Raw genomic sequence first — 1058540 nt, 5'->3', positions numbered from 1 at the left:
AATGGGATGAGTCCCCAGCAGACGACGACCACTTCTTAAGTTCAGGGGATTCCCCAGTGGTTCAGTGGTAAAGAATCCACCTGCAATGCAGGAGACGCAGGTTTGATCCCTGGGTCGGGAAGATCCCCTGGAAAAGGGGATGATAACCTTCTTCAGAATTCTCGTCTGGGAAATCCCACAGACAGAGGAGCTGGTGGGCTACTGTCCATGGGGTTGCAAAGAGGCAGACATGACTGAAGTGACTGAGCACACATTTAAAGTTCAAAAGGAGAAAGGATGCTTGGATCAGAAACTAATAGCTATAGTCTGTTGCTACAAAGCTTGCCCCCCTGCCAGGGGCCACTCCAGCTGAGGACGTCTATGGCCTGGCATTCAAGACAACGTCCAGCCTCCTCCTACCACTAACCTTTCCAAATCTCTAGACAGACTAGTTACCTATTAACCTCCGGTCACATCTGTATTTCCCCCCCTTTCTCCTTCTCCTCTTTGCCCAACCAAGATGAAATCTCATTTTCTAAAACATTCCCAGAATACCCTGGGTGTAAAAATATATATTAAAATTATAGCCACAATCTATACAATTAATGACAAGCATATAATGCTTTGTGACACTGCTACAACAATTTTTACCTATTACCTACGATTCTATTATTTAACTTTTCACACTTTTATGCTTGTCCTGTAACTAAACTGAAAACTCCTTGTCTTTCTCTTATTTTTTCAGCAAAGTACTTTGTAAACAGCAAGATTTTAATTACTGTTAATATTTAAAACAGAATAGAGCCTGGGCAAACATTCTAAACCATCTATTGAAACCTAAGAAAACAAGTTGGCATAGTATAAAATAATGATGATTAAAAGTTGACCTGGCATGAATACTGTAACCCTTTTACATTATTTACAGTATTCAGAGCAGCTTAGTGACTAGCCATGGTGGGTCCTATCAATTATGTCCACTTGAAAAGCTGTGGAAGAAGTTATAAGCAAAAGAAACATTCTACAGAGAACTCCTTCCATCCAAAGTTGGAATAAAAGGTGAAATTATTATAAGCTCTTATTATACAAAGAAAATGATGTCCCAATTATAGATGCAATATTCACTATATGCCATTTAGTTCAAATTCTCAGCAGTATGGAATTACAACATTTATCTGTTTAGTTCTTACAAAAATAAGGCATTCTCATCTATACATTTTTAACATACATAAGGAAAAGAGCAAAAAACATAGGGAATTCTCTGGCAGTCCAGTGGTTATGAGTGTGTACTTTCACTGCTGTGACTCGGGTTCAATCCCTGGTCGGGGAACTAAGATCTCACAAGTCACAAGGCATGGCCAAGAACAAACAAAAAACCCCCCAGAAAACCAGAAAGGAAAAACACAAAGAAATAAGTAGAGAGCAGTGCCAGGGAACGTAAGTTAGATCTCTTATTTTCAGACACTCCGAGCTTCGGTGACTACTCACCGTGGAGCGGCATCCACGGAGGACGACGACGGGACCTTGGAAACTTGACAGTTCGCTGCAGCAGCCAGCTTTAAGGCAGACGATGGGACAGCACTTAAAGTCCTAGGTATGTGTCGTGCATTTATGGGGGTGATAGAGTTTACAGTGGCAACTGATGAAGGTACAGTCAATCGAATGTTGTTCCCAATCAGAACCTGAGTTGTGGCGGAGTTGGCAGCGGTCGCCGGGTGACCCGGCGCACTGTGGGAACCCGCAGTCTGGGTCACGCTTGCAGGCTGCAGCAAAGCCGGCCCTGCCGTCGACGGACTCGTGTGGACAAGTGCTGTGGGTGTAGTACTACTGAGGTGTAAGCCCTTGTATACTCCTAGGGAAAAGGAAAGACGCAGCTGAACAACCGCAACTTTGCTTTTGGTTTATTACTGACGTACGTCACAAAAACAATCTCAACTGCTGACATGTCTCTCTCCCTACCTGAGGCTGGAAGGACGCCGTTCACCCCAATTCCAAGCACCACATCCTCCTTCATCTTGAATCCCATCAGTTGTTCCGATGTCACCAAAGCAGAAGCAGCAAATTGAGCACTAGCAGAATCCAAAGTCTTGGACACAAAACCCTACAAAGGAAAACAAGAGCAGAGCTAATCAGCACCACTTAGTTTCCAACGATTATTAAAGCTACACAGCTATATGCCAAAATCAGTCTGCACACAAACCAAAGTGGCAAACCACTGAAATATCTCCATTTCTTCTCGACAGTCATAACTTTGATTAATGTTCAGCAACAGCATCTTGTAACCCGAGGATTATAAATTTAAAAAATAAATTCTTTTTTGCTGTACATCGCATTTTGGACCTTAGTTCCCAGGGACTGAACCAACACTCCCTGCATTGGAAGGTGGAGTCTTAACCACTGGACTGTCAGGGAAGTCCCAAGGATTATGGATTTTGATCTTATGTGACAATATATAACATGGAATTACCAAAATAAACCTTTAAAATGTGGAAATGGTAAACCTCCAACACAAAGTGTTAGACAAGAAACACACTAGTAAAACATTTCAGTGATTTGCAATCAATCAATGCATGAATAAATTCATATAATGAGTAAGTGCATAGGCAAAATTTCCTTCACCAAACTTACATACATACATACACAACCAAAGGCAGCCAAGGGACAGTAACAGAACTACCCCTTTAGAACAGAAGGAACAAAACATCGATCACATCCTAACTCAGCCTAGAGATTAAGAAGCCCCTTGAATTTTTTAAATGACATTTTCCTCTCAGATGTCTAGAGACACAAATCTCAGCCTTCCGTTAAGTTCTATAAATGTGCTTAAATGGCCAATATTTATCATGCTTTAGGTTCAAAAGTGATTTCTTTTAATAGTAAAATAAGTTATTTTAATGTAATTTTTAATACATTGTAAGAAGAATTAAAAGTTCTCCAGATAATGAGCTGGGTGGGGCTGTAAGTTAAAGAGGTACATTCACAGACTACAAGATCAGGCTTGAAGACAGGGTCTCCATCTCATTTGACTGCGCTTTTAGGTTTTACTTTTTTACAGTAGGAAGCAGAGGGTGACAGCTTCTATACTCACCTGTAATGTTCTTTCTAAACCCTGTATAGAGTGGCTATGATGTGGATTCAGGCGAAAGCCACTTTTCTGCTGGTTAGATGCAAGGTTCTATGACAACAGTTGGTAATTAGAGATGAACTCTGGTGGGAAACAATGAGGGATAATCATAAGACAGACAAATCCCTCACCTGTGGCATGGTGGTGGAGGAATTACTAGTTGCTTGCTGTTGCTGAATTTGTGCAAGCTGCTGTTTCTGCATGAGTGCCAGCTGCTGTTGATGTTGCTGGTATTGTTCGGCTGTAAATGCTGAACATAAAACGAGACAACACTTTATAGAAAGGCACAGCTATCACACGCAACTTACAATATATGAAAACAAATTTAAGCATTTAAAAAAATTTGCGCAAAATCAAAGCATTTGAGCATCCTGTTAAAGATCACTTCTGAATGAGAATTTCAGCATTTTTATAACCACGCTTGACAAGAGTGGCTTGAGTTTAAAGAGAAATAAAGTGAAACTTTGAGTTGCACATACCAAAGAGAAGTGCTCACTTCCCAAGCTTTGAAACCATTATTTTTTTGGTAAGCTGCGACACTTGTGCTAGACAGTGTAAAAGGTAATACCAGCTTTTCTCAACCACATGTTGGAAATTCAGCTTTGCACTGAGCTTAAGAAGAGATCCAATAATTACCATCTGGTGTCTTTATTTATTCATACTACTGTCCTAATCCATTCAGATGATCTCCAGCAGTTCTGTGCAGAAATACTAGCTGATCTACATAGTTCTGAATTTTAGTCATTACAAACATTTCCTCCATATGAAATATAAGGTTGTTGGTTTATTACCTTTTTTTTTTTTTTTTTAAAGAACCCATCCTTTAAGTTTAACAGGAAGAAAAGAGGCTCCAAAGGTTAATTAATTTTCCCCACCCAATTAACCCACCTGGAAAAAATCCAGTCAATAAGAACGGAGTTGTTTATGTTGGCTTACTGTACAGAATGATGTCTGAGGAAAGACACTGTGTTATGCTACTTATGTTTGTCTATGGAGAGCTCAGTTCTAAAAAAAACAAACAAAAAAATGTTCATTTATTACCCCCCCAAAAAGTGTGTGCAGTTTTTAAAAAGGAAAACCTTTTTCTTTTTTTTTTTTGCCAATTAAAAAAAAAAAAAGAAAAAAAATGTACATACAATCACAACATCTGACTTTAAGGCTTCTTTAAGAAGCCTGTGGTGTTTGGGTAAGAATTATTTCAGAACAGAAAAAAAAGGGTTAGCATGCATCCTCAGTCACTAGGGAATCTATAAACCATGCACATTCCCTCAATCTAAGGTTTAATGTCTTCAAAATGCTGTCAACTAATTTGTCATCTTTAAAGATGTCTTGATAATTTATTTAGAATATTACATCATCAAATTTTGCAATTTTCACTTATAACTCATGAGAATCTTTATCCTCTGGGGCAGAGTTTCTGCCTAGGACAACTAGAAAATACTTAGCTAGAAGTTAGGTAGAAATTCTACCATATTTTAAACAAATCAGAAAATTGTGACATAATATTTCAGAAAACCTCTGAAGTTGCTAGTACTTACACAGACTTTTTTTATACTTGAGCTGAACTAATTTCCTGGGTTACAAAGGCAAAAAATCATTTGTTGGAAAAACTCTACCATTCATTTTCCTATTTTTGGTGTTACAAATCTGTTTAGTTGATATACGTCCTTTGATGAGTTTCTTCTCCTTGTTATTTAGTCAGTCATACTCGATTCTTTTGCGACCCCATGGACTGTGTCCCCAGGCTCCTGTGTCCACAGGATTTCCCAGGCAAGAATACTGGAGTGGGTTGCCATTTCCTTATCTAGGGGATCTTCCCGGCCCAGACACTGAATCCATTATCTCCTGATTGGCAGGTGGATTCTTCACAACTGAGCCACTACGGAAGCCCTGTTTTTCTTCCTACTATGTTGGTAATCCTCACATCTGAACTCTGCAGGAAAAATTCTTTTTTTATTGACAAATACATTTTTTAATTGATAAAAGGATAATCCATAAATAGTGACATAAAAGCAAGTTTCTGTCAAAATGACCATTTCCATATAACAGAAGTTAAATCAGAACTTAAAAAAAATTTTTTTTAAATAAGGCTGCCTTGAAACAGATTATAATTAACATAATATTTATCTTTATGCTTAAAAAATTTCATAAAAAGAAACTGCTTAATGCCAAAAAGACAATTTAAGTATTGCTAATATGTTTTTGCAACTTCTACTTTAATTTCCTAAGCTTGAGTGAGTTGCCTAAATCTTGAATTTCCTGGTAGGAGATGCTTAATAAACTTGCAAAAAAAAAAAAAAGACCATAACTGGAAGGTCACGTCATTACACACCTAAAAAACAATAATTTAGCATTCACTGTAGAATAGATCTGTGTTTAGAACTCCATTTATATGAATGAAAATATTCTTTTGCAGAACTTTACTGGTGTTTGTGACTTAAAATTAGCAATATTGAGTTAAAATCAGCAATACTGAGTTAAAATCAATTTCAATAAAGGTTCCAAATATTTTACCCTATTTAAATCAACGTTTTAGTCCTCAGTCTCTGAGGGTTTTGTGAATTTCATTTTTTAAACAACTGTTAACTTCCTAATACAGATCTAGAAATTAAAAAAAATGCAACCAACACTTTAGATCACTAACACTCACTGTGATTTTAGATCCCTATGTTAGCTATTTCTTACATATCTCTATACTCCAGAGTGTAGTTATAAAAATTTCCCTGGACAGTCTGATACATTCTAGAAGAAATGCAGAGTAACATATACGCCAGAAGTGATGGTAGTAAAAAACATGGGTCTAGGGGCCAAGAGATCCTGATTTTTCTTTCATTCTCAGCTCTATCATAATTAGCTGAGTACACCTAAGGAAATTACTTAATCTTCTGGAGCTCAGTATGTTTATCTAAAATATACAAGTACTAAATTAGGTGATCATTAAAGTCCTTTTCAAGACATAACATGCTAAAGGGTTTTAGATTTCTTCTGAAAAATAACAATTCCAATCCAAAAGGCTGTATGAATGAGTAAGGAAAGCTTGGACAAAGGTCAGGTAATAACTGGGCAAATAAAAGCTGAACTGGGTTTCACACTGTTCCTTACACAGGAAACTAAGATGACCTTGGATGCCATTATAATTCAAAGCCTAACCAAATTCTAAGTGAAAATAAACCAAAATGACCATATTTCCCTAAATCTCTATCGAAAGGTTTTAGGTTGTATGTCTACCTCTAGATATGGTGTGGTAGTCAAGTTTACAATTCACATGAAGAGGGACAAGCTGGTCTGGTGAACAGATCACCAAACCTAGAATCAGAATCATTTCACAGAACCAAAGAATGTTAGATCAGGAGGGTTTCTTGGTGATTTCCTCTATAACCTCATAATAAAGATGAAGAAACTTTCATCTGAGATCACAAGGATTTTAGTAGTGGAAACTGCTAAACTACCCCGAAACCAATGAGATTTTAAATATAGAAAGAAATAGACAAAAGTTTGTTTTGGATTTAATATCATTTACAAAAAACAATCAGACGTTTTATGTAGCAACAGTGTGCATCATGCTTGCAGAGCCCAGAAACCACCACTGTTTGGGTAGGTTCTAACAATTTTCTCAGGGTAGGAATTTAGATAAAATAATCTAAAACTTCATGAATCCACTTCTTATGCAAAGAACTATCATGTGCCAGGTATACCAGCCCTGGAACAGTCTGGTGTTCAGGCTGCTGGTCTTTAAGTCACATTCCTATAGCTAGAGCAGATCAATGGAATAATCGGGGGAGGTATGGGGAGAGTGACAATTTCAAAAATGAAACAATTTCAAAATTTGAAAATTCAGTCTGAGGTGATGGGATTCTAGGTTACCAGAATATACACTGTGTTTTAAAAACAAACAAATAAACCCAAACATCTATTTTAAAAGATACTCATCAATTAGAAATTTCTTTGAGCAATATAAAGCAGAAAATTATTTTAATGCAAAAAAGAGAGGTCACTTTAAAGAAATAAACATCTGAAATGACTCCACACAGTATTACAATATGACTGACCCCTTAATCAGTAAGCTTGAATTGATAGTATGGAGGTCACAGGCACTTATCAGTTATCTAAAATACCCAATCTGAAAACAAAAATTTGTTGTAATTCATTTGATAACAAACTACAACCAAACCTGAATTCATCTGGCTGCAAACATCTTGAACACGGGATTCTTTGTGGTCAAACCTGCCACTGAGTGTGACTATTCTCGCACTTCACTACACAACTGTAGGACTACTAATGTATTTTACTATGGGCACCACCCTAGACTCTGCTGAGCAAGTAATTCTGAGTTTTGAAACATATTTGGATAAGGATAAGGTTCTACAAACTTAAAAAATCTAGCAATGAAAACATTCAGTGTTCAAATCTAGTTACTGTCCTACAATAAGATTAAAATTTTATGCTAACTAATAAGGCCTACTACTGCACAGCACAGAAAACTCTCCTCAACACTCCATAATGACCTATATGGGAAAAGAATCTAAAAAAGAGTGGATAACTGTATTAATATATGTATAACATTCAGTTTGCTGTACAGCAGAAACTAACCAACACTGTAAATCAACTATACTCCAATGGAAATCTAAAAAAATTTTTTTAATGCTACAAATAGAAGTAAACTGTGCTGCTGAGTAAGCTACAGATATGGAGACTTAGAAACTATCAATCTAGCTACAAATTTCCCATTGACTTACGAAAATAAATCTATCCTGCAGATACGGGAGTTTAGAAAAATGACTTAAAATGCTGATAAAATTTCACTGAGAAATAGGAATTCAAATCATGAATATATAATGGTGGTTTAAAAATCACTTTTCTATTTTCAGTCTTTCTGAATTAGAGTCCTTCCTAATTATGAAGAAAGGTATTAATCTGAATCCGTTATACCTTCAAACACATGCAAATGAACAGTCATGCAACCAACAGTAAGTTTTCAAAGACTTTTTTTTTTCTTTTGTCTGCACCTCATGGCTTGTGGGATCTTAGTGCTCTGGCCAGGGACTGAACCTTGGCAGTGAGAAAGTGTGAAGTCCTAATCACTGGACTGCCAGCAAATTCCTCAAAGACATTTTTGTAGATGAAAATATTAGAAAAATATTCTTGAAAATTGTCTAAATCACATTTTTTACTAAAGATTATTTAAAATACACCATTTATCCTTAAGTACTAAAATCTAGTCCTAGAAGTTCTAACATGGTGTCACCCTGCTGTACCGTATTCAGAAGACCAAGCACTCTAGCACCTGACTACCCATCTGGCTGCACAGCTATGCAAAGTGGTGAGGACCGGGAAGCAAGCAAAAGACTCTGACGCTTGCCTACAGAAGCTGTGTGCTGGAGCGCACGCCCTGTGCTGAGAACGATGGGCTTCAGATGCCATCATGCAGTTCCTATTTGCAAGTGAGAAGAGGCACTTCTAGAGGATTATTTAGAAAAGGGGTAATCAGTCCAGAGGGCATTACTCTGTCACAGCACACATATAAATATTAATATTTAAAACAATGATAGAATAATAAAAAGTGGCTAAATTGATACCCACGTATTTGGCTTAAAATAGCAGGCAAGTGTATCAGATGACTCGTATGTCACATAATGACTGGGTAAGGTCTAAAGTCAGTGTGGTAAATATTAAGCCTAAAAAAATTCCTTTAGCAAGTAACATGATGAGTCCATCTCCTTCTTTCAGTAAGTCCAACACAGCCAGTTTTTCCTCTGGCATCAGACTAGATCAGAGTTTCTGTGGCTGAATTCCAGACAGAGTAGTTATGTTTGCATTTAGGGGCTATGACAAATGAAAAAAAAAAACTACTTTAAAACTACATCAAACGAGATGAGATCTTAACAGAGGGTGAGGTAGCAATGCAGGCACTGACGCTGCAGAAGGAGCCGTAACAGACTCACTTCCCTCACTGCCAGAGTGGCTCACGCTTCTAGTTCAACTGTACTTAGAATCCTCTGTAACAGCTGAACTGCTAAATAAAGGTTTTTTTTCTCCAGGGGAATTCAATGAAGTTAAAGGTACACATGACATGAGTTCACTGTTATATACTTAACAGCGAAAAGCTTTAGGTTTCTGGAATATTCACAAACATGAAAGAATAAAGTGTTACCCTAAAGCAATTCTGTAAGTATACAGAAAGATCTAGGAAATTTATGGGAAAACTGAGAATTAAGTGCAAGAGAAAACAAATGATAAACCCACCCATTTAATCTGATCACATATATAGGGGGAAGGAAATAATGGAAAAGAAAATTACACACTTATTAAAGATTTTTTCAGCTAAATTTTCAGTAATACTACTGGTCCATGTTCATCTTTTAACATTCATTGGCAAACATAAATCAAGTAAGTGTTACACTATCAATGCTCATTTAAGTAGTATAGCAAAACAATTTATGTGAAAAGATCATATAAGATCCTTAGGATAGTTATACAACTTAAAGAAGTGGAGAAGATAAGAAATTGGTCCAACAAGCCAGTTTTCTACATCTAGTCCCAAAGAATTTTAAGCAACTTAATCTTTATCAGGGAAGCATAAGTTTATACTATTAAAATCTCTACACTCACACCATATAAGACCTTCATGCTGAAAAATCCTTTTGACTTTTAAGACTATAAAAGCAGAGAGAAACTGAATCTTCATGATATAGACTCCAAAATTAATGGGATTGTAAGTAATCTGTTAGGTAGGCCTCAGAATTATTTAGATTATCTTCTACTTGATTTCTGAAATGGGTTTATATTTCTTATGAGCTGAAAGACTTCCCTTTCATAGAAGTATTTTATTTCTAATCACAAAGAATATTAATTTATGGAACCTTTTCTGAAGGTAATGAGGCACATTTTCATGTTTCTTAGGTTTAACTGTAGCCTTACCAGATAATTAGGGGGACAGATTAAATTATCTTTATAGCCCTTTCAAAATCTATATTTAAATTATCTTTATAAATATCTGCAATAACAACTTTAACAGTGAATTCTATCATCTACATGCCTCAAACAACTGGCATTCGCTTTAAAATAGAAAACTAAAATTTGGGGAATATTTTAAGTAGATGACATTTATATTAGACCCATTTCACAGTGTAGGCATAATGCTAAAGTACATATTACCTGAAATGTTTCCAAATTATTAGAATAATCCTTAAACTTAGATGTCCTAAGTCCTTAAATGTCCTTAAAGTTAGTGTCCCTCTTATAAATTATTCTGAATTACTGTGTCAACAGAGAAAGAGTGCCTATCTATCAAGTTGCTGGCTTACTTCAAAGCAGTCTAGTAAAAGCCCAGAGAAGTATCCACTATCAATTTACGGTCCATTTTCTTTCCATATTATTTGAAAATTTAATAGCTGACTCTTGGTGGTTCACAAAGTGCAACAGGAAACAAATGCCATACATTATAAACAGCACTAAAATTCTTGGGTGTGCAGAAATGTTTAAATGAAGACACATGCACAATCGGGATTCAAATAAATTCTTAAACCTAGATTTTAAAAAAATATATTTTAAGAGAAGGGGACTTTTAGCTGTAAGAATAACAGACCACATATTCCCAAAACTGATGAACCCGAGGCTTCTACAGAAACGCACATCAAAACGAATAAACGTACCAAAGTGTGCTGAACCACTGCTGCTTTTGCTTTGCGTAGAGGTACTGCATGTCTGGGTCCCGGGTTGTGCTGTGCCTGTTCGATTTATACTCCTATACAGTTTTCGACAGGAGAGCTCATCATTGTCACTGTCATGTAGGGATGGTGTCCGAGGCCTAAAATGCCGCCATCTACATGATTTGATATTGACGAGTATCTGACTGAGGTCTTTAGAGAAAGATTTGTCCGAGGTATTTGTTTCTGAGGTATTGGCAGACTGATTGACTGGAGAATGTTGTGGTGAGGAAAGCATGTCCAGATCCAGATGGCGAAACACGCTGTCGTAGTCTGAGTGCGCTCTGTCCAGTAAGACCCTGATAAAAATCAGTCAGAAAATGTATGTAGAACAGCTATTCAGAATTTACACAAGAGTTTTTTTCTCTTCCCTCCCCAAGTCCCCCAAAGCCATCTCCTACTGAATATTTAAAAGCTATAAATTTGATTATTTCAGTATTTGGCTCCGTAGGCTAAACTCTCAATTTCTGTTAAGGTTCTTTCACTTTTTAATGGTTCGAATAGAGAAGAAAGTACTCCACCTTGAAGAATAAAGTAAGCTGTCCAACTTACAACAGAAAGCCTTCTAACAATATGTTACTGTCACCATACAAGAGAATTTGATCTTTCACTTCCATTACAAAGCACCAAAACATTTATGAAGCATTGCTAATGTATCTGTTTCTTAAGCAAAAAAAAATTTTTTTGAGGGAAGAGGTAGGAGAAAAACAAAAAAAGTATGTGATCTTTGGATATTTTACACTATTAAAATTTCTTACACACAAAATATTTGAAGTCACCACTCGAGAGGATTTATTTTTACTTTATTTATATAAACTTTATAAATGAATCCATCTGCTAACACTAACTAATGCTAGTATAGAATAAAATATAGCCAACATAGAGAACTTTCACTACTAATGATGAGGTTGAAAAAGCACTCAATAAAATGTGTCTTAACTGGATAATTCTAAACTAACATGAAGTGATAACAACTGCAATTAAGATAAAAAATGAAAGAAATGTGTATAAGTCATTAATTTACTGTAAATTAGACCCTTAGGTTTCTTCCTGAAGGCAGCTTGATCTGTTTTGCCTTTTAATTTTTTTTCACTAATACAACACGAGTCTTTCTTTTCCTTTGCTTTCATGTGTTTGGCAATCCCTCCCCTCGCCACACAACTTCTCACCTAAAGACCTCCAGAGCATCAAGGGCTCCATCAGGTCTAGACAAAGGCAGGTGTCCTGACAAGCTGAGGTCAAGATCAGGTCCTGCATGGAGCCAGGAGCCTTTCCTCTGATGAGTTAACCCAGTGTACTAGTTATATGACATTTCTTAGCCTATTTAATCCTTTTTCTCAGTATCTCCCAGAATGCCTAAAATAATTTTGGGTAATTTCTTTAATGTCATATGGGATTCCCTGATAGCTCAGTTGGTAAAGAATCCACCTGCAATGCAGGAGACCCCGATTCGATCCCTGGGTTGGGAAGACCTGCTGGAGAAGGGATAGGCTACCCACTCCACTATTCTTGGGCTTCCCTTGTGGCTCAGCTGGTAAAGAATCCGCCTGTAATGCGGGAGACCAGGGTTTGATCCCTGGGTTGAGAAGATCCCCTAGAGAAGGGAAAGGTTACCCACTCCAGTTTTTCTGGCCTGGAGAATTCCATGGACTGTATAGTCCATGGGGTCACAAAGAGTCAGACATGACATTTTTTAATGTCATAGAATTTATGTAATCATGATGTACACTTGTTTTCATCTACCTCTGAGGACAGATATCTGAGGTTTTCAATTTTGAGAAGAAAAACAGATCCATTAGGGAACCACTAGTTATGCATTAAAAGCTACTGTTATGTAACAGGTAACAAAGTGGCAAAGTATCTTAGTCAAAAAAACACAAAAAACCAGTTAAGAAGAGCAGGTGGGAAGAAATGAGCTCTTTGGAAGGATCACCTCATTCTAAACTTTCCATCACCCACATCTAAGACATCCCTCTGCTAGGAGCAGAGATGCCTCACCTTCCACCGCGCCCAACCCGTCTTCGTGCAAATCCGATGCACCGCTGGGGCACAGTCAGGGTGGTCAGGCAGTATCGGTATCGCACATCCCCTATTCCTCCGTCGCTAGGACTAGTCCAAGGCCAGTTGCCAGTTTGGTCTAAGTGAGGCTTAAAAAGAAGAATCCAAATTGTTATTTTTTGTCAACTAAAGGTAAACCGTTTGTTATTTACAAAGACAATCCACACTTACAGCGTAGTACTGACAGCCTGCCTTCCTTCGGAAAGCAAAAGGGCCATCGGGATCATTCTCTTCCTCAGCTTCTGAAGAGCCAGACAGAACCTTTAAATAAAAGGTAAGTGCATCAGATTGTGTGCCTTCCTATGTTCCTCATCTCGTTTACAGAAAATCCTTGCACTCACCTGGGAGAGAGGCTCTTCATCTGAGCTGGGGAAGTCATACTGGTTCAGGTCTTTAGCGTTGAAGACCGGCAGCGTGGTGGGGCTGGCCTGTTGAGGAGCAGCAGCAGCAGACGAAGGTAAGACTTTGGGCTTCTTTTCATATTTACGTTTAGGTCGGATAAGATCGGCCTTATCTTGCTGCAATAGTCATGAATTAAACACCAGAAATCATGGTCAACAAACTCAAAGTTTGGGGGAAGTTTTAAAATAAGTTTACTGCTAACATGGACTCATAGGAGATACAAGACTCTTACGTTTTGTCATTTTCTAATGTAAGTCTTAGAGGTCGTTCTCTGTGAAAACATGAATATGTTCCTACAACCTAAACATGATCATAAAATACTTTGTTTCTATTAAAGTAAAAGAAGAGAAGTTCTCCTGAAATCCTTTAACTACAATTAGTATTTACTGCTGGCTTCTATATCTTTTTCTTAACTTTCTACAAAAATTCTAGGAATTTTTTAAAAGGAACTTTTAGTTAGTCTTCATCCTAAAGAATTAACAAATCAATACTGGGGGAAGTAATAATGAAAACATATACACAAAGCAAACTTCAGATAACTGTTAACATAGTGAAAACAAATCCATAGTACTGAGGTATTAAAAAAATAAAGAGTAGTAAAGACTTGCTAGCTCTACAATGAAAGCAAATGGTGAGCAGTTTTAGAGGATAAAGATATGAAAGCACTAAAGCGGGAAACAACTCAGGGATAAAATACATAGGCAAGAGTGATGAATACAGTTACACATTAGAAATACACATGGCAGGTGAGGGCAGAGGTGAGGAGAGATATGAATTTGAGGTGGAGGCAACAGGCAAGGAAGATCAGAGGCAAAAGTGGTATTTGGTAGGAAGAAACAGATCATGGCGAGTATGTTTGTGTAAATATGCTAAGTATTTATATCAAGCTTTATGAAGTTTATGGCATTATGGTTTTTAAAGAAAAGTTAATGAAACTATAAGGTATCTCTCTTTACAATTTCTACTGCTATAGGCCAGTCTTAAATCAAAAGCTGGCTTTCATGGTAGGGTTTATAAACAAATTTCTTTTTACTCTGATTCTAATGATAAAAATCACAAACATTCTGATCACCTTATTAACTTTAAATTCCTTCACGTCCATCGCCTCCTGGTGTTTGAACTGACTGCTGTTGGCGATGGGGATGAGGGGGATGGTGTATGTGGGCTTCACTGGCTGCCTCTGAGCCATGACCTCAGACATGATCTCCCCACTGTAGTCACCCAAATTATACCTGAAATGGTATGAAAAGGTTTATAGAGTTAGTTCTTGTAAGCACTTACCGTCATGACAACTAATAACTAACTCAGATATTAACTATAAACCCTGATGAAACTTAAGGTAAGATTACAGGTAAACTACCTGATGAATGTTTATTAAAAGTAAAGATTACATAATTCCTATTGCTTCTTTTACTTTTTGGCTTATGGCTTTATCATGCCACCATTAATAGATAACCATGGTGGGGGAGAGGGGGATTTAATTTTAACATAGCAATTTTGGTGGCAGATTTGGTGGAGATGTTGAAATTCATGCCTGAAATGGTACTGAGGAACTTTCTGCTAATTTGAGTTGCCTGTGCCATAAAACTAATTTTTCTGAAATGAATCATAAGAAATTGAATAGTTATTTCCTTTGGGAATAGGGACCTGGAAACAGGGGAGTGTAGCCTGAAGTTTTCACCATGCTTCTGCTGAAGGATTGTGTGTGTGTATTTCGTCGCTTAGTCGTGTCTAACTCTTTTGCAACTCCATGAACTGTAGCCTGCCAGGCTCCTCTGTCCATGGGATTTTTCAGGCAACAATTCTGGAGTAGAATGCCATGCCCTCCTTCACATGATCTTCCCAACCCAGGGGTCAAACCCGCGTCTCCTGCACTGCAGGTGGATTCTTTACTGCTGAGCCACCGGGGAAGCCACACTGAAGGATTATCTAGGTATTAAGAATACGGGCCTTTCCCCCATCCCTGTTTTATACTTTCCTGTTAAAAAATCTCAGCATGTGTTAAAAAAAAATTCAGTATCATTTAGTAAACAAAATAAAAACTTTAGAAGTGACAAATGTTCTCTTCCTCATGGCTCTGCACTAACTCAAGTCTAAAAGAAAATGATTTTGAAATGGAAGTATCCTGCATAACAGTTTTACTGAACCCAGTCACTTTAAAAGTGAAACTAGAGAGAGGAAGGCATGTAAAATTACAGAAAGTACATCAACACCACATATTTCAGCAGTCTCTAACTATTATTAAAAGAATGTATTTCTGGAGTTACAGAAAACTTCTTAGGAAATAAATGACCTCTACACAAAATTCTAATGGTGCTGTGCTTCTCATGCTATTAAAACATACTTTACCTCTTTTCCATAATTTCCAGTGTTAAGTGCAATAGCTCTCTTTTACTCTTTTCTCTTCTTTTTATCATCTCTAGAATAGTAACAGCCCGGCTTAGGTCTCGACGCAGCTTAAGCATTTTTTCATAAGAGGCTTCATCATTTTTGCGATTCTGCAAGTATGAATTTGCTTGTTTAATGTCAGTAAGCATTTCTGAGTATAGCTGGTGACATATAAGAGTATATATATATTTGAAAGGTGAGATTAGAATTTAAAGACACTGAAAGGGAACATGGATCACCGGGAAATCAATTTTGAATATGGTTTTTAATGAAACAACATAAAGATATATCATTAATAACTCAGTAATGAATTTAAAGGCAGATTCATTTTAAATTAATATTTTTCATTATAAAATGTAGAAAGTCTATCTAAATACAAAACAGGTTTCTGATGCTGAGGCATTTATAACTATAAATAAATTTTCTTACATCAAAAAAATTACAAAAAAATCTCCCCAGGTTTCCTTACTTTCCGCGTCTGCATTTTTTCAGTACGTCTTCTAAAAGCCACGTAAGGATCATTTGTGCTCGAACCATCTCGCTTCTCTTGTTTTACTGATGGGATAAGAGACGGACCTCGACAGTTTTTTCTCTTTTTAATCCAGTACTCATAAACTTCTCTAATTAATTCATCGTCTTCTTTTAGCAGTAGTTTGGCTTCCTGCAGACTGACTGGCTAAATGTAAAATCATTATGTCATTTTCATATAATACAAAGAAAAGGTTCAAAAGTACTTCTAATTTAAATGACAATCATCAGAATAATAGTATTAACAATAGCAAATATGCTGAGTACCTTGTACATGTCAGATAACAAGCTAGACGCTTTATGTAAATTATTGTATTTAATTTTCACAACAATCCTGTAATGTTTTTCATCTTTATTTTACACACTGGGAAACAGGCACACATAGAAATTTAGACCTTCTGCTGAAGGTTATATAGGCTAGAAATGGACAGAGATATGAATACAAGCTTGTCCAGAGCCTGCTCACTTACCCTCTTTCCAACTTTACACTGTTTTCACACAAAGAGATACTTTTATATGTATATATGTATATATATATATATATATATATATATATACACTCATTCATTATATATACAATGAAGCTGTACCTGCTGACCACTGCCTTTTTCTAGACGGTCAATCATCTCCTCAAACTGCAATGGGCAGATGTCCATTTTCTTCTTCAGTTTATTCACAAATACTTCATCTTCAGAATCCAAATCATAATCGGGCTGCTCAGCATCCAAACTAAAAGCTGACAGAAGAAACCACACGCGATCATTTACCGCGTGGAAACACAGACAGAAACCTCTCACTGATATCTGGGTTATCTCTAGGGAAACAGGGAAGATTTTTAAAAAGATTTTGTTTTCAGACTAGAAAACAATCTAAGCTTCCTGCATTTAAAGTTTAAGAAAGAAGACCATCTTTATTGTTATAAGTGATAAAAGACTGGCTGTGACCTGTGACCCCATCCCACACAAAGCAAACTAGAAGCCCACTAGTAAAAACAGAAAGAGATTGTTAAATGCGCTGGGTTGAACTGAACAAAAATTCTGTAGCTTAAAAATGATAAAATATCAGCAATTTCATGGGATTTAATACCATAATAGAAGGATAAGGTTTTTAAGTAAGATTGTTTCTAGAATGCTTAAGTCCTATTTTGTAAATTATTGAACCGCTTCACTGACAGCTCGGGGGTGGTATTTGAAGCTGAAGTGTTAGCCACGGCCAATAAGGGTAACAGCTGTCACTCAGTGAGCTCATTCCTGTCGAGGTTTGTTCCCTCATGAGAATCACTGTCATAGTGAGAGAAATGGGAAGTTTTCCTTTCAAGGAAAATTTCCCTTTCAAAATTTGTCAAGATTTGGGGAAAAAAAAAAAAAAGGCAAGAACCACTGCTTTACACAATACTGTCAAATGTTGTTCAATTACTTTGCAAAATTAAACTAGTTTGATAATAATGTAAGTAAAATATTAAGAAGCTTGATACCAAAATCTGTCTCATACCTTTTCCTTCATTCAACAGTTCCTCCTAAGTTCCCACCACCTTCAAACCCACAACCATGCAATTGTATGAGGCCCTTTCTGGCGGGCCTTGCTAGTTGCATCTGCACATTATGACCCAGCAACATCAAATTCCGTTTGTTTCAAACAGCAGGCTCCTCCTTCCCTGTCTTCAGGCCTTTACATTGGCTCTTTCCTGCCTGGTCCACCAGGCAAACGACTCATCTTTACAAAACCCAACCTGACATCAACTCCTGTGGAATCCTTTCTGGACTGCCCCCTACCCAATAAGTGGTTCCTAACTATTTTATCTTTTTTAGAAGTTATGAACCCTCTCTCTCCAAAAAAACATGGTGTAAACATATAGTATTTTACATAAGTTACAAGCAGAAAATTCAAATGTCCTTAAAACAGCTTGTGGCACTAAGGTTAAACAATTCCTGTCCTAGATCACTCCCCTTCTTTTGTACTACTGTTACACATACTTAACAATCTTATTTGCTAAACATTCAAATATGCTCAATTTTCTTGAGCACAGGGATTGTATCTCATTTATTTCTGTCACACTGAACACTCAACTCCTCAGTCCTTACCAGGGTCTCACATCTAGAGGCACACAATGTTCATCTGTTTCTCATAAGTGGTGATAATTTTGGTCACCAGTCAAGAAACTGCCCAATATTCCACTGTGTTATCTCTGGCCCATGCCCCCCTCCACCATCTCGTAACTAATAAGCAGTTTGTGGGGAGAGCTTAAGACCATGCAAATACCCTGCTCCTCATCAAAATTTCCTCTTAGGTACACACATTGGTGATTCTTATGTGAGTCAGTCTTGATCATGTAATTGCAAAAATGATTTTCTGGGTTTCTTTGAATTATTTTTTTAAAAAACTTTTATTTTGTATTGGGATATACAGCCGATGTTGTGATAGTTTCAAGTGGACAGCAAAAGGACTCAGCCACACATATACATGTAACCATTCTCCCCCGAACTCCCCTCCCATCCACGCCACCATAAAACACTGAGCAGAGCTCTTTGTGCTATACAGCAGGATCTTGTTGGTTATCCATTTTAAATATAGCAGTGTGTACATGTCCATTCCAAACTTCCTAACATCCTTTACTCCACCATTCTCTTCGACACAGCACCATTCTGCTCTTGGCTGGCATTCTCTACTGTAAAACCGTGAGACTGATCTTCTCCACCACTTAGCACTCTGTTTATTACCAGTATGGAACTCAGGAATTTTTACTTTTACAATGGTTCACAATTCATTACTGTACTCAACTATTCCATTGCTTAAAACGTCCCCAAACTAGCCAGCGGAAACTCCGATGTCCTCCTGTGATATGCCTCTGCCATTTTTGTGAATTCTTAATTTCTGGCATAACAAGATGTTCAGGTTTATCTTGACTTACCCTCCCCCAGCCCTGGGATCAGCCATCGTTCCACATATTCTTGGTCCTATTTAGTGATTACGGACCAGGGACTAGGTGTTAGATGTGCTTATTGCTACTGAATATTTTTGCTTCTTGGCTTTACCAGTGGACAGAACCAGAAATGCACAGATCTGTATCTTTACACACACACACACACATTCAAATACACAACAAGACTGCCTTTTAAAAGAGATTTCCTTTGAGGATTAGCAAGAGAATCTTGAGACTCAAATTTGAGGGGAAGGGAGGAGAGATTTGTTCCTGCCTATTCAGGTCAGAACTGTTTTGTCCTTTCTTACAGTATGAATAGGAAATGAGAAGTCCTAGTTGTACAATCTCAGTTCAGTTCAGTTCAGTCGCTCAGTCGTGTCTGACTCTTTGCAACCCCATGGACTGCAGCATGCCAGGCCTCCCTCTCTATTACCAACTCCCGGAGTTCACCCAAACTCATGTCCATTGAGTCGGTGATGCCATCTAACCATTTCATCCTCTGTCGTCCCCTTCTCCTCCTGCCCTCAATCTTCCCCAGCATCAGGGTCTTTTGCAAGGAGTCAGTTCTTCACATCAGGTGGCCAAATTATCAGAGTTTCAGCTTTAGCATCAGTCCTTCCAATGGAATATTCAGGACTGATCTCCTTTAGGATAGACTGGCTGGATCTCCTTGCAGTCCAAGGGACTCTCAAGAGTCTTCTCCAACACCACAGTTCAAAAGCATCAATTCTTTGGCACTCAGCTTTTTTTATAGTCCAACTCTCACATCCATACATGACCACTGGAAAAACCATAGCCTTGACTAGATGGACCTTTGTTGGCAAAGTAATGTCTCTGCTTTTTAATATGCTGTCTAGGTTGGTCATAACTTTCCTTCCAAGGAATAAGCGTCTTTTCATTTCATGGCTGCAGTCACCATCTGCAGTGATTTTGGACATCTAGAAGCTTCCAGATCACCAATTAAAAGAGAAACAACATTAAGACCCCTTGGACCAGGAGATGTTGAACAACACTCTCAAACAGCTGAGGAATTATTAACAGTTTGGAACTAAAGCAGGGGATAATGGTTTTAAAACAGGTTTCTTCCTTCACTGCTCTGATAGGATAAAAGGGAGAAAAGTATGATCTCTTTCCTAAACCTATTAAAGACAAGAATAACATTGAGATTTTCCAAATAAATGTTCAATGAAATGTTAACACAATACATGTAAAGAATACATCTGAAAAATGCTGAGTTAAAATAAACTTTCCTTTTTAATTGCAAGGTTCCCAGAGCCTACAGAGTAATATGTATTGTAACTCTGGGGTAGAGAGGGAAATATAACATGTAATCATTCTCAAATGTTTCTAATCACTACTTTTTAAGGCAATACTATCATCTTGAAAACTCCAAGGAATAGTCTGTGTAAACATTAGCTTAAGAGTTTTATAAAACAGAAATTATAAGAATTGAAATGAACCAGTCTATATACATAATTTGATACAATGTACCCTTCATAAGCAATGTATTAGACTACCTGGCATTCAATGTTCAATTGCAACTTTGCAGAAATTTGTAATATAACTAGCCTTTTTTTGTGTATTGTAATATAAAAGTCAATACCAATTTTTAAAAAATTAACATCACTTTTATACAATCTCTTCCAGAAAATAAGAGGAAACACTACCTAACTTGTTTTATGAGGCCAATATTACTCTGATACCAAAACCTGACAAGACAGAGCACACATTCACAAAAAGATTAACAATATCTTTCACGAATTTAGACGGAAAACTTCTCAATAAAATCCCACCCAACAATGTATGGAAAACACACACACACACACACACCCCACAGCCAAATGTGATTTATTCTAGGTATGCAAGGCTGGTTCAATATTTGACAACCAACCAAGGAAACCCATCACATCAGAGAATAAAGAAGGAGGGAAAAATCACATGACCTTATTAACTGATGCAGAAAAAGCAGCTGACAAATTCAATAGTCAGGATAAAAACTCCCAATACACTAGGAACAGAGAACTTTCTCAAACTCTTACAAGCAACTACAAAAAACCCCCTTCAGGTGACATAATGCTTAACGGTGAAAGACTACATTTTTTCCCTTAAGATCAGGAACAAGGCAAGAATGTCTGCTCTCAACACTGTATTCAAGTTCTAACCATTATACTAAGGCAAGAAAGAGAAATTAATAACATACAGGTTGGAAAGGGAAAGCAAAACCATTTCTATTTGCAGACTACGACATGATTTTTCTCCATTTAGAAAATCCCAAAGAACCTGCAAACATCTTCTAGAACTAACATGCAATTTCAGTTAAGGCCACAGGACACATGCTCAGCATACAACTGAACTGCATTTCTGCATACTGACAATAAACAGATGGAAACAAAAATCAAAAGTACAATACCATTTTCAATTGTGTCAAAGAAAACAGGTATAAAAAAAAAAAGTACTAAAACACCATGGATCTTCATGATGAAAATTATAAAGTGTCAACTAAAGAAATCAAAGGCCTAAATACCTGGAGAGTCATATTGTGGTCATGGACTAGAAGACTCAACACAGAAAGAAAAGATGTCAGTTCTCCCTACAATGATCTAAAGATTTAAATGCAATTCCTATCAAAATCACAGCAAGTTTCTTCGCAGACACACTTATTCTAGTGGCATTTTTAGGGAAATATTTACAGGGAAAAGCCTTAGAATACCCAACACAATCTTGAAAAAAAAAAAAAAAAAAGGAGGAAGCATTTCCCCAATGTTAAGGATGATCATATAGCTGCAGTAATCGAGACAGTGGTACTATCTTGGGATAAACACAGGGATCAGTGGAGTAGAATACAGAACCCACAAATAGAGTCACATCAATATGCATAGTTGATTTTTGTTGAAGAAACAAAAACAATCAATAGAGGAGGAATCACTTTTTCAATGAACAGTGTTGGAGCAGCGGGGGCCTAAACCTCACAGTCAAAATAGATCACACACTTAAATGCAGAACTATGAAACTCCTAGAACAGGTCATAGGAAACCATCTTTGGACCCTGGGCAAAACAAAGACTATTCTTGGAGTTGATACTAAATGGATCTAACCAAAATTAAAAACTTCTACTCTGTGGAAAACTGTTAAGAGAATGAAAAGACAATTTATATACCGGGAAAAAATATTTCCAAATCACATATGACAAGGACTTGTGTCTACAATATATAAACAAAATACTCAAAACTTAACATTAAAATACTCTAATTAGAAAGTAAGTAAGACACGCACAATCTTCACCAAAAAGGATATGTAGATGGCATAAAACACATGAAAAGATGTTTAACATATTAGTCATTTAGAGAAACACAAATTTAAAGTACAGTGAGACATCACTGTATACCTACTAGAATGGCTAAAATTAAAAAGTGATAACCTCAAATGCTGACAAGGATAAAGGAGAAACTGGATCCCACATACACAGCTGATGATACTGCAAACAGGTACAGCCTTCTGAGATAGAGGATACACTCTTGTCAAACTAAAACTGGATGACCCAGGAACTACACTTACAGGCATTTAACCCAGATAAGTAAAGATTTATGTTCACTCAAAAATTTGTACATGAACGTTCACAGCAGCTTTATTTGAAGTAGTCAAAATCTGGAAACGACTCACTCTCTCAGTGAGTGAGCAATGCAACCTGCTGCAGTGCATGTTATGGAAGACTGCTCAGGAAGAGAAAGGAACGAACTACTGATACATGCAACAGCCTGAATGAACGTCAAGGAGGCTATGCTAAGAGGATAGAGTCAGTCTCAAAAGGATATACATTCGTAATTCCATTCACGTTACCTTCATCAACAAACAGAATTACAAAGATGGACAACAGATGAGTGGTTGCCAGAGGTGCATTTAAAGGAGCAATAAGGTAGAGTCTTGTGGTGATGGTATAACTGAGTATAATTGTGGTGGTGAATATACAAGGCTTTACATATTCTGTGAATCTATAGTCATGTAAGAATGTTAAAAGAAACTCAAAGTCAGCTAACACTCATTTGGCTGACAGTGTTCATAAACTTTCCAATGTAATATGTCTTTCTAAGTTTGTACTGATGAAAAACATTTTTTTCCCAAATAATTTACAATTCTGCTTCCATTTTATTACTGTTATTTGATTACAATGTCAGCAGAGTCAATGCCTTGTTAAATATAGTACCCTGACTTTACTGACCACAATTTAACCCACAAGCTACCAATAAAATGAAATTTGTGAATTCTGGTCATCAGTAGAAAAGCACCTATTTGTAAAACAAGCATTCGAAGCTTTTTTTCTGATAGTAATGATAATGTAAATTGAATAATGTAATTTTATCTTGCTCCACCCTGCTTTAACCTGATAGCATATATTCATGAAATAATACAGCCAGTGGCTGTGGAATGCAGTGTGGTCCTGGTTAACATATACAGCAAGGATCCATTCTGGAATTTCACACTGACATGACTTTCCAGAGAATTAAAGTTTTAGGTCCTATTACTGGTAAACTTTGTTTAGAATGTCTGTGTTTCATATGTAATTAAACACGAGTAGGCAAGAAAAACACACGCCAGTTTTTTGGTTTACTTCAAAGTAATCTTTAATAAACTGGAAAAAATTTTTTTTCTAAAGAAAAAATTTTTTTCCTAACAAGTACAAGCTGTAGGTAAAGGTGAAAAAACATCACAAGTTAAAAACATCAAATGCTAACACAGAACTGTTAAGAGTCAATATGGGCATGTTTACTTGTGGTTTTCATTATGTAAGAAATAATTTTTAAAAAATGCTTAGAACCCAGGACAAAGATTAGACCATATGGAGAAAATGATAAATGAGTTAGAAAAGTAGTCAATAAGCAAGAAACTAGGTAAAGCTGGCTGCTCTATGTCCACAGAGAGAACAATAAAAACAAAACAGATTTATACTGTTCTGAAAAAAATTTAGACAGGCCCCTGGAAAAAGCTCTTGATCATAAAGACAAGACAAAAATGAAAGCTGTTAACACATTTTCCTTAGCAACCCTGCAATTACACATTTAGTGGTCCACAACATGGGGACCAAATGAACAAAATAAATTCACCTAAGTTTACAAGCTCTCAGCAGTTCATCATCAAATGTGATTAAGCTATCAAAGGGTCATTTCCACTGAAGACCTCTATCAGTACCAAGTGACACAAGTTACCAACTGAAACACTAAATTTAAAAAAAAAAAAAAAAAAAAAAAATCATGAGAATTCCCTGGGGGCCCAGTGGACTCCATGCTTTCACTGCCAAGGGCTCAGGTTTGGTCCCTGGTCAGGGAACTAATATCTCATCAACTTGTGGGGCTTGGCCAAGAAAGAAAAAAACAGAAACACAGATGGGGCTGGCAAGCTATGGCCTGTGGGCCAATACTGGACTGACACATGTTTTTGTCAAGAGAGTTTTACTGGAACACAGCCATGCCCATTTGTTTATGTACTGTCTATTGTTGCTTTTGTCTGTAACTGCAGAGTAAAATAGTTGTGACGGAGACTGAATGACCCACAAAGTTTAAAACACAATCTGACCCTTTACAGAAAAGGTTTGTTGACTTCTGACTTCTACTAAGAAATTCTTTAAGGCAATTAGTATTACTATTTCTGAACAGTAAGAAAATGATTTCTACATCTAAAGGTATATTCTTTATCCTACTCATCTACAGTAGCAGAAGATGCCATGTTGAGATGAAGCTAAAATAAAAATCTAGGCTGAAATTGTGTTCTTTCTTATCAGGCGGGAATCTCAAGCACAAGTGTAAAAGGTGAAAATGGCTCTGATAACTCTCAAGCTGATGCTGGTCAATGAAGGGGCCCCCAACAGATAAACATAAAAATCTGTTGAGATACGTAAGAACACAGTACAAGATACAGTCATCAAGAGAGTAATCACTTACGCTGTATGTGAATGAGCTGCTTTGGCATCTTGAATTCCCCAGGATATATAGACTCATAGTAAGCGATGTTACTTTCTGCTTCTGGGACTGGTATAACCATGTTATCCCTCTTCTCGCCATACACCTGCTGTGCTGAAATAGCCCGCTGAAGATGGTGTTCCTAGAAAGAGGGAGAAACAGGTACATTTACACATTAAAAAACGAGCAATCAGAACATACAGCCTTATGAAGAAGTTTCTTGTTCATTTATTTTTAAAGTAGAGGGATTTTTAGTAGCCTTGTAAGGATGCTAACAATATAGCTGTGGTGAAAAGATTTTGAGTATAAACAAGAAGATCTGGTTAGATACACTGTGTATTTCAATTTAAGAAAAGGCACTACACTGAAACTGAGGATTAAATTATATAAGATTAAAAAACAGGCTGACCAAAGCTGTTACTTAAAGTTTGCGTTTGCAGATAAATTTTTTTTTTAAAAGGGGTAAAACATTTGAACTTACTGTATGAAGAAAGCAGGCTATGTATAAAAAATATTTTATGGATTATAATCACTTATTCATACAGTGCTTCAGAAGAAGGGTACAGATTATTTTCCCCATTTTTAGTTGATGAAACTGACACAGATTCAAACCTGGTCTTCTGTCCCAAGGAATACCCTTTCTTATGAATTTCCAGAGCCCTTTCTGGACAGTAGAAAAGTACAGGGACTGAAAGCACAGGCTGCAGGGTCTGTGACTCCTGGCAAGACACTTCATTCCTCTAAATCTGTTTCCTCCAGTAAAAGAAAAATCAAATCTTACAGGGTTGGTTGGGAAGATTTAAGTAATATAAATGTGCATTAGATGTTCAGTATAATGCCTGGCGCCTGACAGGTGCTCAAAATGAGCTTCGGTTGAGTTGCCACACAGGAAGATTTTTTTACCAGCTGCTATAAAAGTACCTGTTCTCACCCACCCCTATCATCACTGAATTTTGGTAAACATTTCATTAAATTAAAACTAGTTTTAAAAATACTAGTTTTTAAAATATTTATATACCAGTTCAGGGATGAAAAACATTCCAACAGTATGAAGACAAAAAATGTCCGTCTCCATCAGTAGCCTCTGGTAATTTTATGTATACGTAGATTTCAATTCACAGCTAGGAGTTTTCTGAGTGACCTGACATCCCCTGACATATCCCCTTGACATATCCTGGAGATTTTTCCATACTGATACTTTTACTACAATTTGTGCAACAGCAGAAGTGCATTTCACTCTGTGGATGTGGAATACACACTCCAGTAGTTACTTAACCAGACACTAATAGATAGAGAAAAAAACAAAACCAAACCTGGAAACCACCTAAATGCCTATCCTTCTCCCTGAATGCTGCAAAACCCAACCCTGTACTATGATATATAGGAGATACCTATGTGGGCCCATGAGAGCCTCTGTAGGACAAGGAGAGATGCAAGTGCTCAGAGGGTACATGAGGTGACACCACCTATTCTGACCACTCTGTGTAGGAATCCTTAACATCTCTCTTCAATTTTAAAATCACCCATCTTGTTATTTTAGGTTAATTTCTTTACAGTGAGTTTTTCTTCCCTTAAGTGTTGCCATTTGCTCTTTCAAAAGGCCTGCTTTCCCTTTTCTCATTGATGTTTAAATAGGTGGATTATTTTCCTTTTCAATATTAAGGAAATTAGCCCCTGCATAATAAAATTGACAAATATTTACCTGAAGTTTGACTGGTCGTTATAATTTTTTTCCTTGTAAGAAAGTTTCACTAGTCAAATTTATTAACCTTTTCCTTGATGACTCTGTTATCCTTAATAACAGGTATAAATCGTACAGTTGCAAACACTGGTATGTAAACAAAACCTTTCCTTTTTATAATGCATTTGATCTCTGATTCTTGTGGCTCTTGGGAGCTGGTGGAAGCAGTGTGCAGGGGGCAAGAGGGGGGACTGGGAACAGGCTATGGTCCCAGTGCACTGGCCCTGGAAGCCTGAGACGCAGGTGGGGAGCTGGCCACAGGCGTGCCCTTTCCCTCTCAGATACCCTCTCAAGGCAAGAACAATTTTGTGACCTGTGCCCCCTCTACTTACACCAAACTCAAGGAGGGAGTGAGGGAGCAAGGCGCGTTACTCTTAATTTGCACTTTGTTCTTAATCAGTTAGCACGTCTCTGTGTAGGTGAACATGTGAGAGATAGTTGACCTATTTTTTGTGTGTAAGGAGAGAGAGCAAGCCACTATCCTAATGTCTAGCATAAAATCATCTATTTCCCTTAATGACTAAAAATGTCCCTTTATAACTTCCTCTTGCATTTGAGAGTATTTCCAAGCTCTTCCTCCTTATTCTATTCAAATGCCTCCTATGTCACTATTAAAGTGTTTTTTAAAAGCGCAGCCTCAGACTATTTATTAACTAGTGCTTTTTAAACACTAAATTCACTCCTCGCAATTCTTTTTCAAAAATTTCCAGGCTATTTATTTTTCTAGATGAACCACCATGAAATTTACTTTCTCAGCATGAGATGGGACCACTAAGGCCTTCAGATGTTTTGCAGTGTGGTGGTGAAGAACAGGATTTGTATCAGGAGTGCTCTGGACTTGTATGTCGGCTCCACGGTCTACCAGTTCTAGGATGTTGGGGCTTGGGACAAGATAGTTATACCAGCAAGTTTTATTACCTCTAAGTGTACACGGTGTATCTATCATAGGGGACTGTGGTCAAGATAAATGCCTGAGACACACTAATGTACCTTTCACTACTAGAGAAGTTGAAGAGTTTCCCATATGCTTGTTAATATTTATATTCTCCCTAGTGTTAACAGCTTTCTGTAGAAAGACTTCTCCTGATGTTCATATCCATTTTTCTAAATTGTGAAATCAAATTTTTGTTTCTCAATATTATAGTAAATACTTACTGCTTTTAAAAAAACTTACACATGGTTTTTGTTTTATAAAATATTTGACACAATTTCCTCATGCTTCCCTGGTGGCTCAAGTGGTAAAGAATCCACCTGCAATGCGGAAGACCTGGGTCTGATCTCTGGGATGTGAAGATCCCCTGGAGATCTTCCTCATAAGGAACTTCATAAGGACTCAAGGTATGTGTAATATACAACAAATAGATTATGGTTTTCTAAGCCTGAAAAACCTCAATAACTGGGATGTAACTATAACTTTAAACTTTCCTATTTACTGTCACCCTGTGTATGTACAAGGACTTGAGGATTGAAGGGGGCCACACACAGGTGCCAGTGTGGCCAGAGTGTGGTGAGGGGCACACAGGGTGGTCAGCATCAAATCATGCAGAGTCATGGGCATGTTAAGAATTTATCCTTGTACTAAGAGCAATAGTGTCTGAAGGGTTTTCAGTTCAGTTCAGTTCAGTCGCTCAGTCGTGTCCAACTCTGAGACCCCATGGATTGCAGCACGCCAGGCCTCCCTGTCCATCACCAACTCCTAGAGTTCACTCAGACTCATGTCCATCAAGTCAGTGATGTCTTCCAGCCATCTCATCCTCTGTTGTCCCCTTCTCCTCCTGCCCCCAATCCCTCCCAGCATCAGAGTCTTTTCCAATGAGTCAACTCTTCGCATGAGGTGGCCAAAGTACTGGAGTTTCAGCTTTAGCATCATTCCTTCCAAAGAAATCCCAGGGCTGATCTCCTTCAGAATGGACTGGTTGGATCTCCTTGCAGTCCAAGGGACTCTCAAGAGTCTTCTTCAACACCACAGTCCAAAAGCATCAATTCTTCGGCGCTCAGCTTTCTTCACAGTCCAACTCTCGCATCCATACATGACCACTGGAAAAACCATAGTCTTGACTAAATGGACCTTTGTTGGCAAAGTAATGTCTCTGCTTTTCAATATGCTATCTAGGTTGGTCATAACTTTTCTTCCAAGGAGTAAGCGTCTTTTAATTTCATGGCTGCAGTCACCATCTGAAGGGTTTTAGCTCTTATCTAAAAAAATAGATCAATTTCTATAAAGCAGAATATGTGCAGCCTTTAAGTGGTTTAGAGTTAATAGTTCAGTCGTTCAGTTGTGTCTGACTCTTTGCAACCCCATGAACTGTAGCACACCAGGTCTCCCTGTCCATCACCAACTCCAGGAGTTTACTCAAACGCATGTCCATTGAGTCAGTGATGCCATTCAACCATCTCATCCTCTGTCGTCCCCTTCTCCTCCTGCCTTCAATCTTTCCCAGCATCAGGGTCTTTTCCCATGAGGGCAGGTCTTTGCATCAGGTGGCCAAAGTATTGGAGTTTCAGCTTCAGCATCAGTCCTTCCAATGAATATTCAGGATTGATTCCTTTAGGATGGGCTGGTTGGACCTCCTTGCAGTCCAAGAGACTCTCAAAAGTCTTCTCCAACACCACAGTTCAAAAGCTTCAATTCTTTGGTGCTCAGCTTTCTCTATAGTCCAACTCTCACATCCATACATGACCACTGGAAAAACCATAGCCTTGACTAGACAGACCTTTGTTGGCAAAGTAATGTCTCTGCTTTTTAATGTGCTGTCTAGGTTGGTCATAACTTTTCTTCCAAGGAGTAAGCGTCTTTTAATTTCATGGCTGCAGTCACCACCTGCAGTGATTTTGGAGCCCCCCAAAAATAAAGTCTGACACTGTTTCCACTGTTTTCCCATCTATTTGCCATGAAGTGATGGGACTGGATACCATGATCTTGGTTTTCTGAATGTTGAGTTTTAAGCCAACTTTTTCACGCTCCTCTTTCACTTTCATCAGGAGGCTCTTTAGTTCTTAGCTTTCTGCCATAAGGATGGTGTCATCTGCATATCTGAGGTTATTGATATTTCTCCCGGCAATCTTGATTCCAGCTTGTGCTTCATTAAGCTCAGCGTGTCTCATGATGTGCTCTGCATGTAAGATAAATAAGCAGGGTGACAATATTCCTTTTCCTATTTGGAACCAGTCTGTTGTTCCATGTCCAGTTCTAACTGTTGCTTCCTGACCTGCGTACAGATTTCTCAAGAGGCAGGTCAGGTGGTCTGGTATTCCCATCTCTTTAAGTATTTTCCACAGTTTATTGTGATCCACACAGTCAAAGGCTTCGGCATAGTCAATAAAGCAGAAATAGATGTTTTTCTGGAACTCTCTTGCTTTTTTGATGATCCAGTGGATTTGATCTCTGGTTCCTCTGCCTTTTCTAAATCCAGCTTGAACAACTGGAAGTTCAGGGTTCATGTACTGTTGAAGCCTGGTTTTAAGAATTTTGAGCATTACTGTACTAGCGTGTGAGATGAGTACAATTGTGCTATCGTTTGAGCATTCTTTGGCATTGCCTTTCTTTGGGATTGGAATGAAAACTGACCTTTTCCAGTCCTGTGGCCACTGCTGAATTTCCCAAATTTGCTAGCATATTGAGTCCAGCACTTTCACAGCATCATCTTTTAGGAATTTAAAGAGCTCAACTGGAATTCCATCACCTCCACTAGCTTTGAGAGTAATATTTAATGAGATGGAAAAATCCATCAACTTATTAAGTAAAAAGAGATCTGAAAATTGTATGTTCAGGATATTTGTCTTTAATCTTTTTTAAAAGAAAAAGACATAATTGAATGTACACAACTATAGTAAAAAGTTTCCAAGTAGCTGAGCACAATCCTCTCTACACTCTTTTATCCGTCTACCTGCTGTGTCTTCCGCGGCCTTTACTGTCCTCTGATGTCACATATTTGGCTTGTTTGCTGGTGTCACCACTTACTTCCCATCCCAAACTAATCATCATGAGGGCAGGGATTTTTGTCTATTTTGTTCACTGCTGAACAGCCACCCCAAAATAGTGCCAGGCACAATGCACGGCGCTTAAATATGTACTGGATAAATGAATATGTATGTAGGTATCTGTGAATATACATAAACACAAAGAGCACAAAGGTGCAAGCATGCACACATTCCCGTCAAATTTCAAAGTATGTACACCAGTTAACAGATCACCTCCAGCTGATACAATTTTGAAACACTTCTATAATTTTATTTTCCTTATTTTCTAAAATTCTGTTTTAGTTCTTTTTGACACACACAAAAAAATTGAGTACATCTCACTACATGGTTTTCTAAAACAAACGTAATTTCTAAAAGATACAATTTATTTAGTTCAGCAAAACCCTTCCCATTTAAGTCATGTTTAGTTCAAGAGTAAAAATTATACTTGCAGGCAAAGAAAGTTATTCTTAAAACCCCAAACTATATATACTTATTTCTAAGGGGAAAAAAAACACTAAATTATATTAAAGTAACACTTCAATTTTAAGTTAAAATGAAATTTTTGCTTTGAGTAGGAAGATGTATTAAAATAGTGAAGTCAAGCAGCACACGAGATAAATTTAGAATAAGATGAGCTGTGAATCCAATAATTACAAATTGAATGCTCTTACTAAATATCTAAGATGATCCTATCCTAAATTACAATTATATAAAAAGTCAGATGTTCCCAGAAGATAGTATCTATCAAATGAAACTTTTAAATACATCTACCTGCAGCACTGAGTAAGCCAGCCTGTCCCAACTGTGTTCACTGGAATACTTAATTTCAGATTATCAACAGGTAGTCTAATAAAGAGTCTGACAGTTTAAAAAAGAGAGAGAGACAGAACACTGTTTTTTTAAACTCTAGGAATGAAAGTTTTAAACACGCTAACATAAACTGGTTGCTCATCAGGGAGGGTTCAGTCATACCAAATTTACGACCACAGAATCATTGTTTTAGAATCTATTAATAGTTCATGAAGAGCTTCTATAGTACAGAGTGGGAAATGCTGGTTCAGGACAACAACTAGAAATGCAGAGCAGAACAGCAGGGCTGGAGTCTGCTCATTAATTTAGTGTGTACTTACTAAGTGCCAACTGTGTGCTTGGCCTGAGAACACAGTGGTAAATAAAACAGACATGGTTCCCGACATTGTAGTAGGGATGACAGACAGTCATAAAACAGTCCTAGGAAAAACTGCAAAGTGTTATAAGTGCTATGAAGGAAAAGTACAGTGAGTTATGGGAAATATAAATAAGAAAGGGATTTCAAGGAGAGTATCATTTTCACTAGCGAAAAGTGACATGTAAGCCAAAATCTGTAAGAACAGGAGTTAAGAGATCATTTTAAGAAAAGGAAATAGCTGTGTTTGAAGACCATTTACTAGTCTGGCACCTTAGGAGGTGCCTGAAACTTTAATATAAAGTTTTATTTTACATATTAGGCTCAGTTTCAGAGTTAATCACCAAAGCACCAAGAACAATTGCAATTTTTCATGAAATAACAGAGGCACGCCTCTCAAATCTGATCTTACAGGGAAAAAAGTAAATACAATTAAATAATCTAAAGAACTTTTTAATATTCAATCTTATATAAAATGGAATCAGATGAATTGTAACTTATGATTAAGCGCGCTACTTTAAAAGTTTCTCACACTGCAAGTAATTATAGATAACATTTTCTATCTATAGCAATGTGAACAATGAAAAGGAGGATCAGAAACGACTGAAAAATAATCTTTGTGTCTCCATGAACCCTGCAATCGTGGGCTCCAAATATCCACTTCTGTTACCTCTGCTCACCGAGGGCATTGGAAGAGTGTGGGACTTCCTCCCAAGTCCAGCAGGTCACTCTGCTACTTATTTTTTATTTATTTGTAATATGTAATATATATATTTTTTCTTATCCATCTTTCCCCTCTAACAATTCATGTTTTTTTCTTTTACTTCCTTTGTTATTTTTGCTTACCCCTAGAAGATTTTTGCCTTTTCAGGTGGCTTTTAATAGTCTTTTGATAAATGCATTGGCAGTACAAGCATATCACATATTTGAGGCATCAGAAATACCATTTTCATTGAGTCAGCTGAGAGTGACAGTGGCTATCGCAGATAAGATCCACCGGAAGGGAAGCACTATAGTGTGTCTGCAACATCCGTTCTGTGCTTTGTTCACCGGGATGGACCACCATTCACCAGGTTTCACCCCATGCCCCTCAAATTTCCTCTTGTTCTTCAAAACCTGGTTTAAAAGGACCTTTCTTCTGCCTCCTGGAGTACTACACTCTCTACCTAAGAAATTGTGCTGTAATCATTTATTCATTTACACACTGATGTCCAAAACGTGAGCTGCTTAGATAGATGCTAGTCTAACAATCTTTACATTTTTTCCTTTAAAAGATGTATTCTCTTGTAGTATTGGGGGCCTCAATTCTTTAAAGAATGAGAACTAAATTATCTTTGTAATTTACTTAGCATCTAGAACTATATTTTGCTTTACTGCAGGCACTCATATTTTATAAAATATTACAGAAAAATGAAGATAAGTCTAAATTGGAAAAGGTGTTTCTATCTGCTCTATAGGAAGTTCTAATAAATATTACCAAGCCAGAAACAATTATTCAAGGTTATACTGTGCAAATTCCTATGCAAAGATTTAATTATATTCATTATTTATTTAAGCAAATAATGGCTTTAACAGTTAGCCGTAACAATTAAGACCACATTTATACCTTTTAGATTACTGAATTAAAAACAGCTTATTAAAAACAACAGTATTGTGTAAGACTCCTTATGGGGAAATAAGTGATGACTCATTTTTAAGAAGCCACTTAAGAAGTTTAAACCCCTGATTATTTATGCATGGAGAGCCAGGCCTTTTTGCTACCGGAGAGCTGAATCACTTTCTCTCCTGTCTCCTAGTGACATTTGGAAGAACCAGCCAGCAATGCCTAGGGCTCCAGCAGGGGCTCCCAGGTCCTGCATCCAAACACCCAGTTCCTGCCTGGCTCATTACAGCCTCCTGACTGATTTCTCTTCTACTTTCGTCTGTCTTCATGGGAATAAACAAACTAATAGTTAAAAATAGGTAAGTCAGGCCATGCCATACTTACATCAAAATAGTCCAATTATTCCCCACCCTCACTCAGAAAAAGAGTCAAAGTTCTTAAAACTGCTTACAAGGTCCAGTAGGACTGGCATTCCCCTTTCCTTGCTGCTCTCGGGCATTATGCTCCTCTTCACTCACTCTGCTCTCGTCAAACTGGATTCCTTACTCTTTGTCAAACTTATAAGAAATTGGCTTGCTTCCTCAATTTCAACTCCTGATTCAAAAGTCCCCTTTGTAGACAATTCTTTACCAGCTCTCCCACTCTGCACCCTCCAGAATGGCTATAACCGAAAAGGCTGACAACATAGTACAATCATAAGGATGAGGAACAACTTCAACTGCACACATGATCAGTGAGAAAAAGGGGCACCAGATCTCATGAAACAAAACACACACATTCCACATGGCTCAGCCATCCCACTCCGAGGTATTCACCCAGGAGAAATGAAAACAAGACCACAAAAAGACCTGAATCAGAATTTCATGGGTTTTATTCACAATAGCCTCAAAATGGAAACAGCCCAAGTATATCCATCCTCAGGAGGACTGGTGCACAAACTGTGGTTTAGTAACACAACAGAGGACCACCCAGCAACAAAGAGGAATAAACCACATACCCACAACTCGAGTAAGTTTCAAAAACACTAGGGTGAAGGGAAATAGCTTTGCACAAGACTCCATACTCTTAGTCCATTTATGTGATGTTTAAAAACAAGCAAAATTAATCTTTGGTACGAAGAAAACAAAAACAAAAAACCTAGTAACTGCTTCTGACGCGTGGAGGCAAGGATTGAATGGGGAAGGGAATGAAAGAGCTTTCTGTGATGATGGTAAGGCTCCATGTCTTCATGGGGGTTGGGTTATACAACCATGAGAATTTGTTACAATCCAGCTAACATACACTAAGTATTTGTAAATTTCTTTTCATGTAAATTTTACCTCAAAAGAAAAAAAAAGTCAATAAATACTGAACTCTAATGAATGATATGTATGCTGAAATATTTAGGGACACGTGCACTGATGCCTGTAATTGACTTCAAAATGCCTTAAAAGATAAGAAGGACTGACAGACGGAGAGATAGCGAGTAGAGTAAAATGTTAATGGTGGAATCCAGCTACTGGGAATATGGGTGGTCACTATAAAATTCTTGAAACCTCACTGTATGTTTGAAATTTTTCATAATAAAATGTTACAAAAGTATGGAATCTCTTCCCTCTCCCCTCAATCCTACTGTATTCCCCGGCTCTGCTGTATTTTCCTGGATAGCACCTGCTTCCTCATAGACTACTGAATTTACTTATTGTTTTATTCATTATCTGTCTCTTCTTCCCAGAATATAAGACCCACAAAGGTAGGAATTTTTTGCTTTGTTTACCCCAAATCCAGAATTGTGCCTAACACATACAAGTAAACAGTAAATATTTGTTGAATAAATGAGCCAGTGAAATTACACCAGTTATTTAATGTCCACAAACTGTTCTGGTTTGAGACAGGTTATTTCATTAAAAAAAAAATTAAATTTCATGAAAGCAAAAACATAAAAAACACAAATGCACTTTGCTTTTGTACTTAGAATACTCAGGATAAACAGTTAAAATAGCTGAAGACAGATTAGACTATTTAGCTGAAGACAGATTAGACTATTTGGCAAGAAAAAGAGCAGTTCGATACTTACATTTTCTACAAGAAATGAATGGTAAAAGATTCTCAGTCTATATTACTCTCCGCTTCTCCCAACTACTGTACTCTGAAATTAGTTTTACTTCTAGATAATGAAACAGTAAAAGAAGACCTTTGCTGAGGTACAAGTGAAACACTCCAGTCTTGTTATTTCTCTTCAGTGTGAAGTATCTGTCAATTTAGTACTTCCCTTATCCCTTATTTGTACCCCTGATATCCCTTTATGGACGCAGGCTGTCAGTAGTGTCCTTGTTACAAGCAGGCCTACCTGATGCAGTGTTTGGTCATGTGAAAGGGAAGGGACTGAAATTAGTCTCTTTCTACTCTCATAAAGGTTACAATCTCATCAGAATGTTCCCCTAAATACTAAATTTTAAAAAGCTCAAAAGGCTCTGGGTTTTGTGTCAAACTTTATGCTGAGGATTTCTATACCTCCAATGCACCCCCAGAGAACCAGTAATCTGCTGTTATTTAATATCTTTTTATCACACATTCAAGTAAAATACAAAGATTAGCACCCTAAAACAACAGTACTGAATAAACTGAACATCCAGTTTAAACTGATCTAAAACGAAACATGCTTATATAACCTAATACAAGCAGACGCCATACCAAGGCTTGGTCCTTAGCCCTTTACATACTCACTCCTGCAACTTCATCCACAATTACGGCTTTAACTACCATTTTTATGCTGATGACAAATTCAGAATCTTCCTCTTTAGCCCATATTTCTGTTGAACATTAGGCACATGTATAAAGACCTCTTATTACAAGTTCACTGATATATCCCATGTAACATCAGCTCCTCACCTGCCAACTCTCCAAATCTGTCCCTCCTCATGTACTATCAATTTCTGTGAATCACACCATCATACATCCAGTCACCCAGGAAGTCTTTATTTTTCCAGCTCCATTTTGCTACCTATGTCCCTGTTTTCAAATCAGGCACCAGATCCTATCAATTTCTTCTTCATCTTATGTCTAGAAGTCTTTTTTTTTTTTTTTTGACCTTGGAGGCTCTTATCTCCCAGGAGCCCTGGGTGGGAGGGGCAGTGATTATTATTATTTTTTTAATTTTATTTTTAAACTTTACAAAATTGTATTAGTTTTGCCAAATATCGAAATGAATCCTCCACAGGTATACATGTGTTCCCCATCCTGAACCCTCCTCCCTCCTCATACCATCCCTCTGGGTCGTCCTAGTGCACCAGCCCCAAGCATCCAGTATCGTGCATCGAACCTGGACTGGCAACTTGTTTCATACATGATATTATACATGTTTCAATGCCATTCTCCCAAATCTTCCCACCCTCTCCCTCTCCAACAGAGTCCATAAGACTGTTCTATACATCAGTGTCTCTTTTGCTGTCTCATACACAGGGTTACTGTTACCATCTTTCTAAATTCCATATATATGCGTTAGTATACTGTATTGGTGTTTTTCTTTCTGGCTTACTTCACTCTGTATAATAGGCTCGTTTCATCCACCTCATTAGAACGGATTCAAATGTATTCTTTTTAATGGCTGAGTAATACTCCATTGTGTTTATGTACCACAGCTTTCTTATCCATTCATCTGCTGATGGACATCTAGGTTGCTTCCATGTCCTGGCTATTATAAACAGTGCTGCGATGAACATTGGGGTACACGTATCTCTTTCAGTTCTGGTTTCCTCAGTGTGTATGCCCAGCAGTGGGATTGCTGGATCATAAGGCAGTTCTATTTCCAGTTTTTTAAGGAATCTCCACACTGTTCTCCATAGTGGCTGTACTAGTTTGCATTCCCACCAACAGTGTAAGAGGGTTCCCTTTTCTCCACACCCTCTCCAGCATTTATTGCTTGTAGACTTTTGGATCGCAGCCATTCTGACTGGTGTGAAATGGTACCTCATAGTGGTTTTGATTTGCATTTCTCTGATAATGAGTGATGTTGAGCATCTTTTCATGTGTTTGTTAGCCATCTGTATGTCTTCTTTGGAGAAATGTCCATTTAGTTCTTTGGCCCATTTTTTAGTGCTTTCTCATCCCACTGTCACAGCCAGGCTGCAGTCAGCCTTTTTACTCCAGCAACTTACTACTGTCCACTTCCCTCTGTGGCTATTGCCAGTGGTCTTTCTAAAAGAGGAACAGGGCTTCCCTGGCTGTCCACACTTTCACACTTAATCATTGGCTTTCTGTTGCCTTTACGATCTTGGCAAGGCAAATGGAGTCCTTTATGACTGAGCTCTAGCTAATTTTGCCAGTCTAACACCTTACCACGTTCTACCCTGAATGTCCACATTCCAGCCACAGGGAGTGTCTAACAGAACTTTCCAATTACACCTATATGGGACACCCCGCACCCCATCTTTCAGTTCAGTTCAGGTGCTCAGTTGTGTCCGACTCTGTGACCCCATGGACTGCAGCAAGCTGGGCTTCCCTGTCCATCATCACCCCTGTCTTTAAGTCCACCCAAATCTATCATTTCTTCATAATTCTACTAGGATATCTCTCTTTTAGAGAGTCTTTGAAAACAGGTATATGACACTATCACGACGGTAACATACAAAAGAGGTACAGGTGATTTTCTAAATATCTATTCAATTAAGATGTTTATTGGAAACCAAACAACTCTGAATCCAGAAAAAAATTTCCTGACAGGAGTTTCAGCCCTAAGCTACCTGCCTCACATATACCAGAAAGCAAGGGCATAGCAGGCAGGAAAGCACACCAAGACCAAGACCAAGACCAAGGTCAGGAAGAAGATACTCCACTCTCAAAAGGACGTAGGTTCCCCAAATTGCTTATTAGCTGCAAGGGAAAAGTAGCAACCACACAGTGGGGAAACCAGGCCACACCCTGACTGGACAACCAGAATGAACAGCACCAACGAGAGGCAAACAGTATTACACGCCTCCAGAGGTGATACGTGAGAATACAGCATCCCTTATACAATGTGCTAGCAACACCTGAATCTAATGGAGAACACAACACCTATCTAATAGAGAAAATATCAGACAAACCCAAAATGGGATCACCCTATTAAAAAAAAAATCAAAGGGACTCTAATCTTCAAAAATGTCTACATCACAAAAGGTGAAACACTTGTTAAAATATTTAAGGGTAAAGAGCCATGATATAAGCAACTAACCTCAAAAAAATCTGCGTGTGTGTGTTTGGGGAAAAAATTTTGTGTGTCGGAGTGGGTGGGTGTGTGGGTGTGGGTGTGTATGTGTGTGTGTGTGTGTGTATGTAAGACAGAAAGGGTGTGTGGAAAAACAAAGCAAATGAGACACAATGTTAACAATAAGTGTACATGGATGTACTCCTCTTTTTCTTGCAACTTTGCTCTAACTTTGAACTCCTTTCCAAATACAGCTGATCCCTGAACAATTTGGGGGTCAGGAGCATCAATCCAATTCTCCATCAACTGAAAATCCAGATATAACTTTGAGAAAAAAAAAATCATTGAAAAAAAATTTTTTTAATTAAAAAGAAAAGAAAATTAGAGTATAACTTTACAGTGGGCCCCCTGCATCCAGGGTTCTGCATCCATGGATTCAACTAACCACTGATCTATAGTGGTGTCATATTTATAGAAAAAAAATTCACATATGAGTAGACTCGTACAGTTCAAACCTAAGCTGTTCCCGGGTCAACTATAATAACTGCTTCCTTTAAACTAAGAGCAAAAGGAAATTGGGTAGGGGGGCTGGGAAGTAGACTCTATAAGCAAGAGTAAGAGATGTTAAGTTCTTCCAGAATTGCTGCCAAGTAACTGCATGAACTCCTAAGTCAGTGACAACGGGACAAGCCTCAGAGTACGATCTTCTGAATAATGGTTCTACGGACATAACTAGGTGTTACATGATTAAACAGTTTGCTAATAGACAGTGATAGACAAGGCTAACAGTTTCTTCACTGTTAGAGAAGAATCCGAGAAGGATTCTCGGTGGTTTCACATTTGCCAAAATGCACCATGATTTTCCAAATGAATAAATCCAGCAGTCAACATTTCCTAACTATGCACTGACTGTTGTTAGTGTGATTTATATAAATGCTTGGTGGGACCAAGTTTTTACTTTTCAGTAATAAAAAGGTAAATATTAAAATAATGTTCCAAGGTTTAACTGGGGTATACAAAAAACAATGTCTTCTACAATGGATTTCATCAGTTTGGGGAAATATAGCCTCCTGGTTCCAGTGTTCAACTCATAGTGAGATGGTTTTTTACTAAGTTTATTTTTAAAAAGGAGGGCTGTGTTAAGACTACGAAATCTCTGGCAACAGAGCTCCCTTTTACAGACAGTAATACAGATGAGGGATTGGCACATTGTTCCCTGAGGGGCAAATCTGGCTCACCACCTGTTTTTGTAAATGGTTTATTAGAACACAGTCGAACTGGGTCATTTACGTATCACCCGTGGCTGCTTTTGTTCAACAATAGCAGAGTGGGTGTGACAGAGATTGTAAGGCCTGAGAAGCCTAAAATATTTACTATCTGACTGGTTATGAAAAGTTTGCAGATTCTTGATGTGTGCTGTTTAATTTTTGAGATGCAGCAGTCTGGTGGATCACTGGCACACACAAAGCTTACTCTACCATTTACATGGTGAAAATGACAGAAGAGGGAAGTTCATTAAAAATTAGACCCCAAATCAGATACTTAATCTTCATTCTGAAAGCATATTATTTTCCTTTTCTATGTAATTGCTTTATAGTGTTGTGTTAGTTTCTGCTGGACTATAACATGCTCTAAGTATGCATATATCCCTGCCCTCTTAAGCTCCCCCACCTTCCCATCTCACCGCTCTAGGTCCGAGCTCCATGTGCTGCACAGCAGCGCCCCACTGGCAGTCTGTTTTATGCCTGGTGAAAGGCGCATGTTAACGCTACTCTCAATTCATCCCGACCCCTCACCCTCACCCTCACCGCCACCCCACCATGCCCACACATCTTCTCTGCTTCTGTGCTTCTACTGCCCTGTACACAGGCTCATCCGTACCATTTTTCCAGATTTCATATAATGTTAATACACAATATTTGTTCTTCTCTGACTTATGAAGGCATATTATTATATCAATTAACACCTATTTCATAGGTAAAGTGAGGCTCAGTAAGGAAAATCACTTGCTCAAAATAGTGGAAGTAGGATTTGGACTGAGGTCTGACTCCAGAACCCCATGGTCTTTCTACTGTAGTTTAATTCCTCCTTGTTGTCTTGCCTTTCCCATGAATGACTGAGTTCTGGCTGGTACTCAGGGGAGGACTCAGAATACTAACAGAGAAGCAGAAAGGACTTTAATCAGCTGAAGAAATGAGTGACAGCATCGTGGGGGCCAGGATTATTCGGAAGCTACAACTGGGTAAGTCAAGGAAGGGGAAGGTGAAGTCGCTCAGTCGTGTCCGACTCTCTGCGACCCCGTGGACTGTAGCCTACCAGGCTTCTCCGTCCATGGGATTCTCTAGGCAAGAATACTGGAGTGGTTTACCATTTCCTTCTCCAGGGGATATTCCCAACCCAGGGATCGAACCCAGGTCTCCCGCATTGGAGGCAGACACTTTAACCTCTGAGCCAAGTCAAGGAAGGAAGGGCACATTTCCTCACTTCTCTTACTCTTCCAAGTCCTGTGCTAGATGAAAGCTCATCTAGTGACTTAACTACTGACAACACCCAGGCACCTGAATATGCAGGATGGAGCCTCTGCCTCCTTGCGCAGCTCACTACTCTTCATCATGCGCAGGTGCAGAGGCTCACAGCAAAGGGGAAAGTGTACTCTTCTCTAAGAAGTACTGCATTATCTTGTTGAATGGGCAATAGAAAAACATTACAATCTGTTACTTCTTCCCCTGGACTTTCAACACTTTGTTTACCTCTGACACTCCATTTACCAAATGTGGAGCCAAAATAATCTTCCTATAGAAATGATTAGTATTATGAGTTTCCCTCAAAGAAAGCAATCGACTTTCAATTAAAAGCAAATTATAAAGGGACCCATTTGGCTTTAGAAGTACTGCATTTAGGTACTATCATTTAATCTACTATAAAATAGAGAACAGATATCAAATGACTTACCACTCCAAGGGGGCTAAGGACTCTGTGTGATAAACTAATAAGGCTGAAAAAGAGCCACAAACTCAGATTACATTTGACCATCCCCTGTTCTATCAAAAACAACAGGTTTATCTATTGTACTTTCCTACCAGTAAATATTGCAACCAAGACTTGGCTGTTGATACATTGCTTTTATTAATACTTTTATCCCATCAAAAATTTTAAATTTTAAATAGCCTCAGACATAGAAGACAAACTTATGGTTACCAAACGGGACAGTGGGGAGAGGAGAGGCAAATTAGGACTTTGGGACTAACATATACACACTACTATGTATACACAGTAGGGTCCTACTGTATACAAGAGGGAATTATATACAATATCTTACATAATCTGTAATGGAAAAGAACCTGAAAAAGAATGAGCGTGTGTGTGTGTGTGTGTGTGTATAAACAATCACTTTGCAATATACCTGAAACTAATATAAATGTAAATTAACTATACTTCAATTTTTTTAAATGGTTAAAAAAATACATATATATAAAACTTTAGGGCTTGTATGAATGCATTTTTAAGGTAACAGGAAAATACTATAACACGGTTAGTTTGGGAAGAAGTGATAGTACATACATTGTACTTATTCACTTATGACCAAACCTAAAAATAATCTTAAAAAATTTTCTTCCTTTTCTTAAATAAAATCAAGTCTCTTGGTTTTACTAAAGCCATAAAACTCCCATGTAATTTCTGCAGTTATGCCTTCTGGAGTGGCTAAAAAAAGAAGGATCTCTGATAATCTTAAAACGTTCTTATTTATGTTTGTTTAAAAAAACACATTGTTTATTTCCCTCACTTACACTCACTCTTTATTTAAGAAACAAACACACTGATAGAGAAAAATAAACATTTCATAATTTCAAATCATTCTAATTAATCTGTTATTTGATGCCATAAAGTATCAATATTTTCTTATATGAAATGTACTGTACAGAAAAATAAACTCTGACTTTATTGGAATAGCCTGTTGGGCTCCCCTGGCAGTTCAGTTCCCTGGACTCAGTACTTTCACTGCCTGGCGTGGGGAGGTGGGGTGAGGTGGGGTGCGGTGGGGTGGCACTCTAGCTCAGCCCCTGGTCGGGGAACTGTGATCCTATAAGCCAAGCAGCGTGGCCAAAAAAAGAAAGATACTCCATCAGATAAAAAGACATACTATTTAACAGCACACATTTTTATATGTCAGAAGCTGGATTAGGATTCCAATTCTCAGTTCAGTTGCTCAGTCATATCCCACTCTTTGCGACCCTGTGGACAAATACAGCATGCCAAGCTTCCCTGTCCATCACCAACTCCCAAAGCTTGCTCAAACTCATGTCCATTGAGTCGGTGATGCCATCCAACCAGCTCATCCTCTGTCGTCCCCTTCTCCTCCTGCCTTCAATCTTTCTCAGCATCAGGGTCTTTTCCAGTGAGTCAGTTCTTCGCATCAGGTAGCCAAAATATTGCAGTTTCAGCATCAGATGTTCCAATGAATATTCAGGACTGATTTTCTTTAGGATGGACTGGTTTGATCTGCTTGTGGCTTAACATCTCTAAATCCTAATTTCCTTACTAGTGAAATGAGGTAACTGCCATTACAAGCATAAAATAAGAAATGCAGGTAAATCTCTTAGTACAATACCCAGCACACTTACTATATTAGCTCACTGTAATACAAATAATGAAACAAATTTAACCCTTTTTCCTACTAATAAAGGGCAGAAGAAGCTACCTAATTTACCAGATTGCACTGAGGATTAAATGAAGTTATAACCATAAAGCTCTGGGGCATTATTACTATATCAGGCTAATTATAATAATTTAAATTACTAAATTTCCTTCGCAGGAAAGTTATGACCAACCTAGACAGCATATTAAAAAGCAGAGACATTACTTTGTCAACAAGGGTCCGTCTAGTCAAGGCTATGTTTTTTCCAGTAGTCATGTATGGATGTGAGAGTTGGACTATAAAGAAAGCTGAGTGTCAAAGAACTGAAGCTTTTGAACTCCAACTGGGGTTGGAGAAGACTCTTGAGAGTCCCTTGGACTGCAAGGAGATCCAACCAGTCCATCCTAAAGGAAATCAGTCCTGAATATTTATTGGAAGGACTGATGCTGAAGCTGAAATTCCAATTCTCTGGCCACCTGATGTGAAGAACCAACTCATTGGAAAAGACCCTGGTGCTGGGAAAGATTGAAGGTGGGAGAAGAAGGGGACGACAGAGGATGAGATGGTTGGATGGCATCACAGACTCAATGGACATGAGTTTGGGTAAACTCCGGAGTTGGTGATGGACAGGGAGGCCTGGCGTGCTGCAGTCCATGGGGTTGCAAAGAGTTGGACACGACTGAGCGACTGAACTGAACTGAAATTATTAATAGAAATTGTTTATTGTAGCTATATATATGAATCAGTAACTTAATAGGACTAACTCAAAAATTTACTCTGTGTTTTCTTAAAAGAAATCCTTTCTCCCACTAATCCTACAAAAAAAAAACATTTCAAACCTCCAGTTAATTTTTTTTTGGGGGGCCACACCAAGAGGTTTGTGAGATATCTTAGTTCCCTGACCATGGATGGAACCCAGGTCCCCTGCTGTGGAAGCTCGGAATCTTAACTACTGGACCACCAGGGAAGTCCCATCCATTTTTCCTGGTAGACTGTCACTGTTGACAAAACAATCCTAACCTCTGAAGATAATTAAATCTCACCTGAGGACTTAAGGACTTTATACAACAAATTTAGGTACCACACTACAGTAACCATAGGCAGTCACTTTTTCAGCTTTTACAAAACAATGAGATCTCTCCACACACAAAAGAAAAAATGCATTGTAGTCTATAAGGAAGCCTCATTCTCACAAGTAAAATCAATGTAATTCATTTCAAAGATTACCTATACTACCCACTTTGTCCCACAATGGATATGAGATAAACTCCCTGGACACTTAAAATCTTTTAATGCTACCTGAAACAAATCTCTTTCTTTTTCCTACTGAAATGCAAGAAAAATACTTAACCACTTTTATTCAAGGAGGAAGGATACATGGTTGCAAATCTTGAACATACTTAACAGCACTTTCAGGTCTAATCTTAACACAATTATTATCGCTTTCATTGGTAAGTAAGAGAAAGTATATTCCTTCTTGGCAGAGGTCTTTAGGTATTACACAAGTTCTCATTATTTCATAGCAGAAAGAAATGAACTAACTAAATACAGCTTCCAGATAATAGTTAAGACAAATTCCTACAAAAATAAGTAAACCATGCTAAAAAAGTTTGTATCACTTCAGGAGTTATATTAAAATTGGTCAGAATGAAAGGTTGATTCCTCTGCACATAAACAAGAATAAGCAATGTACTTTCATGACCTCAACTTCAAAGAAGCAAACTGTGGCAGACACATAGGTAGTCATTTTTTTTTTTTTTTTTAACTTTATAAAAGGCAAAAAGTTGGCTTAAAACTCAAAATTCAGAAAACTAAGATCATGGCATCTGGTCCCATCACTTCATGGCAAACAGATGGGGAAACAGTGAAAGACTATTTTTTTGGGCTCCAAAATCACTGCAGATGGTGACTGCAGCCATGAAATTAAAAGACACTTGCTCCTTGGAAGAAAAGCTATGACAAACCTAGACAGCATATTCAAAAGCAGAGACATTACTTTGCCAACAAAGGTCCGTCTAGTCAAAGCTATGGTTTGTCCAGTAGTCATGTATGGATGTGAGAGATCGACTGTAAAGAAGGTGGAGTGCTGAATAATTGAAGCTTCTGAACTGTGGTGTTGGAGAAGACTCTTGAGAGTCCCTTGGACTGCAAAGAGACCAAACCAGTCAATCCTAAAGGAAATCAATCCTGAATATTCATTGGAAAGACTGATGCTGAAGCTAAAACTCCAATACTTTGGCCACCTGATGCAAAGAACCAACTGGTTGGAAAAGACCCTGATGCTGGGAAAGACTGAAGGCGGGAGGAGAAGGGGACGGCAGAGGATGAGATGGTTGGATGGTATCACCAACAAGTTAGACAAGAGTTCGAGTAGGCTCCAGCAGTTGGTGATAGAGAGGTAAGCCTGGTGTGCTGCAGTCCAAAGAGTCGGACACGACTGAGCAACTGAACTGAAAAAAGGCAAATTAACTTGCCAGTAGTAAATGGCACCAAAGGACCGGTGTGCACCTGAAATTAATTAGGAATTTATTTCAATCAGAGCATGACAAGCAAAACATGTCTTCTAGTGAGATATTTGTATTATAATTTGATGAATATGGTCAGAATGCAAAACTTCCTTTTTAAAAGAGTGAAGGACAGACTAGACCTTACGCTCAGAAAAGATACAACAGGGCCAGCTGGAGTTACAGCTTTGTCTTCACAAATGTCTTCTAAACATGGAGCCAGCGCGCTGCCAAAAATGCAGGGAGTTATAGGACGTAATCTGTAATACATATCCTTTTATTTTCAAAGATGACCACCGAACGTGTAACAGCCTTTAGTTTTGGACATCAAGTCGTTTCTGGCTGCCTTCCGAGGTACACAGTATGATCATGCTTTCTGGCCCTCCTGTACGTGCTGGGGCTAGGTGACTAATTCTGGCTATTGAGTTGTGAGTCAAAGTGACTTACGCTACTTCTGGTCCAGAGTATTTAACTACTGGTGGAGGATGCAAATTTTTCACAGCACTCCTCCCACTTGTCACCCTGTTTAAGATGTCTGTGCACCAGCCTGGTTCCCCAGCTGACCCGTGATAAAATGGGACGCAAAAAAGAACTAAACTTTGAAGCTGTTTGTATACCCATCATAACCTGGGTATCCTGACTGGTACACTGGTCTCAAAAGCGGGGTACTGTTATAACATAAAGACTAAAATATGTGCCATTAGCTTGGGAGTCAGGAAGCAGGGAAACTTCTCAGACGCTGGAAAGGTGGTGCTCCTTAGTAAACAGTACAAATATTTGGTAAAAGTCAAGTTATCATAGCTTGCAAAGCAGATCATTTAATTAATAAGCCTGTCTAGGCTTTCCTGATGGCTCAGTGGTTATGAATCTGCCTGCCAATGAAGAAGATGGGGTTTTTTTCCCCCTGGGCCAGGAAGATCCCCTGGAGAAGGAAATGGCAATCCACTTCAGTATTCCTGCCTGGGAAATCCCATGGACAGAAGAGCCTGGTGGGCCACAATCCATGGGGTGACAAAAGAGTTGGACTTGACTTAGCAGTTAAACAACAACTCTAGGGAAAGAGGTTAAAAAACCTGGACGTTAAAATGGTGAGTTGGTTACTCTGGGTTTGGTATTACACTAAACAAATAAATTAAAAAACCTGACCAGTTTGTAAGGAGGAATCAGAGAGAAGAGACCAAAATTTTGAGAAATTGCAGTGTTTGAAGACTGCTTCTCAACTTAAACAGTAAATCAAAAAATCAAGAGAAGGCCTTTGATTAACAAAAAGAGGGTAAGGTTCAAAGCAAGGTATGGCCCTGACGTGTGAAAAAAGTGTTAGTCGCTCAGCTGTGTCCAACTGTTTGCAACCCCACGGACTGTAGCCTGCCAGACTCCTCTGTCCAGGGAATTCTCTAGATACCCACAGTTAAAACATGAATGGATTAAAGTCTCAGAGCAGAGACCTAGTTAAAACTGGAAACACAGGCAGTGCTTTCAGTTGAACAAAATGCTCAGAGGAGAAAGACAGAGACAGACACTAAGGATGTGGCTCTTCCAGCAAAAGCAACAGGTTTCTGGGATTGACATTCAAGGGACAGAGACACCAGTAAAGACCCGAGAGGACAGGCCATCTTGCACACTGAGCTAAACGAAACATTACAAGCCTACAAGCTGCGCTGCCAACAAGCAAGCAAAAATCACGAGCCCAGATTAATAATCAACGATTCAAAAGTACAATCGGGTCTCCTACCGTCCATGGGCAGGAAGCAGGCTTTGAAGCACTTTGGCCCCCAAAGGGCTTACTTTCCAGTATTTACTTCAGAGGAGGCTGAAGTAGATCTACTTCAGGGAAGATGATGGAAAGAAAGGAAGTCTCCCCAGATGTCAATGCCAAGAGCCACACAAGCCAACGGACTGGAAGCCACTCTAGGAGCTGCACTTGGCACCTAAACAAGCACATTCCCCACATACAGCAGAAGAAGAGGCTTATAAAGCCAGCTAGGTGGGACTCTAGGGATCAGGAACTGCTGTGTTTCCATTATCCAAAGTGGGGCGTTACTGTTATTCCCACGTACACTGGATGTGTGTGTGTGTGGCGGGGGGAGGAGGTGCAGACCATCTTTTCACTCACAGACCGCCAGGCCAAGGGGAAGCACATCTAAGCCTGATCTACAGAACTGTAGGACACCTGGAAATCCTACTACTATGAGCTTTTTTTGCTGTCTAGCCGGGACTTTCCAGCTGGGCTCACGGAGGAAGAGATGAGTATATCTTGTCTGTGGGAAGGACAGTGATCCAAATATTTGGTTGGCCAGAAGGGCAGATCTGTCATGACTGTTGTTTGCCAAATCATTTTGTTCTTTGCCATCTGGTCATATGGTAGGACTGCATTTCCTGGCCAACCATATGGTTAGAAGGAGCCATGTAACTTGTTCTGGCCAACGAGTTGTAAGTTGAGGTGACGCAGAACCTCACGTCTGGCTTCCGACCAGAGCATATGAATAACTGATACAAGATATGAGACCTCCCAGAGCTCTTTCCTCCAGCATGGTGTCCAGCAATATTGGGAATGGAGGCTGTCTTGTCAGCTGGATCCTGGAAAGAAGGCCCACAGAACAGGACCCCTAAATCAACCTAGGAGGCAGTGCAGAGTTACAGTCCATCTCTGTAATAATGCCACTGAGACTTCACGGCGCTGTCTGATAAATGGAGGCAACCCCTACCATCACTGAACATGAGTCAGAGGCAAGCTTACCGATCAACTAGTTCAAGTTCCTTCTACAAATGATAAACAGGACATCTACAGTTAAGTCACAGATTTTAAGTGCCTTGCCTGGTCATACAGTAATTACACGGCAGAAGAATTTGATGGAACCATTATTTATTGTTGTTCAGTCACTAAGTTGTATCCAAATCTTTCATGACCCCATGGACTATAGCCCTCCAAGCTCCTTTGTCCATGGGATTTCCTAGGCAGAAACACTGGAGTGGGTTGCCAATTCCTGACCCAGGGATCAAACCAATGTCTCCTGCATTGCAGGTAGATTCTTTACCACTGAGCCACCAGGGAAGCCAGAACCATCATGATCCTCAAGTAATTCTAAATTACAATGTGAGTTATATTCCTATCTCTAAACACAGCTCTGGACAGACTCCACTAGAAACATATGAATAAGTTAGTAACATGTCAATCCATTCATTCACTCAACAAATAATGGCAGCATTAAGCTCCAATACTGAAGGTATCCTGAGCTCAGAGTCAGGAGCTACAGACTAATCAAGGATCTCCATAAGTGGCCTCCAAGTTTACAAAAGGGAATTGCTGTGAATGATACTATGTAACACATAACATGTAGCATGTAACAGAACTACCCTAATGGGTAGACAGCTAAGGAAGTGACCTTGAATTTAGATCTGAGGGATCAGTGGGATTACTAAACCCATTATAGAGGAATAATGTTTCAGTACTTGGGAATAAATGAGAAGTGATCCTATGGCTGGAGTGAACTTGAAGGCTCTGGAAGGACAAAACGGAGGCAAGGACCACATTTCACAAGGCCTCAAAGATAAGCCACTTTCAGAGCAATGAAAACCCCTCATAGGGTATTAGCAGGAAGTGACACAGGAAGATTCCAGTTTACAAAGGACCACTGGCTCAGTTAAGAATATTGGGAAGGGAGAACTGTGGTCTTGGGAAAACTTTTTAGGGAGTTACTGAAATCTAGGCAAGAGATGTTAGCACCCTGAATTAGAAAGCAGCATTGAAGATGATGGGCTTCTCTGGTGGCTCAGCTGGTAAAGAATCCACCTGCAATGCAGGAGACCCTAGTTAGATTCCTGGGTTGTGAAGATCCCCTGGAGAAGGGATAGGCTATCCACTCCAGTATTCTTGGGCTTCCCTTGAGCTCAGTTGGTAACGAATACACCTCTGATACGAGAGACCTGGGTTCGATCCCTGAGTTGAGAAGATCCCCTGGAGAACAGGAACAGCTACCCACTCCAGTATTCTGGCCTGGAGAATTCCACGGACTGTACAGTCCATGGGGTCGCAGAGTCAGAAACGACTGAACGACTTTCACTCACTTCACATTGATGATGATAACGTCAGCTATTTAGGAAATTAAATACCACTACTACAACTGGAATTTTTATTCAAAATAATTTAAACTCTTGCTAACCTATCTGACTTTTCATCCTAGTTCTCTAATTTCTCCACTCTGATTCACAATAAATTCAAACACATTAAACTTAGTCAAATAATACCAATATAAGGCTAGCATAACATACTTATATCACCAACAGGCCCCAGAAACACTTTTAAAAGATACACACATTCCATTATTTCCCAAATAAGGCAGGCTAATTAGTGAAAACTTTCTAGACCAGAATCTTAGAAGTCACAGATTTTAAAAATTCAAATGTAAGATTTAATCCAGGAAGGATTTTAAATGGCTGGGTGCAGAAAAAGGGACATTATAGTTCTAAAATCGGCTTCTTGCTAGTAATAAAATGTGTAAGGCATCCTCAAGAAATAAGAGCTTTAGATATGAGAAAGAATTAATAAGGTTCAACTGAGAAATTTTATAGGGGGAAAAACCTAGTCCTAAAAATAGTAAGATTAGGGAAAAAATATTAACCCTATCATTCAGACAATAATCCTATATTCTGTTCGTCTTCAAGAAAAACAGAACAGGAGACTTCCCTGGCAGCGCAGTGGACAGGAGCCCACCTGCCAATGCAGGGGACACAAGTGTGACCCCCGGTCCAGGAAGACTCCATACGACACAGAGCAACGAAGCCCGTGCACCACCACCACCACCACTGAGCCTGTGCTCTAGCGCCCACACTGTAACTACTGAAGCCTGAAGGCTCCAGGGCCCGCAAGCCACAGTCAAGGAGCTCCTGTGCTGCAACTACTGAACCCCACGGGCCTGGAGCCCGTGCTCTGCAATGAGAGAAGCCACTGCAGTGAAAAGCCCATGCAGCACAACGGGAGAGGAGCCTCTGCCCACCGCTACCAGAGGCAGCTCACACGCGGCAACCAAGACCCAGTGCAGCCAAAATAAACAAACAAAAACTTAACAAAAATGTTTCATCACTACAAAAAGACAGGAGGAATTTCTGAAGTATATTCCACAAAATCACAGTATAAAAGTTCAGACAAGAAAGTAGAACTCACAGATGTTTTAAACTGATATACAGAAAAACACAAGACAAAGGAATCAAGGAATACATTTTTATGGAATTGATTCTATGATATTTCCTGGTATACAGAAAAAAAAAGCTTTTCTACTTTATTGGAATTGCATTACAAAGGAAAAATTCACCGAGGCAAAAAAATTCATACAGAATTTTCACATCTAACAAGATATCACTATGATAGATGACAAAGGAAATTCAGAGAAGGTAATAAGGTAATTGCTACCAAAATTTTGGTTCTCAAGACACTTTCAGATCTGAAAGAATTGTAATTTAAAATACTTTACATTTAGAGTAAAATACTTTTGATTTTTGCAAGATTCTACCTATCTTTACTTCAAATAGAGGGAAGAAAAAAAGATGACTTTTCAGGAACTCAATGTTAGAAGTTGGCTCACATGGTTTTATTAGACTCTGAGTGATAACACACAAAATATCCAAAGTAAAAATAGATACAGAGACTTAAAAAGATTGCCTCAGATTATGGTTTATTTACCATATGAACTATAAGTTCCTTAAACAAAAAGACACGTCTGTGGACCCCATAATATTTAGCATTATACTTCATAAGCGTAAGTTTACAAATATTTGATACATCAACACAATATAAAATGAGTACTTTTAGCAGACATTTCACAAAATTTACTTTGGAAAGGCCATGACAATTTCTCTGGCTTAAAATTTTGGATCATTAGAATGTCTCATTGGAGAAGGAAATGGCAACCCACTCCAGTATTCTTGCCTAGACAATCTCAGGGACGGAGGAGCCTGGTGGGCTGCCGTCTAAGGGGTTGCACAGAGTTGGACATGACTGAAGCAACTTAGCAGCAGCAGAATGTCTCGTGTCCTCTTGATCTTAAGAGAAAAACACCAAAACCATAACTTAAATCCTACTTTTATTAGCCTACTCCAAAAGCTCAAAGGCAGTTAAGGCGGGTATCTATCATTTTAGAATGTAAATGATCATAAAGTACCTGGATTTTTTCCAGAACTATATAAACATAAATTAAGGGAACATTTGTGCCACAGGATATTAAGTTTTTGAGATACAATACTGTTTCTTCTTTCCAGGGGCTTCAAGTGCAGTAAAAGAAACATATAAGTGAATTTGCTTTCTAAAATTCCAGGTGACGTCACCTAGGAAGGGTGAGTCAAGAGGGCTTCATAAAGCTGAATAAATATGGGGCCAGGAAAGGTATGTGGGGGTCAAGCGGCGCAGTGTGAGCAAAGGCAGGAGTGCAGACCTCAGAGAACGTGGAGCACAGTATCCTGAGCAGCAGTCTCCAAGTTGCCCCGATGCACATCCCCCTGACCCCACACGGGGCCAGCGCTGGTCTGTGTGACCCACAGCGTGTGGCACAGTGCTGGCAGTCACCTCCAGGACAGGGTGATAAGATGGCAGATTCTTTCTGGGGCTCTGCTACCCACCTTGGCACACTTTCTTTTGGATCATCGGCTCTGGGAGGAGCTAGGTATCAGGGCCTGGGTCATGACTGCAACCTCTACTAGGTTCTGCAGAGGATGAGCCAGAGCCACCTGGTAAAGTTGCTCCTAGATTCCAGACCCTCAGAAACCGAGATTAGTGTTTGCTTTTGTAAATGGCTAAATTCCAGATCAGCAGTTATGCAGCAACAGACAGCGAACACATGTGTTGGTACGCAGTGTCCTCACTGAGTAACACAAATCTAAATTGTTGAAATGGTCTGGCATCAGACCACGGTCTTCGAGGACAGTGTTAGTGAAGCTGCTGCTAATAAAAGGCCCACGGGGTTTCACAAGGTGAGGTGAACGTTACTAGAAACCAGGTGATTTAGCTGAGGTTTCCACCAGAGAGCTCCAAGTGCTGCCTTGTTCTCCTGCTACATACAGCTGAAAAGGAGAGAGAGAAGAGATAAACTAAATGAAGAACAGTTAAGAACGAGCCAGGATTGGATGGTTTGGACTGGGTGCAGTCTCCCCAGACTGCAAACAGTGCTCCTATTCAGAAATGGATCCTGAGTCAAGATCAAATGCAGGGCACTTACAGAAAAACATGCTCTAAAAACTACGATGAGGGAGCGACTATACAATATTTTGTTAAGGCCTCAGAAAGATCAAAGATGGTGTCTTAGAGTACCATTTGGGCCAGACAAAACACTGCTAAACGGAACTGTGCGCTTCAAAGATTCTCTCAATCAAACAACAAGGCTTTTAGGAAGCTTAAGGGTGTTTTCTAGCAGCAGGAGCTCAAGGCAGAAAAAGGCTTATCACATACAAGTTCATGGGTGCGGCCTTCAATCAATGGAACAGACTCCAATGAAATTCATATAAGATCCACAAGTTTTTAAAATAATTATAAACACAGAAACATTACCAGCTTGACTTAATGGAAACAAGAGACAATACAAAATGAAAAAAGGCCGTTAAGAGTCCTAAAATTTTGGTAGGAAGCAGGTTAAGAAAACTCAGTAGCAAACAAACATGTTTTATCTTCAGGATAAACAAAGGGTGAACCAAATGCCCCAAGGGCAAAACTGAGAGCATGAATGACACCCAGGAGCTGGCATTCAAGCAAGGAATTACCATCACCTGCCTGACTGGATTGCAGCAATGCTGAGGACCAGAGACTCCTGGTGCCTACCAGCCCCACCCTCTGCCTCCCCTTGAATAGGGACATTCTGTACCCCAAGTCTGACCCAATACTGTATACTGGTGGTGGCAGAGGGCGGGGAGCAGATGACTCTTTAGCAGTACAGGTTGAGAGGGATTTGTACTTGAGACACTGAAAAAATTACATTTGAGAAGCTCAACTGTACCTGAAACCAATCTGGATGAGATCCTTATGCTATAATGGGACGAGACTTTGGGGACATTGGGAGCAATAATATTCTGCATGTGGTCAGCTGTGGCAGCCGGCCTCCAATGACCGCCCCCTACACTCTCCAGGGTTGGTCTGTGACCAACAGCATGAGACACAAGTGATGGTGTGTAACTTCCAAAATTAGGTCACAGAGGACTGTGTTCTCTCTCGGGTCCCCTCGCTCCGTGGGAAGCCTGCTACAGCCCTGATCAACAGCTTTATTGGGACTCTATGAAAGACCCCAGGCCAGCATCACCTACATGAGCTGCTCCTAAGATTCCCAGTCCTCAGACACTGTGAAACAGTTTGGAAGTAATCTGTTATGCAGCAGTAACTACTCCAGGGCTGAAGGAAGGGAAAGAAGACTGGAAATGTAGAGAGTGGTCAGAACACGCAGGGCCCAGGGAACTCCACTAAAAGGTTTCTGCATCTTATTCTATCAGAAAAAGGAGCAATATAAGAATTTTGGACAGTGAAATGACAACCAGACTCACATTTAAAAACACCACCTTGACAACTTTCAGGGGGTGTCAATTTGAAAACTAGAGTAGGGAGACCAGTTAAAGAGCAATTACAAACCCTTCAGAATTAAAAGATATCCTAATCTTTTAAAAGATTTTCTTAGATTCAAATGCATGGATGTACGTAAAGAAGCCTCAATAACTGAAAATCTGTGGAGTAAAGACAACTACATGCAGTATCCTATGAAAAACCATGATGGAAAAGAATATATAAAAAAAGAATGTGTGTGTATATACACAAAACCGAGTCACTTTGCTGTACAGCAGAAATGAACACAACACTGTACATCAATGATGCTTCAATAAAAAACTGGTAAAAAGTAAAATGTCTAAACATTTTTAAAAATGAACCACAAGCATCCCCATGACTTTCCAGAATGTTCTGAGGGTGAGCAAATGGCAATGTTGAGAAGCACTGCAGAGGAGGGAGAGTTCTCAGACGTTCAGTAACAACAGTTAAGGCCCATCTCCCGGGTCCTGAAACAAGCGTGCTGAACAGAAGAACTGTTTTTCAGCTATTTTTACACAACCATGCAGCAAGAGTGACAGGCCTCGAAGCTCATCCAGCACCGGCGTCTACCCAGAGGGCCAACCCCTCCTTGGGCTCTAACCCCATCTCTAGTTGCAGAAGGGCATTTTCAAAACAATATTTATTTGACTGCACTGGGTCTTAGTTGCAGCACGTGAGACTGTTGTGGCACGCAGGATCTATTCATAGTTCCCTGACTGGGGCTGGAACCTGGGCCCCCTGCCTTGGGAGTGCAGTCTCAGCCACTGGACCAGCAGGGAAGTCCCTGCAGGAAGGTATTTTGTGCATCTGATGTTGGCTGGATAAAGCCCATCATTGTTCACATCCATTACCAACCGAGTTCAAGACTCAGCAGCATCACTCTAGCTTTTACCACCATTTTCAGCTAATGTCCCCTCATCTAACCCAATCTTCCCCACACTCCCAAACTTCGAATCTGTTCTCTAGAATTAAGATTTATTGGTAGGTAAACACTTTACAGTCTCAAGTTCTTTCAACTTTCCCCCTTCTTCTCGCCCTATTTTTAGGCTGAAGCCCTTCCAAGCAGAAGCTGCTTATCTCCCTATGTCCCACACATGCATAGATGGGTAAAGGTCCTCCTTGCCTCCCATTGCCTCTCCGCTGTCCTTCCAGAAACCGTAACCCCTCAGATGTTCACATCATCACTCCTTCTTCCCGGAATAGCCGCATCCACCCTGTGCTGTCACAGAGCTCAGGGTCGTCTTCTCAACCACCCCCACCTCGGGGGCATCATCCTTAGGGATGGGTGATACACCTATCATGACCCTCTCACCCTCAGTGACTTACTTTTCCTCTATGCCCTCTCAGTCCCCCCTCCTGTGGCTGTTACCTCCAGACCTGCCTTAACCAGTAACTGTGACACCTGTGAAATCTAAGTTCAAGCATCTTACTCTAACTGCCACCATCCTGACTTAAGTCTCACTCATTCCAGAATGCCTCCTCCCAACAACGCTGTTCCAGGGCATCCTGCACTTCCCCAGCCTGCACCAGCTCCCGGAGGTCTTCTTCCCTCATCCCCAGTTCAGAGCCCAGGTCTATCGTGCTACCTATCTCACACACACGGGTAACCTCCTCACCCCTCTTTCCCCTCCTTTGTGCTTGTGGGGCAAACCTCAACTGTAGAGGAACCTTATTATATACCTACTTTAGTCTTGAACTCGAGTTGAATATCTGAACTATATGCCCAAGTGAGTGGACGGATCTCAATTTAAATGATCACAAATACTGAGCCCCCAGCTGATTCATCAGTCTTGTTACATTTCTCTAGTAAGTGAGCATCTCACACTCACCTTTGTCTCACAGGCTCCCTCACTCTGAGGTGATGAGCTCACCTCATACATCATAAAGAAAAAAGAATCATAGGAAAAACACCCCCATCCTCCACTGCCAATGCTCAAACCGGTGTACCACATCCTTTCTTACTTCTAAAAAGGAAAAAGTACTTCTGCTCTAATCAGTGACCAATCCCTCCAAGAAATTAATCTAGGGAAAGACAGTAAACAGTTTTTATGAACAAAGCCCTTGAGCAGAAGAGGAAATAGGATTATCTTATTCTTTTTAAAGACATCAGTCCAACTATTGTATTAGTTCTAATAACTTATTTATAATAGCTGTTAAAACATTTTTGTTCACTAATTCTATTATCTGGGTTACTTCTATATCTCTTTTTGTTGACTAACTCCTCCTTAGTTATTAGCTTTTCCAGCTTCTTTGCATATCTGGTGGTTTTCTTTTCAATGGACATCAAACATTTATTTTATGCTGTAGGATCTTCTAGTATTCCTTTAAGCACTGTGGGGCTTTCTTCTGGGACACAGTTATCTGAAATTAGTTGACTCTTTTTGAGGATAGTGTTTGGTCTTTATTAGGGTGAGTGCAGAACAGTTTAGTCAAGAGCTCACTTGGCCCTGCTACTAAGGGAACAGCCCTCTGGGAACTTGTATCAGACACCCTCTGCATTAGATCTTTTCCACTCTGGTCAGTGAGGAACCAACTCCCTGCCCCACATGGGGTCCCAGGAACATCCCTCCTCCCTTCCAGCTGCTTCCCCGCAGACAGGCTCAGATCACCTTTCAGCTAGAGAGCCCAGGGACCTCTCTGTAGACCTTCTCCTGTGGCCTGGGAACTCTTGAGGGAGTGGCCGGTGCAATGGAGGACTCAGCTTTGCTTCCCTGGTTTCTGTCCACTGGAACTTTGGAACTCATTTTTTAAAAAATCATTTGTTGATTTCCCCATCCCCTCCCCAGCCACTTTTTCAGCTACTCTCATAGCAGAACTATTCCAAGGAGTCATCCAAACTTGCACTGACCCTTTATCTTACAGTATTTCTTCTGTCCCAATCACGATTTCCTTCTGACCACACTATCAAGATAGGCCAATGGCATGTATCAGGTTAAATGGTCACTTTCCCCTCACTCATCTTCTCAGTGGCCATAGTTGACAAATGTCCTGCCTTCTTGACACAGCTTTAGACTCACTTTCTTCCTAATTCTCTAAGAGCTTCTCCTCTGAGCCTCAACGCAGTTTTAAGAAACACCCACATCCCAAAGGCTTTCAGATTGATAGTACAGCCCATGATATCTGAATTGTACCTGCAGTGCAGACTGCTCTACAGTGTTACATTCTTGCACAGGCAACTAAATATGAATAAGAGGCACTGCAAACTGAGTAACTCCATCCTTCACATACCCTCCCTCTTGCATTTTTCCCTCCCTCAGTAAGCCACCTAATCACCCATCCACCCAGCTGCTTAAGGTAAAAATCAGGGATTACGACAGAGAATGAGATGGTTGGATGGCATCATAGACTCAATGGACAGGAGTCTGAGTAAACTCCGGGAGTTGGCGATGGACAGGGAGGCCTGGCGTGCTGCAGTCCATGGGGCTGCAAAGAGTCGGACACGACTGAGTGACTGAACTGAACTGAATCCTTGATTCTCTTTCTCCATATAGTATATTCTCATCTGTCAGCCAAGCTCTGCTGGTTCTACCTTCAAAATGTGCCTCTAGTCCATCCATGTCTCTTCTTCCCTACCACCACCTAGGTCAGAGCCACTCTTGTCCAGAACGACTCATTCTGCACACGGAAGTGACAATAACCTTGAAAAACAGAATTCAGATCATGTCCTCCCTTGTCTGAAACTCTCTAGAGGCTTATTACTTCATTTCAAAACAATCCAAACTCCGTGTGAAGTGAAGTGAAGTCACACAGTCGTGTCTGACTCTTTGTGACCCATGGACTGCAGCACGGGTTCCTCTGTCCATGGGATTTTCCAAGCAAGAGTACTGGAGTGGGTTGCCATTTCCTTCTCCAGAGGATCTTCCTCACCCAGGGATTGAACCCAGGTCTCCTGCCTTGTAGGCAGACGCTTTACCGTCTGAGCCACCAGGGAAGTATAGTCGCCTGTAATAACTCACCAGAAATGGGCCCGACTGCCTCTGGGCCCTTGGCTCACACTCCTCGACCCTCTCCACATTGCCCTCACTGAACTGGCCGTGTGTGCCCTGCGCCTCAGGTCTGTCTGGAATGTTCTCCTTCAGATCTTCAGAGGGCTGGCTCCTCCCTCGTGAAGTTTCAGGGCCCATTCTTTGACCCTCTCAAGCACAGAATTCTCCTTCCATCAGAAACTCTGTACTGTCTTGATCCACTGCCACTTTTACTCATTTGCTTTTTGTCTATGTCTTCCTATTAGAATTCAGTCATTCAATTAAACGAAGACTAGACACTTACTATGCGCCAGGCACGATTTCAGGTGCTGAAAATACATCCATGAATAAAGCAGACACAAAGTTCCACCCTCAAAGAGCCTGCACGCTAGAACACAAGATCCATGAGAAAGAGAACTGTTTGTTCACTGTTGGATCCACAGGACCTGTCACAGTCCTGGGCTCACTGTAAGCGCACAATAAATATTTGCACTCTGAAAAGTAAATGAAAATGGATTTATCTATATTTTCTTAAGTCTTTGTATACTTCAAAAAAGCCATATTTATATTTTCTTTCCCTTTCAGACTCTATTACTCTATAGTAATTACTTTTACAGTAAAAGCATGAATTTGAAACCATCAATACAAAATTCTGCCTCTAATTTCAAATTCTCGTAACAGTAAGTGTTCTGCACTCACTTATATTAGGTCCTTTAAAACACAAGCTTTCTAAACTAAACTGGAACTAATTACCCATGTATGCAGACTACTTTTACTTCTGTGTAAACTGTTTATGTGTGCAAATGAAGCCATCAACTAATTTCAAAAATTAATGATTACTATAAAATGCATATGGAAACGGATCTAGTGCAGGGATAGTGTAATATACCCATTATCACAGGAAACTATCAGAGCCCTACTTCATCTTGCAGTTAAGAAAACCCAGGTGCACGAGAGCATACAAACTCGAGTACATATACACACACATGTGCACACAGCGGGAAGTGGGATGAGGCCTTAGGGCTAATAACTCCCAGTCTGATGCTTTCTCCAATTAATAATTACCTAAACTTAAAGACACAGCTTTCTATATCATACAATTCTCTAGGGACAGGCGACACTTATACACTAGACAGTTCTAAAAACAAAGACTGTACAAATGTAAGTAGTTCTGAACAGCAACGGAAAGCAAGGCCACACTGAGTACTCAGTCAATATTTGGTAGCAATGCAGCGTGTGTTTATAGCATCCTCACATACACCATCCGACTCTCCTGAGAGCCACCTCCCTCAGGAAGTAGGTCAGGAGAGGTTGGCGCATGAAGAGACGGAAATTTATCCTGGAAGATTAAGCAACTTGTCAAAGGCCACAAATGTCAAAGTGCATCCTTCTCAGAGGATGTACAACTGGTACTTGTGATTCTCTGATAATCAATTCATCCCAGTATAGAAAAAGATCTGAACCTATATTAAATCGTCCACAGAACATTTTCAACCTCAGCTTATCTTTCCCCTGGACTTATTCTTAAGGCTGAGTCATATTTCTTCAGCTAGTACTTGCTATACTGAAGGAAATTCAACCAAAATGATTTGCTTTAATAATCTGTTGCAAAATTCCCAAACTCTCACCAGGAATATTCAAAGTTGAATCAACTGTTTAAAGATAATCTCTATAACAACACATAAATGAAGGGCTTTATCTTTTAAAGAAATGATTATATCTCTATTAATTAAAGAGAAAACAGATTATGGGTCACAGTAGATTTATTAACTATGAATTTTATTTTTGGTTTTCATATACCTACAGTGAGGCTGGTGGATGAAATACAGTTCACATATTTAAAGGTGCAAAATTGGGTATCTGCTGTTTAAAATGCTGCAATTTCTCAAAATCATTACCTATAGTCAGAGTCCTTAATAAACTTGATCAAGGTAACTCCAAGTAATTCACTGAAAGTAGTTCAAATAAGTTGTCTAAAGCATCTGAATCACTTTGTTTTCCTGGTGCTGTCCCCCCAAATTGACTTATCCAGTTGTTGCAATATATTAATTTAAGTCACACCTTAAGGGTTCAAAAGCTTACTTTAAAAGACACAATCTAGTTCAGCCTGCATATTTCATCCTTTCAATACTGCTTCTGCACTTAGAGACTCAGAATTCATTTCATTCCCAAGTTACAATACAAAATTCTCATTTCCTTGTGGGTTGTCTTCTTTTAAGAAACAGAATCACAAACCACACTATCATTCCATGACATAAAACATTATCCTCTGCTTTAAAATTATGTTTTAACCAACTACTGATAACGAATACCCTTTTCAGAAAAACTGAATCACAAAGTCAAGAATCCACACCTTCATATATATCAAATAGAACTCTTGCCATTACATACATACACATCCTCTAATACTTTACCATTACTACTACTACAGACTATGATGTAGTAAAACCTAATCTGTTTTAGATAAAATATTAGGAATGGCTAGTTTAATATCTAATCTTGGCCACAAATTTATGAACCTGATTATTATTCCTTATTTAAAAGATTTAAGCTCTCCTTTGGTTAGCTGGTACTTTAAGTGCTGCTGATTAACAGAAAGGGTAATAGTTCTGTACAAACTTCATTACAGGTCACAAGCACCCACCAAACAGCATTAGATGCGCAAGCCCATTAGTTTTCAGTCTTGTTTTGTGAGAAAATGAAGTCTGATTACAAATGATACTAATCCAAAATCCTAAATATCAAACCACACACTGAAACAAGAGCTAATATTAAGACTTTAGGCACCAGGCCTGACAGTTTTCAAGAGGCTCCTTTTGAAGGTAGGAGTCCTCAATCCTCCTACGTTGCTGATTCAAAAATATCTTGGGCAGGACAGAAAGTTGAAACTAGACTTTATTACTGCTTCTCAGTTACCTTTGATTTTAACTGATTATTTGCTACTTAATGGAAAAACCCCAAATATTCCCAATTCCTTTCTAATTCAAACTAGCTGTAAAAATTAAGCTTTGCTTCTAGTGCAATTGAGATTTCAAATATTTCTTTTCACTTACAATGCAGTGCACAGAATAAAGGAATCTAGATTCAGGACTAAGAAATTTTGGTTTTCAAAATTTTAAAGGAAAATAGGATTCTTAGTTTCTTTTAAAAAATGAGAAATCGAACTTTTAAACTTATCGCAGTGATTTGTTTTTATAAAACAGAAAAACTATAGATTTTTAAATAAAGTTTTGAAAATGTAGTGCTTGACTACTTTTCCTCTTAAGAAAGATATGTACCTACGCCCAATTTAACGCCTAATTAAAAACAAAAAATACCTACCTGGCTACTTCATAAACTTGATTTTAATAACATTGTATACTGGGCCAGTAAGAACAGTTTAAAGAAAGACAAGTGTCTGAGACTATTTTGTCTGGTGAGAACCCTACTAAATCTAAGTGTTGGCCTGTGATGGCTGGATCCTACTTCTAACAGTCCCAAAGGTGGCTGTGTAGGACAATAACAAGGCTAGATCACTATTAACATCTTAATTACATCACACATCTTACCAGAACCAGTCTTGGTGACAGAAGAGTTTAAGCCTCCACCCTTACAGTAAGAGTCACAGAATCTGGCATCCCAGTGGGGGAAAAAAAAAACCTACTAGAGGAACCAAGCAGTTCCACTGTGCTGAGCATCACTTTAAAACCTTTTTCAGAATGTCCTTTGTGAAATGAGAAGTATCCATAAAGGAGAATTTTAACAATGGAAAGCTCCAATTTGAACCAAAAAAGGTCAACTTTTTAATAAAAACATTCGATAGTACTGATACCTTGGAAAAACTATCCTTTCGTTTAAAGGTAAAGCCATAACACTAAGTAGTATACAACATTTCTTACTTGGAAGATGATAAACTTAAAATGTTAAAAAATTACAGTCGTGCAACCTCTGGCCCTGCTATTTAAATTCTGTCCCTTTTAACCCCAAAGAGACTTATTTCATATTTAGAGCTGACAGTCTATTGATTTCCTATGGTTTGAAAATTGTTATTCATTAAACCAAAGCCCTTACCAACTGTTAATTTTTTGATGTAACAAGTTACAAGGTATCACATTATACCAATTCAGACAATAAATCTCCAGCATCTATGATTCAGTCAAGTCCATTAATTCACTGCTGCTGCTGCTAAGTCGCTTCAGTCGTGTCTAACCCTGTGCAACCCCATAATTATTTCTCAATCTTCATCAAAAAAAAAAAAGGACTAAACAACTAAGTTCTAACGTTGAGTAAAATTCATGTTTGGAGGGGACCTTCTACTTAAAAGTTGTTTTTTAAAAACTAAGAGATATGCCTTAAGGCAGTGCATTCAGCTTATAATATAAAAATTAAATGAAAATATGTGTTATTTTCTGTGTTTAGACCTAGCATTTCTGTCACATTTACCACAGAAACAAAATACGTTCACAATTACCACGTATGGTCCACACGACAATTTTCATAAGGTGACACACACACAAAACTATTCTCATCTAATTCTGTCCCATCTTTCATGATCAACTCCTGACCCTAACTAACATGTCAATCACAGGCAGACGTTTGTTTTAATCTTTTGTCTTTATAAGAAGCATATCCTTCTTTAGCGAATTATCAAAAGGACTGTTTTTCCAAGGCTAACTCAATATTCAGTTACCTTTATTTGTGCGTAGTATACGTTTTCAATATCAACATTCTACTTTTAATACTGTGATTTGAGCTATACAGCCTCCTCTGGCCGGTATGAACCGCAGGACTGGAGAGCAGCTGTTCCACCTGGGACTGTTTACATTCTTCTATTCAGTATTTATTCCTGAGGTCTCCGTTTCACTGGTCATAGTTTTGGTTGGATGTGAAGTGAAACAAATTGTAAACGGATGATAGGAGAAGGTAGTCTGAGGGGGAAAAAAAACCCCTAAAAAATATGGACTCTACATGTTAGAAAATAATAAACGTCAAAATTCTTTCAGTGAATGAAAATTATCTGTAAAAATTTAATAAGCCTTGGTACTTCAGCTGGGCTCAGCTCTGATTTCAGGCTGTGGCTCTTGAGACAGTCCAAAGTGTTCAAAGAAGCCAGACCAGTATGTTTCTAAAGTGTACTGTGTAGTGCTGTTTTTAATCAAAGCTCTGCAGTTCCTTGGGGGCAAAACAATAGCCACAACTTAATTTCCAGGTCAGTCTTAACACTGACACCCCCATCTTGAAAGCATTATTTGTAAAACTTAAGAAACAAAAATAAAACCAAAAGACAAGATTCTGCAGTCACAAGTACTTTAATTTTTAAAAACAAATCACTTATTTAAAAATAAACAAACGGCACCATTCTACTCTCAAAGTTGGTAACAAGTAAAAGAAATTAGAAGATTCTGTCTCACAGGTAACGTGCTCCGAGTCAGGTCTTGACAATCTCAACTACTACACACGCTAAGGACACTACTCTCCGAAGGAAGAGTCAACTGTCACAACTCTTTGACTTTAAAAGGTTGAACAACCCAAACAGTTTCAACAGCTTTATTTTCAAAATCAACAGTACAGAGCAAAATTTCTACATTAAAAAAATTCCGTACAGCACCAAATAGAGGTATTACAGTATAGTTTTCCACCACAAAATTGTAGTACCAATCCAGCGACTCCTCGACTTCTTGAACTGTCAACACACTGCCCCCTGTTTAAGTGGCTGTACCTGAAAACCAAGGTATGCAATTCCTTAGAAGGCATCGAATGACACCGACAAGGATCTGGGGGAAACAGACGAAGTCTTGTGTCTGAGCCCAACTTCCACGACCAAGGACAGCCACACTACGACACAGTGTCTGTGAGCTGTCAACATTTAAACACTGAAGCCCACCCATGGAAAACATCTCCCGGGTAAGGTTTCACTCCACTTGAGTTCGGTGATGGATAAGAAAGAACCCTTTTTCTAAACGGAGATCTGTTAACATCTACTTAGACTGGGTCTTGTCTCCCGTAGGTTGAGAAACCAGCAATCAGGCGAACTTAGAGTTTTATTAGGAAAAAAAATAATAAAGTTACACAGGCTTTAGAAGAGCCACGGAGTTCCCTTCAAAATCTGCAACATGTTCTCAAGGATCAAAGAAAAAGTCAAGAGGAGCAGGAGTTGACAACCCTCTGATTAAGTAGGACTCGGAGGAATGGATGCAAAAGTCCCAGAAAGAGGACGAAGGACGCAGGTCGGCTCTGGGCTGGCTCGCCGGCCCGGACCTTCCGCTGCAGGACGCCTGCCGCCCCCGCCCGGCCTCTCGGCGGGTCCACGTGGGCCGCGCAGCCCTGCCAGCCTGCGGGCCGCCGAGAGAGCACGGCCACCCGAGCGCCCGGAACCTGCGCTCCCGGCGCCGGCGGCGCGCGAAGGCCGAGCCGGCCCCAGAGCGCCACCCAGCGGCCCGCCGAGAGGCCTGCAGGCAGGGCCTCCGCGGCCCGGCCGCCGCACCCCTCGCCGCCCGCCCGCTCCCTCTCCGGATGCACAAGGCCCAGCCCAAGCGCTCCGACCACAAAATGGCTGCCGGCAGCCTCGTCACGTGACCCCTTTGTGCCTTTCGGGCGCCCGAACTCCGCGGGCCCCGGGTCCGAGGGGCCAGGGTCGGCGGGTGCCCCGACAGGAGGCCTCGCCGGGCCGCGGCGGCCGGGGGGCGAGGCCGGGGGCCCCAGGGTAAAGGCCCGGCCGGCGACGGGAGTCGGCGGCGGAGAGAAGATGGCGGCCATTTTGTGTGGGTCTGCGCTCCGCCGCCGCCGCAGGCAGCGGAGGGAGCGGGGCCCGGCGGCGGGTCGGACAGGGGAGTTAACACGTACCGACTCCTCTTCCTTCTCCATTCCGGTGGGCATCTGCGGCACGGCCCGGTTTATCGAGGCGTATTCGTGCAGGTCGGGCAGATCCTCACAGCGGAAAACCGGCAGCGGCTTCGAGGCGTCTAGCGCCCGCGCCCGAAACGACAGTTTACTCATCTCAGGCGCAGCAGATACCTCTCCGCTCTGGGGAAACGGCCCCGGCCAGCGGGATCATGGAGAACCGGGGGTTCGGTCCCCACTCGCCCACCGCTGCCGGGGACTGGAGGGGCGGAGCGCGGAGCCCGCCGTCCGGGCACTCAGAGCCGCCTGGAGGTGGGAGGCCGAGACGCTCCGCTCCTCTCTCGCTCGCTCTCCTCAATACGCCATGGCCAACATGGCGGACATTAAAACTCCACTGTGCGCTCTTCAGCCAACCCCAGCCATTCCCCACACTGCATCGCGCAGCGGCGCGGGCACGCGGGGGGGGGGGGGCGCCGCGGGCTCGAGGCCGGGCGCCGGCACGGAGCGCGCGTCCCGCCAACCCCCGGCGCCCGGCCCCGCTCCCCCGCGCCCGGCAGCTCGGCCCCCGCCCCCGCGGTCGCGGGCGGACCGGCCGGGTCTGGGCGGCGCGCGGGGCACTCGGACGCCGGGGACCACGGCCGGCCTCCCGCCCTGCGCGCCCGCCGTCCCGCGCTCGCTCCCGCCGGCGCCGTTGGCTGACAGGCGAGGGTGCAGCGAAGCTACAGCCCCCACCGCGCGCCGACTCTCGGCGCGGCGGCGGCCCCGGCACCTGTCAGCGCTGGCGGCCGGGCCCTGGGTGAGGGAGGGAGCGCCCCCAGCCCCTGCCGGCGCGGCGTCTCAAGTTTTATAACGAAACTACAGACGCCATTCGGGCCGGAATGCTACTTTGAGTGAACTTTTTAACCGGCCATTATCTTTACGTGTAAGGAAACTCTGGACGGTATTTGATCGTCTCCGCTTGGATCCTGGGTCAGTTCCCATCATTGCGCTCAGTGTAAACAGGAGGCGTCCTACGTTTGCGCCAACTAGGGTTTTGGTGGTTTTATTTTTTCACCGTGCATTTTTATCGACCAACAGTCAAGTTTATTGTCATCGAAGCAAAGGGAATAATAATTATCGGGCACCGTAACCCTTAGGGAAAAAACATAAAAGCAAGACCTAGTTCACATTTTGAGAGCTGGATGATTTTTCTGCACTGGGAGAAAATGTTGCTTCAACGTAACCATGGGTTGACACTTATTTTTACCTTTACCTTATTTAACCATAGGTTGACACTTGTCCTCTGAAAAACTTTTTACAATTATTGAAGACTTACAGCACTCCTGCCAACCCCCCCCAAAAAAAATTTTAGAAAAACTATTAGAAGAGTATTTAGATGGATGTGATGACTACCATGTGGTTTATATTACACACGAAAATGAGTATCCAGAGAGCCCTCTCCAGCAGAATATTTTAAAAACCCGAAAGACTGTTGCGGTGGGTTTAATAGGTTTGGCAGCAAAATTTCAAATATTCACCGAGATCCAAAAATGCTCTGTACCTCCGCTTTTCTCCCCCAGGGGACACATAATAAAAATAATCACTTCTTAAATACTGGGTTGGATGGGAACTGTTATTAGCTTAAGGCACAGAAGCAAGGTGCTATCTTTCAGTCTGGTTTAGCTACCACCTGGATGGGGTGGGGAGAAGGAAAGGAGAAAACGGGGTTGCAGTTCTCCAAAATTATCATCAAACTCAAGTACTGACAGCTCACTTCTGTGTAGCAGACATTCACCTACAAGTCCTGTACTAAGAGGATGCATTTACTGACTCAAACATTTGAGACCTCAGGGGTCCTCTGAGTACCTGCTTATTATTCAGTGGGGCGTCCCTGATGGCTCAGTGGTAAAGAACCGGAGTGCCAATGTACGGGACTTGGGTTGGATCCCTGGGTGGGGAAGATCCCCCTAAGAAGGAAATGTCAACCCATTCCAGTATTCTTGCCTCAGAAAGCCCATGGACAGAGGAGCCTGGCAGGCTACAGTCCACTGGGGTCTCAAAAAAACTGGACAAGACTTCGTGACTAAACAACAAAAACAAAGGACAATTACTCAGCACCCACAGGACTCCCAGAGGAGCTTACGTGGTTGGAGCAGGACTCATAGATGGAAGTGCCACACCTGAAGTAAGTGTGAGGATGAAAGCTCAGGCTGTTTGGGACCAGGCAGCAGTGGCACCCAATCCATGGGGAGCGGCTCTAATGAAAACATTCGGGAAGGATTTTTGGAGGAGGTAATATCAAGGTAAAAACTAGGTAGGTTAAGTATGGGTCAAGGGTTGCAAAAAAGAAGAGAAGAAAGGTATCTTGGACCAGGAGAGCAGTTCATGGGAAGACCCAGAGCCCTGGGAGGGTGTGTCACACTCTGGGATCCTCACCACACCATGGACCATGACAGCTACTTAGCCACGTTTAACAATTCTGAAAATACTGGCTGAATATTTATTTGTATGGTAGGTCTCTCCAGGCTACATACTGTATTTCTGAAAATCCTTGCAGAATTCAGTTGATTTAGGAACCTAGAACTAAAATAGTCTTGTCATGACTGAAGCACTAAGAAAATGAATAAAACAACAGTCTATAGGGACTCCCTGGTGGTCCAGAGGCTAAGACTCCATGCTCCCAATGCAGGGGGCCGGGGTTCGATCCCTGACCAGGGAACTAGATCCTGAATGCTGCTACTAAGAGTTTGCAGGCTGCAACTAAAGATCCCGTGTACCACAACTATGGCCCAGTAGAGCCAAATAGATAGATAGATATTAGAAATAATAACAGCCCATAGATAACATTTTCTATATCCTACAATAAGCCCATAGATAACATTTTCTATATCCTACAATAGATCCCGCAACTCACTCCAGTATTCTTGCCTGGGAAATTTGTGAACAGAGGAGCCTGACGGGCATATAGGGTCACAAAGAGTTGGACACAACTTAGCAACTAAACAACAACACAAACAATAATGGGCACTATACAACTAAGTTCCTTGTTCAATAGAAATTCTAGACTCACACTTCATGGAGGGTTCAGAGAGATCCTTGCAAATTAAGCTTGCCTTTTGCAGGTGGTCTGCCTGCCAGGAGACATTTTCTTTCTGCCACTGATCCCCATTCAGCTCAATGCCCTGGATTTCTGACTTGCAGATCTTACTTGGTTCCCAAAGACCCACAGATTGCAGTCCCAAACCTCTTAGATTCAGTTCACTACCCTCCCTCCTATGGGGCAGGGAGTGTGGCAGTAAAGGCTACAGTTTAATTTTCCTCAGCATCCTTTATCCAACCAAAAAGTCACCTGTAAGAATGACTAATCCTGCCCTGCCTTTCACTTTTTCTACTCCCAGCCAAAACTTTCTATTTTCCCCTTCAAGTATCCCCAACAACAGTGATACGAAATTCTCCATCTTGCAAAAGATACATACTACTAACATGAAGCTGTATATATGAACCTTTACCCACAGGGAAACTTTGGGTTGGGAAGGAATTTGCAGTATTTAATACAGTTTTGGATTGATGCCACAAATATTTATTACATAACTAGGCAACACACAGTACCATCATCGCAGAGGCTATAAATACAGTACTGATAAAGGGATGTCCACTTAACAAAACGACCAGGACCAGGCTGATTGTGACATGTAGTGCCCTGGGAGTTCAGAAGGAAAGCAGTCTAGGTGTGTTGATCAGACATTATGGGGCAAACAGCACATTATTTGGTTCTGAAGGGTGACTACTATTCCAACTGGTAATGGGAACGAAATGGTAGAAGAAAAGGTCTTCATAGAAGAGGGCAACTCTATGGGACAGAAAATGGGGAGGAGGCAACCAGCAGGCATGTGTGAAGATGGGAAGGTTGCCCTGGCCAGGGTTCAGTAGGAGATGACAACAGCCCAGGTGTAAGATAAAACTGTCAAGAACCTGGGCAGAAGGAGTAGGAGTAGAAAGGACAGAGACGTATTTTAATGGCAATAATAATCACATACTATCATCACCTTGAAACTTGATTAATTTCGATTGGTTTCAAATATAGAACGTCTGGGACTTCCCTGGTGGTCCAGTGGCTAAGTCTCCATGCTCCCAAAGCAGGGGCCCTGCGTTTCATCCCTGGTTGGGGAACTAGATCCCACATGTTGCAACTAAAGAGCCTGTGCACCGTAACTAAGACCCAGAGCAGCCAAGTAAATAAATGAAAGAATATTAAAAAAAAAAAAACAGGATATCTGCTTAAACAACAATCGAGAATGTGTCAAATGCTATAGCTCTGACGCTGTACTTTGCTGTATACAATAAACCTGAAATACAGCTCCTTTTATTAGTTTACACCCAATATGAGCCCAAGTCTTAGTATTTCTTTGAAACTGCATCTAGGATTTGCATCCTTATTTCCATTCCCATTGTTTTCACCATTATCTCAGCTCTCATCACTTCCCACCTAGAAACAACCACCAGTCCAAGTCCTCCTTCAGTCACTCATTCCTTCAATAAGCCTTGGTGAAGCTTCTACTTCATAGGAATCTGCGCTGTGCTCTCCTACCATTGCCTGGTGGGGATCAGCAGTGGCTGGTGGAGGCTGTGGGTCCCTGGGGCTGTGTAGATACAGTACACAGCTTACTGTGTAGATACAGTACTGACTGCCCTTCAGGGATTCGCAGTACCCTGCATGCATGCGTGCTCAGCCATTTCAGTCATGTCCAACTCTTTGCAACCTATGGACTGTAGCCTGCCAGGCTCCTCTGTCCATGGGATTCTCCAGGCAAGAATACTGGAGTGGGTTGCTGTGCCCTCCTCCAGTGGATCTTCCCGACCCAGGAACTGAACCCATATCTCCTGCATCTTCTGCACTGTAGGCAGGTTCTTTACTCACTGAGCTACCTGGGAAGCATGCCCCCAAATCAAGGTGGCTAAAACCCCACTTCCGCCTGTGTCCTCCCTTCCCCAAGTCATTTATTCGTCTTGCTCATTAGAGCCATTTGTGGGGGGGCATGGTTGCCGAGGCCTCATAATTTTGCCTCACTCTCCAACATTGTTTCTCCTTAGCGCTTAAGACCAACAAGCTCTTCACTCTGGCTGGTCCGTCTCATCACCGTCTTTAGAAATCAGCCAAGTCTTTCCTGCCTCCAGATTTTTCTTTATTCCTTTCTCTCTGTTCTCCCCGTCCAGCTTCAGACCATCTGCTTCTAGCTACTGAAATGCTACTTCACAGGAATGTTTTGAAGATGAAATAAAACAACCCATGTCAAGCATTTATATGGTCTCTGGCCCAGAGTAAACATTCAGTAGATGTTATCATCCTTTAAAATCTGACTCAAAGATCACCTCCTTCATGATACTTTGACAACATCACTTCTCTGGGTTCTAATTTCCTAATCTGAAGAATGAGTAAGTAGTTAGGTGAATTCAAAATCATTCTTGAGTCTACATCAATCTTTCTCATCTCTGAACTTGTAACGTTCAATCAGTAAGAACAGTAACTACCATTTATTGAACATTTACTATGTGTCAGGCCGTGCAAAAGTACATTTTAAATGCGTCATCTCCCTTAATTCTCAGTATCTATGAAGTGCATCCTGTTAGAAAGGTTGCACGTTCTGCCTGTGATTACAAAGCTGGTGAGAGGTAATGCTGAGTCCACAATCTCTGGGTTCTGCTTCCACATTGGAGCCTCAGAAACCAGATTAACTGAAGTGAAGAGTGAACTGAGAGTGAGCTTGGGTCAGGAGAAAGAAAGAAAGGGTGTGTGTGTGTGTGTGTGTGTGTGGCTTTTCAGGTCATCACTTTTGTTGTTCTTGAAGATGGGAAAGATGTAAAGCAAAGAATCATGTAAATAGATTAACAGCAAAGACTCATGTAAATAGATTAACTTTAGCATGGTCTTCCTCTCAGAAAGGAGGGAAGGAAGGCAAGAATGGATAGTAATTCAATGAAGTTAAATTCTCATTGATGGGACAGTAAGATTAAAAAAAAAATCATGATTTCAGTTTGCAAGCTGGAGTCCAGATTCTTCTTCCTTTCAAGCATTCAACAAATCTTTTCTGGATGTTTACTGAGAGCTAGACAAAGCTGAGAGCTAAGAATAAAGTAAGATACTGTGTATTTACTTTGGGAAATGTGAAATTAATTTCTTTTAAGATGTGTAATGCACAATGCTCTCAACAGTAAAAATGATACAGTGCTTCAATTGAGAGCACTGTGCCAAAGGACTAAAAACATTTTCACCTGCAATAATAATTTTCCTTCCCTTTCTTTTTATTTCATAATAAGCTATATAAAGAAATGGCATCAAGTAATTCTTCCAACATAACATTTAGGAAAATAAAAAAGAGAAGCATTTTATGATGTGCTGTATGTTGGAAAGCAAATGTTGCAATTAAACAGCAGCATTTTTAATAGGTTGTCACAGGAACAATATCTGAATGGCTGATTTCTCTACAGAATTGATTTATGCATGAAATTCTCTATATAATATTTAAGAACAATATCTTGTAGAAAATAGGATAGTTCAGAATACATCCAGAAACAGTCTAAGGCAAATTATTAACCCTAGCAAACTACAGCAGAACAGACTCAAAATTATTTCAGTTTAACTGTGTCTCCAATATATATGACTAAAACCAAACAAGTCTGTCTGAGAATGAATTAGAATTTTACAAAATCCACAGAATGGTTTCAGCATTTCTACTGGGGTTAGAAAAAAAAAGAAGACAATGAAATATGATACATCTTATTGTGTAACATAAAATCCTAAATTTATAGAAAACCTATTCCTAGCACAGCATGGATTTTGCCAAAATTTAGACCACCATCCCAGGTCCCCTGAATCCAATCTTTGCTTCACCACCCTAGGTGCGCAGCTAAGGCGTCCTCTATGGCAGCATTTTAACGAGGACACCACTAGATGAAGCTGGGGAAGTGGCCATTGTGTGTGTTAGCTGCTTAAGTCGTGTCCAACTCTTTGCAACCCCACGGACTGTAGCCTGCCAGACTCCTATGTCCATGGAATTCTCCAGGCAAGAATACTGGAGTGGGTTGCCATTTTCTTCTCCAGGGAAATTTCCCAATCCTGCATTGTAGGCAGATTCTTTACTGTTTGAGCCACCAGTGGCAGGAGGTATAAATAGGAAATCATCTGGAACTTAATAATTTAGTACTTGAGAAGAATGTCATATATATTAACTTTCTAGAAGAATAAAAGTCCATCTTAGAAAATTAGAAATTTTGAAAAAATTAAACCACATATACTGAAAATTTTTGGTAGTATTTCTCTAAACTGGATTTTGATAAATTATTGTTATGTTATTGAATCCAATGACTGGCACTTACTGATAGACACTGTCTATAGCCTGGGTGTGGGTCCAAGTTTGTAAAGGGCAGAAGGATAAAAATGAGAGAGAGAGGGGACAGGGAAACATAGGAACCTCTGTGTCTTACAGCCTTGAGCCTGTAAAACATACTAGTTGAGTGTGATCAGTAATAGTATAAATGGTACATGAGGGGTGAAGGGGTGAAACTTAAGAGAAATAAGAGAAAAAACTGCTCATGAAGTAGAAATTTGTGCTGAAGCATTAAGTGAAAGTTACCAGTGGGTGGTAGACAAAGAAAGATGGACAGGGATGAGGACATTTAAGAGACAGACTGTGTGAATTCTCATTGTTCCCATGACCCAAGAAAGGAAATTACTTCTATTAATATAGTCCCCTGAAACATTAGTGAAATAAACATTTTACTTTCACTGGATGTGTTCTTCTTTCCCATACATTGAGTGACACTGTGTCAATTGCTTAGATAAGCACCCTGGTGCATCCAGAGAATAGAAGGGAAAGTGAGTGATTACAAAGCTGAGGAGTGAGGTAACAGGTGTGAAGAATGATTCATGGAGTAAGGAGAAGGGGCTGGGGATGGGAGCCCCAGGGAACACTGACAACTGGGAGACATCGGAGGAAGAAGAGCAAAGGAGGTGGGAAGAAGCCAGGTGGCCATTCAAGGAGGGGATCAATGAGGAGAAACCAAAAGAATGAGGATGTCCTTGGAGACAGAGCAACCCTGATTTCTATCAGACAGCGTGGGCAGGAAATTCACTCCGGTGAGCTGAGACAACTGTAGGAGTCACAGGCTGAGCCGTGCCTGAAACATGTTAATCATTTACCAGGCAAGTCAAGCCAGGTCAAGTTTTGAAGTGCCTTCTTGTGAGACTTTTCTACGTACTTGCTCACAGGAGAGACAGCGCCTGGAGGGCAAAAAAAAAATCAGGTTCTGGGACACATCATCAGCACCTCCCATGTTATACATTAGCAGAAAATTAATTGCATTATGTCTCCAGTCTTCACAAAATCCTGGTATCAAGAGGAAGTAAACCATATCTTCCATCTTTAAAATTGCAGAAACTAAGAAACAAAAGCCCAATTGGACTTAAGTGAGTTACTGAACAAGGTATACACACCACATCTAGATCTTAATATTTCTTCCGAATTAGGCTTGCCAAACACTAGACTCATCAGCCATAAACAACTCAAGGACACTGTGGTAGCACATATATTTGGACACATATTTTGACTTGAATAGATTTATTAATAAAGCCTGTTAACTTTTTTGGTGTTTTTATTCCTTCCAGTCTTTCATGGCTTTGTCTTTCACTTTCTTGTTTTATAACATTGGACTAATATTGTCTATTATCTTGTAATCCTCACTTCTCAATATAATTTGAGATAGTCCCACTTCATTCAATATTCTTCTCAGATGTTAGCTTAGTGTTTTTCAGAAGTATGTTTCAAAAATCACTAATCTGAGAAATTATGTTCTGAGATGAGAGTTCCATAAAGAGTTCCATATAAAACCAGTAAGTGAGGGAAATAACTGCCTCTTTAAAATACATAGAGGCTCACAATGTACAGGCTCAAAGAAGTCTTGCAGAAATACTGATGCTTAGAACAGTATTTTCCAAAGTTATCTCACCTTGCAACCGTTTACCATGTACTATCAATTACTACCTTTCGTTTTATAAAAGTACACCTTGGGACTTCCCTGGTGGCTCAATGGATAAGAATCCGCCTGCCAGTGAAGAGGACATGGGTGTGATCCCTGGTCTGGGAAGATCCTACATACCACGGAGCAACTAGGTCTGCACACCACACTCTAGAGCCCATGCGCCCCAAAGCCCATGCTCCACGACAACAGAAGCCGCCACGATGAGAAGCCTGCGCACCACAACTAGAGAGCAGCCCCTGCTCAATGCAACTAGAGAAAACCCGTGCGCAGTAGCAAAGACTCAGCGCAGCCAAAGTTAAAAGAAAACTTCGAAAACAGTATTAAAAGAAAACGCACACCGTGGGAAATTCTAACCTAGGCAATTCAAGGAAATAGAAGATTTTTCTGATCAAGCTATTTAATTACTTAGGAAGTCTAACATGAACTTTGAAAAAGCATAAAGTTCTTATAAATGTAAAAATGTATCTGTATTACCACTTCTTAAGATTTTTATCCTGCTAAAAACAGTGCAAGTAAGACAGGCACTAGAATTGTGCTCAGAGAAGGCAATGGCACCCCACTCCAGTATTCTTGCCTGGAGAATCCCTCGGACCGAGGAGCCTGGTGGGCCGCAGTCCATGGGGTCACTAAGAGTCGGACACGACATAGCAACTTCACTTTCACTTTTCACTTTCATGCATTGGAGAAGGAAATGGCAACCCACTCCAGTGTTCTTGCCTGGAGAATCCCAGGGACCGGGGAGCCTGGTGGGCTGCCGTCTATGGGGTCACAACAGAGTCAGACACGACTGAAGTGACTTAGAATTGTGCAGGTTGCTATACTTTAGCAATACACTTGGTGTTTGATACTAAATTAACTGAAATGCTTAGCTACATTTCTTTCTAAAAGTTTCTCTACTAAAAAGGACATAGGGAACTTTGATTCAGAGATTTTTTTTTACTCTAACTTAAGGAGAAGGAAATGGCAACCCACTCCAGTGTTCTTGCCTGAGAATCCCAGGGACGGGGGAGCCTGGTGGCTGCCGTCTATGGGGTCACACAGAGCCGGACACGACTGAAGTGACTTAGCAGCAGCAGCAAGCTCTTGGAACTGCAGTTTCTTCATCCATAAAATGGGACTCCTAACACAATGTATCACCTAGGTTGTTACACTGATTCAATGAAATCATTAGCAAAGAATTTAGCATGAACCTGACACAAAAGTCATGCTCATTACACATGAGCTATTTTTTTAAAGGATATTTTTTATTTTCTTCCTGTTAATAGGTCATTTTACTTTTCTGAGCTTTATTTTTGTACACTTAGTATAAAACATAACAGTGATTGTAAAGGTTTCAACACTCTTGGCTAAAGAAACAAAACTAAGAAATCCTCAAATGAAACCAGAAACCAAGATACATATATAAAATAATCTATGTAAACTATTATACCCATCTTCTAGAATCTTTCTGTTTTGTTTCTATGTAGGAGTTTTGTTTTTTATGTTGAAATCTACAAGGAGCTCTGCAGTACCCCACCCCACCCCCACCCACTGACAACTGATTCACCAGGCTGTTGCCCAGTGATGGCTTAATCTCCAAATCTGGTCAAGCAAGCTCTCCAGGGGGTCAGGGCCTCTCTGTACAGGTTGCTACTGTTTCTCTCAGGGTGAGTGCTTTGTGTAAAAAGAGAGTCCAATGATAAACAACATTTTGCATTCAAAGTAGCAACATAGCAGAGTGAGATACAGCATTAACTACTGGAGGGAACATTGGCTTCCACATTGAAAGATCCAGATGCTAATCTCAGGCCTACCCTTTACCAGCAGCATGCTAAGTCACTTCAGTCGTGTCCAACTCTGTGCGATCCCATAGACGGCAGCCCACCAGGCTCCCCTGTCCCTGGGATTCTCCAGGCAAGAACACTGGAGTGGGTTGCCATTTCCTTCTCCAATGCATGGAAGTGAAAAGTGAAAGTGAAGTTGCTCAGTTGCTTAGCGACCCCATGGAGTACAGCCTACCAGGCTCCTCCATCCATGGGGTTTTCCAGGCAAGAGTACTGGAGTGGGGTGCCCCACCAGCAGCATAAGCCTACAGAAATGAATTCATCATGGGGCCTTAAGCATCTCTTATGCTTGGTCTGGCTTCCCAGGTGGGACAGTAGTAAAGAATCTGCCTGCCAGTGCAGGAGATGCAAGAGACTTGGGTTCGTTCTGTGGGTCAGGAACATTCCCTGGAGGAGGAAATGGCAACCCACTCCAGTATTCTCACCTGGAGAATTAATGGACAGAGCCACAAACAGTCAGACATGACTGAGTGATATGACATACTTGGTCTAAAGAATACTTTTTCTCCTCCTTCTTAGGCCAATATGAAGAACAAACATATGGTTTTAAAAAAAAACTTTGATAATTGCAAAGTATTTTTTTTAATTTCCCACACAAATATACTAGGGAAGCCTATATTATTTTATTTCAATTTCACCCTAGTGGTCAGGAAGGGCATTACATACACTTGCTCCCAAGAAATACACTGGAACAGAAGATCCCTCAGCTGTTCAGATCATGCAGTTGGTCACAGAAGATTTCATTCCTAGTCTAAGGCCCTTTAAGCACTTCCTTAAAAAGGAGATATTTAAGGCAACACCAAAATTCACCCATTTTACCTATTTTCAGTAGTCCTTTTCTTTCACCCCCTTTAATTTATCTTGCCATATTTCTTCAACTATTTAGAGAGTGTGTCTAGTACAATATAAAATTTTAAGAAACGTACGGTAAGTTTGAATTATTTTGAGATAAGCAGGAGCTTTAAGAAAAATTGTTAAAAGAGTGTAATACAGTGGTTAGAAGTGCTGGCTCCAGAGTCAGACATGATTTGGGTTTGAATCTCAACTCTGATCTTTTCTAGCTCTGTGAACCTGAATAAAAATTCTAATTTCTACCTCTAATACTGAGATAATACATACTTCCAAGTATTGTTGTGAATAGATAAATAAGCCACATAACTAAAGTTACTGACTTCTTACCTTGGCCCGGGTGCTTTACATGTATGATCTCCCTTGTTCTTGTTCTTAGTCCCTAAGTCATGTTCCACTCTTTTGCGACCCCATGTACTATAGCCCACCAGACCACTCTGTCCATGGATTTCCCACTCAAGATCTCCGGGGGATCTTCCTGACCCGGGGATCAAACCTATATCTCCTGCTTGACATGCAGATTCATTACCACTGAGCCACCAGGGAAGCACGATCTCACTGAATCCCTATAAAATCTTACAAGATGGCTCCAATGCCTCCCTTGTGGTGAGATTTCAAAAAGTGTTAGATATTATTTCATCAAAAAGTCTGAATATTCTTCTTAAAGATTAAGAAACAGTTTCCAGTTGAGTGTGGAAAACGGGTTACCCAAGTAGGGTGACCAAGGTCCTGATTACCTTCATTTTAACATAAACACTACACCGGGTTTATCCTATCTGTTCAGTCCTCCTTTCTGTTGAACAAAAACATACAAAACCCAAATCTTAAAAAGAAAGAAATACTATCTGAATAAAAGAGTGTTCCCTCTTGAATATTTTTTCTCACACGCTTCTTCACATCAGGCTTTTATGGGACACTTTTGCATGTTTCTCCAGCATCTACCTACCCTTCTTCCATCTTTACAGAATTCTCTTTGCCTTTATTTTCTTGGGTTGTTTCATAATCTGTGCTCCCCCGACCCACCCCACCCCCGCCCCCCGCCTCAAATAACTAAACTCTCATGTTGTCCTTGAAAAACAATGGTTCCTCAGCATTATTTTTTTTAACAATATTCTGTATAGTGGTCTTTCTTAACTCTTCATGGGAATAACAAAACAATTGTAAATATAGAGAAAATAGTCTAATTTTATGATAATATTGCTTCTATTATGTGAGTTTTTAAGGTTACTTTTAAAAGCAAAGAAGTTTTTAAGCTGTTACAGTTTTATAATCATCATCAATGAATTACAAAAATAATTCATGCTAAGCTATCTCATCTGTATTACATAGTTACTTATGAGCATTTTAATTTAGAAGCTGGAGGTTCTAATCCTGGCTTTGCCACCAACTAGCTGTGTGATCTTGATTTTAATCTCCCTGGACTTCAGTATCTTCAACTTTGAAAAGGAGGACTAAGACTTAATGATCCCTTCCAAAACTTACAACTCTCAAATTGGATGATTATCTCATTTCTATTGTTGGTTGGAAAAAATGAGGATACATGAAATTTTCTAAATGGAAAAAACTAACAAAAGAAAATTAGAGACACGAGATTTTTCGGAAACTATGTCTTCAGTGTTTCCTGACTATATATTTACACAGTCTAGAAGGCCCTTGAGAAGACTGAGAGCAAATAAAGTCCTAGAAGATATGCCTTACGGAGAGTAATTTCAGTGAGTGGGTCAAGATGCTATACTGTGGGATTTCCCTGGTGGTCCATTGGCTAAGACTCCACATTCCCAATGCAGGGTGCCTGGGTTCAGTTCCTAGTTGGGGAACTAGATCCCACATGCCATAGAAAAGAGTTTGTATGCTAACTAAAGATCCCGCATGCCGCAATTAAGACCCAGTTATATTATGTTATACTATATATGTTATACTATAATTAGTAATAACTGATAATCAAGCAAAAAGTTTTTAAAAGATGCTTAGTATAAGTAGTCTTGCCTTTGTTTTTAGTATAGTTGCTAAGTTGTAACCGACTCTTTGCCACCCCATGGACTGTAGCCCGCCAGACTCCTCTGTCCATGGGATTTCCCAAGCAAGAATACTGGAGTGGGTTGCTATTTCCTTTTCCAGGGGATCTCCCAACCCAGGAATGAAACCCACGTCTTCTACGTTGACAGGCAGGTTCTTTAGCAATGAGCCACCTGGGAAGCCCTAGTCTTGCACTGTATGTTCAAATGTGAGCTGAGAAATCCACGTAGCATACAAATAAAAAAAACTGAAATATAAAAACCATTAAAACTGAAAAATAAAGATTCATAATTAATATGAAAAAAAGATAACAAACTGAAACAAAAGCTAAAGCAGAAATGGTCAAAATAATTAAGTCTGGTAATGAAAGACTGTGTGGATCACAACAAACTTCTTAAAGAGATGGGAATACCAGACCACCTGACCTGCTTCTCAGAAACCTGTACGTAGGTCAAGAAGCAACAGTTAGAACAGGGCATGGAACAACAGACTGGTTCCAAATCAGGAAAGGAGTACGTTGAGACTGGAAATTATCATCCTGCTTATTTAACTTCTATGCAGAGTATATCATGCAAAATGCTGGGCTGGATGAAGCTCAAGCTGGAATCAAGATTGCAGGGAGAAATATCAATAACCTCAGATATGTAGATGACACCATTCTAATGGCAGAATGTGAAGAGGAACTAAAGAGCCTCTTGATGAAGGTGAAAGAGGAAAGTGAAAAAGCTGACTTAAAATGCAACATTCATAAAAGTAAGACCATGGTACTCAGGTTCCATCACTTCATGGCAAATAGATGGGGGTGGGGAAATGGAAAAAGTGATAGACTTTATTTTCTTGGGCTCCAAAATCCCTGCGGACAATGACTGCAGCCATGAAATTAAGACACTTGCTCCTTGGAAGAACTATGTCCAATCTAGACAGGATATTAAAAAGCAGAGACATCACTTTGCCTACAAAGATCCATATAGTGAAAGCTATAGTTTTTCCATTAGTCATGTACAGATGTGAGAGTTGGACCATGATGTGAGAGTTGGACCATAAAAAAGGCTGAGTGCAAAAGAATTGATGCTTTTGAACTCTGGTGCTAGAGAAGAATATTGAGAGTCCCTTGAACAGCGAGGTCAAACCAGTTCAATCCTAAATGAAATCATCCCTGACTATTCACTGGAAAGACATGCTGCAGCTGAAGCTCCAATACTTTGGCCACCTGATGCGAAGAGCTGACTCACTGGCAAAGACCCTGATGCTAGGAAAGATTGAGGGCCGGAGGAGAAGGGGGCAACAGAGTATGAGATGGTTGGATGGCATCACCAACTCAATGGACCTGAATTCGAGCAAACTCAAGGAGAAAGTGAAGGACAGGGAAGCCTGGTGTCCTGCAGTCCATGAGGTCGCAAAGAGTTGGACACCACAGAGCAACTGAACAACAAAATAAAAAATCTGCAACTAGGCTAATATTCTCACTGGAAAAGTGCAGACAATTTCTATGTAATAAACTAAAAAAACAACACAGTATTATTATCCAAGCACTGACAGAAAATACCAAATAGCAACAAGAAGAACAACAATAGTAACAATTTAACCAATTTAACAATTTGAAAAGTATGATGAAAGTACGAAGAGTACCTTTAAATCTTACATCAAAAAACTAGGTTATGTGTGAGGACCTCCCTGGTGGTTCCTTGACTAAGACGCTACGCTCCCAATGCAGGGGGTCCGGGTTTTCAATCCCTGGTCAGGGAACTAGATCCCATATGCTGCAGCTAAAGACCCAGTGTAGCCAAATGAATAAATAATTTTTTAAAAGATTAAAAAAAAAAGGTTATGTATGAGATGAATTGGGAAATTGGAATTGACATATCACACTCTGTATAAAACAGATAACTAATGAGAACCTGCTGTATATCACAGGGACCTCTACTCAGTGCTCTGTGGTGACCTAAATGGGAAGGCAATCCAAAAAAGAGGGATATTAAAAAAAAAAAAGAGGGGCAGAAGGAGAAGAGGGCATCAGAGGATGAGATGGCTGGACGGCATCACTGATGCAATGAACATGAACTTGGGCAAACTCCAGGAGATGGTGAGGGACAGGGAATTTGGCGTGCTGCGTTCCTGGGGTTGCAAAGAATTGGAACCAACTGGGTGACCGAACACCAACATGTGTATGTATAAGTGATTCACTTTGCTGTATAGCAGAAACTAATACAACACTGTAAAGCAACTATAATCAAAATGAAAAAAACAGGCTTTACATAGTATAAGTTTTTCTGACATTGTTTCATTTATTGGGCCCTATCTCCGTGCAAGCATTGTATTATGAACCATGGGAGACACAAAAGAAAAAAATGTTATTGCCCTTAATGAACTTAATTCCTATAAAAGCAAATAGGGTGGCATGTCTTGTGTGTGTATTCTGGAATATCCTGTTTTGAAAGGAACATTTAAAATAATTTTATATCATTTTATTTTCAGATTTACAAATGATTTGAATAAAATATACAGGAAATGTGTCATAAATTTACTTCACAAAGTAGTTTATTTTCATCTGTTTTCATGATACTTAACTAATTTTCAGGTTAACTATCTTAAACCAAAAGTTTATTCATCATTTCAGATTTTCCATAATAAAGTTGGAAATCAGTATTTAACAATCATGGAATAGTCAGCCATCAATTTATGTGGCTATTCATTTAAAAACTCTATAAATAACACATGCTGAAGAGGATGTAGAGAAAAGGGAACCCTCCTACACTGTTGGTGGGAAGGTAAGTTGGTGTAGCCACTGTTTGAGAACACTATGGAGGTTTCTCAAACACCTAAAAATAGGATTACCATATGATCCTGCAATCCCATTCCTGGGCATATATCCAGACAAAACTCTCATTCAAAAGAACACATGTAACCCTATGTTCATAGCAGCACTATCTACAATAGCCAGGATGTGGAAGCAACCTAAATGTCCATCAACAGAGGAATGGATAAAGAAGATGTGGTGAATATATGTACAATGGAATATTACTCAGCCATAAAAAAGAACAAAATGCCACGTGCAATGACATGGATGCAACTAGAGTTTCTCATACTAAGTCAGAAAGACAAATACCATATGCTATCACTTATATGTGGAATCTAAAATATGACAAATGAACCTATTTTTGCAATAGAAACATACGTAGAGAACAGAGTTGTGATTGCCAAGGGGGAGCAGATTGGCAGAAGGACGAAAGGAGAGTTTGGGTTTAGCAGATGTAGACTGTTTTATATAGAATGGATAAACAACAATACAATAGAATGGATAAACAACAATATAAAACAAATACACACTGTATAGCAGAGAACTATATTCAATATCCAATGATAAACCATAATGGAAAAGAATATTTGAAAAAGAATATATATATATATATATATATGGAATCACTTTGCTTTACAACATAAATTACCATTGTAAATCAACTATATTGTACTTCAATAAAAAATTTTGTTAAGTAATTTCTGTGGCTATTAAGATGACAAGTAAAAGGTGTTATGGCTGTATATGGAAAGAAGCATACATGACAAGGTGAACTGAGGGAGCGAAGAGCAGCACATGAAGGACCTACCCAGGGATCATGACCTAAATGCGTTCGATGGACAATGAGAGGATCGTGAAGGAACAGAGAGGGAGTGTTCCTCCCGCAGCGTGTGAAGCAGTGTGATGCCATCTTCCTCACACTCCTGAGAGAGAGAGGGATTCTCTGTTGAGTGCAATGGAGCATTTGCACTGGTAAATTCCAGAGCTGAAAAAGAATGTACCTGGAAATTCCAATTTTCCATTTTCTGGGGGGCCACGCCACATGGCATGTGGGATCATAGTTCCCTGACCAGGGATGGAACCCAAGCCCCCTGCACTGGTAGCACGGAATTTTAACCCCTGGCCCACTGGGGAAGTCCTTCCGATTTTCCATTCTTAATATCACCAACCATCAGAATTTTAAGAAAGGTTAGTATGAGGGAATTATGCCAGGAAAATCTTATGAAATTTAGTGTGGTTATTCTTGAATTTAAGATATACTAGAAAAAATAGTTTTTTAAATAAAATTTGTATAATCATGAAAATCCGAAATTTGAAATTCCACATATTTGGCATGTAAAATAGAATGTACATTAAAATTTCTATTCCTTATTTAACTCATTTTATTCACTAGTTCCTTTAATGTAGTATAGCTGAACAAGTACGCTTCCAAAAAAATGCAAAGCCTTAAAGAGTCTTATAAAGGCATGTTTCCAATTGAAATGTATACTTAAAAAAAATTATATATTTGGCTGTACCACATCTTACTTGCAGCACGTGGGATCTAGTTCCCTGACCAGGGATTCTTCAAACCCAGGCCTCCTGCATTGGGAGCACAGATCAATGCCCCTGGACCACCAGGGAAGTCCCCAAATGTATACTTTTACATTTTATACAAAATTCTGAGTTCTTACGCATTTGAAAGGAAATAATAATACAGAGATTCTTTACCAGCTGAGCTACAAAGGAAGCCCAAATAATATATAAACTGTCTATGTTTATGCTTTCAAATGAACAGCAATGTCATTCTGCCACTAGCCAGCCTGTTATTTTTCTTTTCTCTTTAAATTTCTATTCATTTGGGGGAAATGAACACTTATTATCAATAGAAGTAGCCTTATAAACTCACAGTTGTCAAGAAATAGTAAACAAGCAAATAAATCCCTTATGCGCTCTTTCAGCTCTTCAGTGCTCTTATGCTGCCCCCTGCCGCCCAGTGTCCACACTTCACTGAAAACTGTCCCAAACTTTCAACCTTTTTCACTCTTCCCATCAAAACTTAATCTGGTTAGAGATCTATACCACTGGAGTTTTCCTCTACCAGGCTAATGGGTAAACAGATGTCTATTAACAAAGAGGTAGTTCCTTCCTATTTATCCCATCACCATTTCCAGGGCACTTACGTTTTTGAACTGATGTCTGATGGGTAATGACCGACATCCTGATTCCCAAGTCCCTTCCCGCACCCCCCAGCCTCTAGCTCCCCCACATCACAGCTTACTCTCTGCCCACACTGGACTTCCAGCTGGTATTCCCAGTGCCACGGTGTTTTGTCTCCTCTTTGCTTGTGTTCTCACGACTTTCTTTACTTGAAAGTCTCCTCTCAATTTCTACCTGTTGAAAGCCCACCCACCTTCCAAGCTCTGGTCAAAAGTACTTGCTCCATGAAGTTTCCTCCAATTCCCAAATGCTTCTCTTCCGTTTTCCCTTTAATCGTTTCAGACTCTGTCCAATATAGTTGTTGTTTTAATGTAGTAGAATCTCAATAAGGATTTATTTAACGAGTGAAGAGCAGTTAACAGAGGAACCTTAATTCTTGGAGCAACTGACTTATCAACTTCATAAAGGACATGGGGAGGATGATGAGAGCCTCTCGAATACTGCAACAACTTTATACACCAGAGTGAGGTGAACGTTTTAATTTCCATCACAGAATGTAAGGGCAGTTCTGATCCCTGAAATCAGAGGTACCTGTGAAAAAATGAACTTAGTGCCTTTGTCATGTCAGGCATTACTCTAGGTGCTTTAAATGCAAATCTCATAGCAGTCAGGTGGGTAGGCAAGATCACTTTGATTCACAGAAGAGGAAACTGGGGGTCTGGACAATTAAGTAACTGTCTGAAGGTTATAGGCATAATAAAGAGCTGATGGAGGAATTCAGATCTGTCAAAGCTGGGTATTTAGGGACTTCCCCAGTGGGGAAGTGGTGATCCCGTGCGTGGTTAAGACTCTGTGCTTCCACTGCAGGGGGCATGGGTTCAATCCCTATTTGGGGAACTAAGATCCTGCATGCCCAGTGAAAACATAAGAAATGTGTATTTAAAATGTTCCTGTGATGTCTTCAACAGAAATGTGTATGGAGAGGCTTCTAGGGAGCTATCTGGAAGTTAAAAAAAAAAAACAAAAACAAAAAACTGTTAAAAGAATTGCCTTAGAAATTGTGACCACATAGACAAAAGCCAAGAGAAAGATTCAGTGTCAATTAATTATCTGTTAATATCTGCAAGAGCTGATTGTCTTACAAGGCATAACCTGAAGGACTGTAGTAGTCTGCCAAGTTCAAAGGTCTCTCGAGGACAGTTATATATATTCTAAAAGATTAAGAAATGCAGAATCCAAATACTTGTCAGTTGATGTAGCCACTTGTGTGGGGACCAACAATTCTAACTTGACTGAAAAAAAGGTAAAGATATGACAATATCTCAGGAAAATAGGCTTTGAGAATACTTTTTTTTTTTTTTTGATACAGTGAACATAAATAGGTTCATTATGTCACAGCGTCTCAGACAGGGATCTAATTGTGTTGTAATCAAAACCTGTGCTCATCAAGAAACTTCAGTAGACAAAAAAAATAAACTGGAGAAGGCAACACTCTAATTTTTTGGTAGGATATAACTCTTTTCTTAGTAGGTAAGAATCTTTTAACTTCATAAAGAATATTAGAATAAGAAAAGAAATGTTTTTAAATCGATGTAATTGTTGTTTCACAACATTTGGAGTAAGAGGTCAGCTTAGTACACTTTCAAATAGAATTCCTTTTTATATGCAGCATTGAAACATTAAAGAGAACTTAAGAATCACCATATTTAAAAGTTAAATGTATGAGGGGCTCCCCTAGTGATCCAGCAGTTAAGAATCTGCCTTCCAATGCAGGGGAGTTGGGTTCGATCCCTGGTTGGGGAACTAGGATCCCGCATGCTACAGGCAACTAAGCCCATGTGCTGCAACCAAGACACAGTGTAGCCAAATTTTTAAAAATAAATAAATAAACTTAAAAGTTAAATTTGTGAGATGGATAAGACCTTCTTAACTTCTTGAAAATGCCTGCTAAAGTACCAAAGTAAGCAATCGGATGTAGTAAAGGTAAAATGTATATAAAAAGTTGGGAGGTTTTTAATTAAATAATGCCATAAATGAGACCAAGTTTTAAAGGACCATGATATCTAAAATTTGCAAGATTTGTAAGGTAAATTTAAAAACATAAGGAAGAACTACCTTTGGGTATGTAACTTCAATACATTTCATATTATTTTTAAATAACTTGATTTCAGAATAGTCTTTCAATATACAAGACTTACTCTTGAGGGCATCAGGTAATTTATAATTGAAGAGTGGCAGCTGGACTGCTTTTCTTCCAGCTGAAGTTGGTATTCATTAAGCAGTCAGCGCATGTGGACAGAACTGGTTTAACTGTCCAATTATTCTTTCAATCTGAAATCTCCCTCTCTTCCTAGATGACTGTAGCTTTTGAAAGACTGAAATGAGAAGTAGCAACACTATCTACTGGTAGCCCCAATATCTGGTTTAGAGGCTTTGTTCCATAGGGTCACTCAACAATCCTCAACTCCAGCAGCATGTTAGAACCCCACGGAGAGTTTTTAGAAAATACTTATGCTCAGATTCCACCGAGATCAGCTAGAACTTCTGAGGATAGGGCACAGACATTTAATTTATAAGTTTTTGGGTGATTCTAAGTGCAGCCTCTTGATGAAAGTGACAGAGGAGAGTGAAAAAGTTGGCTTAAAGCTCAACATTCAGAAAACTAAGATCATGGCATCTGGTCCCATCGCTTCACGGGAAATAGATGGGGAAACAGTGGAAACAGTGTCAGACTTTATTTTTCTGGGCTCCAAAATCACTGCAGATGGTGACTACAGCCATGAAATTAAAAGACGCTTACTCCTTGGAAGGAAAGTTATGACCAACCTAGATAGCATATTCAAAAGCAGAGATATTACTTTGCCAACAAAGGTCTGTCTAGTCAAGGCTATGGTTTTTCCAGCAGTCGTGTATGGATGTGAGAGTTGGACTGCGAAGAAAGCTGAGCGCCGAAGAATTGATGCTTTTGAACTGTGGTGTTGGAGAAGACTCTTGAGAGTCCCTTGAACTGCAAGGAGATCCAACCCGTCCATCCTAAAGGAGACCAGTCCTGGGTGTTCATTGGAAGGAATGATGCTGAGGCTGAAACTCCAATACTTTGGCCACGTCATGCAAAGAGTTGACTCATTGGAAAAGACCCTGATGCTGGGAGGGATTGGGGGCAGGAGGAGAAGGGGACGACAGAGGATGAGATGGCTGGATGGCATCACTGACTCGATGCATGTGAGTTTGGGTGAACTCTGGGAGTTGGTGATGGACAGGGAGGCCTGCCACTGCTGAGTCGCTGCAATTCATGGGGTCGCAAAGAGTCGGACACGACTGAGTGACTGAACTGAAGTGCAGACAGTGTTAAGAAGCACTGGTCCACAGTGTGAGCCTACTGTGGTGTGAAGTTCCAATAGAATTTTCTGCAATTGTGGACACTGCTATAGACTGAATGTTTATATCCCCCAGCCTGCAAATGCATACACTGAAATCCTAGTCCCAGATGTGATGGTATTTGGAGGTGGGTTTTTTTGGGGGTGATTAGGTCATGAGGGTGGAGCCCTCATGAAAGGGATTAGCACCCTTGCCTGCCGTCTATGGGGTCGCACAGAGTCAGACATGACTGAAGCGACTTAGCAGCAGCAGCAGTAAGAGATCCTAGAGAGCTCCCTTACGCCATCCACTGTGTGAAGACACAGCTACAAACCAAGAAGTGGACCTTCACTAGACACAGAATTTGCTGGTATCTTGATCTTGGTGAAGAATCCACCTACAATGCAGGAGATCTGTGTTTGATCCCTGAGTCAGGAAGATTCCCTGGAGAAGGGAATGGCTACATACTCCAGTATTTTTGCCTGGAGAATTCCATGGACAGAGGAGCCTGGTGGGCTGCAGTCCATGGGGTTGCAAAGAGTCAGACACGACTGAGCAACTAACACTTTTTATTTTCACTTGATCTTAGATTTCCTAGCTTCTAGAACTGTGAGAAATAAATTTCTGTTGTGTATAAGCCACCCAGTTTATGGTATTCTGTTACAGCAACCTGAACAACTAAGAAGCCTTCCACAAATTAGTTGTCCAATATGGTAACCAACAGCCAGGTGTAGCTACTGAATGTTTCATTTTAATTAATTCCAATTTAAACTTACATAGCCACAAATGGCTAGTGACTGCCATCCTGGACAGCACAGTTCTGGCAGATTTAGACCATTTTAAATGACCTGAGTCTATTATTACCTAGGTGCCGAGTGATGTTTTATGATATGGCTGAAAACAGCCCAGACCTGCCTCTTCGAGTACTTCATTCCAGCTTCTTGATGGGGTTTCCACTGGATGAAAGGATAACTCAATGCTTATTCAGGCTTCTGAGAATGCTAAGGACATTGAATTCACTGATTTTTTTTTTTTTTACTGATTTATGTTGGAGGTTTGTTTCTTGGACTTTATACTTTAGTGAAAAATGAGCAAAAGCTTTCAGACTTAAATTTTTTAAGTCTCAAAGCAGTGAAGCAATTAAACTCTTGGCTCCTTGGCACTTGAGAGTGTTTTTCAGTTGGAGGTTGTGACCTGTCTTAGGAGGATGGAGAGTTTCCAGTGGATTGGGGCAGTAGCCTGAGTTTCAGAGCTAAATATAGGTCACTGGCATGATGGCCTCTTTTTCCTAGTCTCATCAAAACCATGTCATTTTAATGAACATGGGGCTTTAGTGGGTGGTGGGATAAAATCTTGAGAAAACCCAGCAAGATGATGAGATACAGAAGTCTTTTTCATATGTAACTTGCTACTGAGCACAACTCAGTTCTATTTTTACTTGCTTTTAAAAATAATTTGTAAATTATAGATTACTATTTAAAAAAAAACACAAATATGAGTTGCTGGAAAAATAATCTCAAATGTGATGCTCATGCTGAAACATAAGATGTAGTCATTGCTCTACTCTCAAGGAGGCTATCCTGACCACCTATTCAATCCTGCACATGTATTTACTCATATATTGCCAATTATTAATTTATATCCTTTAAAGTTTGGCATATTTCAAATCCAAAACATTTTCCATGGCAGGTACCCTCTGATTCTCTAGAGCAAAGTCTCAAAGGGTGATCCTCTGACCAGCAGCATCTAGCAGCTTCAACTTCTTAGGCCCCACCCCAGACCCACTGATCCAGGAACTTGAGGTGTGGGCCCAGCCACCTGTATGTTAGGTGGTACACACTCAAGTTTGAGGTCCACTGATCTAGGCTACATTGAATCCCCCAAAAATGTCCCAGAGGGGTAAACTTCCCTATATCCCAAGGATGGAAAAGGTGGAAACATCTTGTACGTAAATGTACCTTGTAAGTTATGAAACAGAAGCCAATATTCTGTTTTGACCTAGTGTTATGAATCATGAATTTACTCACTTCAACAAAGCTTTCCTGCATCTTTACTCTCTGATCTTTTTTTTTTCTTTTCCTGATAGAATTGCAACTTCTTTTTTTTTTTATTTTAGAAATGTAACTTCTAAAAGAATTTCGGGGCTGCTCCTGAAGAGATGATATATGGTGCATGTATCTTCAGCAAATCTGACATACAAAAATTCAGATGTGTACAACTGATAATGTAGGTAAGCATTGCTCATGTCAAGAAAAGATTATTAGACTTATAAATTATTCACCAGAGGACTCATTTAAATAGGAATATCATACAGTTTATTTAAAATATGCCAATCTGGGGACTTCCCTGCTGTTCCACGGGCTGAAACTCTGTGCTCCCAATGCAGGAGGTCCAGGTTGAGTCCCTGGTCAGGGAGTTAAATCCTATATGCCACAACTAGGACCTGGCACAACCAGATAATAAATAAATATTTACTATATGCCAATCTACAGAAGATAAATTTAGAAATATCCAATGTGACGGTTAGAAGTCCGGTTCTGATTTCAGACTTCCCGGGTTCAAACTCCGGCTTTTTCATTAACTGTAACCTGGGCCAAACCTCTCTAAGCTTAGTTTGCTCATTTATAAAATGGGTATAATAATTATTCTATCTCCAAAGTTTGAGGATTTAAGGAGCTATTTAATACAGGTAGCATTTATCCTAAAGGCTGGAACATAGAAAGCTCTCATTAAATGCTTATTTTTCTAAATTAGCAGCATCCATGACCAGTCTGGTTTCTATGAAAACAGGTTTTATCACTGAAGAATGTTTTTACAAAGCAGTTAAAGTTTACACAAAGCAAATGGGAGCTAGCCACACTGAGTACTGGAAACTAGGCAGGTATTCACCTTTTTAAGAGCTCCTCCCCAGCTAAACCAATTAGGGTAACTTCAATCTCCCAGAGACAGGGTTTAGGCATGAGCATTTCCTACAAACCTGGTCAAAGAAATGTAAGAAGCAGTTTGCTGTGGGCCTCTGGGAAAGAATTTTTTCCCTTCTAAGAAGATGCTTAAGAGAAACTCTGGAAATTGTAGTATCAGGATATGATGCTTGGAGATGCAGCAGCCATCTTGTGACTATGAGGAAAGACACTGCTGACATTATGGCAATGTAAAAGAATGGAAACCAGCAAGGAACTTGATAACATTGTTGAGTTATGGAACCAGACTAGAAATGGCCTGACTCTTCATTATTAATTTAGTTGAAATAAAGGGTCCTCATTTTTTTTACACAGGATCCTATGTTAGTACAAAAGCAAACTATATGATATAATACATTTAGATAGTATTTTAATTGGCTGTATGATAAAATAATTTGCTGACTTCATTCTGGAGGTCATCTTAAAGCACACACAGAGAATTCTTAACGAATAGTTCCTTCCCTTCCAATTCATCTGTATATAACTGCAGTCTTACTTTCCTGGCTCCATATCTGATGTGCTTCACTAATTAACCATTAACTACATGTTTAATTATATTACCTTCCTAAATTAAAATACAAATGGTTATTATAAAAATGTTTGTCATGTAAATACCCTTAGAACTATTTCAGACAATTAAAAAAAATGTTTTTATTCTAATGTAATCCTTTAACACTGAAATTGTATTTCCCTGCTTCATTTCATAATTGTTATAGACATTGACATTTATTTCATGAGAATGAGAGCAAAATGTACAAAATGAGGCTTTACACATTAAAGAAAAAAAAGTTTTCATTAAATGGACCTGACAAGGACACACCCAAAATTCCTACTACCAGAATGATCCTCTCCTCTTCTCAAGCAAATTACTTAATGTTTTATTTTTCACTTTGCAGTAGTAATTTGCATTAGCTAACCATCTATGTATACAGCATCTATTAGGGCTATATCTAAAATCTGAGGGCTATTTTCCCTTCAATGTCCCAAATAATGGTCCTTCAATAGAAGAACAGAAGGACACTTGTTAAACCCTATATAGATTTCTTTTTTTAAAAAAGCTTTACCCCAGAAATATTATTTCGCCCTTATTCTCAGATGGGGACCTCCCACATCTAAGATCTTAGATTTAAGAATTTTTAAAATGTTGAACCATACTGGACTGTAAACTCCCTGAGGGCAGGAATCCTTGCCTCTTTGTCTTAATACTATATCCCAGCATTTTAGCATAGTAGCATGTAATAGGAGGAAAATATAAAACAAACCCCTAAATAGAAATAAATGTTGAATAAATCAAGTATAAAGGCCATTCCTTTCATCTTTTTCTTAAAGAAATCATTATCTTTGTTTTCCTTCCCTTTAGAGTTTCCATTTGAGAATCTTTTCGGAAAGATAAAAAACAAAGTCATAACACAAACACCCATTTGATCTCTTGTCTTCCCCTGTCTTTTCCTTTGCAAAACATGTAATGATATGTCTAAGAAAAAGAAGAGGTAAGCACACACAAAAAGAGGGTGGAATTAGAAATAGATACAATTTCAAGTCTGTCTTCCACTTGGTTTCCAGAGAGCAAAATTTTTAGCTAATTTTCCTTCTCCTAAAAAAGTTTATTCCATGTTATATTAGATTGGTTCTGGCTAATGTTTTCAGCATTTTATGATGTCATCTTTATATCACTGTAAATGTTTCTTCTCTTTGTTACTGCATTTTTCCTAATAGGTTTGCTGACCTGAAAATTTTCCCAATCTTTAGCAACACTAATGAATACAAATGAATAAATTAGGAAATCATGTGGGTTCACTAAATTAAGTCTTAATAAAATGTTCAGTTTATTTCCATTATTGACCAAACTCATAGTTTCAAGTTCATATTTAGGAGGTTTATTGTTTAGAATTTGATTTACACATCTTCTGTTTCTTTGGCATCATTTATTTCTTTTTTCTGCAAACTGGTTTTTGGCCATTTCGCTACTCATTGACCCCTCCCCTCCATCAGAGGGATGAAGCAGGGTGAGAAAAAATGATAACGATATTTTAACATAGTCAATGTTGCTCCTTACTACTGTCTCTGATAAAAAGGTGTGCCAGAAAAAAATAAGTGTGTAATTGTTGACTGAAATAACATTTCAAGATTAAAAAAAAATTCTTTATTGTTCATGATCTAGCAACTGTTACTATGAAAAACTGAGTTAGTTCCCTACATACTACATTTAATAAATAAGATTTTTCAGGATAAAACATAGTTTATTATAATCATTCTAATCATAATCTCACCAAACTCATAAACTAAATGCCTACAAAATGTTGTCAATAAAAAAATGTCTGAAGAATCAAGAGTGAAAATGAAGCACAAGGTGGATTTAAAAATGGAGAATAATATAAAACAATGAATTGTTTTGGCCTCACAGATTTAAACCTTATTTAGTGATGTAAGAGTCATAGATAGAAGAATATCTTTAACATAAATATCTATGGAAGATTTTAAAAAGTGAAGATGCAACTATAATGGTTATTCATAATCAATGATGTAATAGTCGATGATATAGGAGAACAAAGAACATTGCATAGCTACATATGGACTTCACAGAATCAGTTTGTTTTTAAAAGGGGGGCTTCATTAGACAAATATTTTTAGTTTTCACAAATTCAATGAACAAAGTCACCAGCTGAATAACAGAATATTTTAGCAATAAACATATTGGGAAGTATATTTTATTCAGTAGATTAACTTCAGAGAACTAAACTCTCCAGCACAATCAGAGGGTTAGAGAATATATTTACACCTGCAGTATTTCACTCTATAAATAATCTATAATGTCAAAACCAATCTTGATGGGAAGATTGAAATTTTATGATGAGATAAAATGTTACAGTGAATGTTTTCAAATTTTTATAGCAGAGTATAAACAAAATATAGGCAAAATTTATAATTATTTTTTAAGTTCAAGGAAAGGATTCAACACTGATAAGTAAATATGAGACAAAAAAATCAGAAATACTATTCCTAGTCATTTTCACACATTCTTTTACTTGAAAATTTTAATGATTAGTGAAATGAGCACTTACATATTTCAAAGTGAAAAAAAGATACTTTATAACTTCAAAAATGTTTACTCTCTAAAGAAATCATCTATTCAATCATATGAAAAGGTGGTCTAGGATACTATCTCATTTGTTTTTGTTTTACTTAGCAAAATAATTTGTTTTACGGTACAATTGCTGATTTTTTTCCTATGTTCTTTTTCAACTAAGGACATACTTACTATCTTCATAAATATCTAAAAATTTCACAGAGAACAGTAAAAACTATGTCATATCATAATACACATTTTTGTTCTTAGGAGGCTTTGGGCCTAAAATCTTATATTCTCTAATCAGATAACTCTTAACAAGAACAAAGATGGAAAAGATTTACCCTGCACTTAGATATATGAATACCAATATTTTAAAAGTTAAAAGCAGTTGTATCCATATTCTTAAAAAATTATCTCAATCTAAAATATTTGCTCAAGGATATACATAAATTCAACTGAAGTATCACTTCAAAATAAAACAAACAACAATGTAAGCATTATTATACGTCAAACTCCTAGAAAATCCCCAGGAGAAACTTAGAATAGTTATTTAAGAAATCCCTAGGTTCAAAATGAAATTCAACTTTTACAACATTCAGTGAACTAAAACTCAAAACATTTTGTTAAATTAAAGACGTTGGATGGATGATATTGTAATAGAAGAAAAATACAAAATGTTCCTGAGGAAAGAAAAGATAAACAGACAGCTTATTACTGAAAAAAATTGTGATCTAGAGATGATCAGATCAGATAATACACAACTGCAAACTGCACACTTGGCCTGCTGCTCCCTGACGGGTTATGACGACGTGTCTCTTCTCACCCATAGTTCACAGTTCACAGAAAACAGTAAAACAATACAACTGAATAATTCCCTTCGACCAAATCAAACTTTCTTTAAGGAAATAAAGAGAGAAGATAATAGATCAAATGTTGCCCCACCTCTTTTTTTTTTTTTCCTCCTTTTTTCTTTTAGTGAAACTGACATAAATTGTTGAGGAGAGCTACAGCGCCACCAACACAGATCAATGCAAAACAAAAAAGATCTCCCACCGTGTGCAAATAGAAAAAAAAAAAAAAAAAACTAGAAAAATGCCAAAAATTACAAAATGTCTCCCAAATGTTACCTTTCTGGAGAAAAACAAGCTAGATCTGCAAAGATTATCTAATGAGGAGCCTCAGGGAACTACTAACATGGAATACAAGTTTAGATCTGATCAGCAAATAAAAGATCCACTATTTAGTAACAGCCATAACTTAATATAAACCCGGTTATGTCAATCTCCACCTTCATTATACCAAGGGCAGCTTTTCTGTAGTTTGTATCTAAGCAATCCATCAAGAAAACTACAATAGGCCCATTTCACACCAAACCAAACTACATCTATAGTTTGCCTGCTGATCATTTAGTCCTGGACAAATTAGGTAATACATAATTTTTATAAAGAGGATATGCACATATTTGGCATTACCAACATTGCTGGCACAAAACAAGTCCATCTTGAGATAGCTGAGTTCCCTTTAGCTCATTGTAATTAAAGTATAATTTATAAATATTTTGCTTTAATCATGAGGTTAAAAAAAATTTTTTTTTCTTTTGGTAAAAATTAACCAGATAAGATTAGGTGGAAATGTGCAGAGATCAAAGCTAAAGAAAAACACCAAGACTGGTTTTGTGAGAAGAAACACAATGAAAATCCTTTTTTAGCTGGCGGCTCAGTCAAAGATGTAATGGCATAAATGTTGTAAAATGACAAACTTACCATTAGTGGAGGCAAAGAAGAAGCCAGTTCTGGAAAAAGAATTGTAACAATATAGGCTGGATACTTGTGTCCCTAGAAACAACAGCCTCCAGGCAGCGTATGGATCTTCCAACATCTTTAAAATATCTGGTAAAGAAAAAGTCAGACTTTCTTCCATTATCGGTGGCTGCATGGGGTGGCTTCCCCAGGATCTGTGGGCGTTTGGGAAAAAAATCGGAGAAATATCCACGAAGATTAAAAGCAGAGGAGGCAGCGGCAGCCAGAAGACTCTGGGGTTAACAACTTTGCGATGGCAAGCAGGCGGGCTCTGATTGGCTGGGCGGCCAGCGTCCCTACAGTCTGCACTATCCCCCGCTCCCCCCGCCTCCTGCAGCTCGGAAAAAAATGCAGTGTGAGTGCCATTTTACACTGGGCTTTTAAAAACACAGCCACCCAAACGACAAAGTCTGAAGCTCGCTACCAAGTGACACTGCAAAACAATAGCGCCCACGACTGCCCGCGCTAGCTCGAGAAAATGCCCCCTTTGATGTCTCCAGCCACATTCTTTATTTCTTGCAATTTTTTTTTTAAGGACGAGCACGCTTTTCTTAAGCAGCTTGTCATTCACCAACGTCGTGGTCTCCTTTGGATACCAGCGTGGCCAGTGAAAAATGATCCCCATCAAAACATTTTTTTAAATTGAACATCCCAAAGGTACCTAGAGAAGCCTTGCACCGAATTCACGTCGTCTCCAGGTCAGGGAGCGTTCACTCCTTGAAAAAAAAAAAATTAGAATGGGTTAGCACTACTACTTCCTCTTGTGCAGAAAATACAAATAAAATAATGATTTTAGCGGCTACGTTACAAGCAGTAGGCATGAGTACTTTTTTCTCCTTCTTAAAAAATTGTTTCAGAAACCTTTGCTGACTGATAGAATCCTACCAGCCTGCCTTACAAACAAAATGGCTGTGGTACTGAGTTTTTTTGGATCCTCCCACTGTGGCTCCTCCAGGCCTCCAGGAAGTGGTAAAAATCCAAAATAAATACAGTACTAAAAGTACATTGTCCAGGCTGAACTCGGGTGAAGCCTTGGATGGGGGGATATCTTTAAAATGTGCTGCTTTTTATTAGTTTTTTTTTTTTTAATTGTTTTGAAAAGAACATCAATCTCTAGAGATTTACTTGACTGTAATTTGAACTTCCTGTTTTACATATTTATAAGGTCTTTCACCTATCTTGGCAGGCTTTCAAATTAAGTGGGCTGGGAAATTTGATGCTCTGTGTCTAGTTGTGAGCTGAGTCAGGTATTTGGTGGTTGCAACTGGGCTTTTAAATAAAAGTGAAGTCGAAAACTTAAAAAAAAAGGATGAAGGTTAAATGAACGCTACAGTATGATTGATTGCAAATGTAAAGCCACAAATGTCAGCAAATATGGAAATATGTCAAATACCGCATACATGTGTTAATTGAACACATTCAGTATAAAATTCTTTGCCAGAGAAATTTCTGGTGAGCCAAGGGTAGTACAGGGTTTAAAGAAATCGAGTGAAGAAAGCAGCGAGCAAGTGCCTGTGTTCGATAAACCCTCCCCAACAGCCGCCCTCCGCCCCACCCCCCGCCTCTCCCCACGGTCTGGTATTTCTTCCCGTTTGGCGTTTTATAGGAAACATTCTTAGAAGAACACCCTATAGCTAGGGTGACCATATAATTTATTGTTTAAATCGGGACATTTTTTGAGAGTGAATGTTTTATTTTGTAATCTCATCAGTAGTTACCTGATGAGAGCACATTTCAATGACGTGATTATAATTAGGAAAACATCCTTAAGAAGTCATCTAATGAAGAGAGTAGACTAAAATTCTTGATACATTTTTAAGCAGTTTTCCTTGCAACAGAAAAAAATTCCTAGGGATCATTTTCATTATCTACTATCTTATCTTACCACCTCCCCAGCCCTGAGTTTTTCTCACCCAACACTTCCCCCATCCTTATATATACACGAAGATTCATATATGTATAAATACATATAGTTATGTATCCATATATGCATATATGGATGGGCATATACATATATACTTTATTATCTATAGATTAGAATATTCTGTGTGTTTTCCATAATATGCATATTTTAAGTTATATACTTCCCTACCACAGAATTTTCTTCAGAATTTTCGAGACCATATTCATGATATGCATGATTTGAACAACTTTTGTTTTGGTAAAGGTAAAATGTAGAGTGAGATGTTTTGGAAAAATTATCACTGAAAGACATTGGGTAAATAATTCTCACATTGTTTATTCAAATAGCTCTTGAGATCCTGGGATTCCCTGGTGGCTCATATGGTAAAGCATCTGCCGACAATGCCGGAGACGCGGGTTCGATCGCTGGGTCGGGAAAACCCCCTGGAGAAGGAAATGGCAACCCACTCCAGTACTCTTGCCTAGGAAATCCCATGGACAGAGGAACCTGGTGGGCTATAGTCCATGGGGTCGCAAAGAGTCGGATACGACTGAGCGACTTCACTTTCACTTGAGATCTTAGGGTGTACTAGGCATGATGCTCCTTGCTACATACACATTAATCGACAAGAGCAAAGTTTCTCTTCTTCATGAAGCTCACAGTCTTGTGGGAAGACAGAGAAACAAGCAAGTAATAGCAAATTATATAAAAATAAATTTTTTATAATTTTCAAATATATTTTTTTATAATTTAAAAACCTATACTTGGAAATTAATAATTGCCACCAAGAAATAAAGTGCAGTCTTCCAGAATAACAGGGAGGGAAAGACATAGAGAAGGGGGTAAGAAAAGTTATTTCTAAGCACATGGCATTGGTGCTAGAGTTGGATGAGAAGGGGCCAAAGTTGAAAAATAGGAGAGTAAGAGCAGACTAGGAAGTGGTTGTAGCAAATGCAAAGGCCCTGAGGCAGAATGAGACTTGGAGTATTCTAGGAAGTAAAATGAAGCCAATAGCCCTGCAGCATTTTGAGAGAAAGGGAAAATGACATCAAAAGCCAGAAATGTAGTGACATGCTACTGAAGTTTGAAAGTTACAGAAGGAGTGAATTTTATTCAGAGAGTAAAATGCTGGAATTTGAGTTTGGAGGTTTCAGTGATGATAAAATTCAAAGAAGTTGTGGTGAAATGGAGAAAAAACTCCATGCTAGTAATAATTTTGAACTTCAGTTCAGTTCAGTTCAGTCACTCAGTCATGTCCGACTCTTTGCAACCCCATGAACTGCAGCACGCAAGGCTTCCCTGTCCATCACCAACTCCCGGAGTTCACTCAAACTCACGTCCATCGAGTCAGTGATGCCATCCAGCCATCTCATCCTCTGTCGTCCCCTTCTCCTCCTGCCCCCAATCCCTCCCAGCATCAGAGTCTTTTCCAATGAGTCAACTCTTCGCATGACGTGGCCAAAGTACTGGAGTTTCAGCTTTAGCATCATTCCTTCCAATGAACACCCAGGACTGATCTCCTTTAGAATGGACTGGTTGGATCTCCTTGCAGTCCAAGGGACTCTCAAGAGTCTTCTCCAACACCACAGTTCAAAAGCATCAATTCTTCGGCGCTCAGCTTTGTTCACAGTCCAACTCTCACATCCATACACGACTGCTGGAAAAACCATAGCCTTGACTAGATGAACCTTTGTTGGCAAAGTAATGTCTCTGCTTTTTAATATGCTATCTAGGTTGGTCATAACTTTCCTTCCAAGCAGTAAGCAGCTTTTAATTTCATGGTTGCAATCACCATCTGCAGTGATTTTGGAGCCCCCAAAATAAAGTCTGACACTGTTTCCACTGTTTCCCCATCTATTTCCCATGAAGTGATGGGACCAGATGCCATGATCTTAGTTTTCTGAATGTTGAGCTTTAAGCCAACTTTTTGACTCTCCTCTTTCACTTTCATCAAGAGGCTTTTTAGTTCCTCTTCACTTTCTACCATAAGAGTGGTGTCATCTGCATATCTGAGGTTATTGATACTTACATAGCTGCAAAAACAAATGAACAAGTAACAACAAAACAGAGAATTCCCTGGTGGTTCAGTGGTTAGGACTCCACACTTCCACTGCAGGGGACCTGGATTCGATCCCTGGTTGGGGAGCTAAGATTCCACAAGACATGTGACCCGGCCCAGAAAAAAAAATCCCCCGAAACCATAGCTGCATCACAGTGTTTCGGTATTGTATTTTAAAAAATTATATTTCATCTGCATTGGGACAGCATTGATTATGGCTCAGTGCATACATAAATATGAGTGACAAACAAATATCTAAGACCATACACATTACTAACAAAATCAAAAGGAAGAATTCAGGCAACTGTTTGTTTTAGTTTTGTGCTTCTCCAGTAGTGTCAATTCTGGTATTTTTTATTCAAAGATCTTCACATCATATCAGTTGAACAAAGCTCAATTAACACTTTTTTTTTTAAGCAAATGAGGCAAAGCATTATTAAAGCTAGAATTTAAATCATATAACTGGAATATAAATAGTGTTTTTTTTTTTAATTTACTAACTGATTGTTAGCAAACCAAATCCTATGTACACATGAGCAGAAATAGTATGTTCAATTTCTTAGATTCTAAGACTTAGAAAAAGCAAGTCAAATCAATGATACGTAATCCTTTAAATGAGCTTCCATAGTTTGGGAAACTCTAAACAAATCGAATTGTGAACCAATTAGGTAATGCAAATTTTAAGATCTTTACCACTCAGAACTGTATGGGGAAGAAAAATATGTTTTGGAATTCAGATTTTTTACAATAATTTAAAAATAATAATATGATGCATTATCATAATCACCCCATAATCAAGTATAATAATACATTGTACTGAAATACATGATCAGTTATACTAAATGGAGTAAAGACAGACCGTAAGTATCCCCATATCATTTTGGGTCAGCTTTTGTCACCAAACTGACTGCAACTTTTGAGGAAGCCTTCAGTTTTCAAACATTTGGAGAATTCATAATTGTGAATGAGGGATTGTGCCACCATGGGCTTTAATCCCATTTCAGTTCTTTCATTTTTTAAATTTATCTATTTATTTGTTTAACTCAGGGCTCTTGCAGGGAAAGCGTGGAGTCCTAACTGCTGGACTACCAGGGAATTCCTTTTTATGTTTTATTGTTGTTTGCTTGTTTTTCTAGCTATGAAAACTCAAAATTAGCGTGGAGTTTTTTCTCCACTTCACCACAGCTTCTCTTGATCTTACCATCACTGAAACCTCCAGGCTCTCAAGTCTCCTCGTTACAGTGCGTGGAGGCTACTCCTAGTTGCGGTGCTCGGGCTTCTCATTGCAGTGGCTTCTCTTGTTGCAGAGCATGGACTCTGGAAGGCAGTCTTCAATAGTTGTGGTGCATGGGCTTAGGTGTGTAATATTCCTGGACCAGGGATTGAACTCGTGTCCTCTGCATTGGCAGGCAAATTCTTAACCACTGGACCATGAGGGAAGTCCTCCAGTTGTTTCTTAAAAATATATTCTTAGCTTAAAACAAAGCTTATAATCCTAATGACTATAAACAGAGTTACAAAACAATAAAGTCCTACTGTATAGCACATGAAACTATATTCAATAAAAATAAAGGAATAAACAAAGTTACAATTTGGAAATGGCCAGATTTCCATGTGTGGGCCCTAATAAATGAATATACATGGTGCTAAGAAATTTTTTTCACAGCATCATCTTTCAGGATTTGAAATAGCTCCACTGGAATTCCATCACCTCCACTAGCTTTGTTCATAGTGATGCTTTCTAAGGCCCACTTGACTTCACATTCCAGGATGTCTGGCTCTAGGTGAGTGATCATACCATAGTAATTATCTTGGTCATGAAGATCTTTTTTGTACAGTTCTTCTGTGTATTCTTGCCACCTCTTCTTAATATCTTCTGCTTCTGTTAGGTCCATACCATTTCTGTCCTTTATCGAGCCCATCTTTGCATGAAATGTTCCCTTGGTATCTCTAATTTTCTTGAAGAGACCTCTGGTCTTTCCCATTCTGTTGTTTTCCTCTATATCTTTGCATTGATCGCTGAGGAAGGCTTTCTTATCTCTTCTTGCTATTCTTTGGAACTCTGCATTTAGATGCTTACATCTTTCCTTTTCTCCTTTGCTTTTCACTTCTCTTCTTTTCACAGCTATTTGTAAAGCCTCCCCAGACAGCCATTTTGCTTTTTTGCATTTCTTTTCCATGGTCCGTCTAGTCAAGGCTATGGTTTTTCCAGTGGTCACGTATGGATGTGAGAGTTGGACTGTGAAGAAAGCTGAGTGCCGAAGAATTGACGCTTTTAAACTGTGGTGTTGGAGAAGACTCCTGAGAGTCCCTTGGACTGCAAGGAGATCCAACCAGTCCATTCTAAAGATCAGTCCTGGGTGTTCTTTGGAAGGAATGATGCTAAAGCTGAAACTCCAGTACTTTGGCCACCTCATGCGAAGAGTTGACTCATTGGAAAAGACTCTGATGCTGGGAGGGATTGGGGGCAGGAGGAGAAGGGGACGACAGAGGATGAGATGGCTGGATGGCATCACTGACTCGATGGACGTGAGTTTGAATGAACTCCAGGAGTTGGTGATGGACAGGGAGGCCTGGCATGCTGCAATTCATGGGGTCGCAAAGAGTCAAACACGACTGTGTGACTGAATTGAATTGAACTGAACTGAACAAATTTTTTTAGTTATTTGTGTGGTCTTGGGTAAACCCTTTAAATTTTATCCTTACGACTTTCCCCATAATTTTCTTCTTAAGAATAGTGAAGTTTACCATTAATTACATTTTTGGGGGCAAAATATTTTCAAGCACCAACTCACCAGATTTTTTTCTTTCCCAAATGCTCGACTATTTGGCAGAAACGCTAAGAGTGTTTACTTCAGATCTCTTTACCCGTTGTGGGATGTCTTTAGATTACTTTCATCTACTGCAAGCCAAGTGGCATTTTCAAGAAGGATCATTCCCAGGAGCAGCTTGTGACCTTCAGTGTGGCTGAGACTGCTTGCTGACTATCCAGTTTCCATCTTTCCTTAGTCCACTTAAAAAAAAAGGCACAACTTGAGAGGTGTGAGTTAAGTTTTATTTGGGGCAAAATGAGGACTGCAGCCTGGGAGACAGCACCTAAGATAGCTCTGAGAAACTGTTCCAAAGAGGCAGGAGGGGGAAAGTCATTATAAATGTGATTTTGGTGAGGGGGGAATACTTACAATCAGGCACATATTTTTGCAGAAGGTTTCTGCTAGTATTGTGAAGTTTTCTGCTAGTCATGAGGAATAGCCATGAAGGATTTTTAGTGGTTTTCTAGATACGAGGAGATATAGGAATTGGGCTCATAAAATCAGCTCCTGAAAATATCTAACTATCCGAAGACCTGTCCTGCCAGTTCCTCCCCTCCCTCTCTTCCTCCCCCTACCCGCTCAAGCACAGAGTGCCTCATTTCTGATCTTTACCCCTAACTCCTTTCAGGAGTTGTTGAAGGTCAGCAGCTGTAGCAGCACATGATTTAATCCTTGTAGAGGTAGATGGCAAGTGCCCATGGCAAGTGCCAATTTGGCACTTCCTAATAAAATTGGATTTTATACTGGGTTTGCCCCCTAGATGATCTAAGTTTCCCACATAGGTTTAAACAACGAGGTTTAATCAGAGGTCCTTTGGTCAAGGAAGCTTGTGAAGGGGGCTGACTCAGCGGGAGGTGCCTTTTGCTCCTCACCTTCGCCCTCTTTTGCTGGGAGTGTGGTCGCCACACCTGGGTGGAGTCAGGAGCTCTGTTTTGACAACAGGGAGGAGAGCTCAAGGCCATGAGTAGCTGAACAGAAAGAAAAAGCTAGGCTCTGTAGAGCCACCCTACCATGTGGATCTTTTTCTACATGGGAGAAAAAAAATTAGAAAACCACTAATTTGTTTTGAAGTACCGTTTTGTGGGGTCTCTTCCTCATAACTAAATGCAGTTCCTGGTACAAGAGTAATCTTCATTTTCTCTGTTAAATTCAGCTATTTTTCTTTTTTTCATTTTTGGCCTTCCAGCATGTGGGATCTTATTTCCCCAACCAGGCTTGATACCCGTGCCCAAGCAGAGGAAGCATGGAGCTTTAACTACTGAACCACCAGAGAAGTCTCTAAATTCACTTTTTAAAAAAATGGTATTTATTTATTAATTTTTGGCTCTCCTGGGTCCTGCCAACAAAGGTCCGTCTAGTCAAAGCTATGATTTTTCCGGTAGTCATGTATGGATGTGAGGGTTGGACTATAAAGAAAGCTGAGTGCCAAAGAATTGATGCTTTTGAACTGTGGTGTTGGAGAAGACTCTTGAGAGTCCCTTGGACTGCAAGGAGATCCAACCAGTCCATCCCAAAGGGTATCAGTCCTGAACATTCATTGGAAGGACTGATGCTGAAGCTGAAACTCCAATACTTTGGCCACCTGGTGCAAATAACTGACTCACTGGAAAAGACCCTGATGCTGGGAAAGATTGAAGGTGGGTTGAGAAGGGGACAACAGAGGATGAGATGGCTGGATGGCATCACTGACTCGATGGACATGAGTTTGAGTGAACTCCAGGAGTTGGTGATGGACAGGGAGGCCTGGTGTGCTGCAGTCCATGGGGTCACAGAGTCAGACATGACTGAGTGACTGAACTGAACTGAACTGTCCTGGGTCTTCGTTGCTGCTCACAAGTTTTTTCTAGGTATGGTGAGCAAGTGCTATTCTTCACTGTGGTGCTCGAGTTTCTCACTGCAGTGACTTCTCACTGTAGTGACTTCTTGGGGTGGGGGGCTGGGTGCGGGGTGCGGAGCTCCAGTAGTTGTGGCTCCCAGGGTTAGTTGCTCCATGGGACGTGGAATTTTCCTGACCCAGGGATCGAATGCTTATCCCCTGCATTGGCAGGTGGATTCTTAACCACTGGTCCATCAGGGAAGTCCTATCTACTTTTTAATTGCTTTGTAATACTAGGCTGAGAAGAGGAATGAGGGGCTTTATGGAAGGCAAGAAATTTGACTTAGTCTAGGCTGTGATTACCGGAGAAGGCAATGGCACCCCACTCGCTTGGTACCACTTTTCTAGGCAAGTGGTACCCTTGCCTAGAAAATCCCATGGACGGAAGAGCCTGGTGGGCTGCAGTCCATGGGGTCGCTAAGAGTCGGACCCGACTGAGCGACTTCACTTTCACTTTTCACTTTCATGCATTGGAGAAGGAAATGGCAACCCACTCCAGTGTTCTTGCCTGGAGAATCCCAGAGACGGGGGAGCCTGGTGGGCTGCCATCTAAGGGGTTGCACAGAGTTGGACATGACTGAAGCAACTTAGCAGCAGCAGCAGCAGGCTATGATTACATAGATATGAGATATGAACTTATACAAACGTAGTGAAGGTGATGTAATTTCAGCTGAGCTATTTCAAATCCTAAAAGATGATGCTGTTAAAGTGTTGCACCCAATATGCTAGTCAATTTGGAAAACTCAGCAGTGGCCACAGGACTGGAAAACTTCAGTTTTCATTCCAATCCCAAGAAGGGCAATGCCAAAGAATGTTGAAACTACTGCACAATTGCACTCATCTCACATGCTAGCAAGATAATGCTCAAAATCCTTCAAGCCTGGCTTCAACATTACATGAACTGAGAACTTCCAGATGTACAAGCTGGATTTAGAAAAGGCAGAGGAACCAGAGATCAAATTGCCAACATCCATTGGATCATAGAAAAACCAAGGGAATTCCAGAAAAATATCTACTTCTGCTTCATTGATAATACTAAAGCCTTTGACTGTGTGGATCACAACAAACTGTGGAAAATTCTTAAGGTGATAGGAATGCCAGACCACCTTACCTTCTTCCTGAGAAACCTGTATACAGGTCAAGAAGCAGCAGTTAGAACTGGACATGAAACAACAGGTTCAAAATTGGGAAAGGAGTATGTCAAGGCTGTATATTGTCACACTGCTTATTTAACTTCTAGGCAGAATACATCATGCAAAATTGATGGAGCACAAGATGGAATCAAGATTGCCAGGAGAAATATCAATAACCTCAGATACGCAGATGATACCACCCTTATGGCAGAAAGTGAAGAGGAACTAAAGAACCTCTTGATAACGGTGAAAGAGGAGAGTGAAAAAGCTGACTTAAAGCTCAACATTAAAAAAACTAAGACCATGGCATGCAGTCCCATCACTTCATGGCAAATAGGTTGGGAAACAATGGAAACAGTGACAGACTTAATTTTCTTGGACTCCAAAATCATTGAGAACAGTTACTGCAGCCATGAAATTAAACGATGCTTGCTCCTTGGAAGAAAAACTATGACAAACCTAGACAGCATAGACATTACTTTGCTGACAAAGGTCCATATAGTCAAAGCTATGGTTTTCCCAGTAGTCATGTACAGATGTGAGAGTTGAACCATAAAGAAAGCTGAGCACTGAAGAATTGATGCTTTTGAACTGTGGTGTTGGAAGAAGACTCTTGACAATCCCTTGGACAGCAAAGAGATCAAACCAGTCAATCCTAAAGAAAATCAACCCTGAATATTCACTGGTGCTGAAGCTGAAAACTTTGGCCTCCTGATGTGAAGAACTGACTCATTAGAAAAGAACCTGATGGTGGGAAAGATTGAGGGCAGGAGGAGAAGAGGATGTGATGGTTAGATGGCATCACTGACTCAATGAACATGAGTTTGAGCAAATTCCAGGAGCTGGTGAAGGACAGGGAAGCCTGATGTGCTGCAGTCCGTGGGGCCACAGAGTCAGACATGACTGAGCTACTGAATAGCAACAAATGTATTAGAGTGAGCATATCAGGAGGCTGAAGTTCCACTGGAAGTTGAACATTCTGCCCTCCTGGGCCTAATCGATTCTAATCAGGTTTTGTTGTATCCAGCTTTTCTGAATGGCTATGTCATTCTTTAAGGGTTGTACCATGCCCTCTTCCCTTCTGTCTCAATGGGATCTCATCATCTGAATATAGACAATGTTAAAGAGTTGCACAGATATAATTCTTTTAAAAAATATTCAATAATCTCCTTGATCTATATCCTAAGACAACTACTCATTTCTCTCATTTAAAAATGGTTCTCTTAATGTCTCTACATGTTTCCCCATGATCATGTTGCTGACACGGTATTCTAGAACCACATATACCATCAGTATTCACTCTCTGAATATTCTGTTTGAGAGCAATATGCATGCGTCCATCAGCAGCAGCCATCTTCATTTTATGAACCCTTAGTCTTGGCTCACTCAACTTTCTTATTCCTATATGACTTATCAGAATTCTGGCCTATTGTGAACCTAGCGAAATGATTAAACAGCAAAACCTTAGGTTGGAGATGTTTTGTAGTATGATATTGGAAATATCAGCAAAAATACAACAAAGGAATTTTTCATCTAGTATTCAATATGAAAGTTATTCTTTTTGCTATTAAAAAGTTGGACTATATAGAACTCCTTCCCTTCCAAGACCACCTCAGCAACCTCAGACTGCAGGGTAGTGATGAAAAAAATTACACATTGACACAGACCATACTGCTTAAAATCTTAGCATTGCTTATCATCAGAGAAATGCAAATCAAAAACGCAATGAAATATCACTTCACATCTGTCAGACTTGTTATCATCAAGTAATCTACAAATAACAAATATTGGCGAGGATATGGAGAAAAGAGAACCTTCGTATACTGTTGATGGGAATGTAAATTGGTGCAGACACCATGGAGAACAGTATGGAGGTTTTTTCAAAAAATTTAAAATAGAACTACCATATGAATGGTATACTATGCATACCCAGCAATTCCACTCCTAATTATATATCCCTCCACAAATGAAAACACCACTTCAAAAATAAACATGCACCCTGATGTTCATAGCAGCACTATTTACAGTAGCCAACATACAGAAACAACCTGTGTCCATGGATAGTGAATGGATAAAGATGTGATGTACATAAAATAGAATATAGCTGTGCAATGCTCAGTCACTCAGTCATGTCTGATTCTTTGCGACCCCGTGGCCTATAGCCCACCATGCTCCTCTGTCCATGGATTTTTCAGGCAAGAGTACTAGAGTGTGTTGCCATTTCCTCCTCTAGGGGATCTTCCCAACTGAGGGATTGAACCCAAGTCTATGCGTCTCCTACATTAGGAGGCAATTTCTTTAGTACTGAACCACTTGGGAAGCCCAGAGTGGAATATTCAGTCCACTTCAGTCGCTCAGTCACGTCCAGCTCTTTGCGACCCCGTGAATTGCAGCACGCCAGGCCTCCCTGTCCATCACTAACTCCCTGAGTTCACCCAAACTCATGTGCATTGAGTTGGTGATGCCATCCAACCATCTCATCCTCTGTTGTCCCCTTCTCGTCCTGCCCCCAATCCCTCCCAGCATCAGAGTCTTTTCCAATGAGTCAACTCTTCGCATGAGGTGGCCAGAGTATTGGAGTTTCAGCTTTAGCATCATTCCTTCCAAAGAACACCCAGGACTGATCTCCTTTAGAATGGACTGGTTGGGTCTCCTTGCAGTCCAAGGGACTCTCAAGAGTCTTCTCCAACACCACAGTTCAAAAGCATCAATTCTTCGGCACTCAGCTTTGTTCACAGTCCAACTCTCACATCCATACGTGACCACTGGAAAAACCATAGCCTTGAGTAGTGGAATATTACTTAGCTATAAAAAAGGAAATTCTGTCATTTGCAGCAACATGGATGGACCTAGAGAATATAATGCTTAATGAAATAAGTCAGACAGAATGTATGAAATCACTTATATGTGGAATCTAAAATTTTTTTTTAATGAATGAATATAACTAAACAGAAATGGACTCACAGATATAGAGAACACACTAGTGGTTATTGTGGAGAGAGGGAAGGAGGAGGGGTAAGATAGAGGTAAGGGATTAGGAGACACAACTGCTATGTATAAAGTAGATAAGCAACAAGGATATGTTGTACAGCACAGGGAAATACAGCTATTATTTTTTAATAACTTTAAATTGAGTGTAATCTATAAAAGTGTTGAATCACCGTGTTGTACACCTGAAACTAAAATAATATTGTAAATCAACTATAGTTTAAAAAAATGAGTATTACTAGAAGTATTTCCAAAAAGCAAGAGCGTTCCAGAAAAAAACGTACTTCTGCTTTATTGATTACACCAAAGCCTCTGACTGTGTGGATCACAACAAACTGCAGTAAATTCTTAAAGAGATGGGAATACCAGACCACCTGAAAACTGCCTTCTGAGAAATATTTATGCAGGTCAAGAAGCAACAGTTAGAACTGGACATGGAACAACAGACTGGTTCCAAATAGGGAAAGGAATACGTCAAGGCTGCATATTGTCACCCTGCTTATTTAACTTCTAGGCAGAGTACATCATGTAAAATGCCAGGCTGGATGGAGCACAAGCTGGAATCAAGATTGCTGGGAGAAATATCAATAACCTCAGATATGCAGATGACACCACCCTTATGGCAGAAAGTGAAGAAAAGAGCCTCTTGATGCAAATGAAAGAGGAAAGTGAAAAAGTTGGCTTAAACTTAACATTCAGAAAATTAAGATCATGGCATCCTGTCCCATCACTTCATGGCAAATAGATGGGGAAACAATGGAAACAGTGAGAGACTTTATATTTTGGGGCTCCAAAATAACTGCAGATGGTGACTGCAGCCATGAAATTAAAAGATGCTTGCTCCTTGGAAGAAAAGCTATGACCAACCTAGACAGCATATTGAAAAGCAGAGACATTACTTTGCCAACAAAGGTCTGTCTATTCAAAGCTATGGTTTTTCCAGTAGTCATTTATGGATGTGAGAATTGGACTATAAAGAAAGCTGACCTCCGAAGAATTGATGCTTTTGAACTGTGGTGTTGGAGAAGACTCTTGAGAGTCCCTTGGATTGCAAGGAGACCCAAGCAGTCTATCCTAAAGGAAATCAGTCCTGAATATTCATTGGAAGGACTGATGCTGAAGCTGAAACTCCAATACTTTGGCCACCTGATGCGAAGAACTGACTCACTGGAAAAGACCCTGATGCTGGGAAAGATTGAAGGCAGGAGAAGGGGACAACAGAGGATGAAATGGTTGGATGGCATCACTGACTCAATGGACGTGAGTTTGGGTAAACTGCAGGAGTTGGTGATGGACAGGGAAGCCTGGTGTGCTTGGGGGTTGCAAAGAGTCGGACACGACTGTGTGACCGAACTAAATTGAACTGGCAAGAATTTCTGCATCGTATAGATTTGTGAGGTCCAAAAGGAACTGGAATAGCTATAGGGATAGAAACACAATTGATAAAGACTTAATTAAATTATGAACCTGAACAATCATACAAAGAGAGGCCAGAATTTTCTGTGTAAGAGATCATTAAAGTTTCCATACAAGGAAGACTATGTACCGCTATGGAACATGAATTATTATTTATTATATTAATAATAATAATATAATATAATAATAATAATTATTATTATTTAAATAAAAAGAGTCAGCAAATAATTCAGGCCTAGGATGGCAAAGGAAGAGGAATTTAATAGGATCAAATTATAAATTATTTCCCTAGCTACATCTAGCTTAGAATTCTTATAATTCCTTAGTGTGGAGGGAGTTGGGTTGATGTTAATGACAGAATCTACACAGGTGGTTTATTGTATTTTAATATTTAGCCACTTATGCTTAATGCATTCTATTGTCTATATTGTATTGCATTAAAAGAACATGATAGGAATTGTTGTAATTTAGATTTGGGGACTGAAGAGCTCTCAACTGACAATTGCATTCAAAATTCTGGTGTTCAGTGTAGGTGGTGAAGAGAAGCAGTACCTCTTATAGAAAATGTGTTTTATAAGGCTTATTGCTATCTGGTTGGGTTAACATCTTCAGGGGCTTCACCCTGGGAAGCAGGGGGCCTTGATTTTGCTAATTAAGTATAAGTAGCAAAAGAGAAACAGTCCTTGCAAAGCTGGATTGCTAGTGTGATAACTGATTTCTACCTTTTGACCATTGAAAGAATCATTATTTGACATATATGTGTGATGAATATTTATATGTATACATTTACACTCTACACACTATTATCCAATGTCAAATCTAGCTTTCAGATTTTCTTAGGATAAAAATAATTTTCTAAGTGACCTTAACTCCTGCATATTATTCTCTTCTATTAATATTACATTTATTTTCTTGTGGCACCCTGAAGGAGTGTGGATGGTAAAAGTAACATAAACTCAATACCAGCCATTTGGAAAAGATGGAAATTTGTCATGAAGATCACAGTAACCACTGTAGTCCCACTTCTTTGGAACTCTTTCCAATGTCTTTCCTTGTACTTCATTTTGTGTTGGCAAACTTTCAGAATCAAGAGTGCCAACTCAGAGATCCCTATTATGTAACTGAACAAGTATATATAATAGCAGTCACAAAAATAACTCAGATGGAAATGATTACATAATTAACACAATCGCACCCTCCTTTGATAAAGGGCAGAGATTTTGCAAGAGGCTTAGGAAAACTGTCCCTTCTATAGTTCTAAATCATTTGTCAAATCACAAGTACAGACTACTTTAAATGAAATCATCAGCTTGATTTTTTGCTTCCTAATCATTTCTTAGATTATCTGAGCTGAATGAATGGGGTTACATGGGAATGAATACTGAATAGTGTGGTAACTTTGGGGCATGAAAGACTTGGAAAATGGGAAAATAGCCAATGGGCAAAAACGGCAATGGGATACTCCAAGGGGATGAGGGAGAAGAAATGTCAGGAGAGGGAACTGGAGCATAAAATAATATGGAATGGTGCCAAATAGGGTGATCAGATAATTTAGATTAAAACCCAGAACATTTCAAGAGTGAAAATGTCACTGTTAATTGCACTAGGACAACAGGTTGGATTCAGAGAAGGCAATGGCACCCCACTCTAGTACTCTTGCCTGGAAAAGCCCATGGACGGAGGAGCCTGGTAGGCTGCAGTCCATGGGGTTGTGAAGAGTTGGACACGACTGAGTGACTTCACTTTCACTTTTCACTTTCCTGCATTGGAGAAGGAAATGGCAACCCACTCGTGTTCTTGCCTGAAGAATCCCAGGGACGGGGGAGCCTGGTGGGCTGCCGTCTATGGGGTCACACAGAGTCGGACATGACTGAAGCGACTTAGCAACAGCAGCAGCAACAGGTTGGATTATACAGGATAAAAAAGGAAATATGGTCATTTTATGCAAACTGGAAAAAAAAGAAACAAACCTACAGCCCTGTTGGCAGCCAACAGTTTGCTTTTTACCAAATACATGACAAGTTTGATATTAGTATCCTTAAATTTTTGATCCCTCATCATTGACTGCTTTTCTCTTTTCACAAGCAAAAGGAAAGGCCAGGTGGATCCTCCCTGAGGGTTCTTTAAAGAGATTGATTACCTAGGAGTCAGTGTAAAAGGTTGCTGAACCCAAGATCAGGTTTCCATCGTCATAAGAGTGAGTTAAAGTCACTCTCTTTTAGGATCCAGGCTTCACTCTCAGAACTGCTAGTGAAGATCTATGCTATTGGCTCTTTGTTTTATGGTAATTCTAACCTAGAAGCTAGTGTGGTGGATTCCGTCTTGTCCTATCTGTAGTGACTGTTGCATTATATTCAGTGTCGTGCTACAAGTCTTAAAATGTAAGGTCCACTGAAAGATACCTTAAGCTGCTTGTATTTTCAAATCGGTTTGCTGGGTTCATTGTGCACATTTGGAAACCAATCCATCAAACCTCAGTCTGCAAACTGTTAACTTAAGGGATACACACACCAGGAAATAAGACTAAATTCATTTCTACTTTGAACCAGCCCTCAAGCAGTGCTTCTGGACCAGCTTTCATCTTGGGAAGGTGAATAATAAGGGCTGAACCCTTGTGGCTCAGCTAGTAAAGAATCCGCCTGCAATAAGGGAGACCTGGATTCGATCCCTTGGTTGGGAAGATCCCTGGAGAAGGGAAAGGCTACCCATTCCAGTATTCTGGCCGGGACAATTGCATGGATTGTATAGTCCATGGGGTCACAAAGAGTTGGACATGACTGAGCGATTTGCACTTCACTTGCACTTTAACAGGAAGTAGGATTTTCAATCTTTACAGAGAGGTCCTCAGGTCACTTGCCGTTTTAGGAACACTCTGTGGTAGGATATCTCATCGAGAGCTGCAATCCTTCAGGCTTGGTACTCTGAGCAGAGTACGATGCTGGCAATTTGCTGTTGCCAAAAGAACCCCAAGAGCCCTAGGTCACTCCGTGTTCCTCGGGCCACCATGCAGCATTCGGTACTATTGTGCGTGTGTGCTTAGTCACTTAGTTGTGTCTGGCTCCTTGAGACTCCGTGGACTGTAGTCCACCAGGCTCCTTTGTCCCTGGGATTCTCCAGGTGAGAATATTAAACTGGGTTGCTATTCCCTTCTCCAGGGGATCTTCCTGACCCAGGGATCGAACCTGGGTCTTCTGCATTGCAGGTGGATTCTTTACCATCTGAGCCACCAGGGAAGCCCCAGTTGGTATCATTAGAAGAGACTTTTTTTTTGTAATCATATCTCTTCCTGCTGTTCCTCTCTTTCCACAGTGGTCTGTATCAAAACAGGGCTCACTTGGGACTTCCCTGGTGGTCCAGTGGCTAAGATTCCACACTCCCCAATGCAGGGGGCCCGGGTTTCATCCCTGGTCAGGGAACTAGATCCCACTTGTTGTAACTAAGAGTTCGAATGTGCAACTAAAGATCCTGCATGCCACAATTGAGACCCAGTGCAACCTGCTAAATAAATTTAATTTAATTTAAAAAATATTAAAAAAAATAGGACTCAGTCTAGCTGGACTTGCTACTCTAGATGCCCCTAAGAGCCATGGGAGAAAGGGCTGGAACCCTAAAGAAGTGTGGATGGTACTGGGAGACTTCCTACTCTGAGAAGCAGGAGGGATGCTCCGGTACTGTGTGTCTGTCAACAGACTGAGATAGGATTGAACCTCAGATTACAGATAACTCATCTGCTCAACTGCTTTGTAAAGAATATTCCAAAGTGCAATTTCTTGAAGTAGAGATTCTGATGCCTGTGAGCTCTCTGTGAGGATTTCTAAATTTTGCACTTTCATTTCAATAATAATTTAAAAGATAATATAAGCACAGATTGGATCATCTAAACAATTTCTCTGTATCCAAGCCTGGAGGACGACAATCCATGGGGGTGGCAAGAGTTGGACATGACTTAGCGACTAAACCACCACCCTGCAAGTTTAGTCTTGGGTTTGTGTTTATAATTGAGTTGGCACCGAGCAGTTCTGTTCTAATCAGGGAGCTAATGAGAAAGAAGCAAAGCTGACTTAATATGCAAATGATGCATTTATGCCAAGCGAAGGCCATATAATATCACAACAAGCTGTAGGAACAAGTGGTTTACAGTGATTTGAATGAAAAAAAAATGATGGGGAATTGTCATTTCACAGTACCTGGCTGTCACCTGTCATTCAAGTTACAACCAGTGATGACTGTAACAGTAACATCTGTCACAGGAAATTAAACTTTTATTTTATTTACTTTTACATTTTAAAAATACTTATTTATTTATTTTTGGATGTGGTGGGTCTTAGTTGCGGCATGTGGGTTCTTTCATTGTGGTGTGTGGGCTCCAGAGTGCCTGGGCTCTGTAGTTTGTGGCAGGAGCTAAGTTGCTCCATGTGGGGGAATCTTAGTTCCCCGACCAGAGATTGAACCCCCTACATTGGAAGGTGGATTCTTAATCCCTAGACCACCAGGGAAGTCCCCTTAAACTTTCATTTTAAAACTTCCTGGTTTTATTGCTTGGCTTATATTCATTTTACGAATTGGTATTTTTTGCAGTCACATAGTTCTGTAAGCAGGAGTTGCTATCTAGTTGTATGTGAGGACCAGGATCTTTATTTTTTTAATATAAATTAATTTATTTTAACTGGAGGCTAATTACTTTACAATATTGTATTGGTTTTGCCATACATCAACATGAATCTGCCACAGGTGTACACATGTTCCCCATCCTGAGCCCCCCTCCCACCTCCCTCCCCATCTCATCCCTCTGGGTCATCCCAGTGCACCAGCCCCGAGCCTCCTGGACTGGCAATTCATTTCACATATGATATTATACATGTTTCAATGCCATTCTCCCAAATCATCCCACCCTCACCCTCTCCCACAGACTGTTCTATACATCTATGTCTCTTTTGCTGTCTCACATATAGGGTTATCATTACCATCTTTCTAAATTCCATATATATGCGTTAGTATACTGTATTGGTGTTTTTCTTTCTGGCTTACTTCACTCTGTATAATAGGCTCCAGTTTCATCCACCTCATTAGAACTGATTCAAATGTATTCTTTTTAATGGCTGAGTAATACTCCATTGTGTATATATGCCACTGCTTTCTTATCCATTCGTCTGCTGATAGGCATCTAGGTTGCTTCCATGTCCTGGCTATTATAAACAGTGCTGCGATGAACATTGGGGTACACGTATCTCTTTCAATTCTGGTTTCCTCGGTGTGTATGCCCAGCAGGGGGATTGCTGGGTCATAAAGCAGTCCTATTTCCAGTTTTTTAAGTAATCTCCACACTGTTCTCCATAGTGGCTGTACTAGTTTGCATTCCCACCAGCAGTGTAAGAGGGTTCCCTTTTCTCTACACCCTCTCCAGCATTGATTGCTTGTAGACTTTTGGATCGCAGCCATTCTGACTGGCGTGAAATGGTACCTCATTGTGGTTTTGATTTGCATTTCTCTGGTAATGAGTGATGTTGAGCATCTTTTCATGTGTTTGTTAGCCATCTGTATGTCTTCTTTGGAGAAATGTCTGTTTAGTTCTTTGGCCCATTATTTAATTGGGTCATTTATTTTTCTGGAATTGAGCTGCAGGAGTTGCTGGTATATTTTTGAGATTAATTCTTTGTCAGTTGCTTCATTTGCTATTAGTTTCTCGCATTCTCAAGGCTGTCTTTTCACCTTGCTTATATTTTTTCCCTTCATGGTGAATAAAGGAATATTTGTTGTGCAGAAGCTTTTAATTTTAATTAGAAGACCAGGATCTTTAAAGAGCATGAACTTGGGGACCAAATTTCCAGATATCAGTCATAGCTCTGAGTAACTTTGGAAATGTTCCTCCTTTTTGTGCCCAGTTTCATCTCCAGTTCTCTTGCCTGGAGAATCCCATGGACGGAGGAACCTGGTAGGCTACAGTCCATGGGGTTGCAAAGAGTCGGATGTGACTGAGTGACTTCACTTTCTTCATCTGAATAGGCATAATGATAACATCTACTATTATCTTGAGGAGTAATTGAATACATGTAAATTATTAGTATAGTGCCTGGGCCTGCTAGGTATTCCTGTGGTAAAATAATTTAGCTCATTAGCTAAATTAGCATACTAAGTGATGTAGGTCAGAAAGAGAAAGACAAATAACAGATGATATCACTCATCTGTGGAATCTAAAATATGAAGTTGTCTATGAAACAGAAACAGACTTACGGACATAAAGAACAGACTTGTGATTGCCAAAGGGGAGGGGTAGAGGAGGAATGGACTGGGAGTTCGGGATTAGCAGATGCAAGCTCTTATATATAGGATGGATAAACAACAAGGTCCTACTGTATAGCACAGGGAACTGTATTCAGTGTCTTGTGATAAATCATAATGGAAAAGAATATTTGAAAAATGTATATATAACTGAATCACTTTGCTGTGCAGCCAAAATTAAGACAACATTGAATATCAACTATATTTCAGCAAAATAAATTAAAAAATGATTTAGCTCAGAAATAAGTAAAGATATAACTGTGTGAGAAATCTCCTCTGTTGGATAAATTAAGGTATATCAAATAATAAGTAACATTTACATAGTTTATCATGTTTATAAGAAAAAACTTTTTCAAATCCTGGGTTGAGAGGATTCCCCAGAGAAGGCAATGGTGGCCTACTCCAGTATTCTTGCCTGGGAAATCCCAAGCACAGAGGAGCCTGGCAGGCTTCAGGCCATGAGGTTGCAGAGTAGGACATGATTGAACACACATGCACATTCTATTTAGGCTTCAACATCTACCCTGGAAACTAGATATTTTGTTTCTGTTATTATAAAGATGAGGAAACTAAAGCTTGAACAGTTGAAGTGATATACCCTGGAAAACATTTGCTATGAGCATTTGATATTTTTTCCCCTCATGGTGAATAAAGGAATATCTTATAACTGAACATTTTTCCCATTTTCTTTCGGGTTGCTAGGAGGCCCAGAGCTAATTTTGTGGCTCATACATGTTAGTACTTGTATAGTACTTATTAGTCAGGACAGCTATGTTAGATTTTCTGTCCTGTTCTTGATTTTTCTATTCTAATTTGCATTTTCTCTGATTCTGAAAATTTATGCCTCGTTTTATTGTTTGGAATTCTGTCTAATCTGCTCATATACATTTTGGAAAACTTTGAGCCATAAACAAATAAATTGATTCGTGATTGCATAACTAGTAACATTTAGATCTTGACATGTGCTCTTTTGACTTTGTGGGAAGTCACATTTATTTAGCATCTAGTATGTCCTGGTACTTTAAATGCAGGATCGTATGCAGTCCCCACATTAGCTGGTATGAAGTAGCTCAGTTGCTGCTGTCTTTATTTTCAGAGGAAGATACTGAAGCTTATAAAAGTATTAAGACTTTCCCAAGGTTAATAAATGTTCTACTTTCTGATTCTGTAAATTGTTAACAATTTAAACACAAGCATGTCCTTCCTCTTCTAAAGCCAGATCTTTGTAGCCATCTCCCCACCCCTTCCTCTCCCCACAGCACCCCTTGCCCTTCCCACCTCCCCGCCCCCCACCATGTGGCTTTTCCTATTATAGCTTTGCCAAGAACAAAATGGCCATTCCAACTATCTGCCACTTAAGCTATTTATCATTTTTTAGTTAAAATAATACTTAGTATTACAGCAGGAACACAAATATTTGGCAAAGATGGTCCCCAGCTTACAGTATCCTTAGTAGACTTTCCGGGCTTCTTTGTGCCATTGTTGTGCTCTTGCCCAGGACGCCTTCTAGAAAGAGACTGAATAAAGGGAAACTCAGAGACTGGTGTTCCAAGGGTGAGCTGGCACGCAAATCTATGTATGCTTCCTGATCCTGGCCAACTTGCCTGTTTCTTTTTTTTTCTTTAAGATTTATTTATTGGCGCTGGTGGGTCTTTGCGGCTGCGCTCAGACTTCCTCTAGTTGCAGTGAGTGGGGACTGCTCTTCTTCCGGTGCGTAGGCTTCCCATTGCGGTGGCTTCTCTTGTGGAGCTTGGTCTCTAAGGCACTCGGGCTCAGTAGCTGTGGTGCATGGGCTTAGTTGCTCTGAGGCATGTAGGATCTCCCTGGACCAAGGATTGAACCCATGTCCCCTGCATTGGTAGGTGGATTCTTAACCACTGGACCACCAGGGAAGATCTTCCTGTTTCTTTAGTTAGGGTTAGTCGCTCTGTCGTTTCCGACTCTTTGCGACTCCATGGACTGCAGCCCGCCAGGCTCCTCTGTCCGTGAGGTTTTCCAGCAAGGATACTGGAGTGGGTTGCCATTTCCTTCTCTAGGGGATCTTCCCAACCCAGGGATAGAACCCGGGTTTCCTGTACTGCAGGCAGATTCTTTACCAACTGAGCTACGAGGGAAGCAGGGCTTGAAGACTGTCACGCAGATTGGCTCCTGTAATATATCCTCTGGCGATTCAAAAGTGCTTCTCTTAATCGCCAGCCAGCAACAAGTGTGGTGAAGTCCTATGTTGACGGGATTAAGGTCGAACAGAAAGTTTCTTGCCATTGTGACCTAGATCTATGTCACAGGAAGTGCTGGAAACATCATTAGGTGTTGGTCGTCCAGAGACTAGAGTGAATGACAGTAGAATCTCAATATCTCAGCCAAAATTTTACACCAGTCTGTATGGTGTTTCCCAGATAGTGGGGTTTCACAGACTTCAGTCATTGGATTACCACGATTTTTGCTTATCCTCATGTCATCTTTACTTTGTATGCTGTGCTGTGCTTAGTCGCTCAGTCATGTCCGGCTCTTTTCGACCTCATGGACTGTAACCCGCCAGGCTCCTCTGTCCTTGGGGATTCCAGGCACTAATACTGGAGTAGGTTGCCATTTCCTTCTCCAGGGGATCTTCCCAACCCAGGGATCGAACTCAGGTCTCCCTCATTGCAGGTGGATTCTTTACTGTCTGAGCCACAGGGAAACCCAAGAATACAGGAGTGGGTGGCCTATCCCTTCTCCAGGGGAACTTCCTGACCCAGGAATTACACAGGGGCCTCCTGCATTGCATGCAGATTATTTACCAGCTGAGCCACCAGGGAAGCCCCATCTTTATTATACATACATACACACATCACTCATTCGTGTCCAGCTTTTTGTGATCCCATGGACTGTAGCCCACCATGCTCCTCTATCCATGGAATTCTCCAGGCAGGAATACTGGAGTGGGTTGCCATTCCCTTCTCCAGAGTGTCTTTCCAACCCAGGGATTGAACCCAGTTCTCCTGCATTGCAGGTGGACTCTTTACTGTCTGAGCCACCAGGGATGTATATCTTTACTGTAATTTATTTCAGTGTTCTTCAATGACAGTTTTACTTATATACATTATTTTAAAAGGAAACTTTTAGTTGCTGCCATTAATGAGAAAACAGTTTCACTTACTATAATAGAAGATCATCTTAGAACTAATACAATAACAACCAGACTATACTATCAAATTCTTTGCAGACACAGGGATTGGGAATTAGGAGGTCTGTCATTTATTTATTTTTTTTAAATTATTCTTTTGCTTTTGTTTTTATTTTTTATTGGAGTACAGTTGCTTTAAAATGTTGTGTTAGTTTCTGTTGTCATTTATTTCTAAGAGTCACATAAACTACTATGTAAACTATTGAACAGCATGCAAGAGCTCTAACTTCTTGTGCCATCCCTTTCCCCATTTGAAAAAGCTTCAAAGCCATTTACCTTTTTCATCATAGGCCATTATCCATGAGGAAAAGCAGAGAGTTCCCTTTGCCAATTGCAAGATGTAACTGGAGACTGTAGGGCATTAGGCTGTGGAGGGAAGGGACTAATAGAGGTCTGAAACTACAAGGAAGGAATCAGTAGCTGACACAGTGCTGAGACAAGAGGGTACCACGTGAACCCTACTTGCAGATTTTGTGTAGTAGGACCTGTAAAGAAAAGCAAAAACAGTGTCAGTTTAGAACAAAGGGCTTAGAAGCTGTTCAAAGGAGGAGAAATATCACAGCAGGAGAGAAATTTAAAATGGAAGAAGAAAAGATGATAAGTGTTCTCAGCGGTAAACATGAAAAGCCCTGATTCCTAAGCAAAATTCTGCTTCCAATGATCATTCCAGATTAATTTCTTGATTTTGGAAGTATACACATATCCTGAAGGGTTTCTTTATGTTTTTATGGGCTTATAAAATACCACATGAGTTGCTTAGATGGTAGCTACACTTGTGGATGTTATTTGTCACTGGAAATGTGTGAGATCATATTCTAAATATAATTTGTTCTTCAATAAAATTCAAATAAATTGTCTATTGCCCAAATATAGGGATTATTTTATGAGAGCCCTGATTAAAATGCCATTGGGAATGAGTTTCAGGCATATTCATTCAATGATTCAGCTGCCAAGAATGAAAGCACATAACTCGGTTAAACCTTGGATAACTTGCCATGGAAGAGGAAAACTGTGATTGATTTTGGAAGAAATATATGGATAAAAAATGAAAACTGCTAGTTAGATATTATAACAATTCTATGAACAGGGTTGAGAATAAGGAATATTTGCAAATTATTGTAAAAGAGAAAAAGCTGCAAAGATGACACAACAGCGACGGAAAGCATTAGAAAAACGTTTAACCAATTGAGCAAGATTTGAGTGTGATGATAATAATGTTGAGAATAAGTGGAATAAGCCATCACCCGTGAGTACTTTATTACAGAGCAGTGCTGCTGTGAGTATTTCAGCAGCTGCATACCTCCATTAAGTGTGAATCTTGGGAACAGTTAAGTACATGTTACCTTAAGATTAAATTGCTTTCCTAGAAAGCCAAATGACAGTTCAAAAACTTTCCTGTGATTAGCGTTTTTTGAATCCTGCGGCAAAGAAAGAGATGAAGAAGTAAATCCTATTTCTCTCTTTTATTTTATTTCATCTTACTTTTGGCTGTGCTGGGTCTTCTTGGCCGTTCTGAGCCTTCACTGCTGTGCACAGGCTTTCTCTAGTTGCAGCGAGCGAGGGCTACACTCTAGTTGTGGAGGGTGGGCTTCTCATTGCAGTGGCTTCTTTTGTTGCGGAGCATAAGCTCTAGGGCACGTGGGCTCAGTAGTTATGGCTCCTGGGCTTAGTTGCCTGCAGCAAGGGGAATTTTCCCAGATCAGGGACTGGGATGTGCCCTGCATTGGCAGGCGGATTCTTAACCACTGGACCACCAGGGAAGTCCCCATTTTTCTTTTTCCTTCTCTCCAGAGCAACAAAAATCCAGTGTTTCCCCTTCAATTTACATCCCATAGCTATAAATGTGATCATAGACTCACATCATTTTGAAGGGGCAGAGAATCTCTTGGGGAATGTGGGGGCTTTCAAAAACGTCTGCCTCTTCAGACTAAAAGATGGAATATGAGCTCAGGATCTCAGTATGATTGAATTTAGTCTTAAATTCAACATTTTCAAGATGATAGTTGACTTTTCCTGCCTTCTGGAGGTGTCCACCTGTCATGATTCGTTGTCACCACCTGCTCAGGATGAGTAGCCTTGATGTTGAGTAGATTCTCCATCACATATTAACAGTTTTGACTTGGGAAAGTTTTCTCAAAAATATGGGTATAAGCTTGGAGGCTCCTCACTTCCAAAAGTTCTCTAACAGAATCGTATGCACTTGGTGTTAGAGATATCTAAGTCAAATATATAAAGCTAAGTCTTGTCAAAGCAAACTGGCATCAGGACAGATGAGAAGACTTCTACCATAGCCATGGTCACAAAAAATTCTGACTTTTCCTGGATATGTTAGCAAGTGGCCTATGAATGGCCTTTTGTCTCTAAAAACTTGTGGATCTAAAACTTGTGATCCTTAAGGATCATTGGTGTTTCACTCAAGGAGATTTTTGGGTCATACTTATTTTATTGAATTTGACATATATTCTAAAAAGTATACAAATTTAAGAGTATATCTTGATGATATTTTACAAAATGAATAGGACCCAGATCAAGAAATAGGATACTGTTAGAATTTTAGAAATTCCCATTATGCCCACTTTCAGTTACTCCCCAACAAGTAACAACTATCCTTATTTCTAACACCAAAGACTGGTTTTGCCTATGTTAGAACCTTTATATAAACCAAATTATACAGTATATACTTTCATGTTCAATTATGTTTGTGAGATTCATTCATGTTGTTGCATATTACTCATTGCTGAATAATATTCCATTCTGGAATAGATCACAATTTATTTATCAGTTCTACTGTTGGGGGACAGATGGACACCATTTTGATCACTTGCTGAACAGACTTGGCCCAGAAATTTGACTTCTGAACTTAAAGGAAAGATGTCTAAAGTTGTCTTAGATGTGATATTGTTGAGGAAGGCTTAGATGAAAGATAAGTTGTTAGCTAAGGAGGGATCCAGATTATCATCAGGGTTTTCTAGGTCTTCTTTAAGAAGTGAGGAATATTATTCATATATTGGAATTGAGGTCTTCCAAGCATAATCAAATATTCATACTCACACAAGTTTATAAGGTAATTTCCTATCTTTCCTCAAATGAAATTATGCATGCTTTAGAATTCTGTAAATTGCAGAGTCTGTTATCCATCATCATTACCCTGAAAAAGCCAGAAACCATCACTATTTGTGCCTAAAAAGAATACCAAGATCTCTTCTAGGGAGGATGAAGGCCTGATAACCTTTTTTTTTCACTTAAAATTTTTTTTATTATTTATTTATTTTTATTGAAGTATAGTTGATGTGCAGTATTATATAAGTTACAGGTATATGATATAGTGATTCACAGTTTTTAAAGGTTACACTCTTTTGATAACTAATCCCATCATCATTTCTTTCCCTGTGAAAGGTCCAACTCTTATCATTCTTTTGCAGAAAAACTGAATAAATCAATGTATTTTTCTTATTTGGTTACACTGTTGACCCATTTTCTCTCATGGTATAAACTCAAGATGTTGAGTGATTTTCTACCATTTTGCCCTCCTTTTATTCTACCTGGGTTTCTAGTTTTGAAATTTAAATTTCAAAGTTCTGTTTTCCATACATGGCCCTGATACTTTGATTAAGTTTGAGTCTGAAATTTTGCTCCATGCTGATCTCCTCTGGGTCTTTATTTTTTAATTTTTTCTTTCAATGCTCATAGCAACTGTATTTACCTTGGTTCTAAGCCCTGATAACTCTAATTTATAAAGGTATTGTTGTCTTTATATTTAGTCTCCAAAAGCCTGGGCTTTCATTATAAAAGCTTTCATGGGGGAAGGATGGTCTCCAGCATCATGTATAGGCTTCTTTTAATACAGCTATGGGGCTTCCCTGGTGGTTCAGTGGTTAAAAAAAAAAAAATCTGCCTGCCAATGCAGGAGACACAAGTTCGATGCCTGCTCTGGGAAGATCCCACATGCCGAGGAGCAACTAAGCCCCTGTGCCACAACCACTGAACCTGTGCTCTATATCTGGGAGCCACAACTACTGAAGCCTGTGCTCTTCGGGAAAAGAAGCCACTGCAATGAGAAGCACGAGCCCCGCAACAAACAGTACCCTCCACTTGCCACAACCAGAGACAAGCCCATGCAACAACAAAGCCCCAACACAGCCATAAAAAATAAATAAATAAAAACACAGCTCTAGTGACAGGGTGATTGATCACGGATGAGCACGTGAGTCTGAATTAGGAGAAATGTAACTGTGGAGGATTCATTATGGCTGAGCCACCAGGGAAGCCCAGTTAACACCCTCAACCATAATATCAGTGTTTACAGAAAAGCCTCCGTAGTTCCCCTTGACACGGTTAGTGAACAGAAGCTTTGTGTGGCTTTGAGAAGCACAGACAGTTGACTACTCATCAGACTTCATTTCTCTTCCTATTAGGCACTGGGAAACAGTACTGAACACTTCCCTTTAAGTAAGCCTTTGGTTTTTATTTTTATTTTTTGAACAATCTGTAAGTGTGAAGACTTTATGTAGAATTAGTGCCTCCTTTCCTCCCTTCCTCCCTGCCCTCCGATTAGATCACCCTTTCTACCCATTCTTCTCCCTTATGGAGTCCCTGGAGGGCCAGGAGGCAGCTGGTATGGCAGACAGATCAATTACACACAGGGACATCGAGCCAACAAATACATACAATTTCTTACTGTTGGAGAAGGGATTTACAAGTACGGAAGGAGAGAGGCTGAAGAGAACCCCAAGGCACTGGATCGGAACTGGAAGTATTGGATGTTTGAAATAATAAGTTCAAAAGTTGATACCCTGAAAGGTAGAGAAATACAGTTGTTTGTGGAGTCTATATGTTCGTGTGTCTATGGGTACACATGCATTTATTTTGTGGCTTGAGTCTCTGTTGTAGAAACAACAGCCCAGTAGAAATAAATGTTCTGAGTGCCCAGATCTTGGTTTTCAAATATCAACATCCACTGAAAGGAACCAAAACTCGTTGTAAACGGTTGGCTCCAGGGTTGAAGTGGAGGAAGTACAAGATGATAGTAGGTCACCTGTTGCTCGAGAAAGTAAGGAAATATGCAAGGAATTGTGGACACTTGTCAAAGGACAGAGAAGCCAGCTTGAAGGGGGTCTCTACTGGCCAAATCTGGGTCATTTTGAGAATCAAAGTAAGTAGTGATAGTAACACATTGTTGTTGTTTGTTGTTTAGTCACTAAGTCATATCCGATTCTTTACAACTCCGTGGACTCTAGCTCGCCAGTCTCCTCTGTCCATGGGATTTCCCAGGCAATAATACTGGAGTGGGTTGCCATTTCCTTCTCCAAGGGATCTTCCCAACCCAGGGTTTGAACCCTCATCTCTTGTGTCTTCTGTATTGACAGGCAGATTCATTACTGCTGCACCACCAGGGAAGCCCAGTAATAGATGACAAAACATTAAATAAAATAGGAATTAACAGGACTTCCCTGGTGGTCCAGTGGCTAAGACTCCATGCTCCCAATGCAGGGGACCTGGGTTCAATCCCTGGTCAGGGAACTAGATCCCACATGCCCCAACTAAAGATCCTGCACCCAGTAACAAAGATCCCATGTGCTGCAGCCAAGACTCAGCACAGCCAAAGAAATTAAAATAAAAAAGAAAGGAATCAGTTGTCCATAGACAGGTGAATAAGTATTCAGGGAGAAGGGAAAGCTTTTCCTTAAGGCAGAATGTTAAATTTTCTATAAATCTGAAATTATTTCCAAAAAGGTAACTATGCAGTGTAAGCAAACAATGTTTCTAACACAGAGTTCCAAAATTGTACAGTTTAAAAAAGACAACAAAGTGAGCATCAGTAGGATTCCAAGAAACACAGTTGCAGAAAAATAACTCCTGGATGAGATAAAGGGGCATATTTTATTTTTTCAGAAGTGGGAGTCTTTATTCCCTTTGGATTGAGAGGTCCCAGAAAAGACTCTTCCCATGCAGCCTCCCAACGAACACCACTCATAGCAAGAAAAAAAAATTTTTTTTTCGGTTGGTGTTGTTTAGTTGCTAAGTTGTGTCTCACTCTTTGCAACTCCATGAACTGTAACCTCGCCTGGCTTCTCTGTCCATGGGATTTCCCAGGCAAGAGTACTGGAGTGGATTGCCATTTCCTTCTCTGGGAGATCGTCCCAAACCAGGGATCGAACTTGTATCTCCTGTATTGGCAGGCAGAGTTTTTTTTACCATTGAGCCTCTGGGAAGGGCTATATTATCATTTCCTTTAGACAAATGAAGGAAAAGGCAAAATAAACATTGAGCTACTTATTTCTTAGGAAAGGAGAAGTTGTTGAGCTCCAAGTTGAAAAAAGCAGAAGAGAGAGAAAAAGAGACAGACAGAAAGAGGAGTTGCTGCTGCTGCTGCTGCTGCTAAGTTGCTTCAGTCGTGTCCAACTCTGTGCGACCCCATAGACGGCAGCCCACCAGGCTTCCCCGTCCCTGGGATTCTCCAGGCAAGAACACTGGAGTGGGTTGCCATTTCCTTCTCCAATGCAGGAAAGTGAAAAGTGAAAGTGAAGTCGCTCAGTCGTGTCCGACTCTAGTGACCCCATGGACTGCAGCCTACCAGGCTCCTCCATCCATGGGATTTTCCAGGCAAAATACTGGAATGGGGTGCCATTGCCTTTTCCTAGGGGAAACCTATTTCTTGTTTGTGCCCTGAGGTATAAATATGAAGTCCGTATTAGTTACAAGTCCTTCTGAGTATGGGTTTGGACCACTGGGGTTAAGGTGGTAGCTAGAAGAAGCCTTCTGTCTCACCACTGGCAGGTGGCTCAGTTTGGTGCTATGAGTTGCTGGAAAGAGGAAGACAAGCATGAGCTTCAAGCTGGTGGTGGCCCAGTGCCTGTGGACTGCACACTGTCAGGCAGAGGTCCACTGCCTGGTGTGTAAACGCATGCAAACTCTCGTCCCTGTTTATCACCCCAGCCCCACTCTCTCCATGTTAGGCGCCAGCTGCCCTGGATGACTTGCATTCTAGAATATGACTGGAGGAATCAGGCTCCCTGACTTCAGACTATCCTACAAAGTTACAGTAATCAAGACAGTATGGTACTGGCACAAAAACCAAAATACAGATCAATGGAACAGGATAGGAAGCTCAGAGATAAACCTATGCACCTGTAGTCACCTAATCCATGACAAAGGAGGCAAGAATATACAGTGGAGAAAAGACGGCCTCTTCAATAAGTGTTGCTGGGAAAACAGGACAGCCATATGTGAAAGAATGAGATCAGAATACTCCCTAACATCATACACAAAAATAAGCTCAAAATGGATAAAGACCTAAATGTAAGGCCAGACACTATGAAACTCTTACATGGAAACAAAAGGAGAACATTCTTTGACATAAATGGCAGCTAGATCTCTTTTGATCCACTTCCTAAAGTAATGAAAAAAAGAATATGATATATCGTCGTCACTTCTTCAGAAGGTAGCATTCTTGTCTTATCCTTCTCAGTATCTAAAATCCTCTCCTTGAAACTTCCTGCTGGCCAGGACTTCCAGAATAAAGAGTTACTGCATGCCTCAGTGTGTTTTTGAATAATATTTATTCTGTCTTGTTTATTGCCAAGGGCCACCATCCATCTGCGCTCGTTCTATTGACCGTGACCATAGCACTGAGATACTCACTTGCCAGGCTGTGAGCTCACGTGGAACCCCGCACCTCTTATGGTACTTCTCACACCTTCGATTATTTAATGTGCATCTTTTCCTTGAGCTCTACGAAAGCAATGACTGTCTTGTTTACTACTCTGTGTTTAGGCTCAGCACAATGCCTGGGAATGATAGGTTTTCAGTAAATCCAGTTTTGACCAAATTTTATAGACCCAAGTAGGAGTCTGTTTTTACACTGTCCCACATTGTTGGTGGTTTAGCTCCACATGCCAACCTTTTCCAGTCTGCTCTGCCACCTGGAGAAACTGTGACTTACTTGGCTATGTTCTGTGGTTGGATAGTGACAAAGATGGCATCAGAGATCAGATTTTGATTACCTGAACCATTACTCTATTTTCAAAACAAGACTTCTGGAAAGTAACCCTGTGATTCTTTTTAAGGTTGCAAAGGATGTTTGCCAAGAGATTCAATCTGATCAAAAGGAGTTTAAGCTCCTCGATGGCTCAGCAGGTAAAGAACCCGCCTGCATTGCAGGAGACACAGGAGACGTGGGTTCAATCGCTGGGTTGGGAAGATCCCTTGGAGAAGGAAATGGCAACCCCCTCTGGTATTCTTGCCTGGAAAAATCGCATGAACAAAGGAGCCTGGCAGGCTACAGTCCATGGGATCGCAAAGAGTCAGACATTACTGAGCAACTAAGCGTAGCACAGCACTGTGTTCGTCGTTAATAAGACTGTATTATATACTTGAAGTTTTCCAAGAGAATAATCTTAAATGTTTTTACCACAAAAAAGAAATGGCAATTATGTGACCTGATGGACGTGTTAGTTAAAGCTGTGGTAGTAATTACAGTGGAGTGTATAAGGATATCAATTCAATAGATTGTGCATCTTAAAGTTACACAATGTTATACGTCAATTACATCTCAAGAAACCTGGGAAAAAATGCTGTACCTGTTGCTGTGCAGCAAGGAAACATTAAACATAAAAATCTATAAAAATCATCGTCAATATATTTTAAAAATGTATCTATTCTGCTGATGATTTAGAAAAGGTTATGCGATGGCTTTGAAATAATGAATAAGTTACTAGGCTGTGATGTATGAACGTTCACTGCTTTCATCTTCACTAGATGCTTTTGGCAGAGATTGATACTTACATGAGAAGGGACATATAATATGCTTTCAGGCTGGTGTTTCGGTTAATAGTGTTTATAGTTCCTTTTAGTACTGTAGAAGGTAAATGTGATTGGCAGGGAAAGTATAATCACAGCCAGAGGATACTTTAAATAAGAAAAAAAAATATATACATAAAAACAGTTAATGGAGGACTTCCCTGGCAATCCAGTGGTTAAGACTCCTCCTTCCTAATGCAGGGGTTGAGGGTTCAATCTCCGGACAGGGAACTAAGATCCCACATGCTGGAATGGCCAAAATAAAATAAAATTAAAGTTAAACAGTTAGTGGAGTAAAATCTGTTTGTAGTTACACTGCCTGGAAGACTTCTATGTAAAGCATATTTTCAGAGCCAGTTTTACAAAGTATTATAGATTAATTATTATTCATAAAATATTTACTCTACCCCTCTCCATCCATTGACTTTACTCTCTTCCCATTGGACTTGGTCAAAAGTCTTCCACTGGCTGATTCAATATGGTGAAGGTCATAGCCTGCCAGTTCCGAGTACAAGTCAAGAAATGCTATGGTTATTGTTCTTCCATTTGGGCTTCTACCATCTGCCACGCTCTAGGTAATCATTGGTCATTTAGCCTGAGTTCTAGAATAAGAGAGGCACTGCTGCTGCTAAGTTGCTTCAGTCGTGTCCGACTCTGTGTGACCCCATAGACGGCAGCCCACCAGGCTCCCCCGTCCCTGGGATTCTCCAGGCAAGAACACTGGAGTGGGTTGCCATTTCCTTCTCCAATGCATGGAAGTGAAAAGTGAAAGTGAAGTTGCTCAGTCGTGTCCAACTCTTCACGACCCCATGGACTGCAGCCTGCCAGGCTCCTCCGTCCATGGGCACAACTGATCCCAACCTTCAGCCTGGAGCTAAGTCTGGATAACTTAGTCAAATGTATCTGAACCAGAACTGACTTGTGGACCTGAGAGTGAGAAATGAGTGTTTGTGATTGTAAGCCACTGAGACTTGGGGGTTGATGGGATGCAGCATTATCACAGCAAAACTTGAGGAATACATTTCCCCAAACTTAACAGTATCTTTCCTTTCTTTTTAGTTTTGGCTGTGCTGGGTCTTCATTGCAGGCTTTCTCTAGTTGCAGCTGGCGGGGGCTACTCTCAAATTGCAGTACTTGGGCTTCTCATTGCAGTGACCTCTCTTGTTGCGAAGCATGGGCTGTAGGGCCTGTGGGCTCAGGAGCTGGGCTCCACCTGCCTAGTTGCCCTGCAGCACGTGAGATCTTCCCAGACCAGGGATTGAATCTGTGTCCCCTGCACCAGCAGGTGGATTCTTAACCACTGGATTACCAGGGAAGTCCCCAGAGTATCTTTTCTATTTTTACTAAAAACAAAAAAGAAAACCAACCAACCAACCAACAAAAAAACCCCAGAGGACTTGTTCCCTTTGTTAGTTCTTCTTTAAATTCACACATGACCTATAAAATATTAGTCAGTCTTCATGCGGGATACTGTTGGCCCCTCCAAAAGCACGCTCCGTTCTCTCCCACCCTTACAGGCTCTGTGCTTTAAGAGGCTTAAGGTCAGGTTTGGCCAACAGGGAGCTTTGACAGAAGAGCAGAAGGAGGGGCTTCCCTGGTGGTTCAGTAGTTAAGACTTCACCTTCCAATGCAAGGGGTGTGGGTTCAAACCCTGGTCTGAGAGCTAAGATCCTACATGCCTCGTAGACGAAAAAACCAAAACATTAAAAAAAAAAAAAAGAAGGGATAGTGTAACAAATTCAATAAAGACTTTAAAAATGGTCCACATCAAAAAAAAAAAAAGGGGAGGGGGGTGCAGAAGGAACAGAGAGTGGGAGTGGAAATGTTTAATTCCTGAACGTCCTCCCTGTTGGGCCACTGCAGACTGGCTGCATCCAGGGGTCAAAGGTCATAGCCTCTGCATCTCAGTCATAGGTCACTCCTTTTGTCCATGCGGGCCTTTGGGTGGTGAGATTCTGGTCACTAGCCCCAAGGTCCCGCACCGCCCCTGTGGTTTCCCTGTAGCCTGCCTGACCTCCACACGTAGCCCCTTCAACCTCCGTCAAACGGCTCAGTCTGAGACTGCCATCTGTTTCCTGCTGTGATCTGGACCATACCCATTCCTTGGTTAAATGTTATAAAACGTATTTACTAAGTGGCAGAAGTTCAGTTTAATTTGGCATTCTGACTGGCATGCTTTGTACCAAAAAGAAAAATGACGCCTGCCTATGTGAGAACTGTGCGTGGGTTCCCAGCCTTATTTTATTCTCCCCTGGAGACACATTTTGTACTTGCTTAGGCTCATTTCCAGGGCACTCTTTTCTGTCAGGCACCTTGATTTTTACTCCCAGCTTCAAAGTTTTATGCTAATTAAGGAAATCATAGATTTTTCCCTGTAATTCTCTCCGTAAATGCTAGACTAACTTGACTTTTCAACTTCTTCTCAGGATTCAGTACATGAGAAAGAGAAGTGAAAAGAGAGTGGAAAAGGGAGAATAATTCTTCTCTTAACTCTCTAAGGGAATTAGTTTCATTGTAATGACTTTTTTTCCCCCAGTAATAGAGAACTCCTAGGCTGCTGATCAGCTGTGAGAACTTAGGGAGCATATTCATTCTTTCTATACCCCAATTTTTTCAGGACAGTATGTCCAAGTGAGGATTTTAGAGTATCTATTTTCAGGTTTACTGTGTGAATTTAATACAATGGATGTAGAAGGACTTGGCAGTAATGAGCCTGTGTTGGGACCCAAGAAATGTCCATATACTTTTTCTTCCAACTGCATACTTAAAAGTAATGCTTTCCACGTGCTTTTCAGGTTTACTCAGTCCTTCTGCAATTGGTTTTCAGGAAGTCTGGGTACTTGGTGAACTTCCTTTTCTTTTTTTCCTTACTTAAAATTTTTTTTTAATTGTGGAAAAATACACAACATTAACAGTTACCCTCTTAAACATTTTTAAGAAAAAAGGTTCAGTACTGTAAAGTATATTCATTGTTTTACAACCAATCTCCAGAACCATTTCATCTCACAAGCCTGAAATTCTATACCAATTAAATAACAATTGCCCATATGCCTCTTCCCCAGCTCCTGGCAACTATGACTATACTTCCCTCCTGCCAAGTCATAGTTTTGTTTTTTTTTTTCTCATCATAGTTTTTTTTTAAATTGAACTATAGTTGATTTAGAATGTTGTATTAGTTTCAGGTGTACAGCATAGTGATTCAGTTATAGTATATAACTGAATATATATCTTTTTACATACATACACACACATATACATATGGTTACTTTGGTAACCATAAATTTGCTTTCTTTTTTTAAATTTTTAAAAATTAAAAAGATTTTGTCCACACCCCCCCTCCCCCATCCAACATGTGAAATATTAGTTCCTGGACCAGGAATTGAACCCATACCCCCTGCAGTGGAAGCATGGAGTCTTGACCACTGGACTTCCAGGAAGTCCAAAGTTTGTTTTCTACGTCTGTGGGTCTATTCCTGTTTTGTAAATAAATTCATTTGTATCTTTTTTTTTTTGTTTTTCGATTCTACATACAAGCAATATCCTGTGATATTTACACTCTACTTTCTGTTTCTGTAAATGTGACTATTCTAGATATCTTAGATAAGTGAAATCATGGAGTTTTTCTTTTTCTTCCTCTGGCTTATTTCACTTACAATAATGTCATCAAGTCTCATCCATGTTGTAGCCTGTGTTGGAATTTCCTTTGGTGAGCTTCCGCTTAAAAATGAATTTTCTAAGAAATACCAAAATCCCTGGGTGTCATTTAATGTTACATTTCTCTATGTGTCGAAGTTACCCCAGCACTGCATATTACCATGGTGAAACTGCAAGAGTTGTAATCTATTCTTAGAAAGTATCCTCTAGTCACTAGTATTCTCCTTATGAATATCCCCCTTTGTTTGATCAGTGTCCACATGGGGATATTTATTACCTTGAATCAGCCAGCATTCTCTCCTCTGTCAGCCCCCTTGTTCAGAATTGTTTTATGAAGTTTAATGAGCAAAAAGGAATGCTGTACAAAAGCATATTTCACACCTTAACCATGTAGACCCTCCATTGATTGGGGAATTCCTGAGCAATTTTAATTTAAAATGTGCCTTTTCCACACCCATTCCTCCTGCGACTAGATTCCTTTCCAGGCTCCACTTCAAGCCTGGCTTTCCACGTTCTTTCTTCCCGTTTGGAATGCACAGCTTCCCAGAGTTCCTGGAACTCTTCTGAACGTAGTGATTAGGGTCTCCTCTAAGACCTTTGCTGAATGTAGATGCCACTGCTCACTGCCCCAGAGAATCAGGCACAAGGCAGGCTTGGTGGTTAGCAGAAAATATTCTCTGAGTCAACCTACAGCAACTATTATTCAATCTTTTAGCTGTTGGAGTGATTTCTTTTCTCCCTCTGTTCCATGAGGTAGAGGAGATGGGGTGTGGGGGAGGGGGGTAACCCAGCTATGAAGAACACCCCAAATAGGGTCAACATTGGCCCCCTCTCCCAGTTTTACTGGGATATATGCATTGAATATAACCTTGTATTAGTTTAGGATGTTGAACATAATGATTTGAAAAATATACATATAGTGAAATGATTACCACAGTAAATTTAGTTAGCATCCATCACCTCACATGATCACAATTTTTCCCCTTTTAAGATGAGAACTTTGAGGATTTACTCTCTTAGCAATTTTCAAATATAAAACAGTGTCATTAACTTTACTCACCATGCTGTACATTACATCCCCAGAACGTATCTTATGACTAGAAGTTTGTACCATTTGATCACCTTCTCCTATGCCCCACCTCCACCTCACGCCTCTAAACCACCTGTTTCTACGAGTTGGGCTTTTTAAGGTTCTACATATAGATGAGATTGTACAGTATTTGTCTTTCTCCATCCTCCAAAATCACTGCAGATGGTGACCGCAGCCATGAAATTAAAAGACACTTACTCCTTGGAAGGAAAGTTATGACCACCCTAGACAGCATATTAAAAAGCAGAGACATTACTTTGCCAACAAAGGTCTGTCTAGTCAAGGCTATGGTTTTTCCAATAGTCATGTATGGATGTGAGAGTTGGACTATAAAGAAAGCTGAGCGCCAAAGAATTGATGCTTTTGAACTGTGGTGTTGGAGAAGACTTTTGAGTCCCTTGGACTGCAAGGAGATTCAACTAGTCCATCCTAAAGGAGATCAGTCCTGGGTGTTCATTGGAAGGACTGATATTGAAGCTGAAACTCCAATACTGTGGCCACCTGATGTGAAGAGCTGACTCATTTGAAAAGAACCTGATGCTGGGAAAGATAGAGGGCAGGAGGAGAAGGGGATGACAGAGGATGAGATGGTTAGATGGCATCACCGACTCAATGGACATGAGTTTGAGTAAACTCCTGGAGTTGGTGATGGACAAGAAGGCCTGGCGTGCTGCAGTCCATGGGGTCACAAAGAGTCAGACATGACTGAGCGACTGAACTGAATTGAACTGAACTCATTTTAAGGTCCGTCTAGTCAAAGCTTTGGTTTTTCCAGTAGTCATGTATGGATATGAGAGATGGAAGCTGACGCCAAAGAATTGATGCTTTTGAACTGCAGTGTTGGAAAAGACTCTTGAGAGTCCCTTGGACAGCAAGGATATCCAACCAGTCCATCCTAAGGAAAATCAGTCCTGAATATTCATTGGAAGGACTGATGCTTAAACTGGAACGCCGATACTTTGGCCACCTGATGTGAAGAACTGACTCATTTGAAAAGACCCTGATGCTGGGAAAGATTGAAGGCAAGGGGAGAAGGGGACGACAGAGAATGAGATGGTTGGGTGGTATCACCGACTCAATGGACATGAGTTTGAGTAAGCTCCAGGAGTTTCTGATGGACAGGGAAGGCTGGCGTGCTGCAGTCCATGGGGTCACAAAGAGTTGGATACGACTGAGCAACTGAACTGAACTGAATGCCCTTAAGATTTGTTAATGTTGTCACAAATGGCAGGATTTCCCCTTTTTTTTTTTAAATAGCTGAAACTGCTACTGCTAAGTCACTACAGTCGTGTCCGACTCTGTATGACCCCATAGACGGCAGCCCACCAGGCTCCCCTGTCCTTGGGATTCTTCAGGCAAGAACACTGGAGTGGGTTGCCATTTCCTTCTCCAATGCATGGAAGTGAAAAGTGAAAGTGAAGTTGCTCAGTCGTGTCCAACCCTTAGCGACCCCATGGACTGCAGCCTTCCAGGCTCCTCCATCCATGGGATTTTCCAGGCAAGAGTACTGGAGTGCGGTGCCGTTGCCTTCTCCAAAATAGCTGAAAAAGAATCGATATATATATCTCTCGCATTTCGCTTATCTATTCATCTGCTGATGGACACTTTGGTTGTTTCCAATGTCTTGGCTGTTGTGAACAGTGCTGCTATGAACATAGGGGTGCATATATAATGTCTCTTCGAGATAATGATTTCGTTTCCTTAAGACATATACCTAGAAGTAGGATTGCTGGATCATATGGTACTTCTATTTTTAACTTTTTCAGGAACCTTCAAGCTGTCTTCCACAGTGACTATATCAGTTTACATTCCCACCAGTAACACACAAATTTTCCTTTTCTCCACATCCTTACCAATACTTGTTATCATTTATCTTTTTGATGACAGTTGTTCTAACCAGCTGTGAGGTCATATCTCATTGGTTTTTGTTTCCTGATTATTAGTCATGCTGAGCATTTTTCTTGTACCTTTTGGCCATTTGTATATCTTTGTTGGAAAAATGTCTATTCAGTTTTTGATCAGATTTTTCTTCTTATATGTTGGAGTTGTATGAATTCCTTATATATATTTGGATATTAACTCCTTATCAGATATGTGATTTGCAAATATTTTCTCCGTTTATATCTTTTCATTTTGTGGATTGTTTGCTATAATCCCATTTCTTTTTTTTTTTAAAGATTTTTTTGACATGGACCCTTTTTAAAAAGTCTTTATTGAATTTGTTACAATAGCGTTTCTGTTTTATGTTTTGGCTTTTTGGCTGTGAGGTATGAGGGATCTTAGTTCCCCAACTAGGGGTTGAACCCAAACCCCTTGCACTGGAAGGTCAAGTCTCAACCACTGGACTGCCGGGAAAGTCCTCCCACTTTTCAATTTTCATTTTTATTGCCTTTGCTTTTGGTGTCATATCCAAAACCATCACCAAGACAGGTGTCACAGGAGTTCCATGGTTTCAGGTCTTACATTTAAGTCTTTCACCCATTTTGAATTTAGGGGGAATGATGATCCAGCTGTAGAGAATTTTCCAAGTGGGGCCAACATTGCTTGTTGAAATATATCCAATCTCTTATCATAGCTTTTCTTTGAAAACATTTGACAGTTTTAAAAGTTCATGTATTTATAAAAAACATTCATGTTAGTGACCTTCAACCCTGGCTCTCTACCATATCCCCACTCTTTTTTTTACTTTTAGTCATACCACAGAAGGTATTTTCCTCCTCCAGAAATATTTACCCAATTTCCATTCTATAGCTTTCACATCTGTTAAAATTTATCTAAAACTCATCTACTTTAAGGATCTTTCCCCGATTAAAAGGTACTGCTCCCTATAGTAATCTATTTACAAGGAGGTGCCTTACAGTTTATACAAGAGAATGATTCCTGAGACACTTGCAAATTACTTTCTTTATAGATACAGTATTTTAATGCACAGGCAAGTTCTGTGCTTACAAGAACTCTAGTATATTGCTCTATAATGAAAATAAATGCCCTTTCAATTTCTCTGTTGTGTAAGAATGTATACATATGTATGTGTGTGTATGTATGTATATATCTTAAATACAAGTGTTTGTATGCATATATAGTCTTGAAGTTAATTATGCGTGTGTGTGTGTGTTCAGTTGTGTCTGACTCTTTGTGACCCCATGGACAGAGGAGCCTGAAGGGCGTTTGCCTCTTGCGTCTCCTGCATTGGTAGGTTCTTTACTACTGAGCCACCAGGGAAGCCTGAAGTTAATTATGTGTGTGTGTGCTTAATCGCTCAGTCACTTCCAGCTCTTTGCAACCCCACGGACTGCAGCACACCAGGCTTCCCTGTCCTTCACTATCTCCTGGAATTTGCTCAAGCTTATGTTCATTGAGTCAGTGATGCCATCCAACCTTGTATTTAATGCTGTTGAGATAGACTACCTGCCTTGTGACTATTTTGGTTGTGATGGGTGGTTAAGTGCAAGGACTCTACTACTTAAAAAAAAATTATTTATATATTTGTCTGCGTTGGGTCTTAGCTGCAGCCACCCTGGCTCTCTAGTTGTAGCACAAGGGCTTAGTCGCCCTGCAGCCTATAGGATCTTATTAATAGTTCCTGAACCAGGGATTGAACCTGAGTTCCCTGCTTTGGAAGGTGGATTCCTAACCACTGGACCACCGAGGAAGTCCCTCTACTACCTTTTTGTGTTCCTCAGAAGCAGTTGGCATACTGCTCAGGCTACAGCGGACAGCTAATTCCACAAATTTATTGTGAACAATTGATTTTAATTTGGATTTCGAATTATGACTGGGGACCAGAGACTTATTTTCTACTTGTTTTTAAAGTATCTTTATTGAAATATAATCGACATAGAGTAAGTTGCTATAAAGTACATACTTTAATGTTTTCATACACACATATATATACACACACCAATTATATCACAGTTAAGACAAGCAATATAAGCATTACTCAAAAAGTTTTCTGTGCCTCTTTGATTTTTTAAAATTAACTTTATTGGAATCACTTTTATAAAAAAAAAAAAATATATATATATATATATTTGACTGCACCAGGTCGTAGTTGCTGCTTGCAGGATCTAGTTCTCTGACCAAGAATCAAACCTTGGCCCCCTGCACTGAAAGTGCAGAGTCTTAGCCATTCGACCACCAGAGAAGTCCCCTGTGCCTCTTTTGAGTAGCCCTTTCCTCTCCTTCCTGCCCTTTATCCCACCCCCAGGGAAGTACTTATCTGTCTTCTGAAATTGCAGAGTTTTCTAGAATTTTCTATAAATGTATCACACAGTATGTGATGTTTTTGTCTAGCTTTTTTCCCCACAAGACATTCAGAAGTAAAGTTACCCTCCGCCCCCAAAAAAAGAAGTAAAATTACTATAATTATTCATGTACAAATTTTCATTTCTCTTAAGTGTATACCAACATGTAGAATGGCCAGGTTGTATGGTACATATGTTTAACTTTTTAAGAAACTGTCAAAAGCTGGGTCTACTTCCCTATGGGCATCATATGAATATTTGTTATTCTACATCCATACTCACACTTGGTATCAGCAATCTTTTTAGTTTTAGATATTTTAAATGTACGGGTCTTGATTTGCATTTTCTTTTTTTAAAAATCAAATCCCTTTCTTTTTCTTTTTAAATATTTATTTATTTGGTTCCACCAGGTCTTAGTTGCAGTATGTGGGATCTCGTTCCCTGACCGAGGATCGAATTCAGGCTTCCTGCATTGGGAGCATGGGGTCTTAGCCATTGGATCACCAGGACATCCCTTGATTTACATTTTTTAATGACTGATAACTTCAAGTGCTTGGCAGCCATCCATGTATCTTTGCTGAAGTGTCTGTTCAAATCTTTTGCTGATTTTTTTAGTGGATTATGTGTTTATTATCAAGCTATGAGAGTTTTTGTATATTCTGGGTACAGATTCTTTATCAGGCATGTATGTTTTCTTGCTCTGTGGCTAATCTTCTTATTTTTCTTGACTTTTTCAGGAGCAGAGCAGAAGATCTAAATTTTGATGAAGTTCAATTTGCTAATTTTTTGTTTTATGGTTATGCTTTTAAGGCAGTGTCTGAGAAATCTTTGTTTAACCCAAGCTTACATAGATTTTTATTCCATATTTTGTTCTAGAAATTTTATAGTTTTAAGTTCTTATGAACTAAATTTAGCTAAATTTAGCTCTATGACCCATTTTAATTTTATATGGTGGGGGTATGGATCAAAGTGGGGCTTTACGAGGTGGCTTGGTGGTAAAGAATCCGCCTGCCAATTCAAGAGACACAGGAGACAAGGATTTGATCTGTGGGTCAGGAAGATTCCCTGGAGGAGGAAATGGCAACCCACTCCAGTATTCTTGCTTGGAAAATTCCATGGACAGAGGAGCCTAGTGGGCTACAGTCGATGGGGTCACAAAGAGTCAGATATGACTGACACACTCACACAGACACACACATAGACACAGGCGCGCGTGCGTGCACACACACACACACACATCTCTGTAATAGGAAGACAAAACATTTTTTTTAATGTTTATTTTTCCCTAGACTAAATCTTTTACTTTAATTGAGAGTGTGCCATTTTAGAGTAACATTCTTAAGAATTCATAATGTCTCTGGATTAATTTGCTTCTCCATAAGTTGACACTTTAATGTTTTGAAATGACCTCATAGATATTTTTACCATTAAATTTGAAGGCTATTGGGTTACATATTCTGAATTTATTTTTACACAATATCATCTCAGAAAAGATGTTGCTATAGATATATAGATATAATATTTCCATTTTCCCATTTGTAGTTTCACTTACACTATATAAAAACAAATTATCATGTAGCACATTTGAACATATTCATCTGAGTGTCTATATATAAATAAATGTTAAAGGTATTAACTCATATAACTTCTTGGCAGACATGCTGAAAGCATGTGATTACTTCAAAATATTTAAGCAAGGAAAATTAAGGGATACCCAGCTAGTTTGCTGGTATACCTGTTTGCTGATTAAAATTTATATTTGTATTTTGAGATCTACATGTTTTTATTTTCTGAATTTTTTTTTCCTTCCAGTTTTATTGGGATATAATTGACTCACAGCACTGGATAAGCTTAAAGTGTACAGAATAATGGTTTGGTTTACATGCATCATGAAATGATTACCCCAATCAGTTTAGTGAACATTGCTCGGATCTTCCCACCAGTGAGCAGGACTAGCCCCTGAGCCCCCTCAGCCCTGCCCACCAGCAGGCCAGCACCAACACTGAGACATCTTGGACCCCTCAGCCAGTCACCTCAGGATACAGCCCCATTCACTAGCTTTGAGACACCCCAGAACTTGCAGTGAGCTGTGTCAGGAATTAGCCCCACCCATCAGCAGGCTGAAGCTAGATTTGGGAATCCTGGCCCCACAGCTCCACTCCCCAGAACCTATCGGGTAAGAATGATTTTACATTTTATTTTTACTTATTGGGCTGCACCAGGTCCTAGTTGCGGCATGTGGGATCTTTAGTTATAGTATGTGAACTCTTAGCTTATGGGATGTGGGATCTGGTTCCCTGAGCAGGGGTTGAAACCCAGGCCCCCTGCTTCGGGAGTGTAGGGTCTTAGCCACTGGATCACCAAGGAAGTCCTAGAGAATGTTTTTAAACAGGGAAAGTAATATGATCTTATTTGAATTTTAGAAAAAGTGCCCCAAAGGAAGTAAGGATTTAGGATGGATGGAGAGTATGTATGTAGAGACAAGTTAGAAGTATTTTTAAGGTAACAGATGTCAGACAGGTGCTAGTCTGAGCTAAGCTGAATTAGCAATCCCAGTGGGGTTAAAGAAGAGGGAATAAAATGTAGACTGAGAAGATCTTGGTAAAGATCAGATGTAGGATATGAGAAAACAGGAAGATTTAAGTATTGTTCCTACACTTTGGCTTGTTTGCCTAGATAGATTAGAAGCAAGAGCAGATTTAGATTTAAATTTAGATTTAGAACTGCAAAATTGGAAGTAGGGTATCTAGATGAAGATGTCCAGTAGGTAATTGTATTTATAGACTTTTTTATGTCTTACAATCATTTTTGTATTATGTGGTAGATCTGTATAAACAAATATAGCCATATTTAGTGCTAGTAATTAAAAAAATTTTTTAATTGGAGTATAGTTTCTTTAGAGTGTTGTGTTAGTTTTTGCTGTACAACAAAGTGAATCAGTTCTATGTATACATATATCCCCTCTTATTTGGATATCCTTCCCATTTAGGTTACCACAGAGCACTGAGTAGAGTTCTCTATGCTATACACTAGATTATCATTAGTTTTCTATTTTATACATAGCATCAAGAGTGTATATATGTCAATCCCAATCTCCCAATCCATTCCAGCCTCCCTTCCCTACCTTGGTGTCCATATTGTTATTCTCTACATGTGTGTCTCTATTTCTGCTTTGTAAATAGGTTCATCTGTACTGAATAGATTCTACATATATGCATTAATATATGGTATTTGTTTTTCTCTTTCTGACTTACTTCATTCTTATGACAGCCTCTAGGTTCATTCACGTCTCTGCAAATAACACAGTTTCATTCCTTTTTATGACTGAGTGAAAAGGTTTGTAATTCATGATACATGGCTAAGATGTGCTCAGTATCTCAGTCGTGTCTGACTCTTAGTGAACTCATGGACTGTAGCCCGCCTGGCTCCTCTGTCCATGGGATTCTCCAGGCAAGAATACTGGAGTGGGTGGCCATGCCCTCCTCCAGAGGATCTTCCCGACCCAGGGATTGAACTGGCGTTTCTGGCATCTCCTGCATTGGCAGGTGGATTCTTTACCACTGAGATATCTGGGATTCCCACATGGCTGAGATAGAAATATAAACTTGTGACTATTAGGGTCTATGTAAAGTTTTAGGAAATCTGAGAATGAAATAACTCTAAGGAAATGAGCTGAGTGAGAAGAGGGAGAATAAAGAATCCCAGACATTTTTTTGGTATTTAAAAAGTTGGATGAGGAAGTGGGAAAAAAAAAAAAAAAGAAATACAAATAAAAGAAGAAGTCTTAGAGGAAGGAGGAGACAGAGGAAAGCATGTTTTAGTAACTAAAGAAAGAAAGCTTTAGCAGAGAGGGAATGATTTAAGTATGGTTCAGTTAGCTCAAGTATGGTGAATAAAAAAATGTTCATTTTGTGAACTAGAGGTTATTGAAGACTCTGGTAAGAGTTGTAGTGGAATAGTGGGGACAGAAACTAGATTATAGTGAGTTGAAAGTAAATGTCAGGGAAGGAAATCAAGATGGTAAATATAGATTATTCTTTGGGTTATAAAATAAAAAAGATAGGTGAAGTATGAACTGGAGGAAAACTGAAGTTGGAAAGGAAGGGGTGTGCTAAGTCGAGAAATTTCCTGAAGGGAAAGAATGAGTAAATTATCACTCTTTAGACTCTAGAGTCAGAAATAATTATGTTGAAATATTCCTCTGTCATTTGCTGTTTATATAATACTGAGCAAATTATAAATCAGCAAGTTATCACGATTTCACAGTTTCCTTATTTGTAATATGGGGTTAACAATAATAGACAGGCATAAATCCTGGTTTTGTGAAACCCTGAAGTTCATACAATTTAGGGGGGTCTTTTAAAGCAAAGGTATACAAAATAAAACATCAGATACTGCTTTGAATGACTTGTGCCATTGAATGCTTTGAAGATTAAGGTTCATTAGCCTTACAGTAAATATGCCACTGTTCATAAAGGTTAATCTCAGAGGATTAAAGGCTATAATGAAGCAGACCATAGTCTAATGCTTGGTACACAGAAAAGACTCAATAAATGTTGCTTTGACTATTATTTGAACCTGTTTATAGACTGATGGGTAGAACCTCTTGAAAGAGAGAGTGTGAAGATACAGGAGGAAGAGAGAGGCAGGAAGGAAGAAAGAGCGAGGAGTGAGTGAGCAAGAGATCATTGATGAAGTCAGATCCGGGTGGAAATGAAATGTTAGAAAATAGAGACAGGGGAAGAGAATAAAGTTTCAAACAGCATAAGTTCTTAGTTTGATGAAAAGGAGGTTACAGGTATGCACAAATAAAGCTTTTGGGTGTATAGGTATTCTTAATTCAAGCAACATGATTAATTACCTTTGTTTTACCAATAGGTTAGAGGCAAAATCACCTGTTGTACATAGAAGAATCTAGGTTGATGACCTGTTGCTTTTAAGAGCACCTGGATTAGTTTCTTGTTGCTGCCACAATGAATTGCCACAAATGTAGTGGCTTAAGACAACACAAATATATTTTGTGGTCTGCAGGTCAGAAGTCTGAAATGGGTTTGCAGGACTGTGTTCCTTCTGGGGGCTCAGGGGAGAATCTGTTCATTGTCTTTTCCAGCTTCTAGAGGCCACCTGCATCCCTTGGTTTGTGGCCACATCACTCTGATCTCTGCTTCCATCATCATATCACCTTGTCTGATTCTGACCCTACAGCATACTCTTATGATTACACTGTGGGCCTCCTCTTAATCCAGGATAATTTCCCCATTTTAAGGGTCCTTAACTTAATCTCACCTGAAAAATCCCTTTGCCATTCACAGATTCCAGAGATGAGGACATTGACATCTTTGTGAGGGGGAGAGGGGGCTATTATCCAACCTACCACATCATCTCACCATTTCCTGGTGGCTCAGATGGTAAAGAATCTGCCTGCAATGCAGGAGACCCGGTTTCAACCCCTGGGTTTGGAAGATCCCCTGAAGAAGGGAATGGCAACCCACTCCAGTATTCTTGCCTGGGAAATCACATGGACAGAGGAGCCTGGCTATCTACAGTCCATGGGGTCTCAAAGAGTTGGACATGACTGAAGCGACTACCACACACACAGGCTAGAACTGCATTTTCAGAACAAACAAGCACCACAAGTATAAACTTTTGGAAGATAACAATTAATGCATAAGGCTCCCCAAGGAAGGAAGTAGTTCCAGACAACTCTAGAAAAGAGCCAAATTCAAACAGTAATGAATTGCATCTATGATTTATCTAAGTTAATAGGTAAAGAGGCAGAAATATGGGTGGAGATACTGGTGGGTCCATAGAAAGTTGGAATTTATTCTTGATTCTTCTCCCTGCCCTCACACATCTGCCTAGTCACTAGTTCCTGCTAAATTCCACATCTGAATATCTTTCACATCTACCCAGCTCTCTCTGACCTCATTCCCTGGATTATTGGAACTGCATTCAGATAGATTTTTCTGCCTCCATTCTTGTACCAGTTTTAGTCCTTTTTCCACAATCACTTGACATGATCTTTTAAAGATGTGATATGAATCTGAGCCTGTTACTCTCCTGCTTTGAATCTCTTTAATGACTTGCCATTGGCCTTAGGATAAAGTTCTTCCCTGCTTATCAGAGCTAATAGGAATCTTCAAAAGTAGGGTCTGGACCCTCTCTCCAAACTATACTCTTGCAGGACTTTCCTAACAGTCCAGTGGTTAACACTCTGTCCTTCCAGTGCAGGGGGTGTGAGTTTGATTCCTGGTTGTGGAACTAAGATCCCAATGTCACAGGGTGTGACTCCCCTTACAAAAAAAAGCAAAACCAGAAACAACTTTACTCTTGCCACTCAACCCCTCATATACTACATACCAAGTCTGCACGAGACAGTTCCTTCTGGCTGGAACATTCTGATTTTAGTTCCTTTTCCTCTCCTTCCCCAGTGCTCCCCGCCTCTTCTGCCTGGCTAACTCCAAGACAACCTTCTGGTTTTAACGTAACCATCTCTTCTGGGAGCCTACTTCTCCTTCCTGAAAGGCTTTTATGTTCTTTGATTCCATTTTAGATTAGATTAAGTGAGATTTTCTTGCCATTTCCTCTTCCATGCACCCCATGTTTCCCTAGTTTTAACATTCATCATATTTGTAACTGCTTATTAATTTTCTCTACTTCCAAAATAGATTGAACATTACGGAGGGGTTTGACTGTCTATTCTCTAGCTGCTATACCTACATACCTAATGCAAGATTTGTTGCTTATATTTATTTGTTTTATATATTGCTAAATAAATATTTGCTGGATATGAACTGTAAATTATACTTAGTCATCCAATTATTTACCTATCAATATAGGGCCTAATGGGCTTCCCATCTGGCACTAGTTTGTAAAGAATCCTCTTGGCAATGCAGGATACGTAAGAGACTTGGGGTTTGATCCCTGGGTCGGGAAGATTCCCTGGAGGGGAGCATGGCAACCCACTCTAGTATTCTTGCCCAGAGAATCCCATGGACAGAGGAGCCTGGCGGGTACAGTCCATGGGCTTGCAAAGAGTTGGACATGACTGGAGCGACTTAGCACACATGCGTGCATAAGGCCTAATACGTGCTAGGCACTGCCTTGAGGACGGGGCTACAAAGGTAAAACTGACGTGGAACTTGATGTCAGTATTCATCATAGTTCAGCTTGTATTTTGGGTAGTTATTTAAATGCCTCTGTCTGCCACTGTGACCACTTATCTCACGTGCCCCCAAATATTATTATTATTATTATTATACTTCCAGGCCTAGGGTGGCTGAAGACAAAATTTGGCTAACATCTGTCCACTAAGTTGTTCAGGGCATCCAGGCTGTGATTGATGTAAGCTGTACTGCTGCTTGGGCAATACTGTCAAACTTTATTGTCTTGGAATTATCAACGATGCCAAGCCCAGGGGGACCATCACAAATCTAAGGAAGTGCTCTCAGGACTCATACCTGAGATGGAGGGCCTCCTGGAGGCATGCACACTGGCATCCCACTAGGGGCCTCCCTTGCCTGGTCTGAATCCTGTTCCTGGGGGTCAAGATCTCTTGAGTACCACTCTGACCTTGTTGGCTACAAGGTGATTCTGGTTATTTCTATGTTTTGTTCTGTGTGTGAGTGTGTGCTCAGTCATGTCTGACTTTTTGCAACGCCATGGCCTGCCAGGCTCCTCTGTCTGTGGAGTTTTTCAGACAAGAATACTGGAGTGGGTTGCCATTTCCTTCTCCAGGGAATCTTCCTGACCCAAGGATCAAACCCAAGTCTCCTGTATCTCCTGCATTGGCAGGTGGGTTCTTTACCCCTAGGGCCACCTGGGAAGCCTTTGTTATAGAAACTTGATGAATTCAGATTCTACGTGTAGGGTGGTCTAAGGATCCATTTTAATACGTGTTTATAGAGGTTAGTCTCCTGATAGGGCTTCCCTGGTAGCTCAACTGGTAAAGAATCTGGCTGCAATGCAGGAGACCCAGATAAGTTGAGACTGATAGATTCCCAGCCTTCTCTAGACCTTTTCCCCACTAATCCTCTCATGCCTTCTTTAACAAATTAAATATTGGGAAATAGGGTTTTTATGAGTTTTTTCTGGGGGGGTAATTAAAGGCAAGCCTCAGAGCATCACAAACTGAGATTAAGATCATAAGGTTATATCTAAGATTTTTTTTTCTGCTCTCCCCACAGTAAGGGCCATATCACCCCATAGAACACAGAGTCCAAATGACCCTTTTATGGGTATATTCCTATAGGGGTCTTCTTTTGCTTAGACAATATGTATTTATTATTTCAACTCCAGATTTGTAATATGGACCAGTTTTAGAGCACCAAGAGGCCTCTTCATCAACATAACTGTCACTTCAATAATGTCTAGCCTACAGAAAGACAAAATATCACATGTGAAATCTAAAAAAATAGCACAAATGAATTTATTTACAAAAGAGAAGCAGATTCACAGACAAACTTATGGTTACCAAAATGGAAATGTGTTGGTTGCTCAGTCATGTCAGACTCTTGCGACCCCATGGACTGTAGCCTGCCAGGCTCCTCTGTCCATGGAATTCTCCAGGCAAAAATCCTGGAGTGGGTTGCCATGCCCTTCTCCAGGGGATCTTCCTGACCCAGGGATCGAATCTGGGTCTCCTGCATTGCAGACAGATTCTTTGTCGTCTGAGCCACTAGCAGAATGGGGGAGGGATACATTTGGAGTATGAGATGCACACTACCATATATAAAATAAACAGTAAGTATTCACTGCTTAACACAGAAAACTATATTCAATTTTTTGTAGTAAACTATATAAAAAAATAATGTCCAGCCAAGGACTGTCTAAATGTCCTCAGCACTGTTGATGTGTGCTGAACTAGTGAACTAATATCCAGCAAATGTATGCTGATAAGCACTTTCTTTCTCTAGTTTACAGAGCTATCCATCCATTTATTCATTTACCCCTTCAATATTCGAGTGTTTCTTATGTGTTAGGCACTCAGTATGCAACAGTGAGGTAAAAGTCTGCACCTTCTCAGAGTTTACAATCTAGTTCGACTTGTTCCTTCCTTTTTCTTATCTCCTAGATACTGATACCAAAGGTAACTGGTGCTGTGGTCACCATCTGAGGCTGCAAAAATTCTTTTGGAAAGGCCTAGTCTAGACATTTTCCTGATCACTTTCAGATGATTTAGCCACAGAAGAAGTCCATAAATTTATGGAAGAAATATGCCAGGGTGGGAAGAATAGGTATTGGCTTTAGAAGCCAGGTGGTGATGGTCTTTATCCTGATGTTCTCAATCATCGTTAGAGTGTGTATTATACTTCTAAAAACATCTCTGTCTAAGATTTCAAGAGAAAAAGATTTAGGAAATAATTTCCCTACAGTTCGGTGTTAATGACCACTGGATGTGTTTCAAAGAACACTGTCTCCAGACAGAAGAATTATTTCTAGTTTCCTATTTAAGGATAGGAAACTATGTCTTTCGTTAGGTCCCTTGTCCCTTTGAATTTTTTCACCTCTAACACAAAGATTACACCAAAGGTCTCATAGGCTTTAAAGGAGAAATCAACTTCCATACCGGGAACTGTTAGCCTTCCTTATTCAACTAACTGTAGAAACTATCTGTGTGTTTTGAAGTTTCACCTGAGGATATAAAGATATTAAAACACCATGAACCCAGCTTTAAAAAATTTGAATAATGTTGTTTATCTACAACTGAGATTAGGCCAGCAATCCTAAGAGAGGGAAGGACATTTCATAAAACTCAAAGGGTGCCTGAAGGGTTCAAGCAAACTTTGGTTTAATTCTTTCTTTGGAGGTTCAGTATCAGTTCAGTCGCTGAGTCATGTCTGACTCTTTGCGATCCCATGAACTGCAGCACGCCAGGCCTTCCTGTCCATCACCAACTCCTGGAGTCCACCCAAACCCATGTCCATTGAGTTGGTGATGCCATCCAACCATCTTATCCTCTGTCATCCCCTTCTCCTCCTGCCCTCTATCTTTCCCAGCATCAGGGTCTTTTAAAATGAGTCAGCTCTTTGCATCAGGTGGCCAAAGTACTGGAGTTTCTGCTTCAACATCAGTCCTTCCAATGAACACCCAGGACTGATCTCCTTCAGGATGGACTGGTTGGATCTCCTTGCAGTCCAAGGGACTCTCAAGAGTCCTCTCCAACACCACAGTTCAAAAGCATCAATTCTTTGGGGGCTCAGCTTTCTTTATAGTCCACTCTCACACCCATGCATGACTACTGGAAAAACCACAGCCTTGACTAGACGGACCTTTATTGACAAAGTAATGTCTTTGCTTTTCAATATGCTGTCTAGGTTGGTCATAACTTTCCTTCCAAGGAGTGTCTTTTCATTTCATGGCTGCAATCACCATCTGCAGTGATTTTGGAGCCCAGAAAAATAAAGTCAGCCACTGTTTTCCCATTTATTTGCCATGAAATGATGGGACCGGATGCCATGATCTTAGTTTTCTGAATGTTGAGCTTTAAGCCAACTTTTTCACTCTCTTCTTTCACTTTCATCAAGAGGCTCTTTAGTTCTCCACTTTCTGCCATAAGGGTGGTGTCACCTACATATCTGAGGTTATTAATATTTCTCCCGGTAATCTTGATTCCAGCTGTGCTTCTTCCAGCCCAGTGTTTCTCATGATGTACTCTGCATATAAGTTAAATAAGCAGGGTGACAATATACAGCCTTGACGTACTCCTTTAGTTGGTCGTTAACTAATTGAAAAAGTGGAAGTGTCAGTCGCTCAGTCGTGTCCGACTCCCTGGGACTCCATGGATCGTACCCTACCAGGCTCCTCATTCCATGGAATTCTCCAGGCAAGAATACTGGAGTGGTTGCCATTTCCTTCTCCAGGGAATCTTACCATGTGGATTCAACCCAGGTGTACCTGCATGCCCAACCCCCCCCCCCCCCCCCCCCCCCCGCGGCCCTCGCCTTTTTAAATCAGGTCAGTACGACTCAACCCTTTCCAATTGGCACCCAGCTTTCTCCTGCCAGGTCTACAGAGAGCTCCACCAGTTTGAGGGCCGGAGGCAGCGCCTCCTCCAACCTCTTAAGGGGTGCCCGCCCAGGCCTGCCGCACCTGGACGCATCGCGGGTGGAACTGGGACACTCCGGAGGCGTGACGTAGCGGCCATTTACGGCTGCGGATTGGTGGGCGGGGGAAGGAGGGGCGGGCCACGTCGCCGGAACTGACGCATTCCGGAACCCGCTCTCTGCAGAGCAACCTGGACTGCGCGTTTCGAAGTTGATGCCCCCGTGGTTTTGCACATCTCTGTGCAGTTGACAGCGGATTCACTCCTCACGATTCCCCCGTCACCTCCCGCCACGTGAGTGGCATTGCCTTGTAGTGGTGTCCGTGAGCGTCGCTAAAGAAGTCCCGGGACGGGTTCGGTGGAGGTGAAGCCGCTCCAAGCTGGTCCAGCTCCAGAAGGCGTGGAAGTTCCTCCGCGTTTATTTTAACTGGGCGTGAGCCTTTCTCTTTTCTTTGGCATCGGATGGTCCTGGCACGTCGTGGGTGGTGTTCATTGCCCAGACGTTTATTGCAATTTGGACAGAGAAAAACCACCGTTTTCTGTCATTTCTCCTAGAGTAGGAGAATTCAAGCAGTAGGAAAATGTCTGTTTTCCCTAAAATATCTTTGAGACTTGAAGTTGAAAACTATCTTAAAGCGGGCTTTATGAATAAGGAGGTAGGTCAGATAAATATATTAAATGCTGTTTGCAGACATTCAAATATTTACACACTAGAGGGATAGGAAAAAAAACCCTAAAAGGCAATTAAATGTTTACAGCTGTTGTTTCTTATTACTAGCCTTTCCCAATGCATTAATATAGTATGCTGATGTCTTTCTGCAGGTATGTAATGAATCCTTCCTGAGCTAAGAGATGTATGGAGTGTATTTTTTTTTTTTTTAACATTTCAGAATGGGAAAGGAAGGAGGAGGAAAAAAGCTGCTGTGTGCTTGGAGACAGGTGTCGGGGACTGAAGGGGTTACAGGGGTGAGCAAGCAAAGATCTGTGTCCTCTGAGAATTATACGTCCTGTAGGGAAGAAACACCTGTGTTCTTACAGCACCTGCTCCGTACTCAGGTGGAAGGTACACTGTTATTCAGCGAGTGCTTGTTAAATGCCACTGATTGTGCTAGGTGGTTTGCAGACCTTTCTTGTGTGTGTGCTCAGTCGTGTCCAACTCTTTGGGACCTCATTGACTGCAGCCTACCGGTCTCCTCTGTCCAGGCAAAAATACTGAAATGGATTGCCGTTTCCTACTCCAGAGGATCTTCCCAACCCAGGGGTTGAACCCACATCTTCTGCAGCTCTTTGCGTTGGCAGGTGGATTCTTTACCGCTGAGCCACCTGGGAAACTCCACATCCTGATCTTAGCAATCTTTTTTTGGTATATATTTCATCCCCATTTTTACAGGTGAGAGAGCTGAGGATCCAAAGAGTTATGTTCCTGAATCAAATCTACATTGCTGTCATGGTCCTAATGTTGAAATCTGAAGGGAAAGAGCTTAGGTGTTAGTACAGTGGGAAAAGGAATCGATTTGGAACCCCAAGTCCCGTGGTTTGCATCTCAGTGCTTTTTTACATCTCTGAAACTTGCTTTCCTCGTTTGTGAAGTTGGAGGATATTTAACAGCACTAAATTTTCAGGGTTAAGGTATTAGTCATAAGGGTGAGCACCTGGCACTGTAGGTCCTCAACAAGTGTTCCTTCTGCGTGCTGCTGGCAGCCTTGAGCACAGAAGTCCTCAGTGAATGTTGATTGATTGCCAGGCTCGTGCTCTCTGCCTTACCATCCTGCTTGTAGGCAACTTTGTATTTTCCAAATCTTTGGTATTGTATTCAAAGTAAAGCTGCACAGATGTTAATCATTTTCAAAGATGTTGGTGAAGCCATGACTTCCAGGTTAGATTTCTATGTTTTTATTCCCAAAGATTATGTTAAAGAGCATCACAGTATGGAAAGATAAAATAGTCTCCTTTTTCCCTAAATATTTTATTTATTTGGCTGCTTTGGGTCTTAGCTGCAGCATTTGGGTCTTTAGTTGGCAGCATGTGGAATCTAGTTTCCAGACTAGGTATTGAACCCAGGCCCCCTGCATTGGGAGCTCAAACTCTTACCTATTGGACCACCAGGGAAGTCCCTGAGGAAATATCTTCTTGATTCCAAAGAACTTTAGGGAGGGTGTTAAGAGAAAAAGAGGCAGTTTTCTTCCCCCAGAATTTTTGAAATGATTAACATTGTTTTATAAAAGAAATTCAAATGTCTTTGACACACCAGTTCTTTTTCAAACATACTAACAGGATTTTACAAAAAGAAAAACTATCCCTATGTAATAAGTATCGAAAGTAGTGAAATATTCGGTTAAAAAAAACATAAACACTGAGAAAGTGCTAATATTTTTAGGCTAGTGGATTATTAGGCTGGCAAGTGGTTTATGAAGATTCTGTGAGGCAGGGGATAGTCAAAGATGACAAAAAATGGTGAAATACATGTCTTGAAGGCTTCAGTTAATTACAAGGAAACTTGGTCATTTGAGTCTTCATAACTCTTATTTCTGACAGGTATCTTGCTGGGTTTTTTTAGACAGTATCTGCTTGTTACTTTTAATAATAACGCGCATGTTTGCTCAGTCATGTCTTGATTTTTTGTGACTCCATGGACTGTAGCCCACCAGGCTCCTCTGTCCATGGGATTCTCCAGGCAAGAATACTGGAGTGGGTTACCATTTCCTTTTGCAGGGGATCTTCCCAACTCAGGGATCAAACCTGCATCTCCTGTGTCTATTGCATTGGGAGGCGGATTCTTTACCACTGCGCCACCTGGGAAGCCTAACATGTAGTATTACCATATAAAAAAAACTGATGTTGTGGGAGATTGTTGGGTGACAGTTTCAGGTGTTACATTTTCTTAAAATACTGTTTACTGTTTTAAAAGGTTGCTAGCCAATTCGCTCTAGGATATGAGATTAGCAGGGAACTAATTCTACAGAAGTGATGTAACAGTTAATATTTTTATAAATAAGTAGAATGAAATCCTGAATTTGTGTGAATAAATGTAGCAGATATGTTCAAAATGTTAATAATGCTTTGCGGTTGAGGTAGTGATTTTCTAATCCCTTTTCATCAGGTGTTTCAGTAGGCGTTTATTAGCATAACCCTGTGAAAAATCACCATAACCTTAGTGTTACCAACATGTAAACAGGAAATGAAATGGAGCGTGATTGTGGAATGATGTTTCATCAGTTGGAACAAATGTATATGCATATATCTTAATATTTTTAATGTGTATTATGAAATTGAAACAGTAACTTGTTCTTTTCTTCTTTTCAGATTCTGTCCGCTTTAGGTAAACAAGAAGCAGAAAGGAGGTTTGAAATGCTGTTACATAACTTGTCTCACCCTCCGTCATTCACCACGGTCAGAGTAAATACGCATCTAGCCTCAGTACAACATGTGAAAAATCTGTTATTTGATGAGCTTCAGAAGGTTGGTGCAAATTTTTGTCATTATGTACAGAAGGAGATTTCTCCAACTTATGCCATGTTGCTCCTAACATCATGTGAACGATACACTATAACAAGTTTACAAATAAGGAAATTGAGGATCACGAATGTTGTTCGAGGTTATATGGTGCGTGCTAATGCTAGAACTTGAACATAATACTTCTGATTCTGAGTGTATTTAGTAACTGGATATGTTACTCAACCCCTCCGGGCCTCTCTTGTTTCATCATCTTCATCCTTAAAATGCTAAGAGGTCTGTTCTTTTTTTTTTTTTTTTTTAAGAGGTCTGTTCTAACCCAAAAAGTTTGTGCTGTTGTAAGCAGCTTATAACGATCACGAGGGCAGATCATATAGCTGAAGTGAGCCCAGAGGTCAGGCGGTGCCTACTGATTGCTTGTAGAATTGTGTTTTTAATTTAATATAATAACAATGTAATTTATTGGGGTACAGTTGCTTTACAGTGTAGTGTTTGTTTCTTCATTCATTCAGCGAAATGAATCGGCCATGCATATACATATATCCCCTCTTCCTTGGGTTTCCTTCCCGTTTAGGTCATCAAAGAGCATTGGGTAGAGTTCCCTGTGCTGTACAGTAGGTTCTCATCAGTTATCTATTTTATACATCATATCAGTAATGTGTGTATGTCTATCCCAGTCTCCCAATTCCTCCCACTTTCCCCCTTGGTGTCCATACGTTTGTTCTCTATGTCTGTGTCTGTTTCTGGTTTGCAAATAGTTTCATCTGTACCATTTTTCTGGATTCCACATTTATGTGTAATTACATGGTATTTTCCTGCTTCTGACTTATTTCACTCTGTATGATAGTCTCTAGGTCCATCCACATTTCTGTAAATGATAGTTTCTTTGCTAATTAAATATAATTTAATAAAAGGAAATTAAATAGCATAAAGAATGTATTTAAAAATAAGAATGCAGATTTTTTTGGTTCAACTAATAAAATAGTTTTCATATAATACTCATTTTCTCTAACTGACAGTGGATTGTAAAATGCCTAAGAGGTCTGTTCTAACCCAAATTGTTAAAGTTTCAAATAGAAAGATAATATTTGAATTTTCTTGTTTATATTGTCTTAATTGCTTTCAAAATCTGTACATTTTGTAAGTGGAATAAGTCAGAGAAAGACAAATACTACATGATATCACTTATATGTGGAGTCCGAAAAAATACAACAAATTAGTGAATATAACAGAAAAGAAACAGAGTCACAGAACAACTAGTGGTCACCAGCAGAGGCAGGCTCTGTAGGGGTGGGGGAGGTAAGTTAGGTGTAAGATATGCTCAAGGATATACTGTATAACGCAGAGTATAATTAATATTTTACAGTAAGTGTAAGTGAAAAATAACCTTTGAAAATTATTTTTAAAAAATACCAGAAAGAAAACTCCAGAGCTGTGCATTGTGTGTTTCATACACTGTGCACTGAGATTTGCCCCCCAGGAAATGTAAGATGGAGGAGAACAAGGTGCCTGACGCGGGGTAGTTTTAGTTATTCCATTTTGCAGTTATTATTACATCCCTTCTAACAAATAACCACAGAAGGGTGTCAGCAGGCCTATTTCTACCTAAGTACCTAAATGAAAAGGAAAGAGATAAGCATAGTTAAAAGACTCCCGTTTGTATATCATAGTAGGCTGTGTTGTAAGTTTCCTCTGGATAGAACGTTGTGAAATTTTCAGAGCCTCTTCACTGGTATTGATTCTTTTTATTTTATTGAAGTGTGGTTGATTTACAGTGTTGTCTGTGCTGTGCAGCAGAGTGACTCAGTTATATATATACACGCACACATACATAATCTTTTTCACTTGCTTTTGTTACAGTTTATCACAGGATGTTGAATATAGTTCCCTGTGCTATACATTAGGACCTTGTTGTTTGATTCATTTGTTTTTTTGTCTAATATCACCACATCAGTGAAATGTTTATCATACTGTCTTTAAGAACAGTTCTATAAACTTCAAGTAGTGAGGAGAGGACCATGATGTAAGAAAAATCAGCTATACTTTTTGTCTGTATGAGACCAGAACTTAGTATGATAATTATGTAAAACTTGGAGAAAGGTTATTCTGAATTTTAATGAGTGGTAATTTTATTGACCGTATGAGGCATACAGTGTGAACGGTTCCTCTAAGCAGCTAAGATTATTACTTTTATATAGCCATGTGTATAGATTTTCAGCTTGAATAAAGGAAGCTGTTCTGTGCAAAACTCAGGCAGATCCAGGTGGTTTTCTTTTCTCGAAAATTATTCCTAGAGCTTAGATAACCTAGGATCCCAGTCTGATAGAAAGAAAGCTCAGGTGTTGTGTCTAAGACAAGGCAGATGAAATCATTCTGGGCTTTGAGTCCCTTTCTGTAAAGGTTGAGATGAGACTGAGAAAGTGGGGCTGTGGGCAGTAAGTAAGGACCTGGTGGTTGAGTCTTGCCTCTTGCTACCAGGAAAGGGGACTCAAAGGAGGTTTTAGATCGCAGATGTTCGTTTTCCATGTCCCAAAGCTCACATGTATCCCGAAGGCATATCCTGAATGGTATATAAGCGGGTGCTTTGTCTCCAGATTTCTCTGGGTCACATATTGAAATTTCATCTTTTAAAATTTCATTTGACTAGCGAGGATTTGGAGAAGCTGGAACCTGTCTCCACTGGTGGGAAAGTCAAGTGGTCTGGCATCTTTGGAAAAGTCTGTGGTCTCTTAAAAAGCTAAACATAAACTTACTGTACAACCCAGCAATTCCACTCCTATATATATCCAAGAGAAGTGGAAACATATGTCCATGCAGAGACTTGGACATGAATATTATTAGCAGCATTGTTTGTAATAACCAAAAGGGGGAGACTGTCCACATGTTCATTGACTGGTGAATAGAAAAACAAAACGTGGTTAAGTTCACAGCATGGAACGGAACTCAGCAATGAAAGTGATGAACTAATACATGCTACCACGTGGGTGAACCTCAGAAATACCACAGTGAGTGCAAGAAGCCAGGCACAAGACCTCCTGTAGTATGTGATCCTATTTGTATGAAATGTCTAGAAAAGGCAGCTTCTAGAGAAAGAAGTAGGTTAGTGGTTGCCTGGGGTTGTGGCTTGAACAGGGATTGACTGCAGATGGGCGTGAAGAATCTGTGTGTGGTGATGGATAGGACCTAAAACTGAATTCTAGTGATGGTTGCACAATTCCGTAAATTTGCTAAAAAAAAAAAAAAAAATCATTGAATTGTGCATTTCATATGGATATATTTTATGGTATGTAAAGTAAACCTCAATAAGGCTGTTTTAAAAAGGGCACAGGGTAGAAACAAACAGAAAAAGAGGCCTGTGGTATGTTTGGTTAAAAAAGTGTGTGATATTTTTATGAAAGTTAGGCACACGTGATTTTATGAAAGTTTTACTTCTGTATTGTTTTAATATCTGATAGAAAAGGAGAGAAGGAAAATCTTGGCCTGAGCAGGGTTGGTATCTGTGTAGAATATCTCTGTAGTATGGAGAGAGTGTAGTGCCTCCGAAGCAAAACAAAAACAAATGACAAAATTCATTATCTTCTCCTTGCAGGGATCATAGTCTAGACACTGTAAGGCAACGGTCCCCAACCTTTTTGGCACCAGGGTCTGGTTTTTCCAGTCTCCCAGTTGAAGACAGTTTTTCCGTGAACCAAGGGAGGGGATGGTTTTGGAGTGATTCAAGTGCATTGCATTTATTATGCACTTTATTTCTATTATTATTTCATCAGCTCCACCTCAGATCATCCCAGAGGTTGGGCACTCCTGCTAGGGTATCAGAGAGAACAGGAGGAAGAGAGGGGAAAAAACAGAGAGGTTTGTTTGAATGAGTTCACCCTCAAGATGTCTTACTATGCTGTTGGGTATGGTTAGTTCAAAATTCCCTTTGCTCAGAGGAAGCAGAACTCAGAAGAGCTGTTGAGTTAGTAGAAAAATAGTCTGATTTCCAAAATCTGAAGAATTTTTGTTCTCTTTCCTTTCCAACTTAGAAATAGGTTGATTTTGGGTTTTCGATAGCTAGTGTATTGATACTACAGTGCAGCACAAGTATCTATTATTGTTACTGCTTTGGTGCATTATGTGAAGATGTGTGAGTCTAATCAGTGGCATACACAGCCCAGACTTGTTTTCCAGTATTTGTGTGTGGCCCTCTGATAGACACAGAGTCCTTGCTCTCCATTCCCTTCTTTTATGGGGAGTGCCCAGTTGTCTTCTGTCTGTAGCCATGGTGTGCTGGTACATACCAAACAAACCCCTTTCTAGGAAAAATAATGCTGGTTTGTAGTGTTTGCTGTTTTTTGTGGTGTAAATGCTCCCACTCTGGTCAATTTTAAGCTGCCAGCATGACTATTGACTTGGCAAGAGATGCACACAGTTGGCTCCCATGAGACTGCTGCTAAGTCGCTTCAGTCGTGTCTGACTCTGTGCGACCCTGTAGACGGCAGCCCACCAGGCTCCTCTGTCCCTGGGATTCTCCAGGCAAGAATACTGGAGTGGGTTGCCATTTTCTTCTCCATACCCATGAGATTGGGAGTTGGCTTTAGCACCTACGCTGCTGGCCCTGCACCTATTTCTAGTCTGAAGGCCAAGTATGGTGGAGGATACTGAATATATTCAGCCTTTGCCAGGAAGCATCATCAAAACTGATGTGGCAGGACTTCCCTAGTGGTCCAGTGGTTAACACTCTGCGCTTCCACTACAGGGGGCACCGGTTCAATCCCTGGTAGGGGAACTAAAATCTCACATGCCACGGTGCAACCAAAAACAGACAGACAAGTAAACAAAAAACTGACATGGCATTCAGTGTTGATAATATATAATACACAGCATTTAAAAATCTCAGTCCTTAATGTCCTATTCATGCAACTCTATACTGGATATGTGTTTTCAAAGTAGGTCACTTAAGGTCAACATGGTTTGTGTTTACAAAGTCAAACTAAACAAAATTGAGCCTTTTTCTTGTAAAGAAGTCAAGAAACTCGAGAATCAAATTATAGAGAAAATGTTGTTTTGAAGTCTTTGATTTTTTTTTTTTTGTAGTATCCCATGGAAAAAAATGAGAATAATCCTAAATCAAACTTTATGCTCTGTTAGGTAATGATAATGAAAAGCTCTGTAATTTGAAATTTACCCAGTGCGTTGATTGCTTTGTAATCCTCTGTGTTTATTTTCAACAGCAGTTTAATGGATTAAGTTTTCCTGTTCTTCAGCATCCAGACCTTCAGGATGTCTTACTTATTCCTGTTATTGGACCTAGGTTTGTAACTATTTCATTTTCAAATTGTATTCTTATAAATAAAAATTTGTCACAGGTTCTTTTTTTCGCTGTTTGGTGATAGTACTAAGTTTCTCTATTAGCAACTTTATTTGGATAGGAAATCACAAACTTGATAAATGTTGACTAGATTGTCTGTCATGGAGAATACTACAAAAGAACACTGGGAATGGACTCAGCTATCTTGAGAGGAATGCATATTAGTTCCATTTAGTGGTGATTGATTTTTTTTCATTCTGTAAGACATTTGTTTACTTGCATATCATAAGAGATTCCACTGCTAAATTAAAAATTTTTGGAGCTACAACAGAAATACAAAGCAACAGTGTTTCCTATTTTCATAACTGATATATTTGTAAAATTTTTTTAATTCACGATGATGTTAAATTACTGTATTCTCTGAGTAGAACAGGCTACCGTGGTAGCTCAGCTGGTGAAGAATCCTCCTGCAATGCGGTAGACCCCAGTTCCATCCCTGGGTCGAGAAGATCCCCTGGAGAAGGGATAGGCTACCTACTCCAGTATTCTTGGGCTTCCCTGGTGGCTGAGACGGTGAAGAATCGGCCTGCAATGCGGGAGACCTGGGTTTGATCCCTGGGTTGGGAAGATCCCCTGGAGAAGGGAATGGCAACCCACTCCAGTATTCTTGCCTGGAGAATCTCCATGGACATAGGAGCCTGGCGGGCTAAAGTCCATGGGGTCGAAAAGAGTTGGACACGACTGAGCAACTAAGCACAGCTAAATAGAAGAGATACTGTGTTTGGAAGGCATGTGTTTAAAAAAGGAAAAAAAAAATAATAGGCTTTTATATTATAATGGGAATTCTGTTCCCAAAGAGCATTTTAAAATCCCTAATTGTGATAAAAAAATTTTAATACTCCTAAGAGTAGTAATAAACACAAAAATGTTCATTTTGTTAAAGCTTTAAAGTATTGATAATTTAGTGTCAACAGTAGAGTAATGGTTTTTGGTTTATCCATTCAGTGGAATATTATACAGCCTTAAATGTGGGAGAATTATATGTACAAATAAATGATATTTACAATTAAATACCCAAAGCATATGCTCTGTGTAGGATAATCACATTTCTTTTGCAATTAAATATTACAGATTTATGTATGTATACTTATGCACAGAAAAAAGCCTGGAGGGTATAATATACCCAACTGTTAACAGGGATTAATTCTGAGTGCTTAACTCTGAGGAGGTTGGGAGAAACTAGGTAAGAAGAGGCTCTAATTGTAACATTTCTGGTTTATTTTATTTTATTTTTCTGTAAACACGTATTACTTTTGCAGTTAAAAATTGAGTCTGTAAACTCCTTATTGTGTATTTTTGTTAAGAGGAACATTGCATTAGTGAATGGAGGAGTCTTACTTAAGTGTGCTGAGTTTTGCTAAATTCATACAACTATATAGTCAGGACTCACTCCCATCAAAATATACACCATTTCCATCACCAGAAAATTCTCTGCATTTTGCCCCTCATACTAGGAAACCACTGTTCTGATTTCTCTCATTCCTATTTAGTTTTAAACCAACTAGTTACTATAGTTGATCAGTCACAGGTCTTCTGAGATCTGCGATTCATTTTGGAATACACTGGACGTCATTCCACGATGCCCATAGTTTTCTATAATCTATGTAACTGTATTTCATTCTTACTGGCTTCATAATAATCCTTTCATCCTATTCTTTGTAGTGAGTAAGCTACTCATTAAAACATTAGTGAACTGTGTAACACAGACGGTGAGTTACAGGAAAGCACTGAGAAATCTTTTAGGATTGTGGATTCATATACCTACCTTTGATTTCTGAAAGGAGCATGTCAGCTGTTTTTTGTCTTTTAAACTCATCACCAGTTTTATTAGGTATCTTTTGACTTTCCACTATGAAAAATGAAGAAATTCTTATAGCTGCCCTAAAACTTCCACCAACCAGTTTTTATTTACTGTTAGTTTTTTTTTTAACATTATAAAGCTTTATAACATTTTTTATTCAATTCAGGTGAATGCAGTGTTTGACTTGCAATAACAGTAGTTTATTTCTGAGTTCTTTATCTTGACTGATTGGATATTGTCATTTAGCATAGGGGTCCCCAACCTTCTGGATCTAATGCCTGCTGATCTGAGGTGGAACTGATGTAATAATAATAGAAATAAAGTGCACAATAAAAGTAATGCATTTGAATCATCCCCAAACCATCCAAACCGCCCCCCCCCCCAGCCCCCCGGCCATGGAAGAGTTATCTCCATGAAGCCAGTCCCTGGTGCTAAGAAGGTTGGGGACCCCTGATTTAGCAGGTCTGCAGCACCTGCTTCTCTTCTCCCAGGTATGTTTCTTGTATCCTCTACATTCTCACTTGAGAATTGCTTGTTGCCTTTATATTTATTTTAAATATTTATTTATTTATGGCTGCGTTGGGTCTTGGTTGTGTCACGCAGGCTTCTCTCTGGTTGTAGCACCTGCGTTTCAGAGTGCGTGGGTTCAGTATCTGTGATTCACAGGTCTAGTTGTCCCACATCATGTGGAATCTTAGTTTTTCGACCAGGGATTGAACCTGTGTCACCTGCATTGCAAAGTGGAATCTTAACCACTGACTGAACCACATGGGAAGTCTTTTTGTTTTTGCCTTTATATGTAAGTAAGAACTTGGTTAAGTATATGTAGTCGTTTCAGGTCACATGTTATTTCCCTTAGAACTGTGTAGACACTGCTTCCACAATCCTGTGGCCTCATGTGTTGCTGTGAAAAAAATCTGAGGCCAAAAAGTATTTTCCCTTTTGCAACAAAGTCTTGATCTTTCACTTGGAGATCTATGAGACTCTTAGGCATTGGACTGTAGAAACTTGGCTGGGATATCCCTTGATTTTGGTTATTCTCTTAATTTTGATTGAAACACAGTGGGATTTTTCAATGATAAGTCTTCTGGTAGTTCTTTGAAGATTTTTCCATTACATACCTTTGCCTTCTGTGTTAGGAGGACACTAATACTCTGTATGTTGGATTTCCAGTGAGAATGTTCCCTGTGTTGGGCTCTCCTAGACAGCCCAGGGTCAGTAATGAGCTGGAAGGACTCCCCAGAACTCAGCATCTAGTCAAGGATTTATTGGCAAGGATTTATTGCATGAAAGGGGTACAAAAACCATGTCAGCAAAGGGAAGGGCATATGGGGGTAGAGTCAGGAGGAAACCAGGCATGAGCTTCCAAAAAGTTGCTCCCCATGGAGTTAACCAGGATGGGCTTCATTCTTTCAGCAGTCAGTTTTGACGTGAGTAAAACTGTCTGTGAGGGCAGCCCATTAGAGCCTCATCACCCAAGGTTTCAGTTGGCAGGCCCCCTCTGCCTGGCATGTGCCAAATTCCAGACTCCCAAAAGGAAAGCAGGTGTTCCGAATGACCACACTGCTTGTACAAACAGTAGCTGACTGTTACTAGAGCTGGTTTTATATCAGTGCTGGGAACTGTTTCCCAGTCAAGTTTTCAGATGCCAGCCAAGGGCCACCTTCTAAGCAGGCTTCTTTCAGAATAGCTGTCTCAAGTCTGTTATGTTAGCTCTTTAATTTCAGGAGATTGACCATCCTTTACTTGCTGAGCTAAGCTAGTTCGCTTTTCTTCTTTTTTATCTTGTTGTTGTTCTCTGTTTTTAAAGGTTCTTTTTAGTTTCTTTGAGGGCTTCCCTGGTGACTCAGATGGTAAAGAATGTGCCTGCAATGCAGGAGACCTGGGTTTGATCCCTGGGTTGGGAAGATCCCCTGGAGAAGGGAATGGCAACCCACTCCAGTATTCTTGCCTGGAGAATCCCATGGACTGAGAAGCCTGGCGGGCTCTAGTCCACAGGGTCTCGAAGAATCAGACATGATTGAGCAACTAACACACACACCCATTTTCTTTGAAACTAGAGAGAGGTTATTTGAGATTTTGCTCTTTTTTGGTCTGTACAGTTTGTTTTGCCTTTGGTTTATTATAGCTTTGTTTAATGCTACACACATCCCTTGGTGTTCATGGGCGATTGGACCCCCTTCCCCCCAACAAATACCAATATCCACAGTTGCTCAAGTCTTTTATGTAAAATGGTATAGTATTTGCGTATAACTCATGCACATCCTTAGCATACTTTAAATAATTTCTAGATTACTTGCAATACCTAATACTATGTGAACAGCAAATTCAAGTTTTGCCTTCTGGAACTTTCTGGAATTAAATTTTTTTTTTCCTGTCTGTGGCTAGTTGAATCCACAGATGCAGAAGCTGAGGGAGGGCCATCTGTACCTAGGCATCTGTCCCACCTTGAATGAATACTCAAATGAAAACATTTACATAGAGTCACCTGGTCTGCACTTTGGGTCAAGTGTGTAACCGGATAACTCATCAGATGTGTTTTTTGAAAACACTTTCACCACATCTTTTCTAGTGGCTTATCTCTAGTTCTGGTGAGCTGAGCTGATGAAGGCTTTGCTGTGAGGGGCGGGGGGTGGGTGGGGCGTCTAGCTCATAGCTGTCTCGTTGGGGGCTTTAACTTTTGGTTATGCTTAGTGAACTCAGGGGAGGAGTCACAGCATTGATGGCACTTTGCTGTTCTTCCCTTCACTACTTCAGGAGAGTTTATCCAGGTTTGTTAGAGAAAACTTGTCTGCTTGTGCCACTTCTGCCAGTCCACTTCCTCTTTCGGCTTTATCCATAGGGAATGGGACTGACATGACATACCCAGACCTTGCTTTTTTCTGCCTGACCTTTGGTCCTGTTTCTGAGTAATGAATAATTGTTTGGGTATCCAAGAGCCTTTCCTTTTCAGAAACAGTCATACCCTATTGAGGAATTGGATTTGATCCAGATTTCATTGTGTCAGCTAATTACTCTTCACTTGCATCTTAGCTGCTGCTTAGATTTCTTGCAAATGGAATTTTCTTTCAAATTTTTCTTCCCCCATTTTTGTGAGCTTTAGAAAAAGAAATATATGTGTACTTTTACTTGTTGACAAATTTTTTTTTTACTAGAAGCTCAACATTTCACAGAGATTTAGGATATCAAAATGTAGGTTAAACTATTTAAAGAGAGAGAACAATTCAAAAAGTAAATCTCACCATAAAATTCAGGTTCCTTCATTTTATTTAACATGATATTTAATTTACTGAGCAAATATGTGTATATATAAAATAATTTTTTTAAGTTTTAAAATTTATTTCAGTATTGCTTCTGTTTTTTTTATGTTTTGATATTTCAGCCCCAAGGCATGTGGGATCTTAGCTTTCCAACCAGGGATCAGACTTGCATCCCCTGCATTGGAAGGCGAAGTCCTAAGGACTGGACTGCCAGGAAAGTCTTGATCAAATATATTTTAATGTTAGGAAGGTTTTACCAATGGTAATTAGATTGAAGTAAGGTGGTACTGCTGAAGTTGATGGTATCAATGTCAACTATATTGAAAAACTTAAAAGAGAGAATTGAATGCCAGTCTTCTCTTGATCCAAAGTATTTTTCATTTTTTGAATTGAAATATAGTTGACTTATGGTGGGATGTTAGTTTCAGGTATATAGCAGAGTGCTTCAGTTATATATTCCTTTTCAGATTCTTTTCCCTTAAAGGTTTTTACAAAATATTTGGTTTAGTTCCCTGCGCTATACAATAGGTCCTTGTTGATTATTTATATTATATATATTAGTGTGTCTGTGTTAATCCCAAACTCCTAATTTATCCCCCCATATAAGAGTATCTTTTTAAAATGTTTACTGTTGTATAGTTGATTTACAATGTTGTGTTAGTTTCTGCTGTACTGGAAAGTGAATCAGTTATACATACACATATATTCACTCTTTTTTTAGATTTTTTTCCCATTTCAGTCGTTACACAGTATTGGGTAGAGTTCCCTGTGCTACAGAGTAGGTCCTTATTATTAATAGTTATCTCTCTAACTTATAATAGTGTGTATATGACGGTCCCACTCTCCTGATTTATCCCTCTCTTGCAGTAGCCATAAGTTTGTTTTCTGCATGCATACAAGAGTATTTTATTTTATTTTATTTTTAATTTTATTTTATTTTTAAACTTTACATAATTGTATTAGTTTTGCCAAATATCAAAATGAATCCACCACAGGTATACATGTGTTCCCCATCCTGAACCCTCCTTCCTCCCCATACCATCCCTCTGGGTCATCCCAGTGCTCTAGCCTCAAGCATCCAGTATCGTGCATCGAACCTGGACTGGCATCTCGTTTCATACATGATATTTTACATGTTTCAATGCCATTCTCCCAAATCTTCCCACCCTCTCCCTCTCCCACAGAGTCCATAAGACTGTTCTATACATCAGTGTCTCTTTTGCTGTCTCGTACACCGGGTTATTGTTACTGTCTTTCTAAATTCCATATATATGCGTTAGTATACTGTAATGGTGTTTTTCCTTCTGGCTTACTTCACTCTGTATAATAGGCTCCAGTTTCATCCACCTCATTAGAACGGATTCAAATGTATTCTTTTTAATGGCTGAGTAATACTCCATTGTGTATATGTACCACAGCTTTCTTATCCATTCATCTGCTGATGGACATCTAGGTTGCTTCGATGTCCTGGCTATTATAAACAGTGCTGCGATGAACATTGGGGTACATGTGTCTCTTTCCCTTCTGGTTTCCTCAGTGTGTATGCCCAGCAGTGGGATTGCTGGATCATAAGGGAGAAAATAATAGCAAATGAAGCAACTGACAAACAACTAATCTCAAAAATATACCAGCAACTCCTACAGCTCAACTCCAGAAAAATAAATGACCCAATCAAAAAATGGGCCAAAGAACTAAATAGACATTTCTCCAAAGAAGACATACAGATGGCTAACAAACACATGAAAAGATGCTCAACATCACTCATTATCAGAGAAATGCAAATCAAAACCACTATGAGGTACCATTTCACACCAGTCAGAATGGCTGCGATCCAAAAGTCTACAAGCAATAAATGCTGGAGAGGGTGTGGAGAAAAGGGAACCCTCTTACACTGTTGGTGGGAATGCAAACTAGTACAGCCACTATGGAGAACAGTGTGGAGATTCCTTACAAAACTGGAAACGAGTGTTTTAAACACCGTACCCCAACCATTTTTTAAAGACTGCATTTAAATCAGTGGAATTTTTTAGGCCAATATTCAATTTGTAATTTTTAAGAATCTCTTTATATTGTCTGTTGGTATTCTTTCCTTTTAGATAAAAATCTATTTCTAGCAGGTCAGAAAATTAAATTTCCCTAAAATTGAGTGTATAATTCAGTAGCAGAAATATCTTGAGATACAAATGAGGTTGAGTTTGCCTTTCTCTTCCAGCCGTTCCATTTCCGTTTCTCATAGTTGCCTTGCTACTAGCGTTAGCACTTTGGTTTTCAGTTACTGTTTGTATGTATGAAATAATAGGGTGAATACAATGGAATATTCACGTAATTGCTCAAAGACTGCTGGTTCAAGTGGTTGACATGCAAATGAGATATCATGATCGTGTGATATCTCAAAATTATATTCTGCAAATGAGATACCAGATTCAGTTCAGTTCAGCCGCTCAGTCATGTCCGACTCTTTGTGACTGCATGAACTGCAGCATGCCAGGCCTCCCTATCTATCACCAACTCCCAGAGTTCACCCAACCATGTCCATCGAGTCAGTGATGCTATCCAACAATCTCATCCTCTGTCATCCCCTTCTCCTCCTGCCCTCAATCCTTCCCAGCATCAAAGTCTTTTCAAATGAGTCGGCTCTTCGCATCAGGTGGCCAAAGTAGTGGGGTTTCTGCTTCAACATCAGTCCTTCCAATGAACACCTGGGACTGATCTTTAGGATGGACTGGTTGGATCTCCTTGCAGTCTAAGGGACTCTTGAGAGTCTTCTCCAGCACCACAGTTCAAAAGCATGAATACTTCGGCACTGAGCTTTCCTGACAGTCCAACTCACATCCATACACGACCACTGGAAAAACCATAGCCTTGACTAGATGGACCTCTATTGACAAAGTAATGTCTCTGCTTTTTAATATGCTGTATAGGTAGGTCATAACTTTCCTTCCAAGGAGTAAGCGTCTTTTAATTTCATGGCTGCAATCACCATCTGCAGTGATTTTGGAGCCCAGAAAAATAAAGTCTGACACTGTTTCCACTGTTTCCCCATCTATTGCCCATGAAGTGATGGGACCGCATGCCATGATCTTCGTTTTCTGAATGTTGAGCTTTAAGCCAACTTTTTCACTCTCCTCTTTCACTTTCATCAAGAGGCTCTTCAGTTCTTCACTTTCTGCCATAAGGGTAGTGTCATCTGCATGTCTGAGGTTATTGATATTTCTCCCAGCAATCTTGATTCCAGCTTGTGCTTCCTCCAGCCCGTCGTTTCTCATGATGTACTCTGTTAAATAAATTAAATAAGCAGGGTGACAATATACAGCCTTGACGTACTCCTTTTCCTATTTGGAATCATTCTGTTGTTCCCTGTCCAGTTCTAACTGCTTCCTGACCTGCATACAGGTTTCTCAAGAGGCAGGTCAGGTGGTCTGGTATTCCCATCTCTTTCAGAATTTTCCACAGTTGATCGTGATCCACACAGTCAAAGGCTTTGGCATAGTCAATAAAGCAGAAACAGGTATTTTTCTGGAACTCTCTTGCTTTTTCGATGATCCAGCGGATGTTGGCAGTTTGATCTCTGGTTCCTCTGCCTTTTGTAAAACCAGCTTGAACATCTGCAAGTTCATGATTCACATATTGCTGAAGCCTGGCTTGGAGAATTTTGAACGTTACTTTACTAGCATGTGAGATGAGTGCAATTGTGAAGTATGAGCATTCTTTGGCATTGCCTTTCTTTGGGATTGGAATGAAAACTGACCTTTTCCAGTCTTGTAACCACTGCTGAGTTTTCCAAATATGCTGGAATATTGAGTACAGCACTTTCACAGCATCATCTTTCAGGATTTGAAATATCTCAACTGGTATTCATCACCTCCACTAGCTTTGTTCGTAGTGATGCTTTCTAAGGCCCACTTGACTTCACATTCCAGGATGTTTGGCTCTGCTGCTGCTGCTAAGTCGCTTTAGTTGTGTCCGACTCTGTTCGACCCCATAGACGGCAGCCCACCAGGCTCCCTCGTCCCTGGGATTCTCCAGGCAAGAACACTGGAGTGGGTTGCCATTTCCTTCTCCAGTGCATGAAAGTGAAAAGTGAAAGTGAAGTTGCTCAGTCGTGTCCGACTCTTCGTGACCCCGTGTACTGCAGCCCACCAGGCTCCTCCGTCCATGGGATTTTCCAGGCAAGAGTACTGGAGTGGGGTGCCATTACCTTCTCCGTGTCTGGCTCTAGGCAAGTGATTACACCTTCATGATTATCTTGGTTGTGAAGATCTTTTTTATACAGTTCTTCTGTGTATTCTTGCCACCTCTTCTCAATATCTTCTGCTTCTGTTAGGTCCATACCATTTCTGTCCTTTATCGAGCCCATCTTTGCATGAAATGTTCCCTTGGTATCTCTCATTTTCTTGAAGCAATCTCTAGTCTTTCCCATTCTGTTGTTTTCCTCTATGTCTTTGCATTGATCGCTGAGGAAGGCTTTCTTATCTCTCCTTGCTATTCTTTGGAACTCTGCATTCAAATGGGTATAGCTTTCCTTTTCTCCTTTGCTTTTCGCTTCCCTTCTTTTCACAGCTATTTGTAAGGCCTCCCCAGACAGCCATTTTGCTTCTTTGCATTTTTCTTGGGGATGGGCTAGATCCCTGTCTCCTGTACAGTGTCACTAACCTCTGTCCATAGTTCATCAGGCACTCAGTCTGTCAGTTCTAGTCCCTTAAATCTGTTTCTCACTTCCACTGTATAGTCATAAGGGATTTGATTTAGATCATACCTTAATGGTCTAGTGGTTTTCTCCACTTTCTTCAATTTCAGTCTGAATTTGGCAATAAGGAGTTCATGATCCGAGCCACAGTCAGCTCCCAGTCTTTTTTTGCTGACTGTATAGAACTTCTCCATCTTTGGCTGCAAAGAATATGATCAGTTTGATTTTGGTGTTGACCATCTGGTGATGTCCATGTGTAGAGTCTTCTCTTGTGTTGTTGGAAGAGGGTGTTTGCAATGACCAGTGCGTTTTCTTGGCAGAACTTTGTTAGCCTTTGCCCTGCTTCATTCTATACTCCAAGGCCAAATTTGCCAGTTACTCCAGGTGTGTGTTGACTTCCTACTTTTGCATTCCAGTCCTCTATAATGAAAAGGACATCTTTTTTGGGTGTTAGCTCTAGAAGATCTTGTAGGTCTTCATAGAACTGTTCAGCTTCTTCAGCGTTACTGGTTGGGGCATAGACTTGGATATTGAATGGTTTGCCTTGGAAACGAACAGAGATAATTTTTTGTTTTTGACATTGTATCCAAGTACTGCATTTTGGACTCTCTTGTTGACTATGATGGCTACTCCATTTCTTCTAAGGGATTTGTGCCCACAGTAGTAGATATAATGGTCATCTGAGGTAACTTCACCCATTCCAGTCCATCTTAGTTCACTGATTCTTAGAATGTCGATGTTCACTCTTGTCATCTCCTGTTTGACCACTTCCAACAATGGCAACCCACTCCAGTACTCTTGCCTGGAAAATCCCATGGACAGAGCGGGCCTGGTGGGCTGCAGTCTATGGGGTCGCACAGAGTCGGACACGACTGAAGCAACTTAGTAGCAGCAGCAATTTGCCTTGATTCATGGACCTAACATTCCAGGCTCCTATGCAATATTGCTCTTTACAGCATCGAACCCTGCTTCCATCAGCAGTCCCATGCACAACTGGGTGGTGTTTTTACTTTGGCTCCATCCCTTCATTTTTTCTCGAGTTATTTCTCCACTGATCTCCAGTAGCATATTGGGCACCTACCGACCTGGGGAGTTCATCTATCAGTGTCTTATCTTTTTGCCTTTTCATACTGTTCATGGGGTTCTTGAGGCAAGAATACTGAAGTGGTTTGCCATTCCCTTCTCCAGTGGACCACATTCTGTCACACTTCTCCTCCATGACCCAGCCATCGGCATGGCTTAGTTTCATTGAGTTAGACAAGGCTGTGTCCGAGTGATCAGATTGGCTCGTCTGTGATTGGGGTTTCCATCTGTCTGCCCTCTGATCCCCTCTCAGTGCCTACCGTCTTACTTGGGTTTGTCTTACCTTGGACGGTGGTGTCTCTTCATGGCTGCTCCAGCAAAGCGCAGCCGCTGCTCCTTACCTGTGATGCGGGGTTATAAGATATCAGATTATATGTATACAGATGAGATATCATGATTGTGTGATATCTCAAAATTATATTATCTTCCTTTTATTGTAGGGTTGCTAATATATGCAGTTAAATACATGCCAAGTAATAAGTGTATTTTTTATATGCTTTTTAGTGGGTCATTCTCATATCTCGACCCTCTCTTTAGTGGGTCTTTAATTCATAGGCATCTCATTTTTAGCTGTTTTAATTAGTTTTCTCTTATTCTAAGCACCTTCTTACTATTTTTCTCCAGTCTTTATTACTGTATTCTTGGAAAATCATCTTTCTTTAATGCTATTGCTTCACTCTTTTGTTTAAAAACATTTTAATAAAAATCAAGCGTTTAGTATTTATGGCCCTACATCGACTTTTATATTTCCTCACTAAAGCTTCAGCAATGCTGATTTGCACCTTGACACTTGCATATATATACAATCTTATATTCTTACACAGTTAGTAAGTACTTGTGTTGAAAGATTCCCGAAGACCATTCCCCAGCTCAGTGATTCTCTTGGAGGACTCAGAGGATTCCACATGTAGTCGTACTTGTGACCATGGTTTATTACAGTGAAAGAATCTGAAGCAAAATCAACAAAACAAAAGCTGCCTGGGATGAAGTCTAGGGAAAACCATTTGTAAACTGCAGAGTCTTTTTCCGGTGGAGTCATGCAGTGTGCAGTTAACTCCCCTGGCAACAAGGATGACAATGCATGTGTGAGATGTCACCATCCAGGAAAGCTCCTTAGAGACAGGCATCCAGGGTTTTCATTTAGGGCTGGTTGTGTGGGCACCTCGTGCCTGGTAGGTACCCAAATTCTGGCCTCCCAGAAGGGAGGTCAGTGTCCACCATAAACCATATTATTTGTTTACAAATTGTTATAGATAATAGAGGAACATTGAGCTACCCTTGGTGATGGCCAGGGAGGCCTGGCGTGCTGCAGTCCATGGGGTTGCAAAGAGTTGGACATGACTGAGCAAATGAACTGAACTGAACTGAATCAGTTAAGAGTGGGAACTCCTCTGAGTTCCAGGATGCTAGCCAAGGATCAGCCTCATCACCAGGCCTTTCAAAGAAAGGATAGTAGTTCTTTTTCATTGTGGTTTTTTGTTTGTTTTTATTTTTGGATGTGCTGGGTCTCTAACTGAGGCATGTGGGCTTAGTTGCCCTGCAACATGTGGGATCTTAGTTCCCTGACCAGGGATTGAACTCATGTGGATTCTTAACTGCTGGACCACCAGGGAAGTCCCTGGCCCACTATGTTAATGCTCTTCCCCATAGTCTCCCATTCTCTCCTTTCAATGAAATGGTTATTCTCTTAAAAACTTTCTGATTAACATTACAGAGTTCCATTTCACAAAATATTTTTTGAAGATTGAGGGGCAGGAGGAGAAGGGGACAACAGGATGAGATGGTTGGATGGCATCACTGACTTAATGGACATGAGTTTGGGTGGACTCCAGGAGTTGGTGATGGACAGGGAGGCCTGGCGTGCTGTGGTTCATGGGGTCGCAAAGAGTCCGACACGACTGAGCAACTGAACTGTGTGTGAGAACCAAAGATACTATACAGATGGGTGAAACATAGTGTAAAAGCAGGTGAATATTGGTACAAGTCAAACTGCAGTAGATTCCTGGGGAGGGATATGAATTAAGTACCATCCAAGCAGAGAAGAGGAAGAGCTGAATGCAAAGAAGTGGGTAAAGATTTTCTCCAAAGAGATGTTATTTCCCTTGAGCCTTGTGGGTGAGTGAGAAGGAGGTAGATGAGATAAAGTAGGCGAGGGTACACAAGGTAGAGAGAAAGTACGTGCAGAGGTACAGAGGTGTGAAAATATATGGTGGTTTGTGACAAAAGTGACTGGGAATCTATCAGTTTTCAGAGAGGTTGGTGAAAGAAGATGTTGAAGTTAGAAGAGGTAGAGTGGAATGTGAAGGATTCATTTTAAATTTGATTAATTTTTATTGGAGTATAGCTTTACAGTGTTGTGCTATTAATAGTTTCTGTTGTGCAGGAGAGTGAATCAGCTGCATTTATATACATATCATATATATGTATGATATGTATTGCCAATAAGATCATCTATACCATTTTTCTAGATTCTACGTATATGTGTTCATATACAGCATTTGTTTTTCTCTTTCTGACTTACTTCACTCTGTATGACAGTCTCTAGTCCATCTACATCTCTACAAATGATCCAAGCTCATTCTGTTTTATGGCTGAGTAATAGTTTTATTGTATATATGTGCCACATCTTTATTCATTTCTCTGTTGATGGACATTTAAGTTGTTCTCATGTCCTGGCTGTTGTAAATAGCGCTATAGTGAACATTGGGGTACATGTGTCTTTTTGAAGGATGATTTTTTAAAACTAAGAAATGTTTTATTTCTTCACACAGCATATAGGACCCAAATAATTTTTATTACAGTTGTGATTTTAGAAATACAATACTGGTAGTAGCATAAAGCTTTTTTTCCCCCAAACTGCATGTAGACCTTGACTCATTAGTAGGTTGTGAAATTCAGTTTAACTGGTTGTTTATAGTTTTTTCTAAGGAATAGGGATTTTATTATATAATATCCTGGAGTGTACATGGTAAGGTGTTTCGTGAAACATTTGCTATAAATGTAAGTGTGGATAGGCACACGTGTACTGGGATGCCGTTCAAGTGCATTTCTCACATTGGATTGCAGCCAAAAAAGCCTGAAAACACTTTTTTCAAAAGATGAATTGCAAGCCTAGAGCCGAGTTAGGGAGCTATTTTAGTCTTATCTCCAGCAGTATGGTGAACTAGATAACTTGAGAATTTTTCTGCTACTTAGGCCTAGGAACACTGAACAAAAAATAGGTCATAACATGCATAGCAGAATGATTAAGGACCTTAGTGAGATACTCAGGGGTTAGAATGAAGGGTAACTGAAAATTGAGTAGTAAGTGCGTGAGCTAAGATTAAGGGTTGAGGGGTTTGAGGGAGAAGGTGCTTGGTCCCCTGAACTTAGGGGCATTGGTTTTAACAATAGGCTGTTAGTGCTAAGAGGTGAGAACCATCCAAAAGTCAGTGCAGGGCATTAATTAGGAGTTGGAGCTCTCTTGCCATGGAGCCTGGGTTGAGGGGAAAAAATCTATGAGATGCACAGCTGAGCTTCCATATCTGTAAGGGTTTGGAGTGCAAATTCATACTACCCATGTGGTCTTGACACCTGTGGTTTGGGAAATTGACATAAGAATTGGATCCTAAGCCAGTTCTTGAGGTGCTTGGCAAAAGCACTGCAGAGTGGCACCTGTCAGCCCAGGCCATGCTTCTTTCTTATAGTTAGAAGCTACACTGGGAATCAAACTACCATGAGTGAGAACCAGCATATACAACAGACTGAGGGATTAGATTCCCCAGAACTGCAGCCAGCCAGTGTGTACTCAGTCATGGCTGACTCTCTGCGACTCCATGGACTGTAGCCCCCACCATGCTCCTCTGTCCTTGGAATCTTCCATGCAGGGATACTGGAATGGGTTGCCATTTCCTACTCCAGGGATTGAACCCACATCTCTTGCATCTCTTCCATTGGCAGGTGGATTCTTTACCAGCTGTGCCACTTGGGAAGCCCAGAATGTAGCAAAGAGAGCTAATTGGTAGGCACTATAAAATTAGTCTCCTTGAAAATGATTAAAAGCAAAAGGGAGAATCTAAAACATAAAAGACCCTAAGAGGGAAAAAAAAGAAAAAGAATTTCTAGACATTAAAATTTCATTAAAATTAAAAAGTCATTCTGAGTTAAACTCTAGACTCAACAGATGAGAGAATTAATGAACTAGAAGATGGCTTATGGAATATCACCTAGAATACAGCAGGTAAAGAAGGTGTAAAGCAGTAGGAGATATGAAACTGAGTCATGAGAACAAGAATGAAAAGTTACTACTGTTCCTAATGAATCCCAGGTGTAGAGATTAGAAATAATGTGGGAGAGACAATATTCAATAATATAATGAAGAATTTTCCAGAATTGATGAAAGTCAGATTTAAAAAATACAGTGTCTGAAGGCAAAAGTAAAGATAAATACATGACTAGGTGCTTCAGAATGAATCTGAAGAACACCAAAGACATCAGGAGGATCTGAAAGCAACCAAAGATAAAACACAGACATTAGATCACTGGATAAAACAATATCCAGTGATCAGATGATGCAAGTCTGATGTCGAGGGTGGAAGGGCCTGGGAGACGTGTCAGAGAATTAGAGGAGGCATCGTTTGGTAACTCAGTGAATGTTGAGTTACAAGTTTTAGGAGGAAATTCAAGATGATGCCGGGATTTGTGTTCTGGCTGCTCAGGTAGATAACGTCATTTTGACTGGAACGCAGGAGGATGAAGCTTTGGGCTGTTGCCAAGGATTTGAGGAGTGGATCAGGGAATCATAACATTGTTTAGGACTTGTTGAGTGTGAAGTAGCTGTAGGACGTCTGTGCACAGCTGTCTGCAGATAATCAGTCTAGAAAGGCTGATCATTAGGTATGTGGGTTCACAATGAGGTCCAGCTGTATAGCACAGGGAGCTATAGTCAATATCCAGTGATAAACTACAATGGAAAAGAATATGAAAAAGAATAGCTGGTTCACATTGTGGTACAGCAGAGATTAACATAACTTTATAAACAACTATACTTCAATACGGAGAAGGCAATGGCACCCCACTCCAGTACTCTTGCCTGGAAAATCCCATGGATGGAGGAGCCTGGTAGGCTGCAGTCCATGGGGTCGCTAAGAGTCGGACCCGACTGAGTGACTTCCCTTTCACTTTTCACTTTCATGCACTGGAGAAGGAAATGGCAACCCACTCCAGTGTTCTAGCCTAGAGAATCCCAGGGACGGGGGAGCCTGGTGGGCTGCCATCTGTGGTGTCACACAGAGTCAGACATGACTGAAGCGACTTAGCAGCAGCAGCATACTTCAATAAAATAAAGAATATGTAGGTTATCTTTGTAAGTGGTCACTGAAACCATGAGATTGCCAAGGTTTGGGATACAAAGCGAGAAGAGATGATATCATGTTTAAGAACCTGGAGAAATGAACCTTGTCCAGAAATAGCTGGAGAATGAGCAGTGAGTGTGTGGGACCTGGAAGGAGGAGGATAAATGTGAGAAGCTTACTGAGATTTGATCAGTTGGAGATCTTGAAAAGAAAATGCACTTAATTCTTTGAATTCGCTTAAAATGCACTTAAAAGTACAAGGAGTTAGGACCATACATATGACATGTTGCCAACCAGGGAACCCCATCAGAAGTGCAGTACTTGAGACGTTTATTTGGGCTTATCACATAGGTACCCCCGACCTTTGAGAAGGTCTGCTCTGAGTGTTGGAAGTGATACCAGGCTTCAGTGTTTCAAGGGATGGATGGGAGGTGAGAAGTTGGAGAACACTGAAGAAAGTTAGATAGCAGAGGAAGAAAAGACTTACCTTTGTCTTGTTTAAAACATTAATAACTTACCGTGTGCCAGTCTACCACTTCAGAAATGTTTTTGCATTTCTCACATGTCTGTCTTAGTCTTTGAAGATAGAAACGTTATTGCTCTTCTCTCCTAATGCTATTATGAAACAGCAGTGCTTGTTAAATGATGAAGCATTTTTTTTTTTCCTTTGGGGTTGTGGTTTTAATCTACATGGAGCTTCATTGGATTAGAATATAAACACTTGATCGTGTCCCCTCTAACACTGAAGGCATCAGAGCTGGTGAGAACAGACACAGGCTGGGCCCGAGGGCTGCCTTGGCCTCTTCTACTCTGTGTGCCATTTCCTATGACCTCAGTCCTGCCTTAGTTTTTTTTTTTAATTGAGGTATAGTTGGTATAAGTTATAGGTATACAATGTAGTGATTCACAATTTTTAAAGGTTATGCTCCATTTATAGTTATAAAATATTGGCTATACCATAAAAAAAGAATGAAATGCCATTTGCAGCAACATGGATGGACCTAGAGATGATCATACTAAGTGAAGTCAGTCAGAGAAAGATGAATACCACATGAAACCACTTGTACATGGAATCCAAAAAAAACGAAAAAGATACAAATGAATTTATTTACAGAATGGAAGTAGACTCAGACATAAAAAATAAATTTGTAGTTACCAAAGGGGACAGGTGAGGATGTGGGATAAATTAGCAATATAGGTTGAACAGACACTGCTGCTGCTGCTGCTGCTGCTGCTACTGCTACTACTAGTACTACTACTACTACTACTAAGTCACTTCAGTCGTGTCCGACTCTGTGTGACCCCATAGACGGCAGCCCACCAGGCTCCCCCGTCCCTGGGATTCTGCAGGCTAAAACACTGGAGTGGGTTGCTATTTCTTTCCCCAAAGCATGAAAGTGAAAAGTGAAAGGGAAGTCACTCAGTTGTGTCCAACTCTTAGCGACCCCATGGACTGCAGCCTACCAGGCTCCTCCATCCATGGGATTTTCCAGGCAAGAGTACTGGAGTGGGGTGCCATTGCCTTCTCCACAACAGACACTACTATATTTGAAATAGATAAGCAACAAGGTTCTGTTTTATAGCATAGGGAACTATATTCAATATATAGTAATAACCTATAAGGGAAAAGAATATGGAAAAGTGTGTGTGTGTGTATATATATGTATATGTATGTATGTATAACTGAATCACTTTGCTGTATACTTGAAACTTACTCAGCATTGTAAATTAACTGTACTTCAGTATAGAAAAAAATATTGGCTATATTCCCTGTATCATAGACTCTTGTAGGTTATTTTAAGCATAATAGTTTGTTCCTGTTAATCCCCGACTCCTGTCTTGCCCCACCCAATCTCCCTCTCCTGACTAATTTGTTCCCTGTATCTGTAAGTCGGTTTCTTTCTTGTATTTATTAGTTGTATTTGATGAAGCAATTTTTGGTGCCACTTACTACCTTGCACCAAGATTTTCTTCTCAAGTGCCCATCCTCATTGTAATTAAAAAAACAAGCCCAAACTTTATTATTTACTTTTGGCTGCACCGTGTCTTTGTTGCCTGTGGGCTTTCTCTAGTTGCGGCCAGCAGGGACTCCTCTCCGGCTGTGTGTGTGCTTCTCATGGTGGTGGCTTCTCTTGTTGCAGAACACGTGCTCTAGGGCGTGGGTTTGGTAGTTGTGGCACAAGGGATTAAGTTGCCCCACGGCATGTGGAATCTTCCCGGATCAGGGATGGAACCCACGTCCCCCTGTGTTGGCAGGTGGAGTCTCAACCACTGGACCACCAGTGAAGTCCTTTGTAGTTTTAAAGAAATTATTTCTTGTGTATTGATCTTCTTTCTTCCACCTTTTCCTCATTTATTCATTTGGAATAATGAAGACTAAAGAGGTTATTTAGGGTTAGTTTGAAACCCTGAAAAGGTTGGTTGACGTTGGAGATGCATCGTTCTTTACACTTGAACTCCTTTTGCTTCTGTAGGAAGAATATAAAACAACAGACTTGTGAAGTCATTGTTGGGGCCCAGTGTGGCAGTGCTGTGTTACGAGGAGCCCATGTCTATGTCCCTGGAATCGTATCAGCCTCAAAATGTGAGTATACTGTTCAGGTTTCTCTGTAAAATAGCTGCTAACATTTATGTGTATCATCGAATTGAAAATTCATTAAATCCTCACTTAGATACATTTCAAATTTGCTTTAACAAAGATCTTTGCTAAGTTGTGCATTTAGTATAGCCTGTTGAGGTGTGTATCTGAGAAGGACTAACGAATCAGGCATCCGTATGTGGGTTTTCTGCCCATTTCTTTTATTCCCTTTGAGGACATCTGTGATGAAGTTAGAGGATCATGACTGATGAAAAGAGTGGAAGATGTCAGTGAAATTTTGTTTTCCATTCTTTACTCAATTGTGCTGAAAGCTCAGGCTGCTAAACTGTCATTTGCAGGGGAAACATTCCAAGTCTGGAATCAATATTGGGATGAAACTCAGTATTCTTAATTTACTCTTTTAAGTTATGTTAGATTTGAGGAAAATAATTGAAATAGAAGATACCTTTCCTTTTCTGCTCAGCTAAAGGCTTTCAATTGAGGTTGGATGTTTGCTGTTTTTTTTTTTTCTTGACCCTCGCAAGGCATGTGGGATATTAGTTCCCAGATTGGGGGTTGAACAGATGTCCCTTGTATTAGGAGTCTTAACCACTGGACAGCCGGGGAAGTCCCTGAGGTTGGATGTTTCGAAGACTCTTCTGCATCTTTGTTTTCCTAGGGAAAAAAAATAGATTTATTGTTGTCAAACATTTGAAAGTAAACAGTTGTATTTTCTGTCAGAAGTTATAGTGAGACCATGAGCCAGGTTAGACTGCTTCATGTCCACTACTGATGCCCCTAGGCTTCCCCAGTCTTAAAGCTTGAAGAATTTTCGCGGTTCTGCCAAAGAACAGTTATGTCACTGTAATATGACTTTCTTCTTTTCTCTAGTTATGAAAGGTGGAGATGATGTTTCCGTATACTCTGACATTAAAGGCAAATGTAAGAAAGGAGCCAAAGAATTTGATGGAACAAAAATATTTCTTGGAAATGGGATTTCTGAACTAAGCCGCAAAGAGATCTTCAGTGGGCTGCCTGAACTGAAGTATGTCAGCAACTGTTGTTTTGGGGAAAATAAGCATCCTTTTTGTGGTTTAAAGAAAATGTAAAATAATGTAAAAATATGTATAATTGCATTATATGACTAATTTTTTTTGTTATAAGTTCAACTGGAAAATACTTGTTTAACACATACTGCCATTTTTTGGGTGGGGGGAAATATGCTTTTAGTTAAAAGCATAAATGCTCAGATTAAGGAGTCTCTTAAGTTGAAAAGTTTTGCATCTTTGATAACATTATTTATCTTGATAAAGGATGAGTTAGATGGCCTCTCCAGATCTTTTTTAACAGTCTGTGAGAAAAGCTTATAGTTTTAATATTAAAAAGAAAAAAAAATTTTAACTAAAAAATTTACCAGAAAGCCAGTACTGATATGAATACTTGTGGTTAAAAATTAACGTTTGGATTTACTCACACCTCACTTTTATTATTTTTTTAATTTAAAAAATGTATTTACTTATTCCCACGCTGGGTCTTCGTTGTGGTGCCCGGGCTTCTCTTGTTGAGGAGCTCCGGCTCTCGGCGCAGGGGCTTCAGCAGTTGTAGCCTCGGGCTGCAGAGCACAGGCTCCGTAGTTGTGGCGCACGGGCTTAGTTGCTCTGCGGCATGTGGGATCTTCTCAGATGAAGGATCGAATCTGTGTCCCCGGCATTGGCAGGTGGTTTCTTATCCACTGGGCCACCATGGAAATCCTGCTCACCTGAATTAGAACAAGTTAGTGTAAAATCATCTCTGGTCGCTACAAGTGAAAGTGAAAGTCACTCAGTCATGTCCAACTCTTTGCGACCCCATGGACTATACAGTCCATGGAATTCTCCAGGCCAGAATACTGGAGTGGGTAGCCTTTCCCTTCTCCAGGGGATGTTCCCAACCCAGGGATCGAACCCATGTCTCCCACATTACAGGTGGATTCTTTCCTAGCTGAGCCACCAGGGAAGCCCAAGAATACTGGAGTGGGTAGCCTATCCCTGCCAGTGGATCTTCCCGACCCAGAAATCGAACTGGGGTCTCCTGCATTGCAGGTGGATTCTTTACCAGTAGGCGCTAAGCAAATTAAATCTGCGTCTAATCCAGTTTCTTATAATTTTTAAAATCAAAATACAGTTGATTTATAGTGTGTTCATTTCTACTATACAGCAAAGTGACTCAGATATACATATGTACATATTCTTTTTTATATTCTTTTCCATTATGTTTATTACAGGATATTGAATGTAGTTCCCTATGCTATACAGAAGGACCTTGCTGTTTATCCATCCTGTATATAAAACTTATATCTCTTAATCCTAAACTCCCAATCCACCTCTTGCCCCAACTCCCTCTTGGAAACCACAAGTCTGTGAGTCTGTTTCTGTTTTGTAGGTAGGTTCATTTGTGTCTTTATTATTGCTTAGTGTTTTCAGGCTGTTTCAGAAATTCTGTAGACAGCTCTGTTACTACAAAGTTGACAGCTAATGGAGACACACTGAAAGCTGTGAATTTATTCAGCTAAAAGACAGCCACTTACCTGATTCCTGGGACAGTTTTTCATATTTCAGCAATTTGAATTTATAGTTGATATTAATTCTTCTAAAGACATAGGCTATTCCCTCCATCCAGAGGTGGCAGTACTTTCCAGATGACCAAGAACAAATAAATTCTTCATCTTGGAAGTGCTTCTGAATATGAAGATTATGCATACATTGATGTGTTAATCTTTGGGTCTGTAATAGGGAGTTGATAGTTTGACTGCTTCCTTTAGTTTGTTATAGGCGGTACACATTTCATCTTCTTCTTTGATGTGGTGGTTCCAGTAATTGGGTCCATAGACTTCTGAGTACTGTTCTGTTTGTTGGTAGGAGTAGAATGTAGCCATCTTTCAAGAAACTGTTGATTTTTAGAAAAAATTCTTAATTTTTTTTGGAGTATAAGAATATTTACAATGTTGCATTAGTTATAAATGTACAGAAATGTGATTTAGTTCATATATCTATTTTTTGGATTATTTTCCCATATAGATTATTACAGAGTATTCAGTAGAGTTCCTTATACCCTATAGTAGGTCCTTGTTGATTATCTGTTTTATATATAGTTCAGTTCAGTTGCTCAGTTGTGTCCGACTCTTTGTGACCCCATGAACCGCAGCACGCCAGGCCTCCCTGTCCATCACCAACTCCCGGAGCCCACCCAAACCTGTGTCCATTGAGTCAGTGATGCCACCCAACCATCTCATCCTCTGTCGTCCCCTTCTCCTCCTGCCCTCAATCTTTCCCAGCATCAGGGTCTTTTCAAATGAGTCAGCACTTCAGGTGGCCAAAGTATTGGAGTTTCAGCTTCAACATCAGTCCTTCCAGTGAACACCCAGGACTGATCTCCTTTAGGATGGACTGGTTGGATCCCCTTGCAGTCCAAGGGACTCTCAAGAGTCTTCTTCAACACTGCAGTTCAAAAGCATCAATACTTTGGCACTCAGCTTTCTTTATAGTCCAACTCTCACATCCATACATGACCACTGGAAAAACCATAGCCTTGACTAGACAGACCTCTGTTGACAAAGTAATGTCTCTGCTTTTTAATATGCTGTTTAGGTTGGTCATAACTTTCCTTCCAAGGAGTAAGCGACTTTTAATTTCATGGCTGCAGTCACCATCTGCAGTGATTTTGGAGCCCAGAAAAATAAAGTCAGCCACCATTTCCACTGTTTGCCCATCTATTTGCCATGAAGTGATGGGACCAGATGCCATGATCTTCGTTTTCTGAATGTTGAGTTTCACGCCAACTTTTTCACTCTCCTCTTTCACTTTCATCAAGAGGCTCTTTAGTTGTTTTTCACTTTCTGCCATAAGGGTGGTGTCATCTGCATATCTGAGGTTTTTGCTACTTGTCCCCGCAGTCTTGATTCCAGCTTGTTAATTCCAGCCTCTGATCTGTCCCTCCCTGTTGTCTTTCCCCCGGTAACCATATTTGTAATCTAAGTCTGTAAGTCTGTTTCTGTTTTGTAAATATGTTCATTTGTATCATTTTTTTTTTAGATTCCGCTTATGAGTGATACCATATGATATTTGTCTTTTGTCTGACTTACTTAGTATGATAATCTCTAGGTTCATTCATGTTCTTGCAAGTAGCATTATTTCATTCCTTTTTATGACTAATATTCCATTACACACACACACACAACACACACACACACACACACACACTCACATACTCACACACCACATCTTTATCCATTTCTCTGTCGATGGACATTTAGGTGCTTCCATGGTGACTGCAGCCATGAAATTAAAAGACGCTTACTCCTTGGAAGGAAAGTTATGACCAACCTAGATAGCATATTCAAAAGCAGAGACATTACTTTGCCAACAAAGGTCCGTCTAGTCAAGGCTATGGTTTTTCCTGTGGTCATGTATGGATGTGAGAGTTGGACTGTGAACAAAGCTGAGTGCCGAAGAATTGATGCTTTTGAACTGTGGTGTTGGAGAAGACTCCTGAGAGTCCCTTGGACTGCAAGGAGATCCAACCAGTCCATTCTGAAGGAGATCAGCCCTGGGATTTCTTTGGAAGGAATGATGCCGAGGCTGAAACTCCAGTACTTTGGCCACCTCATGTGAAGAGTTGACTCATCAGAAAAGACTCTGATGCTGGGAGGGATTGGGGGCAGGAGGAGAAGGGGACGACAGAGGATGAGATGGCTGGATGGCATCACTGACTTGATGGACGTGAGTCTGAGTGAACTCCGGGAGTTGGTGATGGACAGGGAGGCCTGGCGTGCTGCGATTCATGGGGTCGCAAAGAGTCGGACATGACTGAGCGACTGATCTGATCTGATGTCTTGACTGTTGTGAACTGTGCTGCAATAGATATGGGGGTGCATGTATCTTTTCAAAATATGATTTTCTTCAGATATTATGCCCAGGAATAGGATTTTTGGATCACATGGTGGCTCTATTTTTAGTTTGTTTTTTTAAGAATTTTTATTTTGTATTGGGGTATAGCTGATTAACAATGTTGTGATGGTTTCAGGTGAACAACAGAGGGACTCAGCCATGGATATACATGTATCCATTCTCCCCCAGACCCTGCCTCCCATTCAGGCTGCCACTTAACACTGAGCAGAGTTCTGTGTGATACTCAATAGGTCCTTGTGGTTATCCATTTTAAATGCATACATGGCCACCAATCTCCCTAACTATTCCTCCCCGCCCAACAATCATAAGTTCATTTTTTAAGTCTGTGAGTCTCTTTCTGTTTTGTATCATTTTTTTTTTAGATTCTGCATAAAAGACATGCATATGGTAATTCTTCTCTGTCCGACTTCCCTCAGTATGACACGCTCTAGGTCCATCCATGTTGCTTCAAATGGCATTATTTCATTCTTTTTAATGGCTGAGTAATATTCCATTGTATATATGTAACACATTTTCTTTATCAGTTCTTCTGTTGATGGACATTTAGGTTGCTTCCACGTCTTGGTCATTGTAAACAGTGCTGCAGTGAACATTATTGAGCATGTATCTTTTTGAAATATGATTTTCTTTGGATATATGCTCAGGAGAGGGATCGCTTTATGTGGTGGCTCTATTTTTAGTTTTTTAAGGAACCTCCATACTGTTCTCCAAATTGCACCAACTTACATTCCCACCAACAGTGTAGGTAGGAGGGTTCCCTTTTTCCCGCACCCTCTACAGCATTTATTGTTTGTAGACTTTTTGATAATGACCATTCTGACCTGTGTGAGGTGATAACTCATTGTAGTTTTGATTTGCAGTTCTCAAATAATTAGTGATGTTGAACGTCTTCTTATGAGCTGTTTGGCCATCCGCATGTCTTTGGAGAAATGTCTGTTTAGATCTTTCCATTTTTTGATTGGGTTGTTTGAGTTTTTGATATAGAACTACATGAGGTGTTTGTATACTTTGGAGATTGGTTGCATCTTTTTCTCCCATTTTGTTGGTTGTCTTTTTGTTTTGTTTATGGTTTCCTTTGCTGTGCAAAAACTTTTGGATTTATTTAGGTCCCATTTGTTTGTTTTTGTTTTATTTTCATTACTCTAGATGGTGGATTCAAAAAACTATTGCTGTGATTTATGTAAAAGAGTGTTCTGCCTATGTTTTTCTCTATAGAGTTTTGTAGTATCCAGCCTTACCTTTAAGTCTTTAATCTGTTTTGAGTTTATTTTTGTATATGGTGTTAAATATATTCTAATTTCATTCTTTTACATGCTGCTGTCCAGTTTTCTCAGAACCACTTATTGAAAAGACTGTCTTTTCCCCATTATATATAGTCTTGCCTCCTTTGTCATAGATTAATTGACCAGAGGTGTTTGGATTTATTTCTGGGCTTTATGCCCTGTTCCATTGATCTGTAAGTCTGCCTTTGTGCCAGTATGAGACTGTTTGGATGACTGTAGCTTTGTAGTATAGCTTGAAGCCAGGGTGTCTGATTCCTCTGGTTCTGTTTTTCTTTCTCAAGATTGCTTTGGCTATTCAGGGTCTTTTGTGTTTTCTGCACAGATTTTAAAAATATATATATTTATTTACTTACATATTTATTTGGCTCACTAGGTCTTAGTTGTGGCATTCAGGTTCTAGTTCCCTGACAAGGGATTGAACCTAGGCTCCCTGCATTGGGAGCATGGAGTCTTAGCCACCGGACCATCAGGGAAGTCCCTGCATACAAATTAAAAAAATTTATTGTTCTAGTTCTTTGAAAAGGAATTGCATTGAACCTGTAGATTGCCTTTGGTAGTTATTTTGAAAATATGTTGAAAATATTTCCAACCCAAGAACATGGTATATCTTTCCATCTGTTAGTGTCATCTTCGATTTCTTTCATCAGTGTCTTATAGATTTCAGAGTACAGATCTTTTGCCTCCTTCAGTTCAGTTCTGTCACTCAGTCATGTCTGACTCTTTGCGACCCCATGAATCACAGCAAGCCAGGCCTCCCTGTCCATCACCAACTCCCGGAGTTCACTCAGACTCACGTCCATCGAGTCAGTGATGCCTTCCTGCCATCTCATCCTCTGTCGTCCCCTTCTCCTCCTGCCCCCAATAGTTTATTCCTAGGTATTTTATTCTTTTTGATGCAGTGGTAAATGGGATCATTTCCTTCTCTTTATGATCTTTTGTTTTTAGTGCATAGGAATGTAAGAGATTTCTGTATATTTGGTACTCTGTAACCTTACTGAATTCATTGATAAGCTCTAATAGTTTTTGGTAGCATCTTTAGGATTTTCTGTGTATAGTATTATGTCATCTGCAGTAATAGTTTTCTTTTCCAACCTGGATTCCTTTTATTTCTTTTGGTTCTCTGATTGCCATGGCTAGGACTTCAAAAACTGTGTTGAATAAAAGTGATGAGTGGGACATCTTCTCTTGTTCCTAATCTTAGAGGAAATGCTTTCAGCTTTTCATCGTTGAGAACATGTCAGCTGGAGGTTTGTCACGTGTGGCCTTTGTTATGTTGAAGTATGTTCCCTCTGTGCCTACTTGCTGAAGAGTTTTCATCACAAATGGGTGTTGAATTTTGTCAAAAACTTTTTCTGCATCTACAGAGACAATCATGTTTTTTATTCAGTTTGTTAATGTGTGTGTCACACTTATTGATTTACAGATATTGAAAAATCCTTGCATCCCTGGGATAAATCCCACTTGATTATGGTGTACGATCCTTTTAATGTATTGTTGCATTTGGTTTGCTAGTATTTTGTTCAGGATTTTTGTATCTATGTTTATCAGTGATATTGGCCTGTAATTTTCCTTTTTTGTGTGGAATCTTTGGTTTTGGTATCAGGGTGACAGTGGCCTCAGAGAAGTTTGGGAGGGTGCCTTCCTCAGTAATTTTTGGAAATAATTTCATAAGGATAGGTGTTAACTCTTTTCTAAACATTTGATAAAATTCACCTATGTAACCTTTTAGTCCTGGACTTTGTTCTTTGGAAGTTTTTCTATTTTTAAGTTTTGCCTGTGCTGGGTCTTCACTGCTGTGTGTGGGTTTTCTCTTGTTGCAAAGAGTGGGGTTACTCTCTAGTTGCAGTGCACGGGTTTCTTGTTGCAGTGGCTTCTCTTGTCGTGGAACACAGGCTCTAGGCGCTCTGGCTTCAGTAGTTTTGGCTTGCTGGCCCTAGGCTGTGTGGGCTTCAGTAGTTGTGGCGCAGGGGCTCACTGGTTGTGGCTTGCGGGCCCTGGAGCATGCAGGCTTTAGTTGCTGTGGCTTGCAGGCTCTAGAGCATGGACTCAGTATTTGTGGCAGATGGGCTTAGTTGCTCCGTGGCTTGTGAAATCTTCCCAGATCAGGGATTGAACCTCTGCATTGGCGGGCGGGTTCTCATCCATTGTGCCAGTAGGGAAGTCCCGTTGGGAGTGTTTTAATCACAGTTTCAGTTTCGTTACTTGTGACTGGTCTCTTCTCATATTTTCTATTTCTTCCTGGTTCAGTTTTGGGAGGTTCATTTCTAAGATTGTTCATTTCTTCCAGGTTGTCCATTTTATTGGCATATAGCTGTTTGTAGTAGTCTCTTGTGATACTTTGTATTTCTGTGGTGTCCATTGCAACTTCCCCTTTTTCATTTCTAATTTTATTGATCTGAGCTTTCTTCCTCTGTTTCTTGATAAATCTGGCTAAAGGTTTTTCGATTTTGTTCATCTTTTCAAACATACGTTTATCTTTTAGTTTCATTGATCTTTTCTGTTGTTTTCTTCATTTCCATTTCATGTATTTCTGCTCTGATCTTTATGATTTTCTCTTTGATTTCTTCAGTGATCCACTGGCGGTTTAGTAGCATATTGTTTAGCTGCTGTGTGTGTGTGTGTTTTTTTTCTTATAATTTATTTCTAATCTCATAGTATTGTGGTTGGAAAAAATGCTTGATATGATTTGAATTTTCTTACATTTTCCCAGGCTTGATCTGTGGCCCGAGATGTGATCTATCTTGGAGAATATTCATGTGCACTTAAAAAGAAGGTGTATTCTGCTAGTTTCAGATAGAATCTGCTATGAACATAAATAAGTCCATCTGGTCTAATGTGTCAATTAAGGCCTATTTTTTCTTATTTTCTGTGTGGATGACCTATCTATTGATGAAATCTGTGTTAGAGTCTACCAGTATTGTTGTGTTATTGTCAGTTTCTTCTTTTATGGCTGTTAGCTTTTGCCTTAAATGTTGAGGTGCTCCTATGTTGGATGCGTGTATATTTACAATTGTTGCATCTTCTTGGATTGATGCCTTGATTATTACGTAAAGTCCTTATTACTTGTAATAATTTTTATTTTAAAGTCTATTTTGTCTGACATTAGTGTTGCTACTCCAGCTTTTTTTTGATTTCCATTTTTGTGGAATACTTTTTTTTCATCCCCTTACTTTCAGTCTATATGAGTCCCTAAATCTGAAGTGGTTCTCTTATAGGCTGCATGTATATGAATTTTGTTCTTGTATCCATTCACCCAGTCTCTGTCTTTTGGTTGGAACATTTAATCCAGTTACATGTAAGATAATGATTGATATGTATATATTTTTATTTCCATTCTGCTAATTGTTTTGGATTTGTTTTTGTAGGTCTTTTTCTTTCCCTTCTTCTTTTGTTCTCTTCTGTTGTGATTTGATGACCAAGTCTTTAGGGTATGTTTTGATTGCTTTTTCTTTTGTGTGTGTGTATATGCAATAGAAAATTTTTGGTTTATGTTTCCCATGAGGTTTTGATACAGCAGTTTATATGTATTTACAAGATTGTTTTAAGTTGCTGATCTCCTAATTTCCAGTGGATTGTCAATATCCTGCATTTTACTCTTCTCACAGTTGCTGGTTTTGACATCATATTTGTGTATGGATTATTTCCTACCTTTACTGTATATTTGCCTTTACTGGTGAGCTTTCCCATTCACAATTTTCTTGTTTCTAGGGTGGCCTTGTCTTTTCCCTCCAGAGAAGTTCCTTTGACATTTGTTGTAAAGCTGGTTTGGGGGTGCTGAATTCTCTTAGCTTTTGCTTGTCTGTGAAGCTTTTGATTTCTTTGTCGAATCTGAATGAGAGCCTTGCTGAGTAGAGTATTCTTGTAGTAAGATTTTCCTTTCATTGCTTTAAATGTATTGTGCAGAAGCCCTCTGGCCTGCAGAGTTTCTGCTGAATAATCTAACAATCTTATGGGAAAACCCTCATCTTTTATTTGTTGCTTTTCCCTTGTTGATTTTAGTGTTTTCTTTGTTTTTAATTTTTGTCAGTTTGATTAATACACATCTTGGCTTTTCCTCCTTGGATTTATCCAGTGTGGTATTCTGCACTTCCTGGACTTAGGTGACTGTTTCCTTTCCCATGTTAGGGAATTTTCAGTTTTTATCTCTTCAAATATTTTCTCAGGCCCATTCTCTCTTTTCTTTCTGAGATCCCTGTAATGTGAATGTAGGTGCTTTTTGATGTTGTCCCAGAGGTCTCTAGACTGCCCACATTTCTTTTCATTCTTTTTTCTATATTCTGTTCCACAGCAGTGCTTTCCAGCATTCTGTCTTCCAGCTCATTTATCTGTTCTTTGTCCTCATTTATTCCGCTATTGATTCCTTCTAGTGCATTTTTCATTTCAGTTATTATATTTCCAATGCTGTTTGTTGTTTAAATCTTCCAGGTGTTTATTAAACATTTCTTGTATCTTTTTGCTCTGTGCCTCCATGCTTTTTTGAGATCTTGGATCATCTTTACTGTCATTTCTGTAATTCTTTTTCTGTCTCCTCTTCACTTAGCTGTTTTCCTGGTGTTTTATCTCATTCCTTTGTCTGGAACGTATTTGTCTGCTGTCTCATTTTATCTAACTTTCTGTTTTCTGTTACACAGACTGCAGGATTATAGTTCCTCTTTCTTCTGGTGTCTGCCCCTAGGTGGGTGCGGCTTGTCTAAGGGGCTTGTGCAGACTTCCTGGTGGGAGGGACTGGTGCCTGCCCACTGCTGGGTGGAACTGGGTCTTGTCCCTCTGGTGGGCAGGGCTTTTCAAGGGGTATGTGTTCAGGAAGACTTTGAAGTGTGGTGATGAGTGGGACTGTGTTTTTGCCCTGTTGGTTGGTTGGCCTGAGCTTCCCAACACTAGATCCTAAGGGATATATTGGGCGGGACTGGGCCTTGGTGCCAATGAATACTCCCCAGCACCCCTGCCACCAGTGTCCTTGTCCCCACAGTGAGCTACAGGTGCCCCTCACCTCCCCAGGAGACCCTCCAAGACCAGCAGGTAGGTCTGGCCCAGGGTCCTATGAGGTCACTCCTTTTCCAACTGGGTCCCAGGGCACATAAGACCTGTGTGTCCTCTGGGGCATTTGTTTCCCCTAGTCCTATGACATTCCTGTGATCAAGCCCTGCTGGCCTTCAAAGCCAAATGCTCTGGGGTCTCATCTGCCTGATGCCAGACCCCCAGCCTGAGGAGCCTGACATGGGCTCAGAAGTCACTCTCCGAGTGCATGGGAGAACCTCTGTGATCCTGTTATTTTCCAGTTTCTGGGTCATCCATCCATCTGGTCATTCATCCATCCGGGTACAGGGTTTGATTGCATTATGAATGCATCCCTTCTGCAATCTTGTTGTGGCCTCTTCTTTGTCTTTGGAAGTTGAACATCTTTATTGGTGGGTTCTGGTTCTGGTTTGTTGATGGTTGTTCAGTATTCAGTTGTGACTTTGGTGTTTTCGTGAGAGGAGGTGAGCTCAGGTCCTTCTGTTCCACCATCTTGTCAGGAAATCAAGAAGCTGTTGATTTTTAAACTCAGCTTTCTGTTAGGATTTCTTTGTCTGCCTATGTGAAAAAAAGCATGCTTCTACAACAAAGAAATGCTGCATTTATATACTGCTTATATTCTTTTTAAACTTTAGAACCAACTTCACTAATAGTATATTTGAACATTCAGTTAGTGAATTTGTGTCCATTGGTTTCTTGAATGCAAGTTGTGTCGAATCATCCATAGGCTCAGATTGATTAATATACCAACAGATTGTTTATTCTATGAGATCTTATATTTTGCATTATTATATGGAGGTACATTGTACAGAAATAGTTTTAAAGGGAAAGAGTAAACTCATACATGAGCAATAACTGGCTAAAATTATTCTTTTTCATGTTATTTTCAATTAAATACTATACAGATGGATACTTTTTTGCTGGTAGGTGTGGTCAGGAGGAGATAGTCAAAGGGGAACCAGATCCTGAAGTATAGGTGGGACCTGAGTTAGGATGGCAAGTATATGTTAATTTCAGTATTTTCCAGAGGACTGAAGTCCTACAGGTCAGAGTCATTTGAATTACAGAGGAGTGATCATTCAGAGCATGCAGTATGGGTCTAGACTCTGGGGGTTGGGACAAGGTGTTGATCAAAGTGCCCAGTTGTCTCAAGGAAGAACTGACTTTTGAATATGAGGCAGTGATGTTTCAAGTCTTTGTATTTTCTGCTAAGGGGAAGGAACCATTTAATTTAAAAGTGGTTTGATTTAATCCTGATTGGAGCAAGGACTAGAGTTTTAACTCTGAGTGAAGGTGCAGATTTGGAAAAACCAAGTGTTAAACAGACGAGTGAGGGTAAAGGCATGGGATGAAGAAGAAAAGGAGTTAACCTTTGTTGTCAGACCCACCGCAGTGACAGTCATGAATATCTACTGAAATTATGTCACTCTTACAGGGCAGCATAAACTTACTCTGCTGTGGCATAAGAAGAAATACATAGGGAATTACCTGGCAGTCCAGTGGTTTGGATTCCATGCTTCTTCCATTGCAGAGGCCTGGGTTTGCTCCCTGGTATGGGAACTAAGATCCTGGGAACTAAGTGCCACTCAGTTCAGTTCAGTTCAATTGTTCAGTCGTGTCTGACTTTTTGCGACCCCATGAACCGCAGCATGCCAGGCCTCCCTGTCCAGCAGCAACTCCCAAAGTCCACCCAAACCCATGTCCATCGAGTCCATGATGCAATCCAACCATCTCATCCTCTGTCGTCCCCTTCTCCTCCTGCCCTCAATCTTTCCCAGCATCAGGGTCTTTTCTAATGAGTCAGCTCTTCGTATCAGGTGGCCAAAGTATTGGAGTATCAGCTTCAACATCAGTCCCTCCAGTGAACACCCAGGACGGATCTCCTTTAGGATGGACGGGTTGGATCTCCTTGCAGTCAAAGAGACTCTCAAGAGTCTTCTCCAACACCACTATTCAAAAGCAACAATTCTGCACTCAGCTTTCTTTATAGTCCAACTCTCACATCCATACATGACCACTGGAAAAACCATAGCCTTGACTAGATGGACCTTTGCTGGCAAAGTAATGTCTCTGCTTTTTAATATGCTGTCTAGGTTGGTCATAACTTTCCTTCCAAGGAGTAAGTGTCTTTTAGTTTCATGGCTGCAGTCACCATCTGCAGTGATTTTAGAGCCCAGAAAAATAAAGTCTGACACTGTTTCCACTGTTTCCCCATCTATTTCCCATGAAGTGGTGGGACCAGATGCCATGAACTTAGTTTTCTGAATGTTGAGCTTTAAGCCAACTTTTTCACTCTCCTCTTTCACTTTCATCAAGAAGCTCTTTGGTTCTTCTTTACTTTCTGCCATAAGGGTATGCACTTTCTGCATATCTGAGGTTATTGATATTTCTCCCGGAAATCTTGATTCCAGCTTGTGCTTCCTCCAGCCCAGCGTTTCTCATGATGTACTCTGCATAGAAGTTAAATAAGAAGGGTGACAATATACAGCCTTGATGTACTCCTTTTTCTATTTGGAACCAGTCTGTTGTTCATGTCCAGTTCTAACTGTTGCTTCCTCACCTGTATACAGGTTTCTCAAGAGGCAGGTCAGGTAGTCCCATCTCTTGCCATCTCTTTCAGAATTTCCACAGTTTTTTGTGATCCACACAGTCAAAGGCTTTGGCATAGTCAATAAAGCAGAAATAGATGTTTTTCTGGAAATCTCTTTCTTTTTCCATGATCCAGTGGATGTTGGCAGTTTGATCTCTGGTTCCTCTGCCTTTTCTAAAACCAGCTTGAACATCTGGAAGTTCACAGTTCATGTATTGCACAAGCCTGGCTTGGAGAATTTTGAGTATTACTTTACTAGCGTGTGAGATGAGTGCAATTGTGTGGTAGTTTGAACATTCTTTGGGATTGCCTTGCTTTGGGATTGGAATGAAAACTGACCTTTCCAGTCCTGTGGCCACTGCTGAGTTTTCCAAATTTGCTGACATATTGAGTGCAGCACTTTGACAGCATCATCTTTTAGGGTTTGAAATAGCTCAACTGGAATTCCATCACCTCCACTAGCTTTGTTTGTAGTGATGCTTCCTAAGCATCACCTGACTTTGCATTCCAGGATGTCCGGCTCTAGGTGAGTGTGAGTGATCACACCTTCGTGATAATCTGGGTCGTGAAGATCTTTTTTGTACAGTTCTTTTGTGTATTCTTGCCACCTCTTCTTAATATATTCTGCTTCTGTTAGGTCCATACCATTTCTGTCCTTTATCGAGCCCATCTTTGCATGAAATGTTCCCTTGATATCTCTAATTTTCTTGAAGAGATCTCTAGTCTTTCCCATTCTATTGTTTTCCTCTATTTCTTTGCATTGATTGCTGAGGAAGGCTTTCTTATCTCTCCTTGCTATTCTTTGGAACTCTGCATTCAAATGGGTATATCTTTCCTTTCCTTCTTTGCTTTTCACTTCCCTTCTTTTCACAGCTATTTGTAAGGCCTCCTCAGACAGCCATTTTGCTTTTTTGCATTTCTTTTTCTTGGGGATGGTCTTGATCCCTGTCTCCTGTACAATGTCACGAACCTCATTCCATAGTTCATCAGGCACTCTGTCTATCTGATTTAGTCCCTTAAATCTATTTGTCACTGCCACTGTATAGTCATAAGGGATTTGATTTGGGTCATACCTGAATGGTCTAGTGGTTTCCCCCACTTTCTTCAATCTAAGTCTGAATTTGGCAATAAGGAATTTATGATCTGAGCCACAGTCTGTTCCCAGTCTTGTTTTTGCTGACTGTATAGAGCTTCTCCATCTTTGGCTGCAAAGGATATAATCAGTCTGATTTTGGTGTCGACCATCTGGTGATATCCATGTGTAGAGTCTTCTCTTGTGTTGTTGGAAGAGGGTGTTTGCTATGACCAGTGCATTCTCTTGGCAGAACGCTATTAGTCTTTGCCCTGCTTCATTCCGTAGTCCAAGGCCAAATTTGCCAGTTACTCCAGGTGTTTCTTGATTTCCTACTTTTGCATTCCAGTCCCCTATAATGAAAAGGGCATCTTTTTTGGGTGTTAGCTCTAGAAGGTCTTGTAGGTCTTCATAGAACCGTTAAACTTCAGCTTCTTCAGTGTTACTGATCAGGGCATAGACTTTGGTTACTGTGATATTGAATGGTTTGCCTTGGAAACGAACAGAGATCATTCTGTCGTTTTTGAGATTGCATTCAAGTACTTCATTTCAGACTCTCTTGTTGACTATGATGGCTACTTCATTTCTTCTAAGGGATTCCTGCCCACAGTAGTAGATATAATGGTCATCTGAGTTAAATTCACCCATTCCAGTCCATCTTAGTTCGCTGATTCCTAGAATGTCGACGTTCACTCTTGCCATCTCCTGTTTGACCACTTCCAATTTGCCTTGATTCATGGACCTAACATTCCAGGTTCCTATGCAATATTGCTCTTTACAGCATCGAATCTTGCTTGTATCACCAGTCCCATCCACAACTGGGTGTTGTTTTTGCTTTGGCTCCATCCCTTCATTCTTTCTGTAGTTATTTCTCTGCTGATCTCCAGTAGCATATTGGGCACCTGCTGACCTGGGGAGTTCATCTTTTAATGTCCTATCTTTTTGCCTTTTCATACCGTTCATGGGGTTCTTGAGGCAAGAATACTGAAGTGGTTTGCCCTTCCCTTCTCCCGTAGACCACGTTCTGTCAGACCTCTCCACCATGAGCCGTCTGTCTTGAGTGGCTGTACATGGCATGGCTCAGTTTCATTGAGTTAGAGAAAGAAGGCTGTGGTCTGTGTGATCAGATTGGCTAGTTGTTCACATGCCACTGGAGGTTGCCAAAAAAAAAAGCAGTATATAAAAAATTTGATCTTTGTCCTAGGTTCCTGACAACTTGCTCCTAAAACCTGTGGAATCTTAGGAGTAATAAGAGTGTTTTTGTATCCCCTCCAGACAGCTATATCCCCATAAAGAATGGGGGCTGTTTGCCAAAGCAGCTAAGTGTGTGATTAGAAGGTTGGCACTTACAAGTGTCTTTGCTGTATCTCTGGGGAAGAAAAAGGGACTGGAGATTGAACTAAGCACCAGTGACCAGTGATTTAAGCACCAGTGACTAGTGTATGTAATGAAACTGGGCTTCCCGAGTCGCTCAGTGGTAAAGAATCGCCTGCCAGTGCAGGAGACATGGGTTCAATCCCTGGGTTGGGAAGATCCGCTGGAGAGGGAAAGGGCAACTCACTCCAGTTTTCTTGCCTGGGAAATCCCATGGACAGAGGAGCCTGGCGGGCTGCAGTTCATGGAGCTACAAAAGAGTTGGGCCAACTGAGCAGCTACACAACAACAACAGTGTGATGAAGTCTCCCTAAAAACCAGTGAAGGACAGGGCTTGGACACTTTCCAGGTTGGTGAACACATCCAGGTGCTGAGAGGGCGGTGCCTCCGTGCCCCCTCCCGTAACTTGCCCCGCATCCCTTTTGTCTGGTTGTATCCTTCATAATCAACTGGTAATCATAAATACACTATTCTCTGGAGTTGTGTGAGTCCTTCTGGTAAACTGTTGAAGCTGAGGCGAGAGTCTTGTGATCTCCCCGTTCACAGCCAGGTGGCGGCCTGGGCAGTGCAGTTGGCACCCAGCTCGGGTCCAGTCTTGTTGGACTGAACCGGTGGATTCTGACGATGACCCCAGGCAGTCTGTCAGAAGGGAACTGAATTGTAGGTTATCCACTTGGTGTCCAGAGAGATTGAGAGTTGCTGGGTGTGAGAAAGAACCCCACACATTTGTTGTCAGAAGTGTTGTGAGTAGAATTAGCCCACCTGCCTACAGCAAGTAGGGTCCACACCGTCTGTGTAGGTGCTTCTCTGCCCAGCCCAGTTCATAAGCTCTGAGCTCGTCTCCCTGCTGTGTCTATAGGCTCTGGTCTTGTTCTGCTGCCCTGGACTCTTCTCTGCTTGTACCCTTGAACTCATTCAATCCTGATTCTTTTTTAATTTTTAATTTATTTTTGGCTGTGTTGGCTCTTTGTTTTTGCTGGATGGGCTTTTCTTCATTTGCAGAGGGCATGGGCTGCTCTCTAATTGCAGTATGCAGGCTTCTCATTGCAGTGTCCTCTCTCGTTGTGGAGCACGGGCTCCAGGGCATGAGGGCTTCAGTAGCTGTGGCACATGGGCTTAGTTGTCCCATGGCATGCGGGATCTTTCCGGATCAGGGATTGAACCTGGGTCCCCTGCACTGGCAGGCAGATTCTTTACCACTGAGCTACCGGAGAAGCCCCATGTCCTGATTCTTGTCTTTGCCTTTATGATCAGACTGTGCTTCCTTCTGTGGTCTCTAATCCTTGCAACAGCACGTCGATTCCCCCTTGTCCTCTCTCCCTCTGGTGTAGCCTGTGGACCTGGCCATGCTTGGCTTTTCTCAAACAGTGTACTCGTGTTCTCTGGAGAGACTCTGAGAGTCTTTCTGACTGCAGTATCTGTTTTGGTGGATCCCTTTCCCCTGTGCTGTCCTGGTTCCTGGCCATTCCTTCTGTGGTCAGTTCCACCGCCACTCACAGTAGGGACAGGTGGTAAAGGTCAGCCCACGGATTGTGTCAGCACTGGGCAGTTACTCTCTAAAGAGTTGAGAGGGAAGCAGGGAGGCACGTTTGTAATGGCTTACCACCAGTGTGATTCTTACATAGATTTTTATTTTTCATACAAATACTGAGCATAGTGGCTGGCCAAATGAAGCTTTCACAAAATGTTTATTGAATCGAAAGGGCAATAACAGTGGTCATAAATCTACTCCCAAAGATGAGAATGCATCAGTGAGTAAAGACTCAGAGGGTCTTTGCTTTTTAGTCTATTCACATCTCTAAATGCAGTGGTACCTAATGTGTCTTTATCCTTTTTAGTGCTCCCAGTGGCCTTCTCTATTTTGGGTAAAAATCCAGAAATAATCCACAGGAATACTCTTAAGTATCTTGTGTTGAATAGAAAAAGGTTTTTAAAAGGTGGAACATCTTACATTTGACATACCAGTTGAGTGTATTCCTAGAAGTGGAGTTTGTCTTGTTCAGTCTCTTGAGTCATGTCTGACTCTTCACGGCCCCATGGACTGCAGCACGCCGGGTTTCCCTGTCCTTCCCCGTCTCCTGGAGCTTGCTCAAACCTGTGTCCATTGAGTTGGCGATGCCATTTGATTAGACTGTTTAATTTACACTGAGTAATATTAGATTTCCATTTTTCAGAGGTGTGGGCGTAAGAATGACAGAGCCAGTGTATCTCAGTCCTTCGTTTGATAATGTCCTGCCCAGCTACTTATTTTTACAGGTAAGTGTTTGTAAAAACAAATTTTAGTGACATTGAAATATCCCTCAGTGAATTATTTGAAATCTAAGGATTTGTTTTGATTCTGTTCACATTTTTTTTTGCAGTGTATTTTTTATATTTTCTGATCTACCTTTGGTAGCAAGAAAAAGCTGAGATTTTTAACTACGTTTTCCCTCTTTGCCCAACATTGTTTTAATAGCTTATTGTAATGATTGCTTTCCATCTCAGCATATTAATCCTTAAATAATGCATGCATTTGCTATACATATTAGTGTTCCACATGTGACTGTGAGATTCCAATGGTTTACTATTAGCAGATTTTGGTCAGATGGTTATCAATTGCTGTGATATAACAATTTGTTTTGCTTTATCTAGTTTATGATGTACTTTCATATACAGTAACTGATATGATTTGTTACAATCTACTGGTTAGGTGGCAGTATTTATCATTACTGTTGTTATTATTTCCAATATAAGATGGAGAAGAGGAAAGATTTAACAATATGAATGCAGAGTTCCAAAGAATAGCAAGGAGAGATAAGAAAGCCTTCCTCTGTGATCAGTGCAAAGAAATAGAGGAAAACAATAGAATGGGAAAGACTAGAGATTTCTTCAAGAAAGTTAGAGATACCAAGGGAACATTTCATGCAAAGATGGGCACAATAAAGGACAGAAATGGTATGGACCTAACAGAAGCAGAAGATATTAAGAAGAGGTGGCAAGAATACACAGAAGAACTGTACAAAAAAGATCTTCATGAGCAACATAATCACGATTGTGTGATCACTTACCTAGAGCCAAACACCCTGGAATGTGAAGTCAGGTGGGCCTTAGGAAGCATCACTACGAGCAAAGCTAATGAAAGTGATGGAATTCTAGTTGAGCTCTTTCAAATCCTAAAAGATGATGATGTGAACGTGCTGCACTCAGTATGCCAGCAAATTTGTAAAACTCAGCAGTGGCCACAGGACTAGAAAAGGTCAGTTTTCATTCCAGTCCCAAAGAAAGGCAATGCCAAAGAATGCTCAAACTACCGCACAATTGTACTCATCTCACATGCTAGTAAAGTAATGCTCAAAATTCTCCAAGGCAGGCTTCAATAGTATGTGAACCATGAACTTGCACATGTTCAAGCTGGTTTTAGAAAAGGCAGAGGAACCAGAGATCAAACTGCCAACATCCTCTGGATCATGGAAAAAGCAAGAGAGTTCCAGAAAAACATCTATTTCTACTTTATTGACTATGCCAAAGCCTTTGACAGTGTGTATCAGAACAGGCTGTGGAAAATTCTGAAAGAGATGGGAATACCAGACCACCTGACCTGCCTCTTGAGAAACCTATATGCAGGTCAGGAAGCAACAGTTAGAACTGGACATGGAACAACAGACTGGTTCCAAATAAGGAAAGGAGTACATCAAGGCTGTATATTGTCACCCTGCTTGTTTAACTTCTATGCAGAGTACATCATGAGAAATGCTGGGCTGGAAGAAGCACAAGCTGGAATCAAGATTGCCGGGAGAAATCTCAATAACCTCAGATATGCAGATGACACCACCCTTATGGCAGAAAGTAAAGAAGAACCAAAGAGCCTCTTGATGCAAGTGAAAGAGGAGAGTGAAAAAGTTGGCTTAAAGCTCAACATTCAGAAAACTAAGATCATGGCATCTGATCCCATCACTTCATGGGAAATAGATGGGGAAACAGTGGAAACAGTGACACACTTTTATATTTCTGGGCTCCAAAATCACTGCAGATGGTGACTGCAGCCATGAAATGAAAAGATGCTTATTCCTTGGAAGAAAAGTTATGATCAACCTAGACAGCATATTAAAAAGCAGAGACATTACTTTGCCAATAGAGGTCCATCTAGTCAAAACTTTGGTTTTTCCAGTAGTCATGTATGGATGTGAGAGTTGGACTATAAAGAAAGTTGAAGGCTAAAGAATTGATGCTTTTGAACTGTGGTGTTGAAGAAGACTCTTGAGAGTCCCTTAGACTGCAAGGAGATCCAGCCAGTCCATCCTAAAGGAAATCAATCCTGAATATTCATTAGAAGGACTAGTGCTGAAGCTGATACTCCAATACTTTGGCCACCTGATGCGAAGAACTGACTCATTGGAAAAGACCCTGATGCTGGGAAAGATTGAAGGCGGGAGGAGAAGGGGATGACAGAGGATGAGATGGTTGGATGGCATCACTGGCTCAATGGACATGAGTTTGATTAAATTCCGGGAGTTGGTGATGGACAGGGAGGCCTGGTGTGCTGCAGTCCATGGTGTTGCAAAGAGTTGGACACGACTGAACTACTGAACTGAACTGAAAGAAGTCAAGTAGAAACAGAAACATTTTATGGATTTGCATGTATCTCTGTCAGATAAATGAAAATGATTCCTGAAAAGTTTAAGATGGCCACTAACTTAAGGCAGTGATATTTGTAACACATAGAACAAGTCATTTAGTAGTGTGTCAGATTTTGGCTTTTTTCTTACACTTAAAATGTGAGTGCTCTCTTGTTTGAAATAATTTTTACTAAAACCTAAAATAAGAAGAAACTACACAAGGACTAAAATTCCATTGAGATGACCACGATTTTAAGACCTTTCAGTGAACAAGCAAAAATCGCTGGAGGTTAAATGGAGAAGGCAGTAAAGAAAGAATAACTTTGTGCCTGCTTTTATTTCCCCACTGCCTTCCAGTGCCTTTACCACCCCCGCTTTTTTTTTTAACAATTAAAAAAATGTTTATTTTTGGCTGTGTTGAGTGTTCTTTGCTGTGTGGGCTTTTCTCTAGTTGTGGTGAGTGAGGGCCACGCTCTAGTTGTGGTGTGCCAGCTTCTCATTGTGGTGCCTTCTTTTGTTGTGGGCACAGGCTTCAGGAGTTGTTGCACATGGGCTTAGTCTCTGTGGCACATGGAGTCTTCCCATACCAGGGATTGAACCCGTGTCCCCTGGATTGGCAGTGGATTCCTATCCGCTGTGCCACCAGGGAAGTCCTCAGAGCCTTTAAATACCATCGTGTTAACAAGGAATTTATTTCAAACCACAGTCTGTATAGACCATTTTCTATGTAGCTGTATTTTTTAAAAGCTAAAAAATGTTCAGCTGTTGCTGAAAGTCACAGATGTCAATCAGTTCATCAGAAATACCTTAAGCGTCGTCTGAACTCCTTTGCTCCCGATGTTCCTTTCAGATCACGACAAAAGTGAAAACGTAAAAGGTTTCCCTAGACCCAGATGTCGAATGTTCCTTAGGATCTATCTCATCAAGCAGGCAGTGGACAGATTTATTTGCTTTCTTTCCTATCCATTGATTCAACATTTAAAAAAAAAAAATTACTTCCCAAGTGGTGTCCTGTGATGTAACGTGTTAGAAATGTAAACATTGATCTTTCCGTTCAGGTCTTTATATTTTGTGAGCAGCAGGTTCACTCCTGGTGTCTTCAACATCATTGGTTTAGCCCATCCAATAGAATTCTTTGTTGGGAACAAGATTGACAAAATGAGCAAGATGATTGGACATGGCATAAAAAGCCGAAATTGCAGCTATATCCCAGGTACCTTCTTGGTTGAGGCTGTGCACCTGCAGCTTTTTGAAACAGTCATCTATTACATCATCAGCTTGGGAAATAGCGAGCACCCTTTCCAGCATTGCCTTTTCCTGGGCAGGGAGGTCAGACTTTCTCTAGTTAACGCAGACCTGGTCAGAGAGTGCTGGCTTCTTCAAGAAGACCCTTTACTGGGCACTGTGGACGACCACGCTATGTGACCACGTTGGCTAGGCTGATCACCCAAATGAGAGCTCCCTGTCAGCTTTGCTGCGCTGGTCTGTTTCCTTTTTCAGGTGGCATTGTAATAAGCAAAAAAGCTCTGAATTTCAATGGCCAGTGAAACAGCACTTTAAATACATTTGGTAAAAATCCTGTCATCAGCCACACGACACTGAGGCTGCAGAGCGCTGACATGTGCGTTGGTCTTAATACTCGGTATACGCCCTTCTGTGCACAGAGAGAAGGAGAGCTTGCTTGTCTGTGTCTCCTTCCTCACCATTGGTTTTCTCTTTTGAAGGGGTGATCTTGGATTTACTTGAGCATTGTAACCCTCTCAAATTTCTGAGTACCTATGAATCGATGTGTTTCAGCGTAAGAATGAATGGAAACCTTTGAACTTAAAAAATAGCACACATGTTGGATTTCCCTGGTGGTCCAGTGGTTATGACTTCATGCTCACAGAGGAGGGGGTACAGATCCAATCCCTGGATGCCTCTTGGTGTGGCCTGAAACACTAAAAAAATGAATAAATAAAAAATAGCCCTATGTTTCTTAACCTCTTATTTTTTTTCCTGCCAAGCAATTTTTAAAATAAATGATTATGTAATGTTATTCTATCATACTGAAGACTGACCCATCATCCTCCAGTCTTTATATAATGAATACTAATAATGTGTTAATTTAATAAAAATTTATACCTATAAATGGAGATACTTTTGGTTTGTGTAATCTTTCATAATATACTTGTGAGTGCTAACCAGAAATAGCTAAAATGTTTTCACTTTCTGTTGCTGAAGTGTGGTCATGGTGGGGAGATAGGAACCCAGATATGCCTTTAAGAGGCATCAGTGGCATAAAACGAAGATTCTTCGGTCGGAATTAGCAAAGCATCTCATATGGCAAGGTTTTGTACATTTTCTGGGTAAAGATACAAAGCTTTTTCACACTTATAAGACATATCTTGCTTTCAGAATGTTGAGAACCACTGAATTGAAAAAGGACAGTGTGCATTTTTTGGTGAATTGGTTGGGGAAATGCGTCATATGTGTGTGTGTGTGTGTGTATGGATGCCTTGTGAGATCACAAGATACTCTGGGAAATTGAGAATTTTCTGACACTGGTATGTTTACAATAAACATACTCTTGGCTGAGGATGTTGTACTGGGTTACCTCTGGTAATCTCTTCTTAAAATTATTTGTTTTTTCATGGCTGCTCTGGGTCTTTGTTACTGAGCATGAGCTTTATCTCATTGTGGTGCGGGGGCTACTCTCTAGCTGCGGTGTGCCAGTTTAGTTGCTCTGCGGCAAGTGGGATCTTCTGGACCAGGGATCGAACCTATGTCCTCAGCGTTGGCAGGCAGATTCTTAAGCACAGAAGTCCCTCCAGTAATCTCTACTTTCTCTGTTTCTGAAATTTAAAGTGATCTAGAGTCACTGACAGCTGATCATTTTATTTTTTCCTTATAGAATTTGCCATCTGCTGTAGTAAGCCATGTTCTGGATCCTCAGCCTGGAGAGAAGATTCTAGATTTGTGTGCAGCACCCGGAGGCAAAACAACACACATTGCAGCACTGATGCACGATCAGGTGAGGCCGTCCGTGTGCAGAACTGCCCATGGTGCACTGTGTCCCTGTCATGAAAGAGAAGTCTGTCCTTGGGTAACTGTAGCTCAGATTTTACTGCTTTTTCCTTCATGTGCATATTTGCTTGTGGCTTTGTAACCCACTCTGTGCTTCAACTGAGATTCTTCAGCTCAAGAAAAGTTTGCAAGTTGATGTTACCTTTCCTGTTTGTTTCAAATTCCATAAAACCAGATGGTTCCTAAAATATACATGCTAGTAGCTTCAGTTACAATAGCTTTATTTCTTCAAAAAATTATTTTATATTGGAGTGTAGCTGATTAATAATGTTGTGATAGTTTCAGGTGGACAGCAAAGGGATCTAAAATGAGGCAATGAACTTATAGCTTTCTTGATCAAGAGTCAGATTTTAATTGATTGCTGGACTGATTTTAAAAAAGACTTATCCTTACGATGAGTACTGGGGTACACCAATAAACCAGAGTGACCAAAATGTCCTTCTTCATGGAGCTTACGCTCCAGTAAAGGGACACAGATAACAAATGAGTAGAAGATAAGGCATATGTAATTGTGGTGAGGGCTGTGGTGAAACACAAAGGGAGGGCCCTGGGGCTTGGGAATATGGCGAGACGGGAGAGTGAGTTTGCAGTTTCATGTGGGTAGCAAGGGAGAGCCCCCCTGCGAAGGTGGTATTTGGGGAAGATTTACAGGTGTGAAGGATGTTCCAGTGAGAGGAAATCATAAGGGTGAATGTGCTGAGGCTGGAGGCTGTCTTGACTTTTATGGGGAACCTGAAGTAGTTTTGCTGTGTGGACTAAGTGACGAGGGAGAGAATCAGAGAAATGGGGTCAGGCCCGAGGCATTTTGGTGGAGGAGCTTTGCCAGGGTCTGAGGGGACTTCACACCTGCTCCAGAGATGGGAGATTGCTTCTTACATTGGCCAAGGCCTCAGACAAGCTGTAAGAGGGCGGAATAGATGCAGAGAGACCACTTAGGAGACAGTAGGTCAGGGGACATCACAGAGCGGGTGAGAAGTTGGGCAGGTTCTGGCTATATTTTCAAGCTGGAGCTGTTAGGAGTTGTTGGTGGGTTGGACGTGGGTTGTGAAATGAGAGAGTAACTGAGGGTGACTCCTTAGGGTTTTGGCCAGAGAACCTAGAGAAACAGAGCTGCTGGATTGGGAGGATTCTGCAAGGAGTGCATTTGGCAGGGAAAAATCAGCCATGTTGTTCAGTTCCTCAGTCGTGTTCAGCTCTTTGCGACCCCATGGACTGCAGCACACCAGGCTTCCCTGTCCGTCACTATCTCCTGAAGTTTGCTCAAATTCAGTTACTGATGCCATCCAGACATCGCATCCTCTGTTGTTCCCTTCTCCTCCTGCGTTCAGTCTTTCCCAGCATCAGGGTCTTTTCCAGTGAATTGGCTCTTCATATCAGGTGGCCTTTGGCTTTAGCATCAGCTTTGTTTAAAAGCAGCCACACAGCCTGGGTGGCTTACGGCTTACTCCTGAGTCCATTCTGGAGTCTGTGTGATTCAGTTGATCCCAGCCTGCCTGGCTCTAGCACTGGGTCAGTGATGGGTTAGCCAGAGGTTCTGATGACCTTGATGGGCTCACCCACTTGGGTTGGATGGCATTGGCTCAGCTGAGGCCACTGGAGTGTCTTGCTTCTGGTTCCTGCGTCTCTCAGCTTCCGGTGGGGCCAGGGTGTTCGCCCAGCAGAGGGTAGTAGTGATGATCAGCAGTGGCAGAGGACAATGCAGAACAAGGATGCTGCTGGAGTGCTTTTTGCATCTCTGCCTACATTACCTTTGCTGTCATCCTATTGGCCAGTGGCTGAGACCAGCTGGGACCAGCCGAGTGTTGAAAGGTCAACAGCAGAGGATGAGAATATGTGAAGACTTAAAAAATTGGGGCTGTTTAGGCAATGTCCCCGTGGGCCAGCACCCCTGGAACCTGAATAGAAATAACTGAGTCAGAATTGAATCCCAGATTTCATTACTGCTTTTGATTTGTTGTCATTGTTGATTTGTTTTAATGTAGTTAATCAGACTCTGTGTAAGTGTAGCCTCCTGGCTCGTACTTCTGTAAAAGCAGCCTTCAGCCAGCATACTTTCTCCTTCATTGTAGTTACACTGGAACCTTATTCTGGTAGTTTTTGCCTACTTTTCCAGTTCTACTTGCTTGAAATGGTTTTCCTGTCCATCACAGTATTAATTGGAACTGTGCAGACTGCTCAACCCGGTGTCACCTCCAGGAACATGATCAGCAAATCTTCAGTACTGTATAGTCTATGCAGTCAGTGCATATGTCACACAAGAAGGGAAAAAAAGCAAAATACAATGAACAGTGTGTGTCACTATCTCTGCAGAACCATTTCACAGAGTATTTTAAAATACCATGTGAATATCACAGTTCAGTTCAGTTGCTCAGTCACATCCGACTCTTTGCGACCTCATGGACCGCAGCACGCCAGGCTTCCCTGTCCATCACCAACTCCCGGAGCTTGCTCAAACTCATGTCCATCGAGTCAGTGATGCCATCCAGCCATCTCATCCTCTTTCGTCCCCTTCTCCCGCCTTCAATCTTTCCCAGCATCAGGGTCTTTTCAAATGAGCCAGTTCTTGGCATCAGGTGGCCAAAGTATTGGAGCTTCAGCATCAGTCCTTCCAATGAATATTCAGGACCGGTTTCCTTTAGGATGGACTGGTTGGATCTCCTTGCAGTCCAAGGGACTCTCGAGAGTCTTCTCCAACACCACAGTTCAAAAGCTTCAATTCTTCAGTGCTCAGCCTTCTTTATGGTCCAACTCATCACATACATGACTTCTGGAAATACCATAGCTTTGACTATGAATATCACAGCCTGTTCAGAAAACTGTAGCCTCTTCTCTTTAATGACTTTTTTAAAAGATTTTTTTTTATATGGACCATTTTTAAAGTATTGAATTTTTGCAGTATTATTTCTGTTTTTTCATGTTTTCTTTTTTTGGCTGCGCCGCTGCATGTGTGATCTTAGCTCCCCAGCTGGGGATCAAACCTGCGCCCCCCACCCCCCCCCCCGCCACCGCCTCCTTGGAACATGAAGTCTTAACCACTGGACTGCCAGGGAAGTCCCTGTTGATTTTGACTTAAAGTGTTTCCATGTAAAATTATTTTTGAACTATTTTTTTATAGTTCAGAACATTTTGCTGTGATACAGGATTATATTTTTCTGTCTTTAGTTGTCAGAATTCACATGAATTTTTGTTACATGTACATAGCTCAGAAAGTACTGGGATAAAGGCTGGATTTTACAAGTAACATTCGTTTGCATCTCAGAGTTCTAGAAGGCAAATGTCTCAGAAAAACATGCTCTTCCAGAGGTGAGCAGGGCATATCAAATTGGTGATATTTTAATACTTATCTCAAATGGATATTTTAAAGTTTCTTTGCGTGGTAAGTCGCTTCATTTGTGTCTGAGTCTGTGACCCCATGGGCTGTAGCCCGCCAGGCTCCTCAGGCAAGAACACTGTAGTGGGCTGCCATGCTCTCCTCCAGGGGATCATCCAGACCCAGGGATTGAACCCATGTCTCCTACATCTATCTCCTGCATTGGCAGGCAGGTTCTTTACCACTAGTACCACCTGGGAGAAGATTGCTAACACTGCTGTTCAGTTTTGAGTTCTGTGGAGTAAAAGTAGATGGGCATTATAAGAAAATTATCTGGCAAGATTGTGTTCTTTAAAAGGAAATGCTTAATAGGTAGTTGATGTAAAGTTAGTGTACATTTGAATGATGAATTCACCTTTAGAACTGGGGGAAACAGAGTGGGGAAGAGTATAATTATTCATGAGATCTTTTTTTTGATAATTTTCATGATTCCTTTGTATTTGCACTTTTTTATGTTTCTTTTCTTTTTTTTTTTAGGGAGAAGTGATAGCACTGGATAAAATATCCAAAAAAGTAGAAAAAATAAAGCAGAATGCATTATTGTTAGGATTGAATTCCATCCGGGCATTTTGCTTCGATGGAACAAAGGCCCTTAAACTTGATATGGTTAAGGACACAGACGGTGAGTTAAATTTTATCTTTGAAAGGTTTCTGTAATTGGCATTTACAGTCAGATTTTGCTGCCTTTGTGCCAGCCCCTAAATATCCATAGGGCCTTGAAACTCTGTCGTGGGTCTAAGATATTTTGGCATAGTAGATGTCTTTTTTGCTTTTCATCTCATCTTTGAATATCCAGTTTTAAATACAGAATCAAACCTCCAAGACTTGGTCAAACTCTTCGTTCTTAGCCTGTTTTAGTTTCGTATTACAGCTCAGGAAGTTGAGATTCTATATAAGCCTTTCAGTTTTATGATTCTTCACGCTTCATTTTTCTTGAGGAATTGGTGATATATAGAACTAGAAAGGAAAAACTGCAATGATTCTTGTTCTGGAATAAAATATTGCATTGGTTAAATCACTCTATTTCTCTGTCTTTGTTTCTATTTAGACTTTATTTCATAAATTACTCAAGGAACTTGCGTATTTTAATCAATTATGGGCATTGTTTTCCTGGAATGTTTATTGATTAGATGCTGTTCAATTCATGTGATTTATAAAAAGCAGTTTTTTAACTGGAGGATAATTGCTTTACAATTTGGTGTTTCTGCTGTACAACACTGTGAATCAGCTGTACGTATACACGTATCCCCTCCCTCCTGAGCCTCCCTCCCACCCGCATCCCACCCCTCTAGGTCACTACAGAGCGCCGGGCTCCCAGTGTTATGCAGAAACTGCCGCTCGCTGTCTGTTTTACCCATGGTAGTGTGTATATGTCAGCACTGCTTTCTCAATTTGTTCCATTCTCTCCTTCCCTGCTGTGTGCACAAGTGTGTTCTCTACATCTGTCTCTTCCTCTCCTGCAGATAGGTCATCAGTACCATTTATCTAGTTTCCATATATATGTGTTAATGTATGATATTTGTTTTTCTCATTTACTTCACTCTGTGTGACAGACTCTGGGTTCATCCACATCACTGCACATGACCCAGTTTGGCCACTTTTTCTGCCTGAGTAATATTCCATTGATACATGTATCACATCTTCTTTGTGTGTTCATCTCTCTGTAGACATCTAGGTTGCTTCCATGTCCTGGCTACTGTAAATAGGGCTGCAGTGAATGTTGGGGCACGTGTGTCTTTTTGAATTTCGGTTTTCTCAGGGTTGTGCCCAGTAGTGGGATTGCTGGGTCACATGGTAGTTCTATTTTGAGTTTTTACAGAACCTTCGTACTGTTCTCTGTGGTGGTTATATCAGTTTACAGTCCCACCAACAGTAAAAGAGGGTTCCCTTTTATCCACACCCTCTCCAGTAGTTATTATTTGTAGATTGTTTGATGATAGCCATTCTGACTGGTGTGTGGAGATAACTCCTTGTAGTTTGATTTGCATTTCTTTAATAAGGAGGGATGTTGAGCATCTTTTTTTTTTTTGAGCATCTTTTTATGTGTTTGTTGACCATCTATAAGTCTTTGGAGAAATACCTGTTTTGGCCTTCCACCCATTTTTCGATTGAGTTGTTTGTTATTTTGATATCGAGCTTCATGAACTGCTTCTATGTTTTGGAGATTAATCCTTTGTCTCTTGTTTCATTTGCAATTATTTTCGCACAGTCTGAGGGTTGTCTTTGTGTCCTGTTTATGGTTTCCTTTTCTGTGCAGGGGCTTTTAAGTTTTGGTCCCATTTGTTTATTTTTATTTCAGTTACCCTAGAAGGTGGGTCAGAGAGGATCTTGATGCCATTTATGTTGAAGAATGTTCCTCCTGTTTTCCTCTAAGAGCTTTATAGTGTCATATCTTACTATAGGTCATGGGTCTTATTTTACGTCTTTACTCCATTTTGAGTTTATTTTTGTGTCTGGTGTTAGAAAGTGTTCTGGTTTTATACTTTTACATGTGAAATGTGAAAGTGAAGTTGCTCAGTTGTGTCCGACTCTTTGCGACCCCATGGACTGTAGCCTACTAGGCTCCTCCCTCCATGGGATTCTCCAGGCAAGAATACTGGAGTGGGGTGCCATTTCCTTCTCTAGGGGATCTTCCCGACCCGGGGATCGAACCCGGGTTTCCTGCATTCCAGGAAGACGATTTAACCTCTGAGCCACAGGGAAGCCCTGTAGCTGTCCAGTTTTCCAAGCACCTCTTATTGAAGAGACTGTCTTTTCTCCATTGTATATTCTTGCTTGATTCATGTGACTTAAAAATTTTTATTTTATATTTGAGTATAGGTGCTTAACAACCTGTTCGTTTCAGGTGTACAGCAAAGTGGTTGTTGTATATATCAGTTCAGTTCAGTTGCTCAGTTGTGTTCAACTCCTTGTGACCCCGTGGACTGCAGCATGCCAGGCCTCCCTGTCCATCACCAGCTCCTGGAGTTTACTCAAACTCATGTCCATTGAGTTGGTGATGCCATCCAGCCGTCTCACCCTCTGTCATCCCCTTCTCCTCCTGCCTTCAATCTTTCCCAGCATCAGGGTCTTTTCAAATGAATCAGTTCTTCACATCAGGTGGCCAAAGTATTGGAGTTCAGCCTCAGCATCAGATATATGTATACATGTATCTATTCTTCTCCAGTTTAGGTTATTACAGAGTATTGAGCAGAGCTCCTTGTGCTATACAGTAGGCCCTTGTTCGTTATCTAATTTGAATATAGCATTGTGTGTATGTCAGTCCCAAACTCCCAGTCGATCCCTCCTCCACACCCTTTCCCTTTAGCAATCATAAATTTGTTCTCTAAGTTTGTGAGTCTGTTTCTGTTTTGTAAATGAGTTCATTCGTATCGTTGTTTTGGATTCTGCATATGAGTAATGTCATAGGATATTTATCTTTGTCTGATTTGAGTTCATTTAGCATGATAATCTCCAGGTCCATTCATGTTACCACAAATGGCATTATTTAGTTCTTTTTAATGGCTGAGTAAATACTCCATTGTATATGTACACCACATCTTCTTTATCCATTCATCAGTCACTGGACATTTAGATTGGTTCCATGTATTTGCTGTTGTAATGGTGCTGAACATTGGGTGCATGTATCCTTTTGAATCATGTTTTTCTCTGGTTATAGGCCCAGAAGTAGGGTTGCTGGATTATATGGTAGCTCTGTTTTTAGTTTTTTAAGGAACCTCCATACTGTTCTCCATAGTGGCTGTACCAGTACATTCCCACCAACAGTGTAGGAAGGTTCCTCTTCCTCCACATCCTCTCCACCATTTATTGTTGGCCGTTTATTGATGATGGCCACTCTGACTGGTATGAGGTGATATCTTATTGTAGTTTTGATTTGCATTTCTCTAATAATTAGTTATATTGAGTATCTTTTCCTGTGCCTCTTGGCCATCTGTGTGTCTCCTTGGATAAATGTTTTTTTAGAGTTTTTTTTCCCATTTTTTGATTAAGTTTTTTTTTTTTTTTCAGACATTGAGTCATATGGCCTGTTTGTAAATTTTGGAGATTAATCCCTTGTTGGTCACATGGTTTGCAAACATTTTCTCCCATTCTTTGGGTTGCCTTTTGTTTATGGTTTGCTTTGCTCTACAGAATCTTCTGCGTTTAACTAGGTCCCATTTGTTTGCTTTCTTTTTGTTTTCATTATTCTAGGAGATGGATTGAAAAAGATATTGCTGTGATTTATATCAGATAGTGTTCTGCCTATGTTTTTCTCTAAGAGTTTTATATTATCTGGTCTAACATTTAGGTCTTTAATCCATTCTGAGTTTATTTTTGTGTATGATGTTAAAGAATGTTCTTTAATTTCATTTTTTTACATGTAGCTGTCCCATTTTATCAGCGCTATTTATGGAAGAGGCTGCCCTTTCTCCATTGTAAAGACTTTCTTCCTTTGCTGTAGATTAATTGCCCATAGTTACATAGGTTTATTTCTTGGCTTTCTGCCTGTTCCATTGATCTGTATTTCTTTGTTAAATGCTAGTACCGTACTATTCTGATCACTATATCTTTGTAGTATAGTCTGAAGTCAGGGAGCCTGATTCCTCCAGCTCTGTTTTTCTTTCTCAAGATTGCTTTGGCTGTTTGGGGCCTTTTGTGTTTCCATACAAATTTTAAGATTTTTTTCTCTAGTTCTGTAGAAAATACCATTGGTAATTTGCATTAAATCTACATATTGCTTTGAGTAGTATAGTCATTTTGACAATATTGATCTTCCAATTGGAGAACATGGTATATCTTTGCATCTGTTTGTGTCATCTTTTCTCTAGAAAGAGAGCGAGGGCTGCTCTTCATTGCAATGCAGTAATTCTCCTGATGGTGGCAGAGGATGGGCGTTGGCTCAGTAGATGTGGTGCATGGAGTTAGTTGGCCCCTGGCATGTGGAATCTTCCTGGTCCAGGAGTCGAACCCATGTCCCCTGCATTACAGGTGGATTCTTAACCACTAAACCGCCAGGAAAGCCCATGATGGAAATTTTGAAATTGGGAATTATGAGTCTTTCAAGTTAGTTCATCTGCAGTTTCTTCTTTGCTAATCTGGATGCCTTTTGTTCCATTTCATTGCCTCATTGCTCTTTCTAGAACCTTAGTACAATGCTGAGTAGAAGTGGTGACAGGGATCCTCCATATCTGGTTCCTGATTAGTCTTTTTTCAGGTGGCTTAAAACTGTAGGTTTCTCATAGATAGCCTTTATCAGGTTGAGAAATTTACTACTATTTCTGGTTTGTTGGATATTTTAAATCATGAAATGGTGTTGGATTTTGTCAGATGCTTTTTCTGTATCTTACTCAGATGATCATGTGGTTTTTTACCTTTATTCGATTACTTTTCAGATTTTTGAATCAACCTTTCATTCCTGAGACACATCCCACTTGGGCATAGTGTATAATCTTTTTCATATATTGTTGGATTGAGTTTGCTTGTATTTCGTTGAGAATATTTGTGTCCATGTTTGTAAGAGATACTGGTCTGTGGTTTTCTTTCTTGGGATATCTTTGTCAGGTTTTGGTGTCTCTGGTCTCATAGAATGAGTTGGAAATTATGCTTTTCTCTTACGTTTTTGAAAGAATTTTTGAAGACTTGGTATTATTTAAGTTCGGTGGATTCATCAGTGAAGTCGTCTGGGCCTGGGCTTTTCTTTGTGGGATTTAAAAAAATGTTTGAGTCTCTGCTTATTATAGGTTTATTCACATTTTCTCTTTCTTGTGTCAGTTTCAGTAGTTTGTGTATCTTTTTAGTAATTTGCGCATTTAAGTTATTTATATAGTTTATTGGAGAAGGAAATGGCAACCCACTCCAGTATTCTAAAATTCCATAGACAAGAGGAACCTGGTAGGCTGCAGTCCATGGGGCCACAAAGAGTCAGACACAACTGAGCAATTAAACAGCAACAGTACAGTTTATACTATTCCTTTAGAATCAGTTTTACTTCTTTAAGACCAGGAGCAGTGTCCCCCTTTAATTACCAATTTTAGTATTTTGAATCTTTCTTTCCGTCTAGCTAAAGTTTTGTCAATATTGTTGATGTTTTTCAAAGAGCCAGCTTTCAGTTTTGTTGAATCTCTCATTTTTCTTTTCTCTGTTACATTAATTTCCACTCTGATTTTTATTGTTTTCTTTTTTTTCTGCTTTATTTTTACTTTGCTCATCTTTTTTCAGTGTCTTAAGAATGGAAGGACTGAGTTGTTGGTTTGAGATTTTTTGATGTAGGTATTTATAGTTATAATTGTCCCTCTGAACATTATTTCACCACTTCCTGTAAGATTTAGTATGTTGTGTTTTCATTCACATCAGAGCATTTTATGATATATACCTGTCATTTCTTTGACCTATGGTTATTTAGGAGCATGTTTTAAAATTTTCACGTCCTTGGAATTTCCTAAATTTCATTCTGTTGATAACTTTTATTTTCATTTTGTTTCAGTGGGAGAACAAATATTGTATGAGTTTAACCTTTGTTAAATTTGTTGAGCTTTGTAGTATGGTCTTGCCTATGGTTTGTCCTAGAAAATGATCCCTGTGCATTGGAGAGGAGTATGTATTCTACTGTTACATAGAGTTTTCTGTGGGAAAATCTATCTGGTAGGTCTAGTTGGTCTATAATGTTGAAAGTGTTTTCTTTCCTTTTTGGTCTTCTGCTTCTTTGTTCTTTTCATTAGTAGTGGTTCTGTTTTTAATTTTTTTTTTAGGAACCTTTATACTGTTTCCCATCATGGTTGCATGAGTTTACATTCCCACCAACAGTGTAGGGGGGTTCCCTTTTCTCCACATCCTTGCCAACATTTGTTACTTGTCTTTTTAACTATAGCCATTCTTCCCTGGTGGCTCAGTAGTAAAGAATCCACCTGCAATATTGGAGACTTAAGTTCAGTCCCTGGGTCGGGAAGATCCCCTGGAGAAAGGAATGGCAACTCACTCCAGTGAAGAATACTCCAGTATTCTTGCCTGGAGAATCCCATGGACAGAGGAGTGTGGTGGGCTACAGTCTATGGGGTCGCAAAGAGTTGGACATGACTGAGGCAGCTGAGCATACATGCATTCTGATAGATGTGGGGTGGTATCTCATTGTAGTTTTTATTTGCGTTTGCCTGATGATTTGTGATGTTGAGCATCTCTTCATGTGTCTGTTGGCCATCTGTTTGTCGTTGGAAACATGCCTGTTCAGGTTCTCTGCTCATTTAAAAGAAAAAGATTTATTTATTTGTTTTTGGCCACGCTGGGTCTTCATTACTGCATGCGGGCTTTTTCAGTTGGGGTGAATGGGGGCTGCTCTTAGTTGTGGCATGCGGGCTTCTCATCGTGGTGGCTTCTCTGGTTGTAGAGCACAGAGTCTAGGGTTTGTGGGCTTCAGTAGTTGTGGCTCATGGGCTCTAGAGCCCTGGCTCGTGGTTGTGGTGCATGGGCTTAGTTGCTCTGCAGCATGTGGGATCGTCCTGGATCAAGGTTCAAATCTGTGTCCCCTGCATGGGCAGGTGGGTTCTTAACCATCAGATCACCAGGGAAGTCCTCTGCTCAATTTTTTAATTGAGTGGCTTTTGGTTTTTTGATACTGAGTTTTATGAGTTCTTTGTGTACTTTGGATTTTAACCCTTATGAGACAGCTCGTTTACTCCAATGGGTTGTCTTTTCATTTTGTTGGTAGTTTTTTCTGTGCCAGCAGCTTTTAGGTTTGATTAGGTCCCATTGGTTTACTTTTGCTTTTGTTTTTCTTGGCTGAGGTGAAACAAAATTGCTAAGCTTTCTATAAGAGTGTACTACCTGTGTTCTCTAAGAGGAGTTTTGTGGTTTCTGATCATACATTTAGGACTTTTATCCACTTTGAGTTTTTTAAAAAATATACAGCATGAGAAAATGTTCTAACTTCATTCTTTTGCATGTTGTTGTCCAGTTTTCCCAAAATCACTTATTGAAAACTTTATTTTTCTTCCTCTGTATATTTTAGCCTTCTTTGCCATAGGTTCATTGACTGTAAGTGCACGGGTTTATTTCTGGATTCTCCACAAAGTTTAGGGGAGAGGCTCCCTGGAGCCAGGATTCAAAACTCCAAGGAAAGGGGTGTTCCTAGCTGCTACTCAGGATTGAGAGCAGGTGATCTCAGGTAGCTGGAACTTGCCACTTGAGGCAGGGGCCTCTATCCACTTTGTGATACTTCAGGGAAAAAGCTGGAAACTGTAGCTGCTGAGGCAAAGGGCTGTGCCTGGGGTTGTTTAGACAGAAACAACAAGCCTTTGGGAAGGATCGTCTCCTGTCCTCCACCCCTCTTATTGTCCACCCTCTATCCACCTTCATTGCTTCTCTGCCTCCTGTTGGTGAATCTTGAAATCAACAGGCAAAGAAGTATTGTAGTTCAGAGTTCCCACCTCAGCATCACACAGCAGAGTAGAAATGGGTTAACTTGGAGCTCAGGAAAATAGAGCTTAATTACGAGCACATTTGGAGCAGAACTTGAAATAGGTTCAAATATCTATATAAATTTAGCATATGATAAAATTAGCATTTCAAACCTAGAGGGAAAAGTAAATTTGTCAATAAATAGTTCTTAGATGATTTTTTTTTGCAGTGTGGGGAAAGGATTATACACAAAAGTAACTTCAACATGGATTAAAGCTCACTGTCAGGAATTAGGCTGGGATGGTAACAAGAAGCAGATATAGATGAACATTTATTTGATTTCATAAGGGGGAGGATTTTGAAGCATGAAAGCAAACATAGAACTCAGCAAAGAAAAAGAGAAATTTAATACCTAACATTTCCTGTGGTCATGTATGGATGTGAGAGTTGGACTGTGAAGAAGGCTGAGTGCCGAAGAATTGATGCTTTTGAACTGTGGTGTTGGAGAAGACTCTTGAGAGTCCCTTGGACTGCAAGGAGATCCAACCAGTCCATTCTGAAGGAGATCAGCCCTGGGATTTCTTTGGAAGGAATGATGCTAAAGCTGAAAGTCCAGAACTTTGGCCACCTCATGCGAAGAGTTGACTCATTGGAAAAGACTCTGATGCTGGGAGGGATTGGGGGCAGGAGGAGAAGGGGACGACAGAGGATGAGATGGCTGGATGGCATCACTGACTCGTTGGACGTGAGTCTGAGTGAACTCCGGGAGTTGGTGATGGACAGGGAGGCCTGGCGTGCTGTGATTCATGGGGTCGCAAAGAGTTAGACATGACTGAGCGACTGAACTGAACTGATGTATGTTTAAAAACCTATGGCAGATGGCAAATTGTGGGGAATATTTGTAAAATATTTAAGAAAGGTGAGATTAATATCCTTGATGTACAAAGAGCTCTTCTAAACAAACCAGTGAGAAAAAGGTAACTTCCAGTAGAAAGGCAACAAGGACAGTGTGACCATATAATGGGGGAAAATAAAAGGTCTATAACATAATCACACTCATGCTATTGGTAGTGTAAATTGGCATATCTTTCGAGAGGATTTTATCAGTGTGTATTAACACATTATTGACCAGGGAATTTTTGTAGAAACTAATGCCTGTGGCCAGCAATTTGTTAAGTTTCTGGTCAATCACATTCAGGTAACAAAAGATGTATTAATAAGTCTTTGGTCAATAAGTTGTTAAAAATTTTTAAATTTTAAAATAAATTTTAAAAATGCTTACCTTGATAAGATATTTCTTTGGAGGCAATTGATAAGAAAGCAAGAATGGTTGTAGATAGAGAAAAGTTTAAATTGATAAGAGCTTGTGTCTAATAGCTTTGCAGTCAGAGAAAAGCAGAAGGTTCTCTTGGGATGTGACTTGAAACATTGCAGTGGGTGCCGTAGGAAATCAGCTAACTTAGTGTAAAATCAGTTAGCAGTAATATCTTACAGTTAGGGAGCATAAGCAGACCCATTTGGTTTCATGACTTTCTCCAGTAACACTAAACAGATGAGAAGTTGGAGTGGAGAAAGTTATGTAAGTGAATGCAAAGGGAAATCCGTGGGAGATCGGATTTGGGGATATGTAGACTCGTTCTAGAGCACAGCCTTGTTCATGGCTACAGTAGTGAGGAGACCGAGGAATTGTAGAACTGGTATGTTTGACTAGAACCTGAAAGGTACCCTCTCTTTCTGGGGCTGTCTGGAGTAAGATTTCCTAAGAAAATATCAGCCCTTAGAACGACTAGAATTAATTTCAGGTCCTAGCTTTGATGAAGTGTGGCTTCTGACATTGAGGGTGCTAAGTCTCGCTTGATTAAACCTTGGCTTGTGCTGTATCAGTTTATTCAATAATAATGACGTCTTTAACTTTTTTACATGTAAATCAGTCAGCTTAACCAGCTACTTGGCTGAATGGAGAAGTTGTTTCTCATTACTTTCTATTCTAGACTATGATCTTAAATTCCTGATGATTGCATCTGCCTCAGGAGTTTTCTGTGTTAATAGGGCAGAGAGCAAATAAGTTTAAAAAAAAAAAAAAACTTTTATGGGAGGACTTCCATGGTAGCTCAGCTGGTAAAGAATCTGCCTGCAATTCAGGAGATCCTGATTTGATTCCTGGATCAGAAAGATCCCCTGGAGAAGGGATAGGCACCCACTCTAGTATTCTTGGGCTTCTCTGTTGGCTCAGATGGTAAAAAATCTGCCTGCAGTGTGGAAAACCTGGGTTTGACTCCTGAGTCAGGAAAACCCATGCCTGGAGGAGGGCATAGCAACCCACTCCAGTATTTTTGCCTAGAGAGTTCCCATGAACAGAGGAGCCTGGAGGGCTACAGTCCATGGGATTGCAAAGAGTTGGCTACCACTGAGCGACTAGGCATAGCACACACACAGTTCCTTTCCAAGGTTGCATTAGTTTTAGGTGTACAGCAGAGTGGTTCAGTTATACAAATGCATATACCCAACTTTTTTAAAGATTTTTTTTTCCCATATAGGGCATTACAGAGTATTGACTTCCCTGCGTTGCACAATAGCACTTTGTTAGTTAGTGATATAAATAGTAGTATGTATATGTCAATACCAGTCTCCCAATTTATCCCTCCTACCTTATCCCCTAGTAACTTTGAGTTTGTTTTTTTCACTTCTGTAACACTACTTGTGTTTTGTAACTAAGTTCATTAGTACTCTTTTTTTTTTAGATCCCACGTATAAGCAATATCATATTTGTCTTTCTGGGTCTAACTTGTTACTTCACTCAGTATGACAATCTCTAGGCCCATTCATGTAAATGGCATAATTTTGTTCTTTTTTATGGCTGAGTAATATTCCATTGCATATAGGTACCACATCTTTATCCATTCCTCTGTTGATGAACATTTAGGTTGCTTCCATGTCTTGTCTATTGTAAAGAGTGCTGTGATGAACATCGAGGTGGTGCATATACCTTTTGGAATTATGGTTTTCTTTGGATATATGCCGATGAGTGGGATTGCTGGGTCATATGGTGGTTCTATTTTTAGTCTTTTAAGGAACCTCCATACTGTTCTCAGTATTGGCTATACCAATTTACATTCCTACCAACAGGGAAGAGGGTGTCCCTTTTTTCCATGCCTTCTCCAGCATTTATTGTTTGTAGATTTTTTTTTTATGATGGGTATTCAGACTGGTTTGAAGTGACAACCTCACTGCATTTTTGATTTGTGTTTCTCTAATAATGAGTGAGCCATGTTGACCATCTTTTTGGCCATTGTATGTCTTCTTTGGAGAAATGTCTTTTTAGGTCTTCTGCTCATATTTTAGTTGGATTTTTTTTTTTTTTTAATATTGAGCTACAGGAGCTGTTTGTATAGTTTGGCAATTAATCCCTTGTCAGTTGCTTCGTTTGCAAATATTGTCTCCCATTATGAGGGCTGTGTTTTTTTTATGGTTTCTTTTGGTATGCAAAAGCTTTTAAGTTTATTTAGGTCCCACTTGTTTATTTTTGTTTTTATTTTCATTACTCTAGAAGGTGGATTGAAAAAGATATTGCTGCAATTTATGTCAAAGAGTGTTCTGCCTATGTTTTTCTCTACGAGTTTTATAGTGCCTGGCCTTACATTAAGGTCTTGAATCCATTTTGAGTTTATTTTTGTATCTGATATTAGGGAAGTGTTCTAACTTCATTCTTTTACATGTAAGTGGCTAGTTTTCCCAGCACCACTAATTGAAGGGGCTGTCTTTTCTTCATTGTATACTCTTACCTCTTTTGTTACAGATTAGGTGACCATAGGTATGTGGGTTTAGCTCCAGACTTTCTGTCTTGTTCCATTGATTTATATTTCAGGTTTTTGTTCCAGTATCATACTGTTTTGATGACTATAGCTTTGTAGTATAGTCTGAAGCCAGGGCCTTCCTGCTGTTTTTCTTTCTGAAGATTGCTTTGGCTATTCAGGGTCTTTTTTGTTTTTATACAGATTGTAAAATTTTTTGTTCTAGTTCTGTGAAAAATGTCATTTGTAATTTGATAGGAATTGCATTAAGTCTGGGGGTTGCTTTGGGTAGTATAGTCATTTTCACAGTATTGATTCTTCCAATCCAAGAACATGGTATATGTTTTCAGTTGTTTAGGTCATCTCTGATTTTGTTCATCAGTATCTTATAGTTTCTGAGTACAGGTCTTCTGCTTCGTTAGGTAGATATATTCCTAGGTATTTTACTCTTTTTGATGTGCTGGTGAATGGGATTGTGTCCTTAATGTCTATTTCTGATCTTTCATTGTTAGTGTATAAGAATGCAAGAGATTTCTTTTGTGTGTGTGTGTGAGACGTCCACGCTGCTGTATTTATTCATTTTTGGCTGCACTGGGTCTTCGTTGCTGCACGTGGGCTCTGTGTAATTGCCGAGAGCAGGGCTACTCTCCGCTGCAGTGCACGGGCGACTCACTGTGCTGGCTTCCCTTCTCGTGGAGCACAGGCTCTAGGCGTGCGGGCTTCAGTAGTTGCAGTGTGCAGACTCGAGGAGTTGCAGCTCGCTGGCCCGAGAGCATGGAGCCTTCAGTAGTTGTGGCAGACGGGCTTGGTTGCTCTGTAGCGTGTGGAGTCTTCCCAGACCCACATGGGATCAAACCCATGTCCCCTGCATTGGCAGGCGGCTTCTTATCCACTGTGGCACAAAGGAAGTCCAAGAATGCAAGAGATTTCGGTGTATTACTTTGGTATCCTGCAGCTTTACTGAATTCATTGATGAGCTCTAGTAGCTTTCTGGTGGGATCTTTAGAATTTTGTACGTATAGTATCATGTCATCTGCAGTGTCAGTCATACTTCTTTTCCAAGTTGGATGCTTTGTATTTCTTTTTCCTCTCTGCTTGCAATGGCTAGGACTTCCAAAACTATGTTGAATAATAGTGGCCAGGGTGGACATCTTTGTTTTGTTCCTGATCTTAGTGGAAATGCTTTCAGTTTTTCACCATTGAGTATGATGTTTGTTGTGGGTTTGTCATATATGATCGTTCTCATGTTGAGATATGTTCCCTCTGTGCCCACATTCTGGAGAGTTTTTCTCATAAATGAATGTTGAATTTTGTTGAAAGCTTTTTCTGTATCTATAGAGATGATCACATGGTTTTATTCTTTAATTTTTTTAATGTTATATATATCACACTGACTGATCTGTGGATATTGACAAATCCTTATTTCCCTGGGATAAATCCCACTTGATCATGGTGTATGGTCCTTTTACTGTGTTGCTGGATTTGATTTGCTAATATTTTGTTGAGGATTTTTGCGTCAGTATTCATCAGTGATACTGGCCTGTAATTGTCTCTTTTCATGGTATCTTTGTCTGAAGGGGAGAAGGAAATGGCAACCCACTCCAGTGTTCTTGCCTGGAAAATCCCATGGACAGAGAAGCCTAACCAGCTACAGTCCATGGGGTTGCAATGAGTCAGACACAACTGAGCGACTTTTACACATTTTGCTTTCAGGTGGCTCAGATGATAAAGAATCCACCTGCCAGTGTAGGAGACCCAGGTTCCATCCCTGGATCAAGAAGGTCCCCTGGAGAAGGGAATGGCTGCCCACTCCAGTATTCTTGCCTGGAAAACCCCATGGGCAGAGGAGCCTGGTGGACTATAGTCCATGAGTTCGCAAAGAGTCGGACACAACTGAGTGACTAACACTTGTCTAATGGTGGCCTCACAGACTGAGCCTAGAAAGTGTTCCTTCCTCTGCAGTTTTTTAGAAGATTTTCAGAAGGAGCAATGTCAGCTCTTCTCTAAATATTCAATAGAATTCACCTATGAAGCCATCTGGTTCTGGACTTTTTTGTTTGTTGGAAGATTTCTAATTACACTTTCAATTTCATTACTTGCGATTGGTCTGTTCTTATTTTCTGCCTCTTCCTGGTTCAGTCTTGGACCCATGGCTGCTAGAGCCAGACCCGTCCCAGCTGCAGGAGCAGTTTGGATGTTTTGTAGGTGCTGAGTTTAGGAAGCTGTCCACAGAGATGTGACTTCACAGTTTGAGCAGCTGTGAGGAGGGATTTCAGCTCTTCCTTCTTACTCACACAGCCCCTGAGGTTCAGCTGTGGTTTCAGCTCATCTTCTGGGGAAATGTCTTAGGGGAGCTATTCGCGCCTCCTGGGATGCCGTGGGCAGATCCTAGCACTGATAGGTTTCCCAGTATGTATGTCGGGGGGGTGGTATTTGCGTCCTCATAGAACAGCAGGGTGGGTTCTGGCACCCACTGATGGGTTTCCTAGTTGCAGAAGCTCACTGTGCCACCCCCCACCCCCCAGGACAGCATAGAAATATCCTGGAGCCCTCTGGTGGAATTCCTAGCATGCTGGCGCTGTCTGTGCCTTTCCACAAATATGTTTATAATTTTCTTTACAGGAGAACCTCCATTCTTACCAGAATCGTTTGACCGAATTCTTCTCGATGCTCCCTGCAGTGGAATGGGACAGAGGCCAAACATGGCATGTACTTGGACTTTGAAAGAAGTGATGTCCTACCAACCATTACAGCGAAAACTCTTCACTGTGGTATGTGATGCTACTTTGTTGTGGAAGAAAGGTGACCTAGTTCGATATTTTAAAGACTGAGAGCAGTTTTCATAGCAGCATTATTCACAGTAATTAAAAATGTGGGAAAAACCCATATGTCCATCAGTAGATGAATGGATAAGTAAAATGTGTTTGTACAAACAATGACATTTTAGCCAGCCTTGGAAAGGAATGAAATTCTGATGCATGCTACAACATGGATGAATTTTGAACATATTATGCTGAATTATATAAGCCAGACACAAAAGGACCAAATGGTGTGTGTGATTCATTTATATAGTGTCTAGAAAAGGCAAATTCATAGAGACAGAAAGTAGAATATAGGTTACCGGAGGCTGAAGGAGCAGGAGGACGAATCGGGAGTTAATGTTTCATGGTTCAGAGTTTCAGTTTGGAAGAGTTCAGGCGATGGATAACGGTGATGGTTGTACAACAGTGGGAATATATTAATACTTAATGCCATTGAATTTTACACTTTAAAATGGCTAAAGTGGTAAGTTTTATACATACCACACACAGAGAGCACCAGAGACCTAGTGTTCCTTTACATTGACTCATTCTGTCATCGCAGGCAGTAGTTGAATTTCTTCTCTGAGACATTGAGTGAATTTGAAACATTCTGCTTTACCTTAAAAATAGAGGGTTGTTAACATAGAGTTACTAACTGATGTAAAACATTTGGATATAAAGCAAAATACTTTTGAGTCTTCCCTGGTGTCCAGTGGTTAAGACTGCGCTTGCCCTGCAGCGGGGCACAGGTTCGGTCTCTGAATGGGGAATTACGATTCCTTATGTCGTGTGGCATGGCAAAAATAATTAGATAAATAAATAGCTTTTTAATAGACTTCCTAATCATCTTCGTGAATTAAAGGTGGGAAATCCAACAGAGGTGAACTCGTTCATGAAACTGGGACGTGACAGCATCCAGTGTAGGATGTAGAAGGACCAGGCAGACTTAGCAAGTTAGACTGGTCTCCGGGATGTCTCACAGGAGGCCCTGATAAGACGCGTGAGAGTTTCTCTCAGCCTTGTAAACATGATTTCATGGATTCCCCAGGAAGCAGACAGCATTGGATCGAAGTCGGTCCCGCCATTTCCTCTCAGCTCTCTAATTATAAACACACAGGCTATAACAACAGCGGATATGCTCCGATGACTCCCTCTCTGGAGTTGTCCTTGAGTGCCTTTCTCTTCAGCACTCCTGGTGTCTCCTTTCCTACCCAAAAGTGGCACTGGGAGTGGATTGTTGCAGTGGATTCTTTCTCTTCTATATGGTCTTGAGAGAACGCATCCTGGAAGTCGAAACAGCAAGCAGAGAAAAAGAAGCTTTGCTTATAGCTACAACCCACTTTGACGTTTGGGTAAAATTTTGTTGCTCCTGTTGTTTAGTCGCTAAGTCATGTATGACTCTTTGCGACCCCATGGACTATAGCCTGCCAGACTCCTCTGTCCATGGGATTTCCCAGGCAAGAATACTGGAGTGGGTAGCTGTTTCCTTCCCCAGGGGATCTTCTTGGCCCAGGGCTCAGACCCGTGTCTCCTGCATTGGCAAGCAGATTCTTGACTGCTGAGCCACCAGGGAAGGCCAAGGATAAAAAATTAGGACCCTGTTTTAAGAGACTTGGCTTTTTGTTTGTTTCAGCTCCTTTAGGCATTTTAAGAGGCCACTGGGAGGAGATGTGTTGGTCTTAGTGACAAGGAGCCCCTGACCATGTGCAAGAGAGAGTAAAATCCAGCACATGAGCCTTTGGGTGAGGGTGGGAGTTGAGACTGGATACGGTGTCTCTGCATCAGTTACTCTGGATACCTGGGTTTCATGACTGAGAAATGGGGAGGGTGCCTCCACCTGATGGGGTTGCCTCACTGGAGACCGGAACCATTCCTCTGGCAGTGATAAGATTTGTTGAGAAAAGCCATGTAATATGCTCAAATAGCAGCTAGCAAAGTTTAAATTTTGATTGGTCTACTATGGTTAAGAGATACTAGTATATGCTTTTTTTTTTAAGATTTTCATTAACATTTTTAAAAATTTTCATTAACATTTTTTAAAAATTTAGGGATTTGAACAAAGCTTTAATTATTTGGGGAAGGTTCATTTTCATATTACACTTTATTTCTTGAACAAATACATACTGGGCAGCTCCTGTGTGCTAGTGCTGGGTGCTGATGATATAATAGTTAACCCTTGCCCTTTTACATGAGGTTTCTTTTATTTTTTTCCAACTAAAGTAATTTATTTGTTCTTTTGGTACATAGATGACATAATTATAGACAAGTTTTGATACATAAGAAAATCCTTCTGTCCACCTCTGTTTGCTAAATGAATCTTCACAGTAATTTTTACAATTTTTAACACAATACAGTTTCCTTGAACTGAAGCAATCGCAAGAACACATTGGTACTGGTCTATTAGAGCTTACGTGGGGTCTCTCTTCTAACTGGTACTGTGCTTTGCAAGTCGCTTCAGTTGTGTCCGACTCTTTGCAACACCATGCAGTAGAGCCTGCCAGGCTTCTCTGTCCATGGGATTCTCCAGGCAAGAATACTGGAGTGGGTTGCCGTGCCCTCCTCCAGGGGATCTTCCTGACCCAGGGATTGAATCTGCATCTCTTACATCTCCTGCATTGGCAGGCGGGTTCTTTACCAATAGTGCTACCTGCATTTCTAACTGGGGAGGAATATAAACAGAGAGATGAGTAAGTGATTTTGTGTATCCAAGGTGTGACCCTATGGAGCAAACTGAAGAGAGGAGCTGGTGGGGGGCGGGGCAGCCAAAGTGGAAGCAGAGAGACATGGATGATGCGCAGGGAGCAAGCCCTGCAGGGAAGGAACAGGCTCTCTGGGCTGCTGCTGTCAGGGGTGCCGCGCCAGCCAGAACCGCAGAGGCTGGTGGGGCTCAGGCAGGACAAGCCAGGCAAACAGAGGGGAAGGCTGCAAGGGGCTGCTGTACGTATGTCGGGAGGGCCACTCTGAGGCCATGAGCTTTGACTCCAAGTGATGACAAGGAATACTGGAAGGGTTTTTTGTTCTCTTGGCCGTCCCTTGAGGCATGCATGGTTTTAGTTCTGACCAGGGATTGAACCTGGGCCCCAGCTGTGAAAGTGCAGAGTCCTTGGCCACCAGGGAACTCCCCAGGGAAGGGTTTTGAGCTGCGAAGAGGCAGTTTTAAAAGCACCACTTGGGTTGCTGTGTTGAGAATAGATGGGAGGAGGGCAGGGAACAAAGCAGGTGGGAAACAGTTGGAATAACCCAGGTAAAAAAAAATCATGAAACTAGGAGCAGAATGGCGGCAGTGGCAGTCGTGAGACTCCTGGGTCTGTTCTGAAGCTAGAGGCAAGAGGATTTACTGGACGGACAGGAACGTGAGGGAAAGAGGCGCAAAAGATGATCCAGGGTTGGGGCCTGTACCCCAGGAAGGACGGGGGGATCCTTCTCCTGGAGGCTTCAGAGGAAGGTAGGCGTTCAGTGTGGGATGGGAAAAATATTGAGAAAGCAGTTGAATATATGGGAACAGAAATCAAAAAGGAGTCTCACCTAAAAATGGTGAATTTTCAGCATAAAAATGGTATCTAAACCCATGAACAGAGAAGGCAGTGGCACCCCACTCCAGTACTCTTGCCTGGAAAATCCCATGGATGGAGGAGCCTGGAAGGCTGCAGTCCAAGGGGTCGCTGAGGGTCGGACACGACTGAGCGACTTCACTTTCATGCATTGGAGAAGAAAATGGCAACCCACTCCAGTGTTCTTGCCTGGAGAATCCCAGGGATGGGGGAGCCTGGTGGGCTGCTGTCTCTGGGGTCGCACAGAGTCGGACACAACTGAAGTGACTTAGCAGTAGCAGCAAACCCATGAAACTGAATGATCATATTTGGGAAAAGTCTTGGTCCAGATGGGCTGAAACAGCTCTGAACTAATGAAATGCATCTGGTCTGGAACATTGTTTTTTTTCAATAATCATATTTTTCTTTGGATACTTTTTATTTTGCATTGGGGTATAGCCAGTTAACAATGTTGTGATGGTTTCAGGTGCGCAGCAAAGGGACTCAGCCATCCATACAGATGTATCCATTCTCTCCTAGACTCCCCTCCCATCCTGGCTGCCATATAACATTGAGCAGAGTTCCCTGTGCTGTACAGTAGGTCGTTGTTGATTATTTACATATATAGTTGTTTAGTTGCTCAGTCATATCCAACTCTTTATCGACCCCACGGACTGTATCCTGCCAGGCTCCTCTGTCCATGGGATTTCTCAGGTGAGAATACTGGGGCCGGTTGCCATTTCCTTCTCCAGGGGATCTTCCTGACCCAGGGATCTAATCCTTGCCTTCTGCCTTGGCAGGTGGATTCTTTACCACTGTGCTACCTGGGAAACCCATCTTACGTATAGTAGTGTGTGTATATTAATCCTAGTCATTCAGTCAGTTCAGTCGCTCAGTTGTGTCTTATGCTTTGCGACCCCATGGACTGCAGCACGTCAGGCTTCCTTGTCCTTCACAAACTCCCGGAGCTCACTCAAACTCATGTCCATGGAGTCGGTGATGCCATCCAACCGTCTCATCCTCTGTCGTCCTCTTCTCCTCCTACCTTCAATCTTTCCCAGCATCAGGGTCTTTTCCAAGGTGTTAATCCAAACTCCTAATTTATCCCTCCCTTCCACCTTTCCCTGGTGGTTCAGAGGTTAAAGCGTCCGCCTGCAATGCAGGAGACCTAAGTTCGATCCCTGGGTTGGGAAGATCTCCTGGAGAAGGAAATGGCAACCCACTCCAGTATTCTTGCCTGGAGAATCCCGTGGACGGAGGAGCCTGGTGGGCTACAGTCCACGGGGTCACAAAGAGTTGGACATGACTGAGCGACTTCACTTCACTTCACTTTCCACCTTTCCCCTTTGGTAACTGTTTGTTTGTGAAATCCGACCTGTGTATATGTGCCACACCTCTATCCATTGCTCTGTTGATGTTGCCTCTGTGCCTTGGCTATTGTAAGTAGCGCTGCGATGAACACGGGAGTGCATGTGTCCTTTTTTATTTTGTGTTGGAGTACAGTCGATTTACAATGTTGTGTTTCATGTGTACAGAAAAGTGAATCAGTTATACATATATCTACTATTTTTCATATTCTTTTCCCATGTAAGTTATTGCAGAATATTGATAGGGTTCCTGTGCTATATGGTAGTCCCTGGCTGATTATGTATTATATATAGTAATATGTATATGTTAATTCCACCTCCTGGTATATCCCTCCCTGCTGCCTTTCCCCTTTGGTAATAGATTTGCTTTTGAAGTCTGTGAGTCTGTTTCTGTTTTTACGTAAATTCCTTTGTATCATTTTTTTGGACTCCACACTAACTGATGTCATACGATATCTGTCTTTCTCTGTTGGGCTTATTCCATTTAGTATTGTGGGTAAGCTCCGTATGGCTTCAGGCGTCCTGTCTGCTGATGGGTGGTGAGTCTGTGTGTTCCTGTCTTGCTGGTGGTTTGGTTGGAGATGTTCCAACACTGTAGGCTGTTGGGCAGGGCCAGGTCTTGGTGCTAAAAGACCTCCTGGAGAGCTTACACCAATCGGTATTCCCTGGCGTCTCTGCCACCAGTGACCTTGCTCCCACAGGGAGCCACAGCAACCCCCGCCTCCCCAGGAGACCCTCCACAACCCTCAGGTGGGTCCGGCCGAGGCTCCTGTGGAGGCACTGCTTTGCGCTGGGTCCCAGTGCACCTGAAACCTGCGTGTGTCCGCCCGGACTGAAGTCTCTGTTTTCCCCCATCCCGTGCAGATCCTGCATTCAAGCCTTGCTGGCTTTCAAAGCAGATATCCTGGGGGCTGCTCCTCTTGATGCCAGACCCTCAGGCTGGGGAGCCTGACGTGATGCTCAAAACTTTCACCCTGTGGGAAACCTCTGCGATATAATTATTTTCTAGTTGGTGGCTCCCCCACCAGTGGGTATGGGATTTATGTTGCAAAAGCGCCCCTCCTGCCATCTCGCTGTGGCCTCCTCCTTGTCTTTGGAAGCAGACTCTCTTTACCGGTAGGTTCCAGTCCTTTCACGTTGGCAGTGGTTCGGCAGTTTGTTGTGGTTTTGGTGTTTTTGTGAGAAGAGAGGTTGGGTCCGTCTACTCCTCTGTGTTGTCTGGAATCGAGGGGGTGGATGCTTGCTGCCTGTTTGCTCAGTACATGCTGGCCCTCGTTCCCTCGTTACGGGGGTGCAGGTGTGGTGGCCGTTGCTTGTTCCCGGGATAGCAGGGGAGTGACAGTGCCCGCTTGCAGGTCTTTCGGCCGTGGCAGTGGCCTGGGCCTGCCTGTGAAGCCCACAGTGGTGTTGGTGGCACACGCCCACTCCCAGAGCCTGTGTGACCATTGTCCTGTTGCCTGGGAACAGGCATGGGGTAGGCAGCTCTTGTGGTTTCTCTGCCTCTCTCCTTGGGTGCACCCCCCTGACGACGGTGCCTTGCCTCTCTGTCAGGCCCTGGCTGCTGCTGCGCGAAGCCTCACTTGCCATAATGCCACCTCTGCAAGCTGTCCCCATGCAGCCAACCCTGGGCCTCTCCCTGGGACTGTCTCCAAAGCCCGAGCTTCTGCACCCAGTCTCCACCTGAACTGACAGATGGACATCTCAGACTGAGGAGCACGGGCTGGAGGTGCCATCCTTATGAGCGACCCCCTCCTCTGGGTGCTGCAGACTGGATGGGTTCTTCCACCGCCAGTGAGGGGACTTGCCAGGGCGCAGGAATCTCTCCTCCTCCATTCACAGCTCTCTCCCTAGGGTGCAGGGCCCGTCCTGATTCCATTCTCTTGCCTTTTCCTTTTGCCCGGTTATGTGGAGGTTTTCTTGTCCCTTCAGAAGGCTGAGGTCCTCTGCCAGCATTCAGTAGATGTCCTGTGCAAATTATTCCACCTCCAGATGTTATTTTGCATATGCATTTCAAATGTGTGCTTGCTCTCCTGACGCCTGTGGTCTGACCGCTCTTGTCTTCAGGCGGTGGAGCTGCTGAAGCCGGGGGGCATGCTGGTGTACAGCACGTGCACTGTTACCCTGGCAGAAAATGAGGAACAGGTTGCCTGGGCCCTCGAGGCGTTTCCCGGCCTTCAGCTTCAGCACCAGGTGAGGACCGTGGCAGCTCTCTCCAGGTGATCCAGTAGGTCACGGGAACGTAAGTGTAGTGATGAACCGAGTTACGTGAAGGGATACGTCATGCAAAACTCCTGAAACAAATCTTGTGGCGCTCAGGGCGGTTTTTCCAATGAAAGCCGTTCCAGATGGTCCTGGAACATCTGGAGTTTTCACATCCTGATCCAGGATTTCCAGGCCTTTACTCTTACTGACCAGAGATGTGTTAATACGTAGTTTGTTATCCAAATGTTATTGACTGGAGACGTATCAGTATTACTTACATAACGAATTGCCAGCCACAGGTGTTAATTTCTGCAAAAGTCCCCCAGTCAGTAATGTGTGTAAATGACCATAGAACTCAGGTGGATTTTTGATACATGTTTGACTTGTTGCTCTTGTTCACGTTATTTGGAATTTTGTTTCTAAAACCCTTTTCCCCTGTCTCAGTCCTGTATTTTTCTGGTTTGGGGAAATGGTGAGCATTTTTTCTCATGACATATCAAAGCCCAAACAGGCTTTGATAACCGGGATTCAAAAGAGTAGCCAAGCGGGGGAAGGTAGCGCAGGTTAATCTCTTCCTTTGGTTTCTTAGATACGATATAGAACATTTTAAAAACTCCCTTGCACTTTCTTTTACTTAGCACTGCCTTTTAGTTCAGGTTTTTATTAAAATATATTTATGACTAGATTTTTCTGCCCATGATGTTTGAGACTAGGTTTAAATCTGTAGTAATGCTCACATTAATTCGGATACATTGGACGTTTAACTTCAGACTTTCCAGGACAGAATTCTAGTAAGTAAGTGGATACGTAACTAGAAAGCAATCTGGAGATGCTTTCTAGACTCAGAAATTAAGATAATTACATTGTAGATGAAAAGAAGACTTGAGAATTCACTCCAATTTTGTGTGTGTGTGAGTGAGTGCATGTATATTCAATGTATACTACCAGAGATGGAACCCCACCATGCGTTAGTAGACAGTAGGTTTTCTGATAGAAGCCTAAGAAAATGTATCTTCAGTAACATAAACATTTATCTGTGAAACGGTGCCTAAAGTTAGGCTTGTGCAATTTTTGGAGTAGCAGTTTGCACAGACCACTCAGTTCCTTATGATTCTTTATTCTTCTAATCAGCACAGCCTTCGTTTTCTCATCTCTTTAGATATTCTAGTACATTTAAAAAACAACAAAAAAAGAGAAATTTTTATCATCCCATTGGTATGGACCAGAGAGAGGCCTCCTGTCAGGTGCCTCCTGTCAGCTTTGGGAGGGTCTGACAGATAAAGCTGAATTTTCATCTCGTGATGTGCCCATGAGTATGTCAGGCCCACAGACATACTGAGTGCCCACTGTGTGTCAGGCATGATATCACCTTATTTAAGCCTCAGAACTGAGTATTTTATCTGTTTGGTAGATGAGGAAACAGGTAAATTATTGTTCTAAAGTCACACGGCTAAGATGTGCAGAGCTGCACCTGGAATCCATGTGTTGCTGACTGGTGCTCAGGCCTTCTGCATGTTGTGGTCCTTGATAAGCGTAAAGCCCATCCTAGGAGTTCAGTCATCAAGGGACTGCTCTTACCATTATCCTACTTTATTATACAGAAAAGCGGCATGTCCATTTCTCTCTCTCTCTCTCTCTCTCTCTCTCACACACACACTCACACACACTCACACACACACACAAAGGTATTTACTTATTTTTCTGTTTCTGGAATTGGTGGTAATTACAACTCAGTTTGTCTTTTAACATTAATGGTGCACAGGCACTCTTACTAACACGAGGATGTTCATCTGTGTTTATTCTTCTCCTGAGCAGGACCCACAGGTGGGAGGAGAAGGGATGCTGGGAGCTGGCCTGTCACCTGAACAGTTGAAACGGCTGCAGCGATTCGATCCCTCTGCAATGCGGTCACTGGACCGTGACATTGGTTCTCTGAGAGACGCCAGCATAGAAGACCTGGTTTGGCTGGCAAATAAGGATTGTATAGGTTTTTTCATAGCAAAATTTGTAAAATGCAAAAGCACACAGTAGGAGGATCTTTAGAAATTAAGATTCCAAACATGTGCCTGGTGGTTATTATTATTTTTTTTTTAAATCAAACTCTCATCAAACCATGTGATTGATGTCATGGTTGCTGGAGAAACAGAAAAGGCTGCCAGCTGTTCCACCAGTAATCAAGAGACTCTGCTTCACAGAGAAAGAAACTGGAGGGTTGGGGTGGGAGTGGGGTGTGTGTTGAGATTATACTTTGCGTTTTTAAGAAAATTTTTCCTTTATGGATTTAGCAGAGTATAAAGAAAAGGAGGTGCCTGTCGATGTCTGGAACATATTTTCATTTGGGGTCTTTGTTTTAATTTGTAAAGAATGCAAGTCATTTTTAATGTTAAAATGAGTGGATTTAACAAAAGGAGTAAAATTAGCAGTATTTAATTTGGTTATAAAACATGTTTTCTGTTACTGAGTTCCTAAGTATGAGTTCCTTCAGAATTCAGGGTGTGTAGTCCGTAACTTATTATCATGTACCAGGAACCGAGCTGAGGGTTTCACTTGACTTCTGTTACTGTTTGGTATATCAGCCCCTCTTTCAGATGAGTTCTGGATCACTCCCAAGTGACAGTCACCCTTCACTGTGTTTTCTTTTTCCTTCATGTTTTAAACTAAAAACTACAATGAATTTTAACTCTGTAGATTAAAAATGAGACTATTATAGAATTTGGGTACCTTTCATCATCTAATGGAAGATACAGATTATTAGAGGTATGATTGGTGAGAAAGAGAAGACCGTCTTGTGAGAGCTGGGAAGTGGCCAGGCCTTGGTGTTTTCCTGCCAACTCCATAGAACACCAACCCCAGACCATGCAGCTGTGACTAGGATAGATCAAGATAAAACAAGACTACTTCACCATCAAATCTGAAATCACCCAAACCACAGAGGTGACCAGACATCTCCCGCAGTGGCCAGTATATGTGGACTGCCTGTCAAATGACTGTAACTGTGGGCTCGCTTCATCCCACATGCTTTTTAGATGCGATCTATTAAAATACCCACCATGGGTTAAAAGGTGTCTCATGTCATGTTAAATGGATCTGTTTTGTTAATTTGAATCACCTCAAAATTCCTGAGCCTCTGGGCATTTAAAGTGGATACCTAATAGTTTTTTCCCCCTCCCCGCCCTTCACAGGTCTCCACTGGGCTTCATTGGTGGCTCAGCGGTGAAGAATCTGCCTGCCAATGCAGGAAATGCAGGTTTGATCCCTGGGTTGGGAAGATCTCCTCGAGAAGAAAATCGGCAACCCACTTAAGTATTCTTGACTGGGAGATTCCATGGATAGAGGAGCCTGGAGGGCTACAGTCCATGGGGTTGCAAAAGAGCTGGACGTGACTTAGGAACTAAACAACAGCAACAAAGGGTCTACGTTAGGAATTGCTCGAAACTTCTTGTGTAGAGAAGAGTGCAAGGTCTTGGATCAGGTGAGATCTTCAGAGGCCTCTGCTCTGAGCGAGCATTTCTTCACACTCTTCTCTGCAGCTGGGCCGTCTCTGCACCCCTTGGACCTCTGACTCCTCCTGTCACAGCACTTGACACATCACCCTAGGGAACAAGGCATGTCCTTGACACCTGCCCCCAGGAAGGCAGGAACCTTGTCCTTTCTGTACAGCTTCAGAGCAGATCACTGTTACTCCCTTACTGAAGGAGGGAAAACCCACACCAAGTGCCCTAAGACTCACTATGTCACTAACTTCTTTCCATCCCTCGTTCTGCCCCACACCCAGCAGGTGTCATCTGTCTAAAGGGAAACACTGTTGACCTGTGTACTTGTTTCCAGGGCTCAGCATACCCCTGGAACTTTCAGTGTGATTTTAAAACACAGAAAGGCCATCCCTTCTCGTGCTCTCTGCAGAACCTTAGGTGCTAGGCTGGGATGGAAATGGTCGGGAAGGAGCCTCGCAGCAAACATGAGAAGTTTTGATTAATGCCAGCAAACACCAAAATATAAACAGTACAGGCAAAACAGAAGAAAAAATTTGCACGTTGAAAGCAGTAATGGCAGATAAGAAATAGGATTAACATTTGTTTCTTTAACAGACATTTTCCAGTGGTTTCTTAAAAAAAAAAAAAAAAAGGAACACAAAACACATTCAATCCTAAGGAACGCAGACATTTAAGAAAAAATATGATAGATGGAAGAAAGGGAAGTGCAGAGGAGAACGAATACATTTTTTTTAACATATTTAATGTTGTCATAGTTATTTCTGAAACAGAAGCATTTTAATTCCACAGTGAGTACATTTTACTTCAAAACCGTGTATCACATTTTAAGTAGTAAAGTACAAATACTTAAAAATGTAACTTAACCACAATTCAACCACTGACCCAGAGACATCTAATTACCTGTGTCTCCACCAGAGTGACTCTTGACCTGTTAACAAGATTGGACCAGCAGCATCATGTCATTGAGCCAAGGGCGAGGATTAAAATGAAGATCTGATGATGGATCAGTTTAAAGGGGAAAAAATAAAATTCAACATCGGAGGCAAGAATTGCTGAACATGTAAGGATGAAGGTGAGAGGAAGCTGACGTTGCTGTGCTCAGACCCCCGGAGACCTTTGACCTGCTGGAAGCTGGCACTTGGCAGTCGTCGTGGGGAGGGGACTGCAGCCCATGACCTCCCCAGACCTGGAAGATGAGCCACGTGAGGGAAGTGTAGGTAAGTGTTTAACATACTTTCACCTGTAAGAATCACTCCTGAAATGGCAATTAATACTACTAATAGTAAACAGTGCAGAAGCCAGCTCTTTATTGTTTGAATGACTTTAAACCAGGCTTGTTGAACAGTTTGGTGTAGCTGACAGTGAAGGTTTGACATGAATGCAGAGCAGACCATGTTCAAATGTGGCATTGTCCTGAAGTACAGGATAACTAAGACGGCCTACATTTAGCAGCACCTTTTTGTAACAGTAACTTAAATGAGCAGTAGAGAGAGAGCAGAGGGAAAACCGAAATGGGTTTGACAAGGGAAAAACCCACAGAACTATTCAGAACATTTCCAGCATTTTCTAGGTTAACTACAAAAATCATGATTCTACAACCGAGTTGGTTAAGCTGAAACCTTTGCTGTGTGAAAAGACTTAGAATTTTACATTCTACGAGTCAGTAAATATCCCATTGTCCTTGGGATTGTTTCTTCATTTACATATTTCGCACACACCGTTTACACATACACCCACTAAAAAGTCTTCACAGATAGATGTGCTTATGTCAGATCCTACAGTAGAGGTTTCTGAGGAACACTCTGATTTGGACTAATGTGTTTCACAGTAAAGTGAGAAACGAAAGGTCCAGGTACAAAATTTTTAAAAAGGGAATCCGTTAATGTAGTTCTTTGAAAGGGATTAATGGTAGCAGCAAAAAAGATACATACCAGTTATACCTCAAGAATTTAAATATTCCAAAATCATGAACTGGAATGTAACTTTGTATAGGAAAGGTTGGGGGCCGGTGATTAGTGGACATCTTACCGTGATGGAAAGTTGACTGAAAGTATTTTATAAAAGTAACTTTAATTGGAACACGGTTTCCCAATGATGTGACTAATTTACACTGAAAATTTATATATTATGACTAGTGTTTTTATATTCAATAAAGGTATGAGTACAGAGCTAATTAACAGATTGAGGGAAATGGTTCCTCTATTATCTGATAAAACACTATATGTATAATTCATTTTTATAACTCTTGAGTTTTCTTTGGGGGAGGAAAATAATGAATTAAACATGAGACAGTTTTACTTGTAAAGGTCCAAGGATATTTGGCAAGAACCTGGAATAACCAAAGAAGCGAAATAAAAATAGCCTTATTTAACAAAATAAGAATTTTTAATGTCCAGGTCTGAAGGTAGGCAGTCATAGGAGTTTTCCAGGAACAGACTTCAAGTGCCAGGTCCGTGCACACCTAATACTGTCTTACCTGTCCAGGCATTACTGGACAGATGGACACGTAAGAGAGGCAGAGCAGGTTTCAGCCTCAGCGTGACAGCCACCTCGCAGGCTGCCGACAACGTGTCCCTGACACCAGGCTCAGCATCTTCTGGCTTCTCCTTCAGGGCAGGTGTCCCACGCAGGAAAACCTCAACATCTTTGTTCACTTCAAGTCACCTCATTTTGCCCTGATTTCTTCTGAAGAGCAGAAACTTTGGTTTTAAGAAGCACTTCTAGGTTTTGACGGACAGTGAAAGTGTCGGAGTGGGTGGGGGAGATGGGGATGGAAAGGGAGGCGATGGATTGAGGAGATAAGAGGGGAACAGCCAGTGGGGCGGGAGGAATCAGGGTCTCTGATTTTCCCCTGAAATTATTCTACAAGCTGTGTAAACGTTTCTCCCTACGACAGACACTCGAACACACGAGAGATCAGACATTTCCAGTGGAACACTCACAGTTAAAAGCGGCCCGTATTTTTCCTCTCCAGGGGCATGACCAAGGAGCCAGCAGGTGGGAGCTCTCTGAGCGAGTCTCCTTTGGCAGCGAGCTCCCCCTACGCCCTGGCGGCTCCCGCAGCAGCATAGTGAACGGTGGAGCCAGGTGGGTGTGCGCCCGTGGCCCAGGCTGGATGCTTCTTGCGTCTTCCACACTCACACCCTCCACTTGCTCGCACATGCTCACCCCCAGACCCACACGCACACGGGTTCCAGCTCCTAGACTCCAGTGCTGTGACCTCAGACACAAGCTACGCAGGACGTGGTCGTCACAATCAGTGTGAACTGCACGGAGTAGAACAACCCTTGGAGTTTGGTTATATATTTCCCATAATTTATGGTCAGAAATGATAAACTTACAAGGATGGTGAAACATTCAGAAATCAAGCCTTTTCAAGTCAAGCAGCCACACGTATTTACAGTATGTACAGACTAGTGAACGGGGATGGGCGTCGAGTCGATGCTATTACAAATTTCCTGAAGGTGGGCTTTTCTAGTCCCTGTAATTCATAAAGCAGGTCTGCTGACTTGGCATTAAGACTCTAAAATAGTGTGATCAAACTGATATATATATATATATATTATATATAATATATATAATTATCGTAAGAAGGTGTTTGCAGAAATAACATTTACAAACTGTCTATACAGTACACAATACTAGTACATAGAAAATAGATTCTGACTTTATGATCCCCTTTGTGTAAGGCAAGACTGAATCTGTCCCCAAATTTAGTCAGCCGGAGGTACAAGCAAGAAACAGTGGTCCATGGATGAATATGCAAATCAAGTGCCTACATATTAAAAATTCGGCAAGAATCAGGAAACTCCACTTTTTATCTGGGCCAGTTCTAGCCCACTGGATATATCAACCACATTTTCGAAAACATCAGCTATGCTTCTTAAAATACCAACGCCACTCAGACGGCAACAGATTTGTTCAAGTGGCAGCTACCCCAGACGGGGTTCAAGGTTCCATAGACAGCCAGAGGCCTGCAGCCTTTCCAGGCCAATTGATAGAGCACTTACAAAAGAAAAAAAAAGTGTATTAATACTCTATTTCATGCTGTTGCAATCCAAGCAACAGCAGTACAAAATATACAAGACAAATCACATGGTTGCGGTGTAGACCCCCTTCCCCCCAAGATCGATGTGGGTGGGTGGTGGGTATACAAGACTTAAAAAAACAACAACACAAAAGGGCAGGAAAGTCATTGGCGGATGTAAACATCCCTGTTCCAGTCCGCGGCCTCGTTGCGTCTCCGGGACAGCCCTTCCCCGTCCTTGTCACAGTAGCGATCCTTGGATTTGTGGCGGCTCCGCTGTTTGTTGGACTCGTTGTGGTCCTGCTCTCGGTCCGGGTCCCTGGAGCGGTGCCGAGGCTCCCTGTGTCTGTGCTCACCGCCCCCGTGGGGCTCCTCTCGGTGGTTGTGGTCACGGTGCGGGGCGTAGTGGTCCGCGTGTTCGTGCGAGTACTCTTCCTTGGGCTCCGCGTAGGCGGAGTCGCGACTCTCCTGCGTCTCCGAGTCCAGGGTCTCTTGCCTGGAGAGGCCTCGGCTGGTGCCACTGCGATGGTTGTGGTGCTGGGTGGAGGAACGATGCTGGGCTTTCTTGACCGGTTCCGGGCAGTGTTCTTCTTCAGCTTGGGAAGCAGAGCGGCCCGGAGCCCCGCGATCTGTCCTCTGATCCCCTTGAGAACCCTGGAGACGGAGGAGCAAATACAGGAGAACCCCCATCACAAAGGCAAGTCCTTTTACGTCCAGTCCCTTTGCGCTGTCCTTGGCGCTTACAAATTAACATCAAATCCAATATAATATAAATGCTACTGGATGTTACCAAAAGAATTAAGCAAGCAAGCTGGGTTAGATTTCATTTCAGCCTTTTAGAGACTTTGAACAATGACTTTTAGATGAAGGAAGGAGGGATTTCTTTTATACGTTCTCTTGTGGTTCAAATACAGATACAAATTCCTGAGATCTGTCTACACCTGGGTGAACACTGAGCCACACCTCTGCTCAGATACAGATAGGAAGAGAAATTCTGGGAATGTGGGCTTTAAGGGAAAAAAAAAGATAAACAGATACTTAAATGGCACTTAATGAGACCAGCCCTAGCATAAGATAGTCACATGTATCAAATTATTAATACAACCCTCCATGCTGCTCTATGAAGGGTCACAAGATGCAACCCTTGGGCCCCATGAGGTTGGTGCCATTAGATGCCTGGGGCACAGGGCCCAGGAGGGATTTGAACCCAGGTGGTCTTGAGTCCAGAGTCTGTGCTGCCGGCCTGTGGAAAGTTTCTCCTCTCTTCCTGTCTTAATAGAGTTAGTGGTCTGTGGTAACCTAGAGCGGGGGATGATGGGAGGGCAGTCCAAGAGGAAGGGGATAGAGCTGATAGACATATAGCTGTTCCACTTCCTTGTAGGAAGAAACCCATACAACCTTGTAAAGCAACTCTACACCAATTAAAAAAAGAATATGGGGAGAGGGGATCTACATTCACAGGATGCTGTTTACATTGCTTTTCTCACAGCTCTCTCAGGAGAGAGCTGCCTGATGGGAACAAACGCTGCGTTGGCACCCCGGGCGTGGACGAGGGCTCAGCTTACCTGTGAGTTGGAGGCTAGCGTGGGGCTGACGGGCAGGGTGGAGGTGGCTAAAGTGCGGCTGAGAAGGGGGTTGGGGAGACTGCTGCTGGGAGGGTGGGTGGCCTTCCAGTAGGCCTCCAGGTAGTCGGCCAGGTGTTCACAGGCGTCCTCGAGCTGGTTCTCATCCAGGATCACATCAAACAGCTCCTGCAGGGGCAGACATTACAGATGGCCCCCGACTGCCCCCCCCCACCTTAGAGGAGAAAGCAGGGAGCCCCTTGGTCTCCGCTCGTGCTGCCTGACTCCTCCACACACTGTCCTCTGGAGTCAGCTTACAAGCATTGGTCCTCCTCGGGTACGTGTTGACACGAATATCAGTAGTATCAATGATTAAGAAGTGGACAGGTGTAATAACAGTTGTTAAGGGCATGATAGAAAATTTGCTAATAGTGAAAAAAAGGAATTGGCCCTATGTTAGAAGAGAGATGTAAAAAAGAAAAGAAGACTATAAGCCAAACAGTATAGGAAGAAGTCTGTTTTTGACATAGAGACTGTGAAAAGCTGAATCTTGGAAATAGCTGCGGCAAGGGAAGGACATGAGGAAGCCAAAGCCACCTAGAAGGTAGGTTGGGAGGTAGGCAACATATGCTTACGTATAGCTGGTTCACTTTGCTGTACAGTGAAAACCAACACAACATTGTAATCATCCTCTCATTAAAAGCTAAAACAAAACCCAGAAGCGTAGTGTCCCCAAGCATGGTATGCACAACAGGGATTCAAGGTAGGAATGGGTTCAGGTGTCAGAATCTGCTTACTGACTGGTTTGGAAATTGGTGTCTGCATGGTTTCAGATCAGTTTCATAGATGGCGATAAAGAGCCAGCAACTTGCTCCCAGATTAGAAGTGAACAATAAACCAACCCCCAATAGATCCATCTTTCCAACCAGCGTTCTGAAACAACTGTGTTTCATTTACGATACTATGGATGTGTTAGATGTTAACAAAGCGACATCCCCATGGAACACACTGTAGCCGTTTGCAAGCCACGACCATGACCTAGACACGTGCTCATGGCAAGAGGTGGACAGTTCTCCACTTTGGGAAGAAGCCCACTGCTAATGGAGAAGGTTCTCTTCTGGACAAGTGTTTACCTAGTCTGTCTGGTTTTTCTTAACAGAAGGCTGGGCTTATGACTTCAAGTGGATTATACTGAACAGAGAGACTTACTGGAGGACACTGAGCTAGCTTATCTGCCGCCACCATCTGGACATTGAGGTGCTTCGCTTGAGATTTCCCTCGAGACTTTATTAACCTCTGTAAAACCTGCAAAAGACGAGGTTTTTAAACAGGAGCGTCTGTACTCAGGTAGACAACAAGGTTCATTATTCACGCTTTTCTCTGGGACCTTTTTCATACAGCACTCACGGTTTACTAGGCAAGAAAACAATATCTAAGATGATCTGGAAAATTAATACATCTTGGTGGCAAGCTTCAAAAACCACCAGGATGTATTATTCTGAACCTTTTTTTTAAGGCTAGCACTTCTCAAACTTTATCACTCATGATTTATGTTTTTAAAAACTGTTGAGAAATCCCAAGAGCTTTTTATGTGAACTAGAATATTACATACTAGACATTAAAACTGAGAAATTCATTTAAGAATGACCAATAAACTTGTTGCATGTTAACTTACATCACTTATTTCGATAAAAATTGTTTGCAAATTTCTCTACAACCTGACTTCACAGAAGATAACCAATGTTTCCTCTTTCTACATTTAATCTGCCACAGTACATTACTTTGAAATACGTGAAGAAAATCCAGCCTCTTCCAGATACATAATTTAGAAGAGGAGGACTATTTTAGTAACCTTTTCAGATAATTGTGGATATTTTTCTTTGATACTACAGTAAACAAGTGGTAGCTTTTTAAAGATTAGCTGCCATGGAACATCTGAAACCCTACTCTATTAAATTCCATTGATTTGTCCTGAAATTTGAATGGCATGTCATTTGTTCTTTCCAATAAAAATGGTGTTCTAAGATGACTGCAATAGTCATACCAGTAGTTGTCCTCAAGTAACTGACTTTGAGTGTGCAGATGAAGAACTTGACGTGTGCCTCCCATTTTGTTACGTAGAATATTAAAAAGGCTGGTAGCACCTTTTTGAAGAGTCAAAATTTAATAAACAATTTTGCTACTTCAAAGTACCACAAATAACACTTTATTGACTAAATATTAAAATAACAAATAGGATATTTTTGGCTTAAATAAAATACATTCTTAAAACTAATATCACCAGTTTTTGTATTTTTAGTGTGGACACCAGAAATTGTAAGAGTTAATGATTGTAAAATCTTAATTTCTAGCACAGTTAACTTATTAATACTCAGACATTTCACAAGAATCCATCTAAAATCATAGGCGAAAGAGGCATCTTCTCATCTAACTTAAAGGTTGCCAGTAAAAAAAATGTACCTTATTCTGACCTAGTCTGGGACATAGTTTTATATTTTAGTAATGCCTTTAGACAACAGTAAGGATCTCCTGTCAAAATACATACCAGGAACTAACGTATCCAGTGTTTTCAAACCCCTCTAAAAAAGTGGCAGTAGATGGATTTTCATTAGGACATTAAGTGAAACTTATAACCTGGTAGCTCATGGTGAGGAAGAATGCAGCAGCTGCCGGTGCTGGTGTGGTCTTGCTTCCTGCTTAGACATTCCCACCACTTCTTTTGCACCATCAGTACAAAGGTCAGGCCAGTGGAAGAGGAGGACAATGAGGATTATCAGGGAAATGACCTAGGTCCTCTGAAAGTGTCTCCAAACCTCCCCCACCAGGACTCCACAGGCCACACTTTGGAAATCACTGTTCTCAGCCATGAAACTTATCATCACTCTCTGCTTATATGAATCTTAACGCTTCTCATCTACCACATCTATCTTCAAAGCCTTAGTGACGGATTAAGAAGCAGCCTGTTCTGAAAGCAGACTGTAAGCACACATTTTAGTACAGTTTCACTGCAGAACAAACGGTTAACAGCCCTGCTTACCTTAGGAGAAGAAATCTTGACATACACTATAATAGGGGCCAGAGAGGTTTTACTGAGCTGGGCTGGGTGATTGATAGTGTCCGCGTCAAGGACCACCAGTTGCAGTGTTCTTGCAAGTTCAAAAATCCTTTCGATTTCACTCTGAACTTCCGCTGTAAAAGGTGAAGCAGAACTTTATTACTTAAAAGTTCAGCATTTCTAGACCAGATTGAGAGAAAGTAAAATGGTTACTCAGGCAGGTGAGCTCTACAGGTAAGAGGGCTGACAATAGGCATCGTTTGCAAAGAGCCACTCCTTCACAACACCTCGAGAATTTAGGAATTCCTCTCTCAACCAGTTATGAAATTTATTTCTAGTTTACCATGATGTCTGTGAGAGTCAAACTTTTTGGCTCTCTGTGCTAATTTGTTTTGGGGGCTATAAAACGTCACTCCATGGAGTCATTTTATTAAAATGTTGTAAAATAGAAACATGTGTGTGTGTTTCTGACCACTCAAGCCTAGCAGCCCATCACCAGCCTTCCTGTCACTGCACAGGCTTACCTGCATTTACATGCCACCTTTGGTATGGAGTCTAGAGATGTTTATGAGCAAGCTGAACTATAGCAGGAAACAGATTTTCAGAATGTCTATGACAAACCTAGCCAGAAACACACTTCTTGTATTTTCCACCAACAAAAAGACGGTCTTGTAACATTCATGCTCTAAAAGGGCAGTTATGTATTGGAGGCAGCACCTCAGATATATAATGTCAGACTTATAGAAAAACATAAATATACTTGAATGCCGAAGTATTTTCATTCAGTTCATCTATTTCTCCATTCTCTCTCTTGAGTGTAAAAAGGGCTGTCCTAGAATATTTTCTCTGATGATGGATATATACTGTATCACTGCTATGGAATACCTGAAATGTAATTAATGTGAATAACTAAATTTTTGAGATTCAGATTAAAAGTTAGATAGCCAGGAGCTACGTTTCTAAATATCACAGATCTGTAAAGGATAATATAGCTTCCAGTGCCCACTACAATCATGAAGGGCCAGTCCCACGAGATGCCTGGACCTACAGGACACCATTGAGCTCTTCTTGTGCATTTGCATCCATGCAGAAGGTTCCTGGAGATAATTTTAACTTGTGTATTATTCCAGAAAAGGCAAGCCACTAGTCATCTGCCTCTTACAACTAAGAGTCCTTTTGTTTACCTGGATGTCTTTAAAATGCCCCAAACCACTAGTGATACGAGCTTTAAAGTAATATTTGGTCACATTACCACTCATGACACAGTTTTGCTAAAAGAAAAAAAACCTATTAAGCTTCTCAATAGACAAGTTTATCAGAAATACAGAGAACAGACAGTTGTGTAAACTAGCCCAGTGTAATTTAGTTAGCAAAATTCAGTCTCTGAATACCCTGCAGGATAAGTAGGATAACTGACCTAGTTTCTTAAAAAAATTACAAGGAGATAAAAGATATATGGAAAACAGGATTAAGAGATTCAAGGACCTAAGAACCAATCACAATGTGTGAAGTTTATTTGGATCCTAATTCAAACAGTAATTTATATATTTTATGATGCAGAAGTAAATAAAATGTTTATGTATATATATATATGTGTGTGTGTGTATAAAATATATGTGTTTGTACCTATATAGTATATGACAGCTGGGAAATGATACATGGCTGAGTGGCAACGTGATGATACCAGGGGTTATTATTAAGGTACAACAGGGACTTCCCAGGTGGTCCAGTGATTCAGACTCCATGCTGCCAGTGCAGGGGCCCAGGCTTGATCCTGGTCAGGGAACTAGATCTTGAGTGGGGCAACTCAAACCTGGTGCAGCCAAATAAATACACAGTAAAAAAGAGGTACGATAATGCATTATGGTTTAAATAAAAGGGGTCTCCACTGTTCAGAAATACACACTGAAATATTTATAGATAATGTAAGTATCTTGGATTGACTTCAAAGTAAATGGTTGAAACTAGGTAACCAGTACCTGGGCTTTCTTACCACATACTGTTCATATATATTTCTTTCAATCATTCCTTTTGTAACTGTGTTCTAAAACATTACTAATAGTTATTTGCTCTCTTCTCTTGCTTCTTAAATTTTTTATTCCGATTATAACCTTGCTTCTCTGTGCCCTGTGTTTGCACAAGCCACCGATCACCAGTAGTAAAGTTCCAGTCTAAGTTTATTGTAAGCATTAAGAAATCTGATTAGTTTACAGCTGACATCATACTCAGTGGAAATGCTAGAAGCTTTTCCTCTGAGATTAGGAACCACATAAGGATGTCCACTCCCGCCACCTGTTTCAACATTGGATTGAAAGGCGTAACCAGAGCAAGTAGGCAGGAAACAAAACCAAGGCATACAAATTGGAAAGGAAGGAAAACTCTCACTGTTTGTAGCTGACATGATGAGATATATATATATATATATATATATATATATATATATAAGACTCTACCAAAAGACTGTTAGAACTAATAAATGAATTAAACTGCAGGATATAAAATTAGTATGCAGTACAGCTCAGTGGAATAAGATGAGTCTCTCTCTCACACACATACACACACACAATCCTGCCATTTGCAACAAGACTCATGGACCTTACCAGCTTTATGCTAAGTGAAATAAGAGACAAATATATAATCTTACTGAAATGTGGAACTGAAAAAAAAAGCAACAAGTTCATAGATACAGATAACAGGGTGGTGGAGGGTGATCAAAAGTACAGTTAAGTCCCAAGGATGTAACTGGAGTTAGTGATACTATTTCAAAGTTGCTAAGAGAGTGGATCTCAAGAGTTCTCCTCACAAGAAGAAAATCTGTAACTACATAAACTTGTAAGTAATCTTTCTGTGATCGTTATACAGTATATACATGTGTCAAACCATGTTGGAGACCTGTCACGTTTCATTAAAAAGAAATTTGATCGCAGAGATTTTCATCTGTGTATCAGTTAATTACAGCTACTGACACAGTCACAAGAGTCCCATGCCTTAAAAATAACTTGTTTTTTAGAGGTTTGAGCACTATTAAAAAAATGATTATGAATGTAATTCATTGTTTAGTCGCCAAGTCGTGTCCGACTCTGCAACCCCATGGACTGGAGCTGGCCAGGCTCCTCTGTCCGTGGGTTTTCCCAGGCAAGAATATAAATGTAATACTTGTTATTAAATCTGGGTAACAGATAAACAAAATAATCCATTATCTTATTATATATCCAAAAATTATATCTATGTCAATAGCTTAATATATGTATCATGGACATGTGTGTATATATGCATATATTCTAGTATTCTTAGATACACAGATACCTTCCACTTTTTAAATTAAGGTGGAAAATGAGATATTCTTTAAAAACTTAAAGATTTTTTTAGAAACCTAATGCAACATATTTGTAAATAAACCTTTTCTGAAGAAAATGCTTTTAACTTCCAAGCACAAAATGATGCTTTCAAAGAAACGTGCCCATACTAGTAGGTGGGCACACTAGTATGTACTCTTGGACGGAGTACATCATGCTGAGAATTTATTTCAAAAAAGAAATGTCAGTGCTGCTGATGTTCATTTCTGAAACAAAAGCCTTATTTATCTGTCCAGATCCCAATCTCTTACACCTACTGAATTTAAACTTGCTGCTGATACTATGAAAAACAGTATAGAGGTTCCTCAAAAAAGAGTTGCTATATGATCCAGCAATCCCATCCCTGGGCATATATTCAAACAAAACTGTAATTCAAAAAGATATGTGCACCCTTATATTCATATCAGCACTATTCACAATTGCCAACACATGGAAACAACCTAAATGTCTGTCAACAGATGAGCAGATAAAGAAGATGTGCGTATACACAGTGGAATACTGCTCAGCCGGACTCTGTGGGAGAGGGGTGGGGGGATGATTTGGGAGAATGGCAATGAACCATGTATAATATCATATAAGAAATGAATCGCCAGTCCAGGTTCGATGCCGGATACAGGAAGCTTGGGGCTGGTACACTGGAATGACCCAGAGGGATGGTATGGGGAGGGAAGAGGGAGGGTGGTTCAGGATGGGAAACACGTGTACACCCGTGGTGGATTCATGTTGATGTATGGCAAAACCAATACAATACTGTAAAGTAATTAGCCTCTAATTAAATTTAAAAAATAAAAATAAAAGTAAAAAGAGTAACGCCATTTGCAGCAACATGAATGGACCTAGAGACAATCATACTAAGTGAAGTCAGAAAGAGACAAATACCATATGATACTCCTTACATGTGGACTCTAAAATGTGACACGAACTTATCTGTGAAACAGAAATGGACTCAGAGGGCAGACTGTCAGTAATGTAATAGTCATTCCAATGCCATTTCATAATCACTAAGCACAGATTTTTCATTTTGGCAACTTCTTTACTTAGCCTGAGAAGGGAAATCTGTTAAAGCCCTCTGTCAGCCCCGTCTCCTTTCCCCAGACCCAGGAAGGTTTGCCTCAGGGCACCCACTTCCCAGGCACCAACATGGCTTCTTAATCCAGCTGTGTGATCCTTGGGTAACAAGGCTTAATTTCTCAGACCCCCTAAGTATTCTTTTCTGAAACATGGAAATGAGGACTAAGTGTATCAACATGCAAAATATTTATTTTGGTGCCTGCTTATAGGAAATGCTTAATAAATGTCAAGTATTGCTTTGTGCCAACCTGCTAACATGTATCACACTGCGTTTTGATGATATGACTGAAAACTTTTCCAACAGGCAGTGAACTGATAGGAAGACTGGCAATAATACATACTTACTTTGATTCCTTCCCTCAGGACAGTGCTTAGGACATACCTGGGACTCAAAAATTGTGTTGAAAGAATGGGTTAAAAAGGCAAAGAAAAAATATAATCATTGTGTGTGTATATATATATAATGTAACAAATATTTGCCTTTTAAAAAATTGTGTTTACTTAGAGGATAATTGGTTTACAGTGTTGGCTGCTGCTGTACAACAGTGTGCATCATCGCACATCATTATACATATATTTAGACCCCTTGCTCTTGGACCCCACCATCCCACCCCTCCAGGTCATCACAGTGCGCCGAGCTGGGCTCCCTGTGCTGTGCCGCAGTCTCCTACCAGCTGTTTTACGCCTGGTAGTGTATATGTGTCAACGCTGTTCTCCACTTGTCCCACCCTCTCCTCCACCCACTGTGCCGTCTCCTCTCTGCGTCTGTGGCTCTATTCCTGTAGGTTCATCAGTACCGTTTTTCTAGATTCTGTATATCTGACAATATACAATGTGTTTTCTCTTTATATTTGCCTTTTTAGTTGACTATACATATATGAGAAGCTGCTGTTGTAGAAAAAAATGCATTAAATCTTCAAAAACATTAATCGTGAACTTGGCAGCCAAACTATATATAGGTGAAGTACTCCCTTTGGGTGGAGATATGTGTAGCTGGGCCATCAGAGCAGTGTTGTGGAATTTTAAGTGTTAATTCCTTAAGATAGATATGGCTATGCCTGTAATGATTAATTAGGTCATTAATTAGGAGGAGGGAGGAAGTGAGATTCAGATCAATAGGCCCATAAATTTTTTTCCTAAGAGAAGGCAGATGGTCAAGTAAAAGTAATCACATCACGCACTGCTCAGTGGAGGAAATCCTGGAATGGTAGTCCAGATGCCCAGGGTCTAGCCTTAGCTTTATTCCTTAGTGCCTTACCTACACCACACGGATCCCTTCCCTTCCTGTGGTCCTTAGGTCCTTCACTGCACAGTGGTGACAAGATGGGTAGTTCTCAAACCCTGGCATGCACAGCAGAGTCACCTGGCAGGCTTGTTGAAACAGACTGCAGGGCCCCGCCTCCAGAGTTGCTGACTTCATAGGTCCAGGTGGGGTCTGAGAAGGCGCATTCCTAACTGATGCTCCCAGTAGTGATGCTGTTGATGTGGAGACCACACCTGAGGACCAGTGAGCGAGACGCGCGCTCGGGTGTGCCACCCCAGTTCCACAGTGTTACCACGTAAGGGATGAGTTTCTCTTTAATTGACGCTCCTCCTGAGACAACTAGATTCACAGCAGTTGTAAGAAACGACGGCTCCCAGTGCACTTTATTACCTAGTTTTCCTCAGTGGGAAGTCCTGCAAGACTACAGTGCAACATCACAACCAGGATAATCCGTCTTCCTCAGACTGCCTGAGTTTTATGTACTCATCTGCATGTGTATGTGTACTGAGTTCTATGCAGTTTTATCCCATGTGTAGCTTCCTGTATCCATCACCATAGTCCAGAAACACAGCAGGTCCATCAGGATAAGGAAGAAGAGACCAACTTTTAACAAGTTATCTCAGCTGACTGTTCCACTGGGCTAAAATCATCTACCAAGCTGTAAACATTTTTGTCTGACCATCTGGTTGCTAATATACAAAGTGAATGAATTCCTCTCCTCCCATGCATTGTCTGTTACAACTACAGCCAAATGCCAACTACATCTAGAAAAACATCTATTTCCGCTTTATTGACTATGCCAAAGCCTTTGACAGTGTGGATCACAATAAACTGTGGAAAATTCTGAAAGAGATGGGAATACCAGACCACCTGACCTGCCTCTTGAGAAACCTGTATGCAGGTCAGGAAGCAACAGTTAGAACTGGACATGGAACAACAGACTGGTTCCAAATAAGAAAAGGAGTTTGTCAAGGTTGTATATTGTCACCCTGCTTATTTAACTTATATGCAGAGTACAGCATGAGAAATGCTGGGCTGGAGGAAGCACAAGCTGGAATCAAGATTGCCAGGAGAAATATCAATAACCTCAGATATGCAGATGACACCACCCTTATGGCAGAAAGTGAAGAAGAACTAAAGGGCCTCTTGATGAAAGTGAAAGAGGAGAGTGAAAAAGTTGGCTTAAAGTTCAACATTCAGAAAACTAAGATCATGGCATCCGGTCCCATCACTTCATGGGAAATAGATGGGGAAACAGTGGCTGACTTTATTTTGGGGGGCTACAAAATCACTGCAGATGGTGACTGCAGCCATGAAATTAAAAGATGCTTACTCCTTGGAAGGAAAGTTATGACCAACCTAGCTAGCATATTCAAAAGCAGAGACATTACTTTGTCAACAAAGGTTCATCTAGTCAAGGCTATGGTTTTTCCTGTGGTCATGTATGGATGTGAGAGTTGGACTGTAAAGAAAGCTGAGCTCAGAGGAATTAATGCTTTTGAACTGTGGTGTTGGAGAAGACTCTTGCAAGTCCCTTGGACTGCAAGGAGATCCAACCAGTGCATCCTAAAGAAGATCAGTCCTGGGTGTTCATTGGAAGGACTGATGTTGAAGCTGAAACTCCAATACTTTGGCCACCTCATGCAAAGAGTTGATTCATTGGAAAAGCCCCTGATGCTGGGAGGGACTGGGGGCAGGAGGGGAAGGGGACAACAGAGGGTGAGATGGTTGGATGGCATCACCGACTCAATGGACATGGGTTTGGGTGGACTCTGGGAGTTGGTGATGGACAGGGAGGCCTGGCGTGCTGCGGTTCATGGGGTCGCAGAGAGTTGGACACGACTGAGCGACTGAACTGAACTGAACTACATCTAGCTTCACTTCCTTTACTCTTTTATTTGCTTGTATTTTCCTACTTTCAGTATATAGTTTTTGCTATTGTGTGACAGAAATAGACCCCATGAAGCACAGTTGTGTATAAATGTGTGCAAAGATGTAGCTTATTCTCCTAAATTGACTTGTTCCTAGAAAACTGCTTGGGGTAAAACCAAACCACAGTTGCAGATAGTATAAAGCTGGGCAGTTTAAAGACACTAAGGTGAATTACTTTATAAAGCAATAGTTAATTATCTGAGTTTATTATTTTTAAAAGTTTGGATTTGGAATTGGCAAATAACTGTATTATAAGAGCCTTTACTATTTTAATTCAAATAGTGTTTTTAGTTCTATAATGTATAGAAGTACATATTTGTGTGCACAGCTAATACACATATTTTAACTTATGATGCCTGACCAATATTACAACTGAGAAAAAAAGTGAGAACTTTTTATGAGCCCATATAAAGACATCCATACATGCACAGATGTCCTATACCACTCCGAAAATCTGATGATGTACATAAAGCTGGAAAATTTTCATGGTTTTTTCCTTCATGCCATATGGTGGCATATTAATATAATCAACTCCAAATGCAACATACTGTACTTTTGTTTATGTAATGAAAGTTTTCTAAAAGCTCAAGTATAAAGTAAATTTTTACCTATTATATCTTCAATGTACTGGATCGTTCATCCTTTCTTAAATAATTGCTGCAATTGATCTCATCTATTAAGTTTGAGGTCAGTATTCTCAAATTTAGTTTTTACTAAATGTATACAAGAAAGAGATGCTTTTAAAATAAACTACCCCCACGTCCTGCATTCAGCCCTACCTGCCCTTGGGCTCAAAGCACTTCCAGGATAATAAATAATGGTTGAAAAAAACTCTTAGGCGTCCTCTCTGGCCCCAAACTTGCCTCTAGCATACAGTCTCCAGCTGTTTCACAAACACTACAACATTAGCACTGATTTAATTTGACCTAGATCTTTGAAATGCTAATATTCTTTAAAAAAAAAAAAAAAAAGCAACATTACAGAGAACCCATTGTGCAGACTGAGAAGAATGTGCTACATAGAAATTGGTTTGTTTTTTACTTTATCTGTTTACTTTCTGGGCTTCCCAGGTGGCGCAGCTGGTAAAGAATCTGCCTGCTAGTACAGGAGATGCGAGAGATGTGGGTTCGATCCCTGGAGTAGGAAATGGCAACCCACTCCAGTATTCTTGCCTGGAAAATTCTATGGACAGAGGAGCCTGGCCAGGGCTACAGTCCATGGGGTCACAGGGACTTGGACATGCCTGAGCACATGCTGGCTATGTACTTACTAGTTACTAAAATTTTAAGTTCTAGGATATATTTCTTCTATCAGATCTAAATTAAGTATATACTTTAATGAGTAAAAGAATTATATAAACTATGCACTGTTTGAAAAATTAGAAATAAAACTACTCATAACAGCAGCCACCATTAACTGATCTGCTACACATGCCACGAACTTCTTCATGTGCTTCTCACAATAATCCTAGTAGGTATCTTGGTAGTATCACCATTTTAGAGATGGGAAATGGATACAAAGACTAAATAATTTCCAGGTTAAAAACAGTACTCTTGCCTGGAAAATTCCATGGACAGAGGAGCCTTGTAAGCCACAGTCCTGGGTTCGATCCTCTGGAGAAGGGAATGGCAACCAACTCCAGGGATGGAACCCAGGGTTATCCAGTGAAAGTGAAGTGAAGTGAAGTCACTAAGTCGTGTCCGACTCTGCAACCCCATGGACTGTGGCTTACAAGGCTCCTCTGTCCATGGAATTTTCCAAGCAAGAGTACTGGAGTGGGTTGCCATTCCCTTCTCCAAAGGATCTTCCCAACCCAGGGATAGAACCCAGGGTTATCCAGTAAGGAGTCTTTAAATAGAAAAATGATGCAATGAGGTGATGTGCAGGTCAGTGGATGAAAATGTGGGGACCAGGGGCTTGCAGGAACCTAAGCCTGCATTTCCGCTGAATTCACGAATTCAGTATTTGCTGTGACTTCATAGACTATGACACCTGTGAATACTGAGAATCCACTGTGTGTTAAGCCCTGTCCTCTCTGGGAAGTTCTAGCTTCGTGTCTAGTTTCCCGCTGGATATCTGGATGTCCCACAGTATTGCAAATCCAACATGTGCACAAATGGAGCTCATTCCCCTCCCCAGACCCCTGCCCTCCATGACTTCCTCATCCTGAGACCCTTATCCCCAGAATAATACCATCTTCCTCAAAGCAAATACGCAGGAATCATCCTGGGGTTTTCTCCTTCATGTTCTCCATCCAGTAGAGAAATCCTGACCCTCTCACCTCTGGATTCCCGCCAGTCTTCTCCTTCCCTCTGTCACTAATTTACAGCCTCTCTTATTCTCTAACCTGAATGACGACAAGTCCCCTAGGTGACCTCCTGTCCAAGTCTTTGCCACACCCCAACTCTGCTGAAGGGATACTTCGAAAGGCACCACTTAAAAAAAATTGCAGTATAGTTGCTGTGAAAAGTGAAAGGGAAGTGGAAGTGTCAGTTGCTTAGTCATGTCTGACTCTTTGCGATCTCATGGACTGTAGCCTGCCAGGCTCTTCTGTCCTTGGGATTCTCCAGGCCAGAATACTGGAATGGGTAGCCATTCCCTTCTCCAGGGCATCTTCCCGACCCAGGGATCGAACCCAGGTCTCCTGCATTACAGGCAGATTCTTTACCGTGGGGTTGCAAAGAGATGGGGAACATGAAGGAGAAAACTCTAGGACGATTTCTGCATTATATAAGGTGCATAGATGTACAACAGGGTGATTCAAGATTATATTCCATTTATAGTTATAAAATACTGGCTCTACAGGCTTGCCAGGAAGCCCAGTGACTAAGACTCCATGCTCCCAATGCAGGGGGCCTGGGTTCGATCCCTGGTCGGGGGATCAGATCCCACATGCTACAAGTAAAGATCCTGCATGCCATAACCAAGACTGAAGATCCAGCGTGCCACAGCTAAGACCCAGTGCAGCCCAATAAATGAGTATTTGAACGTGAGCTCTGTTCCCCATTTGTACAGTACATCCTTGTAGCTTATTTTATACCTAATGGTTTGTACCTCAGTCTCCTCCCCTTAGCTTGCCTCTGCCCTCTGCCCTGTTCCCACTGGTAACTGGTCTGTTCTCTGTATCCCATCAGCCTGTAGAGGCGCCGGTTTTAGTACTTACCTACTCATCTACAGAACGCACTATTTCTCTCTGAAGCTGCTTCGGCAGAACAACAGAATCCTAATTTCCCTCTCCCCTCCCTCCTGCCTGTTCCTTTTCCCTTCTCCACATGTGCCATCAGAGATCCTTCTGAAACGCTAGTCACCTTGTGCCACCCCTCTGCTTCCATGCCTCTTCCTATCACATCCGCAGTTAAAGGCCCAAGAGTGCGACCCAGTCAGGCCCTCCACCACCTCTCTGATCTCACACCCTCCTCATTCCACTCCAGTCACACCGGCTGTCCTGCTCCCCCTTCAGCCCACTGGACATGCTCCTGCCTCAGGACCTTTGCACCTACTTCCCCTCTGCCTAGAACTTCTCTCAGGTAGCTGCCAGGATAAAGAATTCATAACACAAATGATTCTGCTAAAAGCTTACCTCCTCGGAGAGGCCTCTCCCAACTTCCTCATATAAAATCACGCCCTCGTCCTCAGCCTACTCTCCACCTGTCGGCCTGTGTCTTTTTCCAGGACTCATCAACCACTGACACCAGGTGTTAACTGTCTGCAGCCACATCTAGTAGCTTCTGTCCATATTTTCCCTGTGAAACGTGAGCGAGAAGACGTCCTGTCCTTCACATGTATGTCCTCATGCTCACCCCACTCGTTTCACGGGGAAGATACAGACAAGCCCTCAACACAGGGGGCCCGGGTTCAATCCCTGGTCCAAGAACAAGATCCTGTGTGCTGCACTAAGAATTTCCAAGCTGCTGCTAAAAGATTTTGCATGCCACAATGAAGACTGAAGATTCCTCATGCCATAACTAAGACCCAGCGCAGCCAAGTAAACAAATATTAAAAAAAACCTAATAGTAAGTTACATGTGTAACAGCCATTAATGCCAAATAGATGGAATAGTTGCCAAAGCCATTTCATTTGATCAAATTAGTACTTGACAATAAACAGGATTCGAACACAAACCTGCAGATGTGTTAACTAAAATCTCCAAATTGTTTTTACAAATGAAACAAAAATGTTGACACTGATATAATTACTGATATAATCCAAGTATGAAGGGAGTTGGGGTTATAGCCATCGTTTATGGAAGTCGCACTATGTTTAACCTTTCCAGTAATTCCACAAGGTAGCTAGTATCATCTCTTTCTCTCTCTCTCTTTTTGGGTTTAGATGAAGAAATGGCACCATATCCAAGTCCGTGAGTCCTTGTCCTTTGAAATAAAAGACTTTTTTGCTTTAGTCTCCCAGGCCTCCCTGAGTCTCAAAAAGCTGACTTAAGAGTTAATGATTGGGCAAAAAGTGGGCAGAAGCCCTAAATAGACATTTCTCCAAGGAAGACATAAAGATGGCCAAGAGGCACATGAAAAGATGCTCAACATGAGTCATTTTGAGACTAATGCAAATCAAAACTAAAATGAAGTATCAACTCACACCAGTCAAAACGGCTATCATCAAAAAACCCACAAACAATAAATGCTGTAGAGGGTGTGGAGAGAAGGGAACCCTCCTACACTGTTGGTGGGAATGTAAATTGGTGCAGCCACTATGGAGAACAGCAAGGAGGTTCCTTTAAAAACTAATAGAGCTACCATATGACCCTGCAGTTCCGTTTCTGGACACATATGTGGAGATAAAGATAGTCCAAAAGAATACATGCACCTCAGTATTCATTGCAGCACTGCTTACAACAGCCAAGACACGGAAGCAACCTAAATGTCCATCCACAGGGGAATGGATAAAGAAAATGTACATATACACAATGGAATATTACTCAGCCATTAAAAAGAATGAAATAATGTCATTTGTAGCAACATGGACAGACCTAGAGATTGTCATACTGAGTGAAGTAAGTCAGAGAAGGAGAAATATTGTATGACATCCCTTATATGTGGAATCTTAAATGATACATACAAACTTATTCACAAAAAAGACTCACAGACTTAAGAGAACAAATTTACCAGGTACCAGGGGGAAGGATCGGGAGAAGGGATAGTTAGGGAGTTTGGGATCGACATGTACACACTGCTGTATTTAAAATGGAAAGCCAACAAGGTCCTACTGTATAGCATGGGGAACTCTGCTCAGTTTAATGTGGCAGCCTCGATGGGAGGGGAGTTTGGGAAAGAATGGATACATGTATATTTACGGCGGAGTTCCTTTGCTTTACACCTGAAACTATCACAACATTGTTTTTTAAAAAAAGTTAATGATTGAGAAATGTGAAAATGTAGAAGCAAAGAATAGCTGTTGGGCTGGGAAACTAGTAATGATTTAGACTATAAAGCAGCCACATAGCAGAAACAACAAACTCCCAGTTCTTGAAAGATATAAAGGCTGGATACACATTCCTAAATTGTTTTTACAGGAAGCAGACCCCCACCAGATGAAAACTGCCGACCGTAAGAACAGAGAAGCTAGACTGATTGAAACCAGAAGGTTGATGATGCTTGAGACGTCATCTTGATGCCAACCAATCCTAGAACTGTGCACGAGCTGATCTTCTCCCCTGCAGCCCCTTCCCTGAAGCCATCAGGGAGTTCAGAGCATTTGAACATGGGCTGCCTGTTCTCCTTGTTTGGCAGCTGCAACAAATGCTGCACTTTCCTTCACCACAACCCTGCATCAGTAGACTGGCTTCACTGCATGCAGGTGAGCAGAGCCAAGTCTGATTCAGTAACAGAAACTGAGCCTTAGAGATATTAATGACTTTGCTTGTGACAACACTGTTGTCAAAGCGAGGAGTTTATTTAGAGTCTATAGACACCAAAGCTCATGTTCGTGAAAACAGACACCATCCAAAACATTCATGCTGACAGCCTGTGGAATTTTTAACTCAAAAACTTTCAAAACAAATCCTTCATACCATGAAATCACTAAGACAGTAGCAGTGGCTACTGGTGACACCTGTCTGTTTTGCCTATGCACTCTGACACACGGAATTATCATCTAGTCAGATCTGCTCACTGGTGGCCTCAGCAAAAAAGGTTTAAATGGCTTCAGCTCATTGGTGACGGACACTTACCTAAGCTTGACCTCGTGTTGGATCTTTCTATTATTGCATGCTTACTGGGATTGTTTAAGACAGAGCGTTTGGCCAGTGAGATGTCGGCGGTGACCCTTGTGATGGAAATCCTGTTGGCGAAAAAGCAACAGAAGATCTGAGGTTAATCACTGAATAAAAGGGGACAGAAATGCATACTCCAAACTCATCCAAGTATGATACATGAAGTGAAGTGTGAAAGTATTACTCAGTTGTGTGTGTCCGACTCTTTGCAACTTCATGGACTATACAGTCCATGGAATTATCCAAGCCAGAATACTGGAGCGGGTAGCGTTTCCATTCTCCAGGGGATATTTCCAACCCAGGGATCGAACCCAGGTCTCCCACACTGTGGGTGGATTCTTTTACTAGCTGAGCCACAATATAGACCATATTTTCAACAAAGAAATGTTAGGGCACTTAATCATTCATTTTTCTCTTTAAACTTTTTATTTATTTTCTGTTGGGGTATAGCTGATCATTCATTTTAATTCTGTACCTACCTAACTCAGCATGTATCGGTTGCTTACCAAGTGCCAGGCATGCCCTCAGCATTATCTCATTACCCAGATTAACTCATTAAATCATTCTAAAAACTTCAGTGGAGAGGATATTCTCCCACTTTTGTTGATGCAAAAAAAAAAAAAAGAGCCATGGGTAGATTGTTTATCTAGGGCTATACTGTTCCTAAAAGTGATGAAGCTGCAATTTGAACCCAGAACTCCAGAGAGCCTATATTCTTAGCCCCTGTGCTGTAATCCCTCCTGTAAGTATGGTGCTGTGATTGGCCTGAGGAATAAATAAGAACAAGACAAACAAGATCTTCTCTAAGAGAGCCGAGCAGCAGAGATGGGTCGTAAATAAGAAATTAATACAGTAGTACAGGTTAAGAGGACTGTTCTGAAGAAGACCCAGAGCGTGTTGTGACAATCATGAGTCAAGGAGTGGGGAGTCATTTCAAATAGGGTAGACATGGGGACAACAAAATTGGGAGCTGGGCAGAGTAAATGACTTAGGCTGGAGACTGGGCTGAACGAACAAGCCAGCAGCAGGGAAAATGTGGAGTAAAACGGCTCATCAGGCCTCTGAAGGTGGTGGTGGAGGGGGCACGAAAAATAAGAGATTTGGTTAAAAGTCTGTTCCACAGTTCGACCCCTCCACCTCCCCTTTATTACATCAAGCCACGAGGTGGCCGTCCTTTTCCTGTGTGGTATAAGACCACTGACTGGTCTAGTCTCTCCAGGAAGTAAAATAGGGTATCTGGCCAGGGGGTGCTACAGAGAGCAGGGACAGAGAGAAGAAGAGGATTCGAAATGTTGAGCCCCCAGTCCTCTTCCTCATCCTAGAATTTTGGTAGCCAAGGGTATATCCCCTAGGTGTCAGAATGGAAGATTCTTCTCTGGGGGAATCTGACCAACAAATAGAAAAGACCCAAAGAATAGGCTTTGGGGGTTTCCCATGGAGACTGCCCAGTGGGGCTGTCCTACAGGGAACACTGTGTCTTACGAGCACAGAATCTCCAGTTGATTATTTGATGTTCTGTTATTATACTTGAGCACACCAGTCATCCCTGGGCATCTCAGGAGAACTCCTCACATGAGAGACCAAGACAAACAGAAAAACCACCTATGACTAATGCCCAAAGCTGAATGCTAAGACATGATTATACCTACGAAACTAGAACAAAATTCTATTTAAAGACTCAGACTAAGAAAGCATTTTTGGAGATTAAAAATATAACAGTAGAAATGAAAATTCAAAAGAGGGGCTGGAAGACCAAGTTAAGGAGATCTTCTAAAGAGTAAAACTGAAAAGACAAAGAGATGGAAAATAGGAGAATAAAGGCATAAAAACTAGAGAATTACCCAGGAAGCTCAACTTCCAGTAAGAGCTCCAGGAAAAAGAGGGCAAGGAAAACACGAGAGAGGAAAGTTAAAAAAATAGAATTAAGAGTCTGATTTTCCAAATGGAAAGGGGGAGCCCAGCAGAAAGCTTGAAACTTCCACATCAAGACATGTTCTTGTAAATGTCATGACGCTAGGCACAAAGAAAAGCCTAAAAGCTTCCAGAGGAAAAGGTGGCTCCCCTACAAAGGGTCAGGAATGGAAATGCTTGCTCTTCTCAACAGCAGCAACAGTTGACACAACACTATAGATCAACCACACTTCAATAAAAAATATTAAGATTGGAACCCCCCCCCCCAAAAAAAAAACCCCAAAACACATAACAATGGAGACAGAAGGCAATCGAGCAAAAATCCTTACAAATTCTGGGCAGGGGACAGGGAATTATTCCAATCAGAATCCCATAACCATTTTAACCATTTATCAGTTAAATAAGAGGGCTGATTAAAGGCATTTTAAAAGACATTCAGGGTCTCAAAAGTTTTAATGTCCTCTTTCTAAAGAAACTGTCAGAGGATATTGTTGACAAAAATGATGGAGGTGAATCTTGACAGAGATCAGCTGATCTAGGGAAAAGGGGTTCACACCCCCAAAAAGGTGGTGATAGGCATAATGAGCAGAGCTGTCTCATAGTGACATATATGCACTCAACACAGAGACAAACCACCCAGGCCGGGGCAGGACAGGACATTCCTGGAGAGAGGTTCGGGAAGACACAGCCGAGGGACACCTGGATGTGTACGAATCTATTGTGAGGAACTTGAAACAACGAGGGGAAGAGCGTGCGGCTGGACTGGCACCAACTATATAGAAAATTAAGCATGTGTGAAAAGCAAAATTATTCATCTCATAGATGCCACAAAGAAAACACATCAGAAAAAGTAATGCGAATATATGACATGGCTCATTGAAATCTTATTTACACGGTCACAATGCATCCAAAATATAGAACCAGCCAAAATTATGATGTACCTGTTGGGAGAGTGAAGGATGAGATGGATGCAGGTGTGTAGATGTGAGAGACACAAACAGGAGGAATATGCATGAGGCAGCTAAATAGTCTTCATCGGAGGAAGTCCAGAGAGAATCCTATCGGTGAGTGAAGCATGTGATGTAGAGGCAAGGACTGAAAACTGAAAGAGTTAAAAGTGGTTGCCTCTGGAGAGCAGGACATTCGGTAAAGTGTGGAAAGGGAGTTACTGGCTTTTGCAAAATAAAACTCTGTTGATTTATATACTGTAACCTTTACTGTGTACAGTTTCCTGAATTTGGACCAATTCATAAAGTCCTGTCTCCACCATCACATTCATGACATGGAACAGTTCCATTAGCTTCCTGACCCCACCCCTGTCAATCACGGGCTGTTTTCTATCCCTATGGTTTTGCCTTTTCCAGAACATCGCTGTAGCCTCTTGAGCTGAGCTTCTTTCACTCTGCATAAGGGATCTGAGATTCACTCATGATGTTGTATCAATAGTTTATTCCTTTACATTGTGGAGTAGGACACCTATTTACAAAAATTAAGTGCATTTGATTAAGTTTGTTGTATAAAGAGGACAATTTTACTTTACATGGAAAAAGCGATAACCAGAAAAGCAATATTAAACCCAGCCACTAATATTAAACAGTTTCATTTTGACTTCCCAAGGCATTCACAAGTTGAGTTCAGATGACAGGTGTTCAGCAATTCTTTAAAAATGTCTTTATTTATTTGGGGGTTGGGGTGGTAGAGTAGAGTGATGTAACGATATTCCTTTCAGCGCCTGCATGGCATGGAGGGTATCGGTCATTCCACACAGACTTATGAAGTGCCTACTAGGTGGAAATCTTCATTCAGAGCACTATTATGGAACTCAGATTCTTGTGGGGTGGAGGGAGGCAGGGATATAGACAGAGTCTGATGTCAGGTGGCATTAAATGCCATCAAAAACACAGTGCAGGACAAAGGAATGAAGTTGGGTCATTTGTAGAGATGCTGATGGACCTAGAGTCTGTCATACAAAGTGAAGGAAGTCAGAAAGAGGAAAAACAAATATTGTATATTAAAGCATGTATGTGGAATATAGAAAAAAGTACAGATGAACCTAGTTTCCAGGGCACGAACAGAGACGCAAACGTAGAGAACGGATGTGCGGACACAGGGGGAATGGGAGGGTGGGATGAACTGGGAGATGAGGTTTGACATAAATACACCATGTGGAAAATAGAAAGCTAGTGGGAGCTGCTGTATAGCACAAGGAGCTCAGCTCAGCGCTCTGTGATAACCTGGAGGGGTCGGGTGGGGTAGGCTCAAAAGGGAGGGGCGCACGCACACACGCGCACACACACATGCACACACACACGCACACGCACACAGACAGCTGATTCATGCTATTGTACAGCAGAAACTAACAGAACATTGTAAAGCAAGTATCCTCCAATAAAAAAATTATGCATGACAATAAGGACATATGGGGATGCTGTGGGTAGGGTTTTGTATGCAGAGAAGGAGTCAGGACCTGAAGTGCTGGGCATTAAACCAGGACCCCTGAGTGGGACCCAAGGCCTGCTGAGGACCAGGATCTAAAGAGCCCTGGACACTCACTGGGAGACAGGCTGCCCCCTGACAGAGATGCCCTGGGGATACAGTAGTGACAAGACACACAAAACCAGGCCGGAAGCCCCTCACAGTCAGCCTGGGGGGATTCAGCCAGGGGACAGGATTTTCTTTAATGATCCAACTTCCTTTCTGCCGCACAGGCTTTGTTTTATCCGCACATGGTATTACTTGGCTGGGCTTCCACTGCCCTGCTTGTGTGGTTTGCTCTATAGGCTGCAGGCGGAGAGCTACTGTTCCGTTGCAACTCCTTAAGTGATGCTTCTGGAATCGTCACTGCTTGAGGTTCCACCAAAAAACAGACCCTGAAAATCCTAAAGGCAAAAGCCTGGGGACAATTCAGTGTAGAGGAGTGGTCCTCAACACTTGCAGTGTATCAAAGCTGCCTGAGAAGACTTTACAGTTAAATCAAGTCCCATCCTAGACATTGGGCTTCACTTAATCACAGGTGGGATACAAGTCCATGACTTTTTTTTAATTAAAAAAATTTTTTTGGCCATCTCCTAAGTTTGCTACATTTTAAAACCTCTGCTGGTTTTAAATCGGCAGCCAGGATAGACAACCACAGGTTCAGAAGAACCTGCCACACATCTAAGTACGTTTTCCACACGACAAAGTGATGTCATGTTTCCCAGCACTGATTTCCAGTAAGACTCCTTAGCACAGGGTTCACCACGGACCCCTCCCTACAGAATTCAGTACACATGCCAAACGCTTCTGTGACAAGACCTGACATTTTCAGAATCGCTGGAGAGGACAATTGAATTCATCACTGATGGTGGCTTTCCTTTCTTGCCCCCAATTTCCTTGTTAATTTACCTGTCATTGTCCTACTAAGTGAACAGGAAGATTGCTTTGTTCACGGGGTGACACGGTTGTTTAGGGTGGATCTGACTGAAATGGGCTTGTCCAGTGCACATAAGAGAAAGGACAATGAGTCATCATCTCTTCTCTGACATGACACACTTAAGGCTATTTTAGCAATGAAGGTCTTGATTCTGACAACTTTCCAGGGCATCAACACATGAACCTAACTGGGTTTTAGCACAAAAAATAATTCCTATCAAGAATCTTTTTATCCCCAATCCTTCCTTTCATATTTTCTCCCTCTTGGGCTTTACATTTTTTTTAAAAAATATACTTTGTTGAGTTTTCCCTGGTGATCCAGTGGTTAAGACTTCACCGTTCCAATGCAGGGGATGTGGGTTCAATCCCTTATCAGGGAACTGGGATCCCACATGCTGTGTGGCATGGCCAAAAAAGTATTTTGCTTAATAGATAACACAGGAGTGATTCATTTTCCCCTCCTATAACTGCATATCTATTTAGGATTAGCCACACTCATACTTGTTATGAGTTTCCACCCTCTGTGGCTGTCTGGCCAACCAGAAGCAGACAGTGTGTGATTTACTAACTCTGGATGTCTTGCCTTGAGTGAAAGAGTTAATGTTTTGCATGACTTTATTGAAATTCTGCTTTACAGACCCTATTCCTTCCTCTGAAAGTGAAAGTGAAAGTTGCTCATTCGTGTCCAACTCTTTTCGACCCCATGGACTATATAGTCCATGGAATTCTCTGGACCAGAATACTGGAGTGGGTAGCCGTTCCCTTCTCCAGGGGATCTTCCTAACCCAGGGATCAAACCCAGGTCTCCCACATTGTAGGCAGATTCTTTACCAGCTGTGCCACAAAGGAAGCCCAAGAATACTGGAGTGGGGAGCCTATTGCTTCTCCAGTGTATCTTCCTGACCCAGGAATTGAACCAGGGTCTGCTGCATTGCAGGTGGATTCTTTACCAACTGAGCTAACAGGGAAGCCCCTTCCTTCCTCTGAGGATTTTTAATTGGTGATCACAGGCCTATAGTGGTGAATTCCAGTTTTAAGAATTCAGAGGAACCATGGCAGGTCCATTCATAAAGCCACATGGCAACTAGTTTGGGCCAGAAACAGAAGACTGATACAACACTGAAAATACTGTCTTTGTTTCTTAAATGAAATCAATCTGGATGGCTAACACTGTAGAACATGGGTCCATGATGCACCCTGTAGCTGGAGTCTATCTTCCAAGTTCAAAACTTAACTCAGGTTGAAATAGAGGTCAGGGAACCCATCTCATTCCCCCATCTTTGGCATTTAGAAAAGAGCAGTGGGTTAACTCAGTCATAGAGAGTAAAGTGCCCGGTCTAGCAGAATTTTCTGGGTAAGTAGGTTCATGTAGACAATTCTAAATGGTGATAAATGACAAAGTCAAGAACACAGAAGTGAAAGCTACATGGGCCCAATTAGAGGTTGGGCCAGAGCCTAGACCAAGCTGAAGGCCCAAAGATCAAGCTGTGATTCCCAGCATGAGATAAATTATATTTTATAAACCATGCAAAGCAAAACTATCTACTGAGGAACATCTGATTAGGAAGACTCTGATTCTAAAGTCTTTGGTTTTTTATTTTGGCTGTGCTGGGTCTTCACTGTGGGACACAGGCTTCTTTTTGAGTGTGGCATGCAGGCTTAGTTGCCTCGTGGCATGTAGGATCTTAGTTCCCTGACCAGGGACTGAACCTGCGTCCCTTGCATTGGAAGGATGATTCTTAACCACTGAACCACCAGGGAAGTCTCGTGAAGGCTTTTTTGAAACACAGATTCTAGTTTTCATTTTCTGTCTCTTTCAGTCCTTTGCTTTCAGTTCTACTACTATTCCAGTAGTCATGTATGGATGTGAGAGTTGGACTATAAAGAAGGCTGAGCTCTGAAGAATTGATGCTTTCGAACTTTGGTGCTGGAGAAGACTCGAGAATTCCTTAAACAGCAAGGAGATCAAACCAGTCAATCCTAAAGGAAATCAATCCAGGATATTCATTGGAAGGACTGATGCTAAAACTGAAGCTTCAATACTTTGGTCTCCTGATGCAAAAACTGGCTCATTGGAAAAGACCCTGATGCTGGGAAAGACTGAGGGCAGGAGGAGAAGGGGGCAGCAGAGAATGAGATGGTTGGATGGCATCACTGATTCAATGGACATGAGCTTGAGCGAACTCTGGTGGTTGATGAAGGACAGGGAAGTCTGGTGTGCTGCAGTCCAAGGGGTCACAAAGGGTCAGAAAAGACTTTGCAACTGAATTGAACGAACAATATCCTACTATAAAAGCTCCCCCCTTTGCCCTGCCTCCCCTACTGATTCTGGCTGTGGAATAGATTTTGGTCCTTGTCTTTGAAGAAACAGTTCAACAAAGAGACAAAATTTATTGGAAGCACAGTATGTATGGAAAGCACATGGGGGAACCTGGAGTAAGCTTGCACAATAGAAAGTTGCTTATTGGGGCAGTTTTCCAGGTTGTCTCTGGCTAATCATCTCGCTTGTGCCCAACTCTGGTCTTTCAAAGGGCAGCAGGATGCCAGCTTCAGGTGTTCAGCCTGGGGCTTATCTAACTCCTACCTCATGACCAGAAATCAATATAAACATGAAACAGTCATGAAAGCTGGTGTGTTCAAGGAAGAAAGTGAGAGACTTAAAAGAACAGTGAAATCTACAGATTCCATTTACTGCACTTGTATTGCCAGACAGGAAAAGGAAAGGAATGTGGAGAAGAGAGGCACCCAGTGTGTCTCATGAAAGATGCAGAAATACACCCTAGCTCTGTCTGCTCCCAGGTTCCCATTAACCTATGCTTAGTTTACGTTTGGAAGCTTCCAGTTTAGACTCCAATCCTATCTTTGATGCTTCTGAAGTTGGCTGAAACGTTACTATGGTGCCTACTGGTTATTTGATTCAAGGCTGCCATTCAATACACCCCCAGTAAACTCAATGAAGCCAAGGCCCTTGTCTGATTTTGCTCCTCACAATACCTGGCTCAGCAGAGAAGGGGAAGGCCTGTGACAGCTGTGTGGGTGGAGATGGGGAATGGGATCCAGCCCCAGGTAGAGGGTTGGCCATCGCTCACAGTAACAGGAGAAAAGGCAGAACATTCAGGCAAATAAGCAAGGGGGTGGGTGTGCGGCTGGTGGGAACACCTGGATAGTCTCCTCTGCTTGCTTCGTTTGCTCAAAGCAACAGGAAGCCAGTTCACCAGGAAGCTCGAGAGGAGAAGGGTTTGATGAGAAAGGAGATGCTGTGAAAGCCTTTTAGAAGAGTAGAAAAGTGGATGGAAGAGGCACACAGAACATAACTCCTGGGCAGCACCGAGGGCCAGCTCGTCGTGAATTCAGGGGGAGACTCGTCAGCAGGGGTGTGACCAAATTCAGCTACAGACACAGGTGTAGGAACGGACAGCTGAGGTTGTGTGGACTAAGTATGATAAATATGTACTGAATCAGATCGAACTGAATGGAACTTACATCCTGTCACCACAGAGGCTTGAGAAGCCAGTGTTCTCTTAGGATCCACCCGCCTGTCCCACCCAGCTTTCAGTTTCATCATCTTTAAGGAAAAGATCCACAAAACCCAGAATTCTGAAATACTCACCGCCCTTCGAATCTGTGTTTTAAAAAATCGAACAGTGCTTTTTGCATCATATCTGTGACCTGCAATTGAGCAAGCAATAAGACATGAAAAAAACATTACTAATTATGATAAAACAGTCTTATTCCTCTTAATGTTAAAAATCCAGGCGTCCCATTGGGAAAAAGTAGCATGTGAGGGTCGCTCCCTTTTTCTGTGGCTGAGCTTTGATATATTAACAATGAAAAAAGACAAAGTTCCCCAAAATCACTCTTGGAGGGACTGTTAACAACATTGCAAGGGGCCTCCATCATTCTCCATTTGACACTCTCTCCCCAGACTGAGTCAACTGTGGTATGCATACATCTCCAAGGCAACAAAATGGAACAGAACTGTAGCAATGTACCCCGTGGCTTGAAAACAACGTGCTTTGCTGCCACCAGCTTTTTTCCCAGTTCAAGAGTCAGGAGAGGGAGGTGTGCAAGGTCAGGTCAGCATGCAAGGTCAAGGATGCGCCAGAGGGCAGCTACCTACCTCATACCCCTTCAGAGAGGGGCCCACCAGGACCACAGGTCGCATAGAAGGGACCACATCATACGGAGGGGTGTGCTCTGTCTGCAGAGAGAGGAGACGCCTTCAGATGGTTAAAAGGCAGAGGGAACTCAAATATATAAGGCACAAGCTGTTCTTTCTCAACTCTGTGATACCAGGCACTAACTTCCCAGACACTGCCATTCTTTTTGCACTGGCTTCTTTTTCTAAATAAACCCAACCCAAGACTGGGTGGTTTTATTTCCTTCATGTTTCAAAGTGACTGAGTTGTCTACAGTTTTCTGGCTCTCCTCAAATGCTCCTGATGTTCCTAATGCAGGAGGGGCTGCTTTTGAACAAAAAAAACTAGTTAGAACAGACAAAAACATGCCTCATGCAGGAGAGGTGCTTTTAAAAGCTTGACCGGAGGTTAATACTGCTTTTCAGATGCATTTGAGTTTTCTCAAGAGTGGAATGATCAGACCTCATGTGGTTAATGACAAAGAAAAGAAAGGTCTTTGGGTCTTAGATGTTGGTCTTACCTGGATAAAACCTTGGTCTTTTGTGACCAAATACTCGACAGTTTCTGTTTTGCTGTGAGAGTTTGGAGGAGCCTGCATGCTTGTTTCAGTAAATGGAATCATGATCACTCTTCACAGCTGATGGATTTATATGTTTAGATTTTTGGTTTCTATCCTTTGGAACTTAAACACTTATAATGTCAGGTTTATGGGTCTTGGAGGGAAGCTGCTTCTGATGCGTTAAAATGCCCGAGCAGGCCTCCATGGCCTCACAAGGCTCACTGTCCTCCTGCAGTTCTCATGTGCTTCTCAAGAACTGGTTAGGAGGTGTTTCCCTTACATAACTAACTCATTCCCTCCCACAAGAATTTCTTTCTTTTTTAGAAGAGCAGGGGGAGGACCTAACTTTGTAGCCATTTCTAAAACTTGCAACAATTTTCAGCTCTTCTGCTTCTAATACAATAATGACAAAAAAGATTTCCCCCAAATTAGATAACTTATTTGTTTAAAGATCTTAAAATTGGCTATTTTAATAGAAGAAAATGTTAAAATGACTGGGGAAAAAAATGACTTCTTTAATGTAGAAGACAGAACTCTGGCCTAAGACACAGATAAACAAATCATGCTGGCAGGAGTCTTCCTGCACTAAGTGTCTGAAAAATACATATATGTTAAGAATCACCCAGACCAAAAGAAAAATCTTCTCTGAACTACTGGAAGAATTTTGTCAACTTATTGCAAGCGTGAATGCCATTTTTGCATCAGGCTGTCGTTCAAGAACACATTACTGTTGCTTAAGATGGCCCTTTACCAACTTTCTGACTTGGATCGAATTTACTTTGCTTGGGGCATGGCGAGGGGATGAAAAAGCATTTCAAATTCAAAAGTTTCCACTGGAGTTTTGCCCATAGTCATGGACGATAGAATCGGAGGGGAGAAGATATGACTGTGACTGTGCTGTCTCAAATTTTACTGCTGAAAGCTTTATCTAGTGCTCAAAATGAATTTTAATAGATACAATCAAGGTAGAATACATTTTTAAACAGAAAAAAAACCAACCAACCAACAAACCCAAGACAAACATAATACAGTGACAGCACAAAGGCCACACAAGCATCACTCTAAAAGCAACCTAAAACATGGAAAACAGTCTTACTGCATCTCAGGTTGTTTTTTTTTTTTTTTGGTTTTGAAAAGTCTATATTGAAGCTGACCACATCATTAACAACATAAGAAGAATGAATACCTGTGCCGAAGGCATCATAAGCATATTCATGAGATTATGACATGAAATTAATTCAGCAAAATTATTCAGTTATTGCATTTATACCACCTGGGATCAGATTGAAAATATTTAGAAGCCAAGTCCTTATAACTATGCGGTCTAAGAATACCTTTTCCATCATTATAATTAGGAATATCAGTTGCATGCATTTTAGCTTCCAAGAAATTTTATTTCAAGTCTTTAAATATTCAGTGGCCCAGTATTAGATGGGTCTTGGGTTCCTTTGATTTGTGACTGCCAACTATTAATAGCAATGCTGCTAATCAATCAGCTTCTTCATCAGTAGGGTAGCTACAGAAATTACCTTATTTGATGGAATATTGGAACTTTATACCCTATGAATCAGGACACCATCCTTTTTTATCTGTCCTCTCCTGCTAAGTGTAATTTGTTCAAATTATTTAGTGGAAGAATTACAATAAACATTTTTCATGTTTTGGAATTTAGGAGTCCGCAAACTTCAGAAAAACCTATCAATAAACACGGTTTTCATTCATGTTCCTGTTGGCTAAAGCTCGGAGTAGCTGAGCAATGCTGAATTTTTAGGTTTCTGCTGCTCTGAACCCTGTTAAGTCACCTGGCTCTAAGTTTTAGCGGTGACAAGAAGAAAGGACCAGAGAAATGGACCCACTGTCGTGGATGGATAGTTGGCTGTGGCTTTCGGTGGTCACACAAAAATCCAGGGGTTTTAATTTTTGCTTGGAGTATCTCAGTCTTCCACAATGAAAGCAAACACAATTTATTTTTTAAAACAAAACAAAACAAAACATAGTTCAGCATCTGACACCTCATTGATGACTCAGTTCCTCCACAGGGCAGAATCCTACTGTACAGAAGAGAAGGGCTCAGGGTGTGGAGAGCTGGAGGCAGAGGAGGTTTGACTCCATGCCCACGTATGTCGTGAGAGGTTGTGCTGGACTTGCTGACATTAGAAAGAATGACTCTAAAGACAGCACAGCACAACAGGCGGTGGACAGTGGTATATAAAAGAAAGAAAGGAGTGGGGATTGTGGACGGGGAGATTATCCTCAAAAAATAATGCTTCAGAGCTACAAAATGTGCTTGGAAGAAACAGATTTTGGAGTCAAGAGAGCTCAGCAGTACCCTAGTTTGCAGTCAGGGAACCAAGAGGATCACTGGGTAGCATCTTGGTTGGCCAGTGGCAAAGGCTCTAAGCACAGCCACCGTGTCACCGTCCGATGGGTGGGATGCTGAGATCTGAGTGACGGAGGAGGCAAGAACATGGGGAGAGGATTTATATATGACAATAGGAAGAACTCACAGTAGACCGCCAAAACAAGCCTGCAGTTTCCACTGGTCTTGTTCATCTGCAGATTTTGCACCTAGTGGATTAGAAGTTTAAATAACTGACTAAATTAAAAATTGAAGAATTGAAAAAAAAATTTTTTTTTTAGTACAAGCTATGTATCTGGATATCATAAATCAGAATCTAATAATGGTTTTTCATATGCTTGATTATCAGTTAAATTTCCGGAGGAAAGAAAGTGACAGAGACAGAAGCATGCACGAGAGAGGTGCATTACAAATGGAGTCTTCAGCATTGGACGTTCCTAGAATGTTGGAACGAATGCCCTTGGTGGTAGCTGTTATTCCATCAAAAAGGCTAGGTACTGTAATGGTGCTTCCACAGGTCACTCACTGAATTTAGCTGGTCTGAATGGACTCAATTAGCTGCTTGATACATTCTTTTCTTAGGACAGAAATGATCGTGTTGAATATTAACTGTGGGACTGAATGCTAATGATGCCAGGGGCAGGATAAACACAGCTTATGTCAATGTGAACTTACCGATTTCTGCTTCTGCTTAGCTACAGCAGCATGGAAAAGAAACAAAGAATAACAAAGCATGCATGTTATTGGCTTTATCAAGGACGCAGACAGTCCACAGGACTAGAAATGTGACGCAGTGCAGTTGAGCGCGTGGACAGACGCAAGCTTGGAAGTTCATGTTACCTTCTTAAAGAAGGGCATTCTTTTCTCTTTGGAGTGGGGTGACGTTACACTGTTTGCACTGGGTTTAGGGGAGCGGTGGTTTGCTGGAATATCATTGTCTTCTGCATCTAAGCCAGTAGCATCTATGTCTATAGCTATATACAGACAAACAATTCAAAAATCATCAGGTAGACGGGAGAGGAAAAATTGGTTATCAAAAAAATAAAATGAAAAGCAAACAAAACTAATCACAGTCAAAGATCTATCACACAGTGCTAAGCACAGTCAACAAAGTAAAGTTTCAAGGTCAAACACAGAAAGAATGTCATCAAATTAAAGATCCTCTCATAATATCTGTGTGCTTGGATACATTGGTTTCACGCTCAATCTATTGAATAAGATTTTGTTTTTAGAGAAACAAGTTTTTTAATTTGTAGTTTCAAATATAATATTGATATTTTCCAAATCAGCTGTCAGGACAGAAAACCTTCAATTCTTCCCATAGCTTAGGCCAGCTTTCAGATAATCAGCAACCTTGATCACTTTATGCCTCCAATTTCTTCTTGAGCTTGGCTGAACATAAGGGCAGTGTGAAATGGTTCACTGAAATTATAAAAGGCATGTGAGGGACAGAGAGAACAGAAAATCCTAAATCCAGTGACATAAAGAAGTTATACACAAGACAAATGACTCTAGAGGGTCCCAGGATGGACCAGATGGAAATGATTTCACCATGATCTGGGCACTCTTGAGGCAGGTCTGATGGAAAACTAATTAGAAGCCACTGGATGTGATGACCTCCAAATGAATTTTATACAACAGCCTAAATTGCCTCCTGATGATTTTATATAAATTCGCTGGATTTACATGAGAGGCAGCAGCAGAAGGGCAGTAAAACCCAAGGGATTATACCACTGATCTCCTCATCTGGAGAATGAGGGGTTTAGGTCTGTGGTTTGACATGCTTTCACCTTTTAAATTCATTGGCTCTGAAAACAGAGCACTGAAAAATTAACATCTTCAATGAAAAAGATTCATCATCTCCCTATGAGGTTTATACAATGCATCCACATGCAATCACTACAGAATTTGATCCATGGTAGAAACCAGAGCTGGTAAGTATTTGCATAATCAACGGCAACTCTCTTATTTCTCAAGACTGAAAAGATAAATTCTCAGAGTTGAAGGGACTTGTTTTTGGCAAAAGCTCAGTATCTGCTTCTGCCTCTCTGGCGCTATATGCTCCACCAGGCTGCCTCTCCAGCTAAGATCCTGCAATGATCCTGGTGCTCTCATCCAGTTCCCTAAGCTTCCCGAGTAGGGTCATGTCCTCAAGAGTCAGGATTCAGGAAGACATTATGGAGTTGAGCCCACTAGAAAATTATTCTGTCCTTTAGATGGGATCAAGTAGAAGAAGAAAAGAAGAAATCAACTTGTCCCAGGAAAACCTCATATTACGTATGTCACTCTCTCTCTCTTTTCATGTCGTTCTCTTAACATAAACCACAGTCCATTCAGATTTAAGGACCAAATTACTCTCGTGAAAGGACAGACAGCTTGGTGTTTCAACACCGTAGCTTCCATGCCCTATGAAAAACTGGCTGCCCTGGCTCACGACAGGCACCGTGAACCTTTCCAAATGACCGGAGATCATCCAAAAGCCGTCACGTTATTTTTCAATGTTGAAGTTATTATGGATGTTAGATGATTCACTCAGCCTTTCAAAAATGAGCTGTCTTGTTGAATTGTTCCTCTTTATTTGATTAGGTCGAAATACTGGGATGGAGCAAACACCTGGCAGTTAGCACAGTGTTGCAAATATCAGCTCTTGCGTGCATAAAGCTGAGGTCGGGTGCTCTTTCTCCATGAGTCATATGGTCTGAATTAATTCCTGGTAGGTAGTTAGATATGCCCAGTAAATATGTCTTTCTCTTTATCCCATCTGTGCCTTTGGATAAGCTCTAGGATCAGCATGTGTTGTACAACAGAAACATTATGAAACATGCCCAGTGATTTGAACTAATGCTGACGTGTACACCACCCATTGAGGCTCTTCCTTGAATCTCAGTTTAGGGAGCATGTTATTCGTGTCTTCCTGCATAAGATGGAGAGGGTGTGGGTCAGGTTTTCATTAGTCCCACAGTACAGTGGTCTGCCACCATTTGGGGACCAGGAACCAGTTTTGTGGGAAGACAATTTTTCCATGGACCTGGTTGGGGGAATGGTCTGGGGATAACTGAAGGGCACTGCATTTATTGTGCACTTTATTTCTATTTTGTGGTAATCTCAAGATATTATGTCTTGACTTTAGGGGTTAGGGTTCACACTCCTATGAGAATCTAATGCCGCTGCTGATCTAACAGGTGGAGCTCAGGTTGTAACGTGAGTGATAGGAAGTAGCTGTAAATACAGATGAAGCTTCACTGGCTAGCCTGCTGCTCACCTCCTGCAGTACAGCCCAGTTCCTAACTGACTAGGAATCCCTGCTATAGTACGTCTTAATCCAAATCAAGGGCTTCCCAGGTGGCTCAGTGGTAAAGAATCCACCTGCCAATGCAGGAGACATGGGTTCCATCCCTGGGTCAGGAAGATCCCCTGGAGAAGGAAATGGCAACCCGCTCTAGTGTTCTTGCCTGGGAAATCCCATGGACGGAGAAATCTGATGGGCTACAGTCCATGGGGTCACAAGAGAGTCTGACACGACTTAGCAACTAAACAACAGCCACCCAAATCAGTTTCCCTTTTGGTGGTCAATTCCAATATGCTCTACCTTTCTAATCTGTTATTGGACTTATAAAGGCTACATTCAAGGGACAGTACCCTTGACAGCCTCTCTGAAATTGAGGGTACTCAGTGGTCTTTCAGAGTTGACAGGACCTTGGGATGGTAAAGTTCAGGAACTGAATTTTATGATTGGTCCATTGGGTTTTTTATTTAAAGGAAGAATGGCAATGCAGAAAAAGTTGAGCTGAGCCATAGCCCAGATGTTTGGCTACACACACACACACACACACACACACACACACACAGCCTGAGTCAGGTTTGCAATTTACCTGCATTTATATAAGGGCTCAAAATCCCAAACTGAAGACTTCACAGTTTTCTAGTCCTGACTTTGGTTAACTTAGATCTAAAAGCATCTACATTTGTCCTGAGACACAGAATTCTAAATCATTTGGCTACTTTCAAAACACATTCAAGAAATTTACTAAAACTTGAGAAGCATGTTTGACTCTTTAAATGAGTCTATATACTTTAATAGGCTCAGATGGTTCTTATTCTGAGAGGTGTGAGATGCTCCTTTTAAATTTCATGCTTGCATCAGCATACCTTGGCAAACATTAGTATTTACTTGGGAAAACTGTCTCCTTTAAAAATAGTTTATTTTTGTCCTCTTCATGAGCATGCTTTAGTTTTAAAAATTGTTTTGCTTTTGGCAGAGAGCCTTGGAAATGTTTTTTTGAACTCTAAATTCAAATGTAATCTTAGACAGTTGGGTCGAGTTGAGTGATGTGCTAGGGTTGCGCACACGTGTAGGTATACAGTATGCTTTGTGCAACCAGCTACTACCTCGTTCCCCAGGCGTGAGGTGGAGATTTTTTACTTTTTCTTTTTACGTTCATTTATTTTCAGCTGTGCTGGATCTTTGTTGCTGTGGCCTGGGTTTCCTCTAGTTGTGGAGCACAGGGGCTGTTCTCTAGCTGTGGTGTGCGGGCTTCTCACTGCGGTGGCCTCTCTTGCCGTGGAGCTCGGGCTCTCGGTGCATGGGCTCCTGGAGTCGCAGCTTGCAGGCTCAGCAGTTGTGGTGCGTGTGCTTAGTAGACCCGCAGCATGTGGGGTCTTCCCAGACTCGGGATCAAACCCACATCCCCTGCATTGGCAGGTGGATTCTTAACCACTGAACCACCATGGAAGTCTGAGGTGGAAATTTTTCCTTTCCCAAATCCTGGAGACCCTCCAATTATATTTACTTGGGGCAAGTGCTTCTATTCTTTGGTCTTATAATGGGTGAGCTTACTCGTAGACAGGGCCTTGGGAAACAAAAGACGATTAATCATTGGAGGCCAATCCACGTTTGATAGGTTCAACAGGTTTCCCTGGAACTTCTCTATAGAAGATTGGGAGAACTGCTCTGTAGAATTTTCTTAGGTTTTTCTATTAGGTAAATTGTAGTATTGATACAAAAACACAGCAGGAGCCTAACGTACTTATTAGGGCTTCACTGGTGGCTCATGGGTAGAGAATCCACCTGCCAATGGGGGAGATGCAGGAGACATGGGTTCAATCTCTGGGTCGGGAAGATCCAACTGAGAAGGAAACGGCACCCTGCTCCAGTATTCTTGCCTGGGAAATCCATGGACAGAGAAGCCTGGAAGGTTACATTCCATGGGGTCTCAAAGAGTCAGACAGGACTTGAGAGACTGAGCACTCACATGCCTACAATGTATCTATTACATATTTTGTAGGTGGTTAATATTTCTAGTTCACTTAGTCACAGGGTGGTTTGCACTTGGTATTCAGAAAAGTGATTCCAAATTATAAAACTGTCTCTGCATAAAACTTGGGTGAAGTTAAAAATCTCTTTCTTTTCTTTACACTGTTTTTTTTTTTTTAACCAAATAAAAATGTCAGCACTTGCACGTTGTAAGGTGATGATGATGAAGAGATTGTTTTTCAAAAATTATCCATGTGTTAAAGAATATAATTTGTACTTTTCTCTTTTTAAAATTGAAGTATAGTTGATTTAACATATCATGTTAATTTCTCCCATACAGCAAAGTGATTCTATAATACATTCTTTTTTACATTCTTTTCCATTATGGGTTCTCACAGGATATTGAATAAAAAATCATCTTTATTATATGAAACTCTTAACTGAACTTGATGTTCAGGAATGACTAACGGGCATGGCAGTATTCTCCAGTTTTCCTCCCTGGAGAATCTCATAGACAGAGTTCATAGGATTGCAAAGAGTTGGACATGACTGAAGCAACTTAACACATACGCACATAACATCCAGCTACAGAAATGAAATGTTACTTTCGAAACACACTCACTCATTCTTCAAAATGCATGTTATTAGCTCTCATTATATTGCCAAGATGATGAGAAGGCTACATTTCAATTAAAGGAAACAGAAAACTTCTGGGTTGACAGAAGTGGGGCTGGCAATCTGAGGGCAGGGATGCTATTTAACACAAGGAACTGGCATTTTCCTATTTGAGGAGCTAGTGACAGTTCTCAGGAGTCTCTGAGACAGTTCTGAAGACACAGAGGAAGAGAACAAGGTTTGCACTACAATTGCTGCAACTCCACCCATTTGAGGGGTAGAGAGAAGCCTCCTTTCCACTGGGCACTCAGGGAATATCTAATCACCACCAATCAGGGGAAGACAACCTCACATCATACCTAAAGGGCTCTGATGTTTCATTTCAAACATACTATTTTACTTAACTTAGAATTATAGCTAGTTGTAAGTACTCGACTTTGGAAATCAATATACATTCTAAAACAATTGATTTCTTATTGTGCTCGGACTTTGCTCACTTAACAAATCCTCCAGTTTTAACTAAGAAGCTGGGATGGGTTTATGAAAGCTGCCAACATCGGGGAACAAGGTACAATCATCAGTAACAAGGGGGACCCTTAAGACCTGGCAGTCATGGTGCAATTATACTGTTCCTTCATTTCTCCACAGGGGCAGAAGTCTCTGTCTTTGACCTCTTCCCACTTCTAGCTTCCTAGAAATCACCCAAATGCTCCACTGGCCCATCCTTACCATCTTCCTCTGACTCTCAATTGCATCTCTTAGCAAACTAAGACTCCGATCATAAATTTTCACCCAATTCAACCCATTTGTCTCCTATTGATATAGAACTCCAAGTTCAACACAGAATGGTAGAGTTGCCAGGCTGAGCAAATACAAATTCAGTTAATGAATTGCAGATAGACAAGGAATCATTTTTCAAGTATGTCTTGAACAATACTGACTTATACTAAAATAATCAGAAATTCACATTCTTCTTCAGGGCTTTGGGAAGAAAACAGTCATTACTCTTCCTGGAAGTGTTTCCATCTTTTGTTCAGTGTCTCTGTATGTCTTCTCCATGTTCCACGGAGCTTCCTGGGTAGAGTTCACGTCAGACCCATCAATCCATCATCACTTTATCCTTCTTTCTTCACTTTTCTAAACTTTTTAATCCTTCTCTTTTAATTTAACACTGAGGCCAACACCTCCCACGGCACTCTGATTGACGGTGAATGTTCATTCATCTACAGACCATGACAGTGTGCCAGGGACCACCGTGTAGAGGGGACTAGAAAGTTAGATCTGCTCATCATCTTCTAAACCGTGAACACACTGACACCATGTCTGGGTTTTTCAAAGGCAGCAAGTTGCCCATATTGTTCCTAACACCACTCTCATTTCTGCTCCCTCTGAACATCTTGAGGGTTAACGAGTGACTCGGTCTATGGACACTCCCACAGCTAGGTAAGACGGAGAAAAGCATGAAATGCAGCGTGCACTGTTTAGCACTTACTACCTACTTACCAGATGATGGAGGTGTAGATTTTCTGGAACTAGGTACTATGTCACCCAAACTGGATGATGAATTTCCTCCTGATTTACTGGAGTAAAGCAAAAGTTTATATTACAACTGACACTTATTTCAGAGATGAAGACATTTGTACTGCTCGATAAACATGATTACTCATTATGTTTTTATTGAACTTTAAATCTGCCTTGCCTCCAAGGAGGCAAAGAGTAATTTCCCAGTGGGTTCCTGAAGTGCTTGAAACATCTGTGTCAAGGTCTCTTGTTTCAGATTCAAGGCTCAATTTGAAAAGGCCCTGAGAGACTGAGGAAAACTAGGGTGCCTGCTGCACCCGTCAAACTCTGCCAGGATCGCAAATAGACTAAGAGCAAAGATTTCCTTTGTTTCTCATTTTCAAGATTCTCGGAAGCAATGCATAGAACCCGCAGGCTAACACCCAAACTTGTTTCTTTTTCATTGGGTTCCTGCTCCTTTTTCTTGTACACCAGAAGCAGCTTGCTTCTTTTTGTGTACCAAGATGTACAGTATTCAAGTGTTCATGAGCAATCTATTAAAAAGAAAACCCAACAACACAGCAATAATAAAATTTGCCAACCTCTAAAACAGTGGTCCTCAACCTTTTTGGCATCAGGGACCAGTTTCATGGAAGACAATTTTTCCAAGGAACAAAGGGTGTGGATTGGTTTTGGATAATTCAAGTGTGTTACATTTACTGAGTTCTTTGAGCAGGAGGTGGAGCTCAGGAGGTAATTCAAGTGATGGGGAGTGGCTGTAAATATAGGTGAAATTTCACTTGTGTGCAGCTCACCTTCTGCTATGGGACCTGGCTCCTGACGGGCCAGGGACTGGTACTGGTTCATGGCCTGGGGGTTGGGGATCCCTTCTCTAAAAGACACCTGAGAGAGCGTGACAGTGTTCCATGATTTAACTCTCAGAGTATACCTCGAACATTTCTCAAACATGGCTAACATGGAGGGTTCAACTTGGCTCATTTAGGAATGATCTGAACTTCAGAACTACCAAATTCTAAAGTTTGATCTGAGACATGCTTTAGTGTCTTAAAAACTTTGGAGTTAATATAAGATCAGTGGCATTGATGTTTTTACCAGTGACCTGCATGCAAAATGATACACTACATGACCCCCTCACAGAGATGGATGGAAAGGAATATTTTAAGAGTGACATGGAATGTCAGCAAGACAATCCTATGGCCAAACATTTATTATCATTGCAAAGCCCAGGTCTAGTGGACATAATCTGCTACAGTGTCTATGTATCCAAGGGTGAGATTTTGTAAATATTTATATATGTTTAATATTTTATGACTATTCAGAAGAAAATATAAATTCCACTAAAATTCCAGTGACAGGCTGAATTTCGTTGCTACCATCCTGGCATTTTAATGCGTAAAAAAGACAAACATCAAAAGCTTTAAGCAACCACCAGAAGGCCTCTGTGGCTTTTTAAGGTTCTTAAAAGATACCCCAGCATGTTTAACAAGGACACCAGACACCATGTAAAAGTAGTAAAAAAGTGGTATTTAGAGAAGCCATTTCTGGCAGTTATTTAAAAATACCCATTAGCAAGATCAAAACATTTTCTTCCAGAAGTTTTTTTTTTTCCCCCTAAACTATTAAGTCTTTGAATTTATTTTACATTCTCTTTGAATTTTCCTAACAAAGTATTATTTGAGTTGTGTAAAACTGTGACAAACAGTGCAGAGAGTCAAAATGTCCAGAATGCAAATTTGCCCTTCACGTTTAATTCCATAAAAATGTCATGTTCTTGAGCCAGGCTCCAATTCTACTGCTTTTGATTTCTGCTGATTTTTTTTTTTCACTTACAAATCTGAGTTTTATAATACTGCTGAATTCTAGCTATGCCCTCAAAACAAAAGTATATTTAAAATGTTTGGAGACAAATGTAAAAACCTCTGAATAAGAAAACAAGAAAAAATATTTTCACCTACTTAGGCAAAAAAAGAGAAAAAAAAAATACTAGTGAATGAAGATGGATGTTCCAAACCACAAAGCATCTTATATTTGACCTGTGTGTGGGCACTCAAAAAAAATTCTTGCCGACACTAAAATATGGTCTTTGACAAAGGATTTTTTGTCCTCATAGAAACAGATAAAACATAAACTTCAGGAAACAAAAGCTTAGTGATTTGCATTAAAGAAAAGACTTGCCTATATCATATCCTCTCACTGGAAGAAGCAAATCGTGTTCCTGTACTTGTCTGCAAGGGGGTCATTTTCACATTTACTCCATATTCGAGGAGCCCTTCTAAAGATTCTGGTGAGGGGCAAACAGCCTTAAGACTCCTAGGAAAAAAGATCGTTTGGCCCCAGCTTATTACATAACTCTTCTAATTGCTATCTGCAAGGACAATTTTAACTGCTTTCTTACCGAGTTTCTCTTTAAGTGTTAAGCAGTGGGTAGAACTGAAAATTGAGTTTCTTAAGTGAAAGTGAAACTCAGAGACCACAAGAGCTGCTCTTTGCTGGTCTCTGAGACTGTCATTTCTAAAACATCTTCCTACCATGCCAGGCAGCTCCGGATACTGGGATTAGTCACCACGATTGCTTGATGCCAGAGTATTTTCAGCAAGATTAGGGCTTCAGAATTTCCTCTGCACTAAAGCCTGAATTTAATACTCTATGACCTTAGCTCTTTTCTTTCCTTCATGGTAACACTTAATTTGATTCTCTCTTGAAGAGGATGAAAATGAAAGGCTGGGTGATGTTTTTAAAATACAGGATTTGTAATGCTGTCAGTAAACCGTATCACCAGTCTGAACTAAAAGAGCCCGAGAGTTATAAAATACTAGTGAACGGAGATGGATGTTCCAAACCACAAAGCATCTTCTATTTGACTTATTTGTGGGCGCTCAAAAGAGATTCTTGGTGATACTAAAATATGGTCATTGACAATGGATTTTGCATCATTATAGAAACGAATACAATGTAAGTTTTCTAACACAAAATAAAGATTGGAGATTACAGCAACCAATGGTTCATGAATGATAATACAGTCTGAACTCTGACACAAACACTTGATATTTGTCTCCTACCTGGAGTAGAATTTCCCTTGCTTGGCTCTCTGTTCATGCTGTAGCCTCATGTTTTCTAGCTTGACTGGACTTGGAATGAATCCGATTTCACAGCCTTCTTTAACCAATCGCCCTATCCACCAGTCATTGTTAAATTTCTAAACAGAAAATCAAAATTGTTCAGATCAGTGCACAGAAGTTAAATGAATCTTCACATCCTTTATCTTCCCGGTTAACATTTTTCAGGGGAGAGAAGTATTATGGCAATTACAGAGAACTCTGGCTCAAATACCACAAGTCAAGAAACCTGTAGGTTCAGGTGTTGAGTATGCTAAAAATGAAGTATTTTCGGGATGCTCAACAATCCGTCTCTGGCTTGACTCTGCCTTCACTTTCCTCACCGTGAGATTTTCTGAATTCCATTGCAGCTGCTGGCACCACGAGGAGGGTAAACTCTTCCTATTCAAAGATTAACAGCTCTTCCTGACAAGAGACCATTAGGAACTAGGGAATGCTACAGAATGTCTTCCTCTTGTATAATCAGAGTAGTTAGAAGTATTATGAGTGAAAAATACTGACATTCACCTGAAATATCTGATGTCAGAGCAAAATGTGTCTTTGTTGCAAACAGGTTTATAATGACCACAATCTGGTGTTCACAAGTGATTTCTCGACTTATGTGAATGTTGGTAATTTCTCTCTTGTGCCTGGAGTATTTACCCTATACCTTTAGGATCTGGTTTGATGTCCCTCAAATGCATAGTATTTTTCAAGCCCGTTCTTGAACGTTTCTGTCAACTACAAACTGGCAACGGGCACTTGTCATCTACCTCTGCAAGGATTAAATCATGTGCTGTTGCAGCCACTGACCTTCAGCACTCCCTGAAAGGAGTTCAGGGTGGAGGACAGAAATGAGGCACTCTGTGCTTTGAAAAAACTGGCAGAACAGGTCTTCAGATAGATATTTTCAGGAGCTGATTTTATGAGCCTAATTCTTACATCTCCTCATATCTAGGAAAGCACTAAAGCTCTTCCTGATGATGACTGCTCCTCATGACCAGCAGAAACCTTCTGCAAAAATCTGTGCTTGATTGCATGTACTCCTCCTTCACCAAAATCACATAGATACTGGGCTTCTCCCCTGCCTCTTTGGAGCAGTTTCTCAGAGCTATCCAAGGTGCTGTCTCCTGGGCTATAGTCCTCATTTTGGCTCAATCAAAACTTAATTCGTAACTCTTATGTTGTGCTTTTTTTTTTCTTTTCTTTTTTAAAGTCAGCATTTCAAAGAAGAAAATCCATTCTGTTTTTCTTTTCTTTCTCTAAGTATCAGCCCTTGGGATGGGAGCCTGGATTCACCTAACTTTCTGTTGTAAAGTCAAAGTTAAGGCTTGTTGTACTTCTGAGAATTTTTTCTGTTTTTCCTTCCTAGCCAAGGGACTTCCTTCCCTGGTGGCTCAGATGGTAAAGAATCTGCCTGCGATGCAGGAGACCCAGGTTCAATCCCTGGGTTGGGAAGATCCCCTGGAGAAGGGAATGGCTACTCACTCCAGTATTCCTGCCTGGAGAATCCCATGAACAGAAGAGCCTGGTGGGCTACAGTCCAATGGGGTAACAGTCAGATACGACTGAGCGACTGACACTTTAACTTTTAATTTTTCCTAGCTGAATAGAAATAACAGCTCTTTTGAAAAGTTAAAGAAATGGTAGGCTCTATATTCTCTAGGCTTTTTCAGTGGCAGTCATCACCTCTTTCGCTCATAGCCTTTAGTGCCTGAGTAGTTACATTGACATATGCTCCCTAGGACACACTGTTCCCTAGATGGAAGTGTTCCAATGGTAAATTCCTACAGGTTCAAGAAAGTCTCATGCTCACAGCCTGAGAACATTATGGAGGGGAAATCTCTGGCAGAGCAGGCTTTGATAAATGTTGACTCAAAATAAACCTTAATTAAGAGTGAATTTTTTCCAATTTACAGACTGAGTCATTGTTAACGGAAAGTGGAGGCTTTTGGCATGGTGGAAAAGGGATGTTCCTGATATCTATTTCTTGTCTCATTGGCTCTAATTCCATCCACTTCTCCTTCCCCTATAGCATTTCACCACCAAAGAAGGAGAAAGTGCACCAGCGGCCTGAGTTTAGACCTTGTTAGCACAGAGAAGAGACCGTGAATTCTAGATACTATTATTAAACTCTCCCCAGATGCTTAAACTTGGGACATGAGCGACAAATGACACATGGTCAAGGTTAAACATTAAAAGGAAAAGTACAGGTTAAGTATAAAAAAAGGATCATCTACTCCAGTGGTTCTCGATTTCTGGGTCACAGAGCCCAGGGGAGCCTTGAGGTTATTCCAAGAAGCCTGTGACTTTTTTCTTCTTTAAAAAGATTATATTTATTTTGGAAAAGGTTGAGAGGCACTGATTTCATGTGTATGTTATATAATCATGGCTGTACACGTGCTATTTCATAGCAATGAGAAGAAGTGATATTTCAAGGTAAAAAAAAAATCATGCAGCTAGAAATTGCAGTTACTCTCCTTACTTCCTTAACATGCAGAAAATCTTTTGCTTCAAATGAGATGGCCATGCCTGGCACGGGAACATCGTCTTCGTGGGCTGCACTGTAGCTGACATTTGTCCGAACTGCAAATGCAACGGGCTTTGTCTAAAATGGAAAAAGGGGGGAAAAATAAAAAAAGAAACAAGTGTTCCTTCTCTTTCCCCCTCAAAATACAAACATACACGGAATAACGGCTGTCACAGTTGTTGTTTTTCCTCGATTTGGTTCTTTATCACAAAACACCATCTTAGTATTTCCAACAGGGGAAACCTTTGGGCGCTCAGCCACATACACCCATTTCTGAACTAGAAAAAGGCCATTGTGCTTTATGAAAGCACTCCAAGCAATGAAAGTAAAGATGAACTACTGAAATATGTTTACACAACATAAAAACTTGTAACAAATGGAAATCAGGAAACATACACGGGGTTGAAATGCCAAGTTCTTGTGTTTCAGTGAAAAAGACTTGGCCACTGCCATATCCACCCCCAAATCTACTTTAATTAATAATAGAAGATGGAACTTCCCTAGTGCCCCAGTGGTTAAGAATCCATCTTCCAATGTAGGGGACTCTGGTTTGATCCCTGGTTGGGGAACTAAGATCCTACATGCCATAGGGCAACTAAGCCCTCATGCCACAACTAAGACCCAATGCAGCCAAAAATTAAAAAAAAAATTTTTTTTAATGACATAATTCCAAAACATACTATGTTTTGCATGAAGAAAGAACCAAGGAATATATCTTATAACTATTAAAAACTACATTCATGGCTGCTGGGTATCATGAAAGCAATGACTTTCTATTCTAATATTTGTCCTCCTTGAGTTTTCTTAGTCACTAAAGATGATAACATTTAATAAGTTATTTTTCATTATTTGATGCTTTGCAAATTTACAGATACATTTTGTCCTCTATCAAGCAATACTTGCTTAATCACAAGGTTAAAAAAAAAAAAGGTAAACTCAGAAATAGTAAAAGGAGGTATTGCTCTAACTAGCACTGGGTTTCTTTCACAATGTGGGCAAGTGGATTTCTTCTGAGCTGTTTCTTCTTATTCAAAGAGCTCTTCATCAGAACTGCTCATGAAGGATGATGGGGAACTGGAATAGAAAGAACCCATCTTCAGTTCTGAATTTTCCATAGTTAATCTGTTCTAGCTGACTACTGTCTGGGTGAGGACTGAGTTCAGAAGAGCCATGGTTACGTAGATTCATCCACAATATGCAGAAAGGAGGTCCAGGTCCTAGACAAAGGCACAGTAGACAGGAAGGGGACTGAAAGGCATGGAATCCGATTCGTGACATCCATTACGAATTTTAATAACAGAAGAGGGCTGTTCCTCGTATGGAAATATGAATTTTAAAGAAGAACAGTAAAAGTTGCCTAATAGTTCTACCACTGAAACACAATCCTGTTTTTTTTTTTAATTATTTATTTTTACTGGGAGGACAACTGCTTTACAATGTTGTGTTGGTTTCTGCTGTACAACAGCTGGAATCAACCATAGGTATACATATGTCCACTCCCTCCTGAGCCGCCCTCTCTCCCCACCCACCCCTCTAGGTCATCGCAGAGCACTGAGCTGAGCTTCCTGTGCTAAACAGCAGCTTCTCACTAGCTAGCTATCTTACACATGGTAGCGTATATATGTCAATGTGTGACCATGTGAACGGTATTTCAGGGGAAAAATGGAAATATCATTTTAAATAATATGTAAATTTGTTTCCCATAGCTATAACCATAATGTACCTAATTCATATCCAATTCTTAAAGTAATATAGTAGTTTTTCATGTGATACACTTCTTTTTACTCTACCATTTAAAAAATTACCTCGATAATTCAACCCCTTTTTCAATGTTTAGGTTTAGAGGTTTTTTCATTATGATAAATATTCTGCTTTGAAAAATCTTTGTACCAAAAGCCTCTTTCTATTTAGGATTCTCTCCTTGGGATAGATTCCCAGAGGTAGCATGAGTAAGCCATGAGTTATCAAGATCTTTTAAAATTCTTTTCCAAACTACTGTCCAAATGGGCTCTGCCATTTTAAACTGCAATATATGTTGGTGCCCTTTTCCCTAAGATGCAGTTTTAATTAGACTCAGTTTTACTACTAGAAATAGGATTTTCTTGAGTATAATCAATCCACTATTGGAGAGAGTTTCTGATTCCTAAAATATAAATCCAAGATTTTTTTTTTTTAATGACACGATCTCTCATCTCTCTCAGGGACTTCTTAAAAATTTCTTGGAGGATACAGAATTTAAGTGTAGTGTGTAAACACACACACACACACAAAACACATATATTTAAACCACTGGAAGACCTAAATTTTAAATGTACAACTCTATATAGGATCCCATGAATATCTCTTCTCTTTTTCCCAATGACCAACTTTTCAGACACTGGAGTGGTAGGAAGAGGGAACACTGAGAAAAGAAAAATAAAGAGGTGGTGAAGGTTAGCCTATAATAACCAGGATAACAGATGATGATTTTATGTTCTTAGATTAAGATTACAGTTCAGAGTGTGACTCCCCACCTGGCTCACCTCCTATGACCAACCATGTTTCCCTTAGATAAGGAGCTTTACACAGCAAGCCATATAGGAGCCCAGCTGGCAGGTTCAGGGGGATGGATTGTGGGCAGTTCTGAGGCCACAGGACTTGATTTTCCCCACAACCTAAAGAAGCTCCATTGGCATCTTGGAAGCCTGGCCCATGGAAGCCCCTAAACGCTGGTCAGAGATATGTTTTAAGTTTATAGCAGGAGCAATTATTATTTTTTCATAGTCTTCTAGAATCACTAGACCTAAGGCTGTCAGAAAATAATTACTGTTAAGTAGGAGATCATTAACTAAAAAATCTCTTTGGATCCAGCAATTCCACTTCTGGGCATATATCCAAAGAAAACAAAACAACTACGTCAAAGAGATATCTAGACTCTTAGGTTCATAGCAGCATCATTTACAATAGTCAAGACATGGAAACATCCTAAGTGTCCACCAACAGATGAATGGATAATAGAGATGTGAGATATACATGCACACATGCAGGAGTACTATTCAGCCCTGAGAAAGAAGGAAATCCTGCCATTTGCAACAACACGGATGGACTTGAAAGCATTAGGCTAAGTGAAGTAAGAGAAAGACGGTCTGCTCTCACTTATACATGGAAGCTCAAAAACAAAACAAAACCCCCTAATCTCTGGTCATGAAGTAGGAAAAATAAATTATCACAAATTTATGGCTTTCTTTTGAGCTTGCCTCCCAAACAATAACTTAATGAATTAAGAGTGAAGCTAATCCTTTTAATGGCTACAACAATGTTTACATACAGTTAATTAAAAATGTGCTAATGATGGAATATCTACTGTTAAAAAGCAAAATGAAATTCACTCAAATAAGAATAAAAATAGAATTCTGATAATGATTAATAGTAACTTGAATTTTCAGGCATCAATTTCTTCATTTCTTAATTTCTTAACGCATTTTATTAATGTAAATAGCAAATTATAGTTTTCCATTTTCATTCAGAGACCATTAATAGTTAATAACATATAAGGGAAATCCATAGTTTGTTTTCAAGTCTACAATGGATTTTTCTTAAATATGAAGGACTTCCAATTTGAAGTATTTTTTAAAGAAATTGAAAAGTGTAAAGAATTTAAATGACCTATTATAAAAGACTGCAGAAAAGAGAGCTTAAAATTTTAATGAGTTTCTGATCCATTTTCCTGTACATAATAATTTCCTATAAAACTTGCTATGCTTTTCTATGATTTTAAATGACTCAAGTAGGACTATAACCATTGAGTCTTAAAATGGAATTACTCAGACAAAGATATGGTGAGGTACTTTCAGAAACAAGATCAGAGCTTTCTGCTTTATTAATACTTACCTATCACTGATCTTTTAAAAAATCTTTGGTAGTTTATTCTAAAGTATCAAGGGTAGTCTGAGAATTCTTTAATAGCAAACCAAAGCAAACCACAGTGATAAAAAGAATGTAACAACCATTTATGTATCCTGATAACTGAACACTGAATCAGACTGAATAAGCAAATAATCACAGATTTGTCATAAAATAAAATTTACATATGTAGTTAACTGATTTGAGAAATTCAAGTTTCCTGTCTCAAATGGGTTAATTTAATGAATATTTATTAAGTACATGCTTACTATCACACGTTCTTACCCTCACAAAGTTTAACCTATATTCCAGTAGAGGAGATATCATAAGCAAGATAGTTGATGATTTCAAATAAGGAATAAAGTAAAACAAAGTTATATGAATAGAGTGGCCATGAGCAGAAGATGGACTGGCAGTGTGAAATGAGGTATTTAGGGAAAGCCTCTTTTGAGTTTTCAATTATCTCTTTATCCACCCACCCACGCATCTATCCATCCACCCACCCACCTATCTGTTCATCCATCCATCCATCATTTATGTGCCAGGCACTGTTTTGGACAGTTGGATTACATCAATGACCAACAGAAACTAAGATTCCCTGCCCTCTAAGGGCTTACATTCCAGAGGGGGACAGGCAGGTTATAAATAATAGACATAATAATCAAATAAAGTATATAACATGTTAGAGACAAATTCTGTGGAAAACATGGTAGGGAAAGCCAGGGTGTCAGGTGACGGGGCAGGGACAATTTTCCATGGTAGTATACGTAGCCTGCCTTGAAGAGGTAACGTTTGGACAGAAGCATGAAGAGGTAAGAGAATGCAGGTGCCTGAACTCCAGGCAGAGGGAAGAGCCAGTGCAGAGGCCCTAACGTGGGAGCAGGTCAGAGGAGCTCGGACAGGACAAGGAGCTCAGAGTGGCTGAGTGGAGGGGACCAGGGAAGCTAACAAAAGATGAGGTCAGAGCTCTCAGGTGATACCTGACTGTGTAGCTCAGAGTCAAGACGCGTGGCTTTTATTTTAAGTGAAATGAAAATCACTGGAGGGTTGTCAGCAGAGGAGTGATGTGGTCTGACATGTTAAAAGGACTGTGATGGCTACTGAACTGAAAAGAAGATTTTGGGGACTTTGAAGTAAAAACAGGGGAATCAGTTGGAGATGCTCACAGTAACTCACGTGGAGAGATGATGGTGGTTAAATCAGAGCAGCAGCAATAGAAATGGTAAAAAAAAAAAAAAAAGTCCAATTCTGGATATGTTTTCAAAGTAGAATCAACTAAATCTGCTGATAGCTTTGATAAGGCTGAAAAAGAGCCAACAGTGATGCCAAAGGCTTTGGGTCTGAGCTATGAGAAGGATAATGTACTCATCAGGTGATACACAGGGGAGAGGGCTAAGTGCACAGGAGGCAAAAATAAAAAAGTTTACATTTCCTTTAAATTGAAGTATAGTTGACTCACAACATTATATCAGTTTCAAGTGTGCAATTAGTTATTCAATATTTTTATAGATTATACCGAAGTTTTACATGTTTTGAATGTGTAAAGCTTGAGATGATATGAAACATCCAAGTAGAATTTGGAAGAGGGCTCAAGGTCTGAAAGTTTGACAGAAAGATCTGGGTTAAAGATACAAGGTGGCAGGGACTTCTCTGTCGGTCCAGTCATTAAGAGTCTGTGTTTCCACTAAAAGGAGCGTGAGTTCAAGCCATGCTCAGGGAACTAAGATCCTCCATGTCTTGTAGCATGGTCAAAAGAAAAAAAATAGATATAAGTTGGTAAGTCTGGATGACAGTGCCAAGGAAATCAACATATGTGAGGGCACTCCAACTATAAAAGTGCCTCAGCTTCCAAAGAGTGGAGAACAACTGCAAAGTGGAGAATGACTCCTGGTTTCCAGGAGGTGAGTGTCTCGAGGAGCAGGAAGTGGTCAACTGCATCAGATACTGCTCATCAGTCAAATACGGAAGGCTGGCACCGCCATGTGGATTCACAACCTGGAGGTCGTTGTTGACAAGAGCCCACTCAGCTGCTTGCTGGAGATAAAGTCATACTGGAGTTAAAAGAGATTAAAAGGAAAGGAACTGGATACAGTAAGTATAGACAATTCTTTTAAGGACTTTTTCAACAAAGGGAAGAAACAAATGGGGTGACTGGTGGTAGGAAAAGTGAGTCAAGTTTTTTTTTTTTTTTCATTTAAAGTAGGAGAAATAACAAATATCAATACTGATGGGAATGAGTCAGTAGAGAGGGAGAAAAAAAATGTGACGATTTATGAACCAGAGGACAGAAGTGCTAGAACGCTGTTTTCGCTTTGGCAGAGGAGGCAGTGAGATCCAGTGTGTAAGTGGAGGACGGGCCCCTGACAGAGGCAAGGAGGCAGCATGAACAAGGGCAAATTCTGGCCACAGAGGTGATGCGATGTCCTCCTCTAATTGTTTCCCTTTCCCAGTGGAACAGGAAGGTGGGAGTAAAGACAGGGCAGAAGGTATTGGAGGTTTTAGAAGAGAATAAAAAACTCAGTGAAGGAATCCAGAGTGTGGAAGACTAAACGAACAAGGGCAGTAACTACGGTGGGAATGGCATGAGCATCATCACAGAGACAACAGATTTAAAACCACTGTCCCTCAGTTGTAAAAGACCATGGCCTTAATGACCTACTGCATAGCACAGAGAACTCTGCTCTATGTTATGTGGCAGCCTGGATGGGAGGGGAGTTTGGGGGAGACAAGACACATGTATATGTATGGCCGAGTCCCTGTACTGTCCCCCTGAAACTATCACAACACTGTTAACTGGCTATACTCCAATATAAAATAAAAAGTTAAAAAAAGATAGTGGCCTTAAAACTACCATTCCCCATCTTGTTTTGAATTTTCTACAGCAATTTCATAGATGTGTCTATTACAGTATATATACAAATAAAGTTTATATATTCAGGAACATTTTAACCTACTTTCCTGAGATGATCTTTCAACTAGGTTATAACCCTTTTCAGGCAAATGATTTATATTCCTATTTATTTTTTATGCCAGCCTCCAAGCCTTTACCAAAGTGCTAGGTATACATTAATAATGGTTAAAGGACTGAACTAAAGGATTGATTCCTTTCTGTTAGAGGAATCAATCATCAGGAGCTTATCCAGCACCTACTCAAGGCAAAGTTCTGTTACCATGGTTCCAGGGCCCACAAAAATTGAATGGATGAATCATTATGGAACTAAGGTTGGTCTCATTAGGATTTTGTTTTATATGATTAATATGCATATATGTAAGTGCAAGTGTACATATATATTTATGAAATTGAAAATAGCTATATTAACTAAGAATCAAGCAAAGAAGCAAATGTTTAAAACAAAATTTGAAATAGTATCTCCTTAAACACCACTGAAATGAGTTACAATCCTGATATAAGTTAAATTTATTTATAAAGCAAAAGATAAGGAATATCTGATTTTTCCCTTTTTCATAGATGATTAAAAAGTAGATAAGCTCTTGCAAACGTGTTTTGGGGAGTGAATAACGGTAATCCTTAAAATATTATATTCACCTTAAAAAACTGAATTGAAATACATTATTTCTGAATGCTGAAATCAGGCGGTACTCAAAGTTACAAAATCAATGTGCATGGTGAAGATCAGAATAATAATGATATATAGATCTACCTTTCTAGGTAGGAAGACATATGGCACCTTTCCCATTTGTTTATCAGAGAGCTCATCACTTTGGATCTGAGGTCATATAAAAGATTAATTACCAGTCACCAGGAAAAGCAACCATCCAATAGATAAATTTACCAAAGGAGAAAGTGAAAGTGAAGTTGCTCAGTCGTGTCTGACTCTCTGCGACCCCATGGACTGTAGCCTACCACGCTCCTCCATCCATGGGATTTTCCAGGCAAGAGTACTGGAGCAGGTTGCTATTTCCTTCTCCAGGGGATCTTCCCAACCCAGGGATCAAACCTGGGTCTGCTGCATTGTAGACAGAAACTTTACCATCTGAGCTACCAGGGAAGTCATCAAAGGAGAAATTCTATACAAAGGAGATAATATCTGCAATTTTGGTGCAGTCTGCCATCATTCAGTATTAGTAAAGCCTTCTCTGGACTTCCCTGGTAGAGCAGTAGGTAAGAATCCACCTGCCAATGCAGAAGACACGGTCCAGGATGATTCCATAGGCCACGGGGCAACTAAGAGTCATGCCACAACTACTGAGCCAGTGCTCTGGAGCTGGGGAGCCACAGCTACTGAGCCCACGCACCACAACTACTGAAGCTTGCACGCCCTTTCGTCTGTGATCTGTAAAAAGACAAGCTACAACCATGAGAAGCCCAGGCACTGCAACTAGAGAGTAGCTCCCGCCCATCCCCCAGAGAAAAACCTGCGTGCGGCAATGAAGACCCAGCGCAGCCGTGAAAATAAAACTCTGCTTTCAATAACAGTGTACTGGCTTCATTTTCCCTGTGGAGCTGTCTCTCCCGAGAATGGCATCTTCAAAAGGCACTGCAGCTCCTCCAGGTCACTGGGGAAGAAACCAATATGGCGACAAAGTGCTGCACTTTATTTATTCTGGGTTATAAAATAGCTGTCTCCCGGCCTGAGAAGAAAGGTGAAGTCGTTTTCAATTAAGTCAGCCTCTTAAGAAGAACAGAACTGTCTGTATTCAATTTTACTACTGATTAGTCTTACCAAGCAGGAGAACTGTAGTTCTTAAGTTATTTAGAATCTCATGGTATAAATCCAGGAGCAAGCAAGTTTTATTTTAGGCATGTTGTACAAAAAAAAAAAAAAAAGGAAGAAGAAGAAGGAAAAACTAAAATGCCTCAGTTTGTTTTTTCTTCAGTTGTTATGGACTCAGTGTTTGCTTAGAGATGGTCATAAGGGTGTGGCCCTAATCCGATGGGATTGCTATCCTTAGAGGAGAAAGAGGAGACCCCAGAGGCCTCAGAGGAAAGGCCATGTGAAGACACAGGGAGAAGGTGACCGCCTACAAGCCAAAGTGAGAGGCCTCACCAGAAACAGTCTGTGATCAGAATTCTGAGAATACCCATTTCTGCTGTTGAAGCCATGCAGACAATGCCATTTTGTTATGGGAGCCCAAGAAGACTAAACAGCTGTCTTAAGCAAATCAATATGGGGCGTCTATATTGCTAATGAAAAACATAAGTTTAATTTACATTATTCTGATATCAAAGTCATTTGCAACCAAAGATTACTTTGCTATCCAAAATTCCTATATACTTTTCAGAGAAAATCAGGAAAATGTCAAGTCAATCAAAATTCACTCCTTGGGACTTGCCTTGTGGTCCAGTGAAGAATATGCCTTGCAATACAGGGTATGTGGGTTCAATCCCTGGTCGGGGAACAGAGATCCCACATGCCATGGAGCAACTAAGCCCATGCACCACAACTACTGAGTCTGTGTGTCACAACTTAAGAGTCTGTGCCCCACAAGGAAAGATCCTGCATGATGCCACGAAGATTCCATGTGCTGCAACTAAGACCCAGACCAGCCAAATAGATAAACACTAAAAAAAAAATTCACTCCTTTTTTTCTAACACATTTTAGCATCTATTTTGTTTAAAATCCAACACTGCAAACTTCACAGGGCAGGATGCTACAGGATACAGGGTTCCTTCCTTAAGCCCATTGAGATCCTAGCCAGGAAACTTGTGTCTACAGCAGACCTGGCAGCTTCAGCTAAGGCAGCTGATAAGAGGCTGGGTTCAAACATACCTGTTGACTCTCTTTAGCTCTTGGTTGGCTACATTTTTGGTACAGCTGCTACCTCCAACTCCCGAATAACAATCTGACATTTCCATTCATTCTCTTTGCTTACCTGTTAAAATTTCACCCGTGTGGCTGTCCCAATTTTTAGTTGGTTTTCCCTAATTTATACTATTTCTATTTTTCTGAAAGAGTAAAAACTTAAAAAACAAAATAAAAAGTGTGGTGGTGGAAGACCATCTCGACAGGGACTGGGCATAATGCTCTATGAAACACCTCCCTCCATAATGGGCAGTTCAGAATCATCCAGAATCTCCAAGTGTTTTTTTTTTTTTAACATGTCACCACCATGGTTCTCCTTACTATTTTTATTCCACGACAAGGAAAGGACTGAAAGAATTAAGAGGAATCAACAGGGGTATCCCTTCCAAACTACTGCTTTGCATTTAAAACTGTTATAAAAATGTCTATTCTGCACTGATTTAGAAAATTATACACTACAAAGAATACCCCAGGGAGCATTCTAAACAAGTGCAAAGAAAGCCTTTACAAAGTACAGGCTGACAAACAGGGAGAGACACATTATATTTTGTTTTAATTCTGTAATCTTCACTTTCTTCTTCCCTCCAACAGCTGTGATTTCAGTTAAGGCCACACAGTTCTAGGGATCCAAACTTAGGCAAGTCTGTTGTGTACTGACTTTGTTATTGTTTATTTCACACTGAGTGTTCTGTTTTTCTTCAATAGAAAAAAAAAAAAAGAAAACAACCTTCAAAAAACCAGAGCAGAGTATCTCCAGGACCAAAACCAAATGTTTTGGCAGGGAATGAATCAGTGCAGAGAGCCGTGGGTGGCAAGATCTGAACGTGAGACCGTTTCTGGTCACTCTCTGGACACTTGAAAAATGTATGTTGCTACCCGTACTTATTGGTGTAAGATTTTCCCAAGGTTTGTGACTAACTAGCACTGTGCCGGAGAGGGTAGAACAGCATCCTGAAGGGATCCAAATTGAAAGAAGGCAGAAAGCAGCTTAAAGGGTGAATATTCTCCTAATCATGACAAACGCTGAATATTAACTGGGTTGTATTTTTAGATGCAAAGTTATAATTTGAACACCTACCATTAAACTCTGACAATATCTATGTTACAAGATAAACTGAGGCATATAAAAATTTCCAAGGTTTTAAAATTATTTACTTATTTTTGCCTCGCTGTGCACCACGTGGGATCTTAGTTTTGCCGATCATGAATTGAATCCACATCCCCTGCAGTGGAAATGCAGAGTCTTAACCACCAGATCACAAGGGAAATTCCTCAAAGCTTTATTCGAGCAAACATTGAAACAAATCAGGTAGCACCAAACCAAAAGTGTTGAGGGGCATTCCAACCAACAGGAGCTAGGCGTTCATAGAGAAAATACAGCAGCAAAACAAGGAAATCATGTGATTGGCTACAGCTTTAGTGGTTGTCTTGTTTGGGAAAACCCGGTTGGCTGTTTGTGATTGATTGTACTTAAATTTTATTTTCTGGGTGAGCATGCAGTTAGAAGTACAAGGCTCTGGCTTAGGTGTGCTTACCGAGGTTATCAAGTCATTAGAGACACCTGCCTAATGGCCTCCTGGTTTAATTACTTTAACACTTGTAGTTACTCTAAAGATTGTTGGTAAAGGCATCTCAAAGATCTGCTCAAGACATTTTCAGTCAAGTCGGGGATATATCCAACTTCCCCATGACTTTCTGTGAGTCAAGGTTTCAGAGAAAGCAGATGGTTACTGGTACAAATAATGTATTAACTGTGACTTACTTGAGCATATCCGTGGCAATAGAAAGATATGGCTTAGCTTGGTAAACAGACTTATTTTCTCAAATATTATTAGACCACAATAACTAAGAAATGCTTAATTCATTGTGTACTTACTACATAGAAACAAGTGAGTTTAAAAGTCTTTTAATCTCCATAAAAATCTTATACTCGTGAGTCTAATCAGTAAGGATCCAGGATTCAAATCAAGGTATTTTGGGGCTACAAAAGCAGATGTTCTTATAGACACTGTGTTGTTATCAAGACAGACTACAGCCTCTTCTGTAACACCTTCATTTATTTCTACTCATTCTTAAATTTTCCCACAATTCCTATTACATGTCATAATATCCCATGACAATACTGTACAGCTGACTTATTTCATAACTTCTCATAAAGTTTCACTTACTCATATTTGCACCTACTTTTCAAATAATTTAAATTCAGTGTTCCTTCATTATAGCTTTTACACTTGTTTATAGTTTTTCATGGAAATTCTTATCCCCCACCAAATATACCAACTGAATTGTTCCTTTAAAAAATTGTTACTGCAAAATAGTGAATCAGAGAAAGAAAACGTCATCTATAATTCAATCGCTTAACACTTTAGAGATGATACACAAGCTTTTTAGAAAACAAAAATACTAGTACGTCTCGAGTAGTCCCTTTGATTTGGGCACTCTTCCCACTCAGGAAGGCTCCACCCTCATGACCTTATCACCTCCCAAAGGCCTGCCTCTTAATAACTTCACTCGGCGGGGCTAGGATTTCAACATATAAATTTGGGGTCAGAGGACAAAAACAGTCTATTGCACACATCTAAAGTATTGGGCTTCCTTTGTGGCTCAGCTGGTAAAGAATCTGCCTGCAATGTGGGAGACCTGGGTTTGATCCCTGGGTTAGGAAGATCCCCTGGAGAAGGGAAAGGCTACCCACTCCAATATTCTGCCTGGAGAATTCCTTGGACTGTATAGTCCATGGGGTCACAAGGAGTCAGACACAACTGAACGTCTTTCACATGACGACATGAAAGTATTCTATCCTGGGAGTAGAGTTTGGGGAGAATGAATATATATACGGCTGGGTCCCTTTGCTCTCCACCTAAAACTATCACAACATTGCTAATCAGCTATACTCCAATATAAAATAAAAAGTTTAAAAAATTTAAAATAAACAAGTAAAAAAATATTCTATCCTTAATTATTTCTTTACATACATTCTTTAGATCAAAGGGCATTTATATCTGCAAAGATTTGATACATATTAACAAATTTTCCTCCAGAAGGATGTGCTAATTCTCTTGTCCACCAACAGGGTATAAGATTACTGATTGTCTCTTAACCCTGACCATAGATCCTAAGCTCTAGGAATCTAGATGATATTGCTCAGTTACTTCAGTTGTGTCTGACTCTTTGTGACCCCAAGGACTGTAGCCCACCAGACTTCTCTGTCCATGGAATTTCCCAGGCAAGAATACTGGAATGGGTTTCCATGTTCTCCTCCAGGGGATCTTCCTGATCCCAGGGACTGAACTTGTGTCTTCTGCACTGCAGGCAGATTCTTCACTGCTGAGCCACTGGGAAAGCCCTCTAGATGATATGCTAGTGATATAAAAATTCTGAATTCTGTTATCTGCAGCTAAGCTGGGCTTCCCTGGTAGCTTGGCTGGTAAAGAATCCACCTGCAATGCAGGAGACCCCAGTTCGATTCCTGGGTTAGGAAGATCCACTGGAGAAGGGATAGGTATTCTTGAGAATATTCCAGTATTCTTGAGTTTCCCTGGTGGCTCAGCTGGTAAAGAATCTGCCTGCAATGTGGGAGACTTGGGTTCGATCCATGGGTCGGGAAGACCCCCTGGAGAAGGGAATGTCTACCCTCTCCAGTATTCTGGCCTAGAGAACTCCAGGGACTGTATAATCCATGGGGTCGAAAAGAGTCAGCTACTTACATTTAGTAGAATTAGCTCACTAATCAAATTGTTTCCTCTTTAATTGATTGTATAGTTATTGAGTTCTTCTCAATGCAATATGTCCTCTTTATGGGAGCTCAAGAGAGAAAGTTTTTGCTCTATGAAGTTGATATCCTAGCAGGAGAGAAATAGTGAAGCAATAATATTATTCATGGCACTTGTGATGTTTTAGAAAGGAGTTGCATTATATGTGATGGTGCATACCGTAGTCAGTGTTTAAACAGGACTTATTCTAGAGAGTCAAGGAGAATCAGCCTTTCAGTAATCAGATTGGTAACAAAAAGAGAAAAAAAAAAAATCTCACACCTCTCATACTTAAAATACAAATTAAAGGGAACCTCCCTGGTGGTCCAGTGGTTAATACTTCGAGTTCCAAGGCACGGGGTGTGGGTTCAATCCCTGGTTGGGGAGATAAGATCCCTGGTTGGGGAGCTAGGAGCTGGTCAAATGAACCAGACATAAAACAGAAACAATACTGTAACAAATTCAATAAAGACTTTAAAAATGGTCCACATCAAAAAATCTTTAAAAAATGCAAATTAAAAAATGAACTGTGATCATCAAATAATTGGAGTGATTTTTTCCCTAACAAAGCAGATGCAAACTTATGCAAGTTAGTTGTGACATCTTCAAGAAGGTGTTCTTGGAAAATAAAATGTATGTTTATTCCAGGGTTTCTTCCACTGTTTGAAATTATTTAAAATTCAGTTTTTGAAAGCATCAACAAAGTCAAATGTGTACTATTCTGAATGCTCTAAACACTGATAAGTCATTTTCCTTTGAGAACAAGTGAGTTTATCTGGAATAGCCCAGAGTCATTCAAAGCCAAGTTCAATGGATCATGATCAACCTGGGAGATAAATGTTTAAAATTAAAACCATGGCTCGACTCTAAAAGTGATGAGCTGTCTTCCTCATGTACTTCCAGTGTTGCCTTGAAGGACAGTCCTAAATAATTTGTCAATGCCTTTTCAGAGAGTCAGTCCCTACCAAGGGTCCTTGAAGTTTTCTTAATTTTATGGTTCTCAAAAGTTGTCTTCTTGGAATTTTTATTAAGAATTTCAGGTATCCCTATAGAAATTTCTCACACAGGGCATCATAGACTCTGTGGTTATTTGTGTTTACTCCTGGCAGAAAAAAAAATCAGGTAAAGGGTTTCAAGAATATATAAATATATATAGAAATATCCAGCTATATTTATACCATTATCTATCCATCCAACAAAATTAAATCTTTTTACTTTCAAAAAGAAATGGTAAAAATTAAAACATTTTAAGCATCCAAGTAGCCCTAGATTTATAGGATTTTTTCCCCCTTCCCACGTGTAATAGAAGAATTTGGAAGAAATTAATTACAATGTACATACTTCCTCCTGTGTATCTTAGTCATTTTATTTAAATTCAGGTGTGCTGGGTTTCCCATAATTGTTCAGGCTATGAGTAATTTGCAGTGCACCCATGGAGGGAGCAGATTCCACATGTTCAATCCCATACCTCTAATATTTAAAATACAAGTTAAAAAATGAACTGTGATCCTCAAATGATCTGAGTATTTTTTCTTCCTAATCAAGTATATATAAACTTATCCAAGTTTGTTGTGACACCTTCAAGAAGGTATTCTTGGAAACAAAGTGCATTTATTCCAGGGTTCCTTCCACGTGTGAAATTATTTAAAATTCAATTTTTGAAAGTGTCAACAAAATAAAAACATACAGCATGTTGTATACCTTAAATATTGATAATTCATTTTCCTTTGAGGACAAGTTAGTTTATCTAGAATATCCCAGAGTCATTCAAAGCCAAGAGAATTTGAAGAGAGTTTTCTTTTCTAAGTATCTCCTTAAATAAAAATTCCAGCTTTATCAACAATAGCTACGGATAGTCCTGTGTGTGTGAAAGTTGCTCAGTCATGTCCGACTTTTTGCAACCCCATGGACTATACAGTCCATGGAATTCTCCAGGCCAGAATACTGGAGTGGGTAGCCGTTCCCTTCTCCAGGGGATCTTCCCAATCCAGGGTTGAACTCAGGTCTCCCCCATTGCAGGTGGATTCTTTACCAGCTGAGCCACGAGGATAGTCCTAGAGAGAATTTTTAATCTAGATCTTTTTATAGACAACAAAAGAATTAAGAAAAATGGAACCTCCATTATGGAATGAAAAATATGCCCAACATATCTTGTTGCAACAGAAGCATGATTGTATGTAAGAAAATTACAAATCACTCCAAATTGTTGTGGATGGTGACTGTAGCCATGAAATTAAAAGACGTTCGCTCCTTGGAAGAAAAGCTAGAGAGCATATTAAAAAGCAAAGCCATCACTTTGCTGACATGGGTCTGTAGAGTCAAATCTATGGTTTTTCCAGTAGTCATGTATCGATGTGAGAGCTGGACCATAAAGAAGGCTTAAGTTCAGTTCAGTTTAGTCGTTCAGTCGTGTCCGACTCTTTGCGACCCCATGAATCGCAGCATGCCAGGCCTCCCTGTCCATCACCAATTCCCGGAGTTCACTCAGACTCACGTCCATCAAGTCAGTGATGCCATCCAGCTATCTCATCCTCTGTCGTCCCCTTCTCCTCCTGCCCCCAATCCCTCCCAGCATCAGAGTCTTTTCCAGAGTCAACTCTTCGCATGAGGTGGCCAAAGTACTGGAGTTTCAGCTTTAGCATCATTCCTTCCAAAGAACACCAGGGCTGATCTCCTTCAGAATGGACTGGTTGGATCTCCTTGCAGTCCAAGGGACTCTAGCACTGAAGAATTGATACTTTTGAATTGTGGTGCTAGAAAAGACTCTGGAGAGCCCCTTGGACTGCAAGGAGATCAAATCCATCAATCCTAAAGGAAATCAGCCTTATTCATTGGAAAGACTGATGCTGAAGCTTCAGTACTTTGGCCACCTGGTACAAAGAGCTGACTCACTAGAAAAGACCCGAATGCTGGGAAAGACTGAAGGCAGGAGGAGAAGGGGACAACAGAGGATGAGATGGTTGGATGGCATCACCCACTCGAGGGACATGAGTTTGAGCAAACTCTGGGAAGATAGTGAAGGACAGGGAAGACTGGTGTGTAGTCCATGGGGTTGCAAAGAGTCAGACACAACTGAGCAACTGAAAAACAACAAGTTACAAATGGTGCATCTCAGGGTTTTATGTTAATGGCCACTTATTCTTTCTATGGGTGAGTGGCTCAGAAATCTTCTATACAGTATAATATAACACCTCCTTTTCTCCCAAGTCTAGGCGAAACTGATACATCTCTGCCCAGGATGGCAGCTTCTGTTGTTTGTCTCTAAGGCCCCTTCATACAATAGCAGCCTGTCTGCAATTGTCTGAAGTTTGCTATAAATATACACTTAAGAAAGTTTATCCAAAAATTTGTTTTTTTCTAGGGTTCTTTCTTAACAAACAATACAACCTTATGCCAATTATTCAGAAATCAGAGAACGTTTTTCTCTTCTACTGTGTGGTCCTTATCAGTTCTTTTTCTCTGTGCTCTTCCCATATTGAGGTCTGCCTCAAGCTTAAAAATAGCCTGGATTGTCATGTTGATGTTTGGTAGAAACCAACACAATACTGTAAAGCAACTATTAAAAATAAATGTATTTAAACAATAACCTGTATCCATATTCTGTTCTTGGTGAAAGAGGAGCTTCCCAAGTGGGTCACACATGGATCAATATGGAAGCCACCATCACTGCGCTCCCTCCTAACAGCCTCCCCTTACAAGAGCATAAAGAAAATCTACTCATGAATTTCATGATCTAAAAATCAAGTGGCTGTGCTAATGGGCCACCTATTTTTCACTGTATACAGTTCAAATATCTTAATGGACACATTAAAATATATCCAACAATCTCACTCATGGGCATGCATCCAGAGAAAACAGTAATTTGAAATGATACATGCAACCCTATGTTCATAACAGCAGCAACAGCCAAGACATGGAAGCACCAAAACACCCATTGACAGATGTATAAAGAAGATGTAGGGTGTGTGTATATATATATAAAACAGAATATCAGCCAGTAAAAAGAATGAAATAATGCCATTTGTAGCAACATGGATGAACCTAGAGATTATCACACTAAGTGACATAAGTCAGAGACAAATACCAAATGTTATCATTTATATGTGGAATCTAAAAAAAAAATTGATACAAATGAACTTATTTACAAAACAGGAGCAGACTCACAGACTTTGAAAACAAACTTATGGTTACCAAAGGGGAAAGGTTGTGGGGAGGGATAATTTAGGAGTTTGGGATTATCATATATCCAGTACTATATATATAATAGATAATCAACAAGGGCCTACTGTATAGCACAAGAGAACTTGACTCGATATTCTACAATAACCTATGTGAGAATCTGAAAAATAATCAGTTCAGTTGCTCAGTTGTATCTGACTCTTTGTGACCCCGTGAACCACAGCACGCCAGGCCTCCCCGTCCATCACCAACTCCGAGAGTCCACCCAAACCCATGTCCATCGAGTCGGTGATGCCATCCAACCATCTTATCCTCTGTCATCCCCTTCTCCTCCCACCCTCAATCTTTCCCAGCATCAGGGTCTTTTCAAATGAGTCAGCTCTTCGCATCAGGTGGCCAAAGCTTTGGAGTTTCAGCTTCAACATCAGTCCTTCCAATGAACACCCAGGACTGATCTCCTTTAGGATGGACTGGTTGGATCTCCTTGCAGTCCAAGGGACTCTCAAGTCTTCTCCAATACCACAGGTCAAAAGCATCAATTCTTCAGTGCCCAGTTTTCTTTATAGTCCAACTCTCACATCCACACATAACTACTGGAAAAACCATAGCCTTGACTAGATGGACCTTTCTAATTGAATCAGTTTACTGATTAAGACATGGTGATTAGGTTTAGAAAAGTTGATGGCTCTTTTTTATGCAAAAAACAACTTTTTGCATAAATTTGCCAAAGTGTATATTTATTGTGAACTTCAGACAATTGCAGATAGGCTGCTATTGTATTAAGGGGCCTTAGGGGCCTTACAGACAAACAGAAGTTGTCATCCTGGGCAGATATGTATCAGCTAAGCCTAGACTTGTAACTAACACTTGAAACTAACACAACATTGTAAATTAACTACACTCCAATATAAAGTAAAAAGTAAATTAAAACAAACAAAAAATATCTTCAACAAGTTCTAGAGAATATTAGAATTGGAAATCATCTGAAAAGGAATATTGAGATCACAAAATTCGTAAGAATACTGAGCTACGGTTCATTACAGGTCAGGCCTCTTCCCAGTGGTTCTGTGGGAAACAAGACATAGTCATTATATTACAGGGAAAGCCTGGACAGTCCATCCTTGGCCATGAACGGTCTGTGTGACCCAGTGCCCATCAACTTTTCTAAACCTAACCCCCAGGTCTTAAAACAGTAAGACTGGCTTATCTGGGAGCTGGGAGGCAGGGTCAGGGGAAATACCAGTGAACTGCTTCTTGAGCCAAAGATCAATAATTACTGGTTTAATTAATCAACAAGGACCTACTGTATAGCACAGGGAACTCTACTCAGTACTCTGTAATAACCTGTATGGGGAAAGAATCTGACAGAGTCGATATATATGTATGTATAACTGAATTACTTTGCTATTCACCTGAAACTAACATTGTAAATTAACTAAACTCCAACGTAAAATAAACATTTAAAAAATTACAGCCCTACTCCTAGAATGAGGTCCAGGGCTGAGCAGGCACCACAACACTGAGCAGGCATCACTAGGTTACCAAAGCAACGGTGAGTCTGATCTTTCAAAGCGCAAACTGGAGGTTTCCCTGTTGCTTCCCAGCTACAAGCTCATCCCTGCACCTCCTCCCTCCCGCCAACCAGGTCTCTCTCGGGAAAGCCAGATAGTCCCTGAGTAACAGGGCATGAAGGAGGAAAACAGGGTGAGCTAGCATCTTCACTTTCGTACAGCTTGATCACGCCGCCTTAGTTCACGAACCTGACTAAGCCCCTGGCCTGGTTCCAGGAACCTACGACAGAACAGAGTCCCCAGTTCCTGGATGTCACCCTGCCTCTCTGTCCCTCGCGTCCTTGTATGTGAGGTAACAGATTTGTGGGTGCCTCTGAATTCTAACACGAGCTGATCCTTCAAGCTGTGGCCAGGTCTAGATTCACAAGGTTCCCCTCCCTCACCGTGAGAGCCCATTCCTTTCCCCAAAGTATCATTATATATGTTCCAAAGGCCCTTTTTCTAGGTGAGAAATTTCAGTGAAATATGCTGAAACATAACATTTCATCATCTTGACGTTGAGAGCTAAAACAGCCTTTCATGAGCCTCATTTCCATGCCTCTCACTTTCAAAATGAAAACGATGAAGCCCAGCAACTTGGGGTCTCATTCAAGGTCATGGACAGTCGCGTGGCAGGAAGCAGCATCTGAGGTCCGAGCCCCTTGTCCAGTGACACCCTGGCTCAGGCTATGACACATCAAAAACACAGGAGAAATCTTCGGAAATGATTTTTAATTTGTCAAGGCAGTTTGCCATTGGTATTGTACAGTCAGCAAAAGACAAGTATTTTGAAGAAGCAGGAACAATTGAAAAGTCAATCTCCTTCCTCACTTTGGCTAATTAAAGCAGGCGGCATTAATTCTCGGTGTGGCTGTGTAACTGACAGGAAGCAGCACACTTTGCTGGCACCACTTCCTGACACACCAGTGCACCAGATGAGTACTGATGGATGGCTTCAGACACTACTAAGTCCAGAGTCTGTTCCTAGGAAAATGCTTTGCATGCGTCATTAAGGCTATTTTAAGGCTTGCTGTCTTGAGCTGAATGTATACTAGCACTGGTGACTCTGAATTTAAATGCGATTTCATTGAGGGAAGAAACAGCATCATATTATTTTCAGGGTTTGGTGGTAGCAATATCTCAAAAAAAAGAACTGGTAGCAAATCTGTAGACTTATGAGATATTACATCTATAAATTCACTTTTTCCCAGAGATCTCAATTACAATTTTATTTGGGTGAATTTAAGTTTAATCTCTATTCTGTATGAATTACACAGTTGCAATCATATCTTAAGTCAAATTTTATATGCTGCTTTCACTTATGAGTGGTTTTCCCAGCTATGCATGTAACAAGCTTAATATTCAATCACTACATAATATTTAACAACATGGATGCATCATTAATATAACCACTCACTTTAACCATTTCAGTTATTTCCATTGTTCACTATTATAAAAATTCCTGTAAGATGTACAGAGCATGCAACAAAGATTGCACAAAACATTATCCAGAAGACACCCCTTAATAGTCCTCTAAAATCCATACTCTGAACAGGAATGTTACACCTATAAATTCTTTAAACAACAACTCCAATATTGCCCTTATATTTAATGACTTACTAACTTAAACTGGAATACTGCTATCCCCAGCATGCATTTATTTCCACTGCAGATGTATCAGACCATAGTATATCAAAGAGAATGGCTTGTTTGTGATACTTTTTTAAAAAAAGGGCTCCGGGCCCCACCTGAAAAGTATTGCACTGAAATGCCAGCAGGTGGAGCCAAACCACAGATTTTTTTTTTTTTTAATCACCATGATTGACACACATCTTCAATTAAGAATCACTGATCCCTAGAACACAATGCAAATTTTCCTTTATCTCATTAACAACTCCTCATACTCAGGAATGGGAATCTCCACTTGAAGAGAGTGTATTCTATGGCGGTGATGCTTGAATTTTGTTTTGCATCAGATTCAGTTGCTGGGGGTGGGGCTTAGTAATAACACAAATGGCCAGTCTGATCCAAATCTAAAACGCTGCGTTTTTATTTAGGACTTCCCTGGTTATCTGGTGGTTAAGACTCAGAGCTTCCACTGCAGGAGGCACAGGTTTGTTCCCTGGCCAGGGAAGTTCTGCATACTGTGTAGTGCGGCCAAAATACAACACCCTCCCCCCGCCCACCGAAGCGTTTTTAACAAAGCTATACAGAATACTCAGAAATACAGAGTTGAAGAATTAAAACCTTCTGGAAGATTTTCTAAAAGGCCACATGGTTTCTAAAATTGAGCTGAAAATAGTAAACCAAGAAGAAGATGTAACTGTCAGACACAATTTGAAACCAGACCTAATTGCACCAAGGCACTAAAGCTCTTGTATCAACTCCCTACACCTTCCCACTGTGTTAACATGAGCTTAGGGAAGTGGCTGACAGCATGGAAGCAAGCGGGGAGGGCAGGTGGAATGGAAGGATGGCTCAAGTGTCATAGAAATTGAAATTCCCTATTTAGAAATGCGGAGAAGGCAATGGCAACCCACTCCAGCACTCTTGCCAGGAAGGTTCCATGGATGGAGGAACCTGGTAGGCTGCAGTCCATGGGATTACTAGGAGTCACTTTTTACTTTCATGCATTGGAGAAGGAAATGGCAACCCACTCCAGTATTCTTGGGGAGAGCCGGGTGGGCTGCCGTCTCTGGGGTCGCAGAGTCAGACATGACTGATGTGACTTAGCAGCAGTAGCAGCAGCGTTCAGAAATGACTCAGATGGTCAATCATGGGGTTTAAGAAGATAAAAAGGGAAATGAAGGAAGGTATGTTCCACCAAAGAAAATTTAGGAACCTAGACTTCTAAAGTGCATCTGAAAAAGAATAGATATATGTGTATGTATAACTGAATCACTTTGCTGTATATTTGAAACTAACACAACATTATAAATCAACTATACTACAATATAAAATAAAAATTAAAAAATACAAAAAAAATAAAAAGAAAAAAGTATATCTGAGATCAAAGAGCTGATGGAGGGAACTCCCTGGCAGTCCAGTGGTTAAGACTCCATGCTTCCACTTCAGGGGGCATGGGTTTGATCCCTGGTCAGGGAACTAAGATCCCTCATGCCGAATGGTGTTGTCAAAGGAAAAAAAAAAAAAAAGCTGATGTAGCTGATGGGTGTGAAGCAGCCATACAGAGACAAGACTGTAGCTAAACAGGGAGATACTGGGTTTAACACATCTACGGTGGGGGTGCAAATCTCTACTTTACAGAAAGCAGTGGTGGAGGTACTCCAAAGGCAGTTAAGTAGAAAACAAATGTGTTGTGCGTCATGATGCTGATGGCTGGGGCATGACGTCTGTAGAGGAGTTGCAATGCCTAAGACATCTTTCCAAGTTCCTCTTTTACTACACACGTCTCTTCCCCAGCCATTTCTTCTGTGCCTCCAGTGAATTACAGATTTCAAGATCCCTTCTGAGTCAGAATGTCAACAGCTTTTGGTGTGTAAATGAAGTATAATTACTTCTACTTTGCATATGAAGAAAATCAGAGGGCAGGCCTCAAATCGCATGACTCTATGTGGCAAAGACTGGACTCTAACCCATAATTCCAACTGCACTGCACCATAATTTCTGCTAACTAGTGATCCAGAGGAAGTGGAAAATCCAGAGGCTTAAACTAAGGGCAGTTTAGTAAAGACCAGAGGCACCCAGAAAATAACTTCCTCTCCTAGAGCAAACAGAATTCCTATTCCAGGGCTACTTAATTTTATTTTTGATGACTACATGCCGATAGAGGTCTCTGTTATTTAAAAATGCAAGGGACTTCCTTGGTGGTCTAGTGGCTGAGACTCCATACTCCCAATGCGGAGGACCTGGGTTCAATCCCTGGTCAAGGAACTAGGTCCCAGGTGCTGCAACTAAGAGTTTGCATGCCATAATTAGAGCTCCCACACGCTGCAAATAAAGATTCTGCGTGCTGCAAATAAACAAGATCCTGAAGACTCCATGTGCCACAACTAAGACCGGACACAGCCAAATAAATATTTTAAAAAATGCAATGGTGTAACCTCTCTTCAGGGCTCAACTTGTACCTGGTAAATTCATTAATTCCTCTATTTACTCATGCAGTGAACACTTTTTGGTGGCGGGGGGACACTCACAACATTCTAGGTACTATGTGGGACAGGAGGGATTCAAAGATAAACAAGACAAAACCTATTGTTTTCATGAGTCAGAATCTCCAAGGAGAGACAGACATGCCAACAACTGCACTGCATCCCAGGTACTTCAGCAGAGGCAAAGAGAAAGAACAGAAGTGTTAGGGTTGCCAAGGAGGGACTGATCAACTGCCTGGTGAGGGGTGCAGGCTGATAGAAAAGCTCCATTAGGTGAAGCCACCTGAATGGGGTGCTAAGTGCTAAGTCACTTCAGTTGTGTCCGACTCTGTGCGACCCCAGAGACGGCAGCCCACCAGGCGCCCCCGTCCCTGGGATTCTCCAGGCAAGAACACTGGAGTGGGTTGCCATTTCCTTCTCCAATGCATGAAAGTGAAAAGTGAAAGTGAAGTCGCTCAGTCGTGTCCGACTCTTCGAGACCCCATGGACTGCAGCCTACCAGGCTCCTCCATCCATGGGATTTTCCAGGCAAGAGTACTGGAGTGGGGTGCCATTGCCTTCTCTGCTGAATGGGATGAGAAGTCAAATAAACAGACCTTCAGGTTCCTGGTTGCTGCTGTTGGATAGAATAAATGATTCCCCAACCACTCTTACTAAGCTCACCAGATTCCCCCCTGAGAAACCCTGTAGCATTTACTATGCATGTTACTTCATAAGGAGTTGACACTGACCTTTTTATAATGCTCTGTATCTTCTATGCAGGTCTTATCTTACACAACAAACAGTAAAGTTGTAGAGGTAGAAACCACCTCTTATTATCATTGTGTTTCCAATGCCTGCCATAGGCTGGGCACTCAGTGAATATTTCTTGACCTCAAGGTTAGATTTTATGCTCCCAGAGAACACAGATGGTCTTCAAGGGGATCTTCCTGACCTAGGTGTTGAACCCAGGTCTCCGGCATTGCAGGCAGATTCTTTACCATCTGAGCCACCAGGGAAGGCCAAATCATCTAACACTGAAGTTTAAATACGAGTGCTGACCATCATCAGTAAAGATTTGATGTCTGTGACACAGGAGATGGCAATGTGAATTTGTCATGTCAATAGAATGGCTTTAGGATGGATGATCTGGGACTCTCAAAAAAATGATAATGACTTTTTATATTATCTCACTTAAAACATTAACATTTGCAACAACATGAATGGACCTTGAAGGCATTATGAGAAATGAAATAAGTCAGAGAGAAAAAGATAAATACTGTATGCTATTACCTTATATGTGGAATCTAAACAAAGAACCGCCCCCCAAAAACAAACTCATAGAAAAACAGATTAGACTTGTGGTTATCAGAGGTGGGGGGTGGGGAAGGGGAATTGTAGGAAGGTGGTCAAAAGGTACAAACTTCTGCTTATAAAATAAGTAACTACAAGGGATGTAATGTACAACATGAGGACTGTTGCTAACACTGCTGTATGATATACAGGTAAATTGTTAAGAGAGTAGATCCTAAGAGTTCTCTTCACAAAGAGAACAGTTTATTTTCCCCTTCTTCTTTTCTTTTTATTGTTTCTGTATGAGAAAATGGACGTTAGCTGAACTTACGTGGTAATCATTTCACAACATATATCATGCTGTATGCCTTAAAAAAATTAAGTCAGAATTATTTGGACATTACATGAATTTCACATTTTGTTTAGATTTATTTAAACCTGTGGTGCTTCCTTGGTCAGGCTTCCCTGGTGGCTCAGCAGTAAAGAATCCTTTTACCAATGCAGGGGATGTGAGATTGATCCCTGGGTTCGGGAAGATCCTCTTGAAAAGGAAATGGCAGCCCACTTCAGTATTCTTGCCTGGGAAATCCCATGGACAGAGGAGCCTGCTGAGCTATAGACCATGGTGTCAAGAAGAGTCAGACATACTGACTTAACAACAACAAACCCTGTGGTCCAGTTTATGAATGTGTGTTTCTAATAGTTGGTCTAGAAGTTGTCCTACCACCAGTGAACCAGACTTTTTAGATGAAGATTGTGCTGCTTAGTTGCTCAGTTATGTCAGACTGTTTGAGACCCCATGGACTGTAGCCCACCAGGCTCCTCTGTCCACAGGGATTCTCCAGGCAAGAATACTGGAGTGGGTTGCCATGCCCTCCACCAGGGGATCTTCCCAACCCAGGGATCAAACCCAGGTCTCCCGCATTGCAGGCAGATTCTTTACCAGATGAGCCATCAGGGAAACCCAGGGAAGATCATCATATTAAAGAGGTCCATTAAAGTAAGAGTCTCTTATTCCTTCAGCAATTGTTGATACCCATGATAGATGATCAAATTAAGTGGTTACAAAGAATCTGATTTTCTTCCTTCTGCCAAAATTCCAAGATAGAACCTTCCATGTGGGACTTACATACAATTCAAAAATTAACAGCCATACTCATAAAATCAAGCCCATTGGGAGTATAGGTAAAATTGTTAGTCTCTCAGTCATGTTTGATCTTTGCAACCCATGGACTGTAGCTCACCAGGCTCCTCTGTCCACAGAATTCTCCAGGCAAGAATACTGGAGTGGGTTGCCATTCCCTTCTCCAGGGGATCTTCCTGACCCAGGGATCAAACCTGGGTCTCCTGCATTGCAGGCAGATTCTTTACCATCTGAGCCACCAAGAAAGCCCTTATAGGTAAAAGAGATGAAAACAGACCCCACTTTTAGTGCCTAGATGTTACAATCACTCTGACGGCCAAAAGGTTTCGTGTGCTACTCTGAGATTCTTGGCTTTGTGCACCAAAACTGGAATGTCAGATAAGCCATCCCCCGGGACAGGAGGTGTAACTGTATTTGTTTGTCAAGTGTTGTCACTCTCCTCCTAGGTCTAGATAATTGAAGATTGCTGAGTGCCAAGATGTTCAGCAGCAAAACCCTTATAAAGAAAGGGGACCTATGTGCTTATCTTTGTGAATAACAAGCCTGAAAAGGTACAGGGGACATGGTGTTTCATTTTGCATGTATCCTGGGGAGGAGACAGCCAGGGGTAAATGGAGGGGCTGGGCAGCTGGAAGGAGACAAGATATGCAGACTTAGATCTGAAGCAAGAAACAGAGGGGAGATACAAGGAGTCAATCAGAGGCTCAGAAGCAGGACTAACATGGTTATTTTCTCATCTATACATTTTCCCCAGGGGATTTCATCCACTTTCGTGGCTTCAGGTATAAACTGTAATGTTGATTCTTACATCTATATATTCAGCCCTGAAAGCTTGGTTTTACTTGTCTATATCCAATTGCCTCAAGAATATCCATCAGCTTATCCACAGTTCAGCGGGTCCAAGAATCAAGTCATCGAGTCAAAACCTTTAGAACTTCCCCATTTTATTTCTTAGACTGCTTCCTCTTAGTTCTTTCCCACTGGCTTACTGTAGTGTGACTGTCCTACCTGTTAAATATATATAAATATATATATGTAATGTATTCCTGGGGATGACAGAGGATGAGATGGTTGGATGGCATCACCAACTCAATGCACATGAGTTTGAGCAAGCTTTGGGAGATGGTGAAGGACAGGGAAGCCTGGTGTGCTGCAGTTCATGGGGTCACAAAGAGTTGGACACGACTGAGCGACTGAACACCAACAACTTCCTCTCCTATTTCAGTGTCCCTGCTGAAATACAGATTTTGCCAATTTTCTCTAATTTTTCTTTAAGATTTTTTTTTTGATCTTTTTAAAAGAGACTATTCACCTGGACCATTTTTAAAGTCTTTATTGAATTTGTTACAATATTGCTTCTGTTTAAAAAAATTTTTTTTTAATTTTTTTGGCCCACAAGTGGGATCTTAACTCCTCGACCAAGGATAGAACCTTTATCCCTTGCCTTAGAAGCCCAAGTCTTAACCACTGGACTACCAGTGGTTAAGTAAAGAATTTTAAAAAATAAAATAATAAAAAATAAAAAAGTAAAGAATTTTACTTCTTTAACAAGCTGGAAAGGAGCAAGAGTAGGACAGAACCCAGATGCGAGATGACAGTGGTTTGGATTTGTGTGGCAGTGGTAAAGCTGGGTACATTTTGGAGGTGGAAATAAGAGGACTTATTGGTGGCTGAGACCATTCCTGAGACGGAGAACCTGAGAAAGGAATACATTGGGCCACAGTGGTAGGCAATCAAGTTGACTTTGACACCTGTGTGGACAGGTAAGTGGAAAAGCTCTAGAGAAAGTTGGAAACATCAACTGGAATTCAGAGTGGAGTGAAAAGAAAGAGCCAAGTTCTGAGTGCTGTAGAATTCCAACTCTGGGAGGCTCAGAAGAGAGGTAGGAGCCCACCCTAACACTCGCCCCACCCACCAAAAATACTGTCAAGGGATGGCCCAAAAAACATGGTGTCACAGAAGCCCAGAGCAGGCATTTCAAGTTGGAGGGTGATCTACCACGTGGAGTGCTGCTGACAGCCTGAGAACGGTAGCACAAAGCTTATGACTTCTTTGACGATACAGAGATTGTTGACTGGGTTTGGAGCCATTTGTTGGGGTTGCTGCGATTCTGAGGGGTAACGTCTGGACCAGTGAGGGGTGGGGAGGGGAGAGGTTAAGTGCAAATGATTCGTGCAGACTTTGAGAAAGTCTGCTGGGAAGTAGGGTGGAGATATGAACCTGTAGCTGGAGGACATGCGACGCAGGGTTTGGGGGCTTTTAGGATGGACACCTCCATACTATGTCATATATGAATAGTCCAGTAGAGAGGAAAGACTGGATGCTGTAGGTAAGAGATGATGACTGGAGGCAGGAAATTCTTGGAAGGGGAGAAACTAAGCAAGAGGATTCCCACAGCAGGAGACATGCCTCTTCTATTCTCACATGAAGGGAGGAAGAAATCATGGATACAGATGAAGACTGGTGGTGGTAGGATGATTGTGGCACCATCCGCAAACTTGTGTTTTCTCAGTGGGGTGTGCAGTGAGGGGTGATGAACTGAATCAGTGAAAAGTATTCAAAAAATAACTAAAAGTGAAGGAGGATAAGAAGACTGAGGAGAGAGGAAAGGAGGGAAAATTATCTTGGATTAAATGAAAATGGACTATCTTGCTTAAATTAATAAATAGCTGGTGGGGCTTCCCTGGTGGCTCAGTGGTAGGGAATCCTCCTGCCAATGCAGGAGGCATGGGTTCGATCCCCAGTCCAGGAGATCACACATTGCATGCAGCAACTAAGCCTGCGTGCCGTAACTATTGAGCCTGTGCTCAGAGCCTGGGCACCGCAACTACTGAGCCGGTGTGTCGCAACTGCTGAAGCCTGTGCCACACAATAGAAGCAAGCATGATGAGAATCCTGTGCACTGTGACTAGAGAGTGTCTCCTGACACCCAGGAAGCAACAAAGACCCAGCACTGCCAAAACAAACGAACAAACCGTCTCATTTGTTGTCTTACGGGCACCAAAGAGAACTACTCCTACTTTCATATGTCCTCATAGTTTTCCACTGTGACTCCTCTGTCCCAGGATCCTCAGACATCCTGCAAGTTCTGGAAAAACTTGCCATCAAAGGGAGCTGGGAGTCTCACACTACTGGTTTCTGCTTGAGAGAAATGGCCAAGATGGAGTATTAATTTCCCAGAAATGAATGAGTTCTGGACCATGAGGGTGGAGGGGTATTTCTGGAATAAGTAAACATCCCAGATGGAAAAAAGAAAAAAAAGAAACCTGAGCCTTAAGTCCAGGAAGATTTCAGTACTCTGAGACAGCTATGCCTAAACTCCCTCCTGGTTAGTGACACTGGCTAGACTGAGGCCATTGGTTTTTCCCAACCCATACTATCTAAGGAGTTCCAGCCTTTGGCAGATGTATGTTGCTCAGTCACCAAGTCGTGTCTGACTCTGTGACCCCATGGACAGCAGCATGCCAGGCTTCCTTGTCCCTCACCATCTCCTGAAGTTTCCCCAAGTTCATGTCCAATGAATCGGTGATGCCATCCAACCATTTCACCCTCTGCCACCCCTTTCTCCTTCTGCCTTCAATATTTCCTAGCATTAGGGTCTTTTCCAATGAGTCGGCTGTTCGCATCAGGTGGCCAGAAGTATATGGCCCCCAGATAGAGACCTTTATCAATACGCTGAAAACAAAGGACATACAGTCTGAAGATCTCATTTATCTAAATAGAATCAAGGGGGAAAAAACATGGACACTGAATTCAAAGGGAACTAGACAGGGGAAATGATCTCAAACAGCAAGTAAAATTAAAAAGGAGTCAATCCAGGCAGGAATATGTCCATAGACACAAAATCATTCTGGACAAAGGTCAGAAGACACGGCTGTACCTTCACTACTGCCCTGAGGACTGTGGTTTGCAGAAATGAGGGTCACTGAAGAAGGGACGCTGGGTTGAGAAATAACAACCCCAGGGATCCCATCTCAGGAGAGGGTTTCCACACATGGTCCTCTGCCGAAAACAGAATTTTACCCCAAATGATGGCTCAACCTCGATACAACTCAACTCCACATAAGTGTACATCAGAACTCCCACAGGGAAAAAAAAGATGAATAATTTGAAATATTCCTACAGGTATTAAAAAAAAATAAGTCCTCTTTAAACATCAGAGCTGTGACTGCATAAATCCTGTACAGCAATGAAGATGGGAAAGCCTTCCATCAGAACTAATTTCTACCCAACCTCTGAGAAGTCATCACTGAGATGAAGACTGAAAATGTGGAAGCAGAGTCCAGTCCATTAGGCTAGAAGTAGATCTCAGTTCTTCCCAATCTGCTATATGTTAATATTTTGAGAGCCACAAACAGAGAAGTAAAACATCAATTAACATAAGACTCCAGTGGGATGAACTAAGACAGTAGCAGTGACATATATACACTACCATGTGTAAAACAAATAGCTAGTGGGAAGCTGCTGTATACACACACACACACACAATGATAAAATGTGATTTTCTTAAAAGAACCCCTGAATATCTTAGTATTCTGCTTTTACAAAATACTGGAAAGTAAGAACTGCCCTGTTTTATCATGCACACTGTCTAGAATATTATGGATATTAAAGAAATTAATTTATTTTCTCCAGGCCAGGGACATCAATTTTTTAAAAGTCTCTATTAAATTCATTACAATGCTGCTTCTGTTTTATGTTTTGTTTTTTTGGCCACGAGGCATGCAGGATCTTAGTTCCCTGACCAGGGTCTGAACCCAGGCCCTTCTGCATTGGAGGGTGAAGTCTTAACCATTGGACCACCAGGGAAGTTTCTGAATATTTTAAATTAGGAATAAATGGATAACAAAATTAAGTGGAGAAAAGATTATGGGCTATGTTGGTGAATTTGGGCATTGATTACGTCATGAAACACTGCCCAGGCTCCTGACCGGCAGCATCACTGCGTGGTGATCTTCAAAACCTGAAGGATTTGGTGTTTCACAGAGGTGATCTGTCAGTGGGGGCTATCCTCCTCCAAGTAAAATAGTCAGAGTCCAGGAAAAAACATGTCCAGGTGGATGATCTGGGCCACCTCTTTCCTCTAAGAACTGTTCCAGAGGATGGTGACATTTCTGCAGCAGGAACAGCCCATCAATTAGGGTGGGGGGTTGTGGATAGGGTTAGGGTTAGTTAGCTGGGAGGGGCAAATGACAATTTATCTCAAGTTCCTAATGTTATCAATGTATGTGACATTTTTGTATCCACAGGAGCAGTTGTAAATTTCAAGGCAATTAGCCCTCTTTTTTTCTTTGGCTTTTTTACAAAAGCCAAGAACTATAGATTTTTTTAAAAAAACAGTCATAAAAATTCATAAAGAGAATCAATCCTCAATGCTGAGTAACTACTATCATATTTTAAAGAGCTTAGTGGAAGTTTGCCTTCTTAACTTGCTTCATACTAGCATGAGTAGACCATGAATTAGTTGGTGATCAAAGTCAGGATGACAATAAAAAATAAAAATCTCGATTTTATAGGTATTATTACTTATGTCCTTTATCATTTTTTGGTCTTGTATAGGATATTTCTTAAAATTCTGTTTATTAATTTTACTTTAAGGAACAAAAGAAGTCTACTGAAGAGCTTCCAAATGACACTGTTGGGATAAATAATTTGTATCCAGTAAGTGTCATCTGTATACGATAAACAAAACAGACAAGATTCCCATCTTTGTGGAGTTTATACACGAATCAATACATGGCGAAATTCACTACATGTCAATCAATTGTGGAACATGAAAGTGAATCAGGATAAAGTTTTCACATGTTTTCTAGACTGACACAGTATTTGTTAAATATATTTTCACAATAGGAGCTCAATATTTTATCTTGAATTGCTACTGTCTAGGAGGATATGAATTTGCTTGCAACTGAACACTTTAAAGGACTTTTTAAACTTAAACGTTTGCACAGCTTCAAATGCTTATATACATTTAAAGAGAATATTTCATAAAAGGCAAGAAAGTTACAGAATTGGTAAAATGGTTCCCTTTGGCATCATTAAAGTATTTCAAAAATAGTTTGCTGACTTAAGTGAAATGCATTTGTAGTCTAAGAATGGTGATTATCTAAACCAATTAGCCATGTTGAGAACAATATAATCAACTAAAAATAAGCTGATTTTTATTTTTAGTTCTCCAAACATTTCCCCCTAATCTTCTTTTACTCTATAAAGAAGCTGCTGAAAAAGAACATTATTCTACCAAGGGAAGCTGGTACATATTTAAATTTAAATTAAAAACTACTATTACCTAGCAGCAGTTTCAAATGAAGTATTACATTGTGTAGGAGAAAGTCAATTTATGCCATACAGTATAAGGTAATAGCGTAAGTTTTCTGAACATAATTAATAGTGTTTCTTTTAAAAGTTCCTGGAAGTATATTGTACATTTTTGTTCATAGCAGCATTATTTACAATAGCCTAAAAATATACAGAAATAACCCAATTGCCCACTGACAGATGAAAGGATAAACAAAATGTGGTAGATACATACAATGGAATATTATTCAGCTTTAGAAAGGAAGGAATGACTTTGCTGGTGGTCCAGTGGTTAAGACTCTGTGCTTCCACTGCTGGGGGCATGGGTTCAAGCCCTGGTTGGGAACTGAGATTCCACATGTCTTGTGACTTTGCCAAAAAAAGAAAGAAATTCTGACACATGATCCAACATGGATGAGTCTTGAGGACATTATGTTAAGTGAAATGTGCTGGTCACAAAAGAGTAAACGCTGTATGGTTCCACTTACATGAGGTACCCAGAACAGCCAAATTTATAGAAACAGAAAAGAGAATGGTGATTGTTGGGAGGAGGAGGGGAGGAGTGTGGAGAGTCAGCGTTTACTGGGTACAGGGTTTTAGCTGGAGAACATGAGAAAGTTCTGGAGATGGATGGTGGTGATGGTTGTATAACCGTGTGAATATATTCAATGACACTTAACAGTAGACTTAAAATGGTTAAAAACATTAATTTTGTTATACATATTTGTATATTTTATCACAATAAAAACTGCACCCCCTCCAACATTATACAAAAATTTAAAAAATAAACTTCTTTTTTGGGGTCATGCCACATAACTTGTAAGATCTTAGTTCCCTAACCAGGGATCGAATTCGTGCCCCCTACAGTGGAAGCATGAAGTCCTAACCACTGGACAACCAGGGAATCTCGCCCCCTCCCCACTACCCTGTCCCGCCCCACCCCCCAAAAAAAAATTCCTTAGAGGTGAGTTTTCATGTTAATAATCTGTTAATGTGCAAGCAAAGGGGAAAATTTTCCTAAGGACAAACTGTCTATACGTTCATCCAAACAACTGTCATCCAATATCGTTTCTCATTTGTTAAGTGCTCAAGTAACAAGTGAAATTCACACAACATCCATTTATTTGGTGCATTCAAGATGACACGTGTCTAGTGTGTCCACGCATACAGTGGTAAGCCATCTCATGGACTGGAACACTGGTTGTATAAAAACAAGCTGAATCTTAAATGAACTCAGGAGGTAACTCGATACAATACCAAAGGAGGACTGAAATAGGGTGACAACCACCAGTTCAAGCCCTGCTAGGACTCAGAGTAAGGGTGTTCACCTTGTTTTGAAGTTAGTATGACAGGATTTGTTATGTATTTAAGCCCAGATCTGTACACAGAATATGTCTAATGATAGAAGGCAGAGGTTGGGGCACTAGAAGAAAACAGTAGGAAGGCTGTAAGCCTGTGAAAGGGGAGTTGTGGAGAGGCACTAAAGGGAACAGATGTTAGGAAAAAGGAACAGATTAGATCTTAGAGGTTGCACTTGGAAAGAATAATGAAAAGGAAAAGCTTCAGTACAGAGTGACATGGCCCAGCCACTTAATGAGTTTAGCAGTCTGCAGGGAATACTACAGATTGGCAGGAAGTTCCTTAAGGGCGATGCATCATCCAAGGGATGATTTACATTAATCTGACAAGAAAACGGGCTTCCCGGGTAGCTCAAACCAAAAAGAATCTGCCTGCAATTTGGAAGACCTAGGTTCGATCCCTGGGTTGGGAAGATGCCCTGGAGAAAGAAATGGCAACCCACTCCTGTATGCTTGCCTGGAGAATCCCATGGACAGAGGAAAGTGAAGATGGCACTAAACAGATGAGGAAGAAGAACTGGGAAGAAGGAAGCTGATGAAGTGGGATATGGAATAAAAGTCAAGGATATAGGAACCCTCCTACACTGTGGATGGGAATCTAAGTTGGTGCAGCCACACTATGGAGAACTGTATGAAGGTTCCTCAGAAAACTAAAAACAGAATTACCATATGATCCAGCAATCCCACTACTGGGCATATATCCAGATAAAATAATTCAAAAACATACATTCACCCTTATGTTCATAGCAGCACTATTCCCAGTAGCCAAGACATGGAAGCAACCTAAATACCCATCAACAGATAAATGGATAAAGGAGATGCGGTACATACACACAGTGGAATACTACTCAGCCATGAAAAGGACAAATAATGCGATTTGCAGCAACATGGGTGCAACTAGAGATTATCATACTAAGTGAAGTAAGTCAGAAGGAGAAATCACACACCATATGATATCACTATATGTGGAATCTAAATATGGCACAAATGAACCTATCCCTGAAACAAAAACATTCACAAACATAGAGAACAGACTTATGGTTGCCAAGGAGGCAGGGAAGTTGGGGGAGGGATGGATCGGAAGTCTGGGGTTAGCAGATGCAAACTATTATATACAGAATGGATGAACAAGGCTCTACTGTATAGCACAGGGACCTATATTCAATATCCTGGGATAAACCATAATGGAAAAGAATATAAAAAAGAATATATACATATGTATAACTGAGGCACTCTGCTGTACAGCAGAAATTAACATGTTTCTTCAATAATAAATAACACAACTGTACTTCAATAAAAGATGAAGGTAAAAACAAGCTAAGGATGTATACATACGTAAAACTAGGAAATATCTTGTCTCTTGTATAGCTGCAAAAACACTCCTTGGTATAAATAGGAACATCAACTTTAAAGGAACTAAATGTCACCCTTGCTGAGCATCCTTCATGGACCATCAGGCTAAGTCACGCCTCATTTCACTGCACATCAGGAAAGCTCCATTCCACTTGGCTAATGAAAAGAAATCCTGCTAGAAGGACAGAATTAGAAGCCTGCCACTTTCAGGGGTTATGCCTTTCTTATTATGATACTGAAGCAAAATCCCAATGTACTTCTCCAAAGTAACAGCTGGAATACAAACACGGTTAAACCATCTAACCAACCTTAATGCACTAACCTTCTTAAAATTCCTGATAGATAAGCTAGTGGAAAGTGTTGAGTGAGATATAATTTGCCCTTGGGCTAACTTCCATGATAAAAACTCCTCCCCCAAGCTTTCTCCACGTCACTTCTATACACTCTTTACTCTCCAAGGAACAGCCACCTGGTATTTACCTGTTTTAATGAACAGAACTGTTGCAAACAGAATCCACCTCCAACCATAGCAGCAGTGGGGTATAAGCCAGACTACTCACTCTTTTTCTGGACATGTTTTCTAATCTCCATGAACTTTGCACACAGCTCTCCTACCCATAATTCTCCCAGGTAATGTGAGCAGCACTCATTTACCTAATCATTTAATTACCATTTCTAAATCATTTCTTAGACACCACCTAAATCATCTTCCCAATATATCACCAAGGACTCAGAATCAACCAGCCCCCACATGTTCCTTTCCAAACTGTGTAATGATTACTGTACATTTGTCTGTCACATTTTCCCCTAAAAATACAAGTTCTTCTGCTGCATTCTTTAATGCTCTCAACCATACATCGGTGGATATTATTACGTAAACTCTTGCTATGATTTTAATGGTGACTTTTCACTCAATGAGCACATATATCACATTAAAATTTTTTTCATCACTTTTTCCTCCAATTGGAAAAAAAAAAAAACTTAAAAAAAAACACAGTACCCAGTCCATTTGACATTTAAAGAGCAAGTACTACAAAGACATATCAACTGCATTTTTCATCAAAACTTGGACTTCTGATCAATATTAAATGGTTTAATACATGCATTTTCAATGGGAGAAATTTCACCCCCATCCCCAAATGGGTAAGAATTTGCTCTTAGAAGATGACAAAGGTTACTCTTTTTATGTAAAAAGCATAGGTCTACATAGAATACATTAACAGATATACAGTATATTTGTGGTATGAACATTGGGAAGAGGAGATGGTGGTTAGGAAAATACTGTCTAGAAAACATTTCCCCTTAAGGGGGCAATAATAAAAAAAAAAGGTTGAAAAACATGGTTTTGATGTAAAGATGATGAGAAATTAAATGGTAATACTGTAACCTCCAATCTAGTTATTTAATCTAGTTTTAGATCTTTGAAACTCCTAGACAACATTTCTTCTCAGAAACTTCCTCTCATTCCTAAGTAGGTGGTACTATTTCTCCAGGATATTCCTAGGATGTAGAATCCTTCCCACATCATCCCTCCATTGCACTGTATTAGCATCGCCCACTAGACCATCCCCTCAATCCTGTTTACTTCAAGAGAAGGGAGACTATGAAGACAGTCTACTGAAAGAAAGGGACTGGGCTCAGCCCTGGAAAAACAGTGACAAACAAGTGACTTTAGAGCACTGGCCTCCTGGCACTCACATCTACCAAGACAGGAGAGAAACACTCATGACAAGACCTTTAAGCTATTTTCTTACAGTTCTGTGGAGGAAACAAACAGAGTGGGATGACAGCGACAGACATGAATACGTTACAGAATGCTGTCATGTATTCTACTGCAGAGGACCTTGGAGATCTTCCTCAGCTCAAGTATTTGGGGCCCAAGACCTAAGGTCTTGGTTGGACCTTTGTTGGACTGAAGGCAAAGGTAGAGAATAAAATGTTGGCAATTACTACTCCCACTAAGAGTAGCAGACATTTGCCTTGCTGTGTGTCAGGAGTCTCATGTGACCCTGTGAGATATGGCACATTTATTAGTCCTGCTTTAGAGACGAAGAAACAGGATTGGAGCAGAAACACAGCAGAATGGCTAAGACCATGGACTGTGGCATCACACCATCTTCTCTGACTGCTGACTCACTGGCTGTGACTTTGGGCAAGTTACTTCACCGCTCTGTTCCTCTTTCCTCACCTGTAAGATACAGATGATAGTATATCTGACTCATGTAATCATGAGAGTGGAGGATGTGACAGTCAGCTGTGTGATGCAGAGGAGAAGATTCCAAGCCCGACGGACAGAGTTTGGGGAGCAGACTGTGGAGGCAGTGAAGGGAGACGGCTCATGGGGACGGTGGTGTGGGGAAGTGAGAGGAATGGATATTGCGCAGTCAGGCCAATGGAAGCCTTGGAAACCATGGTGAGGAGCTCTCTTTGAGCAGTGAAAGGTCCTGGTAGAATTCCGGCCAAGCCATTGACGTTTCTCCAGAACTGTGAGAAAAATGTCTGTTGTTTGTAAGTCACCCGGACTATGGTATTCTGTTGTTGCTGTTTAGTCACTAACCTGTGTCTGACTCTGTGTGACCCCATGGACTGTAGCCTGCTAGGTTCCTCTGTCCGGGGGCTTCCCAGGCAAGAATACTGGGGCAGGTTGCCATTTCTTTCCCCAGGGAATCTTCCCGACCCAAGGACTGAACCCACACTTCATGCATTGGCAGGCAGATTCTTTACTGCTGAGCCACCCAGGGACACCTCTATGGTACTGTTCTATTCAGTTCAGTCGTGTCCGACTCTTTGCGACCCCATGGACTGCAGCATGCCAGGCCTCCCTGTCCATCGCCAACTCCTGGAGTTTACTCAAACTCATGTCCATTGAATCAGTGATGCCAACCAACCATCTCATCCTCTGTTGTTCCTTCTCCTTCTGCCTTCAATATTTCCCAGCATCAGGGACTTTTCAGATGAGTCAGTACTGTTACAGGAGCCCAAAGAGACAAAGATACAAGGCCTAGAATGAGAGCATTGGTGAAAAAAGATGTTTATGTGGAGGGAGTGGTGATGGGAAGCAGCGGTAAAGCCAGATGTGAGTTTGGACCACCGTTTTTACCCTGGTGACCTGAATTTATACAAATGCTAAAAAGGAGCAGGTAAGGGTCGTTCTTGCGCTATTTGGCTCCCTTCTGCTTATGCTGAAATGCTCTCATGACAGGAAGTAAGGAGGAGCACCTAGATCTTGGGGTTCCCTTGCCACCCACACTATCTCCAGCTGCAACCCTGGGTGAGCTGGCCTCATCACGTGACTCATAACAATCTCCATGTATTCTTTCCCAATAATCACTAAAAGCACTGGTTTTAAGGTGAGGAGATAAAATGTATCAAAAAAAAAAAAAAAAAAATCCAACAAGAGGGGACTTCCCTGGTGATCCAGTGGTTAAGAATCTGCCTTGCAATGCAGGGGATGTGGGTTCGATCCCTGGTCAGGGAACTAAGATTCCACATGCTGCAGGGCAACTAAGTCTGTGCCACAAGCACTGAGCTTGTACAACTAGAGAATCTGTGAACCACAATGAAAGATCCTGCTGCTGCTGCTGCTAAGTCGCTTCAGTCGTGTCCGACTCTGTGCGACCCCATAGACGGCAGCCCACCGGGCCCCGCCGTCCCTGGGATTCTCCAGGCAAGAACACTGGAGTGGGTTGCCATTTCCTTCTCCAATGCATGAAAGTGAAAAGTGAAGTCGCTCGGTCGTGTCCGACTCTTCTCGACCCCATGGACTGCAGCCTACCAGGCTCCTCTGTCCATGGGATTTTCCAGGCAAGAGTAGTGGAGTGGGGTGCCATTGCCTTCTCCAAAGATCCTGCATGATGCAACAAAGATCCTGTGTGCTGCAGCTAAGACCAGATGCAGCTAAATAAATAAATATTAAAAGAAATCCAACAAAAAAATGAGAGAACTGAGATGGTAAAAGGATGCTCTCACTCCCGTTGAACATGTTGCTGGCCCAACAGGGTAGGAAGAGCGTTTTCATTCAAACCACGTGATTCAGTATCGCTGGACTTTCTAAGATTAATTAAAAGACTTATTTTTATTTATTTGGCTGCACTGGGTCTTAGTTGCAGGGCATGGACTTTTTTTTTTTTCCCCTTCAGTTGCAACATGAAGGATCTAGTTCCTTGACCAGGGATTGAACCCGCCTCCCCCCCCGCCCTGCATTGGGAGTGTGGAGTCTTAGCCACTGGACCACCAGGGAAGTCCCTGGACTTTTATCTTTTAAAGAAGAGATATAAAGAGAAATGTAGTACATGCGTTTGTTGTAAATCAATCATTCCTTAGGATTGCTGGAGTTGTGTGTTAACAGTCCAGTTCTGGAGTTTACAGACTTAACTTGAGAAGGACATAGACCCAGGAATAGACAGAGAAAACAACCAATCCTTTTATACCAAAGAGAAATGAGGTCACTGAGTGGATGAAATGCTTTCTGCCTAATGCCCCCACCCTGCCCTTCTATTCTGGTGGGAAGGGGGTCCTTTGAGGGCTCTGAGTCTGAACTATGAGCCATTCTGTCTCATCCTGCCTCCTGCTGCAAAACCTGGCAGAGTGCAACACCACGAGGGGCCTCTTTTCTACTCTGATGGTGTATGTACTTCAATCGTGTTCAAGGAACTGCAGCTCTGGGATAATCCAGTAAGATGGAGCACAGCCCCTAGGATGCACTCCAAGGCCAGTCCCTGGGAGGACAGTCTCCTCATTGGGCACTGGCTCCCGGGGAAGGGACCTGGTAGAGGGGTGACGGAAAATCAAAATGCCAGGTCAGCTTGGTGAAAGCCTGTCAAGCTCCCCAGAGACTGTGCCTGGATTCCTTTCCTGGCTTCACCATTTACTAGTTGTGTGAACTTGGCAAACTCCTTCATTTCTCATGACCTCATTTCTTTAACTGTAAAATGGGGTAACAGTACCAACGTCACAGGGTCCCTGTGAGGATGAAGGAGTTGCTACATGCCAAGTGCTGGGGAAGGGCTTGCTAGTCTCCTTAGATCCCCTCTGACTCTGCCTAAGCTGAAACACTAACTCAGCTTGATTACATCAATTCCCTCATGACTGTCTGTAATAAAGGCTGTGTGTTCTCTTACTCTTTTTAGCCAAATGAACTTGGTGGACACAGTAGGGGGTAAGGGGAGAGTGGGATGAATTAGAAGAGTAGGACTGACGTATATACACTACCATGTGTGAAATCCCTGGGGGAGGGCATGGAACCCAGTCCAGAATTCTTGCCTGGAGAATCCCCATGGACAGAGGAGCCTGGTGGGCTACAGTTCATGGGATCCTAAGAATCAGACATGACTGAACGACTAAGCACAGCACAGCACATGTGTGAAACAGATAGACAGTGGGAAGCTACTGTATAGCACAGGCAGCTCAGTGATGCTCTGTGATGACCTAGAGGGGTGGGATGAGGCGGTGGGTAGGAGGTCGGTCTAAGAGAGAGGGTCTGTATATATATACACACATATGGCTAATTCACCTTGTTGTACAGCAGAAAAGTAACAAACATTGCAAAGCAACTGTATTCCAGTAATAAAATAAAATAAGAATGAGCTCAGATGGTCTTTGCTGCCCCTGATACAATTCCTAGACCACAGGACCCCACAGTCATAGCCTATCTAATATAAGAGACATCCCTTTCGCACGTGGCCATTGTGGAGACCAGAATGCTGCTGCTGCTAAGTCGCTTCAGTCGTGTCCGACTCTGTGCGACCCCAGAGACGGCAGCCCACCAGGCTCCCCTGTCCCTGGGATTCTTCAGGCAAGAACACTGGAGTGGGTTGCCATTTCCTTCTCCAATGCATGAAAGTGAAAAGTGAAAGTGAAGTCGCTCAGTCGTGTCTGACCCTCAGCAACCCCATGGACTGCAGCCTACCAGGCTCCTCTGTCCATGGGATTTTCCAGGCAAGAGTACTGGAGTGGGGTGCCATTGCCTTCTCCAAGAGACCAGAATACGCCACCCCAAATATGCCATACTGGCATAAGGACTCTTTTAGAGCTGGAGGCCTATGAGGAATCAAGAGATGCAGAAACATACTTTCTTGTAGCTTCCTTCGAGTGATTAAAGGTAGAAACTTTGGATAAATAGGGACTGTCACAAGTCACTTCTTCTAGGGAGGCTTTATGGCCAAGAAGATGATGGAAAGTTGGTGCCAAAAGGACTTTTCCCAACAAACCTTACTTCATTGTTTTTCCCCATCTATTCACCTTCCCACAACTTGGGAATGAATTCATCCTAGAAACTCAAACTCCTTTTCTTCTGTCTTGTCCTTTCTCTGAACATCTGTTGTCCTTTTCTTAAGATGCTATTGAAGCCCGAGTTCTAACCACCCCTTGAAGTCACTCACTCTTCACTGAGGTTTCCCTGGTGTGATGTGTGCTGCCCATGTTAATCAACTGTTTTTCTCTTGTGATTTTGTCTTTTGTCAACCTAACGTTACAGGGCCCAGGTGGGACAACCTACGAGACTAGAAGGAATGAGAATTTCCCTCCCCTACAAAGAATTTTCCTTCCTTGATGGTTTCAGCACTGGATTCAGAGCATTTTCTTCTGTCTTGTCCTTTTTTTTTTTCTTTTTGATGTGGTCTATTTTTAAGGTCTTTATTGAATTTGTTACAATATTCCTCCCTTTTTTCCCCTTGTTTTGATTTTTTGATCACAAGGCATGTGGGATCCTAACTCCCCAACCAGGGATTGAATCTACATCCCCTGCCCTGGAAGGCGAAGTCCTAATCACTGAACTTCCAGGAAAGCCCCTATTCTGTCCATCTTCACTGCTCAGAGACAAGAAAGCAGAGCAGGCCTCTGACCTTGCTTCTGACCTGCCTGGACACTGCCCTGATGATGTGTCTGCTTGCCAGTGTATCAGTTGTTACCAGTAAGCTGAGTGGCACTACAGATAAGATAGAGAGTGGGTCTTGGAATTCTTGAGCCCCTGGAGGTCTGGCCAACCATGCTTGGGGTTTAACAAAAATCCTGTGACTCACAAAATAACAAACAGCATTGTAAAAACGTTAAAGTGAAACTAGAGCTGCATTTTTGCTCACAAACTGATGATAATATCAGTTTGCAGATTAGGATTATAAGCAGGAACCCCCCAAAACTGCAATTTAACGTCTAGCCCGTCAGATAGATGCACTGTCCGGGACCTTTTCCCCACTGGGACTTCCCAGCACCGTTTGAATCTGGATGTTAGTCGGCCCAGTTCAGTGATATATGTGCTATTACTCTCCTCTAATGCTTCTATTTCTCTTTTCTTTTAATGATTGTATATCGAAAGTAAGTTAGATAATTCTCTATTAAGTATTTAAATTGTTTATTTGTGCATAACAAGTGGTTTCTTCTGTTAACGAATCCTTTGAACCTGAGACGAAAATTAAAACTTGGGGCAAAACAACCATCAAAATTTCAGTATCCCCAGTCACAACTTGCTGGCTTGTATCGTATTCTTCAATTCCAGAAACTGCCATCACTGTTGTATCCCCGTTTCAAAATTCTATGTGCCTTTATCCACTGTTTCTTCTTTCACTTCTGGTCATTTTCTCATAAACAGGTGTCTTTTCTCTTTCAAGGCTCACCTTCAATTGGCAACCTGGGTTCTGCACTCTCCCTTCTCTAGAGCAGAGGCTCTCAGATTGTGGTCCCCAGATCGACAGCATCAGGAACACATGGGAACTTGTTGGATATGTCAGTGGGTTCCGATATGTCAATGGGTTCCCAGATCTACTGAACCCAAAACTCTAGGTATAGGGTGGAGTGGTCTATATTTTGTTAAAGACTTTTTTTTTTTTTTTTTTTTAACATGCACTACACTTTAAAGCCTTTAGTGACTTTGTTACAACACTGTTTCTGTTTTCTGTTTTTTGTTTTTTTTTTTTTGGCAGCAAGGCAAATGGGATCTTAGCTCCCAACTAGGGACTGAACCTACACCCACTACACTGGAAGGCAAAGTCTCAACCTTTGGTCTGCCAAGCAAGTCCTGGGGCACTCTGTGTTTTAACAAGACATCTAGAGATTCTGATGCAGGCCAAAATTTAAGAACTACTGATCCAGGAATTTAGTGGTGAAGCTAATATTTCTCTCTCCCCCATTGATCCCTCTTTTCTTCTACTTCATCTTTTGCTTAATCCTTAAAGGAAAGTCTGAGTCCTACTTTTCCTAAAACTTACATTCAATATTTATTTCATTGATAACTTTCTCTATACAAGGAATGAAATATACTTTGCCGTCATGCTTTCTCTTTAAGTCGCTCCACTATCTCCTAAACAGGGCTTTCATCTCTTATCACATTTTATTCAAACTATTCTTTCCAAGGTCAGTAACTTATCTTCCAAATCTTGAAAGTCCCATCCTTATTTACTTAAAGGGTAAGATCCCAATTCTGCTTCTGACCAAGCCTTTCTGGGTCTCTGTTGCCATTTCTCTCTCTTCTATCTCACAGATATCCCAGAAAGTTCTCTCTTCTGAACTGATCTCACCTTGGTGGGTTCAATGATCATCTCTAGATGATAACTCCAAATTCATCTTTCTACCCAAACCTCTCCTTTTAGCTGAAGTTCCAGGAAATATGCATGCTTCTAGACATTTCCAACTTGCATGGGCTCTGGCATCTCAGATTTAACACCTCCTATGTCAATGTTATCCTTTTAATCCAATCAAATTCTCACTTCACTTTGCAAGTTTTTATTAATCACGTCATCATTCTCCAAACATTGCAGTCTGTGTGTTACTCACTCAGTCGTGTCTGACTCTGTGCGACCCCATGGACTGTAGCCCACCAGGCTCCTCTGTCCACGGAATTCTCCAGGCAAGAATACTGGAGTGGGTTGCTATTCCCTTCTCCAGGGGATCTTCCCAACCCAGGGATGGAACCCAGGCCTATTTATTAAGAAAATGAAAAAAGAATTTCTAAAAAGTTCTGCATTTTCAGAAACATTATTATTTTGGGATATATTTCAAGCATAGTAAAACATGTCCCCAAATAATGTTTCGGAAAATGCAGGATTTTTTAGAAATTCATTTTTTAAAAAGATGTTTCTGTGGACAAATAAGTTCAGGGACTGGGACAAGGCCATCTTCTTTAAGGAGAGTCACAGTGTATATTAGACAATTAGAGGTTTTTGAGAAATGCATAAATACAGAAGAAAACACCACAGAGAGCTGCAACTTGATTTGGGCAAGATTGTAATTTCTTTGGTGATGCTAAGTAACGTCATGGAGAACACCTACCAATACACATATCTATGTTCTGGCTCATCTCCGCCCCTTACATCTGATTATTAGTCCAGGCTGGTGGGTCTTCCCTTGCAGAGATCTCATTCCCAGTCCTACGGTCCCCTCTCCACACAAGGGCCCTGCAACTTCTTGCCCAAGCATTGCAACGCTTTCATCTCACCTTCATCCTCTAGAACTTTTCTTTAATTGCTTTTTAACATGAACATTTTTAAAGTCTTTATTGAATTTGTTTCAATATCGCTTCTGTTTTATGTTTTGGTTTTTGGCTGAGAGGCATGTGGGATCTTAGTTCCCCAACTAAAGACTGAACTTGTACCTCCTGCACTGGAAGATAAAGGGAGGTTCCAGGGATCACCCTGCACATTCCCTGGATCACTAGGGACGTTCTCAATCCTCTTGAACATTCCATGCAGCCTGAGTTTTTGAGGTCAGATTACTTGGCTTCAAGTAAAGCTTAGGTCATTTTGCTCCTTGGTTCAATATCATCTCTAAAGAATAATCGTCATCATAAAGAAAGTAACATTGAAGGTCCTCTCTAACCCAGGATAACCTCTATTTGCCATCCCTTTCTCTCCCTCCATTCTTCAGTTCCCTGTATTTCATCTCATATGGACACTGACCTTCACCTTTCCTCACATCCATGCTCTGGACCACACTCTTCTCCTGCTGTTTCATGAGAAGTTCTCCCAAAATATCGTGGCTTCTCAAATATGACTTCTTCTCTCCAGTTCAGCAACAACACCACCACTTCCAGGAAGGTTCTTAATGTCCCCAGTTATCAATTGTCACCACTCCTAAAATCCCATAGTGCTGTGCTCACCTCACTTGCTGTATCTGGTCTACGGTCTTCAGAATAAGACATGGTAAGGACATCTCAACCCTTTCTCATGCATATTCATCTCCCCAGTGTCTTGATCAGACATAACTGAATAAGGATCAAATCACATTGATCTGTATACAGAAAAGGAAAGGAATGCTCTTAAATTCGAAACCAATGACACTGGAAACCCTTTTACCAAAAGAACATGGGTGATGGGAAAGAAAACTCTCTCTGTTCTTCCCTCAAGTGCAAGCCTCTTTTAAATACTCAGTGCTGCAATTTTGTTAAATTGAGGCTCTGTGGCTAGCTGTAAATACCCTAGTTCAAGATAAACTATCAGACACAGCAATTTGCACCAGTTCTCAGAGTGCCAGCTGCTAGACAATGTCCTTTCCTGTCCCTGAGAGGGATCAGATGGGGTCAGTTTCCCAATGAAACTTGATATGGAACTGAGAAAAAGAGAATAACATTAAAGGACTTGTTGTTATTTAGTCTCTAACTCACGTCTGACTCTCTGCAACCCCACGGACTACAGCCTGCCAGGCTCCTCTGTCCGTGGGATTGCCCAGGGAAGAATACTCAAGTGGGTTGCCATTCCCTTCTCCAGAGGATCTTCTGGGCCCAGGGATCAAACCTGCATCTCCTGTACTGGCAGGTGGACTTTTTTTTTTTTTTTTTAAACCACTGAGCCACCTGGGAAGCCCTTATCCTTATTACACAAGACGATTCTATTAAGGAGACCAGGATCAACTCAATGTTATATAACCAACAAAGTACAGGTCCTAGGGCAAAAACAAAACCCCAAACTCTGAATGACTAGTTCAACAACGGTTTTGAATCTTTCCAAAATATAAAGGTCAATCTAGGGAAACTTAGTCAAAGGGTTAGACAAAAGTCCAAAAAAAGCCTGTTCCTTTTGGTCTGTTTCTCACCACATCATTGTTTACACTTGTGCTCTCAATTTATGATTCCAACTGCAGTGAGTTTTCACCAATACTTCAGCCAGTTTATTTGTCACTTTATCCTCTAAATACATATTTACTTACATATTTACATGCTACCTAATCCTCTAAATATATGTATATTTACAAATATATCTGTTATATAAGATGGACATATGATATATATTTTATATGTATGTATCTATCTATATATGAATTGATGAAATAAAAGAACAGGAAACTAACATTTACTGAATTCTCACAACTGTTGTCAAGTAGTTATTATTGTAGAGTCCAGAAATCCACAGCAGCATAGCAGGGTAGGTTAAATACATTAACCCTGAGAATAATCAGGTGGGTTCAAATTCTACTTAGTTACTAGCTGTATGATTTTGAGCAAGTTACTTAATGGTCTCCCTTGAGAAAACAAGAATACCAATTGTACCAATTTCCTAGAGTTACAACAAGGATTAAATAAGGTAATGTCTTTAAAGTACTTAGAACAATACTTGGCACTTGTTAAGATCTTTATATAAATATTTGTTGTACAGAAAACACAACTGATGCAGGAACTTGGTTGAGAACTCACAGCTGGGTAAGTCAGCAAGTCTGAATTTTAACCCAGGTCTTTCTGACTCTTCTCACGCCACTGTCCTCTGGAGAAAGTACCGCTTATAAATTAACCAAGGGAAAAACACAGGACTGTAGTCACCATCCTCTGTGCAGTGGCCTGTTATGAGTTGAACTATGTCTCTCAAGATTCATGTTGCAGCCCTCACCTCAGAACATGACCCGATTTGGAGGCAGAGTCTTTATAAAGAGAATCCAGTTAAAATGAGGTCATTATTGTGGGCGCTGATTCAATACAACTGGTGTCCTTATAAAAAGGGGGAAATTTAAACACACAGACTCACAAAGAGAGAAGACGATGTGTAGAGAAACAGAAAGAAGACTTATCTGTCTACAAGGAAAAGAGAGAGGTCTGGAACAGACCCCTTCCTCCCAGTCATCTGCAGGAACCCCCCCAGCTTTTGCCCCTCATTCGGCCACCCTAGACATGTCTGCTTGTAAGGACACCAGTCATACTGAATTAGGACTCAGGGCCTACGTCCTAACTTATTTTTTTAAAGGCCCCATCTCCTAATACTGTCGCATTCAGACATATATTGACGTTAGGGTGTCTACATAGGAATTTGGGTGTAGGGGGTGTACCATTCAGTCTAGAACGCAGGCTGTGGGTGCCCAAAGACTCGGAGAAACATGAGTCATTCCCCACCACTGTTCATTTTACTGAAAGACTTGTGAGCAAATGTTAAATACTTTAACCGCTAAGTATCTAAAATATTTCTCTTAAATCACATTTTGAAGTAAAGGTAAATTTTACATGGGGTTTTACTTCTTTATTAAAATTTTAAAAATATTTAATTGAAGTATAGTCATTTACAATGCTCTGTTAATTTCCACTGTACAGCAAAATGACTCACATATATATATATATACACACACATATATATACACACACACACCTTTTTTAACATCTTCTTTTCCATTATGATTTATCACAGGATATTGAATACAGTTCCTTGTGCTATACAGTAGGACCTTGTAGTTTATCCATCCTGTATGTAATAGCTTACATCTGCTAATCCCTAACTCCCACTCCATTCTTTCTCAACCACCTCCCCTTGGCAACCACCAGTTTGTTCTCTATGTCTCTGAGCCTGTTTCTGTTTTACAGATAGGTTCATATTTTAGATTTGTATTATAATTTAGATTCCACATATAAGTGAGATATTATATAGTATTTGTCTCTTTCTGATTATCTTAGTATGATAATCTCTACTTGCATCCATGTTGCTGCAAATGGCATTTAAACTTTATTTTTTTATTGAAGTATAGTTGATTTACAATGTTGTATTAGTTTCAGGTGTATAGCAAAGTGATTCAGTCGCACGAACTGAATATACTTAAGCTTTTTAATATTCTTCAGTATTGTCACCTTCATCCTAGGCACAAGAAAACTGAGTCTCACATTACCTCACTGAGCTAAAAGGAGGAGCCACATTCAAACCAGGAGTGTCTGCCACCAAGGGCAGGCCCTTCTGTTCCCTCACATTGGCTCTGTCCATTCATCTCAATCAGAGGACTGGTTTTCCAATCATAGAATGTTCTAGAAGGAATTAGGAAGCGCCTAGCTTGAAGGTACTTAGAAAATAAAGTCACAATTGCTAGGAGTCAGCAAATGCTGATGAACAACAAGCCTCATTAAGCAAGTCTTATTCTCTTTTTGAATGGTTACTCAATTGGTAGGTCAAGAAGCAAGGTAAACATAGCTGTCTGGACAATGAATTAGCTACTTGACTGTCTCCTGCCTTCACACTTCTCCCAGTTCCACAGGCTTTCCACAAAACAGCCAGTGCTTCACTTGCTCTTCCGTTTTCCTCTCTCCCCTTCTCCTCCCTCCCTTCCTCACATCCTTCCTTCCAATGTACAATTTAAATCAAATTATGTCCGCTTCTTGCCCAACACCTTCCACTGGGCCCTCCAATACTCAGAACAAAGTCCAAACTCTTCCCCATGGTCTGTGAGTCCCCATGTGACCTGTGACCTGCCTTCCCTTCTCTGAGCTCAGATGCACTGGTTTCCAGCTGGACCCAGGAGGTAATTCTGAACTAGTGCCTGTCATCCCCTCTGCCCAGAACTCTAACCTCCAGACACCAGCATGTGTACACTCTAACCCCATCCAGGTCCCTATTCAAGTGCCACCCACTCAGAGAAGCCATTTTTGATCATTCCCCAAACTCTGCATCCTCCTGCTTCTTAAAATTTGGTTTTTAGGATGTTCTACTATGTCACAGCATATATTTATATGTTTGGGTGTGGCCTGCTTGCCCCAACTAAACCATAATCCCCTGGAGGGCACAGGCTTTGTTTAGTTTATGGCTATTCCTAGTGACTCGGAGAAGGCAATGGCACCCCACTCCAGTACTCTTGCCTGGAAAATCCCATGGATGGAGGAGCCTGGTAGGCTGCAGTCCATGGGGTCGCTAAGAGTCGGACATGACTGAGAGACTTCACTTTCACTTTTCACTTTCCTGCATTGGAGAAGAAAATGGCAACCCACTCCAGTGTTCTTGCCTGGAGAATCCCAGGGACGGGGGAGCCTGGTGGCTGCCATCTATGGGGTCACACAGAGTCCGACACGACTGAAGTGACTTAGCAACAGCAGCAGGGACAATCCTTGGCACATACAAAGCTGAATGAATGAATGAAGAATGAGTCTGTGTTTCAGTTAAGGGTCAGATGAGACCTCTTACCCTTGTGGAGAAGCTGACAGAAGCTGAATGACTGAATAATCAAGCCGATTTGTAACTGCAAAGCAAGAGAACCTCGGGACTTTCCTGGTAGTCCCCTTGTTAGGACTCCAAGTTTCCACTGCAGTGCGCACTGTTCAATCCCTGGTCAGGGAATTAAGATTCCACATGTTGCATGGCATGACCAAAAAAAGAAAAACAACCCACAAAACGAGAGCCTCAAGAATCCTAATTCATGCTGTGATCATTTGAAGAGAGATTTAGAGCATGATTTTGAAGGTGGTTATGAGGGGCTGAGGACTTATGCCCCCAGAGGAAAGCAGTATGGAATAACTGGAGTTGGGAGGCTGGGGGCGGCGGGGGAGGCATCAGATTATACCTTGAAGGGGGTCAGAATATGCTCCAAAATAAGCCTCTTTGCCAGAAGGATTATTTTGAGATGAAGGCAATTCAGCATCAGTAGACACAGTAAGGTTTGGTTTTCTGCTCTCCCCTTATCTGCCCAAGTTCGGGGTGTACTTTTTCCTCATGAGGTGTCTTCCTCTCTCAAACCAGGAACAGAAGGGAAACTCATTCGCAGAGGTAGGCACTTGGCCCCAAGCTGAGTCTGCACAAACAAACCTGACTAAAATAGCTCTTATCTTCCACTGGTGTTCCCTATATATTTCCGATTCACTTTCTATTTTGTTTGGGGCCCGAACTTCCTTTCCTTTGTTGAGAATGGTACACAAGCCCTTAGGTCTAACCAATTCTTTGAGTTTCACTTATTTTCTATGAACTCTCATGCATGTGACATTAATAAAACTGGATGCCTTTCCTCCTGTTAGTCTGTCTGATGCTAGTTTAATTTGCAGGTCCCCAGAGGATAACTCTAAGAGGGTACAGGAAAAGCTTTTCCTCCCCAATAACCTTCACTTCATCACCATTCCTTGCACCTTCTGAGTCCATTTGATTTAGTGCTTGACTAGATCACAATGAAAGTACTTAATTCAATGTGTGCTCTACTTTGGAAGAGCTGTATTTATAGCACGTTCAGATAGGAACAATCAGCAGAAGGGCACAAAAACATATCGTATGAGGACTTAGGGATCTTTAGCCTAGAAGATAATAGGTCTTAAGGAGGAGGTGATCATATACTTCACAGGCCCATGGAGCAAAGTACTGGCACCAAAGAGTTAATGTTAAAGCAAGAGAGACTGCACTGTACATAAACCAGGGCTTTCCAACAGAGCGGTTGGCATTGGACACCAGCTCCTGGGCCAAGAGGAGAAGACACAGCCTTTTGGAAAGAGGTAGGGCAGGACAGCAGATGGATAACTGGCCTGGATCACTACTGAGGGTGGACAGTGTAAACACAAGCAGCACACAGGTGGTCTGGAAAGGCGGGGTTCTCAACTAACCCCCATTCCCACCAATCTGGCATCAGGTGCTTCATCACTAAATCAAGGTGGATATTTTTCTTAAACTACTAAAATTTACTTTATTTTTTAAAATATAAGTATTTATTTTTTGGGGGGCATTTGTAGTTTATTATGTTTTATTTATTTTTATATACACATGTATCTATTCTTTTTTCATTTAGGTTATGACAGGATATTGAGCAGAATTCCCTGAGTGATACGGTAGGTCCTTGTTGGTTATCTATTTTCTTTAAAAACATTTTTTTTAACTTTTTTTTTTGTATTGAGGTATAGTTATGGCACCCCAGTCCAGTACTCTTGCCTGGAAAATCCCATGGACGGAGGAGCCTGGTAGGCTGCAGTCCATGGGGTCGCGAAGAGTCAGACACGACTGAGTGACTTCACTTTTCACTTTCATGCATTGGAGGAGGAAATGGCAACCCACTCCAGTGTTCTTGCCTGGAGAATCCCAGGGATGGGGGAGCCTGGTGGGCTGCCGTCTATGGGGTCGCACAGAGTCAGACACGACTGAGGCGACTTAGCAGCAGCAGCACAGTTGCTTAACAATGTGGTGATAGTTTCAGGTAAGCAGTGAAGGGACTCAGCCATACATATACATGTACCCATTCTTTCTCAAACAGTTATCTATTTTAAATATAGCAGTGTATACATGTCCATCCCAAACTCCCAATATATTCCTCCCTCTCTTCCCCCATAACCTTAAATCTATTCTCTAAGTCTGTGAGCCTGCTTCTGCTTTGTACATAAGTTCATTTAAATCATGTTTAAAATTAGATTCCACAAATGAGCAATATCATATGATATTTGCCTTTCTCTGTCTGACTGACTTCACTTAACACTCTAAGTCCATCCATGTCGCTGCATATGGCATTATTTGATTCTATTTTAGGGCTGAGTAATACTCCACTATATATATGTGCCACATCTTCTTTATCTGTTCATCTGTCGATGGACAATTAGATTGCTTCTATGTCTTGGCTATTTTGGGGTGCATGTATCCTTTCAAATCATGTTTTTATCCAGATACATGCCTTGGAGTGGGATTGCTGGATCATATGGAAGCTCTATTTCAGTGGCTAGCAAACTCAGTTCCTCAATAGCTCATACAACAATAAGACAATAAACAACCCAACTGGAAAATAGGCATAAGACCTAAATAGAGATATCTCCAAAGAAGAAATACAGATGCCCAACAGACACATGAAAAGATGCTCAATCCTGCTAATTATTAGAGAAATGCAAACCCAAACCACGATAAGGTACCACCTGCACTGGTCAGAATGGTCATCATTAAAAAGTCTACAAATAACAAATGTTGGAGAGAGTGTGGATAAAAAGAAACCCTCCTCCACTGTTTGTGGGAATGTAAGTTGGTGCAGCCATTATGGAAAATAGTATGTAGGCTTCTCAGCAAACTAAAGATATCATTACCATATGATCCAGCAGTCCCACCTGCGGGAATATAACCAGACAAAATAATTTAAAAAGATTCATGCATCCCTATGTTCACCACAGCACTGTTTACAATAGCCAAGACATGGAAGCAACCTAAATGTCCATCAACAGATGAAAGAATAAAGAAGATGTGGTTAATATACACAACGGAATACTACTCAGCCACAAAAAAGAACAACTAATGCCATTTGCAGCAACATGAAGCAACTAGTGATTATTACACTAAGTGAAGTAAATAAGAGAAAGCCAAATATCATATGATATCATCTACATGTGGAACCTAAACTATGACACAAATCAACTTATCTATGAAACATAAACAGACTTATGAACACAGAAAACAGGCTTGTGGTTGCCAAGGGGGAGGGGATTGGGGCAGAAATGAGTGGGAAGTTGGAGTTAGCAGATGTAAGCTCTTATACATAGGATGGATAAAGAAAAAGGTCCCACAAGGTCTAACACACACAGGGGACTATATTCAATGTCCTGTGATAAACCATAATGGAAAAGAATATATTAAAAAAGAATGTGTGTGTGTGTGTGTGTGTATATATATATAAAACTGAATCACTTTGCTGTACAGAAGAAATTAACACAACATTGTAAAACAATTATACTTCAATAAAAAATAAAAAATGATGACAGTATTGCAAAACAGCGTCTGCACCTCCACGCCAATGCTCAGAGGAGAGCCACTCAGTGGATGTTGGACTGTGACAAACATGAGAAATTAATCTTTACCGTGTTAGACCAATGAGATCTCTATGATAATCTGTTAGAGCAGGTAGCATTACTTGTCCCACTGGAAATGTCTATGAAAATTTTAGTTTTACACAATACTATTTAAATATCACATCATATATAAACTAATACAAAACCAAATATTCCTCTTTCCAAATCCTTGTTCAGATTTCATAAATCAACCTTCTATAAGGTTTACACATGTCTCACGATTATCAGTGGAAACACAGACTCTTCTTACTCCTTTCCAGAGGAAATATCCAAGTGTTTGGAAATAGTACTTTTTGGAATCTTTAGTTCACCATAGTCCATATTTATCATTGTGAGGTCATATTCCCAGAAATTAATATTAAATTTCTATTTAAAATTTTAAGTCCAATTTATCAGGTGACTTATATAAATACTCCCCAATAAGACTCAGGCCAATGTACCTTCAGCAAACAATGTCTTGTTACTCAAAATACAGTAATTAAGGATGTGCTCGGGTTTCTCTGGTGGCTCAGTGGTAAAGAATTTACCTGCCAATGCAGGAGACATAGGCTCAATCCCTGGTTTGGGAAGATCCCACATGCTGCAGAGCAACTAAGCCCAGGCACCACAACTGCTGAGGTCTGCACGCCAGAGTCCATGCTCTGCAACAAGAGAAGCCTGAGCACTGCAACCAGAGAAAAAGCCTGAGCAGCAACGAAGATTCAGCACGGCCAAAAAATAAATATATAAATAAAAATTTTAAAAAGTGCTCCCTGTACCAGAAGTGTTACTGAGGGTTCAAATATAAGGGGACACTCTCTTTTCTGAGGGAATTTTGGAGGAAAACGCTTCATTTTATATCCAGGGTATACGGGGCAATCTTTGGCAAATTTATATTTCTGAACATTTATTTTTGCAAATTTTCTTTCCAAGTGCATATGGAAAAAATAAACACAATTTATTCTTGTTTGGTTGTATAAGCTCATTTGGTTCTTGGCATCTACATGGAGTGGGAACCTGGTAACATCTTGTATGTATAAGAATCTCTGAGTATTTTGTCAGGTGCCTTTGTGTTGAGCAAATACCAAGCATGCTCTGTAAGCAACAGTACTTCTGATTATAAAGCCATATATGTTAGAGAGAACTCATTCACATATGTATATGATCTAAGTAGCCCTTTCAAGGGCCAACTATTATCCACAAATCTTGGTCTAATTTTTCTTTACTGGTAGAGGGCAGGCAATGATGAACAGAAACAAAACAGCACTGTTCTGGCTGGCTGATTAGGTTTTATTTATTAGCTAGACTCTGCTTTGTTCACCATGAATAAATTATTGCTGAAGGTTCACATTTATACTTTCCTACTAAAATTGCTGGCTTAGCAAAGTATGCTTGAAATGGTTTCTAAGATCTTGTTCAAATTTGAAATTAAGCTGACATTTCTCAACTTATCTACCAAAGAAGGGAAAACTTAATTAGTAGGCTAACTATTAATGAACAGACAATGTAAATTAATTCACTATGTGTGTTCCTACTCTTCTTTTACTAAAACTGGCTTAAAAATTTTCAAGGTAGTACCTAACTCTTATCCTTTGGAACATTCTTCATAGAAGGTAAAATATTCATTTTCATTTTAAAATACTCTGATAACCTTACTAATTCACTAAAAATGATTTAAGAACACTCTAGATTTTTATGCTGCTTAAAAGGTTATTCTACAGTGAAGGCTTATAGGACAATGGCTAATATTCTGGGCTCACTGATGCTATGGTTCTCTGAATAGGATCAGAATTTGTGGGGCTCCTGGGATTTCTTTGGAAGGAATGATGCTAAAGCTGAAACTCCAGTACTTTGGCCACCTCATGCGAAGAGTTGACTCATTGGAAAAGACTCTGATGCTGGGAGGGATTGGGGGCAAGAGGAGAAGGGGACAACAGAGGATAAGATGGCTGGATGGCATCACGGACTCGATGGACGTGAGTCTGAGTGAACTCCGGGAGTTGGTGATGGACAGGGAGGCCTGGCGTGCTGCGATTCATGGGGTCGCAAAGAGTCGGACACGACTGAGCAACTGATCTGATCTGATCTGAAGTAGATCTCAGTGCTTTTGAGGTGTGTCTGCAGCACATACACAGATATGTACACAGAAAAACAGCATTTCAGGAGCGATAAATCTATTGACAATTTTTGGTGAAAATAGTCAAAGATTTATTAGGTCATTATTTCATAGCTTTATATCTGTCAAAGACTGAGACAAAGGGTATAACTGGGTAGGGCTTTAGGAAATTCATGAAATAGCAAGGCCCCCACCCTCATAGAAATGACCCTTCATGCAGATGCTCTAGTGTCACACTGGGTAGATTTTCATGGGTTTTAAATAACATTGTTAGGGGAAATAGTGACTGAAACCACCCACTCTGACTAGGGACAACAATAACCATTTGCATGAGTTATTTTATGACAAGAGTTCCTGGTAAGGAACATGGAACTAACAAGCCACCATCAACTGGAAGAATTTGGAAAAGTCAAAAGGAGACTCCAATCCATCTGTCCTACCAACCTCCCAGAATCCTCCTCACTGGAATCCATCTTGGCTGAGCCATGCATGTGCCATCCAGAAGGACCCTGAGTCAGAATAACTAGCCAGAGACAACTCAGAAACTAATTCTATCACCATAAGAACTGAGACTGGGAGCCACATGGCAGAGCAGTTCCCCTGGGTTTCCTGACCCTCCTGTTCTCCACCTGGGCACCCCTTTCCAATAAAGTCTCTTGCTTTGTCAGCATATGTGCCTCCTTGAACAATTCATTTCAGACTGTTAGACAGGAACCAACCCTCAGGCCCTGAAGGGGGTCCCCCTTCCTGCAACAAAATGTTGTGTTGGATTATCTGTTGCCTGTTTGGCTCTATGCCATTCCCTATACTCTCCCATACATCAAAGGGCATAGATACCTGGGAATAACATTTATAGAACTTCTACCAGCAAGGAACCCAGCTGGATTTCCTCAAAGAAAGGCACTTGTGTGAGATGCAGAAAGCAGGACAGAAGTCATAATATTGCTCTACCATCAGCCATCAAGAGGTTTTCCAGTAAAATAGGTCAGCAGTTCTCAAAGTATGGTTCAAGAAACGCTAAAAGTTGCTGAGATCTTCTTGGGGGGTCCACATGTTGAAAGTATTTTTATAACCACAATGAGCCATTTCTTAATTCCCCTAAAGCTATTAGCAAACCTGAGAACTGGTAGTTTTCTCTGACTTCATTTCTTTAGTTCCTTTACATTTTGTAAATTTCTAATTCCCTGTCCTAGATTCCTCCCTCTATTAAATATTTAAAGTGGTTTTTGTTTTCTTGACCAAACCATAACAGGATTGAACTGATGTTCAATATATGACACAATGGATTTATTTTTAATAAATCTTTAAAAATCATATCAAGTAGGAAATCTTTTCCTCACCTCCATCTCTACTCCCACTATGAATTAGAAGAATCTCCTCTCAAAACATTTCCTATTAAAACTGATGGTCAAAACGCTCAGTTTGTTCTGTTTTAAAATGGCTATTCTATATTAAACATGCTACGTGCCTTTCACAGAAAGCTCAAAATTAACTTAAAAGCTTTACAGGCAGGCAACTCTACCAGAGTTCTTGTTGAAATGGACGTGAATACTGTAACACATTTTGTTCTAACCCAATACTTACATTCTGAGTTGTTCTATGCTACTTAAAAAAAAAAACTCCATCTGATTAAAGACAATAGTTTTGATTGTGGAGAAAAAATCTAAGGCTAGAAAGTGCCAAATTCACCATAACATATTTATTCTTCCCAGGGGGTATTTATATAAGTCTAAAAGTTCGTCTCCAAATATCACTCAGTTCAGTTCAGTTCAGTTGCTCAGTCATGTCCGACTCTGCGACCCCATGAATCACAGCACGCCAGGCCTCCCTGTCCATCACCAACTTCCGGAGTTCACTGAGACTCACGTCCATCGAGTCCGTGATGCCATCCAGCCATCTCATCCTCTGTCGTCCCCTTCTCCTCCTGCCCCCAATCCCTCCCAGCATCAGAGTCTTTTCCAATGAGTCAACTCTTCACATGAGGTGGCCAAAGTACTGGAGCTTCAGCTTTAGCTCATTCCTTCCAAAAAATCCCAGGGCTCATCTCCTTCAGAACGGACTGGTTGGATCTCCTTGCAGTCCAAGGGACTCTCAAGAGTCTTCTCCAACACCACAGTTCAAAAGCATCAATTCTTCGGCGCTCAGCCTTCTTCACAGTCCAACTCTCACATCCATACATGACTACTGGAAAAACCATAGCCTTGACTAGATGGACCTTTGTTGGCAAAGTAATGTCTCTGCTTTTGAATAGGCTATCTAGGTTAGTCATAGCTTTCCTTCCAAGGAGTAAGCATCTTTTAATTTCATGGCTGCAGTCACCATCTGCAGTGATTTTGGAGCCCAAAAAATAAAGTCTGACACTCTTTCCACTGTTTCCCCATCTATTTCCCATGAAGTGATGGGACTGGATGTCAGATCGTCATCTGATTACATTTGCACAAGGAAGGGTTTTTCTTGGCTTATCAATACCAGTCAGCCTCAGCATATACAGATTCTTAGACATTCTTACCACTCTTGACCCCTTTTTCTGATAAACCAACCCAATTCAAGCAAAGCTGTTGAGCTGTGAAAACAACAGCTGTTTTGGGGGGCGGGGAGTTGGTCTTGATAATCGCAACAATACTATCAAGAGGAATCTGCACAATGTAGACCTTGATGCCTCATTCATCACATGGTTTCCACCAAAACTGAATTACAAGAAATGCTGGGTAACTTTACAAAATAGAAACTAGTTATTGGGGTCTCTTATCCAGTTATTACAGGGAGGGAACACAGCCCCAGATTGGATTAAAGATTTACTGAGCATGGCCTTGCCCACCAGAGCAAGACCCAGTTTTCCCCACAGCCAGTCCCTCCCATCAGGAAGCTTGCACAAGCCTCTTATCCTCATTCATCAGAAGTCAGACAAAATGAAAACCACAATCACAGAAAACTAATCAAAGTGATCACATGGATCACAGCTTTGTGTAACTTAATGAAACTATGAGGCGTGCCATGTAGGGCCACCCAAGACGGACGGGTCATGGTGGAGAATTCCAATAAAACATGGTCCACTGGAGAAGAGAATGCAAATCACATCTGGTCCCATCCCTTCATGGCAAATAGATAGGAAAAAATGGAAAATGTGACAGACTTTATTTTCTTGGGCTCCAAAATCACTGCAGATGGTGACTACAGCCATGAAATTAAAAGATGCTTGCTCCTTGGAAGAAAAGCTATGACAAACCTAGACAGCATATTAAAAAGCAGAAACATCACTTTGCCAACAAAGATTTGTATCATCAAAGCTATGGTTTTTCCAGTAGTCATGTATGGATGTGAGAGTTGGACCATAAAGAAGGCTAAGTGCTGAAGAATTGATGCTTTTGAACTGTGGTGCTGGGGAAGACTCTTGAGAGTCCCTTGGATACCAAGGAGGTCAAACCAGTCAATCCTAAAGGATATCAACCCTGAATACTCATTGGAAGGACTGATGCTAAAGCTCCAATAATTTAGCCACCTGATGCAAAGAACTGACTCATTGGAAAAGACTCTGATGCTGGGAAATATTGAGGGCACGAGGAGAAGGGAGCAATGGAGGATGAGATCATTGGATCACATCATCAACTCAATGGACATGAGTTTTAGCAAATTCCGGGAGATAGTGAAAGACAGGGAAGCCTGGCGTGCTGCAGTTCATGGGGTCATAAAGGGTCGGACACAAATGAATGACTGAACAAAAACATCCAGTTATATTAAGCTATTTTCTGTTCTTACAACAAATATCCCTCTCTTCTGTCTTTGGGAGCATGATGACCCCCTTGCATAAAATATACTATCTAGATCATCTCTCTATCTTCAGCATTGCACACTGCCTACTAACAAATAGGTTCTCAAATAAATACATAAATACATATACGTGTATGTGTTTGTATACATACATATTTTAATAAATAAATAGTATTACCTAAAATGTTACACCCTAATGAGATTCAACAAACAAACAAGCACAGCATCATGTAGCCTAAAAGGAAGATATGCTTATAGATAGGATTAGGAAGGGGCTGACACAAGTCATCTATCTTTCATTTCAATGGTGTTAAAACATTTATTTTGGTTGGATTACCTATTGCTTTTAAATATAACACCAAATGAGTTTCTGTTTCCAAATTGTTTTTGAAAACTTATTTTTGTATTTTTATTTTTATCGGTAGTATTGAAGCATAAGTAGTGCACATGTGCACACACAGAGTACAATCTGGTAACTTACCTTTTGTAATTAATTAATTAACTTAACTTTTGTAACTGATTTTTAAACTTTTGTAACTATATGGAACTACCACAATCAATCAAAACATGTCTCAGGGTATCAGGAGGGATGAGAAGAAAGGATAACAAAGGAGCAGGAGGAAAACTTTTAGGGGTGACAAATATGATTAATGCCATATTTAAATTTTAAATCTTATTTCAAATAGAATATATGTGATATTTTTGGTCAATCTGTGTCTAGTTTCAGAGTCAAGGGAAAGCCTTAGTGAGTAGAAGATTTAAACAAGTTTTTGGAAGATTAAAACAAGTTTTCATTTATTTTTTCACAAGGCTTAGAATCACATTATAATTTCTAAAATGAATCTGGGGGGGGGGTTTAGTCATTAAGTTATGTCCAACTCTTGCAACCCCATGGACTATAGCCCACCAAGCTCCTCTGTCCATGGGATTTCCCAGACATGAATATTGGAGCAGGTTGCCATTTCCTTCTCCAGGGGATCTTCCTGACCCAGGGATCAAATCCAGGTCTCCTGCATTGCAGGTGGTCTTACTGACTGAGCCACAAGGGAAGTGCAAAATGAATCTATTCTTCCTTAAAAAGATAATAATGATCTTGTATCAGATATATATTCATAGAAAGGACATGAAAGGGGTTAACAAAAATATCCTTGGAGCTTATCCATTTTGTTTCTTGACTTTTATCAGAAATGTGGACAGTGGTTTTGCCTTGGTTAATTTCCTTGATTTTTTGGCCCTTTCAAGGAGCAGAATATTGCTATTTATATGTCAAGCTTTTAAGCAAAGGGAAAAACATGGTTAGCTCTGTACTTGTCATATTATGGGTTATCAGAAGGAAAGCCTGTGTTTAAGTTGATATTTTCACTAACTTCACTGAAGTGTTTTCCTGATTTAAATAGAATATATTTGCTCTTAGAAGGAATAACCATAGTAAAAGGCCAAATTAGTTTTTTAGGTAGTGATGGGAAATTGATAAAAAAGAATTCAGGGCCTACTCTAGGCATCAGGAGAGAAGCAGATTCATTCTCTTTCCACAGACAAATGTAAATGGATGGGGAAGGCAAACAAGATATTGATTGTAAGCTGTTAAAAGCATATAAAGTCTCAGAAAAGGACACATCTGCATATAAATAGAACTACACAAGCATCTGACTAAACCCAGATATAAATTATTCAGAGATTATCTACTTCAATCCTCCATTTGGTTAACATGTGAAATATAAATTTATAAATTCTTTTCCTGATAAAGAAGAATTGAATACATATGTACTTATCATACTTCTCCCAGCTCATTTATGGACCAGAATCCCATCTACTCTTTTTGCTCATTTCCTTTTGAAAACATGTCTCAACTCACAGTACAGTCCCAACACTTCACACTGCCCAGTCCCAGTTGAGACACTGAACTCTAATAAAATACTTTCAGAAGGTGACCAGCAATCACTGGACTTCTCCAGTGGCTCAGATGATTAAAAGTGCCTGCAGTGAGGGAGACCTGGGTTTAGTCCCTGGGTTGGGAAGATCCCCTGGAGAAGGAAATGGCAACCCACTCCAGTATTGTTGCCTGGAAAATCCCATGGACAGAGGAGCCTGGTGGGCTACAGTCCATGGGGTCGCAAAGAGTTGGACATGAGTGAACATGTCCGGCAATCCACTAAAAAAATTCCTTACATGTAAATGCTCTGTGCTACTATGAAGCTCTAAGGCATGTTTATATGGATAAGTCTAACTCAATTTTATCATTTTATCTAATATTTTTTATGGGGACCATTTTTTGAAAGTCTATATTAAATTTGTTACAATATTGTTTCTGTTTTATGTTTTGGCTTCTTGGCCTTGAGGCATATGGGATGTTAGTTCCCCAACCAGTGATTGAACCTGTGTCCCCTGCATTGGCAGGTGGATTTTTAAACTAATGGGCCACCAGGGAAGTCCCAGTCTTATCATTTTAGAGGAGCTCATATTAATCTTGGCCTACTTAAGAAGCAGTTTCTTTTTCCCTCTTATTTTGGGTACTATGACCCTTTTTAAAATATCTCAATTTTCTGTCTAACTTGGTAGGTAAATACGTATAAAATGAGTAGAGGATTTTACCAAAATCCAAATGCAATAATGTAGCTTTTCTCCCAAGTCTGACAAGAAGGCAAACGACATTTTGGACAGCCATTTCTTTAAAGAATAGCTAACAATGTTAAATTAATTATTGTTTTTGAACCTGTCAGAGATCATGGTAGAGAATTTTCCGGGCTAGGTAAAATACTCAAATCTTCTGATTTTAAGAGGTATGAGGAATCCCAAACAGAATTAAAAAAAAAAAAAAAAAAAGGAAATCTGCATCTTGACAAAGCATACTGACATTGCAGAACACCAGAGAAAAGAGATCTCAGAGCAGCTTGGAGAAAAAGAAAGTGTATACAGTCACGCTGAGAACTGACTTCTCAACAGCCAGAAGCCACAAAATGGTAAAATTCACCATCCCAGTGCTAGGAAAAAATATCAACCTAAATTGTTTTTAAGCAAAACTCTCTCTCATAAATGAGTTTTCTTTTTTTGTCAGAGAAAAGAGACTTTCTCACCAAGAATGTTTTCATGGAAGAAACTAACAATGGTATCAGAAAGAATCCTTAATACGTGAAGGAAATGGTGAACAAAGGCAGGAATCATGAAATGGATAAATCAAAACAAATACAGAATTGATTTTAAAAGATAAGTAGTAATAATAATAATACTATCTATCATGTAGGATTAAAAAAAGCAGATAAGGTGAAATTATTAGCAGAAATATGTCAGAGAGGAGTTATCAGGCTTAAAAGTTCAAAAGTGAAAGTCAAAGTCTCTCAGTCATGTCCAACTCTTTGCGACCCCATGGACTACACGATCCATGGAATTCTCCAGGTCAGAATACTGGAGAGGGTAGCCTTTTCCTTCTCCAGGGGATCTTCCCAAGCCAGGGATTGAACCCATGTCTCCCGCATTGCAACTGGATTCTTTACCAGCTGAGCCACAAGGGAAGCCCTAGAAGTTCTAAAGTCCCTATATTGTCCAAAAGGAAGGTTAAATTACTGATTAACTTCAGATTATTGTAAGAATTCACGCTGAAATTTCCAAGGTGCCAGTAAAAAACAGAAGTATAATGTATAACCTCCAAGTTAGTAAAGAGTAAAAACAGATTTAATTCAATCATCTCATGTTGAGATGGGAAATAAAATAGAAATCTGTAACATACTAGAGGCACAAGGGCTTCCCAGATGGCTCAGTGGTAAAGAATCCATCTGCCAATGTAGGAGATGGGCATTTGACCCCTGGGTCAGGAAGATCCCCTAGAGAAGGAAATGGCAACCCACTCCAGTTTTTCTGGTATGGAGAATCCCACGGATAGAGAAGCCTGGCGGGCTATAGTCCATGGGGTCACAAAGAATCCAGACATGACTTAGAGACTAAGCAGCACCAACAACAGATGTGATGCACAAAGTGAGATTGTGGTGCAAAATAAGAACAAGTATGTATAATTCTAATCAAAGGAAGATGATGAATTGCTATATTTTAAAAAGAAAAAAACTGTCATATTGAACCAAATAAATAGAATTGAGCCATGACTCATTTGAAACAGACCTAAAATCAAAGAACAGAGAAAGGTCAACAGTAAGATAACCTACACACATTTGGGAATTAGCACATTTCTCGATAATTCACAGCTGAAATAAGGAATCAAAATTAAAACACTTAAAACTGAACAATAACGAAATCCTACATGTCAAAATTTATAGACTAAAGGAAATATGGCTCTTCAATAGAAATGTAAAAGGCATATGTGATTAACAGAGAGGAAGAGAAATAATGACCTACGTGTCTGACTTGAATGAAAAAGAAAAAAGAAATCAGAAGGAATTTTTAATAGGGAGGATTAATAAAACAGAAAACAGAATTAAAAACTAAATTTTATTCTTGGGAATTATTAATCAAATGGATAAATATTAGTGAAAGTAATCAAGTAAAAAACTGAAAGGGAAAAAGGAAATGTAATATAGATACTACTGGGATTAAATAAGATAAACAGAATACTATGAATAAGTTTATGACTAAAAAGTCTTAAAACAGATGAAGTGGAAACAGAATTTAAAAGTTTTCTTTTTAAAGAAAAGATAGATTACTTTTAACTAGAAAGATATTCTAAAGAATTGGAATCAATTGTTAAAAAAAATCTGCCCATCAAAAAACAAAAACCACAGCATGTATAGGAATTTTCCTAATGAGTTCTAGAAAATATTCAAGGAAAAAATGTTGAAACAGCATAAATACTCCCAGGGAAGAGAATTAAAAAAAAAAAACCAAAAAAACCTAACAAACCAATTTTACAAGAGTAACAAACTTCAATTTCAAATCACGTTAACAGTACAAAATAGGGGTATCTCCCCTGCAACCACACACACACACACACACACATCTTAGACAGTTAAATCCAGCAAAATATCAAAGCAGGTTGTTTATCCCAATATGTAAAGTCAGTTTAATGTAGAAAATCTATTAATATAATTAACTACAATGAGAAATTTAAAGCAAAAATCATATGATGATTACCTTAAAAGATGCAAAAAGGGGCATTTGAAAAAATTCAGTATCAGTTCATGATTTTTTTTTTAACCCAACAAATTAGAACCAGAAGAAAACTTCCTGTTAAAGTCATCTATAGAAAACCCACATCAAATATTTTGCCTAAGAGTAAATTAAAAGCATTCTCTTTAAAAACTCCAACCCATATGCCTACTATTACCATGGACAACCAACACTGCAGTGGATGGACTAGTCAGTACAATAAGATGAGAAAAAAAAAATCAGTAAGTTAAAAGGATTGGGGAGAAAGAAATGGAATTTTCTTTATTCATGTGGTAAGACTGCTCTATCTATGTCTGACAGAAAACCCAAGAATCTACAGAAAATTTATTAGCAGTTATCAATTGCTTAGAAAGACTGATGAATATAAAGATTTTTCATAAAAAATCAACTACATTTCTATACATTAGCAAATAAAAACTATGACTTGAGAGAGAGAGAGAGGAAGGAAAAAAGTGAGACAAAGGGACTTTAATAGTGAGTAAAGAAAAAAAAGATACTTAGGAACAAATACAAAAAGGGTAAGCATAACCTTTATGGACAAAATAATAAAACATTCAAGAACTGAATTAATGGAGAGATGTTTCATATGCATGGATAAGATGACTCAATATTGCAATAAAGGCATTTTACCCTAAATTAAACCATACACTTAAATGAAATTCTAAATCTCAGTTAGGTTTGTATTTTTTTCTTTGTTTTTCAATTGAGTTTCATACACATGTTATCTAAAATTTATATAGAAAAGTCCAAGAATATCCAACTCTGTCCTGAAGAATACATTGGGTTGACTTGTCCAATATTTAACAGTACAGTAATTAAGTAGTATAGCACTAACACAGGAAAAATATTCCAGAAACAGACCTACTCATATATTGAAAACTGATTTGTGACTGAGCAGGCATTTCAGACCAGCAGAGAGAGAGATCACACTATTCAAAAAACAGCTCTGGAACGAACAGATGCCTTAAATGAAATAAAGTCCCTATCTCATGTTATATACAACAGTTAATTTCAGAAAAACTACAGCAATTAAACATGCCAAGACAAAAGTTTTTAAATGTTAGAAATAAAGTTAGAAGAATTCTTTAGGCGCTCAGGATAGAGAAGTAATGGATGAGGACACAGGGAGGGCTGGCAGCATGATCACGTGATCAGCAGACCACGCCAGACCAGAGCACATGTCTGCTGAAGGAAAGTGAACCTCTCAATGGAATCCTAAATCTTTGACAGGAAAATATCTCCTCCTGGGAACATTTAATATGTCATTTGTTTTTCCAAGAAGCCAGAAAGATGAAAGGAGATTTCTGTCTAATCAAAGAAAAAAAGAACAATTAGGCAACGGAGAGCCAGAGCCTAATATTCTGTAACCTGCAGGTAGGATCCCTTCCACCTAGCTTGTCAGTGTCCTGGTTATCCCATCCCAACAGATAATCTAAGCAAAGAATGGGTTGGTGGTGGTTTTGGTTGCTAAGTTGTATCTGACCTTTGCAACCCCATAGACTAGCCCACCAGGCTCCTGTCCATGGGATTTCCCAGGCAGGAATACTAGAGGGGGTTGCCATTTCCTTCTCAAGATCTTCCTGACCCATGGATTGAACCCCTGTCTCCTGCACTTCAGTCAGATTCTTTATTGCTGAGCCACCACCCTAAGCAAGAATAAACAGGAACAAATACGAAGATATTTTCTGGAAGCTAACACAGATAAAGCAAGTCAGAAATTCACAGATCAGTAAACCAACCCAGGAAGATTCACTATCTTCCTGTGAAACTTGAAAGGACCTTTCAGTTGTGTGCCCCTTCCTACAGGTTACTGGAAAATATGAAAACAAAACAGCATTGAAATCACTCATCATTGACAACTGTTTAAACCAGAACATCCTTTACAGCTATACAGCACATAAAGTATTTAGAGTATTGTATATCTGCCCAACCTCTGCTTCCACACTAGACTAAACACTATAGCTGAAATGAGAATTCCGAGAAGAATGTATGTGGTCATTGCCTCAAGTATCTGGGAGCAAAGGAAAACACTTCCCAGAATTAGGACCATATCCCACGGTTTGGGGGACTTCCCTGGTAACTCAGACCATAGAGACTCTGTCTGCAATGCAGGAGACCACGGTTCAATCCTTGGGTTGGGAAGACACCCTGGAGTAGGGCATGGCAACCCACGCCAGTATTCTTGCCTGGGAAATCCCATGGACAGAGGAGTCCCGTGGGCAACAGTCCATGGGGTTGCAAAGGTCAGATACAACTGAGTGACTAACACTACTACTATGCCCATAGTTTTTAGGATTGTCCAGGTGGCGAATTGGTAAAGAATCTGCCTGCCAATGAACAAGACTCGCAAGAGACACCAGTCTGACCCCTGGGTGGGGAAGATCCCCTGGAGGAGGAAATGGCAACTCACTCCAGTATTCCTGCCTGTGGAAATCCCATGGACAGGGCAGCCTGGCGGGCTACCACCCATGGGCTAGCAAACGAGTTGGACATGACTGAGCACAGTGCCCCTCACCGCCCACCGTCCACTCATGGTTTTTAAGGCATCAGCCATTCTAACTGGAGGAAGACTAGGATTCTTAACAAAGGGTCTTCTTGTACTTTGTAAACTCATAGGGTACATGGATTTGTCTCAGGGGTCTGAGGGCCACTATCAATGTCCTCATTCATAAATGGGCTAAGCCTCTGTCATCCCTTTCTCATGGTGTAGTTGCAAGGGCCAAGCAAAGTAACACCCTGAGGATTTCAACACTGAGACACGGAATAAACATGAGCCGCTATTGCTGATGGTATGTAAGCTGACTGTTTCTCTGGAAAAGCCTCAAAGATTTCATCATATATTCAAAGGCATTCACAATCCAGAAAAGAGGAAGAAACTGTTTTTTAAAAATCCTTGATCTTCTGTACAACACAAGGAACCCTACTCAATATTCTGTGAAAACCTATATGAGAAAATAATCTAAAGAAGAAAGAATACATGTACACATATAACTGAATCACTTTGCTGTACATGAGAAACACAATGTTGTAAAGAGACTGACTATACTCCAATAAAATTAAAATATTAAGAAAACAATAAAAATCCTGAAAAAGTTTCCATATTGATGATGTTATAATAAACATTTTTTTTTTCAGCTAAGGAAATACCATATATATTTCAGGGAAATATAAGAAATTACTTCAAGACCTAAGATTATAAGGTACCCTGTTTTTCTAACTCCAATGGATAGTTTTTCTCAAAGAGTGACTGACCTTTATTAATATCAATCATTTTATTTTATTTAAAAAATTAAAGAAAAAAATCTTTTGGGTGAACACAGCTCAGCTTGGTGCTCTGTGATGACCTAGAGGTGTGGGAATGGGGGGTGAGGGGGAGGCTCAGGAGAAGGGATATATGTATACTTAGGACCAATTCACTTGGTTGTACATTAGAAACTAATACAATGTTGTAAAGCAGCTATACCCTCCCCATCCCCGCCTCCCCTCCCCCACACAGAAAAAGCTCCAGGCAGTTCATAAACCTTAGCATACGGTTCTGAGAAGCTGTGGAAGCTGGGCTCCAGGGGATCAACTTGTCTCTTTCATTTTCGAGTGAGGAGGTGAACAAGATTATACTGTATGTTCCCGTGGGGTTACTAGTTAAATGTCCTCTTAAATGAACTCCTGATAATCAGGGATCAAGGCTTAACCACTTTATATCCTCTAGCATCACCCATATTACAAGGGAGGTAACGGAATACTAGTGTGTCAAATGAATAATGCATTCACTTTGCATCTGGAGATTTCTATTTAAAGGATTTTTTTCTACTTCATTGTATATATCCATTAGAGGACTATCACACAAGTCAGACTACTTAAACTCACAGACTTAAGCTAGTAGTGTATGCCAATGATCTGCTATAATTCTGTATGGATGTGTGTGACATCAAGTTGCCTTGTAAATCAACTTGTCCCTTGACTTTCACATGCAAGGAACATAGGTTGACTCAAACATAAGGTTGCAGTGGATCTAACAAGTACTTGATTCAAAGATGACCACGGTTCCTCTAAGAAGATAAAAGGAAGAGTTAAAGTGTTTAAAATCCAGGGAATGGATCTGGAAAGGAGAAAGACTGGACCACTTGACTGATGACTGACTACTGACATTTTTGCTTCCCTCCTGCCAAACACACTTCCTGGTCCCATTTTGGGAGGGTAGGGTAAGCAGAGTACTAGTCTCAGTCTTCAAGAACTTTTTTTTTAAGCAACAAGTGTTAATCCTGCAAATATCAGTATAAAGAACTATTAGTAGGGAATCACTAGAACAAAAATAACTTTCACAGCTACTGGTATCTTCCATCTTTTTCAAGACAGATTTAGTTAAAATAAACTAACATTTTCTCAAGCCACTAAAGTTTCCTCAAAACCATCACTAAGGCAGTTTCCTAGTTTTTCTTTACAACACATTCTCATCTCTCTTGAGTCAATTATAACATCTAACGTCACATTTTTGGATGCTATAATTTTTAGACCATTCGTTCACCATTTTTTTTAATCTTAGCAGGAAACAACACTTATGAAATTTCTTTTCATACAGTTTCATTGTAATTTCAATCTTCTCTCCCTTGCCCCACTTAAAATGTTTCTTTAGCATTCTCCACCCAACCTGTTTCCTAGATATTTGATTGTGTGTGCTCCGTCACTTCAGTCGTGTCTGACTTTGTGTGACCCTAAGGTCTGTAGCCTGCCAGGTTCCTCTGTCCATGGGATTCTCCAGGCAAGTATACTGGAGTTCGTTGTCATGCCCTCCTCCAGGGGATCTTGTGGACCCAGGGATTGAACCTGTGTCTCTTATGCCTCCTGCATTGGCAGGCAGGTTCTTTACCACTAGCACCACCTGGGAAGCCCTTAGTTTTCCATTTCTCTAAAGGAAGACCCTAGTCAAAATTTTTTAGGTGCATTCCATTTGGATCTCCATTTAACCAAAAATATAGTATACAACATATCCTGAATGCTACTTCTTTGGTTAGATTCAAGACATTTTAGCTCAAAGTTTTTGTTTAAAGGATATTAAAAAGGTAAAAAAGCACCCCTTCCAAATCAGTGGCATAAATATGATGCTACTGCTGCTGCTACGTCGCTTTAGTCGTGTCCGACTCTGTGCGACCCCATAGACTGCAGCCCACCAGGCTCCCCCGTCTCTGGGATTCTCCAGGCAAGAACACTGGAGTGGGTTGCCATTTCCTTCTCCAATGCATGAAAGTGAAAAGTGAAAGTGAAGTCACTGAGTCTTGTCCGACTCTTAGGGACCCCATGGACTGCAGCCCACCAGGCTCCTGTGTCCAAGGGATTTTCCAGGCAAGAGTACTAGAGTGGGGTGCCATTGTCTTCTCTGATAAATACCATAAATTAAACTTAAAATGCAGGGGGAAAAAGATATTTTGCTTGTAAACTCTAATTGTACTTACCTAGATACAATAGCAAAGGAAAAAAAAATAGCAGAGGTGGTGTTTTTACTTTTAAACTTGTTTTAACAGTTGCCATGCTTTTTTTCTTGCTTTCGTTATTTAAGAAAACAAGTTTATCCCTTTAACTCCTCCAGAGCATGAAACAAAGAGGTAATGTTAGTGCATTCTTGGTTTATATCTTTCTAAGAAGGGCTCACCGATTAGGTGAAAGAACATAGGACAGACTCTTACAAAAGAGAAGCCTGGGGGCTTCCCTGGTGGCATCCCCCAGCTAGTGCTGGAGACATGGGTTTGACCCCTGCTCTGGGAAGATCCCACATGCAGTGGAGCAGCTATGCCCGTGAGCCACAGTGACTGAGCCTGTGCTCTAGAGCCCGGGAGCTGCATCTACTGAGCCCATGAGCCGCAACTACTGAAGTCTGCGCCCTAAAGCCCTTGCTCCTCAACAAAGAGAATCCACTGCAATACGAAACCCATGCACTGCAACTAGAGTAGCTCTCGTTTGCCCCAAGTGGAGAAATGCCCGCACGGCAACGAAGACCCAGCACAGCCCAAAATAAATAAATAAAAATCATGTATAATAGGGAGAGAATCTTGGGTCCTTGTACTAATTCCACCACTGACAGCTCAGTGAGCTTGGGCAAGACTCTTCAATGTCTTGAAGAGACACTGCCTCAATTTCCTCATTCTTAAAACGGGGAACTCTGCCCTGCCCATTGAGTAGTTGCAAAGACCAAGCAAAGTAATTCTTTGGGATATTGGAGATTTCAACACTAACACAACATACAAACATAAGCTACTGTTGGCTGATGGAAAAGCTTAACAGCATCATTGAAAAAAAAAGTCCAAGACACACAAAAAATTCTTTACAGCATTATTCACAGTAGACAAGAGGAGAAAGCAGCCTACAACAGATCCCTCAGCATGTAAATGGATGAAGAAAATGTGGTCTGTTTACATAATGGAGTATTATTTGGTCTTAAAAAAGAAGGAAATTGTGTCACATGGTACAACATGGATAAGCCTTGAGGACATGATGCTGAGTAAAAGAAACCAGTCAGAAAAGGATAAATATTGTGGGTCTTCTCTGGTGGTCCAGTGGTTAAGAATCTACCTCCCAATGCAGGGGATGTGGGTTTGATCCCTGGTCAGGGAACTAAGATCCCACAGGCCACAGGGCTACTGAGATACAACGAAGCCAAATAAATAACATATATATATTTTTAAAAGGAGCAATACTGTATGATTTCATGTACACGAGATACCTCAGGTAGTCACAGTCAAGGAAAGAGAAAGCAGAATGATGGTTTCCAGGACTTCTCTGGTGATCTAGTGGCCAAGACTCCAAGCTCCCAATGCCGGGTTGGATAGCTGGTCAGGGAACTCAAGATCCTATGTGCTGCAATGAACACTGAAGACCCTGCAAGCCACAACTAAGACCTGGAGCAGCCAAATTAGATTAGAAAAAAAAGAAAGGTAGTTTGGTTGCCAGGGGCGGTAGGGAGGTAGAAAGAGGTGTTGGTCAACAGGTAGAGAGTTTCAGGTGTGTAAGACGTGACAGTTCTAGAGATACTACATGACGTGAATATGGCCAACATGGCTGAGCAGTACATACGCTTCAAAATGGTAAACAGAATTAAAAAGAAAAACACTTCAGGGCATTGATCATTCAAGGTAAATTGGAATTAGATGGTATTTAAGCAAAATTAAGCCAAATAACGGCCTTTGTCGAGATCTTCGACAGTCAATCTTGATAACCTTAGAAAAAGCACATCACTGGCTAGCAAAGGTCTATTCCTGAAGAGACATGCACTGCACCGTGGGGGCCCCAGTAAGCCCTATTTCTGGTCTCCAGCCCTTCTCCACCCCAGCCTTATTTCCATCCACCTGCTCCCCATCCCTGCAGGGTCTGGCTCACTGTTGCTGCTGTTATTTGCTCAGCTATGACTCTTTGCAACCCCAGGGACTATAGCCCACCAGGCTGCTCTGTCCATGGGATTTTCCAGGCCAGAATACTGAAGTGGGTTGCCATTTCCTTTTCCAGGGGATCTTCCTGACCCAGGATTGAACCTGTGTCTCCTGCTTGGCAGGTGCGATCTTTACCACGGAGCCACCTGGGAAGCTCTCACAGTGACATGCATGTTTGGCATCGTCATTAATCAGCCCATGAGTTTCTTGAGGGAGAAACCACATCGAACAGATCTCTGATATCCCTTCTTCTAGCTCCTAGCTCAAAAGCACAAAACCACCCATCAAATGTTTCCTAATTGAACAAATTCTGCTCTTTCACAGTTTGCAACATCTTTCACTTGGCTCTTGGTAGGGCAAAAGCTCAAGAGCAGAGAGACGTTGTCTATTTTAAGTGCTTAAAGGTCTTTGTGTTATTCCCCGTTCATATATGATAGAGAGAAAAAGAGAAGAATCATGTATTTATAGCTATGTTTATAAAGATATCACAAAGATGTTCAGTTACAGCTCTTGACAAAAAAGAACACTTGAGCAGCAAAGTTTATAATAATCCTTTCCCAATCCATTTATGGTTTTGAAACTGCCAGAAGTCTGTATTATGTTAACAGTCTTTATAAGGGTTCTTACACCAGAACGCAGTTTGAATGTGGGCAAACCTCAGATTCCTAGAACTTCCATTAATAAAAACCATAAATCCACTGGAAGAGAGTGTTGAATTCGAGTATCAGGTTCTCTTTTAAACATGTAACTCTTATCCATAAGAAACTTAAAACTCACTCCTGGGTAGACTGCCAAGATAAATATAACCATAAAGAAAGAAGGAACGGCGTGTAATTTTATTCCTAAAATACTCAAGTGTTACTCAGGAAAGAGCCCATGAGAAGAACAAGAGAGCATCATTTGTTAACTTGCTCTTGATAACAGAGGCAGGAGTCTGCAACCATGAGATGAAGAAGCTTGTCCTTACAGTGTCCTTACACAGCATGAACACGTGTTTAGTTGCTCAGTCATGTCTGACCTTTTGTGACCCCAAAGACTGTAGCCCGTCAGGCTCCTCTGCCCATGGGATTTTCCCGGCAAGAATACTGGAGAGGGTTGCTATTTCTTTTCCCAGGGGATCTTCCTGACCCAGGGATCAAACCTGCATATCCTGCACTGGCAGATGGATTCTTTACCACTGAGGCATCAGGGAAGCCCAAGCCACTCAGTTGTGTCCAATTCTTTGTGACCCATGGACTGAAACCTGCCAGGCTTCTCTGCCCATGGAATTCTCCAGGCAAGAATACTGGAGTGGGTAGCCATTCCCTTCTCCAGAGGATCTTCCTGACCCAGGGACTGAAGTCTGGTCTCCCACATTGCAGGCAGATTCTTTACCATCTGAGCCACCAGGGAAGCCCCTTTAAGAAACATAGAGCCTCTGCCTTTACTTTCAAGAGGCTTACAGTCTAGTGCTGGGGACAGGACACCACCTCAGTCCTGGGGATGGACAGGGGCACAATTGGACCTCATCAATGAGCTGTGAAGATCATGTGATAGTGCAAATGTTACACAGGACAGCAGCCAGTACAGATGTGTTACCCAGGACCCACTACCAAGCCAGGAACAACTCGAATATGGTAGCGACCGAGTAACAGAGCAGGGCCCTACAGGGCTTTCCAGGACAGATTCTCCACCCCATGCCCTCCGCCTGCCTCTTGTCTGTAGAAAAACTTGAGACTAATGAGAGACATGAGAAAATGTAGATACAAAGGGAAATGGTCAAAAAGACAAAATAATAAATAGTTTCATCATTAAACAAAGACAAGGACCTTTATTGTCAGGAGCTATGGATAATATTCTGAGCCATGTCCTTTGAGCTGTTTGGCAGAGAATGAAACGCCCACCAGGCGGAAGAAGTTAACTACATGATGACCAGACTACAGCCCTGATATGAAATACTCCGTCTTGCATAATTCTGAGAACTGACCTCAAGGAAATGGGAACAGAACCACTCTGGAACTGAAGATTAACTTTACTTAGAACAATCAAGATGACACTGATCAGACCACTATATGACCAATTTCAAGATGACTGTCAGAGCTGACTCTGCGGTTCTGCATGTAGCTCCCTTCCTCTGCTTATGCACAGCCCTGAAACTCTCCTTTATCCTGATCAGCAAGGAAGAGTTGGTTTTTTAAGATGTGAGTCCACTTTCTTCTCAGGATTGCCAGCTTCCTCAGTAAAGCTATCTTTCCTTTAACCCAACACTTGTCTCTTAGTGGATTCTTGAGTGATAAGCAGCCAAATCTGAGTTTGGTAACATCCATATACAATGGCATATGGTGACCTTGCACAACTGAAAGGGGAATGAAATGAGGAGTTGCATCACTTCTAATACAGATACCCCATTAGACACTGACATTGAAGGCAGGAGGAGGAGCTGCCTGTGCCCATCCCAGTCCCCTGCCTGGGAACTCTGCACTGGACAGGCACCAGCTCATGCAGTTATCACTGAAACCAAGAGCATCACATATAACTTATCAAAAGGTCAAGCAGTCTATGCAGAGATGGAATCCAAACCCAGGTTTCCTTGAGTTGAGTAATTGTGAGAGACCACATGACCCACAGCAACTAAAATATCTCCTATCTGACCCTTTATAGAAAAAAACCCTGGTGACGCCTGAACTAAGTCTGTGGGTTTTGGAGGATGACATGAACACCAACAGAAATTTTTAGAAATGCAGAAAAGAAAAGGTTTGAAAGAAAAAATTGGGTAGCTTAATTTTAAATAGCTGAATTGATAGAGATCCCAAAAAAGGGAGATGTGAGATACTAACACTAGGGAGAGAGGTCAGGGGCAGAGGTACAGAATTAAAGAATGAAAGTGATGATGAACCAGTGTGAAGGATGAGATGGTAAAAGGAAAGACAGAAGTGATGTAAAGCTTGTTACAGAGGTGAAATTCTATATTGAAAGAAGAAATTACACAGAAGTCCCAATATGTCAAAAAAACAATTAATAACAGAGCTGCTTCAGCTGAATCCAGGAGGAATGCACCAGAGCACACACTACTAGGTAGCCCTCTGCCTCTGCTGTGGCTCCTCAGGAATTCACTGGTTTGAAAACCAAAGTCATGCCTCCAAAGATAAAAGCCAGTAGGTCAATGGAATTCTACTCAGCTATTAAAAAAATGAAGTAATGCCATTTGCAGCAACAAAGATGAAACTAGAGATAATCATACTAAGTGAAGTAAGTTAGAAAGAGAATGACAAATACTATACGATATCACTTATATGTGGAATCTAAACTACAACACAAATGAACCTATTTATGAAACAGAAACAAAATCAGGGCCATAGGGAATAAACTGGTGGTTGCCAAGGTGGGGGTGGGAGAGGATAGGAGTGAGAGTTTGGAGTTAGCATATGCAAACTATTACATATAGACTGGATAAACAATAAAGTTCTACTGTATAGCATAGTGAACTATATTCAATATACTGTGCTAAACCATAATGGAAAAGAATATGAAAAAGAATATGTGTATATATATAGCTATATAATATATATCTATGTATATCTGAGTCACTTTACTGTACAGAGGAACTTAACATTGTAAGTCAATTACACTTCAAATAAAAAATGAATTTTTAAAAAGTCAGAAGGTCAAGGTTGTTGCATTTGGTGGAACAAACTTCCAGACTTCAGTGGAGGGAAACAGTGAAAGAGACTGAAAAGGAAGAGAGGTAATAGAAATAGGCTTGTGTTGTAACCAGGACCTATCATTTCAAATAGACTTAGTAGAGATGAAAAAAAAAAAAAAAAAAAGGCAAGGCTTACAAAGAAGTCCAGGGACCAGTTAATAAGAGGTCAGTGAACATCGCTAGAGAGCATCAATAAAGAGAGACAGAAATTGGTTTCAAGGAAGTGGGGAAGAAATGACAGAAGAGGAAGTGAGAGCTAATGCTGGTATAATTCAGGTTGGCACTAACAGGAAGGGAGAGATGCGGATGGGAGGAAGTCAGGGTTGTCAAAAGGTAGGGAGACATTTGTTCTTCCAGAGGGAAGGGAGAAAAAAAGAAGAGTGCGGCAGACAGTTTGCTGAAATTGGCTTTAACAATTACCCACCAGAATCCATGGCCCTGGGCATTCCCTCCCACACCCACTACAGGCTGAGAGTTTGAGCCAGAGGGTATTAGCACACAGGAAACAAGAAGAGACTCGAATATTGCCCTCTGGGAGCTGTTCTCTCTTTCTGTGCTTGTAACCCTGAGAACACTGGGAGGAGGAGCCAGCCAGCCTGCTGGCGATGGGAGATCACCCAGAGGAGGAGGAGCAGCCCAACCTGACAGCTGCCAACCTACAGACACAGGCAAGAGGCCATCCCAGATCAGCCGGTCACCAGCTCACCTGTCAGCAGGCCAGTAATGCACAGAAGATCATTGTGACCTAAGCCACTGAATGGAGAGTAGTTTGTCCTGATGTAAAAGACAGTAAAGAAATTGATACTGTCTGTGTTACATGATCGTAACTGCTCTGTTCAGTCACTCAGTCGTGTCCGACTCTTCGCGACCCCATGGACTGCAGCATGCCAGGCTTCCCTGTCCATCACCAATTCCTGAAGCCTGCTCATACTCATGTCCATTGAGTCAGTGGTGCCATCCAATCACCTCATCCTCTGTTGTCCCCTTCTCCTCCTGCCTTCAACCTTACCCAGCATCAGGGATTTACTTGTATCTAGATAACTGCTCTAGAGGATTTAAAAATGCTCTAGGATGAAGAGCTTTCCTTTTTCCTTTTCTAGCTTTCAAATTGTTTACAATGAACAGTAATCACTCAGTAAGTGCCATTATTACTGCGTTATTACTGTTATTGTCAACTAACATTTGAGATGAGTGGAATTACAGCACCAACGTATATGATCGTACCTACCTACTCATATTTAGGAGCTACACAGAAGCCTATCAGGTCCATGGGGCTTTCACACACTTTTTCTTTCTTACAGCCTAACCTAATTTATATTTGAACAACAAACTAACTCACAATGTTGGAAATTAGACATATTTTGCCAATTTTCTAGCACAATTTGGAAGGTAATTGCTATGAGTAAAAGAGGGCTGACGGTTTTTCAACGCAAAAATTAAGAGACAGTACTAAAGTGAGCAGTGGGAAAATAATCTAGTCTAAAATATTTTCCAAAGAATGTCTCCCATACTTTATGTTTTTGATGATGAGACCTCTCTGCTGGATTTTATTTTGTACCAATTAAATGCGTTTTTTCCCCCTATGTGGAGCCATCTACTCTAATACCTGCCACATGTTCTTTGAATTCTGTCCAATAGTGGGTTTGCCCCTATTGAACACACTTCTGTGTCCAATATCTTATAGGTTTAAGAAACTATGTGATTAGGCATACACACATCTCTCCTACCTCCCACATGCTTTTCTCACTAAGATACATTTTTAGAAACATGTCTAATGTTTTTTAAAATAAAAATTCATCTTCGGGTTGAAGGTGAATGAACACATTCCTGTTGATTCATTCTTCTGAAAAGGCCAGGTAGGAGATATTTCCAGCTGGATAGGATTCTCCCACTGTCTAAGGCATTTACAAACTAAGGTAATATGAAAAACATTTTTCTTCTGCTATAGTATGCTTATTGATAAATACTAAGATTAAAAACCTGGTGAATTGAACAAATGCTTCCTCCTGAAACTATTTTTTTTTCCTGTGTGTGAAAAAAGTCTAAACCCATAGCTTTAGGACAGCCAATGAGATGGAAGTAGACAAAACCTTAGAATATAGAAAACAAGAGGCAGTGGCAACTAGCAAAGTAGAAAGAGGGAGAATTAAAGTAAAGAGACCAGGGACTCCTCTGGGCACACTGACCAGATGAAGAGAAACTCCCTCCCACCACTACCCTATAAAAAACTAGCAGTCAAGAAGCTTTACCATCAGTCTGAAAGCTTCCACTCAGCTTTATGTCTTGCTCTTAACTATGAATGTGCTTTGCGTACTCAGTTGCTCAGTCGTGTTTGACTCTTTACGACCCCATGGACTGCAGCCTATGACCCCATGGACTGCAGGCTCCTCTGCCCATGGAATTTTCCAGGCGAGAATACTGGAGCAGATTACCATTTCCTCCTCCAAGGATCTTCTCAACCCAGGGATCACACCTGCATCTCTTGTGTCTCCTGCATTGGCAGGCAGGATTCTTTACCGCTGTGCCACCTGGGAAACCCTTAACTATGAATGGAAATCCAAAATCAAACTTTTGAAGAAAATCTCCAGATACATAAATAAAATCCAATTAAAAGTTTAAAAAAACACATTACATAAAACCTAAAAGAAATCTTAAGAGATATAAGAGAAAATATTATAGCCATGGAATAAGGAGGACAAGAAGCTATAAAAGGGGAAATGACAGGAAAGCTGTTGGGAATTAGAAATTTTCAACAACAAAAAATTCAGTAAGTATGTTAAAGGTGGAGAAAAACTCAGAACAAAAAGACAAAAAGGATAGTAAGAAAAAAAATGAGTAGGGAAGAAAACCCAAACCAGACATCTGACAAATGAGAGAACCAGAAAAAGGAAAGCAGAGAAAGAAATGATCAAAAACAAATAAATAAACAAATAACACACTTTTCAGAAGTGAAGAGACTGGCCCTTCACAATGAATATTCATATGAAATGCTGCTCACCAGAAATAACAAGCTTCACATCAAGGCCAAATTTCAAACAGCTCTCAAAGTATAAGAGAAAATCATGTAGAAATCACACTCAGAGACAGAATGGCACTGGCAATCACAACAGCCGTGCTGGATGCCAGAGGAAAACAAAACAATGTCTTGAAAATTCTGGGGGAAAATGCTTTTCATATATGAATATTATACCCAGCCAAAGCAGTAATTAAATAGGAGACTACAAAAAGACATCTTCAAGTTGGCAAGATCTCAGAAAACTAATCCTTCCTCTAGAAGGTTCCATGTTTTCTTTCCTAATGTTGGCCATTCTTCACATTGCTTATCAAGTTTTCCTTCTTGTCCACTCCCCAGTTTCTACTTTACAACCTAAACTGCATCTATCCATATTGGAAGGTATAGTTTAAAGCCATCACCACCCCCAAGAAGAATTTTCTGTTCCTGCCAGCTGGGGGCAGTCTGTCTGGAGACCAAAATACTTCTACTCTGCTTCTGACTAGCGTGGTTTAAGGCCACAACTTTTCTCCCTGAACAAATATTAGAAGCCTTCTGCAGAGATATTTTGCTTATCTGTCTGTTTTTTCCTTATGGTTCTGGCCTTTCAATGCCTCCTCTACCCATCAACTGTAACTAATACAGTTCAATACAATAGATATTTACTGGTAAGAGAACAATTGACTTAAAATTTCACATTAATTCATTTATCTAAGCATGCCACACCAAACCTATTTCATTTCTGCCTCAGTGCCTTCCACATCCAGATTTCTCAACTCAGAATTCTGCACAGAGGAAAGATCATTTTGAGGGAAGTGAAAAGGAAAAGGAAAAAAAAAAACTTTCAATAAAAAAATGATGATTTTAGAACCCAGCAATGTCCATGCAAAATTTTTACATGAATGTTCATAATGGCATTATTCAGTTCAGTTCAGTCACTCAGTCATGTCCGACTCTTAGCGACCCCATGGACTGCAGAATGCCAGGCCTCCCTGTCCATCACCAACTCCCAGTTTAATTAAAATCATGTCCATTGAGTCAGTGATGCTATCCAACCATCTCATCCTATGTCGTCCCCTTCTCTTCCCACCTTCAATCTTTCCCAGCATCAGGGTCTTTTCCAATGAGTCAGTTCTTCACATCAGGTGGCCAAAGTATTGGAGCTTCAGCTTGAACATTAGTCCTTCCAATGAACACTCAGGACTGATCTCCTTTAGGATGGGCTGGTTGGATCTCCTTGCAGTCCAAGCGACTCTCAAGAGTCTTTTCCAACACCACAGTTCAAAAGCATCAATTCTTCGGCGCTCAGCTTTTTTTATAGTCCAACTCTCACATCCATACATGACTACTGGAAAAACCATAGCCTTGACTAGACGGACCTTTGTTGACAAAGTAATGTCGCTGCTTTTTAATATGCTGTCTAGGTTGGTCATAACTAATCTCATGGCTGCAGTCACCATCTGCAGTGATTTTGGAGCCCCCCAAAATAAAGTCAGCCACTGTTTCCACTGTTTCCCCATCTATTTCCCATGAAGTGATAGGACTGGATGCCATGATCTTTGTTTTCTGAATGTTGAGCTTAAGCCAACTTTTTCACTCTCCTCTTTCACTTTCCTCAAGAATCTCTTTAGTTCCTCTTCATTTTCTGCCATAAGGATGGTGTCATCTGCGTATCTGAAGTTATTGATATTTCTCCCAGCACTCTTGATTTCAGCTTGTGCTTCATCCAGCCCAGCGTTTCTCATGATGTACTCTGCATATAAGTTAAATAAGCAGGGTAATAATATACAGCCTTGACATACTCCTTTTCCTATTTGGAACCAGTCTGTTGTTCCATGTCCAGTTCTAACTGTTGCTTCCTGACCTGAATACAGATTTCTCAAGAGGCAGGTCAGGTGGTCTGGTATTCCCATCTCTTTCAGAATTTTCCACAGTTGATTGTGATCCACACAGTCAAAAGCTTTGGCATAGTCAATAAAGCAGAAATAGATGTTTTTCTGGAACTCTCTTGCTTTTTCAATGATTCAGCAGATGTTGGCAATTTGATCTCTGGTTCTTCTGTCTTTTCTAAAACCAGCTTGAACATCTGGAAGTTCACGGTTCACATATTGCTGAAGCCTGGCTTGGAGAATTTTGAGCATTACTCTACTAGTGTGTGAGATGAGTACAATTGTGTGATAGTTTGAGCATTTTTTGGCATTGCCTTTCTTTGGGATTGGAATGAAAACTGACCTTTTCCAGTTCTTGCTTAAAGATGGAAACAACCCAAATGTCCACCAACTGATAAACGAGTAAATAAAATGTGATAAATGCATACAATGGAATATTACTTGTCAAGGAAAAGGAATGGAGTGCTGATACATGCGAAAACAGGAATAAATGCTGAAAATGTTACTTAAATGAAAGTAGCCAATCACGACAGATCTCCTATTGCATGATTTCATTTATATGCAGTAACCAGAACCAACAAATCTATAGAGACAGGAAACTGAATAGTGGTTGCCTAGGGCTGAGGTGGGTGGGAAGAACAGCACGTGACTGCTAATTTACAACATGAGATTTCTTAGGGGGACAATGAAAATGTTCTAAAGTTGACTACAGTAATGGTTGCAACACTAAATATTCTAAAATCCATGGAATTGTACATTTTATTTTTTATTTACTATTTTAAAGATTTTTTTTTGGTGTGGACCATTTTTAAAGTCTCTACTGACTTGGCTACAATATTGCTTCTGTTTTATATTTTGGTTTTTTGGCCACAAGGCATGTGGGGTCTTAGCTTTTTGCCAGAGATCGAACCTGTACCCTCTGCTCTGAAAGGTGAAGTCAATCACTGGACCACCAGTGAAGTCTCCAAAACGTTACACTTTAAATGAGTGAATTATATCTCAGTAAAGCTGTTCTACTAAGAAGATCAATGTGGGAATAAATTAAGCTCCTATATTATTTGCCTTTAAGGCAATATCAAAGAGCACCAGATTTAATAGGGCAGGCTCTTCAAAGTACAGAGAACCTGAACAAGATCGAAATGTGCATGTGGGATCAGAAAACATCAAGTTAAAGAACAAGGTCATGTGAATTATTTGCCTCAAAATAAATATTGAATCTGTTCACTGTAGAGTTTACTAGTTTAAGAGAAGCTGTAACAAAGAAGTAGTGAAAAGTACTGGGGTTTATGCAAAGCACAGAGGGCCAGGTTTTATAATCCTATGTAGGTCAGTTAATTTCAAAAGCTATTTTCTCTAGTTTCATTCCTTGTCAATCACCTTATTTCATAGGCGTATTCTTAAGGCAATTAATGGATAATATATTTCATATTTACAGAGTGCCAGGGTCTGAAAACACCACTGAGGTTTATTTCAGGCACTTGCATAGGATTTTTGTTTTTAGTTCATTTGTCTTTATTATGATTCCATGATTGTTTCTGGTTGAAAGATCAGTGTTTTTGATACTGCACACACTTATGGCAAGTGATCTGCAGGGTAGGTGAGTTAAAAGCACCAAGATACAAAGGCTTTCTACTTGAAGGATGTTATGATAGGCACAAAATAAATGTAAAAAACATTTGCGTCTTTCAAAATGCTTAGAAAAAGTGCTTAAAACTATCTTAAAAGTAAACAATGATTTCATGTATTTTTGAACTTTAAGGTTTCATTTTGAAATAGATCCCGCAAAGTCATGATGATATATTGGAAGAGGAAAATAGATTAAAAACAGCCCAATGAATAACCCATGTGTGATCCTTTTTTTTTGTATACCTTCTTCAAAAAGATCAGATGTAAGAAATCAGACCTACCAAACCATGATTTTAACCAGAAGTACACTTAAATCCTACTCTTTGTTTCTTCCTTCAGAACATATTCAAATCCTCATTCACTTGAGTGTAACTCATATATTTGAATCCAGAGGTTTAAGATAATTGGCCTAATTTTAAAGAATAAAAATGAATGTAAGTTGTTTTCATTAAACATAGGATATAGCCCTTCAATTATTTTGCTTTTGTTTTAAATTCTTTTCATTTTCTTTCATCTTCTACTTCTCTTGTAACTATAAATGTTTTAGTCTGTATGACAAGTAACACAAATCTGGCTTGATTAAAGAAAACATTATGATCCATACTGGGTTGAAAGATACTAAAAAGTTCTGCCATATAACACAGGGAGCCCAACCCGTCTCTGTGATGACCTAAAGAGGTGGGATGGGGGCAGTGGGTGGGAGACTCAAGAGGGTGGGAATATACTTATGGCTGATTCGAGTTGTTTTATGGCAGAAACAAACACAACATTGTAAAGCAATTATTTTCCAATTAAGACAAAAAAAAAAAGTTCTATGCAGCTGTGTCACTGAACTCAGGATTTAAACAGCAGTGAGAGACAAAAATGCACCAACAAATAACTAAAGACTTTGTGGTTGATGAAAAGCAAACCTACAAGACACTGGATTGTATGATGATGGGATATGAGCCGGAGAAACTGTTTAATTTTAGCATGTGAAAAATCACACGAATAAACAAGTGCAAATAGAACACTCTTATTTCTGGAATACAAACTGTTATTTAGTTTTTTTTCCTTGACTTTATTTTTTTTTTCCTTTGGAACCCTGGTGCAAAATATAGAATGCAGAATTAAGATTCTAAATTGCATCATATATTAGCTACAAGACAAATTTGGGGCAATTAACTTCATTGGTTGTACATTCATTAATTTCAACTTGGTAATTTTTCTATTGCAGTAGAACATTTACCAAGAAACCTACCCTTTTAATAATTTTTAAGTGAAGAGCAGAACTGTTGCCTGTACTATATTCTAGACACAATGGTGTACAAGAGATCTCTAGGACTTATTCATCTTACATAACTGAAACTTTCTATCTGCGGAATCTCCCCATTTCCTCCTCCTCCAGTCCCTGGAAACCATCATTCTGCCCTCTGCTTCTAGGAGTTTGACTACTTTATTATTCTTTTATTAAAATTTTTTTTTAAATTGGAGGATAGTTGCTTTACAATGTGTTGGTTTCTTCTGTACAACAACGGGAATCAGACAGAACTATACACACACACACACACACACACACACATATCCCCTCCCTTCTGAGCCTTCCTCCTTGACTACTTTAATATCTCCTATCAGTGGAATCATAAAGCGTCTGTCCTTCTGTGATCAGCTGATTTCACTTAGCATATGTCCACCACTCTCACCCATATTGTCACATCATAATGTTTTAAATGGTTAACTTCAGCAGAGCAGATTTGTTTGTGGCAACGGGGCCACACCTTGCTTTATCAGTTTTCTGCTTCTGCCCTTTATGAGTCCTTTTGCAGTCAAGACTGTCACACCTGGAGATGACTTCCCTGCCCGCTGAGGTGAGAACACTGTTTTGATGTCCAGAAGTACTTTTGTTTTTTTTTTAAGTCAAGGTCTCCTGGCAGCTCCTCTGCAAACTACTATGGCAGCTGGGCTAGAGGTCATGAATATTACATAAGGGCAGTCCATGTATTCAAACCAGCATCTCCAAGCCATGATTCCCATAGCAACACACAGAGATTTTACTCATCTTGGAGACGAAGCAGCCAGCAGAAGTATTCTAATGTTACCCTGGACTTTTTTTTTTTTTTTTTTAGCAAGATCAACACTTACTCTTTTTTCAAAGCAGTGATTTTTTTCAAAAGAAAACCAATGACCTCGTTAAAATAGGTTCATTTAAAAATTACCAAGTATCACACACACCAAGGCCCTTTGAACTTGAACAACAGCAGTCTATGCTTTAGAAATAGCTGCTATTTGAACCACTGCAGGGGAGAAAGAATCCAAATCATGGCAATGTGTGAAATGAAACAGTCTCAGCTAAATTCTGTACTTCTATGTTTCATATTTGGTTTCCAGTCCCCCTTCCACTTAATTATTACAGGATAGAGAAGAAAGAGCTCCAAAGGGAGGGACATCTTTAATTAATAAAATCCTTTCTTGCTTTCTTTCTGAAAAGCATAATGCAATCCATTTTTTTTTAATATAAGAAAAATACCATTATAAAACACCTAAGGAGTAAAAATGAGGGGAAAGATTGTTCTAGTCTAAGAGAATAAACATCAGCTTGAAGAAAGTTTGTTTTTCTAAGCAGAGAAATGGTTTCCTGAAAAACAAAACAATTCTATTAGAAGCAGTTTTTCCTCTTTGTATATTCAGGGATCATTTTTCTGCATCTAAATAAACCATCCACCCATGGAAACAAGTTGCTTGGATTATAAAACAACATAAAAGGCAAGACCACTCATGTATTACACTGCCTTCTTCTACCAAGGGAAGACAATACATTCCACATCCTGTACCTCTTTACAGCCAATCAAGGAAGCACAGTAACAGACCAGATGTACATTTCAGAAGGAATTTCCGCAGGTGGCCCATCATGGACTCAGCACAATGGACAAAGAGCTTGGCAGAGAAGGAAGGGTTTTACCTTTGCTTTTTCCAGCTGGGCCTGGGCCTGTCGCTCTGCTTCTCTGCGCACTGCCTCCCGATCTTCCTCCAAAGAAACATCTGAATCGGATGGACGGCTGGTGTAGGAGTCTGCCGAACCCTGGAGAGGAAAATGGACATTTTAAAAGAGATTCTGTCTATGATGCTGGCCACAGAAAAGTCTCACTGACACGGCAGTTAGCTTCCTAGATTGTGCTGTCCATTCCTGAAAAGAGGAATAAAAATAATCCATTTTGGTGGCAAACCAGCTACACACATCCAGCTTTGGTTTGCAGACCACTCACTAGGAGAGTTACGCCATTCAAGTTATTGATACCCTTCCTTCCTAAGTCGTATGGTCCAATTAGGAGCCTTTGTGGAAGCCAGAACAAGTTCTCTCATCATTAAACCGACTGTGGTGCAGTGCAGTGAAGGACACACACACCGTTTTCAAGGAGAGCTTCAAGAACAGTCCACAGCTACAGTGAGAATTTACAATTAGGAAGAAGATAGGCTAAAAAAACAACAACAGCAACAAACATAAAGTCAAGGGAGTTATCAACTTGAACTCTCTGACACGCCACTACCATAGATGACCCTCTCTTTGATCTTAAGCATCCTTTGGTACCTCTGTATTCACCCAATGCCTCCTCTGACAAAATTGTAAGGCAACAGCTGCCAGCTTCCCTCAATCTTTAAGCAACATATCTTTTTCAATCCCTTTAAGTGGATATTTCATCAAAGGCTTCTACGGGAAAACACCTGCCCGGGGGGAGCTCCTAGGGAGATAAACCACCGCAGAGGAAAGGGAGCTAGAGGATTAGAGGACTCTCTTCCGCTCCCTCTTTCGCAATCAGCATCATATTACTAATCACAGGAGCCCCAGAGAGCCCTCACTTGTACCAGCGACAGAAACAACGACAAAATAACGTCTCCCCTCTACGAAAGCCCTGAAGCTTACACAGATATCCGAATTCTTCAGCCTTCCTCCCTTGGCGCGTTTCAGAAGCCTGATCCAGGTGGCCTTCATCAGCCAGACAGCGCCTTTCCCGTCCGCAGCTGCAGCCGCGGGCACCGATCCTCAGTGCGCGCTGAGCCCCGCAGAAACCCTGCTCGGTTCCCATCCATGCTCTGGGCAAACCCCCGCTTCTCCGTCCCTTTCTGCCTCCGGGGCTTTCACTTCCTACCCCGGAGGACTCCAATCCAAAGAGATTCTTATTTTCCCATCCCAGTGGGGAGGGGAAACAAACACTTGGATGCTTTCGATTGCTTTAAAGATAACACTTCAAGCGCATCCAAAGACAGGCATCAACTCGTCCTAAACTTCACGCATCTTATGACCCTCTCATCTTCCCTGTTCTTGGATTGTTCAAAGACATTAGTTGTGAGAGAACCTTAAGGGGGGGGGGAAAAAAAAACCAACCTAGTGCAAAACGTATGCAGTGACATTTGCAAGTGCAAAGTTCAAGGCTTATCTTCAGAGATCTGGAGGGGGAGGGCGGAGGACGCGCTCACCGCACTGGGCATGCTCCGTCTGTAGCCTTTTTACGCAGACGCTCACATCACCCGGTTAGTCTGTCAAATTGCCATTTTGCATCTGAAGTGTAAACAGCTGGAAAGGGCTTTTTGACTCTATAGTACCAGGCACCTGGGATGTTTGACATGCTCCTATTTCAGATGAAACGTCTCAAAGATGAAACCTGTACTCTCTCCCTTTTTCTTTTCCTCTTAACAATATCCTTCCATTAATCTGCTGCGGAAAGTATATCCTATGCCATAGGACAATTCATAGATAATACATATGATATATGATATTGTTGGGCAATCGAAATCAAATCATGCTCATCCATTCAATATAAAGCCGCTCTTGATAGCTCCATTTCCTAAACAAAATGCAAGAGAGAGATTTGCTCACTGAAATAGGACTTGAAAGTAACCACAGCGCTAAGCAATAACGGAGCTCAAAGTGGCTTTGAACCGCTTCTCCAACTGAGCAACTACCCTTCCAAATAAAGTCACTGGGATAAATAACCATGTGAAATTGCTATCACAGCAATTAGGAACAAATGTAAAATCTTGGTTGATTTATTAGCTGGAGTTAATATTTATAGAACCATTTAGTCCAAACTCTTCTTATAAATAAAGTGACTGAGGCTTGGGAAAGAATCATACTTATTCATTTCCAGTATTAATGGGAATACTTTTTTGAAAGTTTATGAAGAAATACACACTTCCAGGCTTCCTAAAGTAAACATAAAATTCTATCACTGCATTCTAAACTATGTTTTGTTTGGGGGGGCAATTATTTTGTAAAGTCTCGTGCAAATGAAATAAAGCATTCTTAAGAAAATCTTCCTTACTTTTCCCCTCCCTCCTTCCACCCCACCACCCTCTCACTTCTCCCCATCCCTATTCCTTTCATTTCTAGGTTAAGACCAATCTTCATGACTTAAATAGAAAATACAGGAGAGGCTCTAGAATAAACACTGTAGATCAAATGCACCCTCACTGTGGTATCATAACATAAATTAATAGATTACTTATATTTTTATCAAGTGAATATAAAATGCATGGGACACAGAAAATGCATTGCAATTTTTTGGTTCTTGTAAAATTCACAGGGGTGATAGGAGTTTTTCTACACCAACACACATGCTAGGGTAATCCTAATTTTCTCAGAGGGGTTCCTATAGCAGGAATTGTTTAGTCCCTCAGTCGTGTCTGACTCTTTTGTGACTATATGGACTGTAGCCTACCGCGCTCCTCTGTCCATGGGATTTCCCACGCCAGAATACTGGAGTTGGTTGCCATTTCCTTCTCCAAGGGATCTTCCTGACCCAGAGATCAAAGCTGTGTCTCCTGGATTGCAGGGTCTTTTTTTTTTTTTTTTTAAACATGGAGCCATCAGGAATGCCCACAGCAGGACTAGCATAGTAGAAAATTACCAGGAAGCACAATTATATCCCATAAAGGACATTAGGCCCCCCACACGGTCAGGTCACACCTCAGGGAGGATACAAAATTTCTCCTATTAAGAAGCCCATAATGAGAGGAAGAGTGTAACACACACACACACACACACAATTGTGTGTGATCTTCTTCCACTATGAACAAAGATTTAAAAATCCTTTGCTTATAATCAGATGACGCTTTTAATTACATAGTCATTTTGAGACCTGTTACCAGGTTGAAATAAGTAAGCAGCGTAAAATACCCTCTGCATTGAGTTTTGGTAATGATCTTTTGAATATCTGCCACAATATATTAACCTCTGACCACTTTACAATGTGAGCTGTGACTTGAACTGATGTCCTCATGGCTTTCATTCTTTGGATCAGTGAAGTATGCTGCTGCTGCTAAGTCACTTCAGTCATGTCCGACTCTGTGTGACCCCAGAGACAGCAGCCCACCAGGCTCCCCCATCCCTGGGATTCTCCAGGCAAGAACACTGGAGTGGGTTGCCATTTCCTTCTCCAATGCATGAAAGTGAAAAGTGAAAGTGAAGTCGCTCAGTTGTGTCCGACTCTTAGCGACCCCATGGACTGCAGCCTGCCAGGCTCCCCCGTCCATGGGATTTTCCAGGCAAGAATACTGGAGTGGGGTGCCATTGCCTACACTTTCAAAATATTTTTAATTATAGAAGTTACATGTATCCATCGTAGAATGAAGAGAGAGACAAATAATCTCTGCCTGAAATTTGCCCACCCAAAAAGCCTCACTATTAAATGGTAGCATAGTTTAGCCTCCAGAGTTCTTGCATTTTCAAAAGTCACCCTCCCAACGTGTGCCTTACAATTAATCTCCTTCCTTTAGGAAGTGTTGATTTATGCAGTTAGAAGTGGTGTATCTAATTAAGCTTTTGCCTTTGGGACCATAAGGACTTTCTGGGTCATTCTGCCTTCTGTCAGGAAGAGCTGGCGGTCATTTTCGTAAATCCAAATGAGGTTCATCGCAAGCTGTACCCCTGATCTCTTGGGTTCCTTCAGTACGATTAGTTGAACTTTTGTAATATTTGCCCTGGCAGGTACATCTCAGATTTCCTTTTCTTTATCTTAATATTCTCACTCCTCATCATACAGTTCCAAAATGCAACCTGCTCCTAATATCTAACAATAGCTCATCTGGGATCACTTACTTATCTCCTCAGGACCTTTACTCCAAATGTGCATTCTTTACTTACAGGAAATGTTAGTTAATTGGATTAATTGATGCTTCTATTTATTCTTCAATTTCTGTTGTTTTCCAATTTATGTCAAATAGTTGCACACAAAGCATTGCCTTTTTCCTTTAACACATTTTCCTGGATTTATAAAGTTGGCTTTTTTCATGCTGCACTCTACTGTTTCAATCATATGTCTATTTCCATGTCTATCTTCACATCTTTCTTGAGTGCTCTTGTACTTCCGCTTTTAAAACCAAAAGGCTAAGAGTCGTTAGTCTATTGAGGAATGGCTTCCTGGATCCCAAGTGGGTCATCTATTCCTGTAGGAAATCTTCATATGAAGCCTAAAGCAATGCTCCTGGGCAAAATCAAATTCCTTATAGTATCCCGAGGTTACCTCGATTGTAGACCGAAGTGCGTCCCATCTCAGACACTCAAGATTTCAAATGTACAGGACTCGTGTATAGGACAATGCTAAGTCAGTGGCACAGTGGACTTCCATTGCTTCCCCCCGACCTTCTGTGGCAGCAGTACTTTTTGGCACCAGGGACTGGTTTCGCAGAAGGCCAGTTCTCTATGGACTGAGAGCAGGATGGTTTGGGGATGATTCAAGGGCTTTCCTGGTGGCTCAGGTGGTAAAGAATCTGTCTATAATGCAGGAGACCTGGGTTTGATCCCTGGGTCGGGAAGATCCCCTGGAAAAGAGAATGGCTATCCACTCCAGTATTCTTGCCCGCAGAATTCCATGGACAGAGGAGCCTTGTGGGCTACAATGCATGGAGTTGCAAATAGTCAGACATAACTGAACGATTAACACTTTCACTTCCAAGTGCATTACCTTTACTGCGCACTTTATTCCTATTATTATTATATCCGCTTCATCTCAGACCATCAGGCATTAGATACTGGAAGCTGGGAACCCCTGTTCTATGGCATAGACAGACAAGCCATTTCCTTATTGATCAGGCCAATTTTAGGGAAAAAAAGCAGAATGGGATAGACTTCCAAGGACAAAGACTAAGACGAAAAGGGTTCTGTCTTGTATCACATGCTTGTCTTGGCTGGGGGAGATGATTCTTTCATTTCTCATATTGTCATCTATTTTCATAGTTTTAGAAAAACTAACTTTTTCCCTGTGAAGTCATCTGAATGTCTCTAAGAAAATGAATTGCTGACCTCTGCTTTGTTGGTTTCTTTAGGAACAAAACCATAAATTGCCTATTGATAATGAGAGTTCTTGACTCAAAGTTCAAAAATGACACAAGTTATTGAGATGAAGCCCATTTTCATTAATATTGTTTACTTCGGTTTGCCAATGTCACAAAGTTACTATTCAAACCCATTCAGTCATGAAAGTCTCAGATGTGACTGGCCTGCCATTTGGATAAACTTGAAAATAGTGTCAGAGGTGATGGTAATAAATCTATGCAAGTTCAATCTGTTATGACTAAGTACCAGCTAAAATATTAGCTTCAATTTTCTCAGGAGCACAGGAAAATTTGTAAACTCTGTATACGTTTCATAAGTACTGGTGAAGACATTATAGTTTGCCCCCAAACAAAACAAAACACCAAAACACCCACCACAAGCTTTTATTCAGTAGTTAATACTTTGGGACAATAAGTGCTATAACGGTAAGTTAAATGCTAGGAATATGACCTTGTTCCCATCATGGAGCCTGACATTCTAGTGAAGAAGGTCCATTAAAATAATTACCAGAAAAATAATTACAGGGAGAAAACAGTGAACAGGCTGAGATGAGAGAATGATGGTGGGAAGATACCACTTTAATTGGGAAGACAAGATAATCCTAAGAGATGATATTTAAGTTGAAATATCCCAAAAGATAAACAAAAAACAAGTCAGCCTTGGGAGGTGCTGGGAAAAGCAATATAGGAGAGGGAATGGCATATGCTAAGGCCCTGAGGACAAGGAATGAAGCACGATCAGGGACGCTAATGTGCTATTCTGCTGGTGTGTTTATTTAAACTTCCTCCTCTTTCTCTTTCTGTAGGTAATACATGTGGAATATGTATTCTGGGAATCTCTTCATTTATGTGGCACAACCTCACAGAAAAACTTCTTACACAAGTTTGATTTTCTAAATTAGAATTGGCATTTAAGTTGTCAGCAAATTCCACATTATGGGGAAAATCAAGTCTTCTAAGGTTTAAAGGGAATTCTCTCATTTTCTTCCTTCTAAATTAAGGGCTATCTCATAAAGGCTAATGTCAGGATGTTTTTGAGACTTTTCTATATTATGTGAATTCAAGCAGTCAATTTATTAAGGTTAGACAATGTACACAAGTGATAATAACAATTGCTATTTAAAAAAAAAATATTTTAGCCTCACCATGGGGCATGTGAGATCTTAGTTCCCCAATCAGGGATTGAACCCATGCCCCTGCATGGCAGTGCAGAATCTTAACCAATGGGCCATCAGGGGATTCACATAACTGCTAATCTTGAATGAATGCCTATACTGTACTAGGCACTGTGTGGATTCGCCAATATTACATAATTTAATCATTAATTTTTCTCCATTTTTCACTGATGAAAAAACTTTAGCATAGAGAAGTTACCTGAGCGAGGTTACAAAGCTAAAAATTGATGGAGATAGGGGTCAACCTTTAGCAATCTAAATTTAAGTTCCATACATGCAATCAGTTCAGAAAATTAAAAGCCAGAACAGATCCTTACATGCAACTCATCTTTCTGTTAATCAAAAATACATTTTTAAAAATTCTTTAAAAAGTTGAAGTATAGTTGATTTACAATGTTGTGTTAGTTTCAAGTGTGTAGTAAAGTGATTCACTTATATATATTATGTATATATGTATGTGTATATATATAGGGTTCTCAGGTGGTGCTATGGTAAAGAATCCACCTGCCAATGCAGGAGACAAGAGATGCGGGTTCCATCCCTGGGTCAGGAAGATCCCCTGGAGAAGGGAATGGCAATCCACTTCAGTATTCCTGCCTGTAAAATCCTATGGACAGAGGAGCCTGGTGGGCTACAGTCCATGGGGTCACAAAGAGTCAGACATGACTGAGCACAAATATGTGGGTATATATTTGTGTGTATGTGTGTGTGTGTGTGCATATATATTCTTTTTCAGATTCTTCTCCGATACAGGTTATTACAAGATATTGAATATAGTTTCCTGTGTTATAGAAAACATGTTTCTGTCTGCCAGGCACACACATAACCATTTCTAAAGGTCCTAATTTGTCATGACGACTTTCAAGTTATTAGCTCTATCTTTGCTGAACCTGGAACTCTCCCCACTCCCTTTCTCCCCTTCCCTTCTCCCCTCCCTTCTGACACACTCTCCCCCTCCAACCACTCCACACACACACCTTCACAGATTCTCCAATTTTATCTTCCCAAAGGCACAATGAAGGTGCAATGAAACAGATAATTTCTCATTCATCAGTGTAACACAATTTTGTGACAATGTGCCTACTACCCTGAAATTTTCTTCACTTCAGAGTATCTCAACTGGAAAGCATTCTTTTTGTTACTTATCTACAATGGAAAGTAGGTAACTAGAATAGGAAAACAATGGAAGTCAAGAAACCGGCTATTGAAAACTTCCCCTTTTCCCTAAAAATGAACATAAGTTTGGCAAGCTGGTCTTCAGTAGCCTCTTTGGCAGCTACTCTTGTCTGAAGCTGGCTGGAATTCAAGTGTCTCCTGAGTAATCTTTCAGTTCAATAGGAACCATTGTAGTGGCACTGAAACTAAAATTACTAAAAAGTAGAAATGGTAGGTCCAAGGCTCAGTGACGTGACTTACATATTTTTCAGAGTACATTATATTACATTAAAACACTTACACTCAATTATTCTTCGAACCAAGGGTATGATGGCTATTTATGTTTTGTAGAAGAGCTTCTGTCCAATATTTGTAAAATTTGACACTTTCACAAAGAACCATTTTGAGAAAGCTAATGTGGCTCAGACCATGAACTCCTTATTGCCAAATTCAGACTTAAATCGAAGAAAGTGGGGAAAACCACTAGACCATTCAAGTATGACCTAAATCAAATCCCTTATGATTATACAGTGGAAGTGAGAAATAGATTTAAGGGCCTAGATCTGATAGATCGAGTGCCTGATGAACTATGGAATGAGGTCCGTGACACTGTACAGGAGACAGGGATCAAGACCATCCCCATGGAAAAGAAATGCAAAAAAGCAAAATGGCTGTCTGGGGAGGCCTTACAAATAGCTGTGAAAAGAGGAAAAGCGAAGGGCAAAGGAGAAAGGGAAAGATATAAACATCTGAATGCAGAGTTCCAAAGAATAGCAAGAAGAGATAAGAAAGCCTTCCTCAGCAATCAATGCAAAGAAATAGAGGAAAACAACAGAATGGGAAAGACTAGGGATCTCTTTAAGAAAATCAGAGATACCAAAGGAACATTTCATGCAAAGATGAGCTCGATAAAGGACAGAAATGGTATGGACCTAACAGAAGCAGAAGATATTAAGAAGAGATGGCAAGAATACACAGAAGAACTGTACAAAAAAGATCTTCACGACCCAGATAATCACGATGGTGTGATCACTGACCTAGAGCCAGACATCCTGGAATGTGAAGTCAAGTGGGCCTTAGAAAGCATCACTACGAACAAGGCTAGTGGAGGTGATGGAATTCCAGTTGAGCTATTTCAAATCCTGAAAGATGATGCTGTGAAAGTGCTGCACTCAATATGCCAGCAAATTTGGAAAACTCAGCAGTGGCCACAGGACTGGAAAAGATCAGTTTTCATTCCAATCCCAAAGAAAGGCAATGCCAAAGAATGCTCAAACTACCACACAATTGCACTCATCTCACACGCTAGTAAAGTAATGCTCAAAATTCTCCAAGCCAGGCTTCAGCAATATGTGAACCGTGAACTTCCTGATGTTCAAGCTGGTTTTAGAAAAGGCAGAGGAACCAGAGGTCAAATTGCCAACATCCACTGGATCATAGAAAAAGCAAGAGAGTTCCAGAAAAACATCTATTTCTGCTTTATTGACTATGCCAAAGCCTTTTACTGTGTGGATCACAATCAACTGTGGAAAATTCTGAAAGAGATGGGAATACCAGACCACCTGATCTGCCTCTTGAGAAATTTGTATGCAAGTCAGGAAGCAACAGTTAGACATGGAACAACAGACTGGTTCCAAATAGGAAAAGGAGTTCGTCAAGGCTATATATTGTCACCCTGTTTATATAATTTATATGCAGAGTACATCATGAGAAATGCTGGACTGGAAGAAACACAACCTGGAATCAAGACTGCTGGGAGAAATATCAATAACCTCAGAGATGCAGATGACACCACCCTTATGGCAGAAAGTGAAGAGGAACTCAAAAGCCTCTTGATGAAAGTCAAAGTGGAGAGTGAAAAAGTTGGCTTAAAGCTCAACATTCAGAAAACAAAGATCATGGCATCCGGTCCCACCACTTCATGGGAAATAGATGGGGAAACAGTGGAAACAGTGTCAGACTTTATTTTTCTGGGCTCCAAAATCACTACAGATGGTGACTGCAGCCGTGAAATTAAAAGATGCTTACTCCTTGGAAGGAAAGTTATGACCAACCTAGCTAGCATATTCAAAAGCAGAGACATTACTTTGCCAACAAAGGTTCGTCTAGTCAAGGCTATGGTTTTTCCTGTGGTCATGTATGGATGTGAGAGTTGGACTGCGAAGAAGGCTGAGCGCCGAAGAATTGATGCTTTTGAAGTGTGGTGTTGGAGAAGACTGTTGAGAGTCCCTTGGACTGCAAGGAGATCCAACCAGTCCATTCTGAAGGAGATCAGCCCTGGGATTTCTTTGAAAGGAATGATGCTAAAGCTGAAACTCCAGTACTTTGGCCACCTCATGTGAAGAGTTGATTCATTGGAAAAGACCATGATGCTGGGAGGGATTGGGGGCAGGAGGAGAAGGGGATGACAGAGGATGAGATTGCTGGATGGCATCACTGACTTGATGGATGTGAGTCTGGGTGAACTCCAGGAGTTGGTGATGGACAGGGAGGCCTGGTGTGCTGCAATTCATGGGGTCGCAAAGAGTCGGACACCACTGAGCGACTGATCTAATTTGATCTGAATATTAGATGGGAATTCTCATATTATTGTGAGTTTTGGATTTCAAGCATAGGATAAGTAATTTCTCTTCGTAATTACAGTATTCACGTGTGTGTGTTGGGGTAGTTTTTTAGGCTTATTATATTTACTGATAGTAATAGATGGAAAATGTTTTTCATGCTAATATAACTTCTTTAAAAATTCACTTTTCATTCATGAGAAAGGAAATGAATAGGCAAGAAGCAGAAAAATAGTGGCTTGGGAGAGTTGAACTTTCTCAAAATATTGATGAAAAAAATTGAATGAGGAAAAATGAGTGAATGAACCACTTGCAGGAAATCTGCAGTATAGGAATTCATGACAAGTATGGATACAGCCATAAACGCTGAGTGAACATCACTACCTTTAGTCTTCCTACTGAGTCTGCTCAGCATACACACATACTATTATTTCCATTTGCGTAATCAATGTGATACACCACATCGACAAAAGAAAAGACAAAAACCACATGATTATCTCAATAGAGGCAAAAAAAAGCATTTGATAAAAGATAACATCTAATCATGATTAAAAACTCTTAGCAAATAAAGTGGGTATAGAGGAAATGTATCTCAACATAATAAAAGCTATTAATGGCAAACCCAAAACCAATCTAATACTCAGTGATAAAAAGCTGAAAGCCTTCCTGCTAAAATCTGGAAAGACAAGGATGCCCCACTCTCACTACTTCTTTTCAACATAGTATTGGCAGTCCTAGCCACAGATATCTGATAAGAAAATGAAAGAAAAGTGTGTAAACTAAAAGGAAAGAGGAAAATCTGTCATTATATGCAGATGACATACTATTATTTCCTCTGCCTAAGAAGACCTCCCCTGAACTCCATTTTCTCTGCCAATTTCTACCTCATTTTTTTTTTTTTTTTTTGCTCTCCTTTGTAGGAAAAAAAAAGCTCATGCTCACTTCAATTCTTCTTTATGGGTCTTTTTTAAAGTTACTCTCTCCCATCACTGCCCTCAAAACTGCTCAGGGTCATCAGCAATAAATGGTTAAATCCAATGGTCAATTCTCAGTGCTCATCTTACTTGGTAGGTTAATATCACTCCCCATCCTTTCAGGGCTTCCCTTGAAGCTCAGTTGGTAAAGAATCTGCCTATAATGCAGGAGACCCGGGTTCGATTCCTGGGCTGGGAAGATTCCCTGGAGAAGGAAATGGCAACCCACTCCTGTATTCATGCCTGGAGAACCCCATGGACTGAGAAGCTTGGCAGGCTATAGCCCATGGGGTCGCAAGAGTCGGACATGACTTAGCAACTAAACCACCACCACCACCACGCCATCCTTTCAGGATTCCCAGGTGGCACTAGTGGTAAAGAATCTGCCAGCCAATGCAGGAGACTCGGGTTCAGTCCCTGGGCTAGGAAGATCCCCTGGAGAAGGAAATGGCAACCCACTCCAGTATTCTTGCCTGGAGGATCCTATGGACAGAGGAGCCTGGTGGGCCACGGTTCATAGGGCCACACAGGACGTGGCTGAAGCAGCTCAGCACAGCACCCATCCCATCATTCACTTTCTCAGAGTTGCTTTCCCAAACCCCTCTCTCGTGGTCTTTCTCTTACCTACTGGCTGTTCTTTCTGAGTCTCCTTGGTTGGATCACCTCTCCCACCACCTCCTTTTTGCTTCAACCTCACTGAAGCTCCTCACAGGCACCAGGAAAGCTTTCTCCCTAGATCGTCACAGTACAATCACCTCCTTTAAGTCTTTTCTTAGCTGGCATCCTTTCTTTTCTTTTTTTTAATTAGCCCACCAAGGGTCTTAGTTGTGGCACATGGGATCTTTCCTTTAAGCACATGGACTCTGAAGTTGTGGCATGCAGGCTCCAGAGTGTGCGGGCTTCAGTAGCTGCGGCACACGGGCTCTCTAGTTGTGGTGTGCCGGCTTAGTTGCTCGAGGCATGTGGGATCTTAGCTCCCCGACCAGGGATTGAACCCATGTCCTCTGCATTGCAAGGCAGATTCTTCACCACTGGACCAACAGGGAAGTCTTGGTGACTTTTCAATGAGGACTTTCCTAACCATCCTATTTAAAATTGCAATCCCCCAAGCCCTCCAGCATCTCTAATCTCCTTTAGCCTGTTCTACTTTTTAAAAATGGAGCTTTCACCTTCTAACATACAATATAGTTTAATTATGTTTATTGTTTAGTGTCTCTCTCCCTCCACTAGACTATAACATCCATGAAGGCATAGATCTTTTCTCCTGTTTAATTTACTCATTTATCCCAAGTGCTTAGAACAGTGCCTGGCACAAAACAGATGCTCTATAAACATGTGTTAAATGAATGACTAGGGTTACCAGAGAAAGAGAGCCTTTTCTTTCTCACATCCTAGAGCTTGATACTCTTAAAACATTCCTAAATATTCTCATGTCTTTTCCTTACTATTGGGTTGGTCAAAAAATCTGTTCGAGTTTTTCCCATAAGAACAAAATTTTTGGCCAATCCTCCTCCCCCCAAAAAAACCACACCCACAGAAATCTTCCTGACTCATAGTTAATGGCAATAAATATTTGCTATGATGAGTAGAAGAATAAAACAAAAACTTCAGCCTGAAGATATATTTGGAATTTTATCATAAACCTCAATAAATACCAAGTTCATTAACTTAGTGTAAATGTCAACTCTAAGTCAGTAGATTAAATAAACATGTTCCATAACAAGCAAACTACTAAAAAGAGAAGACATTATACTTAAAATTTATATAGCATCCTTCTTCCAAGGAATGTAAGAGAGACTTTACGTTCTGAAAATGTGATTAACACTTACTTTCTATGAAGCTTCTTTTTCCATTAATTTTCCTCCCTCACTCCAGGGACTTATAGTTCCAATCCTAAAACTGCTAATGACTCATTGTGTCGCCACAGGCAAGTTATGTAAATACTCCTCAGACTCATTGCCCCCATGCAATCTGAGTACAGTAAGTCAAAGCTACTAGAAAGAATATTCTTGAGAATTTTCTTACAGATGGTTGAATATACATTGTAAATATGACATATTCTATGACTGTTTACAGACTGTTACTTCTCATACACTACCCCTGCCAGTCCTAGGAGGATAGAGTTTAAATTCACAGCAGAAAAAAGCGTGACTATACATATAACTTCTAGTAAGATGGAATGTTTTAAAAAAATCAAGCCAGCACAGGAAAAAGATATTTCTGCAAGCAATTTTAGAACATATATTTAAAAGGAATTCAAGTAATAGCTGGACAAATAAACAACTCTGGAACATCTTCACAGGCTCTCTACTACTAAATAAAGGTCACCTCAAAAGATGGCATGCTCAGCTGTGAGCCTTTTCTTGAGTGGCAGAACCATCAGACAATGAATCTTGGTTCCTGCCTTCCAGGGAAAATTTGCTGAGGTGACAATGAACCATCAATCCATAGGCATTCAAGGACAGTCAGCACATGTATCCTCCAGGGAATCCCAGAGCTGTGAAAGGGATAGGGCTTCAGTCCTGAAAGATTTTACCCTCTAAAATTTTCTGTGCATACAGCAGTTATTCTTACTGGTACAAAACACAGTAAGAGAACAACAGACAAGCGGACAAAGGATATGGATACAAGATTCACCAAAAAATCAGCTAGTCATAAGCATCTGGAAAAAGTGTTCAGCATCACTAAATTAAGATGCATTTCCTTATTAAATGTGTACTGTTGCCAAAATACCAATTCATAGTGTTATGAGAAGACACTACAACCAACACTTTCACATCCTGTTGATAGTCTGTTTTACTTTAGTACAGCCCTTTGGGAAAATCACGTTCTTTTGGTTTCTATCTAGATATGTATCTTGACTAATAGGTATCCAGACTAATGATTGTACTTTAAACATTCTTGGACTTTTCTGGTGGTCCAGTGGTTAAGGATCTGCCTGCCTATGCAGGGGACATAGGTTCGATCCCTGGTCTGGGAGAATCCCACATGCCATGGGGCAATTAAGCCCATACGCCACAACTACTGAAGCCCCTGTGCCCTAGAGCCCACGCTCTGCAACAAGAGAAGCCACAGGAATGAGAGGCCCTCGTATTGCAACTGGAGAATAGCCCCAGCTTGCTGCAACTAGAGAAAAGCCTGCACACAGCAACGAAGACCCAGTGCAGCCAAAAATAACTAAAATAATCAATTAATTAAAAAAGAATAAAATTTCTTAAACTATGGTTCATATACTTACATTATGACACAACCTTAATGATGATTATAAAGGCTAAAAGGCATTATAGGCAAATGTTTATGGTGATAATATTTGGTTAAAAAAAAAGGAAAGAAATTTTGAAAACCTGAATCATTTCCATAATCATATACATTCATGTATGTAAAAATGCTGGAAGTATACAAAAATAACAGAAGATATAGGAGTATACTATTATTTTTTTTAATTCTGGGGTTACTTAAAATTTTTTTTCTGTAACGTTACCATTTTTCTGACTAGAAATAAAAACCTCATTCTTGTTGCAAATGAACTGTGCAACAAAACACTCTGAAAATATTTTTGGTGTTGCAAAAAGAGAGTTTGCAGATATAAACTGTCCCTAATTTGTTAATTTAACCTTGAAAGTTTTTTGCATGTGGGGAAGGGAAGAAAACTTGAGATCTTCTGAAAAACTCTTGGTGCACATTACAAGAAAAGAAATAGAGTAAATGTTGATGTGGGAATTATATCAGGTAAGAAACAAAAATGAAAAGAAAAGTACTTTGGCATGAAATGTTAGCATTTTTAAGTATTACATTTCTCTGTAGACAATGTGTTAAAGTAATTATTTGAAGTTTCTGCTGAAACACTGGGCTTGTCTCATATGACTGCTTAAATAATTTTGTGGTACTAGGTGAGATACTGAAGCAGGCCAAATGACTCAGTAATTTGGTAATTCATTGTTAATATACTGCTCTCAAAGCCTAACCTTCCAGAAAGATATGACTTGGGTTCAAAGAGATTTAATATTAAAAATAGGCTACACGATCAGGGAGTTGGCTGAAAAAGGACCTGGTATGTAGTAGTTAGTAATAAAGTACCCTACTGATCCAAAACACTTACTGCCTCCTTTAAGCAGCTAACCTACCTTCAGGAAGTGATTTAAGAACTAGAGACAATTTGGTTCATACAAATCCATGCTTAAAAATATGCTGCAAATTTCAGATTGATTAGCTGGAAATATGCCATTGGTTCTATTAATTATTATTAATGTTAGAAAATCCAGACTCTATTAAGAATATTTCAGAAAACACTGGACATAGACTGTTGGTAAAATGCAATTCATGGCACTTCCCTGGTAGTCCAGTGGTTAAGAATCCACCTACCAATATAGGGGACAGGGGTTTAATCCCTGGTCTGGGAAAATCCCACATGCCTCAGAGCAGCTAAGTGCATGTAGCACAGCTACTGAAAGCAGACTGCCCAGAGCCTGTGCTCTGCAACAGGAGAAGCCAGTGCAGTGAGAATCCCCCGCACTGCAGTGAAGAGCAGCCCTCACTCCCTGCAACTAGAGGAATCCCGAGCACAGCACTGAAGACCCAGCACAATCAAAACATTTTTTAAAAAGCCAATTTATACATTTCATTTTTCACAAATAAGAAAGCATTTTTAAACTGCAAATATTTAATACATGGTGCCATAGGCTGAATGCTTGCATTCCCCCCCACCCCCCCAAATTCACATGTTGACACTGGATCCCCAAGGTGATGGTATTAGGAGGTAGGGCTTTGGGATGGTAAATAGATCATGAGCAGGAGCCCTCATGATGGGATTAGTGCCCTTGTAAAAAGACCCCAGAAAGCTCCCTTGTCCCCCCTACCAAGTGAAGACTTGGTGACAAGATGGCCATTTATGAACTAGGAACTAAACTCTGCCAGCACCTTGATCTCAGGCTTCCAGCCCCAGAACTGTTAGATATTTCTGTTGTTTATAAGCCACTCAGTCTCTGATATTTTAAAATAGCAGCCTGAATGGACCAAAAGACATGAAATTGTATGCTTTGCTTTAAGTTCCAAAGTATAATGAACTTAAATGATAATAAAACTTCCATCAGGCAGGGGAAAACACGGCTTGACAGTTTGGTAAAGATTAGGGAAGACTTGGTGACTGCTGGCCATGTCTGCTGACCTTTGCCCTTTGGCCTGATGGTACTATTACACAGATGCTACAGCATGCTTGTGTTATATGCTAGAGGCTTCCACTGCGAAAACAGACACCAACCTCAAGTGCTCCAAACCAAAGATACACCTATGTCTTCTACTTCATTTAAATGACAATCATTTAATATAATATTGCAGAAAACTAAATATTATCTCCCTTCCCCCAACATCCACATACATTAGAATCTAATGTCCAAGAGAAGGGCAGGGATTTTTTTTTTCACCTCTGTGTCCTCAACAGCAGTGTGTATGAGACAGACTGGAACCTGAGACCCTTTACTGCAGTACTTTTACCTGGACAAACGTCTCCTTGAGCCACAAAATACAAAGAAACTATAGCGTGTGCATGCTGAGTTGTGTCTGACTCTTCTGCAACTCCATGGACTGTAGCCTGCCAAGGCTCCTCCGTCCATGGGATTTTCCAGGCAATAATACTGAAGTGGGTTGCCATTTCCTACTCTAAGGGATCTTCCCGACTCAAGGATTGAACCCACGTCTCTTGCATCTTCAGCATTGGCAGGTGGATTCTTTACCACTAGTGCCACCTAGAAAGCCCAAAGAAACTGTGAAGTGAGTGAAGTTGCTCAGTCGTGTCTGACTCTTTGCAACCCCATGGACTATAGCCTACCAGGTTCCTCCATCCATGGGATTTTCCAGGCAAGAATACTGGAGTGGGCTGCCATTTCCTTCTCCAGGAGATCTTCCCAACCCAGGGACTGAACCCAGGTCTCCCGCGTTGTAGGCAGATGCTTTACCATCTGAGCCACCAGGGAAGCTGTAAGGGACTACAAATAACCATGTGCTTTTGCAGTTAGGACAAATTATGGACAAGAAGATACAAAAAGACCAAAAATCCAACTGCCATTTCTGAAGAGCTGGGAACAAAAGCAGAGTGCTGGGGGAAAAAAAAGCAGGCTACTGCGCATGCCCCCTGCATAATCCACCACCTAAGGGGTGGGCAAACTACCTAAGCTACCCCTCCAGCCCAACTCCTGGACACACCCCTACCCTCAGGCCATATAAGGAACCAGCTCACTCCTGCCTCGAGGACTTAATGGTCAAGGGAACCAGTTGTTCTTGTTCCCCTCTGGTGCAGCAGAGGGCCCCAAGAAAGCCTTGCCTGAATTTCCTGTCTGGCCTTTTATCAATCTCTATTGATTAAGGAGGCCAAGAACCCTGGCTGGTAGTATGTACATCTGGGAAGAAGATAAGATTGGCGGGGGCAGGTAGGGGGGGCCTCGACATTCTAGTGAGGGAGACAGATATGACAGAGGTGAATAATTCAACAATTGTTTTATGACTACTATATCATACAAGGTTGCTCTACATGGTCTCGGTGCCAGAGACCCTGGTATTCTCTGGCCAAATGGTCATGAGCCTGTTTCTCAGGACTGCGTGGGCCTCTTTTCATATTTCTCCTTCTCAGAATACATCTCTCCACCTGTGTGCAGACTCTTAGACCCAGGTCTGCTGAGTGGGGAGTGATGAACAGGGGCTTGAATGATTAGGCTTGGCTGTTGACGCACACCACACACCTTCAGAAAGCCTAATGGGACCTGGGGGCTGTGTGCCAGCTCTCTACCCCCTGCCATGCTCTCATGTAGAGCTCTGAGGACAATTAAATTCAGATCTGCCTTCCCAGTCATTATAAAGGTATGCACTCCACTGGTCTGCCATTGATCTTCCTGCCAACAAGGACCGAGGTCGTCCTTTCCCCAGCAGAGAAGGGTCTTAACCACAAGGCCAGGGACTTTCTGTGTTAATATTTGGAGCTTCTGCTCCTGACTGATGAGCTGGCACCCACCTTGGTACTTATCAGGCACTTGATAAGTTATTCTGGGTAAGTGAATACAGTGTGTGTCTATCATATCAAACTCTGTGTAACACAGGGTTCTGCTGCTGCTGCTAAGTCGCTTCAGTTGTGTTTGGCTCTGTGCAACCCCATAGATGGCAGCCCACCAGGCTCCTCTGTCCCTGGGATTTTCCAGGCAAGAGTACCGGAGTGGGTTGCCATTTCCTTCTCCAGCAGCCTGTGCTACACAGGAACAAAGATAAATTCTGCGACCTTGTAGGTGTTCCGTGGAACGTTTAGCCAATAAGATAGCATCTATATTTCTTCCCAATGGGGCATCTAATTATGGGTAAAACAGTACTTGCGCCATCCAATGGTCTCAGAAAACAGAGGAAAGACACCACGCAAACTCAACAAGAAATCTTCAGTACAGAGAAAGAAAACCTCAGTAAGTGGAGAGGAAAACAGTTCCTGGGGTGACGGGCATTTGCAAAGTCCATCAGAAGAGACAATTATCCTGAAAAAATCAGGCAAAATTTGGATGATGCTAGAAGATGGGAGATCCAGGCTGAGGCTGGACATGGTCTTTTTCCGTTCCTTTTTCTTTCTTTTCTCTCTCCTCTTCCTTCATTCCCTCCCTCATTTTTCCTTTTCCTAAGAATTTTATCCTTCTTTAATAAGCTGAAAAACACAAATTAATATCAGAGCCCTAGTGTATACTGTTTATAAACATAAAAATTTTTTGAGGACAATTTAACTTATATGCAGAATACATCATGCAAAATGCTGGACTGGGTGAATCACAAGCTGGAATCAAGATTGCTGGGAGAAATATCAACAACTTCAGATATGTAGATGATACCACTCTAAAGGCAGAAAGTGAAGAAGAACTAAAGAACTTCTTGAAGAGGGTGAAAGAGGAGAGTGAAAAAGCTGGCTTGAAGCAACACTAAAAATCTAAGATCATGGCATCCGGTCTCATCACTCCATGGCAAATAGAAGGGGAAAAAGTGGAAACAGTGACAGCTTTTCTTTTTTCTTTTTAAAATTTTTGAATTGAAGGATAATTGCTTTACAGAATTTTGTGGTTTTAAGTCATACATCAAAAAGAATCAGCCATGGGCACACCCATGTCCCCTCCCTCCTGGACGTCCCTCCTCATCCCACCCTTCAGCCTGTCACAGAGCCCCGGTTTGAGTTCCCTGAGTCATACAGCTAATTCTCATTGGCTATCTACTTTACATATGGCATTGTAAATTTCTGTTACTCTCTCCATATATCTCCCTTTCTCCCTCCTCTCCTCTCACCGTGTCCAGAGGTCTGTTCTCTATGTCTGTTTCTCCATTGCTGCCCTGAAAATAAATTCATCAGTGCCACCTCTTCAGATTCCATTTATGTGTGTCAGTATACGATATTTTAGAGAAGGAAATGGAAACCCACTCCAGTATTCTTGCCTAGAGAATCCTGTGGACAGAGGAACCTGGTGGGCTGCTGGTCTTGGGGTTGCACAATCGGACATGGCTGAAGCGACTTAGCATGCACGCATACATTGGAGACGGAAATGGCAACCCACTCCAGTGTTCTTGCCTAGAGAATTCCAGGGACAGAGGAGCCTGGTGGGCTGCCACCTATGGGGTCACACAGAGTCAGACAGGACTGATTTAGCAGCAGCACCATATGATATTTATATATACTTTAGATATACTATATTACGATAGTATATTGTACTATTGTAATATGATATTTAGATATACCTTATATCAGTATCTCTCTTTCTGACTTACTTCACTCTGTATAATAGGCTCTAGCTTGGTCCACCTCATTAGAACAGATTCAAAACGTTCCTTTTTATCACTGAGTAGTATTCCATTGTATATATATACCACAGCTTCTTTATCCATTCATCTGTTGATGGACATTGAGGTTGCTTGCATGTTCTAGCTATTGTAAATAGTGCTACAATGAACATTGGGGTACATGTGTCTTTTTCAGTTTTGATTTCCTCAGGGTATATACCTAGGAGTGGGATTACTGGGTCAAACTTATATGCAGAGTACATCATGAGAAACGCTGGACTGGAAGAAACACAAACTGGAATCAAGATTGCTGGGAGAAATATCAATAACCTCAGATATGCAGATGACACCACCCTTATGGCAGAAAGTGAAGAGGAACTCAAAAGCCTCTTGAGGAAAGTGAAAGTGGAGAGTGAAAAAGTTGGCTTAAAGCTCAACATTCAGAAAACGAAGATCACAGCATCTGGTCCCACCACTTCATGGGAAATAGATGGGGAAACAGTGGAAACAGTGTCAGACTTTATTTTTTTGGGCTCCAAAATCACTACAGATGGTGACTGCAGCCATGAAATTAGGAGATGCTTACTCCTTGGAAGGAAGGTTATGACCAACCTAGATAGCATATTCAAAAGCAGAGACATTACTTTGCCAACAAAGGTTCATCTAGTCAAGGCTATGGTTTTTCCTGTGGTCATGTATGGATGTGAGAGTTGGACTGTGAAGAAGGCTGAGCGCCGAAGAATTGATGCTTTTGCACTGTGGTGTTGGAGAAGACTCTTGAGAGTCCCTTGGACTGCAAGGAGATCCAACCAGTCCATTCTGAAGGAGATCAGCCATGGGATTTCTTTGGAAAGAGTGATGCTAAAGCTGAAACTCCAGTACTTTGGCCACCTGATGCAAAGAGTTGACTCATTGGAAAAGACTCTGATGCTGGGAGGGATTGGGGACAGGAGGAGAAGGGGACGACAGAGGATGAGATGGCTGGATGGCATCACTGACTGATGGACATGAGTCTGAGTGAACTCCGGGAGTTGGTGATGGACAGGGAGGCCTGGCATGCTGCGATTCATGGGGTCGCAAAGAGTCGGACACGACTGAGCGACTGATCTGATCTGATCTGATGGTGGTTTTATTCCTAGCTTTTTAAGGAGTTTTCATACCATCTTCCATAGTGGCTCCATCAGTTTACATTCCCACTAGCAGTGCAAGAGTGTTCCCTTATCTCCACACCCTCTTCAGCATTTATTGTTTGTAGACTTTTTGATGATGCCATTCTGACTGGTATGAGGTGGTATCCTATTGTAGTTTTGACTTGCAGTTCTCTAATAATGAGTGATGCTGAGCATCTTTTCATGTGCTTGTTAGCCATCTGCATGCCTTCTTTGGAGAAATGTCTCTTCAGGTCCCTTTCCCACTTTTTGATTTGGTTGCTTGTTTGTTTTTCTGGTATTGAGTTGTATGAGCTGCTTGTATATTTTGGAAATTAGTTCTTTATCAGTTGTTTCCTTGTTATTGTTTTCTCCCATTCTGAGGGTTGTCTTTTAACCTTGTTTGTAGTTTCCTTTGCAGTGCAAACGTTTTTAAGTTTAATTAGGTCCCACTTGCTTATTTTTGTTTTTATTTCCATTACTTTAGGAGGTGGGTCAAAGAAGACCTTGCTTTATGTCACTGAGTGTTCTGCCTATGTTCTCCTCTAAGAGTTTAATAGTTTCTAGTCTTACATTTTAGATCTTTAATCCATTTTATCTTTGTGTATGGCATTAGGTAATGATCTAATTTCATTCTTTTGCATGTAGCTGTCCAGTTTTCCCAGCACCACTTATTGAAGAGGCTCTTTGCCCCAGTGTATATTCTTACCTCCTTGTGGCAGCTTTTATTTCTGTGGGCTCCAAACTTGCTTCGGACAGTGACTGCAGCCATGAAATTAAAAGATGCTTGTTTCTTGGAAGGAAAGGTATGACAAACCTAGATAGTGTATTCAAAAGCAGAGGCATCACTTTGCCTACAAAGGTCCATATAGTCCTAGCTATGGTTTTTCCAGTATGGTTCTTCCAGTATATATGGATGTGAGAGTTGGACCATAAAGGAGGTTGAATGCTGAAGAATTGATGCTTTCAAATTGTGATGGATAAGACTCTTGAGAGTCCCTTGGATAGCAAGGAGATCAAACCAGTCAATCATAAAGGACATCAACCCTGAATATTCATTGGAAGGACTGATGCTGAAGCTGAAGCTCCAATACTTTGGCCTTCTGATGCGAAGAGCTGACTTGCTGGAAAAGACCCTGATGCTGGGAAAGATTGAAGGCAAAAGGAGAAGTAGGTGGCAGAGGCTGAGATGGTTAGATAGCATCACTGACTCAACGGACACAAATGTGAGCGAACTCTGGGAGACAGTGGAGGACAGAGGAGCCTGGCATGCTACAGTCAATGAGGTCATGAAGAGTTGGACATGACTCAGCGACTTAACAAAAACAATAATGTTAAAAATACTTGAACATTTCCTCTGTAATGGAAGTTCCATCATTTTCAAGTTACCATCTTGTGATATCCATGAAGCTCTAAGAATGTTTCCACACAGTGTCCAGACAGATGCCCAGAGTGGGCAGTCTTTCTCGTCTGAAGCCGGCAGGATTTCAGAGTGCTGGGTGAGCTACATCACAAATGCATGGCTGTCTATGTAAACCATGCATTTTATGAAGGCCAGGCTCACTACTATGATTTTGGCCCTCTATACTCCAACCTCTGGAGGCAATTAAGTCACAGTGAAACCAACCTCCTATTAGGGAGGAGGGGAAGAGACTCCTACCTGTTATTCCTGACAACACAAGAAAAGGACAACAGCCAGCAGTGCAATTTCCCCAGTGAGCACTGCCTCTGCAGACATGGTCTCCGCAGTGAGCCACTCTGCTGATCTTTTTTCTTCCTACTTTCAGAGAATCCACTGCTCCCACTGGGAGTGCTGACAAGCACTGTCCCCCATGATGAGAGGAAACATGTGGATTAATATAAAATTTGGATTATGTGGGGACTGCATGGAGAAAAGTCCACATATTTTCTAAAAGGGGGATTCCTCCAGTTAGGATATTATTTCTTTGCTTTCCCATTTGTCTTGTCTTTAGTGATATAAAAAATTCAGAATAGCCTGATGTGCCTTCCTCTAAAAATAACCTGCAAAAATCAGTTTCTCAAATGAATCATTTCTCACTTACTTTGAAAAAGAATTTTAAGCAGGACCTTCCTCAAAAATAGTTCTTGACCCCCATGCAAAGAGTGCACTTTGGTTTTCATAGTTAGACAGGAAGACTCCAGGACTTTCAACTAATAAAACCTTTTATTGTTTGACTAAACCAAAGCTAAAATGAAAATGTGGCTTGGTGATCCAGTTAAGACTAATACATATTTTATATATATATATATATATTTTAGGATTTCCCTGGTGGTCCAGTGGGGCTTCCCCAGTGTCTCAGTGGTAAAGAATCCATCTGCAATGCAGGAGACACAGGAGATGTGGGTTCGATCCCTGGATCAGGAAGATCTAGAGAAGAAAACGGCAACCTACTCTAGTATTCTTGCCTGGAGGATCCCATGAATAGTGAGCCTGGCAGGCTACAGTCCATGGGGTTGCAAAGAGTCAGACATGAATGAAGCGACTTAACACACCAGTGGTTAAGAAGCTGCCTGCCAATGCAGAGGACACAGCTTCAATCCCTGGCCCAGGAAGATCCCACATGCTGTGTAGCAAGTAAGCCCATGCTTTACAACTGCTGAAGGTCGTGCGCCCTACAGCCTGTGCTCTGCAACTAGAAAAGCCACTGTAATAAGAATCCCAGGCAGAGTAACTCCCACTCACTGCAACTAGAGAAAGCCTGCACGCAGCAATGAAGATGCAACACAACCAGAAACAAATAAATAAATTATAAAAAACTACCTAAAAGTTATATATATATGTATGTATGTATATATATATATTTTAAAAGGAATTAGGAACACTTGTTCTTAAAATAAAAGCTTAAAACTGACTGCATTAGAGCTAGAAGTTTTTATTTAAAAATTTTAAAATAGCTTTTATTAAAAAAAATCTTGCAGGTATTATGCTGAGGACGGAAGCCAATCACATAAGGACCACTACTACATGGTTCTACTTCCAGGAAGTATCAGCAGAGGTCACATGCACAGGGACAGAAAGTAGATTGTGGGTCCCAAGGGCTGGGCCCACGAAAGGGCAGGGAATTCATGTGTAATGCACGTACCTGATGCCACAAAACTGTATACTTAAAGATGGTTAAAATAGTAGCTGTGGTACATATATACACTGGAATATTACTCAGTCATAAAAAGGAACACATTTGAGTCAGTTCTAAGGAGGTTGATAAACCTAGAGTCTACTATGCAGAGTGAAGTAAGTCAGAAACAGAAAAACAAATATCATACGTTAATGCATATATATGAAATCTAGACAGATGGTACTGATGAATCTATCTTCAGGGCAGCAATGGAGATGCAGAGATAAGAGAACAGACTTGTCAAAACACTGGGGGAAGAAGAGGGTCGGGCAGATGGAGAGAGGAGCATGGAAACATACACAGTGCCATATGTAAAATAGCCAGGGGGCATTTCCTGTATGACTCAGGAAAGTCAATGCGGGTCTCTGTGACAACCTCAAGGGGTGGGATGGGATGGGAGGTGGGAAGGAGGTTCAAGAGGGAGGCAACATATGTATATCTGTGGCAGATGCATGTTAATATATGGAGAAACCAACACAATATTGTTAAGCAATTATCCTTCAATTAAAAACAAATTTAAAAAATGGTTAAAATGGTAAATTTTGCTACATCTATTTTACCACAATAAAAAAAAATATTACAAGAAACCTCAACATGGTTTTGGACAGAGAAATTCTCATAAGCTTTCAAACTTAAATAAACTAACAAATATGATAGAAAGTCAGCTCTAGGAAGCAAGGCCTGCTCCTGCTTTTTTTTGTTCTGGGTTGGGGGGTTGTAGGGAAGGGAGGAATGGGAGATATTTTTTTCATTTCTTAAGTTGAAGTTTGAAATTTCAACCAGCCTCAAACTGTTCGTAGGCTGAGTCTGGAAGATTTTTTTTTTTTTTTTTACTACCAAGTCACCATGGAGTCTAATAATTACAGTTCTGAATTATTAATTGATCTACAGCGAGTGCCTCAAATACATTCTGTAAAAAAGCAATCACATCTAGAGGAAGAAATTCTGTGTGTGCTATATAATTATAAAAATCAGAAACCTTCAGATTGTGTCAGTGTTTTAGGTAACAAATAATTTCAGCACTAAGATACCCAATTAGCACTCATTCAGAATTAAAATGTTGACATATCACCAACTATGCTGTCTTGAGTTTTCTTTGTCACTGGTCCTTGTAATTTAATCCTCCCAGGTTTCTGCTCCTTCATACTACCCCCTCCCTGCTCTGCCCTGAAACACACACACACACAAACACACACACACAAGCTCATGGCTAGACCTTTCCTCTAATAATAATACCTTTCACAAGCAGTGGAAATATCATGTTCTTGGATTCCAATTAACATAAAGACAATGACCCATCCAAACAGCCAAAAGGAAGAGTTCAAGGACTGTGTGTATTTCATAATCATCATTTTCATTCAATTTCCAGATCCAGGTAGAAATTCAAACATGACATCTGAATTAGGAGCAAAGGTCATTTGTGCTGGCAAACATAATTTTTAGAAATCTTAAAAAAATAGCTCTTTACACAAGGACATCTATAGTACATTCCCAGATTTTATACCAGGCTCAGGGAGACAGCATTACACATTTCCTGGTATAAAAATATCTTCAGGACTCTAACCACACAGATCCTAGCAGGGACCTGCCAGCCCGCTGCCTCTTTTTGTACACCTCGGGAGCTAAGAATAATGTTCGTAAGTAGCTCAAAACAATCAAGAGAACAATATCACATGACATGAAAAATACATGAAATTCCCATTTGTGTGTCCATAAATAAAACTTTATTGGCACACAATCACACTCAGTCAGCTCTACATTTCCTGAGGCTTCTTTTGTGTTACAAAAGCAAAGCTGAGTGGGTAAGAGAGAATGTATGGCCTGAAAGCCCATAATATTTCCTATCTGGCCTTGACAGGAAGTTTGTCAACTTCTGTATTACATGATATGCCAGACTTAAAATTATACAGCTCACACAGTACTGATACTTAATCAAATTATTCTGTATTCCAATTTCTTTTTTTTTTTTTAACAAAAGCAAAAAGGGTTTATTTTTGGAGGACAATTCTGTGTCACAAGAAAAATTTCCTCCCTTCTAGAAATATTTCCTAATAGAAATTACTTATACTTAAATTAATATCTTAGTACAGATGGTTTTCAAACCAGTGACTGCTTCAATGGATGAGAAAAGAGTTGTCTTCTCCAAATTCATGTACAAGGCATGTGGGGGCAGCTTTATGGTAGTTTTCAACACATTCTTAAATCAGGAAAATTAAACCATCCTTCAAACAGAGACACAGGCAATACCATTCAGCCAGTCATTCACTGTCCGCATCTACTGATAATCACATCTAATATTCACTGTAAGGACTGATGTTGAAGTTGAACCTCCAATACTTTGGCCACTTGATGTGAAGAGACAAGTCATTGTTAAAGACCCTGATGCCGGGAAAGATTGAGGGCAGGAGGAGAAGGGGAGGAGAGAGGATGAGATGGTTGGATGGCATCACCGACTCAGTGAACATGAATCTAAGCAAACTCCAGGAGATAGATAGTGAAGGACAGGGAAGCCTGGCATGCTGTAGTCCATGGGGTCTCAAGGAATTGGACACAACTTAGTGACTGAACAACTGATTATCAAGTCCAGGCCTTTGAAGACCAAGATCATGGCTCAGAGACCAGAACCCCATGCATCCCATATAAAGCTCAAGGAGAAATGAATTTTCACTTCTCACTAGCAGTATTTTGTGATAAATATTGCCTTCTATTTCTCAGTTTCAAGGAACTAAATTACTTAGTAAAAAGTTTTGTTTTAGGTCTTCATCAATTCAGTTCAGTTCAGTCGCTCAGTCGTGTCTGACTCTTTGCGACCCCATGAACCTCAGCATGCCAGGCCTCCCTGTCCATCACCAACTCCCGGAATTCACCCAAACCCATGCCCATTGTGTCGGTGATGCCATCCAACCGTCTCATCCTCTGTCGTCCCCTTCTCCTCCTGCCTTCAATCTTTCCCAGCATCAGGGTCTTTTCCAATGAGTCAGCTCTCCACATCAAGTGGCCAAAGTATTGGAGTTTCAGCTTCAACATCAGTCCCTCCAATGAACACCCAGGACTGATCCCCTTTAGGATGGACTGGTTCGATCTCTGCAGTCCAAGGGACTCTCAAGAGTCTTCTCCAATTAAAAGCTGCTTTTTCTAATGTCAAGTGCCTGACATTTTCCTAATGCACAGCTGTAAACAGAATGCAAAGAGTAAATAATCTCTCTCAGAGAATTTGGAAAATGATTAATTTAATGATGAACTTCATCCTTATTAGCCCATTGAAATAATCTTTACATTAATAAAGATACATGTATCTTTCTCCTTTCCAGCATTGATATACAAAGTCGGGAGGGTGGTGAAATTACAGGACAACAAATAAAAAAGAATAGCACTCAACAAAACACTCATCTCTCTGTCACTTTCAATCTCTAACATCACAAAAAGTAGGAACTGCTCCTCAGGTTACCTCTGAAACACAGCCTTCTGTCTTTACTAAAGAACTTGAAACATGTTATTGAAGTATAGTTGATTTACAATGTTGTATTAATTTCTGCTGTATAGCAAAGTGACTCAGGTATACATATATGTAATTTTTAATATTCTTTCCCATTATGGTTTATTACAGGATATTGAATATAGTTCCCTGTGCTATACAGCAGAATCTTGTTGCTTATCCATCCTCTATAAATTAGTTTGCATCTGCTAATCCCAAACTCCCACTTCAACTCTACCTTCACTTCTCTACCCCCTTGGCAACCACAAGCCTGTTCTCTATGTCTGTGAGTCTGTTTAGTAGATGAGTTCATTTCTGTCATATTTTAGACTCCACTTGTAAGTTATATCACATGATATTTATCTCTTTCTGGCTAACCTTATTTAGCATGATGGTCTCTAGGTGCATCTATGTTGCTGCAAATGGCATTTGTTCATTCCTTTTAATGGCTGAATAATATTCCACTGTATATATGTACATTCACTCTAGATAAATGAGATGAAAAGTTCCCCCATTCATCTCAAAGGGACTTTTCTTTAGGGGGCAGGGTAACAAATGTTAAACTTTGCACTCTGTTGGGTGACACTGGATGCGTTACTGAACATCTTTAAGGCTGAGTTTCTGTGCCTGGAAAATGAGGAGACAGCACCCCCTGTATGGAGTTGTTGTGATGTTAAATAATACTTGGAAAGGATAGTGTGGGTACAGAGGTGCCCAGGAACAAATGCCAGGTAGGGCTTCTCTGCTCTGTTATACACGACAGGAGGGGCTAAGTATGTCACTGAGAGGGCAACAGAATAAGGAAAATCCACCCGGTGATAAGAGACGTCCTTTGAAACAGGACTCAGCAATTCACGAGCTTTGACTAATTTTATTAGTGAAAGTCGCTCAGTCATGTCCGACTCTTTGCGACCCCATGGCTACAGAGTCCATGGGAATTCTCCAGGCCAGAATACTGGAGTGGGTAGCCGTTCCTGTCTCCAGGGGAATCTTCCCAACCCAGGGATTGAACCCACAGTCTCCCACATTACTGTCTGAGCCACCAGGGAAGCCCTCGCATCTTTATCTCTCAAGCTACCCTTTCTCCTTCACTCTAAACCAAAGAGCTACCTCCTCCCTTCCTTATTAACTCAGGATTAACACATGAAGGAGATCTTATAATTCCATCTGTCCCTTGCACCCCTCCCCTCAGTTCTACCTGGCACCTCTCAGCCACTGTCCTTCCACTAAGCCTTCTCTACCTTCTGGAAACCTCAAATGACATCTTGTGTTCACGTTTTTCTCCTTCATCAACTGTCGTGCTTAGTATGGCTTTCAAGGTGATCCAAGCAGGCTTTCAATGTCCTTCAAAACATGACTGTATGTTTTGTATCTTTACGGTTTCTACTTCCTCTGTCATTCTGTCTATCCTGAGTCACTAACTCACCCTGATGTACCTGTAATTATTTATTCTCTAAATCAATGCAGGTATTCAGATGCCAATGGGGTTAGGGAAGGAAGAAGGTTATTATTATTTTTTACAGTCACATCTATTCCTTTCAGGGTTGAACATCAGTATCTTCTTGGAGAGAATACCAATATGAATGTGTACCAATGACACCTGGATTTTCCAGGAATCTATGGGTAAAGGTGTGCTGTGCTGTGCTTAGTCACTCAGTCATGTCCGACTCTGAGACCCCACGGACTGTAGCCACCAGACTCCTCTGTCCAAGGGGATTCTCCAGGCAAGAATACTGGAGTGGGTTGCTATGCTGTCCTCTGGGGGATCTTCCCAAACCCAAGGATTGAAGCCATGTCTCCTGCATTGCAGGCAGATTCTTTACCATCTAAGCCATCCCCCAAAGGAAATCAAAGACTGATAGGTTTCACAATTCTAAAACCTTAACCATGAATAAAAACAAAAATCTCTAAGGAAAAATCTGAAAGAATATATAGGCTAACTCCTAAGGCTTAAGAAAGCAAGTGGAGAAACCTTGAGAGGAGTGGCAAGGAACAATTGGAGGGTTTGATTTGGCCAGGGGGTTGACTTAAATTTGAATTCTGGTTCTACCTTTTATTAGCTATGTGACCATGGGCACCTTTGAAACTCTCTCCAAACTCAGCTTCCTCGTCTATAAATTGTGGATGGTAAAAAAAAAAAAGTTTTGAATAATCAGTATATGTAAATCACTTATATTAGTGCCTTACACATAAATATTCCATAAGCAATAGCTGCTGTCTTTATCCTTCTCCTCTTCCCCACTCCCCTCCTCATCATCAGCTCTGCACAGCAGGTTGTGGACCCTTAAGGAAGACTGTCAAGCCTAACTAGGGAGAAAGAGAAATAGGAATTCAGAATATCAAACTAGAATGAGATACAAATCAACCTGAGTTCAGGGCAGGAGGAAGTCAAGAACTGGCTTAAAGAAAGGGTTCGATAAATGTCGAATGATAAAATGAATGAAATGAGAGGGCTTGCTCTGCCTTCATCACAGATCATGAGAAACTTCTCCAAGAAGAAAAGAAGTTTCTTTGTGATCTCTGAATAGTATGGGCTGAGCTGAAGTTGCCTGGTCTGTAGGAAAATGTGATCTTCCTTCGGTCAATGATTTTGCATTTCATCACAAAGTTTTTTTCTCTTTTGCTTCCCCAACCCCTATCCCTCTAAATAAGAGGCTCTAGGGTGCTTCCTGAAACCATCCACAGAGAAAACCTCCATGGAGAGCTGCACACAATTTGGACTGCCAATAGCCCATTGGCGGGCACTCAGCGGCTCCCAAGACAGAGAGGGTTGTAGTAGAAGATGCTGGTGGCCAAACTGGTGAGCTTCTTCACTTGGGAATTATAACCACAAAGCATGGTCTTTGGGGAGCATCAAGGGACTCAGAATTTCTCACTGTAGTTGTGCAGAACCAAATCAAAACTGGGAAATTTTTCATTGAATGAAATACCTATTTGGTTCGTGGGGCATAAAGCTGAGTAAAAGCAAAAGTTATCAGTCCGTTAAGAGACTTCCCCCTTCGTGGTGCACAGTCATTAAATAGGCAACACTCCTTGGGCAGAGCATCAAATTGGGATTTGGGAATGACACAGCTGTGAAAAGAAGAGAAGCAAAAAGTAAAGGAGAAAAGGAAAGATATAAACATCTGAATACAGAGTTCCAAAGAATAGCAAGAAGAGATAAGAAAGCCTTCTTCAGCGATCAGTGCAAAGAAATACAGGAAAACAACAGAATGGGAAAGCCTAGGGATCTCTTCAAGAAAATCAGAGATACCAAAGGAACATTTCATGCAAAGATGAGCTCGACAAAGGACAGAAATGGTATGGACCTAACAGAAGCAGAAGATGTTAAGAAGAGATGGCAAGAATACACAGAAGAACTGTACAAAAAAGATCTTCACGACCCAGATAATCACAATGGTGTGATCACTGACCTAGAGCCAAACATCCTGGAATGTGAAGTCAAGTGGGCCTTAGAAAGCATCACTATGAACAAAGCTAGTGGAGGTGATGGAATTCCAGTTGAACTATTCCAAATCCTGAAAGATGATGCTGTGAAAGTGCTGCACTCAATATGCCAGCAAATTTGGAAAACTCAGCAGTGGCCACAGGACTGGAAAAGGTCAGTTTTCATTCCAATCCCAAAGAAAGGCAATGCCAAAGAATGCTCAAACTACCACACAATTGCACTCATCTCACATGCTAGTAAGGTAATACTCAAAATTCTCCAAGGCAGGCTTCAGCAATATGTGAACCGTGAACTTCCTGATGTTCAAGCTGGTTTTAGAAAAGGCAGAGGAACCAGAGATCAAATTGCCAACATCCGCTGGATCATAGAAAAAGCAAGAGAGTTCCAGAAAAACATCTATTTCTGCTTTATTGACTATGGCCAAAGCCTTTGACTGTGTGGATCACAATAAACTGTGGAAAATTCTGAAAGAGATGGGAATACCAAACCACCTGACCTGCCTCTTGAGAAACGTATATGCAGGCCTGGAAGCAACAGTTAGAACTGGACATGGAACAACAGACTGGTTCCAAATAGGAAAAGGAGTTCGTTGAGGCTGTATATTGTCACCCTGCTTATATAACTTATATGCAGAGTACATCATGAGAAACGCTGGACTGGAAGAAACACAAACTGGAATCAAGATTGCCGGGAGAATAACCTCAGATATGCAGATGACACCACCCTTATGGCAGAAAGTGAAGAGGAACTCAAAAGCCTCTTGAGGAAAGTGAAAGTGGAGAGTGAAAAAGTTGGCTTAAAGCTCAACATTCAGAAAACGAAGATCATGGCATCCGGTCCCACCACTTCATGGGAAATAGATGGGGAAACAGTGGAAACAGTGTCAGACTTTATTTTTCTGGGCTCCAAAATCACTACAGATGGTGACTGCAGCCATGAAATTAAAAGACACTTACTCCTTTGAAGGAAAGTTATGACCAACCTAGATAGCATATTCAAAAGCAGAGACATTACTTTGCCAACAATGGTCCGTCTAGTCAAGGCTATGGTTTTTCCTGTGGTCATGTATGGATGTGAGAGTTGGACCGTGAAGAAGGCTGAGCGCCGAAGAATTGATGCTTTTGAAGTGTGGTGTTGGAGAAGACTCTTGAGAGTCCCTTGGACTGCAAGGAGATCCAACCAGTCCATTCTGAAGGAGATCAGCCCTGGGATTTCTTTGGAAGGACTGATGCTAAAACTGAAACTCCAGTACTTTGGCCACTGATGCAAAGAGTTGACTCATTGGAAAAGACTCTGATGCTGGGAGGGATTGGGGGCAGGAGGAGAAGTGGACGACAGAGGATGAGATGGCTGGATGGCATCGCAGACTCGATGGACGTGAGTCTGAGTGAACTCTGGGAGTTGGTAATGGACAGGGAGGCCTGGCGCGCTGCGATTCATGGGGTCGCAAAGAGTCGGACACGACTGAACAACTGATCTGATCTGATATTTAAAACAGATAATTAGGGACTTTCCTTCCCTGGTGGTCCAGTGATTAAGAATCTACTTCCAGTGCAGGGGACATGGGTTCGATCCATGGCCGGGGAGCTAAGATCCCACAGGAAGCAGAGCCATTAAGCCCGAGGGCTGCAACCATTGAGCCTGTGTGCTACAACTCAGTCCATGCGCCGCAACTAGAGAAAGACTTAATGCCACTGTGAAGCCCTAGCACAGCCAAAAATAAATATAAACATTTAAAATAAAATAACCAACAAGGACCTACTGTATTTGTATAGCACAGAGAACTCTGCTCAACACTCTCTAATAACGTATGTGGGAAACAATTCTGAAAAAATAGATACATGAATATGTATAACTGAGTCACTCTGCTGTACAGCAGAAACTAACACAACACTGTAAAGCAACTATAGTTCAAAACAAAGTAAAAATTAAAATAAAAAAAGGCAACACTCCTAAAATGTCAGGTAGGCCTCTTGGCCATACACACCCCCTAACAATGATCCTAACAGATGGCACATAACTTCTGCTGTGTGCAAAATTACTGTCCTAGATGATTTACATATAGATGGTTCTAGTGGTGGGTCTTGGGGATGGTCTGGATCCCTGTCTCCTGTACAATGTCATGAACCTCCGTCCATAGTTCATCAGGCACTCTGTCTACCAGATCTAGTCCCTTAAATCTGTTTCTCACTTCCACTGTATAGTCATATGGGATTTGACTTAGGTCATACCCGAATGGTCTAGTGGTTTTCTCAACTTTCTTCAATTTCAGTCTGAATTTGGCAATAAGGAGTTCATGATCTGAGCCACAGTGAGCTCCCAATCTTATTTTTGCTGACTGTATAGAGCTTCTCCATCTTTGGCTGCAAAGGATATAATCAGTCTGATTTCGGTGTTGACCATCTGGTGATGTCCACGTGTAGAATCTTCTCTTGTGTTGTTGGAAGAGGGTGTTTGCTATGACCAGTGCGTTCTCTTGGCAGAACTCTATTAGCCTTTGCCCTGCTTCATTATGTACTCCAAGGCCAAATTTGCCAGTTACTCCAGGTGTTTCTTGACTTCCTACTTTTGCATTCCAGTCCCCTATAATGAAAAGGGCATCTTTTTTGGGTGTTAGTTCTAGAAGGTCTTGTGGGTCTTCATAGAACTGTTCAACTTCAGTTTCTTTGGCATTACTGGTCAGTGCATAGACTTGAATTACTGTGATATTGAATGGTTTGCCTTGGAAATGAACAGAGATCATTCTCTCATTTTTGAGACTGCATCCAAGTACTGTATTTCTGACTCTTTTGTTGACTATGATGGCTACTCCATTTCTTCTAAGGGATTCCTGCTCACAGTAGTAGATATAATGGTCATCTGAGTTAAATTCACCCATTCCAGACCATCTTAGTTCACTGATTCCTAGAATGTTGATGTTCACTCTTGTCATCTCCTGTTTGACTTCCTTTGATTCATGGACCTCACATTCCAGGTTCCTATGCAGTACTGCTCTTTACAGCACTGAATCTTGCTTCTATCACTAGTCCCATTCACAGCTGGGTGTTGTTTTTGCTTTGGCTCCATCCCTTCATTCTTTCTGGAGTTATTTCTCCACTGATCATTATTTAACTTATATGCAGAGTACATCATGAGAAACTCTGGGCTGGAGGAAGCACAAGCTGGAATCAAGATCACGGGGAAAAATATCAATAATCTCAGATATGCAGATGACACCACCCTTATGGCAGAAAGCAGAGAAGAACTAAAGAGCCTCTTGATGAAAGTGAAAGAGAAGAGTGAAAAAGTTGGCGTAAAGCTCAACATTCAGAAAACAAAGATCATGGCATCCAGTCCCATCACTTCATGGGAAATAGATGGGGAAACAGTGGAAATAGTGTCAGACTTTATTTTTCTAGGCTCAAAAATCATTGCAGATGGTGACTGCAGCCATGAAATTAAAAGATGCTTACTCCTTGGAAGGAAAGTTATGACCAACCTAGATAGCATATTCAAAACCAGAGATATTACTTTGCCAACAAAGGTCCGTCTAGTCAAGGCTATGGTTTTTCCAGTGGTCATGTGTGGATGTGAGAGTTGGATTATAAAGAAAGCTGAGCACTGTGGAATTGATGCTTTTGCACTGTGGTGTTGGAGAAGACTCTTGAGAGTCCCTTGGACTGCAAGGCGATCCAACCAGTCCATCCTAAAGGAGATCAGTCCTGGGTGTTCATTGGAAGGACTGATGTTGAGGCTGAAACTCCAATACTTTGGCCACCTGATGCGAAGAGCTGACTCACTGGAAAAGACCCTGACGCTGGGAAAGATTGAGGGCAGGAGGAGAAGAGGACGACAGAGGATGAGATGGTTGGGTGGCATCATCGGCTTGATGGACACAGGTTTGGGTAGACTCTGGGAGTTGGTGATGGACATGCAGGCCCGGTGTGCTGTGGTTCATAGGGTCTCTTTACAGTTCACAAAGAGACGGACATGATTGAGTGACTGAACTGAACTGAGTGGTGGGTCTTCCCAGGTGATGCTCGTGGTAAAGAACCTGTCTGCCAATGCAGGAGATGTAACAGATGTGGGTTAGATCGCTGGCTCAAAAAGATTCCCTGGAGAAGGTATGGCAACCCACTTCAGTATTCCTGCCTGGAGAATCCCATGGATAAATGAGCCTGGCAGGATACAGTCCACGGAGTTGAAAAAGAAAATCAGACACTACTGAAGTGACTCAGCATGCATGAGTAACAACCTTAATCCTCACAACAACCCATGCAGTAGGTAAAACTACTTTTCCTGTTTTACAAGTCAAGTGACTGTGCCTGAAATGTCACACAGCAAGTAAGTGACAGAGCCAAGGCCTGAACTCAGGGCAGGTGACTCCAGAGACTACTTCAATCACCGTGTTTATATTGATCTCTTTTTAAAATTAAGATGTAACTTGATATATAACACTGTATTCATTGTAAATGTACAACGTAATGATTTGCTATATGTACCTATTGTGAGTTTAATTAACAGTCATCACCACACACTGGTATAATTTTCTTATGATGAGAACTTTTCAGATCTACCCCCTTAGCACATTTCAAATGGACAATAAAGTATTGCTAACTAGAGTCTCCATGCTGTACATTATACTCCCAGGATTTATTTTATAACTGGAAGTTTGTACCACCTTCACTCATTTCACACCCCATCACCCCCCAGCTCAGCCAACTACCAATCTGTTCTGAGTTGTTTTCTTTTTTAAGACTCCGCATCTAAGTGAGATCATACAGTATCTGTCTTTCTCTGTCTGACTTATTTCACTTACTGCAGTGCCCTCAAGATTTATCCATGTTGCCACCAATGGCAGGATTTCCTACTTTTTAATGTATGAATAGTATTCCATTGCACCAAATTAACCTTTTTAAAAGTGACAATCAATATTATAGTGAAATGAACTCAAACACTGCTGGTGGAAGACTTCTAAATTAATGCAATGTTTCTGAACAGACATTTGTCAAGACATATTTCTCTTCTAAAAGTACATATTCAGTAATTCTGTTTTTTAGAATCTATGTGAAGGAAATAAAGATGCATAAAAAAATTTATGTATGAGAATGTTCACCATTGGATCACACACACATGTATGTAATATACACACATACATGTGTGCATGTGCAAAGCAATCTAAATGTCCAACGATGACAGAATGGTTAAATCACAGAAAGTACTTTGGAAATTATATTCTATAAGCATGGATGACTTTTTTAGTGCCAAAAGAATGATGGGAATTTTAAATAAGTATGAGCTTTTATTTTTAACTAGCAGACTGTTCCCACCCCCACTCAGGCTAGCTCCCTGATGAAGCTCCATTTAATAAAGATGAAAACTTGTGACTAATAGCTTGAGCTCACCCTGGGTTCATTCTTTTTGAAACAGAATTTGCTGAAAAGGAAATTCTGGCTGTACTCCCAAGGAGGCCTGCCAGACATGTCCCTCCACACTGTGTAACCAGGACAGCAGAACTTACTTTGCTGCGGCCCCAACCATGAATAAGAGAGGGGGCCAGAACTTTTAAGACATTTTTTTTGGGGGGGAGGGATTCCATAATCTCTAGCATAGGAAGGCAAAGAGGAATTTTAAAGGAATGAAGTGACTGCTTTGCTCTCTGACCGCCAGTTTAAGGACCCTTTGATGGTTCAAAGAGGCTGGGTCACTATTTCTCACTTTAATCCTAAATATAAAATATGTGAAAAAAAATCACACCAGAAGACTTCAGATCTTCTTTTCTTTAAGACAGGTAACCATCGTTTAGACTTTGCAAAGCTAATTGTGATTTGGAAGAAAGACATATCCAATCATCTAGGCCTGCTAAGTTTAGTCTGCTTATCTTACTTTGAAAGGCATGTAATATGCATTAACAATAATAGCAGTTAAAACCAACCTTTAGGGCTTCCGTGGTGGTACAGTGGTTGAGAATTAGAGTGCCAATGCAGGGGACACGGGTTCGATCCCAGTCCTGGAAGATCCCACATGCCCTGGAGCAACTAAGCCTGAGTGCCACAACTACTATGCCCATACACTCTATGGCCTGTGCTTTACCCGAGAAGCCACCGCAATGAGAAGCCCATGCATGGCAGCAAAGAGTAGCCCAAGCATGGTAACAAAGAGTAGACCCTGCTCACCGCAAGTAGAGAAAGCCTGCACATAGACCATGCACAGCCAAAAATAAATAAAATAAAAGGAAAAAAAAATCCTTTATTGATGGTTTACTCTGTAAACACTTTACTAACATTATGTCAGTTCACCTTCACGGTAGCTGGACAGGTACCATTTTGTGAGCACCCCAATTTGATAGAAGGGGAGCTGAGGCTTCAATAGGTTGATTTATCCAAAGTCACTCAAAGCCAACAAGTGGAATAGCTGGGTTTCAACTCCTTGTCTAACCTCAAAGTCTGTGCTCTTAACCTCTCTTCCAATCTCAAAAATTAACTTCTCTGAAAGGAAAGAATTGCAGACTTGAGTGAAATGGAACACTCATTTCATCTAACCATTGAGTCTATGTAAGAATGCCTTTCAGACCAGCTCTGCAAAATGATAATGACCTGAAGAATTACCTGACAAATCTCACTAGAATGTGGATTCTGTTTCAGTAGGTTTGGGGTGGGACCTGGGATTCTGCATTCCTAACAAGCTTGGATGTGATGCTGGAACTCCTGGTCTGTGGAGCACAGTCTGAGTAGAAAGGAGTCATTTGTCTGTCTGTCTGTCTGTCTGGCTGTGCTAGGTCTTAGTTGCGGTATGAAGTATCTCTAGTTGGGGCATGCAGGATCTAGTTCTTTGACCAGGAATTCAACCTAGGCATTCTGCATTGGGAGCATGCAGTCTTAACTGGATTGCCAAGGACGTCCCAGTAGAAGCCATTCAGATTTAATCACAAATTCAATTTTTCAGTCACCACATTTCAAGTGCTCAACAGTCACTCATGGTTAGTGGCTGCCATATTGTCATTGCTCAGTTGCTAAGTCGTGTCTGACTTTTTGTGACCCCACGGACTGCAGCATGCCAGCCTCCTCTGCTCAAAGTCATGTCCAGGATGCCACATTGAACAGCATCTACATAGAAAACTTCCATCGTGAGGAAAAGTTCTACTGAACAGCACTGGCCAGAGAGTGACCAAAGCAGGATACAATACTTCTAGAGATGGGAAGTTGGGGGCTTACTTCTTAGTGGGTTCACTTATTATTTTTCAAACTGAAAAGTGACACACTTTCTCCCTTCTTCCAACTTCCACTATTGGCCCCAGTTCCAACCTCTTCAAGACAACAAGGAAATATACCTTCTTAAATCAGGTAGTCCTCTCAAACGCAGCATTTTAAATACATTTCTTGCTAACACAGGGCTCTTATTAAAAATAAAATCACATTTGGAAATCTGGAATTAATTATACAAACCACTATATGTAAAATAGATAATCAACAAGGACCTACTTTATAGTATAGAAAACTGAGTATTCTGTAACAACCTACATGAGAAAAGAATTTGAAAAAGAGTAAATACATGAGTATGTATAACTGGATCACTTTGTTGGATAACTGAAACTAACACAACATTGTAAATCAACTCAGTTCAGTTCAGTCGCTCAGTCGGGTCCGACTCTTTGTGACCCCATGAATCGCAGCACGCCAGGCCTCCCTGTCCATCACCAACTCCTGGAGTTCACTCAGACTCACGTCCATCGAGTCAGTGATGCCATCCAGCCATCTCATCCTCTGTCGTCCCCTTCTCCTCCTGCCCCCAACCCCTCCCAGCATCAGAGTCTTCTCCAATGAGTCACCTCTTCGCAAGAGGTGGCCAAAGTAGGTAACTGAAACTAACACAACATTGTAAATCAACTATACTCCAATATAAAACAAATATTAAAAAAAAAACTATATCAATAATCTTAAAGGAAAATGGCAATATTACTTCCTCACAAAAATAAAAATTCTGGTATGGATGCATTAAAAACATCAAAGTTTAGACTACTGCTTCCTGTGCCACAGTAAAGTACAGAACATCTTCAATAATAATGACTAATCTTCAAAAAAAATTAGTGGCACAGATAGAATATTTGACTCAAGGGAGAAAAGTAGAAGATAGACTTTGGAATTAAATTGAAAAAAAATTCTTTTTAAAAATGTATATAACTGTTCTTTATGAAGTCTAGTAAAATTAACCAGTTCTGGCAAGTTATAAAACCTAGAAAAATTATCAGGGTCAATTTTTGAAACAAGTTATGTAGATCTCACCTTATAGAACAAACACACTGAATTCTCAGATGTCAAAGAATATTCTGAGACAGTTTTCAGATTTTTAAAAACATTTCAATACTTAACACAAGAAATGTTCCAAATTTGGTCACAATCACCAAAATGGCCTAAGTTAAAGAATTTACGGCTTTAAATTAATAGCATACTTCAAATGAGCATCATATCCTTTAAGTTTCTGTTGTCACACTTAGAGCAGCACTTTAAAAAAATATATAGTGACTCATACTGTAACTGTTTAACACGATTGCAGACTTTAAATACTTTCTTCTTCATTATAGAGCATATGGTTTCTTAAATTATGCAAAAATTATGTAAAAAATGATGCAAATTATTCATGAAAAAAACTGGCTTCTGTGCATAATCATATACAACAGGTGTGTATTTTATGGGGGTAATTCATCAATGTTTGTATTCCTAAAATACTCTTTGGGCTGTATTCTAGGAAGTAATTCCTGCATTGGTTTATATTCTTTATCAGAAAAATAATGAAAACCTGGAACTCATTATCAGGAGTGCTTTGTTTAAAATGTTAACATCATTCCTCAAGATACTGGGTTGGCCAAAAAGTTTGTCCAGGTTTTTCTGCAGCATCTTACCGAAAAACCTGAACAAAACTTCTGGTCAATCCATTTTCCTGTTTGACAGCACATGATTATGTGCAATTCTTAGATAGTTTGAAAATTCTGCCTCAGCCACATGCAATGGAGATAATGACAACAGAAAGTAAGATTTCAGTACTGGAAGCAATTCTGTATTATTATATAGTAGGAGTTTTATATGTGTCATTCTGAAAACTTTTAACCCCACAACCACTTTAAATTCCTGGAAACATTCTAATGGAGTCACAGCCCAGTCTTTCAAAAAAAAAAAGTTTGCTTATTATGATGGTGACCTGACAACAAAGAACAAGAGACAAAATAACTTTTATTATTTATTATAACTTCCTATTTTTTATAATTTGTAATATACATAATCTTTACTGTTAAAATATGGCCATTCCAGAGAAGACCATTTTGAAATTTCTAATGAAAATCTTCAACTCTCATTCTGAAATAGTTTAAGTATACCATTCTGAGGGACAGAATGAGGAAATCACATGAAATAGGAAAGTGTGTGATCTCAACTTACTCTGTTTAGAGTTCAGTTGCTTTGGGGGAGATTTTTGCTATTTGACAAGAAGTGAAATTACCTCCCTCTATTGTGCTCCTACACAAATCTACAAGGGAATTTGGTTCAGTAGACTATAACCAGAAAGCTGAAAGTCATTCTTTCACACAGGGCTATTACTTGACAGTTAAACTGTCAAACTTATACATTTTTCTAAAATTAGATCCAATTATCATCTCAATTCATCAAGATATTAAGGAACCAGAGATGTAATTATGGAATTTGAATTGAACGATAAAATATTTCAAAGTAATATATGGTTTAAAATATCTTTCTACAATTTCAAAAATGTGTCTATAACTCAAAGTTTAGCTTCAGTTTCATTTGCATATAAGAAACATTTACTTTTCCTTATATTCACTATGTATAGATTAATGTGAACGTTTACATATTTTATGATTGAGAACATGTGATATCATAATATGCATATGTATGTAAATACATATTTTTAATGTTTAAAAAAAAGCATTTCTTAGGGTGAGATTTTACTAATACTTATAAATGATCCAAAGAAATCTAAATTGTTATAAATGAACTTATTTCAAAACAGAAACAGACTCAGACTTAGAAAACAAACTTATGATTACCTAACCTAAGGTGGTGGGGGAGGGATAAATTAAAACACATAACCAATAAGGACCTATAGCACAGCACAGGGAACTCCACTCAATACCTGGTAATAAACTGTAATGGAAAAGAATCTGCAAAATAATAGATATATAGTTGTATGTCAGTGGTAAAGAATCTGCCTGCCAATGCAAGAGACATGGGTCGGATCCTTCGGTCAGGAAAATCCCCTAGAGAAGGAAATGGAAACCCACTCTAGTATTCTTGCCTGGAAAATTCCATGACAGAGCGGCCTGGAGGGCTGCAGTCCATGGGGTCACAAAAAGTCAGACACGACTGAGTGACTGAGCACACACAACATGGATATATGTATAATTGAATCACTTTGCTGTAAACTATACACCAATACAAAATAATTTTTTTAATTATCCATAGGAACTTTTATTACATATAAATCTCTCAATTCAATTACTTTCAATTATATTTAACATATTTTCACCAGGGAATTGAGATTTTTTTTTTTTAAAGAATCTAAATTGCCTTACAAGGACTTTTAAAAAGACTTTTTAAAAAGACATGATAAGATATTGATAAGCATTTCAAACCCAAGTTCAAGTACAAAAATAATCTCAAGTACATCTGATACTAAAATTAGAAATTACATTTGTTAATTTCAAACTTTGTTCTGAACTGTTTCAACATTTGTGCTAGTCCCTTGGATACAGGCTATTTGTTTTGTATTACTGTAATGACATTAAGCACTTGGGAGCAAAGGTTAAAAACAAATTCTGAAATGACTGAAAAAAAAATTGATGAAAAATGCTAGATTTCAATGAGCTGGAAAACAGTTCCTTACCACATGAGAATGTTCACTGCCATTGTGGTACATGTTTCCTACACACCATGGCCACAAAGAAGCCCTTTTATGGGAAGCTAGGGTGCATTACTACAGTGATGCTGTTTCCTCAGCTGGAACACAGTGCTATTAGTTTACTATGCTTGGCAGTGCTCTTAAAATAGGCTCTCAGACACCAAAAGCCAAAAACCTGACTATTTGCAAGCACTTTAGAAAATGATGGGGCTTCCCTGGTGGCTCAGCTGGTAGAGAATCCACCTGCAATGCAAGAGACCTGGGTTTGATCCCTGGGTTGAGAAGATGCCCTGGAGAAGGGAAAGGCTACCCACTCTAGTATTCTGGCCTGGAGAATTTCATGGACTGTATAGTCCATGGGGTCACAAAGAGTCAGACATGACTGAGTGACTTTCACTCTTCAGGAAATGATGGTCTGAAAAGCTGAGTGAAAATTCCACAACTAAACAAAATCAGCTTTTGATGTACAATAGCCATTGATTCCTAAAAGCAAAGAGACGAAAGCGAATGCTGGGCCAGGTGACACTCATTTATATTTCTGTTAAGTGGCTTGATCACATACCCCAGCCATTTCATGGAGGGCTAGGAAGGACTATAATAATTATAAAACATTATAGGGCTTCCCTGGTAGTCTAGTGGTTAAGAATTCACCAGCCAATGCACGGGACATGGGTTAAATCCCTGGTCTGGGAGGATTCCACATGCCATGGAGCAGCTAAGACCCTTTGCCACAACTACTGAGCCCACGTGCTGCAACTACTGAAGCCCTTACAACCTAGAGCCCGTGCCCCACACAAGAGAAGCCATCACAATGAGAAGCCCATGCACTGCAAAGAGAGTAGCGCCCACTCACTGCAATCAGAGAAAGCCCATGCGCGGCAACAAAGACCCAGCACAGCCAAAAACAAATAATAAATCTTAAAAAAATTATAGTAAGAATGTACTAAGAAAGACAAATTTCCCAGTTATTTAAAGAAACAAAGATTTTCTAGGAATTCAAAGGAAATTTGAGTGTTAGTTTGGGTAAAATTAAAGGACTTAGTAACTTACTGGAATTTATATCCTGCACAAATTACCTAATATATTCTTATCATTCTTATCTCAACAAAGATACTTCTTTACATTTCTTTTCTTTCTTCATCTGCATTTACTTCAAATTATGAATAATTTGTGTGGGAAGGTTTACAAAGAAATCCATGAATGGTTAATACTATACTGGTCCTTAAATGAAGAAAAATGTGGCTCCTTTGTCCATTTTCAGAGGTAATACAAATGTCATATTGTCTGTTGCAACATTGTGATCCAAAAAAAATATTTCATTTTCCTACAGCCTTTTGAAAAATGATAACAAACATCTTGCCAAGCATCCTTGTAGTACAAGGACAGGATTTCCGCCAAGGAAGCTGTCATGTTTTAATTAGAAATAATTTAGCCAAATACTGCTGCTGCTGCTAAGTTGCTTAAGTCATGTCCGACTCTGTGCGACCCCTTAGACAGCAGCCCACCAGGCTCCCCGGTCCCTGGGATTCTCCAGGCAAGAACACTGGAGTGGGTTGCCATTTCCTTCTCCAATGCATGAAAGTGAAAAGTGAAAGTGAACTCGCTCAGTTGTGTCCAACTCTTCGCGATCCCATGGACTATAGCCTACCAGGCTCCTCCGTCCATGGGATTTTCTAAGCAAGAGTACTGGAATGGGGTGCCATTGCCTTCTCCAAGCCAAATACTGGACAAGTGTAATTGGTTGTACAGACTGAAATACGGTAATGCTGCAAAAGAAGTTCCACCTTGGGTGGCACTGGGAAAGAAACACAAGGACATAATGCATACAAGAATCCAACTCACCTTGTACTAGTAAATAACTGGCCATCACAAAGCTGTTAAATATGATGGAGGAAATTCGAGTATTATAAAGATAGCTTGAAGAGTAGCTGGTCCTCTCATTCTCTGAGAATCTGAAGGCCAGAAAGGTTAAGTAAATTCCTCAAAGTCAATCAGCTAGATTGTTTGCTGGGAACAAACCAACCCCTAGATAATGTCCTTAACTAAACTCTAAAAAGGGAAGCACAATACAGTGGCTAGCAGAAGTGAAAAGAAACAAGAGTCCTAACACCCGAAACAGTCCTAACTATCAACACAGTCGGTAATTGACTTTGGGATCCAGGTCAAGTCACTTAACTCTCTGGACATTTGCTTTCATCTTTAAACCACCAAGTAGATTGGATTTGAAGCTATCTCCCTCCTGTCACATCTAACCGTCCAAGATTCTGGGCATACCAATAAAACAGCACTTGCCTAAAATGCTATCATAAAAAACAACACCAATTGTATAGACTTCTGGATTTCTGCTGAAGCTGAAGCTCCAATACTTGGGTTACCTGATGTGAAGAACTGACTCATTAGAAAAGACCCTGATGCTGGGAAAGACTGAAGGCAGGAAGAGAAGGGGATGACAGAGGGTGAGATGGTTGGATGGCATCACTGACTTGATGACCATGAGTTTGAGCAAACTCTAGGAGTTGGTAATGGACAGGGAAGCCTGGCGTGCTGCAGTCCATGGGGTCACAAAGAGTCGGACATGACTGAGTGACTGAACTGATCTGAACTGAAATTTACGCAAATTCTTTTATCTCTGGTCAATTTTAAACCCTATTAGAAGAACAAGAAAGAAAGCTGAAAAAGAAGAAGAGGAAGAAGAAGGAGATAGAGAAGGCAGAAGGATGGGGGAGAGGTAGGAGGATAGGGGAGAGGGAGGAGGAAGGGAGGGAAAAGAAGGAGAGGGCAGGAGGAAGCAGATGTGGAGGAGGAGGCAAAGGAAGAAGAAAGCTGCATGAGAAATGGGATTTGACAGGAAGAGGCAAACTGGAAAAGAAGGGGGAGAGAGAGAGGAAGCAATAAAAACAGGCAGACACGCAGGAAAAAGATGTGGGTCACAGGTAACAGTATGTAGAGCACTAGGAGAGGAAAAATTAGGCTGAAGATGTTGAAAGAAAGACAGGAGAAAGCAGAAGAATTAACTGCATTGAAGGCCACTTTATTTCAAACAGCATTAATAAATGTTTTTATTAATTAATATTTTATAGCAGCTTATGATATAGAATATGCGTCCCCAAAACTGTTTCTTTGTTCTTAAACCAAATGTTTTTGTTGGTATTATTATGCTTATTATTCCAGCAAAAAAAAATGGAATTTATATTCAGAGGTTTTAGGTAGCATAGCCAAAGTCGCATATGTACTAGGAGTACATAAAACAAGTATATGAATTCAGACTCTCTAGTTCAGATATATGAGCTACCATATCATGCTGCCTGTTTAGTTATACCTTTTAAAAAAGGATGCTCTTAAACACTGTATGACTAGTACTTACTATTAATAGTGCTAGTGGTACTCAGGCTCATATACAGGCTTCAGAGACAACACACTACTGACAATCTGAGATGGAAACACGTCAGCAAATGACTATCCAGACAGGCAGAACTCAGCATCAGAAGATGGGCCTTCATGGGGAACAGAGAAGATCTCAAGAAGGAAGAGGATTTGAGCCAGGCCTCAGAAGACAGCTAGGGTTATTGGTACAAGAGATATATACACATATATATATGTGTATATATATCTTGCCTTTTTTTAACTGGAAATTTGTATTGGAATTTTTCTTCCTTTAATATTGCACCAAGAGCCAGAAAGCCTTGGAACATTGAACGAAGCCTAGGACTGACCTCTCATAGAATCAACATCTAGGTAAAATTTGTAACATAAACAAATTCTTTATCCTAAGAGAGTTCCAGAAAAACATCTATTTCTGCTTTATTGACTATGCCAAAGCCTTTGACTATGTGGATCACAATCAACTGTGGAAAATTCTGAAAGAGATGGGAATACCAGACCACCTGACCTGCCTCTTGAGAAACCTATATGCAGGTCAGGAAGCAACAGTTAGAACTGGACATGGAACAACAGACTGGTTCCGAATAGGAAAAGGAGTACGTCAAGGTTGTATATTGTCACCCTGCTTATTTAACTTCTATGCAGAGTACATCATGAGAAACACTGGGCTGGAAGAAGCACAAGCTGGAATCAAGATTGCTGGGAGAAATATCAATAACCTCAGATATGCAGATGACACCACCCTTATGGCAGAAAGTGAAGAGGAACTCAAAAGCCTCTTGAGGAAAGTGAAAGTGGAGAGTGAAAAAGTTGGCTTAAAGCTCAACATTCAGAAAACGAAGATCATGGCATCTGGTCCCATCACTTCATGGGAAATAGATGGGGAAACAGTGGAAACAGTGTCCGACTTTATCTTTTTGGGCTCCAAAATCACTGCAGATGGTGACTGCAGCCATGAAATTAAAAGACGCTTACTCCTTGCAAGGAAAGTTATGACCAACCTAGCTAGCATATTCAAAAGCAGAGACATTACTTTGCCAACAAAGGTCCGTCTAGTCAAGGCTATGGTTTTTCCTGTGGTCATGTATGGATGTGAGAGTTGGACTGTGAAGAAAGCTGAGCGCCGAAGAATTGATGCTTTTGAAGTGTGGTGTTGGAGAAGACTCTTGAGAGTCCCTTGGACTGCAAGGAGATCCAACCAGTCTATTCTGAAGGAGATCAGCCCTGGGATTTCTTTGGAAGGAATGATGCTAAAGCTTGAAACTCCAGTACTTTGGCCACCTCATGTGAAGAGTTGATTCATTGGAAAAGACTCTGATGCTGGGAGGGATTGGGGGCAGGAGGAGAAGTGGACGACAGAGGATGAGATGGCTGGATGGCATCACTGACTCCCTGGATGTGAGTCTGAGTGAACTCCGGGAGTTGGTGATGGACAGGGAGGCCTGGCGTTCTGCGATTCATGGGGTCGCAAAGAGTTGGACACGACTGAGCGACTGAACTGAACTGAACTAGCTGTGCAATCGGCAGCAGGGGGCGCTGGGTGAAGTCCACACTGCTGATTTCCTTCCAAGGAGCACAATGCTTGGCTGATGCAACAGCCCAGCTCCCCTTGGCGGGGCTGTGATCAAGGGGCCAGCCTGCCTGCAGGTGGAGAGTCCCAAGCTTGGCTGATCAACAGAACTAGGTACAAGATATTCTTAAGTGAGTAGACTTGCTAGGTAGTAACCAATCACTCAGTCAATCAATCAACCAGATGGAGGAGAGGAGCGCTATGCGAACGTGAACAAAAAATGGGATAAGTGGTCAACTCAGACCAGCAGCCTTTTCTTCACTGGCAAAACCAATCAGCACCTAGTTTATGAACTCACTCAATGAAGAGTTTGCTGAGGATTCTGCTCTCATTAGCCATATTTTAGCAACATTTAACAATGCTACACACTATAGCAATATTTTTGTGGATTATTTTTATGGTCTTTAAAATCTATTATCTCACAGGTTATTATTTTTGTTTATTCCATTTAAAGGATTTTAAGATCTATTTGCTTAGCAATTTTCAAATATACAATACAGTGTGATTAACTCTAGTTACCATGATGTACATTATATCCCTAGGATTTAGATACTTTATAACTAGAAGTTTGTACCTTTTGACCACCTTCACCCATGTCTTTACCTATTGATCTTAAAAGTTCTTAAAAGTAGATCTTAAAAATTCTCATCACAAGGAAAAAAATTGTTACTATGTGTGGTGATGGATGTTAACTAGACTTATCTTGGTAGTCATTTCATAATATCAGTTTAGTTCAGTTGCTCAGTCGTGGCCGACTCTTTGCGACCCCATGAATCGCAGCACGCTAGGCATCTCTGTCCATCACCAACTCCCGGAGTTCACCCAAACTCATGTCCATCGAGTCGGTGATGCCATCCAGCCATCTCATCCTCTGTCATCCCCTTCTCCTCCCACCCCCAATCTCTCCTAGCATCTGTCTTTTCCAGTGAGTCAACTCTTCCAATGAGGTGGCCAAAGTATTGGAGTTTCAGCTTTAGCATCAGTCCTTCCAAAGAACACCCAGGACTGATCTCCTTTAGAAGGACTGGTTGGATCTCCTTGCAGTCCAAGGGACTCTCAAGAGTCTTCTCCAACACCACACTTCAAAAGCATCAATTCTTTGGTGCTCAGCTTTCTTCACAGTCCAACTCTCACATCCATACATGACCACAGGAAAAACCATAGCCTTGACTAGATGGACCTTTGTTGGCAAAGTAATGTCTCTGCTTTTGAATATGCTAGCTAGGTTGGTCATAACTTTCCTTCCAAGGAGTAAGCATCTTTTAATTTCATGGCTGCAGTCACCATCTGCAGTGATTTTGGAGCCTCCAAAAATAAAGTCTGACACTGTTTCCACTGTTTCCCCATCTATTTCCCATGAAGTGGTGGGACCAGATGCCATAATCTTCGTTTTCTGAATGTTGAGCTTTAAGCCAACTTTTTCACTCTCCACTTTCACTTTCCTCAAGAGGCTTTTTAGCTCCTCTTCACATTCTGCCGTAAGGGTGGTGTCATCTGCATATCTGAGGTTATTGATATTTCTCCCAGCAATCTTGATTCCAGCTTGTGTTTCTTTCAGCCCAGCATTTCTCATGATGTTCTCTGCATATAAGTTAAATAAGCAGGGTCACAATATACAGCCTTGACGTACTCCTTTTCCTATTTGGAACCAGTCTGTTGTTCCATGTCCAGCTTTAACTGTTGCTTCCTGACCTGCATATAGGTTTCTCAAGAGGTAGGTCAGGTGGTCTGGTATTCCCATTTCTTTCAGAATTTTCCACAGTTGATTGTGATCCACACAGTCAAAGGCTTTGGCATAGTCAATAAAACAGAAATAGATGTTTTTCTGGAACTCTCTCCCTTTTTCCATGATCCAGTGGATGTTGGCAGTTTGATCTCTGATTCCTCTGCCTTTTCTAAAACCAGCTTGAACATCTGGAAGTTCACAGTCCACGTATTGCTCAAGCCTGGCTTGGAGAATTTTGAGCATTACTTTACTAGCGTGTGAGATGAGTGCAATTGTGCAGTAGTTTGAGCATTCTTTGGCATTGCCTTTCTTTGGGATTGGAATGAAAACTGACCTTTTCCAGTCCTGTGGCCACTGCTGAGTTTTCCAAATTTCATAATATATTTGTATGTAATTGCTACGCTGTATACCTGAAACTAATGTCAAGTTATATGTCAAATATATCTCAATTTAAAAAAAGGATTTTGGCTTCCTCCATGTCTTGTCTATTATAAATAGTGCTGCAATGAACACTGGGGTGCATGTATCTTTTTGAATCATGGTTTTCTCTGGGTATATGCCCAGGAGTAGGACTGCTGGGTCATATGATAGTTCTATTTTTAGTTTTCTAAGGAACTTCCACACTGTTCTCCACGGTGGCTGTATCAAAAATGCATGGATGCCAAGGGGAGCAAGGAGGGTGGGATGAGTTGGGAGATTAGGATTGACATATATACACATTTATACTATGTATAAAATAAATAACTAATGAGAACCTACTGTATAGCACAAGAACTCTACTCAGCACTCTGTGGTGACCTAACTGGGAAGGAAATCCAAAAAAGAGTGGATATAAATAAACGTATAGCCAATATACTTTGCTGTACAACACAACACTGAAAAGCAGCTGTAATTCAATAAAAATTAATTTAAAAAATAATTTAAAATCAATTCCCCTAAGGCTACTTCTGTGTTAAGGCTCTAAAGTGAACCTTCATATAATCACTTACAGGAAAAGAAACAAGGAGGAAATAGTCATCACACAATATAAAGGAATAATTAGACAAAACTAGTCAAAGTTTGATGAATTTTACAAGTACTTATTACTACAAACAAAACATTTGGAAGAAAAGGTCTTCAGATAAAGATCTTTTAAGTAGTTGTTCAAGACAAAAATACACACAGTGCTAAATGGATCATTACTATTCTGAAATACAAATTAAGCTGAAATTTTCTTTTGTTGAAACAAACATCTTTAAGTTCTTCCAAGTAAAAAAGATGGCTAAAAAGAAAAGGATAACTGGATGGATATTGAAAACAACACTTATAAGAGACTTAAATCATTAGGTGAACAACCATCAATCAAACAGACTGACCATTCAGTATTAATGAAGCTGACCTAGACTTGTATAAATATGCGATGACAATAATACAGATGTTAGAAGTTGAATTGGTTTGGGATGGTTCCTAAGCTTATGCTTCTTGCACTCAGGGGAGGTTATTAGAAAAGAACAATTAAGAATTTTACTTCAAGCATGCTAGCAGTGGTGGAGCAACCATGGAGAGATGTTGTAGAACAAGCCATTGCACTTATATGACTGGATTTTTTTTAAGTTTTATTCAAGGTTAGCTATGTAAAGGTGATGGTTGAATCCAGGGAGTACAAGAGACAGAGAGGACTCACTTTTAGTAGGTGTGGGGTGAGAAATGGAATATTTCCTGCCGTATCAGTAAACAACAATCTCACAGATATCAGCAATTATAGCCCTCCAACGTGAGCCAGTGAACCTGAGGAAACTCTGGAAGGAAAAGAATACCAGCCATCTAGCAGCCATCAGACTGCAGCCACTCCCTACAGTGAGTCCTGAGGGAACTCAGGATGTAAAAACACAAGATACTGGCCCCAGATAGCTGAGGTGCACATCAAAGGAATGATTTCAGTCAGCCCAGACTCCTGCATTTTCCCTTGCCTGGTTGCTATTGTTGTTCACTTGCTCAGTCATATAAGACTCTCTGTGACTCCATGGATTGCAGCATGCCAGGCTTCCCTGTACTTCACTACCTCTCAGAGTTTGTTCAAACTCATGTCTATTGAGACAGTGATGCCATCCAACCATCTCACCCTCTGTCGTCCCCTCCTCCGGCCTTCAATCTTTCCCAGCATCAGGGTCTTTTCCAATGAGTTGTCTCTTTGCATCAGGTGGCCAAAGTATTGGAGCTTCAGCATCAGTCCTTCCTATTCAGGGTTGATTTCCTTTAAGACAGATTGGTTTGATCTCCCTGCCGTCCAAAGGACTCTCAAGAGTCTTCTCCAACAACATAGTTTGAAAACTGTGAATTCTTCGCTATTCAGCCTTCTTGATTGTCCAACTTTCACATCCATGACTACTGGAAAAACCATAGCTTTGACTATATGGATCTTTGTTGGCAAAGTGATATCTCTGCTTTTTAAAATGCTGTCTAGGTTCGTCATAGCTTTTCTTTCAAGGAGCAAGCATCTTTTAATTTCATTTCCCAGGCACAGAAAAGTGCTAAATTCCTTAACTTGGGATATGTGGTTTTAAGTAACAATAATCTTTTGATGTTCTTTTGATGTTCCAACTATCTGCCCTTTGTTGCAAAACTTCTATTATAACATGGTTCCTTCCCCTTACTTCCTGGGAGTAGTTCTCTCAGGGTTACTTAAGATGTTGTCTCCCGGGCTTGAAGTCCTAAAAATTCCCACCGAGTGAAACATAACTCTCAACTTTTTGGTCGTGAATACTTTTTAAGTCCACAGGGGAAAAGCCAGCCAAGAGAGAGAAGTTATTCTCAGAGAAGGAGAAGGCAAGAAAAAACAGATCCTGATGAAAGAGAATGCGCTTGAGGCTGAAAAGGAAGATTAAGAGGTGTGAGGACAGTGGACAACAGCCCTTGGCTTTGATGCTTAGAAGCCATTCATGGCTCCTTACTACAACCACTAGAGAATTCACTGGGTTTTCAACATGGAAAGTGGAAACAATGTGGGCTTTGAAATCTGACAACTTTGTTCTGTTATGTGCTAGCTCTGTGTCCAGCAGGGCCCCTACCTGATACCTGAGATGCCTTCCTTGAGTCCTGCCCTGCCCCTTCATATCTCAGCTCCATACCAAAGCTATCACTTAAAACTTCTGCACCTCAGTTTCCCTATCTGTAAAATGGAAATACAGACCCATTTCCCATGACTCTCTTAGGGATAAATAACTAATCATAAACACACAGTAAATATTTGTTTAAAAAACCAAAGTCTTTGAGCTTTAGTTTCCTTCTCGATACAACAGAGGGGAAAAAAAATCACCTATTTCTGAGGTTGTTTGAAGAGCTGATGTCAAAGACATTTCAATTTTCATTCCCTTATTCTTCCAGTGTTGACTCACTATCAATTTATTAACGTAATAAATCTTTCCTGAGTGCCTATCCTGCAATAGCATTGTGCTACTTCACGCTCCAGGGATGCTCTTACTCCTAGCATTAGACCCTGTTCCAGAACTGATGGCTCACTTTGAATACTTAAGAGTTTAGTTTGCCTTTTGTGCTGGAGACTCAAATTTACAACCCCGGGCTCTTAAGTGCCACTCACAATGGCAGAAAGCATAAAAGTCAATCTTCACATCAAAAGAATTCAGAGAATAATATTTAAAATTCAAGAGTTTTGGCCAAGAAACACGCCAGTTTAAGAATATGAAGTAGCATTGAAACATACAGCACAGGGAGCTCAGCTCAGTGCTCTGTGATGAGGTGGGATGGTAAAGGATGGGAGAGAGATTCAAGAGGGAGGGGATGTAAGTATACTCATGGCTGATTCACGTTGTTGTATGGCAGAAACCAATACAACACTGTAAAGCTATTATCCTTCAACTAAAAACAAATTAAAAAAAAAAAGGAAGAACATGAGTTGTAATCATATCCAAACATCATTTGAAACTGACATCTACTTTTGGGGGTCAGGGGAGGTGGCTTCTTAAAGGGGACCGGCAATTTTAGTTATAGGTTGTGCCAGCAAAGTAGCTCTCCAAACAAACTACAAGTGAAAAAAAGGAAAAGGTGGCCAGAGGTTTAATGAGTTATTAAGACCCCCTCAAGTATTTCTTTTCAGGAAAAAGAAAAAAATCAGATCAAACTCAGGGAGCCTCATCAGTGGGGTTCACACCAGATACTCTGATTATAACTAGAGTGCTTGGCTTGAGTGGAGCCTCTGCCGTAGTATAAAAAGAAATTAAATCACACTTGAATAAATGTCGTCTGAATTTTTTCAATCATTTGTGTGATACCACTTATCCTGAGAACAAATTATATGTAAAATTAACACCCAATGGTGAGTGACATATGGAAACTCTGGTTTTTAAAAACTTAAAAAAAAAATCTAATGAGTTTTCTAAGAGTTTCCCAGGTGGCACTAGTGGTAAAGAACCCATCTGCCAATGCAGGAGACATAAGAGACACGGGTATAATCCCTGGGTCAGGAAGATGCTCTGGAGAAGGAAACAGCAATCCACTCTAGTACTCTTGCCTGAAGAAACCCATGGACAGAGGAGCCTGGTAGGCTACAGAGCACACAGCGTCACTAAGAGTCAGACACGACCGAAGAGGACATGACTCCTGACTTTTCTAAGGAGATTCACGCCTAGAAATGAAACGCTACAAGTAAGATTTACAAAAGGAAATTCCTTTGTCTAGAACCCAAAAATCAGGAAACTCCCAGGAGGTGTTAGAAGTATCATGTTAAGCACCATGACACATGGTAACACCTTCCCTTCAGAAGTGACTTCTGAAGACAGAAAGCACACGGGGTTCTAATGGGTTGTGTTATGGTTTCATTCTCTGAACCCCTGCCAATCCACCATAGAATATGTAGAGAGTTAACTTAGGTTTAGAATGAGAGAAGCTCTCTCCTCTTGTTTGCCTCCACTTACTTCTCCTAAGTACCCCATTCATTCTTCTGCTCTTGGGCCTTTGGCCCCACTGTGTCCTGAGACAGTTCTAAAGATGGCCTCCTCTTCTCCAGGGTCCTAATTGCAAAACAAACAAACAAACATGAACAGCGTCAGCAAAATACAAATACTGCTGACAGCGGACACGACTGGGCAACTAAGCACAGCACCCAACACAACTGCCTGCTCACACTCTTCTGCTCCCTTCAGGCCCCATTATAACCGTCTTGGCGGCATCGCCATTTTCGTCTCCTTAGGACTCTTTCACCAGCTTTTTGGCCTCTTCAAAGGCATAGCAAAGTGGTGGAGGGAGGACCTCCCTGGTGGCATAGAGGATAAAAATCAGCCTGCCAATGCAGGGGACAAGAGTTAAATCCCTGGTCAGACATGGTTCCACATGCCTTGGAGTAACTAGGCCCAAGCGCCATAAATGCCGTCTGCTGTGGAGTCTGGGAGCCGCAACTATTGAGCATGCGCGCTGCAAAGCCCATGTGTTCTAGAGCCTGTGCTTCACAAGAGAAGCCACTGCAATGAGAAGCCTGCGCCATCACAACTAGAGAGTAGCTTCTGTTCCCTGCAACTAGAGAAAGCCCGCGCAAAGCTACAAAAATCCTGCGCGGCCAAAAATAAATAAAATTATTTTTTAAAAAGTGGTGGAGGGACAGAAGGGGCGGAGGGTGAGCTGTGGGTTGGGACCAGGCACAGTGGAAGTTCTCATGGGACTTTATCGAAGAACTGTTCCCAAGGGAGGTCAAATTTCCAGGCAGGAAGTTTGTGCTTTACTATACTCAAGATTTTCACATATATTTGATTCTTGAGGTCAAGAAGGCTCATATTATTTCTTGTTGCAAAGAGGAGGCAACTGACTGTCAGAGACAGTGGGGAATGTGTTCAGTGTCAGTCATCTAATTAAGGCCTATTCCTTTTTTTTTTTAAAGAAACATAAATTCTACCCTAATCCTAATCAAGTTTTCATCAAGCTACCAGCCACTTGCTGGTATTAATAAATATCAAAAGCTTTCAAAATATTAACTGGAATACTGACAGTTTGACCAATGACTGGGAAGATTTGTTGTTTATTGTAGGAATAAAACTTTGCTCGTAATATTTCATGATCATGCCTTTGGGCAAAGAAATAGATAATGGTTGTTGTCAGAGTGAATAGACTAAACAGACAGTCTAAGATAGACATGATTAACGTAAAACCATCAACTCCCACAGAGCAGTACAAGGGAATTTTTTTAAAGACTAGACTGGAAATCTAAATTCATACTCTCAAAAACAAACGTCAATAGTTCATAACCCCTGGAATAGTACATGCTCTCTCATGAAGCATTTGCTTTCTTTCCCCTTCAATTAGTTTTCGATGTCTTTGCGGTTCATTTTACTTTGATGTGGACCTAGTACTGAATCAACACAGAGCAGTCAACTGTCAAGAAAAGAAATGCTCACACAGTTCATAGCATAAAATTATTGAGTGAAAAGCAGCTGAGAAGCGTCATGCCCTTAACAAAAGATTTTTCTAAGTACATAAAAATAGAGATTTCCTACAGAATCATAAAATTTTTGAAGTCCAATGCTATTTTTAAAATGTAAGATCATCCAGAATCAAAGTGTCAGCCATATTACTGTTAAGGAATCGTATTTCTCTAAAAAAAAATTACAAGAAGATTTTTCTCTTTCATTATTTTTTTCTTACTGAACAGATCACATTTTTCTGCTACATCTTAAAACATTTCATGAATAAGAAAAATAACCTTTTTTAAATATATTACTGTAATTTACAGCTTTATTAGAGATGACAAACTACGTTTGATAGATTCAAAATATGCCCTCAGGAGGACTTCTCTGGTGGTTCAGTGGTTAAGAATCCACCTTGCAATGCAGGGGACATGGGTTCGATTACTGGTCAGGGAACTAAGATACCACATGCCACAGGGCAAATAAGCCCACATGCTGAAACTAGATAGTCCTTATGCCATAATGAAAGATTTCTGCATGATGCAACTAAAGTCCCAATGCAGCCAAATAAATAATAAATTTTTTAAAATTACAAAATTAAAAAAAGAAAACAATATACCCCCATTCTCATATTCCATTCACAGATTTTACTGATACAAATGGACATGTTCCTCTCTTTGCTCAGAAGATGAGAAAATCCAATATACTAGCCAATCACTTCAAATGCTGTTAAATCTTACATGTAAACACCCTTCCTTAAAAAATAGCTATGAAATGATACGAAGAAATGGTTCCTTTCTGACATGAAACACTGGTCTGTGACTAAGCCTTGGTTTCCCCTGTCATTCATATGACAATTAAGTAAATACTTGGGCTTCCCTGATAGCTCAGTTGGTAAAGAATCTGCCTGCAATGCAGGAGACCCCGGTTCAATCCCTGGTTGGGAAGATCCCCTGGAGAAGGGAAAAGCTACCCACTCTAGTATTCTGGCCTGGAGAATCCCATGGACTGTATAGTCCATGGATTGCAAAGAGTCGGACGTGACTGAGTGACTTTCACTTAGAAAATAATGACGAGTATAATTAAGAGAAACTCTTTCAAAGCAACAAGCAGGGAGCATACCCAAGTAAGAGCGCTGATAAATGAAACGCCAGGAATGTTTTTAAGCCATGTACTTGCTTATCATTTGCTGACTGTTACTGGCTTCTCTTTCACAATTTATCAATCCAACTGTTGTCTATTTCAGTACGTGTCCACGATAACGTGAGTCACTGACCAGATTCCATAACCTAAGAGCATTCGTACGGTGTTGACATGTGCTATCTTCATGGTCCCCTGTGATAAAGCAATTACATCCTCCTGGTGTTGTTAAGAATTAACAGCCCCAGATGCCATGTTTTCCCTGCTTCCCTACAGAGGAGCCCTGTAATGGGACATGATATATAAAAGTCACCTCACTTCTTGCCACTGGAAGGAACACATGCATTCCAAATAAAGAGGCATTATCTTTCCTAAAAGTAAGAATGAAGTCTAATGCGGCTGAGTTGGGTGCTAAAATGTCCTTTTAGGCTGAATTCCCCTTCAGTGAATAAGACTCATCTGGCCTGTTCAGCTAAGGCCTTGCACTGAATACACTGAAAGAACAGACCTGTAAAAAATATCATCTGTCAGAGCTTGGCAAGCAGGTCAAATGCCTTATTAGGAGAAACTGAACTGGCCTTAAGAAAGCATCAAGAGGGGTGAGGACCTGAACTTCTGCGTGTCTATTTCTGTATCTTAAATGTCATAATTATTTTCCTCAGGTTTGTGAAAAACTGTCAGCATTCTGCCTTGCTGAATTGATGAACTCATCAGGAAAAACCTTGGAATGGAAATCACATTTTACAAGGGACTCGAGGACTTTGAAAGGAACATGAGCAGGGAGTCTTAAATACTGTTAAAACGTTTCCTAATTCTGTAATTAAGAACTTGATTTACTTCATTATCGTGGCCTGTTATTTTGTTTCCTTTGTTCCAGATTAAGGGCAGAGAGAAAATTATGCAAATATGCTGGGTTGGCAATGATTTCTCTCAGCTGCTATGGACCATCTGGTTTTCCATGGTAGAAAGAAAAAGGTAGAAAATGGGAACAATGAAATAGCCTGTGTTCCCAGCAAGATTTTGAAAGACATGGAAATCTTTGAATGTAGCCTTCAATTTCATCATCTTGCCCAATTAAAAAATACTGGTAGATGAGACTTTCCTGGCAGTCCAGTGCTTAACAATCCATGCTCCCACTGCAGGGGGCACAGGTTTGATCCCTGGTTGGGGAACTAAGATTCCTCATGCCACAGTGCGGCCAAAAAAAAAAAAAGAAAGAAACAAAGAAATGTTAAGAGGCAACAATTAGTAGGTAGCAGAATCAGCAAAGATCTCTAACTCAGTTCAGTTCATCTAAGCACCTTATTCCTTATTTTATAAAACTAATTTTATCGCTGAATTGTCTTCTAATCTGTAATTCAACAGAATGATGGGGTATAGAATATACCCGATTCAAAGTCAGTATTGCAAAAGAAACAAGTCAAAACAAAAATGAACCAAAAAAAAAAAAAAATCAACAACACTGTAAGTGAAATCTGGTTAGAAATACAGATTTTAGCAATGAAAAAAAGAAGAGAAACAAAGGTATATGTGCATTCTTTATGAAAATATCCTTATTTGGCTTTTACATCTATTCCTTTATAGGAATGAACCTGTGTGCCTGTTTTGTTTTTCCCCTGAAAAGTAGCTGGGACACTAAGATAAGGAAAAACTGTTTTTTTAAAATGTTCAATAGACCAGTCTAGAAGATAGGGGGAAAAAAACATGTTATTAAAAATGGCTTGTTTAAAGACATGGAAGCAACCTAAATGTCCATTGACAGAGGAATGGATAAAGATGTGGTACATATGTACAGTGGAATATTACTCAGCCATTAAAAAGAACAAAATAATGCCATCTGCAGCAACAAGATTGGATCTAGAGAGTATCATACTGAGTGAAGTAAGTCAGACAGAGGAGGAGAAATATTGTATGCTAGCCTTTATATCTGGAATCTAAAAAGAAATTATACAAATGAACTTACAAAACAGAAAGACTCACAGAACTAGAAAACGAATTTATGGTTGCCAGGGGGAAGGGACAGTTAGGGAGTGTGGGGTGGACATGTACACACTGATTTATTTAAAATGGATAACCAATAAAGACCTACGGTATAGCACGTGGAACTCTGCTCAATGTCCTGTGGCAACCTGGATGAGAGGGGAGTGTGGGGGAGAATGGATACATGTATATGTATGGCTGAGCCCTTTCTCTGTTCACCTGAAACTATTGTAACATTGTTAACTGGCTATCAGTTGCTCAGTCCTGTCTGACTCTTTGTGACCCCATGAATTGCAGCACGCCAGGCCTCCCTGTCCATCACAAACTCCCGGAGTTCACTCAAACTCATGTCCATCGAGTGGGTGATGCCATCCAACCATCTCATCCTCTGTCGTCCCCTTCTCCTCCTGCCCCCAATCCCTCCCAGCATCAGGGTCTTTTCCAATGAGTCAACTCTTCGCATGAGGTGGCCAAAGTATTGGAGTTTCAGCTTTAGCATCAGTCCTTCAAATCAATACCCAGGACTGATCTCCTTTAGGATGGACTGGTTGGATCTCCTTGCAGTCCAAGGGACTCTCAAGAGTCTTCTCCAACACCACACTTCAAAAGCATCAATTCTTCAGTGCTCAGCTTTCTTTATGGTCCAACTCTCACATCCATACATGACCACTGGAAAAACCATAGCCCTGACTAGACGAACCTTTGTTGGCAAAGTAATATCTCTGCTTTTCAATATGCTATCTAGGTTGGTCATAACATTCCTTCCAAGGAGTAAGCGTCTTTTAATTTCATGGCTGCAGTCACCATCTGCAGTGATTTTGGAGGACCCCAAAATAAAGTCTGACACTGTTTCCACTGTTTCCCCATCTATTTCCCATGAAGTGATGGGACCAGATGCCATGATCTTTGTTTTCTGAATATTGAGCTTTAAGCCAACTTTTTCACTCTCCACTTTCACTTTCCTCAAGAGGCTTTTTAGCTCCTCTTCATATTCTGCCATAAGGGTGGTGTCATCTGCATATCTGAAGTTATTGATATTTCTCCCGGCAGTCTTGATTCCAGCTTGTGCTTCTTCCAGCCCAGCATTTCTCATGATGTGCTCTGCATAGAAGTTAAATAAGCAGGGTGACAATATACAGCCTTGACGTACTCCTTTTCCTATTTGGAACCAGTCTGTTGTTCCATGTCCAGTTCTAACTGTTGCTTCCTGACCTGCATATAAGTTTCTCAAAAGGCAGGTCAGGTGGTCTGGTATTCCCATCTCTTTCAGAATTTTCCACAGTTGATTGTGATCCACACAGTCAAAGGCTTTGGTATAGTCAATAAAGCAGAAATAGATGTTTTTCTGGAACTCTCTTGCTTTTTCTATGATCCAGCGGATGTTGGCAATTTGATCTCTGGTTCCTCTGCCTTTTCTAAAACCAGCTTGAACATCTGGAAGTTCACAGTTCACGTATTGCTGAAGCCTGGCTTGGAGAATTTTGAGCATTACTTTACTAGCATGTGAGATGAGTGCAATTGTGCTATACTCCTACACAAAATAAAAAGTTAAAAAAGTGGCTTGTTTTAGAGAGGGTTTTTTGAAACAGAAGTTAATTTTGAGATGATCTTTATAGTTAGCTGGTTAGGTAATTTTCATGGATTCTGCCTAATAAGCCAGGATGCAACTGGCCTTGGATTTTGTTGCTGCAAAGCCCTTTACGGCCTGATTGACTCCTGGAGGGTGGGGGAGGGTGGCAGCCTTACCTGCTACAGGACTTTCAAGGCTCAAATGTCAAGGAGAAGCCCATGAACTTGGATCCCTATTCCTAAATGAAGGCAACGGTAGTTGCCTGCTTGAGCGCTTAGAGTGCAATTATCTGAGGGAGAAAAACAAGGAAGCCGTGTATAGCGTGCATGTGTGTGGGTGTGCGTGTGTGCACACGTGCAGCAGGCTAACCACTGGGCTATGATCTCTGTTTACATCACTATCCTCTGCATGGCCCTAGACTTGAGACATTGCTGGCTGTGCTCAGATTCATGATCATGTGTCTCCTTCACTAACCTGCTATGAAGATTAAATAAGATAATACCTAGAAAGTATTTGGCTTCATGCAACATACATGCACATTAACAAATTTCTTTAAAATCACATTTTGTTTTTTAAGTTTTTTTTAAAGATCGTTTTTTGATGTGGACCATTTTAAAACTCTTTAATGAATTTGTTCATAATATTGCTTCTGTTTTATGTTTTGGTTTTTTTGGCCCAGGGGTATGTGGGATCTTAGCTCCCCAACCAGGGATAGAACCCACACCCCCTGCGCTGGAAGGTGAAGTCTTAACCACTGGACCACTAGGGAAGTCCCTAAATTGCATTTAAAAAATTGTACTAAAATAGACACAACATACAATTTGCCATTTTAGCTGTTTTTCAATGTACAGTTCAGTGGCATTACGTCTATTCACATTGTTAGGCAACTGTCACAACCATCCATCTGTAGAACTGTTTTCATCATCTCAAATGGAAACTGTTCCCCTTAAACACTAGCCCCTCATTTTCTACTTCCTGCAGCTCCTGGCAACCACCGTTTGCACTCTGTATCTCTGTGAATCTGTTTCAGGTACCTCGTATAAATGAAAGCATACAGTTATCTGCCCTTTTGTGACTCATTGCTTTTCCATAGCATAATGTTTTTGACTTTAATGGCAATATGAGTGCTGAGAGGATGCTGCTAGAATGAAAAACAGTCCCAGGAAGGCAGGTACTCTCATCTGGCTGTAGAAATTAAACAAATACATATTTTCCACCCCTGGTGGAGCAGTGGATAGGAATCTGCCTGCCAATGCAGGGGACACAGGTTTGATCCGTGGTCTGGGAAGAGTCCACATGCCGCAGAGCAACAGACCCCATGTGCCACAACTACCGAGCCTGCGCTCGAAAGCCCGTGCTCGACAGCAAGAGAAGCCGCTGCAACGAGAAGGGCTCACACCGCAAGTGGAAAGTAGTCCTCGCTCTCGGCAATTAGAGAAAGCCTGCATGCAGAAACGAACACAAACCCAAAATAAAATACATACATAAAATACATATTTTCTCAACCCAAGAGCAGACAGTGCATCAGGAATGGGGAACATTTATCATTCACACAAATTATTTCTTATTATCTCTTATGAACACAGAGTTCCCTGACAACTGTCCTTTCTGGGCCTCTTTAAACAAACAACCCTCAGTGTTTCCACCAATGAGCCATTCCAGCTATGGTATCACATCTCTTAAAAAGTCATGTAGAAGTAGTCAAGTGATGGCTCTCAGGGGAGCTCTGAATCCTGTCACACTTTCCACAATGGCCTGTAAATTCCTACTCTTCCTGTGAAAGACAAAACAGAACAGGTTGGAAATCTCTTTAAAACAGAAATTTTTACTGAGCTCAGTTTCAGCTACATAATCATCTCAGATCTTCACATTCTAGCTTACAGTGAAAAACATACATAATTTAGCTAAATCCTATTAAAGAGATGGATGACAAGCTTATTGTTCCATGGTGGTTATGCTGAACTGAATTCCATAACTTCTGAAGTTTCAACCAATCTTTTACCCTGAGAATTCTCTAAACATCTGTGCTACTTATATTCTAGAGATCTATATTTGTTTATTATTCAGTATTTGCACGTGGTGTACATATTTTTTCTCTTGTTACATTATCTGAATAAATATTAATTTCTCCAACAATAGAGATCACATTTAAGTTTACCTGGGTCATACTCAACACACATCACTTGTATGTGATTGATATTTCTGTCACTATCATGAAGTCACTTCTTTTTCTTACGGCTATATTTGAGTGCATATGCAAACTTCTTTTAAAAAAATCCCCAAACATCAAATTATCATTAATCATTCACAGCCTACCATGGACCCTATTGTAAAATCCTTGGAAGTAGAGTGGTGAAGGATGCACAGAACTTGCTCATGTGGAACTTGGGTCTTGAAAAGTTCTACTCACATATGCATTTTTAGTGAGCACTGAAGCTTATTATTAGGGTTTCCTTGGTGGCTCAGTGGTAAAGAATTCGTCTACCAATTCAGGAGATGCGGGTTTGATCCCTGGGTCAGGAAGATCCCCTGGAGAAGGAAATGGCAATCCACTCCAGTATTCCTGACTGGGAAATCCCATGGACAGAGGAACCTGGCAGGCTACAGTTTACGGGGTCACAAAAGAGTCTGACATGACTTATCAACCAAATAAAAGCTTATTAACCTAAGTAATGAAGATGGTCATAAACCTCGACTCAAGCCCAGGAAGAATCTTGGGCTCATCAGGTTTCAAGCTGTGGAAACACCTGTGTTAGTATCAAGACAGAAGAGACCCAAAAAGGCAGCCCCCTCCTCCGCCAAAAAAAAAAAAAAAGAGACCCAAGGTTAAAATACTTGACTGAACACATACTGATATTGAAAGTACATTCTTTAAACAATGGCTAGGGCTTCAAAAGAAAGACAAAACTAATAAACAGCTGTTCTGAGACACTTTAAGAGTTTTGCATCACTGCTGATGGGTTGTCAGAGGCTCTCATGTTGAGCAGATGGAGAGATAAGAATGATGACTTTAATTTTATAGGTGATAAAGTGAGCCTAGAGATGTAAATCAACTGCTCCCAAACCAAGAAACCAGAGTTACCATCAAGAATAATCTTGTTCTTCTTATTTCAGTGCACTGAACTTCCCATTGCATTCTCAAATCAAAGCCATTTTCTGTTTTTGAGTAACAGAAGATTAGGAGACCCAGGATGGTACAACACTAACTTTGTAAAGGAGGCACTGGTATCAGAGTGTGGGGAACCTTCTGGACTGTGGCAGATCTATTTTGCATAATGCTTGCACAATAAGGATCTTAGATATGATTAAAGGGATCAGATTTTTCTCTTTTCTGATGTCTCAAATGCCACTAACAGGTAACAAAACTGCTACATAATTGGACCGAGAGTTAAAGGCATGTAAGTAGCCTGGAGGGCTACAGTCCATGGGGTCATAGTAGTACGACACAGCTGAGCAACTGACAAAACTATAATTCAAAAAGATCCATGCACCTCTATGTTCATAGCAGCACTCTTCACAATAGCCAAGTAATGGAAACAACCTAAATGTCCATCAATAGATGAATGAATAAAGATATGGTATTTATATATATATATAAAGGAATACTACTCAGCCATAAAAAGAATGAAATAATGCCATTTGCAGCAACAGGGATGCAACTAGAGATGATCATACTAAGTGAAATAAGTCAGAAAGAAATACCATATGATATCACTTATATATGGAATTTTAAATACGACACAAATGAACCTAGGTGTGAAACACAGACAGACTCACAGACACAGAGAACAGACGGGGCTGCCAAAGGGAGGTGGTCAAGATGGAGTAGGAGATTGGGGTTAGCAGACGTAAGCTTTTATGCATAGAATGGATAAACAACAAGGCCCGACTGCAAAGCACAGGGAACTATATAACTATATTCAATATCCTGGGATAAACCATCATGGAAAAGAATATAAAAAACAATGTATACACGTGTATAGCTGAATCTCTTTGTTGTACGGTAGAAATGAATACAACATTATAAATCAACTATACCTCAAGAAAAATATAAAGACATGTAAGTAATCTTTGTGAGGTTCACAAAGAACATCAGATAATATTAAGGTCAAGATGATGGCATGCCCCTTACCAGGAAAGAGTATAGAGAATTCCAGTTCTCCAACCCTAGGGGAGAGGGAGAGACAGGCCCTGAATGACCACTGGAAGGGGGAGCCAAGCAGGAAACCATAAGGGTGCAGGGTCCAGAGCCGTGACAGCCCTGATGTGCAAACACAGAAAACAAAGGGCTCTGCTTACCACCCAGTTCTAGGAGGACATTAGCTGCTGCAGCTGCTGCCTGATGGTGCACCCTGGGAAGAACTCACACTGAGAAAAAGGATGAGGCCCCCTGTGCTTTGGAAAAACAGGCCCCTTAGATAGTTAGATGTATGGGGATTCCCTGGTGGCTCAGATGGTAAAGAATCTGCCTGAATGCATGAGACCAGGTTTGATCCTTGGATCAGGAAGATCCCCTGGAGGAGGAAATGACAACGCACTCCAGTATTCTTGCCTAGGAAATCCCATAGACAGAGGTTTGATCTCTGGGTTGGCAAGTTCCCCTGGAGGAGGAAATGGTAAACCACTCCAGTATCCTTGCCTGAGAAACCCCATGAACAGAGGAGCCTGGCGGGCTACAGTCCACGGGGTCGCAGAGTCAGACACGACTGATCGACTAACACACAACATATTTCAGGAAGAATTTTATTGAACCCAGATTCTTGCATCTTCCCATACAGAGTAAAGTGCTAAAGTCATCATCTGGAGATCCCCATTCTTTGTGACCAGAAGTAATCTTTTACCAAGATGTATTCTTAACTGCCTGCATCCTCAAGCCAAAAATCATATAGAAACCAGCTTCTCCCGTATCTCTTCAGAGTAGTTTCCTCAGAGCTACTGAGAAGCTGTCTCCCAGGCTACAGTTCTCAGTAAGGTCCCCAAATGAAACCTGAACTCACATCTCTTATGTTGTGCATTTTCCTCTAAGGCAACAAAATCATCAACAACTTGACAATCTATTGGACTTGCTGTCCTAAATGCAAAATCTATGACCCTCAAGGTGAGACAGAATACACTTTTCATATGAACTACAACTTGAGTCAGATGTTGTCATTTTCTTATGTGTATACTAGTTTTTTACTGCTGCACAAAATAAGATATCTGAATAAAGTCAAAAGCTTTGTATTCTACTTTCTGAAATGAAGTTTTAATCCTTTGACTGGCCTAGTGTCAATTTCTAAAAAAATTGATACCCTATTGCCTAGCACTAATGTATCCTTCAGTGATATGAGGAGGGTCTCACAATATAAATATCCGATTAGCTTTTATGAAAGGAAATATTTTGATAGGTGAGACTGGATAGGGAAAAACCAACAGTTTATTCTTTACAGAGCTACTCTTACTATGTAACAAATAAAATTGATACTGCAATCTAAACACAGGAAATCTAATAAAATAATTTACACAGAGATGCAAAGAATATACAAATTTCTGATTAATACATACCTTTGCTAGTTAATCTCCTAAACAGAAATTAAAGTGATATGCTATATCATTATTTACATTTGAGGGCAATTATTAACACCTAATGTGGGGTGTATGGTGGCAAAATTAGCATATTAATAAAATTATGCTTTCACTGTCGACTGATATAATCATTTTGAAAAGAATGATTATAGCCAGAGACATAAGAACATTCAAACCCACTCACTGTGCAAATAATTCCACATCTGAGAATTTATCTCAGAGAAGTTATTTGCTGAAAACCATATGCTCAAAATTGGTGTGACAGATTTATTTATCTATAAAAGAGAAATTATGGAATTAACTAAAATTAACTAACAATAATTGACCACTCTATTTGGAAGAGTTAAGGCATCAATAAATCCACACAATGCTCTATCATTATGGGATTAAAGTGATTACAGGGACTTTCCTGGTGGTCCAGTGGCTGAGAATCCACCTTCCAATGCAGGGGACATGGGTTCAATCCCTGGTTGGAGAGCTAAGATCTCACAAGCCCCTAGGCTGCACACTGCAACTAGACAGACTCATGTGCTCCAACTAGACAAAACTTATGGGACCCAGTGCAGTGCTTCCCACCCCAAAAATGATTAGAAAGTACAGCTGAAGGCAAAAGGCAGAATCCTGCAGTCTGTACCGTAGCTCCAACTAAAAAGTATGTATGCCTGTGGAAAAGGAATGGGATGTGATTTGCCCGAAGAAAAATATTTGACCCAAAGCAGTGAGATTCTCGCGTGTTCCTATGCACACTTCCTTTAATATTTCTTCTGTTTTTAATTCTAATAACTTCTAATTACTTTGACACAGAAAGCTCTCTTTCAAGGGTTTTCGGTTTTAACAATAAAAGTAACGTGGAAAATCTCTTTAGGATTGCAGAAAATTTTTATTTTCACACATTGTTTTATGGAGGTAAGATGCGATCAAACATTCTGGCATCTCTAGGTGACAAACCATATATTCTTGTGTTCATCCTTAAAACTGAGGGAGAGGGGGTTTCCCAACCCCAGGCCAGGGATTGGTACTTGCCTGTTAGGAACCAGGCTACACGGCAGGAGATGAGCAGCGGGCAAGTGAGTGAAACTCCTCTGTATTTACAGCTGCTCCCCATCACTCACATTACCTCCTGAGCTCTGCCTCCTATCAGATCAGTGCAATGAATCAGTGCAATGCAAAGAAATAGAGGAAAACAATGGAATGGGCAAGACTAGAGATCTCTTCAAGAAAATTAGATTCTCATAGGAGCTCAAACTCTACTGCGAACTGTGCATGTGATGGAGCTAGGTTGCATGCTCCTTATGAGAATCAATCCCAAACCATAGTATCCTCTTCCCCCAAAGTCCATGGAAAAGTTCTCTTCCATGAAAGCAGTCCCTGAGGGCTGCTGCTGTAAAGAATCCTTACAAATACTAGCCTCCAAGACTTTCTGACATTATACATCCATTTAAATACAAATTATACCTGAAAAATGGTGCAGAAATCTGTACCCTTAGATCACTGTTAGTTTTATAATATATGGGAATACAAGGGCTCCTTTCCCCCATCAAAAGTGCTTAACAGTATAAAGGTAAATAAAAAGATAAAGTAAAATTTCAAAAATTATGAGACTTCTTGGAATATTTACCCTCCAATACATTTTTTTTATTCTCATGGGCTTATTTCCATTCAGGAGCTCTGGTTATTGAACCGTTTGGAAGTTGAGCTTCTCTTGGAGAATCTTCCAATGCTAGGAGATGTTGACATATATTATACATGGACTCAAATATATGCATATAGTTTGGGAGGGTTTATACTTAGCCTCTTTGCCCCCTGGTACTGGATCCACTTAGGAGTCTCACTTCACAGGGTTGTTATTTACTTTAATCTTTCTATCTTTCTTCTAATATGCAAACAAGAAACAACTCGTAACTTGCCCTTGCTGACTCTCCTGATACCATAGTTTGGGATCTCAGAGCTAAAGTCTTTTATTATTAGCCACTGAAGAAAATGTAGGTGAGTATGTGCATTCCCTTAATAAGGGTAGGTGCTATGCTAAACAGTCTATATGTACTGGGATTAAAAAAAAATCTTACAAATATCTGGAAATGCAGATATTATTATACCTATTTTTTTTTTTACAGATAATGAAACCAAGGCTCAGAGATAATAAAAAAAACTTGCCACATCATAGAGTTATTAAGGGGATACTGTAGTATCCAAAATCAGGTCTCACTCTGTACAAACATTTGCTCTTTTTCATTTTAATCCTTCCAATTTATTTTTATGTTACAATGGAGCTGAGTTGATGAACCGTGTTATATTAGTTTCAGGTGTACAGTAAAGTGAATAATTCATACACACATACATATATATATATCTCCCCACTCTTTTTTAGATTCTTTTCTCATGTATGTCATTACAGAGTACTGAGCAGAGTTCCAAACACTTGCTCTTCATCACAGTCAGATAAAGCTGAAATCACGGGTAACAGAACTAAATAAATGGAAAGACCTGTATAAATCTGAGAGATCATTTTTATTTGGAGGACGGAAAGGAGACAGAGGGAGTGACGACTATCTTGGTCTAAAAATAATGGCACATGTTGCTGTCATAAAGGATATTATGTTAAAGAAACTGACAGTGCAATAATACCAGAATTCGTAAAGAGATAAGAAGTATACTTAATACTAGTCAGAGGCATATTTTTTTGCCCTTGGCAATGAAAAAGTAATTACTTCTACCAAACTGCATTGGTTTACTCATTTTATTTTAATGCAAGGTGAGTATTAAATGTATAATTTCCAAATGTGCTTTTTTATGCATTTACGGTTTGCAGTAACTTCAGAATGTACAAGTGATATAAAAACTGAAATCATACTTGATTAGAACAAAAATAAAGGCCACAGAGCTTATTCAACATCCTAAAAAATTATTCTATAATACATATACATATATATATATGTTTAAAAGTCCTCTCCCATTTATTTTATTGTATGAATTGAAAGAAAAGTTTCTGTCATTGGGGAACTTTGGGAATGACTAGATGAAAGTGTTAAATGGGAACAGAATAAAGTCTTTATTTATTCAAGTTTTGTTTAGTCGCTAAGTCATGTCCGACTCTTTGCGACCCCATGGACTGTAGCCCACCAGGCTCCTCTGTCCATGGGATTTCCGAGGCAAGAATAATGGAGTGGGTTGCCATTTCCTTCTCCAGGGGATCCTACTGACCCAGGGATCAAATCCGCGTCTCCTGCTTTGGTAGGCAGATTCTTTACTGCTGAGCCACCTGGGAAGATCTTATTCAAGTACAGTTAACTTAAAATACTATACTAATTTCAAGTGTACAACACAGTGATTCAATATATTTATATATTACACATCATACAAAGTTATTATAAAATATTGACTAAATTCCCTGTGCTATTTTATCTGTGACTTATTTATTTTATAATTGGAAGTTAATACCTCTTAATCCTCTAAAGTCTTGGTAAAGATTTATTTTTAATCTATAACCATTAAAACAAAAATCCATGTATTTATCAGCCCTATTCAAACACAAGTGTTAGTTAAAATGAGGAGTGACTAGGCATTAGGAAATAAAACTCTAGGTTTGGGAGAGAGGAAGCATCTTAAAAGGGTAAACATGCTTGTACAGATTCTCCATAAGACTTCAAGAAAGAGATAAGATTAACTAACAGATAAATTATTCAAGTAATTATTCTAGCATCACATAGACTGACATTCCAACTTTTAGAACTATAATATTTTTTTTCACCCAATTTCATGGATGAAAATATTCCAAATGATCAGTGGAATAGATTTGGCAGTTTTGATGCTTGGCAATTTGGGTTATAATTATAATTTTTTGAATTTATAACAGAATTCCTCGGCAGAAACTACTACTTTAGCAGCTTTGAGTGTCTGATGATGTTCTTAAAAAGCAGGCAAGTTTATGGAAAATGATGATTCCAGATGTCTTTCAAAACAAACAGGTATTGAACAATCTGAATTAAAATGGGTGGCACTTGAAAAACTAAAAAACATGTGAAGTATCCAACACCTAGAAATCCTTTATAATTAGTGTATACACTGCCAGCCATGTCAGAGCCTAAGAAATATAACTCAAGTGTACAAAGTCTAACGAGAGCCAGCACAAGCAAGGAAAACTGTGTCTCTGGAAAATTTCAAGTGAAATGCATTTTATATATACATATATGTATATAATGGATAAACAACAAGGTCGTACTGTACAGCAGAGGGAACTATATTCAGCATCCTGTGATAAACCATAATGGAAAAAGCATATGAAAAAGAATGTGTGTTTATATATATATACACACAAAAACTGTGTGTGTGTGTATGTATATATGTATGTGTGTATATATATATATTAAAAACTGGCTTGGGTCTAAAGCAGAAATTAACACAACACTGTGAATCAGCTATATGTCACTAAAATAAATTTAAAAAAAATAAAATGAAGCATAATAAAAGATCACTGAAATCCAGTAGGTTAAGCAAAGCATCTTAGTGCCTGTGCTACACTTCTGTATGTTCCAACCCAAAACAAATGATTTCCAAACTACAGGTATTTCTTTGCAAGTATTTTTTTTTTTCCCTCTGTGAAATTAAATATAGCACAGGTTGGCACAATTAGAAACAAAAGCGGCAACCTAGAAAGAATTTTTTGACAAGCTCTACTTCATTGATTCTATAATGATATTTTCATGACCTATTGCACAGATATCTCTAACCTGATGAATTTTACATGATACAATTCACATTTGGGTTCTAGAATTATTTACTTATTTTCCCAAAGCCTTCCCAGGAAGGGGACTAGTATAATATGCTCTTTACTTTAAAGGTTCTAAACTAAATCCAAAGACCCAAATACCACATCCTTGTGAGGTAAAGCTCTCTGCTTAAATATTTCAAACATTAGACTCTCATTTTTGAACTTCATTAAATATAAAAAAAAATCTTTTAATGTGACAAACGGCAATCAAATCTTAAATTGCAACCACATAGGATGTCACATTATTCTGATTTACACAGAAAAGCCTCAGAAGCAGCTCAGTGGCTGGGCTGTCCCTGAAGTGACAAGTGACTGCCTACAGCTGGAAAAAGCATTTTCATTTTCCACCAAATTTCTCCGCCTCCCTCTCTCTCTCTCTCCCCGGCTACTAAATCGATCTCACTAAGATACACTTTTTACAACCAAATTCCAGTCTTACTGGCTTCCACTCCATGGACACTGAGGTAGTCACCCTGTGAATGCCAACATTTCTGGCTAGATAAGAAAAGCTTTGGAAAAGCAAAGCCACCGAGTGATTTTTGCTTGAGCTCCTTTACAAGGCGGTACATCCCTGTTTTCCTGCAACCACACCGTGCATCTGGCCTGCCTCCCTGCCCGCAAGCTTACCCCAGGAAGAAGGCACTTAGTTTGAGGAGACATGAGGCGTCTGTCAAACATAGCAGCCCAGCTCCAAGTGGGCCCAGCTCTCCAGAGGCCTTCACAGGAGCAAGAACTCAGTAACAAAGCTCCGGGCAGCCAAGTCTTGTTTTGCTGACCAGCATTGCAACAGCTTTCCTTTTTCCTCGCTGGCTTGCGGGGTGTGCTGTCTTGGCCAGGGTGACTTTCGAAAGTTCCTCAGATTACAACAGTGCTCTCTGTTCCAGAACCACTTAGGCGGCCAGAGGAGTCCATCAGAGTCAATTAACTAACGCAAGTGGGAGGGCCTTTTTCTCCTCTGAAAGACGTCAGCTGGCTTGGAATTGAGAAGCCTGCAAACTTGTGAAAGCCAAGTCATGTTTCATGAAGATCAGACGCATGCCTTCAGGCAGCCCTGTTCGAATCGGCACTTAGACACTGTCTTCACTAGAGAACTACAGGTTGCAGAACTGTTTCCCTTCAAGGAAATGAGTGGAACTGAAGAGAGTCTGGAGTAAAAGGAACATTCTACTTCCGCCCAGTGGAGAAATATTTCCTCTCTTCCCACCTCAGAAAGTGGTATCTTCCTTTTGATTTTTTTTTTTTTTTTAACGTGGACCATTTTTAAAGTCTATTGAATTTGTTACACCACTGCTTCCATTGTTTATCTTCTGGTTTTTTGGCCATGAGGCATGTGGGATCTTAGTTCCCAGACCAGGGGTCAAACCCTCATCCCCTGCATTGGAAGACCAAGTCTTAACTACTGGACCGCCAGGGAACTCCTGGTATCTTCCTTTTGTGGTTACCTTTCACATTCTTAATGTATATGAAAAATATAATTTTTTTTTCACAGTCAAGTAAGTATCACTTGGATACATTCAGTTTCAATCTGAAAACTTTTCATCAAAAGATTTCCTTCAAAAGTGAAATCGTAACCACAATACAGTGAGAACATTTACAAAGCGTGCAACAAAGGATTACCAGCCAGAAAATAGAAAGAACTCCTATAAGTCAATAAATAAAATACCTGCAATCTTAAAAAATATGGGGAAAAAAAAACCGTGAAGAGATAAATCATTGAGAGAAAATCCTAATGGCTAATAAACACGATAAAATGCTTGACTTCACTACTAATCAGGAGTACAAATTAAATTCACAATTTATCATTTCAAACTCAGTAGAGTGGAAACATTTAACATCTTAAAATTCCAGATCTTGGACAGGATGTCAAGCAGTGATTGGCAAATTATGACTGGGTTCCAAATCTATCCAGCTGTCTGTTTTGCATAACCCACATGCTAAGACTGTGTTTTATATTTTTAAATGGTTCAAGAAAATCAAAAGAAGAATTGTACTTGGGAACACATGAAAATGATACGAAGTTCAAATTCCAGTGTCCTTGGGTAACGTTTATTAGAACACGGTCAGGCTTTCACTTCTGAACTCTCCATGGCTGATTTTGTGTGACAACAGCAGAGTTGAGTAGCTGTGACACAGATCATGTAGCTTATCAAGGCTTAAAGCTCTCCTACTAAGGGGACTTCCTGATAGTCCAGTGGCTAAGACTCCATGCTCCCAATGTAGAGCATATGGGTTTGATCCCTGGTTAGGGAGCTAGATCCCACATGCTGCCACTAAGAACTTGCATGTTGCAACTAAGACTGGCACAACCAAATACATTAATTTTTTAAAAAGCTTTCCTATTCAGTCCTTCACAGAGTTTTGCCAATCCCTGATGCAGAGCCACCAGACTTTTATGCATTGTTGGTGTGAGTATAAATTGGTATAGTCATGCAAAAGACTTCGTAGAATGTCATAGGAGGTAGATGTGCAGGCCCACTAATGGGCACTCCATTCCTCAATATGCACCCAGAGAAACGCTCACACAAGTACACAGGGAGACGTAGGTCCAGAATGTCCCTAGCAACACAAGGGTTATAGTAAAAAGTGGAAACCAACCTCAGTGTGTCTCAAGAGGAAAGTGGGTTAACACAGTTGTAGATGGTATTCAGCACTAAAAGTGACTGAATTCTAAGTACACAGATCACTCTCCACAAACATAAGGCGGAGAGAAAAGAGCAAGTTGCAGGACCTTAATACCTTAAGAACCTGTGATGTGATTTGTACAGGGTTTGAAAATGTGCAAAAATACCATTAATTGGGTTGGCCAAAAAACTCACTTGGGTTTTTCTATAAGATGTTACCAAAAAACCCAAGTGAACTTTTTGGCCAACCTAATACTTTATGGATAAGCCACAAATATAAAGATAAATATGAAAATAAGTACCAAACCCAGAAGAGTGGTTCCATCTGGACAGGGGGACATTTGGAGGGCTGATGGGGGCAGGGGCAGCTCTATGAGTGATATTTTCTCTCTTAAACTAGGTTGGATCTGCACCACTGGTCATTATATTGCTGTCTGCGTTATTTTGTATTCTGAAAAAGTTCATAATAAAGAAATGAATTAGGAAAAAGAGTGAAAAGAATCATGATACAACAAGGGCCAGATTATTATAGAGATGTTAAAATCATAGATAGGATAGGATATGATCTTTGCTAGTAAGGAAAAGATAAAAAATAGCCTGATATTTTTTTCACATTAATTACTCCACTGTTAAAAATATTTAGGAAAAATGTTGAAAGGGGGGGACTTCCCCATTGGTCCAGTGGTTAAGAATCCTTCTTCCAATGCAGGGGACTTGGGTTCTATTCCTGGTCAGAGAACTAAAATCCCACATGCTGTGGGGCAACTAAGCTGGAATGCCACAACTAGAGAACTCACCCACGGCAATGAAGACTCAGCGCAGCCAAAATTAAAAAAAAAAGTTGTAAGGCAACATATGAATTCTATTTATAGTGGCTGCATCTGGGTAGTGGTTTTGAGCATGGTTATTTTCTCTCCTCTTTAAAAAATTTAGTAGTTTTAAAACTTTCTACAATAGGTTTTTATTACTTTTCCAACCTTAAAAAAAAGTTTTAAGTATTTAACAGTCAACCAAGGATTATCTAACTTTCTAGGGAAATTAGAAACTTGAGTAGTTACTATGGATTGGGATATTTTATGTCTCTGTGAGGGCAGATATTAACATGTAGGAAACTGACAGAAATGCAAATGAACTTGTCCAGAAGTGAATTTGTCTACTGCTAATGATTTCTGCATAAAAGATAAACACCTCGAATTTTTATTTCTTTGCCCTGCACAGGATTAACCAGTTTTGTATCTAATTTAACAATCTTAGCCCAGTATTCTTTCTTTCAATAGCTGTAAGTACCCTGTCTCTCCCATAACCCTTTAAATGGACTTTACTATCCTGCTGGTTCCCTCAATGAATGTCAAAAACACCGTCAGCTCATATTCATTCTCTATTTGTTTGCGAGAAACAATCTAAAATTTTTTGATGCCAGTCCAGGTTCAATGCACGATACTGGATGCTTGGGGCTAGTGCACTGGGACGACCCAGTGGGATGGTATGGGGAGGGAGGAGGGAGGAGGGTTCAGGATGGGGAACACATGTATACCTGTCGCGGATTCATTTTGATATTTGGCAAAACTAATACAATTATGTAAAGTTTAAAAATAAAATAAAATTAAAAAAAATAAAATTTTTTGGAAATTATACTTGGACACCAGTTTTCAATTTGAAACAGTTTATTTTCTGACAGTGGCAAACACGATGGCTTGCTTTCCAAATCTGGCCCCATATTAGTATATCGTGCCACTAAAATGCCACCACAATGGAAAAATATTTAATGAATACTGATGCCAGGCAAGCAAAAGACAAGTGGCGTTTGAATAAGAGGAAGGTAAGGTATGGAAATTCTGAATGAGGCATACAAGGATTTCAAAGTCTTTCTAAGCACTGATAAACTTTCTAATGCTAAGCAGCAGTATTTTCTTATAGCATTCTTTTCACACACTAACTCGGATTTCTTTTTCTTGCTTTCAAAATGGGATTAAGGGGTATTTTCTTGTAATCTCTGGGAAGACGATGAAGAAAGAAGATGAGGAAGAGAGATTAGGGAAGAAGTTCAAGCAGCAACGACAGACTATTGAGAATGAAAAAACAGGCCTGGGGATAATTAAGGCAAAAATTAACAGGAGTCACTGAGAATTTCTTTGGTTATAATGCATTTTCATTGTTGGGTACTGGAAAATATAAAAGGAACCAAACAATAAAAAAATAAAAACACCACCACCACACCATCCTTGCCACCCCTCAGGTTCCCAATCTTTGAAAAGGAGGTTAGATTCCTTTTCAAAGATAATGTTCAGGATTACATAAAACATTGAGTCTGTATCTGACATAATCAGAAATGCAAAATAAATATTCGTTTTTCTTGCTATAAGTCAATGGTTCTCAACTGGGAGTGATTTCACCCCTCAGGGGACATTTAGCAATGACTAAGAAACATTTTTTATTGCCACATAGGGGGTGGTATGGATGGAAGCCAAGGATGTGACAATGCCCGGGTCACCCCCAACAACAAAGATTTATCCAGCTCAGTGTGGCAATCGTGCTGAGTTTGGGTAACGTGAAGGTGCCCTCTGCATCAATGCCATGGATGGGAAGGACTTTAAATTATAACCCAAGACATGATGTGAGATTCCATTCGTTCTATCAGGTTGCCTAAATGGGGTAGGGGAAGGGACTGGAGAAGAGACCGCTGTGCGTGCGGCAGCTCTAGAACAGCCCCTGGGAGCTCAGCCAAGTGCCTGGTTATTCTATGATTCTCTATGAGAGGAGCCCCCAGAGATGACTGAAGTTGCTTGGTGTCAGATTTCAGATGGAAGGCCCTGAAGTTTCTGCAGTCCTAACTGGCACGCATACCTCTAACACTGTGCCTTCCAGTCTCCTTCCACTGCACCCCCAACTTGACCTCCAAGTCTTTGCTACACTGTGAAAAAAGCTTAATGAAAATGACATTTTAACCAGAGAACTCCTTGAGTGCTATTTTTATAACCAAAGAGGCACACTTGCTAATCTGCCAAGAGAAGGGTTCTTTTTATTGCTGTATTTGTATTCCCAATTGTTACTGCCTGTCTAGGTAAACAGAAAAGCCTTGGAGGATGGCTTCGGTTGCACCAAATCCTCTTTCTGAGACAACTTTCCCATGTGTTGTTTTAAACTTTAAAACAGCAGCAGACCTTTCTGGATGAGGAGGTAGTGGCAAAAGGATAAATATGTTTTGTTGCCAGGAGACAAAAAAAAAAACAACCCAGAATTCTAGAGGTCACATATTTCAAATGGCCACTCCAGACTTCAAAGTCCAGACTGTTTACCTAACCAGCAAGGATTGTGAAAAAAAAAAATTCCCTTGATCACACCCCAGTTTAGAGTTTATGCCTTCAATAGCATTGTCTTTGATTACAAAAGGCCATGATATGTGTACAAATATGGATAATTATGGCATGCATTAACCAGACAGTGAATCATAATAGCAAAACAAATCTCTAACATGTGTGGATACTCTAAGCCTCACATGTGTTTTTTGTAAATAACAGCCAAACACATGGTTTTCTCAAGAAGTAAAAATAGGAAACAATTCCAAATGTCATAGTAAACAAAAACTGAAAAACAAAAACAAGAAAAATCACATCCACAACTGAGTTTTCCTTCCGTCTAAGTTGCTACTAATGAGTTTTTAAAAATATTTATTGGAATATAGTTGTGTTACCAATAAATTTTATTTATTTATTTTACTTCATGGGACAATTCTAACAGAGCTATTGGTTACTGACAGAGAAGAAGGTAAGCAAGAGGAAAGCAATTTTGTTCCAAAACTATACTATTTAACCCAAATAGTGGTACTACTGAATTTCCTTTTTCAGATTTTATTCTTCTAAGTCCCAATTCATATAAATGCCAATGAAAGGAAAATCTTCATTTAAATCAGAGCCACTCAAATAAAGGTCCTCTCTTTTTATTTCATAAAAGATTTAGCAGTGAGAACTCACCTGGCTTCTCACCCTTTTTTTCTCTTTGATAAAATAGCTGTCTTTTTCCATATCGTAGACTTTATCACTAGTTAAGAATTTACATTGGCTAAACAACTTCCTTTTAGAGATGTGTTAATTTCTTTTTTTTTTTTTTTTTTAAACTTTACAAAATTGTATTAGTTTTGCCAAATATCAAAATGAATCCACCACAGAGATGTGTTAATTTCAAACATATGACAACCAACTGACTACAAAAACTGAAAGGGACTCTCTCCTGCAGCACCCATCTTCCTGTTTGCCTTGTGACTAGATAAGATATACTTGAAAATATCTTTGAGTATTGTTATTAATGAGAAGCCCCAGTAACTTTAAGTCAAAGCTGCCACTTTGAACAATTCTAGGAATAATGGAAGGGAAGAGGATGTTTTGAGGGCCCTCTGATCTCTTTACACCCTCTGACCTCTTTATACCCTCATAGGTGTGTTCCATTGTAAATTTGACCTTGAAAAGATGTAGTTTGTAATTTTTTGGTACTTGCAATCTGCATTTAATATTGTAAAACTCTCTTTCCATTTCATTAAATGTCTTCCCATGGTTAAAGATGAAAGAAAAGCTGCTGGCATTATTTACGATAGCCAAGACATGGAAGCAACATAAGTACATATCAACAGGGGAATGGATAAAGAAGATGTGATATGTATATAGAATGGAATATTACTCAGCTATTAAAAAGGATGAAATAATGCCATGTGCAGTAACACAGATGGACTTGGAGGGTGTTACGCTAAGTGAAGTGAGACAGCAAAAGACAAATACTATATGATCTCACTTATGTGTGGAATACAAAAAATAAAAAAAAATAGCGATACAACACAAAAGAAGCAGACTGAGAGATAGAGGGAAAAAAAAAAAAAAGTGGTTACCAGTGGTGGGGCATTACAGGGATGAGGGAGCTGGAGGTACAGACTATTGGGTGTAAGACAGGCTCAAAGATGAATTGTACAACATGAGGAACACAGCCAATATTTTATAACAATTGCAAATGGAAATTAGCCTTTAAAATATATAAAAATTAAAAGAAATTAAACAGGGAAAAAAGAAAAATGGCTATCGTAGTTGAATGGATCTATGTAAGTCAATGTATTATATTTAATGTTTCAATATTTCCCTTCAATACAACTGTCTTTGTATTATTTGCTGTGAGGTGCGTCCTGGGGGATTAGGAAGGTTACATTACATGTTGGTTTTCTTCCCTACTGTTTTGAGATACCCGCTCTGGTCTCATTTCCCAATCCTCTTTCCCCAGCCTTTCTTTGTCTTGCTATCTTATGGATTTTCCCCCTGAAATTTCTACTTCTCACCTGTGTTAAAGGAACGATTACTTCCCACTCCTGGAACCCCTTCTTTCAGTTTCTGTGAGGTGTGGTCCAAAACATTCAAGCCTCTGAGTTCCAGGCTCTTGGATTGATGCCAACTAGACACCTCCCCATGTTGATGAGTCTTTTCAAGAGTCTTACGTGCTTCTAAAAGAACTACTGATTCTTCCCCTACATGGGCAGTCTCGCACATTAGGATGAAAAGAACCTGGAGCCCCTCCTGTGATCCAGACCAAAAACTCATAAGCGAGTCCTGTCCACCCTGGCAGCCAATCTTCATTACCTGTCTCTTGACTTCCTTAGCTAGAATCCCTGATTCATGGCAGGGTTGCTGTCTGATCCCCAGAGAGAAGCCAAAGTGGTCTCCTTTTTTTAAAGCATGGATTTGCTTCTCTCCCTCTGCTGCTTAAAAATCTCCTAGTAGCTTCTCATTTCAACTGATAAAACCATAGTGTTCATGGCTTGGTGAGAATGGGCTTCTGGCCACATCCCTGTCCTCAGGGCCCCTCACTCTGCCCTTTCCCTGCCACAGTGCTGCCACCCTGGCCTTCCTTCTATCCACAGACCACGCCAAGCACGTGCCTGTGTCAGGGCTCTGTACTTGCTCTGCAGCTGCTCAGAAAGCTTTCCCTGTTGACATGAGCCTGGCTGCCTCCGTCTTACATCACTCAAGTCTCACTTCGAAACTCCTCTCTTTGAAGAAGCCTCCAACCTCTGGGACTGAGTTGCAACTGCTAACTATCACTTTACCTTATTTGATTTTCTTTAGAGTAATTGCAATAGTTGAGGGCATCTTATACAATGATTTTTACACCATGTTGGCCTTCGCACTGGGATAAGGGTAGAATTTATAGCTCATCAACCACGCTAGTTTCAGCTTTAATGTCCCCACCATGAACACGCTCTCTTAATGTTGTTAGAGTCACCACCCGGTCCACAGTCCAGTAAAACCTGGATTTACAGTCAGGAAAATGAAGAGTACACTAGACTCAGAGTCAGGAGAACTGGGTTTCCACTCTGCTGCCATGAACTGACTGGTTAGGTGACTTGTGCAAGAAGTCAGAGTCTTTCAATGCAAAAAGAGGTTTTTCAACTAGTCACTCAAATTAGAGGTTAATCACTTTGTCCCACTGTTAACAATTCTAAAACTATTATTTTAGTAATCATGTTCAATGAAAAAGTCTTTATGTAATACTCTCAGAGCTGCTAATGATAATCTCTAGGGCATTCACAATAGGATAAAAAAATTAGTTGGAATAACTAGTATTTGATTGGTTAATTTAATTTTCATCTAGTTTTTATTTAAACTAAAGCCGTTGCCATTTTCAGTAGTCATGTATGGATGTGAGAGTTGCACCCTAAAGAAGGCTGAGGGTTGAAGAATTGATGCTTTTCAACTGTGGTGTTGGTGAAGATTCTTGAGAGTCCCTTGGTCTGCAAGGAGATGAAACCAGTCAATCCTAAAGGAAATCAACCCTGAATATTCATTGGAAGAACTGATGCTGAAGCTCCAATACTTTGGCCACCTGATGCAATGAGCTGACTCATTAGAAAAGACCCTGTTGCTGGGAAAGATTGAGGGCAGGAGGAGAAGGGGACGACAGAGGATGAGATGGTTGGATGGCATCACTGACTCAATGGACATGAGTTTGAGCAAGCTCCGGGAGATGGGTAAATGACAGGGAAGCCTGGTGTGCTGCAGTCCATGGGGTTGCAAAGAGTCGGACAATGCTGACTGAACAACAACAAAGCTGTTGCCACAGTGAATCCTGAAAGGAGTATACCTGATATCTAATTACATTTGCATTTGATTATATAATATATACCCATATGGAGCCTGTCAAACATTTTAAGTATTAAATAATGTTATTTTAATGACTTTTTTATGTTATCATTAAAAAGAACCTGGAATTCTTTTAAAATTCCAGTTTTACTATATATAATTGATGTGTAAAATTGTAAGATATTCATATTGTACATCTTGGTGATTTGGCATACACATACTTTTTAATTGAAATATAGTCAACATGCAATATTATGTTATTTTAAGGTATTCTATATAGTGATTTGACATTTATATATTATGAAATGGTGACCACCACAATAAGTCTAGTAACTATCTGTCCCCATATAAAGTTATTATAATCTTACTGACCATATTCCTCATGGTGTATTTTACATCCTCGTGGCCTACTCATAATTGGAGATTTGTACTTATTAATTCCCTTCATCTATTTCCCCAGCCCCTATTCCCACCCCCTGATAACCACTGGTTTGCTCTCTGTATTTAGTCTGGTTTTGTTTTGTTTTTCAGATCTCACATAGCAATGCCATCATACAGTATTTATTTTCCTCTGCCTGACTTATTTCACTTAGTATAGTATCTTCTAATTTATCCAGCCATCATGTCACACATGGCAAGATTTTATTTCTTATGGCAGAGCACTATTCATTGTACATACACCCATATCTTCTTGATCCATTCATCTATTGATGGAGACTTAGGCTGCACATAGATGTTCAATGCAGCGCTATTCATAAGAGCCAAGATATACACCATTCAATACATTGTGAAAGGATTTCCTCCAAGTTGATTGATTATTATCTCTCATATTTACCTCTTTTTTTTGGAAGGGCATGAGAACATTTATGTCCTACTCGCTGAAGAAATTTCAATTATACATTACAGTGTTTTCAACTATAGTCACCATGATTACATTAGAATCTAGATCATATTCATCTTAGAGCTGAAAATTTGTACCCTTTCATCCTATTATCCCATCCCTCAGCCCCTGGCAACTACCACTCTACTCTCTATGAACCTCTACATTTTAAAAGCACAAATTTATGAATTCAGTACAATAAAATACACAAAACATATCTGGAGTAAACAATGAATTCAGGATAAAGGTACTACAAAAAATATATAGGAAAAAGAACGTATATATGTGTATAACTGAGTCACTTTGATGTACAGCTGAAATTAACACAACACTGTAAATCAACTATACTTAAATGAATGATAAGACTGCTAAAATAAGATTAAGAACTTAAATGAATAGTTCTTACCACGTGATTTCATTTTACTAGTTCTCCAGTGAAGTAGAGAAACTAATCCTACCTTCTGGACGTAAATTCATGTGAATCACAAAAATGTAATTGTTTACTCCCTGATTTTGACTACAAACATATATTTTTAAAACTTATATTTCCCCCACTCCATTATTTTTATAGTAAGAGATGACTTAGGAGAACCATCTCCAAGAAAAAAATATATTCCAATCACGTTTAAAAAACATGATAGGCAAGATTAATTATTTGCTTTTTTTGAAAAGAAAAACTTGAGACTATTTGTTTTGTTTGTGGAACTCTGGGATGTATTACAAGCAGAAACCTTCATGTTTTAAAATGTGATGAACAACTGCTTTGGACTTTATTTGGGCAAACTTTTCTTTCTCCTGAGTGTTTATCATTCTCTTTAGTAACATGGTTGTGTATCCATATCAACAGTATTTATTTCTAAATGGCTCAGAATACACACATTTAATCTGAACGTATCCTAGACCACAGCTGAGTGAAGAAAAGATCAGAAAGGCAAGCAAACACAAAAATAAAATCCTTACAAGCGAATGAAAAAGCACAGCGATCTACCACAAGTGAAAACTGGAAAACATTTCTATGTGTGGATTAGGAGTCTTGACTGCTTTCAAGATGCACATTCTTCCAGTCAGTGGTTCTCAAAGTGGCATCTGAGGACCCTGAGACTATACCTCAGAAAGTCTGTGAAGTCAAAACTGTCCTCTGAGTATCAAATGAAAAACTAGAGATACTGTAAAAATAAGTGTTGGGGAGATGTGAAAAATTTTATATTTCTTTATTCTAAATATCAAATGAGATCATATACCACAAATCTCCAGCCTAGGGTCTGGTTTGTACATGCAGGTCAGAGCCCTGCAGCTTGCCTAACTCCAAATAATAGAGAATTCATTTCATTGTACCCCAGATCTTGGTCTACTTCAATGTAAGGAGTCTCTTGAGGATAAATGTCTTAGTGTGAAATACTAATACAGACTGGCCTTTTTTTTTTTAATTATAGTTGACTGACAATACTGTGTTAGTTTCAGGTATACAACATAGTGATTCAGTTAATTTTTTTCTGATTATATTCCATCATAGATTATTACAAGGTACTGAATATAACTCCCTGTGTTCTATAGTAAAACCTTGTTGCTTATCTATTTTACGTATAGCAGTTTATAGCTGTTAATCCCATACTCTCTATTTGTCCCTCCTTCCCCCCCTTTTGGTAACCATAAGTTTGTTTTCTATGTTTGTGAGTCTGTTTCTGTTTTGACTATAGATCCATCTGTATTATTTTTTAGATTCCACATGTAAGTGATAAAATATTGTGCTTGTCTAACTTTGCCTGACTTACTTCACTAAGTATAATATTCTCTAGGTCCGCCCATGTTGCTACAAATGGCATTATTTCATTTTTTTCTTATGATTTACATATTTATAAATAATATATATTTATATGGCTTCCCCAGTGACTCAGTGATAAAAAAATCAGTCTGCAATGCAGGAGACATGGGTTAAATCCCTGGGTTGGGAAGATCCCCTGGAGAAGGAAATGGAGCCCACTCCAGTATTCTTGCCTGGAAAATCCCATGGACAGAGGAGCCTGGCAGGCTACAGTCCATAGGGTCACAAAAGAGTTAGACATGACTGAGTGACTAAAGAACAATACACACACCCACAAACACACACACCACATCTTCATAAGCCATTCATCTGTTGATGGGCACTTGAATTGTTTCCATGTCTTAGCTATTGTAAATAATGTTGCAGTGAATATTGGAGTGCAAATATCTTTTCAGATTAGAGGGTGGTTTTTTTTTCAGGATATACACTCCGTTTAAATTAGGGTGGCAGAATGAGCTGTTTCTTAAAAAAGTCCCAGTCTTTGATATGTTTTGAGACCTAGTTAGCAGAACTCCTTAAGCATTATGTGTAGACCAACCACGTAAGTATGACTTAAGAATTTTCAAGTATAATAGTGGTTAGCCTGTGAGAAATATAGATTTAAGGGCCTAGATCTGATAGATAGAGTGCCTGATGAACTATGGAATGAGGTTCGTGACATTGTACAGGAGACAGGGATCAAGACCATTCCCATGGAAAAGAAATGCAAAAAAGCAAAATGGCTGTCTGGGGAGGCCTTACAAATAGCTGTGAAAAGAGGAGAAGTGAAAAGCAAAGGAGAAAAGGAAAGATATAAACATCTGAATGCAGAGTTCCAAAGAATAGCAAGAAGAGATAAGAAAGCCTTCTTCAGCGATCAATGCAAAGAAATAGAGGAAAACAACAGAATGGAAAAGACTAGAGATCTCTTCAAGAAAATTAGAGATATCAAGGGAATGTTTCATGCAAAGATGGGCTCAATAAAGGACAGAAATGGTATGGACCTAACAGAAGCAGAAGATATTAAGAAGAGATGGCAAGAATACACAGAAGAACTGTACAAAAAAGATCTTCATGACCCAGATAATCACGATGGTGTGATCACTGACCTAGAGCCAGACATCCTGGAATGTGAAGTCAAGTGGGCCTTAGAAAGCATCACTACAAACAAGGCTAGTGGAGGTGATGGAATTCCAGTTGAGCTATTCCAAATCCTGAAAGATGATGCTGTGAAAGTGCTGCACTCAATATGCCAGCAAATTTGGAAAACTCAGCAGTGGCCACAGGACTGGAAAAGGTCAGTTTTCATTCCAATCCCAAAGAAAGGCAATGCCAAAGAATGCTCAAACTACCGCACAATTGCACTCATCTCACACGCTAGTAAAGTAATGCTCAAAATTCTCCAAGCCAGGCTTCAGCAATATGTGAACCGTGAACTACCTGATGTTCAAGTTGGTTTTAGAAAAGGCAGAGGAACCAGAGATCAAATTGCCAACATCCGCTGGATCATAGAAAAAGCAAGAGAGTTCCAGAAAAGCATCTATTTCTGCTTTATTGACTATGCCAAAGCCTTTGACTGTGTGGATCACAATAAACTGTGGAAAATTCTGAAAAAGATGGGAATACCAGACCACCTGACCTGCCTCTTGAGAAACCTGTATGCAGGTCAGGAAGCAACAGTTAGAACTGGACATGGAACAACAGACTGGTTCCAAATAGGAAAAGGAGTTCATCAAGGCTGTATATTGTCACCCTGTTTATTTAACTTATATGCAGAGTACATCATGAGAAACGCTGGACTGGAAGAAACACAAGCTGGAATCAAGATTGCCGGGAGAAATATCAATAACCTCAGATATGCAGATGACACCACCCTTATGGCAGAAAGTGAAGAGGAATTCAAAAGCCTCTTGATGAAAGTGAAAGAGGAGAGTGAAAAAGTTGGCTTAAAGCTCAACATTCAGAAAATGAAGATCATGGCATCTGGTCCCATCACTTCATGGGAAATAGATGGGGAAACAGTGGAAACAGTGTCAGACTTTATTTTGGGGTCCTCCAAAATCACTGCAGATGGTGACTGCAGCCATGAAATTAAAAGATGCTTACTCCTTTGAAGGAAAGTTATGACCAACCTAGATAGCATATTCAAAAGCAGAGACCTTACTTTGCCAACAAAGGTTCGTCTAGTCAAGGCTACGGTTTTTCCTGTGGTCATGTATGGATGAGAGAGTTGGACTGTGAAGAAAGCTGAGAGCCGAAGAATTGATGCTTTTGAAGTGTGGTGTTGGAGAAGACTCTTGAGAGTCCCTTGGACTGCAAGGAGATCCAACCAGTCCATTCTGAAGGAGATCAGCCCTGGGATTTCTTTGGAAGGAATGATGCTAAAGTTGAAACTCCAGTACTTTGGCCACCTCACGCGAAGAGCTGACTCATTGGAAAAGACTCTGATGCTGGGAGGGATGGGGGGCAGGAGGAGAAGGGGACGACAGAGGATGAGATGGCTGGATGGCATCTCTGACTCGATGGACGTGAGTCTGGGTGAACTCTGGGAGTTGATGATGGACAGGGAGGCCTGGCGTGCTGCGATTCATGGGGTTGGGAAGAGTCGGACATGACTGAGCGACTGAACTGAACTGAACTGAGCCTGTGAATTACATTGCACATGATATGTAAGTGGATAATCCAAGCCAAAAGGACCAGGTACACACTCCCACTTTACAGTGTTTCTTGGCTGTGTTACAAAGTGGAATCTCTGAGGAGCTTTAAGTTATACTGGTGCCTCCATCCCACCTCCCTGAGAGTCTGACTTAATTGATCTGGGATGCAACACGGGTTGGAGAAGGCAATGGCAACCCACTCCAGTACTCTTGCCTGGAAAATCCCATGGACAGAGAAGTCTGGTGGCTGCAGTCCATGGGGTCGCTAAGAGTTGGGCACAACTGAGCAACTTCACATTCAGTTTTCACTTTCATGCACTGGAGAAGGAAATGGTAACCCACTCCAGTGTTCTTGGCTGGAGAATCCCAGGGACGGGGGAGCCTGGTGGGCTGCCGTCTATGGGGTCGCACAGAGTTGGACACGACTGAAGCGACTTAGCAGCAGCAGCAAGTAGAATTTTCAAAGCTCCCTAGGTGATTCTAACATGCAGCCAAGGTAGGAAACCAGTGCTTCAGGGCCAGGTATTTTCTCCTGTTTTCTCAGCTGCCTTTATCATTCATTGTTCAGTCTTTCAACCTTGAATTCTCTTTGCTCTTGAATTTATACCATGAAACATAGCGCATGATGCCTTTTAATATCCTTAGATGGCTGTATGGAGATTGCCATGATACAGCCTGTCTCCAGGTGCCTTGAATCTTTTTAGGTTCTCTTTTCAGAACTGGCTATGAAGTCTCGTCAGCTCCCCACAGGAAGTTCTTTTTTGTATCCAGTCCTACTATCATGTTTCCAGCCTCTGGCACTTCTTATCTATCCTCAATTTCCATTTTGCCTTCACTTGGGTCTTTGACATAAGTTCCTTGTGGCCCAAAATCTCAAACCAGCCCTGCAGGTTCCCACTCTATCCTGATTCCAAAGGCCCCAGCCTGCTGGACCCTGGAAGTTGGTCAGATATTGTCTTAAACTTCTGCCCTCGTCGACTACAGACACAAATGTGGTCATTAAAAAAAACACTGGGGGAGCAAGTAAGTATTTCCAGATGTGCATATTTCCACAAGATAGCAGTGAAGTACATCTGATACTTTGGAGACTAAAGAAATGAACTGAAAGAGAATTATGCTGTTTTTATTATGAACACGTAATGGATATACTTATAAGAAAACATGTTCTTTATATAACAGTCATGCTCTTTTGTCGTCATTTGACTTGGAGTCTGAAATCTGCAGGTGCTTTGGAATACCATAAGAACACATTTTCAGGCCTGATCTCCAATGGAATGAACAAATCAGGAATGTTCTCAAATATCAGTATTTAATATCATGGAAATTTGAGTCTTTTGTCTTCAAGGGAGGGTGGCCTAGGAAAGTGCTTTTAAAAATCATTACTTCCTACTCACTGAATTAACTTGAAGAAGTATAAGTTGAAAACTGAAGTGCATCCCATGGTGTGGGGAGTAAAGCTCCATATTCCACAGAAAGATGGGGATCTTTTAAGGCAGAACTTCTTCAAGTGAGTTGTGTTATTAAACATTACACGGGATTTGACTGACTTGCAGTGTGTAATATAATGCCGTTAGATGGTGCAACAGTCCTGATGCAGTCCCACCTGCTCTTTTCCCGGATGGTAATACCATGCATCTTTTGTTCGTGGCTCTTGCATAAATGACCAAGAAAGAGCAGAACTGGGTCAACACCAAATTGTACTTTGGGTAACCCAGACTGAGCAAAGACATGCTGGAATGTGAGTTTGATTTCAAAGCTCCATTTGCTCCAGAGAAAGGCTTTACATCAACTATTTATTTTGGATTTCCACATTTAATTCAAGGTAGTGCTGATGAGAACCATGTTTCATTCATCCTCAACTGACTTTTCAATTTATTTTTCCTTTTCCTCAAGTGAGTTTCTTTTCTTTCCATTTCAGCATTCTACTTGAATTAATGATAGTTTCCCCTGTCTTCTACTGCTAATTTATCTTGAAAATGGAAAGCAAAAAAGATGAGCACAGGAGTGAAGCCAGTGAGAATCAACATCACAAGGAACTAGGCTGAGTCGACTCTTCTGCTGAACAGCTGTGTGGCCCAGGGAGACTAGTGACTGTTGTTGACAGGACCCAGTTTCTGCAGCTAAACAGTGGAGACACTCTGGGGTGGCCACATAACTTGCAGTGCACAGTGCAAAATGAAACTGTGATGCCCTTTGCTCAAAATTATCAAGAATTTCCAGCAAGCGTTAACAGATTATCAACCCCAAGGCAGGACCTTTCTAAATAGCATAGGTCGCATGCCTGTATGCACTAGCCATACAGCTTTCATGGGGCTAGCATGAGGAATACCCACTCCAGTGTTCTTGCCTGGAGAATCCCAGGGACGGGGAAGCCTGGTGGGCTGCCGTCTATGGGGTCGCAGAGTCAGACATGACTGAAGTGACTTAGCAGCAGCAGTAGCAGCAGCAGCGTGAGGAACACATCAGTACCATACATAAAATGCTAAACACGTGTCTGGCACCCATAAGTCCCCAGTCAACATTAACTATTTAAAAAATATGAGACTGACATATATACACTACTATATATAAAACAGAGAACTACTGACAACCTACAGTTTAGCTCAGGGAACTCTACTCAATGCTCTCTGGTGACCTAAATGGGAAGGAAATCCAAAAAAGAGGGGATATGCATATACATAGAGCTGGTTCACTTTGCTGAACAGCAGAAACGAGCACAACACTGTAAAGCAACCATAGTACAATAATTTTTAAAAATATTTCTATTGCTGTTTATTCTTTTTTCTATTTGTCTTTCTCATTTCTCCTTAAATATTCCTTTATCATCTATTCACTCAGTAAGTATTAGTGATGACAATGACAGCAACATAGTTGCACTGTGGGATGGACCTACCCCTTGGATTCCCTGGGCTGAGGTCAACCCATATTTTCAGATCCAATTCAAGCTTCTCTTTCTTTTAGAAGATCTTGGATCTTCTCAGAGAAAGACCTTTTTGTCATCTTTGGCGTAATTCTCTGTTACAGCACCGATCACCCTGTATAAGCAAATAGTTACCTGATATGCTTCCCTTCCCCACTGGTCTGTAGCACGTCACAAGGAAAAATTCTGTTCACTCATATTATTAATAGTATCACTGGTGTCTAACACAGATGGTGCCTAATAAGTACACAATGAATGGCCTATTAATTCTTTTTAAGTGAAAGTGAAGTCGCTCAGTCGTGTGCAACTCTTTGTGACCCCATGGACTGTAGCCCACCAGGTTCCTCTGTCCACAGGATTCTCCAGGCAAGAATACTGGAGTGGGTTGCCATTTCCTTCTCCAGGGGATCTTCTTGACCCAGGGGTTGAACCCAGGTCTCCCGCATTGTGGGCAGATGCTTGAACCTCTGAGCCACCAGGGAAGCCCAAATTCTTTGTAAGCTAGAATATTAATCAAGATTTTGTTCACCTCCTTTGCTATTACCTTCACTCATATGTTCAGTTACATGTTTAAACTAGTATTTCTTCCTTTGTATATGACATCTTGTATATTTCCCTACATCATACCATTGTGCAAAGTGTTCTATCTATTGTCTATCAACAGGTTATTGACGGCATGCAATATGTCTTTAAGATTGCAATAACTGGACTGATGCTTTCTCATTTGAGTGTTGCTAAGCCGCTTCAGTTGTGTTTGACTCTTTGCAACCCTATGGACTGTAGCCCACCACGCTCCTCTGCCCATGGGATGCTCCATGTAAGGTTACTGGAGTGGACTGCCATGCCCTCCTACAGGGAATCTTCCCAAAAGAAACTGCAATTGTATTGCAAATCCTTAAAAACATGCTTGAAAGAAACTCACTACAGTAAGTCTCCTACATACAATCCTTCAAGTTACAAACTTTTAGAGATTCAAACGTGCCCAGCTGTTGTGCTATACTACTGTACTTTTCAAGGTGCTGTGCTGTATTATACTATGATTATATTAATGCTTAGAAACTAGAAATAACTCAAATGTTCATCAGCAGAAGTGGATATATAAATTGTGATATAGGTTCTACAATGAAATATCTTGTAAACCAATATCATAGATGAGTCCTGGAAACTGGTCCCACCTTGTAGTGATTAGGAAAGATTAGGAGGTGGAGGGTAATTTCCGAGGGTTGTTGGGAAATGTTCTGTTTTTTAGACTTTTTAAGGGGGAAGTTACATGGGAATTATATTTAATAAATTTATGACTGCTGCATATACAAAACATTAAAGTGCATTAACCTAAATGACTTAGTCAGCTGACTTAGCCAGCTGTCTCTAATGCAAAAATAAGACACTGGAAGAATTTATTCCTTTAATGTCATGTTTTGACAATGTGTCATTTACTTAGGCTGTAGGCTCACAAATACAGTCATTATTTCTTTCATGTTGATTCATTTTTAAAATCATAGATTACTGTAACTAATATAAAATACCTTTCCACTTTCTTTAGAAGAAATAAAATCATGGAGTAGTTAGAGATATTTCATAGCCTTCAACTCATTGTTTCTTATCTGCTTACTCCATCTTATCCAAGGTCATTTTGTAAAATTAGAGAAATGTAGGATATTTCATAAGACAAAAGAATTGATACAAAAAAACCCACAAACAAAACACTGAGTCAGTGAACAGAAAGAATCTTAATAATCAACAACTACAAACCACAAAATATCTGCCTAATGTCTGCTTATTATAAATCATGATGTTACACCCATGAAAAGATAAGTCACTTTTTATCTGGGTGTTATTCAGCTGCTTTTAATGATTCCTACCATTAGCTTTGCTCTCTTGGAAATCAGAGTTAAATACTCTCAAGGGACTTTTGTGTTCTAGAAAGGTCTCTCCCTATTGATAAACCCCAACTTTCCAAAGAAATTTAAAATAAAAGGACAGAAAGCAAAAAGCGCTTTGTTAATAAGCCAAAACTCATAAGAGGTCATGGTCCCCATGGTTAGCATATATCTGGACTATTAAAGTGACTGAAACACAGAAAAACAATTGCCTTCTCAGTCACTCATTTGTCACATTCCTGGCAACTAGTGGAAGAACTTAAATTCCCAAAGTACCATGGCATTCCTGAATGCATGTGAAGAGCCAGAAAAAACACACTAAGACAATCTCCCAAAGTCCAGTTATATCACTGCATTTAAAGTGTAAGTTGATCTAATAATGAATGTAATTGGTTGTGTTGGGGGTAGAGGAGGGGGCGGTGGTTGAAAGGCTCAAGATCACCTTCTTGCTCACCTGAGAAAACATCTCAAGAGCTGCATAGATGCACCTGAATTTCACAGCTTGAAGGCAAAAACCAGAATTCTTGCCTTCCTGATTCCCTCTGTTTCTAAGGCACAAATTTTCCTCCTGGTTCCTCTTTAGGAATTACTGCAGTTTGTGGCATGTGGAGTGAAGAGTTTACTAACAGTCTCCTTAGAAGGAAAAAATGTGAGCTTTCTGTTGCTCTTTACTGCTGTCAACAGTAGTTTTAACCACAAATCAAGCAAATTGAGTAAGGCGATGATTCTTTTAGTCAAACCCTTAGTTTCTTGGCTTTGGTGATTCTACTTGCAATGAAATGACTTTTGGGAGCACTCCAAAACTTGGTAAAAAAAAAATCAAACAAGGATAGTTTGACACATAAGTGAAAATCAAGCACACTCCATTTATAAACTACCAAAGTACAGTATAAAGTTTTTTAGCCCATTAATAAAGAAGAGCCAGTAGCTACGGAGTTTTATGTTTTTTCTAGGACTTATATGTATTTATTCATTCCACCTTAAAAAATAACTCTATGGGATGCATAAAACTATCCCCATTTTACAGATGAGAGGCTCAAACAAAGGCGTGAGAGGTTGAGAAACTTGCCCAAGGTCATGGTTAGTACGTAGCAGTGCTAAGATTTTGTTCCAGAAGTCTAGGTCCAGACTTTTGCTCTCAAATATTATATTATACTTTTTCTCATCACATGTCATTTTTTGTGCAAGGGCTTAATTTTATAAGCTATGTTGAAAGCACTAGTTTTTTCACATTTTGGTAGGGCAATATATTTTGATGAAATACTCACTTGTTCAATTAAACAAATAATTATTTTGTAGTTATTTATCCAAGTACCAAAACCCAAAGAAAAAACAACAAGAAAGCCCTTGCCCTTGCTGAAGAATAAATAAGATGAACTCCCTGTACTCAACAAGCTTCTGGGATGATTGAAAAATTGAAGCGTACATAAGGTCTGGGTATAAAAGGGTCAACATGACAGGGACAGAATAAGATAATCAAATAACTCAGAAACCCCATTAGAGGATTGTAGATAGAGAGGGAACTTTAGGGGGCTTTGGGAGACCACAACCACAGTAAATTAATAATCGCTCAAGAAAGCAGGTTTGCTTAACCAGAAAATTAAGCAGAGTTGCTTAGCAACAAAACCCACGCAGCAGAAGAGACATGCCCCCAAACAATAAAACAACAGTGGCATGAGACTAACGTGCTGCCAGTGAGCTCAGTAAGGTAACGATTCCTAGACATGAACCCTGCACACATAAAAAACAATAATTGATGGAAAGGTGGCATTTCAAAGTAAAAGACCTTCATCGTACTGAGACCTGAAATAATTTTTCCATAGTGGCATGATGGTCCTGACTTGATCATGTAGGCACAAGAAAATTCCCCTGTCCAACCTGGAGGAGGAGCTGAAGATGGAAGCATGACATCTACTCAAGAATAAGGAAAGAAAGTAGTTTTTTTCTCCCTCTTCATTTTTCCTTTGATTATAAAACTGTAACCCACGAAGTTCTTGGCACATGTGACACCCTATTGCCTGCCTGCTTATAAGCCTCACAAGTGTCTTATTCTAAGTCACTTATCACTTTGCTTCTTGTTGAATTCTTTCTGTGCTGAGACATAAGGGATCAGAGCTCTCTGCTGCTACTGCTGCTAAAGTGGCTTCAGTCGTGTCCAACTCTGTGCGACCCCACGTACGGCAGCCCACCAGGCTCCCCCGTCCCTGGGATTCTCCAGGCAAGAACACTGGAGTGGGTTGCCAGTTCCTTCTCCAATGCATGAAAGTGAAAAGTGAAAGTGAAGTCACTCTCTAGAGTCCCCCAAAACACCACCAGTTTCAACAGAGTTTTATGGAAGAACCAAAGAGGAGGAAATTCATTTTAATAATGAGCAGTCACTTTATAGAGGAACTGACCGTCTTGAGGTAAAGACGATAAAAAGGACCAGGGGCTGACAGGAGGGAAATGACATTTAGCAGACTATGCCCTTGGAGGAGACTATAGAACAAAGCTAGAGAAGCAGAACCATGAATATAACCACTGCCTGCCTATCTGACCTCATATGCTGATACCCCACTCCTGACCATCTACTCCAGTTACCCTGGCCTTTCTGTTTCTTAATTACACAAGGCTCAGCCCTGCTCATGGCCTTTGCACTTGCTTCCACCTCCAACATTCCTCCCAATAGATCAGTGAGTGGCTTTTCCTTGCCTTTCAGGTCTTAGTTCAAAGGTCACCTCTAAGGAGAAGGCTTCACTTTATTATACAATTTGTTGATTCGGTTGTTTTAATTATTTGCTGTCTTTCTCAGTTAAAATAGAACCTTTACAAGACAAAGACTTGTCTGCCTTATTTGTGACTAATTTTCCATTGTCCAGAGTGATATCTGGCTCTGAGAACGCAGTAAGCATTTGGTGAATTAGCAAATGATTAAAAGTAGGAAACTGTCAAGAAAGAATGAGTGTTCATCAGGGTCAAACTCTAGGAGGAAATCTGGTAGGATAGAGGCTAAAAAGAGGTCATTAGATTAAGCCAGTAGAAGGGCTTGGAGACCTCTGTGAAGACAGCGTTGGTAAAGTGGGTTGTAGGGTTAACTGGGAACAATAAGCACACTGCTATGTTCAAGAGCACTGGGGAAGGATGCTTCCTTTGACTCTTATTCAGTTGAGGAGGTGGCAGAAGAAGGAGCATTTGTTCCTGGAAAGGGAGCTCACCTTTGCTCATCTTCATTCTCCTAAGAAATGTAGTCTCCCTTGGTGTAGGTAATTATCAAAAATAACACCTGAGAATGAAGTTGGGAGGGTCTTTTGGGACCAAGGGTCCCTTTATAAAGATTTTGCATGATGCTAGGAAGGAAACCTGAAGATAATCCAGGGAGGAACTGTTTGTTTATTCTCATGGGATTTATATGTAGACTAAGACCTTGACTATTCACAGATAGGGACTTCAAAAATTTTGTTAAAATTTTTATTGAAGTATAGTTGATTCACAGTGCTGTGATAGTTTCAGGTATACAGCAAAGTGATAATAATAGGGATTTTAAATTCAGAGGTAATTTGAGGTAATATCAGCAGGGGCAAACTGAACTTTCTTTTGGTCTACCAGGCCTATTGTTTATATTTTTGAGATCAGTCAGTTACCCAACATTTATTGAGAACTTAGAACATGTCAGCTCCTATTTGAGGCGCTAGACCTACAGAAGTGAAGAGATGTACGCTAACAGTGCAAGGAAACTGCTTTAAAGTACTTGGGAAATAGGTGTTTTAAGTACCTAGTCACCTTTTAGAAAAAGTACATATTGGTTCAGCCAAAAAGATTTCGGCTTTTCCATAAGACATTCCTAACTCTTTTTGTAAGATAAATGAACTTTTTGGCCAATTCGATACAACTGAAAAAAATCTTCGTGGTGTGTTCCTGGAGCTGGCCTCACTGATTGTTAAAATTTCAGAAAGTTTGAGAGGCCAATTTCAAATAGAGGATTACTGAACAGTCAATCATAAAATGTACAACTAAGGAAAATAAATAAAAACAAAGATTATACTTGAAAATCAAAATCTGGTAATTATTTTACTACACTTTGCTACTATCTATACTCTCAAGGTTATTTATGTCTATTGCGCCTGTATGATGGAAATACCATAATTTTCATATTAATAGATGTAAGGTGTGCTAGTGAGTAACTCTTTCCAGTTCCAATTCAGAGAAGTCACAATTATAGCTGGAAAGTGGCCACAGCAGGAGTATTTATAAGACAGAAACTGGCAAATGCTACAGATCAACACTTTTTTTGACAGCTTCATATTAAACACTGGCATACCACTGTTCCTATATAGAAAAACCTTTGTATTATAGTCATTTCTTTGTTGTAATACGTATAGTAGTATTTGTATACTGACAAACGTGTTACTCTATTATAAAAGTACTTGAAAGGTAACTGAGAGTAAAGGGAACTGACTGGCTTGGTAATTTTGGATGAGTGTTTAGTAGTTCATAATTTTTTTCCCATGAATGTGGGAAGACGAACCGTGGAATTTTAATTGTCTAAATACATTTTTACCTCTCGGCAAGCAATTTTCAGACTTGAACAAGGAGGAAAAACAGGAAAAAAAAAAAACCTACAAATCTGATTTTCACTGATATAACAATTTCCTGAATAACTGGTTCAGATGGTAAAGAATCCACCTGCAATGCAGGAGAGCTGGGTTCGATCCCTGAGTTGGGAAGATCCCACAGGGAAGGGAACCCACTCTAGTGTTCTGGCCTGGAGAATTCCATGGACAGAGGAGCCTGGCAGGCTAAAGTTAATGGGGTCGCAAAGAGTCAGACACGACTGAGTGACTTTCACTTTAACTAACGATTTAATATTAGTTGAATTGTTCACTTTATAAAAAATGAACAATTTAACATTCAAACTCACTAACAAGGGAAATATTCCTTAGGATAATTTTATGATGGGTTGACCAATTAAATTGTTCCCCTTCCCCACATTCCAACTTTTAACAGTGGTATATAACAACTCCTTTTTCTAAAAGGAATTAACTACACCAGTGGGATTGTTTTGTGATAAATAAATATATAGAGTTTCTATGTGACAAAATCCAATATATACTTATGTTCATTCATCCATTCATTCAATGTTCAATATTTACTGATTATAAAAAGCTAACAGCACTCTAAGGTTACTGTGTTATCATACGGTGTTTTACACTTCAAATTAAAGTATTTATTGGTTGTCCAGAATCCCTAGTTAATTGATTCCTTTTGTCAAAACCTTAAATATTTCAATGAAGAGGAATTAACTTTATTATAAATGGATGACCTGAAGCCATTATTTCTGTTTTAACCACTGACAGAACAGTTCTTTGAAAATGATTAACTAGAAAAATACATTTTGCAGTAGCGTGTACAACTTCCCTCAGTGGAATACATTCAAAATTCTCTTAACCAACAACGAACTTAAGAAGCAAAGTCAGACTCGCAGGAATCTGATGGGTTATGGGAAACATGTCCCCCCAGTGGATTGATTCTTAACTTAAATAAAGTTTTGAAATGAATCTCAGTTACATGCTCATCTTTAGACCCTGACCCTGGGAGCAAAAAGAAGTAATGACATGTTCCATGAGGCTTTTAGGGCAAAAGAAAGAATTCTCCAAAAATAGAAACCAAGTTCAGAGAGGTAAAAAGGAAAATACATTAAAAATAAACAAACAAAAAAAAACTACACAAATGGATATCACTACAAAACAGTGGTTCCCAAACAGGGGTGATTTTGCCCTCCCCAGAAAATAACAGGCAAGGTCTGGAGATATGTTGGGTTGTCACAGCTGGAGAGGGTGTGCTACTGATGTCTAGTCGGTAGGGACCAGGCATGCTGCTAACCCTCTACAGAGCAAGGGACAGTCCTCCACAATGAAGAACTATCCAGCCCCCATGCTAGAAATGCTAAGGGTGAGAAACTGCTAGAAAGCTAAATTATTATTGTAATCATACTAAGCTAATAAAATATTATTCAAAACAAAGGGGAAAATAAGGGAGACAGAAAACACCGACCATCTAAGTATACACTTAAAAGGTTCTCGCTCATCTAAATATGTTATTGACAGCACTTTACCTAATGCAGCCAGAATAAATAACAGTCATTATCACCTGGTGGTCCTTAGTATGGAACACTGTGCCATGCACTTGACTTGCATTATCTCTACTCAAATTCATGAAAGCCCTGTGATATCAGTGCTGTTATTAGTACAGAAAAATACTATTTATTGCATTAAGTATCCTCTAGAGGTCAGCAGTCACTTGTTCTGTTTCTGTCAGTAATTGTCAGCCGTGTGACCTTGGACATTGTGACAGAGTCAGTGTTATGAGAGCTCTCTGGAGCTCAGCTGGATATCATTTGAACACCCTCCAAGAGCTATGTGTTCTTAAGGATTTCAAAGTACATGAAAAGAAGGAAGGTTTTAGCAAAGGTATTTAGAGTTAGTGGAAAGACAAACACAGATCTTAAAAGCTACAGAGCGAGAGGCAAAAATCCAAACACATGCACACAGGAGGGAGACCACGGGACAGATGAAGGACTTGGATCACATGAATTTTAAGAACACTTCCTCTAAGTCAGACAGAGAAAGATAAATACCCTATGATATCGCTTATATGTGGAATCTTAAAAAAAAAAAATGGCACAAATGAGCTTATTTACAAAACAAAAATAGTCACTGATGTAGAAAACAAACTTATTGTTATCAAGGGGAAAAAGAGGTGAGAAAGGAATAAATTTGGGAGATTGGGATTGAAATATACACACTGCTGCTGCTGCTAAGTCGCTTCAGTCGTGTCTGACTCTGTGCAACCCCATAGACGGCAGCCCACCAGGCTCCCCGGTCCCTGGGATTCTCCAGGCAAGAACACTGGAGTGGGTTACCATTTCCTTCTCCAATGCATGAAAGTGAAAAGTGAAAGTGAAGTCGCTCAGTTGTGTTCAACTCTTCACAACCCCATGGACTACAGCCTACCAGGCTCCTCCGTCCGTGGGATTTTCCAGGCAAGAGTACTGGAGTGGGGTGCCATCGCCTTCTCTGGAAATATACACACTACTATATATAAAACAGATAAAAAGGATCTACTGTATAGAACAGGTAGTTTAGTGTAGTAGGTAGTTTACCTGTTTACTGTATAAACAGGTAGTTTATTTCCCAGGTAGTTTAGTGGTAAAGAATTTGCCTGCCAATGCAGGAAATGCGATTCCCTGGGTCAGGAAGATCCCTGGAGAAGGAACTGGCAACCCACTCCAGTATTCTTGCCTGGAAAATCCCAGGGACAGAGGAGCCTGGCAGGTTACAGACCATGGGTTGCAAAGAGTTGGACACGACTTACTGACTAAAAAACTACAACTGTATAGCGCAGGGAACTCTACCCAATACTCTGTAATAACCTATACAGGAAAGAATCTGAAAAAGAGTAAGATATGTGTATACGTATAACCGAATCACTTTGCTGTACAACTGAAGATAACACAACATTGTAAATCAACTATACTTCAATACTACTTAAAAGAAAAAAAAGAACACTTTCCTGTCCTAATCCACATGCTCATCCCACCACACATACACATTTAAAGGACACTGAGAAAGCGACCTTGAGAAAGTTACGTGTATTTCATTGGAATTGTTGAGAAGGATTCATTTAGAGTCTGGGTCAATATTTCTGGTCATTATATAATCTTAACTGGTTGTAATGGGATGACATAAATTATTTTCTTGGTAGGTAAGTCTAGGAAAACTTAAGATGAGAATCATTTCACTGGCTGAACAAATATAATTACTATTTTGTTGCAAAGGAGGTTGTGCATCTTTCATATTGTATATATTTTTAAAGTTTAAGACAATTTGGCTCAGTGCAAAGAGATGAGCCTTTCCATTCCAAATTAAAATATATGACTATAATCGATTTAGACATGAGATTCTGAGTTGAAAATTTATTCATTTTATGAATGTACTGAACATTTAAGAGATCTTAAATTGCACCGTATTTATAATTTTAATTTATTTCATGAGATTTTCTTAGAAAGTTTGTGGCAGACAATTTACATGCTTTAAAAAGACAAGGGGTATTACATATATAAATGCATTTAAAAGGTGTTGAGACTGAAGCACTTTAAGGGAAATACTGACATCCTCAAAAGCATGGAAAGGCTCTACTATGAGGGAAGGAAAAACAGGTCTTTCCAGGAGTGAACTATGCTAAGTGCTCCATCCTCAAGAGTTAAAGTCTTCCTAACTTGGGCAACTGTGGGGTTCCTCTCTGGTGGTTCCCCGATTACACACCCTACAGGGAAGCTTGACTGCCACCGAGACCTATCCATCTTTGCAGAACCCCAGCTGGCTCTGCAATTCAGAGATGACGGGCCTACTGGAGAAACAAAACTAAAAAATTACAGACAGACCTTGGAGATATTACAGGTTTGGTTCCAGACCACTGCAGTAAAGCAAATATCATAATAAAGCAAGTCACACGAATTGGCTTCCCAGTGCACATAAAAGTTATATTTACACTCTACTATAGTCTACTGGGAAACAGCATGATGTCTGAAAAAAAAAATCAATGTACAAAATTTAAAAATACAAAACAAAAAATCAGTTGCCATAGTAACACTAAAGATCACTGATCCACAGAACAACAAAGCACATACAATAAAAATGAAAAATTTGGAAGTACTGCAAGATTTACCAAAATGGGACACAGAGACATGACGTGGGCAAATGGGGTTGGGAAAATGGCACTGATGTATTTGCTGGATGCAGGGTTGCCAGAAATCTTCAACTTGGTAACAAAACAAAAACAAAAACATGGTATCTGAGGACCAGAATACAGTGAAATGCAATAAAATGAGGTCTCTGTAGGTACCTTACTCTGTAGGTAAGGTCATGTCACCTGCCTATATGAACCAGTGGAAGCAACCACTCATAAATATGAATGAATGAATAAGGAAAACCAGATGTGAAATATAAGGAAAAATACAGGCTAAAAGACAAGATGCAAAATAAAGAGAAAAACTGAGTCTTGAGGAAACATAAGCAAAGAACAAACAGATTTAAATAAAACAGAAATTCCAAATTAGTTATCTTCAGAGTCAAGAGATGACTGCATTTATAAGAACAACAAACTATTAAAAAGTGTCAATGAGGCAATAAGAATATCCTTGGAAATTAAAATATACTTGCCAGCACACAAAAATTCAATGGTGAGGATAATTAATAAAATGGATGTGTTTGAAGACCAAAGTGGAGGTATACAAAACAACCACAAAAAGTGATGGAAAATATGGAAGAGGTTAAAATGGGTCGCTCTTGGTGTTTCAACATTTATCTTTTAAGAGAATGAAGAAAATGTAAGAAAGATAGATGTACTTAGATTGAAATCTACCCAGTGCTCAACAGGATGATTGTGAAAAAGATTCAAGCCTAGACTTGTCCTGATGATAACTTGAAAGTCAAGAATAAAGGTAAAATATGAAACGCTCCCAGAGAGGGAAAAAAAAAGAATCAGGTTACTATAGGTTTCTTATCAGCAACCCTGCCTCCCTGAAGACAAACAGTGAAAAAATGTTCTGAGGGGAAAATACATTTTGAAATTAGAATTTCGTATCAAGATAAATGATTAGTCAAGTATAAGATCAAAAGGAAGAAAATTTTGCAAGTACACACATACACTATAAGTATATGTAATTAATATGCATAGTATAAATATACATTTATATATGAATATAAACAAACTTCTAGTTTTCAAAGGTTTTCCAGCAAAACAACACAAAAATGTCCAAGAACAAGGATCTCCTGTGACATTAACCACATGATCAGCTGAATGGAACTACGTAGAGGAAACTTGAAAGAAAATAAGAGAATCTGGCTGGAAGATAAGGCAGCTTTTACCAACATTAGATTAAACTTCCTTCTCCATGGATCCCATATGTAAATGCTATTCTCATAATCATGATCTTGTAAGTGCTATTAGTTTTCAATTAAAAAATTGTATTATAGAATGATGCTAAAGGCTTAATTCCTGTTTCAAAACAGAGTGTAATTCAATAAAACAACTATCAAAAACTGGAAGTTATGAGAAGTAAGAGGTCGTATGTTTCAAATTCCTCTTCTTTCAAAGTGTCTGGAGTTGGTAAATTACTAGATGAGGGAGAAATTTTAACATTTAAATCTATACTAGTATTTACTATATGAATTAAAATTTATAAACACCCTTAACAGTGGTTTTCCCTGAGGAGCAAAATTTAGGGAGGAATTGTGGGGTGAAGGGAGACATTTACTTTTCAATTCATATCATTTTGTTTTGACATTCCCTTCCACGGCATTCACTGTGGCCAGAATAAAAAAAAAAAAAAAAGAAGTACAAAAAAAAATATATAGTGCAAGAACATAAAAAGTTGAGGGAAAAACTTTCAGAAAAGGATCACTGGAAAAATAACCTACATATTTTATATATCTAACCTTAAAAAAAAATGTTCTATGGCATGTTTTTCTTGGCTCACAGAGTAAAAACCTAATCATTACCATGAAAGTTGACTTCATTTGAGGGTAAAAAAATGTTTAGGAACTATAAAATCCAACCATAACTGGCAAATTCTAGAATTTCCAAGACTGAGCTTTAAAACATATTTCTGAAAATCCAACAGAAAAAAAGAAAGAGCTGTACTACTCCAAGTTTAGAAGAAACTGTCTGACAATAAAGCAGATACTAGAAACTTATAACTTAGCATTCTACAAATAGGCTTGGGTGAGTCACACTGCCCTCATTTTGGAATACTAACAGAATCATGCATCAAATTCTAGCTTCCTCGAGCAAATGTTGATGTGTGTGGTCAAATGGTAACTTATCAAGAGAGGCCTTCTCTGACTACTCTTAGAAGAAATCCATCCTAGACCCCCCTGTCACATCTTTAATCTTCTTACCCTGTTTCTTCTGTCTTTACCACCTGCATATTTATTTGTGTGTTTTTCTCATGCTTTTCCCAGCCCCCAGAAGAATGTAAGCTCCTTGAGAGCCACAACTTGGTCACATATTCCCCAGGACCCACGTCAGGTACTCCAGAGTCATTAGGTAGATGAAGAGAATAAATATTATTACAATATTGGGTTGGCCAAAAAGTTCGTTTGGATTTTTCCATATTACAGAAAAACCTGAACAAACTTTTTGGCTAACCCACTATTTCTTCATATAACAACTGATCTAGAGATACTGTTCTGTTTACCTCAAACTGGCAAATTGCATGTTCATTTTAGATTACTTCTCTAGCTGGATCCTAATTGTCTAATCAATAATCCATTTGTTACACGCATGATTAAAAACAGATGCCTGCTTCATTCTCAGTAGACTCTCAGGGGCATCCATTCTGAAACATAGAAATTCCTGCATCAAATAAAATTAACAGCTTCTTAAGGGTCTACCATGTTCAAGGCCTTGGATGGGTGAAGAAAAACCCACGTGGTTCTGACCCAGAACCACCGGTCTTCCAATTCTGGGGGAAAACAACTTCCTAATCACCTTCTATCTTCAATGTAAAAATTCTTGGCAGCTGGTATTAAGGTAACTGCTGGGGATGTTTTGACATTTTCTGTTTCTGAATATTCCTCTATTTTCCCTCTTTTTAGAAAATCCAGGACTCACTCTCATTTCCCCCTTTTATTTGTAAAAAGTATAAAAGACTTATAGTCCAGAAAGTTACCATCTAATATTACAAAATTCGGGGACCATGTCAGACAAGAGTTTTCCTTTAATCCTGAAAATGCTAGTTTTACTGGGAAAAAAAGTGGTTGACAATGAGAGGGAAAATACAACCCTATCACTTACAGGGTATCAACTTTAAAAATAAAGAAAGGTAGTTCTGTAATGCTTCCAAACCAAATCAGAATTGGAGTAAGCTCATGTTCAAATATTACTCTTGTGTTAAAATGACATTTTGGAAAGTGCTTCATTTTCTGGCTGACATGAGCAAACACATCTGTGAGTTGATGACATTTCATACAAAAGGGACAACTTGTTCACCAAAAAAGCTGTCAAGTCATACCCATGGCTCATTTTGCCAAGAGCCAGAGGTGTCCAACATACCGTCTGCCTTCTGTAACTTCACTGGCTCTTGTGCTTGGCACATTTGGGGTTGTTTTGGGGAGGCTGGTACATATCCAACTCATGTGCATTATGACCCCAACAAACAGATCCCATGAGCTGTTGAAAGTGACCTTGGGACAAAACTCAACGGTTACCCAAGGAATTCCTATGGCTGCCTCTACAGAGCTGCAGTTTTAAAATGCATTTCCCATTTCATAATGATCCTGCAAGGAATGTGAAAATCTAAAATACTGCGGTATGGCAAATATTTTCAGGGTAGCCAATGTTTGAATTAATCATATTTCTTTTATTATAACTGATTTGGACATTTTTATCTTTTATGTTTTTATCAAGAGACAGGTGCTTTATTGCCACTTCCCCAACACTGCCCACTCCTTAGTGACCTTACATCTTTTTAAATCCACAACATCAAATTATGTGATCCCCCTTTTCCACCTCTGTTGCTGCCTTTTAATTTGTGTAACATGTACTTACTACTCATGTCTGTGGGGAACCACTGCTGTGCTAGGTAGGAACTAGTATTATATTCAAGTGGTGAAACAAATAGATAAAATATAATCTTTGTCTCCAGTTTAAGAGAGGAGGGATATCAGAAATAAATAGCTTGAACACAACTGCAATTAAGACAAGCATCATGAAATAAAAGTATGATGTCCATTTACTGATTTTGGAGGCATTTCTCCAGGTTCTAAAAACACTATTTTACCTCACCTTATTGACACGTCAATAAGACATATCAACTCAAATTTCATAGCATAAACAACACACGCAAATTTCACACATTCATGTACATGTTCTGCATCTTTTTATAGTCTTAATTCTTTCAAAGGTTAACCCCAGACCTCTGTATTTGGTCTCATTGTCTTCCACTTGCTCCGGAAACATGTTCTCTGGCTACAGATATGCCCACATTTCCCTCAATTTACTTCCCTTCCAATGATTGTGGTTTACTTCCTCCTTCTGGACAATGTGGGGTGTATTTTGCTTGTTTCTAGCCTTTATCAGCCACACATTATTTGTAAATCATTGCTGTTTTTCTGGACTGTCACTAACTCCTTTGAAGTTCCTCTTCAAAGATCACCAGTGATAAGCAACACCATTTTTTTTCCTTTGCTGCGTGGCATGTGGGATCTTCGATCCCAACCAGGGATTGAACTCACGCCTCCTGCATTGGAAGTGCAGAGTCTTAACCTCTGGACCACCAGGGAAGCCCCACCAATGCCCTTGAGAGTAAAGTCATTTTGATCCTAGTGTATACCTCTCTTCTTCCTCCTGAAAACTCTCCATCTTTAGACAGTACGGTGTCAAAGAAGATCCTGTTTCTTGTCTTACCTCCCAGAGAGCATCTCATTTTTATTTGTAGCCTCTTAACATGTAAGAATGCCCTAGGAATCCCCCACCACCCCTCTTCTCTCCTTGCACTGGGCGTCATGAATGGCAAACATGAGCATATTCTGGCTTGACACGTTGGGGTTGTTAGTTTTTAGCGATGTCAACACTTTCATACTAGGAGGTATTACATAAAACCTGGAATTTCAGTTTGTCTTGACAAATCATAATTCATACCAACCATGAAATAATGATACAAGAAAGAATGTCAAGGAGATATAAAAGACTGCTTGACTGCTAAGTAGGAATGAAAGAATCGCTTCCCCTATCACATGGGAACCAAAAGGTAGGTTTACTGAAGATGTTGAGGATTTATGCTGATTCCCACCCATATTAAAAGTTCATTCTATCAGTGTCAGACTTTTTCACATCTTCACTTCAGTCATCACAGTTATTTGCTTTATTGTATTCTCCAATCTTATTTCAAAAAGGGTTTGATTCAGAATCCTTTCATTTACTTTTCCTCAGAATATTGAATTTTAAAAATCTGAGCTATGAAATAAGAGAGATAACAATAGATAATATGAATTTTATTTTTTCCATTTGTAAAGGCTTTATTGAATTTGTTACAACACTCTTTCTGTTTTATGTTTTATTTTGTTTTTTTTGCCCACAAGACATGTGCAATCTTAGCTCTCCAGTGAGGGATCGAACCTTGGTCCCCCGCACTGGACGGTGAAGTCTGAACTACCAGACTACCAGGGAAATCCCAATAATATGAGCTTCAAACTCCTAATTCTTTCCCAGTCACATAATCTACTTAGTCCATGAAGTAGATGATATACAGCCCAAACACCATTCTTTATTCTCAATATTAGAGATGATAAAGTCTCAATTTTAGAGGTGATAAAGTCTCCATAGGGGAAAAATATAAGAAAATAGATAAAGGTGGAAAGGTATAAAAAATTCCGTAAGAAAAGTCATTTGAATTATTCTCTTTGACTGCCTTGTATTAGATTAAAAAATAAACGTTTGGCAGTAATTAATCCTAAACCTCTATTTCCTGATGTTGATGCTTCAATTTCCATTACATCTGATTCCAAGAATAATGTATATATTTCTATGCAGAGGAATAAAAAGTGAGAGTGAAAAGTACAACGTGACCTACAAGAAAAAAAACTACCTCCGTTTTAACGAAGGACTAGCAGAGACAGATTTCTCCTTTGTACATATCAAATGTTAACTAATAGACCATGATTTTAGAACTCATAATAGCATTGAACTTTCATCCTGAAAGATGTACTTATGTTTGGAAAATAACAATCCACACAGCACACATGGAGGATGAATTTTCTGTCCAACGGAAGCATAAATCAAGGTTTTGTGAGCTGCATTTGATTTCTTCCTTTGGTGCTTTGCTAGCCCACTAAGCCTGGTTGCCAGGCAACCATGGCAGCTTTGCTGAATATAGATATTAACAGGTTTAGGTTACACTGAAAAACATGGAGTGAAAATGAGCACCAGACTTATCCTTCACCTGGAAATTTGGGGGGAAAGCCATCTTTTCAACTCAATATTTGAAATGAATGTATTTATTATCTTTGGTTACACTCCATTCTCTGAGATGGTCAGAGGAGTTCAATTCCTCATTGGAGAGAATACATTTTTGTCTACTGTCTATTTTTTTGTTTTTTATTTTTTAAGGTTACTACAGAATATTTTTTCCATTGGAGTATGACTGCTTTACAGTGTTATGTTGGTTTCTGCTGTACAGAAACATGAATCAGCTATAGTATACATATATCCCAGCCCTCTACATCGCCACAGAGCACCAAGCTGAGCTCCCTGAGATATACAGTGGCTTCCCACTAACTATTTTACACATGGTAGTATATATATATCAGTCCTAATCTCCCAGTTCACCTTACCGTTCCTGCATGCCCACATGTCCATTCCTCTACATCCGTGTCTCTATTCCTGCCCTGCAGATAGGTTCCTCTGTACCATTTTTCTAGTTTCCACATATATACATTAATATATGATATTTATTTTCCCCTTCTGACTCACTTCACTCTGTAAGACAGACTCTAATTCCCTGGTTCACTGCCATCGTGACTTGAAACTGTGTTTAGAAACACTGGTGGTTTTTCTCGAAAGTGAATGGATTACAGTCTCATTTTCATAAAATAGGAACATGTTTGTGACGTTTTATAGTGTCAAGACTCTCTCTCAGAGGTATCTGGAACCATCTGAGGCAAGCAGGATAGAGATCTCTCCCCTGTGGATCAGACTAGAAACACTGTCTTCATGAAGATAAATGACTAGTGCCCCCAAGGTCAAAGGCAGAGCTGGAGTGGCACCCAGATGTTGAGCCTGTCTCTAGAGGCAGTCCTCCGGCACAGCTCTCTACAGTATTTTTCCAGGATGGTTAAGAAAGCGGCAGAAAATGAAGACACTCGTGTGAACTGTCAAGTTTCTGAGGCTGCAGGTCTGGCTCTTATGGAGAGAGGCAAGCGTGTCATCTGAGACAGGTGGCACTGAAGTGTGTTTGTTCTTGACTTTTTTCCCTCCTTCTCTCAAATATTTTCACATCCTTGTTTTTTCTGCCTGTCCTCCCTCACAGCCTTTAGGGAAAAACAAAAAACAAAAATAAGCTCTGTCTGTTCCTTCATCTCCGGAAGTGACAGCAGTGGCCAACGAGGTGCTGAGCTGACTTCCTTTACTATGAGTCTGCCATGGGATCAAGGGTGCTGGAGAGACTCCGTGAAGTCTCAAAGTTTGAAGGACACCTGTTTACAGGTGTGGACCTATAACACAGCTGATGAAGAGAGCAGACTGCATCTGTGTAGCCAGACTGCAGGAGGCTGCAATCCACCTGCCAGTCTAGAAAAGTCTGCACACACCTGGTTCACGTTTAAAATGTTGCTTACATTTGAAAAATTAAGTGCGTTCTGTGCTTTCCACTATGGAAAATAGTATGGAAGTTCCTCAAAAGACTAAGAATAAAATTACCATATGATCCAGCAATTCTACTCCTGGGGCATATACCTGGACAAAACTAAAATTCAAAAAGATACACCCTATGTTCATAGCAGCACTTCTTACAATAGCCAGGAAATGGAAATAATTTAACTGTCCCTCAACAGATGTATGGATAAACAAGAAGACGTGGTACATATGCACAATGCAATACTACTCAGCCACAAAGAACAAAATCATGCCATTTGCAGCAACATGATGGGACTAATGATTGTTATACTAAGTAAAGTAAGTCAAAAAGAACAAACACCATATGACATCACTTACATGTGGAATCTAAAATGACGCAAAGCAACTTATCTATGAAACAGAAACAGACTCACAGACATAAAGGACTGGCTCATGGTTGCCAAGGGGGAGGGGATCAGAGGAGAGAAGGGCTGGGAGTTTGGGGTGAGCAGATGTTAACCACAGTGAAGTCCTACTGCATAGCACAGAGGACGACATTCAATATCCTGTGATGAACCATAATAGAAAAGAATATTTAAAAAAGAATAACTGAATGAATTTGCTGTACAGTAGAAATTAACACAACATTGTAAATCAAATAATTTAAAAAAATAAATAAAAATGTGTGCTTTCATTGTGGCTGCTTCTGGTTATGTGGAGCAAGCAGCTAGAAGATCGCTGTGGTAACAAAAGCCCCAGCAAACTACTCAGACCAATTCTGTAAGTTCCAGGGATCACTGTGACAATATCTCAGACCTCTAACTCCATTCTGATTCCTCTTGTGTCAGGTGGGGACGCCTGATACTGCTGATTTGGGGGAATCTATGTCAATGCCATCTCTTCCTTCTGCTTTGGTAAGTTGGGAGTATTTTTATTCCCAGTCTGTTTTTGTGGCCACGTTCACTTAAACAGAGCATAATTTGGGTTCTTTTCTTGGGCCCAGGGAAAGGCAAGATAGTCACATCCTTTCTCAGCAAAAGACCAAGGCTCAGTAAATCCACAGTGTGGAGCTTGATTCACCAGAGGAAGAGAAGGATGAAGTTTGTCACCCACCTTTGGCTGCTTCCCTTCACACGAGTAGAGGGAAGCCAGCTCATTTCAGTCTCCTGACGTGACTTGGGAAGTTCATAAAGATCATCTATGTAAGAGCGAAAAACGAGCAAACTGCTGAGATAAAAATACCAAACCTCCCTGGTGAGGCGAATACTGATATGTTTGCACTCCTGAACTCATGAGCCTCCTTTTATGAAAGGCGTGGGACCTTCCCCTGCATGTTGAGAGTCTCTATCTAACTTTTGCTTTTTTTTTTGGTAGGATGAAATTGAAATAGTGCTCTTTCCTCACTTACAGTCTCATTTTCTTGGATTAGCCTTATTCCTTAGGTGAAGTCCCTTCCTACTTTCCTCCTCAGAAAGAAGGGAGGAAATTTCTTTCTGAATAACCTCTTAATTTTTTCCCCAGAAGCCCTCATATCATTGCCGATGAAACAAACATAGAAATTCTGCTTGCATTTCAAACGTGTCAATTATTAATGACATAATGAACACCTAGAATTCTGAACTTTATTATAGTATGTTCTGCCAGTATGAATGACATAAATGCAAACTTCCTTTACACAAGAGTGAGGGTAATTCTAATGATCTTTTTTACTTTGCATGACCTTTGCCAACAAGGCTTAGTTTGGAACTTGGCTCAGAAGTAGCAGCGATGAGATTTCAGGGGCGTGGGGGGTCAACTCAGAGGCACACGTGTGAATACTTCAAGTGCGTTCAGAAAAGTTGAGGTTCTATCTATGGAAGAAGAAGCAGTGGCAGGGAACCAGACCAGAAATTTACATGGAGATCGGACTAGACTTGACATTCTCCAAGGTCAGGCTAAGAAATCTAGATTGGCACCTGAGGTAATTTCATGTAGAACAGCCAAGTAAAATCCTTGCCTAACTGCTCTTTCTTATGACATGACCCATCTCCTTCATGTATACTCCTTGCATTCTTAAGAGTGATCCTCACACCTTATGAGGTAAGTACACAGATCTTCATTTTGCAAGTAAAGAAAGTGATTCCTGAAGAAGTTAATTCACCTGCCCAAAGACACAGGTCTGATGCCTTCCTGTCTGACATCAGCTTAGTCTGTCTATCTGCATTTCCCTACTCACATTGACCTTCAAGCTTGCAGTTTCCCAGTCCTTCTCCCTAACCCCCTCCACCTTAATCATTCATTCATACTCTGTTGTAACAATGAGAGTGGTCATGTAATTCGTTGGCCAAACCAGAACACTTCTGAGGATGAAAGAAGACACTATTAATAATTGTGGGCCAACAGGTCTAATATGGGACTTCTGGTCACCCTAGGGTGAATGAATGCTTGAAACAGGATTAGCATTTATTTAGTAACTTAATTTGAAATCACTCACACTGGGATCTCTCCAGCTTTTTCTCTAAGAGTAGCATCCCTAACTTGCCTCCATTGAATTTCTCCATGGGGTCCTCCAAACCCCACACAGCAGTTTTCTCAGGGCAGAAGTAACCACTCCAATCTTATCACGTCCATGTACCTTCTATCTATATATAAGGAGGAGTCCCACAAAACAGTGGGACTGCAAGGGAATGTTTTCTCTGAAATGCTTGCTGATCAAGGTGGCTACTGCTCGCAGAGGCTGTTATTCCTAGCCAGCTTGCACAAAGGTCAGGACACTCAGAACAAAATCTCCCTACGGGGCACCAACTCAGATCCCTGTGAACAGATTGGGATTTGGTAACTCACTGCAAATTATGTCACCTCTTGATTTTAGGGAACCATTCCTCATTGGTCGTCTCATTCTTAGGCCCTCAAAGCCTCAGATGTGGCACTGAAGGTGAATGAGGATACAGACTGACATCTTCTCCCTGAAATGTCACACTTCTTATTCAGTCTGGATGTAGCATTCTCATTTAGATTTTGCATTATATCTTTCACGTAGGTGATTGTGTATACTCTCTCTGTTTTTTAACCTTCACCACAATAGAAAAAGGGGAAGGGACTTCCCTCGTGGTCCAGTGGTTGAGACTTTGCCTTCTAACATAGGGGGCCTGGGTTTGATGCCTGGTTGGGGAGCTAAGATTCCACATGCCTCTTGGCCAAAAAACCAAAACATAAAACAGAAACAATATTGTAACAAATTCAATAAAGACTTTAAAAATGGCCCACTTTAAAAAGAAAAAGGGGGAAGATTTCAGCAAAAATACTTAGTGACTTGTGGATAATTATTTGATTTTCCTCACCCTTCCTGATCCACCATTCTGTTGGCCTTCTGTCATGATCTTCAGACTCAGGAATACTCAGGCAGAGAGGCTACCCCAAGGGGAAACATGTTTGGAGCCAGGGTGAACCTCTGCATGTGAGGATGGTGCACTGCACTCGAAATGGAGCTGAACCTCTCCCTCACTCCCAGATTGTCTCCAGAAGGACCAGGGATGTCCTCCCAGCAAATGTGAAGAGAAAGTTTCACCAGTTGGAAGTTCATTTTGTCTATACCTAAGGCTCAAACCCACGGGAAAGAAGCCAGAGGAACAAGCAGGAGAGTCTTTGGCTCATCCAACCCCTGCTTCCAGACTTCTCAGTTGTCTTCTTTGTGAAAGGAGTCAGTTGAGTTCAGAAATGTTTAACTCTAGCTGTGGATGGTGAGGAATCTGTAAAGGATTTGATCTGACAGAGAATTGATGAAGATCTGGGTTTAGGGGCACTTGTTGACTAGGAGAAGTGTTTGGAATGGATTAGAGAAGGGAAAATTTGGAAGTTAGCCCTCAATATGAAGACTGCTACAGGTAAGGGTCTAGCAGAGACAAGATAAGAAATCCCTGGAACTTCTCTGGTGGTCCAGTGGCTAAGACTCTGTGCTCCCAATGCAGAGGGCCCAGGTTCAATTCCTGATCAGGGAACTATTAATAGATCCTATATACTACAACTAAGAGCTCACATATTGTAATTAAAGATCCTGCATGCCACAACTAGGAGCTGGTGTAGCCAAATAAATAAATACTAAAAAAGAAATCCCTGAATTAGTGCTATACCAGTGGGACTGGAAAGCAAGGGACAGAGGAAAGGAGCAAACTGGAATTGAACACATTGTTTGTAAGAGTGAGCACTATGATTAGCACCTAATATAAGTGCTAATATTAGGAGTATTTTAAAAATACTCCTATGGAAAAAGCTTTATTATCCCCATTTCATAGATGAATACACTAAACCTTGGTGGTTATAACTTGTCCAAGATCTCACAGTTAGTGTGAGAACCAGATTCAAACTCAGAATGTCTCTGAAGCCTGTATTTTCTCCATTTTTGGAATACTGTCAACAAGGCATGTTGGTGATGTTGGTGCATGAGAGAATATGATGTCATCAGAAACAGAAATATACAAACACACACCACAGAATGTTGCTCAGTCATGAAAAAGAATGAAGTAATTATTTGCAGCAACATGGTTAGACCTGGAGATTATCATACTGAGTAAAGTAAGCCAGGGAAAGTATTAGAATTTCAGCTTCAGCATCAGTCCTTCCAATGAAGGATTTTCTTTTGTAGATTGGTTCATTTGCTCATTTGTTGTATTTTAGACATATATGCCTAAATAATATAATGATTGTCTAAATAATATGATATGATAGAAATTATATCTAAATATATGTATAATTATAATTATAAAAGATATAATTATATCTAAATTATATATTATGTCTAAATAACATGAGAGAAATTATATGTCTAAATAATATGATACCTGGCTTACTTCACTTAGTATTAGAATCTCTAGGTCCAACCATGTTGCTGCAAACATTATTTCGTTCTTTTTCACAGCTGAGTAACATTCTAGTGTGTGTGTGTTTCTCATTTCTGTTCCTGGTGATATGAAGAGTCAACTCATTGGAAAGACCCTCATGCTGGGAAAGATTGATGGCAGGAGGAGAAGGGGGCGACAGAGGATGAGACGGTCGGATGGCATCACCGACTCAATGGATGGAAGTTTGAAGAAGCTCCAGGAGATGGTGAAGGACAGGGAAGCCTGGCGCGCTGCAGTCCATGGAGTTGCAAAGAGTCAGACATGACTGACTGAACTGAACAAAAGAAAAACAGACTCACAGACATAGAGAAAGACTTGTGGTTGCCAAGCGGGAGGGGCAGGGATGGGAAGATGGAGAGTTTGGGATTAGCAGATGCGAACTGTTAGAAGCAGGATGAGTACACAAGGCCCTACTATATAGCTCAGGGAACTACATTCAGCATCCTGAGACAAACCATAATGGAAAAGACTCGGAAAAGAACACAAATGTGTAACTGAGTCATCTTGCTAAATGGCAGAAAGTAACATAGCATTATGAATCAATTATATTAAAAAAATATGAATCAGGAAAGCAGGGGAAAGGCTTAGTTTGGAGACAGTGAATGACAGCTCCCTTTAAATATATGAGAGCTCTCTAAGTTAGAGAACTATGGTTATCTTTAAAATATGGTTATTTTTAATATTAAAAACATAATTAACAGTAGCAGGCTTCATAAGATACACAGCTTTTAGTGCTCCATGACTCACTCTATAAAGTAACGTACATCAGTATTTACCAAGCCCAGACAGAGTCCTTTTATCGAGTAAAAAAAAAAAATACTCATTGGAAGAAGAAATAGCTGTCCTCACATATGAATTTCTGGAAGAATCTTAACAGCTGTCAGCAAAAGTAAACAATTTATCTGATCAGACACCCTGTCACCAGACACCCTGATTTCCTATCAATTGTGAGTGAAGTTGAAAAAATTAAAATCGTCACAAGTACTGGAAACAAGTTTAGTAAACCTTCCAACATACTTCAACAAGGAAAGAGAGGAGAGCAAATAAGAGGGAAATACTATTTCTGATGACACTGGTATATGTTCAGAGCAGGAACAGATAAAATTAGATATTTTCAGAAACTGTTATTGTCTGAAACCAATAATCTGGATGCTGCAGTGAAACGTATATATCAAATGAAGCACAATCGTGAGAGGTAAGTCAGCTTTCGAGTCATCAAGATATCTACAGTGACCTGCAGATATCTACAGTGACCTACAGATATCTACAGTGATCAGGGAGGTTAAAAGCGAGAGGAACAGTGATTCTTGACAATATGAGAGTGACATCCACATGGAAATAAGCTGAAACATCTACGGAGCCAATAACCAAAGAAAGGTGATGGATTCCTCCCCTGGAGGACACCTCTTCAACTTCAGAAATGAGCAAGTGTGCAGAGTGTATTGAGTTTTAATGTTAGTCTTTTAGACAATTTCTAATAACACAAATTTTATAATAGAATAACACACCCATAATAATGCATTTGCTAGAAGTATCTTTAGAAAGCAGACCTAAAGTTCTGAGTTCTTATTTAATCTCAAGCACTTGGTTAAATGAGAGCAATTTCTTTATATTCTTTATTTTTTAAATGAATTCTATTAGTTTATTATGGCACATAATCAAAACTGGAAAAACAACTAATAAAATACACTATATGCAGAGAGCAATTATTTTATATAAGACCACAGATTTGGAATAACAAACGGCTCAGTATGAGTGATTTCAGATCTTGAGGATTAAAAGTATAGCAAGGCAGTCTGCACAGTGACAGGACATGAAGTGGGATCTGTTATTTTTATATTTTGAGGGTGAAATGACTTTTCAACAAAGTAGATCAGTCTGACATAAAGTCAGATCTATACAACCTTAAGGCGTCCCTACAGCTTTTAGGAACAAATGTCCACAAGACCATGTCCTGTCCCCCACTCTGCCAAACAGATCTTTGGAAGAGTTTTTTATGGTCCAAGAATTCACAGAGATTCCATGATAAAGTTTTGGATTGCATACCTGTCCTCACAAAAAGTAAAAATTGCTCTTGGAAAAGCTGTGTTCCTTAAATCTGGATCCTTACTCCCCAATTCCCTGGCTCAATCCATTAACATTACTTTAAAATTTATTCTCATTTCTGTTATGTCAAAGTTACATTACACTCGTTGGTGAGACTGTCTCAATTACTTTAAAAAATAAGAAAGTTCTCGATTCTTAAGGGTCATGGGTAGAGCATGAGTGTGTCATGATGACCCGTCCTCTCTCTGTCCTTGCTGCTATCACCTTGCTGATTGTACAGGTGCCTAGGTGTACTGTTCTGTGAAGCCTTTACATACCATCTCTCCAGGGACTGGAAGGGAAGGATGTCAGTGTGCCTTGGAATTCATAGGGAAACAATTACATAGACAGACAAATGCATACAGAGACCCAAGGAAATTTCAAGAAGGTAACCATAGTCCAGCCACACTGGCCATCTTGTCACTCCTCACATGCTCCAGTCTTTGCACCTTGCACCTGACATCTTTGCTGGAGATGCTCAATTACTGTTTCCCCTGTGACTGACTCTGCTACCTTCTTCAGTGGGTAGCCATTCCCTTCTCCAGTGGATCTTCCCAACCCAGGAATCGAACCAGGGTCTCCACATCGCAGGCGGATTCTTTACCAGCTGATCTACCAGGGAAGCCCTAGCTTAAATAGCTGGACCAACCAACATGCAACACCCTCTTCCACTGATCAGCAATTTCTAACCCATTTCTTGCTTGACTTTTTTACTGAAGTATATAATGTTAATTTCTACTGTGCAGCCAAGTGATTTATATTCCTATTTAGTGGTTCTTTGTATACTTTTTTCCTTTATGGTTTATCCCAGTTCAATAGTTCGCTGTGCTACACAGTAGGATCTTGTTGTTTAGCCATCCTATACATATCCTAATTTGCATCTGCTAACCTCAAACTCCCAATTCATTTCTTCCCATTCCCACATCTCCCTTGGAAACCAGAAACCTATTCTGTACATCTGTGAGTCTGTTACTGTTTTGTAGATAAGTTCATGTCTCTTGCTTGACTGTATTCTATCTCACGCATTACTCATATATCTCCTGTTTCCCTTTACTAGAATTTCAGCTCTTTGAGGACACAGATTTTCAAGTACCTTACTCGCTACTGTTGACTCAGTGCTGAGACTATCATAAAAGAAGCAATTGATAAACATCTGTTGAATGATTGTTGAACGCTTATACAGAGGACTTGCTAATTCTCACTGCATCTCAGAGAAATAATAGGTAGTTACTATGCACTTGTTTAGGGCTTCCCTGGTGGTTCAGTGGTAAAGAATTTGCCTGCCAAAGCAGGAAACACAGGTTCAGTCCCTGGGTTGGGAAGATCCATTGGAGAAGGAAATGGCAACCCACTTCAGTACTCTTGCCTGGGAAATTCCATGGACAGGTAAGTCTGGCGGACTGCAGTCCATGGGGTAGCAGAAGAGTTGGACGTGATTCAGTGATGGAGCACACATCCTCTTGTTCATCTTACAGCCAGGAAACCTCTCAGGCATGTTTAAACAGACACCTAGACCAGATACCACGATATTGGAAAAGAAAAGTGGTGTTTCACCCTGAGCTTGGGCTTCCCTTATGGCTCAGCTGGTAAAGAATCCACCTGCAATGCAGGAGACCTGGGTTTGTCCCTGGGTTGAGAAGATCCCCTGGAGAAGGGAAAGGCTACCCACTCCAGTATTCTGACCTGGAGAATTCCATGAACTGTATAGTCAGTCCATGGGGTTGCAAAGAGTCGGACACAACTGAGTGACTATCACTTTCACCCTGAGCTTGTGATTTTCAGCAATACGTATTTGCATTTATCACTTTGAGCCAAGTATGTCTAAGGAATTCTCTAGAGCAACAGTCCCCAAGCTTCCTGGCACCAGCACGCTGTTTCATGGAAGAAATTTTTCCATGGATCAGGAATGGGTGGTTTGGGGAAGATTCAAGCACATTACATTTATTATGTACTTTATTTCTATTATTATTACATCAGCTCCAGCTCACACCATCAGGCATCGGATCCTAGAGGCTGGGGACCCCTGCTCTAGAGGAACCAGGGATGGAGAGATGCATGACCTATTCTCACCATCACAAAGTTCACGATGTGGTCTGAGACATGATGAATTATTTTATTCTCTTCTTGAATTCGAGTCTAAACAAATGTTTAAATGAAAACTGGCAATGGCAAAGGCAGGTATATCGGGTACATTTCACCGTACCTAATAGTCAAAGGACTCAGAGAAATGTCATTCACCACCTAAAACAACCACAACTGATTGAAACAGAAGTGATGGCCAACATTTGAAACTGTCTCTCTACACCCTCTATTACAAATAAAGGCATTCTATAATATTCAGAAACATTGATTATTCATTCCTTGAACAGAAAACACACACCTCCCAAATGACAGTATTCTCTGTAATGTCACACTCATAAAATTTGTAAACTTTGCTTTCGACAAACTCTGCTACAGAGACTTGTGTCACCAAATACAACAAACCAGGAACAGTCTATTCTAACCTAAGAAAATACAAGTATTCTGACTCTATGAGAAGAACTGCTTCTAAACTTCTAGCCAGGGACTTGAACTTTTAAAAAAATATTAGCATAATTGAGTCTGAAGGGAACCTAACCCAACAGTGGTCTAAGCTTTTGAAATGTTTCAAGTTTTGTCCTCCTGGCAGAAATACTCTGTTAAGCAGGCACTGCTTTGGGAGAATTAATCTTTTAGGAGGATTACGCAGATGAAGGAGGGGATATACTTCTGAAATTACTCCTTTCTTCGGTGTTTATGTACCAGGAGAAAGTGGCAGACGCCCCTATGGGCACTGGAATTGGCCATTGGAGCCATCTGAACAGAGAGGGAATGAAAACTCACTGGTCCTTGAGTTTTCTCTCTTGATTATACTGTGAAGGGGGGCAAGGAGAAGGATAAAAAAGCCACAAAAGCAATAATATCAAGATAAGAAATATTCATTTTTAATTGGGATATTACAGTTGCTTTACAATATTGTGTTAATTTCTAGTGTACAATGAGTGAATCCACTATACGTATATTAATTTTTAATAATGAATAACCTGGAAAAGTTTGTAAACTTTTGGAGATAATTTTGGGAGCTGTGTTTTAAACTAAGACACATGTCTTTGTTAAATATTCTAAAGAATATCCATAATAGAAAAAAATCATAATCACTGTTTTCAGACCAATTGTACTATGTCATAAAATGTAAAAAAAAAAAAAAAAACCCAATTAGTGAATTTCAAGTTAAGGTACTACAAATGATTTTTTAACCAAAAAGATGGAATCCTTTCTTTTTCTGAGTTAAGCAAACTGTAATCATAATCAGATATGTCAAATTCTGTGACAAGTATGGTTGGGTTGTAGGTGTGAGCAGCAGCTAAAACACTGGTGTAAGAGACACAGTTCATCTGTGAGAACTTGTGAAGTAGAGTAGAAGGGAGAGTAGAAGGGAATCCATTTGTTAATTTTAATGCATCAAGCTCAGGAAATCGGACAGCCAGGGAACTATAGTCATTCTTTTTTAGAAGTTTTCAGACTATTCTCATTATTTTGAGCTCAATCTAGTTTATATTTTTGGTAGGAAACTAATTTGAAACAACATTAAGGAGTCAAATTTGATTAGGATTAACATACTGTTATTCCTGGAATGTTAACCTTTCACTATATATGTACATTATGGATTAACAGAAATTAGTCAGAATGAAATTGAGAAATACCTATTTCTATCTTGTTTCTAACACAAAAGGAACAATTTCCCCCAATACTGTAAACTCTACATGTGCTACCTTTAAAATTTGACTTAATGCCCCTCCATAATATTGACACTCTCTTTATCGAACCTAAAGAATTCTGGGATTAAAAACATCTTAAATTCATAAATTTGGATTCATAAATTTTAAGTTCTGGGTGTAGATGCGACTATGAGGCAACTTAAAAATGCCAAAACAAGTAAAGAGTTTATGTCCTATAGTTTATATTTTAGCAAGTACACCATCAAGCTTTTGCCAAAGGCTGTCTAACATGTAGAAAGATCTTCCTGTGATTTTCTAAGGCAAATACTTTCTCCCAAACACGAAACCCCTAGATGTCTTTTAAGTTCTCAAAGTATTTCTGTTTTAGATATATTTTGAAGAGAGAGGAAATCATTGTCTACTTACCCAAGAGACATTTTTACCCTTAGGTGTCTTTAGCATGGCAACATGCAGGGCTGAGGTGGCCAACAGCAATTTCACCAACATGGACAATCCAGGGAAGTAGATTTCAAAAGTCTCTGTTACCCAAATGCAAAAAGTTCCCTGGTTTGCCAGACACAGATATCATAAGTAAAAATAAAGATCACCTTCAGGGAGCCCATTTTTCTTCTCAGGGCTAAGCATGTAAACACGCACATCACAGATCACTGCTCTAATTACCCAGTCTATGAAGGCAGGCGCTGCTGCATAAGGGTCTTCTCTATGTCCACAAAATGGACAAAATCCAGAGTGCAGTATCCCCTTAAAAAACACAACTTGATTCCAGGTGGAAACGCCCAAAAGCACAGAAGAATTCTTCCTTCGCTGCTAAAGTGCAACTCCCAAGGACTCCCCAAGAGTGAACAAAAGGTTGGCCGCGCTGGCTGACAGTTACTTAGCAAGAAAAAGAGGGAAAGCAAGTTGAATTTAGGAGACTTTGTAGGTTAGCTGCTGGCGGCATCCATTTTAAGAGGCGCCTGACTCCAGGGCTGCCCGGGAGGATAAAGAGAAAGCGGAGCTCAGTTTCAATAAATAATACATAGTCTCAGGTACAGTCTGTGCCTGGTGGGACCTTCTGCTCAGCCTCAGCCAGGAGAGATCGCTCTGCGCAGCCCGGAGCCTCCCTGTGCACCTGTTGTTGGTGAGGCGGCTCGGTGCGAGGCTGGTCTCCTAACGACCAGGAGCGTTTGTTTATAAGAGAAGAAAAAGAGAAGCCCCAAGAGGGGGGCAAATGAGAAGCCCCAGATGCAAGAGCAAGGCTGGAAATCAGTGCTGGTCCCCTCCCCTCGCTTCTGCGCCCTTGTGTCCCGTTTCTTTTTACCTCCTGTCAATCTAGATTAACTAAGCAGATCCAGGCTAAATTTTGCTACTACCAGTAGTGATTAGTTTGAGTTGGCGAAATCGGATTATACAGGCGGGCCTCTGCCTTCTCCCCCAGGCAAGCCATACCAAGCGACTGGAAAGCTGCTGTCCTCCTCACCGGACTGGAACATTCTGGAAGGTTCTGCCAGGGGAACTAGCTCACAGGAGAAAAGTTGGCTACCTGAGGCTGCTCAGATACAAACAGAGCAGGGTGAAACCAGCCATTTCACTCTGTACTTTGGTTTTCTTCCAAATTCTAATGTTCTCTCTGATGGAAAGTTAAATTAGTACAGGAAAAAAAAAAAAGCGTAGCATTTTTCCATTTCATCAAAAATTTTATTCCTGATGCTAGATTTCTAATTTTTTTTTAAAATAGTTAAGCTACAAAGGTTTACTCTATAGCACAGGCAACTATAGTCAATATATTGTAATAATCTATAATGGAAAATAATTTCAAAAACAACATATGTGTATATGTATAACTGAATCGCCTTGCTGTGCACCTGAAACATTTTAAGCATACCTCAGTAAAATATATATATTTAGAAAAAAATACTTTATTCCTGGCAGGGTAACTACCTTGATGGAGATATGGAGGTCATGGGAGTCCATGGAAGGGGCTTTGCTGGAAGTCACTTTTCTTGAGCATCTATTATATGCAGGAATGGCATGAAGGAATTTATATAGTCTCATGCCAAATAATCCTGGAAATAAGTGTATTACTTTAAAGAGGAAGAAATTAAGATTTAGAGATGTTAAATCCCTTTCCACAAAGATATGTTGAGCCGAAGCAACACTGTTTAAATTCCTCTCTCTGTGAAATCAAATGGCATCTGGATTTTTTCCTCTGGATCTTTTCCAATATATTATTCTATATATTTTAGAATTAAAATGTTTCTTCCTCACAGTTTTATCGAGATATAATTGGGATACAACACTGAAGAAGTTTTAAGACATACAGCATAGTGATTTAACTTACATATACCATGAAATGATGCCCACAGTGACTTTAGTGGACACCCATCGTCTCACATAGATACAAAATTAAAGAAATAGAAAAAAAGTTTTTCCTTGTAAAGAAAACTCAAGGGAAACGAAAGCAAAAGTAAACTCTGTGTATGCATGTGTATTCTAAGGACCATATGTTGCTCTTAAGTGTCTAAGAATTCTCTGGAATTATGGTTCTTACTCATTTTGAAAATAACGATGCTATAGGGCTCCTCATAAGAAATACTTTGGGTCAAATTTTTGTAAAGTACAAAATAGCTCAAGTGGGTCTATACAGTTACCCACACAAATATCAGTGCAGCAAGCCAAGGGCCTGCCTGGGACTCTGTGCTAGACCTTCAATAGGTATGTCAATAATAATTGCTGACATTTATTGAAAACGTGCTAAGTATGTTATCTTTTTGATCTTACTCAAAACAACTACCTTATGAAGTGGATTTCAAATGATTTTGGTTGAGTTAGTATAAATCAATAACAAATTTTTAAAAACTCTGATTTCCAATTAAAATGATAGATATGAGCTAAAAAATCTCCCCCATTTAAAATCTGAAGAAAAATTAAAACAGACACAGGAGTAGAGATACAAGGATTTTTTAGATGAAAATTTTCCCTGCAAGTCTGTGTGTGTGTGTGTAAATCTCATTTGTCTTATGATGCTAGAACTCCTTAAGGACTTAGTACAGGTCTACTATATTTTTTCTCTTCAGGGAAACGGTACTCATGGTTGCTCAATAGCTGTTGTTGACTAATTAGTTGCTGTTCCATTATGAATTTTAAAATGGTCCTTTGAATATAATGTTCTGTTACAATTTTTTTTTTACAATACAATACTATCAAGAAAGAGATAAAGCAATGTGAAACTTAGTGTTTTGACTAAAACATAAATGCTGCTGCTGCTGCTAAGTCACTTCAGTCGTGTCCGACTCTGTGCGACCCCATAGATGGCTGCCCACCAGGCTCTGCCATCCCTGGGATTCTCCAGGCAAAAACACTGGAGTGGGTTGCCATTTCCTTCTCCAGTGCATGAAAGTGAAGAGTGAAAGTGAAGTTGCTCAGTCGTGTCTGACTCTTCACAACCCCATGGACTGCAGCCTACCAGGCTCCTCCGTGCGTGGGATTTTCCAGGCAAGAGTGCTGGGGTGGGTTGCCATTGCCTTCTCCAAACATAAATGCTAGGGATTACTATTTAGATGTGTGTTTTTAGAGTTTATATTTCCTAAAACTCATAAAGGGATGTTCAGCACAAGTTGAGTGTTGGAGAAGGAAGTTGTAGAAAAGTAAGACCAGACCATGTAACTCCAGACATTTAATTTCAGATCCAACTAGAAATATTTGATTTCAAACTACAACTAACCTTTTGTTCTTTTGCATCGTCATGGTCTGATGTTGTTATGGGTTGAATTATATTTCCCTAAAAAGATATGGTTAGGTTCTACCCGCCCCCCCATACTTCACAATATGACCTTATTTGAGAATAAGGTCTTTACAGAGGTAATCAAGTTAAAACACGGTCATTAGGGTAGGCCCTAATCCAAAATGACTGCTGTCCTTACAGAAAAGGGAAATTTGAACATAGAGATAGACATGCATGGAGGGAAGATGATGGATGACGTGCAGGAAGAAGACAGTCATGTGACTGAAGCAATGCATCTCCAAGCCAAAAAATGCCAAAAACGCTAGCAAACACCAAAGACTAGAAGACGCAAAGAGTCTTCTTCGGAACCATCAGAGAAAGCATGGCCTGCAGACATGTGGATTTCAAACTTGTAGGTTCTAGAACTATGAGTCCATATATTTCTTACTGTTTTAAAATGCCCAGGTTTTGGCACTTACAGAAGGCCTAGCAAACTAATGTTGATGTCAATTCAATAATCCTTCCTTTTTTTTTCTTTTCAGTGACTCTCTGGAGTGTTCCAAGCTTCATTTATTAATTTCCCTACAAAACCCTAAAGGTAAGAATGTCAGAATATTTAAAACTTGAATTTTAAAGTATACCTATATTATTTTACCCAGTTGACTTCAATTTTCACTTAATTTGTAGATTATCTACACATTTCACATAGTAAGTCTCCTTAACCTACGGTCCTTAGATCGCAAGGAGCCTATGAGTAGAATTTAGGAAGTTCAACACCTTGAATGGAAAAATTAACATCTTATTTTCAATAATAAACTTCAGACAAAAATTTGGCATTTCTTTCAATTACGAATGTCAGCAAAAAACCATAGTAGTGGTGGCAGTACCTCTGACGCCAGCAATAGAAATCACAGATATTTTCATATCAGATTATAATTACTCCAGATATCTGGAAGTATGTCTGTCTTCTAGTTTATAATATACATGCTGAGTTATTTAGGGGAAACCTGCAATTTGCTTTGTAATTTACACCGACATGTGTAAAAACATTAGGATGTTTTGATGATGCAAGGCTGGCTGGCTGGTTAGATAGACATGTGATAAAACAAGTATATTAAATGTTAATGGGAGAATCTAGAGAGAGTACATAAGTATTCTCAGTAGAATCATCACTATTATTATTTAATATGTAAAAATAAGTCATATTACCATATTAAAGATTTGGTTTTTAATATATTTTGAAAAGTATATCATTATATGATTAGTTTCCCTTGTAATTCTACAAATTTCATATTACACACTTGAAAGTACTGTTACAAGAAATAATTCTTAGGGATTTACCAGACTACAAAAGGGTCCAAGGCACACTCAAGGATTTCATCTATTTAGCCAACAGGCTATGAGAAGGTGTTGTCATCACTTAGACCACCCTAATTATCAGAAAAATGCAAGTCAAAATTACAAGTAGAACTACCATATGATCCAGAAATCCTACTCCGGGGCATATATCCAGATAAAACTATAATTCAAAATAGATAGATGCATCCCAGTACTCATTGGAGCACTATACACAATGGCCAAGACATGGAAGCAACCTAAATGTCCGCTGACAGATGAATGGATAAAGACGACGTGCTACACACACAATGGAGTATTATTCAGCCATTTAAAAGAATGAAATAATGCCACTGCAGCAACATGGATGGACCTGAAGATTATCATCCTAAGTGAAAGTCAGACAAAGACAAATATCATATGATATCACTTCTATGTGAAATCTTTAAAAAATGATACAACTGAACTTTTTCACAAAACAGATTCACAGACTTAAATGAACTCATGGTTATCAAAGGGGAAAGATGGGGGGAGGGATAAACTGGGAATTGGGATTAACACATACATACTCTCATATTTAAAATAGATAACCAGTGAGGCCCTACTGTATAGCACAGGCAACTCTGCTCAGTATACTGTAATCACCAAAACAGGAAAAGAATTTGAAAAAAGGATACATGTATATGCATAATTGAATCTCTTTGCTGTACACTTGAATCTTACCCAACATTATTAATCAACTATACTCCAATATAAAATAAAAATTAAAAGAAAATGAGAATAAGGTATCACCTCACACCAGTCAGAATGACCATCATTAAAAAATCTATAAATAATAAATACTGAAAAGGATGTGGAGAAAAGAAAACACTCTTACATTGTTGATGGGAATGTAATTGGTGCTTCCACTACGGAAGACAATATGGAAGTTCCTCAAAAAACTAGTAGTAAAGTTGCCACATGATCCAGCAATCCCACTCCTGGGTATATATCCAGACAAAGCTACAGTTCAAAAGACACATGCCCTGCTATGTTCACTATTTACAATAGCCAAGAAAGGGAAACAACTTAACATCCATTGACAGATGAATGGAAAAAGAAGATGTGGTTCATGTATACAGTGGAATACTGCTGCTGCTAAGTCGCTTCAGTCGTGTCCGACTCTGTGTGACCCCAGAGATGACAGCCCACCAGGCTCCCCCGTCCCTGGGATTCTCCAGGCAAGAACACTGGAGTGGGTTGCCATTTCCTTCTCCAATGCGTGAAAGTGAAAATCGAAAGTGCAGTCGCTCAGTCGTGTCCGACTCTTACTGACCCCATGGACTGCAGCCTACCAGGCTCCTCCGTCCATGGGATTTTCCAGGCAAGAGTATTGGAGTGGGGTGCCATTGCCTTCTCCACAGTGGAATGCTACCCAGCCATAAAAAAAGAATGAAACAATGCCATTTGCAGTGCCATTAATGAACCCAGAGATTTTTATATCAAGTAAGTCAGAAAGAGAAGGACAAACACCACATGACATTGCTCACCCGCAGAATCTAAAATATGACACAAACGCACATATCTACGAAACAGAAACACACTCACAGACACAGAGAACAGACTTGGGGAGTGCCAAGGGGAAGGTGAAGTGAGGGAGGGGTGAACTGGGAGTTTGGGGTTAGCAGATGCAAACTGTTATATATAGAATGGATAAACACAGGGAGTTATATTCAATATGCTGTGGAGTGGAGCTCCACTCTTTTCCATTCATAATGGAAAAGAATATGAAAAAATTATATGTATAACTGAGTCACTTTGCTATATAGCAGAAATTAACACAATGCTGCAAATCAACTACATTTCAATGAAAAAAGAATTTCATCTGTAAAAGTATCAGGAGGAAACTGATAAACAACATTACTCCACAAAGCTATTTCAACAACATTACTCCACAAAGGAAAAAAGAAAAGCATGTCTTTAAACTGTCTTATAACAACCATGTGCTCAAGTAAAATTCTGATATCTGATAAATAATTGATTTATAATCTGTGCTAGGTAACTACTGATGTTACATACAATATTCCAAAACTTAATGGCTTAAGTAACAATTAATTAATATTCTCTCTCAAGGTTCTGTGGGGTCATTGGGCTCAGCGGAGGGGTTTCCATTTGGGGACTCCAATGCGGTTATGGTTGGATGGTTGCTGAGGCTGAGTCATCTGAAGGCTTGACTGGGGTGGACATCCCAGATGGCTTACTCATATGCCTAGCAGATGACACTGGCCATCTGTTGGGACCTCAGCTGGGGCCGGTGACCACAGCAAAACGTGTGACCTCTGCATGTGGCTACAGTGTCTCCTGGCATGCCATGTAGGTTCCAAGAGACAGTGTCCCATGACAAAGCATTCCAAGATACCCCAGGGGGAGATGCAAAGGTTCTTTCTTGACCTTAAAAATCACACAGCATTACTTAAATCATAGTTTACTTGTCAGGACTGAGTCACAGGACCAGTCCAGATTCAGAGGGAAAGGACAGTACAAGGGTGTGAGTACTGGCCACGTGGCTCTTGTGGAGGGCAGAGGGGCACCTGTAGACACCAGCTACAACACATCCCAAACCACCACACACAGCTGGGTGAGGACCTGGGCATGTAAACCTGGATTTGATGGGATTTCTGCTAGTCATGCTTATCCGTGTCTCCAACATAGCTAATTATCTAGCTAATTATTTCTCAAAGAGTCCCAAATGAATTCCTTTCCTGGTGAATTTCTTATTTTGGCCCTGGGTGGTAAAAATGGGGCCAAATATGTGATTTAGTACTCCCTAGTTCTCCATTATCTCTAAAATTCAATCATTCTCATTTAATTCCTTCAGTAAGAGAGATCTTTCTTGAAAACAAGAGATTAGTGGGGCTTTTTTTTTAAGTCTTTGTACCCTTTCCATTTCAAAGATCAAGCATACTGCCAAGAACACAGAAGTGCCCTCAAAATGATCAAGCAATTTTCATCATCAGTAAATTAAGATGTTCAAAGGTCTCGTGGCCTTTGGAAGCTTTGGAGGAATACAATAGAAGTAATTATCAATATGAACTCACAACCCATCTCAATTCCCATGCCAACTCTCCTGGATTAATTTCTAGGGAGAGAATGGGAGAAGTTTTTATTTCTTGTCATGGCTTAGCATTTTCCTTTCAGGCATATGTTTGCAATAAAGGATTTGAGTTTTATTGTGCCCAACCAGGTATATCCCATAGATGGAAGATACTCCAGCAGATGAATCTCTTAACTGACCTTTTAGTAGAATTTTAATGAGCAGAAACAGATAAACTGTGTTTAACAAGTTAGACCTGTGTGTTAACAAGTTAGACTAAAGAAAAAAATGCTTAAAAATAAATTCCTGGTCCAGTTAATACAGGTCTTTCAGGGTCTGTACTTCCCCAAAGATTCCTGCTAAGAATTCTACAAAACATGATCTCATTGAGTTAATGAGTCTTCTTAATAACCTATATGACAGGGACTGTTACCCTTTTCATTTACAGGAAATTACAAATGACCACTGGAGCACCCAAATCTGACCTTGTATGGTCTGATGCCAACATCTGTCTGGTTGGTTGGTCCATCTTTCTGTTACAATAAGAACAGCTGACCAGTACTGCCACCCACTGAGATCTGAGACAGATTTGTTGTATCCCATTCTCTTAACCCACCTCTGATTTTAGCCATGGCTGCCATTTACTCTGAGTCCTACTTCAAGCCCAAGCCAGGCAACTTCCCACTCTATTCAACTCATCAATTCTACCAACATCTGCTCAGTCCACCAGCCTGCCCAGAAGTTGGGGGTGGGGACTCACTGCCTCTAGAGTCAGCTGAATGAACAGAGGACAGGAGCTGGTGAACACATGTTCCTGACTGCCATCAGCCTGAGAGTGACAATTCTGGGAGGTTTTGGTACAGTTCTCAGGGAAGCTGGTGGAATCTAGTCCCCTTTGCCCACAACCTTGATAATGATCTGTAAAAATGTTCTTAAATTTATTTTTGGCTGCACTGGGTCTTCGCTGCTGCCTACAGGCTTCAGTAGTTGCAGAGTGTGGGCTTAGCTGCTCCACAGCATGTGGGATCTTCCGTGACCAGGGATGGAACCTTTGTTCCCTTCATTAGCAGGTAGATTATTAACCATTGGATCACCAGGGAAGGCTGATAATGACCTTTAATATTGGTTTTCCTCATTCCTTATCTCCCAGAGACCACCAGCCCAATAGATTGCGTACACTGAATCCTTGTCTCAGACTCTGCTTTGGGGAAACAAGATATGTTATTACATGTATCCACTGGAATTAGTGGAGAGAATGGAACAGAAGTTCCAAATCTGTGAGTGTTTCTTCAGTGAATTCACTAAGTGAGCCCCTCCTGAAAGAGGTTTTTGGAGATGACTGAGTAGCTGTAGCTTTCACATACAGGCCCTTTAGTAATCTTATTAGACAGTGATCCCCTTGAGAGTAAGTGCTTTGACTTTCAGAGTCATTTCTCACATTGCACCCCAGTGGCTGCCTGGCATTTAATAGATGCTCAGTTAGCACAGGCTGACAAGTAAGTGGTTCTCCCTCTTGAAAGTATTACCACTTTATGTCCTATTCTGTTAAAAATGCAAGCAGTATCTTCTGTAGCATATCCTCCATAGGCAGTTTTCTCTTATTAAGCAGTGCTTTTTCCTAAACTCCAGCTACCCAACACTGATGAGTATTACTTCATAAGGACACATCTACCATCTAACAATCAGACTCAAGCATGGCAGAAAGAGCTAAGACTTGGAGTCAGACCAGGGTTGAATTCCGACACCTGCATTTACAAAATATGGAAACTAGCACAAAGTAATTAACTATATTGGACCTGTGTCCTTATCCACAAAGACTCCAGTTATACCAACGCCACAGAGTTTTTGTGAGCGTTTTATGAAATTACGTGTAAAGCATGTTGAATAGTGTAAAGCACACAATGGTTCAGTGCCCGAGATCTACCTGCTCCAGGGTTCTTGCTTGGTTTTCATGATGTATTTATTGTGTGATCAATATATAAAGCTGTTTGAGTCTTAGATTTCTCTATTGTAAAGGAAGGCTAATATTAATAACTTTCATATCTACCTAATGTGGCCGAAGCCAACATCAAATAAAATCATGCATGTGAAAGTTACTTGAGATTTGCAAAAGTGATGACAGGCAATGGAGGAAGTGGGGGTGACGCTGCCATACACAGCAGTACAGACTGTGCACTGCACAAAGGCCCTTCAAAATTAATAACTGACTCAATCATTCAACATAAACCTGAGTCTATTCAAAACAAATCTATGTGTACACATGTTTTTTGAGTGAGGCCAGTTAGCAATATATATATTTACTTTTAATTATGTTGAATACTATAATGAATAAATTTATGGACTACTGAAACATACAAGTTATAAAAACTTGGCTCTGATGATTTGAAACAGCTGTCAGAATTGTTTTGTTTAGCTCAAGTCAGGGCTTTTAGTATCACACCAAGGACTTTGAAGAGCTCTGTATTTAGTTTAGATCAATCTGAGTGTTTTTTCCAATGTTTAATTTTTAATTAAATAGGAAATTTTGTCACTTACAAATAGATACCCAACTATTGCATAAGAATCTCAGTTGCATTCATATTTTGTATATCTGGGAAAAAATCATTTGGAAAGGCAATAAAAGCCAACCAGAATTATGATATTTTTACCATTTATTTATTTATCCCAGCATGTTCTAAGCATATTTTTGTGCCATTGGCCATGTCTTTCCAATCTGAATATTACTAGTAAGTTGCCTAACATTCTGTCAATAGGTCATGAGACTTATGAAAAATTGGTCGTCCTGTGATGACTTATCGGCTAAATCCTGACCTTTTGTGGATGACAAATTCTTCAAGGGCAAGAACCATATTCATCATTTTAATATATACTACTATGACATATTATATACAAAAAATGTTGGCTGAAATGATAATACAAGTGTCTGCCAAGTGAACTTCAAAGACACATCCCAGCAGAGCATGCCGCAGAGAGGGCAAGGAAATGACAAATGTCATAAGACAATGACTTTTCAAGCAAGGGGCTAACCACAGCTTCCTGCCCCCTTGAAGGGCCTCATCAATAATGTTGTGTCATTCAGTAATAGTTGCAAAGCCATTTTCTTGCTCTTTCTGACTAAACAATGGAGAGAAGGGAAGAAGTGGCAATTAGGAAGAGTCAGGGAGGGGCTGTCTGAACTTCTTCCAGGAAGAACAGAACTGTTTGTTTGTACCAGCCCTGGGACAGCTTTCAAAAACACAGCTAAGGCCATTCAGATTTCATTAATTTGGCCAACCAACTCAGTTAAAATGTCCTCAATAAGAAAAAAGGTGAAGGAATGGCTACAGTGAGAATTCATGAGCTTTGCAAGCATCCTCCATTTTAACCCAAATTTAACAGAAAAATTTTTAATTAAGAATTTCCAGAAGCAATTAACCCAAAATATGTTGTGAAAAGCAGAGTGACTATCTTTGGCTACCTTAACCATTTTCTATCCTTTATTATAAATGCAATTCCATTTAAGTAAACCATGACTGGGGACTTCCCTGGTGGCCCAGCGGTTAAGATTTCACCTTCCACTGCAGGGTCCTTGTGAATTTGATCCCTGGTCGGGGCGTTAAGATCCCACATGCCTCGCAGCCAAAAAAAACCGAAATAGTTTTTTAAAAAAGCAAACAATATTGTAACAAATTCAATAAAGACTTTTAAAATGGTCCACATTAAAAAATCTTAAAAATAAATAAACCATGTTTTATGAGTAAAAATAAAAGAAGCTAGGATCACCCTCTTTATATTTCTTTTCTCCCTTCTGCCAACAGCCACCATTGCTCAGACTTTTATCCTCTTACTACGTCATCTTGAGAATATCTGAGAGTGTGGTCCTCCCGACTTTCCCCATCTGAATCCAACTGTCTAAGCTGCCAAACTGTCTAAGCTTGAGTGCCTCTGTTCACATCAGGGTAAATTTACAATGGATAAGATAGCTTCTTATTTCTTCCCACATCAAGTCGTAATCCAAATCCTGCCTCTCTTTGGTTGCATGTGTAGCACTTCTATGATTAGGCTTGAAATTAATCTAAGCAGCGACTGTCATATTAAGAACAATCATTTCCTTCTAATTAGATATGTGAATACACAAATCTTTACATTTGCCAGAAAATATCTATTTCTGAACAGGACTCAGGCTACGCACTTAGATCCAGGATTTGCGCCAAAACTTATGCATAAATAGCCACATTATAACTGGTTATAGGAAACTGGTTCCCAGACAAATGCCCACAGAAGATCTGTCTAAATGAGGATAACAGTTTGGGGATTCAAAAACAGTAAGATTTTTTTCATTGGAAGAGATGTTGTTTTAGTCTATGTTATATACTATTAGTGTCATACACTATTAATCACTATAATTATATAATACAATGCAAATTATATGAGTACTATAATTATATATGTACACTATTAATTACTATAAATACTATTAATATAAATTCCTTGAGGAAAGGGATTATTTGATTTATCTTTATGTGCCCCATAAATAACAGAATCTGGTAGGTGCTAGGCACTAGATAAATATTGAACAAATGAATAAACCTAAACATAAAGCTAAAAATTAAATGTTTAATTTTATAGTGCATGAGATACCACACTTTAATTATCACCTGTTTTATGAACTGCTATATATACATTTCATCTCTCCCTTATATAATACATCCTTATGTAAGTTTATGCTAAGATTTGGCATTCACTCTTGTCTCCTTGGTTGATTATGTTTTTTCCTTGCTTTGTTTGGTTGAAAAGGGCAGAGATCACTAAAGCCCCTGCTGTGCCCCCAAGAGGTGGGGTCTTGATTAAAGGATACATATTTGTAGGAACTCAGAAAAGCTGAACAATGGGCAGAGATCACTAAAGCCCCCACCATGCCCCCAAGAGGTGGGGTCTTGATTAAAGGATACATATTTGTAGGAACTCAGAAAAGCTGAACAATCAGACTTTCAGAAAGGCTAGGAGCCATTTCACATCTTCAAACTCATGCCTCCAGACACACACACACACACACACACTTTTCATCACATAGCTTCTGTCTCCTTATATTACTGGGTTTACCAAAATGTTTGAGTTGTTCATGTTATGGAAAAACTCAAATGAACTTTTTGGCCAACCCAATACTTATACTCAAAATGTTGGCTTGGCCCTGAGTCCAAATGACTATGACTCTCATGCACAACAATTTTTCAGCTCTTGCTTCCAATGCTAACTGAATCTGTGTCTTCCCCACTCAAATTTCTAAGCCAAACTTTTATCTTGATCCAACACATTTTGGCTGCCCATTGGGGTGGGGTGGGAGAGAGTATAGTTCACGTGGGTCACAGAGGGCTGCCCTGTGGCAGGAACAATGAGTTCAGCAATTTCACAACATCAAAGGCTACAGGCTGGCAAGGATGTGATTGACATTTCTAATAAGCTGACATAATTATTCACTTCTTTATATTGTTCGTGACTTCCCTGGTGGTTCAGACGGTAAAGCATCTGCCTACAATGCGGGAGACCTACGTTCTATCCCTGAGTCGAGAAGATCCCCTGGAGAAGGAAATGGCAACCCACTCCAGCATTCTTGCCTAGAAAATCCCACAGACAGAGGAGCCTAGTAGGCTACAGACCATGGAGTTGCAAAGAGTTGGACATAACTGAGCAACTTCACTTTCACTGTCTTTCACTTTATATTGTTTATATCCGGTTCACTCTTTGCTTCTAAGATTAAGTTAATATGAAATTGTCTGAGTTCATTGTTTTTTTGCCCTAAGTATGCAACCATTCGAATATTTTATATGAATCTGAAAGTAATGCATGGAACAGTAATGTTCTGTATTTATGATTAGTTATTATTTGGAATGACTATGAAATATATTTTAAAACTCTGACTTAATGACACTTATGGAGGATTGGCCAGGAATGAAGAAAAGTTGAATCATAAGTTCTTGACTTAATCTGAACAAAGTCTCATACTTTGGTTGCAATTAAGTCCCATACTTTGAAATCAGAGAAATCAGTTCATATTACTACTAATAAAAGCTGATGGGGAAGCTTTACTCTGAAATTTAAAATCTTGAGTTTACTTGGGCTGCACAGTAATTTTTAGAAGCCATTAATAAAAACACTTATTATGTTAGTCCAGGTTTTACAAAAAGCAGAGCCATTACTTAAAATAAGTAACACTGAAAAACCATTCTTGCGTGGGAGAAGATGAACAGACTTTATTTTCCTCATGCAGCAATTCATTTACTATGAGAAATCTTCTCTCTGCATGCCCTTCCATCAGTTCCTAAGAGCTGATCTTCAAAAACACATGTCATATCTATTGCCTGATTGAGGCTAATCTCTCCCCTTCATGAAGAACTACTAGCATTAACAGGATAATGTTGGAAAATACATTCTGAAAGCTGGTGTTTAGATGGCACATCAGTACTTACATCTGACCCTTCAGAGCTCTAGCAGTTAACTATGACCTATACCCTGAAATCTAACCATAGATGAAACTGTACCAGTTCTAAATGAATGCCATTTTCTGTAGGTAGTAATGGAGCAGAGATGATAGAAAGAAATCCTCAGCGACTTAATGAGCACATAAAATGCCATGGAGAAGTGCCAGTCTCATCAAGGACTTAAAAAGGTAGAGTAAATATAAACTATCCAATCAACTCAGAAAAAAAGTCAAATTGTCATCTCATGTTTCATGAAGCTGTAAGGTAAACAGAACCCAAATCAGGGTCTTTTAAGAGTATTCTTTAATCTGATTATCCTGCCAATCATGGCTCAAGAGTCAAGTTCAATGGAAAAAAAAATAGTGCAATAAAGGAGCAGACAAGAAAAATCAGAGGAGTACCCTCCAGCAGTGATGGCTTTTCCCTTTGAAGTAGAGATTCATTTCAAAACTTTTAGTGCTTCTTGGGCTGTAGAAATAATAATTCTATTATTTTTAAATGGTAATGAGTACATTATAATCATAGTTCAGAAATGAAAGTTCTATGAAATTGGTTTTTTCAAGAGGGATTGATCAGAGTGCCTTAAAAGAATACATTTTTAAATCAGGATAATTTAACTGAAGTGGAGATCTGCCCTATAAAATAAAAAGTACACAGATTTCTCTTTTAGAATGTTTGTGATCCCAAAGGAAGAGAGGTCATGACTGGTGGAAGCTTTGACCTCTGCACCCACCTTCAGACAAAAATTAATAGGCAAACTTTGCTGAGAGTGCTCAAATACAAGATCACAAGTTCTAAGGTCTGTTTGTATTGCTGTCTTATTCAAATCTGCAGAGTAGAAATTTTTTTGTGTTGGTTTCTGCTGTACAACAAAGTGAATTGGCTATATGTACGTATATCCCCTGCTCTTGGAACTTCCTCCCCGCCATTCCACCCATCTAGGTCATCCCAGTGCACTGAGCTGAGCTCCCTGTGCTTTACAGCAGCTTCCCCCTAGCTACCTATTTTACACATGGTAGGGTGTGTATATCAGTCCTAACCTCCCAATTTATTCCATCTTTCCCTTGCCCACCCTGTGTCCACATGTCCAGTCTCTATGTCTGCGTCTCTATTCCTGCCCTGCAGAGAGGTTCATCTGTACCATTTTTCAAGATTCCGCATTTATGCATTAATCTTTCTTATTCCTTTACACTTTAGGGCGCCTCGCTCCCTTCTCTATTTTTTTAGAACTGAAATTTATTTTCATCAAAATAAATGGATAGGTAAATTTACTTCACCAATTTCCTTTTTAAGGAAAGCTGTCAGTGTGGCCCACCACACACCGTTGCCCATAGGATATCCTATTTCTTTCTGTGGCATCTACAATGATTTCACAATGAGAGGTCAGTAAAAATCCCAAAAAGAACTTTCTAGAAGTACGACATCCACATTATATCTCTCATGGTAGACATTTACCAGAACTGTGTCTGCTCAGATCCAACGGTTCCAGTAAGGTCAGTGATACACAAGGACAAACTAATGGCATGAACCAATCAAGCAATAAAAGCTGTACCTTAGAAGGAGATAATATGATATTTATGTTATTTATGTTAGCTCTTTTATTGATAGAGTCTTCAGTGTTAACTGATTCTATAAACTTCAATGGTAATTCAATATTATAATTCAATAAGTTGTCAATATTTATAGAATGTCTGAATAAAATCTTTACTGTCATTATTAGTTACTTAGATCAATTCAAATATTGGTCTTTACTCTTTTAAGTTAGTAACAAATTTAATAACAAAACCAGAGATGTACAGAAATAGACAATTACAGGCCTTTACTCTTGACAAGTTTTTATCAAGCACTGATTCTACTGGAAAGGCAATTCTGGATTTTTCCTACAAACTCCAGTTGCCATTAACTACCTGGTCCATAATCCCCGTTTATATAACTCAGAAACATCATCACTGCTAAGCTTGAAGATGTTCAAGCTTTACTTTCTAAGATTTAACCACAGGAAAGTGTGGTTCATTAAGAAAATCATGATCGTGTTCTTTGTATGTGTAAAGATCATCTGTGGTTTCTGCCATCTCGGATGTATTCTCTTTTCCAGAAACAAATAGAGTTTCCTTTGGAAATTCTCTTCCTCTATTGTATGCTGGCTTGACAGGAGTCTGTCAAGTTTTCCCCTATTCTGGCCTGAAAAGATCCTCTGTGGTCCTCTCCCCCAGGAATGTGAACCTTGACACAAGCCAACTTGAGATGAGTTTTACACTCGTCTCAGAAGAAGGGTCCAGCCATGATTTCCAACACTCCCATCCTGATTTTCAAATGTTCTTTGATTCTCTGAGCTCTCCTCAAACAATTCTGTGTACAGAAATCATAGTGAGAGAAGATCAAAAATTAAATGAAGATGGTCCATCATGGAGATGCAGATTCTAAGGGTGTGGGATGGTTCCAAGGATCTGCATTTCTTGGACAAACAATAATTTGTCCAAGAATTCTTAGGCCAGTGATCAGAGAACACACTCAAAAACACCACTGTAAATTGTCAATGAATTCTATGTTTAAATGAAAAAGAGGTGATTTCTGTCCTGTATCATTAAATTATCTTGTGCTGTGCTTAGTTGCTCAGTTATGTCTGACTCTTTGTCACCCCATGAATTGCAAGCCCACCAGGCTCCTCTGTCCATGGGGATTCTCCAAGAAAGAATACTGAAGTGGGTTGCCATGCCCTCCTCCAGGGGATCTTCCCAACCCAAAGAGCAAACCCAGGTCTCCCACATTGTAGGCAGATTCTTTACCATCTGAGCCACCAGAGAATTCTGACTTCCAGGCTCCTCTGTCCATGGAATTCTCCAGGCCAGAATACTGGAGTGGGAAGCCATTCCTTTTCCAGGGGCTCTTCCCAACCCAGGGATTGAACCCAGGTCTCCTGCATTGCAGGTGACTTCTTCATCATCTGAGCCACAAGGGAAGACCTTAATTATCCTAAGTACTCTTTATAAAGCTTTGGAAAGTGATGATTAATACGTAAAAAAGTGTGTTACCTTGAGAGAGAAGAGAAATTCTTGATCTTTTGATTGATTCTTTTTTTAAACTTCCCCTTTCCTGCCATCCTGCTCTCACCCCTTTCAATTGGAACCCTTGAAAATCATGAAGAAGCTTCTGTTCCTGATGAGAGTGTGTCCTATTAATCTTTGTAGAAAAAAGGTTTCGATCTGCTCCCTTTGAATGACTATCACTTTATTTCATAGTCTGGTATCTGCTCAAAAGAACAATCTGATTTTCCTGATAATGAAATGACCAATGAGAACTCAATGATTCATTTGGGGAAAAAGTGAGAGATAGAAACTCTAACATACTCAGGGCCTTAGAAACTCTGAGGCTTTGCTCAGAGTCCTTCATTCTGCATTGTTGTTTGGAAATCAGAGTGGGTTATATAAATTATTTATTCTCTTGGTGATGGAGAGGAGAATGGTGAATGCCTCACGACAAAACTACAAGGGAAAAAAAAAACCCAGTAAACAAAAATATGAAGCTGCTTCTGATTCAAACAGAAGAGAATTGGCTGTTGTGTCAAGGTAATACCAAGAAAGAACAAATAGAGGAGCCTAGCTCAATGGGAAGCAGATCTATTGAGCAGAAAGGTCATCTGGCAATAGAAGCCCTCTGAACCAACAGCACAAAAGGCTGCATCAGAGCACGGCTACCCGCCTGGGCTTCAGTGGGGGAAGGAGGATGGAGGCATTTCCTAAAATAGGTGCCCCCAAGTTATATATGGCAAAGACATCAGGTAACACATAGAACCTTTAATTCAAGGCTTCAAAAAACAATATGGTGGGTTTTTTATTTTTCAATGGCTGTGTTTAAAGACACTCTCACATTTTTAAAAATTTGCAATTGGAGGATAATTGCTTAACAATGTAGTGTTGGTTTCTGCCATACAATGTGAATCAGCTGTAAGTATACATATATCCCTTCCCTCTTGAGCAAATATTTTACAAAACATTTTTAAAAAACGTATTTACCTATTTGGTGAAAGGTGTTTGTTTTTTTTTCCTGGTCACAGAGCTTGCAGGATGTTAGCTCCCCGACCAGGGGTCAAACCTGTGCCCCCTGCAGTGGAAGCATGGAGTCCTAATAACCAGTGTTTTAAAATGAAGCTAGTTTGTAACATTTGGGTTAATCACAGACTGAATGGACATGAGTTTGAGCAGCGCAGGCAGATGGTGAGGGATAGGGAAGCCTGGATGCTGAAGTCCATGGGGGTAGCAAAAAGTCAGGCACAACTTAGCGACTGAACAACAACATCATTGAAATCAAACTCAGCTCTCTCCTATACTCAAGCAGGTCCTTGCTGTGGGCAAACAAGCTGATTCTTGCTTGAGATCATTTAAAGAAATAACCAGAATCTAACCTATATAATGAAAAGAGACCCAAAGAGTAAATGATTATATAGTTTCAAACTCTTGCAACAAAATTAATCTTCTGGTTTAGAGATAAAAAAGAGACAGAGGAACCCAACTTTATACATGATCAGAAAACTGTGTGTATATATGTGTACATCTACTTATACACATATACACATGTATATAATGCAATTTATGTAAATATAGAATTAAAATTGCATTATTATAATGACCATCAGAAAGAGAAGGGTGGTCATGGAAAAGTAAGAATTTGATCATATTTCTCTATTGATTTATTTATTCAATAAAAATGTCTTGAATGTTGGCCAAAGGCCAGGCATTCTTTCTGGACAATAGGGATGTGACACTGCAAAGGGAAAAAACAGAACATGAACTTCAGAGGTGGGTGTCAGACACATAAAGGACTGATTATGATCAGATAGAGTAAGTACTACTATTGAAAAAGAGCAAGGATGCCTGCCCTAGACTTGGGAGCAGACTCTATGAGAAGCAGAGGCCAAAGGTGGTGGGAAGTGAATGACATTAATGCTACTGGGACATTAGAGTGTGAAGATGCTAAGGGTTAAGGCCTAGGATACAAACAAAGGCTTGATCAAGGAGGGTCTTGTAATAGAACTACCATACGACCAAGCGATCCTACTTCTGGGCATATACCCAGAGAAAACCATAATTCAGAAAGATATGTGCAACTCAATGTTCATTGCAGCCCACTGTTTACAATAGCTAGGACATGGAAGAAATCTAGATGCCCATCAACAAATGAATGGATAAACAAGACGTGGTACATATATACAATGGAACATTAGTCAGCCATTAAAAAGGAATGGAATTGGGTCATTTGTAGAGATGTGTATAAACCTAGAGACTGTCAGAGTGAAGTCAGAAGGAGAAAAACAAATATTGTATATTAACATATGTGTGGAATCTAGAAAAATGGTACAGATGAACTTAGTTGCAAAACAAAGACATACACAGATATAGAAAACAAATGTATGAATATCAAGCAGGGAAGGAGGGGTAGGATGAATTGGGAGATTGGGACAGACATAAATACACTATTGATACAATGTGAAAAATAGATAATGAATGAGAACCTACTCATAGCACAGGGAACTCTACTCCATGCTCTGAGGTCACCTAAATGGGAAGGCAATCCAAAAAAGAGGGGAGATATGTAAACATATGGCTGATCCACTTTGCTGTACAGCAGAAACTAACACAACACTGTAAAGCAACCATATGCCAAAAAAAATTAATTAAAAAAAGAAGGGCCTTGTTTTATAACATGTTGCTTGGATTGTCCTGTTATTCCCAGAGAATGGAAATCCACTGAGGATTTTAAGCAAGGAAATAACATGCTTACTTTTGAGAAAAATCACAACGGTGACTGCAAGGTGGAGAAAGGAATGTTGAAGAATGAAGGCTAAGACATTGGGATGAGTCAGGAAGCTCCCACAGCAATGCGGGGGGAATAACTGGAGCCTAGACGAGGGTGTAGCTAGGTGCAGGAGAGAAGAGAACAGATTCCAGAGTGATTGAAAGGGATGACTGGATCTCAGAGGCAAGAGAAAGGACAATGACTCACATCTGGTTTGGACCACCGGGCGGATGACGATGCCTTTTAATCTGATCTGCATTGTGGAATTAGAGACGGGTTTTGGTGGGAGAGGGAAGAGAGAAGCAGAGATGAGGAAGACCAGAACAAAGGTGACTGAATTCCACCTTCATTGGCTGTGTCTGCAGTGTCTGCTGTTTCCGGATAAAGAAAAGAGGAGACTTTGGATGGTTCTGTGGGTCTGAAACTTGGAGGAAAGATCTGAGCTGGACATACTGATTTAGTGGCCATCAGCATAGACACAGAATAGTCCCAGCTATCATTTTTGCCATTTCTACTAAGGCACTTTTCTTTAGCTTTTCCTTCTTTTAACCCTTCCTCACATGTATGTTGGTATTCATCAGTTTCTCTAAGAATTGAAAACAGAGGTATGACCATGAAAACAAGTAACAGTATAAAAAGAAAATGAAAATCTAATCTGTATGGAAGAAGAAATAGGAGGAGATATATGGAAACAGGCAAACGAGGCATCACAGAAGTGAAGACAGAGATGGTTCAAGAGAGTCAGATGCGGCCAAAACCAATGGATCTGACTCTTGGCCCATTTTGACTGGAGGAAGATGATTCACCAGGCCAGCATAAATTAATGGAAATATTTTCTCAGATGATTTATGTTACTCTGCTCAGACCTTGTATATCCCTTCAGACCTTCTGTTACCTAGGAAATATTCTGACAATTAAGGCAATTCAGAGTGCATATGAATTCAAAAGGACTTGACCATTCTTCGAGAAACAGTTCTTAGCCTGCAAAGCAAAGTGTTTGAGCCCTCTCCCATTTTTGAGCACATCAACTACCCCCTCAGAAGACAGGCCTAAGAATCAGCCAAAACCTACCTTTCTTGTGTCAAAGTACTTGGAGTGCTTATGGAAATTTCTCAGCTAACAGATTCCTCCACTTCTGGATTATTTTCACTCCATGCATTTCAAGCAGACTGTTTTTTAATGGGCTAGGATAGGCGTTATATACATTATTTTATATCTTATAAGCCTTCCTGGAGGGAGATAAAGGATACAGGCATTTACCACATTCAATGTTTATTACAAAAAAAAAGTACTTGTTGTTAAAAGTCTAGCAACATAAACAGTAAAATCTCACCTGGTCCTTGATAAGCCCACTTCTGTGAGCCACCCACACATTGGTATAGCCTTCTTGGCCTCTTCTTAAATACTGCTGCTGCTGCTGCTGCTAAGTCGCTTCAGTCATGTCCGACTCTGTGCAACCCCATAGACAGCAGCCTACCAGGCTCCCCCGTCCCTGGGATTCTCCAGGCAATAACACTGGAGTGGGTTGCCATTTCCTTCTCCAGTGCATGAAAGTGAAAAGTGAAAATGAAGTCGCTCAGTCGTGTCCGACCCTCAGCAACCCCATGGACTACAGCCTTCCAGGCTCCTCCATCCATGGGATTTTCCAGGCAAGAGTACTGGAGTGGGGTAACATTTCCTTCTCCATCTTAAATACTATATAGACATAAACACAAACACCCAAAGAGACATAAACACAAATACCCATGTAGTCATAAACAAAAATATCACATAGACATAAATCAGATCAGTCGCTCAGTCATGGTCTGACTCTTTGCGACCCCATGAATCGCAGCACACCAGGCCTCCCTGTCCATCACCAACTCCCGAAGTTCACTCAGACTCACGTCCATTGAGTCAGTGATGCCATCCAGCCATCTCATCGTCTGTTGTCCCCATCTCCTCTTGCCCCCAATCCCTCCCAGCATCAGAGTCTTTTCCAATGAGTCAACTCTTCACATGAGGTGGCCAAAGTACTGGAGTTTCAGCTTTAGCATCATTCCTTCCAAAGAAATCCCAGGGCTGATCTCCTTCAGAATGGACTGGTTGGATCTCCTTGCAGTCCAAGGGACTCTCAAGAGTCTTCTCCAACACCACAGTTCAAAAGCATCAATTCTTCGGCGCTCAGCCTTCTTCACAGTCCAACTCTCACATCCATACATGACCATAGGAAAAACCATAGCCTTGACTAGACGGACCTTTGTTGGCAAAGTAATGTCTCTGCTTTTGAATATGCTATCTAGGTTGGTCATAACTTTCCTTCCAAGGAGTAAGCGTCTTTTAATTTCATGGCTGCAGTCACCATCTGCAGTGATTTTGGAGCCCCCAAAAATAAAGTCTGACACTGTTTTCACTGTTTCCCCATCTATTTCCCATGAAGTGATGGGACCGGATGCCATGATCTTCGTTTTCTGAATGTTGAGCTTTAAGCCAACTTTTTCACTCTCCACTTTCACTTTCATCAAGAAGCTTTTGAGTTCCTCTTCACTTTCTGCCATAAGGGTGGTGTCATCTGCATATCTGAGGTTATTGATATTTCTCCCGCTAATCTTGATTCCAGCTTGTGTTTCTTCCAGTCCAGCGTTTCTCATGATGTACTCTGCATATAAGTTAAATAAACAGGGTGACAATATACAGCCTTGACGAACTCCTTTTCCTATTTGGAACCAGTCTGTTGTTCCATGTCCAGTTCTAACTGTTGCTTCCTGACCTGCATACACATTTCTCAAGAGGCAGGTCAGGTGGTCTGGTATTCCCATCTCTTGAAGAATTTTCCACAGTTTATTGTGATCCACACAGTCAAAGGCTTTGGCATAGTCAATAAAGCAGAAATAGATGCTTTTCTGGAACTCTCTTGCTTTTTCGATGATCCAGCGGATGTTGGCAATTTGCTCTCTGGTTCCTCTGCCTTTTCTAAAACCAGCTTGAACATCAGGAAGTTCATGGTTCACATATTGCTGAAGCCTGGCTTGGAGAATTACCCTCGTCCAAGGTAAGGAGCAATGGCTGTGCTCTGCTGGAGCAGCCGTGAAGAGATACCCCACGTCCAAGGTAAAAGAAACCCAAGTAAGATGGTAGGTGTTGCAAGAGGTCATCAGAGGGCAGACACACTGAAACCATACTCACAGAAAACTAGTCAATCTAATCACACTAGGACCACAGCCTTGTCTAATTCAATGAAACTAAGCCATGCACATGGGGCAACCCAAGATGGGCAGGTCATGGTGGAGAGATCTGACAGAATGTGGCCCACTGGAGAAGGGAATGGCAAACCATTCCAGTATTCTTGCCTTGAGAACCCCATGAACACTATGAAAAAGCAAAATGATAGGATACTGAAAGAGAAACTCCCCAGGTCAGTAGGTGCCCAATATGCTACTGGAGATCAGTGGAGAAATAACTCCAGAAAGAATGAAGGGATGGAGCCAAAGCAAAAGAATACCCAGCTGTGGATGTGACTGGTGATAGAAGCAAGGTCCGATGCTGTAAAGAGCAATATTGCATAGGAACCTGGAATGTCAGGTCCATGAATTGAGGCAAATTGGAAGTGGTCAAACAAGAGATGGCATGAGTGAATGTCGACATTCTAGGAATCAGCGAACTGAAATGGTCTGGAATGGGTGAATTTAACTCAGATGACCATTATATCTACTACTGTGGGCAGGAATCCCTCAGAAGAAATGGAGTGGCCATCATGGTCAACAAAAGAGTCCGAAATGCAGTACTTGGATGCAATCTCAAAAATGACAGAATGATCTCTGTTTGTTTCCAAGGCAAACCATTCAATATGACAGTAATCCAAGTCTATGCCCCGACCAGTAATGCTGAAAAAGCTGAAGTTGAACAGTTCTATGAAGACCTACAAAACCTTTTAGAACTAACACCCAAAAAATGTCCTTTTCATTATAGGGGACTGGAATGCAAAAGTAGGAAGTCAAGAAACACCTGGAGTAACAGGCAAATTTGGCCTTGGAATATGAAATGAAGCAGGGCAAAGACTAATAGAGTTTTGCCAAGAAAATGCACTGATCATAACAAACACCATCTTCCAATAACACAAGAGAAGACTCTATACATGGACATCACCAGATGGTCAACACCGAAATCAGATTGATTATATTCTTTGCAGCCAAAGATGGAGAAGCTCTACACAGTCAGCAAAAACAAGACCTGGAGCTGACTGTGGCTCAGACCATGAACTCCTTATTGCCAAATTCAAACTTAAATTGAAGAAAGTAGGGAAAACCACTAGACCATTTAGGTATGACCTAAATCAAATCCCTTATGATTATACAGTGGAAGTGAGAAATAGATTTAAGGGCCTAGATCTGGTAGACAGAGTGCCTGATGAACTATGGAATGAGGTTCGTGACATTCTACAGGAGACAGGGATCAAGACCATCCCCATCGAAAAGAAATGCAAAAAAGCAAAATGGCTGTCTGGGGAGGCCTTACAAATAGCTGTGAAAAGAAGAGAAGTGAAAAGCAAAGGAGAAAAGGAAAGATATAAACATCTGAATGCAGAGTTCCAAAGAATAGCAAGAAGAGATAAGAAAGCCTTCTTCAGCGATCAATGCAAAGAAATAGAGGAAAACAACAGAATGGGAAAGACTAGGGATCTCTTCAAGAAAATCAGAGATCCCAAAGGAACATTTCATGCAAAGATGGGCTTGATAAAGGACAGAAATGGTATGGACCTAACAGAAGCAGAAGATATTAAGAAGAGATGGCAAGAATACACAGAAGAACTGTACAAAAAAGATCTTCACGACCCAGATAATCACGATGGTGTGATCACTGACCTAGAGCCAGACATCCTGGAATGTGAAGTCAAGTGGGCCTTAGAAAGCATCACTATGAACAAAGCTAGTGGAGGTGATGGAATTCCAGTTGAGCTATTCCAAATCCTGAAAGATGATGCTGTGAAAGTGCTGCACTCAATATGCCAGCAAATTTGGAAAACTCAGCAGTGGCCACAGGACTGGAAAAGGTCAGTTTTCATCCCAATCCCAAAGAAAGGCAATGTCAAAGAATGCTCAAACTACCGCACAATTGTACTCATCTCACACGCTGGTAAAGTAATGCTCAAATAGACATAAATACAAACACCCAAATAGACATAAACACAAACACTGATATAAACGTAAACACAAATGCCCATACAGACATGAACACAAATACCATACAAACAGAAACAAAAACCCATATAGTTGTTGTTGTTCAGTTGCTAAGTCATGTCCAGCTCTTTGCAATGTCATGGATTGCAGCATGCCAGGCTCCTCTGTCCTCCACTATCTCCCAGAGTTTGTTCAAACTCATGTCCATTGAGTCAAAGATGCTATCTAACCATTTCATCCTCTGCCACCCTCTTCTCCTGTTGCCTTCAATCTTTCCCAGCATCAGGGTCTTTTCCAATGAGTTGGCTCTTCACATCAGGTGGCCAAAATATTGGAGCTTCAGCTTCAGCATCAGTCCTTTCAATGAATATTCAGGGTTGATTTCCTTTAGGATTGAGTGGTTTGATCTCCTTGCAGTCTAAGGGACTCTCAAGAATCTTCTCCAGCACCACAATTTGAAAGTATCAATTCCTCAGTGCTCAGATAGACATAAACACAAATACTTATAAAGACATAAACTCAAATACCCATATAGACATAAACACATGTATAGAGCACATGATTATACTATGTACAATGCTCTGCAACTTAATTTGTACGTAACATATTCTCAGAATGTAGACCTCCTTCTCTATTGGTCTATACAGATCCAACTTTCTCTTTAATGCTGTTATTATTCCTGTACACACGGTAAGTCATTTGTTTTCCTACTGTTGGATATTCTTGTTAGGTCAAACACATCTTTAGTGTTCTCATAAACTCCTTTAACTCTAGCATTAGGCTAGGCCTTCCTGAAGTAGGGGATTAGGGATTCAATTCCTCTCTTGTATTTTGAGCTTTCAGGATAGTCCTCAGCAAAGAGCAGGCACTGAATAATTGCTTCATGAATGAACGGGTGGATGATGATGACCACAGCTCCTGGGCATAAGATAAACTTTACAGAGGCTTCTTTAAAACAATGAACTCATCCTTCCCAAAGTGATGGCTCTTTCTCTACAACTTTCTTACCCCAGGAGAAGTAGTGCTCAGATGCAGGGGGAGGGGGCATGACAATAACTAAAACAGTTTACAATTAAGCACTTATTCCGTGCCAAGTATTTTTATTGTCTAACTCATGTAATGTTTACAGTCAACCTATGGGTAAGGTTCTGCAGTTACTCCTTATTAACAGAAAGGGAAATAGAGGCACAGGGTGATGGAGTGACTTGCCCAAAGGCCTACAATGTACAGACTCTGTGCCCATGCTCCAGTCTGTCACACATATGTTAAAGCACATCTTCCATGACATGATCCTCTACATAGAAAACCCTAAAGACTCCACCAGAAAATTACTAGAACTAATCAATGATTATAGTAAAGTTGCAGGATATAAAATCAACACACAGAAATCCCTTGCATTCCTATACACTAATAATGAGAAGACTGAAAGAGAAATTAAGGAAACAATTCCATTCACTATTGCAACGGAAAGAATAAAATACTTAGGAATATATCTACCTAGAGAAACTAAAGACCTATACATAGAAAACTATAAAACACTGGTGAAAGAAATCAAAGAGGACACTAATAGATGGAGAAATATACCATGTTCATGGATTGGAAGAATCAATATAGTGAAAATGAGTATACTACCCAAAGCAATTTATAGATTCAATGCAATCCCTATCAAGCTACCAACGGTATTCTTCACAGAGCTAGAACAAATAATTTCACAATTTGTATGGAAATACAAAAAACCTCGAATAGCCAAAGCTATCTTGAGAAAGAAGAATGGAACTGAAGGAATCAAGCTACCTGACTTCAGGCTCTAGTACAAAGCCACAGTTATCAAGACAGTATGGTACTGGCACAAAGACAGAAATATTGATCAATGGAACAAAATAGAAAGCCCAGAGATAAATCCACACACATATGGACACCTTATCTTTGACAAAGGAGGCAAGAATATACAATGGATTAAAGACAATCTTTTTAACAAGTGGTGCTGGGAAATCTGGTCAACTACTTGTAAAAGAATGAAACTAGAACACTTTCTAACACCATACACAAAAATAAACTCAAAATGGATTAAAGATCTAAACATAAGACCAGAAACTATAAAATTCCTAGAGGAGAACATAGACAAAACACTCTCTGACATACATCACAGCAGGATCCTTTATGACCCACCTCCCAGGATATTGGAAATAAAAGCAAAAATAAACAAATGGGACCTAATTAAACTTAAAAGCTTCTGCACATCAAAGGAAACTATTAGCAAGGTGAAAAGACAGCCTTCAGAATGGGAGAAAATAATAGTAAATGAAGCAACTGACAAACAACTAATCTCAAAAATATACAAGCAACTCCTACAGCTCAACTCCAGAAAAATAAATGACCCAATCAAAAAATGGGCCAAAGAACTAAATAGACAGTTCTCCAAAGAAGACATACAGATGGCTAACAAACACATGAAAAGATGCTCAACATCACTCATTATCAGAGAAATGCAAATCAAAACCACTATGAGGTACCATTTCACGCCAGTCAGAATGGCTGTGATCCAAAAGTCTACAAGCAATAAATGCTGGAGAGGGTGTGGAGAAAAGGGAACCCTCTTACACTGTTGGTGGGAATGCAAACTAGTACAGCCACTATGGAGAACAGTGTGGAGATTCCTTAAAAAACTGGAAATAGAACTGCCTTATGATCCAGCAATCCCACTGCTGGGCATACACACTGAGGAAACCAGAAGGGAAAGAGACACGTGTACCCCAGTGTTCATCACAGCACTCTTTATAATAGTCAGGACATGGAAGCAACCTAGATGTCCATCAGCAGATGAATGGATAAGAAAGCTGTGGTACATACACACAATGGAGTATTACTCAGCCATTAAGAAGAATACATTTGAATCAGTTCTAGTGAGGTGGATGAAACTGGAGCCTATTATACAGAGTGAAGTAAGCCAGAAAGAAAAACACCAATACAGTATACTCATGCATATATATGGAATTTAGAAAGATGCTAACAATAACCCTGTGTATGAGACAGCAAAAGAGACACTGATGTATAGAACAGTCTTATGGACTCTGTTGCAGAGGGAGAGGGTGGGAAGATTTGGGAGAATGGCATTGAAACATGTATAATATCATTTATCAAACGAGTTGCCAGTCCAGGTTCGAGGCATGATACTGGATGCTTGGGGCTAGTGCACTGGGATGACCCAGAGGGATGGTATGGGGAGGGAGGAGGGAGGAGGGTTCAGGATGGGGAACACATGTATACCTGTGGCAGATTCATTTTGATATTTGGCAAAACTAATACAATTTGTAAAGTTTAAAAATAAAATAAAATTTAAAAAAAAATAAAGCACATCTTCCTGCTCCCATGTTTACTGCATTATTCACAGTAGGGAAGACAGGAAACAGCCTAAGTGTCCATCAATGGATGAATAGATCAAGATGTGGGAAATATATATATGTGTGTGTGTGTATATATATATATGTGTGTATGTATGTGGTCCGTCTAGTCAAAGATACTATTTTTTCCAGTAGTCATGTACAGATATGATATTTGGATTATAAAGAAAGCTGAGCACTGAAGAATTGATGCTTTTGAACTGTGGTGTTGGAGAAGACTCTTTAGAGTCCCTTGGACTGCAAGGAGATCCAACCAGTCCATCCTCAAGAAAATCAGTCCTGGGTGTTCTTTGGAAGGACTGATGCTAAAACTGAAACTCCAATACTTTGGCCACCTCATGCGAAGAGTTGACTCACTGGAAAAGAGTCTGATGCTAGGAGGGACTAGGGGCAGGAGGAGAAGGGGACAACAGAGGATGAGATGGTTGGATGGCATCACTGACTCAATGGACATGAGTTTGAGTAAGCTCCGGGAGTTGGTGATGGACAGGGAAGCCTGGCATGCTGCAGTCCATGGGGTCTCAAAAGAGTCAGACACGACTGAGCAACTGAACTGAACTGATATATGTGTATGTGTATGTGAGTGTGTGTGTCTACACACACCCACCACTGGATAATTAAGAATTGGTATACATACACACAGGGCTTCCCTGATGGCTCAGTTGGTAAAGAATCCGCCTGCAATGCAGGAGACCCCAGTTTGATTCCTGGGTTGATCCTTGGAGAAGGGAAAGGCTACCCTTTCCCTGGGTAGCCTGGAGAATTCCATGGAATGTATAGTTCATGGGGTTGCAAAGAGTCAGACAAGACTGAGTGACTTTCACTTCACATACAAACACTCACACAATAAAGTATTATTCAGCCATGAAAAAGAAGGAAATCTTGTCATTTGTGACAACATAGTTGGATCTTGAGGGCATTATGTTAACTGAAATAAGTCAGAGAACAAATACTACAAGGTATCACTTACTTGTAGAGTTGAAAAAAGAAGTAAAAAACTCATAGGAACAGAGAAATAGTAAAGTGGTTGCCAGGGTCTGGAGGTTGGGGGAAATAGGGAAAGATTGGTAAAAAGGTACAAATTTTCAGCTCTGAGATGAATAAAATCTGTGGATCTAATAAATGACATAGTGTCTTGAGTTGATAACACTGTCTTGTAGAATTGAAATCTGCCAAAAGAGTGGAACTTGAATATTCCCATCAAAAAGAAAGAAAGAATAAAGATAAATATGTGATGGATGATGTGTTCATTAACTAGATGGGTGGAATCCTTTCATGATTTATTCATTTATCAAATCATTACAAGGTACCCTTAAAATATCTCATAATTTTGTCAAATATATACCTCAAAATAACTGAAAAAATTTAAATGTTATCTTCCTAAAAATAAGTTCACAATCAAAACTGCCTCTCCAGTGGGAAGAAAAGCAGTGAGTGATAACGAAATGAGCTGAGAAGACTCAAAAGCAACTTAGAGGATCCCACGTCTCTGAAAATTCATCAACAAGCTTATTTTCAGAACACACCCAAAGGTTGCAAACTGCTAACTTAATTTCATCTCCCCCCTCTGTGCTCCTTAACATTTATAGGCCTGCTCATCTTTCTCATTTTCTATTAATAAAATGTCCCCATGTACCAAAGCTTATAATTAAAGCAAAATTTAAAGCTCTGAAAAACTGAAGTCGTCAAGTAGCATTTTAACTGTGAAATATTTTAAATACTCATGGTTGTCATTTCTGAAGCTGAGGTCTACTGCTCTGATATAAGCATCCATCATCTTAAGAATATTTTCACATTCCAGAAAAATGAGTATGAATTAAAAATATTTTTAGGATTAACAGCACTTGACAAATTTGAGGGATCGAATTAAGGATTTTAATATGGCCCAAATTAAAAACTATTAAAAACACATGTAGTCCCAAATCTTGAGAAATCTTGAGAAAATACCTTTAAGAGTAGGTCAGGCAAAATATGCATAAATTTGACTTTTAAAGGTCTTAAAAGTCAAGAAGTACCCTTCAAGGACATCTTAAAACATAGCTGGAAAAGGACTACATTATTTAAGATATACAATATATAAATATGCATATAATATATATGTATGTAGATGGCATCACTGACTCGATGGACATGAGTCTGAGTGAACTCTGGGAGTTGGTGATGGACAGGGAGGCCTGGCGTGCTGTGATTCATGGGGTCGCAGAGTCGGACACGACTGAGCGACTGAACTGAACTGAACTGATGTAGATATATACATCTCTATTAAAACTTCTATGCATATGAACTTTATTCCTTTATTTGTTGGGGAAAAAAACTGATGCCTCTAGAAACTCTTTAAAAAGTCTTTCTGCCATAAAAACACATTTCCAGAACATATATAATAAGTTTTTAGCTTAAATTTATTTTCCCTAATAAGAAAATTAGGATAATTTGGAAAAAGTATGAATTGTAAGAAAACCTCTATTAAAAAATACATTACCTACAATTCTGCTAAGCAGAAATCTTTATTCCTTGAACTTCGGTACTTCTCAAGTTCAGTGATAACTGGGTTTTATACTCAAAAGCACTATAAAATTTAGTGTTAATTAAATAGAATTATAATCCCATTATGTTTAAGTTACAACCACACTCCAAACGAGATGCCCAAAATGTGGTACATGGAAGAAAAATAAACTTCAGTTTGAATCTCAGCTTGGCCCCTATCAGACTCCAGGGCTTGTGGCAATACAGTTTCTTCTCTCATTGGAAGTTTTCCCATCTATAAAATGGTGTTATCACTTGCCTTGTTTTTTTGTACTCTTAAAGCTTGTTTTAACATCAAATGAAATGATAGGGCTCCAGGTATTTTGTTAGATAAAGAAGATGCACACACACAGTGGAATATTACTAAGACATGAAGTTTTGTCTTTTGCAACAACACGGATGAACTTGGAAGGTGTTGTGCTCAGTGAAATGTCAGACAGAGAAAGACAAAGACTGTATGTTATCACGTACATATGGAATCTAAAAAAATGAAATAAGTGAATATGACAAAGCAGGAAGGAACTTACAGGTATGAGAACCAACTAGTGGCTACCAATGGGGAGAGGGGAGTGGGGAGGGGAAATAAGAGTAGGGATTAGGGAGGTACAAATGACTACGTATAAATAAGCTACAAGGATATATTATACAGCACAGGGGATACAGACCACATTTTATAATAAATCTATGAAGTATAATCTATAAAAATACTGAATCGCTATGTTGTATGCCTGAAACTAACATAATATTGTAAATCAACTGCACTTCCATTTTAAAATGAGCAATTATCTGCCATTTTCCTCCCTACCATCCCCTCCTGCTCTCTTCCTATAGTCCCTCCAACTCATGATCTCATTTCACTGTGGCTTGCAGAGTCTGAAGAACAACTGTGGAGCAGGCAACACGCTAGGAGCTGACAAACAACATTTAACTGTAAAATGAAAAAAAACCTTCAAGCTTGCCCTATTTTCCCAAATAGACAGATGAGAAAGCTAAAACTCAGAAAAAAAAAAAAAAACCCTCCCCACTATTACACAGTAAATAAACGATGACATTAATAATCAAACCCAGGTCGATTTGATTCCACAGTTTAATTCTGTCTGAATCTACCACGTTGTCACTAGTCATTGTATTATGCTAACCATCAGTTCCTTTTCCTTTTGTCAGTTCTTTTTCAAACAAACAAGCCTCAAAAGACAGAGAACCTAATAGAAAAAGAATCAAGAGATTCAAACAGGTACTTTACAGAAGAAGCTATTCCCCTGGTCAATAAATATACAAGAAGGTGCTTGATTTCAATAGTCATCAGAGAAATACCAAGTCAAGCCATGTATGGGGGCACTTGTTGACTAAAAGACAACTTCAGGTTTGGGTGAGACACTGGTGCTAAGAGTGTAAATTGTTTCAACCACTTTGGAAAGCTCTTCCCCAGTACTGACTTAAGCTGAATATATGTATATGCCCTATGACTTGGCAATTTTATTCCTAGATTTATACTTGACAGAAGTGTATATGTAAACATCAATAAAAGAATATGTCACAAATTTTTATAACAGCAGTATTTACAACAGCCCCAAACTGGAAAATACCTGAATGCCTCTCAACAGTAGTTATGGGTCATTATATTATGGTCTAGTCACACAATGGAATACTATACAGCCAGTAGGAGTAGCAGGAAACAGATGTAACTATATGCAACCATATGGGTTAATCTCCCAAGAGAAGGATGAATGACATTAACCAAACCAAACAAGAGTAGAGATGAAATAAGTCCATTTATATAAAATCTGGAAACAGGAAAACAGCTTCCATGATGCTGGAAGCCAGATTAGAGGGTACTGTGGAGGAATGGGGAGCTGACTGGCGAGGGGGGGATTGGATAAGGGTTCTGACAGTACTTGGATTCTTGATTCTGCTGTTGTTACACAAAGTTGTTCACTTTGGGAACTTTCACCAGATTTGACACTTAAGATTTCTGCACTTTTCTGCATGGAAGCTACACTTCAATAGAGTCTACCCCAAAAGAGTCAGTGTCAATCTCTGCTCCCCCAAAGCATGCAAATGTCCATATTTTAGAAGTGTTGTACGAGATGCACACTCAACTTACGAGGCTTCTATATCTTTTTATATTTAAGAGTATTTATTCAGCTGACAGATTTTGTTGTCATTTAATAAAATAACAATAGAAGGACAGCTGAGATAAAAGTAGGAATTACGTCTGAGCTACGGAGCTGGGATCTAAAAGAATGATTGTTCAGTATAAATAAAATCTTGAAGACTTGATCATGAGTTCAAATACTCAATAATGTCAAAAAGAGGCATATGCACCAAGTCTTACAGAGAAGGAGAGGGGCCACAGACTACAGGGCATTCACTGGACAATTTTTGAATATGAAGACAACATTACACAAGTTAGGAGAGGGCTTCTAATAAAGGTGATAGCTGTGGAAGGGAGAAACCTAGAAACAAAGGACTATAGCAAATGTATGTAACTTTATTCAAAACCCATAGAACGTTCATATTCTTTCTGAGATGTGAGACTAGGAGGAGTCCTTGAGAAAACTGTCATACTAAAATAAGGTATAAGAAGTAGTGGAGGATTGAGATACACATACAAACACATTATACTAATAACCGAATTATACAAATGACTGAATTATCCATTATACCTAATATATGTATTTTTACATATACACACATACTTAATGCCAAAGCTTTAGTTGGAATTTAATACTGGCATGGTCTAAGTCATCATCCCACTAAATTGATAATATATTAGCGAAAGGCCACCAGGACAGTCCACTTAGTGGACGAGGCCTCATCACTCCTGCTGCCCATGGGTTTGTGTGTCCTTCGCCCTGCTGCCCACCTGTTTATTCAATGAGCAGCTTCCCGACTCCACACGTTGTCTGCTTGGCAGGCAAGTGAGAAGTCTCATGGTCAGATACATACATGAAGAGTCCTTTTCCTCCAAGGAAAATGAAATATGTTTCAGATTTAACATACTACAGCGCTGGGTTGACTATCTATAAAGAAAACGACAATCCATACATTAAACTGCCAGAGAAAAGAGGCTAGAATAGCAGCAAGTGGGTTACAGGTTAGAGTTCCTAAGAGAGAAATGGTCTAAAATAAAGGAAAACTTGTTTCTAGTGACCAAGGTATATGAATTTCTTTAATATTCGAGGTATATTTGTGCTGTATATTTTGTGGCTCCTTCACCAAAATATAGGGTAAAAAAAGTTTGAAAATTAGCAGATGAACCAAATCTCTAACCTTTCAGTAAAGACCCCAGAAGATACGGTTTATGCTGTCTCTTCTATTTATTTACATGATGTCAGAAAAAGGACAAAAATAAGCTGGGTAAGAAAAATGACTATTTTGTTTGAGGCTTTCAGATTCTTTCAGAATTCCTCTAGTGAGAAGGCTACATATTCACAGATTTCTTCTCATTCATTATATAAGAACAAACAGAAATACATGAAACTAAGGAATTGTCAATCTTCATGAGTCTATAAAAATACGGATTTTAAATTTCAAATGATGTCTATCTTTAATTTCAAGATTTTCTTTATGTGGATAATTTTATACCTTAAAAACTTTCTAATACTTATTTCCAAATCCTATTTAAAAGCAATTAATCTTGCTGTTGGGAAAAATCATTCCTGCAGATGTCATCTTTAAAAATCTTGCTGGCACTACTACTACATTTATTCCTTACATGTCAACTGTTGAGTCCAAATGACAAATGACCCTGAATAGATAACCGGCACAAAAACCTTTAAGAGACTTCGTAAGCTTTTACTATTGAATAAAATTGAATATTCTCTTTAAGATCTGATAGGAATACAACTATCCCTTTCACAGCCCTGGTCTCTAATAACTTTATTAGGTTGATCATATCAGATTTTGACCTTGTTTGTCCTGGCCGTGTCACATATCTCTCTCATAGTGGCCAATTTTCCAAGGTCACAGATTTCTTTACACTCTGCCCTTAAGTATTGATGAGCTCTTTGTCGATTTCCTATTTGTTTTGCAGCCAGGAATCTCAGATCAGTGTTAGCACCGCAGTTTGTCCAGCCTGCATAAACCCCTTGTTGCCTTTCACATCACTCCCCGAAAATCAAGTAGCCACACGCAATGCAAAAGGAGGCTGGAAATAAAGCCAGCACTTCCTCTGAGCTTGTCGGCTAGCATACTGCACTGCATCTTTCAATTAGCATCCAATTATTTTAAGTAGTGATACTTCAGTGTTTGTGTAAGCCTGCCTTGTAGAATTTAATACTCAGACAGCCATTTTGCAAAACACAGCAGGTCCATGAAATAAGGGCTATTTCAGTGAAAGAGTCACAGAATGATAAAGCTGCTGTAAATGCTGGCGTAACTGCAACAGCTGTGTCATGCATCAAATAATTATCATCTACTCTTTTTCTAAAGCTGTTCAAAACAGGATTTAAAAGGAGCTTCTGTGGCTATCTTTAATTTGACAAACTCCGTGGTATCTCTCCCTAAAAAGATTTTTTTTCATGCCATCATTCAAAGATGAAAACAGCACTACTCTACGTAAAAGAGAATATCAACTGGTTTGAACTGATACAGACCTCTGAGAAAATACACTTCCCAAGCAATCCCAGTGCAAGCTATTTCCGACCTTATCAAAGTAACCCGGCATGAAAGATACATTTAAAAAAAAAAAATCTCCGGAAAAAATCTCAGAATCTCATAGACCTCAGGTGGCTGGAAAACTCATTGTACAAATGATTGATTCTCTGGCTGATCCTCAGCACAGGGATTAAAAACATCTGAAAGAGGCAACATGCACCAGACAGACACGGATAGTATTTTCAGCCCCTAGCTGCAATTTACAGCAATAGAAACTTACATAGGACACCCGTGCTCGCCTCCGATGCACCAGCCCACAGCACTGCATGAAGAGCCGTGCAGAACGCAGTCAGCGTGTGGTTTCACCGAGCTGCACTGTGCCTCCTCTTCTCATCAGAGCCACTGTCCATTTCTCCCCACCTTCCACTCCCAGGTAAGAAGCATGGGCAAATCAAAACTTAGCTTCTGCCTCCTAGGTAGTTTCTAAAGACACCACTGTTTTTGCAAGCATGCCCAAACTTTGTTTTTCCCTAATTTTTTTTTCTTTTTTCAGGGAATCCGATCTCTTCTTCTTCAGGGAAGAAACTGACCAGAAATCTACCCAAAGTATCATTTATTTTCCTGAAATGACTCTTGCTAACTTACACTTGTGACTGTCCGGATCATCAGAGTTTCTTGGCAACGTTTTGACAGTAGCCATTCTCAACTGGGGAGCTTTTCAAACAGCAGAGAACCTTTGCATCTCACAAGCCTGCAGGCTCCTGCTTTTTTGCAAGAGGAGGCCTACTCCTGATGGTGTTTATGTGACTGCCTCGGAGAACGCGGCTGCTCCCGCGGCTGCTCTGCCATGATTGCCTTCCTCCCCACGCACAGATTGGCAGCAGCATCCCTGCTTCAGTGTTGCCTCTGTATCACTTTGGGCATATCTGGTCTGCGACTTCTCCCTCCTCCCTTTCCCCTGAAAAATTACAGTCTAGACTTTAATTCACTCCGGATTCCCAGGACTACACAACCACCCTCCAAATTGTCAGATGCTTCGTCTTGCAGTACGTGCTTCACATGAACCGTAGGAAGGAGTGACTTCAGGACCCAACACAGTCAACCACTACAGCTACACAGATTTTTGTGCTTTTTTTTCCTCACTGCCAAAATGCTCATTTTCTACGTGAAAGCCCATTAAATAAATGTAACTCTGGTAAGCAAAACTGATCTGAGTCAGAGCTAATTAATTAATTAGCTAGTATATCACCTATGATTTAGATACGAGAAACCCAATAAGCCTGCCTTCCAAGCCCGTGATCTCACAAATGAATATTCCTCCTAAACTGTAATTTACATCTTTTTTCTAAAGACACAGTTTGCAGACAAGGAGTCAATCGCAACATTCTTTCTAAAAGTCCTTGTACATGTCACACCTGAAAAGACGAATGATTATGGCATTTGGGGATTAAACTGTTAATTTATATGATATCAACCATTCTGATAAGCCATGATTCATGTAGCCACAGCTGTCGATGCACGTTCACTCCCACACCCATGTCACTTCATATACTGTTACCACTTGAGAAGATATTTAACTATTTCATGTCACAAATTAAGATCCCTCACCATTAAGCTCTTCAGGCAGATGGAATGTGCAAGCCTATTAATTCTCAACATTTTATCGTTCTTTCCTGAAAACCTATGATTTAAAGTAACAACTCTATTATTATTTGTAGTCTATGCTATGATGATGATGAGGAGGATATAAAGTAACAACTCTATTATTATTATTTGTACCCTTGAGTTGAAAAAACCTGCCTTAGTTCAATGTTTTTATTTGACTAATGAAGACCTGAGGCTCCAAATGGTCAAGTGTTTTGTTTATAAATGAAAGTGAAAGTGAAGCTGCTCAGTCCTGTCCAACTGTTTGCAACCCCATGGACTGCAGCCTACCAAGCTCCTCTATCTATGGAATTTTCCAGGCAAGGGTACTGGAGTGGGTTGCCATTTCCTTCTCCAGGGGATCTTCCCAACCCAGGGATCAAACCCAGGTCTCTCACATTGCAGGCAGACGCTTTATCATTTGTGCCACCAGGGAAGCCTCTTGTTTATAAGTAGCATAAGCAACCATATTTTAAATAGCTAGTAATTTATACAATTGAAAAAGTTTGCAAAAATTCTGTGGTTTTATCCTGTACTGATTAATCCTCCATATAGCTGAAGATTCAAAAGGGAATCATGGATGGACTACAGACAATGAAGTTCCTTTTGGGAATACATCAGTAGACTACAGACAGACAATAAAGTTCCTTTTGTGAATATATCAGGAGCCCAAAGTAAAATAAAATTTTTGAATCATGTTGCACATTGCATTTTGAAGTAAGTCCTAGAAAAAAAAATGCAACATTTTCTGGAACACATAAGACAGATTTACAGAAGGTAGGATATCACTTTAGTTTTTGAAATCAACTTTAGTGAGAAAAATACTAAGTAATATAAGAGAATGTATCATTTGAATTTCAGCCTTTTCTAAGGACCCTGTATCATCCTCAACCAGTACATATTTACTAGAATAAATGAATAAAAATAAAAAACAAACTCAAAGTTAGAATGAGAGGAAAACACTGGAAACTTGATCTCTTCCATGAATCTAATTTGGCATTCACTTAACTTCCTATCCACTATGATATTATCATACACAATATGAGAGAGATCCACAGTTCATTAGAGATACCACTCATTTGCCATTCTAGAATCCACAAGAGGAGGCCAAACCCTAATCTAAGTTGGGAAACATTGATAGAGCACCTCTACTAATACTTGCTTGGCACTGTCCTAGGTGCCTGGAGAAGGCAATGGCACCCCACTCCAGTACTCTTGCCTAGAAAATCCCATGGACCGAGGAGCTTGGTAGGCTGCAGTCCATGCTAAGGGTCGGACACGACTGAGCGACTTCACTTTCACTTTTCACTTTCATGCATTGGAGAAGGAAATGGCAACCCACTCCAGTGTTCTTGCCTGGAGAATCCCAGGGATGGGGGAGCCTGGTGGGCTGCTGTCTATGGGGTCGCACAGAGTCGGACACGACTGAAGCGACTTAGCAGCAGCAGCAGTCCTAGGTGCCACAGATAGAAAATAAACAAAATACTGTCCACTGATAACAAAGACAGGAAAAGAGAACACAGCATCTGAGTGCTATGGGAATACCAACAACACAACCCTTATTTATCCCTGGAAGGAACACTGAAGGCTTATTAGCAAAGGTGGGGTATTCTTTTTTTCTTTTTTAAGATTTTTTTGGGATGTATACCATTTTTTTAAGTCTTTATTGAACTTGTTACAATATTGCTTCTATTTTATGTTTTGGTGTTATGGCCAGGAGACACATGGAATCTTAGCTCCCCAACCAGGGATTGAACCTGCACCCCCTGCATTGGAGGGTGAAGTCATAACCTCTGGGCATCCGGGGAAGTCCCACTGGGCTACTCTTTGCAGAGTGGGTAAAACTGCATCCAGTGGAAAATGGGGGCTGAAAGAATCCAGGCAAGGGAGCAGAAAATGCAAAACCACAGATTATGTACAGAATATATACAGAATAAATCTTGTTTGTATAGGATGTAAAGAAGAATGTATACAGATTCAATATTTATGATACATTCAGACAACAGAGATTTACCCCAAATCTCTCCAACTGAACTGGGTTCTCTCTCCTAAGCTCACTCCTTATTCATCTCTCCATCCCTAACACTTAGTGTGGTAACACAGACATATTAGGTATGATGGATATTTGGAGTCCACTCGTCATGAATTCTTTACTTCATCCTGGGCAATAGAAATGGACCTGAGGCTCCTGGGCTATGCCAGAGAAATTGTTTTCACAATTTGGTACGGCTGACCAGGTAACCAGCTTGTGTTCAGTGGGGTAGGAGCAGAAATAACACGTGCCGAAACTTAATGCCTTCCCTTTTCTTGTTCTCCCTTTCTTGCTGTCTTGAATGGAGGTAAACTGCTGGGAGCTGGGACATCTGCCTACATTAAAGGATACTTCATGTTTAGAAGAAAAGAGCAACAAGACAGAAAGCCCGTGTCCCTAGCGCAGTGCAGCTGGCAAACCAGCCCTATGTCGCTTACATTTGGACTCTTTCGTTTGTTTTTATCATTCCATTATTACCTTTTTAACAAATTTTAAAATTGAAGTATAGTTCATTTAGCTTCCCTGGTGGCTCAGATGGTAAAGAATCCGCCTTCAATGCAGGAGACCTGGGTTCGATCCCTGGGTTGGGAAGGTCCCCTTAGAGAAGGGCATGGCAACCCACTCCAGTATTCTTGGACTTCCCTGGTGGCTCAGAAGGTAAAAAATCGGCCTGCAAAACAGGTAACCCAGGTTCGATTCCTGGGTTGGGAAGATCCCCTGGAGAAGGGAATGGCAATCCACTCCAGTATTCTTGCCTGGAGAATTCCATGGACAGAGGAGCCTGGTGGGCTACAGTTCACGGGGTCACAAAGGGGCGGACACAAGTGAATGACTAACACTTATAGTTCATTTACAGTGTTGTGCTAATTTCTACTGTACAGCAAAGTGATTCAGATATATATATATATATACACGCACACATACATTCTTTTTTATATTATTTTCATAAGATTTTGAACAGGTTTTATCATAGGATACCGAATAGAGTTCCTGTGCTATGCAGTCAGACCTTGTTGTTTATCCATCCTACATACAAAAGCTTACATCTGCTAACCCCAACATCCCAGTCCACCCCTCCCGTAACCCTCTCTTCCTTGGCAACCACCAGTCTGTTGTCTATATTCGTGATTCTGTCTGTTTCATAGGTTCATTTGGTACATATTTTTATTTTATAGAGGAGTATAAGTGATTTACAATGTTGTGTGAGTTTCAGATATACAGCAAAGTTATTCAGTTATACATATACAGATGCCTATTCTCTTTCAGATTCTTTTCCCATAAGTTTCCTGGGCTATACAGCACATAAAAGAGAACCAAACCCTATGCAGGCAGACCTCAGAGATACAGAGTTCACTTCCCGATCACTGCGATAAAATGGCTAAGATAGCAAAGTGAGTCCCAGGAGTTTGTTGGTTTCCTAGTGCATATAAAGGTATGCTTATACTATACTGTAGTCTATTAAGTGTGAATAGCATTATGTCTAATAAGACAATGTACATACCTTAAAATACTTTACTGCTAAAGAAAGTTAACTTTCATCTGAGCCTTCACTGAGTCAGTCACAACATCAAGGAGTGCTGACCACAGATCACCATACCAGGTAGAATAATAAAGAAAAAGTCTGCAATAATGTGAGAATTACCCAGATGGGACCACCAAGACACAAAGTAAATGCTGTTGGAAAAATGGCACCAATAGACCTGCAGGCCTGCCACAGACCTTCAATTTATCAAAAATGCCGTATCTGTGAAGCGCAATAGAGTGAGATCTGCTTATACTGTTTAAGACCCCAGCCATAGATGCTAAACCTGTATTTTAAAAGTATTGGATTGGACAAGAAGTTCCTTCAGGTTTTTCCATAAAGATATTATAGGAAAATTCTAACGAACTTTTTGGCCAACTAGTACCTCAAAGAGTTTCTGGAATAAATGCTTAATCCACAGATTGTGGAGGAGGTGAGGGAATGGGAGTGGGAACAAGTGACAAGAAGGCAGTCTCATCAGGAGACTGGAACAGGAGATTGAGCTGGGGTGAGACTGTGGACGTCTTTGAACATCACAGCAAGGAGTTTACACTTTATCACACAGAATCATCAAAGCCTTTCAGTATGAAATTTTCCGTGGTTCTATTAAGAAATAGGAAATAAAAAAAGCTCCATCCTGTTTGGCTGTAAAAACTAGTCGATCACTCTCTATTAGTGAGAAATTTGAAGTTATTGAACTACTGTGGTTGTCTGCCCTAAATGTCTGTCTACTAAATAATTAAATCAAATCAGGTCAATAAAACTAGCTATTGGGTTCATGTAGCCAAACCACAAACCTAATGAACTGTTAAATTTGCTAGGTTGTTAAACGTGAGATATATTAAAAGTAAAGTATTAAAAAGTGACAACAAGAGGTAGAATGACATAAACAACTCATTCAATAGAACTGCAAAGGAATGCCTAGGATGTCAAGGTCAGGAATTTGAAAAGTCCTAAGAGATTTACTTCTGGGCAGTCTTTATAAAGGATGAGGATTCAAGTTTATTTACTGGTCACTTTCTCCATTACTAGTGGTTACAAGGGATAAAGTACACAGAGGGTGTCCAATACGATAAAGTGATGCTTTGGAGAAACTCTTTGATGACAATGAATGAAACTGTATCTGGAGAAGCTTTCAGAGAGGAGCTGAAGCTTACTTGTTGGGGCTGATGCTGTCTGAGTGCTTATGACTCTTCTGTGGCTCTGGTTTCAGGAAATGAATGGCCCTCCTCTCACCAGAGACTGCAGCCCATATACGTACTCAGTGAACTCTTCCTTCAGACTATGTTGTTGTTATAACTGCAACCATTCAGAATCTAGCATGTTTTTTTTTTTTTTAACGTGGACCATTTTTAAAGTTTTTACTGAATCCATTTTAATATTGCTTTTGTTTTATCTTCTCTTTTTTCAGCCATGAGGCAAGTGGGATCCTGGCTCCTCAACCTGGGATCAAACCCATACCTCATGCATTGGAAGGTGAAGTCCCGCAGAGTCTGGAGGTTCTTAAGGGCACCAAAAACTTCTCCACTATTTTTTTTAATTAAAAAATTTTTAATATTTATTTTTTAAATTGAAGTGTATTGTGTTAGTTTACACAATATTTGTGTTAATATTGTGTTAGTTTCAGATGCACAGCAAAGTGACTTGGTTATATATATTACTTTTTCAGATTTTTTTGTCCCAATCCGGGTTATCCACTAATTTCAGTTAAAAACAGAAACAAAAAAAGAAGCCCAACATCTACATTCATCCATTCAGTCAACAACACCAAGGGAGTGCTATTCGCCATGTGTGAGTGTTTGCTTTGGTCTTAGTGGATAAAAAGAGCAGTGAAGTAATTGTGGTCTTGGACTACAGGGAGGGAGAAAGACAAGTTGAGTCCATAATCAGGTAAACATAATTAGGCACCAGTAAGTTCTCTGAAAGTACAGAATACTATGAAAATGTAGAGCGAGCAGACACCCTCTAGAATCAAACGAGGCAGGAAACTTCCCTGAAGAAGAGCTATGATGCAGCTGTCTGAAGCTAGAAAGGAATTAACCAAATGGAGCAGGGCTGAGGCAGGGGAAGGGGTCAGAGTAGCCCTGTCCAATGGAAGGAATGTTATTGACAAAGGTGTTTGTGTCAGAAGGGAGATGCTACCTGTAAACAGCTGGAGAACAAACTAAGAGGGAGACTGGGGCAAAATGAGGATGGAGAGATAGATGATGGCCACATCAGGAGATGTGAGCTGAGGATTTTCACCTTTACATTAAGAGCAGTGGGATTCTATTCATACAGTCGACAGGCATGAGCATCATTTAAACACACCTTGGTGGACTTCCCTGGTGGTCCGGTGGTTGAGAATCCACCCGCCAATGCAGGGGACACAGGCTCCATCCCTGGTCCGGGAAGATTTCACATGCTGTGGGGCAACTAAGCCTGTGCACTACAGCTCCTAAAGCCCTTGCACCCTAGAGCCTGCGTGCCGCAACTACTGAGCCCATGTGCTGCAGTTACTGAAGCCCCTGCAGCCTAGAGCCCTTGCTCTGCAATGAGAAGCTACCGCAATGAGAAGCCCGTGAACCGCCAGCTAGAGAGTAGCTCCCATTTGCTGCACCTAGAGAAAGCCCACTAGCAGCAGCAAAGATCCAGCACTGCCAAAATAAATTTATAGATAAATAAAAATTAAAACACACATTGGTAATGGAGCTGAAACTAGATGGAAAGATGTCCAGAGAAGAAACGGAGACCAGCTAAGAAGCTGCTGTAATTATGCCTGTGAAAGATAACAATGCCTTGTCCCTGGTGGTGGAGGTGGTAGGTAAGGTAAGAGGAGGAATCTATGAGATATTTGGGCGACAAAGACAGGTACAGAAAATGGAAAAAAGAAGCCCAGTGGAAAAGATACTTGTGGCCCAATTCTTTCCATTCTTGATACTACCATCCATTGTGAAGCGCAGCTTCTGCTAGGGCAATCCATGATACATCTTTATTTTCAGGTCAGTCCCAGTTTGCTCCTTTTCTTGGCCAATCCTCTCTTTAGCATCCTGAGCAGAGTCTCTATCTAGTCTCTATCTCTATCTTGCATTTACACTGGACTTGACTCTTTTAGCCACCAAAACGCACCCCTGTAATTTATTTCAATTTCTACAGACTGAAACTTCTTTCTTTCTATTTCTCACCAAGGTGTCTGGGTTCTCTTTTTATGCGCTGTTCTTTCTGAGTGTTTGTTGTGGTTTTTCAGACCAACAACGAGGCATTTCTTCCCAGTTAAGACAGCATCATCATTTGCTTATTCTACTCATTTTACAGAGAAGGGCGGAAGTAAATAAAATAACTCCATGCAAAGTAATTGGAGGAGTTGAAGTCATACTTTTAAAATGAATAAACATGAAATGTGCAACGAACTTAAATGACAAGTTTAAAACATAGTTTGTGTTACAAAGTTAGAATACACAGGGTTCAATTCAAGACTGTGAGAAAACTATGTAACCCTAATAAAACTCAGATCTCTTGTAGTTCAATCCTATTGAAAGAAGTACAATCCAACAACAAAAATCAATTGAACATCCAAAAGTCAATTTTTCATTGCATAGCTCAGAGTGAACATTAGAGAGAATCCTATACCCTCCTGCAACATTTCTCAAAAAATCCCTTTCCTTCCCTCCCTAATTCCCTTCTACCCTAAAGCCCCTGATGAGGCTGCCTTCAATTCTGGACACAAACAGACACACCAAAAAACCCCCTTCCCAGCTGCCAGTTTCCAGATTCTTTCTCCCTCAACCTGCCTGCCCCAGCCTCATATTTGGTAGATTTGCTTAATTTCTGTAGCTCTTTACTTTCTTTCAATGCTGAATAGGCAAGATATATTCTCTTTAGTATAAGAGGTAGAGGCATCAAGGAAGAAGAGGGAGAACAGCCAAGAATGTTTGTGTGTTAAATTTTTCCATATGACACTATTTTTGCAGAGAATACATTGCATCCATTCCTTTCACTCATTATAGCTCTAAGGAAATACAATACATATGTGAAAAAGAAACCACTGACCTTTGGGTAGAAAGGGGCTTCCCTGGTGGCTCAGATATTGAAGAACTTGCCTGCAATGTGGGAGATCCAGGTTCAATCCCTGGGTCAGGAAGATTCCCTGGAGAAGCAAATGGCTACCTCCAGTGTTCTTGCCTGGAAAATTTCATAGACAGAGGAGCCTGGCAGGCTACAGTCCGTGGGGTTGCAAAGAGTCGGACATCACTGAGTGACTAACACTAATATTTTGGGTGGAAAAAGGCAAGACACACTATTTATGGTGTCACATTTCACAAACAAATCTATAATGCTAGCACAATAAAATATTTCACAGAAACTATTTTGCTTTTCTGTTTGTTTGGAAAGACCAAGAAAGAAAACACACATTTTCTCTGAAGTTGCCATGAAACACTCATAGATTTGAGAATTCTTGGACAGATATATAATCCATGTGTAAAAATTTTTAAAATACCTTACTTGTCATAAAGTAAACAAAGAAACTGAGGCACAATGAAGTTAAGTCAATTACCCAAGGAAATGACAGAGCCAGGACTTCTACCAGGAGTTTGGCTTCTGAGCTCATGGTCTTATGCTCTCTATGAAAGGTTAAAAATTCATTTTATAAGCTGACCCTGGGGTTGTACACAATGAATAAGCTAATTAACTAATCCAATCATACAAGACATTTCTCCATCAAGAGCTCAGTGGTTCCCCTACTGGCTTCCCAAATCAAACTTACCTTCATGCAAAACTTTCCCATCTTTGAACTTGTTCCTTTCTCTTTCATGCAAAATCTGAAATTTTACCCACTGGAAAATTCATTTGATAGAACAAGTATCTTCTGACAAAAATTAAACATATTTTAGATAGACAAGCTCTAAGCCATTTATACAGGCTCACTTACTAGAAGCCTTATTTATATATCTGTATCTATTTTTTCTGTCTTAGAAAAGGAAATGGCAACCCACTCCAGTATTCTTGCCTGGAAAATCCCATGGACAGAGGAGCCTGGTAGGTTACACGTAGTCCATGGGGTCGTAAAGAGCCGGACATGACTGAATGACTCCACATTCTTTCTTTCTGTATTTTTCTATCTATGTATGCCTCACCTTGCTTCAGCAGTTAGTTTAGGCAACTTATAAGAATAAATTGTAAAATAACATTTAATTTGCTTGAAAGAGAAGAGAGAATAAAAAAGTAAAACAATAAAGCAAAGGACACAAAATGCATCCCATAATAACCAATGCACTGCCGACAAATGAGCCATACATTTGGGTCTAAGCTTTCCAGCAGCCAACTCAAGAAGGGAAACTCGGTCAGTTATGTAATTTACTGTCCATGAGCTTAAAATAAACCAAATGCTCAGAAGGATGTCTCTGCTTGGCACTGACATGGAACCCTGAATTCTCCTGGAGGTCCCCATGAAAAGGAGAATTGTGGAAAGTGATAAACAGCACTCCTGGGGGCACCCTTAAGGGGAAATGCCACTATGGGCGGTAAAGAGTTGCTTCTTAGACTGACCTGGGCTGGAAACTAAGTCCCACACCACAGGGAATTCAATAAAATACTCTGGGGGAGTCAGGGGAGAATGAGCAGGCCAAGACACCTAACTCTGTACAGATATGGCTTGATCCCTGAGTATCAACAAGAGCAATAACCAAAAGACTTAACATCTACTGATGTGGACGTTAGGACGCATTATTCCTTTACTCCTCATATCAACTTGAAGAAGGTATCATTATTATTTATCCTTAAATTAAAAATGAGGAAACAGACTTCAGAGATTAGGCCCTACAACACATAAGCAGTAAAAATTTGAACCCAGATCTGTTGAACTCCAAAGCTCTTGACCCCAAATACTAGGCCTCCAGAGTTTCCAACAGTGATGGACTCTGTCCTTCAAACAAATCCACTGAATACTATTTCTCATTGACTGATGACCTTCTGATAAAAATTAAATGACAATGATCTTAAGACTGATTTTAAGAAGCTTGTTCAACACAGATTGAGTAATCAAGCTGGGTGTATTCAGTATAATGAAAGAGAAAAACACTTAAGACAAGGTCACCCCGGCACTTCCCTAGTGGCGCAGTGGTTAAGACTGTGTTCCACTGCAGGGGGCACAAGTTTGATCCCTGGAGAACTAAGATCCGCAGGCTACGTGGTGCAGCCACCAAAAAAAAAAAAAAAAAGACAAGCCTACCCCATCTCCATTTGCAGTTGTAGTTAAAGCAAATGGCTTTTCTTCTAACCCCCTTCATTTTCATAGAAACATTTCAGATAACAGGAAAAAGAAAGTGGTTTCAGCAGATGTATACTCGGGGAATAAGAACAGACCTGGGAGGGAATTGGAGCTTATGCCTGTGTGATGTTGGGTCTTTCGATGAGGGCTTCAGAGAGCAGAGATGCGGAGATGGTAACAGAAGAAGCCCAAGTTCAAAAGGAATTTGCTGTGTTTTTCATTCTACACTCAACTACAGTGTGGCTATATGATGCTCACAACCATCTGGATATATTTAATCTTTAGTTTGTCCAAAAGTAAGGCTTAGGTTGCTGAAGCCTTTCCACATTTAGACCAGACAACGTCAAAAGTGATGAGCTAAAACCGAGGGCAGACAGGCCCGAAGGACTAGTTCAAAAAAATGTGTTAACACTCAAACAGTAACGGCCTTGCAGCATGCCATTAAATTGGCCAATTTTCACGTTTCTTTAAGACTGTTTTTGGAGGATTAGACAGAAGCTAGAAAAGGCACAGCAAAGTATTTGGCTGTCCGCATTTTAGGAGAAATGAACTACATTTGAAATTACTAACAAGTCTATATGATAATAAATGCCCAAAATCACTTAGCAAGTTCTCTAAAACACAGACTACTATATTAGGCATTAATATCACCTTGGGTTCATTTTCTATTTTATACGTTTCCTTTTCTTTTTTTTTAACTTTTTTTTTTTGGCTAAGAGGTGCACCATGTGGGATCTTGGTTCCCCAACCAGGGATCAAACCCATACCCCCTGCATTGCAAGTGTGGTCTTAACCACTGGACCACCAGGGAAGTCTGTATTTTATAGTTTTACTAATGGGCTTTTTTTTTTTTTTAAGCTTTAATGTGCTTTTCAAAGGAAAGCATGTAGTATTATTCTTTTCTACCCTAATATGAAACTGAGTGCTTCCAGATTAATTTAATTACTTCAGAAGATGAAAGGATTGCTCTGGGAGGCCCCATTTGGTTCCGGAAGATTACTGGGTACCTCCTGGGTGTGTGAGCTAAGAAGAAGTGCTAACTGGTCCAAGGGGCAGCCAAAATTCTGTAGATAGTCACTAAACAGGACTTTGGATAGCTCCATAAAATCCAAATTTTTCCATTTAGAAACAAAGTAAGAAAATAACACTTTTAGAGTCAAATTTTGTGCAGGCTCTGTTAAGAGTTTGCTGAGAATTTCATGGAAATATTCTCCCAGATTGCCAAACTTTCTGTTTCCTACTAAGCTCATCTGTGAAAATAAACTGATATTTTTACTACTGTTGGGTCCTTTTCAAATTATGCTGTGAGTACATAATAGGGTTTTAATAGTTGGTTTTTTGGTTAGATAAGTGAATGAATACATACCCTGAAATATTCCTTGACATTGAAAACACCAGGCTAAAGTCAAAGGACCAAGAATAATATACAAAACAATTTTAGTGAGGAAAAAAATCCCTTCAGAGAAAATAAATGCAAAAAGATAATTATTTATATTAAAATATAGAGGACAGGTAGAAATTAACTGGTAATGGGAAATTTTAAAAAACAGAAAATTTGACACATTCATGAAAAAACAGAGGAAAAATTGAATCCATTAAGACAATTGGCGAGACAACAGTCTAGGGTTAAGTTTCCCAACAAAAGTAACAAATATTCAAAGAGAAAGATTAGGGAAGAAATGCAAAGCTGATGTTGAAGAATAAGGCCTTGGGGAAAGACAAAATTAATTGGGGTTACCAGCCTAAGCTAAGACTTAATTGCTATTTCCAATTATTTGCTGGGCAAATAATAAGAATTTGTTGGACTTTTCCATTCACTCAAAAAATATCTCTAAGCACCTTCTGTGAATCAAGCCCCATTTCAGACAGTGGAGACATACCAGTTAACAACTCACAACTTCAGCTTTCATGGATTCAGGCAGGCAATGGAAATGAAAACAAATGTTAAGAAGTGTCAATATGCATTTTTTCTGAACTGTGTGAAGAGAGATAAAGAAGAATAGTGGAGGTGTAAGTTTCTATTATATATAAGTTGGTCAGGGAAACCCTTTTAGAAAGATGAACTTTGAGCTGAAGAGTGAGACATGTGACCACCTGGGGGGAAAAATCCAGGCAAACATCTGGAGAGGGAGTGTCCTGGACCTACAGGAGGAAGAGCAAGATGGTACCTGTGGTTGGAGCCCTGTGAGGACCCAGAGGCTTGATCATTTAGGATCTTCAGGTCAGTGTAAGGACTGGATTTTATTCCAGTTGCAAACAAGCCATTGGTGAGCTTTGAAAAGGACACACGATTTGATTTACATCTTACAAGTGGCTTTCTGTCTGCTGTATGAAGACGCCCAGGAGCTAAGTCTTATAGCATTTTTGAAACTATTGCAATAGTTCAGGTGAGGAACAGGGGCTTGGTCTGAAAGTATTTGTGGGGGAAAACATTGAAAAGTGGTAGGATTTTGGGTTGGAGAAGGCATTGGTACCCCACTCCAGTACTCTTGCCTGGAAAATCCCATGGACAGAGAAGCCTGATAGGCTGTAGTCCATGGGGTCGCTGGGAGTCGGATATGACTGAGCGACTTCACTTTCACTTTTCACTTTCATGCATTGGAAGGAAATGGCACCCCACTCCAGTACTCTTGCCTGGAGAATGCCAGGGACAGAGGAGCCGGGTAGGCTGCCGTCTATGGGGTCACACAGAGTTGGACATGACTGAAGTGACATAGCAGTAGCAGCAGCAGGATTTTGGATATATTTTAGAGGTAAGGTGACAACCATGTTTTTCTCTGAATATATGCCCAGAAAAGGGATTGCTGATCATATGGTAGCTCTATTTTAGTTTCTTAAGGAACCTCCATACTGTTTTCCATAGTGGCTGTACCAATTTACATTTCCCACCAACAGTGTAAGTTCAAAAGGGTACATGTACTCCAATGTTCATAGCAGCACTATTTATAATTGCCAAGATACAGAAGCAACTTAAATGTTCATTGACAGATGAATGGATAAAGAAGATGTGGGGTGTGTGTGTGTGTACACACACAATGGAATACTACCCATAAGAAATAATGAACTAATGCCATTTACAGCAACATGGATGCACTTGGAAATGATCACACTAAGTAAAGGAAGTCGGATAAAGACAACACATGATATTGTTTATATGTGGAATCTTAAAAAAATGATATAAATAAACTTACTTATAAAACAGAAACAGACTCACAGACTTAGAAAATAAACTTCTGGTTACCAAAGGGGAAAAGTGGAAGGGAACTGACATGTACACACTGCTATATTTGAAACAGATAACCAACAGGGACCTAATGCACAGTACACAGAACTCTACTCAATACACCGAAATCACCCAAATGGGAAAAGAATTTGAAAAAGAAGAGATACACACACACACACACACATAAAATTGAATCACTCTGCTGTGCATCTAAAACTAATACATGGTCACTCAACTATAATATAAACTAAAAATTAAAAAATAAAGGTTAGGTGACAGAATGGACCCAGAATTTCATGTTGGAGAGGGAAAAAAGACGAGCCAAGAATAAGCTAATTTGGGAAGGGGGACAGATGAGGGTTAGACAACTATGTGAGTGGTAGTTCCATTCACTAGGAAGAAGAATACTTAGGGAAGAGCAGACTTGGGAGGAGAAAACGAACGAACAAAAAACAGTTTTGAGGGGGATATGGATTTTGGGAGACCTGTTGCTAAGTCGCTTCAGTCGTGTCCAACTCAGTGCGACCCCATAGACGGCAGCCCACCAGGCTCCCCCGTCCCTGGGATTCTCCAGGCAAGAACACTGGAGTAGGTTGCCATTTCCTTCTCCAATGCATGAAAGTGAAAAGTGAAAGGGAAGTCACTCAGTCGTGTCCGACTCTTCGCGACCCCATGGACTGCAGCCTACCAGGCTCCTCTACCCATGGGACTTTCTAGGCAAGAGTACTGGAGTGGGGTGCCATTGCCTTCTTTGCTGGGGAGACCTAAAGGTTACCAATGTGGATATGTCAAGCAGGCAATCTAGTATAAATGAAAGAGGCTTGGGTTGAGCTATAAACTTGGAAGTCACCATATATGATCTTTAGGACCATGACCTTTAGTGAAAGTCCCTAGAGAAATATGGACAGAGAAGGGGTCTGGAAACTGATTCCTGGGGCATGGCACCACTGAGAGGTCAGAAGAAAAGGAGAACCCAACAAAGAAGTGAGCAGTGAGGGAAAGAGGGAGAAAACTGGAGAGTGATGCTCTGCATGGAGGGGAGTAACTGGCTTTGTTCAACACCAACCAAAGTCAAGTTAGATGTAGACTAGACTGAGATCTGACCATCGTAGAGGCTCCTGATGATCATGAGAGACTGTAGTCAATGAAGGGGCTTCATCAAAAGTCTGACTGAAATAAGTTCCATTAAGAAGGAGGGAAAACAACTTGCTACAGTGAGTAGAGAGAGCTGTTTTCAAGGAGATATTCTTTAGCGAGGAAAAATGAAAACAGGGCTTCAATAGAATATGGGAATAAGGAATGTTTTCCTTTGAATGGAGATATTACAGAAAAGAGATGAGGGAGAGGGATGCTTCAGGAGAGACTGTAGTAGGAGCAAAGTCCTTGGGTGGACCAGAGGGGATGGGACCCATGCACGAAGATGGGCTCTTGATCAGTTCACCCACTGTAACAGGAAGGAGGGCAGAGGGGCTTGGGTACCACCGGGTTTAATAGAGGGAGTGGGAGGAAGGGCTTTGGGGAGAGTTCTTGTTTTCTCAGATGAAATCAGAAGAAAGGTGATTAACAGAGTGAGAAGATGAGAAAGTATTGGAGATGGAGGACAAAGGGGAGGCATCTTAGGAGTGGCCAAGTGGAAGGGCCAGGGAACAAGGGCTGATGAGTGGCACCGAGAGCACGCTGACATTTGTGGTCCTAAACTTAGAGAAAACAGTCCTTACGGAGTGCTTTTTCCTTCTACCATGTTCATCGACTCAAGTTCAAGCAAAGGGTCCATAAGAGTCGTGTTTAGCCTGGCTTGGGTTTCCCAGGAGTACTGGACAAAGGCAGAGAGCTAGAATAAGACACACAGAGAGAATGAGAGGGGAGGGGAGAGGGAGACAGAGGGGAGAGGGAGAGAGAGAGAGCTGAAAGTGTTTGTATGATCACAGTGCCTACACAGAGTCAGGAGGAAAGTGAGGACAATGGGGGCGGTGATGGACTATGAAAAGATGCTGGTCATAAAGATATAAAATTACAGAACAGAACAACAGGAAGAACTTCAGATATGTCGAGTGAGATCACAAACATTCCTTTCTCAGATGCCTTCAAAAGAAGTTCATCTTTTAATAATCCTGAACTAACAATGGAGCAACATGGAAGCAAAGAACTGGATGAGACAATCTCATTTTTTCCCTTCCCCTGTCTGGTTTAATTAGTTGAGGAGCCTACAAGAATGCTAGATGTAACAGAAAATGGTCTTACAATTTTAAGATCAGAGGGAGTGGAACTTGGGGAGCGTCATCTGGTTAGGGATAAAGTACTTCTAAAAAAAAAAGTCATGTATTTGCCCAATTATTATTTCTTTTACTATCAGAGCCAGTAGTATTTTATTCTTCTCATTTATGAACCAGATAGTTCCAAAAGCAAAATAACTGAACTATGAAGTTTCCTTTTTTGAAAGAACCAACTCATTATGTTTGACATAAACATTTTTCCTCCTTCGTTTGGGTCCTAACATCAACTTAATTGGCTCTGGAGAAGTAAGGCTTTCTACTGACTTTCTTTTTAAATTTTTTATTTTATATTGGGGCACAGCTGTATAACAATTGTTACGTTAGGTTCAGGTGTACAGCAAAGTGATTCCGTATCTATTCTTTCTCAAAATCTTTCCCCATTTAGGTTATTACAGAATACTGAACAGTGTTCCCTGTCTACTGACTTTCTAAGCTTAAGTTTATACATTTGAATTTCATTTTTTCTCATTCAGTAGCTTTATTTTGGAAAGTACCAACAGATACACCTACGATCATAGTGTATGATTTTTTTTTAAATGTGGGACAGAATGAATAGAATCATTTGAGCCATTGGACACTCCTAACAATTGTTCCATGTCCAACACTTCATATCCCAAATGGGGGCAACTCTAAAGCAAGTAAAACATGTGCTTCTCTGCCCATTGGTTCTCGTGGGCTTCTTACAAGAGGCAGAAGCAAAAATACGCTTGAATGTTCTTCGGGAATTGGTGTTAGTGGGAAAAGAGGATGCAGGGAGTCTGAGAGATTTGGGGGCTGATCAAAGGAAAAGATGTGACCCAAGGTCACACAAGCTTTGTTAGGCAACCGACAGATTTGTATCTGGGGGATGTCCCTTCCAGCGGATGTTGGTCCAGAGCCTATGGCACGTAGGGATTGCTACTCAGGAGGGGAGGATGACCAGGGAATTCTCAAAGGAGACGGGGTGGAAGCGGGGCTTACAGTATCTGTGTGATGTCTCCCAGAACGTGGCGAGGAGTCTCTGGGTCAGAGACCTCAAAGAGCTGGAACCTCCTGGAGCCTCGTAACTACAAGGCTCTAACTCATCTATGGCTGGCAGATGTGAGGTGAGATTTCGTGGGTTATGCAAATCAAAGAGGCGCAAAAGGGGTCAACATCTGCTCCTTTGGGCTATGTTTAAAACAACTGGATATATACAAATCTGAATTTGGCACCAGCCTGCTTTTGAGCTAACAGATTTCAGCTCTCAGCGAGGAAATAAACAACATAGGGATCAATACACAGGGGGCACCTTTGGCTTATTTATGTGACAGAGGAAGTAGGGAAAATATGGTAAAAAAATTTTTTTTAAAAATAGAGAACTAGGAGCTTATTGGTTTCCCCTTTTCAAAATTCTGATGTTCTCCAAGGTTGTCAGCATTATAGCAATGGTTTAACATTTACGGAGTGCTTCCTATGTGCGAAGCACTTTTTTTTTCTTGTAACTTTCACACCAATTGTTCAAGCTATATTTTTGTACCTATTTACCACACAGGAGGGCTTCCCAGTTCTCTTGTGGTAAAGAACCTGCTTGCCAATGCAGGAGATGCAAGAGACAGGGGTTCGATCTCTGGGTTGGGAAGATTCCCTGGAGGAGGGCATGGCAACCCACTCCAGTATTCTTGGCCAGAGAATCTCATGGACAGAGGAGCCTGGCAGGCTAGAGTCCATCGGGTCGCACAGAGTCAGACACGACTGAAGCAACATGTATGCATATGCACATACCACATGGGAAGGGCTTCCCAGGTGGCTCAGTGGTAAAGAATCCACCCGCCAATGCAAGAGACGCAGGTTCAATCCCTGGGTTGGGAAGGTCTCCTGGAGAAGGAAATGGCTACCCACTCCAGTACTCTTGCCTAGGAAATCCCATGGACGGAGGAGCCTGGCCAGCTACAGTCCATGGGGTGACACGGAGTTGAGCACGACTTGGTGACTAAACAACTGTCACCACCACCCAGAAAAACTGAGCACAGAGTGGTTACCTAAGTGGCTTAAGCTCACACAGCAAGGGGAAGTAGAGTGGGGCTTCAATGCTCAGAAGTCTGAATGGAGAACTAATGTTTAACCAATAATGACCCAGCCAATCATTGAAGGCTTTTTCCCTTGGGGAGCCAGGGGGCACTGGAATTTTCCACTTAGAGCCATTCTCTGGATTCCTGGAGTGGAACAGCCAATGAAGCATCCTTTCCGAACATTTCCTCCTCAGGTCACAGTGAATGCTCACTCTTCACATCTTTTCCAACCAGCACCACCCCAACACACACACCAGGGATCCCTCAGATTGCTTCCCAACTCCTGATTAATATAAGAACAATGCATATTTGAAAGCACAGCCAAAATAAAAATAAATGCAAATTCTTGAAGTAGGAACACTTCTAACCCTATGCCTTGACCTCCCCAGGATTTTAAATTTATTTTTATTTGTTTACTTTTTGGCTGTCCTGTGTGGCACGAGAGATATTAGTTCCCTCACCAGGGATTGAGCCCGTGCCCCCTGCAATGGAAGCACAGAGTCTTAACCACTGGGCTGCCAGGATTCTGAACCTCTCTTACATTAAAACTCTATGCTCTGCCCTAGAACATACCTTGCAGGAGTGGATAATGCCTAGTTGGAGCCGACTTTCTTGATTCTTGGTGGAAGAGAGGTAACCACATGGCTAACTTCAAAGACTAAACACATTCTGTACTCGTTTGGCCAAAAAAAAAAAAAAAAGAACACTGGCAACAACACTGAAGGTTTACTTCTGGCAGTTTCAGCCTGGTTCACCTAGAAACATACAACAGACACACGGTGGGTAGTTTTACATACTGTGTGCCTACACTGGTTTCCCACTGACAAAGGTCCATACCGTCAAAGCTATGGTTTTTCCAGTAGTCATATACAGATGTGAGAGCTGGTCCATGAAGAAGGCTGAGCACCAAAGAATTGATTCTTTCGAACTATGGTGTTAGAGAAGACTGCTGAGAGTCCCTTGGACAACAAGATCAAAGCAGTCAATCCTAAATGAAATCAACTCTGAATATTCACTGGAAGGACTGATGCTGAAGCTGAAGCTCCAGTTCTCTGACCACTTGATGTGAAGAGCCGACTCATTGGAAAAGACCCTGATGCTGGGAAAGACTGAAGGCAAAAGGAACAGGGGTGACAGGATGAGATGGTGAGACAGCATCACTGACTCAATGGACATGAATGTGAGAAAGCTCCGGGAGATAGTAGAAGGCAGAGGAGGCTGGCGTGCTGAAGTCCATGGCGTCTTAAAGAGACGGACACGACTTAGCGACTGAACAGCAACAAGCTGCTGTAACAAATGATCACAAATGCGTTGGCTCAAAGCTACACAGATTTATTACCTAACAGTTCTGGAGATCCGGAGTCTAAAATGAGTCTCACTGGGAAAAAAAATCAAAGTGTCAGCAGGGCTGTGCTCCTTCTGGAGTCTTGAGGGGAAACTTGTTTCCTTGCCTTTCCCAGCTTTGAGAGGCGGCTGGGTTCTTGTTCTTTGGCTCCTGGTCCCTTTCCAACTCAAAGCAAGTGATTGCATCCCTCTGACCTCTGCTTCTATTGTCACCATCTCTTCTCTAATTCTGTGTCTCCTGTCATCCTTGTGATTACATTAGACCTGCTGGGATAATCCGGGATAATCTTCCCAGCTCGAGATCCTTAACAAGATCTGCCAAGTCCCTTTGGCCACATCAGGTAACATCTTCACAGGTTTGAGGGCTTCAGATGTGGACTTCATTAAAGGGACATTTGTCAGCCACTGGGCTTGTGTGTGCTGGGCAGCAAGTCCTCCTTCTTCCAAGGATGCTTCTCTAACAAACCCTAAGGACACTCAAGTCCTCCTAAATAAGGTTGACAAAAGGATCAGGGAAGCTGTGCAGAAATGTGACCTTTGCTAATGAAATCAAAACCCCCAGATAAAACTGCTGAGGTGTTAATGGAGGTCTTAATGTAGGTCTCTGCTCTGAGCATGAATTGGTATCACGTTTCACCCGCAGACGCCTGGTGATTTTCTGAAAAAGACAGATTACTTTGCACATTAGGAAACCTCACATTCTTCAGGTCCCCCAATGCCACTGACAATGGAAGTTGAGAAATGGTCTCACCATTTTAATGTGAGTTTTTAAATGATTTTGGTTCAAAAGTAAAATTCCAATATTTGAAATTCATTGCTGAATTCCATGATCTTATTCTATATGGATCTCAGCAAAGAAATCAGATGTCTGTGGTTCTAAAGGAACTCCATTTTTTTTTCTTTAAAAAAAAATTTTTTTTTATGTGAACCATTTTAAAGTCCTTATTGAATTTGCTACAATATTGCTTCTGTTTTATGTCTTGGTTTTTTGGCCATGAGGCATGAGGTGTCTCAGCTCCCTGGCCAGAGATGGAACCCACCTTCCCTACACTGGAAGGTGAACTCTGGCTAGAGGGCCTCCAGGGAAGTCCCTAAAGGAACTTTTTTGGAATGTTTTTTTTTTTTTTTAATTCTTAAAATCCCTTTTGATTTTGTAATAGGCTTGCAGCCAAGGTCATTGCAGCAGACAGCAAGGACACTGTAGGATGGAGAAGCCAGGTGGCTCTTCCTAATTAGCACATTAAAACAGTCAATGACAAAAGCCAGCATCTTCCACCTTGCATCCTCTCTCCCCACAACACAGCTCTGCTGGTAGTACTAACTAGTTTCATAGTGGAGGACACAGGATTCCCAGGCAAAGTGACAGATCCAAGGACACCCTGATGGGGAGGGCCAGAGCTATGATTCCAGCTCAAAGCCCCTGGACATCAAAACCCTTGCTCTTTAAACTCTACCAGGCTGTCTTGGGGGTGTGGGTGCTTTCCTCTTTCTTCCCGTTTTCCCATTCTCCAGTGTGGTCCCAGTAAGGAGGAAGGCTGGCCTTCTTGTTTCTTAGGCTTTCTTTTTTATTATAATTAAGGAATGCATTTTAAAATTTCATTTATTTACTTTTGGCTGTGGGGGGTCTTGGTTGCTGCACTCAGGCTTTCTCTAGTCGTGGCAACTCTCTGGCTGTGGGGCCTGGGATTCTCGCTGCGGCGGCTCCTCTTGTTGTGGAGCACGGGCTCTAGGGCACCGTGGCTCATGGGCTTAGCTGCCCGGATGCCCGCGGCATCTTCCCAGATCAGGGATCAAACTCGTTCGTAACCTCTGGACCACCAAGGAAGTCCCTGGTCTTACTGTTAAACACAAAATTTCCTACCTCACTGCTATCTAGGGGTCTAATGAATCACCATTTTCTAAAACTTAAATAAGTGTCTTACCAGGAACTTTGTGTTTATTTTTTGTCATTTTTAATACGAGAGCCAGTCTAGATTGCTTATGAAATTGAGGGAATTTATTAGCATTCTTGCCAAGTCCTATAACAAATTCTTCTCATATCTAGCAGAATGTTTGGTAAACCTGTTTCAGTTTTATTAAAAATGTTAAAATGATAGTTTATAAACTAAAAAATATTAGTATGTATATCAATATATAAAGTCTGATATTTTTTCCATATTTCAAAAAATTTAGCTATTTTTACTTAATTGCATTTATAACACTTCAATTTATCCAAGTCTCCAATGCAATCTACTCATTTGGAAGCCACCTATGACAGTTGATCCTTCACTGTCCAATGAGGTCCATTTAGCCAAATCTATCCATTTGGCCAATGTCCCATCCCCCTCCAAGTCTTATATTCATATTTACCCTAGAGAGGGGGCCTCAATGAAGATGCTTATCTTGTAGCATAATTACATCATACATACGTCTACGTTTATCCTTGGAAATCCAAATACACCTTAGTTTTTACATTTATTTTCCCTTGCCTCACTTTAATGCCTGTTATTAATTAACTTTTAATTTCTGTTTTCCAAATACCTTTATAGGTCACCTGTATATTTAATGGAACATAGCACAGCACACAGAAGCAAAATTTTCTGGTTACAGCCTCTTCAAGGAATTTTAAAAACTCTTGTAGTAGTGTCTCATGTATTTTTTTTTTTGTATCTACCTCTGTTGAAACATTTTTATTCTAAAATGCCTTTCACTTGATAGATTTTATGAATTTTTAAATGGGATCATCCATATTTTTCCAATATTCATTTTTTTTGTAATTCATGTCCTGTTGCATTGTCTGAAATTTCAATATCAGTATTAAACATAATGATGATTTTGAGCTTTAAGTTTTTCCTAGATTTAAAGACAGTTTCCTAGATTTAAAGAGAGTGTGAGAGTACAGATTCCAAATCCCAGCGACTGGGTTCACATCCTCAGCCTACCACTTACAAGCTCTATGACGTTGGACAAGTCTCTTCACCACTTTGTTCCTTAGCAGTCTCATCCACAAAACTGCGGCTAAAATAACACCTCCCTTACATGCTTGTTAAGACAGCTTGGCTCTGGTTTTTTTGTTTGTTTTTTTCTGCTTTTTGATAATAAACGCATAAATGCTTTCAAGAGAAATCAAGGTTATGACTCTTGCATTCCTGATGTGTGTAACTGTGTAACAGGTTAGTGAGAAGTGTCATTTTCTAAGGGAGAAAAGATCGGAAATAAGCCAGATCTAGAGGAAGTTCAAGGCGGGAGGAGAAGGGGACGACAGAGAATGAGATGGCTGGATGGCATCACTGACTCAATGGACATAAGTTTGAGTAAACTCTCAGAGTTGGCGATGGACAGCGAGGCCTGGCGTGCTGCAGTCCATGGGGTCGCAAAGAGTTGGACGTGACTGAGAGACTGAATTGAACTGAAATGAGAGGAAGGTCAGTTTTGGACATCATTGAGTCTGAAGCATCTCTGAGAAAAATCAAGAGGAGGTGTTCAGAAAGCAGTTGGAATTATTCCCTGGGGCAGGGGCGGGGGGTGGGAAAGATGAATAATGAATTACCTGCTTATGCCCTGCACTTTCTCATCATGTCACTGCAGGCAAATTACCAAAATGCAGAGGAGGGCAATGATCCTTTCGAGTAGGAAACAATTTTCTTCAAAGACTTTAATCATCTTTTGGGTTGTTTTATAACTGCAAGAAAAGATGCTTAGCTATTTGAGTCACTGCAAATCTTTTGCAACATGTTTTTTTGGACTGCCAACTAATATTGTCCAAGAGAGGGTCCAAGTGGAACCCAGCAAAATGTCAAATAGGATATGGTTTTCGGCATCTCTCTAATGTCAATAGAATACTCATACTTTCTGGGATGAGTATTCAGAGCGTGACCTATTCTTATGATTCCAGTCATTCAATATTTTTATGAAGATAATACTCGTGCTTAAGATTTTTAAATACTTTTTAGAATGAGGCTACTCAAGGGTCATGTAAGGTTGCCGCACAGAAGAGGTAGCTGTCTATGGCAGATTCTAAAGGGATACACAGAATGAATATAAGGCACACACGCCCTGACGGTGTGGACTCGGGGCCTAAAACCCGCAAGTCCTTCTATGAGACAAAAGCATTTAGTGCTTTGTAAGATTGGGAAGTTGCGGGGAGGTGGCATGGTGGGTGGAAAGGGGGTTGTCTAGAAACTAAAAATAGGATCTGAAAAAAATAAGGATCCATATTCATTTATAACAGCTTCCTACTTTTAAATAGACTCAAGGTTTTAAAAGTGAGTACAATAATTGTATTCAATGGTCAACTTGGGTTAACTGTATAAAGACTGTTTCCACCTTTGCCACCACTAGGTGGCAGACTTTGCCAAAAAATATGGCCATCCCTGAAAAGACTTTTTTTTCCCCCCCCACCAGGTTCAGAACTTACTAAGAAAAGCATTTGGGTTATAGCTGCCATCAAATGGTAAAGTATTTCCTCAGAGTATACACTGCTTCTGTAATTTAAAAAGAAACTCGGGATTGCACAACTGTAGACTTTGGAAATAATCTAATCAGACCCTCCTTCATTTTCTGGAAAACTGAGGCCAAAAATAGTTGAATGGTTTGCTGTTAGCTTAGCTGATGAGGCGCAGACTTCAGGCCTCTGCCATCTTCCTTTCGTACTTTTTTCCACACTGTTTTAAAAATAATAGCACTGTAACAGTTACTATTATCTGAATGAAGCTATTCTAGGCAAATGTGACGTCATTCTTCAAGGAGATCATGAAGGAATTTCGAATTACTCCCCAGCCACACCCCTTGGCAGTCGACTCATTCAGGCTACACTATTTAAAACCACTTAGAAATGGTCCTTTCAGAAATTTTAGCAAATAGTTCCTTAGATTACCCTTAGATTTTTTTTTTCCAGGCTCACGTTAGGTGGAAAACATATTAGTCAGAAAAGATTTGGAAATATCCTTAATCAAATAATGAGAAACACAAAAAGACTAAAGTGGGTTTGTGATAAGAAAATAAGAATTGAAAAACTGAACCAGTCCTCAAAACCCTGGCTTTCCACGGTGCAGAATAAATGCACCGTGGAAAGCCAGTCTTGGAAGACTAGCTATCAAATGTTTTGGTTTTGTTAAGTGAGGACTGGATTGGAATTGGAAGCAGAAACGGTGCCAAGAATTTGAGAAACAAAACAGATTTTAATCACGGTTTGGATCTGAGCATACCCAATGCCAATCAGAAGGTTGCGTCTGGGGCAGATGGGAGTTGCTATAGAAAACCAGATGCCAAATGCAAGGAGCAGAGATGTTTCAGAAAATAGTCTCCATATTTCCAGTCTGAGAGTCAGCCTGCATCTGGCCAAGCCTTCCGTCTGGAAGAACTCCAGGGGACAAGGCAACATCAGGTCCAAACTAGGATATGCTCTAAGTTACGGCACGAGCAGCACCCGGAGCGTGAGAGGCTGCGAATGCCTTTTCACCATCATTCAGCCATGAAATGCTCAGTGAATCAAGACTCCAGACGTCTTAGCATGGCACACACTCCCTGTCTGGGCAGATTCCTGCCTGTCCCTCCACCACCTCTCCCACTTACAGCTGCACTCTGCCCTGGAATCCGGGGGCACACCAGTGGGTCCCAGTACCTGGTCAGGCACCCCTCTGTGAGCAGTTCATTTTGTCCTCTGCCTCCACTTTCTGTGTTTGCTTATCTGTCTGCAGAACCATTTTCTCTCCAAAGGTTCTTAGCTTCTGGAGTGGCCCGTGGTCCTTGACTTACCTCAGCTTGTACATTTCTGCCTCTGTCTCCACAAGGCCATCTCCTGTGGATGCATCTGCATCTCAGTTTTCTCTTCCTGTAAGGATGTCGATCATGCAGGATGAGGCCCCCTCAACCCCAACAAATGGAGTATGACCTCATCTTAATTTAATTACAGCTGCGGAGACTCTTTCCAAATAAGGTCACGTTCCCAGGTCCTGGGGATTGGGACTTCGACACATCTTTTTGGGGCAACACAATTCACAGTCTTTCCCCATCTCTCTCCTCAATAGTGAGTTGCTACTTTTTTTTGCTCTTGATCGTTCTTCCTGTATCTATAGCATAGGTAACCATATTGGAGGTGTCCGTATCCCTTATTAGCCTGTGACATCCCCAGGTCAGCAGGGCCTCTCCCTCTTTCCCATTTTCCATTTTTGTGTCTGCCTTGCTTGGCACTGTGGCTGATGCACAGTATCCTGGGCCTATGAAAGAGCATAATTCTCTGTGGCTGGGCTCTGGAGTATATCCAGTTCCGTGGCACATTCCCTATTTGATAAGCTACCATGTCAGAATGAAACACTCTCCAAAAGGTGATCTTAGCTGAAGGATGGGCTCGGGCTGCGAAGTTCTGGGTGAGAAAGGGAAGGGGTGGGGAGATGGGTGTCTGGATCACTGAAGACCACATCTCCAAGGATGCTGACAGCCTCAGGGAACAGCGAGGATGCTGGACGGTGAGTAGGTTAGGAGGTGCTCAATGTGTCTACTCTTTTGGGGGGTGTAGGCTTTTTCTAAATTTTATCTTATACTGGAGTATAGTTGATTTGGTACTACTGGCTTTTTTGGTGACACAAATACATGTCTTCTAGGAGAATGTGTCTTTTCTGCAACAGCTTCATGCTAAACCAGTAGATTTCATTCCCTTTATCCACGTTAACTAATACCAACACTTGACCTTCTGCAGAAGGTGACCCTGTGCTCTTAGGGAGACCTACTTGGATGGCTGTGGACCGAAGGATAAGATGAATGATTGTCGGGGGGCAGGGAGAGTGAGAGGCTCTACAGCAGAGCCCTCTTCTCTTCTCTCTACTTCCTCTGCTCCTCATGGCTTTGCAATGTCCGGTGGCTCAGTGGTAAAGAACTTGTCTGACAGTACACCAGGCTTGGATTTGATCCTGGAGTTGGGGAGGTCCTCTGGAGAAGGACATGGCAATCAGCTCCAGTACTCTTGCCTGGGAAATCCCAAGGACAGAGGAGCCTGGCAGGCTACAGTCCATGAGATCACAAGAGTTGGACATGATTTAGCAACTAAACCACCCACCAGCCATACAAAAACGTTTACACCTATGCTCACAGTCATCCCCCCTCATTCTAGGGATCTAGAGTCTAATCAACCTAGGTTCAATCTAAATCAATCTAGATCTAGCAACCAGGCTTGTATTAGACTGAATGATGTGATGGTATAGATCAGGATTACAACCCGGATCAGGATGCAATCCAACTGGAGCCAGAGGCTCAGAAGCCCTGACCAGGGCACTGCTAACCAGCCAGCATGCCATTCTCCTCTTGCTGACTAAGTCAATCACAACAAGACAGCCTGACATCTGGGGCTGGGCCAGTGGGGACCAGCTGCCTTGCCTTCAGCTGTTGACAGGTACAGAGCAGCAACATCCCCCAGCCTGAACCAACCTCCAATCTCACCCATGTTGTATTAAATCTTCACAGTTTAACCAAACAGACCCCTCCTTTCTCCTGGAAAAGGAAGTTGCTTTCTTTCTTGACATCGACCATTCTGTTTCCTTTCTTTGTGAATCTTGGTGCTGTAGGTACCTCACATGAAGAGAGTCACAGAGAATTTATCCTTTTGTAACTGGTTTATCGCACTGAGCCTAATGTCTTCAAGACTCATCTGTGCTGTAGCCTGTGTCAGCGTTTCCTTCTTTTTTCAAGGCTGAATAATATTCCATTGTGTGGACAGACCACATTTGGTTTATCTACTCATCCACTGATTGACACTTGGGATGTTCAGGTTTCGGCTATTGAGAATCATGCTGCCCTGAACCTGGGTGTTCAGAGATCTCTCTGAGTTCCCCATCATTCTTTTGAATGTACACCCAGAGTGAAATTGTTGAATTATAAGGTAATTCTATGTTTAATTTTCTGAGGAACCACCATACTGTTTTCCATAGTGGCTGCACCATTTATATTCCCACCAAGGCTGCATTCTTTATTCTCATTTGAGATACACTGAAGATAAAAAAGTGATCCATACACCCTCACTGGGGACAAAGCCCATCAGAAAACAAGACCCCAATTACATCACCTGACAACCTCAGGTCAAGGAAAAAGAACATGTGTCTCTCCCAGATAACTAGGTAAGATATAGATATTAGACAAGATAACCTCTACATCTAGAGGCTAATGTCACAGCCTGAGCATCATAGCTAAAGCCCCACCTGTCTCAGGCCTTTGATGCGTCTCAGTGCCAGCAAACAGGAATGTCTATTCTTGCCCTTTGGTCTGCAGTCCTGTGCTTACAGTAGCCCAGGACTCCAAAGCTCTGAGTAGGAACACACTGGAGGTTTGGGGGATTTTGGTTGGTTTGAAGGGTACCTATTGGCAGCAGCCCTCTTGGCCCAAGACATGGACACTGACCAATTCTCCTAAGCTTATTGCTGGTCCTGTTTATTACAGGTGAGGAGACAGAAGAGACATGGAGAAAAATCTTAACTCCAAGTTACTACTGAAATGAATTTTCAAATAAGATTTGTTGTAACATAGGTAGCCCATGTTTTGATGGATAAACTCTGGGAAAAGGCACCTTCTTTTATGTTCTTTCAAGCCCCTACAGAACCTGGGAGAGTACAACATCTTATGAAAAAACTCAAATGAATGTTTTGGCCAATCCAATACTTCTTTCATGTGTAGCTCGAGCTCAAAGAAGCCTGATGATAAAAGGCAATAAGCTTTTAAGGAATCTCCACACTGTTCTCTATAGCAGCGGTACCAATTTACATTCTCACCAACACAGAAAGACAAGTATGATATTGCTTATATGTGGAATCTAACAAAAGGGTACAAATGAATCCACTTTAAAAACAAGTAGAGTCACAGATGCAGAAAACAAACTTGTGGTTACCGGGGGGAAAAGTGAGGGTGGGGGATGCATATACTGGGAGACTGGGATTGACATATACATACTACTATATACAAAACAGAGAACTAACAAGGATCTACGTGTACACCACAGGGAATTCTACTCAATACCCTGTAATGACTTATATAGGAATAGAATCTAGAAAAGAGTGGGGGAACTTCCCTTGTGTCCCAGTGGCTAAGACTCCACACTCCCAACGCAGGGGGCCCCCAGGTTTGATCCCTGGTCAGGGAACTAGATCCCACAAGTCGTGACTAAGAGTTTGCATGCTACAACTAAGACCCAATGCAGCCAAATTAAAAAAAATTTTTTTTTTAATAAAAAAAAGTAGGAAAAAAGTCAATAAGCAAGAACATGGCACACCTCACAGTTAACGCTTAGTAATGGCCTGGCTCTTTCAGCAGGGACCTTCAAAGAGCTGACCGTTCTTCCTCAGGGCATCAGTTTTGGCAGAGGCTGGGATCAAGCCCCAGTCCTCAACTCCCAGTGCAGTGCCCCTCTCCCACCCATTTTCCTTATTTCAGGACACGATCCCTTTTTTAAACCTAACACAAAGAAACCTAGCTAGACACAGTCATAGAAATAAACAGATGTTTCCACTAGAGACTAGCTCCCGAGTCTCAAGTGCTTACAAAAGTTTTTAAAACAGCACACAAAAATTACAAGTGAAGGTCACTAAACCCATCAACGAGGCAGCATCGCTAATAAACTGAGAGACCTACTCGAGGGCTCCATCCTTCAGTGTAAACTGCAGTGCAGGAAGCCGCCTGGGACTTCAGTGCCTTCCTGGAGTCACTCGACAACGATGCGGGGGCATGTCCGATTGGTGGGCGCGCCTGCTGTGCGGGACTCTGGCCAATGTCATGTCAAAAACACGTGTGGGTAATGGATCTTTGTGTTTTCCCAAGCTCTACAAACTATTTAAAAGATACTGGGAAACTCGGCCTTAGATTATTAATGAATACACGAAAGGATTATTTATTTATTTAACTTTCCCAAAATTCCGATAGGAAAAGAAGATGACTTCAGAGAATTCAGCTAAACCACCGGGTTGACACGAACTCACTCTGAGGTCAAAGTTCAAGTGTAATTCTGATACTCCCCCACCCCATACAAACACACAAAAAACTTAAAAAAAAAAAGATTCACAGATAACTCAATACACTTTTTATCTTCCCTAAAGTAAACACTGCAAGCCATGACTTTGAGATTGAAATGACCCTTTTCCTATACTTTCTGTACATTCAAGGACTGTAAGTACGCTGACAAAGCACACGGCCTCTGGAGCCAGGGCTGGAATCCAGTTCTTGGCTGAGTAACTGTGGACAAGTTACTTAACTCTTGCTGTTTCTAAATTCCCTCTTCTGTAAAACCAGAACCATCATAACACCTTCTGGGTAGGGAGGTCATGAGAATTAGGTACGTGATTACATATAAAGTGCCATGGTCAGTAATATTGACATTGCTCCCTCCTCTTCCCTCCAGGTTAATTCTTCTTACTATGCTTTAAAAAATTTCCTTCAATGATTGACTGCCAGAAAGGAAAAAAAAATCTATAAAACATTATGTTATCTTCAAAAGACAGCATGAAATATTTTGCAGAAATACCTCTGTGGTCGTTTTTATGTACTTGGGGAAGAAAAGTAAAGTAAAACCAGTAGAGGAAAATTTCCAAACTAAGGCATTAGTATATTTTACATAGGGGTTTGCAATATTCCAAATATGTATTTTTGCAGATAGTATCACTATTATGGCTAAGACTTTTACAAAGGAAATGTTTTTGCTGCTTACAAAGAGCTTTAGGCTAGTGGAGTACTGAGGGCTGTCACTCCTAGTATAAGTCTTGAACAAAGGGCAGAGAAAGGAATCAGAACTCCCGGGGAGAGAGAGTCAGAGAGAGAATCTGACTTGGAAAGGTACGTCTTCATCACTCTTTACCTTTGAATCACATAGCTAAGGAACATAAAGTGCAGTTATTAATCAACAGTTAATAGATAATCCAGTTTTTAAGAAGTCATACTATTATATATATATGTATATACATATATATATAAAATAGATAACCAATAAGGACCTACTGTAAAGCATAGGGAAGTCTGCTCAGTAGTCCATAATAACCTAAATGGGGAAGGAATTTGAAAAGGAGTAGATACCTCTGTATGTATAATGGAATCACTTTGCTGTACACCTGAAACAACATTGTTAATCAATTATGCTTCAATTTATATAAAAGTTAAAAAATAAAGAAGTGCCACTTAAGGTGCCAGGTAAGGTGTGGTGGGCAGGAAACAGACTGTCATCTACAGCATAGATCCTGAATGAGTCTAGTTGAGGAGAGAGATCAAACACATACAAGATAAAACAGCTGACTGCAACATCATGAATCATGCATCACCAAATACCTAGGATTTGGGCCAGTATTTTCCAGTTTGCATTTATACTCTTGCCAGCCAGAGCTATTTCTATACCTGCTGTTAGAGTATTAAAAAAACAAAGCAAAACCAAAATCTCTTTGGTTCTTTCACTCCAGCCAACTAACCTTTCCTGTTAATTCCCTCACTGACCTAGGCTGCATATGATGCATATTGGACAATTTCCTTCTTTTATATTTTCTCCCTTGAGGAACTTCCAGCTTATTTTAAACCCCTCATGTGCAGAACTGTTGACTACAAGTTTTAAAAACAATGCAACTTGCCCCAACACTGGATCTCCTTCTCTTGGTTGAGTTCCAATTTTCATGGGGCTTTATAAATGATAATTTACAATTTTAAAGGAAATAAAGGCTATCATCCCATCTAGTCAGATGAGGAGATTTGACTAAAATGATGTCCAATATTCTTTCTATTGGGCTTCCCTGGTGGCTCAGTTGGTAAAGAATCCACCTGCAATGTGGGAGACCTGGGTTCGATCTCTGGGTTGGGAAGATCCCCTGGAGAAGGGAAAGGCTACCCACTCCAGTATTCTGGCCTGGAGAATTCCATGGACTGTAGTAATATATAGCCCATGGGGTTGGACACAACTGAGTGACTTTCACTTTCATTTCTTCTATTATAGATCTAAATGTCTATGATTCTTTAAGAGTCTTTCCTTTTTTTCCCAAGAACAAACTAGCTTTTTCTCATGATTTTTCTCTTATAACTATTTAGTATCATATATCCTGAAAATATTTTTAAATTTCAAGAAGTGAGCACATATACTAATGCTATTGAAAGTCCTTATTTACTGGAAATCGTTCTAATCATACCACAGGTGATAAACTTTTCCTCACATTAGGTCATTTGTTTAAGAGTCACAGGTAATGGATACATGTGATAGAGGATGGTCTTCCCACAAGATGGAGCTCACTTGTTTTGCTTTGCTTTTCTAACTTCAAGGAAGTTGTACATTATTGTAGACACGTATGCTGTTGATTTCAGATGTTTTTGCGAGTTCTGCCATGTTTCTCCCCATGTGTATTCCATTGTGGATGGCACTGCCTGTGCTGGAGAATGAGAGGGTTCAGGATGCTGTGATCTCCTCCCACCTTCCCTCCAGTAATATATAAATTAGCCCTTTGGAACCTTCTATGTAGAATGTGATGCCAGCAATTTTCTCTGTTAGGAATTGGGAGTGGCTAGTCTTAGGACATGACCAATGAACTAAGAATTGGTCCTTGAGTGATTCAGATTAAAAATGACTGCAGTCACCTGAATTCACACACCCTCAGATTTGAGGCTGACTTACAGAGGATTAATTGATTTGAGGCTGACTTACAGATGAAAACTATTCTTTTTCATATTCTTTCCATTATGATTTATCACAGGATATTGACTGTAATTCCCTGTGCTACACAGGAGGCCCTTGTTGTTCATCCATCCTATATATACTAGCTTGCATCTGCTAATCCCGAACTTCCAATCCTTCCTTCCCCTTGGCAACTGCAAGTCTGTTCTCTGTGTGTGAGAGTCTGTTTCTCTTTTGTAGATATAACATCACAATTTTAACACTAGTCATCACCACATATAACTAGCAACTCAAGTCTAAGTGTAGAAATCCATAGCTTAGAATTAGGAACTTTTACCACAAAGGAGTGTTTTCTTTTGATGTAGCCAATATGACATCTACTAAAGAAATTCCTTAAAAGAAAAATCTCTTATTACATTAATATTTTCATAGTTAACACAATTTTTATGATGCCAAGTATTTTAAGTATCATTATCATAAAAATGTAAATACATTCCTTAAATGATTTTGATACCTTACCAAATAAAACTCCCCCCCCCCAAAATTTTTAAAAGTGCACTTTCTATTTGCTTTGTACAGTGCTGCCTTAAACTATTTAACTCCATGAACTTTAAAATCCCATATTAAATTTGGCTGGGTACATATCTGTGGTCTTCTAAGACTAATTTTAGATCTCTGCTATTTTCCCAAGCAGAAATACAACTAAAGTTTTGAACTTCTGCCTCAACCCCTGAATATGGGAATAATCATTCTTGTTTTCTAAGAATAAATAAATAAAATCATGTCACTGCAGTTGTGGATTTAGTCTTTGGATTGGCAACATTCTGGTTGTTTTTTCTTTATTAACACACCAATATTACCCATACTAATGAAAAACTAATGTATCCTACTAATTATACCAACATTATTCACACAATTATGTAAGAAACACAACTGGGATATTTTATCTTACACATAGGTATTTTTTTCCCACTGTACGGATGCTTTTTAAAAATACAAAGAAATTAATTAAATGAAGAACGAAAACAAGAAAGGGGTGAAAATTAGGTTTTGCTTAAAGCACAACAGGCATGGGATTGAACCATAAACCATAGAATCATCCTCACTCCCCCACCTCTGCCAGCACATTTCCAAGTGTTGTGACCACACTGTGTTACGTACCCAACGTCACACTGCAAGGACAGAGCAGAGCTGTGATTTCAGTCTAGTAATTTTGTCTCTTGAGGTCCTACCCTTCACTGCTCCTCTATGCTGCCTTGAAGGATAAACAGGATGCTTTCCATCTGAGTCTAAAAGGCATCATCAAATAATCCTACCTTTTAATTTTAAGGTTTGCATTTGTGTACAACACAATAGGGCTTCCCTGGTGGTTCAGTGATAAAGAATCCTCCTGCACTGCAGGAGACAAGCGTTCAATCCCTGGGTTGGGAAGATCCCCTGGAGAAGGGAATGGCAACCCACTCCATTATTCTTGTCTGGGAAACCCCATGGACAGAGGAGCCTTGCAGGCTACAGTCCATGGGGGTGCAAGACAGTGGGACACGACTTAGCAACTAAACAACATCACCAACACAGTAGTCAATGGGAAGGCTGCCTTCTCTTTTGAAAGGATCTAAAGATGTTGATGGCTGACATTTCCCCTTTTTTAGGAGGTACCTTGAAGTAGCAGGTACCTTTGAAAGTGAAAGAAAGTGAAAGTTACTCCATCGTGTCCAACTCTGCAACCCCATGGACTGTACAGGCCAGAATACTGGAGTGGGTAGCCATTCCCTTCTCCAGGGGATCTTCCCAATCCAGGGATCAGACCCAGGTCTCCCGCATTGCGGGCAGATTCTTCACCAGCTGAGCCACCAGAGAAGGCCCTTTATATTAGGTGTAATATAACGCAGGTACCTTTACACTGTGTATAATCAGACAAGATAGTTACTTAAGAAACATGGGAAATGCAGAAATGACTGCAGTGTGGCAGTAATTACGGCACACTTTTTCACTATTTAAGTTGGATATTTCTCTACATTCCTGAAATGATTTTTAGGTATTTTTGTAAAAGAAAAGCAGGCAGTGCTTTCCACAAAAGAACATGTACGTGACTTGAAATACAACAGATGAAGGCGATGCATGGCCTTCCAAGAAAAAAAAAATTTTTTTGAAGACCTGAAGCAACTCTGTCTCCTTTTTGATGGAATAAACATCTTAAGTTTGTTATGATAGAATTAAGTATGGAATTGAGGGAATGCTAGCATCCTATTTCTGGGTTTTCTTCCTCTATCAGTCCACCCTCGCATCTGGGTCATGATTCTCATCCATCCTTTGACCAAGCAACCTCTAGCACAGGAGCTTCTAGAAGCTTCAGACACTCCCCCACCTACACCTTTCCTCCTGCCCCACACTCCTCCCCTCTCTAACACCCTCCAAGTGTGTCTCCTATTCCCTACTCAGGAAGGAGAGTCTTGCCACTTATCCCCCTTTTGCTTGGGATAAATCTTGACTCCCTCAGGAAGACCCAGTTCCTCTGTGAAGTGTTACTCATCCCCATATATCATGCAACATAAGACTCTTACTAAAAGTTTGTTATCATCATAGTCTGTTCAAAAGGAAGGTTTCCTTTTCTGCATCTAATGTGGCTATTAATGCCATCCTTGGAGCTCTGAGCGAAGTAACAGTGACACTCAAGCGGCCAGTCTTTTGTTTTCAAAATCACAGCTACTAAGTAACCTTCCTTCCCTCTCCCTTTCTGTCCCTTATTTCTAGGCTGGACAGTAGCATCATCTGAAAGAACCCAGGAACCCAGGAAAGAGGAGCTATGTGTTAATAATATCACAATATTTGGAGTCAGAAGACAGGAGTGTCCTGACCCTATAAGAACGTCTGTTCTTCATGTGAAGAAGGGTTGGTTGTGACATCCCTGTGTTTCTGGGTCGGATTTAAATGAGATGACAGCTGTGGAAGCTCTTTGTAAACTGTAAAACAATACGCAGATCCAAGACAGAGCATAGCCACTCAATCAATGTTTAAGGGGTTAATTTACTAGTGATAAGTTGATAGACCACAGGTTCACAAATCTTAAGAAATGCTGGCAGATGAAAGATCATTGTTTTGTATTTGGCCATGCCCTGTGACATGTGGGATCTTAGTACCTTGGCCAGGGATTGAACCCATGCTTTCTGCATCGGAAGGGAGAGTCTTAACCACTGGATCACCAGGGAAGTCTCAGGAAGATCATGTTTTAAACTCTACTTCCGTCACAAACCAGCTAGGAAGGGTCAGAGCAAATCAAGGAGCAGGAAGCAGAGATCTGGTTTACAAGAGGTGTTAAAACAGGGTTAAAATAATTTGGCAAAAGATCTCAGATCTCTGTCACTCTTAGAAAGCTGACAAAATGAGCCCAACTCCTGCTGAAATGGTGAATGGAGACAGAAAAGTGTTCCTCATCAGCCTGCTCCCCACTATGAAAATGTGTGAAGTACTTGAGTATTGTTTGGAGGAGGATCATTGTCACAAAACCGGAGTCCATCCTGACTCAGATCATACTTCCAGAAACCCAGCTTCCAGTTCTGCTAAGTGGGGAACAGAATGTTTATTGTGACAGACTGCTGTAGTATGTTGAAATGACATATAGGATATTTGTGCCAGGATTTAATAAAATGGAGGTAGTTTTTAAACCACTTAGCCATATTTCTACTCTCTTCACCCTCATATCATTTGACCACGGGTTGTGTAATATCCAGTATTAAAAAGGTCCCATTGAAATGTAAATCAAAACTGTAGTGAGCTAGCACCTCACACCTGTCAGCATGACCATCATCAAAGTGAACATGAATGACAAATGTTGCTAAGGATGTGGATAAAAGGGAAATGGAACTGTCAGTGGAAATGGAAATGGTACAGCCACTATGGAGAACAGTATGGAGGTTTCAAAAAGGTGAAATAGACGATAAGCAATTCCTTTCTTTGGTATAAAAACAGAACATCTAGAAAAACAAAATATTAATTCAAAGAGATACATGCACCCCAGTGCTCATAGCAGCATTATTTACAATAGCCAAGATAGGGAAACAACCAAAACATACACCAACAGATGAATGGATTAAGAAGATATGATGCATATATACAATGAAATATTACTCAGCCTAAAAATGAAACTTTGTCATTTGCAGCAACATGGATGGACCTGGAAGGTATAAGTAAGTTAGACAGAGACAGTCGAATACTATATGATGTCACTGATATGTGCAATCTAAAGAACAACAAACTAGCAAATATATTTAAAAAAAGAAGGCAGCAGACTCACAGAAAGAACAAACTGGTGGCTCCCAGTAGGGAGCAGGGGTGGAGCAAGGGAAGGCACACACCACCGGGTAAGGTAAGCTCAAGGATGTGCTGTACAGCACAAGGAACATAGCCAATATTGTGTTTAAAAAAAGTAAATGGAAAGTAACCTTTAAATAAAGTTGGAACCATGCATTAAAAAACAAAATAAGATAAAAATTAATAATAATAAAAAATCCCCCCTGACTTCTCCCAACATGGAGGAATATAATGGATTGCTTTTCTTTTCCCCAGCAATCCCACTCCTGGGCATACACCTGGAGAGAATCATAATTCCAAAAGATCTCATGTACCAGAATGTCACCAAAGGAAGCAATGTAAATGTCCATCAACAGAGGAATGGATAAAGAAGATATGGCATATATATACAATGGAAAATTAGCCATAAAAAGGAATGAAACTGCGCCATGTTGCAGAGACAAGGATGGACTTAGAGACTGTAATATAGAGGGAAGTAAGTCAGAAAGAGAAAAACAAACATCATATATTAACACATATATGTAGAATCCAGAAAAATGGTACAGATGAACCTACTTGCAGGGTAGGAACAGAGATGCAGACAGAGAAGGGACATGTGAACACAGGAGTGCAAGGGGAGGGTGGGATGAATTAGGAGATCAGGACTGACATACACACACTACAATGTGTAAAATGGATAAGAAGCTGCTGTACAGCACAGAGAGCTCAGCTGGGTGCTCTGTGATGACCCAGAGGGGTGGGATGGGGTGGGGACTGGGAGGAAAGTCCAAGAGGGAGGGGATATATGCATACATATAGCTGATTCATTTCATTGTAGAGTGGAAACTAACACAATGTTGTAAAGGAATTATACTCCAATAAAATGAATAGATAGAGAAAAAAGACATATGATGGCTTGCTCCAGATTTTGTAGCTACTCTTCGTCAAAGAAGACAAAATTCAACAATAGCATTAACTGAGCATAGTTTTGGGGAAGGAAAGCATTGCAAAGGAGGAATATTTTGTATCTTGGTACAATCTGTTCCTATTACTAATCTCTAGGTCCACCTAAAAGGATGACTTAACAAGCTAAACCTATTACTAGAAATTAAAATAGGCCCACCGTTTTCAGGGCAAAACAATGAATATAAACAAACTTTAAAAATCACACAGTCCTCTTCTTGTAAGGTGGAGTCATATACTGCCAGAAGGTGGCGACTGTGTTTATGGTCTATTTTTTGCACACATTTCACTGGATAGAAGAGTTCCCATTTTCTAAAAAGTGTCAAAGTTTCTGTCTTATTAAAGAAAAAACAATACCAAGAGGAAATTTCAAAGAAAAACATTGATATGATGGGATTGTGTCTCCAAATTGAAGACAGGAATGCTTCTTAATGTGAGTGTAACTTTGTTTTTACAAAAACTAGAAAGAAATAAAAATGTTAATAGTGGTTGTGTCTGGTGACAGAATAAAGGCTTCTTTGGTACTTTTGATTTTTTTCACTAGTGATTACATAATATTTTTATTAAAGAAAAAGTTTCTTAATGTAAAAGAAAGGAATAAGGAACACTGTTTTTGCTTTTTCTGTAGAAGTATTAAAAGGTGCTTTTTGATTATAATGATTACTCTTAAAAATCTGGTAGAATTTGTTAATCAGTAATTACTGAACAAGAAGAATATATTAAGAGTATAAAATTCTTTGGCTTTCACAACAAGTTTAAAATAATATTAGGTTTTCATGGAAACCTGAACAAATTTTTGGGCCAACCCAATACTAAAAATATAATTTCATTTTTTCATTTAACATATACTGGCTGTATGCTTATTGCTGGCTATCATCTTGAAGGATATGATACCTATAGAGGTGTGTGTGGTGGTTATTTATATCAATTATCAATATTCAGTATTATGTAAGTAGGAGTGTTGAGTATATGACTAAATTATCATTCATAGTTGAAGACTGAAGATGTGAAAATTAAGAAAAAAGTACCAAAATAAAATAATTATTTGTGAAGCACAATTAGTAATTCTCAGAATCCTATTTAAATGGTTCCATCTGTCTGTGTGTGACGCCTGTGAGAGACGCATGTGATTGACAACGAAATATCAAGTGTTCTCTAGACTTGTGGTTGTCAAGGGGGAGGGTGGTTGGGGGAGGGAAGGATTGGGAGTTTAGGATTAGCAGATGCAAACTAGTATATACAGGATGGATAAACAACGAGGTCCTGCTGTGTAGCACAGGGAATTATATTCAGTACCCTATGATAAACCATATTGGAAAAGAATATGAAAAAGAACACATTTGTGTGTAACCAAGTCACTTTGCTGTACACCAGAAATTAAACACAACACTGTAAATCAACTATACCTCAATAAAAGTTTTTTAAAAATCAAGAGTCTCAAGTTGCATTAGATGTTGATTTATGAATCAGATAAGCAACACACAGAAGACTCGAAGAAAATAATTTAATAGTGGGAAATATAATTTTGAGACAAGTTTTACGTAATTTGTATTCTATGTCCTTTCTGATTTCAGTACAACTTGCTTTCAATTCATTCATAAATTTTTCAGCATGGATCTCCAGAAGATTAGAACTACTTAAAAAGGACCTAAGGCTTCCCTGGTGGCTCAGATGGTAAAGTGTCTGCCTTCAGTGTGGGATACCTGGGTCCAGTCCCTGGGTCGGGAAGATCCTTTGGAGAAGGAAATGGCAACCCACTCCAGTACCCTTGCCCGGAAAACCCCATGGACAGGAGAGCCTGGTAGGCTACAGTGCGTGGTGTCGCAAAGAGGAGAGCCTGGTATGCTACAGTGCGTAGTGTCGCAAAGAGGAGAGCCTGGTATGCTACAGGGCATGGTGTCGCAAAGAGGAGAGCCTGGTATGCTACAGTGCGTGGTGTCGCAAAGAGTCGGACACAACTGAGCGACTTCACTCACTCACTCACTCTAACAGAACCTAATAACAGGATCACTATGAGGCACTAAAGTTAATAGTGATTCTTTAACATTAGCAAATGTCCAATCTGTGTTCATACTTCACCTATCATCTCATACAAATTTTTTTAACCTTTTGTTTACATCAGGATCTAAACGAGGTTGAGACACTCCAACTGGCTCCTGGCTCTCACATCTCTTTGAATCTTCAGATTTCCTACCATCTCTTTGCATCATCTCCCTGGCAATTTGGTTGTGAAGAAATCTGGCCATTTGTCCTGGAAAGTCTTACACATTCTGGATTTGGCATCCAGATTTTCATTTTACATATTTCAGTGTAGATGGTTAGCGAGGTCTAGAGGCTTGAAACGATTCCTGTTTGACTTTGGCGAGGACTCTTCATGCTTACACTCTGTACTCCTATCAGGAGGAACGTTATCCAGGTTCTACCTATCTTTGTCAAGGTAGCAACTACTAATATCTCCACTTACAGCCAGTCATCAATCATCAGGAATGAAAAACAATGAAATTCATAGTCTTTGATCCCATCTTCATTTATTAGCTGGAACACTTTTATACAGAGCAGCTCTGCCTCAAAGACGACATGGTCCATGCTATTTTTAGAAAGCAAACATTGCAGTTTTGGAAAAAGATAGGACATGAAATGCAGTCCAAGATTCTGCATTGGCTTCAAAGAAGAAAAGGAAAACTATTAGGGGAGAAAGAGAAAACCTCTTCAAACATTTTACCTCTTTTCAATGGATTTACAAAGGTCTTTAAAAATGTCTTTAAGTGCTCACAAGCAAAAAGCTCCTTAATTGAAACTTGTGACATATCTAATGAATTCTAATGGAAGAAAACAATAGTTCCAGGAATTAGAAAATGGCAGTGAGACATGAGCAGCACTAAATTCTTCATTTCCATATGGCTCTGTGACACAGTCAATATTACTGCTACTTGTCCATGGAATGAATTTTATATTTGCATGGAAAAGAAACAGGTATGAAGTCCTGAAAATTCTAAAGACTTAAGGAAGAAGGATGAAGACCTTTGGGAACCTCTGTAAGAGACCAGCAGGTTGCCTGGGATTCAGTATTTCCTCTCTCAGCTGAGCATCTTTCTAACTAGAGCAAAGCAACCAGCCAGGCAGGGTTGCCTTGTGCCCCATCCAAACTAATTTCTCCGTATCACAAGGGAGAGTGGATTTTCCTATAAGAGGGAAAAATTCAAACTTCATCCTTTTGAGTCCTCTAGGCTCTAGAAATACACAGATAATGATATCCAATAAGGAGTCAGTTAAGAAAAGAAGCTAAGATGCAAAGTAAAAGTGCTGAAAGAAGGTAAATAATAGAAGCTATTGAACTTCAGGGAACTGCAGATGTGAAAAAAAAAAAAAAAAAGGATATAATACCTGAATTTCCCCCCAAGGTTTTATACTCTAAAAGAGGCCCCAACTGTCTGTTTAATCTAGATGTGATACAGCCACATAGAATTTCTAATAGGTCTTCTGTGCTAGTTCATGCCTATCTGACAATTTGTTTTGTTTCAGCGTTGCAAACATCTGGAGGATGTGGCAGAAGGATCAGGAAGTGCATTTTCTAGGAACTATAACACTCGTCAACAGAGGGATAGATAAAGAATGTGTGGCACATACATACAGTGGGATATTACTCAGCCATAGAAAGGAATAAAATCATGCCATTTGCAAAAGATGTAGATGGACCCAGAGACTCTCATACAGAGTGAAGTTAGAAGGAAAAACAAATACTGTGTATTAACACGTATATGTGGGATCCAGAAAAATGGTACTGACGAACCTATTTGCAAAGCAGAAATAGAGACAGGGATATAGAGGACAAGCATGTGGATACCAAGGCAGGATAGGGTGATGGAATGAACTGGGAGACTGAGGTTGACATATATACACTATTGATACTGTGTATAAAATAGATAACTAAATAGGACTTACTATATAGCCCGGGGAACTCTACTCAATGTTCTGAGGTGACCTAAATGGGAAGGAAATCCAAAGAAGAGGGGCTATATGTTTACAGATAGCTGACTCACTTTGCTGTCCAGTTGAAACTAACAACACTGTACAGCAACTATACTTCAATATATATTTTTTTTTAATTGACAATATCTGGTCCTTAGAGCCTGACCTCTCTGAGAAGGTCAAATGTCTTTCCTAACAGCATGTGGAAATTAAAGATCAGGTCATCTGATTTCCACCAGTTTTTCACCACCAGCTCCAACACGTATTCCCTACACCCCCACCCCAAGAGTAGTGACTGCTGAGTCATTTTATATTTGAGGCAAAAAATAAAGTTTATATACACAACATATCTCTGAAATTCACTTGTCTTTTTGTAAGAACATGAGTGGAAAAGTAAAATGCTGAATTCTAGAGGTAGAATTTACAGTAAGAGTTAAATTTCTCTCTCTCTCTCTCTCTCACACACACACACATACAGAGCTGATTGAATGGTCATCCTGTATATCAGAAAAAACTCTGAGAAGTCCACATACTGCAGGAAAAATGCGGGAAAAATCCTGCATGCCACAACTAAGATCCAATGCAGCCAATAAATAAATAAGTTTTTTTAAACAGGAGTAAGAAAAAGAAAAGGAAAAAACTCTCAGCTATTGAATAAAATGGTTACAACGGAGAATATTTCACACCCCACAGCATACTTTGACGATTTCAAATTAATTGAACTGAAGGAGATTCAATAGCACCCCACTCCAGTACTCTTGCCTGGAAAATCCCATGGACGGAGGAGCCTGGTAGGCTACAGTCCATGGGGTCGCTGAGCGTCGGACACAACTGAGCGACTTCACTTTCACTTTTCACTTTCATGCATTGGAGAAGGAAATGGCAACCCACTCCAGTGTTCTTGCCTGGAGAATCCCAGGGACGGGGGAGCCTGGTGGGCTGCCGTCTATGGGGTCGAACAGAGTCGGACACAACTGAAGCCACTTAGCAGCAGCAGCAGCAGGAGATTCAATGAGGATCAGTATAGCAGGAAAACAAATCACTTTGTCTATTTGACTTAATCAATAGGTCATTTACTTGAATTGATTAGCCAAAATGATAGATGGCCATCCCATTAATGGCAAAAAATCAGCTTCAGGGTTTAGTAAAACAAGCTCTAACAAAAGAATGTAAATTTGTTACAGTCAAGCAAGACATATTTCTATTAAATTGCTAATGCCAGGCTTTGTCATCCCAGCCCCAGAGGGGAGGATCTCTTACAATTCAGCCTTGCCCCAAACCTTTAGAGGGTCCCACAAAATGTAACCCAGGGGATAAAAAGGCACATCAATTGTGACTTCCCTGGTGGCTCAATGGTAAAGACTCTGCCTGCAATGTAGGAGACCTGGGTTTGATTCCTGGGTCAGGAAGATCCCCTGGAGAAGGAAATGGCTACCCACTCCAGAATTCTTGCCTGAGAAATCCCATGGACAGAGGTGGGCAATAGTCCATGGGGTCGCAAACAGTCAGACACAACTGAGTGGCCAATACAGTCATGACACAGAATGATATCAACGATACAAGGGGTTCTTCATAATAGTGTGAAATTCCTACTGAAAACTAGAATATGCTCAACCATCTGAAGCAAGGAAAGACATTAAAGATGATTTGGGGCAGGCACTTCCTGGGGTGGAGACAGGGTGACAAGAAATGTTTTAGCCTATGTGCTGGTCTGGTTCCTTGCTCACCTCATCTCCTATGATGTCTTGGCTCCCTCATTCTCTCTGTCCCAGCCACGTGGTCTTCTAGGTGCTTCTGGACCCACCAGGTAAACTTCATCCTTAGGTCTTTGCAGTGGCTATTCCCTCTGCCTAGAAATGTACGTGACTTACTCCTCATATCTACTTTTGCTGAAATGACCATCTCTCAACCAGGACTATCCCAACCTCCCCACTTAAGCCTGAAATGCACACTCCCCATGCATCTCCCTTATCCTCATTTCCACTTTTTCCTGCAGCATTTCCAAGCTTTGCCATACTAAACAATAGACTTATTTATGAGGTTTGTGGTTTATTACTATATCTCCCATTAAAATGTAAACCCACGTGGGCCAAGAATTTCCTGGAACGGATCCAGGATACGGAGATATATACTTGTCCATTGATGCATCCCACTTGCCTGCCTCACAGCACATGTTAAGTAAATATTTGCTCAATGAATATATGAAGAAGTGAATGAAGATAAAGGATCTATTTACAGCCCAGGAATGATCTCTGGGTTATCTCAAGGCATTGATGAACTTGGTCCAAACAAACTGACTTGTTAAAGAAATGCACCTCCATTCTGACTGGATTATGTGGTCACTGCTCACATAGCCCAGAAGGAAATCTAAAAAACAATAAATGGATTCATGTGAGTTTTTAGGAAGCTTTTCACAAGACCTTTGTTTTGGAATCTGAAGAGGGATGACTGAATTTCAAATACAGTGAGTCCCTTACATATGAATGAGTTCCCTTTGGAGAGCACGTTTGTAACTCCACTCTGTTCCTGAGTCCAACAAAGTTAGCCTAGGTGCCCAACTAACACAATCGGCTATATAGTACTATACTGTGATAGGTTTATATTACTGTTCACACAATACATAAAAAGCAAACACAAAAAAACAGGGAAAACATTTTTCATCTTACAGTACAGGACCTTGGAAAGTACAGCAGTACCAGCTACATCACGCCTGCTTTTATGCTTGCTTCCGGACATCATGGGCTTGAAATAAAGATACCACACTACTGCACTCTAGGCAGCGCTGTACCATAAAATACACAAAGCACTAACACTTGTACAGGACGCACACACGTCAGTGTACATCAGACTCATGAACTGACTTAATGTGATCGGCCGTGTGAACGCATGCTCTCGTTTTGAAAGTTCACAACTTGAAGGTTCCTATGTAGGGGACTTACTGTAAAGTATTAAAAAAAAACCAAAACAACAACTAGAAGGGTTTTGTGAAAAAGGGAAGGAACCAGCAGATGGCGCTTCAGCATGCTTCCCCCAAACCCAGCCTACAGAAGATAAGCATTTATGCCACTCTGCACAAGCTTTCAAAACACACACACACACACACACAAGTGTGTGTGTCCACAACAACTAAATGTCTTAAAACCACTGAGACAGAGGCATTCTAGCACCCAGTTTTTGACATCACTAACCAAGTCAGGTACCAATAATGACAAAAAGTTCTAATCCAAAAACATGCTTACTACTGATGAAATAACTAAGTATTTTTCATTTTTGCTTAAAACTAAAGGGACTAAAGAACAAGTGAATGTGTTATTCTCTCAGTCATGTCTGACTCTCTGTGACCCCACGGACTGTAACCTGCTAGGCTCCTCTGTCCGTAGGATTCTCCAGGAAAGAATGCTGGAGCGGGTTGCCATTCCCTTCTGCAGGGGATCTTCCCAGCCCAGGTACTGAACCTGGGTCTCCTGCACTGCAGGCAGATTCTTTACCATCTGAGCCACTAGGGAAGAGACCTTTGAAAAAGCTCTTCTGACAGACTCTGCAAGAGCCAATGTAATCCCCAAGATTTATTTTATTTATTAATTACTTAATCAGGCCTGCATGGCCTGTGGGGTCTTAGTTCCCTAATCAGGGATTGAACCTGAGTCATTACAATGAAAGCATGGAGTCCTAACCACAGGGGGAATTGCCAGAGAATTCCCCTAAGACTAATTTTAAGTTAAAATAAAAAGAATTCTAGAATGAGATCAATTGGAAATTTCAAAGATCCATAGTATCACAAGCTCAGCTGTGCACAGCCCAGCAGGAGTGTCTATAAGTAAGAAACAATTGAGAAAAAAAAAGCATCTCCTTGCCATTAACATTAGACTAAAGCTAGAAACAGAAACCATCGTATACAGGCCATTCTTAAATATCAACATGGTCTCAGAGGTGGACGATGGGGTGGGGTGGCAGGGCTCAGGAGTAAAGGGTGGACAGGATTGGCAGCAACCTTTTATTTATTTTTTTAATGTTTTGGCTATGCCATGCGACACGTGGGATTCTAGTTCCCAGACCAGGGATCGAACCCATGCCCCTTGCACTGGGAGAGTAGTCTTACCCCCTGGACTGCCAGGGAAGTCCCTGTAGCAACTTTTTTAGAAAGCCTCTTCCCTCTCAAACTCACTCACTTGGTCTGTGCTGTGTTCACCAAAAAGTACAAATAAAATATATATTCATGAAATCCTAGGCATAAAAAAAAATCTGATAATGAGCAGCAAACTTCAGAACATGTACAAGCATAAAAGATTTTGGTGATTTTCATTTTTATTCCTTAAGAGCTTTCCAATCCCATCTAATTCAAAATGACCATTTTTGTCAAAATGCATTAGCAGAAAGGGCCTGGCTTAAGCCTCTACCTACCCCTCTTTTTATTAAAATAAATTTTGGGCTCACTTGTTAGGCTCTGCAAATCCTCAGATTGGTCCCAGCAGTGCATTATTCTCAGGGAACCTCTGGGCTGAGTGCTGTGTGGCATGTGGCCAAAATACAAGAAAATGTCTGGCCTCCCAGGCCAACTTGCCCCAGTGGTCTCGAAAATCTGGAACAGACCAGGCCCCTGACTTAGATTCACGGGATCATGATGAAAGTCAGGCTCTGGGTGAATCATCTTGTGTGCAGGCTACTTTCTTTTTCGGGGCAACTTATATAGATAGATAGATAGAGAGAGAGACGATTAGACACAAACCACTTTTAAATAACATTTTAAACTTTTTATTTTATATAGGCGTATAGCCGATTAACAATGAAAGGAGTTTTAGGAGTACAGCAAAGGGACTCAGTCATGCAAATACACGTATCCATTCTCCCCCAAACTCCCCTGCCATCCAGGCTCCCACATACCACTGAGTAGCGTTCCCTGTGCAATATGGTAGACTGCTTATCCATTTTAAATATAGCATATACATAAGCCACTTTAAGGAGCTGCCATACATTGTCTGATTTAATCTTTATAACTACCTGGTGAGTTAGGCAGCGATATCTCTATTTTATAGTAAAGAAATTGAATATGAGAGGAGTTCTCATCTTAGTGCTGGAAACATGATTCAATCCAGGTCTACCTGATTTTTTTTTCCAGAGTTATTAACTTTTTATTCATGTAGCTGCATTATAAAGAATCTGCTGCGTTTTTTTTGTTTTTTTTTTTTTTTTGACGTATAGCTAATATACAATGTTGTGTTAATTTTTGCTGCACAGAAAAGTGACTCAGGTTCGTCTAGTCAAGGCTCTGGTTTTTCCTGTGGTCATGTATGGATGTGAGAGTTGGACTGTGAAGAAGGCTGAGCGCCGAAGAATTGATGCTTTTGAACTGTGGTGTTGGAGAAGACACTTGAGAGTTCCTTGGACTGCAAGGAGATCCAACCAGTCCATTCTGAAGGAGATCAGCCCTGGGATTTCTTTGGAAGGAATGATGCTAAAGCTGAAACTCCAGTACTTTGGCCACCTCATGCACAGAGTTGACTCACTGGAAAAGACTCTGATGCTGGGAGGGATTGGGGGCAGGAGGAGAAGGGGACGACAGAGGATGAGATGGCTGGATGGCATCACTGACTCGATGGACGTGAGTCTCAGTGAACTCCGGGAGTTGGTGATGGATTCATGGGGTCGCAAAGAGTCGGACACAACTGAGCGACTGATCTCTCTCTTATACACATATATACATTGTATTTTATATATTTTTTAACATTATGGTTTGTCATCGGATATTGAATATAGTTTCCTGTGCTCTGCAGGAGGATTTTGTTGTTTATCCATCCTGTTTCTAATAGCTTGCATCTGCTAACTCCAACCTTCCACTCCACCCCTACCCCAACCCCCTCCCCACTGGCAACCTCCAGACTGGTCTCCATGTCTGTGCGTTTCTTTCTGTTCCACAGATAGGATCTTGTACCTTGTATTACAGACTCCACATATAACTGATACCATATGATTGTTTCTTTCTGACTCATTTGGTGTGATCATCTCTAGGTGCACCCAGGCTATTTCTGAAATAAACACACTTAGTCCAGAGTCACTGCTGTCTTGAGAGGAGACACTAGATGTCACTGCTCCCATGAAACGTCGGGAACCTGCTGGTAATGCGAGAGGTTCAATAGCCCTTTGAGTCCCATTATCATGATTTGGGCTCTGCAGGGTTAGCACTGCACAGCCAAGAAGGTCCAAGGATCTGCCACAATTTTTTTTTTTTTCCTGAAAAACTCAAGACCTAGAGTCTGTCTTACAGAGTGAAGGAAGTCAGAAAGAGAAAAATATCATATATCAATGTATATATGAGGAATCTAGAAAACTGGTACAGATGAACCCATTCGCAGGGCAGGAACAGAGATGCAGAAGTAGGGAACAGCTGCGTGGGCCTGGGAGAGTAGCCCTGCCATATATCCATTACCATGTGTAAAACAGCCAGTGGGAAGCTGCGGTGCAGCACAGGGAGCTCAGCTCGGTGCTCTGTGATGATCCGCGGGCAGGATGGGAGGCCTCAAGAGGGAGGGGATACATGTATTCATATAGCTGATTCATTTCATTGTACAGTAGAAACTAACACAACATTGAAAAGCAACTACATTAAAAAAAAAAAAATCCTTACTGGTTCACAGTTACCATTCCAAACCTCCCCTCTCAGTCTCCTGTCACATCAACTGTCCCCAAATTCCCCCTATCCAACAACTGAACTACAAGCTGTCACACAAGGGTATGGTGGGCGACTTCCCTGAGTAGCTGGTAAATACTTTTCAGCGCAGCTCTGTGTAAGGTAAAGACGGCTGCAAAAGTTCAGTTTCTGTTCTTAATACAATCCAGGCAGAATCACTTGTTTCCAAGTTGTCGTAGGACCCTCGGTCGTTAAAAAAGAAAAAAAAATTGAAATAAAGTAATGGGAAGTGAGATGTATGTGCATTTCTGGAGAAGGGTGACTGCTTCCTCAGAAATATTCAATCAAAAGATACAGGTATGAAATAAAGTTTAAGTAGATAAATAGCAGTATAAATAAGATCAACAGTACCCTTACCAGGAATAAAAAATGGAAGCAAAAATTCTGGAAATCCATTTATGTGATTTCCTGTGTGTTTGTGTGTAGAAGAAAAAATGGCAGAGAGATAATAACTTCTCGATCTTGGTTGTAGTCCTATAATAATTCATTTCTCTGGTTCACTCATTTTAAAGTTCTTTGAATTAAAAAATCTAGGCAATATTTTTAAGGACATTTATAGATAAAAGTACTAGGGCTGTTTCATGAAAGACATATATTTTGAAGTCTGATGTGGAGTTTGAAAAACAACCTACCTTATCATTAACTAATTCTTCTGTGTTCCCTGGTTGCTAACCTCTAATCAGAGGATGACAGGACATGAGTAATGGATGAGCATGGGTTTATACTGGATTTGTAGGAATTAGATTTTTACTAATAGAATTTTAAAGAAATACTTCTTGTTCAGAGAACAACATTTATGATAACCTGAGGAAATGATCAAGAATCAATCTTTTACTTATATTTATTTCATACACTTAAGTCTCTTAAGTATTTTAGTCAATACTACTAGGAAAAATTCACATAAAATGCAATATTAAAAAAAGAACTTAGGACAAGAATGATCACATGGAAAATATCATGCAAGTTTCAGGGCAAGAAATCTATATTCACTTGCTAGATAAATCTCATAAAAGTTTGTGTTTAAATTAAAAGAAAAACAAGATGTTCTGTATTGAATAAAACATGCAATTTTAGCAGCCAAGATGGCACGTGCAAATGAGGCAGAGTTGACCTCTTAGGAGTAATTCTACTCTGTACGAAGAAAACCAGAAAGTCTCACATAACATATTTCTTTCTTGGTCTGAACTCTTGGCTTTTTGTTTTATTTGAGGCTGCATAAACTGAATGACAATTACCTTCTTTTCCTCTACAGTCACTAGGACAACCCTCCACTTGGCACAGCAGCCTCACCCTACACGTGCCTCTGAAGATTCTTCCCTGTCTATCCTGTTATCTGGGGAAGGAGTCAGAGCTGGGAAAAGCAATATAATAAATAATTCTGTAATAATTTAACCTATAAGAGATGGAACCTGCTTTATCACACACACACACTAAAATGTGTCTTTTGGACATCTAACATTCCAAAGAATTTTGGGATTATATTATATACAAAAGTAGGTAAATACTGTAAGAGTATTTTTAATAAACTTTTCTATCTTTACAGTTTTTCACCACCTATAAATAATAAAAAGAGGAATCTCTTTTTAAAGATAAAATCTGATCCAAGTAAGTGTAGAAGCCAATAAAATTAATTCTGTGTAAGGAAATTTAAGAGTATCGGGAAATTAAATGGGAAATACCCACAGTCATGGGTAAAGAGTTCAGAGTGAGTTAGCTGATTTAATTCAATAAGTCAAGAATCATGGAAATACATCAAATAACACAAGGAGCTAAAGCATGTGATCAAACAACTTAGTATTTTACATATGTCACCTTATTAAAAATTCAGAACCAGGTGGATGAATTACTCTTATTATCTCCATTTCATAGGAAAAAGAACACTGAAAGAAGAAAATCATTTAATTCCACAAGGTCATCCTCCAAGTTCATGACCAGTGAAACTCTGATCTGAGTCCAGATGGTTCTCTTGGCCATTAGGCTATATTTCTTTAGAAGTAATCTAAAAGAGATGTTTTGGGGGGTGTTAAGACCACAGTGTTATAGATCAAGAAATAATTTCCCACTCCAATCTCTACAGCAATGTCACACAGAAAGTCACAAAATATGATGTATGTCACTGAAAATGTATCAATAAAACTGAACACATTTCTACCAGTAGAGGATTTTACCCATTATCTTCTGTTTGTAGGAGAGGTGGCAAGAATACACAGAAGAACTATACAAAAAAGATCTTCATGACCCAGATAACCACAACGGTGTGATCATTCACCTAGAGTCAGACATCCTGGAATGCAAAGTCAAGTGGGCCTTAGGAAGCATCACTACAAACAAAGCTGGTGGTGATGGAATTCCAGTTGAGCTATTTCAAATCCTAAAAGATGATGCTGTGAAAGTGCTTCACGCAATATGCCAGCAAATTTGGAAAACTCAGCAGTGGCCACAGGACTGGAAAAGGTCCGTTTTCATTCCAAACCCAAAGAAAGGCAATGCCAAAGAATGTTCAAAGTACTGCACAATTGTACTCATCTCACAAGCTAGAAAAGTAATGTTTAAAATTCTCCAAGTCAGGCTTCAACAGTACATGAACCAAGAACTTTTAGATGTTCAAGCTGGATTTAGAAAAGGCAGAGGAACCAGAGATCAAATTTCCAACATCTGTTGGACCACAGGAAAAGCAAGAGAGTTCCAGAAAAACATCTACTTCTGCTTTATTGTCTACACCAAAGCCTTTGAGTGTGTGGATCACAACAAACTGGAAAATTCTTCAAGAGATGGGAATAACAGATGACCTTACCTGCCTCCTGAGAAATTTGTATGCAGGTCAAGAAGCAACAGAACCGGACATGGAACAACAGACTGGTTCCAAACTGGGAAAGGAGTATGTCAAGGCTGTATATTGTCACTCTGCTTATTAACTTATATGCAGAGTACATCATGAGAAATGCCAGACTGGATGAAGCACAAGCTGGAATCAAGATTGCTGGGAGAAATATCAGTAACCTCAGATATATCTGCCTTATGGCAGAAAGCGAAGAAGAACTAAAGAGCCTCTTGATGAAAGTCAAAGTGGAGAGTGAAAAAGTTGGCTTAAAGCTCAACATTCAGAAAACTAAGATCATGGCATCCTGTCCCATCACTTCATGGGAAATAGATGGGGAAACAGTGGAAATAGTGAGAGACTATTTTCTTGGGCTCCAAAATCACTGCAGATGGTGACTGCAGCCATGAAATTAAAAGATGCTTACTCCTTGGAAGAAAAGCTATGACCAACCTAGACAGCATTTTAAAAAGCAGAGACATTACTTTGCCAACAAAGGTCTGTCTAGTCAAAGCTATGGTTTTTCCAGTAGTCATGTATGGATGTGAGAGTTGGACTATAAAGAAAGCTGAGCGCCGAAGAATTGATGCTTTTGAACTGTGGTGTTGGAGAAGACTCTTGGGAGTCTGTTGGACTGCAAGGAGATACAACCAGTCCATACTAAAGGAGATCAGTCCTGAATATTCATTGGAAGGACTGATGCTGAAGCTGAAACTCCAATATTTTGGCCACCTGATGTGAGAAACTGACTCACTGGAAAAGACCCTGATGCTGGGAAAGATTGAAGGCAGGAGGAGAAGGGGACGCCAGAGGATAAGATGGTTGGATACTATCACTGACTCGATGGACATGAGTTTGAGCAAACTCCCGGAGTTGATGATGGGCAGGGAAGCCTGGTGTGCTACAGTTCATGGGGTTTCAAAGAGTTGGATATGACTGAGTGACTGAACTGAACTGAACTTCTGTTTGTAAGATAATCTCCATTGTGAAACGAAGTGGATAAATTATTCAAAAAGTAGTATTTCTGAGTCTTCTACAATTAACATTTATGGGACTTCCTTGGTCGTCTAGCAGTTAAGACTCCACACTGCCAGTGCAGTGGGCCTTGGTCGACCCCTGGTCAGGGAACTAGATTCTGTATGCTACAAGTAAGTATCTCTTGCCACTACTAAAGTATCTCATTCCACTACTAAAGATACCACGTGCCACAGCTAAGACCTGGTGAAGCTAAATAAATATTTTTTTTAACATTTATTCCAAACATGGCTTTCAAGCATTATAAAATGAAAGAGCACCAATTTTTGAAAGAGCAAAGACAACAGATTCTGAAAGACATAGGGTCAGCTTGCTGGTTTTACGGTGGCTGATATACACAACTGCACACCACACTCTCTGAGAGACCAAAGGCATGAGAAAGTGTTGCTTAATAGGCGGGGAAACCAAGGTCAAAGAGGTTAAGGACTCACTTTACTTAGTTGAGCCCCTGTCACCCGAAGGGTCTATCACAGCTCAGTCCCCTTTATCTGCCCCAGGGGACTCCTCTGTATCCAGACTCTGTATCATGTGAGCAGCTACCAAGAACCACAGACGAACAAGCCAGAAATGAGTTTTGACCACACTGCTCCCACAAGTGACCCTCTAGTTGTATGAGGTGACCATTTGTACAGGCAGTGTTTTCTCTGCCCTTTCTAGCTCATGGGCTTTTCCACAAACTCCCAAAGTGGAGGAATCTGAACTTGGGCTCAAACCCAAAACGTCTAACACTTTTGACCCAGATCACATGCACTGTGTATACTTTTCGTCAGGACTGGAGTGCCTGCTCTCAATCTGGTCCATAACTCAGTCTTCCTACTTTCAACCCAGTGATTTTCATTTCAAGGAGAATTACAGGTTTTTTTTTTTTTTTCTTTAGTTCTATTTCAAAAATCAAAATTTAGCAAACTTAAAAGTAAAATCAGAGTCAGTGCTTGTTACAGAGCTGTCCTTTGCTGATCTGTGGGGGGAAAACGACCACTTGATAAGCAGCCCTGGGACAATTCATTATCCAAACAGAAAGCATTAAATTAGATTCCTACCTCATATCATAAACACAAATAAGAAAATTTTTAAAAACTCTTTGTTTATTTATAAGAATATTTTTGTGCCCTTCTATTAGGGAAGCATTTCTTACAAGATGAGAAATGGAAAACATAAAGGAAAAAATTGTTAAAATTGAGAATTTCACAATTTAAAATGTATATGTATTCAAAAGTGTGGAAAACAACTTATAGACTGAGAGTAGATATTTGCAACACTTTGAACTGCGAAAAGGTTACTACAAGGAATATATAACTCAATATGAATCTATATAAAAAAACAGACTCAGATACAGAAAACAAACTTACGCTGCCAAAGGGGAAAGGGAAAAATGGAGAGATAAATTAGGAGTGTGGGATTAACAGATACACATTATTATACATAAAAGGAGATTGGGATTGACATATATACACTCTATGTATAAAACGGATAACTAATGAGAACCTACTGAAGAGCATAGGGAACTCTATTTAATGCTCTGTGGTGACCTAAATGGACAGGAATTTTAAAAAAGAGGGGATATATGTACACGTATAGCTGATTCACTTTGCTGTATAGCAGGAAATAACACATTGTAAAGCAACTCTACTCCAATAAAAAATTTCAAAACAGAGATAAGCAACAAGGATTTACCATGTAGCACGTGGAATTACCTTCAATACCTCGTTGTAACTTATAATGGAATATAATATGAAAAAACTGAATAACTTTGTTGTACACCTGAAACACAATATTGCAAATCAACTGTACTCCAGTTAAAAATAAAACTCAGCATGACTCAATACAAAATGCAAACAGCATGACAGATATATGGCAAAAGATATACATTTGAAATATAAAAGTAAACGTGGATCAGATGGACAAAAATATGAACAGTCCAACATTTCCAAGTTTTGATAAGGACATGGGGGAGTAAAAACCATTATACACTGCTGTCTGGGATGTGGAAATGCCACAGCTATTTTGAGAACAATTTGAGAACATCCAATAAAGTTAAAATATGCATACCTTAGAGCTGGGCCATTCCACTCCAAGGCACACCTTGAGCACAGCTTCTCAATTAATCTACTGCAGCTAAACGAGTTCCAGGAGTAACTAAGATAACAATCCACTCTGCTTTAGGGGCAGCTGAGGTCTGGAAGCTTGGGCCAGTTCCTGAAGCTGTGAACAGCCTGCAAAAAACATTCTTTTCTGGGTTTCCCCGGTGGCTTAATGGTAAAGAATCTGCCTGCCAATGCAGGAGACACAGGCTTGACCCCTGGTCCGGGAAGATTCTACATGCCATGGAGCAACTAAGCCAGTGAGCCACAACTACTGAGCCTGGGCTCTAGAGCCAGGAGTCACAATTACTAAGGCCACGTGCCACAACTGCTGAAGCCCATGCACCCTAGGGCTGGTGCTCTGAAACAAGAGAAGCCACCGCACTGAGAAGCCCTCGCACCACAACTACAGAGTAGCCACCGCTTGCCGCAGCTAGAGAAAAGCCTGTGCAGCAACAAAGAGCCAGCACAGCCCCCAAAACTAATTAATTAAAAAAATCATTTCCTACATAAGCCATAACTCAGAGAAGGTTGGGAAAGACTTCCCTAGAGAAACTCCTGCACATTTTTACCCATATTCACGCCCCTTGGTATTCATAGAATCATCACTGGTCATAGCCAGAAGGACAAAAGAGGGAAACTAAATGCCCATCTACAGAAGGAGTAAATGAATCGTGCTAAATTCACACAATATAATACTCCACTGCATGAAAATGAGCGAGCCATTCCTATGTGTAACATTATGGGTGAATCAGAGCCATACTGTTTAGCAGGAAAAAAAAGTGTTAGAAGCATACTGTAGTATTCCACTCTTTATATAAAACTGAAACATGTACAAACATCTTATAGGAAGTTGTGTAAGACTTTCTCAGTGGTGTCTGTTGCTTAAAAATAGATACATACATGCTAAAAATATGAAAAATCCATGAAACTCACTTAAGAAATTGAGGGCTGTGATTTCTGCCAGTGGCTGGGGGCGGTGGGGCAGGGTGGGGGGGTGTGTTACACAAACAGAATCAAGCATGTTAGCAATAAAAAAATGAATCCACTTTATGAAGCTGGGTGATGGTGATGGGTATACTATGCTTCATTTTATTATTATTTAGGCCCTTTTGTATGTCTGTTAAACTGCATGATAAATTTTTTTTTAAAGAAACCAGTTATTTCCTAATAAATGTTTATCTAAGGAATGGAGAATTATGCATTTCAAAGACTAATGCTCCAGAGATGATTCCAATGCCTAAGGAGAAAGTCACACGTGTATCTACTGTCACACTTCAAAACCAGCGGAGTCTCCTGCCTTCTGTTTTCCATTCTGGCTACCATCGTTTCCCATTCTCCTCCTCTTCCACGCTTCTGTTTCTCTTACCCTTGCTCACCTGAAAGCCAGTTTACTGTATCTGCTCCCAGTCTCTTTATACACCAACTACAGTTATAATAGCTGACATTGATGGAGCTCTTGTCATGAGCCAAGCCTCATTCTCGGTGCTTTGGATCTCACCTTATTTATTTTCACACAAATTCTGCAAGGTGGTTACAATGATGTCCGCTGACAGTTGAAGAAAAAGGAAGCTATGAAGGTTGAGAAACTTGTCCAAAGGCACAGGAAAAGGGAGGACCCATGATCCAGACGCATATACTGAGACTTAAAGCCATATTCTTATCACCTCTGTTATTCCACTTTCCCTAATATGCATGCAACATATTCTATTAAAAAAATTTTTTTTTCATTTTTGGACACACCACATACCATGTGGGATCTCAGTTCCCCAACCAGGGATCAAACCTGGGTCCATGGCAGTGAAAGCCGAAGTCTTAACCACTGAACCACCAGGGAATTTCCACATGCAGTATCTTCTAAATATTTAATATCGATTAAAAAAAAAAATTTAAGTTCCTTGAGATCAATTAAGATGACATAGTCTGAGAGGAAAACTTAACTGATTTTTAAATTTTGGTATTCAACAATAATACAGTCATAGTATATGGGATGGAGAAGGCAATGGCACCCCACTCCAGTACTCTTGCCGGGAAAATCCCATGGGCGGAGGAGCCTGGTAGGCTGCAGTCCATGGGGTCGCTAGGAGTCGGATATGACTGAGCGACTTCACTTTCCCTTTTCACTTTCACACATTGGAGAAGGAAATGGCAACCCACTCCAGTGTTCTTGCCTGGAGAACCGCAGGTTTGGGGGAGCCTGGTGGGCTGCCATCTATGGGGTCGCACAGAGTCGGACATGACTGAAGCAACTTAGCAGTACATGGGATGTAAGCAACAAATCGAGGAAGTAAGAGTCCTTTACTATAATTGATTTTCTGACAAGGAAACCAAGGTTCAGAAAAGGTAATTATAACTTAGAGTTACAGTTGATGAATTGCAGAGCCAGTGCTTAAATCCAGGTCTTCTGTACAATCCAAAAGTCCAGGTTCTTAACCACCGCTACACTCCATTTATTGCCTCTACAGATTCACATTCCACCCCAGTTGCCACCAACTCTCAAAGTCTACTGGGAAAAAATTCTTCACCTTTGTCCAAAGAGGACTAAATTGAGAGTGGTGTACAGTAACTAAGCTTAATTAGCACACTATTGACAACTATTATAAAATTGTTGTTCAGTCGCTCAGTCGCGTCTGACTCTTTATGACAGCATGGACTGCAGCACGCCAGGTATCCCTGTCCTTCACCATCTCCTGGAGTTTATATGTGTACATACACATGTAAACGTGTGACTGCTTATACTTCTTTCTACAGAAATAGAGAGAGCTACATTATCTCCTTCACATCCTTACACTGGCTTAAAATTAATTATCGTCACCAACTTGAGTATATGTCACTACACTCTAAAAATCTGAGTTCTCGCCTGGCATGTCCCAACCCTGCCACACTCCCAAATGGAGCCCCCCAAAACGTGTCTAAGAACAATTCACTTTCAAACTGAGGGATAGAACATTCTCTCCTTCTGTAAACTTAGACAGGATTTTTTTCCATCAACTTTAGCAAAGCTTAAGTGCCTCATGGTATTAAAAAAAAAAAAAAAAAAAGACATCCTTTGTCCCCCTCTATCCATTTCAAAACTCAAACATTTATAAATAGCTTTTGCTAGTTGTCAATGACAAAACACTATTTTCTACTTTGCAGATCCAAACTATTTTAATATTTTTATCTTCACAAAAAATAAAAGTCTTGATTTTTTTTCCAGATTATGTTTGATTTTTCCTGTTAAATGTGTTCAAAGTGATATTCAGCACATAAACTGCTCAAGAAAATTAATGGTTTTGGAAATACTAGTTTCTAAGTTTAAAGAAAAAAACCTCTATCATGTTGCCCTTAAGACAAATTTATTGGCACTAATTAAAACACTATAATGTTCAAAATATCACGTTTGAATATGCTATGTATAGTCAATAACTAATATATATAACTTCCTCCCAACTCAATAAAGCATAAATAAGTGAAAAGATTGCCATATTTTTATAAATCTGTAGATAGATCCTCTCAATGTCAGTCAATATAATTCAGTTAAAAATTAGGTATGAGCTTATAAAATCACTCAGTTCATGAAAAGATGGAAACATCTGGAAAACCACATCATTACTTCAATTTCCTGCTGTAAAAGTCAAAAATAGGTAAATCTGACCATTAAAATAAGGCCTTCCTTGAAAATGTAATAATCCTTTGTCAGGTAAAGCAGAAAGTCCCTTGAGAAACATACCCGTCCACCAAAGAAAATTTTTAGGACTCTGTGCAGTTGATATTGCTGTTAAACTGTTTCTTGTTGAAGGTACGTGATTAAAAAAAAAGTTAAGCCACATTTTTGTGAGTGATGAAAACTAATTGTTAAGGTAGATCTCCCTAGACACATGAATAGGTCATAACATTTACATTATTTTCCACATGAAGTCAAGCCCATGACCCACACAGGCAAAGGAAGTATTGTGTAGGTCATGTGAAAAGACAGCTAACCTGGAAGAGAGTCTATTGGTTTTGCATGGCATATTTCAGCTTCTGTTTAAATACGGGCATTCATTCTCCAGTTGACATCAAGCAATTTCATTGTCAGCAAACAAGACAATGGGCATACACCATGGAATCTCACAGAGAAGAAGCACCCTGGGTTAATATGAAAAGGTCCATTTACCAAGTCCTCAGAATTCTTGAGAACTTGTCTGTGTTAAGTGCCTTTCTCTCCCTAAACATGGTACCTTCTGCAGCTTAGACTTCTAAAACAGTAAATTTGCTAGCTGCCTTTTAAGAGCTAAGATGACTATATAAAAGGCCTTCAGACTTTCCTCATGCTGGACTCCAGTCTATTTGCTGACTAAAACTTAACAAGGTGATCGAAAAATAATGAAGATTAACAATATGTATGTAGAAAAGTCACTCAGTCATGTCCAACTCTGCAACCCCACGGACTATACAGTCCATGGAATTCTCCAGGCCAGATTCATTGAAAAGAACTGCCAATAAAATAGTCTTTTTGAAGTGCCCATAAATGTCTAAGAAAAAAAGCTTATTTACACATTTATAGGTCTGGGTCTTAGTATTTGTTTTCAACTGTTTTTTTAGTGTCCTTCTGACTTTAAAATGCATCTAATATTTGCATCTTTTAAAAATGCAGGACTTTAAAAAGAATCTTTAAAAAAAAAAGCAGCAATACAAAATATGTATACATCAACTTGCTATGCAGAATTTGACATCAAAGCAATTAGTAATTTGCTTTTTCCTCCTTGTTGGTACCATGATAACTTTGTTTCATAGTAATCATTCTTAAGTAACAAATGAAGCTTAAGCTTCTTCTATATGCTATGCAACATAATACATCATGTAGATTAGAATGTACATGTTCAAAAGATTTGAAAAGATAGAACAGTAAATGAAGAGTCAAAAGGTAAATTAGTGTGTACAAATGATTTTCTAAGCCTTCCAGGACTGCAGGTGTTTGCATTAGAGCTTGGTGCACCATATGGCTTCCATATGTTATAAACTTTAATTTTTGGTAAGGGATAACCATATGTGTGAAGAGCCAACTCATTGGAAAAGACCCTGATGCTGGGAAAGACTGAAGGCAGGAGAAGGGGACGATAGAGGATGAGATGGTTGGATGGCATCACCAACTCGATGGAATGAGTTTGAGCAAGTTCTGGGAGATGGTGAAGAACAGGGAAGCCTGGTGTGCTGTAGTCCACAGGGTTGCAAAGAGTCGGACATGGCTGAGCAACTGAACAACCACCACCACAATACATGTTGCAACGTTCTGGGATAAAATGTTTATTATTAATAACTAAGACACACCAGTCCCTGTACACAATGGATTTTAAAGTTTTACTGATACGTATATGGGAGCATCGGAGAAGGCAATGGCACCCCACTCCAGTACTCTTGCCTGGAAAATCCCATGGACGGAGGAACCTGGTAGGCTGCAGTCTATGGGGTCAGTGAGTCAGACACGACTGAGCGACTTCACTTTCACTTTTCACTTTCATGCATTGGAGAAGGAAATGGCAACCCACTCCAGTGTTCTTGCCTGGAGAATCCCAGGGTCAGCAGAGCCTGGTAGGCTGCCGTCTATGGGGTTGCACAGAGTCGGACATGACCGACGTGACTTATCAGCATACAGGAAGCATGTCTTACCTGACTTTCCAACAAGAAAAGTAGACTGTATCCCCATCCTGAGCTCTTGCCCACTCAGTCACAGTGCCAGGAGGAAGCACCCTCGCCCCCTGTCCAAGCAGTCCCTTGAGAGAGGGGGCAGAGCGTGTTGGGGGGTTCATGGGAGAGTGTGGGGTTTAGGGCAAATGCATGGACACAGTCGACGTCTTGTATATTTCCTTGGATGTGTCTTAGAGGAGGAGGAAGGCATGTTGAGCAGCTGTAGCCATCAGGGAAAAAAGGGAACATGGCAGAGGAGGAGGACCAGGGAAGAGGAGGAGCAGGACTGCAGGGCAAGGCAGCTCCTTGGTTCCATGTTGGCAGCGGCTGGAGGGATGTCTTAGCAGCAGCCCAGGGAAGAGGATTTCCATTTGAGGAGAAAGTTGGAGAAGAGGATTGCTTGCCAGAGTCAAAAGGAGAGAGCTGTGCTTTTTGAAACTCCTTTATCAAGGGCTGCCCTGATAGCTCAGTTGGTAAAGAATCCACCTGCAAGTAGAAGACCCTGGTTTGATTCCTGGGTCAGGAAGATCCCCTGGAGAAGGGATAGGCTACCCACTCCAGTATTCTTGGGCTTCCCTTGTGGCTCAGCCGGTAAAGAATCTGCCTGCAATGTGGGAGACCTGCAATGTGGGTTCAATCCCTGGGTTGGGAAGATCCCCTGGAGAAGGGAAAGGCTACCCACTCCAGTATTCTGGACTAGAGAATTCCATGGACTGTATAGTCTATGGGGTCCCAAAGAGTTGGACAGGACTGAGCGACTCTCACTTTCACTTTCACCATCAATGGAAGGGAGCCTGGGAAACTGAAAACCACACCTACTCGCTCTTTGGGAGCTGCCCACAGCCCTCAGCCTCCATGGATAGAATCAAAACAGACCAGAGCAAGACCAAGGACACTCTCGCATGTCTCAAAGATGGTATAAAATCTTCACTGCCCTGAGTTCTCATCTAAACTACAGGAGTCTGGCTTTGATGAGGAACAGGAGAGAGTTAAATACCACCCTATTTTTCCAACTCCAGGGAGCTGGAGTAGAAGGAAGAGTCGACAAACAGACCAAGCCCCAGCCAATCCCAAGACTCAGAAGTCTGGACTGGGGGTTGTGGAGACTAGACTGAAGCCTATGTGGGATTTTAAATTACATCAGACATTTTTAAAAATGGCCTGAAATGACTGATAAGTTATCCACCAAAGTTTATCAAGACATTTCCCCCCATGGAGAAGAGCTGGCATAGCACAGTTAGAAGCATTAAAGAGAAACATAAAATGATAAAACCCACAGATTTTTCCACAAATGAGATGCAAGCACATCCTTTCTGCATACATACAGATTAACAAGTAGTATTTATGGAGATTTCTTTCACCTAATGCTATGCTTAGTACTTTATGAAGTGCTGTATCTTTACCTCGTTTAATTCTTAACATGACTATATGAGGTAGGTATGGTTATCCCCACTATACAGATGAGAAAACTGAGGGTGAGCAATGAGAAGTAACCTTATCAATGGTGCAGAGATAGTATGTTTACATGAGAGTCTGTCTGATTCAAAGATCCATGCTTCTAAGCCCTGGATAGACAACTGTCTTGTTAATAATGTAACTTGAAAGGAAAGATCAGGAAATTTATATTCAAATTTACACAACATGGAAACCAAAACAAAAATCACTTGAGATCTACAGATTAGTAAGATCAGAGAATTCAGAATACAGAATCATAGAATCCCAAGAGTCTACAAGCCAAATCTATGTACAGTGTGTGGAGCCCAGCCGGAAGTGAAGCATTTACCACTAGTAGGAATTCAATAAATATATGTTGAATTAAGATGAAATAAATGTCTATTCTTGACATTGCTTTAACATAGAAACTATAGTAGGAGATGCCTGGGTGATTAGAAACCACAACTTACCTATTCATGCACACAACAAATACTTCTCAGTGTTTACTACATTCCAGTCTCTTTTTTCTAGGTACTGTAACTGGGCTCTGAATGTGCAAGGATAATCAAAACAGGTCAATACCTGCTATCCTGGAACTTACCATATATACATCAATTATGTCACAGTTTTCTTATTTTATTAAATCCAGAGGCTAATGATCCACCTAAGGTCACACATCAAATGTCAGAGCAAAAATTACCATGCAGGAATGCCAAATCCTGTTACAGATTTAACTTTCAGGAGATCTCATGCCCTAACGAGACAAAAAAAAAAAAAAAAATATCACTTAAGAAAAAAAATTCCACCTCTGAATTCAAGCCAGTTTTCCTAATCATATTAAAGTTCCTAGCCTGGTTAACAAAGGCACAGTGACATCTACAAATGATTTCAGGTGCACCTATTCTACTTAGTAACTGATGTTACTGGTCATGCATCATTTCACGTTACATTGCTGGTTAACGTGAAATCGATAGGCTTCATTATAAGGCCAGTCATGAAAAACAAATGACACTCGGTACAAAAGTTTACATGCAGCAACCGCAAACACACCACAGCAACAAAGAGAGATGGATGAAAAAGGTTTGGTTTCTATAGCAACTATCGCATGGACCATCTGTAAGCCGAACCAGAGCAGTGAAAGCAAAATGAGCACTTGTAACATCTACAGTAGGTCCCTTTGTCTATTTCAACAGAAGGTTAAATTTTAATATTTTTTTCTCCTATAAGGATAAGCTCCTCCTGTATTTGCTGTTTTGCAATCCGATTGCTTTTTGTTTGAATGAGCCTGTTTTTATTGAACCTTACAAAAATGACTGTATTTTCCTGCTTAAACTTCCATGCATAAAAGAATAAGTACAAACAATGGATAATTGGCAGAAGCAGAGAAACAGTGTGAACGTTTTTTATGTTTCCAAAGACAGTCTATAAAATGCTATATAAAAAGACATTTCTTTGTTTACTTAGTGTTTTGTATTCCAACAACTGGCTTTTTGCAATAGCTGTCACTCACAAAATTAAAAAAAAAAGAGCAGAGTAGGGAAATTACAACATAATTACTGCGCCTTCTTCATTACCTTATATGTAATTGTACTGCTCACTCTTCAGCCTCTGCTAAAATAATCAATGATCACTCATCTGTCACTTTAAAATTTCTCTCTCTATAGGTACACACACACATGTACATATGTATGGGTCTTTATTTACTTAGTTATACTATCTCCCTTATTAAGTCACCTTTTTTTTGGAAGAAACTAGTTGAGGTCTTATGGAAAATAACAAAACATTTCCATCTGGGGGAAAAAAACCAAAAAACCACCCACTACCTTTGTAATGAAAGCTTTTCTGCCCTCGTTCATGGTGTGTCACCCAAAGAATGTACACAGGAAAGGAGAAAGCCATCAAACAAGGGAAAATGGCTATTTCAGTCACATGGGTGGACCCTGAGGACACTATGCTAAGTGAGTTAAGTCAGACAGAGAAAGACACACATACTGTACAGGATCTCTTATACAGGGAATCTAAAAAACCAAACTCGGTGCTGTTGCCTTCCAAGACAGACCACATTCTGCCCGTGGAACTGTATCTCTCTAAATAAACTTGCTTTCACTTTAACTAAATAAAATTATATAAGAAACCAAACTTGAAAAAACAGAAGAGAGGAATGGGAGCTACCAGGGGCTGGAGGTAGAGTGCAGAGAACAGGAGAGAGATTTTTTAAGGGCACAAATGTGCAACCAGTAGAAAAATAATCCTGGAGATCTAACACATAGTTCAGGGATTAGAGACCACAAAATTGTATTATCAACATCAAACTTGCTGAAGGACTAGACCTTAATTGTTCCCACCAGTAGAAGAAACATAATTACTTGACTCAAGAGGTGTGTCAGACACGGTTACAATGGCAATCATATTGCAATATACATGGGTCAAATATAAATTCCATGTCAAACACATCTCAATTTAAAAAAGGAAAAATGGCTGGTTACCAGCCAAGGTGCAAAACTCTGTTTCAGTCAGGAGTTCACGCTTCACACTATCCATACCAGTTGGCTGGCTTGTAAAGAGGGTGTGCCGCTGCTCACAGCTTGCCCACTGTGATCCCACTCCATCACAATCCCTCCCTCCCTCAAGTCAGCCTGATTATATCTATGTCCCTGCAGTTGAGTGAAATATAGAAGGAGCCAATCAGATCTGGATGCTGTGGCCAGAAAGCATGTGCTTATTTCCTGGTGCCTCCTGTATACTCAGGAGACACTGCAGAATATTGCCAAAGCCTGCTCCCGAGCTACATGGTCTGATATTTTCGAAGAGTGAGTGATGGAAGCTTAAATACATAATGGAGACAGTGTTCAGCGATGGCTCTGTTAATGAGACCTTTGTTAACAGATTTCTAATCAACAGAAGCCTCCTCTTATTTAATAACAGAGACAACCAGAAACTGATCTAATCATACAATGTCAGTATATATGTCGAGACAATGTTTCAATGTAAAAATATCAAAGGTTACAAAGTGAATGTCTCTTGAAACAAAGTCATCAGGGGCAAAGAACATGATGTTTCTAGAAGATGTAATTCAGAAGGAGATTACACCACACAGGCATCACACAGGATGGATCAACATCCCCAAAGAACACCTGAATGTGAATCTGGATCTGTGGACTCTGGTCCAGACTTCTCAGTTCATTCTATCTGGCTGCCATTTATTTAGCAAGTCTCTGTTCCAGGCACTATGCTAAATCCATAATCCATATCATCTCTATGTTTGTAAATCCTTAGCAATTGTGTGGAGAAGGCAATGGCACCCCACTCCAGTACTCTTGCCTGGAAAATCCCATGGATGGAGGAGCCTGGTAGGCTTCAGTCCATGGGGTCTCTAAGAGTTGGACACAACTGAGCGACTTCACTTTCAGTTTTCACTTTTCACTTTCATGCATTGGAGAAGGAAATGGCAACCCACTCCAGTGTTCTTGCCTGGAGAATCCCAGGGACAGGGGAGCCTAGTGGGCTGCTGTCTCTTGGGTCGCACAGAGTCGGACACGACTGAAGTGATTTAGCAGCAGCAGCAGCAATTGTGTATTGTTATCTTCACTTTATAGATGAGGAAAGGGAGGTTTTGAGGAGTTCAGAAATAACTTGCAGTAAATAGAAGGGCTGATTTTTGGATACAGGTCTCTTTGACTCTAAAGAGATTGTCAACATTTATAACATTTGGTGCTGCTTTTGTCTGTTTGGGGGCCTCTATAATAAAATACCAGGGACTAGGTAGCTTATCTTTTCCCCAGTTCGGCAGGTTGGGAAGTCCATGATCAGGGTGCCAGCACGGGTCCAGTCCTGGTTCAGAGACTGCCTTTTTGCTGTGTCCCCACATGGTAGAAGGAGCCAGGGAGTCCTGTGGGATCCCCTTTATAAGGGCACTAATGCCATTCACGAGGCCTGTACCCTCATGACCTAATAACTTCCCAAAGACCCCATGCACTGGGTTGGTTAAAAACGTCATTGGGGTTTTTGCATAAGATGTTACCAGACAACTCGAATGACCTCCTCGGCCAGCCCAATACTTAATACAATCACCTTTGGGTGTTAGGATTTCAACATATGAAATTTGAGGGGACACATGCAGACTCCAGCAGATGCCTCATTTGAGAATTGGGGAAACTGGGGCATAGGGAAGATAGTCATCTCAATCATTACCAGAAAAGGAACTGGACATTAGATCTGTTCACCCTGAGGACACTTGTCTTCCAAACCATGCAAGATGGCCTTCACAGTTCTGTCCATCCCAAACAAAGGAATCAGTAAAGTTATCCTGGCAATGCTGGGAAGTCATCCATCATCTTTCTGTTTTTTGTCTTAACACATAACGTTTTCATCAACTTCCTTCACCCAATAAAGTTAGTTCTACCTTCTGTTTCAGGAAACCCAAGCAGCAGGTATCACCACCCAACTGGGGAACCATCTCTGAACACAGAGTTAGTGAAATTTCCATGAAGGAGCCCTTCAACACAAATCAGTAATCATATTCTGTTTAGTGATGTAATGAAATATGTGGTCACTTGTCAAAGAAAATCTGAGAATCAAAGCAGATGAACAGACACAGAGCAGGGAGGTTTGAAATTCCACCTGTTCTGTTCTACCTGGTCCTTAGATGGTATGAGAGGTTTAAAAATGATACTGGAGTCTGTCAGAAGGCTGCTGCTGCTGCTGCTGCTGCTAAGTTGCTTCAGTTGTGTCTGACTCTGTACGACCCCAGAGACGGAAGCCCACCAGGCTCCCCTGTCCTTGGGATTCTCCAGGCAAGAACACTGGAGTGGGTTGCTATTTCCTTCTCCAATGCATGAAAGTGAAAAGTGAAAGGGAAGTCGCTCAGTCATGTCCGACTCCCAGCGACCCCATGGACTGCAGCCTACCAGGCTCCTCCGTCCATGGGATTTTCCAGGCAAGAGTACTGGAGTGGGGTGCCATTGCCTTCTCTGTGTCAGAAGGCAGGAGGTGAGAAATCTAATGGGCCAACTATTTTGAAAGTTCTAATGAACAAGCAAACACAGTTGCTAGCAAAAGATAGTGAATGAGTAAAGGAGCGATGCAGCAACGAATGGCTCTAACAAGTTAACTAGGGATAAGCAACAAAAAATAACTCCCCTGAAGGGACATAAAAAATTATCATCCAGCAGATTGAATTTGGCCATAAACTGAAGCCAGCGCCCAACTAGCCTTACAATTCTATCAAAATCAAATTCTTACCTCATTGTGTAGAGTAAGCATGAATGTCATGGAGGTGAATTTCAGTGCAAAACATAAGTGAAGTGCCAAAATCTGCTGTTTCTAAAAGCAAGGTGTTCTAGCTGGAGGTTAACCTTGGGCATGGAGGCATGAGAAAGCAATCTCTCAATGGCAATTACTCATCTTGCCATCTCTTAAACTGTCCCCACTTAAGAAATGGGAATAACAAACAACTGCTGCTTGACAATTATACAACTATTGTTAAAAAAGGAATTTAATATAGTTCTGAATTTCTTAGAAAAATCTGGTATAAAAATACTAAATGTCTCAATTTGTAAGGAGGTTTATCAGGGCAAAAAATGGACCAATTCATTTAAATAGGGATAATGATGAATAATCAAATCCTACAGAAAACATGCCTATGAGTTATAAAAACATAGGATAATTTTTATAGGAGTTTTAGATATTAATAGTTTAAAGTATTTATGTCCACTCTTGTGTACTCATTCAATCAAATTTCCCCTTTCTCTTATTAATGGAAACGAGGCATATTCAAATTTCAGGCAAGCCCAATGACATACCAAAGATTATATACCAAGCAGGATTAATTTTAAAAGTCAGATTGTAACAATAACCCTGTGTATGAGACAGCAAAAGAGACACTGATGTATAGAACAGTCTTATGGACTCTGTGAGAGAGGGAGAGGGTGGGAAGATTTGGGAGAATGGCATTGAAACATGTAAAATATCATGTATGAAATGAGTTGCCAGTCCAGGTTCGATGCATGATACTGGGTGCTTGGGGCTAGTGCACTGGGACGACCCAGAGGGATGGTATGGGGAGGGAGGAGGGAGGAGGGTTCAGGATGGGGAACACATGTACACTTGTGGCGGATTCATTTTGATATTTGGCAAAACTAATACAATTATGTAAAGTTTAAAAATAAAATAAAATTTAAAAAAATAAAATAAAATAAACGTCAGTACAATATATGGATTCTATAAATCAAAATACTTTCAATTTACTCGTGACTCTTGCAAGGAAGATTTTTGACACAGCAAAAGTTTTAAAGTATAATTAAGCCAATGTAACAAAAAAGATGATTAAAATATAGAGATTTCAGAATGGCAAAGTGTCACCAATGCAAATGGTCACTCTAAGTCTGCTTTGATTTTATTTTGAATTTATTCAGCATTTTTAAATAATCTTGGAACTTTTGGATACATTTTCATAACCGTCGTTTAAAGTGTCCACTGTTTAGAAAAGTTTATTTGATTTTTTAAAAAACATAAACTAAATTAAGTGTTCTATTTGAAGAGAACAGTCTTGTGGTTGCAAGGGGGAGGAGGATGGGAGAGGGGAAGATGGGGAGTTTAGGATAAGCAGATGCGAACTAGTACATATAGGATGGGCAAACAATGAGGTCCTACTGTATGACATAGGGAGCTATACTCAATATCCTGTGATAAACCATAATGGAAAAGAATATGAAAAGGAATATATATGTGTATAACTGAGTCACTTTGCTATCCACAGAAATTGACACAACACTGTAAGTCAACCATACTTCAGAAAAAATTTTTACAACTATTCTATTTGAAAAGCCACTATTATCTCACTTATCTTCGAGTCTCTTTTTTATCTTTGTTGGTAATCAAACACACACCCACACACACACACCCCTGACTCTTTGCGACCCCATAGACTATAGCCTACCAGGCTCCTCAGCCCATGGGATTTCCCAGGCAAGAATACTGGAATGGGTTGCCATTTCCTTCTCCAGAGATCTTCCTGATCCAGAGATTGAACATGGGTGCCCTGCATTGTAGGCATACGCTTTACCGTCTGAGCCACTCTCACATCTAATCCATCAGCAATCCTGCCATCTCTATCTTCAAGAACATACAGAATCTGACCACTTCACCCCATCCTCACCATTAACATTCTACCCCAGCTACCCTCATTTTTCCAAGTTCTGCTATGATAGCCTCCTCTCTGGTCTTCTCCTCAATCTGGCTTTCCAAAAGACTCTTAAAGTGATTCTCTCAAAATGTAAATCAGGTCAGGCCACTGCCCTGATTGAAGTCTTGCAAAGGCCCTCCTGTGTCAATGAAAATTGAACTTCAGGTCTGGCTCATGAGGCCCTATGTTATCCAGAGTCTGGCTCCCCAGGTATTTTCACCTCCCATCACCCCTCCATCACTGCGCTCCAGCCACGCTAGCCTTCTTGTTTGCTCTCAAGCACACCAAGCAAGGTTTCTCCCCAGAGCTTCTGCTCTGGGCCTTCCTTCTGTCTCATATTGTCCCCTGGGGTACCATTCAAGACTGTGATCAGAAGGCTTCTCTGCTAACTCCACCTGCAAAATATCAGCCCACTGTGGTCCTCTGATCCTCCTCTGCTTTTCTTCCCTGAGGTTGGCCTATCTGATATTTCACTAAACATTAAATACCCTACATGTGAACTTTAAGTTGCAAACTTTCAAAGATGGGACAGTGTCCCTGTACGCCAGCTGTGGTGGTGTACTACTGTAATTTTCAAGGTACTGTACTGTAAGATTAAAAATGTTTCCTTTTTTGTGTTTGTTTTTTATGTCTTTTATCATTTGTGTGAAAAGTATCATAAACCTAATACAGCACTATACAGTCAATTGTGTTAGTTGGGTACCTAGCCTAACTTTGTTGAACTTACAAATAAATTGGACTTACGAATGTCCTCTTGGAATAGCATCTGTTCGGATGCAGGGGACTTTCTGTATATTAACTGGCTTGTTTCTCTACTAAAAATGCAAGCTCACTGAAGGAATGGACATTGGGTGATTCATTGCTGTAAGTTTCAGAACTGTGAACAGTGACTGACACATAATAGGTTATCAGTTAATATCAGTTAATATTTGATTTTCAAATTGCTGGATCGAACCTTCCTATTTTCAATGCCTTTACCATGGTTCTTTGTGACCACTTTTCTCAGTGGGCACATATAAAGTATGCAGTGAGCACTAACTAGTTGCAAGACAGTAACTTAGCTACTGGAATCTGTGCTCAGTCGCTTCAGTCACGTCCAGCTCTTTGCAACCCTATCGACTGTAGCCAGACAGGCTCCTCCGCCCATGGGATTTTCCAGGCAAGAATACTGGAGTGGGGTGCCATTGCCTTCTCCAGGGGATCTTCCTGACCCAGGGATCAAACCACATCTCCCACATCTTCTGCATTGCAGGCAGATTCTTTTCCACTTAGCCACTGGGGAAGTCCCAGTGCATATGTATCTTTAATTTTATCTTTAGCTAGACTAGAAAAAATTCCAAAAAAAAAAAATTATCCACTGTTACAAAGCAACACGTGTTGAGTGCCAAGCTATCTCCATAAGTGCTATAGATCTGAGAAGTGAGGCAGACTGATTCAAAGCCAAGTGGTCACAAAAAACTTCAGAGAGAACAATTAATGATGGATCTTGAAAGCAAGGTTAGGGCTCTGATAGGCACAGAGAAGGAAAGCAATTCTTCCCTGTGGAGAAAATGAAAGTACAAGAGCAATGGTATGAACATTATTATCAGAGAGTAATTAGTAAATCCATTTGGCTAGATTCCAGTTGTTTTATCAGTTCAGGCTACTGTAACAAATTATCACAGATGAGGTGACCTATAAACAACGGAAATGTATTCCTCACAGTTCTGGTGGCTTAAAGTCTGAGACTGGGTGCCATCAAGGTTGAGTTCTGGTGAGGACTCTCCTTCCATTGCAGAAAGCCTTCTTCTCATTGCCTCCTCACACTGCAGAAAGGAGACTAGAACTCTCTCTAGGGCCTCTGTTGTAAGGGCACTAACCCCATTCATGAGGGTTCCACCTTCCTGATCTAATTACCAACTAAAGGTCCCACCTCTGAATGCCATCATATTGGGGGTTAGGATTTTAATGTATGAATCTGAAGGGGACACACACATTCAGTTTATAGCACCAGCTTTAGACGCAAGAGAACTGGGTGATTGATCTGTAAGAATAAAATAGGATTGTCTTAATCAGAGGCTTCAACCTCAGAATATTTTCTAGGCAGCCTTGGGGGATTATTTAATGTCTTCATCAGTATTTATCATGAATGTCATGTTTCAGAGAGATTAATTGAATGGCTTTATATGGAAAGAAAGAATAGGAGGGACGATCCAGAGGGAGGGACGCCAATTAGGAAGCTTTGCCAAGCCCCCTGTGGACTGAATATTATTGACAATGACATGCCGCCACCCCCCAATTCATCCCCTTTCAACACTCCCCACCAAGTTTACTCAGCTTAAGAATAATGGGATGGGTTGCCATTTCCTTCTCCAGGGGATCTTCCCCACCCTGGGATTGAACCCACGTCTCCTGTATTGGAAGTGGATTCTTTACCCACTGAGACATCAGGGAAGCCCCTCTACCCTCCGTAAGAGGCCAACTTCAGGAGAAGCTGATACAACTGCATTTTTATCTCAAAGGAATCCCATCCTCCAGGTCACTGTCTGGTTCACAAATGAATCAGAATTCAGCAATTCTCTGGCCTCTGGAGCTGGTTCATGGGCAGAGCTGTGACCTGATTCTAAGTGATGAAATGCCAAGTGCTATTTCCTAGGCATTTCCAGGAAAAATGCAGTTTGGATGTTGCTATGGTAGGGTTTACAGATCGGAACTCTTTATTTTTTAATTTATTTTTAATTGGAGGAAGGGGATATGAACTCTCATACATCCTGCTGATGGCTGAAGGGAGGGCAGGACCAAGAGATTCAGAAAGAAACACTGCGAGGCTTGGACGAAGTCCATCTTGGGGCCTGCTTTGTCTCTGGACTTCCAGTTCTGTCAGCCAATAAAATTCCTGCCTGCCTGCCTGCGCCAGGTTGAGCTGTCTTTGCTGTTACTTACAGGCAACAACATCGAAACGTATATACCTTCAGCATGAAACTATAACAAGTGTCTGGAGTAGGTTATTGGCAGAGGGAGAGAAGGAAGAGGAAGGAAGGGATCTGCTCACTCAGTAAACATTTACAGAGTGTCCCTATGTGCCAGGTTCACATGCTAAGTGCTCAGTGAACAAAGATGATGAATAACACACAGACCCGGCCATCAGAGAACTCTGAAAATTGTTGACCAATGTAATGATCATTATTGGAAAGCAATGCACAGGTAAAAAAGTGGGTGCCACATAAAGAATGAAAAGAGAGGAAAGGGGAGTGGAGCATCCTGAATTCAGGAAGAGCAAGGAGGACTCAGAATAGGATGGAATCAAAAGCCTCTGTACTAGGAAGGAAACACATGTATACCTATGGCTGATTTATGTTGATGCATGGCAGAAACCAACACAATATTGTAAAGCAATTATCCTTCAATTTAAAAAAAATTTGTTTTTTAGAGCCTCTGTACTGGAAAAAACAGGAACGTAGAGAACCTACCTGGTCGTTGAAGCTTTGTTGCCGGGAAGACAACTGTTCTAATGCCTTCCTCAATTTTAAACAAAGTGGGCCACGTGGACAGAGGCATTTCATTCATAGTGGTGGCACAAAAGAAGAGATAGGGACTTCCCTGGTGGTCCAGTGGATAAAAATCTGCCTTCCAGTGCAGGGGACATGGGTTCAATCCCTGGTCAGGGAAGATCCCACAGGCCATGGAATAACTAAGCCCATACACCACAGCTACCCATGAACTACAACTACTGAGCCCACATGCTTCAACTATTAAAGCCCATGCACCCTAGAGCCTATGCCCCACAACAGGAGAAGCCACTGCAACGAGAAGCCTGTGCACTGCAACACAGAGGAACACCTGCTTGCCATGAGCAGAGAAAGCCCATACAGCAATGAAGACCCAGTGCAACCAAAAACAAAAGCAAATAGTTAAAAAAAAAATTTTTTTAAGATGGAGTAGCCCATTGTTGGAGAAGGCGATGGCACCCCACTCCAGTACTCTTGCCTGGAAAATCCCATGGACGGAGGAGCCTGGTAGGCTGCAGTCCATGAGGTTGCTAAGAGTCGGACACGACTGAGCGACTTCACTTTCACTTTTCACTTTCATGCATTGGAGAAGGAAATGGCAACCCACTCCAGTGTTCTTGCCTGGAGAATCCCAGGGACGGGGGAGCCTTGTGGGCTGCCATCTATGGGGTCGCACAGAGTTGGACATGACTGAAGTGACTTAGCAGTAGCAGCAGCCCATTTTTAGGAAGATGAGTTTTAGAAACCCATGAGATAAGAGAACAGAAAAAAAGTCAAGTCTTGCTTTACCAATGGATCAGTATCAAGGCCACACTCAAAAATGTGTTCTTGTCACTGTGTCTGCACTGTGTGCTTGAACAGCTTCAGATGGTGGGTGCAATTTTCTATCAAACTGTGGGATTTGAAAGCAATGGAATCTCTGTATATACATCTGTAAATAAGGCCTGAATGCTTATGTGTGCTCAACTGTGCTCAGTTGCTCAGTTGTGTCTGACTCTTTGCGACCCCATGGACTGCAGCCCACTATGCTTCTCTGTCCTGGGATTTTCCAGGCAAAAATACAGGAATGGGTGCCATTTCCTCCTCCAGCGATCTTCCCGACCCAGGAATCAAATCTGCAACCCTGCATTGCAGGTGGATTCTTTATCTCCTGAGCTATTGGGGGAAACCCTGTAAAATATGGATGGTCATACTAACCATAGCTTCCTTTGGACAGGTTTATTTTGAGGATCACGTGAGCTTATATATATAAAACCTGCAAAACCAAGTCTGTAACATAGGAAGTGCTTATAAGTGTCACCTGTTACTAGCGTTACTCTTATTACACTTCATGCTGTGGGCAGGAGGAACTAAAAATTCAGAATTTGAAAAAGGCACAGCAGAGATCACAGATGAAATCTGGTTTTCAAGAGTACTGATGTACTTTACACCTGGAGAAACTGTAATTCAAAATGACACACGCATCTCAACATTCACTGCAGTGCTATTTATAATACCTAGGACATGGAAGCAACCTAAATGTCCATCAACAGATGAATGGATAAAAAAAGATGTGGTACATATATACAATGGACTATTACTCAGCCATAAAAAGGAATGAAAGCGTCATTTACAGAGATGTGGATGGACCTAGAGACTGTTAATACAGAGTGAAGTAAGTCAGAAAGAGAAAAACAAATATCATACATTAACACTTATATGTGGAATCTAGAAAAATGGCACAGATGAATCTATTTGCAAAGCAGAAATAGAGACACAGATGTAAGGAACAAATTTATGGACACCCAGGAGGGAACACAGGGTGGGATGAACTGGGAGACTGGGATTGACACACACACATATATATATATACTGCTATATAAAAAAGAGGTAACTAACGAGAACTTACTGCATAGGACAGGGAACTCTACTCCATGCTCTGTGGTGACCTAAATGGGAAAGAAATCTAAAAAAAGAAGGGATATATGGAATTGGTTCACTTTGCTGTATAATGCGAAAGAATGTTCAAACTACCGCACAATTGTACTCATTTCACACGCTAACAAAGTAAAGCTCAAAATTCTCCACCATAGGCTTCAACAGTATGTGAACCAAGAACTTTCTGATGTTCAAGCTAGATTTAGAAAAGGCAAAGGAACCAGAGATCAAATTGCCAACATCTGTTGGATCATAGAAAAAAGGAGGAGAATTGCAGAAAAACATCTACTTCTGCTTCACCGACTGCACTAAAGCCTTTGTGTAGATCACAACAAACTGAAAAATTCTTAAAGAGATAGGAACACCAGACCACCTTACCTGCCTCCTGAAAAATCTGTATGCAGGATAAGAAGCAACAGTTACAACCAGACATGGAACAATGGACTGGTTCCAAATTGGGAAAGGAGTACAAGAAGACTGCATATTGTCACCCTGCTTATTTAACTTATGTGCAGAGTACATCATGCAAAATGCCAGGCTGGATGAAGCACAAGCTGGAATCAAGACTGCTGGAAGAAATATCAATAACCTCAGATACACAGATGACACCACCCTTATGGCAGAAAGCAAAAAAGAACTAAAGAGCCTCTTGATGAAAGTGAAAGAGAAGAGTAAAAAAGTTGGCTTAAAACTCAACATTCAGAAAACTAAGATCATGGCATCTGGTCCCATCACTTCATGGCAAATAGATGAGGAAACAATGGAAACAGTGTCAGACTTTATTTTTTGGGGCTCCAAAATCACTGTGGATGGTGACAGCAGCCATGAAATTAAAAGATGCTCGATCCTTAGAAAAGCTATGACCAACCTAGACAGCATATTAAAAAGCAGAGACATCACTTTGCTGACAAAGATCTGTATAGTCAAAGCTATGGTTTTTCCAGTAGTCATGTATGGATGTGCGAGTTGGACCATAAAGAAAGCTGAGCACTGAAGAATTGATGCTTTTGAACTGTGGTGATGGAGAAGACTCTTGAGAGTCCTGTGGACTGCAAGGAGAACAAACCAGTCAATCCTAAAAGAAATAAACCCTGAATATTCATTGGAAGGACGGATGCTGAAGCTCCAATCCTTGGGCACCTGATGTGAAGAGCTGACTCCTTAGAAAAGACCCTGATGCTGGGAAAGATTGAAGGCAGGAGGAGAAGGGGACGACAGGATGAGATGGTTGGATGGCATCACCGACTCAAAGGGCATGAGCTTGAGTAAGCTCCAGAAGTTGGTGATGGACAGGGAAGCCTGGTGTGCTGCAGTCCATGGGATCACAAAGAGCTGGACACAACTGAGCAACTGAACTGAATTTGCTGTACAGAAGGAACTTATACAATATTGTAAAGCCACTATACTTCAATTAAAATTAATATAAAAAGAGTACCAATGCACTGCAACTAATGTACAAATAATAGTCTGCTCTGTCCTAGAGGAGAGACTCTCATAGTCAATTCAAGTTCATGGATATTACACAGGATGCAACATCAGCTTTTACTCTGTCTTCCTTTAGCAGCAGCAGCCCTCAGAGAAACCGACCATGGCCAGTGTCAGTTGTAAGGGAGAGTGGGCTGCCAAGCTCGCCACCAAAGTCAGGTGTCACTCTGATCAAGAGCGGTCTCCACTGCGTTAGGCAATGACAGTCTGAACAGAGGACATTCTTGGCACGCCTGCCCAAGGGCTGTGGAGTGTCCTGCTGGCTGAGAGCCAGTGGCTCATAATCCACACTCTCTTGATGAGTGGAATGCTTTTATGAGACATTGACCAGGGTCTGAGACATCATCAGTGACCACAGAACAGAGTGAATCGAGCTGACTGCCGGGGACCTAGAAGCCAGCCCTGGCCTCTGGACCCCTCCTAGACATGCACCACCCCAGGCCCTCTTTAACTGCTGGGGTGAGTCGGCTTGTGTTCACGGCCTTGTCTGTGTGAGCGTCTCCTTCCCTGGAATGAGGGCCCATGCAGGCTGCTTCCGTTTTAAGCGCTGATTTTGTTCTCCTCTGTTTACACTGGAACTTCTCCTGTGGCATTTAAAGCCTCCAAATATGTAGTTTTATGTAAACTGACTAAACTGGCTAACAATTGTTTAATGACTGCCTAAAATAACCAAAGTGAAAAAGAGCAAACCCCATTACATTCTGGAAAAGTATTCTGGAGAAGATCTTGAACTCTTCCTTCGCAATCGCAGGATATTTAAAGAAATGATATTTAAAGCAACATCTTATCTTCATTATTCTGAGCAATGTATTTTTAAATTTAAAAAATTCAAATAGAGAGACTACAAATTTACAGATCATCAGACGACATGCAATTCTCTAAATGCTGAGTGTCAAGCTACAAGTTTAAAACGGGGAGCACACTTCATTTCTGAAATGAACCATCTTCTGATCAACTCGAGATCAGCCATCACTGTAAAGTCAAGCCATATCATGAAATCTATGCTGTGTTCCCCTGCCTAACCATGATAGGGGCTGCTAAAAACATAATTAAAGGAATGTTTGTTGCCTAAAACATAAACTTCAGTATAGAATAGTGAAAGGTCTGTGAAGATGAAGTCAAATCTGCATATGGCCTCAGAGTCCTCTTTCAAGTGCAAATCTCCTGATGACAATGAGATTACAACCTATCTTGGCCATATTCCCCATGCCTTGCTATGGGCTGTTCTCCCCAAGCCTCACTATCTCCTAGCTCACTATCTCACTAGCTCCTGTCTCCAAATGAACAGTTTCATCAAAGGAGTAAACTGCAGAGAGAACCACCTTCAAGCCTGGGGGCCCCTGGGGCACAATCCGGAAGCACAGAGGGTGTCTGAGAATTACACAGGATTGAACTCTCAACTGTAAATACGTCCAAAATCATCGAGGAGTTCCTTCCAGAGGACAGAGTGGGAAAAAAAAAAAAAATCCCTAACAATCTAGTCATGGCCTACAGTTCTTTAGAACTTTGTGTTTCTATCTCAGTTAAACTGAGAAGCCTTTGTTCACCTGGCTTCCCGAATCCCAGGGACCCAGAGCTGCTCAAGGCCCTCAGGTACCTAGACTTCCCCATCACTAATCAGCCATCATAACTAGAGACTCGCATGTGTGCTGAGCAAGGTGGCAGAGAGATGAGCATCAAAAGATGATTGAGAGTTCACGAAAAGATGGATGGATAAAGATGTGGTACACGGTTATACTTAAAATGGAGAACTAACAAGGGCCTGCTGTATAGCACAGGGAACTCTGCTCAATGCTGTGTGGCAGCCTGGATGGGAAGGGAGTTTGCGGGGAGAGTGGATACATGTATAGGTATGGCTGAGTCCCTCTGCTGTGCACCTGAAACCATCACAGCATAGTTGGCTACACTCATCAACCCACAGCAGGTTGACCTTAACTATCTAAGGAGGGTCCCTGCTGTTTTCACGGTGCATTGTTCCTGTGCATTCTCTGCTCTGCCACCAGATGCTCTTTCAAAACCAGATCTAAGGATGCCACACCCTGCTTACAACCCTACAAAAGTCTTCCATTGCTCTCGGCACAAACTCCTTAACTGGCTTTAAGACCTTTTATGATACATCCCCATCTTCTCTCTCCTGCTCTTGTCTCATTCACAGGAAACGTTCAGTTTCGGGAACACACTATGCTGCCTGAGTTTCCCCATCTCTCCACTTCCCTCAAACCCACATCCCCCTGGCTCCCACCACTGCCACCTTCCCCAATCCATGGCCTGGATACATTCTATTAAACTCTATCATAATGTTTCAGTAAGACATTGCCTCTTTCAGAAAATCTTCCATGACATCCCCCCTCCCTGACCAAGTCTCCCACACTTAATCCGGCAGGGGGGGTCACTCAGATGGGTGAGATCTCAGGAGCAGATAGAGAAAAATGGCAGGTGGGTGGCTGGCTGGTTGGGTCTTTTCCTATTGAAAGAGTAGCTGAAGGGAATATCCTTGAGGGGTTTGAAGCTACTCCTACACCATTATATTCTTGGACCCTATGTATCTGGAAAAACCCATGTGAATATGTCTTTTTTATTACACAGATCTTCATGCCTCTGGGTCACAGGAACAAAGCTAGTGTGAGAGTCCCTTTCTGATTAGCATTTGTTGAGAGTATGCTATTCTAAAAAGTGTTGCTGCTGCTGCTACTGCTAAGTCGCTTCAGTCGTGTCCAAGTCTGTGCGACGCCATAGACGGCAGCCCACCAGGCTCCCCCGTCCCTGGGATTCTCCAGGCAAGAATACTGGAGTGGGGTGCCGTTTCCTTCTCCAATGCATGAAAGTGAAAAGTGAAAGTGAAGTCGCTCAGTCGTGTCCGACTCTTAGCGACCTCATGGACTGCAACCCACCAGGCTTCTCCGTCCATGGGATTTTCCAGGCAAGAGTACTGGAGTGGGGTGCCGTTGCCTTCCCCCTAAAAAGTGCAGAGGATACTAATGTGAGTTAAACATCCTGGGGCCTCATGGAGCCCTAATAATGAAGGGGCTCGGGGCGGGGGGCAAGAAGATCATCCAAAGGCTTCTCTGTGATGTTACCACAAGTCTATTGCTCATCTGAGCTTTCCTGGAGTCTTAACACAGACACACAGTTAAAATGGTCTTCAACCAGGGTCTCTGAGCAGAACTATTACCAGCATGTACAGTGGCTTTGTTTCAATCAGCAAAGTTGACCTCCTCCAGAGAGACTCATTAAAAAGAAGCAACCCTTCCTTTAGCCCAGCCAGAGAGACAGGTCAATTTCAAGCCCCACTTGTGGGAGCTTAGCAGGTCCTCCTCTTGCAGAGGAGCCAACAAGCATGACCAGCATAACCACATGGAGTGAACAAGCCTCACCAGACCTGTCTCTGACCCACATCCCTTTTGGAGTATATAGTTGATTTACCATGTTATGTTAGTTTCAGGTGTACAGCAAAGTGAATCAGCTATATGTATACATATATCCACTCTTCTCAGATTCTTTTCCTTTATAGGTCATTACAGAGTACTGGGCTTCCCTTGTGGCTCAGCTGGTAAAGAACCTGCCTGCAATGCAGGAGAACTGGGTTCAATCCCTGGGTTGGGAAGATCCCCTGGAGAAGGGAAAGGCTACCCACTCCAGTATTCTGGCCTGGAGAATTTCATGGATTGTACAGTCCATGGGGTTGCAAAGAGTTGGACATGACTGAGTGACTTTCACAATTCACACAGAGTACTGAGCAGGGTTCCCTGACTATACAGTAAGTCTTTATTAGTTATCTATTCTATATACAGTAGTGTGCATATGTCAATCTCAATCTCTCAATGTATCCCTCCCCCCACACATCCCTTTTTCATCTGTGACCACTGACCCACAATCCCACATGAAGAGGAATATGTGTGGTGCTCAAGGTTTCCAACTTACAGTCGGAAGGAAAGAAGGACCTGGAGAGTTAGTCTTCCCACCAACAGGGGATAAAGTATCATCAACTCCTATAAGAAACCACCTCCCATTATAGAACTGTTAAAAATGGAGACTTGGACTCCACACAAAAGCTGCAACTGCTTCTATCTCTTTTTATTTGTTTTGTTTGCATTAGGGATGTATTCCACCCCTGTTGAACAAATGCCAATCCTTGGAGTTAAATCAATGAGATAAAAATCATTATCTCCATCCTCAGGGCCAAGAGTCCTTTCTTTGTTTGCATAAGACACAAGAAAACTTGATCACTGATGCTTATTGCATCTTCATAGAGCCTGCTTCCTTTCCCACCACATCTTTCCAACAGTGTTGAACTAAAATTACACCACTAAAAAAATATAATAAACCTAATAAAGCTACTCAACTTGGTCTCAGAGTCTGCCTCTCAGAGAACCCAATGTGTGACATTGACTGTGGTCCCATTTCATCAACTCATCAGCTGGGAAAAGAACACGACGTTATAGAATAAGGTCATAGGTTCAAAACCCATGTGATTCATTCATTTCATAGTAAAAGAAAGCCTTATTTAAGGAACATAGAACACTTTCCATAGAATAATGGCTCCCCTCAAACCATCTTCTCCTGCAGGGAGATCCATATCTCTTGTAGGCATGGATCAGGATTATCATCTTCACAGTCACAGGAAAGCAAAGTGGCAGAGAATTACACACATATAAAAATGTAATTCTTTTAAGAACTAAGTGGGAGGGAAGAAGAAACCCTAGGAAGAGAGAAATATTTAAAAGGTGATGTCAATTAAAGAATATTTCCACAAGTGCCAACAATCGCGTTCAACTCTTTGCAAACCAATGGACTTTAGCCTGCCAGGATCTTCTGTCCATGGAATTCTCCAGGCAAGAATACTGGAGTGGACAGTCATCCTTCATATCCCATACCGCAGTCCACAATATCACCTTCACCAAAGGGGACGTTTCAGCTTGTTCAACTGTTTTGACCTAAAGAATGTCCATATCTTGGGTGTATTTGTATGGTGGATGGGGAGAAGCTGATTTCCTCCCGTGTAGGTTGACAAGCTCCACTAGACCAACAAACACACTTTTCTTGGAGAGCTGCGATCACCTCTGACTTGATGCAAGCACATTTGCCTTTCCCTGTCTTAGGTTCCAAACATTTGAATACCAATATTCAAGTTGTCCCAAAGCTCCCCTAGTTATAGGATTCTATAGCCCTTAAATATTAGCAAAAAAAATGGAAATTTTGAAATTGAAAACATTTTTCATAAAATTTAACTTAAATCATTTTATGGCAAATCACACAATCTCCCCAAATTACAATAATTACTATTACTTGATTGTTGTGGCTAATGGGAACACACCCTCAGAAAGAGTAAGTTTCCAGTTGAGTGGCATGTACACTCATCATGATGCAGAAGGAAATATGAACAGGTTCTGAATTCCCAGGGCTGCCTTTCCCAGTCTCTCCTATCAGAGAAGTCACCTCCATCTTGTTTGCAACATTGTTTGAGGTCATCAGCCAAGTGCTGAGGTTCAACAGAACGTGCCCACAGGTCTTCCATAAACACTTGTCAAATGGATTGCGTAAAAAATATGGTATCAAAATGACCCAGATAAAGGAAAACCAAAACCAACAGATGTTTTCTTTGCCTAGTAGGTAGGCTAGAATTTAAAAGAATGATAATATCCAATGTTGATGAAGATGTGATAGAAAATGTGGGGGCAGTGTATCTACTGTTCTGGGAGAATAAATTGGCAATAAAATATGAGCTTTAAAAATATTTGTACTCATATGCTAAGCAATTCAACTACCAGAAATCTATCTCTAGGCAATAATCTGATACCAACGTTCGCCATTGTTCTTCTTGTAATAATGTAATAATGGGGAAAAAATGAAGACAACCCAAAATGTTTTATAATAAAAATTGCTTCAACTACAGTACTATTAGAAAGTCAAATACTACAGAGCCACTGAAAACCCTAATAGAACATCTTGCTAAGCAAAATGGGAAAAGTGCACAATAGTCAACTTAATGGAGGAAAACAAGTGATAGGATTATGCAAATAATATGAAATAATTTTGTTTAAAAATACACACATACTCTCAAGTATGTGCGTCCAAAAAGGACATAAAAATGCAGTATCGTAGGAGATATGCAATTATGTTTACCTCCTTATTGTTCTTTTTAAAATTCTTCTTTAATTAATAAGAATTATTGGTTAAATAATTTCATTTTTAATGGACTATTTTTAAGCATGAAGTCCTCTTTCAAAATAAAGCCCTCAACGTCACAACTAAAACCATGAAACTAGGCATTCTGAACATATCAGAATATTATCAAAACAGGAAAGTCCAAGATTTTCAAGATGCAGATACTTTGAAAGAACTGTTGTTTTTTTTTTCTACTAGACAATCCTCTAAAGTTTATTTCTTAACTCTTCCCAGAACTCAGAACTACTGATCTGAGTTCAAGTTTTATAATACAAAACTCACACACACACCAGAAAAAAAACCATATCTTAATAGTGGGTCTCTCATTACATATTAGCTTTCTTTTCTATACTAACTATATATTATTTAATATTTTTAATTTTATACTATAGCTGCTTTACAATGTTGTGTAAGTTTCAGGTGTCCAGCAAAATGATTCATTTATACATATATCTACTCCTTTTCAGATTCTTTTCCATTATAGGTTATCACAAAATACTGAGTAGAGTTCCCTGTGCTATATACAGTATGTCCTTGCTGACTATCCATTTTATATATAGTTGTGTGTATATGTTAACCCCAGCCTCTATAAATTATTTTTATAATTATAAAAAAAACTATTTTCATTTAAAATATTCTTTTCAGGGACTGCCAAAGTGGTCCAGTGGTTGGGACTCCATGCTTCCACTGTACAGTTTTAGTCCCTGATCAGGAAACTTAAGGTCTCATATGCCACATGGTGTGGCCAAAAATTTTTTTTAAGATTAATAAAATATCCTTTTCATATGTTATAGGTAGATATCTTTTACTTTTTAGTAAAAGACGAAATTAGGTATCTTTTTACTTTCCTATATTCCCCAAATTTTCCAAATTAAGTGTATGTTACTTTTAGAAATATACAAAGAAAGTGGCCCTAAGTTTCAAAGTTGATTGAAAATTTGAAGCTTTGGAAAGAAAACTTTAAACAGCAATTGGAACATTGAGGGGTGTGTCTGTTGTTGCTTTAACTAACGAAAACCCAAAACTGAGTACAGTATGCAAATGTCACTAGACAAGGCCTGTCCACCTGCGAGGAAGGGTCATTATCCAAACAGGATAAGAACAGTCCAGGAAACTCACACTACCCCCAGCCCCTGGCATCATTCACCACCACCACTGGGATGAGCCCTTCATTTAATGACTCCACAATCACATCTTGATTTTCCTAAAAAGGCAGAAACATTTTAAAAGCCAGAGATTAGGCATTTTTGCATCCTTAGCAAAAGCATTGTTCAGTCTTTATAAAGTCATTGGACTTCGAGCGTGCTGTATCAAAACAGTCTTAAAAGTTGATGCACATCATTAAGTAACTGAATGTACTAGAGGAAAAGCTTTAAACAAAGATAATTCATTTTATTAGATGAAAAAACATCCCCTGAGGGCTATTTTGCCCATATTGTATAACTCAACAGCTCCTCTAAAATTTCCCCTAACACTCTTTTTTTAAAAAAGGAAAGAAAAAAAAAGAACCCTTTATGTTCTAAGTTATAGACTGTCTTCCCAAAAAGAATCCCTTCTTTTCCTTATTAAAGTAACCCTGTCATGTGATCTACCTCTCATTTTTGACTATTCAAACCAAGGATCAGAAAGTTGATACGTAACAGGATATTTCAGTTATCTTTACAAAATTGAATGTACACTCTAAATTACAAAAAGTCCAAGTAAGTCAACTGGATGGTCTTTTTCTGATAAACTTACTTTCATGTGCTATCATTTACTGGGTTTATTATTATTGTTGTTGCTGTTTTAGTCGCTAAGACACATCTGATTGTTTGGGACCCCATGGACTGTAGGCTCCTCTGCCCATGGCAAGAATATTGGAGTGGGTTGTCATTTCCTCCTCCAGGGGATCTTTCTGACCCACGGATTGAGCCTATGTCTCCTGCATTGGCAGGTGGATTCTTTGATGCTGAGCCACCAGGGAAGCCTCATAACGATCAGAACAGCCGTTTTCCAGAATGCGATGGCAGCAACTGATGGAGAACTTCCTGTTACTCGTATGTAAGTGATGCTCTAGCTGCTTCTGCCACTGCAAGTTTTTCCTCACAATTCTCCCTGACTCCTGGTATCCATGATCCCTGGTCTTCCTCCAAACCCTATTCACTTCTGCCCATTCCACCCCTTCTGTTGCCTCTCAGTTTGTGTCCCTTCTTCAAAGAAGCCTTCCGTGACCACCCAGCTTGACTGGCTTCCTCTCCTCTTATGGCTCACAGCAACCTGTGCCCTTCCTTCCCAGCACTTCTCAGTTTGTTGATTAATTGCCACCCTGTCCCCACTCAAGGCAGGAAGCTCCTCAGAAGCGAGGACAGTGTACCCGACTAACAATTAAGTCCCCAGCGCAGAGCACAGGGACAGTGATATAGATACTACTCCATTCATTTTTGGAATGATTTTGATTGAATGAACTTCATTCCCAAGGGAAATTCCATGGTGTAGACGTACCTTCAATCAGATACTTATCTGTGTCTCTGTTGAGAGGCCCACTCAAAGAGGTCTTTCTAGAACACCTCTCATGTACCACTATGGATCACCTGACTCCAATTTATGCTTTTTAAAACCACTTATCACCCCTGACACACATTGATCTGTTTACTGTCTGTGCTGGAGAAGACTCTTGGGAGTCCTTTGAAATGCAAAGAGATCAAACCAGTCAACCCTAAAGGAAATCAACCCTGAATATTCATTGGAAGGACTGTTGCTGAAGCTCTACTACTTTGGCCACCTGGTGCAAAGAGTGGACTCACTGAAAAAGCCCCTGATGCTGGGAAAGACTGAAGGCAAAAAGAGAAGAGGGCAGCAGAGGATGAGAGGGTTAGACAGCATCACTGACTCAATGGACGTGAATTTGAGCAAACTCCGGGAGATACTGGAGGACGGAGGAGCCATGGGATCACAGAGAGTCAGACATGACTTAGCGACCAAACACGACCACCAGTATGTCAGCACCACGGGAATCTGTTTTTTTCTGCTTTGCTGTCTGCTGTGTCCTGAGCACCAAGAAGAGTGTCTAGAGTGTGGTAGGCACTGAATACAGATTTGCTGAATGAATGAATGAGCTGAGTACACAAGGAAAGATGTACCCATCAGGGTACCACTCACACATCCTCATTTCTGCTTTCTGATCATCTCTGCCCATCTGTTGCCAGCCTTCCGTCAAGGTAAAAGATGTATTTCCACTTTCCTTTCTGTTTTCCAAATGCAAGCTACTCTGACATCAGTACTATTTCAGTTAGTATATAAAAACAAGTACCCTGCTAGAAACTGTGTCCAAAACAGCCTGAGATGCCAGAACAAATTCATTCCTTTCAACATTTCCAGGGCAACAGCAAACCCAAGATGACCTTCTGGGTACCTTTTGCCAAAATGCACTATAGCCCAGCTCAAATCAACACTTACCACAAGCAGCTGAGCTCACCATATACGTGTAATTTAAATAACATGTTTCCCATCTGCAAGTACTTTGTATACAATTTAAGGGAACTGGTTTAATGAATAAAGTTTAAGTTGAACAAAATCAAGCTACCCAGAGACTCTCTCAAAGTTAGTTGGGTGTAACCTTGAAAAGGGTGACTTCTTAAGAGCATGTCAATGAAATCTCCATTTTTTAAAAAAATTCCACTGGAGGACCATTCCACAAACTACATAAACGGTTCTCCTCACAACTGTCAAAGTCATCAGAAACAAGGTCAAGTCTGAGAAACTGTCACAGCCACGATGCACCTACGGCAAGATAATGACTGAACAGAATGTAGTGTTCTGGACGGGATCCTGGAAGAGAAAGAGAACACTGAGGGAATCTGAACAAAAGATGGACTCTAATTGGTAATGACGTATCTGTACTGGTTCACTAATATGGTAGTGAACATATCATACTGACCTAAGATCTCAGTGGGGTTTCCCAGGTAGCACCAGTGGTAAAGAACCCACCTGCCAGTGTAGATTAGAAGTAAGAGATACGGTTTCGATCCCTGAATTGGCAAGATCCCCTGGAGAAGGGCATGGCAATCCACTCCACTCTTCTTGCCTAGAGAATTCCATGGACAGAGGAGCCTGGCAGGCTACAGTCCATGGGGTCACACAGATTTGGACACAACTGAAGCAACTTAGCTCGAAAGATCTGAGTACACAGGTGACATGGTGGTGGCCACGTGAGAACTCTGCATACCATATTCACATTAATTCTGTAAATCTAAAACTATCTTAAAACAAAAAGTGAACAAAAGCTTTTAATTGCCTTCATTGTTGTGAACTTAGGTGCTTAATTCTTCCCCAAACCCTGAAGCCTCAGCAGTAAAATCAAGGATTTGCCATCATTTCAAGAAAGTAGCCTTCCTCCTGCAGTTTTCAACAGAATGCAATTAACCTCAACACCTATAAACTGAACACCTGCCCCAGGCCTGGCACTGGGATAGGTTGACAGTGACAATTAAGATGGTTAAGATAAAATCCATGCTTTCCTCAAAAATGAGTGCAACACTCAAATAACTAACCCCAAGGAAGTATGTTCTGTGTAATAATAACTAACATTGGCTGAGTACTATTTCAAGCATTTTTCATGGATGAGCTCTCTTCAGTGTCCTGACAGCCCTATGAGGTAGGTACTATAACTATATCACCCCCACAGAGGCGCACTTAGCACCCTAGAGGAGTTAAGTAACTCTCCCCAGGTTGCAGACCTGGTGAATGACAGAGCAAGTCTTTAATGTGGGGAGTTTGGGAAGGTGTCTGAACTCCTAATCACTGTACCACACAGCCTTCTAGAGGCAGCTAGAGGGTCATGTCTAGGAAAATCCCCCACATGTGGAAAGTTTCCACTGATGGGATAGCATTTCAAGTGAAATTTTTTCTGAAGTGTAGTTGACTTCCAATGTTGTATTGATTTCTGCTGTAAAGCAAAGTGACTCACATATATAAATTCTTTTTACATATGTATATATTCTTTTTCTTATTCTTTTCCACTATGATTCATTCCAGGATATTGAATATAGTTTCCTGTGCTATACAGTAGGACCTTATTGTTTATCCATCCTAAATGTAATAGTTTGCATATGCTAACCCCAAACTCCCAGGCCAACGCTCCACCCCAGCCCTTGGCAATCACACATCCATTCTCTATGTCTGTGAGCCTGTTTCTGTTTTGTAGACAGGCTTATTTTGCCATATTTTAGATTCTGCATATAAGTTATATCATATGGTATTTGTTTTTCTCTGTCTGAAAGACAAATACTATATATCTAATATATTACAAGCATGATAATCTCTAATTGCATCCATACTGCTATAAATGGCATTGTTTTGTACTTTTTATGACTGAGCAGCTTCCCATGGTGTATATGCACTACACCTTCTTTATCCATTCATCTGTCAGTGGACCCTTGGGTCGTTTCCATATCTTAGCAGTTGTAAATAGTGCTGCTGTGAACACAGGAGTCAAGTGGACTTTAAATGTCCAGTAGGACTTCTTTAAATGGTTAGAAGGGCAGGCTACAGAGAGGGGACCAGAGAGCCTGCTGGTGGCTGCTTGCTCGGCTGCCATTTAGGAAACCAGGACTTGATGCAGGCAGGGCCCGGGACACTTTTCAGAGAACCTCTCACCAAGCCCTTACAACTCCATGGTGTGTGCAGAGGTGCTGATATCTACAGTTTACAGAGGAGAAAAGAGACACTCAAAAATTCTCTCCACCATCAGATAACGTTTTGCTGGATTCAAACACAGGTCTGTCCAGACACACAGACTCTCAACCACCTTGCTCCTCTGTCTCTTATTAGTGAAAAAAAGGAAATGATACTGCAATTCTGTTTGTGCACTGTTTTCTCAACTCTTATATACATGTGTTACAATCATATATCTTTGAACATATGTGAGTAAGAGATAAGACAAAGGGATTCGGACAGAAAGATTCCAAGGTATCAATAATGGTTACAACTCTCAGTGGAGGGAATGATGAATAATTTTTTATTTTCCTCCTGAAACTTTTTTAGACTCTTCTCACATTTTCTATTATGAGGGGGTGTTACATGGATGTTTAGAAAAAAAACAATATAGCAAATTATGACAATGTTTGGAAAGTTTGTTTCCAAAGTTTGGAAAGTTTGCTACAAAATACTATCTGAGGCTTTTTGTAATAGCATTTCTTATATCTTGGCCCATTTCATTTATTTTTATTTTATTTTTTGGCTATATGGCAAGTGGGATCTTTCTTCCCTGTGAAAGTCGCTCAGTCGTGTCTGACCCTGTGTGACCCCATGGACTATACAGTCCATAGAATTCTTCAGGCCAGAATACTGGAGTGGGTAGGCTTTCCCTTCTCCAGGGGGTCTTCCCAACCCAGGGGTCAAACTCAGGTCTCCCGCATTGCAGGCAGATTCTTTACCAGCTGAGCCACCAGGGAAGCCCAAGAACACTGGAATGGGTAGCCTAGTCTCTCCAGCAGATCTTCCCGACTCAGGAATTGAATGAGGGTCTCCTTCACTGAAGGTGAACTCTTTACCAACTATCAGGGAAGCCCTGACCAGGGATCGAATCTGTGGCCCTGCAGTTGAAGCGCAGAGTCTTAGCCACTGGACAGGAGGGGAAATCTGCCTCTTGACTTCTTAATATGTCTACCTATTCTACCTGAGTTTCAAAACCAGTAAACAAGCACTCTGGACCAAGTGGGTCAAAGAGAAGGCAGCCCATGGTCTACTCAGGGTAGGCTGCTCCCCCAGTCACCCAGTGGACCCCTAACAACTTCCTACTCTCTGCCACTCGCCCACAGATCTATTCTGGGATACTAAAATCAGCCTGTAAATTGGTGTAATCACTATGAGAACAGTATGGAGGTTCCTTAAAAAACTAAAAATAGAGCTACCATATGATCCAACAATCCTACTCCTAGGCATATATCCAGAAAAGATGCAAACTCTAATTCAAAAAGATAATTGTGCCCTAATGTTCATAGCAGCACTACTCACAATAGCCAAGACATGGAAACAACCTGAATGTCCATCAACAGATGAATGGATAAAGAAGATGTGCAATACACAATGGAGTATTACTCAGCCATAAAAAACAATGAAATAATGCCATTTGCAGCAACATGGATGGACCTAGAGATTATCATACTAAATAAAGTACATCAGAGAAAGACAAATATATGGGGAATCTAAAAAAAAAAATGACACAAATGAATTTACTTACCAAGTAGACTCAAACTTATGTTTATCAAAGGGAAAAGTGGGGAGGGAAAAATTGGAAATTTGAGATTAACAGATATACACTATAAACAAACAACAAGAACCTACTATATAGCACAGGGAACTACCTTCGATATCTTGTAATAAAGTATAAAGAAAAAGAATCTGAAAAAGAACATATCTGAATCCTATTGTTGTACACCTGAAACTAACACCATTGTAAATCAACTACACTTAAATTTTTTAAAAAAGGGAAAAAATAAAATCAGCCTGTATGAAAAAAGGCAAGCAGTGTGCTGTAAGAATGACCACAGGGGTCACTAGGTTTTCTTAGGATTCGCTTCACTGCTCTTAAAGATAACCTCACATTTCAAAACTCTGACTAGTGGCCTTGTGACAAAAGAGCGTTGAAAACTGGTTATCTTCTCTGAAGCCTAAAATTTAGCCGAGTATAAATACTGTCAGCTAAAGTACCCAGTGCCACAAAGGGAAAAAGGTTTAAAACCAAAGTTCTGGGCTTATATCTACTAAGTATTAGGATTATGTTTACTGACTGTGAGAATCTCTTACAGTCTCTTACAGGAGGGAAGCTTTGTGGGAGACAGGAGGAGATTGAGATGAGGTCAAGCCTGGTGCTTACTAAGATGGAGAATTTAAAGGACAAGATGACCCTGGGATGCCAGGCACAGAGGCAGAAGAAAAGGGAAACGGACCCCAAAGATACATTTGGTCTCTTTTTCCACCTTGGATAAAACCCTTAATGTGGATTCTTAAGGAAAAGATTGCCTCGGCTCCATTTTCTTTTATTTCTCTCAGTTTTCAGGATTTGATTAGCACCTGCTCTGTGCCAGACTTTACTTATAGTTTATATTACCCCTGCCCCTCATAACTGCCCTGTGAGGGGTCGACATAATTTTCCCATTTTGCAGAAGGCAAGTGGAGATTGGGGAGGGGTGACCTTTACAACATCACCAGCTTCGTGACTGTAGGACCCAAGATGAAAGGCCAGTCTTATCTGGCCTGTGTTCTTTCCATGACATCACCCTGCCTGTCTTGGCATCATTCTGGGCAATCACTGGCCTCAGTGAAAACATCCAGGCCCCTGGTAATGAGAGGGAATTTGTGGTACTGTCCACCTGCAAAAGGAACAAATGACCATCTAGGGCCACTGACAGCAGTCCTATTACCTAGGATGATGCCTCTGTCACTCATGCATGACTTTTATCCCTGCGTAGACTCTGCCCCATGCCTTGTCTACACCACCTGTGTTTCAGTGAAGCTGGAGTAATGTGTCTTGTCACTCCATCCCCGCTACATTTCTGTGTTGGCAAAATGTACTATCACTCTTCTCCCTGCAGAAGGCAAATGAGGCTACTAGGTTTCCCAACTACAGTCTTATATGGCCTCGGAGCTCTCCCTTGCATAAATACACACTGATACGCTAACTCAGAAGCCAAGAAAAGACACTATAAATAGCCCCGGTTCCAGCCAGTAGAGGAAGCCGACCCCGTAGTCATGCCAACTTGTATATACAAGCATAGGGATGGAATCTTCAGGATGCATCTTTTCTTAGAGCCTCATCTCTACCCAAGGAGTATACCATGGAGAGCATCACTTGCCAATGATGAGCCAAAGGTGGGTGGGTGTGTGCTTTTTTTTAAGACCCCTGGAGGGGAAAGGCAGCTTGCATGACTCATCTGAATGCAAAGAGTTTTAAAGTCCTTCTTTCCCAGTAAAGTACCTCTTAAACATAAGCATACACATGTTTATGAATAAGCAAAAGAAAATAACTAATAGCCAAGGAGCCATCAGGCAAACATGTAAGGCCCAAACTCAAACACAAATGGTTCAGCTCAAGTCCTTGGGAGAAATTCTTGAGTTCTGTCTTTAAAAATTCACTGATAGGAGTTTCACTTTGTTCAAAGATGTCAAACCCTTTGAAAGAAAAGAGGTAAATATGCATGGCTCATTATGGGATGTTCTGATACCAAAAAAGGTGTATCTGACCCCAAACATCAAGGTTTCATTCAGCAGGAGTGAGCATCATGTTAGAGACTAAGTGGAAAGGAGAGTGTAGGGAAAGGACCGTGAAAAGAATGACGGGTGATGCCATTCACTGTGGATGCGATGATCCGATCACCCTGCTGTGACCCAGAGGCACAGAGGACACACCTTAATGGTTGTTGAATAAATATCAATTTTCCACAACAATTTACAAGATAGCAAAGGCTACCGTCCCAGCTCTTTACAAGCTTTCTCACTCCAGACCTCACAATGCTATCATGTTTTCTGACATTCTGCTAAAAGGAGGTGAAGTGAAAAATTAAAGTCCCTGGTAATTTATTTCCTGGTAATTACATTGCAATGGAAATGTTGGTAGTTATTCAATCAGTAGGAACACATTTGAAAATAAAGCCTAGAAATTGACGATTTGTTCCTGTGCCTGTCTCTCTAGAACACAGAGACGCCAGAAGGTCACTGTCTCTCTCTTTACAGAGTGAAGAGCCTGATGCTACTCTGTGATTTGGTCACTCCCTCAGCCCCTTCCCCACAGGGTTTGGTCCTTGAAACACCCAAGCAGTCCCCCAGGGATCCATTACCAGTCCTACTCGCACCACTTCCCTGTGGCTCAAAGGTTCTCAGAGTTTCAAATAGACTCGCTAATGGTGGCTCCTTCTAAGTCCCCATCCCCATGGCAACACCGAGGCCAGTCCTTATCAACTTCAAAAGCAGAAGGCAGTACAAGCAGAAAGGCTGATTCAGATTTCTCATCTGACTTTCTGCTGGCCTTCCACCTAAAGGATCTATGCACTCTCATCCCGAATATTCTCCCCTTCAGCCCAAGCTGTTTCTGTCAGTCATGCTAAATGAAACAATAAAAGGGGAAAGATCCCTGCACCCCCCATCAATATCTTTTTGGGGACCTTATCTTACCCTGATGAAATAAAAATAAAATGCGGTGAAAAAGAAGAAATTTTGTTGGTTAATCAGATCCTTGAGAACGCAACCTCTGTCTGATGAATTCCTCTGATTTTCAGTGTCTGGCATGTATTTAAATGATGATAAGCAGGCACTAAAAAGATATTTAATAAAAGTTTCCTGAATAAGAATGAATCTCAGAAGTTTCATTATCACTTAAGCTTTAAAAAAGACTAATAAGGTACGCTTAATGCTTAAAGAACCATGAGAAATGATTTAAAAATCACTAGGAATTGCTTGTGGAGGGACTGATTCCTTCATCAGTGTCTGGAATAGTGCCCAAAGCAGAGTAGGCCCTCAATAAATGTGCCCTGACTTTGTGACAAAGATCAAGACCTCAATCCCTAGAGAACACATGGAGCATCCCCACAATATCCCAATTCAACTCTGCAACCTCAATAAGAATCACTAAACCATGGAGAGGGACCCTGGGAATCTGAGATGAGGGATGGGGAGCATCCCCACAATATCGCAATTCAACTCTGCAACCTCAATAAGAATCACTAAACAATGGAGAGGGACCCTGGGAATCTGAGATGAGGGATGGGGTACTACATCTTACCATCACTCAGGTATCTTCTGTCCTCCCAGGATGGTTACCTGCTCTGTTAGATGGGCGTTTAGCTTCAAAAACACACACAGTATGCCTCCAAAATGCAAGCCAGCTACTTTCTGAATACCAGATGAATTCAATGCTGTATTGAATTGTATATCTTGAGTTAACCAAAAAGTTCATTTGGGTTTGTCCATATGGAAAAACCCTAATGAACTTTTTGGGCCAACACAATACATTCTGTATTTCAGAGGGGATCTGTAGAACTCTAAAGGGTTTATGGGACACTTCATGGAAAATAGATGGGGAAACAGTGGAAATAGTGTCAGACTATTTGGGCTCCAAAATCACTGCAGATGGTGACTGCAGCCATGAAATTAAAAGACACTTACTCCTTGGAAGGAAAGTTATGACCAACCTAGATAGCATATTCAAAAGCAGAGACATTACTTTGCCAACAAAGGTCCGTCTAGTCAAGGCTATGGTTTTTCCAGTGGTCATGTATGCATGTGAGAGTTGGACTGTGAAGAAGGCTGAGCGCCAAAGAATTGATGCTTTTGAACTGTGGTGTTGGAGAAGACTCTTGAGAGTCCCTTGGACTGCAAGGAGATCCAACCAGTCCATTCTGAAGGATATCAGCCCTGGGATTTCTTTGGAGGGAATGATGCTGAAGCTGAAACTCCAGTACTTTGGCCACCTCATGTGAAAAGTTGACTCATTGGAAAAGACTCTGATGCTGGGAGGGATTGGGGGCATGAGGAGAAGGGGACAACAGAGGATGAGATGGCTGGATGGCATCACTGACTCAATGGATGTGAGTCTGAGTGAACTCTGGGAGTTGGTGATGGACAGGGAGGCCTGGCGTGCTGCGATTCATGGGGTCACAAAGAGTTGGACACGACTCAGCAACTGAACTGAACTGAATTGAAAGGGTTTAATCTGAAGTCAAGTGGGCCTTAGAAAGCATCTCTACAAACAAAGCTAGTGGAGGTGATGGAATTCCAGTTGAGCTTCTTCAAATCCTGAAAGATGATGCTGTGAAAGTGCTGCACTCAATATGCCAGCAAATTTGGAAAACTCAGCAGTGGCCACAGGACTGGAAAAGGTCAGTTTTCATTCCAATCCCAAAGAAAGGCAATGCCAAAGAATGTTCAGACTACTGCACAATTGCATTCATCTCACACGCTAGCAAAGCAACCCTCAAATTTCTCCAAGCTAGGCTTCAACAGTATATGAACCGAGAACTTCCAGATGTTCAAGATGGATTTAGAAAAGGCAGAGGAACCAGAGATCAAATTGCCAACATCCGCTGGATCATGGAAAAAACAAGAGAGTTCCAGAAAAACATCTATTTCTGCTTTATTGACTATGCCAAAGCCTTTGACTGTGTGGATCACAATAAACTGTGGAAAATTTTGAAAAAGATGGGAATACCAGACCACCTGACCTGCCTCTTGAGAAACCTGTATGCAGGTCAGGAAGCAATAGTTAGAACTGGACGAGGAACAACAGACTGGTTCCAAATAGGAAAAGGAGTACATCAAGGCTATATATCGTCAGCCTGCTTATTTAACTTATATGCAGAGTACATCATGAGAAATGCTGGGCTAGAAGAAGCACAAGCTGGAATCAAGATTGCTGGGAGAAATATCAATAACCTCAGATACACAGATGACACCACCCTTATGGCAGAAAGTGAAGAGGAACTAAAAAGCCTCTTGATGAAAGTGAAAGTGAAGAGTGAAAAAGTTGGCTTAAAACTCAACATTCAGAAAACAAAGATCATGGCATCTGGTCCCATCACTTCATGCGAAATAGATGGGGAAACAATGGAAACAGTGTCAGACTTTATTTTTTTGGGCTCCAAAATCACTGCAGATGGTGACTGCAGCCATGAAATTAAAAGACACTTTCATCTAGTCAAGGCTATGGTTTTTCCTGTGGTCATGTATGGATGTGAGAGTTGGACTGTGAAGAAAGCTGAGTGCCGAAGAATTGATGCTTTTGAACTGTGGTGTTGGAGAAGACTCTTGAGAGTCCCTTGGACTGCAAGGAGATCCAACCAGTCCATTCTGAAGGAGATCAGCCCTGGGATTTCTTTGGAAGGAATGATGCTAAAGCTGAAACTCCAGTACTTTGGCCACCTCATGTGAAGAGCTGACTCATTGGAAAATACTCTGATGCTGGGAGGGATTGGGGGCAGGAAGAGAAGGGGACGACAGAGGATGAGATGGCTGGATGGCATCACTGACTCGATGGATGTGAGTCTGAGTGAACTCCGGGAGTTGGTGATGGACAGGGAGGCCTGGCATGCCGCCATTCATGGGGTCGCAAAGAGTCAGACACGACTGAGCGACTGATTTGATCTGACTCCTTGGAAGGAAAGTTATGACCAACCTAGATAGCATATTGAAAAGCAGAGACATTACTTTGCCAACTAAGGTCCGTCTAGTCAAGGCTATGGTTTTTCCAGTGGTCGTGTATGGATGTGAGAGTTGGACTGTAAAGAAAGCTGAGTGCCAAAGAACTGATGCTTTTGAACTGTGGTGTTGGAGAAGACTCTTGAGAGTCCCTTGGACTGCAAGGAGATTCAACCAATCCATTCTAAAGGAGATCAGCCCTGGGATTTCTTGGGAGGGAATGATGCTAAAGCTGAAACTCCAGTACTTTGGCCACCTCATGCGCAGAGTTGACTCATTGGAAAAGACTCTGATGCTGGGAGGGATTGGGGGCAGGAGGAGAAGGGGACGACAGAGGTTGAGATGGCGGGATGGCATCACTGACTCGATGGATGTGAGTCTGAGTGAACTCTGGGAGTTGGTGATGGACAGGGAGGCCTGGCGTGCTGCAATTCATGGGGTCGCAAAGAGTAGGATACCACTGAACGACGAACTGAAGTGAACTGAACTGAAAGGGTACTTCTACTTCTGTATTTTTTTCTTCACTAAATGTCTTACAACCTAAATCCCAGGTGCAAGGAGACTACAATGTGAGTGAAATGCTTTCCCCCAGTCGCTGTCTAAAATGGAGGGTATATCCCCCACCCACTTCTACACCCTTCTCACTGTCGTTGTCATCAAATTCTGGGATTCTTCATTGTTGTTGAGTCGTTAAGTCGTGTCTGACTCTTTGCAACCCCGTGAACTGCAGCACACCAGACTTCCCTGTCTTCGCTATCTAAGTTTGCTCAAACTCATGTTTGTTGAGTCGGTGATGTCATCCAACCATCTCATCCTTGTCACCCCTTCTCCTCTTCCCCTCAATCTTTCCCAGCATCAAGGTCTTTTCCAATAAGTTGGCTCTTTGCATCAGGTGGCCAAAGGATTGGAGCTTCAGCATCAGTCCTTCCAATGAATATTCCGGGTTGATTTCCTTTAGGACTGACTGGTTTGATCTCCTTGCTGTCCAAGGAACTTGCAAGAGTCTTCTCCAGCACCACAGTTCGAAAGCATCAATTCTTTGGTGCTCAGCCTTCTTTATGGTCCAACTCTCACATCCATACATGAATACTAGAAAAACCACAGCTTTGACTAGACAGACCTTTGTCAGCAAATGATGTCTCTGCTAAGCCCCACTTATCCCCTCCGTATTTTCTCTTATTTCTCCCTTGCTCTCCCCTTCTGTCCTGTGAAACTCTAGGCTGAAGTAGACAGACTGCCCATATCCCTCTCCTGTTAAGCTGAAATGGACCCAGGCTTCTCTGAGTCACAGCTACTCCTAGGTGACCCTCTCTACCGCAGCCCCCTCAAACGGAGAAGGTCCTTCTTGACCATCTGTCTCCAACCTGTAAATGTGAATTCCTTTATCTGGTGTCCTATCTGTCTACCATTTCCTTCAACCCACATTTCCACTCTTGCCTGTCATGAATTTTTAGTGTTCCCTGAATGCCAGGTAAAAGATTCCTCACTACTCTACAGAAATCAAGCTTCTCCCTCTGCCATGTCTGCATCTCCCTGGTCACTATTCCTAGAATGCCCTTCCTTTCCCACTGTCGGTGGATCACATCTAATTTCTTCTGCAATCCTTTTGTGATTCCCTAGTAAGAACATAATCTTCCTCCCCGAAAAGAACACAGTCTTCCAATACTCAACTCCTAAAGCACTTTCTTTATTTCCCTCTTTAAGACACTCCCACTCTCTTCTACTGAACACAGTGTGCATATTTTAGCTCCTCTGGAAAACTGTAAGCTTCCAGGGATCAGAGACGAAAACGAGCAGTGTCCTCTGGTGGGTATCGGGTGGCAGGTCATTGTCAATTCCCCTCACAATCAGTGAGGCTTTCTCTTTCCTCACCCTATGCGTATGAAACCAAATATGAGGACACTCCCAATAATTACTCTTAAATAATAAGGTGAGTAGACACGATGTGGTCATGAATCATCTTGCAGTTTTCCTTGGCATACAAGGAATGACTGATGAAGACATAAAAGGTGTCCTCATCTCTAATGTGCTGAATTCAGAACTCAACCCAGTCTCAATGCTCGGAAAGTGTCTGTTGCAAGTAGAACAGCAAGAACTTGCTCCTCACTCTAGGTTTCTCCTGGAAAAGCACAAAATGTGTTTGTTTTCTACTGGAAAACACAGCGTTGAGGGCAGAGCAAGGGCAGATGGTTCTGAATTTAAAATCAAGAAGACTGTAGCTCCTAGTCTCCTGGCAATGACTCTGTTTATGTACTGATGTGTGTGTCTGTGTGTGTGGAGAGATTCCCAAAGACTTAGCAAACAGGAACCTTAACTTTAACAAAATGACCACTCCTCCTAAAACATCTGGGCCTAAATGTTGACTTGACATTTCAATCATTCTCATTATTTCTTCAAAAGGGAAGGAGGAAGAGGGATAAATTAGGAATTTGGGATTAACATATACACACTCAGTTCAGTTCAGAAGCATCAATTCTTCAGCACTCAGCTTTCTTCACAGTCCAACTCTCACATCCATACATGACCACAGGAAAAACCATAGCCTTGACTAGATGGACCTTTGTTGGCAAAGAGATGTCTCTGCTTTTGAATATGCTATCTAGGTTGGTTGTAACCCTCCTTCCAAGGAGTAAGCGTCTTTTAATTTCATGGCTACAGTCAGCATCTGCAGTGATTTTGGAGCCCAAAAAAATAAAGTCTGACACTGTTTCCCCATATACACACTACTACATATAAAATAGATAACAAACAAGGACTTACTGTACAGTACAGGGAACTCTACTCAATATCTTGTGTTGATAATAACCTATAATGGAAGAGACCATAAAAAAGAATATATATATATATAAAACTGAATCACTTTGCTCAACTATATTTCATTAAAAATTTTTAGAAATTTGGCTAGTGAGCATTTCCCTCCCGATAGGGTCTTGTTTTTTAAATCCTTTTATGTAAATCTATAGAATCTTTGAATTAATAATAGCTTTATTCTGACCCAGTCCTTTGACTTGCATCCAACTTCTCATTTAATATGCAACCAAGTCAACTGGTAGAAGGTAAGCTATATATACATTCTTTTTTACATTCTCTTCCATTATAGGTCATTATCAATACAAGATACTGAGTGGAGTTCCCTTGTTTGTTATCTATTTTATATATCGTAGTGTGTATACGTCAATCCCAAACTCCTAATTTATCCTTCTTCCTTCCTTCCCCTTTGGTAACCATAAGTTTGTTTTCTACATTTGTGATTCTACTTCTATGTTGTAATTAAGTTGATCTGTATCATTGTTTTAGATTCCACATGTAAGTGATATCATGTATTTGTCTTTCTGTGACTTATTTCACTCAGTATGACAATCTCTAGGTCTATCCATGTCGCTACAAATTTACCAAATAATTGTGTGACATCAATGTTCTAACACTCTTCATTTTGACATCTGTTTCTAAATTTAAATCTTGAAACAAAAGTTAAAAGTTTTGATTCTTTAAGATGAATTTGTTTTTTTTTTTTTTTTTTTTTTTAACATTTTCATTAGTCCAGTGAAAAAATCTAAAGGCCATGCTCTGAGTCTAAATTCTATTTAAATCTGGAGTAATGATAGAAAGTACAGCTATTTGGTTCATATACTTGAGGAAAACAATAAAGCAAATCTGAAATCAGAAAGAAAAGTATCTCAACTTTCCCATTTTCAAATGTGCTAAATTTTTATTCTCTAAAATAATGGTCAAATTAAACAAAGGTAAGGTATATTTTCAAAGCACTTAAAAGGTAACTTATAGAACAGAAACTTTATTCAGTGGCTATTATAGAACAATCTCTTTCACTTTCTATAAGTGTCTACACTAAACTTCTAATCAAACTTAGTATACATTTACTCATTTAATACAGGGCATTTCAGACTAGCAGTTTCAGCTTGCTGCTGGAAAACTACCCCAAGCTTACTATCTGCAAGGATGCTTGTGGTACTTCATGGAAATGTTAAATCCAAACATTTGAAAGTCTCAGTGAATTGCCAAGCATTTTAAAATCCTACAAAAATCTAATAAGACACAGCCCAAACACAGGATACAAACATCTGAATATCAACGAAACACACTATGTTCTTATTTTTTGTGTTAAGAAAACATGTTATATTCGATAATAGGAAGCATCTCTCTCCATATTCAGAAACTTCAGTGACTCATTATCTACCTCTAAATTCAAAGGTAGAAAATGTTAAACCACAAACTTGATTTTTTTAAGGACTCCTAACCCACCTCCCAAAGTCAAAATTAAACCTAAATTTCCTATGGCCTACAGCTCTCAGGAACCTTTCTTAACATGTTCTAGAATCTTCCCACTACAAATACATCTGTCACCTGTGGGCATCCTGTAAAGATATATTTGTTGTTGTTGTTCACTCAGTCGTGTTGGACTCTGTGAAACCCCATCGATTATAGCACACCAGGCTTCCTTGTCCTTCACTATCTCCCTAAGTTTACTCAAACTCATGTCCATTGAACAGTGATGCCATCCAACCATCTGTCACTCTCTTCTTCTCCTGCCCTTAATCTTTCCCAGCATCAGGGTCTTTTCCAATGAGTCAGCTCTTCACATCAGGTGGCCAAAGGACTGGCCACCTGATGTCCTTCCAATGAATATGCAGGGTTGATTTCCTTTAGGATTGACTGGTTTGATCTCCTTGCTGTCCAAATGACTCTCAAGAGTCTTCTCTAGCACCAAAATTCGAAAGCATCAATTCTTCAGCACTCAGCCTTTTTTATGGTCCAACTCTCACATCCGTACATGACTACTGGAAAAACCATAGCTTTGACTGTACTGACCTTTGTTGGCAAAGTGATGTCTCTGCTTTTTAATATGCTGTCTAGGTTTGTCACAGCTTTCCTTCCAAGGAGCAAGTATCTTTTAATTTCATGGCTGCAGTCACCATCCACAGTGATTTTGGAGCCCAAGAAAAGAAAATCTGCCCCTGCTTCCACTTTTTCCTCTTCTAAAGATATATACACTGACCTAAAACAAGCCATTGACCTGAATCTGTTATTAGCACCTTTCAAGCCAATATTTATACATTTACCTGGTACCAGGCCAGGTGCTGTTATAAAGCAGAGTATTTGATGAATTATCTTTCCTTCATCTACATCAACATTTTCATTTCTTGAAACAGCTTAGTAAGAGAAGCCTTATAACTTTTCCCATTTGAAGAGAAACTGAAACTCACAAAGGGTAAGTAACTTGCCTGAAGTCAGAGAACTTGAAAGTTTGGACTTGACTTCAGGCAGTCTGATTCCAGAGTCTGTGCTCAAAATGGCTAGGTGATCTTGCTGCTAAGTGACTAATATAAACACACTAGTCTTAGCACTTGTCAATTAAGACAGATATTGTTGAAGGTAAAATAAAATAGGTATCAGCTTTTAGCAGTGAATGCTTGTGACCCTAAGATAAGAATAGAAACTTGACAACAAGACAGCCTGGGGTGGTATGATAGGCATAGGACACCGGGGTGAAATCCTGCCTCTGGGGACTTTCTTGGTGGTCCAGTGGTTAAGAATTCTCCTTGCAATGCAGGGGACATGAGTTCAATCCCTGGTCAGGGAACTAAGATCTCACATGCTGCAACTAAGACCTGATGCAGCCAAATAATTTTAATTTTTTTTTTTTAATCCTGTCTCTGCCTTTTCCTAGCTCTGGGACTTTGGACCAAATTTCTTTGAACTTTTATTGCCATACCTTCAGAAGAGAATGTATAGTTGAAAAGAAATGATGTATGAAAAAGAAAAGAAATGATGTATGAAAAAGAAAAGAAATGATGTATGAAAACATACATGGGAGACAAGAAAGTACAACATGAATGGAATCTAAGACATTCGAATGAAGGAAAAAGTGAAATCCAAACTAAGAGAAAAGCATTTTCAATCAACTAGTCAGACAGAAGGGCTGGCGTTTCACACCTTGAAGAATGTTGGTTATGTAATTCCCGGGGACAGTAGATCTTTTAACCTTTCCCCTTTCTTGACCTTTCATCTGGATCTGTGCCTCAAGCAAGGCTCTGTCCCTTCACAAGGAAGACAGAGGGAGTGATAAGGACCCATGTCTCTGAGATGGCTGCTTTTCTCTGTATGTTGTGTGGGGCCAAAGCAATACTCATACAAGGCTTGTGGGTAAGGGAAGTCAACTCTTTCCATTCATAATTGACTTGCTTTGCATTCCTTTTTGACTTCTCATAAAGATCCTCCCCCCTCCTTCCTTAGTCTGCTGTTTCCCCACTCTAACCATACTATCTGCCCACCCCTGACACACACATTTGAACCAAACTGGTCCACCATAGTACTTCACCCTTGTCTTCAGGGTCCCAAAGGTGGTGCATGAACTAAAGCAGGTCAGTTAAGAGTCCTTCTTGGTGATTCTCTGAATTGGAATTAGAAAGGGTAAACAGGAAGAAACAGCCTTTTATTCTGTTATGAAAGATGGCAGGAAGGGAGCCTAGAGCTTCCAATTGTTATGTCCCTGCCTACATGATGGAATCTTGTCTGTGGGAGGAGAGACTCCAGTACTTAAAGAGGGAGACACAGTCCTACCAGCATCTTATTTCTAGTAATATCCACACCTTTGACAGTTATGAGTGGCAACACATTCCCTTTGGTTTATGTGAGTTGGAGATGGGATAATGACATTCACAACCCCCAAATCCTTACTTCAAATATCTGAAAACAAATACAGTATTTTTCTCTAGATGGGCACCAAGGGTACTTTCAGGACAAAGCCAGTGGTAACACACATGGTGCTTAACACCTCACACACTGGCAAATGAAGTCTTCCTTTCTACTAAACTAAGATTCAGCAAAAGTCATCATTGCTGTTTAAAAAGCACAATCTCAATATGTTCATTTCCCCTGATTACTAAGATTCTCTAACATCTCATTAAATGTCTCAAGATGTCTAGTCTTGTGATAAAACCTGAAAACACTATATTCAAAGCTAAAAAAAAAAAAAAAATCAAGAACACAACTTGCTGGTTTCCACAACCAGCCAAACTTTCCCTTCTACCTTGAGCCCATCACTGTCATTCAAATGTTACTAAGACCATAATAATTAGATTTAGCCAGTCCTCTTGGGCTTCCCTGGTGGCTTAGAGGTTAAAGTGTCTGCCTCAATGCAGGAGACCTGGGTTCGATCCGGGGTCGGGAAGATCCCCTGGAGAAGGAAATGGCAACCCACTCCAGTATTCTTGCCTGGAGAATCCCATGGACGGAGGAACCTAGTGGGTTACAGTTCACGGGGTCGCAAAGAGTCAGACAGGATTGAGCGACTTCACTTCACTGGTCTCCATAAGGGCTTTTTCAACACACATATAAAACACACACATACAACACTAAAACATTCAAATTTTATACTGCTAACTGGAGTGGTTTTACAACAAAGACTAAGATTTGATATTTCCAAAACTACAGGGGTGCCACACATGGTCATGAACACATATTCCTAGATAGATAAATGTACATATATGTTTCCAGGGAGCTATATTTTCTGAGATTCACTCATTCCTGACCCACCCCTAGGAATCTAAGAACAGGACTCCTAGGAGCTCACAGGGCAAAAGGTTTCATTTGTAAGCAAAACTCTAATAAATATTTTTTAACTACAAAAAAAAAAAAAAGGCTTCCTTCACTCTCTAAAGTGGACCTCAGTTCTTTCTGCCACTGTTCCACACCTGTTCACCCTTCCCCCAATAACAGACTTTGCGTATTTCCCCTGGGAAGTCACCACTTTTCTCCCACTTAGTCCACGTTGTGCCTTAGAAGGAACTGAATTTTCTTCTCCTTCCTTCCCCGCCAAGTGAGCATAGGGCTTGGGTCTGGGCCATCAGTGAATCAGAAACCACAGCCTGAGCTCTCCATCCATGGCTATACAATCATTCAGTCAGAGTCTACGACGTGCAAGGAAACATGAACTTGGAAGGACAGAGACCTGATGCTGTTGGGAACCATCTTGCCAGCACCTTGAGCTGAGGATGAAGCACCCATGGGAGAGAGCAGTGGTGAGAGATGGAGAGAGACCAAGTCCCCAAGGATAGAGGCGCCATTCCTGTCACAGACGCCTGGGCATGAAAGTTCAATGAGCCCCCGGCCCCAACCAATCTACTTTCAGCTTAAGCCAGCCTGGTTGTAGATGCAGTCTCCTGCCACAGAGGATTCTAACCCATGTCTCTTCCAGAAAGAAGGATCTTTCTAAAGATCAGCACAGGGAAATTAGAAGACGTGAACAAGGGGAAAGAATGGGTCCATAAACATTAATGAAGAAAGTGAAAGTGTTAGTTGCTCAGTCCTGTCTGACTCTTTGCGACCCCATGGACTGTAGCCCACCAGGCTTTTTGGAATTCTCCAGGCAAAAATACTAGAGTGGGTGGCCACTGATTTCTCCATGTGATCTTCCCAACCCAGGGATCAAAATCAGGTCTTAGCATTGCAGGCAGATCCTTTACCATCTGAGCCAACAGGGAAACCCTGAACAGCATGGAAATAAACATTGTGACCTAAGGAGTAAATTTTTTTAATAAAGGAGTCAGTCTACACCACCTTGTATAAAATATCCACCTTGTAAAATATAATCATTTGGACAAAAGTCTAAAATCGATTGAACAAAGTCCTCCAAATTAAAGTTGAGCTCAATCAGAGAACTTTATTCAGAGGGCAACAATGTCACCATTCCTCTTACCATGAATCTTTCACATGTTATTTTAAAATACAAACAGGTCTGGGTCATGGAATTATGCACAATCTTTATTTTCTGAATTATTTTTAAGTGAGCATATATTAATTGTATATTCAGAAAAAAACCTATTTTTAATCATAAAATCAGAATGATACTAGCATATATTTTCAGAAAGTTTTCAAAAATATTTATTATATTTATATTTTATTTAATATATAGTACACTATTCCAACTTATACGTAGGTTGTATTGGTCAATTGTATTTTTAATACAATATAGTACATGATTATTATTTATAAAGTATACTTATAGAGTATATTTAAATCAAATAAATTCTCTAGATGATGACATGCTTCTGGCTGAAACATCTCAACTGACATATGCAGTCTGGAATAATAAAGATTTTGATGTAATTTTAATAATTTACATGAAAAATAGTTTTCATCTTCAGAGAGAGTAAAAGGATTTCATTTCATGTGTAAAATACTTTAGGATTTATATAAAATTGTATAATGTAAAAAAGAAAATTATAGATTATAAATATTATATTTGTATTTTATTTATTTGAAACATAAAATAATGATGGTAGCCAATGTTTCAAGTGGAATCACCTTGTAAACATACAGATGTCCTCACATACAACAGGACATATTTTTTCTAATCCATGTCACATTTATCAAACAATCTGTTTTTTAAAAAATTACTACCAATAACCCAATATTATCACTCCTGAATTTCTTTGAAGCTCTATGCTATTGCAAGTTATTACTGGTATAATAGATTTATCATGTACACTTAAGATGGGGATTCTGAATGAACTGAACAGAAGAAAACAGCTGCTTTTCAAAATCTCTTGCCTGTGAATAGACCATAGAAAAAATAAAGTCTCCAGATTAAGCAGGTTTTATAAGGTCTTTGCAAGGAAACACAAGCACTGGTCAAATGATCACCACTGGCCTATGTAAAGGAGCCGCAATTAAAAATCATTCCCCAGGTCTTACATTTGGGGGAAAATAATACATTTGCTTTTCAAAATGGATGCCTATAGTCCAACTAATTTTCAATTAAATCACCCAGGTCAGTCTCTCATGGTATTAAAAAAACAGCAGTCAAAGAAGAAAGCATGTCAATAAAAAGAACTGGGAGCTTGTATTCAATGTTCGAGTAAAATGTGAAAAACTGAATGGACAAAATGGATATTTTATGAAGGAGAAGGTAGGATGAATTGAGAGAGTAGCACTAACATATATACACCACCATGTGTAAAACAAGAGACCTGGGTTCAATTCCTGAGTTGGGAAGATCCTCTGGAGAAGGAAACGGCAACCTGCTCCAGTATTCTTGTCTGGAGAATTCCATGGACAGAGGAGCCTGGCAGGCTACAGTCTGTGGGGTTGCAAAGAGTCGGACATGACTGAGCAAGCTTCACTTCGTTCCTCATTAGTGGTAACCTGCCGTATATACAGCACAGTGAGCTCAGCTGGGTGCTCTGTGATGACCTACAGGGGTGGGACGGGGGCGGGCAGTGGGAGGGCAGCTCAAGAGGGAGGGGATATATGAATACATATAGCTGATTCATGATGTTGTACAGCACAAACTAACACAACATTGTAAAACAATTGTAAAACAATCCTCCAATTAAAAAAATGGATTTTTTTTAGCTGCTGAAGTCAGAGAATGAACAAAATGGCATTGAGAAGTAATTGGTGTATTCGAAATATAACTTCAGAAGAAAAAAGACTGGGGCGGGATTCAAATCTACACTAAGATACCATACTGAAATCCCATTTTTGCTTAAAGAAGGTCCTTTGATGTAAAACCCTTTGCTCAGAACTCATTTCTGGGGGAGGAGAAATCACATTATATGTTGATTAAAAATTCTCCTAGTAGCTGGTTTATTCAGCAGCAGTGCCTTCAACCTGATGACCAGCCTCCTGAATTTCTTTGGCAAAGGAAGTCAAAATCAGACCATCAACAATTAAAAAAAAATCCAAGTGCATGGGAATGTGGAATGTTTGCAGGAACCATCACAAATGGTTCTCCCAGAATTTCCACATCAAAGGGGCTTAGAGGAAAACACTACTTGGAACAGGTGGGGGTGTGGGGCTGGGGGAATTTGTTGAGAAGCCTCACTGGTTTGTAAGCAGGTAGTCTGCACTCAGGTCTTGGATATGACACTTGGCTTGAAGTTGCAATCACCTAGTGAATGTTCCATCTTCCCTTATAGCTGTGTTTGTGCTGATGGATATAAGAAGCAAGCTGAACGGCTTTCCCACCAGCCACCTGGCTCCTTTCTGTATTATGATCCTTCTTCCCAGAGCATCTGAGAGTTCCTGTAACTTTACCAGGTCACATAGGTACTGAAGAGCAGAGCTTCAAAGAGGATAAATACAGTTTCCCACAGTCAACCTAAGCATTTCTGAGGAAGCTACAGGGTTGAGTAGCCCAATGAGAGAGAAAACACTGGGTGGCCTCCCACCCCCTTGCACTCCCTGTCCCGGTCCCTAATCTATACCATTGTTCTCCTGCTTACAGGGTAGGAATAGAAATGCAATAATTGACTTGTGAACACAGAGGGGGATGGAGAGGGTGAGACGAATTGAAACAGTAGCACTGACATATATACACTGTGCACGCTAATTTGCTTCAGTCGTGTCCAACTCTTTGCAGTCCTATGGACTGTGGCACATGAGGCTTCTCTGTCCATGGGATTCTCCAAGCAAAAATACTTGAGTGGGTTGCGATGCCTTTCTCCAGAGGATCTTCCTGACCCAGGAATCAAACCCACATCTCTTGTGTCTCCTGCATCGGCAGGCAGGTTCTTTACTACTAGTGGCAACTGGAAAGCCCACACTACCATGTGTAAAATAGACAGCTAGTGAAAACCTGCTGTATAACACAGGGAGCTCAGCTCAGTGCCCTGTAATGACCTGGGAATGGGCAGGGAGGGAGGGGATATATGTATACATACAGCTGATTTACACTGTTGTACAGCAGAAACCAACCCAACACTGTAAAGCAAGTATAACTCTGGAAGATGTTAAAGGACAGTGAAGCCTGGTGTGTTGCAGTCCATGGGGTCATAATGAGTTGGACGCAACTTAGGGACTGAACAACAAGAATGATTCTTAATGACTCAGGTAACCACGATGGTGTGATCATTCACCTAGAGCTAAGTCAAGTGGACCTTAGGAAGCATCACTATGAACAAAGCAACTGAAGGTGACAGAATTCCAGTTGAGCTATTTCAAATCCTCAAAGACGATGCTGTGAAAGTGTTGCACTCAATAGGCCAGCAAATTTGGAAAACTCAGCAGTGGCCACAGGACTGGAAAAGGTCAGTTTTCATTCCAATCCCAAAGAAAGGCAATGCCAAAGAATGTTCAGACTACTGCACAATTGCATTCATCTTACACGCTAGCAAAGCAACCCTCAAATTTCTCCAAGCTAGGCTTCAACAGTATGTGAACCGAGAACTTCCAGATGTTCAAGCTGGATTTAGAAAAGGCAGAGGAACCAGAGATCAAATTGCCAACATCCACTGGATCATAGAAAAAGCAAGAGAGTTTAAGAAAAACATCTACTTTTGCTTCACTGACTACGCTAAAGCCTTTGACAGTGTGGATCACAACAAACTGTGGAAAATTCTTCAAGAGATGAGTATACCAGACCACCTTACCTGCCTCCTGAGAAACCTGTATGCAGGACAAGAAGTAACAGTTAAAACCAGACATGGAACAACAGACTGGTTCCAAATTAGGAAAGGAATACGTCAAGGCTGTATAGTGTTACCTTGATTATTTAACTTCTATGCAGAGTACATCATGTGAACTGCTGGGCTGGATAAAGCACAAGCTGGAATCAAGATTGCCAAAAGAAATATTAATAACCTCAGATATGCAGATGACACCACCCTATGGCAGAAAGTGAAGAGGAACTAAAGAGCCTCTTTTTAAAAAATTTTACTTATTTTTAATTTAAGTATAACTGCTTTATAGAATTTTGTTGTTTTCTGCCAAACATCAACATGAATCAGCCATAGGTACATCCATGAACGTGAAAGAGGAGAGTGAAAACACTGGCTTATGCATCCAGTCCCATCACTTCATGGCAATTAGATGGGGAAACAATGGAAACAGTGACAGGCTTTATTTTCTTGGGCTCCAAAATCACTGCAGGTGGTGACTGCAGCCAAGAAACTAAAAGATGCTTGCTCCTTGGATGAAAAGTTATGACCAACCTAGATAGCATATTGAAAAGCAGAGACATTACTTTACCAACAAAGGTCCATCTAGTCAAAGCTATGGTTTTTCCAGTAGTCATATATGGATTTGAGAATTGGACAATAAAGAAGGCTGAGCGCTAAAGAACTGATGCTTTTGAACTGTGGTGTTGGAGAAGACTCTGAAGAGTCCCTTGGATAGCAAGGAGATCAAACCAGTCAATACTAAAGGAAATCAACTCTAAGTATTCATTGGAAAGACTGATGCTGGAGCTCCAATACTTTTGGCCACCTGATGAGAAGAACTGACTTCTTAGAAAAGACCCTGATGCTGGGAAAGACTGAAGGCAGGAGGAGAAGGGGACGACAGAGGATGAAATGCCTGAATGGCATCACCGACTCAATGCACATGAGTTTGAGCAAGCTCACGGTGATGGTGAAGGACAGGGAAGCCTGGCATGCTGCAGTCCATGGGTTGCAAAGAAGCTGGACACACATAGGGACTGAAAAACAACAGCAAAAGAATGATTCTAGGTACTGTGCTATACTGCAGTACTATAGCAGGGCTCAGTCCTGTTGACTCTTTGCGACTGCACGGACTCTAGCCTGCCAGACTCCTCTGTCCGTGGGATTTTTCAGGCAAGAATATTGGAGTGGGTTGCCATTCGCTTCTTCAAGGGATCTTCCCAACTCAGGGATCGAACCCAGGTTTCCTTTGTCTCTTGCACTGCAGGAAGATTCTTTAGCCGCTAAGCCATTGAGCAACTTCCCCTTTAAGAACAGGGTGGGGGTGGATAACAGGGGATGGGATAAGGCTAGCCTCAGGACTATAGAAACTTTCCAGTTCTAGTTTCGATAATTGGGAAGGAAAATAGGAAGCCAGTCGGATCTAGAAGAGACCTCAAAGGACTTCCCAGCTCTGTTCATTCCTTTCCTTCTTTCCCTCACTCTGGAGGGAACTGGGGACCCTCAACACTTTTCCCCTCCTCTTTCCTACCAGGGACTATACCTCATAAGGCAAAAGAGTTGGTGCCCAATAACTACCCTCAAAAGAGAAAAGTATACATAATCTCTTAAAGACATATACAGGAAGAGTTATGTCTGGAGATTAAAACAAAGGAATTTAAATAGAAGTGCTTATCCATTAATTCAGATTTGAACTGCCTTGATTTTTTAAGATTGATCACTGCTAACATATAACAAATACTTATGACCTTAATAACAATGTTAGATTATGTCTATTATCTCTAAAGTCATACATCGCTGGAAATATGTACACATTTATACATATATATGTACATATCTAGTCACATACGTATTACAGATGTAAGATCAAGTTCTATGTAGAGCCCAGCTTTCTCAAGAGATGCTTTTGACATGAAATCTAAAATAAAACACATTTGTGCCCCAGAAACCTACAACTCTTCAAACACAGAAATGTAAACAGCCACGGTCAACCTAACGTCAGCTTGAAGGGAAGTAAGAAGGCATATGGCATTTGTTAATATCCATCCTGCCCTTTAAAATGCCCCACACTTACAGAGAGAGCTATGAGAGAAAACCCTTATTTGGCGTTTGTTGAGATGGAGTAGGTTCTGAACAGTTTATTCTGAACTGATGGATGTTAATAAGTATTGGAAAGATACGGAAATATTTCCTCGGGTACAGAGGTGGTTCTGGAATGTGACACCACCAGCGTACTCTAGGTGGCGCACAGGGGCAGGGGTGCTGTTCCCCCATAACCTGGTTGGCCTCATCTTCTACCCACCCACCAGCCACAGGAGATGGAATGTGCCATTTTTCTACCTTTGCTTTGACACAGGGTGAGCTTTTTAGCCCGGTCCATCCTTCCCTATTTCTCCACCTTGAACAGCCACTCCCCAACCTTTTTGGCATCAGGGACCGGTTTCATGGCAGACAGTTTTTCCATGAGTGTGGTGGAGATGGTTTGGGGATGACTCAAGCACATCGACTACCCTGGTGGCTCAGACGGTAAGGCGTCTGTTTACGACACAGGAGACCCGGGTTCGATCCCTGGGTTGGGAAGATCCCTTGGAGAAGGAAATGGCAATCCACTCCAGTACTATTGCCTGGAAAACCCCATGGACAGAGGAGCCCAGTAGGCTACAGTCCATGGGGTTGCAAAGAGTCGGAAATGACTGAGCGACTTCACGTTCAAGCACATTACATACATTGTGCTCTTTATTTTATTACATCAGTTCCACCTCAGATCATCAGGCATTAGATCTCAGAGGCCGGGGACCCCAGCCCTAGAACATTTCTCCCCATCTTTCAATATCCACCTCAATCCAGACCTTCTTGGTGACACTGTCTCCTTTTCCCATGACAGAATTCAGTCCCTTCCCTGTGTATCCAACATACTGTGCACACACCTCTATTACAGAACTCCTAACAATGGACTTTAAAGCACTAATATATTTAATGCAATTAATACTTTAATCTAGGCACCTTGTTGGAGAAGGTGATGGCAACCCACTCCAGTACTCTTGCCTGGAAAATCCCATGGACGGAGGAGCCTGGTGGGCTGCAGTCCATGGGGTCACTAGGAATCAGACGACTGAGTGACTTGACTTTCACTTTTCACTTTCATGCACTGGAGAAGGAAATGGCAACCCGCTCCAGTGTTCTTGCCTGGAGAATCCCAGGGATGGGGGAGCCTGGTGGGCTGCTGTCTATGGGGTCACACAGAGTCGGATGTGACTGAAGCGACTTAGGCACCTTGTTATTAATATTTCACTGAGATATAATTGACACATCACATTGGATTTGTTTCAGGGGTACAACATAATGATCTGATGTATATATATACTGTGAAATGATCACCATGATTACCACAATAGGTCTAGTTAATATCTACCACCACGTAAAGTTATAATTTTTGTTTTCTTGTGATGAGACTGTTGACTTAACTCTCCTAGCAACTTTCAAACACAGGTAACGGTATGGTTAACTATAGTCACTATGCAGTCACTACATGCAGCACTTACCTAGGACTTATTTATCTTATAACTGGAAAGAACCTTGTTATTTTATTCTCTGTCTGGCCCTGTTTCTGGCAAAGACATGTTGCCTATTGGTGAATAAATGAATCAATGAAGCAACAAGCAGCTTTGAGTAACTGAGGGCCAGTAAACTTGGTACAAAGAAAGTCTGAGTCAAGAAGTACAGATATACTTGGTCTGTTTCTCATGTCATTTTCATAAACAACCAAAAAATGATCAGAGACATTATTTCAAAATAAAGTGTCAATATCTTCAACCCTGAACCCAGAGTTGCTTTCTCTCTCTCTCTTTTTTTTTTTTTGTTTGGATAAAAAAGACTAAACACAGGTGTGTGGTCCTGAAATAATTGTGTTTGAAAATTGGGTTACATGCTGGACTTCCCTGGTGGTACAGCGCTTAAGAACCCACCTGCCAATGCAGGGACATGGGTTGAATCCATGGTCTGTGAAGATTTCATGGAATAACGAAGCCCATGTACTGCAACTACTGAAGCCCACGTGCCTAGAGCCTGAGCTCTGCAACAACAGAAGCCACCACAATGAAAAGCCACGACTAGAGAGTAATCCCTACTCACTGCAACTAGACAAAGTCTGCATGCAGCAACAAAGACCCAGTGCAGCCAATAAATAAATAAGAGTTTTTAAAAGTCTGGCTATGTACAATCATTTTTTAATCATTAAAATAGCTTATTATATTCATAGGACATACCACATCTTCAGGATGCTGACGCTTCCTGCAATTGACACTAACTGCAATTGAGAGCAACTGTGGAAAATGCTAGTGAAGTTGTTTTGAACTGTTTTATGGGAATATTGTGAACAGCTCCCCAAAGACCATTAGCATGCAGAGTTGTCTAACAGATACTAAGCAATTCTTCCAAAAGAGGGTAATTAGATAGGGTCAAGGGCAGTGTCTCTTGGTAACCAAATAACCTCATTTTCTCAAACAACTGCTCTCCCACAAATATATGGCCTGAGGCAGCAACAGAATGGCTGGTTCTCAACATTTAAGACTGCTAAGGACCCCTCCTACTCCAGCGGAAACCACTGTTAGAGAACCTGTTTAAAGGGTTTGCACAAATTCACTGAAAAAGCCACAACATGACATTCAGAGTAGCAGCTGTTTAGGGGCTATAAACCCTCTATCCTTCAACTTGATGAAAGTGAGGAAAATTGTACTTGTGTTGGCATGTGGTTTTATTTTATCTGTTGGAAAACTAAGCTTGGTGCTCTGTGATGACCCAGAGGGGTGGGACTGGAGGATGGGGTGGAAGAGAGGTCCAAGATGGACGAGATATATGTATACATATAGCTGATTCACTTTGGTGTACAGCAGAAATTAACACAACGCTGTAAATCATTTTTTTTAAAGGATTTTAAAAATGCGAAACTTTTAATCAAGTTGCCAGTAGAAAGAATGAGCCTCTGTCTGCCAGCTCTGCTTTGTCAGGTCCTTCAGTCAAGAAACATCTCTGAGGAGGTGGCAGGCAGGTCACGGCTATGGATTCCCTGGTGGGGCGACACTGCTTGTTCTCTGCACTCCTAAGGAGGCAGGCCTTCACCAGCAACCGCTCTGACCGTGGTCCTGGGGTCCTGTTCTCTCTCGTAAGAGCTTTGGCCCTTTATTCCACCTCATACCCTGCCCAGATCCTCCCACCTTAAGTCTTCCTCTTGCCCCTGCTGCTAAGTCACTTCAGTCGTGTCCGACTCTGTGCAACCCCATAGACGGCAGCCCATGAGGCTCCCCCGTCCCTGGGATTCTCCAGGCAAGAACACTGGAGTGGGTTGCCATTTCCTTCTCCAGTGCATGAAAGTGAAAAGTGAAAGTGAAGTCGCTCAGTCGTGTCCGACCCTCAGCGACTCCATGGACTGCAGCCTACCAGGCTCCTCCATCCATAGGATTTTCAAGGCAAGAGTACTGGAGTGGGGTGCCATTGCCTTCTCCGCCTCTTGCCCCTAGCTTTTTTGAAATTTCTTAAACCTACAGAAAAAGTAAAAGACAGACACAATTAATAATACCTGCATAAAACCATAAGGAGGTACCACTTCACACTGGTGAGAATGGCCATCATTAAAAAGCCTACAAACAACAAATGCTGGAGGGGGTGTGGCAAAAAGGGAACCCTCCAACACTACTGGTGGGAATGTAAACTGATGCAGCGACTATGGAGAACAGTGCAGAGGTTCCTAAAAAAAAAACAACCTAGAAATAAAATTACCATATGATCCAGCAATCCCAATCCTGGCCATATATCCATACAAAACTGATCAAAAAGATACATGCCCCGCAATGTTCACAGCAGCATCATTTACAATAGCCAAGACATGGACACGATCTAAGTGTCCATCAACAAATGAATAAAGATGTGGTACGTACACACACACACACACACACACACACAGGAATATTACTCAGCCACAAAAAAGAATGCAATAATGCCAACTGCAACAACATGGATGGACCTAAAGATTATTACACTAAGGGAAGTTATGTCAAACAGAGAAAGACAAATACCATATGATTGATATCACTTACGTGTAGAACCTAAAATGTGACACAAATTAACTTATTTATGAGACAGAAACAGACTCACAGACATAGACAACAGACATGTGGTTGCCAAGAGGGAGGGGGTTGGAGGAGAGATGGAGTGGGAGTTTGGGATTAGCAGATGCAAACAATTATATAGAGAAGAGACAAACAACAAGGTCCTGATATATAGCACAGAGAACAATATTTAATATCCTGTGATAAAACATAATGGAAAAAAATAAGAAAAAGAATGTATGTACGCATACCTGAGACACTTCACTGTACAGAAGTTAAACACAACACTGCAAATCAACTATATTTCAATAAAAGGTTTAAAGTAATACCTGTATAACCCGCACTCAGATTTCCTAACTGTGAACAGCTTTCTCCCTCTCCATATACATTCCATACAAAACGAATGACCCTCCTGAGTCTTTGATTGTGCTGGACCCGGAGGCCACCTCAGCCCTTCGGACCCAAGGCTATGTCCGGTCTTGGCAGAGCCCTGGCTCGGGAGACTGGACCCCTTGCCTTACACCCTTGGTCAATAGTCATAGTCGTTGCTTGCAGCCCAATGACCCAGGACAGCCACACCACTTTCTTCCAGACTTTGAGCATCATCACTATTGTCTACATTTTCTCATTGCCCAACAAACATCTGAACATTTCCAAGAGGACACCAATTTGACCTAATAAATACCATGTACTTTTTAAGTGTATGAACTTGAGCAAATTACTATTCTATCTAAACCTCGACTCATCCTCTCTTAAATGGGGGTACTAATGGTGCCCACCTCAATAAGCTGTGCTAACAATGAAATAAAGTGCCTATCAGAGTGGCTGGCACATGGTTGCATTCAATAAATGTTAGTGATCACTATCATCTTTAGTCAAATAGTTTCTTTGACACTGATTGCTTTTCCAACTAGCCAACTCATCAGTGCATTCTTGCAAACCTTTCCACACCTCAGGACAACACACTGTAATCCATCATGACAGAGAGGCCGTGGGGGTCTGGTGCCCTCCTGAGGCAGGAGTTAGCTGGGTCCCAGGCTCCTGTTGGTTGACACTTCTTGATAAAGATACAATAGGAGCAGAGCCCTGCTTGAGTAAAAAGATAAGGCAACCACATTTTTCTCACTCTTGTGGTCAAGGAGACCGCCCAGACCACACAGCCCACAGAACGGATCCTCACAGGTCAGAGAAGAGAAGGGGGTGACAGCCCATAATGTGTCCTGCCAAGCTTCCAGAAACCCTTACACTGGAATCCATCTTGGCTGAAAGATGCACATGGACACAGGAGCGGGCCCTGAGTCAGATCAAACATGGGCAGGAGCAAGTTAATTGGCCAGAAGGAACCCAGAAAACTGCCACCATATAAGTGATTTGAGCCACTCCTATAGTGGGTAACTCACTCTGAGTCTACCTGGGTGTTCTTCCACACATACTTTGGTTCTAATAAATGCTCTACCTGCTTCACAATCTCTGTCTCTTTGTTGAATTCTTTCTTCAAAGATTGTAGACAAGGGCCTGCTTCAAGCCATTGCACCCCATGATCCCCCGAGATCACTCCTTCACTTCCAACTTCACCTCTCATCCATCTCTCCATACACCCAGGTTCCACACACATAAGGTAATTACCATCTCAGAAACACACTGCACACTTACCTTTGAAATTTCAAATTATTAACTTAAAATTTCAATTTGAAATTAAGTTGTTAAATTTAAATTGAATTTTAAATTGAAAACTATTTGGGTGATACATGCTCAGATGCTCTCTCTCCTTACTATTTAGAATAAAAGATCACTTCCTCAGGGCTCACACAGGATTTTCTTCTGTTCTTCTACTGTAGTACATACCACAAGCTCAGGAATGGTCATTTCTATGTCAGTAAGTCATGCCTTGGTTTACCACTTTCCTAGTAGTCACTGTCAACCTAATTTTTTCCTTCATGATCCATTCTGACCTCTTGATTCCTTTCAGGTAATAGTACTTGATCATGAGAGAACATCAGAATCCCTTGTAAACTATTTCCAAAAGGCACATGTCCTAGGACTTCCCTGGAAGTCCAGTGGTTAAAAGTTTGCCGTGCAACGCAGGGGACATGGGTTCAGTCCCCGGCTGGGGAACTAGGATCCCACACAGTGAGGAACAAGTCAAGCCTGAGGGCCCCAACTACTGAGACCATGCACTCTGGAGCCCATGAGCCACACTAGAGTCTGTGCACCATGACGAGAGATCCCACATGATGCAGCAAGATCCCGAGTGCCACAGCTAAGACCCGACACAGACAAATGAATTTAAAAATAAAAATGCACACGTCCAGCTTCGATCCTAACAACACACTTGACCGTGAAATCGTTCGTAGAGATTTTGTCTGGACTCCTTAAGCACATCCTGCTCAGTCAAGGAACACCACTTGAAATCAGATTTAGAAGAAAGTAAATAATGTTCTTCTGTATAAGCCTCACCTTGGCAAGCCAGTAAGCATCCTCAAATAAATCAGCAAGAGAAGACCTATGAGCTTTGATTTTTTTCCCCCACGAGTCACTAACACGTACCAGGACATTCTGGCCCACCATGTGGCTCTTCTCCTTGCTGCAGCTCTCCCTGTAATTGCCAGAGAGTCAGATTACATGAGGACGTTAATTCCTCATTTTTCTTGGTATTAAACATCTATAAGCTTGAAGTCATAACTGCAAGAATGCAGTGAACAATAATTCACTGTGAGAAATGCAAGTACAGAAATTATTTTAAAATAGTAGCTCCAATCTTGACACGTATGATTTAGGTGTAAGATTATATTTTAAAATATAGCTGCTTTTAAATGAGAGGGAAAGGGTAAAAGGAAAACTTAGGTCACAGAACACACACTCACACATATATCTATAAATGTCTATGTCTGTGTACTCATGGCTGTCATGAAGCTAAGTGCAAAGAAAACATCTACTGTGGATGTGCAACAGTTTGTACACATTTTACCCATATGCTAAAGTGAGAACTGGATTCTGGGTTACACCGAGAAGTTGAATCTTTAAAAACCTCAAGCCTTTTATCATTTTACAGATATTGGCCATGTCCTTGGCTATAAGGGATCAAAGCCTTAGGAAGAGATCTTATACTCTGAAGAAACCGAATCATCTAAATAAAAGTTCATGAAATGATACAGAAAATTAAAGTGGGTTCATAATTAAGATGTTAATTTATTAGGTTGATTGCAGAACTACATGGTTGTTCCATTTCTACATCAATCATTGACATAAAGAGGGAAATGCATCTCTTTATTCCTTTAATATTCTAGCAAAAAAATGTTTCTCTGTCAGTTTTGGCATCCGTGCTTTTTAGTGTAAGTCTATTATTACGAAAAACTCAAGCTATAAGGAAACAAATTATATATGAAGCTAATTATATAAGTGTTTCTATCTGTTACAAGTTGGATTATGTCCCTACCAAATTTATATGTTGAAGTCCTGTCCCCCAACACCTCAGAATATGACTTTATTCGGAGACAGAGTCTTTAGAGAGGTAATTAAATTAAAATGAGGTCATTAGGATGGGCCCTAATCCAGTATGATTGATGTCCTTATAAAAAGGGGAATTGTAGACAGACACACAACAGAGAGAACACCATGTGAACATGAAGATAGCCACCTACAAGCCACGGAAAGAGGCCTGGAACAACTTCTTCCTTCCTTGCTAACACCTTGACCTCAGATTCTTAGCCTCTAGACTGTGAAACAATAAATTTCTGTTGTTTAAGCCACGCAGTGTGCAATACTTTGTTACGAGAGCTCTGTTTATTTAACTTATATGCAGAGTACATCATGAGAAACGCTGGGCTGGAAGAAACACAAGCTGGAATCAAGATTGCCGGGAGAAATATCAATAACCTCAGATATGCAGATGACACCACCCTTATGGCAGAAAGTGAAGAGGAACTCAAAAGCCTCTTGATGAAAGTGAAAGTGGAGAGTGGAAAAGTTGGTTTAAAGCTCAACATTCAGAAAATGAAGATCATGGCATCCGGTCCCATCACTTCATGGGAAATAGATGGGGAAACAGTGGAAACAGTGTCAGACTTTATTTTTTTGGGCTCCAAAATCACTGCAGATGGTGACTGCAGCCATGAAATTAAAAGACACTTACTCCTTGGAAGGAAAGTTATGACCAACCTAGGTAGCATACTCAAAAGCAGAGACATTACTTTGCCAACAAAGGTCCGTCTAGTCAAGGCTATGGTTTTTCCTGTGGTCATGTATGGATGTGAGAGTTGGACTGTGAAGAAGGCTGAGTGCCAAAGAATTGATGCTTTTGAACTGTGGTGTTGGAGAAGACTCTCGAGACTCCCTTGGCCTGCAAGGAGATCCAACCTGTCCATTCTGAAGGAGATCAGCCCTGGGACTTCTTTGGAAGGAATGATGCTAAAGCTGAAACTCCAGTACTTTGGCCACCTCATGCACAGAGTTGACTCATTGGAAAAGACTCTGATGCTGGGAGGGATTGGGGGCAGGAGGAGAAGGGGACGACAGAGGATGAGATGGCTGGATGGCATCACTGACTCGATGGACGTGAGTCTGAGTGAACTCCGGGAGTTGGTGATGGACAGGGAGGCCTGGCATGCTGCAATTGTCGCAAAGAGTTGGACAAGACTGAGCGACTGATCTGTTCTGATCTGAGCAAAGGAATACATTATCCACGTTATTTTTCTTTAAAATGAAAAATTTGCTTGCTTGTTTTGGGTAGGGAGCGTTGCTTTAAAAAAAAAAAAAAAAGTGGTTGGCCATTTTTCAATTTTCAGATACAGCACCTGGACCAAAGAAATCAACAAATCTTCCCGTGGGAGTAAACCTCAAGGTTACATCTACATGAAAAAGACCCCCTCCCCCCCCCAGGTCAGAGAAAGTAGCACTTTCCAGGAAAGAGGAACTGGTGAGGTCACAATGCCCAGACACTCAGGATGGAGAGGAAAACAGTCTAGTTCAAGTGTCCTTGTCAGAAGTCCAAAGAGTCAAGCTGTCTCCTGGGCTCTCCTATCACCAGATGTCAAGTATAAGAAGGAACAGAAGTTGGTACTTTTCTATGTGTATCAAAGACATAAGGAAATACGAAGGGAGATGTAAAGCCCTAAGCCAAATAAACCTCTAAAATTCAGGACTAGCTTACAGAGATGACACAGATGATGAAATGGTAGAAAGGGACCTCCTGAAGAACTTTCTATTTTCTCCCAACTACAAGTCAATAGAAGACTCTATAATAAAGTTCTCCCCTCCCCCAGTGAATCATTTTCCTGTTTTTTACCTCCTCCTTTATCCTCAAACTCTAAAACAAACAGAGGGTGAAAGGAAGCATTGTGATAAGCTCCGGGGCACGGCTGGGGTAATCAGTTCCTTTTCTCCATCTCAGGTCTTTGCAATAAAGACACACACTTGGTCACGAATGTGGAAAAATGATAAGATGGGAATACGTAATTGTTAAACTATTACAAATATTTTCAAGACATCAGTAAAACTCTCGAAGAGGATTTCCTTAGCATCTGATAATCATCAGGTATGAAGATTTCAAAACATGTCAATAGAGAACAAAGATGCTGATGATATTTACATCTATGAAAGACAGAACAGGGAAAAGAGAACTATTTCTTGGTTGGACCAGACTTGGGTATGATGCCTGTGAAGACCTGAGACATGTGAATTATTAACATAGAGAGAAGTAACTAACCATTTCAGCATGACTCCTTAAGTTCAGGGTTCAGCTGAAACACACACTGCTTGGAAATTCACTGTTTAATGTAAACCTATTTTCTTAGTCATTCTAATTACTCCATATTAGATCACTTGTACATTCTTAATTAATTTAGGGGGCTAGTTTAGCTAGGACTTTGCATGGACTGGTCAAGCAGAAGACGAATACTAATGGAAGAAAATGGGGCATAAAAGGAAAGTATATTATAATTTGAAACGTATCTCAGAGTCTAAAGTCTCAGAACACCTGGAGAAATGATTCTGGGTTGTAAACTGATATTTTTAACTCTGTGGGGAAAAGATAGGCAAAGATAAAAAACTGTGTCAATCCACAAAATTATTTTAATAATGAGGAACCTTAATCATACCTAGTGTACAGGGTAAGTGTTCCAAATACATGAAAACAAACTGAAAATGAGGAAGACTGGTATAGAACCATGCCCTTGTTCTGCTACAAAAAGTATCTTCAAAAAGACTGATGAACCAATTAGCAAGGAAGCAATGGAGGTGCAGACTGACAACAGAATTGTGGACACAGTGGGGGAAGGAGATGGTGGGATGAATTGAGAGAATACCATGGAAACATATACATTACCATATGTAAAACAGCCAGTGGGAATTTGCTCTATGACGCAGGGAACTCAATCTGGTGCTCTGTGACTACCCAGACAGGTAGGATGGGGTGGGAGATGGGAGGGAGGTTCACGAGGGAGGGAACATATGTATACCTGTGGCTGATTCATGTTAATGTATGGCAGAAACCAATACCATATTGTAAATCAATCATCCTCTAATTCAAAATAAATTTTTTAAAAAGACATGTTAAGGCTAGTGATTTGTTGAAGTACAAAATCAAACTTTTAAAAAACACTTTCTAAATTACTTATGTCAACTCAAAGAAAAATGTACAACATTCTCAGTAACATAAAGGCATATACCATGGAAAGGACAGAGAACTGTTTTTTAAGGCTCAATATTTTTATACTGCCATATTTAAGAAAAATTCTTAAGAGAACTCAGAACCAATTCTGCCATTCACAAAATCTAAATGAATACTTAATAAGATACAAAGACATTTACAGGAAATCACAGTGGCAATAAATCTACTGCATTATTATTTATAGTTGTGTTTGTGATGAATACAGCCTAACACGGCAACAAGCCAGTATTTCAGGGCTGAGAGATTTACCCAACCTTAAACATATCAGTCCACACAGGCCTGGAGTCTGTAATCATTATCACAGTTTAATCTGTCTTCTGCAAAACAAAACTAAAAAATAGACTGTGTGTCTCTGTGATTAATCATTCATATTTAAAGCCAATCGGAACGAAGAAAAGGTCTAAAATAGCAGCTCCAAGAACATGGTACTGGAAAGCAATGGAATGTGTTTAGAATACCGTGTTCCGAAAAGCGTCATGCAACCTTCTGTTAAATGTGTGGTTCATTCCATTTTGTCATCCTGATTTGTATCCTGGAAGCCGTTATACGTGATAGGATTACTTCCTGACAATCGTAGCATACACAGGTTGATGAGCAAAATCCGAGATCAGTTGCAGAGTTCCTCCCCTTGAGCCTCCTCCCACCCACTCCCTTCAAATAATGATGCTTCTTGCAAAGTCCAAGAAGACTTGTTGATTTCTAAGGTTCAACTTTCTGCACAAAGGACTCTAGCTGGTACTCTTGTGTGTGTTAAGTCACTCAGTTGTGTTCAACTCTTTGTTACTCTATGGACTATAGCCCGCCAGGTTCCTCTATCCATGGAATTCTCCAGGCAAGAATACTGCAGTGGGTAGCCTTTCCCTTCCCCAGGGGATCTTCCCAACCCAGGGATTGAACCCAGGTCTCCTGTGTTGCAGGCAGATTCTTTACCATCTGAGCCACCAGGAAAGCCCAGTTGGTACTCTAGGGTGACCTATCAAAATTAGGTGGGAAGAACTGGTGAGTCCTGGATACACTTGGCAGAGTACAGCCGAGAGTTCGGAGGTCCGGGTACCCTGAACCCCGAATGAAAGCTGCCAGGCTGAGGGATCATTAAAATAAAGCTAGCTGGCAGTTATCCCCTTACCATTTGGTGTTCATCCTAGGAATACTGCCAGGTACATAAACATAGCCAGGGAGAACATGTCTTTAAGAAAATGAAGAATTATCAAGAGAGGAAGAAGAGAAGAGGGTAGAAGAGAGAAGTAGTGGGACCGAATAAGCAGTTACTAACACTGCCACCCCCAACAAGCTGCTTTTCACTTTGATGACTAGCACTTCCTTGCAGATGTACATAGTTCCTCCTGACCTTGGCAGAATCCAATAATTTATACAGTTAGCCATTCTTGCACAATCTCCTAAAAAGAACAGCACAAATGCTCTATCCTTCAATGCCAGCAGGCCTTGCTGCTTCTGCCCTCCTATTTTTCTTCCAGGAAATTAATTTACTTGCTTAGGTACTGATGTAAAAATAAACGACCAGCTCTCCTCTCCCTCTCCATCTCTGACAACAGAAACTCAGATTTTTTTTTTTCCTTTCTTTAGATGAAGTTGGGAGGAAACAGCTAATTTCTATGAAAACTTAATTATCTTCATCAACTAGAAATTTATGCTGGGCACGAAATCCAAAGGATTTTAACAACTGTAGCTTTTCCAGGTTTATTATGAGAAATGGAGTTCTCTTATTGATGGATCTGTTCACAGCACAGAGCCAAAGAGTACGAAGACTTCATACTATAATCAAAGACAGCCTGGATATCTTAATTATCTTAATAATAAATCCAAGATAACCACAGCTTGATATATTAAATAACTTTTAGGACATGAACACTCTGAGCAAGAATCTTCATTAATTCTAATTATGGTGCCTATAAGTCATGTTTAACACTTTTCACCCCTTAGTAAATTAAAATTAAAGTGCCTATTTACAAAGCACCAGAGAAGGCAATAGCACCCCACTCCAGTACTCTTGCCTGGAAAATCCCATGGGCGGAGGAGCCTGGTGGGCTACAGTCCATGGGGTCGCGAAGAGTCGGACACGACTGAGCGACTTCCCTTTCACTTTTCACTTTCATGCATTGGAGAAGGAAATGGCAACCCACTCCAGTGTTCTTGCCTGGAGAATCCCAGGGAAGGGGGAGCCTGGTGGGCTGCCGTCTATGGGGTCGCACAGAGTCGGACACGACTGAAGCGACTTAGCAGCAGCAGTTACAAAGCACAGGCCCTAATGAACCCCCCCCAAAAAAATTTCTAAAGAGTCTGATGTTAAACCAGGTGCTGTATATGTGTCTAACTTTACCCAAATTCACAGTAAGAATGATTTATGGGCCAACATCAGCCTCAGTTAAACCTCTGCATGATACTGCAGGTGATTCAGAGTTGAGTTCATTTTCAAATTTATCTTTTCAAAAACTGAGGGAAAAAAACGGACTTTCACAATTCCAAAAAGTGCCTGTTTCTGTGACTTTCATAGTAGGAAGGAAAAAAATAGACACTCTTCCAGTCATATTTCTCAGGGACCAGTAAGAGGGACAGAGTCTGCAAAATGGTGACACCAGCTGGGAATCTGAGCAACCTGTGAGGAAAGAAGAGGGAAATGACACTTACTGTCTTCTTTTTAAAATCATGATGCGAGGGAAACCCGACAATGCTAGTGACATCCTCACCTTCTTATAAGGAAGGAAGTTAAGAGAATACCTTTGGATTCATCCTAAAAACACTGGTAGCAATCTTTCTCCACGTCTTCTTTGGCTGAAAGAAGGAAGCACTTGCAACTGCTTTTCGTTTTGACCTTTGTTACAAAGGACTGTAGCATCGTCAATGACAGCACAGATTCAGAATCAGCCCCCTGGATTCCAACCTTACTTGTCATGTGACTGTGGATGAGTTACCTCTCTGGGTCTTACTTGTCTCATTTGTAAAATGGAGCTATAGATAGAATATACACTAAATAACCATAACAGTCAACAACCATTATAACTTCCTCCACTGTGGTCTATTTTTCATTCAGGTTTTAACTAATGTTCTAAATATGGAATAATGTTTATAAGTAAGAATAATAAACTCTTAAATATTAACTAAATAAATAAACTATTAAATATTTCATAAAGAATGCCGAGCACCAAAGAATTGATGCTTTTGAAGTGTGGTGCTGGAGAAGACTCTTGAGAGTCCCTTGGACAGCAAGGAGATCAAACCAGTCCATCCTAAAGGAAATCAACCCTGAACATTCATTGGAAGGACTGATGCTGAACCTGAAACTCCAATCCTTTAGCCACCTGATGCAAAGAGCCAACTCACTGGAAAAGACCCTGATGCTAGGAAAGATTGAAGGCAAAAGGAGAAAGGGGTGGCAGAGGACAAGATGGTTAGATAGCATCACTGACTCTATGGACGTGAATTTGAACAAACCCTGGGCAACAGTGGAGGACAGAGGAGCCTGGTGTGCTGCAGTCCATGGAGTCACAAAGAGTCATGACTTAGTGACTGAACAACAACAACAAAACAGTATTAACTAGATAGCAGGTACCGTTCTAGGCAATTTACCAGTTTTTACCCATGTGATTCTTACAACCAATTTTTGATGTGGCCACTATTTCCCAGATGAGGATGCTGAGTACAGAGATGAAGCCACTCATCCAAGGGCCAGCTAGTAAATAACAGAGGCAGAACCCAGACTCAGACTGGCTTCAGAGCCCCAGCTCTCACCACTGTCCTGCTTCTCTCTGTTTTTAAATGAATATAAAAAATTTATTGAAACAAATGTCCAGGTTGGTATAAACTCACTTTTTAAAAGGCTGGTATGGCACTTGTGAAGCAAGAACATATGTATCCTACAACACTAAACATCTTTCCATCCAAACTTGGAAAATCTGCCAGGCAAACACAGTTCCAGTCAGTGGGAAGATGAGACTAGACTGCAGATGCGCCATCCGTTGTAGAAGGAAGATACAAAATACCTTCCCTGTAAATTACAGAAAGTACCTTTTCCAAATGCATGCTGTAAACAGCAGATACTTTAACACAGAGCATTAATTATGCACCACATGCTAACACAAATGACCTTTGAAATGTCAGACCCACATCTGAGCATCCAAGCTCCTCCATTTAAAAACAATTCTCTTCCTGCCTCATTTCACCTAGTCACCATCATACTTTCTTACACGTGTTAATGTTCCAAGGAAGTAAGCTAATCATATCTAGGGGTGAATTCTAACTAGTCAAAAATACCTTTGCTGGCATTTTCTATAAATGTTTAGCCTGTCTCCCACGCCCATACCTATTTACAAAGCAAGTCAAACTGACAGTAAAAACTAATCTTCTTCTTGAAGAAAAACCTTTGATATAAATTTGCTAACATCATAATTTATATAACATAGAACTATGGAAATTCTAAGTTCAGTACGTAGTGAAACTATCTTGTATCTTGGTAACATTTTAAGTACAACACAAAGGAATGAGACTTAAAAAGCAAACAGATCAACCATAGTTAACTTTCCTTCTAATTGATGTTCCTCCTTGCAGTTTCCGAAAAGGAGTTCAATCTTTGAAATATTTGATATCCAAGGTCATCTAGGCTGCTACTTCGCAACCACCTTACACAGAGTAGAACCTTACACAGCCCATGGGAAGCCCCACTGATATCAGTCTCACACAGCCAACAATCTGTGTGGACCACGACTGTGATGTGAACCTCAGTGAACAGTGACACTCACTGATCAGAACTCAGACCCTTCCCTGAGCTTCAGCATGGAAACCATGTCCTGGGAGAAATGAACTAAGTTCATGAGGGAAAGAGCCTCTCTCATCCCCATCTTTGAAATATCATGGACTTTAAATAGGTTGATGATTTGAAGAACCAGAAGCTGCATTATTTGGTTAGCTTAGGGCGAACTGGTCAACCAACACAATGGTGTTCTGATCTAGAAAAGAAAAGTTCTTTTACCGTAGCTGTTATCCTGTTTGTGGACCTAAAGCAGAAACATATCTATAAGCAATTGCTCCTTAAGACTAATGAATCTTCTGAAAGAATTATTTGGTGGTGGTTTAGTCGCTAAGTCGTGTCCGACTCTTGCGGACTGTAGCCTGCCAGCCTCCTCTGTCCATGGGGATTCTCTAGGCAAGAATACTTGAGTAGGTTGCCAGTTCCTTCTCCAGGGGATCTTTCCAACCCAGGAATCGAACCCAGGCATCCTGCATTGCAGGCAGATTCTTTACCAACTGAGCTATGAGGGAAGCCGGAAGAATTATTTAGAGCAACACAAACACATGATGGTCAGAAATACACAACTAAAAGTTTGGGGAAAAGAAACCATGCTTTTACCTTTCTACTTGTAGCCTTCTTTCCTTTTCATCTTCTATCATATTTCAATATGTTCCAACATATTCCAACCAATAGTTCTAATTTTCCAACAAATAGCTATAGGCCTGATTACAATGACTAATGGGCCATTTACCATAGAGAGTAACAAAATACTCTCATATGACTGTTCAGATTCTAAATTTATATATACATATTTATATATTTCATAATACATTTACATATACATTTATATATGTAAATGTATTATAAAATACAGACTTCCCTGGTGGCTCAGATGGTAAAAGTGTCTGCCTACAACGCAGGAGACCTGGGTTCTATCCCTGGGTTGGGAAGATCCCCTGGAGAAGGAAATGGCAACCCACTCTAGTATTCTTGCCTGGAAAATTCCATGGACAGAGGAGCCTGGTAGGCTACAGTTCATGGGGTTGCAAAGAGTCAGACACGACTGAGTGACTTCACTTCACTTCTTCATACATTTATAAGTATATGCCACACAATGACACATATTTATATCACACAATGCACCCTAGATCCAGCCACAGGTAAACTATGGCTTTGTTATCAAGGACATGGATATTAATACCACAATGAGCTATGACTACCCTGTCTGTTGTAAGAATGACTGAAATGAAAAATCATTGACAATACCAAGTGTGGGTGAAACTATGGAACAACAAATACTGTTCTCCACTGCTTGAGCGAGTGCAAATTGGTGCATTCCTTTGGATAAATGTTCTGCAGTATTTACTTGGGTTACACATATAACCCAGCAGTCTATTCAATGAACAACAATGTATTCACATATAAGATCACAGGAAGATACAGGAATGCACGTCACAGCATGGCTGTCAATAACCCCAACTGGAAATGACTCAAAGTCCAGCAACAGTAGGGGAGATAAACCAATTGTGGCATGTTCACCCAATGAAATACCATACAGCAAGGAAAATGAGCCAGTTATGGAAACATACAACATAGATGAATATAACAATGGTAAGTTCAAATCAAAGAATTTAGTCAGAAAACAACTCCATTTATACAAAACCCACAAAAGAGGCCAAGTGAATTATGGTCTCAGAAGGAGGGACAGTGTTTGCTTACCTTTAGCATGAAGGAAGAATTACTGATAGAGGTCAAAGGGGGCATCTTGGGTGCCAGTAATACTGATACCTATTTCTTGACCTGGCAGTTGGTTCACTTTGTGAGATCTCAGACTGAACAGTTACAATTTGTGTATTTTTCAGTATATATGTTACATATCAATAAGAATGCTTATTATCTTTTTAATTAAAATTTTTGTTTTGGCTGCACCATTCAGCTTGTGGGATCTTTGTTCTCGAACCAGGGATTGAACCTGGTTCCTCAGCAATGAAAATCCTGAGTCCTAACCATGGACTGCCAGGGAATTCCCAAGAATGTTTAAACATTAAAATTTTAAAAGTTAAAAATAAGCCTTTTACAGTTATTTTTAAAAACCTTTTAAAATTATATAAAAATTAAAAATAATATTTTTTAAAGAAAAAAACAGATCTACTTTCAAGCCCAACTGTCTACATATGTAGACAATTGTATTAGTTTACTAGGGCTGCCATAACAGAACAACAGAAATGTATTTTCTTACAGTCTGGAGGCTGGAAGTTCAAGGCCATGGTGCTGGCAGGGTTGTTTGCTGCTGAGATCTTTCTTCTTGGCTCAGGGACACCTACCTTCTCCCCACTGTCCTCCCAATGGCCTATTTCTTGTGCACGCACATTCTTGGGGCATCTTCTTTATAGGGGCATCAGATTAGGTCCCCACTCTTATGACCTCATTTAACCTTAATTACCTCTTTACTACCTTAACTGCCAAGTACAGTCACATCGGCAATTAGGGCTTCAACCTATGAACTCTGCAAGGGTTCCCAATTCAATCTATAATAAACTCTTGGACACTCTCTTAATTAAAAAAAAAAAAAAGAATCCTTTTCTTTATGTAAAATGTGCACATTTTCAACCTCTAAAATATTTAAATCTCATTATCTTTAAGACCACCTCAAAGTACCTGGTGTTTCCCAAGTACTTTAAAGTCTTCATCATATGCAATTTGTGAAAATGTTTAAGGTTTTCAAAATTACACGGAAATTATTTTTAATTCAAGGACAGGGAAAAAAACCTAATTATATTTTTAAATAGAACCCGGTTTTATTGACAAAACACCATTCCAATACCGATGATACACAAACTCTCGCCACAGACAAGTAATGAATTCAGATGCGGGTCACCTGTTTAACAAAACAACTACACGTGATAAGAAGGAAACATTGAGGAGTACTTTCAAATGATTTAATGTAACACATACTTATTGTTACCACCTACCCTGCATTTCTGCAAATCCTCCAGTTAAACTTTAATCTATTAAATATTTAGTAATGCCAGGGTGGCTTATGCTTATTTTCAAATGGTCGCAAAATATGAACGTGAGTCTAACGGAATAGAGAATAAATTATCCAAGGAAAAAATATAATGTCTGACTCAGCATTCTTGCCAAAGATCCTGGTTATCCTTCTGTGACAGGATCAACGGGGCACCTTGGGGTTCATGATGCCTATATAATTCTACCCCAAATCTAGGTCACAGCAAGCACCTCATTACACTGAGATTCAAAGAGCTACACCTTTATTTCAAGGAGACAAACTTTTAGGATAGTCTTTTTTCCAATGTGCTTACATGCTCACATATGTTTTGGCAATATATATTTAAATTAATACTAAGTCACTTGGTAGCTCTCTTTATCATTTATAACTGTTTCATGCACATAATCTCATATATCACCAAGAACACAACGCAAAAGGAAGTTATCGGAAGGAAAACCAAAGTCCAGTACACGCACTGTAGCAATCCCTATGGATTAAGTTACCAAAACTTCATGAAAGGAGAATTCAGACTCAAAGCGACAAGTGGAAAATGGTGCCCAACAACTGTCTTAAAAAGATATTTTTAGAGTTCAATGAGTCCCAATTTATTTCTATCACAGTATCTTTGCTCACTAGAAACACTGCAGTTTTTCTTTCCGTGCAGTTTTGACCAGCTACCTGTCACTCTTGCAGGGCTTTGCTGCAGCCTCTGTTTCCTAAGAAGCTTATTTCTTTCTGCTTCAGATCCTTCAGTCTTCAGTCCTGAGATGATTACTCAGAGTGTGGATTCTAGCCCTCCAGGGTTAATCTCCCAGTCCCAAAGGCAGAATAAATATGGAGGCTTGAAATGGGAAAGGCCTTGGGTGATTTTCCTTTAACGGGCTCACCTAAGCCAAGTTTGAGGCTCTTGACTTAGACCCAGGACACCTGAATTCTACCCACGACAACATCAGGCCAACACACACACCCTTAGTGCCCATCACACCCTGCCCAGCAACTCTGCCACCACCAGAACGTGGGCCCTCATGTAGCTTCATCTTCCTATTTCTAAATGTCTTGGAGCCACAAAAGTTCCGCTCCTTCTTAACCAGCTGTCTTTTTCTAACTTCCTGCAGCCAAAATACATCCCAGGTTGCAGAGACCAGAACCAGAGTTTTTCCAGTTGCCTGGAAAGTTACTGAGGTTACTCAGACTTACCGTTGGTGCCTTTGATGCAGGGAGCGGATGGCTGAACTCGGGTCATCCTTTGTCTGTGTCGGAAAAGTGGAAGGAGGCAGCAACCAGCCAAAAACAAAGTCCCCATGAATGTAACAGGTCAACATGTTTGGGCTGAACAGCTGCTAACTAACTTGGGGGAAAGACAAGGGGAAAGGACCCGAAAAGTAGTGAGGAAATGGTTTCCTTTCCAACAGAGACGGAGCAGCTCTCATGGCAGCCAATCATCATCTCCAGGAGTGAGATCTCACAGACAAGAGATGATTTATGAGCCTGCTAACTAAAAGGGTGGTCCTTGCACCAGGAAAGCAGAGTCACCCTAGCAAGCTCCTCCCACATCTCCCGTGCCACTGACAAGCATCAGCTTAAGATGCTCGTGTACCTATACCTGATGAGACTTTAGCCTCACCTGTAACCTATTGTCCTCAGAGATCTGGTTGCCTCTGCTCTTTCTCTGGGAATGAAAGTTCTTTCTGTAACCAAGGACAAGAGTGTTTTGATGTTAGGGATCCTGACACTGCTTAGGGGGCAGTCCCAAACTCCTGAGCAAGAATCCACACGAACTGAGATAAAGGCTTTGTCTCCAAAGGCAGTTTCAATTACGACTCCAAGATACCCTGTGCTCTATTTGACCTCGGTACTCTCGGCCTTTTCAAGAGCAGGGCTAATCTCTTTTCCAAGCCAAGCCCCAGGTGAGAAGAAGAAAACTCCAGCTGGAGGAACACCCTTATCTCAACTCAGAGCAGGTGGTACGGATCCTGCCACACCCCCCTGACCCCACCACCACTTTCACTTTCCCAATGAACCCCCCACACCTGGAATCATTTCTACAGGAGTTCACTGTTATGAAGAAATCCTTTGTAATGAAGTTTGCATTTCTCTTTCCCCAACGTGCTGGGAAATAATGTAATTACAACATACAGTCTCACTTAAAATTTAAATATATTAATTAAGAAGCTCCAATACTTTGGCCACCTGATGTGAAGCACTGACTCATTGGAAAAGACCGTGATGCTTGGAAAGACTGAAGGCAAGAGGAGAAGGGGGCGACAAAGGATGAGATGGTTAGATAGTATCACAGACTCAATGGATATGAGTTTGAGCCAACCCTGAGAGATTATGAAGGACAAGGAAGCCTGGTGTGGTGCAGTTCATGGGGTCACAAAGAGTCAGACATGACTTAGTGACTGAACAACGAACGATTGAGACGTTCAATGGAACAATTTTCACTTCAATTAAAAGTAAGTACAGTAAGACTATTTAAATCATAGAGATGACACTGTTAAAACCACCTCTTAAAAAAACAAAACTGAATTCATTTTCATAGACTTCTTCAAACTGTGAATTAAAAAGCTCCTTTACCTGACGAACGAAGCTATTTGAGGTAGTGTCAGAAGAAGTGCTCCCATCGGATCCTTTAAATCTGTTTTTCCTTCTGGCTCCTTTTCCATATGACTACAAAAAAGAAAACCAAAAGACAAATGAGATTATTATTAGACCCTCACACAGGAATCTAGACCTAGTTCCAGAAAATGTTCTAGATCCAGACAAAGAATAAATTGCCATCACATGAGCATGATTAAAAAGTGATTGGAGACCAAATATATTTCCACTTATATGTGGAATCTAAAATATGACACAAATGAACATATCTATGAAACAGACTCACAGACAGAGAGAACAGACTTGCGGTTGCCAAGGGAGGCAGGTTGGGGAGAGAATGGAGTGAGAGCCTGGGGTTAGCAGATGCAAACTCATATTCAGGATGGATAAACGACAAGGTCCTACTGCACAGCACAGGGAACTATATTCAACATCCTCTATTCAACATAATAGAAAAGAAGATGAAAAAGAATGTATATATGTATATAACTAAATCACTTTGCTGTATAGCAGAAATTAACACAACATTGTAAGTCAACTATACTTCAATAAAATAACATTTTTTAAAAAGTGATTGGTGGAATCACAAATATTTATTTCAAATCAGTGACTTTATAGGGAGGAGAGGGTTCTGGAAAAAGCATTTCATAGTTGGTGAGTTGGGCTTCCCTGATGGCTCAGTGGTAAAGAATCTGCCTGCCAATGCAGGAGATGCAAGTTCAGTCCCTGGGTTGGCAAGAGACTCTAGAGAAAGAAATGGCAACCCACTCCAGTATTCTTCCCCGAGAAAGCCCATGGACAGAGGAGCCTGGCTGGCTACAAGTCCATGGTGTCACAAAAGAGTTGGTCATGACTTAGTGACTAAACAACTACAACAACTGTTGAATTAAAATAATTTAAGCTATGTTAGCATATCTCTGGTCAAGAGGCAAAGGCCACTAAAGATAAGGCATTAAAAAAAATAAACATTTACGTGTAGGAGGGACTGGGGCAAAATTACTGTGAGAGGAAAGCAACTTGTCAAAACCCTTCAGAGAGATGAATGCAGTTGTTGCTGGTCAGTCACTCAGTTATGTCTGACTGTTTGTGACCCCACGGACTGCAGCATGCCAGGCTCCTCTGTCCTCCACTATCTCCCAGCGTTTGCTCAAACTCATGTCCATAGAGTCCATGATGCCATCCAACCAACTCATCCTTTGTTGCCCCCTTCTCCTATCCTCAATCTTTCCCAGCATTGGGGTCTTTTCCAGTGAGTCAGCTCTTCACATCAGGTGGCCAAATTATTGGAGCTTCAGCTTCGGGATCAGTCCTTCCAGTGAATATTCAGGATTGATTTCCAGTAGGATTGACTGGTTTGATCTCCTTGCTGTCCAAGGGACTCTCAAGAGTCTTCTCCAGCACCATGTTTCGAAAGCATAATGAAATACTGTTTCCCAGTGGTGCTGAACAGCCCCTTTTTGGTTCTTTTCATGATTTAATTTGTAATTCCCCAGGTATTCCTATATTGGAGTGGTCCTTGCACATGGTGGCTCAGGAAACTTTACAATACAAATTCTGACTACCTTTACATCTAGATAGATTAGTATAGGTTGATCAATCTAGATGAAATATGAAGGAAGCACAGTGTCAATTCTTCATATTGTATGGATTTAGAGATTGGTTTTGGGATATGTTGAAAGAGCTATGGAAGTGGTAGTGAATTACATGAAATTAAAACATTTTGTACAATTTTTCTGGCCCATTGTTGTAATGTTTGAATATGATGTGAAAAGCTTGTTCTTTGTTAATAGGAACAGAAAAGAGTTTTATTTGAGCCGCTGAGAACTACAGCCTGAAAGACAGCTTCTCAGATAGCTCTGAGGAACTGTTCTGGAAAAGCACTGTTTTCACCAATTTTTTTTTAATTTTATTGAAATATAGTTGATTTACAATGCTGTGTTACTTTCTGCTGTACAGCAAAGTGACTCAGTTATATATGTGTACATATATATATATACACACACATATATACTATTTTTTATATTCTTTTCTATGATGGTTTATCACAGTATATTGAAGATAGTGCCCTGTGCTATATAGTAGGACCTTGTTCATCTCAAAAGCCTGCTTTTTAATCACTCAATTATTCTGCTGAGAAGGCAAGAAAAATAAATTTTATGGAATTGTAATAATAAGTAGTAGTAGTAAGCATTTAAGAACAGGATGTTAAAGGTAAGACAGTTTGTCTCAGTAGTAGGATAAAGCCAAGCACAAACACCTACAAATGAACTTACTTTTTTTTTTTTTTTAACTATATCTACAGCTTACTTTCAGAGCATTAAAAATAAACTATACATTCATCTATGGCTAATTCTAGACAGGAATAAAGTTACTGAGAAAATCACACATTAAAATATAAGTAAAAAATAGCTCAACACTGAGCTTTACTGGTAAATACACACAGGCAGGGATCCTGGTATAGCAGACCTTGAGCAAGTTTCTTAACCTCTCTAAACCTCAGTCTTCTCATTCTTAAAATAGTAAGACTTACTTTCCAGGGGGTTTTAGGTATTAAATGAAGGAATATATTTATAACATTTACTGTAAGACCTAGCACATGATAAGGGCTCAAAATCATATTATATAGAAGCTGTCACAGTAGGGTGACAAGGGTGGAGAAAAATTGGGCTAAAATGTACGATGTGTTTAGAAGGCCCACAGACACTTCATTGGATGATCAGAATTAACAAAATTTGCTTTTTTGAAAATCCCCATGTTCGGGTTTTGAAAATGCTACTTTTGTTATATTTTACACATTCACATGGTTTTCATTAAAATGGAAATATAAACCATAATATACATAGCACTTAGGCAAGCTGAAATCTCTTACAAACATTTGTGTTATGAGTAATTTAGATGAATTTGCAATCAGTGAGAGGGGTGGTATAATTTTAAAGCAAAAATTTGCCTTAAATATGTTTGTTCCCTTCCAAGTACTGAAGGGATTTATATAATACAAATGTGTTTCCATGGCATTTAATTAACTCTCGACTTCATAAAAGGAAAGACAATCTAGGCTGGGCTTTCATAATACAAGGTTCTCTTCACGTAACAGCATATTCTTCTTACTTTTGTAAACATTATGCAGTAAACTGTTGAAAAATAACATTCTTTCAACAATGTTCTTCCTTTTCCAACTATTATGGAAAGGTTCACATAGAAGTGTCTTCCAAGGCCTAGCAACGTTAAAGTTCGAAAGTCTCCTTAAAATTAAAAAATAAATTTTTTATATTATTCCATGTGGTAAAATACTTATTACCTTGAAAGCAGTTTTAAAGCCTAACATATTTCCTTGAGGGAAGGTGAGGGCAAGTTTATGTTAAATTTACTATGTACCTTCATTTGGAGTATAAATTATCTTTGAGAATAAAAACAAAATATTCTATCATCCCAAATGCTGTTTGTGTCCAAACAGCATTGTTTGGACATGGGTGGAAAAAGCTTCTTTGAAGTCATACCATTACCATTTATTTTGGATTTTTAATGATAAATATGTTTTTACTATTCAGCTGCTTTGGAGTATAAGCTTTTTCATGGCTGCTGACACTGCCCAGCAGGCACTGTGAGAACCACACAATATTTAAGACAGCCAGTCCCAGGGGAGGCTGCTGTTCTCTGCAAAAAAATGAAACACATTTAAAAAGTCATTTTAATTTTTCCTGGCCCCTGGGGACGCTGTTCATAAACATTATTTCAGGTGTACTTAGCTACAAATGCCATGTGTCTAAGTTGGATTATTACAGGTTTCAATTGTACTATGATACAGCTGATACACTTAAAAAAAGATGGCATACTGAATTGCACACAAACTGGTGATAATTTATTTTTATTTTTATTTTTTTGGCCACACAACATGTGAGACCTAAGTTCCGTGGCTAGGGATCGAACCCGTGTCCTCTGCATTAGAAGTGTGGAGTCTTAACCACTGGACCACCAGGGAAGTCCCCTGGTGATAGTATTGAGAAAAAATATCTTTTCCTTCAATCACTTAAATGTATGAGGGATGATTTATTCAAAGTGTTTCTGCTTAACAGTGTTAAAGCAAGTTCTTATTCATTATATATGTTTACTAAAAGGCAAAATAGATATGCTTAATTACACTTCTATTCTATTTACTAATTTCAGCAGTACTTTCTCTCTTATAACCTCCTTTTTTTTAAAAAAAATGTAACTGCTGTGTGATGCTTCAATAATGAGTTATTTCCTATAACAATATCTAGGATCAAGAAGAAAATAATTAAAGCAACTTTTGCAAAGCTAATAGTCCATCTTTACATGCTTTTAAAAAGGTTAGGGAAATTTTTATTACCATTCCCAAATGAAGCTACATTAAGTTCCATGCATATTTAAAATTGAGTCTAACTTGCTAAAATGACTTCTGTATAAGTTATTCAAAATTCTGGAAAATGAGGATCAGAGTATTTCAGATGAAGGAATTAAAAAAAAAAATAAAAGTGAAGGCCAACCCTCACCCAAATGGTAAAAGACAGGAAAAAATAAGTATTCAAATATGTAGCTGCCTAAACTTGGAAAAGAAGTATAGTCTTCTTAACTGGCTACTTCAAATGCAGCTACTTTTATGAGCAATGGGGTTTCTAAATTTTTTTTTAGCAACATTAAGTATCTAAACATCTGCTATTAAATATACGAAATGATTAATAAAATTTCATGATGTGAAGGAAGAGAACATGGCCGGGCTGTCAAGACTGCCAAGTGTAACCCATAGTACTCTCTAGGATACACACAGACCCCTACGTCCCTATGGTCTAAAAGTCACTAATGTCCACTCGTTCCTTCTTGTTAATAGTTACATTCACTTAATAAGGAGAAGGAAATGGCAACCCACTTCAGTATTCTTGCCTGGGAAATCCAATGGACAGAGCCTGGCGGGCTACAGTCCATGGGGTCACAAAGAGTCAGACACCACTGAGCACACACATAGCTGAATAAAACCAGTGAAGTCAACCACAGTAAATAGGAAAAAAAGAAAACTGTGTACAACATCACTCATTACTACAGAGATGCAGATCAAAACTACAATCATGCATCACCTCACACTAGTCAGAATGGCCATCAATGAAAAGTCCACAAACAATAAACGGAGAGGGTGTGGAGAAAAGGGGACCCTCCAACACTGTTGGTGGGAATGTATATTGATGCAGCCACTATGGAGAACAGTATGAAGGTTCCTTCAAAAATTAAAAATAGAACTACCATACAACCCAGCAGTCCCATTACTAGGAACATACCCCGAAAAAGACCCATTATTTTAAAAAGACACATGCATCTCAACGTTCATTGCAGCACAATTTACAACTGCCAGAACATGGAAGCAACCTAAATGTCCATGGGCAGATCAATGGATAAAGAAGATGTGGCACATATATACAATGGACTACTATTCAGACATAAAAGGAATGAAATTGGGTCATTTGTAGGAATGTGGATGGATCAAGAGTCTGTCATACAGAGTGATATAAGTTAGAAAGACAAAAACAAATATCATATATTAAACATATACAGAGAACCTAGAAAATGGTGCCCATGAATCTATTTGCAGGCAGGAACAGAGACATGGCAGTGGGGGACAAAGGAGGGATGAACTGGGAGACTGGGATTGATACATGTACACTGTTGTTTTAGTCGCTAAAATGTGTCTGACTCTTTTGCAACCCTCTGGACTGTAGCCTGCCAGGCTCATCTGTCCATGGGATTTCCCAGGCTAGAACACTGGAGTGGGTTGCCATTTCCTTCTCCAAGGGATCTTCCCAACCCAGGGATGGAAGCCACATCTCCTGCTTGGCAGGTGATTCCCACCTGGGAAACCCCCATATATACTCTGTGTAAAACAGATAGCTAGTGGGGAGGTGCTGTGCAATGCAGGAAGCTCAGCTCGGTGCTCTGTGACAACCTAGAGGGGGAATAGGGGGAGGTGGGAAGTGATCTGTGTATGTGTATAGCTGATTCACTTTGCTATTCAGTAGAATAGCAAATATTCTATAACACACATAGCACAATATTGTGTTATATTCTATAACACAATAACACAATATTGTAAAGCAACTATACCCCCAATACAAAAATAAAAAAATAAATTACCTCTCCTAAAACAGTAGACAAGTAACATTTCAGAAACCAGAAAAAAATTTAAGAAATTACCACAAATATATGAATGACATTAAAAAGATATTCACCAAGATTATGTTAATATCATCTTCATCTGAAAGACTGTTTTCTTTGATACTAAATAACTTTGAAAGTTGGATTGCAATCTTAAACTCAGCAAATGGTCACATGTCCACAGGTCATTGAAACCCAATCTCTGTATGATTGGAAGCAGACAGTAGTTAATTACAGAAGACACCAGTTAACTAGAGACTTCAGCCCAGTTTTGCACACAAAGTTGGTTTGGTGGCCCCTGGGAATAGTTTTGAAGATGTCAGCTTCTCTGGTTGAAGAATAAGGTAACAGTTCTCCTCCCTATGAACTGCTCCCTGTAAGCATAATGCTGATACCTGAAATTAGTTTCCAGCCCTCTTGATCAGCTTCACTGATATTTATCCCTTCGAAATGCAGACTTTCCTCATCTTAGGGTCTGAAGCAAAGGCAACCAAAACTCAACAGAGAGGACTCCGACAGTTAATATCCTTATTTACCATCAGTTATAGGTGAACGAGGCTATCAGATCCTTTACTAGGAGAGAAGGCAGTGAGATATCTCCTCCCTAGAAAAGGGAACAGGGCAAGTTCTCCATATGCATTGCATATGTATGCAAGTTCTCCATATGCATTACACAAAAGCAGAAAGGAATCAAGAAACAGAATAAATAGAGCTCTTCAGGTAGAGAAGCGAGAGGAGACAAGGCCAGGGCAGGAGATGGTCAAGGGCCAAGCTTGCCTTCTTCACGGTTTACCTCCAGCCATGTTTGGAAAGAACTCTTAAGGCAGTCCCAGTCACTTAAGTGGTGTCATAATTAATCTGAACTCCTTGTCATTGTGAAAGGCCATGTTGTGCCATAAACTCTTGGCAGGTCCAAGACAAGTCCCCACAGTCACAAAATCTAGGAGGGCAAATTCTCTACACACACAGGATTAACATATTTTGCTCAGCTTCTCTCTCTTTTTATTTGAGTATAATTGCTTTACAGTGTTGTGTTAGTTTCTACTGTACAGCAAAATAAATCAGCTATATGTATACTTACGTCCACTCATTTTTGGATTTCCTTCCCATTTAGGTCACCACAGAGCACTGAAGTAGAGTTCCCTGTGCTATACAGTAGGTTCTCATTAATTATCTATTTTATGCATAGTATCAATAGTGTGTGGATGTCAATTCCAATCTCGCAATTCATCCCACACTCAGCTTTTCTTAAAAGGACCAAGACAACAGACTATATAGTTCAATGCAACCAAATAGAGCAACAGGTAAACTAATTCTTTACATAAAAGGAAAATAAAAAAGAATAGGAACATAAAACCACAAAACCAACTAAACCTCCAGTCACTCGGATAGTCAGATGTTGTGTTTTGAGGTCTAAAACGCACTCAGAAATCCTGATGAGCAGGTTTGTAAATTTCACCCAGGCACTGCCAGAACAAATCCCATCAGAGAGGCAAGTGATGGAGGCTGGGGGCAAAGGTTAGACAAGCAAGGTTAGAGGGGCAAGACATGTAAGCCCAGGACCCAAGTCCATTATGCGAAGAGGCTGCAAAGGCTGAACTGAACCTCAGACCCCAGAAAGTCTCTGGAAAGTGGTACTGACCTGGGGGAAGAGCTGCTGCTCTTTTTAGATAAAGCACCTTGCTGCACGATTCAGGCTGTTGCCCTGACCAGGCTGTATTAGACAATGTGCTTGAGAAGCATCTGGCAAACTCTGATGGGGTGGAGCCAGCTGGGTTTCGTTGCCAGGAGCAAAACAAACAGGCCCTCTGCTTACTGTGGGTTCATCTCCAGGTGCAATTGGAGGTGCTGGTTACCAGCTCTTTGAAGCCTAAGTGCTGAGATCCTGCTCTTGCTTCACCCGTTTCCTCCTCTGCTGCATCCTGGTCTTAGTTCCTTTCACCCTGAGTTTGCATCCACCCAGCCTCCATCCAGATCTGTTCAACTCCCCAGAGAACTCCCAGTGCTGTGCTTTTAGACTAATGCTGTCCAATAGAAATAAAAGTCACCTACGTAATAGGAATTTTCTAGTAGCTCTATTAAAATGGTAAAAGGCAACAGAGCAAGTGAATTGTAATAATGTATCTGGCTAAATGTATCAAAGGGTATCCGCGGTGGCCCCGATGGTAAAGAATTCACCTGCAATGTGGGATACTTGGGTTCAAAAGATCCCCTGGAAGAGGAATGCAACCCACTCCAGTATTCTTGCCTGGAGAATCCCCACAGACAGAGGAGCCTGGTGGGCTGCAGTCCATGGGGTCGCAAAGAGTCAGACAGGACTGAGAGACTTTCACTTTCATGTCCCTGTGATCCTATTTTTGATACATTGTGCTGTGCTGTGCTCAGTCTCTCAATCGTGTCCTACTCTTTGTGACCCCATGGACTGTTCGTCCATGGAATTCTCCAGGGTGGAATACTGGAGTGGGTAGCTGTTGTCTTCTCCAGGGGATCTTCCCAACCCAGGTATCAAAACCAGGTCTCCCGCATTGCAGGCAGATTCTTTACCAGCTGACCCACCAAGGAAGCCCAAGAACACTGGAATGGGTAGCCTATTCCTTCTCCAAAGGATTCCAGGCCCAGGAATCAAACAGGGGTCTCCTGCAAAATACAGGTCTCCTCTGAACCTCTGAATGAAATTGACTTTCATTGAGATAATATCCTTGAGATTTCTTCATCTGTATATATACTTTTATATTTTAATTCATTTTTAATTGGAGGATGGCTTCCCCAATGGCACAGAGGTAAAGAATCCACCTGCAGTGCTAAAGACATGGGTACCATCCCTGGGTCTGGAAGATCCCCTGGAGAAGGAAATGGCAACTTGCTCCAGTATTCCCACCTGGAAAATTCCACGGACAGAGGAGCTTGGCAGGCTACAGTCCATGGAGTCACAAAACAGTCTGACATAACTAACTGACTGAGTAGACACACAATTGGAGGATAATTGCCTTACAACGTTGTGCTGGTTTCTGCCATACAATGTGAGTCAGCCATAAGCAGGCTAAGTTGCTTCAGTTGTGTTTTATTCTTTGTGACACTATGCAATGTAGCAGGCCAGGCTCCTCTGTCCATGGGATTTCCCAGGCAAGGATACTGGAGTGAGTTGCCATGCCCTCGTCCTCTAAGTATACCTAAACATATATATACATATACATATATATATGTCACGTGTATTTTGTATTTTTAAGTTATCTGCATTTTTAGTTGATTTGTACCTGCCTACTTATTTGATCTATATTTTGATGTCTTTTAAAATGTGTATTTTACACATACAGCACATCTCAGTTCAAACCAGTCACATTTCAAGTGCTCAGAAGTCACATGTGGCTAGTGGCTACTGTGGTGGACAGCACAGATTTGGAGTTTTGGAGGCACAGCGTGCGGTCAGCAACTTGACTGTGGAGGCAGACTGTCCAAGTTTGCACCAAGATTGTTCAACAGGTTACCTTAAAAGGGATGTGATGTGCTTAAATCTGAACTCTTAAGAATTTGCAGTTAGATTGTCACTTGCTTCTCATGTAAGAAATAGATCTATTTTGTTTATGACCATATCCTAGGGTTAGAGAGTAGGAGGGTGCCCCCTCCCTCCGCAGGATTTCTGACCGGAAAAAAGATCAGTGGGCAGTCTGTGTAGTTCCATCTTTTGCTTTGTTCATATAGAATGTGCAGTATAACCCAGAGGTGAAAGAGAAAGGATTCTTCAGACCAATGACTGCTGAGAGAGATATTTCACAAACGAAAACTCCATTTCTCGGGGGATTTACAGTGACTCAGTGTCGCAAAACAGAGGGATGCTCCAGAGACCGTCTTTTTTCCCCAGGTGGTTTATTGCTGGCCTAGCCCGCCCGGAGACATGGAAGAGATGCCTTGCCAAGTTTTCACAGCCCTGTGATGACATGATTTATCAGATATCAAATAAACAAGGCAATGTTTCCCTCAGATAAGGGCTGTGATATGAACACAATTCAGGGGGAAATGCTTTCATTTTTGGAAGGTAGAGCAAGGAGAAGGATGCTGATGCAGCTGAATGTTTATGCCTCTTACCTGCCTCTGTTATCCCTTCCTCCCTGCCTCTATCATTCAATCACTTGTAATTCCTATGGACTGGGTCTCTGGACTGTGTCCATCCATAGTCCTGTCCTATCTATTATCTTTTCTCTCTTTTCAGTTTAGACCTCATTACTTCTTGTCCAAACCGTTACATCAACCTCCCCCCAGCAGCTCTACCTCTGGACTCCTGAGACTCCCAACTGCCTTACAGCATGCTTCCAGGTGAATCTTCTCCATGAGCTGTTACACTGCTCCTTCCCTCAACCCCTTCCGAGGCTTTTTGTTGTTCATTACATTTCAGGTTCCAAAGCCTTCAAGATGTGGCCTCAATTGCCTTGTCAGACTTCTGCTTGACTAAGCTCCAATCCGTACCTGTCCACGCTTTTCAAACTAGGGATTACAAATGTATCAGACTTGTAACTGCTGTTACTTGGCAGTCAGAATAGCTCCCTGAAGAGCTCTGGAGCATCTCTCTGATAATCTGCTGAAATCTGACCCAGACTCTAAATCCCTTCTCAAATGCCACCTCTTCCATGAAGTCCTTACAGATTACTCCAAATAGAGTTATCTGTGATCTTTTCCTTAGCAACCATCTAAGATTCAGTATTTCTCTTAAAGCCCCATGCCATACAATAGTCATCCATTCATCACCCTTGCAGCTACTGGAATGTACATGCTATGAAGGTAGCAAGTGTGTCTTCTCCTTTCTGAATCATTTCCATGTTTGCAGCAACATCACAAATACTTGTTGCCTTACGTTTAACTACATAAATCACTAAGTAAATTAGTGTCTCTTATCTGAATGCAGTCATGCTTTCTATTTTGCCCTAACTTTGATCTCCAGGAATTCAGGAACTCTATTTTTATCATAAGAATAAAAACTGAAAAAAAAAAAAACAAAAAAACCCTGAAGGAAGATCAAAGAGAAAAGAGGATCTAAAAGTCCTTTTCTCTATCAATATTTAAGACCTTCATCCTAAAAAAAAAAAAAAGGAAGTCCCTGAGTACATTTCTTGCTCTCATCTAACCTAGTGAGTATCTAGATAAAATCAGGAGCCTAGAACGAACGTGACAGGTGTTGGTAAGAATTCAAGCCCACTGGCAGAGGCCAGATGGAAATGTAGGTTGTTAGTTACATGTCCCCACTCGGTTCTGGCAGCCTAACAGCCCAAGGCTGACTAAAATCTAGCTGTCTTACCTCTATGGGAAAGAATGAATTCCTCTACAAAAGACGTGGATTTCTGATTAAACAAATGATTGGTTTCTACATTTTTTTCCCCTGCATTTCAAATCAAAATGAATGGTGTGTTTTAATCTGCACTTTTAATTCCCAGTGATAAAGTTCAACAAAGCTCCATGACCATGCCACTGGAACTACCATTATTAACAGTATTAAAATAGCTAAAGCAGTCAGTTTCTATTACCTATGAAAATAATTAAGCAGCCAAACATTTTACTACTGTGGCCCACTCCTGCCCTCCTTACTACAGTAAATAAGACTAAGGCATTCTCTCCAGCATATACAAATATAAAGTACACAAATCATGTACTTAGACATTTGACATACGAATAAAACTATAGAATCTCCCCACAATTTACAATCTAGCAGGCGGAGGTTTGAAATCAACAAGCCAGCATCATTAAGCAGAGACATTCTCCAAAGTGATGCTTAAATGAAACCCTAACCTCTTTGCCAAGCAGCCCACAGTTAAGAGTCTTAAAATATTTCCCTGCTAGGAGAAAAGTTGAGAGACTCCTTACCGCTGAGAACTGGAGGTGTCTGTAATCCAAACTGTACCTGCCAAAGCCTTACGTAAAAGCCACCTTATCACTGCCCAGTGCCTACAACTGACATCTCCTATTTCACAACGAGTAGCAACCCGGAATTTCCCCAGAAACCGCTAATTCTCATCAGAAGGTGGCCTCGGAGCTCTCTGAGATGGCTAACATTTCAAGACCAGGGGAAAAATAAAAACTTTCGCGTCCCCAACTCGCTCTCTTCTGCAGCGAGCGAGGGGTCCAGGCAAACCTGGCCAGTGCCAGGAGAGGAGCCGAGCTGTCCCAGCGGTGTAACGCCCGGGTGCCCAGGGGGGTCGCAGCTGCTTGCGGGGAGGCAGGGGCAGAGCGCCCCCTCCCATGCCCCCTGCCCGCTCCCACCCCATCACATGCCCCCTACTCCCACCCCGGCTCGGAGCTGGTCTAAAAGGGTCGGCGTCGGAGCAGAGTTGTAGAACCCCCCCGTACTCCCCACCCCCGACTCACGATCTTGAGCAGGTCTAGTCCGCCCGCCTGATTCATGGCTGTCCATGCGCCTCTCCCGGGAAGGGGCGAGGAGGGCTGGCCTCGGGGGGCAGCCTCTGAGGACCTGGAGGTCTCCCCCGCCCCCTTCCCACTGGCTTTGGGGAAGCAGAGGAAAATGGAAGCCGGAGAAGAGCCGGGGGGGGGGGCGGGGGGTAGAGCAGGAAGGCGGAGAGGAGCTGGGGGCGCCGGCGCCCGGAGAGGGAGAAGTGGGTGGCAAAGCGCGAGGGAAGGAGGCGGCGGCGGCGGGGAAGACCCAGGCCGGAGCGGACGGCCGGGCGAGGGATCCTAACAGAGCAGGCGGCGGGCGGGATGGAGCCCCGGCGCCCGGGCGGCTCACAAAGGAAGGGGAGGGCGCGGCGCTCTCGCTACCTGTGCGGCCGCTCCGAGCGCCCCCGCGGGAGCCGCGTTCTCCAGCAGTTCCATCTGGATCTCCTGCGCCACCGCCGCCGCCGCTGTGGGAGGCGACTTGGACATGTCGTTCTGGACCATTGGCGAAAAGTCGGCCGGGAGCCAGCAGCCAGGCCCCCCCGCCCCACACCCCCCGGCGGTGGGTCCCCTCCTCCTTTCCCCGCCTGCCCGCTCCAGGGGCCGCCCGGGGGCTCGAGGCGCTCAGGGTGTGGGGCGCGGCCGGGCCAGGTTGAAACGCAAGGCGCGGGGAAGCCGGGCGGCGGGGGCGCTGGCAGGGCGAGCGCCGAGCGGGCACGGGAGCCGCCGGCGCCTGGGCAGGTCCTCGCCGAGAGGGAGGGCGCTCCGGCCGCGCGAGCCCAGGGGGAGGCGCGTCGGCCGACGAGAGTGACAGGCCACCGAAACACCCAAAAGTTCCCCGCGGGAGGCGCGGGCCGCTGGGGCCCCGGGCGCAGCCGCCGCGCTTCGCCGTGGCACGCGCGCTGGAAAGTTTTCAAAGCCGCGAAAGCGAGGCCTCGCGCCCGGGGGCTTCCTTCCCCCGGCTGCCCAGTTCTACTCCCTCCGCTCCCCGCGGGCGGGAACAGGTCGCTGCTGCGGGGAACCCGCGAGGCTCCGCGCCAACCCTGCGCTCCTGAAACCTCTCGAGGCCTCGAGCAGCCCCGCAGAGCAAGTGCCTCCCAAGGACCTCCCATCCCACCGGCCGTGGAAATCACTGGACGACGGCAGGAGTGAGGAGCCGGACCAGACGTGGGGCTGATGGGTGTGACCTGAGGATTGCGGTCCCCCACCCGAATCTGCAGCTGGCCTGGGCTGCCGGGTCCAAATAGACCATTTCCACGTCCGAAGGTTTTTCCTTTACAACTCCTGTTTGTCTTCACCTTTGCAAACCGCTTCTTGACTTTTCGGTAGAGTTGAGGAGTCTTCCTGTCACATTTTGGGGAAAACAAGCATTTCCTTAGGATTCTGAATCTTAATCAGAGAGTAGCAGCCATAGTAAGAATGTTTCCTTCACAACATAACTTTCAGCTCTTCCTAGTAAGAGTGTATACACACACACACACACACACACACACACACACACAGGGTAGCTCTTATTTCAACAACTTTTACTACGGTGGAACTCTATAGAACAAGTTTTTCCAGCATCAGTGTTGTTTTGTAACAATAGAAAGTATACATTGGATACTGAAATATACATATGGAAATTTACTACAATAGGCTTCATTCAGCTGCCTTTTTCTTTCTTTCTTTTTTTTTTAACTGTGAGATAAAGGAATCCGCCTGCAATGCAAGAGGCACTAGTTCCCACCCTGAGTTGGGAAGGTCCCCTGGGGGAGGAAATGGCAATCCATTGCAGTATTCTTGCCTGGGAAATCCCACGGACAGAGGAGCCTGGCGGGCTACAGCCCACAGGGTTGCAAAGAGTCCCCACGACTGAGCCACTGAGCACACACTAAATTATTCTGGGATACAGTCCTTGTTCTCAAAGATAAACATATCCATCTCCATCATACATTGTTTGAATCAGGCTTAAAGAACTAGTGTTGGTATGATTAAAGATTTGGGCATATCCAAAATGCTATTGCTGGTTTTCCTAATCTTTGGTGTTAATATTGTCATTGTAATTTAAATGTTACTGGGTGTTCAAAAACAAACTTGAAGAATAAGAGGTTAGATATGTGGTTCCCAGAGGTGGGAGGGGTATTAGCTGAAGGCAGTCAAAGGTGCAAACTCCCAGTTATAAGGTATGTAAGCACTAGGAATGTAATGTTCAAGATGAGAAATATAATCAGCACTGCTCTATGTTACATGTGAGGGCTGTTAACAGAGTAAAGCCTAAGAGTTCTCATCACAAGGAAAAATTTTTTTGTATTTATATGATGATGGTTTTCACTAAACTTATTATGATAATCATTTCATAATGTATGTAAGTCACATCATTATGCTGTGCACCTTAAACTTAAGCAGTGTTGTAATTCAATTAAATCTCTATTAAACAGAAGCAGTGAAAAACTGGTTAACAACATTTCACAATAATAATAAAATCACATTTTGTAAAGCAACAGAGTGGGAGTTAGGAAGCTCTTGGTTAGGATATGGGTGGGTATCCAGCTAGTGAGGGAGGTGGCACTCTCTGCTTTGCAGCCATGGCTAACAGCCTTCTGAAAATCTTGGCTAAGATTTTTTTTTTTTTAATTTTCATTTATAAAAATCAGCAGCAGTTTTGCATGTGTGCATGTGTATATGTATGCATGTATGTACATAAGAAAGTGGAAAAGACTAGGTATTTAAAGATTTTGGAGTTATAGTCTCTTTGAGCGTCATGATCTGCTGATATTTTCTTAAGATAATGTTTAAATTCTTCTTAAGAACATTAAAGGACAGATAACATTAAATCTGGTTTTAGATTAGAGTGTAAATTCTGTGTGGGTAGGAGCCACGCTTATTCACTTGAGCACACTCAGAATCTTGATTAGAAGCATGGACAATGAAGATCAGGAATTTTGTAGTTTACAGTCTACTTAGTAAACACTTAGAAATCAGTTAATGCATACTTGAAGGAATGAATGACAGATGCATTCTAATATTGTTTTAAAAATATCAGGTTTGATGAAACTTGTTTCCCCATGACATCTGTTGGATTTCTTATAGTATACTTAATTATCTGTGCATTTGATTTTAATTATGAACATTTGGGAAGTAGAATTTTATCTTTCATCAGATTTTTAAAGAGACCACAAAATTGAAAAACAACCTTGCAAATCATTTAAAATAATGCTTATAGCCAAAGGGCAAGTCAAGTTTGAATTAAACATTTAAATGATAGAGTGTATTTTATTCATTCCATTAATTTATGATACAGAACGGTGTTTTCTGTTTGTCTCTGCCACTAGACAGAGTTCTTGGGGGCAGCCAATTGGGTCTTACTCATTTTAGCATCCCCTGTATCCAGCATGGTGTCTGACACTTAGTTGGAACCTGAAAACTCCTGTTGCATAAATGGATGAATGAATGATCTGTCTTCACATGTTTTAAAAGACAGCATATAACTTTGCAAAGTTTAAGATACAAAGACATTTACCTAATCACAACTTTTATGGAAGGATTATATTAATTCTTTCCTTATAACCTGTGTAATTTAATTAGCTTATATTGAACAGTAACACTATACAATGTACCCATTCAGGCTGTAGCCTGACTTGTCATAGTTTTCAAATAAAAAGTAACACCACATTGCACCTACCTAAAAAAGGGAATAATGTCAGAATAGATGGGGGTAGGGGGTAAATTCTTGGGAAATTTATCATGGATGTTTTCTATTATGGTCAGTTTTGTTTTTAACTTGACTTGTGCAGTACTTAAAAGCCACAGATGAAACCTATAATTTGATATGGAAAGCCCAATTCTTTTCAATGTTGAAAGGTATGCAGATGCTCCCCAGTAATAATGGATGTACAATCATCAGCCAAGGCATTTAAATGCAGATGACTAATTTGTTCAAGCTGTATGTGAACTCCGGTCTGCTCATTAGTTGTTGTAATGGACAGGCATATTCTGGGCATTATTAATGCTCTGAGATGAGAACAGAGGCAAAAAAGAAACACTGGCCAAGGAAGCCAGAAGTTTTATAAGAGTTGGGTTTTCCCCTCTTGCAAATGGAAGAACCAGTGATTATAATTACCTTACTTCTCTCTTGCCTGTAGATTTGTGGTTGTATTTAAGACCTTGGAGTAAGAGTTTTTTAGGACAGATATGCACCAGTGTGGTTTCTCATCTTAGTAAATCATTTTCCATCTCGTTTATGGTTCTAGATTTCAGACATTATTAATGGCATTTTCATAAGGGTATACCTGTATCAGTCACTGGTAAATGAATTGTTATGATACATTCCACTAATTTACACACTTGCTTTTTGAGAAGTATAAAATGAATGCCCTGAATCAGTAATTATTATTTAAAAGCATATAAAGATGCAAGTGCATGCCATTAGAGAGTTGTACATGTGCGTGTGTCTGTGTGTGTGTGTGCTGTGTGTGCGTATAGTGAAAGGTTACAACTGAGATGTGTAAGTGGTTGGGGAAAGCTTAATTTCACTTCCAAAGTAAAGACTTCATTAGAAGTAATAAGATTTCATGAGTTCTTAAAACTATCCAAGAGACAGAGGTCTGGAATATCCAATATTGTATAACTTTCTAGTTTTTAGTTTCACATTGATTTATAATTTATGATTTGATTCTCATCCAAATTATAACTATAACAACTGGTACTTTGGCTTACCAAAGTACTTTGCCAGGCCCTGTGCTAAGGATTTATATATGTCATCTCATCTGTGAAGTAGGTATTACTGTTCCCTAAGTTAGCATAGGTCAAATTTCTATAGCAAATAAGCTCTAAGTATTTAGTGGATTAGAGAACAAGAAATGCATTCCTTTGATGCTGGGGTAAATGGTTCACCATCAGAAGGGGCTCTGCTTCATACTCACATTTAGGATCAAATTTTTGAGCAACGATCTACCATTTTGAAAAATGTGGCCATTGGAACATACATGGTGGACAGGTGGAGCTTGCAAATTGTTATTGGCCAACCTTGAAGGTATTCTGGATCTCGCCTACTTACATTTTATTGGCTAAAACTCTATCCCATGAAAAACCTACAAGTCAAGTTGTGAACCATAGTCCAGTTAGGAGAGTGAATTTTGGTGAAGAATTAGCAGACTGACGTCACCAAGCCCGAATAGCTGACAAGTGGCAGGAATTACACATGAGTTTTTTACACCCCAACTTTATGACCTGTTTTCAGTTGCCTGGTGGACTTCAATTACTCTGCCACCCAGGTTAAGACTGCATTTCTGGTTGGAGAAACAGATTTTCGTATTTCTATTGCTGCATGCTGTGATGACTACATTCATGTACTTGCTAGAGATAAGCCTGCTGTGAATAGTAGAAATGTTATTAATCCATGTCATTGTATATGTGTGTGTCTGCTATAATCCAGGGCAATAGAGATATTGGCATTGAATGAAGTACTTACTGAAATACACAGTAGACTAGGCAACACAGGTTATAAGTGAGTAATGCTTTAAATGTACAAGATGGAACCTTTGAAGTTATTTCTCTTTGCTGGGCAGTTACCCACATCTCACTGTTTCATGCTTGATCATTCTGCCCTCTGCCTGGAAGGACATCCTATTTCACTTAGCTAACACCAGTTGCTTTTAAAATTCTGTTCCAGGAAGCTTACCCTTATTACTCTGGTGTGGGATGAAATTCCTTTCCTTGCTTTAAAAAGAAAAAAGTGTTTTGGTTTGTTTGCACTTACCAGCTTGAAAGAAAATGACCATGTCTCTCTTCTGCACAAAACTAGCTGCTTCTGTTCATCTTTATTTTTTTAAATTTTCATTTTATACTGGAACATAGTTGACCAACAATGTTGTGTTTCAGGTGTACAGCAAAGTGATTCAGTTATACATATACAAGTATCTATTATTTTCAAAATTTTTTTCCTATTTAGGTTATTATAAAATATTGAGCAGTGATCCCTGTGCTCTACAGTAGGTCCTTGTATGACGTGTTCATCTTTATACTCCTAGATCCCTTGTCCCACACTCACTAAAGATTAGCACAAACTTAGGGATTTCCTTGGCAGTCCAGTGGTTAAGACTCTGTGCTTCCAGTGCGAGGGGTTGGGGGTGGGTTCGACCCCTGGTCAGGGAACTAAGATCCTACATTCTGCATGGTGTGGCCAAATAAATAAATATCAGAGCTTAATAAACCATTTTTAAAGGCAAATTTACGTGAACACAACTGTTCAGAAGCAGCTAAACACAGATCATTTCAGATTGATCAACCCTCCTATTAATATGTCTGTAAGTGAAGTCAGTATTTGATTCTGATTCCTTGCTTTCAGCATATAACACATGATTCAATCTTTAGGGGTTTGCTCCATAAACCAGGGAACAGGAAGAAGGACTCTTTTGCACTTGGGGAATACAATCTTCAACCTCTAAAAAAATTCCTTTGGCCTTGGGATAGAGTGATGTAATGATAAAAAAGGAAAGTTCTGAGATAAAATCATATTTTTCTCCTAAACACAGATGCGTCTTTGTTCACCGCTCTTTCACACCCCACCCCCACCCACCATCACTACTCCAGTATTCCTCTCTTCCTTTCACTCTTTCCTGGCTCACTCTTGGCCTCCCCAGTCAGAAATAAACACATCTCAGAGAGCAAACCAAGCTTTCCTTCCTCTGGTTCTCTTTTAGGTCCAGAAACAGGTACTGTCCAGACTTCTGCATTTAAGTAGCTCATTTTAACACTCCAGACTTGTCATATTGTCAAGCTGAGGCAGGTCTTTTGAGTAGTTCCCCCCACAGTTGTTCATTAGCATCATTTAAGATGTGACTACCTTGTGAGGTGTTTCGTCTCAGCTTAAGAGACCAATTTCTCCAGGGGAGAAAATGCTTCCCTGGTGGTCCAGTGGTTAAGAATCAGCCTTCCAATGCAGGGGATGTGGGTTGGATTCCTGGTCTTGGAACTAAGACCCCACATGCCTCGAGGCAACTATGCTCCTGTGAGCCACAACTAGTGGGGGTGCCGCAGCTCTGCTCCCTCCACATGACTAGAGAGAAGCTTGAGCAATGCAACGAAGAGCCCGTAAGTACCAACCAAGATCCCACATGCTGCCACTAAGACCCAAGGCAACCAAAAATGAATAAATGCTAAACAAAGAAAAGAAAAATGCTGCCGAGTTGTCCTAGCCAATTTAGTAGCCCCTAGTCTAGGGAGTACTTGAAATTTAACTAGTGCTACCTTTAAACATTTTTAAAGCAGTGAAACTTTCACTTTCAAACCAAAGTGAGGCACCCCACATGCATCCCACCCAAAAGACTAAAATATCTCATAAACAGTTTTACACTGACTCTATGTTGAAATGATCTATTTTGAGTACATTATGTTAAATAAATAGATGTTATGGTATTAAAATACATCCATTAATTATTAAAATCAATTTCACCTATTTCTCTTTGAATAAAGTGAAAGTGAAAATTGCTCAGTCGTGTCCAACTCTTTGTGACCTCATGGACTATACAGTCAATGGAATTCTTCAGGCCGGAATACTGGAGTGGGTAGCCATTTCCTCCTCCAGGTGATCTTCCTAACCCAGGGATTGAACCCACTTCTCCCACATTGCAGGCAGATTCTTCTGAGCCACCAGGGAAGCCCAATACAATTACTAAGAAATTTGAATTGCTTCTCTCATTAGACACATGGCTTGCACTATATTTCTGTTGAACAGTGCTGTCTGAGAGGACTGAGGATTGCCTGCTTGAATTTCCCAAGAAAAGCAAATATTCTTGAACTCTAAGTTATAGTCTAAGTTACTGCTGTTATTTTTTTTTAAATTGGGATGAACCTCTTCTCATACACATTCAGTGTTTCTTTTTTTATTTTTTACTGTGATAAAAGTGAAAGTGAAGTTGCTCAGTCGTGTCTGACTCTTTGCGACCCCGTGGACTGTAGCCTACCAGGCTTCTCCGTCCATGGGATTCTCCACGCAAGAATACTGGAGTGGGTTACCATTTCCTTCTCCAGGGGATCTTCCTGACCCAGGGATCGAACCTGGGTCTCCTGCATTGGAGGCAGATGCTTTAACCTCTTAGCCACCTAGAGCAAATAATTTATCATTTTTAAGTGTACAATTCTGTGGCATTAAGTACATTCATATTGTTATGTAACCATCAACATTATCCATCTCCAGAGCATTTTTCGTCTTCCTAGATGGAAACACCATACTCATTAAACTCCCTGCCCTCCCCTCCCCCACTCCTTGGCAGCCACTTTTCTACTTGCTGTCTCTGTGAATTGACTATCTAGTGGAATATTACAGTATTTGTCCTTTGGAGACTGGCTTGTGTCACTTAGCATAATACTTTTAAGGCTTATCCTGGTCACTGCATGTGTCAGAATTTCCTTCCTTTTTAAGGTTGAATAATATTCCATTGTTCGTATCTACTATGTTTATCCATCTATCCATCACTGGACACTTCACTTGCTTTTACCTTGTACTATTATGAATAATGCTGTGAACATCAATATATAAACATCTCTTTCTTTGAGTCCTTGCTTTTAGTCCTTTTGTGTATGTACCTAGAAGTGGAATTGCTGGATCAAACAGTAATTGCATTTTTAACTATTTGGGGAGCTTCCATACTGGTTTCCATAGCGGCTGCACTATTTACACACTCACCAACAGTACACAAAGCTTCATGCTTTTCCACATGCTCACAAGCACCTGTTATTTTTCTTTCTTTTTTAGTACCATCCCAGTGGGTATGAAGTGGTATCTCATTGTGGTTTTCACTTGTATTTCCCTAATGATAGTAATGCTGAGCATCTTTTCATGTGCTTGCTGGTCATTTGTCTTATCTTCTGTGGAGAAATGTTTATTCAAGTCCTTTGCCTATTTTTCAATGGGTTTTTGTTTCTTTCTTGTGAGCCATAGGAGTTCCTTATATGTATGTATTCTAGATCTTAATCCCTTACCAGATGTATGATGTGCAATTATTTCCTCCCATCCCATGGGTTGCCTTTTAACTCTGTTGACAGTATCTGTTGATGCACAAAAGTTTGTAATTTTGAAGTCCAATTTATCTTTTTTTTTATTGCCTATTGCCAAATTGAATGGCATAAAATGTTTCCCTTCTGTTTTCCTCAAAGAGTTTTACAGTTTTAGGCCATACCTGTAGGTCTTTGATTCATTCTGAGTTAATTTTGTATAGGGCATGAGGTAAGAGTCCGGCTTTTGGATGCTCAATGTATATTTTCAGATGATTAACCATTTAGAAAGTCATGAGACTTCCCTGGTGGTCCAGTGGCTAAGACTTGCACCCCCCATGCAGGGGTTCTAGGTTTGATCCCTGGTCAGGGAACTAGATCCCCCACACCACAACTAAAGATCCTGCATGCCACGCAAAGATGGAAGGTCCCGTGTGCTGCAGCTAAGGCCTGAAAAGTGAAAGCAAAAGTGAAGTTGCTCAGTTGTGTCCAACTCTTTGTGACCCCGTGGACTGTAGCCCACCAGGCTCCTCCATCCATGGGATTCTCCAGGCAAGAATACTGGAGTGGGTTGCCATTTCCTTCTCCAGCTAAGGCCTGGTGCAGCCAAATAAATAATTTTTTTTTAATGAAAGTCATATTCACAGAAACAGCAATAGGAATGTGCTTATTCAGAGATGACCCTTGATGAGAATCTTTAAGTGTATGAAGAACTTTATATGGAGTAGCCCTTAAACCATAGAAGAGGCTCATGTTTAGTTTCAAACCTCCAAGGCACATGCGTGTGTGCTAAGTTGTTAAGTCAGCATGTCCGACTCTTTTGTGACCCTGTGGACTGCAGCCCTCTGTCCATGGGATTCCCCTTGCAAGAATACTGGAGTGGGTTGCCATGCCCTCTTCCAGGGGATCTTCCCAACCCAGGAATCCACACCAAGTCTCCTGCGGCTGCTGCACTGCCAGCAGATTCTTTATTGCTGAGCCCCCAGGGAAGCCCCAAACTCCATGGTACTTTTCCTTAAAAAACTCCCATTTTCAAAACTTAGGTAACTCCTCCTCCTACTGCTCCCTGGAAAAGACCTAAAATATGGAGCAAATATCAAGCAGAAATCTCAAGGAGATGGCTCTAGGATAGAGAGGGTCTTCTTTTCAATGTTTAATAGTTGTTGACTCTATCCCAGGCAGTCTGCCTTACATAAATGATCTATTGTGATGCTTCTTACTGGCATGGAAGAGGATATTGTTATTTTCATCTTTTAATTTTTTTTCTGTAGACCATTCTTAAGTCTTTAATTTGTTTCAATATTGTTAATGTTTCATGTTTTGGTTTTTTGGTCACAAGGCATGTGGAATCCTAGCTCCTCAACCAGGGATGAAACCTGCAACCCTAGGATTGGAAGGTGAAGTCTTAACCACTGGACTCCCAGGGAAGTCTCTGTTATTTCCATCTCACAGTTGAGAAAACCAAGATTCAGAAAAGTTAAGTGATGCAGAATCTCAGCTCAATACACACTTCCAATTCTTGGCTCAGATATTTATTTCATAACCAGTAAAATGTAGCAAAATATGTATCTCTATTTCAATAGGACCGGAAGAAATATGAGTGAAAACAATGAAGAATTCAACCTCAACCTTATTACAGACAAGTCCCTACCATTTGTTATGATTTGTTCATCTTGTCTATTTTAACTGTTCCCACATTTCTATTGGCAAGTAGATCTGCTTTATGCCACTCGAGCTGTCAGAGTCTTAATTTTTCTCTTATGTTTGCACTTTTGATTACAGCCATTCTAATGCTTTTAGTTGGATGAGTCTTCACTTAGCTTCAGGTTTTTGTCTTTATAAAAGGATACGGAAATAAACACTATTTTCTAAGTCACCAACACATATTTAGAACAAAAATTTTCCAGCAATTACTACGATATTTAGTGACATATTTGTGAGCCTCCGTGTTTTATTTTAGGCTAGCACATCAATTGGTACTTTAGCAATCTCTTTTTTATTAAGATAAAATTCCAATAAGATAAAATTAACCATTTGAAAGTATCCAATTCAGTGGCATTTAGGACATTCACAATATTGTGTAACCATCACCTCTACCTAGTTGTAAAACATTTTCATTTCTCCAAATGGAAACTGTACCATTAAATAATAACTTGCACTTTCTCTTTCCTCCCAGACCCTGGAAGCCTGTAATCTTTATATCTCCATGAAGTTGCCTATCTTAGACATTTCTTTTAGTAGAATCATACAGTATACATCCCTTTGTGTCTGACACTTCACTCAGCATAATATTTTCAAGGTTCACCCATGTTGCAACCTGCTTCAGAACTTCATTCCTTTTTATGGCTGAATAATAGTCTACTGCATGTATAAGTCACATTTGTTTATCCATTTACCCATTATTAACATTCTTTTTTTTTCACTTTTTGACTGTTGTGAACAGTGCTGCTATAACACTCATGTACAAGTTTTTATTTGAATGCTGTGTGCTTAGTTGCTCAGTCGTGTTCAACTCTTTGCGACCCATGGACTGGGGCCTGCCAGGCTCCTCTGTTCATGAAATTCTTCAGGCAAGAATACTGGAGTCGGTTGCCATTCCCTTCTCCAGGGGATCTTCCCAAGCCAGGGATCGAACCCAGGTCTCTCACATTGCAGGCAAATTCTTTACCATCTGAGCTACCTCTTTTCAATTCTTTTGGGTACATACTTTGGAGTGGGTTGTTGGGTGAAACGGTAATTCTAGGTTTAACATTTTGAGGTACCATAAAATCTTTTTCACAGTTGCTGTACTGTTTTACATTCCAAACAGCAACATACAAAGGTTCAAATTTCTCCACTTTATCACCAACATTTGCTATTTTCCATTTTTCTGATTTTTTTTAAATTTATTGGAGTCTAGTTGATTTACAGTGTTGTTAGTTTCAGATGTACACAGCAAACTGAATCCGTTATACATGTGTCCACTCTTTTTTAGATTCTTTTCCCATCTAGTTCATTCAGTTCAGTCATTCAGTCACGTCTGACTCTTTGTGACCCCGTGGACCACAGCACACCAGGCCTCCCTGCCCATCACCAACTCCCGGAGTTTACTGAAACTCATGTCCATTGAGTTGGTGATGCCATCCAACTATCTCATCCTCTGTCATCCCCTTCTCCTCCTGCCTTCAATCTTTCCCAGCATCAGGGTCTTTTCAAATGAGTCAGCTCTTGGCATCAGATGGCCAAAGTATTGAAGTTTCAGCTTCAGCATCAGTCCTTCCAATGAACACTCAGGACTGACCTCCTTTAGGATGGACTGGTTGGAACTCCTTACAGTCCAAGGGACTCTCAAGAATCTTCTCCAACATGATAATTAAAAAGCATCAATTCTTCGGTGCTCAGCTTTCCTTATAATCCAATTCATATCCATACATGACTACTGGAAAAACCATAGCCTTGACGAGATAGACCTTTGGAGTCCAAGTAATGTTTCTGCTTTATAATATACGGTCCAGGTTGGTTCTAACTTTTCTTCCAAGGAGTAAGCGTCTTTTAATTTCCTGGTTGCAGTCACCATCTGCAGTGATTCTGGACCCTGCAAAAATAAAGTCAGCCACTGTTTCAACTGTTTCCCCATCTATTTGCCATGAAGCAAGAGAGTTCCAGAAAAACATCTATTTCTGCTTTATTGTCTATGCCAAAGCCTTTCACTGTGTGGATCAAAATCACTGTGAAAAACTGTGGAAATTTCTGAAAGAGATGGGAATATCAGACCACCTGACCTGCCTCTTGAGAAACCTATATGCAGGTCAGGAAGCAACAGTTAAAACTGGACATGGAACAACAGACTGGTTCCAAATAGGAAAAGGAGTACGTCAAAGCTGTATATTGTCACCCTGCTTATTTAACTTATAGGCAGAGTACATCATGAGAAACGCTGGACTGGATGAAGCATAAGCTGGAATCAAGATTGCCAGGAGAAATATCAATAACCTCAGATATGCAAATGACACCACCCTTATGGCAGAAAGCGAAGAGGAACTAAAAAGTCTCTTGATGAAAGTAAAAGTGGAGAGTGAAAAAGTTGGCTTAAAGCTCAACATTCAGAAAATGAAGATCATGGCATCTGGTCCCATCACTTCATGGGAAATAGATGGGGAAACAGTGGAAATAGTGTCAGACTTTATTTTTGGGGGCTCCAAAATCACTGCAGATGGTGACTGCAGCCATGAAATTAAAAGATGCTTACTCCTTGGAAGGAAAGTTATGACCAACCTAGATAGCATATTGAAAAGCAGAGACATTACTTTGCCAACAAAGGTCCGTCTAGTCAAGGCTATGGTTTTTTCAGAGGTCATGTACGGATGCGAGTTGGACTGTGAAGAAAGCTGAGTGCCAAAGAATTGATGCTTTTGAACTGTGGTGTTGGAGAAGACTCTTGAGAGTCCCTTGGCCTGCAAGGAGATCCAACCAGTCCATTCTAAAGGAGATCAGCCCTGGGTGTTCTTTGGAAGGAATGATGCTAAAGCTGAAACTCCAGTACTTTGGCCACCTCATGTGAAGAGTTGACTCATTGGAAAATACTCTGATGCTGGGAGGGATTGGGGGCAGGAGGAAAAGGGGACGACAGAGGATGAGATGGCTGGATGGCATCACTGACTCGATGGATGTGAGTTTGAGTGAATTCCAGGAGATAGTGATGGACAGGGAGGCCTGGCGTGCTGTGATTCAAGGAGTCACAGAGTCGTACACGACTGAGCAACTGAAATGAACTGATGGGACCGGATGCCATGATCTTAGTTTTCTGAATGTTGAGCTTTAAGCCAAGTTTTTCACTCTCTTCTTTCACTTTTTTCAGGAGATTCTTTAGTTCCTTCTTTGCTTTCTGTCATAAGGGTGGGGTCATCTGCTTATCTGAGGTTATTGCTATTTCTCCTGGCAATCCAGATTCCAGCTTGTGCTTCATCCAGCCCAGCGTTTCTCATGATGTACTCTGCCTATAAGTTAAATAAGCCAGGTGACAATATACAGCCTTGACGTACTCCTTTTCCTATTTGGAACCAGTCTGTTGTTCCATGTCCAGTTCTAACTGTTGCTTCCTGACCTGCATATAGGTTTCTCAAGAGGCAGGTCAGGTGGTCTGGTATTCACATCTCTTTCAGAATTTTCCACAGTTTATTGTGATCCACACAGTCAAAGCCTTTGGCATAGTCAATATAACAGAAATAGATGTTTTTCTGGAACTCTCTTGCTTTTTCAATGATCCAGCAAATGTTGGCAATTTGATCTCTGGTTCCTCTGCCTTTTCTAAATCTAGCTTGAACATCTGGAAGTTCACAGTTCACATATTGGCTTGGAGAATTTTGAGCATTACTTTACTAGCGTGTGAGATGAGTGCAATTGTGCAGTAGTTTGAGCATTCTTTGGCATTGCCTTTCTTTGGGATTGGAATAAAAACTGAACTTTTCCAGTCCTGTGGCCACTGCTGAGTTTTCCAAATTTGCTGGCATATTGAGTGCAACACTTTCACAGCATCATCTTTTAGGATTTGAAATAGCTCAACTGGAATTCCATCACCTCCACTAGCTTTGTTCGTAGTGATACTTCCTAAGACCCATTTGACTTCACATTCCAGGATGTCTGGGTGTAGGTGAGTGATCACACCATCATGATTATCTGGGTTGGGAAGATCTTTTTTGTATAGTTCTTCTGTGTATTGTTGCCACCTCGTGTTAATATCTTCTGCTTCTGTTAGGTCCATACCATTTCTGTCCTTTATCAAGCCCATCTTTGCATGAAATGTTCCCTTGGTATCTCTGATTTTCTTGAAGAGATCTCTAGTCTTTCCCGTTCTGTTGTTTTCTTCTATTTCTTTGCATTGATTGCTGAGGAAGGCTTTCTTATCTCTCCTTGCTGTTCTTTGGAACTCTGCATTCAAATGCTTATATCTTTCCTTTTCTCCTTTCCTTTTCACTTCTCTTCTTTCTCAGCTATTTGTAAGGCCTCCTCAGACAGCCATTTTGCTTTTTTGCATTTCTATTCCATGGGAATGGTCTTGATCCCTGTCTCCTGTACAATGTCATAAACCTCCATCCATAGTTCGGCAGGCACTCTGTCTATCAGATCTAGTCCCTTAAATCTATTTCTCACTTCCACTGTACAATCATAAGGGAATTGATTGAGATCATACCTGAATGGTCTAGTGGTTTTCCCTACTTTCTTCAATTGAAGTCTGAATTTGGCAATAAGGAGTTCGTGAACTGAGCCACAGTCAGCTCCCGGTCTTGTCTTGGTTGACTGTATAGAGCTTTTCCATCTTTGGCTGCAAAGAATATAATCAGTTTGATTTTGATGTCGGCCATCTGGTGATATCCATGTGTAGAATCTTCTCTTGCATTGTTGGAAGAGGGTATTTGCTATGACCAGTGCATTCTCTTGTCAAAACACTTATGAGCCTTTGTCCTGCTTCATTCTGTACTCCAAGGCCAAATTTGCCTGTTACTCCAGGTGTTTCTTGACTTCCTACTTTTGCCTTCCAGTCCCCTATAATGAAAAGGACATCTTTTTTGGGTGTTAGTTCTAAAAGATCTTGTAGGTCTTCATAGAACCATTTAATTTCAGCTTCTTCAGCATTACTGGTGGGGGCATAGACTTGGATTACCGTGATATTGAGTGGTTTGCCTTGGAAATGAACAGAGATCATTCTGTCATTTTTGAGATTGCATCCAAGTACTGCATTTTGGACTCTCTTGTCGTTATAGGTCATTTGGACTCTTCTGTCAACATAGGTCATTACAAAGTATTAAGTAGAGTTCTGTGTGCTGTACACTCTTTGTGATTTTCATGTGCATTTCCCTCATGGCTAGTGATGTTTAACATTTTTCATGCATCTATCTGACCATTTATCCTCATTGGAGAACTGTCTAGGTGGTCCTCTTTGGTCACTTATAATTGAGTTGTCTTTTCTCGTTGATGATCTGTAAGAGTCCTGTATATATTTTGGATACTAAATATTTTCTCCCATTCAGTAGGTTTTTCCACTTTCTTGATAATGTCCTCTAATACACAAAAGTTGTTCATTTGGTCAAGTCCAAATTATCTATTTTAGGTTTAGGTGCTTGTGCTTTGGGTATCTTATCTTAGAATCCATTACCAAATGTATGTGGCCTTTGTTTTTATGGCCCACATTTGTAATTTAACAAGAAGCTCTCTGAATCACATATTTAAGGAAAATATGTCACTCATACTTGAAGAAACACCTAAAAGGACTTTAAAATTAGAGTATTAATAATAGCATTTTTAAACCAAGATGGTACACTAAATCCAAGACCTCCAAAGAACTTTACAAATAATTGTAGCCTGAAAATATTTTGGCCAAGAAGTTACATATTAAGGATTTGGGGATGAATGATTTTGCATATAAGGGATTTGCAGAGGAATGACATACTTTTGTCACATAAATCATTGACATGAAACAGACACAGAATGCCACATGGCAATAATAATGACATTTTTTCATCCTAGAGGATCTCAAAGGGTTTCATAAAAGGAAATGAATAGGCTTAAGCACAGCCCTATGTAGAGAGGACAGAAGTGTGCCTTTGATTACACACATTAATACTGGATAACAATTTAGGAAGCATTGTCAACTTGACTCCAGTCATGGGTACCTCATCAACAGGAAGGGCAGGCTAGGTGTAGATTACTAGGAGATAATCTTGTACAAAGGGAAGTAGGCAAGTTAAACCCTAAGCAACAGATATACAATATTTCAATGAAATGTATGCACAACTTGAACTTTTTCATTATACTACAAGCTTACTGGGCTATCCTGGTGGCTCAGTGGTAAAGAATCCGTCTATTAATGCAGGAGACACAGGTTAGATCCCTGCGTTGAGAAAATTCCCTGGAGAAAGAAACAGCAACCCGCTCCAGTGTTCTTGCCTGGGGAATCCCATGGACAGAGGAGCCTGGCAGGCTACAGTCCATGGGATCGCAAAGAGTCGGATACTACTTAGCGACTAAACAACGAGCTTACTATGTACCAGCAACCATGCAAAAGCTTCACACATTATTTAATGAAGTCCTTACAACAATTCTATGCAACAATTCTATGAGGTGTGTTCCATTTTATAAAGAGGAAGAGACTTTTAGGGAGATGAAAAATCTCACCCAAGGCTAAGAAGATAATGGTGACAATGATTCTCTCTCCTCTCTCCCTCTCTCCCTCCCTCCCTCCCTCCCTCTTTCTCTCTCCATGTGTATGTATGTGTGTATATATATATATATATATATATATATATACTGTGTATATATGAAAAGTGAAAATGTTAGTTACTCAGTCATGTCTGACTCTTTGGGACCCCATGGACTGTAGCCCAACAGGCTCCTCTGTTCATAGAATTCTCCAGGCAAGAATACTGGAGTGAGTTTCCATTTTCTTCTCCAGGGGATCTTCCTGACCCAGGGATAGAACCCAAGTCTCTGCACTGCAAGCAGATTCTTTACTGTCTGAGGCAATATATATATATATATGTGTGTGTGTGTGTATATATATGTGTGTGTGTGTGTGTGTGTGTGTGTGTGTGTGTAGTATGTCTATATCTGTATGTATGTATGCATACTGGTCAGAATATAATCATTTCTACTATTGGTATTAGAGATTTGTCTTAGAATCATCTAATTGTAAAATGGATAAACAAATAGTAATTCATGGTGAAATTTTGCCACCATCCAGCAGTGTACATATATATTAACCTGTGAAACAAAGGTACTGATTCACAAGGAAGGAAGGAAAGAAGGGAGGGGGAGGGGAGAATGCTCTGCTGAAATCTTATTGGATCAAGACAGTTATTTAACAGACTTCACTATGAAATAAGCCTGGCTCTAAACAGGCCACATAGTCCAAGTTCTCTGCTCTAAATCAATCTCTACAATTTTCAAAATGCCTAATGCTTTAGGACACTGGCTGAAGCACTACAGTGGCCCTGGTTTGAATACCCACAAATACCATCCTGCTCTGAGTGGCCTTGGAGAAACCCTTTGCTCTCTCTGCAGATCAAGCTTCTTGCCAGAAATTAATGAAAAATAATACCTGTTTCCTAAAGTTGTGGGGACTCAATGTACTAATAAGCATAGAGACTTTAACACATGATAACCAGTTCATAAATAGTAATCCTTCTTCTCTTATGCTTTCTTATTGGCTGAGAGAGAATGAGTGGAATTCCCCAAGGTTTGATTAACTTTCACTTATATACAGCAACAGTAAAGGGGCTGCTGCTGCTGCTGCTGGTAAGTCACTTCAGTCATGTCCGACTCTGTGCAACCCCATCCCTGGGATTCTCCAGGCCAGAACACTGGAGTGGGTTGCCATTTCCTTCTCCAGTGCATGAAAGTGAAAAATGAAAGTGAAGTTGCTCAGTCATGTCCGACTATTAGCGACCCTATGGACCGCAGCCTACGAGGCTCCTCCATCCATGGGATTTTCCAGGCAAGAGTACTGGAGTGGGGTACCATTGCCTTCTCCACAGTAAAGGGGCAGTAGGTATGAAAGAAATTCACAGCTGAAAGCTCTTATTAGTAATTCTGTTATGATTAGTTCCTTCAATGTCGTTTCTGAAAGCATTAGCTGGCAGCTTGTGACTCCTTCAAATGCTGAGTCCTTTATGCAGTGATTCTGAGTTTTATTTGCCAATTGTTTGCAGGGTATGATCACTGCCTCTTTGTGACCAGAGATGAATATGGTTGCCCAAATATCTCTATTACACACACACACACACACACACACACACACACACACACACTATTTCTCTCTCTCTCCCTCCTCTCTCTCTCTCTCCAGAAGAAACAAGAGGAAACAAAGACATCCATAAAAAGTAGAGAGCTGACCATGCTGACAGAGATGGGGAATGGGGAGATGGACTGAGGCCCAAGAGGGAGGGGATATATGTATATACATAGCTGATTCACAACAGAAACGAACAAAATATTGTAAAAAAAACCCCATGTCCCAGTTTTTTAAAAAGTAGAGAATTGATACACTAACGTTTCTCCCACTCTGAAACTATAACACTAAGCCAGACACCAAGTAATTATAAAGAGATAACATTCATTTTAATTAAAATGCATTATCACTGGAGCTGTAGATTCAGAACACAAAATATCATATCTTCATCTTCTCTGCTGATGAACAAATTGAACTCTAATGAGAATGTAAATTGGTACAGTCACAGTGAAAAATAGTGTGGAGGTTTCTCAAAAAACTAAAAATAGAGTTACCATATGATCGAGCAATCCCACTGCTGGGCATATATCCAAAAAATGAACACAATCAAAAAGATAAATGCACCTCAATGTTCACAGTAGCATTGTTTACAGATGTCAAGATATGGAAGCAACCCAAGTGTCCAGCAACAGATGAATGGATAAAGAAGACATGGTATATCAGATTAACATATTTGCAAAGCAGAAATAGAGTAACAGATGTAGAGAACAAACTTACAGTTACCAAGGGCAGAAGGGGGTGGTGGGATGAATGGGGATATAGGGATTGACATATATACATGACTGTGTGTAAAATAGATCATGAATGAGAATCTGCTGTATAGCACAAGGAATTGTACTCAGTGATCTGTGGTGACCTAAATGGGAAGGAAGTCTGAAAAAGAGGGGATAGGGACTTCCCTGGTGATCCAGGGGTTAAGAATTCACCATGCAATGCAGGTGACTTGGGTTCAACCCCTATTTGGGGAAATAAGATCCCACATTCTACAGAGTAACTGTGTTCATGTGCCATAACTACTGAGCCAGAGTGCCACTAGAGAGGCCATGTGCCAGGACAAAAGATCCTGGGCACTGTAACTAAGACCCAAATTGATAAATAAGTAAATATTGTTTTAAAAGATAAAATGAGGGAATATATGTATAAATGTAAGTGATTCACTTTGCTGTACAGCAAAAACAAAACATTATAAAGCAACTATACTCCAGTAAAAATTCATTTTTAACAAAGAGAAAAACAGAAGATGTAGCATATATGTACAATGGAATATGACTCAGCCATAAAAAAGAATAAATAATGCCATTTGTAGCAACATGGATGGACTTGGAGGGTATTATGCTGAGTGAAATAAGTCAGATAAAGAAAAACACTGAATTATATCACTTACATGGAATCTAAAAATACAACAAACTAATGAATATAACAAAAAGAAGCGGACTCACAAGTATAGAGAACACATTAATGATTACCAGTGGGAGAGGGAAGTGGGGGAGGGGCATTATAGGGGTAGGGGAAGAAGAGGTATAAACTGGGATCAAGTAAACTACAAGGATATATTGGACAACACGGGAATAGAGTCAATATTTTATAATAATTACAGATGGAGTATAACCTTTAAAATTGTGAATCACTACAGTGTACACCGTCACTTACATAATGGGGCTTTCTTGGTGGTGGCTCATTGGTCAAGAATCTGCCTGCCAATGCAGGAGATGCGGGTTCGATCTCTGATCTGGGAAGATCCCCTGGAGAAGGAAATGGCCTGGATATTCATTAGAAGGACTGTTTCTTAAGCTGAAGCTCCAATATTTTGTCCACTTGATGCGAAGAGCAGACATTTTGAAAAAGACCCTGATGTTGGGAAAGACTGAAGGTAAAAGGAGAAGTGGGTGGCAGAGGATTAGATGGTTAGATAGCATCACAGACTCAATGGACATAAACTGGAACAAAGTTTGGGAGATAGTGGAGGACAGAGGAGCCTGATGTGCTGGAGTTCTTGGGGTCGCAAAGAGTTGAACACGACTTAGAGACTGAACAACAGCTTACATAATATTATACAGCAACTATACTTTGATAAAAAACAAAAAATAAAATAAAGCCAAGAAATCTGACCATATGGAAAATAAAAGCTTGTTACCAAGTCTTTAGAGTTCCTTTTCCACAGTGGAGGTATTAGTCTAACTGCCTCAGCCAGAACTGTACACATTACCTTTCTTCTCTGCCGTCTCTCCATCTGATCGGATAGGAAATGACATTAATTCTTCCTTAACAAACATCTTTCACAGCAATTCTGTTTCTTTCTTCTCACTGTCGTCAGTCAACAGTAGGGAATCAGGATGTCTCACCTTCAATTTGGAAACCACAGAGGGCTGAGCCAGAGGCCCCTCCCCCTCACCATTCACATCCGAGCACTGCCAACAGACTCACTTAAAAAAGAAAACAAAATACTCCTGGCGCCACGTCCCTCTTTTTTTAAAAGAATTAAAAAAAAAAGAATTTTTAAAAGAATTTTTTAAAAGAATTTATAAGCTGTAATTCTTGTTAGTTTATTTTTTTCTTAAGTGTTACACAACTGATTTATTTTAAATTGGAGTTTATTTGCTTTACAATGCTGTGTTACTTTCAGGCATACAGCAAAGTAAATCAGCTATACATATACATATACTCTCCTTCTTTTGGATTTCCTCCCCATTTAGGTCATCACAGAGCACTGAATAGAGTTCCCTGTGTTATACAGTAGGTTCTCAATATTTATCTATTTTATACAAAGTAGCAAAGAAGGCAATGGCAACCCACTCCAGTGTTCTTGCCTGGAAAATCCCATGGACGGAGGGGCCTGGTGGGCTGCAGTCCATGGGGTTGCTAGGAGTCGGACACAACTGAGCAACTTCACTTTCACTTTCATGCATTTCAGAAGGAAATGGCAAGCCACTCCAGTGTTCTTGCCTGGAGAATCCCAGGGACGGGGGAGCCTGGTGGGCTGCCGTCTCTGGGGTCGCACAGAGTCGGATATGACTGAAGCGACTTAGCAGCAGCAGCATAATAGTAGTGTATATGTGTAAATCCCAATATCTCAGTTCATCCCTCCCCTGCTTCCCCCTTTAGGTGTCCATATGTTTGTCCTCTAAATCTGTGTCTTTATTTCTATTTTGCAAATAGGTTCAACTGTTCCATTTTTCTAGATTCCACATATCTGCATTAATATATGATATTTTTCACTTTCTGACTTACTTCAATCAGTATGACAATCTCTTGGTCCACTCATATCTCTGCAAATGGCACAATTTTGTTCTTTTTAATGGCTGAGTAATATTCCATTGTATATAGGTCCCCATCTTCTTTATCTGGTCCTTTGTTAATGGACATTTAGGTTGCTTCCATATCTTGGCTATTGTAAATAGTGCTGCAATGAACACTGGGGTGCATGTATACTTTGTAATTATGGTTTTCTATGGGACCCATCACTTCATGGGAAATAGATGGGGAAACAGTGGAAACAGTGTCAGACTATTTTTTTGGGCTCCAAAATCACTGCAGATAGTGACTGCAGCCATGAAATTAAAAGACGCTTACTCCTTGGAAGGAAAGTTATGACCAACCTAGATAGCATATTTAAAAGCAGAGATATTACTTTGCCAATGAAGGTCTGCTTAGTCAAGGCTATGGTTTTTCCAGTGGTTATGTATGGATGTGAGAGTTGGACTGTGAAGAAGGCTGAGCGCTGAAGAATTGATGCTTTTGAACTGTGGTGTTGGAGAAGACTCTTGAGAGTCCCTTGGCCTGCAAGGAGATCCAACTAATCCATTCTAAAGGAGACCAGTCCTGGGTGTTCATTAGAAGGACTGATGCTGAAGCTGAAACTCCCAATACTTTGGTCACCTCCTTCGAAGAGCTGACTCATTGGAAAAGACCCTGATGCTGGGAGGGATTGGGGGCAGGAGGAGAAAGGGATGACCAACAGAGGATGAGATGGCTGGATGGCATCACTGACTCGATGCACATGAGTTTGAGTGAACTCCGGGAGTTGGTGATGGACAGGGAGGCCTGGCGTGCTGCGATTCGTGTGGTTGCAGAGTCGGACATGACTGAGCAACTGAACTGAACTGAACAAATGGTTATATGCACAGGAATGGGATTGCACGGTCGTATGGTAGTTCTAACACTTTTTATCAGGTTCTTTCTGCTGGGGTCTTCACAGCTGTGTCAGCCTCTGCTGGTCTTTCCCATCCTCACTCTTTCCCCCCACATTCTTATGTCCTTGAGTCTTGAAATCTTTACTCCCACTGCCCCTCTCTCCGCTGCTTTATTTCTAGTGTTGTGTCAACAATCTAGTCCTCATATATATATACCTTAGTTTGTGAATGAGTGAACTGGTGCATCCTTCAGACCACGCAAATAGAGAAGTCTTCAAACTTTTTCTCAAAGCAGATCTCACATGTGGTTACCTCACAGGTCCATATGTCTTTGCTTTAACTTCATAAATATGAATCTGGGACATAATATTAGAACAACTTGTTTATGTTTTGGCTAGTACATTATTTTATTGCCTTAACAAACCATGTTCTCTTTTAAATGAAATCAAGAGACAGCTTATAAATACAATGCATATAATTTGTATAGAACTTTAGAAGTATTCATTATTATTCGTGAATCTTTGTGACAGTGAAACCAAAATAAACAAGGGAACCAAAACTTTGTCAAAAAAAGAAAAGAATAGAATCTTATGGCCGATCTTTGATGGGATCTCAAAGAATTTTAAAAATCTGTCTTGTTCCTGCCATGGGATGTTTGGTTAATTGTTGAAGCATTTAACAGGTAATACTTGCATTAGTATAGCATATGGAACACTGATTTTCCAAGGGCAATTTTTAAAGGTTAGTTAATCCTGGATAGGCTTATTTTTGGTGTCTCATACCAGTTCCAAAGCAAACTATAAAAAATAGACTTCACCACTGCAGGTGGATTGTACACCTCTTGACTTAACACGTAACCTAGTAAAAAATTTCTCTCAAGGCTACTGTTCTTACACGATCATTCGCACATTTAAATGATTAAAATTTTTTCATTTACATTGTAATATCTTCTCAGAAGTGGTTCCTAAGCCTTTTTCAGAAGAATTAGAACTTTATATGAAGAATCTCCCCTGTCCTGCCCAGACTAAAGACCTAAAGCAGAGAGCTTTCAACTAGCACATCAAAAACAGTGTTATAGGAAACATAATTACTCCTGTTTCTTTGGTATTCTGGTGTAATAATAAATTCTAGCCTCAACAAAAAAAGGATTTTTAAACAGAGCCAATTAACATAAGCTTCTTTAAAATTTGTTACAGATAAATCTGTCCTGCACACTTTGATAAGCTTGGGTTAACTTTCTGTATTGTTAACTTCCTTTAACATGATGTTCAAAGGCGAATGAGTCAGAACACAAATGAGCAAGTGGTATGAGTAATTCATCATTTCTTAAGTTTTGCAGAGCAGGTTTTGAGGGAACGGTGGTTATTTCCATTCACTGCTCACTTAAAAATTATTCTTCAGATTCTTCCTGTTACGTGCTGTCATTTCATAAATTATATTCGCTAGGTTTATGTCGCTATAAGAATGGTAAAGTAAACTGTAACACTCTTTAAAGTCACGAACTGGGGCTTCCCTGGTGATCCAGTGGTTAAGAATCTGCCCTGCAATGCAGGGGGTAGGGGTTCAATTCCTGGTAGGAGAAGTAAGATCCCACATGCCACTGCGGAGCAACTAAGCCCATGTGCCATGCTAGAGAGCCTATGCACTGCAACCACTAAGCCCAGGCCACAGCTAGGGAGTCTGTGTGCCACAATGAAAGATCCTCACGTGCCACAAAGACCCAAGGCAGCCAAAAGAAAAGTCATGAACTAGTCCAAGTATGATGTTGGGTTTGGGGTTGTGTGTAGAGTTCAAGGGCTTGTGAGACTCAATGGAATCATGCTCATCAATGACTAAGATTGCTTTGAACATGTTATATATAGTAGTGTGTCTATATCAATCCCAATCTTCCAACTTATCAATACCTTCACCCCCTGGTAACCATAAGATTGTTTTCTACATCTGTGACTGTTTCTGCTTTGCAAATAAGTTCATTTTTTATCATTTTTTAAGATTCCACATATAAACAATATTGTATATTTGTCTTTCTCTGCCTGACTTATTTCACTAGTATGACAGTCTCTAGGTCCATTCATATTGCTCCAAAAGGCATTATTTCATTCTTTATTTTTTTAGTTGAGTAACGTGCTGTGCTTTGTTGCTCAGTCGTGTCCGACTCTTTGTGAGTCCATGGACTGCAGCCCACCAGGTTCCTCTGTCCATGGGATTCTCCAGGCAAGAACACTGGAGTGGGTTGCCATGCCCTCCTCCAGTTGAGTAATATTCCATTGTATATGTATACCACATCTTCTTTATCCACTCCTCTGTTGATGGATATTTAGTTTGCTTCCATGTCCTAGTGATTGTAAATAGTGTTGCAATAAACACTGGGATGCATGTTATCTTTTCAAATTACAGTTTTCTCTGGATATATGCCCAGGAGTGGGATTGCTGGATCATATAGCTCTATTTCTAGTTTTTAGAGGAACCTCCATACTGTTCTCCACAGTAGCTGTACCAGTTTACAAAGACAATCTTGAATTAAGTAAATTTCTTAATTTTTATCTTAAAAAATACACTCTGAATTTGCATGATTCACCCTGTAACATATTTCAACTTTTCAAAAAATAAGAAAAATTACCGAGCATGCATGAAGACGTATAAATATTCAATAACTTCATTTTTAAAGCAATTTTAGCACTATGACTATTGTTTTCTGTATGGAGTTTCTGAACTCTGCCCTCCAAGCCCAGTGGAGCTCAAAATTATGCTCTGTTTAATCTTGAATGAAGTAACATTAGACAGAATTATTATTTGAGCTAACTTAGTCTGCTAAGTAAAAGGCCTCAGAGTTGTTATTTCTGTCTTTTTAGTGGAACATAGTATACATATAGGAAAGTCCACAACTCATGTGTTTACAGCTTAATGCATTCACATAACAGACACACACTTGCATAGCCAATATTCAGCTTAAGAAAGAGAACATAATTAGCACCATTGGAGAATCCCTCAGTGCCCTATGCCTTTCACTAACCACCAAAAAAGAAAACTACCATCATGATGTTTAACACTATGTATTAGCTTTCCTGTTCTGGAATATACCACTGGTATATGTACTGATTTGCATGTTGCTTCTTCCACTCAATGTTATGTTGCAAAGTTCCTCCACATTGCTGTAACTGTAGTTTTTTTAATGCTCATTTATTTGTAGTATTTCATTGTATGAAGCAATGAAATCTGTCTATAGCAATGTATCGGTTCATTCTACTGCTGATGGACATTTGGGTTGTTTTGTATTGGAGGCAATTCTAAAGAGTGTGTCTAGGATCATTCTTGTATATGGCTTTTGGTAAACACATAGATACATTTCTATCAGGAATAGAAATGTAAGAAAAATAAATGACCCAATCAAAAAATGGGCCAAAGAACTAAATAGACATTTCTCCAAAGAAGACATACAGATGGCTAACAAACACATGAAAAGATGCTCAACATCACTCATTATCAGAGAAATGCAAATCAAAACCACTATGAGGTACCATTTCACGCCAGTCAGAATGGCTGCAATCCAAAAGTCTATAAGCAATAAATGCTGGAGAGGGTGTGGAGAAAAGGGAACCCTCTTACACTGTTGGTGGGAATGCAAACTAGTACAGCCACTATGGAGAACAGTGTGGAGATTCCTTACAAAACTGGAAATAGAACTGCCTTATGATCCAGCAATCCCACTGCTGGGCATACACACTGAGGAAACTAGAAGGGAAAGAGACACGTGTACCCCAATGTTCATCGCAGCACTGTTTATAATAGCCAGGCATGGAAGCAACCTAGATGCCCATCAGCAGATGAATGGATAAGAAAGCTGTGGTACATATACACAATGGAGTATTACTCAACCATTAAAAAGAAAACATTTGAATCAGTTCTAATGAGGTGGATGAAACTGGAGCCAATTATACAGAGTGAAGTAAACCAGAAAGAAAAACACCAATACAGTATACTAACACATATATATGGAATTTAGAAAGATGGTAACAATAACCCTGTGTACGAGACAGCAAAAGAGACACCGATGTATAGATCAGTCTTATGGACTCTGTGGGAGAGGGAGAGGGTGGGGAGATTTGGGAGAATAGCATTGAAACATGTATAATATCATGTATGAAATGAGTCGCCAGTCCAGGTTTGATGCACGGTACTGGATGCTTGGGGCTGGTTTACTGGGACGACCCAGAGGGAGGGTAGAGGAGGGAGGAGGGAGGAGGGTTCAGGATGGGGAACACGGGTATACCTGTGGCGGATTCATTTCGATATTTGGCAAAACTAATACAATATTGTAAAGTTTAAAAATAAAATTAAAAAAAAAAAGGAATAGAAATGTATTGGGTTCTATAGAAACCCAGGAAAGGAACTTACTGAGTCATGGCATAAACTGTTTAGCATTAGTAGATACTGTCAAACAGTTCCCCAAAATGGACGTGACAATTTACATTCCCAACAGGGAGAGTTCTGCTTAAGTTCAGTTCAGTCACTCAGTTGTGTCCGACTCTTTGCGACCCCATGAATTGGAGCACGCCAGGCCTCCCTGTCCATCACCAACTCCCGGAGTTCACTCAAACTCATGTCCATCGAGTCAGTGATGCCATCCAGCCATCTCATCCTCTGTCATCCCCTTCTCCTCCTGCCCCCAATCCCTCCCAGCATCAGAGTCTTTTCCAATGAGTCAACTTTTTGCATGAGGTGGCCAAAGTACTGGAGTTTCAGCTTTATCATCATTCCTTCCAAAGAAATCCCAGGGCTGATCTCCTTCAGAATGGACTGGTTGGATCTCCTTGCAGTCCAAGGGACTCTCAAGAGTCTTCTCCAACACCACAGTTCAAAGGCATCAATTCTTCGGCACTCAGCCTTCTTCACAGTCCAACTCTCACATCCATACATGACCACTGGAAAAACCATAGCTTTGACTAGACAGACCTTTGTTGGCAAAGTAATGTCTCTGCTTTTGAATATGCTATCTAGGTTGGTCATAACTTTCCTTCCAAGGAGTAAGCGTCTTTTAATTTCATGGCTGCAGTCACCATCTGCAGTGATTTTGGAGCCCAGAAAAATAAAGTCTGCCACTGTTTCCACTGTTTCCCCATCTATTTCCCATGAAGTGATGGGACCGGATGCCATGATCTTCGTTTTCTGAGTGTTGAGCTTTAAGCCAACTTTTTCACTCTCCACTTTCACTTTCATCAAGAGGCTTTTGAGTTCCTCTTCACTTTCTGCCATAAGGGTGGTGTCATCTGCATATCTGAGGTTATTGATATTTCTCCCGGCAATCTTGATTCCAGCTTGTGTTTCTTCCAGTCCAGCGTGTGCTCAGTCATGTCCAACTTTTTGTAGTTTCATGGATTGTAGCCCACTAGTCTCCTCTTTCCATGGGATTTCTCCAGGCAATTTCTCCAAGAATACTGGATTGGGTTGCCATTTCCTACTCCAGGGCATCTTCCCTACCCAGGGGTCCAAACCACATCTCTTGCATCTGCCGCACTGGCACACGGATTCTTTTTTACTGTGCCACCTGGGAAGCCCACAGTTCACACAGAGTAATGCAAGTAAAGCCAGATGGCACCTGCATGAGCAGTGAGGCGCATCACAGGACAGCAATCCTGTGCTTACGGGAACTGACTCTTTTAAAGTGGATGGTGAGTGGGCCTGCCTTACTCTAGAAGGAGATACTATCTTTATCTTCCAAGGCTGTAAACTTTTCAAACATCTCTGAAAAGGTAATTAGGGACAAGGCAAGCTCTCAAAGTGGAGTATTATCTCTGCTTGCAAAACACGCACAGGGACTTCCCTGGCAGTCCCGTAGTTAGGACTCGGCTTCTACTGCAGGGGTCATGGGTTCAGTCCCTGGTTTGGAAACTAAGATCCTGCATGCTGTGTGGCATTTCCCAACCCAACACCCCCTCCCCCCTCCCCCCAAAAAAAGACATACAGACATACAAGCGGTCCATGGAGAATAATCTCTCAATAATAGTATAAGTACATTAGGGTTTTCATTTGTACTTCATTTGTACTGATAATATGGGCGGAAAAACTGAATCTTGATCCCTCCCTCACACCATAACATAAAAATCAATCTTAAATGAACTATAGGTACAAATATGAAAGGTAAAACGATGAAACTTTTAGAAGAAACATAGAATATCTTTGTGACTTTGAGACAGGCCAAGATTTAGAAAAAGATCACTTTGAAAAGGATTACCATACATTAATCATAAAGGAAAAATTGATAAATCTGAGATAAATTTAATCTACATTAAATTATCATATTGAGTCTTATATAGGCATCAAGTTTAAAGAAACTATATACTTACTGAAATTCTTTTTCCTATATGTTTCTTTCCAGGACCCTTTCAAATACTATAAGAAACTTAGGTTTGAAGAGAAAAGAGCAAGTATAAGAGGCAGCTTATAACCTCAGAATGTAACCCCAATAGCCTGGAAGGCAGGGCACTACAATAGTGGAGACTTTTTTATAGCTTGCTAATGAGAAAGAAACCCTAGCAATCTAGGTAGTTTTCTTTATTAGTGGACTCAATGCTTTTCCTGTTGCCAATGTAATCAGATAAACAAATATATCTGCTAATTTGCTAGCCTGCTGTCAATATATTCGATGTACACATCATACTTTAATCAGGCTTTTGCTACAATGAAAATATCTCATTGTAACAAGTTAAGTGGGGTTTATTTTTAGGATGCTTACTAGCTTGAAGAAAGCTCTGAACACCATTAAAAATCAAGCCCCTGTAGTGCTTAGCAGGATTTTGTGTGAACTCAACAAAGTTTAAACTTTAAGGTCTATGACTGGCTTGGGTCTTTACCAAGAATCTGGGTGAGACTCTAGTGACTTTATATTTGTCATTTTATATTCTTTTTCTTATATAGGACCTTTAGAATTGTGTAACTTTTAGGCCTTGAATACCAGTTAACCTCATTTCCTAGTGGATGAAGCTTCTCTTATGTGGGTTAAGGTCTTCTTTCCATCAGTTGGTGTCTTAGGATTACCTTCATCATGAACTCAGCACTCAAGCCCATGATGGCTTCCTTGGCCACGCTTGTTTTCTTTGCAACTTTAGATTCTCTCTTATTAGTAAGTACCTAATTATTTCCGTATTGCCTAGTTAAAACACAAGAGAAGGACAGGGATTGGTCCAGATTCTCCTTTTGTACTGGACCCCATCACAAATCACCAATCAACCTAAGAAACAATTGGCCTGTGTCAGGCTTCTAGTCTAAACACAGGAAGGTCCTACTGCCTATTTCTTCCATAGGGGCTCTGAGTGCCATCTCTCTCTCCCTCTCTCTCTCTCCACTCCCCCCCGCCTCCCACCCCAACACACACACACAGGGCATCAGAAGCTAAGGCAACAGAGAATCTTAGCTTTGGGGTGAAAGTTGAGAGCCTGAAATACAGGCTGTGCAAGGCTGACTGCGTGAATTAATAAGGATGTGGTGAGAATCTGCAGCATTTACATATGTAAGAGAAAACTTCAAATCCATGGAAGTTTGGCCTCAGTTTGTATTGCCGGAGCCAATTGCTGGTTTCCAAATCCCTGAATTAGGGAAATCTTAAAATAGCCCCACATCAGCTCTTCTATGGAATCCATGGCTCTCCCTGTGATCCTGACCTGGAAGGATCAGGGAGATGATAGTTTTCCCCAGAGCAGGAAAATTTGCAGGGTGTGCCATTCATTCCCAGGCCCAGAGTCATCCAAAATCAAACACATGGCTAACAGGTGAGACGTATCAATGATTACTCAATTATCTTTAAGGTACTTAAGTGGTGGTCTGATTTGCTTCATCATTAAAGATTCAGGCCAAACATTTTTTTTTTTAAACAAAGATATTTAATTGCTAGAAAATGTGAGAAAGAGAAGTTTAGAATGCCTCAATACAGTCCTCACCCAGAGAAGGCAATGGCACCCCACTCCAGTACTCTTGCCTGGAAAATCCCACGGATGGAGGAGCCTGGTGGGGTGCAGTCCATGAGGTCGCTAAGAGTCAGACATGACTGAGCTACTTTACTCTCACTTTTCACTTTCATGCATTGGAGAAGGAAATGGCAACCCACTCCAGTATTCTTGCCTGGATAATCCCAGGGACAGTGGAGCCTGATGGGCTGCCGTCTACGGGGTCGCACAGAGTCGGACACAACTGAAGCAACTTAGCATTCAGTCCTCACCAGGGTTTAGAACAGGCTCTCTAGACACAGAACAGAAAGAGAACTCAGCAACACAAAATACACTCAAGTTTTATAAGGAAGATAAAAAGTTTGCCCCACAGAGGAAATCAGTCCCTGTGCGTGTGTAGGTGGAGAGACAGTTAGGAACACAGGGATGGAGCCAGAGAGGAAAACACTGTGGCATCAGAAGAGGGGGAGGGAAAGTGGGTGGGAGAACAGCCCCTCTATCCATCGGCAACAAAGCCCCAGTGACGGAGGACTTTGGTTGATTGACAGCTAGGGTATCCTGAAGATGATGGGGCTCTCCACGTGAGGCAGGGATAGAGAAGACAGCATTTGCATCACTGCCAGGCTCTTATTTGTTCCAAAATTGAACAATAAATTTCCATAAAGTTTCATAGATTCCCCTCCCACCTCTCTCTCTGTCTCTCTCTCCCCCCAACTACTGCCCTCTCTCTCTCCTCCTTATGAAAATAACGTTGAGTGAACTAAGGGAATGAAGTAGAGTACAACAGGGTACAATATGGAAGAGAGAGGGAAGAAGAAAATTTAAAGAGTGTACATTTTTTAACTTCCCTGGTAGTCCAGGGGTTAAGAATCTGCCTTTCAATGCAGGGGACTCAGGTTCGATCCCCGGTCAGGGAACTAAGACCCTGCAAGCTGTGGGGGCAACTAAGCCAGTATGCCACAACTACTAAGCCCCTGTACTCTGGAGCCTGTGCACCAAAACTAGAGAAGTCCATGAGCCACAACGAAGACCCAGCACAGTTAAATTTTTTTAAAAAAGTGTATGCATTCTTTTTTCTTTTCTACATTAACAAAAGAACAAACAAGTACATACAGATTCACTAAACACTGACCATGAACAAAGTGTTGCAGTCATTCGGAAAAACAAAAATAGTCAGGATGAACCAATAAAGCCAGTGCTCAAGAGTTAAGAGTTGACATCTTCTCACCTTTTCAAATATATGGAACCCCAAATGTTCCCACCTCTCTATTTTATCTATCTCCACCCCTTCTTCTGGATCATCACCACCAGCACAAAAACTTAAACAAGGAAACAGACAAACCAACAAATTCCCCTCAATCCACTTCCTCCGATGCCAGTTTCCAACCAATTTCTCTGCACATTTGAGCAAACTTCCTTAAAAGCTCTGCTAATACTCAAGAGTTATCAATTCCTCTCCTCTCCTGGTCTCTGAAGACCATTTTCATCAGGTCTCTCCCTGAACCAGCCTACAGAAGCTGCTCCTGTGCTCCACTCCTCAGCCTTTTACATAGTCAATCACCTCACTTGACTTCTGGGACAACAACAACTGGGTTTCCTAGTAACTTGCTGGTGGCAAAGAAATGAGAGTTGATTTAGAAGTAGGGTTGACAGGCGAGTTAACTTAGACCGGGTTCAGAATGACTCTGAGATTATTAATCAACAGTTTTGGGTAGATGGTGACCTTACCAGCCAATGAGAGGAAATCAAGAGAATCAGGTTAGCAGCTAAGAGAGGGGATTAAACATAATGTGCCCAGATTTTTAAATGCTGAGTTTGAACAGACTAAGGGACACTTGAGGAAGACACCCAAAGAGCCACTGGGATACAAATCTGAAGCTCAGGAGAGCTGTAAATATTAAGTAGAGATTTTGGTGCCATCAGCAGATATGTGAGTGTTGAAATCATGGACATGAAAGGAGGTGATCTTCTAGGACAGTGTGGAGAAGGAGACAAGAGATGCAAGGACAGGTTGAAGAGGTGTGCCAGCAAGAAGGAAGAGAGAAGGGTAAAGACTAAAAGATACCCAGAAGCTGTGTCAAGTCTCCAAATGATGGGTGTCTCTGACTTGGTCTCTCTCTCTCTCTCTCTCTCTCACACACACACACACACATACACTCCTCCTTTTATGATCAAATGAAGTCCAGAGTTCAAGCACTAAAGGCTGTAAGAGAACATTCCTCACTTTGCCTATTCAGCCAAGACCTTAACATTTTAGCTAACTCCAGAGTGCCAGATTCTTTTAAGTTTTGTTTTTGTTTGTTTTTGATGTGGACCATTTTTAAAAGTCTCTATTGAGTCTGTTACAACATTGCTTCTGATTTATGCTTTGGTTTTTTGACTGCAAAGCATGTGGATCTTAACTCCCTGACCAGAGATGGAACTTGCACCCCCTGTGTTGGAAGGCAAAGTCTTAACCACTGGACACCACCAGGGAAGTTCCTTAGAGTGACAGATTCTAATCAGGGTGAGGAGATAATAAGAACAATAAGAACTAACCTTCATTAAGGGCCAGTTATTGAGCTAAGATTTTACACAGATTATCTCATCTCAAGCTCATAACAACTCTATATGAGTTTTACAATTTCTATTGAATATTCAAAAAAATTAGGCTCAAACACTTTGACACCAGTGGTCAAAGATCTGAGGCAGTGGCCAAGCTGGGATTTAAATCTAAACAGTTCGATGGTCCTTGCTTTGCCTTCTACCACAATATGTTACCACAATATGCTATGTTTCTTGTTTCCTGATAAGGCAGATTAAGAATCTTAATATATTTTTGTGGTAAGAAAGTTGGAAGATCTAAAAAAAATTTAAAATTCACAGTGATAGAAAGCAATGCTGGTAATCAATAAACCTGAGTGTGATAAAAGAGATTTTAAAACACAAGTAGATTATGGAAACGCCAGAGTAATATAAATAATCTGAAGTGCTGGAGAGTATTTATTTATTGTATTAGACACACAGAAATACACATTTGCAAAGCACTCAAAACAGAAAGTTGGTCTTCATTCCTATCCTGTAGATCATTTCTAACCACTGCTTTTTCTCTTCCCTTGTTAAACTCCTAAAGCAGATGAATGTTTAGAATTTTTCACTTTATCAGAGAACATCCAAGTACCTGCACTTAAGCCCTTGCTACATTTCCAAAAAAGGATCACATTTCCTGTATTATGCTGGCTATTTCTGATAGAGGAATCTTCAGATATGTTCTCTACTGGTCTCATGATCCAAGTCTGTTTTTAGAAGGACATTTTTCAGTTTAAATAAATTAAGAGCAATTTAACTTCATCTGTTATTAAAGATTTAGAGATTTTTTTTTTCAGGACTCAAACTGCACTCTAAGATTTTGCCTCTTAAGACGAAACTGAGTTGTGGGTTTATAGGCAATCTTAAATATACTAAATTTGTTACTGAATAGGACTTGACTGAAGTGACTTAACTCAGCACACAGCACATCATCCCTTAACAGGGTGAAACAAACCAGTGGGAAGGTCAGTCATTATAGAATCCTCCATTTCTAGATCACAAGATGTCCAAAAATAACTACTTTTTATGGTGTAGAAAATAGGGTAAGCTATATTGCAATGCCTGTCAAATATAAACCCATCTGAGAAATAGATTTATAGAGTTTTTCTAATTTTTAAATCCTTTACTCTTGTTGTTGTCCAGTCGCTAAGCCAAGCCCAGCTCTTTGTGACCCCATGGACTGCAGCATGCCAGGCTACCTCTTCCTTCACTATTTCCCGGAGTTTGTGCAGATTTATGTTCATTGAGTCAGTGATACTATCTAACCACCTCATCCTTTGCCGCCCCTTCTCCTTTTGCCTTCTATCTTTCCTAGCATCAAGGTCTTTTCCAATGAGTTGGCTGTTTGCATCAGGTGGCCAAATTATTAGAGCTTCAGCATCAGTCCTTCCATTGAATATTTAGGGTTAATTTCTGTCAGGATTGATTGGTTTGATCTCCTTGCTGTACAAGGGATTCTCAAGTCTTCTCCAGCACCACAATTCAAAAGCATCAATTCTTTGGTGCTCAGCCTTCTTTATGGTTCAACTCTAACATCTCACATCATTTTCTTAATTTCCACCTTTCCCACTTTCTAACTAAACCATAATAGATAACAAAAACTCACTTTAAAAAATCCATCCCCAAAATAGAAACAAAAGATGCCAGTCATTCGGCCTTGCACTCTATCACTCAAATCTGACTGTAAGAGCAGATAAGAAGAGGCTGAGTGACATTTGGTTCCGGTCCAATGAGGAGGCAGAACAGAGGGGGCACATTTGCTGGAAGTCAAGAAACTGGGCTTCATTTCTGGAATTGTTCCATAAGTAATTGTGTGACTCTGGTCAAGTAATAACCATTGGTTATACAAGGTGCAGAAACAGATTTACTCATCCCTTCAACTATTCATTCAACAAACATTTCATCACCTGCTGTATACTATTTTGCTAGAAGTTGGCGATAAGCTTTGGTTGGTGGGTGGTAGGTCTATATCCAAGCACGACTTACCCACTGTCTTATTTTTATCTCCAAAATGGCAGATCCCCAAATATCCAAGCTCTATTGGTGAGAAATAGCCAGTGGAATATTAGTATGTCCCAGTATAAACCTTTCTTTAATAATAAAAGTAAATGATAAAATGAAGGGACTTCCCTGCTAGTCTAGAGGTTAAGACTTCACCTTCCAATACAGTGGGTCCTGGTTTAATCCCTGGTTGGGGAAATAAGATCCTACATCCCTCATGGCCAAAAATCAAAACATAAAATGGAAACAATATTGTAACAAATTCAATTAAGACTTTAAAAATAGTCCACGTGAAAAAAAACGCACAAAAATTCAGTTGCAAACATCATTTTAAAATTATGGTGAGCATATTTTTCAAAGTTTGATCTTTTCTTCATACTTTTATTTACTTGTTACAGTAAGGAAGACAAAAACGGATGTCATAAGAAAAATAACAGAACATTTTAGAACTCAGAGAACTAATTAAGACTTAAGCAGGCACTTGTTATAACTTCTCTTGTTAAATTGGAAGTTATTGAGTTTTTCACTTATGATAAATCCAGAACCAGGCAGGACAGTCTTTGATATAAATCATAGCAACATTTTTTTGGATTTGACTCCTAAAGTGAAAGAAACAAAAGCAAAAATAAACAGATGGGACCTCATCAAACTTAAAAGGAAACCATCAACACAATGAAGAGACAATCTGCTGAATGGGAGAAAATATTTGTAAATGATATGACCAATAAGAGGTTTAATATCCAAAGTACATGAACAACTTATACAACTCAAATATCAAAAAATAAACAAGGTGATTAAAAATGGGCACAAGACCTGAATAGACATTTTTTTCAAACAAGAAAGAAAGATGCCAACAGGCACATAAAACGATGTTCAACATCACTAACCATCAGAAAAATTTCAATCAAAGCCACAACAAGGTAAAACCTCACACCTGTCAGAATGGCTATCATCAAAAGGTCTAAAAATAACAAGTGTTGGCAAGGATGTGGATAAAGGGGAACCCTTGCATGCTGTTGGTGGGAAAGTAATTTGTGCAGCCACTATGGAAAACAATATGGAGCTTCCTCAAACAACTCTAAATAGGACTACTGTCATAATCCAGCAATTCCACTCCTGGGTGTATATCTGAAGAAAACAAAAACACTAATTCAAAAAGATACACGCACCCCAATGTTAACAGGAGCATTATTTACTATTGCCAAGCTATAGAAGCAACCAAAGTGTCCATCAATAGACAAATGAACTAAGAATATGTGGCATATATACACAATGGAGTATTAGTCATAAGAAAAGAATAAAATTCTTTTTTGGATGGACCAAGAGGGTATTATGCTTAGTAAAATGTGTCAGACAGAGAAAGACAAATACTCTGTTATCACTAATATATAAAATCTAAAAAGTACAACAAACTAGTGAATATAACGAAAAAGAAACAGACTCACATACATAGAGAACTGACTAGTAGTTACCAGTGGAGAGAGGGAGAGGGGAGGGGCAAGGTAGGGGTGTACTGTGTATAAAACAAATAAGCAACAAGAATATTGTTCAGCACAGGGAAATATAGCCATTATTTTATAACAGCTTTAAATGAAGCACGGTCTATAAAAATAGCAAATCACTATGATATACACCTGAATGTAATATAACATTGTAAATCAATTATGCTTCAATAATAAATACATACATAAATTTTTTAAATAGCAGAGAACAAGAAAAAATCCAGAATGAAGGGGAAATTTTCAAAGTGAATTTTTTTTTTGAAGAAGAGCTATACATAACTTGGAGTCACGGACATGTTAAAAGGAAACAAAACACAAAAACACAAAGAAAACAGAAAAAAAATCAGTGAGTCAGAAACGTATATTCCACTCAGTGTAAGAAAAAAAAAACAGGTTGAACTAAGCAATTATTAATACATGTTATTAATGAGAAAAGATACCTAAGCAACCGTATCCCTTTAGTCTTGCTTTAAATGATTTTATAAATATATTATGGTTTCTTAAATGAAGTTTGTTTTTTTTTTTAATTGAATCTTGTTATGATAGAACAAACACAGTCAGTTGGAAAACTATGAAATTCCTTGATTCAGTAAACCAAGGTCTTTGGGCCAAGATCCCCTGAATGGCAATTGCTCTAACATAAGAAAACCAAAATACTCAGGAGGAAACAACAGCCCCTCCTGGGATTCTGATGTTGCAGCTGCGAGTCTGCCATGTACAGTTCAAAATAAGAGTTCCAGTCTCATCCACTGTCTCAGACCTTAGCTTACCTTGTTGGTCTCAGTCTTTCCTCTGACCTTCGTGTACATACATTCCTAGATTTACCTGGGACATTTGGGTTAAATTTTGGCCATACTTTTGATGCAAATGATTAACCTGTTATTCTTTACGTTTTAACCCACCAAATTATATTGCCAACACGGTTTATTCAGGCAAGGAATCTTGGTGAGAAGGCACAGAATATCAAGTGTTTTAGAAACTGGATCGCTGTTCTAGACACATCTTAATGATTGAGAATGTCTCAATAACCACATGTTAAAACACTAGCTAACCATTCACCGCATTTTATCTATATGCCCAAATTGAGGAACAAGCATCTTTAAGTAGTCGTCTTCTAGACAAACAATGGGACAGGCCCATGCTCAAAGGAAATGTGGAGTGTCACACTTCTACAATGACAAATACTTGGACTAAGTGCATCAATACCAGGATAGGGTCTTTTACATATAGCAAGAAAAAGAATAGGATCCATAGTCATAATCAGGAAGACCACCAACACTGTTGTTACTCAAATGTGGGCATTTTCAGGGACTTTCTGGCTTCCCTGGCAGCTCAGACAGTGAAGAATCTGCCTGAAATGCAAGAGACCTGGGTTCAATCCCTGAGTCAGGAATATCCCCTGGAGAAAGGAATGGCTACCCACTCCAGTGTTCTTGCCTGGAGAATTCCATGGACAGAGGAGTCTGGAGGGCTATAGTCAATGGAGTTGCAAAGAGTCAGACACAAGTGAGCAACTAACACTTTCACTTTTCACTTCTTGGCGGTCTAGTGGTAAAAGAATCCACCTTCCAATAGAGGTTCCATTCCTGGTTGGGGATCTAAGATCCCACATACTGCAGGGCAACTAAGCCCAAGCATCACAAGTAGAGAAGCCTACAATGAAGACCCAGCACAGCCAAAAAAAAAAAAATGTGCACATTTTCATCTCTTCTGTAGTTACTAGTTTACTAGCCCATCCTTCCTGCTAGACTGGAAACTTCTCTGGAGCAGTGATTTGTTCATGATTACATTCTTAGTAATTGCATTGCCTAGCAGAGTAAATGCTCCAACAGTGTTGAATGAATGGTGTTTTGTGCATTTACTTGTGGATTCCACTGGGAGAGCTGTCAAATCCAGAGGAGGAATCTAAAATTTCCCTTCATAACATCTTCAGGAATTTTTCATTTTTTTCTATCAGCAAGTATGGGCCAGGCCAGCAGAGGGCAGTATGACAGATTACAGAACATTTCTTGGAGGACTTTTATAAAGGACACAAGGCTAGCAAGAGTTTGCTGGTATATGAGACTCCAGCTTATTGTCATTTGTCTATTGCAGAATCCATAGTGTTCAATCTTTTTCCTTAAAAATCATGGTACCAGTGTGCTTTTGTATATTCAGTAGGATGTTCAAGAGAGGGGACCGCCTGTTTCTGGCTGAATGTCAAGTCAAGGGGAAGACATCACTTTCCCAAAGTGAGTTGGGCCCTTTAGGGGAGGCACATACAAATGAAGATTACAAATTACCATATTGGAATATGCGTCTTTAACTGAAAGCACTCCCCAGGTTCCAAAGAGAGATTCCATGGTCATAAAAACAGGACCAAAAATAGAAGAAGTTACTTCAAACACTCCTGAATGATTTAGTGTGTTTCTGAAAAGGGGAAAGATAGAGGGCATTTATTTTCCCTGCCATGAACCCCAGAAGGTATTAACATTAATTTTGGCAACAGGGAAGAAAATGCAAATCATTGCTGGAGTTCATTCTCAAAACACTATATGACCATTCATTTTCTAGAACATGTGAAAGCATTTTGGTCATCCTTTTTGGGACAAAGTACCAAAGGTCATTCTGAAAGCAAATATATACCTGACAGTATTATTAATTTCTAGTAACTTCTACTGGTTACACTTTAAAATTTTTTTACCACCTCATTTTAATAATTATGGAGATGTTTAAAAATCTGACATGTTGAAGGCAATGTACCTTTCAGAGCATTCCTTAGTACCATCAATACAATAAACATTTATTTCTTACCTACAGTGTGTTACGCATTCTGCTAGTCTCATTTGTTCCTGTCTTCAAGGTACTCTGTCTTGTTTCTTAACACCTAGAATGAGGGTATAAAAAATAGTAGTTTAGCTGATGGAGTCCATTACTGTCCCAGGAACTAGACAGGGATGACAAAAGTAATAAAATTAATAAAAATTAATTTCTGCAGTGTTGATTTCTTAGTACTGGGAAGGGCATAAAAGGACCTTAGAACTTATTAAGCCTTAGAGAAATTCTGCAAATGGGGGCAAAGAATTAGCAGATAATGAAGTCTATATTTGCCTCATTGCAACTTGGAGATTATACTGTGATGGTTAATTTTGTATCTCAGTTTGACTAGGCCACAGGGTACCCAGCTATTTTATCAAACATCATTCTGGGTGTGTCTGTAAGGTTGTTTTTGGATGAGATTGAATCAGTAGACTGGGCAAAGCAGATTGCCCTCTCTAATGTGGGTGGGCCTTATCTAAGGCTTGACTAGAAGAAAAGGGTGGACCATCCCATGAAAGAGAGGGAACTCCTGCCTTTGAGCAGGGACATTGGGGTTTTGTTGTTGTTGTTTTTGTTTCTTGCCTTCAGACTCAAATAGAAATATTGGCTCTTTCTTAGTCTTAAGTCTGTCAGCCTTTGGACTAGCATCATACCATTGCTTCTCTGGGGTCTCCAGATCTATCCACCTCTCTCGCTTCTCTCTATGTGTGTGTATGTGTGTGTATATATGTATACACATACACCTATATATATTTGACCTTTGGGCAATGCAGACTTGAACTGTGTGGGTCTACTTAATATGCAAATTTTTCCAATACCTACGTACTATAGCATTACACCATCCACAGTTGGCTGAATTCATATGGCACTGCAGAGCCACAGGGTCAACAATAACTTATACATGGATTTTCAGCTGTGCAGAGGGTAGCACTTCTAAGCCTAACAACATGAGTAGCTTGAGTGTCAGCTGTAAACATCCATTTTACTGGTTCTATTTCTTTGGTGAACATTGACTAATACATATACTAAGGCCCAAACTGGAGTAATTAGGTTCTTCACTGCCTATCTAAGAGAAATTCAGAATTCTTGTTTCGTATTGAAGTTGAGAAAGGCAATGACTTGGGGCAAATCGGATGGCGTTTTCTTCCCATAATCACCATAATGAATCTACTTTAATAATTAAGAATGCCATGTACCAAAAATCCAAATCAATCTCCAGAATTCATCAATAAAAGATTAAGGAGATTTTCCTCTATTGAAAACGAAAAGCATTTAAAATGAAGTCAGTCTGGCTTTGTGAGGTTTATTCCATTTTGGTTTTTGAACCCACACAGATTTTAATAGATTGATGTTCTTATCTGTTTGTTTCATGTACAGAGGATTGATAGTTCGAGCAATGAAATGGAAAAGTTGGCAGTTCACAAAATCAGCTAATGTTCCCCAGATTGTCTATGTCCCCCAAAGACAATAGGGGTCACACAGAGTCGGACACGACTGAGCAACTAAGCACAGCGCAGCACACACCCAAAGGCAGGCTCCCAGATCAACTTGTCTGAAACAATTTTGTCTTAACCGCTAAACGAAAGACTGTATGTGTGTGTGTGTGTAAGTGAGCGAGAGAGACAGAGAGTTGGAAGGTTGTTTTTCATCCAATCAGCAGTGTCTAAATAATAACTGAATATACAAAGAATATTTCCACATACTCAGCTTCTTACTGGAAAGACTATAATGTTCTCTTAGTTTTTAATAATATTTTATGCTCTAAAAGAGAAAAATATTTTTCTTTTTACAAAATTCATCCTGGTTTCTGAGAAGTTCTAGCTTTCTTTATTGAAAGGCCAAGATACCCCAGTGATAATTTTGAATACATCGTATTACCTGCTAACAATTTCTAATCTTGAGGAATAATCTATGTGGATTATATAGAGGTGTAAGTATTGATGAGTGGTATTAGACAGACTTGGAGTTTAATCCTGAGTTTACTGTCTAACTGCATACGCTTGAGTAAGTTGCTTAACCTAACCTTCGGTTTCCTCTTGTAGAAAGTGGGTGTATAATAGTACCTACCTCAAGGCAATGGCACCCCACTCCAGTACTCTTGCCTGGAAAATCCCATGGACAGAGGAGCCTGGTAGGCTGCAGTCCATGGGGTCTCTACGAGTCAGACACGACTGAGCAACCTCACTTTCACTTTTCACTTTCATGCATTGGAGAAGGAAATGGCAACCCACTCCAGTGTTCTTGCCTGGAGAATCCCAGGGACGGGGGAGCCTGGTGGGCTGCCATCTCTCTGCCGCACAGAGTCAGACACAACTGAAGCAACTTAGCAGCAGCAGCAGCAGTAGCAGCACAGTTATTATGAGAAAGAATTGAGACCATGTATCTATGTGTTTAGTATACAAATGGACATGTACTAAATATTCAGTAAGTGTTAATGATGATAATGATGTCTGCAAGATAAAACTTACACATAGTAACAGTTAGACCACATTATAAAACATAATAAGTATGTCACTGGATATGGCATTCCCCAACCTCTCCTTAACTTAAGAAGTCACATATCATATTTTCAGTTCTTTGCTGTTGTTATTGTTGTTCAGTCACTAATTCGTGTCTGACTCTTGGTGACCCCGTGGACTGCAGCATGCCAGGCTTCCCTGTCCTTCACTATCTCCTGGAGTTATTTACCATATCATCAATTCTACTGTCTCTTATTTAGTATTTTTAATTGACAAATGAATTTAGCTTTGGCATAAGCAATAACATGTATGAGTCACAGATTTACCACATATCACATCCTAGGAACAAAGAAATAATAAGTGGATGTAAAGAAAAGCAGATAAACATATACAGAGGAAACTTGTGGAGGAAGTGGAATTGAGCAGGGGCTTAAGGATAAATAAAATCAAAGACTCAGGCAAGAAAGAGTTGTAAGTGAATGAACTAATCAGATTGTCACCAGGTCAACTAGATCTTAATGCATCAACAGGGCAAAGGAATAGCTCAGACCCAAACGCTTGTCAATGTTTTTGACTTGATTTGTGGTTCTACAGCTGATCAGAAACAGATTCCCATAGGCAGAAAACTTACATTTTACTCTGTTCTTTTTATGTAAAATTAAAAAAAAACCAACACCTACTAATTTGTATAAATACTCTCCATTTCTGTCACTTTTTTGTTGCCATGCCTAGTGGTGTATAGGATCTTGGTTCCCCTACAGGGATGGAACCCACGGCCTGAACTAGAAGCACAGAGTCTTAACCTTTGGACCGCTAGCGAAGTCCCTGCCACTCTCCTGAAATGTGTCCTATGCAAGTTACTTTCTCTAAGTCTTTGTTTCCTCATCCATAAAATGGGGATAATAGTTGCTTCCCAAGTAATCATGAGGGTTAAATGAGATACTATGTAAGATGTTTTCCATTGCCCTGTTGAGTTCTCAATAAATGATGACTATTACTGTAATTGTGATGCCTCGTAGCTCAGTCAGTAAAGAATCTGCCTGCAGTGCGGGAGACCCAGGTTTGATTCCTGGGTCGGGAAGGTCACCTGGAGAAGGAAATGGCAACCTGCTTCAGTATTCTTGCCTGGAGGATCCCATGGACAGAGGAGCCTGACAGGCTACAGTCTATGGGGTTGCAAGAGTCAGACACGACGGAGTGGATGTGTAGTGTAGTCTAGGATATTATTGTAATACTGTAATGATTTATCACACTAATACCTATAAGTTTTAACCATCATCACAAAGAAAAATACAATAGAGGATCCATATCTGGCAAAGGAAATATTCCTACCAACTGTATGTAAGTACTCAAGGATGAAGGTAAAAAGCTGAGTTGTCTCTGAAAGACAAGGGTTAATTGTAACACTTCCGATGCATTAGTGAAATATGAGATCATGTTCGCCCTCTTCTCTAGAGGATCTTGGGTACTTCGAAGTGGAAATCCTGCTTACAAAATAATATACTATGCAACTGAATGTGCTCATATTTGTTTTGCATCCTGAGCATTCACTTAGATTTATAACAGAGAAAGGTGCCGGCGGTTCTCAAGAAATTCTAAGTAAAGTTGATAAACATGCAAGAAATGCAGGTGACTCCCGTGAACTCAGGGGGGTATTTTCTAGTGGACACAATTACCATTCCTATTTCAGTCTGTTAGCAGAAGTGAAAAAGCAGCCTTTTTGCTGTCCTTGATTTTCATAAACTACCATAACCCTGAAAAGTCACTTAAAGGAAATAGTCAGAAGCAAGAGAATAAGATCTTGAAACCTGAGAAAATCTACATGTACAAATATGCTTTACTTGGACAAGAGTTTTCTACTAATATGTTTAAAAAAAAACAACACAAAAAATACCTCCTGTATTTCCCAAGCTTCCCTCTCTGAAGAACTCAAAATATTTTGGAGTGGGGGGAAAGTTTTTAAGATTCCTGTAAGACAAATATGAGGACAAGACTCCTATTTTGCAAAGAAGAGCAATCTTTACCTCCCTCCTGAGTTGAACAGTTTGAGAAATAGTTGCCTATAGCAACTATTCAAATCTCAGTGACTGAAAATACTCACCAGCACAAGCAAGGGATGGTCACTTCTTTAAACAAGGTCAGGGCAACTTTTGTGGCCTTTCTTTCAGTTCAAGGAAGTGTCCAGTCTAGGGATTGGCCTCACCTTGTTTGTGAAAGACCTATTCTTACAGAAATCTCACTTTCCTTTCCTTTTTCTTCTTTTTAAACAAACCCATTCAGCATCTTCCTATGATTACTCAGTTTTCTCACAGATGAAGGGAGAGAAAACAAAGTCAACTCATACTGCTATTTTAGGGCATTTAAAACATCACACAAACAGGTGCCCCCACAGCACCGTCAGCTAAACCTCTTCTGACCTCTCTGAAGTAACGGGGGCTTAGTGGTCTTGCGAGAAGTGTTGACGTGATGGATGAATGATACTGAAATAGAGTGCTCTTGGTTGTGCTTGAAAATGCTTTTAAAACGTGACCTTCTCACGGACATTCTGGAAATTCTTTTCCTAGTCTTGGCTTTGATGCCACTCCCTGAAATAGCAATGTTTACAGAGAGTCCCAGGAAGAGAAAAGGCCTGTGAGTGGGGCAGTGGCATTATGCTACGTAAGTCAACATCCCAGGAAAATAATCAGAACAGAAAACTCACCCTGAGTCATCTGTGCTGATGAAGGGGGAGGCATGTATTCTCAGCCAAAGGCAGTTTTGTGGGTAGGAGTCAAATCCGTGACTACTTGTGGGGGTGACAGAGGCTCAAGGCTGAGTCTACCTGCCACAAACAAATTCAGAATGTACTGGCTTTGAAGAGTGAGTACAGAGGACAGCACTGACCATTCTTCCTTCTGATTCTTCTACACAGATGCTCAAAATTTCGAACTCCCACGCCAGAGAGGTGGTCAGAAACCAATGGGCGCAGTGTGGATCAGTCAGGATGATTTTATGGAATTGTGTCAAAGGAGGTTCGAAAAGAGGAAACCAAGTGCATGGCCACGGGGGACCATGCATCTTTCCCTGGAAAGATACAAACCTGATTACAGAAAGACGGGAGAGCCCAAGCCCCATATCCTTTCTTTTCTTATTATGCCCCTAAAAAAAAGTTATTGTTTGAAAATCCCATATTTCCTTTTTCTAAAATTCATTTGTAGGCTCTGAGATCTAGTTTGTGATCTTGAGTTGGCCATTAGAGGGGGCAGTGGAAGTCACACTGAACATCCACCATCTGCCAAGTTCTGTGAATTATCTTTTTTTCCTCTCTGTCTCATCTATCCTTCTATCTATCTACCTACCTACCTACTTATTTACCAGCCTCCAAGTTTAGCTTGCTAACTCATGCCATCTCTCTGTATCTGTCTTATACTAAGTTCATGTATAAGAAATCACTAGGGAACTTAAGAATTGACCATATTTTGAACAGTCAGTAAACATTGAGCTGGGATGAAAAGACATATCTGTTTGATCTGACATTTCTTGTCATTTTCACCTGACCAGAAGTGCATGTCTGATTTTGGTGACTTTTTTGGGTATCTTTCTGGTAAGGCGTTCCATAAATTTGCCTGTAGGGTGAAGCCAATTTGGGGTGGTAATTCTCAGTGAGGACTGATGAAGTTTGCACAAAGGAAAGGACAGAGTCTTTCCTCAGAGTCTGAGGAAAGATTTTCCTGTGCAATATTCTGACCCCTGCTCCTCGACCATCACCCTCACTGAGACCCCTTGACGAATCAAATCAACTTTGTCTCTGTTTCCACAAATGTCACTTTAGTCAACATGGAGATGGGGGCATCTTTCCTACCTTATCATAGAAATGATATTGTTATTTTATTTCGAAAAGAGTATTTTTATATTGGGCAAGTAAAGGATTCTCCGTTACTCTAATACTGTTGGACTGTGCCGGTAAAGCAATTAATGGTCTTGTCCATCAATCTATGGAAGGATTTATTCTGAGGAGAAAAGTTCTAATAGATAGATGATAGACAGATAGGTAATAGATAGATAATAGGTAGATAGATAATAGATAAGTGGATAGATGGCTGGATAGGAAGGCAGGTAGATAGATAGGCAGGCAGGCAGGTAGGTAGGTTGGTATATGACATGTAAATAGATGATTGATAGATATATGAATATATCAGATAGAATGTTGGATGGGTAGATAGATGAATATATCAGATAAATAATTCTGGATGTAGACAGATGTAAATATTTATAATGCTAATTCTGAGAACTTGATTTTTTATTTTGTAGTGGGGAGTACCTGATTGACAATGTGATAGTTTCAGGTAGACAGCAAAGGGACTTGCCATACATATATGTGTATCCATTCTCCCCCAAGCTCCCTCCCACCCGGGCTGCCATATAACATTGAGCAGAGTTCCCTGTGCTGTACAGTAGGTCCTTGTTGGTTATCCATTTGAAACATAGTAGTGTGTACATGTCCATCCCAGACTACCTAGCTATCCTTTGCCCACATTCTTCCCCTCAGGACCTATAAGGTCATTCTGTAAGTCTGTAAGTCCTGAGAACTTGATTTAACTTTCAAATGCTAATGCAAATTTAAATTAAAACTTGGCTGATATAATTAGCAGATTTAGGGGGTCCTTCCTATGACTTTATCAAACTTGTAAAGATCTCCAATCACTATTATCACACCGTGTTATAGTTATCTGTTAACCTGTGTTACCTGTTAGTACCCAGATCCTCCCTTTTCTGGGATTACTCTTTCTTTTAACATTCAAGTAAAATTGTTGTTGTTTAGTCACTAAATCATGGCTGAGTCTTTTGCAACCCCCTGGACTGTTGTTCCTCAGGATCCTCTGTCCAGCCAATTTCCCAGGCCAGCATACTGGAGTGGGTTGCCATTTCCTTCTCCAGGGGATCCTCCAGACCCAGGGATGGAACCCGCATCTCCTGCATTGGTAGGCGGATTCTTTACCACTGAGCCACCAGGAAAGCCCTCAAGTAAAATACCTAAGACGATTTCTTTGTGAAAGCTTGAGCACATATTCCCAAGAATTCTGTGGGGAATCCAAGTGAAGGGTGATTGTCTTCATGGTAATCTCTTCTTATGATGTCTAATTCCTGATCTACTCTCACTACTTACCTTTCTTAGCTCACAGTCTACAGTTTCTCAAAGTGGGGAAATGGCCCCCATCTTCCCATGTTGCTACTCCTCCTCTTCCTTCTCCTTTGTGAATGGGTAATTTTTAAAACTTAAACTGTGATGGTCATACAACCATAAAATGAACGTCTGCCAAAGATTTTACTTAACTTATTAATTGTTGGGGGAACCCATAGGCTGTTATCACTGCTTTAACTAAGCATTTTTGAAAGTACATGCATATATGCAAAATTTTTTTTTTTTACAGATCAAAGCAAAAATGGTCAGTACCACATGGCAATAATCAACTATATCTTCCCACAATTTGCACATTTGTGAATAAGAATCATTTGCATTGCTGCTGCCATCTACCTGGCAGGGCTGTCAAATTGCTCTAAGACAATGGAAGCTGGTGATGACAGAGATGATGCTCTGGAAACAGTATCTTTTTTCCCACCACAAAACCTTTAATTTTGTAGTTATCCTTTCATTTTGAAGGATATCTCTTCCTTCTTCATTCTCCAAAGGAAGTTGTTATCTCTACTATATTGTATTGAAGTCTAGGATTATTAAAAATTGAGACAATGGGCTTCCCTGGTGGGTCATTGCTAAAGAACCCACACGTGCCAATGCAGGAGACAGGGAAAAAATTGAGACAGTAATGACAGTAATGGATAACAACACATCTTGGAAAAGCAAGCGCTAACCCGGAATTGAATATTGCATGTCACCTGACTTTGAATCCCAAGTCATCTGTAGCAAAGAGACTTTCTCAATGGCCATCTTCTCCCTCAGAGAAAGACTCTCCTCACCAACCTCAACTCTTCTCTCCTTCCAGACATTATGGCTCCTTTTTCTACTGGGAAGCTCATCCCTCTTCCTCCTCCATCCAGACTGGCTCTGAAACTTACTCATAGCATCAAAAGGTCTGTTAGGTGCTTTCCCATATAAAGACCATTTTTCTACAAAAGCAGTATTCTGTCCCTCCAAGGCAGTTTGTCCAGAAGTTTCAGCTTTGACAATAAGAGGATTTTCCCTCTGCTCACTCCAACATTTAAGCTCTTTGAGAATATTTTTGAAATTTCCAACACTTAGCACACGGTAAGTCATTGGTAAGATCCTGTTATCTCATAACTTGAAAGAAAGTGAAGTTGCTCAGTTGTGTCCGACTTTTGTGACCCCATGGACTGTAGCCCACCAGGCTCCTCTGTCCATGGGATTCTCCAGGAAATAATACTGGAGTGGGTTGCCATTTCCTTCTCCAGGGGATCTTCCTGACCCAGGGATTGAACTCAGGTCTCCCACATTGCAGGCAGATGCTTTAACCTCTGAGCCACCTATTTCATAACTTAGGTAAACAAAAATCAAAGAAGTTCAATTTGAACTCAGAAACCATCCTTCCTTATAACCTAGGCCCTTGGCTTCGCACACCAAGATCTGATCTGGTTCACAGCTCTTTCTAAGTCTGAGGATGCACTGTTCACACCGAGGAGAACTTACTCTCAGTGGATGTGGAAACAACCTCTTCTCCAACTCAAGTACCCTTTCAAGAGTCCGCCTTCCTTACCTAGCCTGCAGGTGGGTAAGGTTTAGACAGGAGACCTGGCTGGTCATTTGAAATAAAGACAATCAGAAGAGTAAGAAATAACTCAAATGCACTGTGTCTTATTTTTTCAATCAAACTGCTATTGGATGTCTTTCCAGAACATGACATGAGAAACACTTGACCTTGTTATTGCAGAAGCTAGGCTTTCTATTTTTGTAAAGAAAAAAAAAAATCCCACTTAGGAAATGATGAATTTGCTTATAAGATAACTGCAGCAAATACAGAGACATCCTTGATAAGATGGCCAAATGAAGGTCTGATAAGAAGAGGCGCTGAGAATCAGGATACAGAGGTGCACACCTTCTTTTTCTTCTTTTTTTAGTGTTGTGTGTGTGTGTAGCAAACTAAAATATCTAGGGGTGAGAGATGCAGACAGAAAATTAAGTGCGTAAAGGGGGACTGGGGAAATGTATTTTTACAGATAGTATAAGTCCTTGGATGAAGGCATTGTAACTTTTTCTTGGCTGCATGGTACATCATGTGAGATCTTAGTTCCCTGACCAGGGATGGAACTGGTGCCCCCCCCACAGTGAAAGTGCCAAGGCCAACCATTGGACTGCCAGGGAAGTCCTAAGGCATTGTAATTTGAAAGCCAAACGCCTCCTTAAAATGGCTCCTACTTGGCAATTGTTGACATGGTCTATGACATGGGACAAAATATGCCAGGGATTCTGCAGGGTTTCACGACCTTCTTGAAGGAAGAAAAGATAAAAGGTCTGAAAGTCTAGGAATCCTACTTACATTTGATCCTCACAATTATCTCAGGGAGCATTCTTATCTTAAATGTGCAGATAATAGAAAGTTAACTAAAAAAAGTTAATGGGTTTGCCCAAAATCACTCTACAAAGGTCCCAGTTTCCTATGACTCTAAACCATACATTTACATTTTATTTTCTATAATACGCTGCTTCTGGTAGATTGATCCAAAAAGACAGAATCTGAAAAGTGCTCAGAAATTCAGAAAACATTACGTTACAGGGTCTAAAGACCTTATGTTATAGGGTCTGTAGACCATAACAATGTAGGGTGGTGTCATCATTCATGATTCTTAAATTCAGTCAATGAAAAGGGTCTTCTATTTAGTTTCCTTTCACACATTTCAATGGCCTGACCTAAATCCCTACTCCCATTGTCATCCTAGCCCAGGCCCTGCTCACCAGATGCCTGAATTGCTAAAGTAACTTCTCCCTGGACTCTGAGACTCAACCCAGGTCAACCCTTCCTGTCCCACCAACACACACCACCAGACAGATTGCTGGGCTGCTCTCCCATGGCACCAGCTTCATCCTCACTCCAGTGCCTTCTCATCCTTCCATGCCCAGGCTTCAGCTCCACACGAAACCTTCCTAGACTGGCCTATCCCTCCCAGACACTCTTCGTCTCTGAATTTCTTCAAGTACCTTGGGTTCTTTTCCCTAGTTAGATGATGATCGTCTCACGAGTTGGCATGTGGTGTGGTCTGTTCTGTATGGTATCCAGCCCTGTGCTGAGCTCAGAGAAAGTCATCAGTACATGCTGATGGAGTCATCGAAGGAAGTTTGAATGTTATCTAAGGACACAATGTTTTTGAGGAACTTGCCTCGTGGTCCAGTGGTTAAGAATCCACTTTGTGATGAAGGGGACTCAGGTTCGATCCCTCATTGAGAAACTAAGATCCCACCTGCCATGGAGCAACTAAGCCTGCGTGACACAATTTCTGAAGTCCATGCACTCCAGAGTCCCTGTGCCACAACTATAGAGATTCCAGGCACCACAACAAAAGATCCTGTATGACACAACAAAGATTCCATGTGCTGTAACTAAGACCAGATGCAGCCAAGTAAATAAGTAAATATTTTGAAAAATGTTTTTGAAAAGTGAAAAATGCATTATGCATCAATGGGAAGAAACAGAAATGGACAATTAAAATATGTCTCTAAAGTTGGTTGAATGAAGCAATATATGAAAATGATTTGGGGACCACTGATTGTCATCTTATGGATATCAGGACAAAACATGTTCATCAATTTCTCTTTATAACACTTCTCAAAACTCAAAACGTATAGTCAGAGGCTCTTCAGCGTTACTTTGCACCCTCCCAGTCCCCTGCCCACATTCTCTCTGCCACTAGTTGGCCCTGGCCACGCATGACTTTTCAGGTCCATGTCCTCCTTGCAAGTATGGAGCTCAGGTCTAAGTATGAGGTGAGTCTCAAGAACCACTAAGTCAGTAAGCCTGGCTGGTGGTAGGGGTGAGACAGTCACAAGGTGGTAAACAATGGTTATACATGAACTGAGCTGACCTTAACTTGTTCCCCATTGGCTCCATGAGGAGACTCACCCAAAATGGCAGATGGGCTATTTAGGGAACACCTAGCCTGAGCATCAGCTGAATGGAGACCCACGCCAGGCTGCCTGTCTTCTTGGAACAACTCCAACAGTTGGTGTTGCCAGTTCAAATAGTCACGGTAAGAAAAGAGTAGATGAGAAAGTATGGTGGAAACAGGACAGGGGACAGGGCAAGTTCATCTTGCTGGAATTCTGGGCAAACCCAGAGCCGGGCCTTGAACTCAGAGAGATGGTGACCTGACCTGTAATGTGTGTTCTTCTGCATATTTGCCAGGGGGCAGTCCATGAAATTATAGTCACCTAGTTCCTCTTGTCTTTACTTAGAAGCTCTCAGTATTGCCCCAACTTGTAGAAGATGCCATGGGACCCTCCCAGACCATCCAGCTTCCTGTTTCTGGCCTTAATGGGCTTTGACTCAAACTATTTTTTGCTCTCCATCCTCTGTCTCTCCTCAACCCACAACCAGTTGTAACTGCTCAAAGAATAACCAGACAATTTCTCCATGACATACTGAACTTTCCAAATATACAGTCTTTCCAATACTGTCTGAAAATAGCCTAAGGATTTACTCTTACAGACCCCAAAAGACTGTGCCTTGTAAAATGTGAATCCCCTCTGTGAATCCCTAGGGCAACCCCCCATGGGCTTGATGAAAACTGACACTTGAAAAAAATACATCAATACAATTTTTTTTGTTCGTTCATTCATTCATTCATTCATTCAACAAACACATACTGAGCACTTACAGCCTGCCAGGTGCTGTGCTAGACTCTGGGAAAACTGTTTACTAAGACAAAGTCATTTCCCTCAAACAGCTTCCATAATACCTATTGGAGGACAAAGCTCTCAACTGTCTTCCTGTATTTCTGATTCCTCATTAATACACAAAGAATTGCTCTGATTCCCTCACATATTACTCTAATATTGCTCATAAAAATTGAAAACCAAACACTGAGTTATAGTAGGTAATCATCGTATTTTATACACTTTTAAAGGAAGGTTTAAGGACAAGTTAGGGAAAATCTCTTAAAGTATCAAGTTAAATTCAAATGAATATATTTTTTTTTGCTCTTCTCCCAACTTCATACGTTTTCCAACCAGTCATCCAGTCTGAAATCCGCGTACATGCCAAGTTACGATCCTATCATTTAGGGGAAAATTCCATTATGAAAGTTTATATACAACTGCTCCTTTCTACATAAAACCTTTGTTTTGGTGACTCCATAATTTCTAAAGCTATATTATATTTTTCTAAGCCCATTCCCAAAATACAGGCTGGGTACAGCTGTTGATTAAAGGCAAGAGACATGGAGACCAGCATCTTCCCAAACATTTGGGGATCAGGCCACTAAACAAAGCACCCCCAGTTTTTTTTGTAATGATGGCTCTTTATCTCCTGGTTCTTGCAATCTGCTCAAAAAGGGAGCTTTGAACTCTTGCCTTGGGCACGCTTCCCAGGAGTTCCAAATATCTTCCTCGGCCATTGGCCAACGAACGACAGCTCAAGGATGAGGTTGGGCTGCGTTTGTTTGAAGTGCTCTGTGAATCCTGGCTCTGTGTTCTGGGTTGTCCACTGTGAGTTGAGCTCTCTTTCTAGCCAATTGGAGGTCTTTTTTCTGAGAACAGTTTTGGCCCACGAATCAGAGCTCAGGTTCCAAGGCTGGCACTCTACCTTCCTTTATAGTTACTAAAAGTTCCAGAGAAAGTAACAGCTGGGTTTCCACATTAAATTAAGTGCCAGTGATAAGTTGTCCTGCTCCCTTGGTGAAACATTTCCTTTAAAAACAGAATGTATTCTTCAGGCCATGATCAGCAAATTCTACCCTCTGAAACTAATAAACAAAGCTTATCCCACCAAAATAAGGTGGGACTAGGGCCCCCACTCGTGGTACTGGCTTGATGAAAACTGACACTGGGGAAAAAAAATCAATGACAATTGTTCTAAAATGGATAAACAACAAGGTCCTACTGTATAACACAGGGAACTATATTCAATATACTATGATAAACCATAATAGAAAATATGAAAAAGAATGTGTGTATATATGCATACAAGTCAATCACTTTCCTCTATAGGAGAAATTAAACACAACATAAGTCAACTATATATCAATACAATTTTTAAAATATACAGTGTGAAACTGAATAATACTGTTTGAAACATATTGCTATTAAAATCTTAACCTATCAACAACTTGCCTTTCATGGCACTTTTTTTTTTTTTTAATAATTCCTCACATGTTAGGATTTGACCAACTCATAAAAATAAGGTATGGCCGCAGCACTATTTACAATAGCCAGGGCATGGAAGCACCCTAAATACCCATAGACAGATAAATGGATAAAGAAGATGTGGTACAATCACACAATGGAATGTTACTCAGCCATAAAAGGAACAAAATGTGCCATTGGAGAGATGTGGATAGACCTAGAGAGGGTCCTACAGAGTGAAGTCAGAAGAGAAAAACAAATGTCATATATTAACATGTATATGTGGAATCTAGAAAATGGTGCAGATGAATCTATTTGCAAAGTACAGACAGAGACAGAGAATGGACATGCAGACACCAAGGGGGATGTGTGGGGATGGGATGGATTGGCAGATTGGGAATGACATGTATACACTGCTCTGCATGGGACAGATGACTAGCGAGGGCCTACTGTATAACAAAGGGAACTGTACTCACTGCTCTGTGGTGACCTAAAAGGGAGGGCAGTCCAGAAGAGAGGGGATATGTGTATCATCCGGCTGATTTGCTTTGCTATGCAGCAAAAACTAGCACAGTGTTGTGAAGCAACTAGGCCTTAGTGAATACATTTTCTTAAAAAAAGGCAAGCATCTACTTCCTGCTGCTATTTTGTCCCAGGGGAGGCCAGACTACCCAAGAGATTCTCCTGAGTCAAAAATAGCTTCCCTGGACCCTCTACTGACTCCATGTTTGTTTAGATCAATAAGCTCATCTTTTAAGCTGCAAACAACATGTGGGGAGAATAAACACAGCAGACTTTTTACATATAATGTCTACAGAGCTAACACACCCAGCGAATTCGGTTACCCTGAGGAAAAGGAGGTGATGATGGGAGGGACTCTTGACGTAAATGTCTGGGAGGGGGCTGACCCCTGAGCCTCTGACTGGTGCAGTGGAGGCAGTACATTCTTTCTCACAAGCAGCTTCTAGAAGGAGAGAGACAAGGGAGGTGGAGCCCTTTCAGGGCAAAGCCTGTCTTCCTTGATATCTTCCTATCCCTGGTGGCCACCATCTTCTCTCTTAACACCCCAGGAAGATGGCCTCCCAATAGCTTTCTATAAGCAGAGAAATTATTCTTTAAGTTCCAGTGACTGATCTAGAGCTTCGTAAATTTCATTAAGAAGGTTACTTTGGAGGAAAGCAGAGTGAAGGAGTATGCCACATGGTTGCCTGGGGGATGAGCTTTCTAGGCAAGTCAGGCTTTATTAAAGCAACTCAATGTTCATCTCCAACTAAGCCCTGCTTTTGTCAGTCATTGTGGAAATAGATTCAGAAGCTGATCTGCCCAACTGTTTATCATTCCTGGAGGGAACAAGCCTGGCGTCTTCAGACAGATGGACAGTGCAGAGATCGGGTTGGAGAAGGAAGGTCTGACCTTGAAGAGCCCTGGATATGACAATCAGGGTATGGGTGTTTTCTGAATGAGACAGGAAGCGTTGGAGGGTTTTGAGCAGAGGCATGAGCGTCCTGCTCTGACATGGACTTCAAGAGGTTCTGGCTGATGTATTGATGATAGTCTTTCTATAAGAACTTGGGAGGAATTGCTTTAATTCTATTAAATCCTGAATCAGCTCATTGTATCCATGCAAGATGTTATTCTTTAGCACTCCAAGAATGTGTATCTCAAAAGCACCCAAACTAAGTACAAATCATGTTATATAGTTTATTTGAATATCTATGCTTCTATCAAATGACTAAATAAGGTATTGGGGACATGAAACCTGGCTTCTCACTAGATAAACCTGGATAATAATCTAGATTCAGTTTCCTTATTCATCAATAGAAGCATATGAACTAGTATATGCATTCTTTCATTTTATCACATTTATAAATAAATATTTCTATTAAGAGCAGGAACTATGGTGGGGAACTATACCATTTCTCTTCGAGAAGATCATATTCTATGAGTGAGAGGCCAGAACCAGTCTAAAGAAGGAAGGTATATGCTTTGTTTGGTTTTGATGAGTAGAATTGAGGATTTTTAAAAGTCTGATAAAAAGAAACTATAAAATAGGAAGACATGGGAGATTTGGGTAAGAAAGAAGAAAATATGTAGACTGTGCTGTCTGAAAAGGAGGGGATCTTCTCCCCAAGGTCAGGGAGAAAGGGGCATTCCTCTGTGCTAAAGGTTTAATAAAATTACATGAAGATCACAGGTTTTCATGTCGGAAGGTAAATTTTGTGTGCTAGGTTGCTTCAGTCGTGTCTGCTACCCCATGGACTGCAGCCTGCCAGACTCCTCTGTCCATGGGATTCTCCAGACAAGAATACTGGAGTGGGTTGCCATACCTTCCTCCAGGGGATCTTTCCAACCCAGGGATCCAAGTCACACCTCTTATGTCTCCTGTATTGCCAGGCGTGTTCTTACCCACTAACACCACCTGGGAAGCTTGGGAAGGTAAGATAACGGTCATTAAAACAAGCTTTGATTTTCCCTCAGAAGAAGGTAAGGCCACATGCTGAGAGAGACGGAAATGCTGTGGGGTAGAAAAACCTAGAAAAACAGCAAAGTCTTGAAATAACCACTGTGGAGAAAGGGACAATGAGTACTCAGAAGTTAATGCCTGGTTTTGCCAATCTGTACTTTTTGTGATTGTTTCCAAAGGGCAGGAGTGAGTGGAGAATGCAAACAATCCAGTGGGTTTGAAGCTGAGCATGATGGCAAGACCGTAAGGGCTGGAGGAAACTGGAAAAGAGTATTTGACATGAAGAAGCATGTGTTCTTGTGTGAAGAGGGAGGTGAGAGAGGACCAGAGGAGGTGAAGGCAGTTGGGGTGTGGAGATGAAGGGAGCAGGAGTCTCAGGGAGATGGTGGCAGCTGTGGCAGGAACACCTGAGGGACCGGGGCCAGGTGCAGCCAGAGAACACAAGGTGTGGATTTCAGGTTTTATAAAGGAGGCAGATGGAGTGACACATTATCTGGTATTGTGATGGGGTGGAACATGAGAGAAGGAGAAGGTTGTGGGAATTCAGGTGGTTCAAGAACTGAGAGCTTAGAGGTAAGATGTAAGGATGATGATGTGCAGACTGAAGGCAGCTGGGACTTCCACAGGGTTGGGTGGAGAGGTCCTTGTAGCTCTAACAACATATTATATGGATTTAGTATAAAAGGAGGGCTTCCGTGGTAGTTCAGCTGGTAGAGAATCCACCTGCACTTTAGGAGCCTGGCTTCAATCCCTGGGTTGGGAAGATCCTCTGGAGAAAGGCATGGCAACTCCAGGATTCTTTTTTTTTATTATTATTTTTTAATTGAAGGATAATTGCTTTACAGAGTTTTGTTGTTTTTCTGTCAAACCTCAACATGAATCAGCCATAGCTATACATATGTCCCCTCCTTTTTGAAATTCCCTCCCATCTCCCTCCCCATCCCACCCCTCTAGGTTGATACAGAGCCCCTGTTTGAGTTTCCTGAGCCATACAGCAAATTCCCATTGGCTATCTATGTTACATATGGTAATGTAAGTTTCCATGTTACTCTTTCCATACATCTCACCCTCTCCTTCCCTCTCCCCATGTCCGTAAGTCTATTCTCTATGTCTGTTTCTCCACTGCTGTCCTGCAAATAAATTCTTCAGTAACATTTTTCTAGATTCTGTATATATGCATTAGTATACGATATTTATGGAGAAGGAAACGGCAACCCACTCCAGTATTCTTGCCTGGGGAGTCCTGTGGATGGAGGAGCCTGTTGGGCTGCCGTCTATGGGGTTGCACAGAGTCAGACATGACTGAAGCAACTTAGCATGCATTCGTGCATTGAAGAAGGAAATGGCAACACACTCCAGTGTTCTTGCCTGGAGAATCCCAGGGATGGAGGAGCCTGGTGGGCTGCTGTCTGTGGGGTTGCACAGAGTCGGACATGACTGAAGTGACTTAGCAGCAGCAGCAGCATACGATATTTATTTCTCTTTCTGACTTACTTCACTCTAAATAGGCTTTAGATTCATCCACCTCACTAGAACTGACTCAAATGTGTTCCTTTTTATGGCTGAGTAATATTCCATTGTGTATATGTACCACAGCTGCTTTATCTGTTCATCTGTTGATGGATATCTAGGTTGCTTCTATGTTCTAGCTATTGTAAACAATGCTGCAATGAAGGATGGGATACATGTGCCTTTTTCAGTTTTGGTTTCCTCAGGGTATATGCCTAGGAGTGGGATTGCTGGGTCATATGGTGCTTTTATTTCTAGTTTTTTGAGGAATCTCCACACTGTCTTCCGTAGTGGCTGTATCAATTTACATTCCCACTAAAAGTGCAAGAGTGTTCCTTTTCTCCACACCCTCTCCAGCATTTATTGTTTGTAGACTTTTTGATGATGGCCATTCTAACCATAATCAGAATGTGTGAGGTATGAGGTGTGAGGTGATATCTCATTGTAGTTTTAATTTGCATTTCTCTAATAATGAGCAATATTGAGCATCTTTTCATGTGTTTGTTAGCCATCTGTATGTTTTCTTTGGAGAAGTGTCTGTTTAGGCCTTTTCCCCACTTTTTGATTAGGTTGTTTTTCTGGCATTGAGTTGTATGAGCTGCCTGTAAATTTTGGAAATTAATCCTTTGTCAGTTGTTTCATTTGTGATTATTTTCTTCCATTCTGAGGGTTGTCTTTTCACTTTGCTTATAGTTGCCTTTGCTGTGCAAAATCTTTAAGTTTAATCAGGTCCCACTTGTTTACTTTTGTTTTTTCTCCCATTACTCCAGGAGGTGGGTCATAGAGCATCTTGCTTTGATTTATGTCATCACCACTCCAGGATATTTGGCTGGAGAATCCCCATGGACAGAGGAGCCTGGTGGGCTTCAGTCCATGGGGTTGTAAAGAGTCAGACACAACTGAGCGACTAAGCACAGCACAGCACAGCACAGAATAAAAGGAACCAACAAGTTAAGTCAGTGGCGACTTTTAGTGAAGTTCAGTGAAGAGTACTAGATAACAGTTGGTTAAGAATGTCTTTATTTGGACTTCCCTGGTGGTCCGGCGGTTAAGAATCCACTTGTCAATGCAGGGAACACAGGTTCAATCCCTGGTCTGGGAAGATTCCACATGCTGCAGGGCATCTAAGACCGTATGCCACAACTTCTGAGCTGGTATTCTACAGCCCAGGAGCCACAACTGCTGAAGCCTGCCTGCCCTAGAGCCTGTGCTTTGTAACAAGAGAAGCCACTGCAATGAGAGGCCCATGTCCCACAACTAGAATAGCCCCCACTTGCTGCAACTAGAGGAAGCCTGCACTCAGCAATGAAAACCTAGCACAGCCAAAAATAAGTAAATCTTAAAAAAGAATGTTTTTATTTTACTAAAGCAACTCAATTTTCATCTACAATTAAATATTTTGTGTGTCATGTCACAGTAGGAATGGGATAAACTTTGACTCAGCAATTGATTGGACCAATCATTTATCATCTGTGTGGCTTAACTTCTCCAAGAACATTTCCTTATTTGTAAATTAGGTATAGTAATGTTTGACACCTGAGATGGTTGAGATTTTCATATACAGGGACATAGATGAAATAGATGTCTGAGATGACCTGCCTGGTAGCCTCTGGCTCCTTCCCATCCCTGCCTGTCCTGCCCTGAGTCCACATGGGAGCTACTGCTCTGAGACAAAATGCCCCTTTCCCTGGTCCCAGTTGATTAACTTCAGGGTGGGCACCTGGCCCAGGTGAAGTCGACTGTACCCACCAACATTTTTCACTCAAACCAGAGTGAGTGTGGTTTGTCTTCCTCCCATGGCTGAAATCCTGGGGTGAAAAATACAAAATGAGTGAGTTTTCAGAGTGAAACGGAGCTCTCTGCAGAGAGGTGCCAGGGAATGTTCTCTTTTGCCTGAATGGCAGAGGTGGGTTTCTTAAAAGTGCCAGCAGACACTGTGTGTGAAGATCCATGGGAGAGTACTTGAGAGTTTGAAGTTTTATAATTGCTTTTATTTTTTTCCAGGTGTTTGTAGGATAGAAATTAGGAGTTAGAAGTAATCTACATGATTTATCTGACACTTCTCTGGAGCATGTGCATGAGGGCAAGAAAGAAACAGAGACAGATACAGGGGAAGAACTGGGAGGCAGCAAAACAGAGAGAAAGTATATGACACATAACCCCTGAGACGGATATCCCAGTTAAAGAATCAACCTATCCTTTAGTGTAGCGGTCCCCAACTTTTTGACATCAGGGATCAGTTCGTGGAAGACAATTTCTTCACAGACTGGGGTGGTGGGTGGTTTGGGGGTGATTCAAATGCAATACATTTATTGTGCTCTTTATTTCTATTTGCATTCTGTCTCCACCCTGTAGTTGAAGCTCAAGTTGCTAGTACTCCTGGGGAAGGAACAATGACAACATCAGATTATCTTAAAACCAGAAGGAAATGAGGGAAGAAACACAGTGATCCGGAGCTGAAGCGCAGCCACGAGGAGCCAGAAAACGGAGGAGGGTGACTGTTCTGCTGAAGAGTGTACCTTCTAATTCAGAAAACTTAGTCACCAGACTGAGAACAGATAACAAGAGTAGGAGGAAGGACTGGGGAGTGTGGGGAAACGTTTCACAAAGCTCTGAAATCCGCAGCATGCAGAGCAAGCTCTTGACAAACTCGCAGCTTTCTGGAACCTTCGGAAAATGAAAATCCAACTCATAGGATAAAGCAAATAGCCCCACTGGTTATTTCACAGCACATATCTAACTAACACCCATCAAAGCTCTGAACAGTGGAGATGGTTCTAAAAGCATCATCTACCCCTAGGCAAGATTATATTCAGTCCTCGAATAATCTATAAAATGTGGCTCCATTTTGAAAATCACCATTTTGTGCCTAAATGGCATAATGGATAAAAAATTGGCTCCACTATTTCACTCAATCTAAGGTCCCCACTCCAGTACTCTTGCCTGAAAAATCCCATGGATGGTGGAGCCTGGTAGGCTGCAGTCCATGGGGTCACTAAGAGTTGGACACGATTGAGCGACTTCACTTTCAACTTTCACTTTCATGCATTGGAGAAGGAAATGGCAACTCACTCCAGTGTTCTTGCCTGGAGAATCCCAGGGACGGGGGAGCCTGGTGGGCTGCCGTCTATGGGGTCGCACAGAGTTGGACAAGACTGAAGCAACTTAGCAGCAGCAGCAAAGTCCCTTAGGAGCTTCCTAGATGTCTCAGTGGTAAAGAATCCGCCTGCCAATGCAGGAGATGCAGGTTGGATCCCCTGGAGAAGGAAATGGCAACCCATTCCAGTATTCTTGCCAGGAAAATCTATAGGACAGAGGAGCCTGGTGGGCTACAGTCCATGGGTTTGCAAAAGAGCTGGACACAACTTGGATGAAACAACAACAAGGTCTCTTGGAACTCTAAGCACAAGTTTAAGAAAAATTACCACTTTAAAAATGGCTCTACAGGGGACGAGCAAACACAGAAACTGATGTGGATGCTCATGTCACCTGTCAGCACTGGGTTATAAGCACTCAGATGAGTCAGTTCTTATTTTAACTTTATACTTTTTCATCGGAATGAAAACAATTTTAAAAATGTTTATCAAGAAATGAATAGGCCCCAGAGAAGAACCCTTCCAGATCTGTGGACCACAGTTTTAGGTAGGGGAAGCCATGTTTGAGGCTGAGAGGCAATGTGATTTGACCATTTTGTTACAGGGAAGAGCAAAATTTGACTACATATTGGATCCTATTTTTTTTTCCCATTTAAACTTTGCTTCTTATTGCTTTTGTTCACTAAGAGGATACGGTCCATACATAATGGCCTGCCTCGGGGAACCCTGCCCCTCTGCCTGAATGCTAAACCAAAATGCCTTTAGTCAGGGAGATGTCCTGACCCTGTCCACCTGTGAAAGGCTGCAAGAAAGAAATTACCATATCAGCTTCCTGAAGCTAACCATCCCGGTAGATATTTGCAAGACGTACGAACTTCCTCACCTCCTCCCCATCTCTATTCTATAAAAGAATCTAGAATTATATAAAAGAATCTATCCAGACCCCAACAAGATGGTTATTTTGAAACATTTTCTGCCATCTTCTCCGTCTGCTGGTTTTCTGAATAAAAAACACCTGGTCTCCTGACTTACTGGCCTGTCCTGCAGTGAGCAGAGTAAGCTCTGACTTGGTAACAGTTCCTTCCTTGCTCTGTGGAGTGTAAATGGATGGGTGAGATAGGAAACCACATCTTTAGTAGCAACTGAAATAGCTGAGCAGAAGGTGAAAGGGCTGAAAGATGGGGAGGGGAGGGAAGTGGATGGGGGAGGACTTTGAGAGAAGGAAGGGAGGAAGGATCAATGGATCTTCATTGCTGTTAGAGGAAAAAAACAGAGATGTCAATAGTATTTCTAAGTGGAAACCACATAATATATCCATGTTTAGGTTTCAAGGATCCCAACCAAGACTCTGTTCTTGGAGACAAGCTTCTGCACACAACTGATTCAACAAAACTCTCTAGAAGGAACACTTAGTCCCATGTCAAGTAGGATTTGCCATTAGAAGCCTTGGACACTCTTCTGAATTCTGCTAACTGGAAACTGGAAGCTATGGTAACACAGGAAGCTGTTTCCTGGTCTGAAAAATTGTGGACAGGTGGGAAAGTGGACGAAATGTTAAAAAAAAGTCCCAGAGCAGCCTGACAGAAAGACCCAGGGGAAAAAAATGATATCAGACAAATTCATTCTGGAAATCCCTTTGTAAACGGTCTGAGCTGAAATGAACCTAGCCTTGAACAGAGAGGAAAAGATGGAGTCAGAGATTAGGTTTTGGAAAGTGATTTCAAATAACTGCTCTGTTCTCTGCCCACAGGAGTAAGCAGCTTGGCTTTCAGAAGACATGGCCATTTATGGCTGTCACCGCCTAACAGGGCCACCTGCACAGCCACCCTGATTGCCCACACACATTTGAGTCTGTTCAAAGACACAGAAGGAATTTTCATACAAAAGAATCTTCTGGCCTTAGCAGTAATTGAGTCAGACTGTGATGGAAGATCGACACATTTATATTATCGTCACACAGAGGTTTGATTTTTCTACTGGCACAAAGTATTCTGAAAAAGAATGGAAAATTACCCCTGTTTACTTCAAAGAGCAAGGCTGACTTCCTCGAAATCTGTAGCCCTTCGGTGTTGCTCAGGGCAACTGATTTAATTCAAAGACAGCCTGTCTGTGATTGACAGCTTAAGAAAAGTCAGGTTTATTTGTGAGAGATTTGTGATCAGATTATAGTAGGGATGTAGAAAGATATCAAGCAGTTAGGAAAACAAGAGCAGATTTTAGATCTGTTTAGCAAGTTGAGAAAAGTCTATTACCAAAAACCTGCACTCGTGTGAGAATTTGCAGGCAAGCTATTGGATAACTTCTAAGAAAATATTCACCAGAGGCATAGAAATAACTAAACAAATCTGGCGAATGCATTTTCACACAAGGACCACATGTCACTAAATTCAGTCCAAAGCTGAATCTAACCTAGTCTGAGATCCAAAGGCTTCTCAGACTAGGTTAGAAGTAAGTCAGACATTCAGTTCAGTTCAGTTCAGTCACTCAGTCGTGTCCGACTCTTTGCGACCCCATGAATCGCAGCACGCCAGGCCTCCCTGTCCATCACCAACTCCCGGAGTTCACTCAGACTCACGTCCATCGAGTCAGTGATGCCATCCAACCATCTCATCCTCTGTCGTCCCCTTCTCCTCCTGGCCCCAATCCCTCCCAGCATCAGAGTCTTTTCCAATGAGTCAACTCTTCACATGAGGTGGCCAAAGTACTGGAGTTTGAGCTTTAGCATCATTCCTTCCAAAGAACACCCAGGGCTGATCTCCATAGGTGTTCAGAATACATATCTGTTAGCGCAACAGACAGGTGAGGTGTGCGTGCTCAATCATGTCTGACTCTTTGCATTACCAAGGACTGTTCTGCCAGGCTCCTCTGTCCATGGAATTTTCCACGCAAAAATACTGGAGTAGGTTGCCATTTCCTCCTCGAGGGGATCTTCCAAACCTAGGCCTCGAACCCAGGTCTCCTGTATTGGCAGGTGGGTTCTTTACCATGGTGCCATTGGGAATTCTATTGAGTGCCCCCAATCCCAAAGTTTATATCCTTTTTTACAATGATACATTACTGGGTATGAGTATAGTCACTGTCATTTTGTTAGCTTATTTTCCTTTTGAAGAAAATAAACAACAGGTAAAATTCCAAAGACATGTGTTTTAAGCCCAAATAACATCTCAAAATGAACTGTTTATTGAATAATCCTTCTGATGAATTCTCGTTGACTTTGCTATGTGACAGGAGTCATTACTGAGTCACAGACCGACTTATTTCAGATGCACTCACAACTTGTCAGGAGCCATGGAACACAACTGCTGCCATCATAGTTGTTCACTACTGTGTTATATGGGTTGCTCAGAAAAAATAATTAATACTATTGCATTCCTTTTGTATCATAGCAACTATGGCATTGTATTTCACTGAGTTTTCTTCTGTATTTGTCTGCTACTTGCCTGAAAGCTTTCAAGAGCAAAACTGTGTGCCTTATCCCTCTATTTTTATAACCTGGACAAGTGCCTGGTATACCAGTAGCCCTCAATAAAAATTTATTGAATGAATGAATGAAGAATGAATAAGAGCTTCCTTCAATTTGTGCTGATCTTTACACATCAAAACTGAATACAGTTTTTGAAAGCCACTGAAGGCAATCCAAATATACCCTCCCCAAATATGCCATATTTTGGCATAAAGATTATTTTGCATGGAAGACAATTCATAATCAATGGATGCAAGATGATTCTGTGCCCTGTCTTTCTCTGCCTAAATGGAGGACATTAATTTCCCTGTGAGAAGGTGTCCCCCCCCTCCTTTTCTACCTTGTTTTGTAACAGAAAGAAAAGAGCAATTCATATCAGTAGAGACACTCGAACCAATCTTCCCCTAAAGGACCCTTATCTTCAGCTTCCCTGGTGGTCTAGTGGTTAAGACTCCACCTGCCAATGTAGGAGACGTGGATTCTTTCCCATGTGTCCAGGAAGATCCCACATGCCGTGGAGCAACTAAGTTCATGCACCACACCTATTAAGCCTGTGCTGTAGAGCCTGGGAGCCATGACTACTAAGCCCTCCATGTGCTCTAGAGTCTATGCACCGTAACAAGAGAAGCCGCTGAAGTGAGAAGCCTGTGCACCACAACCAAAGAATAGTCCTCACTTGCCACAACTAGGGAAAAGCCTGTGCAATGACAAGACCCAGGACAGCCAAAAATTAATAAAAATTTTAAAAAAGAATCCTATCTAAAAAAAAAAAAAAAAATTAACAACCCTATCTTCTGTTAGTTCTCCCATATATATTTCTTAGTTACTTCCCCATGATTTGTCATTTGTTGAAACTCAGCTCCCCCCTTTTGTCAAAAGACCTTGAGTCTTACCATTGGTTTGAATTTCACTTTTCTATAAACTCTTATGCAAATGGGCTTCCCAAGTGGTGCTAGTGGTAAAGAACCTGCCTGCTGATACAGGAGACGTAAGAGACGCAGTTCTGATCCCTGGGTGGGTAAGATCTCCCAGAGAAGGGAATGGCTACCAACTCCAATATTCTTGCCTGGAGAATCTCATGGACAGAGGAGCCTGGTGGGCAACAGTCCATAGCTTTGAACAGGATTGGACAGGACTGAACTGACTTGGCCGTTATGTACATAAATCTGAATAAAAATTGTGTGCCTTTTCTCCTGCTAATCTGTCTTTTGTTAGTTTAATTTGCAGGCCCTGAAGCACTCAGTGCAAGAGGGTAGAGGTAAAGATTTTCCCCTGACATTATTATATTTATTCATACTTCTCTTTACAACTATCAGAGAAATCTTTCTCCTGGCTACATTCACTTTATTTCTTATCCTCTCTCTCCCCTGTTAACATTTCAAAGTAATGTATAAAAGCACAAACCTCTATCTTGACCACATGGGACTCTTTTTAAAGGCTTTTCCTTCCTGTTAATGATGCAACCTCAAAAATAAACTCCAGAGGTTTCCACGTGTCAGCCCCTGCCTTTGTGAATGACACCATTTTCTACACATGGGGACTGTAAGCACATTTTCATCCTTATATTACTTTTGTCTGTCATTTTGTCAATTTTCACTGTCTTAAACAACCTTTGGTTATAGATTTAGCCAAGTTATTTTCTCCTTTCCAAAGGCTACACCAAACTCTCATCTTTGTTCAGGGTAACAGAACTCTCGGCATTGCCCAATTTTACCCAGAATTTGCTAGGCGAGGTAAGAGAATTCTCCCACCCCCCCATATCTGATCACTTTGATATATGATTAAATTCCTCATCCCCACCACTCCCTAGGTGATGTCTGATCACCTTGGTTTGCCCACAGCAAGAATGTCAGGTCAGTTTAGCCAGAATTCCCTTTATCTGGGATGCTTCATCTCTGTGTGCTCCCATCCACAAACCCACACACTCTTCCTTGGCTATAAAGCTCCATTTGTCCTTGCTGTCTTCAGAATTAAGCCCAGTTCTATGCTGAGGTCTCTCATCCCCTTGTGTAATCGCCCATGAATAAAATCTCTTTTTAACCACGTTACTGTCAGACTCTGATTTTCTTTCACAAGTTGTACAGGGACCGGGATCTGAAAAAGGAGCTCGTGCAAAGGAGCTCCCTTCTGTTATTTGCTGTGCCCTGCCAGAGTGTAATTTTCAAAACACTGAAAACATAACTTGCATGCCTCTGCATCATCCATCTGGTTAGAATCACCAGAAAGACCATAAAACCAAATCCCTCATCATGGCTGCAACCAAGTGGAAATGACTTAGTGGCTTTGCATGAACTAGCACCAAAACCAAACATATGCATACTCAAAAAAATCCCAAAGAGTAGAGAGGATTAAAGAACCTACGGAAATCGAGAGTCAGCAAAGTTCAAGTTCTACTGCTTTTTGTTAGTCACTCCGGGAGCCAAGACAAGATCAGTCTGGGTTGATGTACCCTGTGAGGTTTACTTTTCAAGCAATGCATTGCACCAGGCTTCCAGGTGAGTCCATATGAGTGTTGCACTGCAGCCTCTAAAATTTCTCAAATATAAGTTTTTTAAATGTTAAAAATGTGCATCATATGCATAAATAAAAAATGAGCATCTGTCCAAGATTTTAACCAACTCAGTAATTCATGAAGGAACCAGTAATACTAGTTCAAAAGACAGTTGGAAGAACGGAGAGATGGACAGGTAAACAGATACATAGAGACTGACAGATATTAATAAACAGATAGTTATAGATAGTCGGTTTAGAATGCTAGAATTTATTAATAGATTCAAAATGGGTTAATATCTTACGGGTCTAGTAAATCTAATGTTTGGGATTACCTTTAATATTTTTATTATAGAAATGAATTGCTTCTCTAGTGGAACAAAATTATTTGCATTGTTGTGGGCAAGAATCCTTTGTACTGTTATCAGTTTCTGCAAGATAATATCTTCCCTTAAAGAGATATAAAACTATTATTGTTCAGTCACTAAGTTGTATTCAACTCTTTGCAACCTATAGACTGTAGCATGCCAGGCTTCCCTGTCCTCCACAATCTCCCAGAGTTTGCTCAAATTCCTGTCCATTGAGTCAGTGATGCTATCTAACCATTCCATCCTCTGCCACTCCCTTCTCCTTTTGCATTGAATCTTTGAGTCAGCTCTTCTCATCAGGTGGCCAAAGTATTGGAGCTTCAGCTTCAGTATCAGTCCTTCCAATGAACATTCAGGGTTGATTTCCTTTAGGATGGACAGGTTGGATCTCCTTGCAGTCCAAGGGACTCTCAAGAGTCTTCTCTAGCATCACAGTTCAAAAGCATCCATCAGTTCTTCAGTGCTCAGCCTTCTTTATGATCCAACTCTCACACCTGAACCTGACTACAAACTTGCAGCCCTTGAAACTATACTCTGTAATCATTTTTCTCTATTTCCAAGTCTTGAACCATTTCTCAGCATCCTTCGGAATTTTATTTTTCCTCATTCTTTATTTCTCTCCCTTCATTCTTTCTTTCTTTCCTCTTCAGATATTTATTGATCATTTACTGTGTTTTAGATAAGCACTGACCAATAGGATTCTCTATGATGATGGAAATGTTTTATGTCCCTGCTTTTCAGTATGATAGCCACTAACCACATGTGGCTATTGAATAGTTGAAATTTGGCTTATAGGACTGAAGGGGTTTTAATAGATTTAATTTTGACTAGTTAAACTCTAAATAGTCATGTGTGACACTAGGACCATCATGGAAGGCACACTTCGGATACTGTGTGTCATTCATCAATACATAATGTTCCATGTCCCTCATCTCCCATCCTTCAGCCCCTCTAAGGTGAATATGCTCACAGAGAAGTTAGGGCAGGTATAAAAGCTCTATTCTAGAAGGCAGCAGATGCCCTGTGATCTCAGAGGGGAGACTACATGCATCTATCTGGACTGTCCTGTAAAGCTTTTAAATAATAGTGGATGAAACTTCGACTTGCCAAGATATCAAAGAAAGACATTCCAGGAGGAGGGAATAGGATGGCAAAGGTAAAAAGATCCTTAGGGACTGAGGAGTCACACTGGTAGGCCTCTGCACAGCTCAAGAAGGCAGGCTGGGAAACCTCAACTTTCTAGAAAGGAAGGGGGCTTGGAAACAGACTGGAAAGTCCTTTGAAATTGCTGATGATCTTAGAACTTTCTCCTATAAAAGTTCTGGGAAATCATTAAATGCCTGGGGCAGGGGGTAGGACAGGACCAGATTATTATTATTATTTTTTGCTATACAGTAGATCCTTGTTGGTTTTCCATTTTAAATATAGCACTGAGGACCAGATCTTCATTATTAAAAAGCTTCAAAAAGACAATGTGGAGGGTAGATTTGAAGGCAGTAGCCATTGATGTGCAGAAGGCTTGTTGGGAGGCTACTAAAATCATCAACATGTGAGGTCATAGGATCTGCATTAGGAGAGTGCTAACCAGTGAGGTGGGAGATATCTTTCTGCATTATTATAGACCAGTAGTAGGTTTACGTTTTACAAATATAAATCATATATGTGTGTCTGTGTGTATACATATATATGTACATATATACACACATTTATATAAAAATATATGGAAATGTATTTATGCATATATTTAATTATCAATAATAGATTTATGTATATTTACATTTATATATTTATGTATATTTATACTTATATTTGGAGAAAGAAATAGCAACCCACTCCAGTATTCTTGTCTGGGAAATCCCATGGACAGAGGAGCCTGGTGGGCTACAGCCCATGGGGTGGCAAAGAGTCGGATGTGACTGAGCAACTAATCAACAACATACTTATATTCGTATATTTATTATATAACATATATTTATATTATAATACATATATTTATATCAATATTTATACATTTATGTATTATAAATGTGTATATCAGTTCAGCTCTGTCATGTCCAACTCTTTGCGACCCCATGGACTGCAGCACACCAGGCCTCCCTGTCCATCACCAACTCCTGGAGCTTGCTCAAACTCATGTGTATATAATATATATAAATGTGTATAAAATATACATAAATATATACAGCAAGAATACTGGAGTGGGTAGCCATTCCCTTCTCCAGGGGATCTTCTCAAGCCAAGGAGTCAATGTGGGGCTCCTACATTGCAGGCAGATGTTTTACCATCTGAGCCACATCAGCTCCAGACATTTATATTAGTGTACATAAATATATATATATAATATATAAATGTACATACACATATTTTGGAATAACACAGTATTTTAAGTGCTTTCAGACAGAATGACTATTGGGGATATACTTAGACATGACAACCCTGGTTCAAACAAAGAAGAGAAAGAATCCCTTTAGGTTCTAAAACCAACTTTGTGAATCTCATTGTGATTTTCAGAACAGGCTGTTGATGACATACACAGGGTCAACCCTGGACAAAATTGCTACATATGAAAATTTTAGAGTATTCAGTCTTTCTTTTCCCTGTCTACTCTGTATGACTAACATGTATTTGTTTTACTGATAATTCTTTGTGCACCTGGCCCTTCATTAGGATCTTTACATCTTATATTAGTTTTCTGTCAGTTCATGAGTTTTCTAGAGCTGGTATAACAAATACAACAAATCCAGTGGCTTTAAAACAGCACACATTTATTATCTTACATTTATTAAACAGCATACATTTATTATATTACAATTATGAAGGTTGGAAAGCTGACACAGTTCTCACAGGGCTAAAATCAAAGAGTCAGCAGGGCTGTTTTCCTTTCTGGAAACTCTGGGGGGAATCCATGGTCTTGCCTTTTCTAGCTTCTTGAGGCTGCCAGCAATACTTGGCTCTTACTCCTTCCTTCATTGTAAAGAAAGAGATGGTGGATTAGGTGCTTTTCCCAACACTTCACATCACTTTGACCTTCTTGTCTGTCTCCCTCTTTTATTCTTTTTGTTGCCATGCTGTGTGGTGTGCAGGATCTTAGTTCCTCACCCAGGGATCAAACCTGTGTCCCCTGCATTGGGAGCATGGGGCCTTAACCACTGGACCACCAGGGAAGTATGCACCCTTTTTTACTTTTAAGGATCTTTCTGATTATCGTGGACACACACAGATAATTCAAGATCATCTCGTTATTTTAATAATTTCCCTGACTCGCAACCTTAATTCTCCTTCATCATCTCCCCATCTCACGATCCTTAACTGGGACCAACTGCAAAGTCCCTTTCAACACATGCAGTGACACATTCACAGATTTCTGGGATTAGGGTGTGGGCATCTTTGGCGGAACACTATTCTGCCTCCTACAAGTGTATTATTTTATTTGTTCCTCACCATACTGTTTCTGTGATTATCCCCATTTTACAGACTCTCATCACACTAGTACAATGATGCTCCTGTGTCATAGGTAATGAATCCAAGACTTAGACAAGTTGAAGGCAGTGGCCTTTGGCTCACACAGCTTGTACATTGGCAGAGCTACGACTGAATCCACATCTGTCTTCACACTTAATCTCTTCACCACTAAACCATACTAATTCTCACAAATGTCACTTTCTCCTGATTACTCTTTTTCTCCCTTAGAGCTTTACTCTCTCTAACCTAACCCAGATGAGCATTACATCAGGAAGGGATGTAAAACTTGTTGAATTTCTAAAGTATCACACCTCAAATGATGCCTTTCTAGGGGTATTTGCCTTTGGCAACATTGAAGTCTAGGGCTAAAGGTCAGAAATTGGCAGAGAAACTAGCAAATTCGGAAGGGATATTTTGAGCTTGGGGCTTTCTCAGAGCTTCTGGGCCATAGATGATTGTCTGCTTTGCTTCTTGCAGGGAGAGCCTAGATCCCAGGCAAAGGCTACTTGAGAATAAGAGGTGACAAGATTTTGAGAGGGTCGTTATCTTAGAGTAAATTCAGACGGCGCCTTGCTGTCCTCCTCCTGGGAGCCATCCACTTACAGCATCTGAAGACAGACTGGCCACACAGATTCAAAATTAGCTCCCACATACAAAAAAAAAAAAAAAAATTAAAAGAGAGAAAAGCTAAAATGCTGGGATGAATCACATATCAAATATCTGCACAGACATTAGATGAACTCATTATGGAAATTCAAAAGTATTAGGCACATTTGGAAGCTCATTATTTATTTATTTACTGGACTGCATTGGGTCTTACTTGTGGCACGTGGGATCTCAGTTATCTGACCAGGGACCAAACTCACACTCCCTTTCATTGCAAGTCGGGTTCTTAACCAATGGACCACCAGCAAAGTCCAAGAAGGTCATTTTTGAAAAGGCACAATCCTGTTACTCAGGTGAATATGTATGATGCTATGGTTCATCTGCCTGTTCTTTTGTCTTGACCTCCTACATCAGCTGAAAATGCAATCAATCCAGATGGGACTTGCTGGGTAACAGTCGGTCTTTTCCTAACAGTGAAAGCTGGTTGGGCAGGTGTGTTCAACTTGTGGGAGTCAATCGAGCTGTTCACTTATGATCTGTGTGCTTTCTGTGCATTATATACTAATCAGTAAAAAAAAAAAAAAAAAAAAAACAGATCTAATGATACAGGAAGAATGAAGGAATAGTCTCAGTAAAGGAAGTGGGATTGCTGGGGAGCAGAGTCTGATTTATGCTGAAGTTATAAGGCTTATTCTCCTGGCCTCTTACCACCCTCTGAGTTCCAATGAGTCTCAGGGGTAGCTGGGAGGAGTTGAATGTTCTAGGTGGGAAGAGGAAGGCAGAAATTGCATAAAGTAAAATTACATAAAGAACCCTGGCGGTCCGGTGGTTAAGGCTCCACACTTCTACTGCAGGGGGTACAGATTCAATCCCTGGTCAGGGAACTTAAGACCCCACATGATGCTCAGTGCGGCCAAAAAAAGAGAGATGAGGACCTGATGGATAAGAATCCAGTGATTTCTTCCCTTATTTAAACACAGTGTCACTTTTCAATTTTAAAAAGCAAACAAAAATCAACTTAACACTATATTGTAGAGAAACTATATTCCAATAAAAATTCATAAAAACAAAAACAAACCAACTCACCACTTGCCCTTATAGAAATCACAGTGCTGTGATAGAAGCAGCCCTGTGTAAATGGTGGAGGAAACACTACACTGAAATCCACGTGAAGTGGATAAGAGAGATTGTTTGAATTACTGCTGTATTGATTTCCAAACAGAGAAGTGCCAAAAGCCCTGAGGGTTCCTGTGCATCCCCATGTCTTCTGAAAGTCCTGCCCTCATAGAAGTTACTTTCTAAAGCAGGAGTGACGAGTGCCAGGTAAAAATTAAAAATCAGCAAAAATGATAGCACTTAGGAAGTGACAAGTGCTATGGAGAAAAGTAAACCAGGGAGCCAGGAAAGGGAGGGTAGTGGTGGCAGTGATAGAAGTGAGACATGAATTTTAAATAAGACAACAGGCAAGTCTTCACTGAAAGATAATGTTTAAGCAAACACCTGAAAAATTACAGTCCTGTGATCATATGTGGGAATGTATCAAGTAGAGGGGAACAGCAGGTGCCAAGGCACAGAGGCACACATCCAGAAGCAGCCGGTCGCTAGAGTCGAGATGAGTGAGAGGGGATTAGAAAGAGAAGTGTTCAGAGTGAGCAGATCCCGTAGGTTTTCTAAGCCACTGTGAGTTAGTGGCTTTTATTCTGAGTAGTTTGGAGATAATTTTATCAGACATGTAATTTAATCCTATTGTAACTCAGTAACAACAAAATTTAAAAATGGACAAAGGATTCAAATAGGCATTTCTCTGAAGAAGATATACAAAGGGCCAACAAACACACAGGGAGATGCTCAACATCATTCAGTTCAGTTCAGTTCAGTTCATACACTCAGTCGTGTCCGACTCTTTGCCACCCCATGAATCGCAGCACGCCAGGCCTCCATGTCCATCACCAACTCCCAGAGTTCACTCAGGCTCACATCCATCAAGTCAGTGATGCCATCCAGCCATCTCATTCTCTGTCTCCCCTTCTCCTCCTGCCCCTAATCCCTCCCAGTATCAGAGCCTTTTCCAATGAGTCAACTCTTCGCATGAGGTGGCCAAAGTACTGGAGTTTCAGCTTTAGCATCATTCCTTCCAAAGAAATCCCAGGGCTGATCTCCTTCAGAATGGACAGATTGGATCTCCTTGCAGTCCAAGGGACTCCCAAGAGTCTTATCCAACACCACAGTTCAAAAGCATCAATACTTTGGTGCTCAGCCTTCTTCACAGTCCAACTCTCACATCCATACATGACCACAGGAAAAACCATAGCCTTGACTAGACAGACCTTAGTTGGCAAAGTAATGTCTCTGCTTTTCAATATGCTATCTAGGTTGGTCATAACTTTCCTTCCAAGGAGAAAGTGTCTTTGAATTTCATGGCTGCAGTCACCATCTGCAGTGATTTTGGAGCCCCAGAAAATAAAGTCTGACACTGTTTCCACTGTTTCCCCATCTATTTCCCATGAAGTGATGGGACGAGATGCCATGATCTTAGTTTTCTCAATGTTGAGCTTTAAGCCAACTTTTTCACTCTCCTCATTCACTTTCATCAAGAGGCTTTTTAGTTCCTCTTCACTTTCTGCCATAAGGGTGGTGTCATCTGTATATCTGAGGTTATTGATATTTCTCCCAGAAATCTTGATTCCAGCTTGTGCTTCTTCTAGCCCAGAGTTTCTCATGATGTACTCTGCATAGAAGTTAAATAAGCAGGGTGACAATATACAGCCTTGACATACTCCTTGTCCTATTTGGAACCAGTCTGTTGTTCCATATCTAGTTCTAACTGTTGCTTCCTGACCTGCATACAGATTTCTCAAGAGGCAGGTCAGGTGGTCTGGTATTCCCATCTCTTTCAGAATTTTCCACAGTTTATTGTGATCCACACAGTCAAAGGCTTTGGCATAGTCAATAAAGCAGAAATAGATGTTTTTCTGGAACTCTCTTGCTTTTTCTATGATCCAATGGATGTTGGCAATTTGATCTCTGGTTCCTCTGCCTTTTCTAAAACCAGCTTGAATATCTGAAGTTCACGGTTCATGTATTGCTGAAGCCTGGCTTGGAGAATTTGGAGCATTACTTTACTAGCGTGTGAGATGAGTGCAATTGTGCGGTAGTTTGAGCATTCTTTGGCATTGCCTTTCTTTGAGATTGGAATGAAAACTGACCTTTTCCAGTCCTGTGGCCACTGCTGAGTTTTCCAAATTTGCTGGCATATTGAGTGAAGCACTTTCACAGCATCATCTTTCAGGATTTGAAATAGCTCAACTGGAATTCCATCACCTCCACTAGCTTTGTTCATAGTGATGCTTTCTAAGGCCCACTTACTTCACATTCCAGGATGTCTGGCTCTAGGGAGTGATCGCACCATCATGATTATCTTGGTCACGAAGATCTTTTTTGTACAGTTCTTCTGTGTATTATTGCCACCTCTTCTTAATATCTTATGCTTCTGTTAGGTCCATAACATTTCTGTCCTTTATTGAGCCCATCTTTGCATGAAATATTCCCTTGGTATCTCTCATTTTCTTGAAGAGATTTCTAGTCTTTCCCATTCTGTTGTTTTCCTCTATTTCTTTGCATTGATTGCTGAGGAAGGCTTTCTTATCTCTCCTAGCTTCTCTTTGGAACTCTGCATTCAAATGGGAATATCTTTCCTTTTCTCCTTTGCTTTTCACTTCTCTTCTTTTCACAGCTATTCGTAAGGCCTCCTCAGACAGCCATTTTACTTTTTTGCATTTCTTTTCCATGGGGATGGTCTTGATCCCTGTCTCCTGTACAATGTCATGAACCTCCGTCCATAGTTCATCAGGCACTCTATCTATCAGATCTAGTCCCTTAAACCTATTTCTCACTTCCACTGTATAATCATAAGGGATTTGATTTAGGTCATACCTGAATGGTCTAGTGGTTTTCCCTACTTTCTTCAATTTAAGTCTGAATTTGGCAATAAGGAGTTCATGATCTGAGCCACAGTCAGCTCCTGGTCTTGTTTTTGTTGACTGTATAGTCAACAAAGATGCTTCTCCATCTTTGGCTGCAAAGAATATAATCAATCTGATTTTGGTGTTGACCATCTGGTGATGTCTATGTGTAGAGTCTTCTCTTGTGTTTTTGGAAGAGGGTGTTTGCTATGTCCAGTGCATTTTCTTGGCAAAACACTATTTGTCTTGGCCCTGCTTCATTCCGTATTCCAAGCCATTAGGAAAATGGAAATCAAATCCACTGAATCCTTCTGGTATTGTATTGAGAGGAGACAGTTTGAGGGTGGGTGTGGAAGCAGGGAAAACGGTTAGAAGCCTCAGCAATAACTCACGTAAAAGATGATGGTGCTCTTGGTGGAAATGTAACATGGCATGCTCATTTTGGAAAACAGCTTGAGAGTTTCTCAAAATCTTAAGGTTGAAGTTACCATATGACCCAGAAATTGGACTCTTCAGTATATAACCAAGATCACTAAAACTGTGTTCACACAAAAACATGTACATAAACATTTGCATCAGCATCACTCAAGATAGTAAAAAGTAGAAACAAAGCAAATATTCATCAATTGATGAATGTTAAACAAAATAGGGAACATATATACAAATGGAATATTATTTGACAACAAAAACACTACATAGCATGATACATAGCCTAACATGGATGAACATTGAAAACATGATGCTAAGTGAGAGAAGAAAATTAGAGATACCAAGGGAACATTTCATGCAAAGGTGAGCACAATTAAGGACACAAATAATATGGACCTAACGGAAGAAGAAGATATTAAGAAGAGGCGGCAACAATACACAGAAGAACTATACAAAAAAGATCTTCAGGAGGTGGTGTGATCATTCATCTAGAGTAGACATCCTGGAATGCAAAGTCAAGAGGGCCTTAGGAAGCATCTCTATGAGCAAAGCTAGTGGAGGTGATGGAATTCCAGTTGAGCTATTCCAAATCCTTAAAAGATGATGCTGTGAAAGTGCTGCACTCAATATGCCAGCAAATTTGGAAAATTCAGCAGTGGCCAAGGGACTGGAAGAAGTCAGTTTTCATTCCAATCCCAAAGAAAGGCAATGCCAAAGAATTTTCAAACTACTGCACAATTGCACTCATCTCACACACTAGCAAAGTAATGCTCAAAATTCTCCAAGCTAGGCTTCAAGAGTACCTGAACCATGAACTTCTAGATGTTCAAGCTGGATTTAGAAAAAGAGGAACCAGAGATCAAATTGCCAACATCTACTGGATCACCGAAAAAGCAAGAGAGTTCCAGAAAAACATCCACTTTTGCTTTATTGACTATGCCAAAGCCTTTGCCTGTGTGAATCACAACAAACTGTGGAAAATTCTTAAAGAGATGGAATACCAGACTACCTGACCTGCCTCCTGAGAAATCTGTATGCAGGTCCAGAAGCAACAGTTAGAACTGGACATGGAACAGACTGGTTCCAAATAGGAAAAGGAGTACATGAAGGCTGTATATTGTCACCCTGCTTATTTAACTTATATGCAGAGTACATCCTGCAAAATGCCAGGCTGGATGAAGCACAAGCTGGAATCAAGATTGCCGGGAGAAATATCAATAACCTCAGATACACAGATGACACCACCCTTATGGCAGAAAGCAAAAAAGAACTAAGAGCCTCTTGATAAAGTGAAAAAAGAGAGTGAAAAAGTTGGCTTAAAACTCAACATTCAGAAAACAAAGATCATGGCATCTGGTCCCATCACTTCATGGCAAATAGATGGGGAAACAATGGAAACAGTGACAGACTGTTTTTTTGGGCTCCAAAATCACTGCAGATGGTGACTGCAGCCATGAAATTCAAAGACACTTTCTCCTTGGAAGAAAAGTTATCACCAACCTAGACACCATATGAAAAAGCAGAAACATTGCTTTACCACCAAAGGTCTGTCTAGTCAAGGCTATGGTTTTCCAGTAGTCATGTATGGACGTGAGAGTTGGACTATAAAGAAAGCTGAGCACTGAAGAATTGATGCTTTTGAACTGTGGTATTGGAGAAGACTCTTGGGAGTCCCTTGGACTACAAGGAGATCCAACCTGTGAATCCTAAAGGAAATCAGTCCCGAATATTCATTGGAAGGACTGACATTGAAGCTGAAGCTCCAATACTTTGGCCACCTGATGCGAAGAACTGACTCATTGAAAAAGACCCTGATGCTGGGAAAGATGGAAGGCAGGAGGAGAAGGGTACAGCAGAGGATGAGATGGTTGGATGGCATCAATGATGCGATGGACATGAGTTTGAGTAGGCTTTGGGAGTTGGTGGTAGACGGGGAAGCCTGGCATGCTGCAGTCCATGGGGTCGCAAAGAGTCAGACATGACTGAGCAACTGAACTGACTGACTGACTGAGGTGAGAGAAGCCAGTTAAAAATCACATATTGTATACTTCTGTTTAAGTGAAATGTTCAGAATAGGTAAACCCACAGAGGTAGAAAGTAGATTAGCATTTTCCAGGAGTTTGAAGATGGGGGAGAGGGGGAGTTGTTACTGACAGGTACAAAGTTTCTCTTTGGGGTGATGAAAAGATTCTGAGCACAGTGGTGATGGCAGAAAACATTACTAGAAACCACTGAATTATACACTTCCAAAAGGTATGTTTAATGTATGAAAAGTATCTTAATATTAGAAAGAAAAGGAAGAAAAAAGAATGAAGGTTCTCAAAAGCTAAGTTATTCTGGAAGGAAAATTTGTAAGGGGGACATGTATCAATTATTAAGACTTATCATAGTCAAAATAATAAAACCAGTATGGCATCAAAGGAGACCAAAAGAACATTAAAAAAATAAATAAATAAAAGGTCAGAGACAGATGCATGTAGAGAGGGGAACTTAATGGATAGTAAAATAGCATAACTAATCACCATGGAAAGAATCCATTATCCAGTAGCTAGTATTAGGAAGAAAAATAAACCTGAATAAAAAACCTAAAAAAAGAAATAAACCTGAGTCGAGCACCAGATTGTTGGATATCAAGTGCATTAAAGACCTAAAGTTATTAGAAAACATAGAGGAATATTTTTGTGACTTGAACAGAGAGAATTCTTAAAACCTCAGGAAAGCTAACACTTGATGTGTTTGATCACATCAAAACAATGAATTTCTGTTCAGCAAGGAACGTCACAGACAGAATTCATAGACTGACAGAATGGAAAAGTTATCGGTAATGCCTAGCTCTGACAAAGGATTAATATTCAAGAATACCGGAGGCACTTTCATGAGAACCAAGAAAAAGAGAACAACTCTAAATAGAAAAGTTTACAAAGAGGCAAATTATAGCAGAGGAAAGCCACATGACTATAAGCACACACAAAAAATGATTAATCTCAGTAATCAGGAAAGTGTAAATTAAAACAATAAGGAGACACTGCCTAATAAACTGATGGGCAAAAGTTAGAAAGTTGGAAAATGATAAATGTTGACAGGGATGTGAAGATACCTGGATCCTTAAGCATTATTGGAAAAAAAAATGTAGACTGATGCCATCATTCTGCGAAGTTACCAGGCACTTCTATTCCCTGACCTAAGAATCCCATTCCAGGTATATTCAAATAAATCCTCATAGAGGTCCATAAGAACAAGGATTTGGGTATAAGCATTGCAACGTGGTTTTTGGTACCAGAAAGCTATAGCAATCTTGCTATACCTCACTGGGACAGTGGATAAATAGGATGCACTCTTTCTAAAATTCACATGCACCCACATGCATGCACACACATACATACCAGATACAGGTGCTCAGTAGACTTAAGAATAACTAAATCTTTCTTTTTGTAAATCTGATTTGTCTAAGCCTATTCCTAATTCTAATCACAGAAAATCTCAAGCTTTTCTTAGGTCACAGCTCACCTGCCCCACATATCTCTTACCACACTAGGGTCGGATAACACAGTTTCCAAAAAATGCACTCTCCTAAAACACAGGTCGTAAGAACCATGCTTTTGCATCTTTCTACATTCTCTCTCTCTTTTTAAATTAATCTTTAAAAAATTTTTTTTGGGCTGTGCTGGTTCTTTATTGTTGTGCATGGGCTTTCTCTAGTTGCCCGAGTGGGTGCCATTCTTCATTGTAGTGTGTGGACTTCTCACTGAAGTGACTTCTCTTGTTGCAGAGTACAGGCTCTAGAGCTTAGCCTCAGTAGTTGTGACACATGGGCTCAGTTGCCCCGAGGCACGTGGAACCTTCCTGAACCAGGGATCAAACCTGTGTCCCCGGCATTGGCAGGCAGATTCTTAACCACTGGACCACGAGGGAAGTCCTCTTTCTACATTCTGAATGTGTAATACAGGAACAAGCTGGTTCCTCTGAATACTGTTAGAGCCCTGAAGCCACACTTGATTCTTCCCAGTTTTCCTTCTAAGACGTTAGACATCCTTTAAAACCAGAGCCTAAGTAGGAACTCTTGTTCTATTGACAGACTGTCCATGATGGCTGCCCACCTAAACTTTAAGGCATCAGTCATCTGGATCCTACTTTCTTTGAAGTTGAGTCCCTTGTAATGCAACATGTATGCTCACCAGCTCTTGACTTTGATCAGGATAGGAACCTGCTGAGTTTCATTAGACTTGAATTTTGCCAATGGAGATGAAGCCTAACTGGCACATGGGAACATCCTTTGCTACCTTGATTTAGACGGCTCACCTATTGTCGGGTCCTGGCCACCTCTATCTTCTGCCTTTGATTCCTATTTGAAGAGTGGACCACAATGCCCAATGCAGCAGGCTAAAGAATGGGTCCTGTGTTAGGTCCTCAACCTCATCCCTGGACCTGTGAATATTACCTTATATGGCAAAAGAGACTCTGCAGATGTGATTAATTTAGAGATCTTTAGATAAGAGATATTATCATGAATTATACAATGGGCTCAACATAACCACAGTGGTCCTTAAAAGAGGGATGAAGGAGAAGTTAGAGTCAGAGGAGAAGCTGGTGTGGTGATGAAAGCAGAGACTGCAGTGATGCTTTTGGAAAATCAGGAAGGGGCCACAAGCAAAGGAATGTAGGCAGTTACTCAAAGACGAAAAACACAGGGAAACATCAAAGCCTTCAAAAGGAACTGGCTCTGTCAGTGAGTTGACGTTAGTCCAGTGACACTGATTCTTTAGATCAGTGAGAGAATTTGCATTAATTTAAGCCAGTGAAATTGTGGACTGTAGCTGAAGCTGAAGCGCCCAATACTTTGGCCACCTGATGTGATGAGCTGACTCACTGGAAAAGACCCTGATGTTGGGAAAGATTGAAGACAAAAGAAGAAGGGGCTGGAAGAGGATGAGATGGTTAGATAGCATCACCAACTCAATGGATATGAATTTGAGCAAACTTGGAGATAATGGAGGACAGAGGAGCCGGGCATGCTGCATCCTGTGGGGTCGCAAAGAGTCAGACATGATTTAGTGGCTGAACAAGTTTGTTGTAATTTTTTACAGCAGTAATAGAAAACTAATACAGCAATAATCACTCTCAAAATGTTATATGAAGACCTTCTAATCATAAAACTGAATGGTCTTTTCCTTTTTTCTTTCCTTCTTAAGGTCTCTTGGGGATTTTAAGGGGAACCACCCAGATCTGGTTCCAATTAGTGCTTCTATGCAAGAATTATTTCTTGGCATTTCTCAGAAAATTTATGTTTTCTGAATCCTGAGAATAAATTTCAGAAATTGAGGAAAGGGAAAAAGTATTATAACTCTCTAGAAAGAATTGAAGCTTAATCAGAGAGGAGAATTTATAATCTAACCAGTCTTGCTTGTTGTTGTTTACTCACTAAGTTATGTCTGACTCTCTTCCAACCCCACGGATTGTAGCCCACCAGGCTCATCTGTCCATGGGAGTTCCCTGGACTCCATCCCTAGAGTGGTTGGCATTTCCTTAGCCAGGGGATCTTCCCAACCCAGGGACTTAACCTGCATCTCCTGCATTGGCAGGTGGATTCCTTACCACTGAGCCACCTGGGAAGCCCAGTCTTGCTTGAAGCTGTTGTCATAAGTGTTTGCTTCTGGCCCTGTCTGCTGCTAACAGTGAGTCATTCTGGCACATAAAATAAATATTAAGAAGTTTATATACTTTGTATGCTTTATTTAAATCCTATTAAGAATGATTTAAGAAATAGCAAGTTTTAGAAGCAAATAAATCCTTAAATTGGCTGTTTCTACACAAGATTCGTTGACATTCTATTAATCTTGCTAAGAGATCCAAATATTAACACTATTTGAGTATAAGCCAATATTGTTCGCTGGCATTTCCAGTGTTTGAACATTGACTATACTTTATAAATACTACCAAATTTAATATTTCTTATTTATTAAACAAAAACTTTTAGATATCCATAATAATGAGTAATGTGCATAAAGAATGTTGGAAGTATTTTAAGAAAAAATTATAATTTGGAAGAAATCTTGAGAAAGCCTATAAATTATGATATCTTATTCCTGAACAGCTCCCCCCCACCTCAAATATGTGTCTATTAGGGCATTGTAAGCATTGATTCAAATCCTTCTTCTATTATTTTGACAGTTGCACAATCTTGGTCAAATTACTGTTTTGAGCTGAAATGTCCCAATCAATCAAAAGAGGACAATATTACCATGTAGATTTGCTGCAAGAATTAAACAACATTCAATATGCAAAGTGCCTGATGCCTAAGTCTTCAAAAAAAAAAAATAGTTCAAGAATTCACAAGGGTACATTCTCATAATCTTGGAGTTGCCCATGGATTTTTAGATATAACACCAAAAAAACACAAGCAACTAAAGATAAACTAGGTAAACTGAACTTCAGTAACATTAAAAAGTTTTGTGCATGGGACTTTATCAAGAAAGTAAAAAGACAATGGACAGAATGGGAGCAAATGTTTGCAAACTGAATCTTTGGTATACCTCACCATACGTCCAGAATATATAAAGAGACAATTTTCAACAAGAAAAACACAAACCACCCAACTTGTTTCAAAGACAAAAGATTTGAATTGATATTTCTACAAAGAAAATATACAAATGACCCATAAGCACATGACAGGATGCTCTCAGAGTCCTTCCTCCTTAAGCAAATGGACATCAAAACCACAATGAGGACTCCCCAGGTGGTACAGTGGATAGGAATCTGCCTGCCAATGAAGGGGACACAGGGTCAACCCCTGGTGTGAGGAGATTCCACAGGCTGCAGAGCAACTAAGCCTTGTGTCATAACTACTGAGCCCGAGTACCACGAATCCTGAAACCTGAGTGCTGCAGTGCACGCTCTTGAGCCACAAGTACTGAGCCCATGTGCCGAGAGCCAGTGCACCCCAACAACAGAAGCCACCACAAGGGGAAGCCCAGGTACCACAACCAGAGAGCAGCCTCTGCTTTCTGCAGCTAGAGAAAGGCTGCATAGCAATGAAGGCCCAGTGCAACCAAACAACAAAACAACAAAACCCACAATGAGATACCATTTACACCCACCAGGATGGAAATAATAATAAAATTTTAAAATGGAAAATAATGTGCTGATGAGGATGTGGAGAAACTGGAGCCCTCTTACACTGCTGGTGGGAATGTAAAATGGCACAACGGCTGTTGAAAGCATGTTGTCAATTCCTCAAAAAGTTAAATACAGTATCACCATATGACTTAGCAATTTCCTTCCTGAGTACATACCCCCCCAAAAGGATTTGAACAGATCCTTGTATGAGAATATTCACTGCAGCATTATTCACAAGAGTCAAAATGTGGAAGTAATCCAAGTGTCCATCGATGGATGAATGTGAAAACAAAATATGGTATATCCAAACAAGGGAATATTGTCCATGAAAAAGACATGAAATATATACTCCACATCCATGAAAATATACTCCATGAAAAGGAGTGAAGTTCTAATACATGATACAATTTGGATGAATCTTAAAAATGTTATGCAGAGTCAAATAAGCCAGACGTAAAAGGATAAATATTGTATTAGTATATGCAATCTCTAGAACAGAAGAATTCAGAGCCATAAAGTAGATGAGAGGTTACCCAGGCTGGAAGGACGTTCTTGCTTGCTGGCTAAAGAATTTCTGTAGGGGTAATGAAAGAAGTTTGAAGTTTAAGTGATCATAGTAGAATAATACTGTGCACGTAAGTAATGCCACTGACTTGACACTTAGAAATGGTTAAAATAGCAACTTTTATGTTAAATATATTTTATAATAACAAACAAAAAAAAAGAATATGGGTAAAAACCAAAAAACAAAATCCCCTATAGGCTAATGGATTTGAAATGTAGTTTGAAATCTTATTCTCATCCTTGCTCCAGGGCAGAGACACAAGTCCCACAGGTATTATCCCAGCTTTCAGAGGAAAAAAAACAGACCTTGAGATAAGGCATTTCTCAAAGGTATTTATTTTGGGAAGAGATCCCAGGAAATAGGAGGGGAATAAGGCAGAGGAAGAAAACAGAAAACAAGAGCAACGGTTCCATGGTACATTCTGAGCTCAGCCATGTGGGATTCTCCTAGGAGCTGTGGATAATGTGCCCCAGAGGGTAACATTTATCACCCACCTGCCTCCCCATGGGGTAAAGGTTGCTGCATGGGTTAACCTGTTTGCACGTTGGGGCTGGCAGGATGGAATACTTGTGACGCCCTTCCTTCCCATTCCAGGTGCAGCATCAGAGAAGGTCCAGGTCAGAAAGGAAAAAGCATAGCTGAGGCTGAAGCCAGCGCCACCAGGTGATACTGGAATAATTGTGGGTCATAGAGGGGCCCCAAGGAAGCATGGTACACCCAGAAATGAGATCATATCCCTTCTCAAGCTGCAAAGCCTTTGTCGAGAAATCTTAAAACATATTTAGATAAGAAGTCTCTAGTAGCTCCATACTACCAGATGAAGTTTAAAACTATTAAATGAGATGTCTGAGACCTCCACAATTTTACCTAAATTTATCCATTCAGAATTCTTCCATATCTCCATTCTCTGACCTGTGTTCCAGCCCCATTACTCAGCAATCCCCAGAGATGGGACAATTTCCTGTATTTGCACTTTGTGTAGCTCATTTTCAGCATTTAGAAATCTCTTCTATCTTTTGAAAAATCATCTGCTCTTAAAGGAACAGATCAAGTCTCTCCTGTACCAAAAACGTCCTTTCTGAGTACAGGATGGGGAAGAATCAGGGCATGGCTAGTGAATAAGGGCATGGCCAATGAATTAAGGAGTGGTTAATAAATCAGGGTGGAGCTAGTGAATCAGGGCGTGGCTAACGAATAGGGCAGGGCTGTGTGTGTGTGTGTGTGTGTGTGTGTGTGTGTGCTCAGTCACGTCTGACTCTATACGACCCCATGGACTGTAGCCCATCAGGCTCCTCTGTCTATGGAATTTTCCAGGCAAGAATACTGGAGTGGGTTGCCATTTCCTTCTCCAGGGGATCTTCCCCACCCAGAACTTGAACTTGTGTCTCTTGCATCTACTGCACTGCAGGCAGATTCTTTACTGCTGAGCTACCAGCGAAGACCTGAGCAAAACTAGCTAGGTGAGTTTCCTGGAGCTCTGGACAGAGTAGTAGAGTGTGAACTCTACTGTATAAACAATATATGAAGTCAGGGGGCCATGATATCACAAAGGCAGACATGAGAAAAATGGTTTAAGAAAAAATGGTCAAGAAGTTAAATGGAGAGGCAGGAGAGCAAAGCATTAAACAAGGCGGAGAAACCAGAGGATATGATAAGCACAGAACAGGAGCCAAGAGAATGGGGTGTCTGCCGACAGGTGGGTGCATTTAAAGGGGCAGAACTGGAACTGTCACTGGCAGGAAGTTCCCTCTTCCTACTTTGGAGTCATCGCAATCTGGGTGCCTCCTATATCTCTCAACATACCTTGTATTACAGCTGCATCACAGCTATTTGCAGATTAGCTTTAATCTCCCTTTATAGGTGATAGGTTCCTCGAGAACTAGGATCATGCTTTTTATACACTACACAGGAAAATGCACAGTGTCTCTCAAAAGGGAAGTTCAAAAGATAAATGCTGGATTGGCTCAACATTACACACCAAAATAATTTTGGCAAAACAAAACATAGAACTAGATTCATAATCCCTTTTGGTTAGTCAGATAGGAAAGACCACAAATAATAGCTGTCTGGGATATTCAGAAGGAGGCAGGGCAGAACTGATATTGTCTACATGTCAAACTCTGTGCCACATGTGTTCACATTAATCCTAGTCGTTGTACTATTTTACAGATGGGGAAACTGATGGTTTAGACACTATCTAGAGTTATACAGATAGAATGTGGCTAACTGGGCCTTCCCTGGTGGTCCCGTGGTGAGACTCCATGCTCCCAATGCAGGGGGCTGGGGTTTGATCCCTGGTAATGAATCTAGAATGATGCTAAAGCTGAAACTCCAGTACTTTGGCCACCTCATGCAAAGAGTTGACTCATTGGAAAAGACTCTGATGCTGGGAGGGATTGGGGGCAGGAGGAGAAGGGGACAACAGAGGATGAGATGGCTGGATGGCATCACTGACTCGATGAACGTGAGTCTCAGTGAACTCTGGGAGTTGGTGATGGACAGGGAGGCCTGGTGTGCTGCGATTCATGGGGTCGCAAAGAGTCAGACACGACTGAGTGACTGATCTGATCTGAATGAAACTAGACCCCATATGTTGCAACAAAAGATTCCATAAGCCACAACTAACAGTCAATGCAGCCAAATAAATAAATAATAAATATTTTTTAAAAGGGGCTATCTGATCCCAAAGCCTGTACTCTTATTAGCACCAAAGATGTTCACGATGAGATGTCCATGAAAAAATGCATAAACCAACTTTGAGATAATCTTATAGCCAAGATAACTGTCAAACAGAAAAACCGAGAATAATGGCTGTAATGTAGGGGTCCTGTGATTGTGGGTGACTTTCATAAAATAAAAAGTTCCAAACAATCTGAAATTGTGTTGCATTTGTGGTGCTATCTAATGCAAAAAAGAAGCCATGGACATTCTTCCTCATCAACAGTAAAATATCTTACTTGTGATGTTTTGTTTTATTTTATTAGGCAAGCAACACCAAAGACATCAGGGTGCAAGACCTTTGAACTTCATTCCTTGAAATTCTGCTTTGCTTTGTTGCTATTCTGATCAGCTCCAGCCCAAGCCTATTTTAAGAAGTATATGGGGTGGCATCTTCCAAGGAGGTTAGAATTAACAGGCGTCGTGGTAATCAGCAAACTAAGTCTCCTTATTTTATATGAGGAGCCTGGGAACCAGAGATCCCCAGTGAGGTGGGAGCCTGGAGTAAATGAAGACCTTAGGCCAGGAACAGGGCTTCTGATATTCCAGAGACACCAGCCTTGTGCAGAGATTGGGGGTGGTGACATCCCCCACCTTACCTGTGTCCACAGCCTTGGACACCAGCTTCTTCAGCCAGTTCTTACAAATCATCTGAGACATCACAGTGCCTTGTACACATAACTGCTTGTTTTTTTCTGTTAAATGGAAAGGCAAAAAGAAAAATAAAGGAAGTTTAGAGCAGGAGAAAATAAGCTATAGAAGACCCCCAAGTGGGCAAGAGACAGGACGTGTCTGAGGTTGGCTGATTTGCAGTATATGGAGGGATTGGATGTTATAGATTGAATATTTACAAACCCACCAAATTTGTATGTTGAAAACCTAACCCCTAAGGAGATGGTATTAGGAGACAGGGCTTTGGGGATGTAATTGGGTCATTAGGGTGGAGCCTTCATGAATGCGATTAGTGCCCTTGCTAAAGAGACCTCAGAGAGCTCCATTTCCCCTTCTGCCCTGTGAGGACACAGTGAAAAGGTCATGTATTATCAGGAATCAGTAAGAGGGCCCTCATTAGAAGCCAACTGTACTCGTGTCTTGACCTTGGACATTCAGACTCCAAAACTATGAGGAAGAAATTTTTGTTGGCTATAAAGTACCCAATACATAGAACTTGGCACCAAGATTCTGGGGATGCAAGGAGACCCCAGGTAGCATCTCTTCTCTGGCTGATCCAAAATGATGTGGGAGCTGGGAGGAGAAGAAGAAAAATAATGAGTGGAATTCTGGTTACAACCCCTGATACTCCTCTGCAAACTGAGTCAAGCAGGAAGTGCTGTGAGAATGAAATGATCACCACACTCTATTCTCATCTGAACATTCACTGACAGAAGAGAGAATAAACACCTAAGTGTTAAATGGGCTTCCCTGATAGCTCAGTTGGTAAAGAATCTTACCTACAATGTAGGAGATCCCAGTTTGATTCCTGGGTCAGGAAGATCCTCTGGAGAAGGGATAGGCTACCCACTCTAGTATTCTTGGGCTTCCCTTGTGGCTCAGCTGGTAAAGAATCCACCTGCAGTGTGGAAGACCTGGATTTGATTCCTGAGTTGGGAAGATCCCCTGGAGAAGGGAAAGGCTACCCACTCCAGTATTCTGGCCTGTAGAATTCCATGGACTATATATAGTCCATGGGGTTGCAAAGAGTCAGACACAATTGAACGACTTTTAAAAAAAGTGTGAAATGACTGGCTTGCTACCATTCAAGCGGGTTACAGCAGAACTGGAGCCAGAACCCCAGGTTGTGTGTTCCCTTTATATCCAGAGGCTTCCCTAGCTCTGCTCCTCAAAGCCTCAGGTGTTTCCCGGGGGTGCTGTTCATAGTGTTCCATTTGAGAAGTGGAATATTTCCTGCCATATCAATAAACAAGGATGTCACAGCCATCAGCAATTGCAGCCACCACAATGGTGAGCTGGTGAAATCTGAGGGAATTCAGGAAGAATACCTGCCCTCAGACTGCACCCAATCCCTACCGTGAGCCCTGAAGAAAGGAAGCTCAGAATCTGAAAACAGGATACTGGCCCCAGATAGCTGAGGTAAATATCAAAGAAATGATTTCAGCGAGCCCAGATTCTTGCATCTTTACATACAGAGAAAAGCCTGAATTTCTTAACTTGAGATAACTGGTTTTCTTTCATTAACAATAGACTTTTGATGTTCAGATTTCCTGCCCACTTTGTTATAAAACTTCTATATAACCTGGCTCCCTCCACCTCCTCGGAGTTCTCTCAGGTTATTTGAGATACTGTCTTCTGGGTTTGAAGTCCTAAAAATTCCCACCAAAAAAAAAAAAAAAGCTCTCAACTTTGAGGTTGTGAATATTTTTTAAGTTGACACAACACCCTCCTTGAGCCAGAAAAATCCCTCTGAAGGTGGGACTTCCTCAGGAGGTTTTGCTTGAAGGAAGGCATCTGAGCCACTAGTACTGTCCCTGGAGTACTTAGTATCCCCTGGCTTCACAAAGACAGATGTTTCCTGCACCCAGTGAGGCTTCTTTTATTGTTTAATGTTTCTCAGAACCAAAAAAGACCTGCAAATAGAACATACACAAAAAATAGACATCATTCAGCCCTACCTGGGGCTTCCCTGGTGGCTCAGATGGTAAAGAAACTGCCTGCAATGTGGGAGACCTGGGCTCAATCCCTGGGTTGGGAAGATCCCCTGGAGGAGGGCATGGCAACCTACTCCAGTATTCTTGCCTGGAGAATCCCCATGGACAGAGGAGCCTGGCGGGCTACAGTTCATGGGATCGCAAACAGTCGGACACGACTGAATTGACTAAGCACAGTTCTACAAGACTCAGGAAAGCCCACACACTGCCTGCTCCCTAGTCCTCAACAAGGCTTGGGTCCCACATTAAGGCAGGATAAAGGGGCCAGGCTAAATTTCTGAACACTGTGTGAGACTCAACTTGTATTGACTCCTATTTGACATGCAGCCATTAAGCCTGGCAAAGTGGGAGGATGCCAGGAGAAAGATGTGGCTGTTCTTAAGTTTTTCCGTTATATTCAGAAAAATTTCAGGACACCCTGGTAAGGGGAAAAGGGTGGTAAGGAAGGCAGTGGTTTGGGGTCGACTCTGACAAAGCAAAGGCCATGCGTCTCAGGCCCAGCACCCCACTGTCACCCCTGGCTGGCTGACTCTCCCTTTCTCTTTTTGACTTTTATTTTTGGGGTGAGGTTTCATGGGGCCTCTTTCTTTTTTTAAGGCTTTAATGAATTTGTTACAATATTGCTTCTGTTGCTTTTTTATGCTCTGGATTTTTAGCTGCAAGGCATGCAGGATCTTTGCTCCCTGATCAGGGATTGAACCTGTACACTGTGTACTGGAAGGCAAAGTGTTAACCGTGGGACCACCAGGAAAGTCTCCCTGACTTTCCCTTTGGATTTCATTGCCACGGGAGACCCGGAGCCGGGGGATCTGTCACCAGAAAGCACTAGCATGAGGCAGGGCCTCCTGCGGAGCTAACCTTATCTGAAAGGCATTATGTGATCAAGGGCTACTTGGCACCCCTCGAGGGGCACTCGGGTGCTGACGGCTCTTTGCCAGCTCCACTCGGCTCAGCTAAATGAAGGGCTGGCACACACCCCGTCGGTGTGATGACTAGAAGGACACAAACCAGACCCAGGCTTGCTAAGTTAAGTCCATTCAAAGCAGAAATATTTATATTTTACGTTTTAAATAGTCCCCAAGGGATGCACAATATGTTCTTCATCTTGCCTGGGTTTAAGAACTTAGCATCCTTGAGAAGCAAAGCAGGCCCTGTGAGCCGTGGATTCCAGTGACAGGGATGTTCTTATCGTTGAGATCAAGCCACAGCCTTCTGAGATGGACGAGGCTTTCTGTGCAGAGACGTGTGGCAGAGGTTACTCTGGAGAAAAGGTAAACCATGGAGCAAGAAGAGGCGTGTATCCCATCACATTCCTGGCTGTCTGGACACGAGCAGAGAGAAGTTTACCTGTATCCCCATGCTCCAGCTGCATGATTAAGTAACACACATGCACATTTCCAGGAATCCATTTCTTGAGACTCTGGGAAAATGATGTATTGATTTGTGCAGAGAGGGGATTAGGAACGTTCTAGGAAAAAATCACAAAGGTGGTGGGGGGATGGCAGGTAGATTTCTGATCTGGGTTGACCTGCTATGTACAATGTGGATGAAAATGGGGTTATTTGAAACAGGAAAGCTCTTGAGAAAGAACGGTGACTTTTCAAGGTCCCCTGTGGGATCAGAAAGAGATTGGTGTAGTTCAGTTGCTCTCCAGAGAGACAAAGGACCACCCAAGTGGATGAACAGAGCGAGCCCTGGAAGTGAGGGGGTTGGAAGTCAGTATCTGAAGAAATGAGGGAGAAAGCTAACACGCAGGATAACTTGGTGGGTGAATTGTTCTCTTCATCTCCATCGTGGGCCAGCTTTCCACACTGCCAGAAATACTAGAACTGTTTGTCACACTCTTCATGCGAGGCCTGCAGGAACCCCACCAGAGCGTGGATCTCGGTTTTCTTCCTCTCTAGCTTTGTGACTTTGGCCAAGTCATTTCATTTCTGGGAGTCAGTATCTCTATCTGAGAAATGGGGGAAAGAATGGTATTTCCCCTTTTACATTTTAATAAGCATTTATAGCACTTCTTGTCTTCCACAAGAAGACACAGTGGTAAAGAATCCACCTGCCAATGCTGGGGATGGGGGTTTGATCCCTGGGTAGGGAAGGTCCTCTGCAGAAGGAAATGGCTACCTACTCCAGCATTCTTGCCTGGGAGATCCTATGGACAGAGAAGCCTGGTGGGCTACAGTCCATGGGATCACAAAGAGTCTGACATGACTTAGTGACTAAACAGGAACAACAAAGCACTTACTATACGCCAGAAACTAGTCCAACTATTTACAAGTATTTTTTTTAATTTTTAATCACTTTACTTACCAGTATCTACACAATGATTTACTACCTTTAAATTGGTAGCAAAGGTTGTTGTGAGGATTAAATAATACAGGCAATTGTTGATAAAACAGCACCCAAAATATAGAAAGTGCTTGGCAAATACTGCTAATGTTGCTATTATTATTGCTTTTGAATGCACTCAATTTAGGTTTCACTCATTTTCTTGTAACTGGTCTGATAAAAGATATCAACAGAAGTAGCTATATAATAATAGCTATCATTTATGAACTCTTCATTACATGCCAGAAACTATGTACACCCACCGTGTGAGGCAGAAACTGTTACATCCGTAATGAGAACTGAAGTTCAGAGAAGTTAAGGAATTGCTTCAAGTTAACACAGCAGGTAAGTGCTGGAGGAAGGCTTCAAAGACCAGGATCTTTCAATACTCCAGACTGGAAGGCAGGGTAAACACATTTTCTTATTGGAGAACAGACTGTGTGAAGAAGTAGATATATTCAAATTGTTGAATGATCTTGGATGTGGCTGTGTGTTCTGTAAACATCACATCAGAGCAAGTGCCACCAAGCAATGGAAATCCTCACAGTGCCAGAAGAAGTGCCTGGTAGACATTTGGTGCCTGGCAAGTGTGGGTGGGGGTCACGTGCTGGCATGGGGAAATCCCTATTCCCATTATGTGATAGGGGGCAGACATGAAATTGTCCCCAAGCCTCTCATTACTCCAGTTATATAGAGTCACACCAATCATATTGTTCATCTTTTGCAATAAAAGTTTTTATGGAAGAAAGAGACAAGCGAGGTCCAGGAAAGATGACTAGAGCCAAAGGCGGACTTGACGCATCCAGAAAGCATGGAGGCCAGAGCAGGGGTCAGGACCGCTGGATTCTGGGCTCAGCTCTGCCCTCACAATTGCAGCACAATGGCCAGGACCATCTTGCAGCCCCAGCTTCCAGTTCCTGGATTCCCCAGTCCTCTGATGAGCCAACAGTACAGTCACACTTGGGAGTAGTATTGGAACTCAGGTACACCTGGTCTGCACCTGTGATGCAATGACCCAGCCATCCTCCTGGTTAGAGCCTGGAATCCCAGCCCGTCTGACTCTGCTGTCTGGATTCCTTGATGCCAAATGGAGGGAAGGCTTCAGGAATTAAGGTTGAGGCTGGGGCACCCTTTCCAATATTGTGCCTGGAAAGCCTGTTCTCTCTCTCCCAACTCCTTTTCCCCAAAGCAGTTTCTCCAAACCCCTTTCCATAGTTTTCTCTCCTTTGTTACCAGCGCTTTATCACCCAGAACTTGACAGAATGTACTTCTGACTACAAATAAGCCACCCTCTTATTGTTTCAAGTTCCACTTCTGTAAAATAAAGAAATTGAGCTGGAAGTCATAGACGGAGCCTTCCATACCTAGCATTCAATGATTCAGTACATTCTGTACACGAAGGTATATATACTCACATCTAACATGTATTTCTGAGAAGAATTCTGTTTGACAATTAAGGCTCTGAGTTACCAAGTCAACAATGTCTTGACATAGGACATAACTGGATAATTAAACAAACGCTATTACATATGATCAAATTTGAGTGTGTCTCCTTTTGAAATTAGTTGTCAGGAATAAAATGATCTATTTGTATAGAAATTTACTGTTAGAAAACATTCTCAAATGCATTTTGTCATTCTCCTTATACTAACCCTAAAGATAGATGGTATTAACCCCTCATTAATAACCTACAAACATTAGTACATTACATGTACTCATGTAAGAATAATTACCTCAAACCTGCATTGAGGCTTAAAGGAGAGATATCTATAATGCCAGAAAGAGTGCCTGGCACACAGTCCATGCTTAACAAATGAAGATGTGGTCCTAGGGTCAGTAGTAGTACGGGGCATAGTTATTCTCCTTATGTCATAAGATGTAGATATGGAATGCTCCCCTCAACCTCATTTCTAATATACAATAAGATAACTGAACAGAAATCCTGTCCTGCTTTTTATCTATTTTTTTTCAGGTTATCCATAAAGAAAATTCCTGAACAGTGGCAAATCAACAGTTGAGTTCTGGACCTAACAGTAGCCTCTGTATTTGACTAAAGAATTGGTCACTGACTCATTATCACAGCCTTCCCTGAAAAAGAAGGTGTTAGTCTGTTTGCATTGTTGAAGCAACATACTAGAAACTGGGTGGCTTCTAAGCAACAGAAATTTATTCCTCCCAGTTCTGGAGGTTGGAAAATCCAAACCCAAGATGCTGGCAGATTTGGTGTCTGGTGAAGGACCACTTCCTGGAGTGACCACTTTAGAGCTGTGTCCTCTCAACGTGGGATGGGAAGGGAGCTCTCGGGTTTCTTTTATAGGGGCACTAACCCCATTCTCGAGGGCTCCACTCTCATGACCCAATTTCAGATTTTGGGAGGATGCAAACAGCAGTCAGTCAGGAGCACAAGATTAATAATTTTTATCCACCTTGTAACACTGTTGGCATATTAACAAAAAGATGTTTGTAATAAGTCACACACACACAAACAAAACAGACTCATCCTCTTGTACACCTATGGGTAAATACTTCAAGTGTCTTATTTGTTATCCCATCCAAAATGGAAGGCTAGCATTTCATTAGATTGGTCTCTTGTATTTTATTCAACAGGTTTCAGATATGGAGGGAGATTTATACTTTTTTGATTGATTCAGTCACTCATCAAAGAGTAACTGAGTATCTTTTGTAGATCAGGTACAGCTCAAGCTTCTGGAAATATCCATATGCATGAGAAAATGCAGAGATAGCTTTCTGGTGGGAAATAGGGCTATTTCTACAGAGATAAACCACAGAACTCTAGGTGCCATGATAGAGGTTGGATGGGAGGATGAAAGATGGTGACACAATCCCCTGGTTTTGGGGAGACCTAGGAGAATCAAAGAGTCGGACACGACTGAGCAACTGATCTGATCTGATCTGATCTGAGGAGAATGAGGGAAGAACTTGTAGAAGAACTCATGCCCGAGGCAAGCCAAACGGAAAACATCCTTGCAAACTCATGGAGGTGAGGAGCGAGAGTACGAGAACAAATATGCAAGCAGCCTGACTTGGTTGCGGCCTAAAGCACAAACACGGAGGGGGTGAAAAGACAAAGAAACAGAAAGAAGACAAATCACAGACAGCCTCTACTCCATGAGGAGTAACTTGGACATTTTTCTGGAGGCAATAGGGAGAAACCAAATACTTTGAATAGAGTTATGATGTGACTGGATTTGGTTTCTATACAGTTCATTTTGACAAATTTTTATTTAGCACCTTCTGGGTAGTGGGCTAAGCTGCTGCTGCTGCTGTCGCTTCAGTCGTGTCCGACTCTGTGCGACCCCATAGACGGCAGCCCACCAGGCTCCCCCGTCCCTGGAATTCTCCAGGCAAGAACACTGGAGTGGGTTGCCATTTCCTTTTCCAATGCATGAAAGTGAAAAGTGAAAGTGAAGTCACTCAGTTGTGTTCGACTCGTAGAGACCTCATGGACTGCAGCCTACCAGGCTCCTCCATCCATGGGATTTTCCAGGCAAGAGTACTGGAGTGGGGTGCCATTGCCTTCTCCAGAGTGGGCTAAGCTAAAGGAATGCAAAACCAAGTAAGAGCTAGCATTTTACCCTAAAAGAACTAAAGTCTAGGAGACAAGAGACACAAGGAAGACTTCATTAAAAAGTCTCACTGAGAACCATGATGACCTGGATATTTGCAGAAAGAACACCCAGATATAGTTGGCAAACCCCAAATAGATCCAAAATTAGATGGGAAAATGCATGCCTTTCCTGAGTTGTAAACAGTATGGTTGAATCTTTGCAACAAAATTCCGCTATCTTTCTTTATTCTTTCCAATAAAATGCCTCTGCATAGGCATCAGATCCCAGACTTGGTGGAAGACTTAGAGGTCATCTAAGAGTTCCATATCCCTTTATGGTAGTCTTCCTCAACTACTATCAAACCACCCAAGTCAGCTTATTCCACTGTTGGAAGTAGATATGTGAAAACAGTGATTCCTGCATTGTATTTCAGAATTCCCTCTTCCAGTAATGTCTTTCCTATTCCTTTAACTTTCATCTGAGGCAGTATATACAATAAGAAAAATCCCAGACCAGAGAATCACAATGGTTCTGTCATTCACTAGCTTTGTGGTCTTGGCTAAGTTACTTAAACTTTCTGAATCAAGTTTCTCAAGTCTGAATTGGTTTGATATGGGACTTAAGAGAAATACAAGTAAAGCAATAAGCAAGTACTTTGTATAATAAAGTTCAATAAATAACAACTGTTCAGTTCAGTCGCTCAGTCATGTCCGACTCTGCAACCCCATAGACTGCAGCATGCCAGGCCACCCTGTCCATCACTGACTCCCAGAATTTACTCAAACTCATGTCCATTGAGTCAGTGATGCCATCCAATCATCTCATTCTCTGTCATCCCATTCTCCTCCTGCCTTCAATCTTTCCCAGCATCAGGGTCTTTTAAAATGAGTCAGTTCTTGGCATCAGGTGGCCAAAGTATTGGAGCTTCAGCTTCAACATCAGTCCTTCCAATGAACACCCAGGACTGATCTGCTTTAAGATGGACTGGTTGGATGAGAGTCCAAGGGACTCTCAAGAGTCTTCTCCAATACCACAGTTAAAAAGCATCAATTCTTTGGCACTCAGCTTTCTTTATAGTCCAACTCTCACATCCATACATGACTACTACAAAAACCATAGCCTTGACTAGATGGACCCCTGTTGGCAAAGTAATGTCTCTGCTTTTGAATATGCTATCTAGGTTGGTCATATCTTTCCTTCCAAGGAGTAAGCAGCTTTTAATTTCATGGCTGCAGTCACCATCTGCAGTGATTTTGGAGCCCAGAAAAACAGAGTCAGCCACTGTTTCCCCATCTATTTGCCACGAAGTGATGGGACCGGATGCCATGATCTTAGTTTTCTGAATGTTGAGCTTTAAGCCAACTTTTTCACTCTCCTCTTTCATCAAGAGACTCTTTAATTTTTCTTCACTTTCTGCCATAAGGGTGGTGTCATCTGCATATCTGAGGTTATTGATATTTCTCCCGGAAATCTTGATTCCAGCTTGTGCTTCATGCAGCCCAGAATTTCTCATGATGTACTCTGCATATAAGTTAAATAAGTAAAGTGACAATATACAGCCTTGATGTACTCCTTTTCCTATTTGGAACCAGTCTGTTGTTCCATGAAGCAGAGAATTCCCTGGTTCAGACGGTAAAGCATCTGCCTACAGTACGGGAGACTTGGGTTTGATCCCTGGGTTGGGAAGATCTCCTGGAGAAGGAAATGGCAACCCACTCCAGTATTCTTGCCTGGAAAATCCCATGGACAGAGGAGCTTGGTAGGCCACAGTCCATGGAGTCACAAAGAGTCGGATATGACTGAACGACTTCACTACACTTTGTTGTTCTATGTCCAGTTCTAACTGTTGATTCTTGACCTGCATACAGATTTCTCAAGAGGCAGATAAGGTGGTCTGGTATTCCCATCTCTTGAAGAATTTCCCACAGTTTATTGTGATCCACACAGTCAAAGGCTTTGGCATAGTCAATAAAGCAGAAATAGATGTTTTTCTGGAACTCTCTTGCATTTTTGATGATCCATTGGATGTTGGCAATTTGATCTCTGGTTCCTCAGCCTTTTCTAAAACCAGCTTGAACATCTGAAGTTCACGGTTCACATATTGCTGAAGCCTGGCTTGGAGAATTTTGAGCATTACTTTACTAGCATGTGAGATGAGTGCAATTGTGCGGTAGTTTGAGCATTCTTTGGCATTGCCTTTCTTTGAGATTGGAATGAAAACTGACCTTTTCCAGTCCTGTGGCTACTGCTGAGTTTTCCAAATTTGCTGGCATATTGAGTGAAGCACTTTTACAGCATCATCTTTCAGGATCTGAAATAGCTCAACTGGAATTCCATGTTTTTCAGGCACTCTATCAGATCTAGTCCCTTAAATCTATTTCTCACTTCTACTGTATAATCGTTAATGGAATTGATTTAGGTCATACCTGAATGGTTTAGTGGTTTTCCCTACTTTCTTCAATTTAAATCTGAATTTGGCAATAAGGAGTTCATGATCTGAGCCACAGTCAGCTCCTGGTCTTGTCTTTGCTGACTATATAGAGCTTTTCCATCTTTGGCTGCAAAGAATATAATCAATCTGATTTCAGTGTCAGCCATCTGGTGATATCCATGTATAGAGTCTTCTCTTGTGTTGTTAGAAGAGGATGTTTGTTATGACCAGTGCATTTTCTTGGCAAAACGCTATGAGCCTTTGCCCTGCTTCATTCTGTACTCCAAGGCCAAATTTGTCTGTTACTCCAGGTATTTCTTGACTTCCTACTTTTGCATTCCAGTCCCCTATAATGAAAAGGACATCTTTTTTGGGTGTTAGTTCTAATAGGTCTTGTAGATCTTCATAGTTCAACTTCAGCGTCTTCAGCATTACAGGTCAGGGCATAGACTAGGATTACCGTGATATTGAATGGTTTGCCTTGAAAGTGAACAGAGATCATTCTGTCATTTTTGAGACTGCATCCAAGTACTGCATTTTGGACTCTGTTGACTATGATGGCTACTCCATTTCTTCTAAGGGATTCTTGTCCACAGTAGTAGATATAATGGTCATCTGAGTTAAATTCACCCACTCCAGTCCATTTTAGTTCACTGATTCCTAAAATGCCGATGTTCACTCTTGCCATTTTCTGTTTGACCACTTCCAATTTGCCTTGATTCATGGATGTAACATTCCAGGTTCCTATGCAATATTGCTCTTTACACATCGGACCTTGCTTCTATCACCAGTCCACAAATGAGTGTTGTTTTTTCTTTGCCTCTGTCTCTTCATTCTTTCTGGAGTTATTTCTCCACTGATCTCCAGTAGCATATTGGGCACCTACTGACCTGGGGAGTTCATCTTTCAGTGTCCTATCTTTTTGCCTTTTCATACTGTTCATGGGGTTCTCAAGGCAAGAATACTGAAGTGGTTTGCCATTCCCTTCTCCAGTGGACCATGTTTTGTCAGAACTCTCCACCATGATCCATCCGTCCTGGGCAGCCTTACACGGCATGGCTTAGTTTCACTGAGTTAGACAAGGCTGTGGTCCGTGTGATCAGATTGGCTAGTTGTCTGTGATTGTGTTTCTGTCTGTCTGCCCTCTGATGCCCACTCTCAGTGCCTACCGTCTTACTGGGGTTTCTGTTTGGACATGGGATATCTCTTCACGGCTGCTCCAGCAAAGCACAGCTGCTGCTCCTTACCTTGGGCATGGGGTGTCTCCTCACAGCCGCCGCTACGGACCATGATGACTAAATCATCATTTCTGGATACGTCTCTGCCCTCACTTCTTTTTTAAAAAAAACAGCAAAATTTTCATGAATTCCCTCTCCAAATGTTGGTCCCAATATTGAGCTTATTACCTGGGTTCATCACAGGTAGTACAGTCACAGAATACTATCTCTCTTGAGCAGAAAAAAAAAATATTAGGGAATTTCAGACATCCATTTCCATCTATTCTTTTAGTGTTGAGAGCTGAGCTGGGTGACTTAGTCTCAGGTGAGAAATGGAATATTTCCTGCCATATCAGTAAACAAGGATGTCACAGTCATCAGAGATTGCATCCCTACAGTGTGAGCTGGTAAGTGCTGATGGAACTCAGAATGTGAAAACACAGGATACTGGTCCCAGACAGCTGAGGTGCCTTTCAAGGGAATGATTCCAGTGAGCCCAGACTCTTGCATCCTCCCATATGTAGAAAATCCTTAACTTGAGATATCTAGTTTTCTTTAATTAACAAGCATCTTTTGGTGTTCAGATTACCTGTCCTTAGCTGCAAAACTTCTATATAACCTGCCCCCAGTCTGTCACCACCCAGCCCTCTCAGAGCACCTGCCTCCTCAGAGCAGTTCCCTCAGGGTCACTTCAGATGCTTCCTCCAGGTGTAAAATCCTAAAAACTTCTACCAAACGAAACATTTTAGACTGCACATATTTTTTCAGTTGACACAGTTTAGCTTGATAACCAGGTAGTTCTCTAAGTACTTTTTTTAAGGGTGGTGCATTTACAACTCCAAATGAGAAACCCATTTCTTACCCCAAATAATCACATTAGGTGACCTTGCATATTTAACATTTCACGATTGCTTCCTGGGTTGGTCAAAAGCTCATGATGAATAAATAGATTCACGGTGGTGTTGTCGGAAGGTCTTGAACTCAGTTCCTCCCACAGATACACTGAAATCTACAGCTATGTAAGGAATCACTTCCTCTGGACAAAAAATCCCAAAAAATCCAAAACTGACTGAATGAGAAAAAAACCTACTTGGAAGCGGGTAGGAGGGACTGAGACACAATCTCAACATGAACCCCACCACCCACATGGTGGTGACCCACAATCAGGAGGGAACTCAAAACCCCGAGTTCCTCCTTCCTCCCCTGAGAGGGGGAAAGGGTTTGAACCCCACATCAGGCACCCAGCTCTTAAGACCTGCCTCTGAGAGATGAGCTCCCAAAACATCTAGCTTAGAAAGCTAACAGGGCTTATTACACGAGACCTGTAAAATGACTGCAAACTGAGAAATGACTCTTCCATTTTTAATGAGCTCTTATATTTTGGAGATACACATTAGCATATTAATGGATAAGACCATGTCAAACCATCTGAGAGAGAGTTATAGACATTGTGATATTTTATTCCTAAAGGCATTAGCATGTGTCACCTAAAAGCGAGAGCATTCTCTAATCCAGCTATAATAGAGTTATAACACTTGGGAAATTTTAAACGGATACAATTCTATGATCTGATATTATATTTAATATTATTATCTAGTAGGAGTCTTTATTCAAATGTCCCCAGTTATTTCAATAGTGTCTTTCATTGTATTTTTAATCATCTAAGAGCCAATCAAGGATTACACATTGTATGTAATTATCTGTCTCTTTGGCCTCCTTTCATCAAGAGCAGTTCTCCAATGGAAGAGAAACAACACTTCAGGGGCTCATGTGCTGGAATTCTCATAAGCTTCAGGGACCAGGCAGAGGCAGTCACCTGAGAGGTGCCCAAACTTTCTGCAAAAGAGGCTTATTTGCTTATCTTAAAGCATCATCCCAACGGGGAGAGCATCCAACACACGCAGAGTCAGCTACAATATTGGGTTGACCCAAAAGTTAATTTGGAATTTTCCATAAGCTGTTAGGGTTACAAAAATACCCGAAAGAACTTCTGGGGCAACCCAATACTTTCCAAAGACAGAGGCCAGTGACTGCCATGTCTGGGCTCTGTTTTCTCCTCACTTCAGGCGGCTGGTGTTGTGACAGGGAAGAGCCAATTCTGACTCTCTGTTAGATTTGTTTCTTTGATTTTACCCTTTGCTTTTTGTTGCTTTTGTTACTATAATCATATATAATGGCCTGCCCCAGGGAATCCTGCCGCTTTGCTTGAATGCTAAACTAAAGCGGCTTTGTTCAGCTTACAGGGAGACAATCTACCCACGTGTGAATAGCTGCAGAAAAGAAGAAATTGGGGCTTCTCTGGTGGCTCAGAGGTAAAGAGTCCACCTGCCAATGCAGGAGACACAGGTTTGATCCCTGATCTGGGAGGATCCCAATGTTGGGAGCAGCTAAGCCCTTGCGACATGACTACCTCAACTGTGCTCTAGAGCCCCAGAGCTGCAACTACTGAAGTCTGCATCCCTGGAGCCTGTGCTCTGTTCCAAGAGAAGCCACTGCAATGAAAAGCCTGCACACTTCAACCGAAGAATAGCCCCTGCGTGCCACAACTAAGAGAAAAGCCCTTGAAGCAACAAAGACTCAGCACAGCCAAAAATTAATAAAAGAGAAGTCTAGAAATTTACTTAGTATGTCTTCTATAATACAAATAATACATGCTCATTGGAAAAACAGAAATAAGATAGACATTTATAAAGGAAAAGTTTATAAACGAAGGATTTAAGAAGAAATGAACACATCCCCTCCTATTTTGCAAGATAAATGGCCTTTTCACTTTACTTCCTTACCTCCTCTCCCTCTCTGTTCTATAAAAGAAACTGACAACCAGGCCCTGATGTTTTTTTTGGAGACACTAATCTGCCATCTTCTCGGTCTGTCGGCTTTCCAAATAAAGTTGTATTCCTTGCCTCAACATCTCGTCTGATTCATTGGCCTGTCGTGTGGTGAGGAGAGCAAGCCTGGACTCAGTAACAGTGTCTCCCCCAAAGGAGCTTCTCTCTCATCTGGCACCCTGACTTGTGCAACTGCTGCTCGGGAGCCTGTCTAAATCTCCTGGCTCTGATGGCCAGTGACACCTACACTTGTGGGTCCCGCAGGACTGTAATCAATGGAGGCAGAATTCTTAACCACCTAACCCTCCTGGGGCACAGCAGAAAGGCGGTAGACAAGATGGTCAGTCTCTCTGTGAGACAGGTCTATTCAGTTCAGAGCTGCAGCCCAAGGGGCAGGCTTCTCATCAGCAGTATTCAAAGGGCAGACATCAGTTCTCTGAGACGCTGGAGGATGGATTCTCACTCTGCACAGTCCCTCTGCCCTGCTCCAAGAGGGAGCTGGGACACACGCTTGGTGCTGTTTTTGTGGCCGCTGCCCAGGAGAGGCCCCTTGATTGCCTGGCTCTAATGATCAGCAGGATTTGAAATTATGGGCCTGGGACAGATAGAAAGATATTTCTTGGCCTGCCCCTGCCCCAAGGCACAGTGCACATAGCTGGCTGAAACACACCCCTAGTCTTTCTGTGAAGGAGGCTTTTTTACAAGTCTTGGAGCTTTGTCCTGGGGGTAGACCTCGGGTTTGGCACACTTGTAGGGGTCTGCAAAACTGCTTTCCAGGAATGGAGGGTGGGCACGAGTTTTGCACTCTCTCTGCCTGCCTCCAGCTTGATGGTGTCTCCCATGAAGGAGCTTCTACACTGTCTGGTGTCCCAATTCTTGCTGCTGATACCCAGGGGGGTCCTTCTAGATCTCCTGGCTCTGGTGACCAGTGAGGCTCCCTGACTGTAACAAATGGAAGAAGAGTTCTTAACTAGCTCCCACCCCAGGACACAACAAGAGGTAACACCTGAGGCCCTCAGTATCTCCGTGTAAGAATCTTATTCGTATACATTCGGGCTTCCCTGGTGATCAGTGATAAAGAATCCACCTTCCAATTCAGGAGACACAGGTTTGATCCCTGGGTCAGGAAGATCCCCCAGAGAAGGAGATGGCAACCCACTCCAGTATTCTTGTCTGAAGAATCCCATGGATGGAAGAGCCTGGCAGGCTATATAGTCCATGGGGTCGCAAAGAGTTGGACACGAGTTAATGAGCAAACAACAACAGTGTATATTCATGCCATAGACTGACAGGCAGGCTTCTAACTAAACAAGCATTTAAGGGCTGACTATAATCCTCTCCTGGAGAAGGAAATAGCAACCCACTCCAGTACTCTTGCCTGGAGAATCCTATGGACGGAGGAGCCTGGTGGGCTGCAGTCAATGAGGTCGCTAAGAGTTGGACATGACTGAGCGACTTCACTTTCACTTTTCACTTTCATTCATTGGAGAAGGAAATGGCAACCCACTCCAGTGTTCTTGCCTGGAGAATCCCAGGCACGGGGGAGCCTGGTGGGCTGCCGTCTATGGGGTCCCACAGAGTCGGACACAACTGAAGCGACTTAGCAGCAGGAGCAGCAGCAGCAGCATAACCCTCTCCAGATATACAGATGGTTAATAGGTACAAGAAAAGGTGCTCAGCATCACTATTTATCAAGGAATTGCAAATCAAAACCATAACGAGATATCACCTTACATGTGTTAGAATGTCTATTAGTTTTTTTTTTTTTAAATGACAAGCATTGGTGAGAATGTAGAGAAAGGGAATCCTAATGTACTGTTTAGTGGAAAGTAAATTGGTACAGTTACTGTGGAAAACAGTATGGAGATTCTTCAAATAATCAAAAATATATAAGTACTATATGATCCAGCAATTCCACTTTTGGTATTTATCTGAAGGCAACACAAACACTAACTTAAGATACCTATACACCCGTGTTCACTGGAGCACCATTTACAATAACCAAGATATGGACACTCAAGGAGGGGATATATGTACACTTGTAGCTGATTCACATTGTTGTACAGCAGAAACTAACACAACATTGTAAAGCAATTGCACTTTAGCTAAGAAAATTAATTTTTAAAAAAGATATGGAAGCAACCTAAATGCTCCTTGATGGATAAATGGATAAAGAAATTGTGATATATATGTAAATACCTGTACAAAGAAATATATTGAGCCATAAAAAAGAATGAAACACTGCCATTTGCAATAACATGGATGGACCTTGTGGGCATTATACTAAATGAAACAGGTCAGACAGGGAAATATAAATACCATATGATCTCACTTATATGTGAAATCTAAAAACAAAACAAACTCACAAATATGGAGAACACATTGGTTGCTAGAGGCAGGGGATAAAGGGTAGGCAAAATAGGGGAAGGGTGTCAAACTTTTAGTTATAAAATAAATAAGTTTCATGGGATATAATTCAGCATAGTGACTACAGTTAATATATTGTGTTGTATTTTTGAAACTTGCTAAGAGAATAAATCTTAAAAGTTCTTATCATGAGAAACTATCTATGGTGAAGGATGCTAACTAGACTTGTGGTGGTAGACTGTTTAGCAATATACACAAATACTGAATGACTATGCTGTGCACCTGAAGCTAATAATGTAATATGTCAATTATATTTTAATTTTTAAAATCCTTTAATTAAAGAAGCCTACAAACCTTTCTGAAGCACAAGCTAGAATCAAGATTGCTGGCAGAAATATCAATAACCTCAGATACACAGATGACACCACCCTTATGGCAGAAAGTGCAAAACTTAAGAGCCTCTTGATGAAAGTAAAGAGGAGAGTGAAAAAGTTGGCTTAAAACTCAACATTCAAAAACTAAGATCATGACATCCGGTCCCGTCACTTCATGGCAAATAGATGGGGAAACAATGGAAACAGTGACAGACTTTATTTTGGGGGGCTCTAAAATCACTGCAGATGGTGACTGCAGCCATGAAATTAAAAGACGCTGGTTCCTTGGAAGAAAAGTTATGGGCAACCTAGACAGCACAATAAAAAGCAGACACATTACTTTGCTGACAAAGGTCCGTATAGTCAAAGCTATGGCTTTTCCAGTAGTCATGTATAGACGTGGAGAGTTGGACTATAAAGAAAGCTTAGCACCAAAGAATTGATGCTTTTGAACTGTGGTGTTGGAGAAGACTCTTGAGCGTCCCTTGGACTGCAAGGAGATCCAACCAATCCATCCTAAAGGAAATCAGTCCTGAATATTCATTGGAAGGACTGATGCTGAAGCTGAAACTCCAATACTTTGGCCACCTGATGTGAAGAACCGCCTCATTGGAAAAGACCCTGATACTGGGAAAGACTGAAGGCAGGAGGAGAAGGGGACGACAGAGGATAAGAGGTTCATGGCATCACCAACTTGATGGACATGAGTTTGAGCAAGCTCTGGGAGTTGGTAATGGACAGGGAAGCCTGTCATACTGCAAAGAGTTGGACATGACTGAGCAACTGAACTGAACTGAGAAACCTTTTGGAATTTTATAACTTAAATTCATTTGTTTGAACTTCCCTGATAGTCCAGTAGTTAAGAAGCTGCGAAATCAACACAGGGGACACAGTTTCCATGCCTGGTCAACTAAGATTCCCAATGCCGAGTAGCAACTAAGCCCAGGCACCATAACAACTAAGCCCTCATGCCTAGAGCCCGTGAGCCACAAGGGAAGCCACCATAATAAGAAGTCCACGCATTGCAACAAGGACCTGGCTCAGCCAAAAACAAATAAAGTGATGCTTTAAAAAAATCATTTTTTAAATAAGTTGTATGAAAATTGTAACTTACATTAAAAAAAAAAAAACTTGCTGCATGGGCCATGGGCCATAGATCATCAAGGGGAGAAATTAACATGAACAAGAATAGGCAAACTCTCCTTAAATGACTGAGACCTTAGAGAGGAGAAGGGCTGACCAGAGGGCGGACCAGAGAGGACTGGAAGGATTGTTAAGACTACTGGACCAGAAGTCAGAGATTTCAGTCTGAGTCCTTGGTCAACTCCTTTACTGAAATAAGACCTCAGACCCTCATTTAGACTGTATAAACCTTCGTTACTTCTCTGCAGGGGCTGTGTGATACAGGGGTTAAGGTCACAGATTCTGGAGCCAGCCTACCTTAGCTCTATAATATTGGGCAAGTGAACTGAACCCTCTGGGTCTCAGTGTCTTCATCTTTAAAAGGGGTAAGAAAAGAGTGTTTCACCTTTACTTTTAGGGTTCTTAAGAGAATTAAATGAGTCTTATAGAGCATCTGTAATATTGTCTGGCACCTAGTAAGCATCCTAAAAATATTTGCAACTACTTCAGCATTATAAAATCAAAGAGTTGAATTAAATCTCTGGGGTTGGTTCTAGCACCAGCAAGACAGGATGCTGTGGGCTGAGTCGAGGAGCATCCTGCATTGTTTTTTAAGGGAAATGCTGAGACCACGAATTAAAACGAATGTGTAAACCAGACATTCCAGATACTTTCCCAAATTTTGTGTAAAGTCAAAAGTAGGCATAGGAATTAGTGTGAGACCAGGTGGGACCCAGCTGGCAGCACCTGTCTCTGTGGGCAGAGGAAGAGGATTATCTTTTTGTATTGTTCAATGTGAGTAAGGAGGTGAAGGGATTTATCTTACAGAGAAAGAAAGGTCCTGAGAAACAAGAGGCTTTGTAAAGTGGGTGAAGCAGCATGGAGGAGAGTGGGCTGAGTGTTAGCAGGCAGGGAATGGTGACCCACTCCAGTACTCTTGCCTGGAAAATCCCATGGACGGAGGGGCCTGGTGGGCTGCAGTCCATGGGGTCGCTATGAGTTGGACATGACTGATTGACTTCACTTTCACTTTTCACTTTCATGCATTAGAAAAGTTAATGGCAACCCACTCCAGTGTTCTTCCCTGGAGAATCCGAGGGACGGGGCAGCCTGGTGGGCTGCCGTCTATGGGGTCACACAGAGTCAGACACGACTGAAGCAACTTAGCAGCAGCAGCAGCCACATGACAAAATCTGTCTCTGAGACCTGGAAGACTGTGGTGTGGGAGGTCTGACTTGCAGGTATAGCTCCCAGGTCAGGTATCACTCACAGGCCCTTCATAAAGGGCAACGTCACTTTGGATTTGGGAAAGCCTCTTTGGCCTCTCCAACTTTCTGTGATTTCCACTGGGTTTTGAGAGGTGTCTATGAAGGTAAAAAGCTTGACTACGGTGGACGGGGATCATTCCTCCCACACAAGGGGTCGCTAGTGCAGGTATGAGCGTCTGCTTGGTGAGTTGGCACTGCTGTCCGTGGTGACCTCGATGTCCAGGGTGGCCGTGTGTGCCCACAGCTAGAGGGTGCCTGCCTTGTGTGAGCATGCCAGCACTCCCGAGGGAGATGCCTGATGGACCCTGGACTCTTTGCAGAGCTGGTCACATTCCCTCAGCAGGTACACTGGCAACAGAGCAGTGGGTTGAACTCTTTTGGGCTCTGACTTAAAATCAAGTTGTGACAACAAGCGTGACCTCAGACAGGTTCTTCTGCCTCAGCTTCCATTATTCAACCTCCAGATCCTTAGACGTGTGATCAGAGTGGAACACAGTAGGTCATAACCTTGATGCATAAACAACAAGGACGGCACAGAGAAGTATACTCAATCAACTATACTCCAATATAAAATAGCGAGTTTAAAAAAATATAAAGTGAGTGCCTCTGGGCATCAAGAATTCATAAATAAGATGAAGAATAAGAGAGAGGGGCTCACAGTGGGTGTAAGCATTATGACACATTTAAGGAGGCTTCCCTGGGCATTGAGAAGGTTAGGGTCAACCAGAGGGGCGCCCCTATCTCTTAGGCTCTGGAAGTGAGTCAACAGAAAACAACATGAAGGACAGATTTGAGTGACTCGTGGGGCTGGTTTGGGGGCTTGAGTAGAAGATTATAAAAACATAAAAAGGTGTGATCTCCAAGAAAAGACATTTTCTTGGTTTCTCTACCAAGAAAAGACATTTTCATGAGCCAAGGTGCAGCCCTGAGCAGTAAACTGTGAATATGTGATGAAAGAAGAGACTAAAGATACGGGTGATGATGATTCAACATTTATTGCATCATCAGTATTCTCCAGGCACTGTGCTTCATGAACAGTAAGCATCTCATATTGGCCCCACAATTTAATGAGATAATGTCTATTTTCAGTCCTATTTTACAGAAAGAAAAATTGCTCAAAGAAGTTCTAAGGTAATTAAGTAGCATTTCTGGGATTTGAACCAACATTTCAGTTTAGAGCCTGAAGTCTTCATGATCACACAAGAGTCCCAACCTCATTGGTCCAGTCCACCCTCCAGATCGGCATCATCATGATCTGACCTGTCCCTTGCTCCAGCTTTGAAGAGGAAAGCAAATTGTCAAAGTGCAGTATCATGAGATACGCATCTTACAGAGAGAGGCGCAGTCTCACCACGGAAGACTGGGTTCTGGAAGGGGTGGGGGAGGGGTGGCTGTGACTATAACTTATGAGCATATTTCCGTAACACCCCAGTCAGCCCACAGCAGTGGAAGCACCTTCCCAGGCCCTGAATTCAGCCTCACGGTGACATGACACCAATTCTCCTTTCCCTAAAGAGGGCTCTGTCAGTGAGTGATGGATATTCAAATAAGAATTCTGTATAACTTGCTCTTTGGCTTTTCCCTCCAGGAGCATTTCTAGTTCAGTGACGAAAATACAAATCAATCACCGAGAAGAAATACAGTGGAATCCTAAATTTAGGCCTAGTAAACAGAAATACTCTAACACTATTGAGAAATCTGGTTTCAAGGAAAACACCATTTACCCCAAAGCTCAGTGAGTAACACATAACTTAGATGACTGAAAGGGATGACCATGGTCAGCCATCCCAAATTTAGACTCTGTCCATATTTAGAAGGCAAGGAGTTGTCATAATATTTTTATCGTTACCACTCAGTTTGGAAGAAAAGAGAATTTCTAGCAATTTTAAGATTGTTTGAGGCTGGAGGCCCAGCTTAGGCTATTGGGTTGCTGGTGGGGATTAACAAAGAGCCAGTCATTTGCAGCAGTATGGATGGACCTAGAGATGGGTGTCATGGGTGTCACGCTGAGTGAAGTCAGAGAGGAGAAACATAGGACATCCCTTATATGCAGAATCCAAAAAAGAAACTATACAACTGAACTTATTTACAAAAGAGAAACAGACACAGAGACTTAGAGAACGAACTTATGGTTACCAGCGGGGAAGGATGGAAGGAAGGGATAATTAGGGAGCCTGGGATGGACGCGTACACACTGCTATATTTAAAATGGATAACCAGCAAGGTCCTACTGTATAGCACAGGGAACTATATTCAATAACCTGAGATAAACCATAGTGGAAATGCTTATGAAAGAGATTGTATGTGTGTGTGTGTGTGTGTATATATATATATATGTGTGTGTGTGTGTGTGTGTATATATATGTATGTATATATAACTGAATCATTTTGCTTTACAGTGGATATTAATACTACAATAAAATTTAAAAAGAAATTAAACCCACTCTTAACTTGAAGGTTACAGGGTGAGTAGCTCACACCAACATGCTTAATTTAGCCAAGCCCCAAACCAACTCTAAACCTGAACTTGGAACAAAATCATCTGTCAGAGCTTTTCTAATTAAATTGGTTGAGGTTAAGGCTTGATGCCAAAATCAGAACGTGCTCATAGAAACCCAAATACGGTTGGTGCCAGGTGCTTCTTTCTGTCACCTCCACATCACGTCGACCTGTACAAAGGGGTTTTATTCAGCTCCACGTCATTCTCTAACAAAAGAACGGCAAAGCTCTACGTGTGGGGTCCGCTTACCTTTCAAGGCAAAGATGAATAAAAGGGCTACCTGCACATCCTTCATCCAGTAACTCCCGAGATGGATAGTCTGCTCACAAGCAAGTGGGAAAGAGCTTGGGGTTTCAACCTAGGAACTCAGGTCTCGCGTGAGGTTCGCAGGGTGTTAATCATCTTAAATGGGCAACAGAGTCTTGCGCCTGCTCTTTTTCAACAACGCCAGGTGCACCTGATATCAACAAAGCCCGTGAAGCTTGGGGCGGGGGCGGGGCGTTTGACCCGCAGTATTAGTATTGCCTGCAGACTGTTCAAAGTCAAGCCCCACTCAGACTTACAGCAGCAGAAATTCTAGGGATGAAGTTCAGCTCTCTACATTGGAACAAATCTTCCATTAGTCCTAACGTCTGCTGAATTTTCGAGAATTACTGCACTATATCGTGATGCCTTAATTGAAGCTCTAAAGACAACTGAAGAACTGCCTGCCCCGCCCCCCTCCATTTTGAAATCAAAGAAAGGTGTCTGAAGATTGTGTTTGTGTGTACGTAGGAGAGGTGTCGGAGAAGGCGGTGGCACCCCACCCCAGTACTCTTGCCTGGACAATCCCATGGATGGAGGAGCCTGGTGGGCTGCAGTCCATGACGTCGCTAAGAGTCGGACACGACTGAGCGACTTCATTTTCACTTTTCACTTTCATGCATTGGAGAAGGAAATGGCAACCCACTCCAGTGTTCTCGCCTGGAGAATCCCAGGGACGGGGGAGCCTGGTGGGAGGCCGTGTATGGGGTCGCACAGAGTCGGACACGACTGAAGCGACTTAGCAGCAGCAGCAGCAGCAGCAGCAGGAAAGGTGTTATGTGACTGAGTGACACGATTCATTTTGGCAGTAAAATGGGCTTTTCCCCCCTTGTCAAGATATCTCATTAAAAAAAAAAGTGAAGCATCTATTTTCTAAGAAAAATGACTAAAGCCAGAGTTATTTTCCATTTTAATAATTTTGCTAGAGGGCTTCCCTGGTGGCTCAGTTTGCTAGGCTATCAGTAATGCTGCTTGTATATTTCATGATGTACCTACTGAAATAATGTTCTATATTTCCTCAGAAAGAATAGAACATGTTTTGCATGTCAGTACTGTTATTCTCATAAATATACTCTGTTAAATCCATGAGAGTTTACACAGTAATCTCCAGCCTTACTCAAGTTTTGTTCTGTTAAAAATTTTTGAACTTCATCTGTTTTTTCCAGTTTTCTTTACCTGGACCAGATTTCCTTTGGTGATTACAGAGAAGAGTGTTGACACAATAGCCTTTAAACTTCCCAGGCTTTGGGACTTCCCTGGTGGTCCAGTAGCTAACACACTGTACTCCCAATGCAGGGGGCCTGGGTTCAATCCCTGGTCCGGCTGGATCTTACATATTGCAACTGGTGCAGTCAAATAAATAAATGAATAAAAAAATAAACTTCCCAAGTTTGCTTATTTATGAGCATTTCTGAGTCAGTGGGTCATGCTCTTAAGTGAACTATATATATATATATATATATATATATTTTTTTTTTTTTAGTGTTGATATAGAATCTGACATCCAGTAACAAAAGGTAATACAAACCATCACATTAAAACTGGACTTTATTACATTTTTTTGGAACTTAGTTTGCTTATGGTTTGTAATTTCACATACACACAAAAATATATTATTGATAGCAAAGAAGTTGAAACACATTGTATCCCAACAGACATCTGTCCATTTCAAATACTACAAACAAACATCTTTTACTAGGGAAACAATTCTTTTTGAAAGTTTACTAGAATTAATTTACAGCTTACCAATTACTAAAAAGGTGTGAGTTCCATCATGGTGTTGGAAACTTAAAACGAAAATTCAATTTATATACTACAGAACAAAATTACATTATTAAATTAATAAGTTAATAAAGATACACATTTCACCTATGATAAAAATATTTAATTTATAAATCACTATAGAATATAATAAAAGAAATGAAGTGAGGCCAGAAAATTGATTTTTGAAGGATTTTGAGACTATAAACTTATATTTTAATATTTTGTTCATATATAGCCAAGAGGAAGAGAGAAAGCCAACCTAGGGTCAGTCCAAAGTTTTGCAGGAGAAACATCAACCAGGGTCGCTGTGTTTGAACATGAGTCATTTCAGGAAGCTAAAAAAAGAATAAAAAACCAGAATAAGATCCAGATATATTCACTGCTGGGAAAAGTTTGGTGGGAAAACATGAGAGACTCTGTTATTCAGAACTTAATAACCTTTCCAATTCCCCAAATGGTTTTAAAATGTTTAATACCCACTCTCACCAAAATTCTAAAACATCAGATAAATTGAACCATTAGAATGTAGTGACAAGGATCCTAGCAATGCCAGAAATCTTAAAATGACAGTTATCAACTGAAAGCAAATCTAATTCTGATTTTTTTTTGGAAAATATTTAATGTGAAATATATAATAGATGAAAGGAATTCTTTTTGATGGTCCTATTGGGTTTATGAAATTGCTAAATGCACTGGCTATTACAAAGCATATATTTGTTTCTTTTCAAAATGATGACTGAGATCTTCCTGACCTTTGGAACAATAAAAGCATCATTTCCTAAGGCTAGGTTTTATTCTCAGAGAGAGAAATAGCAACAGATTTATGTTTGTGAAATGCTGTAACGCCATTTAGAGGGAAACATTCACTCAACCTCTATGAGTCATTCCTCAATCTGTTCATCTCACGTTCTTTTGATTCCTCACCCTGAGAAGGTCAGGGTCACTGTCTCTCTTTCATGACAATCATTTCCATTGGAGCATAGCCTCAGGTCAACAGAGATTGGACACTGAACTCAACCCTGGCACTACAGACACTCAGCGCTGGATAATTCTCTGTTGTGGAGGTTCTCCTGTGTGTTGTAGGATGTTTAGCAGTGTCCCTGGTTTCTATCCACTAGATGTCAGTTGTCCCTCTGCCCCTAGTCATGACAGCCAAGAATGTCTCCAGACCTTGTCAAATGTCCCCTTGGGGGTTCTCTCCTCTGGTTGAGAACTACTGGATTCGTACCTAGCAAAAGAAAGGTCAAACATATAAAATATGCAAGGGCTTTAAATTTATAGCAATGGAAAACAGATTGATGTCTTTTTTTCATGCCTGTATGGGAGCATCCTGGATGTTCTGTTTCAGTGTGTTTGAGATGGATATTTCTGTGTTCAAACTGGCAAAATAGATGGAAGGAGGAGTAAAATTATTGCATCCTGCTATCTCACACCCCAACACAGAGCCATGGAATAAAAGACAAAGTGGGATCCAAACTGCTATCCTGAATGGACGGATGGATGAATGGACAGATGGATGGATGGATAGCCTTAAATTATGTAATATACATATGTGTCACATTCCTTTTCAGGTTCTTTTCCCTTAAAGTTTACTACAAAATATTAAGTAGGGTTCTGTGTGTATATCTTAATCCCAACCTCCTAATTTATCCTTCCCCCACACCCTTTGCCCTTCGCTAACTGTAAGTTTGTTTTCTATGTCTGTGAGTCTAGTCTCTTTCTGTTTTGTAAATAAATTCATTTGTATCATTTTCTCTAGATTTCACATATAAGCAATATAGGCTTATCCATATAGCAACATAAGCTATTTGTCTTTGTCTGACTAATTTCACTTATTATGGTAGTCTCTAGGTCCATCCATGTTGCTGCAAATGGCACTCCTTGCTTTTTTAATTAAAACAATTTGCTCTGTGATAACTTGCCATCCATTCAGGGGTATGTACATTTATAAACCGTACTGAAGGCAAATGTTGCACTATCCAGTAGCAGATCTTTAATGACACCAATAAGAAGCCATTTTTCAGAATAAAGATGGAAATAGACAAAGAAGTGTGAACTTAGGATGGCCCAGGAGTGTGAACCTTAGGTGTAGAAGAAGGAAAGACACCATCTTAGTTTCAGAGGATGTTCCATAAACCATTCTTTATGTCAAGTCCTCCCTCATATAAAATTACTGCATGGGACATGATATTAGCATTTATCCACTTGCCTTCCTGATGTGCTTTAACATTCTCCATGAGCATTCACTTTTAAGCTTCAACTTGACTAGGGATACAATTATGTGGATGGAATCAAGTGTAAAACATTTATTTACTATCACTTGCTAAAATGTTCAGAAATCCTAATTAGCAGTTGACCATCATAACTACATCTCAGTTAATTAAGAGAACTTGTAGGGACCATTATCTGTAGACCAGTTACAGTCAATATGTGGGCTTCGTGCATATCAGGGAATTTTTTTCCTATGCCTGATTGAAATTTTTAAAAAGAACTTCACAGTGGTATGTTCAAGAGTTGCATCTTAAAGATTATTTTCCAGAAAATTACAACTACTTGACTGTCGTGTCTTGACATTCACTGATTAGACTCGGGGAACTTGCCAAGCATGGAGGTTAAAAACGAAGTTACTTTCTGCTTCAGGATTTCCAAATATCTGGCAAAAGTCTGAAGAACATTTCTCCTAGTACTATCTCTAGAAGGCAAGGCTGTTTTGCTATCATTTCTCTTTTTTTCTACTTTTTACTTCAATGTTAACACATTCTATTCATCATTTCACCCCTCTAGTCTTCGGGTATGAATCAAGATCTGTAAAACTGTTCAATAACAGTTTAACTGCCCTGGAGGAAAAGGGGACTTTTCTTTTTTGAAAGCCAGGGAAAATGGTGGCATTTAAACTCTTCTTGGGTGTTTTTTAAAAAGAAAAAGCACAATATGTACTCTCAAAAATGAATTCCTATGGACTTTTATTTCCCTTCAAATTTGCTGACTGAAATGATTAAAAATATGGCTAGATTCAGAGCAAGTGAAATGCTGCAATCAGATGTGGTTTGAGCTTCAACATTTTATGCTTGTATCTTTTGGAAAGACTTTCTGTAGAACTTGCTAGTATTTTGGTATGTACCCAAGAGATATTACGGTTCATATGTCATCCATAATAATCCAAAACAGTGCCAAGTACTGTCTCAAAAGCAAGCTTAACTAGGCTTTCTTACCAAACCATGTGGACATGGGAAGTGCAGACAGGCCAATCAAATTATGATCAAAGCTTCCATGTCAGGGTGAGAATCTCTTTAAAGTTTTAAAATTTGAAATTTTCATTGTTTGTCTGTTTCTATAGACTTACAAAGTTAGTCTGTTACAGCTTTTTTCCAGTGCTTACTGTCTGCCTTATAAACAGAAGCAGTAACATGCTATCTTTTATGACAAAGGCCGTGTGATACCTATGTATTCTACTACATATTTTTATCACATGCAGTGACTAATTGGACTTTTTAGTGTTGGCATTTTTTTTCTAGCTACTTAGAAATGTATTGGGCCATAACAGAGGTGAATTTCAGATAGAAAACTGGTCTTTGCAGGTGTTTGTATATCCTGTACAATAATGAGATGATCTGGCTTCTTGTCCTGGTTCTGACGTCACGTCTAAGTGCCTTTGGATAAGTCATCATCCTTCCTGAGCCAGTGTTTCCTCATAACTGAAAGGCGTTAATCATTTTACCTCTTGCGGGATTTTGAGGAGTCAATAGGAGAGAAGGAAAGATATAAGTAAAGGTGTGATTAAAAAAAGGATGTAAATCAAAGTAGATGTTACATAAGACCTTCCTCTAGAGCATCCTGAGAGACCTTGAGGAAAAACAAGCTGCTAGAAAGTACTGCTGAATCGATGGGAAGTTATCACAGAGCCAATTATTTTAATTTTTTAAAAGAAAGGAATGCCATTTGCAGCAACATGGATGGACTTAGAAATTATCACATGAAGTGAAGTAATCCAGAGAAACAATCTAAAATAAATGGTGTAAATGAACTTATTTACAAAACAGAAATAGACTCAGACGTAGAAAACAAATGTATGATTACTAAAGGGGAAAGGAAGCATGGGGATAAATTAGGATTTGGGGATCAACATATACATACTACACATATAAAATATATAATCAACAAGGACCTACTGAATAGTACATGGAACTCTACTTAATATTTTGTAATAACCTGTAAGGAAAAGGATTCTGGAAAAATAAATATATGTAACATAATTTAAGGCTATCCATCCATCCAGGATAACAGTTTTGGATTCACCTTTGTCTTTTATTTTGCTGCTCTGTACTGGGATGTGAGATACCAGGTTGCAATAATCTTAATCCTCCTTCTATCTAGTTTGCTGGTTAAAACAAAGAAATATCCATTTCAAGCACATCCAAATAGAACGTCCAGGATGCTCCCATAGAGGCATGAAAAAATACATCAGCCTATTTTCTGTTGCCATAAATCTAAAGCCCTTGCATATGTTGTACGTTCGAGCTTTCTCTTGCTGGATACAAGAATCCAGTAGTTCTCAACCAGAGGAGAGAACCCCCAAGGGGACATTTGACAAGGTCTGGAGACATTCTTGGCTGTCATGACTAGGGGCAGAGGGACAACTGACATCTAGTGGATAGAAACCAGGGACACTGCTAAACATCCTACAACACACAGGAGAACCCCCCAACAGAGAGTTATCCAGCGCCGAGTCTCAGTAGCGCCAAAGTTGCATTCAATGTCCCATTCATGTCGACTTGAGCCTGTGCTTCAGTAGAAATGACTGTAGTGAAAGAGAGACAGTGACTCTGACCTTCTCAGGGTGAGGGATTTGAAAGAATGTGAGACAAACTATGAAAATGAAAATACAACGTATCAAAACTAGTGGTATTCAGTGAACACAGTAAATAGAGGGTAATTGACAGGATCAAATGCATATATTGGGGGAAAATATATAAAAGCAATAATCTAAGCTCCCAATTCAGGAAACTAGAAGAAAACTAGCAAATTAAATCCCAAATACGGAAAAAAAAAAAAAAGAAATAATAAAAACTAGAGCAGAAATCAGTATAATTGAAAATAGGAAATCAATAGAGAAAAATCAACAAAAACAAAAGTTGATTTTATGAAAAGAACAATAAATTAGACAAGTCTCTTCCAGGCTAACTAAGAAACAAAAACAGAAGACACAAATTACTAATATCAGAATTGAAAGAGGGATATCACTTAAAAAATCCATGGATAATAAAGGAATATTATGAATAACTTTATGCCCACAAATTTGATAACCTAGATGAAATGTATAAATTCCTTGAAAGATGCAATCTGCCAAAACTAACACAAGAAAAAAATAGACCACCTGAATAGGTCTATTTCTTTTATGAAAGAAATGGAATCAATAATTAATAATTTTCCAGAGCACCAGACCCAGATGTGTTCACTGGTCAATTCTATCAAACAATTAATGAAGAAATTATGTCAGTTTTCTATAGTCTCTTCCGAAAGAAAGAAGCTGAGTAAATAATTTCTAATTCATTCTAAGAGATCAGTATTGTCTTAATACCAAAAACCAGACATATATGATAAGAAAACTATAGGTCAATATTTCTCATGAACAGAGATATAAAGATCCTCAACAAAATATTAACAGATCAAATCTAACAATGTATAAGAAAAATTATATGCCACAAAAAAGTGGGATTTATCCTAGGCATCCAAGGCTGGTTTAACATTCAAAAAATCAATTAATGTAATCTATATTCCAATATCTGTCTAGTTAAAGCTGTGGTTTTTCCAGTAGTCATGTATGGATGTGAGAGTTGGATCATAAAGCTGAGCGCCAAAGAATTGATGCTTTTGAACGTGGTGTCGGAGAAGACTCTTGAGAGTCCCTTGGACTGCAAGGAGATCCAACCAGTCAATCCTAACAGAAATCAGTCCTAAATATTCATTGAAAGGACTGATGCTGAAGCTGAAATTCCAATAGTTCGGCCACCTGATGTGAAGAACTGCCTCATTTGAAAAGACTCTGATGCTGGGAAAGATTGAAGGCGGGAGGAGAAAGGGATGACCAAGGATGAGATGGTTGAATGGCATCACCAACTCAATGGACATGAGTTTGAGCAAGTTCTGGGATTTGGTGATGGACAGGGAAGCCTGTCATCCTGTAGTCCATGGGATCTCAAAGAGTCAGATATGACTGAGGAACTGAACTGAACTGACATTTCAATATCAACAGGCTAAAGAAAAATCACATGATCATATCTATAGATGCATAAAAAGCATTGACAAAATCCAACACCTATTCATGATAAAATAAAAACTCCCAGCAAATTAGGAATAGAGAGGAGCTTCCTCAAATTCATAATTAGCATCTTAAAAAGCCTGCAGCTAACATCATACTCAGTGGTAAGAAACTGAAGGCTTTCCTGCTAAGATCAGGCACAAAACAAGGATATCCCCTTCCACCTCTGTTTTTCAACATCATATTGAAGTCCTAGCAAATGCAGTAAGAGAAGAAAAGGAAATAAAAGTTACACAGATTGGGAAAAAAGAGATAAAACTCCGTTTATTTGTACTTGACACGATTGTCTATGTAGTAAAGCCAAAACAACAAAGCTCACAGAACTAATAAACGCTTATATCAAGGTTGCAGAATAGAAGGTTAATATACAAAAGTCAATTGCTTTTCTATTTACCAGGAATGAACAGGTGGATTTTGAATTAAAAACATCATTTATATTAGAACCCCAAAATGAAACACTTAGATATAACTCTAACATAATATATAAAACATCTATTTGAGGAAAACTATAAAACTCAAAGATGTCAAGGAAAAAGAATAAATAGAGAGATATTCCATGTTTATGGATAGGAAAATTCAATATTGTCAAGATGTCAGTTCTCCACAACTTGATCTATAGATTGAATGCAATTCCTATCAAAAAAACCCAGCAACTTATTTTGTGGATATTGACAATCTGATCCTAAAGCTTATATGGAGAGGCAGACAACACAGAATGTCCAACACAATCCTGAAGGAGAATAATAGAGTTGGAGAATTTGATACTACCCAGCTTCAAGACTTACAATAAAGCTATAGTAATTAACACAGTGTGGTATTGGCAAAAGAAAAGATAAACAGATCAGTGGAACAGAGTAGAGCTCCCAGAAATAGACCCACATAAATACAGTCAACTGATCTCTGACAGATGAGCAAAAGTAATAAAGCAAAGATAGTCTTCCCAATAAATGGTGTTAGAACTATTGGACATGCACAAGCAAAAATAAAAAAGAATCTATACACAAAATTTTCATAAAAATTAAGATGAATCACAGATTTCAATGAAAAACATGAAATTATAAAACTATACAGGTAAAACCCAGATGACCTTGGGTATGGTGATGCCTTTTTAGATCCACATCAAAGACATGAAAGAACTGATTGACAAGCTGAACGTCATTAAAATGAAAAACTTCTGAGTTCCCTGGTGCTCAAATGGTTAGGATTCCAGGCTTTCACTGCCTTGGCCCAGGGTCAATCCCTGGTTGGGAACTGATATCCTGCAAGCCACATAGTGTGGCCAAAAAGAAAAAATTAAAACTTCTGGTCTGCAAAAGATAACATCAAGAGAATGAAAATATAAGCCAGAGACTGGGAAAAAATATTTGCAAAAGACTCACCTAATAAAAGACTGTTTAAAATATGCAAAGAACTCTTAGAACTTAATTCAATGCAAAGAAAACAAACAACCCAATATTTTAAATGAGTAAAAGAACTGAAAAGACGGCAAATAAGCACATGAAAAGATGTTCAACATCATATGGTTTTAGGGAATCTCAGATTACACTGGCAGTGAGACATGTGAGATACGTGAGATACCACTACCTACCTACTAGAATGGCCAAAATCCAAAACACTGACAACAGCAAATATTGGCAAGGATCTGGAGCAACAGGAACTCTCATTCATTGCTGGTGGGAATGCAAAATGACCCCACCACTTTGGAAAACATTTGGCAGATGTTTTGCAAAACTAAACATACTCTAGAAATTGCGCTCCTTGGTTCAGTTCAGTTCAGTTCAGTCGCTCAGTCGTGTCGGACTCTTTGTGACCCCATGAATCACAGCACGCCAGGCCTCCCTGTCCATCACCAACTCCCGGAGTTCACTCAGACTCACGTCCATCGAGTCAGTGATGCCATCCAGCCATCTCATCCTCTGTCGTCCCCTTTTCCTCCTGCCCCCAATCCCTCCCAGCATCAGAGTCTTTTACCAAGGCACTCCTTGGTATTCACCCCAAAACACTGGAAAATTATATTGACAGAAAAACTTGCACATGGAAGTTTACAGTGGCTTTACTCATAATTTCCAAAACTTGGAAGTAACCAAGGTGTCCTTTACTAGGTAAATGGATAGATAAACTATGGTACATCCATACAACTGAATATTTATTTAATGCTAAAAATCTGAGCTATCAAGACGTGGGGAAAATGCAAATGCCTATTACTAAGTGAAAGAAGCTAGTCTGAAAAGGCACCATAGTATAATAATTTCAACTATATGACATTCTGGAAAAGTCATACTATGAAAACAATAAAAAGATTAGTCATTGCCAGGAATCACCGAGGATACACACCAAGGATTTTTAGGGCATCAAAACTATTCTGTATGATACTACAGTGAAGGAATATATGTCATCTGTCAGAATCCATAGAATGTACAACAGCAAACATTGTAAACCCTCATGTAAATAGGGACTTTGGGTGATAATGATTTATCAGTGTAGTTTCATCAGTTGTCACAAACATAACTGGTATGTGACGTTCATAGTAGGGGAAGGTACATATGTGTGGGGGTCAGATGTCATGTGGGAATTTTCTTTATTTTCTACTCAATTTTGCTAAGAACTTGTAACTGCTCTAAAGCAATGTTTTTTAATTAAAAAAAAAGCATTTCCTAGGATTCCTAAAAATCAAAATCCAAAATCCATTTTAATTAAAAACATTATACTTTAAGCACTCCATATGGATATATATGTGACATATGGATATAGCCATATATAGTGACATATGGATATAGCCACCATTGTAGAAAATGTAGACAAAAATTTTTTTATTATCTATGCCTGGTATAAATGAAACACTCATACCTTGGCCTATAAGCTTATTGGGAGAAAAATCACAATGATTATGGATCTTTTGGTATTGATTATGAATCTAATGATATTTCTCCTGTTCCACCTAAACATTCCTGTTTTCTACAAGTAGAAAGAGTAAAAACAAGGGGGGTAAGGAAAAAAATGAAGCATATTTTGAGTTGCTTGAAAAGCCTTTGACTGTGTGTACCACAACAAACTCTGGAAAATTCTGAAAGAGATGGGAATACCAGACCACCTGACCTGCCTCTTGAGAAATCTGTATGCAGGTCAGGAAGCAACAGTTAGAACTGGACATGGAACAACAGACTGGTTCCAAATTGGGAAAGGAGTACATCAAGGCTGTATATTGTCACCCTGCTTATTTAACTTATATGCAGAGAACATCATGAGAAACGCTGGACTGGAAGAAGCACAAGCTGGAATTGAGATTGCTGGGAGAAATATCAATAACCTCAGATATGCAGATGATACCACCCTTATAGCAGAAAGCAAAGAAGAACTAAAGAGCCTCTTGATGAAAGTGAAAGAGGAGACTGAAAAAGTTGGCTTAAAGCTCAACATTCAGATAATGAAGATCATGGCATCCGGTCCCATCACTTCATGGCAAATAGATGGGGAAACAATGGAAACAGTGAACGACTTTATTTTTGGGGGCTCCAAAATCACTGCAGATGGTGACTGCAGCCATGAAATTAAAAGACACTTTCTCCTTGGGAGAAAAGTTATGACCAACTTAGAAATCATATTAAAAAGCAGAGACATTACTTTGCAAACAAAGGTCCATCTAGTCAAAGCTATGGTTTTTCCAGTAGTTGTGTATGAGTGTGAGAGTTGGACTATAAAGAAAGCTGAATGCTGAAGAATTAATGCTTTTGAACTCTGGTGTTTGAGAAGACTCTTGAGAGTCCCTTGGACTTCAACGAGATCAAACCAGTCCATCCTAAAGGAAATCGATCCTGAATATTCATTGGAAGGACTGATGCTGAAGCTGAAACTCCAATACTTTGGCCACCTGATGTGAAAAACTGACTCATTTGAAAAGACCCTGATGCTGGGAAAGACTGAAGGCAGGAGGACAAGGGGATGACAGAGGATGAGATGGATGGATGGCATCACTGACTCAATGGACATGAGTTTGAATAAACTCCGGGAGTTGACGATGGATAGGGAGGCCTGGCGTGCTGCATGGGGTCGCAAAGAGTCAGACACGACTGAGTGACTGAACTGAATTGATTTTGAGTTACTGAATTGTTTGGTGGCTAAGGACAAAGTAGATAGTGCCATATAGAAGTGTTTCATTTATATTCATGACAGGAAGATTTTTTCCCAAGTCTTTTCCATATTCTTATAACACTGAAACACCTAGATTTTCTTTTTCTTTTTCCAAATGATCATCACTGCTATGAAGAGCCACTGGAGTACACAGATGTTGTTTCTATGTTCTGTCATATGTTGTCAAACACATGAGAAAAAAATTAACTTTAGAATATTCACTCATCCACATATTTACAACGTTAACTTTCAGTTAGTTTTTCTCTTGACTTTTAAAGGGTCATTTGATGATTATTTATCAGTGACCTGTTGTCTAAGAAATAATTAACAAAGAGACATGTAGGAGTCCTGTTAAATAGGTAGGTAGATTTATTACAGTTAATGACACTCAAAAGTTCATCCAGTGTTTATAAAACCTAACCACTTAGTCTGTATAATTTTTTATGTCTCCAAGAAAATTTTCTGAACCTGTCATCCATGAGATCACAATTTGCTGAAAATCTGGTAAAGCAGAAAAACTGTTTGGCCTTCGCCACCCCAAGAAAGAGATGGACTGAATTTTATCTGTCTTTCTTCTCCCATGTGTTGGCTGGCCAACTTACTTGTGTTAATAAGTGTTCTACCACAGACACAATCACATAAACTTTTTGCTTTTCTTCCAGACTGTTGACAACATACATAGGCTGACTCTTTATAACAGTGATCATCTCATGCATTCAGTAAATTTAGATGAAATGTAAACGACCTACGTTATTCTTGATGAGTAAGCAAGATTGCATTGGACATTCACTATCACAAACTTTATAAAAACACCAGGGAAATTGCTCTAGTGAATTAAAAAAATCACCTGAGGATCAAATATATTATTCAGTTCTCAATAAGAATTTAGGAAAGCAAGCCAAGTATCCACTGATAGATAAATGGATAAACAAAATCTGATATACATATAATAGAATATTATTCAGCCTTAAAAAGGAAGGAAGCTCTGACAAACACTATGACATGAATGAGCCCTCAAGTTATTATGTGAAGTGAAACAAGCCAGTCACAAAAGGACAAATACTGCATGATTCTACAAATGTGGGAGAAGGCAATGGCAACCCACTCCAACACTCTTGTCTGGAAAATCCCATGGACAGAGGAGCCTGGTGGGCTGCAGTCCATGGGGTCACTACAAGTCGGACACGACTGAGCGACTTCACTTTCATGCATTGGAGAAGGAAATGGCAACCTGCTCCAGTGTTCTTGCCCGGAGAATCCCAGGGACGGGGGAGCCTGGTGGGCTGCTGTCTATGGGTTCGCACAGAGTCGGACACGACTGAAGTGACTTAACAGCAGCAGCAGCAGCTACAAATGTGAGGTACCTGTAATAGTTAAATTCATAGAGAAGAAAGTAGAATGGTGGTTACCAGGAGCTGAGGGTAGGTATATTATTGTTTAATGAGTACGCAGTTTCAGTTTGAAAAGATAAAAAATGTTCTGGAGATGGATGGTAGTTGTTGCACAACAATGAGTGTACTTAATGCTACTGAACTGTACACCTAGAAATGGTAAATTTTTTGTTATTAATAGTTTACCACAATAAACACACATGCACTCACTCACTCCAAGGTTTCAAAAACTTTGCTTTAATTCTTTAGCTCTTTGTTACAGAGTCACTAAGTCATGTCTGATTCTTTGTGACTTCATGAACTGCAGCACACCAGGCTTCCCTGTCCTTCACTATCTCCTTTATTCATTGTAATACTATCACAAGTAAGAAAATATACAATAGGAATAATTATCAAATACTAAAGATTCATTGCATTCACTTTGTATTGAGAAACATTAAATTGTGGGTTATGTTTAGATGATTCTAGGTACTGTGTTATACTGCAGTACTACAGCAGGGCTCAGTCTTGTTGACTCTTTGAGACTGCATGGACTCTAGCCCGCCAGACTCCTCTGTCCATGGTATTTCTCAGGCAAGAATATTGAAGTGGGTTGCCATTCCTTTCTCCAAGGGATCTTCCCAACTCAGAGATCAAACCCAGGTTTCCTTTGTCTCTTGCATTGCAGGCAGATTCTTTAGCCACTAAGCCATTAACCAACTTTCAATACTGGAGTGGATTGCCATTCCCTTCTCCAGAGAATCTTCCCAACCCAGGGATCAAACTCTGGTCTCCTGTATCGAAGGCAGATTCTTTATCATTTGAGCTACAGGGAAGTCCTGGCTCAGATGGTAAAGCATCTGTCTACAATGTGGGAGACCTAGGTTCGATCCCTGGGTCGGGAAGATTCCCTGGAGAAGGAAATGGCAACCCACTCCAGTACTCTTGCCTAGAAAATCCCATGGACAGAGGAGCCTGGTGCACGGTCCTTTATCCACAGAGTTGCAAAGAGTTGGACACGTCTGAGCGACTTCACTTTCTTTCTTTCTTTTCTTTCTGTGTTTAGATCTCAACATCCTAGAGCATAAATATTATATTATAAATATTTTTGTTTCCTCAAAATTCATATGTTGAAAGCATACCCCTGAATGTGATGACATAAGGAGGGGGGGCCTTTAGGAGGTGATTAGGATTCGATGAGACCATGAGGACAGAGCCCACGGGAATAGAATTAGTACCTATAACACAAATCACTATGTTGGCCCAACAATATCCTGAAATTGGGAGATGTGTTCCCACTGACACAAGTACTATTTTGAATTTTTGTTGATGTTGTTCAGCTGCCAACTCATGTCCGACTCTTTGCAACCCCATGGACTATAGTACATCAGACTCTTCTGTCCTCCACTAGCTCCCGGAGTTTGCTCAAATTCATGTCCATTGAGTTGGTGATGCTAACTAACTATCTCATCCTCTGCCACTACCTTCTCCTTTTACCTTCCATCTTCCCCAGCATCAGTGTCTTTTCCAACCAGTTAGTGCTTCACATAAGGTGGTCAAAGTACTGGATTTTCAGCTTTAGCAACAGTCCTTCCAATGAATATTCAGGGTTGATTTCCTTTAAGACTGGTTTCCTTTAAGATTGGTTTGATCTCCTTGAAATCTAAGGGACTCTCAAGATTCTTCTCCATCACCACAATTTGAAAGCATCAATTCTTCGGTGCTCTTCATTATGGTTTAACTCTCATATCCACACCTGACTACTGGAAAAATTATAGCTTTGACCATACGGACCTTTGTCAGCAAAGTGATGTCTCTGCTTTTTAATACACTGTCTAGTTTTGTCACAGATATCCTTTCAGTTCAGTTCAGTCACTCAGTCATGTCCAACTCTTTGTGACCCCATGGACTGCAGCACAGGAGGCCTCCCTGTCCATCGCCAACTCACAGAGCTTACTCAAACTCATGTCCATTGCGTCAGTGATGCCATCCAACCATCTCATCCTCTGTCATCCCCTTCTCCTCCTGCCTTTAATCATTTCCAGCATCAGGGTCTTTTCCAATGAGTCAGTTCTTTGCATCAGGTGGCCAAAGTATTGGAGTTTCAGCTTTAGCATCAGACCTTCCAATGAATAGTCAGGACTGATTCCTTTAGGATGGACTGGTTTGATCTCCTTGCAGCCCAAGGGACTCCCAAGAATCTTCTCCAACACCACAGTTAAAAGCATGGAGCTTTGGTGCTCAGCTTTCTTTATTGTCTAACTCTCACATCCATACATGACTACTGGAAAAACCATAGCTTTGACTAGAAGGACCTTTGTTGGCAAAGTAATGTCTATGCTTTTTAATATGCTTTCTAGGTTGGTCATAACTTTTCTTCCATGGAGGAAGCATCTTTTAATTTCATGGCTGCAGTCACCATCTGCAGCCATCAGCTTTCAGCTTTCCTTTAGGTTTTTTTAAATTAATAGCTATGTTTGTAAAACAACTGAATACAGTAGTTTTAATTTTCCTTATCAAGCAAGAAAGCAAGAGCCACAGTTCTCAGTGTGTCTGAGATCACCAAACAGGAAGCTTAAAAGGTTATTTTGAAAAATTCAGCATTAGATATTTTATTTGTTAAATATTCAAATACAATATTATAGGTTTCTACCTTCTCAATGGTATCCCAAGGGAATTCAAGAAGCCATTTGCTATAGAAGATAAGTGAAAATTTCTCTTTTGAAAACTGAGTTATAAGACAAATATCCTATCACTGTCAGACATAATTCAGAGACACAAAGATGTTACCTGCTTTTAACTTGCATTAAAAAATTCACTTATCCATTTTTTTGTTGTTAGGGAAAGCGGTTGAGTTAGATAAACTCTGAATTATACAGCTCAGTAAAGACAGTCATCAGCCAGCTGTAGCATTTTCTTAAAAAAATGGGTTTCTTTAGAAGATACATATGTTTGTGTGTGCACACATGGTTTGAGAAACTATCAAGAAGAAAAGAAACATGCAGAGCAAAAAATACAAACATTTCTGGTGGTCACTTTTTAAAAATTATAAAGCTCAGCATTCATCAAAGTTTAGTCTATTAATAATTTCCTCAGTAGAAAATATCTAAGGGTAGAGTTTGACTGATTTTTACAGAAAGAGAATGTAAATCTTTCAAAACCGTTGGTAAGAATGATTCATACTTCTTGCTTTGTGAAGAAATCATTGTGAATGTTAAATTATATTCATTGTGCTGCCTAAAAAGGCTTTTCAATGCTTGTCATGGATTTAAAGGATGGCAGTTACACTCATTGATTTCAAGTACAGTATTTGTTGAAAGCAAATGTGCATATCAAGATAATTCTATGTCTTTTCAAACAAAATATCTGTTTTTTATGGATGGATATTATTTAAAGGGCATTACATCTGGCTATTGCAAACTTCAAAGTGAGAATAACTTACTAGTTTTCTGGATAAAGGACTCATCTACTAGTGCCAACTTGGTGGTGATGGATTACTGATTGAATTGCACTGGATTTATTTAAATTCCCCTGACAAAGGAAGACTCAATTAAATGCAATAAATTGGAAGATAAAGAATGGGGAGCAGGGAATAGGATCAACAACCCCAAAGCGTAGGAAGAGCTTAATATTACTGTTGTTTTTTTAGTCTCTAAGTCATGTCCAGCTCTTTATAGACCCCATGGACTGTAGCCCACCAGGCTGCTCTGTCCATGGCATTTTCTAGGCAAGAATACTGGAGTGGGTTGCCATTTCCTTCTCCAGGGGATCTTCCTGACTCAGGGATCAATGCAGATCAATGCAATGCAGATAGCTTCTTTACCGATGAGCCACAGGTCACCTGATTTTTAAAATGATGCAAAACCTAGGTAGGATGGTAGCTGTTTTGTCAGCCAATTTATGTTCTTTTTTCTCAATTCACTCTCTCAAAGCTGTTATTATTCACTGAACTAAAATAACTGTAGAGAAGCCAGTGAATGTTCTTCCTCTGGATTACTAATAATCCTATTCTTTGAGTGGGTGTCATAGGTAGAGCTTATTTTTCTGTGTTTGGATACATTTTCAAAACAGAGGCTCTTAAGTTCAAGTTCAAAATAGTCTTTACCATGCTTTGCAAACAAAGAAAATTATTTGGTAATTGGAAAATGCTCCAGGCAAAAGGATGGCTGGGATATTACTTGGAGGATGTTAATTCCCAGAAGAGGGTAGATAAGCCAATTGCTCTAAGTGATTCCTCTACAATCTTGCTGTTTCCTCTCCCATTATTATGTAAGTAAAAAAGAAGTTTTAAAAAAAGATAAGAAAGAAAAAAAAAAACCCAAAAAACAAAAAAAACAGCTGTGGAGTGGAAGAGGAAGCAACTCAGAGATATACGTAGTAAGAAAGACTGGTGGAGGGAGAGGACTGGAAATAAGGTTTATTCTCAATTAACTCAACATGATGGGGACCTGTCTGGTGATCCAGTGGTTAAGAATCCACTTTGCAATGCAGGGGATGTGGGTGTGATCCTTGGATGAGGAACTAAGCTCCCATAAACCTTGGAGCAACTAAGCCCAAGCACCACAACTAGACAACCCATATGTCACACACAGCCAGAGAGCACACATGACTCAGTGAAGACCCCAGGTACTGCAACTAAGAGCCATCACAGCTAAATAAAATAAATAAAAAGTCACCTTGATATACAGGGAGAGGGCACAGGAGTTTTGTTTTCTTTCATTTTAGCATGAATTTGGTAGGCACATCCTTCTCCTGAACCTCCTTCTCTGAGTTACATCTCCTCCACTATCAGCTTGGATGCTATTAACATATTGGATCCTGGGCAGCTGTCCAGTTATCTCCATTCTAGGGACATCTCCATCGTGATAGCCCCTTGAGATTTCTATGAGCTTATTGCTATGGAAACAGTTTTACAGGATTTAAAACCTTAGGAAATGCCTAAAGGTCTGCAACTTGTTTCAGATCCAAAATAAATCTCTCCCTGGCATAACCTACTTAATGCTCTTCAAAATGAATTAACTCATTCTTTAAATAAAAATCATATTGTTGAAAAATAAATTCTCTCTTATTCAAATCTGAAAAAAAATACTTTTGGGGCTTGTCTTTTCCTTCTGTTTGAGAGATTTTTTAATTTTAGAGAGGGTAGCTATGAGAAGTTTTCCTGAATTTTTAGTTCTGGGAATTTTCATGGAAGGAATTTTCAGTTCTCATACAGAATGAGAAGCTCCTACACAGCTGCCTCTTGTTCCCAAGAGCATCTAAACCAAGGTTAGCAGCACAGGGATATATTAGCTTCCTACTTCTACTGTCAACAGATTACCACTAACCTGTTGGTTTAAAACACAAATTTATCTTACAGTTCTGTAACAGCAGAAATAGAGACACAGATATAGAGAACAAATTTATGGATACCAAGGGGGAAAGGGGGTCAAGGCGAATTCAGAGATCGGGATTGACAATTACACACTATTGATACTATGTATAAAACAGGGCTTCCCAGGCGCTCAGTGGTAAAGAATCTGCCTGCCAATGCAGAAGACACAGGAGACTCGGGTTCAATCTCTGGGTTGGACACAACAGAGCACATAAAATAGATAATATATAAGAACCTACTATATAGCTCAGGGAACTCTACTCAATGCTCTCTGGTGACCTGAATGGGAAGAAAATCCATGAAAGAGGGAATATATGTATATGTGTAGCTGATTCACTTTGCTGTACACAGAAACTAACACGACCTTGTAAAGCAACTATACGCCAGAAAAATCAATGTGTTTGGAACCAAGCAGATCACTGTGGTCTCCACTCCCTCCTCCCCCAAGTAAAAAGGCTCCTCCATGTTTCTCGTCTCTTGTTTGTAGAAAAGCTGATGTCTCCCAGCCCTTCCTGGGTCCCAAAAGAGCAGGTTCAAGCAATTAAGGATTAGGACAACGAAGTCACAGATTCAGTGTCCAATATACATTTCTGAGTTGTTTTACAGGTATTATAACTGCCACCAGAGGGGAAACGCCAAGTGCATGATGACCAGACTGCAGCTGTGATATAAGCTGCTCCATCTTGAGCACAAATGAGTTTATGGTTAGCAGTATTCCAAGAACTGGCCTTAAGAGAATGGGATTAACACTACTGCTCATAACAATCTGTATTTTTGTGGGCATCAAAATAATTGCAGCTTGTTCTGCTCATATATGTAAATGGGCAGCTAAAACTGTCAGCAAAGAGGTGCTTCAAACCCACGCCAACATCTTTCACATTAAGTCCTTGATGCCCTTACTCAGCATAAAACAGTTATAGGAGATGGCCCTTCATCCCTAATCCCATCTAAATGGAATGATATCTGACAGGGGAGACTTGTAAACAGTTCTTTGTGGAAATCACCCACAGCAGGAAACCTTCTTTCCCATCAAAACTATATTGTAAAACTATATTAGCAAAACTATATTGTAACTAACTTTTCAATCACGTGCCCCTGTGTTCTACTCATTTCCAGCTCAAGCACCCCTATCAGATCTTATGATCACACAATACCTTGCCTAACTCCTTGGTGCTTTCTGTAGATGAAAGAAATAGAAAAGAAGAATAAGTAATGAACAGATGACCAGATCTCTTCCCTTGTTCCCACTTCAGTAATCTCATGAACAAACTGTGTGAACACAATAGCATCTAAAGAAAGATCACCAGAAGCCGACAAGCCTGTATGCAGTGAGGGATGGTGATGACTCTGACCCCCTCAACTCAGTGATTAACTGTGTTGACTTCCTTTTTCCTTTAAAAACTTTCATGGCTAAGCAGAATCTTTGCAGATGGTGTTTGGGGATACTGAGTCCACCATCTCCATAGATTACCAGCATTCTGATTAAAAGAAATTTTCCTTTCTACCAACAACTGTCTCTCAGGTATTGATTTTTGAGCAGCCAGACCTGAGGTTCAGTAACTTGTTGCTTAACTATTTTGGATTCTTCAGAGGAGAATCTGTCTCCTTGGCTTTTCCAGTTTCTAGAGGCTGCCTACATTCCTTGGCTCCTGGTCCCCTTCCTCCAGCCTCAAATTTAGCAACCTCATATCTCTCTGAATCTTTTTTCATCACATCTCTTTGACCACAACTGGGGAAGGCTTTCCACCTTTAAGAACTGGTGGTTAGATTTGGACCACCCAGATAATCCAGGGTAATTAAGACAAAATGTTATGTATGTTTTTTTTAAACTGTAAACCTTATTTTTTAAAAGCAAGATAGTTAACCCATGTCTAACACTGAAATATTTAGGAAATCAATCCTGAATACTTATTGAAAGGACTGAAGATGAAGTTGAAGCTCCAATATTTTGGCCACCTGATGAGAAGAGCTGATTCATTAGAAAAGACCTTGATGCTGGGAAAGATTGAAGGCAGGAGGAGACGAGGACAACAGAGGATGGAATGGTTGGATGGCCTCACCGACTCAATGGACATGAGTTTGAGCAAGCTCCCAGAGATGGTGAAAGACAGGGAAGCCTGGTGTGCTGCAGTTTATGGGGTCACAGAGAGTCGGACATGACTGAGCGACTAAACAACAACAACCCTGGCTAATTTGAATTAGTCTAACAACCTCAGATAGCACAGATGATACCACTCTAATGGCGGAAAATGAAGAGGAACTCAAGAACTTCTTGATGAAGGAGAAAGAAGACCGTGAAAAAGCTGACTTGAAACTTAAACATTCAGAAAATTAAGATCATGGCATTTGGTCCCATCATTTCATGGCAAATGGGAGGGGGAAAGGTGGAAACAGTGACGAATTTTATTTTCTTGGGTACCAAAATCACTGAGGACAGTAACTAAAACCATGAAATTAGAAAGTGCTTGGTCCTTAGAAGGAAAGCTAAGATAAACCTAGGCAGCATATTAAAAAGCAGAGACATCACTTAGCCAACAAAGGTCTGTGTAGTCAAAGCTATGGTATTTTTAGTAGTCATGAATGGATGTGAGAGTTGGACCATAAAGAAGGCTAAGTGCTGAAGAATTGATGCTTTCAAGTTGTGGTGCTGAAGAAGACTCTTAAGAGTCCCTTGGACTACAAGGAGATCAAACAAGTCAATCCTATAGGAAATAAACCCTGAATATTTGTTGGAAGGACTAATGCTTAAGCTCTAATACTTTGGCCACCTGTTGCAAAGAGACAACTCATTGGAAAAGACTCTGATGTTGGGAAAGATTGAAAGCAGGAGAAGGGGATGAGATGGTTATATAGCATCACCAACTCAATGGACATGAACTTGAGCAAATTCTGGGATATGGTGGAGGACAGAGGAGTCTGGCATGCTGCAGTCCCTGGGGTCACTAAGAGTTGGATATGACTTAGTGATTGAACAACAACAACAAAAGATTTGGCTATGAATTAATAATTACAATTGTCAGGAATTTTATTTTTAAATTTTAAGAAGCTAAAATTTTCTGAAAATTACATATTTTTGGTGTAGTATCTACACATTATAAGCCAAATAACATCAAGTCTGTTTTGAATCCTTGTACATATTTTTATGTAGTTATAACTATTGTATCATTTTCATCATCATTGTTATTAATGTGCAAAATGGAAATGAGCACTTGTGCACCATCTTTATGAGAAACTCTGGGCAATCTCCCCATCTCCAGGTTCTAAACCTTAATCACATCTGCATAGTCTCTTTTGACATGTGAGATAACATATTCACAAGCTTCCAAGATTAGGACATGTGTATCTTTGGGCAGCCATTATAATTATAAAGAACAAATCTCAGGAAACCTTTGTAGCAAAGATGGGAGTACGAAAAAGACAGCAAATCAACAGATCTGGTTATAAATAAGATTTATAGAAATTAGATAAACGAGATACATGGATGCTAACACATTAATCACAGACATTGCTGATTATATCAGACATTTCTCTGTTACGTCACTTCAAATACTCTATCAAAGCCCCACCCCTTACTTTCCATATTCTATGCAAATAGTAAGCAGGAAAGCAGGTGTGACTGTATTGGCATCAGGCAAAGGAGACTACAAGACAAGGAATTTACTAAACATAAAGAGGAATCATGGAGAAGGCAAAGGCACCCCACTCCAGTACTCTTGCCTGGAAAATCCCATGGACGGAGGAGCCTGGTAGGCTGCAGTCCATGGGGTCGCTAAGAGTCGGACACGACTGAGCGACTTCACTTTCACTTTTCACTTTCATGCATTGGAGAAGGAAATGGCAACCCACTCCAATGTTCTTGCCTGGAGAATCCCAGGGACGGGGGAGCCTGGTGGGCTGCCGTCTATGGGGTCGCACAGAGTCAAACACGACTGAAGTGACTTAGCAGCAGCAGCAACAAAGAGGAATCATTCATCATGATAAAATTATCAGTTCAATCATGAAGACATAACAGCCCTATATATGGATGCGTCTAGTAACAGAGCTTCAAGTACATGAAACACAATTGACAGAACTAAGAAATAAGTAAACCCATAAATATTGGCCTGTATTCTAACTCCTTGCATAAAACAGAACTAGTGGAGAAAAAATTAATACAGAATTTGAAAATATGAATAATATCAACCAGTCTGACTTAACTGGCATTCACAGAAACCCACACCCAATAGCTGCTGCACTCATGTACTTTTTAAGTGCATATGAGACCATTTACCAGGTTAGACCATACTCTGGGCCATAAAGCAAGTCTCAAAACATTTCAAAGGGCAAAATAATACAAAGTATATCTTCTGACTAACCAAGTATTAAAATAAATTTAACTATAAGACATGTTTTTAAATTACAAATATTGAGAAATGAGACAACATACTTCCATATAACACATGGGTCAAATAAGAAAAATTATGAGATGTTTAGAATGTTTAAAAACACTTCAAAATGATCTGCACTGGAAACAGAACATATGAAAATACACAAGAGAGGACCCCTGTGGTACAGTGGCTAAGACTCCATGTTCCCAATGGAGTTGATCCCTAGTCAGGGAACTAGAACCACAGGCTGCAACTGAAGATCCCACATGCCACAACTAAGGCCTGGTGAAGTCAAATAAATAAATATTTGAAATGAAATAAAGTACATGAGATTCAGCAAAGCAGTGCTTAGAGGGAAATTTACAGCTTTCAATGCTTACACTAGAAAAGAAGAAAAGATTTAAAATCAATGATACATCACTCCACCTCGTAAAGCCAGAAATTGATCAGAAAATTAAATGCAAAGTGAGGAGAAGGGAGAAATAAGAGCAGAAACAATAGGGAAAATCATGAACAATGGTATACAATCACTGCCAGCTTTTCTGTTTGTAGAATTTGTGCTTCCTGTTCCTGAAAACTCTAGCACCATCAGATAACAGAGATCCTTAATCTTGAGGAGAATACAGCAGGGAACACTTCCACTGAACTTGAAGTTACGACTACCATGTGGTCACTTGAGCACCTCATGCTGACTGATCAACTAATAGAGAAAAAGTTACTGTGCTGGTGGGAGCAATTGTCAATGGTCACCACGTGGAGTCAGGGTGACCGCTACACAATGGAGGCAGCAAGGACTGTATCTAGAGACCTGAGAATTTCTTGGAGCCTCTCTTGGTGCTTCCATACCTGGTGACAATGGTGAACAGGCAACCACAGGAACTATGGCCTGACAGAAACAAAGCAGATCCCTATACGGAAGCCCTGGGTGTCCCTACCAGGAAAGAAATCCGAATCAGCGGAAGAGCTGCCTGAAGGTGGGGAGAATCAAGATCGGGTGCTGGAAGAACAGAGACCATGAACATCAAATATTGCCTCAGGACTTCCCTGGTGGTCCAGTGGTTGACACTCCATGCTTTCAATGCAGGGGACGTGGGTTCAACCCCTGATTAGGGAAATAGGATCCCACACGTAGCATGTTGTCGTTTAGTTGCTAAATCGTGTCTGACTCTTTATGATCCCATGGACTGTAGCCCAACAGGCTCCTCTGTCCATGGGATTTCCTAGGCAAGAATACTGGAGTGGGTTGCTATTTCCTTCTCCAGGGGATCTTCCTGACCCTGGGATAGAACCCTTGACTCCTGCATTGGCAGGCAGATTCTTTACCTCAACACTGAGCCAATAAGGAAGCCCCCACATGCCATGTGGCATAGCCTAAAAATAAAATAAATAAATGAAATGATTTTTAAAAAAGTTAAAAAAAACCACAAAACTTCCTCAAGACCATTAGGGTTTAGAGATTGCTTCCACTGACTATCTTGGGTTAACTCTTTATGGAGTTTTTGACTGGCTACCACCATGCAGGGGCTTTGGTGTAGGTGTAACTTTACAGTCAAGGAGACCAAAACATATTTGGGGGGCAGAGAGGGTCAACTGCTAATGGCCAGCACATGTGTGCTATTTTATATTCTTTCAGCCCATCTCTCACCCCAGCTACTGCTGCAGAGACCAGTTCCAAGAGGGCATTAACCATCCTGCACTGAGCCTTGCTTCAGGTCCATGCTACATTCTTCCTTCTGTTGCCATCCATGTGATGGCATGGAACTGCCAGTAAACGCCCTTGGCACTCAGGCATCCATAACCTGAAGTGTGTGTGGAGGGGTTACTTACGGGACAGATGAACCACAGGGACAGAAGCACCCTCAGAAGGTCTTGTGCGGAGGGTGCCATGTGGCAGCGTTGAACTTAATAAAAACCTATTGTCTTACTGACTTTTTATCCTTCTCTGTTTCACTCCACCTGTCCTTCCCTCCTGCTTCCTGAGATCACCTCCCTAGTGAATTGAGGCCTTCACAGAGGCCTTTGTCTTAGACTCTGCTTGGGGAAACCCACATGGATCTTTCTAACAGAGAATGAATTTCCTCTGGCCACCCAGAGCTGCATTCATTCTTAATTTCCTTTAGAAACCATTCAGTGTCACTGGAAGTTGGTGTGCTTGGATAAAGCAATACCACTTTGGAGAATTTTAGGCTGGCTGACTGCCCTGGTGAAGACTTTCTGCTTTGTTGGCATCACTGCCAACAAATGGCCCAATTTTTTGAGTTCTTTTCTTTTTAGGAGTTTGAAATAACACAGCTGATTACTTTGAAACAAATAAGCAAGGCAAAAATATAGCTAATCTTTTCACATTAACCCTGCTCAGAAGGTGCCTGGTACATTTCCAAGGTTTGGTAAATAGCCAGGGTATGAAAGTATTCCTCCTTACCCTTTAGTTACTGTCATTTATTTTCTTTGCTGTTGTACAGTCTTGAAACCTTGTTTTCTTCCCTTGAAATGACAAGATTATTTTCTTTGGCACAGCCCCAGAGTACGACAACGGTTAAACTTGCCGCTATGTGAAAGGGCTGTATTTGTTTAGAAGTTACTCAAAAGGCCGTGAGAGCAGGCGACCTGGATTATAGCAAGTAGCCCCAGGAAACTCAGAGTATTTTCTTTCCTGTCTTTTTGCCAGGATGCTAGTTTTTCTTTGGCCAATAGTAATTTGCAATAAGGTCAGGATTTCTTCTAGTTGGAATTTCATAGGATGACAACCACACTGTTTTCTTACAAGCAATTCTTTATCCTTACAAGACTGGGAGGAAAAACTTTGAGGGGAAAAGGATGTATTTAGCTTCGGGCTCAAATGGTTCCTGATAATCTTCTCAGGTCAATTTTGGGAGACAAAGAGAAAAGACTGATTTCATACATACACATCCATCATACTTGAAGAGAGATTCAGACCATATTAAGATACAAAATCAACTTTAAGTAATATAGAAATTGCCCCTTGATGAACTCAAAAAGAGGAAAGGAATTAGAAATACAAAGCTGAAAATCAGGAGGCTTGAGAATGAACTTAAAGATGGATCTGCAGACATTTTAAACAGAAAGCAAGTCACAACATTCAGTGATTAGTGGCCATGTGTTTTCTAAGTCACACAAGGCTAGACATCCAGATTCCTTGAACTGGGAGAATGGTACAATTTGATAACATTGATTGCAGGTTGGGGATTGGGGTTCAGAAAAGATGGATAGAATCCGCTATAGTACTTACGACTATCTTCACTATATGAGTAGGAAATTTCCTGAGTATCACAGATAATATGTAGGAACATTCCCAAACATGGAAGTACATTTTGGTGTTTACCTTACTTTTTGAATCTCATAAAAATTAAGAAAAAATATCAAAGAGTCAGAAGCATTTAAGTGGTTTGTTTGTTTGTTTGTGAGAAATGGTATGTTTCCTGCCATATCAGTAAACAAAGGATGTCACACCTTCATCAGTGATTGCCGCCCTCCAATGTGAGCTGGTGAGCCCTGAGAGAACTCAGGAAGGAAAGAATATCTGCATCTAGCAGCCGTCAGACTGCAGCCACTCCCTACAGTGAGCCCTGAGGGAACTCAGGGTGTGAAAGCACAGGATACTGGCTCCCGATAGCTGAGGTGCTTATCAAAGGAATGATTTCATTGAGCCCAGATTCTTTCATCTTCCCATGCACAGAAAAATGCTGAATTCTTTTTGAAAGGGTAAAATATCATGTATGAAACGAGATGCCAGTCCAGGTTTGATACACGATACTGGATGCTTGGGGCTAGTGCACTGGGACGACCCAGAGGGATGGTATGGGGAGAGAGGAGGGAGGAGGGTTCAGGATGGGGAACACATGTATACCTGTGGCAGATTCATTTTGATATTTGGCAAAACTAATACAATTATGTAAAGTTTAAAAATAAAATAAAATTAAAAAAAAAAAAAGAAAGGAGGAATACTTCCATATCCTTAACTTGAGATATCTGGTTTCAATTTACAAAAATCTTTGGATGTTCAGACTACCTGCCCTTTGTTGCAAAACTTCTTTATAAGCTGACCCCTCCCTTCACCTCCTTGGAGCAGCTCTCTTAGGCTTACTTGAGATGCTGTCTCCCAGGCTTGAAGTCCTAAAAATTCCCAGCGATGAAAACGTAACTTTCAGCTTTCAGGTTGTGAATATTTTTTAAGTCCACATTTATTTTGGCCATGCCATTCTGCATGCAGAATGCAGGATCTTAGTTCTCCAACCAGAGGTCAAACCCAACCCTCTCCACCCCTGCCCTGCAGGGAAGCATGAAGTCCTACCACTGGACCACCAGGGAAGTCCCTACAGTGGGGTTGAAGATGATAGTTTACCTTGATGAGTCCCCTTCTTGAATTCTGCTTATAGAATGCACTGTTCTGGTCATATCAGTCCAGTTTCTGCCCTCCAGACTTTTTTTCCTTATGAAATATTCTGTTTACTTACTTCCAGGACAATTGTTGGATTCACTAGTCAATCCCAATGGTCCTATTCTAAACATGACCTTCAAGATTGTTTATTTTACTTTTCAGCTCCAGGATATGTGTAATCACATATTTTATTTCTGATCAGATTGGCTTTCTATTGATTTTAAGCCTTAAATATTTCTTTTGTTAGTTTATGCCATTTTTATTTGCCTTATTCTCACCCATGAGACAGGATAATCATTATGACTCTCAAGACATGTAAGTTGTAAGCAAGTCTAATAGAAGGTGACCTTAAAAAACAGGTTTATCTTGTAGAGATTAGAATTTTAGAGGCAAGAATGTGAAATTTCCCAGGTTCAATTCCTTCATAAGATTACAGAGGATGAAAAATGATGATTGAATTAAACATTGGTGTCAGCAAGAACTTCTTCAGGAAAAATGTATTGCAAATTTAGAGATGCAATACATAATAATCTTTCTCATTTCACCAGCATGATAGTGCTTTAGCAATTAAAACTTCAATCATTTTTTAAAAAATAGGGTTGTTTCATTAAGCCAAACAGTTCTTAACTTAATGACAAAGTCAGCTGAAATATTGGGTTGGCCAAGATGTCGGTACGGGAAAACCCAAACAAACTTTTTTTAGCCAACCCAATATTTGCTAATGTATAAACAAAATGGCTGGGTATTTAAAAAAACTTTTTGTTCTTTAGTTGGAAGTTTAGGCATCTTCTACAGATGCAAAGCTGGAGCAGAATGAACTGATGTTGCCTTTTGGAGAATTAGAAAGGTTTCATTCATTCCACTTAAATTGACTTAAAGAATGTCAGTATTTTCTGAATCTCAAATTATATTTCTTCTGCCTGCTTACTTTTTTTGGTTTACACAGAATACTTTTTTAGTCCTTTATGTTGTTATCTATAGTCTTCTTCTATAAGAATCAAGTTTCACCCTTGATCCTTCCATTTTGTCTTTTTCTCTGTTTTACATTTTTAGTGTTTGGAAAAACAAAACAGAAAAACCACAAACCTTACCATTTCCACCAAGGATAAATATAAGAACATCCCGGCAGTAACTGTTAAGATCCAGTTTTGAATACATGGATCCGTTGATACTGAGAGGCCAATATATAGTCCTATGAAGGCAGTTAAAGCACTTATAAAATTCATCAGGATGGCAATCTTAACCGGAAGTCCAGAGCTTAGAAGCACAGCAAAGTCTCCTGAAATTTAAGAGAAAAGAAAACAGAATTATCATTTAACCAATGATGCCTTTGTTCGAGTCCTGTGCTATTTTATTATGAAACCTGTTTTAAATTTCAGCAATTGGGGTTGATTTTATAAGTAAAATTGAATGGTTAAAAAAACACTTTCCTATATTTCTTAAGAATTTATAGCACAACTCTTTATACTTTAGGAAGCTGCATTTCAAAAGTTCTATTCCTTTTACTGTTCCAGGAGGTAGTATATACAGAGAGAAGTGTGACATACTCTTTACTTCCTAATGTCCTAAGACATTTTCAACTTAGACAAATGCAAAATAAAGGACTTGCTACCCTGGGATTTCTAAATCTTTTTAGCTGGAAACTTGCCAGGCAAAATCCCAAGGTAGTAAACATTATGTGGGTTTTTCTTTTTCTTTTAACTTATGCAGGACCTTTTGTGGGGAAAGAGAAAATGATGACTTAATAGGAGATTTTTAAATTATTGCAAAAATTGGTTAGGAAAACACATTTTTCCTTTAGAAAATGTTTTACTGCCTCAGTGACTAGAGAAAAATGACCTTATTCTCTCCACACTTTTCCTCCAAAAGAAGGATGATCTTTTAATCTGAGAGGCTCTATTTCTTAGTTTTGGGGAATTAAGAAGAAGATGAAATTCAATAAAGACACATAATGAATAAAAATATTAAAAAGAATGTATATATGTGTATAGTTGAGTCACTGTGCTGTACAACGGAAATGAACACAATATTATAAATCAACTGTACTTCAATAATTAAACAAATAAGAGGCAGCCTGGGAACTCAGTTTTCCTAGTTCTATTGCATAATTAATCTTATGAACAGCTCTTAAGACATCCTTGTTGGCCTATCACAGACTGTCACCCACCTCTATTGGTTTTTATCACAGTAGTCAAAACAAGACCAGACATGGCTCCCAGACCATAAGTTTTGATGGATTCAGGAAGGACCTTGGATAAACTCCTTAGAGAGGAATAGTCAGTGATGATCAGTGACAGGACTTTGGGCAACAGACACAGAACCCAAGAGGTCAGGGGTGGCCCAAGTGGACAATATAAACATGAAAGTGAGATGAGAAAGTGACTACCAAGAAGAGCCCTCTCTCAAGGGCACACGTGTATCTGGAACCAGGCTCTCCTCTTTCTGGACCTCTTTCAGAAATGTCTACTCCATCTCTTCTTGGTTTCTGGGAGGCAGGATTTTAATTACACGGGTTATTAAGATTATCCAGAAAGAGAGTCTTTTGTGCATCTGCTACCACATGCCTGTCATTTCAATGTTACGCTTGGCTTTAGACATTTTGTATAAATCAGGTTGATGAAACCATGGTTTGGCTTTCATTTAAATGTTATTTTATCTCATTGGCCTGTTTGCTAACATAATGGATCCAATTCCCCTCTTAATGTTTTCCCCACATTTCATATGCAAATTTGGAAGTTTTTGCTGATATTCTTCAAAAGGAGGTTTCTCTGAAAGTCTCTCTGCTATAGAGAATTCTCCAGAATCCAAAAAGAGTCACTTCTGGCTCCAAGAAATATAAAGGAGCTTAATTGAATTCTATCTCGAGGTACAGGAATTTTCTTCCTTCTTCTCTGCTTTTGATGGTTTAAATAAATTATGAATGGGAAGTATTCATCTTTCAATTATGTGTTGGAAAAAGAAGGCTAGTAAATCATGGCAGGAAATATATTAGGATTTTCTCAACAAGGAGGCAGTGATTCTACTCTGACTTACCCATTTCATGGGGAATTTCATGACACAAGATAGCAATGGTCGTGGTCACTCCCGCCTCGGATGAAGATGAGAAGGCTGCTCCTATTACTAGGCCATCTGCAAAATTATGCAGGCTGTCCCCAACCAGAATCATTATTGCTAGCAAGCTAATGGTTTTGCCTAAAGAACAAAATAAAGGTGTGAGAAGTATTAACAGAGCACAACACAGTTCATGAAATCCTTCGATTACAACCAATTTTCCCTTCCATCCTTGACATTCTTAAATCGCATCAGATTAAGTAACTCTACTTTGTTTCAGCTTTCAAAATAAGTCAGGACTAGAGATGCAATATGGCACTCTTGCAGGTATGGTCGCTGCTTTTCTAATGCATTCAAGTAATTAGGAAATAAACTATATTTGCTCTTCTATCTCCCTACTCAGGTGTGCCAAAAGAAGAAAATAAAAGTAATACTGCGATAACTTTTCAAAATACGTTCAATGACCTTTCCACATAAATCTTTTGTAAAGCATTTTTAAATAATTTAAGACCTTCTGGGCAGAATGTCGTTAAAATGGAGTCTATTTTCCAAAACTGGCCCCTGAATCAGACTGTTCCTCGTGTCAATCTGCTGGAGTCAACTGTTAACCTCATGCCCCTCTGTGATCATCCCCCTTTCTGGTTGGTGCTAAGAACCCCCCACTGCCCCTTCACTCCCTAAATGTGACTGTGATAGAACCGCTGCCAACACTTGTGATTCCAAAGTTAGCTTTGGAATGTTTTGTCTTTCAGAAAAATAATTCAGCACTAGATCACTCCAGTACTCTTGCCTGGAAAATCTCATGGACAGAGGAGCCTGGTAGGCTGCAGTCCATAGGGTCGCTAAGAGTCAGACCTGACTGAGCAACTTCACTTTCACTTTTCACTTTCATGCATTGGAGAAGGAAATGGCAACCCACTCCAGTGTTCTTGCCTGGAGAATCTCAGGGACGGGGGAGCCTGGTGGGCTGCCGTCTATGGGGTCGCACAGAGTCGGACACAACTGAAGCGACTTAGCAGCAGTAGACCAACTAGATGCCCAATAAAGTAGAGAGAAGCTGTCTTCTTGGGATTCTATTATATCGTATACATTATCTGATTAAGGAGACAGCCAAAGAAATAAACCGGACCATATGGATTTAATTAATGAAATAATTAGATCATTAATTCGGCTCAAGTTTTTAACAGACAGAATTTCTGCTTTCAGAAACCTGAAATTGTATATTACTATTTGGGGTGGAAGCATTAACAAGTACAAAAAGTACTTCAGGGATAAACACATATCATGACAGTGAACTACCTAGGTATACTACTTGATAAGAAGAGTCATTAAAATCAATTGCTGTAGTCTAAAAATTAATTAGTCAGTTGATATAAATTGTGTGACAGGTTTGAGGGGTTGCTATTGTTACTATTAGAACCGCACACAATATTCTAACAATTGGACACCCATAAAAATAGGGAGAAATCATCTCATTTCTGTTATTGGATCTGAGGTGGTGGAGGGACTATATTATAATATGATTTGTTATTTTATTGGGGGAATATGATGTAACATTTCATAGCCCACACTGTGAAAAAAAGAACTTCAGTAAACAGCATACTAGCCCAGACAACTGGCCAGGAGGTAAGTGCACTGACTGTGTTGTAAAGACATCCCAAGTATTTCACTTTTCAAAATCATTCTTTATTTAGAATCATCTCTGTGAGACTCAGTTCTATCGTTCTTGTGGTTTCATAATCCATTTTCTTCCTTAGTAAAAACGAGAAGATTTTAGGCAAAGGTCAGAAAAATACAGAATAAATATCAAATTACTGAATTAGAGAGAGTTGTTATTGGCATTGCCTGGAAGCTCTCTGAACCTAATAATGCAAACAGGTCACTTGAGCTGTTCCTGCCAATATTCAGAAGTAAAGCTTTTCTTTGTGGAAAAAAAAAGAAAAGCAATCGAAAGTAGTGCATTTGACAATGTTGTAGCATACAAATAAATTGTGATTCCCAATTTCTGTGCATATGCCTACATACAGTTTTGATATTAATAGCATATATTCAGATGGAAAAATCTTTACCCAATTTATACTCTGCCAAGAAACAGTCCAACCTATTTTTGTAGCCTATTATTTTATTATCACTGATGTGGGGTTATAAATGTCAGATCATGACCATGTAACAAGCTACAGGCAAATATACATATTTGCATATAAGCTATAAGGAACACAATGTACATACTGGTTAAGACAATTGCAACATTATTCAATGGAAGATAAGACAAGCATGCATTGACAAGTCAATGTACTCACTATAGAACTATTGATAATATTCAATATTTTCCCTTTCCTAGGAATCTGGCAGTCATACTGAGTTCCACATTTCTGACTTATCAGAGGTTTTCCATGGTGATACATGGATTGGATATGGTATCATGTTGCTTTTTGTTTATTTAAATCAGACTGTGGATAGACCTTCACATCCTGAGCTCTACCAATGAGGTAATAAAAAACAAGGAATCAAATATTTGAAGTTAATTCAATATGTCCCTGGCAAAAATGGCGGTTGGGTAATCAAATTTGGATTTGTTCACTGTTCATTCTGTATGCCAAGCTTCATATCTGAAGTGGAAAGATATGAGGCCTACAAAACATTTGAATAAGACCGTCATTATTCCCTGAGCTAGCAACCAGTCTCTGCTCCTAATTTGACTAGGTGTGGCCTTTCCTCTTCCTTTTTTCCAAAAACAAATACAAAGAAATGTCTCTAATATAACTTCTAAGTGCCAGGCATTCTAAAATTTCTCCTGGAGCTAAAGATTCGGGAGTTAAAAATATCACTAGAAGTGTCCTGAAAATAGAATTGGAAGGACTATGTAGTTATATATTTTGAATCACAGAAAGAACCTACAGGATTTAAAACATCAAACACATTCCAAATAGTGATTGTTACCATCATGTTCATTGCTCTTAGCATTTAAATCCTCAAACACATTGCAAACTAGGGATAAAGACCATTTCTAATTTTATTTCCTGGTGCATAGACAGTGCCTAAAACATCCATTTCTTGGATGGATGGATGAACGAATGAATGAATTTGAAAAAAATATAGGAATGCATGCCTGAAAGAATGATCACAAGGAAATTGTTGGTGCATTAGCATTCCTTAGTTCCTCAATGCTGTAGTCCTGGTCAGTGACTTACCCTCTCTAACGAGGGGTCTTTTCATTTGTATAAAATGAATATCAATTATTACTTCAGTAAAGTGTACGAGGATTAAATGAGATAATCCATGTCATGTGTTCAGCATTGTGCCTGGCATATAAGGACTCAATAAATAGCTTTCTTTCTTATTAGGTAACTTACTCTGGTAGAATGGGAGTAACTCACCATGACTATTTAACATTAAAATATTGAGAAGTATGTTTATAAAAGGGTAATATCAGATAGAAAAATGGGGCAACTGATAAAAACCAACATGGATCTTTTAAAAAAGGAGTTTTAAGAATTATTCAGAAGCATGAGCAAAAGGGAAACAAGTCCTATCCACAACTGGTAAATCAAATTCAGAAACAGGGGCATTCCTAGAAAGAAAAAGATTGGATGTAAATTATACAAACAAGTGAATTTTACCATAAGTTGTGAATAATGAACTGGCACTGATTTGAACTTCAATGTGCTAATAACTTCCCTGGTGGCTCAGACGGTAAAGTGTCTGTCTACAATGCGGGAGACCCGGGTTCGATCCCTGGGTTGGGAAGATCCCCTGGAGAAGGAAATGGCAATCCACTTCAGAACTATTGCCTGGAAAATCCCATAGACAGAGGAGCCTTGTAAGCTACAGTCCATGGGGTTGCAAAGAGTCGGACATGACTGAGTGACTTCACTATTCACTATGCTAATAACAGTATCATAAAGGAGATAAGACATTTGTGATGAATTATCAGTAGACTGTTATAGAAGACAAAAAACCAATCCTGATGCAGAACTTCATGGGAAGTGAAAGGTTCAAATCACCACATAAGCAGGATTTTAAAGGGGCCTTGATAACCACATAAGTATTTATACTAATTTAAGTTTCCGGAGGGCTTCCTAGGTGGCGCTAGTGGTAAAGAACCCATGTGCCAATGCAGGAGACAGGAGACATAAATTCAATCCCTAGGTTGGGAAGATGCCCTGGAGGAGGGCATGGCAACCCACTCCAGTATTCTTGCCTGGAGAATCCCATGGACAGAGGAGCCTGGCAGGCTACAGTCTACAGGGTTGCAAAGATAAGCAATGGGGGAAAACATTTTTAAAGAATGGAGTAAAGTTGATACTAATGGTAGTAATTTTCAAAGATAGGAATAGAAATGAGCCTTTATTTAAAATTTCATTGTAAAAGTTTTAATAATGAAATACATATCTACCTAATAGGAAATGGATATGGTTTTGACATATTTATTTCAAAGGAAATATAACCTTTTTTTTTTTTTTAACGGCACTTCCTATATTTAATGTTTGGATTTTTTAAATTGATACTCACATTTTCTGTTGGGGGTGTTCACACTAGGTATAGGGATTTCAGCTGCTTGTGCATCTTCTGGGCCTTTCTATTTTAAATTAAAAAAATAAAAGAGGAAAGATAAGCAATAGTCATCATTTTATCAAAAAACAAAACATCTGAGGAGTTATGTTGATTATCAGAAGACATTTTGATCCTCTGGAGTATATGAGAATTTCTAAATTTCATGGACAAACATAGAAGGTAGAGCCGAGACTCTGCAAGCTCGTTTTTTTCCACTATCACATTTAGATGAAAATAGCACTCTTACTTACATAGATCAGAGTCTTCCATAGAGAGCTAGTGGCTACCTAGGTCATCTGTAATTCACTCTTAAATTATGAAAGCATTTATGAAAGCCAAAAGCTGTAGGAAAAAATGATTCTTGACTCTTGACCAAAGTTGACCCTGTTCCTGTATGGCAGATCGTGGATCTAGAATTCATCTTCTGATCTTTAAGTGGATTGTGGACAAGAAGCCCTTGTAAACCCAATATTTCAATTCATTCATTGTAGCATACGATGCTGTTACTGTTGTTTTCCAGTCAGTAAAAAAGAAAATCTTACTCATTAATAAAGGAGATCCACAAACTTACTAAAACAATATATTTGAAAAGGTCTTTCATCCTTTCACATGGCAGGAAAGTGAGATTTTGAAATTGACTTCTAAGAGTTGAGATGATATGATTTCATTTCAGAGACTGACTCATTTTCGATTTCAGGAAAGTCACTTTCCCTCCCTAGGCTTCAGATTCTTATTCTGGCACGTGAAAAGAATACTGCATGTCTGCCTATGGAGCATTTTTAGAAGTATACTCACATTACCCAAAATTGTGGAAACTTCGAGACAAATCTCATGTGAGACAAGCATCTTCTTTAAAAAGTAAAACAGAGAAGGTAAACCTAACATTCAAATGTTAGAATAACAACAGTTATTCAAAAGATGTAATGATAGGCTAATTTTGGAGGATGGCTGAGAAGAGGGGCTCTGAAGGATTAAAGGAGGTAGACAGGACTCTTGCCTGAAACTGGTGGATCTAGACACAAAAGAAAAATATGTAGATTTTAAATTACATCATATGAAAAGCCTGATTATAATCAAGAGAGTCTATATTCTAATAAAAGACAGGAGTTCAAAAATTTATTCCAGGATTTTTTTCCCTCAAAAAGCTCTATATTGTCACACTATGTAAAGGAATTTACAGGCAAACATCCTTTGATGATTGGAAGGATTTGTGAGTTCCTCTCCTTCCTTAAAAAACAGGAAATTGGACCCATCAAACAATCCTAAAAGTTCATGTTATTCTATCTCTTTTTAGGTTGATCTTGCCGCTTAAAGAACAAAAGAAATGGTGAAATCTCTTATTAGTGAGATAGCACAGTCAAATTGTTCTAAACTCATTACGTTAGCATCAGAATTTTGCTTATTTGCATCTTGGGGCTCTGGACCCTTCATTCACACAGAAAGAATGAGGTTACCATTAAAGTGATTTAAAAACTAACCTCAGGGATTTCCCTGGCTGTCCAGTGGTTAGGACTCAGCACTTTCATTGCTGGGGCCTGGGTTTAATCTCTAGTCAGGGAATTAAGATCCTGCAAGCTGTTCAGTGCAGCCAAAAACAAAACAAAACAAAAAGTGTGATCTCAACTTGAAGTTATCTTCTTTCAAACCACATGTGACGTATATAAACACTAAACACAATAAGGCTTTTTAAAGATATTATTTTAAAGAAATGTTTTATGTTCACATCTCTGAATTGGCTGTAACTCTGGAATCTACTCCCAGACTTGTGTTTTGCCAGGTTAATGTCTCAGGAATAACTTCTCTTCACTCAGGAATCTACCCTTGAACTGTTACTCCCTCATTCAAGATCAGGGTTATGGGAGGCATGTTTTCCAACTGTGATATGCTTTCATTTTTTTCCTGTTCCTTTTCTTATGACTTTAAGAACTAGAATGAGAATATTGTTTTGAACTTGACTGGAGGTTGTGTTTTATTAATTTATTTTGAGTTGGAGGATAATTGATTTACAATTTTTTGTTGGTTTCTGTCATACATCAACATGAATCAGCCATAGGTATACATACGTCTCCTCCCTTTTGTTTTGAGAATTCACATGGAAGGAAGACCTTTGTCGTGAAAAACTCAGTGTAACAAAAGGGACTTAACTATGAGACATCTTCTTAGGCAGAAGCACTCTCTCCTACATCACAAAATGAATGCCCCACTCCTAAACGCTCTAATTCCTTGCTCAACATTTATTTGGCCTCATCTAGTCATGACTAAAGGATTACTCAGAATGGAGAAATCTCAAGGTCAGCTGGTTTATGAAAACTTGTAAACACAGTGATGAAGGATATGTATATTATGTCAATCTGATCCACATGTGTTTCAAAGAGGTGCAGATAGCAGTGACTTGAATCTATGGAAAATGCATTTACCCCTTGAAAACAGCCTTCAGGTGCTTGACAAGGTTTTCCAAATAGGATTTATCATGATCAAGAATAGGCAAATCAGGAGGGGATTCTACTTAGCTAGCCTACTGATTTTCATCTATTTATCAAGGAATAAAAGAAAGAAGGTAATCAAATCAGAAGAATACTTCAGATCAGTAACCTACCAACTGGATAGTTGAAGCAGATTTGCCTCTGCCTGACTGGTCACTTAATTCAGGGTTGAATGCAAGATGGCGGGAATGCGCCACATGCCCATTAACCAGTGACACGCCCTGCTGGATGAGGATGGTTTAAAATTAGTGCTGAAGCCAGAAGAACACAGATGCAGCCTTTGTCAATTCCATGGCTCTATTTAACATTTTGTTTACTGGCCAAGGAGGCAGATGACACAAAAAGATTACTCGGAGAATTTCATCAGGATAAATACTTGCTAAAATGGAAAAGCAGAGGACTGTGCTGAATATCATGCATATTTTCAGTGCTTGAAGAATGCAACCTCAAAACTTTTAGTCACGATTTACAAAGGTTGAACAGTGGTAGTTTTTATATTGTCACTTTTATTTCCCACAAAATTAAATTACAAGTTCCTTCTGATGGAGAATGATATCCAAAAGGATGATAACTGAAACTGTATTACACCCTATAACTACTAAATTAATATCTCCAGAAACACTTTCACCAATTAGAGTACATGTAGCTTCTAAAATATTCACATTCCTTTTTTTTTTTTACAAAATATAATGCATCTTAAAATTACATTCTTAAAACTCATTTTAAGTTCCCTGACAAGTCCAAGAACAACCTGAAAAAAAAGCATAATTTTTAGATATTCAGAATTTACTTCACTCAGTTACATCTGGTTACATTTCTAATTATTACACATAAGTCGATATATTGGCTTTGTAAATTAATTTTCCAGTCCAAGAATGGTAGTCTCTTGTGTGTAAATGGGAATCTTTTAGTATTGTCTTTAGTGCTTAGTTAGATTAGAACTCCTTTTGTGGAGCTTAAACCCCTAAACTTTTAAAGTAAGGGTTAGGATTGAATCTGCCATTCCTAATCCCTGAATTGTTATAGCTAGCACTCTACTTGACCCCATGCCAAAGAACCACTTTGATTCATTAAAACAGAAATTATTTTACAGAATTTCATTTAAAATCTATTGTGAAAAGCTTCAAATATACAGAAAAGCTGAAAGAATTATGATGTCAACATTCAGACACTCACTACCTAAATCCCACCATCAACATTTTACACACGTATTTTATCATCCATCTATTTACCTACTGCCCTTTATCCATCCATAAACCTATTTTTGATGCATAAAATAGAAATTTTGAATAAATCTAGGAAAGATAAACAAAAAGTGCTGACTAATGTTTGCCCTAAGACAAGCATTTTACAGCTACATGAACAGGTCACCCTGCTTATTTAACTTATATGCAGAGTACATCATGAGAAACGCTGGACTAGAAGAAACACAAGCTGGAATCAAGATTGCTGGGAGAAATATCAATAACCTCAGATATGCAGATGACACCACCCTTATGGCAGAAAGTGAAGAGGAACTCAAAAGCCTCTTGAAAGTGAAAGAGGAGAGTGAAAAAGTTGGCTTAAAGCTCAACATTCAGATAATGAAGATCATGGCATCTGGTCCCATCACTTCATGGGAAATCGATGGGGAAACAGTGGAAACAGTGTCCGACTTTATTTTTTGGGGGCTCCAAAAATCGCTGCAGATGGTGATTGCAGCCATGAAATTAGAAGACGCTTACTCCTTGGAAGGAAAGTTATGACCAACCTAAATAGCATATTGAAAAGCAGAGACATTACTTTGCCAACAAAGGTCCGTCTAGTCAAGGCTATGGTTTTTCCAGTGGTCATATATGGATGTTAGAGTTGGACTGTGAAGAAGGCTGAGCGCCGAAGAATTGATGCTTTTGAACTGTGATGTTGGAGAAGACTCTTGAGAGTCCCTTGGACTGCAAGGAGATCCAACCAGTCCATTCTGAAGGAGATCAGCCCTGGGTGTTCTTTGAAAGGAATGATGCTAAAGCTGAAACTCCAGTACTTTGGCCACCTCATGCAAAGAGTTGACTCACTGGAAAAGACTCTGATGCTGGGAGGAATTGGGGGCAGGAGGAGAAGGGGACAACAGAGGATGAGATGGCTGGATGGCATCACTGACTCAATGGACATGAGTTTGAGTGAACTCCAGGAGTTGGTGATGGACAGGAGGGTCTGGCATGCTGTGATTCATGGGGTCGCAAAGAGTCGGACACGACTGAGTGACTGAACTGAACTGAACAGGTAGAAAGGGAATAAATAGAAAACCATGAAGACTGCAGAATTGCAGGACTTAGTAGGGAGTTTGTTTTAGTCTCCTGGAGTTTTTTTTGAAAGCATTTACCTTTTCGAAACATCCCACAAAACTGTTCACCTATTCTCTTATAGGATCATATATAAGAGCAAGAGGAAACAAAATCTATATAATAGCCACACTGCATCTTACATGTCATCATATATGTAGAAATTGATAAAAAAAAAAAAAAAAAAACAACGGGCACTATAAAAGCAATTACTCAAGCTGAAAAAAAAAATGAGTTACCACCATTTCCATTCCCGAGTTTCTTGTTTTCATAATTTTAAATGTCATCCCCTAGAGGAGGGCATGACAACCCACTCCAATTCTTGCCTGAGAATCCCATGAACAGAGGAGCCTGGCAGGCTGCGGTCCATAGGGTTGCAAAGAATCACACACGACTGAAGCGACTTAGCATGCATACATGCAAGATAGAAAAAGGGCTTTGCAGATGACGCTAGTGGTAAAGAACCACCTGCCAATGCAGGAGATAAGAGACGTGGGTTTGATCTCTAGGTTGGGAAGATCCCCTGGAAGTGGGCATGGTCACCCACTCCAGTATTCTTGCCTTGAGAATCCCATGGACAGAGGAGTCTGGAAGGCTACAATCTATAGGGTTGCAAAAAGTTGGACACAACTGAAGCCACTTAGCACACACACAAGATAGAAAGTGATGTGTGGTTTTATGAATTTTCAAAATCTTTGTTTGCTTTTTGTTTTGAATTAGGAAAGATACCCAAACACAGATTTGTAGCTAGACCTTTAAACCCCCTCATTCTCAAATGTGAAATAGTCTATTTCTAAATTAGCCATGAAGGCCAAAAAACAGGTTATAACAAGCACAGTAATGGGCCAGCAACAGATGTTTGAAAAATTAATAATTATGCTTACAGGGATACTGTCTGTCAGAATGATCTATGCATTCTAGAAATCAGAGCCTCACCCCTTAAACAGACAATCTCATGAAGATGCCAATTACTTTTGAACAAGTAGCTCTGAAATAAAAGACAAATATCATGAAGCTCTAAAGCAAAAAAGATAAATAAAATTTAAAATATACCTTGGCACCTGGTGATACAAGAAGAGTAAAACATTTTTCTATTAAGAAAAATCCATGGATGCCTCCAATTAATCCCAACAGTTTCCAAATATGCCCTTTGTTTTCATAGAAATGTCCAAACTCTGAGGTTTCCTGCATATGTAAACCAAGAATCTAAAAAGAAGAGACAGACAAATTTTGGTGACCTAAATGTAAATGAGTAGATCCATTGTTGAATACATTCAATTTCTGTTTTGGGGAACCCCACGACAACACCTGAAATCATTCACAGCCAGTTTACTTCTAGACGTATGAATCCTTCCACTATATGATTTCATTTCAGTTCAGTCGCTCAGTCGTGTCCGACTCTTTGCGACCCCATGAATCGCAGCACGCCAGACCTCCCTGTCCATCACCATCTCCTACTCAGGGTCAAATAAGATGTGAGAAAAGAAAACAGAGCTTTTGAATAACCTCTGCCAAAGAGCAGACTAAAGCCTAAGCTTATCTCAGCAAGTGTGGCTTTAATTTTCATACATTCTCAGTCCTTTAGCTGAATGTTTTTCAGTTCAATCTGTCCCTATTTGCACAACAATGCTTTATAACAAATCAATATTTTTTATTATCCAGAACAAATATAAAGATACATTTCATCCAGGGTTTATTCTCCCCATGCCTCATAGCAATTAAAGCTGTTAATCAATGTTCAAATAAGTAAGAAATCCACCTGAAAGATTTTTTCCATTGAGTATGCCCAGCAACATTGTCAGCTCCTTGGGACATAAAAGGATACCAGAAAAACATTAGGAATTTTCCTTGAGTTGACTCATCCCATTGGTTGACTCATCCCATTGGTTGACCTCATGACTTCTTGTGAGCAAGTAAATTATAATGTATCATATTCCCTTCATAGGAGAGGACAGTTTGGTAAACAATTCAGTGGTCTCCACATTTAAGATGTTACTGATCATTAAATTTAAAAAAGAATTTAACTGTGTATATGTTCATATCAATGTGTACAGATATTTATGTATGTATACATGTATATACATATGTGTACATGTGTGAGTATATGTATAGAACTCCGTGTACACATTGAGTATATGGACATCACTAAAAACAAACACATATTAGCCCACTTTTTTTTTAAAGAATTTTTTTTAATGTGGACAATTTTTAAAGTTTTTATTGAGTTTGTTACAATATTGCTTTACGTTTTGTTTTTTTGCCCATGAGGCATGTGGGATCTTAGCCTGCCAACTAGGGATCAAACCCTCACCCCCTGCACTGGAAGGTGAAGTCTTAACCACTGGACTGCCAGAGAAGTTTCCACATTTTCTTTTGGTAAAGACATTGAAGGACACTCCCCTAATATTTGTGATTACCATTATTTCACAAAACAAGGACACTGTAATGTCACAAAAGAAACAGGAAAACCTCAAAATTTCAGAATAAAATGTAGATCTTGAAGTAGAATCAACATAGCTAGTTAAAAGAGGAAATGATGCCAATAGGATTTTTCTCATTTCTATGCAGACCTTTAAACACTTGCCTTGGATCACATTCAGGAACCACTGATTTTTCTAGCTTTCTGCCACACTGGTACTGCGTCTGTCTTCCTCTTCTCGATAACTTCTGTCCTCTCTTTCTTCAAGTAAAGCAACTGCCTTCTAAGTAAAGCAACTGCCTTCTTAGCTATGTTTTCCTCTGTAATATATCCCCGTAGGGCCAGTTGACTGTCCCACCCAACCCACATCCACCCCTGCTGCCTTGGGCTCTGGGCTTTCCCACTGAGGGAGACCAGGGAAGTCTTAAGATCCTGTTGCTACTTCCCAGGATCCTGGGCTGTGAAGAGCTCTGCACCCACTACAGTGACATAGAAACAGGCTTCTGCCACTGCCTCAAGCCAATAAACCCTGAAATATTTCCAAAAAATTAGATTACCAGGGAGATTAAAACTAATAATGGTTTGTTTCGTATCTACAATGCTCACTTTGCAATTTTCAGAACATCTAATAATTTTTGAGCCTGTAACCAACAAGAGGGACCCTGGAGTAAAATGCCAGAGGATTATGGAAAGTTTTAAGATCTTAGGTTTTGTGAGAGGAGGGCAAATCATTTGCTCATCATGATCCATCATAAGAGATCTCAGAAGGAACAGATAACCTCATCTGAAGACCCTTTTCCCTGAACTCTTGCATCTCAGGTCCTAATCCTTCCATTTCTGACACATAAAGAGCCTCCAAAGACTTCAACAAAGAGCCAGTTGCAGGAGCTTGCCTGTTTCTTAAAGGAAATCTATAGCTCAGGGGTGAAGAATCCACCTGTCAACACAGGAGACATGGGCTTGATCCCTGGGTTGGGAATATATCCTAGAGAAGGACATGGTAACCCACTTTAGTATTCTTGTCTGGGAAATCCCAAGGACAGAGGACCTGGTGGGCTACAGTCCATGGGGTTGCAAAAGAGTTGGACACAACCTAGTGACTAAACAAACAACAAAACCAGACACTAATAGTTGGGCAAGAAAGAGAAATTCATTTTGATGGTTCAAATGAAGACAGTTCTAATGATGGTGCCACGACAGAGGTGTGGGCAGGGTCAAGGGCATGAATGAGGGATAATGAGACACCCCAGAGACTAGCAACCCCAGGAAACCATTACCACTCTTAAGGCTGAAAGGGCAAAGGTTGGAAATAATGTTACTGAACTTTAATGGGGGTGGAGCTAGGGACCCATGGGAGCTGCAATATTGCAGGTAATGAGCTGCTTCTAGAGACAGGGTCAGAGGGAGGGAGCAAGGAAGAAATACCGCTGCCATTCTCTTCTCCTACTTTGGCCTTTCTGTGGTGTCCCCACTGGGGGAACCCAAACAACAATCCAGCCTGCAGGGAGCTGAGGGGATACAGTCTTCTGGGGCAGAACACACAGCGGAGAAGAGCAGAGATTGGATGTGATGAGGTTGGGGGCCAGCAGAGAAAAACTAGTATATCTTATAGCCCAGTCATTTTTATTTAAAGATACTCACCCTTCATGAATTTTCCTTAATAGTGACAGGGACAGAATAAAGGGATAATGTAGGTGATTATATAGTTAGTTGTACTACAGGGGATTGAAAGTAGAAAAAATATGGGAGACCCTTATAAGTTAATGATTACTCAAGAGAGCAGGTTTGCTTAACCACAAAACCAAGCAGACTTGTTTAGCAACAAAAGCCCGCAACAGAAGCACAAGACATGCCCCCCAAACAATAAAACAATGGTGGCACGAGCCCCACATCCTGCTCGATGAGCTCAAAAAATTAATGATCCCTAGGACAAAAATCAGTAATTTATGGGCTTAGCTTGGCACGTAGGGACAAGAAAACTCTCCTGCCCAGGCTGGAGGAGGAGCTGATGATGGAAGCAAGACGTCTACTCAAGGAAATGTTCTTCTCCCCCTCCCCCTTATCTTTTGATTATAAAACCATAGCCCAGTAAGTTCTCAGGGCGTGGCACCCCTTGTAAGCCTCACAAATGTCCTATTCTAATAAATCACGTCTTCTCTATCACCTTGCCTCTCACCGAATTCTCTTCTGTGCTGAGACATAGAGGACTGTGGTACCAAAGCTCTTTGGAGCCCCAGAAATGACACCCAATGGTTTCAATAGGAATTTGTATCTGATCACTTGTTTTTTAATTTCAAAAATAAGAATAACCCAGTGAATCGAATGACTGATCATCTCTTTTCTCCTGCAAGGGCTTTGGGGAAATAGCAGTGATTTCCAAGGAAAACACTGGCCACTGTATCTATGCATCCAGGTCGCTGTGAAATTCTTCATAAACACCTCCAATGGCTAAACATAAATTGAAACTAGAAACAATCCAGATGAAATGGAAATAGCAGCTTACCTGAGGGATGAGGTGGAGCAGAGCATCCCCAGAAAGTGTCCCAACAGCCAGGCCCACAAACAGCTGTAAAATGAGCCTGTAGTTCTCCTCGCAGCTGTGGAAAAGGATCAGTGTTGTCCCAAGCATGGAGCCCAGCGTAAGCAGCGTCACCGCCACAGTGCTGTAGCCATATTCTGAGTTAAAAAGAGATTGCAAAACCAGTCAGAGCCCCCTGTGAGTGCTTCTGCCAGTGAACACGGTAAAAGAATCCATCCTATACTACAATAGCTAAGGATACAAAATTGTTTTGTGAGTGCTATATTGGATTTAAGGTTTTAATTTGTAAGGCAAAGAATGAAACGATTTTTACTAATTTACTCCATTGTTTTGAAGTTACCCTGATTTCCCCTTGTTAAAAAAATAATCACTGTAGCAAGGAGCTAGCTTACCTCCTACCCTCAAAGAAAATAGTTTCTCTTGCTTTAAACTACAACCTTGGGACTTCCCTGGTGGTCCAATGGTTGAGAATCTGCTGTGCAGTGCAGGGGACGTGGGTTCGATTGCTGGTCAGGGAACTAAGATTCCACAAGCCACAGGGCAACTAGTCAAGACAGCAAACTATGACCGCTGAGCCCCGTGCACTCTAGAGCCCATGAACTGCAACTAGAGAAGCCCCGCGTGCTGCAGCTAGAGAAAATTCCACACGCCACAATGAAGACCCAGTGCAGACAAAAAAATTAAAACTAGAAAACAAACTACAACAGTTTTCACAGACAGACAGTGGTAATATTTGTCATCTAACCACATTTAAACCTTCCGAAGGCAAGAAGCAAGGGGACAGAAAGAGCGTATGGCCTGGCCACTGTAGACCTGTATTTGTGGACAAAATGAGTACTTTCTTCCAAAAGGTCTCAACATTATTATCAATATCAATATTGATCAATCAAGATTATCAATATCAAAAGTTTTTACTATTCTCTGTGACTAAAATGAGTGACTGCATTTGTAAAAACTAATCAGTGAATGAATAAAGGGTGATAATATAAATTTGGACAGCCTAACTTTTCAATTATTACAATAATTTTTCTCACCCCTAAAATATATTCCATATTTCTAAGATTCGATATTTTAAAAAATATTCATAAAGTACAATTTTTCACAATTATTCCAACAAAAAAAAACATGTGGAAAGAGAGAAGAAATAAAAGAGTAAAGGAAGAAAGGAAAGAGAAAGAAAACAGAAAAAAATGGCTTTCAGAGTCAAGTGTACATTATTTGGGTATAAACCATATTTAAACACCATTTTCCACTGGTTATAAATATTCAGGGCAAATACTCTGTTTCAACTTATTTAGAAATTATTAACTTGTTTGTAAACAATGAAGATAGGTCATTACCACATTAAACTATCATTTCCTTTTATAACTACAAATAAGTGACAAATTAAATTGAACAATTCAGTTATCATACTACTTAAAGCCCACTGAAGATTTTAAGAAACTGCTCTCTTCAAGTTTGTTATAATTGAAGATGTTCCATCTTCATCATTCTTGTACTTTTCTGGAACGTTGACTCTCTACAGCAGATCATGTTAATGACACTAGCTAGTAAGATGATAATAGGCTTGTAATGTGAAGAGGACCTTTATTAAATGATATGCTCTGCCATTAAACAGACATTGAACATTAAAACGAAGTTGGTAGCATACTTAGAGGAGGCTAAAAAATTTTCACACTTTGATTTTTTTTCCCACTGCCACCACAACTCCTTCGCAGCTAAGCAATCTCTACAAATTGGTTGTTGTTCAGTGGATATACAGTTTCAGTTTTGCAAAATGAAACAGTTCTAGAGATCTGTTGCAGAGCCATGTGAAAATACTTAACACTACTGAACTACACACTTAAAAGGATTGAGATGGTAATTTTCATATACTTTTTTACCACATTAAAAAAAATAACAAGGGAGAATTCCCTGGTGGTCCAGTGGTGGAGACTCCTTGCTGCCAATGCAGGGAACGTGGGTTTGATCCCTGATAGGGGAACTAGGCTCCCGTACGTCATGCAGTCAAAAACAAGAATAGTTCAGAATGATCATACAGCTGCCTAAAGGTTTTACTTTGCTCTAATTTAATATCTATTTTATTTAAAAAATTCCTAGATATAGTTCATCCAGTTTCACATCCTACTTTTCCACAAATAGACTCTAACTGGGAACATGATTCTTCTCAACTAACCTGTAAATTAAAGATATTTGAAGTTTAACATGAGCACCCAGCTGTCTAATCAAGTTCAAAGTTACCACACTTTTCTGGTAGGTACAAAATATCACCAAATGTCAAGAACTCACAAGGACAAATTAGGGGTTGATATTTCCTAGGCAAAAGGCAAAGTTTCGAGTTCTTCAGTTCTTTTCCCTTTGTCCTGAGGGTGGCTTTGTTGTTCAGTCACTAAGCCGAATCTGACCCTTTGCAACTCCATGGACTGCAGCACACGAGGCATCTCTGTCCTCCACTGTGTCCTGGAGTTTGTTCAGATTCATGTCCATTGAGATGGCAATGACATCCAGCCATCTCATCCTCTGTCATCCCCTTCTCCTTCCACCTTCGATCTTTCCCAGCGTCAGGATGTTTTCTAATGAGTCTGATGCTCTTCGCATCAGGTGGGCAAGTACTAGAGATTCAGCTTCAGCATCAGCCCTTCCAATGAATATTTGGGGTTGATTTTCTTTAGGATTGACTGGTTTGATCTCCTTGTAGTCCAAGGGACTCTCAAAAGTCTTCTCCAACACCACAGTTCAAAAGCATCACTTCTTTAGTGCTCAGCCTTCTTTATGATCCAACTCTCATATCTGTAGATGACTACTGAGCTACAGTGTAGTTTTGGAAGACAAAGGATGTTCCATTCCTTAAGGGCTTGTAAAACTTTCTAGGTCTTCTATGAGTCAGATTTCACCTGCTCTCCTGTGGCAAGAATCAATCTGAAAATCATAAAATCTCTGACTTTTGTTGCCACCAGACTCTGCAGACTTACTCTAGTTCCCTACATAGTGTCATGGTGTCTTGATTGGACCCAGATTCCTTATAAATGTTTCTCATCCTTACAACAGAACTGGATGTACTACCAATTATAATAAAATTTTAATCAATTCCAAGCAGCTTCTTTGAATAGATCTGAAATGATTTCTACTCAGCTATAACATTCTTTCCTGGAAATTCAGTTGAAGACAGCTCTTAGAAGTTGAATTTCAGCATACTGAACACTGTGTTCTTAATAACATCTTTCTGTGTCTTCCACTCTTTAACATCTTACATTCCTGTACTTTCAAAAGGGCAATATCACAAGTCTCTCTCTTTAGTTATATGATGCAACATTTTAAATTGAGGACAGTGATTTTTTTTTAGGTTCTTTAGTGAGTATGATTTATATGAATTTTTCTCAGGAAGACTGTTTCCTAGAAGGATAAAGAAGTTAATTTAAATGGGAATAAACTTTTTCTTGGATCTTCAGTCCAAAACACTGTTTCTGAATGGCCTGTATGACCAGACATGGTGTCAAGGAGTAGAAATAAATATGGGAGCTCCTAGATGCCATGATCCAGTCCTGTTCATCCATTTTTGAGCTATCACTGGCCACAAGGTCTTGAATTATTTAGCTGCTCACTTTTAATGAAGTTTTTTTCCTCTCAGCGAATGTGAAGTCTTAAAATATATAGGCCTGGCATGATGAGTCACTTGATGTAGAATCTATTATGAGTTAGAAATAAGGGCTGAACAATTTGGCTATGATGGGCGTTGCAGACTATCTCAAAGAAGAAAAGCAGTTCTGAAAAAAAAATGTAACATCCTCAGATCAAAGGTAATATTTTAAATATGGTTAACTGTCATATTTTTACTATTCATCATACATGTTCTTGCTGCTGCTGCTGCTAAGTCGCTTCAGTCGTGTCCGACTCTGTGCGACCCCAGAGACCCACCAGGCTCCCCCGTCCCTGGGATTCTCCAGGCAAGAACACTGGAGTGGGTTGCCATTTCCTCCTCCAATGCATGAAAGTGAAAAGTGAAAGTGAAGTCGCTCAGTCGTGTCCGACTTGTAGCGACCCCATGGACTGCAGCCCACCAGGCTCCTCTGTCCATGGGATTTTCCAGGCAAGAGTACTGGAGTGGGGTGCCAGTTCTTAGGCCACCATTTTTTGGTTATTTTTCTGGTTTTGTTTTTCCAAACTCTCTCAACACAGTTAATTGAATGATTTCTCCACTGATTAAAGTCCCTTCTGGGATGAAGTTGTTTATGGATTCTCTATTCTGTCCAATTTTTAATCTAACAGTCCACATGCCATGTGTCCAGTTCTACACAACATTTTATAACTACTTATGACTATAGTTTATTAAAAATGATAGGACATTTTGGTAAGTGGTAAGAAACACATTTCCTCACTCTGAGATCATTTTGATCATTTTGGTCCTCATATTTATGTCTTCAAAAGATCTTTATGAAGAACTCAGGTAAATAAAATGGCATTTTTATTGCAATAAAATAAATAAACTTCAGGTGCTTTAAATTTATAGAACACACTTTTGTACATATTATCCCATTGGAATTTCACTGGTGTCCTGGAAGTCTTACAATAAAGCTCACCTACTGTGATGATGCTATGGGTCACAGGTGAGTGTGAATTCTTTTTCTTTTTTCTTTTGTCTGTACCATGCCACAGGTGGGCTCTTAGTTCCCTGACTGGGAATTGAACCCACACCCTCTGCATTAGAAACATGGAGTCTTAACATCAGGACTGTCAGGGAAGTCCCAAGTGTGAATAGTGGTCCCTTCACTTCCTGGGGCTGCCACATCCGGGAGGCTCGTACCTCCCTGGCATGGTCACTGCCAGCCCAGAGCAATCTCTTTGGTTTACCCCAACATGCCTTCATTATTTCATGTGCACCATGATGTGTGAAAGGGTAACAAGCCTTGTGGGAACACTGCTTCCCACGGTGCAGGGAAAGAGACAGGCTTGAGAAATATAGACTGTAGAAGATGGCAGAGTTGGCTGGGGACAGATAGCATGATTCAACTCTGCATGTCTGATCCTGACACTGATATTCTTTCTCTTATACATTGGTATTTCTCAACTATTGACTTTTCCTTTTTTGCAGAAATGTTCATAGTAAGTTTTTCCAAACAGCTAAAAACGGAAAACAATCCGTTTTTTAAAAGGTGAATGGTTAAGCAAAATATGATATATTCATACCAAAGAAGCAGTTCAGTTCATTTTCTCAGTCGTGTCCGACTCTTTGCGACCCCATGGACTGCAGCATGCCAGGTTTCCTTGTCTATCACCAACTCCTGGAGCTTGCTCAAACTCGTGTCCATCGAGTCGGTGATGCCATCCAACCATCTCATCCTCAGTCATCCCCTTCTCCTCCTGCCTTCAATCTTTCCCAGTGTCGGGGTCTTTTCAATGAGTCAGTTCTTTGCATCACGTAGCCAAAGTATTGGAGATTCAGCTTCAGCATCAGTACTTCCAATGAATATTCAGGACTGATTTCCTTTAGGATTGACTGGTTGGATCTCCTTGCTGTCCAAGGAACTCTCAAGAGTCTTCTCCAACACCACAGTTCAAAAGCATCAATTCTTCACTGCTCACTCTTATTTATGGTTCAACTCTCACATCCATACATGACTACTGGAAAAACCATAGCTTTGACTAGATGGTCCTTTGTCGGCAAAGTAATGTCTCTGCTTTTTAATATGCTGTTCAGGTTGCTCATAACTTTTCTTCCAAGGAGCAAGTGTCTTTTAATTTCATAGCTTCAGTCACCATCAGCAGTGATTTTGGAGCCCCCAAATATAAAGTCTCTCACTATTGCCATTGTTTCCCCATCTATTTGCCATGAAGTGATGAGACCAGATGCCAGGATCTTCATTTTTTGAATGTTGAGCTTTAAGCTAACTTTTTCACTCTCCTCTTTCATTTTCATCAAGAGGCTCTTTAGTTACTCTTTACTTTCTGCCATAAGGGTGGTGTCATCTGTGTATCTGAGGTTATTGATATTTCTCCTGGCAATCTTGATTCCAGCTTGTACTTCATCCAGCCAGGCATTTCACATGATGTACTCTGCATATAAGTTAAATAAGCAGGGTGACAATATATAGTCTTGACATACACCTTGCCCAATTTGGAACCAGTCTGTTGTTCCATGTCTGGTTCTAACTGTTGCTTCTTGACTTGCATACAGGTTTCTTAGGAGGCAGGTAATGTGGTCTGGTATTCCCATCTTAGGATTTTTCCATAGTTTGTTGTGATCCACACAGTCAATGGCTTTGGCGCAGTCAATGAAGCAGAAGTTTTTCTAGAATTATCATGTTTTTTTCTACGATCCAACAGATGTTGGCAATTTGACCTCTGGTTCCTCTGCCTTTTCTTTTCTAAATCCAGCTTGAACATCTGGAAGTTCTCAGTTCATGTACTATTGAAGGCTGATTTGGAGAATTTTGAACATTACTTTGCTAGTTTGTGAGATGAGTGCAATTGTGCAGTAGTTTGAACATTCTTTGGCATCGTGTTTCTTTGGGATTGGAATGAAAACTGACCTTTTCCAGTCCTGTGGCCACTGCTGAGTTTTCCAACTTTGCTAACATATTGAGTGAAGCACTTTCACAGCATCATCTTTTAGGATTTGAAATAGCTCAGCTGGAATTCCATCATCTCCACTAGCTTTGTTCGTAGTTTGTTCCTTAGGCCCACTTGACTTCGCATTCCAGGATGTCTGGCTCTAGGTGAGTGATTACACCCACTATCGTGGTGATCTGGGTCATTAACACCTGTTTGTACAGTTCTTCTGTGTATTCTTGCCACCTTTTCTTAATCTCTTCTGCTTCTGTTAGGTCCATACTGTTTCTGTCCTTTATTGTGCCCATCTTTGCATGAAATATTCCCTTGGTATCTCTGATTTTCTTGAAGAGATCTCTAATTTTCCCATTCTATTGTTTTCCTCTATTTCTTTGCATTGATCACTTAGGAAGGCTTTCTTATCTCTCCTTGCTGTTCTTTGTAACTATGCATTCAGATGGGTATATCTTTCCTTTTCTCTTTTGCCTCTCACTTCTCTTCTTTTCTCAGCTATTTGTAAGGCTTCCTCAGACAACCATTTTGCCTTTTTGCATTTCTTTTTATTGGGGTTAGTTTTGATCACTGCCTCCTGTACAATGCTACAAACCTCCTTCCATGTTTTTCAGGCACTCTATCTATCAGATCTAATCCCTTGAATCTATTTCTCACTTCCACTGTATAATCATAAGGGGTTTGATTTAGGTCATACCTGAATGGCCTAGTGCTTTTCCCTACTTTCTTCTATTTAAGTCTGACATTTGACAATAAGGAGCTCATGATCTGAGCAACAGTCAGCTCCAGGTCTTGTTTTTGCTGACTGTATAGAGTTTCTCCATCTTCAGCTGCAAAAAATATAATCAGTCTGACTTCAGTATTGACCATCCAGTGATGTCCATGTATAGTCATCTCTTGTGTTGTTGGAAGAGGGTGTTTACTACGACCAGTGTGTTCTGTTAACAAAACTCTGTTAGCCTTTGCCCTGCTTCTACTCAGTAATAAAAAAAACAATTTATTAATACACAAAACAATCTAGATAGATTATAAGGAAATTTTGATGAGTGGAAAAAAACCCTAAATCCCAAAAGGATACATACTGTAGGATTTCATTTCTATAACATTCTTGAAATGATAGAGCTATTCAACTATGGTCTGTGATTCAACTATGGTCTATGACTGAGTCAAAGATAGGGGATAGAATCGATTTATGTAAGTTAGCTACAAAATATTAAATATTCATTGAACTGTAGTATAGCACAGGTGGTTAAAAACAAGGACTATGAGGCCACACTGCCTGTGTTTGAATCCCAATTCTATCAATTACTAGCTATGTGTCTTTGGGCAAGTTATTTAACTTCCAGGTACCTCAGTTTCATCGTCTCTAAAGTGAAGATAATAATAATTTCTAGCTGGTAGCATTGTTATAATGACTCAATGAGCTGATCAAAGTAAAATGCTTAAAACGGTGCCTGGTGTATGGTACGTATCCTTCTTTCACCGTCATGAATCCATTGTGTGGACTGTGTGCATTGCGTGCAATGGCTTTCTGAGTGAAAAGCCAGGACTTACTCTCCAGAGTGGTGGGTGCGATTTTTGCTTGTTGGTTCTGGGGCAGCTGGCAAGAACAGCTGAGCAATTGCTGAATGATGCCTGGACTCATTTGCTTAAAGTCCTCCTTAGAAATGGGTGAAAGCTTGTTCTGTAGAAATATGTTCACCAACTGCCCGGCAGAGAAGCAAGTCTGTAGGAGGCAGAACATACATTGTTACCAACCTCAGCACTGGACCAAATTCACCATCAACTACCATCCTGGAGGGATCAGGACTAAACTGGAAGGGTTCAAGTCAACACATGAAACCATTACTACGTGTGCTTCCCTGCAATCTTCTGTCCATACATAATTCTTGAGGATTGCTTTTCAGCTCTGATTAAAGCTGCTGTATCTCACTTTCATTCTGAGTATTGTGTAGTAGGAGTTTTGCACACATTTTTCTTTCCTGAAAAGAGATGTACAGTGTTTTACAATGTGCTGGATGGTGTACTAACCAGCAGCCTAAGCAAGCCTTAAGACTCTTGTTGGGGGCATGGCTTTGTATTATTAATGAAGTTAAAACTTTATAGGATAAAAAGGAGCTCTGGAGGAATAAGAGCATTGTCTTTAATATTATCTGATTTAATAAGTCTGTGTCGGCAACATGAATTTTCAAAAGCAATAAAAGTAAAGGTAATATTTTAAAAAGTGAATGCTGTGTCAACTTGCTGGTGTGTGAGCACTAAACGATATGGTGACCCATGTTCTTTGACAGTCCTTCACCACAAAAACAACTAAAATCATTGTTATTGCCTACAGGTTTCACTAATTTTTATCTATTTTTTCATATTGTATAGGGATATTTATGAAAGAAGTAGCTATACAATAAATGAAACAGATCTCTAACAACTGCCTGAAAACATTTGTCCACTTCAGAAGTGTTAAGGGCTGACATTTTATGCATCAAAAATTACATTGAAAAGTTTTCATATGTGGATGAGAAGGGTGTGTAGTTTCACTACCACAAACGGATGTCTTCTAATGAAATAAGACCCCAATGCAAGAGCAGTGTGATCTGAGGTCACAGTAAGGTATCTTTAAAAAAATCAGTGATGTCCAAGGATTGATGTGCCATGCTATAGAAAGTAGGGATTTTAAACAAAGACACATGGCTAATCAGAAAATGATGATGTTTGCTGGTTTTTCCCACATACAAATCCTCTGGGATGATCCCAAAGGTTAAAAAGCTTTATCTTGATTGGGAGATGTTTTGTTGCATAGAACAGAGCCACTTAAACCACCAAACACCCAGAGGAGGATGTATTAAGGTTACAGAGGATGTCTGACAGGGCAAGGACAGCCACATTTTAAGGAATTCAACTGGAAGCTGGAAAATGAAAACCAAAGATTTTTCTCTATTTCTTCAGGGCTCTGTATTTTCTCCTTTCTGTTTCCCCCTGCAAACATCTATTTCCTTTCATAGTCTGGCCTCTCTCTTTAATAAACACATGGCCAGTTACTTCCCTGGCAGTCCAGTGGTTAAGATTTCACCTCCCAGTGCAAGGGGTGTAGGTTCGATCCCTGCTTGGGGAGATAAGATCCTGTATGCCCCACAGGCAAAAAAACAAAACAAAAACCAGAAGCAATATTATAACAAATTCAATAAAGACTTTAAAAGAGATCCACATCTAAAAAATCTTTAAAAAAAAACAGGCCGTATAAGCCCCAACCCATTCCATCTAACTGATGCGAAGAGCTGATTCACTAGAAAAGATCCTGATGCTGGGAAAGAGTGAAAGCAAAAGGAGAAGAGGGCAGCAGAGGATGAAATGGCTGGATAGCATCACTGATTCAATGGACATGAACTTGGGTAAACTCTGGGAGATAGTGAGGGACAGGGAGGCCTAGCGTGCTGCAGTCCATGAGGTCGCAGAGTCAGACATGACTTAGTGACTGAACAGCAACATTATTCATTGTAATAGTATGCTTGTAACTACGAAATACTGTAAATAACTCATATGTTCATAAATAGAAGAAAGAATGAATAAAGTATGCACACATGTTCATAAATAGAAGAAAGAATGAAGTATGCACACATGATGTACTAATAACACACACACATACACACACAGAAGTCGCTCAGTCCTGTCCAACTCTTTGCAACCCCATGGATTGTAGCCCACCAGGCTCCTCGGTCCATGGGATTTTCCAGGCATGAATACTGGAGTGGGTTGCCATTTCCTTCTCCAGGTGATCTTCCTGACCCAGGGATCGAACCCAGGTCTCCCGCATTGTAGGCAGACACTTTACCGTCTGAGCTACCAGGGAAGTCCAAAAAACACAGAAGACTAGTAGTAAGTTTCAAAAGGATGTCAATTGAGATCTTTTATAGATGAAATCTCTAATATGGAGTTATAAATAATAAAGATCGCTGTGAACTGAAAAAAAAAAAAAAAAAAGATTGGATTGAGTCAGATCTGATTGTCTCAGCAAGGCCACGGATAGGTTTTCTTGTTACAGTGTTATTTGATTCCATCAGTTTTGCCCCCAAGACAGGAAATGACATCATACTGTTCAAATATGGCTGCTGGACTCAGCCCTGTGGGTGGGGAAGGCATTTCTCAAAAAGACTGGTCAAGAACTCCAAAATGTTTCTACTACAAGAAGCAACAACAGAAAGCTTAATTTGTAAATTTTTCCCCCTTTATCAAAATAATTTACACAAAAGGCAATAGTCTCTTTTGCACTATTTATTAATCATGGAATAGAATCAATCATCATTAAAAATACTGGCAACAATAAAGGGAAACTAACCATAAATATGATGAATCTTTCATAATAAATATTCTTAATGAAAAATGCCTGACTGGGAAATAAAAGAGTGGAGACATAGACATGAAGAGAATGCCGTGCATCTCTCCCCAGTTCATTGTCAAGGAATTGAATAGTTTCCAGAACACCTTCTTGTAGAGTAAGGTTATTCTATTATAAGCTTCTATGCCCTTGATATTTACTTGCTATTCCTATACAATTTAGGTTACTATTGCATTACATTTCTTCTGAAATCACTAATACAAATGTCCTTAAAGGTGATTCATCATTTCCTTTAAATTTTGGCAAACTATTTTTAATAAAGAAGAAAGTAGAATGAAAATTAGATGATTCAGTCAATAACCTTTAAATAGCTTTATTCCTTTACCTAAAACTTCAATATACTTGTACACTTGTGTTGATGTCATAAGACCTTTGTGGAAACTTTACAAACATGTTCTAAAGTGTCACTTCCTGCATTTTAGTTTTGAGAATCACTTGGAGGGCTAGTTAAAAGACAGGATGCTGGGCTCCACAATCAGAGTGTATAATTCAGTAGATTCTGGGCTGGGACCTGAGAATCCAACCAACAAGGCCCCAGGTACTGCTGATACTGCTGGCCCAGGGACAACACTTTGAGACTGACTGGTCCAAATAATACAAGCAGGATCTTCAGATCTAGTCTCTTACTTCAGGGTCCCCTCAAGAGTCACAAAGAAAGTGAATGTTGAAACAAGAAAGAAGCGGTTTTGTTTATCTTGCATAGTCATCACAGAAGATGACAGTTACTGTTCTTAGAAAATGCATGTCTTAAGTAAGTAATCCCTAAATTTTAAGAAATAACCTTCATTATTTATGCAAATAGGGTCTCCATCAGACAAATGAGTTCCCTTCCTAAGAAGAGCTGGCCCTGAAGGAATATTTAAGGAGACCTCACAAACAAAGATTAATACAGGCATCAACTTGTTACCTTTAGTGAATATACTGTGAGTTTAAAATAACTTTAATTGATGCCTTTACTATGTGGCCTAATTACTAGAAATTGACTTTTTAAAATATATCATAGCAAAAATATGCAATACTGCTCAATCATGTATTAATAACTTACAGGAACAATAGTCACTATTGTTAGAAATGTTTACAGAACTTTGCTCTTTCAATATACAGATTTGTGCTTAATAGGAATAATAACTCATCCAAGATACAAATAAAAAGTAGTCTTATTTTCCTTAAATCAACATTTATTAAACAATAGCATAGTTGTTAAGAACACAGAATATGCTATGGGACAACTTATGTATATATCCTCAGTTTCTGTCAACTTAATCAACTACTTATTAGTTCCATGACTCAATTTCCTCATCGGTAGGATGGACTCATTTAACCTAACCTCATACAGCTGTTGTAATAACTAAATGAAGAAATGCAGGGGAAACTGCAGTGTCTAATACATAGTATTCATTTACTCATTAAATATAAGCCATTATCATGGAATATCAATTTTCCAAGATGTTAAATGATAAGGGCAGAGAAGGTTTCTATGTGTAACAGAGTCTGAAAAATGCTGAATTCAATAAGACTAAAGAATTTTATTTACTGCAGGACCTCCCCAGGCATGTTAATATGCTACAGTGCAATAGATATCTCTATTTCCCAAACAGATTTGACAATAACACCCTTTTTAAAGAAGTATCACAGGACTTCCCTGGCAGTCTAGTAGTTAAGGCTCTGCCCTTCCAATGGAGAGGGTGTGAGTTCAATTCCTGGTTGGGGAACTAAGATCCCACATGCCATGAGGCAAGGCCAAAAAGAAAAAAGTATTATCCAGATTTCCCTGGTTGCCTAGTGATTAAGAATCTGTCTGCAGATGCATGGGACACAGGTTTGATACTTGGTCTGGGAACTTAGATCCCACATGCCACAGTGCAACTAAGCCTGTGTGCCACAACCACTGAATCTGCAGGCCCTAGAGCCCGTGCTCCACAAGAGAAGCCACTGCAATAAGAAGGCCGTGCACCACAGCTACAGAGCAGCCCCTTCTCGCTGCAACTAGAGAAAGCCCTAGTGCAGCAAAAAGACCTAGCACAGCCAAATAACAAACAAACAAGACAAACAAAAGCAAGTATTATCTAGTAGACTAATGAATGTACTTTGGAACACAACTTAAGGAAGTAAGAATAAGAATATATTTATAGGTCCATATATCGCCTTTTCTCAAAAACCTTCTTAGTGCCACCTACTATACAAACATTTCTCTGTTGCTCACAATCCAAAGTAATCTCATCATAATCCAATCTAAATTTGAAGCATTCATTATTTTTATATGTCTATATTCACCCAGTATCCTGGTAGCTCCATAGGAGCTGTGCCTGTTTTTGTTCAATTCTTTACCCTTAGTGCACACAATGGTGAATGATAAATGGTCGCATGTTTACTGAATTATTCATGAATTCAGTATGGAGGAAAGAGTAATATATACTATTCTCCTAAATATTTTGGCTTCAAGTTTTAAATCTGCAGAGATCTACTTGTAAAAGGAAAAAACCCTGACTACACTGAGGAAATAGAATATTTTACATTTAAGGAAATCTACATAACCCTTGAAGTTTTCTACAAGTCTTAGAGAATGTTCACAGTTGCTTCCTTTGACAGTACAACAGTACAAGAGGAATAATGACAATACCTGATCCCAGGAAATTGGACCATCTTCTGATTCTGGGTCCATGGATACAGATAGATTAGAGTAGTCTCCATCATGAAGTGTTAGGCTGTTTTGTTTCCTTCTAAGCTGATGGATTTTATCCTTTCTGATACAGGTACTTTTAGTCCAGAGAGTGTTGAGGAGCTTGTCTAGTTCTAGAAATTTCATACAAAATTTAGTGTCAGAATAAAGACAAGCCAGTTTCAGAATAATCACAATTTCACATGGCCACAGCATAGATATGTTACTAAGAAAATTTCCAAGTTCTAATGAAAAGCCAAGAAATTATTCTGAATAAGAATGAAGAACATTTATACTTCACATGGATATTGATTCCCTTACAACATCTTGCCTAAGCTTTAGAGCTGAACCATGATGAAATGGGCAATTCCATCAATGGAGTGCCTTTTGGTAAGTCCACTAATTCTTTTTCTAGGTGTTCCCTATAAAAATGAAAACAAAAGATGAAATTGAATTAATCCTTAGAAACTCTATTCACTTTAAGCACCATACATCCTTAATACATTAACTATGATTTTAAAGTAAAGTCAATCTAATTATATCCTCTTAAATGTTTAATGTGGAAAGAGGAATTGAACAGGAGCTGAGATTGTAGGGGCAAAATAGACCTCGTTTTCTAAGGCAGCTGTGGTATGGTTGTCAGTTTATAGATTGCAGCTTAGTTTCCCTTGCTACAATGTAGGCTTTTAAAAATTGATTGACACAGAATAATTGAATAAATATAATGGTGAATTTCTTCAGATTTATTCATCTTCTTACTTGTAAAAATATATTTCTGGTATTTTCTAAATGTTACCATCAGTATTAGGAAAATTACAAGCTAGAGTTGCTACAGTGTTTTATTTTAAATGGCCAGTTTAAAAAAAAATTGTTTTGAGACCTGCAAAGTAACTGGGAAAGTGGGACCCAGAGTTAGGTGAAAAAGCAGTCAATAAATATGCCCCTGAGATTTCCCAGATGTTGGATTTAACAGACAAAGACTTCAAAGCAGCGATCATGAGTAGGTTCAAGGAACTAAAGAAAATAATATTTGAGAAATTAAAGGAAAGTATAAGAATAATAAGCTAACAAACAGCAACTTTTAATCAGGAGATCAAAATTATATAAAGTCTAAATGGAAATTCTGGACTAAAAGAATCAGTTCAGTTCAGTTCAGTTCAGTCACTCAGTCGTGTCCAACTCTTTGTGACCCCATGAACTGCAGCATGCCAGACCTCCCTGTCCATCACCAACTCCCAGAGCTCACTCAGACTCACGTCCATCGAGTCAGTGATGCCATCCAGCCATCTCATCCTCTGTCGTCCCCTTCTCCTCCTCCCCCCAATTCCTCCCAGCATCAGAGTCTTTTCTAGAATAAGTGAAATGAAAAATTCACAGCAGCATGTTGGGATGGCAGAAAAAACAATTACTGAACTGAAGATAAATTAATAGAAATAATCTACTCTGAAGAACAGAAAGAGAAAAAAGAACAAGTCTCAGAGACCTATGGGAAACAGCGAGTACACTGACCTATATGCAATGGCAGTCACTTGGAGAGGAGAGAGAGAAAGAATTATAAAAAAAAATTGAAGAAAATAATGGTTAAAAACATTCTCAATTTGATATAAAACCTTGATATACATTTTCAATAAGTTCATCAGACATCAAATAGGATAAATATAAAAACAAGTCAAATACAAAGCTATATCTTGAAAGTAGTAATGGAAAACTGACTCATCACATACAAAGGAGCATCAGTACAATTAACAGTTAACTTATCATCTTAACAATGGAGGCCAGAAAGTAGTGGAATAAGATATTCAAAATGCTGAGAGAAATAACTGTCAATTAAGAATTTAATACCCAGCATAACAACTCTTCAAAAACAAAAGTGAAATAAAATTATTCCCAGATAAACAATGAATGGTGAATTTTTTGACAGCAGACCTGTCTTACAAGAAAGACTAAGTGAAGTTATTTAGACTAAAAAGAAATGACCAGAATGGTAAATTGAGTCCACAGGAAGAAATAAAGAATACTAGAAATGTAAATATATGGATTAATATAAAAGACTGTAATAAATACTTTTTATCCTATGTTCTCTAAACTCAATGAGGAAACACTAGAAGCTTTTCTTTCAAGGTCAAAAACATGGTAAGGGTTCATTCTCAAAATACCCACTATTATATTGAGGTTATTAACTAATATAATCAGGTAACAAAGAAAATAGAGACACAAGAATTGAAAAACAAGACGCAAATCTATATCTATGATGGTATAATTATATATCTGAAAACTCTAAATAATTAGGGCAAAAATAAAATGAAAGATTTAATCATGGAGTGAGTTACAAAGTTAATCTAAAAAAAAAAATCACTAACCTTCATATGGACAAACAAAAATCCGTTAGAAGCTATAATGAAAGAGAGGACCCCAGTTAAGAGATACAAAAAGAAAGTTAAATGCCTAGGTATAAATGTACCAGGAAATGTCTAAAACCTATGTGAGGGAAACAATAAAAACACTCCACAAAATAGACATGTAAACATGAACAAATAGGAAGACATACTATGGGATTTAAAAATGTAACATCTTGTAAATATCATTTCTAAGTTCTTTTTTTTTTTTTCACAATTAGAATAATACTATCACAAGGTTTTTATCCCCCAGAATTTAACAATTAGGTGATATTTGTCAGTAAGAATGAACAAGCCAGGAAAACCCTGAAAAGAAGAGCAATGAAGAAGGCTAGATCTACCAGAAATTAAAATATACTATAAAGCTGGTACACATAAAACAGCAGAGTCCTGGCACATTTCTCCAACAAAAAAAAACTGCCACAAAATATAGTGGAGGGGAAGGGCATGACACCTTGAAAAAAACTTCAATGACATATCAATAATTCACATTTTATAGACCTTATTTAGATCCTAGTTCAATAAAAAATGAAAATATTTTTTAAAAGCTGAAAAATATGAACATTATAGAATCATTCACTTTTTTAGTTGTGATACTACTAATAGATGCTTTTTAAAAAAAGCCTTCTCTTCTAGAGATTCATACAGAAATACCAACAGGTTGATGATTTGCTTCAAAATAATCAAGTAATGAGCGCTGAAGAATTGATGTTTTGAACTGTGGTGTTGGAGAAGACTCTTGAGAGTCCCTTGGACTACAAGGAGATCAAATCAGTGAATTCTAAAGGAAATCAATCCTGAATATTCATTGGAAGGACTGATGCTGAAGTTGAACCTCCAATACTCTGGCCACCTGATGCAGAGAGCCAACTCATTGGAAAACACCTGATGCTAAGAAGGATTGAAGGCAGGAGGAGAAGGGGATAACAGAGGACAAGATGGTTGGAGGGCATCACCAACTCAATGGACATGAGTCTGAGCAAGATCCAGGAGATGCTGAAGGACAGGGAAGCCTGGCGTGCTAGAGTCTGTGGGGTCGCAAAGAGGCGGACTGAGCAAGTGAGCAACAATAATCAAGTAATGGGAGAGAATGGAGGAACATATAAAATAAGATAATCCAGATTGCTGTTGCTTGTTGAGGCAGGGACTGTGTACATGGGAGTTCATTGTTTTATTGTTTCTACTTTTATTTATATTTGACAATCTCTATAATAAAAACATTAAAAAAAACCCACGTAAAAGTAGCAAACTTTTGCTCCTCCTACTCCAAAATGCAGTCAGTGTCAGTAGGGCCCTAGCTCAGAGGCAGCTGTTAGAAAAAATGCCTCAGGGCCTCTGGAATAAGCATTTAATTGTACTGAGATGGGAGGGAATTCTGAGTTCTCAAATGCAAACGTGGCTGCTTTGTGCCCAAACGAGTGATACTGAACATCTGTCACAAACATTATGTGGGTTTTTTATCCCAGATCCATGATGGCTTCATGTGCAGACAGCTCGCCTTGATCTTACAGTACAGCTTGCCTCCAACCATATTCTGTACTCCAGTGTTGAGCCTTCAAAGTGGCACAAATTTTTATTTGAAAAGTGGAGTAATTGCATTCCTTTGGTTGACATGGAAACTGTCCTGCTAAAACTCAGTCATCCAAAATCTGAATTTCATAATCCCTGTTTCCCATATCAAAATCATTCTCAGCACAGCATGCTTTTCCCTGGTCTCTGTCCTAGTGATGACAGCTAGGAAACACAATTGACTGGTACTTCAGCTTTCATCTTAATGAAGATTTTTTTCCTTTTTTTTTGAATTAATTTTTAATTGAAGGATACACTGCTTTACAACATTGTATTGATTTCTGCCATACATCATTGTGAATCAACCATAGGAATACATATGTTCCCTCCCTCCAACCTCCCACCCATCCCACCTCTCCAGGTTGTCCTGGAGCACTGGTTTGAGCTCCCTGAGTCATACAGCAAATTCCCACTGGCCACCTATTTTACATATGGTAATGCATATGTTTCCATGCTACTCTCTCCATTTGTCCCATCCTCTCCATCCCCCTCTGTGTTCACAAGTCAAATCAAGAGTCCTCAACCTTCAGGATCTAATGCCTGAGGTGGAGCTGAGGTTTAATAATAATAGAAATAAAGCGCACAACAGATGTAATGCCCTTGAATTATCCTTACATCATCCCCTTCCCCTGGTCCATGGAAAAACTCTCTTTCACGAAACAGTGCCTGGTGCCAGAAAGGTTGGGGACTGCTGGCTTTAAGCATATAAAATGAATTACAGAAAAACACATCTGTCATTCAATTGGTTACATAAACAAGTCAGGGAAAGTTCTGTGCAGATTTGGATGACTCTTAGCCCTTGATCCCTTTCAGAGTTGGAAGATTTATCTAGATCATGAGTGTGCTGCTGGCGTCTTGGAAAATTTGTATTTCTCTTCTGTGTTGTGACTTCCCAAGAGGAAATATGTTGGCAAAAGCACCAGCTATGAAGTGACACACCAAGTCCCCTTGGTGTGCCCAGAAAGCAGGGCATTCTAATGCAGATGAAAAAATTAAGTCATTTCACTCTTAATGTCTTGTCGAGTACAAAGAAATGTGTGAAACACACATCCTGATTTCATTCCACGATGTCCTATTTTATTCTCAGATCCCTAAAATGCTGGCAGTCACAAATGTAGCCAGGCCGCATATTTTACAATGCTTTTGTTTAACACGACACGACTTACTTTTATGGTTCCAAGCAAACTGCTACCAAGCCTCTTGCAACATTTGGAATATCCTTTTATCCTTCTACACAAGCAGTCCCCAACCTTTTTGGCACTAAGGAGCAGTTTTGTGGAAGACAATTTTTCCAGGGACCAGGTGGTGGGGAGTTGGGAGGAAGAGAGGTGGGAGAGAGGGGGTGGTTTTGAAATGATTCAAACACATTACATTTATTGTGCATTTTATTTCTATTATTTTATTACATCAGGTCCTGAAATCATCAGGCATTAGATCCTGGAGGCTGGAGACCTTTGTTCTACAAGATACTTTGTCACCTATTGCCCAGCATTTTATACCAAAAGAGACAGTAGTACTAGGGTGCCCTCATTTGCAAAGTCATATCTGACTCTTAGTGACCCCACAGACTGTAGCCCACCAGGCTCCTCTACCCATGGGATTTCCCAGGTAAGAATATTGGAGTGGGTTGCCATTTCCTCCTCCAGGGTGTCTTCCCCGACCCAGGAATCAAACTTGCATCTCCTGCATTGGCAGGCGGATTCTTTACCACTGAGCCACCTAGGACATCCCAATTAGTACTAGTAACAGATCATAAAAATCTTTCCTTTCAACTCCCTACCCACAATTTCATCATCCCTGCTCAAGGGTGCTGAGTTTTTGTTTTTGTTTTTTTTTTTGACTTATCACTCCACAGATGTCATAGCATGCTTGCCCTGACAAGGCCCCCCTGGGCTGTCTCACTACAAGCTGAGATAAAAAGGGTGTTTAAAACATACCTGAACAAACTCGGTCACCACAATGCTTCCACCTTTGTTTTTGGCACAGTTTATATTTAGTAGGCGTGACTTGGAAATGAAATTCATGAAAAGCATCTTTACCTGATAGGTGAAGAGTATTCGTACTATTCAAGGCACTGAAAATGTATTCTGTAAAATAGTCTGGGGGAGGCAAGTTTCTTTGTCCCAGACAAACACCTTGGAGGGACAAAGCAATGATTGTCGCTGCCAACTGAGGAAGAGTGTTTTCATCGGCACCATCACTGCTTAGGATTCCAGATTTTTTCTGCAGCACTTTGGTTTCCATACACTGAAATCAGACACAAAGTAAAAAGGAAACGTTAACTTCCGAAGCTATTCTGATTAGAAAATCTCTAGGGACTTCCCTGATGGTTCAGTTGTTGAAAATCTGCCTGCCAATGCAAAAGACACAGGTTCGATCCCTGGTCTGGGAAGATTCTACCTGCCATGGGGCAACTAAACTTGGGCATCACAGCTGCTGAGCCCTCAGGCCCTAAAGTCTGTGCCCCACAACATGATAAGTCACTGCAATGAGAAACCCACACGTGCACTGCAACAAAGACCCAGTACAGCCAAAAATAAATAAGAAAAAAAAAAGAAAGAAAAGAACATCTGGTGGCTCAGACCATAAAGAATCCACCTGCAATGCGGGAGACCTGAGTTTGATCCCTGGGTTGGGAAGATCCCCTGGAGGAGGGCATGACAATCCACTCTTGCCTGGAGAATTCTATGGACAGAGAGATGTGATGGGCTACAGTTCATGGGGTTGTGAAGAGTGGAACACAGTTGAGCAACTAAACACAGCACAGCGCAGCCTAGCATCATTTTCTAGTCTCAGATAGAACTCTATCTGGAAAATATTTGTTTCTTTCATCTGCCATGACACTGAATTTTTCAACTCCCATCTCAGTGGTTCTTACCTATCTAATCTTTCTCATTATTCATCTAAAGATGCATTTTCTCCAATGAGACTCTTGCCCTGACTACTTATGAAACAGGAGGGACATGACATAAACTGATTCGAATCAAATATGTCCAAGATGGTGGATGAGTCAACTTTCTCTAGAACTTGAGCCTCAGTATACACTCACTGTCACACTCAGCAAGTTGAGTGGCACACCCACAGTGGCCATGACAGTTCTAAGGCAGACCATAAAGGTCAAAAAGTGGGCAGTGGCCCAATTCCTGGAAACTTCTACCCCTTCCCCAAAATAGCTGGACTACTCCTTCCATTCATTAGTCTATGAAATTACCCAGCCCTCTAAAAACTGACAACCCCACACCCTGGTGCCTACATTCTCAGATGGCCCACACTTTGGCATATGTTTCTCTCTAAATAAATCCACTTCTTAACTATCACTTTGTCTCTCACTGAATTCTTTCTGTGATGAGACCTCAAGAATCTGAGCTTCATTAGTCCTGAGAACAGGTGTGATCTCAATTAAAATACCATAGGTCTAAGTCCCAATCTGAGGTGCACAGTTTAACTTTCATCCTTTCAACTGGTGAACTGTTTTTCTCCAGCTTCAAGTACAGCCTGAAGGCTGGTAACACTCAAATCTATATTCCTGACCTTGACTTCAAGCTGACTCTGCTGTCTTATATGATCACAGAGCATGCTCCCTTTCATATCTGCCTTCAACTACTTGGTTCAGCTTCCTCCTTACCAACCAAAACTTACTCCAGCCATAGGCTAGTGATGACATGGATTCTCTTTTCGTTCCCAAAGAGAGGTTCTTCCCAACGGTAAGATATGAAGGGAAGAAGAAGGATCCAAAACAAAAATCTGGGTCATCAGCCATCTCACAATTTTTATAAATAATAAGTCAATCTACTAGCTGAATCAGTATCAAGTGGATGTGTGTGCATGTGTGTGTGCTCAATCACTCAGTTGTGTCCAACTCTTTGTGACCCCATGGACTGTATCCCACCAGGCTCCTCTATCCATGGAATTTTCCAGGCAAGAATACTGGAGTGGGTTGCCATTTCCCTCTCCAGGGGATCTTCCTGACCCAGCGACTGAACTCCTGTCTCCTGCATCTCCTGCATTCACAAGCAGATACGTTATTGCTGAGTATCCTGGCAAGAGGGGAGCATGGTGAAGGCCAAAGGTTTATTGGCATGTAATGGAGTTTGCCCTATATCCTAAAATCAACTGGAAGCCAAAGGAGAATTTTGAGCAAGGGATTGGAATAGGGCTACAGGTCTAGTGTGTTTTGATGAATTCACTCTGGCTACATGGTGGAGAACAAGTAGACTGGAAAGGGAGTCAGTGATTCCTAGAAGCACAGTTGGAAGACTATTACAGTAGCCCAGGTAAAAAACAGTGATGGTGATAATTGGAGAAAAGTCATCAGGCTATGACTATGCTATTTCAGGAGGAAATAGCAGTAGAACTTGGAGATATATTAGATATAAAGGTGGAAGAAAATCAGAAAATAAAATTTCTAGTTGGGCCTTTATCTGCTGACCTATGAAGTGACACATGAAGACTGGGTCTTGCTGGGTTGACTTATGGGTATTTGAAGTATGAGGTGCCTTTACCATATCCTTAAAGAAAAGATGCTGAATAACTTATGTGGGTCTGGGATGGAGATACACTCTTGTGAGTCATCTTTAACTATAGGTGCGCTACCCCAGAGGAAGCACAGGGAATGACGGGGGCTAAGATCACGCCTGAAAGAGCATTAATGCTTAAAATCTAGACACAGTGAACATAGGGCTGTTTTTGAATTGGCAGGTTTTTTTCTCAGGTAAATAGTACGAGTGTTGCTAGATCATTTGGCAGTTCTACTTTTAATTTTTTGAGGAAGCTTCATTCTGTTTTCCATAGTGGCTGCAGCGCTATAGGCAAGATATGGAAGAAACCTAAACATCCATTGATTGATGAATAGATAAAGAAGATGTGGTATATACATATATACCCGATGGCTCAGCAGGTAAAGAATCTGCCTGCAATGTAGCAGACACATGATATGCAGGTTTAATCCTTGGGTCAGGAAGATCCCCTGGAAGAAGAGATGGCAATCCACTCCAGTATTCTTGTTTGAAAAGTCCCATGGACAGAGGAGCCTAGTGGCCTACAGTCCATGGGGTCACAAAGAGTCAGACAACAACTGAGCATGTATGCATGTATACATATACAAAGGAACATAATGCAGCCAAAAAAAGAATGAAATCTTGCCATTTGCAACAAAATGGCATTATGCTAAGTGAAATAAATTAGGAGGCCAAAGACAAACACTATATAACCTCATTTATATATGGAATCTAAAAAACAAGTGAACCAAACAAAATGGAAACGAACTTATGGAAATAGAGAGCAAACTGATGGCTGCCCTAGGAGATGGAGTGGGAGATTGGGTGAAATAGGTAAAGGGAAATAAGAGGTGCAACTTCAAGTTATAAAATAAATTATGGAGATAAAACATATAGCATAGGAATAAAAAAAAAAATCTACACAGAGAAAGAGAGATGAGCCTGCATAGGTGAAAATGGGGGTCAGAGAGAAAGAAAAACAGGAATGTGCAGCATTACACAAGCCAAAGTAAAGACTATTTCATGAGCTACATAAGCAACATCAAAGAAAGGACAGGTTCAGGAATAGAAATAATTACTTTCCATTTTAATATTGAATTTCAAGGGCCAAGGAAATAGCCAATGGGGAATTTTGAAAGGCAGGTGTTTATATGAGTTGATGGCTCAAAAGAGAGATCTGGACTGGTATGCACCAGAACTGAAGGTCATCAGTGTTTGGGAGTCCTTGGCATTGTGTGAGTGAAGTGAGTGAAAGTCACTCAGTCGTGTCCAATTCTTTGTGACCCCATGGACTATACAGTCCATGGAATTCTCCAGACCAGAACACTGGAGTGGGTAGCCTTTCCCTTCTTGAGGGGAACTTCCCAACCCAGTTATCGAACCCAGGTCTCCCGCATTGCAGGCAGATTCTTTACCAGCTGAGCTACAAGGGAAGCCCAGCTTAAGGGATGGCAGGTCACATTCATCCTTCAAAGGAATAGCTGGACAAATGAGAAGAAAACCAAGAGATGGCTGTGATGGAAATGGGAGAAAAAAACATGAAATGGGGGATGACAAAAATCAATGAGTGATGGGATTTCCCCAGTGGTCCCATAGTTAAGACTTCACTTTTGAATGCAGGGGACACAGGTTCAATCTCTAGTCAGGGAACTAAAATCCTACATGCCATATTGTGTTAGTCTCTCAGTCGTGTCCAACTCTTTGCCATGGTGCCCCTCATGGCCCAACTTTGGTTTTCTCTCTCCTCACTATATTCTTGTTACTTGAGATGCACTCACAATGCCAAGCACTCCCAAACACTGATGACCTTCAATTCTGCTGCATACCAGTCCAGATTTTTCTTTTGAGCCATCCACTCATATACAGACAGACCTCATAGACTATAGCGTGCCAGGCTCCTCTGTCCATGGGATTCTCCAGGCAAGAATACTAGAGTGGGTTGCCATTTCCTTCTCCAGGGGATCTTCCCAACCCAGGGATCAAAACCACATCTCTTATGTCTCCTGCATTGGCTGCATGCTGTGTGGTACATGTGAAAAAAAAAAAAAGAAATCAATGAGAGAAAGAGAGCTTCATGGAGATGGGACTTGACTTCAAAAGTGAGAGCACAGAGCAGGACATAAATGGTTTAGAAATACCATGTACAAGAGTGTGAGAAGGAGGAAGTATGTTCATCAAATGAGGAACTAAGGGGAGGTTTACTATGTCAATGTTGCCTTGTGATGCAGGACAATGGGGGAAAAGTACTGATAAGATTTATTTACTGAAGTATATAGTTAATTTACACTATTGTGTTTAATTGTTTAATTTTTGCTGTACAGCAAAGTGACTTAGTTATACACACAGACACACACACACACACACACACACACTCTTTTTCATATTCTTTTCCATTATGGTTTAGGGCGGGGGTCCCCTAAGCCCAGGCCACAAACAGGTAGGGGTTCATGGTCTGTTAGGAACTGGGCCACACGTGAAGAGGTGAGCAGTGAACAAAACTGGAAACATCTCCCACCTCCATCCATGGAAAAATTGTCTTCCACAAAACCAGTCCCTGGTGCCAAAAAGTCAGGGACTGCTGGTTTAGAGAACTGTATTCAATAGCCTGTCGGGTTTTTTTAAAGTCTGTAATTGGTGAGTTTGGCAAGAGCCTATTCATAGCTATGGTGGGGAGCAGTGTGGAAGGCTAAGAGGCAGTTATCAAACTTTAAACAAATTTGGAGAAGTAGCCAGAAGACTCGTGAATGACAATAACAAGTTAAAATAGCAGAGTGTGTACAGCATAGAGGTGGGGTGGGTTTTTCATGGAAGCTGTAAAAGAGTAATCATCTCCAAGTGCCACTGAGGACAAAGGACGATTCTAAAGCTTGTATCCATCCCTGAAGTCCTTAGGATGTGGTCAAAAATATTTATGCTCCATATAAGAAGCAGGGTTAGTGGAAGACCAGGTACATTTACCATGGAAACAGCAAGAGCAGAAAGAACAGAGAGAGGAGGGTGCATTCAGACACTGAGTCAGGAAGATGAAACCGAGTAGGAAGAGAAGGAAGGACTAAAAGGATGTTTAGACTCTGGACCATTAGGGAAGGTGGCTAAAACAGGGTATGATGGAGTAAGGTTGTCTCTCTTAATGAGCTGGTGAAGGCTCAGCTGGAGCTGCTGTTAGTGGTGTGACTTAAGGAGATTGAGTCCTATGCAAACCAAGACCTGCTAGTCATTTTAGGCCTGGCTTGCCAGAACCTTCTGTGACCTTATATATTCCCTAGTCAGAGAGCAGCAGCCTGCAGTGAGGTGCCAAAAGGCCTTCTGCAAAGTCCAGACTGACTGACTGACATCCTAGAGGAACCCAAGTCCAAGTGCATGGGCCACAGGACCCAGGATCTGGAGACAATGATTTCCTCCATGAGATAGTTCCAAGGTTCAGCACAGGGTTATGACTCATAAGTAGCTCAATTCTTCTTGACTCAATATAAGAATAAAGTAGATCTGCATATAATATTGAAGTAGTTTATTCTGTTATAGGAATGTTTAATCCCATACACACACACTCAGAAACTCAGGTATTTGCAGTACACGTTGCATAACCAGAAGTCTGCATTAAATATATACACTCCATCTGCCTTTAAATGCTGGCTTTCCATTTGCATTTAGTATAGATCAAAAGACAGTAACACACAGGAGGCTAAAATCCCAGTGGCTAATTTGAACTGATCTTGTATTATATAGATAGATGTTGCACTGAGGAAATTTTTCTGTAGGGACACATCCTTATTTAAATAGAAAATTGAATTCTATAAAAGAACCACATTTTCTCAATTGGAAATAGAAAAATATATAGCCAAAGTTTTGAGATTCATGTGATTTTGAGTTACTGAAATGACATCTACAAAGTTCTTAGTAAACTGTCTTTCCATTTGTTCTGCCAAATATGAGAGAAATTAAGCCTATTTACAGCAAATTGGAGGGTATGTTTTCTGGCATTAAGTTGCAGCATGATTGCACAGATACCTTTGAACTCCTAGAAACCAGAATTGAGGTCAAGAATTTAAATTTATCAATATATGTTGCCACAAAGTGAATGTTTGTGTCTTGCCCAAAATTCAAATGAAATCCTAACCTCCACGGTGATGGTATTAGGAAGTGAAGCTTTGGGGAGGTGATTAGATCATGAGGGTGGAACCCTCATGAATGGAATTAGTGCCCTTGTATAACACCCCACAGGTCTCCCTTGCTCCTGCCACCATGTGAGGACACGAAGAAAAGATGACTTTCTGTGAACCAAAAAGTAGCCTCTCATCAGAGATGATACCAAATCTACCCAGCACTTCGATCTTCGACTTTCCAGTCTCCAGAACTGTGAGAATAAATTTCTGTTGTTTGTAAGCCACCCAGTTTATGACACTTATATTATATCAGCCCAGATGGACTGAGACACATGTCAATTAATAATTCAAGAGGAAAAAAAACACATCCTGCCACACTCTTCAAAATGTGCTGGTGGCTCCTTAATTAATTCTTTAAGAAAATATGGCTTAAAAGAGTTCATGTTCAGAGAATGTTATCAGCTCAAACTTTCCACCACAAAGCAGAAAGCAAAAAGGTAACTGAAAGGTCAGCTTTTACTGGAATAGTAATGAGGCAACAAGATGCTTGTTTCCTAAGCATGGGAGCTGTAAGAGAAGAAGAGACTTGGGACCGCTGAATATATGCAGCACCAATCAAAAGCCACAAAAGAGATAATGTCTGTGCTGACTGTCATGAATAAGGCTTTTTGCAAGCTGCATCCTCAGGGAAATAACTAATAATAAATTCATCCCTTCCCAACTCTTACTACCTTCTCTTTCTCTCACCAGAAGGCAAGGCAGATAGACACACTGTAATCACTGCTAGAGTTCAGTCCTTGGAGACTGATCAAAAGCCATGAATCACATTCACTGTAGTGCTCAGGGGGACTCAGAATAGAACTGCCTTGTTACTTGGCCTGTCTGCCCACCCTTCTACCCAGCTTCTGGCTACAACTCATCTGACAACTGATTAATTGTTACATTCCCCCCTTCAGACTCAGAATTTTAAATTATGTTACAACATCCCATCACTAAAAACCACAACTACTTACCTCTCTAAGAAGTTTTTGAGCATCTTACAAATATATTAGTGACAAAAAGTCATGCTCTGAGACTGTATCTTAGCAGCAGATCTAGTTAGCAATTCTGACTTTCTTACCTGGTTTCTGGAAGTGTCAAAGTACTGCCTGGTGAAAGCCAGGATATCTTCTGTCTCATTCTGTGAAAGGAAATAGGAGTCCTCATCCTGCCTGAGGCTGAGAAGGCTGTGCAGGTAAAATGTATACTCCTTATTACTCATGTTGAGCTTAGAAGAACAAATCTCTTCCTGATGAATGATGTAATAGAGGAGGAGAAGAGAAACTCGCTGGATCACTTCCTCTTTGAGCTGATCCTCGAAATCTCCTCCAGCTATTAGTAACAGGGCATCCGGTTCAAAGCACTGTGCAAAAATTAATAAATAAAAATAAACAGAAAGCTTGACAAATAGTCCCAGAACATTAACCACCACAGAGTCTCTGATGCTTATTATTTTATGAATAGGAAGGAAAAGTGGGCAGCCTCAATAGCCTAATTCAAGTAAGACAGTCAGGGTTGAACTTTTATATAAGGAAGCTCTCCCAGGAAGTCCTTATTTCCTAAATGCAGTCTTTCTGTCTTCAACTATGGTAACACAAGCTGTCAATTTGCTGCCTTGATTCAAACCAGATGACTCTGGCTCTTAAAGTGATGCCCCATTGCATTTAGAATGAAATTCAAGTCCTTATAATTTTCTCCTCAGTCTGGCTTCTACCTACCCTATCTAGCCAACTTCATCTTATCCTCTCTCGACTGCTCTCACTTCACTTCTGCTTCTGTGACTTTCTGTCAGTTCCACCAGGCTCTATCCCACTTGATTTCTTGAGTCTCAGCTTCAAGGGCCAGCTCCTCCGGGATGCCTTCCTAGATACCCTGTCCAAAGTTGGAAGTCCCCATCCCTGCCCTGTGCTCTCTAGCACAGTGCTATTCAATAGAAATACAATGCAAGCTACAAGTGCTAGGCACACTTTAAATTTTCTGGTAACCACACATTTTGTTTTGGCTGTGCTGGGTCTTCATTGCAGTGCGTGGGGGTTTCTCCAGCTCTGGAGCATGGACAGGCTCTACAGCATGTGGACTCAGCAGTTGTGGCAAATGGGCTTCTCTACTTGGGGTACACAGGCTTAGTTGCCCCATGGCATGTGGGATCTTAGTTCCCTATATTGGAGGGTAGATTTTTAACTACTGGACCACTATGGAAGTCCCAAGTAGCCACCTTTTAAAGCATAAAAGAAATAAATGAAATTAATGTGAATAATACATTTTATTGCAAGATACACATATATGCAAGATATGATCATTTCAACACACAATCAGAATTCTAAAAGGTATCACTGTGCTAGTTGACATTCTTTTTGTCACACTAAATCTTTGAAATCTGCTGTGTGGTTTACGCTGACCAGTATATCTCAGGTGGGATGAGCCACATATTAGGGGCCTAACAGGCTGAGGCAGCTAATGGCAGCTCTAGCATTCACGTTTTTGTTTTTGTTTTTTCATTTTTTCATGGAACTAGACTTCTAAGATTAATTTGTCTGCTTGTTTATTTTCTATTTCCCCTTGATAACAACTGGGCCACTAAGGCTGGATTTTGTCTGCTTTGTGCATAGCTCTATCCTCGGTCTCTAGCACTATGATGACACTTAAGAAGAATGAAAATGGAATATGTGTGCTCAGTTGCTCAGTCGTGTCTGACCCTGTGACTCTTTGGACTGTAGCCTGCCAGGCTCCTCTGTCCATGGGATTTTTCAGACAAGAATACTGGAGTGGGTTGCCGTTTCATTCTCCAGGGGAATCTTTCCAACCCAGGGATTGAACTCATGTCTCTTACGTCTTCTGTATTGGCAGGTGGGTTCCTTACCACTAGTGTCATCTAGTGGGTACCATCTGCTTCCCCCTTATCCCACCTAAGACAGCTGATGTCAGTACCCTTCTGAGACTCAATCACTGCACCCTGCTGTTAACAGAGAGGTTGGTGGTTTGAGAATTACTAAAAATGTTTCCACCATGCTTTGTTTCACAAGCCACAGACAGATGCCTGGCTTGTCTGATCAAGAAGTTTACTTGACAGAGGAAGGTGTTTGGAGAAATGTGTTGAGACAGTGAGAAAAAGAAAGACACATAGGTTGTGGAAGAGAAGCTTTCCAAGCAAGACAAGAACTGTCTTTCTTCAAAGACACTCGAGGAGCTTCTGGGAACACTCCCAGGATCCAAGAAGCAGTCCATGACATGGCACCAGCCTCAGAGTGAAGGCATTAAGTAATACCTATCTTGAGCCCCAGGGGAGCTGTCCCACTGTGGGATAATCTACTCTAACATCTTTGAATCTGTTCTCTGAGGTGGAAGTTTCAGGGGATCTAATTCCATGTCTGCTGTGCATCCCACTGGGTAACATCTGGAAAATACCATCTGAGTCAGAAAGAAACATGTCATCCATCTGTAAAGCAAAGCATTAATCACATTCTTCACAAGCCAGGCAGATTCCAAGCTCTCCCCAACTCAACTGTGAGGGGCCAAGAACTCAGCAAACAGGCGCAGTCTTCTCAATGAGACCAACTCTGAATGTCAAGGTTAAACAAACCACCAAAACCACACCAGCCCTTTTCTGTTCCCTAATCAGCCCTAGAGAAAAGTCCATGGGCCAGTAGCTATTGTATGGGGCTGACACCAGGACCCAGGGAGGTGAGTCAGATGAATCCTTCTTTGGACCAAATAACCTCCTGAAACTAGAATATCGGTAAAACTATTGGTCATACAGCTACCATTTACTGGAAGCCATGTGTCCAAGACAGAGCTAAGCACCTTCCATACTGAGTCATTCCTCAGTGTATAAGTCTCCTGGTTTCTGGAAAAGGTGTTGGATAATCAATTTTTCAAAGGGGGGAAACATTGCATCATTTTAAATGGAAAAACAAAATGTGCCCAGTTTATATCATTATCCACCAAATATTTCTGCACAATAGACAGCATTCAGAATACTAATTGACCAATTATTTAATGTGTAATGAGTTAATAGGTATATTTATATGCAGTATGCAAAGATTTAAATATGCACAGAATCAAGTATGAACTAAATTTTTCTTTCTATAGCAAGAGTCGTGTCCGACTCTGTGCAACCCCATAGATGGCAACCCACCAGGCTCTCCCGTCCCTGGGATTCTCCAGGCAAGAACACTGGAGTGGGTTGCCATTTCCTTCTCCAATGCGTGAAAGTGAAAAGTGAAAGTAAAGTTGCTCAGTCATTTCCGACTCTTAGCGACCCCATGGACTGCAGCCTACCAGGCTCCTCCATCCATGGGATTTTCCAGGCAAGAGTACTGGAGTGGGTTGCCACTGCCTTCTCCGAAATTTTTCCTTCTATGAGGAAGAATACCCTTAGTATATGTGTAAGCCAAGTTTAAGAGAGGGTGAGTAATGTACCTAAAACCACACAGTTGATAGTGGCTGCCCAGTCTTAATTCCTGCTCTGCCATTCACAGACTATATTCTCATTCCTTTGTTTTGTGTCATGGAAACCAGCTGTGGATCACCTACGTATTTACTGTGCAGCCCCTTACCCAGTAAAATTGGGTCAATTAGGAGGTTGCTTGATAGCACTGGATAGACGGGAAGAAGAGTGTCAAGAACACATAGAACCTCCGTGAGGCCACCAAACCACATTTCTGTGGCCCAGGTGTGGCTGTGTGCTGGTTGCACACAGCAGTGTCTATGGCCACTCTTCATCCCATCCAAGCTGCCTGAGACCTTGGTCCACTCATGGTTCCTTCTCCATGCTTTTGCTGTGGACCTTTCTACAGGTGGGGAGGAGGGGTGTGGCACAAGGTAGTGGAGAAGAGGGTAAGATCTGGGCTTTCCTGGGAGTTAAGTGGTTAAGAATCCACTTTGCAATGCAGGGGACACCAGTTTGATCCCTGGTCAGGGAACTAAGATCCCACATGCCATGGGGTAGCCAAGCCCACGTGTGTAATTACTGAATCCACGCGCCTCAGCTATTGAAGCCCATGCATCTAAAGCCTGTGTTCCAAAACAAGAGAAGTCACTGCAGTAAGAAGCCTTTGCATCACTAGAGAGTATCCCCTACCTTGCTGCAACTACAGAAAGCCTGTGTACAGCAACAAAAGCCCAGCATAGCCAAAAACAAACGAATACAAAAAATATTTTAAAAAGAGGGTAAGATCTGTATTTATGCAGATGGTCATGCCAGAATTAGTTTGTAAAATGCTTACAACTTGCAAGGTAAATCAGTTTCTCACTTTGAAAAGCTTTTAAAAAGTTGTGGAAGCATTTCATTTGTCTGATTAGAGAGTTTGGTCATCTTGAACGACCAGAGGTTTTCCTACTCCCTGCTTTAGTTTTAGTTTTTTAAGGCCAGCTGAAGTGAAACTTAATGGTGAATCAAAGGGCCACGGGCTGAAAACTTTGTGCTCTGATATTTGAATCTTAGACAAATTACCTTAATACAGAAGGCTGTGGCTTGAGGAAAGAACACTGCAGGGAGAATTAGAAGAGGTAACATAAGAAAATATGGATTCTCTTCTGGGCACGGATGTCACAGGCGGCCTCTAGAGGTTGGTGGGGGACTGGAATTTTCAGCTCATCACCACTAGATTTGTTTTTGTTGTTACAGTTTTCAGAAGTGCTTTGGTTGTGGTTTGAGAGGAGATGTTTAGTAAAAGTCTGCAAATAGTGGCACCCCATGGGCATTGGATCTGTCCCAGGCTCTGACTCCAGTGAACGGATTCTTTGTTAAAAAAGAATGGACTCACTCAGAAATAATCCACTGATTTCCTTCTAATCTTGTCAGGTGGAGGCATAAGGTTTAAGATGGGGAAAAAAAAAACAAAACCCACAGATTCTAGGAATTCGTTTTTCAACTTTATAAGGAAATAAACTTTGGTAAAAAGACTACTCAAAATGTGAGAAGCATTTTCTACTCAGTTAAATGGACTACTCAGATATTTGGTAGAAATTTTGTGTGACACCCTGGAGCCAAATCAAATTGCCTTCTCCCAGCTGCTTAATCCAGCTTTTCGTGTAATGCCTGTGTATTTCAGGCTCCAGCCTCAATGACAAAGAGCTGTATGAAATATTTTTTTTTTACGCTAATGAAGCAGTTGTCAGAACCTGCAGGATTTTAAACCAAAAGACATTGAGAATTTGACTTGGAATTATGGGTAAATCTACTGCCTTCTTTAAGTTCTTAGATTTTTATAAGGTCTGCTTAGAAGGGAGATGGGGGGTGCTAACAGTTGACTGTAAAACATAAGAGGGAAATTATATTTCTTCCTTTTCCTTTCAAAGAAAGATCTGGAACGATGGCAGCTGATGGTGGGCACTACGTTTTTGTGGGTCTGTACTAGATTTAGTGGCATTTCTGAGTGACAGAAAGAAAAGTCTTAACTGAGAAGAGTTCAGATAAACTTGCTCCATAAACAAGATAAAGTTTGATCCTTTTCACACTTTACCCCATGGTAGTTCTGAGAAATAGGGGACAGGGAGGGGTTTAAATACAGGAGCTTAAAGCATCAATTCTCTTTGAATGTGTCTGAGAATCACCTGGAGATCTTGGTTAAAAACCCCAAACCTCTGGGACAGCTGAGGTGAGGCTGAAGGGCAGGCAGGAAGGGTACACTGAGGAAAAGTCTGATTTTTCCAGTCTGACGGTCCTTCACAAACGCAGCTCCAATATACCAAAACAGGGTTGGTACTGGACATTTCTGTGAATACATGTGGAAGAAGAGAGTTTGAGTTCCTAAATACATTCACAGATGGACATGTGATCTCACCAGCAGCCCCCAGGGGAGGGAATCAGCACCTCGGTGACTCAACAGCTAGAAGGTACCAGAACAAGGGGTATGCTCCTAATGTTGACTTCAAACCAGATTCTTTTCCCTTTACCATGCCTGAAACCCAAGCAGGTTTCATCACAGTTCTCATCATTACCTAAGTGCAATCCATTCTCTTGGAGTATGGCAACCCACTCCAGTATTCTTGCCTGGAGAATCCCAGGGACAGAGGAGCCTAGTGGGCTGCTGTCTATGGCGTCACACAGAGTCGGACACGACTGAAGCAACCTAGCAGTGGCAGCAATCCAAAAGAAGGGATTAGATCTGATATATCTAAGGGACTAGATCTAATAGATAGAGTGCCTGATGAACTATGGATGGAGGTTCGTGACACTGTACAGGAGACAGGGATCAAGACCATCCCCATGGAAAAGAAATGCAAAAAAAGCAAAATGGCTGTCTGGGGAGGCCTTACAAATAGCTGTGAAAAGAAGAGAAGCGAAAAGCAAAGGAGAAAAGGAAACATATAAGCATCTGAAAGCAGAGTTCCAAAGAATAGCAAGAAGAGATAAGAAAGCCTTCCTCAGTGATCAATGCAAAGAAATAGAGGAAAACAACAGAACGGGAAAGACTAGAGATCTCTTCAAGAAAATTAGAGATACCAAGGGAATATTTCATGCAAAGATGGGCTCGATAAAGGACAGAAATTGTATGGACCTAACAGAAGCAGTTTTTCTTTTGGTTTTTCCAGTGGTCATGTATGGATGTGAGAGTTGGACTGTGAAGAAAGTTGAGTGCCAAAGAATTGATGCTTTTGAACTGTGGTGTTGGAGAAGACTCTTGAGAATCCCTTTCACTGCAAGGAGATTCAACCAATCCATTCTGAAGGAGATCAGCCCTGGGATTTCTTTGGAAGGAATGATGCTAAAGCTGAAACTCCAGTACTTTGGCCACCTCATGCGAAGAGTTGACTCATTGGAAAAGACTCTGATGCTGGGAGGGATTGGGGGCAGGAGGAGAAGGGGATGACAGGATGAGATGGCTGGATGGCATCACTGACTCGATGGACGTGAGTCTGAGTCAACTCCGGGAGTTGGTGATGGACAGGGAGGCCTGGCGTGTTGTAGTTCATGGGGTCTCAAAGAGTCGGACAGGACTGAGTGACTGAACTGAACTGAATAGAAGCAGAAGATATTAAGAAGAGGTGGCAGGAATACACAGAAGAACTGTATAAAAAAGATCTTCATGACCCAGATAATCATGATGGTGTGATCACTCACCTAGAGCCAGACATCCTGGAATGTGAAGTTAAGTGGGCCTTAGAAAGCATCACTATGAATAAAGCTAGTGGAGGTGACGGAATTCCAGTTGAGCTATTTCAAATCCTGAAAGATGATGCTGTGAAAGTGCTGCACTCAATATGCCAGCAAGTTTGGAAAACTCAGCAGTGGCCACAGGACTGGAAAAGGTCAGTTTTCATTCCAATCCCAAAGAAAGGCAATTCCAAAGAATGCTCAAACTACCGCACAATTGCACTCATCTCACACGCTAGTAAAGTAATGCTCAAAATTCTCCAAGCCAGGCTTCAGCAATACGTGAACCGTGAACTTCCTGATGTTCAAGCTGGTTTTAGAAAAGGCAGAGGAACCAGAGATGAAATTGCCAACATCCGCTGGATCATGGAAAAAGCAAGAGAGTTCCAGAAAAACATCTATTTCTGCTTTATTGACTATGCCAAAGCCTTTGACTGTGTGGATCACAATAAACTGTGGAAAATTCTGAAAGAGATGGCAATACCAGACCACCTGACCTGCCTCTTGAGAAATTTGTATGCAGGTCAGGAAGCAACAGTTAGAACTGGACATGGAACAACAGACTGGCTCCAAATAGGAAAAGGAGTACGTCAAGGCTATACATTGTCACCCTGCTTATTTAACTTATATGCAGAGTACATCATGAGAAATTCTGGGCTGGAAGAAGCACAAGCGGGAATCAAGATTGCCAGGAGAAATATCAATCACCTCAGATATGCAGATGACACCACCCTTATGGCAGAAAGTGAAGAGGAACTCAAAAGCCTGTTGATGAAAGTGAAAGTGGAGAGTGAAAAAGTTGGCTTAAAGCTCAACATTTGGAAAACCAAGATCATGGCATCTGGTCCCATCACTTCATGGGGAATAGGTGGGGAAACAGTGGAAACTGTGTCAGACTTTATTTTTTTGGGCTCCAAAATCACGGCAGATGGTGACTGTAGCCATGAAATTAAAAGACGCTTACTCCTTGGAAGAAAAGTTATGACCAACCTAGATAGCATATTCAAAAGCAGACATTACTTTGCCAACAAAGGTCCATCTAGTCAAGGCTATGGTTTTCCCAGTGGTCATGTATGGATGTGAGAGTTGGACTGTGAAGAAAGCTGAGTGCCAAAGAATTGATGCTTTTGAACTGTGGTGTTCGAGAAGACTCTTGAGAGTCCCTTGGACTGCAAGGAGATCCGACCAGTCCTTCTGAAGGAGATCAGCCCTGGGATTTCTTTTGAAGGAATGATGCTAAAGTTGAAACTCCGGTACTTTGGCCACATCATGCGAAGAGTTGACTCATTGGAAAAGACTCTGATGCTGGGAGGGATTGGGGGCAGGAGGAGAAGGGGACGACAGAGGATGAGATGGCTGGATGGCATCACTAACTCGATGGACGTGAGTCTGAGTGAACTCCAGGAGTTGGTGATGGACAGGGAGGCCTGGCGTGCTGCGATTCATGGGGTTGCAGGGTCGGACACGACTCAACGACTGAACTGAACGGAATCCCAAAGAAAGGCAATGCCAAAGAGTGCTCAAACTACACACAATTGCACTCATCTCACACTCTAGTAAAGTAATGTCCAGAATTCTCCAAGCCAAGCTTCAGCAATACGTGAACCGTGAACTTCCGGATGTTCAAGCTGGTTTTAGAAAAAGCAGAGGAACCAAAGATCAAATTGCCAACATCCCAGTGCACCAGGCCCAAGCATCCTGTAATTAATTCATGGGATCGCAAAGAGTCAGACAGGACTGAGCGACTGAACTGAACGGAACTGAACTGAATCCCTCTTTAAATGTATTAAAACACTCTTCTCACTCTTCTCACTAAAAGAAAAAAAAAAAAAAAAAGAGCCACAATCAGACAAGAGTGTCTATTTTTCAAAGACAGCAGCTTGAATGGATTTATTTTAAAACACAACACTCTCTAAAACTTCAGATCCATTTTTTAAAAATTCAGTTTTTACCTAGATCTGAAATAAAATTGGGAACTTATTTCCTCCCCACACATTCAAGATACTCTTTGATCTCTTTTTTAAGAACATGATCTCATCCCCTTGCCCTTTCTATAATCAGAAAACTTCTGATAGGCACCCTCTCAATGGATAAAGTCCCTAAAAAGACCAAAAAAAAAAAGAAAAAAAAGAATTCAACAACAAGGTGAAGATTTGTGGTTTGCACAGAATGTGGGTATTTGCGAAATCAGGGAGTTTGTTTTGTGTGTGTGTGAATGAACACAGATTTCATGGACTCCTTGCTTAGATCATGGGTGTTTGGGTAAACTAGATCCTTCTGAGGAGGTGAAGCTGAGATTTGCATTTCCCCCCCCCAACTTTAGTCTCTTAGAAAAACAAACAGCAGCAGCAGGAGAGTAAAGGTGTTACAGTGTTTCACTTCCTAGGAATAAGAATTAATTCAAACAGAAGCTAAATTGGCCAAACACTTGTTAATATCACAGAAAACAAAACAAAACAAAAATGTACAAACAACCTATTCTACCCACCCCCCCTCCAAAAATGGAGACCAATCTTGCCTGTTTACATCCTGCCCTTACCCTGCTAAACTAATACTGGACCAGCCTTAATAAGGCACTTCATGTCGTTAGAGGAGACCATTTCTCTGAAGCAAATTCTCAGAGGACATTAATAAGATATGACTCCTAGTTATTTCCGGTGGGAAGTCTTCTGTTGCTATATATATAAATTAATGTCATCACAGATGAGCTGCCTCTCACAACACATGTTTTCTCTGGGAACCCTTGGGAGTTTTACTAATTATTGAATTATTTATTGTTTGCACAGAGCAGAGAAAAATTCTGTTAGCCAGACCCTTCTGTCATGAAAAACAAAAAACAAAACACTTGGCCAGGAAATGTTTCCCTCAGAACTAAGCGTGATTGAGAAAATCTGCCAAAACTTATTCTGGGGGGAAATGATTTCGCTTCTCTTATTTAGTCATGTCTTCATTTATTTACTTACTTATTTGTGAGGTCATTCTGAAAAAAATCTAATCAGTCAGGAAAGGGATGCTGAGAATGCTTTGGTCTGTTTTTTGTTGTTGTTGTTTGCAGTCATTTTTTTAAAAAATGTTTTATTTATTTGGCTGTGCTGGTTCTATAGTTGTGGCATGCAGTATCTTTAGTTGCAGCAAAGAGTTGAGGCATGTGGGATCTAGTTCCCTGACCAGGGATCAAACCCAGGCCCCCTGCATTGGGAACTCAGATTCTTAGCTACTGGACCACCAGGGAAATCCCTGTGGTCATTTTTAAAACATAGGCTCTTACTGCTGGGGATGCTCTTGTCAAACTCCCTTTCCCCCAATGGAGACATTCTGATTTTACATTAAATGTTGGTTTTTACATTAATTCTGATTTTACATTAAAGTGCCTTGCAGAGATTAAAAAAAAAAAATTCCTGGGCAAGTGAAATCTTGATGTCTGGAGAAGGAAGTTTCAAGTATTCTGAGTATTTTGTGAAGCCTGGCCAGGTGATGCTGATGGATAGCCAGGGTTTGAGAGTCACTTAATAGACTAGGAAATGGCTGGAAAATGGGCCTCTGGGACCCTGGATCTCATTTCAGCCCCACTGATCGCACTTCCCTTCCCCAGCTCAGATTCCCCATTTTAAAGAAGACAATTACTCAGCCATTAAAAAGAATACATTTGAATCAGTTCTAATGAGATGGATGAAACTGGAACCTATTATACAGAGTGAAGTAAGCCAGAAAGAAAAACACCAATACAGTATACTAATGCATATATATGGAATTTAGAAAGATGGTAACAATAACCCTGTGTAGAAGACAGCAAAAGAGACAGTGATGTATAGATCAGTCTTATGGACTCTGTGGGAGAGAGAGAGAGTGGGGAGATTTGGGAGAATGGCATTGAAACATGTATAATATCATGTATGAAACGAGTCACCAGTCCAGGTTCGATGCACGATACTGGATGCTTGGGGCTGGTGCACTGGGACGACCCAGAGGGAGGGTATGGGGAGGGAGGAGGGAGGAGGGTTCAGGATGGGGAACACAGGTATACCTGTGGCGGATTCATTTCAATATTTGGCAAAATTAATACAATATTGTAAAGTTTAAAAATAAAGTAAAATTAAAAAAAAGAGAAGACAATCATCCAATTCATTAATTCCCCATGATACGAAATATTAAAACACACCTGCCGATATTTAGGAGAAAGTACTTAAAAATTCAATGCTAGACAAATAGTAGATGGTATTATTTGCCTCAGAAAACAAGCAGCATCTATCTAACCAATCACATTCAAGGTCACTGCAAATAAAAAGGATTAGTAAGTCAGAAAGAAGAGGGAACTAATAGTGCATACTTGCAAATACATACTTCTAAGCCTGCAGAAGGGTTGTAGCAAGGCTTATAGAAGGCTTATTATCATTTTAATATAAACAATTTCTCCATGTCTTTAAATGCCATATGCAGCCTACTGTATGATCTGGCATATGGGGGTTATTACACCGTAATGCATTGGTCACTCAGATATTGGAAGGTTTGTGTCTGATTTTGCTTTCCTGAAATAAGTGACTGTGAAATGCATGGCTCTTGTGAACACGCTCAGTCCCTGATCCCATTCTATCACACTAACCAGATTGCAGTCTCCTTGCCTTCCATCTGTCCTCCGAGGGCACCCAGTTTTCTCCAGCAATGTTCTGATGAGGCTTCTTGAGTGGTTCAGGGGACGGGGGTCATCAGCAGAGAGAACCCGTAGAACTTCCGTCAGTTGCCCTGGACTCCAAGTGCTGCTGCTGTCCTGAGTTGAGGGTTTTTCTGTCTCAGTTGAGGGATCAAGGCTGAGTAGAAGGAACAAGGACACCCAGGATACAGAAGGCTTTGTCCAGAAGCACATCTCCACTCTTCCTCTACCCCGAGTCTGCTCTGATGGAGGAGGATGGGTTGGTGTTCACGGTGTCAACTTGTAGCTGGAGGAATGTCAGTGGAAAGGGGGGAAATGAAGGCTTTAATTATTGTGCCTGCAAGAGGTTTGAAAAGATTCATTAACTGGGTGGCTAAGTAGATTGGCAATGACAAGCTGTTTCTAAACAATGGGGGATCTGTAGGTTGTTCATAACCCCCACTGGCAGGAAACTATGGTGGGTTTAGACTTTCAAACTGTACAACAGCCAAGAAGTGAGTTATATTGCCTCTCTGGGAACTAGACATAGAGTCAAAAGATAGGGAGAACACATTTCACTGTCTGTCCTAAAGGTGCTACAAGTCATAAAACCCAGATGTATAAAAAGATAACTAGTGGGAAGCTGCTATATAGCACACAGAGCTCAGCTCAGTGCTCTCTGATGACCTAGATAGGTGGGATGGGGAAGCGGGGTGAGGGAAGGAGGCTCAAGAGGGAAGGGAATATATCTATACTTATAGCTGATTCACTTTGTTGTAAAGCAGAAACTAACACAACATTGTACAGCAACTATACTTCAATTTTTAAAAAAGAGCAGGAAAGACTCTCCATTTTTAAGTTGAGGTACAATGCTGTATTAGTTTCAAGTGTACTGGAAAGTGATTCAGTTATACATATATATATATATATATTCTTTTTTTTTCAGATTCTTGTCTATTAGGTTATTATAAGATATTGACTATAGTTTCCTGTGCTATACAGTAGGAATTCTTGTTGTTTACCTATTGTATGTATAGTAGTGTATATATGTTAATCCCAAACTCCTTATTTATCTCTCCACAGCTCCAACAGGAAACATCCTCATTTTAACCCATTGATTTATGGGCCTCATTAGTGAAGTAAGTCAATAAAAGTAAACAGAAAATAAATTTGAATACATTACAGATATCACATTGAGTTAGAAGATTTTCAAAAAGGAAAGGACGAAAACAGTAATGTCCAGAAAATGCTGGTTAGTTTTCAGCTGATTAAAAGTACGAACTATCTTAGAAAAACAAGAGAGTTTCAAGTCCACATGAAGCATGATAAATCCACATATTTGGGGCTCACTACAGAAGTGAAAAGGACAACTTTAGAGCCAATCAGCTTTCTGGAAAAAAAATATTAATCTCTTCAACCGATTGCTTAAGGAATGCAAAATGTTAACAGCATCTCATGGCAGATCTTGGCCCAGAGATGATCTAAAATGGCTGTGGGGTAGTAACAAAAATACTAGGATTACTTTTATGGTTTAAAAAGAGAGAGCAAGTTTAAGATTCTTATGTTAGCATTTAAAAAATGACAGAGGATGATACAAACATTTCTAAACCCAGTGCTTACCTTCAGAAGAAAGATAAATGATTATTTATCTGGAGCTCTGTGGCCTTTTAAATCTTGGAGGGTATTTCGTGGTTACAAAGTCCTCTGTTTTTAAAATTCCTTGACTGTGCGCTGGGAGCTAGAGAGGATTATTTCAGCCCAGAAAAGTTTTCAGTTGCTATGGAGAGTAACAATGAAGGTGGACAAAAGTGAGAACTTTCCGTCTGGCCGATTTTCAGGAAAATCAAATCGGTGTCGCTAATGAACCCGACTTTTTATATCAATATTTACCAATTGTCTTAGAATTCTGAGAACAACCTTAGAATTTCTTACAGCCAATTGCCCTTTAAAGGACAGATCTAGGTCAAACGAGTTCACTTACACAATGGAAAGGTTTTCATGTTAAATCAAGATTTCTTTTATTTCTCAGATGATTTTGTGATAACTGCTTTATCCACACTCAAACCAAAGATCTGTTAAAAAAAAAAGAAAGACAGGCTCATTAGAGCTTTATTTTATAAGCTACAGGATTTTAAACAATTTCAGGCGTTCTTAAGTCTATTTTTCAAAAAAAAAAAAAAAAAAGCATGTGCTAGAGGAAATTCTTACCTGGGACTTAAGTGGGAAACTTTAATTAGCTGTGTATATTCTGATCTCAGATTCTGTGTTAGAAGTAATTACATCATGCCCTCCGGTGCTGTGAAACGAGCTCTCGCTAACTTATTAGGGAATAAATGACTGAAAGAACAAATGTGGTAAATTTTATAGGCGGTAAGAGAAGTTAAACACCCAAGATTTCAAAGTGGACATGGAAACAGCACAGAGGCTCCAGAGACACAAAATGAATCTGAAAAGCGCAGGCAAAGGAGAGGGATTTCTGAGTTGGGTTCTGAGGTGGTGGTTGGGGAGGGAGACCAAGGCAAAAAACAAAGAAGGTGAGATACTTGTTCTCAAATGTTCATCGGGTATGAAGATTGGGAACAAGAGTGAAATGATCCTAGGACAATGCAGGTAAGCCTGTTAGAAATACGGAAGGCCAGCGCTTCCAGAAACCGCCCGGCTGCTCTTGACCCACATATCAGGGAACACTCAAGATTTATCTAAACTGTCAGGGGAAGGGCCGTGGCCTGTATCTCTCGACATCTGTGGGAAGATGTTCCTGAAGTAAGAGTCCAAAACCATGCGTCCAACAGAGGAGTGAGGAGGTGGTCAAGACCTACCAGCCGTGGAGGTGGATGCAGAACAGGAAATGGACTCAGGACCAGAGAAGGCACCTTGGGCAAAGTTCTCAGCAAGCTCCTGCTCCCGACCTGCTGCCCACTCAGCAGCTGGAACCACCTGAGCATCATTTGTAGGCTCTGTCCCATCTCAGTCTCAGGGACCCAGGGAGCTGGTAACTAAGTAGCCCAAAGTCTACTGAGCGAATTATCCAGTCCTCTTGTCACCTGCTGCTTTTCATAACTTCAGCTCTGCCTTATTTCTGGAATTAAGCCCTTGCTTCCTGGCCCACTTCCAATCATCAGGTTCCCAGATCGGCCCTCCCCGCCCAAGTCCCTCCGTATAATTTTCCAGGTTAGAACAGAGCTGCATCTTGATTGGCTATGAAGTGGTCCTGGGAGAGCGCCCTCTGCTGGAACTTTGAGATCTTTCTCCGGATTCCCAGATGGATATCCAGCCTGAAGTCCTGTGTTTTCTAGTCTCAGATGCCCTGTGGCTAGGGATCCGCCCCTCTTAGAGCCCCAGCAAATTACTTCCTGCAGGAATTCTCAAACACCCATTACTAGTCTCAGCTGATCCCAGCACCTCAACCAGGCCACCCAGGAGCTAAGAGGCTCTCAACTAAGGGAACTTTTCCCTCAGGACACAGTCTGTATCATTTGCCTGGAGGCTTGGTCTCCCCTCGGAGTCATACCTAAGTCAGCCACCGACCAGATTTCTCTTCCTGCCTCAGAGTGAGACAGCCAATAGGAGAGGCAAGGAGAAGCCTTGGAGGAAGGCTGGAAGGCAGGCAGATCCCAAGGAAGAAGGAGGAAGCACTTGGCTGAACAGTGAGGTGTCGCTTTCTTCATCTGATCTGGGTTATAGCTGTTAACTCTTCATCCCCAACCTGCCTGCTTCCCCAACAACCCTGAAATCAACCTTGCTTAAGCATGGTTGTATTTGCAATCCAAACCAACCTCTGGGGATAATGAGTTTCAGGTGTAAATTAACCCCCTTTATGTACAAAGAAGGAGCTCATTGACTCCTGGTTGATATTTACAAGGATTAACAAGGATTTACTAATTTGGAAATAGTTTCATCTGCTGCAGTATCTCCTGATAAGTTGTTGTTTAGTTACTAAGTCCTGTCCAATTCTATTGCAGTCCCATGGATTGTTGCCTACTGGGCTCCTCTGTATTCCTTTTTCTAGGAAAAGGAGTACGTCAAGGCTGTATATTGTCACCCTGCTTATTTAACTTATATGCAGAGTACATCATGAGAAATGCTGGGCTGGATGAAGCACAAACTGGAATCAAGATTGTTTGGAGAAATATCAATAACCTCAGATATGCAGATGACACCACCCTTATGGCAGAAAGTGAAGAAGAACTAAAGAACTTCTTGATGAAAGTGAAAGAGGAGAGTGAAAAAGTTGGCTTAAAACTCAACATCCAGAAAAACTAAGATCATGGCATCTGGTCCCATCACTTCATGGCAAATAGATGGAGAAACAGTGGAAACAGTGGCAGACTTTATTTTTCTGGGCTCCAAAATCACTGCAGATGATGACTGCGGCCATGAAATTAAAAGGCGCTTATTCCTTGGAAGAAAAGTTATGACCAACCCAGGCAGCATATTAAAAAGCAGAGCTATTACTTTGCCAACAAAGGTCTGTCTAGTCAAGGCTATGGTTTTTCCAGTAGTCATGTATGGATGTGAGAGTCGAACTATAAAGAAAGCTGAGTGCCGAAGAATTGATGCTTTTGAACTGTGGTGTTGGAGAAGACTCTTAAGAGTCCCTTGGACTCGAGGAGATTCAACCAGTCCATTCTAAAGAAAATCAGTCCTAAATATTTATTGGAAGTACTGATGTTGAAGCTGAAACTCCAATACTTTGGCTATCTGATGTGAAGAGCTGACTTATTTGAAAAGACCCTGATGCTGGAAAAGATTGAAGGTGGGAGGAGAAGGGGACGATAGAGGATAAGATGGTTGGGTGGCATCACTGACTCAATGGGCATGAGTTTGAGTAAACTCTGGGAGTTGGTGATGGACAGGGAGGCCTGGAGTGCTGCAGTCCATGGGGTCGCAGAGAGTCAGACACGACTGAGTGACTGAACTGAACTGAACTGAACTGAGGCTCCTCTGTCCATGGGATTTCCCAGGCAGGAATACTAGAGTGTGTTTCCATTTCCTTCTCCAGGAAATTTTCCTGACCCAGGGTCAAGCCTGCATCTCCTGTGTTGACGCAGGAAGATGTAGTAGACAGGAGGTGGAAGGGAAGCTGAAAGACATTAATCTGTCCTACCTGCAGCTCCAATTCTTTGCCGTGCTGTGTGATCTGAGTTTCAAACTTCTACCTCATATCAATATTGGAGAAGGCAATGGCAATCCACTCCAGTATTCTTGCCTGAAGAATCCCATGGATGGAGGAGCCTGGTAGGGTATAGTCCTTGGGGTGCTATGAGTTGGACACAACTGAGCAACTTCACTTTCACTTTTCACTTTCACACATTGGAGAAGGAAATGGCAACCCACTCCAGTATTCTTGCCTGGAGAATCCCAGGGACAGAGGAGCCTGGTGGGCTGCCGTCTATGGGGTCGCACAGAGTCGGACATGACTGAAGCGACTTAGCAGCAGCAGCGTATCAATATAATGCCTTGACCTGGAAAGAATTTAAAGGGCCCCACCAGGTAACATGAAATATAAGATGGCAGCCACTTCAGAAGAGGCTGAATAAAGTGTAGAGACATCTTGTATCATTCAGGGTGGCCATGCACAGTTTTGTAGGTTGTGTACTGTTCAACCCTAGGGATCATCATTTACTTCCATAATCATCACAGATTTATGGATTTATTATGTGAATATTCCAGCAAATGTCCTGAGAAAAGGAGACTCTGAGCTCGTGGTAGGACTGCATGTGTCCCTCTTCCTGAGCTTCCAGTTCACTGTGTGGGGCCATCTCTGGCAGTCAGATGAGGTCCTAAGACTCTGAGCTACTTCTGGGCCTTGCTCTTCCCCCTGTCCTCCCATTATGCTGTCTTCTTCCCTCTTTTCCAAGACTCTAACCTCCCTAAGTCATAACTAAATAAAGTTTATGAACATTTTTGAATTGTCTTTAATGCCTAGGCACTGGGCTAAGTAACCTCACATGTATTTTCTCATGTGATTTCAACTGAACCTAATTAATTTCATTTTTTTAAATTTATTTTTGGCTGCACTGGGTCATCATTGCTTTGTGAGGGCTTTCTCTGGTTGTGGTTTTCGGGCTTCTTGTTGGGATACCCTTCTCTTTTTGCAGAGCATGGGCTCTAGGGTGCACACGCTTAGTTTCCCCATGGCATGTGGGACTGTACTGGGTCAGGGCTCAAAACTGTGTTCCCTGTATTGGCAGACAGATTCTTACCCACTGGCCCACCAGGAGGTCCTGAACCTAATGAACTTCTTCTCACTGTACATTTCTAAAATCCCCAGGTCACATAGCTAGTAGATGACACCAGAAATCCAGGCCTGTATTCATCAAACTTGGTGCTTATACCAGCAAGCAACTGTCTGTTGCAATGTGATTCCATTTTTATTTGTTAAGTCTAGGTTTCTTTTTACAATGAATCATGGGCTACACAAAGGAATCAGGCAAAAGTTCATCATAAATAAAATAATCTTTTCCTGTATAGGTCATTATATAGTATTGGGTAGAGTTGTTTTTTTTTTTTAATTTTAATAAAAAAATTTAAAAGTTCATGTGATACAGATAGGTATTTTTTAAAAAAGAAAAAAATAATAATGATGTGCTACATTTTGATTTTTGAATTCTCCTCAAAAGTCCTACAGCACAAAAGTTCTCAGGGAAAAATTTTTCTTCAGAAAAGAAGTAAAACTTTAAAACAAATAGAACTTCAGGCTCTCCTTTTCTGTAATACATAATAGGTCTACCCACTAGGCATTTGAAACAAACACTACTCCTTCTTCAACTGTTTTCTCAGAGGAAAATCTTGATGTTCAATTGAAAGACAGCATTTACAGGGTAGACACTAGAGTCTTATTCATCTCCTGATTCTGTGACATCACTGTATCTCCAACAGTTAGAAGATGTCACCTGTTTTAAATGTTAACATTTAGATGATCTTTGATTTGGAAATAGTAAACATGATTTTTAAAAAACACGTATTTTATGTGCAACTTTCAAACAATATTTTCTTTTCCTTATGAAAACCATGTATAACTACTAATAAAAAAAGATATCTAAGAGCATTAAAAAAAAAGAGGGTGGTGTCTCTATCCAAGATAACAAATGGATTATGTTATATGCATAGTTTTGAAACAGTGTTTTTCCTACTATATTGTGTCAGACCTGCTAAAAATGGCTTTATAAGTCATTTCAAATATTCACCTTTTGGAATATTCAGTTCAGTTCAGTCGCTCAGTCATGTCTGACTCTGCGACACCATGAATCGCAGCACGCCAGGCCTCCCTGTCCATCACCAACTCCCGGAGTTCACTCAGACTCAAGTCCATCGAGTCAGTGATGCCATCCAGCTATCTCATCCTCTGTCGTCCCCTTCTCCTCCTGCCCCCAATCCCTCCCAGCATCAGAGTCTTTTCCAATGAGTCAACTCTTCGCATGAGGTAGCCAAACTCCAAAGCTGGAGTTTCAGCTTCAGCATCATTCCCTCCAAAGAAATCCCAGGGCTGATCTCCTTCAGAATGGACTGGTTGAATCTCCTTGCAGTCCAAGGGACTCTCAAGAGTCTTCTCCAACACCACACTTCAAAAGCATCAATTCTTTGGCACTCAGCTTTCTTCACAGTCCAACTCTCACATCCATACATGACCACTGGAAAAACCATAGCCTTGACTAGACGGACCTTTGTTGGCAAAGTAATGTCTCTGCTTTTCAATATGTTATCTAGGTTGGTCATAACTTTTCTTCCAAGGAGTAAGCGTCTTTTAATTTCATGGCTGCAGTCACCATCTACAGTGATTTTGGAATATTATTCCACCATAAAAAGGAAAGAAATTGGGTCATTTGTAGTAATGTAATTGAAACTAAAGTCTTACAGAGTGAAGTTGAAAAGAGAAAAACAAACATCACACGTTAACACACATATGAGGATTCCCTGGTGGCTCAGTAGTAAAGAATCCACCTGCCAATTCAAGAGACACAGGTTTGATCCTTCTGTCGGGAAGTTACCCTGGAGAAGGACTGGTGACCCTCTGCAGTATTCTTGCCTGGGAAATCCTATGGTCTGAGAAGCCTGGCAGGCTGTAGTCCATGACATTATAAAGAGTCAGGCATGACTTAGCAACTGAACAACAGCACATGAGTATGGAACCTAGAAAAATGGTACTGATGACTCTAGCTGCAGGGCAGGAATAGAGATGCAGACATAGAGAATGAACATATGGACACAGGGGTGAGAAGGGGAGGGTGGGACGGACTGAGAGAGTAGCATTGACATATATACACTCCCGGGTGTAAGACAGCTAGCAGCAAGCTGCTGTACAGCACAGGGAGCTCAGCTCGATGCTCTGTGATGACCTAGAGCCGTGGGATGGGAGGAGTGGGGGGAGGGGATATATGTATGCATATAGCTGATTCCTGTTGTACAGCAGAAAGTAACACATTATAAAGCAATTATACTCCAATAAAAATATAAAATAAATAATACGATCCCCCAGAATTTACCTTTCACTTTGGCTTTGATGATCCTAATTATAGCCAGCTTTTCACATCATTAATTTCCACTCTTTTTATTTCCTTCCTCCTTTTATCCCATCTTTCCATGGTTCTGTCTTTGGGATTGAAGCTTTGAGTGGCAGACGTTGCTAGATGTCTATCTGTTAACCATTCTTCCTGCCTTCATTTCTTCAGGGCAGCAAAGTGCTCAACTAAAAACCCTTGCTTCTCCAGACTCTTTAAAAGACAGGTGAGACAGCCCTGAGATGATGTGAGTGGTGGTCCGCTGGGGGCATCAAAGGGGGCCTCCCGCCTGGGATGTAGAAGTGACACAGCTGTGGCCCCGGGGGAGGCAAAGAGCAAAAGAACAAGAGCCTCCCCCTTCCAACTGAAACAGGAAGACAGAAGAAGAGCCTAGGCCTCAGAAGTATCACCCAAACCACCCTAGCAGCCCTGGCTGCCTATTCTTGGACTATTGGTTGAGTGAAATCCAGAAACCTCTATCTGTGAACTTCTTTCTGTTAAGTTCTCTGTTGATTTGCACCAAATGTAAACACTGCTACCCCTTGAGACAACAATGATATGTCTTGCCATCTTTTTCTGCTTCCTTAAAAATTTTTTTTGGAATATATTTGCTTTACAATGTTGTGTTAGTTTCTGCTGTACAACAACCTGATTCAGCTTTATGTATACATATATCCCCTCCCTCTTAAGCCTTTCCCCACCATCCCCGCCATCTCACCCCTCTGCTGTTGCTAAGTCGCTTCAGTCATGTCCGACTCTGTGCGACCCCAGAGACGGCAGCCCACCAGGCTCCTCCATCCATGGGATTTTCCAGGCAAGAGTACTGGAGTGGGGTGCCATTGCCTTCTCCATCTCACCCCTCTAGGTAATCACAAAGCACCGTTTTTGTGCTGCTGAAAGCAGTATTTTCAGACATGGAGAAAGCTCATGGAAATGGAGAGTTGGAATGAGGAGGCCTGGTGACCACTTAATTTCCCAGTTACTTCCTGAGTCACTCAGAGTGAATCACTGTGTAAACAGGTGTATGAATCATCTATTTCTGTACCACACTGAACCACAAGCTTGGGCTATGGTTGACATGTTGATTATCCCATAATTTCTGTGGGTTGGGAGTCCAGGCGTGGCTCACATGGGCCGTCCACTCTAGGGTTTCATCAGGCTACAATCCAGGTGGTGACCAAGGCTGAGGTTTCTTTTGAAGATTGGACTGTGGAAGAATCCCCTTTCAAGCCCACGTGGTCCTTGGCAATCTAGTGAATTTTAATCCCAGGTGACACTGCATATTGAACTGGTCAGAAGTGAATTGCCTACACTCAGTAGGAGAGATATACTAACAGTGTGAATACCAGGAGGTGGGGTATCAAAGGGAGAAGAGTGGAATCACTTTGCTCTATGCCTGAAACTAACACAATATTGTAAATCAACTGTAATGTCATTTCTTTTTTTAATTTTGTTTGGCCAAATTGCACAACAAGCAAGATCTTAGTTCCCCAACCAGAGATAGAACCCATGCCCCCTGCAGTGAAAGCACAGTGCCCTAACCACTCGACAACCATGGAATAGATAATAACTTTTAAAATAATAGAAACTAATAAATGTTATTTATTCCATTATTTATTCCCTATAGTTCCATTTAAAAAGGGAGAAGAGTGTGAAATGATGTGGGTGAATATGATGATTAACATTCCAAAGGCTATGGTTTGCATCCATGTTCTTTTCTGAGGAGGTAAGGAAAATGGAACTTCTGACATCTTTCTTCATCTCCTAATCACTCTCCAACTGGTTTCAAAGTCCTCCTGGAGTTAGCTATGTGTGCTAAGTCGCTTCAGTCGTGTCTGAAGGCAAGAATACTGGAGTGGGTTGATATGTCCTCCTCCAAGGGATCTTCCTGACCCACGGATGGAACCCAAGTTTCACGCCTTCTGCATTGTCAGATGGGTTCTTTACCACTACTGCCACCATAGACGTTACCAAAGGATGTATTTAACATTTAGTACTCCTTCAGAATCTTGAGTACTGGTCCAAACCACTGGGAATTGTGTCTTTTAAAAAATTCAACTTCTCATTTGTTTGATTCTAAAATTGAGAACTTATCCTTTGTAATTTGAGATGAAAAGATATTCCATAAAGTATGCAACCATCAAATGTATTTTTTCTCCACACACTTAAAACGTGGCAGTTTCTAGAATATTTTTAGGAAAACAGTAGAATCCTTACTGAACATTTTATTCTACTTTTAAGATAGTAACTTTGGTATTCATAGTTAAATATGTCAAAAGTATGTGACTTGGGCTAAAATTTGTCTTTTGAATATCCTTTAACCTGATGACTTTAAAAAAAATGTGAACTAAAATCTTGCCAAGAAAAAATGATTCAACATTTATGTTGAATAAACTAATGACATTCAAGAGCATTTACAAAATAAATTGTTCACTGCTTATTATTCAATGGATTTTCATCTTGGCATGAAAAGACTTCTAATATTTGTGTAATTATTAGGCACATTATATAATTAAAAAGTTGTTAAACACTTATGTATAATGCTATTTAGATCATAACTATGTCAAATATATTTGTGGCAAAAGTATTGACTATAAAGTATTAATTGTAGCTCCCCACTGGTGGTAGGAACATAGGTGATTTTTCTTTCCATTTTCAATATTTTCCAAAGTTTCTATAACAAATGTATCATCTTGCACAATGGAGGAAAAATCATTTTTAAAAGAAAGGATTTGACTAAATCAATGACTTTCCTTTTTAAATTATTTGTTTTAGCAGCAAAACTCTTTTTTTGAAAGAAATTCTTAGAGGTCACCCAAATATGTAAATCTGAGAAGAGTGATGATTGTGTTTTGGAGGTATTCTTTATTGTTTCTGGATTCCATAACATCTGAGGGTTCTTGAGAACACATTTGAAAACCACTAGACTAGTTTCTAGAATTCCTTAAAGCAGGCCGTGCTGGTAATAGGAGCCAGAGACCTGTGGAAAGAATACTGAATACTGGCCCCGAGTAGGACTTCTTATGGGACCTCTGAGCCTTCTTCTCTCCCTTTTAAGATGCATTTATCATCTGCCCTTGGACATTTTAGTACCTGGCACGTATAAGAGCTCAGTCATCACACTGCAATCATTCTATAAGCTCTGTGATGTAATTCCATGTAATTCACTCTATAGTCCCTTCCACTTCAGTTCCTTCTTTTTCTCTCCCCACCCCTTAAAAAAATATTTACTTTTGGCTGTGCTGGGTCTTCATTGCTGTGCACAGGCTTTCTCTAGTTGCAGTATGTGGGCTTACTTGCCCCGCAGCATGTGGAATCTTCCCAGGCCAGGGATCGAATCTGTGTCTCCTGCATGGCAGGCAGATTCTTAACCACTGGATCACCAGAGAAGTCTTCCTTGGCTTCTTCTCCAGGCCACTTTTGCTTCTGTTACACTGAATTTCCCCAGGTTCTAGTATTCATGATATTCTCTCAAACTGGAAAAGCCCTTTCTCCTCTGAGCTGTTGAGTCTAGTTTTTGTTTTCCTAAGGCCCAGCTCAAATACCACTTGCTTTAAAAAGCCTTCCATGACTCTCATGTGTGGTAGAATCTCCATCATCTGTGCCTTGTGATACTTTATTCCATTTGCCTCATGGTATGCTAATCCATGTGTTTACATCTTGTTACGTCTTAGCTGCACCCATCAATGGGGCACGGGTCGTAATTATTTTTGTGTTCCTAGTGTTACACATTGTATTTGATAAATAGGGGGAACCCATCAATAGAAAATAGTGACCACAAGCAGTAAACAATAATATAAACACTTCACTGCACTGACTTAAGATTATCAGCGGTTGCAAACAGAGGAATCCACATTTTTTGAGTCTACTGATAAATGTGGAATCAGAGTATGTCTTTGAATGGATGGAATTCTTACTGTTAGGAACAGGGAAGGACCTGGCAGTGGAATATGCCAACACAGGTAAGACGCGGAAGTACGAGAGTGCTCTTGAGTCCTGAAGGTGGGCAGAAGTCCCACCCTTTGGAAACACACCTCAAGCCAATCCAGCAAGTGATTTTTTCCCACAAGATGTCAAAATGTAAATCACTGGGGAATGAGAATCTATTTTCAGTTAATTTGTTAAACTTATCTGTCCAATACTGAACAAAACTATTACTTTCCCAAATGGTTTAAATAGATGGGTTGATACTGATTCACAAAACTGTTGAAAGTCAGAGTAGCACCCACGTGCATGAGAAATATGGCTTTTTATATTCTTATGCTAAATCTAACTCTGAGCCTCCTTGTCAACTGGCTGGAGAGAAATTCCATCCTGAACTGGATCAAAAGTCCCAGGTCAAACACCAGGGACACCTAATCAGTGATACCCTCTGGAACTGGCTAAGAATCTTCTCATCCTAATTCCTGTGGTCTGCTCTTGTTTAGTGCTTCTCCTGTTTCCATTGTGTGTGGGGCTCAGAATCCTTGCTGAGACTGAAGCTCTTCTCTCTCAGTTGGAGGCACTCTGATGTCTTGTCACCCCAAGAGAGCAAATTCAGGCCCTCAACAGATTGAATAATGATCCCTTCCCACATTAAGGAGGACAACCCGGTTTACTCAGTTTACTGATTCAAATGCTGATCTCATCCAGACACAGGTTCACAGACACACCCAGAATATGGGTTGTGTTGAACCACTTATCTGGGCACCCTGTGGCCCTGTTGAGGCCTAAGAGTAACTATCAGGTCAATATATGATAATTTATGATTGAAACTCAGCTTCCAGGACTTCCCTGGTGGTCCAGTGGTTAAGACTCTGTCTTTCCAAAGCAGGGGCTCAGTTTCGATCCCTGGTTGAGGAACTAAGACCGTACTTGCTGCGTGGCATGGCAAAATTTTTTTTAATTAAAAAACAAAAAAAGAAATCCAGCTTTCTATTACATTAGAACTTACAGAAACTCAGCTTCTCTTTGGGGCCACGTAGCATTTCCCATGTGAACCTCTTTAGACTGTAGAATTCAACAGAGTAAATCTCAATCTAGTGAGGGCCTGAACAAAACAAAAAGGCAAGGACTTCCCTGGTAGTCCGGTGGTTAAGACTTCACCTTCCAGGGCAGGGAGGGTGGGTTCGATCCCTGGTTAGGGGAGCTAAGATTCCACATGATTCAAGGCCAAAAAACCAAAACATAAAACAGAAGCAATATTGTAACAAATTCAGTAAATGCTTTAAAAATGATCCATGTCAAAAAATATTTTTTAAAAAAAGGGCAAAGGAAGGGAGAATTTGTTCCCTCTACTTAATGATCTCTGAGCTGGGACATTGGGTCTTTGACATCCTGAGGCTTGGCGCTGTGGAATACACTTGGTTGAAGACTGTCCAGAAGAACACAGTGGCTTGGATTCTTTGAAGATCAGCTTCAGGAAAAGCTACCTGATACTGTCTGGCTTCCCAAGACATGTATTCCTTGCTCCTCTTGGCCCCCATGGAAACCCCAGAGAATTGAGATTTTCCTGCTTGTCGAGGAAGAGATGTGGCTAGGAGGAAGAGAAACAAGTCCAGTGATGGAACACATCATGAAGATGAGCTCCGGGGAACACGGTGACTACACAAGTTCCAGTTGGCTGAGGCCCCTTGGAGGTTGTGCCAGATTCTCTGTCACTTGGCAGCAGAGTCCTTGTCAGCTGCTCAGGCTGAGGTCCCAAACTGGGTCTGCTTCCTTCAAGCTCTGCAAGTTTGGCTTGGGTGTTTTTGCTGGGTAGGGCGTGGCCCTGTGGATAGTCAAAGTGTTACTGAACCCAGGACTAGCTGCTCAGCCCTCAAAAGCCAAAAAAAAGGCCAGACTGGTGGAAAGGAAAGCTTGCTTTATTTTGGATGCTGGCAACCGGAGAGTGTGGGACAGATGTCTGTCCAAAGACTGACTGCCCACGCCTCCTCCATAATCAGTGGGCAAGAGTTTTTATAGCTGGAGGGAAGGGGCTACACGCAGGAATAGCACAGTCAGCTCTGACAGTCATCTTGAAATTGGTCATTGGTGGTCTGACCAGCATCATCTTGATTGTTTTAAGTACAGTTAATCTTCAGTTCCGAGGTTGATCAGTTTCCATTTCCTTGAGGCCAATCCTTGGAACTTCGGCAACTTTTGTCATGGCTAGAGACTGGTCACCATGTAGTTAACTTCTTCCACTTGGTGGGGGTTTCAGTATCTATAAGACAGCTCATGGGATATGGCTCAGAATAGTATATACAGCCCTTGAGAAGGAATTAAATGTTCTTAACTATACTTAATGACATTATTACTATTTGATCTCCTTTGATTATTTTCCTTTTTTTCTGCATTTTCTCACTTCTCTGATTAAACTTTGAATCTTTGGCTGAAATTTTACCACAGATGAAAGGCAGGCTGAGGACACTGTGGGGAGAGGGGCAAGGACCCTGGGGTCCTGCTCGGTTTCAAAAGTGGGAGTCCCAGTACCTGCTTTGTGATGCATCCACCGTAGGGACTTGATATGAGCACAGGTGTATCTGGCCAGGCTGTGGTTCATAAGGAGAGGTGGTTCACAGCACAGGTAGGGGGCTGGCGGGGTGCCCAGTATATGGGAACAGACTTCCAACAAAAATAGTTCTTAAGTAATCCGTCTCTAGTTACAGCCTATGGACACACAGCAGCAAAGGCCCAGATAGAAGCCTGGACAAGTCCGGAGAAAATAACGACATTTTATTATGAGACCAGAGATCAATAACACAAACGCATAGACTGGACAGGTTTAGCCCATCCTGTAGCCCGGTATTTCCTGGAGGGAGTCAAACCTTGCCAGGTGAATGAACTCTCCCATTTGGAGAAGTAGATTCCTAGGCACTGTCAATCCAATACCCTCTTTTCTTCTCCACTGGAGACTTCAGATCCTCCTCCTGGATCCACACCAGTTCAAGAGTCAGGCCCTGAGTTGGGAAGTTAACCCCCAGGGTGGCACATAGCAATAAGCAGAACACACTCCAGGAGCAGCTGGAATGCATGTGATTGCCTGCCACTGGGCCTGGCATTTGAAAGGGACTTCATCAGTTTCCCTGTGACCTTTAGAGCCAAGTGTTACTCTGATTTCCAGAAAACTGGAGGAAAACAGACAGGATCTTCTTTGAAATATGGATGGCAATTTTTCTCAGAGAAGTTGATGAGGTTTCTCCTGCTCTCTCACATCTCAAGACAGCACAACTGGATTATAGAGTTAAGATGGTCCTGAGCGTGAGAAGGTTCCCATTCACTCCCTTTTAGAAGATGAGCAAACTGACCAAGGGAGACTGATGTTTCCATGAAGTGAGAGTCTCTATGGTGATAAACAGTTTTGTTATTACCGACAACACAGAGAAATGGTTCTTTTCCCAAAGATCTAGGGATCTGCCCAGGTTCACATAATGTCAGGCCTTTCCCCTCCTGGAGTTTGTAGTCTAAGACTGGATAAGAGAGGCAAATTGTCAACTCACACATCCTCATTCATGGTGATTGTGGAAGGGATTATAAGAATGCTGCAGCCTTGGGAGAATATCTTAATTCATTTGGGCTTCTATAACAAGATACATGGTGGCTTATAAACAACAGAAATTCATTCCTCACAGTTATGGAGGCTGGGAAGTCCAAGACTGAGGTGCCAACAGATTCAGTGTCTGGTGACAACCAGCTTCCTAGTTAATAGAAGATGGTCTTCCCTTTGTGGGATCTCTTTCATAAGGGCACTAGCTAATCCATTCATAGGGGTTCTGCTTTCATGACCCAATCACCTCCCAGAGACCTTACCTCCAAGTACTATCACTTTGGGGGTTAGGTCTCAACCTATATGGATTTGGTAGGGGGACTGTGTATATTCAGTCCATAGCAGAGAGTATAAGGGAGTTCAGAAAAGAAGTAAAGAAGTGGATTTTAGCACCAACAATTTCTGATTAATAGAAAGAATTGAAAAACTGCAGTTTTCATTAACTTCCATGCTGTTTGGTTATATGGCTTTGACCTCGTGGATTATTTGAAATTCATAATAGCTTTGGGGAAAATGATACCTTCACATAAAAATGATTCCAGAATAGATTGCTCATCAAAATCACATCCTGAGGGCATCAGAATCCCCTGGGATGCTTGTTGAAATGCAGATTCCAGGACTGGACCCACATCTACTTAGTCAGAATCACAAGCAGGGGCCCAGAGGACTCTCTATTTTAAATGAGCTCTCTGAGAGACTCTTATGCCCATCAAAGTTTGAGAACCCCTGCCAAAACCCTGAATTAGGAGCAAGCCCAGGCAGTTTTGAACTTTCCTGCCCTTGAAGAAAAATAAAATTAAGTCAACAGAAAAAAGAACATGGTAGCATCACAGGTTTCTTGAACTTTGTTTCATAGAGAACTGTTTGTATGTGAGCTGTAACCAGACCCACAAGGAGAAGGGTTAACTCAAACCCGCAGAGCAAGTTGAATGAGATCAACAGTCTTTGCCAAACCCTAACTGAGCAGACCTGCCATGAATAACTTGAGCATTTTAAAGGTCCCACAGCACAGCCAGGATCTCCAGCCAGCTCAGAAAGCCTTTCCAATGTCAGTGTCACCTTTTGTTGAAAAAAGTTGCCTGTCAGTGTTCCCTTCTAAATGAAAAACATTATTTACAAAATGCTAAGGAAATTCTAATACCAAAATATGTGTTCCTGCTATGTTGTTGAGAGGTTTGGGCAACATTTCCAGTGTAAGAAGTCTCCTAAAACATTTTCATGATAACATCTAAAATCCAAAATATTGTTTTGAGGAAATTTTCTCATTTGATAGTTGGACACAATGAGAAAAACCAGAAGTATAAAAAGACACATTGCTGCTGCTGTTGCTAAGTCGCTTCAGTCGTGTCCGACTGTGTGACCCCACAGACGGCAGCCCACCAGGCTCCCCCGTCCCTGGGATTCTCCAGGCAAGAACACTGGAGTGGGTTGCCATTTCCTTCTCCAATGCATGAAAGGAAAAGTCAAAGTGAAGTCGCTCGGTCGTGTCCGACTCTGTGCGACCCCATGGACTGCAGCCCACCAAGCTCCTCCGTCCATGGGATTTTCCAGGCAAGAGTACTGGAGTGGGGTGCCATTGCCTTCTCCAAAAAAGACTCATTATGATGCTATTATTTTGGATCATATCCTCTCTTTGTTAATAAATTAAAAAGAAAATTAAGAAATAAAACTATATTGAGGGTAGCTTTTCTACATCAGAAAATTTACTAACTGATCTTCCATAATTGTGAGTGACATTACTATATTCATATTTTCAAGAATTTAGACCTCATAGGGAATCCTGAATAATTAACCTTCATGGATGTACTGCTGCTGCTGCTGCTGCTGCTAAGTCGCTTCAGTCATGTCGGACTCTGTGCGACCCCATAGACGGCAGCCCATCAGGCTCCACCGTCCCTGGGATTCTTCAGGCAGGAACACTGGAGTGGGTTGCCATTTCCTTCTCCAATGCATGAAAGTGAAAAGTGAAAGGGAAGTCGCTTAGTTGTGTCCGACTCTTAGCGACCCCATGGACTGCAGCCTACCAGGCTCCTCTGTCCATGGGATTTTCCAGGCAAGAGTACTGGAGTGGGGTGCCATTGCCTTCTCTGCATGGAAGTACTATTTAACATCATTTTGTCACCACGAACTTCATGAATCACCCAGGGAGTTCTTATCTGTTTGTTCTGTTTTGCTAGTCAAGCCAATGCATGAGTCCCACCCCGGGTTCTAGTTTCATGGGCCTGGAGTGGGGCTCAGGTGTTTACCATATGCAATCAGTGTTGAAACACCCATTTACAGCCAATACAACAGAGTTTTCTTAAGTTATTTGCAGAAGATAAATTCTCAAAAATGTAGGTGGTTTATATTCTCAATAATACAAAGGTTTCTATAATTAAGATAGAATTTTCTACTTTTAATTTTGTTATAGAGACAAGCCAATAATTGTTCTATGCATCCCGTAGTTATATAATCTAAGTCGTGGGGTGGGGGTATATCTGAGCCTAATTCTTTTTTTTTTTTTGGTAAGGGGGAGACTGTTTTTATTTATTTTTAATTTTATTATTTTCTTGTTGGAGTATAATTGCTTTACAATGTTGTGCTAGTTTCTGCTGTAGAACAATGTGAATCAGCTCTATGTATACACATATCCCCTCTTTCTTGAGCCTCCCTCCAACCACCCCATCCCAGCCCTCCAGGTCGTCACAAAGCACGGAGCTGGGCTCCCAGTGCTGTGCAGCAGCTTCCCACTAGCTCTCTGTTTTACACATGGCAGTGTAGATATGTCAGTGCTACTCTCCCAATTCACCCTTTTCTCTCTGATCCTAATGCTTACTAAGTTTACTACAGTAACTTAATGGCCCCAAATTTGAGTGTCTCAGTCAAAAAGAAGTGTTATTTCTGAAGGCCTTCCTACGTTAAGCCATGTCACACATACAGCTTTGATTATTTGTGTTTTAAGGCAAAGTAGTAGTTAGGTCGTTTCCTTGGTCAGGTCAGGTGGGTAGCGTCTGACATGATATCAGGATGCTCTGAATTTAGGTCAGGTGTAGGGAGGACCACACAGAAGATGACTTCCTGTCAGTATTTGAGGCAATTCCTAAACTCCAGCCCCTGCCACGTGCATCTCACTTTCCTGCTGCTGCTGCGTCGCTTCAGTCGTGTCCGACTCTGTGCGACCCCATAGACGGCAGGCAACCAGGCTTCCCCTCCCTGGGATTCTCCAGGTAAGAACACTACTTAATGACAACAAGCTGTTTCTTATCTCAGTGGCTTTGCCCAAGTTCTTCCTCTCTCTGGCATCCATTCCTACCTTCCTTCCTTACACCTCAAGATTCTATCATCTCATCAGGCTCTGCTCAGTCTCCACCTATCAGAAGCTGTTCCTGATACTAAGAGTTGTTCTATAATGAAACAAATAAAGCTTAACCTTTGGGGCCCCTCACTCACATGGGTCCCTTCCAAACCCCTGGGAGGGACCATGGAAATATTTTCATGTGGTCGTGTTTCTTAAATCTGCAGAAATAAGAGATTGTAACCATAATAGATTCAGACTGTCTATTTCAACTACGCCCCTGTCAAACTTTCTCTTGTATTAAGTCCTGCTGGAAAGACCATGAGCATTTTTGAGAACCAGGGTAAATGAACATTGAATTTGGAATATATGTAGTTTGGGTTTAGTGGAATAATATATTTACAAATAATATAATCAGTGATGTCAGTATAAGAATGGCATATCAGTTGGATTCAAAGAAATAGAATCAGTAGAAAATAATAACATAGACTGATGGTAGGTAATTGATAAATGAGAGATAGATGATACATAGATAGATATACAGATATAGATAATTGATAAATAGATGTATAGATAGACCTTTTAGTTTCACTGTCTGGAGAACCCTGCAAATATGATGATCAGTGGAAAAAAAAAAAAAAAAGTGTTGTAGAAGCATGCTACAGGCTGAATTGTGCCTTCCTCTCCAATTCATATGTTGAAGCCCTAACACAGAACCTCAGAATGTGACTGTATTCAGAGACAGTGTCTTTAAGAACTAGATTATGTTAAAAATGATTTTGGAAGCTCATACAACTCAACATCAAAAAAAACTCAAATGAAAAATGGGCAGAAACCTGAGTATACAGTTTTCCAAACAGGAAATACAGATGGCCAACAGTCACATGAAAAGATGCTCGGTGTCACTAATCATCAGGGAAATGCAAATCAAAGTCACAATGAGATATCACCTCACATCTGTCAGCATGGTCATGATCGAAAAGAACGCAGCATTGGCAAGGATGCAGTGCAAATGGAACCTTCACACATTGTTGCTGGGAATGTAAACTGATTCAGTCGGTGTAAAAACAGTATGGAGGTTTCTCAAAAAACTGAAATAGAACTACCATATGACCCAGCAATTCCACTCCTGGGTATATATCCCCCCCAAAAGAGAAAACATTAATTAAAAAGATACCTGTACCCCAATGTTCATACCAGCATTATTTACAATTGCCAAGATATGGAAGTCAACAGATGAATGGGTGAAGAAGACGTGGTATATATACAACCCAATGTTGTTCGGCCATAAGAAAGAACAAAATTTTGCCATTTGCAGCAACATAGGTGGACTTGCCTGGAGAATCCCAAGGACGGTGGAGCCTTTTGGGCTTCTGTCTATGGGGTCGCACAGAGTCGGATACGACTGAAGCAACAGCAGCAGCAGCAGCAGCAGCAGGTGGACTTGGAGGGTCTAAATCCATATTCTAACTAATAAGTCAGGTATAGAAAGACAAATACTGTACAATATCACTCATACATGGAATCTAAAATATACAACAAACTAGTGAATAGAACAAAAACAAAGCAGACTCACAGACATTAAGAACAAATTAATGGTGATGGATCAGTTGGTAAAGAATCCTTCTGCAATTCAGGAGACCCCAGTTCAATTCCTGGGTTGAGAAGATCAGCTGGAGAAGGGATAGGCTACCCACTCTGGTATTCTTGGACTTCCCTTGTGACTCAGCTGGTAAAGAATTCGCCTCCAATGCAGGAGACCTGGGTTCGATCCCTGGGGAGATTCCCTGGAGAAGGGAAAGGCTACCCACTCCAGTATTCTGGTCTGGAGAATTCCATGCATTTTATATGGGGTCATAGAGTCAGACACGACTGACTTCACTTCACTTCAGTAGTTACCAGTGGGGTGAGAGGGGCAACAAGGGTAGGGGATTAAGAGGTATAAACCATTAGGCATAAAATAAGCTGTAAAGATTATATTGTACAATATTGGGAATATGGTCAATATTTTATAATAATTATAAATGGAGAATAATTTTCAAAAATCGCAAGCCACTATACTATACACCTGTAATTTATATAATAGCATGCATCAACTATACATCAAAAAAAAAATCCCTCCAAAATGATTGTGTGCCTGGACCTCCATTAGACTGTGTACTTCTTCTCATGGACCAGCACAGCTTCTCACCCACATTTGAATCTCCAAGACCTAGCTCAACACCTGGGATATGTATGAGATGCTGATGGTGTATGTGATGAACAAATAGGTAAATACACAAACAGATGCCCAAGTGAACACTGAAAATAGACACATCAAGACATTCCCAGTCTCTAGAGATACCATCTTTATCTTTAGAGATCAAGTCAAAGACTCTTCATATTGTTTTGAGTTCAACTGGGGGAAAAAAATATCCTTTAAGAATCTTCTGACTGCTGAATTCTGATGAAAACAAGTGCAAAGCCAGTGTGGAGAGCACTTAAACATTTAATCCCCAGAAAGAATTTTTGGTTTAAAAAAAAAAAAACAAATGGACTACAACCACCAAAACCAAAAATAAATGTAAAAAGCGAACAAAACTGCTCTTCTCCATTTTAGAAAACTTCTCTACCCGCCCCCACCCCATGCTTAATACGTTACTGAGTTTGAGTACATACGTAGATACAGATGACATCTATTTGATTGTATGTTTGAGTGGATAATGTGAGGTGTATTCAGCATCCTACTGATACAGACAGTTTCTTGAAAGGATAAGACATTTAAGTATGAGACAAATGTCTGAAGTCCAAAATACTTTCTGTGAAAATGTAGCTCTGAATTCTAAAGAAAATGACTTGTGTAAAGAATTTGTAAATCATGCTCACTCTTATATTTCTCCTCTTCCATATTTCTAATTCTCTCTTGTTTCTCTTGTGTCTTGAAAGAAAAAAAAATACATATATAAAGTTTTTTCAGTATAATTAACCACACACTGCTATGACACTGTAGCCATTGTTTCCATCGAAACGTCCTCAAATGGAACATGCTTTGTTCTTACCAAGAAAATAAAAGCAATTTGTTTTCTCCTGTCCAAGGCACGAGAGAAAGTCGTTTGTTCCCAGAAAGCTTTCTCACAATTGCCCACCTCTTACAACCTCATTTGGAGAAGGCAAGGGCACCCCACTCCAGTACTCTTGCCTGGAAAATCCCATGGACAGAGGAGCCTGGTAGGCTGCAGTCCATGGGGTCGCTAAGAGTCGGACACGACTGAAGTGACTTAGCTTAGCTTAGCTTACAACCTCATTAAGTTGGGGTATTGCAAACTCCTTACTAATCAATATGCTGCTTCTTAGTCTCTCTCTTGTTTTTTTGGCTGCAGCACATGGGATCTTTAGTTTCACCTCGCAAGATCTGGTTTCCTGACCAGGGATCAAACTCGGGCCCCCTACATTAGGAGCTCAAAGTCTTAACCACTGGACCACTAGGGAAGTCCTGTTAGTCTTTTGTGAGTCGTGGACTTTCTTGAAAATCTAGCTATTTTCTTCCCAGGAAAAAAAAAAAAAAGGTATAAACACAAATGGAGACAACATTTTGCAAACAATTTGAGGGTCTTCGTAGACCCCTTAATGCCATTTAAGGATCCCTGTTTAGGGACTTCAGGTAAGGAACTTCTGCTTGTGAGTAACCCCTTGGGAAAGGCAAGGATGAGTTGGAAATATGATATCGGGGTAGATGCGACACCTCTGATATATTTTACAGTGTACACAAAGCTTCATCTGAGGAAAAGTTTTTGAGCAAAAAGGAATTGTTAAAGTGAGGAAAAGATCCTTAGAAACCTAATTCCCAATTAGGGAACAATGCCTTCAACTGTTGTGTTCTGAGATCAGTCAGTGTTACAGGGGAAAGATCCAGAGAAATAGGCCAAGTCATTATAGCAAAAAATTCATTTTATGCACAGTGTTTTAGCAATCTATGTTTTCCAAATACATTAAGAGCTTAATTTTAAAAATTCCTCTACTGATAATATCATTAATTTTCCAAGTAAAATGTAAAGTAAATGGATAAATAAATCTCAGTTAAAAGAAAATTTACACTTACTAAGATCACCAAAATACAAATCTATTAAAAATACACCTTGTCTTTGATGTTTATTTCACATTATCTAACTACATACAGTTATGCAAATTTACATTTTTATTTCAAATCTTTGCATTCCTGATATACATAAAACAGGACAAAGAACACATTTGTAATGTTCAGCCTGGAAAATCTTGCTTGGGGCAGACAAAATTCTCAGCTGCCTTTTTCTTTCTGCACATGTACAAATACAATTCTGAATAACTGGAATTAAAAAAATCAAGATGGGTATAAGGAAAAAGGTGACTAAATTTTTGTGTCACCTGAGGTTATATGTACTTGACTTTTAAAATGGTCTTCTAATTATCAAATAACTATCTCATGGGTAACAAGTCTTTGGAATCTCCTTAAATGATTTCAGGACACTTAGCTGGTTGCTTCTGGGGTTCTTGTATTTGAATGCAGTTGACATGAGCTATACACTAATGCTGTATATTCATCTAAGATCTTCTTAAACATTGTAGTCAATGTCATTATCCCTCTTTTGTGAAAATATCTTGCCAGGCTTAAAAAGGAGCACTTATTTCTTCCACTCGGCAAAGGAAAAAAGACAGACCAGCGTAATACAGTACTATTATAATTTGAAAGGAAATAATCACATTGAACAAAACAAAAGACCTTACCATTTTAGTTATAATTTTATGAAATTCAAATATACCTAAATCATACCATGATACTAGATGGCCGCATGTTCATTCTGTTCAATGTTTCCCATGAGATCTTTTGTATCATTAGTTCCTGGACTTGATCCACTGTTAAAATACAGAGTGTTCTCAAAAGCGTCCTCTCGAGGCAAATGCACACGTCTTTTCTTATAAAAGAAGTACACAGCGAAGCCAGCACCCATTATAATCAGGAGCACCACGATGACCACTACTCCTGTTGCACTGGAAGACGGTTTAGAAGGTTCCATCTTCCTTGGATCAGCTATAAATAAGTAAATATATTTTAAAAAAAGGTAAGCGGAGGGAGGCAGAGAGTAAAGTGCCATGGAGAACAGTACAACTGTCTTAGAAAAACTAAAATGCATGAATTTCCTGTCCAGTGACATTTCCCAAACAGAAATTTAGGACATGAATATAGAATTTCGTGGATGATAAATTCAAATGTTCAGATGACTATTCAGTTGCAAGAGTATCTCATGTATCTATGCAGCAGTAAGCTAGTATGATATTTTAAAATATTTATACCTTTTAAAAATAATTGAAGGCTGCTTACACATACATCATATGAAGATAAATGGAATAGTAAAAGCAGTGACAATAATAACAACCAAGGGGGAAAATTAGGGAAAAAAGAAAACGAATAGTGGAAATTTGAACACATGAGTATTAGTTAACAGCACGTAGGAAGTTAAGAGAGATGGAGGCAAGCCACACATCTCACTTTTACTTTTTTTTGGCAGCAAACAACATAAGTGAAGGAGGTCAGTTCCTCATTCATTCAAACTGTCCATAAAGCTAAAATTTTAAATATTGCTTAAAAAAAAAGAAAACAAAGAAATCATAGGGATTCCTAAGAGAAATTTCTTCCCTGGGTTCTCATAGGGCAATTAGTGTAACAAAGCAGTTAATGTCCTCAGTAAGATCTAGAGTTCTTGCCTGGAGAATCCCATGGACAGAGGAGCCTGGCAGACTACAGTCCATGTAGTCATAAAGAGTCAGACACAACTGAGTGACTCAACAACAACAACAGGACCTGGGATAAAAACACCAAACTGACTCCAAGACCGGCTTTTCTAGAATATCATTCAAGAGTGATCGGTGCCCTAACGACAAAGGCTAGAGAGTGTAATGGGTGTAGGAAGGGAAAATTATGGTTTTTAAAGCAAACACACTGTATCAATGTATTGCTAATATGGAACTTAAAAGTTCATGATGATCTTACCTTTTGTTGTAATTAATGTATGCGTAGGTTCAGCATCAACAACTGTTTGTAAAATAACAAAATAATTAAATAGTTATAAAGACCCATGATAATTGCATGCAGATAGTGAGCATTATTTGGTTTACAAATACATAAAATTATTCATGTTTGATTTATGGTGATATATGATATATATCATATATCAGGTTCTTTCCCTGGTGGCTCAGACGGTAAAGCGTCTATCTACAATGCGGGAGACCTGGTTTCGATCCCTGAGTTGGGAAGATCCCTGGAGAAGGAAACGGCAATCCACTCCAGTACTCTTGCCTGGAAAATCCCATGGACAGAGAAGCCTGGTAGGCTACAGTCCATGGGGTCGCAAAGAGTCAGACACAACTGAGTGACTTCACTTTTACTTTCATGATATATATAGACAATAAACAGATAGATGGGCAGATAGATAAAAATCTGTATGTATATATACAGATTTTAGCTATCTATCTTCCTATAAATGCAACCTACAGCTGCATGGTGAGTTTAAATAGACTGGAAGATCTGAAAACAGGAAAAAAAAAACACCCAGTTGCATTTGAGCCACTTATACCACAAAAATCTATCCAATCTACCCATAAAATAATGTATTCTAGGCTAGTGGTTTTGAAAATGGCTCACTGAAGCATAAGATATTACAAGGCATTTGAATGAAAAATAAAACAAGGAATCCAACACTGCACTAAAGGGTACAGTATCTTAGAACAGAGTTCTCAACAAATGAAGAACTAGCATCACCGACTCAGTGGAAATGAATTTCAGCAAATTCTGGGAGACAGTGGAGGACAGAGGAGCCTGGCATGCTACAGTCCATGGGGTCACAAGGACTCAAACGCAACCTAGCAACTGAACAACAACAAAATAATAAAACCACTGGGGATGGAGTATTACTTTATTTAGTTCATTTATTTAAATCTATTATCTAATTAATTTTATCTCATGGCAAAGATACTATGTGAAGTAGAATGGCATAAAACTATTGTGAATGTCCAGGTAATATCATATCATGGGCACATAATACTATTAACTCCCCCAATCCCTGTCCTGACATGGCCTGCCATTCAATCTCAGGAGGAAACTTAATTGGTCTTACATGATTTATTTCTTAATAAATTCTCATTCCTCCCCACTGTCCACTTCTTGTTTGGTCAAGGTACATATTTTATCTCTTTTTCTCATACACCATAAGGCTAGATCTCCAAACTTCTCCCAACTTCACAAATCCATGTGCATGGATATTTCACACATGTGTATTCATATACCAAAATTATTACTTCAATTAAGCAGGAAGTTTTGTGCTCACTCAAAGCGACAGACAGAACTAATCATCATGGCAGACTAGATTTCTTGCTTATAAAGAGGGACAGTTTATAAGGAACCTGTAATCACATTGTAATTCCACACCTAACATCTTCATATTTGCAAGAAAAGGGAGCCTAGAAACATATGTACCATAGGACAAATTCTTACTTACTTTTTGGTCTTTTACAAATGTATCCTTTGTAGGAAGAACAGTGAATATTACTCCATAATCCAGAAGATGCATATAAAGTGACACAATCATTTCTTTCACCAGAGGGATCACCTGTTTTCCAGTTGACAAAGGAGAGTGGGTTGTTGTTTATCCACACCCACATTCCTGATTATCAGAGGAAGCCAAAAAAATTACAAGTTAAAAATAATCCCCCTTAAAATAAATTCAACTTATTCATGTGAAATTTCTAAGCATGTTATTTTACACCACAATCAATAGCTATTTACACTTAAGAGTTTTAATAGGCAAGATAATAATAATTAGTTAATAGAGGAAAGGAAACTTAGAATTATGTTTCTTATGTAATTTCAGTTGAAAATTTATTCCTAATTAGTATATATATGTAAAGTTATCTCCCCCTAATTTTTTTTAATAGCAAAAGATAGAAAAAATTTTAATAAAATTTTTAAAAATATTTGTCTTTAACTTAGCAACAGTGGATATTCCTTTTAGCAACTTTTAAGATAGCCTAATGTGTGAGTCACTTAAATATTCAGTTCTTATCTCAAATGAAACTATGAGTTTGAATTTTCAAATGTTTCACAAATTAATCATTAATTAAAGCAAGATTTTCTAGAACTGAAAACTTGTTTTGAAACAAATTTGAAACACTTTGAAATATTTCAACATTTTGAAATATTTATGATTCAAAAATCATGGTGCAAAAATTACCTTCAACATTTCTGTACAATCCTATCCAAAAATTGGTTTTGCTTTGAAGTGGCTCAACTCGATATGACAGGAAACTCAATTCAGCAGCACTTTCAATGGTAACCAGAGAGGAACCTACAAAGTACAAAAGAATAAACAAGATGGCAATATATTTAAGTAGTTGAAAACATTTTTATAATGATTGTGTTGATATCAAGAGCAATGAAAATCATCCCACTATCTCCACTTAAGGGGAAGAATTTCAAAGGGTGAACATTTGTCTTCTAAGAATTTGTTTCCATTCTGAAAATATGATTTTTTAGGCATCATTTGTGTACAACCACTGGACAACTCACTTTAGGATATACAAAGATGAGGAGAACACAGAATACCTCAAGAAGGTTATGGTTCAGTGAATAGGAATGAGTTGAGCATATAAAGAAATGTATTAGAAAAGAAAATAAATATAAAAAGGTACTGACATGTCAAACAGGGAGAAGATTTGTTTTAGGGGAAGCTATTTAAAGGAAGCATGCAAGAAACAGAATTTAAAAATATTAGGGAGCATGAGATTTCAAGTAGAAAGAATAGAAAATAATTCGGAGATTAGGAAGAATAAAAAAAAATAAAGAAACAGGGAAGCATAGAGGTGGTTCACAGATGCATGGAATTCATGTCTGGTTTATAGTAATAAGATATGAAATAGATAGAAAGGCAGGTAGGTAGGTAGGTAGTTAGGTAGGTAGATAAGGCAATCTATTGGGGTAAATGAATAGCATTGATAGATAGCTCAGTTTGGCTGGATGAATCTGGTCAATGGGTGAAAAAAGCCTTGAGTTAGGTCTCACTGCAGATGGCAGGAGACTGGTATTTAGGGTATTTAGGGTAATGGCAGGAGACTTAGATTTTTAGGCAGCAGAATGATGCACGCACTATAAAAATATTAATCCAGCTGTTATGTATAGGACTGTACAAAAAGAAGACAGGAAACAGAAAGGCTGCTACAGCATCTAGCATACCCAGTCAAAGATCGCTTCAGTGCCAGTACTGTATTTTATCATAAATTTATAGAATTTTAAATAATAACAACTTAAACTATATTTAAGCTATTTCTACCAGATATTTTGCTTTGGGCTTTACAAACATGATCTCACTAACATTTTACAACTATCTTATTAAGTTAGTACTACTGTTAGTCCATTTTACAGATAAGGAATCTAAAAGTCCAGAGGGTAAGATCTTTCAAGATCTTAATGAGAGTGGAGGGCAAAGTCATGGCATGATCTGGGCATCTGAATCTTGCCCTATACCTAACCACATGCCTGCATCCCACATGACTGGGACCTTGCTGACTATTTTCGTTGCATCATTTCATATTTTATTTTAAAATATATTTCACAGATGATAGCCATTTCAATATATATGGGATATATTTTGATGAATGTGAATCATTCATTTTATTTATAGGAAAACATAGTTATCTACAGTTGAAAACAAAGTTTCTACATATCCACTGCCAAGAATTTTTTAAAAAATATTTAGCAACATAAAAGAAAAAACATTTAATTTAAAAAAGGAGGTTTCAAGTGACATCATAATGAATGGCAGAGGAAGAACCCTTGAAAATCCTCTCTCCTACAAAAGCAATAAGAACACTAATTTTTTTTCAAATCAACTTTTTCAGAACACTGAAAGTTAACCAACAGCTTGTAACAGTCCAGGAAGTATTTATTCAAGAAAAATGACTGACTCTCAGTAAGGAAAGTGAGCTTCATGATGTTTTAACTTGTCCTAATCCCATAGTCTTATCCCTAGCTCTGTGATTGCCTTAAAAGCCAAAAGCCTCAAAATCACACTGAAGACCAGAAACCAAGAAGACACTGGGAAAGTCAGAATGGGATTGGGGTTCTTTCCAAGTCACATTCTCAGAGAATTTCCATTATTTGATCTCTGACAGTTCCCTGGAAAACCTCACTTGGCAGAACCTGCCTTAATTTGAACTAACTCAGAGCTCATCCAATGTAAACAGCATTTTCCTTGGGGGAATTTGTCAAAAATTAACAGTGGCAATAATCTAACAGTATAGCTGCCTGAAGCAGGGATAACATTTTAGGGAAACAATAAGCTAATGAAAAAGCTAAAAGGAAAGACTGTGGAGTAAAATGTCCATAGGGAACTTTAAGAAGCACCGACCTATTCCTAGGAATCTAGAAGGCCACAGACATGCACTGGAGTGTGTGCATGCCCAGGACTATGTGCATGCCCGTGGAAGATCTGAAAAGTCTCTACATTTTCACCTCTGGCTGACCTTGACAGTCTGCACAAACAGGAAGTGAAGGCTAAGGTAGAGTTTTAAACTTCATGTATGAATGTTGAAGACATGTCTTCAGACAGAGCCCCTCAGTAAAACCCAGAAAACTTATTCATTCTAGGCACTAAGGAAATACGTTACATCACTAGCTGACCACTAAACTAACTGGGTAGAGAATTCAGTAACTGCGCATGAGAAAGAATATGTACTTTATAGAATTTATGAGGGAAAATTACTAAACAAGGCAACAACAACAAACAGCAACAAAATCAAACCTTGTTGAGTGGAAATAAACTTATTTCCAATGTTGCTTCTTTTATTATTTTAAATACATATTTTTCAATGAAAATTACAAGAAATTCAAAGAAACATGAAAATATAACCCATACCAAGAAAAGAAGCAGCCAGTACAAATTTTTCCTGAACAAGTCACATCTTTGGCTTACTGGACAAAGTCTTTTGAAACCAGCTATGTTAAAGATGTTTAAAGAACTTAAAGGGGAAAGTGTCTAAAGAATGAAAAGAAAGTTATGAAATAATTGCTCACTAAATAGAGACTATTAATAAAAAGATAGAAATTATTTTAAAAATAAAATTCTGGAGTTAAACATTATAATAATTGAAAGGAAAACTTCACTGGAGAAGCCAAAAACTGAATTTGATTAAGTAAAATAAATAATCAACAAGCTTGTGGTTATCCAGTCTGAATAATGGGAGTCCTAGGAGAGGAGTGAGATAAAGAGACGTAAAGAGTACTTGAAGAAATGATGGACCAAAAGCTTCCCAGTGGTCCTTCCCAGGACAAGTGCATGGCAACCCACACCTGTATTTCTGCCTGTAGAATCCCATGGACAGAGGAGCTGGTGGGCTATGGTCCATAGGGTCACAAAGAGTCAGGCACGACTGAAGCAACTTAGCACAGCACAGCACAGCACAATGGCTGATAATTGCCCTGCTGCTGCTACTGCTGCTAAGTCACTTCAGTTGTGTCCGACTCTGTGCGACGCCATAGATGGCAGCCCACCACGCTCTGCTGTCCCTGGGATTCTCCAGGCAAGAACACTGGAGTGGGTTGCCATTTCCTTCTCCAATGCGTGAAAGTGAAAAGTGAAAGTGAAGTCGCTCAGTCGTGTCTGACTCTTCGAGACCCCATGGACTGAAGCCTACCAGGCTCCACCTTCCATGGGATTTTCCAGGCAAGAGTACTGGAGCGGGTTGCCATTGCCTTCTACCTTGGAGAAAGAAACAGACATCTAGATCCAGGAAGCATAAGGAGTACCAAATACAGTGAATCTAAAGAGATTATTGCCAAATTCAGACTTAAATTGAAGAAAGTAGGGAAAACCACTAGGCCATTGAGGTATGACCTAAATCAAATCCCTTATGATTATACAGTGGAAGAGAGAAATAGATTTAAGGGACTAGATTTGATAGATAGAGTGCCTGATGAACTATGGATGGAGGTTCATGACATTATACAGGAGACAGGGATCAAGACCATTCTCATGGAAAAGAAATGCAAAAAAGCAAAATGGCTGTCTGAGGAGGCCTTACAAATAGCTGTGAAAAGAAGAGAAGCGAAAAGCAAAGGAGAAAAGGAAAGATATAAGCATCTGAATGCAGAGTTCTAAAGAATAGCAAGGAGAGATAAGAAAGCCTTCCTCAGCAATCAATGCAAAGAAACAGAGGAAAACAACAGAATGGGAAAGACTAGAGATCCCTTCAAGAAAATCAGAGATACCAAGGGAACATTACATGCAAAGATGGGCTCAGTAAAGGACAGAAATGGTATGGACCCAACAGAAGCAGAAGATATCAGGAAGAGGTGGCAGGAATACACAGAAGAACTGTACAAAAAAGATCTTCATGACCAAGATAATCACAATGGTGTGATCACTCACCTAGAGCCAGACATCCTGGAATGTGAAGTCAAGTGGGCCTTAGAAAGCATCACTACGAACAAAGCTAGTGGAGGTGATGGAATTCCAGTTGAGCTATTTCAAATCCTGAAAGATGATGTTGTGAAATTGCTGCACTCAATATGCCAGCAAATTTGGAAAACTCAGCAGTGGCCACAGGAAAAGGTCAGTTTTCATTCCAATCCCAAAGAAAGGCAATGCCAAAGAATGCTCAAACTACCACACAATTGCACCTATCTCACACGCTAGTAAAGTAATGCTCAGAATTCTCCAAGCCAGGCTTTAGCAATACGTGAACCGTGAACTTCCAGATGTTCAAGCTGGTTTTAGAAAAGGCAGAGGAACCAGAGATCAAATTGCCAACATCTGTTGGATCATCAAAAAAGCCAGAGAGTTTCAGAAAAACATCTATTTCTGCTTTATTGACTATGCCAAAGCCTTTGACTGTGTGGATCACAATAAACTATGGAAAATTCTGAAAGAGATGGGAATACCAGACCACCTGACCTGCCTCTTGAGAAATTTGTATGCAGGTCAGGAAGCAACAGTTAGAACTCGACATGGAAAACCAGACTGGTTCCAAATAGGAAAAGGAGTACGTCAAGGCTATATATTGTCACCCTGCTTATTGAACTTATATACAGAATGCATCATGAGAAATGCTGGGCTCGAAGAAACACAAGCTGGAATCAAGATTTCTGGGAGAAATATCAATAACCTCAGATATGCAGATGACACCACCCTTATGGCAGAAAGTGAAGAGTAACTAAAAAGCCTCTTGATGAAAGTGAAAGAGGAGAGTTAAAAAGTTGGCTTAAAGCTCAACTTCAGAAAACTAAATCATGGCATCTGGTCCCATCATTTCATGGGAAATAGATGGGGAAATAGCGGAAACAGTGTCAGACTTTAGTTTTTGGGGCTCCAAAATCATGGCGGATGGTGATTGCAGCCATGAAATTAAAAGATGCTTACTCCTTGGAAGGAGGGTTATGACCAACCTAGATAGCATATTCAAAAGCAGAGACATTACTTTGCCAACAAGGTCCGTCTAGTCAAGGCTATGGTTTTTCCTGTGGTCATGTATGGATGTGAGAGTTGGACTATGAAGAAAGCTGAGTGCCGAAGAATTGATGCTTTTGAAGTGTGGTGTTGGAGAAGACTCTTGAGAGTCCCTTGGACTGCAAGGAGATCCAACCAGTCCATTCTGAAGGAGATCAGTCCTGGGTGTTCTTTGGAAGGACTGATGCTAAAGCTGAAACTCCAATACTTTGGCCACCTCATGCAAAGAGTTGACTCATTGGTAAAGACCCTGATGCTGGGAGGGATTGGGGGCAGGAGGAGAAGCGGACGACAGAGGATGAGATGGCTGGATGGCATCACCGACTCGATGGACGTGAGTTTGGGTAAACTCCGGGAGTTGGTGATGGACAGCGAGCCCCAGCGTGCTGTGATTCATGGGGTCGCAAACAGTCGGACACAACTGAGTGACTGAACTGAACTGAAAAAGACCAACACTGAGACACATTACAATTAAGTTGTCAAAAATGGCAATCCACTCCAGCACTCTTGCCTGGAAAATCCCATGGATGGAGGAGCCTGAATGGCTACAGTCCATGGGGTCTCAGAGTAGGACATGACTGAGCGACTTCACTTTCACGTTAAAGACAAAGAGTGATTTTTTAAATTTTAAATTTATTTATTTTATTAGAGGCTAATTACTTTACAAGATTGTATTGGTTTTGCCATACATCAATATGAATATGCCATGGGTGTACACGTGTTCCCAATCCTGAACCCCCCTCCCACCTTCCTCCCCATACCATCCCTCTGGGTCATCCCAGTGCACCAGCCCCAAGCTTCCTGTATCCTGCATTGAACCTGGACTGGCAATTCATTTCTTATATGATATTATACATGTTTCAATGCCATTCTCCCAAATCATCCCCCCTCCCTCTCCCACAGAGTCCAAAAGACTGTTCTATACATCTGGGTCTCTTTTGCTGTAAAAACAGTTAAACAAAAGCAACTTTTTACACATAAGGCAATCCCTGCAATACTATGAAGAAATTTTCCAGCAGAAACTTTGCTGTCCAGAGGGAGTGAGAAGATACATTTAAAGTGCTTAGGATAAAAGCTTCCAACCAAGAATACTCCACCTAGAAAAACTGTCATTCAGAATTAAATGAGAGATAAAAAGTTTCCCAGACAAATAAAACTGGAAAGAGTTCATCACCAATAGATCTTTTCCCTGATAGCTTTATTTCTGTCCTGATAGCTCAGTTGGTAAAAGAATCTGCTTGCAATGCAGGAGACCCTGGTTCAATTCCTGGGTGGAAAGATTCACTGGAAAAGAGATAGGCTACCCACTCCAGTATTCTTGGGCTTCCCTTATGGCTCAGCTGGTAAAGAATCTGCCTGTAATGTGGGAGACCTGGGTTTGAACCCTGGGTTGGGACAATCTCCTGAAGAAGGCAAAGCCTACCCACTCCAGTATTCTGGCCTGGAGTATCCACGGACTCTATAGTCCATGGGGTTGCAAAGAGTCGGACACAACTGAACAACTTTCACTTTATAATAAATGTCAAAGGGAATTCTTCAAGTTAAAGTGAAAGGACTCTAATTAATAATATGAAAATATTTGAAAATATAAAACTCAATGGTTAAGGTAAATATGTAGGAAAATCCAGACTATTCTGATATAGTGGTGGTAGGTAAATCATCCAGAATTCTAGTATAAAGGTTAAAATGCAAAGTATTAAAAATAACTATAAATACAATAATTTGTTAATGTATACACAACATAAAAATATGTAAATGGTGACATCAAAAATATAAAAGGTGGGGGAATGTAGAAATATAGAGTGCTTGCATACATTCAAAGTTAAGTTGTTGCCAGCTTTAAATACACTACTATAAGATGTTTCATATAAGCTTCATAATAACCACACAACAAAACCTATAGTACATATACAAAAGGAAACAAATCTAAGCATATCATGATAGAAACCATCTAATCACAAAGGAAATGAACAGAGGAAGAAAGGAAAAAAGGAAGGTCAAGACAGACAGAAACAATTAACAAAACGGCAATATGGAGTCCATGCCTACCAATAATTGCTGGAAATGTAAATGGACTAAGTTCTCCAATCAAAAAACACAGAGTGGCCTAATAGATTGAAAAAGAAGAGGAATAAAAAGAAAAAGCCCCAACTATATGCTGCCTACAAGAGATGCATTTCAACTTTAGGACATACATAGGCTTAAAGTGAAGGGATTAAAAAAAATTATTCCATGCAAGTAGTATTGAGCGACTTCACTTTCACTTTTCACTTTCATGCATTGGAGAAGGCAATGGCAACCCACTTCAGTACTCTTGCCTGGAAAATCCCATGGACGGAGGAACCTGGTGGGCTGTAGTCCATGGGGTCACACAGAGTCGGACACGACTGAAGCGACTTAGCAGCAGCAGCAGCAGTATTGAGAAAACTGACAGCCACGTGAAATAGAGTAACTAACTACTAACACTACACAGGAAAATCAACTCAAAATTATTAAAGACTTGGATGTAAGACCTGAAATCATGGAAGAAAATATAGGCAATAAGCTCCTTGACATTAATCTTGGTGATGATTTTTTTGTATTTGCCACTAACAACAAAGACAAAAAAAAAGCAAAATTAAACAAATGGCACAACACCAACCTGAAACGCTTCTGTATAGCAAAGGAAACCATCAGCAAAATTAAAATATTACTTACTGAATGGGAAACACATTTGGCAAACCACATGTCCTGCTGCTGCTGCTGCTAAGTCGCTTCAGTCGAGTCCGACTCTGTGCGACCCCATAGGCGGCAGCCCACCAGGATCCCCCATCTCTGGGATTCTCCAGGCAAGAACGCTGGAGTGGGTTGCCATTTCCTTCTCCAATGCATAAAAGTGAAAAGTGAAAGTGAAGTCGCTCAGTCGTGTCTGACTCTTAGCGACCCCATGGACTGCAGCCTACCAAGCTCCTCCATCCATGGGATTTTCCAGGCAAGAGTACTGGAGTGGGTTGCCATTGCCTTCTCCGAAACTACATGTCCTAATAGAGGTTTTATATGTAAAATATACAACTTAAACAACTCAATGGCAAAAACTGAATAACTCAATTTAAAAAATGGGCTTAGAACATGAATAGACATTTTTTTTCCATAGGAGACTTTCAAATGACTAAAAAGTACATGAAAAGTTGCGCAACATCACTAATCATCCTGGAAATACAAATCAAAACCACAATGAGCTATCTCCCCACACTTGCTTAGGCTAGCTATTATTAAAAAGATAAGAGATAACAAATGCTGGAGAGGATGAGAAAAGAAAACCCGGTTAGGGTGAATATAAATTGGAACAGCATGGGGGTTCCTCAAAAAATTAAAGATAAAACTATCATCACTCCCATTCCTCAGTATATATTCAAAGGAAATGAAATTAGCATCTTGAAAAGATATCCGCACTCCACGTTTACTGCAGCATTATTAACAATAGCCAAGATATGGAAACAACCTAAATGTCCATCAACAGATGAATGGTTAAGAAAAGGCAGTGTGTATATACAATGGAATATTATTCAGTCTTCAAAAAAGAAGGAAATCCTGCCATTTGCAGCAGCATGGATCAACCTGGTGGGCATTATTTTAAGGAAGTAAGCCAGAGACAAACAAGTACTATATGGTATTACTTATACGTGGAATTAAATAAAAGTCAAACTCATAGAAACAGAGAGTAGAATGGTGGTTGTGAGGGGCTTGGGGTGTGGGAGAAACAGGGTACAAACCTTCAGTTATATGATAAATAAGGTCTTGGGATCTGTTTAATATAGTGACTATAGTAAATACTGTATGATATAAGAGATTAGAAATTAAGTATTCTTACCAAGAAAGAAAAAAAAGTAAATATGTGATACGATGGTTCTGTTAACTTGACACTAGGAATCCTTTCCCAGCAAACACATGTATCAAATCATCACCTTGTATACCTTAAATGTATTATAATTTTATGTCCATTACACCTCAATAAAACTGAAGAAAAAACTAAACATAAATGCAAAAAGAAGTAGCAAAAACTCCAGGCTGACTTTTGAAAGAACAAGAATATGAGAATATAACCCTTGCTCACCACTGTTGAAACAAGAGCCCTGACTTAGGGCATAAACAAACTTCAGTAACAAAATAATTCAGTAAAATATTTATTTGGATTAAAGTCAGTAAATTTGTTAATGTACCCTGAAAAGTTCACTTTCTTTGATATTTTTATATCAGAAGGGAAACCTTCCACTTTTGTCATGTCTACTTGAATTTTCTTTCATATTTATTCACAAATAAGATAACCAGATCTAAATGCTTTTCTATTCATGGCAAAGCAAAATGGTTCCTGTGCACTTGTGAAGGCTGAGCTGATTAGTGATAAAAGGTGAATCCAACACTCTGAATTATAATCCCAGTGATTTAAAATACTAGGGCAGAAAGTAAGAAAGACTTCTTCAGCAAATCATTGCTTTCCATACCAGAATTCTTTAATCTTTTGAGGCTATAATGTTAGAAATTGCATTTAAGGGGCATGATGTTAACATTTCTGTAACAATATGAATTATTAAGACAAAAAAGACAGATATTCTTACATTCCTTAGGTTTTAACATACAGGGCTACTATTATCATGGTAATCTAGAGTATATGATCATGGAATTTTCTGACAGTAAATGTGGCACTTACCCATTCGAAGACATTCCAGAGAAGCCTGGCCCCAGTTCCTTGTAAATGAAGATTCAATATAGTAGCAGTGACCATGGAAAGGAATCCATGCTGAGTGCTCTGTCTCAGGGCATCTACCAGGCAGCTGTGGGGGTTCAGTGGCAGGGATTTCTGTTAATAAAAAGATATTTGAAATAAAGTAAGATCTGAAGCTTCTGTAGTACACAGAATAAAATATTAACAATTAAGAAAATTTTCATCATCTGTTATTATTTTTTTAAAGCCCTAATGGTAATCATTTAGATCTACCATTTCTATTACTGAGATTTCTTTTTACTTTATCTTTATTTTATTTTTAAAATATTTAAATAGAAGTTATTGTGGTACAATGGCAATCAACCACATTCATAATTAAGAATATAGATCTACAGATACCTACAAAGATGTTAGTAAGTTCCCCAAAAATAATTTGCAAAGTGAGTCTTCCTGGAAACTCTTCATTTTCTAGGATCCTTGCCCCTATAAAACCATCTTAGCTGTGACTGACATTGATGTTAAAACTAAGTGCTATAGGTAGAATTTTAGGACTTTATCACTGTCCAAATTCAACTATATGTTAAGACTTTATCACTGTAATATCTCTGACTCCAATGAATCTGCATTGTTGTTCATTCATTAACTCACATCCAATGCTTTGTGACTCCATGGACTGTAGCACCCCAGGTTTCCTGTCCTTCCCCATCTCCCAGTGTTTGTTCAAACTCAAGTCCATTGAGTCGGTGATGCCATCCAACCATCTCATCCTCTGTCCTATCCTTCTCCTCCTGCTCTCAATCTTTCCCAGCATCCGGGTCTTTTCCAATGAGTTGGCTCTTTGCATCATGGGGCCTATGTATTGGAGCTTCAGCTTCAGCATCAGTCCTTCCAATGAGTATTTGGTTTTGATTTCCTTTAGGACTGACTGGTTTGATCTCCTTGTTGTCCAAGGAACTCTCAAGTCTTCTCCAGCACCACAGCTTGAAAGGATCAATTCTTTGGTGCTCAGCCTTCTTTATGGTCCAACTCTCATATCCATATGTGACTACTGGAAAAACTATACCTTTGATTATAAGGACCTTTGTCAGCAAAGGAATGTCTTGCTTTTGAATATGCTGTCTAGGTTGGTCATAGTTTTTCTTCCAAGGAGCAAGTGTCTTTTAATTTCATGGCTGCAGTCACTGCATCACTGACAGTGATGTTGGAGCCCAAGAAAGTAAAGTCTGTGACTATTTCCACTTTTTCCCTATTTATGTGCTGTGAAGTGATGGGACTGGATCCACCATCTTAGTTTTTTGAGTGTTAAGTTTTAAGCCAGCTTTTTCACTCTCCTTTTTCACCCTCATCAAGAGGCTCTTTAGTTCTTCTTCACTTTCTGCCATTAGAGTGGTATCATCTGAATACCTGAAGTTGTTGGTATTTCTTTCAGCAGTTTTGATTCCAGCTTGTGCTTCATCCAGCCCAGCATTTCGCATGATGTACTCTGCATATAAGTTAAATAAGCAGAGTGATGAATACAGCCTTGGCACACTCCTTTCCCAATTTTGAACCAATCTGTTGTTCCATGTCCAGTTCTAACTGTTGCTTCTTGACCTGCATACAGGCTTCTTGGGGAGCCAGGTAAGGTGTTCTTGTATTTCCATCTCTTTAAGAATTTTCCACAGTTTATTCTGACTCACAGAGTCAAAGGCTTTAGCATAGTCAATGAAGCAGAAGTAGATTTTTTTCTGGAATTCTCTTGCTTTTTCTATGATCTAAGAAAAGTTGACAATTTGATCTCTGGTTCCTCTGCCTTTTCTAAATCCAGCTTGAATATCTGGAAGTTCTTGGGTCACCTACTGCTGAAGCCTAACTTGGAGGATTTTGAGCATTACCTTGCTAGCATGTGAAATGAGTGCAACTGTATGGGAGTTTGAACATTCTTTGGCATTGCCTTTGGAATTAGAATGAAAACTGACCTTTTCCAGTCCTGTGGCCACTGCTGAGTTTCCAAATTTGCTGGCATACTGAGTGCAGCACTTTAGCAGCAGCAGCACTTAGGATTTGAAAAAGTTCAGCTGGAATTCCATCACCACCACTAGCTTTGTTCACAGTGATGCTTCCTAAGGCCCACTTGACTTTGCACTCCAGGATGTCTGGCTCTAGGTGAGTGACCATACCATCATGATTATTTGGGTCATTAAGACCTTTTTTGCATAGTTATTCTGTGTATTCTTCTCACATCTTCTTAATTTCTTCTGCTTCTCTTGCTACTGCTAAGTCACTTCAGTCGTGTCTGACTCTGTGCGACTGACTCCATAGATGGCAGCCCACCAGGCTCCGCCGTCCCTGGGATTCTCCAGGCAACAACACTATAGAGTGGGTTGCCATTTCCTTCTCCAATGCATGAAAGTGAAAAGTGAAAGTGAAGTTGCTCAGTCGTGTCCAACTCTGCATGACCCCATGGACTGCAGCCTACCAGGCTCCTCCGTCCATGGGATTTTTCAGGCACGAGTACTGCAGTGGGTTGCCATCTGCTTCTCTTAGGTCCTTGCTATTCTGTCCTTTATTTTGCCCATCTTTGCATGAAATGTTCCCTTGGAATCTCCAATTTTCTTAAAGAGATCTCTAGTCTTTCCCATTCCATTGATTTCCTCTTTCTTTTCATTGTTCACTCAAGAAAGTTTCATATCTCTCCTTGCTATTCTCTGGAACTCTGCATTCAGTTGTGTATGTCTTTCCCTTTCTACTTTGCCTTTGGCTCCTCTTCTTTTCTCAGCTTTATGTAAGGCCTCCTCAGACAACCACTTTACCTTCTTGGATATCTTTTTCCTGGGGACAGTTTTGGTCACTGCCTCCTATACAACGTTACGAATCTCCATCCATAGTTCTTCAGGCACTGGGGCTACCAGATCTAAACCCTTGAATCTATCACCTCCACTGTGTACTCATAAGAGATGTGATTTAGGTCATACTGAATGGTCTAGTGGTTTTCCCTACTTTCTTCAATTTAAGGCTGAATTTTGTAATAAGGACCTCATGATCTGAGCCACAGTTAGCTCCAAGTCTTGTTTTTGCTGACTATATAGAGCTATCCATCTTCAGCTGCAAAGAAAATAATCAATCTGATTTCAGTATTGACCATCTGGTGATGTCCATGTGTAGAATCATCTCTTGTGTTGTTGGAAGAAGGTATTTGCTATGACCAGTGCATTTTTTTGACAAAACTCTGTTAGCCTTTGCCCTGCTTCATTCTGTACTCCAAGGCCAAACTTGCCTGTTACTCCAGGTATCTCTTCACTTCCTACTTTTGCATTCCAATCCCCAGTGATGAAAAGGACGTCCTTTTTTGGTGTTAGTTCTAGAAAGTCTTGTAGGTCTTCATAGAACTGTTCAACTTCAGCTTCTTTGACATTAGTGGTTGGAGCATATAGACCTGGATTACTGTGATGTTGAATGGCTTGCCTTGGAAATGAACCAAATCATTCTGTTGTTTTTGAGATTGTACCTAAGTACTGCATTTTGGACTCTTTTATTGAATATGAGGACTACTCCATTTCTTCTAAGGGACTCTTGCCCCCAGTAGTAGATAAAATGGTCATCTGAATTAAATTCACCCTTTCCCATCCATTTTAGTTCACTGATTCCTAAGATGTCGATGTTCACTCTTGCCATCTCCTGCTTGACCACATCAATTTAACTTGATTCATGGACCTAATATTCCAGGTTCCTATGCAATATTGTTCTTTATAGCATTGGATTTTACTCAGTATCAGTTATATCCACAACGGGGCATCATTTCTGCTTTGGCCCAGCCTCTTCATTCTTTCTGGAGATATTTCTCCATTCCTCCCCAGTAGCATACTGGACACCTACTGACCTGGCAGGCTCATCTGGTGTCGTATCTTTTTGCCTTTTCACACTGTTCCTGGGATTCTTGAGGCAAGAATACTGAAGTGGCTTGCCATTCCCTATTCCAGTGAACTACATTTTGTTATAATTCTCTCTCATGACCTGTCTGACATGGGTGGCCCTACCCATGGCTCAAAGCTTCACTGAGTTACACAAGGCTGTAATCAGTGTGATAATTTTGATTAACTTTCTGTGACTGCTGTTTTTGTTCTGGAGGCTGTAGGACTATAGTTCTTGCTTCTTCTGTCTGTCCTCTGATGGATGAGGATAAGAGGCTTGTGCAAGCTTCTTGAGGGGAGAGACTGGCTGCAGGGAAAACTGGGTCTTGCTCTGTAGGCAGGTCCATGCTTAAATCTTTAATCATGTCTGCTGATAGGTGGAGCTGAGCTCCTTCCCTGCTAGCTGTTTGGCCTGAGGCGACCCATTCTGATAAAAGTATTTTGATACAGCTGTGTTGTCAATATCAAAAGCAGTCATAATTTCCTGAAGACTGTGATATCATAGACTCAGAGGATAATCCCAAATAATAAAACAAATTAGATATGTAAAAATAAACTCCAGCAATGAAGGAAATTTTCTCTCTCTGACCTATATATATTTGTTTATTGCCAAGTCAGTCTTTGGTTAGGTGAAGGAATATGTTTTCCCTTATCCCTAAGTTACCCCAAAACATATGACTGTTTAAGAATATCAACGGTGGTTTGTATTAGCTTATTGAGAAAATTTCAAACCCTTGACTGTTTTTGTGTACTCGATTACCATCTGATCTTTTGCAGAGAAAATAAAAGCTTTCATTGCACTGTGCTGTCTTCCAGTAGCCATCAAGATCCATATAAGCACATGCTGACTTCAGTCTGGGCTCATCAGGAGCCCAATTAGTGTACCTCACCCTCCATTTATCAGTCCAAATGTAGTCATTATTGGTCTGTAAAGAATAAAAACAACCATTAACATCAAGCCCAGAGTCATTTAGAAAATACCAAAAGAACACAGTGAGGAGTAAAAAGTTATGTTTAAGACTGTGGTTTGACAAGGAGTCTTCAACATTTGAGAATAAAAAGATTATAAATTACTTCTACCAACTCAAATTCAGGAAATGCAGCCTTTCTTAAGAAGAAAACTACTTCTTAAAGATACTCATGAAGACACCGTTAAAATCTATTTTGAAAAACACTGGCTTAAAAACCTGTTATCTTATTCTAGAAAACTCTATTTGCAGGCTTTCAGTGCAAAAGAGAGATTTTATCCTCAGAACAACATCTATTATACTATCATTGAAATGATAATAGAGATTAAGTAGTTTTTATTGAACTCATCCACCCTTGAGAGAAACATGTACCTCTTTTAATCTTACTGTTTGACTGTTAAAACAGGGCCAATGACAAATGACTGTGCAAGGTGACATGAGTGGATAAGAGAGGAGCTTGGGTCTCCTGCCTTCCAGTTAGGTGTCTCTCAACCATAAGGAAACATGATTGTATTTTTAAAAGCTAGTTGTTTTGTTCAATTTGCATACTCAAATTCTTATTTAAACAAATTTATGGTCACATACAAATTAATTGATAACATCAAACATTTTCTTATCAGTGATATATTTTTAACAGTCTAAAAGAGATTTTACAGGTAAAGCCTACATTTTACAGATTCAGATAACTTTAATCAGAGATAAGTACTTTTTTGGGGGGGGAGGGGCTTCCCTGGTGGCTCAGAGGTTAAAGCGTCTTCCTGCAATGCAGGAGACCTGGGTCCGATCTGTGGGTCAGGAAGATCCCCTGGAGAAGGAAATGGCAACCCACTCCAGTGTTCTTGTCTGGAGAATCCCATGGACGGGGAAGCCTGGTGGGCTATAGTCCACGGGGTCGCAAAGAGTTGGACACTACTGAGCGACTTCACTTCACTTCAAGTACATTTTTAAACCATTCTAACAGTTATCACTTTCTAACTGCATTATTTAATTTACCAATGCAATTACCAAAGATTTAATGACAAAAGCAAAAGCATATGGTATTGCAACTTAGAATTTTGTAGTATTATACCATGTTTAATCAAATAATTACATAATCATTAACTCCATAGATACAATAAATATAACAGTATTGTTTTAGTTATAAATGTTAGTATAATGGAAAGCTATTTAAACTTTCTAACAATAAATAAATCCCTATTTCAAACTCTTAACAGCATTGCAACCACAGCTGTGAGAAGAAAATATATGAATTAGTATGCAAATTAGTTACTAAAAATAGATTCAACATAGATGTAAAAATGTCATGCTTAAGTTTAAACACAAAAATCATTGTGGAATTACTTAGATTTTTTTCCTGCATTTTATTTATTTATTTATTGGAGTAGAGTCATTTTACAATGTTGTGTTAGTTTCTACTGTACAGCAAAGTGCAGCTGCATGTACATATAGCCCCTCTTTTTTGGATTTCCTTCCCATTTAGATCACTATAGAGCATTGAGTAGCTTCCTGTGCTATACAGTAGCTTCTCACTGGTTACCTATTTTATACATAGTATCAATAGTGTATCTATGTCAATCCCAATCTTCCAATTCATCCCACCCCTCTCTTTCCCCCTTAGGGTCCGTATGTTTATTATCTACCTCTATGTCTCTATTTCTGCTTTGTAAATAAGATCATCTGGAACCACTTACTTTTAAATGTTCACTACACACACCCTAACTCAGGAAATAGTCATTGCATGATGTATAAAATTCCATCTCTGCATCCAGGTAGAATAAGTCCTATAAAGTCTGAGACCAGTCTGCTTTCCAGTTTTATCCTCTTCTATCTTTTCTCTCTTCTTGGTACTCCTTCCTTACATTCCGCCATCCTAGACTATATCTATAAAGTTTGATTTTCTCTGAGAAACTCTCTTGGTCCTCTCCCCTGGCACAAATGATCCTTTTCCTCTCAGGTCACAGCACTTTGTCTATATCCCTTTTTGACACTTGTATTATCTCCTAATTACTTATTGACATCTCTGTTCATTGTACTAGGAAGTTTATTGACTGACTAGTTCGATGGATAGACATATGGGTGGAGGAGAGATGGATCTCATGGTGTCAGAGAAGACTCATTTTAGGAAAATTTTGGCAACGCCAGCACCACTCTTAGTTCTGAACCTCATCCCTCATTCTACCCCATCCTCTGCCAACCTTCTTTTCTGTTATAGAATCCAGAGAACTGACTGCAATGAAAATTATCCCATATGAATAGAAGCTGCACAACTTCAGAAAGGATAACAACTCTAGAATGATTTACCACAAAAAATAGGAAGAACCCCTCATTGCCCAGGAACTATGCCCCTGATGTTTTCTTTAACTCCTAAGGCATAGTTGTAATCATGACACTAAAAAGACTTAATGCATGAAACTGAATAGATGCAGAATCTAACTTTAATATTCAAAAGCACTATGAGAGTTAATATTAGTTGGATAAGCCTTAGTTTGATTTCGGACACACATCACTAACTTGCCAGATCCTTGAAGGCACCATGCAGTAGAAAAATTGGGTCTCAAATATGTTAGTATCATTTTCTTTTCTTTTTTTAATTTATTTTTAACTGGAGGAGTATAATTGCTTTACAATATTGTGCTGGTTTCTGCCATTCAACAACATGAATCAGCTACAAGTATTAATAAATCCCCTCCTCCTCAAGCCTCCCTCCCACTCCACCCCTCTGGGTTGTCACAGAGCACCTGGCCGAGCTCCCTGGGCCAGACAGTAACTTCCGAGTAGCTATCTGTTTGCACATGGTAATGTTTATATGTCAATGCTACTCTCTCAATTTGTCCCACCCTCTCCTTCCTCGCACGTGTCCACAAATCCATTCTCTATGTCTGCATCTCTAGTCCTGATATGCCAACAGGTTTCTCAGTATCATTTTTCTAGATTCCATATATATGCATTAATATACGATATTTGTTTTCTCTTTCTGATTTACTTCACTCTGTATAATAGGCTCCAGGTAGCAGTTTCTCTCACATAATAAGTATTCAACAGAATGAACAAAAGAGAAATCAGATTCAATTACCATTTATCAGTCATGTCAAGTTACGCATGTTTCCAGCATCTTACCAAGTTACTGTTGAGGGCAATCCATACAGGTTCATTCAGTGTCTGCATGTGCATCCAGGCAAAAGCATTACTATAAGGATCTAGAATGCTAGCGATGTGGGAAGTGTGCATCTTGCAGTAATCATCAGCTTCATGCCACTGCAGCTTTAATTTCATAAGCGAATAGCTACTTTCACCATATTTAATAAAACCATCTGTCGGAATTGTTGTTGGAGAACTCGGCAAGGAACGGTCTGGAATAAAAAGAAATATTTTCACTAACACTAAACACAATTTGAGTGCCATCAGCACATGACTTCTATATTTCATGCATCCTAAAAAAGAATCTAAAAAGCCCAAATTCAAACCATTGATGTTAAACACGTTTTCATGAGCCATTTCAAATGAGAACACAGTTCTGTTTTTTAATCAGTATGCCTGATTGAAGTCATTTCTAAACTCTATTTAGAATATTAAGAGAAATACATGATCAAGTTTCTAAACTATACAACCAAAAAGACTTATAAATACAGTGAGATCTAGGGTTTGAATGAAAGAAATGCCACAGTTTAAACCCACAAATTAGAGGATGTCTATCAACCTGTCAATACTAATCTTTTTTTTTTCCCCACGTTGATTAAATATTAAGATCGAGAATAGTCTTCTTCTCCTTCCCCTCCCCCATTCTGTTCCATTCTACCCATGGAATTTGCATTTATATCTATTTGACTTCATCTGTGTGACTTCATCAGTGATTCATGTACCTTCAAGAGACTGGTTTATGCTCTGAAGTGAAGCCATATAACAGTTGCCAGTTCATTTAACCTTGATGTCAGGATCAAGCTTTATTCTTATGATGAGTAAGAGCATCTTATCTCCATGCCTTATCCAAACTGCAGCCTTTGCAAGTTAGAGTCACCGTAGCTTTCTGATCTTTCCTCCTCTATCTCTTAGAGTGGGTTTCTAATAACTACTCTAGACCCACCCAGACTTTGATCAAGACTCCAAAGAATCTTGTTTCTGTGTGCCTTAGTGGATGCCCAAGAGCAGAACAGAGGTCAGTGAGTAACAGCCAGAGGGTGAAATCTGGCCTGTTGTCTGTCTTTATATAGCCCTTGAGTTTTTTAAATGGTTGGGGAAAGAAACCAAAGAACAATATTTTGTGACATGTAAACATTACATGAAATTCAAATTTGTGCACATAAATAAGGTTTCAGTGGAACTCAGCCACGCTCGCTTGTTTATGGACTATGATCGCCCACGATCACAGCAGAGTTGAGTCACTGCAACAGAAACTTTACGGACAGCAAAGCCTGCAGTATTTATAATCTGTCTCTTACAGGAAAAGGTTGCCAACTCTGATCGAGGGCTCCACATATCCTTGCCTACCAATGTTGTCTTGGCCAGTTCTCTGATCTGTTCCACTGTACACCAACCCAACCCACCACATGCCTTGTTCTGTCACCCCACGAATGCCAAACTTTCCTTTGATGACTCAGAGGCAGCAATTTTGATTCAGTAAAGAGGGAGGGCAACCTCCCCTTTCTTCTGCTGTTGCTGCCATCGTGTGTTGGTACAATAGCATTAGCCCAAGAGCCCCAGCCCAGGATCCTTACGTGTTACAGCCAGCAGGAAGTCAAGTCCTATCTTTCCCAGCTTGGGGAGAGCTGGGTTTGTCTTAGTATCATTGGAACAGCTTTGGTCTGCTAAAAGTGACAAATGAAGCTTAAGATAAAGCTTTACAAAGCTGTATTAAAGCCTATATGCAGCCAGGAAATTAGCTCCCTTGTCTAATTAGCTTATTTATTAAAACATTCATAGAAAAAATTGCAAGGAAAAACTAAACTTTTGAGAGGTATTTTCAGGTGCTAAGATTAAGGGTAATTTTTTCTTTTTATACTTTTCTGTATTTTCTAAAATTTCATCAAGGAACATGTGTTTACAGATTGTGTAAGTGTTTTTTAATTCATATATTCATATGTATTCATTCATGTCTTTATTTCTATATCTTTATATATTTACATGAATATAGTCATTCATTTTTATTCATACATATATATTCATATGAATAAAAACACTATTTTATCTTTATTTATTTTATCTAATTTTTTTAAGGCCATACCACGTGGCTTAAAGGATTTTAGTTACCAGACCAGGGATGGAACCTGTGCCCCCTGCCATGGAAGCACAGAGTCCTAACCATTGGATCATCAGAGAATTTTTGAGAACAACAGTGTTTAAAAAAAAATACTGAACACATGTTCTTTGCTGAAATTTTAGAAAATATAGAAAAGCATAAAAATGAGAAAAAATTACTCAGAATTTAATCACCTCAATAGTTTAGTATTTCCTTATAATTTTTATATATATAGAGAGAGAGGTATTATATAATGTATACAATATAAGTATAAATATATATATAGAGAGAGACAGTGTGTGAGAGACAAATTTTTTAAAAACCCAGAAAAATACAATAGTACAATGAAGGAACTAAAGTTCTTAATCCCACGATCCACACACATCCACTATTTCTATTTTGATGCATTCCCATAGCTTTTATGTTCTTATTTGTTTAAGACAGTTCAAAGTGTTTTTTTGCATCATCAATAGTCTGTAAAATTTTATATTCTGCCTTTTTCACTTTCATACTGTCAACCTCTCCTTAAACCTAAATGATTAAAAATCTTAAAGATATTTTTTGTTGGCAGCAAATATCCAATCTCTTATGTTTATAGGAAGAAGAAAAAAATGATTTTAAGTTAGTCTAGGGATTATCATTCAGTCTTGGAAGGGGTCTCCCTTCTTTCCCCCAAGACCAGAAACATAGAGGTGTCACTGGTGGCCTAAGGATCTGATGCTCGAAGGGCATAACAAAGTGAGAGCTGCGACCATGGCTTGGACCAGCTTTTGGATTAATAGAAGGCTAGAATTTCTGCAGAACTTTCCAGTCATCTGAAGATATCAGTAGTGATTTTTACTCATTGTTCCCTGATTCCCCAGAAAGAACAGAAAAATTTGTTAGATCTGGGACAGCATGTACCTTCCAACTCAAACACCTCTTAAGAGCTCTGCTCAGGATGACAACAACCCACCTTGTCTCTAACCTATCTTTTATTTTCTGATCCTCTTCTTAAGTAGCTAAACACGTTCTAATTTCACTTGAAACTAAAATGTACATAACTACAATCTAGATTCTTTGTCAATATCCACATATCTGTTCTATTTTCCTTGAACCATAATCAGCCTTTCTAAGGTAAAAAAAAGGACCATAAGTAAGACAATTACTTTTCAAAAAAAATAGAATACATAGCAAATACTGAGACATATATGATGTTTGGGGTCAATGGTTCTCAAATTACATGAATTTAAATGAGATGTCCCCACTCTTTTTTTTTTTAAGCAGAGGTAAGCAAACATCCTAAATTTCTATCAAAATTAAAAAAAAGTTTCAACTTCAAGTTTAATCCATGCAGATTTTCTGGTAACAGATGAGTGAGCGCATTCATCAATAAATTATAGAAAATATCCTTCTTGTCTGTCACAGGCATCCCTGGATGAACGTGTGAATCAAATAAACATATTGATGTGCGAGGGGTCACCTTTTTTAAGCAAAAACTTTTTTAGAGCAGTTTAAGACTCACAACATAATTGAGAAGAAAGTCGTCCTTAAAAAATATGTAAGAGCCCCACCTCTTACAGGCTGGTGAGGTCTGTTAGGACTTACCAGGGTGTGTCTGGCATATATAACCTCGCTTACTGTCGCAAGTGTCATCCATCCACTTCCCCGCATCCCTTGTGTTCCCTCCAATAACAACAACACAGTCAGCCTGTATATTCATGGAAGAAAAAAAAGCCAAATATGGACCAAAAATTATTTAAACCAATCATTAAAAAGCAGGAAAAAAAATCCTTAATCCCTAACCTCCAAATTTTAGGATAGTCCTAATTCATTCAAGGCAAAAGGAGAAGGGGGCAGCCGAGGATGAGATGGTTAGATAGCATCACTGACTCAGTGGACATGAATTTGGGCAAACTCCAGGAGATAGTGGAGGAAGAGGAGCTCATATGCTGCAGTCCATGGGGTGGCAAAGAGGTCAACATGACTCAGTGACTGAACAACAACAATTCATTGACAGCACGTTTGATTCATCCTGACTTTCCACACTATTGCACCAACTTCCATGCAGATCCCTCACACTGAACTCTTGCTATTTTAATTGAAAATTAAGTCAGTTCAGTTCAGTTCAGTCGCTCAGTCGTGTCCGATTCTTTGCCACCCCATGGACTGCAGCATGCCAGGCTTTCCTGTCTATTACCAACTCCTGGAGCTTACTAAATTTGGGGGCTGGTTCTGAGAAATGTTGCTATCAGAAATGCCCAGAAAGCTACCACACCTTTCACTATGGCCAGAGTCATCTTTTCAGCCTCCCTGCCTCCAGCCTCATTATCCCATGAGCCTTAACTATCTGGAACCCTCTAATCCTACATTTCCAAGATTCTCCACTCATCCCTTCTTAGCTATTATCTTTCATTATCCTGGCTCAGCATCTCTGTTCTAAGCCAGGAAACTGTACAGAACAAGCATATTTCCTCTGCAAAATGCATGTGAACATTTCTCTCCCACTCTATCAAACTCTATCTAATCCTCTTCATTGTAAAGGTTCTGAAATTTTAACAGCACATGTGTTGATTTGTGTGTGTGTGAAATAAACTTTATGTTTTTATACAAGCTAAGAAAAAAATCTAGGAATAAAACTAACAAAAATTAACAAATATTTTGCCCTGTATGGTCAGTTTATAGATTAGTTTGTTTCTGTTGTTTCTCCTTTTCATTATGTTCTTAAAAAAAAAAAAATACCTGAGCCATAATGAATTTTGTTGTTTTAAATAAAATTTATCACTCATCATGAAGTCTTTCTAAGCAAACCCTATCTCACTCCATTCTACTTTTCAGCCTCATTTATGTAATAAGGATTCAAAGAATTTCTCCTCAGAAGATTATTTACCCATAACCAGAATATATTTACCCTATACATAGCGACCAAATTAATTATTATAAAGATGCCATTCTGATCAAATCATTTTTCTGCTCAAACCTTTTTTTTTGTTGCCTATCTGACAAAGTCCAAACTCTTTCCTAGGGCATCTAAATTTCTCTAAATTCTGTTTTCCACCCTCTAAAGCTGACTCCTACTTCTTTTCTGCATGAAACTCCTGCTATATTCAAAGCCCTTTTGTCCTGCCAAAACCCAGCTTATGTCTTTTTCTTGAAGACTTTATTCACTTTTCCCACTTAACATGACTTCCCCATCCCTTGCCACCCCCTAATCATTGTGTTTTAAACGTCTTGAGTGAAAAGACCCATAGCTGATTCTTCCTCATATTCCTTCTTCCCACCAAAGGAAAACTTCTGTAGATATGTTGCATATGTTCCATAGAGATGGAGTGAAAATCACTCCATCCCATAGTAAGTTTCTTTCCTCCTAACTGCTATCATGCTTTATAGCTTCTTCTCTTTACACATTTTCATTCTTTTACAGTCTTCTTTCTTTACAAGACTTGATATCTAGCTGAAGGGTAAGCTTCTTCAAGGTAAGAATAAAATCTTAAGTTCCTTCGTGTATTTTGAAATGCCTAATATAGCATTTAACACTGATTAGTTGGCTTTAATGATATAAGATCAAAAGTAGTGAAATAATGAACCCATCGCCTGCCTCTTAGATGAGTGTACAAAAGCACTTAGCAGACTGGCACATGGTCTGCACCCTGCAAATGGTAGCTCAATGATAATGATGATGATGATGATATCTTTAGAAGCAGTAGTAGTAACCATATCCCAAATACTACAACAGCTTCAAGAGTTTAGGGGCAGCTGATGCAAAGAATATTGGTAACTCTGGGTTCAAGTGTACATGCTGACTACAACATAAGCCCATGTTGGAGCTGACTTTCCCTATTCCTCACTACCATCACCATCTCTTCCTACCCTTAACCTAAAGATACAGAGTTCTTAACTGAATTCATATTCCTTCGTTCAAGGCTGGTTCAGTCTGAAACAGTTAAAATCTATAAGAATGAATCAGATCAAGTAGATTTTTCACAGAAGATTAAACACTACCATGGTGACCTGAATACAAACTGATAGTGTACAGAGAGGTGACCTGACAGTGATACTTACATCTTCATAAGAAAGACTGCTCCTTCTCCCACCAGGGTATCCTTTCCCCCAGTTTGTGTAATGAACTCCTCGTCCGTCTGTCCAAAGGAAGGTGTGTTCTGAATTGATATCATTCAGCCCAGTCCAGGCATTAAAAGTGGAGTTCTTCATATGATATGTAAGAAATGCTGAAAGAAAGTTTCACAAGATAATTTTTAAACTTTGGGGGGAAATACTCAAATATCAAAAATATTCAAAATACATGAATTTACAAATACAAAGCACATGGTTAATGTCTTTATTATCATTTAAAAGTTTTACCATGAAAACAAACACATTCTAACCTGACCAGCACGTTATCACTTCAGCTTTGGACTTTGAAAAGCATTTCACAATAAAAAGTCTAGGTTTTACCCTGGTCACTGCAGACAGTTGTATAGGTTGTGCTCTGCTCAGGGGTACTGGAGCACTGGGGAAGGGGCAGCGAAAATCCAACCCCTGCCCCAGTCTCTATCTGGTACACCCAGATCTGTGTTGTGGTTGCCTACCATCCTGCACGAAGAATATTTTTTCTGATACAAGCAGTCATCCTATGAGTTAGCAGGTATCCTAATTAGATAAATAAGATAATCTGACTATAACAACTGGGGGCCAAAAAGAGCTCTTAATTCAGAAAAGTTCTGAAAACAAAAACTATCTATCAAAATAAAAAAGCATTAAGCTCTCAAATGATCACCACCTTGGATTGCCAAACCCAAAGAACTCCTGCAGGGTGGCCAACTCCTAGGGGTCAGCAGCCATCCATGTCCAGTGAGTGTCCTTGGATCTAGGGGGCATCCTGATGCTAAGTGCTCACATCACTGGGAGAGAAATTCTAGAGAAAGTTAGAGAGGGTAGGACAAATATGGCCTGCTGCTTCTTTACCAATTCTGTGGCAGAAAGGATGGTGGCAAATATGCAGCAGCTGTAAAAGGCTTAAGTGCAACATGTTCCCCATTGTCTCTCCAGTAGCCCATCCCCATGCCTCCCAAACCACAGCAGTTGTCTTCTGAGGTTAGCAATCTCACCTGCCAGGAGCCGTGGACACCTAGGACTAGATGGACACCTACTGGAAGAACCTTGACTCTACAACAGGGTCTCCAATCCCTGAGCCACAGACTGGTCCATGGCCTGTTAGGAACTGGGCCACACAGCAAGAGGTAAGCAGAAGGTGAGCAGGGTTCCCTATATTTATAGATGCTCCACATTGCTCACATGACCTCCTGAGCTCCACCTCCTGTCAGATCAGTGGTGGTTTTAGATTCTCATAGGAGTGTGAAGCCTTCTGTGAACTGCACATGTGAGGGATTTAGGTTGCATGCTCCTTATGAGAATTTAATGCCTGGTGATCTGATTTTTCATATGGTGGGTTATCTAATTATTTAACATTATATCACAATGTAATAAGTGCACAATAAATGTAATAACCTTGAATCATCTCGAAACCACCTCCCCACCCAGTCCGTGGAAAAACTGTTTGCCATGAAACGGGTCCCTGGTGCCCAGAAGGTTGAGGGGGTGGGGGGTGGTCACTGCTTTATAGGGCAATTTTCAAACATACACACTTAAACACAACTCCTGAATGCAAATAGGAAACCAAATGACTAACCACTTGCGTTACTAATCCAAAATGTAAAATAGAAGGTCACCTACAGAGATTATCTGTTTATTCATGAAAAAAAAAAAAAACAGTTCCAGAGAAGGGCCACTGCTATATGCTTATTCTTCAGCAGAAAAGAAGATGTCACCACCCTGCTCAGAAATTTGCTTATTTCTCAACTAACTAAAAGTAAAGAAAAGATTCTAATATTTTCAGAAAGAAAAGTGCATGGACAGATATATATTTTGTTTTTATTTCCCAAACAAGATCATAACTCTTGCCCTATCCCCAACTCAAAATGAAATGTGGAAAAGCTCTACCTGCCAATATTTCAACACTGACTTGTTTTCTGCCAAGAACTACAATAAGAATCCAACGTGTGCCTGTTTTGCCAGGAATAATGTTATTTTATCTGAAAATTGTTTCCTTCTGCACATCTCTATTACCCAGGTTCTAATTTTGTGATGCCAGGAATCAGAACTCTGTGGTTAAGAGCGGAAATCAATTATTGTGTTTCTCTGCTGGGTAGCTAAGCCCAAAATGTGGTAGACTGGTTAGAGAAATGTGAATATTATACTCTTGAATTTTTTTATTGTGTGCTATGGTTTGACACTTTTATTCCAGCATCTGGCAAGCTGCTGAACTTGTCAAAGGTTCTCAGAGAAAGCTATGTTGATTTAGTGTAGAATGCATTCCGAAGAAGCACATGGTGGCATTCGTGAACTGAAATTCACACTTGGGGGAGTGACACACGGGGTTCCAAGGTCTCTCTTCTTTCTTACATTTTTTGAGATAAACCATTTTTTTTCCAGTAAATGATTTTGGAAGTCAAAGAACCTCAGAACCAAAAGGGAACTTAGAAACCATCCAGTCTATATCTCTCCCCCCACAACATCTGCATAAATCCCTCTGTACAATAAATATTCATTGAGCATCTTCCAGGCTATATACCAATCAACATATGTGACTCTGCAGCACCAAGTTGAGTACCTTCTAATATAAGCATTTTTACAGTCCTTTAAAAATGCATGAAGCAACCCATCCAATTAACTCTAATTGTTGGAATAAGCTCCTAATTCTGAGATTAAAATTGTTTCCCCGTAACTGCCCTTTATGGGATCTAAGTCTTCCTTCTCGAGTCACATGGGACAATCCTTCAAAGTTCACATCTTTTCTGACTGTGAAATATAGGGTCTTTCAAACAGTCCTTATTCATGGCTAGCTGTGGTTTCAAAACTTTCATCTGTTTGGTTACTTTCATCTGAATGGCCTGCAATTGGTCAACATCCTTTTTAAAGTAACTAAGCAAATATCTACAAATAAAGTGGCCCCCAAAAGACCAAGTGAAAGGCTCAAGTACCTCCTATTGACAACAATATAATGAATTTTATTATCTGCTATATGGAAATGGTATGTTTCCTCCTCCTGTTCTTTAAAGCTCTGGCTTATCCTCATGTTTTCTCTAATTTTTTTTTTCTCAATTTGTTCAATGTTTCTATTGGAAAATTAGTTTTATTGAATTATAAGTTATAGGATCAAGTGATTAGAAGAGCAGTAAATGGAAAATGAGCAATTCAAGAATTTTATTCCGAGAAACCTCTACTTTTTTGGCTCTTTTGTGAACAAACCAGTTTGGCAGAAAACGATAGAACTGAAGCTGGAAGATCCAGTTTGATTCCCAGTCCTACCCCTTCCCACCAAGCTCCTTGACCTAAGACTTTCTGCACACCACTTCCTCATTCACACTGGACTGATGATTCCTGCTTCAATAGATTCATTATAAAAATGGAAAGGCGATTTACACATAAGACATTCAGCATAGTGCCTACAACTAATAAAATAGTTCTCAATAAGAGTTTGTTCTTCCTTCCTAGACTTTACTCTAGAAAATAAAAAAATCATTTACTATAAGCAACAGTCTACCATTTTTTAGGGAAAAAATTACATATTTATGTGCATCACTGACTATAATACAGCCCACACACCTTGCTCTTTTTCACTGTATATGGATGCCAGATTTCCTCCAAATCCTATGCAATCTTTTCGTGCCTCTTGCCAATTTTTTCTTTCTTCTTCAACAAATCCAAAGATTTTGAAACACTGGGATGGAAGGGAAAAAAAATCACAGGAATTACATACAGATAATAGTGTGTACTAAAGAAATGAAAATGATTCAGAGCTAAATATATGTTTGCTCACAACCAATCAAAAATGGAGGGGAAAAAAAAAGTTTTTTTCTACCTTGGGACAACAGGCATTTGTGTATTTGGATAATATCTTCAAGTCTACTCTCAATTCCCATAGAGAATGTAACATGGGAGCTCTTGCCTAAAATTCTCTGAATTGATGAGGTAAGCAAAAGTTAACTTAAAGCTGAAAGATTTGCATTGTCACTCTCCATATTGATCAGAGCCAGGACTACAACTAGATTTTCTTAGTACCTTGTGATTGTAAAAATTCCAACCTTCTTTACAACCTCCTGGGACTGACACCGTGGTCGGGACAACTGTGGCATTGATGCTGCTGTTATGGCGCTGGCAGATGAAGGCATTTGGATAACCACAGTTAATGTCATTCCAAAACCCTGACAAACAACAGAATAGTTATATTAGATTTACATATTTACCTTTAAACCCCTTTTTTTCCCAAAACAAACAACTTTTTATTGAAGTAAAGTTGATTTACAATGTTATGTTTTGAGTATACAGCACAGTGACTCCATTTTATATATACTATATAAAAGAATCTGAAAAAGAGGATTATATAAGAATTATATATAAGAATATATATATATATTCTTTTTCAGATTCTTTTCCATTATAGGCTATTACAAGATATTAAAATAGTTCCCTGGGCCATACAGTAGGTGTTTGTTGTTTATCAATTTTACATTTAGTAGTTAAAAATACTTATAAAAAAATGTGTTTACATTGTATAAGGATTCTCAAAAATGATTTATACTACAAACATCATTTACACAAGAGACCAGAAAGATCTATGTGGATAACCTTTTGAGCTTTCACTTAAACCAGTAATAGTTCAATTTTAATCAAGTGTTTGCTACTGCTACTGCTAAGTCGCTTCAGTTGTGTCCGACTCTGTGCGACCCCATAGACGGGAGCCCACCAGGCTTCCACGTCCCTGGGATTCTCAAGGCAAGAACACTGGAGTGGGTTGCCATTTCCTTCTCCAATGCATGAAAGTGAAAAGTAAAAGTGAAGTTGCTCAGGCGTGTCCGACTCTAGCCACCCCATGGACTGCAGCCTACCAGGCTCCTCTGTCCATGGGATTTTCCAGGCAAAAGTACTGGAGTGGGGAGCCTTCTCCGAATCAAGTGTTTACTATGAGCAAAGACTATATTAGGTGTTACACAATTATTTAAATAGCCAGACTTGCTAGTAATAATAATCTAATGATACATAAACTTTATATATATAAGCATTTGCTTAGTAGTTTAGATGTATGATCTCCTCAATTTTCTCGACATCAGATACATTCTGTTGTTACTCCCATTTTACAGATAAAGACATGGAGATAAAAAATGTTTCACAAAATGAGAAGAAGTGAGAAGACTGTGTCATTCATTAGCTTATTTATTTATAAGAAGAAAGGATGTAGTATCCATTCACCTTACAAACTGAACAGTTGTGTTGCTAAAATTAAAATTCTTCATTCTCTCTTTTCTTATCTGATGTAGCACATAACTTGCTACTTTTAGCCTAGGGATGTAGCAAATGACACATCACACTACAGGGCAGATTCTACTCAGCCATAAAAAGGAACAAAATCGTGCCATTTGCAGAGACATGGATGGACCTAGAGTTTGTCATACAGAGTGAAGTAAATCAGAAAGAGGAAAACAAATATTGTATATTAATGCATATACGTGGAATCTAGAAAAATGGTATAGATGAACCTGTTTGCAAAGCAGAAATAGAGACACAGACATGGAGAACCGATGTATGGACACCAAGGAGAGAAAAGTGGAGTGAGATGAATTGGGAGATTGGGATTGACATATATACTTTACTATGAGTAAAATAGATAACTAATGAGAACTTACTATATAGCACAGGGGGAAAAATGAAGGTATAATCTGTTTGTAGGATATATATTAAGTTAACCTTAAAAATGCATTCCAATATACTTTGCTAAGTTGCTTCAGTCGTGTCCAACTCTGTGAGACCCCAGAGACGGCAGCCCACCAGGCTCCTCCGTCCCTGGGATTCTCCAGGCAAGAACACTGGAGTGGGTTGCCATTTCCTTCTCCAATGCATGAAAGTGAAAAGTGAGAGTGAAGTCGCTCAGTCGTGTCCGACCCTCAGCGACCCCATGGGCTGCAGCCTACCAGGCTCCTCCGTCCATGGGATTTTCCAGGCAAGAGTACTAGAGTGGGGTGCCATTGCCTTCTCCACAATATTCTTTAGGTATAGGCAAATACTGCTTGATTCCACTTACACGAGGTACCTAGAAGAGTCTAATTCATAGAGTCAGGAAGTACATCGGTAGGTCCAGGGGCTTGGGGTGGGGGGGATGGGGGATAGGGAGTTAGTGTTTAATGGGGACAGAGTTTCAGTTTAGAAAGGTGAAAAATCGGGAGATGGATGATGGTGAGAGTTTTACAACAGTGTCAATTGTACTCAGTGCCACTGAACTGTATAGTTAAATATGGTTAAAATAGTATCGTTTATATTATGTAATTTTACCACAACAAAAAAAATTTTTTTAAAAGAAGATTGTGATCTTGTCTACCTGAATTTGAATACATGGTTACACAGTTTTCATCATCATTTGCAAAATTGGGTTCACCTGTGGCCCAAGCCACATAATCCACTTTGCTTCCATCCATCCAACTGGAAAAGAAAATTAAGGTATTAGGCAAAAATCTAATTACAAGAGTTAGGAACTCCTAGTGGTGGGAACAGGCAAGTTAATTAAGATGAAGAGACCACAGCATCTTAAGCAAAGAGAAAAGAGGTTTCTACAGAGACCACTAGGAACCCCAGAAAGCTAGCTGCTGCTCCTGGGGCATTGAGATCTCCTGTAGCAACTGGATGCCTGACTAGTCTGCCTTCTTTTCCCTCCACAGAAGAGGTAAGTGCTTTTAGTCCTGAAGTGAGAGAAGAAATGGAGATTCCCAGTTACCCTAGAAATGGACTCAAAGTAAACATCTTCCCATAGTATTTCTTGGGCATGATTCCCACAAAACAAAACTACCCACAGTGAGACAGAGAATATAGAGTTTCTCATTGGGCCCCATTCTCTGATTTTCATGTTTACTCTGGTTCCTTCCAAGATAGGTGAAAAGTGAAAGTTGCTCAGGCCTGTCCGACTCTTTGCAACCCCATGGACTATACAGTCCATGAAATTCTCCAGGCCATAACACTGGAGTGGGTAGCCTTTCCCTTCTTCAGAGGATCTTCCCAACCCAGGGATCAAACTGGGATCTCCTGCATTGCAGGAGGATTCTTTACCAACTGAGCTACAAGGGAAGCCCTCTAAGATAGGTAAGCCAATGTTTATTTTCATAAATTATAGAAATTCTGAGGCTATTAGCTAGAAAGAGAAAGGAGATCATTGAATTCCACCTTCTCTTTTGGAGGTGGTTAAAATGGATGCTTGCCCAAAGGAACATCAAACATCCTGATCTTTAAAAATAATTTATATGGGACTTTCCTGATGGTCCAGTGGTTAAGAGTCCATCTTCCAATGCAGGGGACACAGTTTCATCCCTGGTCAGGAACTAAAATTCCACATGCTAAGGGGCAACTAAGCCTGTGTACCACAACTAGAGAGCCCTCATGCTGTAACGAAGACCCAGAGCAGTCAAAATTTTTTTTAATTTCTAAATCTTTTTAAAAAATAATAATGAGAGTGAGTTTGGGTCTTTCCTGCCCAAAACAGCAACGGCAGTCACAATTGGTTCTGGGCACCAAAGACAGTCCCAATGGGAATAATTTTTCAAATAAATTCAATATTCATATTTGGGTAATACATCTTCCTAATAGATGATTTACTAACAGGTGATGACCCCCTAAAACAGAGAGGTGACATTTTGTAAGTTTCAATCAGAGCTTGAGTTGTTTATCTGAGAACTATATTGTTGAAAATACTTAAAAGGACTTTTTAAAATTAGTTTTTTAAAAAGATCCTCTGTAGATTGAGAGGCCAACAGGATTTTTTTTAATGCATTTAGCAAAAAGAAAGTCTGAAAATTGCTCTTTAGTGTTCATCAGGTCACTGTCCTTAGCAAAGTTGTTTTATTTTGATTTACTTACATAAATTTTTTATCCAAGCTGATCAATAAACCAATAAAATATGCCGGCTGTACATCATTCCTGTTCACCTAGAACATGTAAGTTTACATATAGTTCAATCTGTACTTATATGATAGGCAAATTTTAAATAAAACCTACAGGTTAATGAGACAGGCTGTTAGGGACTTTTCTAAGGAGGCAATCAAGCAGAAACTCTGTTGTACATTCAATGTTTTTCACAGAAATAAAATGGAAAAAAAATGCACATTATGTAACAACCCGTATTTATATAGCAAATACCTTAAGACATTCTCTGTAATATAAAATACCATTAGTAATTAGATATTATTAAAGATATTCTTTTAAACAAAGTAATCATTTGGGATTATGTGTCTAAGGAAAGACTTCTCCATCCACACATATATTGGTGCAATATTAGGAAATACCTTGAAATTTTCAAACCATGGTATATCTATGAAAATGGAGACGAATCAGACTACACTCCAAAACCTTCATAATGAAATGAATTCTTACTCTTTCATTACTGTTGAGTTTAATTTTTCCTTCTCTCTTACCACTTTTCTGGATAACAATAAAGATGCCATGAAGATTTTTAAAAAGGAAGAGTGAGTGAAGTATGCTTGGAAAAAATCAATTATACTTTAGCTGTTAGCTGAAATTTCGGTATAGTCAAGAAACAGTCTTATATGAATAATCAAACTGTACTATCTATTGACCAAGAAACTAATCCAACTAAGACATAAATTAATAATCAACTTACACTGTATACAAGGGTTCAGGACTGATATGTAACAACTAGTTAAGAATGATAATCTTTGAAAACAAAATTAGTGAAGTCAAGCCATCAAGTCTGGATTCTCCCAAAGCCCAGTCAGTCCTCCCAAAAAGTCTAAACACTGTTTCTGGGTTCTATGATTCTGCACTGAATATTCCAACAATCAAGTCATTCACTTATGTGATGGCCAGCACCCTCCTCCCTTCCCCTGGGACTCATATCTTTACTCCTGACCTTAGGAGGTTCAAATTCAGCACATAATTGGAAATTGCACCATGAGGTAGCAATTGCAGACATTATTGTTGCTTATCACATGTCACTATTTCATTCTTATTCACATTCTTACATATTTCCATAGAAACTTCTTTTCACTTTCACTTCGGATAGAAACAAGATCACCAAAATTCCTCTTGCAAAATTCTCGTGCCTTGTCCATGGTTGCCTTCTCTTTGCTGAAATAATACTGGTAGTCTTTGTAAATAACCCACCCATCATCGGTGACTGGTAGATCTGAAAAATAAATGAAAAAGGTGATGAATTTTACTTAGACGGATTCAAGAATCTGGTATGTAAGCTACACAAAAGTGAAAAGGGCAGAGCAGCCCTTCAGAGGTATCTGCAACTCTGAGAACTCAGAAGGAGCAGAACATTTATGCCAATATAGACTGAATTACCTAAACCCAAATATCTACTTTCCAACAATTCTGTAAAAACTAAGTTCCACTTATCATTATTGGGTAAGAGAACTCCCAACGTTACATTCATCAAAGAATCACAGAGCTGGAATAATTAACATACATGTACCCAGATGTTCTAGATTCAAAGAATAGAAGCCATGAGAAAGCAGTTTTCATCTCAGTGTAACAAAGAGGTTTTAACAGATGTACTTTGATGCTTCAGTGTATAATTGGAGAACTAAGGAATTCCCATACGCGGAGAGCTTCCAAGGCTTCTTCCCAATCAAAGAATTCTATGGTTCTGTGCTGTAGCAGGCTGAATAAGAGTCCAAAACATACACAGGTCTTTTTTGCTTTTAGAATTGATTCGGCTGCACTGGGTCTTAGTTGTGGCTTACACTGGGGTCTTTAGTTGTGACAGTGTGTGTTCTAGTTCCCTAACCAAGGATTGAACCTCAGCCCTGCATTGGGAGCATGGAGTCTTAGCCACTGGATCAACAGGGAAGTCCTGATATCCACGTATTAATATCTGGAATCTGTAAATGTTATACAGAAAAAAGGTACTTTGTAGATGTGATTAAGTTAAAAACTTTAGATGGAGAGATTATCCTAAGTTTTCTAGGTAGGCCCCAAATGTAAATCATAAGTATCCTTATAGTGGGAGACAGAGGGAGATGTGAGTACAGAAGAAGGTGGCTTTGTGACAAATGAAGGAAGATGCTACATCGTTGGTTTTGATGAAGAAGGAGTGGGCCATTAACCAACAAATGTAAGGAATGCAGCTCTAGAGCTGGTGACAACAAGGCTATAGACTCTCCTTTAGAGCCTCTGGAAGGAGCATGGTCCTGTCCATCCCTTGATTTCAGCCCAGGGAAACTGAGATCATATTCCTGACCTCCAGAACTGTAAGAGAATAAATGCGTGTAGCCACCAAATTTGTGGTAATCTGTTACAGCAGCTATAGGAAAGTCATACATGAGGCCCTTGGATTTGATTCATGAACACTGAGAAATTGCATTAACATGCCTGATGCTTGTGCATGTCAGTATCTGTCTGGAGGAGAAGATGCAAGTTCTCATAAGATTCTCAAAGATATTAAGAATCTCTTTTATCTTCCCAGGGTAAGCATTCCACACCCACCCCCCACCCCTCTAAGAAAGCAATGAGAGAAAAAAAATCTATCAATATCAGAAAAGAAAAAAAAAGGCGGAGGTAGAACAAGATGGCAGAAGAGTAGGTTGACATGGAGTACATCTCTCTCCACGGATACATCAGGAATACACCTTCAGACACAGAAGTGCATGCAGAATACCAGCTGAGAGCAGACAGGAGTACCTGAGCAGCGGAAAAGAATACATAGAACCACACAAAACTCGGTAGGAGGAAGGAACTAGGGGGAAAGACAGGAGTGTTAGTAGGACTGGACCTGCCCTCGGTGGGTGGGGGAACTGAAGCAGGGGTCTGATCCCTACATCAGGGCAACTGTCTGAGTCAGAGGAGAAAAATTTAAGGCTGAGAGTGAAACTGCTGACCTGTGGCAGCCTAAATGGAATGAGAATCAGACAGTCTTTGCTGCAGCCATACACACCCTGGACAGGGACGCAGGTCCTGTGGAAGGCGCAGAAGCTGGGAGCTGGAGTTTAGGGACTGTGGAGCAATCCCAAGGCGAGGGTTGCTGTTGACTGTGGAGAGACGGTGAGGGGATATGAGGGAGGAGGTTGTGGGGGGAAATGCCTGTGGAGGAAAGCCAGGCAGCCATGGAAGCAAGGCGATACTGCTGAATCACACGTAGAGGGTGGAGCCATCACCATAGCCTCTCTCCCCATCTGCCAGCATCAGCAGCTGAACAATAGAGAGGTTGGCCCATCAAACATCTGACGCACTGAACTACAGAGTAGGACCCTACCCAGGGTGCCCCTTTAAGTGCCTGACATGCTGATCTACAGAGTAGGACCCCAGCCAGGGGAGCCACCCTATGTTCCTGATGTGCTGAACAATAGAGAAGGACCCCAGGCAAGGGAGCCCTCTAAGTGCCTGAACGGGTGGAGCTACAGACAATAGGTTACTGAAGAAATCAAAAGGGAAATCAAAATATTTCTAGGAAGAAATGACAATGAAAACATGACAACTCAAAACCTATGGGATGCAGCAAAAGTAGTTCTAACAGGGAAGTTTATAGCATTACAAAAGCTCTCACTGTTTTCAGATGACATGATACTGTACATAGAAAACCCTAAAGACAGTATCAGAAAATTACTAGAGCTAATCAGTGAATTTAGCAAAGTTGCATATACCTCAAGAAACAAGAAAAACATTGAATAGACAACCTAACTTAACACCTAAAACAATTGGAAAAGGAAGAACAAAAGAACCCAAAATTAGTAGAAGGAAAGAAATCATAAAGATCCAAGCAGAAATAAATGCAAAAGAAATGAAAGAAACAATAGTAAAGATTAATAAAACTAAAAGCTGGTTCTTTGAGAAGATAAACAAAATTGACCAACCTTTAGCCAGACTCATCAAGAAAAATAAAATAATCAAATCAACAAAATTAGAAACAAAAAAGGAGAGGTTACAACAGACAATGCAGAAATACAAAGGATTACAAGAGACTATTATGAACAATTATGTGGCAATAAAATGGATAACCTGGAAGAAATGGACAGATTCTTAGAAAAGTTCAATCTTTCAAGACTGAACCAAGAAGAAATAGAAATTATGAACAACCCAATTACAAGCACTGAAACTGAAGCTGTGATAAAAAATCTGCCCAAAAAACAAAAGCCCAGGACCAGATGGCTTCACAGGAGAATTCTATCAAATATTTAGAGAAGAGCTAATGCCTATCCTTCTAAAACTCTTTCCAAAAATTGCAGAGGAAGGAACACTTTCAAATTCATTCAATGAGGCCACCATCACCCTTATACCAAAACCAGACAAAGACAACACAAAAAAAGAAAACTATAGGCCAGTATCACTGATGAACATAGATGCAAAAATCCTCAACAAAATTTTAGCAAACAGAATTCAGCAACACATCAAAAAGCTCATATAGCATAATCAAGTTGGGTTTATTCCAGGGATGCAAGGATTCTTCAATATACATAAATCAATGTGATACACCATATTAACAAATTGAAAGATAAAAATCATATGATAATCTTGATAGATGCACAAAAAGCCTTTGACAAAATTCAGCACCCATTTATGATTAAAACTCTTCAAAAAATGGGCACAGAAGGAACCTACCTCAACATAGCAAAGGCCATATATGATAAGCCTACAGCAAACATTATTCTCAATGGTGAAAACCTGAAAGCATTCCCCCTAAGATCAGGAACAAGACAAGGGCGTCCACTTTCACCACTATTATTCAACATAGTTCTGGAAGTGCTAGCGACAGTAATCAGGGAAGAAAAAGAAATAAAAGGAATCTAGGTTCAGAAAAGAAGAAGTAAAGCTCTCACTGTTTTCAGATGACATGATACTGTATATAGAAAACCCTAAAGACAGTATCAGAAAATTACTAGAGCTAATCAGTGAATTTAGCAAAGTTGTAGGATACAATATCAATACACAGAAATCACTTCCATTTCTATATACTAACAATGAAAAACCAGAAAGAGAAATTAAGGAATCAATCCCATTCACCATTGCAACAAAAAGAATTAAATATCTAGGAATAAGCTTACCTAAGGAGACAAAAGAACTATACACAGAAAATTATAAGACACTAATGAAAGAAATCAAAGATGACATAAACAGATGGAGAGATATTCCATATTCCTGGGTAGGAAGAATCAATATTGTTAGAATGACTATACTACCAAATGCAATCTACAGATTCAATGTGATCCCTATCAAATTACCAATGGCATTTTTCACAGAACTAGAACAAAAAATTTCAGAATTCATATGGAAACACAGAAGACCCTGAACAGCCAAAGCAGTCTTGAGAAAGAAGACTGGAGCTGTAGGAATCAACCTTCCTGACTTCAGATTATACTACAAAGCTACAGTCATCAAGACAGTATGGTACTGGCATAGAAACAGAAATACAGACCAATGGAACAAGATAGAAAGCCCAGAAATAAACCCATGCACCTATGGGTACCTTATATTTGACAAAGGAGGCAAGAATATACAATGGGGCATAGATAGCCTCTTCAATAAATGGTGCTGGGAAAACTGGACAGCTACATGTAAAAGAATGAAATTAGAACACTTTGTAACACCATATACAAAGATAAACTCAAAATGGATTAAAGACCTAACTGTAAGACCAGAAACTATAAAACTCCTAGAGGAAAACATAGGCAGAACACTCTCTGACATAAATCAAAGCAAGATCCTCTATGAACCACCTCCTAGAGTAATAGAGATAAAAACAAAAGTAAACAAGTGGGACCTGATTCAACTTAAAGCTTTTGCACAGCAAAGGAAATTATAAGCAAGGTGAAAAGATAACCCTCAGAATGGGAGAAAATAATAACAAATGAAACAACTGACAGAGGATTAATTTCCAAAATATACAAGCAGCTCATACAACTCAATGCCAGAAAAACAAACAACCCAATCAAAAAGTGAGAAAAAGACCTAAACAGACATTTCTCCACAGAAGACATACAGATGGCTAACAAACACATGAAAAGATGCTCAACGTCGCTCATTATCAGAGAACTGCAAATCAAAACTACAATGAGATATCACCGTACACCAGTCAGAATGGCCATCATAAAAAAACCTACAAACAATAAATGCTGGAAAGGGTGTGGAGAAAAGGAACACTCCTGCACTTTTGATGGGAATGTAAATTGATACAGATACTATGGAAGACAGTTCAGAGATTCCTTAAAAAACTAGGAATAAAACCACCGTATGACCCAGCAATCCCACTCCTAGGCATATACCCTGAGGAAACCAAGATTGAAAAAGACACATGTATCCCATTGTTCATTGCAGCACAATTTACAATAGCTAGAACACAGAAGCAACCTAGATGCCCATTGGCAGATGAGTGGATAAAGAAGTTGTGGTACATATACACAATGGAATATTACTCAGCCATAAAATGAAATGCCTTTGAGTCAGTTCTGATGAGGTGGATGAACCTAGAACCTATTATACAGAGTGAAGTAAGTCAGAAAGAGAAATATAAATATCATATTCTAATGCATATATATGGAATCTAGAAAAACGGTACTGAAGAATTTACTTACAGGGCAGCGATGGAGAAACAAAGAGAATAGACTTATGGATATGGGGAGAGGGGAGGAGAGGGTGAGCTGTATGGAAAGAGTAACATGGAAATTTACATTACCATATGTAAAACAGATAGCCAGTGGGAATTTGCTGTATGGCTAAAAATCTCAAACAGGGGCTCTATATCAACCTAAAGGGGTGGGATGGGGAGGGAGATAGGAGGGAAGTTCACAAGGAAGGGGATATATGTATACCTATGACTGAGTCAGGTTGAGGTTTGATAGAAAACAACAAAATTCTGTAAAGCAATTATCCTTCAATAAAAAAATTTAAAAAAGAATAACCTGTACACCAATAGTATATTAACACATACATATGGAATTTAGAAAGATGATAAGGACAATCCTATATGCAAGGCAGCAAAAGAGACACAGATGTAAATAACAGACTTTTGGACTCTGTGGGAGAAGGTGAGGATGGGATGATTTGAGAGAATAGCACTGAAACATGTATATTATCATACGCAAAACAGATGACCAGTCCAAGTTCGATGCATGAAACAGGGCACTCAAAGCCAGTTCTGTGGGACAACTCAGAGGGATTCGGTGGGGAGGCGGGTAGGAGGAGGGTTCAGGATGGGGAGACACAGGTGCACCCATGGCCGTTCATGGTGATGTATGGCAAAAACCACCACAAGATTGTAAAGTAATTAGCCTCCAATTAAATTAATTAATTAAAAAAAAAAACAACAGAAACACCTACTGTCGTGAGGAGCTGGTGTTGGCTCAGGTTTGGGAGTTTGTCCTGGAAAACAAGAGAAAATAAGATATAAAAGGTGATTGAATTTGTGCTATTTCATATCCTCTGGTTTCATTATTTTCATGGATTAATATAGCTAAAAGCTTAACTCTTCTTTCTCTTCCTTCCACTCTCCAATTTTACTATCATGTTGTGAGGGAGAAAAGCAAAGGGAAACAAAATTAGGAGTTTAAGAGTTCAACAAATTAGGTACAATACCACTAAAAATTGGAAGACAGTTTTTAAGCACAACAAGCAGCATTATATAAAGAAAGAAAAGAACACGAGTTTTGGAATCAGAAAACCTAGGTTCAAATCCCAGTTCAGGTTCAAATTTCTTACCTTTAATTTTCTCAACTACAAAAAGGAGTTGTCACCCACGTAAAGAGATGGGATAAAATATGCAAGTTATCGGTATTTAGAAGCTGCTCAATAGATGTTATTTTTACAGTAACACATCTTATAATCAGCTGTGAAAGTATAAATTTTCATTATTTGAAACCATTAGATATGAGCTATTTATTTATAAAATATAGTTTCTTCAAAAAAGCATATTCTTACTAAATGCACATTTTATGAAAAGTTAAATATTTTTCTTTCCAAGTAGTTAATGATCTACCTGGACTTTGTCAGAATCTGATAAAAGGACTCAAGTTATGTAGCTTTTGGTTTAATGAATTGAACATCTGTAAGAATAGAGCTACCAATAACACACAAGGAAATTAGTCCTTGGGAGCAAAGAGACCTTTAAAGAAAAACTGTCCACTATTCATTCCTCCAAATTCCTGTGAAATGCCAGGCTGTATGAAGCACAAGCTGGAATCAAGATTGCCGGAAGAAATATCAATAACCTCAGATATGCAGATGATACCACCCTTAAGGCAGAAACTAAAGAGGAGCTAAAGAGCCTTTTGATGAAAGTCAGAGAGCAGAATGAAAAAGCTGGCTTAAAATTCAACATTCAAGAAACAAAGATCACGGCATCTGGTCCCATCATTTCATGGCAAATAGATGAGGAAACAGTGGAAACAGTGTTAGACTTTATTTTCTTGGGCTCCAAAATCACTGCAGATGGTGACTGCAGTCATGAAATTAAAAGACGCTTGCTCCTTGTAAGAGAAGCTATGACCAACCTAGACAGCATATTAAAAAGCAAAGATACTACTTTGCCGACAAAGGTCCATCTAGTCAAAGCTATGGTTTTTCCAGTAATCATGCATGGATGTGAGAATTGGACCATAAAGAAAGCTGAGTGCTGAAGAATTGATGCTTTTGAACTGTGGTGTTGGAGAAGACTCTTGAGAGTCCCTGAACTGCAAGAAGAACCAACCAGTCAATCTTAAAGGAAGTCAGTCCTGAATATTCATTGGAAGGACTGATGCTGAAGCTGAAACTCCAACACTTTGGCCAACTGATATGAAGAACTGACTCACTTGAAAAAACACTGATGCTGGGAAAGATTGAAGGCAAGAGAAGAAGGGAATAACAGAGGAGGAGATGATTGGATGGCATCACTGACTGGATAGAAATGAGTTTGAGCAAGCAAGATTTGGTGATGGACAGTTTTGGAAGCCTGGCGTACTGCAGTCCACGGGGTCGCAAAAAGTCAGACGCAACTGAGCGACTGAACTGAATGGATTCATTCCTCCATCCTGAAAACACTGTAAACACTCATCTAAGCAAGAGTAAGGCAAACAGCAGGAGAGCAGCAGCACAGTATTTTCAGCGAGTTGGAGCTGTAGCCAAGGTTCCCAGACAGCAGAGGGCGATGTGGTTCTATTTATCTGTTGACAAAGGAGGAAGTTAATATACATTTTGGTTCAAGGGTGGGCCTATTTATCTTAAAAGAATCTGACTTGGCTATGTGGAGCTTTGTGAGTCATTAATCACAACTGATGCGTATGCATTGATCATTGTTGACCATCAACAACATGGTGGATCTTATAGCATCAGGGGCCTCAGAATGGTGCCAGCTCTTCGGATGAACATCCTTGAGAAATCAGTCTGCAGTATGTTCAGACTGAGGGAGATAGCACCTACTGGATGATGAATGTGGGTCAGAGGGTGAAAATCCCCCAACAGAAATCACACTCTATTTACTCTGCTTACAGAGTCAAACATCTACCCACTCCCACGACTGCAGGAACTGAACAGGAACAGCAGCTCCTGAGAACTATTTTGGAGGCCACGCTCCGGTCCAGGATTCTGGGCTGGCCTTTTCATCCTCTGTTCCTTTGGAAGATTTATCTGTGCTCAGTGAGTTCACTCTTATCCTGTGAAGTGATGGCCCTTGGTGGTCCCTTATATTATTCCATTTGTTTGGTTGCATGAATAAAGGGAAGACTTTGGGATCACAGGAGGTTAGTGTTCCAATCTGATATAAAGCAGAGGGCAGGTCATCTTACCTTTTCGTATCTGGCAAATCCAGTTGTTAAGATGTTCACAGTTAATGTCATTCCAGGACATACCAGGGTCACCTTTTAACTCACCACAGTATTCAACATTTTGATAATTATTAGGTTCTCCATAAGCCCAATTTTCATATGACACCTATGTTAGAAACATTACATTACAACCATTAGCCAATACCAATCATCTATCCCTAGTGATTCACTTGGTAAAGAATCTGCCTGCAATGCAGGAGACCCGGGTTCCACCCCTGGGTCAGGAAGATTCCCTCAGAGAAGGAAACTGCAACCCACTTCAATACTCTTGCCTGGAGAATTCCATGGCCAGAGGAGCCTGGCAGGCTACAGTCCATGGGATTGCAAAGAGTTGGACACGACTATGCGACTAACTTTCACTTTCATCCAAACACAAAAGGAAAGATATGTTCACTTTTTTATTCTCTACTTTTTTTCACAATATGTTTGCTTTGAAAACAAGTTTGATGAGAACAGCTGGGAAAGAAATAGCTCATATTACATGAAAACTTTTGAACCTGAATAGACTATTTTAATTATTAAAAAATTTTCTTTACTCTTATTAAATGGAATGTATCCAGGACCACAAAAGTGGGATTTGTATATAGGAAAAACTTGGTATAGAAGTTCTACTTCTCAGTATTGTGAGTTCCTAAATTTACAACTCATCCTGAAGGGATAACATTTCATTGTGATATTTGGAACTTTCTTTTATTAGAGGGGTAGGAGAAAGAAATGGAGAAGGAAATGGCAACCCACTCCAGTACTGTTGTCTTTAAAATCCCATGGATGGAGGAGCCTGGTAGGCTACAGCCCATGGGGTCGCAAAGAGTTGGACACGACTGAGCGACTTCACTTCACCAGGAGAAAGAAATAAAACTAGTTCTCCTTACAAACAAAAAGGACTTCTGAATATTGCTAACAAAGCTACCAAACGTTACCAAGATGAATACTGGAAATAAGTGGAGGGCTAGGATTAGGTCCACTATGGTGTTTTCAGAGAGGAATCATAGCCTATATCATGACCTATTTTCCAGAGATCTAAATACAAAACCCTTGCTATCAATGGAGACATCAAATAATCCACCCTACACAAGTGCTTTGAAAAGCTGCTAATGGGTGGTAAGGGGAGGCAGAACTGAAATTACACAAAATCACTCCCTGCTGAGAATGGAGAAGTCTCACAAAAGTCAATGGTTGACACAAGTCAATGGTTTCTAATAGAATATCAAAAGTTATTTCCATATCTCCTAGTCTATAAGACAACATAAAACAGTTTTTAAGAAGTCTAGCTACTTACATACCAATTTGGCATGAGAGAAGGAAGACATTATTTTATATAAATTAGAAGAATGAGTTTCCTAATTTTTTTCAGTCTATCATGGTTCCACCTCAGGTGAACAGAACTGTCCTGGGTCAGAGGCAGAATAATGACCCTAACATAGCATTTATTTTGCATAGAAAAATGTCTATAATTATCATCATAACCCATCTTACCAAAAATTTTGAGTAACCCAAAAAGATAACATCAAAATAAAGACACAATAAAAGTAAGAAAAGTATCTATGAAATCAAATTACTCACAGGGGATCCATCACTCCAAGTAAAGCCCTCGGAAGGACTTCCATATGTCAGTCCCAACCAAAATAGTTCATGGTAGCTTCCACTAGCCCTGCAACATACAAGATATAAAGGCAGCTTATGGTACTATATGAACCAAGTTTGGTTACCTATGAGTCCTAATCAAATTTGAAAATGACTCCCAAAATATAAATTGGTTAGTACACAGGTGAAGGATTAAATGACTAAATATAAGCATTATTCAACAGTTGCACATTTTGGTACAACTTGTAAATATCCTGAAAACAAGCTGCTGTTTGAAATAATTGTAAAGCATTGAGATATTCATTCATTTAATAAACGAATAATAAGTGTCTTATGCTTTTATAGAGCAATTCATCTCAGGATTTATAGCTATAAAATTAAAGCATTTGGAAATGAAGTGAAAGTCACTCAGTCGTGTCTGACTTTTTGCAACCCCACGGACTGTAGCTTGTCAGGCTACTCTGTCCATGGAATTCTCCAGGCCAGAATTTGGAAGTGAAACTAGGTCCAAAAGTACCCACAGATTTGGGATATAGTATCACCAGTTCAATGGACGTGACCTGGGCACAGTCTAGGAGATGATGAGGGGCAGGGAGCTCTGGCATGCTGCAGTCTATGGTTTGCAGAGTCGGACACAACTTGACAACTGAATAACATACAACAAATGTGTACTCAAAGGGTCAAAGGAAGGAGTATTAACTAGAAAAGATACTTACGTTACTAATCTCCATATTGCTTGCTGTTCCTCCTTACTATTGATACTAGCTAGATCTCCACCCAGAGCTCTACAAAAATCTCGAGATTCAAACCACGTTTTCTTCTCATGTTTTCCTTTTGCAAACAGCTAAAAGTAATACAGATTCAGAATTTATTTTACACTTCACAGCTTATCAAACCAAGAGAAATAATTATCTACTTTTGACGAGATTTCATTTAGCGAAAAGCAAGACATTACAATGGCCCCAAGCAACATAATTCTCTTGGCTGAAAATCAATTTGTGAGAGAATATTTGGGTAACAGAGTTTAGCAGATGATTTTGTTGAGAAAACCCTAGAAAATATAATTATTTTATAGCACTGAAAAAGTCGGATTGAAAGGTTTAGGTATATGGGTTAGGCATACAGCTTCTTAAAGAAGACAGGATTAATTTGGTTGTGTCAACTATGCCATTCAAATGGAAAAGAATGAAAGAAACTTGATATAGAGGAAGCAAACATAAATAAAAATTTAAGGATAATAACCTCCCTAAGATAGTGCCACAGTTTTGTTATCCTGTTTAACTTAAACACTGAATAACCTGGGAGTCTTCCAATGCTTCATTGGTATGCTCTTAAAATTATCTTATCATTTTTGCTTATGGTTGCATATTTTAACAAAGATTGGAGGTCATGGCATGACAGACAGTAATTGGACAGAGCATGTAAAAAAAAAATGGTATGTAAGCTAAATTTAGTATTTATTTAGAATTTAGAGAATATGTCATATTACCCAGAGGACTGCTGGGGGAATGGAACCCACAGGGATCCATCAGGATGTAAACAGTGGAGCAGTTTACATCACTGTATTCCTCAACTTTTATAATTTTTATTTATTGCTTCTCATGAGACATGGCCTGTATCATTATAGGCTTGTAGAAAAGGAGTTTGTTTCCAATAGACCTGTGGTTGTCTAGTTGTCACCAAGCAACCTGAGGCAATCTTCACCTTGACCCTACTTGAGTTATTGGGACACGTGTGCCTTGAGCAACTTTTCATTGCAGTAACTCCCAAGACCTCTGTGAGTAACTCAACTTGTGTAGATGGTGATAGAAGATTTTATTTTTGTAAATCAACTTACTAAAATAGCTGAACTTTATTAAGAATTTTCACACCTTAGTATGTACAAAGATGGTCTATATATTTTCAGACAAACCCTACCCCAAGCACCTCCAAAATCATAATTCCTAGGGAAGCACACATTTGAATTTGTTAAACATCTACCCAGATAATGTCTGCTGGAATTCTTGGTTCATTTTCCAGCTCTGGAAAATTCTGTACTGTCTCTCAGAAATCCTGCAACAAATCTCCATAGCCTGCCACTCTCCCGTGAATGGCTGTGTATAGGATGAACCTGGCCTTTGTGTAATAACTCAAAAGTTTCCAGAGGCAACAATAAAATACCTGATTTGCTTTGTATTAGTTTTCAACCCATTCGTAAAATCTTCTCCAGTCTTGGCCCAATATTTTCCCTTCTATGTAAATTATGCTTTAAGCTGGACTGGCTAATCTGTATTAAATAGCTCATTAGTCTTTGTTATTGCTAGTGGTAGTTACCAACCAAATTAGCCCTTAAGTTAGAGACTAAGCAACCTCATTCCAATACACATTAGCAACTGAATTTCTTCATCAGCTTTGTCTAACTGTCTTACAAAACATGCCAGAGCCATATGCCTCAAAGGATAGAATAAAAGAGGTCCCGAGAACTGGCCATTAGAGAATAATGTCATTAAGTTGTAGTTAAGTATTGGGTTGACCAAAAAGTTTGCTTGGGTTTTTCTGTAACATCTTACAGGAAAACCCAAATGAATTTTTTGGCCAACCCAATACATTGCTATATTTGGCTAAATCCAACCTTCTCTAGAAAGAATATGATTTACAAGAAAGAAAAAGACCTAAATGCTTAATTCACTGGAGTCGGGGTATGTTTTTTATTTGTTTGGGTGAACTTGATTGCATAAAGAGAAAATGGGTGATCTCACATAGGAATGTACTAAGTGACTACAGGATATCAAACTGTCATTTACGAGTCACTGAATGGCCATGTACTCCCTACCTAACAGTCCTTCATCTTCCATCAGGCATCATAATCAGGGGTTAAATAAGAACACAGGAATATTCTCTCTAGAATCCCCATGTAGCTTGATTGCAGATTTGTTTATCAATTCACTTAGCCAAAAGCTTGAGCTCCAAGAACAGAGCCAAAATGGGATGCCATAGGATAGCATGAGGTGGGGCAGGAATTTTTATTGAGAAAAAGAAATGTGAGCTCAGAAAGCATGGGAAAGAGGAAAGATGCCAAGTGTATGGAGTGATAAAGGCAGAGCAGGTGAAGAAAGGCTGGTGTGACTTCTATTTACAGTATCGGTCATGTTTGTTGGTCTGAATGCAACTGGTTCTTATCTTTCCACCCAAGGAACGCTCTTTCAAAACAACAAATGCCCAAGTCCCCTTTCAGATCAATAACATCGGAATTTCTATAGGTTCAACCCGGACATTGCTTTTGTTTTGTTTTCATTCCTTAGATGATTCTTTAGGCTGAAACATATCCCCAGTTCTTGAAGAGCTCAGCAATGGATACTTACTTTGAAGCACAAGCTTGTTTTACTGGAGGCACCCCAATCCTCTGGACATTTGGGTTCAGGGGTGGTTGTGGGCTCTGGTGGGCGAGTGACTCCTTCTGCCCAGTGTTTGCACACAAATTTTGCCTTTTCTTCACATCTCAAGACATCCCACAAGCCCCCTGCAACCCCAGTCTTCATGGCAACACATCCGGCTTTCCGTCCTGCAGGTTAACAAAGCAGAATTCACAAGAGGTGATTGTGAAACCTGGCTGTGCTCAAAGAGCTCAAACCTGAGCCTCAAGTAGAAAATGTAGAGGAGACACTCTGCAGCATTTCACAATTGCTTTGTTCTATTTCTGAACCATTATTTGCCTTTTATTTGCATGGCCTATATCCCCAACTGAATTATCAATATAATCTCAAATGTTAAGGTTTGGCAGAAATAGAGACATAGATAGATGTAGGGAGCAAACATATGGACACCAAGGGGGGAAGGGAAAGTGGGATGTGTTGGGAGATTGCGATTGATATATCTATACTATTGATACTATGTATAGAATAAGTAACTAATGAGAACCTGCTGTATAGCACAGGGAACTGTACTCAATGCTCTGTGGTGACCTATATGGGAAGGAAATCCAAAACAGAGGGGATCTCTGTATACATATGGCTGACTCATTTTGATTTACAGCAGAAACGAACACAACATTGTAAAGCAACTTGTACTCCTATAAAAAGCAATTAACAGTCACCAGAAGGTAACCCAAGACCTTCATGTGAAAGTAACTCTGAAAAAAAAAAATTGTCAGGGTTTTGGTAACATTTTGTATTTCTAATATCTGGTGGGGTCCCCCGCACCGAACAGAGACATAACAATACAATATTTTTAGTATGATAAAATCTATCCTAACGACAAAAATAACGGGTTTTGTTTTACCAAGGAAATTGTTTTTTATTTATTTTTTATTTTTTAATTTTTTTTAGTCTTATGTAGTGTTTATTTGGACAAATTACATAATCTCTGTGATCTAGTATTCATATACATATATATGAAGGTAAAGGATTTTTAGTACATTTTTCGCTCACTTGATGGATATAAAGCACTATAGTATATGCTAGAGAAGAAAGAGAACTTTCAACTTTCTGGATCATGAAATATTGTCATAGGATTAGTGTGTTTCAGATTGAACTAATGTTCAAAAATTTGCTAAAAATTTCTATCTGTTAATTCAGAACATACAAAGGTGAATAATTTTTATTTCATATTCTACAGATGTAACACAATTATACTGGCTTCACAGTTTATTATTAAACTCAGCAGTGGCCACAGGACTGGAAAAGTTCAGTTCTCATTCCAATCCCAAAGAAGGGCAATGCCAAATAATGTTCAAACTACTGCACAATTGCACTCATTTCACATGCTAGCGAGGTAATGCTCAAAATCCTCCAAGCTAGGCTTCAACAGTATGTGAACTGAGAACTTCCAGATGTACAAGCTGGATTTAGAAAAGGCAGAGGAACCAGAAATCAAAGGGTTAATATTTTCTAAAGAATAAGTAGAATTTCTTCCTTAAGGTACCACAAGCACTGCCTTAGGAATGCTCCCATTATTGTCTATCATGGTTTGAGATCATTAAAACTGTTATTTTCTTAAGGATGGTATGGGGAGGGAGGAGGGAGGAGGGTTCAGGATGGGGAACACATGTATACCTGTGGCGGATTCATTTTGATATTTGGCAAAACTAATACAATTATGTAAAGTTTAAAAATAAAAATTAAAAGAAATAAAAAAAGAAAAAATATCAGGAATATCAAGAAAGTAGTGAATATTTTGATAAAATAGGGGTCTCAAATGCATATAATGGATATTAGGTCTAACAGTTTTAATTTCCCTATAAACATACATTTTCCATAACCTCAATGGAAGAATTTATAGGTATCTAGAGAAAAGAATATCATAGAAAATATTCCTTAGAAAATTATAATAGTTTGCTTTTTTTTCTTAAACTAGGATTGTAGACAAAGATGGGAGAATTCTTCTATAGTTAACAGATTTCTCAAGCAATTTTTTTAAAGTTTATTGATTTAAATGACTATATTTATAGTTAGAACTACTTAAAAGTTATATGTTCTGGTTGACTGGAAGAGATATTAATATTGAAAATTATGTTAGACTAAGATCTTTTAATTTTCTATTAAAGTTTTATAGTATTATATATTAGTTATAGCTCATTGCTTTTGATTATGCAACAAATTTTCTCATTTTATTTTTTAAAGTTATTACAATTATAATAATACAATTATTATAATATTGTACTAGTAGACCAAACTAGTATCCTAAAAGGGTTAATTTTCTGAAGCTGAAAATTCCTAAACATCATGTTGACTTTTATTGAGCATAGAAAATCAATTTGGTATGTGCCCAAAGTTCACAAATCCTATAATAATTACGGATTTTTTTCTTTTATGTTTTAAGGAAGTTGTTTTTTAAAATTAATTTTTATTTTATATTGGTGTATAGTTGATTTAAATTGTTGTGTTAGTTTCAAGTGTACAGCAAAAGTGATTCAGTTATACATACACTTATATACACTCTTTTTTGGATTCTTTTTCCCATAGAGGCCATTACAGACTATTGAGTAGAGCTCCCTGTGCTATACAACAGGTCCATATTAGTTATCTATTTTATATATGGTAGTTGTATAGCAATGGCAACTCACTCCAGTACTCTTGCCTGGAAAACCCCATGGACGAAAGAGCCTGGTGGACTGTCCATGGGGTCGCTAAGAGTTGGACACGACTGAGCGACTTCACTCTCACTTTTCACTTTCCTGCATTGGAGAAGGAAATGGCAACCCACTCCAGTGTTCTTGCCTGGAGAATCCCAGGGCCGGGGGAGCCTCGTGGGCTGACGTCTATGGGGTCACACAGAGTCGGACACGACTGAAGTGACTTAGCTGCAGCAGCAGCAGCAGTGTGTATAGGTCAATCCTAATCTTCCAGTTTATCCCTCCCTGCCCTTATCCCCTGGTAACCATATTTTTATTTTCTACATCTATAACTCTGTTTTGTAGATAAGTTCATCTGTGTCCTTAAAATTTTTTTATTTTATATTAGAGCATAGTAGATTAACAATGCTGTATTAATTTTAGGTATACAGCAAAGTGATTCATACATTCATTTTAAAATTCTTTAATGGATAAAGAAGCATATAAAATAAAATGTGGACCTACTAAGCTTCATAGTTTATTTCAAAATATCATTAAAATAGAACTTGAAAAACATTAGGATTTCTTACTGCTAAGATGAGAGAATCTTTGATTATTATACTTTTAAAGGCAGTATATGTTTAGTTTTAGAGAACTACACTTTCCCCAAAATATTTTCTCTATGATTGCTAATTCCCTATGACTGTGGTTTGATTTATTTTTATTCCCTAAGGATGTTCCTAGATTAATCTTTCAGTATCCTACTGCTAAATGATCAACACCAGTGAAATTAAGGCATGTGGTCTGGCAAGTAAAAATTATCACTCAAAAAAAAAAAATGCACTCAGCTCTTAATATACTACCCTGTTCTTTCAAAATAAACTTAAATCTTACTATTTTCCAGAATGTTCAATTAATTAAACAGAAATCACACTATCCAAATTACTGATCTATTTTCCTTATTGATGACTGAGGATACAAATTTTTAAAACTTCTGAAGATTTGAACTTATTAGGCCAAAGAGTTAATTTGCATACTTAAGCTCTATTATTCCTTCCATAGCTTTTTAACTAGGCACAATGAAACATTTGCTGTAAGGATGTTGAATTTCCTGAGTGCAGTCATACTGAATTACATCATAGGCTATGTCACCAGTGCATTAAAAAAAGCAAAAAATAATTTGAGTGTCTATTTCAGAAGCTCCTTATTAATGAAGGCAAATAAAAATTTATAGGGAGAAAGGGTGACCTCCATGCAAAGAGCATGGATTTGGGAATTACAAAGATTAGTCTAAATCCATGCTTATAAATTTTCCAAGTCCCAGTTTCCACCTCGACACAAGGAGGATACTGAAACTTAGCTTATGGGTTTTCTACAAGTATAAAACTAAATCCAAGTCATATACACTAAGTCCCCTACATACAATCAAATTCCATTCTGAGAGTGCATCTGTCAAGTCCAATTTGTTTGTAAGTGCAATAAAGTTAGCCTAGGAACCCAACTAACACAGATGGCTATATAGTACTGTACTATAATAGGTTGATAACACTTTTCACACAAATAATACATAAAAAAACAAAAATAAAGAAAACAATTTTAACATGACAGTACAGTACCTTGAAAAGTACAATAGTACAACAGCAGGCATCCAGCGGCACATTCACATCTTTGAAAGTTCGCCACTTGAGGGTTTGTATGGAGGGGACTTATTGTAAAGAGCTAACAGGGTGGCCCGTTCAAGATACTGAAATAATACATTCCACATAAGCACTCAGTCTTGTTCTACCACTGAAGCACAGTCATATTTCTGTTCATAGTCACATTGAAAGTTTTATACCCCCGAGGACAGTTTTAAGTTCTCAGAAATACGTGAATCAGTGGTCACCATGGAATCTTTCTGACCATTAAGGATTTCATCACTATTTCATAAATACTTCAAATAGAGTGGCACCAAATAACCTAGGAGTTTTCTCTTCCTTTTTATCTTAGACCACTGCACACTAATGGGAACATTTTTTAAAGAAAAAAGAGAGTGAAATAAAATATAATAAAATTTTAATAGTACAATGAATTTACAGAAGTCTATTTGGAAAGGTACATGAAGGAATCACAGATTTGGCCAAATGGATATGTGGGGTGAATGGAAGCCTGAAACGGAAGCCCTGCACATACCTGGCATATCTGAATTCCAGTGTGTGAACTGAACGCCTTCCTCGACGGTCCACTGAAAGGTGCCTTTGTGTTGTACATCGGAAAGTCCTATCCAAAAATATCTTTCAGGCCTCAATCCAACCAAACTAGTCAGAAAGGCTTGTTCATATCTTAAAAAAAAATTTAACTAAATTTTAGGAAAAAAGTGAATTTTTCTAATTATCCACATGAAAAACATCTCAATTGTATGCCTATGCTATCATTTAGTTGGCAAATCAAACCTATTATGTCCTATTTACTTGTCATTTAAGTTATGCAAATTTTCGCTACGGAAATGTGATCTTATGAAGGAAAAGTATCATACAGTTGACAGAATAAAATCATTCCAATGTACCCAAACTATTTCTCTCTATTTCTCATCAGACCCTCTGCTTATCCTGTTGCCTTTTAAAATACAATGTTTGAAAATCAATTCACTTTTCAAATATTTCAGATGCTCTACACAATTCTTGGTGAAGTAAGTGGAGAGGCTGCAACATTATTAAAGATAATACAATTAGAAAATTTGTGTCGATTTTCCCCTCAATTTCATTCCCATTTCTCAGCTCTGAAACAACAGAGAAAATTATCAAGAAATATAGAGAACTAGAGATTCAATCTCTAGAAAGAACTGGGAGCAGAATCACAAGCTCCAACATTTTTTCTCCCTCTGGATCTCATCTTTATATTTGGCGTCATCTGGTAATAATACACTGTGGTTAGTAAGGCAAACAAAATTTGTCCTAATTGATAAATGACAGTGATGCAGCAGCATACACAAAAAAGTCTCTCTTTGGGCAAAAGAAAAGTGATGTTCAAAATTTCCAGCAACAAGGGAATTGTAGATGGCTCTAGCACAAGCAGAGAGGAAATGGAGAGAAAACCACAATAACAGAACATTGGTTTGACCCTAGTCTGAATAATTTAATTCCCTAAACTGAACCAAAAAAAAAAAATTAAAAATAAGAAACTCAATTTTTCTTAAATGCCTAAACACCAAATTGAACCAAAGAGTTAGTGAGTTCCTGAACACAAATATCACAGAAAACACACACAAAAAAAGCAAACCTAAAATAGAAAATCTAGGGACATCCATGCTCCAGTAGACTCAAAGACCAACAAGATAGACCAGAACATGCTCCCAAGGTACTTAAAAATGTGTAGCTTACTTCCAGGTCATAAGATAAAAATTATCTATGTTCTGATTTTCAGAGGTGAGCAATGTATCAGACATTTAATTATACATGAAGAAAGAATGTTGAAATATAAGTTTTTTTATAAAGACTATATAAATTCTATGAACTCTATGACGTCTTTCATTTTATCAAAGAATTTTAATATCAATAGCATCTTCTAGATCTTATTGGGCCTGCTTTAAAAGGCCAAGAAATATAACTTACTGTATTAAAATTCAATAATTTTTACCCGTTTACTCCAAATCAAAATTAAATTTAAGTTTCTTGAAAAAAGTAGGAGAAAAATAAATACCGAAATCTCAAAGAAGGATAGAACGCTAGAAGTTAAAGGTTACATAAAATTCTCTATCTCCACATCATTTTCTGGACCTGCTAGTCTAGTAAGCCTAGAAAATCTCTCTGCTCCCTCTCACCCCCACTGGACTGCCAAGGGAAGTTCCTGTCTACCTTTTTTTATATTGGAGGTGGTAGTAAAAATAGAATGTTTGATTTCTTGAGATGATAAATTTTCCTTACTTTCTCTGCTTTAAAAACTTTTGAGATCTACTACATTAAAAAAGTTAGATATATAAACAACATTTACTGGAGTATTAGCAAATTGTTCTTGTTTTTTGGTACTAAAAGTAGCAAAATATTTTTTAGTGTTTGCAATGAAGAATCCAAATAAAAATATGATTTTTACTGCTTCTATATTTACAAACCATACTTCAAGATTCAGTGTAATTTACTCAGAAATTTAGAGCATACTGATATACTCTTCTGAAAATGTTTCATTATTTGATATATATATATATTTAAAATAGAATAGTTGCATACCTGTCTTCAACAGTTGTTAGGTAAGCCTTCTCACTTACACAGGTTTGGTTTGCTTCTGTAAATGTTGAAAGTGTGTGTCCAATCAAATAGCAGTAGAATCCATGCCTTTTCCAGCCCTATTAATATTATCAAGCAGAATATCATGCATATTTATTATATAATATTATTTTAATAATTTCTATATATTGAAACACAAATTGATAAACAATAGAAGCATGTAAATAACACAAATATCAGTAACTTGATATGCAATGAAAACAATTTATGTGAATAAAGAAAACGAGAGTGCATTGTTCCTCATAAGACGAATTATGATACAAAATGGGGGTAAGGGGAGTCATTCTTTCCATTCTGATGCAATTTTCAACAAAAACGATTTGTGAAATGTTTACCAGAGAAACTGAATGAAATGGGTAAGTTCTCAGTTTTAGAACAGGAAGCCACAGGAACTAATTTGCAGAATAACAAGCTTAGTTACCTACTGAAGACAGCAGTAGATGGTGAGTACAAAGCTGTGCCATCTGGTCAAAGGTTGCTGCTGCTAAGTCATTTCAGCCGTGTCCGACTCTGTGCGACCCCATAGACGGCAGCCCACCAGGCTCCCCCGTCCCTGGGATTCTCCAGGCAAGAACACTGGAGTGGGTTGCCATTTCCTTCTCCAATGCAGGAAAGTGACAAGTGAGAGTGAAGTCGCTCAGTCGTGTCTGACTCCTAGCAACCCCATGGACTGCAGCCCACCAGGCTCCTCCATCCATGGGATTTTCCAGGCAAGAGTACTGGAATAGGGTGCCATCGCCTTCTCCGGGTCAAAGGTTAGTACCTATCAAACTCCTGGCATCATAAATTGACATGGTTCCTCTCCCACAATTCAAACACATAGAAATGCTAAATAAAAACATGGCAATAAACAGAAAGTCCATACTAGAATTTGAGAGAAAGAAGGAAAAATCTTCAGGGTCAAAAATAAGTACTAGAGAACGAAAAAGCTGGAATAGAAAATGTACAAGCTGAGATTGTAGTTGCCCAGTCATATTTTAGACCAAGATTAAGGTCCTGAAGTTTATGGATTAGGGTTTTACTGTTCATACAGATTAAGATATTGGGCCATCAGCTCACCTGAGGCAGGGAGACAGAACTGATTGTTGTTGTTTAGTTACTAAGTTATCTCCGATTCTTCTACGATCCTGTGGACTGCAGCCTGCCAGGCTCCTCTGTCCCTGAGATTTCCCAGGCAAGAATACTGGAATGGGTTGCCATTTCCTTCTCTGGGGGATCCTCCCAACCTAGGGATTAAACCCACATCTCCTGCATTGGCAGGCGGGTTCTTTACCACTGAGCCATCAGGGAAGCCCATAGATCTGAAGTCCTTATGTAAAGATGATACCCATTCATGGTAGCCCCTCTGTGAAAGGAGAGCAAGAAAACACCACCCACAAAAACAGGAAATTAAGAGATCCTTGTCACTTGCTTGGGGATTTGGACACAGAAAGAAGAAAATTCTTCTGCTGAAAACAAGTACCAAGTCTGTGCCACACAAGTGGGTGCCAGTCCCAACTTTACGCTATCCACACTGTATGAGCCTCCATAGTCAAAACATGAAAAATAAAATACACAAAAGGAGAATCTTACAGGTGCTTTGAGAATTAAAACGCAAAATCACACAACAGAAATATTTCCACAACCCAGGTCATATAAGACTGTGACATTTGAGGGTAGGAGGAGATGGGATGGTGAACTAATTCACAACCAAAAATTATAAACCATCTAAGAAAAATGTCTCCTTTAAGGGAGAGTCAACAGTTTAACATAATAAAACCAAGTGGGAAAGAAGCATGGTATGGTGATTTAAGTGACAAAGGAAGAAAGATAATCAATGAGGAAAGATCAAAATACTATGAACAAAGAAAAACAGGATTTGACTACACACAAAAAAACCCAGAATTTCTAGAAAAGAAAAATATGAAGTTAAAAACTCAATGGCCAGATAAAGCATAGAAAATGTGGTTTCAGAAAGATTAGTAAGCTGACTGAATGTGGAAGAGAGATGAGACTATGAAAAGATGTTTAAAATCATATTGATAGAAAATATAGAAGATACAGAGGGCTTTCCCAGTGACTCAGCATTAAAGAACATGCCTGCAGTGCCAGAGACGCAGGAGACATGACTGAAGCAACTAAGCATGCATATTTGGTGAATGAGGTTGAAAAGCATCCTGAGAGAAGTTTGAGAAGCATTGAATAGAATGAATGACTGGTAATTTTCAAGAATGGAAAGATACAAATCCTCAAAATGAAGAGATACTCCACACCAAATGGAACCAATAAAGCAAATCCAAATCTCAACACATTATACTTACAGAGACAATGAAAAAACTATTAAAATCAATCAGAGAGAAAATACAGATTATCCACTTTTTTTAAATAAAAAAAGAAGAAGAATTAGTTTAATAGGAATTCCAATGGCAAAAATAAAGATCAGGAGAAAATGAAATAATATATATATAGTGCTGTCAGAAAACAGCTGTCAATCTAGAATTCTAAAATGACTTACCTAAATTACTATGCAGAGGGAAGATGAATTCAAGACATTTTCAAACACAGACAGAGAGTTTTCCACTCCCAAATCCCAGTGAAAAGAACTTCTGAAAGATTAACTTTGGCAAGAAAGTAAAGTCAAGAGGAGTAAGTGAGCTAGAAGTCTACACTGAGCAAAGAAGTCAATAAATGTCAGTAAATCCAGATCTAACTGCCTGGACAAATAGCAAAGATAACTAATTGGAAGTGGGAAGCTAAAGAATGGAATAGTAACAAGATCTGTAGTTTAGTTAACCATATTGTATCCATGCCAACCACCTGTTGTGATCATGTACTCTGGTTAGATAAGACGCTATCGTTGGCAGAAGTCGAGTGCAGACTTCTCAGTACTCTTTTTTTTTAAACTTCTCGTGAGTCTAACATTATTTCAAATTTTAAAAGACTCTGAATTATAAGTGGAATAATAACATTCATTTTGTTCAGGAGGCAGAGAAAGAGACTGGTTAACTTCAAGACAAGAATGCATGTTAAAAATATAAGATTAACCATTTTGAAAAAAAAAAAAAAAAGCAGTAAAAATGTAGAATTTCCCAAAAGGGGCTTCCCTTGTGGCTCAGATTGTAAAGAATCTGCAATGTGTGAGACCTGGATTTGATCCCTGGGTCGGGACTAGCCCCTGGAGAAGGGAATGGCTACCCACTCCAGCACTCTTCCCTGGAGAATTCCATGGACAGAGGAGCCTGGCAAGCTGCAGTCCATGGAGTCTCAAAGAGTCTGACACAACTGGGCAACTTTCACTTTTTTCAGAGGAGGGAAAGGGGGAATATATATTCATTAGAACCAATGTGAACCAATGTTATGCACAAAAAGAGAAAAAAGAAAGAAAGCAGAACGGTAAACAAAATAAAGCACATAATAATATGGTGGGAACAAATCCAAATAGATTGGTACGCGAAACAAATCTAAGCTCATGTCTTCACCAGTTAAAAGCCAGAGTTCCTCAAATTAGATTAAAATGAAAATGCAGATATTCATTTACAAGGGCCATTCTTAAACTACAGCTACATAGCACAATTAAAAGCAATCAGCTGGAAAACAGGATTCTGGGCAAACACCAAACAGAAGATAGCTTCTGTGGCAATATTATTTAAAATTGACTTTATGGTAAAAAACATTATTATGAATGAAGAAAATAACTACATAATTAAAGGACTGATTCTCCAGAAAGATATAAATACATATGAAAAGTATACAAGACAAAACTTGATAGAATCACAATAAGAATATTATATCAAACAGATGAAATATTAGTAATATATAATATCTGGATAATATAATTTCTATGTTTTATCAGTGCTCATTCAGTCATGTCTGACTCTTTGAAATCCCATGGTCTGTATGAGATCCCATCTATGTGTTCAAGCATAGATGGAATATTTAGAAAAACTGATTATGAACTAGATAATGAAGAAAATCTCAACAACTAACAACAAAAACTTTATATGAGCACAATGCAGTGGAATGAAAATCAATAGTACCTCCCAATTATTTAGAAACTAAAACACAAAACTGCCATTACTGCCACCAAAACTTCCACCAGCATGAAAACACACACATATACACATACACACCCCAGTTCACAGGTCAAAGAATCTCAATGGAAACAAAACATATTTAGAATTGAATCATAAAGAAATCCCACATAATACATGGTGTCTGGTCCATGGTTTCAATTCCACCTTTTACTTCTCATAAGCATTTGAAAAAACCAGTCACTTTAATGTCACATCCATTCATTCCACTATCTAAAGCTCATGATGGTATGTTTTATAATTTTGGATTTCAAACTCATCTGTGGGATTCTCAATCAGCCTGGAGAAGGGGTCTTCTAAAGAGGATTTACACGTGCATCTATCAGACATCCAGGAATATTAGCAACTCAGGACCACTTCATGTTAATTTCTTAAATCAAGGTTTCCCACAGAGATAGCAATGGATTGCAAACTGAATCCCAGATCTTGATCATAGAAGGTCTGTAGTTTTGAACTTTCAAAAATACTCCCAAAACACCAAGTACCCAGGCTCAGACCAAAAAAAAAAAAAAAACAAAACCTCTGTTATCTTCTTTTGCCAGCAAGTGGTTTTTTTTTCCTAGTCTTCCCAATGATCTGAGGAAACCACTGCCTAAAGCATGTGTTTTTAAAAACTTGCCAAATTAATATCTCTAAGTCTTTGCTTCCTCTCCTGTCTAATTAGAAATGTAATATTTATCTTTTAGGGCTTCCTTGGTGGCTCAGTGGTAAAGAATCCGTCTGCCAATGCAGGAGAGTTGGGTCCAATCCATGAATCAGGAAGATCCCTTGGAGAAGCAAATGGCAACCCACTCCACTATTCTTGCCTGGGAAATCCCATGGACAGAGGAACTTGGTGGGCTACAGGCCATGAGATCACAAAACAATCAGACATGGTTTGGCAACTAAACAACAAAATTAATCTTTTAAGACTATTGAAAGCAAAATAACCACACTCAACAAACAATTGGCTGATACTTTCTTCCTTTTCTTATTACCAACCTAATGATTAAATTGGATTTTATCAGTGATTGTAGACAGTTAATAGAAAAAATATATATAAAAAAATTTTGATTGCATAGAAGTAATAAAATTTACTTTCCCGGTGGCTCAGACAGTAAAGATCTGCCCACAATGTGGGAGACCCAGGTTCGAGCCCTGAGTCAGGAAGATCCCCTGGAGAAGGGAATGGCAACCCATTCCAGTATGCTTGCCTGGAGAATTCCATGGACAGAGGAATCTGGCAGGCTACAGTCAATGGCATCACAAAGAGTCGGACATGCCTGGGCTACTTTCACTTCACTTCACTTCAGTAAAATTTAAGGACTGGTTTATTAATTACAGAAAGTTACAATAATAGACAATCTCCTGTATATGCACATGATTAAGTAAAGAATATATAAGTGTACTGGTGGTGAAACCAGCAGTGAAAGTCTAAGAACTTGGCAGGAGACTTGGGTTCTTAACTTCCCTCTGTGTGACTTGAAAAAGTTATCACTTCTCTGGCTGAAATTTCCAGAATGCAAAATTTAAATGGGGGTTTTCAATAGTCACTAAGATATTCTTTCTATCTCTCACATTCTGTGATTTTCTGTGTCTGCTCTATTTTTCTTTATGGTTTAATGGTATAGTACTCAATTATGTTTCATGAATTCTGGTGTTTGTTATAAGATAATTTGATCATAACGTGACACTCTTGGACAGAAAATCAGTTGCTACTTTATTTTTATCCAAGAGAAGTGAGAAAGGAAAAAAGAGGAAGATGGGCAACTCAGCAATCAAACAGGAAAATGATAACCATACACCCTGTGTTTTTGTAGCTTCTTTGCGTTTTCAGAAACTGTTTCACAGAAATAATCTACTTTAACCTCAAAGAAAGATAAGACTTGCTAGGAGGTATTACTAACCACGGTGCAGCTGAGATTGAAGCACAATAGGATTGCATAGCTTGACTTGGCTTAGCTGAATTACTACTAGCTACCACCAGCTGGAATGTAGACCTCCTGCCTTCTAGATCCTCAGAGATTCCCAGAGATGAATCCCCACCAAGAACAAGGTCACCAGAAATATTAAAAATGGAAAAAATGACTAAGGATAATTTGCTGGCTACAACTTAAGGTTATCCACTAGAGATGTCCTTGACAATGCACTGGGTCAAAGATTAGCAATACCTTGAAGCTGAAGCATTTGGCTACTATGACGATTAAGTACTTCAACAGACAAAAATAAGCTAAGTCTATCACATCGACTTTGCTGATCTGAAACCATGGGGTGCGTTCTATACTCACTTTCTGGCAGCCTGCTTCCACTTCCACTACTCCTGGAGTTTGGGCTTGTGATTTCATCTTACAGATGTAACCAAGAGGCCGTTCGCATGCCCGATCTGCCCAGTACCCATCCTGCAGAAAGCAAGGGGGAAAAAATCTTAATGATTATCAGTTGTTTGACCTTGATGCTATTTTCTTATAATTGTGCCTCTGAAAAGGGAAACAAAGATTCGAGGTTATTAAGAGAAAAAGGCATCTATGAAGAGGAAAAGTAAGTGGATATTTTACCAGGAAACTGCAAATTTGACTTCGGCTACAAAGATGTAGCCAAATCAAGATTGCTGGGAGAAATATCAGTAACCTCAAATATGCAGATGACACCACCCTTATGGCCGAAAGCAAAGAAGAACTAAAGAGCCTCCTGATGAAAGTAAAAGAGGAGAGTGAAAAAGTTGGCTTAAAACTCAACATTCAGAAAACTAAGATCATGGCATTTCATCCCATTACTTCATGGCAAATAGATGGGGAAACAATGGAAATAGTGACAGACTTTACTTTTTTGGGCTCCAAAAGCATTGCAGATGGTGACTGAAGCCATGAAATTAAAAGACGCTTGTTCCTTGGAAGAAAAGTTATGACCAACCTAGACAGTATATTAAAAAGCAGAGATATTACTTTGCCAACAAAGGTCCATCTAGTCAAAGCTATGGTTTTTCCAGTAGTCATGTATGGATGTGAGAGTTGGACTATAAAGAAAGCTGAGCACCGAAGAATTGATGCTTGTGAACTGTGGTATTGGAGAAGACTCTCAAGAGTCCCTCGGACAGCAGGGAGATCCAACCAGTCCATCTTAAAGGGAATCAGTCCTGAATATTCATTGAAAGGACTGATGCTGAAGGTGAAACTCCAATACTTTGGCCACCTGATGCCAAGAACTGACTCATTTGAAAAGACCCTAATGCTGGGAAAGATTGAAAGCAGGAGGAGAAGGGGACAACAGAGGATGAGATGGTTGGATGGCATCACTGACTCCGTGGACATGAGTTTGAGTAAACTCCGGGAGTTGGTGATGAACAGGGAAGCCTGGCATGCTGCAGTCCCTGGGGTCACAAAGAGTCGGACACAACTGAGCAACTGAACTGAACTGACAAAGATGTAGGAAGAAACTGTAGCCACAGTTTGTTTTTATATATTCACTGTCAGGTCACAATGGAGAAGGACCTAGATAGAAATTAAAAATGCTCATAAGCTCTTAAGTGATGGTTCAACAGAAGGTTTGCACACAGCCTCCTCATCCATCCCAACCAGCAGCTGTTTTCAAGTTAAGTGAGTACATTTATTTATTTATTTATTTTTGGCCAAACCATGTAGTATGCAGGATCTTACTTCCCTGACCAGGGATTGAACCCAAGCTCCCTTGCAGTGAAAACCTGGAGTCTTAACTGCTGGGCCACCAGGGAAGTCCCAGAGTACACATAAAGCCATGCAGAAAGAACAGTCCCATGCAACACACCCAACCTGAAAACATTATTCTTCCCTCCCTTCTTCCTATTTCTATTGATGAGGGTCCTCTATGAACTTAAAGTGGCATCTTTCATTCTGCTTCAAATTCTACCTTTTCTATCTTCCCTAGAGATTTCACATTAAATGAGTGCTCATCCCCTTCCCTCAATTGCTAAACACCTTGAAAAGTGGTTTTCTGTACTCTTTGACTTAATCCTCACATTTCACTCAGTCTCAGCCACTACAATCTGGTACTCAGCTCTTCAGCCAGCATAATATTTGCAAACTACAGATTTGGTTTGCTGCTCCTGGGCTAATGCATGTTTTCTCTTTGCCAGTACTTTTCCTACCCACCTCTCCACCTCTCACTCCATGCTTTCAGCCATACTGTCTTTCGAGTTCTCAATAAGAACAAAGCTCTCTGGTTTCCTCTTCCCAGGATACTCTTCTGCCTATTCTTTCAGTAATTAATACATATTCTTTCCTTAAGCTTTCAATTTTTCACTGTGAAACCAACCACAATGACAAAAACTGTAGCTAATACTTACTGAACACCAAGTTTGGGCCGGGGACAGTGCACATTATATGTGTTAATCCATTTAATCTTTATACCTACCATGTGAGCTGGGTACAATTATACTCATTTTACAAACAAGGAAATGTTTTGCATTAAAACCCAGCCTCTTAACCACCATGTTCATTGTTTATTAACAAAAAATAACTTGATGATATACTTCATAGCTAAACTGCCTGATTTCCAACATGGAAGCCATCGTTTCAGAGTTGACACTTCTGTGTAACCTAAAATAACAAAAGTCGCTCTCCAAGCACAGACTCAAGGTTGTAGGACCCAGGATAGATCTAACCAGGTCTACATCCACTCGGAGCAACCAGCTGAAAGTAGAACCAAAGTTCTGAAACTTGTTTAATCAAGCCATATAATCATATGGCATGATTTAGGATTTAGAACCAAACGCAAACAATATGAGCATTCGTACTGGTTAATTTAATCTTTGAAATGACAGTTTATCTGCTGCTTTTCTGGTCTTCTTGAAAATGACTTGGCCAAGATACTCAAGAGACTGAATCTGAATTCTAGTTCAACTTTGATCTATGTCAACTCATTAGGATAGAAACAATGGAAACAATGATATATAATAAGTGGGGCAAAAGGAAAATTCTCCTGTGGCTTTTGCTAGATATCACTAATTAAAAATGTCTTACTTTGCCTTTCATCACTGCACAGTCTTCTTGCCTGTTGTTTTCATGACTTGGTTCTCCATGAAGCCATTTGGTAAAAGTTACAGGGGTGCCATCACTCCATTCAAAGTACATTTGAATCTTGATGTCATTTAAGCCAATCCATAACTCATCACTTGGCTCTAAACAGGAAGAAAAGCACAGAAGCAATTTACACAAAGTTTTCTTTCCAAAGATCAAAAGGTTATCAGGAAAGGAAGACCCCTTCTTTATCAACAATTCTTTTGATATTACAACTATCATAATATACCATCCACTTGCAAGTTAAATGGATCTACCTCTGTAGCCTGAGATGTCAATGACATTTTGTGTTGTCAGTTTTAGTTTAAAATATGTAATATATGGGGAGGGAGGAGGGAGTGGGGTTTAGGATGGGGAACATGTGTATACTTGTGGTGGATTTGTGCTGATGTATGGCAAAACCAATACAATATTGTAAAGTAATTAACCTCTAATTAAAATAAATATATATTAAAAAATATGTAATGTATTCTTCACATTGTGAAGGTGACTGTACTCTTTTTTTTGTGTGCTACTGCAGATTTAATCTCCTGAGAGTTGTTAAAATGAAACTGAAGTAGATCTATCATTACCCTCTATTTTGTGAAACTGTTTTTTTGTTATAAATAATTTACTATAACCAATCAAACTCATGGTGCTGGAAATATATAGTTTATTTATACATAAATCTATTTGACTACTATTAAATCTTAGTGTAGTGAAGGTTTTAAAATAAAAACTTTAAAAACCACTTCTATTTTACTAACAAGGTTGTTACCAAGAAAATTCTAGGTGTTTCTGTTAAAGTTTATTCACTGTAATAGAAGTTAAAATGATCCATACAGTAAGAAGATGTATCAACGGAATAAATGGACTCTCTTGGCATTTAGCACTTATTAGTCTATAAAATATAAATGAATCCATCATCACTGTCACCACAAAATACCAGAAAAACCCAAACAAACAAAAGTTAGAATAAAAAACTACCAGGTATAGACATAAAAGGTAATCATTCTGTTCTGAAATTCTATGAAAAGCATCATTGATTTTATCAGGAATTGTAATTCTAAAAGTTCTAAATAGCATAAGCATAAATGGGATAAAATTGAAGGCCTGCAATCTCACAGCTAAAATCATACACATTTCCACATTTTTAAAAATTGGAGGCATACACAATTCAACATGTGTTTAAGTTATCTCCCTGGAATTCCATCATGGATGCTTGATCTATGTTCTTTAAACAGTTAAATAAAATTATTTGTCAACAGATTGTAAAGATGTTGTATTAATAGTAGAAAGTGAGAAATATGCCACATCTTATAGGAATTTCCCTAAATGGTGTAGCCTCTTCCTCCTAAAAGCTGTCACTCAGCTTTGCTTTTGGAGAAGTCCCTGGCTGGCCCAGTGTCAGCCCCAGCAGATGTTTCCAGCACCATGAGGCATGAATGGCTTTGCCAAGATGATCCCTTTTCCTTTCACTTAATTTGGCAGATCATGATCTGTGAGCAGCAAATATAGGCTCCAAAATGACCTCATGTAACTCCTCAAGGTTTTTAGGTTCAAGATCAATGAAAACCTAAACTCTCAAGTCCCACAGTTTTAACAGAGTAATGAGGGTCCAATAAACATTTTTCTCACTAAACTGTTCTCCCATCTAGCTTTTTGTAGTTCATACGCACAAACTTGATCCTATAAAAATATTTAAGATGTGAGCATAATGTTGTTAGACAAAGTTTTTTGTAAATCTGTTAAGTAAACTGTCTTAATGGAGTCAAAATTTATATATGTAGGTTCCAACTTATCCACTGTATTTCCATGATTAACATGAAAGATATTGTCTCAACTAGCTAAAAAAGGTTTTCTAGGCTTTTGACTCAGAAACAATTTTTTTTCAGAGGTTAAGGAGGGAATTTTTTATTAAAGTGTAGTTGGAAAGTTTGACATTTTAGGAAAAGAAACACTAATTTTAACTTTATTACTTATTTTTTATTAATATTATTTGCATGGTTTTAAAGAAATAAATCTTTATCAATAATAAAAAGGGAAGTTTCTCCAGTGAAAATTTACTAATTCTCTAGCTGAGTTTAAAAGAAACCTTCCTCATCCAAATTCAAAATAACTACAGCAACAAATATATAAGGTTCTCCTTTATAATAGACCATATTATATAAAGTAGAGAAAATTTGCACATTAGCCCTACAGCCTCTTAAACTGTTTTCCACTGACTCACTTGAAAAGTTTATCACCTACTATAAGCATCATGCCATCTGTGTCGTGATATTATTCAGATATCTTGGTTTTGATTACATTATTATTGTGTAGTCTAGGTGTTCCAGGGTAGGTAAATATAGAGTAATCAAGAAATTTACAAGTTAGTCGAACATCATCACCCTACTAAATTCAGTGAGGTGAGCAGAGGAGGAAGGATTCCATTCAGCCAAGCACTAACAGCAGCAGTGTTGGGGATCTTTTGTACTTGTCTGAGACTAATTTATCTCATCTGTTTGTTCATTGTTTTATTCTTCTCCCCTATCCCCACTCCTATCAATTTTCATACAGTAAGTGTCAGGAAGCATTCCCAGCATCACCATCATCCATTTCCTCTTGTTTTGCTCTCTGGAAATGAACAGGTCCAGCTATTCAGCAATCTCATCAGTGGAAGAAGAAAATGATCATCATTTAATCAGCAAGTACCATGGGGTGTCCATCATTATTATATCCTTCCTCACCCTCCTCCTCTTCAGGATAAGCATTCCCAAGTCCTTTACCCACTTTTCAATTGTTTCTGATAGAGCCAATTTTTGAAAACTTTACAATATGTTAGTTTTCTATATTTTCTACATTTACTCTGTATCTCTTAGATTATAGTCCTAAAGTGGATATATGAATTACTTCAAAAGGTTTAGGCCACTATCTAACCACTCCAATCAAACATCTTCTTGATTTTTCTGCTCATCATTCTAGCAGAATCAGCTAGATTAACAGAGAAAATAAACTCCAAAGGATGAGATAGTTCATTTAGAGACCTTTCCTGTGAGAGAAAATATCGGCCTTAAAATAGAAATACCTCCATACACACAAATTCCAATAAGTGAAATATTGTTCACAAGTTTAAAGAAGACTGCTCTAAATCCAGGTTTTATATAGAAAAACAATATTTTAAAAGCTATGCATAAGCTGATTCCTTGTTAAAGGAAAAAATCAAATGTTCTCTCAGTGATAGAAATTCTTTAAGTTACTATGCAATTTTTATATTTTAGGCATAATTAATATTTGTCACTAAGTTTATTGAATTGTTAATTTGAATTTATCTAGATTATAAAATTTAACATTTATGATTAAATTTTCCAGAGACAGATTGTAAGTCGGGAAGACAAGAGTCAAGCATATTATAGATGGAAGTTCTTACCATAGCCCAGCTGAGAGATAATAAAGTCAAATTCCTCAATGCTGTGGATACTTGCTAGGTCACCACCCTCCTTCCTACATGCTCTTAAGGCATCTCTTTGTATTTTCTTCTCCTCTCTGTAAATCTTGTAACAGTGACCTGCATATGGCCACCACTGACTTGGGCAGTTGGTAGGCACATCACTTTCTAGAAAAAAAAAGAGTTTGGAAAACACTTTAAAAGAGTTTTAATTGTAACAATATTTTCTATTAATAACATTCTCTATAGTAAACAGTTCATTATTATAGGCAGATACAGCTAATAGTTATTTTCTGTTTTTTGGCATAGGTATTCATAAAATATAGAGAAGAATGTGTTTGATATTAGACTAAAAATGATATGGAAGCCATCTTCCACTATAAAATGAAGCCAAATGAGAAATCTCTTTTACTTTTCAATTATGCATACAAGGCCACATGAAGATACAATAGATTATCTCTTTTTGTATTTTATCATCAGTAGACCTGTCCTAGCCATGTCCTATAAATATATTGGAGGCACAGATTTCAAGGGGACTTTCCTGGTGGTCCAGTGGTTAAGAATCTGCCTTGCAATGCAGGGGACATGGGTTTGATCCCTGGTTGGGGAACTAAGATCCCACATGCCACGGGGCAACTAAGCCTGTGTGCCACAACTAGACAGTCCGTGCTCTGCAACAAAGATCTTGCATGCTGCAACTGAGACCCAATGCAGCCAAATAAATAAATCTTTCAAAAAGATTTCAATTTACTTCTCTTCTATGGACATTAGGGAGCCACTCATTCCTCAGAGGAGGGCAAAACTCATAATGCAATCAGGAGAAAAATGTGTTGACACAGGGCACAGAATGGGTAGGAGGTAGGGGAGTCACCAAGGAGCTTCTGAAACCATGGTACTGTGAGCTGGCCACCTGTGCCTCTGAACCAACTCACTGCCACTGACTTTCTCCCAAAAGATGACATGTGACATTGCAGAAATCACAAGGATTTCAATTCCAAAGTCTTTCAGCCAAAATCTGAATTTGCCATGAGCAAATCACATCACATGAACCAAACTATCCATATATATAAAAAATTGTAAATAATATTAATACTAATATTAAACTACCCATCCTCACTGTGTTCTTCTGCACTGGAAAACATTTGAGATAATATGACTATAAATTATAAACATGACAACAATGATGATTTAATCAAATCAGTAATAGTGACCAATATCCTATTTGTTGCTACTAACAGTTAGGGTCAAATTTCATAACCTTGATGATTGATACATTACAAACATGTACTATAATAGTAATGAGTGGGGGAAGGGACAGTAACGACATCTGAAGGCAGGAGACTCACTTTATTTGTCCCCATACGTCCTAAAATGACATAGGGCCTGGCACAGAATAAATGTGATGAATATTTGTCAGGAAAATAATTGAAGTTATATTTAATACAAAAAGCTTATTATTACCATTTTATGGATACTATTTTAGAGAGCAACTGAGCAATATATCCTGCTTAAAGAGGAACTATATTGTCAAATAAATGTCAATCTCTATAAGTTTGATATGAAATATTCTCAAATGTACTGCCTTAGTAAAGTTTCAATATAAGGTATCTTTGTCATTTGATGCATTGGTCCAATATTCTCTCAAAGTCTGGGACTGTTTGCATCACCTTTGTATAAGCTCAAGATTTTGTGTACAATCATCATTCAAGTAAATAGCAGTCCTGATATTCAAACACTGTATTATTATAATAGAAAAATGCATATGTTAATTTTTAACTAGAATATAATTGCTTTACAATGTTGTGTTTATCTCTGCTATATAACAGTGGGAATCAGCTGTATGCATACATACGTTCCCTGCCTCTTGGACCTCCCACTGCCCTCATCCCATCCCCTAGGTCATCACAGAGCACCAGACTGAGCTCCCTGTGGTATGCAGCAGCTTCCCACCAGCTGTTTTACACATGGTACACGTGTCAGTGCTGCTGCCAATCCATCCCACCCTCTCATTCCCTTTCACCCCATATCCTCAGGTCTGTTCTTTACGTCTGCATCAAAAAATGCATATTTTTAGAAAATATTCCTTGTACATAGTTCCAGTAGTTACCAAGAAAAAAAAAGTTTAGTATTTCTCTGGAGCCCTCTGGTGGGATATTTTAATTTTGCTGCCCAAGAAGCTGAAAATAATGCCAGCATATTCTAAGGGCTTCAAAAACTAAACAGATAAACTTCTAAAATATTAAAAAATATGAGAACAACCAATGAAGAGGGGTTACCTGGGGCAGACACAAAAGATGGCTTGTTTCTCTAGAGCAATGCTATGTGATTGAGGCATAAGGAAATCCACAAATGGAAGCCACCTATGGAATTCTAAATTTGCTAGTACCCAAGTCAAGAGAAACAGGTAGCTTTCATTTTAAATATATCTTATTTAACCCAATATATTCAAAACATGATCATATAGTCAATTAAAAATAATGAGGTAACTTTTTTTGTCATGCTATGTCTTGGAAGTCCAGTGCATATTTTATACCTATAGCATAACTCTCTTGGAACTAGCTGTGTTTCATGTGTTCAGTGCTCACATGTGGTTAGAGGCTACTGAACTGGACAGTGCGGCCCCAGAGACCCAGGGATCATGGATGAACAGGGTGGCATTGCAAGGACAAATAGTACATGAGGTGGAACTCTTGCCCAAGAGAGTCAGCAACTGAGTGTGCTTCATACTCCTCTTTGTTTTTTCAAACTCAGGCTTATTTGAGTGTATAAATAAGACAGAATGCTAATCCAGGAAGTACAGAAAATTTAAAAACTAATGGAAAGTGAAAGTTAACAAGTGAAGTAAGGCATGTAACCCAGCAGGACTTTATGGGGCCTTCAACAGACCCCACTCTCACATCCTCAGCTGTAACTTGTCTCTGAAATACCTAGACAACAGTGTCTTCTGAGTGTTTAATAAGTTGTTTTACAGATGCTAAAACCACCACCAAATGAAAGAAATTAACTACTTGATTATCATGGGCATGTAGCCCTCAGACCTGTTGGTGCCCAAGGATTGATAATATTAACCCCTGTGACCCTGCCCTGATACCTCACCATCAACCAGAGAATTGTACTTGAGCTTATCACATACCCTGCAATCCACCTCCCTTACCTAGCCTTTAAAGATGCTTTGCTGACCTGCTGTATAGCACAGGGACCTCAGCTCAGTGCTCTGTGATGATCTAGAGGGGTAGGATTGGAGGGGCAGGGAGTTGACAATGGAAAGGAGACTCAAGAGGGAAGGGGTATATGTATACATATAGCCAATTCACTTTGTTGTGCAGCAGAAACTAACACAACATTGTAAAGCAATCATACTCCAATGTAAATGAATAAATAAAAATGCTTTGCTAAAACATATTGAGGATTTAAGTGTTTTGCACACTAGCTGCCCTAGACTCCTTGCTTGTCACCTGCAATAAACATTGTGCTTTCCTTCACAGCAACCTAATGTCAGCACATTGGCTTTACCGTGCATGGGCTAGCAGACCCAAGTATGGTTCGGTAACAGGCCTTGTAGAGATACAAGAATAATGGACTGAGTGCTTGACAATATAAACAAGTACTCACAAGGAGAACAAGTATTATTAGTATTTCTACTTAATAGGTAGGAAACTATAACTGGAGGGTTAAGGAACAAAGTCAAGTTACAGAATTCTGCCTACTATACCAGGGATGATAAAACCACCATTCTCCTCTTTCCCAAAGTGGCAATTCCAAATCTTCTGAAGGAGAATTATATGAGCTCTTCCAAGAGGGAGGATTATACTATTTATCATATGCAAGGAAGAGAGGAGATGAAATATAAAAATTACTGAAGTCTCTCTAAGGCATGCCCACAGTTATAAGGGTGAACCTGTAAAGTATAATCAAACCCAATAATGGGACCTTCATCTACATCCATTGGCAATCTCTGCCGTATTTGTATCCATTAAAGTTCCAAACACACCTACACTCTGCTTCAGCAATTCCACTTCTAGGAATAATGAGACACATGAAACCACATAGATATAAAATTATTCACTGTAGCATTGCTTATAATAATAAAAAAATGGAAGTAAACTAAAGCTCCATTAAGAGAGGACTAGTCAAAAAACAAAAAAAAATATGGTCTCTTCCTGCAATGGCTAATGTACAGCCATAAAAATGAACATAGAAGCTATTTATGTACCAGAAGGAATAACACCCAACATTGTTATTAAGTAACAAAAGTAGAGAAAAGTGTATCATCTGCTGCTATTTGTATAAAACATACAAAAATAATTACATATTTATTTATATAGTCATAGAATAACTAGGTAAGGATATACACTCAGACACAGTTATTCAGAGAATAAATGCATATTTGAATAAGACATTGGAGGAAATTATTATTTATCATGTCATACCTTGGACTTTCTAGCTATGTCAACCATATTTTAAAATAAATGAAATTGCTTTTAAAAGTCACAGAGAAAAAAAAAGTCAAGAATGCCACACTATCAGATTTCCCAAGCAGAGAACATACATACATACATAAGTCTCTTTGAAGTTTTAAGTGTCTCTCCAAAACAGCTGATAGTGAAAAAAAGTGTAGTTAGTTCGCTTTTGCTTAGTTTGAAGAAGGAATGCAGTTTGGCCTTGGTAGTTTAATTCTTCTATAAAATTATAATAGAGAGCATAATTGCCCTTTTTCCCTCTGGTCTAGCCTGTATATAGAATTCAGTTACTACTTCTGGGATGTTTTACTATATTTCAGTGAAGACTTCAGTTTATGTTAAACAAATAGCACTGGCTCCCAGATAGGCCATTACATAGCGAGGACATAATAAAACACCCTTTTCAGATATTGATTTCCTAGCTTGGACTTTAGTTCTGTCACATGTGCCAATTTTTTGCAGCCTATGAATATCTTTTTCCTCACTGAAAACACATGAATAATAATACCTACCACCTAGGGCAGCTGTGAAGATAAAATTTTTATTAACAATTATTTATTTATTAAATTTTTTTTATTAATGGTTTTGCTCCTGCTGGAACACCCGAGAACACTCTGGAAACGTTAGCAACCAAGACAAAGACATTTGTAGGAATATCATTAAGTTGCCTCCATAAATGATCAATCAAACCTGTCATTGCCGACAGTTAGGACTAGGCTGTCATTTGACCTCTAAATTATTTTATGTACTTCAGATCAAATAGATCACTTACCTGAGGGGATAACAAAAGGATTTAAAGTGGTGTTGCCTTTTTTGCAAATATAGCCTAGTTTCTGAACACACTGTAGATTTTCCCATTTAGCATTTTTTCCGGGATTAAGTGACACACAGCTTTTTCCTGGTTCTGCTGATGGACTTCCTTTGGAGAAAAAAATAAAATAAAATTAGGATTACTATAGTATGACAAGTAGATAGTCCCTCACAACCTCATGTGTTTATCCTTGGCATTTAATGGATCCCCAGTTTTTTGCTATACATTCACAAAGAAATATTTACTGCCTACAGAGCAAAAGCTATGTTGGATACTACTTGTTTTTCCGTTGTTGGCTCATCCCAGTACTTAAAATGTTGATTATACAAGTTTATTTCTTTGGGTTTTTTTAAGACTTTTTTTTTTTTGATGTGGATCATCTTTAAAGTTCTTATTGAATTTGTTACAATATTGCTTCTGTTTTATATTTTGGGTTTTTTTTTTTTTTTGGCTGCAAGGCACATGGGATCCCAGCTCTCTAACCAGGCACTGAACCTGTACCCCATACACTGGAAGGCAAAATCCCAACCACTGGCCCAAGGAAGCCTCAGTAAGTTTACTTCTTTGAAATAACTTTTTCCCCCAATGAGATCAAATAATAAAGCTAAATCTTAAACCGTGAACAGTTTTCACACTGGGCTATTTTATGTATGAAAGTTAAAGTTTGAAAGTGTTAGTCACTCAGTCGTGTCTGACTCTTTACAGTCCCATGGACTGAGCCTGCCAGAATCCCCTGTCCATGGAATTTTTCCAGGCAAGAATACTGGAGTGGGCTGCCATTTCTTATTCCAGGAGATCTTCCTAAACCAAGGATTGAACTCAGGTCTCCTGCACTGCAGGTGGACTCTTTACCATCTGAACCACCAGGGAAGCCCCTCATTTTATGTATGATAGCGGGGTAAATAACAAGAGTTTGTTGTGTGGATCCCAACAAACTGTGGAAAATTCTTAAAGAGATGGGAATACCAGACCACCTGGCCTGCCTCTTGAGAAACCTGTATCCAGGTCAGGAAGCAACAGTTAGAACTGGACATGGAACAACAACTTCCCTATTCCTTCCAAATAGGGAAAAGAGTAAGTCAAGGCTGTATATTGTCACCATGTTTATTTAACTTCTATGCAGAGTACATCATGAGAAATGCTGAGCTAGATGAAGCACAAGCTAGAATCAAGATTGCTTGGAGAAATATCAATAACCTCAGATAAGCAGAAGACACCACCCTTATGGCAGAAAGCAAAGAACTAAAGTGCCTCTTGATTAAAGTAAAAAAGGAGAGTGAAAAGTTTGGCCTAAAACTCAACATCCAGAAAACTAAGATCATGGCATCTGGTCCCATCACTTCACAGCAAATAGATTGGGAGACAATGGAAACAGTAGCAGACTACTTTTTTGGGGCTCCAAAATCACTGCAGATGGTGACTGCAGCCAGGAAATTAAAAGACGCTTGTTCCTTGGAAGGAAAGTTATGACCAACCTAGACAGCATATTAAAAAGCAGAGATATTACTTTGCCAACAAAAGTCCATCTAGTCAAAGCTATGGTTTTTTCAGTAGTCATGTATGGATGTGAGAGTTGGGCTTTTAAGTTGAGTGCCAAAGAACTGATGCTTGTGAACTGTGGTGTTGGAGAAGATTCTTGAGAGTCCCTTGGACTGCAGGGAGATCCAACCTGTCCATCCTAAAGGGAATCAGTCCTGAATATTCATTGGAAGGACTGATGCTGAAGGTGAAACTCCAATACTTTGGCCACCTGGTGAGAAGAACTGACTCATTTGAAAAGACCCCAATGCTGGGAAAGATTGAGGGCAGGAGGAGAAGGGGACGACAGAGGATGAGATGGTTGGATGGGATCACCGACTAAATGGACATGAGTTTGAGTAAACTCCAGGAGTTGGTGATGGACAGGGAAGCCTGGCATGCTGCAGTCCATGGGGTCGCAAAGAGTTGGATACGACTGAGCAACTGAACTAACACAATATTTCAAACTAGCCATATTCTACATAGTCAATACCCTCCCAAAAACCTAAGTCAAGCTAACTGTGAGGACCAGCTTAGAGACATGGGAAATTTTTCTAGTTAGAAAGAAGAGGCAGGAAAGATGGCAATAGGAGAAAAAGAGAAGAATGTCACCAAAAATGCAAGTCCATGTGCCCCGATGCACAGGGAGGACAAACAATTCTAAAAAACATTGGAGTTTGGAACAGAGAATTGTTTACTGTAGGACCGTGTAAGAGGATAGGTGTCTCGTGCCCCCAAGAACCCCAAAGTTACTGAAGTCCCCACTTAGTCCATCAGTCATGTCCAACTCTTTGCAACCCCATGAACTGTACCCCCCCAGGCTCCTCTGTCTGTGGGATTCTCAGGCAAGGGATCTCCGACCCAGCGATTGAACCCCCATGTCTTGCATTGCAGGCAGGTTCTTTACTGTCTGAGCCATCAGGGAAGCAAATCTGTACCAAACGAATGTTATTCTCTGTCCTGATAAAAAAGGCACAACTTTGACTCTCCAAGGTCCCAGTCCTGGCTAAGCAGAGGCAGAGCTCAGTTGATGGCTCCCTCAGGACCAGGTCCCCTGACTCTGCCCAGCTGTCATCTCTGAAGGGAGCTAGGTATCCAGCCCAACTGGCCCTCAGGCTCCTCAGGCCACCCAAAGAGGGGAGACCAGGTCCCACAGACTGTGACCCAGGCAGACTGCCACCACCACGAGGTCACAGAGGCAGTAACGGGGAGAGGTTCGCCACTGCCTCAAGGCCCAGTCCAAGGCTAGTGGCTGGCCTTGGTGGGGGCTCTGGAGCCCAGCAAGACACAGCCCCCAGCCCTCTGGCCCAAGGCTAAGTGAGCTGAAGGGTCTCAAGGGAGAAGACCACGATCCACCTCAGACCACCACTCCACTGTTGTCTGAATCTCCTCACTAACTGTCCTTTCTTGATGGTTGGTTGCTTGTGGGAAGATTCCACTGAGGCACTGACCAATGGCTGAGCAGGACCTGTTGCCTGGTTACAGACTACAGAGTAATAACGCGCAGCAATGGCTGCTGTGCTAAGGGCTGCGCTTCTCTGCATGCACTTACAGGAAGAGCTGCTAGAAGTAGCAGTGTGTGTTCAGTTGCTTCAGTCATGTCCATCTCTTTGTGACCCCATGGACTGTAGCCCATCAGGCTCCTCTGTCCGTGGGATTCTCCAGGCAAGAACACTGTAGTGGGTTGCCACACCCTCCTTAAGGGGATCTTACCCACCCAGGGATCAAGCCTGCATCTCCTGTAACTCTGCAATGCAGGTGGATTCTTTAGCTAAGCCAACTACTTCTAGGGAAGCCTAGAAGTAGTAATATGCCACCCTAAATGCTGACAAAGTATTCCCAAGAGCTCAGACTCTCTCTCAAGATTTTAAACTCAGCCTATTGAAGAATATTTTTAACAGCTAACCTCTCATCCCATTGCTTACTAGAAAATGATTAAAACACCAGGTCAAGTCAGCTTGGCGAATGCACTTGATACAAGGATCAATACCCACATTTCTCATGCTTTTCTATCACTTTAATATATGATTTTAAAACCAGGACTGGAAAAGCTAGCTGCAGCTCCCAAGAGAAGACAGGATGATGAGTCACACTTTCTTTATGACTGTGCTTGGTCACTTCTGACATGTATACAAACTGGGTCTGGGCCACACTTTCCCTTCCTGCAAGATGGAATCACATTACCTGCTCCATAAAACCTTTGTCAAAAGTGTTTGGAAGTTGCTTGAATAGCACAGAAAGAAAAAACTGTTAGTGATAAGGATAAACCTTTTTAAATGTGTTGGTTTTATGGCCAAACTTCCACTATAACTGAACTAAGAGATAAGGTACCAGTACTAGAAAGAAACTTTCAAGAAACAATATTTCACAGCTAGTAGTACTTAACTAATATATAACTATTAAATCATAGTGATATAGCTATTTACCAATAGAACACCAATACCAACTTTAATATATCAATTATTTGTCTTAAATGGTTACTACAGTTACTTATTTGCATTCACACTTCCATGTCATTTGTATAAAATATTGTTACTTAAAATGTAGATGCACTTAAAAAAAAAAGTAGATGCACTGTAATAGATGTATTACTTTGGAAGTACTAAACTGAATGCTGATTAAACAGTTTATACAATTAACCACTTCTAATATCCCACAAGGTTTCTAATTTTTGTTTGAAGAAACTCTCATTTCAGAAGTTGATTTGATCTCAAACCTACTTCTCAGGAATTTGATTTAGTAAGAAAGGATATCTCTTTTCTCATTAGTATTCCAATTTTATTCCTCACTTTCACCGAAGTTAACCCCTCAATTTTCTCACTGAACTCTTAGAATGCAAATGGTTAAATCTAACAATAACTGTCACTTCAAACTGAGTAATAAAATGATCTAACAATCTATAACAATTAAGCAGCAAAGAATAAACTCTAATCCTCCAATAAATAATTATTATCCAATCATCTGACTGAGTCAACTGGAAGTCTCCAATTTAACTTGACTGAGTCAGAAGGCAGACAAATCAAATTCTCACTCATAAAAAAGCACATCTTATATTCCCCTGCAGCAACGCTTACTTCCCATATCCAGAGGAGAGCAGAGCTAATGCTAATGACAGACTTGTGACCATCGTGCACTGAAGCAATACTTTGAAAATCAAATTGCAGAGTAAAATCTAATGTTTAAATCAACATGTCTCCTCTAAAAAATCCCCTCTCACGTTTTAGCATATTCCAAATATCACCTACTTATTTCAAAGCTTTTCTTTTTCTTTTCAATATCATAAGACTATAACATAGAAAGTGGAGAGTTTAATCCTCTAAGCCAAAAGCAAAAATCATTCAATGGCTTTAAAAAGAACTCTGATCATATGAAAAAACACCACACCAGTATTTTCCATCACAGAAATGATAAATAGACATGACCCATCCTTTCCCACACCTACTGCAGACATCACTAATCCTTTCCTGCATGCTTTCCTAATAAATCAAGATTAGTACAGGATGGAGTGTGGGTTGGGAGTTTAGAATCATACTCGGTAGAGAATGCCTCAGGGGATTCCCAACTTCGGGGATCTAATGCCTGCTGATCTGAGGTGGTGCTAATATAATAACAACAGAAGTAAAGTTCACAATAAATGTAATGTTCTTGAATGACCCCCAAACCATCACTCCTCCTTCTTGGTCCATGAGAGAACTGTCTTCCACAAAACCAGTCCCTGGTGTCAAAAAGGCTGAGGACCACTGCCTCCGGAAGTGACTAACAAGGGTTGGTATTGGTGGATAAGATGGAAGACTTTTTGTCATCACTGGTCCTTTGTTTTCTCAGAATAATTGCTGTATATGTAGTTGCATCTTTATCATTTAGTCTCCTTTTATATTCTGTTATCTCTCTGTCAAAGCTATGGTTTTCCCAGTAGTCATGTATGGATGTGAGAGTTGAACTGTAAGAAAAGCTGAGCGCCAAAGAATTGATGCTTTTGAACTATGGTGTTGGAGAAGACTCTTGAGAGTCTTCTTGGACAGCAAGGAGATCAAACCAGTCTCTTGAGAGTCTTCTTGGACAGCAAGGAGATCAAACCAGTCCATCCTAAAGGAAATCAGTCCTGAATATTCATTGAAAGGACTGATGCTGAAGCTGAAACTCCAATACTTTGGCCTCCTGATGGGAAGAACTGACTCATTTGAAAAGACCCTGATGCTGGGAAAGAATGAAGGTGAGAGGAGAAGGGGATGACAGAAGATGAGAAGGTTGGATGGCATCACCAACTCAATGGACATGAGTTTGAGTAAACTTCAGGAGTTGTTGATGGACATGGAAGCCTGGCATGCTGCAGTCCATGGGGTCACAAAGAGTCAGACATGACTGAGCAACTGAACTGAACTGAACCTCTGTGTCATGACAATGAAGAAATTAGTTCAGAGCCTTCTCTGGCCTTCAAAAAACTGGAAAGCTATTGCAGGCTTGATTGTCCCCTGTGTTTTTTGACAACTAAACTACAAATTGTTAACAAAATTGTTCATGAATGATAATGCTAGTATGGAATATTACAACCTGTGGCTGTAATTATTTTTAATCCAACTCTATTTGATTAAAAACAGGAGAAAATGATGTTAGTGTAGACTTTCAGATCATGATCACGATGACAGAAATATGGCAAATATCTCATGGCTCAAGATAATGAGAAATTCTCCAGCCCAAAATAATTTAAATTTCTTAAATCCATAGTGTGTGTATATGCAAATAAATATGCATAAAATCTTTGAATATAATATGTAGCATTATATATTATATAAATATCTCATAAATATAAAATAAAATATTTGAATATAATACCTAGAGAATCAAGGATACTCTGAGAATATATACTTTTGAGTCCTCTATTGATTTGTGCAATAATCCTTCCAGACAAGTCCTTTTCCCAGAAAGCTGGAATATCCTTATAATTTTAGTGTATTCGAATCTAGCTGGCAGGTTTCTAAGCAAGGTAAGAAATGGACTGCATTTGATGAAGTCTCCCAATTATGCCCTTCGTGATCTACATGTGAGCTGATGGAGATCTCCAAGGTACCAAGATAAATTAAATGTATATGAATTCAACCAGCTTAATCCCACCGATTAAATCAGACAAGCTTAATCCTACCTGGTAACCAGTTCAAATATCGGAACGGACTGCCCCCACTCCACTGCCATCCACTGTTGAAATTTAGACTGTTTAGTCCAATCCAGAGTCCTGAAGTCAGAGAATTGGTTAAACCTATAAGACAGAAGCAAAACAAAAACTGTCACTCAGAAAAGATGGTGAAATAAAATTCAGAATTAAGTACTTGAATCAAAATGTATTAGAGAGAAGTCATGAAAATCATGTCTTGCAAATCTCCTCTGAGTAGCCTAACAACCTAAAAGCAAGTACAACTGTTACCTCCACTGGTAACATCTAAGTTAAGAACATAGATAAGCAAGGAATGTCCTTGTTGGGAGTCTAACTCAGATATGACCAGGCCTCAGCCCCCATCATGTTGATGACTATTACAGGATCATGTGAACATGCTTTTAATTTGGAGAAGACTCTCTCAGACTATCTTCAAACCAAAACATGTTTAGTACATTTTAGAGAAAAAATAAGATTGATTTTGTATAAAAGTCAGCATTTCCTATCATGAGAAGCTGAATACACATTTCAATCCATCACTCTTGTTACCCTGCCCTCATATTTCAGAACTTACTCTCAGAATCTTTTATTGATATTTTTAAAAATCAATTTTTTCCTCATGAAGATGATGATTAAAATCTAAACACTATGTGCTTGTTCTCCTACAAACAATGTTTTATTTAGGTAGTTGCCCATACGTGCTTACTTGCTTCAGTCCTGTCCGACTCTTGTGACCCCATGGACTGTAGACTCCTCTGTCCATGGGATTCTCTAGGCAAGATACTGGAGTGAGTTGCCATGCCCTCCTCCAGGGGATCTTCCCAATCCAGGTACCAAACCTGGGTCTCCTGCGTCTCCTGCATTGCAGGCAGATTCTTTACCATTGAGCCACTGGGAAGCCCATTTAGGCAGTTAATAAATCCTAATTACAATGTTTCAAAGTCTGTGCTTGGCTTGAGATGGAATAAAGAACAAAACAGAAGCAACATGGACCTCAGCCCTCCTATGTTAAAAAACTCTAACCTTTTATTACTTATAACTTAAAAAAAATTAGATCTGTTGTTCTCTATATATTCTTTTTAGTTGATTAAAGAGTTAATGATAGCATATTGAAAAGCAGAGACATTACTTTGCCAACAAAGGTCCGTCTAGTCAAGGCTATGGTTTTTCCAGTGGTCATGTATGGATGTGAGAGTTGGACTGTGAAGAAATCTGAACACCGAGGAATTGATGCTTTTGAACTGTGGTGTTGGAGAAGACTCTCTTGAGCGTCCCTTGGACTGCAAGGAGATCCAACCAGTCCATTCTGAAGGAGATCAGCCCTGGGAGTTCTTTGGAAGGAATGATGCTAAAGCTGAAACTCCAGTACTTTGGCCACCTCATGTGAAGTGTTGACTCATTGGAAAAGACTCTGATGCTGGGAGGGATTGGGGGCAGGAGGAAAAGGGGACGACAGAGGATGAGATGGATGGATGGCATCATGGACTTGATGGACATGAGTTTGAATGAACTCCAGGAGTTGGTGATGTACAGGGAGACCTGGCATGCTGTGATTCATGGGGTCGCAAAGAGTCAGACACAACTGAGTGACTAAACTGAACTGAACTGAAGTGGCTCAGTGGTAAAGAATGCATCTGCCAATGCAGGAGACTTGGGTTCGATCCCTGAGTCAGGAAGATCCCCTGGAGAAGGAAACAGCAACCCACTCCAGTGTTCTTGCTTGGATAATCCCATGGACAGAGGAGACTGTCAGGCTGCAGTCCATGGATTGCAAAGAGTCAGACATGACTTAGCAACTACAACCACCACTCCACGCTGAATTAGAGTTGACAAAAAGTGCAACTGACAAATTTCAAACTCTGTATTAAATATGTCACTTAAACCTGATGAGTATCTTCCACAATTTTTTCTCTAATGTGTTTGTAATTTCATAAAAAAGATTACCAAATGTTTTTAGTATTATTACACAAAGCATCAATTCCACATGCTAAACTTTTTAATGTTTAATTATTATTCATGCATTGTCTGAAATGGTTAATACCTACTTTTAAACTTAGTTATAAGACATAGTAATGTCCAATATTACACCATATTTTTCTTTTCTATACTGTGGTCCAATGTGTTCTCCAGCCTCCACCATAGGAAACTGGCAAAAACAATCAGAGTAAACAAGCCAATTTCACTTCCTGTACCTTATTTCAGTTCTGCAAATCCTATTTGTGCACATACATAGTTATAAATCAGTTTCAAGAACTGAAGATTTAATTGAGTGTCCCAACATTTTTGAGGGCAGAAGTAGAAGAAACAATGAAGTGACGATGGGTGATGTAAGAATTGGCTGCTGGGCAGAAGCCGTTAACCCAGCTGCTGCTGCTGCTAAGTTGCTTCAGTCGTGTCTGACTCTGTGCGACCCCATAGATGGAAGCCCACCAGGCTCCCCCATCCCTGGGATTCTCCAGGCAAGAACACTGGAGTGGGTTGCCATGTCCTTCTCCAATGCATGAAAGTGAAAAGTGAAAGGGAAGTCGCTCAGTCATGTCCGACTCTTAGTGACCCCATGGACTGCAGCCCACCAGGCTCCTCCGTCCATGGGATTTTCCAGGCAAGAGTACTGGAGTGGGGTGCCATTGCCTTCAGCAGATAATGTGAAATCAGATTGCCAGTTTACTAGAATGAATTTTCTAGAACAAGGGGCTGTTGACATCTAAATTAAGAATTCTCCTTCATGCATTGGGGACCATCAGATCTTTGCTTATTTTGTGAGTGAGACCTGGGCAGAGTGTAATGGAAAGACAGAGCTGAATTCCAATTCAGTTATTTTCTGAACATCTGGGATAAGGCAAAATGCTTAACTCATCCCTCCTTCTGTTACTTTGTCTATAAAGTGAAGACAGTAATTCTTATTTACCAGTTTTAGCATCAGCTTTAGAAATAAAGCTGTGTCTGACACACAAAAGCTGTTTAATAAATAATAGCTGATTTGATTTCAGAGTCATTAAAGAGGCTTATACCTTTGTGTCAAATGAAATTTACTCTTAAAAATTCTCACATAAAATAAATCATATTTTATTTTAAAAGTATAACTATTGTATTTGTGGCTTTTAAAAAATTTTAGTGATCTACTTCCCAGAATGGAATGAATGACAATCTCCTACTCACACCTTCATTTTCTAGAGTCTTCGCCAATTTATGCCAATAAATTCCAAATGTCATGAATACCTTCTTTCCAGAAAAACAAAAGTCTGTATTAATTTTTAAATTCTCCCTTAGACTCCTTTTGTCTCCTCATGCTTGGTATTTCTAACTTAAGGAAAACAGGAGGGACTTCCCTGGTGGTACAAAGTGCTTCCAATGCAGAGGCATGGGTTTGATCTTTTGTCAGGGAACTAAGATGCTGTGCAGTATGACTAAAAAAAAAAAAAAAAAAAAAAAGAAAGAAAGAAAAGAAAAGGCAGGAAATGCTACACATCTCATTGGAGAAGTCATTCTTACCCGGATTTCAATTCAAATTTGCTGACTGAAATTCCAGAGGCTTGGGTGAGATTCAGCTAAGTATCTGAGGTGAACTCTGCCTCGAAATCTCTTTGGGCTTGTTTGCTCCCCTGAGGACACAATAATAGCCCTTGCTGATTAGGGAAGCATTTCCTGCAGCCAGCGCCTGATAGCAGAGCTGGAGCCAGAAATGTGGAAGTGAGCGGAGGGCTGGGGCAGTGATGCTGTCCTGCCCACGTGGCCCCTTTGCTCTAGGCAGCTGGAAAGAGAGTCCAAAAGTAACCTGTGCTCTGTCCCTTCGCTTCTGGAAAGCCAGAAAACAAGCAAAACTCAGAAGAGTCAAGATAACACAACACACAAACAGACCCATTAAAAAAAAAAAAAAAAGCCAAGTGAAACCATTTCAACTGATAGAGTTTTCTCTCACCCATGCAAGCCAGCACACATCACACCAGGATTGTCAGCTCATCATTTCTCTTCCTTCATCATCTACATAAATTTCATCTATCTCTGTCTGTTTTCCTCTTCTCCTTATCTTGATACATGGTTATAAACATTAATCCCTCTGTACTTTGTCCCAACACTACATACAAAGGCCCCAAAGACCAACACAGACCAGGACAACACCCCGGTGAGGTCACAGCGCTTTTCTGTCTTCAGTTTCCTTAATAACGCCGGAAAGAAAATGGCGGCTGCAGTTACACTACTAGGAAAAATGTTATACTTGGTGTTTTCAAAGTTGTACTTGGTGCCTAACTATTGCAATAAAGCTTTCATTACAGTGGAGCCAGTTTTCATGATTTAGTCCTCAGAAATGGGCAAGAAGCAGAAAAATCTTTCCTAATAATGCCTTGTATATTTCACAAAGTTGTACTAAAATATAACGCATGTTACATTTTTTTCTACCTAAAATAGGATGCAACCAGCATCTTGAAATTCAGTTTAAAAATAGTAACTTATAGGAGAAATGTGTTTCACTTGATGGAGATATCATCCAAAAAGAGTTGGAGAAAGCAAAGTCCTAGATAATGAGGTAAGGCTGGGGACAACTCTGTCCCCCATACCAGGTAACACACACTTTCTCCCTTAACAGATGATATCACTGCAGCATAGAAGCCTCAGGTATTACCCCCAAGATCCCCCAGCTTCACAGATCAGGGGCTCAGGCAGTCAGGCTCCTAAGTCTGTGCCCTACACCTCTGAGCTCTGCTGCCTGCTGTCCAGGCAGATGGAATCAGTAGGCGTTTTTGACACAGCGGGTACTGAATATAGTGTTTTACCAAGTGTGGTCCTCATCCACTTGCCCCAGAATCACCTGGAAAATTGATCATATGCAGATTCCTGGGCTCCCACATTACACCTACTAATCTATATTCTCTGGGGGTGTGCACCCAGGCAGCTTCACTTTAACAAAGTTCCCTAGTGATGGATAAGCAACTTCACACTTAAGAACCATTGTCTTCTTGCCATAAACTGACCACTGGTCCAAATGTGAGGCTGAATTTATAAATAATTGCTTTTCTTGTGTTGCATCCTCATTTGTCAGTTAGCAAATATTCTTCAATACTGTCTTCCTTGGAAGGTTCTGCTGTGAATCTCTCTGGGGGTGGGGACATACCTAGTCACAAGACATCCCTCACTTTCAGCCGTCTGCCCCTCCAATCCTTTTTCTACACAGCATTCAGTTTGCTCTCTCTGTGGCATTTAATGATAATTTGTATTTATTTGTTTGTTTTCTTGTTTATGTGTTTTCCCCATTGAACTTTAAGCTCCACGTGGACAGGATATGACTGGCTTTGGTATCATTATGTCCTAAGACCTAGAACAGTGCTCCATGCACAGATACCACCTTGTAGAATGATGAATGAATTTAAAACAAATGAATATTAGGGGAAGTAGAACATATATAAGTAACTTTTATAAAACTGGTAGACAAATAAGAGAAATGCAGACACAAAGGGAGAAGATTGCCTTTCAACTGGATAACATGTGGGGAATCCCAGATACAAAAAATGCCATGGAAACAGATGTGGAGGTGAGAAAGTATGAGACATTAGATGAGAAACCCAAAACTTTTCTTCTGTCAAGACTGTGAAAAGCACAATGGGGAGCAGCACTCAGTGGACAGGTGACAGCCCTTGGAAGTCAGGCAAAGATGTGTTGTTAATTATTTGATAAGAAACGAGAAGCCACTAAGGGTTTTTTCAACATGGTGGTGACCAGAACAGAGATAGATTAAGCTAGAAGCAGGGTCAAGGTGAATGGGAGGAGAGACTCTAGAGCAGGAAATGGGGGATGCTCTTAATCTCATACTTATTTCTGGTCCTGATCTCTCTGTTCCCCGAGTGTGGATTACAGAAGTTAAAACAGAACTTCTCATCTCAAGCAAACACTAATTCTTTTCATTTTCACATATAAACCAATGCTTAAAAAAAAAAATTGTAGAAACAGTAAGACCTGAAAACCAGTAGTCTGGGAATTTGAGAGCTAGGAGGTCAAAAAAAAAAACAAAAAACCAGCTCTTGTCCCTGTTTGTGGTGGGAGTAAATTCTTCAATGCTAATGGAAAACCACTGACTTGAGGCTACACCTAGAATACCTGACCTGTCTGGCACCCATGTCTTGTGTCTAAAACATTGCTAATTGATCGTGGCATCTTCTACTCTGAGCCCAGATTAATCCTCAGAATCCTTCTCAGCACAGGTTCCAGACACTGTCACAACTGATAGAAGAAATTTGGCTACGTTCAAGAGGGAGGGGACATATGTACACCCATGGCTGATTCATGTCGAGGTTTGACAGAGAGCAACAAAATTATGTAAAGCAATTATCCTTCAATTAAAAAATAAACAAATTTTAAAAAGTTGGGTCATGAGACAAAACCTATTTGTCACTTCAGGTGTCTTTTACAGGTTTCACATTTGTCATGCCTCCTGCACCATCTCTTTAGGACTGACTCGATCATGATATCTATAATTATTTGTGCTATCTGCTTTTAAGTTAAACTGCAACCCACACCAGTATTCTTGCCTGGAAAATTCCAAGGACAGAGGAGTCTGGCAGTCCATGGGGTCGCAAAGAGTTGGACACAACTGAGCAACTGAGCATGCATGCACACATAGAAAGACAACAATCATGACCTCACAACTTTGTTTTCATTTCACATCATTACCTGTCAGGTATGTCTGCTCATGTATCTCTGTGATGCTCAAGAGTTCGGCATCCTGTTGTTGGCAGCTCTTCCTCGCCTGGTGCCAAGTTAAAGCAGCTTTGGAATTTATCTGATAGTAAATGCTGGTCAATGGATCCTTAGTCCATAAGCTTTCACTGCCTTCAACTGCAAAAGAAGCCAAAAGGAATTGATTACATTACCCAGGGAAAGGATTTTCAGGGAACAATATTTTTGAAACAATCTTGGTAGTACTAATGCCTAAAACATTGTATTTCTTTTCCTTTTATTCTTTCTTTTACTTAGGTTTAAAGTGACTATGAAATTGTCTTGACTCCTGAAATGAAGATGGGGAATTTTCCAAAGATCCACCACATTGCATTTCTTTCATGTGCCTTAAGAAAGAAAGGAAAGATATTTGTCTGTTTTTCCATTAGGATGCTAGAGATCAGATGAGTTGAGAAGTGAGGCAAATACAAAGATTAAGAACAGTGGTAACAGGGACTTCCCTGGTGATCTGGTGGCTAAGGGACTCACTTTCAGTGCAAGGGACTTGAACTCGGTCGGGTTCAACCCCTGGTCAGGGAACTAGATCCGGCATGCCTCAACTAAGATGCGGTGTAGCCAAACAAATGTGTGGTTCTTTAAAAAAAAAAAAAGAATAGAGATAACAACCCAACTTCCTTAATCTAGAAAAACAAGAAAGAGAAGAGAAAATAAATATGTCTTCTTATGTCAATGTATATGTCACCTGCACTTTCTAGTTTGGTCTTTTTAGACCAAAGACACAGGCATTACAAGCAAAGGCCACGGATTCCACAGACTGAGCAGAACTTGCCTCCAGGCTCTGTCACTCACTCGTGATTTGATCTTTAATTAAAGCAATAGCTTCTGGAGTCTCATTTTCTAATCTCTAGAATATATTACACATTGTGGTGGTTTAGTCGCTAAGTTGTGTCCAACTCTTGAGACCCCATGGACTGTAGCCCACTAGGCTCCTCTGTCCATGGGATTCTCCAGGCAAGAACACTGGAGTGGGTTGACATTTCCTTCTCCAGGGGATATTCCTGACCCAGGAATTGAACCCGGTCTCCTGCATTACCGGCAGATTCTTTACCAACTGAGCTACAAGGAAAGCAGAATATTACATGTTGGTACCTCTCAGTAATAGCTTATCATTATTTTTTTTCCTTCAGAGTAAAATAATTTTTAAATTTTTACCTTTTTTTTTTCCTTTGCTACTTTACACTTCCCAATATATTCTATAAACTTGGCAATATTCTATGAAAGGCCAATAATATAGATGAATAAGCATTACTGATAGCATTTTGCATATAAGATGATTGGGAAATGAGTCAACAATTGAAATATCTTTCTGTGCTTTGTGTTATAAAATCTTTTCTTTCGTCTTTTAAGTAATATAAAATTCTACTTACAAGTCATGTGAAGTCATAACCCTTTCATTTATTTGTAAGGAAGAGAGAAAAATTATGTTACTTCTCAGATTTTCTGAGAAGTATTCAATTTGCTAAGAAACTGGACAGTTGTCCATGTGTATAGAGCCTATAGTATTCATATGCATATGCATATGCTGCTGCTAAGTCACTTCAGTCATGTCTGACTCTGTGCAACCCCATAGACGGCAGCCCACCAGGCTCCCCCGTCCCTGGGATTCTCCAGGCAAGAACACTGGAGTGGGTTGCCATTTCCTTCTCCAATGCAGGAAAGTGGAAAGTGAAAAGTGAAAGTAAAGTCGCTCAGTCGTGTCTGACCCTCAGCGACCCCATGGAATGCAGCCCACCAGGCTCCTCCATCCATGGGATTTTCCAGGCAAGAGTACTGGAGTGGGGTGCCATTGCCTTCTCCATTCATATGCATATAGCCAACATCATATATCGCATACAGTCTACACTATATATGCATATAGCTTACTCTCTATATACACATATAGACTACACTTTATATATGCATATAATTGCAATTCTTTGTATCTGACAAGGAAGTGACCTTTTTCATACACTTACCACACAGTATGATATGAAATTTAAGGTCCATGAAACACTAAAGAGGAAGATAAATGTCAACAGTTCATCTGGGCAACAGCAGAGACATTTCTAAGATGTTTTAACTATAAAATCATTATATTTTTATATAAAAATACATTTGAGTTAGTAATGTTAAATTTAACTTAATGTAATTTGAGATCTTACTAGTTTAATGTGTAATTGGAATTTTCTCCATGTAAGTGAGATGATTCAAACGAGACTTATTTGAGGTTTATTTGAAGAGGAAGCTATTTTAAATAAATATTTTTAGAAACTTGGAAGTTTGGCTTGTATTGTGGTAGAAAGTGTGAAATATAAAAAAAGGGGGGATGATTTCTCATCTAAGAATGAAGAAAAGGGATATAAATGAACAAAGAAAAAATACAAGACTTTTCTCTTCATTTAAAGAAAGAATATTTTTCATTTTAAATCAAAGAACTAAAACTTATTTCTCAATGAATGCATAGGTTTGCTGACCCTCTATCTCCCCAAATTGTACAAATTCCCACAGTAAACCAGCACAACAGATACTGAGAGCTAAAATTGCAAGCTATGAGAAACTGAGAGAAAGGGGGCTTTTCCTTTTCCTGTTGCCCTGATACTTGAAAATAAATGTCTAAATAGAAGGAAAACATTACCATAAACAATAAAAAGGACAATGAAGAGCATATACAAAATGTCACTAGGTCAATAGCTGGGACCTCATCTTCCTGGATTGAATCTGCTAATTGACAGCCAACATAAAATAAAATGCTCTTTTGAAAGAAACACAAAGCAAGGACGATGAAATAGTTTGGGAAACTGCAAAACTCTTTAAGAAAGGCATAAATTGTATAAAAGGTTCTTTAAAATCATAATGCATGCTGAAGTCAAAAGTGTTTTAAATTTCTACAGTAATTTCTCTTTTATAGTTAACTGGAAAAAATATACAGTTTGCTTTAAGACATAAATTGGAATCAATGAGACTAAAAATTTATTCTAGAAGATACTCAGTTTATGCCTCCAATGCATGTCTAGCCAAGGTGGTGAGTTTTCACTTTTTGTGTGTTTTTTTTTTTTTAATGATTACTGGCTCACCATTTGTCTTCCACTTAATGATTCATTAAATCATACATGCAACCAACAACACATCTGTCAGCACCGTGGAAGTGTAAGATGTTGAGCTGGACCCAGGAGATCTGTAGCCCCAAGATACTACACAACAGATTTAGAAAATACTATTCCCACAAAGTCCAGGACAAAGATGCTCCTCCATAACTGGAAAACAAATACTGCTTTATCTTATGGGAGGAAAAAGGTTAAATTTAGTTTTCAGACAGCAAATCTTCTAATACAGAGATCAGACATCAATCAACTTTCATGGGAATCAAACCTTTAGTTATAGGGGAGTTCCTTGGGAATACAGTGGTTAAAATATTTGTCTTCCAATGCAGGGAGTGTGGGTTCAATCTCTGATAGGGAAGCTAAGATCCCACATGCTTTGTAGCCAAAAAAAAATCAAAATGTAAAACAGAAGCAATATTGTAACAAATTCAATAAGACTTTTAAAAAATGGTCCATGTAAAAATATCTTTAAAAAAAAATTAAATAAATAAAGGTTATCATAAAAGAGAAATGAATTTACCTCACCCAAGAATGGGAGAGTGGTTCCACTATGAACACAGGAAGACTGTGAGGTTTTGTGTGTGCTCAACCAGAAGAGAGGGACTGTACCCAGAGGGGAATTGCAATAATCTAAGGGGCTGAGAAATCAAATTAATTTTTAGTGTGATTTTTAGGAATTAAAAATCAAAAAAGAGGTAAATAAACACGACTCTTGAATTTTGGCTTTACAAACTAAGATACTTTTGTAAACTGGACTGTTTTTTTTTTTTTTTTTTTTTTCACAATAATCCTTGGAATACTGTGATGGTAGGTGGATGTGTAGTCCTGAAAGTTTAGTGGTAAGCAACACTCTTGCCATGCAGATGGTCTCACAACACCCCAGACTGCCTCTGAGGCTCTGCCCCGGCACCCAGCCCTTGGCAGGAGAGCAGAAAACAGGAGCTCTGATTCCATAGAATCTGAATTAGCAAGAGTAAGAAGTTCAGGGGGAAGGAAAGGATGAGAGCAGCTGGCAGCAAGAGGTATAATGGAAAGGGAAGCAAAGAACTCTTGTTTCTCTGCATTTTTCACCCCTCTCTCTGCCTTCCAACACAAATGTCCTCCTCCATCCCACCCAAAATCTGCTACCCTGCTTTCTTTTTTTGTTTTTTGGCTGAATGGTGTCATATGTGGAATCTTAGTTCCCCAACCAAGAACAGAACCCCATGCCCCCTGCAGTGAAAGCATAGAGTCTTAACCATTGGACTACCAGGGAACTCCCACTGCTCTGCTTCTTAACAGATTCTTGAGCATGGAAAGGACACCAAGCATTTTGATGGCCCCTCCTATCAATATAACAAAATAAGTTATTTTGCATCATTCCAATAAGACTAATATTTTCATTTTAGAACCCCTTCAAGCATAGACATAACTCACTTCCATTGAAACTATGTTAAATTAAATGATAACTCTTTTTAAACTGAATTTAAGAAGAGTAGCATTACTATCATTTTCACAGTAAGGAACCCTTTTCATTACACTGACACAAAATTCAGGCATCCCTCACATCTCTCTCTCTATCAAACTTCATGCTGTAGCATTGCTTAAATTTTATTTTTGATCTATAGTTTAGTAAAGGTAAACCATTGGGGGGTTGGAAAATGGGATGACCACCTCTGGTATTAAGTATATACTGTATCATATACCATATAATTTGCCTTAAAGTCTTAGAAAATAACTGACAGTAACAGTGGAATGTGAAGAGAAGAAGTATTTAGTGAAAATAAAGGGGTCATTTGATGCAACCCAGGGATAAGAGTCAGAAGATGTGAGTTGTGGTCTTTAACCAATACAGATCGCTCTCTCCATGAGAAAATGGGGACAGTGACATCTGTACAGGGTTGTGCTGGTGTATGATCTGAGATAATAAGTGAGAAATCACATAAAGAAAAAAAGGAAAAAAAATACACAAGGTTTTATCACTAGGTTGCCATATTAAATATGCCAAAATTGTCTTAAAGTTACTTACACTTCAATGGACAATATCCAAAGAGCCTATCCGTGTCATAATCCGTAGTAGTTCCACACCACAGCCAGCCGTCGGATCGTCCAGCCTTTGTGCACTCCCCGTACCACTTGTTTTCAAACTTGAATGGAAACGCACAGGTTGCCCCATTGGCATTGCCCAGGAGTGTGTACATGGCTAGAAGAGACACACCGACTTGCACTTAGAAATGATGTGAATTTCCTGAACACTGACTTCCCAATCAGAAGGTTACTGCAAGAACCGGTCTTACTCTTCTGATGACACCTCATGCCCCACACAGGGAATTCCCCTGTATTTCCATTCCCTCTCGACCCCTGTCTTTTGCTCATACAGCAGTGTGTCCTCAGGAACAACTCTAGTACCGCTTCTGTTCCGCTGTCTTTGGCAATAGGTTTTCCTCTTTGCTCTCGCAAGCCAAAAGTAGTCAGCTCTACTGCCAACTTTGACTTCTGCCTTTCCTCCAAATAAAGAAAAGGCTATCCTTCCTCTTGGTTGAAGTTGGAGAATTATTGAATCTCTAGATTGAAAAATAACCTTATAACCATGGAACCCAAACACACAGTCAAAACTTCAGTCCCCTCCAACCACTCCTACCAAGACACACTCCACTTGAGTCCCTCAACAATGGCCAAGAAAGGGTAGGAATTCTCATATAAATCTCTGATTCACATCATGGAAAAAAGCACTCAAAACCATTAGATACTATCTATCATCAATATCTGTCTTTTTCAAAAAAAAAAAAAAAGAGTCCAAACAGATCAAAATGAGAAGCTCTAGGTTTACTTAGAAAAGGAAGTTGAAACAAATATAGAACCATTGTGGATTATGGTTTGGCTTAAGCCAAAAGGATTCGAGAAGGTCACATCTCCCTTAAGAACCAAACCACCCATGTAGCTAAATTCTCCAGTACTTTCAGATTATCTCTGGGAGATAATTTCTATACTGAAATATTTAGTCACTTGTGACCAGTTGATATTCAGAATTTTTTCTAGATAAGAATACTTTTTTCCTAATTGTTTCATAGATCTATGACTTTAAAAAATTCTTTAAAGACATCTTGAAAGTTATTTAGATAATATAACAGTTGTAAATCACATAGCATGGCACCTAATGTACATAAGTAAAGTGAAGTGAAAGCCACTCGGTCGTGTCCAACTGTTTGTGACCCCATGGACTACACAGTCCATGGAATTCTCCAGGCCAGAATATGGAGTGGGGAGCCTTCCCCTTCTCCAGGGGATCTTCCCAACCCAGGGATCGAAGCCAGGTCTCCCATGTTGCAGGCGAATTCTTCACCAGCTGAACCACAAGGGAAGCCCAAGAATCCTGGAGTGGGTAGCCTATCCCTTCTCCAGCAGATCTTCCCAACCCAGGAATTGAACCAGGATCTCCTGCATTGCAGGCAGATTCTTTACCAACTGAGCTATCAGGGAATCCCAATGTACATAAAGAGCATGACAAAAATAAATGACTTACTTATTTCCCTCTTTTCCTTACTTACCTCTTTTCCTTTTCCTTTATTCATACTTATCCAGTCTACCTTAAAAGCTAGGTTTATTTTAAATTCCCTCAAAATTACTTTTTTCCCAATTGAAAAGTGAAAGTGAAGCCATTCAGTCGTGTCCAACTCTTTGCGACCCCATGGACTGTAGCCCACCAGGCTCCTCCATCCATGGGATTCTCCAGGCAAGAGTACTGGAGTGGGTTGCCATTTCCTTCTCCAGGGGATCTTCCCGACCCAGGGACTGAATCTGGGTCTCCTGCATGGTAGGCAGACGTCTTACCATCTGAGCCACCTAGCTGTTAATAAGCTTAAAATGTGATTCTAAATTTGGTTCCACTAAGTTATAGGACTATTTTTCTAAATCACAGATTGTATAAAAATATGTTGAATTTGTAATAATTATGCCATTGTTCTTTTGTATGAAGTAAACCTGATAATGGAGAAGGCAATGGCACCCTACTCCAGTACTCTTACCGGTCGCAAAGAGTCGGACACGACTGAGCGACTTCACTTTCACTTTTCACTTTCCTGCATTGGAGAAGGAAATGGCAACCCACTCCAGTGTTCTTGCCTGGAGAATCCCAGGGACGGGGGAGCCTGGTGGGCTGCTGTCTATGGAGTCGCACAGAGTCGGACATGACTGAAGCAACTTAGCAGCAGCAGCAGCAGCAAACCTGATAAAGACTACCTAGGGCTAGTCTCACTGCTTATTAAAGCAGCCAAGGAATTTTTAGAGCTCAACTTATAAATCCCAATCAAAAATGGCTTTTTAAGGACTAATTCAATGTATTTATTTATTTTGTTAACAATTTTGGCCACACCACAGGGCATGCTGATCTCAGTTCCCTGACCAGGGATTGAACCCACGCTCCCTGCAGTAGAAGCACAGTGTCGTCCACTAGTCCCTAACTTGATTGATTAAACAAAGCACTGATGAGACCAACTTCAAGAACAACTCATGACACAGCACTCATTGCTTCTTCCTCTTGTGGTCCACTCTTCCAGACAATCCTCAGATGCTTTCAAATCTACAAAATCTAATTCTATTACTCAAAATTAAATCTTTGGTCTCAGACAGTATTCCTCCCCAAATCTTTTTTAGAGAGACAAAGAATCTCCATACATCCTCTCTGCCTTGTCTTTACTTCTAACATATATTCCAATGAATGGATTCCAAGATCTCTCTGAAAGGCTAGATCATCTAGCAGGAATACCTTAAGTACTGGGAGAGAGTTAGGGAGTATGTGGTCAAGGGACTATTTGCATCCAACCACCCAGGTGTTCATAAAAATCATTCAACAGATCCCTAGGCCCTTCCCCCAGTATGCTCATTTGAAATCTAGTGATCTGGGATTTGAAATCTTGAAATTTGAAATCTTGGGATCTGTATTTTTAACAAGTTCTCCAGATGTTTCTTAATCACGTTAAAATTTGAGAACCACTGTCTTAAATCCTATGCATATTTTTCTGAAAGCAAACAGAATATCAGAAAGTGTGGGCAGGGAGTGGGAAGGGGATTGTAGAACTTCAGTGATATCTTTTAAAATAAAATGAGAATTCCCATCTTTTAGCACCAAACTTCCTTGTGTTGAATTCCTCAATTAGAAGTATTGTCCTATCTGTGGAATTTGACTCGGTCAACGTTTCGTTCACCTTTGTCCTGCCCTACAACTTTCCTTCAACTTTCTCTTGAAATGCTATGCTACTTTGGTTGTCTCTCACATAATTTCTAAATCTACATATTCCTCAGGATAACTTTTTTCTGAGCCCTCCTCCTCACTCTTCTTTAATTCCTACTTTGTTTTTCTCTTTATAGAACATAGAAGGAAAATGGAAAGCTGATAAATCATCATCTTGCAAAGAGCTGAACTCTGATGCTCTGCATAGCTGCCATCAGACAAGTTCAACCAAACTTTGCAGCCTCAGTAACATAGTAACTTTGGAAACAGGTTAATCTCTTGTCCCAAAAGGCAAACTCTTTCTCTGACCTTGAGGATGTTCTAGATAGCACTATACAATAACCAAATGACCCATCCTAGAATGTGGCTACATCATCGTCTGACTCAAGAGGCCTTTGTAAAGGATTTCAAGTTCTTTTTTTTTTTTTTTTCTGTGCAGCTGCCAGAAAATGAAATTTGGCCTAGCACTGGCGACCCACTCCAGTACTCTTGCCTGGAAAATCCCATGGACGGAGGAGCCTGGTAGGCTGCAGTCCTTGGGGTCGCACAGAGTCGGACACGACTGATGTGACTTAGCAGCAGCAAGAGAAGACTAGATACTCTGATTTTATTTCACCTTGAAGAGCTAAAGGAACCAACTACATATAAAGTCATTTTCTGTCCACTGGTGCTATCACTTCCTAAAATAGCAGACTAAACATGCTAAAGGTTAATTTACAAGCCAATGCCTCAGCTTTGCTAATTTTCTGATTATTATATAATGTTTCTAAATACCCATAAGGTAACAAATAAATTAGAAACATTTAGAAACCCAAACTGTCAATGTCAAGATTTTATGCAATCTGAGTTATTAAAAAATGTGTTTCCATAGATCATTTATTTAGAGATGACTTAAACCAAAGGAAAAGAAACATTTGGTTAAATTCATTTATCATGACAATCACACAGTATTAAATCCAGAACTCTGAATTAAAGATGACAGTGAAAAGTAATTTCCAAAAACAATAATAGTTGTTAGGAAAAATTTTAGCAAAAGTTAAAAGAAATGTCTTCCCATTAATTACAAATAGCTAAGTATCACTCAGGACTTTTTAACTGCATTTATTCACTCACAGAACACACAATCATTCCAAATTCAAAAGTAATCAATATTTCTAGTACAGACTGAACAAGAATATGCTTATTTTCTTGAATTAGTTCTCAAATAAGAGGATGAGAAATAATGGACAGAAAGACAAAAGAAAAAAAATTCCAAGCTTCTTACCTTCATAGCCTCTAGAGCACAGATCATCAGTGGTTCCATAAATCTTCCATCTGCTCCATAAACCCGATCCCTTGTAAAGCATAATGTTCTTTTCTTGTCTGTTGCCATAGTTAAAAAATAAATCTTCTCCCTTGATTCCTAAGAGCGTGTCATTTTTGCACTCCCATTTCTGAAATTCACTCCTAGAGTCACAGGCATACAGAGTGACAGGAACCCAATCAGTTTTTGATGGTACCCCTAAGCATAATTTCAGTGCAACGCTCATGATCTGGGATTCAGACACCCATCGGAATTTCTGAGCTTCATTGTTCGGGTCGCAAACTGCAGTTTGGACTGCACTGGGACTTAATGCTTCCACGCAACGCTTGTGATCTTCATTGTATATTAAAAATGGCCTAGTGTCTGTTAAAAAAAGAGAAAGGGTGTTTAAGTGGATACATAGGATAAAGGCAATATTTTAGTTCAAAAGTTCTTTATGTTAAATAGATAACAAGGACCTACTATACAGCACAGGGAACTCTGCTCAATGTTATATGGCAGCCTGGGGGTGGGGGTTGGGAGAGAATGGATACATGTATATGTGTAGCTGAGTCCTTTTGCTGTCCACCTGAAACTATCACAACAGTGTTTATTAGTTATAAAATAAAAAGTTAAAGAAAAATAAGTTCTCAATTTTTCCATTTCCCTTAAAGACCTATGATCACAGGAAAAAGGATGAAACTGACTCTGCCTGGGCCAACTCAGCTCCTCCAGAAGGGTCCCTGAAGCTGGAAAGACTGGGTTGAGGGTCCTCTGTCAGGAGTACATGGCTGCCAGCTGCCAGTAATTAACTGGAAATCTTCAAAATGTCCTAGTTTGGACAAGGAACCTTATGAAAAGGCTCAAATGCTTGGGGTCGCACAGAGTCGGCCACGACTGAAGCGACTTAGCAGCAGCAGCAGCAGCGGCAGCAGCAAACATAAAAGGGGGCTTCCCAGGTGGCACAGTGGTGAAGAATCTGCCTGCCAATGCAGGAGATGAAGAGACACGGGTTCAATCCCTGGGTCGGGAAGATCCCCATAAGGAGGAAATGGCAACCCACTCCAATATTCTTGCCTGGAGAATTCCATGGACAGAGGAGCCTGGCAGGCTACAGTTCATGGGGTTGCAAAGAGTTGGACACGACTAAGCACGAATACAAGCAGGCACAAACATAAAAGGTAATAGAAGAAGAAATAACACTGATCTGAGAAAAACAAATTTGGAGATAAATACAATAAAGTATAAAATTAAATATTTCTTTGTCCTAGAACAGAATTTTGAAGTCTGACTACCCTTAGCCTCTTTGAGATAGATGAAACCTATAGAGCGACTGAACTGAACTGAACTGATACACAATTATTCTAACACTGGGAAAGTTTCCTGTGTCTAGAAAAACAATTTTATTTTAGGAATTTTTACCTTCATTTAATGGCCAGCAAATCTGTGAGCTAACAGTCTGCTGGGTAGCCCTGGTCTGGGCAACTAGAGAGCTTTTCTGTTTTGTTTCCCATCCAACAGTTGGCACCTCAGACATCTAGTATCTGTCATTTCATTGGCATATTCAACTTGACCTTTGTATTAAAAAATGATACAAAATGCATTTGAAAAGTGTAATAATTTGTGAAGTTTGCAGTAAAGGTTGAGTACGTTACGTTTTTATATTGTTTAAGGTAATATTTATAAGAGAAACTTTACCAATAACAGTGTTTTTTTATGCTTGCAATTTGGGGTTGGTACTTTAAATAAATATGTATACATGGTTTATTCTTGTAGGACATAGCTGCTATCTGGCAAAACTCAACTTCCTCTTGCCAAAAAAGAAAAGAATAAAAGGAGCTAGTAAGCACATTTTTATCCTTTAAATCACAATTGAATTCAAGTTTGATCATTTAAAGGTTTTCTTTTTGTCTATTTTTTAATAGACAAATGAAAGGAACTAACTATTTGGGGGGCACAGATATAAATTAAACACTTTTTGTGAAGTTTAAGTAAATTCCTTCTACTTAAGAGCTTCTTTCAAAGTGAGCTAGTATAGTATTACAGATGTTTGAGGGTTTGGCTAAATGAGCTTGTTATTTTTTTTACATTTGATTTCAACTTTATTTTTTTCATTCATTGAAGTATAAGTTGATTTATAGGGAAGCCTAGCATGCTGCAGTCCATGGGATCACAAAGAGTGAGACATAACTTAGCAACTGAACAACAAATAGATTTACAATGTTGTGTTAATTTCTGCTACAACAAAGTGATTCAGTTATACATACATATAGTCTTTTTTACATTCTTTCCCATTATGGTTTAACCCAGAATATTGAATATAGTTCCCTCTGCTATATAGCAGGATCTATTGTTTATCCATCCTCTATACAATAGTTTACATCAGCTAACCCCGATTTTAATCAGGTCATCCCAGTGAAACTATCAAATAATCATAGTATCACTAAGAGAGCCCTTTGCTGTTTACAAAGCACTTTCACAAGCCAAATTCTATTTACTGTCCTCAACACCCCTGTGGGCTTGGCAACACTCACACTCTGAGATCAGTCTTGGACCATCAACTTTGAGGTCATAATGGATCTTTGCCTCAAAAGATTATGTTCTCTTGCCATATCTGCTCTTGTCTACACTTGGTAGAGACCTCCCGCCTCTGTCTTGCCTGGGTTCCTAATTCGGAGCTACTTTGAACCTCTGCCTAGATTCCTTGGCTGGGTTCCGCATGTCTGCTGGTTCCACTTCTTGGAATCGGGACTCACTAGAGCCTGAATTCAGAACATCTGCTTCTGTTGGCATATTTGGAGTTGGCGTCTGTCAACAGAACATGCAGTGTCAACGCAATCTCCTCCCATCTAACCGAAGTCCTTCCCAAGTTTGATCTTTGTGTGGCAACACAAGTAACTTTGTGCATTGGTAATACAATTAAAATTTTAATAATATTGTGTTTTACTCACAGTAAAACCCAGGAAATAGGAAGATAAAATGTTCTTTAAATGGATAATGTATCATACAAAAATTTATATCTGGCTAAAAGGGTACTGAACTATGAAATCGCCATAGATATTTGTAGACTCATCTATACTGACCTTTACATTTAATTTGTGTTGGCCATTGCACCTATTGCTTTCTTCTCTAGACTTCTCTTCCACATTACACATAGTTTTGCTTAGTACCATCCTGACGGAATCTATCTTCCACCTTCTACTTCAGTCATTTGATCGTATTGTTGAGTGGCCAACACTTACTGTCTAAATTCAGTCAACCAACCAGCTGGTAACCAGCCATTTAAAGTAAGGTCTTTAGAAGTCTTTATGCAAGAATAGAATTCCTCTTTCAGAGGTTTTTATACTTCCTTGAGTTTTACTTCATGTATTTAATTTTCATCTGTAGTTCCATCTTTAACTTTAACTATCATGGCAACATCCAATATTCTTTTTTATTAATGGCACCATCATCCATCTAGATCTACAAGCCAAAGACCTAGGAGCCATCTAGATTCTCAGCTTTCTTTCACTTTCTAGGACAAAATTATAATCTGTTGGCTCTCTTCAAAAATGTACCACAATGGTTACTTTTATGTGTCAAATTGGCTGGGCCATAGGATCAAACTTATTGGTCAAACACCTGTCTGGATGTTGCTCTGAAGGTTGTTTGCGGAAGTTTTTTGTTTTTTGTTCTAGTTCTAGAAGATTAACATTTAAATCAGTAGACTTTTAGTAAAGCAGATTATACCCCATACTGTGGGTGGGCCCCATCTAATCAGCTGAAGACCTTCAGAGAAAACAGGCTGAGGTCACCCACAGAAGTGGAAATTCTCTCTCTAGACTATCTTTGGACCTGAACTGCAATATCCACTCTTTCTTGAGCTACCAACATGCCAACCCACTCCTGTAGATGTTGGACTTGTCAGCATCCACAACTGCATGAGGCAATTCCTTAAAATAAATCTCTCCCAAAAAATATTGATAGAGGATAGGTAGAGAGATAGGTACATAGACAGAGAGAGAGGCAGAGGTGGAACCATACATACATATTCTATTGGTTCTGTTTCTCTGGAGAACCCAACTAATACATATTCCCTAAGCCAGTCTTTTCTCTGCATTTCCACTACCATACCCCGGACCAAGCCACCATGGTCTTGCTCTGATTTTCCTCTGTTCGAAATGGAATCATTAGCAATAATGCCTGATCTCCCAGTTTCCTGGGTGAGACAGTCTTAACATGTCACCTGACCCCAGACTGCAAAATCTACTTGATGCCATGAAATATTTCTACTTGGCCATATAAAAGGGTCAAATTTCTCTGTTTCTGCAGTCTCTTTAGTAGATTGCCAATACATGTCACATTCTGCTTGAATACTTATTCAATAATAAAATTATTTTTTCTTTTTCTTTTGGGGAGAGGTTTTCCAGGATGGAAGAGATTTTGTTTTTCACCATATCTCTTCCCAAGTGTAAACTCTTCACGAGGACCACTGAATACACAGGAACAAAACCCTCCAGTTTCCATGTCACAGCTCACTAGATGTGACACCATCCAGGGGAGCTGCTCCTACTCTCACCTCCTCCCACCCTTGTTCTCACTCCCCACCTCCCAGCCACAAAGCCTTTCTGTTTCTCAAAAACTTGAAGCTCATTTTCACTTTACAGACTCCATATTTCAAGTTCCCTTTTCTTGAGACACTCATTAAGGTTCCAACTCAATTGCCAACTCCTTAGTGAGCTAACAACTCTAATTTTACTCTTTTATTTTCTATATAATATTAATAACCACTTTAAAATATATTTTTTTAAAATTTTGTTTACTTTTTATCTGTGTCCCTACTGGAATGTAAATTCCCTGAGTAGAAAGACTTATCTTTCCAATCCATCACCATATTCTCTCTTTTCAGAGCATAATAGGCCTTCAACAAGTATCTGTTGAATGAATAAGGGAATAGTTATTAAATTTGAAGCATCTCCTGACTGTTAACCCAGGTACTTTCTCTTATTTAATGCTTGATTCAAGATGATGGATCTATTTCATTTGACTTTTTACCCTGAAAGTTTATTATTCCCAAAGAGCAATTTATAAATGTTTATATTTATAACAGAAGTACTTGCAAATGAAAAGCTTCTATGTCAATACAAACTTATCTGTTCTTATTTCCTTTATGTATCTTGGACACTAGGAAGCAGTGCAAGTTTGATATTGCTTCTGCCAGACAATAAGAGGAAATGTAAAATTATCGCTTTATGATCCTGTGTTCATACGTTATTCTTCTCCTTGACGCATCAACATGTGAGTTTTGCTTGTATCACTGTCTCTGTGCAATGTCTCTGATTTAAAATGTCATCTGTCTTCCTCTGAAAGTGATTCAAGACCTTGACCAAAAGACAGCTTATGGCATTTTTGTCACTATGAACCAGACCAATGTTTTATTTGGATAAACACTTAATTTTTGTTGTCTATACTATGTTTTTGTAACAGAAATATTGCAAAGCTGAACAAATGAGAATAGATGGTACTTATACATCAGAAATGTATTTACCGAATTGATGAAGCCAGCCATCCGTCTTAACTCAGTCTTAATAATCTTTTATTTTTCAACAAATAGATATCAGGCACCCTGCTGGTGACAAGGCAAAGACAAACTAGAGACAAGTTCCCTGATACGCAGAGCCCACACTTCAAGGGGAGAAATATAAAAAGTCAAACTGCACTTAGGAAAGAAGTTTCCACACAATGTCTCAGGTTAAAAATGCCTGAAGTCTGGCCATAAAAAGGAACGAAGTTGGGTCATTTTGTGGAGACGTGGATGGGCCTGTGAAAGTGTTAGCTGCTCAGTCACGTCCAACTCTTTGTGACCCCATGGACTATAGCTTCTGTCCATGGAATTCTCCAGGCAAGAATACTGGAGTGGGTTGCCATTCCCTTCTCCAGGGGATCTTCCCAATCCAGGGATCAAACCTGGGTCTCCTGCATTGCAGGCGGATTCTTTAACCATCTGAGCCACCAAGGCTGAACCTAAAGACTATCATACAGAGTGAAGTAACTCATAAAGAAAAAAAAAACAAATATCATATATTAATGCACATATGTGAAATCTAGGAAAAATGATATAGATGATCTTATTTACAAAACAAAGATGTAGAGAACAAATGGACACCAGCGTGGGAAAGGGAGGGTGGGTGGGATGAATTGGGAGACTGGGATTGACATGTGTACACTACTGTGTACAAAATAGGTAACTTATGAGAACCTACTATATAGCTTAGGGAACATTACTCAATTCTCTGTGGTGACCTAAATAGAAAGGAAATCCAAAAAAGAGGGGACATATGGATACACATGGCTGGCCTACTCTGCTGTAACAGCAGAAACTAACACAACATTGCAAAACAACTATATTTCAATAAAAGTCAATTTTAAAAAATGGCCAAAGCCTGGATATCCAACATCACGGGTACAAATGTTCTTTTAAGCACATTTTAACTGTTTTAAATGATAACACTAAGCAAGTCATTAAATTTCCAAAGTGAAAGTAAAAGTTACTCAGTTATGTCTGACTCTTTGCAATCCCATACAGTCCATGGAATTCTCCAGGCCAGAATACTGGAGTGGGTAGCCGTTCCCTTCTCCAGTGGATCTTCCTGACCCAGGAATCAAACTGGGGTCTCCTGCATTGCAGGAGGATTCTTTACCAACTGAGCTACCAGGGAAGTTCAAATTTCCAAATTTACTGGCAAAGAAAGTGAGGTTATTAAAGGTGACAATTTAGAGATAGAACTGTCATAGGCTGTACTTCCTTATACATATTTAGGCTTTCCCCACCATCTATAAATAAAACACTGACATGAAAACATAAAAGCTAATAACTTGTGGAAGAAAGGGAAGCTGGATAAGAGGAAAGTAAATGGGTATTTTGTACTGGATGTTGCCAGAAACCCATTTATTTCTCTTGCCTTTTGCTACTTCAGTGAGTACCAGCTCCAATCCCCAGGGGCAGCCCCACATCTCTGGGCCTGGGGACGTTTTTCGGACCATCAGAGCCTCCTTCACCCACTGCAAAGACCAGAAGGGTCAGAGAAAGAACACCTCCTAGGAGCAGCCCTTCACTAGTGACCAGTGGGTGTTGGAGGAATGAACAGCCCTAATCCTTACACCAAGGAAGGATGATTCTGGGACATACATTCTACCTTGTCACCCAGAGTACCCAGGAAGGCTGAGCTCATCTGCCCACAGGGCTCACTTGCTCCTTCACCCACCCTGGACCAGCTGCCTCTCTCTGGTCTCACAGCCCCCTCCTCAGCCAGTTTTTCCCAAGATTTTTCCCAGTCTTGGGAAAAAAGTCACTGTCAGAGGTCAAGTCAAGTCATTGTCAAGTCATTGTCAGAGGTCACCATCTTGAGTCAACCAAACCAAGAATCTGTTCATTAGCCCCCGTCAGTGACAGTACACCCCACAAGTGTGTCTCCAAAGAACTGAAATTAAGCTAATAAATATTTATTTATGTAAATGTATTAGTTAAAAATAAATATTTATTATGCACTTACTATATACAAGGACTTCCCTAGAGACTCAGTCAGTAAAGAATCTATCTGTAATACAGAAGACCCAGATTCAATCCCTAGGTTGGGAAGATCCCCTGGACAAGGAAATGGCAACCCACTCCAATATTCTTCCCTGGAGAATCCCATGGACACAGGAGCCTGGTGAACTACAGTCCATGAGGTCACAAAGAGTCAGACATGACTGAGGGACTAACCCATCACTACCATACACGTGCACACACACACACACACACACACACACAAACTATAACAATTGCTGGGGGCAAGGGGGAAACTAAGGATCACATGATTAGGTTTAGTGATACTGAACAAAAGGATAAAGAAAAAATTGAAAATGATTTTATTTTCCTCTTAGATCCTTCATTCATTCATCAAATATCCAGAGAACCTACCAATTAAAGTCACCGTATTTGGCTATTGGGGATTCCCAAGTGGCTCAGTGGTAAAAAATATGCCTGCCAGTGCAGGAGACACAGGTTTGATCCCTGGGTCAGGAAGATCTACTGGAGAAGGAAATGGCAACTCACTCCAATACTCTTGCCTGGGAAATCCCATGGACAGAGGAGCCTGGCAGGCTACAGTCCATGGGGTCCCAAGAGTCGGACACAACTTAGAGACTAAACGACAACAGCAACAACAATTAGGCTACTGGGGGAGGTGCAAGTATTAATCCAATACGGACTATGACCTCAAGGAGAAAACAGTCTGGGAGTAAGTAAGGAACACTGCCAACTTCCTGCCTCCCTCCCTAAAGATAGGAATACCTACTCCCTTCCTGTATTCACTCACTCCCATCTCAGGAGCTCTCCTGCCACCTGCTGATCCCCAGACTTATATCCTGGATTCCATTCTCAGCTGCCACTTCATTCACCATCCTTCCCTTTCTCTCCTGATCTTCAACCTCAAAAACCCAGCCTCTCTGCCAACTTCAAGACAAGCAAAACATGTAGGTAAGAAGCTGAGACTACACAATTTTTCTTCTTCCACTCATAACCAGGCAAATTAATTTTTATGCATTGTGTCTACCTGACTGCGACATAATTGGAGCTCTACTGCTTACTGAGTGACCTTACTCAAGTATCTAAACTACTCTGTGCTGCCTTTTCCCCCTGAAGAATGAGGAGGAAAGAACAGGACCTGCTGGTCATGTGAGATTTAAATTAGATCATCTAAACAAAGCGCTGAAAACAGTTCCTGACACACAGAAATTGCTTGATACATATTAGTATATTCTTATCATTAGCTGGGGAAAATCAGTATTGTAGGCAATGTGAAATGGTCCAGAGCAGGATGAAACTAGAAAAAAACAGAGAACTGTTGCAAAGACAGGGACAGGAGGATAGAGACCCCAGAGTTCCCATGTGATGTGGTGGAAAGAAGCATGTGTTTGCAGGCCAGCAAACTTGCAATCAAATGTTGGTTCCACCAAGTCCTAGCTGTGTTGCCTCAGTTAAATTAATCATTCTAGCCTCACTTTCCTGATCTGTCAAATGGGATAATAATGTTCTCTGATAGAGCTGCTGGAAATTTTCTAAATATTTTTTTAGAAATATTTAGATATATATATTTACAGATAATTTAAGCAAAGCACCCAGAAAATCATTTTGCAGATAGTGAACCCTCAAAGGTTACTGTCCCCTTTCCCATCTCCAAGTGAAAAATCTAAATAATTGATCCAAATAGAGGGACTAATCCCCTTTTTGACATACTGCTGTTTTGAAGCACGTTTATGTCTTTCCTGATCAATACGCTCCAGCTAGTAAATTACATCTTCTTAGCCTCAGAACCAGAAGACCACAATCAAGAACTGGTCAGGTCCTTACTGGCTAGCTGACTTCTGAGCCTTTCATGTAGTAAAAGGTGGATGACATTAATAACACCCAACCAACCCATCTCATGGCTTCCCTGATGGCTCAGACTGTAAAGCACCTGCCTCTAATATGGGAGACCTGGGTTCTGTCCCTGGGTGAGGAAGATCCCCTGGAGAGGGAAATGGCAACCCACTCCAGTACTCTTGCCTAGAAAATTCCATGGATGGAGGAGCCTAGTGGGCTACAGTCCATGGGGTCGCAAAGAATCAGACACGACTGGGCAACTTCACTTTCACTTTCAACCCTTCTCATAGGGTTGTTGTAAGGATCTGATTAAGGATCTGAAAGCAATTAATTGAAGTGGGTAAGGATCTGAAAGGGCTCTGTAACCTTAACTTGGTTTATAATCAGAAGAATCTGTCACACAGTAAGGGGCTTCCCAGGTGGCTCAAGTGATAAAGAATCTGCCTGCCAAAGAGATACAGATTTGATCCCTGGGTTAAAAATCCCCTAGAGGAGGTAATAGCAACCCACTCCAGTATTACTGGCAGGATAATCCCATGGATAGAGGAGCCTAGACAGCTACAGTCCATGGGTTCATTAAGAGTCCAACACAATAGAAGAACTGAGCACACATGCACATCCTATAATGTCTCCTATGCCAGTTTCAGTTCTTTTTCAAAGGGTATTTGCCTTCCTATCTCCTTCTGCTCTCAATTTATTACCTGATTTCCATGAGTTCCCTCTATGGATCAGTGTAACTATATGATGTTTCCATTCAACAGTGCTTGATGCTTACCAGGAGGCAAGAGGGCCCTGTTATTCTCACATTGATAGCAGTTTTGTTCCTTCTCTGCCATGCAAACAACACACCACTTAAAAGGCTACATTCCTTCTGTTCAACTCCCCGAGTGGCTCTGTGACCTCCTGGTTCTCCTTCAGCTGCTCAAGATTCAGTGTCAGAAACCAGGTTTCAGGAATACTTGTCATCACTGTGATCCACGTCCCTTTGAAGACAGGGTCTTTGTCTATAACTGAGGTTGAGTGTGTTTGATTCTTTTTTTTTCCCCCTTACAGGTTGCCTTCCGTATTTTGTTTTTTAAAAATATATTTTATTGAAGTATAGTTAATTTACAATGTTCTGTTCGTTTCTTCTGTACAGCAGTGACTCAGTTATACATATATACGTTCTTTTTCATATTCTTTTCCATTATGGTTTATCCCAGGACATTGGATAGTTCCCGGTGCCATACAGTAGGACCTTGCTGTTTATCCATTCTCTATATAATAATTTGCATCTATTAATCCCAACTCCCGGTCCATCCCTCCCTCAGTACCCCCGCCCGTGGTAACCACAAGTCTCTTCTCTATGTCTGTGAGTCTGTCTCCGTTTCATAGATGAGTTCATTTGGTTTATACTTCATATTTCACACATAAGTGATATTATATGGTATTTGTCTTTCTCCTTCTGACCTACTTTAAGTGTATTTAATTCTTTAACACTCACATTTAACCAGCAGTGATTCTTCCTACCTAGAAATTAGGTCCAACAACCTAAGAAGGTGCTGAAATGTCACACAACAAAGCAACTGTCTTCTCACCTGTATCTGCAATATCCTACACCTACAGGTCTCCAACTCAGAATCAGAGAAAAAAATCAGAAGTCATTTGGGACAATAACAAGAAAAATAGACAACTATCAGAACAGCTGAAGAAAGAAAGAGGACAAAAACTTGGTTTTGCTCAACAATGTCAGAAAGTATGTGTTAAATCTGGTACCAAAACAAGTCACATGTATAAAGGAATAAATGAGAGACTAGAAATAAAGAAAAGATAAAAAAAGAAAGGAAGAATGAAGGAAAAATATAAATATTAAAGGAAAATTTTATGAAAACTAGTAAGGGAGTGGTCAGTGGGCAACTGTTCCTCACAGACATCCTAGATTAGTATTAAAACCAATCTAAAGGGATAGTTTGGGAGCTTGGGATAGATATGCACATGCTGCTGTATTTAAAATGGATAACCAGCAAGGTCCTACTGTTTAGCACAGGGGACTCTGTTCAATGTGAGGTGGCAACCTGGATGGGAGGGGAGTATGGGAGAGAATGGCTAAGTCCCTTTGCTGTCCATCTGAAACTATCACAACATTATTAATTGGCTATACTAAAAAAAACAACAACAACAAAGTTTAAAAAAAAATGAATGTAAAAATATCCCAGTAAGCTTTATATTGATGAATGTTGACTAATAATATTTTGGATACACTGGGTTAAATAAAACATATTCATAAAATCAGTGTCACCTGTTTTTTTTTTGTTTTTTGTTTTTTTTACCTTTTTAAACATGGCTATATAATGTGGCCAATGATGTTTCTATTGCCAGGTTGGAGTACAGGTCTCATTCAGGGTCTGTCTGAAGACCTTTGCTAAGTCACTTCAGTCGTGTCCGACTCTGTGCAACCCCATAGACAGCAGCCCACCAGGCTCTGCTGTCCCTGGGATTCTCCAGGCAAGAACACTGGAGTGGGTTGCCATTTCCTTCTCCAATGCATGAAAGTGAAAAGTAAAAGTGAAGTCGCTCAGTCGCATCCAACTCTTAGCGACCCAACGGACTGCAGCCTACCAGGCTCCTCGGTCCATGGGATTTGCCAGGCAAGAGTACTGGAGTGGGCTGCCATTGCCTTCTCCTCTGAAGACCTTTAGTGAGAGAAAACTTTCTCCTACAAAGAACATTCTATTTGAGACAGTGAAACCTTTAGAAGATTGTCACTGGTCTTAGTTTTAACCTTTGGGGTCACGAAGAATATATTAATCCTCTTGCACAAGACAGTCTTTCAAGATGAAGACCAGAGTGATATGGAGCCTGCTATCCCGTCACCCTTCTCCTTACTCACTAAGAGATGTGCTTTGTAGCCAGGACTCAGGTTAAATAAGAGCTTCCCTGGTGGCTCAGTGCTAAAGAACCCGCCTGCAAATGCAGGAAACTCAGGTTTTATCCCTGAGTCAGGAAGATCCCCTGGAGAAGGAAATGGCAACCCACTCTAGTATACTTGCCTGGAAAATTCCATGGACAGAGGAGCCTGGCAGGGTTATAGTCCATGGGGTTGCAAACATGACTTAGTGACTAAACAAAAACAACAGGGAAAATATCTCCTCAGACTTCAGGACTCCTTCCTCTGTATTGTTTCTTGGAAAACCTTTCCTTTAAATGCTAATTATCTTGCTTTCACTGAGCTACTGATTGCTACCATGGGGGAAAAAATAGTCATGGTTATGAATAGCTAACATTTAGTAACTATTATGAGTCATACTATGTTCTAAATATTTTACATAGTTTAATTCATTGAGTCATTGCAACAACTGATGGGACAAGTAATATGATGCTTCTTAGTTTATATACTAAGAAAGTTTATAATTAAGGCACAAAGAAATTAAGTAGCAGGGTCCATTTACAAACTATGCTGCCTTTGCTTGTGTTTTTATCATCTCAGCTATTTCATGGTCATGCCAATTTGTTTTCTGTGGTTGAACATTCTCCCTGGAAAGCTTCCTGGTGGTCAGGAGCTTCTGTCTCATCCATGATCCCCTCTCCCCAGCACCTGCCTCCAACATGTTGACAGGGCATGGAACACCCTTGGCACAGGCTGGGCAAGGTGGTATTTGCTGATTTGTGAAAAATGAAAGGGGATCAGAAATACAAAATTTCAAAGCTGAAATCCCATCTATTTCATCTCAAAAGAGACCTTGGAATAAACATTCCTCCAGACACTCAGCTCTCATTCCTCAGCTCTCATTCCGAGGGTAAAGCAAGATGTTTAAAGAAATAGAAGAGAGAGACTTCATACTGTCTTCAGGCTTCTGGAAAGCTCTGAGTCTGGTCCTCATGAATTATCATCCATTTCCAAGAAAAAAAAAAAAAAGGAAGGGATGGAAGAATAGGAATAAATCAGTTTGAACAACTTAGAACTGAGAGAAGGATCTATGTAGAACACCTAAGGATGAACTGTCTAGTAATAAAAACTAGGACTGATCAAAATGGTTCATTCACTGCTGAGTGAAGTAAGTCAGAGAAAGACAAATATCATATGCTATTGCTTACACGTGGAATCTAAAAGGGGATACGAATGAACTTATCTACAAAATAGAAATAGAGTCACTGAAACAGAAAATAAAATTTATGGTTACCAGAGGGTAAGGGGTGGGTGGGGAGTAGGGATGCATTGGGAGATTGGGATTGAGGTATACACAGTACTATGTCTAAAACAGATAACTAATAAGAAGGTGCCTTGCAGCATAGGGAACTCTACTCAATACTCTGTAATGACCTATATGGGAAAAGACTGTAAAGAAAGAGGGGATGTATGTATATGTATAACTGATCCCAATTACTGTACACCTGAAACTAACACAACACTATAAATCAACTCCAACTTAAAAAAAAATTTTTTTTTTAAGGTGCATTCACAGAAAAAAGATGAGTTGTAAACTCGCATGAGATCTTTGGGGGGTACTATCTGTGACCCATCCTTACACCTACGATAAAGAGAGACACCGGCGCTGCCCTCATTTTGGTCAAAAACGCTCAGAAGAGATTGGTTGAGAGTTAGATGGAAATTGAAAACAAGAATTCGCCAACCGGAGCGGAAATCACTCCAAGAATATATAGCAGCGAAGGGGCAATGGGAGACGAGAGAAGAGGTAAGAGGAAGGCAGGGTTCTGAGGGGCTCAGATCAGGCAGCCCCCTGACCCCAGGAGGAGCCGCTGCCTCCTGCCAGTCCCCAGCTTCCAGGCCTGGGAACCCGGAGCAGCTTCCTGCAGAGCTGGTGGTGCTGTAGCCCGGCTTCCTCCTCCACGCAGGTGTGGAAGGAATCCCTTAATACTCTCCCCCAAAGGAGGGGGTATCATAGACCCCAGGCCCCAAGTCAGGAAGCTCAGACCTCATTAGCCTACTTACCCAGGAGCTGCACGGCTACCGGAAGAAGAAAGAGGAGAGACAGGAGTGGGGACGGCCTCATGGTCCAGAGTTTATCCTTTTCTTCCACGGATGGAGAGAAGAGAGCGGGGAGGACCAGGCCAGTGAGCCCCCAGCTGTCCCTGCCCGCTCCGCCCTTCTCAGAACTGCCCAGCTGAAAAGGAGCGTGGAGGAAGCGCCCACTTTTAAAGGGCTTCTGAAATTAGGGAAAACCTCCAATAAGGAGATATCCTGTCACATGAGGGTGGTTGGAAAAACAGGAATTCAAAGTTACAACTTTGCTTTGTAAGCTAACTTCTGAGAAGAGCAGACACAGAGGAAGGGGAGAGAGGGACACGTGTGGGAGAGAGATGAGGAAGAGGGTGGAGGCGACTGGGCGCCTGTGAGAACCCAGGAGCCAGGGCCGGCCTGCTGGGAAAGGGGGGAAGTGAAACAGCGCTGGACCTCCCGGCTCTGCTTGGATGCGGGGGAGGGCAAGCTGGAGGCCACTACCTGGGCTGGAAAAGTGAGATTCTCTCTGGGCAGCAGCTGAATCCAGGGACCTTCAGCAGACAAGCCCTGGAATGTAGTGGAGATGGCAGGCAATAAAGAGGACAGTTTTCTGGACTTCTTAGCAGTCCAGTGGTTAAGACTCTGGCCTTTCAACACAGAGCGGGCATAGGTTCAATCCTTTGTCAGAAAATTAAGATTCCCACATGCCACATGCGGCCCCTCCTCCAAAAATGAAAATTTTAAAAATCCTGAATTATACCAATATGGCATTACATCTAAAATAATAAACTATTTTTTAAAGGATAGTTTTCTGGTGGAAATGTCTTCTTAAGCGCTGAAATGGATCCCATCCTACTCTCCATATTCAACGTTTAGAGTTTCCTTTTTTCTTTGAAAGCTTCGAAAGTGGCTTCATATGGATCTTTGTTCCTTTCAGCTAGAAGAAATGTAAAATAGAGACTAAGCTTAAGAAAGAAGCTCAGTTGTAAAAGGAAGAAGAAAGTTCTAGAAGTCTTTTTCTAGAAAGTTCTCAAGAGATCCAGAGAAAACAGTGACAGGACTTGCAGTAAAGCCCCACTGCCCATCCTTAACAATAGTGATCCTCTTCAGGTTTACAGGGGTCGTCTTGCCAGGAGGAAGTCTGCTCATTTGGTCATTTCATGATAGGTGGGATAATTTCTTTTTAAAGAAATGAAAACATCTTTCATGAACCATCATATTAACCCTACAGATCTATTGTGTTATTTTTCAGAAGTAAAGCATGAATTAAGAACATTTTGAAGCAGATATCGATAATTAGATAGCCAGCTCACAACTGGAGTGTGGGAAATGTTAGCCAAACAAAAGGAAGCTGCTGGAGTATTTCTTGAAATTTTATTTTAGTTTTTTAATTTAAATTTACTGATTTTAATTGGAGGATAATTGCTTTACATTATTCTGTTGGTTTCTGCCATACATCAATATAAATCAACCATAGGTATACATATGTCCCCACCATCTTGAACCTCCCTTACACCTGCCACCCCATCCCACCCCTCTAGGTTGTCACAAAGCACTGTATTTGAGCTCCCTGCCTCATACAGTAAATTTCACTAATTTTACATATGGTAATGTATATGTTTTAATGAATAGTTTGTCTTCAAGTGGAAAGCTCAAAGATTCACCATCTTTGTGATACTATAAACTTTGCTTCCTAGTAAGAAATGTGATATATTTCTCTTACTGATTTTTTTTAACATTCTAAATTTCAGATTACTCTGACAGGATGAAAAATATGATGAAAATGTAGGACACAAAGAAAAATGTTTCTTTTTCATTAAGCCAGTGTTTCACTGACATAAAAGACTGGTTACAAAACACAGCAAATGAAACAAAATATTTCTTTCTAAAACACTGCTTCACTGATTTATCGTGAGAAAAAAAATACTTTAAATGAGACATTCATGGTTTTTAAATGTAAACCAACTATATAAATTCAGAAAGTTTGGCCTAATTTGGATTTACATTAATTTCAGAAGCAGATAAAACTTAACTGAATTTTCTCTACACTCACATTCAGATTTTTTTAAATCACACAAAATGTGTCATATGGCCAACCAGGATCAGTGGTACAATCTGTGATTTTGAAACAACAGGAGATCTATCATCCCACAAAGAATTTACCCCATGACCTTGACCTTACTAAAACAAAGATTTAACAGGTTAAAAGAGGTGACCAAGCTAAAAAGAAAGCCAGTTCTTGTGGGAGTGATAGTGGAGTAAGAAGCTTTAGAAATCCATCATTCCACTTCAACACCTACTAAACTGGGCAGAAACTGTCTGGAGTCTATTTTAGTATCCCAAGTAACTAGCAGAAACTTAGGAGGATCCAGGGGAGAGCTTGATGGAAATGCTGGTACATTTCAGTGAATTTCAAGCTCTTCCTTGGGTGGTGGCTATCATCTTCCACCCCCCCATCTTTGTGGCAGGTAACAGCCTTTTTTGCACCCTGATGGATCCAGGATAGCCCTTCAGGGGACTCATCTTCCAAATATCAGACTTGTGTATTCTGAAGGGTAATTAAAGCTTTTAATTGCTTTCACCACTTCTATTCAACATGGCAAGAAAAGTTCCAGCCAGAGCAATTAGTCAAGGAAATAAATAAATAAAGGCATCCAAGTCAGAGAAAAAGGAGTAAAAGTATCTTTCTTCCAGAGATGACATTATTTTATATGTGAAAAATCCTAAAATGTCTACCAAAAAGGAAAAAACAAAAAACAAAAAACCACCTGCTACAGCTAATAATCAAATACAACAAAATAGAATACAAAATTAAAACACAAAATTTGGTTGTGTTTCTACACACTATTAATTAAAAATCTGAAAAGGAAATTAAGAAAGCAATTCTAGTCACAATAGCATCAAAAAAGAATAAAATATTAGGAATAAATTTCACCAAGGAGGCAAAAGACTTACACAACAAAAACTACAAAACATTGCTAAAAGAAAGAAGACCTAAATAAATGGAAAGCTATCCCATGTTCATAGAGTTGAAAACATAATATTGTTAAGATGACAATACTACCCTAAGAGATTTACAGATTCCATGCAACTTCTATCAAAATCCCAATGATGTTTTTTGCAAAACAGGAAACCCCATCTTAAAATTCGTATGAAATTCCAAGAAATCCCATATAGCCAAAACAATTTTGAAAAATAACAATGTTGGAGGTCTCACACTTACTGATGTCAAAACTTATTATAAAGCTACAGTAATCAAAATCGTGTGTGGTTCTGGCATAAGAGAGAACATAAAGACCAATAGAATAGAACAGAAAGCTCAGAAATAAGCACTCAAATATGAGGTTAGTCAGATTTTACAAAGGTACCAAGACCATTCAATGCAGAAAGTATTCAAAATGCGTCAAAACCTAAAGTTAAGGGCTAAAACTATGAAAATTTTTGTAAGAAAACATCAGGAAAAATCCTCATGACATTCTATTTGGCAATATTTTTCTTTTGGACATGACACCAAAAGCAGAGCTACAAAAGGAAAAAGTAGATTAAATTGGGGTTCATCAAAATTAAAGAGGACACTATCAAAAGAGTAAAAAGAATGAGAGAAATGAGAGAAAATATTTGCAAATCATATATCTGATAAAGAATATCCATAATGTGTAAAGAAATAGAACTCAACAGCAACAACAAAGCAACCAATTTTTTAAATGAGCAATGTACTTGAATAGACATTTCTCTGGAGAAAATATACAAATAGCCAATAAGCATGTGAAAAGATGCTCAATATTGTTGTTGCTGTTTAGTTGCTCAGTCATGCCTGAGTCTTTTGCAACCCCATGGAGTGTAGCCCACCAGGCTTCTTTGTCCATGAGATTTCCCAGGCAAGAATATTGCAGTGGGTTGCCATTTCTTTCTCCAGGGGATCTTCCCAACCCAGGGATAGAACCCACACCTCCTGCAATGCAGGCGATTCTTTACCACTTAGCCAAGGTGGAATTGCAAACAAAACCAAATCATATATCACTTCATGACCACTAGGGTGGCTGTTATCAAAGAACAAAAACAGAAAATAACAAGCATTGATGAGGGTGTGGAGAAATTGGAACTCTTGGGCATTACTGGTGTGAACGTAAACTGGTGTAGCCACTATGGAAAAAGGCTGCTCCTATCCCTAAAACATTAAACGTGGAATTGCCATCAGATCAGATCAGGTCAGATCAGTTGCTCAGTCGTGTCCGACTCTTTGTGACCCCATGAATCACAGCACGCCAGGCCTCCCTGTCCATCACCAGTTCCCGGAGTTCACTGAGACTCACGTCCATCGAGTCAATGATGCCATCCAGCCATCTCATCCTCTGTCGTCTCCTTCTCCTCTTGCCCCCAATCCCTCCCAGCATCAGAGTCTTTTCCAATGAGTCAACTCTTCGCATGAGGTGGCCAAAGTACTGGAGTTTCAGCTTTAGCATCATTCCTTCCAAAGAAATCCCAGGGCTGATCTCCTTCAGAATGGACTGGTTGGATGTCCTTGGAGTCCAAGGGACTCTCAAGAGTCTTCTCCAACACCACACTTCAAAAGCATCAATTCTTTGGCGCTCAGCCTTCTTCACAGTCCAACTCTCACATCCATACATGACCACAGGAAAAACCATAGCCTGACTAGATGAACTTTTGTTGGCAAAGTAATGTCTCTGCTTTTGAATATGCTATCTAGGTTGGTCATAATTTTCCTTCCAAAGAGTAAGCGTCTTTTAATTTCATGGCTGCAGTCACCATCTGTACTGATTTTGGTATATGATCCATCAATTTCACTTTTAGATGTATACCCAAAAAATTGAAAGCAGAGATGCAAACAAATATTTGTACACCAATGTTTATTCCCATTATTCATAGTAGCTAAAAGGTAAAAAGCAACACATGTCTATCAATAGATGAATGGATAAAACAATATATATACAATGGAATATTATATATATTAATATTATTCTATTCCATTGTAATAAAATAATATATCTAATGGAATATTATTAAGCCATAAAAAAGAAATTCTGATACCTGCTACAACACTTACAATCTTGAAATAACACAGACATAAATAATACACAAAAGGACAAATGCCTCATGATTTTACTTATATAAACGTAGAATAGACAAATTCATAAAGACAGGAAAAATACCTCTATTTTTACCAGGGACTAGTGGGGGAGGGGAAATGAGTGTTATTGTTTAATGGATTCAGAGTGTCCACTGGGGATGAAGAAGAGTTTTAAAAATAGTGGTGATAGTTGTACAACATTGCAAATACACTAAAACCACTGAGTTGTACATGAAAATGATAAATTTTATGTTATGTACATCTTACCACATTAAAATAAAATCCAACTCTTACCATCCTCTTTATACTTCTACTAAGTTTTGGTTCTGGTTTTCGTTTAGCTTTCTGATGGTTGTTTTCAACTAGTACTTCCTTCAAGCTAAAGGAGGATTTATATAAAATAAAGGAAATCCTCTTTTTTTCCTAATTGGTGAGACAATTGGTGAACTATTTCATTTCCTCTTAGATGCTCTCAAACATTACGTACCTCACACCCACTCAGTTCCATGTAAGATGAACTTAGTGACTCCTTTGTTCTGAAACAGTTCCAAGAAAATCAGCTCAACAAATTATTTGGTAGTCTATTCCATCGTTTCTCCTAGTTTAAACTGGTGATTTATACAGAAGTTTATTTGGTTTAACCATCTCTATCTTTTAATAGGCAAATTTGCTCAAATGATACCAAGATAATTTTGACTCAGAAGGAAAAAAAGATATAATGATGCAGTAAAATAAAAACTTAAAATTTTAAAGATAGAAAACTGGGATTTTAATTGTTCTTATTCTTCAATTTTCCAATCCTTATCAAAATACATCAAAACACCAATAATAAATTGCTTTTGCAATTTAATAGAAAGTAATTAACTTTATAGGAATGAAAAATCTTTGTATTGGATAATTTATCTAAAATTTGACTTTAGTTCATAATATTCTTCAGATAATATATTTAGATTTACTGTAATGTACAGAGTATTTGAAGAGCCAGTGTTTTGTTTGGCATGGCACATGTCTTTCAAAATAATTTAATTATAAGATTATTTGACATATTAAAAAGATCATAAATTATGACCAAATGGGCTTTATTCCAGGGATGCAAGGATTTTTCAATATTTGCAAATCAATAAAACTGATACACCACATTAACAAACTGAAAGATAAAAACCATATGATTATCTCAGTAGATGCAGAGAAAGCCTTTGACAAAATTCAAAACCCACTTATGATAAAAACTCTCCAGAAACCAGGCATTGAAGAAATATACCTCAACATAATAAAAGCCATATATGATAAATCCACTGCTGTTGCTACTGCTAAGTCGCTTCAGTCGTGTCCACCTCTGTGCAACCCCATAGACGGCAGCCCACCAGGCTCCCCCATCCCTGGGATTCTCCAGGCAAGAACACTGGAGTGGGTTGCCATTTCCTTATCCAATGCATGAAAGTGAAAAGTGAAAGTGAAGTCTCTCAGTCATGTCCAACTCTTCGGGACCCCATGGACTGCAGCCTACCAGGCTCCTCCGTCCATGGGATTTTCTAGGCAAGAGTACTGGAGTGGGGTGCCATCGCCTTCTCTGGATAAACCCACAGCAAACATTATCTTCAAAGGTGAAAAGTTGAAAACATTTCCCCTAAAGTCAGGAACAAGTCAAGGGTGCCCAATCTCATCACTACTTTCAGCATAGTTTTAGAAGTTTTAGCCATAGCAATCAGAGAAGAGCAAGAAATAAAAGGAATCCAGATTGGAGAAGAAGAAGTAAAACTCTCACTGTTTGCAGATGACAAGATCCTCTACATAGAAAACCCTAAAGACACACCAGAAAACTACTAGAGCTAATCAGTGAATATAGTAAAGTTGCAGGATATAAAATTAGTACACAGAAATCCCTTGCATTCCTATACACTAACAATGAGAAAACAGAAAGAGAAATTAAGGAAACAATCCCATTCACCATTGTGAAGAAAAGAATAAAATACTTAGGAATAAATTTACCTAAAGAAACAAAAGACCTATACATAGAAAACTATAAAACACTGATGAAAGAAATCAAAGATGACACAAATAGATGAAGAAATATACCATGTTCATGGATTAGGAGAATCAATATAGTGAAAATGAGTATACTACCCAAAACAATCTATAGATTAAATGCAATCCCTATCAAGCTACCAATGGTATTTTTCACAGAACTAGAACAAATAATTTCACAATTTGTATGGAAATACAAAAAATCTCGAATAGCCAAAGCAATCTTGAGAAAGAATGAAACTGGAGGAGTCAACGTGCCTGGCTTCAGACTATGCTACAAAGCTACAGTCATCAAGACAGTATGGCACTGTCACAAAGACAGAAATATAGATCAATGGAACAAAATAGAAAGCTCAGAGGTAAATCCATGCACCTAAGGACACCTTATCTTTGACAAAGGAGGTAAAAATATGCAATGGAGAAAAGGTAATCTCTTTAACAAGTGGTTCTGGGAAAACTGGTTAACCACCTGTAAAAGAATGAAACTAGAACACTTTCTAATACCATACACAAAAATAAACTCAAAATGGATTAAAGATCCAAATGTAAGACCAGAAACTTTAAAACTCCTAGAGGAAAACATAGGCAGAACACTCTCTGACATAAATCACAGCAAGATCCTCTGTGACCAACCCTCCAGAGTAATGGAAATAAAAGCAAAACTAAACAAATGGGACCTAAATAAACTTAAAAGCTTTTGCACAACAAAGGAAACTACAAGTGAGGTGAAAAGACAGCCTTCAGAATGGGAGAAAATAATAACCAATGAAGCAACTGACAAAGAATTAATCTCAAAAATATACAAGCAGCTCATGCTCAATATCAGAATAATAAATGACCCAATCAAAAAACGGGTGAAAAAACTAAACAGACATTTCTCCTAAGAAGAAATACAAATGGCAGACAAACACATGAAAAGATGCTCAACTTTACTCATTATCAGAGAAATGCACATCAAAAACACAATGAGGTACCATCTCGCGCCAGTCAGAATGGCTGCTATCAGAAAGTCTACGAACAATAAGTGCTGGAGGGGTTGTGGAGGAAAGGGAACCCTCTTAAACTGTAGGTGGGGATGCAAACTGGTACAGTCACTATGGAGAACAGTGAGGAGATTCCTTTAAAAAAAAACTGGAAATAGAACTGCTATATGACCCAGCAATCCCACTGCTGGGCATACATACTGAGGAAACCAGAATTGAAAGAGACACCTGTACCCCAATGTTCATTGCAACACTGTTTACAATAGCTAGGACATGGAAGCAACCTAGATGTTCATCAGCAGACGAATGGATAAGAAAGCTGTGGTACATATACACAATGGACTATTACTCAGCTATTAAAAAGAATACATTTGAGTCAGTTCTAATGAGGTGGATGAAATTGGAGCCTATTATACAAAGTGAAGAAAGTCAGAAAGAAAAACACCAATACAGTATATTAATGCATATATATGGAATTTAGAAAGATGGTAATGACAACCTTATATGCAAGACCAGTCCCATCACTTCATGGCAAATAGATGGGGAAACAGTGGACACAGTCACTGACTTTATTTTTGGGGGCTCTAAAATCACTGCAGATGGTGATTGTAGCCATGAAATTAAAAGACACTTGCTCCTTGGAAGGAAAGTTATGACCAACCTAGACAGCATATTAAAAAGCAGAGACATTAGTTTGCCAACAAAGGTCCATCTAGTCAAGGCTATGGTTTTTCCAGTGGTCATGTATGGATGTGAGAGTTGGACTACAAAGAAGGCTGAGTGCCGAAGAATTGATGCTTTTGAAGTGTGGTGTTGGAGAAGACTCTTGAGAGTCCCTTGGACTGCAAGGAGATCCAACCAGTACATCCTAAAAGAGATCAGTCCTGGGTGTTCATTGGAAGGACTGATGTTGAAGCTGAAACTCCAATACTTTGGCCACCTGATGTGAAGAGCTGACTCATTTGATAAGACCCTGATGCTGGGAAAGATTGAGGGCAGGAGGATAAGGGGACGACAGAGGATGAGATGGCTGGATGGTGTCACAGACTTCATGGAAATGGGTTTGGGTGGACTCTGGGAGTTGGTGATGGGCAGGGAGGCCTGGCATGCTGTGGTTCATGGGGTCACAAAGAGTCAGACACGACTGAGCAACTGAACTGAACTGAACTGAACTGATATGCAAGACAGCAAAAAAGACACAGATATAAAGAACAGACTTTTGGACTCTGTGAGAGAAGGTGAGAGTGGGATGATTTGAGAGAATAGCATTGAAACATTATATTACCATATGTGAAATAGATGACCAGACTAAGTTCGACGCATGAAACAGGGCACTCAAAGACGGTGTACTGAGACAACCCAGAGGGATGGAATGGGGAGGGAGACAGGAGTGGGGTTCGGGATGGGGGACACATGTACACCCATGGCTGATTCATGTCCATGTATGGCAAAACCCACCACAATATTGTAATTTGCAGATCCAATTATAATAAATTAATAATAAATAATGTTTATATTAATAATGTTATAATATGATTAATATATTTATAATAAATTAATATTTAAAGGCTTGTTTGACCCATTTTATATTTGAAAAAAAACTAAGAATAAGGCAAAAAATGTATTTTTATGATCTGTAAATGATCCAGATTTTAGAGATGGAAATCAAGACACAAAAGCAGAGGGTATCTTCTTCAAACTACACCAAATATGTAATATTATCTATAATTGTAAGCAATTTAAAAGGTAATTTTTTAGTTTATGTAATAAAATATTCTGGAAAACCTATTTTCTAAGGAACCTACATCTTTAAGAAGAAAAATAAAGAAATACATTGTAGAAAAAGAAGACTTTCCTAAAAAAAAGTCCATTAATATTCCAATTTCAAAGCAAAAGAAATTATGAGATTTTTATTGATAATCAGTTAGTTCAGTCACTCAGTTGTGCCCGACTCTTTTCGACCCCATGAATCGCAGCACGCCAGGCCTCCCTATCCATCACCAACTCCCGGAGTTCACCCAAACTCATGTCCACCGAGTCGGTGATACCATCCAGCCATCTCATCCTCTGTCGTCCCCTTCTCCTCCTGCCCCCAATCCCTCCCAGCATCAGAGTCTTTTCCAATGAGTCAACTCTTTGCATGAGGTGGCCAAAGTATTGGAGTTTCAGCTTTAGCACCATTCCTTGCAAAGAACACCCTGGACTGATCTCCTTTAGAATGGGTTGGTTGGATCTCCTTGAAGTCCAAGGGACTCTCATAGGCACATCCTAAATATTAAGATTTGTGTATGTATAAATGCCAGTTTAAAAGCAAATATTACTTTGGAAAATATTATCCCCAAAACATATTTTAAAAGTTTGATGTATTTAAGACTACACTATTTTTTTTTGCTTTCAAATTATTATGCTGGAGAAGACTCTTGAGACTCCCTTGGACAGCAAGATCAAACCAGTCAATCCTAAAGGAAATCAACCTTGAATATTTATTGAAGGACTGATGCTGAAGCTCCAATACTTTGGCCACCTGATGTAAAAAGACACTTCACTGGAAAAGACACTGATGCTGAGAAAGATTGAAGACAAAAGGAGGAGGGGTCAGCAGAGGATGAGATGGTTAGATAGTATCACCAACTCAATGGATATGAATTTGAGCAAATTCCAGGACATACTTGAGTATAGAGGAGTCTGGCATTTTGCAGTCCATGGGGTCGCAAAGAGTTGAACACGACTTAGTGACTGAACAACAACAACACTACTACTTTTTTAGGAAGACATTTTTTTGTTTGAGCAATTTTAGGTTTACAACAAAATTGAGTGGAAATTACAAAGACTTCCCATCTCCTCCCCTGTTCCCACACATGCATAGGTTTTGGTTTTCTTGGTTTTTCTCTATTGATTTTGTTTCAATTTCATTGATTTCTGCTGTAATTCTTATTATTTCTTTTCTTCCCCTTTTTGACTTTTGATTGTTCTTCTTTTTCTAGCTTCCCAAGGTGGAAACTTATTTTACTATAAAGTGAAAGTGAAAGTGAAGTCGCTCAGTCGTGTCCGACCCTCAGTGACCCCCACGGACTGCAGCCTTCCAGGCTCCTCTGTCCATGGGATTCTCCAGGCAAGAGCACTGGAGTGGGGTGCCATTGCCAACCCCATACATTTGGATAAGTTTGTTTTCATTTTATTTACTCCAAAATATATTTTAATTTCTGGTGAGACTTCTTCTTTGACCCATGTGTTATTTGGAAATGTGCTGCATAATCTCCATGTAATTGGGAATTTTTCTATTACCTGTCTGTTATTGATTTCTAACTTAATTCCCTTATGAGAAAAGACTTTATATTGTTTTTATTCTTTTAAATTTGTTGAAGTGTGTGTTATGCCCCAGAATATGGCTTATCTTGGTAAATGTTTCTTGTGAGCTTGAGAGAATGTGTATTCTGCTGTGGTCAGATGAAGTAGACCTTAGAAGTCAATGATATTCAATTAATTGATTAGTGTCATTGAATTCAACTCTGTCTTTACTGATTTTCTATCTGCTGGAACTGTCCATTTCTGAGAGATTGGTGTTGAAGTTTCCAACTATGATAGTAGCTTCATCTATTTCTTTCTGTGGTTCTATCAGTTTTTGCCTTATGTGGCTCTGTCATTAGGCACATAACACACTAATTCTCCTGAGAGAATTGACTCCTTTATTATTATGTAATAATCCCTTTCTTGAAAAATTTTCCTTACTTTGAAGTCTGTTCTGTCTGAAGTGAATGTTAGTGCTGCTTTCTTTTGATTAGTGTTCAGATCAGATCAGTCACTCAGTCATGTCCGACTCTTTGCGACCCCATGAATCACAGCACGCCAGGCCTCCCTGTCCATCCCAACTCCCAGAGTTCACTGAGACTCATGTCCATCGAGTCAGTGATGCCATCCAGCCATCTCATCCTCTGTCGTCCCCTTCTCCTCCTGCCCCCAATCCCTCCCAGCATCAGAGTCTTTTCCAATGAGTCAACTCTTCTCGTGAGGTGGCCAAAGTACTGGATTTCAGCTTCAGCACCATTCCTTCCAAAGAAATCCCAGGGCTGATCTCCTTCACAATGGACTGGTTGGATCTCCTTGAAGTCCAACGGACTCTCAAGAGTCTTCTCCAACACCACAGTTCAAAAGCATCAATTGTTCGGTGCTCAGCCTTCTTCACAGTCCAACTCTCACATCCATACCTGACCACAGGAAAAACCATAGCCTTGACTAGACGAACCTTTGTTGTCAAAGTAATGTCTCTGCTTTTGAATATGTTATCTAGGTTGGTCATAACTTTCCTTCCAAAGAGTAAGTGTCTTTTAATTTCATGGCTGCAGTCACCATCTGCAGTGATTTTGGAGCCCAGAAAAATAAAGTCTGACACGGTTTCCACTGTTTCCCCATCTATTTCCCATGAAGTGGTGGGACCGGATGCCATGATCTTCATTTTCTGAATGTTGACCTTTAAGTCAACTTTTTCACTTTCCATTTTCACTTTCATCAAGAGGCTTTTTAGTTCCTCTTCACTTTCTGCCATAAGGATGGTGTCATCTGCATATCTGAGTTTATTGATATTTTTCCCGGCAATCTTGATTCCAGCTTGTGCTTCATCCAGCCCAGTGTTTCTCATGATGTACTCTGCATATAAGTTAAATAAACAGGGTGACAATATACAGCCTTAACATACTCCTTTTCCTATTTGGAACCAGTCTGTTGTTCCATGTCCAGTTCTAACTGTTGCTTCCTGACCTGCATACAGATTTCTCAAGAGGCAGATCAGGTGGTCTGGTATGCCCATCTCTTTCAGAATTTTCCACAGTCTATTGTGATCCACACAGTCAAAGGCTTTGGCATAGTCAGTAAAGCAGAAATAGATGTTTTTCTGGAACTCTCTTGCTTTTTCCATGATCCAGTGGATGTTGGCAATTTGATCTCTGGTTCCTCTGCCTTTTTGAAAACCAGCTTGAACATCAGGAAGTTCACGGTTCACATATTGCTGAAGCCTGGCTTGGAGAATTTTGACCATTACTTTACTAGCATGTGAGATGAGTACAACTGTGCGGTAGTTTGAGCATTCTTTGGCATTGCCTTTCTTTGGGATTAGAATGAAAACTGACCTTTTCCAGTCCTGTGGCCACTGCGGAGTTTTCCAAATTTGCTGGCATATTGAGTGCAGCACTTTCACAGCATCATCTTTCAGGATTTGGAATAGCTCAACTGGAATTCTATCACCTCCACTAGCTTTGTTCGTAGTGATGCTTTCTAAGGCCCACCTGACTTCACATTCCAGGATGTCTGGCTCTAGGTCAGTGATCACACCATCGTGATTATCTGGGTCATGAAGATCTTTTTTGTACAGTTCTTCTGTGTATTCTTGCCATCTCGTCTTAATATCTTCTACTTCTGTTAGGTCCATACCATTTCTGTCCTTTATCGAGCCCATCTTTGCATGAAATGTTCCTTTGTTAGCTATGATTTTCTTGAAGAGATCTCCAGTCTTTCCCATTCTGTTGTTTTCCTCTTATTTCTTTGCATTGATCACTGAAGAAGTTTTTCTTATCTCTTCTTGCTATTCTTTGGAACTCTGCATTCAGATGTTTATATCTTTCCCTTTCTCCTTTGCTTTTCACTTTTCTTCTTTTCACAGCTATTTGTAAAGCCTCCCTTGGATGGAGAAAAATATACCATGATTAGTGTTAGCATGGTATATTTTTCTCCATCCATTTTCTTTTAACCGATATGTAACGTTTATAACTTTTTATAAGGACACAAAAGCTGCACGGGTCTTAAAAAAAAACCATTAGAAACAATGAGAATTGCAATGTAATTTTAATAGCATAACTTTTAATCACAGAGTGTATAACAACCAATGCTTTATTAGCATAATTTGCTGCAATGCCTGTTAAATACCATAGACAAAGTTTATAAACACGTGCATACCCTTAAAACTATTAAATTACATTAGGTACTCTGTAATTGTCCTCCTACATGGAGTCTTTTGTACATGCCTTCATTATTTATACAGTGTTGTGACTCTCCAAAATATCAGGCACATTCATGTTCAAATATTAGGTGCAAAATGCATTCTAAACTCCAATAAGTAATACTTCCCAAATTATCTGAGCGTTGTTCACTGTATAAATTCCAATACAAAGGTAAATATAAATGTACATAAAATATTTTCATATTTAGGAATATTACAATCAACTACATAGTTATATCAGAGAAGGCAATGGCACCCCACTCTAGTACTCTTGCCTGGAAAATACAATGGACAGAGGAGTCTGGTGGGCTGCAGTCCATGGGGTCACTAAGAGTCGGACACGACTGAGCGACTTCACTTTCACTTTTCACTTTCATGCATTGGAGAAGGACATGGCAACCCACTCCAGTGTTCTTGCCTGGAGAATCCCAGGGACGGGGGAGCCTGGTGGGCTGCCGTCTATGGGGTCGCACAGAGTCGGACATGACTGAAGCGACTTAGCAGCAGCACATAGTTATATATTCTTCTTAATAAAAAATAATCAGGTATAAATTGAAATAAATTATTTGTATGATAATCTGGTTTTAGAGTTATAAGCATTATAAGTTTCTATGGGATTGACAGAGGAAGATAAAACGCATTGTTAAACAAGATATGCTCAGGCCTTTCTTTAAGGAATTTAAAGATTAATGAGGAACTCAGAAAAGCAAACACCCAATGAAAGTCTTTAAAAGTGCTATAGTTAGGGTTCTGAAAGAACTCATAAGAGGGACACTTTGATGTCTGATGAGTTAATACCTACATCAAGTTTAAGTCCTTTAAAATTTTAACCTTTTTCAAAAAACATTTATTTATTTGGCTCTGCCAGGTCTTTAGTTGCAGCATGCAGGATCTAGCTCCCTGACTGGGGATTGAATCTAGTAGCCTGCACGTGGGAGCATGGAGTCTTAGCCACAGGACCACCAGGGAAGTCCACTTACATCAACTTTAATCTCTATATTCAGTAGATTACTCACTTCTAAACATAACACTATTTGATGAAAAATTATCGTCTGAGGTAACCTGAAGATTTCATATATTATTTTTCACAAGTGTATGGTTTAAATTATTATTCCCAGAGAGTAAGCAAAGACACAGAAAAGAAAAAAATAGGAAAATTAAAACAATGCATTAAGCTACCTGTTTCTCTGTAGGGATTTGATCCAATTAAAAGTCTTAGCATTTATCAGTTATTATAGTTAGCCAGACAATACAATGAAAACACTCCCTATCTAGTTAATCCTCTCAGACCTATAAAGTACTATTTAACCTTATTTGTAGCTCAAACAGTAAAGAATCTGCCTGCAGTGCAGGAGACCTGTGTTGGGAAAATCCCCTGGAGAAGGGAATGGCAATCCACTCCAGTATTCTTGCCTGGAGAATCCCATGGAAAGAGGAGCCTGGCAGACTACAGTTCATGGGATTGCAAAGAGTCACACAGGACTGAGCAACTAATACTACTAACCTTATTAAAGTACCAGTAATATACTCACTTTTGGATGTTTGCCCCAAGTCATAAAACCAGAAGTTAAGCTTTTAGCAACTGTGAATAGACCTTATCTTAAGTATAAGGAAAAACCATAAAGCCTAGGGGGAGAGTGAGACTGGAGGATTTGGTGGAGAGTTGGAACGGCAGTAAAATCAGTTATTCATTCTTTAAGCTATTTGTTACCAAAGATCACTGAAGAGACTGCCTGTGTAAAACATTACTCTGCACATGTAAGACTCTCAGAAATCTCTGTAGCATCGGTAAATTTATATAGAGTGGAGAGCCCCTGCTATGTATATCTGAGGGTATCCCAACATATGAAATCAAATCACATAATTCCATATTTAATTATTTAATGTCAAGATAACTATTATATATTATCACAAAAAACACTAATGCACTTGCTGTTATATTTGTAAGTTGAACTTCTAACTTTAAACAGGGCTTGCACCTTGCTTTCATGATGGTATCAAATTCCAAATAAATATTCTTTTACTTTGAAATTTCCCTCTTCAATTAATGGCTTCCTGTTATAAAAGTTTATCTATATCTTACCTTAACTTCATTACATTAGATTGAGTCAAATGTCTGTGAAATTAAATTGCTTTCTCTGCTGAAATCAACTGACTACATAAAAATCTCTTGCCACAGTGGAATAAAGAACATAATTACATGTCTGAAGGAGACTCTTAAACAATTCAATTTTTTTTTAAAAATACATGAATCAGCCATGGGTGTGCATGTGTCCCCAGTCCTGAATTCCCCTTCCACCTCCCTCCCCATCCTATCCCTCAGGGTCCATTTGTTAAAAGTATTGATAGAATCTAAACTTATTTAATAATAACAGGCTTATTTCCTAAAATTAATTTTAACAAATTCTTGTAATGCCCTTTCTGTCAACAGTAAAAAAATCTCATTCTTGGACTAACTTAGCAGGAAGACATGTTCTCATTTTTTTTTTTTTTTAATGTTCTCATTTTTTAAGATGCTTTACTGAAGGGTACTTTTAGAAAAAATGCAGAATATGTAACAAAAATAACTACGGACATTTTCTACAAATCGAGGGGAACCAACTTATTAGACTACAACTTTGCTTACATTTAGCACCATTTGCATACATTTAAAAAATTGACATGTTATAGTTTTTAAAAATAGTTTTTTCTCTAGCATCTATTTCTTCATTTCTTCCTAGAGCACAAAGTAACGTATGCCTGCCCCCCAAAAAGATCACAAATATATGCATGTGCATAAAAAAGAGGTTTGACTATAGGACATTTTCTCTTTAAAAAGATCTCTCAAAGGTAGAAAACATCCTGAATCTTGTTAAGAAATTGAAGTAAACATAAGACAGAGTCACCAGCACATTTTTAAAAAGACCCAATACGGGTGTGATTGTTCCCAGGCCTATGATTAAACTCAGTCTAACAAAGATAAAAGGTAGATCCTGGAGAAGGATGGCAAAGGAATTCAGAAGCGGGTTCCGGGGAGTGAATATCATTCGAAGAAGAGAAATGTAACTGAAGATGTAGACCACGTACACCCAGCCTGACTTGTACACCCTGGGGTGTCCGGCCACCCGCACCATTTCTATGGTGTCAGCCCACAGAGGAAAGCTCCCGAGGAAGATCTCTGCACGCACGTCCTGCTGGGACAGCGTTCTCAGGATTCCCCACTCAAAGGTGGGATCCTGGGGTCCCTCCAGCTCAGGAGAGGAGTTCCCTGTGGCGCCTCCTAGTGGCCGCGACAAGTGGGTCCTGTTGGCTGGCTGTGGGCGAGTCGGGTTTTCTTCATTTTGCTTCGCTTCACATGTCACAGTTCTTATTTGTTGCAAATTGGTCGTATGGATGTGCCTGTCTTCATTACCTGCAACAAATTGATTCATTTAAATTTTAAATCTTTATTAAAATGTAACTTTTCATTCAATTTTATTTAAACTTACAGGGATTTCCCTGGTGATCCAGTGGCTAAGATTCCATGCTCTGAATGCAGGGGCTTGGGTTTGATCCCTGGTCAGGGAACTAGATCTACAGGCTGCAACCAAAAGGTCAGGCTCAGCTGCAAGGAAGACGGAAGGGCCCACAGGCTGCAACCCAATAAATAAGTGACTGTGTGTGTTACTGGCTCAATTGTGTCTGACTCTTTGTGACCCCAGGGGGTGTAGCCCACCAGGCTCCTCCATCCATGGGATTTTCCAGGCATGAATACTGGAGTGGGTTGCCATTTCCTTCTCCAATAAACAAATAAAAGAATAAATATTATAAAATAAATAAATAAATATTACCTTATTTATATTTGGTGCAGTCAAATAAATAAATTTAGAAATAAATTTTAATTTTAAATGATTTATTTAAATTTTTAAATTTTAAATAAAATTTCACTTTTAAATGCTTTATTTAAATTTTTAAATTTTAAATAAAATTTAACTTTTCCTTCAATTTGTTTAAAATTTAAACATTTTAAATTTCAAAATTTATTTAAACATAAAATTCTTAAAGTTTTATTTAAAGTGAAATTTTTATTTAAACTTGAAAATGAAATATGAGTGATCTCTTATTTGAGGTCTGTGTCACACATAGAACTTCAAGATAGCAATGGATAGCACAGTGCCAAAAAATGTAGAAGCAGAGAATGCTCTTTATGTCTTTGCATTTCCTGAGGTATGGATCCTAAGTCATTCTTACCGTTTCAAAATAATACCCATTACTGATTACTGAGCTAAGTAAACACTTTCACACATTGACTCATTTAATCCTCAGGAAAAAGTTGAGAAATAGGGATTACTATCCCAGTGGATAAATATGGAAACTGGAGTCTAAGAGAGAAAAAGACACCTGAATTCAAATACACAGTTAGGAATGAGCAGAGCTGGAACTCATACCCAGACTTGTCTGACCCCAATTGACAATCTCTTAACTTTATCACTTTCTAGAGGCAATACATCAAGTGCTAATTATAAACCATACACATATCATAAAATCAAATGACTCAAAAGTTCAATGGTTCAGTCTCATCACTTTATAAGAAGCCTACAGGAATGACTACAACCCAGATCTCCAGGTTTAGAGTTTGGTGCTAAGAGGGTCTTTTTTTGATCATGAGAGAGTTTTAGTGAAGGGTAACTGTTGGGGGCCAGCGTGAGGTACTCCACCCGTGGCAAAGGTCATGAGGAAGGAGGCTCGACATACGCAAAGGCGGAATCGAGCCTCAGGAGTCCCCCTGGAAATTCTCGAGCATCTACCCCCATAACCAGAGCCTGCCTACTTTACTACTTTGTGCTCTCACCTACACCTCTGACTTTACGGGGGGCTGTCCCCCACCACCTCTTTCAGAGAAGGAGTTAACTTAGAGCTCCAGTTAATAATTCCTGGGCGTGACAAGAGTGTTTTAACCTACAAACTCCTCTGAAGGTTCTCTAGCCTGCCTGACAGGCTTGTCCGGCCACATGTGATTGCTCACAGCCTCCCAACCATGAGAGGCACGAAATGCTTTAAACCTTCTAAAAACAGGTTCTTTAGAGAAGTTAGAAAACTATTAGTATAAGTATAGTGGGCTGATTAGAAATTGTATTGGTGAAGGGTTTTTCATTTGTTGAGCCAATGTTTACTGCTAAGTCTCCACATCCCCTGCCCTTACACACATTAATGAATATATAGAAGAAATAAGTATTAACCTTTGATATAAATCACGTTAGACCTTAGGCCAAGTAAATTCTTTCCTTAACTAAAACCCACTACACCCTCACCCTATAGGAATGTAACTTTATTTGGGTGGCGTCTGTTTTAAGAATAATCACCCCTGGAGAAATAAGTGTTGACTGACCGCTGTCACAAGGAGAGGGTCATAAATTGTCAGCAGGCCCCCTGGCCAGAAGATGATGTAACACCCCTAAGACCTCTGTATACATTTGTATGAAGCACCTGAATTTAATAAAAGTCAGGACTGCTGTCCCCGCATGACTTTTGTATAACTTTTGTATAACACCTCAGTGTATAAAAACAGTGTATAAAAACAGACCCTGGAAAATAAAGAATTGAGATCAGTTCCTCGAAAGACTGGTCTCCGCATGTCTCTCTCTCTCTCAAACTCTGGCTCAGTCTCCATCTGGAGCGAGGAACCCGCCACTAACTTTGCCTGGGCTTCTAAGATCCGACCAGGGAGGCCTCAGTGTCTCCTCTCCTTCGGGAGAATGGAAGGACGCCTGCGGCCTATGTAAGTGGTGCAAACTTCTTGTCTTGAAGTTTTATTGGTCTCCCGCGTAAACCAAGCTACTCAGCCTCTTTTCTCCACTGAATTTTCCTGCTGAGCTATCCTCATTCTATTACTCTTTATATCTCTAATTAATATTTAAATAAGTCGCCAACGCCGTCCCCGCTTTGAATACCCTGGATCAGCCGGGGCTGGACCCTGGCAGGTAACATTCTGAACTCAAGATTTTTAAGCTGTTCTTTCCCCCCAAATTTTTGAACTAGTCAGTATGATTGTTTAGACAAGTATCTCATTTGTGACCGTGAAGCTGTGGCTGATCAACAGGTCAGTCATCTGAATGAATAGGGTGTTCCTCGTCAGCATCACAAAAGTGTGTGTGTGTGTGTGAGAGAGAGAGAGAGAGAGAGAAAGTGAATATGTGTGTCTCTCCATACACACATGGGTATTAAGGTTGTGATTATGAAGGAATCTCAGATCTCAGAACTTACTGCTGATGATAGGACTTTTCTATGAAAGAAACAGAACATTATTTTGCAAACATTTAACCACTTAGGCACCATTTTCACTGCTAAGAATTTCTCAGCTCTTGACACAGTTTACTCAGCCAACAACATGCTGAGCTGTCACATTCCTTGATAAGATAAAATTTAAAGAGAGTCATTAGACGGAATAACTCTAAAGGTTAAAGACACAAAGGCAATAAAATTCGTTGAAATGTACTGAGCAGAAGTGAAAACATTTTAAAACAAATAAGTTATTATGATTAATGACTAACAAAGGGCTTGATGACTATAAGTAGGAGTTGTTTAAAGAACATACCTCAGTTTTCTTTCTATACAATTATTTTAAAATTGTAAGTGTGAATTGAGTACATTTATTAATTTAAAAAATAAATTTTTGAGATATTACTTCCCTCTGGTATGAATTATTCATAAGTATTAGGACTCATGACCCTTAGAAACTTCCTTATCAAACTTAAGATGTATTTAAGATGTCACAGTAGCATGAGTAAGAATCGTTTTTTTTATTAGAATATAGTTGACTTATAATGTTATGTTAGTTTCACGTGCATAGCAAAGTGATTCAGATATATATACATATATGGTGATTGAGCTACCCTGCATCCAAGGTCAGGGGCGGCAGCCGAGAGGAGCTACCCTACATGCAAGGTAAGGAGCAGCGGCTGTGCTTTGCTGGAGCAACTGTGAAGAGATACCCCACATTCAAGGTAAGAGAAACTCAAGTAACACAGTAGGCACTGAAAGAGGGCATCAGAGGGCAGACAGACTGAAACCACAATCACAGACAACTAGCCAATCTGATCACACGGACCACAGCTTGTCTAACTCAATGAAACTAGGCCATGTCGTGTGAGGCCACACAAGACGGACGGGTCATGGTGGAGAGGTCTGACAGAATGTGGTCCACTAGAGAAGGGAATAGTAAACCACTTCAGTATTCTTGCCTTGAGAACACCATGAACACTATGAAAAGGCAAAAAGATAGGACACTGAAAGATGAACTCCCCAGGTTGGTAGGTGCCCAATATGCTCCTGGAGATCTGTGGAGAAATGACTCGAGAAAGAATGAAGGGATGGAGCCAAAGCAAAAACAACACCCAGTTGTGGATGTGACTGGTGATAGAAGCAAGGTCCAATGCTGTAAAGAGCAATATTGCATAGGAATCTGAAATTTTAGGTCCATGAATCAAGGCAAATTGGAAGTGGTCAAACAGGAGATGGCAAGAGTGAACCTCGACATTCCAGGAATCAGCAAACTAAGATGGACTGGAATGGGTGAATTTAACTCAGATGACCATTTTATCTACTACTGTGGGCAAGAATCCCTCAGAAGAAATGGAGTAGCCATCATAGTCAAAAAAAGAGTCCAAAATGCATTACTTGGATGCAATCTCAAAAATGATAGAATGATCTCTGTTTGTTTCCAAGGCAAACCATTCAATATCACGGTAATCCAAGTCTATGCACTGACCAGTAAGGTGAAGAAGCTGAAGTTGAATGGTTCTATGAAGACCTACAAGACCTTTTAGAACTAACACCCAAAAAAGATGTCCTTTTCATTATAGGGGACTGGAATGCAAAAGTAGGAAGTCAAGAAACGCCTGGAGTAATAGGCAAATTTGGCCTTGGAGTACAGAATGAAGCATGGCAAAGGCTAATAGAGTTTTGCCAAGAAAATGCACTGGTCATAGCAAACACCCTCTTCCAACAACACAAGAAAAGATTCTACACATGGACATCACCAGATGGTCAACACCAAAATCAGACTGATTATATTCTTTGCAGCCAAAGATGGAGAAGCTCTATACAGTCAGCAAAAACAAGACCAGGAGCTGACTGTGGCTCAAATCACAAACTCCTTATTGCCAAATTCAGACTTAAATTGAAGAAAGGGTGGGAACCACTAGACCATTCAGGTATGATATAAATCAAATTCCTTATGATTAAACAGTGGAAGTGAGAAATAGATTTAAGGGACTAGACTGATAGATAGAGTGCCTGATGAACTATGGACTGAGGTTCATGACATTGTACAGGAGACAGAGATCAAGACTATCAAGAAAAAGAAATGCAAAAAGGCAAAATGGCTGTCTGAGGAGGCCTTACAAATAGCTGTGAAAAGAAGAGAAGTAAAAAGCAAAGGAGAAAAGGAAAGATATACCCATTTGAATGCAGAATTCCAAAGAATAGCAAGGAGAGATAAGAAAGCCTTCCTCTGCAATCAATGCAAAGAAATGGAGGAAAACAATAGAATGGGAAAGACTAGAGATCTCTTCAAGAAAATTAGAGATACCAAGGGAACATTTCATGCAAAGATGGGCTCAAGAAAGGACAGAAATGGTATGGACCTAACAGAAGCAGAAGATATTAAGAAGAGGTGGCAACAATACACAGAACTGTACAAAAAAGATCGTCATGACCCAGATAATCACGATGGTGTGATCACTCACCTAGAGCCAGAGATCCTGGAATGTGAAGTCAAGTGGGCCTTAGGAAGCATCACTACAAAGCTAGTGGAGGTGATGGAATTCCAGTTGAGCTGTTTCAAATCCTAAAAGATGATGCTGTGAAAGTGCTGCACTCAGTATGTCAGCAAATTTGGAAAACTCCGCAGTGGCCACAGGACTGGAAAATTTTCATTCCAATCTCAAAGAAAGGTAATGCCAAAGAATGCTCAAACTACCACACAATTGCACTCATCTCACACGCTAGTAAAGTAATGCTCAAAATTCTTTAAGTCAGGCTTCAGCAATACGTGAACCATGAACTTCCATATGTTCAAGCTGGTTTTAGAGGCAGAGGAAACAGACATCAAATTGCCAACATCGGCTGGATCATCGAAAAAACAAGAGAGTTCCAGAAAAACATCTACTTCTGCTTTATTGACTATGCCAAAGCCTTTGACTGTGTGGATCACAATAAACTGTGGAAAATTTTGAAAGAGATGGGGATACCAGACCACCTGATCTGCCTCTTGAGAAACCTGTATTCATGTCAGGAAGCAACAATTAGAACTGGACATGGAACAACAGACTGGTTCCAAATTGGGAAGGGAGTACATCAAGGCTGTATATTGTTACCCTGCTTATTTAGCTTATATGCAGAGTACCTCATGAGAAACGCTGGGCTGGAAGAAGCACAAGCTGGAATCAAGATTGCTGGGAGAAATATCAATAACCTCAGATATGCAGATGATACCACTCTTATGGCAGAAAGTGAAGAAGAACTAAAGAGCCTCTTGATGAAAGTGAAAGAGGAGAGTGAAAAGTTGGCTTAAAGCTCAACATTCAGAAAACTAAGATCATGTCATCCAGTCCCATCATTTCATGGCAAATAGATGGGGAAACAGTGGAAACAGTGGCTAACTTTAATTTTGGGGGCTCCAAAATCACTGCAGATGGTGATTGCAGCCATGAAATTAAAAGACACTTACTCCTTGGCAGGAAAGTTATGACCAACTTAGACAGCATATTAAAAAGCAGAGACATTACTTTGTTACCAAAGTCCATCTAGTCAAGGCTATAGTTTTTCCAGTAATCATGTATGGATGTAAGAGTTGGACTATAAAGAAAGCTGAGCACAGAAGAATTGATGCTTTTGAACTGTGGTGTTGGAGAAGACTCTTGAGAGTCCCTTGGACCGCAAGGAGATCCAACCAGTCCATTTTAAAGCAGATCAGTCCTGGGTGTTCATTGGAAGGATTGATGTTGAAGCTGAAACTCCAATCCTTTGGCCACCTGATATGAAGAGCTGACTCATCTGAAAAGACCCTGATGCTGGGAAAGATTGAGGGCAGGAGGAGCGGGGGATGACAAAGGATGGGATGGTTGGATGGCATCACTGACTCAATGGATGTGAGTCTGGGTAAACTCTGGGAGTTGGTGATGGACAGGGAGGCCTGGCATGCTGCAGTCCATGGGTTCGCAAAGAGTCAGACACGACTGAGCCATTGAACTGAAATGAACTTATGGTGATTGACTGAGTCCTCATTCGTGTCCGACTCTTGTGACCCCAGGGACTATGGTCTGCCAGGCTCCTCTTTTTCAGATTCTTTCCCATATAAGTTATTACAAAATATTGAATAGAGTTCCCTGTGCTATTACAGTAGGTCCTTTTTAGTTATCTATTTTATATATAGTAGTATGCACATGTAAATCTCAATTTCCTAATTTATCCCTTCCTGCCATGTTTCCCCTTTGGTAACCATAAGTCTGATTTCGAAATCTGTGAGTCTGTTTCTGTTCTGTAATAAGTTCATCTCTGTCATTTAAAAAATAATTTCATTTAGTTATTTTTGGCCGTGCTGGGTCTTCGTTGCCACACAGGCTTTTCTCTAGTTGCGGCAGGCAGGGGCTACTCTCTAGTTGTGGTGAGTGGGCTTCTCACTGCAGTGGCTTCTCTTGTTGCAGAGCACAGGCTCTAGGGTTTGCAGGCTTCAGTAGTGGGCTCAACAGTTGCAGCTCCTGGACTCTAGAGCACAGGCTTGATAGTTGTGATGCATGGGCTTAGTTGCTCCGTGGCATGTAGAATCTTTACAGATGAAGGATTGATCCCATGTCTCCTGAATTAGCAGGCAGATTCTTTACCACTGAGCCACCAAGGAAGCCCTGCGTCATTTTTTAAAATTAGATTTCACATATAAGTGAGACCATATGACAATAGAATACTACTCAGCCATAAAAATAAATTTAAAAAAAATGAAATAACACCATTTGCAGCAACATGAATGGACCTAGAGATTATCATATTTAATGAAGTCAGACAGAGTAAGGAATCATTTTGATAAATTACTCTCAAGAGAGAAAAATACACTTACTTTTTTAACTTTTCTTTGTTGCAAGATATTATTTTAATAATCATAAAATCATCTTTTAAAACTCAGATGCTTACTTACATCAATTGTATCTCTTATTTTACCAAAAAATAAACCAATGTAGAAAATAGAGAGTGTGTTGTGTATTAGAGTACACTCCTTCACCTCTCTTAGTAGATAAAAGTGTTCAAGAGAAAACCCCAATTCCTTTGTTAATATGAAGAATACAGCATATAATACAGGCTCTTGAGGATGACTGCAAATTCAGCATTGTTTCAAGGCCAGGAAGTGCCATCTAAGAAGTGACACATTAACAGTTTTTAAACAGTGAGGGTCATAATATCTGAGGATAAGAGCTGTTGGTTTGAACAATAAATTCTTATCTATTTATTTTTAATTGAAGGATAATTGCTTTATAGTATTGCATTGGTTTCTATCAAACATCAGTATGAATCAGCCACAGGTTTACCCATGTCCCTTCACACTTGAACCTCCCTCCCATTTCCCCCTCATCCCACCCCTCTAGGCTGTTACCAAGCCCCAGTTTGAGTTCCCCAGAGTCATACAGCAAATTCCCATTGGCTATCTATTTTACATATGGTAATGTATGTTTCCATGTTACTCTCTCCATACCTCCCACCCTCATCTCCCCCCACAACACCCCAGCCGTGTCCATAAGTCTTGAGCAACGAATTTTTAGGTAGGGTTCATTTTTAATGAAATGAGAAGAAGGCCTTAATCCATGTGTATTTGGTAAAACCAGGCCTGTAAGCCTCCCATTTCTCCATAGCTCATTAGGGACTAGTTTAGATTTGGGGACTAGCTTAGGGGACTAGTCCTCTTATCAAGTAAGAAACACTATAACTAAGAGCTGGAAAGCTCTGCTGGCCTCTCAGAGGGGAGGGCAGAGTTGAGGATGCCAAGAAACCATCTGGTCATTAGAACAGACCAGCAAATTTATCCTCTAGTCACGTAAACCTTCATGTATTCGTTACTGTTTCCTTAGGCTCCATGATCACTTTCCCTTCAAATTAGTATTTTTTAAAATTTCCACTCGCAGTTGAAATTCTTTTCATTGTTGCTGTTAATTGTCAGGGTTCTGTTTGCGGGAAACTATATTTATTTGTGCAAAATCGGTAAAAGATATAAACACAAAGAGCAGTCTGTTCACTTCCTGAAAGGCTCACATTTTCTGTAAAAAGCACAAATAGCAGCCATTCTGTGCAGTTCCCCACAGCTAAAGCCAGTCACCAAAACTTTTTGTCCTCACTGTGCATGCTATATAATTAAAGAAATGCAATTTTGATAACAGAAAAATGTTTAAGTAACATACCCCTTTTACTTTATTATTTCTTTATAGTGATATATTTCTCTCTCTAACTTTTACCCCAAAACTTTTTTGGTCACTTCCAGGGAAAATGTAAGTACAATATAACAAATCAGTAGGGAGGAATTTTCCACAGTGAGCATGTATTCCTCTTGCAAAGAGAAAGAGAAAGCAAAAAAAGTTATTTTTCTCTTCATTTTCTTTATTTTCTCTACTCATGTTATTTTAGGAACTAACACAAGCTGGAATCGAGATTGCCAGAAGAAATATCAATAACCTCGGACATGCAGATGACAGCACCCCATGGCAGAAAGTGAAGAAGAACTAAAGAGCCTCTTGATGAAAGTGAAAGAGGAGAGTGAAAAAGTTGGCTTAAAGCTCAACATTCAGAAAACTAAGATCATGGCATCTGGTCCCATCACTTCATGGCAGATAGATGGGGAAACAATGGAAAGAGTGACAGACTTTACCTTTTGGGGCTCCAAAATCACTGCAGATGGTGACTGGAGCCATGAAATTAAAAGATGCTTGCTCCTTGGAAGAAAAGCTATGACCAACCTAGACAGCATATTAAAAAGCATAGACATTACTTTGTGACAAAGGTCTGTCTAGTCAAAACTGTGGTTTTTCAGGTAGTCATGTATGGATATGAGAATGGAATATAAAGAAAGCTGAGTGCCAAAGAATTGATGCTTTTGAACTGTGGTGTTGAAGAAGACTTCAATGAATATTCATTGGAAGGACTGATGCTGAAGCTGAAACTCCAATACTTTGGCCACTTGATGCGAAGAACCAACTCACTGGAAAAGACTCTGATGCTGGGAAAGATTGAGGACAGGAGAAGTGGGGGACAGAGGATGAGATGGTTGGATGGCATCACCGACTCAATGGACATGAGTTTGAGTAGGCTCCAGGAGTTGATGATGGACAGGGAGGCCTGGTGTGCTGTAGTCCATGGGGTTGCAAAGAGTCGGACATGACTGAGTGACTGAACTGAACTGAAAAGTTACTTAAATAAAAAGAGTGAGAGAGAGAAGGATCACAAGAAAAGGCAGCTAAAAACAAGGCAGGAATGAAGCTGCTACTAAGACTGCACTTTTTAAAAGAAATCAATATTTTTATTCATTCCAAAATTTCATTCTGTGTAGCTTAGGGGTAAAACAGCATTTTTGAAGAAAAATGGGGGCTGGGATCAAGTACCAACAGCAGGCAAGTGCTAGGTCATGCCACTGGCAGGGAAGAGGCATCAATACTGCCTCTGCAAACAGCGGCTTCAAAACTGCTCCTCATGGTCCAGTGGTTAAGACTCCATGCTTCCACTGCAAGGGACACAGGCTCAATCCCTGGTCAGGGAACTAAGATCGCCACATGGTGTGGCCACAAAACTGCTCCTGATATTGGCTAAGGGCTGAATCAATTGGACAACCAAGCTGTCTGCTGTGATGAGACAAACTGTAGAGTGCTGTTCCAAGCTTAGACTGGGTTTTGAGAACAGTGCAGCAGGTAACGTGCCCACCTTCATCACCCTGTCTCCTGACATCACATCAACAGGCACAGAAGAATAAACTGTGGCAGGGCTCTCAAAGGAAGGTAAGTTCTGTGATGAGAGACTACCCCAGGGAGTCTGAATTAGACTGGCAGTCAAGCACAGCTCATCTCCGAAGTCACAGTTAAAGTGAAAGTGAAGTCACTCAGTTGTGTCTGACTCTTTGTGACCCCATGGACTGTAGCCTACCAGGCTCCTCTGTCCATGGGATTTTCCAGGCAAGAATATTGGAGTGGGTTGCCATTTCCTTCTCCAGGAGATCTTCCTGACCCAGGGATTGAACCCTGGTCTCCCGCATTGTAGGCAGATGTTTTACCTTCTGAGCCACCAGGGAAGATTGACAGTTAAACACAGACCTAAAGAATGCATGGGAATAAATTATGTGAAGAATGGAGAAAGAACTTTTCAGGTGGTAGAGAGAACAGGTGCAAATATCTTTCAGCTAAAGGGACTTCCCTGATGGTCCAATGGTTAAGAATCCGCCTTCCAATGCAGGGCACAAGGGTCACAATTCAATCCCTAGTCGGGGAATTAAGACCGCACATGCAGTACACTAAGCCTGTGCACCACAACTAGAGAAGCCTGCACGCTGTCACAAAGACCCAGCACAGCCCCCCAAGAGAAAAAGATCCTTCAGCTAACATGAACTGAAAGGAGAGTGTGATGAGGGGGAAGCAGACAGAGAAGAGTGATGAGGGGGAAGCAGACAGAGAAGAGGAGAGAAGCTGTGATTTATGCAGGGTTTTCTATATACGAGGAACTGTGTTAAGCCCTTTCTATGCATCCATTCACTTGATCCTTATAAAAACTGTATGATGTGGTTACCAAAGGGGACAGTGGGGAGAGGGATAAATTAGGTATATGGGATTAACAGATACATACTACTATATGTAAAACAGACAAACAACAAGGATTTACTGTATAACACAGAGAACTATATTCAACACCTTGTAATAAGCCATAACAGAAAAGAATTTGAATATATACATATCAATATATTGATATATAACTGAATCACTTTGCTGTACACTTGAAACTAACACGATATTGTAAATCAACAAAGGTTCATTAATAATAAGCCTCTATGATGTAGCTACTACTATTTTCCATTTTATTTTTAAATTTATTTTCTTTAAAGATTTTTTTTTTGATGTGTACCATTTTTAAAGTCTTTATTGAGTTTGTTACAATATTACTTCTGTTTTATAGTTTTTGGCCATGAGGCATGTGGGATCTTAGTGCCCCAAGCAGGGATTGAACCCACATCCCCTGTATTGGAAGGGGGAGTCTTAACCCCTGGACCACTGGGTAAGTCTCCTATTTTCCCATTTTAAAGATAAACAAACTGAGGTAGGGAGAGACTAAGAATTGTTTCCAGGGTCACACAGCAAATAAGGAGAGGGATGGAGCATGAAACTCAAACATCTAACCATTAGACCACATGCTTATTGGGCATGATAAAGTTTGTGGACTTGATTCTAAGTTCACTGAAGATGGGGACATTGGAGGGCAGGAGAGATGACTTGGGGATTCAGTAAAGAGGCTGTTGAGGCTGTCAAGGCAGCCAATGCCCCCATTGGATTGTTACTCAACTCACAGCAACCAGAAGATGAAATTAAAGACTTGGTCAGAAAAAGTATGATAGGTCTTGATGAACAATTTCCAAAGTTAATTTTGCCCTGAGACAAAAATGATCTAGAGAAAGCAAAATTCTAATAATTTAGATATAACATGATGAGGGGAAAAAAATCTGGAAAAGAAGAAAAGCCACAGTCTTACGGAAGATTTTTTTTAAATATATGAAACACACAAAGAACTTTTAGTCATAGTACTTTAAGAGAATAAAAAATAAAACATACAGCATCTAAAATAAACACTTTAATATATCTAAGTGTTTAAAATACAGATTATAACCATTGTTATTTTGACCCTCTCCAAACCAGTCAATCCTAAAGGAAATCAACCCTGAATATTCATTGGAAGGACTAATGCTGAAGCTCCAATACTCTGGCCACCTGATGAGAAGAACTGACTCATTGGAAAACACCCTGATGCTGGGAAAGATTGAGGGTGGGAGAAGGGGGAGACAGAGGATGAGATGGTTGTATGGCATCATTAATTCAATGGGCATGAGTTTGAACAAACTCTGGGAGATGGTGAAGGACAGGGAAGCCTGGCGTGCTATAGTCCATGGGGTCTCAAAGAGGGACTGAACAGCAACTGACTAAACTCACTGATCTGTGTCTATACACAGTCTCCTTTGAGAAGCATGTCTGAGGTTGGGAAGACAAGTACTACCACTGCCAAGTAATAAATGATGAAACCCAGCACCAACCTCCCAGCGTGATTATGATGAAGAATTGAAGCAGTGTTTGTAAAGCATTAGTGTCTGACACAGAGAAACAGTTACTTATGTGTTAAATAAGTAACAGGTAGCCATTGCTAAATCATCTATTGTTTCAAATGAATTAGAAGAAAATAGAAAATAGAATGCAGTAAACAGTGATTACAGTTTGTTCAACTTTGGTTATAGTTACACTGCAGCCCAGCATCCCATATATCAGGAGAGGTTAAAAAGTTGGAGACAGAGTGTCACACTATAGAGCCTGATTCTTTCATTCTTAGATTTGCCTGTGCACGTGACAAAGCCAAAAACTACTGCATGGATATACCCTACACAGGCAGAGACAGCTTGCACCAGCTGACAAGAGCATGTAGTATGTACTGCTTCTCAATTCTGTGATCAGTGATCAGCGATACCACCTTGGTATCTGGAAATTTATTATGATGAGAGTATTCACACTAGAAAAGCTGGCAAATGCTATCCATAAGGACTTTTACCCCTCCTCAACCAGGAGAGAGAGTTTAAATACTGGCCAGCATACTACTATCTCTCTGCTCAAAACTGCATACAAGTTTTCATAAAATAATAATAATAATGAATTCAACCCATCATCAGTTCTGCATAATCTCATGGGCATACATTCTCAGAAGTGAGATAATGGTGACAACTTTTTTTAAAAAGGCATTGGATCCAGTAAATTCAATACCCTCAATTCAGTTTCAGTTCCCTGCTAGACACTGCACAAATCTGAGAAGAAATATTAATAAATGTATGATTTCTTAATTTTAGGCAATGTGAAATTCTAAGAGAATTCTTTTGTCTGAGGACACAGCAGGAAGGCTTGGCAGTTTAAAGGCCATCTTTCCCTCTATAGACTCATCTAACACTGGACAAGAGCTGCTAAAAACATAAAATTATTGATTTTTTTAAACCCCATTTTTTAAGATTGTGAAAACTTTCTTAATATTCTAATCTTCAGTTTTTCATTTGAGATATTCTGGTCCTTCTCTTTGATAGGTGTTTAGATCAGAGAATGTAATTTAATTAACAATATATAAATAGAAAAATTATTTTCTACATTTAATTAATATATATTAAGTATAATATATTATACACTGTAATAGTCAATTATGTTAATAGGGAGAAGGCAATGGTACCCCACTCCAGTACTCTTGCCTGGAAAATCCCATGGACAGAGGAGCCTGGTAGGCTGCAGTCCATGGGGTCGCAAGTCAATTATAATAATTATGCTGATAATTAACATAATAAACACATACTATATTAATATGCACTGTGCACGTGTGTGTCTGTGTGTGCTTTCATTCATGTCCAGCTCTTTGCAACCCCATTGACTGTAGCCCACCAGGCTCCTCTGTCCAAGGGATTTCCCAGGCAAGAATACTGGCATTATTATACAGAGTGAAGTAAGCCAGAAAGAAAAACACCAATACAGTACACTAACGCATATATATGGAATTTAGAAAGATGGTAACAATAACCCTGTATACGAGACAGCAAAAGAGACACTGATGTATAGAACAGTCTTTTGGACTCTGTGGGAGAGGGAGAGGGTTGGATGATTTGGGAGAATGGCATTGAAACATGTATAATATCATATATGAAACGAGTCGCCAGTCCAGGTTCAATGCACAATACTGGATGCTTGGGGCTTGGTGCACTGGGATGACCCAGAGGGATGGTACGGGGAGGGAGGAGGGTTCAGGATGGGGAACACGTGTATACCTGTGGCGGATTCATGTTGATATATGGCAAAACCAATAAAATATTGTAAAGTTAAAAAATAAAATAAAATTAAAAAAAAATAAAAAGCAGGAAAAAAAAAAAAAAAGAATATTGGTATGGGTTGCAATTTCCTAATCCAGAGGATTTTTCCAACCCAGGGATCCAGCCTGAGCCTCTAGCATCTCCTGCATTGGCAGGAGGATTCTCTACCACTAGCACCACTTGGGAAGCCATATAATACACATTAATATACAATAAATATTAAATAATCCTAGATTTTGAAATGGTTTGATGTCCCTCTACTAGTTAAGTGCTTGGATATAGACCAGAGCTAAAAACCCAGCCTGAGACCGTTCTGGGTGACAAAAAATGGACACATGTGGGAATGAGCCTGATTCCTTGCCTTCAGAACACTTAGCTTTAACTATATGTATTTGTTAGTATAGTTTTAGAAACCTGCTATTGCACCCACTAGACTGTGCGTGCATGCTCAACCACATCTGACTTTTTGCGACCCCATGGACTGTAGCCAGACAGGCTCCTCTGTCCATGGAATTTTTCAGACAAGAATACTGGAGTGGGTTGCCATTTTCTCCACCAGCGGCTCTTCCTGACCCAGGGCTGGAACCCCGGTCTCCTGCATTGGCAGTTGGATTCTTTACCTAATCAGCCATCACGGAAGCCCCACTAAATGGTGAGCTCCATGCAAAGGGGACTCTGTCTGCTTTCACCACCTCTCTCTTTCACCCACCACTGTACCCTCAGCACCTAGTGGAGTGTCTGGTATGCATCAGATCCTCTATAAAAATTTGCTGCATAAACGGTAGGAGGAACTCCTGATACGGAGTTCTATAAGCATGAGGGCACCATGGGGATTCTGGTGGGGGAAAAAAAATCTGCACTAAGGGAAGGAAGCCCAACTATTAAAGCGAGGCTGAATAATAACCCCTCCCTGGGACCCCACCTCCCCCACGTTCTCAATCCTCTCACATCACAGGAAAACTTTCGAGTCCTGCAAGTGGTCTACCACTCAGATAGCCCTCTGCCTCAGGGTCCTAAAGACAGCCCTTGAAGCAAGATGAGAAGCTTTGGAAGGCATTTGGAATTCCTGGCAGTGCAGCCTGGGTACCTTCCAGCGACCGTGGCCACCACAGAGCATGCGCATGAGCGGTGTGAGCTCACCCAGCCTCTAGGACCCCGCGAAGGTGGCGGGGACTCAAGGTTTTCCAAAGCCTCCCAAGCACCAGCAGCGACAGGAGTGACTGAGCACGGGCAGACATGCCAATGAGTGATTCCAAGAAGAGTTTGTGAGTTCATAGGAAGCAGCCTTTACAACACCCACTCCACTCTCAACAACAGAGTCTGAGCAAACTGGTGTCCCACTACTAAAGTATACACGACTTAAAAGGCTCTCTGGCCATCAGCTCCACAACCTGTCACTCTCTTCAATCCTATGCAAGGAAATTTAGATACCAAAAATCCATGACCTATCCCTTTAATTTCTAGCTGGGGCCTTAAATTTTTGTTGCTATTATAAAGTAATGCATGCTGGATTTGCTTCCACACAGGGGGCATAGGTTCCATCCCTGGTCTGGAACTAAGATTCCGCGTGCCCTGTGGCCAAAAAGATAATAAAATAAAGTCAGGTTAAAAAAAATAAAGTATTGCCCGCTGAATTCTTTATGTTCTCTTTCTCTTACCAGACCCTGAAAATGTTTATTTTGAAAATACCTTGCAATTCTCAAAAACTGCACTTTATATATTTAAAATGTTCATACATTTTATTTCCTTCCTAGAGAAAAAAAATAACAATTAAATACCAAATTGCTATGCTCACGTAAAGCTGTCCTACTCAAAGGGAGTCAGCTCAGACCTGACAGCACCTGATGCCCCATGTTGTTTGGCACAGGGACCACGGCAGTCTAATTTCTGGCCGGGTCTGCACTGACCTAATCCTGACAGCTGGTGCTTCATTAGAAGTTATAAATCAGAAACTCTACCCTTCTCTCACCCCCAGTCTGGTAAATGGCTACTTGTTTCTTGAGAAGGGGGGAAAAAATCCTAGAGCTGACATACTTTTCTGAAACTTCCTTCTTCTAAACAGCAAAGGGAGAGTATAAAAGGAAATGCCTCCCTCCCCTTCTTGGCATGGCTGCGGACTCAGTGTTCCTCTTATGTGCTCTCTAACCACATTGCAAAACACATTATGGAAACCAGTGAGCACATCGGGTTCAGACTGTGTGATAAGCTTTTTCTTAAAAAGAAGCAAAGGGGAACTTGAGATGCCATTCATTTTATTCAGAGAAAAGCAGTGTCCTTTTTTTTTTTTTAAATTTCTTTTCCCATCTCTAACATGCCATTTGGTTATGGAGTGATAAGTTCCATTTCAAAGAAATCTGAGATGGAAATTCCTTTCAGAATTTGGATTTTATCTCTTGGGTTTTAACTTGCTATTGGTCTCAGTTCCTGATACTTTCTATGGTCAAAGGCTCTCAATCAGGGTGGGCATCAGAAGTGCCTGGAGAACTTTAAATAAATTACATATGCCAGCCTTAAAACCTTGCATATCCTTTGAGAGTGAAATTGCACACGGAGGCATTTCACTTGAAGAAATGATCATCTGTGCTGCTGAAGTGCCTGCAGCACTTGGTCCAAGTCTCTGGGTATTAAAGAGACTACACAGAAGGAACTGGAGCACAGCCACTGAGAGCAGATTTATTTGAAAACCTTACACTGCCAACATCATAGCTGGCACCTCTTACTGATGTGACAGTGGAAACCGCCTCCTCTGCAGGGCTATGATGTTTTCCACTCAAATAGCCTGTTGATCTCACTTCTAGCAAGTCACGTCTGACTCTGCAGCAAAACCTCATGGAGCAAAACCATCTTGCCACCCGACTGGTACAACCCCCTGTGGCCCCTCTGTGTTCGTCCTCATGAGCAGCCAGTCCATAATAGTCCCTCTCTTCTGCCTAGGGCTGTTGCCAAGGAGTCTGGGCATGTGCGATGCTCAGGGTCTTCTAAGGACAGTGTCTGTGGTCATCATACTGATATCATTCAGCTGCCGTCCAGCAGCAGTTAACTCTATCTCCAACCTCTGCTGGGCTAGACACATCATGGAGTGAGTGGCTGCTGACTCCTGTACATGGCAGAGGGTCCCCGCAAACAGAGACCCCCTGCACCATCCACACACCTGTAACCTAACTGGGCACGTCTCCCCTGCCCAGCTCAAATACACAGCATCTTATTCATTTTAACCATATCCTTGTCCTTTTCTTCTCAACCCTTTCACTTTTGAAAAAGTCAGAACAATAATGTTTGTCGTAGCTAAAAACTAGGAGGGGACATCTCTGGTGGCACAGTGGATAAGAATCCGCCTGCCAATGTAGGGAACACAGGTTCAATGCCTGGTCCTGGAAGATTCCAAATGCCACGGAGCAACTAAGCCTGTGTGCCACAACTGCTGAAGCCCACACACTCCAGAGGATATTCAACAGTCTAGACCAACAAATGAGACCATGGGAGATACATCTTGGGTCTAGTTTAAAAATGGGAAAGAGAATAACACGGAAGGAAGAAGAGAGATGAAGTCTAGTCACTAAGAGGTTAGGACCAAGCTAGCAAAATTCAGATGGAAATGTTAAAGTGTGCTCATTTGTACTCACAAATTAGTAAGAGCCACTACCTGGTGGCTCAAACAGTAAAAAATCTTCCTGCCACGCAGGAGACCTGCGTTTGATCCCTGGGTCTGGAAGATCCCCTGAAGAAAGGAATGGCTACCCACTACAGTATTCTTGCCTGGAGAATGCCATGGACAGAGGAGCCTGGTGGGCTACAGTCAATGGGGTCACAAAGAGTCGGACACGACTGAGAGACTAACATTAGTAAGAGCAGGAGACATGCAGGCTATATCTTGTATTCTTATTGTTTGCTCACATGACTAGGACTTGACACTATTAGGTGCTATGGGCACCTGTGACATTACATGCCTTGGAGATCTGTGTTCCAGAAAATATTCCCAACTGAGCCACAGTCTATGGGAAATGACATTATAACAATGACATTAGACATTATAACGTGGTAATCACTTGATACTTTGGCATTTCAACTGGTACTAGGAAGTTAGCAGAAAGGATCCCTTGGGCCAGTGAAGATTGGTTTAACCATATATCAAATATAGAGCTTTTATAATTTTTTAAATTTAGAAAAAGAAAAGCTAAATGAAGATCAAATTTTGGTGGCTTGGAATTAAAGAGTTAAGACAGTTGGGGAGGTGGGAAGGGATAGAATGGGAGTATGGGGTTAGCAGATGCAAACTAGTATATATAGAATGGTTAACACCAAGGTCCTACTGTATAACATAAGGAGCTATATTCAATATCTTGTGATAAACCATAATGGAAAAGAATACATAAAAAAGAATGTTTATATATGTACAACTGAATCATTTTGCTGTACAGCAGAAATTAACACAACATTGTAGATCACCTATACTTCAATAAATAAATATACTGATGCAACAACAACAACCAAAGATAATTAGGCTAGTGCAAGAGTATCCATTAAGTCCAAGCTTTGTAGAATACCTTAGTTTCATCTAGCACAAGGTGAAAACTGCAACAACTGGTGTGTATGCATTTCAAACTATCTGGAGAGAGCAAAGAACAGAATATATGTTCTTTACCGACACTTCCTAAGGGAAGTCAAATTAGTCTGAACTCTGTCCCACATCCCTATCCTACCTCTTCTATGCTAAGGTAGCATATGCAGTGAAACCATATTTATGTTTATGTTCAAATTGATGTTTTATAATCTATGTTTATGAATTTACATATTAATATTCCAGAGGATAAATGAGAATATCCCATTGATTCAAAATTCATACAATTGATTTTATTAGTAGCCTGTTACAATGAGTATAGGAGACTATTTGAGTTCAAATTTTACACAAAAATTAAGTATACTTATAATTAATATTTATAAAAGTATTTTGAAAGAATGATAGTTTTTTAAGTGTGACTTTATTAAAGAATGGAGCTACTTAACTAGACATTAACCCTCCTAAGTTTGAGCAGAGAAGAGCTCAAGAAAGAGGCTCTTCAACTAAGAAGCAGCAATTGGACAAGATGTTCTAGAGTCTTCTCCCCAGGACTGACTTCTTCCTTGGGGTTCTCTTATTTTGATTCTTTTTTCAGCATTATTTCTTAATACCAGGAAAATTTCCCTTTAAAAAACCAGTTCATCCCTTAAAATATAAAATGCCAATAACTTATGCTCAGAAATATACATGTGCATTTAAAAAAAAGAATTTTCACTAAAAACCTATAAAGTTCACATTCACATGGAAAATACAGACTCATTAAAAACAGTCCAATTTCAAAATAGACTTGTGTCATTAAGGAGTCTAAAAAAGTAGTCAAGGGTTTGACAATTCTCAAACCACCTCAGTTTAAGACAAAACACTCAATTCAGGAAGGCAGGTGTACCTTGGGAATACCTTTTCCCCCACAGACTCATTGGCTGCCACTGTCATCTTCTCTGCCTTATCACCTGTGTTATTTTAAACATAACAGCTTCTCGTCCCCCACCAAAGGACAAAGTGCAAAATATGAAACTCAGAGTCTCAGATATCATGGTGGCCTCCAATTCAGTTCTGCTTTTCAAACTGAGGAGCAAGAGTGGCCAGAGGGGTGGTGGCTCACTCTTCCATAAGGAAGGGGTGGTGGCTCACCCCTCAGTCATAAGAAATGACTGTCTAGTGTTTTCCTTCCTGGTTGTAGTAGTCACCTTACTATCCCAAAGCATTCTCCTATGACTCACTCAATTTACCCCCATCCACCCCATCAGTCAGAGAGTGATGAACAGAACATACCAATTTTAAATGCAAAATCTTTGCCATCCAATAACCACACCATGCAAATATTGTACATCAAACACAGATACTATCACATAAAACTAAAGTGGAGGGGACTTATGACTGACCAAACAAAATATTCAGTTAACAAAATACTTTTTTAAAAAGGCCAATTGATATCTAGTTTCAACTGTTCCCTTTGGAAAAATGTGGCATATCTTGGTAATCTTCAGCATTTTGACAATTCACAATCATGAAGCAACTAAATTAAAAAAAACAAATAAATCTCCAGGAAATATCTGCAGTAGTCATATTAATTCCCATATCAAAAGTATCCAGACTAAAAAGTGTGTTAGTCACTCAGTTGTGTCCAGACTAAACTTCTTATTTATTCATCTAAACTTAAGGTTTTGAGAGAGTTCCTAAAATACAAATGTATAATAATTTACTTATGTAATTTTCTTGTCAGAGCAAACATTAAAGATTTAGTAGTCAATATTTAGTAAGTTTATTCATTTATAAGTACTATCAAAATCAAAAAAAGAAAAGAACTGTATAGCTATCAAAGTAGGTTTAAAAATAATGATATTTAGATATCTTTATTTGTAATTTTCTAACTACAATGTTAGCTCTTAAAAAATATCATGAAACATGTCAACAGATAACAGAATGGGAGAAAGTTGAATTATATGTTAAACTTTTAAAAAATATTTGTATTTAAAAGAATACTTACTCTTTTGCCTCCCTCTAAGAGGATATATCCTGAGTTTTTCAATAATATCAACCACAATCAAGCAAGTCAGAACTAGGGAGACTGGCAGGTCAGGTAACATATCCGGTAACACATCAGTGGAACCATTAATATTCTTTTGAACCTGTTTTCAGAAGACCATTAAGAAGCATTAAATTTTTATACTTTCTTTGTTCACAGTTCTTTGAGGAATCTGAAAGAAGTGCTAAATTAATTATACATACATTTGCTAAAAGATCAGAAGCATGGTTTTCAGCTTTTTAGGTGTTCAATCCCACAAAGTTTTGAACCATTTCTAAAGATGTCATTAGGATCCACGTTAATGGAAGACAGAACTCTATCAGTTAAAGACAGACTTCAGTAAATGTGCGTTAAAATTTAACAGTAGGAATCTCTCCCAACCCAACAGCTATACAGAGCCTCTGAGAGTCCTAGCTCAAAGATGTAGGGAGACAAAGATTAGAGTGTAGGGTCTTCTAAGAAGAGAGAGCTGGGTAAACCCAGCTAGGCTTTGGAGCACTTGCTTCATCAGTTTAAGGCATCCACAAAAAACCTATGGCAAAATCAAGTTAACCGTAGTACATTAAGAGTTTTCAATACCTCTGAGGACAAGAATAAACCAAAGGTTACACCATTACCATTTCTATTCAACACTGTACTGAAGTCCTAGCCAGTATAATGAAGCGAGAGAAAGAAACGGTGTTTAAGTATTAGGAAAAAAGAGAAGCAGAAAGTCATTATTCATAGACTGTATGATTATAAATGGACAAATCTCCCCCAAAAGGATAAATTATTTCCTCATACCAAAAACAGAACAGTTATAAAAAAAGATTTTTAAAAATGATACCATTTGTTACAACCTCAATAAAATTCCAACTTTTCTGTGGAAAATGATAAGCTGATTCTAAAATGAACATGGAGATTCCTTCAAAAACTAGGAATAAAACCACCATATGACCCAGCAATCCCACTGCTAGGCATATACCCTGAGGAAACCAAAATTGAAAAAGATACATGTACCCCAATGTTCATTGCAGCACTACTGACAATAGCTAGAACATGGAAGCAACCTAGATGTCCATTGACACATGAATGGATAAAACAGCTATGGTACATATATACAATGGAATATTACTCAGCCATAAAAAGGAATGCTTTTGAGTCAGTTCTAATGAGGTGGATGAACTTACTGCCTATTATACAGAGTGAAGTAAATCAGAAAGAGAAAGATAAATATTGTACACTAACATATATATATGGAATCTAGAAAGATAGTACTGATGAATTTATTTTCAGGGCAGCAAAATAAAGAACAAAATAGAGAACAGACTTATGGACATGAGAGGGAGAGGAAGAAGGAGAGGGTGGGGTGTATGGGGAGAATAATATGGAAACTTACATTACCATATGTAAACTAGATAGTCAATGGGATTGCTGTATGACTCAAGGAACTCAAAGAGGGACTCTGTAACAACCTAGAGGGGTGGGATGGGGAGGAAGATGGGAAGGAGGTTCAAAAGGGAGGGGACATATGTATACCTGTGGCTGATTCATGTTGACATTTGGCAGAAAACAACAAAATTCTGTAAAGCAATTATCTTTCAATTTTAAAAAGTGGAAAAAAAAATACAAAGAGCAAGACATTCTAGAAGAAAAGGAAAACAGGAAGGTTTACTCTTCTGGATACAAAGAGCTATTATAAACATATAAGAATTAAGATATTGCAGTGTTGGCACAGGAATAGAAAAGTAGGCCGTGGAACAGAACAGAAAGCTCAGAATAGACTATGGACACACACATCTGGTTTATTAACTACAGAGAAATGTGACAAGGACAGACATTTTAATAAATGGTGCTCAGTCTATTAGCTATTATTTGGGGGAGAAAAAAACAATCCCTTACTGCACAACACACACAAAAATTAGTTATGGGTAGATTGTGAAGTTCAAAGAGAATTTCAAAATGTTATATAGGAGACTGTCTTTAGGACTTTAAGGTTTAAATTGACAATATGATAAAATTGTTTCAAACAGGTAACCAAAAGAAAATACGGCAAATAAAGTGACACAGTGGACTACTGGCAAAACCAATACAATATTGTAAAGTTTAAAAATAAAATTAAAAAAAAGCTTTTATCCATCAAAATATACAATTAAGAGCATGAAGTTACAGAATGAGACGTTTGCAATACATAAAATCGACAAACAGCCTGAAATCTGAATATATAAATAATTCCTCCAAATCAATTTTTAAAAGATAAGCAACACATTAGGGGGGAAACGGAATGAAAAATATGCTCAATCTCATTAATTATTGGGGAAATGAAATTGAAAACTATAATGAAATTCAAGGATATTCTCACCATAATAGTTAAAATAAAAAGGCTGACAACGCAAGTCCTACTGAGGATAGGGAACACAAAGACTGCTCATTCTCTGCTGCTGCTGCTGCTGCTAAGTCGCTTCAGTCGTGTCCAGCTCTGTGCGACCCCATAGACGGCAGCCCACCAGGGTTCCCCATCCCTGGGATTCTCCAGGCAAGAACACTGGAGTGGGTTGCCATTTCCTTCTCCAATGCATGAAAGTGAAAAGTGAAAGTGAAGTCGCTCAGTCGTGTCCGACTCTAGCAACCCCATGGACTGTAGCCTACCAGGCTCCTCCGTCCGTGGGATTTTCTAGGCAAAAGTACTGGAGTTGGGTGCCATTGCCTTCTCTGCATTCTCTGCTAGTGGAAGTCTAAATTAATATAATCTCTTTGAAAAACTGACACTTTTAGCTATAATTGAGTACTTGAATATCTTGTGATCCATCAGTTCTACTCCTGCACATTTAACTAACCCAAATGCTTATATATGGCACCAAGAGACACGTTTAAGGATGTTCACAGCAGCAAAAACTGGAAACTGAAATGACCATCAAGAGTATAACTGACGGGAGTTCCCTGGTAGCCAAGTGGATAGGAGTCCCTGGGCAGGGAACCAAGATCCCACCAGCCAGGTGGCATGGCCAGAAAATAAAATAACATAGAATAGAACTGATAGAGTGTGATATATTTGTAAAATTAAATACTGTACAGGAATAAAAAATGAAAATGAATAAACTACATCTAAACAGAAAAACAAGAATAGCCCATATTTTGAATGAAAGATACACAGACAGAAAGATCATAGACAGATAGACAACAATTTGATTTCCTTGTATAAAGCTTTCAAAAACAGATAAACTAACCTGTGAAGTTAGTAAGGTAGAAGTGACCTTTTGGATAGAAGGAAGGGTAGCCAGTAGAGATGGCCTTTAGGGAGCTGGCAAAGTTTTATTTTTTGAACTGAGTAATGTTTCCACAGGGGTTTCCTTTGTAGTATCCCATTAATATTGTCTATATTGTGTGAACTTTTCTGTTTGTGTGTTACACCTCAGTGAAAAATAAGAAAAAAGTAAACAAAAATATGCAACAATGGGTGAAACATAATGAGAAAGTTGGCCCAAAGGGGCCATAGATAGTGCACAAACCATAAGTAGTGCATAAATAGTGCATAAACCATAAATAGTGCATATAGTTTATCTATGATAAACCATAGACAGTGCATCACTGGGACAGCAGTGTTCCTTGAAAGGTCATACCCTGAATTTCTGAAGCTCATAGGTACCTCCCAGGTGCTTTACAAGGTCTCTGGTGGGGAAGGAAGAGAAAATGACAAATCAAGATTCAAATATTTGTGGGTTGCCGTTTGATGCAAAGTCCATCTTCTGAGGATATTCTGTGTGTTCATATACTGTCCTCATGCTGCATCTAGGACATGTTCCAAAGTCATGTAATTTCTAATGATGTCATCCATTACCTGGTATACATCTCTCTCATAGCACTAAGCAGACCTACTCTTGCTGCCTGTTTTTTTGCTCTCTACCATCTGTTTAAAAATTACTGAGGGCTGTGCGGATGTGCTGTCGCTTCAGTTGTGTCCAACTCTTTGCGACCCCATGGACTGTAGGCCACCAGGCTCCTCTGTCCATGGAATTCTCCAGGCAAGAATACTGGAGTGGGTTACCATTCCCTTCTCCAGGGCATCTACCTGACCCAGAGATCGAACCCATATTTCCTGAGGCTCCTGCATTGCAGGCAGATTCTTTACTGCTGAGCCAGCAGGGAAGCTCACTGAAGGCTAGAGACTGTCAAATTTTTTTCCTCTATCCTCAGGATCTAATTTCATGTAATATGCACTAGTGACGATCTACTCAACATGTAAATGAAAATTTTATTAATAAATTAAAAAATTACATCTTTCAAGCACCTTACAAATAATAAGATTAGCAGGGCATTCTGCTTTGAATTACTATCTGGGTAATAAGAGTTCTCACAGCCTAAAAGTTGTAGCTATAATATTCCTGTTCTGCAGATACCCATCCATCAGAGTCCCTTGGGAGCTGCCTTTGGTTGAAACATAAATTGAAATTTATTTTCAAATAAACATCACATGCAAATTATTTGGCAACAGATATCTTATCAAAGGTCTTATCATGTGAGTGGCTGTTCCCTGAGATACTGTTCTATTCTCTTTAAAACCAAGAACACTCATGAAAAACATCAGGTTAGAAGAAACAAAATGTGGATCTTCTCTCAAATTCCTTGCTTTTTTATTATTTTCAAGTGACATTCCTTTCTCCCCACCCCTCTACACAAACACCGTAGATTTTAAAAAATTGGCTGTTAGACCTTCCTCCACAATCACAGAGATAACAATGATCTAAGACTGGAGAAAATCAACTTTAAGAAACTTGTTGGGCATACCATTCTGTGAAATTTTAAGAACAGGGGGACATTCTAAAATCTCAAAATCTTACAGGCAGGAGAAGAAATCAAAATTCCATACCTCGGTCACTGCTATAGAAAAGCTGAAGCTGGGAAGCGTGGTGAGTACTATACACATCATCAGAACAGGTCTCCTAGCAAAGGAGAAAAAATAAGCAAAAGCAATAATGTACAAGATCAACAGTTCCTGTTCCATTTTGCCAGTTGTGCAGTTCTTGCACTCCTTTATAGTTTTTCTAAGAAGCCACTGCTTCCCTATTTCCATTTCCCAAATGTTTGAGTATGGCAAAGGGGAACACACAAGAAACAAGGATGTTTTTCTAGAATAAGAGGGTGAAAGGTTTCCAAATAATTAACAAACCGTCGATGGCTAAAAGCATCACAGTGCAAGGCAAATGACGTTCAGTATTTTCATAACTCATTCATTAGAATCCTGTCCAACACGTCAGGCTCTGGTGACCAGTTGAAAAAAAAAGAACAGCATGACTCTCTCTAGGGATACTATAGCCCATGCTGCAAAACTGATCTTTCAAAAAATAAATTAGAAACCATATACCATTAGTTAAAGGTGACAAATCTGGATTTTTCTTACCTGAGGGGGGGGGAAATTTTATATATATATATATATATATATATATATATATATATATACACACACATACACATACACAAAAATCACATAGTTTTCATATTTGTTTTTGGACCACCTTTTAAGCCTTGCCTGGAGAATTCCATGGACAGATTGTGTAGTCACAAAGAGTTGGACACAACTGAGTGACTAACACTTTCACGTTTTAAGCCTTGCATGATCAAGCAATCAGATATTGAGATATAACATATAAATATTTTATGACAGAGAGAAGTAACACATATATTTAGCATTATCAATTTACAGGAAGATACTGTAAAATACACTCAAATGTTTTCTATAATGAACTATTTACCTCCTCTCTCCTTAGTTAAGAGTCAGAGTCAGAAGAGTTAAAGTCGGCTCAGTCGTGTCCGACTCTGCGACCCCATGGACTGTAGCTTCCAGGCTCCTCCCCCCATGGGATTCTCCAGGCAAGAGTACTGGAGTGGGGTGCCATTTCATTTATAGGATAGTGTGTGTTTAAGCGCACAGCGTTGGAGTCTTTCAAAAGACTAAGAATTTCTGCCTGCCATGTCCCTCTACTTCAGCCTCATCCTAGATTTTCTAGGTATAGACATAAGATAGGGGTGAGATAGCCCAACTCTCATAGCCAGACCCAGAACAACCTGCTAAAACCAGAGGTATGATGAAATTTTAAAATTGGTAGCTTTGCCTCTTGCTCTGAGCCCAGATGGAGATTCCTGAAGCACTCAGCTCTCTGAGGCTGGCAAAGGCATTCACAGAGTCCTCTTCTCAGCTTCACCTTTAAGAGTACCTCAGGAATTATTCCGGCACCTCTTCTTTTTCTGTGTTATTTGCCTGATATCTCGGCCAATCCCATCATCTAAACATCACCAACTAGCCCAGGACTTGCAAACAGATTCTAGAATATATACAATGGCCTCTGTCCTGAGATCTGGAGTTGGACACCCACCCATCTATTTGGTACCTCCATTGGATGTCTAACAGACAACTTAGGCTTAACAGGCCTGAAAAGGAACCCATACTCATTCCAGTCATCATCCAGTCCTGCATGATTTACTGCCAAAGTGCATTTCAAATCATCGTCCGCTAACACAGCTCACTCACTATCATCTCTTATCTGCAGTGCTTTGTAACCAGTTTCCTGTTAGTGTTATTCTTGCCAAGCAATATTTTCCCATAAAGCAAACGTCTAATTTTGTAAATGTAAAACTCATCTTAACTACTCAGCTCAAAATCACCAGGGCTGGGAGGAGTGGGGAATGGGGAGTTAATGTTTAATGGCTATAGAGCTTCAGGTTTTCCAGATGAAGAAGTTTCTGTGGATGGATGTAGCACACCAGTGTGGATGTACTTAATGCCCATGAGCTCTACATTTAAAAATCATTAAGATGGCAAGTTTTATGATAGGTGTATTTTACCACAAAATATATTTGTGGATTTAATAAATTTTCTAAAAATCTCCAGTGGATAAGTAACTAAAATAAAATTGAAACCTAGCACCATTGTCTACATGTTCTCCATGATGTGGTTTCTCTTATTTCTTTTACTCTCTTCACTTAGAATGATCTGCCCCTTCCCCAACATCCACTTAACCCCACTATACTGCTGCTGCTGCTGCTAAGTCACTTCAGTCGTGTCCGACTCTGTGCGACCCCATAGACGGCAGCCCACCAGGCTCCCCCGTCCCTGGGATTCTCCAGCCAAGAACACTGGAGTGGGTTGCCATTTCCTTCTCCAATGCATGAAAGTGAAAAGTGAAAGTGAAGTCGCTCAGTCGTGTCCGACTCTTAGCGACCCCATGGACTGCGGCCTACCAGGCTCCTCCGTCCATGGGATTTTCCAGGCAAGAGTACTGGAGTGGGGTGCCATTGCCTTCCCCGCCCCACCATACTAATAACATCTAATAACATACTAATAACATTTTGGTATTCTGTGATCATACCAACCTTGCCCCACCTGCCAGATTTACACTGGCTATTCTTTTCTGACAGGGAGTCTCTGGATGATAGACCTAGTCTAGATCATAAATCTTTCATGTCTGACTCCTGTTTGCCTATTTCCAAGGTAAATTCCATGGGACAAGGTACCCTATCTGAGTTGTTCATTACTTTATCTCCAGCATTTAGAACAATATTTCCAAACCATTTTTATACAATAAACTTTCTGGGAATCTTGTAAATCCTATGGACCCTTCTCGGAATTTTTAAGTACATAAAATACATAGACTTATACAACAAAGTAATGAGGCTGAAAGACAGTTATCCACAATCTTTTAAAATTTTGATTTAGTAATTTACATACCTCAGAGTAGGAAACGGCAACCCACTCCAGTATTCTTTTCTGGAAAATTCCATGGACAGAGGACCCTGGCAGGCTATAGTCCATGGGGCCGCAAAGAGTCAGACACGACTAAGCAACTGAGCACACAGGCAATATATACACCTAGCTAACGCTTACGCCTTGGAAGGAAAGTTATGACCAACCTAGACAGCATATTAAAAAGCAGAGACATTACTTTGCCAACAAAGGTCCGTCTAGTCAAGGCTATGGTTTTTCCTATGGTCATGTATGGATGTGAGAGTTGGACTGTGAAGAAAGCTGAGCACCGAAGAATTGATGCTTTTGAACTGTGGTGTTGGAGAAGACTCTTGAGAGTCCCTTGGACTGCAAGGAGATCCAACAAGTCCATCCTAAAGGAAACTAATCCTGGGTATTCATTGGAAGGACTGATGCTGAGGCTGAAACTCCAGTACTTTGGCCACCTCATGTGAAGACTGACTCATTTGAAAAAACTCTGATGCTGGGAAAGATTGAGGGCAGGAGGAGAAGGGGACGACAGAGGATGAGATGGCTGGATGGCATCACCGACTCGATGCACATGAGTTTGGGTGAACTCCGGGAGTTGGTGATGGACAGGGAGACCTGGCGTGCTACGATTCATGGGGTTGCAAAGAGTTGGACACGACTGAGTGACTGAACTGAACTGAAGAACATATTGTCTTATTTTCTTTGACACACTCCTATCCATATTGCAAAAGATGCAGAAAAGATGAGAGAGCACATTCGGGAGAAAACAATTAGGGTGTGGCTTGTGAATCCAATCAACAATTTCAGCAGAAACACTAACAGCTTGCACTGAAGGGCGACAGAGACAGGACAAGATGAAGAAAGGCCGTGAGACTTCCAGGATACGATAGGCAGGAAATGGGCTAATACAGAGCTGTGCCGTGCCATGTGTGCATGCTCAGTCCTGTTCAATTCCTTGCAACCCCATAGACTGTACCCACCAGGCTCCTCTGACCATGAGATTTCCCAAGCGAGAATACTGGAGTGGGTTGCCATTTCCTTCTCCAGGGGATCTTACCGACCCTAGGATTGAATCCACATCTTCTGCATTGGCAAGTGGATTCTTTACCACTGAGCCATCTGGTAAGCCCAATACTGAGCCATTTGGCTGCAAAGATGTGCCATCATTAAGAAAAGGGAAGAATGACTCTGTGATGCCACAGAGGCCAGGGAAGCTGCCACTTCTGCCATGGGCCCAGGGGTTCCCTCCTCAGATGCAGAGAGCAGGCCTGTTGCCCGTGGCCCAGAGGGTGGAGCCCTTACTCTGATAGGTCCAGAGGACAGAGTGTCCACACACACAGGTTGGTTGTCAAGCCTTAAACCTTAGAACTGCAGGCTAAAACCAACATATAGGCAGACCTTGTTTTGCTGTGTTTCACATTACTGTGCTCTGTAACAAACTGAAGGTTTGTGGTATCATAGAGAGTACACTCAGACATTAACAAGTCAGCTAGCATCCCAAGGAGACATCACGAAGAGTAAAAGGTTCAGAAATCACAGGACACAGAGAATAACTGATGGGACTTGGACACCGGAGAAAACTTCTTAGCAGACTAAATGGGATGTGGCTGAAATGGCTGTGATGAGCCCATCTTCAAATATTTGAAAAGCTTCAGTATAGACATAGTGAGCTCAGAAAGGAAGTCACCCTTAGAGACACAATGTGGAGAGTTGTCATCACACAAGCGACAGTTTATGAGAGCCGACGAGAGAGCTTGAAAAGCAATAAAAGGGGACATATGTATACGTATAGCTGAATCACTTTGCTGTACACTTGAAAATAACAGAATACTGTAAATCAACTATACTCCAATAAATTTTCTTTTAAAAAAAGGGAAGAAAAAAGTGTCATGCTACTGAGAGTGACCATTACATGTGGCTAATTAATTGCTGGTAGCCATGCCAGCATAATTTCATAACAAGGACAGTACTCTGAAATTGGTGAGTGTTGTTTTTTTTTTTTTTTGGGGGGGGGTGAGTGTTGAATCACTGAAAATTGGCTGATTGATTGATTGATTGAAGCCAAAATTTTCTTTTTCTTCTTCTTTTTAAAAAATCTTTTAGCCCCACCATGCAGCATCTGGGATGTTAGTTCCTCAACCAGGGACTGAATATGGGCTCCCTGTGGTTACAGCATGGAGTCGAAACCACTGGACAGGGTATCCCAGAAGCCAAACTTTTCTATGCAAATTAAAATATGCAACCTCCAAATTAAAATGCTTGACACATAAAAAAGAAAAGCAATAAAAAGAGAAAATCAGGGGGCAATGGGTAGGGCTCCCAGCCATGGCCAAATTCATTGGCATCTAAGGCAGGGCATAGGATGTGACAGCTACAAAGAAGACGGGAAGGAAGCTACACATGGCAGAGTTTATTTCAATACAAGGAAATAAGGAAGACTATTCTCATAATTGCTTCCCAGGTGCCACTGGTGGTAAAGAATACGCCTGCCAATGCAGGAGATGCAAGAGATGTGGGTTCAATCCTTGGGTCAGGAAGATCCTCTGGAGAAGGAAATGGCAACCTACTTTAGTATTCTTGCCTGGAAAATTCCATGGGCAGTGGAGCCTGGTGGGATACAGTCTATGGGGCCTAAAGAGTTGGACACAACTGAGCGAGTGAGCACAATACAACACATTCTCATAATTAGAGACACAAAAAGTCATGAAGCTCCTTTAAAATCAGAGGCAGACTGTCTGTATTGTGAGAAATAGTATGATAGATGGACACTAAGGTATCTTCAGCTTTCAGAAGATTCCAACACTGAATTCTAAAAGCAAGGGGAAGAGTAGAGTTTTAGAGGTGGAACGGAAATGCAGGCAACATTTTTCAAGGTTATTACTCTGTCAACAAGGACATGGAGGGAATGAGAGGGACAGAGAGGCAAAAGGAAGGACAGCTATTGGTGAAGGTCTCCAGAGCCCCAGGAGGTTCATAAAACGCTCTCTGTGCCTCCTTGAGCAAAAGCGACCAGAACAAGGGATCTGACGCTAGACGTGAATAGATCAAAAGTTGGCGAGCCATGCCAGAGACTCAAGTGCACAGTGGCCCTGGAAATCAGTGCCTGATTGGGGTGAGGAAAACAGTCATGAGAACAAGATGCTGAGTCGATAGAGATGAAAGAGGAAGAACTCATGGAATCTGGTGACTGACTGCATATGCAGGAGAGAAAAGCAAAAGTGAATCCACTCCTGCTGACTGACTGGAGGTGGTGGGACAAGCAGAGAAAGCCTGTGGTCAAGGACAAGAAAGTGATCAGTCTTGGTTTTCAGAAGATGACAGACAGACTGAGAGAAAGACGGTTCTCTGGGAAGAAGTAACTGTTAAATACCACTGGTTATCTCCTGGCAATTCACCTATGACCTTCTCGGAGGTGCTGGAAAGAGTGAGCTCTGCCTCAGGTGAGCCAGTCACTCGTGTGTGTTGCTGTGCACCGTTAAGGTGCTCAGACTCAAGATAAATGGGGTTGGTCTTGACTCCCTACTCACTGGGCAGGTGGTCTTTTAACCTCTGTGCCCCAATTTCCTCACTCATAAAATGAACACTGTAAATGTTCTTCTTCATAAAAGAGAATTAACTAAAATAACACAGGCAGTGTGTTTACAACTCTTTTTGGTACATAGTAATTGTTCAATCAATATTTACTCTTATTTTACTATGATGACAACTAGAACTATTACTGCTATGACTTCCACTGCCACCAGAAACAAATCAACAGCAAATTTTGCAATGTAAGTTAAGGATGTCAACAAAGGAAAATGTTCCAATTGGAGTCTTTCCAACTTGGCACTGCCCAGGATGGCCGACACGTCATGGTCTGAGGCAGAGGTCCCCAACCTCCAGGATCTAATGCCTGATGATCTGAGGTGGAGCTGATGTAATAATAATAGAAATAAAGTGCACAATAAATGTCATGTGCTTGAGTCATCACAAAACCATCCCCCACCATCCTAGTCCATGGAAAAATTGTTTTCCAGGAAACTGGTCCCTGGTGCCACAAAGGTTGGGGATGGCTGGCTAAAGAAATCATACTCTGCAAGACTCGATAGAATCCTAAAGTATCACCCCAATCCAGTCTGGGAACCCCCAAAAGTCTTCTAGGATTATCCTTCCCCAAGGTACCCTCTCCGAGGAAATCTACTTCAGTTTCAGGTTAGTTTGTAGCTCAACAGTTTCACCCATTCACTGATTAGTCTATACCTCAATGGTTTCACCCATCCCGTCATATCCTAGGCAAAGTTTCCTCTTATTTACTGGGATATAAAATTTGGGGTGGATATAAATAGTTTTTCTTCTTTTCCTCAAACCATGTCCCTAGTTTATTATAAATTATGACAGGCATCCCTAAAAAGAACAGTCATTCCAAAGGAATGAGGAAGTGTTTAACAAGAGTAAAAGGAAGAACACCGGATTAAAGTTCAGACTTCTGTTGGTTTAAAGTGTGCCCTAAACTTTCTGACCTTGTTTCCTCCCTTATAAAATTACAATTATATCCACTCCCTCAACTTTACAACACTGAGTGCAGGCCAAATGAGAAAATGAAACGTAAAATCACACTCTAGTATAGAACAGTCTAGTGGTTGTCAAGAGGGAGAGGACTGGGGGAGGACTGGGTCAGGAACGTGGCATTAGCAGCTGCAAACTGCCATATACAGTATGCATAAACAACAAGGTCCTGCTGTATGCCACAAGGAACTGTATTCAATATCCTGAGATACAGACTTCCCTAGTGGTCCCGTGGCTAAGACGCCACACTCTCAGTGCAGGGGGCCCAGGCTGGATCCCTGGACAGGAATCTACATCCTGCATGCTGCAATAAGTGAAGATTTCACATGCCAGAACTAAGACCTGGCAGAGCCAAATTAAATAAAATATATATCCTGAAACAAACCATAATGGAAAAGAATATAAAAATATGTATATATATGTATAATTGAATCACTTTGCTGTACAGCAGACATTAACACAATATTATAAATCAACCATGAAAAGTGAAAGTGTTAGTCACTCAGTCATGTCCAACTCTTTGCAACCCCATGGACTTTAGCCCCCCAGGCTCTTCTGTCCATGGAATTCTCCAGGCAAGAATACTGGAGTGGGTAGTCATTTCCTTCTCCAGGGGATCTTCCTGACCCAGAGATCAAACCCAGGTCTCCTGCATTGCAGGCAGATTCTTTACCATCTGAGCCACCATTCTTCAATTCTAAAAAAATAAATAGAATCACACTATGTATAGAATAGAATCACAAAATATAAGATATTCATCATTTCACTCTATCCACCTTCCCTACTCTCAAAGGATAAAATAAACCGAGAAGATTCTCTGGATACACAGAGTATCACTTCTAGAATTTTCTTCAGTTTTATCATCACTTGTCAGAGTCATTCTGAGGATTAAACCAAATAATGTTTTCAATAGATACTAAATTCAGCATGAGATAATAATACTAACATTCACCGGGTCCTTACCATGTGCTAGGCATTGTGCTCAGAAGTTTTCATGCATAATCTTACTCAATTTCTTAAAACAACCCAATAAAGAAACTAGCTTGTCCCCATGTTGCTCATAAGAAAACTAAAACTTAAAGAATTTAAAGGATGATCTCACAATCAGGGCCAATGCTGGAATTTCAATTCAGGTCTGCACGCCTCAGCCACAACGTCAGGAATTCACTAGCTGGGTGACTCACTCTCTCCTGAATACCAGCCACATAGGACCCATGGCACCGGTGTGGATGTACAGGGAGATTCTCAAATAGGCCCATCAACAATGTAGCTGTGAAAGCTAAGCATCTATGAAATCTCACATAAACAACTATTTAAGTATTATTCAAAAATAATTCATACTTTCAATTCCTACTTTCTGTAATAGCAATTATTTTTGCATCATCTTTCTCTAGAAATCAAGTTATATGACACACACTATGTTACCACATATATTAAAATATTCTATACACATTTTGGGGGATCACATACAATATCCAAATATACATCTTTAGGGAAGATGTATTCTAATGACACTAGAAAAGCTGCATTTTTTTAAAACATACTTAGCATTCAAAGTCAGAATATTTTAAAAGTTGCATAAGGTGGAAGAAACAGCACAGAATCAGACCACTCTGGGCTCACAAATTCCAGCTCCACCAGTTATAAACTTTATCACTAGCCAAAGTTAATCACTTCTTCAAGTTTCCATTTCTTTATCTATACAACAAGACTATTAGTGGATACCTCACTGGGTTGTCATAAAGTCTAACAGTATGGAATGTGCAAGGTTCCTTGAATAGTACTCAGTAACAACTTCTTCTTTTCTAGGCCAGTAAGCGATAACAATGGCTCGAAAAGAGGTCATGGAGGGAACAGTTTCACTGAAATCATAGATAACATGCCATCCACCTAAAACTATTTAGAATACTTATGACCAACCACACCCACAAATAGAAATAAAAGACTGGAAGAGTATTTTCCAAAAGGAATCACTGAAAGATGTAATTATTGTGACAGCCCAAGACAACTTAGCACAAGGGAAGTAGCTGGACCAGACGTACAAAGAAAAACAACAAACAAACCAAAACACAGACACTAAGGAGCAGAAAGACTGCTGCCTTCTTTCCTTTCAATTGCCCCCAGAGATTGGGACCTCACTCTTCAAAGAAGCAGTTCAGGGCAGTGGTTAGAAGGACCAACCACAGAATCAGACGGACCTGGGTCCAAAGTACAGTCCTTTCACTCTCTTGTCAGCTGGCCATGTAAGTTTCTTAACCTCTCCAATCTTCAGTTTCCTCTTAGGAATAATAAACTCAAAAAAAGACATACTCACAAGGTGGTATGCAATGAAATGAAACTGCTAAGTTCATTATATAGTACATAATAAGTAATCAGTAAAGAAGTAATTATAGCTTAATAATAATATAAATACATTATTTAAAAATAATATATTTTTTCAAGTTTTTTAGGTGGACCGTTTTCAATGTCTTTATTGAATTTGTTGCCATATTGCTTCTGTTTTATGTTTCGGCTTTTTGACCATGAGGCATGTGGGATCTTAGCTCCTACATAATAATAATAAGCAATATGGGAAGGTTTCCTCCCTAAATGATATTCAGACCTAAAAGGTCCTAGGGATTAAGCCAATGCAGAAAAAAAGAGTACCTTCCTGGGCTGGTGTGGCCAGCTTCCTACTGGTTTACTCCTGTTGTGATTTAGACCCTCCTTATCCCTCAAACACTTCCCGGCCTGGTCAGGAGTCTTGAACGGTTGAGGCAACTCCTAGCAGGTATGAGGGGTGGAGGGCCCAGCTTAGCTTAGTTGATCTTGAGGATTTGGGTCAAGGGTTGGAAAACACCTAAACCCCATTGATGAAAGCAATGCCAACCACATGATTTATTTTCAGAAACCACTCAGGACATCTGTCCTCCAGGAACTGAAAGTCTCCTAGTGTGTTAGGGGGTGACATCAAGTATCAGGTGCTAAAGAGCAGATCCTGGGCCCCACCCTCCCTGGCCACACTCTCCCTACAGTGTTTCTCACTATACAGCTGTATAGCTGTATCTATTATTTTTACATTTCTGTACTTGCTCGAATTAAAATTCCCAGCTCCTTGTTTTTCAAATGTATTCTATGCATCTCAGATGACAAGAACCAGATCTGAAGATTTAAAAGGAAAAATACATTAGGACCGGAGATTATTTGTTCTTAATACCTTTACATGGATCAATATAGTCATTAATCTATGAGTTCAATCCTTATTAAGCCATGATTAATTTAAAATATTTCTGTATTATTATTTGAATACGTACCCTTCTCACCACCAAGGTAATAGAATTTATCAATACAATCAAAGCATTATTATTTTTTTAAACTAAATAAAGGAACCAGTTTGCTTAAAAATTTTAGTTGGTTAATGATCAAAGGATGCCTTAGAGTTACAAAACATTGCGGTAAACATTTAGACATTACTTTCAGCTTTAGACATTACTTTCAGGTTTATACAACAGAAAATTATATATTAGAATCTTATGATTATGATTTCTGTAAATTAACTATGATAACTTTGTGCACTTAGTGTACACAGGAATTAGTACAAAAACAATCACTACTCAGAGTATCAGAGTCTTAGGAATACATGTAAGTTGCAATTATCAGTCAGCAAAAAAATGACTCTTTAAAAAAAATATGGAAGGAGACTTCCCTGGTGGTCCAATGGTTAAGACTTTGCCTTCAAATGCAGGGGGTGTGGGTTCAATTCCTGGTCAGGGAGCTAAGATCCCATATCTCATGGCCAAAACATAAAACAGAAGCAATATTACAAAAAATTCAGAAAAGACTTAAAAAAAATATTCCACATCAAAAAAATATTTTAATAAAATATGGAAGATACTTCCATACTTTATACAACTATGAATACATTGATTGAAACAGTGGTTATTACTTCTCCTTAATCTCACATTACACACCTGTGTGTTATGCTAGCATCCTTGCCCAGAGAACATGAGACAGTCTCTTTGAAAGCATCCCAGGGGGTCCCTGTGAAAGAATTCTTTTTACTCACCATCCTTTGATTTTTTGGTAAAGATGACGTTTCTTGTACAAGAGAACTTTCACAGGAACCCAAATCAAGAGAGACACTGAAGCTACATAGGCAATTGAACAGGAAACAATCAGCCAATAACGTGTTTTGTCAGGCGGATGCCTCGTGGTGGAATAGGCAACAGCAAACTGTTCCATTATCACCAGCGTGGGGACACAGAAAGCAGTAAACTCAAGCAGCTCAAACACCAGCAGCTTGATTAGTTTTCTCGAAGCCATCCTGGGAGGCCGAGTACCCGGGGACCACAGTCTCCTCCTCTGACTGTGAACAGCATATGGACTCACAGATACTGAACTGGGGTCAAGTTCCTTGTACTCGAATCACTCACCAGTGACTTTATTCTTTTATTGACCCTCATATGGTTCAGTGATCTTCCAACTTAACAACCGAGGTCTCTTAAAGAAACAGAGCCGTCGTGGAAGTGATCACTTAATGTGTTTGCAGATCTGTTACTAGAAGTCAAATGAATTTCAGAATATGCTTCAGAACATCAGTAAAAGTGGGGTCTTTTAATGTTTTTATTATGAATTTGAGCACAAGAAAACATTTATTTAATATTTAACACTTAAGTAGAACCATTGCAATAATATAATTTTAGTTAGAAAAGAAGAAAAGACATAATCCAATCCCCTATTTTTATAACTGAGCAGATCCAGTCAAAGAGAAATACTCAAAGCTTGAGTATTTGTCTAAGAGAGTGACTTCTCATTTCTCTTCAAAGTACATGAAAAGGGAGTTTGGATTCACTTTACCAATTTCCCAACCAGACTTCCTCCTGGTACTTGAAGTATTTATTTGTTCTTGCACATTAATTGCTATGCAACACAGATTAACGTTATTTTTATTTTGCAGGTCAGGAGACTAACGATGATATGAGAAACCTGCTATCAGGATCAATATATGAAGAGTTATCTATATCTAGTCTAAAAGCATATCAAATATTTAAAAGACAATTGTCCCCATGAACATCTTTCCTTCGCACAAGCCACTTTTGAGCAGCTGCGATGAGCGTTCCACTGGGTGTGGGGTGGTTCGATGTATGTGTGACAAAGCATCCTTCCCTGCAAACCCTCATAATCCATAGAGGAAACAAACCTATGGGCAACAAAAAATAACTGCAGTCAGAAGTCTAACCTAAATGCCATGATACAACAGAGGAGAGCTTCCTCTTTGGTTTTGGGAAGGGGAGGGAAAGATAATGATGATGCGAGCAGATGGTGGGTGTTGGGGTGTCAGTGACATTTCAGGAAGAAAAAAACAACTGGGAGGGAGGCATGATGATGAAGTCTGGCGTGGCATGGTAGGACCAGGGGAGGTGATGCTAGGAAAATCAGCTGGACTCAGAACACCCATATCCTATGAAGGATGTGTGTGCGTGCGCATGTAAATGTGTGTGTGAAAAGGCATTTGGGGAACACATGTATACCTGTGGCGGATTCATTTTGATATTTGGCAAAACTAATACAATTATGTAAAGTTTAAAAATAAAATAAAATTTTAAAAAAAAAAGGCATTTTCTAAACAGAGGATCAGCTGACTACTTGGAAAGGAGGGATAGTGCTGATGTGAAGGCAGGGCTAGAGTGGTGTGGACCTAGAGATGGGGAAGCCACCTGGGAGCCACAGAGGAGCCTACGTAAGACAGAGCCTTGGCTACCACAAGTGGAACAGGGGTGATGCACCCACACAGGCTGGCCCAATCCCTCCTGTCTGCTGGCTTCATCAGATGGCTCCCCCGCGCCTGTGTCTGAGACACGTCATATTTCTCTTGGCTTCTGTGTCTCAAGGCCCTTTTCAGAAGGGATCCCATAGTTGCCTGGTTCTTGGGATGCACCTAGGATTCTGGGGGGTGGCTCTGAGGATTCACACCTCCTGCCCTCCCACAGCAGGATAATCAGACACAAGGTTCCTTGAGCTGCCAGGTGATTCTCTTTGACCTCACAGCCACTGAAGTGTAACAGAGGACTTCCCTGGTGGTCCAGTGGTTAAGACTGCACGTTTCCACTGCAGGGGGGCACAGGTTAGACCCCTGGTTGGGGAACTGGGATCCCACATGCTGCACAGCACCAATAGTAATAATAAAGTGCAGCAGAAGTCCTCTATATGAAAAAAGACATCTGGAAGAAAGGTGGCAAGAATACAAAAGGATGGAGCAGTAAAGCACCTAAGCAGCAGTTCTGTTGGCAACTGTTTCTAATAGCATACCATTGACATCAATGCTCTGTTATCATTCCTGAAAAATGTTCTATTTAAATGATACTGGATACAGACTAGATTTTAACCTCCTAACCCTGGGTCTTGGGTCATCTAATGTTACAATGTATTATAATTTCTTCCATAAACTTTGTTACTAACTGGAATTGTGATCTGAGAATTTGAAGATAGTTGTTGAATAAAAACAGTCTGGCTCTTACCTGGACTGGAATTCCGTTTATTTACATATATGGGAATTGAAAACTGACACTCACTTTATATTTCTCACCTATCATCTTCCTCCAGTTCCTATTCTATAACTTTAGCCTCAAAGATAACACCAAGTGGTGTTACATTCATGGAATGGGACCTACTGTTCTCCACCACAGGGAATGCCCTGATAACTAGCTGTGCTTCTCTTGAGCAGGAGAGAGTTTATGCCTGTTGTCCTCTGTTCACAAGGAGCCCAACTCCATATAAAGGGAAGACTGCTTGGGTTACCCTTGTAACAGACCACAGGTCATGGTAGAGGCATAGTGACTGACTGACCCTGTGACTGGGGAGATGACCAGATGCGCATGTAGGACCCGAGAAGGTGTGTGGAGTGAGCTGGACAGCCCTACCCTGCAGGCCGCCAACCACTCCACCAGACATGTCTGGATGAACATTCTGGCCACAAAATGTCCAGCTGTCTAAGAGTGGCCTGGCATGACCTGGGCCAATCACTTTCTCACCCTTAGGAATATGAATTAAAACACATGTGGAGAAATTGACAAGTGGAGTTAAAGGAGGCCATGATTTTTGAGTCAGAATCAGAGCAACTCAAACTGTATGTGCCAGAACCATTTCTGGCTTGTGGTTGAATTCTGTAATTTGTTGAATGAATGAACATATGGAAGCCAAATGGTGAGGGAAGAGAAGAGTGAGCAGAGCAGGGAGGCCAATCCAGACAGTAACAGTCAGGACAAATCTATGGGGTTTTATGCAAGCACACCAAGGAAGACCAGCCCTCTAGTTGCTTGACTCCCCAGCTCACCTATATTCCCACAAAATGGGGCCTTTGTTCTTTGCAACCAAAGGGCTTAAGTATAAGGGGGAAAAAAGGTGTTTATGATCAGGGGCCAAATATACAGAAACAATATGTAAAATTACTGGATGATTCAGAGGACAGGATTGAAAAAAACTGAAGTCAAGTTGACTAGAGAAGGTGAATTTTGGCCTGTATTCATTTATAAATTGACACATGATAATATCTCTATATTGTTACAACAATCTTCTCTTTATAGTGTATCTTATTTTAAAAATAGTTCTAAGAATTTTCATGATGCAGTGAGTTGGGGAGAGGAGTGGCAGAGAAAAACAATGGATTTTTGTTTTTGAAATATTGTAGTTGTAGATAAATGTAAATTTAAAATCCAGGAAGATAGCAATCAAACAACAGCATTATCCCTGGGGAATGGGTGAGGTGGGGCAGAGAGGGTTTTTGCATTTTTTAATATTTGCATAGTTGGAATATTTCCATGCATAAAAATTAGAAATCAACTTTAGTAAATACTCAACTGAACAAATAAACTTATTAAAAATTTTGTGCTCTTTTAAAATGTTCCCAACACAATTTTCCCCCCTACTTCCAAGCAGAGGCAGAATGAACAAATTTTACTTTTGCCTACCCCCACAGTGGCTGAACTAAGCAGGGACATAGCTAAGAGGCAAGCAGGAGATGGGGCAGTGGAGGGAAGCTGTGAAGGATTGTTTTCTGGCTGGCAGTTGGGGTTGAATTCAGATATTTTCTCCTGATCTCACAGGAGAGTGTGAATAAGTGCCATCTTCACCCCTCAGCCCCAGATTAAGGATTTCCATTTCTCAGAACTCTTTTACTCTCCTTCTTCAAGTAGAAGTGAGTAATTCCTCTTGAGTGTAAAACACTTTTTGAGGGGATTTCCTTGGCCGTCCAGTGGTTAGGACTCTGCATGTCCACTGCAGGGGGCCCGGGTTCTATTCCTGGTCAGGGAACTAAGATCCTGGATGCCGCGTAACTCAGCCAAAACAAAACAAAAAAAAAACCCAACAACAGATTAAAGCTACATATAAAACCCCTTTTGAAACTCTTGTCTCCCTCAGATGTCTGCACATCGGGTTCCTGTGAAACTGAAAGTTCCCTGAAGGCAGACAGCATGCGCTCTTGTCTTTGTACCATCATTTCTTGGCACAACACTCAGTACATAATCGGCCCTTAGTGTACATTTGGGGAAGGAAGGAAGGAACAGATGGCAGGTAAGAGAAGTGGCGGGCAGCAGGGAGAATGTGCTGGGCTGTGAAAATGGCTACCTTGTTTTTATTTCAGGGGAATGCTGTTTCTAAACCGACTCTGCAGGGGGAGAAATCATATACTACGAGCTCCCATACAATCTGTTCACTCAGCCCATGAGGTTCAGTGTCCTTGAGTGGCCCCAATGACAGCGGCCATGTCTCCTTCCTCATTAGCCATGGCTTCAAAGTCAAAGACCCTGGGGATTACAGAGCTTCTTAATCCCACAACGCATGTTTGGAAAAAGAAAACTATGCCCCTTGCAAGCATTCACAAAGACTTTCTACATTCCAATGTTAAAATGTCTTTCCTAACATTTTCCAACACACATGCCCTCAAGAATGCATATCCCATGATGGACTTGCATTGTTAATGAAGGTGGTTGGAGAGGACTGTCTGGTAATCATCTGGGCCAAGGAACAGTCTTCAATCATTTCAGGGTCCTCAGCCCCTCTGAAGTATCATTTGTCTAAATTTTCTGTAACAGATTGAGAGGCATGGAAATCTTCTTCATGTGGGATAGAGTAACTAGCTAGTTTGCCAAAGGGAAAATAGAAAGCTTCAATGCCAGCTTGAAGCTATGGGTAAAAAACAATGCCACACCCCTGACAAACACAAAGGGATATAAGAGAGGGTTTGGGATCCCTACCCCCCCCTTCAGCTGGGACCAGTTTCTGTCAGTCCTAATTCTGTCCCTTCTAAGTCCCCTGACGAGTCCACCATGCAACTGTACTGCCAGTCACTGGAAGGACACGGAGGGGGACATTTTCAAACCACCTGAATTCTTAACTTGGATTTATCCCAGATTGATTCGAGGAATTCTGCCCCTGAGTCTGCTCTTGAATGCTGTGTTTAACAACTTCCTGGTAGGAAACAGATTTGGTTTTCTGAAGCAGGGTCTGTGGTGGAAAGACTGAGTCTTGTGGTTAGAACTCACTTCCATGTAGGAGTGTTGATGCAGGGGTTTTTATTTTAGTAAGCAGAAGATATCATGCTGTCCAGGGTGACACCTGTTCTCCACACTTCCAACTGTCATTTCCTTCCTGCAGGCAGGAAGTCAAAAATTGAAAGTTTCTTAAATTGTTAGCAAGATCATTTGTAATCTCAAGGTTTTCTCATTGTTTTCAGCGTTTTGTTCCGTGAAACAAAATGTACAAACTGCCAGGAATGTTCTGGCATGTCCATGGCTGGTTTCCTGTGATCGTGTGGTGTTGATATGCAGCAAGGCAGGCTCTGGTGGCAGTGAAACTGCTCCGGGATCAAGCAGGATCTGCGAGGAGCCCAGACAAGAGGCAAAAGCGTGTCCCCGCCCAATTTACTGATTATTTATCATTTCCTAAGAGTATTTCCAAAATACATTACTGATCCTAACAAGAAGAGGTCACCAAATAAATAACTTGAAGTAAACTCACTAAGATTATGCCCCATGTGATATAAACTCCTTTTTACTAATGTTATGCTGTCATAGTCCAGACTATACTGAATTCATATTATAGGGAAAGGATTAATTTCAGCTCTCTGGCTATTTATAAACAAGTAACTTTGTAAGAGTAAAGACCACAGCATATCCACTCTTGTAACCCTTTGAATATCTATCTGGTATCTAGTGACTCTGTTCTTCAAAGTAACAAAATGTATATAATATCCTTACTTTTTAAAAATAATGGTACCAGATCTCAAAAAAAGCAGGAAAGAAATGAAGAAAGAAAACTTCCCACTCTAGGACTTACCTGGTAGTCCAGTGCTTTAAGACTCCATGCTTCCAAGGTAGGGGGCTTGGGTTCGATCCCTGGTCAGGAAACTAAGATCTCACATGCTACGTGGCACTGCAAAAACAAACATACCAACAAACAAACAAACAACCTTCCCACTCCACTGGGCTTCCCTTGTGGCTCAGCTGGTAAAGAATCCACCTGCAATGCAGGAGACCAAGGTTCGACCCCTGGATTGGGAAGATCCCCTGGAGAAGGGAAAGGCTACCCATTCCAGTATTCTGGTCTGGAGAAGTCCATTGACTGTATAGTCAACGGGGTCGCAAAGAGTCGGACACAACTGAGTGAATTTCACTTTCACTTTCCCACTCCACTATATAATCATCACACATACGTGCATAGTGATATATAAATGGGAGTTAAGAATTAGAACATTAAAAAAAAAACAGAAAGTCACTTCATTCTTAACAATAATTCTCAGATACTTTTTAAGGGACTGCAATAATCTAGTTAGCCTTTCAGCATTCCAAAATGACAAATTTAATCAAAGAAATAAAATCCATTTAACTGAAGATGCAGCCCTAATTCATTACAGTACATCCCCAAATTCACAAGAATAATTTAACCTAAATTCTTGTTGGTTAAGGATATAAGTTTGAGCTTTCCAACTGTTCCTTACTTAAAAAAAAAAAACAAAAACTTGAAAACGATGTTAGTAGACACACTCATATCTTCAGAAAGTGAAGAAATTATAATTGTCCAGTTATTTTGTTCAATGTATTAATAGTTAGATCAAAATCTCCAAGCAGTTTGCCTTAATCGGGCTGCTGTTGCTGCTGCTGCTAAGTCGCTCCAGTCGTGTCTGACTCTGTGCAACCCCAGAGATGGCAGCCCACCAGGCTCCCCCGTCCCTGGGATTCTCCAGGCAAGAACACTGGAGCAGGTTGCCATGTCCTTCTCCAACTCATGAAAGTGAAAAGTGAAAGTGAAGTCTCTCAGTCGTGTCCAACTCCTAGCAACCCCATGGACCCTAACTCCACTGCATGGCGCAGGTTTGTTTTAAGTGTTTTTTTTTTTTTTTTTTTAAATTTTTGGCTGCACCGTTTGGCCTGTGGGATCTTAGTTCCCAGACCAGGGATCAAACCGGCACCCCCTGCATTGGATACACAGAGTCTTAACCACTGGACCGCCAGGGACGTCCCTTAAGTGGGTATTTTTAAAGATATTGTGCATTTGGAATCTTCTGACCTAAATTACCACTTAGACTATAGAGGTACATAACTAATATGTCTTCTTGAACTATATACATGTGGTCCATTTAGTTTGATAAGCATTTAATGAAAGAAATCAGCTGATCTCTTCTCTGTCAGAAACCTTCCCTGGGACTTCCCTGGGGTCCAGTGGTTAGGTCTCTGCACTTCCACTGCAGGGGGCACGGGTTTCAATTCCTGTTTGGGGAACCAAGATCCTGCATGACCTGTGTCATGTGTCATGGTCAAAACAAAACAAAAAAAGGCCATCATTGGCTTCCCATCTAATTATAGAGTAAAAGTCCACAGCTTTACCAGAATTTTCAAGGTGGCTACCACCCAGCATATTTCTCTCTGACTTAATTTCCTATTTCTTTCTCATCCTCCTCCTCAATCTTCTTCAAACACATTAGGCATCAAGGCTTACTCAGCCTGCCCCCTTCCTGCTCTCACCTGAAGATGCCCCAAAAGTCAACTACCTCACTCTCTTTAGGTCTTTACATAAATGACACTTTGTCCATGAGACTGCTTGCCCAAAATTCTAATAGTCTCCCCTCTAAATTTCCTGTTCATCTCCCTACTTTTTCTTTTTACTTACTAATAGCATAATGTTTACTTGACTAATTCATTGCATTAATTGCCTGCCCTTCCAATTGTTCTGTTGTGCTCAGTCGCTCAGTTGTATCTGACTCTTTATGACCCTATGGACTGTAGCCTGCTAGTCTCCTCTGTCCATGGGGATTCTCCAAGCAAGAATACAGGAGCAGGTTGCCATGCCCTCCTCCAGGGGATCTTCCCAACCCAGGGATCAAACCCAGGTCTCCCGCATTCCAGGTGGATTCTTTACTGCTGAACCACCAGGGATAAGTTTCTTTAGGGGCTTCCCAGGTGGCACAGTAGTAAAGAATCTGCCTGCCAATGCAGGAGATTCAGGCTCAATCCCTGGGTCAGAAGATCCCCTAGAGGAGGAATGATAACCCATTCCAGTATTCTTGCCTGGAAAATCCTGTGGACAGAAGAGTCTGGTGGGGTACAGTCCATGGGGCTGCAAAAGAGTCAGACATGACTGAGCAACTGAGCATGCATGCATGCAAGTTTATTTAGGACAGGAATTTTTACCAATTTTGATCTGCTATATACTCATACTAGGCTAGTGTTTAGCACATAGTAAGAGCTTAGTAATTATTTGTTGAATGAGTAATGACACAATGAATTTACAAATAAACAGAGTGGACTCTCTTTGCAAACTACGACACTGATGCAGAAGTACCAAGATGACAAGCTCTCTGCCCTTACAGGTTATGATCTGGTTGAAGAGACAGATGGAGCCATGGGTCATTTCAGTACAAGTGCAATGAGAAATGTGTGTCCAAGTCATCATGGGGGCAGAGAGGAGAGGTACATGGTCAACCTAGAAGTTCAGGTGAAGTTTCCTGAATAAAAACAGGCACTTTCTTGAGATGAAGAACCTACTCTAGCTAGAGAAATAGAATACTGTTTCAAAGTTGTTTTTTTTTTTTTTTTCTTTAATATTTATTTTTATTCATTTGGTGGCACTGGGTTTTAGTTGCAGCACATGAGATCTTTAGTTGCAACGTGTGGGATCTAGTTCCCTGACCAGGGGTCAAACCTGGATCCCCTGCATTGTGATCTGTTATCTTAACTACTGGACCACCAAGGAAGTTCCTCTTCCAAAGGTCTTAACAGAATAGACTTTTAAGTTTTGCTCCAAGGTGTGACATCAGCAAGATGGTGGAATGGGAAGTCTCCAGCCCTAGTCTCCCAACAGAAATGCCAATTTAGTAACCATCCACAGACAAGAATGCCTTTGTGAGAATTCCAGAACCCAGGGAGAAGACTACAGCACCCTGATAGACTGTGAAAACTAAAATCAGAAAATCACATTTAAAAGGACAAGAACAGCTTTACTTTGTTTGCAGTGCCCTCACCCCCCGTCCCCACCCCCCACCCCCCACCACCCCAAGCCAGCACATCAGCAGGGAGGAGCCCCTGGGCCTGTGATTTCTCTAGTAGAGAAAAGGAGACCAAGGTACAGATTCAACTTTCCCAGCATTTCAAGGTACTGCTCAAGAGGCCCACTTCTGTCTCACCTCATGCAGAAAACTGAAGACACTGGCACAGCTAGACCACCTAGGATTGTTACAAAGTAAGAAGGGATGGCTAGTGCATACAGATCTCCCACAGCCCACCAACAACCCTGACCACGACCTCCACCAGCCAGCCCCAACCAGCTATAAATCCCACTAGCCAATCCTGTCCAACCACAAACCCCACAGCCACTGTTGAATTACATAACCCAAGGACCCTGGAATTGAAAGACCCTGCCTGTGGATGATCCCAGGATTGGCTCACTGAGAGTGATGAAGTCCTTTCCCTGTTGAAACTCTCTTGAAATGCACAGACACCAGTACAAGGATACAAAGACCACACAGAATCAGGGAAACATGACACCACCGAGGGAAACATAAAACTTCTAGTACATGCGTGCTCAATCACTAAGCCATGTCCCACTCTTTGCGACTCCATGGACTGTAGCCCGCCAGGCTGTCCACGGGATTCTCCAGGTAATAAAAGTGGAGTGGATTGCCATTTCTCTTCTAGAGGATCTCCCCAACCCAGGAATCGAACCCACATTGTCTCCTGCATTGGCAGGCAGATTCTTTACCACTGAGTCACCTAGGAAAATCATAAATTTCTAGTAATTGACCCTGAAGAAATGGAGTTCCACAAACTGACAAAGACTTTAAACTAGTCATCTTAAAAAAACTCAGTGGCTATAAAAGAATACAGATAAACAACTAAATAAAATCAGGAAAAGACAGGAATAAAATGGGATGGAATAACATCAGCAAGATGGCAGTATTAGAATTCCCAGTGCCCATCCTTTCCCAGAAACATCCACTGGAACAACTATCCACATGAATTTATAAAAATACCTTCAGAAGACCTAAGCATTCCAGGTGAGGGATGACAGCACCTGGGCAGAGCACAGAAACGAGAAAAGAGGCATTGAAGATGGTGGGTAAGGTAATGTCACATTATGTCTATGATCCTCCTCTAAACCCAGGCAGCCCATCAGGGAAACAAACATCATCCCTGTGGGAGGGAAGGGAGGTGAGCACCCAGCTCCACCACAGACCCCAGCATGGTCCCTCAGCACCACCATCCCTAGGTGGCTCTTGTGGTGCAAGGTTTCTGATGGGCTCTTGTAAACCCAAGATCCCACCCATCCCAGCACTGGATTGGAATCTGCAGCTCTAGGCACCAAACTGGCCTCTGTGAACCCAGGCTCCAGGCAGGCTCCTATTAATCCAGGCTCCCAGCCAGGCCCAATACTATGTCAGCTATCATAGACCCAGGCTCCCAACCCACCCCAGCACCATGTTAGCTCCATGAAGCCAGATGCTCAGCCCAGAACCAGGCTAGGACTTACAGACCCAGACACTGGGCTCACCCCAGGTCCATAGCACTTAACTGGTTCCATAGAACCAGGATCCAGGCCTGATCCCATGGACTTAGGCACTGGAATTGCCAGCCCAAGGACTTCATCAGAAAGGTCAATCACAGACACCACCCTGTAGGGCTCACCCATAATATTTCACTGGTAATGGGCTTTCCTTGCTGAAGCCACCCTATAAAGACTAGAAGAGGTGTCTACTTCTTCAAATGTACAGAAATCAATACAAAGCCACAGGGTCATTAATAATCAAGGAAATATTATTAACTCCAATGACTGACCCTAAAGAAAGGGAGATCTATGAACTGTTTCACAAACAGTGAAATCCTTCAGTCAGAGTAGTCAAAGAAAAATGAATTAAAAAAAGTGAACAAAGCCTCCAAAAACTGTGGGATACAGAAGCAATCTATACATTACTGGAGGCAAAGAAGAAAAGAGGGAGAAATGACAAAAAGCTTATTAAAAGAAATAATGACTGAGAACTTTTCAAATCTGGATAGAGATCTGGATACCCAAGTTCATGAAGCTAACAGGCAATCCCCAAATTTCAATTCAAAAAATTTTCTCCAAGATACATTATAATAAAACAGTCTAAAGTTGAAGATAGAGACAAATTTAAAAACAGAAAAAGAAAGATTAAGTTCTCACATATAATGAAACCTACTCAAGTCAATCAGTGAATTTCTCAGCTGAAACCTTGCTGACCAAAAGAGAGTAGATGGTATATTCAATGTGTTGGGAAAGAAAACACAAAAACAAAACGAACCAAACAAGAATACTTTACCCAACAAAATTCTCTTTCAGAAATGAAGATTGAGACTTTCCTCAAAAAACAAAATATGAAGGAGTTCATCACCATTAGACCTGCCCAGTGATATACTAAAAGTAGTTCCTCAAGCTTTTTTTTTTCAATAATAATAGGAGATTATCATACTTCATGTTCAACAATGGATGTATCTTTCAGATGGAAAATCAATAATGGAACACTAGACTTGCACAACACTATAAACCAACTTTGCTGTTGCTGTTAAGTTGTTTCAGTCGTGTCCGACCCTGTGCTACCCCATAGATGGCAGCCCACCAGGCTCCCCCGTCCCTGGGATTCTCCAGGCAAGAACACTGGAGTGGGTTGCCACTTCCTTCTCCAATGCATGATAGTGAAAAGTGAAAGTGAAGTCGCTCAGTCATGTCCAACTCTTAGCGACCCCATGGACTGTAGCCTACCAGGCTCCTCTGTCCATGGGATTTTCCAGGCAAGAGTACTGGAGTGGGTTGCCATTGCCTTCTCCATGACTTAACAGCATATACAGACTATTCCAAACCAAGAGCAGTGGAATATATACTCTTTATAAGCATACATGGAACATTTTCTGGGATAGACCACATGGTAAGTCACAAAACAAGTCTCTACAAATTTAAGAATGCTAAAATCTTTTTTACTTTATTTTATTGCACTTTTCAATGAAATAAAACTAGAAATCAATAACAAAAAGAAATTAATAAAACACACAAATACATGGAAATTAATCCATTCTTAACCAACCACTGAGTCAAAGGAGAAGTCAAAGGGAAATTTTAAAATATTTTGTGACAAATGAAAATAATAAAATATACCAAAGCTTAGGGGATATAGCAAAAGCAGTACTGAGAAGGAAGTTTTTAGTGATAAACACATTAAAAAAGATCTCATACAACCTACCTTTAAACCTCAATAAACAGAAAAAGAAACTAAGCTCAAAATTAGCATAAAGAAGCAGATAATAAGGACTAGAGCAGAAATTGATGAAATAAAGAATAGACAACAATACAAAAACAGAGAAAACTAAGAGCTATTTTTAAAAAGATAAACATCATCAATAAACCATTACCTGAACTTACTGTAAAAAAGAGAAAGACTAAAAATCAGAAATGAAAGAGGAGATGTTACTTATGCCACAGAAATTTTAAAAAATCACAAGGGACTATTATGAACAATTACTTATTAACAAGTTGGATAACTTAGAAGACACATTTGAAGAAACCACTAAGACTGAGTCAAGAAGTAGAAAGACTGAACACATCAATAACAAATAATGAGACTGAATCAATAATCAAGAACCTCCCAACAAAGACCAGGACCAGAAGGTTTCATAGGTAAATTTATCATCAAATATTTAAGAAAAATATGCCAAAGCCTTTGACTGTGTGGATCACAATAAACTGTGGAAAATACTGAAAGAGATGGGAATACCAGACCACCTGATCTGCTTCTTGAGAAATCTGTATGCAGGTCAGGAAGCAACAGTTAGAACTGGACATGGAACAACAGACTGGTTCCAAATAGGAAAAGGAGTATGTCAAGTCTGTATATTGTCTGCTTATTTAACTTTTATGCAGAGTACATCATGAGAAACGCTGGGCTGGAAGAGGCACAAGCTGGAATCAGGATTGCCGGGAGAAATAGCAATAACCTCAGATATGCAGACGACACCACCCTTATGGCAGAAAGTGAAGAGGAACTAAAGAGCCTCTTGAAGAAGCTGAAAGAGGAGAGTGAAAAAGTTGGCTTAAAACTCAACATTCAGAAAATGAAGATCATGGCATCTGGTCCCATCACTTCATGGGAAATAGATGGGGAAACAGTGGAAACAGTGTCAGACTTTATTTTGGGGGCTTCAAAATGACTGCAGATGGTGAGTGCAGCCATGAAATTAAAAGACGCTTACTCCTTGGAAGGAAAGTTATGACCAACCTAGATAGCATATTCAAAAGCAGAGACATTACTTTGCCAACAAAGGTCCGTCTAGTCAAGGCTATGGTTTTTCCTGTGGTCGTGTATGGATGTGAGAGTTGGACTGTGAAGAAAGCTGAGCGCCGAAGAATTGATGCTTTTCAACTGTGGTGTTGGAGAAGACTCTTGAGAGTTCCTTGGACTGCAAGGAGATCCAACAAGTCCATTCTGAAGGATATCAGTCCTGGGATTTCTTTGGAAGGAATGATGCTAAAGCTGAAACTCCAATACTTTGGCCACCTCATGTGAAGAGCTGACTCATTGGAAAAGACTCTGATGCTGGGAGGGATTGGGGGCAGGAGGAGAAGGGGATGGCAGAGGATGAGATGGCTGGATGGCATCATTGACTCAATGGACATGAGTTTGAGTGAACTCCGGGAATTGGTGATGGACAGGGAGGCCTGGTGTGCTGCGATTCATGGGGTTGCAAAGAGTCGGACAGGACTGAGTGACTGAACTGAACTGAATACCAATCCTTCAAACTGTCCTAGAAAATAGAAAAGAGAACATTTCTAAACTCCTTTTATTAGGCCAGCATCACCTTGATAGTAGAGCCAGACAAAAAACAAGAAAAAAAGCACAAAAACTATATAAGCTAATAGTCCTGGTTAACATGGATATAAAAAATTCTTAACAAAATATTAGCAAACTTAATTCAATAGCACATTAAAAGCTTCAGGTAGGACTTATCCCTGGAATGTAAGGGTAGTTCAACACATGCAAGTCAATGTGACAACATCACGTTAAGAGAATGAAGGACAAAAATCAGATGATTATTTCAATACATGCAGAAAAAAAGTATCTGACAACATTCAACACTTTTTCATCAGACTTCAAAAAAAAAAAAAAAAACATTAAGTGTAGAAGAACTTACCTCAAAACACAAAGGCCCTATATGAAAAACCCACAGCTAACATCATATTCAACAGTGGAAAAACAAATTTTTCTCTCTAAAATCTGGAAGAAGACAACACTTGTCAAGACAGCTATTATAAAGGGAAAAAAATATATAGTTGGTGAGGATGGATATGGAGAACCTGGAATATTTGTTGTACACTGTTGGTGGGAATGTAAAATGGTTTAGCTGCTATGGAAAATAGTATGGAGCATCCTCAAAATATTAAAAGTAAATCTACCACATGACTATGACTTCTGGGACTGAATTGAAATCAGGATCTTGAAGAGGATCCAGCCCCGGCTGATCCAGGGTATTCGAAGCGGGGACGGCGTCGGCGACTTATTTAAATATTAATTAGAGATATAAAGAGTAATAGAATGAGGATAGCTCAGCAGGAAAATTCAGTGGAGAAAAGAGGCTGAGTAGCTTGGTTTACGCGGGAGACCAATAAAACTTCAAAACAAGAAGCTTGCAACACTTACGTAGGCCGCAGGTGTCCTTCTGTTCTCCCAAAGGAGAGGAGACACTGAGGCCTCCCCAGTCAGATCTTAGAAGCCCAGGCAAAGTTAGTAAGCATGGCGGGCTCCGCGCTCCAGATGGAGACTCAGCCAGAGTTTGAGAGAGAGAGAGACATGGGGAGACCAGTCTTTCAAGAAACTGATCCCAATTCTTTATTTTCCAGAGTCTGTTTTTATACACTGAGATGTTATACAAAAGTCACACGGGGAGAGCAGTCCTGACTTTTATTAAAGTCAGGTGCTTCATACAAATGTATACAGAGGTCTTAGGGGTGTGACATCATCTTCTGGCCAGGGGGCCTGCTGACAATTTATGACCCTTTCCTTATGACAGCGGTCAGTCAACCAGAACACTTATTTCTCCAAGGGTGATTATTCTTAAAACAGACGCCACCCAAATAAAGTTACATTCCTATAGGGTGAGGGTGTAGTGGGTTTTAGTTAAGGAAAGAATTTACTTGGCCTAAGGTCTAACGTGATTTATATCAAAGGTTAATACTTATTTCTTCTATATATTCATTAATGTGTGTAAGGGCAGGGGATGTGGAGACTTAGCAGTAAACATTGGCTCAACAAATGAAAAACCCTTCACCAATACAATTTCTAATCAGCCCACCATACTTATACTAAAGGTTTTCTAACTTTTCTAAGGAACCTGTTTTTAGAAGGTTTAACGCATCTCATGCCTCTCATGGTTGGGAGGCTGTGAGCAATCACATGTGGCCGGACAAGCCTGTCAGGCAGGCTAGAGAACCTTCAGAGGAGTTGGTAAGTTTGGAACACTCCTGTCATGCCCAGGAATTATTATTAACTGGAGCTCTAAGTTAACTCCTTCTCTGAAAGAGGTGGTGGGGGACAGCCCCCCGTAAAGTCAGAGGTGTAGGTGAGAGCACAAAGTAGTGAAATAGGCAGGCTCTGGTTATGGGGGTAGATGCTCGAAAATTTCCAGGGGGACTCCTGAGGCTCGATTCCGCCTTTGCGTATGTCGAGCCTCCTTCCTCATGACCTTTGCCACGGGTGGAGTGCCTCCCGCCGGCTCCCCACACCACACTCACCACAGCCAAGAAATGGAAACAACCCAAATGTGCACTAGCAGATGAGTGAATATGGAATGTATACACAATGCAATATTATTCTGCCTTTAAAAAGGAAATCCTACTCTTTGCAACAACACTGAAGACATGAATGAAATAAGTCAGTCACAGGAAGACAAATACTGCGTGATTCCTCTTATGTGAGGCATGTAATATAGTCAGATGGAGAGAAGTAGACAATATAACAGTGGTACCTGGAGATGGAGGAGGAAATGGGAAGTTGTCACTCAAGGGTACAGAGCTAGTTATACAAGATGATAAGTTCCACAAATGTGCTCTAAAGCATTGTGCCAGTAGTTAATAATAAAGTACCATGCATTTAAAAATTTGTTAAGGTGAATCTCATGTCTAGTGTTTGTATCACAAAAACAAAACAAAGGGACACAAAGAAAATTTGGAGCTGATGGATATGTTCATCACCTTGACTATGGGGATGGTAACATGAGTATATACACATCCAAAGTCATAAAAGGGTAATTTTAATTATATGGGGTTTTTTTTGTGTTTATTACTGCAGTGAAGTTGAAGAAAAAATTTTGTTCCAACACTGAAATGACTATGGCCTGTACCTAACTCCCCAGTTGCAATATTAGCACTTATCTCCTCTTGTAGTACTGAACACCTTACTAAATTCAACCTTGTGCTATAGCTTTAAATGTATGTGTTTTCCTTCCTTACACATTTGTGAACTTCCAAAGGCAGTGACAGGACCTTGCTGTGTTGAAGGGACCCCAATGCCACTCGCGGTTTTGATGATCCACTAGGACGACTCTCAGGGCTCAGTATACTGCACTCATGGCTGTAATTTATTGCACCAAAAGGACTTGAAGCAAAGTCAGAAAAGAAAAAAGGTGCATGGGAGGCTGTCAAGGGAAACCAGGTATGAGCTTCTATGAGTCCTCGAACCAAAGTCACACAGGACGAGTTTAATTCCCCCAGCAACAAGGCGTGACAACACGTGTGTAATGTTGCCAATCAGGAAAGCTCACTACCCATGGTGCCTGGAGCTGATCATGTCCCCAGATCATGTCCTACTTGGCATGTCCCCAGATTCCAGACTCCCAGAAGGAAGCAAGTGATCAGCATAAAACACATCATTTGTGCAAAGTTTGGGCCCAATGTGCCACTCTTCTCCATTCTGAGAATAGTAGGAACCCTCCCCAAATCCAAGCTCCCAAAGCCAGTCAAGGCCAACCTTGGAAAAGGGACCCTCACAAGATGGCAGTCAGGCCCACTATGCCAGATTTTTTTCTGTCCACTTAGTCATTGTTAGATCTCCCTGGTATGCAAACATCTGCTGAATTCCATTTTCCACTTCACATTTTTGCTAAAGCAAGATGATGGGAAATAAATGATCATTTCATGTATACAAAGAACTGTTTCATGTTTTAGAACTGGTCTACATGTGTTTTTAAAAACTTTGTCTTGCCACTCAACATAGTTTTATTTCACCCTTTAATACTTAAGCTTGGATAAACCAATTTTACATAAACAGCTAATCACGATAATAAATATAAAAGTAAACACAAAGTAGTGGTTAAATCACCACCACAGAGGTAATGGCCTGGATATGATTTCTATTTTTAATATCTGTTTGGGATCTGACCTAAGGTATTTAGTCTATAGACCTTCTTCTGTAACGATAACACTTTGAACTTATGTTAACAGTCAGCAGCAGACTGCTAAGTCGATTCTGACTAGTAACAAACTTAGTCTCAATAATAAAGAACTTTGAGTGACTTGGCAGCTCCGCTGGCAGGATCCAGGCCTGGTGATGTCAAAGGATGCTTTGGTAAAAAACTGGAGAATTCTGTCACGAGTCCCTGTGTTTCATCACCAGCCTGGCAGG

The 1058540-nt window shown here is 40.2% G+C and overlaps 6 protein-coding genes across 28 annotated transcripts in view; 1 reads left to right on the top strand and 5 right to left on the bottom strand.

Annotated features, from left to right (window-relative positions):
- Nucleotides 1-95909, bottom strand: part of EPC1 (enhancer of polycomb homolog 1) — a 97818-nt gene extending 1909 nt beyond the window's left edge. The window contains exons 1-16 of one of the 6 annotated variants that reach the window (XM_015473993.3): nt 95817-95909; nt 95651-95705; nt 94954-95079; nt 25036-25195; nt 16773-16918; nt 16124-16330; nt 15616-15764; nt 14339-14498; nt 13206-13382; nt 13036-13125; nt 12805-12953; nt 10753-11105; nt 3232-3350; nt 3065-3151; nt 1936-2077; nt 1465-1828 (exon numbers count right to left, since the gene is read on the bottom strand). In XM_015473993.3, coding sequence (XP_015329479.2) covers nt 1465-1828; nt 1936-2077; nt 3065-3151; nt 3232-3350; nt 10753-11105; nt 12805-12953; nt 13036-13125; nt 13206-13382; nt 14339-14498; nt 15616-15764; nt 16124-16330; nt 16773-16918; nt 25036-25195; nt 94954-94956 — 2306 coding nt within the window. In that variant the 5' untranslated portion in view covers nt 94957-95079; nt 95651-95705; nt 95817-95909. Of the gene's footprint in view, nt 1-1464; nt 1829-1935; nt 2078-3064; nt 3184-3231; nt 3351-3988; nt 4106-10752; nt 11106-12804; nt 12954-13035; nt 13126-13205; nt 13383-14338; nt 14499-15615; nt 15765-16123; nt 16331-16772; nt 16919-25035; nt 25196-65167; nt 65563-94953; nt 95080-95650 lie in introns of those variants that run through there. The other 5 variants (XM_059892686.1, NM_001192810.2, XM_005214214.5 and 2 more) reach the window with 5 other exon arrangements.
- A 51705-nt stretch (nt 95910-147614) lies between these two features.
- NSUN6 (NOP2/Sun RNA methyltransferase 6) lies at nt 147615-235483 on the top strand. 4 transcript variants are annotated; one of them, XM_015473985.3, is made up of 14 exons: nt 147615-148109; nt 150757-150912; nt 156123-156199; nt 174895-175004; nt 175890-176043; nt 193454-193535; nt 198768-198887; nt 202788-202932; nt 217094-217242; nt 224234-224359; nt 226187-227843; nt 228781-229082; nt 230840-230952; nt 234614-235483. In XM_015473985.3, the coding sequence occupies exons 1-11, from the start codon at nt 148035-148037 to the stop codon at nt 226400-226402; spliced, it is 1410 nt and encodes a 469-aa protein (XP_015329471.2). In that variant the 5' UTR covers nt 147615-148034; the 3' UTR covers nt 226403-227843; nt 228781-229082; nt 230840-230952; nt 234614-235483.
- On the bottom strand, nt 231153-657102 carry CACNB2 (calcium voltage-gated channel auxiliary subunit beta 2). Of its 9 annotated transcripts, none has more exons than XM_005214152.5 (14): nt 656762-657099; nt 643823-643915; nt 359882-360001; nt 275705-275827; nt 273184-273320; nt 270107-270183; nt 263410-263429; nt 259798-259878; nt 259288-259346; nt 250314-250423; nt 236492-236643; nt 234664-234759; nt 233458-233643; nt 231153-232546 (listed from the first exon to the last, which is right to left on the bottom strand). In XM_005214152.5, the coding sequence occupies exons 1-14, from the start codon at nt 656879-656881 to the stop codon at nt 232058-232060; spliced, it is 1863 nt and encodes a 620-aa protein (XP_005214209.1). In that variant the 5' UTR covers nt 656882-657099; the 3' UTR covers nt 231153-232057.
- Nucleotides 657103-766549: 109447 nt separating this feature from the next.
- Nucleotides 766550-850870, bottom strand: SLC39A12 (solute carrier family 39 member 12). Of its 7 annotated transcripts, XM_025000653.2 has the most exons (14): nt 850660-850870; nt 849013-849397; nt 837396-837677; nt 829716-829923; nt 823673-823845; nt 818217-818388; nt 810069-810241; nt 806200-806352; nt 802942-803052; nt 800304-800370; nt 795774-795932; nt 793832-794019; nt 767954-768011; nt 767094-767118 (listed from the first exon to the last, which is right to left on the bottom strand). In XM_025000653.2, the coding sequence occupies exons 2-13, from the start codon at nt 849271-849273 to the stop codon at nt 767997-767999; spliced, it is 1962 nt and encodes a 653-aa protein (XP_024856421.1). In that variant the 5' UTR covers nt 849274-849397; nt 850660-850870; the 3' UTR covers nt 767094-767118; nt 767954-767996. The 7 variants fall into 7 exon arrangements, with proteins under 7 accessions (XP_024856417.1, XP_024856418.1, XP_059748617.1 ...); XM_025000649.2 differs by lacking the exon at nt 767954-768011 and having other exon boundaries at nt 766550-767118; nt 850660-850850; XM_025000650.2 differs by lacking the exon at nt 767954-768011 and having other exon boundaries at nt 766550-767118; nt 849013-849346; nt 850660-850850.
- A 21553-nt stretch (nt 850871-872423) lies between these two features.
- MRC1 (mannose receptor C-type 1) lies at nt 872424-985559 on the bottom strand. Its single transcript, XM_003586772.6, has 30 exons — nt 985386-985559; nt 971053-971454; nt 966588-966761; nt 961434-961598; nt 954762-954875; nt 948065-948211; nt 942815-943000; nt 939370-939527; nt 936664-936774; nt 930270-930385; nt 928240-928388; nt 923381-923580; nt 920756-920883; nt 920019-920106; nt 918417-918561; nt 915976-916017; nt 909681-909844; nt 908560-908627; nt 907034-907134; nt 904723-904865; nt 904267-904381; nt 900664-900830; nt 898210-898312; nt 894507-894739; nt 891182-891347; nt 886517-886666; nt 876562-876675; nt 875830-875994; nt 874326-874367; nt 872424-873365 (listed from the first exon to the last, which is right to left on the bottom strand). The coding sequence occupies exons 1-30, from the start codon at nt 985444-985446 to the stop codon at nt 873115-873117; spliced, it is 4368 nt and encodes a 1455-aa protein (XP_003586820.2). The 5' UTR covers nt 985447-985559; the 3' UTR covers nt 872424-873114.
- Nucleotides 985560-999307: 13748 nt separating this feature from the next.
- On the bottom strand, nt 999308-1046678 carry TMEM236 (transmembrane protein 236). Its single transcript, XM_002692105.7, has 4 exons — nt 1040433-1046678; nt 1028981-1029053; nt 1024096-1024237; nt 999308-1002871 (listed from the first exon to the last, which is right to left on the bottom strand). The coding sequence occupies exons 1-4, from the start codon at nt 1040687-1040689 to the stop codon at nt 1002291-1002293; spliced, it is 1053 nt and encodes a 350-aa protein (XP_002692151.1). The 5' UTR covers nt 1040690-1046678; the 3' UTR covers nt 999308-1002290.
- Between the last annotated feature and the right edge of the window lie 11862 nt (nt 1046679-1058540).

Source organism: Bos taurus, chromosome 13 (genome assembly GCF_002263795.3).
Source record: "Bos taurus isolate L1 Dominette 01449 registration number 42190680 breed Hereford chromosome 13, ARS-UCD2.0, whole genome shotgun sequence".
In the NCBI taxonomy this organism is placed as follows: domain Eukaryota; kingdom Metazoa; phylum Chordata; class Mammalia; order Artiodactyla; family Bovidae; genus Bos; species Bos taurus.
Note: the sequence above shows the minus strand (reverse complement) of the source record. Positions and strands in the feature narration are given on the sequence as shown.

Bases quoted from the DNA above. Each gene is read 5' to 3' on its own strand.
- NSUN6 (XM_005214187.5), top strand. From the start codon at position 148,035: ATGTCTGTTTTCCCTAAAATATCTTTGAGACTTGAAGTTGAAAACTAT. The intron at 193,536-198,767 runs GTAAGTGTTTGT...TTTTCCTTATAG, and splicing joins CCAGCTACTTATTTTTACAG to AATTTGCCATCTGCTGTAGT. The intron at 198,888-202,787 runs GTGAGGCCGTCC...TTTTTTTTTTAG, and splicing joins CAGCACTGATGCACGATCAG to GGAGAAGTGATAGCACTGGA.
- CACNB2 (XM_005214150.5), bottom strand. From the start codon at position 656,881: ATGGTCCAGAACGACATGTCCAAGTCGCCTCCCACAGCGGCGGCGGCG. The intron at 259,879-263,574 runs GTAACATGAACT...CTCTCTCTGCAG, and splicing joins GAATGCCCTTCTTTAAGAAG to ACAGAGCACACCCCTCCGTA. The intron at 250,424-259,287 runs GTGAGTATTTCA...TTTCGCCAACAG, and splicing joins AAACACAGATTCGAAGGGCG to GATTTCCATCACAAGGGTCA.
- SLC39A12 (XM_025000649.2), bottom strand. From the start codon at position 849,273: ATGTGCTTCTGGACAAAGCCTTCTGTATCCTGGGTGTCCTTGTTCCTT. The intron at 800,371-802,941 runs GTAGGTTACTGA...AATTTAAAATAG, and splicing joins CTGCTTCAACTATCCAGTTG to AAAGGCCCAGAAGATGCACA. The intron at 794,020-795,773 runs GTAAGTCAGAGT...CTTAAATTTCAG, and splicing joins TGAAATTCCCCATGAAATGG to GAGACTTTGCTGTGCTTCTA.
- MRC1 (XM_003586772.6), bottom strand. From the start codon at position 985,446: ATGAGGCCGTCCCCACTCCTGTCTCTCCTCTTTCTTCTTCCGGTAGCC. The intron at 916,018-918,416 runs GTAAGATGACCT...CTTGTTTTCCAG, and splicing joins GATTTGCCAGATACGAAAAG to GACAAACTCCCAAACCTGAG. The intron at 875,995-876,561 runs GTAATTTTTGCA...TCTGATAATCAG, and splicing joins ATTGTACAGAAATGTTGAAG to GAATGTGGGTGTGGATAAAC.
- TMEM236 (XM_002692105.7), bottom strand. From the start codon at position 1,040,689: ATGGCTTCGAGAAAACTAATCAAGCTGCTGGTGTTTGAGCTGCTTGAG. The intron at 1,024,238-1,028,980 runs GTATGGAATTTT...TTCTGAAAACAG, and splicing joins TTTCTATAGCAGTGACCGAG to GTTCAAAAGAATATTAATGG. The intron at 1,002,872-1,024,095 runs GTAAGTATTCTT...AATTTGTTGCAG, and splicing joins TCTTAGAGGGAGGCAAAAGA to GTAATGAAGACAGGCACATC.